The 1,140,952-nt window shown below is 45.7% G+C and overlaps 28 protein-coding genes and 7 long non-coding RNA genes across 104 annotated transcripts; 20 read left to right on the forward strand and 15 right to left on the reverse strand.

The window, feature by feature from the left end:
• Positions 1 to 1,332: 1,332 nt before the first annotated feature.
• SLC38A3 (solute carrier family 38 member 3) lies at positions 1,333 to 10,682 on the reverse strand. The gene is made up of 16 exons (XM_084530635.1): positions 10,507 to 10,682; positions 5,933 to 6,116; positions 5,422 to 5,503; positions 5,195 to 5,310; positions 4,994 to 5,067; positions 4,817 to 4,909; positions 4,641 to 4,722; positions 3,868 to 3,950; positions 3,725 to 3,783; positions 3,432 to 3,605; positions 3,265 to 3,344; positions 3,075 to 3,175; positions 2,862 to 2,986; positions 2,100 to 2,244; positions 1,842 to 1,945; positions 1,333 to 1,584 (listed from the first exon to the last, which is right to left on the reverse strand). The coding sequence occupies exons 2-16, from the start codon at positions 6,040 to 6,042 to the stop codon at positions 1,480 to 1,482; spliced, it is 1,533 nt and encodes a 510-aa protein (XP_084386761.1). The 5' UTR covers positions 6,043 to 6,116; positions 10,507 to 10,682; the 3' UTR covers positions 1,333 to 1,479.
• On the forward strand, positions 9,565 to 12,936 carry LOC311441955. The gene is made up of 3 exons (XR_014696350.1): positions 9,565 to 10,329; positions 11,439 to 11,713; positions 12,186 to 12,936. It is a non-coding gene; the product is annotated as an uncharacterized lncRNA (long non-coding RNA).
• A 1,663-nt stretch (positions 12,937 to 14,599) lies between these two features.
• Positions 14,600 to 22,990, forward strand: SEMA3B (semaphorin 3B). Of its 3 annotated transcripts, none has more exons than XM_084530829.1 (18): positions 14,600 to 14,623; positions 18,281 to 18,426; positions 19,104 to 19,261; positions 19,378 to 19,440; positions 19,523 to 19,642; positions 19,722 to 19,815; positions 19,903 to 20,022; positions 20,229 to 20,374; positions 20,451 to 20,565; positions 20,661 to 20,730; positions 20,804 to 20,948; positions 21,051 to 21,270; positions 21,354 to 21,445; positions 21,558 to 21,599; positions 21,697 to 21,854; positions 21,933 to 21,988; positions 22,059 to 22,198; positions 22,283 to 22,990. In XM_084530829.1, the coding sequence occupies exons 2-18, from the start codon at positions 18,309 to 18,311 to the stop codon at positions 22,670 to 22,672; spliced, it is 2,247 nt and encodes a 748-aa protein (XP_084386955.1). In that variant the 5' UTR covers positions 14,600 to 14,623; positions 18,281 to 18,308; the 3' UTR covers positions 22,673 to 22,990. The 3 variants fall into 3 exon arrangements, with proteins under 3 accessions (XP_084386955.1, XP_084386954.1, XP_084386953.1); XM_084530828.1 differs by lacking the exon at positions 14,600 to 14,623 and adding an exon at positions 17,468 to 17,578; XM_084530827.1 differs by lacking the exon at positions 14,600 to 14,623 and adding an exon at positions 17,814 to 17,842.
• Positions 22,991 to 23,286: 296 nt separating this feature from the next.
• LOC311442281 (2'-5'-oligoadenylate synthase 1-like) lies at positions 23,287 to 25,375 on the reverse strand. Its single transcript, XM_084531276.1, has 6 exons — positions 25,163 to 25,375; positions 24,793 to 25,066; positions 24,536 to 24,711; positions 24,200 to 24,441; positions 23,977 to 24,112; positions 23,287 to 23,897 (listed from the first exon to the last, which is right to left on the reverse strand). Exons 1-6 carry the CDS (start codon positions 25,328 to 25,330, stop codon positions 23,382 to 23,384), a joined length of 1,512 nt encoding a protein of 503 aa, XP_084387402.1. The 5' UTR covers positions 25,331 to 25,375; the 3' UTR covers positions 23,287 to 23,381.
• A 1,398-nt stretch (positions 25,376 to 26,773) lies between these two features.
• On the reverse strand, positions 26,774 to 29,244 carry LSMEM2 (leucine rich single-pass membrane protein 2). Of its 3 annotated transcripts, XM_084531285.1 has the most exons (4): positions 28,957 to 29,244; positions 27,855 to 27,995; positions 27,572 to 27,760; positions 26,774 to 27,461 (listed from the first exon to the last, which is right to left on the reverse strand). In XM_084531285.1, the coding sequence occupies exons 1-4, from the start codon at positions 28,976 to 28,978 to the stop codon at positions 27,334 to 27,336; spliced, it is 480 nt and encodes a 159-aa protein (XP_084387411.1). In that variant the 5' UTR covers positions 28,979 to 29,244; the 3' UTR covers positions 26,774 to 27,333. The 3 variants fall into 3 exon arrangements, with proteins under 3 accessions (XP_084387411.1, XP_084387410.1, XP_084387412.1); XM_084531284.1 differs by lacking the exon at positions 28,957 to 29,244 and having other exon boundaries at positions 27,855 to 28,938; XM_084531286.1 differs by lacking the exons at positions 27,572 to 27,760; positions 28,957 to 29,244 and having other exon boundaries at positions 27,855 to 28,950.
• Positions 29,245 to 29,350: 106 nt separating this feature from the next.
• HYAL3 (hyaluronidase 3) lies at positions 29,351 to 32,536 on the reverse strand. Of its 3 annotated transcripts, XM_084531281.1 has the most exons (4): positions 32,484 to 32,536; positions 30,066 to 30,960; positions 29,887 to 29,976; positions 29,351 to 29,771 (listed from the first exon to the last, which is right to left on the reverse strand). In XM_084531281.1, exons 2-4 carry the CDS (start codon positions 30,942 to 30,944, stop codon positions 29,424 to 29,426), a joined length of 1,317 nt encoding a protein of 438 aa, XP_084387407.1. In that variant the 5' UTR covers positions 30,945 to 30,960; positions 32,484 to 32,536; the 3' UTR covers positions 29,351 to 29,423. The 3 variants fall into 3 exon arrangements, with proteins under 3 accessions (XP_084387407.1, XP_084387406.1, XP_084387408.1); XM_084531280.1 differs by lacking the exon at positions 32,484 to 32,536 and having other exon boundaries at positions 30,066 to 31,080; XM_084531282.1 differs by lacking the exons at positions 29,887 to 29,976; positions 32,484 to 32,536 and having other exon boundaries at positions 30,066 to 31,080.
• On the reverse strand, positions 31,119 to 32,462 carry NAA80 (N-alpha-acetyltransferase 80, NatH catalytic subunit). Its single transcript, XM_084531283.1, has one exon. It carries the CDS (start codon positions 32,053 to 32,055, stop codon positions 31,252 to 31,254), a length of 804 nt encoding a protein of 267 aa, XP_084387409.1. The 5' UTR covers positions 32,056 to 32,462; the 3' UTR covers positions 31,119 to 31,251.
• Positions 32,537 to 40,944: 8,408 nt separating the features above from the next.
• On the forward strand, positions 40,945 to 91,615 carry DCAF1 (DDB1 and CUL4 associated factor 1). 3 transcript variants are annotated; one of them, XM_084531278.1, is made up of 25 exons: positions 40,945 to 41,074; positions 45,179 to 45,296; positions 49,605 to 49,681; positions 50,416 to 50,489; positions 51,471 to 51,584; positions 53,476 to 53,613; positions 54,473 to 54,976; positions 56,186 to 56,287; positions 58,415 to 58,573; positions 61,005 to 61,184; positions 62,018 to 62,227; positions 63,092 to 63,261; positions 65,043 to 65,167; positions 66,095 to 67,355; positions 68,167 to 68,365; positions 69,048 to 69,130; positions 69,893 to 69,977; positions 71,682 to 71,915; positions 72,437 to 72,530; positions 73,020 to 73,124; positions 73,895 to 73,968; positions 74,937 to 75,041; positions 87,013 to 87,268; positions 90,448 to 90,503; positions 91,344 to 91,615. In XM_084531278.1, exons 2-24 carry the CDS (start codon positions 45,187 to 45,189, stop codon positions 90,465 to 90,467), a joined length of 4,479 nt encoding a protein of 1,492 aa, XP_084387404.1. In that variant the 5' UTR covers positions 40,945 to 41,074; positions 45,179 to 45,186; the 3' UTR covers positions 90,468 to 90,503; positions 91,344 to 91,615. The 3 variants fall into 3 exon arrangements, with proteins under 3 accessions (XP_084387404.1, XP_084387403.1, XP_084387405.1); XM_084531277.1 differs by lacking the exon at positions 90,448 to 90,503; XM_084531279.1 differs by lacking the exons at positions 90,448 to 90,503; positions 91,344 to 91,615 and adding an exon at positions 79,097 to 79,149 and having other exon boundaries at positions 87,013 to 87,128.
• A 5,194-nt stretch (positions 91,616 to 96,809) lies between these two features.
• On the reverse strand, positions 96,810 to 99,900 carry RBM15B (RNA binding motif protein 15B). Its single transcript, XM_084531287.1, has one exon. It carries the CDS (start codon positions 99,843 to 99,845, stop codon positions 97,074 to 97,076), a length of 2,772 nt encoding a protein of 923 aa, XP_084387413.1. The 5' UTR covers positions 99,846 to 99,900; the 3' UTR covers positions 96,810 to 97,073.
• A 268-nt stretch (positions 99,901 to 100,168) lies between these two features.
• On the reverse strand, positions 100,169 to 103,199 carry MANF (mesencephalic astrocyte derived neurotrophic factor). The gene is made up of 4 exons (XM_084531288.1): positions 103,046 to 103,199; positions 101,721 to 101,848; positions 100,762 to 100,903; positions 100,169 to 100,463 (listed from the first exon to the last, which is right to left on the reverse strand). The coding sequence occupies exons 1-4, from the start codon at positions 103,131 to 103,133 to the stop codon at positions 100,279 to 100,281; spliced, it is 543 nt and encodes a 180-aa protein (XP_084387414.1). The 5' UTR covers positions 103,134 to 103,199; the 3' UTR covers positions 100,169 to 100,278.
• Positions 103,200 to 107,304: 4,105 nt separating this feature from the next.
• Positions 107,305 to 364,441, reverse strand: DOCK3 (dedicator of cytokinesis 3). 16 transcript variants are annotated; one of them, XM_084531300.1, is made up of 56 exons: positions 364,422 to 364,441; positions 355,478 to 355,521; positions 300,629 to 300,712; positions 290,190 to 290,230; positions 287,923 to 287,978; positions 284,081 to 284,177; positions 254,992 to 255,140; positions 246,673 to 246,757; positions 240,391 to 240,432; positions 238,744 to 238,898; positions 215,705 to 215,786; positions 207,961 to 208,021; positions 205,626 to 205,773; positions 197,300 to 197,388; positions 194,022 to 194,147; positions 184,406 to 184,530; positions 178,911 to 179,073; positions 178,257 to 178,363; positions 177,328 to 177,499; positions 176,578 to 176,675; positions 174,956 to 175,039; positions 174,506 to 174,606; positions 173,093 to 173,174; positions 166,579 to 166,749; positions 162,549 to 162,741; positions 161,107 to 161,234; positions 160,027 to 160,131; positions 157,793 to 157,891; positions 155,700 to 155,794; positions 154,105 to 154,180; positions 153,078 to 153,178; positions 152,569 to 152,627; positions 150,761 to 150,909; positions 147,993 to 148,078; positions 145,667 to 145,693; positions 145,453 to 145,548; positions 143,439 to 143,499; positions 142,852 to 142,945; positions 141,986 to 142,134; positions 136,948 to 137,034; positions 135,451 to 135,555; positions 131,900 to 132,041; positions 130,447 to 130,613; positions 129,790 to 129,876; positions 129,156 to 129,335; positions 128,036 to 128,119; positions 126,637 to 126,753; positions 125,441 to 125,562; positions 123,757 to 123,892; positions 123,121 to 123,202; positions 121,003 to 121,155; positions 117,428 to 117,546; positions 116,482 to 116,569; positions 112,736 to 112,858; positions 112,078 to 112,160; positions 108,730 to 111,860 (listed from the first exon to the last, which is right to left on the reverse strand). In XM_084531300.1, exons 1-56 carry the CDS (start codon positions 364,424 to 364,426, stop codon positions 111,354 to 111,356), a joined length of 6,267 nt encoding a protein of 2,088 aa, XP_084387426.1. In that variant the 5' UTR covers positions 364,427 to 364,441; the 3' UTR covers positions 108,730 to 111,353. The 16 variants fall into 16 exon arrangements, with proteins under 16 accessions (XP_084387418.1, XP_084387426.1, XP_084387428.1 ...); XM_084531302.1 differs by having other exon boundaries at positions 117,428 to 117,528; positions 121,003 to 121,095; positions 159,985 to 160,131; XM_084531301.1 differs by having other exon boundaries at positions 121,003 to 121,095; positions 159,985 to 160,131.
• On the forward strand, positions 325,252 to 338,741 carry LOC311442298. The gene is made up of 4 exons (XR_014696549.1): positions 325,252 to 325,836; positions 328,317 to 328,385; positions 336,731 to 336,776; positions 337,786 to 338,741. It is a non-coding gene; the product is annotated as an uncharacterized lncRNA (long non-coding RNA).
• Positions 364,442 to 368,904: 4,463 nt separating the features above from the next.
• Positions 368,905 to 457,927, reverse strand: MAPKAPK3 (MAPK activated protein kinase 3). 3 transcript variants are annotated; one of them, XM_084531306.1, is made up of 11 exons: positions 457,841 to 457,927; positions 418,286 to 418,621; positions 384,482 to 384,621; positions 383,586 to 383,650; positions 381,414 to 381,493; positions 379,139 to 379,265; positions 377,557 to 377,632; positions 377,254 to 377,378; positions 375,093 to 375,178; positions 372,262 to 372,342; positions 368,905 to 370,750 (listed from the first exon to the last, which is right to left on the reverse strand). In XM_084531306.1, exons 2-11 carry the CDS (start codon positions 418,508 to 418,510, stop codon positions 370,592 to 370,594), a joined length of 1,164 nt encoding a protein of 387 aa, XP_084387432.1. In that variant the 5' UTR covers positions 418,511 to 418,621; positions 457,841 to 457,927; the 3' UTR covers positions 368,905 to 370,591. The 3 variants fall into 3 exon arrangements, with proteins under 3 accessions (XP_084387432.1, XP_084387433.1, XP_084387434.1); XM_084531307.1 differs by lacking the exon at positions 457,841 to 457,927 and adding an exon at positions 419,038 to 419,286; XM_084531308.1 differs by lacking the exon at positions 457,841 to 457,927 and adding an exon at positions 414,270 to 414,431 and having other exon boundaries at positions 418,286 to 418,398.
• CISH (cytokine inducible SH2 containing protein) lies at positions 426,983 to 433,895 on the forward strand. Its single transcript, XM_084531315.1, has 3 exons — positions 426,983 to 427,831; positions 432,295 to 432,521; positions 433,004 to 433,895. Exons 1-3 carry the CDS (start codon positions 427,785 to 427,787, stop codon positions 433,504 to 433,506), a joined length of 777 nt encoding a protein of 258 aa, XP_084387441.1. The 5' UTR covers positions 426,983 to 427,784; the 3' UTR covers positions 433,507 to 433,895.
• LOC311442295 (uncharacterized protein) lies at positions 435,289 to 497,874 on the reverse strand. 3 transcript variants are annotated; one of them, XM_084531316.1, is made up of 5 exons: positions 497,738 to 497,844; positions 487,752 to 487,970; positions 477,301 to 477,377; positions 438,884 to 439,050; positions 435,289 to 438,192 (listed from the first exon to the last, which is right to left on the reverse strand). In XM_084531316.1, the coding sequence occupies exons 1-5, from the start codon at positions 497,762 to 497,764 to the stop codon at positions 438,182 to 438,184; spliced, it is 501 nt and encodes a 166-aa protein (XP_084387442.1). In that variant the 5' UTR covers positions 497,765 to 497,844; the 3' UTR covers positions 435,289 to 438,181. The 3 variants fall into 3 exon arrangements, 2 of the variants coding, with proteins under 2 accessions (XP_084387442.1, XP_084387443.1); XR_014696548.1 differs by lacking the exons at positions 435,289 to 438,192; positions 438,884 to 439,050; positions 487,752 to 487,970 and adding exons at positions 442,634 to 447,859; positions 448,017 to 461,262; positions 495,575 to 495,691 and having other exon boundaries at positions 497,738 to 497,852; XM_084531317.1 differs by lacking the exon at positions 487,752 to 487,970 and having other exon boundaries at positions 435,289 to 438,588; positions 497,738 to 497,874.
• On the reverse strand, positions 497,738 to 530,303 carry HEMK1 (HemK methyltransferase 1, mitochondrial release factors N(5)-glutamine). 7 transcript variants are annotated; one of them, XR_014696547.1, is made up of 12 exons: positions 529,656 to 529,967; positions 528,807 to 529,246; positions 528,241 to 528,332; positions 527,338 to 527,431; positions 510,376 to 510,531; positions 508,256 to 508,320; positions 504,763 to 504,812; positions 503,266 to 503,371; positions 502,176 to 502,271; positions 500,283 to 500,396; positions 498,680 to 498,865; positions 497,738 to 497,844 (listed from the first exon to the last, which is right to left on the reverse strand). XR_014696547.1 is itself a non-coding variant. In XM_084531311.1 (11 exons), exons 2-11 carry the CDS (start codon positions 529,059 to 529,061, stop codon positions 498,823 to 498,825), a joined length of 1,071 nt encoding a protein of 356 aa, XP_084387437.1. In that variant the 5' UTR covers positions 529,062 to 529,246; positions 530,253 to 530,303; the 3' UTR covers positions 498,175 to 498,822. The 7 variants fall into 7 exon arrangements, 6 of the variants coding, with proteins under 6 accessions (XP_084387437.1, XP_084387440.1, XP_084387438.1 ...); XM_084531311.1 differs by lacking the exons at positions 497,738 to 497,844; positions 529,656 to 529,967 and adding an exon at positions 530,253 to 530,303 and having other exon boundaries at positions 498,175 to 498,865; XM_084531314.1 differs by lacking the exons at positions 497,738 to 497,844; positions 529,656 to 529,967 and adding an exon at positions 530,253 to 530,303 and having other exon boundaries at positions 498,175 to 499,008.
• LOC311442299 lies at positions 514,124 to 524,754 on the forward strand. Its single transcript, XR_014696550.1, has 4 exons — positions 514,124 to 515,760; positions 518,733 to 518,875; positions 519,194 to 519,300; positions 524,270 to 524,754. It is a non-coding gene; the product is annotated as an uncharacterized lncRNA (long non-coding RNA).
• A 116-nt stretch (positions 530,304 to 530,419) lies between the features above and the next one.
• Positions 530,420 to 542,012, forward strand: LOC311442297 (uncharacterized protein C3orf18 homolog). 10 transcript variants are annotated; one of them, XM_084531330.1, is made up of 6 exons: positions 530,420 to 530,475; positions 532,918 to 533,324; positions 534,735 to 534,760; positions 536,419 to 536,548; positions 540,012 to 540,149; positions 540,947 to 542,012. In XM_084531330.1, exons 2-5 carry the CDS (start codon positions 533,091 to 533,093, stop codon positions 540,102 to 540,104), a joined length of 483 nt encoding a protein of 160 aa, XP_084387456.1. In that variant the 5' UTR covers positions 530,420 to 530,475; positions 532,918 to 533,090; the 3' UTR covers positions 540,105 to 540,149; positions 540,947 to 542,012. The 10 variants fall into 10 exon arrangements, with proteins under 10 accessions (XP_084387456.1, XP_084387457.1, XP_084387450.1 ...); XM_084531331.1 differs by having other exon boundaries at positions 540,012 to 540,135; XM_084531332.1 differs by having other exon boundaries at positions 530,435 to 530,475; positions 532,922 to 533,324.
• Positions 542,013 to 542,598: 586 nt separating this feature from the next.
• Positions 542,599 to 611,830, reverse strand: LOC311442383 (high mobility group protein HMG-I/HMG-Y-like). 9 transcript variants are annotated; one of them, XM_084531536.1, is made up of 8 exons: positions 589,961 to 590,059; positions 571,797 to 571,875; positions 571,485 to 571,627; positions 552,040 to 552,249; positions 551,765 to 551,851; positions 551,250 to 551,297; positions 548,062 to 548,152; positions 542,599 to 545,631 (listed from the first exon to the last, which is right to left on the reverse strand). In XM_084531536.1, exons 4-8 carry the CDS (start codon positions 552,127 to 552,129, stop codon positions 545,546 to 545,548), a joined length of 402 nt encoding a protein of 133 aa, XP_084387662.1. In that variant the 5' UTR covers positions 552,130 to 552,249; positions 571,485 to 571,627; positions 571,797 to 571,875; positions 589,961 to 590,059; the 3' UTR covers positions 542,599 to 545,545. The 9 variants fall into 9 exon arrangements, with proteins under 9 accessions (XP_084387662.1, XP_084387659.1, XP_084387663.1 ...); XM_084531533.1 differs by having other exon boundaries at positions 571,778 to 571,875; XM_084531537.1 differs by lacking the exon at positions 589,961 to 590,059 and adding an exon at positions 572,737 to 572,911.
• Positions 611,831 to 619,819: 7,989 nt separating this feature from the next.
• LOC311442002 lies at positions 619,820 to 684,726 on the reverse strand. The gene is made up of 3 exons (XR_014696395.1): positions 684,420 to 684,726; positions 673,719 to 674,731; positions 619,820 to 620,319 (listed from the first exon to the last, which is right to left on the reverse strand). It is a non-coding gene; the product is annotated as an uncharacterized lncRNA (long non-coding RNA).
• Positions 671,953 to 676,567, forward strand: LOC311442001. Its single transcript, XR_014696394.1, has 3 exons — positions 671,953 to 672,061; positions 674,047 to 674,085; positions 675,206 to 676,567. It is a non-coding gene; the product is annotated as an uncharacterized lncRNA (long non-coding RNA).
• A 25,269-nt stretch (positions 684,727 to 709,995) lies between the features above and the next one.
• CACNA2D2 (calcium voltage-gated channel auxiliary subunit alpha2delta 2) lies at positions 709,996 to 879,204 on the forward strand. Of its 5 annotated transcripts, none has more exons than XM_084531333.1 (39): positions 709,996 to 710,246; positions 734,118 to 734,199; positions 782,426 to 782,542; positions 843,985 to 844,044; positions 853,225 to 853,278; positions 858,749 to 858,887; positions 860,788 to 860,919; positions 861,027 to 861,084; positions 862,842 to 862,892; positions 862,987 to 863,086; positions 863,993 to 864,151; positions 864,255 to 864,362; positions 864,772 to 864,850; positions 864,997 to 865,046; positions 865,553 to 865,642; positions 865,733 to 865,801; positions 865,911 to 865,985; positions 866,367 to 866,441; positions 866,837 to 866,908; positions 867,058 to 867,129; positions 867,211 to 867,272; positions 868,215 to 868,291; positions 869,455 to 869,475; positions 871,261 to 871,321; positions 875,497 to 875,594; positions 875,706 to 875,796; positions 875,957 to 876,019; positions 876,124 to 876,227; positions 876,305 to 876,403; positions 876,519 to 876,613; positions 876,796 to 876,843; positions 876,948 to 877,019; positions 877,198 to 877,350; positions 877,435 to 877,487; positions 877,592 to 877,647; positions 877,766 to 877,889; positions 877,972 to 878,081; positions 878,195 to 878,283; positions 878,612 to 879,204. In XM_084531333.1, the coding sequence occupies exons 1-39, from the start codon at positions 710,131 to 710,133 to the stop codon at positions 878,738 to 878,740; spliced, it is 3,363 nt and encodes a 1,120-aa protein (XP_084387459.1). In that variant the 5' UTR covers positions 709,996 to 710,130; the 3' UTR covers positions 878,741 to 879,204. The 5 variants fall into 5 exon arrangements, with proteins under 5 accessions (XP_084387459.1, XP_084387460.1, XP_084387461.1 ...); XM_084531334.1 differs by having other exon boundaries at positions 853,225 to 853,269; XM_084531335.1 differs by lacking the exon at positions 869,455 to 869,475.
• Positions 879,205 to 881,540: 2,336 nt separating this feature from the next.
• Positions 881,541 to 884,198, forward strand: TMEM115 (transmembrane protein 115). The gene is made up of 2 exons (XM_084530643.1): positions 881,541 to 882,516; positions 883,089 to 884,198. Exons 1-2 carry the CDS (start codon positions 881,663 to 881,665, stop codon positions 883,285 to 883,287), a joined length of 1,053 nt encoding a protein of 350 aa, XP_084386769.1. The 5' UTR covers positions 881,541 to 881,662; the 3' UTR covers positions 883,288 to 884,198.
• A 205-nt stretch (positions 884,199 to 884,403) lies between these two features.
• On the reverse strand, positions 884,404 to 885,848 carry CYB561D2 (cytochrome b561 family member D2). 2 transcript variants are annotated; one of them, XM_084530642.1, is made up of 3 exons: positions 885,692 to 885,846; positions 885,567 to 885,604; positions 884,404 to 885,476 (listed from the first exon to the last, which is right to left on the reverse strand). In XM_084530642.1, exons 1-3 carry the CDS (start codon positions 885,816 to 885,818, stop codon positions 884,973 to 884,975), a joined length of 669 nt encoding a protein of 222 aa, XP_084386768.1. In that variant the 5' UTR covers positions 885,819 to 885,846; the 3' UTR covers positions 884,404 to 884,972. The 2 variants fall into 2 exon arrangements, with proteins under 2 accessions (XP_084386768.1, XP_084386767.1); XM_084530641.1 differs by having other exon boundaries at positions 884,404 to 885,604; positions 885,692 to 885,848.
• Positions 885,849 to 885,964: 116 nt separating this feature from the next.
• On the forward strand, positions 885,965 to 889,829 carry NPRL2 (NPR2 like, GATOR1 complex subunit). Its single transcript, XM_084530636.1, has 11 exons — positions 885,965 to 886,083; positions 886,517 to 886,608; positions 886,694 to 886,862; positions 887,863 to 887,971; positions 888,218 to 888,354; positions 888,561 to 888,658; positions 888,752 to 888,788; positions 888,882 to 888,975; positions 889,050 to 889,167; positions 889,278 to 889,420; positions 889,625 to 889,829. The coding sequence occupies exons 1-11, from the start codon at positions 886,012 to 886,014 to the stop codon at positions 889,690 to 889,692; spliced, it is 1,137 nt and encodes a 378-aa protein (XP_084386762.1). The 5' UTR covers positions 885,965 to 886,011; the 3' UTR covers positions 889,693 to 889,829.
• On the forward strand, positions 889,818 to 898,762 carry ZMYND10 (zinc finger MYND-type containing 10). The gene is made up of 12 exons (XM_084530637.1): positions 889,818 to 889,970; positions 890,366 to 890,474; positions 891,448 to 891,564; positions 892,368 to 892,421; positions 892,507 to 892,659; positions 894,648 to 894,736; positions 895,016 to 895,116; positions 895,947 to 896,119; positions 896,355 to 896,480; positions 897,894 to 898,015; positions 898,121 to 898,246; positions 898,444 to 898,762. The coding sequence occupies exons 1-12, from the start codon at positions 889,879 to 889,881 to the stop codon at positions 898,526 to 898,528; spliced, it is 1,347 nt and encodes a 448-aa protein (XP_084386763.1). The 5' UTR covers positions 889,818 to 889,878; the 3' UTR covers positions 898,529 to 898,762.
• Positions 898,763 to 899,465: 703 nt separating this feature from the next.
• On the forward strand, positions 899,466 to 903,896 carry RASSF1 (Ras association domain family member 1; the record flags this gene model as incomplete). 2 transcript variants are annotated; one of them, XM_084530705.1, is made up of 6 exons in its annotated part: positions 899,466 to 899,801; positions 900,456 to 900,577; positions 902,273 to 902,377; positions 902,466 to 902,751; positions 903,406 to 903,521; positions 903,611 to 903,896. In XM_084530705.1, 6 exons carry the CDS (start codon positions 899,552 to 899,554, stop codon positions 903,755 to 903,757), a joined length of 1,026 nt encoding a protein of 341 aa, XP_084386831.1. In that variant the 3' UTR covers positions 903,758 to 903,896. The 2 variants fall into 2 exon arrangements, with proteins under 2 accessions (XP_084386831.1, XP_084386830.1); XM_084530704.1 differs by lacking the exons at positions 899,466 to 899,801; positions 900,456 to 900,577 and adding an exon at positions 900,917 to 901,627.
• A 146-nt stretch (positions 903,897 to 904,042) lies between these two features.
• TUSC2 (tumor suppressor 2, mitochondrial calcium regulator) lies at positions 904,043 to 908,564 on the forward strand. Its single transcript, XM_084530745.1, has 3 exons — positions 904,043 to 904,338; positions 904,672 to 904,792; positions 906,356 to 908,564. The coding sequence occupies exons 1-3, from the start codon at positions 904,181 to 904,183 to the stop codon at positions 906,419 to 906,421; spliced, it is 345 nt and encodes a 114-aa protein (XP_084386871.1). The 5' UTR covers positions 904,043 to 904,180; the 3' UTR covers positions 906,422 to 908,564.
• Positions 908,565 to 911,435: 2,871 nt separating this feature from the next.
• HYAL2 (hyaluronidase 2) lies at positions 911,436 to 913,608 on the forward strand. The gene is made up of 3 exons (XM_084530832.1): positions 911,436 to 912,508; positions 912,855 to 912,944; positions 913,075 to 913,608. The coding sequence occupies exons 1-3, from the start codon at positions 911,582 to 911,584 to the stop codon at positions 913,483 to 913,485; spliced, it is 1,428 nt and encodes a 475-aa protein (XP_084386958.1). The 5' UTR covers positions 911,436 to 911,581; the 3' UTR covers positions 913,486 to 913,608.
• Positions 913,609 to 913,994: 386 nt separating this feature from the next.
• On the forward strand, positions 913,995 to 915,842 carry HYAL1 (hyaluronidase 1). Its single transcript, XM_084530710.1, has 3 exons — positions 913,995 to 915,069; positions 915,222 to 915,311; positions 915,397 to 915,842. The coding sequence occupies exons 1-3, from the start codon at positions 914,158 to 914,160 to the stop codon at positions 915,712 to 915,714; spliced, it is 1,320 nt and encodes a 439-aa protein (XP_084386836.1). The 5' UTR covers positions 913,995 to 914,157; the 3' UTR covers positions 915,715 to 915,842.
• Positions 915,843 to 923,592: 7,750 nt separating this feature from the next.
• On the forward strand, positions 923,593 to 972,498 carry LOC311442105 (6-phosphofructo-2-kinase/fructose-2,6-bisphosphatase 4). 10 transcript variants are annotated; one of them, XM_084530908.1, is made up of 16 exons: positions 923,609 to 923,888; positions 943,064 to 943,150; positions 944,550 to 944,666; positions 947,685 to 947,781; positions 950,110 to 950,176; positions 951,496 to 951,570; positions 952,469 to 952,525; positions 952,849 to 952,970; positions 954,642 to 954,849; positions 955,423 to 955,569; positions 956,186 to 956,290; positions 957,967 to 958,096; positions 958,489 to 958,551; positions 961,626 to 961,690; positions 964,934 to 965,025; positions 969,666 to 972,498. In XM_084530908.1, the coding sequence occupies exons 1-15, from the start codon at positions 923,849 to 923,851 to the stop codon at positions 964,991 to 964,993; spliced, it is 1,440 nt and encodes a 479-aa protein (XP_084387034.1). In that variant the 5' UTR covers positions 923,609 to 923,848; the 3' UTR covers positions 964,994 to 965,025; positions 969,666 to 972,498. The 10 variants fall into 10 exon arrangements, with proteins under 10 accessions (XP_084387033.1, XP_084387034.1, XP_084387041.1 ...); XM_084530912.1 differs by lacking the exons at positions 923,609 to 923,888; positions 964,934 to 965,025 and adding exons at positions 924,375 to 924,398; positions 943,683 to 943,716; XM_084530913.1 differs by lacking the exons at positions 923,609 to 923,888; positions 964,934 to 965,025 and adding exons at positions 942,419 to 942,440; positions 943,683 to 943,716.
• A 1,651-nt stretch (positions 972,499 to 974,149) lies between these two features.
• Positions 974,150 to 1,039,689, reverse strand: PRKCD (protein kinase C delta). 5 transcript variants are annotated; one of them, XM_084530919.1, is made up of 18 exons: positions 1,039,666 to 1,039,689; positions 1,002,544 to 1,002,680; positions 998,746 to 998,945; positions 997,495 to 997,555; positions 988,628 to 988,784; positions 987,941 to 987,972; positions 987,053 to 987,138; positions 986,198 to 986,327; positions 985,447 to 985,547; positions 984,141 to 984,231; positions 982,627 to 982,760; positions 981,709 to 981,882; positions 981,073 to 981,164; positions 979,500 to 979,562; positions 977,214 to 977,352; positions 976,222 to 976,410; positions 975,835 to 975,963; positions 974,150 to 974,694 (listed from the first exon to the last, which is right to left on the reverse strand). In XM_084530919.1, exons 2-18 carry the CDS (start codon positions 1,002,653 to 1,002,655, stop codon positions 974,536 to 974,538), a joined length of 2,049 nt encoding a protein of 682 aa, XP_084387045.1. In that variant the 5' UTR covers positions 1,002,656 to 1,002,680; positions 1,039,666 to 1,039,689; the 3' UTR covers positions 974,150 to 974,535. The 5 variants fall into 5 exon arrangements, with proteins under 5 accessions (XP_084387045.1, XP_084387042.1, XP_084387043.1 ...); XM_084530916.1 differs by lacking the exon at positions 1,039,666 to 1,039,689 and adding an exon at positions 1,039,514 to 1,039,637; XM_084530917.1 differs by lacking the exon at positions 1,039,666 to 1,039,689 and adding an exon at positions 1,039,378 to 1,039,438.
• A 13-nt stretch (positions 1,039,690 to 1,039,702) lies between these two features.
• Positions 1,039,703 to 1,106,114, forward strand: LOC311442109. The gene is made up of 7 exons (XR_014696448.1): positions 1,039,703 to 1,039,886; positions 1,040,498 to 1,040,636; positions 1,047,823 to 1,047,928; positions 1,077,745 to 1,077,808; positions 1,085,396 to 1,085,500; positions 1,090,164 to 1,090,223; positions 1,105,154 to 1,106,114. It is a non-coding gene; the product is annotated as an uncharacterized lncRNA (long non-coding RNA).
• On the forward strand, positions 1,060,669 to 1,067,294 carry LOC311442110. The gene is made up of 4 exons (XR_014696449.1): positions 1,060,669 to 1,060,727; positions 1,063,178 to 1,063,349; positions 1,063,480 to 1,063,575; positions 1,067,179 to 1,067,294. It is a non-coding gene; the product is annotated as an uncharacterized lncRNA (long non-coding RNA).
• A 328-nt stretch (positions 1,106,115 to 1,106,442) lies between the features above and the next one.
• Positions 1,106,443 to 1,123,121, forward strand: RFT1 (RFT1 glycolipid translocator homolog). Its single transcript, XM_084530921.1, has 13 exons — positions 1,106,443 to 1,106,583; positions 1,106,699 to 1,106,784; positions 1,107,076 to 1,107,192; positions 1,108,940 to 1,109,129; positions 1,109,703 to 1,109,804; positions 1,110,776 to 1,110,910; positions 1,111,814 to 1,111,892; positions 1,112,166 to 1,112,216; positions 1,114,400 to 1,114,530; positions 1,115,713 to 1,115,857; positions 1,117,619 to 1,117,724; positions 1,119,010 to 1,119,259; positions 1,120,192 to 1,123,121. Exons 1-13 carry the CDS (start codon positions 1,106,521 to 1,106,523, stop codon positions 1,120,354 to 1,120,356), a joined length of 1,620 nt encoding a protein of 539 aa, XP_084387047.1. The 5' UTR covers positions 1,106,443 to 1,106,520; the 3' UTR covers positions 1,120,357 to 1,123,121.
• Positions 1,123,122 to 1,140,952: the final 17,831 nt, after the last annotated feature.

A 1,140,952-nucleotide genomic window follows, 5' to 3' on the forward strand; every position in this document is an offset into this window, starting at 1 on the left:
CCGCGGCGTCCCGAGGGCAGCCGGGGGTCTCCCACGCCGTGCCCCGGCCCCACGCCCCGCGTGGGCAGGGCGGCAGCGCCCCACGGCGCCCGCGGGGCTGCGCGCAGGAGCCCGGCCGCGGCCGTCGGCGGGGGCGCAGCGCCGCCGTGCGCCCGGGGAGCCCGGCGCTGTCCCCGCGTCCCCGCTGTCCCCGTGTCCCCACGGCCCCCCCCTGTCCCCGTGTGTCCCCCCGCAGCCAGCAGCCCCCCCATCCTGCTCAGACGCCCCGGCACGCCTCACGCCTTCTTTTACTCTTTATTGTTACTCGCACGGGTTTCCTCGGTCGCCCTCCTCCAGCACAGAGCCAACCCCCGCTTATAATTTAAAAGCGCCGCCCCCGGGCAGCCCGGAGAGGTGGGCAGGGGTAGGGGTGCTGGGGCTGGTGCCCTGCCAGCCAACCCCGACCCCCTCCACGGCCCCGGAGCTACCGAGAGCCACGCAACGCGTTAAAAAAGATCTACTCTTATATACAGTATTTATAAAAAGCGTCCCAGCCTCCACCACCCCCGTAAAAAAATACGTCTCTTATTTACTTGGCGAGCATCCCCACCCCCCCCCCACCAGCCTCCCTCTCTGCCCGCCCCCGCTGCCCACCGTCGTGGAGGGAGCCGTGTCCCGCACCTCGGCACGGCTGGGCGATCCCAATGGCACGGACAGACGGACAGACAGACGGACAGGCCGGTGGCAGGAGAAGGGCGCAGGCTGGGCGGTGCCCATCACCCTGGCATCAGGGGATGCGTGCAGGACAGCAGCTCCAAAGCTTCCCCCCCCACCCACCCACCCACCCAGCCGTCCCCAAACCACGCTGCCCCGCGCACCCCAGCCAGCACCCCGGGGTGCTCGGGGTGCCTGCGCTGCCCCGGGGAGCAGCAGAATGGCCCCAGCGTGGCCGCTACCGGTGGCCAAGCCACAGCACCGACGGAAACCAGCAGCAGCCACCCCCGCTGTGTGTGTGTCACCTTCCCACAGGGACAGGGACAGCCCCTGGGTACCTGGGCTGACAGCAGCCAGCCGGCCCCCGGCGAGCTCAGGAGCGTGCCGGGGACCACGGGGGGCAAAGGGGAGCTGGCTCGGAGGGGACGGGGACAGCAAGGGACAGGGCGGGTGGCTGGGGCACTGCCCAGGGCTGGCCACCAGCCCCGCAGACGCTGCCCTCGGGGCTCTGGTGCCAGCGGAGGACAAGAGGATGTCCCCGAGCCGGGCTGGCCCCCGAGCCCCCCGTCCCCTGGTGAGGTAGGGAAGCGCTGATCTCCCCGATTCACAGATGGGGAAACTGAGGCGCAGAGCAGGGAGGTGCGGGCACGGGCTGGGGTCCCCTAAGCTGGCCGTGTCTCGTGCCCCCCTCCCACCAGCCAAGGGCAAGGGCGGGAGGCGAAGGTGGGGGCCCCGGGGGGGTCCTGGCAGGGTTGGGGTTGGGGTCAGGGTGGGCAGCCAGGGTGGCTAGTGGCTGCCGCCACTCCTGCCCCCCCCCGTGGCCCAGTCGATGATGATGAAGCTCAGGCTCATGATCATGAAGAGCACCCCGAGGAGAGCGAAGCAGGCGGCCTGCGAGGGGACAGAGCAGAGGATGGGGGCTGCCCACCGCCACCCGCCGCCCCAGGCAGAGCCAGGAGGGGGGCCAGGGGGCCCCCACCCCAGTGAAGACTCAGGAGACCTCACCCACGTCTCCTCCGTCCTCACACCCCCCAGTGTCACCCTGCAGGGGACGGCAGCGTGGCGCATCCCTGAGGCGCAAGGGCTGGCCCCCGTCCCCGTGCTCGTCCTCCCCCACCAGCACCCAGGGGTGGGGGCCCAGGGCTTACCAGGATTTTGGGGGTGGAGCGCAGGGGCTCCTTGTCCTTGGGCATGATGCGGATGTAAAAGATGGCCGGGAAGATGAAGATGAGGCAGGGGGCAGAGGTGGCACCTGCGGCAGACGGTGACGGAGCGGGCAGGGTGAGCCCTGCAGCCCCCGCCGGGTCCTGCCCTGCCCTGGGGAGCAGCCCGGGGGGACAGGGACGGGGCTGGGGGCTGCTGGCGGGGGACACGAGGCGGGGCCGGGTGCCAGCGCTGCTGCTCACCGATCATGCCAAAGATGCCAAGGATGGAGGGGGCAAAAATGACCAGGAGGTTGATGAAGGTCAGCAGGACCACGGCGATGGCGACGTGGCGGATCCAGCTGAAGTTCTTGCCATGGAACAGCATCTGCTGGATGGCCCGGCGCACCTGGGGATGGGCACAGGGAGGGGAGGTCACGCTCCATCCGTGGAGCCAGGGGTCACCCCGTCCCATCCCATATGCTCCCTTCCCATATGCACCCACCCCATACACTCCCAAACCATACGCTGCCATCCCATTCCACCTACCCCATCCCATTCTTTCTACTCCCACCCCATCCCATTCCATCCCATTCTGTCCCCTCCCGTCCTGTCCCATCCCATCAATCCGTCCCATCCCCATCCATCCCATCAATCATCCCATCCCCTCCCATCTATCCATCCCATCCCATCCCCATCCCGTCCCCATCCCATCCCATCAATCCATCCCATCCCATCCCCATCCCCTCCCATCAATCCATCCCATCCAATCCCATCCCATCCCATCCGCTCCCCACCCATCCCATTCCCATCCCATCCCCTCCCCTCCCATCTTGTCCCATCCCATCCCATCCCCTCCCATCCCATCCCCACTGCCCCACTGCTGCCCAGCCCTGTCCCCACACGCCCCTTGTTCCCTGTTCCCCCTCCCCATCCTCAGTTTCTCCTCTCAGCGCTTGGATCTGCGGCCGAAGGTTGGCCGTGGGGGCAGCCTGGTGTCCCCAAGGTCCCCGAGGGGCCCCTCACCGGGAAGAGGACGATGGGGACGGTGAGCGTGACGGCCGTCAGCACGGCCACCCGCACGCAGAGGATCAGCACGTCGAAGGGATCCACCCTGCTGTAGGTGTGCAGCAGCTCCGACTCCACGCGCCCTGGGGGCACCGCGGACGCAGGGTCAGCACCGGCACCCCCGGGACGTCCCCCATGGTGCCACCATCCCCGAGCTGCCCTGGGGCTCACCGTAAAACGTGAGGTAGCCAAAGAGGGCGGCCAAGAAGTACATGAGGTACATGACGGCGATGGAGATGTTGGAGATGCACTGCATCTTCTTCTTGGAGGGGCTGCGGGAGATGGGTGTCAGCGCCAACCCCACCCCTGGGGGGGCAGCGGGCACCCCCTGGGCACCCCCCCCCACCCCGCCTGCACTCACTCCTTCAGCTCCGTGTAGATGGGCAGCACCTCGGGGTGGCACACGAAGGCGAAGGCCATGATGGGGATGGTGTAGGCCGTCTGCGAGGGGGCGGGTGGCTGAGCGCAGGGCACGGGCAGCTCGCCCCGGGGCCGGGACCCCCCCCGCCGCAGCCCCCAAAACCCTACCTGGGAGTTGAGGGTGAAGAAGCTGGGGGTGCAGGCGCCCAGCTCGGGGGGCTGCGGGCCCAGGGAGTCGTCCCAGTGCCCCCAGCTGCTGGCTGCCGTGGAGTTGAGGCCGCCCGTGCCGTTCCCCACTTGGTCGGGGAGAGGGCAGGGGATCTGAAACTTCTTGTAGATGACCTGGGAGGGTTGGGGGAGAAGCAAAGGGGGTGTGGGGGGGGGCACCATGTCAGCCGCCCGGGTTTGGGTGAACGAAACCAGGCGAAAAAGGGGGCGGTGGGGATCGGTGCCGTGCTCACCGAGATGAGGAAGAAAACCATGCAGCTGAGGGAGAAGCCGCTGGCGTAGCCGAGGTAGCCTGGGGGGGACAGGGGAGCAGCGGTGGGCACAGGGCTGCCCCCAGCCCCCTGTGCCCCCCCCCAAACCCCCATACCCCACTTACCCAGCTGCTTCATGAGGGCCAGGGGCAGGATGACGGTGACGGAGACCAGGATCACCAGGTAGTTCCCGTTCAGGTACCAGTCCCTGGAAGCAGAGGCTGCTCACAGCCCCGCTCAGCTGGGGAACAAGCCTCACCTGATGCGGGGTGGGGGGGGCGGACATGAGCTTGGGGGGGCTGTCTGCCTTCTGGGGGGGGGCCCTGAGCTGGCAGCACCCGGGCTGACATCCCTGGACCTTTGAACTGGTGTCCCCAGGGATGTTGGCATCCCTCGAGGCCATGGGGACTTCGGTGCTGGCGTCTCTGGGGACACTTGAGATGGCATCTCCGGGATCACTGAGACCTCTGCGTCAGCACGGGGACCCCAAAGTCGGGTTCTCTGGACCCCATGGCTGGCGTCCCCATGGATGCTGGTGTCCACAAGGATGCTGGTGTCCTCGGGGATGCTGGTGTCCCTGGGGAGACCTCTGTGCTCACGTGGAGACCGCCGGGGTTCCCCGGGTCTCCTTGGGGACCCTCGAGCCGGCATCCCCCGGGAGGAGGAACAGGTGGGCTGATCCCCCTTGGGGGGCGAGGAGCGGGGATTGGAAGTTCACCCCGGTCTAATCCCACCCAGGGGCTTATTCAGCGCTGACAGCGATCAAAAATAGCAGTGGCTTAACGCCACTAAATCCCGCCAGGGGCTGCACAGCTGGAGAGGAATCCAGGGCGCCTGCCGGGCGGGGACGCAGGGGGGGGGGGGACGGGACGTGGCTGGAGGGGTCGGGGACACTCACGCGGTCTTCTCCTCCAGGTTGAGGAAGGTCTGGATGACGAGGGGCACCTCGGACTTGACGATGTACAGGTAGCTGGACATGGCTGCGGGGCAGAGCAAGGACAGCGTGGCGGGGGCCGCCCGGTGTCCCCCGTCCCCGTGTCCCCACCCCAAAAAGACCCCCCCCCAGCTCCTCACCCCCGATGTTCTGCAGCGTTATGGCGATGGCTGCGGCCAGCTTGCCCGGCGTGCCGAAAGCTCGGTAGCCCAACTGCTCGTAGGCACGGATGCCTGTGAGGGGAGAGGGGACGCAGTGAGGGTTGAGGGGGGGGATCCAGGCACAGCCCCGCCGGCTGCTGGGGTCCCGGCGCTCACCCACGATGCCCGAGGACTTCAGCAGGAGGTGGATGGAGTAGCTGGAGAGCAGGGCCACGGCCGTCAGGAGGAAGCTGCGGGGGGGACAGCACGGTCACAAGCCAGCCCCTCGGTCCCCCGCTGGCCACCGTGTCTCTGGTGACACCAATCCTCGCATCCCTCAAATCCGGGACCCCCCCCCGGGTGCCCGGCACCACTCACAGGAACAGGACGATGCCGGTGTTGGCCATGGCGTACGCCAGCCCCAGGATGCCGCTGCCCATGATGGCGTTGCTCAGGTTGAAGACGGACATCCCAAAAGACGTCTTGCCTTCGAACTGCACGCACAGGGCACAAGGGGGGGGGGGACGGTCACACAGGAGGGATGCTGCCAAAGGGGGGGGGCTTTGGGGAGGTGTGTGGGGGGGTGGCCCCGTGCCGCCACTCACGTCGGTGAAGTGCGTCTGCTTCTTCTCAGCGCCGTGGGGCAGGAACTCCTCCATCTCCGCGCTGCGCTGGTTCTCGTCAAACCTGGGCGCCGGAGGGAGGAGCGGGGGAAGCGGGAGGCCAAGCGGAGACGGGGACGCCACGGCCCCCCCCAGCAGCGCCAGGGCACGGGGGCCGGGGCTGGGGCAGCTCCCCCCTGCCCCTGAGCCCTCTGCGCACCCCAAGCGCTCTGAGCCCCACGAGAGACCCAAGCCCCCAACGTGCCCTGAGCCCCTCCAGCCCCCTACCAGCACCGAGCGTCCTGAGCCCCCCCCAAAACCCACAAGCAACCCCAAGAACCCCAAAAGCCCCAAGTCCCCAGAGCCCCGAGTCCCCTCGAGCTCTCTGCACGCTCAGTGCGCCAAGCCCCCCAAATCTCCCGGAGCCCCCAGCCCCACACAGGGCCAGGCCGTGGGCACCCAGACAGAGGTGCCCAGAGCCACCCAAGGAAGCCGCCTGTCCCCAGAGCCCTACCTGTCACCCGCCAGCGAGGGGAGGGCGGTGGTGCTGAGCGCGGCCGCGTGCTTCCCGTTGGGCACCAGCTCCACCATCTCTGCCTGCACCGGCAGCTCCGGGGCCTCCATGGTGGGCGGCACGGATGCAGCTCCTCGAGGCTGGGCGAGATGCGGGGTCTGGCTCCGGGTGGGAGCTGCAGGGCCTGGTGACGGGGTCCCCACGGGGGCCAGGTCAGCAGGGACGGGCGCCCCAGCGCATCCCCGCGGTGACTGGGACCTCCCGGCTCAGGTGGCCCAGCCTCCCCAGCAGGGCTTGGCGCCCAGCCTCAGTTTCCCCTCCCAGCACTGGTGGGTCAGGGGAGGCGGCGTGGGACGGGGCAGGGAGCTCGGGGACCCCCCGCTGCCACCGCAGGGGGGCTCAGGGGCACGTCAGGGCTGGCAAGCGGAGCAGGAAAGCGCGGGGCTGTGAGACGAGTCCTTGGCAGGGGATGGCGGCCGGGCTGCCGAGCGGGGACGCCTTGGCAAGCGGCACAAAGCCGCCTCTGTGCGAGCCCAGCCCTCCCCGCCCCGCTGGGAAACGGCACAGGGCCGCTTTCTGGGGCAGGCTGGCAGTCGGGGCACGGCCCCGCTGCCCCACACCGTCCCCTGCTGCCACCACCGCCACCCCCCGCTGTCCCCATCACCCAAGGGTCTCCATGAGCCCCACCGAGACAGGGGGTGTCACCGGCCCCAGAGGATGCAGCACGGTCCCAGCCCTGGGAGGATGCTGCTGCTCCATCAGCCCAGGGCTGTGGGTCCCCAAGGGGCTGCGGGGGCTGCAGCCGTCCCTGTGGTCCTGAGCCAACACTTGGGGTCCCACGGTGGCCCTGGGGACCGGGTGGCTCTCTCTGTGGCTCTGCCCACTGCAGAGACCCCGGGATGGGGGGACACAGGGATAGCAGCCCTGCTGGCTGCACTGGGGAAGGTCTCCAGCACCCCTGAGCCCCCACGGCTCTCGCCCTGTTCCCACTGCCAGGGGGACGAGGAGCCCCAGCAGGGTCACCCCGGGCCACGTGCTGGCTCACAGGCAGCCCTCGGGGGGTCAGCGAGGCTAAGCCGTGGGGTGGGGGCACGCGTCCACCCTCCTCCCCCCCAACCCTTTTACAGCACCTGCCCACGTGGAGAAACTGAGGCACAGCGGGGGCCACATCCTCCCGCCCCAACCCGGCAAGGCCGAGCCATGCGGGGGAAGCGAGCGAACCGCAGGCGGCCGCTGGGCGATGATTTATCCCCTCCACTGGGCCTCAGCTTGGGCTGCATCCAGGCACGGACGGGGCTGCCAGCACGTCCCAGCGCTGCCGTTAGCTCCGCGCCTTCCCACCGCCACGGACACGTCCCTCGCCCGGCCCTCCACCGGGCATCGCCGGTGTCCCGGTGCCAGGCCGCAAGGTCCCCGAGCCCCCCTGCGCTCTCCCCTCCGCAGCCCCTTCCTCCTGCGGGGCCACGGCAGCAGCCCGGGGAACGTCGGCCTCCCCCAGCACCTCCCGGCACGGCCAGGCGACGGCCGGGCTCGTTTCTTATGCGGTGAGCGTCGCGCCCGGCTTCCTCCCGCCGGCGGAGCTGGCACGGCCCCGGCAGCGCTCGCTGCCACCTCGGCGGCCAGACCGGCCTTTGGTCCCTGCCCGGTGGCACCGGGGGAAGGGGCGAGGGACCGGTGACGCTTCGGTCGTGCCCCTCACGGGTGCTGTTTGCTTTGCGATAAGGTTCTGCAGAACAGCAAATAAACAGCGCAACGGATGTCCCCGGGGTGGCCCCCAGGTCGGGGACTCGCGCAGCGGTGGGCGCCCCGGCGGCACGGCGCCCTGTCTGGGGACCAGTGGCAGGGGTAGGAGCGAGCAGACCCCACAGGGCTGCCACCCACAGTGCCACCAAACCCCCCATGCTCAGCTGTCGCTTGCCCAGGGGCCGTTCCCGGTGTCACCGAGCTCGAGGACACCGCGCTGACGCTGCCAGCCAGCCCGCTCACGTCCCAGCGCCACGTGCCAGGCTCCAGGCGCAGGGGTGCCCCGAGCCACCAAAGCCCTGTGCGGATGCAGGCACTGCCCCAAGCAGGGATGCGGTGCCCGGACCCCATCCCAGCTAATCCTCCCCAGCTGGGGCGGGGGCCGCGGCACCGTGGCGGCTGTAATCCGGCTTTAGCACCGAGCCCGACGCAGCTGCCGGCCTGCACGCGGGCAGCCAGGCGTTGCGCCTCGCGGGCTGGGGGCTACACAGCCCTCCTTGCGCCCACCGGCCCTAAAAGCATCGCAGCACAGCTCCTGGCTCGGGGAGGTGGCAGCAGGAGGGTGATGGCACGGCCACCAGCCCCGCTGGGGTCCCCAGGCGTTGCCGCCGGGCCTCCCTCCCACAGCCCGGCACAAGGCAGACCTGTGTTTTTCCCCTGACCTGCCTTCCTAAATTTAGCACCCAGCCCTGCTTTTAGCTGCGTGCTGCGCTCCCACCTCCCGACTACGCACGTACGGCCTCGCCCAGGGCCGCGGGCTGGCGCCGGGACAGCAGGGTGAGCTGAGACCCTCCCCAGACAGCCCTGCTGGGGACCCTCACCAGAGAGGCAGGATGTCACCGCAGGCAGCTGGGGACATGGTGCGCAAATGCCACATCCCCTGGCAGCCCCAGGTCCCTTCTCCAAGCTAGCAAAGCCCCCGTGTCTGTGCCAGGTGACAGGCTCGCTGCTGTCACCAGCCCCAGCGCCGTCCCGCAGCGGTGGACGTGCCAGGGTTGGGGACACCGTGAACAGGGGGTGGCAAAGCCAAACGTTGCCACACATCACCCAGCCTCTGGCAGACAACAGGGAAACTGAGGCACGGTGTGGGGACGCAGCACAAGGATGCCAAGCCCGTGATGGGGCTGGTGTCACCTGGACAGGACGGTGCTGTCGCAGGGATTAAATGGGTGGAAAGCACCTGAAAACACTATTTTAGCTTTTCTCGCACGCCTTGCTCCTGGGAAGCGAGACGTCTCTCGGGAGCTCACTCCCTAAAGCACACCTGCCTTCGCGGGACGTCGCCAGGAGCTCAGCACCCCAACTGTGGGCTGTGATTTTGGGGGGGACCCAGCTGGCCCCAGCCTTGCGTCAGCAGCCCCGTGGCGGTGGGGGATGCGGGGGTGGCCAGGACCCACGCGGCGAGAAGGCCGGGGGCAGGGGCCTCTGTTTTCTCAGCCAGAGGAACCCGTGGGATCCCAGTCCTCCCCCCAGCACCCCCATGCCAAGGAAAACAGCCTCTGCCGGGGCCCGTTTGTTTGCCGTGGCCGCGGCCCCAGCGTGCGAGTGCAGCTGCAGCCCGGCCAGGCGCTGCGGGGACCTTTGCACCTCGGCCAGGCTCCCCGCGGGGGCAGCACCCCGATGCCCCCCCACACCCCCCGGAGCTGCCCACGAATCCCTGGCGGACCCCAGCCGCTCGTGTCCGGGTAGGGGGCTACAGGCAGCGCCGCAAGGAGCGCCGCGCTGTGCCCACGGTGACAGCCCGGGGTTACGGCACGCCGCCGGACCCGCCGATGCAACCGCTCTGCTTGGGCCTGATCCAGATGCCAGTGGAAAATTCCCGTCTCCTCCCCCTGCCCAGGCGCAGCACCCAGGGACCCCCCCCCGGCCCCCTGAGCCAGGGCTGTCCTGCGGCCCTGCGGCGGACACGGTGCTAGCGGCATCCAGCACCGCGCGGTGCCTCGGTTTCCCCCGGCTGGTTTCTCCCCGGCTGGCGCAAGACGCTCGGGGAACGCCGTGAGCCTCCCGTCTGGCTGCGCTTGCCCTAAAAATACCCGGCCCTGGCGGCACGGCACGCACGGCCCCGCCGCCCGGGAGCCCCTGTGACGCCCTGACACCCGATCCCGCTACGGCCCTTTCCAGCTGTAACCAACATACGCGGCTGCCACCGCCGATTAAAAATTAAAGTGGAAAAAACGGGGAGCTCGGGGGTGGCTGTTATCGGCAGAGCCAGGGGCAAGACTCGCGGGGTGGCCACGCGGACCCCCCCCCCCGGCAGCGTGGTGCCACCGAGGGCGGTGAGCGTGAGGCTCCAGCTCCGGCAAGGCAGCCTCTGCCTTTTTATGAGCATTCGTAGGATTTTTTTTTTTTTTTTTTTTTAATACGTTGTGGGAGGGTTTCAGCAGCTGGAGAGGGAAGAGGAAAAGGCAACGGCAAAGCAAACAGCCCCTGCGCTCCGGCTCTGCCACCTGCAAGCTGCCGCGGCGTGGGGCGGCGTGGGGCGGCGTGGGGTGGCGTGGGGCGGCGTGGGGTGGCGTGGGGCGGCGTGGGGCGGCGTGGGGAGCTGCTCCTGCCAGCAGCTCGGGGCAGGACTGAGCGGTTCCCCCCTCCTCCAGCAGAACAGCTGGCGGTGGGAGCGGGGCTCCGAGGAAGTTTGGAAGTTTGGGGAGGAGAAGGTGAGCGGGCGCCGGGGCTGCGTGCGCTGGAGCTGGGGCGCAGGGAGGCGGCAGGGGGGGGCACGGGGAGGGAAGGGGGCGAATTGGGGGAGAGCCTCCGCAGCCTCCCACCCCGGCAAAGGCTGGGAGAAAGCAGCAAAGGGGAGAGCGTGGGGCCGCGGGTCCCGCGGGTCCTACCTGCCCGTCCCCTCAGTGCCGCCTCGCTGCCAGCCCAGCCAACGGCGCCGGGTGCGCGCCGAGCCGCCGGCAGATTACCGAGCCTCCTCCGGCCCTAATCCCGACGGAGCGGGGATTAAACGGGAGCCCAGGCCCGCCCCCCGTGCCACGGCTCCCAATCTCTCTGCGCAGCCGGGGCAGCGTCAGTGCGAACCGCTGGGGAGGCCGGTGGCGAGGGGGAGGCGCACGCACAGCCGGCCCCGCTGGCCCCACCGCCACCGGGCACGGCCACCCGCGGCCCCCCCAGCGCCCAGCGCCGACGGCCGGGGCTGGCTCAGCCTCCCCGACCCCACCCCAAGGTCCGAGGGCAGCGAGTGGCTGGGCAGTGGGTGCTGTCCCGAGGGGCAGGAGGGCACGATTTTAGCCCTCTGCCCCTCCGCAGGGCAGCCGCTGCCTCCGCCGTGGGGGTAAAAGGGGCAGGGCGGGACCCTTCAAGCTTTCCAACACGCGCTGAAGCTGCTTTTTACGCTCAAAGTGTTGGGGTTTGCCCCCCAAAAGAGCCCCAAAGGGGATTTTATTTTATTTTTTTTTCTCTGAGGAGCATTCTGTGTGCTGCAGGGATGCCCAGGGAGCCTGGTTGCCAGCCTGCCGCTGTCCCTAGCACGCTGGGGGGCCTGAGTGCCGCGTGAGGCATGCTGAGCCCCGCTGGTTCCCATGGGGTTTTTCTTAGGGGAAAAATCTGCTGGATCCATGCTGTGGTGACAGGGGACTCCTTGAATGCTCCTCCCCTCGCAAAACAGCCCTGTGTTGTTGTACCCAGTGGGCTGGCTACTCTGGGGGGCTTCTCCTTAAACTCCTTGTGGTTTGCAGCCGTAGCAAGGCACCTTGCTACCCCCCAAAAACAACACCCCCCCAGCCCCACACGCCCCTAGGACCCTGCATTTATGTTACAGATACACACGATGTGCATAAACCCTGACGGAGCAGATCAGGCGGGCTCCTCCAGCTGGCGGTGAGCATCGGGGTCTGGCCGTGGGGAGGAGAACGTGCCCGGCCCCAGCGCAGCGGGCAGCAGCAGCAGCACCCACTTGCCTGGGAGCACTGGGGCAGCTGCTAAATACCACACCAACAGCCACGGCTGGTTCTGCCCCCTGCTCCCGCGCCTGTTACCACCGCTCCCGTTCGGCCGGAGACATCCATTAACTAATTTCTAATAACAGCATCATGCGTAAGTGCTGAACCAGCGCTGGCCGGCGTGCCGGGGCGAGGCGGCCAGGTTCGGCGTCGGGGGGGTCAGGGCACCCAGAGCTGTGCTCCATCCGCTTAACCCTCCCCACCCCAGCGAGGGCGGGCACCCGCCGGCCACGTGGCACCGCGCTCCCCGGGGACGGGTGGCAGCGCACAGCCTCGTACGGGGCTCGTAAACGGCAGCCGCCAGCAGCCGCCCAGAGCGCAAACACAGCCCCAGCAGCCAGCACCCGCAGGCTGCGCTCAGCGGCAGGACAGGGACAAGGACAGGGATGGGGATGGGGACAGGTCTTGCTCCTCTGCAGCCCAGTGCCTTAGAAACGCCGCTGGTGGTTCTTGGTCCCCAAATCCTCCGTCTCCTTTTGCTGCGAAATGAAGGAGTGCCCCCCTGTGCCATCCCCTCCCTTGTCTCCCGACACACAGCGTGCTTCTCCCCCTCCCCTCCTTTTCAGCCGGGCAGATGAACACAAACCGTGCGCGCAAACACAGCCAGAGCTTTGCAGAATATCGCAGCAGGGAGGAGGAAGAAGAGGGAGAAAAGCCACCAAGCCCCAGGACTGGAGCACACCCCAAGGCTCCCCGCACCCAGCTCCCCTCTGTCTGCCCCGTGCCACCCGCAGCCACCGCCTCGTGCAGCCCCAGCCATGCGCGTCCCCTGGCTCAGCCAGCCCACGAAAGCCACGGCCCTGGGAGCCAGCCCCGCCTGGCGCTGGATGAAGGCGGCCGGAACGGGGACCTGGGTGGATCCGAGCATCCTCAGCCATGAAGGACGGGCGCAGGGTGCCGGGGGCTGGCCGGGTGCGCGCCGAGGGTCACGCTCGGCTTCCTTGCCCAACAACCTTCCTGGGGCCAAGATCGGTGATCCCAGGAGCACATGGCTGAGGTGACGGCTTTAACCACGGCCCCAGCGGCTCTCCCAAGCGCTGTCACACGGCCTCTCGAGCTAGAAGCCTCCAGGCACTCGTCCTTGCTGGGGACAAAGCCAGCGGGTGCCTCCGGTCCCTGGCGCCAGGCATCACCGTCCGCCCCGCCGGTAGGACAGGCACAGCTCCCCGGCCTCCCCCTCGCCTCGGAGGCCGCCACCACCATGCACACGCTGTCCTGTGGCTGGGCACAACAACAACAAGGAATAATTGGTTAATGTGATTTCAAAACATGATTTGCAATTATAACTCGCCAGAGAGCGTTCAATGGCCCCACACACCGGGAGAGTGTTTTTCTCCTTCGTTTGTTCCTGGAAACTCTAAACCAATTAACTTTACAGAAGCCAGGAGCAGAACGCGGCTCCCCGGACCTGGCAGGGTGGGTTTATCACTGCTCGATCACCTGCCTCCCCAGTGCGTCCCGCGGCGCTGCGACGAGGGACACTGGGACAAGGGGACAGGGCAGTGGCCACCCGGTCCAGGCCGCCGTGTGCCAGCTCCGCTGGGATGCCCTGCCCGGGGGATGTCCGAATCCCAGGAGGGGGGGATGAGCAGCGTGCCGGGGCTTGGGCAGCACCCCTCCTGCACCCCTGTGTGCCACCCTGCCCCAGGCAGCCCTGCCACTGCTCCCGGTGCCCCGAGGATGCTCAGGGAATTCCTGGTGAAGCTGCCCCAGGTTCTGTGCCCAGCCCCGCTCCGCCCGGCCGGGGGTTCCCTGCCCATCCCCGTGGGACACCCGCACGCGTCCCCAAGCGCAGCTGGGGCGTGCACGGGACACGAGGCCCTGGGGACACCCGGTTAATATTTAGCGGGGTGGGGGGGGGCGATGTGTGGGGCAGCGGGGGATGCGTGGGGCAGCCGTGGGGTGCGCATCGCCCCCTCTCCCCGTTGGGCTGCCGGGGGGGGGCCTCCCGCTCCCTCCCCCTCCTGCCGTTGGCTGCGGGCACCGGCCTTGACCCGCGCCCCCGGGCGGCCCCGCGGCCCCCCCGGGGGCCGAGCAAACAGGGGGCAAAGGGGCGGTGGGGTAAGGCCGGGGGTAAGGGGGCTGTGGGAAGCGGGGACGCACCGGGGACGCGGCGGGGGCGCGGCGGGGGCCGAGGCTCCGGGCAGGGGCCGCGCCCCCAGCCCCCCGCCCCCGCCGCCTCCCGGTGGGGCCCGGGTGCCCCCTGGTGGCCGCCGGGGGGTCGGGGGCTCCCCCGGGCCCGCCCGTGGCTCCCTCGCCCCGGCTCCCCCCCGGCGCTGCGCTGCGCCCCCGTGTGCCGGCAGGGCGCGGGGCTGGCCGGGGACCAGCAGGGCTGCGGGGCCCGGCTCCGTTCCTCCCGGTGAAGCCTCTCCGGGCTCCTACCCCCAGCCTGCCCGGGTCCCCCTGGATCGCAGCAGCAGCCCCCGGTGCCTCCGCCGCTCTTCCCAGCCCGCTGCCCTCTGCGAGCAGCGCTCTGCTCCGCGGTCTGCGTGTTGGGTGACGGGGTGAGGAGGCACTGGACGTGGCACCTGCTGCTGCTGCTGCCCGTCTCCATCCCCGGTGGGTCCCAGGTTGCTGCCTGAGACCTCTCATGTGTCCACCCGGCACCCATAGGGTGGCCCCGGCCTGTGCCCTACAGATGCTCCGTGGCCACCCAAGCGGTCCCGCACCCTCACCCGGGGGTGCCAGGGGCCCGAGGCCACCGAGATGCTCATGGGCTGTCGGGACACAGGCGGTGACATTTCCCAGCCGCTGCGGTCAAGGGACCGGGGCCAGCCTGGCCGCCGGGACCGGGTGCTCCCGTGCCCCCTGGGTCCCGATGGACGTCTCCGGGTGGGGAGGACACAGCGCCCTTTGTTGCTGCCGGTCCCGACAGCAGGGACCGGGCTCCGCGTCCCTCCCTCCACCCCCGCCCTTGGGACTGGCACCCGTCAGCGATTTGGGGTTTAAAGAGCGGGCAGCAGCCACTGCCCCAGCCCAAAGCACCCCGGGCGAGGAGGCGGAGGTGAGACAAGGGCTGTGGGGCTGCGCCGGGGGCTGGGGGGGCTGGGTCCTTTGGCAGTCTCTACGAGCACCGCTGTTCTGGGGGGCTTCAGAGCACCCCTGGGTGCTGGCTTGGGGACAGAGGCTCAGCCCTAAACCGGGGCAAGCCCGAGCAGCGGTGGGGCACCGGGCCGGGACAAGGCCCCGTTGTGCCGCCGCGGCCACGGCCGTGCCCATCAATGGCCGCTTTATGCACGGTGGCCGCCCGGCCCAGCCGTCCCCGCCGCAGCGGCGCTGTGCGAGTCCCCTGGGGAGCCGCCCGGTCCCACAGGGACAAGGTGGCCACGGCCGGGCCTGGGGTGGGGGACAAGCAAGCAGGTAGTGAGGGGCTGACGTTAGCCTGGGGCTGCGGGGGTGGGTAAAGGGCCCTTGTGTGTCCCCGGCTGAGCGTGGGGGCTCGGTGGGTCGGGACCCAAATTTCTTTCCTCTGTGCTGCATGGGGGGGACACATTGGCACCACCCGTCCCAGGGCTCGCCCAGCAGCCCCCACAGAGGGGCAGCTCGGTGGTGATGCCCCAAAGCCCCCCATGGCCCTGCTCGGCCCAGCACAGAGGGGGCTGTTACAGTGGGATTAGCTGGCGCAGCCGGGGCTGCCACCTAATCCCAGCAGGAATGTGCGGGGGCCCCGCTTGCTGCATTGGCTCTGGGGTGAGGGACAGTGCCGGGGGCTCCATCCCGACCCTGGCACAGCCCCCGACAGCTGCAGGGCCACGGCTGCATCCCGGTGCCAGTTAAGGCTCGTACCAAGGTGCCCGGAGCCAGCTTTGGGATGGTGGGGGAAGGAGGTGGAGAGATGGCAGCAGGGGGTGCCACCTGCCCTCGCTGTATGCCAGATGAGCTCCAAACCCACCTCTGCTGTGCCATCACGAGGCATTAGGGGTTTGGGGTGCCTGGCATTGGGGTGCAGGTGGGTGACAGGAGGCCCCTCTCCTGCCTCCATGCGCTCCCCCTGGCCAAGAAGCGGTGCCGCAGGGACAGCAGCACCTGGCTGCCCCACTGCACAAAGCCCATCTTTTGCTCCTGTCCCCCCCTGGGTGGGGGGCTCTGGATGGGTGCCCCCACAAGCATGGGGGGACTCCAGCTGGGGCTGGCACGTCCCCACGCTGACGGCAAGGCCGACGGTGGCTGTCCTTCGGGGAGGCCCCCTGGCGCTGCACAGACAAAGCCCATTGCTGGGGTCTGGCTGGGAACAGGAGACAAAACGCGGGCTGAAAAGCAGCGTGGTGGAAAATTGATGAGTTCCCTGCTTCGCTAGGGATGGGGAGGAGCGGGGGGGTGAGGCCGCACAGCTCCCTGGGACACGCCGGGCCGTGGGGACAGTCTCCCTGGCTCACACAGCCCCGCAGACAAAATCTGTGCGACCCCGGCCGTCTCTCAGGGCACGCATGGGGCTGGCTCCCAGCTTTGCCCCCCGGCAGGGCCAGCACCCTGTCCCCAGGGGTCCTCCCAGCATCACCGGGCACCCTTCAAGGGTCACTTGGGACACGGGACCGTGCCCATCCTGGAGCTGGAGGAGGCCTCTCCCGTGTCCTCCTGGGCTGTCTGGGAGTCCCTCTCCTTATCACCCCGCCGCAGGGAGCTGCTGTGGAGCAGGGGGGGGCTGGTGGCAACGTGGCGCACCCCCCCCCCCTCCACAACTGCCCGGCCCTGGCAGCTCCGGCGCTGTTTTTCCGGGACGGAGCCACGGCCCTTGTGACGCCTGATGGCTTCTGCAGGCGGAGCCGCTGCTGGCAGGGCCCTGCAGCGCTGCGGGGCTCAGGCCGTGCTGGCACTGGCCACCCTCAGGCCACCTCGCCACGTCCCCGCTGGCCCTCGTGGTGCTGGGAGCCCTCCCGGCCCCCGGGGAGGGGTGACATCCCCCTGCCATTGCCCCCTGTGTCCCATCCTGCTCCCGGTTGGGAGCAGGGGTGGTGGGGGGCTCTGGACCCACGTTCCTGCTGCCACGGCCAGCCCTAGGATGCCGTGCAGCAAGGCAGGAGGCGATGGCAGGGCCAGCAGGCACGGGCCCCCCCACGGCGCTTTCCCTTGGCTGGAGCCACCCTCTGCCCAGCCCAAAGTCCCGCAGCGCCTCACGGCCCGGGCAAAGTCTTGCGGAGAAGCAAAGCTCTCCGCAGCCATCCGAGCCGGGGAGGGGGGGACGAGGCTGGGGGTGTGGGGGTGGCCCCTAAGGGCAGCCCAGTCCCCGTGTCCCTCCCCGGCCCTCCTTGCGGGCCGAGGCGCGCGTGGCCCCGCTGCCGGCACCTCTCAGCACTTGCTATTCTTGGCAGCGCCGGCTGGAAAATGGAAGGCAGCGGAGGAATTTTGTTTGCTGCAGCCTGGGCGCGGGCCAGACATCTGGGCTGCAGCTGAGCGGGGCCCCCCCGTGGGTCCTGGGTCCCCCCTCCTTGCCCGTAGCCACCCCCGTGGGTGCGCTGAGCGCGGCGGTGCTCAGCTCAGCGGTGTCGGCGGCGGTGGCACCGCGGGGTGGTGGCACCGCGGGGCCACCCACGGGCGGGTGCCACCGGCCGTGGCACGGCGTGTGGCTACGTGCGTGGCGTGTGCGTGTGCGACGGGCGTGCCGGGGAGCAGCGTGGAGCTGCGGGCGGAGGCGTGCGCCCCGGGGAGGGGGGGGGTGTCCCCAAAGGGTGTGCGTGTGTTTGGGGGGGGGGGGGCGCACGGCGTGCGCATCGTGCGCGGGCAGGTGCTGTGCAGGTGCTTGCGGGTGCGCACGTGTTTGCGCGTGTTTGCACGTGTGTGCCACCCCCCTACACACACACACACACACACACAGACACACACACGCACACCCCCGGGCCGGGCCGTTCCGGGCCATTCCGGGCCGCCCCCCGCCCCCGCCCCGCCCCGTCGGGGCCGCCCCACCGCCCTCCGGGTCGGGGCGGGGCCGTGCGGGACCGGGCCGAGCCGCGCCGAGCCCCAGGTGGGTGCCGCCGCCCGGGACGGGACCGGGGAGGGGACCGGGGAAGGGACCGGGGCGAGGGGGGGGGGCAAGGGCCGAGCCGCCGAGACTCGCCTGGACGGCGGCGGCGGGGCCGGGCTCGGCTCCGCCCGGGGGGAGCAGCCCCGGTGGGGGCCCCTCGGGTCGGTGCCGTGCCGTGCCGGGCCGTGCCACCTGCTCGGCCCCGCAGCCAAGCGGAGCCCCCCCCCCCGCCCCGAGGAAGGGCGCAGAGATGGGGAAACTGAGGTACGGGAGGGGGACGCGGTTGTTGCCCCCCCCCTCGGGGCTCGCCCTGTCCCCGCAGGGCAGCTCGGAGCCCTCCCGGGGCGCCTGCCTCAGTTTCCCCAAGGTCGGGGCAGGGGGAGCGCTCACGGAGCCCGTTACTTTTGGGGTCTGAGTGCGAGGAGGGAGGGGGGCAGCAGCCAGCACCCCCCCACCTGCATACCCCAACCCACACCCGGCAAGGGGGTCCCCTCAGCCAGCCCCCCTGTGCTGTGCTGGGCTCGCTGTAGGGCGATGCCCAGGGCACCCTCACCCTCTCCATGTCCCCGCGGTGGCCAAACCAGAGGGGTCCCACCGCGGGCACCGCTGCCAACCATGCATGGAGTGGTGGGGAGACCCCCCCCCGAGGGCCAGCGGGGAGGGGGCTGTAACCCGAGCTGACGTCCCCCCCTCTGCCTCCAGCCGAGGGGCTGCGAGCCAGGCACCAGCCATGAGCAGCCCGCTGCTGCTGCTGCTGCTCCTGCTGCTGCTGCTCCTGCTGCGTGGCCCCGCCGCCGGGCGCCCCCCGCCCGCCACCGCTACCCCCCGCCTCCGGCTGGCCTTCCCGGGTGAGTGCGGGCAACCTGTGGGGTGGGACGGGCGAGGGGACACCCCGCAGCCACCGAGCAGGGATGGTGCAGGTGCAACGGGGGAGCGTGGGGACGCTGGGCCCACCGGGGGACCCCATGTCGTGCTCCCCCCCCCCCCCTCCCGGTTCCCATGCACCGGGGTGCCGGGTCGGGGAGTCACCTCGGTGCCCCCCAGCCGTGGGTACGGGGTCCCAGTGAGCGGCCGTGACAAAGAGCCGTTTGTTCCTGCCGCGAGGGATTAGCTCCGCGGGGCAGAGAAAAGGCCCTTTCTCCCCGCCGCCCGCCGTGCCGAGATGGATGGTGGGCCGCTGCGGGGGCGGCGGAGCCGGGAAAGCCGGTGGGACGGGTCTGGGGGATGGGACCGGGCGGTGAGGGGCCACAGCCCCCTGTCCGGGCACCTCGGAGACGTGGCCGCACCGTGGGGCTGGGATCTCAGCCCTGCTCTGGGCTCGCTTGCACCCGGGATGGGTGTTGGGGTGCCCGGGGAGTTGGAGCACCCCACCACTTCCAGGCGCATCGGTGGGGGCAGCTGCGGGTCCCCCAGGACCCCAAAGTCCTCTGTGGGATGGGATGGGAGCATGCTGAGGGACCCCTGGGTCCCCTCCAGCACAGGGGATGCAGCGGGCAGGGCTGAGCGGGGTGTCCTGGCCCCGCAGAGCTGCGGGCCCGCCACGGGCTGCGCCTCTTCCAGCTGGAGCGCTCGTGCTGCTACGAGGCCCTGCTGCTGGACGAGGAGCGCGGCCGCCTCTTCATGGGCGCCAAGAACCACCTGGTGTCGCTGAGCCTGGACAACATCGGCCAGCGGGACAGGAAGGTAACGGGGCCGGGAGGGTGGCGCAGGGTGGTGCAGGTGCCTCCCGTGACGTGCCACGGGTTTGGTGGCTCTCATCTGGGCCCTGGGAGCTTCTACCGTTCCCCTCCTGCCTGCAGATCTACTGGCCTGCACCGGTGGAGTGGAGGGAAGAGTGCAACTGGGCTGGCAAGGACATCACTGTGAGTGCAGGATGGGGCGGGTGGGGTGCTGGGTGAGGCACCGGTGGAGCGGGGGCCTCAGAGCCGCCCCCTGTCCCCCCAGGCCGAGTGCATGAACTTTGTGAAGATCCTGCACGCCTACAACCGGACCCACCTGTATGCCTGCGGCACCGGCGCCTTCCACCCCACCTGTGCCTTCGTGGAAGTCGGCCAGCACACGGAGGTGAGCTGCAGCACAGCACGGCGCAGCACGGCACGGCGCAGCATGGCCCCGGCTGCCGGTGCTGACCCCATTCCCCCAGGACCACGTCTTCAAGCTGGACCCACGGCGCGCTGAGGATGGCAAGGGAAAGAGCCCCTATGACCCCCGGCACACGGCCGCCTCTGTTCTCGTGGGTAGGAGGGGAGCGAGGGAGGAGCTGGGGCTGTCACGGCAGTCAGTGGGAGAGGGCTCCCGGTGACGCTTCCCTTGGTGCCTGCCAGGTGAGGAGCTCTACTCCGGGGTGGCCACCGATCTGATGGGGCGCGACTTCACCATCTTCCGCAGCCTGGGTCCACGCCCGTCCGTCCGTACCGAGCAGCACGACTCCCGCTGGCTCAACGGTCAGTGCAGGGCACCCGGGGTGGGAGGGCTCGGGCACCCTGCTGGATGCAGCCATCCGGGTGACGAGCTCACCGGGCTCTGCTGTGCCTGTCCTCTATCTTCCCATGGGGCCTGACGGGGTGGGAGCGCTGCCCACGGCTCTCCGGGGGTCCCTGTGCCTGCCGGCTGCCTGCGGGCTCTGGATGTGGCACCTCTCTGCCCCCAGAGCCCAAGTTCGTGGACGTTTTTTGGGTGCCTGAGAGCGAGAACCCCGACGACGACAAAATCTACTTCTTCTTCCGTGAGACGGCGGTGGAGCGGCAGCAGGGGCTGGGCAAGACCAGCTTCACCCGCATCGGCCAGATCTGCAGGGTGGGTGCAGGCAGGCGCAGGGGTGCCCGGGGTATGGGCACCACCGCTCACCCACCGGCTGCCCCTCGCCCCGCAGAACGACGTGGGCGGGCAGAGGAGCCTGGTGAACAAGTGGACGACGTTCCTGAAGGCCCGGCTGGTCTGTGCCGTGCCGGGTGCCGACGGTGCTGACACGTACTTCGACGAGCTCCGTGAGTGCTCGCCGGGGTGGCCGGCATATAGGCGCCGTTGCGCCCTGCAGGGCCAGGGTGGCCACGCTGACGCTGTCCCTTCTGCCTGCCCACAGGGGACGTCTTCCTGCTGCAGACAAGGGACAAGCGCAACCCCTTGGTCTACGCGGTCTTCTCCACCTCCAGGTAAAGCTGATCTCCCTCCACGCGTGCCCCAGGCGCGCTCGCCCCTCACGTCGCCCTGTCTCTCTCCTGCCAGCTCCGTCTTCCAGGGCTCGGCCGTCTGTGTCTACACCATGGCTGACATCCGCCGGGCTTTCCTGGGGCCCTTTGCGCACAAGGAGGGCCCCAACTACCAGTGGGTGCCATACCAGGCTCGTGTGCCCTACCCCCGGCCAGGCATGGTACGTGGCAGGGCGGGTGGCACCCAGTCAGCCCCGGGGGCGTGGGGAGGGGGCTGGATGTGGGGAGTGGGGACCCCGCTCACCCAGCGCTGCCTCCTGCAGTGCCCCAGCAAAACCTTCGGCACCTTCAGCTCCACCAAGGACTTCCCGGATGAGGTGATCCAGTTTGCCCGGCACCACCCGCTCATGTACAACCCGGTGCTGCCCCACGGCCAGCGGCCCCTCTTCCTGCAAGCCGGCGTGCCCTACACCTTCACCCGCATCGCCGTTGACCGCGTCTCTGCCGCTGATGGCCACTACGACGTCCTCTTCATTGGCACAGGCACGTGCTGCCCTGGGCCAAAGGGTGAGAGCTGCGGCTGCGGGGCCATGCCCGGGACCTCCGCCTCACCACCCTCCCCACAGATGTCGGCACCGTGCTGAAGGTGGTCTCAGTGCCCCAGGAGAGGTGGCACGGCATGGAGGAGCTGCTGCTGGAGGAGCTGCAGGTCTTCCAGGTGAGGGGCAGCCGCCTGCCTTCACCCCAGCGCTGGGGGTGGCTGCTGGGGGCTCCACACCCCCCAGTGAGCCCCCAGCTCTCCACAAAGCCCACCCTCACTCTCCTGGCAGGATGCGTCCCCCATCATCAGCCTGCAGCTCTCGTCCAAGCGGGTAAGGGGAGCAGACAAAGGGGCTGAAACACTGCTGGCCCTATGGGGAGGGTCCCTGCGTCCCCCAGTGGGGGTGCTGAGCCCCCTTCTCCCTGCAGCAACAGCTCTATGCCGGCTCGACCACGGCAGTGGCCCAGCTGCCCCTGCACCGCTGCAGTGCCTACGGCAAAGCCTGCGCCGAGTGCTGCCTGGCCAGGGACCCGTACTGCGCCTGGGACGGCACCGCCTGCACCCGCTACGTGCCCAGCACCAAAAGGTAGGCACCGCCTGCCCAAAACCTGGGCAAAGCATGCGCCGTGCCCCTGCAGCTCCCCATCTCCCTCCCTTCCTGCAGGCGCTCCCGCCGGCAGGACGTCCGCAATGGGGACCCCAACCTGCTCTGCTCCGAAGGTGAGGGGGACACCGGTGGGGCCTGGTGGCCCTGCCGGGCTGGGGGCTGACAGGAGGCCTCGTCCCGCAGAGCCACGGCGGGGCCGCGTGCCCCAGAGGCAGCTCTACGCCGTGGAGGGTAGCAGCACCTTCCTGGAGTGCGTGCCCCGATCCCTACAAGCCCGCGTGCTCTGGACCTACCAGCACAGCCCCGATGCTCCCCAGCGAGAGGTAGGTGCCGGGGCTTGGAGGTTGGGGGGGGGGGGGGTCTCCCTACATCCCCCTCCGTGCCCTGACCTCCCGCTGGTGCCGCAGGTGCAGCCGGACGAGCGGGTGGTTTGGACGGAGCGGGGGCTGCTCCTGCGCAGCGTCCAGCGCTCTGACGCCGGCCTCTACCTGTGCCGCGCCACCGAGCACGGCTTCACCCAGCCCCTGCTGCGCCTGGCGCTGGAGGTGATCACCGCCAGCCGGGCGGCAGCGCCGCCAGCCCCGGGCGCCCCCGCGCCCTCCCGCACCCTCTGGTACCGGGACTTCCTCCAGCTGCTGGAGCGGCCCGAGGCGGCCTGCGAGGGGCCGAGGGGCGGCTCACGGGCCCCCCGCACCCAAGCCGGGCCCCCCGCGAGGCCCGGAGAGGAGCTGCAGGCCGCCCGCCGCCGCCGCACCCGGGGAGGGCCGCGGGGTCCCCGCAGCGCTTCCCCCTGGTGACACCGGGCCCGGGCACCGGGCGCTGCCTAGGAGCGGGGACCGGGCCTGGCTCTGCCGCGTGGCGAGAGGGGCTCGCAGTGGCCGTGGGGGGCTCCCGGCCGGGCGCGGGCCCCGCTCTGTTTATGAACAGCTGGTAGCAGCGGGCGCGCACCCGGCCGAGGCGGCCCCGGTATGGCAAAGGGGGCCCCCGGGGGCGAGGGAGCAGCCGCGCTGCGGGGGTCGGAGGGGGCGGCCCGGGCGATGCAGGCGGGGGGCAGGTGGGAGCCACCCCGGTCTTGTACTAATTGAGCTCAATAAAGCAGAGGAGTCAGCACAGGGGCCCCACGAGCGTGCCCCCCGTGTGTGTGTCGTGTCCTCATCCCACCAGGTGCTCCTGGGATCCAGCAGCCCCCCAGCACCTGTGGCACCAGGGCTCTTCCCCCCCCACCTATTTTCACTTCCACAACACTAAAAACAAAGCGCAGCGTTTTCCACCAGCCCCAGGGAGATGAACTCGTGCCCACCACCTGTCCCCTCCCTTGCAGGGACGTTGACACCAGCCCTGACTCCGGGCACCACTGTCACCCCACACACTCCTTGTTCTGTCCCCCCCTTCCCAAAGCACCAGCAGCTCATGGTCTTTAAAATATTTTATTTCCAGGGAGAAATAAAATGGGATATGATGGGGGAGGGAGGGGGAACAGCAAAGTGGGCTGGTGCTTGGGGGTGCTCAGGAGGGCTGGCAGCCAGGGTGCTGGGGCCCCGCTCCCCCCCGTAGCCGCAGAAGCAGGTAGATGGTGCTCTTGGGCTGGACGTTATAGTGCTCCAGTTTATGGTGGTCCTCCAGATTCTTGGAGTCGTAGGTCAGGCGCTGCTGCTCGACGGGGATACCCTGGCGGCTGTTGATCTTCTTCTTCAGTACCAAGACGGTGTCAGTGGGCCGCACAGAGTACGTCATGGTCTGGCCCTTGATGTCCTTCACCAAGATGTCCATCTCCTGGGGCTGGGTGTGCAGCAGCACCAGCGTGGTGTCGTAGTAAATGCCATAGGAGGCCAGGCTGTTGTTGTCGTGCAGGATCAGGGGGGTCCCGGCCGGCTGCTGGGACAGGCGCTGCTGGTACGGGGAGATGCCCCAGTTCCTCCTGATCTCTTCCTTCAGCTGCAAGATGGTGGTGCTGGGGCTGACGGTGATGCGCAGCCTGTTGCCCTGCAGCCCCTTCACCTCCAGCGTCACGGACTTGGCCGGCTGCAGGAGAAACCATGTGTGAGCAGCAGCAGTGGGGTTGGGGGGCCGTGGGGTCGGGGGGGGGTGCGGGCAGCCCTACCTGCACGTTCCAGGGCTGGATGCCGGTGAGGCAGGGCATGGAAGTGCAGCACCGGGCAGCTTCCGCAGCCACCAGGTCCCACTGCTTGCCCTGGCCCAGGATGCCGGTGGGGTCGGCAGGATCCAGGATGATGGGGCTGCGAATGCAGACGGGGCAGCGCTGTCAGCCCGGCACAGAACCGGGGCTGGGAGCAGCGTGACGGGGCAAGGGTGCGGGTCCTTACCAGGGCATCCGCAGCAGCTGCTTCAGGTGGGTGCCAATCTGCTGATGCTGCAGTGAGTAGTACCTCTCCCAGTAGATGCAGACGTCCCGGTACTGGCAGAGCAGCTTCAGCACGGTGCGGAAGCCCTGAGCCAGGTTGAAGGCTTCGTTGCTGTTTGCGCCCTGCTCCCAGGCATAGATGGTCAACAGCTCCAGGGCGTATTTGGGGGGCAGGTCTGCACCGGGGTACCGTGGCTTCAGCATCTGGGGAGAGACGGGTTGGGGAGCCAGCAGGTAAGGGGGTCCCGGGCAGGGGGTGGGGGCTGTGTGGGCACGGTGGGGCCGGGCAGCCCCTCACCTGCTTGTACCAGTGCTTGACCAGGCGCAGCAGGTTCTTCAGCTTGGCGGGGCAGCGCTTCACGAACTTCTTCTGTAGCTCAGTGAAGCAGGTGGAGAATTCCCCAGGGCTGCTGTTCACGTTCAGCAGGTCCACATAGACCTGTGGGTCCGGCGGGCCATCCTGCATCACCTGGCCTGTGGGGAGAAAGGGACCTTGACCCCCGTCCCGCACCGTGCCCCCTGCCTGCCCCATCCCATCTCATCCCAGTCCCCTACCCAGGGCATCGTAGGTGGGCAGGATGTCGACTTCGATGGACTCGTTGTCGGAGAAGAGCGTGAGGCTGAGGGAGCGGCCCTTGTAGCGGGGCGGGCTGATGCTGACGGTGAACGACAGCCTCTGCCTGCACTCTTGGAGCCGATTCTCGATGAATTGAAGGATCTTGGGGTGCTCCTGCCGCTGCTGCAGGTAGTTGGAGAAGCAGCTGAGGAAGATCACCACGTCGGCATCCGAGTTGTTGCGCAGAGCCGTGCCCTTGCCGGCCGAGCCACCCTGCGGGGGGAAAAGGACAGCGGGCGCTCAGCCCCCAACCCCAACCCCAAGGGCAGGACGGGGTCCCGGAGGAGGTTTGGGGGTGGCAGCTCGCACCTTGACCGTCTTGAAGACGCGGATTTCGTCCTCGAAGCACTGCTCCTTGAAGAAGTCGCAGATCTGCCGCACCGTGTTCTTCACCGCCGCGGTGAAATCCGTGCTGGGCTGTAGGGTGGCGGCCACCCAGCCGTCCAGCTCCGCGGTGGACACGTCCCACAGCTCCATCGCGGCTCCCGCAGCTCAGCGCCGGTTTCCTCCCGCTCCGGCTTTATATCCCTCTCCCCCGGTCCCCCCCCACTTCTCCACGGCACCGCCCCCGGTTAAGGTAGCTCCGATTTCCCCCCCTCGGTCTCCCCCTGCTGAGCATCCCCCGGGGGGCGCAGAGGGGCCGGGGTCGCTGCGCGGGGCGGTGGCACCGGGGCCGGGTGACCCCAATGGAGCGGGTGGGACCGGGGGTCCCCGAGCCCCCCCCCCGGCCCCTCGGTGCCTTAACAGCAGCCACTCCCGATTTCGCTTTCGGCTCCTCTCCGCTTTCGGTTTCCGTCTCTGACGGCGTCAGCAGCGAGGCTGGAAACGAAACTGCGGGGAGGGGTGCGGGGAAAAACGGGGAGGGGGAAACCGAAACTGAGGACGGGGTCAGGGACAGGGCCGGGATGGGGTGGGGTGGGGATGAGACAGCGGGGGGAGCGAGGAGGGGATGGGAAAAAGAACGGGGACAGGGATGGGAAATAGAGGGAGGTGAGGAGGGGATGAGAATAGGGCCAGAGCTGGGATGGGGATGGGGACAGGAATAGGATGGAGATGGGGTGGGATGGGGCGCTGAGGGAGACAAAGATAGGAAGAGGATAGGGTCAGAGCTGGGGCAGAGGATCACAGAGTCACAGAATCATTATATTCAGAAAAGACCTCTGAGATCATCTGGTGCAACTGTCTGGGATCTGGGGACAGCTGGGGACAAGTGTGGGCACAGACGGGGCAGGGATGGGGACAGGAATAGGATGGAGATGGGGCAGGGACGGAGACTGAAATGGGGCAGGGATGGGGCACTGAGGGACACGAGGATGGGATGGGGATAGGGTCAGAGCTGGGACAGAGTTGGGAGCAGGGATGAGGTGCCTCCTCTGGCAGCCCCTTTCCCACATCTCTCACCGGTGTGCCACAGCCCTGGGCGTCTGCTGCTGTGTCCCTGCTCGCCATCTGCCCCCCGCCCCACGCCAGGAACCTCCTTTGGGGTAGCCAAGCCTTGGCTACCGAGAGCAGCGAGCACCGAGCCCAGGCAGAGCGAGCAGTGGAAGCAGCACCGTGTCTGCCCAGATGTCCCGTGCTTCATCGAGGTGCTGCCCCCAGCACCGCCGGCTTCCCTGCGCCCCGCTCGGAGCCAGGATGGTGGTGGCTGATGCCCAGGTCGTGGCTGATGCCCAAGTCGTGGCTGATGCCCCTCTGCTCGCCCAGAGCGGGGAGCCCCCAGAGGAGACCGTCCCCTTTGGCCTGCAGTGCCTGTACCGGCACAACTGGGCACGCCAGCGGGCGTACCGAGCCTTCAGACAGGTTCTGGGCTCCAGCATCTGCCACCACCTCCAGCTAGGGGCTGGCAGCCTCACCAGGGGCACGGGGACAGCCCTGGAAAGGTTGATGGGCTCTCCTCCCGCTGAATAACGAGCTGCTATGGGAGATCTGCAGCCCACAGGGGGCTGCCCCTTCCTTTATTTTTTTTAACCAAAGAAAGGATAAAAGGAGAGCCGAGGCGGGGAGCTGGTGGTGTGCTGCTGCGTGCCTCCTCCGTGCCGGGGCCGGCGGACTGCTCCGGCCCCTTGTCATGCCGGGTGCTCTACGTGGCAGAGTCCTTTTGTGGGACACAAGTGCCGGGTGGGTGGCACGGGGACCCCAGTGCTGCCTGTGCCTCCCGGGGTGAGATTGGTGCCGCTCCCCAGGCACTGCTGTGGCTGGGCTGGGCTGGGGCCGTGCCTGCCGTCAGCACCGGCCACCCCGGGAATGTGGTTACGGTGGCAATTTTCTAAGACTTGATTAGAGGAGGTCATCGATGGCAGGGCGCCTTCTGTGCCTGGCGGAGGAAGGGCCGGGGCAGGTGCCCGTCCTTGCAGGCCCTTCCCTTTCCCCGACGGCGCACGGCAGGGGCAGGCTGGCCCCCGTGTGCCCTGGGGGTGACGCTGCCAGGGAGGAGCGGGACGGGGCAGTAAATGTTGGGGCTCCTCCTCTGCTGGGGCGGCTCAGCGGCGCTCGGCGCTGGCGTTGAGGCGAGCCCAGAGCTGCCTGCTGGTGGCCCGCAGCTGGCGCATGGTGTCCTCCTGGCTCTCCAGCCACTGGGCCAGCGCCTGCACCGACTGGCTCTGCAGCACTGCAAGGGGGGACGGGGGGACGCTGGGGACGGGCCACCGGCCGTCCCCAAGCCCCCGGCACCGCGTGGCACCGTGTCCGCCTCCCCCTGCCCTGCCTGGTCCCACGTACCGCTCAGGTAGATGGCCATCGTGGCCAGGACCAGGCTGGCCAGTGCCAGGAGGCCCAGGAGGGCGAGGAAGAGGGGGCGGCCGGGGCAAGGGCAGGTGGTGGTGGGCGGCACGGGGCGCAGCGTGGGCAGGCGTGGGGGGCTGTGGGGCAGGCGGTGCGGCCGGGCGCTGGATGGAGCCGGGCCGTTCCCTGCAGCGGAGCGGAGAAGAGCAGGGTCAGCGCCTGGCCCCGCTCCCCCCAGGGTTTAGCAGCCGTGCCCTGGTGTCCGCTGCCCTGCTCTCACCTTCGCTGCCCTTGTGCCCGGCCGAGGCCCAGTGCAGGTCGCTGATGGACTCCACGGGGCGCAGGCTGATGGCTCCGGGATCAGCCCCCTCGGGGTCGGCAGGCTCTGGCGGCGCAGCGCCCTCCGCCCTGCCCGCGCCGTCTGCCAGGAGCAGAGGAAGGGGTGAACGCAGCTTGGGCACCCCCGTGGGGACCAGAAGCCCCCCACCTGCCCGCGTCCCCTCCTGGGGGTGATGCTGACGGGTGCCAACCCAGCAATCTCTTGGCATGGAGCTGCCGCAGACAGGACAGGGCCAGGCGAGCTGGCCGTCCCCTCATCCGCCACACGCTGTCATCGGAGCAGTTAGTGGGAGCCTGGTGGCCACAGTCCCAGAGCCTGTTAGTGGGGCTGGCGCCTGCCCAGGGCCAGGAATGTGCTCCTGCCCCCTCCGGCTCCCTGTGGGCACAGGCAGCCCCGTGCCAGGCTGCCGCCAGGGCTGGCTGTCCCCGCAGGCACTGTGCCCGAGCGCTCGGGTGCTGCTTGGGGATGCACAGCTGGAGGCGTGGGGACGGGGAGCTGCTGCCCCGCGCTGTGCTGCTGCGTCCCCGAGGATGGCGAGGGGGCTTGGGGAGCACGCAGGGTTCCAGCTGGGTCAGCGCTGTCCCAGGAAGCAGTTGGGGACGAGGGAAGGGGGATTTTAGAGGTGTTGGCGTGGTTTGGAGCAGGGGGCAGGGCTGGGGGGCTGTGCCTGTAGCCAAGCACGGTAGGGCAGCCCCGTGCCCACTCCTGGGGTGCGTGGTGGCTGTGGGGGCCTCCAGCAGCACTGGTGCGTGGCAGGGCCGTGCCCCCTGGGGCTGGGTGCTCCTAGCCACCCCTGAAGCACCCTGCAGGCACCATGGGTCCCTGCCCTTTGCTGCGGGCTGCTCCTGGGAACCCGGTGCCCCCACGCCTGCAGCCGGCTGGGTGCTGGACCAGCTCCTGCCCCCGCAGCCCCCTGCACCCCTCCTGCCCTTCCCTGGGCTGGCATCTCTGCCCACGGGGAGAGCTTGGCTGCTGTCTCCAACCCGCAGGGTTCCCCCGGGTGCCAGTGTCCCCACCGGCCCCTCGCCTGTCCCCAGCCTACCTTCGGCAGCCTCCCTGGGCATGGCTCCCCTGCCCCGCTCCCCTGGGCCAGTGAGGCGGTCTGGGGCCCCCGGGAGCCGGGCACCGGGCTCCTGGTGCGCCAACTGCTCCGCTTAAAATAGGACGGCACGAAATGTGTTTGGGGGGCTAAAAATAGCCCTGGGGAGGGGGGCCTGGCGGCTGCATCAGGGCTGCAGGCAGCGTGGAGCCAGCACGGCAGAGGGAGAATCAGCTCCCCCCGTGCTCCCTTATCCCCCGGGGCGCAGCTGGGACAGGGAAACTGAGGCAGAGCTGGGTCCCTGCTCAGCCCCTCTGGGGGCTCTGCCCCGTGGCGCACCCAGCCTGGGGGCACCGCGGACCCCCTCCAGCTTTGCCCACCAGGACCATGCCAGCTACGCTGCGCCAATTTATTGAACTTCACAAGGCCACGGGGACGCACCAGGCTGCTCGAGCGGCGGCGGTCCCCGCTCACCACCCCCAGACGCCCCGCGGCAGGCAGGTGTCGGGGGGCTGGAGACCCTCACGGTGCCCGTAGAGGCTGTGGGTGCGGGTGGGCGCCGGGCAGGCAGCAGGATCGGGCCGTTCCCGCTGGGCACAGCCCCGGCCGGCCCAGCCGCGGTAGCAGTGGCAGCGGAAGGGCAGCCAGGGGCTCGCGGCGAGGTGCAGGAGGCTGCCCAGGTCCTGGGGCTGCCGGCGCACGCAGCGCCCGTGGCCGTGGCACCGCTGGAGGCTGCACGCCCGCGCTGCCGCCGTCACATCAGCCACGTAGGGACCCAGGGTGGACACGAGGTAGCGGCGTAAACTGGCACAGCTCTCCTGGAGGAGAAGGGGAGGCTGCCGTGAGGACCAGCCCTGGGGGGCAGCCTGGGGTCCCCGCAGCCTCCCCTCCTCTCCTGAGATGCTTCCTGAGCTGGTCCCAGCCCGTACTCACCGCCGAGCGGGAGTAAGACATGTCCCCCCACAGCACGACTCCAGCTGCCCCCAGGGCCGCGCTCTCCCCGATCGTGTGCTCCAGATCGGCCTGCGAGGGCGGGCAGAGATATGGCCGGGGGTCACAACACGCACGTGCCCCGACACCGATCGGTGCCCCCGGCCCTCCCCAGCCCTTACCGGCTCCAGGAAACGGGGCGACCGGCGGTAGGAGAGCCGCGAGTAGGCCACCACGGGCAGGCGGCCGGCGGCCCCGCGGGCGGCCAGGCGCAGGGCCTCGCGCAGCCGGTGGTGCACGTAGCGGCGGCGCAGGGCGGGCGGCAGCGCCAGCGGCAGGTAGATGCTGGGGTAGAGGGCGGCCGAGGCGGCCCAGAGCCAGCCCAGCCGGTTGTTGCGCCGCGCCTCGGCCGGCCTGCAGCGCCCGGTGTAGTTGGCCACCTTGGCCCAGTTGCCGTTGAAGCAGTCGGGGAAGCGGTAGAAGCCCCAAAGCCCCCCCGGGCACAGGCTCCTGCCCAGCAGCAGCGTCTGCTCCATCAGGGTCTGCGCCGCCCGCTCGAACGCCCGCCGGGCCAGCCGGGGTCCCCGGTGCCGTTCACGCGCCCACTGCTCCGAGGCCGCCCGGTAGATGCGTTTGGCCCCCCAGTTCTGGGCCCAGAGGGGCCTCCACTCCTCCCAGTCCACCACGGCCAGGCCCCTGAAGGCAGGCTGGAGGAGCAGGCGGATTTCCTCCGCCGCCCGGGCGAGATGGGCACGGAGGGGCACCCGCTGGGGAATGCCCCCGTTGTGGACGACACCCCCGGGGGAGATGTAGGGGTAGAGCCCGAACTTGTTCTTGTAGAAGATGGTGATGTTCTGGCCGGCGAAGTGGCCGCCCCGGTTCTCCACGATGCCGTAGTCGGCCAGGGGCAGCCCCACGCCGAAGCGGTGCTGGCAGCGCCCTGTGGGGATGTTCCAGACCACGGCGAAGGGCTGCCCGCCCGCCAGGGGTGCGGGTGCCGGGCCCTTCCCATCTGCTGCCCCCAGTGCCAGGCAGACCCACAGCGCCAGCACTGGCCCCATGCCCGTGGGGCGCTGCCTGCGGGGAGAGAGCAGCGGGGTAGGCGGCATGCAGGGCTGCCCGCCCCAAAATCCCACTTTTCATCACCCATCTCCCATCCCATCCCTCTGCCAGCCGTGGAGCCCACCCCCAGCGCCCCCACGGCAAACCCCATGGGCTCAGACTGGGTGCGAAGACCCCCCCATCCCCACCCCAGGGGCAGACAGGGGGGTCCGGAGGCAGCCCGTAAGAACAGCAGCCAGGCAGCGGGGGGGGCACCTGCCTCCGCCCGCCCTTGGTTTTTAATCAGCGGCGTGCAGCCCCCCGCCCTCAGATGTCCTTCTTCATCCAGAAGACGGGCAGCCCCCTGGCGTCGCGGTGCGGGGTCTCCAGGAGGCTCTGCCCGCAGCTCTCGGCCTGGGCACCCCCCCCCGGGGCTGGGGGCGGCAGAGGGGGCGGCGGGGGCGCAGCAGGAGGAGGAGGCAGAGGGGGTCGGGGGGCTGCGGGTCCACCTGGGGCGGCTGCGGCGGGGCCGGCGAACGCCCGCAGCGCCTCGGCGGGCATGGAGGGGCTGAGGAAGGGCACGCTCTGCACCGGCTCGGCCAGGGCGAAACCCAGGCGGGCGTAGAAGTGCTGCTTGTCGTGGGTGCTGAGGTGCAGGCGGCGGAAGCCGCGGGCGCGGGCGTAGCTCTCGGCGGCCTCCATCAGCCGCCGCCCGTAGCCGCAGCCCCGCAGCGCCCGGGCCACCACCACGCTCTCCACGAAGAGGCCATGGGGCTGGCCGGCCACCCGGGAGAGCCGGACGTGTCCCACCAGTGGGCACGGATCCCCCGCTGGGGTTTTGGGCTCGGCGGAGCCCGGGGTCCGCAGCAGCACCAGGCAGGTGGGGAAGGCGTCGGAGGAGCGGCGCAGCGCGTGGAGCCGCAGCGCCCGGCTCTTGCCCCACTCGTCGGCCAGCAGCTCGGCGCACGCCTCCAGCAGCTCCGGCCGCCGGTGCAGGGGGACGAGGCTGAGCTCCTCCGGCACCGAGCCCATCCTTCCAGCTGCCGGGACAGCGAGCGGGGGCTGCTCAGCCACCGATAGCGGGGGCTGCGAGGGGGGGCTCGGCGGTGCCCCGCGTCGTGCCAGCCCCATTGACCGAGCCGTGCCCAGCCGTGCCGTACCGAGCCGTGCCGTGCCCGGGGCAGGGGCTGGGGTCCCGGTAGCCGCCCCCCCGTTGCGCAGCCGAAGCCACCGGCAAGAGGAACCTGGCTGCCAACCGCCCGGCCGCGTTGCACAAGCCTCCCTTGGCGGAGCGGGGGGTGGCGGGGGAGGGAACGGGGGCTGCACCTCCGCTCCCCGCCGCCCCCCGCTGCACCGCCCGGCCCGGCACGGCTCGGTACGGCCCGGCACGGGGCACACACCGGTTCCCCGGGAGCCGCCGGCCCGCCCCAGCTCCCGGTGAGCCCCGGCCGAGCCCCCCCGGTGGCACCTTCCCGCTGCCCCCTCCCTCTCCCGCTGCGTGGTCCCGGGGCGGGGAGGAGCCGCCCCCTCCCAGCCCCCCCCCCCCCCCCGCCGCTCACCCGCCGCCGCCGCCGCCACCGGCCCCGCGCCCTCGGTTCCCGCGCGGCTCCGGCTCCGGGGCCACGCCCCCAGCACAGGCCACGCCCCCCCCGGTCCACGCCACGCCCCCTCCCCCCCGTCCCGCCATGACAGCGCGCCCTGGCGGCCGGAGCGCGCGGTGACGTCATGGCGGGGCCGCCCGAAATGGCCGCCGGGTCAGAAGACTGGGGCTCCTGTTTAGGGTACGGAGCCCAAGCTGTAGGGCCTAAAGCGTCCCTCCAGGGGCCAAACACCCGTTTGTAAAGCTTAAAGATTCATTCTAGGATCCAGGCCCCTTATTTGAGAACTCAAAGCCCCGTTTATGGGGGTTAAAACCATCATTTTAAGGTCCAAACGATCAATTTCAGGGCATAAGCCCCATTTCAGGCTCCAAGGCATCATTTGAATACCCCAAAGCCTTATTTTGAGGCACAGAACCTAATTTTTAGGGCCCAGGGCTTCCATTTGGGATACAATGCCTTTTCCATTTGTAATACAATGCCTTAGGGTTAGTGTTTGATGTTATGTTCAGCTTTAATGTTAGGGCAGTGGTTAAGGTTAGGGTTAGTGCTATGGTTAGGGGTTATGGATGGGTTTATGGTTAGGGTTAGGGCTTGCTGTTAGGGTTTAGCATTAGAGTTACAATAAGGATTAGGGTTAGGGGACTGAATTAGGTTCAGGTTTAGACTTGGGATGTAACATTAGGGGAAAGAATTAGGGTTAATGCTTCGGTTAGGGTCTAGGGGTTAGGATTAGTTACATTCAGTGTTAGGGTTAAGGGAGCGGGTTAGGGTTATGGTTAGGGTTAGCTTTAAGGTTAGGTTAAGGATTGAAATTTAGTTTTCCAGCTAAGGCTAGGGGTTAGGTTTAGGGTTATAGTTTAGTTTATTTTTAAATTTAGGATTAAGGGTTAAGTTTGTTGGTTAGCTGTTATGGTTTGGGGTATCCACATTCATTTGGGTTAGGGTTATGTTTATGGCTTTGTTTAGCTTTAGGGTTAGGCATTAGGTTTTGTGCTTAGGTTTAGGTTTAGGGTCATGTTTGGGGTTTAGGGTTAGGGTTGGCATTTAGTGTTAGGTTTATCTTTAGGGTCAGGGGTTAGGTTTAATGGATAGGTGTTAGGGTTAGGGTTATCCTTGAGGGCTAGTGCTTTGGGTTAGGGTTTGAGGTTAGGGTTAGTCTTGGGGCTACGCACCAACATCTTGCGTTGGTGCGTAGGGGTATTGCCAGCACATCAAGGTGATCCTGCCCCTCTGCTCAGCAGTGGTGAGGGCACACCTGGAGAGCCGGGCCCAGTTCTGGGCTCCCCAGGGCTCCTCAGGGCACCGCTGAGTGCTGTGTTTTGAAGGACGGGGGTGGTGATGGTGATCAGTGAGGATATACTGGATGGGGGAGATCTGAGCACGATGTAAATTGTATGGAATAAGGGGTCAGAGTCTGGAACAGAGTTAATTTTCTTCGTAACAGCCTGAGTAGTGTGAGATTTGGGATTTGTGATGAAAACAGTGTTGATGGTTTAGTTGTTGCTGAGCAGTGCTTACACAGACACGGCCTCTTCCCTGTCCCAAAGCACCCTGCTGGTGCTCGGAGGCCTCCGAGCCCTCACGAAATAGACCCAAGTCGTCCGAATCGAGCTTTGGACTGAAAAACAGAGCTCCAGACCCTGAAGCAAGGCTTTGAGCTCTGTCAATGGGGCTTTGAGCCTTTATCATCGAGTCTTGGACTTAAAAGGACTATTCTGAGCCTGAAATGAGGTTTTGGGTCCTTCAGCTGAGGCTTTGTGCCCTCAAAGAAGCTTTGAATTCTCAAAATGAAGGTTTGGACTGAGATAAGAAGCTTTATGCCCTGAAGGGATGCTTAATGCTTCTACTTTAAGGAATGAAAGCTTTATTTTGAGGGCTCAAACCCGCATTTAGAGGGCCCAGAGCCTCCTTCCTCACTTCAAAGTACTTTTTTTAAGAGCCCGAAGCTTCACTTTGTGGTCCTCAAGTGCCTGTAGGGGCCAAACTCTGAGCTTTGGGTCTATAAAATCGTTCTTATGGTCGATGCGTTCAGGGCACAAGCGCCTTTTTTAGGCCCCCATCTCATTTTGGGGCCCAAAGTCTCCTTTTAGGGTCTGAGGCGGAGGGAACGGCGCCCGAGAGGAGGCGGGGAGTCCCTTCTGGGACTACATCGCCCAGCATGCCTCGGGGCATTGCGCGTGCGCACTGTTGCCGGGTTGGGGCATTCTGGGCACCGTGCTGAAGGACTACATTTCCCAGCGTGCCTCGGGGCCCCGCGCACACCCGCTGCCTCTGGAAGGCAGCCAAGGCCTGGTGTTGAGGGCCCACAGCCTTGGTTGGCAGCCCGCGTCCTCATCACGGCCCGTAGCCGCGATTTAAAGCCCGAAGTGTAATTATAGGGTCTAAAACTTAGTATGAAGAGTTCAAAACCTCATTTTTAGTAACCAAACAGTCCTTGCTAGCGTCCAAAGTCCAGTTGTTTGTGCCTAAACCCTCCCATTCACAGTCCCATTCCTTCTCTAAGTGTTCAAACACCCATTCTGAGGGTAAAAAGCCTCGTTCATAGAACCCAAAGTCTGGTTTTAGGGTGAAAATACTCATTTTGTAAGCTTTAAACCTCATGTTGAGGGTTGAAATGGGAGGTCAGCTCAACCACCATTTTGAGGGCTCAGCCCGCCATTCAAAGGAGCCAGGGCCTCATATGAATCACCCAAAGCCTCATTTCAGAGTCTAAAGGCTTCTTTCTCCATTTAACCCCCACATTTTGAGGATCCAAAGCCTCATTTCAGGGTCCAAAGCCTCATTTCCCTGTCAAAAACCCAGTTTTGAGAACTTTAAGTCTCATTTTCAGGACATGGAATTTTGTTTCATGGTTCAAAATCTCCTTTTCCAGTTCATCCCCCTTATTTTGTGGGCCCAAAGCCTCATTTCTCTGTTGAAAACCCCATTTTGAGAACTTAAAGCCTCATTTTTTTTGGGACACAGAGATCTGTTTCATGATTCAAAACCTCCTTTCTCAGTCCAATTCTTCATTTCATCTTCATTTCATTATCCAAATCTTCTTGGCGTGGGTCCAAATCTTCATTTCATGATCTTTGGGGGTGTAGAAAGCCCAAAGGAGGACATAGAGATTATTGAGGGGCTCTAGACAGACAGCACTGGTGGGCACTGGGAAGCTCTAGATAGCACTGATGGGCACTTGAAGCGTACTAGGAGGCTCTAGACATCACTGGTATGCCACTGGGAGTATATTTAAAAGGAGTTACTGGGGACTCCCAGTAACCTTTCATTGCCCCCCAACTACAGCCTGAGCCCTCAGGATGCTCCCAGTGCTGAGAGTTCTGAAGGATCTTTTCCTCTGAAGAAGAAGACTTTAAGCAGAAAGAATACAGAGGGGGAAGAACATTTTAAAAATATATAATAAATTGTCAATTCTTCTCAGTGGGGAATTACAAAAATATTCCTCCAAAATACCCCTACTTCATAATTCCTTGCATTTTACCACAGTTTAGCAGTCCCATTTCAGCAGGTACACCTCACAGATGGCAATGTGGCCTGCAGCAAGGTGCCACTTCTCAGGTGATGACAGTGTTCCTGAGAGCCACGTTTGAGTGGTGCCCTGCAAATGTGACTCGCTATGTTGTCACAGGTTTATTAGCAGGCTGTGAATGTTGCACACCAACAGCCCATATTACTGCTGAGCATTTTGCGTGTTTACATGCTGGAGTGTGTCATTCACTGCCTGCTCAGAGACTCAGCTCCAGAAGCAGAGAATATGTTTGGGTATTTTTCTGTTTAGCATCTGCCAATTCTGGCTTTAGAATAAGGATAAGGATCTGCATCCCAGAGGACTAGATGGCTATATAAAATCCCTTCGCTCATAGAAATGGAACTAAATGTTCAAAACGAAGCTCCCCAAAGAGCAAAGCCCATGAGTATGTCTCTGCAATTGCTAACACAATACAGAGTGCCCTGTGAGGCAGTGGCATTTTTCTCCTTTGTGGGTTGGCACCTGGTTGAATTCCTACAAATTGATCTCTTTTCCCTTCCCCTTCCACCCCACGTGCACCTTCAAGCACTTCTGGTTTGTTCATGCAAATAAATGTATGAAGTTTTGTTCTTGCTATATACCCTCCCTGTGGGCTAGGATTTTGAAGCAGCTGGAGGAGAGACATGACAGCATCAACAGCATCGTCTGCGCAAGGAGGGAGAGAGGAAGAGGGAGGGGAAGAGCCCTGGGGCCAGGGTCACCACCCAGGCCTGGAATTTTGAGTTCAGCAGCAGAACTGGCACCTTATGAAGTCACCCAAGATCATTTGGGTCAGTGGCTGTTAACATCCTGCACCAGGCCCGCCTGTGTCTCCAAGGTAGGTGGGCTTGGTGGTGTTCAGTGCCTCAGTAAGCTGCCCTGAGACATCCCTGTCCTGCTGGCAGCATTTCTGGGGTCACGGAGTCAGGGCAGCATGAAGAGAGATACTGACAGAGGAATTTATTCCTTTTGGCTGAAAAACACAAACTGCTTCATGGGAGAGGGAAACTTAGGGCAAGTATCTTGGGTAAGTCACAGAAAAAGGTCCTGCAGCCTGTCCCTCTTTGTAGCTTTACATTACCTCACTTTAGCTGATGATTTTTTGGACTTTGAAGTCTTTAAAATACTCTGTATTTTAAAGGGCAGCTTCAGGGCTTCTTTACATGTGTGGTTGAATTTAAATGCGAGTTGAGTGATCAGTGGTCCAGGTCCAGACGTATCAGTAGCAGTTGCAGTGGTGCCAAGGGCGTGTGGCTGCTGGGAGCTGATAGCTGGGAGAGCTCTGGGAGCTGCAAACACAACCAGTGTGAAACTACAGAGTAGGATTACCACATATTGCGGGACATCACAAGCATTCCATCACTAAGACCCTCAGCGATAAAACAACTGATGAATATTAACAACATTAACATGCTTACACACATCTGCAGTGCCTCTAAGTGCTATAGCCCGTCTTCACCGATTTGCTTATTGTTTCTGCACGCATCAAAACTATCACGTACAGACACCTGACCCAGTTAACTCTCATAGAGAGAAGTCGTGGAGAAAAGAGGGCAGATACAGAACCTGAACTTAAGGCTTGATTATCTCTCTTTAGAGGAGAGGACAAACAAACAAAAAGCTCTCCCTCCTCTTAAAAGGATAGTTGTCTTAAAACCACCCTTTCCCCCAGTTTTCCTTAGTCTTTGCTAGTCAGATGCTGTTGTTATGATTAATCCCAAAGATCCCTATTGCTGAAAAGCATCAGGAGGAATTTGTTTATATTCCCAGTGCGTGTCTTGCAGACATCTCATGGTATGCTGTGTATAATCTTTTCTTCTTTCTGTAGGAAGAGTGTTCTTTGCTGATTGAGTGACTGCTTCCTATAGTAACAAAACAGATAAAAAAGAAAAAGTCTTGTAAAACCACAAAAACAAGCAAGGGATTTCATACAGTGTCTGAAATGAACATTTAATTCATTCTCAGTTAGAGTTTACTCAGACAACTACATATGCTATTGCCTTAATGCCACTTTCTTCACATTTACTATCCCCTTCCATATCTTGTGCACATGGTTTATCTTTGCACTTCCACTCTCTGAACATTTTTTTTCCCCACTGCAGGACCATGGGTGCATATAGTCATCTCTTTCGGCAATACACAACCTGCACAACACAGGACGCAGCAACAACCCCACTTTACAGTGATTTGGGGGAGAGGAGAGGTCTGAGTATCTGCCTGAAGCTGCTAGATGGCCATGAGAATCTGTGGATAAAGCTCTCAGCAAGACCCTGCCCGGTGCCGGGTCCCATGCAGCGTTACCACAACACGGTCGGGATTGTGGCAGCACATGGCCCCTTACTTCCCCCAGCAGTGGTCAGTCTGTATGATTTAACTTTCCTGTAGGCTCCTAGCTTGGGAACACAGGTGTGCTGTCATTCAGATGCTTAACTAGGCCATTATGTGCTCTTGGCATCAGACTGTCAGGACGGAGGGATTTGGCACCCGCCTGTTCAGAAGAAAGCTGTTTGCCTGCTCATTGCTCATTAGTATCAGCGCTGATGAACAACATTCTTTTGCATTTCTGTGTTTCTAGGCACAGATCTGTTTTCTCTGGGCTAAATTCTCAGCCAAACCATTGCTCAGGTGGAAGCTGACTGGTGAGCTTGTGTCTGCATTGCTGAGACCATATAAACACTCTGAGAGCCTGAGGTGCCTGACGGCAAGTCCTGAGGACTCTGCGAGCATCCAAGAGAGCCAGCACAGCTGGCCATGTCCCCGGTGATTTTGGCAGTGAACTGCTTCTACTGACCTACAGTAGCACAGCAATGCACAATGGTAGCTGGGCTTCTGCCAAACGTAGATCTCTCCCCAGCCTCTCCTCATAAATACCTTGGGTTTAGCTTGTGTTGCTGTTAGCTCCAGCTCAAAGAAAATTCTCTATCTGGGAAGCAAAGAAGTTTGGTCTGCTGCAAGAAACTTCTCTTTGCTTAGCCTCCTTTGCTAGAGAGAAAACCCAAATGCTTGCTCTCAGCACACGGGTGCAGGCTCAGCTCTCAAAAGAGGCAGTATTTGCATCCCCTAGAACAGCTTCCAGCTCTCCTGCCCCCTGTATTTCTTTGCACTCCGTGTATGAGCTGGGCTCCCCTGCGTTGCCTCCTGTCACTTAGCAAAGGACACCAGGCAGAATTTGAATGAATGGACAAATTTTGTATGCACTTTTACATTTTATTTCTCCACCCTGTTGTTGGGTGTTTTTGCTCTATGTGTGTGCGCGCACGAGTGTCTTTTTCTAAGCACGTCAGGCCAAGCTGATTGCTCGTTAATTTGTGTTTTGGGCTGTTTTGCTCTCTTTCCTGTCTTCCCAAGATGCTGGCCTGGTGTGCTGATGCCGGTGTGCCACCTAGTGACTAGATCCTTGTTGTATTCCCAACAAGTCTGCAGCTCCTGTTGCACATCTAGCACAGACATTTGGGTCCCATTCGCCCATGTCACCTGCACTGCAGGCAACCTGGGGCAATGTCTGCAACCCCTGCACTGTGCTCAGCCTGTCCTGGCAGAGAAGTCCCTCTGCACTGCTTTCCTCTACTCGACCTCACTTTTCTGTCTCTTTTCTCTCATCCTTGTTCATATAGGCAAGGAACAGGGGCAGCCCGTTTGCTGATGATGTTTCGCCTGCCAGCTTGCAGATATCCGTGGCCATAATCTGATCCTTCAACCAATATATTTTGCATGGCATGCAAAAATGTAGCATTATTACAAGCAAGTGCTCCTGGGGAGTTTGGACAGTGTGTAAAGCCCCCGGGGCACGAGGGATGTTTTCGCAGATGCAGACTGCTGCAGCTCTGGATCACCCCTGATAAAACAACCTCTGAACTATCCAGGCAGATAAAGGCTGGCAGAGTGATAGATGGTGCCAAGGCTGGAGCTGAAGCTTCCTGGGAGAGCTTTGTGTTGCTGCTCACCCACCATGGGCCCACGGGCACTGCAGGTGGGCGCCAGGGTGTGAGGGAGGAGAGCACGCCACAGCAGAGCACATCGTGGTTGAACTGCCAGAGCACATGACGGTTGAACTGAGCTCCACTGCACTGCTGGAAAACATCCTCCATTCCCCAGTGCAGGTCCCCAGACGTCTGACCTCCTGCCTGATTCATGCAGTCCCCTGCCTGGGGCATGGGAGTTGCAGAGAAACGCCCTGGTTTACGAGCATTTTGGCAGGGCAGGTCCAGACCCTCTCAGCAGCTTGGCTCCTGGCACTGTGCTCATCTCCAGATGCTGCCAGGGAACGGACCGGGTGCTGTGCGCGGTCGCAGCAGCAGCGTGACACACACGAGTGGGAAAGGGCTGAGCTGCTCCTGGTCTTACTCCTCCCTGCCGTGAGCCACGAAGCAGGATCACCCTGTAGGCGTTGGCGATGGCTGTTGGCTGCTAGGTCAGGAGCTGTTCTCTCAGCTACGCTATAGCAGAGGCCGAACTGCAAGTGGCAACGTGTTAAGGAGCCAAGTGGCGGCCACCAGCAGGCAGCTGCATGCAGTGAATGGGGCTGGAGTGCAGTGAGTGGGGTGGGAGTGCAAGAAGTCAGTGCATTGTGTCCATATAGAGCGGTGCAGGAGGTTGGGGCAGGCAGTTAACTCTCCCCAAAGCCTCGCCCTTTGCCCGTCGGGCAGCCGCAGGCCGGGAGCCCCTCTGCTTGCTGTGCCCCCCCTGAGCCCCACGCCTGGGCTCAGCCCTCACTCGCTATACCCAGCAGCTGCGCCCGCAACACCACCCCGGGAACTACAACTCCCAGCCTCCTCCGCGCCGCTCACTGCGACAGAGCGCATGCGCGGAGTCCCCCCTTTGCGCCGCACGGACTCAGTTTCCCATCATCCCCCCGCGCCAGGCCTCCCCCTCCCCCCCCCTCCCCGCGCCGCCGCCGTGACGCGCCCCGCGCGGTGACGCGCAAAGCGTGTGCCCGCCACAGCAGTCGCGGCCGCCGCGGGGAGCGCGGGGCCGAGCGCAGGGGCCGGGGGCAGCGGCGGCGGCGGCGGCGACCGCGACCCCGGAGGGGGGCGTCGGGCAGGTAAAGGGAGGCGGGAGGGAACAAACGGGGCCGGGCTGGACCCAGCGGAGCCGGGTTGGGACAAACGGGGCCGGGCCGGGCCTGGGGCTGAGGCCTCCGGGCCGGGCCGGGCCGGGTGAGGGGCGCCTGAGGGGGTGAGGGGGAGGTGGGGGAGGGGCGCGCGGCACGGCCCGGCCCGGTGCGGGGCCTCGCGTCCTGCTCTTCACCACCCCCCCACCCCCCTCCCGGCCGTTGTGCCGGGTGGCGGCAGCAGGGGGCGGCTCCCGAGCCTCGTGCCCGCCCCGGCAGCTCGGGCACGGCGCCGGGCCTGCGGGCAGGGCACGGGGCCTGGGGGCTTAACCAGGCCTCGGGGGTGTTGTGGATGTGAAGGCGCTCGCAGCGCTGCGGGAGGTTTTGAGGGGGGTGCTGGAACAGCGGGCAGCCGGGGGTTAAAGGGGGAGGGTCAATAAATAGGGACTCCCCCCCCGGAGCTCCTCTCAGGTGCAGTAAGGGAATGGGATTTCTGTTCCCCATCGCTTGGGGAGATTGGGGTGATTGGGGCAGGCCCCCTTCCCGCAGCGAACCTCAGCGCTGACAGCTCGTGACGCTCCACGTTAACTTTGGCATGGTTATTCCAGGCTCAACAAGTTGAGGCAAATAGCTGACTTGCACCTCGTCTGTTTAAAGGATAACTGTAATTAGTAGAAGAGGTTTTTTTCTCTTTGAAGAATTCTTCACGTTAAAGGACAAACAGGTTTGCTGATTCGCTTGCTGTGCGTTTTGTTAGGTTCTGATTGCTGAGTTGTTAATTCTCCCATATGGGGTTATAGTGATTACATTGGATTTCCCACCTATATCTTCTCCTTCACTGTACTTAAACTCATATTTAGGTAGAACATGGAAGTTGATTATTTAAGCCAGGCCAAGCTATAGTTACTAGAATTTGAGTTGGCTTTATACATGTGGGTGTACAAATCCTCTTGTAGTTTTTGTCCACGCACAAACGTAAACATGCGCTCTTTCTACACAGATTATTAAAATTGATATTTTTTTGCTAAGTTAGTGTTTCTGGTCTTGCTATGTGACTTATTTCACTCTTATTTTCCATTTAAACCAAGGCATGGATTTTCAGCTTGTTTCCCAAGTAACCAAGTTGTCTGTAGACTTTCAGATTTAACAAATCTATTTTCACCTAAGCGTTTTTAAGTGTCAAACTTCTTATCTGTACTGCAGCCTGTTCAGAACCTTACAGTCCTTCTCGTGAGCATGACATGATCAATAAGTGAGTGGCCTGCAGTGTTCCTGTGGTCAGTGAGGAACAAAAGGGTGAAGCTGAACTGCTTGAACTGTACTGAGCCCTTATCGAGGTCTGTGGTCAGAGGCCACTGGGAGTCTTATTCCTGGGTTGTGCAGAGGTGTCTGAGGCTTCATGTCAGTGCTTCCAACTTTCATCAACACTTTATCCTCAATAACCTTTTTCTCTTTTCTGTCAAGCTTTTACATCTTCGTTCAGAAGAGTAAAATGTTCCCAAAAACGCCGCTGTGATGCTGGAATGCTAACTGGTATTTGGCATTAAAGCAGTGCTGTGCGCTGCCCTGTGCGCTGACAGAGGTGTGTGGATTTTTAGTGCGAGTGTTCGCAGTGAGTCACTGCCAGGGTTGTAAATGTTTGTCCTTTGTCCAAGTCAAATCCCTTGAGTAACTCCTTGGTTTTGTTTACACCAGTTCTATCGGATCTAAATATGAAGTTTTGTCAGTAGTAGTTTTAGGAAAAATAAAACATTACAACCACTGGCCTATTAGATAAGGTAATTGAAATTTGTAGCGGAGTGTGGTTTTTCAGAACTTTTTTTTGTTGTTGTTGTTTTGAATGATGGATTTGAGTCCATCCATGTTCTCCTAGTTCCTGGAAAGCAGTTCAAGGTTGTGTGAGTTCAGCAGCTTGTCCAGGGGAAGCAGAGCTCCCCTACAGGCCTTCCTGGCCAGCAGGTTGGGGACATCGGTGACACTTAGCAGTCAGTTCGTGCTGTTTGTGGTCTTGTCCTTTCTGCAGGGTTCTTCACTTTGGTTTAAGGTGGGATTCTTGCCAGAAGTGAGCGCGGCAGGAGTCGCTTTGATTCTTGTACTTCCAAAGGCACTCACCTGCCATAATATTCCATCCATGTAGATCTTACAGCTCCGGAGGTAGGTTTCTGTCATTGCTGCTCCTGGCAGCGCCACCTGGAGCAGTCAGATCTCTTCAGGCACACCCGTGTGGAGGGTGGCAGGTCTGTGTTTTAGGTTTATTGCAGGGAACGGCTGTGTACCCACACCGGCCGTTTGGACACAGGGTGTGCTGTAGGTGAGGCGATGCTGTGGGCTGCAGGGTACCCAGGGCTGCCCCGCGTGTCCCAGGGGACAAAGTGAGTGTTTCCCCGATCTTCCTGGCTGGAAACTGTTCACCTGTTGCTGGTATTGCTAAAGCAGAGCTGCTCACTTCCTAGCTGGAGCAATTAGGAGTTGTTAGGGGGAGCAAGCTGCAGTAAGCTGTTCTGCAGGTTGCTGAAGAGCCTGTACTGGCCTTATGCAAGCTCTGGGGTCACAGGGTGTCTTTCTCTGCATGCCTCGGGTATAGAAGGAAGGTGGAGGCATGCTGAAACTCAAAATGTTTTTTTCTGTGATACTTCAAAGCTGAGAAATGCTGCTGGCAAGTGTTGCAGTGCTGAAAAATGGTACGGACCTTCCTGAGCTGGGGATAGCTTTCCTTGTTGGAGGCGTTGCATTGTCCGTGTGTGCACGGTCTCGGCGTGCTTTGTTGCCTGCACTCAGGGAGTGCTTTTGCCAAAGCAATTTCTGCACATGCATCAAATTTCCCAGTCTAATTCTATGGTGAACAAATAGTGAATTCTCTAGATAAGATTGTACTGACTTATCACTCAGAAAACATCACCTTTCTGTATGCTTAGGTGTTTTTTTGTTAGCATATGCTCATTTTAAGCACTACTTATTAAAGTAGTGAACTTCCGACTCTACCTTATCGTTGTGGGGTTATTCTCAGAATCTTTGGGTTGATGATTTTTGCTCAGTTTGTGCCTATTTTGACTCCAGCTGGGTGGCCTTCCCTTGGAGGCTCCCCCGAGCTGAGCAGCCGCGGTACGTTCCTGCAGAAGCGCCTATGGGATGGAGGCAGAGCTGCAGGGAGCTCGCCTGTTCCCTGGGTGAGGAGAGGCTGCCAGCTCCCAGTTGATCCCGGGGAGCCCTTTCAGAATGAACCTGCTGCAATTGTACGTGTAACTACGTTGAGCTGTGGTTGTCTCTTCTTTGGCTGATTCCTGAATACGTATTTCAGGGGTTTATGCATATAAAACTGCCCCAAAAATGGCCTGGCTGTATTTAACAAGGTTTTAGAAAGTTCCCTCTCTGCATCGGTTGTGACGAATGGATATTTAATCTTACAGCAGACAGATGTTGGCCATATGACAGCTAATGAAATGCTTGAATGCTTAAGGGCATGGCATTGTTTTGAGACTGATGGTGTTCTAGTTTGATCTGTTGATGTGTCAGTGATTAAAAAAAAGTCTACTAGAAGAAAAGTTGACACCTGGAAATTTAGCAGCTTAAACAGAATCCCGAGTGAGAGTTCCCTTTGTGAGATGGTACCCCCACAAGGCACTCAGTGCTTTCGCTGCTGTCCTGCAGGTCACAGGCCACATAACCTGCAGTCTGACTGTAACTTGCTGCCCTCGCTCTGCTGTTTCATGAATAAATCTTGAGCAAGAGCAGGGGCCTAGCTCAGGCCTCCCTGTGGAGGTGGGGTTGAGCAGCTTCGGTGCCAGGCGCATGGCGAGGCATGTGTGCTGCCCTCGTGGTCAGGGTTGGCATGCGCCAGTTACGACTTGTGCTCAGTGTGCACGCATTCTTTATTCTTCAGGCAAAGCACCAGGAGAAGACTTCCAGCTTTTCGGGTGAAGTTCAGCGCTTTTTTGGCGCTTCTCTTCCTCACTCCTTGTTGCTGTGTATTTACTTGCCTCTTCCAAGTGGCTTTTGATCTTTGATTTAGGCTATTTCAACGAATATAGTAAAATTGTGTGGGATTTCTTGCTCATCTTCCTGCTTATTTTGTTGTTGTTTCTTCTGCTGCCTTAGGCTAAGCCATGACTTCAGGATCTGGTCATGTGGACTCCAAGGCTGAGCTCACTACTTTGCTGGAGCAATGGGAGAAAGAACACGGCAGCGGGCAAGACATGGTGCCTATTCTCACCAGGTGAGTTCCATTACATAAACTCCTAAATCTGAATATCAAAAGTTACCACAGAGCAGCTTTTACCATGTTTGTGCTTGAAGTTTTTACGTACCCAATAAACTGTTGGTAATTAACTTTCTTTGGCCAGAAAGTTGAACTATGACTTTAGTGTTTAATTTTACATATGACTTAAGAATTTGATATCGCAAAGATCTTGCACAGTCTGCTTCTAAAACATAAATTTAATTCTCTGGGTTAATGAAAGTCTGGGGAATCATTACATGGATGAAATAACTTCAGGATGCGCACCTGAAACTTGTGAAATGTTGATGGAAACAAATCTACAAGAATGTTGTTCCTTCAGAGTGGTGGTACGAGGTTTGTGATGGACCTGACATTGGTCAGTTTATGCACCATTCGTTAGAAGGCATCTTTTGCTCCAAGAGGAACACTCAAAATATCAATTGTACTTGTAGTTTCCTAAGCCAGGCCTCTCTGGGATAGACTGGTAACATCCTTGCTATAACTGGAGATCCACAGAGGTTCCACCCACCTCCTCCTCACCCCTCTGCCCTCAGACCTGTAGCCTGCCTGCTCCCCGCAGCAGGACTTACTGTGCTCACTGGCTGTGGGGAAGGATCCAGGTTTTGGTACCGCACTGCTCTGCGGTGTTGGGATGGACACTTCAGTGCACAGATTCTGAGCTGGCACTGGATAGAAATAGAAATCTGCTGGAGCTTCTTTGCACAGATCTGTCGTTCCTCACCTCGTGGTTGTATCTTGTTCTTTTGACTGTGTTTTAAAAATAACAGTACGGAAGAGGAAGATGAGCAGCAAAAAGATGATCCTGAACACTTACTGTGTAGGTCTCCTAAAAATGAAGACACGTTTTTTGTGTTTCTTTGTGTATTGCTATCAGATTTATGTCTTGAAGGACACATGTGACACTTCCAGGCTTTTTGTTGCAGGCACGAGCACCAGAAATTTAATATATTCTAAGAAATATGAATTCAGCGTGTATTTTCTTCCGTTGATAGCAGTCCGGCACTCCTTACTCCCTCAGCTCCTTGAGTTCCCCACATTATTTATGCCCAAACAAATCTGGTAGTTCTCCTTTGGTTCTGCTGAAGGGTTTACGTGCAGCAGGCAGGGTGACTATGGGTGGTAAGAGCTGGGGCATTTTGACTTCAGTGGAGGTAACACAGATTGGTTTAAGGTAGAGATCACAAGGGGATTGCAGTGCTTCAGGTGTCAGTGGAAGCTGTCTGTCTGTTTGGAGTCCTGGGTTTTAGATATGGCATATATTTAAAAAGAATTTGCTGGAAGAGGTGCGAGGGATCCTCCCCAGCTGGAGCTGGTGTTTGGAGGCCCAGCGGTGTTCCTGCATGTTGTTTGAGACTTACGGCAGAGGAAGCTGTGGTCGTGCTTGTTGGTGAGTGACGTTTTTCTACTTCCTTCTGAACTAGTTAGAGGAAAAACTTCCCTGTGCAGACGGGGGCCTGTTAAAATGTGATTCAGAGGCAGCATATGTGAGAGTGTAGCAGTGTTTGGACAGTAACAGGAACACTGAGGGGTCGTAGGCCATAGGTGAATTATTGCTTCTAAATAAGCCAGTTTTCTGGGTTAACAAACTCGTGTGTCAGTCAAAGAAATTGCTCGGGAAGTAGTGTCAGCAAACAGCAGATTTTTCAACAAAATAAAGATACTTTTCAAAAAATTGTGAATTGAAACCATCCTGCAAGAGCCATGGTTTGTAGGGTGGGCACAGGTCATGTTGAACTGTATTGGAGAGTCCTGGGGGTTGGATCCTTCCCAGCATCCCAGGAGCCCCTTACGTAAAGGGACTAACGCAGGAGCTCAACATCTTATGTTCTGGAGTCACTTGCACAAATGATGGCGCAGAGCAGCATTAGGGCTCTTTATGCTGTGCCATTTACATCAGCAGGAGTGTTGCAAGGTTTATGTACTTCTGTCTACTTCCTTCTCCATCCCCAGGTTGAGCCTTATGTTTGTGGCAAGTGAAGATGAGGATCTGACAGTTCTCAAAGACTCTCTGCAAAGGCAGTTGTAAAGGGTTTGGGAAAAAATTGAAAAAGCCAAAAGCAGGAGCAAAGACCACTTACTGCCTGCATAGAGACTAGATCTTGTCTGCAGATTCAAACGGGCAGAGAGCTGATATTTTATCGGGTGAATAAGGGAAATCCTGAAACCTGAGTGAAAGCCCAGTGTTCCTGTGAATTGTTTTTTGGTAAAGCCCTGTGTGTCAAGTGCCTGTTTTAAGAGGTGGGAATGAGCTTTGTTGGTTTGTCCATCCTGGAGTGATAGGAGAGTTGAATAAGCTGTTGATCTAGACAGATTCATCCAAGTCACTTTACAGTTACTCTTTGTGTGCTAGGAAGGTATTATATGTGAGCTTAATCTTACTTGTTTTCTATTTGAAATTCAGTTTTAAAGAGGCAATGCTTTATTTTGATCAAATGATTGTGCCTAATTGTCTCAACAAACAAACACTCTGTAATCAGTGATTTGTGTGCCCGTTCTGTCTAGGCTGTGATAATGTTGTCATCCCTGGAACCACTCAGCAGCTTCAGCTGGCACGCTGCTTGGCTGCCTACCTAAGCAGGACGGACTGATGGGAATGTTAAGCTCACTGTCTGTGCTGCTTGCCAGTCCTTTCTGGCACACGTTCAGCATGCTGATTATCACCTGAAAAGAGCGAACAAATCTAGGATTCAGGTTCCTGACTCCCAGTTGTCTGGCAGCAGGTACCCCTCAAGCTATTAGATCCCATGAAAAAAAAATATAAAAAGAGGAGCTGGCAGCAGAGTGTTTAAGTAACCAGCTTTTGCCAGAAATCCGTGAGAGCTCGAGCTGTGCCACCTGTTAGCAAGGGATGCAATTTGCATCTCTTCACATTCGGGCTTACTGAAAGTAAATATTAGAACCACACAGGGTAAACAGTTTGAAAGTTAATTGTTGTATCAGAAACAAGCAAGGAAGTTCTTTGCTCATCCCCAATAAGCTAATTTGGTGTTTCTGCAATCTGCGCAGGCTTCATAACACCTTCTGCCCTACTGGCAAGTCAGCGTAGTTCACGGAGGTGTGGATCTGAGTGTGTGTTTGTCTCTGATTGATCCTGGCATCACAGGATATTTTTCTGGAAAGTAACAGGAATGAAACAGAAGTCAGTGGCCTTCTGTAAGTGAGATCCCCTGCGAAAGATGAATATTTTTCCAGGGATTGCTGCAGTGTTCCAGTAATTTTCTTTCCTCTATTAAAAAAAACAACAACACTTGTCTTTAGGTCACTAGCCTGTAAGGTCTGTTGATATAAGGTCTCACCTCTGCACAGCCTGTGAGTTCTGCACCCCTCTTTAGACCTCAGTGGAGGGGAGGAAATCAGGTTTTATACTGAGGAAATGAGACTGATTTGCTCGTGTTTTTTGAATGCTGCTCTTTATTTCACCTCAAACTGCTTGTATTTCTGCTTTAACACTTCTTGGAGAAAGATGGTAGAGGACTGTGGGATTATTTATCACTTTACTATTGCTCTCCTTCTTTTTGATTTTGTTTAAATAAGGAAATTAATTACTTTTTATTGCTCATTCTAAGTGAAGTGAAGCATGGGATTCTGTTAGACAGGACTGTTTAATGCATTTTGAAGGTCTATGAATAGGAAACTGGATGAGTTTCTACTTGCACTATCCTTAGTAGTAACTGACATGCCAAAAGGTTGAGCTTGTAGCTGAAGGGGTAAGCTTAACAGAGATTGCATAACACTACGTTAAATATTATTACACATTTCTATTAAAAATTAATAGATGACAACATAAATGTTCAACATGACAACATAAATGACAACGTAAGTAGTTCAAATGGGAGCCTCTGTGCAGTCCAAATAGGAAAGAGAACCGAATCACCTGTTCGGGACTTACCCTACTGCAAGAGAGGGGCTGTGATGGTGAGAAGTGCTACTTGAGCCCCTTAGTTCTTGTAGTTCTTCACCATAAGTGTTGCAGAACATCACTGTGACTCTGACATGGGTAAATAAAAGATATTGGTTCCCCCAGAGCATCATGCTTGTGCATCACTGGGATGTTGACATGGGTTCAGCATGTTTTGAAGGGTTGGTGAAGAATAAGATACTAGAGGCAAGTCTCTTTTCCTCACTCTTCTGAGCAGACAGTGAAATCCCCTGGTAACACCATTTGCCATTCAAATGGAAGCTGATGAGCTGTTTGAAAACACTGACAAAGAGGCTAAAATGAGCGTCTGTGTGCTGGAACAAGACAGAGCGGATTGGGTTCATTGCATGTTGTTCCTTCTGTAGGATGTCCGAGCTGATTGAGAAGGAGACTGAAGAGTACCGCAAAGGGGATCCAGACCCATTTGATGACCGACACCCGGGTAAGATATTCGGAACAGTTCTGGCAGCACTAGCACAGTATCAGCTGGTACCTAATGATTTGTATATAAAAGTAAGCAAAATCTAGCTTGAATGTGTCTACTGCTGCTCAAGGTCTGATAACTGCTTTTGCACTGAGTCTGTTCTGTAGTGCTGATAACTGGCATCTTTTGATGTTTGCTGCAATATTTTGAGGTCCTGGGTAGAGTTTTGGAAGAGTATTTCAGGGGTTAACTTATGAAATAAGGGTACAGTTGTGTTAGCAAGTTATTGCTAACACAAGGTTTGATGTACTGGGTGTGAGACAGAGAGGACTGTCTTAGATTATCTTGAATTTGTTTTTCAATAAGTGCTTTGCAGCAGTTTCATGTAGCTTCTGTTGCTTTTTATCTTGTTATCCTTAATTTGTGGGTTGTCTTTTGGGACTGTGTGTGTGTGACTTACTTCCATGTTACTGAGACAGTTTGTTTATATCTTCACCGTCTATAAAACTAACAATGCAACACTGTTGGACCACTTTGATGTGTTGTGCTTTGACCAGTAAGTAGACGTTTTGAGGAGGTAATGCCTACAATAAAAAATGTTAGCTTGGTTAATAATTTATGACTACTTCTATCATTTTCTTTCTGAGAAAGGTCCTGCTAACTAGATTATTCCACAATCAGTTTGAAGACAGTAGTTTAGTAACGATCTTGAAGTCTCAAATTAGATGAGTCTTTTCCTGCTTCTTCTACAGGTCGAGCAGACCCCGAGTGCATGTTGGGTCACTTACTACGGATACTTTTCAAGAATGATGATTTCATGAATGCGGTAGGTTTGCTCTGAGAACTACCTCTGTCAGGTGTTCCTTACACCTTATGTTTTTTGTTTACTTTGTGCTAGTTGATGTCAGTATTTGTGCCTGTTTAATATTAATTTTGCTGGTGGTGGGACTATTTCTTCCGTAGCAGTGGCTTTTTAAGTGTATTTAAATGCAACTTGCTTGCTACTGTTGAAGTGACCCAAGGAAAGGGGAGTTCATGAGCTGTTCAGGAGTACTGAAATGTGCATGATAACAATTGAGTTAGTTCTTCTCAAGGTTTATCAATCTCTTTAAAGAAAAAGCATAATTAATTTGTGTAATGGAAAGTAATACCACTAATTCCAGTGCCTTGTCTCCAAACAAATGGAAATGCTGGACTGCCTGTAAGAGCATCTTATACCAGCTCTAGGGGGCTCAGGCAGAGGATTTAGAGGCAACTCTGTCTTTCCTCTTGTGCTGCTATATTCTAATGTGAGTTAATAGCTAGAACTTCTGTTGCCCTCACCTCAGTGCAAACACCTGTATCAGTATGCCTTTCTGTAAGGGTTCTGCCAGTTTGTTTGCATGTGGCCTTCTGCCTTAAACTGTGAGTGATAAGCAAACATAGATGTCATTAAAGATGTGTATTTTTTCGATATATTTAGCTTTTAATATTTTTTTCAGCTATTAGCTTTGCATATTTACACTATTATTGTTTGTTATTATAATTGTTATTATATAACTTTTTTTAGGCATTAGTCTTTACAAATCACTTCAGGATAGGTTAGTGAACAGCAGATTAGAGAGGAATTCTGTTTGTCAGAGGAATTATTTCAACTTTGGAAGCGCTGAAGAGACCAGGTTAACGGGTTAGTCATTTGTAGGTTCAGGACTTACATACTGGCACTTCTTGCTCTCTCATTTTGCTGATGTGTGAATTTGTAAGGACTTCAGTGCACCGGTTTTGGTCAGTTGAATTTCAAACCAATGCTCTTCCTGATCTTCTCTAGCTAGTGAATGCTTATGTGATGACAAGCAGAGAACCTCCGTTAAACACTGCTGCCTGTCGGCTTCTTCTGGATATCATGCCAGGACTGGAAACTGCTGTCGTCTTTCAGGAAAAGGTATTGTTTACACTGATGCTTGGTTTATTAGCTTGGTGTATTATGTACTCCAACAGTTCCTCCCACAGGAGAAACCAGTAAAAAAGAACACTGAAATCCTATCTCTGCGAGACAATCTGTTTAGTCTTATTCATGGGTTGGGGCTTTTTGATGATGGCTTGTTCAGCTGATCAAATCTTGGGTATTCCGCAGCTTGTTAGTTAAAATAGGACTGGTTAAAACAGCAGATTAATGTTATGGGAAATCTTGTACTTTGAATTGTTGTTTTATAGGCCTACGAATGGAGCAGGCTGTATAGAATGTTAATACCTGCTGGTAGGACTCTCACCAGGTAATTCAGAACTACAGCAGAGCAATAGCATTATTCGAGCTAAATGATAAGCGAGTCATACTTTAAGCAGTCTAAAATCCACGTGCTTCATGGGGATTATCTGGAATTGCAATGGACAGCTGAATCAGACTTCTGTATGTGGGCAAGTGTGGTTTTTGAAGGAACGCACAAAGAGAATAGGAAGTAGGTTTCACTCCTGAGCCCATTTTCTTCATCTGTATAACTAACGTAGTACTTCTCTGAATTTTGAAAATCAGATAATGTGAACTCTAAGGCACAGTAAAAAGGAAGGAATAATGTGCTCTCTTTCTGAAGGAGTGAATTTAATTTGATGTGGTCTTTGTGGTCTGCCCAAAGGCTAAGGCTTTGAGACTTTGAGGCAAAAAAAGCTAAAATGACAGGTTCCCTATTTGTGGAGAATATAGTTTTTGTTGAGGCACAAACTTGGTAAACCAAAATTAAATTTTAAAGGTAAATTTCGCACTTAGGGGCTTTTCTTTTCACCAGAGAATATATAGTTCTATTCTGTTTTTTTTTTGGGTTCCTGTGTGTAGGAGGCTTTAGGTCAGATAACAAATTTCTATTTGAAGAGTGTATTATTCTGGTCATAAAGAGGCCCTCTAGCGGCCAATGGCTTTCACATCTCATCGATTTTTTTTTTAATGACTTAAGAGCAGTTTAATAATAATGCAATTTTAATTAAGTATAGAACAGGCAACTCTTTCAAAATTTGTATGCTGATGGGTCTCATTGAAATTTGTCTATTAATTATTTTAAACATTTATTGTATTGTACCCGCGGCACAAATTTATGCTAAAGATTCATGTCACGCTAATGAAGAGTTATGATACGATGTTTCAAAATTGGATCGTGATTTGGAGGAAAATGTGTTTAACTTTAACATGTAGTCTTTTAATTGCCTGTTTAACACTTGCTCAGCCTTGTTAAGAAAAATTGTGGTAGACTGTTCAAACACTGAATTTCGCTGTTAAAAATATAAACAATATTTAACATTATGATTTCCATATGTATGGATTGCTATAATTGCATGCATTCCTTTATTCTCCAACCATTATGGGCTTATGACTGAAGATTATTTTTTTTTTGGTGAGCAGTAGTGTAAAGACATCCTTTGGCACCAGGTATCTTGCTTGTTTAAGTGACTTTTCAATTTGGCTCTAGTAAGCTGTTAGAGAAATGGAAGAAATTTACCAAAATTCTGTTTTACTGGGTGAAAATTCAGCACCACTTCTTTGAGATCTACTAAATTGCTAGAGTTCTATATTAGCAAACGTTACAGGAGCTGTGAATTTGTTTTTTCACTAATCTTCATTCTAAATATCTAATGCCTGGAAATATGTTTATGCATCTTAAAATACTTTTTTTTTTTTTTTTGCTTCCAAGTATTACAAGATTTGGATTCATGATGTAATTGGTAGGAAATCTAGCTTGGTCATTACATGGGGTAGGGAGAATTACTAACAGGTGCTTACACTGGGACCAAAGGAGGAAAAATGAAGTGTAATTGTTGGAATTGCTTTCTTATTTTCTTCATTATAGGAAGGCATAGTTGAAAATCTCTTCAAGTGGGCGCGAGAGGCTGATCAGCCCCTAAGGACCTACGCAACAGGGCTGCTAGGAGGAGCTATGGAAAACCAGGATATTGCTGCGAATTACAGGGATGAAAATTCACAATTGGTAATGATACCTCGATGCATGTTTTCCTTTAGAGAACAGATATCTCTTTTTCTTTGAGTGTGTGTGTGTGGTGGAGTTCACATTTAGAAATCAATGGATGATTTTGCGGTGGTTATAATAATATCTGTAAGAGTCAGTAGCTCATGCTTTCCATCCTTTCCTGACCGTGAATTTGCTGAGGAAACTTTGCATCCATTAACAATTGCATGTGGTGGTTTCTATATGGAGCAGAGACATTAAAATGAATGGTAAATCAACACAGGGACAACTTTAATATGAAATTTTATTATAATTAGACACTTTTATTTTAAATCCTTCCCCAGTATGATGTTTATCAGCAATTGAGATGACTTTCAGAAGAAAGTAGGCTAAGCAAATTTGGCTCTCAGGACGGTGCACAGCATGTCATTTACAGTGTGTCAAACCATAGGCTAATTCTTCTAATTCTTGCACAGTTAAGGCCTTTAGAGCAGATGTGAGCCTTTAGCTTTTGTAGACCTGCAATTTTTCAAAGCTGCAGCTTCACAAGGAAGCATTGCCCTTATCCCAGGCTACGTGGAGATGATGGAAGAATGTTGCAAGATGGTGTGTGGTTCTCTTAGCACCACGATAGCTCATCTGCTCTTAATGGCTTTCAGGTCCTTTCTCTCTCCTTTGGGAAAGTGGGTGATGATTTATTAGAGTAAAAAGAATTGGGATTGTCTTAGGCACTTTGAAATCATTATTTCTCTTTGCAAACATGCACTTCGTGCCTACTGTTCTATGAAGTAGAGTTGTTTATATGGTAACAGCAAAAATACGGCCAGTGTGGGTTGTATGATGGAATTGGGTTGTCATGCATGCTTCTTTTGTGAAACAGGTAGCTTTGGTGCTTCGACGGCTACGAGAGCTACAGGTTACTGAAATGACTACAAAACAAGAAAACAAGCGTCCCAGTCCTCGGAAAGTGCCATCAGATCCTCTGCTGCCTCTAGATGAAGAGGCTGTGGATATGGATTATGGGGAGATGGCAGTAGATGGAGAGCAAGAAGAAGTGGCTGGGGATATGGAGATCTCCTTTCATCTCGATTCAAGTCACAAGACCAGTAGCAGAGTCAACTCTGCTACAAAGCTAGACGATGGGGGACTGAGGAAAAGCAAATCAGGGAAACAGCATGAACGAGACGGCTTCCGGAAGGCCAAGCAAAAGCTGGGCTTCTCTGCTTCAGAACCAGAGCGGATGTTTGTTGAACTGTCCAACAGCAGCTGGTCAGAAATGTCCCCGTGGGTGATTGGCACTAACTATACACTTTACCCTTTGACCCCCGCCATAGAGCAGAGGCTAATTCTTCAATACCTGACTCCCTTAGGGGAGTACCAAGAGGTGAGCATATGAGGGTGGGAGGACTCTGGGCGTGAATTCTCCTGACAGAACTATTGGTGGTATTCCGGGAAAAAGTTTTGAGGACTACTTTATCACTTGTTGATACTTCCTGGTGTGGTTAAGATCCTTTCCTGAGCTATTGTTGATTTTTCAAATTGAGGAGGTCATTAATTTAAATACTACCTAGCAGGTAATGCTCAAAGCTGAACTCAGCAGGTGTGTGGTCTGGTATTAGAGCATGGCACTGGGAGTTTTATTCCTGGCTTCTGTTAACTTGTAGTGATTGTTTACATGATAGAGGATAAGTCACTTTGTTTGAAATGCGTACCTTTTTTCTGATTACTCTGGGGAAGTTAATAGACCCCGGCATTAAAAATCTGAGGAAGCAGTGGGATTTTGAAATTCTTTCTGAAATGGCTTGTATAACCTCTGCAGCATTTCTCATTAGAAATGGCAATGCCTGTGCTACGTAGGTGCTTTTGAGAGCTGTTGTTACTTGGACAAAATAGTTGAGCCATGTCAGATTTACCAGTGTGTCTCCTTTTCCCATTGTTTTAAATCATAAGCCTCAATTCAGCATAAGTCTGCAGACCACCTTTATCTCTGTTTAATCATTTGTAGGTGGTTTAACTTAATTTGAGATGCAACAAAGCAATGCGGTTTGGGTTTGCCGTATATGTTGTGTGTGTGCACATGTGTGCCTTGCTTCTTTGAGACCCAAAGAACCCGTTATCCCCCTGATAGCCTGCATGCTGACCGGATCACATCATGGTAATAGGATGTAAAAATAGGAATTAATACCATAAAGCTGTTACTCAAAGAATTATGCAAAGGGTTGTGGTTTGTTGCCCTGCTCTCCTGTTTTTTTCTGTTCAGTTGTTGGGTAGTTGTCTTTGCACAGATGGAAAGTGGAACCTATCGCCAGGGTGGTATCTGTGTGGACTTGCCACAGCCGCACTTGAAGGAGTGTCTTAAGATTTCCGTGTGGCAGCTGTCATGCACCTTGCTGCAGTCAGCAGATGTATTACAAGAGGTCTGTTAACCTTTATTGCTTCCTATGGATGGAGCTGGTTACCACTGACCTCTCATAACAGGTATCTGCCAGTAGGGGAAAACTGGGGGTTTGAGAGAGTTGAAAAAACAAAAACAAAACAGACCTTGAATGTCCCATGAAACATTCAGCCAGCATCTCCATCTGATTTTTCTCAGCTACTGCCCATCTTTATGCAACTGGGATCAAGGGAGCTGATGATGTACTACATCGACTTGAAGCGAACCAATGACGTGCTGCTCACTTTTGAAGCCCTTAAGGTAAATTACATTCATAAAACAAACAAACAAACAAAAAAAAAACACAAAAAACAAACATGCTGTCAACACTGGAAAAGCATTGAGTATGTCTGTTGCATGCATGGAAGACAAATGCTCACCTCCTTTAGGCCTGTTTATATCGCGGAGTTCCCTGGGGTTGGAATTGGCTTTGACTCAGCTGCATTGGGTATTTGTTGTTATAACTCCTGAGAATTAGTTTTTTTTTTTTTTTAAAGGGGGAGGGATGTTAGTAAAAAGATCTTGTTTGTGGGGGAAGCACCATTAATTTCCTCTGCCATTTGTGTAACTGAAAATGATAAAAATTCCTTTTTTCGATTGAATGCTTGTGTTACTGCTGCCCTTAGATGGCATTCCTGAGTTGTTACACTGCCTGTCCTCACAAGGGACGTTTGTCAGGGGTAAGAAGCATAAAGCGTCCTATTCCTGGAAGCTCCAGCATGACATCTCTGAGCTTAATGTTTGAAATACAGATTGCTTGCACAAGATTATTGTAGGTTATTGCCCCAACATAAGAAAAAGTACAAAATAACCCTCTTCAATCCAAACCTGCAAGGCAGCAGCACGAGTTAATGTTTTCTGTTTACTCAGATTTTACTGTTTTACTCTTTCACAGTAACTCCTCTGCCTCTGGTATCACCTCCAGTGTCATCTTTCTCTACCTTCCATTGTCACTTGTCTGCGAATTTATTTCCAAGCAGGAGTGTTCCTACAAAAGGTGTAGGTTTCCTCAACTTGGGGTGCAGTTTACAGTGGTTCTTATTTCCTCTTAAGGCGTTGATAATACAGAAAAGTGTAGTAACCTTCAGTCAGCTGCAGACTTCAGTTTTAACAGTAGCCTTCAACTTCGATTTTGCAAAGTTCTCTTTGCCAGCAATATGGCATATACAAAGTGTGAATGCAGACTTGAATATTTCATAGTAAGATAAAAAGTGAGATCATACAGAAAGAATAGGAAGACTTAGTGGCCTATTGCAGAGCAGCTCAGAAATCATACTTCTCTTGTATTTCTTTTGCAAGATGTGTAAAACTAAGTGATAACTGCCATCTTTGCTTTATCTTTCTTTGGTTATTCCTTGATTATGTTACGAGTAAGTAATTCGTATATGGAGCAGCATCTAGTAATATTCCTTATTTGTAACTGATAATGTGCCAAACATGACACGTGGACTTTAAGGTCAAATTTGTTTTTGTCCAAGAAGCTTGTTTAATTCTGTGTACTGACGAGGGAACTCTTCAGACCAAAAAAGAGGAGTCGTTGCTTTTGTAACTGCCAAGTCCAGTTCACTGACTGAGTAGCAGTTCAGAAAGTAAATAAAAGCTCTGTATTCTAAAAGGATTGGATTTTTTTGATCTTTTAATCCCTATGTCTGCAGTATCGTTCTCTTCTCTGTGCCTGCCATAACATTCATATAGCCACATAGTGAACTGAATAAGGAACAATGCCGATTAGAGCTCAGTAGCTCACTTCCCCTGCCACCACCCTGCTAATTAATTTTTAGACCAGTTCAGCGTTAATTTAGTTACTCCTTTAATGAATGATAACGCTGATGCAAGGGAAGGGGCAGAAGTAGATTGGGGAAGAAAGAAAAGACTTGGACAGCATAGGTTTGTGATAGATTAGACTCCACTAGAAAGCAAGAATTATATTTAGTGACCAGAGTTCATACAAACCCATACCCCAAATTTGCAACAGATGATTAGCTGTGGAGAAAGGGTTACTTACTAGTTCCTGTTAGGTCTGCTGATGATCTCAGCACTGTGCAGCTTCTTCAATTCCTGTCTATAGAGTAGAAATTCATATCTTTGCTTCCTTTAAATTGCACCCTGACAAAAAAAAATCAGTTTCTTCAGTGATTAGTCAAGCAAAATAACTGATTAAACTCATGACATTTGTAATAGGGGTACATAATTACTTTATAAACCATATGAAGAGAGTTATACATGGGAAAAATATTACATTCTGCGGTTATATATAATGGGAAAAGGAAATAAGCACGCCATGCTTTGTCCACTTTTTCTTTCTGCAGTCTGCTTTTCTACAGAGGGAATGTAGAATTAATGATGGCTTGAAAAATTCCATTCTAATCTGCTTTCATGTTTCTTTAGCATTTGGCATCATTGCTGCTGCACAACAAGTTTGCGACGGAGTTTGTTGCTCATGGGGGAGTGCAAAAGTTGCTGGAGATTCCTCGTCCTTCCATGGCAGCCACAGGAGTCTCCATGTGCTTATATTATTTGTCTTACAACCAAGATGCCATGGAAAGGGTAAGACATTCTTTTAACGTAGCTGCAGTGACTTCAGTTGTTTTGATGGACTTAGTCTTCCTACCTGTGTTCAGACAGTGAATAACTATCTCCTAGGCTAAAAAGCAAAGATTCTGGTAAGTGCAGAGGCAATGGAAAGTGCATAGATAACTCTGTATTTTAGAGTGTTTTGTTGTGAGAATGTAAGCATCCATTCCCAGGGAATGTAACTGAAGACCTCTGTCTTGTTAGCGTTGTCTCAATACTTTCATTCACCCTTTTCACCTTGTTCTCTCTCCCTCCAAAAGAAGGAAGAACTCCCCTTTCTCATTTCTTTCCCTTTCTACCTGTTCCAATGGGCTCCTATACCTGGATTGTTTTTCCATGCACGGTCCAAGTGTGGATAGCTTCAATGTTACACGGTGTCTCAGTCAGATTCCAGACAGCAGAGCAATTTCTTTGGTAGTGTTGGCATGCAGCAGAAGACTAATGCAGGTCTGGTCTGCATTATGCAGGGAATCAAGCTAAATGATATCTGTGGCCTGGGCTTATAAATATTAAAACAGCTGATAATGAAGGCAACTTCCTCACCTTATATTTTTACATGGGGGAGAGGAAAAAAAAACAAAAACAAAACAAAACAAAAAAAACAAAAAAAAAAAAAAAAAAAAAAAAAACAAACAAACATAAAAAGCTCTTCCTGTAAGTTCATTAGTGCTCCTCCAGCAAGGATCTTTTCAGACAGGTTGGTACAGCAGTCCTCCCTTAAGTTTCAGTTTTCCATGTGCTTTAAATGGTGATTCTGTTTCCTTTTTTTCATACTGGCAGCAACACTTGCATGCTGAGCTAGGTCTAGGAATTGATCCAGTTTATTCTGTAGTTGTGGCCATGCAGAGGGAAAGGGGGGGGAAATGAACTTAGAGCTTGTAAGCATTAGTGCTGGCACATGGGAGGATCATTCAAAAAGATTCATTCAAAGCAATTGCAAAGTTGTACCCTTAAGCCTTCTAAATCTACTTTAGGAGGGATGGCTTTTGATTCACAGCCTTTCCTTAAGATTGTCTTTTTTTTTTCTAATTCAGTTGAAAGTGGAAGCAGTTAAAGCAGTAATTTCACGTTTCTGCATACTCTGAGTTACTGATGCTGTCTGAATGTTTTCATTTCACTGGCAGTGGTTGTTTAAGGGCCTAACTGTAGGGATTCTGCTGACGTTTGTGTTCTGCAGACATGTATGAGTGAGCTCAAAAACCTCTCAGTAATCACAGCTGACAGGGCAGTCTATGGGCCTTGTACTGCATCTCCTGTTTGAAGGCAGGAAAGGTGAAATGGGCGTAATGTCCCCCCATTTCTTTCTGCATGGGTCAGAAAGATGGACCCTGGCTGTATGACCTGCTTTGGTGTTTCTCATGAGAAAACTCTGTTCTTTTTTTCTGCTTGCACTTGCCGTTTGCATGGTGTTTCAGAAGCAAAACCAAAAGCCCTGGCAGGGTGCTGCATGGGGGTTCCTTCTGCTTGACATCCTCAGGCCGGGTCATAAGACCATGTAGCTGTTTGTAGTGATGTTTGTAGTGATGCTCAGACACATTATCCCCAATGTCTGCAGATACCTGGTACAGCAGATGGGTGTCCATTCTGGGCAAATGCCCAGAATGGTTTTCAGGGGCATCCAGCTTCAGGTGGCAGTCCCTTGCCACTTGGTCTGTGCCAAGCTGCAGTATGAGCATGTCTGACACCAGCAGAGACAAGACCAAACAATGTGCTAACTGGGCATAAAAGCAGCTGGTGCCAGTACTTCAACTCCCTCCACAATTGCTGTCAGCACTGACCGTGCCGGGGGTTCCACGTTCCTCATTGTTAGAAGCTAACAAATCTATGTGAAAGTGCAGCTCTGAGCACGTAGTCTGCACGTCTCAGAGACAGAGATGCTCTCTTCCTCTCCTCAGACAACTTGTCTGTTTCCAGAGAAAGTAAAGCTTTAGATATGCATTTGATGATCCCTGCTGTTCTTCTAGACTCTGATGCTACCAGAGTTTGCTAGAACTTGAGCATAGCATATGATGCTGTTAGATTTGAAGTATTTTTGTTTCTTCTCCAAAAACTTCTCTTCCTTCTCTGGCTGTAGTGAAGCATTCTGTTTGGATGCTTTGAAATGATATGCAGAGGGACTCTGAAATTACACTGCACGAAGACTGCTGTATTTACTGTTTAGGTCTAGGAACAGACCTACATCGCATCATCGTGATCTCTACTAGTCTCCCTGAGGCCTTCTTGCACTGGTCTGGAAATGGGGCTTTTATTTCATGTCTCAGCTATCAGTTACTTACAGCTGGACTAGGGACGTTTGTCCCCTGTCGTTTTGCCTCTCAAACTGCCATTCTTCTCAGACTAATTCTCTCCAACAAGCTGTTTGAAGTCCTTCTCAATAATGTTTTTGTTTGTTTTTTCTTTATAGGTGTGCATGCACCCCCATAACGTGCTCTCAGATGTGGTGAACTACACCTTATGGCTAATGGAGTGCTCCCACGCCTCAGGCTGCTGCCACGCTACCATGTTCTTCTCCATTTGCTTCTCATTCCGTGCTGTCCTGGAGCTCTTTGACAGGCATGATGGACTTCGTCGTCTTGTTAACCTGGTAAGGCTAGTGGTCTTATGTGCTGAACAGGGCTTTAGTGTCAGGTTTTGCACCCTATACAGCTAATTAACTGTAGAGGGTTCTGGTTTTTTTTCTGCTTGTTTGAGTTTTTCCTTGTCAGTTCCCAAGAGATGGGAGAGGTGGGGTGAGTTTTCCGACTAACAGACGTGAGGATTCTTCTTATTGTTAATAACAAGATCGCTGTCCAGAGGCCAACTGCCCCCTGAGAGCTTTTTGGTACAATTCCTGGGTTAAGCAGCACTCACTCAAACAGCAGTGGCTTAGTGGTGATTCAGATCTTTCTCTGCCTTCCACATGTAGGTGTGGTATTGTCGTGCACCCTTTTGGATGCAGATATATCCAGCCTTGCTCCAGGAGAGGTACAGCTGTATTTGTGCTGTGCTGTGGTACTCACAGTGCCTTATGAGCACAAATTATACTATTTCTGTACAAAAAGCAGTACCTCTGTGTGCTGTGCAGTCACGGTAGCCTGGGTTGGTATTAGCTCAGGGACCTTGCCACAAGCACATTTTGTGTTGTGTAACACAATGCCTGATGGTGCCTCTAGATTTTTACCCATGTAGCAGCTGGATTTCTTCATAGATAGCGGAGGAGGAGGAATGGTTCTTTTTAGACTTAATTATTATCCAAGCAAATAGCTGACTGAACAGAAAGGCTTTCATCAGCTCTCTGAGAGCATGTTTGTGTATCTTTTGTGGCAAAGAGAAGCTTGTGTTTGGTACAAGTACAGCTGAGAATTGTAGGTGCTATTTTTCTGAAGTGTGGGCTGAACCTTTCTCTTCTTTCTCTTTCCACCCGACTGCTTTTTGAAGATAAGTACTCTTGAAATCTTAAACCTGGAAGACCAAGGAGCTCTCCTGAGCGATGACGAGATCTTTGCCAGTCGCCAGACTGGGAAACATACCTGCATGGCCTTGCGTCGATACTTTGAGGCTCACCTTGCTATCAAACTTGAGCAGGTGAAGCAGTCGCTCCAGCGCACGGAAGGTGGCATTCTGGTACATCCACAGCCCCCCTACAAGGTGAGCAGCGTGTTGCAACCTTTCAACGTGGACAAAATCTCTATTTATAGAGAAGTGGATAATACCAAAAAACTTAGGAATTAATTTGGTAGTGACAAATAAAATGTCTTCTGGACACCATAGTTTTTTAGGAACGACCTGGGAGGTACTGGTGTTGTCTGTGACTTTATTTTTCAATCTTTTCCCTGAAAATATATTTATTTATTTTAAACTAAACTTTGTGGCTGCTTGTTCTGATGGAGTACATTCATTTGTAGTTTCTGGTTTCAGTCACAATGGTTTTCCAGAAGGGCTAAAACAAGAAAACATGACTTTTGGCTTCTGCAAAAATCACTTACATTTTCAGTAATTAAAAAAAATGTGTTTAAGCTGTTGATGTTTTGATTAGAAGAGTATTTTCAAGTTGAAAGGCAAACTTGTTTGGAATTTACTTTTTTCTTCGTTATCTCTTGTAGTCCAAACTTAGAAACTGTAAATGAGTGTTTTTTCAGCCTTTTTAATACTTTAGCATAAATTTCTTTTGAATTATGGTCTAGTAGCTTAAAAACAGATTAATAACAGAATTAAAAACAGAATTTTAGTGTAACTTCTTAAATTAGTTTAAGCTTTCTAGACTGCAGAAAAACTTAAAGGGTATTAAAGGTTATTGTTCTGTAGCTTATTGCATATTATCATGGCAACTGCTGGTTTTTTTTTGTATTTGAAGAATAAAACAAAGTAAATAATAAATCTGCAAGAAACAGTGATAGCTTCAGCTTAGATATGGATGCAGTTTTCAGTTAAATCCCAGCAGTGAAGGGTTTGATGTGCAAGTTTGTAACCCTTGTGATACCTTTCTAATGCTTCCAACTCCTTTCTTGGCAGGCCTGTTCCTATACTCATGAGCAGATTGTAGAGATGATGGAGTTCCTGATTGAGTATGGTCCAGCACAGCTCTACTGGGAGCCAGCAGAGGTTTTTCTCAAGTTGTCTTGCGTCCAGCTCATGCTTCAGCTCATTTCAATAGCATGCAACTGGAAGACATACTATGCAAGGTAAGCTGCTTGCTGTAATATTTTATTTCTTTAGTGCAGTAAGCTGTGATTTTTGGGCAGGAGAACCATTAACTTTCTAAATTTCCTTTTTTTCTTAAAGCATCTAAAGCAGGCACCTAGTGGGTTGTAGGGGCCTGTGCTTTGGTTACGCAGTGCTCATGAAAATTAACACTGGAGACAGCAGGACTAAAATCTTGAGGTAGAGGGTGGATGAGAATTCTGAAGAACCAAAATGCCTCAGGCCTTTGATTTCTGACAATTCAGCATCACAGTAGAGCATAGTCACAATTCTGTGCTACTTTTCTTTGTTATTTGTTTACCTTTTTATTAGAGACTAGAAAACCTTTTAAGAGGGTGAAATCAAGCCATGTTTTCCATCTGGAGAATCAGGGGAATGTCTGTGTGGATGTAGTAAATTTAGCTGACTCGAGAGAATGTTGTGTATCACCTTTGTTCATTCACTGATACTTGAATATTATTGATTAGGTACAACTGTACAAAGGAGTTGTGAATACCCAACAAGACAGCATTTGAGAGAGGGGAAAAAAGTCTGAAGGTGAACTCCAGCAAAGCACAGTAGTAACAGTGTCCCTAGATGATAAACCACCGGCTCTTAAACACAGGGTGTTTGTAGAGAGGCTTATCTTGAGATGCTACTTCTCAGTTGCTCCTGTCCTAGCCATGGACATGCTCTGGGGGCACCGTGATACTGTGCTGTTTCTGTGGCACATCCTTCCCCCCCACCCAGTCCAAACCCAACAATTTGCAGCATCCTTACTCTTACAAAAGAAAGGGAACTGCACCAAACTCTGATAGGTAAGGATACCATTAGGTTAGGATCCTGTCCCCAGTATAGAGAGAGAATGGGTGCAAAATTCCAGCCTCTGCTTATCCTGATCAGCATCTGCTCCCAGGAGTGAGAGTGTAGTCCTCTCTAGAGACACTTGCTGGTGAGTCACGGTCTGCCAGGACTAGCTGTCATCAGCTGTACTGTCACCAAGGCTCCCTCCTCCTTATTTCTGCTGCATGCAGGAGCTCCTTGCCTAGCTTAACTTGAAAGCCTTCAAAATCTGTTTTGCTTGTGCGCTCCCCGCCTCCCTCTCTCAGGTTGCATTCTCCTGGGTAGTTTCTCTTCTCCTGTTTCTTATTCTCTGCATCTGTTTCCTAATTGCTGTCTGGGTTAACTCCTGCCTCGCCATACAGGCTTACAAACCTTGCCTCTTTTTTCTTGCATTGTTCTGCTCTTCCACCTCTTGTTCAACAGTTCTCTTCATTTTCCACACACCTGTCTCTCTTTCAGTCTGGTGCCTAAGTTGATGCCTTTTTCCCTGTCACAGTTGTCTGTTTTACTGCTAAAGTTTAGCTTTGTTTCAGAAAAAACTTCCTTTCTACTTGATCGGCAACAAACTGTTTTAGAGAGGAATGTTTTCTGACTGAGATATAGAATTAGGTTAGATTGAGAAACTTAATTTAGAATACTTCTGTAGATAAGTGTTAGGAATCTTTGAATTTATAGGACTGTGCTTTTAGGAGCCTGTGGGCAGGGTGGGCTGCATGGTGACAAACTGCAGGAGGCAGTGTGCTCAGTTACAGTATGTGAACACTGCCTTCTGTGAGGACCAGCCCTTTAAGAGAGGAACATCCTAACATCAGAAGGCATTATCAAAAACATGAGATGTGACCGGTTTTGTTTGTTGGATTAGGGTAGAATGAATACTGTTTTATGCTGCTTAACATCTCTTGTTATACCTCTAAGAAGTTCTTCTGTAACTGACTTCCAGGAATGACACGGTACGCTACGCTCTGGATGTACTAGCCATCCTGACTGTGGTTCCTAAAATCCAGCTGCAGCTGGCAGAACCTGTGGATGTGTTAGATGAGGCTGGATCTACTGTTTCCACTGTGGGTAAGTTGAATATGGTCCTGGTGACTTAATCTTATCAGTTGGCCTCTGGTATGTGTTTTCTTCAAATGTTTCTCATCTGCGGTGAGACAAGGGTTAAAATAATTCATGTACTCAGAGCTATTGTTAGGGATGCAAATAAATGGGAGAGCAGACTGTCACGATTAGCACTGGTTGGATTACAAATTTGAAGGCATGGTCTTTGACTCATGCTTCTATTCAAGAGCTCATTAAATACAGATACAAGAAAATTTGCTTTTGTAATGGGACTATAAGGTTCCCTCAGCTTCCTAGAAATTTAGGACTCCTGAGAATATTGCATTTGGGAATAATGTGAGAAGAACAATTAGTGCTATGTATTTGTTTGAGTTATGCTCTAATTGGACACCTTCAGATTCAGTACATGAATGAAATGAGATTTTTTTTGGACAAAATAGCTATTTTTGAGAGTGGATTTGAACTTCTAAAGTGGACACGAAACCTTAATTTCATTTGGAACTCTAGAGGGAAAAAAAAAGATACCAAGTTTCATTTTTGCTTGATTCATTTAGGAAGCAGCTTCATCCCCTCCATTTCCAATTTTATATTTATACAAGAGAGTTGCTTTCTGTGATCAGAAGTTAGAGGCATTCCTCTGGATCATATCTGTGCCAGATATCTTAAAGATTGTAATCCTGGGTCATGCTTGACCTCTGAAAGATTGGCTGCCTACTCACTGATGAGGTGGAGGAGCATCAGTGTAGAAAAACATTTTGTCAGGGAGGCAGAGGAATGTGTCTTATGCTAGTTAGAAAAAATGAACTTCAAAAATTCCTGTAATTAAGAGGAATTACGTATTTCTCCCAGTTATCTGGAAGACTCCCTTACTTGTCTGATTAAACTGTGTGAGATGCGCTTGGAATTATTAAAGAAATTTCTTTCCCTCACTAGGTATTAGCATCATCCTTGGAGTTGCTGAGGGTGAATTTTTCATCCATGATGCAGAGATTCAGAAATCAGCCCTTCAGATCATCATCAATTGCGTATGTGGCCCCGATAACCGGATCTCCAGCATTGGCAAATTCATCTCCGGAACTCCTCGGCGAAAGCTTCCTCAGGCCCCCAAGAGCAGTGAGCACACATTAGCTAAGATGTGGAATGTGGTACAGTCCAACAATGGCATCAAAGTGCTGCTGTCATTGCTGTCTATAAAGATGCCGATCACAGACGCAGATCAGATCCGAGCGTTAGCCTGCAAAGCCTTGGTGGGGCTCTCACGCAGCAGTACTGTCCGGCAGATTATCAGCAAGCTCCCCCTCTTCAGCAGCTGTCAAATTCAGCAGCTGATGAAAGAGCCGGTGCTTCAGGACAAGCGCAGCGAGCATGTGAAGTTCTGCAAATATGCTGCTGAGCTGATAGAGCGTGTCTCGGGGAAGCCCTTGCTGATTGGCACAGATGTCTCCCTGGCTCGGTTGCAGAAAGCGGATGTGGTGGCCCAGTCAAGGATCACGTTTCCTGAGAAGGAGCTGCTGCTCCTGATTCGGAACCATCTCATCTCTAAGGGCCTAGGAGAAACTGCATCTGTCCTTACTAAAGAGGCTGACCTACCCATGACTGCAGCATCTCATTCATCTGCCTTCACCCCTGTTGCGGCTGCTGCCTCTCCCGTGGCCCTGCCTCGCACTCCTCGCATAGCTAATGGCATCTCAGCCCGGTTGAGTAGCCACACTTCCGTAGGTTCCCCTGCCACCTCTGTCCATGCTCAGGCAAGGCCGTCTGCATCCCAAGGTCCACTTGCCCTTCCAGGCCCTTCTTATGCCAGCAACTCTCCTCTGATTGGCAGGATTAGCTTTGTCAGGGAGAGACCATCTCCCTGCAACGGCAGAAAAATCAGAGTGTTGCGACAAAAATCGGACCATGGCGCCTACAGCCAGAGCCCAGCTATCAAAAAGCAGCTGGACAGACACCTTCCTTCCCCACCCACGCTGGACAGTATAATCACAGAGTACCTTAGGGAGCAGCATGCCCGCTGCAAGAACCCTGTTGCCACCTGTCCCCCTTTCTCTCTCTTTACTCCCCACCAGTGTCCTGAGCCAAAACAGAGGCGCCAAGCGCCAACTAACTTTACCTCACGGCTGACCCGCAGGGCAGCCTTTCCGAAGTACGGAGGGGTGGATGGTGGCTGCTTTGATAGACACCTTATATTTAGCAGGTAAGGAAGAAAAACGTTTCTTGCTCCCTCTCAGGGTGTGCCCTGTGCCAGAAAGCCTTGCCTGGATTCAGGCTACGGTGTCCCACAGCGGAGTCTCCTTGGACAGACAAGTGTTTTAATTCAACAGTGGCAATTGGGGAGCTTTGAAAAGCAATTCTGGAAGTTGTTCTGTTTCTCTTGTCCGTAATACTGACCCTTAGCACATAAAGCACACTCTATTTTCAGTGTCATGTTAATTCATTGGCAGCATTGGCTAATGAAGCTCATGCTTCTGTTCTCCTCTGGAAGGTAAGTATGTAATGACAGCTTTAAAAGAGAGCGTAGCACAGCCTTGAGGTTGGTTTGCTGATGGACCCAGGCCTACCGACAGATGGAGGACAGCGGAATACGTATTTTTCATCGTGTGGCTTAATTTTCAGCACAGCAAGTTGCTAGCCTTATGTGGCCTTTGTTTGCTGAGGTTAAATTGGAAGATGATACTAAGTTTACAAAAAATAATTTTCCAGATGACAGCATTTTCAGGTTTGCCATTAATCCAGCTTTGAAGATGGACTCCAACTGCTTCAACTTAATGATGTGCTATAATAGAAGTACCTAATCATGCAAGACAAACCCTGAAATGTTGTAGACACGGCTGTCACATATTCACTCAAGCAGTAGCCTTATAATTGATACTTGGCTTGTCTGAGATGAAAGCTACAACTTTTTACCTATGTGATCTTAAAGGACTGGTTTTAATGTTATCACACGGTAGTTCCGTTTTGCTTTTCTGCTCTCTTTTGGGTGACCCTTTTTTTTCTACCTTCTCTAGGTTCCGTCCTATTTCTGTGTTCCGGGAAGCAAATGAGGATGAGAGTGGCTTTACCTGTTGCGCGTTTTCTGCACGGGAACGATTCTTAATGTTGGGTACTTGCACAGGGCAGTTGAAACTCTACAATGTATTTAGTGGACAGGAAGAGGCTAGTTACAACTGCCATAACTCTGCTATAACGCACCTTGAGCCATCCAGGGTAAGTAAACAAAGACCTGTGCTGAGTTTTAGAAGTTCTCATAGACTAAAGCCTGGTATATATTGGGCCTGTCTGGCCATGTAAATGTAAAGTGCACCTACTGGCTGGCCTCTAATGCCTGTCTTGAAAGTACTCGTAGCAGTTCTGTGCTACCTTTCTGAGTTCTCCGTTATCTTGGGAAGAAAAAACTACACAGAAGATGCAGGGGCTGTGTGCTTTCATAAATAATGAATGTGTGTCTGTAAGTGGTAAAATGCTTAAAGTGACTACATTTAAGAGAGATGTGAGATATAATACCAGAGATAATACAACAATTCTTTGTTGGAGAAAAGTCTTGTGGGAAATGATTCTAGGAAGAACCCAGGAGGTAACCCATTTACAAGCAGAATAAACTCCATTCACAGTGCATCAGAGTTCAGGCTGGGGTTATCCTGCTTTTATCTGCTATTAACATCATAGATCGTTCTATTGTTATGTTTTTATTCATCTGTATAGCATAAAGAGCCCTTGGCATAACATCAAATACTGAGACATCCCTACAGAAGTAGTTTCTCAAGCACAAGACCTGCGGTAGTTCCTAAATTAATTTTGTAAGCCTAAACTTAAGAGTACAGGTAAAATAACCTCTGTTTTCCCTGGCATCTTTTCCTTTCTCCTCCTCCACTACCATCTGGAAATACAGGATGGATCTTTATTGCTGACATCTGCTACGTGGAGCCAACCTCTGTCTGCGTTGTGGGGAATGAAGTCTGTCTTTGATATGAAGTAGGTGTACTCTGATCTGTGGGGGTATATTGTAGTTGGAAGAAACATTCAACATATGCAGAATTCCTAAGAACAGACTCTGAAAGGACAGCACAGCTCCCACAATGTCTGTGATTAAAAAATAAAATATGCTTCTTTTCTTGTTTAGTATCTTCCCTGTTTTATTGAGTACAGACACCATAGCAAAATTCTACCTACCAGAAGTGGTATTTGATACAAGATAGATGAGTAAAATCACTGTTGTTCCTGAAGACAAAGAAATATGTTTGTAGTTTTATTCTCATGTTAGTAAACTACCTTGACAATCTTTTTGTAGATAGTTACAGAATTTTATAATATGATAATTTGCATGCTGAAATTTTTAGACCTGGATATCCCAAAGACAGCTATGTCAAATTGAATTCAGTATTTACAAATGTCTTTTCTCACCAAAAGACATGTAGCCGTTTACAGATCACTCCTACAAGTGGTGTAATGTTTATGGCAGACCCTGTTGCAGCAGTAATTTGGTTACAAGCCTAATAACTTGTTTCTTGTGGTTTTTAACTGGTCTGTTGTAAAGGCTGTGTGTCTGTGATAGATACTTCCCTACAAACGCCAGTGGAACACGGTAGCATGCTATGGTCAATGGCGAAGGGAAGTCTTCTAGTTTCTAGACTTCAGTTTTCGGCATTGTTGGAACCTCTGCTCGAGGTGCTGTTTAGTTCACACAGGCGGTTTGAATCTGCAGTTCCTTGACTTCCTTACTGACTCTATCTACAGGCATTCCTTCCCTGATGACCACTACGTGGAGTTCAGCAAGCACTCTCAGGATAGGGTCATTGGCACAAAAGGAGACATCGCCCATGTAAGTTTCATTAAAAGTCATGGCTGTGAAACTGTGACAAGAATGTAATTACTCACAGAGTGTTTACCAGCAGATCAGGGTGCTATGATGCACAGAGTGTAATGGGTGAGCAAAGAAACTTTAGAGAAAAAGCTTTGGAAGTATCAAATAACGCTTCTCTCTGTGTTTGAGGGTATAAACTTGACCATTCCAAATCATCTGTAGCACGAAAAATGTGCGGTGTGTTGTTTCTCTGGTTATACTGGGCAACAGAAATCTGCTTTTTGTTCATTTAAGAGAAGTTATGTCAGACTCTTTTTTCCGCCCCCCCGAAGTTGACTCCTTTGCCTGATTTAGCCAGGGGAGTTTTAGGTTAGATGTTAGGAAGAACTTCTTTACAGAAAGGGTTGTGAGGCATTGGAACAGGCTGCCCAGGGAAGTGGTGGAGTCACCATCCCTGGAAGTCTTCAAAAGACGCTTAGATGTACAGCTTAGGGATATGGTTTAGTGGAGGGCTGTTAGCGTTAGGTTGGAGGTTGGACTCGATGACCTTGAGGTCTCTTCCAACCTAGAAAATTCTGTGATTCTGTGATTTTTCATTAATAGTAATAAAAAATAAAAAAATAAAAAATCTAGCAGTAGCTCAATCAACAGCCATGGAAAATGGTTTACTAAGTGTCCTTATTCTTCTCTTTCCCCCGGTAATCTAGAGCTTATTTATGGGTGTCGCAAGTTTAATTTTACTGATCTAATTTCATAGAATACTGCAGTATTTTGTATGAATACCTGCAAATTTGACAGATGCAGGCTTCGGTGATTCTGCTCCTCGGTGCTAATCTGCATTCATTAGAGACACTGTCTTTTGAAAAAGCATTTGCATAAAAATACTGCCGTGAAACGTAAAATCATATATAATTTGAATAAGTTATTTATTGCTCTTGATTTTTGGAAGTATTTTGCATTTAAGCAAACCATGCATTCCTGCCCAGTTTTTTTTTAACTTTATCTGGAAGTCAGATCTCTTTGTGCTTTGTGTTTGTCTGATAACCAGATTGCTTTCCAATATTGAAGATTTTTTTTTTTTCCTTCTCTGAGTTTGAAAGAGGGCTAGGTTCTTCAGGGTGTTACGGATCAAATTTATCTGAGATGGTCATAAACCCTTTGTACTTGGTAAAGCCCTTTTTATTTTCCAAGTCTTCTTTAAAGCTTTTTACAGTTTACTAGGGCAAAGCATAGAAAGTTGCCCTTAAGTGTAAATACCAGAAATTTTAACTCCTTTTCTGTAGATATGGCTATGACCCCTTCCTCTACCCCTCCCTCCCCCTTGTGCTTTGGGGTTTTGATGTTTTTATAAGACCATCTGCTCTGAAAGCAGTTGAATTTCTGAAACAGGCTCTGGCTAAGTGGTACCTTTTGTCTGCAGCTTTCTGCCCCAGTTTTCGTAATGGGGTTAATTTCTTTGGAACTAATGCTGATTGTGTTAAATATATTGGCAAACCTGCAGTAAGTTAAGTACTGGCCAAATCATGTTGTGAGACTTGGTTCCAGCTGTGAAAAACTATTAGAGTAGCAGAGCAAGTGTTATCTTTATAATGTTCTTGCTTGAAATTATAAAGTGAAATGGGGCTGGCGGGATTCTGGAAACAATCTATAATATGGGATGTTCTTAGGCACAGGTACGTTACAAATTGTGACTAATTTTTCTTTTTCTTTTTAATCTAAAAGATCTATGATATTCAGACTGGCAACAAGCTATTGACTCTGTTTAACCCAGATCTTGCCAACAACTACAAGAAGAACTGTGCCACGTTTAACCCCACAGATGACCTTGTCCTAAATGATGGTGTCCTCTGGGATGTCAGATCAGCACAAGCCATCCACAAGTTTGATAAATTCAACATGACCATCAGTGGTGTTTTCCATCCCAATGGGCTAGAGGTCATAGTCAACACAGAAATTGTATCCTTTGGCCACAGTGGTAAGGTGCTGAGAGGCCAAGAATTTGCATTGAAAACCAAGTAGCTGTTTGAAGTTGTATAAACAGTCTGCGGTGTTACAAATTATGAACAGTAACAACTTGTCTCTGAAGGGAGTAAGTGGGGACTGTCAGACAAGTGGCTAATTTAAATCTAGACTGCCTCTGCCTCTGATTTTGGCCTAGTGGAAATACTCGAGAGTTTTTTTTTTTTTTTTCCTAATGCACTTGGCGGTATCTCTGCTCTCTTCCACTCCCTTACCAAGATCTACCATGAAGCTACTGCAGTAACAAAGGGAAGCTAAGTGGGAATTACATTTTGAGCAACAGCTTTTTGGGTTTGAGTATGTTGAAGAGATCATGGTGCTAGAATCTGACACTGTCATATTTGCAAGAGGGTGGGAATGATGTTTCTTGAAAGCAATTAATCAGTTGTTCAGCACTGTGTTGAAACTGAAACAGAAATTTTCAATAGTCTGTTGCTCCTTAGCCTGGATTTCTTCAGTGGGACCTCCGAACTTTCCACTTGTTACACACAGTACCTGCACTGGATCAGTGTCGTGTGGTCTTCAACTACACTGGTACAGTTATGTATGGAGGTAAGATTTCTCAGTCTTAATTGCTCTCCTTGGACATGTCTGGGTGGTGATAAGTAGGGATTTGTTCAGCGAAATCGGAAGCTTCAAAATCTGTCTAGCTGCAGGCCTTTCTGGCATATGTGAACTGGATTTCCACTCCCTCCCCTTCAGGAGTTTACACTATGTGTAGTGCTGACAAAGACAGTTTTCTCTAACATCAATGATATCAAAACTCATTTGTGAGATAAAAAAAATCAACCTTTTGAGAAAGAAAATGTGTATATCAGTAGACCTGATGACGCTTGAGGAAGTAATTTTATCCTCAATGTTTAAGCTACAGTGATCATTGCTAGTAATAAAGGCAACTCTAGAAGAGAAGATCTTAAATGGGTCTTGCCAAGCTATTAAATATGAAGAAAATTCATGTCAAGAGTTTGATTTGATCTTAAGTTCATTAAAGGTAATGACAAGTTGAAGGTGGGTTTGTAGAATGATCTTTCCTTGTATCAGCTATGTTGCAGGCAGATGATGAAGATGACCTTTTGGAAGAGAGAATGAGAAGTCCATTTGGCTCTTCTTTCAGGACATTCAATGCAACTGATTATAAACCTATAGGTAAGACAAAAAGAGGAACAAATATTCTGGTCTGGAGGTTTGAAGTTTTATTGAAAGTTCTTAGTAACGTTTACTTCTTCCTCCTCCCTGCATATGTGACAAAACAATTTTTGCTATGATCTGTTCTGATCAAAACATGAATGTCGGTTTAATGCTGAAATAGGTTCAAGTATCATCTGTGCACTGTATGAACTTCATTACTTGCTACCACTCAGCAATTCTGGCTTTATTTTCTTTTTTTTTTTTTTCCAAGCAGGGCAAAATCTGAGGTAGTAGGTCATTTGGCCAAGATGTTACTGCTTGTAATTTTAGGAAGGACCTTTTTTATTTTCATCTTATTTTCCTTTTCCTTCCAGCGTTTCCCCATGCTGGTAGTCTAAAATGTCAGTTTGGCGTTGAGCTGGCAGAGCTTCTGCAGCTATACTAATGACTGCTATAGACATAAATGCGGCTTTTGCTGTTAAAGGAGGTACAGCTCATAACTCCGTCCTCTGGTTGCCACCTATCTTGAAAGATTATCTCTTATTTACTGTGCTTAGGAAAGTCAGTACATCTATTATCAAGGGAAGAGGCACTGCGGAGACCAGATTAAGAAATTACCTTTTTTTTTTTTTTGTCTCCAACGCTTCTGTTCTTTATTACAGGTTGTTACAAATGTCCATTTCACTCAGAGTTATCTGCTTTTAGATATATATGATTAGATTTTGTCTTCTAGCAAGCATTAAGTAATATGCAATTAACCACTGAGTTCATTTTATGATGTTTTCCAGCTACCATAGATGTAAAGCGGAATATCTTTGATTTGTGCACAGACAGCAAAGACTGCTATCTGGCTGTCATTGAGGTAAAGGAGCTAACTGTGATCTGTGTGCTATGCTTTTTCCCTTCTTTTTAAAACCTTTGGAACTGATGATTCTGGAATTGCTACTGTTAAATTTGCATCCTAAGTGGTGGTGGTGTTTTGATGGTGTTAAAGGTGCTGTTCAATTCATTTGTCCATCTACAGTTTATGCTTAAAAGCTATCTTTTTCTGCCTCGGACTCTTCAAATGCTTCCCACTTTAAAATAACTGTAGTGGCTTTGCTACTCAGAAACACAGAAATACTTTTTTTGCTATTTATATGAATGATGTAGTGCAAATTTTAATAGGAAATTAAATACCTGGAAAATGCTGTCTGCCTTGGACTTCCCATGGAGCTTTGCTGTGGATCTCTTTCTATTCCTTTCTCATGTATTTTCCTAGCAAAATCCCAGAAGCTAAGAACTTGAAGCAGAAATTACTAAGTGAAACTTCTCATTTGTTGGGGGGGGGGGGCGGAGAGGAAGTAATATTAAACTAATGGATCCAGTTCTTTGCTCTTTAATATGTTGTCAGTACTCAGTTTCTTGAACTGGCTATATACACGTGGCCCATGGGGCCATCAGACTGCTGTCTTCTGTGACTTTTTGGTAGTTTTTAGCCTTCTCTCAAGGCATGCAGTTCAGTGATATGGTAGGGAGGCACATATGAAAAGAGGGGTTGTGCAGTTAGGTGAGGACTAACCCACAGTGTGTTCAGGATCCAATAAGGGTTTTATGAAGTCTATGTGTAAGAGCACAACTCATAGGTGGCAGAAGCAGAAAGTAGATATTTACGTCACTCCTTAGCTAGTCCTTGAAAATAAAAGACTGTCTTTTAGTGCTAATTGTATAGCTGCTAGTAAATGGGAGGGAAGGATTTTAGTCGTGTTTCTGTAGTTGAAATCAGGTAGTGCTGAATATGCATGCAAAACTGAATGCCTGGGACTAACTGTGTGGGCGTTTCCCCTTCAGAATCAAGGGAGCATGGATACCATGAACATGGATACAGTTTGCAGACTGTATGAAGTGGGCAGGCAGCGTTTGGCTGAAGATGAAGAGGATGAAGAAGAAGATCAGGTGAGAAGCATGGCATTAACCCACTTGCTTAAGAGTAGCTGTTATGCAAGTATGTAAAGCCACAGGTGTTCAGTTACTACCCGTAAGCTACAAATGCGTCATTTGGTCCCATCTATTGTAAAGCAGATCTGGATGAGGGCATTGAGTGCTCCCTCATTAAGTTCACAGATGACACCAAGTTAGGTGCATGTTGTCGATCTGCTCGAGGGTAGGAAAGCTCTGCAGGAGGATCTGGATAGGCTGCACCGATGGGCTGAGGCCGACTGCATGAAGTTCAACAAGGCCAAGTGCCGGGTCCTGCACCTGGGGCACAACAACCCCAAGTAACACTACAGGCTGGGGGCAGAGTGGCTGAAAAGCTGCCCGGAGGAAAGGGACCTGGGGGTATTGGTCGGTAGCCTGCTGAACATGAGCCAGCAGTGTGCTCAGGTGGCCAAGAAGGCCAATGGCATCCTGGCTTGTATCAGAAATAGCATGGCCAGCAGGACCAGCGAGGTGATTGTCCCTATGTACTCGGCTCTGGCGAGGCCGCACCTCGAGTACTGTGTTCGGTTTTGGGCCCCTCGCTACAAGAAGGACATTGAGGTGCTGGAGCGTGTCCAGAGAAGGGCAACGAAGCTGGTGAGGGGTCTGGAGAACAAGTCCTGTGAGGAGTGGCTGGGGGAACTGGGGTTGTTTTGCTTGGAGGAAAGAAGGCTCAGGGGAGACTTTATTGTGCCCTTAAAACACAAAAAATTTCCTCACTGAAAGGGTTGTGAAGTATTGGAACAGGCTGCTCAGGGAAGTGGTCCCTGGAGGTCTTCAAGAAATGTGTAGATGCGGAATTTGGTGACATGGTTTAATGATGGGCTTGGCAGTGCTAGGTGAAAAGTTGGACCAGATGAGCTTAGAGGTCTTTTCCAACCTGAATGATTCTGTGATTCTATATATTTGTATTTCCCATGAGAAAGCTGGCTTTGCCTTTTCTCCAACGAATGCCAGAAGGTAATATTTTGATATTTTTCACAGTGTGTGGAAAAATGGATTTCTGATGACCCTTTTTTTCTTGTTGCTATGTTAAAGCTTTCACTTCATAGTTCAGAACACTGGACAGCAGATCCATGGAAAGTAATTGTCTTTGCAGGTAGCTGTTCCTGTTACAATTTCACTATAATTCTTAAGATAAAACAGTAGTTTGGTTTTAAATACATGGTTTTCCATCCTGTCCTCTGTGCAAGGATGCAATTGAAATCTTGGAATCATCAATCACTGTTTCTGTCCCTAAAATGGTTGGATTCAGTTCAGGAACTTTTAGGTTGGGTGAAGAGTAGGATTCCTTGTGATACAGTGGAGGGTGTTGTGGGGGGAATTACTGTTCTTTCCAAAGTGTTTCTACTTTCCAGCCATCCAGTGCTTGCCTCAGCTAGGAGTTAGTTTCCATTTTTGTCTCTGCTTCCACTGTTTTTCTCCTGTGTTCAGTTTCACTGAGCATATGCACATTTTCTTCATAAAAAAACCTTGTAGTAGAAATTGATGTTGAATTGTACAATGATTAACTGGCAGCTATTGAGGCACCGTGTTGTGATACCACTGGTAGGTGTTGACTGAAGTGGAGATGTGTATTTGTGACAGAGGACACAAACTGAATGCTGCTGGTTCCAGGCTATAACACAAGGTACCGAGCAAAGATCTATCGATCAGATAGATCAAAGATCTATCTATCATCTATCACATGTGACTGGGGAGGTGTCCTATAAAAAGAGATGGCCCCAGACGTATTTTAAGCATGCCAAAAGCTTTTCAGTAAAGCTTATGGAGTATTCAAGCAAAGCTGCCTCTGGGATCAGTTGGCAAGCCAAGAGTAACTAGTGGACCGTACATAATTGCTGCGTTTTATGGTCTTCGTTTCTGAAGTGTATGGATGTTTCCTAGACAGGAACTGTCTTTTAGGAATGGTTGCAATCTAGTTTCTTTAATAAGAGTTCTGACTTTTAATATTGCATTTATGAGTCCAAATTCCATTCAGTCTATATTTAGCAACATAAACTGAAAACCTTGCACTCTGTCCTGTAGCTGTACATTGCTGTTCCTCCAGATTTGTTCTAGTCCATCTGATACAGGCTTACAAAATAAATCTTTTGTCTCCATAGAGATGTCCTGCATTGAGCTAGAATGAGTAGAAAACTTCCAGAATTAAGACAGTATCTCTCTGGCTCCCTTGCTTGTTAAGGTCAACCAGGGTAATTTGTTTCCTGATGAAAAAGACCTCTCTCTGTATACATACACTCACACAGATGTAGGTGTAATGTTCTTTCCTGATCAATTTCTGTGACTTAAACTTTGAAAGATTGGAATAAACTTCCAAGCTTGTTGGGACTTGTCACAGATATTATAAAACACCTGGCTAAAAGATGCTTTCTGAGTTTTTTCATGAATGTGGTGGAGGGGAAATTCATTTGAATCAACATTAATTATGGTACCTCTCTGGTCAAGATTTTCAGAGTACATACTGATCTATTTGGCCCCTGTATCCTAACACTTCATGCAGGTATGTTGTGTAAGATCTACGTGTGTTCATAGGTACATTTTTTTGCCTGTACAGAAGCAGTAAGTGTGCCAGTAGAAGCAGGCTTGCATGGGCAAGCCCTGTTTAGAAGTCACATGATACAGAAGAAAGTCCCTGTAAAAATTGGGTTTGAGGGAAGTTAGCTGTAAGAACCGTGGAGAAAAATATCTGCCTGACATCTGGACGAGGGTCAGATAATAGGTCTGTAATATAGGTCTGTGGCAATTTTTTGAAAAGCAAAAGCTGAGTCCTTAAAAATAGGCCAGATATTTATAGGCCACACATCCCTGCTGCCTTTCAATTCATTCTCTTACTTAAGTTAAGAAACAAAACAACTATATTACTCCCCCTTCTCAAGTTAACCTTATAAAATCAACTGATCTGTTACATAAATTACCCACTAATTAAATGATCAGGCTGATTTGGTTGGCTTGTGTATGGTACTGTTGTGCTAAATTCTTTTGCTTTTGTTTGAAATACTTGAGAAAAAACAACACTGTGGCTGGGTTCTTCCTTTGCTGTTACACCAGCCTTTCATACTAGATGTCTAGAAGGCTGCATCTCGAGTTGTGGCCAGTAATCCAGTATTGTCAGGACTTGTTAATCAAAACAAATGCTGAATGGATATTGATGCTCCATGGTCTATACCTACTGCAGTAACTGAGGGAAAGTGAAGAGGTGATGTGCTTAGCAAGAGGTGATAGGTAAGCTTATTTGGCTGGATATTATCCATGGCAGAAAGACTAGTATTTTATAGCAGAGAACTTTAATTTCAGCTTTTTATGCGTTATTTCACTGTTGGCTGAGTATCTAAAGGGGTCCAACAGTGATCGATGGTCTCACTTGCAAGTATTTGCACATTCAGCTATGGGGAAATAGGCTGAGCTCCCCATTATTCAGGCTGCAGTGAGACCCTCCTCATGCATTTGTCCCTATTCTGATTGACTCTGAGAGACTTCACAAAAACAATATGGGGATTCGAGCTACTTATACCAAGACTGGGCCATCTTCTGGTTGTTAGTTTGCTTAATTCTTGAGTTCCCTTTCTTGGCTGGTTGGTCTCTCTGGTGTAGTTAGGCAGACCAAGAATTGGTGCAAAGAAAAGTGAACGTTATGATCTGACCTAGAAGTGGTGTGTGGCAGTTGCTGTGGGCAAGAAAAGGAGACCTCAGAAATATTAATCAGAAAAGTGAACAAAAGTGAACTGGAATGGCTGACCACAGAGTGGAGTCAAAACTGGGAAAATGAAGTCTGGATAACGATCGTCTTCTGAGTTAAAGGATTTTTAGTGTCTGTATTTTTACCTCTTTTAGTTTTTCTTTTCCATATTAGTTCTTTAAGACCTCTCTTTTTTCTCTGCAGTACATGCTATGGATGATGTTACACCTGTGAGGCTCAAATATTCTCAGTTATTCTTGTGTTTAGATAGATTTATGGCTTCAGCAGCAGATTGCAATTGCCACACTTAGCTGTCCCTGTCCTATAAAGTGTGTTCTGCTTCTTTTGCCAGAACTGAAGAACTTAATAATCCTGCACTGCTTCTGGGCTATCTAAATGGTGATGGTAGGTGTGTAATTTGTCTTTTTACCTTGGTTTGGAAAATTCTGGGTGATACGAAATGAAAGCTTTGGAGTTAAGGCAGTAAGTACTCACAAGGGAATTGTCATTCTAACATATGCTTTAGCCAGGATGGACAATGGTTTTCTTTGTGTGTTCTTTGTGATCCCAATTTTGACTTATTTTTGGAATCTACCTGCCTATCTGCCTGCAACAGCAATTCCACTGGATTTTTATTGCCGTTGTTTTGATACGGGCCTGTTTTCATGCAGATATTTGCTGGGAAGGGGATGGGTCACTTTAATCCATTTGGCAGCTTGTGCTAAATCACCATGATTTGATGGTTCTCAGCAACTGCTGAATGGTGACTTGCATGTTCCTCAAAGCAGACGGTGACTCTGGAGTGAGATTTATTATCATCAGATGCATATGGTCATGTTACAATGAAAACATTTCATTGGCAAAACAAAGTATTGGTCAGTCCCAGCTGAACAGGCCAATCCATCGGAGGCCCAGTTACTTCAAAGGTTTGTGCATCTGTGTCATGGATACTTTTTCATTCATAACAGGTGAGTAATTATTGTTAGACAGGCTAAACTGACGTACACAGACTAAGAGAATAACTGGGTTTTATTTCTTTACTCCTTTTTTTGCCTCTGTGACATGCTGTGTGCCACATCCTGTATTAAATCTGCACGTACTTAACTTCTGCATAGAAGCCTGTGGTGAGATTCCGTGCTTGTTACATACAGTAACTTCTGTACGTTCCCAGGCTTCTGTTTTCAGTACTTTGACCTCCATAAATGGCTGTGAAGAAATTCTGATGCTGGAGTAGCCAAGAAGCTAAAAGTAGGTGCAGCCTTTTAATGTGAAGGAGAGGTGTACTTAGAATGAGTTTAATGGAATGGTAATAGCAAGTGAGTTAGGGCTTGCTAGCCAAGGGGAGGGAGGGGCCTAGGTAATTCAGAAGGTAAAATTCCTTGAATACTTGACTCCCTAGAAGGACTGCTGGCTATATTTTAAGCTTTTTCTACTGCACATTGTTCTGGGAGTGTTAAGAAGTGGGTAGGGGAGGAAACTGGATAGGGGGCTCTGAAGTGACTGAAAAACAGACATTGCCACTCCTGAGAATTGCATAGCAAAGGATCAGAAAGTACTAATGTGCTGCATGGTGGTTTGGAAACAGAGAACAGTTGTCAGAAGATGTGACAAGGGGATCATCTGTGGAGAAAGATAAATTATAAGAAGAGGAAGAGATTTATTCCTCTGGAGTGAAAAATACTCTTCAGTGAATTTGTATTGGAACAACAATTAAGCTCTTTTTATGAAGGCAAAGCCCCTTCCTGTGCTGGAAAAGAGGTGGTAATTCAAGTAATACCGTTATTTTGGAAGAAGTCAGATTACTAAAAATGAGTTTGCTTTTCTCAAGGAGAAACTTGGGGGAAGAGGATGAAAGACAGGGTAAAGTATTTGCTTTTGCAGGAGACCACCTACTAGTTTAAAATCAACAAATTAGTGCGACTCTGGGAAATGTTTCTGTTTTTTGTTTTTTTTAAAAAGAGGAAGTTTATAGAAGCAGATGTTTACTGCCACATGATTATGCTTACAGAGCTAAGAAGTGAGCTTAAGTGAGAAGATGCTAAGAGCTTGCAGAGCTTAGCCAGAAGTGAATTAAATATGAGCTGAAGGATTTGAAAACATGGCGGAAGCTTCAGTGATACTTGACTAACCATTTTACAGGTAGAGGAAAAGGTAACCTCTCAAATGAAACTAAGAATAGAGTAATATAATATATTAGGAGGCAAACTGACAGTTGCAATGGGAAGTGTGTTCTCAGAGGAAGGGATTGTTGCTGGAAAGTGTCTGCAGGGGAGAGGTGTTGACTTGGAAGTGATGACAGGAGGTGAGGATGGGGCTGGGGAAGGAGCAGCCAGGAGCTGATGACAGCTGAGGAGTTCATATAGCAGTGGCAAAGGAAACTCAGCAGAGAACAGTTAACACAAGGACTTGTTTTGGACTGAAATCAACCCGTAGTGAGGAAGAAATAAGTGAGCTGAGGTCTCAAACTCTGTTCATAGAAAATTTTGAATTCTGGAAATGTAAGAAAACACTATAAAAGGACTGCTTGTAAAGTAAGCTGCTATAATTTATATTTCTGTTGTATCTCTTTCCATTCTGAATATGAAACGAGCAAAATTTGAAAATTGTACGAAAAACATGATGGGAACTTAAGACTACGTGTGTACCATGTCCTCTATGTTTTGTTTAAAATATGTTTTGGTAAGGTATGTACTGAATAGAAAAGAATTCTGTTATTTGTTGGAAGCTTTCTTCTAATGCTGTTGAGTTTGCAGAAGGTCACTTCCATTCAGGGACATGTGGAGAAGTATGCTGTGGGTTCAGTGGTGAACAAGCTTAATAAATTAGATCTGACTGAAAGGTGTCTGGTGGACCAATGTTCTTGAGATGTTGGAGGCCTACAGGATCTTACAGAATCTGCATATTATCTCAGGGAGGAGGAAACTGGGCTCAACCATAGTTGACATCTGAGATCAGTTTTCAGTGTGTTGCAGTTGGTGTATGGTATTGTCCTGTCTAATGAGTAGAAATTGCTTCTTCCAATTCATCAGTAATACAGAAAACACACAAGTAGATTGCTACATAGAGGGAATTGTCTGTTTTAGAAAAGAAACTCTTGGGAAATTCAGAAAATCTAATTTTCTTAGTATTCTATGCTTCTGTAGATGCTGATTTATTCTTTTTAATCATCCTCTGGCAAAGCTTCTTCCCTGGAAGCTGCAGTAAGGAAAGTATTGAACAGCTTCGGGAGAACTTGGAAGCTTTTCTGTTGGGTGTTTTTTACTTGGGAAAGTTTGCTGATCCCGTTCTAGTTGTGCCGCAATCTGTTGTCCACATATACAAAATATAACCTGGAATAAGGTTATTTCTGCTCCTTTGGCTAGGAGACTTGCAGCCTTAGCTTGAGATGTAACTGCAGTGCCGAAATGTTGTAAATTCTGCCTAGTGAAAAAGTATTTTGATTCAGAGTTTAAGTGAAGGATGGAGGTTTTCCTGGGGCTTTGCATGTTGTGTTGACAGAGATGAACACCAGTTAACATGTTAAGTATCTATACCAGTTAACATGTTAAGTATCAATAACCTTGTACCATCCAACGAGACAACTTCAGTGAATTTTGGATGTGCAAAATAAATGGGTGAAGGAGAACAGTAAGAAAGTTGATAATGATGATGAAAGCCTATGTGAAGGGCAGGTGAAATTGCATGCAAATCTGGATGATATCCAAGAACAATGTGGAAGTAAATATATAAAGCTTGAACCAGAGCAAAAAGTATTCACTAAGCTGTGAACAGGAGGTAAATACTGACAACATGAATTAGGTGAAGCATTTCTTTCTGTAGCAAGTTGCTGTAGCGCTGCCACCCCCACATATACCATTCCTTAATGGGATGGTGTTTAGTTTCTTCCTGTGTAGCTGTAAACCATAACTCATTTGAGCTGAATCTGTTGTGCTTTCTGAATATTTATTTAAGATTGCAAACGGGTAGTAGAGTTAAGTTACCAGTAATTTGCTTGGAGATGATCTGGAGATAATCCTTTGTTAAGTAACTAACTGTGCTGGTTCTGTAACCTAGATGTCCAGCTCTTCTTGGACTCCATCCCTGTAAATCTGCAGGTGCATTCAAAAGCTGACGTGAATCACTTGCCATCTTAATCATCCTTGAACTAGTTCCAGGGGCATGGACTGTGGTGAGAAGTGATTTATTTGTTACTGTGTAAGTGGGTTTTGGTAAGTTAGTGAGAGTTGAGAGATGTCTCTAAGACACAAGACAATCAAAATGAGTTGTCCCATGCTGCAGTCATGCCCTAGAAGAACTGACAGTTCTTGCATCATTTATACTTGCATAAAGTGTGTAACTGATGGTACTACACATAACTTATATTTACTTAAGACGTTGAGTTGAACAGAGTTTGGTATAGATGACCTTTTTTCAACTTAAGCTTGCCTTTATTTTTTTCAAACTGAATTGTTAGTTCAGTCAATTTTGAGGTTAAACTGGGGCCTGTCCCTTTGTAGACATTCTACTCGTATCTGTGGATAGCTGTTCTGTACTAAAGTTGAACCATTATTTTATATATAGTTTTACATACAATCTATATTCCTATAGAGATTAGTACATATCTATAGAATGTATAAAAATGGATTTGAGCCTTGTTAGCGATCAGTGAGTGCTGTAGTTTAAGTTCTTCCACTCCTTGCATCTAACTATCAAAGTAGGGTGAGAAAAATCTCAGTAATTTTCTTCAGACAGGATCTTCTGTGAAGCTATTTTATTCGCAATTGCAATGGGGGGCATCCTGCAAGCAGGAGCGCCCAGTAAAAGTTTACCCTGACCTTATATCCCCTATGACCCGACACCTGATTTCTCCCATTTCCTCACTGGCTGAGTACTACAGGTTCACAACCTACTTGATGAACTTCTATACCATACATGTACAATTTTACTTAATCAACCACTAATTCCTCCTTTACCTTTTTTTTCCTTCTTCTCTCGTGACTACAGGGCGTGTGATTTTTGTTCTTACTAATTCTGCACTGCTCATCCTGTTTTTCTTAGCTATCCTTATTCTGGGACAGTGGGACCTTCCCCTTACCTGTTTAACATGCTCTCCACTGCGGGGCTCTGGAGGATAGAAGGATATCTGCAGGCATCAAGAGGAGTTAACGATGGCTAAAACAATCCCTTGAGGGGTTGTGGTTGGTTTTTTAGTGATACAGAGTTTGCTGGTTCTTGGGTACCATGTACCAGGTTGCTTATCTTCACTGTGGATACAGGTGTGTGTGTGTTTGGCAGATGTGCGTGCTGATTCTGCCTTCTGGCAGCACCGGTGCCATTGCCCAAAGCTCTTGGGAAGTCCTGACGAGTTAGGAGCTTGCTTTGCAGGTTTTTCCTTCACAAATATAGATGTGGTTTGGAATAACTGTTCTGCCTGTCCTCCTCGTGACACTGCACAAAGATTTTTTTCACAGATCTTGATCAGTACGCCTGTGGGTTGCTGGTGAAGATGACGTGCCTTTTTTAATCTGTATGTCTATCCCTTGCGTGAGACAGTTGTGTTATCTGATGAGGGTATAGCCTAAATATTGCTTAATAAGCTGAGTGTCATTTACAGACGTGGTGTGAGGCAGTAGCAAGCGGAGACTTTCTCAGTTGTGTCCCACAGCTTGAGTTTGGGTGCACAAGCTCAGCATGCTTACCCGAGAGACCTCGTGGCACGTGCATGTAAGCCTTGTGCTCCGGGCTGGAGCATCGCAGTGTGTCTGCGGAGTTTTGTGCCTGTAGGACGGTCAGAAACTACTGCAGAATTAACTTACCTGGTACTTAGCAGAAGCCCCACAGTTTCCTGGTTCCTGTTTCTCCGTGACAGCACTCCTCTTGCACTGTGATCTGTGTCATTCAGCTCAGCACTGATCTGCAGGCTGCGCGTTAGGGACACGGCTCTGCCTGTCACATGCACACGACTTCTTGTCGCAGGGCTTTCATGTTATTTTCTGGTTCTGATTTCCCAAGGACAGGTATAATTGTGATCTCATTTTACTGTTCTTAGGTGGTTTTTCAAGGAGTGGTGGTTTGATTTCAATCATGTGCTTCAAATGAAATAATTTAAACTGGAAAGGAGGAAGCATGCATTTCAGTTCTCTAGCTTTCTGTTTGTATTTTCACAAAGGATTTTTCCTCACTGGTTAGCGGGATCCTTCAAAGTTAATTTGCAGCTAAATACAACCTTTCTGTGTAATTCCCCAGCTAAAAGAAATCTTCAGCTTCATACAAATGCCATCTCATCCTGCGTTTGAAGGATGGTATTGCTGTGCCTGTCTTGCCTGAAGCTTGAATGGCAATGTTAATACAACAGGTTTTCCATTTGTTATCGATAGATTAAGTGTGAAACAAATTGTTATTTTGATATTTTCACTTAAGTTGTGGGATAGATTTAGGAAAAAATGCTTTCAGAAATCCAGCGGTTGTGGAAACAAAGCGGGCACCTAGCTCATTTCAGGATCCTTTGGGTTTCTACTACATGGACTTTAAGTGAATCTTGTAGACTGTACATTTTTTTTCCTAGTGTCTATGGTAGTGTCTCTATCTCCAGACACTGTTAAACTTGGCTTTCTTTTTTCCAAGCTTTTAAAACTGAATTGGTCTCCTCTTTTCCAGCTTCAGGGTTGTTTAGAGAGTGAAAAAGGAAAATAAACTCCCCTGCCTTTTCAGTTTTCAATCAGTATTTCAATTCTGAATAGAGTAATAAAGTTTAAGACAGCAGTCTCTCTGCAGACACTGCATAGAGCAAAAGCAGAAATTATTAAGGTGTCAGCTTTTATGCTCGATTCAATGTATTTCATTGGGAAGGAGGAAAACTGTACTTAACATGGCACTGCTGTTTAAAACGGCAAGTAAGATGGTTCCTACTTGTGGTGTGTGTGCAGTTCAAGAAGCAACGTCCTTTTATTTGAGAACTCATTGACTCAAAGTGAAATTTGCAGTTGCTAAAAATAAGCATGACACGTGTTATTAGAACTTTACATTTAACATAAAGTCTTTTCAGAAAGAAAACTGCATGGAGCAGACTGATGTTGTTCTTTAATCTCTAGTTTAAATAATGCACACTTCAGGTCCGAAGTGAAGGAACAATAGAACTTGCCCAGACTTTTTGCACGCCTTGTTTCTTTTGTGACAGATGTTGCATGTGTGGGGGTGTTTTTTTTTTTTTTATAGCACTAACTGAAGAAAAAGTAGGCTGGGTGGTGTTTGTGAAAGTACGTTTTTTGCCTTATGGATCTGGAAATCCAGTAGTTAAAACACAGTGTGAATGGAGTGAGCTGGAAGACCAAACTAACCCTTGCAGTGGATTGTTAAATATCTATCTTAACTGCCTCAGAACAACACAAAAATGTGTTCCCTTCCCCAAGCAAAGGGGCAAGTTAGACTGAATGACTCAAGAGCTGCCTTCTTGCCCCATGAGTGCGTTCCCTTAAAGAAAAGGGCTGTGACTCTGGAGAGATGCACAGGTCTCAGGAACCCTTTCCCTGAGTCTTGGAGACTTTCTGCAGCTTGGCTTGGCCTGTGCTGCCACTTCTTGTTTGCCTCTTGTTTGTCTGGAAAGATAATAGGATTGTAACAGCTTCTTCTTACTCGGCTTTATCTGCTAGACATGGATTTCTGGGTTTGCTCTGTACAATGAGAAATTAAGTTGCTTTACTGAATGCAAATTCTTACAATATGATAGTAGGAAAAAGATCATGATCCACATATAAATGCCAAAGATGAGCCTACCAAGCTGCTTTAAGCAGGTGGATCATCCTCAGCTGAGTGATTACAAAGTTGGTATAGGCTGATGTTACCTTTAGCTACATTTTACATCTCATGTAAATCAGGATGAGAGACTGAACATCTGTGAGACTGAACATCCATGCTGCATTTGATGCAAAGGTGAGGTTTCTATCCAGCTGAAACTAAAGCAGTTCAAGGCTAGCAATAAGCCGTGGATTACTGGGTCTTACAACACGTCCTTCTCAACATGTCCTGTGTATGGTGAGGTGTTGATGGCTGGTGTTGGAGAGGAGCTTGAGCCGGTGGTGTCTGTGTTGCACCAGCCTTCTGCAGATGAAAGTGCAGGCCCACAAATGATCCAGCACACGCTGCGTTGTGTAATTGTGGAGGGAAAGCGAATATATGTAGTAACGGGTCATGGGGAGAAGTCAAAACTATAGGTGTGTTTCCTTCAATTATTCTTACTCCGTTTTGCATTTGTTTTGATGTCCGCTGTGGACTGTTTTTCTGTCTTTGTAGGAGGAAGAAGAGCAAGAGGAAGAAGATGACGACGAAGATGATGATGATACAGATGACCTTGATGAGCTGGACACAGACCAGCTGCTGGAGGCTGAGCTGGAGGAGGATGAGAACAACGAGAATGCTGGTGAGGATGGAGAAAATGACTTTTCTCCCTCTGATGACGAGGAGCTCGCCAACCTCTTGGAAGAAGGTGACGAGGGTGAAGATGAAGACTCTGACGCTGATGAGGAAGTTGAGCTGATTCTTGGAGACAGTAAGTGTGTACTGAGCTTGGTGACCAAAGGTGACCTTGTCCCCTGTTTGATGTCATGACAAATGTGTAGCACCTGACTGAATTGACCTAGTTGACTTTCTCCCTCGATAGTATGAAAGGCACAGTTCATCAAGCTTGTTCAGCTCTGGCCTCTCTTAGTAATCTGACAGTAAAATCAGTTCTTATCTGAGAGAACAACTGTGAGTTCTGGAAAGGAAGGAGTCTCCTTTCTTCAAGTGCTCCCAGGTACATGTGTGAGATCTGAAAGCCAGGCCAAGAAACTCCATGTGAAGAAGCCTTCCTTGTCTGATTGTTGCCCATCCTGCCCTTTAAGGGACACTGGTTGTACTGTTGCTTCACCTGTCTTCTCTGCCTTACTTGTACCTGTAAGGACAGAGAAACCTTTTTGCTCCTTGGCTCTGTTCTTTCTCTTTTGCAGTTGCTTAAAGTGCAAAGTCAGCGTGGCATTTCCGGCTTTGCTCCCTTTTTTCTTTTTTTTTTCTTAGACTATTCTATTGCTAACATAATTTTGAGATAAAATTGAAATTGTTCTTTTTCTTTTTTTTTTTTTTCTGACATTCCAAAGATATAGAGGCTTGAAAAGTTAATAAAGTGTGTGTGTGTAGGAAAGAAAGGTCTGAACTCTTTATCAAGCAATTCAGTTTGCAAAAAGGGTTCACAAGACAGAGAAGGTGAGCAAGGTAGCGTCAGGCTTGGGATTTGTGCCTTCAGATTCTGTTCAATTTTTTATTATTATTTTTAGCAAGACTTTTAAGTATGTGTGGCCAAGCTGCTTAGATCTTTTTAACTTCCAAGCTGTGAAATGGGGGTGAAATAATTGCCTAACAGGCTGATAAGTAATTGCAGTGAGTTGATTGAAGCCCTGCAGCGATAGGGGATTCACATAAGAACTAAAGGTGGGAATTGGTCTTCTCTGCCAAAGTGCTGGAGGACTAAGTGTGCCAGGCCCCTGTTTTGGCAATAATGTGGCTGGCACTCGTTCACGTCCCTTTTTTCCTGTTACAATAAAGCTTTCTCCTCTGACTTCTCTAAGGGCATGACTACATCAGGTTGCTACATTTTATTTATTTTTTGGTGGGGTCAGTTCTTTTGAAGGTGGTAGCTATACGCTGCAGGACCTCATCGGCCCCTTATGTAGCTCAAATTCACGAATAGGGTATTGCACTTGTGCATTTTGGGGTTGCAATAACTTTTGCCTGTCCCGTTAGCTGTCACAACATTCCCGACAGCTCCACTTGTGTTTTGTCAGTGGGTGCAGGGCTCAATGCTATTGAAGGAGAGCTCCCTGGGTGCTAGAACTCGGGTTGCCCAGAACGCCAGTTCAGGCCAGTAATTCCAGTAGCTATTCCTGTGACAAAACTGGATGCTGCCTGACAGTTACACCGTGTGCTCTGCGGAGCGCTACCCGTTATGACATGGCCACACCTGTGTGCTGGTTATAGGTAGAGCCACTTGATCAGAACTTGGGATCTCTTCCTGCAGCAGAGCTGCAGCCAGCACACGCTGTGGCTGTGGGTTGCTTGGAAGCATCTTTGGGAACTTCAGGCAGGGAGAGCAGCTGTGCCAGGCTGATGGACGGGTGGTCCTTGCACAGCATGCGATGAGTGGGCTTCTGGGGCTGCTGCTCTGTGGCTTCAACTCGGGCTTGCTTTTGTTTCCCATGGAGTGAGAGCAGTTAAAATCTCCCTTTCCTTTACTTATGCTGTGGTCCTGAGCTAAAAGTGGCAAGGGCAACGATGACCAAGACACAGTTGGCAAGTACTGATAGGCTTGGTGAGGAATTTAGAATGCTTTCTACTGCCAACCTTTGCTCTACTTGGGTTGAACCTACATAATGTGCAGTGGGTGTGCTTTAAAACAAATTAATTCAAAAAAGAGCTGAAGCAGAGAAGCAAGTGGTTTAATTTCCTCATGCTTTAGAAGAGATTTTTTCCTGTTCAGGAATAACCCATGGAGACGTTTTTAAGTGTGAATTTGTCTCGCTCCTCCTTTGTCACCACTTTGGGGCATGCAAACCTGTTTATCTTGTCCAAAGCATTTTGTGTGCTGTGTACATCTCCCAGGAGCTTGTTCTGGGCCAGTGGGGTGTCTTTTCTGAGTGCAGGTGGGGGCGTACCATGGAAGAAAACTGAAATTCTCACCTGTGTCTGGGAGAGGAATAACCTGGGAACGTGCTGAATTCCAGTATCTGTGCCGATGCCTTTCAGCACCTCCTGGTGCCTTGCAGCAGCATGGCTGACTTGTTTCCTCAGTTCTCCTTCTGTAATCTGAAATGGCAGTTTCCAGGTGTGTCTATAAGCTTCTCCCAAGCATTTTGTTGCAGTCAGGTTTACTCACAGACACAGAACTCAAAACTGTCAAGTTATGTGGTGGACTGGAGCATAAGGAGCTAGGAAATCCCCTTTCAAAGCTTTCCCCTGGTGTTAGGAAAGAACTTCTTCAGCTGCTCTTTTCTGGAGCTCGTGGATTACCTCCCTTGTACTTCTTTCCTTCTTACTGCGTGAGTGTAGCTGCTGCAACTCTGACTGGTGCTTACCAACTCCCCTCGCGTTGCTGTAGCTGCTCAGGGAGCACTGACGACCCCTCAGTGTAGGCTCAGTGCGACGGCAGCTGAGACTGGAGCTGGTCCCAGTGGAAATGCAGACAGAGGTATGAGGAGGAGTGTTCCCAAGCTGCTGCTGCTGTTGCAGTTTCTTTCCCTGCCACTTACCAGTACAGGCTCCTGGATGAGCGTGTGCCTTCCCTGAAGCTTCTTCAAGCATTTCATCAGTAATTGCTCCTCCGCTGCTTGTTCCTCATGGGGAGAATACCACGCTGCTGGATGGGTCTGGCTCCAGCAGTTGGGTCTGTCAGAGACCTTGTGCACGTAGGTGGATTGAGGCCAGAGGTCACCTGGTGTCCAAGGAATTTTAAAGCAGAAGGACAGCCTACACATCTTAGAGGCCTCTTCAGGGAGGAGGGTTGGGGAAAAGGGTTTGTGCCCTTTGCTGCTTGTCTGTGATTTTTTTTTCCTAAGGAAAGCATCTGAGAAGGGGTGAACCTTCCAGAAGGCCTGGCTTACCTTAACAGGCATTTTAGAGTTCCACTATAACTGAGATGGCTAAGAGGAAGTCTCTGTGTTTTTGTTTTTTTTTTTTTTAAACTATTTTAACACCTAGTTAACTGCAGCATCCAATGAATTCACATAAGAAAAAGAACCATCGTCATCTGCAAGGTAAGGCAGGAGGCCTTTCTGCCAGAGCTGCTACCACTTCCCTCTTGTACAGCTGAGGGAGGAGGGATTTTCTAAGTTAAAAAGCGTGTGTGTGTGTGTGTGACTGCTTCTGGCAAATCCTTTCATGTCCTCATTCCATACCACAGAGGAAAACCAGCGAAGGCACAGCTCCCAGCAATAGGCTGCAGGTCACCATTAATAAGTGCTGTGCAGTTAAGTTAATTTACAGTAACCCTTGGGGTTGCTAGAGGAAGGTGCTAGTCCTGAGTGTACGGATTACTTCCCCTCAGCGGGGAGGTCTCTGCTGTGCTGTGCCGAGGGGAGTGTCCTTCTCACACTGACAAAGTCTGGGCCCAACCTGCTGCACAACGAGGTAGCCCTGTGTATGTTACACAGAGCCCGTGTTCCACTGCATCAGCTTGGTGGAACTGTCCAGCTTGCTTTGAAATAATAAGTGTGAGAAATGTCCAGCTCCCAGCACGATGAGCTGTTGCACTCAGATGTGCACAGAAAGTTGTGCGGGCAGCCCATGTTGAGGTCCCTTCCTGCTGGCATCCTTCCCTCTACCTTGTCATGGGGAAATACTGCCAGCTAATGCTGCACCTGGGAGAGCTGCTCTTGACCCTCTGCTCTAACAGGGAGAACGCAGCTCTGGTGCAGGTTTGCTAACTGCTTTTGATGCATTTGAAATGCACTAATGGTGCTAGCTGCCCTCCTTAGTGCAGAGGAGTTTCAGGTCCCAAGCAGGTGATGGCCATCTCCTTATAACTATGCCTTGCTTAGCCACCCTTAGCTGTGTTTGTGCACCCACCGAGCCTAACCTACGTGTCTTCTTTTCAGCTGACAGCTCAGATAACTCTGACTTGGAGGACGACATAATCTTGACTCTGAACGAGTGAGGAGCGGCTGCCAGGCGGGGGTGTTGGCAGGAGGAGGCGCTCCCTTCCCAGCAGAAGACTGGAGACCAAATTGGAAACCGATTCTGAGCACCCCGACCCTTTTCCTCCTGGGAAAACCTGAGGAACTCCAGCCCATCCGCTGTGTTGGTTTGAGTCAGTTTGAGGCTCGGCGCTAAGTCCGAGGCTCTACAATAAAGAGACCTGGGGTTAGGCCTCTTTTCTCTCTGCCTTTTTTTTTATTTTTTATTTTAGGCTGAGATGACTCTCCTCTTCAAGGAAACTTCTGAAGATATTTCACAATATATTTTCTTTGTATAAAGTTCTTTCCTAAAGAACAGAAATAGTTTTATATAAAACCAAAAAAAAAAAAAAAGGCAGGTGTTCTAGTAAAGAGGGGATGAACTTTGTATTCCTGTAGTACCTTGTTACCATGGGGTAGGTTTGGGGGAGAAAAATTGTTTAAAATTAAAAAAAAAAAGAGGCATTTTTATGCAACTACGAAATGAAATAAGAGGATCATGGTTTCTAAAATGGTTGAGGAGTGAGAATATCTTTATTTTAAATATGATTTATTTTTTAAAGAAAACACAACAGGTGTTAGCCACCTGCTAGTGTGCCATGTGTTTCAGACGCATATGTCCCCTAGGGAAGAGCCCTGGGGGTGTTTGGTAGCTGAATGTGCAGGCTGCTCGGAGTGGAGATTCTCGCTGTGACACCAGCTGTAGTGGGAGGCTGAAAGCCTGGCGTGGCCTCGTCGGAGCCTGGTATTCCTGAGGACATAGGAATCTGGGGTTAAAGTTGGAGCCCTCTTTCTCCCCTCTGCCCTTTGTGGTTCAAGTTTTTTAATCTTTTTTTTTTTTTTTTTCTTTCCCTTTTTGCCCTCTGTGTGGAAACTGCAAATTGAAGGCCTTTTTCTTTAATGTAAAGTGTATTTATTAAAAAATTAAATAAAAGGACATTGCTTTTTGAATTGTATCCACCCCGGGAGTGGGAAGTCCTGTCTCTGTCCATGGCTGTGAGCTGTGGCCGTGCATTCCTCTGCCCCTCCTGCAGAAGCAGCGCTCCAGGAGAGCAGCTAGGTGTAGCTCCTGGCTCAGCCGCAGTAAGGAAAGGCAAAGTAAACAAGGGCTGAGATTTCAGAGGGTGCAGGCTCCACCTGCTGCTCCAGCCCACAGCAACTCCTGGCCCTGTGAGACATTTCACAGCCTGTGGCTTCAAATCTGCCTTCTCGGTTTGCCTGCCAGCCTTGAATTTTCCACGGGGGTGCCGGCAGCACGGTACCGCCTCGTCCCTGCTTTGTGGGATCAGGAAGAGGCAGCTGCTGCCAGGCTGAGACTTTGCTTAAAGGATCATCAGGACATCCACTCTGCGGTTCAGCTCCAGGAAGGGCAGCGAGCTGCAGGGAAGTCCTGCCACCCTGCTGGTGTGTTCCAGAGGGCAGGAGCGGCTCCGGGCCTCCTCGTTCACCTGTGGTTTGGCGTTGTGTAGGCTGCCTTGTGGCTATGCTGGCAGAAGGCAAATGAGGTGCTCCTGCCTGTACATGACAACGGGCCCTGCCCTTCAAAGGGGGGAAATGGTGAATGTGAGTTCAGTGTGTGGCACACGACTGCACAGCTTGGTTCTGTGAGTCAGCCCAGAGGTAAGTGCGCTCATCACTTGCTCGGACAGGGCTGCTAAAAGCATTCTTTCTTCCCAAGTGTTAACATCCACTCAACTTCTTACCCTTTCTCTATTTTGGCCACTTTCAGCATGGAGCTGGAGGCTTCTCACTCCTTGCCACTCCATCAAGTTTTCCACCAGGAACTGTACTCGTTTCAACTAAGGCTCAGCATTTCGTTGCTCGAAGAGGAAGAGCTTTCTTTTTAACCAAGAGAAGGGATAGCGTTTCTTCGTTCCAGCACTGCTTATCCAGGGCTGCTTGTTAATAATTAAAAAGAAAGGCTGCTTCTGCAACTTGTAATGGATAATTGTACCCTACAGAGTCGATAAAGGTGAACAAGTTGTGATTACTACAGCATTTAAGACCAGCAACTGGAGCAGCATTCTGATTAAATAGTGAATTGAAAACTGGATCTGCCATCCAACAGCTGTGGAAGCCAGCCTCTGCCTTACCAAAACACATCCTGTGCAACTTTACCTTAGAAAATGTGCTGCTCTGGAGGAGAGGAAAAAATAATAGTGTGTACTCCACTACTAATAACAGAGGAGAGATATGGTGCCAGATGTCCCTATCATGTTCTGGTGTTGTACCACAGCCATAATCAGCTGCATCTGTTGTTGCTTTGGGCCGGGCTATCTCAGAGAAATTTGCAGACTAGTTTTATGAGACAAACAAAACATCTAGCAGGGAGAGAGCTTGTATTTACAAATTTGACTTGAAACTGGGCCATTGTAAGTACGTGTGCAACCCTTCCCTCCCACACCTATCTTTATTGACTAAAGCCAAAGGGAGCAGGTTTGGGGGCCAGTGCAACTGCAGCAGGGGAGGCAGGACCTCAGTCCTGCAGCCTGCACCTCAGCCACGCAGCCCCTGTGCCTGCTAGGGGCAGATGCTCAGCCTTTCTGTGCTCGTGCTGTGTAGAGGCACGAGCCCAACATGCAGCTGCTGGGGAGGTTCGGGGTGAGGGGAGTGATTTTAGAGGCTGGGAGCAACATGGGCATTGGGAATGGAGGCATAGCGGGGATGGGCTTCGTGTTATGCTGTAATGCTGCACGTAGCTGGAGTGCAGGGGGAGTCTTGGTGCTTGTAAAACAGCCTCTTTCCCCAGCACTGTAACTGCCTCTAGTTAAAAGCACAGTGTTCAGAGAAGGTCCTGTACCAGTCCTGGAGACACACAGCATGTTCTTAGTCCTTGGTGGTGCCGTGTGGTATTTCTGCTGTGCACCCCTCACAGACGTTGGCTTAGTGGGGCTGCAAGGGGCGCCTCCATGTGCTGCCAGCTGAAACACACCTCCTGCTGCAGCAGAGTGAACCCTTTGCCCAGAGGGTGCTGCAGCCCTCCCACGAGGTGGGCAGAGGGGAGGCTGAGCCCCATCCTGGCCCTATTCCTCCCACCCTGGCCCAGAGGCTGCTGGCCCTGCTTGCTGGGCTCCAGCACAGGGCTGCAGAGGACACATTGCACCCGTGGCCATTGTGCCAGAGGCAAGCGTGGTGGGGCAACGAGCTAAGGCTTGGCCGTTCTGGTAAACAAAGACAGCCAGCAACCAACCTTAGGAGAGGTGCTAAAACCCAGGATACTTACAGTTTTGGTTTTTTCTTAAAAGAAATATGCACTTAATTCTGAACACTGATGCTAGAGAGCGGGTGCTGCTGCGCTCCTTTTGTAAAGTTGGAGCACGTAAGGAAAACACCTTTACACCTGTCAGATTGTGTGTAGGAGGCAGAGGTGTTGCTCACACACGCGCACACAGGCTCACAGCAGTTGGCTGCCTCACTGGGAACAGAAAGCCCATCGTTAAAAACAACTCACCCAGCCCAAAGTACAATTTTAGTACTTTTTAAAAAAAGAAAAGCTGTATTATTGTTCAATTGCCTCAAAAAGGAAGTAGGAGAGGGGGTATTTCTAGTGTTTCCCTGGCTCTGCTGTTAGGTAGGTGCAGCTTTTGTCCTTTAGGGACTCCTTTCCCATCCCACCCCTCACCCTGGCACACCGGGCAGCACCACCCACGCTGCAAACTGCATGGGCACCCCCGGCACGGAGCAGCCTCACGGACAAAAAGCTCTGCTCACGCTGCCTGTGGCCATCAGGGGTATTTAATAGCCCTCGGGTTCACAGTCGGTGGTTACAGTCGGCGACATGTGGCACTGGCTGCATTACAACAGCAGCGGGGCCTCGGGCACAGGGTTAAAAGGCCCTGGGACAGGGTGGTGGCAGTGCTGGGGACACGGCTGGGCTGCAGGGACAGATTTACTTCTAGCATGATCATAGAAAATGTTATCAAACAAACAAACACAAACCCAACCACACTTGATATCGATACATTAAATTAAGCACCAGCTCATACATCATCACTTGATGTCCCTACTGTGAAACTCCAGGGTTAAAACTATATTTATATTTAAAAAAAAGACATAGACGCATCGTTAGGCTGAGTTATGCTCCCTGCTGTATAGGTTTTTGCCACCAGTCACACCTGAGAGCAGTTTTAAAAGGGCCTTTGGCAGCTGTCAGCACGTGAGGCTGCTCAGTCTCACACACGAGCACAAAAGCCTCTGGGTCTCCCAGGCTTCTGCTCACTTGCTTACCACCAAAAACAACAACAAAGAAACCTGGCAAGTTTAAAGAAACCTTTTTATAATAAAAAAGAAAAAGAAAGAAAAAACATGTTTTTTAATCCCCCACACTTCTGTAAGTCTTCTAAAAAAAAAAGCTATAGACATAGTTTCAATATACTAAAAAAAAAATAATCCCCAAACAGTGTGGATTTTAACTCATGGTTAAAATAGTTCCCACAGCCTTAAGTTACTGTGAAATCAGAGCTGCAGCTGGCCTGGCTTGGCTCCTGACTGCTGGGAGCCTTCACCTTGCCCAGCTCCTTGCCCAGCCAGGCAGGGTGAAGCAGCCAGCCCAGCCTCAGCGCCCAGCTGTGCTCTGCAGGGGTCCTGCAGCCGCAGCCAGGTGCTGCTGGTGGTAACGCTCCACGCTTTCTGACAGCCAGATGGTTTTTTTCTCTCTTTTTGTGAACTTGCAACCAAGTTTTAACTTTAGCAAAAAAAAAAAAAAAAAAAGTTTATCTTTCAATAAAGGATTTGAGATAGTGCAACGTGATTGACTACGCAAAAGGGCACACATACAAAAGTCACAAAACCCCTTCACGCCCTTTATTTGCTTGTCTACATCTAACACAGGCCCACCAGGGTTCCCACTTCAATGACTTTTTTTCGCCTTTTTCTCCTACTTGATTTTTTTTTTCATTTTAAGAAAACCAGGAATGTCAACCCTCATTTCTTTTTTTTTTTGTTTTGCCCAAGAACTTCTGACCGAGCCACGTATCGGCTGCTTTCAGACCTCACAGACCCGAGTACAGAGTTGCCTCCTTAGCAGCACACCTTTTGCCCGAATATCAATCATAATTTTTTGTTGCGTACTAAAAACCATTTCTGTTCTTAGTCAGGATTTGCTTCCTTGGTGGCTGGCTTCCCGGGAACCGGCAATCCACAAATAGAGAATCAACAGGAGTGCTTCAAGACTTAAATTTGTGAAATAAAAAGCAAACAGATCAACAAAAAGAGCATGATCAGTCTTTCTCTTCCATCACAGAGGACTCCCCTTCCCCTCCCACCTCGCAGGACACAAACTGAGGAGGGGCAGGAGGCTTGGGGGGGGGCTGCGGCCGCCACCTTCCAGCTCCTGATGGCACAGGGGCGGCCCCTTACAGGGCCATAAAAACTAGGATACTGCACGAGTTTAGAAATCCATCAGTGAACAAGGCTTTACTGACAACTTTTCATACAGTTAAAAAATAAAAATACAGAACAACAGCGGACAGTGTCACATATTAAAAACGAATAAAATGGGCTCTATTTAAATGGTATTAAAATTAATTAGAAACTAAAAATCTTACCACTTTGGTCGAGGTGTTTTGAGCCTCCACCAAAATGATCGGCCTTAAAAACAACGGGGCTGTGTGACACACAAAGAAAACATGGAATTGGAAAAGACAGTGTGGGCTAGGCAGTGTCTTTGACTATAACTATCACCATATGTTCTTCTTCTAACTTCCCCAATGTCCTTAGTGCTGACTGGAGGTACTGCTGAGAGAATTCACAAGGAGGGAACGCGTAAAGCATGCCTGTGCTGTCTCTGCCCTTCGCCCCTCCCACGGGCAGGCTGATAACCCCAGCAGCCTGCTTCTGTTTCAAGTAGGAGACCAGATTCCTGAGAAGCCGTCGCTGCAAGCCGGGCTCTACAACAGGGAAGGTCCCCTCAGCCCCTGCGCCTCCCGGGGCGGACTGGGTGGCCAGGAGCACGGCGTAGCCGTTGGGGCTGCCTTGTTTGATGCGGCGAGTGACTTCATCCAGCTTGGGCTGGTCGAGCCGAAGTCTCTGAGCGATTTTGAGCTGCGTTAACTTCCCGCCGGACGAGTGGTCTTTGAGGAGTCCGTTGATGACGCCGAGGTCTCCCTCCAGGATGTGCATAGAGGTGGGGAAGCAGCTGTTTTTTAGCACGAGAAGCCCGTTCCAAGCAAGCTGCAGTGTCTGCGCGTATTCCGATAAATTCTTTAACTTTTTGGTCTCTGATTTTGGCTCCTCGTGAGTTTTTGATTCCGATTCGCCAGTTCGATGATTGCGTTCGCTGTCCCTTTTTTTAGGCTGCGGAGCATCGGGTGCCTCACGATGGGGCTTCTCCTCAGTCGCGTGGCGATTGTTCTGGAGGGAGTTGCTCGGCTCTTTCTCGGCTCCGGATTCTGTAGTGTGATTCTCTTTGCGAGCCCTCTCTGGGCTGCGGTCTAAAGCTGGCCCACTGGCCTTTGTCCTGCTTCTGTCCTCGTAAGGCGAGTGAGTAGTCCTCCCGCGGTCACTGGAAAGGCTCCGGCGTTTCCGCCTCTCTTCCCACGGTTTGGGCACGGTGCGATCGCCATCGCCGCCCCAGCGCTCCCCGCTCCGGCTGCGCACCGACCGGCTGTAGCTTTCCAAGTTGTTTCTGCGCTCGGCGTTTTTGGCAGGGCTGGCCCACTCTGCCTCTGCAAAGCTCCTGTCTCTGTCCGAGTACAGGAGGTGTGGAGGAGTCCTATCTCGCACCCGCAAGTCTTGCTCGAGGCTTCGGTGCCTGCTGTACCCGTCGGCGAGCAGTTCGTAGTGCACGGGGAGCGGCGCGGGCTGGTACTGCTGCGGGTATCTCGTCTCTTCTGCTTTGGCAAAATCCACTCGAAGTCTCCTCTCCGGTCCACCCAGAGGAAAGCCCCTCATCTGCGCGCAGGCGGCCTGGGCAGCATCCAAGCTTTCGTACTGGATGTAGGCAAAGCTGTCTCCCTTCACATAGTCAATAGTCCTGATGCTGCCGAAGCGGTCGAACTCCCTCGCCAGGGCAGCCAAGGAGGTACTCGGGCCGAGGCCGCCCACCCACAGCCTGGTCGTCGGGTTGGCTTTCCCGTAGCCAATTTTGATAGGGTTCCTGCCGACAACGCGGCCCGACATCGCCACCTTGGCCCGATGCGCCATGTCTAAGTTCTGGAACTTGAGGAAAGCGTACGCCCCGCCCTGGCCCCTGGCCGGGCGCTTGATCACCACTTCTTCGATGATGCCGTACTTCTCGAAGGCGCGCCGCAGCTCCACCTCCGACACGTTGTGGTCCAGGTTGCCGATGAAGAGGTTGCGGGTGGCTCTCTGGTCGTCCTCCGGCATCAGGTCTTCCTCCGCCACGATGGGGTAACTGTAGGGCCGGCCGCGCTCGTCGTACAGCCCGTAGTAATCCAGGGCCCTCTCCCGCTCCCGGGAGAGCCCGATGGCGGCGGCTTCCAGCGCGAAGGCGGCGGCCGCGGCGTGCGCGTGCCTCGGCCGCGGCTCCCGCAGCAGGGGGCTGGTGACGGGCGACAGCGAGCGCTGCTTGTACTGGTAGGCGCCGTGGATGGGCGGCAGGTACCCCAGCGGCTCCGGAGAGGGCGCGGGGGGCGGCGTGCGGCTCCTGCGGCCCCCGCGCAGGTACACGGGCTCCACCTTCAGCGGCCGGTCGTAGAGCAGCAGCTGCCGGGCCCGGGCGTGCCGCCGGGCGTCGCGGGCGTCCCCGGGGTGGCGGAAGTTGACGTAGGCCACGCGGCCGAGCTCGGGCGTGTGGGACAGCTTGACGCTGATGTCCCCGGCGCCCCCCCCCGCGAAGCGCTGGAAGAGGCGGAACAGCCCGTCCTCCAGCAGCTGGTCGGGCAGGGCCGCGCTCAGCCCGCTCACCAGCAGCGTCTTGTACTCGCAGGAGCCCGGCGGCTCCCCGGCCAGGCCGGCCGAGCCCCCCAGCGGCGCCAGCAGCAGCGAGGGCGCAGCGCCCGGCGGCGGCCCGGCCAGCAGCAGCGACGGGGCCACCACGGCGCCCGGCAGCGCCTTGGCCTTGGGCACGCCGAGCGCCCGCGACGACGACGACGACGACGACGACGCCGAGGCCGAGGGGGCGGCCTGGCTGCCGCCGCCGCCGCCGCGGGCGCCCGAGGCCGAGCCGCTCCCCGCCGGGCGGTGGTTGGAGTCGCCGCCGCCGCCGCCCCCGGCGCGTTCATCGCCGCGGTGGCTGCGGGAGCCGGAGCCGCTTCCCCCGCTGCTCCCCCCCCCCGCGCCGCCGCCGCCGCCGCCGCCGCCGGGCGTGGGCTTGTCCCGGCTGCTGCGGGAGGCGCCCGAGCTGCGGTGCGGGCCCCGCCGGCTGCTGCTCTCGCGCTCGCGCTCGCGGGGCCGCTTGGCGGCGGCGGCGCGGCCTCCCCCGGCCCCCGGCGGGCTGCAGTCCCGCTCGCCGCCCCGCTTCATGGCGCCGGGCCCCGCGGCTCAGGAGACGCCTCCGGCGGCCGCCGCCATCTTGGACAAAAGGGAACGAAGGCGGCTCCGGCCGCCGCGCCGCGCGGGCCCCGCGTCATCACCCCGCGCCCCGCCGCATGGCGGCCGCAGCAGCGCGACGGCGCCGCGCGCGCGGGAACGCCCCCGCCGGCGGGCGGCCAATCGGGAGCCGCGGCGGCGGCGGCGCGCGCGCGGGAACGCCCCCGCCCCTTCGCCCGGCCGCGCGCGCGGGAGGGAGGGAGGGATGAAAGGAGAAAGGGGCGGGGCCCCGCAATGACGTCACACGGCAGGCGGGAAACCGTCGGCACTTTAATGAGCGTCCCGTACAGCGCGCGCCGCCCCGCGCCGCCAGGCCCCGCCCCTCCCGTCCCCAAAACCCCTCCCCCCTCCCCCAGGCCCCGCCCCCTCAGAGGTCGGCGCGGGCGCCGTGTGCGCGGGGCGCGTACTTGGGCATCAGTTCGTGGATGCGGCGGATGAAGTCGCCCTTCTCGGCGCAGCCCTTGCACGCCTCGCCCCACTCGTCCAGGATCCGCCGCAGCTCCTTGACGCGCAGCTTGCGCAGGTCGGCGGTGCTCAGGTCGATCTGCTGGTCTGCGGGCACAGCACGGCGGCGTCACCGCGGCCCCGCTCCCCGCTCCCAGTTCCCCCCCGGTTGTGCTGCCCCAAGCGCCCCATCCCAAAGCGCTGCCGCTGCCCCAGCAGCCAGGAGGGGTTGAGCGGCCTGCAGGCCCCGCTGAGCACCTCCACAAAGCTCCCTGGGGCACTGCGGGGAGCCACCTTGCAAGTCACCCGGCTGCAAAGCCTCACATAATGTCAGCATGATGAGCCACCCCAAACGACCCCGTGCCCCAGAAAGGCACAGGGAGCTTCCCCTACACCGGCGACTCACCGTATTTCAGTTCACAGATCTGACTGTCTTTCTTCTTCAGTTTCTCACAGATCTTTTCCACGGGGATGTGGTGACTCATGGGCTTTGACACCTCGTTAATGATTTTGGTGGCTGCATCACTCGTGGCCCCAACGTAATAGCACTAGAGGGAAGAGAAGAATGAGGTGGAGACGCATGGGAAAATGCTTCTAAGAGGAGGGTTTCTATCCATCTTCTCTCCTTGCACAGTTATGCAGCTAGATGCTTACAGTTACAGCACTTTCCAAGTGACTGCTACACAACTGCAAAACAAAGCCTATCTCTGAGCCAAGGGAACTGAGTGGGCACCTCCCGTCACGCTGCTTCGCAGCTGTCGAGGCTGGTTGTCTCATGTCTCAAGTTTTTAAAAACTTGGATTGAGTTAACGAAGTCGTCTTCATTCGAGGAGAGAGACGCTCTGAAGCATTTCCCCTCTGCACTTCCCATGGTGTCCCTCTGCCGTTCTCTTCGTAGGAGAGTTCAGGGCCTTTTTCTTGGGGCTCTTCGTTCAGGGATTGTCATCCGCTTTTACTTAAGGCAGTTTGGTTTTCCTTTATTTAGTTTTCAGCTAAACAGCTGAAGAGTGCAAGTATTTTAACAGTTTATATTACACCCCAAACACAGTTTGACAGGAAAGTTCTACAGCAAATGAAAGCTTTGTAATCCCCAGCACTTCAGTAACAAGGAGAAATAAGGTCAGCCAGTAAGATGTCTGTTGACAGATACACACATATACATTTCAAGTGAAGTGGTCATGCTCCTCGTCTCCCCTTACAACAAGAAGAAAGAACAGAGGAGACCAATTGCAGCCACAGAGCTAAGCAGAACACCCCCCTGGGAGGGGCACACCACACTAACAAAGAAGCACTGGTTTCCTCTCATTTGCCAAGTGTTCTACAGTTTATTTCCTCCAGAGGCAACTATTGTTGACTACTACTTACCAGCCGGTTCTCTTTGCCTTTTGCCTCTTTGCAGGATTTCAAGAGCTCCTTTTCAATACTGGCAGGTGTGAACTCAACACCGTTGTCCTTTAGGCTCTGGTAGAACCTTCCCAGGAAGGTAACGCACACTGGAAGGGAAGATGGATGGAGTTACCTGCCTCTGCAGTGCAGCTTTCAGAAGGCGCTTGTAGGGAAAGAGAGTACGGGATGTGGAGAACAGAACTTTTAGAAGCTGTGTTAGCAACCAGTGACTTCATAGGTGTTCCGGCACAGCACAGGTCAGCCAGCACTACGCCCTGATATTTCTGGTGAAAACCATGGCAGTGCCCATGGCTTTTGTACACTGGATTGAATGAGCAGCAGCATTCAGCTGTGGGGGGCACAACACAAGACAGTGCCCGGGGAAAAAACATGAACTTAATTTTGTGTCTTATTTTTGCTGCTTTGGAAAGCAACTTGTCAGACGACAAGTTTCAGAATATCTGACTGAAAAACAACCGTCTACATGATCCCCCTGCAGCGTGTACAACCCTAGTAACGTGATACCACTGATCATTCAGTTACCTGGGACGAGGAACAAAACATTTCCAAGAGAAAACGCCACCCATTGTACCCACTTGGCGTGGGAAACGAGAGGAGAAACACACGCTTCTGCATCAGTTTCCAACAAATTCAAAGAGGGCAGAGTTAAACACAACGAAACTCCCACAAGAGCATCGGCAGCTGCCAGGACAGACCCAAGCCCCTGCCTGGGGAGGAGCAGAGGCAGCGCAGGACACGGCGGGGTCGGTGCGGGGGGCTGAGAGCTTCGTGGTGCCTCGGGCTGCACCCGCTCAGCGGCTCGCAGGGCTCGGGGCTTCCCGGGGCTGGCAGCGGGCTCAGCCCGTCCCCTGGTGCTGCGTCCCGTGTGATTTGGGGACGGGTGCGTGTCACCAACTTGTGCCCGGCTCCCAGCACGGGCTCGGAGCGCTGTGAGCGCAGGGACTCGCCCGCCCTCAGACCCGGCCCGACCCCGCTCCCGTCACGGTAACGCCGGGGGCGGTTCCGAGCGGGGCCGTTCGGGGAGCGACTCCCTGCAGCCCCCCCCCCCGGCAGCATTTACCTCACGGCAGCCACGGACACGCACCCGGCGGCCCGCGTGGAGCCGAAACCCTCCGGAGAGCGCGGCGGGGCTGCAGGCGGGGCTTTGGGCGCCTCACGGGAGCCTCCTCGCTCTGCGCCCCCCCCCCCGGCTCGCTCCGCTCCCGGCTCTCCCGGCCCGGCCGGGCCGGGCGGGGCCCCGGGGCCGCCCCCCCGCTGTCCCGGCCCCTCCCCTCCCCACTCACCCTCGCACTCGCCGTCGCGCAGGGCCCGGCCGCCGGCCGGCAGCAGGAGCAGGGCCAGCGCCGCGCAGAGCCCGTGGGCCGCCCGCATCCCGCCGCGCTCCGCGCCCGCCGCCCCGGCACCACCGGCACCGGCACCGCCGCCCCCGCGCCGCGGCCCCGCTCCACCCGCCGCCCGCCCCCATTGGTCCGCTCCCCGCCCGGCTTCCACGCCGCCTCCTCCCATTGGGCGGCCCGCGGCCTCCACGGGAGAGTTGGCGGGCGCCGATTGGGGGAGGCGGCGGGACGGGGAGTGTCTCCGCCTCCCTCGGCCGCCATTTTTGTTAAGGGAAAGGCGCCCGCGTGGGCCCTGGCCGCGCCTGGCTGCGGGCGCCATCTTGTAGCGGGGCAGAGCCTCGCACCCGCGGCGGGGCGGGGCGGGAGCGGGCGGGGGCCGGCTGAGGGCTGGGTCATCGCTTCTTGTTCTCAAAGTAATCACACAACGTGCTAGAACTGCCCTCAACAGATTGAATCTGTCGTTTGCACCCTTCTGAAGCTGTAGGGAGCACTGTGCGCCCCTCGATTGCTGTATTGCAGGGCTGGACGTTTAACTGCACCCCCGTTTTGTCATGGGAGGCAGCGTCGTGTAGCCCCGAGCTAATGCACCCCGGGATGGAGGGCTGGGGGCTGGCTGAATGGCATTAAAAATAGATGTTGCTGAGTGTCTTTGCTTATTTCTGTGCAAATTAACTGAAATGAGGAGTCTTGGGGCCCCTCACAAAGGATGGTTCCTGACAAATATGGGAACCTGTCTCAAAAACCAGCTGAGACTGACCCTGTGGTTGGGACAAGAGCCAAGGAGCCGCTGAGTCTGTACAAAGGCAGGGGTCAGCTGGTGGTGATGAAGAGGAGTTAGCGGCCTTCATCCCCGTGACCCCCCGATGACCACCACCAGAAGGCACTGCGCAGGCGCAGATGGGAGGAGTTTATGGAAATGGCTTCTTGGAGCCAATTTTAATACAAATCAGGGATAGGTTATGCATATGTATGGGTGTTTTGGGAAACTCCATGCACACGTAACTCTTTACTGCATATAACCAAGGCAAGTTGCTGCGTTGGGGTGTGCATGCCTTTGGGAGCTATCCCGCATGTGCCCGGTGCCAGAAGAAAGGAAATGCCTACTTTATAACTCATTTGCTTTGAGCTGTAGAGTTCTTCTACGAATCACTAACAGGTGCCTTGGGGGGTGTGACAGCTCACCTCAGCAGGTGGGGATGAGGAGCAACCTGTTCCTGGTTTGCCAGGAATTCAGTGCTGCGTGTGACCAAGTTCTGCAGGCCCTGGGTGTTTCACGGTGAAAGCTAGGCAGAGGTATCTGGTCACGTATGAGTGAGGGGAAGGAAGGGTAGTTTGAAGAATACCTAAACAAAACGTTCCCTTTCAATTTTGCATGTGGAAAAGGATGGTGCTTACAGAGCGAACTGTTACGGAGATACAGATGTCGATCCCAGCATTTACATGGTTTACTTGTTTTTCACATTGATAACCACCAAAGCTGGGATTGAGGTTGTTTCTAGCCAAACAATTGCTATTTAATTAATAAATATTTGCCTTGGGGAAGGGAAGAAAAGAATCAGAACCACGTATCTCCAAACCTTAGGGTTTTGTGCTGAGCATGCCTGCAATGTATGGTTTTGGTGGGCTAATAGTATGGAGAGTGTGAGCAGGGTAGGGCTAACAGGGAATCTGGTTTATGATCAGCTCTCAGATAGAAGTTTGATAGGAGGTTACAGTTACATGAAGGGCACAGCACTGTGTGCTCATGGTGAGGCTGAGGGGACAATGAAATGTGGTGTTTGCTAAGGGTGGAGGTGAAACCAGGTTACATTTTGATGAAAATGTAGCATGGACCTGCCCTGACTGACTTGAGTAGGAGACGTAGTGGAAACATTAATGTGAATTTGATTTTACTTTGTGTCAGGTGGATAGAGAAGCCTGTGAAAAGGCACATGAATTCTCTCATGATAGTAAAGAGAAAAGCTGTAGACCTTTTGAAATTGGGCTATAATTTGTGTATATGCGTATATATGTGTGTACATGTATATATATAATTGTACACATGTATATCATTCCAAACACTGTCCAGTGAAGCATTTGCTAGTACAGTACATGCTAATGCAGCTACAGAAATAAACAGAAAAATAAAACAAAGAGCTTGCTGTATGCCGGTGGCTCATTAGCCACACTGGAATGGGTTAATAAGATTGCCCAGACTTCAAGGCTAGTATGACTACCAATATGTACACTAAATAAAGCTGTGCATGTACGTCCATACCAATGGTAAATACGTGAATGAAGTCTATGAATTCATAAATGGTTCTTTACTTTTAATCTATATGGTAGCATGGAAGCTAGTTTCTAATCAGAGTAAAAAGGAGTGGCAGAAGAAGCCACGCAATTGTTGGTATAGACTATGATGCTTTCCTGCCAGATCAAGGAAGACAGAATTCAGCATACGCTCACCTAACGATACCGTGTTTCCTGAGGTAAGCACAGGGGGTGAGAGGAGGACAGTGGTGAGCAAGCAGGTCGCGTGGATAAAGGTGGTGGTGGGACAGCACAGGGCTTACATTAATGGCTGCAGGATAATGGTAATTTGAAGGAGTTGGTGAGAGCCTCAGGGCTGCTGATGCTCCCGCATCAGCGTAAGGGAGTCCATTGCCTGGTGCACGTGGGACTCTGCACCAGCTAAGCTGCCAGCTAGTGGGAGACAGGTTGTGCAGTGCCTGCTCGTTTCAGCTCCACGAAAACCAGGAATAGGAAAAAAGAGTTGAGAATACTCTGAAACCTGCTATTTACACAAAACTATGCTGTGTTGGAGGCTTCAGTTGTGAGAGGTGGAAGACAGCAGTCGAACTCTCCGCAGGTGACGGAGCTGTTGCACAGATCTGTACAACGGTGCAGGCGGGGATGGTCGCACCGCAGACTGAGCACCCCCTAATGGTTGGCACGGTGTCAGTGAAGAAGCTGGGATTTATGACAACTTTCTGCTGAGCAGTAAAATTCAGCTGCCTGAAGTTCAGTGAGCGGTACCTTTTATTTATTTGTTTATTTAAAGCCTCTAGGAATAGAGGTATATTTCCAGAGAGGTGGCTGAATCTTTATGGGCTAGGTTATCGTATTTTCTAGAGGTTTACTTATCAATTTCACAAGACAATTCATACTGTGCTACACAGGTCGCATATGGAAACTGCTGAAGCTCTGACTTAGCTAGGGTGAAGTATCTGGCGAGGGTATTTAGATTTCAATCTAACTGTTGTGGCTTAGTTTAAATTAAGTATTTGGCTTGCATTGAAACAATTGTTCTTTTGGCTTTAATGGAAATGAGATTTCTTTTAACTTGTTTAAAGCCAAGGGCTTCAGCTGTCTTTTTGTACCAAATACTCATTTCCTACGCTCCAGCAGCAGATTTTTTAGCTGAATTAAAAAAAAACAAAAACAAAAACAGACTTGGTAAGTTGGGCTAAGAAGATATTCTCAGAGAGTGCTTTATGCAGACACTTTTCAGGTGTTGGCTGAACGCTTTTGCCATGTTACGTGTACTTTCAAGTACAACTGTCCTCATATTTTTATGTGATTCATGGGGTATATAGTTAATGAAGAAGTGGGGGGAAGGTGGGAAGGCAGTCTATGTACACCCCAGGGCCGGTTTAAATTACACTTTTATTATATTTTACTAAGCTAAATGGCTTTTGGGATGAGTGTTTTTTTTTTTTTTTTTTTTTTTTTTTTTTTATTGTCAAGACAGGATGGGAGAACTGGGTTATTGTTTCTGTCTCCTGGGCCCTGACCTGATTTATTAGTTCTAATGGAAGAAGATGGGCATCTCCGAGATTAACTCTCGTGTAGTAATGACTATAAATTTTAGTTTCTACATCTTATTCTTTCAAATCCATTCTGTTAAAATGATTGGTATTTAAACATTTAAAATTGAGAAACAAAATCACTGCCAAAACATCTTGCTATTGCATAAAAATGTGAACTAGGCTGCCGCTCAGTGCACAACTCAAGCAGAGAGGTACCTATCAAGGAACCGACTCAGCTGGATGTGGAAGTACTCCCACAAAACTCTGTTAAAGCCTCTACCAGACAAGGAGGTGCCTTGGGCTGCTGCAGGGGGTTGCGGTGCTGCCCCTCTCTGACAGCTGCCTGGCTTGTGACCAGCTACAGAAGCCTGAGGGTAACCCTGTCGGGAGGACAGCAATGAATGTACAGCTGTACCATTTTAATATCAGGTATTAATCTTTAATTCCACATCACAGCAGTCGAGTGAATGGGTAAGGGAAAGAAACCCAAAACAAACAGCAGATATTTACATCTAAAATTCACACCACTTATTTGTTGGTTCTGGAAACATGCTATCACAATATATACAATGAAGTACCTTTAGGACACTTGTACAAATTATTTTTTCCTTTTAAATTTGATTTCCGTTATAGATAAGATAGCTGTTTTGTTTTTATTTTAAACATGGATACACAAAAGAGAAGTGGTTAGAGGTTTTTGCCTTTTTTAAATAAGCACAGAATGCCAGAGGTTAAAAACACATTTACAGGGCAGAATACCAGTCAGACATCACAATCTATACATTTTTTGCTCAATTTCCTGTACAAATACACAGCATTCAAATGGGGTTATTTACAAAGAAGCATGATTAGAGGAAATTTCAAATATCACATAATTTGTTTCCCAAAGGCTCTTGCTCTCTCCAGCCTCCCCAGTTTTGGCTGACTCTCCCACAGAAGGGATATGCAAGTATCTCTTACCTAAGAAATGGTAAGTACGCTAAAAAGGAAATGAAGGAAAGGACGGAAAAGGATCTTAGTTTTGGACGTTGCAAGAAAACCAACCCAGTCACTGGAAAAAAAAAAAAAAAAAAAGGGTGGGATTCAGAGAATTTTTTTTTCTAATTGCTTTTCTTCTGTTACTGTAGTTTCTTCTCATTTTTGTTTCAGATGGGGCCAGCAGGTACACTCATGATGGAGAGATTTGCAGCAGAATTCCGCCAATTTTTTGAGGAATGCACATGCTATTTTGTTATGCAAAGAAAACCCAAGGAAGGCAAGTACATATTCAATTTAAATCAGAGTTAAGTATAGCATGAACGAGTCCTGTTCAAAACATCCCGTCACTGTGGTTTATACAAAGCATCTTCAAATCCTGTTAGACAAGTGCAACAACTGCTGTTGCTTCCACCTGCTCCAGGCCTGAGTTTGCTGTTGGAGTTGTACTATGCTATCAGCCACCCCACCCTCCAGAGAAGTATTAGTTCCATGAATTATTAGTTCCAGCATTCACAAAAATCTCAATAGCAGTCTATCTTCTGCACCCTTTAAGTTAAGCACTGAAAAGGGAGACAGAGTATGTGGTAGATATCAGAACAGTAACAGAAACTTAACTTCAGAGAGGCTCATATTTAGTAAATTCAGTAATTCCGTCCTTTTTTGTGTGGACCTGACATAATTTAGGTATTTGTATACAACATCTGATTGACCTTCAAACCCTTACAAATATGTAATTATGTCAGATACCCAAAAGGGACTCAACTACTGTTGTAGTCTCTCTAATCAGAGCAAGGTGACACATTGTAAGAGATTTATTAGAGCTCCAGGTGGCAGGCTTTCCAGCTGACTGGGACTTAGTCCCACGTTAATTGCATTCTTGCTTTGGCAAATTTTTATTTTCAAGACCTGCTGTTTTTTTTTTTTTATTTTTCCCAATGAGGAAATTCAGTAAATCAGTACCTTTACTGCTTTCAACCCTCCCGCCAGAAACAACAAAACAAAACAAGAAACAGGGGTAGGGGAGACGGAATTGAATACTTGGTCCTCTTAAAAATTTCTCTTGAAGAATCTCAGTCAAATTGGAGGATAACACACTGAAAATATTACACTAATTCCTAAGGAATTACCTTGACTTACCTTCACTGAAAACATAATTGAGTTGATTTTTCACACCTGTGTTCTATACCAGAGACCCAGCTTGGTTCATTACCAGTTAGGGTGGTCCTACCATTGGAAAACTTGTTTCTGCTAGAGATGAAATGTCCACTGTAGGTCAGGTTTTAATATCATTCTCTTCTTAACTGTGAAGGTCATAAGGATTACAAGCAGCCTGTGTTAGTAATAAAATAGAGGAAGCACGAGAGACTTTGTTCCAGGCCAAACAGGCCATTTAAGAAACAAATCCATAATTTATTACTTTTGCATGGGCTAGAGCTTGAGAAAGAAAACGAATACATCCTCTTAAAATCCCCTTCATATGACAGCTGACAGAGCCCAGATTTCATACTGACCATCTTTAGGAGTTCAGAAGCAACGTACTCTGCCCAGTCACTGTATTTAGAGGTAGTGCTAAAGGTGACCTGTAAAAGACTTAGATCCTTTTTTGCTTCTTTATGCTGTTTGTAGCATGAGAAACTGAGTGGCTAGGGCAGGAATTGGATATAACAGTTGATGCTATTCGCTATTCCTGTTTCTGACACTAATTTATGTGGTGGAGGTAAGTCTTCTATTTGAATGTGCTTCAGATTTTTCAGTGGTAACTTACCATCGTCTGAAATGTGCTTTGCAATCTGCAGGTGGAAATGGTTATAAGGAAGGCTAAAATGTGCATAGTAGCAGAAAGAAGCATTGCTTATCTAAAAATGTTAAATATTTGATGCTTTCTTTAGATTGAAAGTTTCTTGAAAAATAGGAAAATAGGAATAAAAGATTTCTTATAGTTCTTTTTGAAGAACAGATCTTGGCTCTGTTACCACAGAACTTTTTCTTGGTTTGTCTTGTACTGAACTAAGAAAATACTGATTAAAAGGCTTGTTTTGTATACACAGACTTGTACTGTCTCCACCTCTGCATAGTTCCATTTCTTGTTTTTTCTTTTTTTCCACCAAAATTGCAAAAAACTACACTTGCACCAAATTCTTCATCCCTTTCTGGAGCCTGACAATAAATAAATAAATAAAAAAGGGGTGGTTGGGGAAGGCAGGGCATAGGGGGAAAGCTATTTTACTGCATGGGGAGAAAAGAAACCTTCCAGAAGAGAGAAGCTCTTAAGCTTCTTATACTTTCTAAAGAAGCAAAAGAGGAAACAACTGTTTCTTCTTTACAGGTTGCCTTTAAGATTCCTGACTCTAGGGTGCACACTAAACACTGGGCTTTTCTTGCATCTTAGTGTTTTCTGTCTGCTGTGAGAGATGGAGCTGCTGCACACCAGCTGCGGTGAGATTTCGAGGGACTGAGGACAGCATGGTATTGGGTAATGAATCTCATGAATCTCAGCTCCTGGGTGATGGAAGGTGGTGAGAACGGTGATGTTCAGCCCTGAGGCAAGGATTGTTGGACGTGATGCATTTAAGCCACCTTTTCTTTACTGGTGAGTCGCCAACCAGCTGTGGCATGAGAAACTTTTTTTTGTTTTTAAACCAGAATAGAAATGCTGGTGTCAACAGCCTGCCCGAAGTCGGGCATGGGAAAGGCCTACAATCAGTCGCAGCTCCAATGGCTACTAACCTCCCCTCATCCTGTAGCACTGATGAATAGCATATGGTTCCAATGAGAAAGCAGGTTGGTTTAGCCAGTGAAAGCAAAATTTAAGAAATCAAACAGTACATAAAAAACAAAGGAGGCAGAGTTTGTTGGAAATGATATCTTGGAAATCAGCGCATCAGCACTGGTTAGATTGCCTCAGCACCCATGAACCAATGCAGGGAGATCACTGCACAGATATGTACAATCCTGCTCTCAAAAGAGCCAATTTCTTCTTAGAATTGCCATCTTTTCCACTGCCTGCAGCTCATGCACCTTCCAGACTGACAGTTCATAAAATCCCTGATTTCAGCAATGAGCTTTCACTTCTGTACAGCAACAAAATATGTCCCTAGTGCAACTGCTTCTACTCACGTGGGTCTCAGAACTAGGAGGAAAGCAGTTTCAAAATCAACTTGCCCAATTTCCCCCTTCTTCTTCCCCTGCCGCTTAAAATTGTATTCTTCAGCTTCTGCAGGTCTCTATGGCTTGTGTGCCATGTGGTGCGGTTAAGAAACTGCAGAAGGAATAACCATCCACTGCACCAAAAGTTAAAAAACATAACGGAAAGGTGTAAAAAGAAATTAAAAAGGTAAGCAGCAACCTCCCATGCTGGCCCAATTGCTTGTGTGGGCTCCAGCCATAAACCTGCGGCAGTAGAAAGGCGTCTTGCTGTTCTGAGTCCTCACCTCTGCTTTCTGCTCAGACCTGGACTGATGATGCAAGCTGCTCACCAGGAGTTGTCCCTACTGCTCACTGATGCCATGCTCCCATGCTACCCTGGCCTGCTCTTCCTTCCCGCCGCTCACTGGCTGGGACACTTTACGATGCAATGGGCGGTGTTTGTCATCATCTTCAATTATCATTCCCTCCTCGTTCTCCATGTTTGGCAGGCGGGAGTGGTACGGTTTGGGGGGTAGAGCGGGAGGGTCCATGGTGTCCTGAGGAATGACTCCTGATGGAGCGGAGTGGCTTCGGCATGGCTGGGATTTCAGCGTCTCAAGGACATCAGGCTCAGAGAGACTGTACCTGACAGGGAGGTAGGGTGTCTCTAGGTCTTCGTCAGTGTTCCAGGCCTGGCTGGGGACAGAATCCATGGTGTCTGTGCGAGGAGGTGGTTCAGAAGAATGTCCAAAATTACTCTCGCTCAAGGAAGAGACACCACTGCTGGCACTGCCGGATAAAGTGGAGTTGCTTCCATCTAGACCAGACTGCGGACTGGTGGGTGATGCAGGGATAGGATGAAGGGGGGACTGTTTAGAGAAAAACAAAAGTCACGTTAAAATTGATGAGGGAGGCAACACTGCAGCTTGTTGCACATTTCAGCTTTGGACAGCAATGTGAACAACAATGCGGTTCCATTTGTATTCAAAACATCAATTATTAATGGTTTGTATGTGTACTGCCTTTGTAATGCACTTCTGCATTACTCTCTTCTCTCCTGCAACTTTTTTATTTATTTTTTTTTACCTTGCGCAGTGTTCGTGCAGGCAGTGCCGGAGGAGCATCACTGAGCTGGTGATGGAAGGCATCAAAGTGCAGTGCGTAGTGTCCTGGAACGAGACAAGGATCAGAAATACAGGCTTGTGCAACCTCAACTGCCATGAAAGAGTTGGAGTTTTAGATGCTCTGGTGCCAGGTAACAGCTCCAAACGCTGATAACTCCACTCCAGCCTAGGCTTTCTTTCTGATAGATACCGTGGAGTGCATCTGTCACATCACAAAATGCTAATGAGAAGTTTAGTGCAGTGATAGATTTCCACCCAACCCTGTTATCAAGGATCTCATGGCAAGGCAACAGGCTCATAAACAATGGATGTTTGAAGGTTTATTTAATAGCTTTGTAACTGTGAGTTATTGCTGAAGATAGCCACTGGCAAGAAGCCAGGCCAAACCTCCAGCACGCACACACCTAATTCTAGTCCATACAAGTCCATGTATTACTGTAACGATTGTAAAAATTTGAAGTGTTGTCCAGCACTAACCTAGCAGACCAGGAAAGACTTTGGCTTGTTTCTGGTTGTTTCCATAGGGAAACACAAAAGGCTGTGGTCAGCTTTCAGGTGGCCTAGATTTATCTGGCGTGACTGCATCGATTATGCAGCAGACCTTCTGGGCTTTTCCTTACCATGGGGCAGGCTTCGGGGAGGTACTGGTGGGGCCAAGATGCTCCCAACGTGGGCAGACAGGAATGGCAGGGCCTCTCTTGTTCCGCTGTCTAGGCTCCAGCTACTGGGCGCTGCTGGCACAGCTGAAGGATTGAAACAGATTTAACTTGGGTAATGGAACAGGGGGGTCTTGGGGCCAGAAGGATTGGCTTTCTGGTGTGCTCTTCAGTAGTAAAAAAGGGACAGATTCTAGAAACTTTGTGTATGGTAGGATTGAAGGCAAACAAAGGCATCATCTAATCTACAGCGTGTTAAGTTTACAGGGTGCTTTGTTAAAGAAGTTAAGAGTTAGGTGATCACAGTGTTTGTTAGTCTGCCCATCTCCCCTTTACTGATGCCCCCCCAGCCCATTTCTAGCAGATGTGAAGAGCAGTAGAACTCCTTTTTTTTTCCCAAGCCATTGAGTAAGTAAAAATGACACCTCACTGACAGAACAGCAGCTAGCTCTCAGTTGTGAGCTCTTCTGCCTGGTGGCAAATGATTACAGACCAGGAGGGAATGTGTGTCCTGAAACTGGATGGCCTGTTGCTGTATTACAGTGGCTACGCAGAGAGTGAATCTGTGGATACCTCAATCGGTTACAGAAGAAATCAGGACTTCACAGATCCAATTTACTAAGCAACAGAGTTGATCAACAATGTGATCACCAAATACTTAAAAACAGCTGTTTGGACTCCTTGTATTACAGGGTTAGCTGATGAGATCGAGCCTTTGTTAATCAGAAAAAGTAGAGGCAAGTGTAGTCCCAAGCTACTTCGGGGATTCCCCCTCTGTGTGCTTCTTGGTGGGGCGCACTGGGCACAAACCTCCAGACAACAGCAAGAAGGCTTTCCTCACAACAGATGTCCAGTATGGTATGTGTGACTTTTTCTCATCAAAATAATAGTTGTATCTAACAATGAGAATTTTTCAGCATCTCAAGAATTTTGTCGACAAAGATAATTAAAACGCATCTCCCTCTCTTCCAAACACACTGAAAGAACCTATTTATTCTGAGGAGATGGAAATGCAATAATTTTATGTTTATTTATAAATGATTGATTTTCTTCAGATTTGCTAAAGAAAAATAGGAAAAAAAGTAATTCAATGAGTCTACCAAAGAAAACTGATATTAAAGATAGCTTTTGCCTTTGTTAAGTTTTGAAACATGAAACATGGAAGCCTGGAGAAACAGACGTGGAGTTTGACATAGGAAGAAAATTTCTCTGTAATTAAAATGCCTGCAACCATTTTTTGCTGTGTTTCTTTTCTGAAGTGACTTTGAAGGGTTTCTTCAGTATTTTTGTTTCCTTCACTCATGAACACAGGCTGCCCAAGACCTAAAATTCCCTAAGGTAAAAAGATCAGAAAGTAACAGCCTCATAAGACAGAACAAAAGCAATAAAATACAAAAGAAAATGTTTTTGAAGAGAGACTCTCAAACTGAGGAAGGTGTATAAGTGAGATACCAAGAATCTTGACAGAGAATAGGTTCAAACCAAGGGATATATCTCAACACAGGTGAGCTGGCTTCAGATGAGCTTCTTGAGCACCCTTGCTCATGCTGTGCGCATGCCAGAGTGCTCTAATTTGCAGTCGGTGTCAAAAGGCTAAAATGGAGAGGAGAGGGACAAGAAACGTAATGATACCAGCATCAAGTGAAAAGGACAGAACAATACCTGGCTTTCTTGGCCTGTAGAATGACTGCTTTTTGTTTAACACTGAGATGCAGCAGAAGACTGAAGAACAGAACATGGTACCCCAATGCGTAGCCATTTATGCTTTCTCATTCCCTCACTCACTGACTGTTGAGTATAAGTGCTGGAAATCATCCTCGGGTCAGACAATTTTGGAGCATGGCTGCTGCCTGTTAAAACTAGTGCTTAATCCAAAACGCTTCAGGAAGGAACCTACCCAGGGAGCTCCAGTGCTCTGTCCTAGCCCAGCTCTCTCTTCTCAACAGTCTTCAGTGGCTCAGTAGCCAAGTTCAATTAGCAGGGAAGCTGAACATGAACCGTTCTGCTCTGGGTGACTGATGTCACCCTGTTGTCAGTGAGAATTACTGAGCAGTGCTTCTGTCAGGGCAAGGAAGGGGGTGGAAAAATTCATTGGGCATGGCTGTTAGTAAAAAAAAAACAAGGCATCCTCACTAACAAAGAACGATGAAGGCTCAAGGACTGCAAAACTGCTTGTCACCGTGCTTGTGCTACCAACCTGGCTGAAGAGCTGGGGTTCCCGTAAGACCATCCCCTAAAAACAGTTACTGAATGTCATCTGTGTTTCGTGGCTCCTCTGGAGGGAATTGGGTCCTGGATCCCCTTCTCTTTGTGCTACATACTACGCTGTTGTGTAAAGACTGGCTACAAATACAAATTTAAGAATTATTTCTTAACAGGCAATACATCATATATGTGCCTTTTCCAGTTCCTTCTCTTGTCCAACAAGAAAAACTTACCATGTCTGTCATGTTCATTTCGAACGCAACATGGCTAAGCCAGAGCTCTTAATTCCTCATTCCCTAGTCTTAACTGTTGTCACCATTTATTATCGTCGAAGTCGTCTATTTAGAACTGTACGTTGGGTTTTGGTTTCCATCTCAACTGTTCTGTAAGGCTGCCACATTGTTAAAGTAGTGGATTCTGACTTATTACAAATTCTATTAAAAAAATTGGATTTTTTTTTCCCCAAATACAGTTTAGTTAGGCACAGTTGACAAAACAAGAATACTGACAGATGTCTAATGTTATGCACGTCAGCCTAGAGGACTGCAGTGGTCTTTCCTGGCCTTAAAAATGTTTGACTTTAAGATACTGTTTTCCTAGCCTATGACCATTACCTGCTCATGGCAGCACCCTCAACTCATGGATTTTTGTCCACTTTTCTGTTTTTTCAGAATGCTGCCCCTCAGATCATTTTTTGAGCCCATCGCTTTGTCCATGGCACCCTTTCACAAACTTCTCCCTTTCCATTACATCAAACAAGCTCCTTCTTTCATTTTTTTTCCTCCTCCTCCCTGCTTGGCTATTTATCATCCTTTGCTAGCTACTGACAGGCTCATTTCCCACCTATTTGCAGATCTGTCATGCCAGCCACCAGGATCATCAGGAAATTTTCACATAAGTCTCCATTTTTTCTCATGCTGCATCTTACCTTATAGTCACTTCGCTGTTTCTCTTTAAACCCTTCCTTAAAAATTTCTTACTAATGTTTTCTGACTCGTACTTTTTCAAAGCCATGAGTTAAGCTTACATCCCTAATGATAAACTCAAGTAAGTATAAAACTACCTCAGAGAGAAATTACAAGAAATTTTACTATTTTGAAGAATAAGCACACATTAAAAAAAGAAAAAGATTTATACTATCCGAAGATAAGCAACAGTATACCTCATAATATTTTTGAAAATGGTCTCAATCTTCTTTCATATATCTTCTCATTTGCTTGCTTGGGGGTTTTGCATGATAAAGGCTGCAGGATTTGTTTCAATAATAAAATGCTAAACTCAGAAAGCTTTCTGAAATAGAGAGCTTTGTGTAACTCCTTTTGTGAATGATCTAAAGTGACTGTAGGCTGGCAGAAGGCCCAGTTAATTAAACTGTTAATTAAATAAATTGTGAGAGAATGCACTCTGCCAAGAAATGTAGAAGCCCATTCAGTCAGTACTTGCTGTAGCATGACCAGAGTAATAATATTTTAGCAAGCATGCATGTTACCTAGGAAAAAGAGTACCTTTCTCAGCCAGAGACAGGTTGGGATCACTGCAAGGTTTGCATGGCCCAATCATTTGCTGGATCAAGGCGCGCTGGAAATTTGGAGGCTAAGGGAGAAGAAAGCACAGAAAAACGTATAAAAAACAAAACCAGCATAAGATGGTGCACCTGTGAATTTCTTCACACTTTTTAGGCAAGGAAGGTTATTTAATTAAGACGAATAATAGAAATATTAGACTGTGTCTACATTAGCAAGTACTGCATTATTAGCAAATACCAGTGGATCTCTAGAGCATAACAGCGGTGAGGACAAAATATTCAACCTGCCTGTGTTTTCTGGAGGAAATTTTCTGAAGCTTACCTGTTGCTTTGATTTTATTTGAAAGAATTGAGTTCCCATGCTGAGACAGTTATCTGCTGTGAACTGAAGTACAATAAGTGGGCATGATTAGCAGATTCCCTTCAAAAGGGAATGTGCATGCCAGCGCTGAATTAAAACGCTCATATGTCAGCATACTATGAATTTAGCAATTTGTCCAGAGAAAGCAGTAGAAACAGGCCTAGACTGGAGACCCTGTGTCAGTATATTATTTCAGCCTCTTGTGTATTTTGTTCCATCTGGAAGTCACCATAAAACTATTTAAAATGTACTTGGAGGCTAGACTGCAAGATGAAAACATGAGTAAATTAATGGTATGACTGCTTGCAACGGACCAGGGCACAGAGCTGGGAAGTAAACACAGCTTTAACTGTCATTACAGTTTGTATCACTTGACTACCAAAGTGGGTGGCTCTCGTGGGTGATTAATACGAAAAGTTCCTTGTTACTTCTTGGACCACTTTGTAAAGAATCCTAAATTGCGCTTTCTAAAGGTGAGAAGGGAAGCTTTAAAGTGGAGAAAACAGTAAAAATGAAAGTCACAGTTTCAGGCAGTTGAACTAACATATGAAATTAGATCTGCTACCTGTCCATTTTCCATGATAGCCGTGGGATACATGGCACTGCTAGGTCGGTCCCGGTGGGTTGGCAGCAACATCATCAGCTCCCGAGAGTGGCGGTACTTATCTGGTAGAGAGGGAGAGCCTGTAAACAAGTGAGAATAATCACGTACACATGACAAACAACAGCCATGTCTCCGCATGCCCAGTGATCTCCTTCGCAATTTGTTCACATGATGATCTTACAGGACTCAAGAAAACATGGTGCTGAGCCCACTAAGCAGCTGTTGGTGGGGTGCATGGCACAAGATGAAATAAGAACTGGCATGTTACATACAATTAAGGACATACCATGTAAGGTGTGTAAGATGTACTTGTCCCTAGTTGTGTGCTGCAGAGCTTTCTCTTAAAAAACAAAAAGTGGCGATCAGCTGTGTCTGTGCTTTGCGGTGTCTAATGCCCCTTTACCCCATAAGTTTTGTAGAGGTATACAAATGCCACAGAATTTTATATTTTAGGATTGAATGTGGCAGAAAGGGATAAAAGCTTGAGCTACTTTATTCCTCAGTTCTGGCAGACAGAGACTGAGGTGTTGCTATGTAGTTGGTGATACCATTGTTAGCTTCCTCTTTATCAAAAAACAAAGAATAATAAGCAGAACTTTCTATAAACGTGGGTGGCATTTTGCTTACAATTCCTCTGGTTAAGGTGTTATTAGTGTTGGTATACTGAGCCATTATATGATAACAGGATGTTTACCAATGCTTAGCGTTATATCAGAGGAAGATGTCTGACTTTGTAGACTTATCAGTTATCTGAATATTTATCATTTGAGATATAAGGATATTTCATGTAGGTATCTTCCTGGAGCATGTGATTCATGTCCTTCAAGATGAGTGCCACACAACAATATATCTTCTGATATGCAACAACTGACAATGGATTTGCTAGAAGAATGATTTCAATTAGTGACTTCCTGACGTCCAATACTACTGATAGACACATCCCTTGAGATGCACAATATTGGCAGGAACTGATGATCTGAAGCTTCTAGAGTGAGCTTTAATTTGCACTGATTATTTCATTGCGTCACGGACACGCACTTAACAGATGGCAGCACACAGCGCATTACAGAGCCATGCCGGCTTTTGGGGAATACATGCCCCCTTTTGCAAACTTTCCACAACCACACACATTACCTGAACAGCACTCCAACATATGAGCAAAGGCATTGGTGCTGGTTAATGCAGCTCTTACCCCAGCAAAAGCAAACATGCAATTTTTGGGACTGATTCAGCACACAGTGGAAGGAACAATGTGTCCAGCAGAATGCAGGATAACCTCCCACAATTGCAACGATTCCATCAAGGGTGGAAGATCTCAGATTAATTTACGTCCCCACCCTGACATGAACAGCTGCAGAGTATCTGCATTCTAGTTCCGAACTCATTTTGTCCCCAGACATAAAACAGAAACAGAATTACACGACATTATTTGCTCTTATGTACAACATCAGCTTGGAAAACACAGTGTTATGCTTTATGCTGAGTCTCTTTTACTCACACATCACAAATAGTCCTATTTCTATATAACAGATGTAAATGTGCCAAACTTCTAGGTGTGCCCAGAACTGCATCACAGCACAACCTATATGGTAAACTTTTCCATTTTATTTATCTTATCATCCTTGTTCTTTTTTTTTTTTTTTTTTTTTTTTTGTCCAAGATGCAAACCACTAGCTTCCACCAGACTGTGTATTGCGTGACCTGAAAAATCCCACATGTGCTAAATCTGGTGGCAGAGCCTAGTTTACACAACAGCTCTGCTGTTTGGTGCCTTAAATTGGTAAATAACTACAGCTACAACGATTGTTGCAGATTATGCCAAATATCCAGTCTGCTAACAAAATTAAGCATGGATACATCCAAATTGGGTGCCGTAACAGGAGTGTCTATAACTGAAGCATTTATTAATTAATTTAGACAAAGAGAACACAATCACCAAGGCTCTCATCAGGGACTGGAAACATGTAAAAAACCAAATTAAAACCTTTAAAAAGTTTTCAGAACAGCCACAGCAGCCATATAAAATGCTGCACCTTGTACCAGGGTTTGTTGTTCTCAGCATGTAGCTGGGTACGCTGCATGTGTGCAGCACTGTATAGACTGTTAGTGAGAAAGGAAATCCTACGCTGAAGGCAGAGTTTTTTTTTTTTTTTAATTTTGAAAACATTAATCCACTTGTAACAAGTATTAATTTTAATGGAACGAATCTGAAAATTAACATAGTTAAACTCCAGACTCAATGCATATTTTTCTTCCCAATCCATCATTTTCTTTACTGTTATGAAAACAGTTTGCTCCTGCACCAAACTGTAACTTTCTGGGTTTCAGAAGGAAGTTTTTATGCAAGTATATGGATTCATGCATGGTGCTAAGGCAGGCTCTGGGACTCATTTTTTGCCCCTGAAGAAGAGGGCTGTGTTGAGGAAGCAGTAGGGATGCCTTAAGAGGTCAGCCATGAAGTGCCAACTGGGAGTTTCTCTGAGAGTGGAAGAGTCCTAGAAACACTGTCAATGAAATTATGGGAAAAAAAACAAACCTAACCCACTCATAGCTCTTTCCAGGTCTTTTTGCATTACGGTATCTGTTTAAGGAGCACCAGTTTACATAATCTTTTAACTCGAGTAGGGTTAGAGCAGCGCCTTACGTGAGTTACCTCAAATGAAGTCAGAACAAACACGTTGCTTTCTTAATAGGAAAGAAGCTATGCAACGGTCAAGCCAAGTGAAAACTGAAAGATGGATACTCATTAATCTGAAAAACATCCTAATATCCTTCTCTACTGCTAGCATAGAATTAGAGAGTTCTTACTGTGTTCTGATTACACTCCTATTTAAGACTTCTGCTCTAAATTGTATAGATTGTAACTGCAGTATAAGGCTTGCTGCTTTAATCTGCTGTTCAGTGGTATGATCGCATCAGCATCAATACAGTCTTCATGAATATCTTAAACAAAATGTTGGATTAATGACTTTATTATTTTCCTTAGACAAACCAAATAATTTGCTTTTGTTGTTGTTTTAAACATCAATGAAAGGCCCATGTTTGGAGAATTAGGAATAAGATTTAAATTCCTGCTGGACTGTTAATGCAAATGGCCATGACTTATTTTGGTTGCTAATGGAACTAATCTGTGTCAACAAGATCCCTGTCTCCTCAGAGCAGCAGTAATAGCTGAGGTCCAGAAAGGACTCTGCAGTCAAACAGAGAACAGGTGTCAAAGAATCCTGATAACGGGACTGTTTTTTTTTTTTTTTTTTTTAAACCTCTACATTAACATCTGAACCAATGAGAAACATTTAAACATCTGAGAAAAAAACTAGAAATCCTAGGAAACTGGGCTCAGCTTCAAGTCACAGGTGACAACGATGCTAAGTTGGTAAATTTAGGTGGCCTGTATTAAATGAATTGTTGGCCTTTGTGTACTTCCTGTCTGGAAAGTGGATAGCTGTAGCATCACGACTATTGCAGCTTTGTTGGCAGTCTCAGCAGAAAGGTCACGGACTGGATGGGTCATGGAGACTGAACTATCCTCTCACCTCTAGAGGTGGTCCCTCCAGGACAGAGATGAGGCACATTGGTGGGGGCAGCGTGGGGAAGCTTGCACAGCTGCCGCCCATGCTGTATCTGTTCTGTGGATAAATAGAGGGCTTCAGCCTCCAGTGGTGGCAATCCAGCACCTTTCATCAGCACTAAATTAAAAAGAATATAAATAAATAAAAAAAATAAAAAAAAAAATAAAAAAAAAGGAATAGAGGTGCAATGGCAGAGCTGCACACGTAAGGTTTGTGAAGTACCTTGCTCCGGCCACTGACACTGGCCTCTCATTTTCACAAGCAGCAAATTCACCCAATTCAAAAAGAAAACGAAAGGAAAAATCACCAAGGAGCAAATCAAAGTTGTATTATCACAGAGGAGCTTAGCATAGGGTTTTTCATCATTACAAACAACTCCATTCCAAACAGCAGTGTTGTAATAACCTGGGTAGTGACTTGCACACTGTGAAACAGAGAGGATCTGGGACTTTACTAGAAATAAAATCCTTTAGTAAGTGGGCAGTGTCTGGATGCTATGCTCACCTAACTTGAAAGTGAACAAAGCAGAGAAGCAATGTATTATCAAAGGCTATCAACACATTAGTAAGGGTAAAGAGTAAAATCAATATACATTTAAGTATTTTTTGGTATCATTATTTCTCTTATTGTTTCCTCATTAGCAGCCATTTACAACACTCATCTCTGGGAGGTGCTGTTGACTCATCCATCAGCACCATGCCCTTCGTAGCATTCATTGCTTTAGTTTCTAAGCAACAGCAAAGAATACAGTTAAGAGGGAAGCTGGTGCTGCTGTGAAGTCATCAAGCTCAGAAAGACTGGCACAGCCTGCCACTGCAAGCGCTGGCTTTTTAAAGTGACAAAATTCTGAAATGCCACGAACACCAAAACCCCTCAAATCCCCCCTAAGATTCAGGCCTCTGATGCCAGCTGAGGCACACCCATTTAAAGGTGTCTTCCTGGCATGATGGCCCTGTACTCAGTTCCATCTTCCCCTTTCTGTCATGCCACTTTCATCTTGTTACTTTACTATTTCAGATATCATTACTTTCCTTCCAGCTCATGGTAATTAGTGAAGCTCTATGCCTTTGTTTGAAGACATCCACTTCTCACCTTCCTATTCCATCTGATCCTTCAAATAAATCACTTTGATAACATCTATGTCATAACAACAACCCATCAATTAAGATTTTACTGCAAGATTGAACAAAACAGCCCAAACCTGGCCTGAGAGAAAAATTTTCCTTGTTAATGAGCAACAGAAACCTCCCCTGCTCCGTACTCTCTGTCCATAATGAAGCATATAGTTCCCCTGTATGGGAAAAAGGGGTAAGATTTAACTAATAGCCTCCATCTCTGTGTGTGTCCTGGATACCTTCTTCATACGCCTGTGAAAAGAGGTATAGAAATTTTTGAACCTGCAACTGAGAATCCAAAATGAGATTAAAAAAAAAAAAACAAAAACAAAAACTTGAATAGAAGTTATCAAAGTCAGGAGATTACACAGAATACTTTTGCTTCAGCTGTGAGGCTTGAGAAAAAAATGATTAGCCATATCAAAACCAGCTACCACAACAGCAAAGTTGAAGCATTTCCCAGCAGGAAAATCCTTCTTTGTCCCCATTTATATCTTTCAGTGTTCATTGCATACATACATGTATGCTTCTGTATACACAAATTTCTGCTTAACTGCAGTACTTTTTAATGCTGTAATTTCATTAAGTGCTTAAAATGAAAATGTTGCATTTGTCTTCATGATCTCTCTCTTTGAAGTACTGTACCGAAGAATATTCTTGTTTTCCTCTAGATTGTCTGTCACAACTTCATAGTAGAACAGCAGAAACTATTATGAAATTCAGCTGCCTGAAACCAGCATGTATCAGAAATACACTCCAAATACTGCTGAAAAAAAAGATTAGATAAATTTTTGGAAAACAAACAAAATTTGTAAAGAAATCATTTTTGATGAGGCAAGCTCCAAAAAAGAAACAGTGGTCTATTTCATACAGGTTGTATTTCAACCAATATGTTAAGGAAGCTGAAAGACTTAGGGGTATACCTGCAGTTCCAGTTAACCCTTCATTTGGGTCCATCCATTCTTACCTCGTGCACTGGAAGGGGCAGAGTTAATCATCTGGGATGGTGCCGAGTGGGTAGAGCTCAGGCTTGAGGTGGAAGGGCTGGCCTGGGACGAGGATAAAACAGACACGTTGGTGACTGAGCCTTGGTACCTGGAGTTAGGGTAAACAAGCTGCAGGAGGCAGAGAAGAGAACTGAGTGGATCAGTGCATTAGATTTTTACCTGTCTCAGGTTCCCCAATGTGACCTCTGTCTAGGAAATAGCTTCAGTGCAGGCCACTATTAATCTGCACTCTTGGGGACTCATGTCAACCTCTCACAAACAAGAACAATAATGCATGCGTGTTGAACAGGTCAGATAAATAACATGCTGACTAAAATCTCACTTTTTGAAAGCAATACTGTGATCTTGGACAGCAGCTTTTTTGTATGAATACAGAAGATTTCTTCCCGAAGTAAACCCGGATGAATTACTCTATCATCTTTCCTGAACAACCTCAGATTCTCCCTGTTTGGTTCTTCACAAAAATCTCACTGGACAGAACCGAGCGTGTGGATAGGTACGTTGCATAATAATGATAGGTACACTCATAAGTGTAATGCTCCAAGCATGCTCAGTGCCATCTCTGACAATTGCTCCTGGGTGCACTGGAGCCATACCTGCATGTGGTACATATCCTCAGCAGTCTCCCCCACGGAACTGTCTGTCAGGATAACCAGGTTTCCTGTTTCACTGGAGGTGTGTGATGACAGAGAGGATGACGAGTGTCGGACTGAACCAAGCATGTTCAGTGGGCTGAAACAAAAACAGAGAAAGAATAGGGGCATTATTATTTTTTAATTTGCATTTTAATTTCTGAAGTCTGATTTTTTTTTTCCAGGTTGGTTAAGTATCTGCTTTAGGTCATCTCTACATGTCAAACACTTTTGAACGTATCAGGCCAAATAAAAGCTTAAACAAATCTATAAATGTGAGTAAATATTAAAAAAAATGGAAATAAGATTATACTTAAGATAACAGTGTGTAGGGTGATGAATTTCAGAATCCAAGGCCAGGTTAACATGTCATGACACACATCAGCTGTTCTTTTAACAGAACATTCTGAAACCACTCTCATTCTTAATACCCAAGTAAGATGAGTGGGAGCAGCTTAATAAAGCATTCCAAAGGAAGCCAAGCACAAGAGACAGGCCAAAATGCAGTTTTTCTTACTGCATTGTTAGGCTTCTGCATTGCAGTTGAAGTCAACTTTCTAGCTGACAGTAAATTAATACTGTCCAACTGGTGTGCAATCTGCACTCTAATCTTTCCCAGATTCATTTTTTGTCACTGTAAATCACATCCACAAATGCTTACTTTGTATACTATAGAATCTCCCCATTTTACCCTAAGAATTAGGGTAAAATTCTTAGGGAAAAAGGCTTTACAAAGCGATGAATCTTGAGGAAAAGAATTGTATCACCCAGATACCTAATGTCAGTTGCCAAGACACTAAAGGAGCACAAGAGCTAATCAATTGTAATTTTAAAAAGGGAACCATGGATCCTGTAACTCAGGACCAAGTTTACACAGCTCCTTATGCCAGGCTAAGCTATGTAGACCCACCAAGAGAAATAAACACTGAAGAGCCATTGAAATTTCATAATCTGAGTGACATTCTTTTCACTGTTTCTCAGGCTGGCATGGATATGTACATTTTCACATAAGCAGCTTTGGCTGGATATAAAAACTCTCTTTTGACCTGAAAAATCCCATTTTTTTGTCCACAGTTAGTTTTTATAGGTGGTTCTTCTGCTGTTTGAATAAACATCCACATTTTTAGATATTTCTCTGAATGCTGAGCTATTTTCTGTTATCCTAATCAAAACACCCTTGGCCTCTTATATTTGGGTTCTGATTTGATTAAAACTAAAAACAATTACGCAAACATTTTTGGAGTCTTCAAAATGGGCACATATTGAGTTCAGTTTCTAAACCAAACAATACATTTTTCCTTTCATGGTAGATAATATTTATTTGCCGTTTGCATAACAGAAGTATGAGAAGTTGGAATCTCCAAAGTCAGATTGATTCTGGAGAGCTGAGAAGAATCTGAGTGGCAGATGTGTAAGAAAAGAGATGAAGAAACATCTGGAGGTATTTAGGATATGCTGCAAACTGGATTTCTCAACATTTTTATTCCATCCTCAAACTTTAATAATTAGCCCTGAACAAAAATAAAGGATGCTTATACCAAAACTGACCCTCCTCCTCCAGTACTATTAACTGCATTTTTGATCCTCGAATCTTAATTCAACAGAGTGCAGAGATCTTCAATATTTCAGCAGAAGAAAAGGGGGGTACCTGTGTCGATGCAACAGCTTTATGCTCTCTGGGCTCATTGGTCCATGTGAAACGAGAACATTGCCGCGTGGTGTACTAGTGCCAGAACAGGCTGGACTCAGCTTATCCAAACCAGGTAACTCCTGCACATGAGACACAGAGTCTTTTAGTTACTACAGATATTTTAGCTAAATTAGTCATGAGAAAATTACGATGTTTTCCTCTCAGAAAAAATCCGATCTGTTTCCACGTTCTCTGTAATCATCTACAGTTACCTGTGTTTCCACAGAATAAAGAGCTTCAGTGTTTTATGTCCCTATTCTCTATTTCTAACAATACTTTCCAGCCACCATTTCAGGAATTTTGGAGAAAAAGAGAGGTACAGTGTTGTTCAAATGGCAACCATCTCCATTTTTTTCTGAAGAGAAATCTGAACTCAAAAATACAGATCTTGTCTAAATTCTAAAGAAAAGCAATGAACACAGGCTGTACACAGGCTATAACCTGCATGGATCTCATCTGCTGGAAGAGAAAGGCTGTATTAAAATAATTGTGGTGCTATTTCTGGCCATCCTTGCATAGTATTCAATCCTAAAAGTGGAGGTAAAACCTTTCAAGTTCAAAGCTTTTAGAAAATACTTACTTCAGTTGGAAAGTAAACTGCTAACACATTTCAGATAATTCTTTTACATTATACGGAAAGGTGTCCTTTGGTTTCATTGTGATATTGTTCAAGAAAGTGATGAGAATTACACTTGAACAGGAAGAGGAGAATGCACTGCAATTTCTGAGACCCATCTGGCAAAGATGTCTCAAGTATAGCTGTCACAGAATACTAATGTACAGCAGTGCACAAACGGATGGAAAGGTACCTTTCCTAGAGGACGATACTTGTATTTCTGGTATAAAACAGGTGGTGTGAGCCATGCTCTGGAGGCAGTTCTTTTGACTATATAGGAAATGCAAACCTATAATATTGGGTGCCTAAATCAAAGTTGGAAGCCTGAAGTAACCAACCGGAATTTATGTTGCTGTCTACATAAAAACACTTCTGGAGGGCCTAGTCCATGTTATGCTACTCAAACTATGACAGCTGTAAGAGCTGAACATCTAACGTGTTTTGTTAATCTTTCTTCTTCTGTTTTATATTATTTTATGACAAGCCTGAAAATTGAACTTTACAATTATTCTGTGATATTAAATGAGAACCAGCTTACATGGTACAAACTGGATCGCATCATCTGGAACTGGTCTATCAGTTTCTTATGCAGAGGGCGCATTTCTGGGTGTACAAATTTCTCGTGGACTGCCAGACCCACTCCTAAAACATGTACCTGTTAAGAAGAAAACAAGATGACAAAACTAAATAAATCAAGTTTAAGAGACAGAACTGAAGCCTGTCTCTCAGGTCTGTCACTGTGTAAGGGAGTATTGTAAAATATACCACCGTTCTGTACAAGACTGCCAATAACCAAGTAAGCCTAAGAGACCTGGCAAGTTTATATTACTTCAACAAGTACTTCAACTGTGAGACAAGTATGTTATGTCACATTGGATTACATTCGTTAGAGACAACTGTAAAAAAATTACCAGATTGATTGTCTCTCCAGCAGTTAACATCACTGAGTCCTCATACAGATAATTCATTGTGACCAAGGAAATTCCTTCCCAACAGTGTCAGAAAAGGGGTCAAAGTTGCCAACAGAGATTTCAAAACAAAGGAGGTTCTGATAACTGAGCTGAACAGTAACAGTGTTCAGCAGTGTTCACTCCTTCTGTTGCTCATTATTTATTTATAAAGGTCACATTTTCAAAGGTCAAACATACAATATTAGTAATTGAAAGAGATTATATAAGTTCTCAGATGAAAGAAAATAGTAATGATAGCAGGCTTAAGATACATATAATTCCCTAAATGATCCAAACTCAGTACAAACAATAGCTAATTAATTTTCAAACATCCTCTTGAGGATTGAGGGGAGATAAGTATTATCTTCATTTTACAAATGGGAAATCTGAAATGCAGTTAAGCGATTTGTTGACAAAGCAGGCCCAGTAGCTCTGTAAAAACTTGGCCACATTGTTTAACGTGGTGTATTTTGCCAAACCTTCCATTAACAGGGATGTGATTTTCTGATTTCACTCCCATCAAAGCGTCCAGCAAGCTTTATCTACCAAGATGTTTCACAGAGACACTAAAGAAAAACAGAACTGTAGATAGTAGAAATAGACATTAAGTTTTCCCATGTAGCTCTGCCTGTTTAATCTCAAGCCTGACCTGTCCTGACTCTGATTATCTTTGAAATATACTAGGAAGACATAATTCAAAATGTCATAAATGAATGGCAGGCCTGAAATGTGGCAAGATGTCTAGTAGATAATAAACGGAGACAACAAAATTCATGTTATGCTAGCAGAGCTTCACCTAACATTACATAAGGTGAATGGCTAGTTCATAAACTCCTCAGCCATCTCACCTCCTTTTTGTTTAAATGTACTTTAAATCTCCTGTACTGAAATTCTTTACTTCTGAATGAATCAGTTGGATCTGGTGTGTTTAAACTGACTGCTGATGAATCCAGACACCAATGTTCTTTTGTGTCTGAAAAGCAGTACCTGTTCTTGCATGAGTTCCTTGAGCTGTGTGATCTTCTCTGCATCTGCAGGGTGCTTTGTGATATAATCTTTATCAAAAAAGGCCTGTAGGAAAAAGAAAAGAAAAGCTTTCTGCTTATTGGGAAATAGTTGTCATAACTTGTCTTCAAAAGATGATAGGAAAAGGTCCAGAAATCTTAGGAGAACTAAATACATTAAGCTAACAGCAGCAGCTCAATTTTATCACTTTTAGCACTCTGGGATCCAGGTAAAGCTACAGTATGAGTGTATCAACCTACATGATTCTGTTGCTCATTTAAAGGAAACAGTGTAAAGTAGCATAAGACAGTCCTCAGCCCTGAAGGATCATGAATCTGATCATATTTACCTATGTGACAATGATGAACAATACCACTAAAACTTTTATCATCCTATGGTTTTAATTTTGTATCATTTCCTTAAAAGAAAAAAAATCCTTAAATTAAGTGATTAAAGTGGTAACTGAGGTAAAGGAAGAAGAGCATTCTCTGCGTGGTCTGCAGGGAAGACGTCCCACACCCCTGGACTCCTGCTGCCACTTCTCAGTATCTCAACCTAGACTTACCTTTTGCAACGTGGAGTTTAAGTAACAGCTTGCTAAAGAGCATAGCAGATAACATACCAGCTAACATCGTGTAACTTTAAGGTCTCAGTGAGTCCAAAATTAGGCTAAGTAAAGACAATGGTTGAGTAGCATGAATTAGCAGCTTTTCCTGATTACAGGTCCAAACAGTCTCAATTACCATGAATTTCACTGCCTCTGCTGCAAAAAGGACTTATAATGTAAGCAGTGTAATAAAATAAATAAATTCTGATACATTCCTGTACCTGCCAGGTCAGGGCTTCCAGGTAAGCCAAGATTTAATCGTAAGAAACCCCACTGTCAACCATATCTACGTTGTATCCCAATTCTACATTTGGATCCTCTTGTTGACAAATGGCTATGCAAGTGCTGATGCAGAATAACCAAGCATGGGGTTTTAACCTTATATTTAGAAAATGTGCATGAAAATATCTTATTAAATGATACTTTCTTTGAAACAACAACGGAAATAAAATTGAAAAATGTTGATGCTATATTCAGAAGCAGAGCCCTGCTTACCTCCTGGTATCGTGCAATTCCTCCATTCACAGCTGCATCAATCACTCCATTCAGACACATGCTGAGAAGATTAATGTTACCATGCATTTGTTTATGCTGGTACTGGCTTATCAGTGTTCTCAGCTCCTGGTTTTTATTCTCAACCACTTGAATGGCATTTTCCAAAGGACTTACTTCAACCTCAAAAGGCAATAAAACACACTTTAATTCCATGGACACTTCATTGTGATTTATTACCTTCCTTATAAAGAAATGATACACTAAGATGGTTCAGTGATCTCTGTTAGTTTTTACTGCTAGAAAATTAGCTACATTAACAAACTTTATTGTCAGTAACACTGTATTTCAGGTCACTGAGTTGTGATAACTTCTTTCTGTAAACTAACATCATGGTAACAATGCAATTATTCTATCTTTCTGGCACTTTCTGCATTATGCTGTCATGTTCCCTCACCTAATTCCCCTGGTTACATTCAGCAGTTATTTAAAATAAGTGGTGAAAAACCGACATACTTAATTGTTGTAAACCTCATCATTTTAAATTGCAAGATTTCAGACAGAAGTTAAATTGCCTATCCCATGTCCTTAGTAAGTCATCATTTCAAACCTCAACTATCAGAACTATAAATGTTACCAGTTCTCTTCTCTCCACTTCAAACCAACGAGAAATTCCAGGCAAACTGTGAGTCAAGGTCAGAGTGGTACGTTCAATCCACAAGCTCTGCAAAGAATAATTGAGGGTGTGAGGTACACAGTGAACCACAATCACATCATCTACACTCTTACTACAGGTGCTAAGGGGATAAAGGTCAGAGAAGAATACATTAACTTCCTCCTAAGCAGTAACATACATTTCCAGAATGTCATACTGAGTGTCATTTAAATGCTCCCCCTTCCCCCCTCAAAAAAAAAATAAAAATCAGTATGCTCTATAGCAATACATTCAACATTTCTGTTAATTTCCAGAGGTTGAGGTTGGCTACCAGTTCTGTCATGGGAACAGAGAAGATCTTGTGAACATCTATGGCAATAAGAAAAAAATTCCAGCCAAACAAAAAAACCATCCTTGCTACAAAACACATTTCTCCTGGCACTAAAATGACTTGTCTTTAAATTGGACAACATTTTAATCAGATCAGATGTGTAGCCACCAACAGCTACTTGTTTGTGTTACAGTATCTTTGGCCATCATATCAGGATTACTTGAAAGGCTCTATTAGCATAGAATAACACGAGAGTAGTCGCCTTGAAGAGACTGACATTTAAAACACAGATTGATGACTATTTGTACCTTAAATTCATTCTCCTTGTCCTTTGGGCCTTTGTGGAAAGGCCTATCATAGCGGAATTTCCGGATATTGTTGACTCTGTAGAAGCTCTTTATGCGATCAGGGACACGGTCCATTTGTAGCACATCTATATTGTCTGGGATGGGAGTGACTGCATAGATCTGTAAATCTGCAAATTGTGTAGTCAAAGAAAGCCATGGGACATAAATCAGGAAAAGCTCTTTCTACTGTGGAAAAAAACAGGATTGTGAATTCAGAAAGTAACACTCCCTTTTGTTTTCCATCATCCTTTTTTTGCAAGTGAAACGAGCACACTAAACTAGATCTATTAGGACAGTCTACGTAGTGGTACTTTACAGCCAGATTAAACAGAAAAAGATACCTGAGGATGCAGAGAGCACATATTAAGACATACAAAAATATCTACGTTGGACAAAATAGTCAGTTCCTATTAGTTTTAATTAGAGCTATGTGCTTCATTGCTGCAGGCACTTCAGTAAATCTTTGTGTCTCTATGTATTTAGGAAACTAACTATCTAGTATTTACCTTTGATAAATTTTGCCTTAGATACTTCAACTTTGTCTGCAAACAGTTGTTAACTGATGTTTATCAGTTTAGTTAAACAGGTGTAACCTTGGTATTACAGGCAAGGTCCCTCATAGGTTTGATTACATTCACAACATACACATACAAACAAACCCTCTGTCTATAAAAGTATCAATGTTACATACCAAAGAAGGGTGGAAAGCACATTAAGGAAAATCTGGTGGTAAATACTAATCAGTTTCAGAAGATTTCACTTACTGACAGTGTTCTTATGGCTAAAATCCTGTAGTATTTTTGCTGGTGCCACACAAGCCAAATAGCAGTGTTCTTACAAGTAAAATCTCCTAAGTCTCTGCAGACCCATTCATTGTTATGTGGTTCAGTCCTTAAATATACACAGATAGCATTGCATTGGTTGAAACAAACTGCAGTATTGACTGCCAATGAGAAGTAGTAAATTCAGAGCCTTAGTTAGAAAAGAGTTCAAGTAGTTTAAAAGAGAAGTAGACTATGAGAAAAAAGCTGAAGTGAAAAACACAATGGAAAAAATAACACGTTTAGATTAATACCTGTTCCCAACAAATGTTCTCCAAGAGCAGGCATCAGACCATATGATTAATGAAGTAAAGTGTCCATTATGGCAATGCCATTGGTAAAGGTTAATGCCTGGATGTAATCAAGCACTCTCTTACACATTGAATGCAACCTGCAGTACTCCCTGAATAAAAGGCAACAAATCTCCAACACTATGTTCTGCAGTGTCTGCTATAGACAGGTGTATGGTTTTGTCTGTATCCAGCTCTTCCCAAGACAGTTACAAACTGAGATATCCACAACAATGACTTTTCAATAACTTTCCTCACTGTGCTCTACCTAACCATAGTTTGCCCTTTTCTCTGAAAGGATACACTGGGCATCGCACTGTAGTATAGAGTCGTCTGGGTGGTTGGGATGCTGCATTGCAATGGCTTGTGGAAACTCACTCAGCATCCTCTGCTGGAAGGCTTCCAGCCTTTCATAGTCGTGGCCCCGACACACGTATTCTTTATTCTGCAAGAAGGACAATCATAAATTAGTCTCTCTAAAAGTTAGGTTAAATTCTATTGTTTTTTTTTTTTTTTTTTTTTTTTTTATCTCACTTTGAGTTTTACTGCTTCAAAAAGCAAGGTATGTGACAAAGTCAATACACTAACATGACAGTAATAAGTACTGGTAACACAGATGGTGTATTTTACTCCTCTCTTTTTCATTACAAAGTATTTCATCAACTGATAAGTAGACCATTCCACTGATCTCTAACAGAAAGGTACCTCTGCTCCCTGCACATGTAGCATTCAGTCCTATGATTTTGTATGATTTGCTTTTCAGGTAACTGAGCAGGGACTGTTATTTAATTGGACTACACTGAAACATAGCAAGCAATACTTCAGACTAAGTCACCAGCTTGGCTGTTCTGTACCGGGAAAGCTGCCATCAAATCTCCATGAGCTGGATAAAAATTCGGAGGATTTCACAGGGCAGAGGGAGCTAAATGTTTATCGATTTACCAGTTAGAAAGGAGTCATAACAAACTTCATAAAAATCATTGTTTAATTGTTGCTGTATTGTCAAACCCATACAATCCACTTCTGATTGTGTCAATCATCCTCAGGATCGCTCCTTGTCTATAGTGGAATAATATGGAAAAGCCTTACCAAGAATTCTGAGTGGCCACTTAGCCCTAAAAGCAATCTCCTCTTGATAAACAGAATTTCCCTTCTGCCAGTGATGGAAAGCTTGCATTTAAATGTGCCTCTTGAGGTATTAAACCATTCGCTAAAAGTTCTTGGATGCTTTTGAAACATCTTGAACTTTGAACAGCAAGATACAGGATCTCTATAGTCCCCACTGTCATAAAGATTGTATTCCAGTGTCTGAACTATATTGCCACAAAATACAATTTTGATTGGTGTTAATGTTGCCTGATGCAAGATCTATCAGTTCTGGTAGTTTTAACTCTTATACACATTACAATAGCTGTAAGTACAGGGTGATTTTTCACCATTATAAAGGAAAAGAAAACAAAAATGGCCAACAAGAATAGTTCCCCCCATTCTATTTCTTGCATTTAAGCACCTGCAGTATATGCAATTATTTTTTTGCTACCTGTTTTGCAAAAGGGTTCCAGCAGAGCAGGAGCAAAATGAAAGAGAAAGCAGCAAAACCCCATCATAAAATATAGTTATGGTGTGCAGTGTTTTTGGCTTTGCATTTCATCTTTCTGGAACAGACCGCGTATTCCATCTGTGACATGTGTCACTTTGTATGAATCAGTCATAGCAGCCAATGAACTGGGAGAAAACCTGCGTGATGAATCTTGACAATTCAGTCTATAATGCCCAAACTTTGCAGCTATTATTAAATTTGGAGTGAGTCCATATTTGAAGGTGAATCTCTTCATGACACTGCATATTCTGCTTTTGATTGCAGCAATTGAGAAAACTGTAAGCCTATAAATAAAGTTATTTTGATTCTAAAAATAATGCCCTGAAAACACCCCAGGGCTGAATTTAATAGATTCTTCAGACAGATGCACAAGATCTCAGAATGTAGCTTGTCAGGCCTTACTTGAACTTCTGGTAGGTGAAGACACAAACAGTTTTAATTTATGTAGGAAGGCTAGAAAGAGATGCAGAATTCATGGCAACATGTGCAATGACTTTACTAGACAAAAGGTCTACAAAATCAAAGATGTAGAAGCAAGTGGTTATCTTCTGTGTTACTCTGTACATCAATAGAAAAATAAATGAGAAGTGTGTGAAGTTATTTGATCACTTTAAATCACTCCTATATCCATTTAAAAATTTTAAATCCGTGGAAGTCTTTTTCTTCTCTAGAATGGCTGCTATGAATCTCTTTACGATGTGATCCATGCAGATGCGACTGCTAATGGGCTTAGTCTGTGCTTTGCAATGTGTAGGCTGTATGGATCATTAGAGAGAGAAAGGAGGAGGGTGACTTCTAATGAGATTGCTACATTAGTAATCTGCTATAAGAAGTACTGCTACCAAATATAATTGCAGAACTAACAAGGATTATAATTATGTATGTTCACGTCTGCTGTTAATGTCTCCAGCCAAGTACCCATACTGATACACCATTTCAGAAAAGTGCTGTGCACTGACAACTTGTGCAGTGTTAAATGCATAGGCCAATCAGTCCAAGACAAAACTGGGGGATTCATAATAAAAGATAGCTAGAGTCACTGATATTACTTCAGATGTAGGAACACTTATATGCTGTAATGACTTTGTTGTCATTTATGTTTGGAAACATCTGTCGTTAGAGATTAAAAAAGAAATTGTTTTCTCTGGAGATCTTCATAAAAGAGGAGCTTCATATGCAACACTTGCTATTTCCTCAGATTCCTTTGCACACACTTCTTTGAAGCGTTGGTTCAGGATCCTTAATTATGGCACTGTTCAGCTTCACCCTTGAGTTATGCAACACTGCCATTTATCTGCTGATACTTCCACCTTCATTTTCAAATTGCCTTCACTTCCCCTGGGCTTCCATTAAGTTAATATAATTAAACACCAAGGTTTAAATCTTGGTTAAAAAAAATAGAGGGAAATTTAAGAGTGCAATTTTCAAAACATGTACCTTATGAAATAAAAATGGTACACACTTTTGCTCTTTATAACTTCTTACTGTGTGACTCAAGAGCGGTGCCATCTCTTGTCAAGCCATTTCTTCAAAGAGAACACAAAACATGCAGCTCCAGTCCTTGAAAGCATGCTTCAGGTTAGCTTGTCCTGTCAAGCTAGATGGCATCCACCATCAATTTTCAGGCAGTTTTTACAGCTGTCAGATTATATTCCTTCCCTGCTCTGAACCAGCAAGGAGGAGTTGTATGAACAAATACCCATTTTACATTTTATTCCTCATTAGGAAGGGAAAGTAATTGCACTTTTAAAATGGATTTCAGACCCAACTGATCCCGTATACTCCAAAGACAAGAAGATCAAAGAGAGGATGTGTTCCGAGAAGTTGATAGGCTTTTTGCTTAACCTAGGAAAATTTTACTTGGAGATAGCAGAAGAGTGTCATTAGTCTGGTATTAGAATCACTCCATCATGTGAGATTTTTTTAAAGCATGATAATTTGAGATGATGAAAATTCGTTGAGTAATGACCCAGCATTGCTGTGATAGAGCATTTTGCTTAATATAGAGGCAATTTTTGCTGATCTGCAGATTGTCAAAAATACACATAGGCATGAGTCAAATTCCTGATGTCTGTTCCTAAGAATGCTCCCAATGAACCACATCCTTCGGTTCTGACAGAAAGCTATTTCTACTTGCACAGGTGTAAAATATAAACTGAACAGCAGATGTCCCAACTCCACAGCTGAAATTCAAAGCCTTAAATGCTACTCTGAACCCAGTCACTTTGCCATATTTTGTTTAACTCTGGCTTACCCGCAGGAAAAATGGGAATTTCCGACCATAAAAACCAACTCTGAAAAATTCAGGTTCCAAGCGCTGCTGTTCCATGATATTATCATAATAGGTAGCTTCCATTTTCTGTGAATGAAAAAGTTAGTTGCTATCAGACTCTTAAAACTGCACTTAAAACATTAGAATCTAAAGTTACATTCAAATATTACATTATTCTTTTGCACACATTTTTAATGAAGAGTGAAATTATTTTAAAGATTAAAATTATTAGTCTACATTATCAGTCTACATTATGGAGCAGACTATAATACCACCATGCTCATTTTACATTTTGGGAGATATCATGAAAATTTTTCTGTTTTACCTCAAATTAAACAGGTCTTGCATGTAATTCTCTTTGCACTACAGAATTAATGGCAAAGCTGAGATTAAGGTAACTGTTGCCTGGCTCCCAGTGTCCTTTTCTAACTGTATTCTCAACAGCTCTCTACAGCTCGAAATCTATACTGCTGTCTGAAAAACTTTATCAGTTCAATGGGGATTGCTTTAATTGAGTTGAGGAGCATGAAACGGGATGAAACTAAATTAAATCGTCTACAGCTCTGTATACCAGCAAGTTTGACATGGAAGAAAAGGGGGGAAGGGGGGGGTGTTGAAAAAAGGACTTTCTCTATTTACAATTACTTGTTCCATAGCAGTGTGCTGGCATTTGCATCAAGAGTGGGATTTCAAGACCCCTTGTCAAATTGAATCTCTGAAATGCTCATAAGAGTTTCTCTATAGCAAAAAGATAGCTTTTTAATGAGAAGCATCAGTTTAACATCATTGTTTCCACTGCAGGGAAACCTAACAGCAGCTTTGACGTTGAACACTGCACCGAGGTTTTGTTCTTGGTTCCCACATGCATTATCTCCTTTTGTAAAATGGAGAATGTCCCAAAGTTGTTGTGGGAAGAATAAAGGAATGGGCTGAATGATGTGAATGGCACAGAGAAAAACTTAGAATGGGGAGAAATTCAAGGCAATTCAGGTCAACACAGATTTAGGGGTCTCGAACAGAAAACATGTCATGTAAAGGTGAGCAAAACAAAGAGCTGAGATGCTCCTCACCTGCCAGCTGATTAAATACAATCAATAAAGAGGCAGAGAGAACAGCTAATTTACTGATGTTTTAGGAATACCTTGGTGCACTACTAGATTAAGGCTTGTTAATAGGTTTATCTGCTCATCACTCATGATATGTTTAGCAAAGGCTGTTTTATGCAAAAATAAACATAGACAGGCAATGGCAAACCAAGATCCTCTGCATGTGTTTTTCATATACTCATGGGAGTTAGGGTTGGCAGATCTAGAATTACTTCAGTAGGCCTACAATGTTGTTGGAATGAATCAATAGCAAAGGAGTCCTTTTTTTTTTTTTTTTTTTCTTTTTTTCCAATTGAAAATTTCCTGACAGGAGAGACAAAACTTTCCAGAGAATGGAAAAGATTCTGCAAAGAGAGGAACTGCTGCTACTTACCCGAATCCAGCTGAGGCTCTGGTAGTCATAGAGGTTTTCGTACTGTATGGCCAGCTCTCTGCACAGTGGGATACCAAACTCCCAGCTCTGCAAAACCAAAGCAAATCACGCTCACAGTGACTGGCATGTTATCACCAACTCAGCTGAGAGGAATACAGAAACTTGTTTTAGGCAATTCATTAGCTATGAAATGCCAGGGATTAGATATGAAAATGCAATGCGATGAAACAGTTTCCATTAATATTGGATTGATTCCTTCTTCAAGATGGTAACAGAGGCACATATTCCATTGAAATTACATGCAGGCACTGCTCTCACTGACAGTTTACTCATGAGACTGGGAACTTCTCTGGAGAAATATAACTAACAAATTTTCTTCCTGTTAAATCCCCCCCAAGTATCTCCTCTGCTTTCTGCACTAGAACTCCCTGAATCAAAGACTCTTGTCATCTAGGGCATAGCTCTGCAGCAAAGTGCTCCCCTTCCCGTGGGTGCTACTTCCTACTGAAAGCATAAAACCATCAAGTGATAGGAAACACTCAAATGCAGAGACAAAACATTCTCAGAACTGAGCTGCCTTATTGCACTCAGTATCCGTATTCAGAACCAAAACCAAGGCATTGGAACAGGCTGCCCAGGGAAGTGGTGGAGTCACCATCCCTGGAAGTCTTCAAAAGACGCTTAGATGTAGAGCTTAGGGATATGGTTTAGTGGAGGGCTGTTAGCGTTAGGTTGGAGGTTGGACTCGATGACCTTGAGGTCTCTTCCAACCTAGAAAATTCTGTGATTCTGTGATTCTGTGATTTTCAAGCACATCATATTCATGGCCCTCAAGGATAAGGAAGAAGGAGATTGCGTTTGGGCATACCCACACAGAGAGGAAGCTTCCCTTGTTACCTGTTAGCTTTTTAGAATGTTCATTTTATACACCCTTGAACTGAAATCTCTCCCATCGTCTTGTGCCTGCACAGACTGGAAGTGCTTTGGGGGAGTGATGGTTTCTTACCATAGTTATGTAAAGGATCTGGAACACAAAGGTCTCAGCTGAGGTTTGGTTAGATCAATTTTTATGCACTATTGGGTTAACTTGCCTTTTTATTTTTTAAACTTGGACTGTATTACAGTGAAAACAATTAATGTGAGTTGAACTGTCCTCATCAGTATTAAAAAGCATAATATTGTACATCGTTGGTAACAGTAATTAACAGTAGTGATGTAAAATATTAGCAGTTTATATGGAAATAGCTTTTCTGGTTCCATGTACCTTCACTTAAAGAAGAGAATCTCTGCACCATTTGAGTTAATGTAGTAGGCACTTTGCCATGCTTCCCTTTATACGCGCGCATTCAGTATCTGTTCTCTCATCCTTAATATCAAAGTTTTTTTTGTCCTCTGGACAGCAAAAACATTATCAACTTTAAAAATTTCTTTATTAAAAGAGAGTATAATTTGAAAAACTAAGAAGCAAAAAACAATATTCCTACATCTCTTTAGCTTCTCTTTATTATAAAAAATGTACATAAGAACTTGCTGAGTAAAAGATTCCTTCAGCATCTTTTTTGATAATCTTATAGGAGTAGATTGGGGTGATGGGAAGCCTGAGATTTAATTAGATAATTACAATACATGCAACTGAAAGACCAGTTACTCGACAACTCAGGTTATTACTTGGAATTTTGTGATCTCAAATTAACAGGATTTTTGCTGTGGGCTGTCAAAGTCCATGACACACAAATAGATACATTGAATTGTGATCAACTGCATTGCCCAATTAAGTGTTTATATTTGCAAACACAACAAGCATTGCATGCCTTTTTTTTTTTTTTTTTTTTTTTTCCAACAGAGTTTACAGTATCAGTACATAGACTTCTGGTGATCTATATTTACCTGGAAGAACGGAAAAGAAAAATCTCTTCTAGAACACCTGGCTAGGAATAAATGGCTTTTGTTACACTGGACAGAAGCAGAGTCTCACTTCCAAATGGGATGTTGTGGCTAAAGCATTACATAATTCTGCAATCTGTCTTCTGGATGGAACCAGAAAGCTGGCTATCTTCTCTTCCAGTGATCCTAAAGGTGTAACCTTTTTATGCACCTTTTCTGATGTGAATTAAATTAACAATATGTAACCACATCTCATTTCTCTTTATTTAGACAAGCTCTTTCGCATGTACTCTGATACTATTTCTGTCATCCTAACTCAGGCTCTCTCTCTCCCTTTCAATCAGATTTCAACACAGAAAAATTGTACCATGCCAGCTGAATACTCTGATGATAAAGATGTGATATGTAAGCGGAGGAAACACAATATACAGGTAGCTTTTTAGAAAAGCGAGTTCATAGATATTTGAAAGTGAAGCAGAATGAATGGATATGAGTCACAGGGATCCTCCTTTTTTAAAATTGGTAATGTTTAATGAGGACTGTCTTCACAATGTAGAAGCTGAATATACAGTTCTGTGTGCTAAGTGTCACTTTCCTCTAAAGTATCATTCTTCTCCCTCTCAAATAATTTCCTAACGTCTCCACTGTTAATTTAATTCATTACTGCTTTCTCTTTTGCTGATGTCTGATCTGTTTGTACGCTGAATATTATATCCTTTGCTTGTAAAGCTCATTCATCCAAGTTTTATTGCAGCCTTCTCCTATGACACCAGCAACTCTCAGCTGAGTGCTGTTGATGGCACACAGGAAGCAGATAGACAATCAACATCTATGAATGGGAGCCTTTATTTACTCACATCCCAATGTGCAGATTTCTTTTGGAAGTGTGATTCACAAGAGAAATTAGTTCAAACGTTGTGTAGAAAGAATACAATCTAAAAATGAACTGCTTTGGAAATGTAGCACTGGGTCTCCCACAGCACTTGGCTGAATACACGCTGTGATGCTGTAAAAGGGAGCTGGTCAGAATTCTTAGTTAATACAAATCAGCAGTGAACTGGGCAGAAAAGAGTTGTGCAGTTCTCAAGCCGTTGCTGTCTAGAAAAAGGATCAGTCAGGTTCAAATTGTTCCATTTAGTCTCCTTTAGCTAGGAGAGCTTGAGTCTTAAGGGACAAAATCAATCATAAAAAAAAAAAAAGTTACGCACTTGCACATGCTACCTGCTGAGCCATAAACCGATTCAAAGCATTGCAAGACAGCAGTAGAAAGGAGTATGCAGAGTGAAGGGTAAAAGGGTTTTGGAAAGCTTTGTTCCTTCCCAGCACAGGGCTGCTTCTGAGAATGGGAGTTAGACAATTCTGCACTCCCTTGCAGTGCTGCAGGTGCTGTCTGCACTCCACCTGCATGCCCTTTATGTCAGACTCACAGGATAGTCACATGGCCTTATCTTTCCCCCCTTACTGTGGTGAGGTTTTCCCATGAACAAATGGGGAACTTTTACACCTCCTTCATGCTGCTCTGACCCCCCCTTACTTAATGGGAAATGCCAGGAGCAGCATGAGGAACTTAAGTCTAGATATGCAAGAGAAAACAGGAACAACAAATCCCATTCTTCAGGACCCAGGGAGGTCCTGCTTCACATTAGGGGAGCACAGAAAAACAACCCGTCAGAAACAAGTTGAGGGAAACAAGCTTCTTCTATTCCCTGAGCTGTTCTCAGTTACACAGCCACAGAAAAAGTGGCAGAAAGCAGCAGGAAGATTTGGCTTCTCAGCATCTTTCACCTCCAGAGCTCGAGTGACATACAGCTTAAGTGGATTATTCAGTCATTCAGATACCATTTAAAATAAAGGAGGATTAAAACACACAGCCAAGTAACTCCAGAAACACCCCGTGAGAAAAAAAAAAAACACAAAAACCTTAAGAGGTTAACACTCCATAATCTACGAGGAGATTAATAGCAAAATTACATCCATTAACTTTTTACTCACCCTCAGTGTTTATGTGGATGGCCTGTTTGTCAAAAACACAGGCTCAATTTATGTACATAGTCTCTATGTTAAGTTCATCTAGTCAGACAGTACAGTACTGCAATATTTGCACAAGTCAGTAATTTAAATTTAAGTGCAGTCTAAAAAGCCCTGAAATTTTCTGAAACTAAACAGAAAACCACATGCAGTATTATTTCAAAAGACCTGGGAAAGATTCCTAGATAATGAATCGCTTCCTAATAAACCGGCCACTCCTAATTACAAACAGGAATCTGACTTCTTTTTGCAGACTCGGCAGAGATTGTCTCTGCCATAAGCATCTTTCTTTTATCAGGGCCAGGAAAAAATATCTGGAATGTCAACCCCACATGAATGGAATCACATTTGTATTTAATTTCATTGTCAGTGCTATCAGAGGGAAAACCAGCCCTGAGGTGCACATACAGATGTTATCTTTAATAATATAAGTTATATGAATTTTTCTAAAGAAAAATTTGAAAATATTCTGACTGATGATCTCGCTTCTAATATTCACCTCTGAAACGATCCCAAAACACCATGATACAAGGGACTAACACCTACCTCTGCAGTGATTAAAAAAAATATTCACTGTAGGAAAAACATACCAAATACCTGGAATTAAAATGTATTGAAAATGAATTGATTTTTTTTCTTGTGCAATGGATGGAACTCCACTTTAAAACACCAGTGATACTAAAAAGGCTTAAAACTTTTTTAAATAAGGGACTCCTAGAATGCATTGCCTCCCATTTACTTCTGGAGGATAAAAACAGAAGTCCTTAAGTGAGAAGCGAGTCATAACACAACAATTTGCATAGACAATGTTTTTTTAATTAAGCAACTGGAATTTATCAAGCTGTCTGTCATGTCAGGTGATCCACAATTTTTACAGGTATAAAAACATTCCAGCCTTTTTCCCGTTGGCCTACCTAAACTAGTTCCAAATGATATGTATCATGAAATATCCATATCCATTTTCTCATCTGTTTTTTGGTCTAGAGAGCCAAGACGCAATTTGTCAAGTTATTAAACCTTTTTATATAAATTTACTTCCAGACTACTGAACCAAGATGATAGCCTTGCAAGCTCTAAGTCAGGAAAAGGGAAGGAAGCTGCTGGAAGAGAGAAGAAGTTGGCATACCTTCCCTTTGTTGAAGTAATGGATAATCTTACGGCACAGACCTTCCTTACGTTGCCACTCTGACTGAGATGGATAATGCAGGAACTCTCTCAGAGGTCTGTCCTCCCACTGAAGCAACTCACAGTACAAAAGCAAAGTAAATGCAGCCTCTGTTGGAAATGCAATCATTGAACACTGAAATCAATGACAACAAATAACTCAGCAAATAGTCTAAAAGGTCACAGGCTGCTTCTAAAACAGTCTGGAAGTTCTGATGTACAATTTGAGAAAAAATTCTGAAGCGTTAAATTAACATTAAATTATTCAATTACTTAAAATAGCAGCACATAGCTGTTTCTGATAAACCTGATTCTTAGGTACAAATCTGTCAAGTTCCTTTCTACTAGATACTTGATTTAAATGCACAGTCAGATACTCAGGTATGTAACGAGATTTGGAGTCTGCAGTTGTAAACAGAGCTTGGATAACAGAACTAGAGTCAATAGATTTCTTAAATGCACTTTAAGTATTATAATCCAAGGAAATTTGGCAAACGGTAGCATGATGGTGGGTTTGTGATTTCAATGTTCCCCTAATTTTGATTCCACTGTTGTGATTTTTCAGTCAACTGTCCTTGCAGAACACTGTAACGTAAAATTCAAGGTGCAACAGAACAGTTGCTTGTGCAGAGACATGCATTACTTCGTGTGATGGAGTGATGGACCCTTGTCTCTAGGGTCAGAGATTCCTGAGGGCTGGTCTTAACAGTGAACTGATCCATAACAGAAGTTTTTGAAAGAAACTCAAGAGATGTTAGAGAATAACATCAGAAGAGTCAAAAGCTTTCACTAGGATTTCAAACAGACCCTGTATGATGTCTTACTAACCTGTATAGTTCTCAGCCTGTAAGTGCATGTCACACAGCTTGTGGATATAGCGGATGTACATCTCTTCCTTGTTAATTTCCGACTTATAGAAATTCTGTAAAAGAGAGAGTTTTTATTTTCATTGAGAATTTTCCTTCATTCAAGACAATCAGTAGCATCTGTATACGTATATAGGTACTGAGAAGAGAATACATTATTAGTGTAAAGTGAAAGGACTAATTCTTTTCACATTCACACTGATTTAACCCACTTTTTCGCGTAGTGATTTTTTTTCAAAACGAGGATATAGTCAAACACTGGAAGAAAAGGTGAGAGAGGTTGTGGAATCTCTGTCACTGAGATATTCAGAACTCAGCTGGACAAAGCCCTGAGAAGCCCAGCTTAAAGTTGGAGAGCCCAGCCTAAAGGCAGAGAGTTAGACCACAGACTTCCAGGGGATCCTCCCAACCCGTTGTTTTCTGTCATGCCAGTGCTCAGATTCTGAACCTACAATTGCTGACACAGATTCCTACCCAACCTTCCCCATTCCAGCTTCAATTACATTGCACAGTATCACAAAGAGATAAACATAAGGAAAAAATCTTTACCATAAGGTTAACAGTGCAGCCTATTTTCTTGTTCTCCGTTTCATCGCCTTTCATACAATCCCTAAGAAAGTAGAGTAATGTTGAAACACCTGCAAAATTTCCTTTTAAAATACATTTGAAGCTATCTTAACCTCCAGAGATTCCTTGGATCACAAAAACCAGTGAACCGTATACTTTATTTAATAAAGTTGCCTTAAGAAAGAAATCCATAATATGGCCTAAATGATATAAAAACTGCCTTGATGGCATCTGAGAACAAGCACCTGAAGTGACCACTGCATTTCTTACAACTCTGAACAAATACCAGATGGCAGTAATCAAACATCTTCATAACTAAAGAGCTACCATAAAAGTGAAAAGTTATTTACCCAGATGTTTAGTGGTTCCCTAGTCAAAGGACTAGGTTTCAGAAATTCAGGTATCTAATGTAGCGTTGGCATCCTGGAAGATACAACCTGACTGATTTAGACTAGATTACTGAATTTTTCACAGGTAAGATAAATCACAAAAAAAATATCTGTGGATTCTGCAATTTTTAAAAATAATTTTGATGTAAGCAGCACAAAAGAAAAAGGCTTCAGAAATTACCAATCTCGACTTGAGAAAGTCACATTCATTTGTGAAGGCGAGACAAAATTTTTAAAGCAGTGACACCACAAACTTTCCTGAGAACTACACTGTCAGCTAGTTGGCATCTGGGCTCCACAAGATGTCAAAACTGATTAGCAGAGCTCTTCACTTCATAGCTCTCTATGTGATTTGCAGAACTATCACAGCAGCTGACACACTTCATCTGGGTATTTCCAAATTCTCATACAGTTCCCTATCCTGCTCTGCTCAGGGAATGAAATATTCTGCTGCATATTGTGTATCAGTTAAAAGCTGGTATCTGTTCCCGAAATTAAGCATGAAAATGAGTATCTGTTCATCCAAGTTGCGTTGATAGCAGATTCCATTAAAAACAGTCAGCTCCCTTGCATTCTCTTTAAATGTCTGTCAGATATCTGGTCTTTCTTAGTAGTTGTATGGCAGTTGTCAAGAAAAAAAAACAACACAGGAGATTGGATCAAACTGTTCAGGACAACAAAAAGAACAAACTAAAAAGCACAGAGAAGGATTTGGGATTGCAGAACACCCAGCCTAGTCACAGGCCTTCACTTATAATGAGCAGAAAAAAAAAAAAAAAAAAGGAAAAAAAAAATTGAACTCTTGTCAGTAGTCTAAAGATAGAAATATATGGGGCAGTTTTATATAGTTTCTAATTGCCTCCTGTTCCATAAAAACAACTCTGAGTGTGCGCGCACACAAACTAGGAAGTAAAATATGTTTTTATAACTAAATCAAAGCTCACAATAGCCCTGCAAGCTTTAGTCTAAATCCAAACAGAGGATGTCTAGTTTGTAGTGGAGTCTTGCACACAAGTCACCAGCTGACATGTCAGGCTTTCCTCAGATGAAGTTTTCTAACCCTGCTTGCTTAGATGAGGCATTCAGCATGTGTCAAAGACCTTGGTTCAGCAAGCCATTTAGAATCATTCTTACATTTAGCATGTATATTGCTTAATTAGGCAAGATCACTTCAAAGCTGAAAGGAATAAATCATTTAGCAACTTGAATGAACCTTAGTTCAAAACTAAGAATGGACGTCATCTTTTTTTTTTTTTTTTTTTTTTTTTTTGGGAATGAGCATACAAGAATAAGAATTAGGGCTCTGGAGCTGTGAACTTTGGATTTCTGCTCAGAACCCTGCAGCAGTGAGGTAGGCTTGCAGGCGTAATACATAGGTGGGAAAAAGCCTTCAAGATCATCAAGTCCAACCATCAACCTGGCCTGCAAAGCCCCGTCAATAAACCATGTCCCTGGTGCCACATTCACATCTCCTAAATACCTTCTGGCCTGCCATCAGAGAAGCATGCAGCTTGATAAACAATGAAAAAAATCCCTGTACAAAAGAAATTTGATACTAAAACTTCTAATACACATACTCAGAACATCTTACTGTTGTTGTCAGATACCTATAGTCAAGCAGACGCTCCATGAGGCGAGTAACCGATGTAACAAAAGAGATTCCAGTCTCCCGCCATGTTTCCTGCTCAATCTTCTCCAGCAAACTGTTCAGAGAGAAAAAGAGCAGATAAGGCATCCGGGGAAACAGCGTAGTGCATGCAGACAGCCGCAGACAACTTTGTTTCTCCCTCATGAGACAAGTACACAGAATTACTATCTTACCTGGGATAAGGCCCAAAGAGCTGGGTTCTACTCCAGGCAGCATGAAGCAAAGACAAGGAAATTACAGAATTGACAGGAAAAGGAAAATTATCCTCACATTGCCATATAAAATATATAAAAGATAGCAACAGTTGATTCCCACATTATTACCTGTAGCTTAAATACTGCTAACAGCAATCATAAGTTGGAAGGGAGTCTAAACCTAATGCAAATTCCTCTTTGTACATCCTCACATTAATTTTGGTCTCTAATCAGCAACCAACTAACCTTGCATCACAATTTATTAAACTGTAAATAAATGAAAGCGATATTTTTCCGATCAGCAGGCTAAACAATACAGGCAGCACGTCACTGCGATGTCTGAGAAGAAAGAGGAAAGGCTAGAGTAAGAACACTGAAAATCCTATTAAAAATGAGAAAAGAAAGCAAATTTACATGCTAGTTTCCTGAAACTGATCTCTGGTCAAAGAACTTGCCACTTACATACTGACACAGAAGTACTGTTAGGTGTCATACATGTCCTCACAACAGGCAAATTCTTTTATACTGAAACGATTTCCAACCAAACTCTTTTATACTGAAATGATTTCCAACCAAGGGACCCAATTCACACTTCACCAGTACAGCTGAGACAACAGAAGTCAGGGCCAACTGTTTATTTCACGCTGCATTTATTAAGTTTGTAAGAAAAGAGATGAGATTTTCCAATTCTGTGGAATTGTTTCCTCAAAGCTGATAGTATTCTCAGAAAAGACAGTACAAGTATAAACTAAAAGGTTGCTGGACTTCAAGGTTATTTTTCTTGGCTACATCTACAAATAAGTGAAATTATGGTCCCTGAATTCTTAACATTTCAGCTATCAAGTACCTTCCTCTGGAGCTAATGAAAAGTTGAACATTCTTCTTGCCAGGTGAATAAAAATAAAAATAATAAAAAACAAAGATATTTTCTTTCTTTAAAAACAAACAAACAAACAAAAGAAATATATTTATCTGTAGACATGAAGTGCCAGACTTCCTGAGGCTGAATATGCAGAAATCAAAATGGAATAGATTTACATGCTTTCTAAGGATGAGCATACAGGATAGGCTGGCTTATTTATCTTGACAATGAATGAATGTGTAAATGTAAACTGAGAAATACAAACAAAGGTTTATGCCTTAAACTACCTCCATACAATTGGGGGCCACATAAAATTGTCTGGAACACAGAAACAGAATTATCTAGGTGGGAAAAGGTCTTCAAGATTATCAAGTCCAACCATCAACCTGGCCTGCAAAGCCCTGTCACTAAACCATGTCCCTGGTGCCACATTCACATCTCCTAAATACCTTCTGGGACGGGGACTCCACCACTGCCCCGGGCAGCCTGTTCCAGTGATTGATCACTCTCTCTGTGAAGATAGTCTCCCTAATATCCGATCTAAATCTCCCCTGGTGCAATTTGAGACCACCTCCTCACATTCTACCACTTGTTTACTTGAGAAAAGAGACCAGCACCTTCCTTGCAGCTCCTTTCAGGTAGCTGTTGAGAGCAATGAGGTCTTCCCTCAGCCTCCTTTTCTCAAGACTAAACAATGTGGGCTCTCCAGTGCTGACCACGCAGAGAACAATCATTTCCCTGGTCCTGCTGGCCACACAATACAGGTTCCTTTCTTCAATGGCAAGGACTTAAGTACTTTTCTGGTCCCCACTGCAGTGGTAGTAGTGTGCCTCATGTATTTATTTCTTATGTATTTATTCTCATAACACTCCAGGAATCTCCTAGACTGTTTCCACTCTAAGTTTATCCTTATGAGTACTGTGTATTTAGTGTGAAAGGGAGTGGAAACACTGTCATGATGGACTCTGGAGGAATAAACTTACAACTGTTGAGTCAACTCAAAGAATGACCTTCAAAAATTGTAAGCAACAAAGGAAAATGCTGGGGAAAACCGTTTGCTCTAACAAGGCCTGACTTGCTAGACTTTCTCTAAGCCATCCCAAGGCCCTGATTTCACATATTGCTAAGTTAAAAAAAGAAAGGCACCAGTTCCTTTAGCAGATCAATTTTTTTTATAGGAGGACGTTAATGACTTACCTATGCAGCATTATATCAGATTTCACAGAACAAAAACAAGGAAAAAAATAATTTTTATATTCTTTTCAGAATTAGAGCGACACATTTCTGTTTTGCTGACAGCCATGTCATGAAAACCTGCCAGAAAACCTTCTACTGCTTTCTTTGAAGATCAGCCCTGGAGCTGCCACTGCAGCACAGGTCACTATCTAGACTCCTTTAGTGACCCCACAGAATGCAGACCAAGCAGAAATGAGCATAGCTTACAGTAGGCTGAAGAGTTCTCTGTAGTTCTCATCACCTTTTCCTTCAGATACCAGGCTGTCCAGCTTATCAATCAGCTCAGCTTCCACCTGGATGAAGAAATGACTGGTTATAAATTAGCTGTTCATGCAGAAGACGAGTACCAAACACAAGGAGGACTGAAAGAATATTGTCCTGCAGGCTGCCCCACCTTCTCTGTGTGTGATTTATTTCTCTGTATCTCAGTTAAATGGAAACACTTTTCTTATTTTTTTCAATGAAATAGCAGGACTAAAATTAAATTATCCATTTGCTTATCAGAGTCTAAATGAACATCCCAGGGGAGATAATGTTGATTCTTCACAGGCATTTTTGATATTTATTCTCTCAACAAATAAATCATTCTGAACACACTTTCTGTGAAAAATATATCCTGTACCATAAATTGAATATCCATGCAGAGAAACCAATTTATGGCATGATCACCTCTAGCCTGCTGTGATGGTTCTGCTGGTAGCTAACTGACTTCCAACCCTCCAGACATAATTGCATTGGAATATTATTTGTTCATTAAACTCATTTTTATCAAGCTTCTCTATGCTTATATGATGCATTTTCTTTTCACACTGTACTGGGTCTGGCTGGAATGTTAACCTTCCCTGCAGCAGCTACCACACACACTTATATAAAGGAACAGAACGGTATCGTTATGTTGCCCTTCCCTTAGAAAGGTCATGAATATGCATTCATTTCTCCCCTTGTCTAGTATGTCCTATTGTCAAGTTTGAGATCAGATATTCCAATAAAATTGGTTCAAGTGCAGAAATCATTGTATCCAATATTAAAGAAAAAAATGGTGTGCTCTTCAAAGTCTTGTAAAAAACATACTTTCAACACTAATGAAGACAGGTTTCTAAAGGTTGAAATGGCTTGTAGAATTATCACTTGTTTTTATTCAAAGATGAGCATAGTTTGAGTTTCTCAGTTTTTCAGGTGCCAAACTGCAAAGTAAGTAAAGATGAGAAGGAAGAGTAAATCACCCAGTGACACACAAATGGAATTGGCACTCTTGCTAGTGAGATCGTTAAAGGGAGACTTGATTTAGTCCATGAATCAGACTGCATTGTTCTCTAGTATTGCTGAAAAATTACCATGTTAAAACAAGCTACTGGAAAAAAAAAGCATGAAAGTGAATTTCCAGGATTTTTGTATTTTCTAACAACCAATTTAGAACAGAATTCAAAATTAAAAAAAACAACAAAACCCTCTCTTCGCCTGTAAGTTACAACAATTTGCCAGAATTCTGCAAAGCATCTGTCCAGCTGTCTAACACTACTCTGGACAAAAAATTAATTTGGTTCCAGCTGCTAATGCTAGCAAGGTTTAAATCTTGTACTATTTAACTATACATTTCATTCTCACTAATCTAGATGAACCTTCCATCTTTAGTCTTACAAAATTATGACACATGCTTCAGTGTGAGAATTAGTTCCATGGGTAAATTAAGAAAGATTTTTATGGCTGAAACTTAGAACATATGAACAAGTATAAAAATTATATGATGATTATGAAAAGTTCATCTGTCATGTAGAAAGTGTAAATAGATCCAGAAACTAGAAGATGACTGTAGGTACTTCTAACTGTAAATGCCACAGCAGAAACTGTTCTATTGTTATGCTAACATAGCACCTAAAGCAAAAAGAGTACCATGATCAAATGCCACCATAATAATAGTAGAAGTAGTAGTAGTAGTGGTAGTAATAATAATAGCAGTCAAGGGAGTTGAAGCAAGGAGGAAAAAAAACATAAGCCCTTGGTAATACTCTTCCACACAGCCTTTGATATATCAGGTATGGGAAAGGTCTGTTATTCTCCTGGAATGATTAGAACTGGCATGTTAATAAATTTAATTTATTGTTAATAATCACGTGAATTATGGTAATTTAAACAAAAGGTCCAATTATTAAATGTTTCTGGAAACAGTTTGTGTTGTTTAGCTGTATGCTAGCATTGTCTCCTTCAGCATACCTATCTGAAGATACTTGCCCTCACTATTGTCCCAAACACAATGACAATGAAGCAATGTCCTCTAAGGATCCATTCCAAACCTACACTTAGTTATTACTACTTTGAACTTTTAGGATCTGAAAATTCAAGCAATTCTCTGAGCATGACAGAGCAACAAAATGAGGACTCCTCTGCCTGTTCTGCAATCATAGCTCACAGCAGGTGGGAACTACGGAACTGTTGCTGGACATAAGCATTCAGGAGAGATGCTGAGATTTCTCCAAGAATATACAAGTCACAAAGCCTGTTTCAAAGCATGGCATAATTATTAGTTATACAATACTGCCTTCTGGCTAGAAATTTGCCAGAGAAGCAAAGACCATTATTTTCACAAATACTGGCTAAATCTTGAAGTCTCCATTTTTGGTTCCCAGTCTTACCCACTTAGTGACTGACTAACGATCTATGTGGAAACCAATGAGAGCAGTGAGAGCCCAGGACCAAAGAAATTCTTTTCTCTTTATCATCTCTGATGTGACGAGCACATCGTTCTTCTCTGTTTTCAGAGGACATGTAGTCAGCTCTACAGTGCACTGCCTAAATAATCCCGGGAGTCCTGTAATCTTTTGTGAATGATGCTTCAAATGTTCTGGTTTTATATATCTGCATGACATCTTCCTCACTATCAGAAATGGTTCAACAGATACAAACTCCTTGCTTCCAGCTGGGTATTACAAGATAGAGCAAGAAAAAGAACACTGCAGATGCCTGGGAAGCTACTTCACCTGTTTGAAGTTGCCATTCTTTCTCTGCTCCCAATCCATCATGTCGTGGAAGATAGGGATCATGATATTTCGGACTTCTGGTTGTGGAACAAGTGTAACACCGAGAAAGGGGCCAATCATTCCCGGAATAAAGTGAATCTTATGTTCACCTGTACAACACAAAGCAATTGTGATTAAATAAAAGCATTTGTTATCTGTCACTGAGAAGAAAGGGAGCCTCTGCCATAATGACAATAATAGGCCCAATGCAAAGTAATAGGCATGAACATGAAGAAAGCAAGTACATTCTTTTCCTAAAAGGACTGAAACAACACCTTGCTTTACACCATTTCCTGCAAAGTCTACATTTTTAATTTCAATTCCAAAGCCATCAGCAAAAACTGTCACTGCATTTCATTTATAATAGAATTCAAACCATTAAAGACAAACAAACTAAAACATACTAACCAGGGGTAAAAGAGGACAGATAACTTTTAATTTATGAAAGAAAGTATTGGAAAGGGTTGGTGAGAACAACTAGGTTTAGTAGAACATACTTAGATTTTAAATAACTAGAGAGCTCTTTGTCCTCAGTGCTATAGAAGTCACAATTTCATTGCTGACCTTGACTTAGGACAAAATAGCATTGATTCTCAGCAACAGCAACTCAAGGCATTTACTAATAACCTCTTCTGTGTCCTGCTTACTTTGCAGCTGCAGAGAATAAATCGGAATAGCCATATTTGGAACAAGGCTCAATGATAATTAACTTTATATGTATATAATAGACTTCTTTCTTCATATTTAAAGTTTTCTAACATATTTTTCCAGTTACTTGATTTCTGTTATATTAGAGAGCTTACTATTCCCCACACAGATACTTCAGGACTGTGATTGAGTCTGCCTGTACCATCTTAGCTGTGCAAGACAGCTCAGGCTTATTCAGTCTTTTTCATTATATTTTTTTCTTTTTCATTTTTACTTCTGTAGTCATCTTCCTAATCGTCTTCTGAACTACATTGAACTTGTCTTTGGTTTTTATAAGCTGCAGGGCCAGACCAACTGTTCTAAAATCAAGTGCACCTATGAAAAAACTGCAGCGGTAATATAGTCCTCCTTCTCTTACTTAAGATTCTTATATATTTTCTCAAAGATCATGTTACTTTTTTTTCTCATGGCATTTTACAGGTAGTTCCCATTCAGCTGATTATCAGCACGATACATTTGTAGTTTCTTTTCTTGAATAGCAGTCCTATATATGTTTCTACATATAAAATGCTTGTATTTGGCTTTTTGAATATATTACTTGCTTGCAGCCACATTATGAAGTTACTCAATTTCATTTGCATCATTCCTTTCCTCTTTTAATGATTTAACTGTTCTCAGAACCTTGCATAATCTGTGATTGCTATCAGCAACTTTTTTTTTTTTTTTTTTTTTTAATTTTCCTCTAGAGTACTATATGCTTCCTTTGTCCTCAAATGTTTCCATAGGTATTCATTTTTGATCCCTGACTGAGACAGGATACTGGCCTAGTGGGACTTGCTCTCATCTAGTACAGAAGTTATTTGGCTGTTATTGTGAAGTTAAATGTGAAGTTATCCACATTTGAGAAGAAAGCATTCAAATTGGTAGGAACATATTATTTCAAATGAAGTAGAGACTATGATGCCACAGAATATTTTTGGTAGGAGAAGTGCTTCCTTGTTTTACAACTCTTAACAGAAATGTAAAGTAATACATGATAGTAAAATAAATTAAAAAAAACAAAACTGAAAGCTGGGGTTACTTTGGCTTTGGTTGTTAAGACAGAGAAGGAAGAGTCATACCCAGGTTCTGCCACATGCTGAAGAGCTCATATGCCATCATCACTCTCATATCACCATATCTGTAAGAGAGGAGATAGACAACTGCCTAATGGAAAAAAACACCAGAAAAGGCGGTGACGTTTAAAAAAATAAGGAATAAAATAGAATAAGAATAGAATTGGAATAGAAGGAAGGGAGCTACATGGATCATCAAGTTGAACTGCCTGACCACTTCAGGGCTAACCAAAAGTTATAGCATATTATTAAGGGCATTATTCAAATGCCTCCAACACTTACAGGCAGACAGAATCAACTACCTCTCCAGCAAGCCTGCTCAATTGAATTTACATTTAAATCAACATAAAAATATGAAAAAACTTATCACTGAGCACTATATTAGGAGATTTATTTATTTCCCAAGCACTTCTACATCCGAAGTTCCATCATAAATCACAGGGACTTGTGACAGAAAAAGAAGCCTCAATTTTTCAGATGGCAGAAAAGACTGGGAAGCAAACAAAAAATCTTACTTATCTAGAATCTTCTTTCTCTTAGCTGGTGTGGCATTTTCTAGTTGCAGACTTGGCTGGTTTATGAACAACACTGCCAGGCTGAAATAGGAGTTCCATACCTGTAAGACAGAAAGGAAGTTTTATAACATTACACTCCAATAAGTAAGTTTTAAACAAGTGTAGGAAGACATATGTTCCTTTGTGTGTAGAATCAGACTTTTCCTTTTTGTAATAAAGATGTAACAATCAATATTCCTCTTGACTCGAGATACTAAACTCTTAAGGACACCAAGGGTTAAAAACTGATAGTAAAAGATATTAAAGAAGGCAATGCCACTAAGCTTTACTCTTAGCACCAAAGTTTTAAAATGACTAAACTTGGCTACTTCAGAGAAGTTTAAATTGTTTTCTCTAGACTAAACAGATTTTATCCCTCAAAACAGCAACAAAAAAAACAACAACAAAAAAAACAACCACAAAACAGAGATTACATTATATTATGAATGAGAGCTTTGTAATTCAGCCTGTTTTTCAAAAGAAATGAGGCTTATACATTAATGCTGTGTGTGCGCATGTGCAAAGAAAGGTACACGTCTGGCTGCTTTTCCTTAGCAACACTGAGCTTGTGACCGCTTTCAAGCACATCAGAAATTGGGAAAACACTCTAAGATACTGTGTTCCTCCAAGTTTTAAGTCAACAACCAAAGAGAGAGGCCTCCAGGAGAGGAAGATTATGAACACCCTGACTTCAGGAAAAGCACTGTTTGAGTTCATGTTTTATTAGGCTTGACAACAGGCTTCATTACCTCCACTGCTTATGTAGGTATTTGTTTCCTTTACAAAGGCCTCCATTTACTAAGTTTGAGCATTCTGTTCTACTTCCCTCAATCCACAGCAGATTCAAATTCCTCTGTTCATTGGTTACATCATCTTTCCTCACAGATAATCAAATGAATGATGCAAGTATAATCGCTAAGATAGCTCTTGTGCCTGTGGTACTACTAGTTTAAACATGTCGTAATATTTTCTCAGTATCAATTCTTACTTTGAAATCGAAGTCTGTTTCTGTGAAATTCTTGTGCAGTGCGGAAGACAGGTACTGAACTGTTGTAACTATGATACTGCAGTCAAAAAAGAAAAAAAGAAAAGAGAAAACATTTGAATCTGGAGTATAAATCATATCACAGTGGTTTGTGGTGCTGATTTTACTATACATACAGAGACAGACATTCTTCATTTTTACTGCTAGATTTGCACAGAAGTCACTTATTCTCTGTTTCAATCAACAGCTTGTATTACATGACATAAAATTAAGAATCTTTATCATTACTGTAATTTGGGAAATTTATATGGAAGCTTTTATAATTCTATTTTGTATGTATCCTGTATACAAATGACATCTATTTTGTATGGCTGAGCTGTATTACCTACAGTGAAATAAAAGAATACACCCATCTTTCTCCTACCTTAACAGAAATATTTTTTCCAAAGAGCAGCAACTCAAAAAGCTTGAACTGTTTTAATTCTTAGCTATATTATGGTCCTTTATCTGGCACATGCTTCAACTCAATATATTTGTGAGTGTTTTTCCAATCCCTCCCCCCTAGCTCCCTTCACCCCCTTTTTTGAAGGTGGCTAAATACACTTCAAGGAAAAGCAATCAAGCCATGTGATAAATTCAGGAATTAAAAAATACCATGTAGGCTAAGGATACAATAGCATTAAAAAATCCAGCATCTCTCTCATTCACATGCAAGCAAGACTTTCAGTAACACTGCTAAATATACCTATCTTAGCCTAAGAGTTTATAACAAAATAGTACCAAAGGGAACTTGGTAACTTAGAGCATCTGAGGTAACTACTTTTTTATGTAGATTCTTATTTTCTTACAGAACTTCGTTTAATTTGAGAGCTTGAAATACTGAAATCCACTTCCTTGACTTCTCATTAGCTCTGTGAACACGCAGAGCATACAGCTCAGCAGCTGACCAGCCTTCTACATTCTACAGCTAGTTTATCTAATGAAACAAGAAACTGATAAATAATTCAAGCCACCATTTGTTCATCACGTTGCTACCACTCCAAACAGTGTAGTACTTAACTCAACAGAAACAAAATTAGATAAAATTAAGCATTAAAATGGCCAATGACAACATTATTGAGAAATAACTATCTGTAATGTATTTGGTAACCTTGCTGGGGTTTGACCCTCCTTTTCTAACTTTGATTCTTTCTTCTCTGTTGTTTATGGGAAAAGACAAACATTTAAAGTAGTCATTTACACATAAAGGCAGATGAGAAGCCTGACTTAATAGCAACTTATTGTGGGTACCTGCTCCCTGCCATGCGTTATGAGATCTGCTGTGCCACTCCTACCCTCAGTGCAGCTACTTCAGTTAGACCTATAATTCCTGACACCTGTGCATACTGGTAGAGTATAAGAAACAGAATGATAACAAGTCCAAATTTGATATGGATTGTTAAAACAAATGAAGAATTCGGATGAGTACTGCAGAGTTCCTGCCTTGATCACCAAATTTCAGTCAGATCAAACACTGCAGCAGAGGTTTTAAGCGTCCAGCTGAGAAGAAAAAAAATGGATATAGAATGTTAAAAGTTTATACCTGCTTCTCTACTTACTTGCTGGTGAGCAACCTCATCACCATCCAGTCTCGAGGAAAGACACTCATTTTCATTAGGTTCCGAAATACACAAAAAATCTTCAGGAGGAACTCCTATTGCAAGGAAAAAAAGAAAAAGAAAAGAAAAGAAAAAATGCATTAGCAGCTGAAGATTAATTTGTGTTCCTGATTACAAGCACTTCTTAAGCTAAGAGCGTGTTCCCCTTGAGCTTTGTGTCACCAGGACATTAATCTGAAAATATGATAACAACAAATACTTGGATATTGTTCTTTTTTGTTTGTATATAATATGTACTGACTGGGTTGTAGCTGTCTTAAATCTTTCATAGTGAGATGAAAAACTTCCTTATGTGCATAATGTATATGACTTCCCATACCATCATCCTGAGATCCGGTGTCAATTTGCAGCTATTTTCAAACAGGTTGGAATTACAGCTATTTATCTGGCTTATGCGTTCAAATAATGACAGCATCTGTCCAAATTTCTTTGCACTTATGTCACAAATTTGACAAAAAAGCACACACACAAACTCGGTAGAACTCCTACGTGTCCTTTTAAAAATAGCAACATGAAACCTCATTTCTGACAGACAGCAGAAAAGATCTCTTCTATTCCACTGAACATTTGCTTTCCAAAAATTCCCCAAACCTGAAAACATTTCTGATTTTTGACTACCTGCACCTCTACATCTATGAAGAACAGTGAGGATGAAAGGTGACTAGTCAGCATTGCAAATTATGATTTGCTGTTTCACTTTTATTCTACACAAAATTAAGACAGCATAGAAAGTGGTAGTACAAGATTTATTCAAAACTGTTCTACCATCGTGCCTTAATTCTGAAGGGCCGGGGGGAAAATAATATCTTCGTGTAACTTAGCCAAGAGTAAAGGATCAGAAGCTCCTTGACTTTTGGCCTCATTTTGGCCTAAATGTAATATAGGTAAGCGAACAAAGTGCTTTCCTATTCAAGAAAAAGTACTGGAAATATTATTACAGTAATATTAAAAGGAATAGGTAATGTATTTTATTAGATCAACTGATAGACCGATAGTTGGAAAAAAATGGCAGGTATTATCTTCAGCTTCTGTCATACTGTTAAACACATCCTTAGATTGTCAAGATATAAAACTGTATTCATTCTTATGGGCATAAAGATAAATTTTACTTTAACAACACATTTTTCACTGTTATGAATTTATTCAGGCTCCCTACATGTGCATGAAATACCTAGAAGCCAAAAGCCTATTCAGACTTCTCACTGTTTCTCCATCTCATTTGTTAAGGCAACTTAAGTTCCTGCCACATTACACTCTTCTCATTGTCCCTATTTTATCAAGTGTCATACTAATCAAAAGCATGTTATATAAAATCTCGTCTTTATTTACAAAATTATTTTGCCTCTTTAATTGACTGTTGTCTTAGATACTCCTCTTTCCTATGAAAACTGAGATAAAAAGTCAGTTTCTGCTGTTTTGAGATGTGCCATTTCAAAATGACAGTGACAAAAAAAAAAATAAGCCAACAGAGAGGTCTTTTGGTCCCTCACCAGCCATCGTCTATTCAAGGATAGCCATAATTCAAGTTAACGTTCTCAAATTTAGGAGGGATCGGCAGGAGAATTAGGAAGATTACTGCTTACCCAAGAAAGATTTCATCTGCTAGAGATATTTGTATCCCAAAAAAGGCTTGAAACACTCCTCTGGCATAAAATGAATTTCAGCACTCTTTGTAAGTAAACATTAATGCGTATTTCACATCTGGTAACATACTATAGTACAACTGACTACATTCATGGGATTAAAAAACTTGCTCCTCTAGGTTCTATATTGTACAACAATAAGCTTCTATGGCTGATAATACCCATCTTTGGTTTTTATTTGCTCTTGTTTATCAAGATAGTTCAGTGTCAAGTATTAAATGCTTTTATAACATAGCATCTACATGTATTATCATAAGAGAGAAAGGAAGGTCTATAAAAGTAGAGTGCCAATGAATGGGAACAATTAGCAGAGCAAACAATGCTGGAGGGATTCCCCTCTTCTCTCTCATTCAGACTGAAGGACCCTACACACAAGATGTTCTGTTGTACCTTTAGTTCATCCTTGCTTTGGAAGTTGTCCAGTAAGTGCTGGAAATGAGTGTCTGACATCTGACGGAGCAAAGATAAAAGACAGGACACATATTCTCCCTGTTGACAAGATAAGAAATTATTTAGTTGAGACAATCTGAAATTTCATAAATATAAAACTCAACCTGGGGTAAGGTATAAAGGGAGGGGTCTGAAATGGCCCCAATGCCTATGAGAGGAAAGCTGACATGCACAGAAATTAAAAATACTGCATTAACAGTTAACAGTTCTTGAATTACTGTTAATATACAGGAATAAACCTTTTACAGGATCTCCCACAGATGCCATTTTAAAAAGTCTTAGCAAATGTTGTAGTCTAAACAAAAATAATTTATAATTACTATTACAGACATTAACACATCTCCCTCCAAGCATGCAGTTTTTGACAGTCACCTTCTCAGTTACTTTATACTCAATATACTATGCTAACAAAGGTGGGACTGCTGCTCATGCAGACATACCAGGAATATTTTAAACTTATTGTCTGATATACTGAAAACAGTATAGCAATAACAGCATGGGATCAGTATGGGCTACGAAAGGTGTCTGGAACCTTGTAAATATTTGGCTGATTAGCGTTCACCAAATTACATGCTGTCATAGCTACAATATTAACAGTATTCCATTAAGATACTCTGAATATAGCTTGGGTTAGCCTACATGAGCTACAATTACATTTCTGGCCTGCAAAGCATATGCACCCTAACCAGTTACCACAGTATCCCAAAATGTTTTCCAAAGATGGGCTCCCCCATTCTACATATCTGAAAGTAAAGCACAGAGAAGTTAAGCAATTTGTCCAAGATAATGAACATGGCAGTGGCAAGAAGGTAAGGAGTATGTCTTTTATCTGCCAATCCTTTGCAAAACATGCAAACTACTTTCTAATCAGTATCTAAAAAGATTACACATATCACTGTGCTGTAAAATACACACTCAGGAACAAATATGAGGGGTTTTTATAACTGTGACTTTCCCTTCCATTTTTATTTTTTAAAATTGGCTCGAGCACCCACACAGAAGCTTTGACATAGGTTGTTCCAGTAAACTTCATAGGGATGAACTTCATTGGGAAAAATAGTGTGCTCTTGTATGTGAGGTGCTATGTGATAAATAATGGCAAATCAAATGACAGAAGTAAAAGGAAGCTAAGATGTTACTGGACATTTTAAGAACTATGAAATGCCTTGTTCTTTATTAGGATTCTACCATTTATTAGTTCCTTTGAGCTAACATAGAAAGATACCATCTTTTCACTTGTGTGAAAAGTGTACCCTAGTGTACTTGTCCCCCCAGCATCTCTGAGGTTTCAGCCTTTTGATTAAAAAAAAAAAAAAAAAAAAAAAAAAAAAAAAAAAAAAAAAAAAAAAAAAAAAAAAAAAAAAAAAAGCAAGTCTAAAAAGAAAAAAAGGATGTTCTGGACAACACCGTAACATAATATGTAGTGCAAAACCTGCATTAGAGACTCTCCTAAGCAAAAATAGACCAGAATAGGATAGTATAGAAAGGGTAATGAATACAGAAGATGAAAGCAGATCAGTAATTCTGTTCCTTTTCTCTTGTTGCACTAACGCCAAGGAAAAAATTTCTTCCCATAGGCTGAACCTGCCAGCCTAGACAAAGTGGTGGCTTTTCCCTCTTCTCCCACCAAGCTCAACAGCTCACTTGACTTAGGTTCTGCTAATTTCTTTTTCAAAAGCACATTGTGTTTCATTTGCATGAAATAATCAGTGAACCTGAACAGAAGATCTCCAGGGTGTTAAGGGACTTGTCAATTGGAAATTATGGTATTCTCAGACTTAGGAATCAGAGCTTGATGCTCATATTGCCCTCGGCAATTCCTATTTAGGGGTGAAGCCCTAGGCAGCTACCCAGTTAGCACGTCTCAAGTTCTAAACACTAATTCTTAATCATGGCTGCAAAGGCAAACAAGAAAATAACCTGGAAATCCACAAAAGCTTCCTTTAGCCTTACTGTTTCCTGCAGACCTCACTACCACACAGAGGAAAGAATGGATCTGTGGCTTATTAAGGAAAAGAGACAAAGCCCTGGGCATTCATGCAGGAGAGATGATAATGAGGTGCAGGTGGTGGTGAGGGACTGAACCAAAGGTTAAAGAAGCAGGAAATAGAAACTGATTGTTAGTTACTAACAGTGATTTCTGCTGTGCACTGCGGGCAACGCTGCCCTCTTACCGCCTCCTGAGACTGCGATTTACTCATGATTGTAAGCAGAGTTTGTAAAAGCACATCCAGGAGGCTTTCCACCATCATCTCAACCTCCTCCACGACATCTCCCTCCTACAGTAAGTGGTGAGCAAACAGACAGTTAGTAACTGGAGAAGACGGCATTGGCAGAGAATTCTGTTCAGTCAACCGCAATCACTCATTTTGGTAGAAACCTCTATAATGGATGTTCAACGAAGTACAATCAAAGTCATCATGGATACCAGATACTGTTATGATGCCAGTGTGTATTACCTCCTCCCTCTCTGATAGAAACTTTCAGGGTCACAGCCATAAGGTAAAACTATAATCAAAGGCCTGCATACGCTCTAGAATAAAATGGGATCAAGATATGTTCAACGGCCTTTATTCTATGTCAGCATTAATTTAGCTTATCACCATGGTACCTTTCATTTCATTCCCTTCACAAAAAGCCTTAATTTGTTATTGAGAAAGCTCATTAATTTATAGTTAGCATTAGTATGATTTATAGTTAGCATTATGAGCTTCCTCCTTTAGAGTCAGGTGAGGAAACTTTACCACCCTGTTTGTGAGTATTGCTTTAAATGATCAAGTTACCATTTGGATCAGAGTTTTACGATCATCAAAGCTGGGTATTTAAATTTAGCAGCAATTTCTAAATGTATGTGTGATTTCATTGATTGGATAATTTCAGAGTATTCATTTAACATGAATCATAAAGTGCTAGTTACTGTCTCTTGCAGAACTACAAGTCCTAGAGCTGTGTAGGGTTCTGAACTCCATTGACATCTAAGTTCTGGGCTTGGATGAAGAAAATTAAACAGTGTCAAACCTGGTAAATGCATATCCTTTTTCCCATCCTAACAGCAAGAACACTGTGTAACCAGAATGCTTTGAGTCACACATACAAAAGCAGACCCTCATTTCAGATGTTTTCCTGCTGACAGAAAATTAGCAGAATTTCATTTTTGAAAGGATCTTTGAAAAACCTGTATTAACCTATAGAAATCCCTCAGCCTTCATTTTACTGAGTCAGTGATGCAATTAAAAAGTCAAGCAGCAGATTACCAAAGAGCTGGTCTTGATTATGGAGAAAATACTACTGAGAATCCCAGAGCAGATGAGTAGCTCCTTCTGCTGTCGTAGGTGAAGGTGAATGTGGTGAAGAACCACAGGTAGCAAGATACGCCGGGACTCTGAAAGAAGGAAAATGATATCACAATTCTTCTGAAAGAAACTTAAATTTCAACCATCCCCATCAGCAGCCTTTTGGTATCCAAATTAGCCTATTGATAAACAGCATATTTGATTAATTGGTGCAAATTCTACTATACAGATCATAGTACAACACACTTCCAAGAACTATACATAATGAATTAACAGTACATCTAGTTTCAGAAGTTCATAAATGAAGTATACATGATGTTTTCAGTATTGATTCAGCTTGGAAATAACAGTTGTGAACTGATACTTGCTGATGTTGATTTCATTTTCAGCTCTGTTGTCACAGCTAATAGGGCTCCTTCAATATATGCCTCTTGGAAACTGGCTAATTCTTCTTATTTAGCTGGCTTACAAACCTTAACCTTATTAAAGGAGGAAGAGCAGGGAGCAGCTCCAGAAGACAGTAGCCAAAACAGGAAAAAAGGAGGAAAAAGAGTGGGACAACGTCAGGAAGCTGACTGATAGGAGAGATGGAAGGAAAACAAGTCATCACCATACAGGAGACAAGAAAAAGAGAATATATCTGCTTTTAATTACACAGCCAGAAGAGTAGGCAGGGTTGGCAGGCAAAAGATGACCTTGGCAACTAGATTAATTTTTGTAGGAGCAAATAACACGTGACAGATTGTTGACCTGGGAATTGATTATTGAGTGCACTAACTTCTGTTCCTCACTGCAGGGAAGATAAACCCTATGGTACTTTTTACCTTCCTCTGTTATCTTCATAACTTCTTTTGTTTGGACCTTTACATATGATACATATGAAATAGACTCTGTCTTTAACCCTTATTCATTCAATGCATCTTAAACAATTACTAATAGGTGGAGCTATACAAGTATTGTCATGTAAAGATTAAATAGTTTTTTTTTAACGAACATGTTGGGTTTCTGATGCAAGTGTCTCCCTGTTTCTTTCTCAGACAATAAGCTTACTGGAAAGTAGGTTAATCCTCCTATCCATGCCTTTGAAACTACAGTAATAAGCAATACAAAAGTAATATAAAGTATCAAGTGAGATTTGGCACTTTTAATAATTGCCTTGATTTGTTAACATAATTTTATCAGCCCTTAGGAGCTACAATTTATCCATGATGAATTTATTAACATTTTCTAACATAGGGAAACTTACATATATTTACTGTGTGTGCATTGTAACAACAATGCCACCTAGATAGATAATTACCAAGATTATTTATTTAAGCTTGCAATAAAGCAACTGCAAAATAAATGTAATGTGTTCCTATTCTTAGTTAACAGCAAAATTTAGACTTATACCACTGTCTTACCTGAGAAAGAGAACAGGCGGCTGTCAACAGTGCGTGCAATGGATTGTAGCTTAACAACATCCATTGATTGCCCAATGTGCACTGTACTGGGCATGCTGCCCAGAGTACCCCTCACAAACTCTGCTACTTCCTGCACAGTGAACATCTGCAACAGCTCATCAAAGATAGCGGGGAAGGAGTTCAGCAAAGCTGCCTGTAAAAACCAAATGAAGAATGTGAAGACTTTGAATCCTGTAACTGCAACTAAAGGCAGTGAAATAGAAACAACAGTAAAACTGAATTAAGGGTCTGGAAAAAGCTCCTACATAGTGCACTATGGCTAGCGTTAATGTTTTGCAATACCTAAAGTTTGTAGCGATCAAATCACAAGATGCATACAAAAATCAAGCACTGTTGCAATACTAAGTCATATATATGGTGAGTTGAGTACAGTTTTTGTAGACCTTCAAAAGTCTGTATTTTAGCACATGGTTTATAAAACAGAGAAAATAAGGTACAGAAGGTGAGAAAATAGTCCGTTTGTGTCAATTTACTTTTTTCAATAACTGTAAAAATGGCTTCTGATTATAGAATTCAGTACTGATTTTTTTGTACTGAGGAACTGCATAAAAGAGTTAGAACTCTAAAAAATATTCTGAATAACATGTTGACAGACCCTTAACCATAGCATAATTGTCATGTGATATTACATTCTCTCTGCAACAGGGATAGGGTGCAATTTCATGTGAAAGAAGCATCACATCATGCAAGTAAGTGTGCACGTGACTCTTGCAATAGTGGATATTTCCAGTAACCTGGAGCTATCCAGTAAGCCGGAGTGCAGAAACAATATCACCACAACACAAATCAAACGCTTCATCTTTTGTTTCACACTTCAATTAATTTCTTCGTAACTGTAAAATTCCATGCATCTCCTATTCTCAAGTTCCACGGACTTGGTGTCATACCTAACAACTGCCACTCACCTCCAAAGATTTAAAATTCTTCTCTTCCTTTATATTCTACCAAAGGTCTATCCCTATCTCCTTTCTTACAACTACTTAAATTCCCTGATGGTTGCTTTCTTGAATTGTTATACTGCTTTTTACAAAATCATAGAGTTATCTAGGTATCTAGGTTGGAGAAGACCTTCAAGATCACCAAGTCCATCCATCAACCTGACCTACTGAGTCCCATCACTAAACCATGTTCCTTAGTGCCATGCCTGCATGTCTCCTAAATGCCTCCAGGGATGGGGACTCCACCACTGCCCTGTGCAGCCCATTCCAGTTCTTGATCACCCTTCTCTGTAAAAAAATTCCTCCTAAACAGAGCATTTTGATTCAGCTTTTTTACTTCCACCTATCTCAGCCACAGTGTCACCACTGGGCACACTTTTCACCGTTTTCCCTTCACTTGTCTGAAGCTGTCCATACAAACCACACTGCTTTCCTGCAGAAGTTCATTTTTAGTCAACTTGGTTGCAGATTTCTGTTTAGCTTAGCCCTACCCAAGACCTACCATTTTTCTTCTGTGAGGAAAAGGTGATCTTATGGAACAGATCTGTTTTCTCACTCCATAAACATTACTGTACATTTCCCATGCTGGTTGTAACACTCGGAATGCCTCTCCTAATCCCGTAAAATATATGGCTTCCTTCTTTGCCAAGTCTTTCTTCTAAGTAACTTTTCCTTCAAACAGCTGTGATATCTATTTAATAGTCTTTCAGCAAAATATAAGTTATTTTTATAACTAACTTAGCAAACACTGAAGAGCTCATTAAATTATTCTGAATATAAATTTACCTCGTTCTTCTTCGTGCTTGTTATCTCTCTCAACATCTTGTCTTGTTACAATCAATTCAGATTACACAAAAACCCACATAGCCTCCTGGGTGTTGTCACCTATTTGTTGCTACATACATAAAATGTACTAACAAAATAAACAAATATGAATCATTTAAATAGTTCATGGTACTGTTGGAAGGCTATAACAGCTGCAAATCCATTCATCATCTTTATCTTTGAGATAATGCAAGTGAAATTACAATACTGGCCCAATGAATCCTCACAGTTTTCCTAAACTTATTTCTATTACTATGAGGCAGGAGGATTTCTACGATGATTTAGGACATCCAGTAGCAATCTAAGGATATTCATGGGAACTTTTCAGGAAGCTCTGGAGCCATCTTGGGGTACAGTTATATCATTTTATAAGTTCCTTGAAAGGTCCTTTTCTGTACAACACCCAAAAATATTCTGGAGCATTACTCTTGTCAAACTAATTGCCTGGAAGTAAGGACATAAACAGTTTTCATCTCATTGCTGAAAAGAACTGTAGTGAGATCTTTTTAATAGCCTGGATAAGAGGACAACTGTGAAGAAAATTACGTTTACTAAGGCCTCAAGCATTTCTGTAGATATTTAAGAGTTGTCCAGCTTTCTGGAACTAGTACATAATTTCCTTGGTCTGCCTGAACAATTTGATTTATGTAATCAGTACTGTATTTTCAAGGTGTTGATGCCCTAAGTTGTTCCATTAATGACTGAAACATTCCACATTTCCTAGTTTTAAAGTACCAGCCACTTAAACATTAATTTCCAGTTTATATGGAGGAAAAGATGGATTGGGGTAGGGGAAAAGGATTCACTGGGAACATCCATGATGAAATACGTGTGCAGTTTTGGGGATCGTTACTTACAGAATTAAATGACGGCCTTGAAGTACCACCACATTTTTGTGGGGCACATGTCCCAGCTCCGCTCACCTGACCTCCAGGCTGAGAGGCCTATGGGGCAATTGGGATCAAGGGGCAAGATAGTGGCACGGGGGAAACAAAACAGTAAACTTTTCAAAGGTTAAACAAGGACAGGCTTCCCAAATTACAAGTCTAGAGCAAAGATAGCAAGAAAGACCACAGTGAAAGAAAAAAAAAAAAAAGACAAAAAAAGACAGAAAAAGGGAAAATAATCCCTTCCTGAAATCTAGTCTCTCTCTACCTGTGATCACCAGAATTAAAAACCAAACAAACCCTAAACATCCTGCATTCACAAGATGCTGTTCCCACTCACTGTCACTTTGCCTGAAAGAATCTGTGCTCTGACTTCTCATGCTTCTGTCATTTCATTATACCAACTAATGGGTGACTAAATAAAAGATTAGAGAAGCTCTTCTCAAATCTTTCAGAGCACCTTCTTAAGAAAGAGATAACACTGCTGGCAGCTTCCCTAACCCCTGGAGTTGTTCTGTTTTGTTGTGACATTCACACTAACTGCTGCTTTGACAAATTACAGTAGGTGTTCAAAACGTCTGTAAATAGTAAATTAGTAATTACAAATCACCTTCATATTACCAGGATGTTCTAGGTGGTCCATCTTTGAGATTCTCTGAGCTGAGGCATATACATAATATTTGATATTACTATTAAAAATTTTGAACACAGGAGTATGTAATTTAGTACAGTGATCTTTCAAATATGAATCAAAACATTGCAACATTCTTACTCACTTTGAGTAGTACCTGAAGGCCACATGATGTCTCAGTGAAGGCATCTGGGCCATATTCAAAATAACGTATTAGATGTGAGCATAAGTATCACAATATACTTGCAGTCAGATTGCATATCATTCCAACTAATTTTAGACTGCTGGAATTAAGTTTTTCTGATTGTGAACACATCAGTTGAACTTCTCTACAGCGATGTCTCTACAACCTTGATTACTGACTTGACCTACTACAATTAAAGATTTAAAATTTCTTTAAGATAACTGTAAGACATACAAGAGACTTGGCAATACAGTTTGCTTTTGTGAGGAGCAGAAACTATTCTTGCATGACTACTCATTTTTCTCTTGAGACTCCATAGTTCGGTTCACCTGGATCTGAAGTGGTGCTCTCTTTTAAGATTGACTATGTTGTTTTTCAGTATCATCAGTTTGTTAAAGAAAGAAAACACTACTAACCTGCACTTAACTGGCACATGACCATATACTACCTGTGCAGAAAACAGCTGTCTTTTGGTTTGCCAGTTAAAGTACAGAAAATAGCAAACCTGTGTGAAGATGAGAGTCTCAGAGCTCCTGCTGTCCAAGCTGAGCACAAATCTGATGGACTGGAAAAGCTCCTGGATGCTGGTGCGGAACTGTTCCTCCTCCATTCCGCACGTAGCTCTGGAGTAAAGGATCCGAGATTGGACAATGAACTTGAAAAGATATTCCAAGGCCTTAAGGAGCAGGAAAGGAAGGAAATTAAGATAGAGAGAAAGAAAAATAAAGGAACTTTAAAGAGAACCAGGAAAGATTTTAGGTGCATAATTAATAACAAAATTCTTCAGCTTTAGAAAAGAGAAAGAAAAACAGGTTTTGTAAGTTACATAATTCAGTTAAGGAACAGCTACTCATAGGCAAGCATTCCTTCCCAACCTATAACCTTTGCTACTGGTATGTTCCACTAACAAAAAACAAGTATGTATTTAATTCAAGTAGATAAATTCAATTTACACAATCTGAGGAAAATCTTGGTGAAGATAAGAGATTTATAGCTTTCTCATGGCTTGGCATGACAGCTGTGTCTGAAGAACCTATTTGCCTGTTTTCATTCAAATTTTACCTTTAATTACTTGAGTTTGCTAATCTGTATTAAGGTAAGTGGACTGTAAGTGAAATGGAAGAAGTGTTACCTGGAAAAAGAAGTATCTACTTTTCAGCATGAACCCAATAGCAAGGTCTGCCTTTATTTCTGGCAGCTACAGGTACAAACAGAAGTAAATATAGATGCAGAAATAGAAGACAAGGGTGACATGTGAAGTCCTCTGGCAGCCCACAAAACTAGCAAGCAGCAGTTGTGCTACAATGAGTAGGTATCCTTTTAATTGCAGCTAGAATAAGTTAAGGAGTCAAACATGAAACTTGCAGAGCACACAGTAGAGGGAGAATCATCTGCACAGAAGATGGCATTTAACACCATTATACATGTGACAGACACTGCAGTCTAAAGGGCTGGCAAAGTGCATCTGTAGTAGAAAGGAATTTGCTCTATGGCATGTCTAGATTAAGTCTTAAGAATTCACAACCTAAACATCTTCAACTAAAATTTTTTAAGTGGCATTATTTAGTACTCCATTTATTTGGCAGCCACGTCAAGTAAGAAAGAGATGTTGTTCCATGCAGCCTTTAGCAAGCTTGCCAATCTATCAAAAGTCCTCAGAGATGGCAGATTTAATATTCCACACAGGAAGAATGCCTTTTTCATCATTTGGTGCACACAAGTGTCAACACTGAAATGTATTAAACATCAGCGACAGACTTCACTCCTTTCCTTAGTGCTCAATGTAATATACCATTAAGAGAGCACTAAGACATGATGTACAGGCTGATATTATGATATCACGTACTTAGGATGATAGCAAAGGAAACAAACAGGCTGGAGTTTCAGTAATCAGAGTTTATGCAGAAACATTAGTACTATTACACTGTATTGACTAGAAAGTATTCTTGTCTGCATTTTTGTTCAGAAGCTGAAAGTAATTCTAACAAAGTTTGCCCTCATTTAACTTTTGCATCCATATGATAGTTGTCTTTGAACCACCATACTATAATGCACAAATATGTGCTGTTATGTTCTAAGCTTTACAATGCTACAGCTTTAAGGACAGAGAACGTTAATGTTGAAATTCCTTGTGAAGCCATCACAGATTTCAACATCCCACCGATAATTACAGCCTTTTTTTTTTTTTTTTTTTGAATAACAGCAGCCTTGGTAACTTGGCAGTACACTGTTATCCTTCTCTAGTAAAACATCTTCCTGTTTATCTTCCTTGCACCAAAGGGCTTTACTGGGTAATAGCACCTTGTATTTCTGGACAGTTGCCAGACAAAGGTCAGTTGGTGCACAATGGCCCACTCTTTAAGGTAAGCACCTCTGCTGCTAACATCAAATACAGCAAGACAAGCGCTGTCAAGTTTTACCAGCTTGGTATGGGCAACCCAAATTCTAACATGAAAGCTCATGGCTTTAACATGAAGATTATGTTTTACAGTGAATCAGAGGATTTATGTCTGAAAATCCATAATTCTCTGTTGGAAGCAGAATGGCAGGCTTTCAGCAACACTGTCTTTAGCACAGACACCAAACTGCTGCCTAGAACGAACCTACAAGGACAACAAACTGAAGAGTTCACTGTGTTCACAGACGTGGCTGAGATGATAAAAACACAAACCAAGCCCTGTTAGCACAAACCAGCACACGGAACAACTTTGCATCTTACTACTAACAAAACCACCGACATGACACATATAGGCCCTTAAAGATGTAGAAGTGCACTGAAAAGAAACAAGCCCTCTATTATATCAGGATGATATAAAAACAGAGCTGCTAAAGGAAAATCAGTAACAAATTAAAAGAACTTTCTTAAAAAAAAATGCAGTCACACAATAAGTAAACACACATCAATCACTTATGACCAGTAGCCTGAGAACTCAAGAAAAACTGAAATAGACAAATAGCATCATAACCTCACTTCATCTCAACCAAAATAATCTCTAGCTTTTACCAGTGATACTCCAGGAGAGAAAATAAATGGAGAAAGAAATGTGCTTATAGCTAACACATCTCGAAGACCTTCCACTTACTAACGAGTAACCTTCCTTTCTTCTGAGTCACTGTCCATGTGCATGTTCACTCTGTGAATACAGGAGCAGCACAGCTCAACTTGCACAGATTACCTGGTGCTCAGCTGCAATGTCCCAGGAGAACTAAAACCGAAGACCGCTCTGACAAATGCAGCATCAGTTAGAAGCTTCTAGGATGACACAGGCGAAACAGTGGAGAAATTTCTGCTGGTCTAGTGGATAAATATATTCTTTAGAGACACCACAAGTATCACTTGAGCCTTCAGGAACTACAATCAGACAATATTGGATGGTTTTATTGTAGCATATTCATACATCCAGTGAACAGTCTTGGAGACAGTACAGTTGCACATCTGGACTCATCTATAGATACGAAGTATCTGTTCAATTTGAACAGAAGGCAATCTGTACTTGATGTTCAGAGTATGAACAGATGAATCAATCTTGTATAGATCTGCTTTAGGAAAACGCATAGTTTAATTTCCTAATTCAAGAAACCTAAACATTACTTCAGAAAATAAACTGGAGCTATGTAGAACAGGTAACCTTATCATATGGACAGTATACATAAAGAGGATTATTAGTTCTGGAAGCTGAAGCTCTTTCACCATCCTAACCAAAGTGAACAAAAGTAATCTTCAAAAAACACCTTCATAAAAATACAAGGAAATAAATATGTAGATAAAAGTCTCAAAGGACAACCTCAAACAAGACACCAACATCCAGTCAAAATCCCAGTGAGAAACTAGAATATCAGCTGGAGAAAGATGGTCTGGTTTTGTTGGCCTTTAAGCAATCTCAGTGGAGCTTGTGAGAAAAACATGAACGCAAGAACATCCTTCTTATGAGTAAACAAGAGGATGTTTGCAAGCTGCTTCTGCACCATATTAAAATACAGGCAGTTGTCTATTCGAGCATCTACTTCACCATTCAAGAGCAGCTAGCAAACTCCTTCCTGCTATTGGCAATGTTTTCTTCCAGAGAACATCATACTTGTTTCAAGTGCAAGAAGCAGGTACTCTGCATTAGTAAGATAAAAGCAAAAGTGCAGAGATTCAAGTGAAGGTACCAATTTGAGTCTTGTGAGAGCAGATAAGAGACCTAAGGCAAAGTTTAAGGTACCAACAACAAAAGAAGGAACAAGTCCTACAAACAGACTGATCAGGGTTTATATATGTTTATAACAATTACAATTACCTCAGCAATTTCTAGTATTCTTAGAAAAACAGAGACTGTAGAAAATGTAAATCAGCAATTATTTCTGAATGAGGCAATTAAGAATAAGTCCGGAGCCAGACTGGTCTTAAAAGCAACAGACTGGCATTTCTTTTTGAAATTTAGGGTGAAGAAAACAAATTGGAGGAGTCCCCAGTCTCAAAAGGCAGGCTGAGAATATCATTTCAGATCTCTCAACTCCCTGGCTACTATGGCTCAGAAAACCTCAATTTAGGCAAAGACCTCCTGTGATTACACTACCAGAAGATGTCTGATGTTGAAAGAGCACCTCATGGAGATACTTCACTAGTTTTGCCACGACTAGTAGGGAAAGTACAACTATCTGTGGAGCTAATCCATTGAGACACTGTTACAGAACTCCCTATGTAGGCACAGGCAGTGGTATCTGGATGCAGCTTTCATGAAGTTTGTTATAGGCCATAAACAAGGAACAAGATGCTCTGTGTTCCAGCAAAGCTCGAAAAGTCCTTGCATTACTGTTCCTCAAGGTTTCATAGAAGTTTTCTGAGAGAAAGTCTTGAGGAAGCGAAGCCAGTTTAGAAATTGTCTAGAAATGCCAAAGTCTGAATCAGAATGCTATGAGGTATCTGCATATGTCCCACGAACGTATATGGGGAGTCAAAAGCCAAAAAAGAGACTGCAGAGATACTGCAAAACCTGCTTTAGGGTACTACATTTAACAGCTAACTGAGGGGAAAACAAAGAGAAAGCTATCCTGTTCCCTGAGTTGAAGAGCTGCTGATGCAAGGAGCATAGTGAAGACACCAAAGACCACAGAAATTCCCAGTAACAAAATATATTACAAATAATGACAAACTGGCAGTGATAATGGTTTTGGTAAAAACTTGTTCCAAATGTCTGAAATAAAATTTAGAAAGAATGAGCATTGATCGCTTGGCTATAGTGGGAGAAGATGAATATCTTCATTTGGGCCTCAAAGATAGACTTGGAAAGGCAACTGTATACTTTAAGATACAACAGCAGCTTCAATGGTAGAGGTTAGGTCTGCAGAATCTCTGGTTGAGACTGTAATTCCTGTGCTTGGAAAGACTTGGGCTCTCAGATCTTCAAACTGACCCTGCTCACTTTTATGGGACTGCTACTGTCTAGGCAAACACCTGAGATTCCCAGTAAACAAAGAGTTGCCTTGGAATCCTTGAAATAATTTACTTTGTTTTCTAACCATATGTTGAATAACTGAGCTTCTGAAAGACATCCTAACATTCACAGTCACAATTGCTGAAGAGAATTACTATGAGGTTCAAGACATGCTCATCACATAGGAACAATATCATACATCTGTATCTGCTGCATTGCATAACTCACTGATATGTAGTTTGGGGGGTCAGGGGAGGAGAAGGGAGAACATCCTAGCAGCCAGTCAGTTTAGGGATCTGCTTCTTATCTCACAATTTTAATAGGTTTCTTTGTAATCCAAAAAAAGGAAAGATGAGGATGGAAAATAACAGAATGAGAAATTTGAGAGTTCCAACAGAAGTTCTTGAGAAGACATCTTTGGCCCATGAATCTGTAAAGTATTGCAATACAGTAGTTTCTAAATACATGAATATCTACAAAAGACAATGTAAACACTGGTATGACACCCTTGTAATAGCAGTGATGCCAGATCATTCCAATGAAACAATCAATCATTCCCAAAAAACAAAAATTACTTCCTCAAAAATATTGACTGAATTAGGCCAAAGGAGGCAATATAAAGTAGAAAAGTATCACAAGAAGGAAGAAAAAGAAATGAAAATCTGAAATATATGCCAAGACACAAGCATAAAGACATTCACAAGAAACAACCTCTAACTTGTGGTCACCAGAAGAACTTAAAGGAATAGCTTATGTGTGTGGTGCACTTCAGCTGTGATATGCTTCACCTATTTGTACTGACATGAAAAAGAAAAAGAACGTGCAAATCTCTGCCACTGCTTGCTAGTTTTAAAAATGCCCCGACTCACATGCTTGGACATAAACCTGCTCACAGTAAGAAGGTACAGATGGACAATCACCCAAAGAAAAACCTCTTCCTGAAATTTTTGAATCATGAATTAATTCATATAGTTAACAAAGTATCTTTTTTGCAATTACATATAGTAAAACTAATACACTATTTATCCTCTTAATTCTCTGTAACTAGCACCAAAACTATTCCCTTTATTTCACATTATAATAGAATGCTGTGCATTCCTGCAAGATCATACTCTCATCACAGAACCATGACTCAGGTCTTGTGCAGTAACTGGTAGATTTTCCATCCAGTTAAAGGCTCATTTATCTGCTTCTTAAAACACTCCAGAACTTCAACCAGTGAAAAAAAAAGTTGTGGCACAGCCAAAAATAAAAAACTTATCTTTGATCCACAGCACCACTGTCAAATACATTTGATATAAATGTTTCTTGAAGTGCAAGGCAGAGACCACATATGTATGACTGGTGCATACATATTCCACGTTAAGTTCCACTTAAGTCATCCATAAGGCTTTAAAAGGAGTTAAGACAACACAGTTCTTCCATTTTATTTCTGCTTAAGAGTGAATCTCCCTCTAACATTAAAATTTTGGCAAAAAAAATAAATTGGTTTAGCACTTAAGAAATCAGTGCCAGACTACCCTTGATTTTATATGCAGCTTCCCCACCTCTTCTGGAGTCACAGATAGAACAGGCACACAAATTTTTCTATTAAATACATACTCTCATTGCTTCCTGGATGTGATCTTGGCGTACAAGCTCAGCTGAACGGTCCATGTACCACTTCAAACATCGGATCAGTTCTCTGAAAATAACGAACAGTGGAAAGTCAGCACCAATTGCAAATTAGTCAGGCAGCAAATATTTTGGTTTCAGGGGGAAATCTATAAACGAAATTCTCATTTTAGTCTACTCCAAAGATCTGCTATAGCTGTCCTCCTGATTGAATTTACACAACATATACATTTATTTAAATTTCAAAACCAGCAAATAATTTCTTCTCTGTAATTGACTTAGACCATGATATGCACTAAGGGAACATTAAAAAGATGTTATTAAAAAGAGCTATATTGCTTGCCTTTGTCAAAGCTAAAATCAAAACGTTTTTATTTTCTGTTAAGAAATTTCAGATTTCCTCTGAGCAAGCAGTCTTTAGAAACTAAATCACGAAGAAAATGTGTTCATATATTTTCCCAAGCGCACAGTACCATTTGGTCTAGTTTAAAGAATTTTGTTGAAAACATTTATTTCAGGCATCGAACTACAAAAATAGTTCGATTTACCTGACAGAAGTGATCATTAACACAAGGCAGAACATGTTTTCAGCCTCTGAACATGACTATGCCTTCTAGTGTTGTACAGTATCTGCAGTTCTTTGCCTGGCATTGACAGTATTTTTGATACTTCTTAAAAAATTATACTAAAACATCAATGCAGTAAAACAATCCAAGCCAATTATAAGCTGTTTTTAAGAGTTTATTGTGACCAAAGATAGAATATTCTCAAACATACAAAATAAATGGTCCAAAAGAGTGAAAATAAACACCGACTGGTAACTGTTACTGCTTTCCAAATCTGTCTTGTTGTCTGACAGAAAACACAGAAAAGTATACTAGAAAATAAGGCAGAATCTCCGAAGTTACACTGAAAATTAAGTTTCTGATCTACTGAAATTATACATTTACTCTAATAAAATGGAATACCATCATCTTATGTGAACACTTGTCTACTATGGAAGAGGAAATTACAATTAGTTCTCCAAGCTTTCCTATTTTTCACGCCTTTTTGCTTGCATCCTGTATCTTAGTATCCTTCTTGGACAAGAAACGTATGTGCTCTTGTAGCTCATTAGTACAGATTGATAATGAGGTGTTGCTGTGTGACAGTGTCTCTTCATTTAAAAAAGGATGAAAATAGAATTTGCCAGTTCAGAAAGGCAAGATGAAAATTCAAAGTCTGCTCATTCATAGCAACAGGTGACATTGAGCAGCTTTTTTCTGAAACAGTGTTGGAAAAATATTTGTCTGGGTAGTTCTATTTTTAAAAACCACTAACATAAGCATTGTGATTCAGATGGTGACATCATTCAGAGGCTTCTAATACCATCTCCTGAAGAGATGGATAAACAAAACTTACTTGTAAGCCAGTGCTCCTGCAAAGTGCTTCTGAATGTAAGTGTCCATCACAGGTCGAAAATGAAAATACTTGCTGTCACGCAGTAGATTTATGATGAACACCTGTAAGAAATGAAAAAGTGAACTCACACTGAAAGTAATTGCACAGTCACTAGTATTCTATAAACAAGTGGTACAAGCTAAGGAACAATGATATATTAGTTTCTTTAAACAGTCAATACTTGTGTTACTAGATGTTATTGCTTGCTTCTCCCAAGTGATATTAAATACTTCTCCTATCTCCAGCTGGCTGATGCTATCCTTACCCTCCTCACCCAGGATTACTAGAGATAAACTAACGCTGGATTCAGCTGAATATTTTATATTTAATTGAAGGAAAACAATCATGATAATAAGAAAATTAAAAATCACTGACCATGAGATAAAGGAAAGTAACAATTCAGCAGCTTACCAATGACTGAAAGACCAATAAGCCATACTTTTCTGTGTTGTCATCCAGAACTACAAACAACGTGTCGAGAATATCTTGTAGGAACTAAAATGACATTAATAAAAAAAAATAATCAAATTCAGTTATATTCAGAAGAAGGACTTTTTCCCCTTCTTGAATTATGTCATACATGTTGATATTTTTGTAAATCACTTTCCAAGAACAAACCATTTCAGGTTCACCCATGAGAAATGACAGATTTTTTTTTTTTGTTCTCTTTAATTAAGAATGTTTTCCTTTACAAGGAATATTTCTAAATGAAAATGATAGAAAAAGAAAGAAGAAATATATAGTGCACTTAAATATAACTGTGGGTTCCTTTCACCGTGTCTGAGCTGACCAGAAGTGCTGCCTGGGTGGCAAAACAACTTACTTTCATTCTTATATCATTAGTGCATCAGATACTGTTCTTTATCAAATTTAAGACCTGGAAGCACTTTAAATAGTGCTCCAATTTATGTTTAATATTGAAAATTTGTGTTATGAATGGAAGTAGGGCCTTTATAACAAGCATTAACTGATCCGAGCTATGTATTGCCAATTGTTTCTCTCATCCATAACACCGAAAGCTGTTAATTCAGTGATTTCTTTCCAGAAGGCAGAGTCCTCAAGAAGGATGCCTGTGAAGAGGGTTGTTGAAGATGAAGTCAACTGCTGCTTTTGTCAATATGATTTTGTAATCTATTGTAATTAGATTCTGAGGTGGAAAACAAGAAATAAAATCTAACAATTTATAAAGTCTCTGAAAGGATAAAATTTCTTTTTGATGAATTACTACATGCTGTCCTTCATATCCCAATGCCACACGGCAGTCAATTTACGGAGGGAATCAATTGGTTTTCCCCTTGGAATAATTTAATACATATCTTTTAATGATTTTCTCTATAAAAACAAACACTTGTACTTTCCTGCAAACAAAATGTACAGAACATGATATTCTTGAAGGATTTCTAGATACACAGCGTATCTTCCTTGTGTTATTGTTACAAGTGTTATCCTGAAAGTTAAAACTTACATATGGCAACATTCAAATTAGTTACAACAAAGTGGCTTTAACCATAAACTTCTAATCAAGTGATGGGATTTCTATTTGGTTTCTTTTGCTGTTTGCCATTACAAATTATCTCCTTTTATTTCTAGAACTATAAAAATATATTATAAGGAAAGTTCTTAGAACACCTAAAATTATCTGACCAATTGCTGTAACTGCTTTTGCATCTGGAATTCTTCCCCCCACTCACTGAGATGATGAAGTTTGGGTCACACACAGGATTACCACGGACAGCAACAATGACTATGAAACAGGGTGAATTTAGCAGATAGGATGTAGTTTACTGATAGGTTAGACACTTCAGAGAGAAATCAGTGCTCCAGGCAAGAGTTCCATTTCACAATGCTGGGACAGGAAAGTACATTTGCAAGATGATTCAGTTTTATATTAAAAAAAAAATACCGATTCATACAGTCTGAGATTTCCCAGTATGAATCCAAGTACATGAAGAGGTACCACTCAGAATTGCACTGTAGTTCTGAATTAGCTTGTTAACACAGACACATCCAAAGACTGTTACTTTGCGTAGTACCTTAACAATTTCCTCGCCACTGACATGTCTCAGTCTTCCTAGGATATCCATCACACGATCTGGGTAAGCTTTCCATTTCAGTAGGGCAAGCAAATCCACTGCAGAACAGAGAGAGACAAAGAGCTAGAATCCATACACAGAGCAAAGAAGGGCAACCTCAGACCCAACTGAGATTCATTACATAACAGTTCTGCTCTTGTAGCTCATGTATCTTGGAAGAACTAAAAATAAGAACAAAGAAAGCAAGGAGGAAAACAAGCAGTAAGTCCTATGCTACTAACAAAGAAACAAATGGAGGAAAGGTAAAGTTTAAAAAAAATATATTGCAGCCTTCCCAATGGTGACTTGACACAAAGTTGCAAACAATTCATTTTTGTCTTCCTATGCCTCAAGAACATTACTGTACTTGGTAACCCTGCAAAAGCCTAACAAAACAAACTTTGGATTGTGTAAAAGCACTAGCATTGGATTTTTTGTTCTTTAATCATTTAATTAAAATTGCCTTTATTTTAACGCATTATGTCTTGCACTTAAAGAAATGCCTGCCATATCTCTGCCCTTTGTCAATAACCCTATTTCCTCATTAAAATGTTTCTGCTTATTTCAATAGTGCTAGTTAAAGAAATAAATCACAAAATTGTAGCAAAGCAGTATTTTAGTAAAATAAACAGAGAGACCACAAGAATACATATCTGCCCTGTTGCCATAATGCCTGCTGCCTTAGGCAATTTGGAAGGATCAGTTACTTACCATTTTGGGTCAATTTGGTAGAAGAAAGCTGTGTGGAGACTGAAAAGGTCTCTTTGGTGCTGCGCTGGAAAATGAGACTGGAAGGGATGTTGGGGCAGCCATTGTAGTCCTCTTTGCAGCAAGGCAACCCCAGGTAGAGTGCATGATTATTAAATGTGCTATTCTCATCACACTGCAGATACAGGAAAGGAAATGGAATTTAACCTGGTTTATTTATTTCATTCCACACACACATACTGATAGCAATTGCCTAGCAGTACTTTTATTGATCTTCTGGGTGCATAAAAACACTTCTAAGAAAAAGCTGTGCTTACCACCTTCAGTGCCTGTATATATACAAAAGAGACCCAGCTTTAGAAAGTGTGGTCTCCTAACAACTGACTCTTTAGAGCTTTTTAGGATCTTCCAACTGTACAATTTAGTGTTGCTGTCTCAAAATTAAGAAAATAAATCAAGGTAAATCAGCAGGAAGAAAGAAACAAAAAGAAACAAAAAGACCCCCCCCTCAAAACAAAAACAAAAACAACAACAACAACAACAAAATCTCTTGATATAGCATCATTGAAGTTTCTGAGCATTATAGCATAATTTCCTAATAAAAACATACAGAGTAATGCCATAAGCTGGTGAAGCTACTGAATGCTCATTAAAAATAGTATGCTTGAATTCAAAATAGACAGGATTATCAGATGATAAATCATCATTACCTCAGGAGAAAAGGTGAGTTGCCCCTATAATAGAAGGATGTATCAAAACCCAATCATGTGAGTTGGAATTTGTAAAATGTTGAACCTACTTTTAATCTGTTCCTTACATTCTTCTAATTTGGGAAAAGAAAAAAAAACACAAAAAACACGATAATGCAGTGATAGTTACTTGTTCAAAAGTAGAGATCAGTAGGTAAAAAGGCTGCAGAGAAGATACAGTACCTTATAAACATAAAGTTCATGGATATCATCTGACAAGGTAGTGCCATCATCTCTCATCAATGGAGTGAATGCAAAACCAAAGAGCTTCTTTTCTCCCTTGTCTTTTGCTGTAGCAGGAGATAGAAATAAGGAGTTATACTTGTACATTCTCTGTTCACAAGATTATTCACTAAATTCTCTGCATTCCTAACAAAAAACATACAGGTTACTTAAGAATCAACATATAATATACTACCATGTCTAATTCTATGCAAGTCATCAACAAGCCTCAAAACAAGCAATAGAATAACAGGATGGTTTGGGTAGGAAGGGACCTCTGAAGATCATCTAGTGCCAACCCCCCTGCCAAATACAAACATGCCAATCATAGTAAAATATAAAGTAAATATGCTGTAAACAAAACATTCTATAGGAAAACACAGCAAAAGAACAGCAGGGACAGATAATGCCTTGGCCTGCACTGATTGCTCACAATGTTTTGAATATGCTGTTTAACAAATGTAGCAACAGGCTAACTAGTAGTGCACCTTTACAGTATTTTAAATTAGCACCCTTCTCCTGCTCTCCACAGAGTAACAGCCTCATCTAAGTATAAACTGACAATGGAAAGACCTCAGCCTTTTTACATTTCTTCTGATTATGTTCTGCACTCACTGGAGCAATGTCTGAACTCAAACCGGAGGTGAGACCCACGAAACCTGTCTATGGGGATGGGCAACTTGATGATTTCCCCCCATCGAGGGCTGTTATTGTGGTAAAGAACAAAAGAGTGGTATGCACTTCTGCTTGGCTCTCCTGAGCCCAGGCTGATGCAGTCCTGGAACAAAAGAACACAATTTAAGATTAAAAAGACATCACATCACTACTGATGAGTCATTTTACTACATGGTGACAACTTCACATAATTCATATATTCCTATAGGCATAAAGGAAGAGTTAGAAGCAGAAACTCAAACACAATGAAAACTGAAATTTTTGAACAGATTTTAAAACCATGCTTTGGGTCAAAAGAAAAGGTAGAACACCTCTGATAATGAATGAATTACAGTACCTTAGTATTTAAGCTCAATTATTATTTAAGCTGTTTTCTATCAAGAATTGGACAGACACAATAAACACACATACAAATAAACACATGTCCAAAAAAGAACCTAACAGGATCATCAAATGTAATATTAGACATCTCTGGAAGTATCATTTGATGATTTCTCCTTCAGTATCTCAGTTCAAAATTGTACCTGACCTTTACAAGGTCTTAAAAACTTTGGTCTTTCAAAATGATAATCACCCAGCATTTCACCAAGTAACCCAGAAAATTCTGATTGATTTTTTTCCTTAGTGGCAAGTAAAGACTTTGTTAAATAGTTACTACCTGAAAATATAATGGTATCTAAATTTCTGCTTTTATATCTAAAAAGGTCAGGGATCTTGTCAAAAAACAGATGAAGAGAAAAACGAATTCATTTTATTTCAGAAGTGTGGAAATCCTCCGTCACAACACAAGAGAAGGAAGTTAAGAGAAATATGAAGTCCTGAAATAAAGACATTAAAAGGTCCCTTGTAGGAGGACATGGAACTTAAGGCACATTTTCTTTTATGAGCCGTAAACTACACTCCAGTCTTAGCACTTAAAAAGTAATCCAAAAGATCTGACATCCTATAAAACCGTGCAGAAAAATGACAGGTTAGAGATTCTTTGCTTCTCGTATCTCTCGGAATAATGAATCCAGGAAGAAACAGAAGCCAAGCAGGACCAAAGCAATACATGCAATATAAATCCTGACATGAAAACGCTCCACATGGAACAGAGTCACGACAAGACAAACTACAGGTCATTTCCTCAAGGCATTTCTAAATTCTATTCCAAGAAACACTGTCAATGCTGATTTGATTTGGTCTTTTTCATGTGTAAGCAAGGGACTATCATATCAAGTCATATATATCCCATTAACCAGATCCAGTTAGTTCAGTCAGTGCTAATATTCTTCTGACTTTCAGAAAGCTAAGAATTTGTCAAGGAGCCCAAAAAGAAAGAAAAATTCACTGTCATTCTGGGATTCAACGCAAGAACAGTCTCTCTGGACAGAGATTCATTGTATGCTACAGCATGTACCCACAAAACTCAGTCCTCTTGAGTTTTTGTAACCATATGGTATTTGCCACAATCCAGGCATAAAGGCGTTTTTTGTTTTGTTTTTTAATACAGCAACAACCACTGAACTATTGCACATATTAACAGGCTGGTGTGAGAGTAGTGGTGGCAGCAGTGCCAATGCCTGCAACCTCCTAGTAAGATTTTTGGATAAATGTAACTTGCTGGGCTTAATGGAACCTTTCCAAAAGCTCATTCTGCATTAGGTTCCCAAGAGAAAGTAAAACGGTATTTCTTTTATAATGTACAGGAAAAACTGAAATTTTAATCAGCTTTTTTTTTTGTGCTGTCTCAAAAATTGACCTGTCTTGGCAGGCAAATGCTCAGTCTTTGAATGCTGTTTCATGCTATGAACTTTAAATAAATGAACTGGTGAAATTTTTTTCGTTGTTGTTAACTGTTCTGTGTCTACACATTTATACTATTATCTATAGTCTGAGGAGAGAGGATTAAATAATCTTCAACTCTGAATTGTGAAGTGATGTGCAAAATACAGACATGATACTAGTCTCTGTACACCTAGTCACCAAGTGACCCAAATATGTAGGTGAATTAGAGGGCACGGGCAAGTAAGGGAGGCTAAACTAGAAAAAGGATCAGGTAATAATTTTTATAATTTAAGGTATGTTCTGCAGCGAATACGATATTCTTGCTACCAAAACAGAAAGAAGAGTAAGTGAGAAATGTGTCATTTAAAAAAATAAATAAATTATTTTTCAGACTGTATTGAAAGATACCAGTAATTGGCTAAAAGCGTTTTGAAAAGAAAATACTCATTTTCCTTTTGAACAGCAATGCATTCTGCATACAATTTCCACTGCTTTCAACAGGAGTATTTCTGGACCAAGATATACTCAATAGCAATACGGATTTGAGATAGACAGAATATTCTTATTAACACTTAGTATGGTCCTGCTAAAGTCTTCGCAAAGCCGTAAATTAGGATTGTGCTGCTGGTTAGGAAAGGTTTAGTTTTTATCTTACTATAGTGTGTAATGACACCATAGTGTGTAACTCAGCACACACTTTATTTGGCAGTGTCTGCTTTAGAAATGCCATAGGTCAGGAACAGTAAAGGGTGTTTCAACCAAGAACAGTAGTGTTTTGGGGTCAATGCTTAAACTTTCAGTGTGCTGCCCATGCTATTGTTAAGCCTGAATTGGAGATTTTTAATCAGCTTCTCTACTATGCTAGCAATTGAAGGTTATTACATGAACCTTATAATTAGAAAAACAAAATGGAAAGATCCTTCATTTCCAATAGCTACACTTGACTGCAAATGCAACCCCAGGTCATGCAAGGGATCATTCAGAGGACAGGCAACCCAAACAAAGCAATTCACCTCATCAGTACTGCACAAGCCCTACCCAACACACACCTTATTCTTTGCATTTATAATGAAAAGGGTATATTAGACTCCTCTTGTTGCAGCGTTAGTATTTTCTTTCAGATTATGCTGAATGACTGAAATAAAAGTTCCCCACCTAGCAGTCTCTGTAAAGCTGCTTCTTCTCCTTCCAGTTAGGAGTACAGTTATATTCTGTCTTTGAGTGAAATTGGTTTCCCTCCTAGTGGAAAATGGCAGATTCCAACACACTGCTCTAGCTGTCCATACTGGAGATTACATAAACCAGATGTCTGCAGTGAAAAATAAGCCGTCTAGGGTTTAAAACTGAATTCTTAATATAATAGGTGAAAAAATACCCATATATTGGGATTCTAAAATAACCCAGACTAATAAAGCTGTGTTAAGTTTTAGATATCCGTCAATACACAGACCTCAAATTTCATTGCGCAGGTACAACTGTTAGAAATGATGGAGGTCTCTGCTCCCGAGGCTTTTAGCCTGAAGCACGGGGAAGATCTAGAGGATGACCTTTGCATGTGTTCAACAGCTAAAATCTGCATTCTGAAAGTTGAGATAAACTGGAAATCTACTTCTTACAGAGCTGAATTCTCATAAGTTTCAAGGCATTTCTATAGACTTGGAACAGCCATATACATTTAATGGGGTCAATCGTCTTCTACAAAGACATTATCACTGAACGGTAAGATAACCCACCAAGTTAAAATTAATTCCAGATGGCTGTCTCATTTGCTTTACCTTTGGTAGATGAATTTGCAGAATTTCTGCATCAAGTAGAAAGTATATCAGTGATAAGAAAGATAAGACATGATTGGTTTCCAAACTCATTTCTAAGTAGCTATTTCCTTCTCATATGAGCATATGATTTTTCCTTCAAATTGCCATTTTGAGCTTTAAACTAATGTCTCTATATTCAGTTAAACTGATGTTTGGTTTCATAAGTAAATTTTTCTTTCTATTCTGCAATAAAAGAGAACAGAGATGTAACCTAAGCAGTAAGAAGCAGTTCACATTATAGGGAGAGTTCAGCTTTTATTGTCCTTTATTGCTCTTTAACTTGTTTTTCAGTAGATATGCCAACTTGTATCTTTAAGAATTTCCTACACAGAAAAATTACAATGGTTCCATGTTTGAAATGCAATTTGAGGCATCATTAGACTTCATGAACCAAAGATCTCCCTATTGTAAACCTAGTATGTTTGTTGCTTTGACTGCAACTACATCGAGGAGTGATAACAAAAACTGGTACAAAGGTTTTATTTTAAATATGTAATTTGAATTTAAAAACCACAGAAGATTCTTCATGTGTGAAGTCTCTTTTTCACAACGAATATATTCACATGATTTTTTTTTTTTTAATTCGGCCTGACTATCTTTTACTATTTTTTGTGAGCTTGCACCAAACCTGATCCCCAGTCTCAAGTACAACCCTGAAGTACTGCTGTAGTAATGACAGGCAAGGCAACTTGAGTGACCACGCCAGGTGAAAACTGAAGTAGTTATGACTGATAACGTCGAGAAATTATATGGCTTTCATACTTAACCATTAGCCACAGTTAGATAATGGCAGTTAATTATGCTCTGTGTTAGAATTTGAAGATGCTGATACTGCATTTTGAAGGGTAAAGACCTACACTGGTCTTTGGCAGATGATACAGCAATGATTAAAAATACACGTCACTCAATTTGAAATGCATGCCTAAAGCAATTAAAGAGAAAAGGAGTGTGATCTTCCAGCAACAGCTTTGAGCAGAAAACAGTTCCTTACAAGACATGCACTGAATTTTAATCAAATCATAAGCAACAGTAGTAACAAAGCAAACTTCCTCTTTCAACTCAAAAAAAGATTGTGGCAATGAGTTTGACACACAAGCACTTCGGTTTTTAGACTTCTATTAGAATAGCTACAAAGACCATTCTACTATTGCACTGAAGGTTTAAAAAAGGCATAGGACAAGTTATGTTTAATGCATTAATACGGCCATTTCTCCATTCCTGACAGATGTTTATGTCAAAATACTATATTTATTTTTCTATTTTTACTCTCTCCAATCCAAACAAATTCAAACAAAAATCCAAACTTATCTACCTTGTTCTATTTTTCTATATTCATTAATGCTAGAAGTAAGAACAGAGGAAGAAAGAAAAACATTGAATATCACCATCCACAGCTGGAATGGAGTCATTCCAGGGTGAAAGCCATGATCTTGGAAATAAGGCTACTTATTTTTTTAAAACTACTCTCAAAACCATAACTCCAAGAAGTCAGACTTAGAACAGTCTCTCTTGTAATCATATTTCCTCATGTTGTATGATACACTATTTAATACTCCAATTTTCTTTGTACTGCAGTCACTGACATCACATTTTGACATTACACAAGTTTTTCAGTTTATAATTTTTTCTCCAAATCCCCTATTCCCATACAGTGCAATGCTCCGAATTCTTTCAAATTTATAAACGACCACTTCCTTCATTGTAATAGTTTAAAACCTTAATCAAAAACAAAAAAAAAAGTAAGAACTAATCTTAATTTAGAGTTTCCCTGGCATCAGAGACAACAAACCATGGCAACACGTGTACAGAGCAAGCAGATGGCACTTGAAGCTCAAATAGGAAACAAGCACTTACCTTCAAGATTTCTCCATCCGCATACAGAACATACATGGTCACTTCAATGTTCTTCTGCACACTTTTTCCACCTCTTTCAAAGTCTCCCTTTTCTAATGTCAGGTATAAGTCATTGCGTATATCACCTACAGCAAAAGACAGAAGCACGTGCTTAAATTCACTATGGATGACTCAATGCCTATGTGAAACTTATTTTGATTCTGCAAACCGTTTTCTGTGTTCTGCAAGACTATGACTGATGCCCAAATCATTCCAAGCAGCAAGTTAATTGTTAATAAAGATGAACATTTTAACATCAATGCATAAAATCAGACCGTTGTTAGTAATGCCTTTATTAAGTGTGAACTCAGAATAAATACTTGCTTTATTGCTTGTGAGCGAAGAGGGGAAAAAACCACTATGAGTTTGCCTAGTTATCTGACTTGCAAGTATCAGGCTTCCTATTTTCAAGATGCTTTAAAATGGATGAATATTTTTGTGGTGATCAGCAGAAAACTAAATTCATTTAGCTCTTCTTATTTTCTATACATATTGAAAGTTTCTTTTTATCTTAATGACAAGTAAAAGCAGCCTTCTTGGAAACTCTGTTGTAATTAAGTTGAGATGGATCGAGCAATTATTAAATTATTTCTCTGCCAGATTTCTGGCTAGCGCCTCGTATTCATGTGCATGAATGTATGAAAGTGGACAGTATGGATAATTGCCAGTTTCTCACTACCTCATTTTCAAGTGCTTTCAGAACAAATGACTGTATTTGGAAACACAAATGCTGGCATCTCTCACAGGGCCATATTATCCTGCATTTAAGGAATTCTAGTTCAATTATTATTTTTAGAATCTGGTTTAGGAAGCGCTGCTTTCACAACTACCGGAGTCAATTTTAAAACGTGCATGAAAAGGATAGCAGGTAGCATATATTTCTCCGTAAGATTTAGTTATTGTTACCATTTCATGATGGTTCACTTATCACTTTTTATTTGCCACAAAGAGAAATGTACTAAAGGGCAATGCAAAAAAACATATATATTAAAAAAATTAAATCCTTTCAAGGCAAGTATTTTGTTAAGCAGCCTCAAGAGACTACATAATGAAGTAATGGAATGGTTATCTAGCAAAGCAGAGACTCCTCCAATGTCTGATTTCTTCAACCTCAGTACTTGGAGAAGCTGATGCAGTTAAATCTGTTTATTAATCAGAAGCACAATGAAATAAGCAGCATATGCTTTCAGGCAGCAAGGGATATCCTTTTGTGTCTGTCAAAGATGTGCTTCAAATTTTTCTTGAAGTCTATAACCCCACAGAATTTGTTCCTTATTCTACTGTGGGGACAAACAATGGAAGCTTTCAGTCTTGGCTTTACTGTCATTTTTATTTCTGGAGATAAGTACAACTTTTAAAGCATGGAAAATACAACCCTGTAGCTGACATGCAGTGCTTTCTGCTAGGAATCTTTATGAATGGGAATCTGTATGCAAAATGTCCTCCTTTTTCCGTCAATGTTGGATCTCACTGTGGATTCACACAGAGCTGACTGCTTGAAATGCCTCACAGCTAGAGGTATGAAAACGCTGTGGTTCATTAACAGGAAAAAGATGACAGCAAGAGGCTCATGACAGCCCTCAAATATTTGATCTGTTTTTTTTTTTCTCTTCAAAGAATAGCCATCAAATGCAACACTCCGCAGAGAAAATTACCTGTGCATTTTTCTTGCTGTTCTAAATACAGATAAGCTACCTATATGTCGACTACAGGAATATCAAGGAAATATAAAGGTCCTAGTAAAAGACAGTCTAAGTCAGGGCTTTTGTTTCGAATCTCCTCTTGATTAACAGACTCCAGGCCTTTTTTCGTAGCAGTGTGCACAATGAGGAAAAAAATCAATTTATATGCTATAATTCTTAATAGAAATTAATTGTACTCACTACAATTAGCATTTTGGAGATTCCTATTTATAACCTCTTCTCTGGAAGACAGTCTGGCTATACAAAGTCCAATGTCAGATTGCAAATCATTTTCCAGCCTAAATTAAATGCAGCATTTGAAGCATCTTATCTTCCATTAAGCTTAACAGGAGGGATATTACCTCACTAATTGAAAAAAATGCCTGTGGGGTGGGGGCAGAAGAACTAAGATAACAGCGGATTTGCATCAAAATGAAGGAAAAAGGGGGAAAAGTACTTGAGTGAAATGTAATGGTGCATCTTCTTTTATAAAAATAGTTTATAGAATTTAAAAAAAAATAAAAAATAAGAGAAGGCCAGTATGCATAACAAAAAATAGGAAAGTAAATGTATCTATATACTGGGTCTATGTATAGACAAAAAGCAGTTGACTCTCAGGTACTTAGCCCATCAATTCCTTGCAGACCTAGAGTTAAAACAACAAACACTCCAGTTTGATGGTGTGTAACAATGAAAATAACCTTCCTATAAAGAACAATCTCCTTTTCCTAGCATGTTAAAACTACACCTCTTGCTGAGACCTTGCAAGCCATTTTTTTCCTCTGACGGCTACTGTCAAGAAGAGTGTTTGTTTTTTTAATTATTTTTAGCTCAGATGCACTAAGGGGCTGCTCAGAAAACAGAGCAAATGCTTGAACACAGAGCAGTTTACTAAAATTTTTGAGTATGCAAATTGCAAGGCTAGAGGCAACATTCTGCACAACACCGTCCAAGCACACAAACAGCTAGCACCGTGCAGCTTGTCTGTGACCAACCAGAACGTGTGAGCAGCAAAATCAAATGATCCTTGTCAGCTTTGCCACCAAATGACAGCTACGTATTCATGTCAAAAATCTTGGCTGATAGAGCTTTTCCCTTACTTAATTCCATCTTAAAAAGGAAAAGAGATAGATAAAGAACGAGTTTAACAAAGCAGACACTTCGTACCCTTTTTGTAGCAAACTACTGTACAAGCAGTCCTGGCTCCGAAGGGACAATAACGCTTCTCTTGTGTTTTGAGAGAAAAACCAGTGCAGTGTAGCAGGCTGGATCACGCAGGCCCCTCGCATCTTCACAAGGAGCGCAGTGCAGATTATAAAACTGGGTAAGCTTTGGCCTCCTTTCATTAGTACAGGAGAAAAAAGTGCTAGAAGGCTAGTGGGCCAATAGTACTTAGATAAAAATAGTACTTTTACATAAGCAGTTCCTGAGATTCATTCTTTATTAAACATCCTGAGATATAGTATTTCTTACAATAGAAAAATAATTATTTTGTGATGTACGCAGCTCTTCACTTAACCTCACTCTTTTTTTTTGGTCAAATATACAAATTTACTTTAAATTACAAGTCATAATTTATATTGTTGGGTGTTTTGTTTATAATGAAGTGAAATCCTATCACCTAAAACTATTTTAATGGTAATGGAGAAAAAAAGTGGAACAGAATATGCAAGTCACATATTGATTTTGTGTTTACAATATAAAGGAATGCCCTCAAACACTTCTAAATACTTATTTTAAGGACTTAGTAACATTAAATAGTCCAGTGGACAATAATTGACTAGTATCTATTAGAATAAGTAGTTTATATGCTGGTAAGACTTTCAGGCTTTCCACCACAAGACTAGCCAATTATTTGAATTGCAAAGTATTAACAATTTGCAGAAACAGTCTGGATTTAATCTAACATTTTTTATTTATTTTATTTTAAAAGGAATCCTAAGTTTTTGTACACTGACAGGAATGGTCCCTGTACTGAAAAAAGGTTACACCAGAAGTTCATACTGGCAAACAGATCTCAAACACCTTAATTCTAGCAAATTCGTTTTTTTAGAGGTCCAATGCTAAGTCTTCTCATCTCTCTAACATCACTGGGGTTAGAGTCTTATTGAAAGCACTGGCATTTTACTGAAGAATGCCAGCTCTTACAGAGCAAATGGGCAAGAAATGATTTCTGAAGAAAAAAATAATCACACATTTATATCCTATAAATGATCATCTTCACAAGATCTTGTTGACTTGCTCAGCATCACCTTGCTGACTTCAGTGCAGTTATAGCGACGTAAGCCCAAGAGTTTGCCTCTGTAAGATAGGGGCCTGAGAGTAAGTAAAATCTTTGAAACAAACTAAAGCACAGAATACCGATATAGCTCTTTACAAGGGTAACTGCTCTTCTTTCTGGGCAAGAGTATCAACTGTTCCCTGGCTGGACAGCTCTGTTCTGCAGTAGCTGTGAGGCCACTGCACCAGAGCAGGGTGCCAGGAACTGGCATCTGACCTCGGCAGCCCATTACACCCTCATGCTAAGTAATAACTTCCTCCAAATTACTGAACTGCTGTAATTTCAACACAAACAAGGTTAACAGAACGGGCCCGCAATCAGCTTTGTGATCATGTTGCTTTTTGAAAAACAAACTGAAAAATATAAAGAAAGAAAAATCAACAAAGTGTGCTGCCTGGAAAGTGTCTCAAATGCCTCCTGGCTGACTGTTGTGATCTTGCTCTCAGTCATTTCTGAAGACTTTTAAGAGTGCCAGGCCTCACGCTGCACGATGTTCCCTTCCTTGAACAATGAAGTCATCTTGACACTGGTGTAAAAAAATCTACTGAACTGCGTGCTGAATTACTGCTCGCCTGCTAAAATGAAGAGGCCTGATAGTCAGATAGTCTCTTGGAATCCCTTTAGATCTATTTCAACAGTTTATTTCTCTGCCCTTTCGCAAGTCATCAAGTTTTTTTCAAAGCCTGTATTCTTGAAATAGTTATGGCATGCAACTATTCACCATCACTGTGAGTAATTTTGCATCAGGAACAGGACACAGTTTTTATCTACTGCTTACATACCAAATTATTTTTTTTCCCTTTTATAAAAAGAACATCACACAAGTTTAACTCTGTGCGATCCTCTAGTTTTTGGTGAACAAAATGCTCAAAGTGCTTCAATTCTTGTAATAAAGAAGAATGAGGAAAAGGAACAAGCAATACTTACTAGATTATTTGCTATCCATTGTTGGACTTCTATGCATGGAAAAGAATTAATACAATGCTCTTTTTAAATTCAATGATTTCCCCAAAACAGTTTCCTGTCTGTAGGTTTAGGTTGAATTTTTACTATATTTTGTCTTATCTCCTCCAGCTTAGTATTTTTATTTTTCTGAAAGTTTATTAACGACAAACATTTTTTTATTCTCCTTGTAAATATTTTTGTCAATAATTATCATATAATTGTATGTTCTAGTCTCATCAATTTTGTCGCCCTGAATATTCTGAAAATATCTGATGAATCCTGCCATGTCCAATTCTTAATGTATTTTTATTTTTGCCATGATGGTGATCTCTGAAAGAACAGATGCTGAGATATTTCTCACCTTTGCTGCTGGTTCATAAGCCATATCTACTAAATTGGTCTGAAACGCTGTGATGTGAAAAGAGACTGGTAAGACGAATCTATGTCCCTCTGTTACCAAAGTTTCTCTATAATGTTATGAATTATTACCTTTACCAATCCCCAACATTCCATGAAAGATATGAAAATGGAAAAAGCAAGCAATAAGCAGACATTACACAGAAAAGCAGAAACTTACACCCAACTATCTTCATCTCTGCATCAGAAAGAAAGGGGAGAGAATAAAAGGAAAGGAAAGAGAGAGAAGCCAGGAAATTAAGACAAGGAAAGAGAAAAAAAAAAGAGAAAGAAACATCACTTACAAGTAGATGAAGCATGCACTTTTCATCAGAGGATCAAAGTAAAAGACAGAATACTTATCAGCACATGGGGAAGGGAAGGGATGTCCTTTGGGGAACTGACAAACGCCATGCCTATGCAATAGATTTCTGATCAGCAAGTTCTGTATACAAATAAAGTTGCAATCCAAAAGGCAAGCAGCACATGCCTCATTGCTTTTATCTCTGGGGAAAGGTAAAATTGTCAGGATCAGATGGACGCTCTTAAACCCAATAGCAATTTAGAAAGAAAAACAAACAAAAAACCAACAAAAACCCACCACCTCTTCGCGAGGCTGGTTTGACTGAATCCCTTCCAATTCAGACAAAAAAAAACATAGAATTCTTCATGATGCTCTTCTCAGGTCACAATACAATAGGAAACAAAGAACATTTTATGCTTTGAAATGAAGACAGGCACGGTTATTTGAAAGGATATTTACATTTTTCTGCATAACCATGCAAGACATAAGCACATAAAGACCAGTTTAGCTTTATTACTTAATGATGACCACTTGTGTTGGTCTTAATTGAGTGAGGGAAAAGTGCACTTGACATAGGAACTAGGGCTACTAGGTAGGGTAGAAACCATAGTAGGGTAGAATTGTGTGGTAATACACAGCTACAGAATTGTAATGGTTAATCTGCCTATGCTTGAAATGAATTCCTGTTAAAAAAGAAAATGAAGATGTTAAAACCTATGACCAAGAAGATTAATTTGAAATGTTAGAGCTATTTGCTTTTTTAAATATAGATTTCTTGGTTCAGCAGGATGATCACTGCATATTTTAACAATACTAGATGACATAGCCTTTATCAATTAATTCATCAAAATATTTTTTAAAATCACACTGTCTCAAAAAAAGCAGCATCCACTTGCAAAATACAAGCCACGAACTTTTTGTGTTCTTCTCAGAGGGGAAACACTATCTTTCATGAGGAAGAAACAGTTCTGAAGCAAAGCGAGGAAAAGGTAGATTGACAAAGACAATTAAAGAAGCAAGCATGGTTGAGAACTGCTAAAAGTACATGACAGAGTTTTTTGTTTGTTTTGTAAATGACATCTTTTCTAATTCCAGACAACACTAGTACAGCCAGTCTGATTCTGGTTGTAATAACATGAGTGCAAAGTACATTGATGGCCATTCCTTATTGATGTAGCTTTGCTAATCCACCTGAAAAAGTTACTCTGTCCAAATGCTCTGTCCTAGCCATAATGTAAACTCAAACCACAGCTTGATCTAATGCTTCTTAAAAAAAAAAAAGGAAAAAAAAAAAGCAACAGACAAATATCTGCTGTCGCCTGAATACTGTCAAGCATTTTCATTTCCAAAAAACCCTCACAATTAGAATGAACAATGTTCACTGCATCAGTGCAGTTGCATTACATTTTGATCCTCCTAAGTTTTCAGGTGAAGAATATACAGAATGACAAAAATTTTGTTCAGAGCACCATTCATGACTATTTCGTTCTTTGCATCTCATCTCTCCTCTGGCAACTTCCTAATATATCACTATAGTGAAAGGCCGTTCACACTTCCAAGGCTGCATTTGCTTACTCACCTGGTACTCAAGGACATTTACAAACTGCTTTTCTCCACAAATTTGAGCCTTTTTTATTTTTGAATAGAAATGCCTACAGCTTGGCAGCTAAACTTTATATAGGCAGACCTCTTGTGCCTCCCTTGGAACGGAGGAGAATTTCTTGGTGTTCACCAACTTCAGAGGGGCTGTAAGCATTTAACAGTAGAATGGTGGTCCTTTCACATATCCATTGTATCAATCAGTAACTTCAGCAGATCAATATCTCTCTGTATTAACCCAGTTCCAAATATATTATCATCTTAAAATCCCTGTGTTCTCCAGTAATTGTGGTTCCCATAAAAAAAAGACATTAGTTAGCAACAACGACTTAGAATATCTTTTGATGATGACAAGTTGAAAACTTGTATTCCCTGAAAACTTGGCTGACCAGAGCAGGGAAGATCACTACTGTACATGTACAGTGAGCCTTATGATGGGAGCACTGCAGACGTATGCTGTGGAATCTGGTTTTAATTTAGTTAAATGTCCAAGATCTCAAGGCTGAATATCACGAAGCTTGTAACAATATATCTCTGATTTGGTAGACATCCTTTGCATTGAGGCAGTTTTCTATAGAGTTCTTAACTAGAGAAAGTAAGTTTGGAAATTTGAATTAGCTGCAGTGAATAGGGAATCTTTAAAGCTTAGGGTAGGAACACCTTTTGGCTGAAAACTGCTAACCTGCTTATCCAACCCCTGGACAAAAGCATCGCTTAAAACAGTGAAAACACAGGGAAGACAGTCTCACTACGCCAGGTTGCATAAACAGGCCAGGGCCCAGAAAATGACAAAATATGAGGGGGAACACTGAGGTCACAAAGCTATTCTTTAAGCTTGCTAAAATTCAGTGGTCTGAAGGTCTTGAGGGACAGTTTTACACACACAGAAGTGTAGAATAAAGCAATTCTTTCAGAAGAATCTGTTTAGTTATACAGGTATTTAAGTGTTGTTTTTGATGTTGACTTTTCTAGCTGTGATCTAGCTTTTCTAGCTGACGTATCTAGCTGTGATCCCAATTACAGCAGAACAACATGCAGTAGCTATGTCTGCATTCAACATGTGATATTTAATCTTTTCTGTATTTGATTGCTTTTGGTTAAGACTGAAACTGCTATAAGGTCACCAAAAACTAAAATTTGTAATTGGCCACAGTATCGAACTTACACTGATTTAAGGTTATTTCAATACACTAAGCCATAAACTATACTAGGTCTTAAAGTTACAAACTTTACAAACTAGGTGTTAAAGCCTACAAACAGCTAATGCATCCCTTCAGCAGGGACAGGAAAGACAAGAAAGGTGTAGGACCAACAGATATGTTTATCCCATTCAAACTCCCTGTATAAGCCATGCTGTCTGATGTTAAAATCCTGTGCTCCTGTGGTTTTCAAGTGCATTAGTATAAAACACATACTGTTCTAAACACTTTTATTTTAGTTTCTAGAAATTCTTCCAACTTACTCCCTACTTTTATTGTGCATCCTGAAGAGCCTCCATAATGAGGCTCCAACAACTGCTTTTGATACTGATGTGTCACTGCAGTCTTTCCAGTAATAAAATCTGATACATTTCCCATTATGCTTTCATAAAATTTCCTGTGTCTGGAAAGTCATCTTTGGTCTTGGTTATAATGCACGGCAAAGATGTAGTATTTCAAATGCTATACATGCAACATAATTAGTAAGCCCATTTGCTACTACGCTGTAAAAATCAAGGCTGTTTAATGCCTGTTTTTATATCTATTGATTGTATGACTGGCTAGATTCCAGTTTCCTCCCTAAATGAACTCTTGGCTACACTGGGGCTACCTCTGCTTGTGCCAAAAAGACAACCATCTCAAGCTGCTGCTCCAGAATTAAGGAGCAAACTGAGTACAGCAATGCTTCAGCCAAGGCAGTTCTTGCAGGGACTATGTGCTCTGTAGGACCAACTGGAAAATCAGACCGGATTTGCAGCCTCACGTACTGTCAGCGAATGCAAAAGGATCATACTAACTCCAAAAATCTGTGTGGCAAAGTGGAAACTCTTCTGCCAGGCTTTCCATTTTCATGAAGAAGAAAATTCATGCATTTCAAAATAAACATCTCTGTGCTTAGCCTATGTGAGGGATATCAAACTTGGGGAAAAAATAGAGCGAACTTTCAAGATCAACTCCTGTACATGTGAATTTATCATCTATTTATAGTGTGTCCATCAATTAAAATGCATTAGCATGCCTCCCTGAATCTGGAATTGGCGTTTATTGATAAGCAAGGCAACTCTTCTATTTTTAACCTTGTTTGAGTGAAGCACCCATACCAGTGACACTTGTTTAGGGGAATCTGAGAAAAATATGATCAATATTTTAAGATTAGAGCTTTTATGTTTACCTGGCATTATGACATCAGGGAAGCCCAGCTTCCTGGTAACAGAAACCCCTCTGTTAAAGATCATGGGGTTTTCCCTTCGAACCTGCTCCATGTCACCACGAAGAAGCTGAAGAGATATTATAAGTCCTGAAAAAAACAATACATGTTCATTTTTTCAGATCTAAGAATTAGATGTCTGAACATATAAGGTGTGCACGTAAAATATTGTTTTGCCCTATGGTTAATTTAATATAAAAACACAAGTAACAGATTTTTTTTCCTTTGGAGTCATTCAGAAGGGAAATGGAAGAAAAATCTGATTTAAGGTTAAGTCAGGAGCATAACATATATAACTACAATGTTTTAAAAATAAGAATACTCAATTTCAAAAAGTACTTAGCATTATGTCCATTCACTGTATACAGTGCATTACTACACATGCATGAACATCACCTCTATCTGAAACACTGCATCATATAATCCTGCAGAACATCCCAAAAGTGCCTTTAATTGCGCTTAATACCATTCAAGAAAATTCAAATGTTATCTGTTCTACTTGATTCTTTGCCTACTTCATACAAGAACGCTGATTTTAATGAAATTCAGTACCTCAACATGTCTCACAGAACCAACAGGTCAAACTAACAGAAAAATGGAGTAGGAAATGCTCAGCAGCTAGCTCTTTCAATGTGACCCTCTGTTTGGTATATCAACTGAATAGCTCGACTAGGAGTAATTACATAAGAAAGCAACTGGACTGTGATTAACTAAGTTGCTTTTAATTTATAGTATACTACATCCCTAAAAGAAGGATAAGGTACCGGTGAAGTTAGAAAATAAAACATTAAGATACCAGAAAATACCAGCAGTAAGACCAACCATGCAGGCTTAGTCTCATCTACTGAGCAAGCATTACCCGCCTCACAAAGCAACATGAATTACATTCACATTGTCTTTTTTCTACAACCTTTATTTCATTCAACGAATGATAGTCAGTCGATAGTTCTTTCTGTCCTCTCTGCTCACTGAATGGAACACCACATACCAAACACTGCCTTCTGTCCATAATCTTGTACAAAGTTGTGAAGCTCTGCTATTTCCTAAGCTCAATATCGTTTCGCTTTGCAAACAACATTTAGTCATTTTGTTAGACAAGTTTTTAGGGAAATGAAACCAGTAATATTCAGTCCACACCCAACACCTCCAGTAATTAATAAACAGTACCAGAATCAATCTATTACCTGTATTACCTAGTCTATTACCAGACTTGTAATAGAATTTGTAATGCAATTTTCCAGCATGGTATCGACAGACAGTACTTCTGTGATGCCCCCCATACTTTACACTCCAACAAACTTCTGCATAGCTGCTTCTTCTCCCCGAGAGGTTTGTTATCTACTGTCCAGTCATCTTTTCCTATCCAGCCTAGCCTCTCATTTTTTTTCTATTCTCTGTAGCAGATCTGAAAGACTAATCGTATGCAAGAGCTGGAGAGGTAGGGGGAGGAACAACCAGGGAGCTTTTCTCATCACAAATGTGATCTGAGCATTTTCTCATTGTAAAAGCTAGTTTGAGAGGTCCAAATTGCATTACTTATGCTAAAATCATGTCAGCCTGTAAAATTATCCTGCCCATTAGGGCAATATTGCTGCTGTTTCAAGCTCCTGCTCTAGAGATGTACTAGATCTTAGTGACCTTAGTTATTATTTTAAAAAGTTGAACACAAGAGTAAAAATCTATTTCCCTTTCTTTCTGCACTTCAGAAAAGCTCATGCCTGAAAAAAAAAAAAAAAAGTTTTAGGCAGACATTTGGCAGTGGAAATATATGCAAACAGTTCAAATTTTCCAAGTTGTTAACAATTCAGAATAATGCTTTAATAATAAACGGAAGATGACCTTAACTGTTGTAATGAGGAAGAGCAGGGAAGGAGACCAGCTTTGAAAACAATAATTTCCAAACTTCAAAACCGTTTTATTTGCTTACTGTTGTGCTTAATATCTTTGGTGGGACTGTGAACTGCATATTATGCTACAATAACTGAATATGCAAACAGGTGAAATTAAGACAATACTAGTATTTGGACATCCGTATGCCTTTCTGAATCATACACTCACTTAATAATCAATGCAAAGCTACCTGCAACTAAGCAGAAGGGTTTCTTTGCTGGTTTTATTTGGAATGGAATAGCAATGACATACCTAAATTACCAAACTACAAGAATCATTAAATGAGGTAGCAAGGTAAGAAAAAAGAAAGAAGATTTACTTTCCATATTTATTTGTCATTCACCACGAAAATAAAAATTAATTTGGCAGGTGGCAAAAACTCTGCCAGGAAAGTTACTCTCCTCACCTATTTAATGGAACATTTAGTATTAAAACTATCATGGAAAGACTTCTTGGTAATTAACCTGTAGGTATGAAAGCACCATTTATTTTGTGTCAGTCAGAATTTTCTGGACAGTCAGATAAGACTAAGATCTTAGACTAATTTAACATCTGGTTTTACTTCTTTTGACAGGGACGCACAGTATCCTCAGGAGAGCCACCTAGTCTACTGCGGGGTGTCTCTGCCCATGGCAGGGGGGTTGGAATTTGATTATCTTTAAGGTCTCTTCCAACTCAAAGCATTCTATGAATCTATGAGAGCAAGTGTTACATATGTCTGGTAGCTGGAAGTTTCGAGGGAATCACAGGAAGAAAGGATGATCCCTGATTTACTCAGGGAAATCCCAATGAGTACATTTAAACCCTTTACCTCCTGTGTAGCCAAGTCTGGTCACAGTAATGTGTGTCAGTGTCACAAAGAAACACTTAAAGGAGTTCTGTCAATGCTGATAGCCGCTGATGTATCCTCCAATAGGCTAACAGTTTTCACAAGCACAGATACACACAGATACACAGTAAATGTAATAGCCCATAAGCTAATACAAACCCCTTAGCTCTCTCCACCACTGAGATCTTCTGAGATAAAATTACACTACAGATATAAAGGTGAAGGAAATTTAACACAATGAATTCACATTATTATTATTATTGTCAACTGTATCTGAAAAGGGAAGATATCAAGCAGGTTTTTAATTCCTGGTTAAATTGGCAAAGGCAATACAGTTTACACCTGTAAACTGAAGACAATTGAATTTTATCTAAATTACTCTTAAGTCATCACAAGTAAGTACAGAAATTCAGCTATGCATAATTTCACATCTCACTGAATTACTCTACTGTAATTAATTAGCAGCCTCCTAAAGGAAACCTGTAGCTGTACTTAAGACAAAAGCATACAAGTAAATATTTACCATAGTTTGAGCTGGGTGCTGTGTATTTGGTGCTGGACTTGCGAATAATATTTTCATGGATCTGACACCACTCATTTTCATTGTTACACCTAAAATAAAAGAACACTATTTCAAGTTAAAAGCTTTCTGGTAAACCATCTTATGATGAGAAATTCAGCTTTGTTGTAGAAATAACATGAAAGCTTTTGTGGGGTTTTGATGAATGAGAAAAACTCTTTTATTTAAAAGTGGAAGGAAACAAAACATTCCCATATAATTATCTCCTATTTATGGACACTTTGGGGTCTGTGGTGACTTTTCTATCATTAAAGCAATTATTTCACTCTTCATAGTATGAAAAAAATGAGGAAAGATTGACATCTTTAGCTGAATTCTCTGTACATAGAAAATTAATTTGAAGCTGAAAGTAACCTGCCATATATGCATATATATATTTTTTTGTTAAGCACAAAAAGAAGTTGGATTCAAGAAATAAAAAGTGGATTTTCAAAGATTAAATAAAAAAAATTAAATATCTCATATTATATTTATAATATAATATTATAAATATTATATGAGATTATATTTATATATAATCTCATTATATTTATAACATAAAATTATATTATACATATCTCATTGGCACCTTGTTTTTTGCTTACCTACATACTTTATAGAATGCCTTAAAAATGATGTAGCCCCCAAACTGTAGGAAAAGGATATGTACACTTCTGTTTGTATTTTACCTTGTGAAATATGTTTTCACAATTGTGTTTCACAATTGTTTACTTATCTATTCGCAACTTTAATAAGCATTCGTAAACACTATTTCCATTTTCAGTTACACCTCTAAGTCCTTGATACAAATTACAATATAACTGTCTGTCAACAGATCTATCATGTTTCCATTCAATATTTTTTCACCAGGAAAAATTCAATTGCTAATATTAGTTTCAATAATACACTGCAATTTGGTGTAGATTATAACATTGTTCTAACAATATTCATGCAAAATAGCTGGCTGCACTGTACTTGATTAAGCAATCAAATCCCAAACAGCTGGATGTACATCTACCAAATCCACCACTTAATGGCAGAGTCTATAAACAAAATTGTTCTAAATGTTTCCTAATTCTGTCTTTCCTGATAGGCCACGCAATTAAAGGCTTATCTTTTTGAACAGAAAGGAACAACAGCAGGTGGAGAAACTGACAATCTCAGCAGAGGAAATGCGGCACCGTGACCCTGCTCCTCCCACAGCTGCCATAGGAGGATGTTCAGCACATTGTCCACCCGGTAAGTCAATTGGAAAGATGCTCTGGGTTGCTTTACAGACTGAAATGGATTACTGCCTTTGGGGATATGGGACTCATCATGGGATGCTGGGGAAGAGGATATTGGGATTGGTCAAGACATGAATTGCAGGGAAACAGTGGGTCAAGGGGATAAAAAGGCTCAGTCATATATAATCAGGCTGCTGTCAGGATGTTTACAATACATTCACAACTATATTTTTTTTTGAATATTTACTGTATTTGGTAAATACCAGTATGTTGTGTAAACATCCATTTAACTAGTATTTTGCTTATGTGTTTCCACTGTCATTTGGGAGAAGACATTACTTGGCAGTCAGTATGGATCTAGAAACTTGTGCTCAGTTTGGTGTTCCCTAATAGAAAAAAGGTCTGTGAGCACCTGTTGTATGAGCAGAGGCTGGGGAAACTGGGATTTTTGAGCCTGAAGAAGACAAGGCCAGAGGGAGAACAATAACAGCAGCTTTCTAATACCTACTAAAAGTTATTAAGACAACGGAGCCAGCCAGGTTCTTCTTGGTGAGATGCTGTAAAGCAACAGGCATAAACACAAGTAACTAAAGTTCAGACTGGATATCGGGAAAGGCTTTTCCAAGAGGACAGTCAAGCATTATTGGAACAGGTTGCCCAGAGAGGCTACGTACTCTTCATCCTTAGAGGTTATGCAGAAGTGACTGGATAAAGCAATGTGGTCTGCTCTCAGACTAGAGAGGTCCCTCTCAACCGGAATTACAACTCTTATTTATCTGAACATTAAAGTCGAATGGCTGTATTTGCACTAGCAATGAGCAAAGCTGTATAACCCATCTGCTAGGCTTGAACAGAATCATAGCAGGAAAAAAGTGCCATCAGTGCTATAGCTTGTTACCACATAATGAAGAGAGAAACTATAAATTTTATAAAGTACTTGATACTAGTGTAAGCACAGCTGTAATGACGATTTTACAAGTCTAACAATCTGATTGAAAAACAAAAATGGAATCTCTACCACAAACAGTTCTATTGCTAAAAAAAAAACACAAGGTGATCATGTCTAATTGCCTTTTAGATTCAATCATTGCTCAGATTATCTAAAGCACAAACGAAAGATTTAAAGTTCCCTACAAAGTCAGCAATTTTTAACTCAGCAACGATAGTGATTCTTATTTCTCCTGAAATGCTAATGAATTAAATGATTAAATTAAATTTATTTCCTGTTGATTTTTACCTTAAAACAAATAATCAAAAAACCAAACAAAAAACCAACCAAACAAAAACAAACACCAGAAAACCCAAACCAGGTTATAAACTTTCAGCTCCTAAAAAGAAAGGAGTCTTGAGAGAGAACTCATTTTGTAAAACTTGTTCCAAGCATATTAATATTTTTTTCCTCCTATTGTTTTCCCCCAAGAGTATATAATTTTGGCAAAATTAGGCTATGATACGTCCCAGCTACTACAAAGCCAATAGGGATATTTTGGCTCCTGCATTATGGAATTGAAAATCAGTCTGGCAAAAGGAATTAAGACTATCTAAAAGAACTGGTAGCCAGCTAGCAATTTTCTTCAGTATTGCAAAACCAGTTACTGTCAAGAATAATGAGAGAATCCCTGCAGCCTGTTATGGTACATTTACCAATACCCCCAGCAAATGCTGATTATTATAAATACAAAAGGAATAAACAGCTTGGAATAAATTAAGCATGATGTACAAATCGTAATAAAGGAAAAAAGGAGGAAAAAAACTTCAAAATAGAGTTACTTCCTCCCAGTATGCTATCCAAAACTATTTGCTTGACTTAAAATGCTGATCAGATCGTACTCCTCTGTTAAGAGGTGAGGTCAGACTGGGGCTATCCCATGTGAAATCTTAGCTCTACCTATCCCAGCACCCCTCCTTTCACTGTGCTGGCTTTAGGTATCAGACACCTCAGCTGACCGTCAGAACATACGAAGATGAAGAAAAGCTTCCCACAGTAGCACAGGAGATACTGCTTAGGCAAGGTGCCCGTGCCTGGCTGCTTTCTGCAGTCCATTCCCCTCAGGTTTTTGGGTTAGGGATGTTAGAGTGTACATCCCTGACTATTCCTATTCCTCCATTTATAGACCTGCTATTGATAAAGTTGTTTAACCCACTCCGAACCTGCTAATTCTGCCTGCCTCCACAGCATCCTATGGTAGTAAAATCCAGATCGCTACCTGCTTCCTAAAGAAGTACTTTCTTCCACCTCTTTTTATGTGATCTCCTCCTGATTTCATTGATTACTCCTAGCTCATGTACTCTTGTATTCAGTGAGCAATAGTTTACCATCCTCCACGAATTTGTAAGACTCAGTTGCATCCCTTCCTGCTACTCGTTTCCTCCTCTTCAGACCTTTTCAGTCTCGTAAAGAAAATACCCTAGGCCATCAAAAATTTTAGTTGTTCTTCTCCATATCTTCTGTAAGTCCTACACCCTTCTGGGAGGGGAGGTCAGATGTTCGCACAGAGCCTGTGATACAGGAGCACTTTGGTAGCCTTTCAGAACGTAACAGTACGGCAAATCGAGTACATTTGAACTCTCCAAAACAATCTCTCAAAATCAAATCAAAACAGGGCTAAGACATTAATGGACCATACAAAAAAGGCTTTCAATTATTGTACTGTTCTATGTGAACTCAGAACTTTAACCAATATTCAGCTCACTCATCGGGAAAAAATTATCTTCACATTCTTTATTCCTCTTCTCTTGCCAAGACATTTGAAATAATTTTTCCTCTTGCAAATAATATTTTCCTTAAAGTAAAAATGAAAACAACAGGACAAATTTTATTCCATCCGTCACCATCACAGATGAGACTACAGAAAATTTCTAAACTTTGATAACTTTTCAGTTGCTCTGTCAGCCACCAGAGTGCAAGTTAAAATAGATTTCAGCCTCCAATGACTTATGCCTGTAAATTAAGCTGGAACAAAGTTGTCCCAAAATCAATGGAGTGTAAATATAGCTTAAAGCCAGTTTTGTACCAACTACTGACGTAAGCTGCACTTTACATCTTGAACACAAAGAATACTCTCACAAGGTTGAAATGCTGGCCTGAAAACACTTACCAGTAATGCATTTTATTGTGTTTTGTTATCATTTTACTTGTCTAAATACCAAATACATTACCAAATGTATTTCTGGTTTCATTAAGAATTTCCTCCTAAGCCATCCATTACCTCTTCAGGTTGGCTGGTTCTACAGTAAATTCACCATTTGGAATGTTTGCCATACTACATCAGACCCTGATGTCAAACAGATGGGGACAGAAATACAACGTCCAGCTGGGCGAACAGCAACAACTGAATTTCAAAAGGGAAAGGCATTCAGGCAATATACTACATTAAGAAGAAAGAATTTTAAGACCTCGTGCTGGAGAAGAAAGGTAAAACACAAAGAATTGAGAAAAAATAGGACAAAAACAAAATTGAAAAAGATAATGTGACAGAGAAATACATGAAGGTTTCCATTTCTAGGGAAATGGAAAAATCAACACAAAGAGTAAGGAGCAGTAAGCAAAAAACTGCACTAAAGATAAAAATTCATATAAAAGTATGAAATCAAATTTTCCAAGAAAAAAAATACATGGATTGAGATTTTAGTTTCCATCTCACTTTTAAATGCATATTATTAAAAAGAACTATAAAAGTAAACCTTCATGCTTCTACATAATGAGCTTATATCTAGAGCTGTGGTACTATATCCTCTTAGTAAGATTATAACATGACTGCAGGATTAACCAACAGGAGAATCTGGATTGTGAGCAGAAAGACTTTTTCAGACATAAATCTTTAACAATAGCAAAGCAGACTGGTGAAATAAATTGATTTTTTTGTAAGTGTTCTCTCTTGTGGATCCAGCAATAGTCTCAATTGAAATGCCACGTATTTGTTTCATTGTCTGTTAGGTTTTCAGTGTCTCAACTTTTTTCCAGCTTCTCCCAATAAAAAGGCTTTTGTGGATATAAGCTTTAGCCAGATAGTGCAAAAAGAATGCTTCTTATTGCTCCTTCAAAAATACAAACACACTTCCCTCCTTATTTCATCTTTATGATGTTTTTGGCTTGGCTTGAGGCATTTTAACAATAGTAAGAGTAAGAGCAGCAGGTAAGAAAATTAGTTCAGTGTTGCTTAAGCATTCATGTACAATTTCAAATTTACAAAACAAAAATGCTATTTCAGTATTTGTCTACAAAGCAAGAAAAGTTAGCTTAAACAGATGAACGTGCAAAGAGAAGATGTAAGCAGATAGACCTGTGAAAATATTCTGTCATGGAAGATCAACAGCTATTAAAGCTGCAAAAGGGATAAACTGGCACCCCTTAGATGCATCAGTGTATTTTCCCTTCTGAGCATTTATGTTGCAAGTTTACAGAGAACACTCCAATCAGCAGTGCCATAAAAGAATGAGGTACAACACTCAAGCAAAAGATAATGGTGATAGAAATTAAAAGTGTCTGATTATAGAGTTGAATACTGTTACTTGCTCTACATCCTCTCTGAGAAGACAATAATGGCTGTGTGTGGATGTTAAAAACAAAGGGTTTCGGGAAGCAGAAGCAAACAACAGATGGTATAAACCTACTTAAGCATTTAGGCAGATACAGCTGGTATTTCGGATGGTCTGCAGGGAATCCATATTAGCAGCACACTTCAGATTAGGAGAAAGAAGAGGGAAGCTCTGTATCCTGTGGTTTTTTTTTCTTGATAATAGTACTGGAACTTTGGATTGCTCTAAGAGGCTGCATGAATTGATGATTTGTCACTGACAAATGGACAACTCCAGTATTTTAGAGGTTTTTCTCTTATTTTTCAGCAAATAAGAAACTAAGGATGCATTAAAAAGGCATCAAAGCAGAAATTATATTGAGAATGTTCCATTAGGGTAAACATTCAAAATGTAGCAGTTGCAATACATTAGCGTATCTCTACAAAGCCAACATTATCAAATATCATAACTAAAGACCATTGGTTTGAGATAAGCTGAAAATGAATGGTTACAAAATGCCAAGATTATTGGCTCCACATGACATCCTGGTCTCCAAATTGGAGAGAGATGGATTTTCTGGGTGGACCATTCAGTGGATAAGGAGTTGGCTTGAAGGTGGCACCCAGAGAGTGGTGTCAATGGCTCTGTGTCCAGGTGGAGGCTGGTGACGAGTGGTGTCCCTCAGGGGCCTGTCCTGGGACCAGTGCTGTTTAATAGCTTTATCAACGACATGGACAGAGGGACTGAGTGCACCCTCAGCATGTTTGCAGCTGGCACCAAGCTGAGTGGTGTGGTTGATAAACCAGAAGGAAGGGATGACATCCAAAGGGACTGGGACAAGCTTGAGAAGTGGGCCCGCATGAACCTAATGAGGTTCAACAAGGCCAAGTGCAAGGTGCTGCATCTGGGCTGGGTCAATCCCAGACAGGACAGACTGGGAGAAGAGCTCATTGAGAGCAGCCCTGCGGAGAAGGACTTGGGGGTTCTGGTGGATGAGAAGCTGGACATGAGCCAGCAGTGAGCACCTGCAGCCCAGAAGGGCAACTGCATCCCGGGCTGTGTCACAAGGAGCGGCCAGCAGGGGAGGGAGGTGATTGTCCCCCTCTGCTCTGCCCTCCTGAGGCCCCACCTGCATTGCTGCGTCCAGGCCTGGGGCCCCCAGCACGAGAAGGATGTGGGGCTGTTAGAGCGGGTCCAGAGGAGGGCCACAAAGCTGATCAGAGGCTGCATCAGCTCTCCTGTGAAGAAAGGCTGAGAGAGCCAGGGATGTTCAGTCTGAAGAAGAAGAGTCTCCAGGGTGACCTCATTGCAGCCTTTCAGTACTTGAAGGGGACTGAAAAAAAAGATGGGGAGCAACTCTTTGCTCAGTCAGATAATGACAGGACAAAGGGGAATGGTTTTAAACTGAAAGAAGGGAGATTTAGATTAGAGGATAGGAGGAAATTCTTCCCTCAGAGGGTGGTGAGGCACTGGCCCAGGCTGCCCAGAGAAGCTGTGGATGCCCCATCCCAGGAGGTGTTCAAGGCCAGGTTGGATGGGGCTTTGGGCAACCTGGGCTGGTGGGAGGTGTCGCTGCCCATGGCAGGGGGTTGAAACTATATGGTCTTTGAGGTCCCTTGCAATCCAAACCATTCTATGATTCTTGCTACAGTTTTCATAACTGTTGGCAAAACAAGAACGGAAGAGCTGACTGAGAGACTTTTCTTTGCACATACAAATATCTAACATATTACGAAATATCCTAGAATCTTTCACTGAACAGTGAAAGCCATTTTATTCATGTATAGTTTCACTTGACTGGCAGATTTTCTGCTGCTGAATGCACTTCTCACAGAATAACAAAGTTCAATAACCCCCCAAAATTATTTTATTACTCAGATGGTGGCCACAGACCACAGAGTAATGTCAGCTGTATCTCAGCCCATCTGCAAAGCAGATCTTGCCAGTATTTATCTTCACTGACAAGAGATTCAAATGTTCCCTGCAGTTCATCTGTGCTCTCTTTATTACTATTGTGAGACCACATTTCATAATAATAATTGGCAGTTTAAAGTTCAAAATCACAAATAAACTGAGGATAAATTCTTGCTCAGAACATTCTGACTTTTGAGTTTTTTGGTCACAAACTGTTTACTTCAGTTGTTTTCTAGTTCTTTTGTTGGTCATCATGACTGATAAAAAATTGAAGATGGTGCACGAGTAACTAATCCCTTCCTCAAGCTCAATACAGCATCTTTTATGTTTTTGAGCTTAACAGATTTTAAATAAGGCACATTAATATAAGTACAGCTTTGCATGCCACACACATTTCGGCAATATTCAATTTTTTTTAAAAGCATTTCAACATACCCGAAACATCTGAAATAATATTCCTTACTTTGTATGAGCTTCTGAAATAATAAATGCAGAGAAACCAGTGCCAACAGCACTAATTCAACATGTCAGGAGGATAAAACACCAAATGAAGCTTATGGCACATTCAGTATCTTATCACTAACATATACAGAAGGAAAATAATTAGGAAAAACACTCTAAGAGTTACTCACGTGTAAACTTTGAGAACAAAATCCTTCTCTTCTTTTATTTCAGAGATTGACTGAAGTACATCCATGATGCTTAACACTGCACAGCCATAGGGGCGGCGATAGTGTAAATGTGGGGGCCCCTTTTTTGAATCATTTAGCAACATGCGACCTAAAATTAACAGAAATTTAATAGTTAAACACTCAAATGCAGCCATTCCATCAATTGTGTTCTATTATCCCTCTGAGTACATATACATACAGTAAATTACAACTAAACTGAAGCCTTCCCTATACTCGTAACTCCTTTTTCTTCTTACACTGTTTCAAATTCAGAGGTCCACTTGAATCTAGCTAACCCACTGGGCTACTTCAAATTAAGGTGTATGAGCTTGTTTAGCTAACAGAACACTAAAGGGCAAAGTGAACAGTGCCATGTCTGACCATCTTTGATTTGCCCCACGATGCATATCTGCATCCAGCTTGGTTGACTATAAATCATCTCCTGAACGAGCCAAGAATGTGTCTTGTGCTCACCAATCTGCATCCACACAGTGATCCACTGTAGTCCTTCCATTTTAATCCACTATTTACACATATTTTCACTTTATATAATTGTTTAAAGGGAATGTATTGAATATATACCCATTTATCACATTGTCTTGGAGCATATAAAGGAGAATGCTGAGATAAGAAGCTGTGCAATGACTAACTTCCTATTGGTAAAGCAGTTTTCTAACAGAGTCAAAAATGTCAAGATCAGAAAAATCACTATGATCATCTAAACCAACCTGTAACATCACACATAATTTGTCGAGCACATCTTGCATCAATGTTAAGAATCTAAACTTGAACTACAGCACATCTTTAATTAGTTCTACAAGCTTCATTTGATATATGGCTCAGGTAATACAGAGTAATTACAACTTTCAGACATTTCACTACACAGTGAAGACAGATAATGAAAATTGGATCTTCCTAACACATCTGTGACTTTGAAGGCTATTATTGTCATTCACAGGAAAATACAACAACGCTATTGTTTCATTAAGCCATTTAGACCTTCTGCACTTCAGAGAAGATATCCGTGGCTGGCAATGGGTACTAGTAATGAATAGGGTTGAATGCCATTTCATTACAAACACTACCTCACCATTTTTCAGTTAAGTGAAAACCTGGGAAACACGAAAGACATGCATTACTCAGCTGTTTAGAATATGCAACAGAGGTAAACATTTACTTCTTTTTTTCTCTGTGGAAGTATACACATTCATAATTCAGAACCATTTAACTCCCTATTACTGACTAATTATATTCCTATTAACTGGAGAGATTTTTTCTATCCAGTACCTCCCATCTAAAAGAGATTCTAGCAATTTAATTCACATACCAGAAACCATACTGGCACTTCATTTAAGCACCCTGCTGAGCTAATAAATTCACGTAGCTGTCCGTGAACTACTTCAAACACTGTGTTACACCATATAAGATACATTGCAAATGAAACTTCAATCTTAAAGGCTTTCCATTCTTGTTACTATAATTTTCAAAAAGAAAAGATGAAGCCCTGCATCACCTTGAGTACTCACAGAAACTCACTCTAGAAATGGGAACTACACGAAATGATTTAGCAAGGAAGAACTTTGAGTTGACCCTACACAAATAAGAAAGTATTACACATCCATAGTTCTCCTTTGGGTAGGGCTCTGTTAGCACCCAAGGGAAACCAGACAGAAGCAAGAATATGTTGCTAGATGTTGGGCTGCAAGATTGATAGGCTTCCAGCAGGCAGATATTACTCCAGATGCTCCTTTTTGGTGTCAGCTGGTAGAAAGAACAACTGACAGGTATGACAGATTCCCTTATGTTTTACAGGCACCTGCCTAAACTTGGATGTGGTTCTTGGAAGCACTGCAGACTCCAACAGCAGAAATCAGATCTTTTACATATATATATATATATTTAACTAACAGCCTCTGACTTACTAGTCATAAATGGCCAGGTACGCTGATGTCCTGCATCATAAACTAGCTATGTATCATCAACAGAAAGACCTCATATGACATTTTGAAACATAAAACAAAAAGCCTTTTTTAGTTCCCTACTCTTCCCCCCAGTTGTGGTGTTTTGCCAAGTATTTTGTTTCAGACTGAGAAAAAACCATCATTGTTAAAGAATCATCAGTAACTTTTTAACACTTGGCTACAGATGGTCTGAATATTAATCTGAGCAGATAGGCATGGCCTATAACTGAGATTTCTAACTTGTTAAATCATAATGGCAAGTCAGTAAAATAAATGCTTGGAATACTTTAAAAACACAATTATATAAATATTTCAAGTAACATATCATACTGTACCTATTCGAATTACATGGGCAACTATGTACAAATCTCTCTTCATATCCTTGCTGCTGAGATCCTAGAAGATTGGAAAAAAATGAAACATTAAAATAAAGAACACATTGCACCTCCAAAATAAGTCTGCAAGACTCCCACGAGCAATAGTAAGGATTACAAAGTATACTCTGCATTCATTTAGCTCTTCCAACTTTAAGTAACAGGAATTTATTTCTAATTTAGTAATAAAAAAAATAAAACAAAAAACAAAAAACAACAACAAAGCATAAAAGGACTCTATTTGGTTGGCATTTTCTCTAAAAGACAAAAAAAAAAAAAAGAAAAAAGTCAGACTCCACTGACAAGTAACGCCATATCAAAATTCTAACAAGCATTTAAAATGTTAATTTAATCCCTGATTTGAAGATGTTACTACACTGCTATATCAACATAACTTTAAATGTCTGATTTACCTCAGTTGCAACCATTCTGGCCTCCCTCACCCATGCCCTATCTACAAGTCCCAGACCTGTCTCAAATCTTGTTCCTTTGCTTCTGCTTTCCTTTTTTGGCTTTTAATTCCTCACCAGAGTCTCCATCTCACATGATGGCTACAGAAAAAAAACGTTACATCATGACTGTCAGAACTTAAATAAACCTTCAAGTGCTTTTTGAACCTATCTCCCTTTTATGAGTGCATAGATGCAATTCCTCCAAACAATCATAAGTCTGAAGATGATAAAAAATGGGAGACTCAGGGACATGGTTTATTTGAAGACTTTTCAATGTGCAGCCTTAATCCTGTTTCGTATGGCACACGTTTGTTACGTTATGAAAGCAGCAAGGCAGCACCTCAACTATGCACAGAACCTACAGGCTGTGCACCCATACAAGCTGAGGGGTGCCAAGGCAAGCTAGTTCATAGCTCCCCATCTTAGACATCCAAAAGCAGGGAAGCCTGCATGCAAACTTATGTCCCCTCTAACTGACAAACCGTGCCCTAGGATTATTTGGGGGTGTGGTAGTCAGAAAGGGCCACATTTGTGCTGAAAACATTTTAAGAGTTTAAGTAGCACAGCTCTTAAATTTAGTAGGTTAAGAACAGTGACAGGGGATTGGAATAACTAAGAAATAACCTCAGTTTTAAGATGTAGTTGTTGGCTTAGAAAAACACAAGACCTTAAGATCTCCCTGAATTTATTTTAGGGCAAGGAACTATACGCATATATGAAAACCCTGAAAATACCATGCTACAGAATAGCATGTCCAAACTTTTAAAAAAACAAGCTTGAAGAAAACCCAGTAAGTGGGAAAAGGAGAAACTACAGAAGAGCAAAAGGGTAGCTGAAGATGAAGACAAAAAAAAAAACCAACAAAAAAACATTATTGGCACAGGCAAATCTTTCCAAATAAAGAAAATAAATTAAGAAGATAGTCAGAGTTCTTGTCAGTAATTCATTAATGCAGCACTTTGCATTCCCGTGTTAGAAGCTATCTCAACTGCAATTCCCTTGTTTCTGAAAACATTAGAGGGAACAAATTCTATGACATTCTCCCCCATGCGTTTTTTTTTTTTTGCATTAAAATCCAACAAAAATTTCTTGCTAAAAACATTAGCACTGTTCAACACATTTTTCTTGTTATTAACTCCAAGACAAGATTTCAAAAAGATATTGTGCGCTGTGAGAATCTTCATTGATATTTTAGATTCTGATGCAAAAAGGCTCCTTGTGCTCTACAGCAACAGCTGCTGCCTCTCTGCTCTACTAAACGCTATCATCTTATTGTTATGTACTGACTTATGCCATACAGCCTCCAGATCCTCCCTGAACATATCGGGCATTGCTCCAGACACTTCTGAGGAAAAATCAACTGTCAACAGGAATCTCAAATTGATTAAAATACTCTGCCTAAGCTGGTGGGAGAGTGAGTGAAGAATGTGCAGACGTGAAAGAGAAAGATCTGAAAAAAGGTTCAAAGCTGAGTTTTTGTTGTTCATTTCGCTCCTTCCCTTATGTTGAAGCAATGGTCATCATCTCACATCATTTTAAAACAAAATGTACTTTATTTATATGACTTTAAAAGCAACTTGATCCAATAACTATTTCTGGGCTCACATTTTTTTTCTTTTCAGTTGAATACTAATATCCATTCTAGTCCTAACCGTTAATTCTAAAATGTTCAGGTGTGTGGGCAGAACACTACTGGTGGATTCAGCTATGCACAAACACTGTCCTTCTAATGCTGCATTTTTTGGAAAGCAGAATGCAAAAATAAACTGGAAAAATCTCAGTAGCATTCAAATAAAATCTTGTATTTTTCTTTCCAAAAACCAGAGTGGTATTAGAACCACTGTAAAATGAAATCATACTATTTTTGAAAAAAAAAAAAATAAAAATGTGGACATCAAATTTCCATCATTCTTATTTTGAACCATTTTAGTGAATTAAAAATGTTATTTTGCTGGACACTAAAGCATCAACTTTAGTTCACACACCAAATTTCTTTCCCATGTGACTTGAGAAACCAGATCTCAGCGATGGAGATTATGATGGCAATGCATATAAACACTGAACTTCAGGTTATAGTGCTGTTCCTATAGATAGCACAATAAAATCTGAGCACAGGGACTGTGCATAGAAGAGAACTTATTCTAAGGAGAAGTTTCAGCCCCCTTCAAATAGCATTATATTGTTAAATTACAGTGGGCAAGTAATAAGTTCACAGTTGTGTCTTCTTACTCCATTTAAAAGGAGCAGTATATGTCTCTGGGCAGTATATGCAATGACTTGCAAATACACTGTTTGGTACATTTACTAGCTAACCGACCACGTCTCTCTGAAGCCAAAGAATTAAGCTTTACAAATCTTCCTCAGTGTTTTCTCTTCAAGTCTTATTTTGCTGCTGCAAGAAGAGAACGTACTTTCTAGGCTTTCTTTGCCACCTAACATACCAGCGTAGCATATAGCAGGCTTTATCTTGTATGTCTTGGAGAAATTGAAGCTCTGTGATAAGAAGGGATTTGACATAGCTTTAATCTCAGCAGTGCCTGGCAACATAGCTCAAAAACAAAAAACCATGGGGTGGTAGTTAATGCTCTAGATAGTAAAAACTTTTTCTGCATTTTTTTCTGTGAAAATATCTGTGATTTGGTAGGGGGATTTTTATTATGAGATTACCAGTTTTAATTAACAGCAATTAAGAGAACTATTTTTTCAAAGGGCAGCTGTCAAAATATCAGAAAATGGTAGGGCATGCACATATTGATGGCTTCGCACATTAGATGCTTTTCAATTTCACAAAGAAAATACTGTATCACAGTCAAAATACAAAAAAAAAAAGTGGGCACAGATGGCCTTATATTTGTATTCCATTTTTTTTTCTTTACAGTAATGGCTTTTTACAAATGGAAGAATTCTTACCATGACATGGACCAAACAATCCAAAAACCCCACCCCTGTGAGAAAATCTTTAAATAATTATTTTGCACAAGAATCACACACACAACTTAGGACCCAGAAAAGGAAAAGCTATGCTTATTTTTTTGCTTTTATGCAATATAAATAAATTTAATTCCACAACCACGGTCTTGGCATCCCATCCATAAGGGCTTTATTTTCCATATCCTGCTGTCATTTTAAAATGACACTGCTTGATAAGCAAGATAATTTCATAATAATTCTAACTGCATGGCTTTTTAAAAAATCACCAATATGAAAAGCTTCACATGAGGTATGGGAAAGAACTACTTTACGAAGATTAGTTCTTTCCAATGCTGGGGTCTATAAAGACCTAATCGTACATTAAAAACAAACAAGGAAAAAACCCACCACCAACAACAAAAAAACAGCCCAAACCAGTGGCATCAAGGATACTTGACTGCAATTAATAAAAGAGAGATTTAAATAGTTATACCAAACTCAGTTATCATAGAGAGTAAGGTTTTTAACAAAAAAAAAAAAAAAAAACAAAAAAGAAGAAAACTCATACAGCATAGTTATGTTTTAATGCTTCCAAAGTGTGAATAGCCTGAACTTCAGTTGAGTAAGCTTGAATTTTCAGAGGAAACAGTTTCTCACCTCTGGTCTGATATGACAACAGATCCAAAACCTAAGTACTTTTGAAAATTTACACAAAGATATGGCTGAACACCTAGAAACAGAGGTGGCAGGAAAAGACCAGGATACGTTGTATTACCTAAGATACATAGGGCTTCTTCCTTCTGGGAAGGATGAGAGCTTTGGAACAACTCTGAGGGCTGGGGGAAGATGCGTGGGAAATCATTATGTTGATTTAAATACAAGATTAACACAATCTTGGAACAAAGCTGCATTGAAATCACAGCATTACCTTATTTTGGAAGCATCCAGAAGACCTTGAGCTCCCTCTTCTTTTTAAGTAATATAAATTGACTACAAAATTAGCTTGGGTGTCAAATGGTAAAACAAGCATACAGAGAAATGCTCAAGGGAATTTCAATAAGGTTTATAAAAAACAGTACTAACATTCCAGAAGGAAGATCTTCCCTCAGATGAGCCAATATTCACCGTGACACAATCTGTCTTGTCTTTCCTAAAATTGTATGCTTTCAAAAGGCAGTAGTGAGAACAATTCAGCAACCAGGACAGGTAGTGAGAATGCATCTAGCACAGAAACTGTAGCATAAGAGACTGGGAAATGCTAAAAGCAGCAGGAAGAAGACACACTGGGCCTCTTGGGTTCTGAAAAGAGAAGTTGCCTGGAGGAGACGTGCAATCTGATACAGTCCAAGAGACCTCGGGAAAGACTGAAATGGAGCCTGGAAGCAAAGACACACCACACAAAAACATGATGGACGGGTGAACACTAAAATCCTTTGTATTAATGCTCAGTCATTTTGAAACTTTCTGTATTGGCTTTTTAGGTCTGATCACAAAAAAAGTTGGCTTTTGAGCTCAAAGGCATTTTGGGATGCTCAAAACAGGTGAGAAGTCTGTCTCCTTCAAAGCTCTGACTCAATGCTCCAGTGAGTCAGAAATGTACTTAGCAAGAAATCCTAGCCAACGTGGAACCATCGTTACGAGCAATGAATGCATCCTGCCTGATCTTGTATTTCACAACATGAATCAACATTCTCAGTGAAAGTAAATAAGCTGCTCATAAGGGAAAGGTGTCTCGCAGTGATCCTCAAAAGATACTGTGCTAGTCATGCAGTATTGTTTTTGATAATAGTCAGAATTGGGATTTCCCCTGAAGTACAAATATGTTGCAGGACAGATACGTCTTCTTATTTTTGACTGCATCTCTGTGTCTACTTAGTGTAGGTACTAAGTTCTGGAATACACAAAGCTACAGAAGTCATCCCAAATCATTGATACAACGTCCACAATTTTATTAGGGCTCATATATAGGGGAAGCGATCTGTACGGAACTTCCTTGTTGTTATTAACCAAGGACATGCAGGCAGGATCTGCACAGAGTAGACTAGAAAGCTGCACCTGAATTTCTGCATAGCTATAACTGTTGCATGAGATTAAAAGAAAACTTCAGCACTAACAGATTAAGATGGAACCATGACAGATAGAAAGGTTGTTCTAAAAACTATTATCTGTTGCTCTGGCACACGCTTTGGACTGTTCTTTTAAGGGAAAAAGTTTTTCTTTTGATGAAAAACTGCATCAGAAATGAGCATTTTTTTTCCACAGATAATTTTCTAAATTGTCATAATTCACATTATGTAGAAGATATGATCTCCCAGACAAGAGAGCAATAGCCCACAAGCCTAAGTACGTCTGAGAAGTGACACTGAAGCATCTTTGGTGTTTTTGTACAGTTATATATAAAGGTAGCTTGGGAGTGATCTCTGTAGTATCTGTCCTTGGGATCAGAGAGGTGTATCTGCAGTAGAGGCTGGCCCCATTTGTACTACACAAGTCTCTTCCGGAACTGTTATGCCCCTAGGCCATATCACATTATCGTTATTCTTTGTGTTTTTTGAAACCATGCAGGTCACCAGAGCAACATTTCCACAGTATGAAACAGGACAGTTGTTGCACAGCCTTAAGTAGAGTGCCATCAGCACAGATGGTGAAGTTTGATGATGAAAATCATTTTACGAATGTTGAACCTCAGAAGCCAGAAAGTACCAAACTTGATAGAAACCAGTCCATGCTGTCTCTTGGGAGTAATCCTTAGAGCAGTTCTTAACCCTACACTCAAACTTTTTCCATGATCCAGATATCAGTGCTAAAGCTTGCTCCCTGGACATATTTCTCTTAGAAAAGATAGACATTTTTCAAGTTACTGACAGCAGGGTCATCAGTGTCCAGTGCAAAACAAAGACACTGTTACCTCTGCTGACGTATAATCGGCCAGTAGCACTTCACTAATTGTGCCAGAAGTACTAATATTGATGTCAGCATCACTGTTTCTGCTATATTTGGAAATGCCTGCATCTTTGCTGTCCAGATAGAGGTAGAACTGAGCATCCTTACTCCTGGCTAGATATACACTGTTCCTTAAGAGGAGAAAATTGGATATTTTCTTAAAGGAGAAAAGGGAACGGTGCTGAGAACCATGTCTATTTCAGTGTCCAGCCCTGCATGACCATGGAGGGTTTCACTGCCAGGACTACAGTTTATACCAAAGTTGTCTTCCATCTTCTTTCTTCATCAGAGGCAACCATGCTTTTCCCAAATAGATTCTAGCAAGTGCACCAGCTAAACGTGAATCATGAAGGAAGGTGTTTATCACAATTGGAATGTGAAATATAGTTACAGTTATTCTGTGATGAGCTGTACTTTCAGTATCTCTAGATTTCCATATTCTTTCTGAGAAGTGACTAACAAAAGTGGTCTGACACATGCTTCTGAGGCAACTTTTAACAGAACTTAACACCACCGTAGAATGAATATTAAAGCCTGAGTGTTTTGAAACTACTATCCTAGTAGCAGTCTGTCTTGGAAATACTTTCAAAAACTACTAACACAAAACAAGAAGGCAGTTAGGTGACAGGTAAGTCTGAAGAATAGAAAGGAAGTAAATCTTAGCTGGCTATTTCACTCCCAACTGAGGTATCATCTGATAGAAGCCACAGCTGAATACTGCATATCCCATTTTGCTGGCACAGATGGTTAAAGAGTGCTGGTACAGTTGGTCGTATCTGCTTTGAATCAGCTTGGAATAGCTATCTCTGCAAGACCTACTGCAGAAACTAAGGAAGTCATTGCATTTCCTTAAGAAAACCAACTCTCTGTACCTCACCTTGGCTGCTGCTTTCACAGCATGTACTGGATTCCCCATTCCATCCTATGCACTATGCTGTTGACTTGGGAGGCTCCTGCTGTACCACATATATGGGGCTGCTACATGGACTCTCAAATGGGCCAACATAGTTTGAAGAATTTTCTGTGTGCATGTGTGTGTGTTGCAGTTGTTTTTCTAACTTAATCTTTGGCAAAAGTGCCTTGCTTTACATTCACGCCAAACTGGTTTGTGCCCTGTTAATTAATGCATAATACATGAAATGAAAATATACAAAATTTCAAACTATAAGCAAGAACAAATGCAGTTCAAACAAAGCACTTCAGAACACTTGTTTAGTCATATAAATAATTTAGGAGTATTTCTATTTTCTTCTGTTAACATCTAGTTATAACTATAACAAAACTTAGGAACAGCATCTGCTTCTACTCAATATATTGGAAAGAAAAAATTGCTTTTTTCCTCTCAGGGTGACCACGATCACACTACTATAAAGGGAAGAAGAAAGGCAACTGACACGTACCGTGAAAAGTGCACACATTCGATCTATCTTCTCTGGATTCCTGGGGCCTCCATTCTTGTTTAACCTCACCATAAACCTCTCACTACAAAGCAAGCAATATTAAAAAAAATGAGTTTCATATGTACATTTTAACAAAAATACAGCTGGATACATTTGTAAAAAATGATGCATTAGTAATTTTTTTTAATTCCCAAAGCACATGAAATGGCAGTCATTGGTCTACACAAAATTACTTGGAATACCCCAGAAGACTTCAAATCAAGTACTCTGATGTGAAAAGATCAGGTTGATGTATATTCATGATGCAATAACATTACAATAATGTGAATATACGAAGCACAGGATTTGAACTCATTACAAGTACTTCAGGCAAGGCCAAAACACACTTGTTGAGGCACGTAATGCCGTTGGGAAAACTAATTTCATTAAAATTCACTTAGAACTAAAAGTTACAAGAGTACCAATTGATCAATCTCCAACCACATATACTGTTACTAGAAGTAATATACTAGTTCAAACACATTGTGATAAAACTGGTTGGAACTGCTCATCAAACCAATTAAACTACTTTTACTAGCAAGAACAGTGTGTAAATGAAATCTGCAAAATAAATAACCCTTACTGTGGATGGCAGGCCATGGACATTAATATTATTCTTAGGTAAAACAGAGAATTTACATTTCCATAGAGATTAAATGAGTAAGAGTAATTATTCATGCATGTATGACAATACACTAAATATTGACCAGAATTTTCTTCATCCAGATTCATACAAGCAAAGCAAGAACACACCACTAAAAGTCCTAGTAATTTTTCCCTTATATTATAGATCCTTTCAATCTTTTCCAGTACAACTGTATCAACCCCAGTAACCTTTATTTGACTAAACGCATTTTCCAGCACGGTACCCACTGTTGGTCTGATAAATATGAAAACAAAGCATGCACTACTTCTTTTGGTAGCTTGCTCCAAAAGACAATCTCTCCTGTCAAGATACATGGGTTATCATCAGTCTGGCAATGTCTGGTTTCAGTGTTCAGCCACTTTTTCTGCACTTTCTTTTGTACATTAAAGAGACATTTAGAGAAGGTATTTTCTTCCAGTGTACTGATATCAATCATTAATTACATAATGTAATCAACCAACTCTCTAAACACATAAGCAATTCAACACTATTAAGGAACTCTTTTTCAAGTGCTAGAATCATTTTATAGACCTTACCCAAAGTGCAATTTTTCAACATTTCATGAACAGTTCTAACAATGGGCAACAGCCTAGTCCTAGTATCGCCCATGTCAGACAAATGCACCTGTGTTTCACATGAATAATTTCCTATTACTCCTTGCTCTGTAATTTATCGAGCTTCACTTATTAGCCTTTTTAACACAGCATTACACCATGAATTTATTTGGAGCAATCTGTCCATCACAATTACTGGTATACTTTTTCATTGCTACTTTTGTAGGAATGGTGCTTAATGCTTTAAGCGTGGCTCGCACATCTTGGTTTACATCTTTGCATGTTTATTTGCTTAGGTTTATCTTGCTAAGCAGATCATACTCTCCAGCTGTTTCATTCTGTTACTTACTGTTACTCTGAACTTTGCGTAACCTACAACTTCTTTCAGCAATAATTTAAATTCATTTGCAGCAGATGCTCAAACTCTGAGATAACGTACCCTGATGAGACCCACAAGACACAAACATTTGATGATTCCTTACCCACAACTTTCTGAGATGTCATTTAGTAAGTTAATGTTTTAGCAAATGCTTTAGTGTATAATATAAACTTTTAATAAGAATTTTACGATGTATTAAGTGCAGTGCAGAACTACATATTTAGTACATTACAGTAAGTTACATTACAGTAACAATATTACATCTTCATATTTACCTCTATCTACCAAACAGATAATCACAAAAAATGAAGTCAGAATTTTTTTAAAGATGTGATTGTTTTCAAGAAAAATGCATTAATTATACTCTTAACCTTTATCTGTTAACTCAGTTTTGCACCCATTATTTTGCTGGTATCTGATTCAGGCTGGGGAAGGCACAGCAGCAGGCGATTTGCGCGGCATGGCCCAAGCAGCTTCTTCTCCCAGCTGCCTGCCTCAGGCCACTGCTGTCCCTGGGAAGGGCCCCAGGAAAAGGACCTGCAGCACCACCCCAACAATTACACCGCAGAACTCCAACCCCTAATATGAACTGAGGTTCCCAGCACCTACAGCTGCTGGTGCTCAGTGCCCCTGCTGCAAGGGATTTGCAAAGAGCAGTGGGCAGAACAGTTACGGTGACACCCGCAGGTAGACTTCAGTTCACACAGGGGAAATAACAGAATACAGCACTTCACGCCATCAATTCCTAGCCAGGAATCATGCTTTACATCACTAAAAACCGGTAGCAATTTCAAGAGATATTAACTCATAGCCATGTTCCTTCCAATAAGGAATAAGCATTAATAATGCCAATGGTCTGAAAACCACTGCTTTGGGAGACTTCAATTTCAACAAATTCACTTAATCCTTAAATCAGTTTAATTGTACAATCTTTCATCTAGTAAGATTAAGAGATAACATTCATTTCATTTCTGTTAAAACTGCAGCTTATAAGAGACATCTTTTCATGAAGAAAAGTGAAATTCCTTAAAAAAATACAGACAACAGTCATGACCTTCAGAGCTACAAAAGTTACTTTCATAAAATAAACATCACTCCTCTTTAAAACTGAACTTGAAACAATGGTAATTGACAGTAGTTTATTTGTTAAATCTAATCCTGCCACTTTCTACTTATATACTGAAAAACAATTACTATGCCTTATGCATGTTAACCACGTCCCATTTTATGGGTAAGAGAATAAAACGGATCAGTATTACACTAACAAGATCTCTAGCAAACTCTTCTTCCACTTAGGCTGCTAGGAACATAACCCAGCCCTCAGCAAGGGATGCATGAGATGAACACAAAGCTTAGGTTGGAAATGAAGAGACATTTCTTCTCAGAAAGAGCGGTCAGGCATTGGGATGGGTTGCCCAGGGAGGTGGTGGAGTCACCATCCCAGGGGGTGTTCAAGGAAAGGTTGGACCTGGTGCTTGGGAACATGGTTTAGTGGGTGACATTGGTGGTAGGGGCATGGTTGGACCAGATATCTTCGAGGTCTTTTCCAACCTTAATGATTCTGTGATTCTAACACACGCAACCTAGCACGTGGAAGAAACAAGCCAATGACTAGACTACCAGCTGAAGATTATGAGCAACATAAATTATATCTGCAGGGGAAAACATGCTCACTGGTGAAGATGTCCATCCAAAATCAAAGTGTAAATCAGGGCTTGATCACTCATAGCTGACTGCAAATCCCTGAAAGTTCTTACATCCTATACCTGCCATGCATGAGGGCACACTCAGAATACCTTCACATCACTGCAGCAGTCACAGCAAGGCTGGTTGTCTTGATGAAAAGAATGATGGAATTTTGAAGGGAAACCAAACCACTAGCAGAGCACCAAGCTCTCCTGTGACATGAAGAATTATTTAGGGAAAGGGAAAATGGCAATTTAAAACAGTACTGTCGACTGAGAGTACTTTCAAAATCTGGGATAAAAATACTAAAAATGCATACTGCTGTCTAGTATTACAGAAGTAGAAGAGGTTGATTCACAAATAAAGGTTAAATGAATTTACGTCTGAAATAAGACAAAGTGCAACAACGGCCCTCCATACCAAAGGTCCACCTTAGCATACTAGCCTGTAATGTCCAGTAGTGGATAATTAGGGAAAGAATAAAAGAATAAAGTAAGCATACAGTAGTACACAGTTTACACCAAAAAATAATGATCTTCAAGAAATAATGCTATAACAGCTCTTTCACTGTCATTCATCTCAGTAATAAAGCTGTTTAGCACATTTTAAACCTCCAGTGTGTTTTATATTTTTTTAACTTCCAACACAGGTTTTCTCTGAAAAATTATTTCAGCACTAATAAGCATTTCATTTTTGTAACTGAGGTTGAATACAATACTGTATGCCACAGCATCCTTTGCAGGCTGTCCCTCTGACAATGGCAGAGTAAGGGACTGACAAGTCTTTGAGCTGGGATAGTCTATTTATATCCGATTCATTACCAAAAGTTGTATTGTTTAGTCTACTTTCAAAACACTGAAAGAGACATATTCTGGAGGCTTATTTAATAGCCTACTGCAAGGTTTTCTGTATTAACAAATGAAAATCTTTTAAAATTTGCCTTTTTTGTTGTTACAGCTACATAGAACAGTCTGGTTCCTGTACCCATATTCCAGTGCCTTTAATACATGAAGCTGCCATCTTTTCCACCTTCCTTTTCATCAGCCTTCCCCTGATTCCAGCACTATGCCAGTAACAACCTTCAAATTCCTTCCTTTAATTTCCAGCCCTCCCCGAAGTCCACTCAAGCTCACGTCACTAATTATGGGGACCTTGAGGCAAGCACATACTTGAGAACTGTGGAACATGAAGAGGTGTTAGGTCAGATCCCACTGCAGGACAAGGCAAATGAAAAGACAGCAAGTGGTGCTAATAGGCAATCTTAAAAGTGTAAGCTTCCTCAAGTTATTCCACCTTTCCTTGCAGGTCATTCCTCCCAAACGTGCATTTTTGTTTCTCAACTGCAGAATTTCTCTGATCTTTGGTATGACTCTTCAAGAGTAGTTTACAGAAACGAGTTAAAATATTCCACTAAGGTCTTACTAATGCTGATAAAGGTGTTAGGAAATGCTGGAATGGACTTGAACCTTTGACAATATGACACTGTTGACCCACATCTGTAGCTAGTCATATGCCCCCCATTTTACAGCTCTAAGTATACTTCTATGTCAACAGAAACCAGAAAGAATAACCCTGTTTTTAAAGATTTAAATATTCACAGAATCATAGAACGGCCTGGGTTGAAAAGAACCTTAAAGATCCTCTAGTTTCAAGCCCCCTGCTCCGGGCAGGGTTGCCAACCACCAGAGCGGGCTGCCCAGAGCCTCATCCAGCCTGGCCTTGAATGCCTCCAGGGATGGGGTATCCACAACCTCTCTGGGCAACCCATTCCAGTGCCTCACCACCTCCTGAGTGGAAAACTTCCTCCTAATATCTAACCCTAATCTCCCCTGTCTTAGTTTAAAACCATTCCCCCTTATCCTATCCTTATCAACACATATAAACAGGCGTTCCCCCTCCTGTCTATATGCTCCCTTCAAGTACTGGAAGGCTACAATGAGGTCTCCATGGACCCTTCTCTATTCCAAGCTAAACAAGCCCAGTTCCCTCAACCTTTCTGCACAGGAGAGGTGCTCCAGCCCCCTGATCATCTTAGTGGCCCTCCTCTGGACCCGTTCCAAGAGCTCCACATCCTTCCTGTGCTGGGGGCCCCAGGCCTGCATGCAATATTCCAGCTGGGGTCTCACAAGAGCAGAATAGAGGGGGACAATCACCTCCCTCTCCCTGCTGGCCACCCCTTTTGTAATGCAGCCCAGGATGCAGTTGGCCTTCTGGGCTGCATACATGCACTGCTCATGTCCAGCTTCTCGTCCAGCAGGATCCCCAAGTCCTGAGCAGGGCTTCTCTCGAGTTCTTCTTCACCCAGTCTATATAAATACCTGGGATTGCCCCAGCCTAACTGCAACACCTTGCTCTTGGCCTTGTTGAACCTCGTTAGGTTCTCACGGGCCCACTTCTCCAGCCTGTCCAGGTCCCTTTGGATGGCATCCCTTCCCTCTTGTATCAACTGCACCACTCAGCTTGGTGTCATCTGAAAACTTGCTGAGGGTGCACTTGACTCCGTCATCTATGTCATTGATAAAGATGTTGAAGAGCACCGGTCCTAAGACCAACCCCTGAGGGACACCACTTGTGACTGGCCTCCACCCAGCCATAGAACCATTGACCACAATATTCACTGCTTTCAGCTGTAATTGTAGCTCCTTCTTTAGACAAAGGTAAGGTATAAACATTTAGACTCAGGAAACCTAGCAGAAATTCAATCAATTCAGTTCTTATTTTAGGATCTACTTCCTTTCAAAGAGTTCCATCCTCAGCTTGTCTATTCCTCAAGGTTATCTTCTGCAAAAAGACCAGAGTATGCACAGGCAACACTAAAGTCCAGGTTAGTAAGACAAAAATGTCAAATCTAACTAAAATGGATATTGAAATAACTGCCCTATAATTGTAGGCATTAAGCATTTTTATTATAATTGGATATGCTCTACTTGCTTAAAGAAAAAGGATACATACAGCTCTCTTCAAATATTCAAATACATCATAAGGAAAATGTAAAAAAAAAACCACAGCAGTTACAATTGCTGAAGTATGGTGAGATTCTGAGTATTTGATGCAGTCTACTATCAAATAAACCTCACTTTCATCTGTTCTGAAAATATACCAAAACCAGTTCCTTCCTGCATCAAATCAGGAATAAGAAATTCACCAAAACATAGGAAAGCATTAAAGTTCTTGCCTTGCTTGGTTCAGACATAAGAAGACCCACACCAGTAGCAGTATCTTAAACAAAAGCTTATTTATTGATCTTGTTCATGTGTGCTACTAGCAATCTTCAATTACTTTAACTTCAAGATCTCCTTCTGTGCTAACTCACATTGTGGTGAAACTACCTCTTGTATAGCAGTAAGTCAGGCTTTACAATCACTGGCTTGATTAGTAATTGCTAAAGCTATTCAAGAACAAGAAACATTGCTCTGATAAGCAAAGTCAAATAGCTTCTTGTTCTTTAAATAAAAAGGAAGAAAAGTGAAAGAAGTATAGTGTCTCACTTCTTGGCTTCCTTTGACTGTGTGAAAAGCTGGACCATACTGAACTGACATCTGTTTCTGCAAAAAGGAAGGAAGCAGCCAGTGGTTTGGGACATTACATGTTCAGCATGAAGGACGGGGCAAATAGGGACAACAGTTACTGTTGGGTGAGCAGGAACAGCATTATGCCCACAGGGAGTTTTTGCTGTTGAGACTCCCCCCCCCCCCCTTTTTTTTTTTTTTTTTTTTTTTTTTTTTACAACATGCTAAGATGACAACAAAAGGTCTGGCAAAGAGCTTGAGATGGATTAATGAACTCCTTCGTATCAACTCATTGACAAGTTTAATTAATGTGCGATTGTGAAGGCATAAATCCTGACCATGAATTTACAAATCCAGGTACAGCATTAAGAGATGCATAGCATCTGAGTAGAGAGACTGCAGATCAACTGTCTGTTTGAATTGGAAACCAATGATAAAGAACAAGGACTAAAATAAGTCTTAAGAACATACAAGAGATTGGTTTTCTGAGGAACAAACAGTGACACATTAGGGCATCAATCCCCTTAAGCAGAAACCTCACATCTGGTACCTTTCCCTTGTCTTAAATAATGGCTCTGTAGCTGTTTCTCCCAGAAACAAATGCCTCCTTCACTCTTTCCAATCCAGTATGTCAATAAAAAGGGAAATGTACAGATCTGTTCACTCAATTTTCTGTTTTTCCCTTCCCTCAGTGGTTTTGATTTCCAGAAAACAATAGGAAGACCACTGAAAACTCCCAACATTTTTACAAGCTTTTCAGATCTTCTCAAAAGCTATATTTAACTAGGTTTTCAGAACCTAGTGTTTGACCTCTCACTTCTATGGCTAAATGTAATTGTTTGAAATACATATTGGTCCCATGACTTATGTTCCAGCTCATAAAGAAAAGTTCATGTAATCACTGACATTTTAGCCTTTGAATCTTCTTTCAGCACCTCCCTAGGTTTCCTTCTCATTCTACTACCATGTAAAATGTGTATAAAATAAAAATTCAGGAACAAAAATCTGAAAATGCTGTTGCAACAGCTAGCAGAACTAAGCTACATACAAAGAGCTGCCTAACCAGAAAAGTTCACCTCCTTTCTTCACACTTTGTCCTACCAATGAAGGAATGGTTAAGATCATGATACTATTCTCATCCAAAAAGTCTTCTAGTCTCATTTTTAACAAATACTAATATATATTAGTGTAGCCTGACAATAACTCTAGAAAAAAAGAGTTGTCAAATGAATATCATAAGCATTTTGAGATGTTATATAGAAACACCATTTTTTGTGCCAGATAAAAACCCAAGAATCACCTCTGTGTACTGCAATCCGAGGTTAATGGCTAGATACCATCATTTATTCTTTTGATAAACTGCTAACAGTAACTGAACTCACAGCATGAGGTTGCAGCTCAGGTACAAAGACCTCTGGATGAGCTAGTTGTTTGCTAAGATAACAGAAAGCTTGCCAACACTTGCCTTCAAAATACTGCAGCCTTGCTGTTCCCACCATACTTTGGGAAGTTTAATTCATCAGCGCAATGAAATGCTGCATTCTTCCTCTGGCTGTGTGTACAAACAAGGACAATATCTTGACCAAGCAAATAGAATTGTATTAGGAACTGCTGATACAAAACCAATATATGTTCTTAAAGCTGCAAAAAAGGTGCTTATTTCCAAGCATTTGTAAATTAGCAGAGATACCATGAGAAAGATTCCTGGTTTTAAAAACAAAAACACTGAACTACGGTCCCTAAACCATGAGCCAATATTTGCATGAATTAACTTGGGAACCTGTTCTCTGTACCAAAGAGGAAGCACACTCAGCACAGGAGAAGTTACTTAAAGCCCTGACACAGCTGCATTAGCTAGTAGTTTAGGGAATTAATTTTAATTGTCCAGGTGCTTATCTGGTGGCAGAGAAAAAACCATGGCTGTATTGCCCTGGCTTCCCATCCTGCAATCCAGTCAGCAATAGCACCCGGGGGCTTATCAGATCTGGTAGCACAACTTTGCATACGATTAGGGAAAACACAGAACTTTATTTTCATTCCCTTTGCTACATTCCTCAAAATCTTTCTCATGTTTGTCAGTGCTGTACTACAGTACTACACTGTGATCAAAGCAGATCATTATGGGACAGCATCGTACACTGACACTCTTGAGAACACCCTTTAGAAACCTTCTGAAAAGGAAACAAGTCTCCCATCAGGACTTCTGAACTTTTATTTCAACCAGATTGCCTCATATTCATGAAGAAATCACGTGTGTATTGACATTTTAGTCACTTCCCATACATACAGGGCTAATTTTTCTTTTGAAAGATGATTTAAGCATCAAAAGAAGATTTCTTATGAAGTACAACTGCTCATGACACCTATTTAAGTATGTGAAGAGATGGAAAATAAAGCAATATGTAATCAAGAAATATATCATTTTTTTTTCCTTGTAAGAAGCTGAAATCCATTTTGAACACTGCTTTGTAAGAAGATCACATACCTTTAATGTAAAGTTTCTTGTTTGTGGAAGTATTTCAGAATGCTGTTGTACTTTAAAAGGCACGACTCTTGAGATGATTAAGCAATTTGTTTGCAGACCATTTAGGAGCATGCTCTATAAAAAGCTTTTCAAGTTTATTTTCTGTTAATGGTGTTAGCCTTTCAGCGTAGCTAATTTTTGCTCATCTCTTGGAAAAAAAAATACGTCCTTACAGCTGCTGTGAGGTTGACCTAATAATAAACTCTCCCAGTGCGCCATAGAACAAGTCCCCAGTTCTCAGTTTAAGTGTGAAAGCAAGTCAAAGCATATGTACAGAAAGGTTCTGTGTCTCTGTGAGGGACTCAATTCTCACTTACACCAGAAACTTTTCCTTTGAGCGTGTGCTCAGACCCCATGGCACAGAAGCATCTGAGCAGTCCAACATTGATAGGGGTCACTCTTGAATGCCTGAGACAGAACCATCACCTCTGCTGAACTTTGTTTGCAAATTGCCTGCACAGTGATTCATGAACTATTTAAAATCTTACTTTTTTCAGGCAAGTACTTAATATTTTTTTTTTTTGTCATCAGCTGTCTTATCCAGATGACCTGCAATAACCTCACTTCCAAAAACAAGGGAAGCAAAGTACACTGCATTGGTTTACGGAGTGTATTTTATAAAGACATCTTAGAGAAAAGAACACCAAATTTGTGAGGGAAATGAATCTGGCTCTGACAAAACAGCTCCAAGCAACGCAGTTTGCTTCCCAGCAAATTCAGACTTAATGCTCATGAATTATTAAGTTACCTTGTTGGCTGGAAGCCATAAGGGAGGATTACAGAGCTTACAGTAAGACTGTTACTGCAAACACTGGGTTTCCATAGAAACAGAAATTAGTTAAAATAACTACCTGTCATTTCTCTCAACCATATTCAAGGGAAAACAACCAAAATGTTAAAAACGTTACTAAAGCTTGCAGGAGAAACGTGGCTAAGCACCAATTATGATCTCCTTGGGCTCTCATGCAACTGCCACAAAAGCATTTGACAGTCATTAGTTGTTTGTTTTGTTTTGTTATTTACATCATGAAAGGTAGGTATTTGTGCTCCTGAAAGGAACCCTCTCTATTAGCTAGAAGTTTCTATTTCTAAAAAAAGAGAAATTAGTCATACAGTGTGATTTCTTAGTCCCTGATGGTGGTGATCCTGATGTTTAACTTCTGAAAAGCAAGGCAGATCAACCCTGACAGGCGGTAGGTGTGCAACACATAACTGTAGGGGTTACAAGTATTTTATGGAACATTTCATCACTGCCTCTAACCTGGGAACGCTTATTTGTCAGAAATGGGTCTGAGGTCTAATACAGTGATTGGCTCTCTTAATTCTTGCCCTGTAAACTGCACAACCTTGTTACCTGGCTTTGCATGTGGCAACTTCAGGCAGAGGAAAAGAACTGGTCTTTGCCAGTAAAGGTTTCAACAAAGAGAGCTGAGGCATCCAAGAGCAGTGATCATGACACCGTGGCTTCCTACAGACCAAGCTGCTTACAGTATTTGCTTTCTCTGAGCTGCAGAATTTCACTCAACATTTCAGCAATGTGCACCCTTACCATCTGAGACAGCACAATCTTTCTAGTGGTATGTGTTCATGGTCTGTCTTTGTTCTTTCTGAACAGCAACAGGGAAGAAAAACGTAGCAGGAAAAATCAGATGCAGGTATTTAAAAAAACTATTAAAAATAAAATGAATCACACTTGAAGAAAAAACTGTATCCCTGCCCCCTGATATGTGCCATCTGATCCCCAACATGAAAGGCTTTCTTTTGGGAAGCATGGCAGTGGTGGGGAGATTTGAGATATAATGGTAAAAGATCCTCATTTACAATGAATTCATATTAGAAATTATATAGGATAGAGTGAACATCTCTAATAAAGCCACTTATCTCTCTAACTTTCATATACCAATTCAGACAATAATAGTTTATTTAAAATATACAATATTAACAGGAAAAGGGATAAATAGTAAAACTAAGCAAATTAGCGAGAGATGTTCTAGGGAATAAAAGTCAGCTGGGGCAAGTGGTAATGAAAATTGAAAGAAATTATTCCTCTCTTGTCTTTTTTTTTTTTCTAGGAGTTGCGTATTATGCCAGAGAGACTCTTCCCATGCCACCAACGTGTCTGCAGCAGACTTCAGAGACCCACATATTTCTCACATTAACTAGAATGACCAGAACAATGGCCACTGCTATAGGTAACAATATTCTTTACTGTTTATTTGATGATCTTTAAATTCACTTTGAGCAGAAACAAAAACTGGTATCCTTGTTACTACTATTGCTATGGATTATCTATTTCATGGAAGTCAGGAAAGCATTTTCCTCGAAACACTGAAAACACAATAAACTATAAAGTATAGGAAATACTAGTGGAGGATTAGCTATTCCAGCAAATGAAATAAGCAGAAGAGGTAACAATAAGAAATAGGACTTTTTTTCATGACTGAGCTGAAGAAAAAGCTCATTAGCTGGTAAGCCTAATCCCTAGGTAAATTCTCAGAATATTAAGGAAATAATTCAAAATGATACAAAAATATTTTTCCCAGTAGACAAATAACTACAGTGTCAGTGAATTAGATAACATTTCCATTTTAAAATAACTATGAGAAGGCTGCTATTCAAACTTAACAAATGGGAAGTTTAGTATGCAATTGCACAATAAAATAAAAATATAATTTTCTGCTTCCTAACATAGGAACTGACAACAGTTGAATATGGTAACATTTTAAATGCAGTTAACAGGGGACATACACGCACGTTACCTCAGCACTCCCAGATTTGTTGCCTTAGCAATGTAGAAGAAGGCATCTTAGGATCAGTTCCAGACTCAGGGGAAGAACGCACTGAGACTTCCCTGCCACAGCTCACGCTAGCTCCGGTGCCATTTATTATCAATCCTCTTTTTCTTGATCTTTCCACACTAACCAAATTAATTTCTTCAGCTATTTGACTTCAACCATCTTCATCTACCTAGTGCTCCTATCTTCCCTTCTTGTAGCCTTATTAATGCCTATCTTCTGTCCTGTTCTTGCCCTGTCTATGTCTCCAGGCCTCTGCTCTCTGAGCTGCTGAGCTTCCCTCCATGCAAGCAGCATCCGATTTCCAGGACCCGTACTGTTCCTACACCTCTGTTTAGGAGCATGTAGAGTCATGTCCTATAGGTGTTCTCCCATTAACATGCTGATCCCACCTCACAGAGCTCTGAGAGGACTCAAGCCCCTACTCAGGTCAAACTTCTGGAAAATTTGTCATCACTGTTCACAAGTCTGCTTAAAGTTTAAAATGAAAGTTGCCGACAATGACAATTGTCTATGATAGGAAGCATTAAAAGAATATTGTTAAAGAAGAAACATGTAAATGCAAGGTACTTTTAGCTCTGATGTTCTTGCTAGGATTTTGGTGCAGTTGATACGTATCCCTATTGGCAGTTTACAAGTTTACACTGCCCCAGTGCCTGTAAGGAAGGCAGGCAGGGGGTGCTCTGGGCGTCGGGGCAGCAGGCCCATGGTGGAGCAGGCAGAGCCCTGCAGCCCCCGGGCACCACGCAGAGCAGATCCCCACGCTGCAGCCCATGGAGGAGCCCACGCAGGAGCAGGAGGCCCAAGGGGACCCATGCTGGGGCCATTGGCTCCTGACAGACAGACCCTGCAGTGCGGGCCCACATGGAGCAGTGCTCGAAGAGCTGCGGGCTGTGGACAGCCCACGCAGGAGCAGCTCGGGAAGGGACCCCACGTGGAGCAGAGCAGAAGCGGTGGGGACCCATGCTGGGGACTGACTGCAGCCCCACTCCCTGCTGCAGGGGGGAGGCAGCAGAGGGAGGACGAGGGAGGTGGTTTTGGTTGGCTTTCAGTTCTCACTGCTCTCATCTGGTAATGTAATTTACTGCCTATTACTAATCTCCCTCTGCTGAGTCTGTTTTGCCCGTGACAGTAATTGGTGAGCCATCTCCCTGTCCTTATCTCAACCCATGAGCTTTTTCATCCCATTTCTCCCCCTGTTCTGTTGAGGAGGGAGAGCGGGAGCGCGGCGCGGTGGAGCTCAGCTAGCTGCTGGTGTGAACCACAGATGAAGAGGGAGAGAGACTCTCATCAAATTTGTAAAGGTTACTTTCAGCAACTTTGTATAAATTTGCACTCTGACATCTGAATTAGGGATACTGTGTCTGAGGAAACTCCTTCTATGGAAAAAATCAGAGAATCCCCTCTCGGTGATGAACCTCTTCCCAATGTCCAGCCTGAACCTCCCCTGCTATAGCTTGACTCCATATTGACTCAGAACTGATTCCATACAAAGTTCATTATTTCTACATCCATAGTTTTTCAAAGTGGTGAATTTTGTTCTTCTCTACCTAACCACCATCAGAATTTCTTTTTAGAGCCTAAAAAAACAGTATGGTGACTTCTATCAATTCAGTTACACCTATGAGAAGATAATGGCAGCTTAGAGACACTAGAACAGGAGAAGACTGCAGATGTCAGTAGCTTGAGAACACTCTTTCTTTTCTAGCCCCCACATTGGCCAAATCATTTTTACACCTTTAGTATCTTAATATCTTTACACCTTTAGTATCTTTAGTATCTCTTACGTATTTTTCTGCTAACTTTTATCACATAAAGTAACTTGGTTGAAAGCTGTCTCAACTTCATGAGGGAAATCATTGGTTACATTCCTGCTGCAGTTCCAGCCCATACACGACAACATTAGTAAGAATGCTGACACTTAACGTTGTTTGATACAGCCTTGACAAAAGGGTCAGATGATTTCATTTCAGTTAAGTGACATTGGAAATACCAAAATCCAACTGTCATGATATAAATTAATGGAAAATTTTTGAACATCTTTATCTTTACATATCACACTTCTTAGAACATTGTCAGTGGCATTAAATTCTTAAGACAGAAGATGTGAGACAGACTTTACTATTCACGTTCTCCCCAACATCCACCCACAAATTGACAACATTTACATGAAACCCATCTCTTCATATCACCTACAGCATCAGGAACAAAGCTGTGTTCTCTCTCATTTTGCTATTGCAAACACAGAAACAGATGCTTTAACACAGAAATAGAGGTTTTGAAATTATGGAATTCCTACCACTTTACTGAAAATTAGCTGCTCAGTAAAAGATATACTTCTGCATTTTAAGGGTTTTAAAATCCCGTGAGACTCGGTTTCTTCACATTTCTGTATGTGTTTCACTTAGCCATCTGCTATGAAATAATGGATTACAATTTTATCCTTCAGTGGGAAGCAAAAGAATATGAAAGGGCATCTCAAAAAAGCACAATGAGAAGCTTTATGAAGGCCTAGATGTTACCCTCGTTAATACCTCCACATACACAGAGGTAAGAATCAAAGGAACAAGAAAAGAACAAGAGTGTGAAGCTTTTTCATGGACTTCAACAGACTTTCTCTCTAATGCATCTAGCTAATAAATGTTGGCTTGCCTCAGAAAACCTACAAGCATTTATAATGAACAATAATGTCTTCTTTTGGAGCTGTCGCATGCTTTTCCATCTGACAGGCCCTGTGCCTTGCCATCTGAGGCGGAGAGGAATAGTGTGACATTCAGAATTCTAACTCTACATCTTTCCCTAACTGCAATCTCCGGTCAAGACCAGTTTTTACCATGATGCTGCTACAAAACTAACAGCTGATTACTACTAACATAGTAGAAAAGATTTCTAACATTAATTTTAAGAGGAGATAGGATCACCATAATGCTTAAAACTTGTCTACTATATACCATTTACATTAAAATATATCTTTGGATTAATTTTAAGGAGGATGAAGGAGGGTCAGAGGAAGATGTCTGCCCTGTACGAATGTATACTTTGCCATTCTTTTTTTGTATAACCTATCTTGTGATGTTTTTTCATACAAGCATTTACTGTCTCTTTTTTTACATTGGACTGCAAATGTTCTATGCTTATGATTCACATCGGGACATCAACTTATTGTGAAAAGGTATGACGTGTACTCTGGTATTACTCAGTACTTGAGCACAAAATTTTAGGTATCTTATGTTATAGCAAGCATCTCTTAGAATGTAATCATACCCTGTCCCCACACCTGGAAGTCTGAACACACTGTATCCAGTCAGGTCTACATTTATCACCTAAGTAACGAGAAAAGATACGATAATAACACAGTATGTGCTCGTTGTAGAAAGTTATATGGTTTAATGTCATTCAGGTAAAGCCTAAAGGCACAACTTATAAAGTAAAAGAAAAAAAAAGTGAAAAATGCTAATCAGTCCAAGTTAATAACGACCCAAATTATTGTTACATGATAGCTTTGCCTTTCCTACATTCATCTCTCCTTGCAATGCTTCGCACTCCCACAAATTAGTCTCATGAATGATTATGATTCCATCGCTCCTTTTCTTTCCGCTTTTGAACAACGAGTACTTTCCCTTCCAAATCAAATTCTTTTAAACAATAATGGGAGAAAGAAATTCTACTAATTCTATCTGGATGTTTCTCCTGTACAGAGAACAATGAGGAAGAGTCAACATTTGAAGAAAAAATTAACTAAATTATTGACAGATAGACACCTGCAAAAGGGAAATGAAAGGAATACTTCAAGAGAAGCAAGATATAGGGCACAAATTTGCATGCATGGGAACCAGCCATACCTTTCAAGGTCATTAATTCTGCAGCATTTTTCCTCTCATTTCATTCTGCTGTAAGGTAAATGGGTCATTAATATATACATTTATATAAACCTTTTAAACCTGATTATCACCAATGATCTCTTGAAATTTCCAGTAGAGGGAATTGAGTGTGCCCTCAGTACATTTGCAGACAACACCAAGTTGGGGGAAGTGTCGATCTGCTGGAGGGACCTCACTACCAGAAGGACATCGAGGCCCTGGAGCATGGCCAGAGAAGGGCTGCGAAGCTGCTGCAGGGCCTGGGACACAAGTCCTGTGAGGAGCAGCTGAGGGCACTGGGGGTGTTTGGTCTGGAGAAGAGAAGACTCACGGGAGTCCTCATTGCTCTCTACAGCTCCCTGAAAGGAAGGTGTGGGGAGCTGGGGGTCGGCCTCTTCTCACAGGTAACCTGTGATAGGACCAGAGGGAATGGCCTCAAGTTGTGCCAGGGGAGGTTCAGGTTGGAGATGAGGAGGCATTTCTGCTCAGAAAGAGCAGTCAGGCATTGGGACGGGTTGCCCAGGGAGGTGGTGGAGTCACCATCCCAGGAGGTGTTTAAGGAAAGGTTGGATGTGGTGCTTGGGGAAACGGTTTAGTGGGTGAAATTGGTAGTAGGGTGATGGTTGGACCAGATGATCTTGAAGGTCTTTTCCAACCTTAATGATTGCTGGCTCACAGTAAGCTTCTCATCAGCAGGCATGTTTGTTTCTCTGCTTCACCATAAGAAGTTAACACTCTCCCCTCACCTCTGATAGCTTCCATAAATTCCCTCAAAGCCACCTCAACACTACAAAACTGTCAAACAAAATCCTGTTGAAACATACATAATACAAGATCTATGTGATACAAGTATCTTCACAGGAGATACGGAGAGTAGCCCTTACCGTCACAGAACAACTAACTATTTCCCCAGTTTTATACCCTTTCACCCTGAGTTGTTCTTATCTTTACTTGGACAGGTCCCACAAAAAATATATCAATTACATATTTTTTGTAACTTTTATTTTATAAGCATCATTCCAGTTGTATTTCATCTTAATATGCACCCATCCTGTTTTGCCTTCTCTATAGCACTGAACACAATCCAAGGCAGTTAGTTAGCTAGAAAATAATTAAATGGATCAGTAAAAATGGTGTTTTCTTTTAAATGTTATCCTTCTTATTTGTTAGAGAACCACAATTACTAGCACAAACTCAATTTTCTTGGACAGACACACATATAGGCTTCCAGTTCAGCCAAAGATATCTGAACCTAAACTGTTAAACTTCAGAAGTGTTCTTGTATATCAGCTCTAGTAACAACAGAAGCTTTGCGGACATCTTGCTTCAGGATTCAGAGCATCCTATGGATTCTTCATAAGAAAGAACTGTGCAGGATGAACAATCAACCTTGTCTTATGTGATGAAATAGGGAGTTGGATATGCTGAAAATTCCTTGGTGACCATTAGAGTATAGACATACCACTACCATATTGCATATGACGTAAAACTTTCCTGTCGGTGGAAGATGCATCTTTGCCTCTCAATTCCCCCCACTTGCACATTCTCTGGATGAAAACTTCTGTTCCACTCTGTACATCCTACCAATAAAGTGCTGAGGAACCAGTCAGTGACTAAAATGCCACAGTACTGTTTTTAAATATTGGTCAAACTTTTGGGCGATACAAGTTTAGATTCTGGTCACAAGCAGTCAGCTTTACTTTGATAGAACTTATGGATGAAATAAAATACTTAAACATCTAGATTTTAGAGAAAAGTTGTAATAATACAAACTCACACTGCAAAGATCATATTAAGTATCCACTGTGGCTTTGCCAACATCTGAGCTAGCTTCTAGTTTTCTTTGGGTAAACTAGAATCTTCTCCCTTTGCTGCCTCTTTTTACCTCTTCTCTGTTCTCCCCCCCTGGGGAAACACCAAATGAAAAGTATTTTTTTTTCCTGTTGTAGCCTTTCTTTTTGCTAGCTTTTAGCTTAGGTAAGCTTTCCTTCCATGTTTCCCAGGGCACTACAAGAGAGTGTTCAAAAAACTGTATTACTGTTCTTCCCATCACTGCTGGTTTCTCATGTAGCATTTCCAGACTCCATTTTCTCTAGCTTGAAACTATTCTTGCTTACAGTTAATATTTCTCAGAGTATAACTATCAATCTGATAATAAGATGTGCTGGGAGCATCATAACGAAAAACACTACAATAGCACATGCAAAAAGAAAGCAGTTCTTAAACTGAGCAACATCTACCTATCCATACATACTTTGTTCTATGTTGTCACTTCTGGGAAACCTGGTTATACATGAATTGAAGAAAGATGCTGTATTCTTGAGAATTGCTACTGAGTTCTTCTGTTTCTTTGCTTCCAAAACCAAAAATAATACCACAAAAACATCACAAAAAGAGCTACATAGATTTTTGACACAGACAGAATAGAATAATAAGCATTAATAATGAGTCATATAAGCAGGAAGGAGAAAATAAAATGTGCACTATGGTGCTCAGTGAAGAGGACATATCTTGTAAATGAAAAGTAGGCTATAAGGCAGGTGTCACAAGAACAATCAATTACTGTTGAGTTCTGCACAGTGCACACCAAAGAAGGTGCTTTCAATGTCTTTCTTCATGAACATATTAAAAAAACACCAATGACGAAAAAACCTTAATTTCATTACTATGCCATCGATAATGTTCTTAGCTGCCAATCTCCTCTGCAAATTTTACTCTAAAAATACAGTCAACTTTTGCTACTACTTTAATTGTTTAAGCTGGAAGTATTCATTATCTAAAAGAGGCACCATTCATAGTCGCCCTTTCATCATGCAACACCATATACTTAAACCTTTACTTCTGAAAGAAGTGTGCTAGGCAGAAATAATCCCACCTTAGTTTAAAGGAGCTCCAGACTAGCTCTAGTCCACTGACCCATCTGCAGGGATGAGAAATGAGATAGGCTACCTACTCCTCCAAAAAACTAAGAATCAGTAACTTCCCTCAGTTTGCTGGCTACATGCTGCAAGGGCCTGCTACTGACCACATTCAATTTGTCCACAGCATCAGGGCCACGTCTGCCTTCATTTTTCATTTACTGCCAGTGTACCCACAGAAGCCATGTGCACATGCCTATCTTTCTCTCCTTCTTTACCTTTGTTGGGATTTAACCCCAGTAGGCAGTTAAGCACCATGTAGTTGCTTGCTCCCTTCCCACTGGGATGGGGGAAGAGAATCAGAAGGGCAAATGTTATAAAACTCACGGGTTGAGATAAAGACAGTTTAATATTAAAAAAAAAAACAACAAGAAAAAGTGTGCTAGAAACTTCGACTGTTTTAAGATGTGTTTAAGATGTAGCCAGAATGAAAAACGTTTAAAGATAAACCTTAAAAAGAAAAAAGTCATTCTGAAACATAAGTACTCTTTCTTACACTTAATGGATTCTTCAAGTTTATTTTCAGCATAATTTCTATCGTGTTTTTAAATGCATGATTTTTGAAGTTATGCATGATTTTGTGCATTTTTAATAAAAAGACCTGTAGTAAAGATAGCTAAGCCTCACTACTTTAAAATAAGCTATTAGTTTATTGTTAATAAACTAATTTATTTTTCCATCCATCAATATACCGCTGCACCAAAACCTGCTGTTTAAAAAAAAACACAACAGAACTTATTAAATCCATTCTTCCAACACAGATAAGATTGGATAAGTTTTTCCACCAGTTTTCCATTTTTACAGTAGTTTCATCAATCCTATATCTCCCTGTTTTACCATATTAAGTCTAATGCTTCTTTTTTGTTGAGGTGAGCTCCCATATAATTGAATAAAATTAGTGTGACTTCTGCTTGACACATCTATGTTGAATTTTACTTTTCTTCTTATGAGCTTCTAAGTGCTAATAAATAGCTTATTTGTTCCAGAACTTTTTGCATTTGTCATCTGATTGCACTTGACCTTTTGGGGGAAATGGAGGCAAAACAGTTATTAAATACTCCAGCTATCTTGGTAACATCTGCTGATAGCTTCATGTCCCCTTTAATCTGTTATTTCTTGATCTAAAAAAAAAAACACAAACTTTTTGCAACAAAAGCATTATGGACTTATTCGTCATTGCTACTGAGGTCCCTTGCTAATTGCATTTTTCTACAACTTTGTCTTTTTCCGTCCCCACTTGTGCGGTTTCATCAGTTTCTTTTTTAATACTTTCTACCAGACTATGTCAAAGAACACAGAATACAGGCTTTCTATTTTTGCCATATATTTCATCTTTCCTTTACAATGGAACAATTTTCTTGTGCTCTTTATATTGTCCTAAGGAAGTGACAACTCTCAAATTTCTTTCCTCTGTACCATTTTTTTTTTTTTAAATGTTTATCAACACCTGCCTTATTGAAGTTCACCACCTTCATGTTAACGTTTTCTTTCTTTTCCAGTTATTACAAACTATCATTTCACGGTCATTCATTCCAAGGTAATTCAAACAATGGGTTGTACTTCCCATTGGTTGTAATCAAAACTAGCTCAAGTTTCTCATTTCCCTTGAACTTCAACATGACAAACAAGCTGAGGTATTAAAGTTTTGTACTAAAGTTTTGTTGCTTTTCTAATGTATTTGAATGTAAAAATACAGGATAACTTGCAATAAAATTTCCCAAAGACTTTAAAACATACAAATAGACTTTTGCCCCTTTTGGTGTAAGCCATTATCTAATGCTCAAATTGACAAGTTGTTTCTAGTATGGCCTGAAACAAGTTATTGAGGCAGCTGTTTATTAATCCAGTTCTTTATACTCACAAGTATTTGTTTTTATAATTTGTCACAGTAAAGTCTTTTTCAAAAATCTCTAAGTCTTACACCCCTGATAACAGCATTGTTCTCGATATCCATATTTCTCCACCATTGTCTTTTGTCTGCTTCTTTTTAGAAAGCACAAATCACTAGCTGTACAATACCATACTTGTATTCAGAAGCAGAAAATACATCTTAAATTGTATTTCAACTCTAGCTAGCTCCAGCCTTCTGATTGCTAATCCATAACTGGTGCATACTATTACTTCAGCTGCTGAAAAACAGTGGAAGGCTTAATTTTTCTTTAGTTAAAAAGACTTGAAAATAACTATTGCAACCAGCAGGATCAATGAGGTTGTAAACTACTGTGTCCGAGGCAATAACACTGAAAGCCAGTCAATCTCCAGCGTAACAGTAGGAAAAGCTTGGATAAGAAATTCATCAAGATCAAAACCATTTAATAAAAGTAAATTTGTCCATTTCACTTAGAATGTAGAATGTAGCTTTGCCTTTTTTTTTTTTTTTTTTTTTTAAGGAAAGCCTTAAAAAAAGGCTTTCTTTTTAAGAAAGCCTTAATGTACTATTTCCTGAGGCACACAAAAGAGGAAAGAGACTTCATCTTCCAAAGCAGATATAAGCACATCATTCTAAATTTGTAGCAATGCCTTTGTTTTCTACTTTTAAGTTTCTTCTCTAAAATAGAGCCTAGCCTCATTACACACTCCTTCACCACCCCTCTTTGGGACATAAGACAATATAAAAATAATGTTTTTACTACAGCAGCTCATTGATGCACAATATGAAGAGCTAAGTAATAACAACTGTTTGCACATCAAAATGTTATTATATATATTTAAATCTGCCTGAATCCCTTTGCACTTTTTCTCATTGTAACTATTACTTTCGTTTTATCACTGGCAAAAACCCTCAAGGTTTTCCCACTCTATGTTAACATACCAAGCAAAGTGCAGTCCAAGACTATTAATCTTTTGAGGCTGTTTCTGAGGCCTTCCACCGTCACAGCAGCAGTTTGTCCCTTCCTCTTTACTGCAGCTTTCCTCATCTAAATAATTTGATATTTTACTGCTTTTTGACATAGGGTTTGTTTTGTTTTCATTTGCCATTTTCATCTTTCCCTCTTAACTATTTTCTTTTAATTCTCTCATAGAAGAACCATATGCATATATTCCTACCTATATAAAAACAACCATTTCTCAGGTATTGGGGGGTGAATAAGCATGATGTAGCATCATAGTAGACATTCTTGCCACATTCTGCAAAACCATCTTTAAGTTGCCAAACTAAATGGTGACGGATGTAATCAAGTCACTAGAGCTTTCTAATATATAACACTTTTTAGTGGGTTGTATTCTGAAAAGCTACAAACCCATTACCTTTCTACTCTGAGCTTCCTTGGACAGAATGATGTTCTTCCAAAGAAAGGAAGGAATGTTCTAGGGGCTCTTTCCTCAGCTTGGGACAAATCTAATCTCATTTGATGAAATATATAGGACAGTTTTGACTACAGTACCAGAAGTCATCAGCGTCAACTGTCAGGACATACTTTCATCAAAACTCAAAAAAACCCTGCCAACAAGCTATGATCACTTCATTTTTGAGACAATATAGATGCTGCAGTACTATTCTACATGTTCTGATGTTTTCAAAACACACATTTACAAAGGAAAAATGCAGCACATTTTATATTTGCTGACATTAGTATCAGTACCCTCAAGGTACTTAGCAGCGCAGTTGTCCAGCCTAGACATAAGGTGAATACAAATTTCCCAATCTATCTTGCTAGTAAGAGTGATGGAAATAAGCAATATTGTAACATGCCTGTAAAGCTAGGACTGGATGAAAGCTCAAGAGCTTCAATTCAGCACACAAACACACAGCAGTCTTCCTTCCAAAAGTCATACAGTATGACCTAGCAAATATTGGTATTTCTTAAACAACATCCCTAAAAATGTAGCTACTAAACACTAAGACCTTCAGTAATATGCAGAGACCAAGTCAGAAACATAAATAAAACTCAACTGTTCTGTACCTTCAATACTTTGGTTATATGTAAACAAAAATTTTTATACACAATGATCAGCATTATTGATATTCTCATGTATGGCAGTCCATTGCAGGACTGTCAGATTCTGATTAGGTGTTCTCCTTTCAGTTGTGTCACGAGAATAGCTCACATGCTTTTCTCCAATTATCACGTGCTTTGCTCAGTTTTTTTTTCCTATAAAGCATTTTAATTACATGATAAAGTCCTACCTGATCTGCTTCCCTTCTCGAACATCATACAAAGAAAAAAAGACATCTGTGTCTTCTCCAATTGTATTATAGGTGAAGCTCTTTAGACTGAGGAAGAAGTGATGAGGCACTGGCATACGACAGGCTTCTCCATGACGCTGACGAATTGTATCCACCTGATTAAAAACAATGAAAGTGATTTTACTTTGTCACAAATAAAGGAAATATGACTGACTTAATTTCAACTGAAACTTTGCTTTTCTTTCTCCATCAAGTAAAAGCTTAACTTCAAATACATCCCATCTTGGACCAGGAGTGGTTTAGGTTGGGTATCAGGAGAAATTTCTTTACTGACAGGGTTGTAGGGCATTGGAATCTGCTGCCCAGGAAAAAGGTTGAGTCATCATCCCTGGAGGTCTTCAAGAAGCATATAGATGTAGAACTTAGTAGTATGGTTTAATGGTGGAATTTAGTACTAGGTTAAAGGTTGGAGTAGGTGATCTTAGAGTTCTTTTCCAACCTGAATGAGTCAATGATTGTATGATAAATGACAAGGTTTTTCTTCCTCTTTTTTCCCCCTACTTTTAATTTTAACAGCTGAGAAGTCATGAAATCAAGTAAGTAAAAAATATTGTTTATAAAATTGAAGTGATTTTTTTTTCAAGTAAGCCAAATCAACCCTGCTTCTCAAATATTGTCTTGATTTTGGTACGAAAAATAAGCTCTAGTAAGACAGTGTTATAGTAATTCTTGATGATTTCCTTTTGCAGTAGATGAACTTCTACTCAATTATTTAAGAATAACTTTTATGTTATTTCTTTTTAACAGCTGTAATTCATTTATGGTTATCATTTAGAACAAGGTCTTAGAGGCTAATAGCCCTGCAGGTATAACAAAAAAAATCTCATTGTTAGTTGATATTGGTTGATAACATGAGCAACCAATAAAGTTGAATAGCAGAAAGCTTTTTATTTTTGGCTCAGTATATCAAGACGTATTTACAACAGTGAGAACTGGGGTGGAGAAAAAGGAGTATTAACTAGAAATAATTATTTTTTAATTCTGGTACCACTTTATCCATTGTATGCTGATTTTAATAAAGGGGTTGCATGAATAACCTAAGTTCACTAGCCTAGTCTCCTCTGAATGTGCTAGATATGTAGATGCTAACAAAGAGAATCTTAATATTTTCATACTTTCCACCCAAATCTGTACTAGCTTTCACAATACCGCTTAAAATGAATTTTGTTCTGGATTTTGAATTAAATCCAAGTAAATCCTCATCCTTTAAAGACTGGTACCTGTGGAAGCACAGTTCTCTAGTAAAGATTAGACCCAGATTCCAAGACCAAGAAAGGATTAAATTACTACAGAAAGGATACATGAAATAAAAGCCTCCTAAGCTATGTGTTAGCAGGTAGAAAGAAGACTCACGTGGACAGACAGAGGCTTGCGATCTCAATTGAGAACTTTTTCTATTCAGAACACTCAGAACTGAGGAAAAGAGGCTTACATGGAAGTTGAAGAAGGAGCTTAAGTTAATTATTCTGAGGATCTTTTGATGAACTTGGGTAGTGACTTAACCAATAATCACCATCCTACCTTTATACACAGATACATTATCAAAGACTTAAAGAGAACAAAAATTCTTATGTAGGTGGTGTTTACCTGTGACGTGCTCTGCTGGACACTGTGTCTACTTGACAAATGCTGTGGAGATACAGAAGAGTAAAATTTAAGCCTTTTTGAGAGTTAAGAAATATTTATATCTGTGTAGCATTAAACTGTATTTTAAAAATATGATTGTTCAAGCTTATTAACAACTCTTCACTGTCTTTTTTCCCTCCAAAATGTATCATTACTCACAAGACCACTAGGTTTCTTAGTGGCTTTCAATTAAGCCATTTGTTAGACTAATAGATTTTACAGGTGATATTTACCTTAGTTTTGAATAGAAATGGCTGCACAAACTAGACAGAATTTCCAACATTCTAAAAAAATATATATATTTTTTGAGAAGTCCATCACCATATACTCCATAGTTTATGTATTCTCCTTTAAATAAGGGGATACCTAAGTCCTCAACCATCAGTATGCTGGTGCATGAAAAGCTGCATTTGTTTAAAAACAAAAACAACTGACATCTAGACACTCAGAGGATGATCCTGTATTTAAAGCCCTTCATACTTGTCCTGGTTTCAGCTAGGATAGAGTTAGTTTTCCACCTAGTAGCTGGTAGGGTGCTATGTTTTGAATTAGGATGAGAAGAGTGTTGATAACACACTGATATTTTAATTGTTGCAGAGCAGCGATTACACTAAGCCAAGGACTTTTCAGCTTCTTGCTCTGTCCTGCAAGCGGGCAGGCTGGGGGTGTAGCAAGAGCTGGGAGGGGACAGACCCAAGACAGCTGACCCAAACTGGCCAAAGGGGTATTCCATCCCATCTGGGGTCATGCTAAACAATATATAGGGGTAGACGTTTAGATGTAGAGCTTAGGGATATGGTTTAGTGGGGACTGCTAGTGTTAGGTCAGAGGTTGGACTTGATGATCCTGAGGTCTCTTCCAACCTAGAAATTCTGTGATTCTGTGGCTAGCTGGGGTGGGGGGGGCCGGCTGCTTGGGGGTAGGCTGGGCATCGGTCAGCGGGTGGTGAGCAATTACACTGTGCATCACTTGTTTCATACACATTATTATTAGTAGTACTATTATCATTATTATTATTATCTGTCTTAATAAACTGTCTCTATCTCAACCCACAGGCTTCATTTTCCTGTTTTTCTCCCCCATCCCAGATAGGGAGGGGGGAGGGTGAGTGAATGTCTGTGTGGTGCTTAGTTGCCAGCTGAGCTAAACCACAATACTAAAAGGAAATGTTATAATCAGAAAATGGACTGCAAGTCTTACTGAACCCATTTAATCTCCAAATGGAGATTTAAACACTAATCCAAATTGAAAAGGTTTCTGAGCTCTTTAAAAAGCGCATCATTAGTGATTCTGCCATGCCTGTCCATGCATATTCATCTTAACATTAGCATTTTTAACTGAAATATTAACACTACCACACATTAATACATATTCTTTTAATTCTCTACTATCTCTATTACATGCCCAACATCTACTTCTGAAAAAAGATACACGCTTTCTAGTAGGAGCTGCATGATATGTTGATAACCTTATAGCTTTAAGAGATGAAAATAAAAGATATTCCACAACATGTATTCATCAACACTTTTTCCAAACTGTTCCCCACAGAAGAAAAATACAATTTGCTATCGCAAAAGTTAATCTCCATAAAGAGATTAAATCAAGACGATGGAAAGTTAAATGGCCTCTTTTGACTTCTGTTTACATGCACAGTTGTAAAAATGCCCTCTTTCACACTGCTAACAGAAGAAATGATCTCCAGCTCCATGGCCTGTTTCTCTACTGCAGCATCTTCAGAATGTTAAAGCCCTCTTAGATTAGCTGGCTGGGTTGCCTATTTAATCTTTGTCACCTGTAACCATTCAGAATCAGTTGGCATAGAAAAGATCAGTTACTTAAACTGCTCAAGTTATCCTGGTTTCTGTACGATTACTATACAGCTGCTTAGTTTCACATACCATTTCTCAAAGTGTCTGCGTTGGAAGCCAGTTCTGGGCACTTGAAATAGAAGGTGACTGAAAACAGCCAACAGGGATTTGCCAAAGTTAAATCATGCTTGATCAACCTGTAAAATGACTAGATCTCTGAATGATAAAAGACTAGTAGATGATGTCTACCTTGACCTTAGCAAGGCCTTCAATACAGTCTTCTGCAGCCATCTTTCTACCCAAGTTGTGAATTCACATCTGGTTGGGCTAAGTGTAGTAGTAAAAACAAAAACCAACACATCTAGATTGTCAGGAGTCTATCTTAAGACCTACCTGATCTAATACATTCACAGATGATACTAGGCTGAGGGCAGTAATCAATGCATTCAAGAAGATCACCTTTGTTCAGAGGGACCTAGGCAATCCAGAGGAATTAGCTAATAGGAAGCTTATGAAATTCAGCAAGGATAAATGCAAAGTCTTGCACCTGAACAAGCTAATAGTTCTGTGGTATAGGCTGGGAATTGACCAGCAGGGTTCTGTTGAACAGGAAGCTTAATGTAAGTTGGAAGAGCACTCTGGCAGCAAGCAAGATTCATTCTCCCTCCCCCTGCCTCCCCATTGAACCAAATTATTGACAACCATTCTTTTTATTTTTTTCCAGTGGGGTTTTACTAATTAGCTTTGTGCTTACTTTACAGAAATTTCATCTAGAACTAATGATCTTAGGAGAATTTCAATTAGAACCAAATATTTTTCTATATGAAAATCTAATGGCAGCATCAGCTGCTCTTTCTCTACCCACTAGATTTCTGTTCTGGAAATACATTGGAACATCTTAACATTGCTTATTCTGAACAAGTTCACATTCACTATTACTTACGTCCTTGTTGGAAATAGTTGGGATTTTTCGTTTTTGTTCCACTTACCTACCAATACCGGTTTTCTATTGTTGGGCTTCCTCCTTCCTTCCCTAATGATTCTTGAAAAGTAAATCCCATCACAACCATGTCAGCCTCAAACTGCTTTCTAACTTCACATTCTCAACCAACTTCTGAAGAGCTGGCTTAGAATCAGATATATACAAACCTGTCCTTTAACCACCAGCTTCACTGAATAAACAAAGAAATCACTGAGAGATTTTAGGAACTTCCTCCACAGTCCGTGTTCAGGTAGCTTCCTTTTCTAGTAAAGACCTGGGCAATTGAAGCCTCTATTTTCAAATTTTGTAACTACTCACTCTTACCAAACTCATTTTCAGAGTAAAGCATAACCAAATATGAGGTGATGGCAGCATATTAATTTTGCACTTGTCTTTTTAATTAGAAACTCTGGTCATTTTTTTTTTTTTTTTAAGATAGTTGACAGAAATGGTTAAACCTATCATTAACACAGCCAGTAGTTGTGCTTTTCATACAACTGCTAAATTCTCCCTGAACACGCATACACAAATCAATACATCTATAGAAAAACAAAACATACTGAATGGCCAGGTTTGAACATTTCTGATTCTTCAAAATACCTCCTGCCATTTGTCTTGCAACTCCTTTTACCAAAGAGTACTGTCCAAGGGTTACTGACATTCTGCTAGACTTGTGTTGCTTAATGAATGACAGCTTCAATCTAGTGACAAATCCAGCACTGAGCTCTGGGGGCAGAATTCTGACAATATATCTCACCGTTTCAAAAGTAATGTAAATTAAAAAATGAAAGTAAAAAAAAAGGTATTTGATTGTATTAGGTAAAATCACAAATATCATCATAAGGAATGAGTGATTTGGTTTCTTTCAAGAATAATGACAATTTCTGACTGCTCATCCTGAAGTCACTAAGATTTGCCTTCATAATGATTCATTTGGAGAAGCTGGATATACAAGGCCTCAGAGCACAACAGTTCTGACAAAGAGATGAAGAGAACGACCCTCACACAGTAGTCACAAATACATATAGCAAAGTAAAATGGGAGTTAAAAAAGAAGCACAAAATTTTTAAATTGAAAATTTTACCAGTGGAAGTAATGCTGAGCCTAATAACTCTGTATAAAATGCTTCAATTTCTTCTCACAGATGGGAAAGCCTAGGGTTACTTCATCCATTTTTCTGCTAATATGAGACCTATTTTCTATGGTACATTTAACATTCTACAATTCTGCAAATATGGAAAAGTAATTGGGCTCTCATGACTATTCCCACAAGATTATTTTGCAATGTAAAACCTCATTGCTGATTTGATAACCCATTAAGTATTTTGCTGGAAGTACAGAGAAATTCTCTCTATGGGTTAAAAAAAAAATCTTCAATCGCTACAAAATTTAAGTTAGGCAAATACTAAGTTCTCAGATGTTTTGGTTCCTGAAATTGCCTTCTATGTACTAGATGTGATTAGACAGCACTGTCTTCCTGAATCTACAAACTAAAGCGATTGTGAAGTGTGAACCAACTAATGGTCATGCTCTAAATACTAGCACAGATCTGAGCAGAAAACTGCCGTGGACATTTTCTTCAGGACTAAGATGGGGATGTAATCAGACAACTCTGACAATTAAATGTTTGCTGTACTACAAGTATTCAGAATAAAATCAAAAACAACATAACACCTTCAGAAAGAAGCACAGAGTAAGAAAGTAATCCCATTAGCAACTTAACTTGCATTCTTTGAGTCATTACCAATGTAATTTTGTACTGATAGTTGTTTCTGTACTCTATGTGAAGGAAAATTCTCCTGTAATAGCACCAAACCCTCCTCAGTCTATGGCAAATCAGGAACAAACTTATAAATCAGTACTGCAGAGTGCTGTACTTTGTTGTTGTTTTTTTCTTTTCCCTTACGTAGCACAATTTTTATTTCTTTTCATGAAAATCACTGTAATATGATATAAATAATCCAAAACATTTCTACTAAAATGAAAGAGATATGGTTTCTAAAGGACATTGCCACACAACAGAGATGGCCTTAATGTTCAAGAATTAGTTTTGCTTTACGTAACTTATTCAGTCTCCTTCCATCTTCTGTGAGCTCAAAAAATCTTTGAAACGGGGCCAAGATGTTTATTATTTGTGCACATCCTGTAAGCAGATTTTTCTTTTTATCTGCAGACTCTCCTGGAAGAATCAGACAGTGGCTCTCATGGACTTTCTAGACTCACGCAACTTCTGATGAACTGCAGGCTCAGGAAGCTTTAATCAATGAAAGTAGGTTGACTAACACTAGATCTTACAGTAAGGAACACTTTTATCTCTACCAGCAAGTTAATAACTGCTGTTTGAATTAACAATCATGTAACCCAACAGCAGCCTGTTAAAACTTCTTCGTTGTATGTCAATAAAACTTGCATGGTCATCTGCCTGGTTCATGGCACTTTCAAATGAACAGACATCCGCAAGCTATTATGACAGTGATACTATGAAGCGTCCTATTTCCTACCGGACAGAATTCAACAGTATAAATGGAAAAGGCAGGTATTAAATGGCAAATGGCAGATTATCTTGTATAATGTTTACAAAATACATGTGGGAAGCAGAGGTCTAGAAAATCTGACCTTTGAAGGAAAATATAAATGGAGTTGTCTTGCCTAAGGAAGAGAAGACCAAATGGGACAACAGTATTCAAGCACATAAACTGTGGTGCAAACAGGCAGGGAATAATCTCTCACCGTGGACACAACAGGAAGATGTGAAGCTTATACTTCGACAACAACAACAGAAGTATACATTTTATTTTCACCATTAATAAAATTACCAAATTGCAAAGACTGCCTGAGTAGGCTGTGGATTCTCAGTCACAAGAGATTTTTAGAAACAGACAAAATTGTCACAACTGACAGAGACTGTTGATCCTGACATTACGTGGAAGAATGGACTGGATGACCTTTTAAGATTTTCCAGACTTATTTTTCTTAAATTATATGAATAGTGAAAAAATATTATTGCTGCTTCATTTAATGCTAATACATCGATTTTAGCAACAAAGTTTAAAATTATTTCCATTATCTGTGCCTGACAGATTTGTCTTTTTATGACTTCTTTTGCTACTTCTGAAAAAGCATATTTAAGGAAAAAAAAAAGTAGAAAGAAACAACATTCAAAGTTAGTTTCTCTATTTTTCATACTAGGTTATTTTGTAAATTGCATTTAAATTGTATATAGTGTGCCACTTCCAAAACAAAGTTGGTTCATTCATACTAAAATGAACTCAGGGTACTTGAGACACTGACTATTCTCATGGTAAGGGTGTAGATGAAAAACATGTTAAAAAAGCCTATGGAAAGCTTACCACGCTATTGCAATCAAGACATAATATGTAAGATGAAATATTTTTTTCCTCTTCTTTCCCTCCCAAAGTGAAAACTCACAGGAATGTCTCATGGATTTCTTACCATTTTATAAAGGTCTGAAACACTGATCTGATCTGAATCCACAACCTCAAAGTCCTTCCGAGGAACTAAATCTAGGCCCAAATGTCTGCAAAAGAGAAGGAAGGAGAAATGGTAAGTATAATGCATTAACATCCACAATCACCCGCTACATATACTTACTCAAGTACAAGGAGACAAATATTGAATTGTATTTAAATCTTTTTGCAATTGTTAATGAATAAACAGAAGCTTTCTAAATAAAAGTAAATGTAAATAAACAGAAAGACACTGGATTTGTTCCTTGTTCACTGACTTCAGAGAAGCTGTAGCAAGTAGTGTTTTGGCCAGTATGTTCAGGCAGTATCCAGAACATGTTAATTGGAGATGTAGTAGGCAAGTGAAGTTAGTACTCTGATTTCTGCTGCAGTAATTAGGTAGGTTTCTTCGCTACGTAATGAAAAAAAGTTCAATCAGTGACCCTATTCAAAGGTGCAAATACATCCTTTGCTTTCGGAAGCTGCTTTGAATGAAATTCCTGGTGCTCATGCAACTAAACCCCCAACTTTATCCACGTAGAAACATGATACATAAACATTCTTATAAATTCTTGAGCAATAGCTAGAAAAATACCAAAAGGAATTTTAATTGGTATTTATAGTGCACACAATATTTGCACACTTCTGATTAGTCCAAACTAAAATAGGATTTCGGCTTAGATCAAATACATAAACTAACAAAAAGGTCTTCTAGTGCAAAAAGGAGGGCTGGTTAGGAAACTCTTTTTTGCTCTATAGTTGCTCAGGCTCTGAGGCATAAAGCACTCAGACAGTTACAATAAAAAGCTATTCTAATTACACACATTAGGAGTAAAATTAAAGACACACAAATGAACCACTTCCCCCCTTTCATTCTTACATAACTTTGATATTTCATTTACACATATTTTATGTGAAATTTCTTAACCTAGAAAAAAAAAAATCAGAAGAGGTACCCTTATGGACACTACCCTTTCACATTTGTTATGAAACAGACAACTAAAACAAAATCCAATTTAATTTTGTATTTAAAGAAACATTCTGCACTGCATTGTTCCTGATGGCAAATGAAAACTTTTATTTGAAAAACCCTCAGGTACCACAGAATAGTTGTACGGTACAATAAACAGAAGCCTCCAGGCAATGCAGCGTCTCTTTCTGATCAATTAACTTAAAACAGCAGCAAGTAAGAGCCAGTAGTTTGTACGAAGCCTAGATGCCTTTGTTGACCACTGCATTTTTAATCATTTCCCTTAAGTTCCCAAGTCCCTATTTTTATTTTTTAAGAACTCTACTTAATCAGGCTTTCCATCTTTAATTATGTCCCCAAACCATCATCTCTCAAAAAACACAGTTCAGCCCATGTCCACTTACTGGCAAACAGGCAGTGCTATAATTGCCATTAAAATATTGTGCAGACAAATGGGAATTTCTGTATTTTTAGTTCTTTGACAAAAACAATTGTATTTTCAGTGGAAAAAAGAACATTTTTCCTCCTTCAATTAAATTTTCATGCCAAATAAAAATTTCTAAACTCTAGTGCTAAGTTGTGAAAATGATAATTTTATACCTTTCACACACTTTGTCTTGATTAAGCCCAGACCAGTAGCAGAAAACTGTATCTGTAAAGGTGAAAATTACTTTCTGTTTACCAAGTGAAAAAGATTAAATTGAGAACACATTAAGTAATCCCCAACTGCAGCTGCCATGGGAGTCTACGTATAGGAAGACCAAAAATGTAACAAATGGTTGCAGGTCAAAATAGTAGTAAGGAGAAGATCCACTTCAAAATGTTTCAAATTAAAGCTAATGCTCGTCGTATTTATTTGCAGGAATTTTCATGAGTCTGAATATGTAAACCACTTTTAAAAGAGTATACCACTCATGTGTGTACACACATGCACACATTTAAAGTATATTCATGAAGTAATTTCTCAACATATGGATGACGACAAACTCCTAATAAAGTGATCAAACACACAGAACACTGCATTACAGTTCTTATGCAGTTACAAAGCACTGTCAGAAATGTACAGGATAAAATTGCCACATCTAATCATAGCCTAATATTGTTCTGGTCTCATAATTTCAACCCTCTAGAGAACTAAGGTCAAACTGCTTGGACTCATTACCCAATACATGACAAAGGTATTATCTTCTACTTAATAATGTTCAACACAACTGCACCAGTATCCTTGTGAAACTTATCTGATGCCCTATTTTTAGTTAAATCCTTTAACACCATGGATTTCCAGACAGAAGATTCTCGTTCTTTAATACTATGTTAATCCTGTGCAGTACCTCCTCCCAGCAGATAAAGGTATTTTTTCCTTTACTACTAATATTGCCCAAGTTGGAGTTCAGGTTTATGCATTTTATTTGTATCAATTTTTATTTTTTTATTTTTAATTTTTTGTCCACAGAGAACTGACAATGTTTGCAATGACAACGACAGTTAGTGGCCCACTTTCACCCTCTATTATCAAGTACTTGGGAATACAAGAGCACCAGCTGCCAAGAATTTTTTTCTGCAAAACACAGCATGCATAAAAATTAGATAATGTGCTATTTTGTCTATTTGACAGTTCCTCTCTCCACAACATTTCTTTTACAAGCAAATTCTTCTTCTTCTTTTTTTTTTTTTTTTTTTTTTTATTCTGTCTTAACACTCTACTGACTTTCACAAATATTTCCCAAGTACACCTACAAAAAATTCCCAAGCCTGTCAACTATCTCTTGGTACCATATGTCTAGGACAATTCCTGCTGACATGCAGATATTCCTTCTCTTCCATGTAGCAATCTTTAAAACTTAAGATTTAATTTTACTTTCTCTGGGAGAAAATAAATAAATAAATATACCACCTGAATAAATCTCCTGGTACTTCTTCTCAAGTAATGTCAAGACAAACTAATAGAGAAAAGTGCTACCTGATGTAAGACTGAATGAACTAAACGTAAGACTGAAAGGGATGAACACACAACTCCACTTCAGGTTGACTGGGTTTCTACAAAAAATCAACTTAGTTTTAATGGCAGCTTCAAAGAACCATCTTAATTTATAATGCTTTCATATATTATCAATATGAATACTAGACCATTTTGAATTCATAAAACCACAAGTCCTAGCAAATTTTCCTTCAAGACCCTTGCAGAAATTACTGTCATTTCACTGAAATACATTTTTAGGAGGCACATCCAGTCTTGAAGAAAAGATTGGGAGAATTTATCACATTCTGGGAGCATTCAGGATTTACTCCCCCTTGCTCCAAAAGACTTACATTTTACCCTGACTCTGGCTTTAATTTTGCAGCCACAAATTTTCATTGTATTCCTTCTCTGACTATGGCAAAGCGTCATTTAATATCATTCACATTTCTCTTATGCAAAAAAAAAAAAATAAAGGGGGTGAATGGTAACTAACGATTCCAGCAGCTATTCATATAAACTACATGCAGACTTTGATGGAAATACAATACAAGAATATATACAACACATATATACATATGTAATATGTAAATGTACATATAAATGTACATATACATATGTATATGTATATGTAAATAAATACAAGAATATATACAATAAATACAATAGAAGAATATAACTGATGGAAATACAATAGAAACATTAACAGAAAATGAAATATACGAAAAACATGTTTGTAAAAATTAAACTGTACTAATACAACTTGACGCTTTGATAGAATTATTTTGTACATAAACTGTAAGACTCTAAGTTTTGAGGAAAATAGTAAAGCATTGATGTAATGTTATGCAGGAGATTATTTTTAAAATGAAGTTGATGAGGAGTAGTAGAAAGTAAGCAATCTCAGTAAGGAACTGATTAACAGAAATGGCAGCAAATACTTCTGATCATGGAAGCATCAGGCTACAGAGTGAGGATATTAAGGTTTTCTTCCAAGGCTGACATCCAAGAGAGTTCCGGGACGGGACGGGGGGGCGTGGAGCATATTCAGAAGAAATGAGAGCTATTATTTCTGCAACTTTCTTAAAGGCATTTCTTTATGGCTGTTTACATTGTTCACTCCTACTCTGATCATCTTCAGTGTAACAACAACAATTTCTGTAAGATGTGACAACTACAATAGTAAGGATTTCTTTAAATCTTACAGGGATTTCAAGATATTGTGACCTCATGTATACATTCAATACATATTTTCAGATACATTTTACAAATTTTAAGTTAATTGTTGCAACACTATTGGGAAGTAATTACTTCTTTTTATCAAGAAAACTATAACAAGGTGGCAAGTCAAACTCCAAAAACAAGTTTCTAAGGATGGAAACACTGAAACTCAGGACTTTTTGAGAGCTTTCAGACTATGGATTACTTCAATGGATCACACTATTCCCTCTAAAGTGCTTCAAATTTTAGTATTAAGTAGGTACTGACACTGTCGATGTCTATGACATTTTTGAGGTAAAAGACAAACCACAGAATTAAAAGTGTTTCATTATATTAATGATGTAAAAAAATATATATTCTATTTCTATTTTTTTTTTTCTGGTTTTCTTCTTAATCGTTCATTTGTAACTTTCCTCTGCCTATGGATCTTTCAGTGCCAGATTTATGGCAGCTTATTATATTTGGAAGATTTCTTTCAGTGCAATGACTTCAACAACATTTCATGTAAGAATAACCTTTGGCTAACAAGTAACACAAGCCTACCAACTCATCTTGCTTATGCCTTATCTATCCAAAAGTTTTGGTGGCTCCTCCTTCCCTACTCTGTTTCTGAGCCTTAACATGGAGTATCCCAGATTTGTAGGGAAGCAGGTATTTTTGCTCAGTATAAATGTGAAAGTGACTACGGTCAGGCGCTTGGATGCCTTCTGTTAATCTCCTGACAGGTATTATATTAATCTGAAAGCATAAATCCTGAAGACAATTTTAAATGACCTCTGATTTTTAAGTTGAATTACTTTGAAGAATCTTCATCTGCCTTTTTGGTAAATAAAGCATTCACACACTGCTGCAATTAATTTTGTGCACTGGAGCAGAAGCAGAGCATTCCCATTTCAAACAGAAACTCTGTGAGGCAAATTCCTCCCTTTTTGATGTATGTCTCTAGAATGACAAAAATTTTTGTTAGGAAATAAGATTAATTCTGATTTGGAACAAGTGCATTCAAACAGTGCTGGGGCACATAGCAGATATGCAAATCAGAGTATTGTCGGTCCTCTCTTGTGAATGCTGGAGCACATCTGCAGGTAGCCTTTCCTATCAGAGATGTCATTTCACAAGTTCTAAAGAACTAAGCATTAGTAAAAGTTGAAAAAGTCAACTATTTGTTTAAAAAAAAACAATAATGGAATATTTCAAAGTCAAGTTTTGATTTTACTTGTAACTTGACTTAAATTGAGAGGAACTGCAGATTTCAGCTTTATAACATGATCGTTGCAGACTTCCAGCTATATATTTTATATAAATAGTTTCCTGATATACACATTTTTCCTTGTTATTTATAGACTACTGGACATTTCTAATAGCATTTCAGACTTCAATAGAGCAATGTCCTCACAAATTATATCAGAGTGATGATTTTTTTAAAAACCTATTTGTATTGTTCTGTATAAAATCTAGCACGACGTGGAGGCAAAAAATATTATGAGACTTTAACTGCACAAAAATATAAATTCAGAGGCTCAAAACTGAAAGTCTAAAAATACTAAGATGCTATTACGCTTAGAAAAAGTATTCTTTTGAATGTGAAATGCAGTAATGCACTGAAATGCAGTAATACCAGCCACTGCATGAATACACAAGTAACCTAACCGTGGATAACTAGCAGAGATAAAGCATAAAAAAGATTCATCCAGTATCATAGTTTTGTAATGAAGAGAAAAAAAAAAAGTCTAAGTAACAAAAAGATAAAATTGATACAGTAAGTAGAAATTAGCACTACATTATAAGAATGATTAGCAACAATACAAAAGGTTAGCAGCAATAATTTTAAATTATATCCCTACATTCTTAATACACCAAACTACAGAGCAAATGTTCTTAATATTTTAGGCTAAATATACAAAATAAAACAAAAAAGAAATTCCCTGGCGAGTTATGGAAACAGCCCAAAGGAGTTCTCCCACAAAAAACTACACACACAACAACAACAACAAACACCCACCCTGTAACTACTAATCCAGGGCATATATTTTTTCTTTGATTTCTGCCAACTCCTACAAGAACACACAGGATGACTACCAGAACCACTGCCAGGTTATTTAAAGGAAAAAAACACCAGTTCAAAAAAACAGAAAAGAAAACCTCCTAACTGGTGGAGACAAATGTGAATTTCATGTTTTTATTACTCTATCCCAAATAATGCAATGCATTAATGATCATGGTTGAGATAAAAATAGCTTTACCCTAAATGATACGTGCTACATAGTAGATATGCACATCTAAGTAACTTGGCTGGGGAATGTCTTCCATTAAATTATGCTACCCTAAGCAATTATATACCTACTCAAACTGCATGTATTTAAGTTTCTCAGTTAATATTAATGCATGTTAGTAATGGCATTTTTCATTCATTTGCGAATCTCAAATATGAAAGAAGAATTTTGTCACTGTTTGAGAAATTCGGCATTACTATGTGAACATGCATATGAAAACCATTGTTTTCAACAGATTAGGAAATGTGGTTGTGAATTTCACAATAAAATTCAGGGGAGATACAAGAAAGTGATGTTGCAGAAAGACTGCCGAAATGCCCATTTAAATATTGCATAGTGTACAGATATAGTTAAAAAGGCGTATGACTGAAAAGATATTTATACAATTCCTTTACTGATACCCTCTTCTGTTTCAGAATCTCTCTCTGATACTGTGTACCTTTTTCTTTAGGGAGAATAATACCTGTTCTTACACAGTAAGAAGCACTTTTTTCCCCTAAATAAGCATTCTGAGCAAATGAATTGAATCATGAACATATTTATATTTACTGATTTAACTGATGTTTTTCCACAGCTGTCATGCATTAGATTTTTTATAGTTTTAATGTAATTTGTATTTCACGATTTTACATTTACTGTATTGAAAAAAAAACCCTTTCTATAGTCACTAAGTTGAGCAGCCTATTCTCTTCATTGCTGTCCACTCTCCTCATCTTTTATTCTTAAAACTTTTTTGTTACTCACTGTTACTAATTTAAATACACTCCTTGAGAAAAAATGTTTTATATAACTTTGAGAAAAAAATGTTTTACGTAATGTTCAAGCACAGTTTCTTAGATCCCACTTACTCTGGTGGGAATGACAATGGAAGGTAACTATAAGACGAAGCTGCAGAACAATGACTTGATGACATCTGTTAGATGATGTCCTTCAGAGCTTTCTTTCCACAGGGGAGATGTGAAATGTAGGATGGGTGCTAGCTAAAGTTTCGTGACCATGTTTAAGTATATCTCTTGGAGGAAGACCTGAAGTAGATGACTATGGAATGAAGTCATAAAAGAGCTATGTTAGTGACAAATATTTGCCTTTCTTCCTCAGCTATGGAGTTACAGAACTGCCTCCTGTCACACCCTGTATTTTAATTAGCACTAATCCTACTCCTGGATGAAAAATAGTGGCTATATGCCTGAGGGGGATACTTTCTTTGAAAAGGTCATATGCATGTCAAGCAAAACTTACCTGTCTGATACACTTTATGTAAGAACAAAAACAATTCTGCTGAAGGGCTAGTTTTTGTTTAATGGTAGCTTATTACCATTTCACCTTCTATCTGAATTGCAGTTTTCATTGACTCTTTAAAAACATTCTCTACAAAATCACAGTGAAATTGACCAAGGAGTCCAAGCATTTGAGAAATGTCATCAATAGCCAAATACATAGATTATATCAAAAATCTGCATTTTCACAGCCTCAGTTACAGTGTCATTATTGCCAGTGAGATTCTATAGTAATTGCACCAACCATTAAAATACTTCTTCAATGAAAATAGTGTTGTTTATTTTATTTTATTTATATATTTATTTTTACTATCTACAATCACATCTTCCCAGGCATAACAATCACTTCACTGAAACAAATAAAGTAAATTGACCCGAACCTTTTAAAAGTGCAGCCTTAGAGAGAATCTACTAATAAGCATATTGGTCATTTGATAGTAGTAGTATAAGACCTATGCAGTAAACTCACTGTAAAAAGTTGTATATGGCTTCCAAATTAACAAATGTTCTACCTGCTTACAAATACTATTGAAAAGATTTTTTTTTCTAAATAAAAGCTATTTAAAGTAATTAGAACAAACAGTACCCAGCTGGTACCTGTACTTACTCATTGCCCCAGTCCAGCCTCACTGTGAGGTGTCTCTTGACCTCTCGCACCTGATCCTGTGTCAAGTGACCTGACAGCAGCTGTCTACGTAGGTCAATGAGTTCATTCATCACATGGCGCAGTTTGTAGAAAAGATCTACCTTATGTTTCTGTAAAGGCATATTTTTGGGAGGGGAAGAGAAAGAATGAGAAAGGAAAAAAAGAAAAGAAAGAAAATGAAAGAAAGATTAAATTTGGAAAGAGAAAAATGGGAAGGGGGGGGTGAAACAAGGGGGAAAGAAGAATGGGGGAGAAGAAACCAGGAAGACAGGGAGGAGACAAGACAGGGAGAGAAAGATTTATCAGTTTGGAAAGAGAAAGAGCAAGAAGGGGAGTGAGGGCAGAGAGCAAGGAAGAGAGGAAAGAGAAAGAGAGAGATTAATAAGTTACCAATTTTTCATTTAATTACCCTAGAGGAACATTAATCCAGTTTGTACAAGCTTTAAAATATTTATATCAAAAAGCAGAATTAACTGATGCTATTTAAAATGAATAGCTTTTTATTGCTAAATTTTGGGCTCAATCTACTAAGAAGTCCATTTTCTGATAGACCCTAATGTCACAGCTAAATCAATTCATTATGTGCAGCAGGGATAACTTATTCCAACTATACAATAAATTCAAAGTTTTAGCCTTAAAGTAACAGAGAGGGAAAATAGACTGCATTAAGTCAGAAGCTAATGAGTGTTCTGAACAGTTAACAATGTTTTATCACTTTGGAAAAGTACTTTTAATATTTTAAATATTCCACTTAACTGTATATTACACGGGTATCTATGATAGGTGGTGGTGGTGAAATGAATATTAATTACCTGCACTCTGAAAGGGACTAGAACAATAATAAAATCTACCTGCAAAACTACTTTCAAGGAGAAAAGTTAATATAAAAAATGAAAATAAAAACCATACCCACTACCAGCAAAAATATCCTAAGCAACTAACCCTGCAATCATTTCCAACAGAAGCAGAATTCTTCCAACATGGGGAAATAAAACAGAATTGGCAATGTTTGTTCTCCCCTGCGGGAAATAACTACATGGGAAGAACCCCCCAGAAGGCAACTCTGAAGCTAACGAAGACCACTTATAAGCACCCATAAGATAAGGAAGGGTATCCAAGCTACTCCCTTGTCTTCTAGAATTCTTTTTGTGTGTGCATGTCAAGGCTTTTGTCTACATGGCCATACTGCATAAAATGGCCCCTGTGTAACAAACGAAGATCCCAAAGAAACAAAGAAAAGGAATAAAAAGATGATCACTACTGTGGTTGAATGCCATTTTTTGTATGTGTGTTTTTGAAACAACAAAGCTCCATTCCTACCCGTATGCAAAGCTTGAAGCCTAAGAAAGCTTAAAACATGAGGAAAATATGGACCATAAGGATTGAAACTGACACTTTGCAGGCTAGCACTGTCTCAATTGCATTTCTGATTGTAAATGAGTGTTTCATAAAAGCTCTCTAAATGAAGATAAATTCAATTTATCACTACTAGATCTGACAGAAGAACATCCACAAAGAAAAATGTGTTTTTCTATTACAATATATTATTAGAAAAAATGTTTTTTCATATATTTTACCAAAGACAAGTAACCAGAAAAATAATTTCCATCTACCTGAGTTTGTTTTCCTGCAAGAATACTAGACTTGCATGAGTTACAAAAACAAATTTCAATGCATTCAATTTTGATCAGCAGTTTATTAGTTTGTTTGAATCTGATTAAACATCTGCTTTGCTGAAGCAGGTTGAGCACAGACAGGATCATCTGGTGTTCTTAATCAATTCTGAGATTAAAAGATGCACAATCTTTCAACTATACATCAACATTGGTTCTGGTCCATCTGAAAAAAAAAAGTGAAATAGAGACACCAGACCCAACAGAAAGGCAACTACTTCCAGAGTTGAAAATATGAAAATATTCTAACAAGATAGTCACACAAAGCTGGTAAATATAAATTTACTAGGATTGTGTTTAAGTTTTCTCACTAAATGCAGTGCAAAGTAAATCAAACCCAAGCTGAAGACAGTAGGTATAGGACATAAAACCAGACATTTCCTATTTACGTGAACAAAAAGGTTGCAACTTTTTCTGACACAAGACGAAAACAATGTAGTTCAGGCCTATCAAACCAGCAAATTAGCTATATACCATCAATAAAACACTTGGCAATGAAGTAATCATGAGAATCAGTTCCAAATTCATCACATTCAGACTTCCTAAATAAACATACTGAGATGAAAAAGCTGCACCCTCACTCTTCTAATGATGGTTAAAAAAGCCAGAGAAGCTGTAGCTGTGATCTCAGGCAAACGCATATAAGGTGAATCACAGATGCAAGACCCACCGAAGTGAAAGGAAGTACTTTCCTGAGACAAAGGAGAGCTACAACAGTGTTGAATGTGGCTTACTTTATTCCAGACTTGCAGACAGTGAAGAGCTTGATGTAGTCAAAAAACAAACAAAAAAAAGCAGTTTATCATGCCCTCCTTCATATCACAAGCGCCTAGTGATTAATAAGCTCCATTTGGAGCTAGTCGCAGCTGGGTCTGGCTGGTTCTGGAGCAGCCCACCTCTATTCAGAGACCCACAGCCCTGCTGCCAGTGCCTGGGCACGCAGCACAGCTCCTTTATTTATTTATTTTAAAAACAGGTGGCAACATAAAATAAGCCCCTACTGACACACACACTACAGGTATCTTCTCTCTGCCTCATAAGGATTCCAAAATCAGAAGCTAGCAGATAAAACTGCTTCATTCTTCAGTACAACCACCTCATTGTTTCATGCCTGCAGTGGCTTTGAAATGCTAACTCTGCCTTTGTCACTTCTCTCTAAATAAATACCACATACCATGGAAATATATAAAATACTGGTGGTATATTCATGGAATCACAGAATGGGTTGGAAGGGACCCCAAAGCCCAACCATTCCCCTCCCCATCCAGCCTGGCCTTGGGCACTACCAGGGATGGGGCAGCCACAGCTCCTTTAGGCAGCCTGGGCCAGGGCCTCACCGCCCTCAGAGTGAAGAATTTCTTCCTGATGTCTAATCTAAATCCACCTTCTTTTGGTTTGAAGTGAAGCCATTACCCTTGTCCTATCACCACACCCCTGCCAAGGAGTCCCTCCCCAGCCTCCCTGCGGCACCCTTCAGGCACTGGAATGCCACTGTGAGGTCTCCCTGGGGCCTTCTCTTGTCCAGGCTGAACAGCCCCAACTCTCCCACAGCCTCTCTTTGTGGCCAGATGACCTATTTATAGTAATTTTGTTATCATGACTTCATTTAACACTACCATAAAGAAGTCAGAATTTTAAGAGCCATCCCTTAAGACATCTCCTCTAAAATTGCCTTGGGCTCTTACAGAGGAGAAGGTCACAAAAATTGTTTTTGTTCTAAGAGCAAGAATAGACGTTTCCCAGGCTCCTTCTTATGGATTTCAGTATCTTCGACATTAAAGCCCGGAAGCATCATAAGCACATGAAAGCAAACAGTAAGCCTCAAAATAACACAAAATGCATGCCTTTCCAGTTTTGTCTGGATTTTTTAATTAAGCAAATTACTTCATATTAAGGCTCTTGTGCTACAGATTTGTGCTGCATTTTACAGCTTAATCTTACACAAAGTCTTTAATGTTATTACCATGCAAACCTTAAAATACTGCAAACTTTTCAAGAAACAGTTTAATAGAACTATCACAATATTTGCAAATATCATACAGCATCTCTATGACTTTTTGTCCAAAACAAGTAATTTGTTTCAAATCATTCACATTAGTATCGAACAATTACAAGGATGTGTTTTACTTCAGATACTGTTCTTCTAGAGAACTACAGAAGGATAAGAACTGTCAGAATTTGACAGAGGCTTTTGACTTGGTGTCTAAAACCTCTCTTTTTTTTAAAGCTTGTATTTCTAGTATAAAGCAGACAAAGTTGTTGCTGATTAGAGGATATTTGGCCTTGATACACATTTATTCAAGCTGCACCATGAAACTTGGCCAGTCGTATGTTTCTGTGAGGAGCATGAAACTATTTAATGACTATATATTTGAGATTTGGGGAGTGGGGCTTTTTTTTTTTTTTTTTGGCATTTTATGTGAACAGAGGAAGACTGTCTCCTATTTCAAGACACTGCAGCATAAGAAAACAAATATACAAAAGACAAGGAGGAATAAAATAGATCATCAAAATACAGCGTACTTTATTTATACAAACACCAATTATCTCAGCTACCTCTCTGCTTAGTAATTATTAGTTGTCTCATTCAGAGAGATGACAGATGAGGTGCCTCTTGCTGAATAAAGTTCAGACTTCACAAGTGAACACAAGCAGGATATCTCAGGTATGGAGTAAAACTTATATGCATAATCCTGTATTATCGATATATCAAGCCTGGCACCCACAGAAAAGCAAAGGAATTTGAGAACATAGTTTACGTGAATGTATTAAAAAGGAGAGCTGTGAAGATGGTGCAGGCCAATACCAACATGCAGTAGAAAAAAAAAAAAAAAGACAAGTACAAACTTAGCTAGACCAGCTGTGTCCCTAAAATATTCTAGTTTTATTTCTGAGGAGTAGATTGAAAGATTCCCCAAATTCTAAACATAAAAATATTTAGACAAGAATAGCCCTAGCCAAAATCATTTTAAATTTTTTAAACACCACATCCTAAAACTTTGGCAAACATGATGAGGAAGCTGTTTAAAACATGTTGAGAACACAGATATTTTAGACAAGTCAATTATTTTAAAAATGTGCAGTTCTGTGAGGACTACAACATCTATCTTCCACAGATCAGTTGCTTGTGGCTGGCAGGTTTTGGTGTCTTAACAAAAATTGTAGGAACTTTATTTCTGCTATAAATTTAGCTGAAGTCAGGCAACAAAGCCTAGTGTTATGAAGGAAAAATCCTGACAGACAACATGAACAAAAACTTCCCTGTGGGAATCTAGGTTAGATTTCCATTATAATACAGGACATGAATGATACTGTCTGGATTTCTGTTACTGAAAGGAAAAAACCCTGGATGGGAATGTCTCCACATGATTCTACAATACAACTAAACTTGACGTAGTTTTATAGAAAAAAATATTCATACTTCTGGAGAGGAAGGTGAACAAAAGTGACAGAAGGCATAGTTCCAAACTGAATGCACAAAATCTAATAAGGAATGGCAAGAAACAAGTATTACAGAACAGTAATCAACATGGAACGATAAACAGATGAGGTGAGGATCTAAAGACAGAGCAGAAACATTTTTGTGTTTCTTCCTCTATCCCCACCACAGACACACAGAACTCTCCAAGACCAGAATCTAACTACTAGACTAGACAGACTTTTGTCACGTTTCCATACAACCCCTCTTAACAGTTTTATGTAAAAGGAAATCTAGGGTAGAAGATAAAGACAGAGCTATTAATGAATACAGGAGAGAGATACAAAGTCTTCTCTAATTTTAGGCTCTTTACAAGCATAACAAAACCACCTGGAAATTTTTGAAAATTATTGACTCAAGCCCATATTTAAGTATGACTCGTGATGAATTAAATGGCCATACATATACATATGTGCCTATACATCGAGTCCTGTTTTATTGTAGAACTAAAACATAATTTAAAAAACATTATAAAATACAGAAAATTAACAGAGAAGTTAATATTGAGCAAAAATTAGCTAACCTATAACTTCTCCCCATTAAAACTACCAAGTACTTTTCTAAAGGGTTGCGTGGAGCCATCCTGGAGTTTTCACAAGAGTCTGTGGTTGAGCTGATGCTTCATAAATGGCATATGACTAAACATACAACAAACAGCATTAATTTCTCAAACAAGAAACAGATTGAGAAAGGAGGGCACCTCAGGATAGAAGAATGAAAATAAACCAGAACAGAAGTTCTCTATTAGTTAATAAGGATGCATTAACATGAATCACATTTATTCTCTCCTATGAATATTCATAGCCCCTAGCTTCAAACAGAAATTTTCCCTAAGATAAATCTGGTTTAAATTGATTCTCAATTCTATTCACTATTAGAGGGAATTTCAATTTACAATGTGTATTAAAGCTGAGTAAATTAGAGTGACAGAAAAGGACCGTTTCACATTGTTATTAGTAAATTCTTCACAGACTCTTTTGCCAATGAAAGTATCTAGAGTTGCTTAAAATACTGACACGCTACCAATAGAAAATTTATACAGTAAGTAAGAATGACAGAGCACCAATAAAGAAAAACAAAATTAGGGGAAAATAACAGAATAAAGCCTTTACAGGGTAAGCAGACAAGCTTTTTCTCATGTTAAATGACAGTATGTGAATCATCATATACCATGCTTAACTAGTACAGTAATTTTTTTTTTTCTTCTGGATATATTCTGCTTCTTTCTTGCAAAAATCCTTGAGCTAAGAGCTGTTAGATCCATTGCACTTGCATCACTAACTCTGTGAAAATGTTCCTTGCCACTCTTGGCAACAATGCAAGCAAAAATGACAGGATCACTGACTTTCTCTGAGTTACTAATATATTCTCGAATGAAGCCCATGATACGAAGCCTTAAGTTATACAGAAACTGATTTTATATGGGCATCAGCAAACTTACAGTCCGTATGCAAACTATTCACAAATCATTATTCGAACCATTTCTCTGAAAATCTGAAATGTACTAGAAATTTAGTTTTTGAAGAACTTGTGCGTTTCCTCCTCTACTCCATCTCTAGATGGAGTCTAGAGCTCTCCAGAGAATACTATGAAGAAAGTTGTATTCATGAGTGGTTGTAGCTCTTCTTCAAGAACTTAAGTTTTAGTATTGTGGTTTTTGTTTTTTTTATTATTATTTTTTCATATCATGTCACAGATCTTAAATGTCTAAGCTAAAGTTTCAATTCAGAACATGTTTTTATGAATAGCAATGCAGTAGGGTACAAGGAAAATTATATATTTCAATTTCCTTTATACGTAACTTTTCCATTTTCATATTCAGTTATGTTGCATGTGTAAGTTAACACCAAACAGAAATTGTTACATTTGCACTTAAGACATGTATCTTAAAATTGGTCTGTCTTTCCCTTACTTACACCTTTATACACCTGAGTTATCTAATACAGCAACTTGAGACAAGTAACAGATGACAACGTCTAACAGCCACAAAGTTTTAAACAAGTCTGGCAAGGCTTTATTGTCTGACTTCATGCTAGTAGTATTTATATTCTCGTGTTACTTTCAGGCTCTACCACCACCACTGAGACACAAAGTTGGCCTGAATACGACAGGTAATCTAGGTGGAAATTATTGTTGTTAAATTCTTTGATTAATGGAAAAAAACAGGATGCGAACAAGGGAGATTTTGCTGAAATTTGATTGACGTTCCTAATTCTTTAGGATTAGCAGCAACATTAACCTCTCTTTAGAGTGTCATAATAGACTTTTTGCAAAGCTTGAGGAAATGGAATTGAAGGGGATAATTATTCAGACCAACTTAGAGATTTAATTCTTCATACAGCATTTCTAATGCTGTAAAACCAGTGACATTAATACCATTTCCTTCCTTTTCAATCCCTATCATGTTTATAGAACACAGTTCCAAGTTCTCTGCATATTAAATTATTTAATTTTTCATTTTCAAATGTAAGAACATAAAATTTATTTTTCTTTCTGAGGAGAAAAATATGCATGCAAGGTTTTTGCTATTTAATCAGGGATGGTATCTTGGCTTTCAGTTTCCTGGTGTCTCCACATTTCCCTCCCCCCATTCTCCGAACACCTTCACCACATCACATAGCTGGTGAAAAGACATAACACAAAGACAATGCAGTACACTTAGCTTTACCATATTTGTTTAGAAGCATTACTAAATAAAAGAAATACAACCCTCTAAATGCCATCACAATGAGGAAAGAGCTCAAGAAAGAGCTCACTGCTATGCAAAAGAAGCTTCCTTTTTCCCAAAATGCATTCCCAAATCTCTGTCTGAGTAAGATCAATGCAAAATGGAAATATGAGCAGAGCTCAAGAGAAAGGTCTGTAAACTGACTACAGAAAAATAAGTCTCTGGCGTACATACAGCTGACTTTTACAGCAGACAGTTCTGCCATTCCTCTGGGAGACATATAAAGACCTTCCATGGTGAGTATTCACAGGTTACATTTTCAAGACTTCCTCTGAATTTAAGAGCATGACAGTTTTCCTTTATTACATGAAAAATAAATTATCCTGATTTCAAGACGATAGAGGCTGGGGGTGTGAGAACAACTAGAAGCATCATGAGACTCATGACAGCATCTCCAAATTGGACAATACTGAAAATGCTTGTGGCAAGCAGGTTGCCAGTCGTGCTCAAAACCCTTCCTTCCCAAGAGGAAGAACCAAAGTGATGCTTTTGACAATTACTGAAGGTTGAAACCTTCCCATCCCCAACTAGCCCTTCCTTGCCCGTTAGTATGAGGCCCCTGCAATGAAGGACACCTCATACTTACATTGAGAACTGGTATCAAGTGTTCCCTGTTCACATCATCACCTTCCATTTTCTGTGTAGGCTTGAAGATTTGTGTCCACTGTTCACACAAAAAATCACAGTCATAATGGTATTTTATATCTCAAAACATAATTGCTGAATAATGTGGTTTTCCACAGGGAGAACTGATTATTCTGATCCACAGCAAGTGCATTTTCCTCCCGTCCTCTACTGACCAGGAAGTTCTGCACAGCAGAGCTTGGAGCATTGGCATATCTGGCTGAAAAAGGACAGCCTGCTGCTGCTGCCATCTCTGTTACAGTCAATCAAAATGCCTCCTGCTGGAACTACTGTCTTTCACTGCCAAAAGAAGCCATTTATCCTCTGATATATTAGAAACTGGAAAGCTGTATGACCTCCATTTGAAAAAGATTTAAATCTGAAGGATTTGAGGGAGGCCCTGCACTCAGTGCTAGCAGGTAGTATTTACCTGCCAGAGAAGTAGTAAGTGAAAACATTTTACTCTTAAAGAAGCTAAACCATATTGAATAGATGTGGAAGCCTCTGCATTTTGTATTTTACATAGGCTTTTTACTCTCTCTATATATATATTTTTAATAAAGAATAGGCAATTTAAAGAAGAAATTGTGTCAAATGCTTTGCACAAGTCCAGGTAGGTGATGTCAGTTGCTCTTCTCCTATCCACCAGTGCTGTAACCCCATCGTAGAAGGCCACCAGATTTGTCAGGCATGATCTGCAATTAGTGAAGCCATGTTAGCTGTCACCAGTCACCTCCTTATTTCCAATGGGTCTTAGCAGAGTTTCTAGGAGGATCTGCTCCATGGTCTTGCCAGGCACACAGGTGAGACTGGCTGGCCTGTAGTTCCCCAGGTCTTCCTTTTTTCCCTTTTTAAAACAGGGATTATGTTTCCCCTCTTCCAGTCACAGGGAACTTCACCAGACTGCCACAGCTTCTTAAATGTGATGAAGACAGGCTTAGCAACTACATCTGCTGGCTCCCTCAGGGCTTGCAGATATATCTCATCAGGTCTCATAGACTTGTGCACCTTCAGGTTCCTTAGCCAGTTGATTATTAACAAATAATTAACACATTCACACTAATCAACAACAGCCATATTGTCTAAGTTACAACTTATATGATAAATAACTATCAAGAAATCCAAATCAGTTACCTTATATAACAAATGCTGTCAGATAAATATTTTCCACTTAACAGTACTTTACACTGGTGTGCCAAATTCCAAAGTTGAAAAATCCCCAAAACACTTCTATTGCATTTAACTTAAGCATCCGCTCTTTCAACGCTATTTACGTATTTAAGAGGAAACTTCACATCCAGTGGTGTTCAAGCATATAAGCTGACACATTAATACTTTTTCCAGCTTCCCTCACACAGCGAGGCATAGCACCCAAAAATAATATTCTTATTCACACGTGGAGTAGTCTGGAAGCAGTACAACTACTTTGGACCTAACAAACACAGCAGTAAGAGAAAAAAATTCCAAATAAACTACTGGGCCTGTAGAACTGATGCTATATATGTAAACTGAAATGTTGCTAATGAATCTTTGTCTCTTGTTAAGGTGCTTATGCAACTCATGACATGCAAGTTCATTATGTTAGAGAAGATTGGGCCATTTATTTATTTATTTATTTATTAGGTAAATACGTTTTGTTAGGGATACCTCAAGTGTTAAGAAAAAGCAGCAAAACACATGCTATTATTCCAATAAAATACAGAAGTATTTGCAGAACAATTTGATCAGTGGTCTTTGTAATTAATGATCCCGGGCATGATACCACCATTTGTCCTACAACATTCCTATGAATCCCTAAAGAAAATGACTGAATGTATCCCAACAGATTTCCAACTACATACTTCTCACACAAGTTTAAAAAAAAAACAACTGCAGACATTTCAATATTGTTCAACTACAAAAACATTTCAGCTATGTTTTCCATAGACAGGTTCCAATTAGCTTCATTCTACCAAAACAGACAATTTCAACTCAGAAGAGCAATCCCAGGTAAAAAAAAGACACATTAGTTTCTTGTGCCTTCTTCTCTCATAGCATGTCACACCTGTTTTTGATTTTAGTCACAAAAATCTGTTTCAGAGTCAGCAAACAACATGGAAATTCCCTTTTTATCGTACGTATATTTATTCTGCAATCAACTACTTAGAAATAAACTTAACATTAATTCCCATATTTCCACATAAGCATTAAGTGCAGCTACATTCACATTTCACATGTAGCACTTATTCTTGTGCAGTTAAAAGCAGTGACGACAATACAAAGCATCTTTTATAGGCTGAATAGACTAAACCTGCCAGATTTGCCTCATAAATTAAAAAAATCAAGATGAACTAAATATTATAAATTTACTTTTCTGTCATTGTAGGACAACTGAATCAATGCTACTGATAAAATCACAACTGATGTAAAGTTGTGATTTCACAAGTACCATGTAAATTATAAACAAAACCTGTTTCCATATACCTGCTTTTACTTGTTCTTTACAATATTCAAGCTTTGGGTAAATAAAAGATTAAAATAGTAAAAAGACAAGAGGCACAGAGAAAGGTGAGATAAAACAGGTAAAGTTCCCAAAGGTAAAGAATTAATTCAAACCTCTTCAATTTACACATGTTTATACCAGGTATGTGACAGTAACTTCACAAATATTTGTAATGGACTCATGGTTGGCAGCTGTTGAAACTCCGGATTTTAATACAAAGATTCTAATATTGTCAGAACAAAATCATGTTTTTTCACTTGGGAATCTCATTATTATAAAAAGCAAATACCAAAGCATTCCTGCTGGCATTGAATATTTATACTTTTTTCCACCTATTTCAAATAGGGTCACCTTCTGATGTGTTTTCACAAGTACTGAAAATGAAACAGGATACTCCATAGACCAAAAGGAGTAAGAAAGAAACGGGAAAAGGAAAGAAAAAAAATTACGTAGGTTTATGTATGTTAAAAATTTCAGTGAATAAGCAAGCATTATATCAGCATTATTTCTTGACTGAAACACAGCATACCTGGTAAAGCAGTATCCTCAAGTATGCTACTGACCCTTGATTGCAGATTTGGTATGGACTCAGAAGTCAAAGAACTAGCTGTTGATTCACCCTCGTATCTCTGTTCACCATCCAAGTGGCTTTCTGGCAATCACCCACTCAAAGACATTCAAACTACCTGCTGTTTTCTACAGCGTTTGAAACATGAGTAAGCCAAGAAACATATTGAATGTCAGTCTTTTCCACAAGTTACATATAAATAAGCAGTCATCCTTCACAAGTAGGTAAGAGTCAAAAACTACAAAGAAGGTTTTGAAAAGCATACAAGAATAAACATGTACCACCTCTCTTCTCTTCACTAGAGAAAGACTCCTAAAAACCTACCAGACTTTTGCATACAATTCTGTTGCCTAAAAAAAAAAAAATCAAACATCAGCGCAGTATACCCACTTCTTAACATTTTTTTCATATTTTAGTAATGCTGTTTTTCAACACAGCTGGTCCTGACTAAACAGATTTAAAGATTCATCTATTTCAAGACTATAAAGGATTATTGTGATTATCTAGTCTGACTTCCTGCAGGGCACATGCCACAGAAACTCACTCACAGATTGCTGCAACATACTTCCTGTGTGATAATGCAGCTACAGATCATTTAAAATGCAATTCAGTCTTGTTTTAAAGATACCAGTAATAAAGAAGTAACTGCTTTCCATAACTAACTTAGCCTCATTGTTAATTATCCTAATTATTAAAAGGTGGCTTTTTTTCTACTCTCAATTTGCATGGCTTCAGTTTGTAAATACTGAACTTTGTGCAGTATTGAACTTTTTTTTTTTTTGACAGAACTAACAGATTGTGGCATATATTTGACAGATTGCCTCCATTAACAATGATCTGGGTCATTGATCACTTATCAAAGGGAAGTGGTTGAGTCACCATCCCTGGAGGTCTTTAAAAGACATTTAGATGTAGAGCTTAGTGATATGGTTTAGTTGAGGACTGGTTAGTGTTAGATCAGAAGTTGGACTAGGGGATCTTCGAGGTTTCTTCCAACCTAGATGATTCTGTGATCTACCTGAAACTCTTCTTCCACATACCTATTTGTAAGTCATAAATAGGCTAACTCCTCACTGAACTTCTGCAGTTCGAGGAAATAAATGTAGAAAGTAATTTCTTCACACTACTCGATATAGGTCAGGCTTCCGCTGGAATATTATTCTCAGCTCTATTTTCTCCCTCACTCCACCCCTTCTCTCTTTCTCTCTTAAACACTGAAAAAGTGTGGATAAATCGGTGATTCTTTAAAGCAATGAGAACATCCAGAATATAGTAGATACACTGGGTTTGATGTTTGGCTGCCTAGTCTAGAAAAGACAAGAGTTAGGAAAACAATTTAAATCAAAAACTTGAATGGAATAGGAATGGAATTATTTCTTCTTGTCCAAAACACACAGAGCGAGAAATAACAAGCATCACGTCAGGAAAACTAAGGACAAGCTTCTGAATAAGTCTTTAACAGTATGGACCAAAAGATACTGGGCTTTGAGAGGCTGCACAATATCCTTTAAACACAAAAAAACAAACAGGCAAGACAAACAGATGTTGGAAAAGCCACAGTTAGAAATTAAAATCACAAAGGGGTTAGATGGATCAGGCAACCTTAAGGCCCTCTCTATGTACCCTCCCTCTATTTTTGAGGCTCCCCTTCCTGTCAGCCCTCTCCTTGCAGCAAGTAATGCATCTGTTCTGAAAAGGACAAAGCAGAATGAGTGGCTGTTACTCAATCACGTCATTTATTTCATACAAAGAGATTTTCAATTATTCTCCTCTTTTGCCCCCCAAGATGGCTCCCTGCCTATAAGGGCAAGACTTATTACCCTCTTAGCTATCAAAATCAAGAAAGAGGCTGATGCTCAATGGGTTAGTCATAATAATGTTTCATCATTTTAAGTGTCATCGCACCTCAGGACACAAACACCATCTGTAGATCCTTTCTATATTTGGATGCATTAGAATAAATGCTGTTTAAATGAGCCAAGTATCTGACAGAAGCTATACAATTTCTGAACTAATCATTATTTAAATTTCCACTTTTGCATCATCAGCAAATATATGAAACCGCACCTTTTTTTCCTGATTTCTATTATGAGCCTATTGAATAACAATGACACAAGAACTGCAAGTCCTATTACAAGCAGCACCTCTGAATAACCCTATTTTCATCTACTTTGGTATCAAATCAACCATTTAAAAACCATTTAGTAAGTGCTATGTTTAATTCCGTACTGTTAATTTCTTTAATCGTAGTGCCAAGGGAGGATTAGCTAATGCCTGCAGAAGCCTACATTTATTGTTAACTCTGTCAGTGCAACCTGTAATCGCACGTAAGGATGTGCATGGTTTAGAGTTCTGATAAATGAGTGACAATTTCTGAAGAGAAGGCCAAAACTGGAAAACAGGGAACCTTGGCTATAACATTTTAAGATTTGCAGTCAAGGAAAGATAATTGTCCTGGGACAGCCAGGACATATCTGGAGAACACCTGCTATAAAGGATAGTGGTGAGATATGGACTGAACAAATGGACTGTAAGTGGGATGTTGACTGGACTGCCAGGCTCAGAGGGTGAATGGACATCAGCAGCACATCAGCCAACTTGTGACAGGTTCCTAACAGCATTCCTTGGTGTATTAACATCTTTATTAATGATCTGCATATTGGAATAGAGCACACCCTCAGTCACATCGCAGATGACACTACACTCAGGGGCAGAGGGATGACAGGACTGCTATTCAGAGGAGCGTCCTGGCCAGGCTTCCTTGCCAGGCTGGAAAAACAGAACAGCAAAGAACCTCACAGAGTTCTCCCAAGGCAAATGCAAAGTTCTCATCATCTGGATGCAACAAGGACAGGGAACAACTGTGCAGAAGACAACCTGTTGATCCTGGTGAAGAAGCTGAACAGAAGCCAGTAGTGTTTCCCTTGCTGCAAAGACCAACCACGTTATTATGCATACTGGGCTGTATTAGCAAGAGGGTAACTAGCAGGTCAGCGGAGGCAATTTTTCCCAATTATTCAGCATTTGAGACACTTGGAGTACTTATTGGTAACTGCCTAATTGGAAGATTGAGGAAAAAAGGGAACCAAATTCTTCTCAGAGATGCACAACAATAGGAATAAAGGCATCACACACTGGAACTTCCAACTAGATAAAAGGAAAACATTTTAACTTGTAGGTGTGATTCATGGAAGAACTCTACAACTCAAAGCAAATTAGTTATGAAGTAGGTATGTGGTTTATTTCAGCGCACCAGGTGCACACAGGATAGCTCCCAAAGGCATGTACACCCAACATATTCATAACCTACCCATGATTTGTATTAAAATTAGCTCCAAGCCATTTCCATAAACTCCTCCCATCTGAGCTTGCGCAGTGCCTTCTGGTGGCGGTCATCGGGGAGTCACGGGGATGAAGGCCGATAACTCCTCTTCATCACCACTAGTTGACCATGTGCCTTCGTACAGACTCAGCTGCTCTTTGGCTCTTATCCCAACAACAGGGTCGGTCTCAGCTGGTTTTTGAGACAGGTTCCCCATTTTTGTCAGGAAACATCTTCTGTGATGGGTCCCGAGACTCCTTGTTCCAATTAATTTGCACAGTAGTAAGCAAAGACGCTCAGCAACATCTATTTTAATGCGATTAAACACGCCCCCATTCTTTCATTCCTGGTTTTAATAATTATGATTGTTTTATTTGTTTTAAAGAAATCATTAATACAATTAAGCAAACCCCATTCTTCTATCCCTGGCTTCAAGTGGTCAACATGTAGAACAGGCTGCTGTCCAGAGAGGTTGAGGCATCTCCACAAACACTCAGAAGTCCAAGGGACAAGTCCCTCAGCAGCCTGCTCCAATAGGACCTGCTTTGAGGAGGAGGTTGTAATTGTAATCCCCAGAAGCTTCCTCCAATCTGCATGATTCTGTGATTCTGTGTTTGTACAGCTTAAGAAACACAGGAGTAAAACTGTGAGCCGTGAGGCAATCCTTTGCCTCATTCTGTCCAATTTTACAGGCCAAACTATCACACGTAATAAGCACAACAATAACCAAGTTCCACAACAGAAGCAATAACCTATAACATCTCTTATTGGACTGCTACCAATACTGTAAAAACTCCTTTTACTAGTAACCACTGCTCTGTTACACTGAAGCGTACCATTGAGTACAGTAGTCTCAACTGACAGTAGACCTGATTGCCTGATCCTGTTGTCTTCTTTCCATGCCCTGTGACTGGCGCTTGTACAGCCATGCAGGCAGCCACATCAAGAATCTAATCTGCCAGAAAAACGGCAACAGGATTCAAGATGGTCAGCAGTCAGCCAGATAATTCCCCAATTCCCACTGCACAGCCACACAGACACTAGTGCGTGCACAAGGACAATAAGCACAGTACATTACGAAGCCTGGTTTCTCATAGTTTACTTGTCTCAATCACCTTCTGCTTCACAATATGGCTGAAATAACACTGCAGTCCCCCCTATGTCCTGCATTTCTTCCCTGTACACAGCCACTCCTTTTCAAGGAAATAATATTTCTGTTCGACTGAGTTAAAACTGGTAAAGAAATTCAACATACTGGGGCAAAGAGGTAGTAGAAAGATGGCAAATGGACTGTGGAGCATCCAAAGGGTCAGGCACACCCATCAGAAGGCCCTGGCCAGCCCAGCTCAGGGACCTCTAAAGGAAGATGATTTATAAGTACAGCTTTCTCTTTTCCTCTAATAAAATGGGAGAACTGTCAGAAATAGTTCTTCAATACACAATCACGCTCTCAAAGAAAAAAAACAACAGTGTATTCTTACAAGATGATGCTATGTTTGATACTGAGATAGTACCATAAATTTCATCAAAAAGTCCCACACAGTATGTGTTTCAGTTTCTATGTACAACAGTTCTAGGTTGTGTTGTCATTGTGTGTGCGTGCATGCCTGTGCAATGCTTGTGAGCTATCCAGTTATGTATTTTCCAGGTCCACCTTATACAGAACCTGGAGAACAGAGCAGCAGCAAGGAACCAAGGTATTAAAAATTATATCTTAAAGAGGGTATAGCTTTTCTAGAATAAATAAAGCCAACAAGTAGAAAATACTCACTTTAGACTGCTTCATGCAGCAGATTTTAATTTTTGAAGAACATGTGCCCCACTTCTGTCCTTCCTCTTTCTGAAATCATCTTAATACTAGCATTCTGTACTTTAACACTGTGATGTTATTGGTTTCAACAGAAATATCAAATCACAATTATGTTATTTCTAGACTACTGTGTTGGTAATAGAATAACTTTTAAATGCTGTCGAGAATACTTGCATTTCTAACACTTCTTCTAACGTAGATCTATGTGATGACAGCCAACAGTACTGCAGTGAGAGCTGACATGCCTGCAATTATTGTCAGATCTGAGACAGCAAACTCATTGCAGCTACTTTAGAGTATGACACCAGAATTCAACAAAAAGCCTAACTGGTTTATTAAAATCTTCCTTCTGATTCCAAACTTGTCAGCAACGCTGCTAGCTCCCCTAAAACAAACTGCCATTCTGTTTATGTTCTGTAATACTAGCTCAGACTGAAGTTGACAGAAAACTTCTCTGGCTTGTATCTTAGCACTGGATTGGTTGCAATGTTCTCTTTTGAGAGGCAAAGCAATATTCCCATTTCACTATCTTTAAGGTCCTCTTAAAGTAATAAAAATAATAAATACTAAAATGCTCTGTATGTCACTTTCTGCCAGATAAATGAATCTTCCCAAGATTTTCTTGTTTAATTGCAAGAAAAATGAATTTATTCTGTTTGTTATTCAACTTGTTCCCTTCTGTAACAGCTAGACATAGAATTAAAACAAAAGTAGTTAGGAAAGTAAAAAGTACACCAAAAAATCAGATGATAGGAGAAAACATATTACAGTTTCATCAAAATAAAGACTACTAAATGCATTAGTGAAACTGGCTGGGAAAGTAATTGATAGAGAACCAGGGAAAGGGAGATAAAGAGTTCATGAGAAGCTCAGATGGAGAGTCTGAGAAAGAATGTGGCAAATGACAAATGATGGAAGAAACGGGGTTGCTTAGCTCCCTGTATGTAAGTTCAAATAAAAGTTTCCCAATGCTCAGTGATTTCTTAGAGATTTTATTATTATTATCTGAAATCAATTCAATGTTTATCATGAGTTCTGAGGGTTGGTATTCAGAGTCCACTGCTGTGCCAATTCAGAACTGATCTGCCACATAGTACAAGTCTTTTTGAGCAGGGTGGAGTTTCATGTCTTCGAAAGTATTGTATGCCTAAGTAATAAATACCTCCCTAATTAGAAGGTTAGTCTTTTTTAATATTTCCGAAGTATGTGGAAGAAGGATATCCTATGACTACATAAGATCCAGTACACAGACCAACAAAGTCCAAGATCAAAAGTTTGTCATCACCTACATATAAACAAAAACAAAAGATACTAATATTTATACAGAAAACCTTGACAGTTATTTGAGGTTAGAAAAATCCAGGAGTTAAGATTTTTCTTCCATCATCCATTCTTTCCACACATACTTGTTTTTATTCCCAGTAAATTTAATAACTCCATTAACTCTACCAACACGTTCACAAAAAAAGCTGTCAATACACTTGTTTTTTTTCCAGCTTCCTTTTCCTTACTAAATACACAAAACCAACAGTATTAAAAAGAAACCTCTGCTAGTGTTATTTCCTAGTTTCCCAGAAAATAAATTAACTTTTGTTTAGTATATGAGCAAGTACTATACCACATTTTAGAAATTCATTAAGCCATGTTTAAGTAGAAGGTTTTTAAGCACATCCTCCTAATAAGAAATCCACAAGTCCATTTGACAGTATTAGTAAAACTGCTTAAAATCACTAACTAGGCAGCATTTTCATCTGCAGAGAAGCTGCAGAGTTTATCTCACTGTGGAAGTTACCTAGCCCCATGCACTTCAAATTCAACTTGAGCTATTCAGGTCAAGGCAAAAATTCTGAGAAGTGTTACTACTTTATTCCTTAAAAATGATAACTCAGTATTTCTTCAGTATGCACTCTGGCTAAGATTGCAAGGTCATATATAAAACAGAAAGACATTATTAAGTATTATCCCAAGTTCTGATGATATATTATGAAAAATGAAGGAGCAGAAACAAATGGATTTCTAAAATAAAGTCATGGCCTTCGACTCATTACTGGCCTACCTTCACTCAAAAGCAAATATCAAATGCTAACAGTAAGAGACGGTGTGTAATAAGGAAGGAAAGTAATAGCACAAGGAGCACTACTAGGATTTTATTTGTTCAGTTAGAAAACAGACGCAATATGTGCACCTGCATACAATAAACTGAGCTTAAGCTATCCCGTAGAAGAAACCTGTAAGCATTACTCTTAAATCAAAGACTTGCAGTAATATAGTAATTATAAACCTGTATCTCCGATTACCAAAAATGTAGCCATTCTATTAAAAGGTATTAACTATCAGATTAAATGAAAAAGAAGCTTGAACTCCCCCTTATCATTGCCAACTGCAGTGCTGGACAGCACAGTAAAGCACAGTGAGGGAGCAGGTGACTGGGGACCTGCCTGCTTCAGCAGCGATGCCAGCTCACATCAGCTTGAAAAGTCTAAGAAGATATTAAAAAGCAGTCCCCACTTCCTCCTGAAAGGATGCAGTCTCAGCTTCGTTTCTGAATGTTTGCTCTTGCACAAACTACAGAGCAAACATTCACAAATTCCCCCTCCCCTCTAAGGACTTACCTAAAGAATAACCCTGTGAACTGAAATCTGCCTCATCAACTGTGATTTAATCTAGATTAAACAGCTGTGGAATATAAAAGACACCATTACCTCCCCAGCTACCTAGATGTCTTTGAATTCAGACCATCTGAAGTTTTTTCAGTAAAATGAGAGTAACGAACTTGGGACTCAGCACCTCCCTAACATATGAAGTGCTTCCAGCTCAGGGACACTGCAGAATTCACACATAGCTCAGCAAAGCAGAGCAGAGAGAATTAATATAGTTATATTAAGCCTAGAAAACCTCATGGGAAGGCACACATGCATGCAGTTTTCAATGCTGAGGGTAGGACTTGGTGCAAAAGACTGGACTTCAGATACTACTTTGGAAAAAATAGATTTCTTTGGAGCCAGAGCTATTACTTCTCCCTCCCTCCCAGAACAGGAGTCCCTAAATTTACTGTGTCACTGCACTCCTTGCACTACAGCACAGAAGCCGCCCTCAGCTGCATGGGTGCTGGAGGCAGCGCTTGGCCAAGCCTCTCAGCGCTTGCTGTGCCCTTCAGACCTGTCAGCAGCAGCAACACACGTTGGTGAAGGAAGACTTGAGACCACATCGACTGGAAGCCACTGATAGAAAGAGGCACGCTTATATCACTGGGTATTATAAGAAAATTATATAATCCTACACTTGATTTATGTTTCTATTATTTCAGCAACAGTTTTCTTGATTTATGTTTTTATTGTTTCAGCAATAGTTTTTCTGTAGCATGTATTGTATCTCATCTAAACACATTGGCTCTGAAGGTATTAGTAATAGTGAATAATGACACTAAAAAGAAATGGATGTTTGTTTCCTAAATTATAGAGGTGTCCTAAATTCATTTTTAGAATTAACTTCTCATATCATCTGATGGATTTTTGTTCCAGGGATAAATGTACAGTCAAAGAATCTTTGCTCTCACTGTAAAGAATAGTGATAGCAACTAAAAACTGAAATCAAACTTGGCAGTGTTTTCCTAATATTTAATTAATAATTATGACAAAAATCAAAGCTGTTATCTATAACCAAATCAGCTAGGGCAAGGCTCTCCTCCTAAATTCAAAAAGAAAGAAAATGTATATGAAGATAAACACCAAAAATTTGAGAAGTTATGTTACAGTTCGCATATAAACCTCTCCCAATTTCTTTATATCCTTTTTATTTAAGCAACCTTTGTGTGTAAAACCTAGTATCGTAATGTCTATTAAACAATGAAACTTGAGGAAAGAGGCAGAAGAGTTTCTGAAAGAACTAATTTCTCCAATGGCCATGAATCACTGTTAGCTCAAAACAAAGATATAACCAATTTAAAGAAGCATGTAAGCGTAAATTTGGTTTCTGAAGGTAAAATTTGTATTTCTTCCATTTTTTTCCATTCCATCATTCACAGGAACAGATGTTATGAGAAAATCACTCAGGAGAAAATCAAGCACTTACGAATATGAAGAGAAACGTTAACTGAAATTAGTCCACACTCCTGCACATATGCTTTACAACATTTTTTTTTTTTAATTGCATGACCACATGCAGAACCCCTCTTTATTTTCACCAATTAAAGATCAGCCATTCAGATTTTCTTTATCCCCTGTGACTCAGTGTATGGTTCCTAGTGTTTAGCTTACCACAAACTATTCAAACCTTACCATAAAGACAGACATTCCCCATTCTGAAGGGTTCTACATAACATTCAGCGTCCAAGGGCTTCAAACCTACAACAGTTTTGTCAAAATACACGTGAGACTGGAGATATCATCTTGGTTTTGCAGAGAGATTTCAGTACAAAAAGTATCCACTAATTTTGTGTGACTAGCTTGGGATATCCTCTATAATATCTTAATGAAAGAAAGGAGGGAGCACTGCATTTTCATTATTTTAAGAGCATCGCTCCTCCTTTCTGGAAGTCTTTGTCACACTCCTGATTCACTGGAGAACAGCTGGAACAAACGAGGGAAGAAGAGGGGTTGCAGCCTCGTTACCACACACCATATGGCAACTGACCACAAAGCTAAAGGTCTCACCATACACCTTAAAGAAAAAACACATTAAACTGAGAACCATGGCATTCTCCCAGTTCTTGAATGCTTGCCTTTGAAAGCCTACTTACACTTTGAAAACAGTTTTTTTCCCCAGTTATCTCTATAGCATATCCACAATCATGTGGCTAGAAGTTAAAGGGAAAAGGAAAACATCTTTAATAATTATATTAAATATTTTAATGTCACCATAATACCTTACATAAAAACTAGCATCTAGCCATTTGGCAAGCTTTCCATGGAGTTTTTAAATAAAGATGCCTTTTTCCCCTTTTGTTTAGGAGGACACAATAATCAGCAATCACTTCTTTCCCAGCCAAATGCAACAGGGCAGAGAGTAATCAAACCTGGCAAGCCAAGCACTAGCTGTTCACTGCCACGGCGACACTGTTCTGTCTGCAGCCACAAGGCTTTCAGTATGGCTGCACATGTACTAATTCTCATAATCCTGGTTTAATGGGTGGAAGGTGTGGAAAACTTTGTTACCCACTTGCCTTAGAAAACATATCTTTATTATAAAAATATGAAAATAACTTATTAATTACAGCTATTACATATTAGTTATCTTCTCCTAAATCTTAAGGATAGAAACAACAAAAATTAACAAATCAGGCTCAGAGTGAAATATGCTTCTTGATACCACATGGACAGTGCCATACAGGCTGCCAAATGGACAGATGTTCTTTGCTTTTCTATTAAAAAATATCTGTCTTCTGTAAGATGAAATCCAACAAACTGTCTTTTTAGTTCCAATAAATACCCACTAGGGATGATCAGTCTTTTTTCCTTCTAAGCTGTAGGCACAGGCAAGCTCGCTCACTCAAAATAGCCAGATTGCTAGTTTCCCCTACCCATGTTTCCCCCCCTTCTCTCATTTTCCATGCTTTAAAAAGAAAACAAAAACAAAACTGCCACAATTCTTCAAAACATGTCTTTGGAAGCCCCACTGTTTCAAATGCACTTTGTCATAACATCATATCAGGAACAGTCCAAATGAGCCTCTCCACTTGCTGATGAGGAAACCCTCAAATTCCTGTTTGGAATTTTGGACTGAATACTTCTTTCCCTGGTCTTAGGAAAATCAAGCATTCAATTTGATTTCTGTACAAAAGAAATGGCTTGAAAGCATCTGCCAGTCAGCCACTGATTTCCCATCAGTAATTTTTCTTCTGTTCAGAGCTGATGTTAAACCAGCATTCAATAAACTCAAAGTCCCTCTTTTAATATGTCCATTGCACTTTATGTGGATACTGTAACACTGCTTGCAGCATGTGGCAGACTAGATATTGTTCTAAAAGGAAAGGCTCTTAACTACAAGCTAACTAGTTCTTCAAAAATTGAAAATGAATCTCAAAGTAAACTTGCTGTAAACTTCAGTATTAGGAAGGTATCTATTTATTCTCTTCTATTTACCAAAATAAAAGAGCAAATTACAATCTCCCATATCAATGACCAAATAAGATTTCCTTTACAAAGCAAGAGATTTTAACACCCTGCATACAGTGTGTCAAAGTAAGACCTGTGAAGGACACCAGAAGGTGACTTATATTTGTCTTTATTTTTAAAATCTATTAAAATCTATTTGTCTCCATGATAATTCAAAACATGTATTTCTCCCATACAGAACATACTAAGTATTCATCTGACTGTAAAATAGTCAACTTTTTGTCATTATCATCACTTTAAGTAATTTAATAATTAATTTAATTCAAATAATTTAAATACATAAGAACTGGCTTGTTGATCCCCATCACCTTACATGATATCACGAATCTCTATGTGGAAGAATAAGAAAGGTGACATGTACTGCATATACTGATGTTATATTGTTCTTTAAATTAAAAACTATCCATATGCTCCTTGGTCTTCAATGACAAATCATTTTCAATCCAATTATTGTATTTCTTCAAATTTTTATGATGTAAGACTTGCTTACAAACTCATTTTATTCTCCTCAAAACTTATGCCTGCTTTAATTCCCCAGAGCTCCTAGACTTCCACACATCACTACAAAGGGCTGACTGCACTAAATTTCTTAAAAATATGGAATCCAAAGAGAGCAATTATGGGAATCCTTTAGAATCTTAAAATATAAAGCCCTTAAATTGAACTTCAAGTTCATGCTAAAAAGGGGAGATGTACTGAAGCTCACTGCATTTTATGGCAGTGACCTAATAAATATCAAGTGTAGATTCCTCATGAGGACTGTTCTACTGAAGAAGCGTAGAATTCATGACATTCACTGAAGACCTCCAAAAACCCACGCATAATACATGTAAGTAAATGCAGTTGTCAATTGAACAATACACGAGAAGGACTTCACCCAACTTTCCAAAGACAGCATATCTAAGCTGCATAACAGCCTATAGTTCAGGGTACAAAAACTTCTAACTGCTTAATATAGTGAGTAGAAACAGTGACAGAAAACACACTGACACTTCTTTATCTCTGGCTTCCACTTCCATGACCAAACATAACAAATGATAAAAATATCCACCTTACATATACAGCACTGAAGTGTTCATCATGCTCCAAATCATTCTGCGCATACCCTTCACAATCCAATCAAGAGAAATGTTCAAGTATTTTCCAGTAATCAAATGACAAATCAGCTAAAAGCCTTTGATTAGGTTGCTAAGCAATCAGATGTTTTCTCAGTGCACTGTTCCCTTTGAGAAATTGAAGAAGTAGATGCTACCAAAAGTGAAAATAATTATTCTTTGTTTCCTTTGTGTTTGGTGCAGCACTAAAGACTATCAGCTGTGACTGACTCAAACTCATATCTGAGATCCTGGCCACTCCATAAAGACCCACCCTTCATTCACTTTAACCAGGGTTAAAAAAAAAAAAAAAAAAAAAACCTTCAAAAAATACTGCTGAATATCAGAACCTAGGACTAGGGATAAGGAAGAGATGACTGAGTCTATTAGCATCAACTGCGCCAGGCAAGCTCTTAAGACTTTCTAGATGTCTCTTTCACAGTGCTTGAACAGTCACACTACAGGATTTTCATATCTGCAGGTAACCTTGAAAATGACACAAAAAGAAAAGGCAACCACATATATACGTGCAAGACTGTCTCTGCACATACATCTCAAAGTACAAATACTTGACCTTTCCTAGAGTTTGCTTGCACAGAACTACATGTAGGAAATAAACTTAACATTATCTTTTCATCCTAGACATTCAGAGGAGACCTCCTAAAGTAGAATTCAGACACCATGCGTCTCTTTTAGATAATACCATGGATTTTTTGGTCTACAATGTTTAGGAAATGGCATCAGCAGTGATTTATCAGTTTATGATTTTATCAGTTTTGAAGTAAAAGCCACATCACTATGCGAAAATGCGTAACAAAACACAAACATCCCTCTATTCCCAAGAGCAGTACATCTTATTCCTAAAACTAAACCAGAAGTCATTTCACACTCTTCCCCCTGCTCCTCTTCTGCTTAAAAGTAGGGAATTACATTTATTGATCCAACCAAATTCTAAATTGGGCGGTTACATTTGGTCTCTCTACAGTCATCTGCAATTTCAACAGAAATAGTTCCCAAATCACATCTTAAACTCCAAGGATTTTTTTTTTTTTTACTGTTAAAATAGCTACTATGCTCCACCTGTGAGTTTCAGTGATCTCTTTAGCTGACTTAACAACTCACAGGAGTCTTGTTTGACCTAATTAACTAAAGCTGACAGAGAACTTGCAGATCCTTTATTTAGAAGTGGTACAAAAATAACAAATCTTATCAACACCTACAGGAAAAGAGAAAGTTATTCACCTTACTGCTGTTATTCTTCCGTCTCTATGGAAGTCATACACCAAGCTAGGCAATGACACAACAGCTACACACACGCATTTCACCATAACAAATGCAATTTTGCATTTTTATACACCTCTGTGCTTGCAGAAGTCTCTCCTGAAGGTTAGCTCTTGCTTTTCTGCCCTGTGTTTCTTGACTCTTTGGAGTAGTCACAAGAACAAGCTCATCTGCCCATAGCGGTACCAACAATAATTATATTTTCTTTCCTCTCCCACCCCATATTAAGTGCGCTATCAGGGAAGGGAATCCCTGGCATCTTTTCTTTGTAAGCCTTTGTAATACTAAGAAAGGACAAGCAGAACCTTCTTTTAAATTTCTTAGGCTTCCCACAAAATGAAATAGGTAACTTGTCCAAATTAATTTTAAGGAACACTTGAATGTTCATTTGATTGCCAGGTAAAAGAATAACACAAGATAAAAATACAAGATCATACACTTAGTGACAACACACACGTACACACAGGCACATGCTCACATGTATGTACACACCTCATCAGCTATGGCTATCAGAAACTCTACCCATATTGTGAGCAATTTAGTATACAGTGCTTACAAAGTACAAGTTTTAAACCTCGGTTCCTGTGAACTACCTCCCAAAAAAAAAATATCACACAACGGCAGTAAAAGTAGGAAAATTCAAAGTAAGTAGGTTAAATAGAATAGCGACCTTTTTGACAGAAAGTAGCTACTAAAGCTGTTTGTGCTCATTGTAGAAGCCTGCACACAGGCAGATCAGAACAAAGAGAATTGCTTTACTTTGCCATACCATGACACTATATTTATCTGCACACAGACTACATATTCAAACAAAAAAGTACTTTTTTTTTTATCCCCAAAATATAAAAGTCTTTACTCCTTTAGAAATATTAAGTGTTCAAGATTTTTTGGATGGGTACACAATTTTTAACTAGGTTATCATTACTGCTACAAAAACTCAATATAAGTATCAACAACCTTGAATAAATTTTCATGTTTTTCATACCAGGATTGTTTGTATCCCTATCCATTTCCAATTTGAGAAAAACCTATGTTTTCAGAAATCCTTATTGCTTTCTTAGTATTTGAAGCAGTATGCTCTGAGTAGCTGGATGCTGATACTATAACATGACATACAATAAAGCAGAGAACATCATGTAACATCTTATTTCAAATTAATTTTAAGCACAGCCTTTCCTTTTAGAACTCATTGCCCAGAAGTGTCTTTTTCTCCACAGTCGCAGCTTCTAGTTCTACTATTACTTTACTTTCATGATGATTGAAAAAACTGTAAGAATCTCACAACACTGCGAAGTACAGTAAACTTAGGCTCATCTTCCCAGTATATAGATGTATAAACTAAAAATACTGCATGGCTCTCATAAAGCTATTCAAGCTTCCCCACTCAGTTTCTTCGTGGTGATAGCATGAACTTTGGTCACAGAGAGCTGAGGGAGACTTCCAACACTTTACGTAACCCGATTTTCTACAACAGCGTCTCAAACCTGAGTCTGCTTTGTCCTTGCATTCCCTAGTATTCTCCTCCTCTCTCCCATTTCTTCCAGTTGAGTTATTTTGTCTTGAAACAACACAGCACTTCTGTTCAGGAAGTATTTTAATTGCTACAGGCTTCCTAGATAGCACATTCTAGTGCCCACTGTTTAATTGAGAGGCACATATAAACCTTACGATGCATCCCAACTATATCACTAAAAGCAGATTCTTGGAATTTTTAATTGAAACAAACTTGGTCTTTGAAACCAAAATCCAGGGAAGAAGTTAATCAAAAAGCATGAGATGAACACGTCAGTCTATTCAGAGATATTAAGAGATGCTGTACGTTTTGTTTGGCAGTTGTCTATTACGTATTGCACTGTAAAAGTGCCTACTGTTACCATTTATAAGCACTGACCTCCTGAAAGTATCTGCAGTAACAACTAACATTAACTATAGTATGGGACTTTTCTACAAAGCTGACTAGGCTCAGTAGCATGATGAATAACTTTAATTAGATTTCTTAGATGATTCATTTTACAGATTGGGATTAATAAAATTTCTGCTGGTGCTGACCCAACAGCAAGCATTTCTGTTTAGTCTCTTAACACATTTTAAGACGTGACCTTCCAGCATAGCTTCTAGCCTGAAGACCAGTTATGAAATCCTGATCCCAGCTCTGCCACATCCATTTGTGCACCCATCTACGCTTCCCCCATCTGAAGACTGATGGCTTGTGACTGGGACTAACTTCTGTTACCCACCTAACAATAGCATAGATTGTTCTTTTATGTCAAAATAGCTATAGTTCCGCATCAGCGGTGTTGAATGTAAGAAATTATTCTTTCAACTGTGAAGGTGGTCAAACACTGACAGCATTGCCCAGAGAAGTTGTCAAGTCTCCGTTCCAGGTGCCCAAAATATGACTAGACCCAATCCTGAGCAACTGGCTCTACCTGACTCTACTTCAACGGTAATTTGGGACTGGATGATCTCAAGATGCCTTCCAACCTAAATGATTCTGTAATTGTATTAGAATCAACTGTAACTGTATTAGAATTTTATATTTATTTTTGTATGATTTCAGAAAAAAAAAAGCTTTTTTCCACTCTGAAGCTTTGCCAATTGGTTTTTAAACAGATGCCTAGTTCCAGAGTCACACAAAACCAGTAAATTCTTTCCCCTGTTTTTTAACAATACAATAATGTTGTGTGCAATGTTGTAAGTACAATGAGCTAGAATAGAACGCAGTCCCAGAAATAAAATCATTAACTGAAAGTTTATAGCTAGAGCCTTCTTTCTCCCTCCCCTCAAAGAATTAGTTTTAACAATCAAAAATAAATAGATTAGTAGAAAGGAAGTTCAACCCATTTGTAAGTAAAACAATTCCCTTTTCTGAAATTCAATACTACTGTCAGTATACTACTGTTGCCTTCTTCATAAGACACTAGGGAAAGAAAATAATCTATCTTACACAAAGCAAACAGAAAAGATCACTTTATTCACATACACCAGAGGTAACTGTTTGGAATGGAAAAAACTAGTAGTACTAGGTTAAGAGAAGTATTAAAAGATTGTATATACCATGTGCCATCATAGAAGAGGTTAGAAGTGGGAGTAACAAAAAGCAAGCTAATTTCATAATAGACTCAATTGCTTTTTGAAGGGAGTAAGGAACATGGCTTGCCGTGTTACAGATATACTAGACTTATTTAATTGACTTTTTCTGGTTCTATTTCCTAGATAGCTAGATACTGGCATTTCAGGTTTAGATAAGGAAGCTAAACTCCACATAGAGGTATTTCTGTAAGGTAAGGGAAGAACGGAAATTCATGCAATGCATCGCCTACAGTTCTTGACCCTAATGCTATAGTTATGGCTTAAAATTACTGAGAAAAAATATAAATAAATAGAACAGGGAAAAAAAATACTTTCAAACGTGCAATTTTCTCATTTGCTGTTCCATAGGACTGGGTCATAAAAAAAAAAAAAAAAAAAGTATAATACTGTGGAAAGTCTTCTGTCTGACCTCTTCTTCTTTCAAACCCCAGATGCTAAAACAAATGCAGACTGCACTGAGTAATTCTTTGAAGGGACTTAAACCTTTAATTTTGTGTTACTAAACACACGTCCTATTTCTTACTTAAGAACACGTTAAAACCTTTATTTTAAACTATGAAGTTTTCAGTTCTGAAGGCAAAATTTCAAAAACTGCTGATATTTCCAGCACAGCCCATTTGAAGTTCATATGATCAGTGATTCCACAATTAGGCACTCCCACCTCACTAGACAAAATGAATTTAACAATTCTTATTTTATTATTTTTTCCTATTGGACTGAAATGCATACAATGTGTCTCTTCTGCTTGAAAAAGAGTGTACAATGAGAAGGGTAATGTTCTTACCACATACAGCTGTTTCCAGAGTACGGCCCATTCCTGTAGTGTTGCTGTGACTTCAGTCACAACAGAATCTTCAAGTGGAACAACTGTTTCATATTGCCTAGACAAGAGGGAAAATATTAGTAAAGGTACTGTTATTTGCAAAACGCTAAAACTTCATCTTTTTTTGATCTCTCAACATAAAGGAAATTATTTTAAGAGTAACATTTTGTCTGCTGTAACACTGAAGCAACTCCAGTATTATATTAACTCCTCCTCAATTATATTCAACAAGAATGTCCTTATGTGAAGAATTTTCTAGTTACGTGTTCAATATTTAAATTATTCCAATTAAGGTCAATGAAAACACTTTTCATGATTACAGCGTGTTATGTAATTTTGCCTGTAAACGGGGTGCTTCAGTTTGTGTTCCCTCCATCTAAGCCAGTCCAATCCATTTTTCACCTCCAATTCATATGTTGTCCAATATAATCAATTACCCAAAAGATCTACCATCTTTGAACCTTTCCTATCCAGAAGACTTTTCAATATTGGATAGGAAACCTGAGTAGGCTACCCTCTAATCAAAAGAATAGAAATCGTCCTTTTGTGGTCAAGGTCTTTCTTTCCAATTAAAGAAGTATAGTGTGCTGTCTTCCATCATTACACTAAGATGCAAGAACGTGATAACTAATGTATGCATTGTAACACATTATACCATCTGAGTCATAAGTGCCCTGACTTGCCATTTATTTTGAATGGCATTACAGAAAAATGTCAAACACTGTAAAAATAAGGTCTATTTCAAGCTTCTGATCTTTCAGCAATTTTTAAAAGAGGGAGCATTAAAAATAAAAAAACATTTCTGAAGCACATTGCATTGGAAGAATTTTCCATAGCTCCTAGCATAGTGCCAATGAAAAACACTGGCTCACAACGTGTTTTGGGACAGGTTGTGTCAAGTCAGAGTCTCTGCAGCACATCCAACAACAAGGTAAAAGACACACAGCCCTTCCTCTTTAGCAGTAAAGCCATGCACACAGCTATTTTGAAACTCGTCAGAAGGGAAGCTACAAACTCCCCACTCCATAAACAATTTAGATTATTTGTTCTATCTCCTGAGCAGAGCTAAATGAATGCTAACAAGTAAACCTGAGAACAATGAGATGTACTTAATTCTGAAAGCTTGTGGGTTGTTTGGTGTTTTCCTGTTGTTTTTTTTTTGTTTTGTTTTTGTTTTGTTCTTTTTTTTTTTTTTTTTTTTTTTAGAACAATTCATCATTAAAAATAGTATGATAGTATTATAGTACTTCTCTTTTTAAAGTTTTACTACCAATAATTGTGCATCATTAGCTAAGGCCAAATGCAATGTGGAAGGAGGAGGATGAAGTGGACAGCTGGATCAAGTTGCGCCTGAGGAGGTTTAGATGGATATGAGGAAGAATTTATTCACAGAGCAGGCAGTCAAGCAACGGAACAGGCTGCTTAGGGCAGTGGCAGAGTCTCCATCCCCGGAGGTATTTAAGAAATGTAGGACATGGCCTAAGGTACATAGTTTAGCAATGGGACTCAGTAGATCAGGCTGGCAGTTGGACTTAGTTGGAAAAGACCTTCAAGATCACCAAGTCAAAGTAATTTAGATTAAAGTACTCTTGGAGTAGAAAAGTTATCAAGCAAAAGCTTCAATTTTTTGTTTCCAAGCTACCAAAAAGACAAATTCACATCAATGATAAGTAAATCTCATGTTAAGATCTAAAATATACATACATTAGAAACATCACTATCTTAAAAACCTGGCATGGCCATATTAGGTATACAATCAACTCATTAAAGCTAGGACTGGAAAGCACCAATTCATACGTACCAGGACAGTAAGACAAATCACAACTTTTTCTATTATTATGCCAATGACCTCACCATTCCCACTGAAACACTGATAGACGCTAGGCATCTGAGATTGTGCCCTCTTATACTACTTCACTTTTTTTTCCTTCTTCCAATTTGGCCACAATGAAAGACTAGTAAATCTGAATTCATGTTTTAATACATCTCCACAGAATATGCTTGTGATCTCAAGTATGATACTAAGAACACGAAGAGCTCAATACTTCTTTAGCTCATATTCAAAGATCATTTCAACTGTCAAACAAAGATTGTGTATTTAGTATACACCACCAAAATTTGATTGATACTAGCATTAAAAAAGATGTCACAACCACTTCTGGCTGGAAATTCAGTTCTTTTCAGATCTTTGAAAATGCTATTACAGGGAAGGGATTCAAAAAGATTCAGCATTCCTTTAGGAAACCATAGAAAACTAAAGTATGAAAGGAATCACAATATACTTTAGCTAATACGGGAAAAATATTAAAGCCAAAGTTCTTCTAAAGATTATTTTTGCAAATGGATTTACAAACTCTTGGCATCATTGAAAAATAAACCATTCTGGAAGATTAGACTTCAATAGTATGGCTGGATTTAAAACGAATGCCTATCAGGACTATACTTAACCGTTTAAATAAAATGCTTTGCATTCCCATAACTTTAACTTCTTCCATATTATACCTACATATTAATGACACCGTATTGTATTTTTGACCCAAATATAAGAACAGTATATACCATGCTTTATTATTTGGCAAGTGTTTATACTAGCACTTTAAATATATTCTTAAATACAGATGCAGAATTTCTTTTACCAAAACATGACAGTGACCATGAAGTCCGATTTGGAACTGTATTATGTTCTGTTGTGTCAACTGGTATACTAATCTTAGATATTTACTTAAAAAAAATTACATTAATTATCCTACTAAGCATCCAAATATCCTGAAGAGGTTGCCCCTTATAAATTCTGAACTAACATTAAGTACTAATAACCACAAATTGCAGGAAAGCATTCTTCCCCATAAGGAGAGTACATGTTAGGAATAGTCATTCTACACAAAAGCTAGATTTGATTACACCCCAAAGTGAAGAAGCATCAGTACTACAGCTGCCCTTACAAACTTCACTCAGTCATTGAGATGATCGTATAATTCAAGATTATCAGAAGTCACATATTTTTCAACAGGCACTTCATTAAGTGACATTTAATGCTTTTTATATCCCACATTTCATCAGCCACGTTGGATCACTGTATGAAATACTGCATTTCTAAATCTCCCCACAGTTGTCCTAATCTAGAAAATGCAGGTAGAAGAAGCCATAACCACGCAGGATATTGATTTGAGGAGTCCCAGTTAATCTCAGGAAACTTTGCAGGTTATAGAGCCTACATACAGTAAAGTCTGATGTTATGTTGCCATCAGCATTGCTATTAATATTAACTAAATTAAACCTATGTCTAATAAGCCTTCCTGTTACAGCAAAGGTAAAAGATTTTCAGTCATTCGTTGGGATGAGGTGTGGGGGTTAGATGCTTTTGAAGTTTCCAATTAACATCGTTACCTCGTCAGCTATATTTTGCTGAAAATCTGTTGAGAAGTGAGATCTGCTGCCTACATGCCAGTGTCTCCACAGCAAACAGAATATAGAATTCTGCCAGTGAGCAGCAGTAAGAAATAAAAAATATAAATGGAATTCTTTAAAATGTGTGCATTTCAGATGATACCTCTGAAGTCAGGATTTTATAAGCAAAAGTGAACAGGAGTAAATAAAACTGGTTCTTAACACTAAAGAACATCAATAAAACCAACAACTTTCTAACAGAGCTCTATAGAGTAACATTTAAATTTAAAAACTTAAGCACAAAAACTAAAATAAAACTTACTGAATGGTTTTAGTTTAATATTAACTTTTAAAAATACTTCTTAGATTCCCTTCTAAACAAGAAAAAAAACCATAGTTTAAGGAAAAACACTCACCCTCTGTTACTGACAATTGCCTTTTTCAAGTGAATATAGTTTGCAGGAAAAATCCCCTGCAAGAGAGAAAAGTCTGTAAGTTAGAAAAGTACACTTGCAGTTTTTAGCATTTATATTCTATTCCACAACATATAATTGCCAATACACCGTATTAAAACCCATCTATTACTGTGTCAAAGTCACTACCACAGTCAAAAGTCAACATTCAAATTGGACAGGACAACACCCTGAGTCAAACCTCCATCTTCAAGAGACCAGTTTCTTCAGAAGGAAGTTTTGCAAGTCTATTCAATAAAAACGTCATAAAGACTTATACCAAGCACTTTTCATTCCCAAAAGCTCCTAAAGTGTTCAGAAACACTGTTCTCTAGGAAACATGCTCTGGTATAAAAATAATAGGTATGCCAACTATGACCAAATGAAAAGATGCTATTCTAATCCTACCCAGCTGCCTTGGAATGGACAAAATGGACAAGATTGAGAGAAAAAGACCTCTGCTTAACAAAATTTCTTCCTGCTGCGAAGACTGTGTGAGAACAATAATCTGCTAATAGGTGATAAGCAAGCAGTCAAAAGATGTGACAAGTGGGATGAGTTCTGAGAAACACGCAGCTTGCAGCTAGCAGAAAGGCATCAGTACCAGTACTACCTACCAGGGATGTTTACTGGAGACATGTAAGCTAGCCAGCACAGCTAGCAAAATACCTATTGGGCATTTCACAGCATGACATCAGCATGATTCCAAAGCATGCCTACCTGCCAGCATGATGCATTACATTAAATGACAACAATGTAAGCTTAAAAACAAAAAACAAAAGAGCCCACCATCCAATTTGTGTCTAGCCCCCACACCAGTCTTTCACTGAAGAACATACTGCATTATTTGCGTACCCTGGGGCTATCTTTTTCCCTTCTTTTCTCCGTCTTTCCTCACAAAGAACTGTCTGAACCCATCCAGGACAGCCCTGGGTATTTGCCTTTTGCTGTTCCCATGACAGCTGGAATCTAACCTTGCCTGTGCCAGCCAGTTCTTGTGAGATGAGACATGGAGAAAAGTAATTTAACTGAAGTTTTCACTGCATTCCATTGTCTCTAAAAAAGACGGCCCCAAATGCTCAGAGCAACCTCAGCCTGTAAGAATGGCAAATCTACATCTTCAGCAGGGAATACAAGATCAGCGTTGTTAATCTTCAGGTGAAAAACAGCAGACTCACTCTCAGAAAAGATTCAGTAATCAAATTTGAGCTTCAAATTTTTAGAGCTTTAAAATCTGTATAAAAGGAGTAAAATTTTTCAGGATGGTGAGGGTTTTGAAATGAATACTAAGTAAGGCTTATCCAAAACGCTAAGAAAAACTCCTTCCTTTGCACAGGCAAGACTGACATTGCAGAAGGAGAAGGGATTAACAACAGGAATGACTTCATCAGGAAAAAAAGCAACTGTTCATGCTTTCAGCCATATGAGTATCTAGAAAAGGAAGAAATGCCAATTCAGTTTCTTGTTTGGTTCACTTCCAATACTTAATGTCTCTATCAGTGATCCTGTGCTAGTTACCTAAGAAACAAAGGAAGGTTTGAAGGGCTCTCTTATCAAAACTGAACATAAACTCAAGCATAAGCGTACCAACGCACACAAAATACGTATAGGCTGTTCCATTAAGAGAGGATTATGCTTCTGCAAACATAATGCTGGTAGCGTCAGGAAAAAAGTGATGTTACACATGAGAATCTGATACTCTTTTCTTTTTAAATGCAAGCTATATTTATAACAAAAGACAATGAAATTATGTTTACATAGGAGAAACTGTTTACATGTTTGGATACATACATTTACATAAATACACATGTATTCATATCGGAACAGTTGAAAAAGCTCTCCAAGAGCAGAACTGGGGTATCACTGGAAAACCAAATGCAGTGGTTAAACTGTAGAAGTCTAAAACAAACTTTTTCAGACTTTTTCCAAAATTGTTTTAGAATAATAAAATTTCAAATGTGTTCTTAAAAAATCCTGAATTAAGGAGTGTAAGTGCATCACCCTTCTACTGTTTTCTTCAGAGGAGTAGGAAGAGGCTTAAACTGGATAATATTATGATTTTTGGGGGGTGACGAGTATTTTGCTCTGAATTTAGAAAATAAATCTAATCCTGCCACATGAAGAAAGTGCCAGGATTAGATTTAACTAAACTCCTAAGTGCAGGAAAAGCTAAGAGTTTACAAGGGTTGCAACAGCAAAGTAGACAACCTAACTTAAAAATTGACACTTACCTTTACATTGGGCTTCTTAATGGAAACACCTCTGTACCAGCCTAAAATCAGACAAAACACAGTACATTAAATTCTGGTATTGTTGGCTTTACATAGAAGCAAACTGACTGAAAACTATGCAATCATTGAGATCTCAAACTCACTGTGCCTCACGTCAAATTTTTTTTATATATATATATATATATATATTTTTTTTTTATTATTATTATTTTAATTTTTTTTTTTTTTTTTTGCTCTGCAACAATTATAAGCAATCAAGAACTTGGAATATTCCTATTTATTCCCACCAGGAGTAAAAGCAGCTTAATGTACACTTTGTCGCTTCACTCACAGTCATAAGCCAGTTAGAAAAATGTGTTCAGCGCTCATGCAGTGAACATTTTTCTTGCATGCTGATACAGGAGTCTCTTCCCAGTGTTTATCTCAACCAAAAAAATCCAGGCTGCCCAAACCTGTCCCTTTAAAGGCAGGAAGAGCTATTATCATACATTTCTAACATTGTTTAAACAATGATAAATCCTTTGCATATGTCTGGTCTTATGTATACCTGTGAGGCTAGAGAAAAGACTTCAGGATTTAATTTCAAAAATCCAATTATTAATTCTTGCATCCCCCATCAGATAACAGCACCAGACAGGACAATATATCAGAAGTAAAAGCCAAAGCTACAAAGGCTGCTAGTCAAACAGAAGAACTCAATTACTTCTATTTTGCACAGGTGAAATTAATGTCACTCCATGCAAGACAATGATTTACCTGATAAAAAAGTGCTGAAATCACCACCTAGTTTAACCACAGAAAAGGAGCACACTCAAGTTGTCATGATGGGTGAGCTGCTCTTCCATGTCACAAGACACAAAATTGTCACATATCATTGTTAAAAATCCACTGCTCTCCTCAGATTTGGGTCTGATGCTTCAGCCCCAGCACACGAGGCCAGACCTGAAGACCCGAGGCTCCTGTGGGCTGTTCCAAAAGAGCATGCTAGGATGCTGGCTGGGAGGAGGGCTGCTCACCGGGGGGTGGCAAGCAGCAAGCACAACCGCCTATAAGCCGCTCTCCTACTGTGGCCCAGCACTCAGACAGGCAATACCAACACGTGATACAACTCAGTGACTACACATAATCCAAATCCATGGGCCATAAAGACTCCTCCAAGTAATTTTCCCAGCAACTTGCTAGTTTTAATTTTTTCTTCATAAGACAGATATAATTTAATATCTGTAGCATGTAGAAGAGCACTAGGAGAACTGGTCAGCGATTTGCTATGGAGAATAGAGAAGAACCAGGTAACTGTGTATTTTGTCTGCCTCAGAAAAGGCACTATTTTTGGCTGAGTTATGATATGACTCATTTAGAGACTCGGTGTGCCTTGATTTTGTTTTCAAGACAGCCTCCTAGTCTTGACTTCTTTTTGTAAAGAAACTCGAATCAATATAAAAGAAAACAGATTCAAGGCGTTCATAAACCCTAGTATGAAAAAAAGCATCTCTTTATTATACAAATTCCTTACGTAAATAGGATAGAACGCCAAAATTTCCCCATGGCATTGTTTACAATGCAAAATAAAACTGTTTTCAATTTATTTCTTAGTTGGTCAAACTTCATGGTAATCACATTAATATTAGCATATAACCACAAACAGTACATGAACATATATTAACATCCTGCTACTCCTCCCAGACTGGTTTGAAAGTGATGGTGCTGTACATGAATCCTTTCAGAATAAATTTCTCACAACGATCAGCATCAGCCAAGAAGACTGCATGTAAAAGCAACATTTTGGGATAGTATTTCAAAGGCAGAGCATTTATTTCTGCCAAGGGGAGATGGCACATCCTTACCACGCAATCTGATTTAGCGGCTCAAACAATACATTCGTACTTTATAATCCGAATTTTCCTTGCCACCATTTGAATCCAGGATCATTATTATTGAGAACATGAAAGTATTTTGTTGACTTTCCTTTTGTAGGTACTTTTATACATTTGAAAACCTGCACATTTCCCTTCAATCTTGGAGATCAGGTTCTCCAGATCTTAGCTGTCCTTTCTTTTTTCTTTCTCAGTGCAGAGCAGTATTTTTAGAATCACCCTTCTCTGTTTTAAGTTTCCTCCAACTCCTCACAAGCAAGATGCAGTAGATGGAAGAGCTCTGCAGTACTTGAAAGCACTAACTTGTAAGATATAATTCCTTATTTGCTTACAATGAACACCACTGAAACCTCATTCTGTATCTCAAAGTCAAAGCAGTAAGAAAAGGTACATTGCTTTTTTTTTTTTTTTAATAGATGTAAAAAATTGCATCTGCATTACTTTATCAACTACAATGAACTAAACCTTTTTTCTTAAAAATAGTCTTAAACACATTAATAGTTATCTAACCAGATCTTTTAAAGAATATTTATTTTAGAGGATTAATCATGACAGCCATCAAATCCAGAGAGCTGCTTCAGTTGTGATAACTAAGTGGACTACACAGTTAGACCTCAGTGCTAACATTTTTTGATATTAACATACTACATCCAAGTGCTAGTACTTTAGAATTACGTCATTCATTCTCTAGTGATACATTTCCTTTAAAGGCTATTGACTTAAATGAAATGGTGAGAAAGATTTTAAAATTCAGAAAAACTTGTCCATGAAGTGACACGAATATTGTGAATAAGTTAATATTAATCAACAATTGTGAGCATCTACAATTTGAACAGATTAACTTTCTAGTAATTACTATTAATTAGTAAGAATTGATTTTGGACTTAATCTTAACACTGTGCCGATGTGTATTTATAGGGAAGTGTCACAACAAGGCTGTCTGATGGATAGATTTTGATGAGTGGTGATGTAAAACAATTTTTATTTTACTTATTTTACAAAATTGATAGCGTGATGGACATACCACCTCAGTAAAACAAACTGTTGGTGTAGGAATTGTGTACACTTTCTGAATCTAACTGATCTGGATACCCTATGCTTTTCATTTTCAGTATGCGTAATACAAAGTTTAATCCAAGTACTGAAAAAAATTGAATGAATCACATCCATACCAGTGTGTTCTGGACAAGTTGCTGTATCCTAAATCACTATTCAAACTATGCTTTCCTATGAACTCTATTACACCAGACAGCACGATGTAGTGTAGATAAACTAAGCAGAGTGCCTGAACTAACCAACCATAAAGCCTAATCATTGTGCTTCTAAGGAGAAAGATCCAACCCAGGGAAAAGAAGATTATATACAAGTTGTTTTCCTCAATTCTACCTGACAATATTTGATACAAGCCAAGAAAATTGAAAAGTAGGCTGATCTATAGCTCTGTCCCCTGTATAACCTACGCAGGAAAATAATTCCTCAGAGACCAGGAAGAATTAATTCCAGGACAACAGCACTGGAGGAAAACAAAAACCAAAAGTAAACAATTATGCCTGATCCCACTGCACATTAAGATGACCACTTGCTCAAACCTTTTTCTGCAAAATGCATCGCCTATCCATATATTCACATAGTAAGATACTTGCAGACCAGTAATAAAAGCTAAAGAAAAAAACAGTAACAGTATTCTTATCAGTATATTGCAAGAATGTGTCCCTACTCTTTTCTTTGTCTATGGGGCTTTTTCAGCTCCAAAAATTACTAAACTTTCTGACTAGCTCCTCTGAATCCTGGAATTCAGAAAGTTCTCTGAAAGAGGCAGGACAGATAAATGCATTGTAAACATATATACGAGCATCACATGTTATTTATTTAAGTTACTTAAAGGTGGATGTTGTGTGTGTGTGTGTTTTGTTTTTTTTTTTTCTCGTTTTGAAATTTCCTCCCACAACAACTTGCACATATGGAAATTCAGTGTGGGAAACTTGAAGCCTTATTCCAGAAACCTGCATACTCATTGATAAGGACTGAAAAAACACTCTTTCCAGAGATGTATCACTCAGGACTGCATTATTGCTGAAACTTCTAACTAAATTGCAAAAGAAACTCCGAGGCAGACCTGCACATCTCAGTCTCATAATCTGAGAGATTAGAAGAGCTACCAATGTTTATTGATCTTTCCCTTTGAAAGAACCTTGAACAAAACACAATATTCTTTCCAAAAGCCACCTCATAACCCTTTCCAAATTTCCAGTTAAACAACAATTAGTCTGTCACATGGAAGAAGCCAATCCCCTTTTGAGTACTCAATAGCAGAAAAACAAAAAGTAATTGGAAAATATTTATCTATTTTCCAGAAAAAAAATAAAGTTCTAATATTAAAGTTGAGTAACAAAACACCAAGACTGTAGGGAAAAAAATCCATAGATAACATCATGACAAAGAGAATTCTGGAAATAAATTATGTAAGTATTCATGGGAAATTGTGAACTCAAACTTGTACAGAAAAGATCTGCTAGTAGAATCTGCCACAAGAACACAAATCTTCATTGTCCTGCAAAAATAACTCCACAAAAAGTCAGGTTTTAATAATTAACAAAGACCACCATTCGCCAGAGCTTCAAGTTGTCTCCATTGTGAGCACAATTCTGAGGTTCAAATTCCTTTGAGAAAATGACATTTTCCCAAGGGAAAGCATTTCATGAAGCGGCCAGGGATAGGACTGACATCAAAATGCCTCCAGGCTGGGTGCAGGGCAGGAGTAGTCACTGAGTTTAACAGAACTAAGAAAGAACATGTCTTTCTAATGGACAGCCTAAAGACTCAGGCAAAAGAGGCTGAAATAAGAGAAGATTTTAATTCACATCAAAACCAAAATCCTTGACAATAATCCACATAACATACGGCCTCCTTACTGCTCTCAGGAAATCTGTCCTAGTCTCAGGGCTATCCAACAAGAGAAGTCATCAGAGTGGAAGAATTCAAGTTTGTAGTAGCGTCTGAGAGCAGGGACAGGGTCCTGCATCTCCAGACCAGCAGAGACAGCAATCAAAACTCCCTTTGAGGCTAACTGTGAATGTAAAAAGCTGAGGTTTCTCACAAGACAGCTCTGAGCAGAAAAGCACTTGAGAAATGCTATCTTTTATTTTCATACATCAAGCCCTCCCTGATTTTACAATTAAGGACATATCCAGAACAGAAAGACCGGCACTTCCGCGCTTTGCTTTGGAGAAATCAAGACTTAACATCCCTCACCCTGAAAAGAACCAAGTTTTTCTAAAATGAATAGAACACCTTGGAAACTAATAAGCTAGCTCAAAACCCAGCGTAACAACCCTGAACATTAAACAAACACGCATCCAGGACATCTTGGTCTGTTGATGGAAAGCAGTGGCATACCATCCTGCTGAGATCCACAGATTTACTACATTGGAAGCACAAGGACATGTAACACAAGCTCCTACTCTGAAAGCCTGCTCTCCAGGCAAAGCCTACATTCCAATACTTGCTGCAGCCTCACGTTCTCCAACCAGCAGAAAAAAGAACAGTTTCATGGATGCGTCACAAATTATTGACAATTTTTCCAGTAGTGAATTCCCAGCTACGGTTAAAACATTACCATGTGAAGTCTATCTAGAAATTTGATAATTGCATTTTGCATTATTAAGTTCCTCTCTTAAAGCTTTGCATTTTTTGGCCAAAATTTAAATTTCATAACTCCAGATCTTCTGCATACAATGGGAACAAACCTAAATTTAAATTGCAGGGCTGACTGGTTGTTAAGTCAGGAAGCAGACCTTTATTCCATTAATTATACAGCTTCAAAAAGACTGATAAACACTGGACAGAACCTTTTATCTATCGTATTTGTCTCTGTTGAGGTGACATGTCAAGGAAAAAAAAAAAAAGCTTTCTGAAACTCTTCAAAACACCAATTTTAGGATAAAAAACTAGAAGCTTTAATCAAAGTCTTCCAAAACAGAGATGTCATGATGCCAAGCAGAATTCACCCTCAAGCTTAAACAAGGCAAAATGAGGGTCTCATGTTGCAACTGCTACAATATAAAGGTACGAAAGAGTAACCGGGATAGAGCACCCAGCCCAGCTGTTAACCAGAGGGTGCCAAGGGACACAACAAAGTCAAGTCAGACCCAATAACAGCCTTCTACTCCCTTACCTCTACTTAAAGCTCTATCGGAAGGGTGCCCTGCTCATCAGTGGTTCAGAGCATTATTTAAAGGGAGATTTGATTTTTAAATATGAGGAAATCAGACTTTAAAGGCAGCAGCAATCACATTATAAACAACTTGGGCTCCAAACAGAGCTTGGGCCAAGAAGCAGTTTCTCTGAGGCACTACATTTGCCTAGGCCAAGTTTCCTTCACTACCTTAATTTTGTCAAGAAAAGCAAACTTTTGCAACATTTGTTCTGAGAAACTACTAAAAACCATAGAAGGAAAGAAGTAATTCTCAGGACAAAAATCTGCAAAAACAAAGAGTGCTGCACAAAACTAGTTATACCTGTCTCCCTTAGGACCAGATTTATTTACCATCCTAGTGACCAGGTCAAAATTAATTGTGAAAACAAAATTTTAAATTCTGAAAAATATTTTAAAATTAAAATAGAACTCCAGGGGTTTCTGTAACTAAAACATGCAGCTCTGCTACTCTGACAACCTTCAGTATTTTAGAACTTTTTTCAAATATTTCAATCCCAACGTGTCTGTTAAATTAAGTACAACTTCCAGCTACGAGGCCACTATCACTGACAACATTATGGCTTTCTGCAGCTAACTATAAACTAAACAAAACTTTCAAGCATGATCTTGCACCCTCCATCTTTAACCCCAAATTAGGAATTTATTTGGAAAAAAAAAAAAAAAAAAAAAAGCTGGTTTCTTCTACGAAAATTGTACCAAAGTATTTTATTATGAGCAGACAACTATCTTATAGAATACTGTTTAATTTTAACTTTTATTTAATTATTACATTTAACAAACAATTTTTTGAAACTGCTCAATAGCTAATACCAAAACCAAGTAGGAAAGTTGAACCTTCGAACTGTATTTAGTTTTTATTCCAATACGCATACCTAATTAAACTAGGTATAATATATATAATCTTATACATCTAGTAGGTTATATATTTTATAGATATATACACAGACACACTCATTCTGAATTTTACACTAGTAAGACTTTGCAGTGCTGTGCATAACCCTCACATCTGAAGGAAAACTATCTTTTGCACATGTTGGTCAATGAATTATTGTTTTTATCATTTAATCTGCACATAAGCTGCTTGCAGGGTATCTTCGCGTGCAGCTAACAGCATTCAAAGTGACCCAGAAGAGGGATGGCAACAATGCTTAGCAAAAGCTGTCTGACACTGCAACCACCACTCAATGCCAAGACCACTCTGTTCTGAGCCTGGTGCTCCCAGCAGTGCCAGGACAGGATGAGCAGCAGATGAATGCCAGCCCAGGCTGCCAACACCACGTCAGGGAGCAGCCCGATGCCAGCAGAACCACAGGAAGATGCTAATAATGCAGTCAGAGATGCCACCACAAAAGCAGAAGATGTAGAACTGTATCTTAGCATTTTATCTTGGCCTTAGACAAATAGAGAGCCACCCAGAAGCCATTCCTGCTCTCCAAAAGGCTCGTTCGAATAGCCAGGCAGAATTTTCCACAGCAGCTGCAGGGGTCCAAGAGACTTCAGTTCCCCAGGAACACTCCACAAAAGGCAAAGAGCAAAAAGGGGTATCTTACTGGAGACACGATGGCACACCAGGGGCACCACTTCTCAAGCAGAGCTCTTCAAAATTAAGAAAAGCTAATTACAAGCTCTCTCTGCTCTTAATTGCCCCAAACACTGGAAAGCCTTCATTTGACCATGCTGTCCAAGGAAACTATGTGAATTACACTTATTAAGAATACAACTACTAACATACACAAAAATTAAGCCATGCAACTAAATATTTGTGTGGACACCAGAATTCACGTGGGTAAGATAACATTCTTTTAATTGGTACTTCAGGCATCACTTCCTTTTCAGTGAATATATAGGAAACTCAAAGTAATAATTAAAGCCACTGAAATTGAAGCGTTTATAATCTAAAGAAAACTGTTTCCTACCAACAAAAAATAAATGGACAAAACTGTCTTTGTAAGTTTACTTAGAATGCCACACACAGCTACTGTCAGTGGCAGGGCATTAGCCACTGTGATACAAAGAGAGGGCGTTCTTAATTGTGCACTCCTCATGCACCTCAAACAAGGAATGTACTCATGCCTTGTCATTTGAGACTAGAAAGCTCTGCCTTTCAGCGTCTGTAGGTGGCACACTGCTGCCATACCCTTTCACCTTCCAGTGCATGGCAAGTACAGCACACAGTTCTCTCTCAGTGGCATGATCGTAAACGGAAAGATTCAAAGAGGATTAGAGAGAAGAAAGTTGTGGAGACAAGCCTGTAGCCCTGCATGGGGTTGTTGTGGCCGAAGTGCAGGACCCGGCATACTTGGCTATGTTGAACCTCATCCCATTGCCCTCTGCCCATCGACCCATCCTGTCCAGGTCCCTCTGCAGGGCATTCCTTTCCTCCAGCAGATCAACACTTCCCCCAACTTGGTGTCACCTGCAAACTTGCTGAGGGTGCACTCGATTCCCTCATCCAAATTATCAATAAAGATATTAAAAAGGACAGGCCCCGACCCCTGGGGAACACCACCGATGTCTGGTCACCAGCTGGATTTCACTCCGTTCACCACTAGACATCTAGACGAGTTTAGTTTTTATAATAACATTTGGAGCTGCATAATATCAATCTTATTTATTTTATATGTGAAGTCCATGCTAAAGCCATCTCAAACAAAACTACAGGATAGAGGGCTTAAAAAAACCACAGGCAAGTGAAAAAATCACCTGCACAAATATCTTCCACCCAGGACTCTGTCCAAGGGCCTCCTTTTTCAACAATCTTGAAGACTGACACAAACTTCCTTTGAGGAATTGCCCTCAAAACTACCAGGAAAGGGAATACACAGAGACCAGTTATTGTAACACTGTAAAGAGACAGACTGGATTAACCTTCTGCTGCTTTCTTGTGAACAAGCTGCTCCTTTGTTATTGTGCCTTTATTTCTTGCAGTTAAGAAAGTTTCCCAGATTACTGGAAATGGTTTGAAAAACATCATGACCACTTTCAACAATATATACTGTTTTCCCTTAGTTGCATTATCCTCATCAAGTAGTTTTTCCTGAGCTTGCACCATGTACTAACTCACAAGACCTTGTAAAAGATGACAACCAACACAATCAACATCCAGCATTTGAATAAAGCCTAGCCCATTACACCACACTTAAAAAAAAAAGACACAAAAAAACAAAAAACAAACAAACAAACAAAAAAACAACACAACAAACACATTATCAATTCCTGGGTATAACAACACATCAATTGTTTATAGCATGCTTCTCCTTGGATTAAACATCACCACTGAGCTGCAAGACTAATTGAAATTTTTATATGTGCAAGTGAGGAAGCCATTGCTATTCTGGAAAAATTGCATACATCAGGTTACTGTTTCATTAAAGAGTTAAGTCAGCAGGTAAACAAATAGAACGCCTGAATATAAGACAAGAGCAAAAGAGTTCCAGGCATGACAGAAGAAAAGCAGACTTCTGACATGCACACAAAAGGTTTATGTAGCAACTTTAACACTGGAGATGAAAAAGGAAAGTAAACTGAACAAACACAAAAACAAACCTACTGTGGAATGTAAATTTGGAATTCAAATTTGTGGATCTGTGTTTTGAGTTTGTTTTTAACACTTCAGGAGTAAGGTTACATTATTCAATCTCAGAATTTAGTGAAACATTCTGATACTGTATCTTGTCAACCTACTTCTTAATAAATATTTTCCACCATTTGCTTACTCTGAACATTAAGATAAAAATTCTCCTTTTAAATGCAACAACTTCAAACTATTCACATGAATAAAAGAGAGGATTGTGCAATTTATTCAAACAGACATCTCCAGCCGTGTAAGAAGGAACTGTATTTATTACACATACAATAGCATTTTCCTTTAGATATAAAAGAACATGGGAAGATAACTGCAAAGCAATTCTCCCTAAACATTTTTTTCCCTCCACCATTGTTCCCAAATTCTTTGTCACTCTGTTTCATAACCAGTATTTTTCATGTGTTCAGATATTTCTAAGTAATAAACACAGATATAGTTAATTGAAATATACAACTGAGAAAATACAGTTAAAGAAATAAGGATTCTACACTTTACATGCTGAAAATTTATTACAAGACCCAATTACAATAAAACAATCATGTCAGGGTTCAAGATTTTCTGGACAGATGGTTAACTTAAAACACACTGACCCCCTATCAGACTGGATTAGTGCCAGAAGCACTCAGCCTTTCCTACAGAAAGTGGGTCAGATTAGATCTTTTTATCCAAGTGCTTTGATGCATCATGATTTCTAAGCAATTTATTAAAATATTTTTGTATTCTTATATAGAAAATAGGATTCCCACTTGAACATCACACTTACCTTCACATTTCTCTAGGATCTGGACAGTTTCACCTAGTTCCAGGACTAAGCCTTGCGGTACAGCTCCACGGAAGCTGCATATCACTAGAGGGTGGAGAAAAGAGAAAGAGAGAGACATGTGAGGGTTGAATCTCTGTGTGAATTTTTCTTCTAAGCATAGCACTTTAGCTCATTCCCTACATAAAAATAGCTATTACACAGCTGCCCAGAAAACCTGTCAGCCAACGCTCCTCATCAGGTATCTTTATTGTGGCCCTTATCACACGTTAAGCTCAGCAGTAGTGTAAAAGCTGTGCTTTTTAGAAGACTTTTGAATTAAGCAAGGCTCGTAATGACTTTAATCACCAACCCCAGATTCATACAGGATACAAAGATTTCCTTGTCTCAGAATTCTTTCTCTACTATATCAATAGAACTGGCAGTCCTGACTACTGCCGTTGACTTCCTTTTGTTTTCTTTGAAATCACTTTCCTTCAAGTTGAAGCCATCTCAGGTACCATCTGTGCAGCTAATACACTACAGAAATCCTATATTAACGTACATTATGTTTAACTAGATACATGTAAGACTACATAGGAACCTGTAGTTTTCAGAAGCACTGAACAACTATTGTGTTATACATCTGAAATATTTTTCAAGGTACTAGCAATTTTCATTAACTAGGGAGAATATGAACCTAACATTTCAGAAAATATGAAGATCAACTAAGAATTACTAAACAAACTACACAAGACAAATATGGTATTGTATGAAGATACATTTTTGACCACATTTATGAAAATGCAATAAGGTCATAGGCATTGCCAGAACTATGACATATCAAAAGAAACGATGAATTGCAAATAAGGTTTCTTCCCCAAACTCCCCAAGCCCCATATGCCTGTTCAGAAGCATCTAAAATCTCACACAGGCACAGATTTAATTCAATCATCTGAGCACCTTGTTGTGAGTAAACGCGTGCTCAGACACATGGCACCCGCTGCGTGTCACCCACAGGCACAGCAGAGTACCACAAGCGGAATTCCAAGAGCTGGAATAGTGACCTCCAGTGGGCAATGTCCCTTTCCCAATTTAAGAGAACACTCCCCTTAAAATAGCTCAAGCTATGGCTGGGATGTTTCCAGGGGATGGAGCTACGTTTCATCTCCTCCCTGAATACCTTTTTATGTCAAAGCCACTGAATCTCTTATGACTGAAGTTGCTTTGTGCAGAACTTACAAGGGAAGTTTTGCACAAAGAAGTTCAAGCTCGAGGAAGAAGAACTGCAGGAAAAGAACCAAGATCACCTTCTGCACCATTACCACAACGTATGTTTCTTGACCCTTCAATCGCAAAAAAAGATATAAAAACCATCTCTACCAAAGATCAAATGCATACAAGATGTTATAAAGGGAAAGATCAGGAAAAAAAATTTAAAAATCAAACTATGTGAAGCAGGCATCACCCACACAAATTAAAGTAATGAGAAAAAATTTGATTCAAAATCTGAAAACATCATCCAATGTCCAATGTTTGCTCTGAGAGTCAGTGCACTGTTTAATTAAAAAGGAAAAAAGTAGGGATTCCATCAAGCCTCTCAGCTCCTACAGCCCAGCAGAAGACTCCACTGGTTAAACAAGGTTTGAAATTCTTGTTTACTTAAGAGACAGGAGAAACACAGCAACTGGCTCCAGACTGGAGTAAGACAGACAGCATAATCCAAGGAAAACACCGAGTTTGTCAGCATACTGGATTCATTCTTCACCCATGAAGAATTCATAAATATGGTTTTCAATCAAAGAAAAACCACTTAACACTTCTCTCAAAGCACAGAAACATTGGCAGTTACCAGATGTTTTACTGGCAGGCCACAATCAAACCTCCAGCAGCTGCTCCCCACCCCTCCAGTAATTTAGATAAGTGTCCTTTAAATCCAGATTTCTTTTTCCCCTAATAAGGCATTTTACCCAAACAGCAAGGTACAAACTTCTTATGAACTGCTGTCCAAAATAGAGCCCTGTATTCAAATAACATTACTCTCCCATTCAGACTACACAAAATAATAAAAAAAAAAAATCAAGCATATGTTAAGAATGCTGTAAAATCCTGGGTGAAAAGCTACTATGGAAAATACCCCCAAAATGGAGAAATATTAATACAGTAACAACATGTATTCATGTAAAAGAGTAATTCTAGGTACAGGAGAATTACAAATTTAATATGTATGTAAAAATATTAAATCCAATGTCCCAGCCACTTTCAACTTTTCTGCATGTGCCAAGATCATCAAGACACAGGGACACATTAGTGCCTGAAGACAAAGAGCCATTTGAGCTGCAGGCAGGTTAACGACTGACTGGTCTTACTCAGCTGAGTCCAACAAATACTCAAAGCTGAGAAGTGTTGCTGCAGGTTAACACCACACTAGAAGTTCCGAACTGGGGAACAACCACTGACTTCCTGTAACAATTATTTCCTATACGAAAACCTTGGAATTAAGGATGTAACCGGGCAAGAATTGGATGCGATGCAAACCCTAGCTCCTTGGTCATCAGATAGCCCCCCATTTCGTAGCAATAAAGAGCAAGCTTGCAAGGACCACTAACAGAACAATAGTAGGAAAACAGAGTACTGAGTCTTTCAACTGCTCAGACAGTCAATTTCAAAAACAAGGACAGGAATAATGACTTAAATATATTTAAGCCTATAAGAAGTAATTCCAATAGATCTGTTAGTTTATAGAAGCAGACTGTCCATTTATAAAAGGCTCCTGCTGATCACACAAAGAAAATCTCAGAAGGGCTCTGTTGCATCAGTGTGTCACCAGCTCTTTAGAATTCAGAGTACTCAGTCATGAGATGGCCAAAGCTCTTTTCTTAGGTCTACTTGAGTAAAAATAAATAAATAAAAGTCACAGGACAGAAAAGAATCGATTCCATCAGCTGTAGATACAATCTAGACGACCATTTCAATTAGAAATTTCTCAAACAAAAATAACCTCTACCTCCTGTTCCTAATTCATAATAGAGCAGTATGAAATTAACTGCTTCACCAATAGATTTGTGCATTATGCAAGTTTGCTGTGTTTGATGATTTTAATAATCATTAATTTTAAGAAGGACATGAATAGCAAAACATTTTCAGAATAACAGAAGCCAAATCTCAAGGGTAGGAGACTTTTCAGCCATGCTAAACTATACAAAAGTCAGGAAAAGCTGAAGAACCCAAATAAACTGACCGGAGATCACCACAGTACATCAAGCCATATCTTGTTAAAACTGTCACATATCCCAAGATTTTACATTTTTTTGATTTCAGAGATGTTAAGACACCTACTGATTGTGACAGAATCCCAGAGCTCTGCAGATGTTTTATAGCCTGATGTATGACTCCAGAGGTTATTGCCAAAGTTATAGATGGTGTTCCTTTATTAAGCTAAAAGTGCAATATGAAATCTTATTTATAAGGTCACTTCTAAGTACAGTTCTCTGCAGAATTACTTCAGAAGTATGAACACAAATGTGTATGGGAAATACAGAATAATTTAACCTTTCTACAGAAAATCATTTACAGACAGGACTCCAGCATCTGACTTCTGCCCTTCCCACAAAGACATTCTTCGTAACACCACAAACATCTATCTGCACAACCCATCCCTCAGTAAGTTTTCATCTTTTCTTTCAAGAGTTGTCTCCTCAGTCCCCAGAATAGAGTAGTGCATCATCACATCAGCCACACAGCAAAGGTTCTGCCCACCAGTTAACAGATCTGAACAATCCCTCTCAGATTCCAAGACAGACATGCAGATTTTCAGATACTAAACCCCCTCGCCAGCCAGCCTTATAAAGGATGTCAGAATGTCATCCCTCCCCATGCTTAATTTCAGCCAGCAGTTAAACCCAACATCCTGCCGAAGAGGACAGCTTTGGAGAAGCACCATGCACAGGAACTATCTACAGGGCAGAGGTTCTTTAGCGGTGTTACTTGAACCGTACTTACGTGGGCCACGGCAAAAGAAACTCCTTCCTCTGCAATTTTTCCACTAAGGAAGGTACAACTCATTCATGCAGGCACTCACTCCAGCTGAGAGAGAGCATGAAGGGACCGGGGATATAACAGATGGGACTGGAGTAATGGTTTGGAAATCCAAAGATCAAGCAGGAGAGGACAGCCTCAGAAGCGCTTGCCCTGCCTAAGGACATGTCCTGCCATGGTGTAAGCAGCTGCATTACAGCTCTCCAGCAGTAAGAGAAACCGTCTTGAAAGGACAGAATCGAAGGGCGCACAGCTACAGACAGCATTCTAAGAAAGAGCCAGTGGTTCTGTATAGCTTGCAGTTTAGTTACCTATTAGGTAACTAAAGGAGCTGCTTGCCATATGGACAAAGGTCCAATCAATACAAGCTACTGGGATTTTAGAAAAGCTAAAGAACAGCCCCTGTCAAGAGCTCTTGCAGAAGCTGAGCTTGGCAGTGATAAAGGGGGAAGACATTTGCACAGATCGATAACCAGCCCAGAGGCAGGAAACGGAAGACAAGTCAGTTCTCTTCATGAAGACAGACTAACCAGCAAGCTCTAAAGGGATCCAATGTTGGAGCCCATTCTTTATAAGGTATTTCTAAGTGATCCAGGAAAGCCAGGATATAGCCAAGTGAGAAAGCCTGTGATGCTGCTAAGGGCACCAATGGATGAGCTGCAGAAGGACCTGACAGCCACACGCAGAACTGGCAGACGTACGCCACTCAGTCTGCCTACAGGGCGGTGGTTTCACACAGGCCAACAGCCCTAACAACCTTGCATGCACACCGATGGCCTCTCACCTTGCTGCAACAGGAAAGAAGTGACAGAAGATGCACCAAACGCTGCACAGGGACCTTTGTATGATGAATTATTAGCCAGGATACGATGCTTCCACCAGTAAGACAGAGCTGAAAGGCATGCAGCAAATGTAAGTGGTAGGCTGCGTGGAGAAGGTGAACAGGGAGCGACTGCCACTCACCCCTGCCATAACCAAAAGCCCACTCTGACTGCAGAGCTGCCTTCATTTTGCTGTGCCACAGTTCAAAATAGGTCTTCCATTTTGTAATTGCTTCTAAACCAATTTCTGTGTCTCAGCTTCCCCACCCCGTCTCACCTGAATCTCAGTGCTTCCAGAGACGTGTTTCTTCTCAATGGATTATGTCAGTTACACCGTAACAGTAGTACGAGAAATGCCCCATGTTTTCACATGAATAGTGGGAAAAGCTAAAAGGAAAGCAGGGAAGTGCCAGAGAACCGTGCAGCATGACACCACCACATGAAATGTCAGGGAGGAGCTAGTCTACTTGCCCCCCTACAACACTTCCCTTACTATACAAATCAACCTACTTTGCAGCACTGTGAACTTGCACAGGTATGCACCTTCTGCATATATTATTTTTCTCCAACCTATTTCCACACATTTCAGTAAAGCCTACAAAAATATTTTGACATTGCATAATAAACTATTTACAATAAAATCAGTATGAGTTCAGCCCACAGTAAGTCATTTGTTTTACTTCATAAGGGAACAGAGCCCTTTCCCTCTCCAAATTCCCTCACACCCCATAGAAAATTAGAAGTCCTTATTTAAATAAGGGCTGAGAAACAAAATTGGTTCAAGAGGTTTCAATGTTTTCATTCCTTCTCCAGGTCTAAACTATGATTTTCTGATCATAAAGTTGGGATTTCAATTACTTTTTTTTTTTTTGGCTTTGCTTTATTTCTCATGTTTTCTCTTCCACAACAGAAATCATACATGCTAGAGCATATCCAATATACTAAAACATTATTGCTTCTCTTCAAAACTTGGCCTCACCAACATCTTGGGGTAACGAACTCTATGGGTTAACTTTGGGGAAAAAATAACATCACGGTATCAGTCGTGACCGTGCTTTTTGTTTGCTTCATTGGGTCATTTATAGTTGCATAACATGACAAAAAGAAACAGAAGGTTCCTGCACTCCTTCCATTCTAACAATCACCATTTTGCAAACTTCCAACATATTCTTGGTTATTCGTTGCTCCAAAAGACGAGTCTTCCTGGGCTGTGCAATGGTTCATCCCAGTTCTCTATCCATTATTATCAGTCTGACCAAAGTTCTGGTGACTTCTAATACTTTTAGAAGGCACCAACAGAATGTAGAGGTGTTTGAGGTTGATGCATGCCATTTAATTGTTATATCTGGTTTGTACTACAGTCAATGTGCAGTTATTCAGGCTATGCATTAATTATGCCCCCAAGCATATCTTCAGTCAAATAATTTCAAAAGCAATGAGGAAGATAATGCATAGGAGAAGCACAGCTGTAGTTGTGCAGCTCTACACCCAAATCAATTAGCTCCATACCCTACCAATTTATAATCAAACCATGCAGACAGTGTACTGGATTCCATGCTACAAATGCCAAAGTTCTGATTTTTTTCTGATAGAGTAATTTATGTTTTATAATACATAACCATATTTAAATTCACATCTCTGTCACATCATTTAAGAATTTGGTGTTTACATTTACTTTGAGTAAATGCATATCATAAACACGAATTTCACAGCCCCTGTAAAGGAGTATAAAACATTTAATTCTACAACAAATTTGCTGTGGACTATAAAGGCTTTTTCTTTGCTTGCTTATTTTGCCGATGTCATAGTAAACTTTGTTTGCCTGAAGCATTTTTCATTTCTTTTTTAATTTAAAACTGTTAAGAGTGGGTCACTCTGAAAACCGCTAATTATATGAGCAGAAGTATACTGGTAAAAACTGCTATCTGAACTCCAGACTCATCTTTTTAACTTTACAGTGCATTTCCAAATCTGGGAAAGATTCCTAAACAAAGTGATACTCAAAGCGATATTCACCCACCAGTGAAGATCTCTCCCTACCCCTATTCTAACAACGCAGTGAATTCCAACTATTTCTTACGTAGTCTTATATGCAAGACTGTAGTTTAAATTTTAACTTCCCATTTGACCACTGCCAGTTATTACTATTACTGGCTGACATGGAGTACAAGTCAATCTCTGAGACTGCCCGTAAGATTGATTGGCCTTGAAGAAAATGATGTAATTACTCCAGACTGGTAACTTAAAAGTTTACAGAGAGGATATATCTTTCCCTAAAGAGCTTTTCCGTATTAGATGTTTTTAATACATGGATTGATATCAAACAGTTATAAGCTAGTTTTAACAGCTGAATAAGATGAACTCGATTTTGCTCCCTGTAGTACCTAGATGATGATAATGACCCCATGTAACTTAAGAGTTGCTGTATTAAGCGAGAGCAAAGATGGCTCTAAATACAATCCCTTTTCCTTAGTAGAGGCTAAAATAAGGAGCTGAAGGAAAGGTATTAGAGTATGTCAGGGATGTAGCTTTCCACAACTTGAACCATGTCTGCATTGGGACTTCCTGAATCAGAGGTTACCAGTGTGATAATATGTTCATCTGATTCGTGTCACGAACGTTTTTACACCCCACCAACCCAAAACAGCTGTATTGTCCCAGAACTTGTACTTCACTTAGGCATCATACAGAAAGCATTGTTATTTGTTCAGCTCCTGCATCACCGATGCCCTCTGGCTTGTATTAAAGTAGAGTGAATTATCAATTTCTGTTCTTCCTCTCCATGCCATTTATGGTTTTAGGATCCTCGAGGGTACCTTTCCTGAGTATTTCGTTTGCTAAGAACAGTGACAGATTCTTTGCACTTGTGTATGCCAAACGAAAAAATCACTATAAACCACAGCAATATGACTGCACAAAAAAAAAAAAAAAAAATCACCTAAGAGTCAAGATGTAGCTTTACCTGGTTGTGAGGCAATTGCATTTAACCACCACCCCTACAGGCAGAAAGAATTAATACTTCCCTAACCACCTTCCAGTCTGAGCCTCTCTGAGCCCTCAACCCTTTTTGCTGCAAAAAGCAGTACTTCTTGCAAGCAGATAATCACAGGCCTGGTCATTTAAAAAAATAAAAAACAGTTAATGAAGAAAAAAGCCTTCACATTTTTATCACAAAATTAAATGTCGATATGATTCTTTTGTGTGTGGAACCACCTGATTAAGCCTGGCAGCTTCAGAGACTGCACCATCAGACCCTGATGATATTTGACAAGCGAACAGAAGCACAAGGAAATTAAAATTACAACATTTTCATTTTGCTCTACAAATACCTAGAACAGTATTTTCACTTTCACTCTATACCCTCCTAGTATTTACACGATTAATTGTCAGCGAAGGTTTCAATTATTTGCCAGGAATGAATTTAAGACAGGCAAATTTATTTGCAAGTTCAGGCCCCAGCCAGCACACATGCTTACAAAGAAAACAGGAAACAAAATACTTCCAAACCACCATGTTTAAACAAACAGGTAATATAAAAAATTCGGGTACAAAGGAAAGGACCCATCCAATTACAACCTAAAGGACATCTACCCAAGTAAAACACCACGATGTTTTTGCAGGAAGCAGTATACTCATCAAAAATCCCCATATACACAGTGCAGAACAGGGCTCTAATCCGATTGGAATTGCCAGGCACTAATGTAATACACACACAAAAAAGATTATCAAAAGCTGATTAAAAGCCATCCAAACATTACAACCGAAGAGGAGGGATTAAACAAAAGACATGAAGACGAGGTCTAAAGAATTTTTTGACCTTATTAATGGTCTACACAAACTTTTAGGGAAAACCTCGAGGAAGAAAAATATGCTGCAGAGTTTGAAGCAATCTGTTCCACGTAAGGCTTTGAGTATTTCCAAAATTACAGTACAATTAAGTGCCGGTATTTCAGAGAGGCCGGGGAGCACTGGCAGTTGCTAGGCAGCATCTGCTCCTGTCAGAGCTGCCGCCTGCTTTGGGCGGCGCGGAACCTGGGCCAGGGACACCGCCACCAACCATCGGGCTGCTGCAAGGCAGCTCGCTGCCATCGCACGGCATCTGCATGGCGCTCAGGGTGCTGCCTAGCAACACCGCCTCTTCCTACTGACTCATCCCAGCACTATGAAAATATTCGTGTAAAAAAGGAAACAGATGCCTGAGAAGAAAGGTGATCATTCACTAGCAAAGTGAATTATTGCTAGCATCTTTCCCCCGCCCTTCAGGATAAAAATAGAGGTTAGGCTCGAAAATCATGAGCTGTTTAAAATAGTTTTGCACATCCTGGTGACAAGAGGTAGGATGGGCAAAAAAATATATAGACCAGAAGCCCACAGCACTGTCCGCTTTCTTACCTACATTAAGGAACTGACTTTGAGCTTCTAACTTGGCAGGCATCAACACCGGTTGCCCATCCCCTTCCTGTACTTCTATTCCCAATGCTCTGGCAGCACAGAAGTCCCTCATCCCTGTATCACTCCCTCTGCGGGGGAAGAAAATGCAGCAGCTTCTTTTTCTGTCCTTTAATTAGGGAGAAAGGCTGCTTCGCACCTCACCTGCATGGAGGAGAAACACCCCCCCCTGCAGCACGCTGCTCACCGTGTTCCTCACAGCATGCACAGGCCACCCAAGGCCACACCACAAAGGTGAACATCGGGAAGCAAAGTAAGGCACCGGTCGGGTTCTGACCATCCTGGAGGATGCAGATTGCACCACCTCCCCAGGCAGCCCGCCCCAGTGCTTCAGCACGCTGGCTGTGAAAATAAGCATCCTGTACAGTAACCAGCAACCAGGCTCCTTCTGCCTCCACTGGTCAACTCTGAGGAGTGTCGGGCTCTGCCCTGCCGGTGGCTTCCTACGAAGCAGCTGCCCACGAGCCAGCCCCTGCTGGCCCCGCTTCCACACGCCGCAGCACCGCAGACCTTGCAGCTCATCAGCCTGCCTGCTCCAAGGGGGAGCCTCGCCACCTCGGCTGCCCAAGGACACAGTCGGCTGCACAGCGAGCTACGAGAGCACCGCCAAGTCACCGGCACCAAAGCTGCAGGTGTGCTGCTATGCTTTATATCCTACTGCATTTTACGCTGACCACAACTTCTGGTCCTGATGTCGAACTGCTGAGTTCGTAAGGCAAATATACCTTGGCATTTAGGATTGATCTGCACGTTTCCCATCTGGAGGAGGATGGAAGAAGATGGCAGACTTATAAAAGCATATTTAGCTTCTGCATCCTAGCTGAAAACTGTATTGTAGCCTACACTGTCTGCCACACAAGAACTTTTTGTGGAGATCTGATGACAGCTTTTGCGAGACCATCAAGAAACCTTTCAAACCCCACACAAGAACTTTGACCAAAAGTTATCCATTTGCTACTAACTTTCTAGGAAATGAAGTATTTACCTGACATAAGTGGAGATGCTTTTCTTACGAGATCTACAGAATTGTTCCCTCTTCTAATCTTGACTGAAGCAAACGCATTAATTAATGTTATGAACATCATTTGAAACATTATCAAAATCCTCTTTTTTTGTCTTATTGCATCCTTCACCCAGGCTGAAATAATTCACATTTTTAACAACAAGAAAGAGAATATTGTTTCAGGCAAGCAACCTGAAGCACAGTCACTCCAGCACCAAAAAACACAAGAATCCAAGACCAGGAGTCACAGTTTCAGGCGTTGCTATGATGAAGAAAGTTAGAGAAAGAGCCCTATGCTCTACTTCCACATCCCCAGAGACAAAAAAATAAAATAAAAATAGCCATTTCTGCAAGACCCCTTCCTTCAAGCAATCTTCCTTGGGGGAAAACCCTCAGACCACAAAGAACCAAATACATTGCAGAAGGGAGGGAAAAGAAAACAAACAAAAACACAGCAGAGCAGGTTTTTTGTTTTGTTTTTAACTAGTTCCGATTAGATCAGCATATTCAGAAAGGCTGAAATGGAACAGCAGACAGGCCGAGCAGTGAGCTGCAGATGCCAGGGGCATGCCGGGGCAGTGAGGAGCTACTGACAGTACTGACAGCAGGAGCACAAGCGTGGTCAGCGGGCAGCAGAGCCAGGCCTTCCTGCAGCCCACACCAAGGAGCCCTCGCAGCAGCACGGCCGATCAGTGCAACCTCCCCTCCACGGGAAAGGGGCATGCAGGGGACTCACTTAGGCACAGGGGGCAGGTAACAGGGAGCGTGCAGCTCCATTTTATGTAGCATGTAACAGCAGACGTCAGGGGAAATTTATCACTTTCAAGAAGGTTGATCCTGCATTCAGTGAAGCTAAATTGCTGCCTCTTTGGTTTGCCAAAAATTGAGTTGCCAGTCACTCAGCTCAAGACCATTTACAGACCATGAAAAACCACCACATCTAAATTCAAACCACAAACTATTTTTTAGCATAATCCACATATTTTTTGCTTATTAATCCCACTCTGGCTGACACTTTCTTACTCGTGCCTACACTCTCTCCATGCATGTAATGTAGCCATACACACAAAAACAAGAAAACTTCGGTGAAGTGGGCAACTTTACACAGACATTTCACAGGCATCATCCTCTGCAAAGGCAGAGCACAGGTGAAGCAAACATCTCCTCCTGCCCTCCCGGGCTCAGACCCAGCTACTAGAACCACCCGTATCCATATCCCACAGGAACTATCCAACGTTGCCTAAGATACTTCACTGGGAAAGATTACCAGCTGCCTTTCTGATTTGATAGGGTGGACCACAGACCCCAGCAAGACAAAGGACTGCATGCAAGCCAATACCCAACAGGCCCATAAGACAATGGGCATTGTTCTCAGCCAGCCTCGGGTCAATCAGCAGTTCCACTGGGTCTCCCTGACATGTATGCAAGGCTTCGTTTTTTGGGGTGAGAAGACAGAAAGGGTAGGTGCACTAGATCTACAGCTGGCATAAACATCTCATTCTTAAGCATATTTAGAGGGAAGAGAGAGTCCCCTGCTGCTCAAACGCTCAGAAACGAGATTTCTAGAAGAGGGAGCCATCTGCCAAAGCACACCGCACTACACTCCAGCACGCTGGGTAACTCACAGACTTGTATTAAAAATAAAGAAAATTAACAAAATCATTCACCACTCCCTAGTGCCACACTGCTTGCACAGAAGCCTCCTTACCTTGTAACACCTAGACAAACCCTTAGGTTTCAGAGAGCAACTAGTACCAGCTTACCACTGAAAGCAGCATGACCTGCTCCCAACCACCAGCAGCCAGCCAGCACCACCTGCCATACACCTTCCTTAAGGCTTAATACCCAGAAAGAGTCAGGAGGAGAAAATGAAGGGAGGTGCTGAAGCAGAGGCCCATCCCCAGCAGTAAGTAACCACCTCACAACTCCACTGCAAACTTTTTGTTCAAAAAGAACACTATGACAGGCCTGGAAGGAAGGAACCAGCTACAAAGAGCTTAAGGGAGGCTTCCAGGATCTCAGAAGAGATCAACAAGTTGATTTTGACTCCCAAACACCTGAACAGAGGTTTGATTTTTAATATCAGTCACTTGAATGAGATATTTCATCTCTCTGCCTTGAGGTTCAGTGAGCTTACATTTTGTAACAGAACACGGAGTAAAATGTAGTGATATTAAGGCTGATTCATAACAAAACCAATCAGTGGAAGGACGGTTGTCAGTTACAACTGTCTTTCAACCAAGAACCTGCTGTATGCTTCCTTTAGCCTCTTCCACAGTGAGTATCACAGCTGAGGAAGGAACACAGACTTAACCGACTCCACAAATTATCCAGGATTTCTACCTGAAGCATGAGAAGAAGCTGCATCAGAAACTTTAACTGCTGAATACTCTTCCAGACTTTCAATTCTTTGGTCAGTGTCTTCACATCCACATCTGAAAAGATCTCCCATTTGATCCATGACACGCATATGACTACTGATTACAGTAATTGTTGGAGGTCATCAGGCATTTACAGCTTTCACACAAGAACTGTGTTCCAAATCACCACTTAACACATTAATCTGACAAGCTGCTGTACGTACATCTCACTGTGCTCATGATGACAAGGAAAGAAAATCTCCCCCATGCTCAATGATCCCCTTTTATGGGCTTTTAAATGGCACCCCATACGTAGTACAGTCTTTTCTAGATCATGAGTTCTGGTAGTAGTTCTCACATGTTTCCCTGATGCTTGTCCTGGACTCTGGGTTTTTACAGAAGTACAGAATTATCCTAAAGCAAGGCTCTGCAAGAAAGTGAGACTCAAGTTCAGCTGAGCTATGCCATTAGCTGCAAAAAGGAAAGAAGGGAAGAACTAACAAACCATACCACTGCAAGCCATGGCCTGCACCAGCACCCAAGACCCCACTAACTTCCCATGCTGCCTCCAGTTGTTCACAAAGAGAAACTACCTTCTTCTCTTCCCCACTAACTTCACTCTGACCAATCTCCCCTCCTGTCCTACAGACTTGACAGTGAATTTAAACCCAAAGCATACAAATAAGAAAATTTAGGTGTGTGCTTGATGTTTTTAAGTAGAGCATTCAAGGCACACTGGCATATACCTTTCTTTTTAACCGTAACTGGTACCTGCCGCAGCAAAAAGCACACAGAAGACCTTGTTCCTTGAATAAGAACAAAAAGCCTAGTTTTCTAAAAATGGGTATTTATGTTCCCATCCCTTCCTTTTCACAAATAATCCCATGACAAACCCAGAGCAGTGCCACCAGACCTTCAGTCTTTCCACCCCCAGCCCTGCTCCAAGCACTCCTGCCCACACAGCACCCTGCCAGTCGCTGCTGTGCTCACGCCAACAGCTCCCCCTCCACCTTCTCCAGCGAGCAAACAATGAAGTTGGATCAGGAGGAGTCCTCCCAGAACTCAGATATCCATTCTTTTCAGCAAGTCAGCAGCTGTTTATCTGCATGTCTATCCACACAACACCAGCTAACTCCTCCCTCAGCCAGACAACAATTTTCATAACATTTGTAGGAAATGTATGCCTCAAAATGCCAGTTCTCATCATAAGATGGTGCTCATCACTGGTGGAAAGGTGTTGTTACGTGAGGACAGAAAGCCTGTACAAAGATTTTCTTCCTCAGGAAGTCAACCTAAATACAAAACCCATTTCATGTTGTGGTTGGAGCCGGAGAGGAAACACTGCCATTCCCATCCCATTGGCAACCAGAAGTCCTAAAGTCCTAGCTGAATGCATCACATGGCTTAACAGGGACTAGGTGGAGAAGCGCTCTCAAAACCATCAAAGCACCACAAGTTAAAACCCCCACTGCAATACTACCACTTCTGACTCACGCCTACATTCCACACAAACCACACCGTAAAAGGCCAGCATAAGCAGCTGATTCCTTGCCTTTGCATGTAATTTGAGAACTGTTTTTCAATTTCATTCCTCCTGTATTTAGAAGTTTTTGGCCAATTTGTACTGTAATTGTGAACAACTAATACTCAGATGATCTCAAACTAGCAATAGATTAATTCTTATCCAGACCCATAGGCCAGCTTTTCATGAGACTAATCACATTGTCATCATCATTTCGTCACTCTTGTCTAGAATAAAGGAGTCAAGACACGTCAGCCTCCTCGCAGAGCAGTATATTCAATCCCCAGGTCACTTCAGTAACAGGAACGCAGCCATACACTAGACCACAGCTGAATCATTCACTGCTGTGCTAAACTTTGCCTTGAAGTCTCTACTGCATGTAGAGACCATACTGGAAGTCTCTACTCGGATGCATCTTTGGAGTTGCACTTTTCCACAGGCATTTCAAGGTGTAATTCATTCCTCGTTCAGCCAAATAACACCTATAGATTTCCTTTATGACCCCTGGCTAACAAATTCTTTTGTTCATTCTCAAGTTCAAAGAGTAAAAACATGTTCTTCTGGGCAAAACACTTAGTGGAACTAAAAATTACTCCCATTTACTGATCACCTCGTTTTCCTGACAAATCAGCAAGTCCCCAGGAATTAGCAGCACCTCCACAAACCCTGTTACAAAGAAGGTTTGAGTACATCCCCCTGTAGAGCTTCGGTCCCAAGACAGATCACTGAAGCACATCCTTAGTCACCTCCCACCTGCTGCCAAGCTATTACAGTTCCTGGCAATGAGGTAAGAGAGAGGATGAAGTGTAACATACATCCCACAACACAGAACACCCAGATGCAGTGGCTGACATGGCTTTCCAGGTTATCAAAGATGGAGTTTTTCCTACTTTGGTGGAGGTTTTTTTTTTTCCCCATCTCTCTGAAACTTTTCATTTTAAACTTGTAATAAACTGCTCCAGTGATGCAGAGAAGCTGCAGTGTTCATCAACTCATAGCACTCCTTCATTTAGCAACTGCCTTCTATATGATGAGGTGAAAACCAGCAGTATGTTACGAGCTGTGCTGAGGGAAGGCAGACCTTTTCTAAGTCTTGCAGTCCTGCTTTCCCATACCGTGAAGCGCAGAGCGTGCAAACCAACGTTCAGCAGCAGGAAACAGAAAGGAAGATAGTGATCGAAAAGCAGAAGCTGCAGTACAGAGCTGTAACTGGGACACTGAGATGCTCCATCCATTTGTAGAAGCAGCAAGGGAAGCATTAGTTTTGTGCAAGTGTGCTTACAGATTTACTTTTCATTCTTATCAATTAAGTGGTGAAAATAAACATACAAAATTTGTTTTAAATAACCAATGAACAGCTTCAAACCCAATAACTCTGAATAGAATAATAGGCTGTTTATGAAGGCAGGTTTTCCTCTACCCTTGTGATTTAACACATACATACTTAACATAGTCAGCCATATAAAGTACAGGATTAACTACATACATTTATTTTTTTTCTTGAGAATCACCTAAACGTGTTCCTTGCACAAAAATAAAGCGGCAGAAATTGACAGCCTAATTAATTACACAATCAGCTCATAAGCATTTGACAAATTTTAATTAGCAGTTATTTACTAAAAAGATCTTTCACCTTCTCAGCTTTTTATTTTAATTCATTCTCGTTATTTAATGCTTGCTTTAGAAACCTAATGTAACTAATCACATCACTTCAATAAATATTTTCATTCCGACAGAGACTGCTTTAAAAGTATTAAAACACTAGAGGGCTAGAGTTTGTTATCTTCAATAATCCATTTGGAAGTCTCACTGGCAGCTTTTGCAGCAGGCCATCCTCAGGCAGAACTGCCTGCCTTCCAACAGTAAGTCCAGAGTTTTGAAAGCACAATTAGGAGAAGAGGCACTGAATGGAAGTACTTCCAAATGGAACTGAAGGGAATTATTCACAGCCAATTGCACATCATAGCTGAGAAGGACAAGCAAGAAAGAACTTGAGTGCTGTTAGGGTTTTTCATATATTTATTTTAAACATCCCAAGCAACCTTTCAATATCTTTCTCACAAAAGTACACAGGGGCCTGCAATAGAGTTGGGCAATACAGTACAGAACTCTAAGCACCAAAAACTTCTTTTAGCTGCAGCTGGACAGGCAAGGAGAACTTCAGGACTGTTAAAAAGCCACCGATGTTCACATCAGTAAATTTAACACGTTCTCATGCAGCCCAGGTAGCTGTAACAGGCATATGTACAAGGGTGCCAGCAAGCATGTAAGAAATGTCTTTTTACAGTCTTTGAAAGCTGAGTACAAAACCCTTCGATAGCAACTTGTTGAGAGGGGAAATGTGAAATCTTTCTAAGAAAGAAAAAAGGATATAAATGATCATCTCTGACCCAAGCTATGTGATCTGTGTCCTTCTAACCTCCAACTTGCCTTCAACAAAGCAAACTGCATCTGAATTAACTACTTTGTATCACCACTTTGCCCTGGCAAATAGAGGTGAGCAGGCAGCAAGGCCTGGCTCTCCAGAGATACCCGAGTATCCCCCCAGTATTCTGCAAGCATCACAATACGGTGAACAGATAACTGATTTTTTTTTTCCTCACCAAATTTCTGTCAATAGAGAAATAACATCCATTGTCCTAATCCAAAGGCACAGCAAAAAATTCTCATAGTTTAAGGAGAGCAAGCAGAAAATACACAGGGTTTCTTTGGATAGACAGCAATAAAAACAAAAATGATTCATAAAAACCCAAACAAAAATTCTTAGCAGTAACTCATACCAAGAAAATTATTTTTGCATGCATTATTTTGTTTGTGAAACCAAGGTAAATTGCATCAGAAAAAAAAAACAACCTCTCTCTATATATAGATTTTTTTTTTTTGGTAGTGCATCTCCTAACAATAAAACTTCATCAGCACCATTATACCTTCCATAGCCTAGTTTCTGCAAAATGCACGAAAACAACCAGTCTCAAGTTCTGGTGCTTCTCTCACCACCTGTAGTAACTAAGCTCGAGATACAAGCAGCATTTTTTGCCTACTCTCCCTCTCTGCAGGACTAAACACTAATTTCAATTATAGGAAGAGTAATTAACACAACCCAACAATAAGAATAATAACAACAACAAACACACACCCTTGTGCAGACAGCATCAAAGTTCATAAAGAGTCAGCTAGTATGTCAGACCTACCTATACATGCGTTGCCTGAAACAACAAAAAAATCTCAGCGATATTCCTAAAGCTACAGAACGAACAAAAACAAGTGCTTACTTCAGTGAACATTCTCTTCAGGATGCCTCTTCTAGACTGGTTTACAACCTTAATTGAGACTTCCTCCTTATCCCCTCATGCATCTCCCTAAACAAAATTAGTCCACCTGCTCTTCAGTTAAGGCAGCATACGTATTTCCTTGTTTGAAAACAGTGGCCAAGCAGCACACAAAACTCTAAATATCAAACCCTGCAGCACTGGTATTTCACAGCAAAGAAAAGTGACCACATCAATAGAACACAGGAAAACCAACAAGACTTGAAAAAGCAATTATTTTCTGCAGCATATGTTACAATAATACCAGTAAGTTTAGCACCAGGACAACAGAGGTGGTTTTGTTTTTTGTTTTGTTATTTATTTATTTATTTAACAAACCAAGAGTAAATGTATGAGCAAGGGTGGGATACTTTGTATTCTCTAAACATCCACACAACACATAACCGAACTTGTTACTTTTACATATTCCCAGTGATTGTCCTATACCTATGGTTTCAAATTTAAAACATTAACTTGATTACTTTTAATAATTATTATTATTTAAACAACAGTTCATTACTTAGTCCTATTATTTATTATGAAGATGTATGGGACGTCCTTAGCAAAGCATTTGTTGCATGAGGTGAAAAACTAGCAAAAAGCATTCTGATACATTTTGTTGCTCGCTGACACGTTCAGAATTTGTTGGCGTTCCAACTCTTATTTGCTTACAAGTAAACCTGAAAAATCCCACTTTACCATACATGTTAACAGGTAACAAGTCGGATTATATATTTTTAAAATATTTGCAGAAAGGGATTATCACTGCCCACTGTGGAACTTATGTAACTACACGTACACCTGATAACTGTAACTTTAACGAAGCATTTAGCTAAGTAGCCAGGGCACGCGCTACCTACTTTTATTATTACACCGCGAACATCACGTCAACGGTTTATTTGAAGCATTAAACCAAAATGAAAAGGACGCTAAGGAAAGACCGTGCCTTCCTTGGATGATGCACGACATTCCTGCACTTACCAAAAATCGCTCGGTAGGCTCTCTAGCCCTGGCGTTTATCAAACAAAAAAAAAGGCAGAAGCCATCGGGGGCGAGCTCTGGGAGGGGCGAGGCGAGGCGCGGCTCCCACCCCCGGCCGGCAGCGGCCCCGCGCTGCGCCGCAGGACCCCGCCGGCCGCTCCCGCCCCCCGCAGCAGGTGCATCGCCGACGCCCCCTAATGACACCCCCTGCTCCGAACTCCACATAAACAAGCTCGCCACAAAGCGCGGATTAAGACGGAGGAGGGAAGGGAGAAAAATAAAAATAAATAATAATAATAAGAAAAAAAAACACCGCGTTCTTAAATCGATGAAGGGCTGAGCGCCGCGGGCGCGGCCGGGCCGCGCAACCCGCTCCTGTCAGCGGCCGGCGGGGGCAGCCCCGAGGCTGGGGGGAGCCGAGCACGGCCGGGGGCGACCCCCGCGGGGGCGAGGGGCCGGTCGGAGGGGCGGCAGCACCTACCCACGCCGTATTTCTCCTCCTCGGTCGGGCTCCACATGCTGCTGCTGCTGCTGTGGCGGCGGCTGCCGGCCGCGGATCCCCTGGGCAGAGCCAAGCGGGCGAGCGCCGCTCATGGAGCGGGGGCGGTTTCGGCTTCTTCTCCTCCTCCTCCTCCTCCTCCCTCAGCGGGGGCGCTGCTCCGCGGCCGCCGCACCGGCAGCCCCCAGCCTGGGCTCCCCGCGCCCCGGGGGTCCCGGCGGGGCGAGAGCTGAGGGGATGTTGGTGGGGGGGGGGGGGGGGCGAGGAGGTCGCCCCCTCCCACCCTCCGCCCGTCCAGTCCCGCTCGCAGGGGCGACGGCCGCCGCTCCCCTCAGCGCCCGGGCTGTGGCGGGGCGCCCGGTGGCCCTCCCGGTGCGGCCCTGCGGACGCGGCGGTCCCGCGGAGCCCCCAGCCCCGGCCGCCGCCGCCGCCGCTCCCGTCACGGCCGCCGAAGGACTCGCGCTGCCGCGCCCCCCCCACCGCCTCAGCGGAGCCCGGCGCGCATGCGCGGCTCGCACCACCTCCTCCCCCCCCCCCTCCGCCCCCCTCCCTTCCCCCTGCCGCGCGGCCGCACGAGGCGCGCGCGGGCGCGAGGCGCGGGGGCGGCGGCCGCTTCACCCCCCCCCCTCCACAGCACCGGGCGGGAAACGGCTGCTGGGGAGCGGCCGGGGTCCTGTCAGCGCCCCGGGGCTGCGGCACCGGAGGGGGCACTGAGGTAAAAAGGGAACCATCTCGCGAGGAGGCGAAAATCTACGAGGCCCTCGGGAGACCAGCGTGCGTACGGCACCGAATTATTTAACGTTACGCCTTGTTATTAATTTCCAAAGCTTCTAAAGACCCGGCAAAACGCGGACGGGTGGCCAACAGCCACTTGTCTTTCCGCTGAACCCGAATTTGGATTCCTCACTGCAAGCCGAGGTGTGTAATCCCAAAATTTAACTGGAATTGTGGTCTCTGCAAACCCTCCAGCACGTTAGCAATTTTTCTCCAGTCAGAGCCTTCCCGAAGCTACAGGAAGAAACAACGCGCTTTGTACACCATTTTCAGAAACCTTGGTAAATTGCTTGATATAAAGTTTCAGGATTACATCAAACTTTTTAATAATGTAACTTCAGATGTACCCAACACTTTTTATAGAATATCTGTTCTGTCATTATGTAATAAAACAGAATGAAAGTCATCTATTTGCACTACAGAACTTAGGTTGCTGTGGAAACCTTCATTATTTATTTTTTTAACGTGTGCAACTTACTTTTCAACACTGAAGATGGCCAGCTTTCTGTTTAGGTTTTTGTTTGGTTTGGAGCTGTGGGATTTTCCTTTCCTGTGCAGGGTACAAACAGAAAGCGGCCAATAACTACGCATGTTTTACATTATCGACGTAGAAACCCCAACTTATTCAATCACATTTTAATTCAGATTCATAGTTAAGCATATATATTTACAATAGCTTAATTACTTCCCTTCCTGAGGCACTCCCACACCATGCAGAAATAGCTTTCCAAAGGGACAAAACCTGACATTGAGTTGCATCTGTTGGAGATAGGCTGCTGCTTCAGATGTATGAACTTCAGATGTATGTTTTTTCAGTAATAAATACCTGTTCATCTCTTGTTAGTACTTTGGGAGCAGAAAACCTCTGTAATGACATTTGGTTAATTCTTCCAGCTCTCTGTTACCACATTCCCCAGTACTTCATGGATATTTCTTGCTGCCAATTGACCAGCAGCGAAGCAGATCACTTTCCTGCTTAAGAAAAATCAAAGAACAAAGCAGAATTTTCTTCAAAATACAATCATGTCCAAGTTCATGATTCTTGTTAAAGTAAATACGGAATGAAGGTGGACTTGGAAAGAGAAGGAGCGAACCTCCAAAGGTTTAATGAACTTGAGGACACAGAGATCTACAAAACAGCTGAAAGAATAGGTCCTGCAATGATCTAAACACAAACGTTTTGCTTCAGAACAACTGTGATTTTTATTTTCTTATCATGGACATACAAACAATAGCATTAGCAGGTAGAGTTACACTGATTATAGATTACTTAATGTGAAATATAGTGTTATTACCTATGTCTTTGCAACACTTTTCTGCACTGCTGCTGGTGATACCTATTTTAGAATAGTCACTAGAGGGGTGCATGACCTGCTTAAGAAAACAAAACAAAAACAAAAAACAGTATATCCAACTGTAATGTTAGTGGGATGCAAGTTTGCATAACTTAAAGCTACCAAATATATTTACACCTGTTCCTCTGATTCGCATTCACCAGCTTAATGTGTCTCCTATTACCTCTACGTACATACTGATTGCTTCGGTAAATATTCTTAGCCAAAGTGTAGCACAGAACAAACACCTCATCCTGTAAGCAGGTAGTGGCATTAATATCCCAGGCAGACAATAGGTATTCCGAATCATCCATATGCAGAAGAAACAGACCAATACAAACAGCAACTATTGTGTGGGGCTGCAAAACAACCATTTCTTCCCTCTTTTACCTCTCAACAAAGCTGACTACTGTTCACACTGTTATGTAAAGCACAGACAAGTGTAATAGTATTGTGCAAAGGCAAGCAAGAAATTTAGAGGGTTACATATCCAAATTTTGTCTTTCTGGAGCTGTTTTTAAATTCTCCTAAGTGGAGTGCACATTTCAAAACCATCACTGCAGAACTGAAATCCAATGCCTGCTTCATTAGATTATTTAGATGTTTTGAAGGTTTTGTTAACAAGTTTTAAAAATTAACTTCATCAAAGTAAATTTGCTGCATATGCCAGAGCTCCTCCAAGAACTTCTGCCAGTGGACATCATGGATCCCAAATGATTTTCAGATAAAAGAAGCCTTCCCTTACAGAAAGTCAGAGGGAAAAAAAACATTAATTATTTTGCATAACTCCAATAAAAGTTACTTAACGACTACTGTGCATGTACAGGAGCCATTGTGTCAGGAGTGTGAATTGCTCATGGTTAAGTTACCACAAATGCAATTGCCCTTAACCAAGCAGAACACACATTAACGTTCAATACAGTGTTAATTAAAGTACATCTTATATCATACTATCTTGCTATAATATAGATGTGATCTGAAAGACAGCTGGCTAGGGAATGGAGAGATTTGACACAGTTTCTTTCTCTTAAATAGATCAAGGGAACCGTACAATCCTTTCAAACACTCTACAAGGGACAATGGAAGGTCAGAGTGCAGAAAGCAGAGATTCTCATACCTCCCTGCAAGCAAATTCTTCCCAGTTATCTCAGCCTTACAGCATTGTGGAACATAACACCTCCTGCCCTCCCTTTCAGGTAAGAGCATCCCTGTACTTTACCCTTTCTCCCCATTCTCAGGGCTATTGATGATGGTACTCCTACTTCCATTATTACTGCAAACCTCTGTTTTACAAACACAGCCCAGATCCCCTGCTATCAGAGAAAATCAGCGATGACTTTTAACCCCCCTCTGACAGTCAGCTTATTTGCTTACATTACTTCCTTTTCCACACTTACAGTTCCAACTTTGCATGCTTGTTTCTTTTATATTCATATTCTCCCCCTGTTCATAAGATGGTTTAAGCCATTAAGCAACTTGGCTTTCCTATAAAATTATAAATTGCAAGGAGAAGCAAAAGGATCTGAAGCAAAAACACTCTATCACCATCTCCCACAACCTCACAGGTCCTTTTGAAGCACAAAGTGTTTCTCCTTTATCCCTCAAAATAAGGGATATCCCTCAATAACTGAGCTGCTCTTGTTTTGATGAAATAATCATCTGAAACTTTAAGTGGAAGGTCTCAGCTCTTGATGTATGGATCCAAACTATATTATTTTTCCTATAGCCCAAGGCCATCTCACAAACTTTTTCCATAAGAAGAAAGGACTAAACTGCCACAGTGGGAATCTAAAGGTAGCAAATGGACAGCAGTATTTCCCTGTAGAGCACTATCCATTGCAGTGTTTGTGCCCCACAACCTCGTTCACCCAAATACGCTTTCATCAGTATGATTTCCAATTACTGCTTAAGATTAGGGAAGATTTTAAAGACCATTATCTTTATTTATTTATTTATTTATTTATTTATTTTTTAATTCAGAACAAGCTCTTTATTAGCAGCCTTCTCTCCTCCCACACCTCAACATTTCTCATAGGGGCAGGAAAGGAAAGCTGACCCCTACATGCCAGGCAGCATTTCCAGCTAGCACTTATGACTCTATCATGTATTCATTATCGAATGCCTGAAATGAGAGCCTATGATTGAATGCAACCAAAACACATCCAACCTTATCATGTGCGACACAGAAAATTTATTTTTCAGGTAATCCTAGGAACTTCTCAGTGACCATAGTTCAATCTTTCCATTCCTTTAGCACCAAATTTTTTCTTTCATGAAAAGTGTAAGTCAGCATAAAATATTCCAGTACTTCCTGCATTTTTTGGTCTAATCTAAAAAGCAAGGGAAAGCTAAAGTCATCCTGGGACAAGGAGAGGGGAAAAGAGGTATTTTCAAGTATCTCCAGAACATCAGATATTTGGAGTTAAGTCTCACCTTCAAAAACAAAACAAAACAAAACAACAACCAACCAAAAAACGAACAACAAAAAACAACAACCCACAAAAAAAAAAAAAAAAACAAATCCACAATGACCAACTAAGAGCAAAGAACACAACTTGCTGTTACAAATATGCTAACTTACTTTTACTCTCTTTGTAACATTGCTTGAAAACCAATTATAAAATCAGGCAGGACTTGCATTAGAACAAATACGGATCAATGTTGTTATGCCAACATAAAACAATTTGTAAGTTTATATGTTGTTTACCTAGAAGGTGTCCAAATTAAGTCAGACAATTATTTTAATTTATTTTCAGCAGAAAAGTAGACAATGCACTGACTAATGTGTTAATACAAATAGCATTCATCAAGTATAATTACTAAAAATTCAGTGCAGGTGGTAATTTTGTAGTCAGCTGGACCTTTATTTGTCATCACCTTAGTGTCATCACAGCTCATGCTGAACAAACATTTTGCTGATACTAAAGCAGAATACTTTGTTCTTCAATTTGTAAAAAGGGTAAATATTCATTTGAATCTTCATGTTTCATAAATACTCAAGAAATTTAAGAAAAACACTATTGCAGCCTCATTCTCACTTATCCCTAATATCCTCACTGCAGCAAATTATGTAGTAAAAGAGAGAGAAATTATAAAATGTTAATTAGCACTGTTGTGACAAATTGGTACCTTTTCCTATTAATTTCTTCTAATGTTCAGGGTATGAGAAGCCCTTCCAAAGTAACAATTAGCTCCTGTCATTTTTTGAAGAGACCTCTGAAACATTTGCGAACTCTTCTTGTGAGCATTTTTTTTTTTGTCTTTTTGTTGTTGTTGGTAGTCTTTCATTTCTAATCTTAGCTATATTTATTGCCTTGAAAGATTTGATTCTAAGAAATCTATGCTATTGAGAGAAAACATCTGAGAACTGGTTGCATCACTCCTGGAAATGCAACAGGGCTGCCATTTCAGAGGCTGGCTTAAGTGTTTTTAGCTGTCACTTAACCAATTCCCTTGCCAAATCTCTGCAAGGGAATGCTGAGTAATTTATTACTGTTTTTCTTTTTTTCTTTTTTCTTCTTCTTTTTTTTTTTTTTTTTTTTCTTTTTTCCTCCAGTGCTCTGTCTCTATTGCTTCGTTTCAAGGACAACTGAGCCTTGGTTTGTGGGGAAGAAAACAACCTAACGTGCCTCCGGGGTGAGGGGCTGAAGGCTCACAGCCTGCTCTCCCTCCCTACCCCACGCTGTCGCTCCGTAAAGCAGGCAGGGAGCGGGCTGATTTGCCTTTGAACCTCCTGACAGGCCGGGGCAGGAGGACCCGCGGCCGGGCCGCCCTCCGCCAGGCCCCGCGGCCCTCCTGGCGCTTCGGACGCCCCCGCTCGCGGCGCTGCGCGGGGCCCGCCGGGCAGCGGCCATTTTGTGGGCCCGGCGCCCCTGGCGCTCTCCGTGGTGCTGCCGCGGGCGGGAAGCGATCGTGGCCGGGAAGCGATGGCGGCCGGGCGGGGCTCGGCCTCCTGCCCCTGCGCCGTGGTCCGGCGTCGGTCCGGGCAGCGGCCCCAAATCCCGTTTCTCAGCGTCTTCGTGAGGAAAGCAGGAGCTGGCCATGCTGGTCAACACGCGAGTTGACCTGTACAGAGAGTATGTTCTTGCCTGGAACCAAAACTATCATCAACAATAGAAAATCAGCATCAACAACAAGAAAAACGTGAGTCTGGAAGAACTGAGATGAATAATTTGAAGTCCTGATGAACGTATGTTCCTGATGAACCGATGTTCATCTCCTTTTTACTTCACACACAGTTGGTGCACACAGCTTAGCCAGGGGCATGCTATTCCAGTTCAGCTACTGAGAAGCATGATGACTGGCATAAACAGTCATGGCAAGGTGCTCAATACCCAAGAAACAGCGTTCACCATTTTCCTCCTGTTGTACTGTCCATATTAATTACATATTTATTTATAAGACGTGATAACCATCCTCTATGTTTGTCTGATTTTTTTTTAAACCAAAATACAGTGTTGAATATACACATATTCAAAACAAATACAGAATGCCTTTTGATATTTAATATTTATATAATTAATATTTAAAATATTAACTTTTTGCTGTTGCTAAATTGAAACAAAATATGAATAGTTCAATAGATAGCTAAATCAAGTTTCTAATTGCTAGTGTCATGTGCCCAGAGGGCGATTTTCTACCTAAAGAGTAGATAATGGTTAAGTCTATATGAACTTCAGATTCCAAAAATAATTGGAAATGTAATCCCTACGAAAGACATGACAATATTATAATCTTTAAAAGAAAAATAGAGATCTTCTACTTGTGTTCCCAGCATTCCACTTCAGTCTTCTATATATCAAACCTCTGGAGCCTGGTCTCACCCATGCTGAAACCATAACTACATCCAAAGACACACACTGTGTCACTTTGGTTAAGTGGGAACAAAACAAAATAAAAACAAAAAGTTGATAGAAACGTGTTTTAGGAGCTTTGACCTGTGTAATGGAACCAAGATCATCTTGAGCAGAATAAGATTATGTAGGAACATTTTGTTACCTGACACAGCAGAACAATTAGTCAAGAACAACAATTACAAAAACTGTCACGTCTCTGAGTGAAAAGGATTAAGTTACCATAAATCTATCCAGTCTACTTACATCCAGCTCTGAAAGTGAATCAACACAAAGTGACCAGCAGCTGATGCATCTAAACAACAAAAGCATGGACACCTCATCGGCTATCACCACAAAGAAGTAATCAATAATCACATAAACACAATCTAATCCCTCAAGGATATTGAATATTCACTTTTCTTTAGTGCCATTCTTTACACTCTAGCAATCAGAAAATTTCTGACAGTTGTTCATCAAGCAAAAGGACACAGATTCATGTCGTGTCTCCCCCCAAATGTTCAATGAATAACCCCTGGTGTAAACTCACACAGTAAAGACAGCCTAGAGCTCCTCAAGATGCTATCTATCTGTAGCAGACATGCAAACAGCAGCTCAGTCTATATGAGAGGTATTTTCCCGATAAACAGACAGAAATGTCCTATCATGGAGTGACTGATTGAGCCATTAGGAGAAAAAGCCAGATTAAGCAGACCATCTCCACATGGAGAAAAACAAACAAACAAAAAACGTTTAAGATTGTACAGGTGCTAATTAAAGACAGAGAATATGTTTCTCACCTCCTGTAAGGCTATGCAATAAAATTTTAATTCTTTATGTTGCCATCAACATACTAAATAACTAGCATTATACCATCCATTAACATAATTGTCTGTCAGAAGTAGAAGTGCACAGTTCTTCAAGAAAGCTCTCATCGATATATTCCATCTGAAGGCAAGCCATCAAAAGAGGAAGGTATACCCATTTGTAAAGTTTTCAATGATAGGCACAAAAATCTCAAAAACTGAAAGAATAATAAGGTAGGAAGAAACCTGCTATGACCCAGGCAGTGTTTCAGCCACAAAAGTTTTAAGTGTAAAGGCAGCATCCTTATTAAACCCATTAATTCGCTCAAAGCCAACTTAAGATGTAGAAGAGACTTTGTAAAAGCTATTTTTACAGTCACTTTTTTTTTTCTTTTTCCTGCAAAGCATGGTACACAGCAAGGGACATACTCAGGTAGAAGATTTATTTTTCATTTATGATTTATAAATTATCCACCATATTGTCACATTTCCATCAGGTTTTGGATTGGCTATGGACATTGCTACCTTCCTACACAGGATAAACAAACTCATATATTTGTTTAGTAGCACTAAATCCAGCAACCAATATAAAAATTCAACATGCCTGTCAACCAAAGTGCAAACATACACTGCAAACAGATTGCTTGACTAACTGAACCTGTTAGGATTATGAAGTTAAGATTCAGGCAATTTTTATTAACTCCTTTATTTTTTCCCTATTGGGAATGGAGAAGCATCTACACGAATTTAGATTCAGCATGCACTGCTACAAATGTTTTACTGTTCAGAATATGTTTTACAGGTCAGAAGACTGCAAATTTTGGTATAATTCTTACATTTTCCTCTTAATATTTTTTTTTTTTTGGTGTCTGATACATCTCTCCTTCACTGCTGAAATTTCAAAATATTGTTTGTTTTGTTCTCAGAATGCTCAACTGTATTATCTCGAATTGACCTGTGATGGCTGTTTCTTGTCACACTCTAGACAGGACTCATTCAGCAGAGATTGAACATTTCAAGCCACTGAGCTAACGGCAGGATTCCTAGCAGACAGGTAATCTTCTGCTAATGCTAATTCTATTGCAACCTGGTAAAATATGTTTATCATCCACTAAAAAAAAAAAAAAAAAAAAAGGTACTATACTTTCTATACCTTTACTATACCATACTACTTAGTTGGGAATTTGTACTAACTGTTGCAGTTTGCAAAGTACTCATTCTATCATAAGTAATGAAGGGAGAATAAGTGTATAAGTGGCTTTTATTAGACCAACTCACATAACTTTGAGGGAAGGAATGGAAACATTTTTGGGTGCACAAGTCACTGAAGAAATAATGTTATTACAATTTCTATTGGTGCCTATAAACGGGCAAGAAAAATTTATTACCTACATAAAACATATCATGGTTGGAATTATGAAATATTGTGCATCCCTAAAGAATAAAATATAAAAATTACAACTAATAAAAGAGAATAAATGAAAAGGAATATATATCAATATGATGCAAGTGAAGTATTTTACTGTTGTGGGTGAGATTGCTGTCTGAATGACTAATAATTAACCTGTATATCCACTGTGTAGTTTAAAAGAATCTGAGGAAAACATCTAAGGATAACAATAATGAAAAGTGATAAAAATAAATTGCAGAAAAACTGCAGGAAATACTGATATACTAGCATTATGAAACAAGGGCATGATAGATTAAAGAAATGTGGGTAGCACAGACAAAACAATTTCTGAGTCAAAATATTTTTGGGGGTTGATAAGCAAACAATGAGTTTGCTCAAGATTTTCAAGAGCATTCTAGAATTGGATTTGATTTAAAAATAATAATTGTATGGCTTCTAGAAACTGTATCAGCATAGGACCTAACTTTACAGACAGAGATGAGAAAATAAATGTTCCTGTCAGCGGTAGCATTCATATCCTCATTAGTTTGAGCATTTCCAGACTTCTTTACCAAATGTTTCTTAAATTCACATAAAATGATACTGTCGTGAATGTGATTTTGATTAGCAAGAAGGACATTATGAAAGAGTTGATCAAATAACCTTGGAGTGAAGGAACTAAGATGATGCAATTCAAATGAAATGGTAAACAAACATTGGACTCAGTTTTGATTTTAAAAGAAGAATCTGAGTAACTATGGTAACTGTATATTGAAAATAATTGGTCTGAAAAACTTACAAACTTAAATAAATTCTAGACCTTCATGTTCAATGTGAAAGCAATAGATTAGTGTTACTAAAATTCGAACACCAAGCAAAGACACTTCAGTAAAAACAGGCTCCAAATGAATAAGCACCCCAAACAAAGCCAACAGGGCAAATGAAAAACCAAACAGGGCTTTAGGAAGGGATGAAGTCAGAAGAAAGAGGTACAAATTATGAGTATAAAATGTGAAAGGAGAAAGTGAGAGCTTCCAGAAATTAATTTGAACTGAGTCATGGAAAGGACAACAAAATAGCAATAATAATAATGATAAAGTCAGTTATTTGTTTTAAAAAAGCAAGAAGTGGAGGTACATTGCAGTGAGGGTAATCTAGAACATCACTTTTAATTTTCAGTAAGGGTGAGGGGTAGGTTCATGTGCTGAATGGCAAATCAATACCAGCCATTTGCTGAAATGTGAAAAGAAACCCATGTCAGAGGCAAAGGTCAGAGGGTCCAACACAATCTAGTTGGGAACCCTGCAGTATAAATCTCCACATTCCAGAATATCTTGATGCCTTACTGTTCTGTTCTGAAATCAGAAATTTGTAAAATATTTAATTATTTGATCCCAGTCCTAAAATGAGACAGATTCATTTAAGATGGCAGAAGAGGTGACTGAAGCAACTATTTACCTACTAGTCAAAAATATGCAGCGTAAGAAGCTCTCAAATGTTTTTGAATGCAATGCTAAAGAAAAAGAGGCAGTGTAACATAAGCTCTATTTAAATATAAAATTACTTTTCTAGATAAAACTACATTTAGGATAATCTACAGGTAACCTACCCAGGATTCAGTGAGACTAAACAGTACACAAGGAAACAAAGAAAGATCTTAGTAAGGGAGCTGAGTACTTTATGGATGCCAATGGGGCCAGAGTCTTCAGGTGTTCCAAGATAATATTTCTACATAGTATTTACTTAACAGCATTTCCAAAGCCAAAAACAAATTAACAGAAAAAATAATAAACTAAAATAAAACAGAAACTGTGTTAGTATTAACTGACTGAGATACAATGTCACAGTGGAAGATCAGAGTATCCTGGGAAGAAATGGATAATTTTAATAACAGAGTAATCAGTATGGCATAAATGCTAATAGTACAAAATTACAACTCTGCTGTAAGCTTAAGATTCATTGGTTGAAAATGACTGAGGAGGGAAAAAGTCTGTGTGTGGTTGATCACAGGATGGCTAACTGCCTGATTTGTAGTGCAACCATGCTGAAAAAAGCAAGCACGATACAAGGTTGAAACAAAATAAAATATTTTCATTGAAAACAGACCACTTAGCTAAGCATCAGTAAAACCTTTGTGCAAAAACTTTGGAGTACTTTATGTAATTATATCATCCATGTTCTAGCAAGATTCATACAAGTACAAAGAAAGTCTATTAGAACAGGTAGGGAAATGGAACATTACTACATGAGAAGACATGAAAAGAAGAAACTTTACTTGCCTTGCTTAGAAAAAGAGAGGACAGAGTCACTGTTAGATCATTGCAAGTCCAATGGTAATTAGAAAGACCTTGCTATACAGTAAAAAGGTTTATCTTGTATTAGATTGTTATTGTAGTAAAATAAGTGTTTTATTTAGAGCCTTCTTTCCCCCTTCTCTCCCTCCACCCTTTTTCTTTATTTCTATTTTTTAGTAAATTCATTGTCACTGTTTTCTTTTAGAGGGAGGGAAATTACTCCATGATGGAACTATAAAAGAGGTATCAACCTACTTGACTTTTTCCTGCTGTAGCAAGATATATGTTAGATCCAGGACCTAAAACAAGCACCCAGAACGTACATTAAGCAGTTTGTATGGGAGTCTACTCATTCTTCCCAAGCACAGAACATGTCTAATGCAAAAAATATCCTTGTACAGAGTTCAGCAGTTCAACAGAATTCAACAGAGAGTTCAGCAGAATTCAACAATATTAGAAAAAAATAATAATGAAACCAATATAACATTTACGGATATCATAGCCAAGAGCAGTTGGGAACTCTACAAAACATTCCAAATATTACACTAGAAATGATCCTATAAAACTACAACAAACTACAAGACATATGTACATATGTACAAGTTAGCTTGCTGACAACAAAGAAAATAAGACAGGATTTGGTTGAGCTACCTGGATTTAAGAAGTCATGTTTTAATAGTTTATTCTAAATACATATTTATGTGAATTGCAGCTTAGGAAAGACTTGATTTGCAGACCAACCAAAGCCACATAATTTCCTCAAGCAAGCTATAAAATATTGATGAATCCTATGCAAGGAACTTTGCATTCTGAAGCTACAAGGCATCTGATATACTTCTAGAAGTGGCTTTCACTAATTCAGATCCTTACAATCCACAGATGCCTAATTTCTCTAGGACTATTTGCAGAAATATTAAAAAAAAAAAATCTATTTACAATGAATATGAATCATGGGAAGCTTCCCACTTAATGTCATATAAATGTGTCAGCTAAAATGCTTTGGGGACAGAAGTATTATAATATTGAAAAACGTAATGGTAATTGGCATTCCTAAAATACCATTATTGTGCATCCTGAGCATTACAGATCTATTAAAGATTAATACAACACTATGAAGATTTTATTACTGCTACTAGCAGTAGCTCAGTCCAGACAGCTTGAACAAAGCAATCAGACCATAATCAGTGATATAACTAATGATAACAAACATCATCCTCTTACAAGTCTCAGTGAGAGCAACATGGAGACATGGAGCTTGGATGGATTCAGATGAAAGAGGAAACAATTATTTCTAATTTGCATGAATCTAATCAAACCACATAATTTTGCATTCTGGTCATATTGTAACATACTGTGCCAACTACTGATATCTACCTTACTCCAAAAAGAAATCAGAAATGTTCAAAAAAAAAAAAAAAGCTAAAAGAATAACTTGACTTCTGAAAAATAAATCTTCGGAGTACAGAGAGTTAAAGAGATCAATCTTGTTAGTTTTATCAAAGAGAAGGGTAAGATATGACTTGATCAGAGTCTATAAGCATATATACAAGGACTTTTCTGATAGCTCTTTAAATCTAGCAGACAAAGGGATTACAAGATCAAAAGACTCAGTGATGATAACCTATTAAGACTGGAATGGGTGCAGATACTTAATCATGGGAGTAAATTGGTACAATTTACCAGAGGATGCAAAAAAAATCTTCATTGCTTCAGTTTTTAACTCTAGGTTGTCTACCACCTGAAGAAACATTCATTAACTCAACCAGGAAGGACAATCTTGATGCAATTCTCAGGTAAAATTCTTAAACTCCAGTCTTTCAGGAGTAGGTTATTGATACCATTCTCTATATAACAAAATATTAATTAGGTGACCCTAACACATTTATATTTGTTACTCAAAATGAAAATTCATTTATATGAGTATAACATAACATCATGGAATCATCACAGAATAACAGAGTATCCCTGGTTGGAAGGGACTCACAAGGATCATCGAGTCCAGCTCCTGGCTCCATACAGGACCACCAAAAATCAGACCCAGTGTCTGAAAACATTGTCCAAACACTCCTCGAACACTGTCAGGCTCAGTGCCATGCCCACTGCCCTGGGCAGCCTGTCCCAGTACCCGACCACCTCTTGGTGCAGAACCTTTCCCTAACCCCCAGCCTGACCTGCCCCTCTCCCAGCTCCATGCCATTCCCTCGGGTCCTGTCGCTGTCCCCAGAGGGCAGAGCTCAGGAGGAAGCTGTAGGCCTTTCTACAGTAAACTACACGGGTTAAGGTCTTACTTTGAAGTTACATTGCTGGATGTGGTATTTTGTTTTTAATTATGCATGTTTTATGGAAACAAAAATTAAAAATATTTTTATATCTTGTCCCATGCAAATTTTAATCTGTGCATGAGTCAAGGAAGAGAAGCCTCGTTATAAATTGCCTGAACAGTCGCAAGATAAAAAAAGATCACCACAAAACGTGGCTTATTTGGAATTTTCACAGCCAGGAAAAAAATGTTTTAGCTGTTAAAGATCCCATGATTTTTCTTATTTTTGTAGTTCAAAAACTTCCTTCCAGGCTTAATAAACCAATAAACAATGCTACAGATAAGAGAACTCTCACTGGCATGTTGGCAGATCATGCTTGGTCTCAGTGGGCAATACCACGCACATTTGGTATTAAAGAGAAAACTACAGGTTTACCTGCTCATTTTCAAAATGCAGCTGTCTGAATCTGCTCAGAGATTTGAAATGGTTGAATAAATCCTGGAATAAATCCTGGAAATGATGGCTTAGCGAGCAGGGTGTCAGCGAGATGGTAAATACCAGTGAAATTCATGGATATTACCAGTTTTCAAAATTCACAGCTCTAATGATATCTACTTAAGCATTACATACATTTATATTTTATCTGGCTGTTCATGTGCTTGCTCTTTCCTCTCTGCCTATCATCAGTCCTCAGTCTGAGTTTCTCCACGTGGAAAGGCTGTGCTTTTTCTGCTCCAGGTTTAGCATAGGTCTGGAAAGGAGGACCTAGTTCTACCTCCAGAAAAAGAGATGGGGTCTTTGTCCCTCCTTGTCTTACCTCCATCACACAACAAAATGGAGATCAGCATGATCCTACGTATCTCTTCTTCCTTATTCTGGGTTCTAATGAAATGCTGGCAGGGCTGGAAGGTGAGGCTGGTGGGGCCTCAAAGGCCGTGGCACGTGGCATGCTGTCACGCTGCCGTCTCCCTAGCACAACAGAGCACTGGGCAGGGGAGGCACCCAACAACACCCAGTCCAAGATTCACTCCCAAGCAAATGGATTAGACTGCAAAGCAATCCAACTTGCTTCTGCTGCGGCCTTCACACTCATGTACTCTTTGCTAAGTAGTTTCCCCTGTCTCCTCAAGCTTCTCTGTGCTTAGGGAAAAGGAGAAAGGCTTCTTAATACCATGTAATCTCCATCGGCTTTTCTAACCTTTTACTGCTTTTGAATCATAGAATTCTTGAATCAGTTCTCAAGTGGTTAAGACTCAGATGGGTAGACAGACTACATGCTCTAGAAGGCAGACGATGAATTTCCAATAAAATAATGACTTTGTGCACACTTTCCAATAAAAAAAATGACTCTGTGATGCTAAAAGCAGTCACAGCATTTTCCCACGGCATACTGGTTCCTGTTGCTGAAGGGATATTCAGAAGCTGAGGGGAGCTGTGTGACCACTCCCCAGGAAAATGCATGGAAAACGAGCAGTCTTTTCTAATTCATCTCATTGTTGCCCTTCTGCAATATTCCAGGCATGTTTCAGCTTGCTGTGCACAACATTCAGATTATGCTTTTCTTTTTCAAAGATTCTTTGGTTAGCTGAGGCACTAACTGTTTTATGGCTTTTCTTCCAGATTAGGTTGAACCTATCACAGTATTATCAGGTCAGCAGCCTTTACCAATTACTTACAGTGCTAAACATTTGCTGCAGCAAAAGCCTCAATTAAAGTGCTAATGGAAAAGGCATCAACTCAGTAATTCAGAATACAAAGTTCACTTTTGTGTGAGACTTTTCAGTACATGATTCCATGAACTTAGCTGCCTGTGGAAGAGAACTGCTTGCTTGAATTACCACAGTGGAGTTAGATGAAAAGCTCAGATGCAGATGATTAGATCTAGATAGATGAATCTTGCATTTTCTTTCAGTACTTACACGGAGTAAGGTAGCTAAGATTTGTAGGGAAGAAGCAGGCTTGGAAAGTAAGTATGGCTGCAATGTACTCCATCCTTCCTCAGGCATCTTTCCAGATGATTGTGAGTCTCCTGTTAGCTGTAGCTAGACAGACACTGTTACTTAGGCACGCACTAAGAAGTCAGACTGTAAACTGCTTTTTGGCTTCTTCTGTCGTTGGTCTGCACACCACACTCTTGGGATCAAGGTAATTAATCTAACACAGTTAAGAGAACTGTGCCTGCTCAACGGCTTTAATGGAAACAGCCAGCAAGATTTTCAGTTGTCTGAACCCAAAACAGGAACAAAAATTTTCCTGAGAAGAGAGTAATAAGTAGAGAGTTATTTACTTCTCTGATCCTACTTCTCTACTTCCAGTGAACTTCCTCATACTGGGCCAAGCAAGTGTCTCCTCAGACCAGAGCATCACTTTTACATGTATCATGTGGATACCTTCGCCTTCTTGTTCCTGCACCATGAAATGAGATGGGAGAACATCTGCACAGCCGAACAGTTAATGCTGACGAACCAGTGTCCACTATATATATATATATCTCACTTGGGATAAATGCTGGTACGGGCCCAGGAATTAATGTTTTCTAGCTTCTTAATGGACATTCATGGGTGTTCATGGAGTGCATATTCTAGCTTAGTTTTAACCAGAAGCAATCCATGTTCGCTGCTCTGATACCATTCAGTGATGTGAGGCAAACTGCAGTCAATGGTAATGATTGAAAGATTTACTTCAGACTTGTAAAGGAAGATGTACTCTATGGTAAAAACCACATCTCAAGCTTTAAAATAAATTGTTTCTAACGGTAGACACTGAGATGATAATAAAAAATAAATAAAAAGCAGAGAACATGGAACTAGAATAAAACATGAACTGTCTCCAGCTTTCTAGATTTAGTGTACAGAATTACGCTTTGCTTTGAGGGCAACTCAGTGGATACTAAACAACTGACAAGAGCCTTAATATAGAACAATATTTTCACTGCAGTGAAGGGTATGGTAGGAAAGCCTGCACTGTTGGGAGGAGAGAACACATCCCCTGTGCTCCGGGCCACAATCATGAGGTTGCTTCTCCATAATCCTTGGGTGCAAGAGCCACAGAGTGTGGCACAGGCAGAAGGTGATTCAGCTGCCCTAGGAGCGGATCTAACAATGAGTAGGGCATTTATCACAGAAAACAGAATGGTAAAATAGCAATTTACAATTAGGTCCAAATCAAGTTAGAGATAAAAATATCAAGCTAATTGGCTTGCCAGGCAATACTGAGTGGGAGGACCCTACAGGATCTGTGGAGCCTTGGTTTCCTGTGACTCTGCTGCTTGGCAGAGTAAAGCTGGTTTATATGAAAAATAGCCTTCAAGAACCTCATAGGGAGGAACAGATACAAAGGGATTCCTCAAAATAAATAAATAAATAAATAAAATCACAGCTTTACAACTACAAGGACAATCACTCATATGGCTAAAAGGTGCATTGCATTTAAGAATGCTTGTTTTTGTTTCCAGACAGCTAGCAATGGGAGGAATTTCAGAATGAAGCTCCTCTGAGAAGGTAATTTTCAAAGGTTGTGTTTCTCTTCTCTCAAATCTAGTTCTGTGAAAGCTGATGTTAAAAAGTATTCATATATCTCAAATACTGAACTTGTGTAACTACACTTCAAAATAGGTGCACATCTATGTGCTTGACTAGCAAAATGACCTGATACCTAATCTCAAGAGCTTTAAAGATGCCACATTTTCATAATTCAATGTTAGAATTTCTTTCAAAGGCATTTTCTATTTTTCTCTTGTTATTCCAATTCTAGCTTTACCATTGCTTAAGATCCATGTTGGCAAGATATCCCAACTGAGATCTTCAGAAATACCACTTCATTTCTGAGATATCTAGAGCCTAGAGACATATTTCAAAGGGATTCCTTGTCCCTAACTTTGAGAGAACTTGAGAAAATAAAATCTGAGATTTTTTTGAGACAGACTGTATGGCTCAGCACCAGCAACTACAGCCAAGTTTTCCAAAATACTCTGCTGAATATCCACTATGCTGAATGCTTAGATAAATGAGCATTTGTAGTGCTTGCAGAGCAAACAAGCTTTTCAGAAAAAAACTAGTCTGTGACTAAATAAAACTGATCGAATCAGTGAAGTCTATTTGGAATTGAGAACTATCTGCTCTGTTACCTGAGGCTGTTGTAAGAATTAATTTAATTAAATGGCAATGGTAGTGTATAAATGGATGTGAATCACATTTTGGGGAGTATCAAAATGAGAACCTGAATAATTACAGTTTGCATGGAGATGGGTAGAAAATTTAAATTATACAAATTTAGATACAACACTGAGTTCAGGATGGTTAAAAAATTTTAGAGGTTAAAAAGAATTTTTAAGGTGCAACTTTAATTAATGCCTAAATCTCATTTACAGTCACAGGAATTGCATGAACACACAGCTCTTTAAATATTTTGTCTTTAATTTGGCTATTGAATAAGCATAAATGTAGTTGAAATATTTTAAAATACGCTAAGTATATGGTGTATACCTCAGCTCCCTTTGGTTCTCAACAGACAGAAGATGATTTGCTGTTGTAGGCACCATGGACACACAGGCACGGAAACAGTTCTTACACCAAAGAAATTACCATCTAAACATATTCAGACATAAGCTAGAGACAGTGCTATGTAAACAAAATATAGTGGTGGAAAGTACCCCATCAATTCCGTAGCATTTAAGGATTCACTTAGGGCATTATATGGAATACGTATATATGATCCACAGTAGTTGATACTGGCACCAAGGGCAAAATGATACTCCAGAGCTATAAGGAGAAGCAGTGTGATGACAGAGGGACACCAGGAAAGGACAGGATGCAAGAGACGGAGAGTTTCTATACGTGAAAAAGCCTCGCTACAGCTCAGGAACAGAGAGGGTGAGAAGGGGGCAAAAAGAGCAGTTATCAGGTAAACTTGAGCCAAAAAGAATAAGGAATAAAACATGAGATTCCACTGAAAGCTTATGACAGCAGTCCCCACGCTGCCCCAATGAGCCAGAGCAACTCATCTCCGGTGTGCATGTGCATTTGCATATGGGGAAAAATATCTACATGTATGTCTTCATCAACTGGTGTCACCACTTCAACTTGTGCAAGCCTGGAGTCCAGTGACAGGCACACACACACACACACACAGTTTTCACCATTTCAGAAATAAATTGAACAATGTTTCTGGAAAAGATATTTCAGCACTAGAAGTAGAGAACATTAAAATTTCACATAACTATTTAGGAAAAAAAAAAAAAGAAGATTGAAACAAAGCACTCATTCCATCTCTATAAATACGAGCATGAGGCAGGATTGTACAACTTCCCTTCTTTCTTTTCTCCTTAATAGCTGTGGTCAGAAGCTTCACTGTATTGTGCGTGTTTAGACCATGACCAATTGCTCTTTTGAACAGCCAGCTACCATGTGATTCAAACTCCAAATGTAAGATTAACATGCTGCTGCAATAAAAGGAAAAGCAAAACATGTCATTAGTGGCCTTTCACTGATTTAATTTAATCAATTTGCAGCTTCAGAAGAAATGAATATAATCCCAGGGACATTGCCAGAAAGGCTGAGCTATGTACAGCATTTGGAAACAGAAGTCCATCATCTTCCCCTGGCGATGTACTAATGCTTTGATTCCCAGGATTAAAACTGCCTACATTTTCCTAGGTAACCACACTCTGCATGCATCAGGTTTATTTGTTAACACTTAGTAAAAATCACTGATGGCTTTCTCTCTACATTTAGAAACTCCTCGAAAGCTATAATCACTTCAGCCACTTTGCATTAGGATTGCACTGTTCCCTATGTTCAGTTTAAGTCCTAAGAGATGGGTCCTTCTCACAGGGATGTGCAAATCTCACAAACTCCAGCACAGAAACAGCAACACAGCTCGCAGGTCTGTTTCTGAAAGGGTTCATCTGCAGGCCCCGGAGTGGCAGCTGTACCACGAGCAAGTGAGAACAAGCAGCTCAGTGTCTCCTGGTGCATAAAGTCAGAGAGATTTAAGAGACAGAGCCCAAAGCCACTTGCTGAAGACCGGCAGCAGCAGCATTAACTGTCAGATACTCTTGTTTACAAACAGGGGCTACACGAACTTCAGAACAGTGCTGTTTCCAAGAGGCACTCTGCAGCACAGGAGAGCCTTTGATGTACATGCAGCAAAGGTTTTGATCCAAAAAAAATTCCCAACAATCTTGGTTTGAAAACAGCCATGGTATGTAAGCAAGGACCCAAGGTCTTCAACCCTGGAAAATGTCAAAGATACAACCATGTAGGTTCTTTCTACTCTTTCCTCATACCATTGTTTTCTTGAGAAAGAAAAGAAATCTCAAAACCAGCATCCCTTTGCATGCATTTGACTGGTGTACAGATTTTCTGATGAATATATTTTTTAAAGTTTCACTACATGCACATTTTCAATGAAAAAAAAAACACAAACATTCAGAGGCATAAAGAAAATGGAAAAAGCATCCATAATTTCCCTCCTTTTGAAAGAAAGAAAGAAAGAAAGAAAGAAAGAAAGAAAGAAAGAAAGAAAGAAAGAAAGAAAGAAAGAAAGAAAGAAAGAAAGAAAAAGAAAGAAAGAAAGAAAAAAGCTGCTTTGCTATTATTTGCAGATATTCCCAGTGAGCTTTTTTGAACCACCATGGCAGAAGCCCTTCTATGGGATACTTTCCTTTAACCATGTAACTTGTTATTCACAGATATTGATTCTCTTGCTGTGAGAGATTCCTTTAATATGGAAGAGATCATTTCCACGTGGAAATATATAAAAAATAATATAACTGCATTTCTGAACCAGATTTCTCCAGCATACCCAATTCCCATTTTCCGAGTCATCTGCCCATTTCGTACTCATCAGTTTCCTTCAGACAGCAGCAATACATATATTTTTGGTGTTAATTAGTTTAGGTCCACCCATATAATTATGAGCCTAATACATTCAGTAGATAAATTGTCTTTTATCAGACTACAGTATCTTCAAAGCTGTACTTTATCTGCATATTCTACAATACAAGATAACAGTCTCATTACATTGAGTCTGAAATGAAATTAACTTTCTTTGGTCTAAGGTAGTTTTTTTTCGGTTGCTGTCTTAATCTAAGAATTCCAGGACAAAATTTGCCAAATTTCTCTTGCTTTACAGAAGATTTAAAGACTCACTGGATACTTTGAGGAAAGAAGGGAAGGGGGAAAAAGATAACTTTTTACTTGGGCAGATAATTTTGGGACAAAGGGGAATGCTTTTAAACTAAAAGATGGGAGATTTAGATTAGTTGTAAGGAAGAAATTCGGAGGGCAGTGAGGCCCAGGCCCAGGCTGCCCAGAGGAGCTGTGGCTGCCCCATCCCTGGCAGTGCCCAAGGCCAGGATGGATGGGGTTGGAGCAGCCTGGGCAGGGGGCCCTGCCCATGGCAGGGGGTTGGGGCTGGATGGGCTTTGGGGTCTCTTCCAACCCAAACCATTCTCTGATTCTCAGACTTCATGTGACAATGCTCTGTTTCATTGCAGAACTGAAATGATTGAAAGAAATAATAAAAGTGGAAGATCAAAATTCTAGAATTCTTAGAAGAGTACGTATTTGATTTACTCAAAATTAATTTACTCAAAAAACTTTTCCAACAGAAAAGTTTATCCATGTGGAAGCCACATATGGAAAATAACTGATCCATATTGAACAACAGCTGTAACTTACTTCTTTCACCAGATATTACTGTTTTTTGTTTTTTATTCCCCTCAAAATAATATTCCTTCTTGCCATTTTTGTGTAATGAAAAAAACAGTTTTGTATAGAAACCTGCCTGTTCATTAAGGCAATTTAAATATAGATAAAATCTTGTAGCTGGTACTATTATCTCCTAAGAACAGCCACCTGCCTACACTGAAATCCTCCTGTAGACCATACTTGCTAACATTCTCAATCATTTGTCCAGCTACAATATCTTATACAAAAATTCAAATAAAACAAAAATATGACCAGCATCACCCCCTAGCACTGCTGGCCCCAAATCCAAGTGCTGTGCTTTCTCATATTCTTACAAGCGGCCCAGTTTGGCTCAGGCAGCCAGCAGGTTTACGTGGCTGCATACATTCTCAAGAGATGATGAAACACAGATCATGCTGCAACCATATTCCCACTGAAGTCTTGTTATGTTACCTTATAATGATGGATTGGAAAGTTAAAAACAGGATTATTCAACTAACATGAGAATTTGCAATGACAGAAACATAACATTAACTTTCCTGTTAAGGAAAAATCTGGGACTTCGATCAGCACAAGAACAGAAGGAGAAGAGGCAGTCTTCTAGCACAGATAAAACAAAATGGTGCCAGCAGCGTGTCTTCAGACACAAACATGACTGAAGTAGATGACGACAGCTTGGTAGCCAGAACTGTGAAAGATATTACACACAATCTTACCCTGGTAATACGGGAAAAAAATCAGGGTTTCTAATCCTCTCTAACAGAAAACCTTTGTATGTAAAATTCAAATGGAAACGTGAAATGATAATCAGGGAAATGCTATGCGCTTTAGAGTATCACAAATACAGCAGGAATAAGAAGATAGGTAAAGCCACTGCTAAAAGAGCTACAAGAGCTTAAAGATACGCCAGAACACAACAAAAGGACTGCAGAGAAAATACCAGCACTTGCTCCTTGCTTTCAGCACTGAGCTGCGTTTTTAGATTCACTGCTGCCCTAGCACCCAACTTTATAGTAAATGGTAAACCAAGCAAGTTCAAAACTGCAAAGGCACATCATCCAATCAACCATAAAGCTATCATGATCTGAACTCATAATCAGAGAGGCAGAAAAAGCTATTCTGACTGCTGAAATAAGTAAATGAGAATCTACTGCAAACAATTCCAAGAAATGCGGATATTTCTGCGCAACAAAACCAAGACACCTGGGCCTCTGCCCTAGAAAAGATCTTAGAGTATGGTGTACAGATACAGCTCCAATTCTGCAGCTGTTTTCAGATTTTTCTAAAACAGAAAAGAACAGAAGATCTTTATGACACTAGTCAAAGGCTTACGCTGAAACTGCTTAAAGCACTGGCACAGACATTTTTGAATCATGTACTACTGGAGAGAGAGATGCTTGCATATCACCATATGGATTTGTAGGATATATATATATATTTTGCTGTTGGCTTGTAAATGACAATAAATTAGAGTATGCTTAATCACTTTCAGTTACAGTTTCTGTACTGAAAAATAAGTTTTAAGTGTGTCTTTAGCTGAAGAGATGGATAGCTTTGATTGTAAAATTCTGCCCAAAACTTTTAAATGAAATCTTGAGAAGAATGTTTAGGGATATGTTTGTTTGCTTTAGATACATGCAGTTTTCTGCAATTATTTGTTTGTAGATTATATATACTTTTTCCTAGCAGATAAGAATCTTCATATATAGCTACCCTTAAGGTTTCATAACTTATTGATACAGTCAACATGGTTACACTGAGTCTGTACTTCCAGGCATCTGAGAGCAGAGAATTAAAATGTCCTTGTTCTTGCAGAAAAAAAAGAGAATTTCAGAGAAAAAAAAAGCAGGAAATTCAGGGGAGAGAGAGGATCCTATATACCATTCAAAAGCACTACATTTTTAGACAAGAATTACCCACTATAAGGTAGCAAGCTTTTTCACTCAAACCTCCTATGCTCTAGCCTCAAGGAATAGCTTTTTATTCAAAAACAAATCCAGAATTTCTCTTAGCAAAGCAAACAGCTAGAAACCAAGGAGGCTCTCCTTTTACACCTTTTTCTAACTAGAAAAAGGGAGGAGAAACACAAAGCAATATCCCTTTCCCTAGATGGCTGTTGAATCATGTGATAGGCAGCCAGATCCTCATTTTTATGTTTTGTCCTCTCACATTTGAATTCAGCAAGAACATTATATGGCACCAGGATCAATATTGCTGATGTATTTGCATCTCCTAAAAAGCAACATATTTTCCACAGATTTTATTTCAAATGTGACTGACTTATAGTTACTCCTGTAAATTATCATCATTCTAATAGCAGCAGCCCTGGCAATGGACTGTTGCTGCAGGAGCTCAGGGATATTATATACTATTTCACTCTGATAGCTGAAGAAATCCATTTAGACTTTTATGCTGAGCGGTGCAATACTAACACAAGGAGATATTTAAACAGTACAACAAAAAACTTCAGTTGTCACTTTCACAGGCGTTAACAGATTCTAAAATATTTCCTTCTAGAACTCGATGAGGACTGTGCTATAAAGGTGCAAAAGCAGAACTCATACTGTTCCCTAAAGCTGTCCTGACATGTGATATCACGAGACTCGTTTTCCAGTTAGTTATAATTTTGCAAAGGTTTATTCATTTCACCTGAGCATTTTCATGTCGAATGTCACCTTCAGAGTAAGTTGTGTTCCTAATAGACAAATGGCTTGTCTGGTTGTAACAACAAAGCTCAAGTAGGGAAAATACATTATAATGTAAAAATAAGTTTTGGCAACTTTTGAAAAATTAACTGAAACAATTTTCATTGAACTTTCACTGTAAGGCAACGTCTACCCTGCTTTTGAAATTTACATTCCGTGTCCATCCACTTACTAACTTAAACTGATCTGGGAAGCTTTCAGAAGAAAGACCCCACAGGTTTCCCTCGGCTTAAAAGATAACAATGAGCACCTTGGTGTACATTTAGAAAGTAATCTCAAGAGAACTGGAGACAAAAAGGGAGAACCAGCCTCTGCTGGGCTACAAAGGAATAGCTAAAATCCCTGTTAGTTTCAGAAGAAAGTGGAGGCTACAGAGCAAAAGTAAAGGAATGGCATTATAGTCAAAATGTCTCTAAACTTGAGTGGTAATTTCTGATGCACAAAAAGTTTGCATAAAACAGAAGTCAACAGACTGGTCACTCGAGTCATTCCAGTAAATTGTATGCAAAGAAATTACCTCTTTATTACACTTTTCTGCAAATATATTTTTGTTTCATTTGGGTAGAATAAATGGATTTCATACTGGAAGAAGCTTTTCCTGTTTTTTCCCGGAAAATGGGGAAGAAGCTTTTTCTCTGAAGAAAAAATCAAACAAAATCAGTCCTGTTGGTATTCTTTATGCTTTCTTTATATTATTATTGTACCTTCTTCACGTTAAAATTTAAGTCTAAGTTCAAGCTGGGGAAGAGAGCAGAAAGCAGGACCTCGTCTGGTCTTGTCTGAGGATGGGGAGTCCCAGCCCTCTGCAAGACAGGGCTGGAAGGAATGGGCCGGAGCCAGGTGGAAGCTGGGACATCACAAGGTGGGACAAGAAAGTTGGATCTGCCCAGTTACTGCCAGTACAGAGCTGAGGTCAGCGGGATGGAGGAAGCCTCAGCCAAGGACAAGCCCACAGCAGAGCCAGGGTAAGCTGGGGTGAGCTGGGAGGGGTTGAAGAAAAATCTCTGTGGGAAGACAAAATTTTCAGGTAAAGCAGTCTGCTTCTTAATCAGTGAAAACAGACCACTTTCCCAGGCCAGCAATGATCTCAGATGTATTTGCAAGAAAGGAAGAACTGCTACTGAAAAGGCCTCTAGCTATTTGTATTTTAAACTCTTAGAGACAGAATTTAAGGACAGTTGGATCGTGCAGCTAGAAGCCAACTTTTCATTAATACATAAGAGGATCTTTGATGTCACATCACACCCACATAATGGCCTTCACACATGCCAGACGGGTTACATATAACCATGTGAAACAAAGGGAGAAATTTCACTATTGTGGCCTCTTCCCTGGTGCTGTATACACTTTATTCTGAAAATAGCACGTAGCTGACTGGCAGCACTTGCCAGCACAGCTGAATTAGTCAGAAAAGCTGCCAGGGAGGTGGGAAATCTCCAAGTCCCTTTGCTCGCTCCAGGGCTTGTTCCATTGTGGCACAATTACAAATACACAACTGCAGGATCTGCTGTGCTGCTGCTTCTGCTGCTGCTGCCTGAAAACAACAGTTCAGGGTCTATTTCCTTTATGAATTTTACCCAGCACTCCAATTAACACTGATAGAAACAGTACACATACTGAAAGAAGCACAGACTTGTTTTTCTCCCAGGTAAAAGATTTTCATTCAGGTGGCCCATGCCTGAAGATAGAATATGTTCTTCAAGTGTGCAAGTCACAGACTCGCTGTAGTAGTCTGATTCTTTGAAGTCACTGCTCCTCTTCACTGTAATTCTTCAGTGATAGCAATCATCTTATTATTGCATAATAGAGAATTAAGCTATTTGATAATAGACAGACTAAATCTTAAATCTCTACCAAAATACTCACAGAAAGGCTGGGTAGTTATAGCCCTATTATCTTGCCTGCATTCCTCTCAGTTCCCACAAAGAAAGCAATGTCAGGCCCATCAGTGATCCCCAGCAAGAAGTCCAAAGTTCAGGAATCAAGCAATGGAAAAAGATTCAGCAGATGAGAACCACAAGGTTTGATTTAAGGTAGCCCTCTGAAACTTCAAATCACACAGTCAGTCTCTTTTTACATTTTTTTTTTTTTGCATAAAATTTTCTACATAAATTTTGCATAAAATGTAAAACAGTTTGTGCATTAGGATAAGTTCCCAGATTTTTTATTTAGCAAAGAGTCTTGGGGAACTGCTTACAAGGGAGGAAGGGAGAACACACTGAAATCTACCATGACAAGAACATCTGCACGGAAATAATATTCTGATTATATTATTAGATAATTCTAAGACATTATGGTTACTGCCTGTGGTATTCTAGTCACTACTCCAGGTAAAATGCTGGCAGTGTAACATGAGCAGCAGAAACCAGTCACATATCTGGAATAAGATCTATTCCGATTCACCTCTAGGATTTTGCTCACTGAGAACTGGACTGGACAGACAGTCCATTACACCTGGGCTCCAGCAGATCTTGAAGTTACAAGCACTCCTCCTGAAGCAAAAGGCATCTACACAAAAATAAATAAATAAATAAATACGTTGCATGGGGGCAAAATGCACCCAGAGTGACCCAACCATTTTGGAGGCTGCATGCATTCCTTTCTTCTCTTCACATGCCACACGGAAGGAAAAGGGGAAACACCTGAGTCACTGCCTAATCAGACATGAGAGCACACGTGCTTTAATCTGCCTAAACTAACTAAGCCTCCGCTGCCTGCTTTCAGCTAACAAAAGCAGTATAAGGAAAGTTAAAAACCCCGGTTGCCATAACAATTCAAATCAGCTCTTAACCATCAGGGTTAAGAGCTTCCCTCTGAGGAGGTTTAATAACCGAACAAGCACACAAGCTGAGGCACTTGTACCTAGCGCCCAGCTGTAGCTAAATTGTTCAACTTCACTAGCCAGAGCAGCTGATGGGGTACCCGCCTTGAAAGAACCTGGCCCCTCACATCCTCTCCACACTAGGTAGTGTAAGTCTCATTTAATAAAGACTAGAAAATTGTAATGTCAGCTTTGCACTTTTCCTTCATTACCAGTGTACTAATTTGTAGATACACTCATCTGAATTACTTCATTGGTTCAGACTTAGCTCAATTAGTTTAGTTACCTTATCTCCATCTTTGAGTAACCTAATTTCTTTTTATTCTGTTTTCAACAAAATCTATCAAAAGATCTCAAACATTATGTTTGCTAGATTTTATGATGGGCTATGAACACCTTGGTATTGGTAACTTCAAACAAGAAATGCCTAAGGCACTTGGCTTTGCCACCTATTTAAAAATTATTTACATCCAAGGAAACTTACGACTTATACAAGAGAAATGGTACAGCAATCTGCATCTTTGTAAAACAGTCACATTTTACACATTTACATGATATTGTTTCACAAGAAACCATGAAGGAAATGTAAAAGAGACCAGTATAAGAACAGTAAGATGGTTTAAGAAAATGTCTGAAAACCTGACAGAAGGCTTTACTGACTGGGAAAATGCTGTAAAAGAAGATGCTCACTACTGGTGTTCCTCAACTTTGCATTTGGGAGCATTCTTATTTAGTATTTTAATTAATAATGTTGGTACAAAAAGTAGGAGAGCACTCATGGGAGTTTTTGATGATACAAGGGAGGTGCAATCAGCACATGTAAAGGCTAAGTTTTACAAAGGAGTTTTACTCCAGGATGAACTTTTTTAAGAGAATAATCAACACGAGATGAAAATTCAACAATACACAGCTACTAAAAATAAAAATAAAAATACTGTAAATCTTGGCTTACCTGTGGCAAGATATAGAGGGTAAAAAACTTGATTCTCTTTATTAGTAGATCTGGGGCTGATCCCAGGTCACCTGTGTAACATGGTCATGAAGACAGAAGTCCAATGCTAGGACTTGCAGAGAAAGGTCAAAAGGAGGTAGAGAAGTATCAATACTCCTGGGTAAGTTGCCTCCTTTGGAATTCTGGTTGTGTGTTTCTGTGATTAATGATTTCCTGCTCCAGTAACAGTTTGAGGAACTACTATAAAGATACGAAGAATAGAAAGCCTATCTTATGCAAGACAAATAGAAAGATTTGCTTGTTTAGCTTACCTAAAAAAAAAAAAGCTAGGAAAAGAACGATTATTTTAAGTACTTTAGGGCATCAAAAACTCAGACAAGTGAGCAGGAAAGGAGAAAACAATGATCCAGGCTAAACAACATCCGCATCAAGAATGAGTAGACAAAAACTGGTTGTAGTAAGATGAAAGCTGGAATAAGATTCTGTCACAATCTTCCAAGAGGAACCTTAGGAACAACTTACATTTCTGAGACTAAGCCTAATCCATGTGCCCAAGGGGTTTATATTGATATGATTGCTTATGATGGAAATGGCTTCAACTCTGACCCAGGAGGTCTCTCTTCTCTATTTCCTTGGAGGTTTAACAGGGAGTGGATTTCCTCAGGGCTAGCACAGTATCAGCATGTTATCAGGCAGGAGACAATGTGCTCCTTCAAATCTGATGACATGTGGCTGGAATTTTAATTGTACACCGGGATTTTAGAAGGCTACCAAACTCCTTTGAAAACTAAGGCTGCAGTTTAAAAACAGATTTGAGAGAAGTTTGTCAGAAGTGAAGTATTCCAAAATAACTGGCTACTCAGAACCTTACAAATTTTATCAGAAGATATTTTTAATACCAGGTAGTTGGTAAATCCAGTGAGGATTTTCTGGCACTTAGTTTTTTTCCTCAAAAAATGGTTAGCAAGGTTATAATCAAACTTATTGAATCCATTTACAGCTTTATCAAACACAGTGTTGGTCATGATGTCTTCCTAATGTAAGACACTGAGCTGATAGACATCGGTTCACCTTGCAGGCATTTGCATTTGAACTAGGAATTAATATTTCATTTGGCAAAACCTCTGTGGTTCTTCAGATAAGAGCTATATAAAGTGTGATCTGTCATCTCATTAATATATCTTGAAATGGGGTGTAAAAAGAAGGTTATATGCCACTTGTATTTTCCCTGTGTATTGAGTCATCTTTCTGCATTTCAGTGTCAAGGGACTTACAAGGTTACAACTCCTCAGTAGTTTGATTTAAAGTTGACTTTTCACAGTAACTGGAAGAAAAATAAACGTTGTACATCTTCTGAAATAAAGAAATTTATGAAAGGAAATTATACTTGTTAAATTCTAGTTGTCACAGAAGTCTACTCAGAGAAACTGCAGAGAGTAAACAAACCATTTTGCTGTACAACGCTCAGCAGGCTACATTAAAAACAAAAACCCAAAGCTACTCTTGGTATCGGTAGCTTGGGAACTTCTCTGGTGTTGTATACTCACATGCATTCAGATGAGGAAACAATCTCCAGGGGAGATAAAGGAGTCAGTTGATTACCAATGTCATTACAAAGATAAAACCACACTTTTGAGCTTGAAAAATATCATTTCAAGTGGGGATTTCAGAAAAAAAAAATATAAATGCAGTTTCCTACTAGGCACAGTTTACTTGATCTAACTTCAGAGCTTCCTAAGCATTAAAACAATATAATTGCCTTTCTCTGTTTTTATTGAAACGGAGAAACAAATACACACACACAAAACCAATCTCCATTCAAATATTAAGTTATGGAAACATAATCAATAGGCATTTTTGGCCTGTTTTCCCATCAGAAAAATGCACCATGAAAACCGATTTTGCTTGAAACAATATTCTTATCTGACTTTTCCTTTTGTTCCACCTGCAACCTGCTGGTTGATTTGAAGAGTCATCTAAATCCTATAGCTTCAGAAAATAGGCGGTTAGAGGGGAAAACACTGGTGTACATGTTCTTCTTACCAACAGCAGAGCAAGTCTTGACAGATAAGCACCACGATGAAAAGAAAAAACATATTTTGAACTTGCAGCATATTAGATACTGTGGTCATGCAAGCAAGACATGAATGCATAGGAATACAACATTTTTATTAGTATCAGTGTGTACAGAACTACTTCTCTTATGCATTAATAAAAATGTTCAGTAAAATATATTTTATAAAAATATTGTTATAAAAAGTTTTCAGTAAAATATTACATGTATATATAATTGAAAAACCACAGTGACATACTTCAGGCATTTGTGTGGTATATAATGCAGCCACAATTTAATTCCTGCAGAAATAATTTACTGATTTTATTCTACCAATGGGGGGGATGCTAATAAAAGTCCCTAGCAGACTGGAGCCAGTGAAGGCTGAAGAAGTTTTTCATAAATTACATCCATCTCAGGTCTGACACACCCACTTACAAATACGCTTTTCAAACCTGAGACATCAAGATTCAGGCTGTATCTGCACCACACAATGTCACACAGGCTGATAACTCAGCTAGTGCTAGAACTGGAAACAATTAGCTCTGTCAGTCAAGGGTCACATGAGTGCTAATTAGCTTTACTAGTGGAAAACTGGTTAGGTATATTACCCGATATAGAATGCAGAAGATATTGACAGCCCTGGGAACAGAAATAGAAAACTTGGCTGGATGGCCACACTGGTACTCTACAAAACTTTTTCTCCTTTGTATTCGTTCTTTGCAGCCCCCTAGCTCATAACCTTTTTCCTTGCTACTGGCAAATCTCTAATCATATGGGCGCTTTCCTGGCAAATGAACAGCAAAGGCTTGAAGTTCAGGCAGCCCAGAAGAGACGAAGAGCCCAGATCTACCTCTTCCACAGAAAGAAACAAAAGGTTTCTTTCCTTCTACCTGCCCCCAAGAATCCCCTGAAGCCAGTTTTGCCTGTATATATATGCTTCTCTGTTAACTCAGGGCAGCAAAACAGGGTCCCAGGCTCTAGTTAAACCAGCTGCAACAGAGGAATGGGAAAGCTGCTGTTTGTAGTGATCAGGAATCCAGCTCGCTTTGAGTGCACCTCAGCTACTTACTGGATATTGCCTTATTTCTCCCTGGGCATGCACGTGCCTTCAACGTACTGCTTAGTGTGCAGTTTGCTAAAATATATTACAATGGAAATACAACTCTTAGCTGAATTAAGCCCTGCAGTAGTCAAGTAACTTTTCTTTTAGTGAGGCCCTTAAAAGTAATTTTTATACTCTGGAAATCACCAGATAACAACTCAATAACTGCACTCGAGACAGAAACCATGGTCTTTCTCTTCTCTCGAACCTTTAGACTGGGTAACTGGGAACTGAAAATTTCCTTCCTCCTAAAAGTGTATCCTCCATTTATCATTACCATTAATTTTAATAGTGAATAGGGAATATTTAACAGGGAATTAATAAGAATAGGGAGTATTTAATAGGGAAGAGTGTTTTTTTTTTAAATCTTTTTCTGCTAGACTGACTTCCACAGAAAGCTTGAAGTAGCTTTCTGTGAAAGGATATATACTTCACAGCGTGCCCTGAAAAGAAGGTTGAGTGTAAATCACATCTGTACATTTACTGTCAAATACAAGATTTTTTTTTCTTAAAAGTCATTCTGTGAAAAGCAGTATAAACACAAACAAGATAGGTGCTTGTTCCACTCAGCCATTTTTTCTGGTGGTTATTTGTATGCAACCCTCCCCGCATTTCCACCAAGGCCACCTCATGGCAGGCTGCACTCTAAAAGAACCAGACTTGGTTCTGGTGCTCTGTCCTGTTAGCAGATCCCAGACTTTCCATTCTCCACACTTCTTGTCTTAATTGCAATTCATTTTTGAAATCATCCGCTTGGCCTCGGTTGACTAAGAGTGGAGACCTATTTGTTCTAGCTGAGTTAACTCCACATTCACACACCATTTTTCATATTTGTGGTCTTACAGTAAGAGAGACAGAATACAGGACACTTAATAGCTTTTTCTTGCCTTATGTATCACAGAGTTTGGACCTTGAAATGTATTTAAAAGTTTTCTCTCCCTTCTCTGGAATGGAACTCTCTGTTTATATGGAGAAGAAACACAGATAAAACAGGTGACCAAAGTTCAACTAGACTTGAGATTTTTACTCCTACTATGCTATTCAACTGTTAGGTAGCTTATACTGTTTTCCAGGAACTACTTGGGAGAGGCTGCATTTCATCAGGAACCTGTTTTAGATTTGTGAACCTGCGACACATGAATAAAAGAATTCTGAATACCTCAAAACCTTACTTCTCCTGACATGATTTATAAAGCTCTTTGGGATTCAAGAGAAAATTCCACCAGAGGGGACCTCTACAGACATAATCCTAATTTCTTACATGAAAGAATAGATGAGAAGATACCAGCATCAACAGCTGATTTCAGAAGGAAATAGAATCATTAACTCAGTGCACAGTGAGCAGAAAAAGGGGTGAAGATTTGTCGCTGGACATGACTGAATTCTAGGTGACAGTGCCATCTAATCAGGTTTTTAGTCCTTAGGATCCTGCCTCTGAGTCAATCACAGCAGGCACAGGAAAAATGGCAGTTTTGCAGGATCTGAGTTGATTACAACCATGTAAGAACATCTGCAGGAAATGTCCCCATCTAAGGGTAATGTTCTCATTAAGAAAAGCTTCTGGGAAGGTTCATCAGCTAGTTAAGACTTGTGGCTGTGTCTAACTCAAGCATATTTTCCAACACTTTTCACAGAATACGGTCAATGCCACAAAGCTACCTCTTTCTGTGCTGAATCAGCATTTCCAGAACAAGCTTGGGTTTGGCACATAAAGCCATGTAGCTGAGGCCCTGGTCCGAGGAGCTGCTTTTTGAGTGAATGCAGAGGGAATTTATGCAGGCAGGAAAGAGACAACAATACAGGTCAGAATAAAGATGAGAAGGCAGGAAAGAGAAATGCAAGCCACACCTGAATCACAAAATGGAAGGTTAGAAATAGATTTCTAGTCCTGGTCTGCACAACAAACCTCCCCCGAGGCAATCATTTAATTCTTCCAATTTCATTTTTCTCACTGGTGTACAACTTGCCTAATAGGAACTCGATGAACAACTTACTGTTCCTCAAAGTATGCTGAAGCTACAAAGTACTTATTAATAAAGATGAGACTGCAATATACCGAAGGAGGACAGAAAAGAGCAAGAGAAGAGAAATTTAAAAGAATAATTAGAATAACGTGGAAAAGCTTTTCAGATGACTGGAGCTATGGTGCAGCAATAAAAGAAAAGCCAGCTAAAATAGATTCGAGAAAATGTGACAGCAAAATCCTCCCAGCCAAAACTGTCCACCAGAAATGACCACTAACAGGTTTGTAGATAACCCATTTGCAACCTTTTGGTCTTTATTACTCATAATAAATGGTAACTTTCCTAACCCTAATTTATTTTCAAGAACAGCAGATTAGTATGAGGGGAAGACTATCAGAATTTACTATCTGAATTTTCCAGATAATAATCTCTGCTTGTGTTAAATTGTCACTGAAAGAGGAGCAGAAAAGGAACCACAATCATTTGCTTTTAACCCTGTTGGGAATATATAGAAACTAACAGATAGGTGCTAGAATACTGTATCTTCATAACATCTGTTTTTTTCTTTGCAAATAAATCCAGTCAAATAAAAAAGTAACCTTATTTATTTCACCCTACAGCATTATCTGCATATAGAATTATTCAAGATAAGGGGAAAATTATTGGTTGTCTATCTAGCAAGTTAAATCCGATTAAAATACTGTATTTTAAGCAGAACTGTTCCTACACACATTTATTTCAGGGGAATTTAATTCACTTTGAGAGTGAATTAAGCTAAAAGAACAAGACTTGCTGAACTCTTGGTGACAGTCTCCAGATGAGGCTATGCTCTGTCTTATGATTACTTTTCAAATTTGCCTAGGCCTTAAAAGTCACCTTCCTTTGCCTAATGCTGCACACACAACACTCGCTTGCTGAGGCCATTTACAGGGCTGTTTATTCAGTTCCTGCCAACCCCTATATAGGTGTGGCATGTATTAAAGTCCTCAAGTTTAAATATGTATACATACACGTGCATACATACATATACACACACAGCTTCCTGTATTTTACCATGAAAAATACAACACAATCTAAAATCCATACTCCTACACTCAAATTAAATTTAAAAGGAAAACAGCAAATATTTCACATTGTAACTTCCTCTGATGTTGCAAGGTAAGAGATGTTGAAAGGAACAGTACTGCCTGTGTTAAAGAAAAAAAAAAAACAAACTGAAATCTGTGGAAAACAACAAAAAAGATATACCGGCCATTATCCAAGTCAATGTCTGTTGCCAACAGGGGCATAGCGCTCCTCAGCCCTACACAAAGGTCTGCTGCGTTATGTGTGTGACATCTTGCAGGTGCTGTGATGTTCTATACTCAGCTGGTCAGCACTGCATTGCCTGGAAAATAGAACTCCAGTCTGTTCTCAGGCCAGGGAAGAAAAGCTGTTCTGATCAGACCCAACGGCAGAGGCGTGACAGACTTGGACATTTTCAATGGTGGCATAAGAACTAACTTTCAAATATGACTTTCAGCAGCAGTTTTACCCCCAAATGAAGTGAAACAGAACAGAAAAATAAAAAAGAAAAAAAGAAAAAACACAATAAACAAAATCATAAAAAAGTAATTTTGAGCTTGAATACAACTGTACTCTAGAAAATATCAATGCATTATGAATGAATCAAAAGCAAGTGAAGGATGTACAACACAGCCGTTAGTCCTTCCAAAGAGCCGGGAATTGCTGCCAGTCACCACCACTGACCGTGGGCCTGGCAGCATCGTGCTCGCATGCCACCACCAGTGCCCCCAGTCTCCCTCCGTCTCTTACAAGTGCATGGCTTGTCCATTAGCTGGGGAATGTGTGTGTGTCTGTCCATATCTATATATCTGCATCCATCTACACCTTTTTATGTATGCACACACTCACTCTCTTGTAATGACAGCCTGCCGCTCAGAAGGGCTTTGCCTGACGGCTGGATTAGCCATGCTCTGTACAACTTTCCACGGATGATCCCTGAAATGTTTGCTGCTGTCATGGTCCCAAAGTCTACGTTCATCAGAACTTTAATTTATTTGGTTTATGGTGTACACCTCTGCAATGTATTACATAGAGATACTACCCCCTGAATGAAAGACACCTTTTGCAAACAACAGTTTTAAATTTATTCAACCCCCCCACACACAACTTTTTTTCCCCTAACACCTGCAGAAGTAGGACAAGGTAGCACCTTCAATCTCTTTCTTTTAAGATTTATTTCTGAGAGCATTTTTCTTCCTTCACATAGCCATGAAACTCTGGGACCCTGCAGCACAGCATAATTTATTCTAAAAATAAGTAAGCTTCACAAAATAAACCAAACCACGTAAGAACACCCATGGTGAGCTATGAGCACATTACAAAAAACACAAAGGGACCACGTGGAACACAGCAGCTCTAGAGTATTCTGGGCACATTTTTATCCTTACTAAGCAGATAAAAGATGACTCTCAGTTTTTAAATCTCTAAAGGATGAAAAGAAATTCATCTTGGATTAGGGTGAACACCATGTATGAAGAGACAGACAACAGATTTCTCTGTGAAAGTCATTTTTCTCATGAAATTATTCTGGCTGTTCTGTGGGTTCTTGTTAACTTTTATGATTCACAACTGCTTTAAACACTTGCATTATTAACCTGTGGGATCAGTAAGAAGGAATTTACAACTTCCCCTTCGGCAAGGAGAAAAAAAGGACCTACCAACATACACATAAAGGCTTTATGGGTTTTATATTTATTTATTTGCTTAGGTTAGGGGAGCATCCTCCTATGGGTAAAGCATGAAAAATTACCAGGTCAATCTTTAAGTAACATACAAGATAATGCAGACACTGTACCAGATGATAAAGTGAACATTGAACTGCTAAACTAAAAGCTAATCACATACCTTTTAAAATGCAACTGGACTGCAAACTCCATGTGTATCTTTGCCTGTGGATAAGAGGAAAATGTTATTTAGAATATAAATGCATTCCCTGAAGTGCAAGATGAAAGTGCCCAAACCTACTATTCCTGCAGCTGTGACCTCACTACAAGGTCACACGGTTTAAATGCTAATGTAAAGGGCTCATGAAGCAGGTCCTGCCTCATTGATGCCATGTCCACAGGTTGAATGTGGAGTTCAGACTGTCATCTGACATCGAGAATGATTGTTTAAGGGTATTGAAAAATCTCATTTAGGGCTGATGCAGACAGAAGGAAGCTATACAATGGCTCTGTTTTATAGCTAAGCAAAGGATTTCCCTCAGAAGCTGTCAAGTCTGCTTCTTTTACAAGTACTAAATTCATATGGATTAAATTATTTTTATTTTCAATACAGGAAAGATGTTCCTGGACTTCCACGTTACAAGGAACTGATTAAACCCTTTGGATGGCAGCGTATGTGATAGTACAGCACACAGAGGCCAATTTAGAAACAGCCAAAGAACTCCAGGAAAAAATACCATTAAAAAGATCCCTAATCCCGGAATGTTTATCAGTATCATTTTAAATTCACAACTAGACATGGCAGAGAATAAGTAAGCATCTATGTATCATCATTTTCATCTATCATGGAAAGATTTCAGAGCCTGGAAGGAGGATTGTTTTTATTTTTTTCCTTTTCAGGAGTAGTATGTATGGCTAGTAGGTACTGAAGAGTACAAAATTCAACTACTTACAGAGGAGCTGCTGTACAAAGGGTTTGAGAACACTGATGACCTTGGGAAAACCACGTTGGCTAGTTTTTACAGCTAAGGGATGACTGCCTTTTGCTCACCGCCATGCAGAAATCTCACTGAACTTCCAGAGAAAGCAAACTTGCAAATATCCCATGTGTGATCCCACTGCACTTCTCCCCTTTTTTGCATCTTGGTTTAAATCCGTAAGGAAAGAGGACAGATTGAAGACAAGTCTGCCTTGCTAGGATTGCATACAGAATAATTTCTTCAGCTACCAGTCCAGACCAGTGTCTGCTAGTGTCTTCTCTAACTTAAAACAAAAAGGACTAAAAAGGTTAAAAAAAAAAAAAAATCCTGGAAAGAAAAAAAATAAAAAGCGAGTATTGCTACAGTTCTGGTAGATTGCTTCCTCTGTAGCTAGAAAAGTTCTGTTAGAGAGAGTCCAAAGGAGGTCATGAGGAGGACCAGAGGGCTGAAGCCCTATGAAGACAGGCTGAGGGAGCTGGGGTTGTTCAGCCTGGAGAAGAGAAGGCCCCAGGGAGACCTCACAGCAGCCTGCCAGTGCCTGAAAGCAGCTGAAGGAAAGCTGGGGAGGGACTCTTTGGCAGGGGTGTGGTGATAGGACAAGAGTAATGGCTTCCATCCAGAAGAAGGTGGATTTAGATTAGACATCAGGAAGAAATTCTTCACTCAGAGGGCAGTGAGGCCCAGGCCCAGGCCACCCAGAGGAGCTGTGGCTGCCCCATCCCTGGCAGTGCCCAAGGCCAGGCTGGATGGGGCTGGGGCAGCCTGGGCTGGTGGGAGGTGTCCCTGCCCATGGCAGGGGGTTGGGGCTGGGGGGGCTTTGTGGTCCCTTCCAACCCAAACCATTCTGTGATTCTGTATTACCATTCTTTCCTACACATCAGATACCTGGAACGCACGCACCTCTTTTTGCTCTAACACTCTGAGTAGGCTCAGATAATATTTCAGACTGTTATTATTATAGAACATTATTCCTGCAGCTGTTTTTACACCATTACAGTTAGCATTCCCAGTCAGCTTGGCCAGGAGGAGGACAAGAAAAGAAGCAGGCTTTCACGTTAGTCTTGGTATCCTAACCACAGCTAATCAGCTCAGGTATGTTATCACCTGAGATGATCCCATTTGCAAAGCTCTAGTATCACGGTCTTTGGATCCCTCAAGTTTCCTTCCTTTTGTTTTTTTTCTATGCATTAAAAAATACTCATCCAAAAAATTCTACTTTCTTTCATTTAAGAAAGCCAGACCTTCTCATCTTCTCTGCAAAACTTTCCTATTTGCTCATCCCTTCAGTCTTTTAGCCTAAAGGGAACAAAAAAACGGTGTGGTGAGGAAAATACTTCAGTCCTGCCCTGACAAGAGAGCAAGTGCAGACAGACTTGAAAAGCCTTAGTGCAGCAACAGGCTCCTTCACAGCTCTGTGTAGGAACTGCAAAGTAAACAGGGAATCAAAGAGCATTTTCCTCTTATCTCAAAACAGTAAGCGATACCAGCTGCTCCTCTTTGCAAAAGCAGTGAATGAATTTCCATTTCTGATGGTCTTCGGGGTTGTCAGCCACACTCTTGCTCCTTGGAGAAGTAGGTGACACTATTTTGTTGCAGAGATGGGAGGATTGACCTTAGTCTATCTGTTTAGATATGAACCTTAACTGCTCAGTTTGACATTGGTTTATATAAATCATATTTTTTGCCTCCCATACTGACCTAAATCCTGCAATGTTTGGTTTACAAACATGCCAGGGGGAAACTGATTTTGCCCTTGCCCTATATTTCCCTTTCTTTTCCTAGTTTAACATCTCTAATATATTTCCTTTTTTACCCTTATTATAAAAACTACTTTTTCAAGTAAAATATTTTAATCGTTTGCTGGAATTTATAAGCTTGGTGTATGTGCGTGCCATATAACACTGTTTAAAAGGTCAGCATTGAATTAATTTAATTCTACTAAATAATTTGTTTTTCAAAAACATCTAAAATGTTACTGCTTTGATTAATGTTTATAAGACTATTTTTTAAATAAAAATTCAGGCTGACAAAGAAAACTTTCATTGCTGCAGTTCACTATTTATAAAATAAAGAAAAAGTCACTTACCTCTTCTGACATTCATTTTCATTCCACTGGCTTTTGTTCCCATCAGACTATTCCCTCTGCACACCTGCTCTCTATCTCCATTTGTCTGATTAATTATCCTCAATTCTTCTCCACAGGCTTTGACAACCTCCTCTTCCTTCTCCAGCTTCATACTATTTTTTTATGTGTGTGGTTTGTATGCCTTAAATCTCCACCCTAGATATACTGTCTCCTCTCAAAATGGAACATAACACAGAAGCCACCAATAAACAGCCTTACATAAAGTAACAATAAATAGCAGAACATCTTGGCTATATACCAATTTTTGGAGAATTTATAAATTAAGCAGTTGTGAGACTAGAGGCTGGCTGATGGGTTTAGGTTTCTATGTGATATGTAGTCCCATGGACAAACAGCCATCATAATCAAAGAGGTCTTTAAGACTGCATTATACATACTATCTCCTTTTAGGTAATGCAGTTAGAAATATTCATTGTTTCAGAATCTAATACAAAGGCTAAGCAGTATTTTCTGTACCTGGAAGTATCACAGAGGTGCTTCTCACTTTATTTTTTTTACATATCAGAGCTGCCTGGTGGTGTATGCTATAATTAATTCTTACCAGAATTTCCATAATTATTCTTCTCTTGCCCTGCTTTCAGTTTGTTCAATCTTGCTGAAAAATCCTGCTGTTAAACAAAAATATACCTGTGCTTCATCATTCATGTAGCATTTATTATGTAAAGTTTTATTAGTCAATTTTTATTAGTAAACAGTTTCAAAGCAGATGCATAATCTTCACTGAGTGTCTGAGTGTTTCTTGGGAAGTGTAAGAGATGGTCCACCATTGAAAGTGCATCTGTGGTACCTAGTTTTGTTTTCAGTGTCCTTCTCTGCCCAGAAATCAAGTAACCTTTCCAAGTCTTTCAGTTCTGTACTCTAAAAGGTCAACAAACTCTTGAGTATTTTTGAAATCAGAGCAGTCTCACTATTCTGTCTTCACTTTCACATCGGACTGACATGGGTTTGAGTGTGAGTCTGGCATCAGTATTTTAGAAACTGCTCAGAGAGTATGTTTGGCAGCACGCAGAGCCAGAACTGTAACAGGCGTTACTCACCTGCGTGAGACACCGTTTGTCCTCGTTGTCAAAGAGGGGGAGAAGAGAAGGTAGGAAAATACTTACCAGTAATATTACACAGTCATTCATAAGCAATAGCATAGTCTTACGTTCTCACCAGCAATCATTTTCTTTCGCACACATCTAAACCAACCTGCACTTACAAGATGTCAATTTGATTCTTTTGCCCTGGGGGTTTTGGCTATCTTTATAACTGATCCATCCTTTACATGTAACAGAGAGAATCAAGTCATATACAGAGGTATGGGGAGGTGTGGGTGTCCTGACAAAGATCTGGCCTCACATGTCCCACCTCCAGGTTGTTTCCCCCTCCCCCCCAGGCATGTTATTACTGTCTATGAGTCATTTCATTAATCTGGAGAGAAGGCTAGAAAACAAGTGAATAAACACCCTGCTTCACAACCTTCTGTCTGCACTGTTTACTTCTTTGCTAATGAATGAACAGCTAAAAAACAGAATTATCCTAATTGGGGACATTCAAAGGGACATTATCTCCTCTTTGTCAGTAGCTGCTGCCTGGGTTGGCCAGTAATTACACTACATAGTCAGAAGATAATCTCAAAATGTTCACTTCCAATAACAGTGTAAAGATGACAAAATCCAGGAAAGCAGTGGGAAGGAAAATTCAGGCTCTTAGTCAAAAAAGAGAGCACAGGAGTCTTTTACGTGGCTACACCTTTCCTATAAAAAATGATTTAAAAAAGCAACATGAGAAGCACCAGACACCTCTGATGCCAGACACAGGACCCTGTCTCCAACAGTGCAAGGTCAGAACTCTTCCATGCACCGCGCTGGAACTGAGCACAGGCTCCGAGTTTCGCAGTTCCCTTTGTGCATGGATAGGGCTCTTCATTTATCACAAATAAGGCAGGCAAGTGTCCGAAACGTCCTACTCCCCCCTTTATAAATTTTACAGCTGTCAGAGTGATCCTATCTCTGGTGACACAAATAAAGATAGAAGATGAAGGACTAAATGAGAAACAAATTACTGTAGCCTCGGTTTTGCCCTCCAGTGCAGGAAACACAGGAACTCAAGGTCTAACTTCTGCCATCACGGAAGCCTGGGCTTACCTCCCCTTGCAGCACTAGAGTTGCTGAGTCTGACACTGCTGCAGGAACAGACATAGATGAACTGATGCTCAGTGCAGCCCATACTTTGTCCCACCTCCTTTTGGATTCACATTTCTTGCCTCCCATGAAAGCATATAAGGAGTTACACCTTAGGACTGTTATTTGAAACACTGTAAGATATTTAATAAATCCCTGTCAACTTTCAAGGATAGAAATATTACACAGTTTCTTCATAAACAGTATTTAGTGCCTACAGAAAGCATTCTAAATAACATTCAGGTTACTATGAACGATTTTTAAAATAAAGCATGACAGCAAGTCTGCTTTGTGCATTTTACATACATTTTCCCCTCTGTCATTACATACACTCAGATTTTGGAATTTAGTCTAGCATTTATACTTCTGCATTTCAGTGCATAGTGGAACACACTCCTCTCTGATCTCTTTTCAAAGAGAATCTATTAATTTCTATATCAAGGAGGGCTGATGTTCATCTCCTGAGCTGAACATACAGTCCAGCAGAAAAATAAATTAATCACTTGGCCATTATTTGATGACTTCGTTTCCTGCTTCCATCATACAACAGGACAGCAGCTTGTATGTATCTCTGTCACGTGAGGTATTTTCGCAATGACGGTTCACACATGAGATTTTCTCTGCCAACTGTCACACAAATGGAGGTGCCTGCCTAAAATATGTCTGAACACTTGTTAGAGGGGCTGACATGTACATCCCTGTGTCTCTCTAGGTGAGACCATGTTATCCATGCTGCCTGGGATGGACAGAAAGACTGGACATCATTGGTCTATGGCATTGCCACAACACATTGGCTTGTGTTGCCTTGGCTCCTTGATCCTTACGAAGATGGGCAGGCAGCCCCCAGGGCTGGTCCAAGCCCTGAAAGCAAACATGCTGGCATCTCTGTGGCTGGCAGTGGTGCAGATCAAGAGTTAATATTTCACAGGGCTCTTCAGTAACTTCTGACACACAAATCATCGCAACGCTAGGGTTCAGCAAATAAAATAGGTTTACAGAGAGTTAGGGAAAGGCTATCTCAATAGAACTCAGTCTTATAAACCTAATTGAATCAAGAACCACAGGAACAAACACAAGTTTGCTCCAGAATCCCAGTTAAAACTGGCCAGCCAAATGCTAACCACTCCACCACAGTTTGTTTTCCCCCTCATTTGCCACACAGTGCAGAGGACACGTGGGGAGGGCTGTCAGTAACCCTGGCTGGAGGAGCATGTCCACACATCACTGCGAGTGCAAGAGGTCCAGCCCTCAGGGCAGGCATACTGCTTGCTCCTACTCACCATTAATGCTACAGGACAGGCTCTCATTGTGTGCTAATCCTTCTTTCCTACAACACGTGTACTGGGACGTGCTATGCCAGGCAGCTTCTCACAAAACTGAAGTTTCCTACAGCACTGAAGTACAGGTACTGAGCCACACATACAGACAACTAATTCTGTGTCCTTTCAGATGACCTTCCACACCTCATTTACATGTGTAGAACATCACAGGCAGTTCCAGCCAGAGCTCTCCCCACTGCTCCTCTCCTCATCTTTGGATGAAGCAATGTCCAGTGGCAGATGGGAAAGAGATGTCAGGGACAAGAAACTGTGCTGCATTTACTGGCAGCGAGAACCTTATTTTAACAATGCTGTGTGATGGAAAAAAAGTGAACCTGACAATGAAAGTTCAGACTGAATTTTTAGGAGCTTTGTACATCTACCCATGTACAAATATGTATTTGATTTGTACTTCTAAATTGAAATCATTTGGGCCACAATACTTGAAATACTTTCATGTGCATTTAACTTTAGGACATATAACTTCAAAGATGTAAGCATAAAAAATCAACCTTGACATGGAAATCTGTGGCAAACAAACAGAAGACCAGCATGTCTTAAAAAAAAAATCACTTTGGCAGAACAGTATTTGTGATTAATAGAAATTTGAATTAAATTTCTTCTTTCATGTATGCAGTAGTTAATTCTAATAAAGCAAGCTAAAGGCCTTCAGTTGCCTGGACAGGACTAATTAGATTTGTCCACATTATTACTTCAACATATTCCATCATACATAACCACAAATATCAACTTTCTTTTTAAGCTTTCAGTGGAAATAATTTTCTCAAGTTGTAAACAAAATCTACCCCGAAGGGAGACACACAGTTTCAGGAATCCTACAAAGCAAAGTTTCAGGCTCAAAAAAATGCTTTAAAATTAATTTGTGTAGTACAAAAACAAATGAACAAAACTAAAACCAACCAACCGAACAAAAAACCCACCTCCACCATCTAAGTTTCATATAGAAATGAAACAACTCTATTAGACTGAAGTTATGTGAAGAAGGTTTGAGCAGGTGTGTGTGTGGCTAGACATGCTCTGAAAGCAAGCAATATTAACAAACTAATCTCTTATTATTACTGAGACCCTGTTAGCCAGGCATATAATTGACATAACTTGAGATGAAATGGCCTCAAGTGACGCCTTATGACATGGAGTCATGTACTTCTGGAGTTAATGACTGCTAACCAGAAAGCTGTTCCAGGATCCTTGAGGAACAGCTTAGAAACTGACTCTGTGCAAGAATGACAAATTAATTGAGAAAACATTTGATAGCTCTACCTAGTGCCAGCTAAGGTTAGAGCTAGATGCAGAGAATCTATTACGAAACAAGGAGGCAGCCGTAGCTGAGTCACTTTATATCAGGAAATTCAATTCCTTCCTACTCCTCAGATTTTAAATATCCTATAGCAAAAAGCTCTATAGGATTTTTTTTTTTAAGGTATAGAGAAGAAACCAAAATACCGCAGTCAAGTCTCTCTAAAGGAAGTACCCATGACTTCCAAAATGCATAAAATATATCCAACAAAATTAAGAAGAATAAAAACAAGGGATTTAAAATTAAGATAGCTAGACTGCCCCATTTTGCTCTTTGTGGTTAAATGAAGTATTACACACAAAGACTTAAATGTCAGGAGGAGGAAATAAGTATTTCTGCTTTAAGTGGCTACTTCTCAGTGAGATAATGTATGACCAACACCAAGAGATTTAAGAACAATGGTTCTGTGACCCAGGACACTAGAATGGTGCTTTACAGAGCTGACTGAAAAAGTTTAAATCCCATGGGAAATGGGATTTGAAATGAACAGAATTTCCTACGAAATTAAAATGTTTATTCCAAATAAAGCTGAGGTTAAAACATCCTGTACAGGAACTGAAAAGGCTGCTGGCACTACTTGCACCCTGACATCCACTACAGCACTGTGGGTGTGAGAAACAGTGATGGAAGGAGCACATCGACCTCTGCAGGAATTCTCAGCGAGGGGAGTGTGGCACAGCTGCATGCCACACCATGATGGAAGGGAATTCTATGACCCTGAAGGAAGACCAGCATCCTTTTGGGTTACCTCTAAAGTAGGAGCCCATAGATATTGTAGAGTGTACCCACAGCCCACTTGCAAACTGGAAGAAAACGTACTCAGTTTGAGTTGGGGTCATTTCTTTGGTGAAGTCTTCTATTATCTTCCAACAGAGGGATACTTTTCCCACTACTGTCCAGTGCTTGGGACTTTGCTCCTTGCCATTTTACATATAGTGTAGATTCTTATTTCCTGCTAGGTAATGGGATTCCTTCAAAATCTTCCAATACTTTACAGTACCACAAAAAGTTCCCAAGCAAGAGAAGAGGTGGTAGAACTGTATTTGAGCCAAAAAGGAAAAAAAACACTGCATCATGGAACCTGTTAGCCTTCAGACAACTACTTAGAATTTTTACTCAAGACAAAAGCCAAACACACAGTGATAGTGTGAAAGACAGAAAGACACAAATCTCTGAAAGCAAAAAAAGAAAGCTTACCTCATGTTGACATGCTTTCTGCAAGCAGATAAGGCACTCACTCAGGCAACTTTGGGAGAGCAGAACTTAATCTGCAAAGCATGTTCCTTCAGTTATCAGTTGCTCTAAAAGGAGAGCCATTTATTTGGTATACTAACAGCATTTGCCCAAATGTCTCACTCATCAAACCAAGTCTTGCTTTGAACTACCTCAATAAATAAATAAATAAATAATCTGTATTGTATATTTATATTTTTCTGAAATTTCTGTTTCTGAATTCAGGAATTGCTCTGGGCTGGAGCAACAGCTAGTATCCTAACTAGAATTTCCTTGATCATTACTTAAGCAGTAGCATTTTTATTTTAAAAACCTCAGTCCTCCTCCCCCACCAGTATTTCTCTTCTAACACATTCCATTCTAATTTTAGTCTTTTGAGAAGTTTCTTTTCCAGATCAACCCACTCTTTTTCACATTTAAATAATTTTCAGTTTTTCAAAAGAGCTCAGCTTTAGCAGGTGTTTCAGTAGCTAAGCAATAAGAAATGTCTCTTGAGAATATCTTCCATGTTTCCCAAATAGATTAGCCTGGAAATTTCAGGAGAACAACATTGAGCAAAATATCCATTCCATTTAACTCCAAAACCAGATTAAAATTCTTAAGATGAAAAAAGCAAAAAGACATCCCCCAAAAGAAGCACTCATGCTCTCTGTTAACAAATAAAGAAGGTGTGATATGAACATCTAACACTAGCAATACCAGTAATTAACGTGAATGCAATATAATTCAAAAGAAACAAGTTTTGAAGTTTAAAATGGAAGAAAATTATTAAACTTCTTTCTGATTTATTCAGCTTCAGTGCAGTCCCAGGATCAATAATGCTACAGGGTTTGCAACCATAGACCAAGGAAGTACATTCCAGTGGCTAAAGGCAAAAAAACACAGCACTTTACTAGTAATTTGGGCCTGTAGACTCACACAGCTAAAACATGTTTATTATCATATCTTGAAGTTGAACTGAAGCAAGATCAAGATACCTGTATACTACCTTCAAGAACCTCCTTAGACTAAAGACAGTCTGGCCCTTTGTATCACCTCCAGCTATTTGAAGGATGCATTTTTACACTTTTGATTCTTGGAAGCTAAAAATGCTGCAGCACACTTCAGCAATTGCTTCTCTGCAGTCTCAAGCAGTACAGAGAAACCCACTGACAATGATGCCTCTGTGCCTTTACGCAGTAAGAGCAGGCCTATGAGATCTTAGCACCTGAATATTGAAAGAAAGTTAATGCTAGGCATCACTTACAGATTTATCAATATAGGTGTTCATCTGCAGTCACAGGGTTATTTTTGCTGAGCTTCCACATTTCCCTAGAGTACAGAAACATCCTCCTCCTTCAGTGGTAAACCAGGTTCTAATAAAAAGTTGAATCTATCCTGTTATGTCAGTATAGAAGTAGCACCTGCAGTAAAAAAATCAGTTGGAGTATTATACATCAGTAGACATTTCCTATCTTATTCTTCAACATAACTTATAATTCCCATTTCTACTCCCTTTACCTCATTAAATTCATCTAACCACCCAGACCAAAATAATTCCTATTTTAAAGCTGTACTTAACACTCAAAAAGACTTTCTTTAACCAGTGAAAAGAATTGAGGAAAATATTTCTTCAGCAAATGTTATTATCTAGGATTGTTTTAGCACCACTTTTCATGATGTGAGACGTGTTTAAGTATGTACCTAAAGTAAACTTGACAGCTTGCAAGGTTTTTTATAAAATATTGTTTTCTTTGAGGTTTAGAGGATGTATTATCTATCTTCCAAGTCTGCTTCCAATTAGGCTTTCTAGCAGAGAATAAACTATGTTCATTCCCAACTATGCCAACTCCACTACTAGGGGCAGCCAGGTGAAGAGGGGAAATACTAGAACCTAGGGAAGAAAAAAAAAAAAAGAGAATCCTGATATTTCCTGGTATTTTCACACACACACAGAAGCTCACCTCAAAACATGTACTTCTGGAAGAAAGGACTACCCCCCCATATACAATAATTCCCTGTCTGCCTGCACTTTTTCCTTGTGGTTTGTTAGTGAGCATGAAAGGGTGCTGGTGAATGAACCCGGGTGTGGGGGTCTGTCCTCAAGGACAAGTTTTCCTCCATTAAGTACAGAGAACTTCCCATGGCTGGCTTCAACCTCTGGCTGAGATGCAAATACATCAGAGCAGCCGGACATCGCTTAACAGCCCTTAAACACAGGTTTAAAGTTTTATGTGTCCTTATGATTACATTTAAATATTTAAAAGCCTCAGTTCTCTCCTCGTCACTAAACCTTCCTTTTTTTCTCAAAAGCTCTTTTGTCTAAACATGGACCAAACAAAGTCTGAATTGAAAAGAGGACAGGAAATTAGATCAAACTGGGTATGTAGCATTCTCATTATCCCTCCCGTCAGACAAGTCAGAAGCGGTTACATAATTGGGCCTCTAGACTCTAGGCAATGAAGTGTTAAGAGAGAAAAGCAATCCCAGGACAACATGCTGGGCTTGGGCAAATAGAAAACATACAAGTAGGCCAAGAGCTTCCCATTAATGTTAGCTTTTAATTGTACCGTGTCAAGAAAGGTTCATCATATGGCACGTGTGGCCAGAAAGGTTAGAAAGCATGTAGTAAAAGAAATGGAAGAGGGAATAATTTTATCCACGCTCTCAGATGCGCTTGTGCACACATCAGAGGGAGCGAGAGGACGTGTGTGAGAGCAGCACAGTGTGCGGAAGTACAGGAGGCAGCGGCCCGTAAGCAATGACTATGAAAAGGATTGGGGGTGGGGAATCCGTGCACGTCCCTTTTTCAGCTTCTGCTGTAAAAAAAAATAAATAGACCTTTTAATCCGCGTTTTCCTTGAAGCCCACTCTATTGACCATTCATTTCTCTCCCTTCCCAGCTCTTTACCTCCTCTATATGGCTGATGAATATGCAAATGAATAATCAGTTTTATAATAGCCTATCCTTTCTGAAAACAGGCCATAAATTCGGACCCCAAGCAGGCCGCTCTAAAGAGACTATTATACTACATGGCTGGGGGAAGAGGCAAGCCCCAGATACCACCACGAGCACACCAGAGCTCTTTATGTCTGTGAATGCAGCTAGAAGACGGGCTCCTCAGAGCAGAGCCGCAGCCAGAAAGGGGAATCTCCTCATGGGCTCACGGCCCGCCTGCCGGGAGCTCTCTGGTACCCCAGAGCCCGGCATCCTGCCCCTGTTCTTGGGGGGCTCTGAGGGAGGCCGGGGGCAGCAGGTGGCGCCTCGGAGCCGGGCCCGCTCCTCAGCGTGCCCAGGCCTCGCTTGGGTGTTCTCGGCCAGAGCAGGTCCCTGGCACGTTTTCGCCCAGTTCTGTCGATTAGGACATGGTTAAAGCACGCTGGGAGCTTTACAGAAGGCAGCCGTGCCACCAGCGGGTTCTGCTGTGGGACAGCAGTGAGGGCTCTACACGTCGCACGTCGGCTGCCTCCTGGCTCCCAGTTTCTTCTGCAAAGAGAGCCCAAATGCAGTACAGTGCCTGCATATGCTTTCGTGGTCAGCATTTTGAGGCCCTCCTCAGGTTCCCCTGGGCTTTACAGTACTCCTGGATGTTGTCATTGCAGGGCAGAATGCAAGAGCTATTAGTCCCAATTTAATGAGGCGGTGGAGTCCTACTGTACAGGGAGTGACAGCTGAAGGTGCTGTGCCCAAGTCCCTCAGTCCCTCACTCCAGCTTCTGAACTGCAGTGTGGTAAAGTTTGGAATCCCACAGGAACTAATCAGGCCCTAATGTGCGTTACAGTTCCCCATGGGAAACTGTTCAGGAACAGACATGTCTTCAAGCTGTAAATAAGCAAGAAGGCACCGGCAGGAAGCAGAGAGCTCAAGCTTTGGGCAAGATGGGGAAAAAAAAACTTGGGTTACAGTAATTTCAATACCACTCTGCCCAAGGCAGCCAGAACCCAACTGCATTTTACATAGATTGCCCTACTAACCTGGATAGAAGGCACCAGTATCACCCTGATGTGGCACAGAGATGGCAAGGCAGACATGCAGACAAGGCAGATGTAGCATCCTCTAAAATTTGGATAAAGGGTCAGAGATTTGGATCTGCTGCTGAACTCTGCTGCTGAACTCTGGGCACATCACAGCTCCCTGTTGCATTATAATTTACAGGAGGTGAATAATATTTGCCTAACTCTTAGGAGTAATATGATAAAAAAAAAATCAATATGTACAGGACATGCTATAATCATGAAGATACCTAGATAAACATAAAATATTTTTAAAATACATCTTTGCAGAGATTAAAATTTAGAAAAACCCTTGGAATAATAAAAAAAAAAATGCTTAAAATTAGGTAGCCTTTGAAAGTAGGCATCATCGAACATTTCCTTCTCCCCTTTCCCATCACCTCAAACACAGACAAACTTCGCAAAGCAATATGAACTCTGCAGTATCAAGTAAAACAGGGTTGACAAGAGGAAGGAATGTTGGAACATGATTTATTAAAATCAGTTTATAAAACCCTAGGACCAGTTAACAAAGAATAGAGTACTCATCCAATGCTTTGAAGATGGGAACAGGACTCTCCAGAAAAGGTCTGAATCCTCAGACATATATTTGTTGGAGGTAACACGATTTATGTGGCAGTCAGATCTGAAGTTTCAGATCCTCTCTGGATGGAGCCTTGTTTTCCCTCATCTTTTAAGCTGCTTCTTAGTTTATTAACACAACAGCACTGTGTATGCCTACCACAAAGTAGTTTTTGCTTGTGTCACTGGAAGCACATAATTTTCGTTCTAAACTTTGTTAATACTTTCACAAACATTTGCTTTACCTCAACTTAAAATATATATATATATATATTTATATATATAATACAGTGGGAGAAAATACTTTGATTACAAAGTAAAACAAATTAGCAAACCAAGGCTAAAATACCATAAAACAAGAATTAGAATAGGAAAAAAAAAAAAAAAAGTGGATATCCTTATAGGTAGTTTCCCTTAGGTGGTGGAAATCTTTGGATCCAGAAACACTGTCAAAACACCACAGATAAAGTTGCAATCTTTCCCTCCTTGCTCCCCAGAAACAAACCAACCCCAACACCCCAAAATCTGATACGTTCAGCATGTCTCAGGCACAGGATCTTGAGGTAATTACCAGAAGGGATGCTGGCAGACAGCGGAGTCCACACAGAAAACATGCACTTGCCATTTCTTCCTGAATTTCAGAAGTCTCTCTTCTAGAGCAGTCTCTCATACATAATTGCACGTCCAGTTGTACAACCTAGACATTGTAGATCCAAGAGGAGCAGCAATATTCTCTGCAGGATACTTTTGACTAATTAAATCCTAATTAAAACTCCTTGCATGAAGTACTGTTTAAATTAAGAACATTACTAGAGTGGAATCTGACAGTGGCGTAGACATAACATAATGGTTATGTTTATAAAATGAACATGTTTTTAAATGAGAAACCACGACAAAGCCAAATCTTCACATAGGACTACATGAAGGACTTTGTGAAAATGGAAATGTACGGGTGTTTTTTCCTAAAACAGGAATAACTGCTTACTACTTAGGTGATATTCTGTAACCACAGGAGGTAAGTTTGGAAACACTGACTATTCTTACCTATTCTAGGATGGAAACACTGGCCACATGCATCCAAAGTAGACCTGCACCTGCGCTACTCGTATAAAGAGCAGTGACATTCGTCTCCTTTTTCAGTACTCACGTTTGAACTCCTAAAACACTCCAGGCAGAACACTTGACATTTTTATATTCCCTAGCTTAAAATGATAGCAGAAGTCACTCTTCTACATGGCTATCAAAGCCTCAGTGCGGTAGTATGTATGCTGTGACTGTTTCCTGTTCTCTCCACTCCTCCAACACACTTAAAGCCAAAACAAAACCTGATAACATTTCTGGTATTGCTACACCTTCCCTAGCGATATGCAACCGAATCATGTCATAAATTAGCCTTTAAAAGCAAAGCCCTGATTCAAGTTACAAAAATGTAATCTTTCCCTCTGCTCCCTCTTTGCAGGATAACTTCTTTGCAGTCTATGTGCATTCATGGTACTCAGTCAACTGAGTTGATTGTACTCATTTTAAATTGTTCCTTTTAACGCTTTTACCCTCCACCCACAGGTCCTCCGCTTCTCTTCTCATTGATTATTGCACCCTGGGGCTGCAGAAGAGGTGCTTGCCTGCTTCTGCTTCTTACGGCGTTTGTTCAGAAGGCGGTTGTTGGATGTTTTCAAGTCTTTAATTTTCACCTGATCATAGTCCACTCTCATGGTAGCCAAAGCGCTGGTCATCTCCTCCTGGAAACCAAGCAATTAATTTATTGAACACCCCAAGGCAGAGAGAGCACAGCCATCCCACACTAGTGCCAGGTGATTAATGTACAGAAAAGAACCCTCTGTTATGCTACAGCCAGGAATAGTCAAGCCCTTTCTGCTGCAGTGGACTATGACTAAAGGCTTCGTTCTACTCAGGGATTCATTCAGGAGGAACTATTCACAGCGTTTCACATGTGGGCAACACAGGACCACACTCCTCTGGCCCGATTTCCACCATGTCCCTGTGCCCAGCATTTCTTACTGTCTGGCTCTAGGCCTTCACCGGCTGCTAAATCTGGGCTTCTTGTAACAGAGTGAGAGTGCTGTTTTTCTTGCTCTGTCACCAAATTAGGTTAGCAGGAAGTAGAATAAAGAGTCCACACAAAGTTATTTAAAAGTGTGCACTTCAAATTCACATGCTTCCTTAGTTTGAATTAGCGTTTAAGTTCAGACAAATCTTAAACTTTTTAATAAGGCTGTGAGCGAACATCTGCTTAGGTCAATGGATGCCAATGCATTTAGTTCAGGAAAGGAAAAAAGATTAAATATTATGGGAATGCTAGTGGCCCAAGGGAATACCTCTGGGACAGGCGTAAGAAGCTCTCAGAAACATGGAAATGAAGAAGGCTAAGTGAAAATAGATATTTGATTCCTTTGACTTGGAAGGTGCATGTTGCCTAGGTCCTGTCAAATTTTATCTTAACATAGTTTAACAGCTGCGACTGCACATTGGTAATTTAAATAAAATGAGTGATCAGTAGAATACCTTAAAGGAATGTTGCAATTATCAAAATGCCAAGGATTATAAGTGCACAAAGTTCAGAACTAATTGTGAAAAAATACGCCAACCTGATAAAGGCCAGCAGGAAAGAGTTAAGGCTTGCAAATAACTTTTAGTCTGCCCTATAGTTTCACTTTGCAGGAAGCATTCAACTGTCATCAATACAACGAGTAGGTGAGGCACTTGGTTAGATTAAGGGAAAGACAGGTACATTTTTCTTTTTTCCTCCTCCTTACTAAAACTGTCACAACAAGACAAGGCTAAGGTTATTTAATGTTGTTTTATAATACAAGAACAGAGTAGAAAAACAGAATGCAGCACACCTCCCTCTCCATCCTGTCCCCCTTAATTTTCAACATATCCTTTACTTCACCATAACAAACTCCAAACTCCCTCAAGACTGTCCGTTCTCCTCTGTGCTACATACAGAGGCTCAGCAGGTAGCATCATCAATACCTTTGATCATAAACATTTAGTTTGTTGATACTTTGCACAGCTGTAAGGCTGTCAGATGAAGCTCAGATAGCGTTCTTTTTTAAACGGTTATCGTAAACAGTCCTGGTTAAAACAGTAGTGTATAAGCTTCCCTTGCTTAACACGGTTGTTTTCAAAACAGCCATAATCTCCATGGACATAAGCATCCACAAAGAAAAGCGCTCATCTAATCTCTTATGTGATTGACTTCAAGAAATCTGAACTACAGTTGACTCACTTTAACTTCATCCCAGTGGTCTTTATCCTCTTGCAGGACCCGTGCAGTATGGAGAGGAGTTGGTGGCACTGCCATTGATCTCTGAGAAAAGGGAAAAATACCAAAAGTAGTGTTCTGAAAAATCAGCTTTGGAAAGTGACTGTTTGCTCTTCTGTGTGTATGGAGGGCATAAAGCTTTATCTATCTTCCTTCAGTGGCCCCCATTATTCATGCTTCCTATCACTCCATAAACCAGTGCATAAAAGCTGTCCTGTGTAGAGAAGGACTACAGTCCCTGTACAACAGTATCTTTAAAGAAGAAAAGGAGAGAGAAATCAATGCTGAATTTACTTCACTCTGTTCCCTTCCAGTCCAACCAATGTCCCTGTGTTAGATAATTTTTTACGAACACTTTAGATTTTTAACAATTGTCATTTCACTGTTCGTTAATCATTGTTTCAAAGTAGTTATTTTGACCTTTTTCTTCTAGGAATTTGCAGTAGGAGAAATTTTCTTGGAAATACGTTAACTGAAATTACCAGTTCATCAGATCATAAATGTGCTCAGAAGAAGGAAGTGTACTATTTTTCAGAGTAAAGACTGATTCAGTATTCTGGCACAGTTCAGAAGACGGGAGTGCATTGCTCAAGACGCTCTTCGACATAAAATTGAGATCTACGTTCACCTGACATGAAAGATTGGTAGATATTTTAAATTAGAGTAAGGTACAATTTCTAAAGCACAGTTCCCTAGCTAAATTCAGCAAGAAATGTATTTCTTGCCAGTCCATAAGCCAAACCATAATTTCATTCCGATAGTCTATATTCCTTATGTTTTCTATCCAAACTTGTTGTCTACTGCTGTGCCATCCTAGACTGGAGGTAGCTGCCTGCCAGCAGAGTCTAAGGAGATCCCTGTATATGTCACTGTAACAAACATTACTTTGGAAGCAGTGCTTATACTCCACTAAGCTAACAGCACCACTGTACCAAGTTCTGCAGCAGTTACAGAAGGGGAAGCAGAACTCACGACTCCCACCTCCTCTGGAAAAGTACCCCAGCTTTATCAGGTACAGATGGGAAAAGGGAAATGGAAAGGTAGCAGACTAGCTCTTGTGGTGTCCCTGAGCAGGTGCTGAAGGTACACTACTAGCTGCTGTCAGCTACTTCTTATTGAATAAATGGTAGCTACAAGCTAACTAGAGGATTATGTTCTTCACCTGAACTGACACTTTTTGCATAAGCTACAGTATTATAAACAATGAAGGACACATATTTTGCACAGGCCTCAACTAAAAGGAAATAAAATAAAGAGAGAAACACAAAGACTCTGCTTCTTGTGAGAGGCATCTCCCTACTCATGTTCCTACTTAGGGTTACAGGAAAAGAAAAGGAAGAACACCGACATTAGCTGTGCTGGTCTTTCCCTCTCTGGCCCTCTGCCTCATGGGAACAATAGGTTCAGCAGAAAAAATGCTCATCTGCTGCTCCTAGTGCATTCTTCCACGATTCTAGCACAGCTCTTGGGTGCAGCAGTCTATAGACCTTGTCTTTAATCTCCACCTCATTAATTGGTTATATGAATATTTCAAGTAACATGTGTTGCTGTAGGTGGTAGCTTCCTTAGATATTAGGCACTCATTCTGTGAAATTCATTGCCTGCTGACTTCTGGAACACCTCCTTTTCTTTGGTCTTCAAACACTTAAGCTAGAGGTATTTACTCTGAACAGCAATTACATTTTTATTCAGTTAAAAAAAACACTTAGGAACATTGCCTAGGTTCTGTTCCAGTTTTACAGACTCTTAGTAACCTTAATTTCTCAGCTTCCACAACTCTAAATGAAGATACCTAACTCCTTCAGCAGGATGTTATAAAGCTATGTTACTGGATGATTCTAGGGGCTTTCAGATCTTCAAGCAGGCATTATAGAAATGCTGACTATTAGTCATGCCTCTGTTTCTGCCCCTTCTTCTGAGAAACAGCATAGAAAAAAGCACAGAGAAAGCATTATGGGAGAACAGAGCATTCTACAGTACAAGTGATTTTGTTCCTGGCCAATGATGTTTTGGGCAGTAAGAAACAACACAGGTCCTCTTTTCAGGCACAAATGTGAGAAGTATAAGCTATTATTTTGAGTGAAACCTAGAGCAGAGATGATATTCTGAAACAGCCTGATAACCCATAGGATTCTTGTCTCTTCTTTGAAATATTGCATTATGAACTGGTCCTCACCCTCCAACCCCCACTTTATTTACTTATTTATTTATTTAGAAGGAAAAGGAAACTCAGCCAAGTTGCAGAATGAAACCTGAACTGGGACCATTAATAGCTCTGTGTACCACCTTATCTGGTGATCTCGTACAGGGCACTAAGCCGAAACCCTTGCTCCTCTCCCAGGCGCTTCCAAACTCTGCCAAGGATGAGAATTCCCACTAAGCATAGGACTGTGTTCACACTAACACAGCTATGTACAATGGTGCCTGAGACCACTAATAATAGCTCTCTTTAAATCCTGCACTGATGAGGTAAGTACAGTTTATTTTTATATATTTTAAATGGAGTAACACATGCATGTGCTTCAGACAACAGCAACTGCCTGCTTTCAGAAGATATAGCTATATTCTGCTTAAAAGGATGCTACTGTGGGTGTCTCTCTTTGCGTGTCCTCTGGTAACACCAAGAAAAATTGTGGTTCTACAGGCAAATGCCTCTCTGTGAAGGGCACAGTAGGTTAATTAAGTTATTAGCTGTAATCATCATCTTTCTCTTGATGTACTACGTGGAGCTACACATTAAGTTCTGCATGCAGGAATTCATCTTGCTTCCTTGTAAAAAGCTATATGAAACTCACGTTAATCCAAGGGTGATTCATAAACTGAGAAACTGTCATCCTCTCTGTTGGGTCGGTCTTCAGTAAGTGGCGAATCAGTTGTTTGGCTGAAAAACAGGACCAACATGGTGTGTTGTAGTCTACTACTGTGCTCCCCCAAATCCTTGAGAACACAAAGACCTGCTGAATGAAGAAAGATAATTTTGCAGAACTCAGAACACCTAACTATTGCTGCTCCCAAGTTAAGAAGCCATATATAGTGTGGGAGGTTATTTTGCTTAAAGAGGCAGAACATGAAAACATCCAAAACAAAAAAAGGCAAGAGGGAAAGATAAAGGACTGGAGATCCTACTTCAATCTACTGTGCTCTCTACTTCACAAACCCAACTGTTCTGAGAGCAAGAAATTGAGAAAAAGGGCAACACAGGAGCAGAAAGCTACCTGTCTAAAAGATGGCAACAAGCCTAGCTGAATGAATGCATGAATTGATGTTTTGAGGAGTAATAGAAGACAAAACCTAGCACAAGCCATGAAAACAAAGGCAATAAATTCTGACAACTGAGAGGCCACTAAAAGGACAAAAAAGTTAAAGAAATGGTTTACATAAACAGGCTTTGCAGCAGCTTTCTGTGAACATGGCATTGACCAAAGTGAGAAGTACTACGTAACTGAGATGAGAGATGATCAGAGTTTGAACGTGAGTTTCAGTAATGTGAATGGACAGGAAACACCACACCCAAGGGACATTATTCAGAAATACTTAAACCTAACTTCCTGAGGAAAACACAGACAAAATTTTGAATAAGTTCTTTTAGCAACACTGTATGACAGACGACTAAATGTTTCTAAGGAGATGCAACAGATAAAAGTTGTGACTTTAGTTTGATGGAGGCCACAAAGGAGGTGTACAGTAAAGATTACCTGGAGTCTAAAATCTACGAGGTAAACAAACAAAATAATAAAAATAAGAAATAAAAAAAAAAAAAAGAGGAAACCATGAACAGAGTCCATTAAGATGATTAGATGATTATAGGAAACTAGTGGGAAATTCAGAGGTAGTCTCCATAGATGATGCAATGAAGAAACGATCAGAAAAGGGAAACCATGACAGAACAGTAGGGAGGAGTAGGAGGGCAAAAAGAGGCAGATTGCTGACACTGTCTGGTCAGCCTGAAAGAATGCCCATTAGCTACCTAACCTTAGCAGGTTCAAAGGTAGAGGGCATCTATCTTCACCCAGGCAAGCATATGGAAACCCTACACATTTTCAAAGTGAATGTTCTCTGATCAAGCTCCCCTAGGATTCTAATAACTGCTGTAAAATACGAAAAAGTCTAAAGAGTGACTCATCATTAAGCCAGACACCCATAACTAAAACATCTTTCTTACTAATGTGAAGTAGTTCGCGCTGTATACACAGCCATGGGATCCAATGAGGGGTTACAATACCACAGATTACAGTGCTATCCAAGGATAATTTGTTACTGCTTTAGCAGCAGACCATAACGGGATATTAAAAGTAGCAACATAAAGGGCTTGTTAGACGAAGATGTGCTCAGAGATTGCTGACCCTTCGCTCTAAGACGATGTGCAGATGAGACTTACGGGTTATGAGACTGTCAAAATAACAGAGAATCAAAACCATCCACTTTCAGGACACTGGTTTGAGCCCATCCAGGTCACAGCTGAGCAGCAGCAGCTTTTGGTCAATGACTGATACAAAGCAAATTGTTGACCTTCATTTAAGTGGTGGCTGGCAAGTTTCCTTATCACAAAAAGCGAGCATGAAAAGTTGCCATCCTTGCTGGCTGTATCACCAGGCAGGGCAAAGACTGAATGAGTTCTTAAAAGAGTTTGCCTTTCTTCCAACTCAGCTTGCATTGCAGCTGCCCTGACAGTCTCCTTTCTCATGATTAAATACTTTTGTTTCTTGAGGGTTTAATCCGGGCTTTCACTAGCACTTGTTGGAATTTGAAAGAAAGTTTTCAGTAGTTATTTACTTTCTATAGCACTTAGCTTGCTGGCTAGTATCTGAGTTCCCATTCCTTCTCTGTATCACCTTACAATAAAAGTAAAAAATAGAAATAAACATCAAATCAGGATTTTAAAAATAGTCTTACGTAAACACTCCTTCACTGTACAACACCATGCACATATTCATCAGAAACACTGAGCATTGGTACCTTCTTCTGATACTTCAGCCCATTCTGGATTAGGAAACCCATACTGCCCCATCCGAATTCTTCTCTTCATCCCTGGAGAAATAGCTTGTCCGGTGTTTGAGTAGAATGGAGGGAAGCCACACAGGCTGTAAGAATGGACAAAGTAAGTCTTACAACTAGAAAAAAACTTTAATCTCTTAAGAAGTCCCATGAAAGCTTATACACTTCTGGAGGTTGCATGATCCTAATGATCAATTACTTTTAAGTGCAGATTTAATAAATTTGTCCTTTTCCTGTTGATCTGGACTCTTTTCAAATACTTACAGAATATACGTGATGACACCCAGAGACCACATGTCACATGATTTGTCATACTTCTCAGGACCAAGGACTTCTGGAGCTGAAGAAGAAAGAAAAACCAGAAATTAACAGAGAAACAGATATTTTCTCTAATTTTCATCACCTTTTAAGTAGCAGCACACTTCAATAACAAATACGGGAAGCATTAACAAAGCAAAACAAAACAAAAAATACACCATGACTCACTGCAGGAACTGTGTGGTATTTTCTATTGACAAGTTCCTAAATGCATCTCTGTAGCTTTAAAGAGGAGGAATGGAGCTGGCAAAATGCCCTATACTCTTCACCTTAGTGTCTGCTCAAGAGAGTACTAAGATTGCAGAAAAGCAGAAGGAGCTATAGCTAAATGTGTACAGGGAGACACAGTACTAAAAGAGGCCTCAACATATGTTCTAGAAAGCAGAACAGAAAGGACCTACTTGAGCTGTGATAAAATTTTGAACAGTACCTAGGTGGAGTGTCTTTGGCTTTCCTAACTACAGAGCACTGTATTTTTCTTTGGCCTCCAGAGCACTCTATTTTTCATTAAGTAACAAAATTTTACAGAGATACTTTTAAAGGGGATATTCATTGGGACATGTGATCTGACATGGAGCTTGATTCTGTAAGGAAATGGCTCTATAAACAAATGAGCAATCCTGCTGGTTTAAAGAAAAAGGTGTTGAGAAGGGAAATGTCACCCTGTTTATGTACAAATATAAAGGCAGAAAAACATATATGCGAAAATTCTTTAATATTTTATCACTAATCCCAGTTTAAGAAAACAGAGAAGAAAGCATCAGGAAAAAATATTGCTATCATAGGTTTCTGCTAACAAATGAGTAACAGTATCTTTCATCAAAAAAATAATGTAACACCTACATAGATGAAGGGGAAAGAAAATTAAGCCCTTTTTCCTCCAAAGAAATTCCAAGCACAGACTGCCTTGGTCATACCATATGGTGAATGACTATTAACTCAGTGACTGAAAAGGACACACTTTAAAATGAGTGCACAGGGGACAGTCTAACGTGGCATTCATTACACAGTGCTCTGTCACTGGACAAAATGCAGGCAAAAATTCAGCTGTGATTAAGTCACTTTGGTCCTTTATTATTAATTCATCCATTTGCCATCTTTAAGAAGCCTTACAGCTGAGAAAACACTCTCCTTGTTTTTTTATTGCATTAGTTAAGGTATGGAAAGTTTTGCAAGGAAAACACCCAAATAATTATGAAGCTGAGTTCAAATTCTGGCTTTTATTGCATCATCCAGAGGAAACATAAGGTTTACTTTGGTGTAATCAGAAGCAACATGTTCTCTCTCCTCGATCCTCACTTGCATCCTCTGTTAAGGCTGTTTCCTCTGCAACCCAGGAAGAAAGCAGGAGGAATGGTCTGGAACCAGACTAGGTTTTGAGTTGGGGTAGATCTCATTTTAAATTCTGCAGGCTCCCTCTTTGCATTGCATCCACAAGAGAGGATTTGCCATCCATTCCTACAGCCCATGGACTCTCTATAACGGGAGGGATAAGACACACAGATGAAACACATCTTGGATAACTCACCCACATAGTAAGGAGTGTAACAAGGGGTCTGCAGTGCATTTTGTACAGTGGTTTCTTTGGCAAAGCCGAAGTCAGTGAGTTTGAGTACAGCATCCTTCTCTTTAGATGTGTAAAGCAAGTTTTCAGGCTGAAAGACCACAGGGAGAAAGGATAAGCAGAGCAATGAAGAGAAGTCTTTAACAAGATGTACAGTCAAACCATTCCTGCTTGCCTGGATCACCACCAGCATCTCAGTCCTCTCTCATGGTCCATCACACCACACAGAAAGTTCCCTCGAACAGGCAAGCAGCTTTACTCAGACTAGGGATCAACATCCTTCTCTGCATGGCATTTGTGAGAGTACATGGTGAGGCTCCCATCAGATCCAATGGGCATCAAGTCTGGGTTCCTGAACCTCTCTCTAGTTCACTGCACTGACTAGGATTGTTCCATCTGACCAGCACCATTTGACGTGATGGTACTCTGTAAAACTTCAGGTAGCTGAAGGCTTTCTCGATCCCCTCACCCAGATCATCGATAAAGATATTAAAGAGGACCGGCCCCAGTACCGAGCCCTGGGGGACGCCACTAGTGACTGGCCTCCAACTGGATTTGACTCCATTCACCACGACTCTCTGGGCCTGGCTATCCAGCCAGTTTTTAACTCAATGAAGCGTACGCCAGTCCAAGCCAAGAGCAGCCAGTTTCTTGAGGAGAATGCTGTGGGAAATGGTGTCAAAAGCCTTACTGAAATCAAGGTAGACCACATCCACAGCCTTTCCCTCATCCACTGAGCACGTCACTTTGTCACAGAAGGAGATCAGGTTCATCAAGCAGGACCTGCCTTTCATAAACCCATGCTGACTGGGCCTGATCGCCTGGTTGCCTGTCCTGCAAGTGCTGCGTGATGACTCTCAAGACAATCTGCTCCATGAGCTTCCCTGGCACTGAGGTCAAACTAACAGGCCTATAGCTTCCCGGGTCTACCTTCCAGCCCTTCTTGTAGATGGGCGTCACATTGTCCCACATACCTTCACAAGGCTCTTCAGAAACAGAATTTGCACAGAGAAGGTACAAGTTCTCGTGCACAGCATGGGCAACAGCACATTCCCAGAATCTGCAAGCAATTGGACTTGTTTTCCGGTTTCTCATTCATAAGGAATCTATGTACTATTTAATGCTAATACTTAGGGACATCTAGAAGAAGGAAGGGATTGACAGAAAATAGAATCGAGTACCTATTGAATAATTTGTACCATTTTTAAGTTAGTTCGCTGAGCATAGCTTGTAGGGAGCACTTGGGGCTAAGCAATTCATTTTCTGTGCTGTTTATAGGCAATGGCAAGTAGCTCCACAAAAGCGAACAGATTTGTTTTGTCTCTCAGCTGTTCAGCCATTCTCCAGTTCCTACCTCAGGACCATCTCCAGCCCCCAAACGTACTCCTCAGTGACACCACTCAATGTCAGTTCTCCCTCCAGATAAATACACAGAAGCATCCACAGAAACTTCATACACTCAAAGTTGTGGAATCAAGCAGGTGCCTCGGTGCATCACTGCATGGCCTGCTCTTTAGCACACTGCATCTCACACTGCCCTATTGCTGTGCTAGGAATTCCTTGGTGCAGCTATCTTGTCTTTGCTTATGCTGTGTGCTTTACTGAATACAAACAAAACACAATACTATATATATAAAACACAATACCTCATCAAAACTCTACAAGATTTGGGTACAGGATTTAGTGAGTAAAACACTGTTCCACATGGCAATAACTGAGAACTTCCAATTTTTCCAAATACTTACAAACACTATTAACATGGGTTGGATACAAGGAATTGCATTATTCCTCCCATATATGCAGTTTCTCCTGTTTCTGAAGCACCCCCCAACCACCTTTTTTTTTTTTTTTAAGACAAGTATGGTTCTGAAAACAAACAATAACTGATAAAGACTGTAGGTAGACGTATAGTACCTAGTGTAAGTTTACTTCAGGCAGTGTTATTTTCTTGTTAAGTAACTGGATTCCAAGTTGGTAGTACCCATTCAGTTAGCCATCTGATTATCACCTCAATTCTTCTGCATTCTCTACACAACTGGGAGGCATTAGCACACGTGAATATTTTGACCTTGGACTAGATGTGAGCTAGTTGTGCACAAATCCATGCTCACACATTGGCAAAGGAATAGGAACACTTTGATCATCTGATTGCACTCCTAGTTCTATTTAAACCAACACTACCCGTTTATTTTTCTGCTTTACACTCTTTTCTCCTTGACCACACACCTTCAGGCCTCACCTTGACGTCTCTATGGGCAATGTTCATTGAATGAAGATACTGGATGGCTGTTCCGATGTCTCTCATTATTTCAGAGGCCTCTATAAATACAATTTTAGAGAAAGGTCACATTAACATTCCCACTGTAACTCAGGGACATGCTTGGGAATGCTTATGACTTACAAACAGCTTGCTGGAATACAGGGCTAGCGTCAAGACTAGAAAATCTAAAATTAGCCCTAACAGCTGTGTTTTGGTTTTGCGGGCAACCATACCCCCCAGTTCCCTGGCTGCTCAGCCCTCCTCCTGAGCATGCACAGCAATTGAACAGTTGAGACTTCTGCTTTTTATGAGCTTATAAATTTGTGCTTAAATTTGCTTACCAGAAAAGCAACAAGAGCAGAGCAGGTATGCAAGCAATGTGCAAGACTGTGGAGAAAGGACTCCCAGCCAGGACATATCTCCAGCAGTCCAGTACATGACCTTGGTTATCTTAGACAGAAGCTTAACTTGCAGCTTCTAGTTCCGGAGTAATGGGACAGCTTTTGTAATATTAGGACAGGTCACACCTTGTTCCTCATTGTCTTTAGAAGTTTTTCCTCAGAAGAAACAAAGTCAACAGTTCTATTCTAAAAAGCCTAGACTACCTGCTATAAAACAAGAGGTTTCCAAAATTTAACATGTACCCCAGTGGTAAATTCTTGGTGGTGGTGAGCTGCCTTGCAAGAGCAGTACTCAAGATCTGGACGAATGCAGGTACACGGGGAGAGGTTTCAGAGCAGGGAGGAGGTTACATTCCCATTGTAGCAAGTGAGCATTGTATTACATCTTCACTAACGGGGAAACAAAGAGCAGCTTTAACCTGCTGCTCTTTTCTGCATAGGTGAAAACCTCAGCTGCAGTAGAAGAGAGAAATTGTTGTACTGTAACCTAGAATTGAGATTGAAATTATGCAATCTTAGGCAAAAACAATCAGAAAAGCAGAAACAATCATCTCCACAGAAAGCCTTGTACAACCTCCTCCTTCCTGGCCCAGGCCAAGAACCATGGCTCCTAATGGAGAGTTGTGGCAGATATATGACGGGCCAGCAGAGATGAAGAATCACGTGGAACAGGGCTCATTTATCTCAAGAATGAATAAAAGTATATTTCTATTTTAACACTCCCAAATGGTTTCTGAGTAAGTATGGAGAATGTTATACAATGGTATTTAATGCATGTTTTTAGCATAGCAGAATCACTAAGGACAATTGAAACAGTTTCCTCTCTGGAATCTTTTGTTTTAGGGAGAAACAAATAAAGCACCTGAAAATGTTCATTCTCCTACACAATTCTCCTACCACTTTAAAGGATTCATCTGAGGCCAGGAAACACAGGATCAAGGAAAGCCTAGCCTCTATATCAGACTTAGAAAACACAGTAATTTACAAGCTCAGGTATACATTTTTCCTCTTGAAATCATTTTGTCAGGATGCTAGTTACATACACTAATGTTTTCCCTCTTGAGCAGAAATAACCTCCTCTGTTGTGAATGGGCAAGGAGAACGACAGTCAAGCACACCTGTGGTACTCTGCAAATAATAAATAGCAATGACAATAAAAATGGTGAGACTATTCTATTACAAGCTCTGTCACTGACTCATAGCAGGTCTTTAAGCATGCACACGGTCCCTATTACAGATGAGCAGGCTTGTTTACCGTGTGGCTAATAACACTTCCTTTCAAGTAGTACTTTAAAACCCTTGAGTAAGAAATGTTTCATCAAACGTGATTTGCTCATTATATTCATCCCCTCACAGTATAGCTGTGCACAGGGACATTACTTGAGGGACAGCCAGAAGAAAAATCACAGTAGGAACTGAGCTGATGTTGTGGTCTGGCAGGAGACCAGGGACAAGAGTAATAGAGGCTGTGGTGGTTCATAAATGAAGAAGCTGAGTGGCTTTGTACAAGGAATTTTCCTCTAAGCTTCCATATCATGCCTAAACTTGGCACAGTCAGCTAACTCCTCATTTACAGGAACCTTTAAAAGTAATTGTTTACTACAGTGTTGGATACAGAGTTAAAAAGCATAAACAAACATACAAAAAAATAAAGCCAAAGAAAAAATCCTGTAAGAGAGAGCTAAGCAAGGGGACAAAGAAAAGGAGAAGCGATCTGTCAAACTTTAATTTTAAACTTGTGATTTTTCACCTCTCTCGGTGAAAGCTTGATCTCCTCTCTCCTGGATCCTGCTAAACAGCTCTCCTCCCTCCAAGCTGAAACAAAGAACACACACACAAAAACAAGAAAACAACTTACATGAGCAAGAAAGACCAAATTAACACCTGACTGTGCATCTGTGAACCATGGCAGGAATGGATTAGAAAAGATTACAGACCGCCTCCTATGCCAATGCTTCCTAAACATCACACTTGTTTGAATCAATGCACAAAACCATTGTGATACAGAATAAGTAGAAAACAAAACAAAACCAAGGAGTTTTGATGCTTGCAATTTAATGCACACTGACATAAGGAACATGACATGCACAGTTGGGAAGTCAGATACCCTGGCACAGGGAGGCTGACAGTAACCTTGTTTCGTGTAAGGGTTAAAGATGAGAAAAAAGAAAGAAGGAAGCAAAGATACCAAAAACGATTATTCATTCATCTCCAGTGAAGACTCTAGTTGTGGTTACAGATCACGGAGAGAGTAGGAGAAGTTGTAGTCAAAACAGTAGCAAAAACAATCCTGTTAGATCATTGGAGTTGCATGTGAAGTCCAATCAGACAAAGTGCATCATATTTGTAGAGATGTATCTTTCAAGATTGTATTAATTGCTCAGCTTTCCTCAGGATATTTGCAAAGGAGTACAAGGAAAATTTATGTTATGCTTAAGGTTCCCCATTCTTCCATTATACAAGTTGAGTGGAGCAGCTATACATTTACCTACCAGTTCTAAAAAGACAACAAAAGGTTTGCTGTGCAAACTAAACTTGTGCTGCTAAGGAAGCTCTCTTCATTCTTACGTAAGCCAACATATTCTCCCTACTCCCTCCACCCCCTCAAAGAGCAATGCTTGGTGGGAGGCTGCTGCTGGTCCATACCATTCCATGACAATGAGGAGGCATCTCTTTCCATGATGTATGTTCTCATAAACATCCAGGATGTGGACAATATGTGGACACCCTGAGGCCCGCCAGTGATATTCTACTTCCTGACGAGCTTTTGGGTTGTCATACAGGAGCTGTAAAGAAATAGGAGAAAGCAACGTCATCACTTTGCATCATTTGACTTTAATTTGGTACCTACATGCAACTAGCCTTCAAGTTTAAAGATGATGACAAGTGCTACTCGGAGCGCATTCTCCAGCCAAAGGATGCCAACCGATCACAGGACTGTTACCAGCTCTTAACTGCCCCACTTCCTAGGCTGAAGAATACAGAAGATCTCTTGAAGCTGGATGGACCCTGAGTGGCAGCGAGGAGAGATTTTGAGGCTGAGATGGATACAGACCCATCTCATCTCTCTCTGGACGCAGAACTGCAGGTTTTTGCTACTTGTTTGCAGCACTTGCACTGCAGTCAGATGGAGAAAAAGGTGTGTAAAGGGAACTCCTGCAAGGAAAGCAGAAACCTTGTGCAGCCAGGTGGAGATGGAGCAGAGCGGAGCTGGAGCCTCCCACTTTCTGGATGAAACGGAAACTTGTTCAGCAAGTAGGAAAAAATGAGTGTACCATAACTGTAAAAAAGAAAGGGAAGTTCAGGAGGGAGGCAGAGCCTCCTTCCCATAGCTTTGGTTTATAGACTACAAGGTCCACGAGAACATGAAACTAAGTATCCTATGAAAATCCCATCTCCCTTTTGGAGGGAAAAAAAATGTGCTGGGAGAAGATGCAGCCTCAGGACACACCCACTCAGATCAAGAAAAAATTGCCCTAAGCTAGGGAAAGTAATCCTGTCTTCAATTCAGGATTAATTCCTGTCTGGAGCAAAAGTGATTACCTCTTTATGACCAGTTTTCCTATGCTCAGTTGCCTCCCAGCTTTTGCCTTAAGGATGCCTTTCAGGACATCTCCTTTCAGTGGACCAAGGACAATTAAGCACACCCGTGCATGCCTAAGGGTTAAAGCCTTAGTAGGTAATAGCACTGAGAGGCTGCATGAGATCTTCTTCCACAGAAAAGCATCTCTGGTCCTCTCACTCAGTTCTCTCTGCCAAGGGCAATTACGCTCCCACCTGCCAGGTGCTAGGAGAAAGGGCTTCTAGGTGTGATGCAAATCCTTAAAGTGCAGTGAGATTCAAAACAATACGAACTTCCATGCTGACTCTGAATGTACTTCTTAAGCACTACGCAGATTAATCACCACATCAGGGTCAGAACGAGACCTTTGACTACGTAGGTGAGTCACATATAAGGTCAGGTTATTTTAAAGGTGTTAATCTCTAGAAGAGAGAGCAGAGCTCATCTTTCCTGAGCCTGGAACCTCATACACAAGGAACGTGTCCCTTCCCATTTGAAGGACTGTGCTGCATCTGACTCTGCAGCCGAGCTTTTGTGCAGTGGCAGCACATCACTGAATCATGCCTTTTCTTCTCTGCCCATTCTCAGTCTTGTCTCTCTAGACACCCGTAACGCTTGGTGAGAAGCTCTTTACTGCACATTTATATGGATCCCACACAATACAGCTGTGATCTGAGTTTGGTACTTCATACAGAATCGTAATGATGGAGCAGCAACAAAACCGATGCCATATAAAGCACCATCAAAAGCATTGAAAAAGAAATAAAAAACAAGGGAAGAGCAATCACCTCTGATCTGTTCACCTCAGAAAAGGACTACAACTGTGCAGGAACTGTTTTCAAACAGGCAAACAAAACCAGCCACTTCTGCACTATTAGGCTTTAGCCTGGAGCTCTTCTCACTCATGCTTGCTATCAGGTCCCAGTCAAAACACAACCTCACGATAATTGCTGAAAACAAGTATTAACACCTAACCTGTCATTAGGGACCTGTGAATCAGCCCAGGAAAATGAGATTGCTTCTCCATCCGATTGCCACGTTTCCCAAGGCTCAAACGATGTCACAGGCATCTCTTTGGCTATAGGAAAAAGCATGATTTAAAGGTCGGAGGAAGGAGGTCACAAACTGTACTTTCTGTATTGACTCCAACTGAGGCAATCTGCATCATTCGGCAAAAAAGCTTATTCTTCTTCGCTGCTTCCACAAAGCAGACATGACAGCACCGCAGGGAAGGCCTGCGACCCCTCACAAAATGCTGGGGAAGCACTGGGAGACCACTGGACAGAACGAGAGGCTTCTCCTCTCTTCTAGGCTGGGAACAGGATAAGAGTTGCTCTGCTGAGCATCCCTTTTTGTGCTTTTGGGAAGTGCAGAGTGACTGTGGGAGGCACGAAGCTGCCTGAGCAGGGTGGGCAGGAGCCTCAGCACCACGACTGCCCTGGGGTCCCCTCAGCTCTGCTCCGCAGGCGCGGTGGCCCCAGCACGATGCCTGATTTTGAGCACTGCAAGGAGCTCTCGCCAAGTTCAGTGTCCTCACAGCCAGCCTACTTCTTCCACAGCTGTGTTGTGCACCCGGAGCACACCCCTTGGAGATCACTCACCATCTGCCTCTTCCTTCCTCCCCCAGCCTGGCGATGGCCTCATTTCCAACACAAGTAACTTCCTAAAAAAAAAAGAGGTGGCTCCAGTTTGGACAAAGAGCCCATTAGCAAGTCCAAGAGCACTTGCTTCACTTCTTTCAGCCAGCAGCCCATTCAGCAGCTTTTCCTTCACAGCCACTGTGTTCTAGTTCAGTAGGACTGTCTATCAGCATTTTCCTCTCTGCCCTTCTGAGTTTGGGCTGTTGCCTAGAGGTCTCTTCAAAAGTTCATTAAATTACATGTGCAACAATAAAGCCCAAACACCCTCAGGATTAACCAGGCTATTCAGAAAAGCTTTACGGGGCTTACTGCTTGGATATTACTGGATTAGTGTCACTTCTGAGCAGAACACTGCAAAAATCCTCTCACTTTTCCCGTGCCATTAATTAGACATAACCATTACCTTTACTAATATTAACTGCACTGTAAGCTTTGTACCTGTGCTTGCACAGTGTGCAGAGATGGTTTCATGTCTGTACTGAGTGCCTATGAAAATTATTTCACTCAATTCTCACTCTTTGAAGAGCTTTTACAAAGCATTTTGATACATAGCACACTGCAGCTTCTCTTCTCCAACTCTACCAGCAAGTTTCCTATGCTCCATAGTGCCAAGCTCAAATGTACTCATGTCAAGATGACACCTGGAGAAGCAGAGAAAGGAAAATGCAAAAATGAAGAGCAGATACTCAAAAAAGTGATACAAACCAAGCAACATCTGATATATCAATCAACCACTAACCTTTGAATTTCTCCTTCTGAGCCTTAAAAATAAATGAAATCTTACATCTAAAATTGGAAACCATAAGCTATACCTCTTCTGAAGTCTCAGAGTTGAAGGCGATCTCTAAAATGAAAGCCAAGCAGGGTTAAAGGCACCAATTTCTACTAAATTTAGATGATGATGATTTAGAAAGTCTGGAATTCTAGCTCTATGCTATAATACTACAGAGGTAATCATCAACAAACCCAGAGTTTCAGAAAGTTTTCCAGCCCTGCTGGTCCATGCCATGGTTGGAGCAAAGAGCAGCTTTACAGAGCAGTACCAGCTCAAGGAGCCTCCAGTCGTCCCCCTAAGTTCCCAGGCAGTTCAGCTGAGTCACAGCTTGTCACGACGGGCTGTGGGCAGGATGATGAACCACCCTAATTCCAAATCAAGGCAAACCCCCCAGACATGCCCCATCTCCCAGATTGTTCATCCAGTGCACAGCAGCTTCTGCATAACAGCACAGGGATGCCCACGTCCAAGGACGGGCAGCACAGCTTGGAGCTGGAGCTGCACAGCACAAAACCGTTCCTGCTGGAGCTCGGCATTACTGACCCGCTGTCTGCAAGAAGCAGATGAAGCCAATATTAAAATTTCTTCACTGGGAGATCACCAAAACCACAGGCTGATGGAAGGCAAGGGAGAACGAGAGCTCTAGAGGGAACTTGTCCAGGAAAAGCCAGCAAGTGAAGGGAAGCGCCCCATGGTGTGCTCCAGCTGTCTGTGGGGACCAGCGGGGACTGGTGGGCACTCTGGGATGCCCTGCCCAGCCAGGACCTTACAGTGGGGATTCCTCAAACCGTGAAGTTGTACCTACAAAACAGAATCACTTTTGAACCACAGCTTGGAAGGCCAGCCCTGGGTAATTTTTTCCCTGTGTGGAATTTCTTGACAGGGGGAGGAAAGAAAAAAACAAAGAGAGACTGAAAAGTGGCACAATATCTTCTCATTGCTTTTCCATTGATTCGGTGTTGTGGGAGCAAGGAAGGATAGCAGGAACCCTCGTACCTTAATAGCCTGATCTATACAGGGAACAGCCTTCTAAGGACTCCCAAGAGCAGCAAGTGATTTTCTGGATGCTGCAACTGTACCAGCAGAGAGAGAAGATATCCACGGGCACCTGCATGAAACAGGCTGAGGACAGGAAGCAATGACATATTGGTGACTTTCTCTTAAATATGCACTAGCAGATTAGGCAGATATTTTACTATTACACCTGCTCTCTGTTCCCTACACAGTGGACTAAGACCCTTACATATATCTTTTTATGTATTTTACATTTCAGCCACTTCTCCTGGTTCCAAACAGTTGTGGTGCTTGAATTAAACCACACATGCGCCACACCTTCCGTGTTTAAGCAGCACCTTTTACTCACTTGCAACAACTCCAGAATCTGAACTCCTTCAAAAGATGATCTGTTTTATAATCTCCACTCTCTGCTTTTCTCACAGAAAGGATGACCATTATTAACAGGAACGGGACGAGAAGAAACTTTCAGCCTTTGGGGTCCTCAAGAGGGAATAGGGATCTGTATGTATTTAACTACAGCTGTATTTTTCTAGCTGGGTGAAGAAAGTTTCTGCTCAGGCATAAGGGGGCAAACGTCTAACTTCTTTTACTTTCTTTCCTCTTTGCATGTAGCTGTTATAAAAAATGCTGAACCCTACAAATAAGCCCTGGAATTTAAATTCACGCCGATGCACAGAAGCTACACCATTTGCTGCAGAGCAACTCTTCCAGTCATTCTTTATTCGAGAGGGGTCGATGGCAAAAGGAAGCTTGGATAATGTTTCTTTCATCTCTTCCCACCCCTATGCTATGAATTAAAAAAAATAAGAGTTATCACTATGGCTTTGGATGTTTTGTCTTTTATTATGTCCTGATTTTTTGCATTACATCTATTAATTCAATGTTAATCTTTACCTGTTTTCAGATCTCTCTGTAAGGGATAAAGCCATCCTTTGTGTTAGGACGCAGAAGGAATTGAAATTATCTAGTTTTTCTTCTCTATGCATCAGCACTGCCAGTCAGTCAAGCTGCAGCGAGGAGCTCGTGTCTGTTTGCAATGGCAGCCCAGCAAGCAGGGAAATGCACAAATGTAAATCTCAAACAAAGCAACGATTCCTTTTCTTAAAATAATAAAAAACGCCTCACACATTTCTGCTAGAATTATTTGGTGCTGAAGCATCGGTCTGCAGACAAGGAATAAAACCAGGGAAGGCAAAGGTCGCGGGTCATCACCAAACCTTCCTGCTTTTATTCCAAATCCAGTTTAGGCTACGGGAAATTAAATCTGCTTGGAGGCTTCGCTGAAACTGTCACCCCGCTTCCAGCAGAGCTGTCCAAGGGCCGCTCAGCTGCCATGAAGTGGCGCCCACTTGGTGCCTGGGGAGATGATCAGGCACAGGGGTGGTTTTCCCTTGCTCAGAGCAGAGCAGGGCCAGGCAGGGCCGTTTTGCACCACGTGTGACCGTGGCATCTCATCTTTCCACTCAGCCTAGTGAGTACCAGGGGTTTGGTGCCGGAGCTGAGGGTCCCTTCTCTGCCCACCTCCTCTCCAAACCTCCAGGCTCTACTCCGTTCTTCGGATCCTTTGCCACAGCTCTTTGGTGTCCTGCCAGCACGAGCGAGAAGGGAGGGGACAGAGGGCTGCTTGCGTGCACTGCCAGAGGCACGCTCCGAAGCCGGCCTCCTGCTGACATGCAATGCTGCAAGTTTCTTCAACACGCATTTTAAGAGGAAATTAGGAGGGAAGGCTGGGATGTACAAAAATAAAAAGCACAAGGTAACGGAGGGGTTTGCTCTTTGTAAGAGCTCGCACACTGGACACGCAGCAAACAGGCAGATGAACTCAGCTCTCGCAGCACTCCTGCTCCTCCGTCCCCAGAGAGCACAGGCTGTATAAATATCAGTTTGCTCCAAGCCTCTCTCCTGCAGTGAATCAACTAGGTCTCTCAGAAAACAACTTCGGTGTGGTTTTGAATTTTATTTATTGCAGCGGTATTCAAATCACAACCAGGCCCTCAGTAATAGGGCTCCACAACCTGAGGTAAATACACCAGACATACCACTCTTAATTCTCTAATTACATATGCACCCAGCCATTCACTCTGCAAAGGTCAACTGCCTTTGTTCATAAACATTCGTGGGGATGTGGCAAACACAACTGAAATGGCAAAGCAGTGGGCTGGGATACATTTCAAAGGTATCTCCATGCATGTCTGAGGTTAGCATAAAAGGGGGGCACATAAAATTGCCTAAGTATCGCTTGACAACATTCCTTCATTAAGGAAACAAGCCAAAAATGCCCATGAAGAAAAGCCACTGCTCTGCCAAATAATCTGATAATATCAAATTCATCTATCTGAGCTGCAGTGCCCAAAGTACGCAGCTGTACATTCATACTACCGGGTACATAGATTTAAGCAGAAAGCATGCTGTGTTTTCCTACAACCATAGGACTACTTTGCATTTTAATATTGCACTTGCTCTGCAGTGTGGACAGAAACATAATTCTTACTGGCACCTTAAGATTCTGGTTACTCTCAGCTGTGACAGGCTACAAACCAGCTACATGGGGCTTCTGCATTATTCAAAATACCACAACCGTATTTTTAAAGAAAAATAAATCGCCAATTGCTACTAACATGCTGTTACCAGACAAGAACACCCTAAAATGCCTGCTCGTACAAGAAGGCCTGGAGATCAGCTCCTCTCTGTACCTTCTTATGACAATTTCTACGAAAGAACACCTGCAGACTGCAATCTTCAATACCTGAAGTCAATAGGCAGCATCTGCCTAAAGCCCCTTCTGAGAGACACACTACAAAATGCCCTTTCTTTCTATTGATTCTTTAACACGCACATTGGGACCATCGGAGAAAAAACAGCATTGGGAAGCTCTCTAGTGGTCTTTCCACCCTTCCCTTCGCACCTCTTCCTCAAGCAACAGGCAGGATCAGAGGACAGAGAGACAAACCACGGCGTTAACGTTCATGCTGTTCTTCAGTGTCTGGTCTCTGGACTGCAGGGACCTTGCCATGGCTTTGCTCTGTGCTGAGCAGCTCTTCACCACCAGCCAGCCGCTGTCTGTCCTTGGAGCAGGGCTCCAGCCCCACACACGCTGTGCAGGGTGCGCTGGCTGCGCCCCCAAACGCAGGATGCTCAGCTTGACGTGACGGCGTCGTTCTGCCTGGAGCACACCCCGGGCACCAGCACAGCGCCAAATTGCCCAGAGCCTCTTATTGCATGAACACCTACCACATCTGGGGACTGTGGTTAAAATGAGATGTGTAGCTCTACCATCACTTTGACTCTAAATTTCTGAGTTAAAGAAAAGGAAATTAAAATCCGTCCTGAAAATGACGACACTTTTCACTTTATAGTTCCACTCTAGGGCCTGGTATAAGGTTTGCCTCTGGAGGGAAAAAGAACTAAAAAATAAATAAATAAAAAAGTCCTCAACAAGAGCTTCATTTCATTCCCGCCAGCTATGAGTGTGTCAATTCTGATAAGGATTCAGGTGGCTTGGCCTTGATAATTCATATATCTCAGTCCTTGGCTGGTCATGAGTAATAGAGCCTGTGCGTGCGTGAAACTTCACTGTTTCAGCAAACTCCAGCTACACAAAATGCCGTGGCATCTCCTCAGAAGTGCAGGTGATCATAAGCCCTTGGAAATTTCCCTCTGCTTTGACTTAAACTGCTCACAGAACATTAAAACAAATTCAAGGCTATAATCTTGATCTTCTAGATGTCTAAGACCTCCACTCTCTGACCATGCACTGTGAATGAGACGTGCCCTACCACAGAGAAGGCCTACCTGAGCCCGAGACGGGTTGCCACAATGGTGGCCATCACAAAACTCGCCCACTTCCTTTTCAAGCACCAGTTTTATTTCCTTAGCTTTGCCTTTCTCCTGAGCAGTGACTGTAATACAGCAATAATCCCAAAAACATACCGGCACTTTGCACAACCATGGCAGAAGGCGCAGTCCAAACAACAGCAACAAAAATGCAGAGAAGATCGGGGTTTGATGTTTCCTTTCTTAGTCTTCCCGCTAATAAATGGTATCAAAATTAACACAGAAGTGATAATACTGAACAAGACAGAAGCAGGAATTAGCAATGTGTTTAATCTGATTAAGCATGGTTAACAGTAGCTCCAAGAGGAGCTCGTGCTGCCCCTCAGCCTTTCCCCATTTCTTGCACGTGTGTCTACGGTCACGGAGATAACACCCCGGCAGGACCTGACATCCCCTCCCCACACACCGAAGCTCTTTGAGGTATGTGCTGGCTTCATGCTGTGGACACTTGCCATGTGTCTGACTTTTCACCCTGCAGTGCACCCAGCCCCTTCCAACTTCACACCTTTATGACTCCCCCACTCTCAGCTGCGGGGATCTCTTCTCCAGCCCCACCGTTTGGCAGAGAAATCACAACGATCCTCCCGCCCTCCCATACTGCTGCCTGCACACCTGAATGCCCTTTGGGCCAACTTTCCCTCCCTATCACGTGAATTTAGAGCTGTCACCCATATAAAGCTTGGCAATGCGCCATCCCAGGCCAGTTCTTTCATACACTGCTGCTCTTCCCCCCTCTTCTTTCACATTTCCTTTCTCTACACCCACACCTGTGCTTTGTCACATCACCTGCCAGGCCAAGCAGTGTCTCTCTCTTCTGTCACGCCTCCTAAGTATTTCTAAACCACCCTCCATCAACACAAGAACCCAGAAATAAATGAGGAGCTCTTAAATTTTCCTATTCCATAGGGTTCATCTACTTCTTTCAAGCGTTACCCCAGGGGGACACTTGCTATGCCCCTGACATCGGTAGCAATGGCAGTAACCACCTCACCCCCCTCACGGATGAGATACTGAGATTTCATCCAGTCCTAGGGAACCCAACTGGAATGGCTCCAGCCTGAGTAATGCCAAATGCTTACTCCTGAAAGCCATCCCCTGTGGGGACTTGACTTGTCTTCAAAAATAAAGCTCTAAAACCTTCAGCAAGGACATCAGTAAGACTTCTCTACTGCTTCAAATTGCTGCTGTATATGTTTTCACGCTCACATTTGTGCAAGCTATGCTGTTGGCATTTTCAAGCAAAGATCTATATCTGTTTCTAAGTCATAACTCAGTGGGTAGCTCAGAGGCTGATGGTTAAATGTGCATCAGGCAAGAAGAGCCCTGGAACTGCTTATTGTGTAGAGCAAAGATATGACAGAGTGGTGTGACTGACTGGAAACAACACTGGCAGTATTCAGAAGGGGCTAGAAATGCAAAGGAAGCCATTAGGAGAAAGAGTAAAGTAAATTCCTCTCCAAAGACTTCTTATGCTTATTTTGTCTGAACATATATTCTAAAGCCAAGCGAACTATTAAATAGGAAGGAAATAAACTGGGGGAAGGGGGAATTCAACAGATGGAGTCAACATAAGCAAGTACCGGTGCAGTAAAATGCTATTTATGTTGCAGTTCCTTGATTCATTTTGCTCACTGCACTACGGTGCCCATCCAGGGTCACTGCTCTGCTCACCAGCGCAGCGCCCGAGCCCGGCCCCCCGGCTCCCCCTGAGCCCCCCAGCGCCTGGAGCAGCTGGTGCTGAGGCACGTGGGCCGCTGGGGAACGCAGGCTTCTTGGGGCACAATGGGGAGGAACCACCTGATACACCTAACAGTCCTGCCCCAGAAGGCGTCTTCTCCAGAAACCTTCAAGAACTCCACGTGAGCTGCCCCTCACCCCCTTCACAGAATCATTCAGGTTGGAGAAGACCTCCAGGATCATCTGGTCCAACCATCCCCCTACTACCAATGTCACCCACGTCCCCAAGCACCATGTCCAACCTTGCCTTGAACACCCCCAGGGACGGTGACACCACCACCTCCCTGGGCAACCCAGTGCCTGACTGCTCTTTCTGAGCAGAAATGTCTCCTCATCTCCAACCTGAACCTCCCCTGGCACAACCTGAGGCCATTCCCTCAGGTCCTCTCACTGGTTACCCGTGAGAAGAGGCCGACCCCCAGCTCCCCACACCTTCCTTTCAGGGAGCTGCAGAGAGCAATGAGGTCTCCTCTGAGCCTCCTCTTTTCCATAGGACTTGTGTCCCAGGCCCTGCAGCAGCTTTGTGGCCCTTCTCTGGCCACGCTCCAGGGCCTCGATGTCCTTCTGGGAGTGAGGGGCCCAAAGCTGAACCCAGCACTCGAGGGACGGCCTCACCAGAGCAGAGCCCAGGGGGACGATCACCTCCCTGGTGTGCTGGCTGCACTACTCCTGACACAGCCAGGATGCCCTTGGCCTTCTTGGCCACCTGGGCACACTGCTGGCTCGTGTCCAGGTGAGCATCACCCAGCACCCCCAGATCCTGTTCCTCTGCACAGCTTTCCAGCCACTCTGCCCCCAGCCTGTAGCCCTGCATGGGGTTGTTGTGGCCAAAGTGCAGGACCCGGCACTTTGCAAGCAGCAACCCCCGGGGTGCGCCCTCAGCACCTGGTGAGTCCCTGCTCCCAGCCCCCCGAGCACAGTCTTTATTCCCCCTGAGCTCCAGGCAGCAGGGTTTTTGGTTTGGTGGTTTTGCTGCCCGTTTTATTTCTATTTTTAGCCCACTTTTAGCCTTACACCAGGATGTGTGAGAGGCAGGAGAAGAGGTCTCCAGCCCTAAATATCCCCTATCCACTTCTTTTTTGGATGCTAGAGGAAAACTGCTCTGTATCCCCTGTACCCAGATGACAGGAAAGCAGTCAGACACTGCACAGGGAGAAAAGAACAGCTTAAATGAAGGTTTTTTGTTTGTTTGTTTGTTTGTTTTTTTCCCAAACCGAGAGCATTTCCTTTACATTTCTGAATAGATTTCCTCTCCTCTCCTGGGTAGTGCTGGCTGCCTCATGACTATACATGCAAGAGGCAGAGGAGGAGGACCCCACCAATATTTGGAAATTTAAGGTTTTGATCCCTCCGATAAAGCGCCATTGCACTGCATGAGGCTCAGAACGTTTGAGATTTAGCAAAAGCACTGCTGAACAAAGATCACTGCAGGAACTTCAATCCTTTCCATCTTTCCAAGCTGGAAGGCATATCCCTTTCCTTCTTGTACGATGCTGTCCTTTCCCCCCCTCTCCCTGCAACCGTAGCTGCTCAGGGTGCACTGCAATGCTGGCTCATTTCCACAAGCCAATATACCTGGAAGAGACAGATTTGGCTTCAGGGACGGGTGGGAGAAAGCTGGGGCAATGGAGAAAAGGGACTTGGAAGATCTTCCTGGCTTAAAGTCACCTGCCTGATTCCAGCCAGCATTAGTAGCGTGGAAGCAGCTGCCTGCTGAAAGCGTTAATGACTTTCAAGGCGATGATTCCACAGAAGCGATGTGCCACCCGGTATCATTCTCCTAGACATGACGCAGCAGGGAACCAGGGAAACACACCCGCACTAAAGCCGTGCTAACAGCAAAACAGATTGTCTGAGCAGTGCGGCTGCTGGTCTCTGACCGAACACTTCACAGCAGGCAGCGGCACGGGGAGAAGGCGCTCGGCCGTGATGCTCTTCCCATCAGCCGGGAAGGCAGTTCCCCAAATGGAGACAGCAAGGGTATGAGAAATCTGCAGATTTTGGACATCAGACAACACTCCAGAAAACCTGGAGCATACCTGCCTACTGTGCAGCATTTTGTCTAAGACCTGTCAGGTGCTGGCAATTTCAACTTTCATGTGTTAATCCTCCTCCAAAACACTCAGGTATTTATTCACTTTCAGCCACTCACCACTCTTCCAAGCAGTGGCACCACTGAATGCCTTTTGAAACCAACTCTTGGTTTTTCTTCACCATTTGACGTGTCATGAGATGAAGAGGTGGGATTATTTCTCCAAGGTCACTGGCACGTTTGTGACTAATGGGAATTACAAGGGCTTCTTACAACCATCAAAATACCATCTCTCAAGAGCAACCCAGCATCCCTCCTGCTGCAAGCTGCTTGGGCTCTGCTCTGTTTTGGGTGACAGAAGATCTGGCGAAAGAATGTCAAGACAGTGATACACGGTTCTGATCACACAATTACACAGCACAAGCTCAACCAGGTCCAATGCAATCACGTTCAAAACAATACTAAATAGTATCAACCACTGCAGGATCAGGAGGCATTTCTCAAACCATAATGCACTAAACTTCAAACTCCTGAAGTCTCGGTTTCTTCTTAGCGGCTGACTATTCTAAACCAAGAAGCTGCGACTCTGAACATGGAGAGGGGTGCATTGCCAGAATTCATAATTACCCATCGCTAGCTGCATCTCTGGCTGCAAAATTAGAACTATTTTAGTCAAAACTAAAAGTCTCCATGGAAGATATACGACAGATTGGTACAAAAGCTTCCTTAGGTCCTGGACAGAACTGCTGTTCAGGAAGAGACCCTGCTTTTACAAATCAGATACCAACATCTATTAAGCCTAGGTGCAGATATCCACTTTCTGATTCTTGCCCTGCCTGAATTAAATTGGGGTCTCTCACTTCACTGCCTGAGTCCTTACAGCTGCCACAGACAATACTATTGGCTTGTCCACAGTGTGCTGAGGTCCTCTCGGTTTCTACTACTAAAACACGAGTTAGCAAAGCAGGAACAGAGCCCTGAGTTTCTCAGACCCCAGCTGAGTGTGGGAAGCAAGCACTGTCTGGTCTGGGATGGGCATGGCTACTCTCCTTCTCAGGAGGAGCTTTGAAAGTCCCCAGGCATTTCTAAATGCTGGGAATATAAATGCTCGTATTTGACAAAGTTTTCATGCAAAATTCTACTTGCTGTTCAGCTCTAAGGGAGATATTTCTAAAAACAGTTACCACAAAAGAAAGGAAAAGGTGAACTTTAGCCAGAAAACCTCCTCAGGGGTGCACACAGTCATTACACAACAGGGTGAGGGGGGGTCAGAAGAGAGCTTGAGAAAACAAGACACCCCAAAGACCAGTTTCATGAGCACTGGGATTACTGGCAAGCCGCACACCAGGACCCTCATAGCGTCCCTGGGGAATGCCATGCGACAGCTGCACTTCCCTTCTAAAACATGAGAGCGCTACCAGAAAATGTTATTGCCCATTTCCCAAAGGACTGCTACATAAATACTGTGCCTGTTTGGTTCATTTACCCCCGTGAGCTTCAGGTCAGGAGACCGCAAGAACCTGGGGCTTCAGGTATGAAGGTGGAGCCCTTTCATAACTCTGCAACAAGCTTGCTGAGGCAAGTTCTAATAAAGGGGGTTTCAGCCTCTGCAGCAGACAGAAAAATTCTCTCGCCTTTTGAGAAAGATGGAATTAGGCTTGGCTGCAGCAGCATGACTGAAGTCTGTATGTTTTCTCAAATAAGTAAGTGCATGTTTGTCATGACCCCAATTCTGCCTACACCACAATGGTACCAAAAAATAAAAAAGCGAGCAGCCTTATCGATGGGTTCGGTACAGTGAAAGAGATCCATGCTCACCCACGTTAGAAGTCTGACTAAACATTAGGGAGCATACAGGTTCATATTTGAATTAAGCAATTATTTATGGAAGATAAACTAAACCAAATCCAATCCAAGAGTGTGCATCAAATGAAACGAACAACAGAGCCACGAATCCCCCGTTGTTTTGCAATACATGCAAGAGCTTTGTTCTCCAGTACATACACCCACCCGGTTGGCTTAGATATTTTGCAGAAGGTATCAAAAGCAACAAATACCTGTCAGAAGCCAAAGGGAGAAACACATTTAAATCCCAGGATCCAGCAGTGCGCTCTGGCACTTTGAAGAAGAACTTTAAAGGTTTGTTCTGCATAGACACCGCATCATTTAAAGACCACAGATTTCTAGATGACAAATAGTCTGTAGCTGTGTAGATTCCTGCAGTAGTCCTCAGCCCAGATTTCATCTAGGCCACATAGGATAACATCATCTCCTTCGACTAGGTAAGCCTTCAAAAAAAAAAAACACCACCCAAAACCAAACCGACAAAAAGCTCCCCAGACACTATCACCCAGTCAGTAGCTCCATTCCTTCTCCTATCTTTGCCAATCTCTCTGCTGTTAGCCTGTGAATGCTGCTACCAGATTTCCTTATTATCAAGCACCTATTGTCCTCAGTGTACGTTTCATATTTATTGCACCTTTAGCTCAGACATCCTGTCTCTCAGTAATTATTAGTTGGGTAAATTTAGCACAGAAGCTCACCGTGGCAGCACTACCGACATGACAGAAAGCAGACCCCACACACAGTCCTGCCGCTGCCCTCCCTCCATCCCAGCCCGTGGCAGGCCTGACGCTGCACAGCCCACCCCACCTCTCCTGCAAGGCCCTAATATGGGCTCCTTTCACTGTTCGGACCACGCGAGTTCAAGATTTTTCCGACACTATTAATATCCTTTTACATAGCTAAGCTGTCAAAACCATGCCACAGAAAATCAAAAGGGAATACCCAGCCCATACAGCTAATGTTTTCTCCGGGATGACCTGCAGCATTACGTGCACCCAGGGGCTCCTGTAACAAACCGCAGGCAGTGCCACGACCTGCAGTTCTGATGCAGTACAGAAAATGAGGAAACTTCTGCAAAACAAAGCGAAGAAAAAGGAATGAAAGCAGAATCCACCACTTTGCACATTCCCGACCAAAAATTAGCAGTAAGGCAGCAGAGGCGCAGCTTGCAGCTTTCACTGAAAAGGCCTCAGTGAAAGAGCAGAAGAATGGTGAAGCTTTATTGGAAGTGATTGATAGCAGAAGTAAAAATAACCCTACCACCAATTAAATCTCTGAGAGTAGTTACTGAGAGCTGTTGTACGATCCAGGCTTTACATGTTGTGTGGACTGCAAGTGACCCGCGACTTAAGGCCCTGGGAAATGCCTGACAGATCACACCACGGATTTTTTGGCTGAATAATTTACATATATTGCCTATACGAAGTGTTGCAGCACAGTTAAGAGGTTAGGCTCTTACCATTAAGAGAATGGACTCAGGTTCTCAGATTGTTTCCTAGGTCTGGCACAGACTTCTTTTGGGACAAAACCCTCTTTGGATGTCATTTTCCTCATGTTTTACTGTGGCACTGTGCTTTCAGCACAAATTGTTTGAAAAGCCCTAACACAGAGATGACAAGAGTCTATAATAAATGCTGATAAATTCCGTGCATACAGCGTAACTTAGTAATTTCATCATTCTATTGTTTCTCTAAATTGTTTTCTCTTTGAACCATTTAATACCTCATCAATAAAACTGTAATAAACAAAACGTTGCAGATAGACTACTGGTTCTTTTTCATCTTGTTCATCTTGTTCTTGCTATCAACAGACCTCTGTAATACTTAATAACAAAACGTGATTTAAATTGTCATTTTAGACATTTTAACATTAGTGAATTCTAAGATTAAGGCTGCTTGAGTAACTTCAATATTGCTTCCTTTGCACGTATGCATTAAATGCCTTATTATACGCTACTCCTCCCTCCTCAACTTCATCCTTACAACACGCAGAGCACAGCCTGGACTCAATTGGGATGCAAGTAAGGATCGAAGAGTGATGGGGACTGCTGTCTGTAGCCTCTCCCACCTCCTCTGCATTTTACATAGAAACTGGAAGGTGCAATATAAGAGAGGCAGGAGCTCGGAAAGAGAAAGGTCTTGTGGTTACCACGGCGGAATGCTACTCTTAAAATATGTATTCTGCTCCTGTCCCTTTCTGATGTCTCACACAATGCTCAGAAAGTCATCCAAGCCAAACAGGTAGTCACTAACTGCCAGCACCTCGTTTCTAACCAGCCTGAGTTGCAGTCTCATTTGCAAAAGCATCGGGAAGTCCCAGTTGCAGCAGAGTTCGGCTCGAAGCTGAGGTACAACCTGCTACTAAGTACTCCGAGGAGGAGCAGAAAAGAAACCCCAACCTCAAACTGCTGCTTTAGGAAGGAGTTCAAGTGTATGTGGAAGAGACTGTCTAGTGGTTTGGATTTGTTTCTTTTCCACCAGCAAACCAATCCTGAAAATACCAAACCCTTTTATGTATCCTCGCTTTGCTATCCCCCATGACCTACCCGCAGGGCTAAAGCCCACATGTCTGCTGCAAGACCTCTGCCAGTTAGCCAGAACAGTAGTGACAATGACATAGCCCATAAAGGCAGGGATAAACAAGGCATAAAGCATTTTACACCAGTGGCTTTCCCAGCTACTCATTGATGGGACAGAAGCCACGGGACATGAAGGTTCTGGGTCGCAGTCCAGCCTGCAGGGGTGAGCACTGTGCCAGGTGGCCTCCTAGTGATCTCCTGCAAAACCCAGCCCCCTGCTGGTCCCATCTCTGCCTCAATCCTACTGTCCTCTCCTACCAAGCTTCACTGCCCAGAGACCTCTTCTGGTACCCAGCCTCGACCCCCTCCGCTCCCCATCCCACACTTACTTCTCCCACCTCTGCACCCAGCCTGCCCTGGAGTCAGCTGTCACAACCAAACACATCCTGGCTCACCATTCGAGATGTGGGATTTGGCTGAACTTGGAATGATTAAAGGTGACAGGGCAAGACAGTCCTAGACGAAAATTCATCCCTCGATAAACCTCAAATCCAAGTAACATGCAGATTGCTACAAATGTAATTTGTATTTTATGTAGGCATTTTTTTTTCTTCTAGTCTTATTATTGGAAATGGTTGAACGATTTGTGCCAAAACATCTCCTGCAAAACTATTTTTGCACAGGAAATTTGAACCTTCAAGCCTGGCAGAGTATTATGATGAGAGAGAGAGAGAGAGAGAGAGAGAGAGCACGTAGATCAAGGCCATCTCACCAGGAAGCTGAGCTCGGAGCCCTGCCTACAGAGGCGTGCTTCATCCAGCCCAATTCTGCATCTTTCCAGAGGCACAGCATAATCCCCCGGTCAGCACTGACCTGACCAGATCATCATTCTTCCTGAGTTCTATGTTTTTTTTCCCCTTTTTACACAAGATTTATGACATTAGTCACAGTCCTGATGTCTTCGCTGAGATAAACCCTTCTCTTCACTTAACAGATATTTTGCCTGAGCAAAGACACTGACTTGGTTGGTTATTTTTGCCTCATTCTACAATTAACTCTGATACTGCCTGAGAAGCTAATGACATCAGGAAAGTAATTGGTATTTTATCTGAGATCCCTCTTCCTGATGCTGTCCTCAAATCATGTATATTTAGCTTTCATCATCGCTCACCCTTGCAAACACTAATTATCCAGAACGCTCTACTCTTGGAACAATTCAGATAGCTGATGTTTTCCTGTCCTCCTCGATCCATGGTATCTCCGTCACTCGATGCTGCAATTCGCAGGGTGCAGATGGTGCTCACATCCACACGCTCAGTAGTTGCAACACCAGCACTATTCAGCAGCAATGAGATGAACCCTAATGCACCAAATATAACTGAGGGTGGCCAAGTGCAGCTGCACAGAAAGTTCTTTAACTTTTGATATGCTGCCGTGCTGCCATTAATTAATCCCCCAAAGGAGTAACCCTGTACCCAAGTATCAGTTGCATCAATCTTAGTATTTTATTTCTGCCTGTTTCTCCCACCTTCTCCAGAGCTACATCTTCTTCCTTTTGATTGCATAGCAACATATTTACTACTTTGCTCTGTTACTATTCTGTATCTTTTCCTTCTACTTGACATTAACAAAAAACAAAGGAATCAAAGAGGTGACACAACCTCCAGCATATTTTACTTTACCATTTGCTTTAACTTCATTATCTGCTTTGTTCGAGTTCATTTTCTAGGAACTTTGTTGAAGTTCCCCATTTTTCCTGGAACACTGGGTGTAGTAAAGACCAAAATGCTTGACGAAAAAACTTTCCCACTCAATAATCACAACTAGGCATTATCTGTATTTCACCACTATATCACACAACTTTGTGCCACTATACTGCTTTTTAAAAACTATATATAATTTTCTACCATTCCAGTTTTGGTTTGTATTAATTAAATAGACAAATCAATAATTCTTAGACTCATTTATCTGATTGCTCTCCTCTTTCAGCAATGGTTATTATCTCCGTGCCTTTCAATTCTGGTACATTTAGTTGTTTTTATTTTCCTCAGTTCCACCGGGCAATGCTAGATCATTTGCATACCTTATTTCTTTGTCGTACAAAGTCTATGGATAAGTAATCTGCTGCCTCCTAGTCTTCTGTTTCAAACTAACAATAAAATGGGTGAAGTTAGAAGACATTTATTTCACGCTTCTTTACTTTTGGGGCAATTAACAACAAATTACAATTTAAATAAACCTAGTCAAGCTAAAGATGTCTGAGAAGATTCCACGTGAGGCTTGTTATAATACCTGTGTCTTGCTGCAGGAGCCCCCGGATTAACGGTAGCACGGAAGGGAAGCAGGCTGATGCACGACGCATCGAAGCAGCTCCTGGAGCAGCCAAGCTTCCTGGAAGGCAGTGCTAACAGTTGGCTCATGTTTTCAATCAGCTAGCTACAGGCATCATATAAATTGGTACTGCTAGCGCAGAACGAAGTGCTGTAACATCAGGTTATAGGATACTGCAGCTTTTGATAGCTGTATTTAATTTCAGGGTAGAGCCCTCACGCTAAGAGCTGGAGCCGGTCACATCCTTACCACCCGTGGGGACAGAGCTCGAGCTTACCTGCTCCCCCCTCCTACCTGGCTCATGTCGCCAGAGAGGCCACCTGGAGGTGGTAAGGGAGATGCTGTCCCAGAGATCTGACTATGCCTTAAGGAAAAAATCAGATTAATGAAGAGCACGCACACTGAAATAACAGATACAGAAGTCCCGGAGGATTCTCTTGTTCTCGTGCACTCAGTCTGCCCCTCAGAGGGAGTCGTGCTGGTGCGGTGACTGCGTGCTGTATCCCCCAGCAGCTCTGCAGGCAGGCAGCAATGCACACACGTACCTGCAGTGCAGCCCGGGAGGCAGTGGGCACAGGACTCTCTTTCCCAATGCCCTTCAAGCCTGCAAATTGCCTGTAAAAGTATTTCAGCCAAAGAGCAGAAGTACTGGGCAAAGCTGCCCCACAGCTCCTCCAAGTTTCTCATCGGAGCATTTAAATCAAACAAAACAGCTATGGAAACTTCAGTATATTCTGCTGAGTAAAAGCCTCACGCATCCGATTTTTCCTCCTCAGACACTTGGCAAATTTAAGTTGTAAACTATAAATCTTTGTGGATATAAATGTTAGAATTGGAACGTACGCTTCATGGGTCTGATGTTAAATTGCAGAAACCTGGGTTACTGTGGGGTGCCCAGCAGCCCAAATGCAGAACAGTTCTGCTGAATCTCAGAAGCAGCATGCCATCTATTTCGGGACTTTCTCCCATATCCCTGATTTATATTATGCACATGAGCCTGATGACTTCCTGGAAATGGCAATGCTTACTGACTTCTATTTTCATAGCCAGTGAGAAAATAGATGTAAGGCCAAAACTGAATTCCTAATTCAAGCCAGACTCCAACAGATTTTTCAGAAAAAAGGCAGAAAGGAATCTTAATATTTTTTAGTTACTTATCCTACCAGTTTGACTTTGTTATGTATTTGTGGTTAGTAACCATCCTCTAGTGGCTACACTTCCCATTAATTAATGTTTATTTGTCCCAATTTTTACAAATTTGGACTCTTGCGATCACACAAATATATAGTCAAACATGCAAAAAAGGCCAGAATAACATATTTTATTTTGATCCTGCAAGCTCTATGATTTCAAAAAAAAAGAGACATGCAAATCAAATACCAGAGCCTACATTTCTATATAACTAATGTAAAACAAACAAACACAAGAATCTTTAAAAAACATCTAATTGAAGAGCTTATCAGCTGTAAGGAGAAAGCAGGGTACAGAGATGATATGGATACCAGATACCTGGACTCAGAAGAAGTTCAATTGCAAACGTTTGTTCTATTTTGAAAGCATTTTACTTCTTCCTTCAATGTATGTCTTATTAAAGGAAAAAGTAGATACTGAAAACCTCAAATTTAGTGGTTTGGAAAAAGATCAACAAGAAATGTAATCATACTTCACAAACTGAGTTTCTATTTATTGAATAATACATGGATCTTAGAGGAAAAAAAGGGAAAGATAGCAAAGAGGGATGTCTCACAGATTAATAAAAATTATATGAAGGGAAAGTAATGAAATAGAAGTTTAGGGGTAGTAGGGAAAATTGACATTTACTGACATTTAGCAGTTAAAATGTAATCCTTCCAGAAAATGAATATGGGGGTGGCAGGGAAGAGAATCAACTTCTGCCCTGATTACACAGGAAAAGAAAAAAAAAAAATTAAATTAAAAAGCATGGAATGAACTGAATGGAAGAACAAAGCTGTGGTTATCTGTGGATGAAGTTCTCCCAGGCATGGAGAGTGATGACAGAGGTCCCTAGAATATGGAGTTTGGCCCTCCCAGGCACATCCCCTACAAAACAAGCAGTCAGCTACCAACCATCCATGGTGACCGGTCCTACTGAACTAGAAGAGAGATCGTTGTACCTAATGTCTCAGAAGCAATATTTAGCAACCAATACACAATAATACATAGCTCAGGATCTGTATAGGATTTATTATTATTATACTATTATATTATTATTATTTTTACTAAGAAGTTTTATGAATTAAACCATTTCTAAAAGCAAAGAGAAAAAGAAAATCCCCACAGGTTTGGTTGCAGGGACACCAGCCACCCTGGGCAGATGCAGGCTGAAATGTGAAACATCAGCAGAGATTTCTGCAGCAAAACATATGCAGTAATCTAAAGATTGACTACAGTGCAAAAGTATAAGGTAGCAAGATGAAAAACTTGCTGATTTAAATCGTGGTTTGAAAGCATGAATTAACTTTATTCAAAAATAAGAGTTAACTTTAATCAAGATAAGTGTTATCTGAAGGCTTGAACAGTACAGCCTGATTTCTCAGCAGGGTCACCCCATCAGAAAAGTCGTGCCTCCTTTGCATTGCTTCGAGTTAAGTAGTTGAAATAGAAGGAACTCTACTCTGCTAAACTCTTTTGTAGAACTGATGTACTAGGGAGCTTTGAAAGATATCATCCTTCAGAGAAAATGAGGAACCTTTGGGTAATAAGAAGTAACCATAAAACAGAACCTTAATTCACATTAATAATATATTAGCAGTGCTCATCTCAACCAAAGAAAATAAGCAAACAACGCTCTTGTGCACATAATGAAGGGAGTAATGACATGCAGTTGTCTACTGGTAATCCTCTGCACAGTAGGGAACCAAGTTAAAGCAGAACACATTACTGTTATTCATTTTTTAATATAAAACAGTGCAATATTCCTCTGTGATGTAGTTGGGGTGCCATGCGCACGTAAGAAGTTAGAGACTAGCAGTGACATTAACAACTCCCCTGGCCCCAGCTGAGGCCATCCCTATTCTAACTTGCTCAAATGCAGGCCACTAGATTGGTTTCAGAAGAGAGCAATGACCCTTTTGGACCAGGCAAGTCAGAGCATCCTTAAGAAACAGAGCTGAAGAAAAAAATCACACTTTGGAACACGCATGACTTGCGTTAGAAAATGGTTGTTCAGCACACACTACAAAGTCACAGTGCGCTGAATGGGCTTAAATGTTCAAGTTTGAAATGTCTGCATGAACAGAAAAATAGAACACAAACCTCTTCACAACCTTCAATGCTTGTGATAGATGCGAAAGATGATGTGAAAAACTCCAGCATTGTGGGTGTTTTCCCATCCTCCGGTCTGAGGACTGCCACGCTGCCTGTTCTCACGCTGGCTCTACCTGCGCTCCAAGCTCGAACCCATCTCTTACTCCCAAACTGCCCTCCTGTGAAACACACTCCTTTGCTTGTGGGATGCAGGCAAAATCCTGCTTTCGTTTGTAAATGGAGCAGTCCTACAGTCCTACATGGTTATTAGCTCATATTGCCAAAGTCAAGACTGCCATAGATGCCAACTACCAGTTTGGAATATTTTGATTTAACAAAAAATTATTATTGCTGTGTTGGACCAACACTTTGAGAACTTTCTCCAGATTTCCCCTGTGAGACTTGGCTTTTGTGCACAAACATACAACACTGCAATCATTCACCCTCCCTCACACCTCCACAACAGTGATTCAGACAGCAGAGAGGTGGGAAAGACTCAGAATTAATTGCTCTTGTATGAAGCCTTTTATCAATAATGCATATTGCTGTTTTCTCCTCCTCCCTACTGCAGTAAGAGGTTAGTTTTTGCAGATCTTGAGTGCAATGCCCCATTTTTCATCGGTAACAGGCACACGGCCCCAGCTCAAGTCAAGGCAGTCACACTCACCTGCCAAAATAGAGGCGTGCCTGGCAATCAGGGTTTCTGAAGTGTGACTGGAACTAAAAGCCACTCTCACACTCCCTCCACCTTCAAGAGGCCTTTAATCACAGCATCTCAGCATCAGGAAAAAGCTATTACAGAGCTGAGGGACTGGAGGAAAATTCCACTTGATGCCAATCAACCAGAACTGAAACTGCTTCTAAATTAATTAACCTTTCCTCATCCACCACTCTCACTTTATCGGTCTGTTTCCCTGTACTCTGGTGCTGGAAATCCTGTGAGAAGTCACTTTGTTGGGTTCCAGACAAAGACAGTCACCTGGAAACCCACCCAACTAATCCTGATAGGCCTGGTAAAATATCTAATTCCAGTAGACAAGGCACTAGAAGCTGAACAAAGTCTAAAGTTTTTGCCCTTTGTAGGAATGACTTGTGCACAACAAGCTCCACCACAGAGCCAGTTACTTGGTAAGGAAAGTAACAGAAATAAAGAACAAGAATACAACCAGCTACCAAAAGCAGGTTGCACTTCTATTCTAAATTGCAGCTTAGTCTTTAAAAGCCATTAATAGGAACCCCAAATTTGAACTGAAACTGTATCAGCATTTGGATACATGCTTTCATCATGTATTTGAGCCTGTTTAAAGCATTAACTTCCAATTTCTTTGAAGTTTCAGCTTCTGGTTAAATGGAACGAACAGTCTTCAGCAATTGCTTTTTACTGTAATTTCTATTAAAGGTGAAAATAAGCAGCAGAAAATGCCTGAAAAAAAGTTCCAGCAGCATTATATTGTTTGCATTTCCATGGGCCAACACACCGATATAAGTGTTCTCCTGCCCTGACCTTCACAAGAGGAAAAAAAAAAAAAAGATTTGAATATGAATAGGCATTGTGAAAATGTATTGCACTGTACATTTACACCCTAGTTTAGACAAGAACAACTTGTCCAGGAAGACACACCCTACATGAAACTATTATGCAAGTGAATGGCATTATTCAGAGCTGAGGCCAAATCTCCACCTCCCTCTCCTTGGACAGGAGGACACCGTACACCTACAGCAGCAACGCACTTAGCACGAGATGAGCAGTAAGATGCCTTCTCAAGCTCAGAGCTTCTTTACTTATCTGATGGCTTTGTAATTACAAGTTGTAGCAGAAGGATCTAGAAGACCATGGCTGGATTTGTGCAGTGTATTGACACTATGGGTTTCTTCTTCCTGTTTGCAATGCTCAGAGAAGCACTGTTTTCTCTCAAATTCGTCACAGTGCCACTGTCTCTCAGTTCCTGGGGCAATGAATTTCTATGTATGAGAAAACACCTTCAAACAATGCAATTTCTCAAGGCAACAGAAATGCTTAGTTACTGTCCTAAGGGGATGGCTGCCTCAGGAGACCGAGTCCTTCCACTGGAGCAGCTTTTCCTTTGGTTTCACATCACCGGGCGAGGTAAAAGGACAGAGCATTCTTCACGTTCATCATTCATCAGCAGACATTAAATGTAAGCCAAAAAGACCGATGTGCTACTCTCCCCACAAACATCCCGCTGCAGGTTTTGCGTGTACGTGAGCGCTCTTCTGGTCACAGGAAAGGAGAAAGGGCCTGAAAGAACAGGAAGCCTCCAAGCAACCAAGCCCCGTCCCCTGCCTAGGCGTCAAACTTTGACTGTAAATCGGTTGGAAGGGGAAGAGCAGAAGAAAATGAAGGGCTTTTCCTCCTCACAAAGACGATGGAGAAGGGGCCTGCGCCGCAGCAGCGAGGCCGGGAACACGCGGGGCCTCCCCGCCTGCCTCACAGCGCGGCGGGGACATCCCTGGCAGTGACGGCCCCGTTGCTGAGGAAACCAGGCTGATTTCCACAAAGCCACGCTGGCTGAAAGCAACAGTGGGAATGGGAGGAGAGCCCCGAGGGGAATTCATCCACAGCAGCCAAAAAATACAATTTTGGTTAAAAATCAAGCGAGGGAAGAGTGCTTATTGCTCACCCTTGGAACAAGAAGGACGCTGTGGTGGCTACAGCTGTACCGGCAGCGGGGTCCTGTGGCAGTGCAAGGGGGATTTTAAGGCCCCTGCATCCCCGAAACACGGTCGGTTTGATCCGAAGCAGGCCACAGGCCTTCGCTGGTCCTATGCAGAAGGCAGGTGCGCAAGGCAGCTGCTCCCCATCCAGATTTTAACCACTCTCCCTTGAGAACAAAAACCAAAACGCAAATCCGACCCCCAGCAAAATAGAAACCGACTGCGGTTACAAATCACTACCCCGGTGCTTTCATAAGGGCTGACAGCTGATTCACACCTAGGCAAACTACTCGCCCCAGCCAAAATTTCCCCACACAAGAAAGTTCAGTGGATGTAGCGCATGAGTCACTCCATACCCTGCCGCTTCCAAAGAGTTTATGTATTTTAGAAATGCTGTTCACACAAACAAACAAACAAAAGAGTTTTTCTGAGCCCTCCCCTTACACCTGGCTTAATAAATCCATCCTCAACCCCAGCTGCCTCAGGCCCAGGGGGCTGCCTCAGGGCTTTGCTTGGAGGGCCAGTGTACTGGAGAGGACCCGAGACAAAATCACCCTGGGAAAAAGCCCATGGAGAAGAGCCAGAGCTTGAACTGGCAAGATTTAAGATCTGTGAGCTGTGCAGCTTTAATAAGATTGGCTCCTTGGCCCGAACTTCTGAAATTGCTCGTAGAGATAGTACATTTAGAGTGGTTTGGTTTGTTTCTTTTTTATGTTCAGCAAACCAACATTTCTAGTGGGAAACTTAATTTTAATACTTACTTTTCCTGTTAAAATAGGTCACGGAAGCTTCTGTGCAAAATGCCGTGTACTGTAAGGATTCAGGAACGAGGAGGCCCCACGTAATTTACATGCTGAGCAAGAATTCTCTCCCCCTTCACTCCTGGGGTATTAAAGTGCTGGAGCATTATACCTTAATCTCATTTAGGGAGCTTTGAATCATCTTAAATACTTAGGAAGTCTGTGTAAAATACCCCAATCCACACAATTTCTACGCTCTCATCCAGACAGACCCCACCAGCAGCGCACTCTGGCGAGGACCGACTGTTCTCACGGCCTTGCACATACTGAACAGAGCCCCCTGCCCATCTCCACCACCGGCCGCATCTGAGTATTACTGGCAATCCTTAAATCTGGCATTCAAAGGAAATATTTGACATGGAAAATTCCACAACAAGGAAACATATGCACATCATCTGAGAATCGGGAACTTTTTCAGGGTCGAGCAAATAGTAGCTACAGAAGCATTTGGGGATGCAACATGGTATATATGATTATGTAAATAAATAAATGTTTTACTTTTTAAGCTGCCGTATACAGTGAATTGATTAGCGCAAAAGAGTCTTCGTGTGCACAAGACTCATTTAATAAGTTTCTTAGTTTCACATTGGCTCTTCTCCCAATGACAGTGGCAGCCTCCTTCATGCTTCCCATGAATTTAACACAGCATGAAGATAATCTCTTTTTTTTCCTGTTGAGATTTAACTGGCAGCAGGCTACCATGACAAGTCACTTATTTGCAGACAAGACTGCTCTTATACAGGGTGCTACTGCATATGGACAAAAATGCACTAAGGAAAAAAAAACAAAGATGCGCATAAACCATGGTACCCAGGTGCAGCCTTGATTCCTCTGCAATTATAGAAGATGTTATCAGTTTTTTCCAGTCTGAGCATCTTTCTCCATGGTATTACTACAAGTAAATGAGGCTGAAGTCACTTGACTAGTAGATGAACTTTAAAATTCCTCCTTATCATTCTCTTGCACTTAAACTAATTTGCAAAATCCAGTTATCTGGAATAAAAGTCCCAACTAGCATGAATCAGCAAGGTTTTCCTTTAGTCAAATGGAACAGGAGGATTTAGACTCTACAGGGAGGAGGGAAAGAAAAAGAGAAGGGTCCTCTAGTCTAAAGAGGGTGTCTGCCAATAAGCTGCATCTGACCCCGCACAAACTGCCTGTAAGCACGTTCCTCATGGTTGAAATAAGACACAAACCTATAACACTTTGAGATCTTTGACTCTGGGCAAAGACAGGGGAACACACCTTGATCTGTCAGAGCTTTGCTGCTACACAAGTCAGGGTACAACTTGTGCCAGCTTGCTTAGTCAACTGGAAGAGAACATAGCTGCAAAGTTGCAGCTACATGGTATGTTTTGTGAGATTATTTAAGGGTTTTACAGCATTTACCTTTCTGTTTGCACTTTATGAACTGCTATTGAACCTAATATATATTCACTACACATAGTTTTATTATTTCAGACCAAGAATATCTTATTTTTTTATTTTTTTTAATTACTTGCTATATTTCAAATAAGGAGAAAGACCAGTCAAAAATATCAGATCATCAAAGTAAATTGATGAAGTCCACCTTTTTTTAATTAACTAGTCCAACTGACACTCTGGAAAGTGCCATTCTGGCCCAAATACGTACAAAGTGCTGAAAGACTCAGGTCTTGAATGACTCACTGGTTTAAAAACAATTCTTGTAGCAGCAGAAATGACCCACTTTTTAATTGACTGGATGTTATTTTAGGTATTTTGTGCATGTTTACGTAATCCCTACCAAGATTGGCACTGAAGGATAAAATTCAAGGACCAGTCTCATGCTATCCATATTTTAGGTACTCCTCCATACACTGGGGGCTGCCATTTGACTGGAACTTTTCTGAACTCATATTCATTTTACAATGTTTCTGGCTTTGATCTACCAACACATAGCTCCTGGAGTTTATTACTCATACTCAGCTGTGTTACTGACACTGAATTTACTGTAGCATGAGATAAACCAGTATAAATAGGCTGCAGGAAACGTGGTAGGTAAGAGGGAACTACAGAATATTTCACTTAAAGTACTAATTTCCTCCTGAAACACACAGTCACTTCAGTAAAGCAAGAGCTCCTTCATCCTGCACAAAACCTAACCAACAATTACACTTGGTTCCCCTGAATTCCCAGCACAGCTGTAGCTTAGCACAACATTATTCTTCCTTGCTCTGAAATGTTGAAATGTTTGGTTCCTGATCTGGCATAATTTTCTTCTCTTCTAAAAATGCAATCTATAGCATCCAAGATGCTTGTTAACATTTCCTGTTCTACAATCAATCATCAGCCTAAAATAACCTTCACTTTCTCTATATGCATTGCCTGCAGTGTATTTTAAAAGTACCAGCCATCTAGATAACTTGCAAAACAGACCATTTGACTGTACAGTCTCCTGTTTGTGAGCAACCCTCATCTGGCTTCAGGGTATACTAACTGAAAACAGACTATCCAGTGATTAGCTTAGGTGATGTAGTATTATTTAACTTAATCAGAAACATGAAAATTGAGTGAGAGGCAAAAACACAGCTCACAAAACTAAATGAAATCAAGGACAATCTTTCTCCTCAGTGATTCCACTCTGGAAAGCAGAACCACATTCTCTACATAGTCCTATGTGTGGTTTCCAAGATCCATTACAGGTAATGATTTCTTGCAAAATTTCTCTATTACCTGCTTCCTCTTGAGTACAAAGTTATGCTAATACTCCTGTGGATTATAGTAGAGACTCCTACTCTATTATTATCATTTATATCATTCACCAAAAGTACCTTAAAGCTAAAAGAAAAGGATCCTGTTCATTTTAGTGTTTGCTTTTTCTTTTGTTTAATGACTGGGCTTCACCTGTTTGTCTTCAAATCAGCAAATCACGTACCCATTGATAGCATTCAGCCGCACAGGACATTTTCCATGAGGCAGGTCACTGCTTAACTCACTATTTGTTCTAGAGGATAAGACCTGTGAACGAGCAGGCCCATTCATATATACTCTACCTTAATCTGAAAGTCTCAGAATGACTGGAAGACAGACACAGTAAATGGCATGCACGCACTGTGCTTAGGGAAGAAGCAACTTGTGTAACTACCACACTGTTATTCATGTGAGTTTTCATATCAAAAGTATCAAACTACTCATAAAACAATGCACTTTGTTTTCCTGAAGTTCCATCTTTGTTTTGCTGCTATGCCTGAACTGACCTTCATTTTCTTCTGGAAAGAAGCAACATCTGTTTACTGAAGCTGAAGAGAATGCCAACATGTAACGCTTCTTACATCCTGAAACATCCTGAAAACCGCAGAAGCAGAAAAACGCCAACAACCCAGCAAAAGAATGGTCTCTAGCTCCCATTTCTTGATCCCACCGTTCTGAGCTCTTTCTACCATCTTTCGCAAAAATAAGGTAGGCCAAATGCATTGAAACATTATTTTGACAGCACTTAGCAGGAATTTGTACAAATAAAGAAAAAACGAGGGAAGAGAAAATGAAAGAACAAAGAGCTGGATTTTTTTTCCATGGGAAGACAAGGCCAGGAGCCCACATTTACCCTCACAGGTAGTCAGCTGTTCCGGTTTCCTCTCCCTGAAGAGGGAGGAGTGGGGAAAAACAGCACAGAACACTCAGGCTGATGACACTGGTAAAGAAGCAGGAGTTAAATTTTAGCCCCCAAAGGTAAAGTGAACAGAAGAGGGCAGGCTGGTAAAGAAAAGATAAAAATAGAAGTGACTTGACTTCACTTGACTGCTATTTCTGGATCAAATACAGAAAGAGATACGAGTTTTTCTATTTGCAAGGAAGAGATGGACCAAAACACAGTCGCCTTCTGGAAGGCCAGTCCCACAGACCAGTTTTGTTTATGCTTCTACCCTTCTAAATCCCAGTGTTCTCCCTATTTGCAAACACTGCTGTTCAGCCAAAATGTCATTATGTGTCTGAGTAAACAGATTAGGTTTTCTGTAGCAGGACAGCAATGTGTGTGGCATTTCAATCTAACAGAAACAAAGCTGACAACACATTTTTAAAGCGTGTAGCAAATCATAATGCCAAGCAGAGTAAGCTAAGCCACGTAATACTTTAGGAAAATAACCAAAGCCCCGCAGCATCTCTGGGAGGATGTCTTGTGTTTTACCACTCTAAAATGATTAGTGAAATTCTAACTAGTTCCAATTACAGACACGGACTAAAGAAGACAGCAGGACCTCCCAGTTACAGCATGTAGATCTCAACTGACACATGGCTCTGGAGATGAACATCTCTGCCTATTTGAGCCCTTTCCTCTTGAGTACCTCAGTTAAAATTCCTTCCATTGAATAATTTCTATCCAGATCCTGGCTGTGATGGCTTTGTTCCCATACAAAAAAACCAAAACAAAACAAAAAAACCTGCAGGCAGAAAGCAGCGCCATCTGCCAAGTCAGAAGCTTCTTTAATGGACAAGCTTGGTGTGCAGGGGAACAGACTATCACACTTCATCTTCAGCAGCAGGAGTGATGTTCTTCTTTTCCTGGGAGCAGGTTACAGGGAGCACATTCACACTTGAAGTATCTGTCCACAAATATACACAGATATCAATGGATACTGCACAAGCAAACCTCCAAGAAAAAAAATATGCATCTAGCAGCCCTTAGTTTTTTTCTGCTCAGCTTGCAAATCAATCTTTACATTTCTCTTTACCTGTCAGACCAGGGTTTTCTTTTGTGACAGCTTCAACAGCCTCCACTTTCTATTCCTGCAAGTGAATGATAACCCAGACATCGCACCTAAGAAGTGTGAGCGATTGCAAGGCTGAAACACCAAGGCCCTACTGTCCCTACACAGAGCTGTGCACTGCAGTTGTCTCTCAACAGATTTTTTTTCCAAAGTTTCCTGTGTGTTGTATTTTTTTTTTTTTTCATGGTGATTTGTTCTGAAGTTCAACCTGGAGCAGGTTCGGGACTTGCATGGCTCAGTTCAGGTTTCACGAGAAACAACGGGAAACTTCTCTGAACATTTTCATCCTTGCAAATATCTTCAGGGCTAGGAAAAAGACCTTTCTATTCTTGCCAATTAACCAAGCACTGTTTTTATCCTTCCTTGTTGGGTAATCTTCTCATTAGACCATTTTTGGAGAGAATAGCAGATTCTCTCTGGGCTGCTGGCAATTTTGCTTAATTGCATATTTAACTTTTTATTCAGCACTTAAACTCATAACAATGAGGAATACATACACACAAGCAGCGAAGTATTATCTGCCATTTAAGCTCTCTAGAGCTCTCATAAACATCTTCATATTTCTGTCCATTTTGGAAGACAGGAGCACACGTTCCACAGCTGGGGGAATGACACCCATACGTAACACAATTTCAGTGATATATTAACCATCACTGACAAAACTCCAGTTTGGCAATGGCAAACTTCAGTCTTCAACATATTTTAAGAGTTCTGAAAAAAATTGGCCAAGTCACTCAATGCTAAACAGAAGCTGATGTCAGAAGATCTACTACAGGTTCCTCCTCCCCATCTGGCAGAGGACATTCTGTCATGGCACAGCAATTTTAGTTCTCCTCTCCCCCTGCACAGCTCTCAGCACTGAATTAAAACGTTTTACAGATGCTACTATCCAAAGGAATGTATTTCCCCTTGGAGAGCTACAAAATTTGTTCTGGAGCACACCTGATGCCACTGGATTGTGCTCTCAAACGGCAACTTCTATTTTAAAATGCTTCCATAAAACCTCTGAAGTATGAATGATACATAATACGTCCCCAGCACTTGAGGGAATGAGCCATGCTGGAGATGGTTTATAGTGATTTGGACAATGACCAGAGATCCCAAGAAGTCCAGCACACGTGGTCCATGTGGCAGAAGTCTGTAGGGCCTGCCCCATCATCACACACCAGCACACTGGCAGCAATGAATTGGAGAGCTGGGATGGGACCAACAGTGGATGTTGTGTCCAGCCAGCCTCAGCAATATGAAGAAAATCTCTCTGCCCCACTACGGGTCTGCATCTCAGTCGTAGAGAAATTGTCCCAACAGGTCCAGCACCGTGAAGAACATATGCCTTCCTCCTCACCCGGATGGAGCAGTATCTCGTCCATTAAGAGTCAGCATTTTCCTGCTCGAGGGAGAGAGTACCAGGGGTCCACAACGCATGGTTGTATCTGCATGACCATGGCGAAGACATGAGGAAGCAGGATGGTGAAACCTATTTTAACCCTAGCAGCTCGGGTACGTGAACTGCAAGGAAATACAGCAGCCAAAAGGCGTTCTCCTAGGAAAACTGCTGCTATAATTTCTGCTAGAACTTCAATACAAACTGGAGTCAAAGGCAGCCAAGCTACTGACATCACTAATGCATTTTTCTCCATCCCTTTGGCAGCAGACTGCAGGCCAGTTTGCTCTCGCTTGGAGGGGCGTCCAGTCCACCTCGAATTGACTGCTCCAGGGATGGAAACACCGCCCTGCCATTCGCCACGGACTGATCCAGACAGGGAAGCGTTCCCAAACACCTGCAATATGTCAGTGACATCATCGTGTGGAGCAACAGAGCAGAAAGTTTTTGAGAAAGGGCTATTCCGCACCCTGTGATGTCACACTCAGCAATAAAAGGTGGGAAAGGAGAAGGAGACGGGGGGGGCTCTCATTAGGAAGACGTCTGTCCTCCCACACAACTGCTATGAGTATTGAAACCCTGCTTCCTAGGATGTGGCCAAAAATTGCTTGTTGATGAGAAGTAGAGGACTCTTTTCTCTCTGTGCATCCATGCAGCCTTTGCTTGTTTTTTTCCCTTCTTCTTTTTCCCTTTAATTAATGTATCCTTATCTCAACTCGTGAGCCTTTTTTTTCTTTCCAGCATACTTTCTTCTCTTCCTCTTCTTCTGAGGAAGGGTAGTGAGAAAGCGGTGGTGGTAGAATTCAGCTGCCCAGCAAGGTAAAATCACCACAATAGCAAACCTGCTAAACCCTTCAGAAATAGCAGAACAGTTTCCATATTAACTTGAAGGAATACTATCCTTCATCACAGTATGCTAAGTATGGAAATTAATGTTGATAGCCCTTCAAGTTAACTCACTTGTCCATGAATATTTTAGCAGAAGGATCTGATTAATGGATCACACTTCAGAGTAGCAAAACCCAACGCTCCCCTGGGCAGGTGTGAAACCCCAGTACTTCCCAGGCTGTTTGCTAAAACTTCCAGTTTCCCTGATGATAAACCTTTGTGAGTCAGCTACGTGTAGATGATACACAAACAGTGATAAAAAAAAAAATGAGAGTGCTGGAAACACGCACATTAATCAGCATGCTACTGTATTATAACCTTTTCTATTTCACCTATTAAAATTATTTTTAATATACAAAGCTACCAGGTACTTCCAGCCTCCTGCATCAGAGTGCAAGAAATCTGCTGGGCATGGCAATTCTAGCTCGATAAAGGGAAGAGCACATCCAGACCCCAGCAGGCCTTCTGGCAGCCCAGTAACAGATTTGTCCTGCTGGCAGCAAATGTGAACATGAGGTTTATGAAGCAGAAGGGTACCCAAAAGTCTTCTAAATATCCTAACTAATCACATCAACTTCAGCAAGAACTCAGTAACATTTCTTAAAACATTCTCATGACAATTACTTTGACTGGTTTTCATTTCTGCCATATATCCAAGCTGGTCCTCATTTGGGTTAGGTTTAAAAAAATATTATTTTTAATTTTTATCATGCAGTCTAAAATCATCAAGGAAGTCTTCAGGTTAAAAGCTGCAGAGCGAAAGGCAGGCGAGCTTAATGTTCTCTAATTAATGGCTACTGGTCCATTTATTTAAGTTATGCATATCATTATAAATTCCTTCTCATCTTCAGTTAACAGCTAAACGTACTTGCCAATACTGTTGTTATGTGTGTTTTCCCAGGTAATGCCCTTCTGGAATCAGATCACAAAGATAAAGAGGAGAGTAACGGAGTAAACTGGAAATGCCCCTTAAAAAGCCAAAAGAGATCCTCCTTCCAAAGTTGAATATTTGTGAGACTGCCTCTACCAGCTTTGCATCTACAATTAATAGTGCCCTTCAAAAAATCTTCAAAGGGAGAAAAGCCTAAAGACCAACGAATATTTAAATACTTCCCAGTTGAGGCCTATTTCATTGCACAAGATCCAAAACAGTTGCATTCCCAAGTATTGCATAATATATTCCTTCAAAATCTAGCAAGCTTTCTCACAGAACAGAAACTCATGCAGAATTTTCTGGAAAAGACTCAGGTTTGGGCCACTGTGCTGTAAGCAATACAAACGTCCCTGCGTATTGGAGTTCTTCATGGAGCCCTCTGTGAAATGTGAGGAGCAGAACAAGTACCTTTTTCTGGGGCTTTAGAAGTGAACCCTAGCCTCCAAAATATAAACAAGGGGGAAAAAAAAAGAGCCTACATACCTTCAGAGCACATTTCTGCCCCGTCTCCTTGTTGAAACACTCCAGTACTTTGCCATTGATTCCTAACCCTAACACCCGTTTGGAGAGTTTGTAGTCGTCTGTAACTGCATGCTTTTTTATCTCTAGTTTGACATGGGCTGCTCCCCCAGGCAAGGATTTCACGATGGTCTTGCTCTCCACGTGGCTCTCTGGCTGGCCTTCCTGCTCGCCTTCATTTTGTTCCATATCAGGGACGAGTCTGAGGCTACCGAGACGCCCTGTGGGTTATCCTCTGCCGGGTCCCTCCTGGTGATCAAACCAAATGCTTCAAATAGTCCATTTGTTCGCCATTTAGCCCTGAATAAAAATGGAAATGAGCTTCAGTAATAGCAGCGGAGGTGAACTGGGTGCCACCTAACCACTTTCTTCCCTAGCAAAGTGAGCGGGCACCCAGGAACCCAAAGGCGCGGGGAGGTTCCCCTCAGGGCACACACCCTTGCAGCCCAGCTGCCCCCACACAGGGCCACCATTCCCCACCACAACTCGCTGCTTTCACTGCGCTGCCTGCCCCGAGGAGCTCGCTGCCACCCCGCCGCCTCCCCGTGCCCCGCAGGAGCCACGAGCAGGGCCTCGGGGCCGCCTCACCCCGCGGGGGGCCGGAGCCTTCAGCCCAGTGCTGAGGGGAGAAGGAGGAGGAGGAGGAGGAGGAGAGCGGGATGGCGCTGAGGGGTAGCGAGGCGCAGGGGGCTGAGGGGGGGCTCGGAGGTCGTTACCTGCCCGTGGCGGCGCGGCCCCAGCCGAGGCTTCCCGGTGCGGAGTCCCGGAGGGCGGCGTCTGCCTGCGCCCGCCCCGGGCAGGTGCGCGCCGCCTCCCCGCACTCTGGGGCCACTGAGGGGAGCCCGGCCCCGGGGGTGGAAGGGGGCAGCCCCCGGGGGGAGCCCCGGGAGGCAGCGGGGTGCGGGGTGCTCGGCAGCCTCCGCCGCCGCCTCGTCCCCGGGGAGGGCGAGGGGCAGGGGGGTGCTGAGCGGCGGGGGGGGGGGGGGAACCCTGAGGCAGCGGGGGGGAAGCGCCTGAGGCTGCCCGCGGGCGAGGCGCGGTGTGAAGGCCTCCTCCCCGGGAGGAGCGGGTTTAAAAAAAATAAAAATAAGAAAATGAAATAATAAATGGAACAAGAAAAGGGCTGGGAGAGGCGCGGCTGCCTTCCCGCCTGCGGCCTTGTGCCGCAGCGCGCCCGTGCGGCCGCCCCGGGCTTGGAGCGGCCCCGGGGGGCCACACAGCCCGGTGCCCTCGGTGTTAAAAATACGTTAAAAATACGTTTTTGTCGCTTTACGTCACGGCCTCTGGAGGTCTTGCAGTCAGGAAAAAAATCATTACAAGCTCTAATGAGCGCTTTCTCCGAGCGCCACTCGGCCTCGGCCTCCCCTCCAGGCCTGCGGCCGAGCCGAGCTGCTGCAGGGCCCGGTGCCCCGTCCAGCTCAGCCCTTTGGGGCCGGTCACCCCCTGGGGACCGCGGCCGTTTCCATCCTCACCCTCCAAGGTTTGGCTTCCAGCCTTCTCGGGCTTCGCACCACCTCCAGCAGTGCAGTCTCAGACACGTGCATAACCGCAGGCTGGCAGGCTGGAAGCTGTCAGTAACACCGTGCTGTAGTCTGCAGCTTGTTCCTACTTTACCTCCCACAGCTTCTGCCTCTGCTGCTTATTTGTCCTGGATGGTGCTTTCCTCCTCTTTGCAGTAGATAGCTGTGTGCACAGGCACTGAGGGCCAGACCCTTCAGAAAACACATCAGTCTCTCAGCTTGTAATTTCAGGACTATTCTCGCTCACGCTGATTTGTTGCTCCCGTTCACAGCCCACTTCTTACCGTCCCATGCAACTCCTACAGGGTCTATGGCTGACCAAAGCAAGCAGTCATTGCAGTGACTGGCGTGTTAAAGCCAGGGAAAACATTAGACGTGGGAAACTGCCAAAAATCCAAGCAGATGTCTACTGAGGGAGTTGCTGCTTTCTCACAGTGTCTGCAGCTAAGAATTTCATTAAGAAATTATGACTCCTCCTAACTATTTCAAGAATGAGCTGCTCCAAAATAAGATTTGCATGGAAAGAGAGGAGGAAAGATGAGGGGATAAGGCAGGGTTCTCCTGGTTGGGGGTAGCTGGTTCTACACATCTGTTAGGAAGCCTCTGGAGAAGGTTCCTTGGCAGAGTTCAACTGGCAGGATGAGACAGTTTTCATATCATTGCCTGAAGTGATGCATTCTTGAAAGCTATGCTTATCTGGGTTCACTACTCAATACTGTCTATATATGCTCTTAGCAAAGTTCACCATTCTGCCAGCAGACAGTAATAAGCTTAAACATAGCAAAGACCTTAAAAATCCCATGTGAATCATGGTTAATAAGGCCTTACACAAACCCTCTGCTAATTTCACCCTCCATAAACTTTGAAAAAGCCTTTGCAGCACAGCCCAAGTATCAAATAGCCTTGCAGTAGACAAGGATGACCACAGCTGAGGGAGAAAAAGCAAATACATCCCCTTGTTCTTTGTGTTCATTCTTCTATCTTGGATAGGTTGTCCAAGCACAAAGTGTATCTCTATTCCAAAGCAAAGGCAAAACACAAACACCAAACACAAAAACCTGGCCACGTGGGGCAGTCCAAAGGCAGTCTCTTTTAGGTGCTCCACCAGCGAGAGGTCTCTGCTGTAGTGACCTGGCGTGGTGTCTTGGCATGACTGCCTCTGCAAATCCCTGTGGGAGCACCCACCTGCAAGCTCCTGCTTTTGTAAATCCCGGCTTTTGCAACCCACACGCCGTTTGCAGAGAGCAGGGAACATTCATTTGTGCAATATCCTCCTCTTAAGCTGCTTAAGGTTTTATAATTTCTCCGACAAGCACGCTGAGGCCAGGCACATCCTGGAGCTAACAAGTGGGTTAACCATTTAACCCCAACACCTCTGACAACGTAAAGGCAGGAGGTGCGGCACGGTCATCTTGGTGGCACTTGTCCCCCCGTCTGGCTCTGGGAGCATTTCACACAGCGCCTGCTTTCAAATGTCAGGCTTAGATCTCGCTGGGAATTACATTTCACAAGATCAAAAACTTACACTGCGGATCCTGCAGCTCCTCTTTGTGCTCATGGCAGGCTGAGCTGCGTTACAGTCCTTTGGAGATGCTGACAGAGGAAATGCTGACAGGCCCACTGCAGCTTATTGTGCCGGGGGACATTTTTCATTCAGAAAGAAGTTTTTATTTATTTATTGATGTTTGCTTTTTGAAGTTTTTTAAAAAAAACAGTACTATTACATGATAAGAGCCCAATACGGGAAAAGTTCTTTCATCCTCTCAAAAATCCCTAAAACTGTAAATTAAATATTAATCCTGTTTTAACCAAAAATCCCCAACAGCAACAACACAAAACAACTTATTTCCAGAGATAATTTAGTAGCTCAGCTTCTCCTGCTTACCCGACACCAGAAGAGTAGTTTGTAAGAGGAAATTACTGCTCAGTAAAGCCTCAATCTTGCAATAAGCTGTGGGGCAGCAGCCCCATGTCTCTAAGCTAATATGTTAACCCTGTGAAGCTTGGTATTTCAGCCAGCATGCGGTTTGGATATGCCATTCCTGTATCAATTTTATCACGTCTTGAATATCACAGATACCTCGTCTAGACAAATAGAGTACTGTTGTTTAAATATGGAAGGTTAACTTTGGCTATCTCACTGGGTATTTTTCACTGCCCTTTTCCTGTGCTGTAGCAATTCAATAATAGCAGTATCTGGGATCGGAGCCATTTCAGACTGTCAAATATCCCATTTCTTAAAAAAAATTAAAAAATAAAAGAATCTCAGTTTGTTGTCACATGGAGAGCTAGGAAATCTGAGGTCATCAAATCTTCTTTAGAAGATGGCATGTTTTGGAAGAATGATACTTATCTGAATGCTAGAGTTATCGGAGTTTATTCAGAGACAAAAGTGATTTGTATGGGGGCTAGTCCTTTGATAGCAATGTCTCGTGGAGATCAATATCAATGGCAATAAAGAAAATGCCACCATCAACTGAAAATATAGTGACTTTTTTTTTTTTTTTTCTGAAACACTGCTTCCCCGGAGTAACAGCTGTATTTTTTTTCCCTGTGTTATGAAAAATCCACTCTCTGGGATGCATTATATAGATGTCACCGAAGAGAAAACGCTCTGTATTGTCAGGTTGAAGTGAGGACACAGCTTTGCCTGATTGGGAGGTTGCAGCAGCCTTATTAAATTTCTCAGGATGTTCTTCAAAAACTGCTGTGTCTGTGATATTAAAAGAAGGAAAGGAAAGCTCTATAGAACAATATTGTGATACGTGGGAGAAGAAAAGACACTTCTATATGATCTTTAGTTTAGTCTGTCACGTACACAGTGCTCTGGAACAGAGACTATATACATGTTTTTTCCCCCCATCCTTCAGTTTTGTTCTGGCAGTGTCTGCTGCAGACTTATTGAAAAGAAGAAGAAAAATAAGACCAATAACAATAACAAACCAGAAACTGAAATAATTGCTATTACCCATATAATTAGAAAAAAAAAACATCAGTTTGGCTCCTTTCTCTCTGCTGCTGAGAAAAGACCAGGTTTACAGAGCTATTTCACAGGCAGTGACGTTAACCTGATGCTTTGTGACCAGTAAACTAGAACAACTCCTTGTTCTCAACATGCTTTGTTGTCACCTGAGCTTATAATATGCTTTCTAAGCAAAATTACAAACTCTAGCTATGAGCCAGCTGCTAGTGAAGGAAAAGGATGTCTCAATATGTCAAGGCATATGCAGGACAAAGAGGTGACCCGAGGCAGCCAGCATGGCTTCACCAAGGGCAAATCGTGGCTGACCACTCTGGTGGCCTTCTGTGATGGAGTGACTGCATCAGTCGGCAAGCTAAGACCAACCAATGTCATCTGCCTGGACTTCTGCTAGGCCTCTGGTGTGGCCCCACATGACATCCTGGTCTCCAAATTGGAGAGAGATGGATTTTCTGGGTGGACCATTCAGTGGATAAGGAGTTGGCTTGAAGGTGGCACCCAGAGAGTGGTGTCAATGGCTCTGTGTCCAGGTGGAGGCTGGTGATGAGTGGTGTCCCTCAGGGGTCTGCCCTGGGACCAGTGCTGTTTAATACCTTTACCAACGACATGGACAGTGGGACTGAGTGCACCCTAAGCATGTTTGCAGCTGGCACCAAGCCGAGTGGTGTGGTTGATAAACCAGAAGGAAGGGATGACATCCAAAGGGACTGGGACAAACTTGAGAAGTGGGCCCGCATGAACCTAATGAGGTTCAACAAGGCCAAGTGCAAGGTGCTGCATCTGGGCTGGGTCAATCCCAGACAGGACAGACTGGGAGAAGAACCCATTGAGAGCAGCCCTGCAGAGAAGGACTTGGGGGTTCTGGTGGATGAGAAGCTGGACATGAGCCAGCAGTGAGCACCTGCAGCCCAGAAGGGCAACTGCATCCCGGGCTGTGTCACAAGGAGCGGCCAGCAGGGGAGGGAGGTGATTGTCCCCCTCTGCTCTGCCCTCCTGAGGCCCCACCTGCAGTGCTGCGTCCAGGCCTGGGGCCCCCAGCACGAGAAGGATGTGGGGCTGTTAGAGCGGGTCCAGAGGAGGGCCACAAAGCTGATCAGAGGCTGCATCAGCTCTCCTGTGAAGAAAGGCTGAGAGAGCCAGGGATGTTCAGTCTGAAGAAGAGGTGCCTCTGGGTTGACCTGATTGCAACCTTTCAGTACTTGAAGGGGACTGAAAAAAAAGATGGGGAGCATCTCTTTGCTCAGTCGGATAATGACAGGACAAGGGGGAATGGTTTTAAACTGAAAGAGGGGAGATTTAGATTAGAGGTTAGGAGGAAATTCTTCCCTCAGAGGGTGGTGAGCCACTGGCACAGGCTGCCCAGAGAAGCTGTGGATGCTCCATCCCCAGAGGCATCAAGGCCAGGGTGGACGAGACCCTGAGCAACCTGATCTGGTGGGTGGCGTCCCTGCCTATGGCAGGAGGTTGGAAAAATCTTTGAGGTCCCTCCCAACCCAAGCCATTCTATGATTCTGTGAAGACCACCAGCCTCATACAATCTGCAGGACGTGTCCTAATACCTGCCTTAGTTCCTCAGGGAGCTTCCTGTCAGCACACGTATCCCTCAGCAGAGGGATATTTCTAGAGAAATACAGACGAGGGTAGGACAATTTATTTTATAATCCTGGAACCAGACACCTTCTTACAGATAACTTGTCTTGGTTGGTGAGAAGGTTTGGGAGGCTCCATCCCTGCTCCTCCACTAAGGGTTGCTGTCTAGAGATCTCTAGAGCAACAGCAGCACTCAGACATGGCTTATCTATGGAGAGAGATAGAGATGCCAGTTGGACAACTCTATTTCAGCAGAGAGATTAAAAAAAAGAAGAAAATACTTTTTTTTTCTTGTTTTTTTTTTTTTTTTTCTTTCTAGACGTACCATAAATCTAAAACATCATAAATCTTCAAATCTGTCTACAGAAGACAGTGTTTCATTTTCTGCTGCAGTGGAGCACAGGCAATGAATATCTCTTTCACTGAGGGGGATCCTCAACCAAGGGGTATAATGGCATTGTCTGACAGCCCTGGGGTGCCCACCTAGATCACTAGATGCTTTTTTTTTTTTTTTTTTTTTTTCAGAGCCACAGCATTTGATACAAGCACAGAAGCTCCTAACAAATGCCACACTGTGATTGTTTTCTAGGTCACTGCATGCCAGCAAGCCTAGGGACAACAAATGTGGTGAGATGCTTACAGTAGTACCAAGGTATTTCCTTGTAGCTCTGAATAAGGTCCGCTGTTGTCCTGCACGTTCTGCTTCTGCATGTCCCATACTCACGGCACGGCTCGCCCACCACCTGGAGTGCCCTTGCTCCACACTGGCTTCGGAAATCCAAAGCACAATAGCAAGCTCATCACCCTCTTGTGTGCTGCTGATTCAAGAAAAATTGGTGGGCCCTACCCAGATTGTGAGATGGTACATTTAAATGGGGAATAGATGTTTATTATTGCTATTTGCTCGCTTACATGCTGTTTACTTTATAATACAGGTAAGCACGGGATAGAGATGGCTTTACGGACAGAGGGGCAAATTTCTTTTCGTCTCCCACGTACAAGTTTATAATAAGAGGTAAATCTAGTCCCCAGACACACAGATCTTGCTCTAGAATTACGATTTTTGGATGTAATTTTCATTTACACCAATTCTGCAGGATGATGGCAACCTGAGGGAGCCGCACTGACCGCAGCGAAGAGGGGACCGTGGCCGGCTGGCTCCTGCAGCAGGGCTCAGCAGTAGATGGTGCTGTTGTGCTGGGAACGTTCCGAGGGGACTACCTGTGGTTCACCAGCTCTGGACTTTCTTGCCTCGGTGACTTCGTTGTGAGCTTTCCTTGAAATCTTTGATAACCAAGTCCTATCACCCAACAATACCGCTTGTAGCTGCTTTTGCCTTGTCCTCACTCCTCAAATCTGAAACCTTGGGAGCCACTTGGATCGGTATAAACTGGGTGCAAGGAACTCATTTGTTGGGATGGCAACGATTTCTATTCCCTGTGCCCAGCTGCAGAAGCCCAGGGCACTGGCAAGGCCCGCACACTGTCCTGCCTCCCACCTCGGGCATTCCCGTGACATGCAGAACAGCGGCGAGAGGCAAAGCTCTCACACAGAGCACCGAAAAGAGGCAGAGTGCTGAAGTGCTGCTGAGTCCTGACTTCTAGGCGGTCAGTGATACTGACTTTGTAGGTAAAACCAGCCAGGCATTAGCTAGACCCATTTTTTGAGGTAGGCCCCTAAAACGTTTCTGGTTAAGATGAAAGCTCCTTTCACTAATTCTCATACACATTAGCTGCTTTTTTTTTTTTTAATGGTCATCTTCCAGGCCCGCTGTCCCCTCACTCCACCATGGCTTTACGTACGCCCAGGTGCAGGGTGAGCCGCAGCCCGCGGTGGGAGCAGAAGCGAACTGGCTGAGGGGACCTGTGTGCCAACACCCCTGGGGTGCCCTCACCCCTCTGAGAGCATCTCCCTGCTGCCACAGCGCCCAACACCGATGAAGGGCAGGAGCAAAAGGCTGTCAGGGGCTGATGCCCACCCAGGAGGAGACCCCTCTCCCTACAGCCCCACACAACTGGTGCCCAGCAGCACCCCTGGCACACTTCTTCCCCCCTCCAGCAGGCGAGGAACCTGCCCATTTGTGGCAGGGAAGCAAGACCCGGTGCTGCGTGTAAACCCAACCCCTCCAACAACCCCAAACGCGCTATTTCCACCCCATTTTGCCCAGCCAGCCTCTGCCAGCTCTGGACAGCCCGGGGGGAGGGTGGTGGTGGGGGGTATGAAGCCGTCTCTCGGCTGCGTGCCGCGGTTGCCGATTTTCTCGCGGCTTTCCCCGGTCCCACGGAGGGTCCCGGAGCTCCCCGAGGCCGAGGAGGAGGCGGCGGGGCCGGAGCGGGGCCGGAGCGGGGCCGGAGCGGGGCCTTACGGTGCCCGAAGCCGCCCGGGCTCTGCCTCAGCCCCGCGCATGCGGCGGGCGGGGGCGGCGGCGGCGCCCATTGGCAGCGCCCGGCGCGGCGGCCCCGCGTTCCTGGAAAGTTCTTGGAAATGGATCAAAGGCGTTTCCGCGAACACGCGCCCGGCCCGGCCCGGCCCAACACGGCCCGGCCCAACACAGCCCGGCTCGGCCCAGATCAGCTCAGCTCAGCCCGGCCCCTCTCCTCTCCTCTCTTCTCTCCCCGCTCCGCTCCTCGCCCCCCAGCCGCAGCCCCGGCACTGCCAGCAGCGCGCCCGCTCCGCTCGCGGCTATTTATACCTGCCGGGGGGGGGGAAGGGGGCTGGTTTCTTTCTTTCTTTTTTTTTTTTTCCTTTTCTCTTTTTTTTTTTTTTTTTTTTCGCGTGGTTGATATCGGAAGAGTGATGCGAATACAATGCGATTCCAGGAATCCCTCACTTCCTGGAACAGATTAAAAGGGGCAAACAAAAGATTACTTAGTAGGTTTTTTTTTTCCTTCTCTTTTTTTTTTTTTTTTCTTTCTCGGAGCTTCATTACTTCTGGAGTCCGTGAACAAGCAGGTTGCTGCTCTCCCGGCTCCCCTCTCCCATGCATTCGGGGAGAGGCTATTTATTCCTACCTATTTATTATTATTTCAGCGTGCTCTGAATATTATCATTTTCTCCTAAGAGGCTGCTTCGGAGGAAGATCAGGTCCTCTCCAGACGGACGCAGTCTCCCTTTTCTCTGGTTATTTTTAAAACTTTGCCGTTGCTGCTTTCTGGAAAGCGGCACGAGAACTCGCTCTTCTCCACCGCCCCGCCGAGTCCCCCGCCAAGCCGACGCGGGGCTGAAGCAGGGCCGGGACGTGCCCGCTGCCTCCTCCTGGGAAGCCCGGACCCGAGGCTGGAAAGAGCTTGGTCCGTCTGGGAAGCAAAGGAAAAGGAGCCAAGGAGGACGAGAAGAAAGAGGAGAAAGCATTTGCCACCTTCCTGAAGACTTAATGCTTTTCCCTTGGTCCAGGAGTGACATGATCCTCTGTGTTCAGGGGTAAGACACCATGCAGCCTTCTTTTAAAAGCCATAGAGGGATCCTTGTAGGATTCGTAGGCTCCCCGGGGTGGTTTTCTCTGTGTGACATTACAATGGGATGGGGACGACTTAGGCTGGCCAAGCACTGAGTTCTGTGTGGGTCCTGTATGTCTGCCTTGGAGGTTCCGTGGCCAAAACCATGCAGCCATGAAGTATTCCTGATTTCTCTGCTTTCTGTTGCTGAAAAGTTACTCGGTATTCCCAGTCTTTTGGGGAGTCAAAATCAGTAAAACCCCGGGCGCTGTCTGGTGCGCTGTGCGTAGCACCCGCGGGGATGCAGACCCAGACCGTCCGGGCTCTCTGACGCTGCCCGCGGGGAGAACTGTCCCCGGAGTTCAGACCTCCATGTCTGCTCCTAAGTAAATATTTCTGCTGAACACATGGTTTCCTTTCTCTGTTGCTTTTTCTGTGTGGTGTTAAATGTAAGTGCATATACACAGACTTCCCCACACACAGCACGCTGCCAACAGGAAAGCCAGAGGAGGCACATACACAGTAACATCACAGATATATGGGTTCAGTAAAATAGGAAGCGGCAAAGCCCCTTCTTTGGTACCGGGCTCCGGCAGCGCCGTGTCGGCCCTTTGGTGTCCGTAGGATCCGCTTGGCTCATGGTCACCAGCCTGTGTGAGTACCTGGGCTGCAGGAGTCACCCCGCGCCCTCACACACGCTGTGTGCTTGGGAAGTGCCGGCGTTTGCTCCGGTCTGAGCCGAAATGCCCGTGCTGCCCACCCCTGCTGCCCGCAGCGGATTTTCCTCAGTCACCGCATTTCCCTTGTCCGCTCTAAATGACTAAAGCACGGGGACTTTTCTGCCACTTTCCCCCCAAATCCGTTCCGTAGACCAACGGAGCTCGTGCTTACCAATACTTTCCTACTACTCGAGTGGGTTTTCCTTTGCTCATTTTTGCTCTCATTTTCAGTGTACTGCTGCAGTTCCTGCAGCCACGGCAATGGAAATTCATTTTTCAGCTTATGCTTTGTGAAACCCTTATCTGAAGCTTCCCCCCAGGGTTAATGTGCTGGAGCTACTGCTTCCCATCTCCCACCAAGAGCATGTTACATAGCCAGATGTGTAGATGGCTGTCTCTTCATATCCTCTTTGTGAGCATTTATTGTTCCATTTTCACTGCCCTACAGGATTTCACATCTCCCAGCCTCCATACTCTCCCCCCTGGTCAGACCAGGCTCCCATGGGAGTTTTGGGACGTGGCTCACAGAAAGCAGAGCAGCTCTACTCACTTTTTCTTGTACTACTTGTACTGTGCTACAAAGGACTTATCAGCAAAGTAACTGCAAAGCTAACACTAAATGGTATCAGACTTATCTATTCTCTTGAACTTTCTTGGCTTTCCAAAGCTTTTTGAAGCACTAATTGCCAAAGCACTGGAAGTTCATTTGCTGTTTCTCTCGAGACTCCACACAGCGTACCAGCCAGAGCTGCCAAACCTTTTACGTTTGTTTTCCTCCTCATCGCAGCTGTTGTACTAACAATTCATGCTGATCTTGCGTGCATCTCTCCTCTCTTTCTTACGAGTGCTATTTATGTTCAAATACTCACTCTGTCCCTAGTAAAGGGCTGACTTTATCATGTCAGCAGACTTCATTCAACACGTCCTTATGCCAGCAAACTCTTCTTGTCCCTCTTGCAAATGTGCTTTCCTTCTGGCTGTACCCCTCTCCATAAACGCCGTAGTCAGCCATTACTCCCTGATCCCTCTGCCCTCCCTTTCCTGTGCTTGGAGCTGCTCTGCTAGCTCACAGCAGCAGCTCTTTTTTCTTCAGACTACTTTGAGTCGCTTAAGACCTCCTGGTCTGGGTGAATTTTTTATCCCCCCTGTGTTCCACCAAGCTCCTTTGTGATTCCTTTTGTAGGGGTGGACAGGGGTAGAAGGTGGGCATGTGGAAGGAAAATAGGAGCATTAGCTTGGTCCTTCCCTGGCTGCAGTGGAAGAATCTCCTCTGGGACTGCCCAAGGCTGCGGCTCCTTCAGCTTCAGGTAGCAAAGAGCATAGGGAAGCCTTGTCTCCTTGCACACATGGGTCCTCCTTCAGAGGGGTGACCAGTGGCTCTGGAAAAGAAGCCTACTGGAAAATACATGCAGCTGATGTGTCTTTTGGACACAGACTGGAATTAATGGCTTTCTGCAATGAAACTGGAGTGTATCTCCCCACGTAGCCTTGCTATCTCTCCTGCCCCGTCCCAGTCACCTAGCCGATTCCTAATCGCCTCTCCAAAGCAGGTTTATAGAAAGACAAAAAAAAAGAGCAGTTCCGTGCCTGGAACAAGAAAACCTTTCTTTGTGTGGGAAATGGTTTCCCAATGGGTAGGCCAGAAAAAACTTTCCAGGCGAAACGAAGTGAGGAGAGCGTTGGAACTTGGCCTGCAGTACGCAGCTTTGGGGGAGAGAGCGGGCAGCGAGGGCTGCGGGACGGGCTCTGAGTAACTCAGTCTCTGGCAGCTCTGTGAACGGGCAGAGAGCAGCACGCCTGTGAGATGCTGCCCTGCCAGCAGCCCCGTGTGCCCACCACACGGCACAGTGCCAGCTCCCACCGTGGGCTCGGTGCAGGGAGGGACCCGGCCTGCAGCCCTCCCTGCTCCAAACAGGGGAACGGAGAACTGGGAATCTCCTTTCCCCAGGAGCGCAGGTGACATTCGTGAAGACCATCACGTTAAGAGGGAGACATCTAAGTATCTGTAAAATGCAGCCCTCGTCACCCGCAAAGGCAGCTCAGGTGAGACTTAAAAGAGAGCTGAGGTTTCCCAGCAGCTGGTGCCAGGTACCAGGGTGTGTTCAGATCCACCGTGCTGCCAACACAACTGCAAACGCGCTCCTGGTGGCCAAGGGTGCCCGGTGGAGATAAGGGACAGCAATCACATTTGGCTTCCTAGCCATAAATAGAAATTACTACGTGAGGATTAAATGCCATGCAGAAGCAGTAGATGCCCTGCTTCTGGAACACGGTTTGACACATGGCAAAAAGGAAGAAGGTTCTTTTATAAGGCCCAGCAGAACAGTGGGGTTTTGCCATGTATTACGTGGGCAAGAGTCACTCTTTGTAGATTAATTTTTACCATTGGCTTACAAAAGCCTTACTCCAAACCTACATGGTTTTATTAGAAACACAGGCTCACGGAGCGGACTGGCTCTCACTCTCAAATCATCATGAAATCATTTTCAGGCTCTATCCAGCCTACTTTTCTCCCAAATCCCTTCTTCTGGTTCCCAGTCCCATCTCTGGGACTTGGTGGTGATCAGGTGAAGATCAGTTTACAGCACTTCTGCATGGGTACCTAAAGTGTATCTGTTTCTATAAAGCACAGAGGAGGAGAAGAGGGGAAGGGAAAAGCTTACAACTTTGGAATCTCCTCCCCTCCTCTGCAGCGATGTGGGTGGAGGTGGCGGCCGCCTCTGTAGTCCCCATTGGTTCCTGTGGTGCTGGGACAGCCTCGCGTGGAGGACTGTGTTGCATTTCTCTGGAAACTCATCCTTCTTTTGTTCGGAGTGTCTGAAAGAATGCCTTAAGCAAGTGAGAGCGTGGGGGCTGTAACACAGGACGTGCAGCAGAACAGGGAGAAGAACATAAGAAGGCAAAGAGCTTCAAGGAGAAGACAGAGTCCCATGCTTTTGCTCAGGAGCTTGGCTGGGCACGGAGAACTCCGGGGCACCCACCCCTGTCCCTGGAGCTCTGCCTTGCTGCAGAGCAGCGCCTGGCACCCACCAGGGCTCCAGGGGCACGAAGCCACTGCCTGCTGTTAGCCACGCTAACGCTTGGAGAGTGCTGCTCGTAGCAGCCCGGCCGTGGCGGAACCTCCTGCTGCTGTAATCCTGCAGGGATCACGGTCGCGCTGAGATCTCCTTTGTGCCCTTGAATGCCAGGTCTGTGAGTGTAGGGGCTTGGTGAGAGCGAGTATTCCCGTTACTCTGCTAGCAGATCAGCTCACCCTTAGTTCTAACAGGCACATTTAAGATGGGGTCAACCTTCAGTAGAGAGCGGGTAGGACAAAACCCAGGCTGTTGCCACTTCTGCTTCTAATTATAGAACAGTAAATGACTAATAAACCCACTGACAGAAAAAGAAATGTTCCAACTCCATAATGATGTAAGTGGAGCTGGAATGCTGCTGTGAACCTCATTGCCTCTGAAACTAGATATTAAAAGGCAGCATCTAAACCATCAGATTTCCTATCAACCCAAATTGCAAGATAGGCCACCTCTTCCAAGGAGAAAGAAGCCAGCGTCTGTCCTTTCTTAGGGCTCTTCAGCTGTGTCATTCTCCCCCTTGCCAGTCTGACACCTACTGGTCCTGAAGGTCTGTTTGTAGAGCAGAACACGCTGTGGCACAACGTAGCACGCTCTGAACACTCATCGCAACCTCTTTCAAGGCGAGGAAAAACAGCACAGTATGCCCTTTGTTTCAGACCTCATCCTTTGCTGGCGGAGGAGAAGATCAGGCGACTGTCACTCAGGGGCATTGCGGTGGATCTGCCGGAGCAGATCATGCAGCCTCTCCCAGTCACAGCCTTCCAGGAGGAGTCTGCGCCTGCCTTTGCAGCACCGGTTCCAGACAACAACCCACCTCAGACGCGAGACCCCGAAGAAGACCTTCTCTGCATCGCGAAAACCTTCTCCTACCTGCGGGAATCTGGTAAGGGGCAGCTCACAAAGCCGTGGGGATAGGGGGGAGCAGGGAGTCAGCTCCATGGTCGGAGCTCCAAGAGGGATCTCCTGGTCCCACTCAGATAGGAGCTGGGTCTTGTCACAGGCACAGCTGCCAGATGTGGGTGCAGCAATAGTATTTTCATTCTCTGCAAACTCAGCATGAAGTAATTTATTACTAACTTAAGCAAAATCTTTCTCTTTTAACTGTATCCAGAGAAAGAACAGAGAAGCCCCTCTTTCTCTGTAAACTCCTGTAGGTGCAAAAGCACTCACCCCCCACCCAAGCCCCAGCATGGGTGGGAAACCCTTGGCACTCCACACTGCTGTCTTTCCTGATGGTCTTACAAAGTCTGCACCTGGTTACTTTCCAGGCCCTGAACTTAGCAGGCTTCAAGGCTTTCCTAAATGCACCGCCCGTCCTTTGAGACTTTCTTTTCCTAACAAGTTCTTTTTGGGATGCTTTTCCAGGTTGGTACTGGGGATCCATCACAGCCAGCGAGGCCAAGCAGCATCTCCAGAAGATGCCGGAGGGCACCTTCCTGGTGCGGGACAGCACCCACCCCAGCTACCTGTTCACACTCTCTGTCAAGACGAATCGAGGTCCCACCAACGTGCGCATCGAGTACACTGACAGCAAATTCCGGCTGGACTCCAACTACCTGTCCAAACCTCGTATCCTGGCCTTCCCAGACGTGGTCAGCCTCATCCAGCATTACGTCATGTCCTGCACAACGGAAAGCAAGAGCGAGGCTCCCTACCCGCCTCCGTCTCCTCTACCTCCCATGCAGAAAGAGATGGCAGCAGCAGCAGTACACTTGAAACTCATCCGGCCGCTGGGCCGCAAAGACACCATCCCCAGCCTGCAGCACCTGTGCCGGCTACGGATTAACAAGTCCACGGCCGCAGTGGACCAGCTCCCTCTGCCCAGGCGGATGGGGGACTACCTGAAGCAATACCCTTTCCAGCTCTGAAGCGCGGCCGCTGCGTCTCAGGCACGACAGACGGGAGCAGGAATGAGAGAACTCTGACGTGCCCTTGGCCCGCTACCGCGCGGCATCGGGTGGGCACGGCGAAGAGCTGATGATCAGCAGAGACTGCGTCCGCCTTTCCTCTCCCCTTCTCTCTACATCCATTCCAGCACCAGGGAGGAGTTGGTTGTTTCAGTGAACAATGGGACACAATCCAAGCTCTGAACCTCAGGCTGCGCCCACAGCGGCTGTGAGAAAGTGCTGTAGGCATGTGCACACTACTTGAATTTCAGAGTTGCTGTGACCCCGGAGATGTTAACCTTGTTATTTTCGCTATTTATTTCCATGGCAGTTTCTCTCCTCATGGTATTTTAAAAGCACCTTTTACTTTATTGTTTTTTTTTTTGTTTTGTTTTGTTTCGTTTCTTTTTCTTTTGTGGAATTAGAGATAGATTAAAGGCTCCCAGACAACTGGCAGCCAAAAATCTGTGGGAATTTGGATTTGGATTTACACCCAAACAGTATGTGTTTGAGCCTGCCTTGTAACAGGTCACCGGAGTCCACATCCAAGCTCCCGCAGACTTGTCGGCTATGTGGGATTCAGATGATTGCATCTAGACCCACCTCTACATTGTACAAAATATTTTCTTTCTTTCTTAGCTACAGGGGGCTGGGTATCGTAACCTCGAAGCACATCAGTAGCAGCTTGTGTACCTCCAAAAGATGCACGCTGGGTCATAATTTGGGGAGGGGAGGCTTCTCGGAGGAAGCCTTTCTTCCTTGAGGACTCGAAGCGGAGATTCTGGGTGCTGAGCTTGGGCCAGGGAGCACTCATCCCATTTTTCCATCCTCTCCATCTCAAAAGGAAGTTTGTGACACAACATTTAGAAACAAGCAATCAGAAAGCCAACTTTCTTATTTGCAGGCAGAAGGATTTGGTTTCAGAGCACTCTGCATTTGGCTCGTGTCCCTGATCCTGCCCTTGCCTCGCGAGACATGGGGCAGGAACAGTGTCTCCTTGACCAGGGGCTCAGAGACGGCTCTGCTGAGCTGCACCGGTGACACACAGCTTCAGGATATTTATTTATTTATTTGAGGGGGGAGAAGAAGTTGCACGCACCTCAGCAGAAAGAGCTGTCCTTCCCCCCTGCGAACACAATGCCAGACTGCCAGTTGCTCTGCTTCTGCCAGCATTATTCACAAGCCATGTGGCTTCAATCAGAGCGATGTTCTAGCACACACTGGAAACCACAATTTAACTTCTCTCTCTGCCAAGGTCCAGACCTCTCTTCTCCCTTTCTCAGACTTGCATGTTTGTTATCTTTAAACAGATTTTTTTGCTCTGGGTTTAATTCTCATACCCCATCCTTTTCACACCCCTGCAAATGAAGCACAATGGCTCTCCCTTGCTCTTTTACAGATGGGAGGGACAAAGAGCAGATGGGACCTACCCCAAAACAAGTACAGACAGAGAGGTTGCTCCTTCTCCTTCATTTGCATGATCCTGTTACCTCCCCAGCCTGGAGAAGCCAGTCCATGCCACTGAGTGAGAGTAGAGAGGGGAACAGACCAGACTAGAGAAATTATTCTTTGGCTTATTTTGCTCCCAAGACCCCATGCCCTCGCGAGGCATGAACTGATTGAAGGATGCCTTGTTCAGCCCTCCGAGGGACTCTCTCTAAGGCTCTGTAACTCAGAGGAGACAAATCCCAGCTGTACCTGAGGGCTGAGAGAGGAGGTGAGGAAGGATGGGATGGTGACCCAGGGGACAAGCTCAAACGGTGCGTGGAGTTCCTTCCACCCTAAGTCAAAGCCGCCCAAAGGAACAAGATGGCCTGATGTGCTTAGTCAGTGTCCTTTTCCCACCCCCTTCTCCCCCATTTATACAAGTTTGTGCTCTTGAAAGCTTTGTTTTTGATACTTCGATGATTGACAGCGTGTGATGTCAGGTTTGCTTTTTATTGTATCCTTCCCCCCTTGCCCCATACGGCAGCAACCATGAGAAGGCACTGAATGAGGACTGAAAAGGCAAAACAAAACATTTTTAAAAATAATATATAACATAAACCACTGAAAAGGCTTCCTTTTATCCAAACACCTCTGTCTGCCTGAGGACACTGGGAACAAGGAAACCACCGCTCTTCAAGGAGCAGCAGTGATCTCAGGAAGCCCGCATGGCTTGGCCACAGCCTTGGTATCTGCAGCATGTTAAAGCTCAGTTTGAGAGTTGTACAGCAGGAAAGGGCAAGTAGTTCAGCTCTAAACTTCCCTCCTACTTGATCTTTCCTCTGCTGGGGGTAATGAGGAAATCAAGCTTGCAGGTTTGGCCTTGTTGCCCCAGGAGGGTCCGGCCAGGCCGGCAGAAGCACGTAAGGAGAATGAATGCCTGGTAAATCCACCAGCAGGGCAGTGCAGGGGCTAAGCTGAAGGCTGTAAGCTCATCTGGGCAGGGACCACCTCTCTTGTATGTTCGTACCGCATCTAGCACAATAGGGTTCTCTAGGTGCTACTGCAATACAAAGAATAAACAATACAGTTACTCCAAAAAGTCAGTTTCTTCTATCTTGAGACAGTTTGTTAAAAATCATTTGACTTGGATTTTAAATAAACATTTTAAATATATTTTAAAGCCAATTGATGTAACAGTCTTTGGTAAAATCCTGGTGGATGAATTCACTTGCTAGTCACAAAAATCCTCGCCAAGAAGACTGGGCAAAGTCTTGACCATTTTTTTCCTAACAAGACACAAAAACCCTCATCAAAAAGAAAAGCCCTTCAGATACTGGGAGAGTTAACACCAAAATCAACAGCGGTGTGGGCCTCGTTTCTACTGCACACAGATGAGCAGTGGCAGACCCCAAGTCCCATGCTACCAAGGGACGAAGGAACATTTTTAAAACAATGTACAAAGACACAGGAACGCTTTTTGTGTCGCTTCTGTGTGCCATAGAAAACCATTACAATCTAGGGGAAAGGAGATGGAACGTAACTGGAAGTTTGGCAATTTGTTTACAGCAGGCTTGACGTTGGCCCCAAAGAAAAACTCTGCTCATGGTCGTGTTGAAAGAGGAGTTCAGCAGGCGCAGACCATGCTTTGGATGGGAGACTCATGGCATCAGCGTTTTGCCCACGTCCTGCGGCCGCTGGGCCTCGGTCTCTCCCTGTGGGCAGGGACTGGGGAGCTGGATCTGCCCTGCAGTGGCACAGAGGCCACCCCACCTGCCTGGCGCTGCCAGACGGAGGATGTGTGCTGGGGGAACCCCGCTGCCATCCCATGCCCCACACTCGCCCCTCTGCACTCCTTGCCCAGGAGAGATGCCCATGCCACAACCCCTCTGCCTGCCAGGGGCAAGGCACAGTGAGCTCTCAGCCAGTGCAAACAATAAAACATGCTCAGGAAAAAAAAGGAAATCTCACTTAGCCCCTCTCCATCATTCTCCCTTTCTGAATCCAGTTCAAAGTTCAAGCTGTTGCTTTCACGTATTCCCGATGCACGTGCTGTCCTTCCCGGGCTGGTTATGGGGCTGGCCTCATCAGCAACCATTGTTTCCAGACCCTCATCATCGCTCACCGACCAGGAAATGCTGGCAAACGGAACATCCTGCTCGGGTTTAGGTCATTAAACAAAAACAATCATGTCCCTCTTGCTTTTATGGGAAATGTGGAAAGTGAGGTAGAGGGGGGAGAAAAAAAAAAAAAACAAAACAAAACCAAAAGGAATGAAAAGCTGCACCTTCGTTTTAAAGGGTACTTGAAAAAACCCAGAAAATACTGAAAAGAAAGATGCAGCATTGCTGATGCATTATTCAGTGATTTATTCATTTCTTAGCTGGGCTAAACTACATATATGAAACCCTTCCTACATCTATGAACCCCTGTTGCTCCCTTTCCACAGGTTCAAGGAAGAAATGATGGGCATGAGTCAAGCCCATACAGAACAGCAATCACACGTGGTTTTACTGCTGTTATCTTAACAACTCCCACTCCTGCATCTTCAGCACATTTTGTTAGAGCAAACAGGTTCATTTTCTGAGAACTCCTGTGCCAAACCTCCGTGCAGACTGAACTGATTTTTACCGTTGAGTTGCACACCTCTGGAAATAGGGACATTCGTGGAAATGCAGACTGACCTTTCTAGTCACTGAAGTACGGCTGCGACACCTCTCCCGGCAGCGCCTGCATGGTGTGCTCACTGCAGGGCGGTTGGGTTGGATTCTCTCTTCTTTTGCAGTTTCTGTCTACAGATAGGCATGGGGATGTGGAGCCCTTGCCGAGAGCCTGAAAAGCAGACTGATAGCACAGGGAATAGAAATCCCAGCCCATGACTGAAACCATGCTAGCGTGGCTCGCTGCCAGAGCAGCAACACCCTGCAGTTCGTCAGGCACATATGGTAACATTTGCTCTCTGAAATAATCAGCTTTCTGAATCAGCAACACATGCAAGGGAAAAATAAGCCGCTCACATACACATGTTCCTAGCCTCTCAAATGTACTGAATCCCATTCCTCTCCTGAGATCCTCCCAAGAGCACAACTTCCCTTCATACAGGCCAGATGAAGCAGCAGAAAACCAAAGTGAATCAGCAGTGTAAGTCATTCTCTTACGACAGACATGGTCAGGTGCTTTAAACCAGTCAAACTGATACAAGGCACTTCCAGTCCAAATTCCATTGTCAGGCTCATCTGCTATCTATGAAATTACAAGAATTATAATCAAAATTAACTGGACAATGTCTGTATGGCTCTTCTGCCCTGCCCAATCATTTTTTCATGTTCAAATCTGTCAAAAGCCACTTAGTCACAGCCCTCGTCTGCCTCTCCCAAACGGCTGCTGAAACACTTGCAATCCTTGTGGAAATGCAGTGTCCTCATCCTCACCCCTATGGCCATCGGAGGGTCTGCAGCATGGGGTGCAGCACTCGCTGGTAAAGCTGCAACTCTGGATGCCAGGCAACATCTTCCAGCTCACTCAGTCCCAGCAGTATCGTCACAACACCGACGTCTCCTTTTCAGTGAACCCCTCCCATCATCCATATGAAAATGAAAGAAAAAAATCACACGACTAGGCAGCTCCATATGAAATAATCTAGCCAAAGGTAAAAAGGAGACATTACTTCAAGAGATCTGCCCTGTCCTTGGGCAGAAATATTCATCCTTTTGGCTTTTTGGGTTTTCAGCAGCCTAGTATTGAATTTCTAAGAGGGAGGACTGGAGAACCCGGTCCTACCAGCCTTGCCTAACGGCATGACAGCAAGGAGAGGGCTGCGCAGTCGTTAAGTGCATTGATAACGCATTGAGACTCAGACTCATTTCCTTTGAGACATGTCAATTTTCTGCCCACACCCAGCCCTGCCTACATATATATATATTTTAATAAGCACCTGTGCCAGAGTGTGGGGGAGCAGGAATGCAGGGAGGCTGATGCTGTTTCATGTGAGCCCCGTTTCGATCTTCCACTCGGCTTGCTGTGGAGCACGGCGATCGCGTGGCTTGTGCTATGCGCTGTGCCAGCAAATAAGGAGAGTGGCCTTTGGGAGCAGGCGTAGTGCTGCAACATCAATCAGACATCCGTCGTCACCTCCGCTATACATCAAAAAACAAGCCTGAAGAAAAATGACAAACTGGGCCAAGGAATAAAATTAGCTTAGAGGCTTTCACCGGTGGCATCACGTAGATTGATGAGCGTATACAAACATACTGCTCTGAATTTTAGCAAGAATTAGGTTTTTGTTTATTTCTTTGAAAAAATATTATATTGTTCCAAGGAGGTTATTGGCAGGCAAAATATACACCCGACAGAAGAAAAATCATTCTAACAGTTTCACCGTTAGCCTGGGCAATAAACTTCCAAAGGAAACTATGAAACAGGTCCCTATAAGGAAACCATGGTTTGGATTTTACATAATAACGTAACAGCTCATGTAATAATTTGGAGGGCTTTTTGATTAGGAAAGAGAAAGGAATACAACAAAACCTCAGAACTTCAGCTAACATTCATCAAAGATGAAGACGAGACTTGATGAAAAAGGAGATTTTACTGCAAACCACTGGTGGCCTAATCCTCACGATTTCCTTTTAATCACCCAGTATTGGTCACAGCTGGGGAAGGGCTGCTGGGCTCCAGGTCAGCACCACATGGAGCTGGTCTTGCATCCCTACACAATCACCATCTCAGAAGCTTAAGCACAGAAAAAAACAGCTACCAAAGAAAGCAGCCTGCCCCAGCAGAGTAAAGGATGCAGTCAGAACTGCTTCCAGTCCCACAGACCTTTCTAGCTTTGCAGAAAAGGGTTTTCCTTTTGGGATCAGGAACTACTCTCACCCTTTTTGCTCCTCTTTCTCAGCCCTTACTGGCAAGGTTTTTTCCTGAAGTGACATTACTTCCTAACTGTGGTATAACTGCACATTGCAGCAGCTTCAATTTGAGTTGCAAACATGAACATGATGGCAGTTGTAAAAATGGTTATTTGAGAGCACTTTATCTATAGAGGAAAGGCATTTGCTTTCTTGTACCCCATGCAACTACAGTAACAATGAGAACTCAAGTAATACTGACTACTGCAGCATTCAAATGTCCAAACATATAATCAGAGACTTGGTATTTCACAAAAATTTCTGATATAAATATGCCAGATGGAAGGACAAAGGATGAGCTGGTCAACCAAAAATCGGTGGCTGAGCTCAGCCAGGACTTGAGTTTCTTGGACTCCAGCCTGGCAGCCTGCGTAACTCCATCATGTGATTGCCTTGCTCTGGAAGGTACTGCAGCTTTCCTGATTGCAGCTGTTGGAGCAGCGCTGCTCGCGCTGACACAGCCCTGCCTGAGAAACCTGCAAAACAAAACGGGCTCAACCCAGGTTCACTTCCCATTGAGTGTGATGGGAGTTCAGTTACTTCAGGGCTGAATTTGGTCCATTTGATATTCCAGGCTTTACAAGCAAGGATTTTATCCTTGGTGGAATTTTGACATGAATTTGGCATTAGAAGAAAGTATTGTACAGAAAACTAAAAGGCTGAAGTGCAGCTTGTCATACAAGAAAAGCCTTCCTTACACACCGCCCCACCAGCAAAAATCCCAGCCTGGGCATTTCTTCACTGAAAGCAGAAAGCAAGCTCATTGTACAAATACATGGTGGCTTCTCTTGAATTCACCTACAACTACAACTACACCAGTCTGTACGTTGGCAATGCCAGTTTGGGATGCAACCATCGGCCCATGGAAAACCAGGCAAATCCTGACTGATCTCAGCAAATTCATTTCACAGCGGCTAACACCGGGCTTTCAGTGATGACAGCTCCTAAAAACAACAGCTCTGGGTTATGTTTGTGACAAAGAGACAGCAAGACACAGTGCTAAGCTCCAGATGTGCCCATGCCCATGCCATGCCATGCCACCCCACCCCACCCCACCATTTCTGGCTGTTTGCTCTTTACAGGCACACTCATTGTGAGCCAGCAAAGAAAAGATTTAATAGCTGATCAGAAAGACTGCATATGCTTTAATGTCAGGACTTTCTCTTCCTCGGAACAGCAATATGGTTTGAAATCTAGTTTACAGAAGGCAGAGCTGTGTTTATACTTGTCAGAGTTACCCAACTTGGCAACAACTCTTCCCATCATGCAAATGTCATAGCAGTCATTGCCAAACACTCCAGAGGCAGAGTTCAAAACACTACCTCCAAGCCTGTAAATATGAAGAAACATGTTGTACAGTGCACATGCTATGTGTTTGCACTTGTCTGAAATGGTTAAGTAGTCAAAAAAGGCACTTTAAGATTAAAATGTAATTCTCAAAAAGCCTAAAACACTACTTAACAGTATTTCCAGGGAACTTTGTTGAAAATCTCTGCAACGTTCTGAAAATGCCTCCTCCACTTCTAAGCCTTTGGTTTTGGAATACTATTTAAATTCTTCTAAGATTCTTTGCAATTCACCCTTCTTTAATTCCTTTCGCCCCAACCCTGTGCTACGAAAGAATCTTGGCTGAGAGGTGCTGGGCAACATTTTGGGAGTAACTTGTGCCACGTAGCCCTGCAGAACTGCTGGGTCAGCTGGGGGCTGAGTGGACCGCATATGGGGCCAATATGGGGCCTCTGCCTGGCTCATTCCATTCCTAGAATACAGACTGAAGGCTTCCCTGTGCATGCAGAACCTTTTCCTGCTGATCAAATCCTCGGGAGCGAGGAACGGGGTTGCTGTGACCTGCCAGGCTGCTGACTCAGGGGGATGCACAAACAGCTGTTCCAAGCAAGAGCATGCAAATGTCGTAACACCTCAGCGCTCCGGATACTGCAAGCTAGCAGGGAGGAAGAGTTTGGTCATTATTTAGTGGGGAAACACTTTGCTGCAGGAGTCAATGATTGGTACAAAGCGAATAGCTGCGTTTTTCACTTTCCGGCTAGACCACGTAGATGACACAAACCGGACTGCCTTGCTGCTTCTCCCACTGCCTGCTAGTTCTGCTCACCTCTCTTCATCCTCACCATCTGCTGGCTGAGCTCCTGGGGCACGCGCAGGCTGCCCACAACCCGCAGCTCGGCTCTGGGCTCGGGCAGGCGTGTCCCCGTGGGCCTGGCAGGGACACAGCTCTGCCCTCCTGCTCGGGGCAGCAGGTGAAGGCTGTTTGTTGCCACGTCCCTCAGCTCGCTCCTGCCTGCCTGTATAGCACGGCCTGTCTTACGTGGTGAGGCGAGCATGTAGTGCACAGAACGGTGCAAATCTGGCACACAGCTGAAAACAAAACAGCTCGCATTAGTGTCACAAGTCCCTTGCATGGCGCGGAGCTGCGTAGCCAGTGGAAATGTCACATGCTGGCTCCTGTTTGTTTCTGAACGTTGGATATGTTAGCAGCTTTTGACAGAAAATATGCCTTGAACATCATGCTGGCATGACTTCTTCATACAAACAACAATCGTGGTTTCAAAGGGAGGGTCCGTCACAACTAGGGGAAATGTGCCTTTCCATTTCGGAAGGGAAGAGAGGTGACTTCAGAGGGAGATGGCCCACTATAGCAGACAACCCCTGCCCCACGTTATCAATCCAGACCTACTTGAGTAATAAACAATAAAAATAAATACATTATCTTGCTTATGCTTCTTACCCCATTGGCAGGAGGCAATGAGCAGGCATTCTGAATGTTAAATGTGTAGTTTATTTGTATTTTCCTTTTGTCCTGTTATCACTCTACCGATCTGCCACAGTTCTTCTTCAGGCATTAGCTGATGGAAGAGCAACACTGCTGTCAACGAGCTCCTCAAACCAAAGACAACTGGTTTCCTGTGAGCCAAAACATCATCTTGTTCTTGGGGCAAGGAAAAGAGGTACCTGTCAAAGAGGCTGTTTCTTAATTCTCTCTTCCCACTCCCACAGCAGCAGCAACTAGCATCCCTTTTCTGCCTATTACTTACGTGAAACTAAAACCCCGAAGGCTTACAGTAAATAATAAACATCCTACAGTGAGCCCTATACCCAGCATCATTAATTCTTCCAGGAGCAGAAGCTGAAAGCTCTCAAAACTCTATCTGAAGTTATTGACAAAACAAATTATTTCATGAAAAATGTTACGTGACACTGGTTGATTCTAGGTAGCCAGCTATCTCATGTGATGACCCAACAAATACGAGATGACGTAGCCAGCTGAGGTCAACACTCCTCACAGGGTTTACCTTGACCAACCACAGATCTAAATAAGTCCAGTGCCTTGCTGTTCCAGTATGTTTGCTTTCTAAGGTGGGCACCTCAAAAGACAATATCTCAGGAAAACAAAGTATAAAGGAATTGATTTATTTTACACTTGCCCTCAAGCACTACTATGGCTGATACAATCACTGCAGCAGAGTTGTTTTGGATGGAGTTGCTTATTAAAGCCTGCAGAAGAAGCACTTCAAATTATGCCAGGAAACATTGATTTTTTCATGTACCTTTTGCCTTGTAGAGATGGTATTTTGACACAAAGAGAGCTGGAGTTAAATGAGATTTTTATGTTGTGGCATAAACCAGAGGAAAAGGGGAATGAAGCAGGCCCTTTACCATCTCTGGCACTAAGGCATGCAAGCCAGTTGGAACCATTGCCAAAGAAAGAGCCCAGCTCTTTATAGAAGGCACCCCAAAATTGCATCTGTCCATAGGGGTGGGGGTGACAGAACCCCAGCAATCACATACTGTTCATGTAGGTTCATCTTCCATGCCCAGTTTCGAAACCTTAGGGTCATTAATGTATGCTGAGGTGTTGGCAGGGATCTCTTCTGTCCTGGTTCAGTTAACAACCAACAAGAAACGTGTTTTGAAGCCTTTCTCCGCAGACACATACTTCCTAGCTTGCTCTGTACTCTAAAAAGAATGGTGGCTGTGTTACTCTAACAGCAACAAAGAAAGCATAGGGGTACGGGCACACTAGCAAACCTGCACAGTCAAAGCAATAAAGTCAGAAGAGCAAAATGAAAAGACATCAGCAATCTGCACAGAAAAGTCTCTGGATTTAAAATAAAATGAAATTTGATTATTGACATGATGAATTCTAGCAACTCGTGTTGTTTTTTTTTTTACAGCTGTAGAGCAGCTGCAGTTTCTCTCAGCTGAACAATGTGCACCTCCAGGGAACAGAACGAAAATGGGCAAATAAGAAACATTTTCTCCTTTGTTCTTCTGGGGCAGAGAGATGTCAGGGCTCTGCGTGTCCTCTCTGCGGCTGCCTCAAGCATCCTGCGGGGAGACAGAAACCAAAAGGCTGAGGACACGAGGACTGAATGTGCATCTCCTCCGCGGTACTTGATAGAAGTGTCTGGATGAGCTGCATTTTCGTGTCATTCCTTCTTTCTGCTCCCAGCACTGGTGATCTGTTTCCACATCATCAGAAACTATCTGAGTGATACAGAACTATCAGCGGCGACCAGCCTGACCTCGAGACACACAAAGGGAGCTACAAAACTCAGCAGCTGAGGACGGAGTGGGACGATTAAAGGCACTTCAAAACCTACACAGTTACCAAGTAACAATTTAACATTTGCTTTAAAATGACAGCTCTCCCTGCAGAAAGTAGGTCATTTCTTCAGCATCAAATTCAAAACAGACAGACCATAGCTGTGTTCATTTAAACCAGTTATTCTGGTTATCAGGCAGCTCCCAGTGCTATCTTAAGCTAAAAGTAATCCCCTGCACTTTATCCCAAACCCCGTGAGACAGAGATGTGCTCCGATCTATCCTTTGCCCCCAGAGACGATGCAGGGCTATGATGGCGCTCCAGGTCGGGTCAGTGGATTTCACGCCACGGCACAGGGTAAAGGGTGCCCAGGGGTGGCCTGGAGAGGATGGTGTGGGTCAGGCGTCTCCCCATCCTTCCTGCAGCAGGAGCTCGGACCAAAAGCCTCAGCTGGAAGCCTCCTGCAGAGCCCCAGCCTCACTTTTGGCCGGGAGCGTCCTTTACGAGCAGTGGGCAAAACGCCCATCGTCCAAATGAATGCGGCTCTACCCAAGCCTGAAGGGTCTCCTACGGCGCAGTTGATAAACAACCTCCAAAACAGTTCTGGAGAAACCAGCACACAAAGGGGCCGGTGTCCGGCGCCGCCGCCGTGAGGACAAAGCGACGCAAGTGACCTCAGCGTGGGGAAAGGCAGGCCCAAAGCCATTCTGTACAAAGGCGACGTGCTGGCTCCCGCTGCAGCGCGGCCGCAGAGCCAGGCACGACGGGCTTGGCGGTGGCCCGAGCTCCTCTCTGCCCGGCAGGCCAGGAAGGGACAAATCCACCAGCGCGGCTCAGAGAGTGCACGAGGGGCTCAGCTCAATCCTTTCTCTCGTCCCTGGGGAAATCATCTGTGAATCCCCACGCAGAGGAAAAAAACACGTCGCTAAGCCTGGCTTTACAAGCTCAGGAAGCGAAGCCGTCTCTTGGGCTCATAACCACAGAGGTCTTCCCTTGCTCCTTTCCCTCCCAGCTGAAAAATGCTCAGGGGAGACCTCTCGTCCGCTGGCCGCACCCCTGTGGGTTCGCAGTGGATCACAACTGCTCTTTGGGAGCTCAGCCGGGTGCAGCAGGTGCAGTGAAACTTTACAATACCCAAGCAGGCCTGACGCCTCTCGTCTGCTAATGAGCTTTTCATGGAAAGTTGGATTCTGTTACGATTAACATCCTAGCTACACCCTTCTTAGGGCAAACACGTATTCCACCCTGTGTTTGCTCGACAGAAGATGACTAAGATGATTTGTTTGGAAAGAAACCAGCTACAAAAGAGCATTTCCCTCCTGCTGTCTTCATACAACATATCTGATTAGTTTCACTTCCCTGAGCTGTTAAATGTTAAGTACCTTTGTTATGTGTATACTTTCTTTGAGTCTCCAGAGCTTGTTGCGGCAGACCAAAGGAGCTTGGGAGGAGAATGTTTTAATTGTGCTCAACCTGCTCCACTTCAAAAAGTATTTTTTTTCCTCCTTTGAAAGGTGCAGGAATATTTTGTAACAGAGGTTCCGTATTTTGGACTTGATCTTCCTCTTGTTTTTGTTCCAGGGCAATAGCTCGGCATGCTCAGAGTCTGGCAGCACCTGCGGGAGCGCAGCAGAACCCAGGTCCCTCACGGTTCTGGTCTCGGTTTCAGGCATGGGGCAATTAAATTATTCCAGCGAGTCATTATGTTACATCAAACTGACTGTGAGCTGCAGAGGACTGGTGCCGCACAGCAGCCACAGCCTCTGCGGAAGATACGGACAGCAGCGAGCACACCGTGAATCCACGTGCTGCCTTAGGGCGCAGACTTCTTGATACAGACCCGCTCCGGAGCTCCAGGGGGCTGAAGCTGTAGGCTCCAGGAGTTTGTTGCCTTCCTGCTACCCTGCACGTGGTGACCATGCCCTGCTCTCATGCAAAGCAGGTGCAGACATTTCCCTGTACGGTGGTTTCAGCTTGAGAGCGCTGAGGCAGGAGCACCTTCCCCTGCATGCCCAGATCGCGGGCTGCACACCCAGAGGAAAGTCTTCTTTGCACTCAGAGGCAAGCAAGCTAGGGTGGAAAGAAACTTCTAGATATTTCATTTTCACTGCTGTTTTATTTCCAGATTGCATCATAGGCAGATTTTTCATTGGATGTTAATTCCTTTAGGCCCCTACTGTAAGGACAGCAGACGCCTGCTCTCTTCTTCCCTGAATGCCCTCAAACTCTAGGCTGAAGACATTCGGTTCAGACAAAAGAAGATACAGGCTTGAAGCAGCTCTGCAAATACCAGAGTGTTTGCAGGATAACAATGATCCGGAAAGATAATAATGGGCCCTGTCACCAGATCAGCACTGAGGTGCAAGTTGAAGAACAGACCGAATTGCAGCTACGAAATCTGCAAGTCAAGGTTTGTTTCCTTAAAAGCAGGGAGGCACTACAAGTAAAATAGTGAAAGAAAACATCGTACAACTGGGAGCGTGATGTAGAGATAAAAATCTATTATGTAAGGCGTGGATGCATCCTCTGTTGAGCATTTGGGTCTCCAGAAATAACACAGACATTGACAGCACCTGCAGGGTGCCCTGCGGCACACAGAAACGCGCAGGATGGCATGGTGCCCTCGCCAAGCACGATGCCGCAGAAGCACGAAGACCCTACTGCTGAATGATGTGGTCAAAGCTGTGTGCAGCGCCCTCCCTCCCTCCCTCCCTCCTTCCCTCCCTCCATGTTTCAGTGAGGCTGCAGAAAGGAAAGGAACTCTTAAAACCATCCAGTCTCAGTCAGCCCTCCCCCAGCCTGTCGGTTTCTGCGGAAAGCCCATTGCTCCCTGGGGTCATTTTTATTGCACTTCAGCTCTTCCAGGAACTCAGACATGCTGACAGCAGTCCCTCCTCTGCCAGGCACCCAATCAGAGGGCCGAGGGAGGTTTTTCTAAGGAAGCTAATTGAGCATGTTTTATTAAAAGGAAAAGAAAAATGGAAACAAAAACAAAAAAACACCTTTGCTCTATGGGCAAATTCTGTGAAACACTGAAAACCCAGGGGGAAGGTGCTAGGCACAGGATCAGCTGGAAATGTCGTTCAGGGAACCAGACGACGCTGCTGATGAAATTTCCCTGGTGTCTGGACAGGACATCAAGAGCCACGCCTGCACCTCACGCCTTGTCAGCCCTTGCCTTGGGTTGCGGATCAAGGCCTGCAGACGCAGCAGGACGGCAGTTTTACTCACCTTTCAGTGTGAGCTGCAGGGCAAAAAATGACTCAGAATTCACCACGTGACAGGAATCGCTCTCCACGACGCAGACCCATTAGCAGTGATTAGCACTCTACGGGGGTAGATGTAAGGCCACGGACGCACGGAGAGCATGTGCAACTCACACAGCAACCCCTCTTCCTGCTGCACCACGGAGCCCCAGGGTTTACAAGGTCACAGAGCGCTGCAAGGATGGGAGAGTTACACTTGGTCACCTACAAAGCCTGAGGGGATGCACAAGATGATCCCTCCACTATTTCCACTCCCACCTAATCAGGGGAGGAGGTGGAAGCACAGCGATATCTACAAAGGCAGCAGAGCAGGCTGGGGAAGGCACTCACCCAGGCTCCAGCGCTGGCCAGGATCTTGCAAGCTCAGGAGGATGGGGTCCAGCAGAGAGCTGCGCTGCTCCCAGGCAGAGCTACGGCCATGTACAGAACACACACAGACCGGTTCTGGCTTCAGCATCTCTGCAGTGACCTGTCACTGTCTGTGAACGTTTCTCTGGACTTTGGGAAGAGCAGAGATCGCTCACTGCTGTACATCCTGCTTACATAAGGATGGAGCATCGGGAAGCAAGCTTTGAAACCTCATACACGCTGTAACTCTGAAAGCAATGGCAAGATATAGAAGAATGGTGACATACCACAGTTATTTACAGAGATTGGCTTTCTACAGGGTTTTCATCTGAGGTTTCCTAAAGGCTTTATGAAAATGTGCCAAATTCAGCATGGCTGTTAATTTTATCACGGTTAACTTATCCTTAATCTACATCTTGATGCCCAAGTCACTAAGGGATATATAGGAGTTACTTCATACATCTCCATCCCACAAAACAAAGGCAGCAATTCATTATTAAGCAGCACCCCCAAACTGCAGTTTGGCACTGGGAGTAAGGAAGTGTTCCCAGGTAATTCAGGGAAATGAAAGGGATTATCCATGAACCTGGGCCAGACAGGATGCAAACACAGTTGCTCACATTTTTACAGTCTATTGCCTTGGGCTCTTTGCCTCTAAGTGCATCTCTCTCTCCCATCTGAACAGATGATCTCTGATCCTGTGCAAAGTGAAGCAGGCACAACGCGAAAGGCCAACAATCACTAAGTCAAGAGATGAACGGGGTTGAGATCTCCAAGGTCTCCCTGATACCTTCCATTTATGGGAGTAAATTCACATTCAAGTGGGTTTAACTGCTGGTTCACCAATTCTATCGAATTCTTCCAGCAGTCACAGCTAGAAAAAAAAAGCCAAATATTTCTGAGCAGGAATCACTACAGACAGCCCACTGCAGATGTGTCTGCTCTCTCTGGGAAGCCCCAGGAGCAGGGAAGGAGAGCATGGTACAGACAGAATCACAGAATCACTGGGATTGGAAAAGACCTCCAGGATCATCTGGTCCAACCACCACCCTACCACCAGTGTCACCCACTAAACCACGTCCCCAAGCACCATGCCCAACCTCTCCTTAAACACCCCCAGGGACGGTGACTCCACCACCTCCCTGGGCAACCCGTCCCAATGCCTGACTGCTCTTTCTGAGCAGAAATGTCTCCTCATTGCCAACCTGAACCTCCCCTGGCACAACCTGAGGCAATTCCCTCAGGTCCTCTCACTGGTTACCCGTGAGAAGAGGCCGACCCCCAGCTCCCCACACCTTCCTTTCAGGGAGCTGCAGAGAGCAATGAGGTCTCCTCTGAGCCTCCTCTTTTCCATAGGACTTGTGTCCCAGGCCCTGCAGCAGCTTCGCAGCCCTGCTCTGGCCACGCAACAGGGCCTCGATGTCCTTCTGGGAGTGAGGGGCCCAAAGCTGAACCCAGCACTCGAGGGGCGGCCTCACCAGAGCAGAGCCCAGGGGGACGATCACCTCCCTGGTGTGCTGGCTGCACTACTCCTGACACAGCCAGGATGCCGTTGGCCTTGGCCACCTGGGCACACTGCTGGCTCGTGTCCAGGTGAGCATCAATCAGCATCCCCAGATCCTCTTCCTCTGCACAGCTTTCCAGCCACTCTGCCCCCAGCCTGTAGCCCTGCATGGGGTTGTTGTGGCCAAAGTGCAGGACAACGACAGCTGCCAGCCATTGGAGCAGCACGAGGCCCTCCTGCCGCCTGCACCACCAGCTGTGGGGTAAGGGGGGCCTGTGCCAGCCCAGATTGGACGTTCCCACCGTGATTCACTGTTTTCATGGATGGTTTTCACAGCCTTCGAGCTGCTCAAACTTGCCCTTCAGACTGAGAAGCACCAATAAGGACAACTGCTAACGCGTTACTCTAGGATGTTGCGCTGCTCCTAAAACTCCCACCTCTCTGCATTCCCTCCAGTCTCCTCCCAGACAGTCTCATGCAGCAGGAGAAAAAACTAACAAATGAGAAGGCAAACAAAGAGGGAGAGAGATGCAGGAGGGAATAAATACATTGGCACAAGACCATGTTGCAACCAGATGGTGCTGAGAATGCCTTTGGAAGCTTCCCATCCGCTGCTGAGCAAGAAATCTACACAAGCCCCACCTGAGAGGCAGTTTGCAAGGAAAAGCCTCTTCTAATGATCCTGCTAATTTCAAATCGGAGAGACGTTTCCTATGGCTAAAGAAATGGGGATCCTCATGTCTTCTGCACTGTTCTTAGGTCACTGCAAAGAGACAGACACGGGTTTAGACATTATGCTGCAACTATCCCCGTTTCTGTCCAGCTGCTCCAAGCTCCCCGCTGCACCAGCGCCTGCTGTCCGCCTGCAGGTTGCAGGGAGTCCAGCAGGCAGGATTTTCCACTGCAACTCTTGGCATGACAACATGGCACAGAGAACGCCCAGAAGGAGGAAGGGCAAAAGCTGCTGTACACTAGGAGCCAAAAGAGCATGTGGCATAATTCAGTCAGCCCAAGTGCCACGGATAGACAGTGCAAGCTGCAGAGGATGCAGCCATGCTCAGTTTCTCAATCCCCAGAATTGCTTATCACTTGCAAAGGACCTCGCAAGCTCTCAAGCAGGAAATAACTATGCATTTAACATCTGGAAGAGGGTTTTTGTTTTTGTTTTTGTTTTTTCATTAACAGGATAAAGAAAGTATTACAGCAAAATATGTGTGTGTCTAGGGAGGGGTAGGATCCATTTGATTTAGGATACCAATTTCCCATAAGAAAAGCAAGCTCATCATCTCCCTGCACCTTCAGATTAGGTACCAAATTCATGGCAAGTTAACTCATTGATAGTTTCTCTGAGGGACCATAGCACAAGTTGTTTGAAAGCTGCCAGCCAGAAAAGTTAAATCTTGTTTCACCTCTGGGAGACGCACACAGTAAATAAGTTGTGTGCAAACTTTCCTAAAAGGAAAGTAAATAGTAAACCATCCAGGTTGGATGAGGCCCTGGACAACCTGACGTAGTGTGTGGCTAGATCACACGGTGGCAGTGGCTGGGAACTAGATGATCTTTAAGGTCCCTTTCAACCCAAGCCATTCAGTGGTTCTACGAAATGTAACAATGGGCTGACCCAGAATCCCTCAAACAACAAGTGATCTGTTCTACCTCTCTACCGCTCATCTGCAACAGCAACAAGAAGCATTCAGTTTTTTAAAACACCACCACCTGTACCTTGGAGGTAACATCTAAAATGTGGGTTCAAGCCACCTAAGCAGCAGCAGCTGACATTGCATTTCGCTAATAATGTAATAATGTCATGTGGCACCTGCACCTATTTGCGCCAGTGAGAGTAGTGGAAAGAGAGAAACAATAAAGATAAATACATATTTACTTGGTATGGAATTTCTTGGCTTCCCTCAGCTCCATCCTGTCTCTTTGCTGTAGCAAAGCAACAAGTCACAAAATCAAGGAGTCCAGTGTTATCTTACACACGTGCCTTCATCGAAAAGGAGACTATTTGGTGAAGGAAGGAGAAACGGAGTCATGAAAGAAAAGGTGACTTACTGTGTTCTAGCTATGTTCAGGCACAGTGAGGGCACCCTAAAAGGCCAGGGAATAACTCCATTAAAGCCGGGTATCTACCGATGACCCAAATACGCTGCTCCCCCCATCCCTTTAGGCTTACCACTGGAAGAAAACAAAACAAAACAACAACAAAAAAAAGAGCCTGCTAGAAGAGAAAGGAAGGTTCCAGGTGAAGAGTCTACAGGCAGTCTTTGAAAGATGGCTGCTAAGCGTGTGCACTCTCATTTGCAGCAGAGCCTGCATCAACCACGCACCAGGAGAGACTCAGGAGACCGTAAAGAAGCTGTGACAAGAAATCGCTCTCTGCTGAGCTCATCCTTCTGGTATACAAGCACAAGAGGGAGGAATCAGGGCACACGGGATGAGTCGATGGAGGATGGGCTGTGGAGGGCTTGAATTCAGGACTTTAGATGCTTCAGGTGAGAAAGAAACGTGCAGGACCCCCTCCATGCCACGGGCAGGGAGGATGCTCTAAGGATGCTCTCGGTGCAGTCGGCTGCACCAGGAGGCTCCTGGGTCCCAATTTGGCTGCCCCCACACAGCCGCATCGCACCCTCCTCTCGTGTGCCCCCGACAGCGAGGAGCTCTGTCGTGTCTGCCCAGAGCACATGAAGTTATTAGAGGGAGATTAGCCTGGCACGGCACTGCAGCCCTTTTGTTAGCTTTCTAGGAAAGAGCTAAGCCTTTTGATCTCCTACCAAAAACTAAATAGCAAATTAAATGGTAATAAAACCTTAATAAAGAGCTACTCTTATGCATTTTAATTAGTTGTTCATAGAAACCAAATACATCTCACAGACAAAGAAAATGAAAGCCAGCAAGGAAGTTGCTATGGCTTTGATGGAAGAGCTACTTCAGCAGCATAATCCTGTGAATCTATTAAGGTTTTTAAGTGAGGAGCAAGAACAGCTGCCTCCCCTGCTGCTCCTGAAAACCAGCAAGTGCTCCTTCCCAAACCAAGGGCATACACAAGCTGAAAAGATTTTGTTACCTGCCGTTTTATGGAATTTTCTCCACAGTGGAAAAAATGCACAGGAAAAAACAAACAATGGAAAAGAGGGAGGTACAAAAGCAGTATCACAAAATCTCATCAAACCAAGAAGCAGAATCACAGTAAGTACAAGGGAATAAAAGAGGTTTGGGTGCTGATACTTTAGAAACGCATGAAATGTGGAAGCAAAGAAACAACCTGCTATTACGTACAGGGAAAAGCTGATGGCCTTCAAGGAACAGCCCCAGAAGACGACGCACTTGCTGGCTGGAGCACAACATGCCAGAGCTGTATCAGCTCAAGTCAAAAAAAAAAAGGCCAGGAAACTCGGGGTCAGAGTTTGAACAGAGTTTACAGGACTTTTCAGAATAGGACTAGCCTCGAAATAATGTGCAGAATGCTAACACCCCAATAAAATTCACGGCACTGATGATGTCAAGGCCTAAGGGACCCATCTGGTCTGGCCCAGGAGGAGGGCAGGAAATGGGACCGCCTGCCTCCTGCTTCGAACGCGCCGAGCCTTACACCTCCTCTTCCAGGAAAGCCAGCCCTCCGCGCGTGCCATCGGCAAAAATAGAAAAAGCAGGCACTATCTGCAGCCTGCAACATCGCTGCAGTGACTTCTAAAAGTATCTTGGAAGCCAATATCCAGTTTCAAAATTTCCTCCCCTCAAACCTCTGCTAATTGGATGCCAAGCCAGAGCGACTCGGTAACCGCATGGCAAAGACGTGCTAAAATAGGCCGGCGCTGGGAGAAATTCACTCCTCCCAGGCTGCCAGCAGTGGTTGGAATAATTTTATCTTGTAAATGGGTAGCAAAAATAACATTAATCTGTCAGTGTCACGCTGAGCATTTTCCTTGTAGGGCTTGGGAGAAAAGTTCCCATTGGCTCCTGCTTTGGGAGGGAACAAGGAGCATGTTTGAGCCCGGGACAGGCAATGACCGCCGGGAGCAACGGCACCAGGCAGCAGAAAGTGTGGGACAGCAGCACGAGCCAAGCTCAACCTTGATTTATGGCTCCTCGTTTCATTTATTGAAGGTCATGTGGTTGTGGGAGGTTACGGGGTCTTGAAATCGCCGTCTGAGCTGCTGGCACCCTCTCCCACTCCACCAAGGAGACGATGACTGATGGCGGGACATTTTGACCTTTTAACTCCATATTCCTTTTTTAAATTCCTGTGGTCACCCCTGGTATCTCCTGTGTAGCAAATTCTTTTTCTCGCTCCCCCAAGAAGCCAAACAACATACTGTAGTACAGTTTGGGAGCGGGGCATAAATCTTCAGGGCCCTTCTGCCTCTGGTAATCTTCCCAGCCCCGTGGCGCGACTCCAAACTTTTGCCCCCTGCCGCTGGGGAGCCCCAGGACACTGGACGAGCTCTTTTGCCATCCTTGGAATGGCAGCCAGAATTCCCTGAAGCGTCCCGTGGGGCCCGGGGCCGCGCTTCCCAGAACTGGCGGCTGCTGACTCGGCTCGAGCTCTTCCTAGAACCGCCGGGGCCTCCGCTCGCTCGGCGGGGCCGGGAGGCAGAGGAGGGGGAGGAAGGAGGACGGCGGGGAAGAGGCCGCGCCGCGCAGAGCCATCAGCACTCCTGACGCTCTGCTTTCGTTTCCCACGTGGATCCCAGCAGGATTTGTTTTTACCTTGTTTTTAAGCGCTGGAGAGCACGGGAATGTGGGGTGAGCCCCGCTGTGGCCCGCTTGCACGGGCAGCTGACGGCAGCAGCTCCCCTGACCCACGCTGCCTCCCGGCTCCTCGGCTTTCTGTCCAGAAATCCTGGCTCCCGGACTGGAGAGTGATTCTGCGAGGGGTGGCAGCAATGCCTGGGCATCACACCGAAACCCCCTTCCAAGCTTCAGCACACATCGTACCAGGAACACCAGCGGAAATCCCGCTCGGAGGGAGGTTTGCCATAAGACTGAGGTCTAAACCAGGCTGAGCCAAATGCCGGCTGCTGGCCAGGAGCGAGCTCCGTTACCAGCTCCCCGCGTGGTGGCTGTATGAAGGCTGCGTGCTCGTGCCACCGTGTCACCACGCTTGTGGCAGTGTCCTCCTTTCCATGTCACGGCTTTCTTGAGCATCCACAGGCAGCCAGCCTGGCTCCTAACGCCACTCAAAGCTGCTGCACCTCCGTCCCACCACACACCTCGCTACCAAATTTACTTCTAGGGAACAGACATCCGTAGTGTGAGCCTTGCCTGCCTGGGACCAAATCCTTTTCTCAGCGAATCCCATGCAATTCCTCCTGCTTCAGGAAAACCGTGCCAAGGTGATGGAGAAAGAACACGGCCCGCGGTCCAGCTTCTCACCAGCACAGCATTTGGCTGCAGACAGGATTTTCAGAAGGAAGCTCCCGGAGTACCTGACTGAAAAATGACAGCTAGAAAACATGGCCCACGGTGGATGAAAATTGGGAGTTGAAAGAAAGCAAACAAACTAAATGGGTTTCCCTGCTCCGACAGCACACGTTTTTCCTTCACTCTTGTGCACTGTGAGGGAAGGTGATGATCTTGCTCCATTTACAGAGTTTTTCCTGGCCTGTCCCCAAAGTCACTATAGAGTGTGTTTATTTGGTTTTCATAAGGTCAAAGAAGCATATTTGGGTAGCAGAGAAAGTTTACTATGGACTTTCACCTTCGTGATCTTAAACCAAGTATGACAGTAGTAATGAAAAATGTTTACTGACATTTAAATACGTTCAAAGGGGCTCTTGGAGAAGAGAAGGCTTTCAGCGTCACTCCACATCCTTCTCAACAGCTTCTTAAAATCTATGTATTTATTAAATGCAGGAGGAAAAGGCAGCAGCTATTAAGATCTGGAGGTTACGATGTTCCCAGCACACACTGCTGCTCCTCCTGAGCCCCTGACGAGTCAGGCACGTCCAGGGAGTTACTCCCGCTGATCTCTGCAGAAGAATCCCAGCAACGCTTACAATTTTACAGACAACTTACCTGGGGCTACTCATGGGCTGCTTTAAATAGCCAGGCAGAAGCTGCCAGTCATGTGCAATGCTGCCTTTTCCATGGGAGCCAAAAAAAACTGCTGGCATGGCTTATCAGCTTAGTTTATCTGGAAACCTCAACATGCTGGAACTTCGTGTACTACACACCCTGTGCCACGGTCTGTAAAAACAGGCCATCAAGCATGCGCACTATCCAACAGGCGGTCTGTCCTACGCTCCACATCCCTGAACTCCGTGGTCTGTTTGGTGGCAGCCCCTTCTCTGTTTGTAGTGGCCAGGGAGGTGGAAATGAAGAGGACTGGGAGCCTCACGCTGGCCCACAGCTAGGTCGCATTTATCCAGTAGGAATAACCACAAAGCCCATTCTCCCACCCCACCCCCGTGGAGAGTGACTGGCAAAAATCCATGCTCCTGAGACACCTGAGGAGGTCAGAACACGCCAGGGAGGGGACATGAGCTGGTGCTGACATCCCCCCAGCACTGTCTCTGGACAAACCTGTGCTGCCTTTGACCCAGAAGGGTGACGACTACAGTGACGACGCTGCAACACACCACCAACTGCCCTCAGGTTCAAGCCCCTTCCTGACAAACAAAGGGAAGAAGAGAGATGACAAAACACAGACTGATGTCACCAGAGGCACCATCAAGCTGTCTTACATCAGCGGTTCTCTAGTTGCAGTCCTCAGAAGTTTGGGCTTTCCATGGATTACTGCCGAGCCCCATGGAAGATGACTAATTAGAGGAAACATACTGTCAAGGAGGACGTTTCTGATGGCAAGTTCTGAGTTATGTGAAAGTGGTGACAACCACTTCCCTAGGTGATGAGTTGCAAACAGATTCTCTGGGCCTTTGCATGCCTTGGGTGGGGGCTGACAGGTGATGCTCTTCCTCCTCCCACCTGCGTACCGAATTACATTCACTCCTTCCTAATTTAGCTCCTCTTGTTAAGTTCCAGGCAACCTCCTTGAATAATCATTTCTAAAACTGAGAGTACGATATGACAGATCCTAAACTCTCCCCCGAAGCTGATACATGGAAAGTTGAATCATGTGCTTAACCCCCTCAGACTGCACCAAAATTACGCAAGCAGAAATCCCCTTCTGAGTGGCAGGAGAGCATCACCCCAGCTGTGCAAAGCTTTAAGGACATCTCAGCTCTACTGTGATGAACCTGGGAGAAACCTACCTGTTACATAGTAATGTACAACATATGAGATACAAATCTATTTATAATAGCCATAGAGCTCCATAGAAAATATCTTCAATCTGCAATTTAAGTTACTGTGGCTGTATCTTCAACAATTCAGTTACAGACACTACAGATAAATTAAGTCTCTTTTAGGCAAAATGGGTTAGGTGGTTTTACTGACATGAGAGAGGACAGATGCGGGAAGTATTCCAGGAAAACCATTTTTTCCCTTCACTTAGAAAATGTGATGGTTTTCATCCTCACCCTTCGCTCCTGCTTGCCTAGCAGAAACAGTGAAGTTTTGAGTCGCAGAAGCAAAATTTAAGAAAAACAAAACCGATGTGATTCTACCCTCCAGGATGCAAAACTGCACAAACCAGCACAAAACTCTTCTTTCACGTACTGACCTATTAACACGTAACGGGCCATCACTGCTGCTAACTTGCACGTGCAGCCAGACTCAGGTCTGGGAAATGGTTGTCCTTCATTCCTTCTCCACTGTCCTTTGCTCTTGCCTATGACACGACCGCAGAGCTTCCACCACGAGCCCTTGTGTTTTCTCAGGGAACAGCTGATGAGCTGAACAAGGATGTTTCTTCCTTACTTCTTTGTCCTAGGTACACTGCTCCTGCCACCAACAAGGCCTAACAGCCCAAACTTTGAAGAACACCAAATTCTCAAGATGATGATTAAACTCGCTTGTTTTTGTTGCAGCATCGGACACCGGCCTCTCAACACCATGCCCCACGTGATGGAAGGGTTAGGATGCATTTAGGGAGAGAAGCACAGATCTGCAATAGGCTTTAGGAACCACTCCCTGAATTCCTGAAAAGCTGGTGAAAAGTTTATCCCCAGCACTGAGGACGGAGCTGCTCACATCCTCACCAGCCCTGCCAAGGACAGTGAGGTGTTGCAAATATTCGTCGAGGTCAAAGTAACCCCTGTTGTGCTGCAGGCCGGGCAGTTGTCAAAAAAAGCCCTGCACATTTGCATCCAACATAGGGCGCAGAGAGGAGTAAGCAGTCAGACCTTACCTGGTGCCATGGAAATACAGTAAAATAGAGAACAAAATGTAAAAAACATACCGATTCACATGCTTTTGTTGCCTTCCATCCTCCTGTTTTATTCAGGCCATATTCTACTCTCATCTTCTTTCACAATTGCTGTTTTTGCCCTTTTCTTTCCCTGCATTGTTTGCAGCAGCACTTTCTTTCTTTTTTAAAGTAGCTCCTCAGTTGGTATCTAGACTTCACAAACGCCCTCAGCTTCCCACTTCTTTTATCACACATCCCCTCCCTATTTTACCCATTTTCCACAGAGGACTTCCAATGCCCTTTATTTCCCCCAATTCTTTGTCCTCGCCTTCTGGCCACAATATAAATGCACAAACACTTCTAAATTTAGAACAGCCACTGCAAATGTGATCAGTCACTTGCCTTCCTTTATAACTCTTTGTGATTTAAAAATAAATAAATAAATATATAAAATCGTAACAACAACAACAACAACAACAACTTTTTTTTTTCCTTCCATTCCTTCTTTATTTCTTTGGGGTTCTCTGCACTTGACCACGGAGCCAACTGCAAATCTCTCCGGACAGACAGAGCCCATTTCTCAGTTAACTCCTTCAGGCACTGCTAAGGCCACTGCTGCATATTTCCAGCAAAGCGCTCATGTCACTGCCTCACCTCTCAGGGCTTAATTCTGCACACAGCACCATCAACTGCTTCTGCCCCATTAGCAGAAAATGCAAAGCCTTTTCCCACAGAGCTCATTTCCCTACGGGGTTTTGATTGCCAGGATTTGCCTTTATCAATACTCAGAAATTCTCCACTTGTCTGTCTTCGTCCTCCAGCTACATCTATCATGGCAGGGCAGCCACACGATTTATCACACCAATTCTCCTCCACCATAGCAATCTACAGCTCACCAGTGGGGTTTCTACAACCGAGACTAGGGCAGAAAACCCTGAAAGCCTGAGCCAAGTGAATTGCATCAATACTCAGCAATGACAGTGTGCCAGTGCTAATTACTTCGCTGCCAATCAGTTTATCAGAAACACCCGGTTGTGTGCTCATCTTTCAAGTCCCCTCCTCTGTCTCCAAGTGCCCCACCTTGCCTTTCTCTGCTGCTGAAACATCTGGGTGGCCGCTTCTCTTCTCGCAGCGTTGCCTAAGGAGGTGATTACAGCTCTAGGCAACATGAGCCACAATTAAAACACAGTGGAAAGAAGAGCAAGAAACCACGGTATAAGCTAAAGCATACAGATGTGTTGGGGCCAGCCTAGAGCATCTTTGTTGCTCAACATGGAAACGTTGAGCTGGTGCCTATCTGGAACAGCAGAAGGCAGCTGGAACAGCGCAGCGTTGGAGTGCCGCATTTGTTCTCCTCCCTTTCCCAGGAAGGCTGGAGGAATTAAACTAGGTCCAAGAACTCTTTCTTCTCAGTTAACGCTCATCTGCCACCAGCTTTTTTTGCGGGACAGTCCCTCCCATCCTCTTCCCCACGGCCACTTCAGCCAGCCTCTTCCAGGAAATCAGACAAGACAAGAGCAGAATCTCTCATTTGCCAGCCACCCGATCACGCAGCAGGGGCAGGAGATTGTAAGAGGAAACGCATTTTTAAAGGAGAAGTTTTTACTGCTTCTCGGGATCTGGCTTCTGTGTAGACTGACACACAAAGAAACTCTTACAACATGCACACAGTGAGGAATTCAGATTAGGGAAGTACAGAGAGAAGCGGAAACAGCTCTGAACCGAGCCTGAAAACCTGCAGATCCTCAAGCGCATGTCATAAGATGAGAGCAACAGGCTCATACTAGGAGCTAGGGGAAAAAAATAAGCCTACAACACCACCCTTGAGGAGCTGCTGAACTCTGTTTAAACTTTTTATTTGACGTAGATAATCTCCACAATTTTAATGCTTGACTTTTGAGGTGAGAGTGGGGAGCGAATGCCTGCCAACACAGCGAAGTGACTCGTGTCGCAAAAGGGAGCGTCTGGAGTAACTGACCCTGAACAGAAAAAATGAAGTCTAGTATTTTAAAAGGGTGAATTTATCTAAAGAATATCAAACCTGAGAAGAGTGATAAGCTCTACTCTCATGCCATTAATACTACTATGCCTCTTGGATCTCTTTTCAATACTTCTCATTCATTTCATAGGACTACATAAAAAGGGTGGCAATGCTCTTTCATGATCTGAAATCTCAGAAGTGGTGAGAGCTGGTGCAAAAGCCACAACTCTACCTGTCAGAGTAGTGCTTGGTACAGTGTTGGGAGCACTTATTTGCACGTCGATTCCTGCTGCCAATTTAAAGAACAAATGATCTGGGATTACAACTCATTGGACTGAGACAAACTTGCATTTGATTTACTGAGTGAAGCTTTCCAACCCTGGTCAGGACATTACCTTCGTCTCCTCCTGATTCACACACAGCCAAATACATCTGCACCCGAGGGGGCCTTTGCCATCCTCTGCAGATTCCCAAGCTCCCCAAGGCTGCAGAGGATACATCGGTGCTGTGCAGAGTCACTGTACAGGGGGACAAATATCCACTGACCTGAGCTGCGGAGTTAGGAAAGATGAATAAAACGTAAAAAGACAGGACAGTTTACTAAAGGTTTAGTTCATGACTCAACAATCTGTAAAGTTTGCCCAAGAAAGGCTGGCAACCTGAAACTAATATAAAAATAGTCTTTTTTTTTTTTTTTTTTTTTTTTTAAACAAAGCCAGAGCCAATCAAAACCATGTAACAAATCCACTGAACTTCAGGTTGTTACTGTGCTGCATTGCAACATCCTGAAACTTCCCAGAACAAAGCTTTTGTCCGCAGGACAGAGCCATTTACACAAAGCAGAGAGATCTGCTGCTAGCAGCAAGCTCTGTGCGTATACACACGGCCGCAGAGATCATTCCTCAGCAGGCAGGAGAGATGTGTCCTCAAACAGCTACACGTGTGCAGGCACATACAAACATAGCAAACTGCATTTGTTTGTTGAATTGTACCAGCAAAAGCTTTCCTACAAGAAAGTCGTGGTCACAAAATCGTCAAAGCAAAGAAAACAACTGCGCAGCACAGCCCTTTGGGGATGGGGGTTTGGAGGACGGGGAGCCTGCAGGTTAGATTTTTCCTGGGCTCTGATGACTTCATGGTGGAGACAGGTGAAGTGAAAGCTGACTCGGGTAACTTTAGCCAGAGAGAGATAGAAATAAACAATATTATTCCTGGAAAGAAGGGGTAGTAGCTGTCCCTCTGCCAAAGTGCACTCCAGTCCAGAGCCTATTAGCAGCGGATTCCTTCCTGCGCTCCACCTCCCAGTGTCAGGGCAACGGTCCCAGGTCTTGACGTCAGCGCTGCCTTTTGTTTGCTGCAGACTTTCCCCTTCTGCAGGGTGAGCAGGCTGAGGCGCTGAAGTGGCTCGGCAGAGAGCTCTGCTCTGCCCAGGTCTGCCAGCTCTCCGCAAGCCTCCAAGGACAGTCCGCTCCCTGCATTACCGATTCCAACCCTTTCCAGTGGAAAGAAAATTGAGTTCGTTACGTCGAAATTGTTTTACGTCGAAATTGTCCTCTTGCTAACCTTTCCTTTGACTTGCACCATGCTTTATCTTTTGTGGTTTTATCTTGCATTATTTAGATTACAAGATCTGCCAAGCAAGGACTCTTTCCATATGCATGTGACAAGACTATAAATCTACTTCTTTAACTATCAGATGTATTTGGAGAAAATCCTCACAGAGACGGGGGGACAGGCTTCTGGAGCTGCAGAATAGTGCTCAGGGATATCTGAGGGGGAAGGAAGAACGAGGCCAGGTGTTACCACGAAATCTTTCCACCTCTCTGAACCTGCAACAACTACAGCCAAACAGGCGGTCTCTTCTCAAGCTGGCAGAGGAACCTCTGTCAACCAGTCACGGTGACTTGGGCACCCACAAGATGTTCCTCACCCCATTCAGCCTCCTGTCCCAAAACACGAGCTACCCCATGGCAGAAGAGGGAGAGAGGGGCTTGCAGCTGAGCCGGTGCTGCTAGGCCAGGCTTCTCCTGCTGACGAGGCCCTTTAAGATGCAGCCGGAGCAGCCACTGTAAGATTGTGCCACCCCTAATATAAATTCAACACTCCGTTACACCCCATAGCTTCTGTGTTTAAAGGCTGAATATTGTAGGTAAATAAATACGAGTCAAGAAGAAATGGAAAAAACGCAGTCACATAACGCGCACAAAACCAGGCCCGGTAATCAGCTGCCGCGTGTTTCCGAGAGGAGATGCCAGCCTTCTCACATGCTCAGAGTTAAGATCTGACCACATTCATAATCCCTCCTTTTGACAGCACCCAGCCTGACCCTTGCTGGGATGTTCCCCAAGGGGCCCCCTCCTATTCCCTTGCTGCCGAGACTCCTGAACCCATCCCAAGTGGAGCCCAAGGCGCTGACCCCTCCAGAGGCAGGTGGTCTTCAGGCCCTCCCTTTTCTCCTTCTGAAAGCTCAAAGCTGGGGGCCTTTCATATCTTCCCTGCTTGTAAGGTTCTCAGACTAGTACTTAACTTCGTAATTTTTGCATGAGTGCTGCTGCTGGCTTTCTGTATCTGTAACCAAGTGAAGAATGGGGCTGTTATGTGCTGGGTAAGGCACAGGGCCGGCACCAGCATTCCTAGGCTCTCAGCAGCTAACAAGATGAGCAGCAAATGCTTCTGCTAGTGAGCAAAAGAACAAAGTCTTGTCCATCATCTCTCCTGTCAGAAGGACAGAAAACTATGTGCTCAGCCTAGGCCAAGGCACTTCATTCCTAATAACGGGTTAATTGTGAGGAAGGGACCACAAGCTGCCTGCATCCCAGCAGAGCCTGGTCATCCCGTGCCATCCCACTGGGCTGTACAGAAAGCCAAACTTCCCAGGGGACCAGCCCACGTCCGGGGCTCTGCACGAGGCAGCGCGGCACCAAACCAGGCCGACTCCCTATCAGCGTGCCCTGGGAACACACGCTGCCCGCCGGGTCACCGGGGGGATAAACGGTGCTCTGTGAGGCCTCACGCAGAGCCCTTCTCTAACAGAAAGGCTTGACAAAATTAAGCCTTGGGGATGACTAGCAAGCTGAACTCAATTTATGTCGCACGGCGCTCTCTAAAACCAGGCTGTGATGCACAGAGCCTATTTCCAGGTACTGGCGAGGCAGCTATTCCTGTAACTCAGCACTGCCCTCCCACTCCACCGAGGGAGGCAAGCGAGCGGCACGAGGCTTATCCGGAGCGCGCTGAACCCGTGAGTCAGGTCTCCAGAAATCAATAACCGAAAGGCTGATAGTAAGGGTGTCAGGGTGGAACGGATGCGTGTGGCTAGTTACTGGCCTTCAGACTGCTGAGCCTGCAGAAAATCACACTTTGCAGGCTCCCCCCTGTCACTACAAGGACCGAGAATCTTCTTTTCTGAAAAAGAAAAGAGAATTTGAGATTCTTATCTCATCAAGAGGGAAAATTATGAAGCCAGGGGGTTAAAGAAAAACGGGAAGAGCCTGCAGCGAGGCAGAAATGGTTCTCTAGACCACAGCCACCACATGAAAGACCTGCTTGTAGGGGCCCCCAAGGCAGGACGCGTGTCGTCCCAGTGTGCCCTCTCCCACCTCCCCCCCTGCATCCCATACTCGAGTCCAGCTGCACTTGCAGAGGTATGGTGGGGTATTTCCAAGCTCGAAAACACAAAGTAGCCAGAGAGCTGAAAACGTTCAGCTGCATCCTGGAGGTCTCAGCGAGCCACAAACACAACACTGAACGGGTGACAACGGCAGAACGGGCGGCACGGGGCAGGCGCTACCAGCGCGCGGTGCTTGGAGGCCGTGGCTGCCTCAACTTCTCCGTCTGTCGTGCTCTTTTGTTTGCGATGTTGGGGCAGAGAAGTAAGGAAACAGAAGTCCAGGGAGGAAGTGAGTCAGGAAACCTGTACCTCAGCGCAGGGGGAAGTGTGACTCAGAGCGCACGGTGCTCGCCGCTCCCCGCTGCCCTGGAGGAGGTGATAAGATTGTGTAATCCCCAAGACAGCTTGCTGCACATCCTAATTCTGCTGATCCTCCCAGGGGAGGGGTGCCTCTGCTGAGTACTGTACATTAGCTGATTTCTTAGAATAAACTGTGACAGCTCCCTGTGAGCTCATCGCGTGGGAGGGGGATGCTGGGCTCCCTGCCCGAGCTGACAGAACGAGGAGCTACACGAAGCACCGAATTTATCAGGGGCGCAGCAAAGACCTGGCAGAAACCTCTCCTTTAATCTATTTGTTCTTTCAGAGAGAGAGAGCATAGGGACCTAAGTGCTTGAAAACCATAGGGGAACTAGCCAAAAAGCAGAGGGAAGGATTTCAGACAAAGAAAATTTGGGAAGGAAGAGGAGGACAAAGGTGGTGGCAACAGGAGGGGAAGAGATGGTCTGCGTGGTCAGGCGGGCTGGCGAGGGGCAGCCAGGGGGAGAGGCAAGTGAGATACCAGGGGGAACGGAGCCAAAAGTGGGGGTCGAGCAAGGGAAGCCTGAAAGAGGAACCAGGAGGGCAGAGGGAGGATGGAGGAAAGATCACAGGGAGAGTCACTCAGGGGTGATGAGGAAGGTGTATTGAAAAAACCTTGCTGGGCCTGAGAGAGATGTGCACGGAGGGGAAGAGGCATCCTCGGTACCCACCAGCACCACGTTTTGCCTTTTGGGGTCTCTGGTCATCGGGGTAAGGGCCCTTCCTGAGAAACAACCAGAGCCGTAAGGCAGACAGGTGGAACATCACCAAACTGCCCTCCCTGACCCATACGGGCTGGTTTCCTCATCGCGAGCACAGGCAGGAGCAGTGTCAGCGCTCACACCGCCTCCCAGCCGGCAGCGCTCCGCACTTTGCCTGCGTTTGTACAGCGCCCGGTGCCACAGCACCTCGGGACGCTTCTGGAAGTTTCTACTGCACAAACAAAGCGTGCACGCCAGCTGAACTTCCGAACTGCCACCCTCTGTGCCCCACAGATGGAAGCATGCCTACAGGGTTGCTTTTGCAAGCAAACCTCAGCTGCTGCAGGGGAGCTGAGGGAAGGCGCTCGCTGCCCCAGCACGGGCAGGGTTGGAGCGCGCATGCACCAGGAGCACTCCTCGGCTTTCACAGAAACTGTCACAGGGTCAGGAAAGGTCCTGTCCCACCTCACTGATGTCAAAACCCACAAAACAATAACGAGCAAGGCACAAGTTAGGGAAGTGAAGGATGGTTCATATAGGAAACTGTCTCTGGAACGTTGTTTCCAGGAGGGACTGCTCTGCTCTGCCCAGGAAAGCTTCATGCTTGGACACAGAGGGTCCGTTTGTCTGAAGAAGATCTGAACTGTATTTCAAGCACTGTTTTGGAGTCCTAAGCACACACAATATGGCACTAAAAATACCGTAACACCTTTTGACTGCAAATCTGTCACACTATTTGAGTCAGGAGCCAGAAGGGACACAGCACCAGCTTCAGGGGCAGTGAAGATGCTGGCTGAGACTCAGAAGACCTAAAGCCTACTTCCATTTCTGTCCCGACCTGCTGGCTATCCTGGGGACAAACCACTGCATGCCCTAGGGCTCTGGGTCCCTTTTCTCCCTTTTTTCTGCCCCACTGGTATCAAATCCAAGCTTTCTAGGCGGGGGCTGCTGGACAGCACATGTCTGCAACGTTAAATGCATCCCAGACCGCAAAATGTTAAATGGTTCTGTAATGGAAATAATAATGAGCACTTTAAGGTTCATGGCTGGTATTTCTAGGACAAATGTCACAGCTCATATGACCTAATGTCCCAGGGCTACCAGGCCTGGGGAGAAGAGCTGCGCGTTGGAACTGCGTGCCGGTGAGAAGGCAGCTTGATGCTTCTGGTAACAAGAGAGTAACGTTTTCATCATAAAACCCAAATCAAGGGAAATAACAATTCCTGTGAAATCGCAAGGCTGCTGGGAAACCAATTTGCTGGAAAGCTTTGCCAGATTTTGTGACTGTTATCATGGGCTCCGTGAGACCATGGACTGCACCTCCGGTGATCAGTCTGTTACTTAGAAAGAGGCCGATGATATTTTGTTCCTGTAGCTGTTTTATCTGCGAGGCCACGGTGCAAGGGCAGAAACTATCGGTATCACACTTTCTAATCACGAGTTAGTTATTCTGCCCCCTGCAAACGCTCTCCCATCTTAGGGCACGGAACAGGGATGAGGCTCTGTCCAGCAGGGCTTTTGTGATGCTCTGCAAGCCTGACTCAGCTGCTGAGAGCTCCCCACCCACAGGATGCCTGCACTCTTTTGCAGCAGCTCTGCTTTTCCCTTTGAACCTGTGCTCATAGGAAAGCCCCAGGTGGAAGGCTCTATTTTTCTGCTTACTGTTTTTCAAGACGCTGCCTGGCCTAGATCGATTCCAAGAACTGAGGCAGTCAAACAAAGAAACTTTTACAGGCTCATCAGCAGCACGAATATCACTGCTCCGGCAACTTCCCACGCTGTAGCAAGAATTTGCACAAACCAGAATGAGACCACACGCAACAGGAGGGCTGCTCAGTGCCGGCAGAGAACCGCCAGCAGCAGCAGCACCTTCAGCACCTCTGCACACAGCAGAGGTGGCAGGCAGCCCCCGGCACCCCCGGCACGCTCAAAAAACCCTCCCCGCCACCGTTCATCCAGGCACCCGAGCAAACCGCAGCACTTCCACGGTGGCTTGTAAGATGCCAGTGCTTCAGCCCTTCTTTCTCCATCCTCTGTGCCCAGAGAACCAGCCACTTCCACGAACAAAACATCTCATCAGGTCAGCTCATTACATGCAGCTACCAGCAGCAGCTTACAAATAGGGAATCTGACATCCCAAGTTACCCGAAGCCCCTCTCGTTCCTTCCTCCTTTGTGTGCACTTTGACAGATGCCTCTGCTGTCATTCCCAGTGGCTTTGTCTTCTTTCCTGGATGAAGGCACTGAGGAGCTGAAATCAGCAGCCAGACATCCTCCAAGCTGGACTGAGAAATGAACCTGACCAGTATCAACCTGATGATGTGCATCAAGTGGAAATTTAGGTCAGTTTTAGGCACAGAGGGAAAGGCAGGCATTTTCTTCCTCTCCTGAACAGGGAAAGCAAAAAGCATTGCAGCAGAAGAGCCTCTGGACTGCTCTTTGGCTAACTGCAGCCATGGGAATAACAACAGAAATACCTACACCTCTTTATTCTGGTCACCTTAAGTTTTCTGGGTCCCATCAGTCACCACAGCCATCAAACTTGGATAAATTTGGCACGGGGGCCATGGCTGTGACAGTCACAGCTGTGAAGTAACAGCTTTGAGTCAGCCTGAAGAAAGAAGCAAATGAACCAGTGTGACCCAGTAATAGGATCGTGTTCCCAAAGAGCTCTCTGCCTGGGGGCCCCACAGGCACTGAAACCCCCCCAGTACCCCTGCATCCCACACTACACAGAGGGGAAACTGAGGCAGGGAGAACAGTGCTCGTCCTCAATCATACAGCAAGAAACAGAAGCCAAACAGCACGATTATAAACAAAAAGCTCCTCCTCCCTACCCATAACACAAACGCAGACCCCATGTAAGTGATTTCATTTAACTTAATGGAATTTGCCCTGTGGCACACAGAGCCTTTATGTGCTGCTGGAAGAATATTATCAAACACGTTGTGCACCAGTACACGGCGCTGTGCTGTAGTTACCCTCTTGTGGTGCACCTTGACCAGGATGATTTGGGGGGAGTGTGGCTGGGAAGCTCTTTGCCCTCCAAAAAGCATTTCCTGAACTGAAGCAGGGCCTGGGGAGGAGGTGGCCACTGGAGCAGCCTGGCCAGCTAACAGCTGCTGTGGCTTCAGCTCTGCGAGGTGAGATTAAAGAGACTGAAGGTGGTCCTAGCATAAATCTGTTGGACCTGGGTTACAGCGGGGGTACATCTCGTGGGTGATGTGACAGGATTTCAGACTGGCTTCCAAGCACCTGCCTGCCATGAACGAAGACAGCCTCTGTTCCTTTCCAAAGGATCGCAGCACAGCCTCCTCTGGTGCGGCGAGGGTTAATTCAGGCGAGCAAACAAGAGGGATGAAGATCAGCTCATCTTTTCCATTCAGGCAGATCCTGCCACAGAAAATGCTGGTTTCTCGATGCTCGGTGTCTCAGTGACTTCCAGGAACAGTGAGCTAAACTCAGCTGCTCTTCCCAGCACCAGCTGAGGGGGCGGCAGGGGATGGAACACAGCCCTGTTCTTGGAAGGCAGGAAAAAATAAGGCTCTGGCAGAGCTCTGCAAGCTCGCCTCTCTCCCCCTCCCCTCCCCAGAAGCCTCTTTCAGCATCTCTAATTCCTCAGGGTACAGCTGGGTTGGTTTTTCCTTTTATCAAATAAGCGTAAGAGCAACGCACGAAAACTGCAGGCGGCATTCAAGCCGAGAGAGGTTAAATAAATGAAATAAATAAATGATAAGCTCATCTCCACGAGCTCCGATGTGCCCCACCATTTTAGTGCATGACCTACTGTACTTCCTAACATTTTTGTTAGATAAACACAGAAAGCTACGGGACCATCCAATCCACGGAAACTATTTTTGGCTACTGTATCTTCATGCAATGTGAATTCCAAGGGATGATTGGATATTTGGACCTCTCCCAGCCTGGCTGACTGCGAAGGGAGCAGACAGTAATCTCATTGCTATTCTTCTGTGGAAACAAACATCTTTTAGAGATGACAAGTATCTGGCTTGTAGGTGCAGTACTCTGAATGAGATTCAGGGAACTAGAGCAGTCACCAGCTGCGAGGAATGTGAGGATAGCCTCAAGGCCCACAAAAAAGGAAAACAGGAATCAGACCCAGTCGGCTTCACGGCTGCCCACAAGCTGCCCTTGAAACACAAGGCCCTGAGCAGGGAGAAGGGGGAGCAAGCCTCAGCACCTCAGCTGGATGAGAACTTGCACCATCTTTTACCCAGATTTAAGTCAGGCCACACTGAAAGCTCAGCACGCCAGCACCCAGCACCTTGCCCCTTGCAGCCACCTCCCCGGCCAGGCATGGTGGCCAGTGGGCCACCACTGGCCCAGCCTAACGAGTGGTCACCCCAGGACAGGGCCATGGCACGCTGCCACCAAGGTGTTGCAGGAGAAGCTGTTCCCTGAGATGTGCGGTAGCTGTGCAGCAGATAAGATCTCTGCCTCCAGTGCAAGCAGTCTCTCACCTCTCACCTATTACACGCATTTCGTGCACTTCAAATGCTGTGGTTTGCTGTTGTGTTTTGTTTGTTTGTTTGTTTAACCTGCTGAACAGAAGGAAAATGCAAACCTGCATGGCTCCACAGGACTCTGAAGTTCCCCGCACGTGTTCTAGAAGACAAGCAGACTGACTTGTCATTATCTTCCATGGGTTTCAGGACTATAAAAGGAACAGGGAACAGCACGGCAAGCAACGCAGAGTCTGCAGCAAACTACAAGGCTGGTTTACAGGTTGTTGAACACCTTCCACTTGCTGGTTTCTAGGTTCTCGGACATCAGCTAAGAGCCTTAAGCACCCTGCTGTCCCTTCAGGGTTTCCAAACTCCTCCAACATGCCATGCCATTTATCTTTGCTACCCTCGGTTGGGAACAAGAAGTGAAAAGTCAGGCACCAGGCTCAATTTTAGCTGTACAAAAGCTGCTACTTGCCCATAAATCAACGTAGATGTGCTGATTTAGACTGTGTGAAAAATTGGTTCATTAGCTCTAATTAAACAGAGGCCCAAGCCACACAATTTAAATTTGAGCAGTGTTCTTGAACACCCTGTTCAGCCCAGGAACTGGGATTTGCTTGGTGCTGTCCTATATTTAGCATACAGTAACGTAACTGAAGCAACAAAATTAGCCTCGCAAATAGACTGGTTTCTCAGTACTTAATCAAGGACCTTTTCCCAGAACTGCCGAGGGCTGAAATTAAAAGAAAGGAATGTGTGGTAATCAGCCCCATGGAGACAGAAGGAAACCACCATGAGTTTGAAGTCCAAACATACATTCTGGCCAGCTGAATGTACCGTTGTTTAAATTAAATGTGGCTTCACAGTGACCCAGCCCAGGGATTGCACGGAACTCTTCAGAGGGCACAGCCTGTGCACGGGAATTACCGAGCAGACACAACTCTGATGGTCAATAATTCACCACACTCAGCCCCCATCCATAACAGATGCAGAAAATGATAGGTCTGAGGTACCCCTGCCATAACGCCGACCTGTTTCTGTCCATGGCCCTGGTGAGCAGCACCAGGTACAGAAAGGAGAGTCTGAAAGAGAAACCCAGGGCACAAACTGCAAAATGCACAAAATGGGCAACGAGCAGAGCACAGCAGCACCAAGCAACAAAGCAAGGAAAGGAGGCAGGAGCCTGCAGCTCTGCTCTCGTTCTAATGCACTTTAATAGGTCTGACAAGATAAACTAGAAGGCTCCATTTTCCATCCTTTCCTTAATCTACTTTTTTGCTGGGAGGCTGAATAGAAGAATTAAAAAGAGAAAAAAGTTCTGTCACTGATTTTCAAACTACTATTAGGATAAACCCCTCTCCCCATTCTAGCCTAAGAATTGCCAGAGGAGTAAGACAAAGAAAATATTCTGTAGGCAGTAATACAGGCAGACATTTAAGAAGTGTCGAAATACTTCAGAAACTGTCAGAGCTTGCAGCTGATGCTGAATGAAAGCAAGCTTCGTTTTTATGCATTTCTACAACTGCAGCACCAAAAGCTGGTTAGGCGTCGGTTAGGACTTGCACAGACACTGATGAAGTGCTAAGTCAGAGGCAGGTACACACACTTTGGAGCTGCATTTTCTAGCTTTGGCAATCCCCTTGAAGAGCCCAGTTGTGCCTCCCCATCGAGTGGATGGAGCAGCCTGCCACACGCAGAGCATGCCCCTACAAATGCCCTCCAAACAGCTTCTGCCAAAACATCTTCAGGTTGGGTTTACTTCCTCCAGGCAGAAGCTACTGACTCCTCTGGCAATTTTCTCCTAGCTGGGCAGATGAGGTGAAAAGGCTGAGAATCCCCCTGTGCTGGTTTCATTTACTGCATTCTCCTGCTAGTGTGGGAGGCAGGATGTGAACACAGGGCAGGGAAGCAGAGAAAATAAGGGGAGAAATCGGATAAGGGAACCACACAACACTAACATAAATCAGCCACTGTGACTTTGGTTTACCCAGAGGCAAGACAGCTGGGAAGGAAGGGCACAGTTTGCTCCCCTCCCTGCAGCAGAAAAGCTGCCTGGGCTCTGAAGCTGAATCTGGAAATGCCTCCCTCTGAGCTCCAGCTATTGAGAATTGATTATGCAAAGCCCCATCAGGGAAAGCATGCCCTGTATGGGGCAGATCTTTCCCAATGCAGTTCTACAAAACATTATAGCATAATTAAGCTGCCGTTAATATTGATAACTCCATTTTGAATTCTATTTCTAGTCCCATTTCCTCCATTAATCTAAGAATTAATACTGCTTTCACATCCTTATTAAAGATATCAGCATGACAGCAGGAAAAAAAAAATAGGCTGAGAATCTTATTCATGGTGACTCACATCAGGTGCAAACTGCAAAGAGCTCCAGAGTGCAAAAACCTCCAAGCTAACCTAACAACCCCAAAGCCTCTCTGAGATTCACAGATATGAGCATTTCCTAGAAGAATAATGAGAAGAAATCATTTACTCTTAGATTACAAAACACTCACTGGAAACATAAGTGCATTTGAAAAACACACATCAAATGCAATTCAAGGAAACACACTCCTGGCTCCCATGTTTTTAAGAAAAGCCAGGCTGCCTTCCTCCAAGGTCATATTCATGAACAAGAAGTGGAATTAGTGCTTCTGCCTCTGTGGTGAACCCATTCACGCCAAGGACAGCAGAGATGCAGTGGAGGGCGCAGGAGAAGCTGTGAGGCACAGCTGGTGGGGAGCTGGGGGACTGCACAGGCCTGTGGGTGATAAACATCTTCTATCATACAACTAAACCCAGAATCAGTGTGCGAACTAATTTACTGCCTCGCCCTTGGCCCTGCCTTTCCTTCCTCCCCAAAGACGTGCTGCTCCAGAGCGGGTGCAGAGCTGGGAGACTTCCCTCAGCTCCCAGGCACGCCGTCTGTGGAGCATCCAAGCCCTGCAGCTGGACAGTGTCAGGGCAGGCACAAAAGCTCAACATTGAACGCACCTTTCCTTCAGCAGGGAGGCTTGATGCTACGCAGCCTCCACACTCCCTTCCCAGCCTGTCAAGAGGGGGATTACCCCGTCAGCATTGGCATCGCCACTCAGAATGTTTTCAGAGGAAACAATTCCTAAGCATACAGGAGTTCAAGTCACTGGTGGACAGAATATCCGAGTAAGCCAGTGAGCTCCCACCTTCCCTTGACATTTAATCCAAACCTGATATTGCTCTGGGGGATGACGGCTCCAAGCCTCACCGAGCTCCCTTCCCTCTCAACCAGCACCACTTTGTGGCCTTTTTGGACCCAGAGCCTTTTTCCAGACTCGGTGGCTTCAAGCCAGCTGTTCCTAAAGAAGCAGAAGCGTTGCTCTGTCCTGGAAGAGTCACGAGATGCCTTAAACCCAGCAGGAACACCAAGGGATCCTCTCCCCCCAGGGCTGGTCCGTTACCCTGCAGAGCAATAAGGAGCCAGGGAGGAAGCCCCTCACTCCAAACTCTACACCGTGGCTTTGCTCCAGCCATCCACTTTCCCTTCTGACATATTGAACTCCCAGTGTCCTCGATCTCTCCACTATTAAAAATTACCACCTGCAAGCCACCTATGCTCGTAGCACGTCTGCCAGGCTTCTGCCTGCAAGTTATCTGAACATGCACTTTCTAAAATGCTTGTTCCTAATCAGTGTTTTATAATATTTTTTTTCCTTGTGGCCTAATAATTTAGAAATTAATCCTTCTGTGATTCGAGTATATTATTCTGCTGTCATCCAAACACAGATCAGAAATACTTACTAAATGCTTCTACTTAATTTTCATCCTCATTAACAATTGCACCATTTCAATTTCAAAGAGGCATTATACAATTTTCTGTTTCAAGCAGATTGTTTAAATTCTTTATTGTCCTTGAAGATAGCAGCCAAGGATAATTTTACATTTCCCTTTTTATTTCCAGTTTTCTACACTTCATTTCTAATTTATATTAACTGCTGCCCATTCTCCCTCCCTTTCCATGCCGCTTTTACTTTTTTGCTCCTAATGCTGTCTTCACCACTGAACAACGACCAGCTTTTATGCAGACACCTCTTTCCCAAGGGCACAATCACAGTTTTTCCATACAATTCACTGTTCTTAAAGAATGTCTAAATCTAGCATTCCTATAAAGCTCTCTCTGAATTCCAATCAAAAAGTCCTTTAACTTCAGATAAATTGTTTGTTACATTACTGGTTGAGTCTTTTTGTTTAGATTTTCCATAACAAAGGTCACGGTTATGCAGATACAACAACTACCAACCCAGCTCTGAAATCCTTCGCTCCCAGATGTGCTGGCTCTGTACAAACGCCACTCTGGTTTCTTGAAAGCCACGCAAGTCCTTCCACTCTGAAAGGCTGCACCTGCTGAGCCCAGGTTCCCCAGTTTGTTTTGGTTGTTGCTGTTTTTAACTAAAGGACTAAGTGGAAATAAGCCCACATTTAGTGACACTGCAGTCTGACTCTGAGCTATCAAAACCACGGATGCAGAGAGGTAGGACTCTCCTTCGATGTTTTAATTCACCACACTAACTAGAGTATCACATATAGCCGAAGATAAAGCACCCAGTCCCCTCTGCGCAGGGTTCACCTAGATCTGTGGGGTGGAAGCTGAGCGCGTTCACTCACCGCACAGAGTGCATCCTGCTGTACGTGTGCCCTGCAGTCATTTTCTGTTAACTTCAGGTTCTTTTGGGATGTCGTTTGTAGCCTCAAGTTATCAGAACATTACTTTTCTCTAGCTTGGTTGCCTTCATTATCAAAGGTAAGCTTAAAAAGGAGAAAAAAGAAAATTGGGAAGAATATTCCACTGCTCTACCTTTGGAGGCAAGAATGCCAGGCATATTACCCCATGAGGAGCTTCCTGAAGAGCAAACGAGGATTACTTTAGCACAATGACACCTGAGATCCTGTGGTATTTTGAAGCTGCAGGTGTTTTTTCTTCTGAGGAGCCTGCTTTGCAATGGTTTTTCACTCATATATTGTCCTCAGACCTTGCCACCTGTGCACCAGAGGCTGTTAAGAGATCAGACATCTAATATTTGTGATTCTGTATCTGGAAAGACCTGGTCTTGCTCTGGAACAATAGAGATGGACTTTTCTGCTTTATTTCCTGTAATTCTTTCATGTTTTACTAAATGTAGTTGCTTTTCTACATTTTCTAAAGTTACTTAAATGCCCTCACTGAAATCATCTTTAACTGGATTGAACATAAACAAACAGAAAAGGCTCTTATGACCTTTGCATCAGAGTGTGTCTGCTATTTTTGTTTAATTTCTAGGCTGGAGTCAGCTCAACTGTATAGTCCTAACCAAGCTGTTGAAGAACAAAATGGCCCTAGAAAATCACAAAAAGGCCATCAGCATGACTTATCTTGAAGATTTTTCACTCACCACTGTCTTTTCCATACACAAATGACATTTCACCCAACCAGGACTGTTTCAATACTTCAACAATTAATTTCATTCCTTACTGACTCAATGCAATTTACAAGGGGTACATTTCTGGCACTCAGTGGTTAGTGTCTCTCAACAATGGCCTAGCCTCCTAAATTAATCCTGTCTGAAAGGATCTGTGTAAAACCCTCAGTGCTTTTTATTACTATTATTATTAGAGAACATCTCTCAGCTGGATCCAGCTGTTGCAAGGGAGGAAGTACTCTCCCAAAGCAGAGATCTCAGTAAGTTTATGAGCGTATGTGCCAGAGGTTCCTAAACAGTGCTACTGCAGTACTGCACTGAAAGATGAACTACCTGGGCCCCAATGCAAATGTCTCTACAAGTGCTGCTAAAGCTGATGGAGATGGGCTGTACTAAATGCGAGCTGAAGTGCCCGTCTTGACTCAGGACAGGGAGCACGGGTCCTGCTGGGGAGGGCTACGGTAGCTTGAGGGTTATGGCAGTGTATGACCAGAAGGTGCACGAGGAAAGTAGAGGCCTTCTTCCTACAGGTGTGAGACAGCACGTTGCTAGCGACCGCTGCCTCGTGGTCTGCCCTTGACTCCTGCTGCTTATCCCCGTGGCTGCTATTGCTGCTGCCTGTGCGTTACAGCAACACGAGTCTGGGAACCCCTGGCACAGGTTATAGCCACAGGCTGAATTCCTCTTTGATACCACTTAAGCCAACATGAGTTCTGAGAAAATGTTGCCACATGTTCTCTCCATGACGCAGTGCTGAACAAGCAGCTCTTATTTTGTGTTGCCTCCAGTTTAAAAGTGATTTCAGTGTATGGTCCTGTACTCAGTGCTTTGCTGCAGGGTGACTTGGAGCTGGACGAATGTGGCAGTACCAGTGCCCACGAAGAAAGCTCTACACTCTTCTAGCTGTATATGAAATAATAGTACTCAGGACTGTTCCTACCTATTGGAAACTTTCAGTTATAAGCACCACGAGGAACGCTTATGTCATTTGTGTCTCTCTTAACCTCTCTTACCTGAGATAAAACAAATAACGCTGTGCCAAAGCCTTAAAAAACGCAACACCCCCCAAATCTGAGGCTGTGATGACAGCCTGGGTTTAGCAATCAACCACCGCTTGAAGTCAGGTTAGCCAGTTACTTATGATAGAGCCTTATTCGCTGTGCTGTTCCTCTGAAAGACTCCAGGGGCTGTTTTCACCACTGGTCCAACTCACCACAAAATCACAAAGCACGTTGCCTTTTCCACCACCCACCAAGAGTTAGTTATAGATCACAGCCATCTCCAGGAATAAAACACTGCTGACATTCTGGAATCCTGTGCAATTGCCCGGATTAAAATACCAGCCTGTGCAGATCTTTTTTCTAGATCCCTGACACCTCATCCAGGAGAAAGGCAGCTGGCTTCAGTGCCATGTTAGGCTCCCTTCATTGTGTTGGGCTTCGCAATTTGTGAGCGGTCATGGAGGAGGTGGTGTGAACACGCTTGCCATAAGGGAACGCCTCTTTGAGAAAATCCAAGAGCTTTTACCCTTCTTTCTGCAGCATGTCTTGTTCTCTTCTGAGAAACTGGGCCTGAAAAACTTCGAGATGTGCCGCAGTCTCCTACTTACCCAAGCTTTCAGGAAGGAGAAGTCAGGGAAAAAAGAGCCATTAATGAGAAAAGGTGGGTTTTGTGGGAACTTATTGAGCCACAGCACACAGCCCTTAGGAGACGTGACTGTTTCTGCTCTAGCTGTACTTCTAGCTTTCCGCACAGACAGTAACAGTCCTTTCCTCCTTTAAAATTACTTAACGTTAACTGAATTAAGTCTCAACGTGAAACGTCTAACTTCCAAGAAGAGGAAGCCTCTTTAAGGAGTATTCACTAACTAATCCTGAGAAGTTAGGCTAAGGCCAGAAGGCCCATTTCTTCAGCTTGTCACACAGCAACCCATCCGGCTCACGCGGAGCTCTGCAGCCTTGTGAGCTGCAGCTTCTTAATTTTTGTTCATGACCTATTTATGCCACTGTTCACAAGCTACCCAAGACTGCCGGGCTATTACAGCTTCAAGGTATGAACTGCATCCTCAAGTGAGCATTACACTTTCATTTTGGAAATTCACACATGCACACAGAATTTGTTAAATTTTGAGAAACAAGGTGAGGAAACAGATTCACTAAATGTAAATTGATTCTTTTCTCAGAAAAACAACAACAAACAGAAAAACAGTCATAATCCTAGCCAATCACATATGTATGCTTTTAAAACTCTTTTCAGCTTTCAGTTGGATTTTTTTTTAACTACTTGTTGGTTGTGTTTGCGTGGTTGAAGAGCCAGCAGTTAGCAACAACTGCTGTTCAACTGAAATTATACTATAGTACCAGTATTTTGTGGGTTTTGTGACACTGTGCTGCTGCCTCAAGTTGTCCTGTGCACAGAAATAGTGCTTTGAATGGAACAGCTGCATTTTATCCACAACTCTTTACTTCATTGTCATAACAACAGGAAAAAACTCTGAGGGATGCGTGCTCACTAAACCAGTTATAAAAAACACAGACACAGAACAAAGCAAGAGACATCAGCCAAAGGCATCTCCTCTGGCACGCAGGGTAAGGGAATGGAAGAGCCTTGGGCATCTCTACCCTCCTGCCCTGTGTGACATCCCCTTATTTGTATGGCAGTCCCAGGAGTCCCCTTCCAGCACGCCCCAACTCAGAGGGCAGCACGTGGGGCAGGAGCTGTGAACCCACCGCACCACATTCAGAACAGTCTCAGCAATCTCCACCAGCCAGAGCTTGCCCCAAGCCTCGTTTCACTGGGTTAGTACCCCAAGGTAACCCTAGGCCTGCTGGGCCCATCAGAATAGAAAAGACATTAAAGAGTCATTCTCACCCCAGCAGGGCAGGTTTCCTGCTGTTATCGTGCTGTTATCTGGGCCTATTCCAAGGCCCAGGTTGCACAGAGATCTCCAAGCACAGAAGTGACTTACCTTGACTGAAGTTCACAGCCCATGGATAATTCTGCCCAGGCCTGCACACCACTTTGGCTCCATTCACACCACTGAAACTGTTTTAAAGAAAGCAAAATAAAAATAAAAATAGGTAATTTCACTCTTCAGGAATGTCTTCTTTCAGATTTTTTATTTTTATTTTTTTACTTTTTCTAATTCTTCACAAGACTAATGAGCAGAAGAGCAATCCAACAGCAGCCTTTGCTTCCTATAAAAGCAGACACCTAACTGAAATCCTCAGAACAGGGACTTTAGAGGTAAACGGTGAGAGAAGGACGCATCCAACATGGATCTGACTATAGCACTCGTGTTAATGCCCAGCCTGCTCTGCTGGAAGACCCAGCGTTTGTCAGGTGCCTAGGCTTGCATTCTGTCTCCACCAAATTCCTTCTGCTGTCCCTTCAAGGATCAAATGCAAAGGGCTTGATCTACTTGTCCTGTTAGTCAAAAAAAAAATAATACATTTTACATATATATTTAATCCCATTTTGACTCTGTTCTCCACAGCAGGTGCACACATTTGCAGCAGCTCTTTGCTCACTGCCTGCTTCTGTGTTTCTGTAGAGCTCATAAAGCCTCCTGAGCAGGGGTACGAATTTGCTGTGTGATCTGGATAATGGCCACTGCCCCACTCCGAAAGCCAGGCCACTTTCCTTGCTTCTTCCTCGAGGAAGGAGCAGTGAAGCCTTGCTCCTGGGTGAGGCAGCAGCTCCTGGCCTTGCAGGACCTCAGGGGGAACCACGAACTGTTGCCACCAACGGTGAGAACCTTGCTGATGAGACATGAAGAAGGAAGCACGCCGCTTTTGGAAGCAGCACTCCCAGCTTTCGCTTCCCCCTCATTCTGGCCCTGACCAAATCCTAAGAGGACAAACTGTACTTGGCACCTCCCCAGGCATGGCGAGGAGCAGCCTCCCCCTGCTCAGAGCCGTGGCTGCCGCTGGCTGGCACACAGACAGGCTGTGCAGGTACAGTCAGTGCCTTCTGCACCATGGCACTGCTACAAGCCAGGCACTGCTGGGGCGCTTTGCTTTTCCTCACTTCCCTCTTTCACGCACACCCTGCAGACATGCCTGGTGGTGGAACAGAGCCTCGGGTAACCACCGTGATGCCAGGCCCAGCTACGGACACCTCTGGGGAAACGTGAGCACGGGGCAGGCGCTGGCACAAGGAGAGGAGCAGCTCGGCCATGGCTGGCTCACTCACCGGGAGCAGCTTCACTGCTGGGCACCCGAGCATGAATGCCGTTGAACATGACGCAGCCTGCAGCACGAAGAGGCCTTTTCCTTGAAAACAGATGTGACGCCAAGTCCTCTTGGTTTTACATCACAGCCCATCTTTCAGGCAACGCAATTAAACCACTGCCAAGCCAAGCAAGGACTGCGTTCGGGAGCGATGCTGAGTCACAGCACTGCTCACTTAGCACAAGAATGACTCTGCCCAGTTTTACGGGGCTGCGATATTTAATTGGAACTAAGCAGCTCCGAGGCCCTCATTTCAGCACAGCTGTCTGAGGTAGATGGGTAGTCCCAGGTTTCAAGCACTAAGCAAACCATACTCGTCTCTTAAAACCCAGCAGTGTTGTTCAAAGAAACAGAACGGCAGTTTATGTCACCACTCCACTGCCACAGCAGTAAAATCAGTCACGTTCCCATACAATCCTTGCTTGCTTTCTTCTGCAGCCACTTTTCCTTTCCCAAAGCTGTCACAATGCCCATTTTCATGCCCGCTGTAGAGCAGACCACTGTCATCCTTGTACAATTTTTTGTTATTTATAAAGCCGTACTCGAGCATATTGTTACTTCCATACACTCTCCCTCCTTTTCTATACCTCTTATTGCATCAAGAAGAATAAAAAGCTCATCTCAGCTATCTAACAAACATAAATGCCCACTGCAAGCCTGAACCAGGCTGAGGAGCAGGTATTACATGCAGATAAGCAGGGTGCTGATGGGTCTAAGCCGCAAGAGCCGCGTTCTAGTTAGCACAATGCATAACGCAGCAGTCAAGCTACAAATCAGAAAAAATATCCAATCCCAGTTTTAAAATAATAATAATAATAATAAAAAAAGCAGAATGTTACTGTGAAGAATGGCCTTTTTAGTCAAATCAAATATTTGCAATTTGTGAAAAATAATTTTCTCCCCCAGCATTTTTAGGGACTATGGTTATTTTTCCCATTTCTTATGCTTTTGTATGCAGTTGGGAAACCAATGATTTCACACATTTTCGCTTAACAGAGGTGGAAACACTAGGAAAGGGAATATATTCACATTTCAGAGAACTCTGCAATTAACTGCAACACCGAAATGAATATTAAGCACAACTCTCCACTTCTCCCTTCCTCACCTGCCTGGGAACAAACAGTGCTACCATTTGGAATCGGTGCGCAGCTAACACAGCCCTACCACAGTTTTTCAGCACGTGTCACAGCCTCATCATTGCTGTCATGCTGATCAGAACCAATCAATTTGCTTCGTTCTTGTGGCACAGGGCCTCTCTGCTACTCTGTCAGTGAGGAAAGGAGGCCAAACAGACACAACAGTAATTCATTCCCACACTGAGACACCTTCACTCCGCCAGGCGCGTGAAGAACACTGCTGCAGGGAGACCAGTGCCCGAGCTGCTCTGCCTGCTCTCAGGAGGGGACAAGCCTCTGAGTCGCTGCTGTCTGGTTCTGAGGGACACCCACACGAAGCAGCACAGCACTCAGCAGCCCTCGCTGGCCAGGCAGGAAGGTCACTTGTCACAGGTGTCCCCCAGTCACTGACGCAGCCACTTAAATGCTCCACAGAGCTCACGGAGCTCATCCATCCCCAGCACGGAGCAGTGGCAGAACCCAACAGCCACTTCAGAAATACAACACTTCCAAATAACCCGGTCATTGGTTTTGTTGTCGCTTCAGAGAATGAAAATAAACAAACCCCAAACTACATGACACTCCTAAACCTATGCCCGAATGTAAATACAGCTCTTGGAGATCCTTGTGCCAGTGTCACACTGAAAAGCCCACGGACAGGATGCGAGCAGCTGACTTCAAATAAGGTGCTTGCCAGCAGAGAGAAGAGGTTGGAAACAAGCACCCACGTGAGCCAGTATGATCAGAGCAGGTGATCCTCCAAAGCCCTCTTTGCAGAGATTTTATTACAGTTGGGCAAGCAACAGGCAGGTCGTGACTCACTTGCCATGAGACACGCTGCCGCTAACTCCTCCCAGCAGCATCAGGATTTCAGGTGGAAAGTTACAGCCGTGTTGTCGACCAAGGTTGCGTAGAGGTCGTTCTGCGTGCTGCCTTTCAAATGCTTCCAGCAGGTGTCAATTCGAATGGCACAAGCATGGTGAAGCTCTAAGGTGGTCAAAATGTGCCTTACGTGGGCTGCACAACAAACCTGTCTCATGTTCCAGCAACAGCAAACCGAACAGAAAATGAAGGGCGAACATCTCACCGCCTGCAGGGGTTCAGCATTGCTCCTCCTGGCCAACAGCAGCACACGAGAGCATGACCGGACAGGACAGCCAGCACTGAGGGCAGTGCAGCTCCCGACACGTACAGGTTTCTCTCAGGGCATTGCAGGATGTCAGCTAGCTTCCTTCCTCCCCTAGAGATTTCCTGGCATTGCTGCCTTGAGCACAGACTTCAGCTTCACGCCAGCATCCTGTCCTCCTGTTCCCTGCCTCATCAGCTGCATTTCAATCTAACCTTTGGGCAGCAGACAGTATACAATGCAGGCTGCCTTGCATTTCGATGTTAATCACAGAATGCTTTGAGGTGGAAGAGACCTTAAAGACCATCTAATCCCAGCCCCTGCCATAGGCAGGGACCCCTCCCAGCAGCCCAGGCTGCCCCCAGCCCCATCCAGCCTGGCCTTGGGCACTGACAGGGATGGCATCCCTGGCTTCCCCTGGGCAAAATGTTAAATGGAAGTGGCACTGTCCGTAATCCTAGCTAGAGAAGTGGACGTTCAAAATTAAATCCACTTCAGTAACTGGATTCTTGGCTAATCACTGAGTGAGCTCCATATGGTCTCCTACAAAGACTGTAGAAGACAGTATGAAGAGGGAAAGATGGGGCTAGACCCCCCTTCCTGCAGACCACCTTCTTTGTTTTTTTAATCTATTCGCTAATGCCATCTGCCTAACTGATCTGTTGCATCCTTACAACGAGACTGCAACCGCCGATGGAGTATTTCTGAGCATGGGAGGCCCTTCTATATCCAAGCAGCAAAGATTTGCCCGTTCAAACACTTCTAGACAAAGCAGTGCTGCAGCATCGTATTTTGCACCCACTACAATTGACTTGGTTCAAGAAGAGGCCTGCATCCCTTGAATCTGAACCAAGCCACAGGGATGCACCAAGTTCTGTCCTGCCACGCTCCCTGTCCACCATACAGAAGGGTATTTATAAGTTTCCCGTAGCTCGCTTGTCCTTCAAGGAAGGCCGCAAGGTCCAGTCCATCAGGTGCTGGAATCCTGCGAGGCAGGAGCGACCCCGGGCTCCTCATGCCTCACGGATGAAGGCAGAGCTCCTTTTAGTCCTTAACCTTTTAGGCTAACGGCAGCAGGAAACGGGCTCAGTGTAAGTGAACATGCCGCACCAGCACGAAGAAGAACCCCAGCTGCCAAGCTAATTGTAGAGACGGGAACGGGTGCTAGGAGGTTAGGACAGGAGACGGCACGGCTGTTATATTAGTGCTGTTCCAATGCCCTCAGCGAGCCACAAGCAGAGAATCTTACGTCTCAGGTAAAGACCTTCCATTATTTGGCGCAGGGATTTTATCCTTTTAATGGAAAAATCTTGACAACCATGAATAGGAGCATTCACGTTACAGGGAAATTCTAGCTAGGTTTTTCGATACCTCTTGTGCAACATGTTCCAAACTCAACCAGTTTCTTCAGTCTGAATTTACGCACATGCTGTGGGAGTCACATCCTCCACCCTATGCTACCTATTGCCAGCCTGAAGCTAATGCAATGAGAGCTGAACAGGTTCAGAAGCCACCTCTCTATAACGACCCTCAGTGCTGGCACAGATAAGTGGAAAGAATGAAATCACTTTGAGGGACATGCTGAGTGTGACAAGTATGACCGCACTTGTGTGTGGAAAAAGCACTCCTGATCAGAAGAAGCACCTGACGTTTCTCACAATCCAGCTCTCTTTGCTAACTAGTGAGTATTGTTCAACTTCATTTTCTTATCGGAGAAGTTTGCCTGCATTGCTCCATGGATGTCTGCTTCTCCATCTGATTGAGGGTGGGGTTTGACACCTACTGTTTGGTTGTACAACTCCCACGTCCGTGGGGCAGCCCTTGGTTGGGCAACTCGAAATAAAGATGATTTTGCAGCTCACTTGCACACGCAGCAGATAGGAAAAATGGCTGTGACACAGGCTAAAATGACACAGCCAATGACACAAATGACACTTTCCAAACAGTTCCATTATTTTAAGGCATCGCTGTTCTGGAACGATCACAACAGACAGATTAGCAATGTGATTTACAGGAATACACACACACTTGGACCCACAGTTTAAGCTCAAACATTTTGCAAAAGAGTTTAAAAACTGAGTGTGCAGTCAGGGCAAAACCTCACAAGCTTACAACTACAAAATTTTCAGAATTCTTTGTCCTCTTTTATGTACAATGTAATGACATGCATTGTGCTGGTTTGGAGTAATAGTGACAAAAAAGGAAGGCAAATGAGACTTGAGCCCTTTCCATTATTGCTGTTTTGCTGGAACTAATATCATACAGACTAGCTCCTCAATGTGCAAACATTTCTTACGTTAACTAATAGATTTAGAAAGAAAAGGAATTAAAGCAGTACAACGGTTATCAAACACCTTATTTGGTTTCAATTAAGTTGTGAGGGAAAGAAGAGGAAGAATGGAGTGGCAGGGGAAGGAAAAAAAACAAAAGGGTACAGAATTGTTTTCACTCTCCCCTATACTCCCTATGTCAAATTGACAGAGTATAAGAGAATTGACAGAGTATAAGAGAATTGGTGGAAGTTCTTAGAAGAAGAGGGATTCATCTTAGTTATGTTTTCTTGAAGCTTTCATGCTCTCAATGAGCAGCATTTGTTGTATTAATCTCTTCTATTCACCTAAAGAAAAGATTGTGAGCTACTCAGCATGTAGGTAGACTTCTTCCAGATGCCTCCCTAATGCTCAGGCAAACATTCTCAGACAGCTTAGAAGAGAGATACTCTTGCTGTAGCTGAGCATTGTTTGGACAACAAACAGCACAAAATTTTTATCTTTACAGAATAAGGAGTGTCTAACTCCATTAGCAGATATTACAGAAAAAAGAAGAGAAAGAAAATCCCTGTTTCCTGCAGACTACAGATTTAGGTCTCACAGGATCCAACTACAGCTTTTAATTTCTGGAAACCAAGCAAACTACAATTGACAACCTTCAGCTGATAATTCTTTGCTTATTGTGCCAATCCTTCAATAACATTTTTTTTTGATCATTGAATGTGGCTTGCTGTTTTAGTAATACTGGAAGATAGTGCTGTGAGCAGTAAGGGTAAGATTGCTCCCATTTCTACATTCATTTCTACCGTTCAAATACGGTCTTGAGCAACTTTTCGTCCTTTATTTCTAGTAGAAAACACCAGAATTCCGTCCTGTCTCTCTTGACTTGTCAGGTCAAATGGGGAGGAACATCCCCCAGAGCAACTGCGGGTCGTGTGTCCCTGAGGCCTGCCTTCAATCACACCATTTCTGTGCACCAAAAGAAGAATACAAAAACAAGATAAATCAGCACGTGCCCCGGACAATAAACTTCACCATAAGCAAGGCAAAGTGGTCCAAAAACACTGAAAAGAAGTAAGCTAAGAGCTCAAGGCTCTGCAGAAGGACTACAGGTGTCAAGTTGGGTGGCAGAGAACTAGAACCTTTACCAACTGTTAGGTCACACTGGTGTCAGTCCCTCACAATTTCCCTTCTCCCTACCAAAATTCCCTGCTGGTCCTGTGACCACTTGAAAATGCAAGGACCATGTGCTTTAATGAGCTGGAAGCAAGAGAGACCGGCCACATCATCAGATACGAGCCTGTTCTGGGAAATGGAATTATATTCATCATAGCCCTGCAATGCATTGACTCCATCCATTAATGGCAACTTTCCAACGTTAGTTTTACTGCCAAGCCAGGATCATGCTGGGGAACAAGAAAATAAAGTCTATTAGTAAGAGAAAAATGCTACACAAAAGCAAACTCAGCAGAGCTACACCATGGATACTGTGGCAAATTTCAAAGGAGAAACAGATTATTATTTTTTTTCAGATAGGCAATAGTGCTCCTACAGCTTTCTCCCATCACTCTGACGCTGTCCAGATCTGCAGCCAGAAGGAATGGGAAGTAAGTTGTCTCTTTGTCCTGAATGCTCCTGTCTCAGTAAGAGCTGAAAAAGACATTTGCTCTGTGTGCTCTACCACCCCTTCTTTCACTCATCTTTCTGTACAGAGACATCTAATTATTGCTTTCTTCTTGCATTCTTTATCCCAATTCCAAAGAGTTGTTGTTTCTAGAAATATCTTTCTGTATACCACCACTAAGAGTGGAAGTTTCTGGTTTCGTTGGTTGGTTTTTGGCTTCCTACTACTTGCATTTTCTTCTCATTCTCTAACCTGAAAACTTCAGCTTGTCCTATAGGTGAGCATTCCTCAGCTCCAACCCAGGGGAGTGAAATAGCTTTGAAAATACTTTCAGGAAATGACCTCATTTTCTCTTAGCCCAAACATTTCCCCACACTTCCAAGCAAAACCCAACAAGAAGGTTTGCAAAAGGATCCTAGCATCTCCTCTGACAAAGGCAGCTCTACAGAGCTTCCTTCTAAAATTTCATGCCAAAAGGCTATCTTGGGAAACTTCCAACAAAATTGGACGCAGTCTCGAAATATGTCCTAAAACATATCCTAATATGTTATGAAAGGAAATACACACAGATACGGGATGTAAGGAATAATGGACACAGAGACAAAACTACCTTCCTACAGCCAATGCAGATCTGTGCCAGGATGGAGCAGAAAATGGCAGCAGCTGGGAACTGGGGAGGGAAAGTTTACAACAGAGTCCTACTGAGCAGGCTTGGGCTCTAAAAGGCGCTGTCAAAAGGCTCTACCCATAGCCAATTTGGTGAAGTCTTTACTTGAACACTATGATACTGCCAAAGCTGGCTCTCTGCATAGCTCGGCTATCCTGAAGCTCCCCTTGCCCTGCAGCTGACTTCGAACTTAGCTGTCAGCTCGTAATTAGGGCTGTGACTGCTGGTTCCACCCTCTGCTGCAGCCTGCGCTCCCGCCTAGGCTGCCTATAGCACCAACACGTATAGAACAGGAGACCATGTCAGGGATTTAATTTACCCTCCCTTTGCTCCTGCAGGCCCCTTTACAAAGCTCCTTTGGTCTCCATTTTTTCCTTTTGAGAGACTGCTCCAGAATCTCACTCCTCTAGTGGCTGAAAATCTAATTTCCAGACTAAGTTTATTAATAGCAAATTTGTACCAATTTGTCCTTGTGCCAGCATTGATCTTTATTACAAAGACCTTTTCTTCCCCTCTAGTATTTACTTTGCAATGAAGTGTTTACAGAGAGACATCACATTCCTCTCTTGGTCTTTGTTTTGCTAGGCAAAACAAACTGATCTCTTTCAGTTTTCCCTCATCTGCTGAGCTTTCTGTCCCTTACTCATCCTCCGAGCCCTGTTCTGCACCTGCTCCTGTGCGAGTGGTTTTTTTTCCTGACAGAATTGTACACAGTGTTCCTGGCACTCCTGCATCTTGGTTTGAAACCTCCCTGTTTGTACCAGGACCATCTCCTTGAAGCTATCCTACGATCGGCCCTGACACTTCTCCACCGCACGGTTCCTGTCGCTGCTGTCAGCGTTCCCTGCTGCCTCGGCAGCTCCCTAGCCCTCGGCTCATTCCCTCTTCCTACCTGCCAGCACTTGGTCCACATTTCCCTGCCCCTCCAAAGGGCTCTGCCACACACTGCAGGTACCCGTCAGCTGCTCTGCTCCCTGGCTTTGAAAGCATCACGCTCCCACAGAAGATTCCCCTGGTCCTGTTCCTCCTTGGCCTCCTCCCCTCATTGGTAGGCTTCTCTGGTCACCACTGTCTGGCTTTCAGCCCTGCATCTTCTGCAGGTCAGCCAGCAGTGACAGAAGGACACAGCCCCTCTCAAATCCTCCTCTGTCCTACTCAGAAGTACACAGCCCGTAACAGCCCCTACGAGCTCCAAAATGCAGCTGAATCACCCTTTCAAAATGGCCAGATACATCCACTGAGCCTCCCCCTGCTGCCACAAACAGGATCACCCTTTTTTATTTTGTACTTTTAAACATGGGCCAATTCTCCTCAGGCTTCCCTGCTAATGAATCACCAGTTCCCTGCTCATAGGCAAAATTCTTGCTGCCTTCATCATGCTGGGGGTTCCCTGTACCTTCTAGTGCCATGCACTGAGTTGTGATGTCTCCTGGACTGCAGCCTTTCTGCCTGGCCTTTCCAAAACCGCTTTCAGTATAAATCCGGACACATCAAAAATGGCACAGAGAATACAGATGGAGAACAGGCAAAGGCATTTTCATTCTTGCATAAAGAATCAATTTGGACATAGCTAAACCCAGAGCTTTGCTTAGGGAACAAAGAATTCCTCCGTTCTCCAACCCTCAATCTAGCTCTGAACTGGTGCAAGCGGGGACATCTGTTGCCTTGTGGAAATGCAATTCAGATGAGCACAACCATGGGAACTCGGCCAGTGCTATTTCAGTGGCGTGGTTCCAGATGGTGCCCCCATACCCTGCCTTCACTCACACGCTGCTCCCAGATCTTTGCAGCAGTAACAGCCGTTAGGCTGCACAGCAGAAACCAGCTCACAAAACCCGCCTGTTCTACACTAACTCAAGAACTTAGACTCCTCTTTCCATCTCTATGTTCACAACAAAGCTGTCAGCATTTTTATTTCTGACTTCTGGACAGCTTAGCCTTCCCTGATACGTATGGGTTTCTTATCACTGGTACCACTAAGAAAAATACAAAGTCTTTAAACCGGTACAGCGGGGTGAACGTGGCAGCTACATCTTGCCAAAAGCAGACTAGTTTTGGCAACATAGTGCTAACTGTCTCACGCTTCTCTGCTGGCATACTTTACATCTACTAAAACTACTGCTGCCTGGCTTGTGTATGGGCTGCCATGAGAAATGATTGCGTTGCCACTGCAGTCCTTTGCCACACCACAGCCCAGACCTGCTCTTCCACCCTGGATGCTATTCTCAAACCAAACATTTGCTTAAAACAAACAAGCAAGCTGCTGCTACAGTGTCAGGTTGTTTTAACTGTATGGCACAACAGCTGCATGGATTTGAAAGTTTTCACCTACGCGGCGAGCCAGGCTCCAGTTTGGTTCCCTGGCCTGTCGCTTCCCACCATTACCTGCAGCGCTGACTGCTGAGCCAGCCCCAGAAACATTTTCCTCCACCGGGGCAGCAAAGAGCCACCCACTGGGCACCAAATCATGATGCAAAGCACGGCAGGAAAGGACACATTGGATCCCTCAGTTTTGCAGCCTCCCGGTCCTGTGCACGATGCTCCCCTGCTCAGGCCATCTTGTAGTTCTTTGGAAGACATTTGTGTTGCTTGTTTGGGCAGCACCTCGAAAAAGAGAGAGGTATGACTCTGTTTGCCACTGCGGGAGGGAGCTGGGGCTGGCCCAGCAGGCAGAGCGTGCTGTCCTCTCCCTGTGTGAGGGGCAGCGCAGAAGCAGCTGTTTGAACAGCACATGCCTGTGTGGGAGCCAGGCAAGGGCAGCTCCTGCAAAGGAGGTTTTTAGGACTTCCACTGCAGCGACTTGGATTTAAGTCCTAGTAAGAAAGCTCCGCGTCTTCTGTACTCACAGTGCAAAGAGGCATAACCAACAGTCAGTGCCCTCGCTGGCACAGGGAGACAGATAGCAAAAAAAACACCAAACATATTGTCAAGAAGAGAATCTCTTAGCAATAGATCTGTTTGGTTTTGGAAAGAGCATTGATTTTGATAAAGAGTTCCTGCCAAGGCTACTTAGAACAGCTTTGTTTCTGGCAGTCCAGAAGCTTTATTTCAGAACTTCCAAATTGTATGTATTTTATCTTAAAGCTTTTTATCCCTCATACATCATTTACTGCCTTGCCCTAACATGACAGTAGTGGTGAAATATTACATCATTTTTTAGATGATTAAGATGAATCACATTGTGCTGCAGAACAAAACGTTACTTGCTTTCTTAGATGGAAGTCATTCCTGGGTGTTGTAATGGCACTGCCAAACTTTCATTATATTGCAAACAAAGGACTTCCTGTTCTACAGAATAAGATAAGATGTTTCAGTCCATATTAAGTAGCAGCTGATCTTATCGATTAAAAAAACCCACAACTGCCTACTGTGTTTTCTTATATAATATACGTACTGTGATCTACTACTAGTGTTTACTTAGCAAATCAGCAGTAAGCATAAGAACTTTAAAAGCACGTAATTCAAAATGAAAATTCAGAAATCCCAGAGCAAAACATTTCTAAAATCAAAATCTGGGACACAGTGTCCTCATAGGAAATTTTAAAAATAAACTATTTAATTCTGATTAAAGAGGGGAAAAAAAAAAAAAAGAACAAACAAGCTTTACAGTGTCAGAACTTCCCAGGAAATGGCAGTTCTGAGTTAGGGTAATGCGTGCTAATTCTGAGAAGCCCGAGCAGGATTTTTTTTGCTAGGGACGAAGTCCAAGAGGATCAGGACGGAGGGAATTCTGCAGGGACCCACGGTACAAACAGCGAGGTTACGGGAGGTCAGGCACAGCTGGGTGTGAGCGCTCCAGGGCTAAGCAGAGCTTTGGTGGAGGAGCACTGCGCTGCCCAATTAGAGGAGCACGGAAAAAGGGCGCTGCCCTCTCTCTTCTGCCCACTGTCTCCAGAAAAGCAGCAGGTCAGCCCTTGAGGGAGAAGTGTCACGCTCCCGCGGGGAGCACGCTGGCACCCATAAATGGATGCTCAAGGCTTTACGCTGAGCGCCCACACGGATTTCTTCACCACGCAGATACCTCCTAGAGGGGTGCTCAGGAACAGGCGTGTCAGCAGCAGCAGGATGGTGCCTCCCAGGTGCTTCTTGCTTTTCCAAATTTGGCCTGAGCAGAAGAGGGTGCTAGCAAGCACCAGCCATGGCAAAGACGGCGGATTTCAAGCAGTTACTTTGCAGTCAGGATAACTGCGTCAGCCAGACACGTTCATCTTTTAATTTTTGTGCCCGTGACTCATGACTTTCCATGCTTATGACCTATCCTGGCCTCAATCCTGGCCCTACTTAGTAACAAAGTTACTTAATTACTAAATTAAGTAATTTATTTAATACTTAACTAATTTCATTATCCATTTTTTTAGCAGATACAAAGGCAACCTGGCCAAAGACAAGATTTTCACTCTCAAAGTATTTATGTCCCTTTTATTTCCCACATAGGCAATGATGCGTGGAAAATCTGAAATAAATGAATAAACACCTCCACAATCTTGGCTTTGTTGCTGGTCAATAAGGAATACAGGCAATCCTTGAAGTAAGACAAATGATATATTTGCTGGGCTTATGGAGCTTAACCGTGGAGTTTATTGCCCAATTCAGGATCCGCATCACGTACGCGTGTGCACGCGCGTTGCTGAGGCGGAAAAAGTTCGGACACTGAACAAAGGGCTACTGTCTGCTGACACACGAGACAAAAAACTCACCGACCTGGAAGCTAAAGTACAAAAAACACTTGCAGCTTGAGTGCCCCCTGCCCATACACATTAAATGAAGAAGCCTTGTTTGAGCCAAGGATACCCTTAATCTGCTGTTCTTAGGCAAGCAAAGCACATGGCAGCAGCATGACTCCCACCCCGGCAAACCCCCTCAGCAGCAAAATCACACGAAGGGCAACGCAGGACTAAACTGCCTTGTAGAAGACGATTTTTCTGTCACAAGCCTATTCCAAATTATCTAGCAGAAAGAAACTTGTCCATGGAAGCCAACAGCGTTGGCCGGGGGAGAGTTACACAACACCAGAAGATACTGGCAGGGGAAAAGAGCACTGAAAACTCGGAGAGATGGAGCAACCTGTGAGAAAAGCTTTTAAGCACTACAGCAATGCAAATGCACCATGACCTCAGAGGAACCATGGCTCAGAGGACTTCAGGGAAGCAGCAAGCTCAAAGTCAGGAGGGATAGTGAGAAGGTCACCCCCAGATGAGTGGCAGAGCAACGTGGAAAGGGAGAAAAGACGTATCAGCTTAGCAGCCCGCAGTCCCTGGAAAGGCTTAAATCAACAAGGCGACGCTTGTTTCACGGAATACCAAGGCTGCGTGTCACCAGGTGACCAAATTCAACCCAAGTGGAGCACATGGGATGACTTCACTGAGGTCAGCTCTCACCGCCTACTCTGGATTTAGAGCTGGAACACCAAAGCACTACACAGACCTAAGCCATTAATCATAAGCCAAACACCAGGCCAGAAGTTTTGTAATATTTCAAACCTTTCTCAACAACCCAAGCAATTGTGCTCATGAGCTAGACAGTCTTGGATGAGTGTTTCAGACAAAGTGAGGGCTTTGCCATCAGAAGGCACCCTTCTGCCAGCTCTGCTGAGCACTACTTTGGTAGCGGCTCAGACTGCCAGGTTCAGGACCCAAATTGACAGCAGGCACAGTGTGCCCCACAGTGCCCGTGCTATTGCTTGTATTCAAAACACAGGAGACAAGCTAGCCATCGAGGAAAAAAGAGACAGAGCAGATAAGCAGCTACAATGACGTACACCAACTAACCAAGCGGAAATCAAAATCTCCCACATAAGAACTGCTCAAGACATCCCACTAAAACGTTCTGTCTCCCATGCACTCATACCTAACGTTGCAACTGGTGTTTACTGAAACTCAGGCTGGTGGCAGTTTCCTGAATCACACAGAGCAGAGCTCTGTTTCAATGGCATGAGGCTCCCCAGCGCTGTGCTCCGTTCACTGTTGTTTGCCCACCCCCTGTGGTCCACCACAAAGCCACCCACCCTGCAGGGGGGCTCTGTTCACTCTGCAGCACATGCATTACGTAGAGATGCTCAGAGTCTGCCTCCTGGACACAACTTGTATGTTACAGACACTCGGCCCCACGCTTCCGCTCATCATTTCATAGTGGTAGAGCAGGAATGTGGCAGCACAGGCCATCCCTCCTAAAAGTCCTGGCTTTGTTCTACCACACCCTTTCTCAAGAATCTTGTCTTCTCTAGACAAGCCTCCTACAGTGGCTTGGTCACCACTCCCTCCTCCTCCTCGCCCATCACATCTAGCATTCACGCATGTCCAGCTCATGCAGTATTTAGCAATGTTTAGCAATGGCTCTGCCAGTGATACAAACCATGAAAATTGCCCTCATGCCAGATTTCAAGACTGAGGCTCTCCAAATCAAACATTTTTTTCCAGCCAGACTCTCCTATCTTCATGCAGAGAGAGGGAATAGCAGTAACTGCTTCCTACTCTCGAGGCACTACCACCCTCCCAGCTGACAGCTTGGATGCCCATACTGTTTACAAGAGGACCAGGACCAGTAGAGTGAGAAATGAGTACAGTTAGGTTCCCAGAACTACTATTAGAGCATTTGAGCTCTTTCTCTTCCATGGCTCCTCTTCCTTTGCTGCGTCTCAGTTTATTGCCACTGTGTTGGCTCTGGATACTTCGATGGCAAACTCGTCTTTATCATGCTGTAAATTGCAGCCTGGAGCTGAGAATCCCCTCAATGTCTCCTGATGCTCCCCGCCACGGGCAGGAATCTCAGAACATCCCAGCTGTCACAAGGAAGTACGAAGCCCAAGACTACTCACGGAAGCTGAAACCAAAGAAGATGCCTTAATGGGATGAGGTACTTTGTTCCCCAAGCAGCAGCTTGTTCACTGGGTGTAGTTTGAAGGCTTTCTGTCCTGCGGTAACCTTGCTCACGTACCAACTTTTATCATCGTAACACTGACTGGGCAGCTGCAACTGAAATGACTTCTTTTTGATGCCCCCTCTCTCCAAGATAGCGTGAGCACTCAAGACACAGAAAAGAGACCATTTAGGTTTGCTGGTGAAGGGAGAAGGAAAAGAAAATCTTTAAATTGCAACTTCTAGCTCTAAAGTTACAGTTCTGACATCAGCCACGTAAGGAAGATGAACCATGGAGACCACAGCATGTGGCAGCACTTCTCTCCACCCGTTGGCAGTAACAACATATTCAGTGCTCATGCAAAAAGCTCCGCTGGCTCTTGCGAACAGGATGCAGACCCAACTTTCTCAGCACCCTGCAGCGGGCCTGTTTGCCTGTGCATCACGCTCTCATTACACTCACAGATGAACTTGTTGCAGAAAAATCTAGCATTGGTACTTTGGCTTACTTCCTTGCCCTTTGGTTTTGCACTGGCATCACTAAAAATGAGCGAAACAAACTGAATTTATTGTGCTGTGCCATGGTGGTGTGCCCTGCCACCAAGCAGCAGATGAAACAGATGCAACTTTCATCAAAGTTGGCTCTTTCTTTGCCTGGGTATGATTGAGGAGGGTACCACAGGACAGGCTCAGTCCTTTCTACAGCAACTGACTACCCCACAGCCTCTATACAAGGCACCCTTACAATACACTGAGACAGTAAAATGATATTATGCCAACTACAACGGCAGGGAGCAGCGTTTGCAATAATACGCCCAAGGTCACACAGCAGGGATCTGAATCCTGTTTTGGCAAATCCCAGTGCAGGCCTGAAACACTGCCATGTTTCTGGCAAACAGAGGTAAACTTCCCAGGGTGAGCAACGTGGAACAACAACTTGTTTGTGTCTGACCGGGTAAGAGTGGATGCAGAAGAGAATGCAAACGAGACCTGCTTTGGGGCAGAGCTGGAATTACTTGGGCATTGCTCATGGGCAGGAACTGATGCCACCAAGTTCCTCCTTCCTTGTCATCCCAACCCACTCTGTCCCCACACTGAAATCCACAGGCAGGAGCATTTTCTTCTTCAGGTCTGAGGGAAAGAAATCTATGACAGTTTACTCAAAGAGACACCCGTCCAAGAACATCTGATTTTGCAAGTGCTCCAGTGCATTTGCACACACCATATCACCCAAAGGCCTGTTCCCAGGTCCCAGCCCAGGAGGAAAACCATCACAGCATTTATTTCAGCATTGCCCTGCATGGTTCACATAGGTTAGCACAATCACACCTTTTATAGCATGATCCTTGGTCTGCTCCATTCCTCTACCTAGGGATTAACACAAACCTCACATACTGTCTCTGGAGGGGACCAAAAACTTGCACTGAGGTGAGTAGGCAATAGAACAAACTGCTCATACTTCTGTTTCGCCAGACGCATCATGGTAGTGACAGGTGAGACCAGACTGAGCAGGGGCAGAGACCACAGAATCACAGAATGACTCAGGTTGGAAGGGACCTTAAAGACCATCCAACCTCACGCCCCCTGCCATAGGCAGGGACGCCACCCACCAGATCAGGTTGGCCAAGGCCCCACCCAGCCTGGCCTTGAGCACCTCCAGGGATGGGGCAGCCACAGCTCCTCTGGGCAGCCTGTGCCAGCGCCTCACTGCTCCTGCTGAATTTCCTCCTAACGTCTAGGCTAAATCTATCCTATTTTAGTTTAAAACCATTCCCCCATGTGCTATCATTATCTACCCTAGTAGAGTTCCATCTCCATCCTTTTTATAAGACCCCTTTAAGTATTGAAAGGCCGCAATGAGGTCTCCCTCAGTGAGGGAGCCTTCTCTTCTCCAGGCACAACCCCCAAGCCCTTTCTGCAGGGCTGCTCGCAGTGAGATCTTCTCCCAGCCTGTCCTCATGTGTGGGATTGCCCCAACCCAGGTGCAGCACCTTGCACCACGCAGGTCAGCATCCTGCAAGACACCGCCACCTGCTTACAGGCACACTTCCAGAAGTCCCCCAGCCTGCAGGGCGAGTACTGCCAGCAGTTACATTCTGAAGCCCGGGCTCGTCAGCCTAAGCCCAACTGGCACAGGCAAAGAAACAACTGCAAGGTAGGAGCGAGCCAGTTACAGGGCTGATTCTGCAACTACTGCCCGCTGTTAGCACATCCTTGAGGTTACAGTAGCTAATGCTACCTGTCCCAAATCTCAGCAGCTGAATGCTGAGTGTGATTTGGCCGTGATCCCAGTGCTGCGGGGCGGTAGTGTGTAAATAGCCTACTGTGCTCACCAGGGACTGGATGGACCATGCTGAGACTTGCAAGCAGCTGCCAGGCAATAAAAAACAGAGAAGGGCTGCGACATGACCCTCCACAGGCAGCAGGAACAGCTGAAGCTTCAGACACTTCACTAAAAGCATATCAAAACATCTGTGGAAGAGGCAATAGGCTGGAGAAACTTGATAAAGGCTTTCTGAGTATCTCATCATCATCTCAACTGTGAGAGAGAAGCCTTCTCTCACTGGGTGTTTGTCCCTCTGGATGTAACCCTGAGCAAGAAAAAGAACAACAACAAAAAAAGTGTTTTTTTAATAAACTTAAATACAGCTTTTGAAAACTTGCCCAGGCAAACAAAACGTTAATGCAAGTTTTGGCCTGGTCTTCACTGCTTGGGAAATAATTCCTCCCCCTCAATAACATAAGCTGTAGCAGCTCTATTGTTCCAGTCACCACAGGCACAAGCATCTCCTTCAGCATGTCCAAAGGAAGCTACCCTTCAGCACACCCTGTGCCCCTTTGTCTCTCAAGCAGAGAGGGAAGGGTGTGCAAGAGGTCCACAAAACCAACAATATATTGGTGCTTCCTCAGAAACACAAATTGTGAGGAAGCATGAGAACAGACTAACCCATGGAAGCTGCTCTAAGGAAAGAGCCAGCTGTTCTATGCCTCAGGACAAGAGAAGTAGTACCCAGCTTCAAGGGCAGTAAGGAAGAACAAGTGCAAAGGACACCTGGCCAGCTGTAAGAACAATGAAGCAAGAGAACAACTTGTGTGCAAAATTCCTGATCGTCATTAGAAGCCTTTTATATCAGGTTGGGCAAACCTGTTTGATGTAAGCCAAGCCTATCCTTTTGGACAAGGAGTTATGGTAGGTGAATGTCAAGCTCTCTCCCAACCCATTCTGGAATATGGCTCGGTGTCACAGATCTGGGTGCTTGCCAGTAATCCACACACACTCAGTCATCAGGGTCCCCAGAGACCGATTTGTTGTGCTGCCTTGGCTGAGTCACTCTGTGTCCACCAGTTCCTCACCTGGGAAGGTGGGAGCCCCATCCCTGCTACATCTTCTCTCGACTGGGAGCACTGCAGGAATAAATGTTTCTTAGGCTCTATGGTCTTCAGAAAGCCCCTTTCCTTCTGAGTGGAAGCCTGAAAACCTGTGCACTTCAGGGTACTTGGAAATTACACTGGAACAAAAACACGGATTGTCCCAAAACATGGATTAATATAGCCCTGAGGGGACCATGTCACAGCCACGAGGTCCCCCCCAACTTCCCCACAGCAGCCCCACGCTGAAGCATGGGGAGGTTAAAGCCCCACTTTGCAGCTGCACCTATGGGGAAGCCCTCTGCTGACCCAGGTTCTCACTCGGGGACCACACATTGCCATGCTGCCAACAGACACACGCTGTGCTGGGGACGCCGGTGGCAAGACTGCTCTCCATCCACCACGGACACAGCCTGGCTGGGACCACAGCACCATCTGCAGGGCTCTGCCAAACACCAAGCTGCTACCAACTCCTGAGGGAAGGCCAGTGGGATCCTTCCTAGGAGATACTTGGCAATGGTTATGCTCCAGAAATATGCACCTGAGCACACACAACCATGCTCTTCAAGGTCCTGCAGGAAAACAAAGCCTCTCTGAAAGCACCACCTCAGAAACAAATCACTTGTTTGATCCAGTTCCACAGACCCACTAAGGTCCCAGAAAATTGAATGCATTTGGATACTGGATTACGTAAAATGTCGACAGCAGCGTCAGCCTTGGGTGCCTTCAGGGAGCGACTGCAGTGCTGCAGAGCGCCCACGTGCACAGGGCACTGCTGGCAGCAGCAGGGCCCCGCGCTCACAGCCAGAGCTGACACAGACACGGTCAGTGCGAGGGCACTGGGAGCCCTGTGGTTTCTTAAAACTACCACATCAATGGCACTTTGCAGAGCTTCTGTACCAAAACGAGCCTGGGCCAACATGTGTAAAGCGCTGAAGAACACGCTGTACTACACCAGCACATTCCCTCGGATGTGAGTCTGACAAATAAATCCCGCCTCTTGGGAGGAAGAACAATTTTTCTCCGTTCTTGCCTTTATGAGAAGGTCTGCAGCACCATGTGATGTCCCGAGACATGTAACCACTATGCAGCGCAAACCCACAGAAATGCAAGCATTTTTCTTATTGTTTTAGCTATAAATACAGGAATTTAACACTTGTCCTACTGGACTAGACCAAGAGTCCATCTCAGGGAAAGTGTCCTGCTCTGTGCTCTGGTGAGTGACTGCTGCTGAGGAAAGGCAAGGCTGCTTTCTGCAGCTCAGCCACCAGCCCTCAGAGGGGCACCTAACCCTGGCCCGCTGCAGGGAAGCAGCCTACGCCTTGACGGACGCACCATGATGCCATTTGATGCTCTCATAAACCAGTACATCATCCAGCTTTTAAAGAGCCCTGTGCTTCTTTTCTCTGCTTTTCATAAAGAAACACTATCAATGTTAAGATTAAATCAGGGCACGCTGTTTTAAAAATCAAATTTAAAGACCTACATCCAACAAACTGAGCTAAAAAAGATGACTAATCCATTGTTGTTATTATTTGTGAGAAAACACAATACCTGTTTGACTACAATTTGTACTCACTGCTGCCAGAAGTCAACCGTGCTGAAATTTTATTTCCAAACCCAAGATCAAGTGCACTTTAACTGAACCTTTTATTTTCTGCCCTTTCCTCCATCTCCTCTACTACAATTCACCAGGGCAGTGAGGGCTTATAACTTCAAGTAAGGAGTGTGTAGTGCTACAGGCAGACTCCTGGGGTGAGCGGAGTGGTGGGATGGGGTGAAGGGTCAGTCTGTGAGCTGAACGGTAAAAACCCAGAGGGCAAGGAGAGGATCTAAGTAGAAACCCTGACACTGGTACATCAGAAGGATGTACCTGTGAAAAAGCAGGGCGAAGGCTCCAGCATTCTGAAGTGAATGAAAGAGTGGAGAGAGTGAGTGCAGCAGAGGTAGGAGGGAAAGGGACTTGCAAAGCCCTCTGGATCTGCTGCCACCTTCAAAGCAGATGCCGAGTTCGTTGATGCAGTACCTACCCTTTCTGGCTATGCACTCCCAGTTCAGCATGCACAGATGGCCTGATGGCACATCCATGGCACACCCAGACTGCAAAAGTCACTGTCTGGGCACTTCTATTCCCTACCACATGCTCACCTCCACTGGCCCGGCAAGTGCTTCCATTCAGACTGATCCAGGTCTTTCGATTTGTTTTCTTTCCTTCTTTCTCTGGCTAGCTATGGTCAAGAATGGAACTTGCAACACTAGAAACAATAGCAACAGGCAGCAGCTTGGATTTAATCTTTTCAGCATTTATAATGTCATGATCTTGACTGTTCATTTCAGAGACTTCTCTCAGTGTTGTTGCAGGCAGCCCTACTCTGAGTCATTCTTCCCAAACAAAGAAACAGACCTCAGTTATTCCCATGGCTGTCAAGAGACTGGGTCCTACTCCAAACTTAGCCTGTTGTCTTCTCACCTCACTTCTTTTTTTTGACTTCATCTCTGAAACTGGAGTAGTGATTCTGGCCTTCTCTGTAGTCTCACATTTAAAAACGTTATATGGAATTTAAGCTTTACTATCAGAAGCAATATGCAGATCCCAGATGTTTATTCATACCCACTAGCACATTTGAAAGCATCATTTCACAGCATTTCTTGTAAGACTAAGCTTAACGTGTACACAGCACTATCTTTAGTACAGTGGTTTGATTTTTTCTGGCAGCATCCACGGAGTGTCAGGTGCTGTTGATTCAGATGGCTTTAGCCAACACCAGCAGAGCTCCTTCCTCTAGAGCCAGTGACCTATGTAGCCAGGAATACAGAGTGAAAACATGTATGATAGGAAGAGATGCTTTGTCAGCTGTGGCCCACAACTGTCCAAATAAAGGGCTTCTCCCTTCTACTCCAAACAAGCAGATTCCGAAGGAAGGGGCAGACTGATCCATAGATCAACCAATCCAGTCATATTCTTTCAAAGTTTACCTCAAGGTTAAATAAGGTAAAAAAAAAATAAAATCCTTCCAGGTTAAGTGGGTGATCTGACGTGTTGAGAAAGTGTATTTTTGATGTATTTCTTTGAAATTTGCAATGAAATACCTGGAGCTGTGAACTCTTCCATATTGGTCCTGAGATTAGTAAGTCACTTCAGCAGAATAAACTAGAGTCACACGTAGATCTCTGAAGAAGATGAAACACTTAAATACTCTGTTGAACCTCTAAAATTCAAGATGAAGTCTGTATTAGGAAATGAGGGGTCTGTCACTGCATGGAGAGATCAGTGCACTGGAAAACAAAGTGAAGATTCTTGTAGTTTTCAACAAGCCATTCAATTCAGCAGGGCTCAACAGCAAAAAGCACACTGCAAGGAATGTTATGTCCAGCACTATTGTCATCTGCTTTGTTTTTGGATGTGCAGGAACCTAGGCCTGTGGGGGAAAGAATGAGCAGAACTAAGTCTTGCTAGGGAGAATATGGTTACAATTCCATCATACTAAAGCAGCATTTTTCCAGTGGTGGTAATTTCACCAGAGCCAGTCACCTTATCAGAAATATTTACCTGTGTCAGGATTTCTGACTCAAACACTTCCCAGGTTATCTCAGGACATAAAGTTGAGATACTTGGAGCCCACCCTCTTTAAGATCTTTATGGACGACTTGGATGACGGAATTGGGTGCACCCTCAGTAAGCCTGCAGACAACACCAAGTTGGGGGAAGTGTCGATCTGCCAGAGGGTAGGAGGGCCCTGCAGAGGGACCTGGGCAGGATGGGTCGATGGGCAGAGGGCAATGGGATGAGGTTCAACACAGCCAAGTGCCGGGTCCTGCACTTTGGCCACAACAACCCCATGCAGGGCTACAGGCTGGGGGCAAAGTGGCTGGAAAGCTGTGCAGAGGAACAGGCTCTGGGGGTGCTGGTTGATGCTCACCTGGACACGAGCCAGCAGTGTGCCCAGGTGGCCAAGAAGGCCAAGGGCATCCTGGCTGTGTCAGGAGTAGTGCAGCCAGCACACCAGGGAGGTGATCGTCCCCCTGGGCTCTGCTCTGGTGAGGCCGCCCCTCGAGTGCTGGGTTCAGCTTTGGGCCCCTCACTCCCAGAAGGACATCGAGGCCCTGGAGCGTGGCCGGAGCAGGGCTGCGAAGCTGCTGCAGGGCCTGGGACACAAGTCCTGTGGGGGGCAGCTGAGGGCACTGGGGGTGTTTGGTCTGGAGAAGAGGAGGCTCAGGGCAGACCTCATTGTTCTCTGCAGCTCCCTGAAAGGAAGGTGTGGGGAGCTGGGGGTTGGCCTCTTCTCACAGGTACCCAGTGATAGGACCAGAGGGAATGGCCTCAAGTTGTGCCAGGGGAGGTTCAGGTTGGAGATGAGGAGACATTTCTGCTCAGAAAGAGCAGTCAGGCACTGGGACGGGTTGCCCAGGGAGGTGGTAGAGTCACTGTCCCTGGGGGTGTTGAAGGAGAGGTTGGACGTGGTGCTTGGGGACATGGTTTAGTGGGTGACACTGGTCGTAGGGCGATGGAAAAGACCTTCAGGATCATCTGGTCCAACCAACCTTAATGATTCTGTGATTTTATTAAAGGCTGGCTTCAGCTGCTGACTTTCTCTTGCTGTGTTCCACTCAATATATCAGGGTACAGGAATCCAATCTACTCAGGACACAGACCAACACTTGAATCAAAACTTTGAAGGTAAAACAAACTCACTTGCCACAGAAGTCCTTGTGAACAGCACGAAGGGTGAGTAGTAAGTCCGGGTGTGCCTGTAGCCAGTTCTCCACCATATCTGGGTGTCTGGGATCAACTTCCAGAAACACGCTTCTGAAAGGACATACATAGGAGTAGGAAGTGGGGAGATGCACGTATTTAGGTTGCTAAGATGATAAAAATTAAGGTCTTTCCTGGAAGGTTCCTATGAGTGCAGGAAATGAGAAGGTCAAAACACTGCAAGACAACAATCTTAAAACAGATTGAAGCGGTCCATATAAGGTGCAGCTTCCAACTGCCTCCTTCAGGGGAACAAAAGGTTGATCTTAAGGGAAACTTTCATGGTACTCCTCTATGTGAGCAGCTAAACCCTGGTACTAACACCTAAGGATCCCTTTTGAACCCCATGTGGGAATGCCACCAGCTCTGTCTTTCTGAGGCCCACAAGGATTTAAAGTGGAGCAGGCTGCTGAGGAAGAGCCAGAATGAAGTTTTATGATGCAAATGCATGAATACTCAATACTGGACTGGCACCTCGTTGTATAAATTGGGTGACATTAGGTCCCTGTAGTGAGAGTCAAACACAAGTCAGTATACACATTTTCCCCATAGTAAATATCTCTGTAGATCAGTTAAGAAAACACCACGAGGATTCAGGCCATACAGCCCTGCACACAGGGACAGTAGAAAGGAGAGTGCAACGGGAACGAGGGAACTTGTCAGACAGCCTCAGGTAACGCACCAGGACGTGGCTTCACATTGGAGGGCTATTTCCATGTTTGCTGCAGCTGGGCTTTGTGACACTGCCATTTATGAGTCTCTGCTCCTACAACAAGGCAGAATCCCCCTTGCTTACAGGCCCGTGGAAATGGGTTCCAGCCTCTGACAGTGCAGCAGGACACAAGTTTAACAGGCAAAGGACAGAGGCCAAGCCCCAGCCATACACTCTCACAGGAATTCCTGAAACGTCCCACACTGAACACTCCCTATTAATTCACCAAACTAATTACTAGCTGGGTGTGGTTCTCATTCCTGACCTTAAAAAAACTTGGACCCCTCAAATAGGAGCTCCACCTTATAAAACGAGCAAAAAGGAAGTAGGAAAAAAATTCGGGGTTCCCATCTGTTGCTGGGAAGCCCTGGGGAGCATCTCCTGCTTTTGTGGTCATAAAAACCATAAGCAATGAATTATTCTCAGTACGCCTCTCGATACTCCTGTTCTTCTTCTCAAAACAGCAAATTTTTGATGTCCTCTCCTATGCTAACCAAAAGGTGAGGAATTTTCAACAGGATATGGGAATGTGCCGACACAAGACATTTGGGCATCAGCCAGTCCATGCTGAGGCACAAAATGGATCCTACGTAGTAAATAGAAATAACCAGCCACAAGAATTCACAGTGAAGAAATCTAACGTTTAAGAAGTTATCCCTGGCTGATTACCATCATTCTTCCAGGATATTCAGCATTGCATCCCGGCACAACATACAAGTTTCCCCTAAAGAAAGGGTGGGAGGGAAATAGAGATCTACACCCATCCTCACAGAGCTCTGTATCGCTTCTCCCTCCATCAATTATTCTGCGTAAGTAAGCTTCCTTTTTTTGTGCTCCTTCTTACTCTGTTGCTCTCTTTCATGTTCCTTCTGTTAGTGCTTTAACCTTTAAAGATACTCACTTCACGAATGACTACGAAACATCATCACTAGTCAAGGAAGGCCTGTATCCCAGTATTAACCAGGCTGATTTTAAGCTGATTTTGCTTATATACTTTAACTGCTATTACTAGATGGCATTTTTGCAATTATTTTCCCTTCTGTATCTCCCTGTATGAAACACAAATGGCAGTTATAGAAATGGACAGAAGACATGAAACTCAGAAAGAGAACAGTACTTACCCAGAATCCTTCAGAAGAGAAGGAGCCAGAGCCAGAATTGTTTTGATAACTCTCATCCCATCAGCTCCTCCATCCAGTGCACCAAGGTCCTCATAGCTAGGGATTGGGAACAAGACAACATTACCACGTGGCACAAGCCATGCCACTGAGCCACTGCCTGACACCACAGAGAAAGGTGCAACTAACACCTGAACTCCAGCCTGGCTACAGCAAGTGAGAGCACTTTCATAGCTTTTAGGAGAAATACTGGGAATAAGAAGGCTGCCACCTCTAGGCTAAGAAACTCCAAATTGAACACAAGCAGAATACATTCCTTGAGCTTTTCCTGAACATTTTGAGTCAACAGCAGCCAGGGTTACACAGTTCCAACATGTGGTATGTTCTCTCTGTGCTAGCTGGACAGGGAAAGAGTAAGTTGCACAGTAATGCAGCACTTGCTTTACTTCAGCTGTGCCAATAGCCAGGTTGGACTGCTTTCTAACCTAGCAGAGCAAATTAGGATGCAGAGAACTTTGCTACTTTCAAGGACAGAATCTGCTCCTGTGGACTTTTTGCACAGGGGTGTGTATAGGACTCTGTCCTGACATGCATGACAATCAATCCGGAGGAAGACCAGCACACACAAAGCAGTTCCACATTCCAGAAGAGCCTTTTCATGTGTGTGTGGGTTTGTTTGCTTAAAAGATGACTTGTGACAATGGGTCATGGTATTTCCACCTATTTTTTTTAATAACAAAAAGCTACCCAGAATAATTCTACTTTCTTTCATACACTCACACCACTTATGAAAAAATCTAGCATGAAAAGTGTTCTAAAAGAGTTTTGGATTGGAAACTTAGGAATTTCAACATGTGTGCTTCTTCCATTTTTATAAATATTTTAAATACTTTGATATTGGTTCAGACCTGTAAGCATTATCAAAGTAATGCTGTACTGTTGCATACTATATATAAACACACCTACAAGTAAGAATGTATGTGTATACTACATTTCCCTACTTTCTGTGCAAGTGTGTGTGTGTAACATAAGGAGGCAGCCAGAAAACCTTGCAGCAAGGAATGGGAGAAGAAAAATCTATTTATCTGATTACCGGAGGATCTCTGCATCCAGGGAAGCCATGTCTTCATGGAAAACATATGGGGGGTTACTGACTATGAAGTCCATAGGGCCCCAGAGTAGAAGCTGTTTGGCAGAACCTAGGAAAGAAAAAGAATCACAACCATTTCTCAACCACAGCAACCCTTCCTCTAAGCTCAATACCAAAATCCTATCCAGAAAACCATCTTTCCAGACAGCTGCACATGTGTTTGGTTCTGCTTTGCTTCTCTGGTAGAATTTTATCCCGTATCTTTTGGGATAGCCTAGCCTGGTCACTCTCCCACCCTGAGCACAAGAATGACACAAAGCTAAGAACAGGCAAAGTATCTTTTTTTTTTTTTTTTTTTTTCCTATCCACAGCCCTGCTTAGTGGAATATCTTACAGTACACAGGACCTGGATGCTCCGGAGAGACCTGTGCCCAATGAAATCTAAAGCAACAACTGGAACTTGATAGACCACGCAGACCTAAGTGAGAGCTTGGGCTAGCTGTCAGGATGTACCATCCCTCCTCTTATCAAAGCTGCAGAAGGACCTTGAATAAGCAAAAGAGCTAAGCCCTCATCTGTATCAACCTTTTAAAGGGTGGCCTTTCTGCCAACAAGGTTCAGCTTATGCTCATGCTGCTGTCTGGACTGATATGTACCAGCTCTGGACCAGACACCACAACCCTGGGAGTGTTGCTCTGTCCTTAGACCGGGCTCCCAGCACGGAGCTTACCCCTGTAGGTGCCAGGCCAGCACAGCCACACAGCTTTAGGACTGCAGCTAGCTGGCTTACTGCTGGAGTACAGCCAGCACGAGCTCAGATTTGCAGGTAGAAGACTGCAGACATATTCCCAAGAGGTAATAGTATCAAAGCCAATGGCATCAGAAAGGTGCATTAATGAATTTGCAACGCTGGAGCTCCTGGCTCTGGAGCTCCTAGCCAAGCACAGCTGAGCATGTAACTACCTACCTAAACCTCATCAAATGGCAGTTTTAAGAAGTTTCAGCCAAGGCCAGGGTAACAACAGCAGGTATCCTATGCTTCAGTTCACCTCATTTCAAATGGATAAAGACTGGGGGCTTAATGTAAGCTAAATGTCTGGGCTCCCTCTAACATCAGTGGAAGGACAAGCACATACCTGTTCATCTAGAGCACCCATGTCAGCATGGAATGAATTACTCTGTGTATATGCCTCTCCCCACTAACAGCAGACAGCACCTGGACTACCAGCTCAGAATCAGCCTTTAGACACGTAAAATCAGGAAAAATTCGTCTTCTGATTAAGTAATAGATTTCCCTCAGCTGATAATCTGGCCTGGAAATCTCTAATGGGAAAAGCTTCACGGGCTCACTTCCTACTGACCTTTTCCTCTATTACTTCAACACCCTCCACACAACATCATGTCCCAGTGGTGTGGCCCTCCGATGTCTCTCATGCCCAATGCCCAACAGCAAAGTAAAAAGGGAGAAGGACAAAAAAATATATCAGTGAAAAGAATTACCGTATGAAACATTATGGTGGAGGATGTGGATCCTGTCCTGGAGTTGCAGCCTGTAGAGAAAATTTCAGATGCAAAATAGAAAGAAGATTAGGAAGCTCATCTGTGTGGATTCAGGAACAGCATATTTAATAAACAGACCATTGAATAATCACACCTTTCATTATATGCATGTATATACTACCCCACTGAAAAAAAACAAAACAAAACACAATTAAAAGCATCAAATATATAAACTTGATATTGTAAGTGAAGTCAACAGGCTCATGTTTGTCACATTCTTTCTCCAGACACTTTATTTTATTATTATTATTATAATTATTATTATTATTATTTTACAGTTGGGACCTTAACAGTGTTCTGTCATCTGAGTGTATTTTCTTAGGCATCTTTAAAGAGTCACGTTTCATCTCACATGAGTGTTAAGGTGACAAGATTTTACTGCATGCTGCACCAAGAAGCCAGCACATGCAGTGCAGCAGAACCCCTGTATCGTAGACCAGGAGAAGGGAGTCCTTTACAGACTCATAGAATCATTTAGGTTGGAAAAGTCCTCTAAGATCATCAAGTCCACCATTAACCTATCACTGCCATGCCTACCACTAAACCATGTCCTTAAGCACCACATCTACACGTCTTTGAAATACCTCCAGGGATGTTGACTCAACCGCTTCCCTAGACAGCTTGTTCCAATGCCTCACAACCCTTTCAGTGAAGAAGAAATTTCTCCTAATATCCAACCTAAACCTCCCCTGGCACAACTTGAGGCCATTCCCTATAGCCCTATCACTTGCTGCTTGGGAAAAGAGACGAACCCTCACCCCACTACAGCTGCCTTTGAGGTAGTTGTAGAGAGGGGAGCTGTCCCCTTTAGGGACACCCACAGACTGCTCAGTAAAATGTATTTAAAGCACACTAGGGTTTCTCAGATGACACTCTCTAACTCATGATCCTTCTCATCCCTGACACATCTGTGCACATTAATCGGGAGATGTTTTGCTCAGTGCCTTTCATCTGTAACCAGACCTCCTCAGGGCACTCACACCAGCAGAGTCCCCAAAGGTCCAAGAATACACAAACACGTCTCCCTTTACCTGTGACAAGTAAGCAGAGTGGTTTGTTATTTTTAAGAAACGTGTCTTTAAACACCTTGGTATTTCTTAGGGAGAAATCTTGGCCAAGACTCTGATCTCTCCTATTTACTGACTCAATCCCAAGTAAAACAGCCTGAGACAGCCAAGCTGCCATTGCATGATACTCCAGGCTGGTTCAACCTGGCAAAATCTATCTCTACCTCCCAGCTCACTCCAGATTACACTCCCTGCCAGGGGGAAGTAGGCAGAGACCCCCCTAAACCTTTGGGATCCTAGGAAAAGCTCCCTTGATGCTACTGGGGTAGTAAAGAGATGCCAGTTTAAAAGTAGATGCTGTGGTAGTTGGTTACAGCCTCATATTACAGGAGAGGGCACAGAAGCAGAGAGCATGAGACAGCAAGGGAGGAACATAAGCCCTAATTCCTCAGCTGTATGACCCACCCATCACAATACCTCTTCTCACAAGCTTTGCCTCTGGCTTTTGAGAAGACATTTGAGCAACAACAGAGAAGGCATTTTGCAGAGCCAGAGAGACAAGGTTGGTCAAGAACTGCTGATGGAGAAAGACTCCAAACCTCCTACAGGAGGTGCCGTTCCCTGATCACCAGCAGCACACTGTGGCAGACAGGATCTGCCCTGTTCCCCCACTGCAGCAGGTGTCCAGAGAAACCTCTGACAAAACTGGAGCTCTTCCCAGTATGCTCTTTCCTCCCAGGACAGACTCACCACAATGGCAGATTTTTCTTTCCAGCTCTTTAGTGTAATGCTCTAGGGGCTACTTGATGGGGTTCAGAGAGCGTGCTGCAGGAAAGCCCTTGGACTCAAATACTGTTTGCCTTTGCTGAGGGCCTATGGTACTGCCTCGTCACCATACACAGGCATCAAGAAAAGGAGGGATTCCTGCCTCTATCTGCAGTGTGCACAGATGGGTAATCTGGCACTGCTATTGATTTGGTGCAGCCAAGACTCACCTAGGCATCCTCCCCCCAGGGAACACAGCTGTGATAAGGGAGCTCTGAAAAGAAGGCAAGAACCAAGCTGGCTTCAGTCAAGCAGTAATTCAGCTTATCCTACTGGCTTCTCTCCCAAGAGCTACAGGGCACCACGGACAAGATCCCTTAATGAAAATATCCATGGAGAAATATGAGGCTCTTTGGCAATGCATTTACACTCCCCATAGCCATTCTTGAGCCAACCAGCAAGGATAATATGACAATTTTTCCCACATGCCAGAGTGCTACTCTACCAAGGAGGCAAAGATCTTGTTTGCTTTTATCATGTTTCTGTAAAACTGCAAGACAACTTGGTTTGATACTCACACATCAGGAGGAAATCTCTGCTGCCTGTTCCCTATAGCTGGAATAGGAGGCATAGGCTACTGATGAGGTAAAAGTGCAGGAAGGGTTTGTGTTTCTACCCATCACTTCAGACTCGCATAAGATCTGGGACCGGCTTGCAAGAAGTGGAGAGATGCCACTCAGTGCTGCCAGAAACAGGAGCAGCCTGTCTCTGTAACCCCTGTGCTGGCAGCAGCTTTGGAAGAAAAGGGTATGTGGGCCCTGAGAACAGTAATGTCAGCTAACGAGCATCATTTTTACAACTCGCAGCTGTAAAAGACTCCAGAAGAGGTATCAACAGGAATCCCTCCCAAGACTGCTCTAACTCAGGGCCCAGAGGTTTCAAAGGACGTGAATACATACTAGAGCTCTGTACCCTTCACAGCGTCTACAAAGACTGGGCTCCTAGACTCAAAATCATACTGAGATTTACCTCTGGTGCTCACTATGCTCATGACAATCCAGAACAGCCTGGGTCAAGCAGAACCAGCTGAGGAAGCAGAGCTGCTAGGAAGGACAAGGTTTTCCTGAGAGCTGCTCTGCCTTCAGGCACAAGGACTCAGCAGCGCTGTCCTCAGAAAACCCCAGGCTGCGAGGAGGACACTGAGGGATACCAAACCAACACGAAATGAAGTGTGAAAGCTTATATCCAGAGGAGCAAGCACAGCAGTAATGATGTAGGTAGCCAGACAGAGTTAGATTCAGGCTATACCTGTCCTTAATCTGTTAAGTGACATATGCATTCTTACCACCTTCTGCCTAAGTTTACGAAGTCTATAGAAAAGAACAAGAGAAGTGACCATGAAACACTTCGAAAACCCTTGGAAGACAGCATTCAGGCTGCTGTCTATGCAAAGTGCATTCAGAAGTGAAAGGAAAAAAAATCCTGGTAAATATAAACCTTTTTTTTTTTTTTTTTTTTTTCCAACTTCTTACACACTTTGGGAGCTCAAACAATTAAAAAAATTCCCGTTTCTAGTGGTGATAAATACATCCAAATATTGACGACTCCTGGTCTTCCTCAAGCAATGATTTACAAGAAATGGGTGATATGTGGGCTTGTACCTATGCACATTCTCCTTGGTGAGATCCACAGCAGCCTCCTCTTTATCCACAGCTATTACCCGGCTCTAGGACAGAAAAACAACAACAAACAAAAGCATTACAACATCAGGGTTCCTGAACAGACAAGCTCTGCCAGAAAAGACATGCAAGATAAAACCTGCCAATTGACTCTTCCATCTCAGCTCCCAAAAGGAACAGCTCATGATGAATGCCTCTCAGGGCACTGATGGAATCACAATTCACTTCTAGTAAGCCAACTAACATGACAGAAGGCAATCTGCAACACTGCCAGCATTCCACCAAAACAGGCTTCTGACCAAACCAACTCAGCTCACAAGCATGGAGCCACACTGACTCACATCTCTTGATAGGTTCATAGCTCCTAAGCAGTGTGAGACTCAATGCTTCAGCACGCCAAAGGCTGAGGTGGGCACAGGTTAAAAGAAGATCACATCCGATGCTTCTCCACTCTAATGCCAGCATTAACACAACCGCTTGGATAGAAGTTCTGGCATTTTCCATATGCACTTTTTGCCTACTTACACCACTGCAGTCCTTACAGTGCTTACACTGCATTCACCATATGCATTGACTGCTGGTACTTGACAGCGTGTCAAGTATTTAGGAATCCTCCGGTATAACAGCCTGTGATAGGATGGTTAGAGATATGTTTGACCTTCCATCCCGCCTTAGGAAAAGTGCAGGCAAAGGCCTGACTTGTTTTTGCTTTGCTTTGTTTTTTAAATATAGATGTGGCTAAGTATTTACACAGAGAAAACATGCTCAAAGAGATTACTTTGCATCTGGAGATGATGGCAGTATGTGGTGCAATCAACCATCATTCCTAGGGGGCTCATTTCACAGCCTGAGACCAGCACCCCCACACACAAAGCAGAGCCTTAAGGTAAAGGACACGCCTGAAACCATAAATGAAAAGCTGCTGGTGCTTTTCCTTGATACCCTACTGCCAAATTCTGCCTCAAGCACTGAAAGAGATCACACAGAATGTAAACTCAAGTCAGGTGTCAGTGTGGCTCCTGTTCACTCTCTTCAGTCAAGGCTCTTTATGTCTCTGGGCACAGCAGTTTGTGTTAGCCAGCAGGGAAAGGCCTATTATCAGTTACAGGGACAGACTGGCACAGTTGTTTAACCTGACAGGAAAGGAAAAGGACATGAAGCACAGCCCGGGAAATCAGAGTAACTATATTGGAAGTCATGAAGCCCAAGCATTAACCTTAGCAGGTCGATGGGAGGAGGAACGCAGGCACTGACCTCCATAACCATAACACACCACACCTCACACTCCTCTCTCTGAGAGGAAGAGCTGGCCACAGCACTTCTTGCTCACGAGAAGGGACTTGCTGAAATCTGTGTGTGATGAGAGCTTGCCTTCATTTCTCTTCTTTTTTTTCCCCCCGTTTACCAACAGTATCTTGCTAACCTTGTCTCATGCCATAATGATCAGGGGCAAGAAGGGCTTTGGTCAGCCCCATCTCAGTTCCCTTCCCGCTCTTTCCATTCTGTCCAAAAGGTCGGGGGTTGTTATCAGGGAACACAAGGCTTTCAAAAAGTGGTTTGGCAGTCGTGGCAGTGTGACATCTGCTTGCCATATGGATCCTAACTACTGAGACTTCCGTGGGAATCCCTCTCCTATATTCTTTTGGTCTCTTTGGACTCTTAGAGATGAGGTCTATTGATTCACAGCAAGGTGATTTAAGATGACTGTCCCACATGTTTGACTAGTGGAGTGTATGCTCATGCCTCAGTCAATCTAGTCCACAACCCAGGATATTAGTTTAAACCAACACCCACCACAGCTTCAAGATAAGGTGATTAATAGTGAGCTGTGACAGCTGAAGAACGAGCACATTTGCTTCTTTCATTCTGACTACACCTTTGCTAGTCCTTCAGACAGTTAAGGAGAGAAGTTCCTAAATACCCTCCCTCTACCCAGAATGAACTTACAGAGTCTGATTGTCAAAGACCTTAGCTGCTAAAGCAGCAGCTAAGACCCATCAAGTCAAATAAGTTTGCCTGGGAAGTCTCAATGAAGTCTGATGGAGTGGGACTGTCCTGTAATACGGACATTTCTTCTACCATGGGCACTGAAAAAAGCTCACCTGAGGCAGTTTGCACAGGAGACTCAGAGCAATTGCTCCAGAGCCACAGCCAATCTCCAGGATAACAGGATGTGGGACAGCAACTGAGAAGCAGAGGCCTGAATTCTTCTCCTTATGTTTCCGAGATTCTTCCTCCAGAACTAAGGAGATGAGATCCTACCAAAACAAAAGAAATCATATCAACATTTTTCTAAGCTGTTTTGATTCTCACCTTTGTGTTCTGAGGACTGAAGGAATTTAAATTTATTGGGTTTGTAGCCCAGTAAAATGCATTTCTGTTGCTTATTTTTAAAACATAAATGACAGCAATGGAGCTGACACACAAGAAATCATTTCAGCTCCATCTCCCCCACAGGACGCTATGACAAGTAACCAAATCCTCAGGATGCAGTTTCCCAGGGATCCTCTGAGGTCTTCTAGCACTGACAAAAACAATAACCAAACAGCTGGAGCACATTATCTTCTGTAACAGCATATTATTTACCCCCAAATTCTAGCCTTTAGCATTTGTATGCTACAAAACTTAAGAATTCCAAACTTTTAAATAATCTGGAGACAGCCATATGGCTCTGAACAACAACTAAACCCATAATCCAACCTGCAGATGAAAAGCAAAAGCAGTGAATTACTAAATGACCCAAATGTCACTGCGTGGCTTTCAGATTGTGGACTCCTACTGCGTTTTGCTGGTATAAAGTCACATGGGAAAGGCTTTCATCCATGCTTCTTGAGCCGTATGCATCTCTGCTACCACTGCTTCCTCCCTCCCATCAGTCTAGTTTTGAAATCCCTTGGCAATTTCATTTAAAAACCAACACAGCAGGAGAAGTCTTAAAGATACACAGTTCCAAGGTCTGTGAAAATGAGAGATTAGTTGCTACAGAACACACACACACCTCCCTCAGACTGCAGCATGAACTTCCCTTGCTGTTCACCAGAGAAAGCCCTTATTAGTCACCTTGCTTCAGCAGCTGCTCACAACTCCCTGAGACCCCTGTTCTTTTCATGGCACAACTGTACAGAAACAAGCCCTTACTGCCCAAGGTGCTCCCACAATGGCTAGGCTATTTTACTTGAGAGATCTGCTCTTGAATCTCTCCTGTAAATGTATGAAGCTTAACAAAATTCACAAAGAAGAATTGGCTTGATTTTACCAACAGGCACAAATGAAAGACATTACCAGGAAAATTACTCGTCTTACAATTTTCACAAGACATTTTGCATGTTCTTGGCATAAGCAGGAATATCTAAAAGCAACGCAACCTAGCAGGCAGGTCCAGTTCTCTGTAGTAAAGTAATGGCTTTTTCCAGGAGCCTAAACCAGGCATGCTTACACATAAGGGCACAACCCTTCCCTGGATATATCAACCAAACTGGGGTCCAAAGTAACAGATGGTTTGTGCAAAGCGGTGGAGTTCCTATGAAGATATTGGTCGCTGTGGGTCTTCCTTCATGCTAGGCTGATTTGCATCTGCAGGAAGCAGGAAGAGAGGCTGCCAACAGGTGTGAAAATGAGCTGGGTTAGAGGAGCTTCTGTGGAAACATCCCCAGAGTCCCTGAGCATGGGCTGATTTGTCAGATAGCATTTTTGTTGCACACAAGACGTGGATTGCTCTTCAATACAATAAAACACTGTGACTCTTCACAGGAACAAAGCTTGTGCTATTTCTGTCCTGAATGAGGAAACAGCCATATGTCAGCGCTGGCCTGCCCTAGGAAAGCCAGGCAGCTTTCAGCTGCTTCCTTTTAGTAGAACCTTTTGCCTGTTGATTTCTCCAGCTGAAAGAGCCTGAAAGCACATGCAAAAAGGAAAGATTTGGTTTATTTGAATGTGTAGACGCTCCATATTTCTCCTGGTAACATTAACTCATGTTTAGATCAACTTTTCTGAGCCTTTGCTATTTTCAACTCGGCTGCCTTTGGCTCTGTTGCTGTTCCAGTAGCATGGCTCTGCCATCATGCCAACTTTGGGGAGACACCGGCTCCTCAACTTTCTTTGGGCTCTTTTTCACAGCCGCAGCCTTCCGGGGTCTGCAGGGGCTTTTTAGCAACACGCTCCTTCAGCTGTTTGCACTGCTTTTTCTCTCAAATCTCCTGCAGTTGTTGAGCTGGAACAAGCCAGAACCACCCAGGTCTTTGCCCACCAGCCACTCAAAACCAGCCTTTGTTCTTCTCCAGCCCACGCCTTCCGCCTCCCATAGCTCTCCATGCTCCTCAGCAACGAGTGCAGCACTCATTGGGCTCCTGCCCAAAGGCAAAGGAGAAGCAGCCCACAGGCTGGAGGACACTATTCTCCACTGCGAGGTTCATTCTGGGGCCTCATGCTGTTCTCAGCCAGGTACGAGGGGCTGTGCTGCAGTGCCCTGCCCTGGGTACCGCCCCGTTAGTGGCACGGCACTCGCAAGGGAGTTTTGTTAACAAAAATCACCTCCTCCCTGCTGCTGCTCTGGGACTCCTTTCCTAGAGAACCATGGAGGAAAACATTCTCATCGGCTCCCAAACAAGACCGTGGGAAACCATTAGAGGACCACCAGCATTCAGATAACAACGTGGAAAAATAAACACCGCATCTACCCACTCGCGTGAAAGTGGCTTGTGCATTTCAAGTGGATGACTCAGTTTGAAAACACTTCTGCAACAAAGACAGAGAGACTGCAACCACAACAGGTGCTGCTGATTCCAAGACCACAGGAGAAGAACCACCCAAAAATTCTGCTTGGACATTAAACTGCTCTCTTAAATGCTGGCCATTTCTGGTCACGTATAAATATTTCCAGGAAATCTCTGTGCTAGCTCAGAACCATCCATCTCCAGGGCTGGTCACAGAGGGACACAAGTTACTGATTACAAACGTCCACATGCAATTTCCTTAAAGCAGAACTACTGTCAGCATTTATTAACTTCATTAACGTTTATCACCAGCAATTTCAAGCTTGGAGTTATTAGAGAAATTCTGCTTTATGCGCTCCACAGTGGAAGTATTTTGAGAGTGCTTGCCAAAGCTCTTGTTTAAGTACAACTGATTTCTGCTTTTGCCACAGGTATATTAAAAAAAGAGACGTTGGTATTACTTCAGCCTTATATCCTGCTTCCTGACTCCCTTGCCACATTGCCTTGGTTACTTCATACACCTCTTCTGGAGGCAAATAATCAGCACGTTTATTGTAGTAGTTCAAAATTAAAAGATAGCATTAAAACTTATGTGATGACCTAGAGAAACTAATTCCTCCTCCAGATGTTAGTATCTCTCTACAATCAGAGAGATCTATAATTATGAAGCTAAGTTCTTTTTGGAAGTAAATTTCGTTGACAAGCAAAATAGAATGTATACCCTAACGGGCACATTAGGAAAAAAGAAAATAAATTGGTATAAATTGGATGTTTAATTGAATTTGTAACTATGTGTGTATTAAAAACAAGAACACAAAACAATGCACAGGAATAAAACATTTCATAAATCTGCATCAACTGGCTGTGATATTAGCTGTCCTTGCCTTCATTTACAGCTTTCCCATGAAAACCAAACTTCGCCGACACCTATAAAAGAACCACAACGCAGTGGGTCCTGTAAGCCCACTGCCATGGCCAGGACTTTTCCTTTCCAGAAGTCAGGAGTGACTGAGATATCCAAAGTCGTTTTGAAAGTGTTCCTCAGATAGTCTTGGTATTTTTCCATCTTTTCTGAAGCAATCCGGTGAAAAACTGTGCTTCCCCGGTTCTCTGAAGATGTCACCACTGGAAACTGGCAAATCACAGCACAAATTACAGCAGAGCACAGCAGAACCACTTTCAAACCTCATCTTGGGAGATGAAGTACTTCTGGCCACGCATTGCAGCGCTCATACACAGAGCACAATACACCCTGTAAGACAGCCATTCTCTACCCCTGTAGAAGAATCTGACCAGCGCCATGGCTAGCAAATAGCAACAGGGGCAGAAGGTGCTAGAAAGAGATGCCAGTCCCAGGCACAAAGAAACTGGGACAACAGCAGATGTCCAAAGGCTGTGATCTTTGTTGTGTAGGACACCCTGCCTCATCTCAGACTGATGAGTTTCAGACAGCAAGCATCTGCTAACTCCATCATTGCTTAAAGCAATCTTAACCCTCAGTTTAGCTACCAGCCCTAAAGATTAACATGAAATTAAAGAAACTCTAATGGAAAATAAGAGAAAACATTTTGACAGCCTAGATAATTAACCTTTGGAATATGTTGGGTAAATTCTCCACAACATGTCACTCTAAACTGAAATGGCAGGACTTTCAAAAGGGCTTACTTGCAGACACCATTTAAAGGATTCGATACACCAGAGAAATGGCCTTCGCTACAGAAAAATGCTGTTTTTGATAAAACAAAGACTTGACGATCATTGAGGCCTTATAGCGTCTAAAGACAGACAAATGAGTTGGTTGCTGAGGTGCCTCATCTCTGAAACATGCTGAGCACCTCAGTGCCTCTAACATTCATCCTCACAACTCCCGTTTTGCAGAGAACAGCGACCATCCCAAATTCCCAACGGAGGACTACGGCAGAGTAGAACTATGAAGTCTCATCTGCACCTCTGCCACTGCTTTAGATGATGGAAGTGGGTCCCCCAGGCTCCAGACAGGGGCAGACCTACAGTTGGTGTGTCCAGTGTGAGGGCAGCTCACCCCCTGCTTAAAAGCAGAAGTCAGAAAAATCAGAATCAGATTCCTACATCACCTAAACAATCAGTGCTTGGCTGCTCTCAAATTGCCTTTTTGTTCTGAATGTGGTATATACAGACTGTAAAAATAATTAAAACACCAACAAAGTGCCATTTTGAGGAACAAGTGAAATTATAAGTTAAGAAATGATTTCAGAAACATGACCTGATTTCATGTTTACCCACAGCACGCTAACCACTGGATAGGATGAACGTTCAGCTGTGGGCTTATTAAAATTCAGAGTGCTGCTTACAGTGTGTGTCATTATTGTCAGTAACAACACAGCCCACACTGAAAGTTTTGCTAACCAGTGCTACAGGTACTGGCACAGCTACTTCTGCCCTGGAGCCTGGTGCATATGAACAAGGGTGTAAGCGTGATAAGTGTTAGAGAGGGGACATAGAAGATTTTGAAGATCTTCCCCAGTCTGTGCTCCTTCCTCAACTAGCTAGCTTTAAAGGGATTGAAGGGAGTGAATGGCAGCCAGACAGAACTAGAGAAATTAAAAACCTCTCTTTTTACTAGCAATAGCACAAAGGTAGAAGGGAAGGAGTAGACTGGATGCAGTTGGGACAGCCCCCACAAGCCTCGGAGTGTTGGCACCTGCTTGCAGGGGCAGACTGCATGTCTCACTCAATGGATGGCTGCATACAGATGCTCCAGTAGCCGAGAGGAAAAGCCAAAAATCACGAGGAAAGGTGAGCTCAGGAGCCACTGCTTTCCCTTGCAGCGAAGCTTAGCCAGAGCTAGAACTGCCCCACAGCTGTCCTCTCCCCCGCAGCTTGCAGGGCTGCCTCACACCTTTCCAGGGTACACCAGCAAGTCTCGGTGTGCTCCGGGGCCCTTTTGTCATCTGCTACAGGTAGACATCAATTCAGGCTGAGCAACAGGCTAGGCTCAGGAATGGGGCCAGCTCACAGCTCTGTAGTGACTGGTGTGAATAAATCCCAACCTGCGTGCTGCAAATTTCCTCATACAGCAAAAGGAACTCCCCCATTTTATAGGATTTTACACAAATATTCAGGAGGACATCAAAAGCACCAGCTACTTTCAAACTTGTGCATTCACAAGGACAGTAAGCTAAGTGCAAAGCCAAATATCTGGAAGGGTTTTTACATTGCACTGAGCTGGAGGTGATGCAGACATCAAACGATTTGTTTTTCAGGGACATAAATACTGTTGCTTAGCACTAACAGAGTGGGGACAAGGTGGCAGCTATTTAGGCCTTCTGTACCTTTCCCAGAAGAGTATTTAAAAATCTATGAGGGGGAGGGGGAAAGGCAGGGCATCTTTGTGAGTGAGAGGGCATTTCTGTTCCTGAAGAGCAGAAGTGCAGCTTGCAAAGACCAGAAGGGACCGATTACCTGCAGTTCCACTCAGGGGACGCAAATATTTGCTTCCCATCCTACTTAATTTCCAGCCCTCAGAGATTCTCAAGCTTTTGTCTCTCAGCCAAGCCACTCACAGCCTGCTCTCACCTTGCTATTCCAGGAAGCCTTGCTTCACTGCCAGGTTTGCCCTAAGTTCACACCGTCATTTATTTGTTGTCTCCCTTCCCCCCGTGCCCCCCATTTTTCTCTGAGGAGCGAAATAAATGCAAAACTTTGCAAACACCTCCAGCTTCCCGTGAGCCTCTGCCTCACCCCTCCACCCACAGCTCCCATTCCTGCCCACCCCCCCAGCACACACTCCTGTTCTGACAGGTTCTTGGTATTGCCTCCCCCTCCCTGCGGCCAGGTCTCTAGCTCGCTGTATTTCTTGGAACCGCAGCTGCACAGAGACAGCGTGAGGACAGCGCCTGCCAGCACCCAAACCACAAGCTCCACAGCTGCACAGCTCCAACCAGCAGACAGCACAGGGTCAGGCAGCTTTCAGCACCGAGACAGTCGGGAGGAAACAGCAGAGATTCTCGCTGCACAGCAGCGGCTACAGAGCTGCGTGGAGGTCCCGAGGCGAGGCAATCACGTGCCGCGGGCCAGCTTCAGCAAATGAGACGTCTGATGTTTCTGTGATTAGAAGTACAGGGCTAACAAAAGCAAGAGGATGGGAGGGAGGGGAAAAGGCAAGGATGGAGCTCACAAATTCACACTGTGTTCCCTACAAGCACCTTTTTTTTCCCCTGCACACTCCGGGGAAAGCAGGGAAGACGAGGTCCCAGGGGTGGGAGCCTGGCCGGGGTGAGAGGCGCTGACTTGCAAGGTTAGCAGAGGGGACAAGGAAAGCAAGAGACCCATGAAAACCTGGGTAACCTTCTCTCTGCTCTCGCACACTTCCTGGGAATGTTTTCCTTATTTGTGTGCTTTCCAGAAACTTCTGTTCTCAGAATTCAGGACTTTCCATAGAGCCTGATCTGATATTAACCAAACCACCCCTCCCCTCCTGTTTGTCCACTTGGCTGCCAACCAGCACATGACAAAACACCAGGAAGCCAAGCTGCAAACGTACCTCCATGGCAATGGCCACAGAAGATCACTGCCACACACCCTCTGTCCAAACCCAGGCCACCAAGCCAGCCCAGGGATTCAGAGGCAGGCTTGAGGCTACAGCGTGCCTGTCCTGGGCTCTGCTGCCTGGCACCACAGCAGTAAAAAGAAAATATGGCACAGAGCCTGTCCAACTCCCCTCGGGGTGTTGCAGAACTCCGCTGAGACAGGCATGTGTATAGGAAGTGAAACACTGGAATGACTCTTGAAGAAGTCATCAGTCCTGAAAGAAAACGTGGCTTTAGGTTGAAGCGATGGCAAACAGCTAAACACACATCTAATGCTGAGGAAGGGGTTGGCTTCTGCCACGCAACAGAAAAAAAAAAAAAAAAAAACAGAAAAAGCTCCTGATGGGCCCAGGCACATGCCAAGCGCTCTTCTGCCTGTTGGAGGAGAGGCTGTGACAGCACCCAGGAATGAATTCACCAAAAGGCACCAGCCTTTGCCATCCATTTGTGCTAGCACCCAACAGGAATTGCTGCAGCTGCCACGTCCAAACTCAGCAATGCCCCACAGGGGCAAGGCGAGGGCCAGGGGCACTGCCAAGCGCCGCTCCTCACGCCTCCACCACAAGCCTCTCTAACCAGGCACAGCCCTGCAGAACTGAGATGTTTTCTTTCCCTGCAGCTACTGGCAGTGACTGCTGACAGACACAGCATCTGGACAGATGCTCGGGTCCAGCTTGCTGTCCCTAGCTTTGAAATCCCATTTATGTGGGTGTCAGAAAGGCACGGCAGGGTCTAGGGGGGAGCCAAATGGATTTTTTTCTTTGTCCATGTGGGAAACCTCTCGAGTCCCAGCCATCCTGTTCCAGCCATTCCTGAGTTTGTTTTTCCAGTTCTAGTCCTAGATCTTGCTCTAACCACTGATGAGCTTCTCAGCTGAAACCCTTGGGAACCGAGGCCCTTTCTCAATCAGAACAGATAGACCAGAAAGCTGAAGACTTTGGGGAGCTCTGTCAGGGCGATCAAGGCCTTAACAGCACACATCTGTGAGAATGTGGTAGCAAAGCCTGTGTGAGTTCACCTGAGGAACAGGTTTGTGCATAAGTTAGAGGGGGAAAGATAAAAAAGCTGTTGCTTTTCCTCAAGGATTTTAGCTTTGTATTTACATTTCTGAGTCTGCTGTGGAACTCACTAGCTTAGAGGCAACACTCTGCACTGTCACAGCCTTTTTGTCTTGCACAGGAACCCAGGAGAAACTACTGCCATAGTCCCTCTTGGCCAGTTAAGCCAGGAACAACTGTTTCTTTCTACACTTCCGTTTGAACGAGAAGAAATCTGCCATGACAAAACATCTTGTCCTGATTTTAAAGAAGCCAGCAAGAGAGGTACCAGCTATGCTGTCTTAGGAGATAATTATACCCTCTGTTAACAACATACACCTTTTCTTCTCTTAGCATTTATAGTGCTTCTTATACGCTTGTCTGTGAAACTGATGAGACTTCTGCTAACAAATTTCTGCTCTCTTTGCCATGTAATTAACCCTTGAGCTTATTGTTGATGAGCTGCAGTCTTTCACAAGGCAGATTTTTTTCAGTTGCCAATCCACCTTCTGTTTCTTCTCCTGACCTAGTTTTCCACTTCTTTCTCAACCAGTCAGTAAGATAACTGGACGTATTATTTCATCAGCTATTCCTTTATTGCAGTTTGCAGAGATTATTTAACCCTGTTGCTTGTACTTGGCAGTCCCCCAGTAACACATGCGAGGATCACATCAGCCTGCTGGGCAGCCCGCTGAAAACGGATGCTGATGGTGAGCCGTTCCCCAGCACCTCCCCACATCTTTCTCCAGGCTCTTCTGCCAGATGAAGCCCCTCTGCCACAAGGCACAGGCTGCATTATTTCTCTCTTTGGATATGAGCTGCTATGATGATAGCTCAAAGGGCAGTTCTGATTACTTTACAACAATAACAGGCTGCCTTTGTAATTCCCATTCCTCGGCCTCTGGGCCACAGTCCACTTTTTCAGAAGATATTGTTTTCCCTCAAACATACTGATAAAATATTACCTGTGGGCAAAATCTGCTCTCCAGGAGGCCACAAGAGAAATGCTACAACTTCAGCATGTTTGTTTACAGCTATGTTTTGATAGATGGCATTTAATTTTTGATCCATTAAATAATGCTCTATTGCATTTCTGTTTAATACACCTTCTAGGAGTCTAATGATATTTCAGGAAAGGACCCTAAATCATGTATGAGGACACTATCATCCTTTTCATTTCCCAAACTGTGAAGCCAGAGATACAGCGAGAAGTGGCTTTCCTTTGAAGAGAACACTGGTCAGAGGCAAAACCATGAAAACATCCCCCCCCCCCCACAAAACTCCCACCAGTCTCCTGACCCATGGCTGTACTCACAAGACCCTGTGACCTTTTGAACTTTCTGAAACAGAACCATCTGTGGCACTGAAATTAGGGAAATGAAAGGTGCTTCTGCATCAGAAGCTTCCTGTAGCACTGATTAAACCAGCTGACGTGCGCACTGCTTTGACGCGTAGACCTGGTGGAAGCCCCCCGCTGGGGGATCGGTGTATTTGCAGATAGATGTCAGGAAGCAAAAATCCTCCCCTCTCTGTATGCTTGACCTTCTTGAAAGGTTAATGATTATGCTTAGCTAGAAGTCAGGTTCAACTTCATGAAAGGTTTCTCTGAGCAAACCTTTGCTTCAAGTGCTTTCACAGAACACCCCAGCACAACGCCTGCTGCTCAGCTGACCGGGGCAGGTAAACAGCAGAGGTTTCAGTGTGCTGAGCATGCTGGCACAAAGGAAACTATCTTGAGAAGCAAGTTAAAAATTTAAAAATCACGGGTGGAACAAGGATTAAGGCATGACAAGACTAAAAATTGCACGTGTTATGTAGTTCAAAGCTCTTTACTGTTAAAAGAGCAGGCAGCGTCTAAAACAAAGAAAATACTTTTCCCATTTACAGTACCAAATTGCAAAGATTCACTGTCTAACGATGTCGTGGAGGCTACAGAGACAGACAGACTCAAAAGAGGATTAAACAAACTAATGGAGGACAGATCCATTAGTGATTATGAAGCAGAATGGCCCCAAATCCAGCTTTGGCTGAGAACAGCCCTTCACTGCTGCCTCTCAAAAGGAGGGGGGATCCTTTTCCGCCTGGTTATTTTTTTCCTTATAATTTTGTTCCTACCATCTGCTACAACCCCCAGTGAGACACGGTATATTCGTTTAAACAGACCAGTATAATCTGACCCAGTAAGCCTTTTTTCATGTTTTTAATATGACCTTCCGTGATCTGACAGGAGGCTGAAGCCACAGTTTTGCATGATTACCAAGAAAAGCATTCAGCATGGAACAGACTCGGCATTTCTGTCCCCAGGATGTCAACCAGGCTGATCACACCTCTGCACCCTACAGCATGCTTTCCCCCTTCCCTTTGCAGGGCAACACACTGTTCTCACGGCAGTCACCACAACAAAACCAGAATGGAAAAATCTGCGTGGTCTGAGCTCATGCTGAGATCACAGCGGGTCAAGGAGGTGTCACCAGGGGACTCCCGGGTGGCCTGAGGGGCAGAAGGGGTGACAGGGCAGTGACAAGCCTCACAAGCACAACGGGAGCTCTCCTCCCAGCAAATAAACCACCACAATGTTCAAGAGCCTGACTCTACCCACACAGTAGCGGCAGGGGATAAAAGGAGACCATTTCTGTTTCACGCAATGAATAAGCTTTCATTTGCTTTAAAAAAAAAAAACATCTGAGAGAGGAGGGGATCAGGAGGCACCAGAAATCGCCCTACAATAACGTACAGGACATAGAACCGACAGGAATGCTGTGAGCCTAAGCCTGGAGTGCCCTCTAGGGGTAATAAAGCAGATAAGCCGCATACCCCAAACAACTTCCTTGGGAGAAATCCTGGACCAAAATAAACCTTTCCTTAATGAAGTCATGGTGAGGACTGATTTAGCTGTTATTTACTTGGATTAAAAAAAAAAAGGACTTATCTATCCACAGCTCACTGAGTTCTCTTCTTTGTCCTATTTTTCTCTGATCTACAAGGCTGCTGTGACGGTAATTTGGCCTGAATTTTAGAAGGCGTCGCTTTGGAAAAAGGGCTTTCTTCTGCATTAACAATGACTGAACAGCACTGAGACGTGGATCCCTTGACACTACAACAATAAGTGCATAACCAAGGTAACTTGCGAGACGGAGCACAACCAGAAACTTTGTCCTGAACACACACACACAGAAAAAACCTGGCTCTGGTAACTCTGGGTGCACCACAGAAGTTACTCCAAGAGTCCCCTGCAGTCATCACTGGTGGCCTTGGGAGACGGCACACGCTGGGCTCCACACACCCCTGCAAACCCCCAGCGCTGGCAGCAGCGAGCCCAAAGCTCTGCTCACAGAGGGCTGGGTAGCTGGAGGAAGGTGAGCCTGGGGAATGTGCAACAACTCTCCCCCAAGCCTCGCAGCTTTGTCATCACGCTCTTCAACAGACCTGCTAGTTTTGCACTCTGGGCTCCCTGTCCCATCCCCAACCCAATTCCCACGGAACAGAGCCACATGTGCTGAAAAAGATATCCCCAGGGGAGCAAGTGGCAGAGGGCTCAACTACCAGAGAGAGAGCTAAACAGACTGCAAAGGGGCAAATTCCACACAGGGCAAAATTAAAGCAGACAACCGAGCCTCTCTCTCTGCTTGTGTCTCTTTGTCCAGAGAAACAATGGTGGTGGTTTGTGCCGTACTGCATTTACCTTCATAGCATTATCCATACGCCTAGGAGCTCATAGCAAGAGCCAGAACCCTTCTGTTTTAACCACAGAATAAAAAATGCACGAGAAAGATGCCTCCTCATCCTTTTAGTCTTTGAATTAGCAGACAGGAGCATTTGTAGAAGCTACAAAAATGTAACTAGAAGGCAAATGTTGCAGCTGCTTGTGTACCTGCACTGGAAAAGTCAACGTAGGGAGCTACAGTTACTCAGCCAAGGACAAGATGTGCCATGCAGCTTGTGTGTGCAGTCACAGATAAGCAACTTGAACCTGAGATATCAATGTTGGTAATGAGCTGTTTCCTAAAGAACACGCATTACTTACTGTTATTGTTTGATTAAGAGTTTCAGCACTAGAGGCCCTAAGAATGCTGCAAACAAATCTCAAATAGAAAGAAAGCAGCAGATGAAACTTACTTTGTTATTTTGCAGAGGAGGTATTTCTATTACAGTTTTAAAGTCCAGGGAAATCTGGAAAAGTTACTCTTACTAAACAAAGCACAAGCAAACCCCAACCCAAAGAACCACACAAAGCTCTGAGTCAGAGATGACCAACGCAGCAGAGGGCAAGGATCTGGACACCAGCTCCATTTTGTGCAACCAGTTATGCACAGTACACGGTTCCTGGAAGCACCACATGTCTAAAGCAGTGTCCCGCCAGGTGCTGCTGGATAGCTGGATCTTGGCCCCATGCTCCTCCTGTCCAAGAAAACTCCCCAACACCAGATCACAAGAACGCTCCCTGTGTGGTGACGACGACTCATCCCAAGCCCCAGGGTTTGCTGTGCTGTGAATATTTTTTCCTAAATAGGATGAAGATCAGTGTAACAGCTTTGCGATCGCCAGATGCAGACATTACTTAACGCCATTGAAGACATCACAGGTATGTCCCTAAAGCAAAACACACCCATGAAATATGGAGCAGAGCACAGAATTCTTCACCATACCTCCATGATGATTAAGTCCAGAAAAAAACAGAAGTCTGATCCTTTTTCTACTCCTTTCCCTTGTACAATCATAAGCAGGCTTCATCAGCTGCATCCACATCTACTTTCAGATTAAACAACACAGTGGAAAAAACAAACAAGCAAACAACTCTGCAGCCCTCTCTCAAACCAACAGAGCTTTGTACATCCCTCACACCTCCAGCTCTGACAAATGCCAGTGATTATGCCTTCCACGTAAGTCTGGGAAATTGAGATCATCTTTTTTTTGGCACCAGTGCACAACATCTCTCCACAAAGGAATTCACTGATGTTCACAGGAAATGCGACAAAAACTTCAGAAACTTGATGAACTGTGTCAGTAGAAAAGTGGCCCTAGGAAAAGGTTAGGTGGGATGTATTTTTCATCAGTGTAAGAAGGAATGCAGCCAAGGTTGGGCTGCTGAGAAGGCATGTGCCAAAGCATCTGGGGCACTAGCAGCATATAAAATGTTTCTAATGCTACCTAGAAGTCTGAATTTAACAGTTCTGTTGGAATAAGACTGTTCACCTGCATGGTGCTACATCAGGGAATCACCCTGCCTGTGAACTTGCACAGTGAGTTTCCCTAACCCTGTTAAAAGCACTAGGAACTGCAGGCAGCCGGTGTGAGAGTGGTCATCTCTTGAATTCACACCTCCATTACTTCACACCATCCTTTCAGAAAAGTTTGTGGCTTAGTTTAAGAGTGGCTGATTTTGGTTACCTCTGTACCACCTGGAAAGTTTAAAACATCCCAGTGGAACTTAAGACCCTGCCCCACTTTTTACACTCCAGCTGACCCATTGCTTTACACATACAATAGACTGGAGGATCTCCAGAGACTGCTGCCAGCCTCAACCACCTGTGCTTCCATGAAAAGGTCCTCAGACGCCAGAAGAAGGGCACAAGTAGCCAAAGCAAAAGCACTACAGCAATGCAGGAACCCAAACACATTTAGCCATTTGCTCAAAAGCCTGCTGGAATCCTAATGCAGGGTACCTTATCTACTTCACAGGTCTCAAGACCAGGTGACTCTTTCCTGATGCGCTACATCATCTGAAAGGAAAACAGGAGCAGGAATTCGCTGGGAGTGCAGCAGAAGAGAAGCCACCAGATGCAGGACCTGCAGCCATTCTGGCCTGGGCTCACAGGCCTAGACTGCAGGGCTGCTTGTTCCAGCCCTTCCTAGCTCTCACCCCTTTCACCTCTGTTTTACTCTAGACGAGCTCTTCTTTCACCTTTTTTTCCCTGGCTTTTTTTTCCCCATTCCTTCTCTCTTGCTACATGGCTAATTTCTTCCCAACCAAGCAGCCCTCCTCTGCTCCCCGTGAAAAAGGCCAAGGTGTACTACATCTGCTAACCTCCCGCTTCCAGTGTCTTGCCTGCTGAGATGGTTTGCTGAGGCAGAACTACTCTGTTTGTCAAGTCAATGCACAGTGAAGCTTCACTCCTGAGCTATCATCATATGCTTCCGGCCTTTCATAATAAATGAGCTAAAAATGCGCCTTCATGGTAAGTATCATGACACATCAGATAAAGTTTGCCCACAAACACAAGGTTTGGGTTAAGCTGTTTACGCTGGATGTTCGCCCCGGGGTACATTAAGTGGTTTCAGACGCAGCGTGTTGCAGAGCTGCATTTCAGTTTGTGCCAGCAGAGATGCTTCTACCAAAATCCCACATGTGGGCAATGTTAGCCATGTTCACAGGCGTTAGTAACCCTGGCTTCCATGGTACACAATAAGCCTTTGTTTGAAGCCTGGCCCTGTGTAGTGAGAATTAGAGCACAGCACCAGAGGAAGCCTTGTCAGCAGATGGTTTGACTTGCACAACATGCAAGTTCGCTTTGCTTTCAGTGCTCACATTGCAATCAGGAATGAATGGGGAGCTAGAGGCTGGAAACGCACTCTTGAATCAACCGGAGTAGAAATACTGTCAGTAAGAACAACACCAACCACCTTGGGCTCTGACCAGCAAGTGCTCCTCAGAGCCCTAGCTCCAAACATCATCAGCACAGTGACCAAACCCCACCACAGAGAGCTCACACCTCCTCCGGGCACAAGGTGTCACTACCACGATTCGGGGCCCAGCAGCTTCTCAGTGAGATGCTGCTGGCACCCCACACCAAACCAAAACTCATGTTCCGAATAGCCTTCCACAGGCTGACGACAGGATTTCAGTGGTATAGATGACCGGATTTCAGTGGTTTTGGCTGGAACCCACTCACAGATTTCAGTAGCAACCTCTTCCTCAATGAGCATAACAGAGCACTGGTTTTCTTTGCCTTTTACTTTTATATCACTAGAGGTGTCAGTTGAAGGACCCTGCAGACTGCATCATCTCTTTAGTGAGCAGCTCCTTTCTTCAAACTTCCTCAATACTTCTTTCTGCTTCCCCAGAAAAAGCAGACTGGGGGCCTCACGTCTCCAAAGTCCACTCAGCCCTTGGCATCTCCTCTGACATTGTCGGTAGAGGACATTCTGTCTGAATGATCCCTTAATGTTTTTAATTTAAGAATACAATAGTTCAGTTGGAAGGGACCTACACGGATCATCAAGGCCACGTGTGTGAGCACTTCAGGGCTAACCCAAAGTGAAAGCACATTACTGAGGGCGTTAACCAAATGCCTCTTGAGCACTGACAGCCACGGGGCATCCAGCATCTCTCCAGGAAGCCTGTCCCAGTGTTTGGTCGCACTCATGATAAAGAATTTTTCCTAATGACCAGCCTGAGCCTCCCCTGCTGCAGCTTTGTGCTGGTTCCCACGCGTCCTGACATGGGGAAGAGACCGGTGCCTGCCTCTGCATTTCCCCTCCTCAGGGAGCTGCAGAGAGCCATGAGGTCACCCCCGGCCTCCTTTTCCCCAAACCAGACAACCAGAGTGTCCCCAGCCTCTCCTCACAGCACATGCCCTCCAGCCCTTCTACCAGCTTTGCTGCCTCCTCTGGATGCTTTCATGCACCTTAACATCCCTTTTACATCACAAAGCCCAGCACCGTTTGCAAGGTGAGGCCACACCAACCCTAAATACAGGGGAAGAATCACCTCCTTTGACCACCTGGTTGTTCTGTGTTTAACACACCCAACACAGCTTTCTTTTTACTGCACTGTCCCCTAGGCACAAGGCTACCAGTACATTGCACCAGTCACCAAACAGCAGTCAAACAATCAGGGAAATGACAATTAGACTGACACAGCCTTAAGCTTCTGGGACTCCTAATTGAACAGACTATGGAAATTACTCCATCTCCAAAAGTTAGCATGCACTGCAAAATTAAAACCAATTCTCAGAACAAAACCAAAAAAAAGGAGCAAACAACAAAAAAGAACCAAGAACTCTTGAGGAGTAGTAAACAAAGACTTTGTCACTAGGATGTTCATGGGCTGAAAGCTAGGCTAATATTCGGGAATATGTCACCATGTACTTCCTATGCTTTTCCCTAGCAGCAAGGACACCAGGTAAAACGAAGCTTTACCTTGATCATATACGGCTGTCCTTTGTGTTTTTACAATCGATGTTCACGTTTAACTCCAGCCCAGGTCAGAACTTACCGTGTGCCAGCCTAGGAAAGGAAACTACAGCTCAACACCCAGTGCTTGTCCAGAAACCACTGGGGAATCATCAGACAAGCAGCAGGTCCATTTCCTACCAGCCTGCACCATCTTAATCTGCATGTGGACAAGTTGGCCCTCTGGAGCCCAATATCTTTTTCCAGTAGTACCCCTCTACTTCTGCAGGATCTCGCTAACAAACTTTGGACAACTTTGAGATTCTTGACCTCATATCGAAGTACTAAGCCACTGAGATATAGTAGGCAAGTTCTTGAACTTCTAGGAGTCATTCCCATAGCAGAAATAAGGAAAGCAAGCCAAGTCCTTCCATCAATGGATGTAATCAAGGGATATGCTAGCTTGCAACATCTCTTGCTCTGAGCCAGATGGCAAAAGTTCTAGGTCACAAGCTTAGGATGCCCCTGTTTTAGAAGTGATCTGACCTCTTTATCACAATGTAACCCCACCAAGCACATCTGTAGCAACAAGGCGCCCAGATTCAAGTCCCCCCCTATGTTCCCTACTTTCATACCTCTGTCTCAGGCCGAGGAATAAATACTGGGGGTCTCATCTTCAGAGTCAGGTCCTGGAAGTCCCACTCACCAAGCACATACTGCACTGGCATTCTGTGGCAGGCAAAAGCAAACAAAACTTTACAACTATGGTCTGTAACACAGAAAAGTTCTCAGGACTGTGCTTACCTCATCAGTAACCCCTCTGAGAGTGGCTATCTAGACAGCCCTGAGGCTCTCAGCCGCATGTACAACATGTACACGCCCTCTAAGGGAGTTGTAGGAGCTCCATTTCCACAGATCAGTTTGCAGCAGACCTGGGGAACTACAGGCTAGTTGGCCTCACCTCGATGATGGGGAAGCTCATGGAGCAAATAATCCTGGAGATCGTTTCCAAACATGTTAAGGACAGCATGGGTTTACAAAGGGAAAGTCACTCCCGGCCAACTGGAGTCCTGTCTGTGTCCAGTGCTGGGCTCCCAGCAGAGGACAGACATGGATGCACTGGAGCAAGTCCAGCAAAGAGCCATTAAGATGATTAAGGGATTGGAGCACCTGACATACAAGGAGAGACTGAGAAAGCCACGGTTAAATTCTGTAAGCACAGAAGGGCTTAATGAAAACATACTGGCATCAGAGTCAGTATTGCCAGTTTCCTGCTCCTCTGTAACATCTCTTAAACCCTCTGTGCTCCCACACAGGACAGATGACCCTAACCCTAACCCAGCACAGGTGACTTGCTACCTGACAGCAACAGCAAATGCCTATCACTTGAGTTACCATGAGAAACTGATGCAGCACTAGCTGTAACATGACCTGTCAGCTACTGGTGGTCTTCAGCCCTCCCTCTGCTACCATTCTTCTGGCTGCATTAAGCCTGAGGGAAACTCTCCACAGGAACAGAGGCAAGAGGATTCCCCTACCTTTCTAGTCGCTTGTGACACAGCTGCTGGATCTGCTCCTGCTGCACTGCTGTAAGTGGAGTACGGAGTTTTTCGGAGTTCAAGCTCTGAAACTGAAGACAGCACTTTAAAACCAGCCCATTTGTACAGCTTAGGCATTGTCTGCATTGATGCAATGGCATCTTCCAGGCAGACCCAGCACACTGCCAAGCACACATGGCTGGGACTCTTGGAAACCCTGAACAACCAAGGAGAGCCTACCAGTATGTTTAAAAACAAACCTGTACAACTGTTTTGCTACTTTTTGGGGTTAGAAGTACAGGCAAAATTAAGATTCATTCCACCAAAGAAGTCAGAGCACAATGCTAGTGTATGTGCAATGGGTTACATTTCATTCCCTACAAAGAAAGCATTTAGGAGATCCCAACTACTTGATTGGCATTAATAAACTATACCCCGCACTGCCATCTGAAGGAGGAAAAAGTTGTTCCACCTCCTATTTGTGAGATAAAAAGAAGGGCAAGGGATTTGATCAAAACAATAAGGCAAGAGCCCGCACAGACCTTAACCCTTTTCCATTACTTAACTGTTTTTGCTCCCAGGACAAATGACACGATGTATTCGCTGGATTCTCGTGCCTCAGGGATCCCGTTTGTCTCAAACACCTTCTGCCAGTAGCCGACCACATCAATGGCAGTCACCAGCCCAGGTCTTGCACTGCAGCTCTGCCTCAAAGATGACTGCTTGGGGCCAAGGACAGGACTTTGACTCAATCCCGCTGGCACACACTGAGGCAAAAGACCCAAGAACCTCCTGAGCAGTGGCTGGCTGAGGCACCTCATTCTTGCAAAGTCAGCTCCTGACTTCCACCTGGGTTCCTCCTTTCTGTTTGCTGATCTGATCACTGATGAGACTCACAGGACACCTGGTGTTGCACAAGCCCCCACAGCTACGCATCAGCTGGTCACAGTCAATGGATTCTCCTCAGGGCACAGTGAAAAGGGCCCTGGCTTGCAGATTTGCTTGCCTAGAAAGAGGACAGAGAAGTCTGGCCTGAGTCCTCAGGGTAGCAAAAAGTCACGGGTTCCCTTCTGACAGAACACAGACTGCTTGCCTGACTCCCACCAGCAGGTACAAAAGCAGCTACTCACACCCTAAGAGAAGCAAAGGATTACCCCCAAACAACCTCAGGTGGCAGCTGAACAGCTGTGCCACGGGAACCCCTTTCCTAGAGCATCTGCCCATCCCCACAGGCCAGAGCTACAAGAAGCCAGTCTGTGCCCATGGCAAGGCAGCAGCAAGCGTGCCTACAGCAAGCCACAGGCATGCCCCTCAGCTGCATCCCCAGGACAGGTCACCCAGCGCCCTGCACAGAGGCCTCCAGTCTCTCCCAGCTCTTTTCTTCCTCTCCTGTTCAAAGCCCCCAAGCTTCTCACAGAAGACTCTGAGCTCACGGGTCGTGTTTTTTCCACGTTGTTTCCATCCGAGGGGGGTACAGAGCAAGGGAAGGAGAAAACCTCACAAGGTGCAATCAGAGGGATGAGAAACACTTGAAAGCCACGACGGCAAACCCAGCCAAAGGGCAGTCAGCCTCTTCAAGAAGCATGGCCAGAGAGGAAAAAAACACATAAACACGCAAAAAGATGACAACCACTGAGACACCAGGAGACCAAACTTTATAAAAAACGAGCTAAACACCGCACTTGAAGCTGCCTTTTAACAGCAGCCGGCCCATCTCCCCGCTGTGACCCTGCAGGAGCGAGGCCCCTCGCCCCCTGCCTCACAGCCCCGCGGGTCCCCTCAGCTCCTGCTCCCGCCTCAGCGCGCCCACAGCGGCCCCCGGCCGAGCATGGCGCGGGCTGGCTCAGCCCCCAACCGGGCCACAGCCGGCACCGAGCTCCCCGGGGAGCAGCCCGGGGCCTGCCCTGCCCGTGCTGCGGGGCAGAGCCGCGCTCCTGACGGGAACCGGGCGGCAGCGGGGGGTCCCCGGCCCCGTTCTTCGCAGGGCTCCGCCGCGCCCCCCCCGCCGTTACCTCAGCGGCCCCTCAGCGGCAGACCGGCCGCCTCAGCCGCCGCGCGCGTGATTGACACCGCGCCATCCAACCGCGAGCCGAGCCTTGAGGCCGCCGGCCAATCGCGTTGCGACTTGGAGCGGAGGGGCGGGGCTTAGCGGGCGCGGCCCCCCCCCCACACTCCTGCGGGCAGCGCGGCCCCGGCCCGGCCCCAGCGGCGGCGGCGCCCCGCGGGCAGCGCTCAGTAAGTGAGGGGGGGGCGGGAGCGGCCGGGCCGTGAGGGGCGCTGAGGGCCGCGGCTCCGCGCCCGGTGCTCTCCTTCTCCGCAGCCCCCGGAGCCGAGGAGCGGCCGCTGGAGCTCCCGGGAGCCGTGGAGGAGGCGTGGGAGCCGTGGCCGGGCCCCGGAGAGCAGCCGTGGGAGCAGTGCCCAGCCCGCGGGACGAGGCTCCCGGCGCCAGGATGAGAACGGGGAGAGGAAGGTGGGGGGGGGGGGGGGGAGGCGCAGTGTGGGCCAGGAGGGGCTGGGGTCTGCAACAGCCTCGAGCGGGTGTCCGAGCCCTGCTGGGAAGCCTTCAGCCGGCACCGTGCACGGGCAGGGTGCTGAGGGCACAAATCCTGCCCGCCAGCCCCCTCCGAGCAGATTTGCAGCTAGTTTTAACCCAACTTGTTTTCGGAGCACGACAGCACCAGGTCTGGCCCCTCTGTAAGGGGGCCTTACCCCAAGGCTTGAAATCAGCTTCACCAGCCAAGTGGTTTTCCAAAAGTGATGCTGAGTTGAGGCGGAGGCTGATCTGTTAAGCTTCCAGAAGTCAGCAGCTCTTTGGGATCTGTGCTCTGAGCAGCCCTGAGGCCTGCTCCACTGCTTTCACTTCGGTTCCTTTTCCAATTTCTGTTTCCTTGCTTGTGGCTTTATAAAACATCAGGTATCATTGTGGAGGGCGTCTCTGAATAGCAGAAATCGACGGTTCTCTCTGAGCAGCCGCTCTGTCCACCCCATACCTGCGCAACAGTTCCCTCCCTTCCCCTGCTGGGCCATGGCTGCTGTGGCACTCGGCTTTCAGATTTGTCATCTCTGGGCCCGGGTGTCCCCCACCCCTGAGCTCCACTGCAGTCAATGCTGGAATCCAGGTGCTGTCCGGTTTGGTGGTCAGTGGAGGACGCTTTGCCATTCAGCCACAGGGAACCCGTGTCTCAGCGTGATGGTAGGTGGCACCAGGCCAGAAATGCTGTCTACTTTCACGTTTCTCTAGACACTCACGGGAGTTTGCCACGTTCCACAACTCTCCCAGGCACTTCGAAATCTTCCGACAGCTCCTGCTTCACCAAGTTGGTCACTGGGAACTGTGAGACCGGGTCTGCATGTGTGGTGAGAGGTCTGCATGCTCGGGGAGATGCAGGACAAGTGCTGTGATGGCTAGGCGGGCTGCTGGCAGACCACAGGGAGGCCTGGAGCTGTTTGCCTGGTGTGATTTCTCTGCTTCAGTTGTTAGTGACAGATGTTAATCACGCTGCTTAACGCAGTTACAGACAGCAGCAAGGCATCACAGTAATGGGAACTGCGCAATAACCTTGCCCAGAATAGAACAGTAGAGCTGAACAATGGCTCATTTCTCTTTGCAAGCACATCTTTTTCTATTCAGAGCTCATTAACCCCTGTGTCCTGGTTGCATTCCAGTTCAGAGATGTAACGTCTGCTGAAGTACAGAGAAATTATCAAAGGACTGCTACTGTAGTTCTTGGGATCAGTATTACTCTGCTCCAGAGGTAGCTGTGTTTTCACTGAAGCAATTGCTGAACTAGTGCTCTATGCAGTGATTTTTATAAACAAAGTTATGCAGATACTTCCCATAGGATCATCCCGTGGTGTTTTGCAACTCCTGATCATTTCCACAATAGAAGCATGAAAACAATTAAAGCCTTTCATGTTTTCAGCATGAATAGATCTGTCAGATTTCACAACTGCAATCCCAAATGGGACCTATTTTAGAATTAATACCAATAATTAGCAGTGCATGACTAAGCCTGAGTGGGTGCTTTCACAGGGGACTTGAGAAATACCATCTCTAGCAGCAGATGGGGGCACCAGTGCAACCCACTGCTTTAAGGAAGCTGCCTTCCAGGGTCCGTGGGCTGAGGGACAGTGGGTGGATGGACAGGGCAGGGATTTGCCAGTCAGCAGTGACTATTGCAACAGGGCAGCCCTGCTTCGGATTCAATAGAAAAACACCCCAAATTATGGATGCCTCAGAACTGATTGCTGTTTTACTGGATCCGTTCTCACTGGTAAACTTGAGGGGATCTCTGTAACTTTCTGTAAACTGAAAGCAAGAGACAGAAGAGAAGCAGGAAGATGCTGTTTTTCTGGTATGGATGGAGGCCACCTGGCTCAGCCAGGAGCAGACAAAGCCAGACAAAGGCTCTGAGGCTGGTCCCACACAGATCTGCCAAGTGCCTGCAAGGAGCTGAGCTGAAGTAGTGAGGGGAGAGCATATCACTGACTTCAGCTGAATCAGGCAGGACTTTGAAGACTCTTTCAGGGGGAAAATGGTTTGTTTGTTGATTTTTTTTCCTTATTTTGAGTGGGCATCTCTGAGCTGCTCTCAAAACTTGTGCTAGTTAGTTGGGAGGCTTTGGGAAAGGTGTCTGTCTCTGTTTGCACTATGTGTCTGCTCTCTTCCTTTCCAAGGCAGAAACCAGTGTGGTTCCATGAAGAAGAGCCATCAGCGATGATGCTCCAGGATAGGTCTCGCTTGAGGGTACTTGAAATGAGGAGCAGCTCTCCACTACTGTAGCTGGAACCTGTCTCTTGAGTGGTTGGAGACAACAGCTTGGTAAAAGAAGCTACCAGGAGCTGGCAGGATGAGTTACAGCTCACCCTCTGTACCTGACTTGTATCACAGCGCCACCACAACGGCCAAGCCAGACCCAGGAACAACTCTGGATGTGACTGTACCAGAAACAGCTACCGTAAGCCCTGAGACTGCTAGTTTCAACAGCACCAAAATCCCAGATGTGGCCAGCAGTGGACCTGGCATGAGCACAATGCTTCTGTCCTTTGGGATCATTACTGTGATTGGGTTGGCTGTAGCTATGGTAAGAGAGACCCTGCTAAATATTTCTCTGTCTGTCGAGGGTGGGGGGTATCAAAGGGGCTCTAGGACTGATTTGGGTTGAATAACGTCTGTGTGTTATATTAAAGGCTCATCCAGAACTGGTGGGAACTGATAGTTCCCAAGATCCTTTTCTTTTTAAGGCCTTAATCCAGTGCTCCAATACTTCTGCAGCCTCCCTGGGGTCTAGTCTGAGCCGGCTGCTCAGCAGGCCTAGAGGAATCCATATATAGCATCGGTATTTATTTTTAATAGCAAGAGGAAGTTCAATTAAAAGAACACAAAGCAGCAGCAGACTGACAAACAAGTCAGTCCGTTCTGACTTGTTAACTGCAACAGCTGCATTGATTTAAACCTTGTCAACACAAGGAAGTCCACCCAACTTAACTTGTAAAGCAGACTGTTGAACCACATTAATCTCCTCTGTGGACATGGCTTTATGAATTAAGGCAGCCTAAATTCGTTTAAACTTGTCTCATTCTAGACCGCATTTCTGAGGTTCTATTTGCTGGGTATGAGCAGAGTCCTCCAGGATTTGCTGCATGTAACTAATGTTGCCATCAGTGCTTTAGGTAGAAGCTTTCAGAAACTAGTTCTGGGCCTGACAGAGACAATGCACGTGCTGCAGTTTTCTTTCAATATATAACCAGATCGTTTACCTGCCAACAGAGAACGAAGGTAGCAGCAAGCTCCCATTCCTCGTATGAGGAAGAGCTTCACTAATACAACCAGCAGAGGAGCCTATGGAAAGGGACTACTGCAAAATTTCATTGCGGGCCCAAGGAGGAGTTTCTCCAAAAGCCCCTAAAGAGAACCTGGAAACATTATCCTGGAAACGGTGATAAGTTCCCGAGAGCAACAGCCAGCGTTCGTAGTTCTCAGAACAAGGCTCTGGAGGCCAAAAGCCTCGCTTTCCTCCCAGCCCAGCCACTCTTACTGGCTGACATGAGGCAAGTCACTGAGCATGCCCTCTTTGCTTCTTCCCTTTGTACTGGGGAGGGGGTAACGATGCTTCTGTGCTGTAGGACTCTGCAGATGAAAACCACAAATGGAAGGTTCTTCATTCACTCTTAAATTGCAACATATAGCCTGCAGCCACCAGAAATGTGCTAAGCTACACTTAATATACACCTAATACTCTTGACTACTACTAACACACCTAACAAAAGGCCACTCGAGCACTCAGTGTCAGGCTGGATGTGCTGCCAAGCTTACACTGATGTATATGAAATGTCAGTTTCAGCTGTCACTTATCCCTTCCCTCTGTTTTGGTGCACAGTGACATCGGACTTGCTACACCTCCTTTCTATGTGCCCTGTACCAAAATTATCTCGCCATAGCTGATTTCCATCCCACTAGGACTGTTGTAATGATGGTTTTCTTTCTCCTTCAGGTTCTGTATATCAGGAAGAGGAAGAGGTGAGTAACTTCTCTTGGTACCTGAAGGGAATTCAGTGTTTCAAAATCCAGGTAGGGCTAGGAAGTAGAGAGCAGAAGATGGGGAGAGTATAAGGAACGGCTGTCTGAGAGCAAGCATATGGGCAGCCAGCTGCATGTGAATGAGGCAGAAGCAGGGACTCTGCACTCTGCCTTCTAACAGCAGAGCTTCCAAGGCTCCTTTGCAGCTTTGGGAAGGACAACATTGTTGAGCAGGAGGAGGTTGGGGATCCTGTAAGCTCTTCATGCTTCATCTGTGAAATGCACTAAAAAAGAGGAAAGGATCAGGAGTGTATAAAGAAGCTGGAAACTGATGTGAGAGACATGGGTCTCACATTTCAACTGTTCCCAGATCTCTGTGCTTTCCAATAGCCCAAGCCAATGACAGTGGCCTTACAAGTGCCTCTTTAGCTGCAGTCACAACAATGCCAGCAGCATAGTGCAGAGATGCAGCTTTCTAGCCTGAGACTTAGTGTCTTAATTTCCTTGTTAAGCTCCCATCTGAAAGTGGAGAAGACAGCAGCATGCAGGGAGATGCACTTCTCGATTTTTCCATCTCTGACAGCAGAGGCACTGAAGATCTGTTAGCTGTGGTGATCCCTGTCTGATTCCTTGTGGCAGGGCCACAGATGTTCAAGAAGTGCTGCTGCCCACTATGAAATTTCCAAACCTACCCATGCAGCCCAGATCTGGGTACTGCCACAAGAGAAGCTAAAGCTTGGCCTGTAAACAGCGCTGCTGGAGATAATGGCTGTGTTGGCAAACCTGTACAGAGGCAGGGAGGGAATGTGTCATCCTAACATTTGCCAAAATAGATATTTGTGGTGACACTGCCAGTAAGAGCTTGGGTTTTTCCTTTCCCCAACCCCCAAAACTCAGCTACAGCCTAAGTGTTTTCACAGGAGCATGGCCACCCATCCATCCTCCATCGCTAACCTACCTGCTATTTAGGGAGACCCTTTGTGGTAATGCTTTATAGCTCTGTCACTTGAAGCAACAATACAAGAGTAAGAACAGCCTGTCCACATGCATCAGCCTCCCACGAGTCTCTCTTTCCTATTTTCTATTATATTTCTGTTTACTATTTTCTATTTATTATTATATACTTCCAGTCAAGTATATGGTTTGACAAATATAGTTGAAGTACTGCTCTTAGGCCGCTGGAGCTAAAAGCAGACTTGTGCTGGCAGGCATACTGTGACGTGGCAGGACTGGCTGTCATGGCAGAGGGGCAGGGGGAGGAGTTGCAAAATGCCCAGTCAGTATATTCCACCCTCTTGTTTTTCCCATGAAATAAAGCTTGTTCTGAGCTTTATTAGGTCTGCAGGTACTTAAAATCCCCGTTTGATTCCTGCCTGCATAATGCCTGCCAACATAGATTAGTGAAGGCAATTAATCCCTGGATCTGCACTCGGGGCATCTTCCAGTTGTAGTGCAGTAGGTTCTTATCCTCCTCCCCACAGGACAGGGACGTGACCATTATCCAGAAAGCAGCAACAAGAGCTGAATCCACATACAGAATGAGAAACAGTATGCAGAAGGCTTTATCTGTGGAGCAGGGAAGGCAGCCTGAGCGTCTGTCCTTCTGTCTTTTGATTATTATTTTTTTTTCCAACCCTTTGCCTTCCCTCCTGCGACAGGTTGGAGAAGCTACGGCACCAGCTCATGCCAATGTACAACTTTGATCCCACCGAAGAGCAGGATGAACTGGAGCAGGAGCTGCTTGAACATGGGCGCGATGCAGCATCTTCCCAGGCATCACAGAGCAAGGTAGGCAGCAGTGGCCAGCCAGTCTGTTATCACAGCCAGTGGCACCTGCACTGCTTTTGTTACAGGGCTAAGAAGTTTTTGTAGGGTTGTACTGTAAGGAAACCATACGAGACTCTGTGAGGGCTTTCCCCATCTCAGCCAGCCCTGGAAACAGTCACCTTGAGCATTTTGGAGTGCTTAGGGTGTTTAGGAACATCCTTAGTGCTTAGGAAGAGTAAGGCAACTAGGACAAAGAGCCTGGGGAGGGTAAGTGCTGTCACTACTCAGCTATGAGAGAGAACAGGGCAATTTCAGCAATTAAGGGTGAGTTTATTACAGTTTACCACCTAGGGCACCACAGGGGAATGGTAGGATCAATGCTGTTTTCTGGGAGAAGGGGCTTCAATGCTCACAAGGTGCTAAGGCTCCCTCATCCTGTCCCTAAACATAAAAACATTTCCACCCAATTTTAAGGCATCTGTTTTGCCTAGAGCTATGAGTGTGAAACAAGGTCTTGTGAAGGGAAAGCCTGTAGTTGTTAACACTGAACTGTGTTGCAAGCCCTGAGAAAGGCAGGCAGAAAGCCTGTGCGTTGCTGTGGCTTGGCACATCTGATCTTGTCAGCACCTCCAGGCCAACCTGGCTGAGCACAGAGCAGGCATGGCTCAAAAAGAGAAAAGGGAGGAGAGTTCTCTATTTGAATTTGGGGAAAAGAGAGGAAGGCTTTGACCACTTCTGAGTGTTCAAAGGCATGGAGTGTAATGAGAAATGATAAAGTCGGCAGAGACCAGTGGCTTCCTACATTTGTGAGTTAGGAGAGAGCTCGATGCCAGTTGTTCTTGGTTAATGGTCCAGATGGGCCTTTGTCAAGAGGCTGTCACCTTCCCCATTGTACCAAGAGGAAGGAGAAATAGGGAAGAAGGGCTTCTCACCATTGCAGCCAGTTTCATAGTGTTCTTTGTTTCCTTTGTCACCACTATCGCACACAAAAAGCTTTTCTGTAATACAGAGCCTGCAAGGATGGTTGGAACAGGTACGTCTCTTAGCCCGTGATGCAACCTCCCCTTAGAGTAGACATCTCCCCTTTCTTGAATTCCTCTCTAGCTGTTCTATATTGCCATTGCTTTTCCAGCTCTAGGAACATGAATTCTCCCAAACATGTCTTGGTTTCCATACACTTTATACCTTCAGATAACCTGTAGCAAGCTTGGTGTGGGCAGAAAGGAAGAAAATAAATACAACTGCAATTATAAAATATTTACTTGAAGGATGCTTCCCAGCCTGACAAAGAGCACACAGCAGATGTGTTGGAATATGGATGACAATCAGCATATTCTATACACTGGTTTGGGAAAGTAGAGAAATAATGCTGTATAAAAGCAAAGGATCTTGTTCTCTGAGCAGCACATACATCAGAGCCCTCTACCAGTGCACACTGAGTACTTCCCTTCAGGTAATAAAGAGGGGAAATGACAAGGCCAGAGTTAAACTTAGCACAGTAAAAGTGCATCCTTTCTACATAGTGACTGGCCAGCAAGATACCTTAGATCTCTCCAGAGCTTGCTAATGCACAGACACCTCTGCTTGGAAAGTACGTGAGTTTAAAGATTTTATGGAACATGAGAGGGAGTCTAAGCCAGCAGCCAAAGATCAGATTGTGGCATGTTTCCAGGCCTTCTTGAGGTTTCAAGTCTTTTTATGCTGCCTTGAGTATATAAAACAGTGAGTTACACATGGCAAATCTGTGGAGTCCTGGATAAGCTACACTCTGTAATCCAATGATGTGGGGATTTTAAATTGGCATGGCTGTGCTGACTTGCTCTGTGGCTTGTTGTATTTTTCTGTTGCAGCCTTGGTAGTATCATGTTAGTCTATCAGCCTCACCTTGAGTAGAATAGAATAGAACAGAATACAATAGTTCACTTGGAAGAGACCTACAAAGATTGAGTCCAATTTCCTGAGCGCTTCAGATCTAACCAAAAATTAAAGCGTATTAGTGAGGGCATTATCCAATGCCTCTTGAGCACTGACAGCCACGGGGCATCCAGCATCTCTTCAGGAAGCCTGTCCCAGTGTTTGGCCACCCTCACGATAAAGAAATGTTCCCTAATAACCAGTCTGAGCCTCCCCTGCTGCAGCTTTGTGCCATTCCCACGTGTCCTGACATCCGTTACTCGGGGGGAAGAGACCAGCGCCTGCCCCTGCATTTCCCCTCCCCAGGGAGCTGCAGAGAGCCGTGAGGTCGCCCCTGGCCTCTTTTTCCCCAAACCAGACAAGCCAGGTGTCCTCACAGGACATGCCTTCCAGCCCTTCTACCAGCTTTGCTTCCCTTAGTAAGAGGCTGAATGTAGTTATGATACTGTGCAGTCTGTGCCCAGGGTCCAGAAAAAGCAGACTTGCTGGGTCTCATCTTTCACTGCTTCAATGCAGATTCTGCTGACGAATCAAGGAGCCCTCCAAAGACCCAGCCGTCTTGTGTTCACAGACGTTGCCAATGCCATCAATGCATGAACAATACCTGCCCCTGCTCTGGGATTGTGCCGAGACTGGGGAGGATGGAGCCAACAAACCACTGACTTCTCACGAGCGTGGCTGAGTCCCGGAGCCCAGCTGGTCACTCTGCTGGTGTGCGGCACAGATGGGCACAAGCACTGGGAACAGTCGTCACTTTGGGAAGAAAACCCTTTGTGATGGCAGTAGCATTTTTTGATGTGTCCATTACTACCGAAGGGTTCTGAGCTGCCATGCTCTGGGTTCTGGGCTGGTGCTGACACCATCTACCAGGCCGCATGCTTAGGATCAGTGCCCACTTCGTTGTAGTGTAACTTACCGGAGCACACGTGTGAGCGCTCTGGGTCAGGGAGAGAGGAGAGGTGCATGTTTCACACGGCTTCCCTGTTGGCTTTGTGCCACCAGATCGCCGGGAAAGTGGTGAATGAGCCTCCCTGTGCAGCTTTGGCAGATCCTGGAGGGCTGACCAGTGGCAAAGCCTCTTTGAGCTGGGAAAGCTGACTCTCCTAGCTGAGCGGTGATCTGGGGCACACAAGGGAAAACACATACCAGGGGCTTATCCCATTGTGGCACGGGTGATGCTGATAAATGTGAGCCTGGGCTGATGTTGCAGCATGGGGAATTCACTAGCTCTAACAAGTGAAATGGTGAACATTTGGCTGGTAACTTCTTAACTGAGGAGATGATCTGTGAATATCCCAAATCAGGGCTGCCATATGTAGAGAGGGGATTTCACACAGCTAGAGGTAGGGCTGTCACATCTAGCTACACGACTCCCTGCCACTGACCTGGGAACACCAGTACCTGAGCCAGAGAGAGGAGTTGAGCACTGAAGAGAACTGGGGCTCTGCTACCACGTATCCCCTGGGCTTCAGCTCAGGGAAGTTTTTACAGTGCAGAGAGAAGATTAAGCCTTGATTTTTTTTTTCCTTTTGAATGAGGATTAACAGGTATTGGCTCCACATTACAACAGGTGTGCCTGGAGGTGGCTGAACATCTGGTTGCTTCCTTACCTGCTAGGACCTGCAGTCTTCTCCCTGCTGAAGAAAACAGAGTTTTGTGTTAGCCTTTGCTCGTGTTACCTGCTAGTGCAGAAGGTGGGTCTGGGCAGGTAAGCCAGCAGTTCCCCTGTAACCCTGAAGCCCCCTGCTGCCTGCACATCCTTCAGGGCTGCAGGAGAGAAGAGTGTGAAGGGGTCTCTGGCCACCTTGGCATGCTGCAGTGCAGCATGAGGGCTGTCCTCCTCAGAGCCTCTGGTGGCCACCAGCCTAGAGTGCTGCTGGCCAGCACAGTGGCCAGGGGCTGGTGGCAGGGTCCAGGCTGGGCTCTCACACTGCAAACCAAGAGCATGGCAGAAAGGACAAGAGGAGGGTCCAGTACAACCGCAGCACCAGGCAGGTGCCCCATCCTCCCTGCCCCATTCCTCAGCCATGAAACTGCAGGGAAAATCAAAAGAAGGGATGTGCGTCTGTCCACCCCGTTCAGACATCATGATCTGGGGGAAAGGGTGCTCCTTTTTGCTAACCTGCTGCCAGGGATCGACCCTCACTCCTGGTTGGGTGGTGGCTTTAGATCCCTGGAGGTGAACGCACAAATCAAACTGTCTCACTGCTGTGGTAGTGGTGCGCAAGCATCAGGCCCCGGCTGTATACTACTTGCCTACTGATTTTTCTGCAGCACGTGAATTTGTCAAATCCTATTCCATCCACAGCACCAGTTAAAAGGGAATGAGGGCCAGCCAAAATTTGAATGCAGATCTAAAGGTGAGCTTTATGCAAGGAAGTATTTCACTGAGTGGCAATTCAGGTATCATGTGCTTTGTTGCAAGTTTGGGCCTGCTAGCTAGCTTTTGTTCTCCCGGATCTTGTTTTTTTGCTTCCCACTGTGATTTTCTTTTGCTATTTACAGATGCAAACACTTTCCCGTGTACATGCCACTGACCCCTGCCGCAGTGAACAGTTTCTCACCAGCTCTGCCTTCACTACACAGCTTCCCTCATGGCATTTTTGCAGGACTGAGTTGTTTTATTCTTTCAGTATCCCCCTTCCTTTTTAAAACCAGAGAGTTCTGAAAGTGTAGTAAGGCTAGGAGTGTCAGCACGTGTAGAAAATGGCCCATCCTTTGTAACTGGTAGATACGGCAGGAGGCATTCCCAGCTTGCTGAGGTTTGCTCTCCAGGGAGACGGTTGGAAGGGGGTGTGGATACAAATACTTGGCGTTACCTGGTGTAGGTCCTTAGAATTTGGAGGCCACCATCTGTGGGTCTTCCCAGAGGTTATGCTTACATGACCAGCTAAAAAAAGCAACCCCCAGCCCACCCCTGCCTCAACTTACCTTCTCTTTATCTCCTCCGCGTGCTCCCTGAGGACAGCCAGCCACAGAGATGTCAGATTTTTCCCTTCAGCAGCTGGCACATCATTGCCCGTCATGCTCCTGTGCTTTGCAGCAGGATGAGGACACAAGCAGTGGCAATGGTGCATGCCCTAAGCTGCTAGCATTCAGCCCCTAGAACTCTTAGCACTTGAACTTTGTTGTTATCGTCATTTTACACTCTATAAAAGGCAACCATAAGCTGGCTGTTGCCTCAGACCACTCCATGTATTGCACAGGCAGCTGCCAAGCAGTGCATCTGCCAGCTCGGGTATAAAAACAGGCACCTTGTTCCACGTTAATGCTGAGATCTCTCATATAACAAACACACCTGCAGAGGAATTCTCTTCAACCATTCTTCCTGCAATGGTAGGCTTTGTCATGTGATGACTGCCCTTAGATTAAAAAAGTACAGACAATAAGACTAAAAGAATGTTACGGGTGTTTGCTGGGCTTGTACTGGAGTATTCTTTTAGTTCAATAGCACCTTCACTCACAGTTCTTGGACGTATATGTACAACTTAGCAGAAGCATTATGATGTAATTTAATTCAAGTGTTTCTGTGTCTTAAGCATTTAAATATAATTAAAGTATTTACATGAAATGTTGTGTGATTTTCTTTTTTCCCTACTATTTACATTTTCCAGGGAAAACTGGAGTATACCCTTGGTACCTGTTGGTAACTTTGTACACAGTGAATTCCCCTAATCTTTCAAAGTCTGAAGCAAGCATCAAAAACTTCAAACGACAAGCTCTGCAGAGTTAAAGGTTTAGTATTCCTCTGTGTGGAAACTCAGAGCCGTATGGGAAGGCTTAGCAGAGAAGGCAGGCGCTTCCAGCCTAGCACATCCCAGGCAGCCAGAGTGCAGAAGGACAAATTTCAACTTGTCTGTTGGCCATATTTTCCTTAAACCAGCTGAATTCTGAGACAAACTCTGGATTTCTTGGCTTACCTGCAGTTCTGTCCACGACAGCTTCACCCACATTGGGGGAACACTGTGGGCAGCACCATGGTGATATTTTGTTTCAGAAAACAAATTTGCTTTCTAACTCACCTTTTGGCCCACAAACCCATAACTTGGGACTGGTTAGGAAAGCTGTCAGATGAACTGAAGAGGCTATACAGAGGAACAGAATTAATTGTACAAAAAGCTGTGGCATATACAGGCTTCACTGTGGAGACTTCTAGGTATAGACATGAAGCAGAATTAGCCTGTATTGTAGTCAAGCCAATTCCAAGGCTACTATTAGGTACCAACACTTGTTGTTTTTTTTTTTCCTGGCTTGTTACTCCTTGTTTTCACATAGGTCTGCAGGTGCTCCTGAGTGACCAAATTGTGTTTTAGAATGTCCAAAACTCTTTTTTTTTTTTTTTTTTTTTTTTTAACTCCAGTAAAGAAAGAGAAAAAATGTTTGCCTAGAGAGCCTAGAGATGTGTGTGATCTCAGGTTGTTGCACATAGAGGAGGCAAAGCCAAAGCCTGAGGTGCTACATTTTATACCTTTATTAAAAACAAACACTGAGGCTAAGTTCAAATTGTCAAAACTGTTTATGCCTACACCAAAATGAGAACCATTTATGAGAATCTTCCAAACTTTGCTAGGAAACACACCGTGTCATCTCCACTGTTCTGATCCCACTGCAGTGACCTGTTTTTTGACTCAGACCCACTGCCTAAGCTTAGAAACATTTGAAACGCATTTGTTTAGAGGTAGGATTTGGCTACACAGAAAAGGTATGAGGAATAAGAAGTGTTTCTCTCTCAAATAAGAAAAACTAGCATGAGAGCCAGCCTAGCTCTCTGAAGACAACTGGAATTTTGTCTGCTTTTAATAGACATTGACTTTCATTCCAAGTCTCTGCATAAAAGTGGAAGCTGAAGTTATGGACTGGTGGACTGGGATTTCAACTACATGCAGAGTGGCTCATAATAGCGTGGAATTCTGGTTGTTCCCAAGCAGTTACATTTTTTACAGAAATCTGTTTTCTGCTGTGGTTTCCCAATAGAATATTAAGAGGTAGCAAAGACTAGATTTTTTTTTTCCCCCCCCTAAGAGGAGTACTTTGAGTGCATATCCCAGAAGAAATCCATTTGATTTAGGTCAGCAGTGTTACTATTTAACTGAGGCAGTTTCCACCCCTACTGCATGTTACCAGCTGAGAAAGGACTCACTAGTGTCATAAGAAAAGCTCAGGACTCTTACAGATGCCATGCCTAATCCATTTAGAAGAAGCTGAAATTCCAGTTTCACATGGTAACAGGTATTACTCTCAGGTAATAGGACTCAATTAAATCTACAGTACAGTCTTGAAGGAAAATGTTGAATTTGCCAATCCACTCACAAATCAGGTATTGAAGTTGGTGAAATATCCTAGTGTGTCACTGGGGTGCCCTTTGAATGCAGATGTGAACTGCAGATGAAATTTTGTGTCTAAAAAAATGATAAAGAGGAAATTTTGCGTCTTGCCCTAACCTGAACTTGGAGGAACACCAGTTGGATCTTCTCATGTAACTATTGATAGTTATAGACTTGAATGCATGGTGTCCCACCTGGATTTATCCAGCATGCCTCATTCTACAGCATAAAGTCAGACCCTGTGATCCAATCCATTAAATCCTTGATTTCTCTGGTACATGGTAGAGGAGGCAAGAAGGGTTACCATGATGCAGTTTTTCTGCTGAGACCACCAAAGTCCATGTACAAGAAACTACTGTTAGGGCAAACCTGACAACATAGAATTAACATAATAAGAACCCTGGTCGCTACTAAATGGCAGACTGGACAAAATGATCTAGAGGAGGTAAAAACAGTTCTTCAATTTTCTTTCTCCAGTCACTCCTTCCTCTTAATCCTGCAGACGTTTTCTTGTGTTAAATACATGCCTACTAAGGAAACAGACCTCTGATGAAAGGATAATAAATGAGCTCAATATATACTGACATTTCACGGGTTTCTGCTATGCACTGCCATAAATTTAAAGCCAATTATGTTCTGGTTAAATATTTAACACTGTAAAGCTAGCCAATTTTACATCTTGTCAAAGATAATTGAAATACCCACTTTGTCCCTTTAATAGGCAGGCAGAGCATCCACCAGATGGAAAATAACCACAGGATTTCATTGTTTGCAAGTGGGTAATGGAAATACCCTCATTCCTCAGAATTCAGGAAGATCAGCTCCGATGCTGAAAGTAGAGTTGACATACAATGTGCTGCTCTCAGTCCCTGTCCCAGAGCTACAGGACACTGCTGTCTCCCAAAACTAAACTGTATCAGCAAGCTTTTATTTGCATAGCTGCAACACTAGAGGACCCCACAAACGCACATTATGGATGAAGGTACGACAGTGATTTAAGTTGAATCCTGCAGCTCTGAAGGAAGCAACCTGTGGTTACTTTGGTTCTTTAGAGGCACTCCTTGGAAGTGATGAAATCCAGTGGTTGTGACTAAGCTTGTAAAGATTGTTCACTCAGAGTTGCTATCAAATTCATGGGGAGTGCCAGCAGGCCAAAAGCTAGTTAATGGAAGATGGCCTGAGCTGATAGCACTAGGATAAAAATTTCAGAGTCAGTCCTCAAGATGCCATGGTGTGAGCTTTCCTCTAAAGCACCCAAATTCCTGACCACATTATGTAAGCTGGAAATGCCATGAAGGCTTTTTCTTTCCGATACAGGGAGGGAAGGACTCAAAGTATCTTTCAGATAGAGTCCCTGTGAGCAAATGAGCAAAATTTAACTCTTGGGACCACTCCATCATCTACCAGAGGTGGTATGGCATAAATTCAGAATTTAGCTATATAAATAGATTTCCTTTCCCATATCTGTATTACTGAGTCAACACTGTCTTTCTGTTGAACTATTGCTATCTGTGGCAGCATGAGGCACCGTGTTACTGAAGATACAAAAGATAATATCCTTACCAAAAAATCTACTACAAACTGTGAAAGGCAACTCCCTGAGAAAGCATTTTTCTTTTTGTCCCTTAAGTCCCTGCTTGGATGGCTGGGGTAAGCCAGCAGACAGCAGGAGAGAAAGATTGGGCAAGATTATCACAAAAGAAGAATTCAAAATATGACAATAAGAATGCTATTTGCTTTCCAGTCCTCTGGCTTCAGCAAGACATGAGCAGGTGGTATACTACTGAGCTGTGGCAGGGATGTTACTCAGAGACTTCCTAAGACCAGTAGTTTTGCTGGGCCTGGAACCGTCTTTTCCAGTGATGCCTAAAGGGAGAGATCATGGGAGACGGAGTTAGAGCTCTGCGTCGAGGAGCCTTGCTGCCCAAATGCCCAGTTACAGAGTCAGTGCAAGGTTAAAAGAAGGCATAGGTCCATTCCCAGACACCCGAAGATCTTCACAGCAAGATTCTTGTTCTTGTACTGGCTGTCAGACTAAAGCCAACATGAACAGCTTCCCCTGACAGCATGCCTCAGAATGGGGCCATTGAGGGCCCAGAAGCTATGGTTTGTGTGAACTTTTCTGGCTTCTGCTAATGCAAACATACAGGGGAAAAGAAGAGCTGGATCCCCAGCTACAAAGGCAATGGGAAAAATATACAGGTAGCTTTCAAGAAGCTCTCCTCTCTTCTCTGCACCATGGCGGGCTTGCAAGTCTGGCACATTTCTCCTTCAGTTCTTGCGGGTTCTTTATTCTCCCCAGACAGGGCTGACAGAAAAGCAAGGAATCAGTCACTGTCTGTTTCAGCAGTTCTCTTAATGTTGCAGACATGAAGTCCAGTGCAGACGCCTTTCCCATTCAGAACTGTAGAGGATACAACCTGCAGCATGACCAAGCACATGCATCCCCCCTATGCCCTCCCACTAGCACAGAATCTCAAAAATCCTCACGTGAAAGGAAAAAACAAACTAACCAACCCCACAATAATCAAAAGCTCTGGCTGTGCCCATAGCAGAAGATCATTATGTGACTGCAGACTCCTGCTAACAAATCTCAGAGCTGTAGCCTCCTACATGAGTAGCACAAAAGCCGTAATATATAAGTTAAACCCAGACCCATAGAACGGGTTCATCCACAAACTTCCCATCTGAAAGCTGCCACAGCTGCATCTCACTTCCAAACAAGCCACAGGACCTCTAGTTTCCAGAATAATTTGTTTCTCCTTTTCACCCAGCAGTTTCTAAGACAAGCTCACCACCCAGTCTCAAGCACCTGAGTGAGTAACAACGGCTATGAAGTTTTCCAGAGGACTGCCAGGTTTCATACCGTGCTTGCAATCCCTACTGATTTTTAGCTGCTTTTCTCCTTTACAGCAGCACACCAGGTAAAACTGCCCTCTCTGTCCTGGCACTGCTGGGTGCAGGAGCAGGGCGGTTGATGCCACACTATCGTGTGCCTCACAGCTGTCTCCCGCCGGCCGCAGCATCCGCTGCTCCCGTCACGTCTGGCTCTACCTCATTGCGACACGAGGGAAACATTCCTCATGTCACCGCCCCGGGTCCCACTCAGAGCAAAAGGAAGAAGAAAGTGCCCACGTGGGCTGTGGTTTGGGCGACGCTCGTGAGCACTGCCGGAGGCAGCGGGGGGCTGGAGGTGAGCTCGTCACTCGCAGGCCTGCGGCTCTGCTGAGCTGAGCGCGCAGCGTGGTGGCAGGAAGTGATACGGGAGCAGGGGCCCGAGAGGAAACTGAATCGAGCAGCTGAGGTTAACTGCTCCGGCGTTTTATCATGTGGCATTTCCAGGGACTTTCTAAGAACCCGAGGTTGGGTTCGGCTGCCCAGTGTCAGTTAGGTCGCTTCGCACAGCACGCTCCGCAGCGCTAACGGCAGCGGGACGAGGGAGCAGCTGTGCTGACCACACGGCAAAACAAGGCAACATCTGCCTCTCCGGGGCTGCTGGCCCCCTTCCACCTCCCGCTCAAGGGAATCTTTGTAATGAATTGCTTCCTACAACACTCACTGAAGGTCGGGCTCGACTGCACACGAGTTTGGCTGGCATCTACCTCAGGAACAGCCCTACGTGGCACAGAACTTGCACTTTCCTGCATCTGCAGTGCTACCGGAGCTGTGGGTGGTGCATCTGCATGCTCTCGTGAGTGATAACTGCTATTTGTTATCTCATCTCAGAGAAGCTTAGATAGCTTTGCAGCCCTATATAGAAACCTGCCAGTGTCGTCATTCACTGCTAGGGCGCGAGCCACTAACAAGGAGCGCTGCCATCGGGTGCGACCACGGAGGAGAGGGCAAGGCTATCCCGGAGGCAGGCTGGAATCAGCACTAGCATATCCCAAATGTTAGGGGCTCTTCACAGTTTTAAGTAAGACCTACATGCAGAAAGTGAATATACACTATCGTAACACAGCCAGGCGGTTTCACTCATACTGTATGAGTTTCACTCAGACTGTAACAGCAACTATCACCTCCGATAAAAGACATCTTATAAAGATAAATATATAGACTCTTCTCCCACCCCTCTTTTCTGCCTCTGCTTCTGCTCGAGTAGCCACCACCAAATTAGATGGAAGCAATGTGCTACTGCTCCTTGTGTTTCTGGAAGCCTTCCAAACGCTCCTCTATTTGTAGGGTTTACCAGAAAGATTGCAGCCAGTGCTACAGCCTTGGGGGTACATGCATGGTTTGCTAGGAGCATGGTTCCACAGTTTAGCCCAGTGTAATTACAATTATCTAATTTCAAACCTTGTGTGGCAGGCGCTGAGTTCAAATTCAAGTCACTGCTTCCCTGAGGACTTCCTTCCTCAGACGTTCCTTCTCGGATCGCTAGCTGGGGCTATGAAGAGAAACACCAGAAACAAACAAAATCCCCCACATGGAATCAGTATCAGGAGACAAAATTGCAAATGCACAAAGTTGATTAAAAGCTTTTGGCTTGGCATCTATGTTATTTACATAAGACCGTGCAGTGCTGAAACTATGCTGACTTGCCACCACTTCTTGTGTCCAACTGCATTCAAGAGCATGTGCCAGTGCATGTAGTGCCTATGTGTATTCACAAGAGTCTCTGAATGGCTGTCAGAGTACATAATAAGCCCCCACATTTTCAGTCTTTTATGAGACATGAGTCCCACATCTTGAAAAACCTCCCCTTTATGCAGCTACAGAGATTTTTTTCATCCTTGAGCACACAGTTTCCTGTCCTGAAAAGCAAAACATTTTGTCCATTGAAAATTCAAATCCCAGGATCTGCTCCGTTTCTTCTGTTTCGTCTTTGCCCCCCAGAAACTCTTCAGATGTTGAACAAATTTTGAACTGAAGCATCACAATGCTTCATTAACCAAAGTGAGGATGAAATATTTTGAATCACTAAAACAAAAAAAGTCAGTGTGCAAAAAGTTTTAGCCTCGGTAAACTGGCAGTAACAAAGCAGAAAGATTTTTCTTACAAATGGCTACATATCTCTTTTGTTTATAACAAGAAACACCTAAGTTACAGCTCTGGCACACAACTTAATTAATTTAACCACAAACCCTCTATCCTATCCCTAGAATGGCAGCTACTGCAATCCGTAACGGCAGAGAATGGCCGGAAGAGTCTTTCCTGACCTCATTTGTACCCTGTCAGAGATGACAGATAGCTGTAAATGATTTCTAGAATGCTATAGATGTTTACAGGCTGGACAAATCCCTGAGCACGCTGATCTAATTAGACCTGCTTTGAGCAGTGGTTTGCACTAAAGGACCTCTGGTGGTCCCTTCCAACCTGAATTACTCTGTGGTTCTAAAAAAGGAAAGGAGCATAGGCACACACAGAACCAAGGAATCCTGGACACCTGACACAACTATTTGTATATCCTGAGAACCATCAGGATGCTCCAATCTGTTGGCTTGCTTCTGTGCATCAAAAAGGTCTCAAGGAAGAATAAACTGCCAACTGAACTTATAAGGAAATGTTTCACTTAGGCTATTATTATTGAAAAATAAGAATTTCCATGGAAAAAAAAAGATTTATTTTTTTTAATGAATCTTCTTTCAACAAAAGAAGGGAAGCTTGGTGAGGAAACCTACTCCAGCTAGCTTTATTTCAGGTATTAGCTTCTGACAACACACACGTGGGTCTTTGTGCCCTGAAAGATGCTGGGCAGCACGTGCATCACGCTGCCTGGCTGCTCCTGCTGCCTCCTCCACTGTAAACCCTACAATAACAGCGCTTCGCAGCCAAGGCTTCCCTACCACAGTTCAGACTGCATCACGGTAACAGCAGAAGCTGTGACTGAATTTATTCCTCCCCCAGAACTTCCTTGCCTGCTTTCCCTTACCAGGCTGACAGCTGAAAGGCACTGAGCACTCCTGAAGGTTAAACTTGCCTGTTTCAGATTGTACGAGGAATGCATAAATCAATACCAGAAACTCCATGAGAGTTGGAGTCCTTTGGCCTCTGCATTTGCATTCACCCACTGGAGTTCACAGCTACACATACAGGACACATCAGTTTGTACCTTTGTCCAAGACAAGGTGATAGCTGTAGGCTCCACCAGTTTAAGAAATAATTTATTTAAATTACTCTATCTTGCATCCCCTTGGAAATTTAGAGCCCTGTGTATTCACATGCCTTCTCCTGGTGACCAGGCACTTTCCACCAAGGCTCAATTCTGTATCACCTGAGGTCTTCCTCCTCTCCGAATTTCTGCCTCCCCTCAAGCACCTGACCAGGTCAAACCACATCTGCAGATGAATATCCCTCATACTAGTCTCAAAGTCAGCAATATCCAGACTGTTTCCAAGCTACTTACCAAACCCTGACTTCCACTGGTCCCCAGGGACAACTAACACCAGTCTTTGTCTGCTAGTCTGCATGCAACCACCTGGATGCCAGTCCCTGACCTTGCTTTTACATGGTGAGTACACTGCCTGAAGTTGCTCTGCTCTCCCCAGTCCCTCTTCTGAGATTCAGTTCTGCAGAGGGTTTACAAGTTTCCCTCCATTTCCATCCAAGAAACATTTGTCTGTCAAGGTCATTATCATGTCAGAAAAGTCTTTTCATCTCTCTCACATGCTGGTACTCCCTCCCTAGTGAAGATTTCCTTCCAAGCCTCCTCTGTAGCCCTCACAGACTGCACTATCCCTCTGTTTCTGCTGATCCAGCTCTTTCCATCCCAAGTGTTCCTGCAGCACTGCAGCTGTATGGCAAACCTTTGTATTCCTGCAGCAAGTGCACAGCTTAGGATTGGTCTAGAATTCTTTGTGTCAACAAATACACACTAAATAACAGTTTGTGGTTTGTCTGTTTTGTTTTTTTGTTAGTTTGTTTTGGTTGTTTGCTTGTTTTTAATCACCCCTAATAATATATAACATGCCATTAATTACTTGCAGGAGTGAATATCCTTATTGATTTAAAACTTTTTCTGTCAAGTCCTGAAATATTCTATCTTCATCTTCTGACTACTGATTCTTACTAATCCTTTGTTTGCTGCATGTAAGAGCCTCCTGCTGGCAGGATTCAAAGTTTTGTCATTCATCAATTTTTTATTTATTTATTTATTTTTGGCTAAACTCTAAGTTTCTTCTTTTGAGGCAAACTGACATGCTAAGCAATCACTCCAGTTCGTCAGGATTCTTGGGAAGACAATCTCTCTGCTTGAGAATGGATGGGAACTCTGGTCTGACCTCCCAGCCTGGGAAGGACTGTAGAAGACTAATATGTCTTAAGTATAGCAGCTCTCCTGGGCTCCCAGGATGTTTCAAGAACTGAATCTTGGGAATGAGGTACTGGGAGGGCAGTCAGAGCTTCCCTAATGTGTTGGATTCCTGGGCCAGCTAGGCTGAACGTCATTGCCAACAGAGAGCCTGAGAACAAATGCAAGAGAAGCCTTCCTCCCAGCCTGGGCTCTGTGGATGGAGAATAAGAAAAGGACTGAATGCTGTACTCACCCACTTACGGGGCCTCCCTCTTGGCCTTTTTCCAGCGGGAGGTTCTACCTATATTGAAAGCAATACAAAAAAAGTATTTTCAATTCTCCTATCTGCTGCGTACTGTGACTAAATACACTGAACCTGCCCAAAGTGACCTCTGCATAAAGGTTTTGTGAGCCAAACAGCAGAAGGTGACTAAAGCTGGGGATGGAAGACAGTTGAGGAGGAAACACCTGCCAGACTGTGCTGGTTGTGATTATGTTGCAATGGCAAAGGAGAAACTCCAGAAGGAAGCTGCTGAACAGGCAACGACAGCACAGGAAGGCCAGAAAGTGAATTAGGACTAAGACCATGATAACTGTGACAACTAAACAACAGTGGCAACTAAAACTGAACTGAATGAGGGGCAAATTTCATTGCCTATCCTTAATCTAAGAGAGCCCTCCCTGCTTGTCCCTCTAGTAATGCTTGTAGAAGGGACAGCCAGCTTCTCTCTTCCCCCTCATAAAAGCATATAAGCCATTTACTCTCACCATTTGTCCAATTACAGTGCTCACTTTCTTGCTTCCTTTTGGCCTTCCTCGTGGTTTCTTCACCAGCAATTGTCCCCCAGCTTCCTCCTGAAAAAGAGAAAATTTAGCAGGATGATCCCCAGAATAATTTACTAGGTTGTCTCTGCTTTTCCAGATGCTGAAACAAACTAGAAGATAGGCAGCACTACCACAGCATGCCTTCCCTTCCCTTGCTCTTTACTGCCTGCTAGTATCACAGCAACCTCAGGCAGACCCTTTGGATGATGCACACTTACCCGTGGCTGCTTCTTTGGTCTTCCTCTCTTTCTCTTCAGGCCCTCAGTCAGTGGAGATGAACTAGGGTTCACTGGCCTCTCGTTGCTCATGTTGGTTCTTCCCAGTTTCCAGATGATAATTCAACACGTTATTTTACCATGGGATGGAAAAGAAAATTTGTCTCCTCTTTCTTTCCCAATCTTGTTACAGATTCTCTTCCACCTGCAAGTCTAGAATGATGAGAAAGAATCAGGTATGACAGCTTGCTATTGTTTTTATCAGCTGGGAGAGCCTGGGACCCAGCAGACATCCAGAAGCATAATTATGTTTTATAAACCTTAATGGACCATTCTTTTTCACAGCCCATTCCTCAGCTTTCTGAGGTTCTTAGCTGAAGGAGCTGATTGCTCCAGGTGCGTAAGCATGTTGATATCTGCATCCACCTTTCTCTTGTTAGCCAGCTTTATCCAAGCTGACAAGATGATGTCTTCAGCTCCCTGAACTCCCCTCTTTAGAGGCTTCCCTTGTCTGAGGAGGGAGGAGGTGGGAGACAAAATGGTGGTAGCGAGTTATAAACACCACAGTCAAGGGTAAAGCTTCAGTTAGAGCTCCTATATTATCGGATACCAAAGCTAATCCTGAGAACCAAATCCACAGCAAAGAGAGCCTTATACCAGGAGAGTATGTACAAGTGAATTTGGCCCTGGAGCTGTTCCTCTAGAGTTTGTTCCCCATCACCAATTGAACAGGCACCGTCTGGACCACAGGAGTGACGGCCTGACCCTATTTGAGCATACAGCCTCTGGTCCTGCACAAGACTCACTATTTCCTATAGGGTGGAAGAAGTCACCCAGACATGGATTTTGCTTGGTCCTGAGCACTGGTTTGTCTAACACAAGTTCCGTGTGAGCAGGATCACCAGTCCCCATGCCCTATTTAGTGCCTGCTGTGGTTGGAACAAGCCCTGATCTGACTTGTTTGCTCTAAGAAATAACCAAGATCATGAGCTGTTGAGGGTACATAGGAAACCAATGGCTTTCCTTGCTTCTGCTTGAGGTTGCAAGTTCCTCTGGTGTTGCTGCCAGAGAAGGTGGCAGTCTGACTGTAAGGCTTTACAGCTTCACATCCCAGAGCAGGAACAGGAGGGAAGAGATCTTGACCAAAAGCTCAGCTGGCACTTTACAGGATGTGGAGTCATTTGTCTTCCTTGCATTTGAAGTAAACCCCAGCCAGTGATTTGTGTACAGCTCCCATTTTGCTGATCTGCTTGGAAAATGCATGTACAACCTCCACCAGACCTTAGGCTTCCCTTTCTTCTTGCACAGAAGGAGGAAGGGCTCAAGAAGGTGTGAGGCACTGAGGGAACTGAGCCTGGCTAGACAGGGCTTGGCAGAGCTGCCTGAATTCTCTTTTGTCTGTAATTTTTACCACAAAACAAATATCTGAGAACAGTGTGGTTGGGAAAGCAACATCATTGTCTGCTTAGGAAAGCAGGGATATGAACATGAACAACGCATTTCTACCTTCTGTGTGAAGCACGTGTCTTCTCCTCTCATCTAGAGGTTGCAAGTCTAATCTGACTTGCCTGTAGAAGCTCTTCTACTCCCACCTGAGGACCATTTTTGCAGCTGTTTCTTCCACCTGGTTCATTTCTCCTTCCTCACTTTAGCAACATCCTGAGGTGGTAAGGGCATCAAGGTAAGTATGGGCACAGCAACCCCATTTAGAAGAGTGGCTATTTCCAAATTAATGGTGGAGGGCAGGAGCTGCCTTCAGTTCCAGTTGACACACAAGCTAGTGAACCCCTGGAAGTCCTTTTGGGTATGCTGCTGGGACCCAGCTCGTAAAGGCTGCTGCACTCAGCTTTTCTATCAAAACCTCTTATCAGAGAGTGATGGAAAGACCTTAGCTCAGTTCTGAGTTCAGGCTGCATCTGGAGGGTAGACAGTTAGGAAAAAAAACATTTCTTTGTACTTGCAAGCCATGCACAGTTGCCATCAAGTCTCTCAGACGAACATGAAACACTTCTGCAGTCTCTTTCAGAGAGGAGCTGTGCTTTTAGAAACCGCTGCTGGAGCTTTGTAGTTTGATCAGATGTTCATGTTACAAAGGTACAACAAACATTCTGCCCTCTGGTCCTACTGTTTTCTGCTTTGCCAGCTTGTGCCAGTCACACCTAGGCCTCAAATGGCCTCATGCTGGTGCTGGCACCTGGGACGGAGTCCCAGCAGTACAGTGACCCCAGACTGCCCGAGGAGCTGAGGACTCTCGGTACCTCCTCCCAAGGGCAGCTCAGAGGTGGCCCTGGCTGAGGTAGAGCCCAGGGTGCTGTGTGGGTGGTTTGATGCCTCCTGAGCCCATCTTCCCCTGCTGTCTGCAGAAAGGGAGCAGACACTGCCATAAGAACAGACAAGCGTGGAAGTGCCGTCCTCACCAGTGCACTGAGAGGGGATTAGGCTGCTCTGACACGGCTTCTACCTCTGGATCACAGTCATTTGAAAGCAGGCTCAGTGCCTCTTTGAATTCAGGTTGTAATGCTAGTGCATGGAAAAGTTATGCAGGAAACAAACACGTCCTTGAGAAATATCAGATGTGCATTTTGGCCCCCCTTTATCCAGGTATTGCCAAAGCACGAGGGGCAGGATGAATGATGGGGTATGGCAGGTATCGTCAAAGATAACACACGGAGTTGCATCTGGATGATTTAACGGCGCTGTGCTGATAGGACACTTAAGTGTTTTGGTTATTTATTTTTCTGTACTGTCTGCTTGGTCGCTTCACACTGCAGAATCTGGAAACATCACTGGCAGAGGCAGCAAAAAACCTGCCAGCCTTTGTGCTATGTTTTAACAAAACATATGCGGTCATGACAGACACCAAAGCCATTGCTCTTAGTGACACAGCCTCTCTCAAGAGTTTGCTCTAACTGAAGCCTGCATTAAATCAAAGTTTTACGTGACAATAATCAAGTGGGAGCAACCACTGTGTGCAGAATTATTTGTTCCCCAGGTGCAAAGAAAGTCAGTTCTTGCATGATGATCATTTTCTAAACCATGCTAGACTGATGAACTCTGCAATGCCTTTCCTATACTGGCAAGCCTTCCACAGACTGGACACAAACATATAGAGGCTGCTGGGAAATACCAGTGTCTTTGCATAGGTCTCCCTTCTGTCACCCACCAGGTACACACTTCTTGGAGCCTGGTGCAGAAGGAGAAAAACGCAAGCAAAACGATCCTAGTATCAGTCCTTTTAGCTTTGGTATGCTTTACATGTAGACATGCTTTCTCAATGTAGAGGAACGTACAAAGGAAAAGCACACACTGCGGTTCTACTTCAAACTTTTCAGTGATAGCTTTACATATATAGATAGATAGATAGATAGATGTGTAAACACATCAATATTGACTCCCACTGACCAAACACCAAGCATGTTTCTAGGGTCACTGTGCTCACTACTAGAGTGCAGCCAGCAAGGCTGAAATCCATCCTATATACCATCCATAAGGGATGATGTATAAATCCAAAAAAAGAAACTCTAAAAAAAAATAATCTAAAAAAAAGCCATCCAAGTGTCCGTGTGCCTTAGGTTTTCTTCATGTCAGCTGTGTATGCAGCTTTGAAAATGATGCAGATATGTGAAAACATGATGTTGGCAGTATTCAGACCCGTAAGCTGTGGAGCCCTCTCCTGAAACGAAGCACCTCATGGCCCAGAAGCATTCCCCGGCACCTGGCAGAGGACCAGTGATACTGATTGCCTAATGCTTTGCACCCAACTTACGTGTTAAGTTGTAGGAATCCAGTTTTTCTACCATACACACGTTCTCAGGAGAGAAAAACTCCTCCTGATGGCAATGCAGTTGTAGACTAACAGAGTACTGAGTAATGTACCTGAGGGTCTTTTCCCTTTCTAATTACTACAGAGGGAGCCATTTCACTGCCATTTGCCGAGGCGATCGGCTCCGGGGCAGACGCGTTCTGCAGCGGAGCGGGGGATCGGGCCAGGCAGGGCTAATTGTCCGGCATCGAGCCTACTAGAGGGAGCCGCCAGGACCCGGCAGCCCTCGTGAGGGAGGCTGACGAGGCGAAGGCGGAGCCAGCAGCGTCAGCGGCGGGCTATTTAAATCGGGACCCACCGCCATTTCACTGCCATTTGCCGAGGCGATCGGCTCCGGGGCAGACGCGTTCTGCAGCGGAGCGGGGGATCGGGCCAGGCAGGGCTAATTTTGTCCGGCATCGAGCCTACTAGAGGGAGCCGCCAGGACCCGGCAGCCCTCGTGAGGGAGGCTGACGAGGCGAAGGCGGAGCCAGCAGCGCCCCCTCCCCAGCCCTTCAAAAGCAGCCCCTAGGGAGCGCGAGCGACCAGGAGCGCGGCGAACAGGGCGGGCAAACAGGGCGGGCAAACAGGGCGGGCAAACAGGGCGGGCAAACAGGGCGGGCAAACAGGGCGGGCAAACAGGGCGGGCAAACAGGGCGGGCAAACAGGGCGGGCAAACAGGGCGGGCAAACAGGGCGGGCAAACAGGGCGGGCAAACAGGGCGGGCAAACAGGGCGGGCAAACAGGGCGGGCAAACAGGGCGGGCAAACAGGGCGGGCAAACAGGGCGTGGCGCGTCAGAGGGAGTGGCGCGGCAGTTAGCGCGGCAGTTCGCGCAGGAAGGGCGCGCAGGAAGGGCAGAGCGCTCCCCCTACACACAAACAACACCTCGTTAACAACAGCCGTAACTAGGCGATAATGGTGGCCACCAGGCACGGCGCGCTCTCCAGAAAGTCGGTGCACACGCAGACCGACTACCCGTTAAAAAATGCCGCAGTTCAGGTCACCGGATGCAAGGAGTGTCTGAGCCTCTTGCTGCCATCGGCGGGAGGCAGAGAAACTGCGTGCGTGAGGTGCGAGCAGGTGGATGACCTGGTCCGCATGGTGGCGGAGCTCAAGGAGGAGGTGGAGAGGTTGAGGGCCATCAGGGAGTGTGAGCGGGAGATAGACTTCTGGAGTAACTCCCTGCAGGGCCTCAAGGGGAGGTGCCGAGGTGAGACTCCCCAAATGGGGGCGGACCCCCTGCCCTGTCCCCGTCGGGCAGAGGGAGGGGATCTGGGAGCTGAGGAGGAATGGAAACAGGTCCCTGCTCGACATCGCAGGCGATGCTCTCCCCTTCTGGCCCCACCTTCCCAGGTGCCCTTACACAACAGGTTTGAGGCCCTAGAGATTGAGAGGCCGGTGTGTGAGGAAGAGGTAGCAAATGTTCCCAGGAGGATGCCTGGAGCGAGGAGGTCGACTCCGCGCCTCAGGACTGCCTCCACCAAAAAAGACAGGAGGGTTATTGTTGTTGGTGACTCGATTCTTAGGGGAACAGAGGGCCCTATTTGTCGGCCGGACCCTACCCGTAGGGAAGTCTGCTGTCTCCCTGGGGCCAGGGTCAGGGACGTTGCCAGGAAGCTTCCTAACCTGGTACGCCCCTCTGACTATTACCCCCTTTTGATAGTCCAGGCGGGCAGTGATAACATCGAAGAGAGAAGCCTCAAGGCTATCAAAAGGGACTTTAGGGGGCTGGGTCGGTTAGTGGATGGAGCGGGAGTGCAGGTGGTGTTTTCGTCCATCCCTATGGTGGCAGGGAGGAGTTCAGAGAGGACACGGAAAGCCCACCTGTTAAACACGTGGCTCCGGGGCTGGTGCCAACGCAGAAATCTTGGGTTTTTTGATCATGGGGCACTTTACTCAGCACCTGGCCTGATGGCCGCAGACGGGTCCCTATCTTTTAGGGGAAAAAGGATCCTGGGCCAGGAACTGGCAGGGCTCATTGAGAGGGCTTTAAACTAGGTAGGAAGGGGGATGGGGCTGAGGCTAGGATTGTTGGGGCTGTGCCAGGGGGAACAATGGCAAGGCCGGAGGATAAGGCAATGGCCCAGCTGAAGTGCATCTACACCAATGCACGCAGCATGGGTAACAAACAGGAGGAGCTGGAAGCCATCGTGCGGCAGGCAGGCTACGACTTGGTTGCCATCACGGAGACGTGGTGGGACCAGTCTCATGACTGGAGTGCTGCAATGCCTGGCTATAAGCTCTATAGAAGGGACAGGCAGCATAGAAGGGGTGGTGGTGTGGCTCTCTATATTAGAGAGTCTTTCGAGGCTGTAGAACTCGAGGTTGGGAATGACAAGGTCGAGTCCCTTTGGGTTAGGATCGGCAGGGACAACAAGGCTAGTGTCCTGGTCGGGGTCTGCTATAGACCGCCGAACCAGGATGAGGAGACGGATGAGGAATTCTACAGGCAGCTGACAGAGGTTGCAAAATCATCAGCTCTTGTACTCGTGGGGGACTTCAACTTCCCTGACATATCCTGGAAGCACAACACAGCCCTGAGAAAGCAGTCTAGGAGGTTTCTGGAGAGCGTGGAAGATAGCTTCCTGGCACAGCTGGTTAGTGAGCCTACCAGGGGAGGTGCCCCGCTAGACCTTCTCTTCACAAACAGAGAAGGACTGGTGGAGGACGTGATCGTCGGGAGCTGTCTAGGGCAGAGTGACCACGCAATGGTGGAGTTCACTATTCTTGGCGAGGTCAGGAAGGGGACCAGTAAAACCGCTGTATTGGACTTTCGGAGGGCTGACTTTGAGCTGCTCAGGACATTGGTTGGTGGAGTCCCTTGGGAGGCGGTTCTGAAGGGCAGAGGGGTCCAGGAAGGCTGGGCGCTCTTCAAGAGGGAAGTCTTAATGGCGCAGGAACGGTCTGTTCCCACGTGCCCAAAGACGAGCTGGCGGGGAAGAAGACCGGCCTGGCTCAACAGAGAATTGTGGCTTGATCTTAGGAGGAAAAAGAGGGTTTATAAGCTTTGGAAAAGTGGGCAGGCCACTAAGGAGGACTTTAAAGAAGTAGCGAGGCTGTGCAGGGACAAAATTAGGAAGGCCAAAGCTCATCTGGAGCTCAATCTGGCTACTGCCGTTAAAGATAACAAAAAACGTTTCTATAAATACATCAACACAAGAAGGAGGACTAAGGAGAATCTCCATCCTTTACTGGATGCGGGGGGAAACTTAGTTACAAGAGATGAGGAAAAGGCGGAGGTGCTCAATGCCTTCTTTGCCTCAGTCTTTAGCGGCAATACCGGATGTTCTCTGGATACCCAGTACCCTGAGCTGGTGGAAGGGGATGGGGAGCAGGATGTGGCCCTCATTATCCATGAAGAACTGGTTGGTGACCTACTACGGCACTTAGATGTGCACAAGTCGATGGGGCCAGATGGGATCCACCCAAGGGTACTGAGGGAACTGGCAGAGGAGCTGGCCAAGCCACTGTCCATCATTTATCAACAGTCCTGGCTATCGGGGGAGGTCCCAATCGACTGGCGGCTAGCAAACGTGACGCCCATCTATAAGAAGGGCCGGAGGGCAGACCCGGGAAACTACAGGCCTGTCAGTTTGACCTCAGTGCCAGGAAAGCTCATGGAGCAGATCCTCCTGAGAGTCATCATGCAGCACTTGCAGGGGAAGCAGGCGATCAGGCCCAGTCAGCATGGCTTTATGAAAGGCAGGTCATGCCTGACGAACCTGATCTCCTTCTATGACAGAGTGACGCGCTGGGTGGATGAGGGAAAGGCTGTGGATGTGGTCTACCTTGACTTCAGCAAGGCTTTTGACACCGTCTCCCACAGCATTCTCCTCAAGAAACTGGCTGCTCTTGGCTTGGACTGGCGCACGCTTCGTTGGGTTAGAAACTGGCTGGATAGCCGGGCCCAAAGAGTCGTGGTGAATGGAGCCAAGTCCAGTTGGAGGCCAGTCACTAGTGGCGTCCCCCAGGGCTCGGTGCTGGGGCCGGTCCTCTTTAATATCTTCATCGATGATCTGGACGAGGGCATCGAGTGCACCCTCAGTAAGTTCGCAGATGACACCAAGTTAGGTGCGTGTGTCGATCTGCTTGAGGGTAGGAAAGCTCTGCAGGAGGATCTGGATAGGCTGGACCGATGGGCTGAGGTCAACTGCATGAAGTTTAACAAGGCCAAGTGCCGGGTCCTGCACCTGGGGCGCAATAACCCCAAGCAGAGCTACAGGCTGGGAGATGAGTGGTTGGAAAGCTGCCAGGCAGAGAAGGACCTGGGAGTGATGGTGGACAGTCGGCTGAATATGAGCCAGCAGTGTGCTCAGGTGGCCAAGAAGGCCAACGGCATCCTGGCTTGTATTAGGAACAGCGTGACCAGCAGGGCTAGGGAGGTGATCGTCCCCCTGTACTCAGCTCTGGTGAGGCCGCACCTCGAGTACTGTGTTCAGTTTTGGGCCCCTCGCTACAAGAAGGACATCGAGGTGCTTGAGCGGGTGCAGAGAAGGGCGACGAAGCTGGTGAGGGGCCTGGAGAACAAGTCCTACGAGGAGCGGCTGAGGGAGCTGGGCTTGTTCAGCCTGGAGAAGAGGAGGCTCAGGGGTGACCTTATTGCTCCTTACAGATACCTTAAAGGAGGCTGTAGAGAGGTGGGGGTTGGCCTGTTCTCCCACGTGCCTGGTGACAGGACGAGGGGGAATGGGCTTAAGTTGAGCCAGGGGAGTTTTAGGTTAGATGTTAGAAAGAACTTCTTTACAGAAAGGGTTGTGAGGCATTGGAACAGGCTGCCCAGGGAAGTGGTGGAGTCACCATCCCTGGAAGTCTTCAAAAGACGCTTAGATGTACAGCTTAGGGATATGGTTTAGTGGAGGGCTGTTAGCGTTAGGTTGGAGGTTGGACTCGATGACCTTGAGGTCTCTTCCAACCTAGAAAATTCTGTGATTCTGTGATTCTGTGATTCTGTGAGCTGGCCTGCTGACTTCGACAGGAAAATTAAATGGCAGATCCCCTTCCCCTTGATTCCTTGGGGATGATAAACTGTTGGCTATGTCCTTGGGAGAAATGCCATATGACACGGGGATGCTTGGGGGTTTTAGTGCGATGCCTCAAGCTGTGAGCATGATTCACAGCAAATGCTGCCAGCGAATGAGCGTCTAGCTGCAGTGCCCACATACAAAATACAAAGCTTAAAGCCTTTTTCAAAGCATAATGAGAGTGTGATTATGAGACCCTTCATTGTAGACTTAACACTGCTGCAGTCTCTAAAATAATAGGAAAAACCATCCACAAAGCACGGCTCCCACTTAGTGGCACAGCGCTATTGTTCTGCTGTCACATGTGACAAAGCGAAGCCAGTGTTACTTCACTGACAGCAGTGTGGCCACTCTTTGGTCCCTCTGGTGCAGGAGGGAGGGAAGAATTTGGCCTGAGCCCCGCATCAGGCAGAGGAGGATAACAGGCTGTTAGCAAAGACATCTAAAGAAGGGGACTAAGAAGGCAGGGCGGAGAGAAACCTTTCATTCCAATAACCGTAGCAGTAACGATCTGTGCTCGCATTATGAGAAATTACTTTCACCTTCCGAGAAATCAAATGCTCACGTCTTTTCAGATCTCGCAGCAGATCAAGAAATACCACAGCTTGTCATGTTTCTCCATGGACTTTTCTACCAGGCAGGCAGGACAGCCAAGTGCTGCAGCATCTCCCTGGGGAAAGGGCAGTGGCAATAACGCACTGGCAAGCAAGTCTTATCTGGCAGATTTTTCTGTGGAAATGAGGAACTTCTGGACTACTAAATCAAGCTTGTGGCAACAGCAGGTAACTGTCATAGTCGCACAAATCACATCTAAAAGACAAATAACCTCTGTAGGTTATTTCCCTAACTGTTTTGGGTGGCTGGTCTAAGCCTTCTTTGGTCTTATGCTTTAAAGCCCCCTATTTTCCATTTTAATGGCCAATTTGTGTCATTTATTCTTGCATCAACAGTCCTTCAGCAGCAGTATTTCTCTCTCCTCCATTTTTAAGCCCACTCAACCAGATGTATTTTCACAGATGAACCAGATCTCCTCCATCTTGAGAGGCTGAACAAGTAAAATCTTCCAGTTTCTCTGCATGTGATTGTTTCTCCTGATAATTTTGGTTGTCATTTTCATCTTTTCCAACCTGAGCTCAACACTTCTGAATATGAAAAGATTCTTACTCAAAAACATTTCCACTGAGGACAGCCTGACTAACTTAACCACTCACCTATCTGAGAAGCATGGGCAGGACAGTTCAGTGGAAGGGAAAAAAAAATCAGCTCCTGTGTAATGTTATTAGCATGAATTTCCAGACTGATTCGACCAGCAAGCCATTCCACCACCTCCTCCAGCATATCTTGACTGCTAAAATATCCAGCTCAGAAGACAGAAAGTATTTAAGCTTACAGAGGACAACAAATACAGGAACCATACAGGCTTCCATCCTTCACATCAGTGCTAGAGACCAGCTCAAGGCATGAACGGGAACTTCTGCATTTCTGTCTAAAGTTACATTTCCGACTTCATTACAGATTTCTCTTTGCAGCCCTAATGAAAGTGCCTTCATGTGTTTCAGTTCCGCACCCACAAAATGGTGCGCAGTTCCCTGCCTGCTAGATATGCTGGCAGTGAGGATGAAGGGAAAAACCTGAGTAACGCAGGAAGAGGCCACCCGGTGCCTGTTCTTCTGGGACAGCCACCAAGCAAGGCAGGTGCTTCCAGCTGGAATAAGAGCTTATGGGCTTAAGACCTATGTACTATGAGACAATATCAGAAGCTTTTTTTCATATTAGAGGCACACATAGCCACATGAGAAGAGGGTTGTTGATAACCAAGTTTCAGGCAATGATGCAGACATGGACAGTCTCTGTTCCCCATTTCTCAGATCCGAAGTATCCATCCTCAGCACAGTGTCAGCACATTGCAAGAGGGTATTCATAAAGAACCTATGCTTGCTGCAGTGCCTGCCTTCTGTGTCCAGATACTTGAGCCAGATACTACCCTGAGAGGCACCTTGACTGCCCTAATCCATACCACAACAAATCACAGAAATACCACCAAGCTCTGTCGTAGGTAGCCTAAAAAGTCTCATTTCTTCCTCTGAAAAGTGGGGCCTGTGGAGTGAGTCAGGCCACATGTGACACCCTAGCTGCACTGTGGGCCCGTCCGCTCAGTAAGCGCAGGGCAAGCCTTGCCCTGAGGGCTGCCGCACGGCTTCGTAGTGGAGGGCCTGGCATCAGCCCTGCCTCAGGGCCATCAGCCTCAAAGCCGTGGCAAGAAGCCACGGGCATGCCAGGCAGAGCAAGGAGGCAGTTAAACCAGCCCAGAGAGGGCACAGAAAGCACAGCTGGATACCAAGAGCAGACAAGAACAAGTGGCCTGGAGCCTGGTCCTGCCTCTGATCCTGAGCGAGTCTTCCCGTACTTCCAGCATGATTCCATAATCTTACAGACAGAAAATGTGAAGTACTAGCGCTTGCCCTCAGCCTGAGGTGGAAGGACTGAGGACCTTCCCATTTGTAGAACAACACCAAGAACCTCCAGCAGGAGAGAGCAGGGCACGGCACTATCAACTCGCTGATGTGCCGTTCAGGAGCACAAGGGAGAGGCTGTCACAACTGAAGAAATACAGCCCAGGATTAGCCACATCCTGCTGAGCACCAAAACAGACCTCCACCCTCTTTCCCCAGGAAGCTGAAGGCTCGTGGGACTGATTCGACCCCAAGCTGCAGTTCCCTGCCCTGGGACCCTGGCACAGAGCAGCACCTGAGCATGAGCTGGGGCTCTGCAGAGGTGCTGCACGCTGCTCTCACACAGTCCCAAATCAGGCAGGTAGGGGATACAGGACCCAGCTTGCTGTCTCCATCGAAGGAAACATGTACCAAAATCAAGACCCCAAGTCTTGAGGCCAGGCCTAAAGCCTTAAATGCACCTCCAGCACTTCTCCCAAAGCTATCAAGCTACAGTGACACTTAATGCCTCCGTGCTGATTGTAGATCCCCTAACACTACACACGAGGAACACGTAAAGATGCTGCCTTAGAGAATTTGTCCAAAGCCCCAAATGTTCACTAAAGCATTCTCCTGTCTCTTAAAGTTTCTGTCCAGACCCTAGCACCAAAAAATAATAATAATAATAAAAGCTCCCAAGACATGCAGGGTCAAAACAGTGGAGAAAAACAGCAGTATTTACAGGGAAGTAGGAAGGTAAGGAGAAAAGCGTGGTTCCTGAAATAAAAATCAAATCACAGTCATGTCTTATTTGAGATAGCATCAAGCCTCACTACTCTGCAGAATTACTATCATGTTCAGTTTGGCTACTGACAGCCAAAAAACACTGTCCACATGCACAAAACCAGGAAATAGCCCTCTGCGTTTCCTGGCAAGGAGAGGCGTTTCGGCAACCCAAAACAGGGATACACGAGGCAAGCAAGTGTCGTGCCTTAACCTACTTTCAAACAAGGTCTCAATTAGCAAGATTATTAATCCCCGTGGCTGAACAAACCCCAGTGTCTTGCAGAGGAGCTCTGCATACACGTTTGAAACACAGGCTTGCTGATGCGGTAGGAAAGGAACGCGATTACCTGGTGAGAAGTTGGGCAGCGCCACTTGACCCGGCCCCAGCAGACCTAGCAATGAAGACAGGAGAGAAAGACAGAGGTATCCAGCAGTGACACCCCTTCTGCACGGGAGAGAAGCAGCTAACCGAAGCCTCTGCACACATTCATTTCAGGAGCCGTACACCGAGCCGAACGCTATTTATTGCACTCCCAGTTAGTGATATGGAAAGCAGTGTGAGCACTGCCAGCGCTCTCCTTCTGATGGCAGTCCTGAGCACTGACAGCAAGTGAAACCCAGCGCACTTCAGCCTGCCTGGAATCTCACACTGAACTGGCAAGAACAAAAAAAAAAAAGTCCCAAACCAGACCACTTACAACAGGCAGGCTGTACCACTGCCCCGCTTACTAAAAATAAAACCGGTTTCCGAATGATCTGAATAAAGGGGACAGATCATTTCACAGTTTTCCCTACTTACAGAGGCTAGCAAGAATCATGCTTGGCTCTGTTTTGTGAAAACAATTGCACGAACAAAACCCACAGAAACAGGTAGCCTCAGGAAGGCTTGTGATGACAAAGTGGTTATTAATGTGAGTGCAAAGTATGCTTGGGGCATTTACTATAAGCCACAAATAAAAATGGAAGCTGACTTCAGCTGAGATTAAGCACATTTAGAAAGGAGATGCTGCATGGCTCTGTATTCGGTATTCTAGACTAATTACACGAACAACCATTAGAGCTGGCAGAAGTCCCCAAAACTATTTAGCAGAGGAGAACACAGACTTTTCATATGACTGACTCAATATTTTTCAGATGCACATATCGGGGTTTTCAGCATATTGTTATTAGCAAAAACAAAGAATTAAAATATCTCAGTCTCTACCTGTATAAAACCCATTAGAGCATCTTAGAGACAGAAGTCTGAGATTCTTTGTGTCAAAGAGTAAATTGCTTATACTGATATACTGACAGTAAAATTAAATAAACTGAAGTGTTTTGTTTTTGTTTGTTTGTTTGTTTTTTTCTTCTCAGAGCCACCCATATATTAAAAATAAAATAAAATGACTTGAGTTCCTAAGTAACTTCTGAAAACATAAGGCACCTATATCACTTAACTGTAGTCTGGAAAATATCAGTCTCAACCTTACGGACATGGGAATGCTCATGTCCTGGTTAACAACAGACACAGAGGCCATGGAAATGTGTCCAGTTCTTGGGGCTGCCCCATGCTTCCTACATGACCTCAGCAAAGTCACCTTCTTTTTGCACTCAATTTTCCACGCAATGCAGGGATAATACACAAACCAGGTAGCATTTTGCTTAATTAGACAACATTTTTGGGGGGGGAAGAGATGCAGTTACACAGGTCTTAGGAAAAGTAGCTCAAGACTTCAGTCATAGCTCCTAGCCACTCATAAAACCAAGTCAACACAGATGTTAAGAAAAGCCTTTGACCACCCCCTTACAACAATGCTAAATCCAAAAATCAAACTAGTATACATATTCATGTACCTGAAAATTATTATTTATTTTATACACTTAAATCTACCCAAAATCTTACTGCATACACATTGTATTGTTATTGAAACATACATTTTATTTTTAAATTTTGGTATTATTTATTTAATATATATATATCACTAGAGACAAAGTTGAATGCCTACTGCATGAACGTAGTGCAACCACAAGGACGAGGCCAGAACCTGAATTGTTATCTGCTGTATGAAACGAAGAAATCTTTATGTGGCAAGGAAATATAGAACTTGATCCTACGGCACTAAACCAGAGACAGTTGACCATCCACTTTTAACAGTGCTAAAGAATGTTATTAATATTGTAGCGATTAAATTTCTAGTTAGAAAGTGTCAGATGACTAAATTGGCACATGCAGTTCTACTTCGTCCTTATTGAGCATATATTGGATGATAGCATCTTTAATTTCATATCCACACTTCATAATTTCATTAGCACTTAAGGCCAAGAGAAACAATTAGATCATTCTGTATATAAATGACTGTCATTTCATCATTACCTTGGCCTGAGTCCAAAACTTTTGTATTTGACTGAAGCATCTCTCCCAGAAAATTATGTCTTCTTGATTTAAAGACAGCATGGGATGGAGAATGTGCCACTACTCTTGGACATGTGTTCCAGTGGTTAATCCCCTTTAAAAAGGATGCCTAATTTACAATTCGATTCCTGTGCTTTCAGATTGCAGGTGCTGGTTCTTATCATACTTTTCTCAGATAAGCACCCAGCCTACCTATTCCCTACCTCCCCTACTCAGCGATACTCCTACACTGTTATCAAGTCCACTCACTATTCTTCCTCCCCCCAAAAAAATTAAATTGAGTGAGCTTCTCAAGTGTCACGTTGTAAAGCTTTCTTTTTCTCTCTTTTTTTTTTTTTCTTTTCCCTAAAATCATTTTTGTGTCCCTTACCTCAACTTCGAATATTAATACCTTTTGAGAAGGAGGACACCAAAGCAGAATGCCCTCCTTTGGTAGCTGTCTTGACCCCCATTAAACCAGAGGTAAAATTAATTCCCCTTTACCACTTTTGTGGTTTAACGGCCAACGATCATACAAGCCCTTTAAGCAACATAAAGCATGATTTTTTCTGCAGCACTCCCACCCACTTCACAGGCTGTCCCTTCCACCCAGTTAACATTGTTGTTTCTTTCTACCCTTGTTGGCCAGTTCTTTATTACACTGTGCAACCCTTTTTCAGAAGGCAGAATTATCTGTTTTGACCTGGACTTTTTAGTGGCAATCCTTATCCCACCATTTAACGGCTTTACAAGCAATTAACTGCTGTGTTCACCACTGCCATATGATATGATAGTAGTCGTATATTTTAGGGGCAGGGGAATTAAGATCAGTATTTTAGATATCAGTAGCTAAGTTAGAAGTTGCCAGCAAAACAGTTTTACCACGTGCTGATTCCATCCAGCTAGGTACGTGAGGATCCCATCAAAGCTTCCCCTGGGCAGACTGGCAGATCAGGTCCCTGTTCCCTCTACCCCTGCGTTCAGATCCCAGGGTATCTTCCCCTGGGCAGCCTCAGTGCCAGGAGGTAAGCTCTGAAACACAAAACTGGCGCTCCCTATTTTCAGCATACATCAAACAAGCAGAGAGCTGTGCTAAAACAGAGACCTGGATCCTGGTCGCCAGACGCAGCACAGAACTGCGGGGACGTTGTCCACCCTGCTTCACCTGGAACTCCTTGTAGGAGCTGCTACAGAGCAGTGCAGCTTCTGGCCGAGGGCTGAGGCATGGTCACAACAGCACCTTCTGAGGAAATTACTCTTGCAGAGGCCCCATAAAGGAGGAACAAATGTGAACTGAACCAATCAGCAGAAAAACAGCAGCCACCAAACCTAGAGGACAAGAATCCTTCAAATTCCCTCTCCACAGAGGTAAAATGAAACGAAACAAAATTAGCAAGGTTTCTACTCTTGAGTGACTTGCTGAGATATGCACGTCCTGAGATGGATTTGTGCATTTGCAGTGACATTTGCCCTACACAAGGGCTAGCTTGTGTCTGTGAGATAGCTCCCAGTTTCCTCTAGGAACCATCCAGATTTCACCACAATGCAGTGCAAGTCTCTGCCTGCCTTCCTATTCCTTATCTTCACTCTTCCAGAAACCGGGCTGGTCACCATGGTATAGTACGATATACATAGACTAACACCAGCTGTAGATTCATTTGTGTATAATCCTTTTCTGTTAGACAGGTGTATATAAAGAGTTTCATTCACTGCTATCCTGATCTTGTCAGAACCTCTCATGTGCACAAACCTGTATCTTATAAACATAATGAAAACTAGTTTCATAGTAATTGTTCTATATATGCTTATTATTCAGGTTGTATTAATGAATATTTTAAATGGAGATTAGGCTGAGCTGTGATTTCCACAAGATAATAAATAGATTTGCTATGCCCTATTTTATCATTGTAATGGAAGTGTGCCTCATAATGCTATATTTCATAATTCTTTTATATTATGTTCAACAGCAATTCCAACTCTCTGGATGATGCAGGGTTGCAAAACCTGACTTTGAGAAAATTGTGGACTTGCTGGAAAGCCTCCAAAAACCAGAGGCCTAGAAATGAGAGGTGAGAATGAGAAGTGAAGAGAGAACAGCTTTGCCGCAGGCAAGAAAGGTACAGGTGGAATTAGAAAGAGCTCCCACCTTGCTCTGTACAGCCACGTGAAGACATTGTGAAGGATGGCCTGGAGATGGCCTCAAAGGGCCTCTGTAAAAATCAACCTTCTACCAGTAGATCACAGAATCATAGAATTGCTGACTATGAATGAAGACCGGACCACAATGAGAAAGTAAAGGCTCTATAATTCTAATTTTTGACTAAAGGGAACCAAGAGCATCACCAGAGGGCTCCACAGCAAGCTGTCTGTATCAGAGGACCACCCCCTGGCTAAGAGGTAGAGTAGAGGAGCAGACTGGCAGGCATAGCAAGCAGAGTCCCAAATACTGGGGGGCAGGCGTACATATGGAGAGAGATGCATGTTTGTGTGGGAGACAGCTCAGGCCCAAGATTCCCTTGGTGCCCAACCCAAAGAGCAACAGAGAATGTTTGAAAGAAACAAGGAAAGTATCTTCATGAATGGATACCTATGGCTACCCAAAGGTGCTTTGCTGGCAATGGGATTTTACTGGTTTTCCAGTTTAAAAGGTTGGATTCCTCTAAGAGAGATGGGGTGTAATTTGGACAAATGCATCTGCTCCATGACTGAATAAGGGCCAGCCAGAAGATTGCAACATTCATCTCAGGAGGACTTCTGGAGTGATTGTGTCCTTCTGCCAAGGTTTCCATAGAAAATTATCAGAAAGTTCTCTTGCATGTCCCAGCAAGAGAAGCAGATTTACGTCCCAGACTATGTCAAGCACATTCACACCAAAGGAGAACAGCAGTGTGCACCATGCTCCCTTCCCTGATTTTGCAGCGTGTATACTGCTTCAAGACATTTACTGGAGTCCTTCTAGGTCTTAAGTGACTGAAAGAAGCTAAAGCTCACATACACTACTGAACGTCACCCACTTTCTTATGATCAGGCTGAAGTGTTCATGAAGTCAGGATCCTTAGGAAAGCTGTCTGCAAAGAACCAAGGAGCATACTGATGGATTGGCTGCTGAGCCAGTGCCAGGCGCACAGCACAGGGACAGCCTGCAGGCTATGCCCCTGGCAAGGTCCTTGCTGTTGTTTTTTCCTATTCAATGTTACAACAAACAACTGAGCTTCAGAAGGAAGCATTCCCTTCCTCAGAACAGAACCAAAGCAAATTTGCTAGCCACGGGTGTAATATGTAAAGACCTAGAGCTAAAAGGCATCGAGAAGCAATCACTAAAGTGTGAGACCCACTGAGTAAAGCCAAATGACCAGATTAGGAGGATGCCAGGGCAGGGGACTAAGGCTTTAGTCTCAGCATTACAACTGCTGGGTGCAGAATGCATTCTGTACTTGAAGGATGATTGCGGTGAGGCCCCATTGTCATAATGGGTGCAAGACAGCACAGCCCTAAGTCCCTGAACAGATGGAGAAAGCAACTTGTGTTGTCCATGGCTGAGACACAGCTTGCAGCAGATTGTTTAGAAAGAATTGCAGGGCACTGTGTATTTTCCATGTTTGTCCTGTTTTTACCCTTCATTTCACTCTCCCTCAAGGAAAGGCATGCTAACACGTATGACAGAAGGACACATTTTGTCTTACCGATGTCAAAAAGCTACCGAGAGAGAGAAGGGGAGGAAAAAGACAGCAAAATGGAAGTGCCTGAAGGGTTGCTCCTGTTCCTTTACTAGGAACAACCCGTGTCCTGGGGAGAAATCGGGGATGCTGTTAACCTCAGAGATGCTCTTTACACCTTCCGAGAAGGGCAGGTGAAATTCTCCGTGTTACCACACAGTGGCACTCTCCCCATACATTTCCCAGAGGTAAACTGCATTTCCCCCCACCCCATTATCAACGTATCCGTGAGTGTAAATGCCACTGAGCAGACGGGTTTCAGAAAGCAGTGGTAACAGAAACACATGCGGCTCGGAATCAGCGGAGATGGTCAAACACCTGCATCGACAAAACAAATATTAGCTGATTACAAGCTGTTAGAAACCAAATACTAGGAAAATTGGATTTTAAAATTGCTGGTAAATCTGCTCGTAAGATTTGATTTTATTTTAAATATATTTTTTCTCTCCTCCCACCCTCTTCTCTACACACCCTTCCCTTGCATTTCAATTGTCTGGCTTCACCATTTCGAGATCTCAGGCACTTCATGCCACTTCTGTCTTCCGCAACTGTGGCAGCACCACAATAAATGCTGGCAAATCATTTATTCGCCCTGCCTTCCCCTGAGGAAGAGCCCCAGAGACTCCCAAGGAAAACACACACCCATCAAATCAATCACCACTACTAGTCACACGCGGATTTATTCAAGGTGAGAATGGTGAGTTGGATAGGACTGTGGCAGAAAACTGCACTGGGCAAGGCAGAGTGAGGGAGAAGCAGGGATGAGCTGGAAAAGTGCCCTTCACCCCAGCTTTCCTGATTGGCATTGTTTTTTTCTTCTTAATTGGTCCAGGGACAAACACAGGCTTTGATCTTTATGACCTAACCACTGCACGCTCTGCACAGAGACAAGGTGTCAAGGCTGATATTTGTATTGATGCACACAAATGAGATGAATCCAACATGATGTGAAAAATCTTGTTCTGCCCTCCTGCTTGATCTCAGGATGGGGCCACGTGCTACGGCAGGTGGGAGCCTGCCTGCTCATTATGAAAGCTGTCTACCTAACACTCTCCCCCAACTCTAAGTCATACATTGTATTTTTGGGTGGCTGGAGATAGCAACTCAGGTGTATTTGTCCTCCAGTAAGGTTGACAACAGCTGAATACCTGTAGCCCAAGCAATGCCCTGATGTTAGTCTTGAGCCCTGTCCTTTCCTGCTTCCACCCTCACTCCCCCATTTACCCAGTCCTTATGAAAGGCCTTGTGCTCTGCTGACAGCAATGCCAAAGGTGAGTCTGTAAGTGACAGTGAATTGCAGCAGTAAGGCATGCAGTACCTTCAAGGTGCAGAGGGAAGAGGGGTCTCCAGAAAGGGTCCTATCAATTTCCAGCTATTTCTGATCAGTCTCCACCTTTGCAGCTGCCAGTTCAGATGAGCTAGGCTAGCTGCCAGCTACCCAAGCAGAAGAATTCCAGATGCCTACGGAGATCAAAAAGATTAACATGTGTGTACGCTATAAACACCAGTGACAGCAATTCAGCTGGGTGAGGGAGCTCCCTCCAGAGCCAAACCTCTGTTTGGAGGCTGGGCTGGAATAGTGACTCCAACAATTATCACATAGGATTTTACCTCGGGTGACTTTGCCTACCCTTTTCAGGAAAGAAGCTTGGGTAGGAGCGCAACATTCCTTAGGAGAGGCAATTCCATTCCATACAAGAAGAATCACTCTAGAACATATGAGGGAAGCACATTCATGTTAGCTCAGGCTGTAGTTTTCTTTGGAAAATTTTCATTTTGATTGAGATGCAGTGGACAGTCAACCCCAACCCAAACTCTTCCATCCTTAGTATAGTCTCTCAGTCATGTCTCTTCCAAGCTGAAAACAACTTCTCATTCAGTCCTATACAGAAGCCATTCCAGGAACTCAAAGCCCATCACTTTATATGCACAAGGACTGTTTTTCTCTGCATGCCTCACTTCAGTTATTCACATGAAATTTCATCTGTCATTTTATTATCTGGTCATTCAGTCTCAAAGTCTTTCAACAGTTTTTCCACTGTTGACCATTATCTTTGCAGTCTTGAATAACAAATTTTATCAGCAAAATTTGAAGCCCACTGTTCATTTCTGACCATGTTCTATGGTACAGATCCAAGCACAGATGCCTGAAACTCCCCTGGAAACATCCTTCTACTCAGGTAACTTTTCTCTCATTTTCTCCTACCCTCTGCTTCCAGCCTCTTTGCCAATTACTTATACATCTTGAAACTGTCTCTCCTAGGCAATGCCTGCTTAAGTTCTTGATTTGTTAAGGCTTCTGGCAAATTGTTCTTATAGAAATCCAGTATCATCTGGATTGACCTTATCTACATACTTTTCAAAGAACTCCAAGAGGTTTGCAGGTCAAACCTCTTGCCTCTACAGAAGGGATGTTGACTTTCCCCAAACGGATTTTATTTATCCTTTTGTTGACTATTTCTATTATACCTTTTACTAGTTTATATACTATATATGCCAAGCTTACAAGCCTTCAGTTTCCTGGATCCTCCCCAAACCATTTTTTGAAGATTGATGTTATATTTACCTACCCTCCATGCTTCAGGTGCCAAGAAATTTTAAGAGAAATGTTACACACTGCCTTTGGCAATTCAGCTATTTCATCCTTGAGTTCCTCAGACCTCAGGTGAAACCTTCCAGTCCTGGCAATTCATTAGCGCTCAAGACCGCTTAAATGTTCAATTCTGGATCCAAATCACAAGTCTGTTTTGCCAATATTTTATGTTCTATGACAGCGTAGAGGAACAAGAAGGAGCTCTCAACATCCTCACCAAACAGCCAGGGGAAAGAGCTCAAGGACAGGAGGCTTATGAGAGCTGGATACACAGCCACATGCACATCCTCCCACACCAACCCCTCTCACAAACCTACATGGGAGGGTGGCCTCGTTACAAACATACCAATAATCACTGTGCTCAAGAAGTAACAGTGAAGCGAAATTACACTTCTCCAGTACCAATCCGTACCAAGAGCTCCTGTTCTGACCATCTTGCACTAGTAACTGCTATGTACTCATGATTCAGGAAATGGATATGTTTTCAAGTAGTTTAATTGTCCATCCATTTGCCAAACAGAGCATTTTACTAATTGGGTGGTTATCTTGGAACAGATGCATATCACTCAGGTTAACCCATTTAGCCTGATCAAGGACACCTGACCATCAGACAGCAGAGCCCTGGTGGGGTCTTTGCTAACCACCAAACTGGGTTGCTTGGATGAATGAAAACAGGAGCATGTTCCAAAAAAAGAAAAAAAAATAACAGAGGCTGTGTTTGTGAAGCATTCACATTATTAAGGGATGAAAGAGGAGGAGGTACTTCACTGCAGAAACATGGATGGGAAGACCTTTTCCACTTAGATACCAAGAAGGCCGGGACAGGAGATGCAATGACTGAGCTCTGCTGGCCTTCCTTATGCCTCCATCACCCCCCGATATAGGTGCTACCAGCACAGCTAGCACCACAGTCAAATGGTACAAAATAGTCACCTTTATGCAGGTATTTTATTAACAGGAAATGAAAGAAGGTAAAACATAGTCTCACCGTGCTGCACCCTGCTCCTGACACTGGAATTCCCTGCTGGTATGCCAGTGGCAAAATGGCTTGCACCCCCACTTCTCCTGATCACAGTGCTGTAGGTCCAAGCCTTGTCACACCCCAAGGGCTCCAGGAGGAGTTTCCTGAGTTGCAGAAAGCAGGGGAAGGGCACACACCCACTGCAGGACACCTGCAGAGGGATGCATAAACTCACGCATACCTCAGAACAGATGTTGCAATTCGCTTGTATCCAGTGTTACAGATTTGGGTGCCAAAAGAACAGAAAACACTGAGCTTAATATTAAAATATTTACAGCTTGAGCAAAACCCCAATAATACCTCTGGATTGCTTGAGATTTTTTCACCTCTGATTTGTAGGCTATAAAACTTCAGCAATACACCTGTAGCCTTGAAAACAAACAGATTTGAGGAGCAGCAATGTCAGCTAAGTCCATAGACCTGGACCTGGTTTACTCTGCCATCTGTCCGTGGTGTTCACACAGGCTGCTGGTGTTGCCCACCTGCAGGCCTCCTCTCCTGTGTCTGGTGTTGTGCCACCCCTGAGAGAAGGCAACCTCTCATTCTGCAGGTGGTCTCTGCATCCAGCTACTCTATTCCCACACCCCCATAGGCCTTCTTCACCTCCCATCCCTAGCCTCCTTGTATTTTAGGGATTCTCTGCAAACTTTCCTGTCCCTTTTTCACACCAGGAGCTCTGGAAATTCTTCACTCCCCCAGAGGACTCTGTTTGCCCCATTTCTCTCCTCTCTCAACACATACACTTCACACATATTCCCTTTACTACACTTAGTCTAAGTGCACTTCGTTCTCTGCAGTTTCTCACCTGGGCTTTGAAGTTACCCCCTTGACAAGGAATTAATATGTCCAGCTTTTTTCTTTCTTTTTTTTTTTTTTTTTTAAATCTTAAAGTGCCTGGATCACATCTGCATCCTATGCTGAGAAGGCTGAACCTCTTTTCCCTCTCCAACAAAATCTGTAGTTTTCTGTCCAGAAACCAGTCCTGAGCATTACAGATAATCAGATGCATCCACTGCTGGCTTGTCACAGACAGATAATGCAGAGCCAGGTGCTTCCTTACTCTTTCACCTTGCTTCTTTAATGGCCAGATCAAAAATGCTAACAGTGTTACAGGAACTAAAGTCTCTGGGCTCCCCAAGATGTTCGAATTAACTAAGTGCCAGGCTTCTGAGTAATTTCAGTGCTTGGGGTGATACCGAGGCTCACCTCAACTTTGAATTTTGATACTGGGGTATGGTTTCAATCAAGGTAGAATTCAGGTTCCACATATATCAAAAGCGTTCGTTAAGAACAAAAAGGAAGGGGACTAAAAGAACAATCCTGCAGAAAAATCTGTCTATTTTGAAACATCATCTCAGCTAAAGCAGGGAATGGAGTCTTCAGGATGTTAACCAGGTCTGGACCCTGCTATCTCGTGAAGAAAGCAGAGGTCAAGGCATGAAGCACAAGGATGTCTGTAAGCTCCAAGTGCCTATGAATGAGTGAAATTAAGCAATTCTGGCTTTGGAAAGTCCCGTGCTGGTATCAAGACAATAAAAGAAACCTGCTTAGGAGACTGCTTGAAAGCTGAAGAAAGCAGGCAAACATATCCCTCAAAGCAATCTGTTTTTCTGATAATTATCTCCTGTTCATGGAGTTTCCTCTGGGTTTATTAGGAAGCCGGTAGCATCTGGCTCTTTGGAACCAAGTTCATGTCTTACTCCTGCAGTACTGACTTGGCTAGTCCCCACACCTTCCAGAGCCTGATGCCTCACATTGTGCAGGCTGCCAGGAGATGGGATGGCTTGCTTAACGAAGTAATCTAGCAGGAGAGGCAATCAAAACAGGGAGGGGCAGAGCCAACCTGCCAGGCTGCAGGTGTGCATGTGGGAGCCCATCTAAAACTTCAAACTCTCCTAAAGGAAATCATGTGGAGATCAGGCATGGGATCCATTTGCAGGGGAAGGACTGGCATTCCTTCTCTGGCTCTTCCACACCTCCAGCACCCTGGTGATGTGATCTCCTCCTCCTCTGTCTCCCGCTGCCGATTGAGGCCCCCTCCATCCCACCTTCTCCCTCTGTTCCCACCTGTGCCCACCACAGACCCAAGGCGCAGGCGCTCGCTGCGGCTCCTCATTACTGCTCAGAATTTTCCATTGCCCTCTGCAGCCCTCATGGTTATTATACTCTCATCGCCTGGGCAAGTGAACTCAATCTTCGCTTTTCTGATTTTCTATTGTCTGTTTATTAGATGGACCCTTTGTGAACTCAGCAGTTCACACTCTCCTGTGGTGCCAAGTGTAAAATTAATATTGACTAAAAAATCTGGGCATTTCTTTCTGGCCAGAAAGGAGACATTTCAAATTAATGGGAACGTTACAGCGTTTCACACCCACTGTCATCTTTCTGAAACCTCCAACTCGCGCGGCTCATTTCTAATTGCAGGCATTAACTCTTAATGGGCCTTGTCTGTTCTGGGCAGGAGGGTGCTGCCCTCAGCCAGCCTGGAGCCCACATCGGGGACTTGCTGTGCCCACTCGTGGGCAGCCAGGGAGGCAGGAGTGTGTCCAGCAGCTACCTCGCCATCCTCCAGCTCCTGCAGGTGGCTCCTTTCTGCTAGGCAATAGCCGGGGCAGGGGAGAGGTGCTGGCTGAGAGCTCTGCCAGTGCCAGAAGCTGTGGCAGCAGCTCTGCGATGGGGTAAATGGCCTATTTGGCTTGATCTGAGAACACAAACCTTTTTGCTAAATATCACCAAATATTCCCAAAAGAGACAGAATTAACTGCTGCTAGCTCAGGCATTACAGAGAGGAATCCACTACCAGCCAAGAGTACGCAGTGACTCTTGGTGAGGGGCCCATGCCAAGAAGTCCATTGCTTGGGTGTCACTCCCCAGACCTCGCTCCACTTTCACAGAGAAGTGCCAGTGTTTTCCAAGGGGCATCACTGCCCCAGCACCACTGCAGAGCTGTCCCAGCACAGCAGGGAGCTGCTTCCCTGCCCGATGGTGAGCCTGATGCCTCCTCTGCGCTGTGAGCACCACATCCCCATCCCACTGAGCCCCAGCACATCCTAACCCACCTTCTCTCAAATCCTGACTGCCCGAAGGTTTTCGAGGTGCTGGCAATCGAGTTTGGGTTTGGTGTATTTCCACAGGCAGTTATGGCTCAGTAATAGATTGGGGGTTTCTACTGATGGATCAAAATCCTCCAAGGAGCTCAAGAAACACAGTCCAGGGAGGAAAAGAGGATTAGTGGGATGCTGAACATGGAGCTGTGATCTCAGGCTAAAGAAATCTTGCTCTTGTATTCCTTGCACACCCTAACCCTTTACAGCCAAGAGCTCTTTGCCAGCCTCTTAAAACACAACATAAAGTAATTACGCTGGCATAACACCGTCAGCACTGGTACCTTTGTGCACTTGCACAGCAAGTGTAAGGGGGGAAAGCTTAGACTTTATTATCACTTCAGATAGCATCGGCAACATGAAACATTTGAGAAACACTGAGCTAACAAACACAACCATTTTTTTCCTGTTTTTTTCCCCACTTTCATACATTGTCATAGCTCAGACCATTCCTACTACAGAAGACTCCAGTATCACTGCTTTTACTTTCAAGAGGAAGATAATACCAAATAAATGTTTGTTCTCCAATGAAACTGGACTGAACAAGTGACAGGGTCCAGGAGAGCGAGTCTCTCCTGCTCACGTTAAACACATTGTAGACTTCAAACCGTATTTTAAATGGAGGAGTGGTGCAGGATTACTGCAGCTACAGGAGAACTGAGGCACAGTGAAGTGCTTGTCACATCACAGGCCAGTGGGTGACCAGGTAAAGAGCTCCCACCTTCAGCCATAGCAGAGAAAACAAAGTTCCTTTTTTTTTTAAAAAAAAAAAAAAAAAAATCATTATTATTTAAAAAGGGACATGTGGTCTCTAATGTTTCACCTGTGAATACTTAAAATAATTGGATCTGGACAGATTAAAGGCAAATGACAGTTGTTCAGATGAATGTAGTGTACTATATGGAGCTACAAAAACTGCCAGAAGTACTTGATTTTCAGATTATACCAGCCGTAAAAAAATATGGATCACAGACTGCTGTCAGGAGAGGACAGCGATAGCTTTCCAAATGTAGTGCCAGATTATGGCAACTCTAAACTGCACCTGATAAGCAGGGCAGTGTATAATGAACCCCTGTGCCCAGCACAGCTGAGCTGCAGATGTACAAGTCCATCTCAAACACAGCCAGAAAGGTTTGCTACTATGCATGTCTACAGAGGATCCTGCCCATCCCTTCCCAGGAAAGTGGAAAATGTCCAAATACCCGATTGGTTCAACCTTACTGTAGTTTCTGGTGTGAGGAAAAGACAGAAGTTACAGCTTTTGAAATCCTCGTCCTATGGCTCACGTGAGGATATATAATGGCAAAGATGCACACAGAGATAAAAACCTTCATACAGTATGAAGAATTGTACTTTGCTCAACCAAATATTGCAAGTGTCCTTTGAGAAAGGCAGCAGATTTTTCATCTTGAAAGATTTTAAAAACGGAAAAAACAAGTACTCCAAGCTCTCCATCACCTTAAGATAAATCAACCTAAGGAGCAGATTACTTCTCTTTTGTGGTCCCCTATGACCTAACACATCATAGGGGCAAACTGGTGGAAGCCCAGGTGAGGACAGGCTGGTAGCAGTTACTCAGAGCACAGTCCTGCTGGTCAGAACAAGTTGTTTGTGCTGCACGCCTGACAAAGATCATTCTTTTGCCCCTCATCTTTGTACTTCAAGATGCAAGGAAATTGAAGCTTTGAGAAAACAGGACCTCATGCTAGAAAACCAAATGTCAATCTTGACATGAAATGTGTGAGTAGTCCCCAGGAATATCAATTTAAGCACCGGAGTGGGTGATTGCAGGACCACACTGAAACATGCCTTTTGTATGGAAATAAGGCTTTGATAAATAGCTTTTGCTTCTTCACATGAAGCCAAAAAAAGGTAGGGAGGCCCACAGCTGTGCTTGGTATGACCCTTGCTATTCAATAGTCAGCTGAGACCTGACATGGCTTCATTTGCTGATATTTGGCTCAGTCTTTTATTAAATGGCCACAGTGACAATTGTTTGTGCTGTTTGCCTAGTGAAGATGTAAAGGGTACATTTTACTTAGCAGTTGTTTATGGCTGAGGAAGGTAAACTTCTCCAATAACCATTTAGTAATGATCAAGGCATGTAAGGTTTTAAAGCTCTAGATTACAATAACCTTTAAAAACAAATTGTTTTCCTTTGCATTGCTGCAGGGCAGAGTAAAAGCCGTTAAGGCACCTTAATTGCATTTCCACTCCTAGCATGTTTTTAAATTATGCTTTGACTACAATTCTGAGGTTTCTAATACTTCAGTTGTAAGCATGTACTCTGGGAAGAAAAAAAATAAAATATCAAAATACCTAAAAACCCTGAAACAAAACAAACAAGAAAACAAAAGTGTTTCCTGAAATGAAATGTCAAACAACTGGGGTAAAGACAAAGGGGTTAACATCCACACAGCACAGCAAAGGACACCTCCATATATTGGCTTGGTCCAGTCCAGAAAGTTTTGTGCTTGAGCCCCTCAGCTGTAGGATGCTCTGACGTAATTATCTCCCCTTGGCAATCCTGCTTCCAGGCCTGAAGTAAATGGCTCTGCCAGCTCAGACACCTCCTCACTGCACAGCGCTGCTGCTGCCACTGTGCACCCTCTCACACCTTTTCCCTAGGAGTAACCTACCTGCCAAATCCAACACCCAGATCTCACAGGTGCAGGTGATGCATGCAGGGACCCAAACGAGGCAGGTGATGGCAGAGGGCTCCTCTGATTTACCACAGAGCTCTTCACACAGCAGGCTTGGGGCAGATCCGTTGAGCACAGCCCTGAGGGGCTCATTACAAGGCTTTGGTGTGTTAATTCAGGGGGTAGAAATTAATCTGGATTGTATTGGCTGGAGGTAGGTGACAGTATTTTTTGTTCCTTAGATGGCAGTGGTTGCTTCAAGCACAGGGTCACTGTATTAGCAGCCTGTTTCTCACCACAGCTTTAATAAGATGTATGAGAGTGCAGTGCTCACTCCCAATTTGTGGGAAGTGGTTTGAAAGCTGTTCTCTACCTCCCGGGCTCACGTGTGATGTGGCTGGATTTACAACCTTGGTTAACTTACGTAGGCTTTCCAATTTGCATCTATTTCCTGAAAGATTCAAGCCTAAGGAAAGTGGATGCTAATGTAGAAGCCTGTATTTGGATTGGTGAAGCAGATAATCCAAGATTAATTTCATCTGACAAAAGAAATTTATTATTACAGTGTCAAACTCCAGTGTGCAGCTAGTAGCCCTCAGCAAGACTGGAGATGTGGCTCAGCACCTCTGTTCATGCACACAGGTGCTGTTTGAAAGTGCCTTGGGAGATTGAAGTGATTCTGACAGGGGCAGAAGTCTCTTTGAAAGAGAGGCCAAGAGCATCCTATCTTATCACCTGGCTTTTGGCTGACTAGAACACTGACACTGTGTGTGATACTGCAGCAACTATCAAATATAAGACTATGCTGGCCACTGATGGATTTATGATAGCCACAGAGGAGGAATAATCCATCTCTAGCCTGAACTTGAGATCCTTCACAGAGGAGCACACAAGGATCTGACAGGGAGATCCAGTGCCCTGCATCTCGTGCCCTCCCTTACCACACTGGGAAGCAAGGGGCAGAGAAAAGCCTCGGCCACTCATGTAAGCTACATGCCATGCAGGGCAACACCAGATGGGTGCAGCAGTCCTTTAGAAGTCTGCAGAGCAGATCTAGTTCCTCAGACACACACAGAGGACGTTCAAAGTCAGCCACCTCAAATGATGCGGGTCCCTCGCCTGTAACAATGAGTGTCGGTGCCTGACACTCATCTCCATTACACCCGCAGCTTGAGAAGAGCCGCTACCCGACTCGAGCCATTATGGCAACATTAGCTGCTCTCCTGCATTCAGAAGTGATGGCCTGTAGGATCTCTATCTTATTGAACATGTTTTCTTTTACCCAAACACGGCATATCCATGTGCTTGTGCAAAGTCTAGAGCAATACTGCCTTGAGCCCTGCCCGTGTGAGGGTGCAGTCCTGTCCCCAGAGCTCCTGTGTGTGAGAAACATCTGTTTATGCTATCACTGCTAGAGATGGAGAGAAGTAGATAAACTACTTTCTGCACTTCCTATACTCTGTAATAAAAACTGTACCAGAATGATGTGTTACAAAGTACGACTGCAGAGTAAATGGTACAAAATGAAAAATAATAGACCGACTCCAGCCAAATGGAGTACACACACATTGCTTTGCACAAGAGGCTGGCTCTTCCACCAGCAGCAAGACTTACCATTGAGGGCTATTTGACACTCCTCCCTGTTTTAGCTCTTCAGTTGAGACTGTGATGCCTTCTGAGGTTCTCAAGGGGAATAATGGGTAGCATTCAGGCTACACACTCACTGCAGCATATTATATCTCATTTACAGTAAATCGCTGGCACTTCACTGATCTACAGAGCTGGCCCCGCTTGCAGAAGCAGAGCCCTGGCTGTATTTCCTTGTACCATTTAAGCCACATCCCAGTGCAACTGCCACAGCCCTTCAGTTCTCTGCAGCCACCCTACTCCTGGCTCCCCAAGGCTTCAGCTTCTCCTCAGATCCTACTTACGGCGGTGACAGTGAGCAAAAGGGGTTTGCACAAACACCTTGTGGGCTGCGTGCACTGTGCTGTTCACTTCTGTCCCTTGCTCAACCCTAGCACATAGACAAGCAGAGGCAAAAGCAAACAGCTGGTTGTTATAACAACATATTAGAAAACTTATTAATCATTTCTCCTACATATTAAGGGACTCCTTCATCCTTCATCTACCTGCCAGGACCAGGTTCAGTGCTGGTGACAGCTGGTGACATTGCCATGGGCAAGGCAGCAAGACAAGTGCTGTGTTTCTTGACTCTGTCCTGCACAGATGAGGTCACTGCGAGCTCTGCCGCTGACTTCAGTGAAATCAGAGGCTTGGCATTAGGAAGGTCAAAGAGTTTTCTAAATTCTTCTGATGACCCTAATGCTGCTCCCAACTTCCAGTCCTAGAGTATTTTACCAGTGCTCATCGCTTTACTTAGTATTTTGTTGGACCAGCACTTTGAGAAGAGATGCAGCACATGGAGGAACTTTGCCAGCTCACTGCAATACGGCCAGGATGGCCTCCACAAGGCCTCCATGGCTCATGCAGCCCTGGAGAAGGGCTCCAGTTCCTGATGTAACACCCACTTGTTACCGGGCCCCTGGAAATTGGACTGCCATCTGACCCTGCAGTTATCAGGTAATGTTGGTTTTTAGTTACTGCATGTTGGTGGCTGGTCACAGAACAACAAGTACAGGAGGAAGACTTCTGGCAGCACACTTCTATGAGGGAGCAGTTTTTCAAGTCACCTTCACCTACCAGAAAACATCTGAGCAGTTCCTTATTGTTAAGGCAAGCTCCATGTACCATTGTGGTTTCTCTGCTATATTCACAGCAGCAGCAAGCCCATTATCCAGAGGACAACCCAGCAGGAAATACTAACTGAAACAAGAAATCCAGTTATTGGATGAATGAACCCACTAGATCCAAACCATGGGATAGGTAAACTCTGTAATCCTGCTTACAGGGTGCAGACCATGGCTGCCTCCTGGCATCATGCTTGCAAGAGACCTTGAGCACACGCACCCCTCCTTTAGTATGGGAAATAGGGCAGGCCCAGGGGGAAACCCAACACAGACCAGTAGGTTCCCCCAGTCTAGGTGATTAATGGAGGAGCATTAATGATATTTGTCAGACCCTTAGGGTCCATTAACCTTCAGCACTCTGATTTTTGCAACCTCAAATATTTCATCCTTCAGAAGAATGCAAAGCCCTCATAATGCAACATTGTACAGAGGGAAAAGAGGAATGGGACCTTTCCGACCCCTGCTATGCAAACAGCTTACATACTGGAGCACAGGATTTATTCATATCCATCTCGGCATGAATAAACGCCAGACCTAAAGCAATCTATCTTTCAGACTGTGGCAGAGTGAGCTGGCTCGATGACCTGTTGGGGTAGCAATTGCCCCTTGATGGTTACAGGAAAAAAAATATCCATCTGATCCATGCCCTGAAGATGATTTGAATTCCCGGTGCTTGCCTCAGAGACGACAGAGTGATTACAGGCTTACGCCATCTGTGTTGGGGTCCTAACTCCTCAGAAGTGCCCCCTGGTGCAGAAGAACCATGTCATGAGACACGACACTGTCTTCCTGCTGTCGAACTGCATCAGTTTCCTTGGAAGCAACAACTCACGGTGACATATCACCACCATATAAAGATGCAACACTACCAATATTGTAATGATCCATAAATCTTAAAATAAATCTCGAGCCTTTGAATTGTGCTGCAAGCTATAAAGACCAACGGGGGGAAAAAAAGTGTCTTTCACATTGTGGAGAAGGTGACAGCTCAGAAAATAAGTGCTGGGAGGCTAGGAAAGCACTGGGGAAAGGCTTTTTAAAATGACCCACAAAAGAAAAAAATCACCAGGGTCTGATAGAGATCCTCATCTTTCCTGCATTTAGCTTATGTGTCACATGAGCTCAACTCCCTGTCAAAACAAGTTCTGTTTTGCTGCTGTCAGCACAGTGGGCTTAACGTAGCTTAAGAAAAACATCTCACAGTATTCTTTATACTTCATATATCATCTCCAACAAGCCAGATAGCAGAAAACAAGCTGCTACTGTGCAGCTGATTATTGGTGATCATGTATGCGGGCAGACCAACACTGGAAGAATACTACTAAGTTCTGCTAAGATCTGTTTTTAGCTATGCAGAGAGGCAACGAACATCAACTCAGGAGGAGCAATTGTCTCAGGGAAATATCCAGACTGCCTGTTACCTCCAGAAACACAATTCCACATTTTCAGCACTAACAACTGCAGCAGAACAGACTAACAAGTCCCTTTTACATGGTACCTGTTTTTAAAGAGCAATGGAGTTGTTGACTACACAAGGCATTTTTACACAAAGAGAATTAGAAAGAAGAGACAAAAGAGTTGAGATGTAAGATGCTAAGAAAGAATACTATGATTATAAATGTTAAAGCAAAAAAAAATGCCATTTGGTCCTTTTCTTCCTCAAATATTTTGGCTGCTAATCTAGCAGAGGTAGTAAGCCACTCCATTCCTCCTTGTTATCTTATTTTGGCCAACTGCATTCCTACGGATGCTATCTGTCTCTGCACACACACTAATTTAATACAGCTACTGGCTGCAGTCACAGAATGTTAAACAGTTACCTATCTTTGTTTAATTGCAGAAAATCAGGACATTCTCCTAACAGCATGGTAATAAGAACTTGGGGGATACATCCCTGAAATAACTCATGTCAATTTTCTAAAACATCAGCCATTTAATTTAGGAGAATCCCAGAAGATATGAAGATGATTTCCTCATTCCAAGGTAGTCCTGCCAGTGTTTCACCGTGAACCATGTATCTATTTTGTCTTGCATATCCACCCTGTGAAAATATCTCATCATTTTCCACTGATATTCAAGAGGGATCTTGTACTGCTCTCAGCAGCAAGCATTACAGTCCTCAACCTCTCTGCAGAGATTTGATGGTTCATTTCCTCTGCCCAGACTAACTTTGTATTGTCAATATTGCCCTGCAGTTCTGTATAAAAAAAAAGCACATGCAAAATATTCTTATTTTACTCTGAGCAGGTAGTTCCTCATCTTGTAATTTCCTTACACAGCAAGCTAGTAGTGATAAAACAGGTTTAAACTACAGCTCAGTATTAAACAGCTTCCTCCTGAAAGCTTCCATGATAAATTCTTGGCCATTCCTGGAGATGTGCTCAAAGTGGTCTGTGCCAGCTCCTTGCTGAAGAGCCACCTCAGGTGCACTTTCCAGATGTTACAGAGAACGCAGAATAACTCTGCTCTTAGTCCCCCAAGAAAAGCATTGCTTTAAGCCAGACCATGCCAGCATCCCAGCTTTCAGTGTGGCAATGTGAGACATGGCCAGGAATAAGGCAGGAATACGTAAGCTGACTTCACCACTGCTCACCATGAGCTTCCTTCTCCTCCTCAGAGCCTGGCCCCGTCATACTCACAGCAGCCACCCTGATAGCACCAGCCTACCTGCACAGGCAGCACAGCCACACTCGGTGGTCAGGGCATCCTCATTAAACTCCTTGTCACCTCAGCAGGCAGCAGTGATACGAGCTACGTGTCCTTCACACACACTTGCTTCACCTCTTCTTTCATCCAGGCGCTCATCAGGCCGGAGTGGAGAAGCTGCTTCTTGTAGGCCTCAGCACCTGCACCCCCCTGCCTGCCGTGGGTTTTTCACCCCGGGACATCTCTCTGAGCAGAGTTGGCTCCGAGGCTGTTCCGTGCAGCATGCTAAACACTGTCAGCCCGTACAATCCCACTGGGCAGCTGCTGTACACACTTATCTCTGTGCAGCCAGGCTCTGCCATCTCGTTGGCTTAAAAGAAATGTTAATTTTTTCCCCTGTAGAAGAAGGAGCTGGATTCAATCCCTATTCCTACCCTTTTTCCTCCTGTTCACTCTATCACAGCTTTTCTCCCCCTTCCTTTGTAGCTGTACGCCTCAGGCTACAGCACCGTCCTGGCAGTCCTTGGGGCCAGGCCAGCTCTCCTGAAGCCACTGCACATTTCACCAGCTTCTGCTGGGGCAGGGCAGGGAGTCAGGGCCCCTGCTGCTGCTTCAGGCTCCCTTAACGAGCTGCTTCAACCCTAAAATCTGTTTTATGTGGAGATTAGCCCCGTCTCACTGTGGGATGCTCTAGATTAGGAACACCAAGGGACCCTGAGCAGCCAGCAGGGACACAGCCACCGGTGGGGTATCTAGCGTCAGCAGCCCTGTGCTCAAAAGCAGCATTAGCAAGGAGCACCCCATTTTTTACTGACCAGAAAAGTTGTCCCACTGAGCAACATGGAGCATACGAGGAATGGAGAAGACAAAGGCTGCAGGATCAAAAAGAATTCAGCATTTATTAGGCATAGAGACTGCTGCTGTTTGGATCACTCCTGTTTTCTCAGGGAGTATAAGGCAGCAAATGCATCCAAAGCAACTGCTTGCATTAGGCCATGGTGGGACCCGCACAGACCCTGTAGCTGTAAGAACAGCTTGTTTCCTTCTCCGTTACTTCTCTTTTCCCCAAATCATCAATGAAGTGTTCTTGCATTCTGCTCTTCCTTATTATACCTTTCTGTCAGAGAGGACCTGACTCAGCCAGACAGACTGTACTGCAAACCTGGACCTGCATTTCAAACCTCCTTTCACTTGTGGAGAGGGAAGGAAAGGGGATGTGACCTCCTGTCTCCTTGAAAGCACAGGGCAGTAGCCACACACGCCTAAAGCCACCCATTTTGGATGCAGCAAGTGTCCTGGCATGACACACCTCTGGCTATGCCACGTCCCCAGTCACTTGCAGTCAAACCCTGACACGTTGTCAGGCTCAGCAGTTCACACTGTGATGGACCCATCCTGAAAAACAAATCTGGTACCAGACAGCAGCAGAGCAATGTTTATATGGTCTTGCTGTCACCATGCCATTGAGATTCAGAATACAGCATCAAACTAGAAACAACAACAACAAAAACTGCAATTAAGAGCTGGATGATGGGAAGCAGAAAGTTCTCACCTGCCACCTAAGCCTTTCAGACCAAACTGAAATTACCCACTTGGATTAAATCTCTTCTTCCTAAAGACAAATGCACAGCTCACACATTTCCAGTTCATTGATGAAAGATGGGTGACCTTGTCAGAAAGCTAGACTTAAGTACAAATCTCCTGATTTCTGTTCCTAACTCAGCCTCACATTGTCTCAGGCAAGTCACCTCATCTTCATTGCTCAGCTTTCCCCCCTGCCGAGGGGAAGGTTATGCTGCGGCAGGCTCTACTGAGCTTCATTCATGCAATCCAGAATCCATCACTGCTACCTGAGTAACATTTTTTAATTTTATTTTATTTCTTGAACACTGGAAGTGTTCATGCACTGATAATGCATTTACACACATGCACATGCAGACACACAGAGTAATCCTCTATCTAGGAAATTATCTGAGCATTTCATCCTACTGAAGGAGGCAGGAAAGAACACACATACAGCATGAAAACAGTAGTGTCCTGAATATTTTCATCTGGATAAGAAGCAGGGTGTCACCTTTCCCAGGCTTTAGCTCCCCTCTACTTCTGTCAGGAGCTGCAACTCTGCACCCACCACTGACTGGGTCACACTACAGATCTTTTATCACTATCCCAGTCCTTTTCTCTTCACCTGGATGTCCCTGCACAGCTGTTCTGAGCACACATACAGGCTGTATCTAAATACATTTTGGTTAGTATCCATACCCAATGACATGTCCAGTTCTTCTAAACACAGCCCCAGAATGAGTCTTAGCAAAGCCTGTGCGGCCAAAGAAGTCTCTCAAGAAGAGACTCGAGTTTTCTTGCTAACTGGTGGTAAGTGTGTACTGGTTCCTTTAACAACAGCTTTCATATAAAGGAAAAAAGTGACGTGAATAATGATAATAAGCCATCAGATGGAATAAACTGTCTTATACTGAGCATCACCACCTTTTCTGGGAAGCCAGGCTGAAATTTTGAATTTCAATTTAGTAAGGGGAAGGAAAGATTGCACACTTTGCAAGAAAAATTGTGTGCATGTATTCTAGAAGGAATAAAGGAATATTGTTTCTGCTAGGAGTGGGAAGAGAAGAAAAGTGGTATTTTAAGAAGCATTACTGCACAGAAAAGCAAGATTTATAACAGGGAATTCCTTGTGTCAAAGCCATAAGAGTGCTTGTTCTCTTCCTCCTCTCAGTCACTATGAAATATTCACACAGGGAAGAGTGATTCTATCACCACTTTTATTTATTTTAATTGTTAAGGTCTGTTATATGCAAATAAATACAAGCATCCGCATTTTAAAAGCCTTTTTAGACTTCAGTTTTATGCGGCTGTGCTCAAACCACTTTAATGCAAGCAGGGCATGGCCGTGTGGTTGCAAACAGTGCAGTTTCCTTGGCTAGCAAGCTAGCATATGTCCACTGGGCTGAGGTAGCACGTTATACACACTCCTTTAGTTAAACTCTAATGCAGAACAGAACATTTTACCTTCACTCAGTATGAAGGTAGTTGCTTTTCATTCTGGTGGTTCGAACAACAGCACTTCACTGCTCAGTGAGGATAACTGCCCATGGCCATCCACTGCCTGCAGCTGAGCTCTGGTATCTTGACCACTCGTTGTTATACAGCCTCGGAGTATAAAATAACCTACCCAGACTATGGACAACCACTGCCTATGATTTTTTTTTTTTTCCTCCCTGAATACAGTACTGCTTCAAACACCTACTCCTGAATTCATTTCATCCCATAAAACTGCCAGTCTTTACCAAACCATGGCCACAAGGGCTCTGTGTCCAGCTGCCAGGTGCAAAGAAGAGGCACAGTAACATGCTCAGCAGCAGGCAGCGTTTCGGGCGCATCCAGCTGATGCTGTTGGGTGTCCGAGTGCTGCATTGGAGCCAAACTATGGCATCCTACAGTGCATTAGGACTTTGGCTTGCTTTAGGCTGTTGCAAACAAAGACCACTAACCGGAACAGTTTTGCTCACTTGAAAGCAAAGAAACCCTACATTTATCTCAGTGGTCAATGTGAGTGCTTGGGAGCAATGCCAAAGCAGTATTTCTCAGCCTGGCTGAAGGGCTCATAACTCAGCTGAGTACGTTCACGTCAGGGTGAACACCCTGATACACCAAGCAGCCAGTCTGGGAATACTTAACGTGCTAGTTCTTACACCATTTTGTTTCTATTAGTTATTGGATATAGTCAAAATAGCTTCAAAAATGAGCTGCTTTGTGACCTAAGCATTTAAGGGTGTGCCCATGGCAGGCCACCCTAGCAAAGAGAGGAGTCACATCAAGCAGATGCCACTAAATGGAGCCAACTAACCAGTGCCTGGCCATTGCTGCACCAGGGTATTGGTAGCAATGGGTGACAGTATTGGAACTAGAACAGATCTAAAGAAGGCAAAGCTGAAAAGAGGAGTTACGCCTCCACCTGAGCTTCCTCCCTGAGCATAGCCACATCAGCACACTCTGTTGCTTGGCTGTGCTAGCGTTAAAGACAGCATTGCAGAACAAGGGGTGGAGGGATGGCTTTATGCTTCAGCAGAGCTACAGCCGTACAGGAGAGCCGACAAGCAGCAGACCCAGTTTTCTCTTGGAGCCCTATAAACCCTGAGTGGCTTCTGAGAAGGAGCATGTGGAGGGAAGGCCCTTCTCCAAGGCAGCTATAATTACTACCTCATGTTTTTATTTTCATGCTCCTTGCAGCTCATCTCTGGGGCTTGGCTGAGGCTTATCAGCTGCCCCACCCCAGCTAGCCCAGCTTGTTTCTGTTACCACACATTGCAAGGACTGCCCTGCAGCATCCTTGTTCTTGGGGCAGCAAAATGCTCTTGCAGCTGTACTGCCAAAAGATCTTTAACCAAACTGCCAAAAAGCTGCATGTGCTCTCCAGACTGCTCAGTTCTAGGGAAGAAAGGCAATCTGTTTTAACTCTAATCCCTCTCACCCTGAACTAGTGCTCTATTAAAGGAAATATAATTACACCCAACAGCTGAACCATAAGATCAACACAGCTGTGGTGGATTCTGCTTCCTCATCTCCCACCTTGGGTATTACAAGGTGCTTACCTGGGTACAGCCTTACCAGTGGCTCCAGACAACCAAATTACTACAGTTAGGACGTGATTTAGCCAGAAGGGATGGGATCACTCTCATTCCCACATCCTGCTAGTTTTACATGGCTGGGGTGAGCTGCCTGAATCCAGCTGTGCAGATAAGGATCTGTAGCCTCTTCACCACCCTGCTAACCTCATCCTTGAGTTACAGGAAAAATACAATTAGAGTTAAAAATGGACAGAATTATACTTAAGTACAGCAGCTGTCATTTTTTCCACAAAAACTGTTTTCAGAACAGGCTCTCACCTGGGAAGTTTAAGAGCTAACGCAAAACCACCAACCCATTACCTTGGCTCTAGCTCATGCTGTTGACCCTGTATGTTCCCTAGCATCACTTCACAACTTAAACGGGAAAAAAAAGATCGAGATTAAAAATATACCTTTGAACCTCTAAATCCCAGAGGCCCAGTTCTTCCTTCTACTCTTCCCAGAAAAAGCCGCTTGCTCAGGAACATCTCTGCAACAATGGTCACAGTCAGAAAGCAAAGGGCCCTGACCATGATATCAGTCTCACTTTATAACCCAGCGCTGTCCCCGCAGGAACCAATTGCTGCAGCAGGGAGGCTGGAGGCAGCAGATAAGCCTTAGCCAGGTGATAGAGATCAGCTGCCCGGTTATCAAGGGAGTACAAAAATCAAATAGATTTTGATTTGGTAGTTACAGCTTTTCATATATCCTGGGAAAAGAAAAGAGAAGGAGCAGAGTAGGGGGAGGGAGGAGAGAGGAGTCTTTTCCAGGGTGTTATGGTGTCAGATCTTTTTAGCAATGGATTTCTAGGTTAAGCAGTTACTGAGACGTGCGGCTGCAGAGAACTGCAGTCAGAGCTGGCATTTGTAGGAGGGAACTGAAAGTGGTGGAAGAAAGGCAAAGCAGACCACATCTAAGGGCTGCAAATCCTGCCTGAAGTAAGCAAGATGCAGTACAGCAATTCCCAACAGGCACAGAAGCAGAGACCAGCAGCGCTGCACCCTCAGAGAACCGCTTTGCTAACTTGCAGTGTTACAGCTCGTCGCTCTGGTCCAGGGTGACGAATTCACCTCGTCCTTCTCTCAGATGCGACCCACGCTTTGGCCGGCAATGCCGTCTGTAACATCCACTGGCCACAACGCCATGTGTCCAGCTTCATAACTCTTTGGCAAGAGCAGATCATCGCCAGTGGATTAGATCAACAAACATCAGCTGTGTTGCCTTTTCAAGTCCAAAGGCAGGCAGATGAAGATAACAGACTGCACTTCAGTGCCAGCAATAGAACAGGCAATGGGTTGCGATAGAGAGCCAGGCAGAGATCAGTAGAAACTATAGCAAAAAGAAGACAATCCTTTGATTACATGAAGTTTGACCCAGTAAGCCTGGAATTCAGATACAATTCTGCTATCAGCAGTGACAAGAGCTACATTTGTAAATCTCAGTATATTCATCTGAATATTAGCACCTCTGGCATAATTTTCTAGCTTTGGAAGCTTCAGCCATTTCAGTCACAAGGAATCATTCACACAGCATATAAAAATATTATTCTTTAGTACAAAATGGCTTGCAAGTAAGCTTACAGCAAAAAACTTACAGGGATCTGGCTCAGAGTTCACCCTGGCATCAGGAGATCAAGCGTGCCAACAAGGCCAGGCCACCGGACCCCTTCTCGTGGTCCCTTGGCAGGTGCCAGCAGACCACTCTCACCTCTGCTGCTCAGCCCATGGTGCTCTGTGCCCACACAGCACCCAGGGACAGTGCCCAGACCCAGGCAGCCTGCACCAAGCACTGTTGGGACCTGGACCCGACACCACACAGTTAGGCACAGAGAGGGAGACAGCGTGTCCACAGCTCTGCAAGAGGGACTCATGGAGTGACCCAAACCATTCTTCATCTTCAATGGGCTACACGCTGTATTAGTACTCCTGTCATCTACTTCCCAGCTCCATCTCCATCCCTGTTAATTACTGTCACAGCAGGAGAGTTCCTGGCATTTCAAAGAATGGCCCTTCTTACTAAGCAGGAAAATAGGAGGAGATGGCAGACAGCACTACATGAAGAGAAACTGCCAGAGATGTTCTCTTTTCCTGCATGGCACTGTTGGTGATTCTCCCTTGGTTGAAGCAGAAGGGAAGCTGGAAAACTGCAGTAGCTGCCTGGGACTTCCCAGTAACCCAGACCCTCAGGAGCGGCTGATGGCAGCAGGGCAGAGGTGCTGGCTGTCCTAGGAGCTTTGTCTAGCACTTTCTGGCAGGGCCCAGGGCAGGGAAGCTAACTGCAAGAAGTTAGTACTGAGCCCTGGGCACCTTCCCCCAGGAGGGCAAACCATAAGGCAGAAGGGCTGGCTCTGGTAGGAGCTCCGAATTATTCCAGGCTCTTCAGCATCTAGTTGCTTCCGAGTGCACCTCTAGTCCAATTTTAGATATATCTGCTATTGAAGCAAACCTTGACTCTGGTATTGGCTGGTATCTTATATAAATCTGGCTTTTGAAATAACCAGCCCTCCCCGACTCAGCTGAGCAAGGCCATGACATCCTTATGCAGATAAATCTGCTCTTTTCAGTTCGGACCTGCTTCCTGGCAGCCTTTCCAGACTCAGATTTTAAGCACTTCCTATTGAGAAAACCAGGTTATTTAAATGGCAAAAGAAGTAAAAGCAGAGCTCTCTCTCCAGCTGATTGTCTTTGGAAACACAGGACTGGAGGCTGCTGTCCCAGAAGACTAAGCTGCCCTTATCTGAGGCACTCTGTTAAAAGACTTGGAATCGCTTATTAATTTAGTGAAAGCTCCTTAATTTTGATCCTTTGTATGCATTAATTGATTTGCTATCAATAACCTGCATTGATTAGGCCTCCAGACCTGGCAGCTGCTGAAGATGAAGAGACAGAGACTCTCTTTCAGAGCAGGAGTTCAAAGCCTGAAATGATTAAAAAAGACAGCACCGAAATGGCTGATAAAGAAAAGGGTGTCGTTCTTTTTCCACAGAAGTATGAAACCATGTGCAGTTAACACTTTCATACCTAAAAAAGTGCTCAGATCTAAAGTATATGTATAGCCTAGAGGTATCTATTAGATTTACTCCACTTGGCCACCTTAATTAAAATACTACTGATGCGCTGAAATACCTGTCAGAATGAGAGCTGAGGGAAGATCTTATCAGCTTCAGCCACAAAGAGCTCAGGGAAAGCTGCCCGATCCTGAGGTCGGCTAAGGTAGAGCTCCTGGCTCCCCGGATCCCTGCCGGCAGATGGCATTGCAAAGAGCCGCCGAGGGCAGATTTAATTTGAGGCAGATCCAAACCAAATGCAACAGTAAAATTTAACAGTCATCGGTTAAAATTTTGACGGTAGAGTTCTGAGGGCTGAGAATGGCTTGTTAGTCCAAGATGCCAGGAAAGCAATACAAAAGCAGCTACCTGTCACAGAGGGTGCTGTCACGGCTCTGAGCTGCTCCCCACGCAGTGCCCACCTTGCACAGGCTATGAGAGGGGCTGAAGGTGTGGATGCCCACATACGCTGTTCTCCAGCGAGGGAAACAAAGGTATAGGCTGGGGAGAGCTCTCAGGCCATCTAGAAAAGGATATTTGGGGACATATGCTATGCACAACAGGTATATGGGGAGCACCTCAGCCACCCTGCATACACCTAGAAAAATAATTAGCTGTGCACATTCAACCAGGGTCTTCGGTGGCTTTGTCTCCTTCAGATTCCAAATCTCCAGTAAGGGCTTGCTAAACAAGACTGGCTATTTTCTCTAGTCCGAAATCTGAATAAATCCAGCTGCCCTTTGTCTACCAGAGACGCTTCTTTGAGACACCAAACTATCATAACAAGAGCAAGGCCGTGCTGTGTTTTTTTAACCATCCAAGCTGTGCCAGTAACACTCACCACCCCTCAGCTGTGATTGTGAGGGTGCAGTCGTTAGCAGGACACCCTCCTAGGCCTGCAGGTTTTCTCTCTGAACTGATTTCACTAAAGAAAAACATGTCATTGCTCTTAGGGTTTGGTCAGTGGCAGCGCAGGGCGCTGATCGGGTGTGGCACAAAGTAAGAGACAGCTCCTGCCCTGCAGAGCAAACGAGCAGCTGCTGGTCCAGAAGATCCGTGTTGGACCACTTCTGGAGAATCCCACACAAATGTAACATGAATTACAGCTCATGGTTGAAACGCCCTGCATGACAGCTTACCACATCAGCACTTCCAGTCCACGTAGCAGCGCTTCTGCAGAGGGGAACTGACACAGACACAAATTGTACGTGAGTGCCTGCATTCTCACTTTGACAACAGCATACAGCTACCAGTACTCCAAGTCTCTTTCTATGTGTCTTTGCCTCTCTCCTTTATGTGAATGTTTTTAATATCCCTCAGACCTTCTCACATCTTATTCTATTCCCTCCTGTCTGTTCTTCCTTCCCTCCCTGCAGACATCACAGGTGGGTGCTAAATATCCCCACAGTTGCTCTTCACATGCTGCTGTCCCACCCTTCTGTAGGTCTCATGTTTGTTTACCTTATGCACATGTCCAGAAATCCCAGAAAAAAATACGAGTTTGTTAAGTACTAATCATACAAAATTTTCTGCAGAGCAAGGAATGCGCTGGCAGCCATGCTCCAGCCTCACATCCCGAGGAGAGGGGAGTTCCTGGGTCCTCAGGCTGGAAAGCAGCTCTGGAAATGGTGATTTTGCGTCTGCCCAACTTTGGTCACAGAGCACTGTGTGCTGGGAAGGAACCATCTTTCACATCACAGAACCAACCCACTGAAAGTAAAGATCCCATTTTTTCTAAAATTCCCTTTCTTTTGGTACAGAAGCTGTGTCAGCCTTTGCGTCCTACACAAATTAAACGTGAATAATGGTTAGGACAGTTGAGCACTGGAACAGATTGCCTTGGGAAGTTGTGAAGTCTCCATCACTTGAATTTTTCTGAACGGGCTAAACAGTCATCTGTCAAAAATGGTTTGGGTATTAAAGATCCTGCCTTGGGGAGCAGAGGAAAAGGAATAAACCTGACCTCTTAAATGACCTCTTAAACTCTATTTTCTACTTCTGCGATTTAAGGACCTCCTACGTGGGCTCTAGCAATAATGCTTGCCCTCTCGGCTGACCACAGCACACCTTCTCCTAAGCCCTTGAGTTTCATGTCCATGCCTTCCACAAGCTCCATTCCACACTAAGGGTGGCTTTCTTCATGCAGCGGTGCAAGTTTTCTTGTCACACGTTTCCTACGTTCACAACATGCTGGGGGGTGGAAAGCCCAGGGCTGTAAATACCTCAGCATCTCCATTTTTAAAGAGAAAACTTTATTCCTACTTCTAACACTTGCCTAGTAGATCAAAGTACCTGAAGGCTTTATCTGCTATCTCCCAGATACTAACACTTGGTGTACATATATCACGGTGATGTGCACAGTATGAGAACCGAGGGAGGTAAGTTTTTTCCACCCACAAAGAACAAAAATAGGCTTTATTCTGAATGACTTATTTTAGACTAAAACCAAGAAGGAACAAAAGCAAAGTCTCCAGGAAGTGGAGACTGCACCCGCTTCTTATTTTAACATGCTGCTTCAACTTTTTAGAAATTTAAAGCTGCAGTGTGCAGAAAGCAAAATCAGATCAGTGATGTTACATAGCTGCTATTTCCAAATATCAATCCAGGAACTTAGAAGCAATAAAGATTCAATAACCCTCCACAGGCTGCAGTTCTAGAATCCAAGGGGAAAAAATGTAACAATTAAGGACAGATACAGATATGTAATATACATTGCACAGATGTTTTATTTCCCTGCAATTATATATATGCCTTCCACAAAAAAAAAAAATAAAAAAAAATCTTCATTAACTCAGCATTACAGTTGCTTTTCTGTATTCTGTATGAAGAAGAACCAGTACAAGTGAAGGGAAGTACTCATCAAGATAGCATCAGCACTCAGACTAATCACATACACATTCCTCCAAATTAATTTCTGACTCGTTCAGATACTGGCCTTCCACAAGTAATTATTACACAAATATTTCCTGCATTGTGTCTTCAGTCTCACAAAACGTATCCGAACTGAATGATTTTGTAGGAAATTGGAAGCATAGTTTTTGCGGCAGCACATGTACATCCTTTGTGGATCCACACATAATGGATCTATAGAGAAAGCACGTTAGCAAAACTGCTAGGAAAGATAAGTTCATCAGCAGTTAATAAGCTAACATCTCTGCTAGGGACATAGCCCCAGATGCAGGCTGTTAGCTCCAGCCTCAGCACCTCAGGATCACTCGCTAACACCCACATGCAGAACACAGTGATAAAGCAGCAGGCTGTGCTCAGGAGGGATGCATCTGAGTGCGACTGTGGGGAGAGGGACTGGGCTGTGATGCTGTCGACACTGGCACCATATTATACATACATATATATAATCCAATGCTACTGACCTGCTGGTAGGCAGCAATAACTGTGTCAGTGGCAAGCAAACTGAGCCATAGCCCACTCCCATTTTCTGATGAGCCACAGAGAAAAGCATTCAATTTCATTTTTAATCCTTTTAGTTATTGATTGGTTCCCTCGGCCTCTATCCCAGAAGTTCTCTCAACTTCAGAAGCTCCTGGATTTTTTTTCCCGTCTTACAGGAAAAATAGGAGGGAAATAATTTATGTTGGTAACAATTGGTTTCAATTCCTCATCATCTCACGTGGTGTTTGGAAAAATCACTCACTCCAAAACCAGCCCGACCCTTAGCAGTCTTCACCTTTAACAGCAATTTAGCTGCAACACTTCTGACTGCTCACAGACTCACAAGCAGAGCAGCAATGCACATTATCTTTGTTTTTCCCCTCTAGTGGGTGTTTAAGACAGCTCCACAGGTATTTAGGTACTTTAGCATACCTCGAGCCCCGAAATCAGGTAGTCAGTTTAATACCACACATCTCTGAGCCTGAACTTTAGAAAAAAAGATATTATTTTTCCAGTTTTGCTAAAAAACCAACTCTTCCAGTTGTGATGAGCAACTGTCTTTGAGTTAAAAATACCAATGAACTGTAGCTGCCCTCAGCTTCAGCACTAAAGAACAGACTAACAAAGATTAAAACCTCAACACACAAATTAGCAGGGACCAGCAGTAGGTATGCAGCTGATGGATTCGTGCTGCATCACCTTTTGTTTGATTACTGATTAGAAAGTAATAGCCTCCCTGCCCAAGAAACGAAATCCAGTGGAGTCCTACTAGAATTAAATGCACCACTTACATATATTCTTGTCTCCAGGCAGTGTAGTCCTAATAGTGTTTGTATATAGTTTGATACTATCGCCATGTACAGCTCATTAGGCACTAAATTCTTTGAAATGAGAAACCCCTTTATATCATCAGTACAAAATCTAATACAGATGCCCATCACTTAGCTGATGCAAAATGGTACTGTAATAAGAAGTAATAAATGAACTTGAGGGGGTTAATGGATTCACATATGGTGGTGGTGTGGTCCTTGCGACCATTCCCCCTCGGCTTCAGTTTCCTCTCATATCCTTCCAGTGACTGGAGGAATGCTTGCATGGGAGGGAAAATTCAGGTTTGTGAGCAGATCTGACATTTGGGGATGAAAGTACTATTAATCACTGCCTCTGAGACAAGATCAATAAAAACTTACAGAGATCACATTTTATAATGTGTACAAATTCCAGAAAACACTGACAGCCGCACCAGCATCATGATACTGAAACGAATGCAAGACTTTTTGCTCCCTTGAGTTTTTATTTTTTGTCTCTTCATCTCGCATAACGGAGCATACAATGGAGATGTTGCTGAGTGTCTCTTGTGGCTGTGTGCACTGATGCTTTTCACTGATTCCAGCAGGGTGCTGCTTTACACACCCGGCATTTGGGATACAGAAGGTTTGACAGGATAAGCAAAGGAGGAAAAAAAAAACAAGAAATGAAAATAAAAGTGTTTTGCTGTGATCAGTGCTCAGACTTGAGGAAAGTGGGTAGACGAAGTGAGACGACTACAGATTGCACAGTACTATGCATTTCAATATTTGCCTTATTTCTTGACCGCTGTGCAATTAACTCGTGTTCCTGAGTGCTGCAGGTCTCACATGTGTGGAATGAAAAAGTGTCTCCTTTGCTTGCTGAAAAAGGCATGGTTTCCTGCGTAACCCCCCCCCCCCTTTACAATGGAGTGGAGAGGGTACTGCATATGACAGTGGCCTCCAGACTCTTACAGATCCTTAGCGAAAACAAAGCCCCATTAAAATAACACAGCTCATCTGCTGTCCCCCAAATCTGCTCCCTCCCTCAGAGCAAACAGCCTGCCAGTTGGAATAATACACTTCTGCATGGGCTTATTTTTAGGGTACAGCTAAACTAGTGGCATCAGTCTAACAGGCTGTGCACCCATTGCATTGCATTAATTACAAGTTCAGTGGGGAGGAAGGGTGCATACAAAAATAATCCAAGCAAATTTCCTAAAATGGCACTGTCAAATCTCACCTATTTTATCAGGGACCTAACCATATCTACAGCTTTCACTCAATGAAAGTGGAGCTAAAGCTCCACTGTCTGAATTACATAATTAAATGGGAATTTCATTTTAAAATAAATTTTCTATAATACTTAAACAGGAAAGCATGAAAAACAAAAATTAGACGTGCATGACCATTATGCTCAAACCCCTAATATACATCCATCTGCAGTTTCTATAAATGTGTATATTTATAAATATCAGAGATTTTTAAAGTCAGAGACCTAGCTTGAAGTGTTTTGATGCAAACACCTACTCCAGATTAATATTGCTATGAAACCCTCACTAAATTGTTTTCTGGTTTGAGGGCACATTGCTACCTGAAGTACAGCTTAACCTCTCTTGAGAAAATAGTCCTGAGTCAGGTGAAGGAAACCTGTTCACAGGTATATTAAATAATGAGTGTTTCCAGAGCATTTGGAGAGACAACAGTACTCCTAGGAAGCAAAGGCTCAAGATGGCCTTTGAATGAATGGCTTTGCTGTGCCTCTAAAATGCTAACTATGCACATGCTTATTATTTACACCCCAGCTGTCTGGCGTATCTAATATTTCAGGAGATACATTTTGCAGCTCTAACACAACTTGAGGAACACCCTATATTTCATTGTTACGAGGTACCATAATAGCTGAACAATATAGCTCTTTCTATACATCACATTCAAAGCTGGGAAACACTTTTTTGTTGTTTGCCACAAACATGCTTTTTCTTATCTATAAAAATAGCAATAATAATGATGCTTTACACACCTCTGGAACCTCACAGCCCTTTCAAGACACTTAACACCTCTGTTTCATAGCTGAAGTAGTGCTGGCATCTCCGCTGTAGAGAGAGGGAGCAGAAGATGAAACGCCTCATTTGTGGCAGAGCTAAGACTCCAGTTTAGACTTTCTGTCTGCTGGGGTGCCCAACTCTGTGAAACATTTTTGTTTTCTTTTCATTATAGAGGTGCGGTTACCACTGATTAAGAAACTGGGTGATACAAGACGAATATGATGCAATTGTGAAGAACATAATTAATAAAGGGCTTTGTAAATGCTGCAAGTACTAGGGTTTTTGGGAGCTTTTTCACTTTAAACTGGGTAAGGGGAAGATACATTGCCATAATAACACTTGTAACCTTAATTAAACCCCTCTAAACCCAGGAGACACACTGGGTTAAAGCACACACACCCTTTTCCCCCCTTGTCACTTTTGTCCTGCACATCACCACAAGGCAGGAACCTCTAGGCTGGGGAAATTCAGAGCTCCACTCTGCAACCTATTTTCGTTCTGTTCTATTTCTGATGCAAGCCCAAACCCTCATACAAAACAAAAAGCACCAGAGCATGTTGAGGAGAGTGTCAGTGCAGCTGAAATCACTTACTGGCAGTGCAGAGGCCACACGGCATGCAGGAGCCAGTGGCTAGATGGCTACCCCAGGCCTCCAGCTCCCTTGCTCAGCCAAATGCCAAGGGGCAGCATCAAAGGGGTGTACAGGGAAACACAGCATGCCCGTCCTTGGGAGGGCTCTGCAGAGGGAAGGCAGTCTTTCTAGGGAAGGCACTGCTCACCTGGGTGTGGTGTCCAAGCAGTGCATCACCAAGCTGCTGCACACCCTAAGTCTTACAGCTTGTTTGCAGCACAGGAGCTTCCCTGAGTGCTGCTCACCCAGTACACGAACAGCCTGAACCCACAGTCATTATAGGTGATGGGCTGCAGCAGCAGAATGACTCCATGATGAGACTGCTCTTTTTTAAGCATTAAATAGCACTGCAAGGAAATGTACTAGAGATGGATGCTATTAAGAGGTAAATCGCACACGCTTCCTCTACATATTAAAAGACAGACCCTGGCCCTCTAAGCCAAAGGGGAATCACCTGTAGCTGGCGTTAGCAGGAGGTCCTTTCCTGGCACGTGATGGCACTACCTCTCAGTTATCCGTGCATCCAGTGCATTTCTGTACAGTCATTAGATCTAAGGTCAACAAGTTGCTTAAAGCAGTTAGCACTGAAACCAGTCAGGAAGACAAAAGTGAAAAACTACAGCTCATTCAGCAAGTTGGCCCAGACTCAGCCAGCATCTGGCGAGCCAAAAGGTTAATGCTCATCCCACAGGAGCGTTCTGGTCTGTGGGTTATGCTGCCTTAACCAATACCGTATGCTCCCTAAAAGGCAAATCACTACATTGAAGAGTTCCTATTTTGCCATCGTGTGCAGTGCATCTGAGAGGACTGGTGCTCACAGTAACAGCAACAGGACGCTGAGCTCTAAGCTGTAAATAGAGCGGCTGGCAGCAGCAGTGTTTTATCCCTTCCAGAAAAATGACCTCGGTGCATGAAGGGCTTTTGTTATTTCATGTTCCTAGGAAAGAAAACTGATAAGCAACCTGAAACCAGACATGCGGCTGGAATGGTTAGCAGGTAGTGCAGAAAGTGGGGAAGCAAGCAAGATAAATCCCCGTGCCTCTGGTAGGGACAGGGAAATGCAGCTGTAGATTCTCCTGCTGCCACACAGGGAGCATCGCCCTCGCATGTTCCACAGCAAGCACGTGCCATGATTTTCTAGTCATTGACGAGTTTCGTGACAACTGACATTAGAAACTGGAATGCCACCTGCAACCTTGGGAGAGCTGCCAGTGCTTTACCATTGGAGGATGTGGAGTCAGCACCTGGACTGACATGGCAGCCTGGTGCCTCCGCTCAGCCCCAGCAATCCCACGTCAGCCAGCGTGAGCACAGGAGCTGATGTAGGTCGTACAGAAGTTTGCCAGGACCACGGAGGAGTCAAGCCCTCTGTTTAGCTAGGGAGCATGTTGGGGCAAAAGAGCTGACCCCATTCAGGGGGTTGTCATTCATTGGATTCAGCATGGCTGGTACATTTCAGGCTCAAAGACATAGAAACAGAGAGAGCGCTGTCTGCAGCATCCTTGGGTCTGCTCTTTACTGTTCCCCTCCAAACCTTTCTCCTCCAGCTCTACCATGGTTACACTGCCACGTGTGCAGGGCTGCTCTGTGTGTGTGGGAAGGTCAGTTGCCCATTTTGCTGGTTTGTATTCAGTTGGGTGCCTCTGGCAAACGTGAGCCTCCGACAGCCCTTTTCTGTCTTTGTTAGATGGTTCAGGCCCTTACATGTCCTTCCTTTGCCTTAGCAGGTGAACCCTTCGCAGTCTAACGTGTTTCTCCTTGTCATCACACAGCCCCCATGAGGGAAGCAGTGCTGTCATCCTCCCCTTACAACTGGAAGTTGGGGCACAAAGACCAAAGGCAAGTTTTTAAAGGTCCTTAAGTAGCCTATGGATGCAGAGTTGACTGGTACACTTTTCAAAAACATAAAATGCATCACTGCAATTGAAATCATTGAATTGAAAAGCCCTAGAAGTCCATTTGTTTTTGACTGATTTCAATGGGAATTAGACACTGTTTCTGAAAATTGTCATCTTTAAGTACCTAAAAGCCTCACTCTCAGCACCTTGTCTACAACAGAGCAGGGAATGGAGCCTGAGTTTCCTGAGCATTAGGCTACCACCTGAGCCACAGACACCTTCTTAATCCTTGCCTTTTTCTAATAGGAAGCACCTTGCTCTCTAGCCAGTCTTCAAGGGAGGTAGATGGTGCCACCAGGTTCAAAAGGCACTGGACAAACTCACGAACAGATCTACAAATGGATAGAAACCCAGGCAGTGGTGTATCCTCCGACACCCCTGATCCAACATTTGTGCATGAGGGGTGACAACAGCAGGACGTGCTCACAGGTTCCCAGTGTCCTCTGGTTGCTGTGGGAGACAGGACACTGGGCCAAATGGACCACTGCTCTGCTCCAGAAAGGCATCCCTCATGCCCTGATGTTTTTTTTTTGTCTTAAGCAGTCTGTGCAACGTGGCAGTGTAAATGCACCGAGAGCCTCTGTTCAGCTCCAGCTTCTATCACTTTTTGCAGTCACTGCTTTTCCTGTTCCTCTCCCAGCTGGATGAGAACTTGTGGACCTTAAATGGTACAGTTGCTATTTTGTTGTGTAGGCTGCTTTCTGTCCTGATCCCATGCATTTTTTTAATTGGCATCTGAGCTGGTTATCTTCTTTTGAGCTATTTCATTGCCACAGACCCAAACCCAAGAATACGCTCTGCTTTCTCTTTCTTTTTCAACCTCTTTTGCATTCCTTTTTTTTTTTTTTTTTTTTTTTTTTTTTTTTCCTTCACAGCACTGCTATTGTGGCAGTGGCTGGCATGATTATTGCTACTTACTCTCAATCCCCCAATGGCAGTGTAATACCTCTTTAATTGGGTATTTCTCTCGCCCGACACTAATCTCCTAACAAATGCCGATGCTGTGCTAGATGCTGTGTGGGGATCTCTCACCGCTATCTCTTTAAGCAGGCAGTTGTGTGTGGAAGGGATGCACAGTCACTCGGCATGGATGGATTTGTCTGAGTCCCTGTCAGCTCCCTGTTTTTGTCACTGAAATCTTGCATTGCGGATCCGGATTTCTATTGCTTTAACTTTTGGAGGCACATTTATCTCAGTCCCTGTCAGACCAATGGGTTTTGTCACAGAAATCTATGTGACTTTGTTCCCTGTGGAGATCTAGCTAGTCAAGTTTGTGGAGGCTGATTTGGAAGTACTGAACCCGGGGCCTTGTTTGGCTATGTCAGGGTCGCAACAATAAAAACAGAAAAGAGCAGAGGCCTAACAATCATGAAGACTAATAGAAAATACAACAGAAATAGAAAGTTCACGTGAGAGGCAGACAGCAGATATTCCCAGAGAGCACATCCCTTCTAAAATATGTACACACATGGATTTTTGTGGGTTCAGGGCTCTCCATCTGCTAGCATGCAAACAGCTGTCTGTTCTGGTCCTGGGCTGCAGCCACGTAATGCCGACTGTGATTTTATGAGCATAGGGCCAAGGCACATCGGCCTTTGCAAGACGGCTTCTGAGTATGGTTGCTCAAAAACCCCTGCAGCTGTGGAGGTGGCAAGTCCGTAGGAGGCACTCTTCCTTTAACACCTCAACAATATATTAGGAAGCACTGTGCTACCCGAGGTGATCCTTCTTAACGGATAAAAACACAAATTACTTTTTGCCTGTAGCCATTAGACTGCATGCTTACACTGTGGCGATGTCAACAACAGTCTTCCAGATAATGCTCAGCTTCAGGGAATTGCTATGTGCCCATCTCTGCTTCTTGGCTGATTTTAAAATTTCCAGGAACAGCTTCAGTAAATGGAAGTTTCCCGATGAAAATTATGTTTTTCAAACCTTTTTTTTTGGGGGGGGTGGAACGAGGAATAACATTCCTTCATTTGCTTATTATTACTTCACGGTTTTTCTGACAATGATTGACTGTCACAGTTGAATTTGACCATGATCAAGGTCTAAATGAACTTACAGAACAAAGTGGTGGTAGTAATAACAATAACAGGAAAGCAGGTAGCACACGTTAAAGGCAAAGCCTGGTGTTGACTGATAAAGACTCAGACTTGACTGGAACAGCCAACTCAACATGAAAGATCAGCACAGCAGGGATGTAGTCCCTCTTGGTAAAACTGGCCGACTTTTGTATTTGATGTTGAACATTTCAAAAAGAAAGGGTACCCCAGGAAAGAGGGGATTTGGGGAAGGTAGCCATTAGCATCTCAGCATTAACGAGAAACAGTGCAAATTGCTAGCCATGGGTCACGTCATTGTTCTCTTTGCAGTATTCCAGTCATGGGCTTTCTTTACAGCAGACAATCATTTCTATACCTGCCTTGCAATAATTTCTTCCTCTCTTTTTAATAAAAATCTCCTTTTGTTGTATGCTTTTCTATTTCAGTTTTACATCTGGAAATTTTTCATTCTCATTTTTCACCTTCTAATCTTTCTTCATCCATCCTTCTCTCCCTGCCTCATTTAAACATTCATGCTTCTGTTTTGGTTCTTCCTCTATGTGATTATCTATTCTCTTTTAACTGGTACCTCTCTTTAGTTTTTTTCTCTTTTCCATCCTTTCATCTCTCTCTCTCTCTCTTTTACTGCTTGTTCTCTCAATCTCTCAGCTTGCTGTTTAGGAAGCGGTAGTCCTTAGATATTGAAATGACATGTTGAGCTTCTGCTTGCGATTCTGCACTAGATGCTTCTGTTTGTGCACGTTCAGACAGACTATAAGCCTTGGTAAATACAGGAAACTAAGCTGGAAGCAAAGCTGAGTGAAAGGTTGCTTACTTGTGCTGTGATTTGTAGTTTAATAATGGCCTCCTGATTAACACAGACTGTAATTCCAGAAATGCCACTGTGATAGATACTCAATATACACCTAAATAGAGATACACAATTCCCTTAACATTTAAAGACAGAAAGAATGGTACAAACATTATCTTGTAAGTTGTTCACACCACTGACTGTGTACGTATCCCCTAAAACACAACTTTAGTCCTGCCTTGGTCTCTGAGGACTAACAAGGTGTTAAATGATCATTATTACATGCAGCTGTCACCATGCCTGCAGTTTCAGCAAACCAAAGGATTTATGTTGTAGTGTCCATGTTTTCAATCAGAACAATGCAAAAAAGTATGTCTTTAATAATACAGCTGAAACTGGCCCTCCATAAGTCATCTTGTCTGCTACAGTAACTGTTTTTCACAGAGGTCCTTGTATTTTATCTGGTTATAGCTAGTTAACAAAGAAGATTGACAAGGCTTGGCTAGACAAAGACAGATGAGATACCTGTAACTGTGGTATCGCTTTAGTCCATCTCCATTTTACATTCACATCTTAACATGCAGCAAGGTCACTCTAATAAGGAGCTCTGAAATGCTTGTTGCTGTCGCTGCTTTCTGACTCACTTCCAGAAGCACACTAGGTGCCTTTAGTGAGATTACCTCTCTGTGGTCTCTCTGCAGGTAATGTGTCCGCAGGATGACTTCCCAAGCAGGCAGGAGAAAGCACCAAAGGACAGTAGCAGGTTAGTCATTAGTAGGATAGTCGGAGAACAAAGGCTGCCCTTTCTATGCTAAGCCTTCAGTGCAGCTATAAGCTAGGCTGGTTTCTTCAATCTGCCATTCTGTTCATTCTGGTTCAATGAATCAAGCTGTTACACGCTGTTGCTGTTACACACCTTGTTAGGGTTATAACTGTCTTTTAGGAAAGATCTAGGTCTAGGGACGACAAGGTATGGAGGTGCACTCACCAGGATGGATACTAACCTGGATTGCTGCAGTGAGAGGGCTGCCACAGCGGGAGCCTGCGAGAGCACATCTCAGGTGCTGTTACAGGTCAGCACCTAGAAGGAGCTGTTTGAAAACTGGTTTGATAAAGGGGCTGTAGCACAGTGTGGGAGCCCACTTTTGGAAAGAAAAGTAAAAAAATAAAAAAAAATAAAAACGACGCACACACACACACACACACACAAAAAGACTGAGTAACACCAGCAGAGTTGTGGGAGGAAAACTTGCACAATGCCTTCACTGCAGCCATGGCTGTTTTTCCTCACATTTGTGGGCTCTAATTCTACATAAAACAAGAAAAGGGAGAGTGAAAGACAACACTGCATCATCTTGACAGTCCTTTCTAAGTGTATAAAAGATGAGCTGTAAGTTCCTCAGCACTTTGCTACCACTTAAGCAGGCAACAGCAAATTGCCATCTCTAGAGCCATGCACGACAGAGACAAATTGGTGAAAGCCAGCCTAATTCTGCCAAAAGCAGTGTCCAGCCATGTTTTCCAATAATTGGCTAATTAGTAGGAATACAGATTTCCAAGACAGCAAAAGACGATTAGGGAGCTCTGTAAAAGCCCCAAGGCTGGCTGTGACTGAAGTCTCAGAGGACTGCAATATAAAGTCTTGCATGTCAGCTCCTGATTTTAAGCTGACAGACTGGTGGACTACAGCTCTGATGGATGTTTATTGCTGGAAACTGGCTGATGGTCTCAGTCCACCTCCTACTGGATAGCCACCTACACCACTAAAGAAACAGCTCATTTTTCCAAATCTGTGGGCATTCAGGCTACTACTTTAAATTGACATGGAGGGCTGAAGTGTTTTGCCCAGGCCTCTCTTGTTCAAGACTGAGGCAAACTGGCAATGTATAAAGAGGAAAAGGGGCTTTTGGTAGGTTGCTTATGTTGTGCCTGTCCAAATGAAAAAAAAAAAAAAAGGACTCACAGTTCTCTCTCTGTCAGTCTGGCATATTTCCCAGGTACTAAAATTTTGTAAAAAAATAAAATAAAATTTGTAAAAGTTAGAACTCTGGAACAGTTTCTTTAAATAGCCAGGTTAGCAAAAGGTCACTGGGGGAACAGACACAGCAGGTCATATCCTAGATAACAACTTCAGCAACAGAGGGGAGCCAGGTGGATTTACTGGCTGTACTAGCACAAGGTTAGCATTGAAGGGGTAGTTAACTTGGGACAGCATTGTTAACTTGGGACAACAATGTATGGCTGTGACTGCAAATTAAGCAGTTGTGTAGGACTGCAGCTTCCCCTTGAAATGGGTGATAGAAATGAAAGAGATCACCAAATGGTTGTGCTCAAAGTAAATGCAAATAAAAGTAAGTTCATGTGTGAGGAGAGCTGCAAGACAGGAAGTTTCCCTTCCAGTTTGGAATAAAACAAGAAATTGTAATAAGTCTCATGTGAACTACTTGCATGAATACCCAGAGTAGGCCTGGATACTTGTCCAGAACCTCTTAGATCTGGAAACTGGGACAGAAATCAGACTCTCTTGTCAGATCATCAATTCCCTGGATACAGTAAAAATGGAAGATTACTTCTGAGGTTATAAACCATCACTCTTTGACTAGAGGCAGCTTCTTTCTAGCCCAAACTTCCAATAGCCAGTCCCACTGTACCGTATCTTGTTCAGACTCCCCTCTAAGATAAAGCCTACAGCTGGGTAATTGTTAAAACTCAAAATTTCATGGTAAAAGTGAGGAGCAGAATCATAAGGGCACCAGTAAGGTGCTTTGCTAACAGCCTGAAGAAAAGCTGCACAGTCAGCTCTAAGCATCAGGGAAATACAGGGCATGAAAGACAGTCTCTGACAGAACCTGGTCTCAGGTCAGGTGCTGCTGTTTACACCAAATCTGCTGCTTTGAACTGCACTCAAAAGGAAACCAGCAGCTAATACTATCTATGGAGAATTGTAGTACCTGACACTGTTGAGTGGTCTTTTAAGGCAGTCCCATACAGAGCCTCCATTACAACAGATAATAGGAGTAAGAGCTTCTTCAGAGAGAAAACGATTGAGTTCCTTGGCAAGTACTCAGAAAAGAGCATTTCAAGCTATGTGTGCAGGAAAAGATCAAAAAGAAATAATAGATTTTTATCCTTGTTAATAAAGATGGAAACAATGCTACATGTTCCAGTTACTTCTCAAAGAAACTAGCATTAGCTGTCTTGTCTCTGAGCTACAGCCCACTTACACCCCCAGAGCTCCTGCCGGGAGAACAGAGGTGGCTGCTCAGCAAACAACACGGTGCAGCAGCAGAGCTGATGTGGCTACATCACTTTAAGCCCATTTGAAAAAATTTCCCTAGGACTTTGGCCTCAGACACAGAATTAGGTGCAGCACAACCCATCTTCCCAGACAACATGACATCCTCATAAAACGAGGAGGCCTGTTCGGCACTGTGGTAAAATGTGAGAGATCACATCATAGCAAACGCTCTTCCAAAACTGATGCTTTATGGAAAAAACAGCTAACTAAGGGCACTACGGCACAGCTCCATTCTGAAGCTAAGGTAACTCCCCTTCTGCCCCCAGTGTAAAGTCCTGCAAATCATCTAGGCTAATCCTCAGAGAAAGTGTCAATTATCCAGCAGAATCATTACAGGACATGCAAAATCATGCAGTCCATTTAAGAGTGACTACCGTTGCTCTTTAGACTGGAAAACTCTTTTTAATTCAATTAATCAAACCGCCTTCATGTCCAAGCAGAACTGTATCCCCCAGTGATATTTCTGCTTTGATAACCGCATGACCTTCAGGAAAACAGCTTAGCAAATTGCTGCTTCTAAAATGTATATATTGAGGATTTGGTGGGTCACCTGCAGACATGACTTTTGGGTGTTTTGAAACAATGACACAACTAGGCCAAAGGAAATTTCCTCCCCCTTCTCTCTGTGGTGTTAAGCACAGATTTTGAGTTGTTCGGGAGGTGACAGCACGGGAACAGCTCTTGTCTTTGGTAAAACATCCCTCCCACACTGTACAAGCACATTTATCACGGACGGATTCCTTTAAGGTTAAAACATAGTCGGTCACGGCCAGCTGCTCTTTGAACCTCTTTTTAGTCTCCCTTAACATTTGTGAGATCACCTGTAAGTTATCAGAAAAGAAAAAAAAAAAAAAAAAAAAAGGAAAGCAGCAATGCTGGAAGCAGTTCAAGCTGAAAGTCAGACTAAGTGCATGCCACTGCAGGCACAGTCTCAGGTGGGAACTCTGATAAAATGACAGTGTAGAATGACAGCTTAAGAGGAACCTGTAGGCGGGCAGGCATTAAACCTGTCCCAGACACACAGACTCGTCACCTAAGTCACACAAGAAGAGGTTGGTGAAACAGCACAAAATTATCTAATTGTATTAGGAAGAAGAACAAGTTATCTAATTCGTGTGTTGTGCTGCCAGAAATCCAAATGAGAGCTCACAACATCGGAATTGTGGATATCTTAAGACACAGAGCAAAGTGGCAGATTAAATTCTTCTCATCTTTATTCAGGATCAGAAGTCACTGGATTTTTGTGTGTGCATATGTGGCTATGAGAATTTCAATCCAGATGAAGAAAAATATGAGGTTTGATGGTGCCTGTCTCCTAAAACCTTCCATACCATATTCACCAGGACAGGAACACCTGGTGCTGAAACAGTCTACCAGTCAGCCACAGAGCTAGGTGAAGCAAAATCAACACCATGACTAAAGCAAAGTGAAGATGAGCTTGCCATGGGGCAGTTTTATATCTCTATTTTGTGTCTTACTTCACAGTCAAGAAATTGCTGATGTTGTTTGAATTCTTCATTCCCTCCTGTACCTTACCAATGCTCATCAACAGAGAAAGAATACTGAGAATATATAGTGTCACTGCTTAACGAAATAGCTGGCAGTCTTTTCACAGGGCAGCTCTTGCCCTAAACTTAATTCCTTTTAGCATCTAAACAGCGTTAAGAAAGCCACTAATTGATTCTTGAGCCTTTTCAAACATCCACCTTCCTGTTGTTAACCTCTTTCTGCAAGAAAATAAATACAAAACTGTCAGGGCTCTGACTGAATGAGGAGTCAGGCATGGTAAGAGCATGATAAAACACTTGAAATAGCTCTAGGCCCTCATCTCACACAGTGCCCAGAGCAGCTGTTCCCATAACTGTTCCTGAGCATCCAGAGGGCTGGTTTTGCCTAAGCCACAATGGTGAAAGGCAGTCCTTGCCATCTGTGACTGGATGGAAAGGTTATCTCCTTTTAGCTTTCAGCCAAACCTGTTTCCCCTTGGCTGACTAGAATCAGGGAGACACCTGCCTCGGAAGAGGCTCACTTGGCATGCAGTGCAGCAGGGGATTTACAGGTGGGTTAATAGTTGTATGGCTGCTTTTAAATACCTTGCAAGAGATGTTCCGGAAAGGGCAGGCATTGCCATGGGACTGTCAATGCTCCCCAGCTCTCAGGCACCAAGGTCTGAATGCACTAGAACAGTGGGAAGGGCCTGGGAATGTTGTACTTTCGCACTGATTTGCTAAATGACACTCTGAGTAAAAGCTGTACTCTGCTGGTGAATTTGTTTATGCTGTTTGGTGTTCCTTGTGACCTCCCAGCTAACCTCCTCTGAAAACTTTCCAGTGTCCCGCTACTCTTTGTCCAGCACCAGAGCTTCTCTGAACCACCTGTACAGACATCTTTCTCTGTCAGACATCTTTTTCTGACTCTTTGCTTTTGCAGGCCTCAGTCTAATATATGCACTTTCCATAGTGCACTTGACATGTACGCCAGTGTACAATTGGTGTCCTGAGCACACGGAAGTCCAACCTTTGTGAGGACAGGACTGCTCTGGACAACAGGAGTTGGGCTATGTGCAGATGCACAGAAGGATCACTGCTCTCCAGGGAGCCAGTATGAAAAGCAGCTGCCAAAGGAAAACCTCCCAACTTCCTGCCAGGGGGTGAAAAGGAATGACAACATGACAGACAGAGTGACAAACAAGGAGTGACAAGCGTGGAGTGACAAATGTGGAGTGCCTTGCCACAGGAACTGATCTGTTGGTAATGTTCAGAAAACCCCTATCCTCCACAATGGGGAGGAAGGACAAACAGCCTCCACCTAAGCCGTCACCCACAAAGGATTCAATATCATTTCCACCAGTCCAATGCACAGCCACAGCCCGGGCTGGCAGGCTGGTAACTCTGGGGTAATGGTGTGCACACAGACATCACCTGAGTTGCTTGGAGTAAACCTCATCTACAGCTGGGGCTCCTATTCAATGGTTCTCAGTGATAAACTAATTACCTTAATCACGAGGTGGTGCTCATTCTCCTCTAGAAAGACATAAAGGACGGTCCACTTACCAGCTGAAGGCTGACAGATTTCTGTGGTCCCATCCTTGAAACTCCAGTAGAGGTGATCCATGTCTTCCATATCCATGTGACTGAAGATTTCTTATTCTCTGTCTCTGTGTTTTGTGTTGTAGGGTGGCCATCACTGCTGTACTTTAATGCCAACACTGAGGTCGTGCCACCTTCTGCAGTCAATGTGTGCCTGAGGAGACAGAATAAATAGATTTGCTTTAGATTTGCTGTCATGTTGTAACTAGGCACTGGAAATCAAATAAATAGATCATATAAGATGAGCAGTTAAAATGTCTACTGAAAACACAGATTCAGGCAAAATGGCTTAATCTGCAGCGTTAATGGGTAGTAGATTGCTCCATCAATAGTATATGAGGAGCAGCATTCAAGAAGGCAAAACTCATGCAAGTTCCAAGGGACTGGTATCCTTTTAAAAGACTCAGTTCAGAAGAATACTGTTATAAATGAAGTCTCAACTCAATCTGAAATTAGTAATATTTATAAAAGGCAAGTAAACAGCTCTGTGTGCGTGGGGAGTCTACGCTCCACCAACATGTACACAAACATCAAACTTTCTAAATATACAGAACATTGCTTTTACATACTAAACCCGAGTATGCCTATACATACGTATGATCAGAAAAGGTAACAAACAATCCTCTAAGTTCCATGACTTAACAGTCTCCATTTTCCATTCCTTTTGAACAATATGTCTCACTTTAAGTTGTCAAGCAACGCGGCCTTCGGGCCTTATGTATCCCGTTCTTCCCGGGTCAAAGAAAAGCATATCCATCTCCTTTTCAAGGTCAATAGGGCCTGGGTCAAAAGGCACATCCAGGTCACCAGGGGGTGTAACAGCAAAGGCCTGTGATGGCTGTAGCAGCAGAGGGGCCCATGGCATAGCAGCCCGATCAGTAAAGGAGTCCGCAGCTCCCTCACTGTCTGGCAAACCACACGTGTCTGACTGTGGTCCCACATGGCTCTTTAAGGCCTCAGAGACAATCCCACCACAACCTTGTCGTTTTTAGTTGCATAGTCCCACACCTTGACCTCAATTTGGTCCCATGTTTCAGGATCACAAACTGTCTGATTGTTAATAAAGAGAATAAGCTGTAAGGTTACCAGGACAGTCTTTGTTTCTAAGGACAGATTCCCCATAATGCGCAGCTGCTTACCAGAGAGGGGCAGTTGTGTGCACAGGTCCGCTTCTCTCAGCTTGAGCTTCTTTCCAGCTCCGGTGTGCCATTTCCAGTGACTTTCAGTACAAGCTTCTTTGAGCAGTTTGCTGAGTTTGGCCGAACTTATCCTCATGAGGCGATCAGTGTGCCTGTTCCCGTCCTGGTCTCTGTTCTGCTAGCCTGTTCCTTTTCATTCCTTCTTTCTGCTTCTTTATTGATGACATAACTTCATCACGTTGCCTTTTTTTTTTTATCTCTCTCTTTTTTTTTTTTTTTTTTTTTTTTTTTAATCTTGAGGGCAGGCTCCCCTCTTATACCCTTCTCCCCACAGCAGTTCTTTTCAAAACAACTTTTCATTGGTCAAACAACTTTGCCTAGCAACAGCAAACACCCAGAAACTTCCATGCCTTAACGGCTGGAGAACAAGCAACCCAAGACTGCATGGTGTCTCCTGAATCACCCTTCTTTGTTCCCTCTAAAGTCTTTTACTTTCCTGATGGCCTCACAGTTAAGAGTCTGATGTTATCATCAACCATGGGGCTTGCCGACCCCCATGGCCACACTCCCACATCTCCCCCTTCTTTATTAATATCAACCATCTTCTCAACACGAATTACCACTCCATATATAACAATACTCAAGAACTAAGGTTAAGAGTATGTTTAAATCCCATTGATTTCAGTGAGACTGAGGTACAAGCTTCCATGTGCTTTTGAATAAAGGTGCTTTACTGAACTAAAGATTGTTCTGTGCATAAAGCTCCAAGTCAGAAGCAAGAAGGGCTGGGAGGACAGGGCTGGCCAGCACTGCACGTGCTGTCACCATACTGTCCCAGCCACTAGGGAGAGGGAGTCATGGCTCTGTTTCATCTGTGGCCTGAGAATCCTAAGATGTATCTGCTAAGCTAGCCTTTGTCTACTTGTCTGTGCCACACACTGTCCTTTTTTCTCTTCAGTACACGGAGGAAAGTGGAAATGCATCCTCAGAGCTTCCAAGGACCACGAACACTCCCTGACTTGTTTCATGCATGGGCACAGCTCACAGACACATCAGCACATGGCCCCCCCGTGCTCCCGGCACAGCACATGCACAGTTTTAGCAGCAGTTCTGGGATCCAAATAGAACCGGGGCCACATTTCACATGCAGCGTGAAAAACCAGCTTCTTTCTCAAAGAGCTTGCTGACTTAATGAATGCTGAGAGAAAGAGAACAGAGGAATAAAGCAGAGAGCTCAAGGCCTTTAAGGACAGAAACGGAGTCTGAGAAAGGGAGATAGTAAAAAACGGACAGATAGTATTTCTTCTGTTGAATACACACACCTAAAACCCAGCAGAAACAATACAGATACGATTTTGTGTGTGCAGCCCTGCTCACCAGAAGGGCCCAAACCCATATTAATTGAGTATGTCTGCAATGCCATTAGCTAGATGCTGCACAGAAAATAATGAAATTGCTTCACAAAAGCAATGAAGACAACTGGCCAGCTCTTGCTATGGCTAATTCAGATTACCTCTGTGTTGTTTTTAATGCATTATTATTCAGTTTTAAATTATTTCTTTTATTTCTTATGTCTGATCAGATGAAGCTGACATAATACTCTCTTTTATACACACACTATAATCTGTTTCTATTCCCTGAACAACAATTTGTGTCGGTCTGCTAGCAGCAAGGGTCAGCATGGACAGTAGTTAGGAAAGCAGCAAAAATCAGCCTGACTGATGCTAGTGAATGGCTGCTCTTTCCATAAATGCTTTGCTGCCTAAAGCTTAAGTCACATGGGGTGTTTAAAGAGTGAAGAAAATGCCTATTAATTGGCAAAGCTTTGGAGCCTAGAGCTTGCATCCAGCTGTTACACTGAGGTGAACCAAAGCCCACGATTTTCCTTCTGTGACAAACAAGTTAGGTAAGCGTACACAAATATGGGGAAAGAGAAGGACATCTTTTCAGTGCTCAGTGCAAAAATCCTTAGTTATGCCTCCTTGGCAAGACCAGCTGTCTTTGTGTTTGATCTTTCCATATTGTTTTGTCAACTCACTGCTGTCAAATCCAAATCAGCACAATTTATAGGAGCAGTTCTGCAAAGACATCCACCCCTTAAGTGGTCTTAAGTGGGTCTATTCCTGTCACAGTCCCTCTTTTAATCCCTTTGTGAAAAGAAGACCAAGTTTGCAGTCTAGAAGCAGAAGATAATGGACTTCATCTTGAATGCACCTAGAAGTTGTAGTAGTAGCCTTGGATGAGTCAGTGACCTCTCCGTGCTTGTTAGATGGGGAAGAGAAAACCTTACATGCCTGCATGGGAGACCATACAGGTTGGAGCCAGGTCTGCTTCTGATCAAGTGCTTTGAAATTTGGGAGTGAAAGGTTTCAGAACAAGACAAAGTCATGATCCTCCTTCATCCACACCTTTGTGCAACCAACCCATCCCATGGGGTGGTGCAATGACATGACCCATGGGAGCAGAAACTACTGGGCCAAAGGAGGACTCGCAGCACATCCCCGTCCTTAATTACAGAGGTGTGTGCCTCCTGGCTTCCATTTCTCCACTGAGTGTGGTGTACTGGGTATAAGTGCTAGTTAGAGGCTTTCACAAGTGCCAGAAAGCTGCCTTGGTTTGATGCCATGGAATAGACACGTTCATTCTCTGAGTGCTGGGGCCCGCCAAGGACGGCAGCAAACATTTACGAGCACAGGTGTTACTGGCAGGTGTTTTGTTCCTGAGGAAGCTGCCTTCTGGCTGAGCTGCTGCCAGCCCATCTACCCGCCTCCCCCATTGCCACACAACCTCACCTCCCCCAGGGATTTGCAGGCAGGCCTATTTGCAAACAGCAAGCACAGGCAATGAACACATCAGGTAATTAAATGGCAGATCAATTCGACTTAACTTCTCCTGGGAAAGCAGCCCTTGGGAGACAGAAGAATAAGGCACAAGGAGACAAAGGCAGAGAAAAAAAAAAAAAGGGAGGTACAGGAGAGAAGATGAGCAGAGGAGCAAAGATGGATACACAGCAGGCAGAAAGCAGTGCGCACAATGTGGTTAGAGCCACAGCTGAGGGGGAGGACACACTCAGGGGAGGAAGGGCATGGCAAGCATAGGCAGCATGAGAAAGACAGCTCTGCAGGGAAAAGAGAGCGTATCTAAGGGATGGTAAGAGCAAGACGGAGGGGGAAAAAAAAAAAAGGACTAGAAAGAGTGGGATAATAAATACAGCAACTGTAGAGAATAGCTCCAAATGGCTACCTGGATCTCAATTATGACGGGTCCTGTATACATGTAAATGTTTTTATACCTGCATAAATATAAGCTTTATAAAGTTGGAACCATCGGCAAAAAATACATTTGTAATATCCTCTTCATTTTATTTAAACTAAGGTGGAGAACCACTGGTTGTTGGCAGAGGATCTCCCTCTCTGAAGTATGTCATGAAACCAGGAGCTTTCTGCTACCAATATGAAAAACAGACAGTGGAACTGACAAGCAGGAGGAAAGGAAATTAAACAGGCTGGTATCGCTCTGACCAGCTGAGTGGAACATTAGGAAAAAAAATCAACATGAACTCCTAATTAGTTTTCAGTTTCTATCTTTATTAATCTGAGATACTGGTAGTACTAGCCCACTTAGTAATGCTAGGCTCAGAACTTCAATTGTCATTGGTATGGTACCAAAAACCTGAGAGATTTTTCTTTCAAAAAGTCAGATTATTCTTATTTTTCCATTTTTTTAGAAGAGAATCTGGGATTTAGGGATTTAATTTTTTTTTTTTTTTTTTTTTTTTTTTTTTTTTTTCCCACAACGGAGATACTAGAAATGTAATTCCATATTTAAAGGAAAGATGAACTTCACATTTGTCACCTGACTTTGGGAGAGGAAGCCTTATTAAGAACACTATAACCCAGAGAAAGTTTGAAAGGCAGCAGCACAAGGGGACCGTTCACTGTGTGACCTTCATCCCATCCAAGTCCCTTTCAAAGAAGTGATCATGCAGTATGCTTCCCTCAGTTGGGTATGGTGAAAACATCTCCCTCCCTGTTTCCAGCCCTGCAGCTGCCTGCTCTGCAGGACTCAGCCCCTACCCTAGGGGTGTGCTTCTCACATTCCTCTTACACCACTGCAGGAGCCAGCCATGGGAGGGACATCTAAATGTCAGGACTTGAAGCTGCTGTGCCAAAGGACAAATGAATATATCTCCTAGTGACTCCGGGGAAGCCATGTCTCCCCAGTTCTTTGGCTAAGGCTCTGTAGTATCATGCTATGCTCGTATAAATTCCTTTCTTGCATGGCTTCCATCCAAGCAAATCAAGGCTATTTACATACACCCACCGTATTTACAAGAGTGCTGTGAAGAAGCAAAAGACAAAACCATACCAAACCGTGCAATGAGTCAGTGGCAGAAATGCGAAGAAACCCAGACTCCTTGCTGCTTTCTTCTTATTAGGTAGACCACACCGCCTTTCTTCTGATCCCTTCAGCTGGTACTTGACAGACTTTGAAAAGTAAAGCTACAAAGAGCTAATCTTCCAGTTTCTGCTTAGGCAGAGGAGCCAAGAACATTAAAACCAGCACTAGGGATGACTAGGCAATAGGCAACCAGACTAGGAAGTCCTACACCTGACTGCTGCACACCTTAAGACCAGCATATTACAAGTAAATTTTTCTACCATCTTTGATTTCTCTCTTGCCATGAAAAGCATGGAGCTGCTGAGTCTCAGAATGTCTAGCACAAGTTTGTCCTACAAGGTGGAATCTGATCATGATATTCATTTGTTTTCTTTTTCTCTTTCCTCAGTCTTGTTCCCTCTTCCTTTTACAACCCACATTCAAAACTTGCATTGTCTCTTCAGTTGATGACAAATTCTTTTAGTCCAACACATTTCTGATAAATGTCATTCCTCAGCTGTACCAGGCCACAAGGCCCATTCTCTGCACTCTGAAGAGGAGGTAATGGGAGATCTGGGAGCTGAGGGGCACCGGTGACTGGCACTATCAGGGTCCACAGGTAGCTGCCATGGAGGGACAGAGGATGAGAATAGCAGCCAGCAGCCACTTCACCCTCTCTGCCCTCAGGCCATTGCTAAAACACTGAATGGAGTTAGATATCCTGCAGTGCAGTGGGGAGGGTCATAATCACACAACTGGGAGTCTGAAGAAGGAAGCAGAAAAATTTCAACTAAGTTAACAAGAACCAGGAGAGTGGTAGAAGATGGAACATCTGGTCAGTTGGCTTGTTCTCCGTGCTGCAAACACACACATAGAGGCAGATGTGCAGACGTACGCACACTCCTCCTGCCTGCTGAATCTGGGCATCTGCACTTCTGTCGGTTTGTATGGCTAACTCTACATCCCTCCTCACTATGGGCTTTTTGGCAACCAGATCCTGCAACAAATTAAGACCTTATGTGGCCGACACAGACCTGAATAACTATCTGAAATCTTCCCAAGGCTTGGCTCTGTAAATAACTCAGCCTTTTGGCCTCTGCTTGTCTGTCCTTCTAAATTTTCCACAGTACTTATACTCTCAATGTGAAAGGGCATGTTGGCAGAAGAAGCTGCAACCTCTCTTCCTTGTTTCTTTGTGAACAGAAGCCACAGATGGATTAAATGCTGCATGCTCTGTGGAGACCAGGCTGAGCAGTGGTTGTGCTGTTGCAGCTCTGTGTCCCAGCCCCGTCCCTGGCACAGCCCTGAAGGGAGCAGCACCACCACATCAGCGGCTGTGGTGGCAGAGCAAATCCTCTCCTAGCATGGAGTGGGGAATCTGCACCATCACCCAAAGAAGCCTCAGCACACCAAATGCTCCCATGTCTTCTGCCCTGCTGCAGCACTCGTTTGATTTGTATTCCTAGTGCATAGCTGGAGACAAACAGTAGCACAGCACTGGAGAAACAAACAGCAACCTTCCGAAGCAAGGCAGAAATACAGGAACAGGAGATAACCAGAGAAGGGAGGTGAACTCCTCCTAACTCTCAGTGAATCCACTTCCATCCACGAACCCACAGGGCTACCTTGCACCTGCAGGGAGGATGGCTAACAGAGCCATGCCCAGCTATGCTTTAGTTGCCTTGTTCAAAGGCATCAACTCCTCCTGATATAAGTTCTCCTCTTGTTTCAAATCGTGCATTTCACTACGTCTACACTGCCATCAAGGGTGGCTACAGCACCTGAAAACATATCACAAAGGTTTTGCTTTCACTACTAACAATATCTTGCTACTATTTTTCCCACAATGTATGATCCAGCTGACTGCATTCCCTCCTTCTAACTTACTAAATTGCTGCTCCTTCTTTCACTTGCGTTATGAAATGAATTATCAAATGGAACCCCAGCCTGGCTTTTTTAATCCAGAATCCTTGACATCATGGTCCTTCTTAGCACTGTGGAGCTGTATCCAGTTTTGAAGGGATTTAATGGATGCTCTCTCCCAGCAATCTACCACATTAAAAAACAGGAGCAGATAAATGTGATAAATATTAAACATGAAGAATATATTTACATGTAATAAAAGCTGGCTAAGCTTTGTAGAATTCAATTGTATTAGCTCACTTCTGTGAGCACTTACTACAAATTAAAGGTTGGTCAAGACCACACAACTCACATCAAGATGTACATATTCTCTAAAGTGCAGTTCACTGAGATACCAGATTTCTAATGGGGCTAGTATGGTTCTGAACATGAGCTGTCAGTGTGCCCAGGTGGCCCAGAGGGCCAGTGGTATCCTGGACAGAAAGAGCGTGGCTAGGACAAGGGAAGTGATTGTCCCCCTGTACTTGGCACCGGTGAGAATGCACCTCGAATACTGTGTTCAGTTTTGGGCCCCAAAAGTTTTTTCTCCACAGCTAGACAGGCTTGAAACTGACATTTTAAAAAATGAAAGCAGAGACTTTCATAATTGCCTGACCCAAGAGCTTGGGCTTTAACATCAAACTTTACAAGGCTTACAATAAAAATGTGGTGGCTGGTAGCATGGGGGATTCACATTGCTTTCTTTGTAGATGGGTGAGAGAAGAACATGCACATTCCAAATACATTCTGTCACCTGCGTTCTTCTTGATCTTTCTGAATTTATTGAACCTGTCAACTGCAATGGAGGCCAATTCAACATGTGATCCCCCAGTGGTAGCATTCACAAAATAGGTTTGCAGTGTGTCACACCACCCCTATAATAAATGCCGTGGTTTATGAAGTATTCCTAAGGCAGCTGAAAAGGGGCAGTAAAAAACTGATGTAAAGGACACTGACCATGTTGCCTAGCTTTATGTCCTGGCTTTTTATTTCCCCCACTTTTTTTTTTTCTTCAGTATTTGTTTCTTTCTAAAATCTTTAACTTCCAAAAGTTCTACTATACTTTCACTACCCCTTCAATCTCTTTTCTGTACAGTGATTCTGATTTATTTTTGTTTCTCTGTCCCCTCTTCTGATTCCTTCCCTTTAGCTGTCTTTTAGCATTTTGTAATGTATAATTTCTCTTCTATGTCAGGTTGGCACCAACTGAGATGCGATCAAATCCTTTTATCCTGAGGGATGCAATGTTTCTGTAAAAAGACTTTGCGCCCTGCCAAAGCAGAGAGATTCTCTCTGCACTATAATTTCCAGATGTGCCACCTTCTTGAGCCCAACTCAGTTTCTGTATTATCACCTTTCATGTTTGTTGCCCTTGGTCTCAATACCTATATGTCCCTGACCTTAGTTAAGGTGCCTTGCTGATCTACAGGTGCATGCTGTTACCTGCTGCTGCATGTGGGCCATCATGCTGGATCAGGGTTCTTGTGGTTGGCCACCTAGCCGAGACCTAGCATTTAAAACTCTGTCAATGTCTTGTGGATGGACCTGATTGCACGGGACCCAGGAAGAGTTCAAATTGCCATATACTTATTCCTGCCTACAAAGTAGTCCGTTTCTCATTTTTCAAGAAAAATTATTCTTTTTCACTATTACTCTTGCTGAAGAGTCCTGTTGCCCATGGCCTTCCTTCATTCTCAACTTTCTGAACAGTTACAGAGTAGCACGCCCTTGCACCAGCCTACATTGGCCTGGTATGTTGCTGAATCTCGATAAGTGATAGTTTGCAGAGGAGACTTGGGCAGAAAAGACAACCCCGTGCTCTGAAATAACGCAGCCGGCAGCTATACAGGCATTCAGCTTCCCGACGGCTGACACGATGGGAGACTAGGGTAGTGGAGTGGCACTTTCATAGTACAGAAAACCACGACCACGGTGATTTGGAGGCACAAATTTCCTTATTGATAATGACAACTGCCCACCATGAGTCTTCCCAGCACTGTATAAGTGTCTCCAGCCCTCTCTTCCCCTGCTGCGTGGTGCTGCTGACTCTGACCACCTCTGGACAGGCTCCGTGTGCTTGCACCTCGCGGATGCAGCAAATGGAGCCTCAGAGCCTTGGTGCACCTCCCTGCCTGCCGCAGTCTGTGCCACGAGGCTCTGCTTCAGCAGGGGCGGGTGCTCTGGAACAGGCTTTATAGCTGATGCATTGTGTTTGCATAGGCCATTGTCATTCTCTGCGCGGCTCCTTGCAGCTGGCATCCTGAACTGGAGAAATATCTTCTTTAAGGAGAAGCATGAACGACGCAGCTAAAGATAAAAATAACAATAATTTTACTAGATGAAACTTCATGTTAAGCACTTAAAAAGCAATAAAAAGTCAATTTTCTCTCTTTCAATTATTTTGCTTATTCCATTTTCGAAAAAAAAAAAAAGTGGGAAAAAAAAAAAAAAGAAAAAAAGGAGAAAAGTTTCCTAGTTGTAAAGACGTCTGTTTTTCTCATCAGCACCCAATGTCCTCATCATTTCTCATCTCTGCTCATTGCCCCAACCCTACTCAGGTCCTACTCCCTGTGAACATGAAAATTGCCATTATTAGGCAGGGCTGGGGTTCCTGGCACATACAGGGGGAGGGAAGAGAGTACTGATAACTCGTGAGTGCTTGCTGCTTCTTTCAGCACACAAGCACCTTTTCAGAGAAAGCGAAAAAGATAAAGGCAGAAATTACTGCTCTTGCACAATATATGCCAAGTTCATAAGAGCAGCGTTTAACACTTAATCAAAATGGTTTGACAATGTAAAAATTAGGTTTTCGAATGTCATTACTGCCTTATAATAGGTTCAATTTATATCATTCCCATCCCTGTTTTTTTCATCTCTGCTAATTGTTTTCATTCATTTCTTTCATTTTTTACACTGTTGTCCTGTTGGTTTTAATTTTTAATTATCATAAGATTTTTTTTTACCTTACTAATTGGTCTAGGATTGAAAAGACTGGTTCTGTCATTCTTTTTCTCCTAGGGTAGCTACAAGGGATTTTTGAGCAGGTGCTTTTCCATTGGCAGGCAAGATCTCTTCTAGGCTAATTTGGGCAAAAAAAAGAGCTTGCTTTTAGGTCAGTACGAGCACCTTTTTTTTTTTTGTAGTGTGATTCATAGAAAAGCTCTCTTGTATTGACCTGTAAATTTCCTCATGCATTGGCATGAAGGATTCCTTTGGTATTGGCATGGAAATTGAACCTCTGTTCTACAGTTGATATGCAAACTCTTTTCAATTTGGAAGATGATGAAAGCTCTCTTCTGCTCTGGCTTGCAAGGTCTTTTCTGTATAGGCTCTCCTTTCTGTCACCCACCATATACAAAAACACACACCATTTCTTTTCCTTTTCCATGTACAAGAAGCTTCCAAGCCTTGGTTATCACAGAGCTGCAAGATGTCATTTGCATGGGGATGTATATTGGAATCTTGGGGTTTGTGTGTGTTTTATTTCTGCCAGCATGAATGGAACTGGTTGAAATATCCCCACTGACACTCTTGGGGGCAGAAAGCCTTTTTGGGAATGGCCATTTTTAAGGAAAATTGATGTTTTGTAAAATTTGTTTGTACTTTTAATGTAAAATGCTGACACTTGCTTAGTTGTTCTTGGCAAAGTAATGTATTTTGGGTATTAGGGAGAAAAATCTGAATGAAAATAAAAAATTTGTGGAAAACCACAAATTGTGGGGATACAATAATTCCCCAACCAGCTTCACTTCTAGACAGATGAAACACTTTCAGGAACATACTCCAGGGTGACTTCTTGATCCTGGAGGAACCCAAAGCTTGTAAACAGGGAATCTTCATAATCTCTCTCATTGCCAGCAAGAGTGGGCTGGGGCTTCACACCAGTAAAGCTGCATTACTTTGGCACTGCAGGGATGCTTGGAAATGTATTTGTACTCCCACTCCTACTCAGTTCAGTCGTACTAACTGCAAGCTCCTGCCTTTACCTTCATGCTGGTGTTGGTGCACAGCTGGCTGCTCAGGAAGGCATCTCAGTTTGCTGATGATGCAGAAAACTCTTCACATAGATCATCTCAGTAAAGGAGAGAGTACTGGTTTTCTTCACTCACTGCTGACATCCTAAAGGATCTTTGCACCAGCATCTCTTATATGGCGACCAAAGGCCTCATAGGTGAGCTGTCAGGCATAAGCTACATGGTCATCTTATTTGCATGGCCTTGAATGGCTTTTTTAATTCTTCCTTCCCGGGAGGCTTGTACTCCTGCTTTCTGCCTAGAGGTCTGCACTGTCTTGACTTCTTCTCACCCTCTCCACCCACTGCAGCTTGTTTTTTAACCCTCAGCGTATGGATACAATACACAAGTATTTTTTCCTCCCTGCTTAGCCTCAAGACCCCCTGTAAATAACTTGGAGCTAGTCTGAAATTAAATCTTCAATGGTGGTACTCATCAGAGTCCTACCTGACAAACTGCCAGTGTCCTGCCTGGCCCTGGGAAACATCTCATTCTGTTAACCTGTTGCTGGCTCTGGGCAGCTTTCTGCTCCCTGGTGGACAGACATGTCTTCATCAAAGGTTCTCCAGTGCCTGAAATGAGGAATGATGCAACCTGTATCTGTGAGATGCCGGGAACCTATCCTGATGCCTGATAAGAAGAAGGCCTTTTACTCACCCCTCTATATTTAGCACCATTCCGAGGCAGTGTTTCTAAAATTACCAGCTGCAGTAACATGATTCATACCCCCATCATCGCCAGCAATGGATACAAAGAGTGTAAATGACATGTAGGAGAAAATCAGGAGCGGTATAGCCCAAATCTGGGCTGTAATGGTATATTCTTTAGTGTTTGTGTTGACATCTATGCCAAGCTTACACGGGAAAGCAGTCATCTGATCCCAGCCTCTGTTCTCCCTCACAGCAGGAGGTGTGGATGTCCCAGGCTGCAGGATGCTCACCTGCAGGGAAAAGGCTTGAGAACACTTTTGAGACGTGCTTTTGGGAGAGTCTGGGTACAATCGATAATGACAAAAGATGTCACAGCTTGTTTTCACAACGGCACTGTGCTGCTCAGGGTATGAATGCTGTTAGTAGAGCAGGCTCTCTGCTGTCTAGGAAGGGTCCCCACCTGCAGCAAGTCAATAGCACAGGAGAAGCATCTGCATTGACTTTAGGAACCCACTCCTGAGAAAGAAAGAGCGGGTCTTGTGGTGGCTGTCACAGTCCGCCCCGAACCAGCCTGGAAAGAGGCATTGCTGTGGAATGCATCCAAGAGCTGGAGCTGCTACAGGTAACTACCATAAACATCTAAATCTTTTGGGAGGTTCAGTCTGCATATCTGGACCATTATGGCATATTAGCTAAGATGCCCATTTGAAAAATTATCCTGTGAACAGCTACAATGTAGCAGAGGAGCTGTTTTGCTCAGATAAATAATAATTGAAACCTGCAGCCATATCCCTCTGTGTTGAGATCTTGTCAAATCTCATCTCCTAATTAGAAGCAGGCCTTGCTGGTCTGTGGAAGAGGGAACAGCAGAAGCGGCAAAGCCTCAGAAAATAGTTTTTATTATTCCTGGGGAGATCTCTTCCCCCAGCATTGGTACTGAACCAGTGCCTCAACAAAATTAAAGGGAGCTGTGCTTCTAGCAATGCTTCAAAATAAATTAAAATGCCGATATCCTTAATTACTGCTGCCACTGAAGACCCTTGTGCCATGATGGGGTATTTATCCTGTTTGCCTGATCAAATTTGTATTTGAGAATTACTTCCCACCACTACAAAATATCCCTCCTTCACCTCATTGGTACAACACATTGCTGTTCTGTCTTCATACCTGCACCTTTCCCCCACCCGTCCTTCCAAATAGGTGTCCCACAGCCGAGGAGTACTGGTTGTTGGCACACACATTGTCAAAGCATCCTTGGACTCTTTGGGGTGAAAGCACAAATGTTTACTAAAAGAAATGATGGTATTGTTATCATCCACCATCATGAAAAGATACTAAAGACCGGATGAGAGGGCAGCAATGAATTCAGTTAGAGCAAACAGATCTCAAAGATATCTAAAACCTTACACATGTGCTAAAGACTATTTATGCCAGCTGGACGCTCTTTGACAGTTTGTTTTGGTGATGAGAATAAGTCCATATTCATCCACTGTTGCAATGGCCACTGGCAGTACAGATAAGGAAGGAAATGCTCACTGTGGACATTAAAAGGCCTTGAAAAAAGTTCAGACCAAGATATATATCCACACAAATGCCACCTAAACCATTCACACAGAAAAGCGTAATTCCAATGGGTGGCAGCAGAGCCAGGAAACATTTTACATTTCTCGAACATTTTGACAAAAATGAGATAATAGAGAAGTCATATGAAGATGATGGTCTTCATTTGCTTTAAGACATGAAGAATATGTATCTGATGGAAAAATGGATGAGTTTTTAATATGAGTAGTTGAATACAGCAACCCAGTAATGCATGCTCTCACTCTCAGTAACATTTACAATGTATGCATAATTCCCTTCATGATATTTCTTCTATTCAGTTGATTTTCACTATCTTCACAAAAATACCACATAATTTCTTTGGGGATTTGATTAATTTCTACTCCTCTCTCCCCATCTCCAGACTGGGTAGCAACTAGACAAGGCAATAGTAGCCACATCAGGACTGGAACAATGCAAGAGTTAACAACTCCTCCCCGGAGATGGGGACAGGGGGCATAATTTAAAAATCAAAGTGAAACACAGTTACGAGGCAATTTTATTCTCTATTAACCCAATCAATGGAAGGTTCCCATAAGCCATTAGCAGGGAGTTCAGATGCAGAAGATGTCGTGAGAGGTTAGATAAAGATGTTTCTGTGTTCATCAGTACTGACAGCTCAGGGAAAAAGAAGAAAGGAGGGAAGAAGGGAGAGAGGGAGTAAAAGGAAATTTGGGATTGGGACATGAGGAGAAAAGAGATTACCTATCAATATGTAAATTGTATAGAATTCCTGTACAGATGAGATGAGCTATACTAATGTAGTGTATTAAGTTACACATTACAGACAGGGAATAATGTTTGTTTGGGGTAATGACATATTTGTTGTCTGCTTCAGGAGGGAGAGGCCAAAATATTATGCTCCAAAGATTGACGGGAAATCCACTAAACCTCCTGAGCTATCACTGACTATCATTATTTAATTATTCATTGTATTACAGTGGATCTTAGAAGCTCAAATGACATAATGTCTCTGTGTCTTAGGTGTTCCCTAGCTAGGAATGGGCAGCTTTCTTTCTAGAAGACTTACAGTACAAACAAGGAGTGCAAAGGAACAGTCCTGGGGAAATAAATGCCTGGCCAAAGCCATGCAGCTGGTCTGTGACAGTGGGTTAATTTAAGGGAAGCAGAGGTAAGTTTGCAGGGAGCATCTTTAATATCTTCATCGATGATCTGGATGAGGGCATCGAGTGCACCCTCAGTAAGTTCGCAGATGACACCAAGTTAGGTGCGTGTGTCGATCTGCTCGAGGGTAGGAAAGCTCTGCAGGAGGATCTGGATAGGCTGCACTGATGGGCTGAGGTCAACTGCATGAAGTTCAACAAGGCCAAGTGCCGGGTCCTGCACCTGGGGCGCAATAACCCCAAGCAGAGCTACAGGCTGGGAGAGGAATGGTTGGAAAGCTGCCAGGCAGAGAAGGACCTGGGAGTGATGGTGGATAGTCGGCTGAATATGAACCAGCAGTGTGCTCAGGTGGCCAAGAAGGCCAACGGCATCCTGGCTTGTATCAGGAACAGTGTGACCAGCAGGGCTAGGGAGGTGATCGTCCCCCTGTACTCAGCTCTGGTGAGGCCGCACCTCGAGTACTGTGTTCAGTTTTGGGCCCCTCGCTACAAGAAGGACATCGAGGTGCTTGAGCGGGTGCAGAGAAGGGCGACGAAGCTGGTGAGGGGCCTGGAGAACAAGTCCTACGAGGAGCGGCTGAGGGAGCTGGGCTTGTTCAGCCTGGAGAAGAGGAGGCTCAGGGGCGACCTTATCGCTCTTTATAGGTACCTCAAGGGAGGCTGTAGCGAGGTGGGGGTTGGCCTGTTCTCCCACGTGCCTGGTGACAGGACGAGGGGGAATGGGCTTAAGTTGAGCCAGGGGAGTTTTAGGTTAGATGTTAGGAAGAACTTCTTCACTGAAAGGGTTGTGAGGCACTGGAACAGGCTGCCCAGGGAAGTGGTGGAGTCACCATCCCTGGAAGTCTTCAAAAGACGTTTAGATGTAGAGCTTAGGGATAAGGTTTAGTGGGGACTGTTAGCGTTAGGTCAGAGGTTGGACTCGATGATCGTGAGGTCTCTTCCAACCTAGAAATTCTGTTATTCTGTGATCTTATTTCCTTAGGATCCGCTGGGCACGTCCCACAGAACATCTCCTTTGACCACCCTGTGCTTGCACTTCTCCATCTCCCTTCAACTGTCCTGCTTCAGGACCTCCTGAGGGAACCTTGGCTGCTGCTGCTCCATCAGCTTTTGGGGAACCTCGCTCACCTCCTAAAGCATCTGACAGTTGTTTGTGCAGAGTTGGTTCACCCCAAGCTTTTGAGCTCTTGAATGGGCCAGCCATCCTCTTGCTGGTATGTACAACACTCCTGACAAGTGTGAGGGCTTACCCCCCTGGATCCACCAGAGGGAACCACACAGGTGGGTGTCCATGGGGAGCACAATCTGCTTCTACATTCCCTGTGGCTGAAAATTGTTGGCCTCAGCCAATGCCCTGGACCTCGCTCTGCTCAGTGGTGACTTTGGAGGTGACCTTGGTATAGCAGATCCAGTTTTACGCAGTGCAGACAATGGTGGTGAAAGGCTGGCTGTGCTTGTGCTTGTGACACAGAAAACAGTTGAGAGGCCTCCAGCAAACATCAGTCCACACAGCGCACAGCACAATGATCCGTACTGATGCTTGGCTTCCCTCTCAGACTCTAGGAGAAGGACAGAGCTGAAGCAGGAAAAAGACCTCTCCCAGGGACACTGGACAACCTTTGTCACCACCAGATGTGGGTCTAAGCAATATTATTTTGCAGTTTGTGTGTCTTAAGATTCATACACAATGGCAGCAGCAGTCAACAAAAAATAACTCATTTATAAAAGGAAATTCAATTGCATCATCCATCTTCAGTAAAAATTCAATATTTCTCAATAGAAGTTGTTCTGATTTAATGAATGGGGAAATCATCCCTTCCCTACTTCCTAGCAAACTTATTTGTTCAAATGGATCCTGAGCCACTAAAAAGCAGAGAAGCATTATCAGAAATGCTGGGAATTGCTGCTAATGCAGCTGGGAAGGCAGAGTCAGGGCAGCAGAGAGGAACTGGGAGGAGCCCTTTGTCCTTGCACAGGGTGTGGGGCCCTCTACTTGCAGTCTGAGCCTGCCTTTCAGTTCTGAACTGATGTTTGGTGATGTTTCATGTTATCACCCAAGGGGAGACTCCATGCAGTTTGAACTGGGTCAGAGCTGGAGCTCAAGGTGTGTGAGGGCTCTGTGACTGGGCGAGGAGCGGGGGAAGCGTGGGGTGATGCTGGTGATGAACAGGATGGGGCCAGCCCTTGGAGAAGCCTCTACATCCTCATCTTCCAGAGTTTCTGATGGCACCAGAGTAGCTTTTCCTAAGGAGACAAGACCTCTCTCCTGGTCACCTGTGTTTAGCTTTCCTGGAAACCTCCCTTTTCCCTCCTGCATCCTTTAACCTCATGCTGATGTAGTCTCCCTGTGCCGTTTACTAACCACATGCAGGCAGCCGTTCCCCATTGCCTGCTCAGGACATTAATAAAATGCCTGCCCACCCATGCAACCAAGCACAAAGAGGGCTGCTAATGGCATCTTGCTTTTGAAGTGAAATCCCAAAGCTTTCATTTGGTTCATGTTCCTCCCTGATAAAACCCTCCTGTCTATGTCTCAATATGGGGCACCCTTATCTAGTCTCACTCGGGGGCAGCAGAAGATCTGAGGCCGATCTGGGGAGGGCTCTGCTCCCCTCTGCTGAGGAGGAAAAGCCAGCGACCACAGCACATAAAAAGGAGATTTCTCAAAGGGGACATACGACCATCATTATTCTTGAGGCAATAAGGAATGCACATAATATATCAGAAAGCCAGGGAACCAGCCAACATACAGCTGTAGAGAACTGTTTGAATATCCCTAGGATCAGCCTGCAAGATGAATTCTGGGGACAGAGATCCACAGACAAATCCTGGGCAATGCAGTGCAGCTTGGGGACACGCCAGCATTATAGGAAATACTATGTTACTGTGTTCATTTAGAAGATAATGTGTTGACAGAGACAGGCAGACGGAGAGATAGATATACTTCAGGAGACAGGCACAACTCGGAAAATCATATCCAAACATTTTCACCTCAGATTCTGATGTGCTAAAGTCAGCTCTGCAACTATAAGGTATTTGTGCTTCTCAATGTTAGGCTTCTAAACCTATAGCATGCTGCTGTCTATAGAGAAAGGCAGCTTTTTTGTGAGGCAGAGGTGGGGCAGTCAGATACAGAGGACGTACGCACCGCTGCCTCTGGCCTGCAGAACTTGATTTTATGCTTTCTTTTGTAGCGTCCTTCTCCAGAGGCCATGAAATCTTTCTGGTTCTTCTTTGGCAAATGGAGAGGTGGAACAATGGCTTCAAGGCACGCAGCCAGGGCCCACTCTTTTATAAGATGGGGCTCCTCAACACGAGGCGCTGTGGGCAATCGGTCTCGAGTTTCCGAGGCAGGGTACTGAGCTGTGGGGAGCACAGCAGGCACTGAGCGTCCTGGCCTGTGGCCACCAGCACTCACTGCCCATCCTGGCAGCTCCCAGGAGAGCCTCCCAGGCTTCCAAGGGACGGTGATGGGCTCGTCTCTTCTCCTGCTCGGCTCCGGTGTCAGTCTTCCCCCGCTGAGGCCAGGGCACGTGTTTCCATTGAGTTCCCTGATTCAGCAAGATCAGGCCCTTGGTCTTAAATAACTAAAGACTGCAAACTGAATATTGTAGCCATGGCAACAGGCAGCTCAACTTTAAACTCTCTGATATATAAAAAGGCAATTTTCTTTATTTTTTTTTTCTCTCTGCATTTTTATATTTCCAGAACTTACAATGGTAATAATGGCCTCAGGCCCTAGGCTCCACCAGCCAGCCATTAACTTCATGGAAATGCCTTCTCCATCAGCCCCTATTGTCAACAGTCAGCACCATTCCACAGGAACCATAGGGTCTCACCACACTAACACTACTGGATGTCTCAGCTGTGCCCCAGCCCTTTGCAGTCCTGCTACAGGCTTATTTCCTGATCACGACGAGTGAACGGGGACCCCATTTAGAGAGGCTGCATGACTCTCTGGTGCTCATACCTTTCCCTTGGAGAATGGGGAAAAAAAATCTCTCTCATCAGACTGATTGCCATTGTGTCCTGCACTCACCAGCTCAAGGGCAGCAGCACATGCCTCTGCCTGCCCCCTGCCTTCCAGGCTCATCCCAGCTGAGTTTTGTCCCATCCATCTTTCCCTGAGTGAAGCAGAAATATTAGCATGTCTCAGCTTTATTTCGTTTCACGTTCCTGCACCAGAAGCATTGTCAATGCCATTGAGAAAACACGGGAAACAGGGGAAACAGTTCTTTGCTAACTGTTGCTAAAGCATAGCCAACAAAGGGAGCTTTTGCATTTTAGAAAATTCTTTTTTATTCTTTCTTCAGAGTTCCTTCTGAAACATTGCTTCAAGAGCTAAGTCTGGATTAATGAAATTAATGAACTGTTTAGCAGGTGTAAAACATTGCTTGCATATTCATTACAGGAACAGAAGACCTCGATCCTACACATAATTGGCCCTTACTCTGTATGTGGTGTGTGGCTTAACCCCTTTGTGCCTCAGTTTCTCCTTTTGAAAACAGGGAAAGTCATGCTTCATCCCTCTTAATGGTCATGAAATTCATTTCTCTAGTAATGTGTGTGTAGTATGTGGAGGCGGCAGGATGAATGGTAATGGGCACAGGTATTATTATATATCACTCTCAGCAGATAGCGATTTCTAGAGTAGGTTAAATCCTGGCCCAAAAAGTACTTGACTGTGTCCCTTTAAGGTCACAAGCTATTATGATGTTGAAGACTAAAATCCTTTGTATATGATCATGAATAAATGAATTGAGTATCACTGCCCGGCCATGTGGGATATGGAAACGATACTGAATATCATCAGCCTGAACTATCAACATCCATCAGCTTTCCCCTTGCTCATCTCTCAGCTGTCGCAATATGAAACCCACTCTCCCCCGAGATTTCAAACGACTGGGGCTAAACAGCAAAAACATTCGGTGACTAAATTTGCCAGAGAAGGTCTCAGTCACGAATGACTAAAAACAAAATTATAGAGCAATCTCGGCTGACTGAGAGCAGAATGAAATGTGATTCATTTTCATCCACCCGGCAGGGACTGCAGGAAGAAAAAGGACCGGATTAACCCCTTCCCTGCTAACAATGCCTCTGTCCCTGGGTGATGAGCATGCGGTTTGCATTACTCAAACATTAGGTATTCTGCTTGTTTTGTAAGGCAGCTCATAGCTTTTATTACTCAGGTGGAGCAGACCAATAGGTGCCAAAAACATTTAGCATTTTTTACTGTAATATCATATACATTATATAGGAACTTTAACCATAGACCCCGCTATCTCCTACCAAGCAAGACACCATTCCCTGCCCCAAAGAACTTTTAGTCTAAAGGTGAAGGACAAAAGCTGGCCAATGACATCCAGTGATGGGATAAAACACTGGTCAGCAAGGCAGGCAAAAGTGTCAGCCCTGCATCACCCATGGTATCACCAGCAATTCTTGCAGGAGATGAAAGAGAATTGCAAGGTGGGGAATAGAGGATGATAATAATGGGGCTTTCTGGGAGCTTACAGGAAAGCTTGATGGATGTGATGAGCAGCAGAGGAGAAAACAGGGAGATGGCAGTCTGAAAGTGTAACTAGAGAGAAAGGAGGCTGGTCTCCTGGGGATACTGGCGGGTGCTCTGGCAGAAGCTGTTGTTGCCATCTGCCTCTCTCAACCATGCTGTGCTCGTGAGCTTGGGGATCTCTGGGGAAATGGCACTTCCAACAGCACCAGGATCCCTCCACTGGCCGAGTCTAGTGGGAATCTCCCCACACAAGTTCTGTCTGTTACAGGGAGGGCACGGGCGAGACACTTCTGGGTTTTAGTTCCTGCCATGACAAACACCACCACTTCCTGGCCATGGGGCTAGCCATATGCATCAAGTGGCTCTGCATTCTGGCTGACCACCAGAGGGATAAAATAGATTGAAAGCATGTCTGTCATCCCTAGCATAGAACAGCATCTTAATGAAATTAAAGTAAGAAATACCTCCTTTTTAACAGTAAACTTTTCTTCAGCATTTTCTCTGTCACTTTTACTAAAGGTAGAGCAGTTAAAGACTGATAAAAAATTAAAAAAAAAAAAAAGGCAAACAAATAGTATTTTATTAATAAATCAAAAGCAAAGGTTATGAAGGGCATATAGTGATGTCTCCAGACACGGAAGATAGGGGCCTGTCAATAAGTTGACCACCGGGAAGCAGCATCTTTGCTGAGGTCAGAAACTGAACTAGGGTGCCACAACTTGTGCTGCTGGGGTGTCTGGAACCTCTGTGTCAGCACCGAGCTGTAAATCTCCAGTGCCGCCACAGCAGCAGTCAGTCACGATGCAGCAAGTCAAGCTAATAGATGATGCACACAATACTCAGAGCAAATTGGTAACCCAGGAGAAGTGCTGGAGCAGGAGCAGTTTGCTCAGAGCTGCACAAATGCTAGATAGAAGGTGGACTTCCCTTGCCATGTTTTGAGGATGCTAGGTAGAAAGCTCCCTAAACAACTCCCACATGAAATCAAGAGGTCAACCACAGCATGGCAAAGACCAAAGCAGAAACTTCACAAATCAACATTTTGTACAGGATAAAGGAATGGCCCAAGACAGCCTTGGCTGATGCCAGGAAGCTTCAGATTTTTGAACCTTGTGGTACAACTTGCGTTTTCATGAACCTTAAAGTTTTCATGAACCTTAAAAAAAATGCTTTAAAACCATTGAATTTTACTACTTCCTTCATAAATTCACAGTTTGCCTATTTGACCATTCTTTTCAAACTGCATCAACAAAACCTGCAACTTTTTACAAATAGTGAGCAGTAGGAGGAAAAAGATGAAAACACCAGAATTGTATTTGTTTTTGTTGAGGTGTTACAAAGAACAGAAATCTCTGTTAATACTGGAAGCTTATGGGCTGCTTGTGCCAAACACAGCATCTCAGCAGGGCTGTGAGTCTCTGTAGAGTTATCATAGGTGCCCTGTTTGTGCTCTGTAAGATGGCTTGCTCCAAGCCAGCTCAGGGCTTGTGCCTTGGCATGCTGTAGCTCCAGGAATAAATACCCAAAGGTTCCCACGCTGCATTTTCAGCTTGAAACTGGTTCTCTTCTTGTAGGTCTTTTAAAGTAGTTTGTTGCATTGATTAGGTCTAAGTTGAATGAAAAAGATTTACTTTATGGTTTGCAAAACACCAACATTCCTGTAAATAAATAATAGTAATTGGCCAAATTCTTAGGCTGATAAAATGCCACCTGAACACAAAAATGCTTATCTTGTTCTCTCTTACACCCAAACAAAGCCATTAGCTTCAATGGAGCAGCACTTGTATAGTGGAAGGAAAAAAAGGGAATTTGGCCTAACGAGAGTATTTCAAGAGAAGTGACTGAGTAAAAGGGCTGTGAATTTTGCTGATTACTGGTTATTTTAGGAACCATATGCACAGGCGTTTTCTGACTCATGGTGCTGTCAATGAAGGGCAGCTGTGCTACAGCGGACTGAGTCCAGGAGCCTCATTTTGCCTTTGACTCACAGCGTGACCTTCCACAAACCACTCACCTCTGGAGTCAAGGCACTCTGTGTGCAATAGGGCTGATGGTATTGCCCCTCATTATCCAGTGCTTACAGATCCTCAGAAAAGACTGCTGCACTTGTGCCAAACCTGGAGCCCAAACTGCCCACTTACTCTCAACCAGTCTGAAGAGGAAAGCTGGGTTGGGCTGGGTCTGAAGGTGAGAGGTCAAATACGGTATCTTTATGTCTTATGAGACACAGTAATAAAAGATTAATAAACACTTCCCAGTGTTTGGCTTAAAATGGAAAGGTATTTGCAATTTCTAAATATATACAGCATTTGCTTTGCTTGCAATTTGCTTCGCTTGCTTAAAGCCAAAGGATGCAATTAGGATTTCATGCAGATGAAGTTCCCATTACATTTTGTAAAGTGAAATCCATTTCCTCGACCCAGAACCGCACGCCACAACCTGTACACTGCATGAACAGAAGTTGTAATAGGAATTGTTTTCAAAATAACACCCAGAGTCACAAACTGCACCAGTTCCCCTCCCTAATCCGATGGGATAGATGCATGCTGAGCAGCATTACTTGACTAAGAGCTTGCCATCCAGAGGAAAGAAGCCGAGTAGTGCAGTGATCTTGTAGGGCCACACATCATGGCAGACAGGGGAAGGGGCCAAGAGGTTCAAAGTCCACCTTAGTACACCCCATTTCTGCTTTCCCCAAAGAAATATCTTGCTGTTCTTCCAGTCAGGCAGCAAATTGGCACATAATAGCATTTTAGCAGCAGATTAAGAGAATAAAGCTATTGATGAGACTGTACTGAATTTGTTGAGCAGTTATTTGCAGAAAATCAGGGGAGAGTTGAAAATGTCAAAACAGTTCATTTTTATATCTTTTTGTACAAAATGTTTCCCCATTGCTTTAAAATATTTTTTGCTTAAGAGATTGAGAGATTGACTTAAAGTAGAAAAGAAAGAGAAAAGAAAAACAGGAGGGATTGACAAGTAACCTGAAAACTAAAGAAAAATATTATTTGGCTCCCACAAATCCAAAATCTCAATTTCAGGGTTTTTCATTTGAGCCACAGAGTTGATAAATTCATCTTTTTCCTGGCTCTCCTGACATTTTAAGCCACGTGCTCTCCATCAGAGACTGGTGTTATCAGCTCCGCATCCTGTTGAGTGCTGTATCCCAAGTGACACCGCTGTGCCTGGACCATTCTCCATGTGCACAGCTCTGGCACCAGCCTTTTCTTGGGCCTGCTCTGCTCTAAGGACAGGAAAATTAATATTTTCCGATGTTACGTAAGCAACCAATTTTCATTTGCAGCTCACACGTTGAATGAACCTGTTGGGGCAGGTGCAAAGATAGAGGGCAGCTCCTGGTGTCCCACAATAATTGTGCAGTCAGGTAAATTAATCCTTTCTCACCTAATTCATCCTGGTTTCCTAGTGAACACGCTGAACTCGGTGCTAAATAGCACCATGAGCACACTTGTGCACAAAAGCCACTTGCAGATGAACATAAACTTGAAATGCAAATGCCAGAAAGATAATCAAGGACATAATCTCTCTTTGCAGTCAATCTGCAATCCCAGGGGATCCCAGGCAGTCAAATACAACACAACGTGTGAGTAAAGGCATGCAGCTCCTCTTGAAGCTGCAGGTACATGCTCCTGTGGGAGCAGAGCCCAGAAAGTTCAGGGAAATTGCCAGGACCCATGGCAATCCCTTCCATTTTGTGCTCTTTCAGGGGTCAGTGCGCTCATCCTTTAGCCTATCCCCTGCCCTCCCGCCGCAGCCCATTGCAGGCAGCATGCGTGGTCCCAGCAGGAACTGGGAAGGGCTGATCCCCAGCAAGCCCAAACCAGGGGAAACCTGCAAGACCTGGGGGTGCTGTGGGACTCTGCCAATGTCACACATGCGGTTCCACGCTTGGGACACAGGAGATTAAGAGGAAGGGATGCTTCTGAGTAATGGCCTGCCAGTGGGGAGAGAACGTGGGCACTCCATGTCAAGATGAGGCACTTGCTGGTCTGCACTGGTCACGGCCTCCTCCTCCCACTCCACATGGACACAGATGTGGATTTAATTAAGAGTGGTGTGCAGCATACAGCTCCCCTGAGAGCTGGGCCAGGGCTCCTGGATGGCCACCGGGCAATTAAGGAGCAGAAGACCTTGGGATAAGATAGGGCTTGTCTTCTTTTCTTTTACCTGCAGCATTTCCATCTCAGATTGCTTAATTTAAAATGCTTCCAAGCCTGTGCTCTCTGAAGGCCTGGCCCCATTCAGCTCACGGACAGTGGAAAACAATTTAGGTCACGAAGCTTCAGCAGGGTGATGCGGCTGATAAGAGGACTTCAAGGTTAAACAAACCGCTCTGTGGGCAGAGGCTTGGGAAAGGATCTGTGGAGAGCCAAGGGGTGAGGTGGAGAAGTGCAGGCAGTGGGGAAGGGGCTGGATGCAAACACCTCCCTGAACCCACCAGGATTTGTTCGAGGCCAATGTGAACAAATAGCACACTATTTTTGTGGTTGTTCTCTGTATATGGGAAAACAGAAAAAGACTGCTGGCTGGGCAGCATTAAAATAAGTGAAAGGTAAATTAAATAATGTCGACAATAAAAAATATTTTTACACTTTTATAACATCTTCCAGTCAAGAAACTTTTTTGTGCTTTAGTTCTGTCATCTCAGTGATCTCCCTGTAAATTATGGGAGATGCCAAGAAAAGAAAAAGAGTGAAATTTCAGTATGAGGGGATGTCTTCTCTGTAACATATTGCACAAGCCCTGTCACACAAAATGACATTCACCCTGCAGGCAGGCAAACAAACCCTTTCAATCACACAGTCCAAATAAAATGGAATTACATATTTTACCTATTTGCATGCCACATCTACTAGAACTTTTTATCACCCAGCACTGTGTCACCTCCGCAGTGTCCGCAGCAAGGAGCGCTTATCGTCCTCACATAAGGAAATTCCCGAGGGAGTAAGCGTGCTGCTGTGGCCTGCTATAAAGAATCTGGGAACGGACCTTAGGGTTTGCTGCCCAGTTCCCACCTCTAAGCGTCAGAGATGTTCTTCCATTGTAAACACTACACTTATCTCTGCTTAACAGGCCCAGATCCTATAGGAAGGCAAAACCCAGTTTTAACCATGTTATCAACCAGGTACCTTCAGCCGGGCAGTAAAGATGAACAGGGCACTGCGTAGCTGGCTCTTTGACACTCCTGTTGTACAGGATTGGGCAAGGCTGTATTTTCATACAGCCCGTAATCATGCAACTGCTATTTCTCATTTGATAATTACTTGCTGCTTGCTCCTAGGAAAGAGTAGAACTTATAGGGCACATACATCCTACGGGGAGCTGAGATGGAGCCTTGCAATTTAGGGCTCCCTCTCCAGCAGAGTTATCTTCAGGGATGAGGAGCCTGAGGTTAGATCACCATTCAGGTTTCCCTGGGCTCCTTGAGCCAGCTTCCCATTTCCTTTGGTTCTCTCATACTGTTATTTTTTTCTCACAGAGACTGTGATGTAAGAATTTAGCCCTTGAGACCTGTCAATTTGCTGGGTTACTTTGGCACTGTATTTCCTAGTAAAATGGTCAGTACATTACATGAAGAGACTATACAATAACTCTCGTAGGAAATGAGTCAGGATGGTCACTGGCACTGCCCTCACAAGAAGATGGGAGAACTGGGAGATCTCAGCCTATGCAGAGGAGGTCTTGCAAATTGCCATGATTGTGTATAAATAGAAAGAAATGCAGAGGCAACAGTCAGCCAAGGTCCTGCTGACTCAGTGCCACCTTGTGTTTTTACCAGGAAGCACACAAGCACGAGGAAGATTGCTAGTGATGGGCATAGAGGGCTTTAGAGTAAGAGCTCAGCCTAGTTTCATCCATGATATTCTGGACTGACTCAGAGCAGCCACTCAGCAAACCCAAGATGCCCTTGTCCCACAGGAACATTATGGCTCTCAGCCCTCCAAACTCTCTTGGAGAGGAGCTGGCATCACCTGGGCAGAATGAGACTCAGAGGGGTAGAAAGTTTTCTGCCCACCATCACAAACAGTCAGTGGAAAGCTCTGGAGCAGGACTTTCCTTTTTTTTTTTTTTTTTTTTTATTGGTGACCTACATAGTCCAACCTCTACTCCAGACTCCTTTGAGACACAAATATGTGGGAAGCATTAGTAAACATCATTATACAGACTTGCAGGATGCTACACAGAGGAGAGTGAACTTGCCCATGTTCCTTCCTTTGTTCCCTTTGTTTTGGTGGCTGGCTTTGCAGAGAAGCAGCCCAGGAGAGCCATAATGCTGTCACTCCTTGTGAACCCTAGTGTGAGTGATTAAAGCCCTTGTTGGTCTACTGTTGTTCCACTGGGGTAGGGACACACTAATTCAAATGAGAGAGATACGAGCAAAGATATCCATCTTTGCTCTTGTCTTCCCTGGGGAGGGGATAGCTTGGGCAGTCTCTGCAGGCTCCAAGAGCTGAACATATGCAGGATGGTGCTGGGGGCCACCCACATAATTCATGTCCCATGGGGCAAACTGCGCTGGGTGAGGCTGGCAGCCCTCCTTCTGCTCCTGAGGTCTTCCTGAGGAGAGAAGTCACAGAGAAAGAAAACGAAGCTGGGTGTCAGCCTCCATTTCAATTCCTCCAGCTCTTTTTAAAATCATGAATAGTTTCCCCTTTGGCATTGAAATTGCTCCCTTCGGTTAGCTTTGCTGCTTCTGAAAAGAAGGACCTGACGACTTTGCCCAGAACGGCTCTGCACAGGCAGGCACCTGCGACTCCCACCCATGCTCCTCAGACCTGGGCTGCAGCATCGTGCCCCAGACCCCCAGCAGCCCACGGCCGCTCCTCTGCTCCCAGGCTGCAGACCCCTGCCCCGCTTCTGCAAGCCTCCTGCCTTCACACCGAATGTAAACATCAGAAGTAAAAACCCAGCGTACTAACTGCCTGAGGACCTAGCACCACTATCAAAATGTAATAATTTGATTTTACAAATAAATAGAGATAGGGACAGCTGTAGAGATATAGATGCATAAGCATGTATTCTTGTTGCATTGGATAAGCAGTGCTCCGGCATCTTTTCAAGCCTAACCACAGCAGAGCATGACCACATTAACAGCAAACCTCACTTTGCCATTTAGTACACATCAAGTACACAGGACCAAATCTCTCCCCAGAGTAAGCTTGCTGAAGTCAAACAGGGCTTATTTCAGAGATGAATTTGGCACTCTCATTTTACTGAGCTTTACAGCAGGAACTCAGACACACTCTCAGGTATGTTTTCATGCTGAGAACATGAGGCCATGAGCAGAGTGAAGCCAAACACCTGCCACCCTTTCATGACCATGTATTTTGGGTCAGCCTGTCTGTCTGATATGCCCTTACTATGCCCAATTCAAGAGAAAACAGAACATGAAGAATCGTCTGCAGGAAAGGATGAAGACACCTTCCTCACTGTAAGACAAAGCATCTAAGCTTGCAGCAGAAATTTGGGAAACACAAGATTAACAGCCTACATGCCAAAGACACCCCAGCTCACCATTTCCCATGAGCAGAGGCCCGGTTTCCACAAGTCAGAGCCCAGCTTGCTGAAACTCAGCACATGCTCCACACCCACCTAGGGCAGTCACCAGTGGGATGAACTCCTTTATCGTAGTGGTTCTTGCCACTGGTTTATGCTAAACTCCCAGAGAGAAACTTTCTCTCTACTGAAATTGGTGGAAGCTTTGTTACTGGTTTCAGCTATGCCAGGATTTCATGCATCCCGCATGATTTCTGCTCCTCATTGTTACTTGCTGTCAAGGTGCATGGGGTGGGAAGCTTTTTATGGAATGGGAAGTTGCTGCAGATAAGCTGAGCCCATAGGAGCAGTCCTTTCTTTCTGCAAAAGGAGCGTGGGAACATCAATAAAGCTATTCTGTTCTGATCTTGTTCTTCTAATATTAACCTGAAGACAACAAGCTTGAAACAAGTGAAATGGAAGTGAACACTTAGGAGTTTCTTATTTACTTTTATATATATTTGTTGTGTTCTCTTATTGCAGATGATAAAATTGAGCCTTTCTACCATGAAACACTGATTTCACACAGAACTTTCAGTCCATGTGAAGAGAGAAGCTCATTATAATCACCTGAAAAAATTCTCTTCTGAGTTTTGATTGCTCTTGATAATTTCATTTAGTCAGTGTTAGTTCATTAATTTACCAAATACATATATTTCAAAATTGCATTTCATCAAGCTTTCTGTTTTGTCATGCTGCAAAACAAATTCCTAAGCGAAGTCGTTTGCCAAAGAGCTGGCGATGGGGTACAAGCCCTTTTCATCCTGGGTCTGTGCATCCCTGTGACCTCAGTTCAACTTTATCACACATCAAGGAGGCAGAATGGTTCACGGGCAATGAAGCAGCAATCCCCACCTAGCTCTTCCTAGACAAGGACCAATTCCACAGAAAGCCCCGTCAGAACTCATACCAACTGGCAGTCAGGGAGGCTGGCCAGACCTTTAACACCTTCATACCTCTCAGTTCACCCCCACAGCAGATACCCCTAGCTCAGGAGCAAGTCACAGTGGGAGGAGGGATGGTGATAGGAGCTGTCTGCTGTTTCTGTCTGTGATGCACCAGCTCTGTCACTAAATAAAGAACCTCATTCCCCAGAACCCTTCAAGCCAGGACCTTTCACCCAAAGTCAATCCATTTTTAAAGTTGAAAGCCCAACTTTGAGATGGAAACGAGAGTTTAAAAGGCTATTTCATTCTTCCAAGCTGTGCTACAAATGGCCAACACCTAGGGGGGAACATTAAATCCCAGTCCCAGTGAAAAGACATATAAATCACATAGGGAAACATCTTGGCCTGGCGGCTACTAACCCATTGGAGATAAATCTAGGAAAAACTTTCCTGGAGTTTTGCAGATTTTATTTTAAGAGAGAAGAAAGAGGGGAAAGCCGCTTATGTGCAGGGTGTTTTTTTTCGAATTCTGCAGCAAACATCATAATCAGTATTTTGCTATCTATACAATACACCTTTCCCTACATCAATAAAACACAAATAAATTATCATATCCCTTACATTAAACTGTGAAGCTGTTTCAGAATTTTGACATTTCAATAGCAACCTCATATTGTCTGGGTTTGCATTCACACATCCTTAGGGTTTGAGCTTAGCGAAGTCAGAGAAGCTAGAGCACGCAGATAAGCTGTAGAGATGAGGGCACCCAGGACCACTCTGAGGAGAAAAAGCAGACAAGTCTGTGCCCAGGAGCTTAAATTCCCTTTCCAACCCAGGGCATAATCCAGGATTCAAGACTCTTGCCATCTCTTGTTGGTAATGAGCATTTGTAAAATCCAGATGCAAAATGTGTGCTCCTTTCCCACCTGTATGCTGACTTACAAGGAAGATAACTGCACTTCTGCTCTCTGGTACTCCTGCAGCCCAGGCAGTAGAGCTCTATACAGCACACATAAATGTTCCCTCGTTACTGATGAATCACCTGGGGATGAATCTGAACTCACATGATGGAATTACTGAAGTTTCAGTTTGCCTTTTTTTTTTTTTTAAGCTATGAATTTATACACATGCACATGCAGAAACATGTATAAGAGAAGAAAGGCACTGAAAAAACTGCTGATACTGAAATGTCATGTATTTAGGAGATGGAAAATTGCAGGTGCAAATTTAACATGAAGACCTAGAAAATCCAGCTCCTTTGAACATATTTCTAGTGCTCTGGACCTTTCTTATCCTATCACATACTATTTGTCCATAGAGGCCTGATTCACATATTGCACAAGGCAGCCCTGTTCTTCAGAAGAACCAGAGGTTAGATTAAAAGAGGGTGTATATAGAATCTCCACACATTTATTGCAGAGATGGAAGGTGTACAGTAAATGAGGCAAGAACTGGCAGGAAAGAAGAGGAGGGTCTCAAGATTAATGTAGTCAGATGTCTAGAGGGATGGACTTTCTCCTGCCTGCTAATACAAATGTCCCAGTGCTAAGGAAAACACTTAAGCCAAGTACCATGAGAGGTCACTCACCAAGTTGCCCTGTTGTCTTGATTCCTGACTGGAGGCATGGACTGCTTACTCACAGACATCCTGAGGATACCTGCCCATCACTGAAGATAATGGGAGATGTCATTTAAATGTGGGCAATGCTTCATAATGCTAAGGCAGCATTAAATTATAGCTAAAAATTAGACATGAGTACCACAAACCCAGTAAAAGCTTCCCAAACAGAAACCCCAAGCAATTGTATGTCTTCACCAACCAGAGATGTCGTGGGACTGAGTTAGTTACTGTTTGAACAGCAGCTAGCTGCTATAATGATGTGTGCCACAAAAAAACTCCGTGAGAAAATTAGTAATTTTCTCTCCAGAGTAGGGTTTGAATTGTGTCCAGCAAATAAAGCCTGCAGCCATATGCCGAACAATGAGAAGGAAATAAAATATTGACTAGCTGTTTATTCATAAAGCTCTGTCTATTCTGTGCACTGTCCCGAGACAGAGCTGCTGGGTAAAAAGCAGTACAAGGAGACGAATTTAAAGATTTCACTGTTCACCCAAAAGAAGACTCAAGCTTGGGTTTCCTAACTTTGCATTTGACATTTCCTAAGTTTTGAAGCTTCCTTTGCAGTTTTTAAAAGATCCATAGAAGAACATGTGGCTATGTGCAGGAGAGTTTCTGTGTTGCCCTGAACAGGATTATAGTCAGAGCTGGGTCCAGAATTCCTTTAGATTTCTGCTATATTGGAACCTGCTAACAGAAACAACCAATTAAACAATCACACTTTGCTTCTGCAGCCAGGGAAAAATACCTGTTCCTTCTGGATTCCTAGTCGGATCTGCTGATGAGGCAGATAAAAGCCTCCAAAGGGCTGTTTGTGCCCCTTTGCCTCCCTCTTTTCCCCAGCGGAGATTTGTGTGTATTCCTTAGGAATGCTGCCTGTGCCAGCGAGGTTTTAGCTAACCAGCTGTGTAATCTGAAGGACAAGAGGTCGGTGTCTCAGAAAGGAACACGGAGCAATCCTCAGCATCTCCGGGGAAAGCGATGGCAAGACTTGCACTCCATTTCTGATCTCTGGACTTTAACGAGCTTTGCCAGCCTTTGTGCTTCCACTCCGCTGCCCCTTGGACATAGACAAAGGAGCACGGTTAAAGGAATTTACCTGCTGCCTCTATCGGGGAAGCAGGCAAACAAAAACTACAACCTCAAAACAGAAAGAGGAAGAGGCAATTGGTTGTCAGCTTCTAATTAATAAATTCTCAGTGGACTGTTTCTAGTTCACCTGAGCCTGATCAATATCCATTGGGGAATCTTCCAATGGGACCAAATTTTAATTTATCTCCCAATTTCCTCTCCAGAGCCCAGGCATCAGATCTAATTACCGTGCCTGTTTACTGGTTTTGCTTTTCTTCCTCGACTGAATGCAAGAAGGATAATATGCCTCTTGATAGGGAAACAAAGATATAACAATGCAAAGGACGAACCCAGTGCATGCACCCTGGATGCCATGTGCAGATAAACATTTCTGGCCTTCCTACATAAAGGTGAGGGTGCAGGGAGAGCCTGGGAGAGGAAATCAGTCCCTGGAGAGACTACATCAAGCACAGGGAGACAAATGTGACCAGACACAAGGCTGCTGCAGGCAGCTGTATGGAAGGAGATACAGACAGAGAATCCAGTTCTTGGGACTGGTAGACTCAGAGACAAGAACATAACGAGAATGAGTCATGTTAAATATGATTATCTCATGAATCCACCAGTTGTTCCTCAATAGCTTTGTCTGGAGTTTTTAAAAGTGCCTAAGCCACTGAAATTCAAGGGTATTTGAGTACCTAATCCCCTTAGTTCCCTTTGAAAATTCTGGCTACAAATCTTCACTCCCCCACATCTGCATGTAACGTATAATAGGGACATTTTCACTCTGAATGCCAGCAGAAGGACTAACCCATTGAAACGTAATAAAGGAAATGAATAGCTGACCAGGTTCCATTACCCAGCAGTGATTATTAACGATGCGGCATGACACACTTTGTACTTTAGAAATGCAGATAGCTACTGGTTACCTGACTTGGATAAATCTGGGATGCACCATCTTAAAACCAAGGCAACCAATTATTTTGATACAGCTAAACCTTACCAGAAGACTGAAGCTGCCCGGACATCAGATTTACAGGAATGCTGCACCTCGCTCTTCTTATCTGGTGATTCCCAACCAAGAAATCAAAATAGATGGATTATAGACTAGGTGGCAAGAAAACAAAGGGAAACAAAGCATAGCACCCATGGTGCTACAGAGGGTCTGAGATGCATTAGTTCTTTAGCCTTAGTAATGCTAAAGGCCTGCTATCTACAGCTCCATAGCCCTTCACTTAAGCCATCGAGGCTGTGCTTTCCCAGAGTATCAGTGGCAGTATTTTTCCATACCATTCCCATGCTGTTATTGTTGTTCTCTTTCCCCTTGTTGTTCTCATGCTGTTATACTCATACTGTTTCTCTTGTGGCCTTGCACCTGCTTTGAGTATCTGGGACCCACTGCAGCTTTTCCTGGCTGACCTCTGGAGGGTTTTCCCCTTCCCTTTTCTCTCTCTGATTTTAATTTTACTCCTAACATAAATGTGTTAGAGGTGATGTAGACCATCAGCTATGGACCCTGCTGAAAACTGGAGCATGTAAGCCTGTCTTCTCATCCTTTGTGCAATGAGAACCATGGCTGAAGTGTCTCCATCATCAAGGCTAGTTACTGTGTTAACCAAATCACCAGGAAAGCGAAGAGCAGCTACCAGCAACAGTAAAGCCACCAGTCAGCAGGGGAAAAACAGAGTGCAAATAAGAACAGGCATGAGCTCAACTCATATCCTACTTGAGATGCAATAGCCAGATGACCACTTAAACCAAGGACTGCTGCTTTCTATGTTAGAAACTAGTTGTATGAATAACATTAGTAAGTAGTTTGATTTTTTTAGTACTAGTTTAAGCCCATGTATGGAGGCCATTGTACTAGTGAGAAATGAAACAATGCAAACAAAGAATTGAACAAAAGTCTTGTGCCTTCTTTCATATAATTAATTTCACTTGGGAAAGAGTTGAAAGGTCTCTTGGGAAAAGCACTCTTTGGCCCATGTCTACATAATCACGGGTATGCTGGCACAACGTCCTGGCATGTTTTCCTACAGCAGCTAAAGCCCATGGTACAAGAAGAAACACACTGCTGAACTTCTGGACCTGGCAGTAAAGGAATTCAAAGTCTCAGGAGAGTATGGAAAATAAGGATGCAGCTGGTGAGGATCAGACAGAGCTATAAACAGATTAAACAGCAGGCAGACAGCTCACCTGAAAAACAGCAGCCTAAAAGAGCCAGGGATATGAAAGACAAGAGGTTCATTTTCAGCTGGGAGAGGCAGAGATGTGTTGAGAGGAGTGATATTTGCTGGTACGGCTAAATGGCAGGTGCTGCAGAACAGAACATGTTTGACCACTGAATGACAAAATCCAGATGCAAATGTGGAAAGGGGGAGAGATGCTGAGGGAGACGGAGGTGGAGAGACAGAGAGGAGAAGAGGAAAAAAGAGGATTACTGAAAACAAAAGACTTCATTCAAACCCTGCTGAATTTGATACAACTGATGTTCATGCTTTTATTTTTTGATGTCCATGCAAGCATGGAGCAGAGCAGCACTCCTGACACGGGCAAGTAGAGGACTGGCTTGGTGCCAGCACAAGCTGCTGGCCTGAAGAACCATGAAAAGGAGAGAGCAAGAAACTGCCACGCGATGCGATCGAGAACCCTGGCCCATCTTCTTCCTCTTGCACTGTTGATACGATCTGCACTTCAACTCTCTGTGGAAATACACCTTAAGTGTCTGAATGCCAGGCACTGTAAGACAGAGTCTTGGCTAAAGCTTAGGTAAAGCCTCCCTCCTTATCCACTTTGGTTTGCAGCATTTCCTATCCTGATCACACAACTTTTACTGCCCCATGTCTATGTGGCTGAGCTAGAGACGATGTCAACCATGCAGATAGAGAAAACAAGGGGAGAGAGGCACGATTGTCTGGCTGTGACTGAAACACTGGGGAAGCTTTTTGTGGAACTCTGTGCATCATAAACAGCAGAAGCTATGTTTTTAATTACTACTACTGTTCAGCCTAGTGAAAAGTACTGTTTTACATTTATGCATAAAAATGGGGGTGAGAAAAAGAACCCAAGGAAGGGAGATCAGAACGTGGCAGAGAGGATTAGAGGCGATGTTAAACCCAACTAATTTGCACTTGTTGACAGTAGCAGCTGGGTTTGCTCAGCGTTTGTATCTACGTCACCTGAATCACTCATTTCAGTAAATACGATTTTAGATTTCTGCAGCACCTTTCAAGAATCTGAGAGAATTTTATAAACACCAATTAATTAAGACTCACAGCCCTCTCATGTGAGACAGGCAAGGACTGTTATTCCTAATTTACAAGCAGGATTTAAGGATTTTCCAAAGCACTGCTGAGGGATATAGTCAAGAGTTCTGCATCTATTTTAAGGAAAAAAACCACCACCCAACCTACTAGGGGTCCCTCAGGAGAAACAGTTTGGCAAATGCATGCAGCTCAGCCATGATACACAAAGCAGAATGTACAACAGAGGCTGCCCAACTCTTCTACCTGCTCCTTCAGTTTTGTGATGATCTCTCCGTTAATGTGAGGGCAGAGGAGAAAATAGAATTTTCCTTCCATGGCGAATTTCAAAATGATTCTTCATTTCAAACTGGAACAGAAAGTCAAAAATCTGGGATAGAGTATAAATGTTAAGATCCAGACATTTTGTATCAAAACAGAATGATCCATCATGTCATTCAGTTATGGCACTTTTAATTTTGAATCAACATTTTGAAACAACAACAAAAAAGTAATTTTGCATTGAAATGTCAACCCCAAACAAAATATTTTGTTATATTTCTCCCAGATGGAAAACCTTTTTATTTATTTATTTATTTTTGTCATAAGTGACATTTTCTCATTGCAAATTTCAGTTTAGGTGAAACTACATTTTCTGATGGGAAAACATTTCTGTGAAAAATGTTAATCAGCTCTGAAATGACTATGTTTTCTGTCAAGAGAAGGAAGACATAAAATGCTGACTTTAAAATTCAATGGAACTGAATTGTTCTCAACAAAAAAGGGAAGGGAGGCCTCTGAACCAGGCTGAAGTATCAACTGGGAAGAGCAGGTAAATTGTCCTGAACAGGAAGCTCTGAATGAAGCAGAATTATCTTCTGAATGAAGCCATGGATCCGAAGAATTTTTTTGTTTTTGTTTTTGTTTTTAATAATATAGAAATAACTTTTCTTGTGCCTAGAAACCATGGTGAGTTATATTGCTAGATAACCTAAGCACTCTTCACCTTCTATAAGTAGGTCTGCCCCATGTTTTGAAACACACAGATTTATACCTCATATGTACCAATTATCCACAACATAGATCTTACTCAATGGAATTTGAATTTATAATAATCCAGGTTTAGAGGTTATTTGTGTTACATACACTATTGTAGACAGTAATATGTGGTAGTAACTTTAATCATTCACTACCGTGAAACATCTTTTTAAGTAAATTTCAGCCACTGCTGGGCTGCTTATGTATTTGTTTGGTTCCACATCTTTAACATTCCTTTTTATCACCTGTGGTCTTCTCAACCCTGAATCTCGTTTTGCAGATTTGGACTCTGCTGATCACTCGGCCAGCAGCTCACCAGGAAACACAGATTAACATCGTTTCCATTATGCAATCTAGCAGCTCCCTGCTTCTGGAAACCTCTTCTTATGTTTATGCATTTTATGCTGACCCTTCCATTTCATACACCTCAGTTTTTTGAATACACCAGAAAATTTTGTTACTTGTTTACCCCTCGCCTCATTTTTGCAGACAGGAAAATCAAAATGGGGTTGGTTAGTGAAGCACAGTTTTTCTTTGCATGGTGGAGTTGCTTCGTCTCTGTCAAGCTGCTCTCCCCGATGAAATTTATAATGCTGCTTTTATTTATTGCTTCAGACAATTTACTTCATTCTCAACTAAGGCAGAATGCAATAATACAGAGTTACATAAAAATAATTCTGGATGCTATTATGCAAGTCGCTGACTCTGTGTCCTTTCCCTCTGTACGCTGAACACAAGAGCAGAGGACAGGAGCTCACTGGCCATCGAGTGCAGTTCCCACTGCTGCCCACAGCCAGAGAAAAACGCCTTTTCATAAACTTCCTTTTAAAAAGGACCACCTTAAATACAGTTAGGTTGTTTGCCTCTGCTACATATGCAGTCATTCCCTAACCCTTCTCTCATACTCTTTTAGTTTCCATCTTAAAAGTATCCATAGCAAGATTATGCCATTACTTCTGGTGTTTCCATAGCTTTTCCCTCCCAGATATTTACCACCATGTATTTAAAACGGTTTTTCTGTGTTCTTTACCATGATGATTATCACAGAAACATCTAGAGATTCAAATAATATCAAAGATCCTCCAGGCTAGGAATAATCCTTTTTTTTCTGAAAGGTTTACAGTCTAAGTAGGCAGGAGAATGAGTGGCATTGAAGCGAAGCAGAAGGTCAAATAAATCATATAACAGATCAATAGCAGTGCCAGAAACCCCTGGTTTTCTGTCAGGTCCCCAGCATCCATTGCATTTACAGTACTTCTAAATCTAAACACATTCATGCTTGCATTTTCTCAACTGACCCACCACAAACCACGCAAACATGTATGGATATACGTGTTGATCATATCCATCGTCTTGTCCACACACAAAACCCATGTTTTGGCTTGCACACACAGAAATTGCCCTACCATTTCCAAGGACTACCTGGATTTGGTACAGAATTAAGGCTGACTCTGCGTCTCAGTGCTAAACACGTGCTGTTATCAGTATTACCAGGAGATGAGTGAGGCACCAGTGGTATCATTGATATGTAGCCATCTCAGTTACTGAAACATTTTCGCATCTCTCTTATTCATGGACAGACTTTCATTTGGTGAAAGAGTGTACTTTTGCTGTCATCAAATGAATTGCAAATTTATATATATATATATTAAAAAAGTGTGGTTATTTTGATGTCCTGAAAATTTCTGCACTTCCACACTTGCGTGTTCCGCCACTGAAGCCACGTAAATATAAAACCCACCAAGTGGAAAGGCATGCAGCCAGGTAGAGACAAGCAATTTCCGTCTGTCACACAACATCCAGACCAGGCGCAGGCTGTGAGATCCTGGCCAGCACCTTGGCCCCTTTCTGCCCTCAAGGACTGGGCCAGGGGTGCTTTCTGCACTATGCTTGGCTGCCACCCCTTCCATCTGTGCTGGAGGAGATTCCCTCTCCACCTCCTTAGAAAGCACCTCTTAGACCTAAATCATTTCAGCAAAACTGGCAAAACACATGCAAGTAAGAGCTTGCTCTTTTAATACAGCAAAATATTTAAGTGCATGGGCATGTATCCACGGTGCATTACAACTTCAACGCACCCTCTTTTTGGAGTCTGCCTTGCTTAAGGACTAAGGAGTTAAGGAAATGCATGGCTCTTGAGCTTGTCCTTGATATCTTCTCTGGTGGTTCCTAATCTCTGTTTCCTCTCCTGTCCCTTTTAATTGGCAAAATAAGAAAAGCATTTTAGGCACAGGCCTATCCCCTGGCAAAATGGTTGGCTCAACATTCCTCTGCAGAGGCACAGATCCCACCTCCTAGCATAGATCTGCAGCTAACCCTGCAGAAGGACTTTCATTCTAAGCCTCTGTTTTGTCCGCAGAAAAAATTTAATGTAATTTTTGCTGAGTGCTCGTCTCTGAGATAAATAATTCTCAAAAGCTTAATAAATACATAGTTAATTATTTTATAACTTTATCTATGCCTTCTGAGTGATAACAAGATTCAATTGTTTTTGGTATGAAAAATAAAACATATCATTTAAAATTGTTATTTCTTAAGTTTCTGAGCTTTGATTTAACAGCTGTGCGAAAATAGGAATACAGAGCTGAGCCACCACTGAGGCATCCTGAATTCATCTTTGACAGTGTTATAAATGACTGTTTCAGGTTTAAAAAAAATAAATAAATAAAATAAAATAAAATAAAATAAAATAAAATAAAATAAAATAAAATAAAATAAAATCTTTTAAATTAAGTCACCCTCTTGTGCTCACCAAGTTTAATCACTTTAATTTTTTGTCATAGTCTGGAATATGGCTAGGCCACACTTAGCAAGTCCTGATTAAGCAAATCCCTTCTGCACACATAGAGGCTGCACAAGGACTGCATTAGTCAATGTGGTTTCATAGTGACAAAATTTTTAGAGGAGTCTACCCTGGTGTAATGCCATTTCATATTCATTATCTACCAGTAAAAGGAAATCAAAAAGTCACTTCAGAAGTACAAGAAAATAAGCAACTGAAATAAGTGATTGTCTCTCATGGGAAAGAGTGTTCCAATGGTGTCTGTCCAAATAGTGCTGTGACAGCTTTTTTGCTCCTTTCTTACATCACCCCTGTCCCAACCCCCAAACCACACAGTACACAGGAAATGTCACTAAAATATACACATAAGAAAATTATTAAGAACGCAGAGCTGAACATCTGGGGCTCTCAGATGAAGTTTGAATTCTTTGTGTTAGTTGTGACTCAAGGGTATAAATCAAGGTGGCCTTGCTATTTTTTTACAGAACACACAATTGTACCAGGTCATTTTTCTCTACAAATTTGGGTGTACACATAGAATCTGGTGCTATATCACCAAGTCCAGTCCACTGGAGTAATTGATTTGAAAAGTATGAAAAGTATTCGCCATCCTTACTCAGATCACATATTATCCCATTCTGCAAGAAACCCCGAGAGGAATTTGTAGGATTATTCAATGAGTAAGGTACTATTCATGGTGAGTAAAGGTGGCAGAATCAACTTGCTACTGATTATGAGCTGCTTTTCCTCACTTACGCTGCTGTAAATTTAAATTAACTCCACTCAATCAATGGCGAATAATTGATATAAAATCAAGTAAGAGGGGAATTAGTCTATAAGTATGTCTAGAATGAATAAACAGTGAAAATTTGCTGGCATGTATAACTCCCCCTTGAAGCTTTGCTGCAAGGTTACTTTTATAAATGATTGTTTCATTCTCAGAAGTGCTGTGCTGCTGCTTGAAAAGAAAATATATACTGAGCTTCTGCATGCTAACCCCCCATGGTTTGCCAAGTCTCGTAGTTTCTTGTGTGGTGTGAAAATCCCACAAGTCCCTCTGAGCCTGGGCCAGACCCTGGGCACATCCTAGCAAGCAAGGGCAAGTAATAGGTTTCTGGCAGCCCGTGGTGGGTCTGATCCTGGTGTGCCCCCTAGGCTTGTGCCCCTGTCCTGGATTTCCAGTGGAGAGAACTGGATTGCCACAGGAGAGGAGTGATTTGCTCATCACTTCCCTTTTCCTCACACCCTCTTCAGAGGATGCTCTCTTAGGGCAAACAGAAGTGCACCGGCTGTGCCAGGCATGTTCCCAAACAATGCTGAAGCCCTGTGAGGGTCCCATTGCTCCTTCCTTCAGCTGGGAGGCTTCTGCTCCTTCCTCTCTCCCCTTTGCTTTCTAAACTATTTGGAGCCCTAATTATCCTTAGCTATATTTGTATAGCAATTCCCACAGTGGGGTTTGGATCTGGTCAATGCCTCTAATTACTACCACAATGCTATTATTATTTAATCGGCAGAGACCTCATGATCCCTTCTGGGTGTCATATTTTTAACACCCATGACTATATTGCCGGGATATTGTTTAAATTTAGCTCCACACATCATATTTAGAGAACAATAAAATCACCTTCCTCCTTCTATGATGCTGACCCCATCCCCTGTTCCTAAACTCCAGCCATGGCTCTTGCTGCCCCACTTTCCCTCCCCTCCCATCCCCAAGCAGTGGGTCGGGGAGGCTGCCATCACCTCTGGAACTTGCAGATTAAAAGGCAAAAAAATTGACAGTAAACTGCCAATGGCTCATTTACTGTTGACGGTGAGTCAATCAAAATCCTGCTTTCCCACTGCTTCCTGGCTTTCCCATCTGTGTGAATTCATGACCCGATTTCTGATGTGTTCCACACTGTTACTTTTTTCCCCTCAGAGTTTAATTGCTTCTGTTTCACATTTGGGTGCTGAAAAATTGACAGAAGCTGCACAATTCCCTCCAGCAACGGATCCTATTTATACTGCTGTAAACTACGTTTTGCAGTGATATGATTAGTAATAAAAGGGAGAAAATTAAACAGGAATTAGCATCTCTTTGTATAAAATCTGGTTATCAACCAGGTTTTACTCTAGGGGTCACAAGAAATGTTAACGTCGTTAAAGGCCCACCACACCGTAAGGAAGACATCGCGTCCTCACGCACAGGGCACCCAGAGCACAGAACACCGTGTGCCAGAGGCAGCCTTTACCCAAATAAATGTCTGATGGGACTGAGCATCCTCAGCCACGGCACACAGGGAAGGAGGGAGAGCAGGAGGAGGAAGGCCTCTCCCCAGAAAAACCATCCTGCCCGTTTCACATGCACTGCCCATTTTTCCCTTTTTTCCCTTTTTCCCCACAGCACAAGACCTAAGGTCACAGCATATGCGAGGAAGCTGGGGAAGGACCAAGGAAGCTGAGAATCCTTAGGGCATGAAGAGAGCTGCCCCTGGACCACTGGAGCACTACAGAGCAAGCAGGGCTGGGCTCCGAATCTCAGACGTGGCACTGGCTCAGAGCCTCCGGCCAGGTGCACTCCGATCACACTGGCTGAAATTTAGAGAGAAGATTGTGGCAGCAATGTTGTGCTGTGATTATCTAAGGATGTCAATAAGGCTAATATCTTCTAAAAGACCAATCAGTGTAGCTGGGGAAAAAAATGAGAAAAGCTTTCGGGCACATAAACCCATCTTGAATGATATTTCAACTCTCTTTCCTTTTCACATGGTTTGAAATAGACCCATTTCTTCTTTGTCAGGAGCCCATGACATTTTTGTCAATATTTTTCTACTATTTTTTTTGTCTTGAAACACATCTGAACTTTTCCTTGCTGAATACCACATGTTTAGCAAGGAAACAATGATACGGAGAGTTATCAAGTATTTTGTTTACTAAAACATATTCTCAGTGCAGAGAATACTTGATAATTACTTTTGATATTATTTTTGTAAATATTTTATTTTTTATAAAGTTAATTGAAATGACATGGAAATGTTCATAAGAAATAGAAAGCTCAGAAAATCTGGATGGCCCAGTGTTTGTAGAAGGCTCTTCTTTTCCTATATGCCATTTCGATTGGGAGACCTTTGCACAAGGTACTCTTGACCCACTCTGCTGAGATAAAATCCCTGTGAAAGTGATTGTCAGAGCTTGACTCAGCCTTATCCATGGGCCAGCACTGGCTGATTGATACTTGTAATCCCTGTGAGGTTCCTGCAGTATGCTGGACTCTGCTGAGCTGCTTTGTGGGACTGAGGCAGAGCGAGCCCTCTGATAGATGCTCAGTCCTCCAGCCCTTCAAATGTCATTAGACTTTCCCCATATAAGTGGGGATTTCTATGAGCAAAGTAAATTCCTGTTTGCTTGTTTGTAGCCAGAAGTTCATATTGTTAGGTGACAGACCATGATGTGTAGCTGGATATTAGGCAACATATCCAGAGCTGCAAGCAAGACGTGCTGCTCAGTCAGAGTGGTAACAGATTTAGGCATGAGTGAGGATGGCCTTGTTACAGCCAAAGCAGACACAGGTTTTGTAAGGTGGAAATGGCAGGGCTCCAGGCCATGGAGAAACAAGGTTTGGCTGGGCAGACAGTCCATGCAACTGACAGCTCCGATCTGAGTATACCAAAGGGATGCAATCAACTTCTCTGTATTAACAAGCACAGGCTTAGACATCTTGGCAAACGAGCAGCAGAGTGGTCCTTCCCCTTTCCCTGGAGCTGCAACACATAAAATAATGAAGAACTGTTTTCCAGAAAACATTCCTTTTCTTGTTAGCAATGAATGTTCCTCATGAACAAACCGGGATGCATCTCCCCGTCCTTCTTCCTCCTACAGCTAAAGCGTATCCCTTAGCTGCTTCCTCTTCTGCCAAGTCTCCACGAGCAAGGAACTGTTCTGCAACTCCTCTCTCTTCAGCCCTGGAATGGCTGCTGTATCACGCTAGGTCTAGTAAGAAACATCACTGTCCAGAAACCCTTTGCTAATAAAATGTAATGCAAAGCTAAGACACTGCCTGGCTCTTTCCAGCAGGCAGCTGTTCCCAGAGAGAAGTAGATTTATTCTGCCACCCACGGCACACCCTGGCAGGAAGTTTGGATGGTGTTATCATTCTATCAGCCTTTTTTAGCTCTCTCTTCTTGCAGACAGTTTTTGCTGTGTCACAATGTTTGTGTATGACTGTGTGACTGTGCACACGCCTGCATATGCCTGTAACAGGCAGAGACAAGGCTATGCATAGGAGCTGCTGCATGCCACGATGGTGACATAAGAAAGCATTTTTGCTCAGCCTAGAGCAGTTTTACTCCTCCCTGTTTCAGCCACAAGGATCTTAATATACAGAGGTATAATAACAGTCTCTTCACTTCATTGCCCAGTAACATTACATATCTCTCCAACATCCTGAATACAATTTCACTCACAAATGTAAAGCTGGACATTCTCATTTGCCTTTGACAGATGGCATCCGAGCTATCTGTGAAGACATGGTTTTCCCTCCAGAAAAGAAGCAAAGTTACCCACGTTTGATCTAATTAGAGACAGATGACATGGAATTGGGAATGGGATGAAGAGTCTTCACTGTTTGGTAGAAAATCAACACTGACCAGCATGACTCTGTAATTCCTGTACCTGGTTTATGATTCAAAGAACTGACAGACAGATCTTTCCATTAAACTTACATTAAATATTCTGTGAAAGACAATGAAGTTGGGTTCTGTACAGGAACATGAGTCTGTTAGTACTTTAACTGGTCTTTGATTCCAACCAACTCTTTCGTTTTTAAATCAGGGGTTCTGGTTTCATTCTCCTCTGGTGATGCCCTGACCAGGGAATGTTACTGCAGATAGACCACAAAGAGTGAATCCTAGGGGTGACTCCTCTAGGACAGTGAGACAAGGTGGTGCAGCGAAGTTTGGAGAGCTCGCAGTGACATTACCTGAGGAATGCCACCTCAAAGCACACAGGCAGGACTTCAGTCTTCACTGCTTTCAACCTGGTGCCAACTCTACTGAAAAAAGGGTATTTTGTCTATCAGATTTTGTGACAGGACTAGTGGAAATTGGATTGAAAACCAGCAATTCAGGCAGCTTATAGTTATAGCCCAGGAAATAAAAAAAACAGGGGTTTAGAGGATTTAGAAATGAAAGGTAAGAATGAAGATCTAGTGCTGTCTTTCAAGAGCTACAGAATTCCCCCAGCCCCTTTCTAAAGGCAAACCCCTGCAGCTAAGCCAAAGGCAATTAAATGGTCGCACATCCTATTGCACAGAACTTCCTGCCCTTCTACAAGGGCAACTATTACAGTCTTCTCTAGAACAGTCACTCTAATCTTACAAGCTTCTCTAGAAACTTAGGTGTGTTGGTGCAACATTTTCTGTCACCACATTACCTTTCCTTCCTCATATATTCTGACGCACACGGACAGCACAATTTTGCAGTGGCACTGCACCTCCACCGACTTGTGAAGAAGCAATGTCTTTTCAAAAGACCAGTGTCAGATTGGCAGCCTTTGCCATTTGTTAGGTTTATACAATATTTTTAGAAACTTGAATCTTCTGAATTCAAGGCTGAGGTCCTGGAAACTACTCGGTCCACTGTCCAGAACCCCCCTTTGGGTTTTACTGCCCAGCCAGGGATGCTCATTCTTAATTCTAGAAGCAATGCAGTCTGAGACGAGGCTTTTCCGAGGAAAAACAAAATTTATCAGTATAATTCACAGGTGTGTCAAAGATTCTCTCTGTGAATTTGGGTAAGTAACTTCATCCAACTTCATCCATTCTGTGCTTATATTTCCCTATATTTAGAATGGAGGTGATACTTCACAAATCTGTTTTAAAGGTGTCATTTATGAATGTCTGGGATGTGCTCAATAAATCATGATTGAGTCACAGAAAACTAACTGAGCAGCACAAGTCTGCTAATTAATCTGATCAAGCTTGTACCAGTGCAAGATTTCCCCATACGATGTTTTCTTTTGTTTTTGTTTTCTGTTTCCTGTATTAAAAAAAAAAAAAAAAAAAAAAGACAGCCTTTAAGCATCCAATAACCAAGCAGGCAGAGGAAGTTGACTGCTTGTTCGAGGGAAGGAGTAGAAACTAGGACTCCTGGGCTCTATTTTCACTTCTGCTACTTACTCACTATTTGACTATGGACAAAGCACGTACCCTCCCCACACTTCATTTCATTAAAAACAGATCAAGAGGGTATTGCAAGGTTATTATTTTTCTAATTACTCCAGAGTCCTTGCATGAAAGACCTTTCAGGAAAGAGATTTTTACAGAAAATAGTAATCCATCACTTAGTTGCCAAGAAATTACAAAACTCTACAGACTGAACCATGAACAATCTGTGTCACTGAAGCTTATTTCTGCTTTTATGTGACAAACACCTGAGCAAATCAGCTGTGGGAGTAAATATAATCAATGGTTATTAGTTAATAAGTACTAATCTCCCACAAACACTTGTATACTAAAGCAGGAACCTTCAAAACACAGGCTCAACTGCAAAAGGAATTTTGCTAAACCAGTGTGTTTGTTCTTGCCTATTGCCCAATAACTTTCTGTGGGGATCTGAGTATGTGCTAGAGAAGGTACCCCAGAACTTTCTGCCAAACAAAAACTCCTTTTGTTTATGTCAATTTATCCATCACTGTTCAGAAGCAATAGTGGGTTTTGATCTGCTTAGATACCATCACTCGCAGTTAGTACTGCCCAGTTTGCTGGGTGCAGTTTTCCTCTTACACACACTTTGGCAGAGAACACAGCTGAAGCTGTTCCTGTACCAGAATGTGACGTGCTGCAAGTCACTCTCCTGTACCTGTCCTGCAGAAGACATTTCAGCATGTTGTCATTCTGGGAACCATGATGTAAACTGGACCATGTTAAAAATAAACCTCTTTAAAAAAAGTAAGTAATAATAAGCTGTATCTTTTCAGTGATATGTTTTACACTAAGGACCTTTCAAAAACTGTACTGGAAAAGCACAGGGGACTGTGGACTGCAGCACAGAGGAGCTCATGAGAGCTCACAATGCATAGTCACAGGCATGCAGGAGAGAGAATAACCAGTTTTGTTCTCTTGGAGAAGTTATGTCCCCTGTCTTGCTCTCTGTAATGGCATAATAGGGACAAAGACTGCTCCCCATACCATGTAAGATGCTCTAATGTTTACAGAGGAAAATATCTGCATGTTATTTATGACTGACTCTAACCCTTCCTCATCTGTGAGCCCCACAACAACACTGAGCATCACTGGGAAGGGCTGTTTCCTCCTCACTGAAGTCTTCAACATGCCCGTTTGGAAATCAGGCTCTTTTTCAGAGGCTGTTCTCCAAATGGGCATTTCAAGCTTCTGCATGCTCACCACTCTGCTGAGCCAGCCCCTCTGTGGGGAAGGCCAAGCTCGTGCAAACACTTCAGCTCAAGCAGATGGATTAGCTGCTTTCTGCTCCAGGAGGCTAGTTACTGACAGTGTATGTGTTTCCTTTCTTCTCCATGGTTTTTATGTGAGCAATTGTAGCTGCTCACACACAAAAAACGTGTGTTTATTTAAATGTTACCCGATTGTTTAGTAGTTAATATTCTGCATTCTTCAGCTTGTCTACTTGGAGGCATGTTAGCAAGTGGTGCTGTATTTTAAATGCAGGTCAGAACATCTCCCTGTTGGAAGAGAGAGAGAAGCATCCACATTGCCCTGTTACTGGGGAACCAGAACCCCGAGCGTGCGACAAGACAGGAGCTGTGCAAGTGGAGCCAGCTGGGAACATGGAGATTTCAGCTGTGAATGGCATTTACCTTGTCCAACATGGAACGGTAGCAGGAATTGGCACAGAAAATCCTCAGCACTATGGACACTATGCTTAGTGACAATTTCCCGGATGCATACGTCCCTTCCTTCCCCAGGCCCCGTCAAAAATGAGCCAGTCGTGCATAATGCCCCCCACCCTGTGCACAACACTGTCCACATGCCAACTGGGCTGTGTGAGTGGGCAGGATGCAATGGTAAAATTGTTAAGTGGTGAAAAATTTAGGTCGGTTGCTTGGTCCTGTAAAACAGCTATTGCTCTCTACCTGATACTAGGATGCATTCGACTATGAAAGCTGTGCTGAGTCCTTTAGGGTGTAAGAAACTGCACAGAAAAATGCTACAACCATTAGCCAGCACACTTTCATTTATTTCTAAGAAGGTACAGTATCAAAGACATCTACTATCAAACCCATTAAGAGCAAAGGGGCAGTTAAGTGCCAGAGGGCTACGAAGGCCCTGGGTAGATGTGAAATCTGGGTTGAAATTTTCTGAGTGATTTGAGGAACAGCAATGCACAATAAAATCTCATTCTTGAGTGCCTTCTTCCCATCTTCTACCAATGCTGTGTGCTTCTGAGACATTCAATGTCTAGAGAGAGTATTTGCTCACCTTTGTTTGCTACTTGGAGAACTATTTGTACAAATAGGATTTTCCAAATTACTACTGGAGTGGCAGGTTCAAGAAGCACTGAAGCACCTGCCTTTCTTACAGAGCCTGCAGCCTCACTGAAGCTGACAGGAGTATTCACATGCTTCAAGTCAAACACATGCTTAAGTAGCTATTATGTGAAGTCCCACCACAACTGAAGATTGTGTAAGTGATGAAATCACCCCTGACCTCTGTGTCTCAGGCTGAAACACTCAGTTGCCGACAAATGTGGGTATTTTGGGAATTAACTCATCTAGCATCAAATGGATTTCATTATCTTTCCACAAAATGAGATGATGCTAGTGGGCAGCGATTCTAATGCCATTTACCAGCATTAGTTTATGCTCATGTGAAAATCTCCTTTATTGTGGATTACAGTAAAGCAGAATTTGTCAGAATTGCGGAGAAGCTGGAGACCTGTGCTTTTGATTTCTGATCACAGCTCTACCTTCCTCCACTAAGAAAACAGAAAATGATTAGTCATGTAGTGCCTATTGATTTAGTAGTCTTCATTTTAAAAATTATGTTTCGCAGTATTGTTCTTTTTTTATTATTATTACTAAAGCAAATTGTAACACACTGAATTGGAAATTGTTTAACTCCTTCCTGCCTCTGCTTTTATAGCTCATTTTCTCTCTGATTGAACAAAAGCCATAAACTGAGAACTGTTTTCTCTAAACATAGGAAATAAAAGACAGGCTTCATGAGAATGTGTCATGTTCAGGTTACTTGTGCTTCCTTCTTTCTCACCACCCACTGTAACTCCTTCCCTTCCTTCCCAGCTCTTTCATCATAACCTTTCCATGAGAATACCTATTAACAGAAACATACAGTAGATAACTGCTGATAGTGAGGTGATTTGGCTAAACTGTCACATAAAAAAATGGTTTTTATGCCTGTGACAAGAAGTGAGATAACAGGCTGGCTTTTATCCCCTGGATCAGAGAGGCACCAGATAATCTCACAGCTTTGCTCCCCCGATCTACAGAGACCCTCTCTCTTTTCAAGGAGTATTGGGATAAAGTGCAAAAGGAAGCCCCAGTCTGGTCTGCCTTACATCGATACATAATGATTTCCAGTGAGTTAGGCTCTGGAAAAGCAGTGAACATCACTGAAACAGAGGAAAGAAAGTCTGCAAAGATCCTATTTCTCAAAAAAAAAAAGAGAGAGAGAGAGAAAAAGGGTGATATGAACAACATAAGGACTTCCTAGGTCATCAAACCCATTTCTTCAAAATGTAAATAATATGTCATAAAAATCTACTTAAAATCCTTTGGCTACCACCTCAGAAGCCACTGCATTTTCCTCCTGTTATGATCTCTGTAGTGTCCCTTTCCTGAAATATCAACACAATAATCAGGCAGCTAAGAAGACACGGATGGAAAAAAAATCAGGATAATAGGATAGCTAATCCAGGCTTTGTACTGGTACAGTAAGACTCAGAAAGGTAAAAAGAAAATAATCTTCATGCAATAAATATGTGCTTGGGGCACAAAGGACGGTGGCAGATATACAGATTTACTCATGGATTTGCAAGGCAAGAGGATGCAAGTGCCAATCTGCCTTGGACTGAAGTGGTGGCAGATGCTGCATAGAAGAAAGAAATGCTCTCCTGCTAGAACTCCGCATAAGAATTCTGAGTAATCACTGCAGAGCTGAAGTGAGTTGGTCTGGGTGGAAAAAGGACTTCCAGACTATTTTGTAAGAGTGCAAAAAATGGCTGTTTTGGTCAAAGATCTAGGACTGTGGGAATCCTAGGGGTGAACTCTTAAGAACAGAGAAATCTGGGAGAGGAAGAGTAGCTTTCAGGTTGTGTTTGTGTGCTGAGCTTCCAAGAAAACCAGACTCTGCCAGGGATGAGGGAGTAGAAGCCTACTGAATGTACATTGCGATCATTCAGTGCACCACGCAGTAGATGAAACAGTTCACCAATAGGTATTAAATTGCAGTCATTGTCCTGGATATTTGTTCAAATCTTTGCTAAGCTCTTTTCCTTTTCAGTCTTTGCCCAGTGACCTTCATTTAGCCTCTTTAACAGGCAAGGCTGGGACAGCCAGGCACATACCCCATAACTGGTAAAGATAAATAGATTCATAGAATTGTTAGGTCTGAATTGCATCCACAGCATGTGTGCTCTAAAGATACACACTTTAGCTCAGCCAGAAGTTATGGGCTTGAAACAGGAATTTCTGGGTGAAATTCTCTGTCCTGTGCCATGCAACAAGCCAGACTTGGTGATCTAATAGACACTTCTGGCTTTAAAATCTATGAATCCATGAAAAAAAGCCATCTGTTCCATGCTTTGCTTTTTCTGCAAGCCCATTATCTCTCCAGGCTATCTATACTCAGCTTTCAGCAGCCTCAAGCTTAAAGAGTTTTAGTGATTATAATTCTACCACCATTTTGCACCTCCAAAGCTTCCGCAGGGAGGCCTCCAGAGACTGGAGTGAGACAAAGTCCCGTTGCAATTCCAGTTTACCAGTTAAATTGTAGGGTGGCTGATTGCAATGGTATCTGTCATCAGTGTAGAGCAGACAGAGCTGACTCCTGAGAACCAGCTGACATGGAAGCTTGTGTCACTAGCAGGTTGAAATGGCATAAGAAATCTGAGAGGTCTTAACAGCAGTCTCAGGCTTTAGCTGTTATTTTCCCATTTTTACTCATATATTATGCTTTTAATTAAATAGGAATCCAGTTTACCAGCACCTTAATAATAACCCTGTTACCCATGCCCTGTACTGGTAACTTGAGCCAGATTCTTACTTAAACTGGTGACATTTCATTGCCTGCAATGGTGCTACTTAAAATTTGCATGAGCCTATGGGGAGAATCACAGCCCTCTTCTCCTAGTCCCTATTTCACCCTCACGAAGGCTCATTTGTTATTATTTTTTAAGGTTCTAATTTAACCAAGCCATAGTTTCCGCTACCTCCGGAATCAATATTTTCTCTGTCTTTTGACATTTTTTTTTATTTTATTTTTACATGCGGTCTCCAAAAGGGTATAATTTACAGTTAATACCATGCAATCAAAGACAATGGCAGGATTCCTGTGAACAGAGCAATCCTGGCTTCCTAATCATGGCTCTCATGTTCTACAGAAGAATTACAATCCTGCTCAAGGAACAGTGAATACCTGTTCCCACAAACACATGCAGCTTAGTATTTTAAAGGTGAATAGAATGAGGAAATCTATGCTTCTCTTTGCTCAGAAGGACATGGCTACTTAAAGTCTAACCTTCCCTTGGGAAAGGCACCATGAGAAATGAAGATTCCCCAGCTGGGTGCAGCCTCGCCCGTACTGTGTTTTTGTGTGTCATCTGTGCTCAGTCAGGATACTAAATTCATGTCTCACAGTCTGCTGAGTAATCATTATGCCCAGCAGAGTGGTCATATCAAGTGTACTTCCTGCTGTATTTCCACACTCAGGAGATCGGTGCCACAAAACACCTCTGACTTAAAGAAAACAAAAGCAGAGAAATCAGGTTAGATGTACTTTGGTTTGAGGTGATTCTGCAGGAATCAAATAAAAGATAAGCACTGTGACCTTTTGTGGAAGTGAGAGGAACCCAGAGGAATCTGTCCTAAGACATAGATGAACAGCACACAGAGCTTCAAACTCATGTGCTGAGACATCCCTAAAACACTCTTAAACTCTTTCCATACTTCCAACAACTTTGTTGGAGGACAGTTACCTACCCTACATGAAAATGACCAGAATGTAGCACGTGTCAAGTAAAAAACAATATGCAAAGCAGCCAGAAATAAAGGAGTATATGGGAAAAGTAGAGGAAGCAATCTGATTCCTTACTTTCCACTAGGACAGAGACATTTAATCTGCTGCTGCAGCAACAGTTATTCAACCAGTTGTGGAATGAAGAGTACCAATGGTGGGACTCTTAAAAGATGAGACCAAATGGAACATCAGGGCACAATGTGAGGGTGGTTTACACGTACTGTCCTCATTTCAGCTGGGATAGAGTAAATTTTCTTCATAGTGTCTGGTATGTGCCATGTCTTGGATTTAGGAGGAAATTAATACTGATAACACGCTGATGTTGCAGAGCAGCGCTTACCCAAGTCAAGGACTCTTCTAGTCTGTAGCAGAACTGGTGGGATGAGTTGTGAGAGCTGCTTAGTGTATTTTAGAGCAAAGCCAACAGCTCTGTACACTTCAGGCTGCTCTTAGGCAAAACTGCTGGACTTCACACTGAAGCAATGCTCACACGTTCCTTTCAGCCAGCTGTGCTGTGGTAGCAGCAGTCCTCAGAAAGGGAATTATAAATGACAAGCTGAAACAACTCAAATATCTTATTTTTCTGTGCTAATTTACTAAGTCAACTTGTCTCAAAATGGGGTTGTACCAAATTTGGGTGTAGTTTCTGTTTACACACTCTGGACTCTCTTGATGCAAATATTTTTTTCTCCATGAAACCAAAGTCTTTGGATCTTCATTTGCAATTCTCCAAAGCTAGTAGGGAAATGCCATGCCTTTTAATCAGTGTCCCACTAAGAAGATAAAGTCTATTCACTTTGTCTCCCTTTTTTAATCAAATAGAATACAATCTAAAATCAAGCATCTTCTTGGATTTTCCTTTTTATATTCTCACAGGAATTTACAGAGAAAACAGTTTTACAGATCAGAACACACTGTCCTCCTACAGCATCTTGTCAAATGATTATCAGGAAAAAAACGTTTCTGTCCCGCCTTGGAAGTGGCTGTCAAGCAACGAAGATGAGCAAGACGCTTTTACCAGTCTTACCGTTCCCAATCCAAACTCTATCTCAAGAAGTCTTCTCACCACAAATGTTTGAGAGCTGGGCAAATATGCCAAGAGAAAGGTCACTCTGCACACATCCTGTTTACTGTGTTCTTCCCTGACCATTTGCTACGGACTGTCAGAGAAGAACCACTATCAAGCACATGCAGAAGTCACGTGAGGTAATACAAGGGAGTTGTAAATAAACTGCAGAAAATCCAGAAAAGGTGCAGAACAATCGATGGAAAAATTCAGAGCTGCTGGCTTTGATGTGGCTCTCAGGGAATGGAAGAATGTATCTCTGAGAAGGGCAACCCAGGGAGAGAGGATAATGGTTAGTATATAGTGCATTCAAGAGGAACCAAGGGGAACAAAGGCATGGCCAACAGTGTATCCATGTGCTGCAGACAGGCAATTACTCCATAAATCACAGTTAAAGGAGGCCTCTACCAGCCGGCACTAACCACAGTCCCTTACTTTCTCTGAGGGTCGGCCGCTGTGACGGCAGGCACAGCCAGAGCACCGGCAGGGCAAAAACTAAAGAGCTAAGTGTTGGGACAGACAGACCAGCCTCAGCCTGCCCCGCCAGGACCACAGCCCCAAAAGAGTGGGGCCATCTCTCTGCCTGAAGGTGCCTTGAGGGGACAAGTTCTAAAACTGGGTGCAGGGACGCCTGACCTGAAGGGGGTGGCCACAAGGGCAGGATGAGAAGCACTGGCTAAGCCACTTATCCTGATGGCTTCACTGCTGGGAACAGTCATGCACTATTAGTGCTGAAAGATTTCCCAGCCCTAACGGCTAGGATTTTAAGAATCTATTTAACTTTGATAGTCTATAGCCCATCACTGGGAGTCTGCTTAAAGATGTGATTGCTCTTCTTTGTATTGGAATTGCTGACAGATCCTTAACTATTATGGTGCTTACCAGCAGTAACCATTTAAATAGAGAGAAAGAGGAGAGCATAAATGACTTGTGCTGTTTGAATTTGATTTACCCAGCAGCAGAAAAAAGTTCCATGTACAGATCCTTGCTACACTATCCAGACCACGAGCCTGCCTGCTCTTTGTATACCAATAGACTATAAAGTTAGAAAACGCATTATCTTGGAGGAAGGACGCTACACTGATGGGAATTACGGGGCTGGTTGTTTTTGAACTGCAATATGTGGCATTGTAATTCTGTGTCAGTGATTTAAATGCACTGATAGAGTTGGTGACAGCTTAAATGGCTCCAGCCCCCAGCCTTCCCTCACCCCTCCTCCCTGCCTGCAGTTCGTCTCTTACGGATGGAAGGCTGACAAGTTCTGTGCAGGAACAAAGGAGAGTGGGAGAATAGGTGGAGAGACCGGTAATTGTCTAGGGTGGGGTTTTTCTAGCCTGTTGTAAAATATGAGCAAATATGGAGGCATTCCACGTTCTTTTCTCATGCTGAAGTGCAACTAGCTGTGAATCCCATGAGAAGCTGATTGCACGGCCATGCACCCTATTGCCCCTGCCCTCCAAGGGGTGAGGGGGAACGAAGAGAAGGTGACTGAGCGGTCCCTAAAGGCTGCTTTCATCACCCTGTACCTGCTCTGTGGTGACGGGCTCCTGACAGCAGACAGTCATCTCTCTAAATCAATCATTTGCTTTCTTGTTCTTTATTCCCCTCCCACCTCCTGTTATTACGCAGCAGTGCCCAGCACACGGGCTGACAGAAGAGATCCTCGGATGCTGGCTTTCCTCTCCTGTATTTCTGAAGGTTAGCCAGGTGTGCTGCTCTTGTTCAGAGCCATCTGAGGGGACGTGACGGGCAACGAGGACCCTTAGGAAGGCTGACAGACAAAGTGGGCAGCTCCAAGTGCCGGTGACGAAAATGATCATTATTTCTCCAAGGTGTTTACAATGAAAACTGTCACAAACACCAAAGGGGTAAAAAGACAAGTCAAGGCTGGAAAAATACAGGCACTGTGCAGGACAGAACCCCACTGGGAAATAAGGCATCAAAGCAACTTGTTATCACTGCCACCCCTATTAATAACATCAGTGAGTTCAGGTACAACCTCAGCAACTCTGGAATGGTCTGAAAATACTGAGTGATGGATGGCACCGTACCACACTGCTGATTTACATTTGTTAGAAGCAAACATCCACAACTCACTGAGAGTAAATATGTGATGCTGTCATCCCTAACTGGTGGGAATAAAAAATGTATTACCCTGCTCTTTATCATGTGCCCTGACTCTATTTACACTTTCTCGCTCTCATGCATGCTGATATAGATATAATGGAAATGGAAAGGTAGGGAAAGGATATCCATCAGAGAGAGGAAAAGTCAAGTGACTCAGGTTGATTTTGTACCTTGAGTCAGTGGTAGGTGTGCTTCCTTGGGGTATTTAGATGTCAGTGCTTCAGGAGGTCACTGTGGTCCACTCCTAGACCAGTCACACACTCAACTTGTTTGTATTAGGCACAGGAAAATAAGGTCAACACACTCAACTTGTTTGTATTAGGCACATAGGAAAATAAGGTATCTTCTATAAGACAGGTACAGGACACCCATGATTTCCAAAGCCCAGATTCATCACATCCAACTTCAGCTACTTAAATTTGGCATCTGAAATAGAAACCTCACCATACAGAGTTCCCCCCATGTAACTGGAGAAAGAAACACCTCCAGAGTATAAAGCAGATCCTCAACAGCCTCTTGCTTTCCATGGACCCTAGAAAGAACCTGGGGCAATTACATTTCCAGTTGGAGCACCTTAGATAAGTACGTAATGTTAGGTAGGATGAATCTAGATCAGTATTCTCTAACTGTTCCCTGCAGGCTACCATCTTTCCATCACTTCTGACACCCAGATTCTCCCCCCTGGTTAGCCCACAGTACCAAAGTCCGCTGCTCATTTGCTATAAATACAAGTGAGCTCCTTCATGATCCTTAAGCTTGGGAGTAATTCTCCATACGCATCCAAAAAAGCACATTATCATTTTCTGTCATATTTTGTCTATTCAAAACCCAGGTTGTGAGGCAGGTTAGGTTGCTGGAATGGGGTGCCTGCTGGTGACTAACCCTGTACAGGGAAGAGTGGGCGGGCTGAGGACCTGTGCCCTTAGTGGAGGGGCAGCAACGACTGCCAGCGGAGGGAGGAAGGGCTCAGAGGCTGGGCTGAATGGCCACAGTGGCTGGGGACAGTTCTCGGCAGAGAATCACGTGGGGCTGAAGGAAGGAGCTGACACAGCTGACGCCGGATGCTTCTTCAGCATGGATGGGCCAGAGGCACGAGCTGCTGCAGACTGAGGGCTTGGCACCTGGTGTGTGGAGCAGGGTTGGACTCCGGCCAGCCCCTTCCCAGCCGTAGCTCTGGGGCAAGAAGAGCTGCACGAGAGAAGCTCTGCCAAACCACCTTAATGAAAAGACTGAAATTAGTGACACTCCCAGCTGCTTGTTTAAAATGACAATGTTTTTATTAGTGCTAAAATAGAATGGGAAAGAGAAGGAGTGTTGTGTAAAGTGTGTGCTGGCCTTTGTGCCTGCTGCTGGGGGTGTGATCAACAACACCAGCTGGCAGCTCTTTGGTTAAGAAAAAAAATAATACAGTCCTGGAGAATGCAATGTGAACAAGAGCAAGCAGAGCACTCAGCGCAGGAAAAACAGCTGGCGAGGGACCCAGGCTGTCAAGGCACAAATTACAGTCAAAGCCAATAAGAATTTCCTCCTAATTCACAGGAAGTTCTCCACATCATTCCAGCTTCCCCACGCACTCCTTCCTGGCCTCCCACCATCCTGCTTTTGGTATTGCAAAAGTGACATATACCTTTGGCACTGAAAATCTTGGGAGACATGCTGCCCGTGCTACCCAGACACCCCCTTCCCGGGAGTACAATCCTGGGGTGAGGAGTGATGAGTGGGCTCAGGCACGCATTGCAGGTTTGCAAGTGTGGTAGTTTGTGCAAGGCTTGGGACTATACTAGAGCTAATATCCTCATAAAACAGCTTGTAGAGCAGAAAACTGTAGATGGTCCTGTCCTGCAGACCTCCAGGCTCTCACTGAGCTCTGCCAATGTATTTCACACTCACAGCTCCATCCGCCGTGTCACAGAAATGTCCTGTGATCTGATGGAGCTCAGCTGATTTCATTCAGTCCTGCCCTGCAGCTTCCTGTTTTTCAGTCCTGCACCGCACAGATGATGCAAACCCAGTTCTTCCCTGCAACACCCTCAGGTGTTCTAGAAGTCAGTTTTATTTTGATCAAAGTCAGTCAGCTATGGCCAGGCTCTGCGGTGTGCTGTTTGCGGTACACCTGTACTAATGCATTCACTGCGTATTTATCACCAGATAGATGAGGATTTTTTTCCCTTTTATTTGAGACGCTAATTAAACTTACTTTACACAGGTATTGAGTGCATTCAAAGCCTTCTGTCATTCTCTCCTAAAGACCATCTTTGTTTCTTGAAGCCAACGAGGTGAGACAGAAGCAGGCCATAGGAAAAGATCATTAGCTTTAGAATGAACCCCTCCTCTGACACTGACCTACTCTATGACTTTGAGCGTCTTACGTTACCATGCGTGACAAATACCAATTAATTTGCTGCATACGCCACTAAGAAGTTGTTAGCATATCCTGTGATGAGAAATGGAATGCAAGAACTTTGAAAAAATGAGCTGGGAGGTCAGATGTGGGCTAGAGTGCCTACGTGCAGCCATAGGAGTACATTTACTGAGTGATAACTCAGACTTTGAAAGAAAAAAAGGTGAGCTTAAAAAATTAAATCAAGAAATAATTGTGCAGCCTTTAGCTCTAGATAATGGCAGCGTGAGAAGTGGGATAATTAAATGATTGATATGATTTCAGAAAGAAAACACGCTTTCTCTGGGCATGCACAAGGTTATCTGTGTCATTTAATTAACCTGCATGCAGGAGAGGAATTCTCTGCTGTTATCTCTTGATCCCAGTCCTGTGATGTCTGCTGGGGGTTATTTTTTTGTTTTTGTTTTTAGAACTATTTTTTTTCTTCCATAGGGATCAGCAAGAGCTGAAGAGATTGCTATAAAACAGAAGAAAAATATCTTTTGCAGATTCTTTAGAATGGTACTAACTGGGGAATGTTTTATACCAATTGTCTTGTGTGGTACACTGATGAGGCTGCTGCCTCAGTTCCTTTCCTGTTGTGGAGAAGCAACGTTTTTTTGCTACTTCAGCATTGCTGGTAAGGGGGAAGAGCAAGCTGTGCACGATTCTTCTAATCTCCATGATGTAAACAAGCGCAGGCTCTCCTACTGCCTCCTGCCTATTGACAGTGCTTCAGCCACCACTACACATGTACTTTTCCATGAATCTCCATGTTTTGCATTATCCATCCAGCTCCACAGTTCTTCCTCACCTGTCATCTTCCTATATCCCTTCCTTTTCTCCAGCACCAACCGTGAAGAGGGATCTGTGCTTCTTTCTGGAAGCAAGCTGTGCTTTTTCCTGCAGGTTGCACCTCTGTTCTCCAGCTACCCTTCTGTCAGGTTTTCATTTTATTTTTTCTTGACTCCCAGTATGCAGACAGAACTGTGCCTATTTACAGAGACAAATACAGGAGTCTCCAGGGAAAGAAGTGGGGAGCTGAGGAAAGGACTCTAACATGCAGGTCTGGGACACTGGCCAAAGCAGCAGTCTTCTAGTGAAGTACATCAAAATTCAGAATAGTCCCAGCCAAACCAGCTTGATGTCAGCCTCAGCAGAGATGCCAAGGAACACCTCAGCCATGAAGACTCAGCTCCCTTCAACCTCCCTTGTGCATCCCCTCAGCTGTAGGGTGGCACTGGACAATAGAAACCTGTCCCCACAGTATTTGCTCTGTACAAAATTCTCACCAGCCCAGTACTTAAATACAAGAAACACAGGAAGCTCAGGGAGAGCTGCAAGAGTGGAAGCTGCTTCTCCAGCCTTGCTTTCAAATTCCGTCTTTCTAAAATGCATCTCAAGCCGTGCATGCTACAAGCCTGCACTTCTTTTGAAGATGTCAAGTAGCAATATAAATCATGAGAGCGATGAGTCTATATATAGTAGACAGGCATGTATAGGGAGAAAGGGAGTAGAAGAAAGGGAGAAGATAGACAGATAGATGTGTGCTGTAGAAATGTTTCTTAGAAGCTTTTGACGGTGCTCTTCTATCCTTGTCAAGAAAAACAGGAATATGTCTGAAAGCTCATATATAAAAGACTCCATCTTCAGCTTTAAACTCATCTCTGTATCTTTCCATTAGGCTTCTACATAAAGACTCAAAGGCACAGTTTATTTTTATACCACCTAACATTGATGCACCAGCCATCTAAGCAAGCCACAGAAACCAAAGGTTGCTTCGGCAAAGCCTCATTCACACTGAAGGGAGCAGGAAATCTGTCTAAACGAAGTGATCTCTCCAATCTGGTCTTAATAACAAGGCAGTTCTGGACTGAGAAGGGGCAGGGAAGAGGGCTGTTAAGTTCACATTATGAATTTGTGTTCTTATTTTCAGATTTTGTGATGTCTAAGCTTGCTGATATTTATTTTGTACCAGCAAAGCAACAATGATGCAATTCTACTGGACCTGGTCACTAATGCTGTGAAGAATGGCAGTACTAAAAGCAGTATTCAATGTTAAAAAAATTACATTTGATACTATATGGTGCACATTCATTCTGGAAACTCTTCCTTCATTCATCAAATGACAAATTTAAATCAGGTTAGTGGAACGGTTATCATCCTTACCTGACTGCAGTCATTTGACCCTTAACACATTAGGCAGAAAACTGCAGTGCTTCAGTAGCTGATTCACAAGCACATCAAGCATCTATGCCTTGGAGGCAGCAGTTTCAGAGAAGAAGGAAAGAAAGCCAGGGGAAGTAACCATTTAAAGTTGTCTGATCTTCATCTAGCATCACAATTCTGTCAGAGCCTTCAGGAAACTTCCTTGCTGAGAGCCCTCAGGCCTGGGACAACCTCCAAGAGGCCAGAAAGCAGATGCAGTATCTGGAAAGAACAGGCACTTGCAGAGTTGCTGAGCAGTTTTTAATGGAGAGTGGGGCAGCTCCAAGGCACCGTATATTGTATCTATTGAAAAGACCAGGCTTTTCTCTAGAAAAGCATAACCTTAAGTTATGGACAGGAAACTACACAACATTTTTTTGCAAGGGCACGTAGCAAGCCAGTAGCAGCGTCTGGGTTAAAATTCAAGCCTCCTAAGTCCAAGTTCCTTCTAATAGAGAACACACTGCTTGTAATCTAAGGGTAGTGCAAACATCCAGTTGATAAGGTTTTTACAACAGCGATGACAAAGTGGAAAATATAATCTCTTCGATATGCTGCTTTGTGGCCAGGAGAGGATTCTGTTGTATTTTTTTATTATTTTTTATTTTTTAACCAGAAAGATTAGGCTGTCTCCTCTGGAATAATAAAATAAAATAAAATAAAATAAAATAAAATAAAATAAAATAAAATAAAATAAAATAAAATAAAATAAAATAAAATAAAATAAAATAAAATAAAATAAAATAAAATAAAATAAAATAAAAATAAAAAAAGAGGACAAATCATGTGAGCTCTGTCCACACACCAGACACAACATCTGACCTCCCTGTCCCCTTCCTGGGCCTATGAGAACAACAGGATTTGTATGGGACGCACGATTTGAGGCAAGCACAGGGGTGCTGCCAGCAGTCAACACTGTACATCATGACAGGGACTCATCACAACTGTCAACCCTGAGTTAGTCCTGCTGGGTCAGGCTCCTGATGGAGAACAGAGCAAGCCTGAGGGGTGGTGATTTTGCTGTAGCAGTCCTAATGTAAATACGACAAAAAGTCCTAAATGACTATGGAAGAATGGTCCTTGTGGAGCCTTCCCCCATCCTGGCAATCCTGCCTAGAGACCAGTGGCTGCCCTTTCCCTTTCTCCTTTGAGAAGGACTGTCCAAAGCATGAAATGACAGACTAAGGTCAAGAACTTTGCAGAGCCAAACAAGACCATAGGATTATTTTCAAAACTCATTCAAGAATACAACTTCTGGACTTTCTAGGGGTGACATCTACAGATAAAATCATTATCTGCCCTGGAGAACAGCAGTCAAGAAAAGGATTTTCAAGGAAGTGTATACAAGCTACACAGGCACATTTCACTGCAATGAGATCCTGGATTCCAGTCCACATGTTCCCAAGGGCTATTTATTCCTTTAAAAAGAACAGTTAGTCAAAACTAGGAGCCTGCAGAAAGGAAGAAAAATCAGAGATACAATCATCTCTCCTGCAGTTGCTTATATTTACAAGAATAAAGTCCTGAATGTTAAAGGATGGGAGGATTCAGAAAAACAATGCTGAGGAAAAATCTTCACCCAACTCTCAGCTGAGACGTGGGATTTTCAGCAGGGCTTCCTCGGACTGCACACCCCAAAATCAGCACGCCACCTCGTTTTCTCTGAGACCTCACTGAAGAACTTCAAATGTGTTTGTCAGCACACAGACCTGCCACAGTGCAGGAGGGACAAAAAGAAGGTGTGCTGCAAGGGAAGGAGATGCAGGTTCAATGGCAGCAGCATTATGAGGAGGCCAAATGAGTGACACACACTGCAACCTGACATTTGTTCAGTGCAGTGTTTTAGGGAAACAACAGACATCGGTTTAGCCAAGGGGACGAGTCTGTCACAGACGAGGCTCCTCGAAGAGCCTGGATCAGGTGGAGGCACTCACTGCAGAGTGCCTCTGAGGAAAAAGGCCGGAGTCTGGCTGCTTCACGGCGTATTTCTGAGTCACTACAATGCTGAAGAAATAAAGAAAAAAAAAAGAAGAAGAAAAAAAAAAGGAAACAGCAAAATATTTTGCACTAATTTGGAGAGGGAGGGGTAGTAAACATTTCTCGGTTCTGTCCCTGCTTCTGCTCCCTGCTTGGCATGCCCACCACACATGTTCGAGTGCCATCGGCAAGCTGAGGGAGGCTGAAACCGCCCCCTCCAACCACCAGCACTTACTCACTCAAGCTTGCAGAGTCAGCAGTGCTAAGAAAGCAGCTAGAGAGGAGCATGTGACAATGAAATGAAAGTTAATTTGCTGCAATGTGATATTTTACCAGAAGAAAATAACAGAGCAAGGCCCCAGCTTTGGGACTATTACCCAGAAGCCCTTGTGCTGACAGCCATGACAGAGCGCCGGCCTCCACGGCCTGCCTTACGGTGACACTTGCCATGCTAAGTGCTGATTAGAATTAAAATGGAAACGACATCCTGCGTGCATTGCTCTGCCATTAATCTTGACGCCCAACGTTTTATGTTGACAGTGGGCTTTTGCGGGGGGAGCCCGAAGAGACACGTTTTGTTTTTGTTTGTTTGTTTGTTCTTCAGCTATTATAGAAGCATATGTGGTTCTGAACAGGAGAATAACAGTGAATTACAAGCCTCTCTGTATCTCAGACAGGAGACAAGATCTTTGTACTGCCACTCATGGGACACTGAGAGCCCAGCTTCACAAAATACTTCCACGACTGTGCTTGCAGGAAATTTTTGCGGCAACTTGATGTAACATTACTGTGAGTTTAGTCAAATATTTGATGCAGGTGCCTGCAAATCAAGTGCCTGCCTTACGCTGTTACTGACTGAACCATAATTGTGTGCACACGTGATGCTCACAAAAACAGCATGGTTAATTAGAATATGAAACCTAAGAGACAAGATTCTTCCTGATTTCAGTGGGGTGGCTGAAAGGAGAAGCTCATCTTCAGGAAAAGGTATGTGTTCAACAGCACATTGTTCCAAGCCTGTGGAAGGGCAGATTCACTGAATATCCTTGGGTCCCTGGAAAATGCTACAGCAATGACACAAGCCCTGTTAACTCCTTTTCACAGTGCCCACCCACTGATTTACAACTAAGCCCCAAAGTCCATCCAAGAGCAGATCCTCTCTTCGCTGGTCTACTTCCTTCCTGAAGGGAGGTTGTGTTCAAAGTCACCTTCCAGGGATAACACCATAAAAAAACATTTGGGGAGGAACAGATATTTTACAAGCTCAGAAATCCCTTAGTGAAGAGGTTATCTATCATCCACTACTAAACTGGAGTAGCTAAAACTCATCCAGGTTTAGATTAAGGCCTGTGTCTGATCTGCTTACACAGCAAAAGGCAACAAACCTAATGCACTGCTATTGCATGAAGAAGAAATCTAAGTGCTAGGTGCTATGCCCTTCTAGCCAAGCTGAGCTTTCAATCCCATGAGCAGAAGCCTGGTGGGATGGCTCCATCAGTCTCCACCAGTGCAGAGGTGCCAGCTCACACCCCAGCAGCTCTCCTGTGCTCCACTGGGATGTGGTGAGATGGTTATGGTAGCCCTGCTTGCTCTTGCCAGCAGATCAGATTCAGAAATATATTTAGACCCACGCTTTACTTTACCTATTCTCATTCATGCAGTATGATGATTTAGGTATCCAGGTAGAAGATCACACAGACGTTGTTTGCTACATCATGGCTGAATTTAAGAATGAAGTGTATCTATCCGGGAAAGTTCTATTAAAATTTCCAGGACCCACCTTAACTCTGCCCCATGGCCCTGGTTTCTCTTTCTACAGAAGTATTCCCACCCTGGCTCCAGGCATGATGGATAGCTTCCCACTCCCTTATCTCATCCCTACAACACTAAGACATAACGTGGGGTTTGGAGGGGAGGGAAGAAGATGCCTGTAGTGTCTGTAAAGTTGAAGATAACGTTTAAGCTTTGTTACACCGACGAGACTGCATTAAGCTCCCACGACCTTGAGCAAGAGCTGCAGCTTGGGTTCCTCTCCTAAAGACTTTAATAAAGTGAAAAATTGTTTCAATACAAAATGTGATATTGGGACATTGTTCGTGCATATATTGAGCTTAAGTCAAATATTCTGTGTCCTCAAATCCGACTGATTAATAATTAGAAACAGAAATTCTGTCTTTACTCTAATGTGTTTAGGAAAACTGATGGATTTAATTTTTTTTATCAGCCAAAAGTAAGAAAATGTAATCTTTCTTAAAGTATCTAATACAACAATGCAGAATAATTAGTTTCTATGAAACAGGCATAATAGGACAGAATAATAAATCACTTTCTGTTTTGTATCTGTCTGTCTGATGGAGGAGAGATTTACTATACAGTATAGCGCATGATGCTGTAGGAAGTATCAGGCAATAGAAGAAATCTATAAGGGGATAAGGTATTTCCAGCTGTGCATTATAAAGCAGTGTTTCATCTTGTGACAAAGCTTCAGGGATATGTCCAAGGAATTATCACACAAAAACTAGCCCCCCCTTAGGATTACAATTTGCCAAAATATGTTGGCCCCTAAAGCTCTGAATCTGTATCTGCCATGGCAGCCCTCCTATTTATTTCAATAGACCCGTGCACTTATGGAGTTATACTTTACCCTTTTCTTCCATCTGTGTTGGTGTCTTAGAAACACTAATGAACCAAGTGGGCCTGTTCCATGCCTTTCTCACTTGGGCAGCGTAATCCACACTTTGTATCTGGATAAGCCAAGGTACAGGGAGATATATTGTCATGGCCAAGGCCATGTGACAGGTAGCTGCCTGAGCTTAGATCAGAATCGGGTTCACTGCCAACAGATTTAACCCAAATCCCTCTTAATTAAATTGCAAGGAATAACTCACAGATCTCAGGAGGAAGTGGGATACTCCAGCAGCTACAGCTCTGTTTTACTTGTCCTACGTCCTAGTTTTACTTGCTTTTCTCAGGCTTCCTTTTGGGAAAGGAACCAGAATGAAAGCATGGAGGTTGGTATCTTGACTCTTCTCCTGGTGTATTCGTAAGGTGTCCAAAACAGACTTGGTGCTGGGCATTATCGCCCTGTGCTCATCACCTGCTGCTAGGAGAAAATCTCTGCTGATTCCACTTTGACTTGGCTCCAGGGACGTAATTTAGTCTGACTCGTTTTACAGCAAGGGATTTTATTCTGATTTACTTTGCCAAACCACACCAGAAGCTGTCTCTGTGGGTTTAGTCAATACTTGCACAAAGACCATTTTTTTAAAATCTTGTCTTCCACTCCCCTTCTTTGTAATTCTCTTGAGACCAAAAAGATGGTGGAAAAGACAAGAAATTGGAAAAGTACCTTTGATTAGGTCCTGTTTGGAGGCAGTCCCACAGAGAAAGTGATCTGCAATACAGTCAGATGTAAGGAGCTGAGCTGTTGCATTCAAATGCCAATTTGACTCAGTTCATATGGAAAGTCCGCGAGTCTTGCTGACTCCAATTCTTGCTGACTGCTCTGGGGCACAGGTCATGGTACATTTATTTTTTGCTTTGTGATGGTAGATGGTCTCCATTTCTTACAGTTCTTACAGGCTGGCATCTGAGAACCCTTCCATTTCATGAGGTTTTAGTGCGCTCTATGTGATCAGTGGTGATGCTCAGGAAGCTCTAAAAGAAAAATGACAACATCAGTTATACCTTTGCTTTTACACCACAATACATTTGCAGATTCTTTAAGAAACAATATGCAGGCAAGAATGACTTTACCTAGAACTGGTATGAAACTCACTCTGTGGTGAAACATGACATCTGTATAGCAGTACATACTAGCAAGACACAACAGTTCAGGACTAGAAAGAAATGAGCCACCTTACCCAAACTATAGTGTGATTTGAAGTAGACATACTTCACAGCATACCCATGTATACACTGCTATAAAAATAATTACAGAAGCGTTATCTCTTCGCTATAAGACATCTCTCCAGTAATAGATGGCCCTCTATTTTCTATTCAATACAGAATCACTCCAGCATGTGGAGTATAGGATTAGTATTCCTACATTATTACCCCCAATTACCCCATATTGCACTATTTCCCCCTCCGTTTTGGTATGCTCCAGACCAAACCTTTCCCATTTTCTAGGTCATCTGGGATTTACAGCCGCAAGGGATACACTCACTACAAACAGCACTAGTGATCATCATCAACAGGTTGCCTCTACAAATAGCCAGCACAGTAATGTAATCATAAGACCTCTGTCAACAAACTATCACTTACTTCAGAATGCCACAAAGGGAAAGGAGAATGGGAACTGTGCAACGATCATACCACCTAGGAACAAATACCTTTGCTAGGTTAGGGTACAACACCCCCCTCTGTTGGATAAAAACGATGGATGAACTGTGTGTCAAAGGTGCTGTACACGCTGGACACTGTGCAACAGCAAGTTGGAGCTTTATTTGTGCTGCCCCCCTGCAACTCGTGGTATACAGCATCTTCACAGCTTTCCAGTGCCCAAGAGAGTAGGGATTTACTTGTAACCTGTTTTATGGTATTAAAATCACAAAATGCAGTGGTTGGGATAGGTTTTTCAGAATGTCTCCTTCACTTTGAAAGACTCCCAGCTTAGTTTTCTTCCTCTGTCCCAATGGGGGACACTTCTGGCCCAGTCTTGGACCTGATTACTCTTTTAGCTGTTCCCAGCTCTTGGTAACGATGCTCAAGTTGTCACAATCAGTGTCACAGGAAAATTACCACATAACATGTATGACAAGTCACACCTACATTGCACAAAAGGCAAAATTATGCAGTAATGTGTCAAATGGATCGTATTCGTGTATCACCCAACACATACAGTTCATAAAAACTGACATCTCTTCAGCAGTCAAAGGAAATGATAAATTACAGAGCATGCAGGCTGAAGAATTGCCAGGCATGTAAGAGGAGCTAGCCTATTCTCACGACACAAAACCAGTGCCTGCCTTCCTCCACAAAATCTATACACCCGTGTAAAAGCCTTGATACTGGTGAAGATAACATTGAAACCAGATGCCAGAAATATTGACTTTCTGTGTTGTGCCAGGCTATAAACATCCCAGAGAATATATCCAAGCGGCCACATTTGCAGGTTGTCCCTCCCTCCCCCTTTGGATACCAACCTGCTCTGGTGTCTCTGAGCAATTCCCCAGTGAAGTGGAACCGCTCAGAGAGGCAGACAGGCGGGCTGGGGAGGACGATGACTGCTGAGGGTACAAGCCTGGGACTTTAGAGTGCCAGATCCAACCCTCTCCTCTACCACTGACATTTTGCATTCTTTGGGAGAAGTCATCTAGTCTCTCTCTGCCTCAGTTCTCCCTCTGTTAAGTGAAACAGCAAGACTGTCCTGACAAATGAAGTATTATAAGTACGTTAAACACTGCAAGTGCTCATATGTTCTATCCTACATGGATGTGATCTAGGTTAAGCACCTTAGACAGCCCAATAAAAGCTTTGCTAAGCATCTGATTAAAACAATAAGTAGTCCTCCATGGATTTCAGCAGGCAGTGGTTAAAACCCTGCCAAAGAATGGGTGGTGTCACCATTGTCAGCACAGTGAATAACTGGTTGCTGCTAGGCTTCTCATTTGCATTTTGCCCTTCCCGTAACATAGCTTAAAATGTAAGGACGGTCTCAGTCACTGACAGCTTTAAACACAGAACGAGGTAGTTACATCAAGAAAGCAAAATAACAAGCTGTAAGTGGCAAACTGAGGAAAGACGGTACTAGGCTGGGACAGTGGCGGCCTGAGTTCAGTTCTCATCTCATTCACAGATTTGCTGCATGATCTTAGGTGAGACATTTAGTTTCTGTATACACCAGCTACTCATCTGCAAATTGAGGATGAATAATCATTCCTTTGCCCTTGCTTTCTATTTAAAGTGTAAGCTCCCAGGGGCTGAGGATTCCACTTATTGTTGACAGCTCTACATCAGCCATGAAATGCTTCTCTGAATTGCAGAAAACTGCATTATAAATGCAGAACATCACAGATTTGTAAACAATCTAGCCTGGGTCCAGAACTGCCACGTGCACTGAGCACAGACCACAAGCTCTGCTGGGCCCAGTCTCAGGCTCAGTAGTTGAGGCACAGCATTGCGTTAAGAAAGCAAGCTCACTTCAGCAGCAGATTGCCCCGGTATGTTTGTGTAGAGCTGTGCAGAGTGAAATGAGATCCCCCTGATACAGATGTACTTGAGAGCACGGTGGAGCAATGCTGACGCCAGCTCTGTGACAGTCAGCTTATATCTGGAAGCAAAGGTATTATTTCAAATGTATGGAGTGTTGTAGCCCTCTCCTGCTCCTCACAGTGGGGATGTGATTGCACACGTGTAGAGCCAGCCTTGATCCCAGTCAGGACATCCTGGAAGTCTCAAAGAAAATATAATGACAACAGAGAATGCTCCCCCCTGGGGTTAATCCTAGTTTGATGACAGCGCGGAGACAGACGCCATCCAAGTACCATGTTCTCACTCTTCTCTCTCCAGGAAACTCCCTTCCAGATCCCTCTCCTCTCTAAGGAGGAGGTAGCAGCGCCCAAGTAAGGTGTGTTTGTTCGAGACCATGTGTAAGCACGGAGCTCTGCCTGCACAGTGGGTTCAGGAAGATTAGGCCCACCTACTTCCTTGTGATGGGCTGCATGAAAAGCAAGTAACTGAAGCTTGAAACACATCCTGTGTGATCAGAGGGTTGATCATCAGCATCAAGCCATTCCTATTCCTCTACTGTGGGATATGCAAGAACAAAGAAATGGCTCCTGTGGGTGGGCTTAATTTTTTAACATGTTACCATGTGGTTCTTGCTCCAAATTTTGGGTGTTTATCTTTGTAATGTCTATTGCAAACACTGTAATTTTCCAGCAGCCAGCTACATTGAAGGCAAAAGCACTAATAATGTGACATCATTATTTTTGTTCCATAGCAACATCCCCCCACACCCCTTACACAACAGGTTATAAGTCTGTAAAACTCTGCATTTTACAGTGCTATAAAACTCCTCCAGCTGTTATAAATATATCGTTTTAAGCACTTGCATTTAAAAAAAAAAAAAAAAATGAAACAAAAATACCACTGAAAAGTTCAATGCTTTTTCTTCTCTGCATTCAATTGCGTTAACTTTTTCCCTGCTGGTCTCCCAGACCCACCGCTGGGCTGGCAGATTTCCACAGAAACCAGTGGAACATTCAGATGCATGCGGGCTGCTTGTTGGTACAAAAACATCTATTTTACCATGAGAGATGTCCAGTGGCAGTGAACTTTTACTAAAAGGATGCATCTGCTTTGTTTGCCAACATGGCAGGTGCACGCTATCTAGTTGGATCCGGGGCGATGAGCAGGGGATTTGTAGAGACTGAACCCATCTGGTGCTGCAAGCTGGGACGAGGCAGTCACTGGTATAGCTGCTCCCTGCCTGCAGGTGTAAGGGCTGCTGCTGCCACTGTTGGCTATAATTGCACCTCAATGCCCTATTCAGCCTCTCATTGATGCACTTTATTCCGCTGGGAATCTTTCATTTAGTCAGTTGTTAGGGCACCTATAGGTGGGGCAGGGCAGGGGAAGAGGCAGCAGTGCTGCAGTTCCAGGGACTGGGAAGAGCTTGCCCTGAGACCGTGTCCTCACTTGGCAATCTCCGTGTTTTCAGTGATGTTTGTATTAAGAGAGATCTGTGCTCTTCTATTTTGGGTGTGTCAGTTCAAGCAGTGCCTATAAAACAGTGAATTAGATCTGCACTATTTGAAACCAGTGAAAGTTTTGCCACCAATTTAAATATGGTACAGACACTTCTTCCATGGATTCTCTTTTTTGAGCCAAAAAAAAAGAGAAATATCTCAGCCTCAGCTTATGCATTCAGTAGAAACAGATGCTAACTGTAGTCCTCAATCATCAGTGCCTCCCATAGTGAGGAAAATCTAGTCCCTGGAAGAATGCTGACTGTTGTTGCTTCTACTTGAGCTGAAACTCTCCAGAGCAAGGTTTGTCTCAGTCTGCACAGTGATGCACCTGGAGCCCTGATCTCACCTTAGACCTAAGGTGCTGCTGGAACATAAATATAAACTATATTAAATAATCACATGCGTCTTCTGCCACCTGTCACCTCAGACATTGCTCTAAGCTTGGACCCCCATTTTACTGGGCTGTGGATTTTACAGGCACTGATGAGGCTCTTGATTTTTTCCTTTTTATGCACATTATTATTATTTATATTTTCTTTGCCTGTGCTTGAAGCCATCATGACAGTGTATTGGGTAATGACAGGATAATTATTTGTTTTATCGATTATAAATCATTCTGCATCTCGGTGTGATTTGTAACATTTAAAATACTTTCTCCTTTTCTCTCATTCCCCTGCTGTGGGGGCAGTTAAGCAGATTAAAAGCCCACTGGCTATGAGCAATCCGATTAACAATAACAACAACAAAAACAAAAAGTTTGTAAATGAATAAGTCCTTACACCATTTCTTTGATGATTCCCTATTCAGAGGTTCAAGCTACAAAGAAAGTAAAAAGTATGAAGCAGTGAGCCTCGTGAAAAAATGATAGTGTAGGAATAGTGAGGAAGAGGAAAGAAGAGATGCTGCTGAAGGGCTTTTTCTTTCAAGTTCAGATTTTGCCATTAAGATGTTGTGCTAACATACCAGGATGCCAACGTTACATCACTGAGTCAGAACAGGCAGCTGCAGCTCGCTGGTGCTCGAGTTGCCGCCTAAGGGCAGGTAATGCCCTACCGTGGGCAATGTTCTTCAGCAGATTCACCAGAGCAGCTGATGGAGGCAGAGCTCATCCTCAGAGCAGCCCACTGTGACATGGCTTCCTCGTCCCACAACAGAGAGAAGGCTAAGGCTATCCATCACAACTGCTCTTTCAGCTAGCCATTCACTTTCTGCATGCTGTACCGAGATACTTGTATTTGTGCATGCAGCTAATGTTCTAGATGTTTTATCTGCAGTTTACCCAATGGGTACTTACTCAACCACCAAATAACCCCTCCAACTTCCTACGTACACATTTTTACCCCACTCCTCCAGAAAAAGCATCAGGCACCATTATAAAGACAGTACGGTATTGACACCAAGAATTTTCATGCCTTTATACCTGAAATTACAGCAATTTTCTCTGTAGAACCAGGATTTTCAGCAGCAAGATATAAGTAGATGTCAGCATGTCATAAGCACCCTGCTATTCACATGCTGCTAAACTGTATGAGGTATCCCCGTGGAAAGGAGAAGGGGATCACAGTACAATAGGCATATAATCATTGGAATAGGGGGTGCTTGCCTGATTCCTACCTGGAAATACCTGAAGAGACAGGAATTGGCTCGTTTACATTCTTGAAAAATCACAAGGATGTTCTGGGGCTGTTGAGGAAACCACTAAGAAATGAGGAAGGAACTGAACAGGATCCTTATCCAGTGTAATCTTTATCTGTGTGTTATCAAGAGTTACTCTCTGGAATATCTATTTGTCCTTTCAGCAAAAGTTTAAGAGAGGATTGGAGAGGGAAGAGAGTTAAGTTGCCCTCTGGCCATTTTTTGCAGGCGAACCACAAGACGGAGAAAATAATGCAGAAAAGTGAGGCAGTGGAAAGCTCCTAGGAAGAGCCCTTCCTCCACCTGGTATTGCCGTGTGAACGATGGGGTTGGGGCTGGGAGGCTCTTGAGCTGGTTCCTCTCTGCAGGTTTGTCTATAGCACAATCAGGAATGTGATTGCAGCACACAGTGGCACCCTTCAGCTAGTTCAAATTTCGACAGCATAGATAGCAAGAGCAGTGCTGACACGGAAGCACAGCATTTCCTACTTGTTAAAATAGGAGCCTTCAGTGAAAAGCCTGTGTTGTGCCCCCATTTTGACTGCTGTCTGGTTGAAGACTTCTTGGTTACACCTATGCATCACTGTCAAATGGCAAGGAAAAGGCTCTGCATGGGTCCTATATATTCACAGCACAGATAGGAAAAGAAAAAAAAATAAAGAAAACAAACAAACAAACAAACAAAAGAAAACAAACAACAAGAAAACAAACAAAACAAAAACAAACAAACTAACAAAAAACTATTACTATGCTCATTTGACCTACCAGGCTGTGCCATCATGGCATGCCAAAAAGTACATCTTGGTTCATTGTGAACATAGCTCATATAACTCCCAATCCTCCATGCTCATGATGGACATCTCCTCACATGGGTTTACTTGACAGCTTTTTGTGAAGCCTTTCTTCCTCTCTAGAGCACATGATCAAGATCAGCCCTGATTTTTCATGGTTTTACATTCAAAATTAAGTTCTCTTTTTCAAGGTTCACCTTTTCTGCCGTGAGACACAGGCATGATGATCAAGAAATCCAAACTAAGAGTGCCTGTCAGAAGATTTTCTCTAAAATACAGAATTACTCTACAGCAATCAATAACGCACTACAGTAAACCGAAGCCTGGAGTGGAAATTCCCCTAGCTAAAATTCAGCTTACCATCAGCTCAGATGCCATCACTGGAGGACTGCACAATATACATCAGAGAAGAAACTATTTAGTTGTCATTACACCACTTGCATCAGTCTCTTGTTGCCTTTGAAAATTCCAACCTGTTAAACATTTCCTGCCCACCATCTGTTTCCCTCTCCTTGCCCAGGAATTAAGAAGAGAAAGGACAAAAAATGTTTTGCAAATTCTACAGAACAGACATTTGCAAAATCTGCCTGTTGCGTAGATGTAATGCTTCCCAGCACAGTGATCTGATGCCATCATATGGGAAGAATCACTGGAGGTAAGGGTCTCAAGCGTACAAGGTGCTCCGATTTATTCACTTGGTTACTTAGACCAATATCAAAGTCATCTTCAGAATCAGCACAAATCAAGCCCTGTTGGTTTGAACTCAGTGGAAGGGAAATTTCAGTCCCTTGAATGGTTTCATAATGCATCAGGGCACATCAGAAGCGAAGGAAACAGTCTGGCAGAATTGCATTAATTTTCATGAACCCAGCAGCCCTAGAAAATCATGAAAACTGCAACATAATGAAAGCCTGGAAGGGAAAAACCTGCCCTCTTCTTCACTGCTGGAGAATCTGAATACGGATTCCATCAAAGGAGAGAGTCTGAGAAACCACAGCAGGAATAAAAATTAACCCTTTGGCTCATGAGACTGCAGGGTTGCAGAGTCACCATTCTCCTGGTTACTGGTCTGCCAAAAGAGATAAACTCCTGTGTGAGGGCTGGCCATCTCTATGCAATTAGACCTTAGCACTCTGCATGACACAGTGAACTGCTGCCAGATGGAATTAAGGAAGACATTTTCTTCTATCTTCACAGTATTCATCATCTGCCCTTATTTCTCAGGGTCTGTCTCACTGATTTTAGTGGGAACAGGATGCATGTGTTAGATGGATAATGTCCTAGACGGACAAGTGATGCTCCCACCAAAACAAAAAAAAATACATAGCTCCTTGCTCTTATGTGAAGTGACAAAAATCAACCCCACATGCAGACCCTTGCCAGCTTGTGTAAATGGGCTAAGTGTTTCAGATACTTCAATCTCAAGCATTTTATTCAGAAGTTGCATCCCTAAATGCAAGTAGTAGAAACCGACTACACAGCGCTCTTACTGAATAGAAGAATAACTGAAATTCTGAAGACTATCTTAATACGTAGCAGTTATATATCAACCACTTCATACTACTGTATTGTGATGAAAAACATGCCAGGGAATATAAACTTAGACACGTTCTGTGGGGCCTACAAAGGTACCTTGGTTTCTATCCTGTTTTTGCTGGTTGTGAAGCAGACAGCTATTAACTAACAGCAGTTGCTCTTCCGGGAGCTTTGCTGACATCATCTCCAATGCCAGGGAACAAACAAAGCTCTTTTTGCTGGGTAAAAGCACAACATGCATCGAGGTTGTTGTTGTTAAACAAAAATAACTAAGCTAATTTCAGCTTCATTTAAAAGCATGGGAAATAATCATTGCTCACTGAATGGGAAAAGACAAAATCGGTACAGAGAGAAATCATTTGCAGGGTCATGAGAGACTTCTACAAGCAATGAGTATTGAAACTATTTTTAATATTACCCAACAGTGCCCTTTAAATATCTCCTGCCCCACAGTACAAGGTTTTGGGAATCCTTCAATTTAAAGAATCTCTCTATATTAATATTACTTCCATTTTCTCCCCTTTGTCTCTTAGATGATAAACATTCACAGTTAAACAAGATCATTACTTATAAAGACTTGCTTGATCAAGTGACTTATTCTCCTCAAAATGTTTTAGCCTTGGAAACCCATTCAGAATGGCAAATCATCTCTGTGCTAGATGCTGTACTTTTACGCAGTAAGGGACATCCCTGATTTAATTGGTACTGTAAAAGTTTTGCAGATGCGTGAGGCAGAAAAATGAATAGATTTACTCCAGCTTATCTAGTGTGCCAAACAGGGAGAAAGGGATTTTAGCCACAGTCTTCTGAGCTACTGTCCAATGCTTTAACCACAAAACCATTGTTTTGAAGAGACTTTGATCATAACCACACTGGAACAAACCCAGAATTACTTTACTGTTCCCAGTACAGCATCCCTGGAGATGCCAGTGTAACCCTAAATACCATTCTGCTCAGAATGATCTATCTCCTAATGACCACAGCCAACCTCATCCATTTCCGTCCTGGTCGTGGCATTCCCCATACACTGACCTCCAAATCAGCTCAGGAGCAGAGTGCTGGGCCCGCTCGCTGCCCGCCTTGCACACAGAAGCACCTCTCAGGGACAGACGCTGGACCTGAGCTCCTGGTGTGGACGTGGCCTCCTTTGGGCTCCCACCAGTGCTGCAAGGCAAGGGTCAGACCCAGATGCTCAGATAGGACAGAACAGAGCGTGGCTGACCCAAACCCTCCAGCAGGACAGAACAGAGCGTGGCCTTGGCTGCCTGAGCAACAGGGACAGCCTAGGGCAGGGCAGGGCTGAGAGACTTTTCTACAAGGTCTAACAGGGAACCCTCCCCATACCATCTAGGGGGATTATTCTCCCATTTCCAACAGCAGAGCAGATGACACTAACCCTCACGAGGGGCAGCCTGCTCTCATTTGTCCCCTCAGGGAGAACGCGGCCCCTTCTCCCTCCAGAAGCCTCGACCAGGACTCCCCGGCCTGTGTGAGGAGGACGCAGGGCTGCCCCTGCAGAGCCCACCTCCAGCCATGTTCACTCCCTCAGCCCTGACCCTTCTTACTCCTGCTCTGCCATAGCAGTAACCAAGCCTGGCGATTCCCCTACTACCTCTGCAGTCTCCCTCCCCTCTGCCCTTTTCCCAGGTGGTTGAAACTCGGTCACTGTCCCATGCAGTGCCTTACCTCATGCTCCTCACGGCCTCAGCGTTTCCCCTCTTCCTTCTCTGGGATCCCGGTCTCTTGCTGCAAGGCCTGGACACCCACCCAGGTCCCCAGGCCCTTGCTGCATGGCCCGGAGCTGCTAGCCAAGCACTGAGGCAAGGAAAGAGCTGGGAGATGGCCAGAGTTGGGCCGAGGGCATGAAGTGGGGATCAGCAGCAGCTCTATGAGGGGTCAGGGTGCTGGTGGCCCCCTCCCGGCTTGCCCCTGGAGCACTAATGCAGGCAGCGCTGGTGCTGTTGTGGGTGGTGGCAGTGGGGTGCAACTTTTGGGAAGCCACCCATTGCCCCTTCATGAGCTGGGGTACAGGAGCAGCTCCTCTCCCAGCCCACACAGCTCCCCTGGCAAAGCTGTTGGTTCCTGAGGTTGGGGGGGGGGGGGAGAAACCCTGCACCAGCCAGGCCCACACAGCCTGCAGTGTGAGGGGATGGATAAATGTGAAATAAAGAGGTACAGGTGAGGCATGAGAGGTGCTGGGGAGAGAGCATGAGGGTGGGAAGCCAGAGAGCGAGGAGGAATCTGTCAGAGAGTGATGGGGCGCGCAGCGAGAGCGAGCACTAAATGCACAGAGTGGGTGTCAGGGAGGAATTGACCATGTGTTTATATAATCTTATGCAAATTGATGTATATTTATGCAAATGTGTGTTAAGTAGATTCTACTGATGCTCTGGTTTCAAATATTGGTAGGTATGCACTAATACATATAATACACACTTCAAACTCGCATGCATGCCACTGTGACACAGCTGGTGTATTATTACGCATATAGACAACGTGCTGTCTTTTAGGTAGGATAGAAAACTAACCTATCCTCAAATGCTGCAGGTTTTAACATGCCTGTTAGATGAATTTGATCCAATGTTCTGGCCAAACACCAATGCTTATAATTATACCTCTTCTACCTACCCCAGCTTTCCCACCAACTTTATCCAATAAAATGTTTTTGTTTTCTTCTGGTGTGTAGCATTAAACAATTGCCCCAGAGACTAATACTCAGTTTAGCTATTTCCCATGTCTGGAGTGTGTCAGAACTTGAGATGGAAAGGTGTCAGGGAGCATGTGTTTCGTATCAGTCTCTCCCTGACTCAAAGGAAATTAGGATGGTCAATTAGATGCTGGCAATTTTAACTTGCATGATGAATATCTCCTACTTCAGTGTTGTCTTGTCAAGATGCCCAAATTTGCCTCTAATTTGCAAGGAATTTTATGTTTTGAGCCTAGAAATGTTTGTGAAATTGATTTTGTAGTTGATCTATATAATAATGCCTGCATATCTGAATATATGGAGAGTGACTCGGTAACTAAATAATCAATGTATGTTGTTGAGTTCTTGAATTAAGGCTGAGATAGAATTAGGACTATAAGGGAAAGCTCAGAAATTATCGTTCAGCGTAAGTGCTAAAGAATTTTCAGAACATGCACTGGAACTGATTCAAACCTCCCATCAGAGCTGAGACTGATAGTTGTCAATATTCAAACAATATCAGGAGCAGAATTTGGCAGAGGACTACAAAAGACCCAATCGAGTATTTTTAAAGGTGACATCAGCAGAGTACAGCCACTTATGAACCAAAGAGAACCTCTGTGTTGTCTCATCAATTGAAGTTGAAATAAATTGTAAACAATACTGAGTTGAGGGATTTGATTTGATTCAGAGGTTCAGAGCAAACATCAAATAGCCTAGGAAGTTAAGTATATGCCATGTTTTATATTCATAAGAGTGTTTTTCTATGTGCATTAATTTAGTCACATAATGAGTGACTAAAATCTTCCTTTTCCCCAAAAGCACTTTTAAAAATTCCTACTAAATTTCCAGATATTCCTATGTGTACTCTAAAAGGAAATAAAAATGCAATTAAAAGGAATGCTAATTTCCTCAGGACTAGAACACACAGGAGGTTGGATTGTAGCTCCTTGTCTGCTCCCGATCTGCTTGCTGGTCCAGGTAAATCAATCCCCAATGATTGTTTCTCTTTCTGTAAAATGGGGAAAATGTCTCTAATCTTCATAAAGCTTTTTGAGACTTAGTGGTGAAAAGTGTTGTGGAAGTATTAGACATTATGAAAGGTGTTCAGGATTTTCATTTAAAATTAAAAACCAGAAGAATTTAGGTATTAGAAATTAAAACTGTACTGATAACTTCAGATCCAGTATCAAGCACTTTTTCATTTTTCAGAATGACTTACAAAGTATTCTGATTGTATGTCTGTAGTGCATGAATTGGAGTGACGTTTTCAAACAAAAAAAAAAAAAGAAAAAAAAAGCTAGTTAGTCTTTGTTTCTGTGAATTTCTCCACTGCTTTGGGGAGATATGCTTTGGGTTATTTTCCTTGGGGAACAGTCCTAAATTACTTTTTTTGTTCATTATAGATTTCTTCTGCATCTTTTTGTTGTGTAAGACGTCCTTCTAATTCAGAGACTTTCACAATCAGCATCTTATTTAGTATTTTAAAAAATCACTTTTTGCAGCTTCTGAATTTTTATTCTTTGAAACGTAGTTAAAGGAGCCAGAATCAACCCAATCCATCTGAACAGTTCCCTCCTGTGTAATGGCAAGAGAGAAACTCTGAGAATAGTATGGATTACCACAGGTGAAAAAGGGCTGATTTTCCTGGCTTCACTGCAGAAGTGGAAATTTCTGATTAGATCTGTAATACTTTCTTGGCAACTGAGGCAGGAATTGAGTTACATTTTTAGCAGTGATTGTTGTTGGTACATAATTTTATTATAAACCTGGAAATATTTATTATTTTTTTTTTTTCTTAAATCGCTATAGTCTGGAGTATTTTGAAATTCAGCTTGTATCTTTTTGAGAAAGTGCATTTCTAAACCTGATGACAGCAAAATGGGAAGCTTGCAAATGTGTTCAGCATGCACCATTAGACCTTGGAAGTTGGAAAGCACTACAAAGAAGCTACGATGTGCGCACACACACAAGAAGCAATTTTACAATGGATAGAGTTGCTGCCCCAGAAGATAAAATTAAACTCTGTACTAGTGCTATATGATGTACTTGTGTTCTCTGCCTTTGTGCAAAGGGGTCGGCAGGAACTGCAGCATTTCCTGGTGTCCTCCCGGTGCTGGGACACCCGGCCTCTCTGACTTCTCTCCGGGGATTCTTGTTCAAAGGCTGACAGGCAACTTGAATGATGCTGAGACCATTTTGCCTTTTCTTCACTAGAATAATTTTCACCGTAACTAAAATACTCTTGCAAAAGTCATAGTCTTTTCTGAGATTTGTCTCGGATTACTGCAATGACATGCAATATAATAAACGGATTTGTGTCTTATTGTGATTGGCCTCCACCTTGGCCAACACGTCAGGTTTTGAGCTTGGCTTTCCAGAAATAACACCACTGAACTGCTATTGTGTGAGCTTCAGGCTCTAGCAAGCCCATATTCTCTGGTTCAGCACAGAGAGGCCTTGTAACAAATGCTCGGTTGTAGGTTGCACCATGACATTTTGTTTCCCTTTTCCCCCACAGGTTTGTTCCTTGCATTTTCCTGGGTGTTTACTCATGGAAAGGTGTTGCTCTGGGGTGTCATCTGTGACATTTGGGTTTGTTGAAACAGGAAAACCGCTCATTTCACAGGTTTGTCCTTTCAAGTGTTTAAGGACGTACATATATTAAATGTGAATCTGTCAATCAATGCAGGAGAAGAGAAAACCACTGAGATAATAATGCTGTGCAGGTCTGCACTTGGAGCCGAGAGCCAGGTTCTCTGTGATTCCAATTCTTTTGCCCATGCTGTTGCATTACCTTGGGCAAATCGCTGCGGCCACACATCTAGCCTTTCATACCGGAACACTCAGGGTGGTCCCCAAAGAAAAGCAATCATCTCCTTAAATCTTTGGAGCTGTCTGCTTTCTGGAGACACATCCCTTGTGGGGTAGAATTAGAAAGCGATCAGCATGTCTGTGTAAATTTGCTGGCCTTGGCTATGCATCTAACTTGCATCCAAAGTCCATTGCTGAAAGAAATCCTTCACAGTACACAGGGGCGTGGGTTCTCTGCATGTTCCAGCTGCAATCAGCTCATGCTGATTTCTCTGGGTCGCGTTCCTCCTTGTCCTAGCACTGTGCACTCCTTTCTCTCCCCATCTCATTTTGTCTGTTTGTAGAATCTGACATGTCCCTACTCTGCTGCTGAATGCGTTGGAAAACATAGAAAAGCTAATAAAGCTCTTTATTTTACTTACCTCCCATGTGGTTAGGAGAATTAATATCTGCACAGTGTCTTGGCAAGTGTAAAAGTGCTTAGTCTCAGTATATTTTATGTGCAAAAAAACCTAAGCAAAACAATAAAACATACAATCTCCTTAAAAGGAGCTGCGGGCAGGAGGAAAGAAACATCTTAAATCAAACCTTAAAACATGGAGCAAGTCATGTGAACGAACTAGAGCTAGTTGGTCTTCCCACCAAATCTGGCACTACTGGGAAAAGGTCCTATATTTGGAAGTAGCACGCGGCCCAAAAGGGGCTGTGTCTAGATGAGAATTCCCATGTGGAGACTGAGACACGAATTAAATTAGAACAGATATTAGAGCTCAGGGCCGGATTCATATCCTCACTGCAGCAAAGTAAACCAGAGAAACACCAGCAAATCACTGATGTAACACCAGCATGACGGGGAGGAGAAGCAATCCACAGGTAGCAAGAGCAGCCTGAATGCCTGCCTAGGGTTTCATCCTGTGCTTTGCCCTAATTATGAGTAGATTAATGGCATGCTAAAATACAAAACAAATTTATGAGACATTCTCATCTCCCCCTGCACTGCTGTACAGCTGACTCAGTACTCTTACTCCTTGGCTAGGAAGTAAACTTAGGCTTCACTAACCTAGAGTCCAGGCTCAGGGACTTGCTGACTTATTGAATTTCTAGTGCTGCTACTAGGGTAAATGCTAAAGTACCGTCTGCTCTCTCTGTGTCCTGTCCAGATGGATATTTACGATCCCACAGCACATCTTGAAAGGAGGATAACCCTATATATCTAGCCAGCAGTTCTTCCTTCATTACAAAAGACTCAGAGAAGCTTGTGTTTGAAGTCAGAATGATTTCTATGTTTTCTTGCAAAAACAGTATATTAAATAGCTCCAGACTGTGGAAGTAATGAAACTAGAATGGTAAAGGAGCACTGTGCAAAATGCAAGAGGGTATATTATATCATGCTAATGCTTGAACAGCATTTACTGAGTGTAGTATACCTCAAAGAGTGCATTGCCTATTGAGAAAAAAAAATGGGATGATGCACAAAGCAGATGATCAGCCGCAAGATTTCCTGGATTCTTTTCTCAGTATTGCCAAGTTCTTTCATCTCTCTGTGTCTCCGTTTCATGACCTGTAAACAGCAATAGTAATAATTTGCTCATTTTCTATCTGGCTGTGAAACTTGACCTGCCACTGTTAACAAAATGTTTTGACATTCTGAAGTGGAAGAGAGATGGGTTCAGCTGCATCTTCACTCCAAGTTGCTGATGGCCAGAAAGTGGAAGGAGGTCTCAAGAAAAAGATCACCTGATACTTGGCTTGTTTCCTATATATTTCTCCTCTGGCATCCCCACGGAAGCAATTCTGTTCTAGACCTTTCATTCTACACTTGGCACAAAACCACCACTTTCTAGTGAAATCCTGTTGTCCAACTTCCTTCATCAACTTGTGCAGCTCTTTCCTCAGCAGACATTCACCTTGTCTTTTGAAGGAATGTTACACATTTGCTTTGTTCTTTGCCTTCATCACAGTAGCCTCTCTTGGAGCAAAATTCTCACTTGCCTTAAGCAGGAATCTGCTTGATGAGCTAAGTCAAGACTCCAGCACTAACTCATCCGAGAGGAACTTGCACACACTCCTCTCACAAGAGAGAGCTTGCCAGTGTTCACATAAGGATTTAGCACCTTGGGGCTTGGATCCCTTCATTTCTTAGTAAATTTCACAGCAGTTTCAAGCTTGCCTCCACAGGAGAAGATGCTGGTTGGTTAGAACTGTCAGAACAACTTTTGTCCCATACATAATCCACTGAGAGCCTTTGGGGTGAGGACAGTAAAAACAACATTGTGATAAGATTTTCTTGGTTCCTCTGCTCTGCCGGGATGCAGATTGTAAAGTCTGTGGGTAGGTAGAAAGGTAAAAGAGCTGTAACAACCTTTCTTTTCATGGGACATCAGACATGCACCATAGCGTTTGATGCCCCAAATGGTTATCATCTATCCCAGTAAATTTGTTTCTGGGCTCAAGGCGAATGTAGCTGTGCTGTTTTTTTACGGACAACATGGAGAAGGTGGATGTGGGCACGGCATCTGCAGTTCCCTGGGCCTAACAGCTGAGATCTCACGTGTCTGCTGGCCCCTGACCCAGCAGATAGGCTGCAGCAGGACTGCTCCTGTTGGCACCAGCATCTCCCTGCTCATTGCCAAAGCTGGAGTTCTGCAAACAGATTTCATCCTGGCATATGTTATATTACCATACAGGCAACACTGTGCTAACTGATTAATAACAAGCAGCTTGATAGGATTTGGGGAGGCACTGGAGTAATTAGTAAGATAAGGCCAGGTTTCTTTGTGCTGCACTTTCACGGATGACAAAAGCTTTCCCCCTGAAGAGTTTCGCTGATAAATCTGTATATAATAACAATAATATTAATAATAAAAGCTTTTTTGCTAAAATGCAAGTTAAGTATTCCTTAAGGGAATAAGAGAAAAGGAAGTGTTCAAGCCCTGATACTGAGTGAAGGCCAGGACAATGGAGGAGGAGGAAGATGCGTCAAAGCTGTGCTGCTAGGAAAGAACCTGCTTCTCCATCTCTGCTGATAGCAAGCTTTGGGATTTAATCTCCTAACAGCTAGCGTGATTGCCTAGGGAGGCACATCAGCAGGGCTGCCCGTTCAGCGCTTGCAGCCTGGACTGCCAATGTATCACCAGGGCATGACATGCTGATTTCCTTCAGCAGGACAATGAGGTGGACTGCTTTTCTTAACAGGGCCCATTTTTGTCCTTCCACAGAGTCAATCCCATTTACACTGATCCATGGATTGAGAACATACAGATTTATGGGACAAGTTTCATCTTCCCCATAGCTGTATGTTTAGCTGCTTACAGCAGTGGGATCATAAATACTGGATATTCCATATTCATTTTCTTAACAGGTATGGTTTCTGTTAGTTCTAGTGGGAAATTATGTGTTTGGGTTTGACTCAGATAGAATAAGTGACCACGTATCAAAATTAAAAATGAAAAAAAAAAGAAAAGAAAAAGAGTAAAAGGCTACAAATGTTGCCAAAGTGACAGCTGTTCATTTACTAAAAATATCTTATAATATTGCTGGAACTTTTAAAATAATCTAATTTATATGGAATACTCCTCACTAATTGAAGCTGTCTCTTTTTTTATTAAATAGAAAGGTTACAAAAAGTATGTTGACGTTTTGAGAGTGATTTCTCTCAGGAGCACATTGACTGTTATGAATAGGATTTTACATGATGCCAAGCTCCTAAATGCCAACAGTAATATGAGGAAACCTGCAGATTCTTCTAATTGTAAATGCAACAGGCAAGGCTTTGGGCTGTTGCATCCACTTTCTGGAGATCATTGTTGTAAAGCTCAAAGTATTGTTTAGCCTTTGGTGTTCCCATTTATTTCCACAGCTTTTTCTAAAAGCAGAAGTTTGAAAAATGAAAGTCTTTCAAGAATAATCACTCTCTAAACACTTAATGCTGCTGTGACAGCACTGTCTATCACTCAAGATTTAACTTTGGAAATCCACATAACAAAGAAAAAAACCTTTTCCAATTAGCCGAGACTGGAGGCAGATTAGTTCTTGAACGCAGCATTGAGAGATGCCAGGGTGTATATTAATGGACCATGGGAGCTGACTTCTGACCATAATTCTGACTGCATTGGGTGGTGCATAAAATGGAAACAGCAACTCTCCCACATAGAGATGCAGGACTAGCTGGTTAATATGAGCTACCCTTGGGTGTATCTCATAGGTCTTAGTGATCTACAAAGCTGTCAAGTACAAAATATGTCATCTTCATTCTTTTATATAGATGGGGAAGTTGAGGTGTGGAGAGGTTAATAGATTGCCTGAGGTCATACAGTTCTTTTGGCAGACTTAAGAATAGGACCCATGCCTTCTCTCTCTAGTTTTATTGACAAACAGATGTTCAAGCCCTGCTTGCAAAATCTGTTAACAAACTTTCCTTTTTTTGATCTTTGTGACCTGACTGATGCATGCCTTCTTGGTCACTGTTGTTGCAACATTAAAAGTCTTTAAAATATTTCATAGTGTAATTGTTTTCACTAGAGCAAAGAGACGGATTTCCCAAATCATTAAGGTTTTGATGTTTATATCCATGGTGGAGGAAGGCTTGTAGCAATTGCTGCATCAAAAGTTGCTTTTTTCAAATCTATAGCACAGATTTCTATCACTTGAGCTACCAGGGTACTGTTATACTGCAGTATGTCACATGGTCCTGACATTAAAGGATGCAGAATAAAGAAATAATCAGATGCACACCGTCAGGAAATTTCACAACCCTGGCTGACAACAGATGAAGCAGGAAGAATGGGTCCAGCTTCAGACCTTTGTAGTACTTCCCTTGCTCTCAGTCAGTTCTCTCTCCTCTGCTGCTCTCCACTTTAACCTAGCTTTCTCATTCCATCAACAAGTAGAATTCCATCAGTTCCAACTCATTGTCTGAATTTCTGTCTCCCTTCCTAAACTAAAATTTATAGTCACCCTGTGATTTCTTTCCTTCTGAGCTTTATTTTGATCCTGCACGCTGCATTTTCTGCCATCCACTTGACCCATAAACTGTCTTCCCTCTGTGTCCCAGCCAGTCCTGGGGCTCTTTCTCCCCCACCTCTTTGTATCTTTTTTGCTCCCACTTGAATTATGCTTCTTGCTATTACCTTCCCCCATACTGCTCCTTCTGATACTTCCAATGCCTCTCTTTTACTACTCCCTACCTTCTTGCTCCAGGTCCCCTTTCTTCATCCCACTGTATTTTCCCTTCTTCCACAGAACTAAGAAAGACAGATTCCCATTCCCAAACAGTGTACGTGAGAAAGCTGAGCAACCTTAACTGTAGGCCTTACAGTAATATATATTTTCATTTTATTTAGACATATATTCCTTCAGAAAAATGAGATCTAAGGATTATGGGAAGTTAAACGACCAAAATAATTTAATTTGATAATAAGAAAATAGAAGGTGGATTGAATAAGAGACAAATGCTGTAGAAAAGGAGACAAATGCTATAGCAATAAAAGTTATCAAAAGCAGTAACCAAAGCACAGCACAAGATGGGCATACTGAATGCCATCTTTGGATAGTCCTATCCAAGAGCCATACTCTGGGCCCCTTATTTGACAAGCAGACAGTACTTGGTTTCTTCCAGATACTGCTTCTAATCGTTCTTTCTATTTGTGACTTCTGTTCTGGGATTCTGGAAGTTATTTGTTTTTCCCTCAGTATTTTGTGTCAGGAAGTCAGGAAGAATGAGATGTGGTCTGACCAAAGGACCAGGTTCTGGGAGCTCTCTTCTAACCTAGCTCTGAAATGGACTCCCTGCATCCTGGGCTAGCCACCTAGCTTCAGTGTCTTCAGCTTCTTCAGTTTTCTTAAGACAGAGATGGCAGTACTGATCAAACGACTGTGAAAGGTATTGCACCAGGCCTCAGCTCACGTTAAATAGGATGATACTATAGCTTTGGCTGCTCCTGCTGATTTTGATAGGAAAGGTAGTTAGTTATATTTTGCACCTCTGCTTGCTTCCAAGAAGCTATTGCACTGCTGAGCAAAGATGAGCCTGCAGTCCCTGTACCTACTGAGTTGCTTTTATTAGGATTACTACATTAGAGCCTTGGTGACCAGACAAAAAATAGGGCACAGCTGAAACGATTCCAGGGAAAGGAAGTGTCATGGAGAAGATGATAGCAAAGCAAAGTGCAGATTGTATCTTTCTTATGTCTCAAAGTAGTGTTGTAAATAGTGGACCAGATTCCTGAGCTCTCTGAAGCCTCTTGTTCTTAGGAATGCAGGAGCAAGGGCTGAATTAAAAGCTTGCTGTCAGTGGAAGAATACAAGCCACCAGGCCAGTGATACTTTTTTTTGTTTGTTTGTTTTGTTTTGTTTTGTTTGTTGTTGTTGTTTTTTTGACTAAAGTCATGCCCGGTTTTATATTGATGAAAGACATGGGATTGACTCTCTTGGTATTTCACTGAATGGGTATAAATAATACAAACTTTGCAAGTGCTGCTTCTATAAAGTTGGAGAGACCTTGAAGAGCACAAGAACCAGTTTGGTCTGTGTGCTTTCCTTAATTTCCTGTGAAAAAATCCAGTAGGGATACCAGATCAAAGAGAATTTTTGGATGAGAATTTCATATTACTGCAGACTGAACTACAATATACAGGGCACATAAAAGTGTCATACAAAGCCATCCAAACACAGTACAATTTTCATTAAATTGTTTGCAGCTGGGTCTGTCCAACATTTATCTATTTCTTTTTGCTTCAAGTTACTATTTGAGATTTAACTGCAGTGGACAGAGCACAGGGCAGGCATTGGGATATATTCACGTTGGTTCTCACTTGAGAAAGGACAGACTTGTCTCCAGAGCCAGGAATGAACACAGAAGTGACAAACTAAGGTTCCTATAACTCCAAGGGGAATAAAAAAGGAGCACATTTGCTAACAAAAGAAACTCTAATAAATACTAAAAGGATAAAGCATGGTCTAAGGCTAGGTCTAAGGCTGGGCAATGGGGATCCTATTAACCACTGAACATTTTGTAGCAGATATTATGCATGTCAAAACTGCTGATTATAAATACAGGCTTCTTTTACATGAGGAAAATGCTGAGAAAACTGCTGTTCAAAGTTAATATGTTCAAGTTATGGCTGAGTAAGTCCCAGTTAGAGGTAGTGACTGTAGAGGTTTAGGCTTAGACTTAACTGCTCCTGTGCTGGGGCCAGGGTGCATGCTGGATGCTCTCTCGAGGTCTCTTCCAGTCTTACTTTCCAAGACCCTGTGATGTCAGTGACTTTACAGCGGGATACTTCTTGAGTTCCTGTAGCAGCGAAGCTGGCATAATAATATTTTCATTTCCCAGGTGTAGCTCAATGAAGCTCAATGTAATATCATCAAGCCTCGCTATTCAGAAAAATGTTAATTCTCTGAATGTCACTAGGTTGGCTTAGAAATGGTAAGTTCCCAGTTCTCTGTGTTTGCCTTCTGAGTTCCAAACCTGTCTAGTTGACACAGTTGCATGGGAACCATGAGGACTAGAAAATTCCTCCTTTCCCTAACAGAATCTCCAGATAGTACTCAGGAATTGCCACCACTGTTTGTGCATAAGGCAAAGCTGTTGAGATCGCTCTGAGGTAGTAAAGAGACATAGGTTGTAGTACCCAACAACTCCTGAAGGACCTTGAGGATTTGGGGCACATTAGACTTTGTAGGGAGCAGGAGACAATGAATTGGGCTGAACTATCTGCAGAAGTGGGCCAGCTCTTCTCTATGGGCTACACAACATTCGTAGGGCTCTGAAGAGGGACATCTTCCTGCCCCGGAGGCAACACCATCAGGAGCTTTGTACCTTATTCTCAGCCCGACGAGTCACGTCCAGACAGAAGTTGCATACTGGGGGTAGTGCTCTTGTCAGGATGTGTTTTCTTGCCCACCTTTAAGCAAATCTCTTTGTTCTTCTCCAGCCATGCTCCTTAGACAACTGCAGTGGAGTGGTCTGGTAGCCTGCTCTCGTCAGCCATTCAGAAGTGTAGAATTGTGAAAGCAGAGTTAATCAATGAACACACAGTAACTGTGCATGTACAGAAAGATGCCACCTCCATTTTGGAGGGAATCTTTGAGTGAAGTTCAGTGGTGCAAGAAAAATCCATCTGTGAGAGACAGGAACTGAGAAAAGTCTTCTTAAGTAGGATGGCAATTGTGACTAAATAAACAAGCCACAAGCATGAACAGTGGATGAAGGTGGCGCTGGCTTTTCATTATCACTCCTCGGAAGCACCAGTTGGGATCAGGCTCCCTGAACTCAGCTCTGCAGGCTGTCCTTGTCCTGATGAGTGTACAAGCTGAGAAATCAGATTCATGCTGGCTGTTTAAAAAATGTGGACCTAATGAAGTACCAGGTTCAAAGAATTTGCATTTCATGGAGTGAGGGGGTTTCCAACTCCCTTGCTGGACAACTTGCTGAATGCTGGCACCAAATTCTTCCTTTCTGCAGCGCCAGTAATGGGAGTAAGCCCAGTCTGCTTCTGCCATCTACAATATAATATTTGCATTTCTTGAGTGGCACCAGAATTTTTTTTCCTCATTATCAGCCCTTTTAACAACACTTCTGCTAGTTCTCCCTAATGGCTCCTAACTGTGCTAATAAGCATATTGTGTGCAATGTGGCATATCTGCTTTGGGATATTTTAGGGACATAGTAGACGAGGGGTAACAGACCAGCCAGTGTGAGTGTAATGTTTCGTGTTGCTAGCAATTTGTTCGTGTTAGAAGATATCTCATGTTAACCCAGCTTAAAAAAGTTGTCAGCCATGTAAATTCACTCATTTAGTTTAGCTTCAATCTTTGACGAAATTATGAGGACTGACTGTAATCATGAGGGCCCTCATTTCAAACCAGGGTGGTGGCATTCACTACATACAAACATTCCTGACTTACCTTCCTAGAGAAGAGAGCTAAGCCCTCCAGAGCCTATTATAAAACCCAGTTTGATGGAATGGGCTGAAATAGTAAGACTGATGAATAAAAGATCAAGAGAACTGTACATTAAAAACAATAATAATAATAATTATAACACAATTACTCTCTATGGTGAGTGAGACCAGTAAAAGGGCTGATAAAATGAATGTGTATGTTACTTAGACTGTTAGACGTTAGGAAAAATGTTGATAAAAAGCTCCCCTCACAGGTTTGGACAACTCGTAGGTGGCTCAGGCTGCACGAGGAGGTCCTGTGTGCTGACTCCAGAACAGAGGAGGAGATCATCCTTGGGGCCACCAGGTTCTTGTAGGGGTAGGTTGCTTCCAAGACCCTCAACATAGTTTCCCAGCTCCTCAGTGACTAAGAGCAAGGCTGCATTTTTTTAAAAAAAAAAAAAAAAAAAAAAAAAAAAGTGACTAAGAGCAAGGCTGCATGCAGGGTAACAGTGCTTTTTGTGACACATGAGAAATGCTGTTGATTTCAAAGAATCTGCTAGACAGTTCCTTCAAAAAGTACACAATATGCCCGGGGAATGGGCTAGGAAATGGTTGATGGGAGGCAACATGGGAAAATGTGCAATGAAACACTTGAAAATCCCCAGATCACACAGCTGGAGGTGTTTAGAGAAGACGCAGAGTGTACTAGCGCTCTCCGGAGCTTTGGGATCCTAGTTGGCAGTAAGTAGAGCGGAGCAAGGGAAGAGGAAAGCATGCTTCTACAAATGTTCAGCCAGTCGTGAAGCCTAATCTTAACCCTGTGTGCAACCTCTCGTGCTCGCTGTGGTTAAATAGTAGAGCAAATTTGGACACATATGCTGAAGGAGGCGGTTCCCCCTTGGCAGGAGGGCATGTGTGCCATCACCTGCGTGCCACCTGAGCCCCTGGCACCGGCCTCTCCTTTGCTGGTGGTTTGCACTGGCATACTCTACCCTGCAGCTGGGGGCAGGGGACAGGAATGTGCACACAGCTCAGCTGACAGGCAGGGATTTGTTCAGTCTCCATAGCCTTTAATTTGGAGTAAGAGTGTGCATGCACAGCATTGCACAGGAATGCCTGCCTCCTAAGCAGCTCCATGCTTACACAAGCCAGAAATCTCAGCAGGATTTAGGAACAGATCAGTCTCCCTGATCTATCAGCATCTCTGTAGAGTTGCCAGCTGAGAATGGGGCATAGTAGACCTCCAGTTCATTTCCAGCTGGCAAAAAAATCCTCTCAGATGGAAATGACTTTCATACCAAAATTAACCTGGGCTGGTTTCAGACCAATATCTTAAAGGCGTACAGATTTTCTACTACCCTTTGAATCATCCAGTCCCCCAACAGGGAACGTTAATGCCAGTGCAGCATCTGCTGTAGAATATTTATATTCAGGACTTCCTGTGTGAAGCTCTGGATGGATGTGATTACTGAATGTGCTGGAAAAAAAGGACAGTTTACTGCCTGGCTTTTATTTCCAGCTATTTTGTATTTCTATGCAAGGAGCTTATATGCCATGTTGTAAACGGCTGGTTTTCTTGTATGATGTCTCTTTTTTTTTTTCCCTCATTCTCCTAATGGGCTTCTCACTAAAACTGACGTTTCAGCAGCATTCCCATTATTAGTTATGATGCCTGTAAATGGAGGTCTCAGTAGTGGGTGAAATTTAAATTGGGTTTGAAGAACATTCAAATAATTCAGTGCTTTACTTTCATTTGGTGGTTCAGTTTGCACAGTGTATGATTTAGTTATTCACATTTTAGTTACTATGTTGATGTTGTTTAGCAAAGACCTTGTTTTGCCTGGGACCCGACTACAGCTCTCTGCCAGTCTGATGTTGTTTACTGTAGCTAGCATGAAACTAATGTTTTGTTCTCCGGGTTCCTGTTTGATGTTATAAGCCGAGTCACACTAGCTAGCGCAGGAATCATTTCCATTTTGCTTTCTACTGCTCACATGAAAAATAGCTAGCAGTGGAAAAGGACCTATTTCTGAGCATAAATGTTAGGCATGCTCTGCTCTGTTGGGAGTTTGTAGTAGTATAGTACCTTGGATAGGGCTCTACTTTTCATTCCAAAGAGCTATCCTAAACTGCAGCGATTGATTTAAAACAGGATCTAAGACACTAAGCAATCCGAATCTGTGCTGTGGAAGGAATCTGCGAAGTTTATACCTTTCCCTTGGACGTCTTCAATCATCCCATGAAAAATCCTGACTGGAAAGTTTTCATAACTGAGGCTTATTTGAGTCTTGGCAAATACCTCCCAGAAAAGAATAAGCTTAGCAGTAAATATTTGTCGGCATTGTCTGGAGGCACCAGAATTCTTAGGCTGTATTTCCAGATGTTGACAATAATTCTGCGCATTTATTTCATCGGCTGTAGAATGAAGACATATATTAGCGTTATCCCAGGCCAACCTGGGAACCGTTCCACTCCGATGCCGGTTTTGTCAAAGCGAGTCGGCTCCCAGCAGCCCCACAGCTGCGCCACAGGTGGTGCCAGGGCTTTGATCCGAGACCGTGCAAAGCCAAGCAAGGTGCCACAGCCGTGGTGGCGACTGGAAGCTACAGTAGGCTCCCTTCCTCTGATGGGTCATGCGAGCAGGGTAGTTTCTCCTGGAGGGAGGGCGCCGTCACAACACGAGGTAGTGCCATCACGTCACTCGATGCCATCGCAGCACGAGGACGTGAAATCATCTTGGCGTGGAGCAATGCCAGTTCAGCATCTCAGGAGAGTGTCCAGTGACTTCCATGAACATGATGATTTCCTCCTGCCATGTTTGCCTGTCACCTGGAAATGGATGTTAGGTTGTATATTCCCTGTGAGGTACATAAAGGAAGCAGAGAAATAAAATAATCCAGTCCAAATGATGTGGTCAGGCAGCTAGGCATTCAGTTCTGTGTTCTTACCTGAATGAAAGCTTGAAATAGAAAATTTAAATACTGTGGGCATGATTACTCTTTCATGTATGTGTGCATAAGTCAGAATGAATTCCAATTAATTCAGCAATATGTAAAGCATCTGTCTGAGACCAGAATCACACTCCCGAAACACGGGTAAAAGGTACATGTTTTAACCTCTACATTAACACAAAGGATATCCCAAACTATTAATAGGATGCATTTTATTTTTGCCCAATAGCCTAATTAAGAGCTAACTCATACCTGAGGAAAAAAAGAAGAAATCTGATTTACAGTATCTTATGTGATTAAATCACCAGGGAAGAGAAGGAAGGATTTGAGATAGGGGGAGGTGGGGAGGGAACGACTTTAAAACCGTACCATTTGTGAAGAATGGAATCTCTTTCTTCTTACAACCCTTTTGCCCCTGTGTTCAACAGCTTAAAGAGGATTCACTGACTTTTATTTATTTGCCTAAACTACTGATTTTTCATCTTGCAGGGTGGCTTCAAAATCCAATGTGAACTTTTTAAGGCACCTAATGATCCATTCTATTATCCCCCAGGACAACGCTAGTTCCAGCGATTTCATGGGGAACTGATTCGGAAAATACCCTTTTTCTCCCTCGCGGTCTCCTAGGCCCTTGAATCATGTTGCTATCTGGATACCTCTTTTCTTTGCAACAGTATGGTGGTAGCCGGAGTCAGCAAACAACCCTGGAGTGAGGGTTGATTGGGGAAAAGAGACGCACGCTGTATGTAGCCCAAACAATGCATCCATGGATCTATTTCTATGCCAAAGACAAGACCTTATTGTCAGGTAGTTCTAAAAGCAGCGCAGATGCACAGGATTCCTTGCCCTTCTATTTCAACGTATAATGCTTTTTTGCTTTTTTTTTTTTTTTTTTTTTTTTTTTTTTTTTAAAGCCCTTGTTATTGATTTTCATTTTGCAATGAACATAGTTACAAACTTAGATAGACTTGAGAAACTGTGAGCCAATAGCAACAGAAAGTATCATGGGGCTTGTAAAGAATGTGCTCTGAAATATCGTTGTTGAACTAATACAGAGGCAATTAGAACATAATAAAACATTGCAAACTTTGTTTGGCCATCAGCTTTGGTCAGAACCTTAGCATGCATGAATCTTTGTGAGTGAATCATGCCACGTAAAGGCAGTAATGGTTTTCATCTGGGCACCTCAGTACTGTAGAGGTGTCTAAACATTTTACTGACTGGAAAACTGTGGCACTCCATAATCAAGGGATTTGCCTAAGGAAAGAGATAATTTCTGATATAATTAGGGCTAGAAATAAGGTCTCCTGATACTCTTAGCTTAACCATTAGACCTATTATTTCTCATAGCCTAATGCAGAGAAAATAGCATGGTGGAATTGCTGCACCTTTTCTTCCTAAAAGAACACTGCCAGAGCCCAGTCCCCTTCTGCACCTATCTGGAGACTCCCTTCCAGTTCCTCCTCTGCAGGATCAAGGACAGAACAGAAATTGTGATCCCTCCTCTTTTTCAAATCCTTCTTTTCTCCCATTTATTGCATAAGAAGCAAAGGGAGTTCAGGCCAGTAGTACAGTGTGAAATACAAAAATGGTTCCGAAATCTCCACTCTGCTTTCCTCAACCCTAGGTTGGACAGGATATTGCTGCCCTGTTGCAGAAATGATTGGGTACATGGCACAGGAAGAGGGGCTGGATTCTACAAAAAAAAAAAAAAAAAGATTGTCATCTGAACAGAAAACCTTGCAGCCTTCACTAAAATCCAAATCGTCAAGGATTATACAAAGCAGTTGGCTATCTCTGCAGGGAAGTGATGGGAGCCATTTTAGCAAGGTGGGAGACATCAAGCAAGAAAATAATTAGTTATCTAGAGGAAAGTCATAAATATATTCTCATCCGAATGTTTATTTGTTGTTCAAAATATTTCACAGCCGTGACCTTTGCTTTCATCAGTAACTATTACCTAATTTTGCGGGTGTCCAGCAGGCGGGCAGGCTGTGCACACACTGTGCACGCACTGTGCTGCAGCACAGCTGAGCACGAGAGGGGAAAGCGTGGCTGGGCTGCGCCCGCTTCTCTGTACCCATTGCTTTTTGAGTGCTCTGCTTGCAGCAAGAGGGTGATGCTGCAAGGTGGAACATGTCCAGTGTCCAGAGCAGTGACTGGGATGGTTACATATGGAGCACACTCACTGCTGCGTGTGGATAACCTGGATTCAGCTTTATCTTCTTGTGTTGCTTTTAAGCCCCCCCGGTACCCTCAGACACGGTGGGGCCTGACCCGCTGCCATCCTCGCTGGTCTTTTAGCTGTGCTTGACACTTCAGCCCTGCCAAGCACTTGCTGCATTCAGCCCCTGGGCATGTATGAATCATGAACTACCTTGGCCATAATTCAGGGAACTGTGGCAGATGTCTGTCTTCTGGACAACTGCCACAGCCTCCCACAGCTCATAGAGGAATTAACCTTGGGAGATGCATGCCGTTGCACTAGAGATGCCTGCAGTGCATCTCCTCCAGCTGTAGCAATGTCGAGTGACTCCCTGGGAGGGCACACCTTCTGGGCAGTACCTCGGGGTCCTCCTTGCTTAGTCCACGTTACAAGGGCTGCTTTGGGGATGATCCGACCAATTTTCAGTGCTCACCACGGAATATTAACATGTGGCATCATGACAATATGTTGTCGCTGCCTGGTGAGCTGCATGCGCTGTGATTCACCGTCCTTTAGCTTGGAAGCGGGGTGCACTTCGCACACATCCTTCTCTCTTTGATTTTCCAACACTTGCTGAAGCTGCCTGCCTTTGCTGTAACGCTAACCGAGATGAACAGGCCAGAGATATTTTTCTGTCATTTTGGAATAGCCTGATCGGTAGTACTGAGAAGATCAAAATGACACAAGAAGACAGAGACTCTTGCTTTAAAGGAGCATTTCAGATGTGGGAACAGAGAGAAGTGAAGATATAACACTGGGGAGGAGAGAGAAAAAAGGAGAGAATTTGGCTTGGTAAAGCCAGGGAGACTGAGGGAAAAGAGCCGGGGGATTTGAGGGAAGACAGCGCTGTCAACCCATCCTTGGATGAGGAGCTCAGTAGGGCAAGTAAGAAGGTGGAAGGAAAGGTGATTAATGTAAGGGAGGATACAAAAGGATAGGATACAGTTTTAGGGAAAAGAGAGGAAGAAAAAAAATCTTTGAATAGCAAAGAATTCACAAAATGTATCTTATATCACAAAATCGGGAGGATTATACAGTTCTCACTTCTCCAGAATAAGTGGCTTGGTAGATTCAGATCCTTCAAATACCAGGGCTATAGGGGCCACCTGTACGTGGCCAGGAAAGAAGGCAGTAGTAAAATCAGATGCCACCGGTACTAAAATATGTAGGGTGAGGATGAAAGGAAGTCTGGTAGGTAGGGAACAGCTGTGCAGAAACCATCATCTGCAGAGAACCACAAAGACAACTATTTGGGAATGCAAAGACTCTGGTTTGTAAACCCAGAAAGAGAGGCATGTCCTGATTTAGGGCTACTGCAGTTCTGCCTTGATGCTTACCACTTCCACCTCGAGGGGAAAAAACAAGTGCCAGAATGATTTAAAGACAGAATATCAACCCACACTGCTGCAGGCCTGCTTTCCACATTTTCTTGCTTTTATAGTTTTAGCTCTTGTTCCAAGAGAAGGACTTCTGTGTGTGTGTGTGTGTGTGTGTTCCGTTCCACAACTGGCACGTGAAACCAATGACAGAAATTTTGCTGCAATTTTCAGAAGCTCCTGAAGCTTAATAGCCCTCTCACCCCACCCCACACTCCCCAACAAAAATGCAGCACTTTGTAGGGAAAATTTGCTCGTGTAACTCGATTTTTTAATGCCACTTTTCTTTCTGACATTTGTATTATAGCCAAAGGCAGAAGGTGGAAGACAATCTAAAATAAGAGGCACACCCCTATGGAATTGGAATACCTTCCTTCAGCCCCCCGCTGTGCTACAGACGTCTTGTTTGATGTTAGGAAAACCACTCTGTGAGCCCCATATCTCAGTTTCCTAACGGTAACGTGGGAATTACACTTCTTGTTTCGGAAGTGGTGGGAAGATAAATCTGTTAAAGACTGTGAGATGCTCAAATGCTGTGATGTGGAGATGAATGTTAGACAAATATGCAAACAGAAGGCCTCCGAGATCCCTTTCCATGGATTTTGCTCAGTCCCTTGACAAACAAGGATCCCATTTGTAACCCCAGGAGCTGACACACAAGGCCTGATTTTTGGGTGGGCTTTAAACCGTTGTGGAAGTTTAAGATCAAGGCTGCAGCATGACAGCAACAGAATTTCACTTCAAAGGCAAAGAAGCACAAAACGGTGCCAATGTCTTTATTTGAAAAACTCCCAGAGACGTTTCTAAGACAGATTTTCTGTAAAATCTGTTGCATTCACAACTACAGAATGTTATGATCTAGCACAAAAGTTTTTATAGCTACTCAAGTACAATAAAGGAATCCCAGGCTCAGGCCTATAAACCCTCTTACAGAACGGCACCAATTATGATATTTCCTACATATAACTCCTTCAAATCAGCAGCTATTTCTGTATCAATTGGGCATTGAAAAATTATGCAGGAATGTTGATAATGCTGTTCCGGGTGTGGAAATGCCTATTGGATTCATGGACTGTTATTTTTTGCCCTATAATCAAAACCCAATTAAAATACAGTTTTGGGGAAGAATTGTGAGCCACATGGATGGATTTCAAATAATTCCCAGCCACGTGTTAAAGGGCTTATTTATTAATATTTTTAACACGCTTTATTCTGTCTCCCAGCTATGTAGCAGTGCGCTCTTTGCTGTTTTACAAACTGTAACTTACAATGATGGTCGTTATTATTCATAGATTCATAGAATTTACGATTGTAGAGGATGATTAGATGATCTAATCCCACCCCCCGCTTAGCACAGGCCAGGCATCTCATCCAGTTACTCCTCTGTTGAACACAGTAAGTTGTGTTTGATGAAACCGGATCTTCTGGAGAGACATCTTTTCTCGACATGAGGAATTCAAAAGGCAAATAATTCCTGGATAGTTCTTCCAATATTTAAACATCCTTATTGTTAGAAAACCTCAGTTCTGCACCTTGTTTCTAATTGGAATTTTCTGGCTTTAAACTCCAGCCATTGGTTCTTGTAATATGCCTTTTTCCACTAGATTAAGAAGCCCTTTAAAAACTGCTATGTTCTCATGATAAAGGTACTTATATGATCTAATCAAACCACCGTTAGGTCATCTTATGAATTTAATAATTAGAAAAATCTATTTATTTTGTAGAAGCACTTAGAGGCCCCAGTCACAGAGCAAGGCCCTGAGGAACTGACAGCATTTAGGGCTTGGTTTTTAGGAAACTCACTTAGGAAACTTCACTTATCTTCTCTGTTATGGATTTCTAGAGTGTCCTTGGGCACGTCACACTGCTCCTCTGGTTCTCAGCTGCTCACCTATAAGATGCGAACACCAAGATTTCCTCTACAGCATATATATGTTAACAACTGCCAAGTGCTGGGGGAACAATGTTAGTCGCTGTGCTGCGCACAGTGGAAGCACTTAACAAGACGGCAATCCTTAATCATTGTCTAACTAACCGAAAAAAATACCATCTGCACGTTAGATATGGGTCGAGGTTGAGTGTCTCCTGTACTGAGCTCTAAAACAAGTGCTGATTACTGTTGTGAAGTAACCGTGTTTTAAATTAAAGCAACAGTGAGGCATGACTACATTAGGTAACGGAGTGCAATGCTGTGTGACTCGATCTAGTGCTGACCTCAGCTGTTTCTCCCTCACATCGTGCAGAAATGTTGTTTGGATCCCAGAGATAAATGATTCAGTGGCAGATGACTTGGGTTTGAACTGAAATGACCGACCGAATGCCCCCCTATTTTTTTCCATGCCACATCTGCACCTTGAGCACAGGTACGGATAAAAGCTGGAGGAAAACACTGTCTTCAGCTGTCCCAGCTGGAATAGCTTTCCTCTTATCCCTATACTGTTTCTTTTCCATCTGTGGTGGTATCCTCAGGACTCCTCTTTGCTTTTACTTATAGATTCTTACTCGTTTCTGCTCAGAAACTCTACAACTCCTAGGATGCCGTTTCCTTTCATCAATGTGTATTTCCATGACTTGTGGTAAGGACAACAGGTACTTATGTTTTTATCAACACTAAGTGCCTTCTTTTCTTCTCTTGCATGGCACTATGCAAACCCATGCATTAGCTGAGTAGCTCAGGGTTAAGAACCCTGAATGGGAAGAATAAACCTCTAAAGTCAGGATGTGTATTAGCTATTATCTGTTGCTCACTCTTAATTACCCGTTCCTTTATTTGTCTCCCTTTAATGGGATGTCAACCACCATTTTCCAGCCTCTCACTCAGCAGCTGATTTGCCAGGAAGGTAGGTACAGGCACACGTTTAGCCATGGTGGGCAGAATTGTGCTGGCAGTTACACAAATGTGGACCTGGGCTAACCCCATGAAAATGCTTCAGGTTTCAACTGATATAGTTGCCTGCTCGACCGCCTTCAATGTACCAAGCTGGGTGCTTGTGCCAAACTGCCTGAAGTTGAAGCCTGTGTGTCGGGACACTGAATCACCTTCACGGGAGGGTCCTGAGCAGAGCTGTGCTACCCCAAGGCGTGCTGTCATCTGCCCTGCAGGTGCCCAACAGAAGTACACAAGTGGCATCATTTCACTGTAAATTACTGAGGGGGGGTGAAATGAATAGCTACCTGCTTGCTGCCTCATTCCTCTCACTCCCTCTGCACAAAGGGGATGTGCTTTGTGAGGACGGTGTGGATGACTCTCCCTTCTCACACAGGTCCTGCATGAAAGCGCAGCCAGGGGAGGTCCGGGGCCTCTCCACACTTGGTTTACTTGAAAGAGTAAGGAAAGAAACGTGCCCATGCAGCGGTTACTGACTGCAAAGGCTCACATTTTTCCTGTGAAAGAATCAGTCAGGGTAGAGTTAAACTCACATCTCTCTAGCATTCACCTGCATTTGCAAATAAATCAGCCATAAGAACAACTTAGACAGCCTCCACCTACCTGGCTTCTCCACTGAAAGACGTGGGAGAATGCCAGTGGTGCTGCCTGTTTTTCTGCAACTTCTGTCAGCATTTCAGGTATCACACTGAATTTCGCAGGATCCTGTAGAGATTACAGTGCTTTCATTGCAACTTTAGGCTGATTCACATTTGCTCTGAGAGCCTACACTGGCTTAAAAGCAGCTCTGGAGGTGACGGCTTAGGGCAAATGAAGCCCACATGGCAGCTGCAGGCCCAGTTGGCAAGGCTTGGTGGTGCTTGGGGCTGCAGCTTGGACAGGGCTTCACAGAAGCTGCAGCATAGCAGCACAAACTGCAGAAAATGTGAAGGATAACGTAGCAAGGCTGTTTTTCCTGTCATTCACTGTAGGGCGGAAGATAACTCCACTGATCTGCCCCCTCCATTCTAGGGCAGCGTGGATTTTGAAGGTTTTTGGCATAAGGTATTTATAATATGTAGAGTTTTATGCAGGTCCTGGATGTTCCTCTCTTGAGTGCACAGCTTGGAAAATAAAATTACAGAATTTTTCCAGGTGGTAGTAAAAGGAGCCCCCTGATAAATTCATACAAATTTGTGCCCTGAGAAATGGGCAGTGGTTGTGAGGTGGCAGGGTTAATGCAGCTGCATGCAGGTGTAAACCAACACCTCTTCCTGCTGTGTCCTGGCTAACTCCATCGTTGCCCCTTTACATTTAGGACTGTTTCCAAACAGCTTGCTGCTACCCAGCCTGCCTGGTTATGGGCTGCAGAGATCACAGCAACAAGTACAACATAGTCAAAACCAGTTGAAATAACAGCAAAAAACAACAGCAACAAACCTAAAACAAAATGTCCATCTCAGCAGTGCAGGACTGTTTTGTTGTTGTTGTTCTTGTTGTTGTTTTGTTTTTAAGGGACATTTCAGGCAAGGCTTTCCTGTTAATAAACCCACACAGCAACATTTGAAAGTAAATACTTGTCATCTAGAGGTCTGTTCCTACTGTAAGACTGCAAGGTCAGATTGTGCTCTGAAGGATACTGATATCTGGATTAAAACAAAACAATTGTGGGGATTTTGGAGAGCCACATCCCAGAGAAATAAATCACCCACGCAGTTCGGCATGTGCCAGATTACTGTGTCTGTGATCGAGAGTTGCTCTGTACACACGCCGTTTGAGCACAGCAGGCTGGAGCACCCAGCACCGGGGCTGCTGCGTGCATGCGATGCATTTGCAGTCATCGAGCAGCCAACTGCTGAACGCCAGGCACTTGGAAAAGCAGCTGATAGCCATGGCAATACAAGCTGTGTCCCTGGGCTTTTCCTGCAGGACAAAGGATCAGATTGCATTGTGCAGAAAATCCCATTTTATAAAGGATGGTCTGGCAATTGCTGTGCTCCCTCGGAGACCTTGGGTATCCTGTTAGAACAGGGACCTGAAATCTGGACGCTGTGGGCCCATATCTTGAGTTAAATTTTATTTTTTGGACAGATAGTAGCTCACGTCATCTGGGAAAGAAAATACCGTTGTGACAGACAACAGAATTTATTTTTCAAAAGTTTGGAAATCCAAATTCTGCATGACAAAGAGCATTTACCCACTGCTGATAACTGACAGCAATGGACAAACCGTTTACCATATTGTTGCTGTTTCCCATGTATACACTAGAGATTACCCACTTACCACTGCTGAAACATACTTGGAGGTTGGAAATTGGACATTTCGGTAACTGTGATTTCAACTGTAATGACCCATACAGGTCATTACAGGTACCTTAAAGGAGGCTGTAGTGAGGTGGGGGTTGGTCTGTTCTCCCACGTGCCTGGTGACAGGACGAGGGGGAACGGGCTAAAGTTGTGCCAGGGGAGTTTTAGGTTAGATGTTAGGAAGAACTTCTTTACCGAAAGGGTTGTGAGGCATTGGAACAGGCTGCCCAGGGAAGTGGTGGAGTCACCATCCCTGGAGGTCTTTAAAAGACGTTTAGATATAGAGCTTAGGGATATGGTTTAGTGGGGACTGCTAGCGTTAGGTCAGAGGTTGGACTCGATGATCTTGAGGTCTCTTCCAACCTAGAAAATTCTGTGATTCTGTGTGATACAAACCATGTTTCAGCTACATGTGGCTGTTGCAGCAGAAATATAGGATGCAAAAATGCCATGTCCTGAAGGGCATGCAAAGAATAGCCACAGCCTGCACACGGTGCAGGAGCTGGAAAGGGAACACCGAAGTATTTGCTAACATTTTATTGAGGCATTAAGCTCCTGTGCGCATCCACCTCTGTGTTGAACGCATCAGGTCAGTGTCTGATTCTTTTGGAAATTCACTTTTTTGGATTCAAGCGTGGGTTTTACGCCGGCTTCCAACACAACTTGGGCAAACGACAGCAAATGTTTCTTGCCAAACATTTCTTTCGCTCCTCTGCCAGAAGCCAGACACCACCTACGGGGCCGGGGGTGGGGGGGGCCTCAAAGGACCGAACAACCCCAGGCCGGGCCGGGACTCCCAGTACCGAAGCGGGCCCGGGGCTTGAAGAAGAGCCCCGGGGGGGGATGTTGGGGATGATGGGGGGGATTTTGGGGATGGTGGGGGGGGGATAAGGCAGCGCAGGCGCTGTGGCAGCAGGGCCGGAGCGGGGCGGAGCGGCGGCGGGGCCGTGCGGTGCCGGGCCGGGCCGCCCGCCTATTTGAGGCAAAGTAGCGGGGCGCGGGCGCTCAGTGCCGGCCGTGAGGCAGCGGGCGAGCGGCCGCCGCTCGGTGCCCGCCTCCGTCCCTCCCTCCCCTCCTCCCCCCGGCCCTCCTCCTTCTCCTCATCCTCCTCCTCCTCCTCCTCCTCCTTCTTCCCCTCCCTCCCCTCCTTCCCCCCCCCCCCTCCCCAGCACCGCCGCGCTCTCCGCACGGGTGCTGGCGGTGTCGGTGCTGCTGCTGCTGGTGGTGGTGGCGGCGGCGGGGGGAGCCGCCCCGCGGGGCCGCCTCTGCCCCTTCCCCTTTCCCCGCCGCGCTTTTTTCATGGCAACATGGCGATGGCGGCTCCGACCGGCAGCGCGGCGCTCTGCGGCCACCTGGCCCTGCTGCTGCTGCTGCTCCTCGCCGCCCCCGCCGCGCTCGGCTACAGCTTCCCGCAGCAGCACACGTAAGTGCCGCCCCCGGGACACCCCCACACACCCCCCCCCACAGCCCCATATACACCCCCGTTCACCCCCACACACCCCCGGGGGAGCCCTTTTGGGGGGCACCGCCGCGGGGGTCGCCCGGCTGCGGGACCGGCTCGGCGCTGCCCGGCTCCCTTCGCCCCCCCCGGGGGGTGCGGAGCGGCCCCGAAGTTAGCGGGGAGCTCAAACTTCGCCGCTGGGCTGCCGGGGTGTGTGTATGGGGTCTGTATGGGGTCTGTATGGGGTGTGTGTGGGGTGTGTGTGGGGCGGGGGGCAGCCCGCTGGGGTCCCGGGAGGGAGAGCCTTGGAGCGGCCGCACGGTGCCTGAGGTGCCCCGGTCGCCACCGCAGCCCCTGCCCCCGGCCGGCGGGGCTGGGCTATAAATAGCTTTTGGGGAGAAAAAGAGCTTTTTTGGAAGTCGGCGCCCGGGAGCCGGCTCGCATCCGGCGATGTCGGTGCCCGGTGTCGCCCAGGGGTGCTGCGGGAGGCGGCCGGCCCCGCTAGGAAATGCCACTTGGTGACACCAAATTAAAAGGGGGGAAGGCAAAGCAGGCAGCCGAGCCTGGGCTGGCACCGTGTCCTCACAGCCTGCGTGTCTGGAGGGGGAGAGAGATCTCAATGACACGGAGTTAATCGCCGCGGTGTCGCCCGTAACTTTGCGCTGCCCCGGTGCACGGCCGCTGCTTTTTGCCCCAATCTTCTCCTCAGTTGTGATTTCCTTGGGGATAGGGATGTGATACGTGCGTATGTCACAAAAAAGTATTTTCCGGAGCCTTTTAGCTGAACGTCTCTCGTCGCAAAGTGCGTTTCTACAGGCGTGTGTTGAGGCCTTCTGCTGCTAAGCCTTCTTCTCAGGAGAAGCGGCGTTGTTTATTCGGGAGGGCTGTAGCTCCCCGAGGTAGTGGCTGGCTCCACGGCAGGCATGGTGGTTGGGGCTCCGTCCTTCAGAAATAGCTCCCCTTCCCTCGGCTTCCTCCTGAATTCTTTTGGGTCTCACATCCACATTTCTAAACAGCTTTGACCTTTGGGAGCTGGTGGGGTCCCTTTTCTTGCCGCCAGGTAAATGCAGAAATTCTTCAGAATAAGACCCTGAGAAATGTCTACCTACAGGGGGAGAGGAGGGAAGGGGACGTGTCAGTGCTCTGCCAAGTGCCACAGCCTCACAGCCTGATCCAGCGTTTCTCTCGTACCAATAATCCTGCCTTCTAAGAGAATTCCTATAGAAGTAGCAGGGATTATGGATGTGATGAAGCGCAGATGAAGTTGGTGGGATGCTTTTAATATTGCAGCAGCTTTCTCAGGGGTTGTAAGCTGTTGCTTTTTCCTCTTGAATTCTGAGTGCAGAATCATATTGCGGAATAAATCTCTTCTGGGTACCAGTTTACAAAGCAGAAACGTGTTGTTTGTTTTTTTTGTTGTTTTTTTTCTAACTGCAGAAAGTTTTTCAAGGAAGGCTCTTGTGCCAGGAGAGACATCCTTAGGAGACGTGTAATTTGTAAATAATTCATTGGCCTTCCCCTCACCCAGACTGATGATTATCTGTATTGTTCTAATAAACTGTGCCAGCTTTTTAGCCAAAGCAGTTTTATTTCAGATAATTTGGTGTGGCTTACTAGGAAAAGATGTTGTGCTCTCTGGTATCAGTGGTGCTGTCCACACGGGCCTGGTCCTGTACTAAGAGAGGTGAGATGCGTAAAAACCAAACTTGGTGGCGAAGCTGTACTGTTGGTAGCTTCTCCCAAACGGGAAGGAATGGTCCTAAAAAGGCCACGAATTTTGCATGTATCTTTGGTGGGAAGTGATGCTGACGGACTGCGTACGGGGAAGAGGCACAGAAGGGACGTGAGACCTCAGCTTGACCTGGTATCTTCTTGCTTGCTTTATTCCCCTTGTGACCTGCTTTGTGAACCCAGAAAAAAAGAAGAGTCACGAATGGATATTTGATGATGATGCACAATCGCTGGGCAGTAGGTTAATGCCTGTAACATGTGGGCTGAAACGCCTTGCGCGCTGTGCCCTAGGGCTTCAGTGATTGTTTCTCGGGAAAGAAATATTTAATGGGAGAAAGAAGTGCAATGGTAGCTGGCACCAGCGCTCAGATAACACTCTTTAATTGACTGTTCCCCTCTGAGTAGTTCCCTTTCTGTGCACTTATTTTTAAAAGTGTTGGATAGAGCTTAAATCATTTTTGAAAGGTTTTTCGGTCAGAAGCTGAGTTGTGCTGGTGAAACGGGCTGCTAAAATCTTCCAGTTACGAGCCCGTTTTCTTCTCCTTTAGACAATGCACCCTTGCAACAACAGCAAATGACAGAGCGTTGATTAGAAACCTTGTTTGTCGTCGGAGTTTTTCTACGTGAATCACTTAAGTCATGTTTCACTGTAGGGCTCTCAGAAATGAGGCTGCTTTTTTTTAAGCAGTGCCGGAGCCGGTTTGCTCTGACCTGCATCAGACTGAATGATTAGGGTATTTAGCTAGGGGGGGATGTGGGGGGTTAACAGACTTTTTTTTTTTTTTTTTTTTTTGCCACATTTGTATTAATTGTTGTCAGTGATTTCTGTGCATTGATTCTTGGTTATGTCCTCGATAAATCTCTGCTGTTCCACATTATCTCTCCTCCTGGGTAGCATGGTTTTAATCATCTTATGCCGAGCTAAGGAAGGCTCGGCTCAGCCAGTTGTCCGAAGGGGAATTTCTCATTGAGATTTAAAAAGCAAAATCCCAGATTGGAACAAAACCACTTGGGCGGGCATGTTAGGTGATGTCCAGTGACTGGCGAGGCTCTTTTTAGGAATGGTCACGTAGGAGAATACACGTTTGTGTGGTCAATGGGATTAGTGGCTGTGGAAAGAAGAGCTGTTGGTTGCTGTTAATTTTTCTTGTAAATACTACACGGAGGGCTTCCTGTGGCAGCACAGCGACAACCTCTGCTCGAGTTTCAGAGGTTTGGTGTTAGGAGACTGAAAGCCTGGTCAACTGGGGGAGTCCTGCACCTGTATTGCCATCTCCTCGTGTTAGCAAGTGGCAGAGAATGCGGTTGCTGCCTGGGGAGGGAATGACCCCTCCTCACTTTGCAGAAAGGCTTTTTGTCACTTGGACTTGAAAGAAAATCACCATCTGCTGGAGGGTGGTGAGCCGTTTGCCTCTCATCGTGAGGAAGCAGGTGTGTGTGCAGAATGGCTGCGTGCTCGCTGGCGAGGCCAGGCTTTGGTGCCACGTCTCTGGCTGCTCAGCACGAGGACAGCGGGGTGTCTGCGGGGCAAAGCCTTGGCCTGGGGACCAGCATCCAGTCCTGCCCCTCCAGCACGAGGTCTGGGCTCGTCAGATGAGGACAGCAGCTCTGGGCAGCGAGCTCGCAGTGGTACCAGTGCTCTGCCAGATGCGGAGCCACAGAGGCTGCTGCCGAGATGGGTAAGGCCTGATGGGTGCCCGTCACCACTGGAGGGTGAGCTTGAGGTTGCCTCTACCAAATTAATTGCTTCCTTTCAGCAGGCTTTGATTTGTGCTCGCCACTTCACCCCAAATGAGGTTAACGATGCTGGTAGTGATGGCACATCTGGGCTAGCAGGGCTTGAAATAAATAACTCTATCAGGACTGGATGTTTCAGGGTTTGCAGGATGCTGTGTAGGGGGAGCCCTGTCTCTTGTTCTGCTGCCCGCCTGCTGTGCAGCCAGAAAATCTCTTCCAATTATGGTTTTGATGCTGGGGAAGGGAACTTGTCTGGAAAGGAGCGGAGAGGAAGTGGGGAGATGGCCCTGCTTGTCTTCAGCTCCACTTGGCTGAGCAGAGAGACAGCTCGCAGGGAGGGCGGCCTGCCCGCGGGACTGACAGACAGACAGACAGCCTCGCTCCTTCTCTCAGGGCTGGGCGGCCTCCGTGGAGGCACAGCCACCCGCTGTGGGCCGTGCCTTGGTGGTGGAGGCTGCTTTGGGGTGCACAGAGGCACCCAGAGCTGCCCGGAGAGAACAGGGTGGCAGCTGGGAGAGGGCCGTGTGCTGCTTTTGAAGTAATTTGCAATACTTTTTTTGGCATTATGAACACTTTCTCTCCCCTCCTGTTACCAATTCTGAATGCTCCCTACTCAGGGCTTGCACTGGGAACAGCTGTATATGAATTCCCTTTTGGACATAAGGAAGGAAACAGGGACAGCTTCCCTGAGAAGCAGGCAGCTATAGCACAACATGTCAGTGTGCACGCTGTCACCAGCCTGGCTCAATTATTAAGCGTATTCCTTGAGATAACTGGCTAACGAGGCCTAACAACTTACTTCAGACCTTCTCAAGGTTGTCCCATGCCTTTTTCCTTCCTGCCCTTTCCTCAGCACGATAACTTCTCCGGGGCAGCAGGGCAGGAAGCCTGCTCCATCAGCACAGGTGAGCATCGCACAGAGCTGGGCACGACAACGCTCTTCCTGGCCCTGTGACACCTCAGCTCTGCACCCTGCCTGCAGGGATCCTCTTCAAGATTGTGGCTTCAGGAGTCTGAGTTTCTCAACCCAGGGTACACACTGAAAAAGAGTTGATACAAGCTCTTAGGAGAGCACAGGGGTTCCTACTGAAATCAATAAGGTTCCTGCACGTAGACCTGAGGGTAGAAACGGGCTGATGCGTAGTGCTTGGCAGGCACAGTTCAGAAGGTTTGTTGTAAAGAAGCTGTGCCTGTGTTGTGTGTGTGTGTGTGTGCAACAGCCCCTTGAAAGCTGAAGGTGGTTATGTAGAGGCTAAATGGAAACCTGAGTTTATCCTTGAACAACCCCCCTGGTGTTTTGCTTCAAAAGCCATCAGAAAGGCTCTTGAGGGCTTAAGTGCTGGGGCATCTGCGCACGGTAACATTGTACGTGTGCACAAACCGTAGAATTTAGACTTTTTTTTTTTCCACCGATGAAATATTCAAGTGGATGAAATAAAAGAAAAAGTCATAACCAAGCGAAATACTTGAGTGAAATATTCAGCAAGAATGGACAGTATCTGAATGTTTCGATATTTACTTTTCCAGGAGCCTCTCGAAAGCAAAATGTGTTTTGTTAGCAGAATTATTTTTTCCTGTCTGGGGTGCTGGTAGTACTTTGTTTCAGAACTGTTCCTGTAATCTAGCCTTCATCCTCAAGTTTATTATTGCTGCATTGCATGGTGAGTGGGGTTGTTCACAGTGTTGTTACTGGAGAGTTGCTTTGTATCAACAAGCTGTTGGCATGGCTTTATTTGGGCTGAATCGTTTGATGTTTTGGAGAATGCATGTGGATTTCCTCATAACTTTCAGTAGTCCCACAAATCTAAATTCAGGAAGTAAGCGCAGTTAGCGATCAGATTGAGATGAGCAGGGATATAAACCATTTAGAGGAATAGCTCTGACGATGATAAAGCCCTGGGCACAGTTGCCAAAGCAGAAGTTGAGTTTGCATCTCTCTAATGAGTCAAGTGCTTTTGTGCATCAACAGCGCACATGGAGCTAAACCCAAGAAGGATGGGATGTGATGCACTTCGGCTCTGGTTTGTGTCCAAATCCCTGAACTTCTTGCAGAGAAGAGGAGATCTTTACAATGGAGGAGCCTCCTGCCCCCTGCCATGGTCCATCTCTGCTCATTAGGGGTGGGAGTGGAGCTGCTTTCCATGGACTAGGCTGGAGCTACTTGTGTGATGGGGGTGTCTGTTATGTGTTATGAATCTGCTGAAGCCACTGGACAGACTTTGGATTTATGTGGGTACTGCTGGTGCCAGAAGCTGGTGTGCTGCCCTCTCCTGTGCTGACACTTTGGGAATTCCCAAGGCATCATCGACTGTCCCTACAGTCGGTACGCGTATCGCTGAGATAGGCTGAGGGATGGATTACAAAAGGCACGTTCATTTACCTGACGAAGGTTGTCTATCTTGAATTATTTATGAGGCTTCACAGCATGCTAGTAAATTTTGTAAAAGCGATGAAGTCCCTGTAATATGAGCCTCTTTGCAGCTTCCTGTGCTTTGCTGAGAAAGTGGAGGAAGGGAGAGGGAAAGGGCAGAGGGATAGAGCGAGGCTGCTGCTTTCACGCTGGGGTGTGCAGAGCAATGAAATGACGATTAGTTGGTCATACTTTGCATCAAAGCAAAAAGCTGTGTCGTGTCAGTGCTTTAGGGAAGGGCTGGGAGGAGGATGGGGAGTACAGGCACAAGGGCAGAGAAGGTGGAAAGCTCACAAGCAAGGTAGTCAGCTTCCCATCCGTGGGAATGTTAGTCACAGGGGTGGCTTCCTTTTAGCACATGCTCATTTCTATGAGGTTTTCTTATCTGAATCCTTCCAAATGAAGGACCAAACCAGAATTTCCTAGTTCTTCTGTGTGGCTGAAAGGCTTGCAAGCATGCTGCCCCTGCAAGGTGAGAGCTGGGGGCTGTTGCAGCCACATCTGCTGCTCAAGCCGCGCTGACAAAAGTTGCTGCTTCTGTGACCCAAACTCAGTTTGGGATGCTAGTGTGATGGGTTGCTTCTTGAGATCCCGTGTTTGCTGGCCATCTGCAAGCAGAGGCTGTGCAGCAGAGGATGACTGGGAAGACCTGTGGCCCCGGGAGCATGAAGGCTGTGTTCTCCAAGCAGGGAAGGTGAGAGCAGTGAGGGTCCGGGTGCTGGCTGGCCTCGGTCCTGCTGTAACAATCAGCTCTTGGCCTTCCAAGCACAAAGTTAACCTTAAACTGTTCAGTTGGTGGAAAGAATTGGGAGAGTATTGAATCTCCATAGGATGGACAAATGAGGACCATGATTTTCCTTCTAAATACCAGTCTCTTTCAGCTTGTAACAGGGCTGGGTCCTGCTACTTTCCTCTTGAAGCAAGCTGCCAGACTCTTGTTTCTTCTGCCGTGGGTGCTTAGTACTCTGCAGTGCAGAAGAATCCAGCATCTAGAATTGAGTTTGACTCATAGAATATCCCGAGTTGGAAGGGACCCATAAGGGTCATCGAGTCCAAATCTTAGCACCACACAGATCTACCCAAAATTTTAGACCATGTGATTAAGTGCACTGTCCAATTGCTTTTTAAGTTCAGGCAGGTTTGGTGCAGTGACTGCATCCCTGGGGAGCCTGTTCCAGTGTGCGACCACCCTCTCAGTGAAGAACCTCTTCCTGATGTCTCACCTAAACCTCCCCTGCCTCAGCTTGACACCATTCCCACAGGTCCTATCACTGGTGATTAAGGAGAACAGATCCTGGACCTTCCGCTTCACTCCCCGTCATGAGGAAGCTGTAGGCTGTGATGAGGTCCCCCCTCAGCCTCCTCTTCTCCAGGCCCAGTGCCCTCAGCCGCTCCTCATACGTCTTCCCCTCTAGGCCCTTCTCCATCTATGTAGCCCTCCTCTGGACACTCTCCAACAGTTTCACGTCCTTTTTGTGCTGTGGTGCCCAGAACTGCACACAGTGCTCGAGGTGAGGCTGCCCAGCGCAGAGCAGAGCGGGACAATCACCTCCCTCGACCGAGTGGCGATGCCGTGCTTGGTGCACCCCAGGGTACGGTTGGCCCTCCTGGCTGCCAGGGCACACTGCTGGCTCACATTCAGCTTGCTGTCAGCCACAACCCCCAGATGCCCCTCCTCTCTGCGGGGCTGCTCTCCAGCGTCTCATCGCCCAGTCCGTATGAATGGCCAGGGTTGCCCTGTCCCAAATGCAGGACCCAGCACTTGCTCTTGTAAAACTTCATGAGGTTGGTGATCACCCAGGTCTCTCTGCAAGGCCATTCCACCCTCAACAGAGTCCACAACTCCAAGTTTAGTGTCCTCAGCAAATTTGCTCAAAACACCTAGTCCTACATTCAAATAATCTGTAAAGACATTGAAGAGGGCTGGCCCTAAAATGGAGCCTTGAGGGTCACATCTGCCAGCCAGATGTGGCCCCATTTACCACAATCCTTTGAGCCCTGCCTGTCAGCCAATTGCTCACCCATCGTATAATATTTTTGTTAACTTATATGCTGGACATTTTGTCCAGTAGGATCCTATGGGAAACTGTGTCAAAAGCTTTACTGAAGTCCAAAAATATCGCATCAGCTGGTTTCCCTTGATGGACTAGACAGGTGATCTTGTCATAAAAGGAAATCAAATTTGTTAGGCAGGACCTCTACCCCTCATGAACCCATGTTGGCTGGGACCAATGACTGCGTTGTCCCCCAGGTGTGCTTCAAGAACTTCAAGAATCATCTTCTCCGTAATTTTACCAGGCACTGATGTGAGACTGACAGGCCTGTAATTGCCAGGGTCGTCTTTCTTGTCCTTCTTGAAAATTGGTACAACTTTTGCCAGCTTCCAGTCTACTGACACCTCTCCAGATTCCCAAGATTGTTGAAAAATAATTGAGAGAGGTCCTGCAATAACATCCCAGGGTGCTCAGAGAGCTGGCTGGATCCCATCTGGGCCCATGGACTTCTGTGGATCCAGGTGGAGCAGCAAATCCCGCACACGTTCAGGGTCGGTGGGGAGTTTGTCATTCCCACCATCATGGTCCTCCTGCTCAGGGCACCCAGGGTCCTGAAGTCCATCATCAGCGTTGAAGATGAAGGCATAGAAGGTGTGAAATGTCTGTGCTTTCCTATGTCCTTGTCTGTGAGGTGACCTTTCCCATCAAGTAGAGGACCTATGTTTTCTTTGGTCCTCCTTTTTCTGTCCACATATCTCAATAAAAAGTTTGTTTTTTGTTTGTTTGTTTTTTTCCTCATCTCCCACAGACCTGGCCAGCTTCAAGTCTAATTGGGCTTTGGCCACACGAGTTCTCTCCCTACAGACGTGAACAGTGTCCCTGTATTCCTTCCACGTTGCCTGACCCTGCTTCCAGCATTTTCTTTTTCTGCCCAAGCTCCGGTAGAAGATCCCTGGTCAGCCAGGCCAGCCTTCTTTGTACATCTTCCAAATAAGAAACAAAAGCAAGGTGCCTATTTGTAAATATTTTTTCAGAGCCTACCTTGTATATGCCATTTACAGTCTAAAAGATCTGTAAATCTCTCGCTGATTTTGTTTCTGTTGAATCAGAAGTATTCTTGTATTTGAATTCTGGTATCTATTAACTTTTATGTAATGGTATCTCCATTGAGACAAGCATTGCCACTTGTCAGCAGCATGATACAGCGAGGGTCGTGAATGCAGAGCCCTGTTTGCATTGCTAGCACATAGTGGGTTTCAGTCAAATTTTTGGCAGCTGTAACACGGACACTAAAAGAGACGGACTTAAGCCAAGCGAAGCAGCTAATATTCAACTTTATCAGTGTTGAACATTGAGTCAGATTCTGGGCTGTGAGTGGTTGAACATCTTTTTATTGCTCCATAACAAACTCAGTAGACCCAGGAGAAGCCGAAGTACCATTTGGTCATGTCTGAGGTAGTCTTATAAATTAGAGGTCTGTTCTGAGCATTCACTGTAGTGTCTCGTTCTTGGGATTGGCAGGGGAAAAAAAAAATAAAGAAAAAGCAATGTGTGGGCTCGTGTGCTTCTAGGACCACTGCAGGGGCCAGGGGAAACCTGCTGCCCATGTAAAAGTAAACCTGCAGCACTGTGTCACATGTAGCAAGGGGAAAAGAGTGGAAGAAGCAGCATTTAATTATTCAAGACCTGCAAGCTGAAAAGAGTTTCAGGATGCTGGGCTGCTAGCTGGCCAGGCGTGTGTCACAGCTTTGTGGGCACTCTGCTTTCCCCTCCTGCTTGCTCTGGGGAGAAAGGTAGATTACATGAGTGTGTGTGGGGGGGAGAAATAAATCAATATTTTCTGTTCATCCAGTTCTTGGTTCTTATTTATTCTGTTTTTGTTTGCTGGGAGATCTTAAGTGTTGATCAGTGACCAACCTGATGACATTATTTTGCCTCCTACAGAACGACAGCGCTTTCAGGAGCACAAACCAAAACAGCATCAGCCCCAAATGGGCTCTCTGTGCACGGCCATGAATGTTTTCCTGCACCTCCTTGGCTGCGTGCTGTGGGACAGCTCATGATTGAGCCATTCTTCCTGACGCAGGATTTATTACTGAGATACTTGATGCTGAAGAATTTGCCATTGTCAGTCTTGCATGCAGTGCCCTGTTACAGCTACGGTAGGCTTAAAAGCTGAGAAACATCACATTCATTTCTGAGATACCAGGACAGATTCATCCCCTGATGTAACCGTGCCAAGTGCTGTGGGATTATGCTGGGGATAGCTTTCAGGTCTTTGTCTCTTAGTTAGTACATATGGTGGTGGTAGTGGTTGCTTCTGCCTTGATTGTTATTGCGAGGTAGAGAAAAGAAATTTATCTAACGCCTCTGCTATCTGCTCGTGCTTTGGTCCCAGTTCCTAAATATCCCCATTTAGCACGTGCCCGCCTGCTTGACCTGGCAACAAAAATGATGCGTTGGCATTTCTGACACCAATACTGCCTTTTTACCCGTCATCCTCAGGCTAAATTGAAGCCTTCTGTGTCACTTGTTCCTTGCTATGTTTATTTGTTTTGGTCTAGTCTTCAGAGAAAAATCGAACCGGCTCTGTGTCTCTGTCTTATTACCGCCTGCGTGGGCTGGGCCCCTCTGCATCATGTGTGGCTCCTGCCACGTCCTGAGGTGCTGCAGCTGAGCCCTGCACCCTCTGCATCCCACCGCTTCCCCGTGCACAGGCACAGAGAGGACGAGGTGGGTGGTGTGGCTGGGCTGGTGGGCTGGAAGCTGCGTCTTGCTGCAGGGCCTTGTTCTGCCCCTGTGGCTGCTGAGCCAGGTTAAGCCCTCTTGTATGGAGCCTCTTTGACAGCCGTGCTTGTGCCTGGCTTCCCGGGAGGCCCCGAGGCACAGGCGAGGCTGCTTCTCCTGCCTGTTGTCTCTTTGCGCCGCTCCGAGTGGAGCCTTGCACTGAAAGCAGGGCCGGTTCGTGGATGTGATTATGTGTACTGGAAGCGGCCCTTTTTGTTCTATAAGAGCCACTTAATAAATGTCACTTATTTGGTGACTGTTGAGTGCGTGGCCTTCTCATCAGGAAGTGGCTGCCAGCCCCCGTCGTGTTCTGGAGTCACAGCTGTGTGATGGAGGAGGAGGCTTGCCACTCGCCGAAACAAGACGCTGCAGTGTTTTAGTGGTAGCTGGTGTAATACTTGACTTTCCTTCTTCGTTAAATCTACTTATTGCTGTGTTTGTGCCGTTTCAAAGTTATTATTGGATCCCACGACGTAGGACGAGGGTTCTTGTACGAGAAGTTTCTTCTGGAGAAAACCAGGCAGCTGCGGAAGGGGAAGGTTTGGCAGATGGTGTCTGTCCCTTTGCAGAGGCGTGCTGTGTGTTCCCGCGTGGCCGTGGGGAGCTGAACGAGCTGCAGGTGAGATGCTCCAGCTGAGGCGTTACCCGAGGCCGTGCTGTGTCAGGGCAGTGTGGCATCCCTGCCATCCCGCTGCCTCGTGTGCTCCGTGGCGGGTGGAAGGCTCCTGTGCACAGCCCGCTGCTCTGGGGGCTGCCTGGGAAAGCTGCTCAAAGAGCAGTTCTGTCCTGCACCCGAGCAGCCAATTGGCAGTACTGAGTGAATTTGTTGAAATTTGTCAATTTGTTGAAATGTTCTGAAGTTTGCGAGGTGCACTGAGCTCAACTCCAGATCCCATGAGCAAAGCAACCAACATTCCAAGTATATGATGTGTTTTTGTCTAATTTTCCACATGAAGCTAATCTTGCTTTCTCATTTGGCTTGACTCTATTTATTACAATGTCATTCCTTTCTCACTTTTTTTTTCCTGCTGTGGTATTCAGATTTCACAGAATTGCTGAATGGTTTGGGTTGTGAGGGACCTTAAAACCCATCTAATTCCACCTGCTTGCTATGGGCAGAGATGCCTCCCACCTGACAGGCTGCTGAAAGCCCCATCCAGCCTGGCCTTAAACACTTCCAGGGATGGGGAGATTTGAGTATTAGCTTAATATTTATCTTCTAATAGTTTCTGAACAGCTGAGTACTTGCCTCACTGACAATGACGCTGACCTGGCTTTGGCTGGATTGGAGGCTTTCTTCATAGAGGCTCATATGGTGCAACGTTTGGGGTTTTTGATGACCATCCCTGGTATTAACACCAGGGGTTAGCTGTTGCAGAGCAGCGCCTGCACAGCCAAGGACAGCACTCAGTGCTGGCGTTTCCCTTCCCAAGGAGCTGATGTGTGATGAGCCGTGCTGTCCTGCAAGGGGCTGCCCCCCTGCCTGCTGATGGGAAGCAGCAGTGAATTCCTTGTTTTGCTCTGCTCATGGACAACTTTTGCTCTGCCTATTAGGCTGTCCTTACCCCCAGCTTCTCACCCTTCTACCTTTGTGCTTCTCCCCCGAGCCTGCAGCAGGACAGGGAGCCGAGCTGCCTGCCAGGTGAAGCCCCAGCGGGCCATGCCATCGGTAACCTGCAGCACCGGTCGCTTCAGGGAGTCCAGACAGGCTTCATTCAGCCTTTGGTGCAGTGCTTGTGAGTGACAAAATTAGCTCAAACTGTTATTTGTTAAAGCTGCTGCCGTGTTAATCTTAGTGATGCCATGGCTTCTGCTGGCATGTGGGTTAGCAAGACGCTTTGGCTGCGAATGAGGGCAGGTTCTGCCTTTGGAGGAGTCTCAAAGACCTTCTCTTACACCTTTGCTTTGAAGATTTACACCAGGCAAATCTGTCCCATTTTTTCCATTGCCAGGCCTATCTTCCAGGTGTTCTCTTATCCCCGGTTGCTCTTCTGGCCTACTTTCCATCCATGACACATTAAAAGGTGACCAGCTGTCAGTCTTGGCTAGCATCAGGAGCAAAGCTTGTGTGCCTCAGGCTTGTTCCCTGGGGAGACCAATAACTGTCCTGATGCCCTTGGGGTTGTCCCCCATCCACTCCCCACCACAGCATGAGAATCTCGTCCTGTCTGTCTTCCACTCCTGATAAAGGTCTTTACTTGCACTTTGCAATAGTGCTTCCATTTCCCTTTGCTCATTTTCCATTGCTCATTTTGCTGATGAAACCAAGGCTTCGAAGGCTCAAAGATGTCAGCGGTGGAGCAGTAAATGGAACCCAGATCACATAATTCCTTCTCTTCTGCTCCTCCAAATGAATCCACGCTCTTTTTTTTTTTTGGATATGTGTTTCTTCTGCAGTGTACTAACAAGACATCAAGCTCAAGTACAAGAAGAGAAACATGGCCAGGGGGATTTGCACTCTAGGGAGCGAGCATCTGTATGTTTCTTTGGGATAGGGGGAGAAGGGTTTCCTTCTGAAGGGCATTATTCTCTGGCAGATGCCTGGGAATCAAAGCTTGGATGGTGCTGTTCTCTGTGGTTCCTTGGAGGGTGAGAGGGCGTGCTGCAGAGTGCTCCCCGTGCCGCAGTGCTGGGCTTCTGGGAACGAACTGGGTGCCCTGTGCTGCATAAGCCCTGTGTTGGCTGCCCGTCCCATCTGAGTTACGGTCAGGCACCTTTCCCAAGAAATGCTCTCTTTAAAATTGCATTTTTGTGCTGATGAGGCACTCATTTAGGATTGGATCTCTTGTGCTTGTTGCCTCCTTGAGGCAATGCTCACTGGTGGAACTGGGTATTGGAGGAACTGTAGGGCAGCGGCTCCTGGCCACCCCTCGGACGGACATCCATCGCCTTGCTTGGTACCTGGGAGACCATCTGAACGTTTTCCCCCTCCGTGTGTGTGTCTCAGAAATTCTCGAGGCCATTAAGCTGGGTAATTTACATGCTTCTTGAGCCTGTGCCTAGGGAAATATATTTCACAGGTAATTTCAAATCTCTTGGCGTGTGGCAGAAGTCATTATTCTAAATAGAAAGGGGTTGGTGATGTCGTAAGCCCCATCGAGACGACCGCAGTAACAGCTGGGCTTTGTCTCCTGCAGAAAAGAGCGCAGGGCAGTGGGGCGGTGGGATGTCAGCTGGTTCGGGTGTTAATGTCGATACTCGCTTATGAAGCAGAAGAGAATTATCTCGTAGTCTTAGCTTTTGGTGTTTATGCGGGCCAGGAGGAGCTGGGCTCTGGACCGCTGATGGGCAGACGAGCTGCCAGCTCTGGTGCTCGAGGGCCGTCGTCAGAGCACAAACATCACTTCTGGCTCTGCTGCTGGAAGCGTCTGGCTTTGGGACTACTGCTTCACCCCGGAGCTCAGTTCTCCCCTTCCAAAAAAAGGAAGATATCTTTGTCAGACACACCAGGAGGATTAGACAGTTTGGTGTTGGTCGGTCCCCTCACGGTGACGTTTGGGCTCTTGCACCATCCACGCTCTAAGTGTGATACATGAGGGGAGGGCATGTGGGCAGTAACCGTGATCACTGGAGCTTGGTCGTGGGTGCACTGCTTGTTCATTAGCTTGAGGCATCTGGTGAGGGAAGGGACACAGCAGTGCCTAGGCTCCAGCAGAATTTCCTGCACACCCTTCCCTTTTGAAGGGGAAGACAGCTTGTCGCAGATCTGTTTTTTCTTGCTGGGGTGGGAACCCCTAAGGTGCTTGGCACAGCATCCTTGTGCCCAAAAGTGCTCCAGCACTGCATCCCCAATCCACAGAGCTCTCCAGGACAGGAGTGCATCCCTTTTGGCACAAAAAGCCAGCTGCTGCTGGCGATGGGGAAAATGGCCATGGTGGGCCAATGTGCTGAGCGTGTACAGCAAGGCCTGGGGGTACTTTCTGAGTCTTCCAGTCTGCTTCCACAACTGCAATTCCAATAAGCTTGTGGCCTTTACAAAGGAGAGGCTGTATTTGCTTTTCCCCGTGGAGGGAGGAGCATTCCTCCCAGCTAGGAGGTGACCTGTGAAAGCTGCCAGGTTCCCCCCTGCTGCTGCGGTGCTCACTGGGACCAAACCGGGCTCCGTGCCTCCAGCATCCCCGCTGCACTGCACGTCTGGGTGCCACCTTACAAGCGGGGAGGTCCCGCAGACAGCTTTTAGATGTGTATCACCAAGTAGTGAGGTAATGGCATAAAACGCAGTAAATTATTATTTTTTTAAAACGCTTTCCACCCCCACCCCTTTTTTTCCTTTCACCGCTGAAAGGAAGCAGCACAATGAGCAGCTTCTGGAAGTGAAGGCGACTGCATGCGAAATAACAGGGTTCTGGGTGTTTGGCTGGCGAGGGATGCAATGAGTGAGCATCGCTAAGTGCTTTATAATAACAATGATTACGGCGCTCTCTGAGGAGCCAGGAATCTCTCAGGTAGGGGAATGGTGTGGAGAGGGTTGTTTAAGGTGGGGGATTTAACTAGCTAGTCATCTACTGACAGCGACACCCAGGCAGACCCAGAGGACGTTTGGCTTTCCTCTTGTAGCAGATCTTGGGGCAGAGGCTAACAGCATCTTCGCTTGATAAAGAGAGGTTGGAGACAAATTTGGCATAGGTCTGACAAGTCAGCGGTAGTTCAGACTCCCTAACGTGGCTTGTGTTTTACTGATCTGATTAATCGTCGCCTGCGTAATCCGCTTCTGAGCGGCTGAAATCTGATGGGAAGGGTGGGTGCTGACAGCAGTCCTCCAGTGTCCTGCGGCTAGTGAGAGTTACCCAGCTTGCTGTTTTCAGCCTGCTTATGTTTTGCTGCAGCTCTTCCTAGAAGCGTGACCCTCGCTGGCGGCATCTTTGGGTGGAGCACCTCGAGTGAGCAGGAGCTCTCTGGGAAGCTCTTAGCAGTGGCTGTGGACCGTCCTTTATTCCCTGATTGTCGCTGTGACATACCATTTCTCCCTCACCCTTTAAGCAGCACACTAGAGAATGGGATGACTACAATGTGTGCACTCAGAGCTCCTTTCCAGCAATCAGGGCTTGGCACTTCTGTATCATGCTCAGCTTCGTAGCTTGACTGGACTCTTTAAACAAATGGCCAAAGCGAGAGCAATGATTTTATTTTTTCCACTCTTTTCTTATTTGCATTGCCAGGAGGTGGTTGTTGTAAAGCACACTCAAGTCCTGAGGGGCCTGGGTCAGCTCGGATACTCATCCTGTGGCTGAGCAACGCTAGGGGAGCACAGGGCGACTGGTAGCATCTCCTCGCAAAGCTGTGTGCGTGTCTTTTAGGTGACAGTGCTCCGGTGGCACGGTACAGAAACATCGCCTGGACTTTTTCGTCCCTGATGTGCTCAGCTGACAGCTGTGCTATATCTCCAGGCTGTGCAAAAAGCTCTGCTATCCCCAGCTGAAAAGTGCGAATCCCGCTAGGTGCGGCTGTGCTGTCTTGTGGGGTGGCTCAGCCTCCCATCTGGTGAGGAGGATTTACTGGAATGAGCAAGAAGATGCAACGATCTACCCTACTTCTGTCTAGCTCCCAAGAGAGTCATGAATTATACACGGAATAAACAAATAACCTGATATGTCTGTCATTATATCATAAAGGACTTTAATAATTCATGCCGCTTGCAAAATCCTTACTAAGACCTACCCTCTGTAACCTTATCTTTGTGGTGGGGGATGGGAGCTCTTCAGCCTCTACTCAGATTGTGTCTGGAAAACAGGGAGGGAGTCGGTGAGGGGAAAGTTTTTGTGAAAAAAACTTCATCTGTGTAATGGGTTGCAAAGAAATGTGGGAGAGTTACCGGCCGTGGGGGTCTCAGGGGGTTCTGAAAATGACAAGTGGCTGCACTGGGTGAAATTTATGCAGATAGCTTGCTTAATAAAGCTGACGCCTATTCACTTCTTTATTAATTCATTGTGTTTCAAGTCCAGATTTGTGACAGGCTTTGAGATCAGGAGCCCAGTCCTAATCCTGTGCGGTGAGAGTGCAGCCGTGGGGGAACCCATGGGCTTCTGCTGCTCCTGATGTGCATCAGCAAGCGTGACAGAAATCTGGCTTCAGAATAGGAGCAAGAACACAGCTTTCATAAAAGCAGGGATACTAAGACTTTAGGTTTGTTTTGGCTCCAAACATACCAAATGTCAAAGCACTGGGACTGCCCGCTGGAGTGTGTGTGGGACTGTCCTCGTGGCAGCAAGAGCAGCTGGTCTGGATCTCCAGATATGAGTAGGTAGCTTACTCCTGCTGTAAGGCCACCAACTGAGTATTTCTTATGCTGCTGGGAAGCAGCTGGAGTATCCTCCGGGCATGGCAGAGGACTTCTTGCTGAGGCTGTTCTCTGCCCTGACTGCAAACAGCAAACCAGCCCTGTCAGGGTGCTCTGTTCGGCCTCTTCCTAGAGAAGGAGGACTCGGTGGCCATGTGCTGAGACCAGATTCATCCCCTGAGACTGTGAAGACTGATTCCTGCACATCCTGTGCTCGGGGATCCTGATACGGAGGTGCTGCCGTGTGATGCTCTGACTGACCCGGGATGGCCATGTCGTGGGGCAGGTGGGAGGAATGGGGTGGTCCGTGGCTGAAAGAGCTTCTTGGGAGGCAGTCTGCCTTCTGGCTGCAGGAGGTGTTTGCTGTCAGCGTGTTGCTGTTCATTTTATTGCAGTGTCGGTGAGAGGCACGTGCTCAAAGGTTGGATCAAAGGGGTCCCGTGGCTGCGTGGTGGCCCCGCACAGCGCATCCAGGGACTTCTTCCTCTTTTTCTTGGCAAACCATCTACAAACAGATTGATTTTCCTCAATCCTGCTCTTATGCTTTGAATTATTCACCGAATTATCCTTTGGCCTACGGCTTCTTTGCATATCAAGTACTCAAAATCAGCTTTTTGTAAAGTTTAAAATTCAAAATACTTTGATTGGACACGTAGCTCTCCAAGAATGGTTACTGTGGTTCTCTCTCCTGCTGGGAGGACATTTCAAGTGGGCTCCTGCAGGGATCTGCCTTGGACCTGGTTTTAGTCAATATTTTCCCTAATAACTTAGGCAATGGAATGGGCGATACGCTTATAAAATTTGCAGGCGACACTGAGCTGGGAGGGGTTGGATGTATTTCGGAAGGCATTATCAGAACTCAAAATGATTTAGAAAAATTGAACGGAGAGCCTGATATCAGCAAAAATGAAATTCAGTGAAAACAAATGCAAAGTGCTGCACTTAAGGAGAAATCCAATGTGCAAATACAGGCTAAAAAATATCTGTCTGGATAGCGGTGTGGCAGAAAAGATCTGGAGAGTTATAGCAGAGCACAAACTGAGTCGACAAAGCGCTGCTGCAGCAGAAGGGCACGTTTATTCTGCAGCATAAAGCACTTCCCAGGACAGGACCGGGGAGGCGATGGGTCCCCATGCGGCACCGTGCTGGACTTCTCTGAGTGCCTGATCTCACTTTTTGGCCTGAGCCTTTGGAGATAGGCACAAACTGTAGGGATCCAGAGCTGGGCAACAAAAAGGATGAGGTGTATAAAGCAGTGCAAAGGAGGGAAAGTTGGGGGAAGAAAAAAGAGTTTGGAGGAGGAGAGAATTAAAGGGCAAAGGATGGTTCAGAACAATGACTTGGCAGTTCTTAGGAGCTTGTCAGAAGAAAATTGTTTTCTGTCTGCTGTAGGTGGGATAAGTGGAAGAGGGAATTGAGATTTAGGGTGGAAAAAGTGAAGAATGGAACTGGAATAAGATACTCTGGGAATCCTGGGCTCACCTTCAGCGGAGGATTTAAAGAACAGGCTAGCCAGTGCTTCGTGTCCCGGTGCAGCTAATTGTGGCAGAAGAATTCCCAAGGGCCCTGCCATCCCATGCGTGTCTGATTGAACGCTGACCATGTGCTCCATTTCCAGAGGGAGTTTGGCCTTAGATATCTAATACTTCTGCTTCCCAATACAGAAATCCTACTTAAGGAATGGTTTTCCTATTGCCTGAAGTCTCATAGGTGGCAAGCTGGTGGTTGCTGTTGTTTTTTTTGTCACAGGTACCTGCATGAATATTCGTGCTCGAGAACTGTTGATGAAAAATCTTCTGTACGGTTGTTGGATTGCTTTCCCTTCCCTTTTTGCCCAGTTCTGTCTTTCCTTCAGGCTGAGAGGACTCCCCAGTTACCCTTCTTATTATATTGGAATACTTTGGGGGGCATCAAACAGGGATCAGGATGGATCTGGTAGGAGGTTTGCCACTTTTTTAGAGACATACCTTGCTATAAGAACTGGAAAGACAACAGATACACTAACTTCTGTGCCTGCTTCTTTGTGCTTAGAGTTGAGGAAAACAAAGTAATTTGGTGGTAGAGCTGAAAGCAGAAAACATATTATTGTCTTTTCCCTTCGTGTTTCTTAAAGATCTGCCTTTGGATGTAGTTTTGATATCAAATTGTCCTTTTCTTCCCTCCTATAATAATATCCAAGATCCTTTCTTATTACAGGGTAGACCAGATGGCAGGGGTGAATAACATCTTGACAAATTTTAAGAAAATTTGCCTGCTGGACTTGTCTTTCCAACCTCTCCTTTATAGAAACACCTGTGCACATACTTTAAATTAAAAAGGAGTCAGAAAATAACAGTGTGCGTGGCTTGGTAACGTCTGGAAGCATGGCCAGTAATTTGTTTGGTTGTTTTGTAGGCAGTGGGTACTCTCTGGAAGTTGTATCTTAAAAAAAAATACAAATAAAACAGAGCTTGGTTTTGCTCATCATGTAAATATTAGTTGCTGGGGGGCTTTACAGCCTCGGTGTGTAAGAAATGAAGGAAACTCACAGGACACGAAGTGCGCACGTCCACGCGTGCACCTGTGTGCTGCCACGTGTGCTGTTATAGGTAAGGATTAAGCATCGTGAAGGGCTAAGCCCATTATAAGAAGTTCCCGCACAGCAAAAATTAGACAACACAGTAATTAATAACTGTATTAGATAGCAATATTTGGGCACTGAACCAAAGCGCATGAATCAGAGTGAAACATTCTTGGCTGAACATGCTGCGTGAAGTGTGGATGCTTGTACAGAACACTGAGTATAACTGGAGAAGCTCTGGGGCAGTATATCTACCGAGCAGGTAGTTATTGCCTCTGGTCCTTTTATGTTTGGATGAATCTTTCTCTTCTTTGGGCCAGGAAGGCAGCAAGAGAAAAGGATGGTGTCTCCTATTATTTGACTTTTTTTTTTTTAAATTTATTTTTTTAGCATTCTCTCTTGCCCACAGCCAAGCAAGCGCTCTCCTTAGGCTGCTCCAATAAAATAGAGAAAAAAAGAAAGAAAAAAAAAAAAAAAGAAAACAAAGAAAACTATCTTCAAGCACATACCTCGTTTTCTTCCTCCCATTACCCTTTCCCTGCACCTTTGCAGGAGGCACCTGTGAGGGGCCAGGTGCTGCTCCAGGGGCCCTACCAGGGGCCACCCCAGCGGCAGCGGGATGCTGGGGGGATCGCAGAACCCCGTACTGGGGTCCCCACAGCCACTTGTCTCACCCGGGGCACCCCCAGCACAAGTAAGGGGCTGTGTGAGCAGCGGCGAGGTGCAGGTGCTGTGGGTGCAATGCTCTGCTTCCTGCCTGCTGGACGTGTCTCCTGTGCGATGCTTGTCGCAGTGAGTATTTTTGAAGCTCTGCTGCCTTTTTTTTTTTTTTTTTAAAGCCCATTTTATCTCATCTTTAGGAAAAATCAAATATGCAAATGATGAAATCAATTAGCATTTTTGTAGTTTTCTTTGGAGAGACAGAGATAAATGGTGTTGTGTTTCCAGAAATCATTTCTGTCCCTTGTTACATGTTGCAGAAGAGGTTGTAAAATATACAGGGGAAGGAAACAATTATTTTTTTTTAACACAAGAGATAATAGTGTATGTCCTGAATGTGCATGGTCATGCTTGTCCATATGGAGAGGCATTAGGTTGGAGGAGACCTCTGGAGAACCCGGTCAGAGGCAGAGCCACACAAGGTGGTGGGTTCATGGATCAGCTGTGCGGGTCCCCGCTGTGGAGGGGATGGGTTGGGGGGGCTGCCCGGCCTCCTTGCCCTCCATTCCTGCTTGGATTCCAGCTCCGAGAGCTTCTCCTCACTACTGAGGACCTGGAAGTCGCCCTCAGTTTAAAGGGAAGATGGAGCAAGAGGCTGGTGCAGGGGGCCTCGTGGCTGTCCGTGAGCAGCACTGCATCCAGGCCAGCGGCTTCCCAGCGCGTGCATCGGCTGTGTGCTCGGTGCTTTATTGTAAATGCCACTTCACAGGAGCAGTAGGGGACTCCAGGCTGCGTGTTTTGAGGAGTTATCGCTCCTCGAGCCCTGTAACGCCACCTGAGGCGTGCAGTAATGGCCCAGGAATGCAATGACTGTCATGTCTTATTGCTTACAGCTTCCATATGAGACACGCTTCGAAGCGAAATCTCCATGTTCATAATAGGCTATCAATTTCCTTACCCTCTTCATCCTTGCTACAGTCTTCTTCCATAAAATCTGAAGTGCGGCGGCTGTGGGGCAGAAACAGGAGGCAGAAGGTCAGCGACGACAGAAGAATAATGGGGTTTATGTGTTGATTTTCTTTGCAAAGGCGGTTTTCAACCCAATATATGGCAAGTGAGATGCAAACACCAACTCAGGATGTGGCCTGAAGAATTCCAGCCATGGACATTGCTTGGGCCATGGGGATGTGGCAACGGGTCAGACACGTGCAAAACCTTTGGCAAGCGGTGTGGGGAAAGGGGTGTGCTAGCTGGAAAAAAAAGCTCACTACCTGAAAAGCTGTCATATAGCCGTGCTTCTAGAAATCTGGCATCAACTCTGCAGAAATCCCATGTTTTTTCACAGTGTAGTGCACATTTATTTCTGGTTAGTGGTTTCTAAAGGCTTACCAGGACTCCGAGAAACCACGGGTCAGTAAGGCTGAGAGCCAGGTAACGTGAGGCTGCGCAGTTAAAGCAAGTTCCAGGCTTTCTCATGAATGAAAAATCTGGTGGCTTTTCCCTAAAATAGTGCTCCTTTTTTGGGGGCAGGGGGCGGAATAAGTTGTAACGTTATTTTTGAGCAAATCTGCTGACTAAGTTTAATTTTAAATCTCAGTCTGGTTGAGCACTCAGTGTCTCTCTTGCAGATGCCAGCAGAATAACGCCGATGCCTCTGTCTTCCCGCATCCCTAGCCCTCTCTGACGGCTTGGCTGGACACAAAACTTGTGGGGATGTGAGCAGTTGTTAGCGTTGATGGATACAGGTCAAGATGGGCTGCAGTTTTTGCGTGGCGTGGTGGTGTAGGTGTTCCTGGAGGGAGCTGGTACGGGCAAGTGTCAGCGAGTGGCAGGATCGTACCCAGAGCTGGAAGCAAAGGGAAGGTGTTAGGTCCGTAAGTCCTCAGCAGGGCTTCTTCAACCCGTGGCTGAGTGTGAGTGTGAGCATATAATTGATTTTTTTTTAATTTATTTTGGTTCACTGGATAAACGGGGGAAAAAAAGAGCTCATAAAATCACTTGTGGTGCTTCAAGGCATATTTGAAAATGAACGACTTATGTAGAAATAAATATTTTTTGGGGAAAATACTTCAGTAGATTTATGAGTAACTTTGGCCAACCTGAATAAACCTTTGATAGCAAATAAAATGTTTGACTGGAGAGGGGGAAAAAAATCCACCTCACCCAGCTCTGTTTGTGACCCTTCGTGTTTACACTGGCAGTCCCTGGGCTTTGCTTTGTCTCCTTTGGGTGAAAGGTGTGCCTGCTGGCTCCTATACCCATCACCTGGCGTGCGTTTCCTCTCCTCCCCAGTAAAGCTCCAAAGCAAAAAGACAGCGTCACCTCTGCAGAAATGTTAGAAATGAAGTAGGTTATACTGGTAAATGCTGAAGATTTGGAGCGTGCAGTTAAATTTTGGTTTCATCCATAGCCTCTGTTGTTACTAACTGGCCTGTGCAGCCGTCTGCTGGTCCCTCCTGCCTGCCTTTCCTCTCCTCGCTCCCCAGCAGTGCTGCTTCAGCCCTGCTTCGAGTGTGGAGTTGGTGGTTGTCTCGAGGTTGTTTCTGCTCTGGTATTTTTGCCCAGCTTGCTCCACTTCGGGGCAACGCTGTGTAATTAGGAGTCCTCTGTGTCCTCGCTTCTTAGTTGTTTCTTTGCCTCCTGACCTCCAGGAAAGCCTCTCCAGCGGCTTCGCAGGGCTGAGGAGTGCATGTACGCTGTCTGGGGAACTTCTCGTGGTGTGAAGAGTGAAAACATTGTGTGAGCTGATGGAAAGAGCAAAAGCCCCAAGCTGCTCTGCTCCCTCCCAGCTTCTCCGTGCCCATGTAATCCCTTTGCCATGATGCTGGCCTTGCCTTCTGTCCCTTTTATTCCTTCACTGCTTTCTTTGTCCGTTGCTGTCTTTAGGGACGAATGTTGCTGTGGAGAAAGCGCCGGCTGTGGTAACAAGTGGGGTAGAGGCAATCCAGCATCGCTCTTCGGGGCCAGATGGGGAGATCTGACATTTGCGTGGCCAGGGGCTGGAGTCTGGAAATCTCATTAAAAGGAGGAGGGTTATCGAGTTCTGGGGCTTTAGGAGAGTGGTTTTGCTGTTGCTTTAACTTGATGGCATTGCTGTAAGCGAAAATCTGTGTGGCTGCCTACACGGGGGTGTCGTGCGTGCCGGAAGGATTGCTGTGCAGGGCTCGGGATGGAGGGACCGAGGAGGTCCCCAAAGGGGGTCTGGCAGGCACTGCCAGGCTCAGCAGCCCCCAGATGCCACAGCAGCAATCTGTTGCTGCTCTGGGACGGGCGCCTCTCGTCCTGCATCCCTGCTGCAGCAGCGAGCTGCCCTCTGCAGCGGGCACCGCAGCACTTAGACCTCATTCAGCACTCCGGGCTTAAGTAATTAGCTACTGCAACTGTTAATATACGAAGGGAAAAAAATACACTTTTTTTTTGTTGTACTGCTTCTTCCCTCTTCTCTCTGCGGTGCCTTCTGCATACGTTGTTCTGGAGTCCTGAAGCTTACAGCCTGCCCCGTAGCTCTCAGAAGCCGCCTGTTCTTGGTATTCTGCCTGCGCCCGGGGCTGCAGGAGCAGAGCTGTTAACGTAGCTGAGGGCACTGATTTCCTCCCTCTCCCTTTAATTACCTTGCTTATCTACTGAGTGTCAGGGCTCTGACTTTCTCTCTTTCTTTCTCTCCCTTTCCTCCTCTCGTTCTCTCTGTCTCTTGCAGTATGCAGTACTGGGCCAGAAGGCTGGAGCAGGAGATTGATGGAGTGATGAGGATATTTGGTGGAGTCCAGCAGCTCAGAGGGGTAAGCTGTCCGTCTTTTACCTGTGCTGCCTTCCTTGTAGCAATGAATGTCCTCATCTGCAGAAATCACCTGTGTGAACACTTGCAGCAAGTCACCTCTCCGCTCACTCCATGTGCAGGGGCATGGCTGGCTGCGCTTCTGGTTGCAAGTCGATTCGATGCCTTCATCAAGCGTGTGGCTGTGCGTGTGTTTTGCATCTGTCTGTTCCTCCAAGGCTGCATGTCACTGCTACCCGAGCATGTACCTGTGTTTCTATATGGCACGCTAACTGCACCTTCCACCCAGCCGTTCTTCCAGGGACTGAAGGTAGTTTAATTTGTGTTTTAGTTCCAAACTTTGCTGACAAAGAAGCGTTCAAAGGATAATTTGGACTAGCTTTTGAAAGTTCTGCGTTTGAGTATAGATTGCAGGTAAAGCTGTAGCTCCTGGCTTCTGTCCTCAGGCGCCACAGACCAGAATGGATGCTGTCCCCTGCCTCCTGCTCCCACCTCTGGCTTAGCACAGGGCCTGGCTGCAGCGTTGGCAGGAGCCAGATCTGTTGCACATCCTGGCAGTGATGGCTCAGAGCTAAGCTGGGGCAGTGACAGAAGGATTTTGTCGTGCTCTGTAATCTTTAGGATCCCTCTGGGTTCCCCTTCCCAGCCCTGTTGTCAAGTTTAGCTATTTTGAAATGGAGTAAATTGAAATCAGGGTGACAACACTAACCAAATTAGTTGAAATTAGGGTGACAAAACATAGAGGGCACTTGTATTTCTCATGGCAGTGGCATGTTCTTCTTAAAAGCCAGTGGTTTGTGGGCCTCTCCCTTTCTTACACCAGTAGCTGTACAGGTTTCAACAGAGCTGTTCATATTCTATACTGCTGGTTGTAATCCATTGTCTAAACACAGAAGTTGCACTGGTTTCTTTTAAATGCATTTGAAAATGAGTTTAATCGAAGGCTTGCAAAACTCTTCATAATTCATCCATTCATTTACATTCATATTTGAGCTTCAGAATGGTTTATCTGGGTTTCGCTTGCATTCGTTTCCCTGGAACTGATACAAACTTCATGTGCAGCGTGGAAAGCATGTACACCATTTTGGTTTTACCAAACCTTTTTGATTGCATTTGTGCATTTGCGCAGCACAGTTTGCATGTTGGCAAGGTGTTACAATCAGAGCCGAGGATGCAAATTTTCCAGGCAGCACGTAGGCACAAGAGGCACCATACTCTTTCGCAGAGCACATTTAAAAAAAAAAAAAAAAAGCTACTACACTTTGTACATGTCCTCTCTTACAATTTATTCTTATTAGCTTTGATTTTGCTCCTTTGCATGTTAAATAGGTATATCATGTAATTTTTTTAATGCTGTAATTAAAGAGAAATTACACTTCCAATTTGCCAGCACTTGACTCCTATTGGCCAGTCAGTCAATTACAGGTAAGAGAGCTTCCCACTTTTTCTGCTTAATTCTTCTGGTAGAACATAGTGCATCACGGCAGTGGATTAACACAAGATAACCTGACATCAGAAGGACTGAAGTTTTGGGGGTTTTGTGTTTTAATTTTTTTTGGAACCTTCCTCTGAATTGAGGAGCCGTGCACAGTTGCTGTACCTGTTGAATATATAAACCACCAGAAGCCAAGAAATGAGCTACTGCAAATTCTAACATGCAGCTGTTAAAGCACCAGTAAAGCCTAGTGCAGGCTTTCTCTGGGTCTCTATGGGGGAACTTGGGATGTGGAGTTCAGGTTTGATCCGTAAATGGAATATTGAGTGAATTACACTTCTCATAAAGACCACGTTGCTTGCTAGTGCTAATGTGGAATTACACAGAGTGCTTCATCCTGAAGAACGCAGAGCTGTGCTCACAGCAAGTCCTTCCTGCACACGTGTGCCTGGGTTGCGGTATGGGAAGTGCTTAATGCCATAGTGGCACTGTAACCCACTTGGGGGCATGAATTTTTTAAAAAAAATCCCTATTCAGCGTGGTGGAAATCTAGTGGGTGGCGATGAATTTGTAGGGTTGGAACTCAGTCTGGGTTTGGAAAAGGCACTGCCTGGGCATGACCTGGATGAACTTCACTGACATGGAGCCTTGCAAGCAGGATGAAGGGTACCAAGCTGCAAAGCTGCTTTCTGAGAAATTGCAGGAGCTGGAAGAACCATCTAGCTGGAAGCACCCACTGGGACACCTCAGGAAGGTTTATCATGAAGGAGGAATAGCCCTGTTTGGGGCAAGGAGGAGTGAGGCAAATGGGGCAGGTAGATCCTGGGAGCAGAGCCCGATTTTAGCCAAAGCTTGCTCATCTTGTTCAGTTTGCTGCATTAGTCTGGGACATTCCAAGTGTCTGCAGAATCCCTTGGGGTATGCAGAGCATAGGGAGGGGTATTAGAGGTGGGGCAGAGCTGTGGTGTCGCAGAAGGCCAAACTGATCCTTCTGAAGCCAGGAGCCTGTAGCAGGACACGCTCGTGCAGCGTGGGAGAGCTGGGGATGGTGCTGTGCCAGGCACGGAGCTTCCCTGCTCAGCTGGGGCCCGGCTGGCACTGTGACAGGCTGGTGAATGGTAATGAAATACCCTCCTTAGGGTTTTGTCAGGTGCACTTACACTTTTCCTTGAGTTGCTGTGAGTGGAAGTGGACCTGCTCTTCGGTTATTGACTGAAATCGTATAACTGTTGTGGCATATGAGGCATGAAATTTATTGTCAGAAATATGGTGTCCGGGAACATAACGGTGCTGAATATTTTATCTTGCTGGAGTGCTGCCCACCCGAGAAGGGTTTTTTTATTTTAACTCTGAAGTAATTTCTTAGAGTTGGGGTACTACGTGTCGGATGTCACTGCTTCGCTCCCCTCGTGCAGGTTGAAGAGGCAGTCATCTCGTGCTTCTGGGGACATTATCCAAGCTTATTCCTTTCAGATGTTTCTCTGCTGGAGGAGAGTGCTTTTCTGTGGCAATTAGAGGAGGGTGAGAAGCTCTGAGATGCAACAGGGTCATGCCAGGGGGCTTGCCTTTCAGGTGTGAGACACCTCCTTGCTTCTCTCCTTGAAGTCCAGACCTTGAAAACATGTACGTGTGGTGACATTTACACTTACATCTGAGTGCTGTCGGGAGGACTCTGACCTTGCTGAACTGATTCCCTGCACGGTGGAGCTGGTGCTTGTGGTACAGCATTGTGTTTGTTGGCTGGCCGGTTCCTCCAGGCGTGCCTCAAAGCAAATCCCAGCATGTGGAGAGATGAGGGCGTGCTGCCTTTCCTCCCCATCCTCGCCGCCCTCGTGGATCACCAGAAATAGAGAGCAGAAATCTGTACAGATAATATCTGGCTGGCACAACGATACGTGGAACCATGAACTGCTATCTAAAGAGGATGGAATTCTTCAAATAATTTTATTCTACAGTAAAGAATATTACATTAAAAACCCAGTTCCCCAACCTCTATTCTTTTTCTTAGTGACCTTCTCCATGGCTGCGGTGGACTCTTCATTACTTTGTAGGACAAAAAATGTTTGGTTTTGGCATTTCCTGCTACAGTGCACCAAATTTCTGTTTCTTCAGTATTTTGGCACAAGTAAATGTTGTTCACTTTTGACCAAAGTCAACGAATTTGCTATTTTTCCAGTGCTTATGCTGCAAAACACAGCATCCATAAGTAGGGTTATAAGGAGGACCTGGGGAACTACAGGCCTGTCAGCCTGACCTTGGTGCCAGGAAAGGTGATGGAGCAGGTGATGGAACAGGCATCCTGGCTGTGTCAGGAGTAGTGCAGCCAGCACAGCAGGGAGGTGATCGTCCCCCTGGGCCCTGCTCTGGAGAGGCCGCCCCTCGAGTGCTGGGTTCAGCTTTGGGCCCCTCACTCCCAGAAGGACATCGAGGCCCTGGAGCGTGGCCAGAGCAGGGCTGCAAAGCTGCTGCAGGGCCTGGGACACAAGTCCTGTGGGGAGCGGCTGAGGGCACTGGGGGTGTTTGGGCTGGAGAAGAGGAGGCTCAGGGCAGACCTCATTGCTCTCTGCAGCTCCCTGAAAGGAAGGTGTGGGGAGCTGGGGGTCGGCCTCTTCTCACAGGTACCCAGTGATAGGACCAGAGGGAATGGCCTCAGGTTGTGCCAGGGGAGGTTCAGGTTGGAGATGAGGAGACATTTCTGCTCAGAACGAGCAGTCAGGCATTGGGACGGGTTGCCCAGGGAGGTGGTGGTGTCACCATCCCTGGGGGTATTCAAGGAAAGGTTGGGCATGGTGCTTGGGGACATGGTTTAGTGGATGACGCTGGTGGTAGGGGGATGGTTGGACCAGATGAAGAGTGCTGAGGCAGGATGAACAATGTGCAGTGCAGATTCGGGGCTGGTGCTGGGCTTGGGTCTCTGCACTGCTGTTGCCATACCTCTTTGTTGTGTCCCTTTGCAAATCCACCCAGAGGCCTGATGCTGGAGCTCTGCCGCTTCCATCCTGTGCTGGTACAGCATGCCCTGACTTACTGGTGTGTCCTACTGTGCTGGTGCCTGTGGTGGGACCAGCCAGAGCCACCACCTGGGGTTGTTGTGAGCCTCCTTTGCCGCAGAGTGGGCTGAGGCTGCCAGTCTCCTCTCGCTTGTTACCTAAATTGTTAGATCCTGTGTCTCCTGAAGTGAGCAGCTAGCTCGTCAGACCTCCTCCTCCTCCTCCTCAGCATCTTTTATCCGTGGCTGCCTGTTAATGGGCTAGTTTCTTAGAAAATTACTGAGGAAACCAAAGCCTTCACAATAGCTGGGGAAAAAACTGAGCTGTGTAAGTGCTGAGCTCCCTTTCTGCACTTCTCTGTGCCTTTCCCGGTTCTGCAGGAAGGCGTTAGCAGGCGCAGGTGGGTAGCAGAGCTGGGCCTGTCTGTGGCTTGGATGAGCAGAGCTAATGGGCCACTTTGAAGTCCGAGCAGCTGTTCCTGTAACCACCTTCCCTTTTCCCTCGGGAGGGCAGAGGCAGTGCTCGGATCCGCCTCACCCGCATACGAGTGGTTGCTGGGCTTAGCTTCGGATGGCACTGAGGAAACACCCGGTCCATAACAGTCCAGATGGCCCTCCCGGGCTCTGCTGCGAGTGCTGTGGCAGAAGTGGATGGACTTTGTCCTTGTAATCAACATCTCATTTTACTTGAGTGCATTTTCGTTTCTCTGTCTTCTGTTCTCGCTTGTTACCTTATGCTGTTTTCTCAGCTTTGTTTTTGCCAGTTTGGCATCTCTGCCTGGCAGCAGTGCTGCAGTTCATTGATCTGGTCTCTTGTGAAAGGGGAGGACAAATCCTGCTGCCTGGGGCTGGGGGCACAGAGACCAGGATCTGTGCAGGTGTCCCCGCACCATTGTCTGCCTCACAGCAGCTGCCTGTCCCTTCTGCTCAGCACTCCTCTGATGTCTCACCTCTGGTTTTCGAAATGTGGCCGTCTTTGAGTTGAGGCAGCCCCAGGTGAGGAACTGTGATTGAGCCCTGCAAAAACAAGAACTTAGTTTAAAAAAAAAAAGGCACAACCCCACCACATACGAGCAGAGTTCTGGCTTGGATCTGAAGAGCTGAAGCAGCATCCACCTCGCACGCTGCTGCAGTCGCTTGCAGTAGCTCCCCTCCTGTGATGGGGTCTCTGCAGTGCCGAGTGCTTCACGTGGCTGCGGGAGCTGGTACAGAGCTAGCATCGCCTTAATGCCAGCACTGGGAGGTAAGACGCTTCTGTCAAAGGGGCTGCCGAGGTTTTCTCTTCACCTTTTTGATCTTGGCTAACTATTGGCACAATAGTAACGTAGCCTAGGTCTTCCTAGGAGATGTGTAATGCCTGTTCTGCTCACTCCTGTTATCCCTGAATATAGAAACAGTTACCCAGGTGTTCACTAGGCATGGAGAATTTGGGCAGCCTTTATGGTACCTTTAAATGAACCCTGTTAGAGAGTCACTGCACTGCATGCACTGAGGAATGCGTCTGTTCTGTGCAGCTTCTGGGTAGGGCAGGCCCCAAGAGGAGGGCAGAGCTCTGCTCCTGGGACACGTGAGCCTCGTGGCAGAGGTGGGAGTGGGATGCCAGCCTCCCGAGACTCAGTCCAGCACCACAATGTGCAGACTGGCCTGCAGGGCTCTGCAGCAGAGCACACCCGGCTGTTTTCTTTCGAGACGTCCACCTCCTGCTGCAGGCTGGGGAGAAGCAGAGCCTGGTGCCTGCATTGTGTGCTCGGGGCAGAGAGGAGGGGGCCGAGGGCAGAGCCTGCATGTGTCTGCCTGGTGCTCGCTGTTCCTCTCCCCGTCTCCCCCCAGCCCACTTCTGCACGCTGTCGCTGTGCTCTCCCCGTGTTTGATAAGAGGAAACGCGCGATGCCAGATAAACGCGTTCCCGTTCCAAACAGCTTGGGTTTATTTTAATCTGCCTGGGCCGTTCAGCAGCCTCAGCACTGCTCAGCACTGGCCGTGCAAGGAGGGGCATTTCAACGTGCTCATCCTTACAGCAGCTTGGATAGGGGAGGGAGATCCTCCCTCACCCTTCGTGCAGGCCGGTGCCTTGCACTGCCAGCCCCTCGCACCCATCGTCTTACTTGTCCCTCTTCCTCCCTGCGACAACCGCGTCGCATCCATACTGGAAGGGAAGATGTCAGGGAAACATATGCTGCAGCTTTTTGTACATTTGCATAATTTGAGTAACGTGCATGAATAATTTATAGCTGCACGTGGCCCTGCCCCGAGCCGCTGTGCCCGTGCCGTGCGTGGCCGGGCTGCTGCCGACGTGGGAGCCCTGCTTTGAGAGAGCAGGCGTACTTGGCAGAGGAAGATGAGGCTTATGGTTGTCGGGGAAGGGCAGGCTGGAAGTCTGAGGCTAAAAGGCCTTCGGGCTAGTCTCACCTGTGCTATTTCATGAATCCTGACCCCAGCAGTCAGTAGCAGCAGCAAACCATTGCCCAGGCACTGTCCTGCTGTTCGCTGGCTCTTAGGTGCACGAGTTCTCAGGCTGGAAAGCTGAGAGTGCCAGGGGGGTTTCCTAAAGGAGTGACCTGGGTGACCAAAAAGGCGTATTCATGTTGTAGCAAATTTTAGTTTAAACTATATTTGGTCCTTCCCAATTGTTTGAAACCCTTGGCTAGAAAGCAGAGTGCGAAGGGGAAGGAGGTGCAGGCACGCATGCGTACGAGCTCGTTGGTGTTACCCACTGGGAAACTGAGGCAGGTGGTCGAGCTGCCCACAGCCGTGTAACAAACGTGTGGTGTGACCTGGGCTGCTCTCCATCAGGTGTACAGCATGTGTCCTGAGGGGAATGTGTGTGGAGGGGTGACAGGCACAGAAACAGTGCTTAAAGCCCTCGCTTTGAACCCTTTCGCTCTACAGAATTACTCTGGAAAGATAATATACCTGCAGTTAGTTGGTGAGTTAGCAAAAGCAGGGGATTGCTGCTGAGTTTTATGGAGTCATTTCTGATTTATACTGCTGTCAGCGACAAGTGAAATGAGCCCAGTATTCGACAGACTGATGTTCAGGTGTGCATGCTCCTGAGCGCGCTTCTCTGCACGTTGTGTCCAAAAACGTCCCCGACGTACTTCTCCAGTCCACGGCCACGTGGCTGCGATGCTCATGAATATTCAGCAAACTGCTGCAGTTGGTGGTGCTGCCATTATGCAGCTGTGTGAAGCCTTGGGGATGAGGAGACCTTGGTTAACGTCTCCAGAGATGTCTTGGCCTGGTTGTCCTGCCCCTGGCCGGAGGAGGCTGTGTGGTCCTCACACCTTTACCTGTTCAAAACCAAAGGGCAAAATCTAGACCAGCCCTACTGGAACGCAAAGTGAACAATTAGGTGGAGATCATCAAAGTTTGCCGCTTTACAAACAGACATAGATTATTCTTTAATGGAAAGGTAATTGTTTTATTGTTCTCTCCAGATGGTTCTTTTCCCTTTCATTCCCAGGGGAATTGATGTAGCCTGGGATTCAGTCTCCTGTGAGAGGAGCTGGTAACCAAAAATGCAACTCCATCACAGGTCAAGATAGAAAATAAAGAAAAAATATGTATGTGTTCCATCACAGTTTTGGGTTTTAGACATTTATAGGCTGCAAGTGGTCCTGTGCTTCTCTCCCTGGTAGGTTGGTGGGGCCAACACTTGGGATCAGCCCCTGCCGAATCCCATGCTCCCTGCAGCTGATCCGGCACTTCCAAATGCTGGGCTGCAGAGCAGCCTGTGTGGAAACGTGCAGCTGCACTAAAAGCTTTAGGGAAGGAAACTGTTGTTAGATATTCAGGGTTATTGTATGGGGGAAGCAATACAATGTCATTTCTTTGTCATTCTGTACGAAGCAACGGAGGAGGGCTGGAAAGGTGGGGGAGAACACAGCAGAGGTGAGCTTTCAAAGGCACATTTGTGGTTTTTATGTTTTAGTGTGGCTTAAACCTGGTAAACGGCAGCTGCAGGCTTGCATGTTAAGTGAGCGCGTTTACTGCTTCTCATTACAACAGATTACCTTTGACACCTGATGTGAATAACTCAAACGGCACCCTTATTGCAAACACCCCGCTGTGCTGGCCTATTGGCCCGTAATGATTCTGCTGGTTTGGTTACTTATTTCCTTCTAATTATTTAGAGTCAAAACACTACTAGGAGCAGGGAGAGATAGAGGAGTCTGATATTAGACCAGCCTGTTCGCATTGAAAATCCTGGTGATCTGCTTACATGGGAGAGCTTGACTCAAAGGCTGAGGACGTCAGGAAGGTAAGCAGGTGAAGGAAGGAGATGAAGCAGGGAGGTGATGCTGAGGTTATAGGTTCTTGTTTTCCTTCTGTTGCTCCTTTGGGCTGAGCAGCTCCAACTGACACAAGTGCAGCATCTCCTTGTTCTGATACATCTGGGGGGGTGTTTCTGTGTGGGGATTTTTATTTGTCTGCTGCTTTTGATTCAGTTACTCATGGGGCTTCTGGTTTTACTTTTTTTGTTTTTTAATTGACCTTTCATACCTGTAAGCATCCGAGACAGATGTCTTTGTTCAGCGCCTACCATAACCAACAGCATCATGTTCTGGGGGCACTGACCATAGGATACACATCAAATAAGAGTGCTGGGAAAAACCTGGTCTGAATGAAACGTGGGATTTCTCTGTGCAAAGAGGTGCTGTGAGTTAGAGACATGGCTGTTTCTACCAGGGCAGTTCCCTAAATGCCCGAGTGAGTCCTTGGATGATGGGTGGCAGGACGTAGGTGCTTGTACATGTCAGAGGAGCCACTCTAGGGACTGTGTAAGCTGTAGCATTAATTCTCATCCGTTGGATGCCCAAGCAAAGCCTCTGCTTGTCACTGGGAGCAAGGGAGCAGGTTTTCCATTCCTTGCTGGGACTGTAAGGCTAGGTAAATAGAGAAGGAGGAGACAGCAGGGGGTTACATGGCTTGAGGAGCATACAGTATTGTAATGATAAACGTTGGATTGCTCTTTAAAACAAATAGGCCATTGAACACACTGTGGCTGGTGAACAGAAGGGAAGAAAGGTGGATTTAGTCCTGGTTCTTCTAAAGATCTGTTACACTAAAACTCGCTTAGCTGTTCTGCATGCTGTCATCTTAAATTCTGGAAGTTCTTTCATTCTGTTTTTGTCATCAGGAATGACACTAGACCCGAGGTTAGGGCCCTGGGATCTTCTAAGGAGCCTCAGTTCCTGGTTCCCCTGGCACTGATTAGGCTGGGCCTTATGGTACTGCTTGTGGGGAGCACCAACAGCTGCTTGTTTCCTGCCCTAGCAGGGTGAACCTAGGGTGCTCCAGACAATATGTTTAAAATTCAACCTGTCTTTTGTCCTGTGCCCCTTCTGCGGAGCATTAGCGTTTTGGAAAATCACGTTCTTCTCCGTTCCTCCCTTTTGTAGTGGGGGAAGAGATGGGTGCTGTACATCTGGTGCTAACGGACAGGAGGTATATGCACGGAGAGCATTCGCAGCATCAAAACAGCGTATGCCTGGTTCTGAGTATAAATGATAGCTCCAATATATTCTTATACTCTGCGTCTTGTTGTTCATTGAAAAAGAAATCATAGCATGATAATACCATGCTTACATCTAGTGCATTTCATGGCTGATTATTAAAATTACTTGCAAACAAGTTTGCTCTCGCTTCCCAATATAGGAAAGGAAAACATCACAGTCTGTATGCTGTGAGAAGGTAAATTGAGGCTTAGACGAGGGAAATCCCTACTCTGCGCACTGAGTCTGATGAAGGGCTGGGAAAGGAACTTGGGAATCCCAACTCAAAGACTTGTCTGCCTTAATAACCGTTCAATTTGTCACCTCTGGCTCATTACTACATCTATCAGCACTGAGCAACGGATCCTAGGAAATACGAGTGAGAAAGACAAACCCTCAGCTTTGAATTCTCCCGTCGGAGACTTATTTCTGGCATGTTTCACAAGCGGCAGCTTCTTTTTTGTATTCCTGGGGTTTATAACGTGGTGTTTTCTCTGCCACCCTGCGCTCGGCTCCCTCCCGTCAGCAGGTGATGTGCCTTGGTTCTTGCCTCGCCTCTGCTGTTGGTGAGAGTTTGCAGGGCTGTGCTCCTGATGCAGCGCCTGAGCAGTGCTCGATTGCTAGTTTTCCCTCCTCCTTAGATGTGTGCTAGCTCTTGAACGACATTTTGAGGTGCCCGAAGCATTCTGTGGAAGAAAATTAATTGGTTTTGACAAACCACAGCAGTCCCTTGGGTGCCTGGGAGTGCAACATTTATTGAAACCAGGCAGGAAATCAAAACGCTCTGGTGTTCATTCACCTCTAGTGCAGCTGTACGGAGGGGGAAAAAGGAATCCTTAACCTTGTTCTGGATTTCCATTCTGACATTTGGATCGTCTGCTAACTTTTTTAATAAAACCTTCTTCTTTTAAAAGAGTTCAGTGGTCATGAAAGATGCCAGAATGACGGCCCAGGGACTAGATGATCTCTGCATACCCCACAGAGCAAATGCAGCATCAGGGCAAACTTCCTTGCTGTCGTGCTTCTGCCTTGACCTGCAGCACCCCAAAGGAGGGAAGGGAATTGCAGTTTTTCAGCACTTCTCAACTTGGCCTCTCTGCTTATACAACTCAGTGAGGACTCAGACTCCCGCTATTGCAGAACAGCATTAAGGAAGGATTTCTCATCGCAGCTGTAGCTGTAACAACTTCAATGCAAACCTCCAACTGCCAGCCCTCTGCTAGCAGAAACCATCTCCTGGCCCCACTCTTTCAGGAGTCTGGCCTGTCTCCCTAACATATGGGTTACAATCTGATTCATCCCTAAAACATATGCTGGTACCCGGAGCGAGCTGCGACCGTTCTTGTTGCAGGAGATGGCAGCCGTGCGAGGTGTGCTGCGGTGCCTGCACCCACGGCCACCTGGGTGCCCTTAAGCCAGACACAGGCGTGAGCTCCCTTGTCTGCTCTGCACAGGCTGGTGTTGGTGGATCACCCTGAAAAATAACCAGCAGGTCTTCAGGGCTCTGGAGGCAAGCCTGGAAGATAAGAAGTGCTCATTCAAACAGGTAGCTCCTGCCCGGTTGTGCTCCCCAAACACAGTTGGTTTCATTATTATGTGGGCTGCCCCTATCAGACTTTAAGGTGTCCCTGAGTACAGGGGGAAGCTGTGTTAGGGGTGGTTTGTGCATGTTCTTGGCAGCAGTGTGCTGGGATGCCAGGATGAGGAGCCAGCCTTGCCCTCAGACACCCTGCAGGCTGGCTGAGGCCCCTGCTGGCGTTGGGGTGCTGGAGATGGGGAGGTGATGAGGACGGAGGAAGGAAGCGCTGGCTTCTCAAGTCTTGCTCCAAATTGGCTCCATCTTGGTGGCCTTGCACAGTAAGGCTGGCTCCTCTCTAGTTCATGCTGTTTTTCTCCATCCTTCTTGTCTCCTGTTTCAAAGAGACAAGGAGACATTGCTCTCCTACCCCCCCCCCCCAAAAAAAAGACATGAAAGACGGTCTTTTTTCAGGTGAAAACTTTTGGCCTTGGTGTTTTTTTCCCAGCTTGGGACCTAGCTGGCGGCTTGTCCTGGTGGTTTATGAGCAGGCTGTGAAGCACTGCGTTATCTGTTGCCTTAAAAGCCCACTATTGAGGGAGGCCACAGAAGGGGGAGTCAGTGATCCTAAATGCAGCTGTGGCAGGTCTGGATGGGTGCTGTAGGAGAACCAGCCCTTGTACAGGTGGGTCAGCGTGTGGAAGGCTCGCAGGAGGAGTGGCTGTGGCATGCATGGCATGGCCGTGCTGCTCTTTGGACCTGCTGCAAGGGCTGCTTCTTTCCTTTTTTCCTTGTCCAATAATTCTGCGTTCTGGAATAACAATTATCTGCTTTGGGTATCAGTGTCAGTAGGAAACTGGTTCCAGCTAAAACACTAGATTAACTGCTTCGAAGGTTGTATCCCAGATGCCAGTAGTGACTGATACTGTTGAGTGGTTTCTAGCTAGAAAAGCCTTTGAGCGCTGTCGTTTTTCATGGGAAAACTTCCCATATGCTTCTCCAAGAGGCTTTTCTGGGAAATTAAGTGATGTGCTGTATACAGTGATGGCATGAATCCAGGGAAGTTTGTCAGTACATCTGCTATGACATACTTAAAATGGAGGTGCTGGCAGTGGGCTTGACCTTGGCCTCAGTTCCTGCTGCAGGAGCAGGATTTGCCACCCAGCTATTGCTCAGAACCAGCGGGACTCCTGTGGTGCTCTGCATGAGCAGCAAAATGCTGAAGCTGGGATCTAGGAGGATGCCGTCCCCAGGAGAGTGGCTGGCAGTATGCTCAGCCTTGTGGAACACGAGGGCTTTCAGCTCCTGGTGGGATGTGGTAGCAGAGGCAATGCTCTGGGCAAGCTTTGAGGGTCATGGGAATGGAGAGCTTTTGATGCAACTGAATGGCACTTTCTTTTCCATCTCTTGTTTGATCTGATGAATTCAGATTAAATGAAGTTCTCACGAAGACCATCTGACTGTGTAGGGAAAAACCCAAGTGTGCTGCCACTCCTACCTGGGGCAGCAGGGCAAACAAATCGGGAGGGATCTCAGAAATCTGTTGTGCTAGATGTAGCTGTGTTGGGTCTCCCAGCTCTTGGGAAAGGAAGGGTACAGCACAGATGGTGAGGTGGGGAGCTTTCACATCCCCTGCAGAGAACAAAGAACACCTCTGGTGGCTCTCCCCTGAGCACCTCCCTGGAGCTGAGCCTCTGTTGGAGGCTCCTCGCTGCCCTGTGCCCGCAGTCCCGAGGCTCCTGCTGCTTCGCATTAGAGCCGTGTGTCAAGAAACCCCAGCTCCCGGGGTCAAGTGCTAAGTGTTTGCTTCTTTATCAGATATTTACTTAGGAGGATTTCATTATACTGAATCTACTGGCTTTGAATAAATTCACATGCAGTAAATTTATTCTTTTTCTTTTTGAAGGGACTGCTATGCTGGAGAAAATTTTAAAGACCATTTATACCAAAAGCAATTACTTTCCCGGTGATTTTGTATGTATTTTACTGCAGATACTGTATTTCTATTTGACTATGAGCTTTCTCCCAAGTGCCACTGCTGTGCAGGAAGTGGTGAAAGTTAGCTGCTTCAATCTCTGCGTGCTGGTGTTGGAACAAGCTCCACCTGCCTGCATTAAAGCTGCAAGTCAGCTGTACTGGAGTCCAGGTGCAGTTGCTTCCTGCAGTGTGGGTGGGTTGGTTCGTTGCTGGTGTGTCCATTTGCTGCTGAGTCCAGCGTGTCAGCTGCTGGGTGCTGGTCTTCTCCAGCAAGGGGGTGGAGGTGAGCTGATGTGACCCCTTGGGGCACCTCCAAACCTTCACCACTTGGTCTGCAACCACCTGGGAACTGTGTTCTGCGACAGGGACAAGCTGAAGCAGATTACTGTATGATTAGGAGTAACATAAACACGTTAAAAAAATCCATCTGCAAAAAATCCATCCACAAATCTTGAATATGTGGTGGGACAAAGCTAAATTCTTCACTTCAGCAGCTGGCTTGCTCTGGCTATGTGCTGTAATGCCATATATTGGTGTCTCAGTTTGCTCACTCTATGTTCACAGGATCTCCCGCAGTCCCTTGACTGTGTCCAAAATAAAGCAGGAAGAAAAGCTGAGCAAAGAAGGCAGTCTGGTCTGATAATCCATGCAGTCCTCTCTCAACTGGTGTATGTTTTATGTCCTGTGCCTCAAAGGAAAGAGAGCAGCCAGAGAAGTCGTTTGTCACCTCTGTGTTGGACAGTATAAAAATACTTGGTAGTTCCTGTGATTAAAAAGCAATGCTGTGGGGCTGGAGGTCTGATTTACCAAAATTACTGGTTGTGTAGATATTGATGGTGATAATAACTGTCCATCCCTCCACTTAAATGCCGTCCTACCATTTCCAGAGAGCAAAGTGTGCATGAATCCTTTTGAAAATGGACAAGGGAAAATTGGGGCACATGCACAAAAGAGAAACAGGCTCATATTAAAATCCAGAAGGGTAGAATTTTTCTTCCCTGACATGAGTTCCTCATTAACAAGATTTGTTTCGTTAAGAAATGGCTTGTTGACTGATATATAGAAAAAAAAAAGAGGAAAAACAAAACAAAAACCTTAAAGAAGCCCTGTAAAATTGCAAATTCTATATTCCATGCTGGATTTATTTTTTTTATGAAACCAGTAATAGCTATAGTGCATGTCTGCATATTTCATCAGAAAGCAAACACTGTTTTTAAAGGGAAACGATTATACAGGAAAAAAAATGTAATTATAAATGTCTTCTGTTATAGCGTATAATAAGCGTGCTCAGGTCGAACTCTAAAATGAACAAAACATTTGTTAGCTGAGCAGCCCTGGCTAAACCTTGTGGCTAGCTTTAACCCCTACAATAAACTGAAGAAAGAATCATGTAGCAACTCTCCTATTATTGTTGCATTGAGCTAGATCAGAAGTAATATTTATCTGAATGTTTCTATGCTTTGAGGATGCATAGACAATGCATTTAATAATTAAGATCACTTAAATTCACACTACCTAGAGGAGTAGAGAAATGCATGAGGATGGTGGTTGGTGGGGGGAGGCATGTTATATGGTTTTTGGTGTTTTGTGTTTTTTAAACTTTCCCCTGTTTTTCCCCTCACTCTTTGATCAAGAGAGGCCATGTTTCTTGGTGTGGAACTAAAGTTTGCCAGGCCCCAGCTCTTGCTGAAATCACCAGGAGTTGTTCTGCAGACCTCACTGGCAATTGCAGAGGCCATCTGTGTACCAACCCCAACTTCTTCAGCACAGAAAAGGAACACGTTAAGCCACTTCTGGTGTGATCTGGAGTTGGGGTGAGCACGTTGAAAGGCTTTCTGGGCTGGTTGTTAGCCAAGTAAGCCGCTTCTGGCTGGGAGAATCACATACCATGTGGGTTTTGACCTTTTTTTTTTTTTTCCTAGCTTGGCATTTTGTTCCAGGTTTCAAGATAAAGTGAAAACTAATTTCTGGATCGGGCAGGAGGTCTGCTAAATTTCAATTAGTCACGTAATTCAGCTAGAGCACAAACCTGAGCTGGGGTGCTGGCAAAGGAAGGATGGTCTTGGAAGAAGAGCTTTTGTGGCACAGGTAGCAGGCAGGCAGTCGGGACATCTGTGCTTGGAGCCTGTCCCTGCCACCAGCCTGGCAAGGCCCCTCGCCTCTGCGTGGCTTCCCCACCGTAGAAATAGGTCGGTGGGCTTCCCTCCGGCCGTGAGCACTTCCAAATTCACAGCTGATGAAAGCCGGTAACACCTGCCTCAGAGAAATCTAGGGGCAAATTGCCCGCCGTTTGTCATTTTTAAGTAAAAACCAAAGGAAAAATAGGCACGCTGATTGTTTTGTAATCGTGTTTGGAAGCTGACACTCAATAGGTAGAAATGAGCCTGTACTGAAGGTAACGAAAAACTTTGGGCACATCATTTCAAGCGGGCACTACGGGGCTTTGCTCTGCTTTGCTAGGATTCATAGAAAAGTGAAATTTGGCAGATGTCTGGTTTCAGCTTTTGTCTGCTATTACAGCCCTCTTTATGGAGAACCAGCAAGCCTTGGAGAAATCACACAGGTGAACTCACTTAAATCTTATTTTCTTCCCCAAGCTTCTGAATGGGAGGGGTTAGGGCTCAGGCTGCTTCTAGTTGCTGGGGTCTGCCTCAGTTCTTGTTACTTCTCCCTTGGAAGAGGGAGCAGAAGCGAAATTGGTGCTGCAATATGAGGTGGCCCTGTTTCATAAGGACTTTAAGAGCAGCTGTTGAGGACAAACATTAGCCTAAGAAGGTCTCCAGGGGTTGGCTTTGACGGAGGTAATCTTTCTTGTAATGCTATTGCTAATGTGGATCTCTGTTAGCTATATGTAATAATTTCTTCCCCTGTATTTGTTCTGGGACATCTCTAGGGCTGCTTTTATGTGCTGTAGAATATTTACCATGTTTTTTTCCTCTCTGTTTTGTGATGGTCTTACAGGACATATCTATTGCAGACCTGTTCTCTTTTAAATACGTGGTGTTCCTCCCTTATCCCTCAGAGCAGCTTTTCGTACGCCTTCTCCCTCAGATGTCCTTCTCTGAACATTGCATCTCTGAGCTGAGGGTACTTCAAGTTGCAGTTACAGATCCTGCTCCAGGTATTTGCAGCATCAGGAGCAGGGGGGAGAGGAGTGGCACAGCCTCAGTAACCTCTGAATCTCCCTGGTAGCTGCTGTTTAGATATTCCTGTTGTCCAACAGATGCTTCCATGCTTCGGATTTATTTGAAGATGTTGGACTTGATGATCTTGAAGTTCTTTTCCATCCTAAGTGACTGGAAAAAGGAAAAAGCACGTTTGGGTCAAACAAGGCGCCCTATGCCATGGTAGCTGTTTGTTCCCTGCTCCCTTAGAAGCAGCTCACAGCCTCAAATCCTGCAGCCAGAGGGACGTGGTGGGTCAGTGGGGTTGCCCAGGCTGTCCTGGGGGACTTTGGAGGTGCTGGGTGCCAGCTAGAGCAGGGCCCTGCTGCCTTCCCGCAGACCTGGGGCCACGTCACCCATCTGTGGTCTCCAGGAGGAAGGGAAGAGATCCCACTGACCAAACTCGATTACTTTGTCAATGAGGATAAATGAGGATCATAATCCAATTGTTACGGCAATTGAAATGCAGCAAACCCGAGGCACCTTTCCAAGGCTTCTATATTTATACCTCAGTTTTTAAAGCAAAAGGAGCAGAGCAGCTTTTCCTAGGCTTTCCCTGCATCCCCAGAAAGCACGCTGCAGGCTCAGACAAACCCAAGGTAGCTGCTGGGCACCAACAGGACCATCCTGCCGACTGTGTCACCCCTGTGACCGCCTTGCTTTGTAAGCTTATTTTCAAGGGATCTTGTCCTGACACTGATAATTTCTGTAGGGGTAGATGGAATCTTTCATTTGAAATCTAAGCTCATAGTTTGTAGCGTGCCTCGTAACCTCTGCATGTTTGTAGCATTTAGGATTATGGGTGGAGGAATTTTCTGAAGGTCTGCAAGCAAATCCGAACAAGCTTGTCTATTAATTATCGGGTCCTTTCAGGTATTTATCTCGGACAGTTCTTCCTACATTCCAGCTGATAATAACAAGAAGATAATGAAGACCAAATTTTCCATTGATGTAATTGCAATCTTGATACAGGCGGTATTGGAGGCAACCAGGTCATACTTTGCGTAAATTATTAATGATTGTTGTAGCCCGGTAATTAGATACGAAGTGAAGTCAGCTGCACAGCACCAACAAAGTGGGGTCTAATGTCGCACTAGACCTCTTTGCAGGCGATTTGCGTGCAGGGTGCTTGTTCTGCTGCCTCGGTGGCTGATGCAGACGAGGTGTGGGCCACGACCACTTGTACAGGGTAGACCAGATGGCTGCCATCCTCCGAGGTTGCTCCCCTGCCTTGCTGCTGCTGTGACCCCGGCGGAGAGGTTTTGCAGGGAGCTCTGCAAACACAGGGGTGATGCTCCTGGAGGACTGATCTCTCCCTCCTCTCCTACACAGCGACCTGTGTTCCTGAGCTCACTGCAAGTCACAAAATCAATTACAAATTAAAGGCCAGATTCATGAGTTCGCTTCAGCTGCTCTAGCGGTACGAAACAGCTGCAAATTCGGCTTTTATGTGTTAGTAGCTTTGCCTTTTAAAAGCATTTTTAAATGGTTTGAGATTGATGCTTAACTTCAAAGTGCTAACAAATCTTGCATTGCAAATTCCTCCTTGGGCTACTTGATTACTTTTTAACAATTTTGAAAACAAAGGAAATTCCTTGGGGGAGAAAAACTGTGCTAAGGTGAATAATGTTTTGGAGCGTGCATCAGTGGAATTTGAGCAGAAGCATTACAGTTCCAACTTGGAGCTCTAAACCCCGAGTTTGCCTGATTTTTGAATGCGTGCTATGATGTATAGTTCTGTTAGGCTAAGGAGTTCTCAGAATAAAAACAAAAGTCTCAGTTCCGCTCTCCAACAAACCAGTACAATTTATCTACTTGTTAAATTCATTGAATCATGTGAGTTTGGTTTTTAAACTGTGGTTATTTCAGTCTTATTCTTCATAAATTTCATTATTACTCTTCATAACAGTCATTCTTCATATTCTTCATAAAAGTTCCTCTTCTGCCTTGTTCTTTTAATCGTATTAAGCAAAACCATAACGGTCATGATTAAGATACTTTGGGCTCTTAAAATATATTACTTAAATTCACGTTAATACACAATGCATTTTAAGAAGTCTCCAATCATATATCCACCACGGAATTGAATTTCTGGAGGGTTTCATTGTTCGTCTCAACTTGCAGGTACTGCTGGCGTTTGTTTCCAGTTCAGTCTTAAAACATGAAACTTCCTGACTTCATCATGCATGTTTTTGCATGGTGCCTTTTACATATTTCAGAGTTACTAACATCCCTGTTCTACTTTATAATGCTTTTATTTGGGACCAATGGCAACTCATTAGGACTTTTTTTTTTTTTTAGGACTATTTTTTTTTTCATGTTGAAATTGGTTAGTGCTCTTCCCATTTAGCTCTGCCTTAGGATAAACTTAATGTAACTGAAAGGGTCAGGAGAGTAACATGTCCCTGCCACCTCCAAGCTTTAGGTGCCTAAAGGCCTCTCCGTGTACCCCTGCACAGTTTGGGCTCTTACTGTACAGTACAGATATGCAATATATATATATATATATATTTAAAGTCACTTAATGCAGAGCTGGCTGTCGCCTGGCGCAGCTCCTTGGTTGGCCTGGGGAAGAGCCATCGTAGTCCTCCTTACTGGAACAAGTGAAAATCTTACTACTTCCCCTAAATGAGCAATATGCTGTCAGAACAATAAAAAGTGCACACGTACATTCGCCACAACCTGTATAATCATCACAGCATTTGTGTAATTAATCAGGATTAGAGGGAAATGTTCGCATCTATGCATGTGAAGCAAAGAGGAGCAGTCCTAGGTAATCCCAACCCCTCTGTCCCCTTGTCCCAGGTGCTGGGAATGTTCAGGGGCTGGGAAGAGGCCAGGGCTTGGCTCCTTGGCCCCGTCAATCCAGCAGCTTGTGCTGGGGGGCAGGAGGTGGGTGCCTCCTGCTGCTGGTTGCTCCTGCACCCCAAGAGGATTTTCCTACTTTTAGACCAGACCGTCAGGGTGAGGCCAGAAGAAGCCTTGCATCTTTGAGATGTATGAAGGCTGCCAGGCAGATCTTGAACACTTTCTATAACCTGCGTTTATCTGTATTTTGGCTTCTTTTTGAAGGCCAAGCTTCCTCTACCTCCTTGGATAGGACTCCTGCTATTCGCAGAATCCCTGCGTGGGTCTGGAGTTTGTCAAGTAATCTAATTCATTCAACATTTGGAATTACCATGCTAAAAAAAAAAAAAGTAATTTATTTTCTAATTATTCCCTGTCTTGCACAACCGTGCATCGCTGAAGTGTTGCTGTTTAAAATATTTATCTCTCTCCGCTGCGTGATCTGCTTGAAGGCCATGGAGGGGCGATGAAATAAAAGCGCTCGTTCCCGGCACAGGCACATTACTTTGACTTGTCTTGGGCTGTTTTGACGTCTCCCTGTAAATACATTTATTTTTCATTAGGATGTTTCTGGGTTTGTGGCATCCAGGAAAGCCAGAGCCATTATGCTGCTCATCTGTTAGAGGCAAAATGAAGATAAACAAGTGTAATGAACTCCTGCCGAAGCCGTTTCGCTGTTGTCTTTTCCTTGCTGCAATTGTGTGTGGATACAGCCTCCTTCGTGCAGGCTGGGTGGGTGCAAAGTGCTGCTGGCACCTCGTTTGCAGGATCCGGGCTCCTGGGGCTCGGCTGTAGCACTGGGAGGGCGCAGGGCTCGTGCCCAGCTCCCTGCAGGGAGCCCTGCTTCTGGCCTTGTAACCTCGCTTCCACCCCTGGCTCCTCCGTGTCCATTTAGCTGCCTCTGCAAATTTTTCCAGCTGGCCTGGATTTCTCAGGCACTCTCCAATTCAGGCGGTGTCTCCGCCTCTTATCTTTAAGAGCAGTTTCCTCCATCCCTCTGGCTGTGCTGCAAGGACAAATGCGCTGGAGAGGGACACGGGGACCGTGGCTGTGAGGTCTCAGCAGGCACCAGTGGGGCTGGGGGCACTAGGGGGGCTGCACAAGACTCTGCTCACTGCTGACCTTCCTTGTGCAGGCCCCATCCCGGCGGTGGGCTCAGGACATCCCCCTGGGGGCTGTGGCACCGCAGCAGGTCCTCGGTGCGGTTTGGGGTCGGTGGGGAGGGAGGTGAAAGCAGCCAGGGACTGGAGCACAGTTTGGAGCTCGGAGAAATCTTGGGAAGGATGAAAAGTAAGCAGCAGAGAGGCATGAAGGGGAGAATAAAAATGAAAGCGAATATTGAGGGTTGTGGGGTGGCAGATAGGCTCTTTCTTCTTCCCAGCCTTTCAATTATTTCTCGTTTATTTGCGCCCTTCCTCCTGCACCCAGCCCCACCCTCCCAAGCTGCCTCGCTCATTGAGTCTGAGCGAGTTTATGCTAAATTTTAAAATAACTTTTTTTTTTTCCTTCCTTCTCTGAACTGCTAATCTCCCAGGCTGAGGAATCCTGGGACAAAGAGGAGTCCGCAGAGTGGAACTCTGTAAAATTAGCTTTTGCAGTATTAGCACAGCCACAGCTTCGGGAGCTGCATCCCACCGCCCAGCTGGCAGCCTGCCTCCCTCCCTGGGGAGCCTGTAGGCAGGAGAGCCTTCCTCCTCCTCCTCCTCCTCCTCCTCCTCATCCCCCCTCGCAGCCACCCTGCTGGTGCGAGGGGAGCGCAGGGGAGAGGTTTGCACCCGCTTCGGGGAGGGTTTAATTTGTGGTGTCGCTGGCCCTCCTGCCCCTATTAAAACACTTTCTCCTGCGTGCAGTTGGGGCTCTGGTGCCTCTGTCCCCTGGTGGGGTGATCAGCTGGGATCGGGGTGTGGGGGTGTTTTGGGGTGAAGGCACTGAGCAGGGACCTGGCAGGTGCTGCGTGTCGCCTTCGTGTGTGTGCTCAGCCCCGTGCCTGGCCCTGGGCAGCTGCTGTAGCCTGTTGGGACCTCCACCTGCAGGTTTTGGAGCAGGGGTGAGTGTTGCAGGCTTGTGAACCACTGCGGCGGGGAGAGACCAGAAGCAGGGGGGCTGTGGGGCTGCTCGGGGCCCTCTGGGTACCTGTGAATGCACTTTTCTGTTAGGAGCCTGACCACGAACCATGCCTTGTGCCCTAGAAACCCTTGCAGTCCCTATAAAAACACAGCTCTGAAAGGGCTTTTAGGGCTCGACAAGGCAGCACTATGGTTGTTTTTTTTTTTTTTTTTTCTTTCCATGCAAGCAATGAATGGATGATACCCTAAAATCCAGCTTAGGGCTCCTTTTCATCACTTTGTGTGCCCCCCGGGCCTGATCTTGGTGCAAGAACTTCCCTTGAGCAACTTCCACCAGTGTTTGCTCCCTGCAAATCACCTGCTCAAATCCTCTCCGTTGCCTGCATTTCTTCATCCCTCAGTGCTTCTGCTGCTGTTTATTAGCTCTCGGTGTGGCACCTGGGGAATTTGTTCATTGGAAAAGCAAAATGAAGTTGTGTTACAGCCTAACACACGGAGCCAGGTACTCGCAGCCTGCTGGGCCTGGAGCAGAATCCAGCGCTGCCGCTGCAAGCCTCCCGTTTCCCCTCCCAGCCCGGCTCAGCTGATTGCCTTCTATTTTTCCTTGTGGTGTTGTTATTAATAATCATATAGCAATCTCCTCTGACAATCACAATCATTTCCTGGGAGAGAGCGAATCCAGGCCGAGCACATCCAGCTACCCGGCGGCCTGAGGCTGTGCTGCCAGCCTGATGAACGCCGCTGCTGCACTCGGTGATGCTGGAAGCTGTGCTGGGGGGGTTCAGCTCTGCCTTTCCCCAGGAAACTGGCTGCAGGGAGGGAGCCATTCCTGTCGAGGATAAAAGGGGACGGAGATTTTGGTGGGCAGCTGTGAGAAATCTCATGTGGCTGGGTGCCCCTGCCTGCAGAGGTCAGGTCAGTGAGGGGCTGTGCAGGAGGCTGGTGTCCCCAGCACGGTGCTGCAAAGTCTGTGCCACCAGCGAGGGGCTTTGCAGGAGATTTATCAGGAGAGGAGCAGACTGAGCCCTGCATGGCTGTGCTTCCCCTTCTCCAAGCTGCGTCCCGAGGAGCTCTGCTGTTGGCATGGTGAGGAAATGGGGGTGAAAGCTTGTCCCCAGAGCTCCCCAGTTTCTCAGTTTTTGCTCCCAGCTTGGCTCTGGGGGCTCGCAGGCACTGTGTGCTGCCAGGCTGCTCCGCTGGAGCAATTTCCCCTGTTGCCGTTCCTGACAGCAGCGCTTTCTCTCCGAGAAGCATCGGGCTGCTGAGTGTCTAGCAAGCGCAATTGGCCTGGATGGATGGGACAAGCCCGCTCCTCCGTTCTCCAAATAGTCACTGCCAAAGGAGAGGTGGGCTGCTGGTCAGGACGGTGTAGGAGGTCATAAAATGGATGCTTTGGAGAGTCGTGCTCTTGAGCGGAGGAATGCCAGAGGTGTAGTGTGGGGATTTGGGCTGAGGTAGGCAGCCTGGGTGGGCTTTGGCTCCTCTTCTCGCTGCAGGTACAGGGCTGGAGGGCTCAGATGCGCATCCCTGCACAGCTGTGGCTTCCCTCCGGTGCTCCGAGCTCCTCCACAGCCTCCTCCACCACCGAATCCAGTGAAAACACCAGTTTTTTTTGTCTGGTGGGGCTGGCATGGTGAGCTGTGCAGCGGGGTAGCGGGCACATGCACCACACCTGCGGGTCGCGGGGCTGCTCGAAGCGCAGTGCCCAGCACCCGTGGAGCTGCGTGCCGTGGCTCGGCTGCTGAAACGAGGTCAGGACACCCTGAGGAATTCAATTAACCACGCTTGACCAGGACAAACTAGGGCACTGGCTGCGTGAGCTTTTTGGCTAAGGTGAGTCCGCGGCCTGCTTGGTTGGGTCTAGGCTCAGCGCCTTCATTTATTTCACCTTGGATTTTTGTAGTTTTGTTCTGGACTGGGAGCAGAAAGCCCAGATCGGAGCTCTCCTCGTGCCTGAGAAGTCTCTGCTAGGCAAGGCAGCGAGCAGTGCACCAGGGCTGGGCTGGGCTGGTGTTCCCGGGGCCACCTGGTTCCCCTCCTCTCCTTCACGTTCCCGTTCCTCGCTAAAGCCAACTCTGACACGCGTTTGTCTCTTCTGTATTTCCTTGTGGATCTCGCTATGAAATATTGTGAAGTGGATCCTGTTTTATGTTACAAGCTGTTCGTAATGAGATTGGAGAGAGATACAGCGTTTGACTGCAGTGGCTGTTAATTTTAATATGCTGTGACTCTCAAGGTAGCTTTTTTCATCCGACATTGAACTTGCTCGCAGCTGCTGCTACAGCCTGCGTGGGGGGACGGGACGCGGCACCTGAAACAAACGGGCTCAGCGAAGGACAGAGGGAAGGGCTTCGTCACCATTTCGTAAAACATGACTTGTGATTTTCTTAAATCACAGTGCCGGCTTGTTCAGAGGCTTGTGATTTAACAGCTCGGAGAAAAAAAGTTTGGCAGCAGTAACAGGCACAGGAGGGGGCCTTAAAAACGCACCCGGCTCTGCGGGGCAGAACACGGGCACGTGGCAGCAACGCCCGTCCTGCAGCGTGGGGCTGAGCGGCCAGGGTCCCCCATGGGGCGAGGGAAGGAGGGGAGCACGCCGGCAGCGTGAGGCCACGGATGTGCTCTGAAACATTCCCTGGTGGCTGAGTTAGGCAGAGGTCAGTGAAACGGAAAGATGAGGGGGGTTAGGATGGGGCACAGTGGTCAGAACCTGGGAGGAAGGGCTCAGGAGCTATCGTTCAGATGCTTGAGGCAGATTTTTGCTTATGTCCTAAACCAAAATACACTAAAAGCCCACTTGTGTCTGTAAAGCATCCGCTGCAGGGAAACCCTGAAGTGGTACGAAAATGTTCCCACTGGGGATCTGAGCGAGCTGTGTTCTTGTTCTCAGGAACCACTTCTGGATTGAAGCTCCCTGAGCTTTGGGAGCAACAAACAAGGTTTTTTAAGTTTTGCTGTTTTTCCTTTTTTTTTTTTTTTACGGCTCTTGAGCTGAGTGACTGCTCTCAGAGTGCCTTTTAATTCAGAGAGCGAATGTCGCCATTTGTGTTCTGTTTGTCAGTTGTCTGTGAGCAGCAGACTGTAGATGCAACCGTATTTGATCATTTGTCAACTTTCCCTTTTGTGCTGAATATCTGATCGCGCTTGCTGAAACCTCGTGCCGCTTGTGCTGGCTCCAATCGCTGCGACAACGCTTGCAGGTGATGAAAGAAGAGAGGCTGGGACGTGGCTACTGCACGGCTGCGACCGAGCGTTTGTCAACAATAAGGTACCAGCTCGGCTCGCTAATAGCAGACAGCAGGGAGGAGGTGGTTCCCGCTTCCATACGCAATTACTGGTTCCCTGGATCTGTGGGCAGACTCCAAGCACATCGAATCGTCCCTGCACGCGATCCCTTGGCACATAGCTCCTCTCCCCAAAAGCCTGAGGGCCACGGGGCCACGCTTTGACCTGGTTCCTGCTGTCAAGAGCTGCTTCCATTTACTCGGTGAAAAAATCTGCCTGGCTGGCCCCGAGGGGCCCGTGTCTGCGACCACGTCTTGCCCTGCGCAGGCGCTGGCACGCAGCTCCCCAGCCGCATCGGGCTGCGCGAGCAGTGCCAAGGTACTTGTTTGTAGGTTCGGGTTTTTTTCCACTTTTGTGCCTCATCAGAGGCTGCGTTGCACGCTCGCACATGGCATATCAGGTCTCTTGCAGCACACTTCATTTAAAAAGCTAATTTGTAATTGCAAAGCAATACACATGCTCCGACAGCCCCCTCCTCTCCAAAGCAAACAGAAACGCCACAGAGAAATAAAATAAAATGGGATGAGAATTATCCATGCTTGCTCTGCGCCGCTTTTTGTCGACTGGGGGGAAAGAAGGGGTGGCGTGAAGTTGCTAAAATAAATATAATAAAAGAGAAGAGGAGAACAGCTTCTGCCGTGTACTCAGCATTGCAGCCAGGGAGAGGGGGGTCAGGCCTGCCTGCCTCTGTGCTGCTCCCGGCGGGGTGCAGAGGGAAGGGGAGGGCCAGGCTCGGCGCTGCCCCCTCTTTTTTCAGCATCCCTGCAAAAAATAAAATAAGCAGGGTGGAATTAGGCCATGTAGCCTGTGGTAGAGGCTCTGCTTGTTGGTATTGTTAATGGCTCCGCTCAGCATATTGCTGACTTCCTGAACAAAAGCAAAAAAGCCACCCTTACAAATTAATCGTTGTTAATACTTTGCGCTCACTTAGCTGTGCACGCAGCCGTCCAGGGTGGAAAACGCTGATTCCCTCATCTGACCGCTGCGGGAAGAAAAAGGTTGGGGGGGCACACACAGCTCTGCAGCTCCTGTGCTGGGGTTTTGGGGTGCAGCCGTGCCCGGGGGCGAAATACTCACTGGGGGGCTGAGCCCCCAGGCTCCTGGGGTAAGCGTTTCAGCAGCAAGTTCTCGGCCTTTCCATGCTGTGACTTCTTCCACTCCAAGCACTACCCGTGTAATCTCCTGCACATTGCAGAGCTACTTGAAACGGCTTCTTGCTTTAATGCTTGCCAGATTCCCCCCCAGCTGCCAGGAAGAGAGTAAGCAGCCGCTGCCTGTTCTACTTGAGAAATTCAACTGCCAAGTGGTTATTTACAGCGGGCAGAGGAATGAAAATGTTAAATGAAATCAATTGCTGGCAATGTGAAAAAAAAGGAGGGGGGAAAAAAAAAACAAAAAAACACAACCCTTACAAAGTCAGGATTATGCTGGCTCCACGATGCAGCCACCTTAAAGGGATTGTGGACAACAAACAGAAATGTGACAACGGCAGAAAGCCGTGCCTGCATTAACCCAGCCTCGTGCTGACTTCAACTTTTGTTTCTGCTTAATCTCCCTATTCTTGTCCAGTTTGGTCCCTCTCCTAGGCAGCGGGTGAGGAGATGGAAGAGCTTTGTGGAGGAAGCTGGATTGTGTTAAAACAGTTGTATCAATTCATTCCAACATCAGGCTCCCTGCCTGGATTTAACCTGTAGGTAAATTAAGAATTAAAAAGTAAATGAGCCCTATGTCCCTGACGGATGTTGCATTTTGCCTGAAAAATGAGGGTTGCCATTGTTATTTCTGCGAGCTTTTGCAGGGGGGGAGGTGGAAGGAGGGCTGCCTGGCAGGGCTGCTGGCTGCTTCACTCCTGGCTGGATCGCAAGTCAACTTTCTTTGGTGTCAATCCCTTCCTTTATGTGGAAGCCTTGGGCTCCTCTGCGAAATCTCTGCAGAGAGAAGCGAATCACAGCCTTGCATTGGGCAGTGTGGCAATTAATCAGCCGTTTAAAAGGAAGACCTGCTGTCTTATAAAGCAATTAAAAGGGAACTGGTTGCTTGTGTAACTAATTTAGTGGGGTTACTAGTAAGTTAAAGATCCATTGTGGAGAGAGGAGCTGGAGTAAGTCTCTGGTACGGGGATTTAAAGAACGTGTTGGAGCCATGGGAGCACCAGATCTTCTTCTAAAACGGGAATCTTTAGTTTGCAGCCACATGCTGCAGAAAACGCTGTCCCCTCTGCTTGCCTTGCTAGAGCACTTGGCTGGAGAAAGTGGGTTTAACTCTTGATGATGAAATGCTTTTAAAATTCCTTTCTTCCTGAAATCTTTGCCGAATTTCTGGGGAAGAGGAGGAGGATGGTGCTGGCTGGTGCCCGGAGGTGGGGGGTCTGTGCCTGGCCACGCAGGGCGCTGAGGTGGAGCTCACCCTGCTGCAGGATTTAGGGCCTTCGAGCCCGCAGTGTCTTCGAAGAAGAGTCTGTTGGAATGCCAAAATAATGAGATTGATGTTTAATTTTACCTAATCCACCGTGTGCAGCTAGTTAGAGCAAAGGCAACCTAGAGGAATCAGAACTCTTCTTCAGTCTTAGTGATGGTTTTGCCTCTGTGCTATCGCGACGTTGCCGTGTGGCTGAGCAGCACCGACCGCTCGATACCAAGCGGGGTAGCTGTTGCTAATCCCTCTTTGCAATTCCAGTAAGCAGGAGTAATTTTAGAGTAGATCCGCAGTAGGGAGGCTTGGTATTTCCAACATTTCATGTCTGAAAGGCGGGATGGGGTGGTGGGGAGGGCTGCGGCCTAGCCCCAGCCCTTCCAGCAGCATGCCCCGCCGTGCAAACGCCTCCTCCCCACATCATTTCTCCTGACAGCCCTCGCTTCGGTCGGGACTCATCGGCCCCCCACACCTCATCCTTGCCAAACTCTGAGCGTGGGCTCGCAGCCGTGGGGCTGCTGTGCCTGCCGAGCCGGCCCTTCAGCTGCACCCAGCAGCTCGGCGCCCGGCCCCTCCGCTCCGAAGGGAAACGGCAGCCTGCTGAGCCAGCCCGCAAATTGAGTTTGAAGTCTTTAAGTGGGAAAGAAAATTTTTGTGACAAGTGATTTCCCTGAGCAGGTGACAAACGGTAATGAAGCGGGGTGGTTTGGCTAGGAAGGTTTCTGACAGCAGCTGCGTTCCCTTCCTCTCCCGCAAGCAATATGGGTGGGAGAGGAGTCCTGGAAACCTGCCTGTGTGTGCAGGGTCTGCACGCTGGGCCTGGGTTTTAGCTTTCCCATCCTTTTTCCCCAAAATATCTCAGGTGATCCTGTCAATAGGGCGGGTGACTGTTTACCTGCTGTTTAAGTCGCTCTCTCCTCCCAGCAAAGCAGCGGGTTGTGAAAAGCTCGTGGGCAGATAGCACCACGGGAAAACTGAGTGACACGGGGGAAAACTGAGTGACATGGGGGAAAACGGTGTGACACGGGGGCTCCGAGGTGCTGGGATGCACTGTCGGTAGCACATCTGTGTGACTTCTTCCACCGGGGTAGCTCGTGCAGCACGAGGGCAGGTTTGGGCAGAAGAGCAGCCAGAAGCTCCTTGGGAAAAGCTGAAGCTGCCCGGTGTGAGAGCTCCGGTGCTGACAGCAGGAAGCTGGAGCAGGGCAAGCCGCTGTCGGCGTTAATGTGCAGGCAGCCGAGGATGACAGCACTCGGAGGAGCGGTGCAGAGGGCGAGGAGAAGCTGCCGTGCCTGAGCAGCACAAGGTGTCCCGGCAAGGACAGCGCCTGGCCACCTAATGCCTCGTCTGTGCTGTGCACATACCCAGGCAGCAGGATTTTCTTGCCTTGGCAGGCTAGTGATTAAAAATCAAACCAAAATAAAGGACAGAAGATAGCGGCCCTTACGCAGGCATGTTGCTAGCCGAGAGGTTTCCATGGGCACTGCTCCGGGCCGGGGGTGCCCGCTGGAGGTGAGGCAGGGAGCTCTGCAGGCCAGCTGCTGCCAGCTCGTTGGGTTTTTTGTTCCCCGACTGCTGGTTATGCAGCACGTGGGTGTTTTTTTTTTCCTTCAGTACGATGGCAGCTGCTGGTGGAGCAGCACTGTGGGCCTGTTTTGTTTCGGGGTTGTGTGCTCTGATGGGGTGGTGCCATTTCTGCCCGGGAGGCCCCAGGGGAGCAGCCACGGTCTGGTCCCTGGGCTGCTGCTGGGGTCGAACTGCCCCTGACCAGCGCCTGCCCCTCGGGGCTCCCCGTGTTACCTGCTAATGGGATTTCTGCCGTGAAAGGGTAGTGATGAATCACCCAGGCTAGACGCTGCTCTCTAAGGCCACCAGCTGCTGACCTTCAGGACAGCCAGATTTATACCGCCGAGCAGGTCTTGAATTCCTGATGCATGGGGCCGTGCTGAGCTGGGATCGCTCAGCCCCAGTTTGCTCTCAGTCCTGTGCTAGGCTGACTGATCTGGCTGCCTCTGCCTCCACCGCTGCTTACACAGGCTGGGATCTGCAGCAGCACTCGAGGAGAGGAGGTGGTGGATGGTACCCAGGCCCTGGCTGGGGCTCCTGGACCTTGGAGCTACGTTGCAGGTGGTCCCTGCAGCTCTGTCTCTCTCTTCTTGGCTGGGCATCCTGCCCCTGCCTTGTCACAGTGCCTCAGGCCATTTGTGGGACCTGTCCCCACCAGCCCTGCTGTGCTGCAGGCACCCCCGGGTCCTGGCTCTGCATGGAGCAGCCCCGTTCTCACTGCTGCCCGGCGCCAGACATGGTCCTGAGGGTGTAACAGCATGCAAATCCAATAATTCTGTGCTTGGATCCTCAGCCAGGCTGCTTCGCTCTTCTTGTGCCTCTTCACATCCCCTCCTTGTACCTGCCCAGAGTTGCTGGGCTGCTGGCGTTTGGGGTGTGCTGTGAAAAACAGGTCGTGTTCTGCTTGGGAGTCGTCTCCCAGGCAGAGAAGAGGATGAGGATGCAAAGCCTTGGTGCGGGCACAAGGAGCTGAGCAGGAGTCGTTTCTTGGATGCTCTAGGTGCGTGTGGACCGGGGGAGGGATCAACCTGAGCAAGTGATGCCAGCTGGAGACACCAGAAGCTTTTTAAAAAGAGCTGGAAAGCAACACAAAACCCAACACACTCGCATATTCCAAGCAATGCACGTAAGCAAGGCTCACTTTTACATTTTTCAGAGCAGATTAGCGATTTTCTAATTAGGGAAAGAGCCGAATATTGAGCACTGAAATGGATAAGCGACTTAAAAAGAACACAGAAAATTGCAAAGTGAAATCACTTAAATCAGCCTTGTCTCCTCCCCCCTTCATGCTTGGTATGCTGTTTATCTTGGCAAATAGGGGGAAAATAAATTCCCTGGAGGCGGCACGTGCACATTGCTACCGGAATGCATCAGGTATATCTGTGCGGGGAAGTAAAAGCCCCAAACTGCGGGTTTGGTGTCAGCCTTCTGGACCTGCAGGGGCCGTGTGAGCAGGGCTGGAGCCTGGGCAGCGAGATGTGCTAGAGAGGTGCAGAAATAAAGGACCCCTGCGAATCTCTCCTTACGCCCTCGTTATTCCAAAAGCAAAGGTAAAGGTTAAGAAAATGCTAGGGAGGGTGAGCAGGCAGGGCAGGGGTGTTGCTGAGCCCCAGGCAGCGCTCGCACACTGCAGCCACGGCTGGACAGTGAATAAATGTTAGTGGGCACTCTCTCCCAAAGCACTTATCACTGCTCTCATCCAAGTGGAAAGAGGAAAGCAAATAGATTCTTGGATTGTCTTAAAGGCGCAGGGAATAGGATAGGATCAGTCTATTGGATTTGTTGAATAAACTACAAAACCCAGATATAATTCTCTGCAGACTCAGGGTAATGGACTATATTGTATTTTGCATTTCAAGCACCAGAGCACTCGAACTGAGCTGTCAAAACTGGTGGGCTTGTTTGAATTAACTATGCCTCGAACTGGGCACAGTATTTTTATGACTTACTTATGCTCCAGCAGGAGCTGCGCGTGGCTGCAGCATGCGTGGTGCTCGCTGCTGCCCAGGGAGGAGATCTCTGCCCCGCAGTGCTTGCAGCAGGCTTTGCATACCCTGGAGACAAAAATCTGCTCTGAGATTTGTCTGGAAAGCTGCCTGTGCATCCAGGACTGTGTCAGCAGTGTCCCAGAGAAGGGAAAGTAGCTTGCTGGGTGGAAGCTCCTGGTGTAAATCCATCCAGAATTGCTCCCACGTTTGGGATTTGGGGTTTGCCGATGGCTCTGCAGGAGCTGAGGGCAGCCCCTCTGCCCTTTGGCTCTCAACCCTGGTGTGGCTGAGATGCTCAGTGGCAAAAGGTGTTGAAGTGGGAGAAAAACAACAAAACCCAGGAGCCATCTGCCCTGCAGCAGGCTCAGGCTGTAGCTTTAAGCCATCTCAAAGAGGCATCGTCATAGCCCAGGAATTGTATTTGGGTCGGAGAGCCTTCACTGCTCCACGACAGTTGCCTTGTGTGCGTGCAGAGCACAGAGCTCTGATAACGTGAACAATATCTGCTGGCCACTGGTAAATTAAAAGAGCCTCGGAGAGGTGTACATTCACCCTAGGATTTGTTCCCATTTCCTTCCCCAAAGATAGCTTGAGAATTGGAGATTTCAGCTGCGCGGTTTGCTCTCGGGTATTGAGCTGTAATGAACACAGTTGTTACTGGGCAACTACTTTCACAGCAGATTTTGTGGACAAGAGAGGACGGTTTAGGGGCACTTGTTCTCCTTTGGCTTCGGGGAAGCAGACGTACAGTCCCTGGAGCGTGGTGCTGCTCCCTGGCCATCGCTGCTGCTGCTCTGGGGACAGGTGAAGCTGTTTGGCAAGTGCCGCCTCTGCTTTTATCCCTCAAGCAACAGGCTGGAGGGGCTCGGGGAGCATTCTGGAGGGGCAGCCCATGCCTCAGCTGTCCTCCTGGGTGTCCCTGCGCTGGCAGATGTCACTTTTCTCCTGTAGCAGAGATGCTGGCTGGGAAAAAACAGGAGAAAGGTGGCACGGAGGGGGTCCGGCAAGGTCTCGCCGCATTTGTCAAGCAGCAGCCAACTCGCCCCGCTCGATGCCCAGGCGGGAAATAAACTTCCTAAATGAGTATATTTACTGCAAATGAATTTGTACCAAATCTTGTATGTGCAGCGAAATCCTCTTAGATGAGCATCTGATAAAGGATTAAAACTATTAAGTGATTAAAAAATCCCCTCCGCCAAATGGCGAAATATGCAGATTACGCGCTGCTTTGTTGGTTTGTTTTTCCCCTCGGCTTTGCTGTTCCCACCCTCCTCGCCTCATCCAGGCACGGGGAAGCTCCTCTGCCCTGCAGGAGGAGCAGGGGGGTCCCCAGGCCCCAGACTGCCTCCTGGGTTTCTTTTTAGTACAGGGGTTTTTCTTCAAGGGAAAGACTGGGCACCGCTAGGAGGCTCCTGGGAATTTGTAGGTGAAGTCAGTAGCACGGGGAGCAAGAGCTCAGCCCCATGGGATGCTTTTGGCCTAACTCTTTGCTCCATTTCACCAGCCGAAGTTAATTTCAGGAGCTGCAGGAGCGTGGAAGAGAGCTGCAGTGTCAGAGGGCAGGGTGAGACCGGCCCCGGGTGTCGGAGAGCTGCCGTGCCTGCACCACGCGGGATGCTCCCAGCTGGAAAAAACCTGCTGGCACCAGGCTGTCAGCATCCAGCAGCCGGGGCTGCTGTGGCTTTGCATCCTCACAGGGCCTCGTCCTGCCAGGAGGAGGGCTGGGGACAGGGGGCAGCCCCCAGCCTGACAAACCCAAGGCCCTGGTTTGGGCTGCGGAGGAGAACCGGCCGCACCCACCACGCTCTGCTGCAGGTGCCGGGGGGTCAGGCCGGGGGGACACAGCTGCTTCGTTAGCGTAACCCTGATTAGGCAGTTCGGGGCTGCGTCCGAGTGCAAGTCATTAGGAGCTGTCAGCAGCCGAGCGTTCAAGTGGAAGGATGGGAGAGGAGGAAGGGAGAGCCACGGGGGCTGTCGCAGCGGTGGTGTCGGCGCAGTATTTATGAGGGGAATAAGCCTCTGGTGTTTTATGGCCCGTAAGATGCTGTTTTCTCCGGGTCTGTTTGATTAGATAGGATTATCTCAAGGGCTCGAATGGCACATCATTGATTTCTGCTCGCTTTGATGGGGACGTTCAGCAGCCCCCATCTGTACCCGTGCTGGGGAGGCACTCGGAGGGGCCGGCCGCGGCTGGGGGCAGCCTGCTCTGGGACTCGCCTGCAGAGAGGAATTGAGCAGCTTTGGGTGGAGGCTGGTAGGAATTTGTAGTGCCAGGCCTACAAGAAACCAAAACTGGCCTCATTTTCTAGTTGCTGTAACACTGTGGGAACAAATCATGGTCAAAGACATGAGGTAGGGGCCAGATTTAGGGTTATTGGGATGTGGTGGGTTTTCTACCTGTCTGTGCCCTATTCCTGATTTAGGATTCATCGCTCATGTGGAAACCTTGTAAAAATCCCATCCCAGAGTGGGTACCAAAGCCTCGGAAACCTCACCTGGGGGTACAGGAGTGCTTTGGGAGGGCAGCGTGAAATGAAACAATCAGATCCCTTTTTTGCCCACACAGGTTGGAGGCAGAGGGGTGCAGAGCGCATTTCTCCGACAGGCTCGCAGTCTTCTGGCCGTGCGCAGAGAGGTCTCTGTGCTGCGGAGGCAAAGAGCAGGGCAAGAGGAAAAAAAAAAGACAGGCTTTGCTTTATCCCGGCCCATTAGGCTTGGGAGAAAGCAGCAGCGCTGGGGCCGATTGCCCGGAGGACTGCAGGACATCTCGTGGTGCTTAGCGCACGGGGACGAAGCCAAGGATGGCGCAGAGATGTGGGGAATGAAGGGACCGGGGTGGGTTTGGGCACTGGTCCTACTGGGGGGATCCTGGCTGGCATTTTGGCTCCCGTTAGCCTCAAGGCTGGTGGGACTTGTGAGCAGAGGAGCACCCCGACCTTGTGGCCGCCAGCGTCAACAGCGGGGCTGTCTGCAGGAGAGGCTGGCGTGCGCTGCCGGCACTGGCATCGCCCCCGGGCATCTCCGGTAAAGTTCAGTGACTCTGTTCCACTTGGCATCACAGCGCCGATGAGCTCGACAAGCCGAGGGGACACTGAAAGCCCTGTCCTTGTTCACTGCTCTCCTGGAAGCAGGGCCGAGGGAGGGCTGGCGGAGAGGAGCTGAGCAGGGCCCTGCGGCAGGGGCACTGGGGCAGGCAGCGAGTTGCTCTGATGGAGGAGAGGGTGGCAGGGCCGAGTCCTGCAGAGCTGGGCTGCTCAGACCCCGGGGTTCAGTCCTTCTCATGGAAACTGCATTCCCTTCAACCTTCTGCTGCTTCTTTTGGAAACCTTTAAATCCTTTTCCCCCCCGTTCTTCTGAAACACATCTTTTTTTCATTATTTTTTTTTTCAATTCAGGGCAAGTGCTGGTGCTCGGCTCCTGCTGGGGAAAAAAAGTGCTGGAGCCTGGCACCTGCCGCTCCCTGCTCGCCCTGCCCTGATCAGCGACTCGCACCCAGCACGTGGGCACGGGAGGAGCTCGCATCCAGCACACGAGAAGCTGCAGCTCGGTTCTGCTGCTGGGGTTCAGAAGGTGGTGCTTGGATCGGGCAGAGCGAAAAGAGTGGACAGATTGGGAGCGAGGCAGAGCCCTGCCAATCTCATTTCAAGAAGGCCCTTGAGGAGCCATTGGCAGTGTTCAGCCTGTCCTACCCCTTCGGCGTTGGCTGAGGAGCGTCCAGGGCTTGCCACTGCAGTCGTAAAACCTCATCTTAGGCTCAGCGAGCCCTTCCAAGTGCCTCTCCCCTGAGGCCTGGAGGTGGTACAATCAACTGCCAGGCTGTTCAGAGCTTGTGGTGTAAGCCCAGAGCTCAGGTGGGCACCTTGGACCCTGCATCAAGTTCCTGGAAAAAAAAAAACAAACACAAAAAGCACAGTCCCTGGGGAGTGAAATAATAACCTGCAAATTCCCTTTACGCCCATCCGCTGGGACTCTTTGCTAGTGTTAGTACTAAAAACGGTCCTGCAGCAACAGTGGGCTCCCTCCTCCTCCTCACTCTCGCTGCAGTAATGAACACACTCCCCTTCCCAGCCATATCTCTCCATCCTGAAAAGTTTTAATCAAACAAACCTGGCAGACGCACTCCCGAAAGGAGGATGCTCTGTGTCAGCCAAAATCTGTGCCTGTTCCATTTTCTTCCGACTTAATTTTCCTGAGATTAAGATCCTGCTCATCTCCGCTCTCAGAACTTGGCTGCCTGCGTTTTGTTTGTTGGTTTTACTCCGGTGGGTTTTCCTTCCTGTCAGCGGTTTGCTTTCGAAGAGCCTGAAACCCCAACCTGGGGACGCAGCCGGCCGTGGAACCGGCGGGGAGCTGTGCCTCCTGCACCCGGCATCACGGTGCCCACACGCACCCTGCGCTCCTGCAGCATGGCTCGGCGTTGTCTCCCAAGCGGCTTTGGCGTTGTCTTGCCGTGCAGTCGGTCTTCTCTGCTTGCTGCTGCCTTGGCTTCACCCTTTTATGCCAAAGCTCTGGTCGATCGTAGGGATTTGGAAGGTGGGTGAATCGCTGGTCGCAGGCTCGCAGCGTGGCCGAGGCTGGCAGGGACCCCTGGAGGCCACCTGGTGCCTCCCCTGGTGCTCCAGCAGGGCCACCCAGCGCCAAGAGCCTGGCCCCATCCTCCCCATTCCCTCCCCTGGAGTGATTTGAGACACAGACGAGCTCCCCCTGGGCCTCTTCTCCAGGCTCAGTCCCAGCTCTCCCGGCCTCTCCTCCCAGGAGGGACATTCGGTGCCTTCAGCATCTTTGTGGCCCTTCCTTGGCTCTCTCCGGTCTGTCCGTGGCTCTCTTGCCCTTTGCCACATCTCAGGTGTGCTGTGGGGTTAGGGACAGCCTGATGTCCAGCAGGACTTTTGCTGCAAAGAGAGTGCCCCTCCCTGCTCAGTATTTCGGCACTTGCTTGCAGCCCTTCCCATCGGCTTGGCAAACAGCTTGCCTGTAGCTTCAATAAAGCCCGGGGCTGGTGGTCCTCTGCTTAAAGTTCTCCTGGTTTGCCTTAGGTACGTTTGGTGCCAGGAAGAGCATGAGGTTTGGGGAAAATGCATCTTCCGTGAGGAAGACTCCTGTGTTTATGCCAATTGAGGGAATTGTCCCTAAATCTGACCCCCCGCTGGCCTCTGGGGACTGGTGTGCGCGAGGAGTCAGAAATACCCAAATATTGCTGGTGCTCTTTGCTGTGCAGCCTGTGCAGATGTCTGGGGTCAGTGGTGACAAATTATGTAGATCCCTCCCCCTTCCCACTATCCTTTCTCATTTCCATTATCTGCCTTTTGTAGAGGCTGTAATTTATTGCATTTTGCAACCTTGTAATTTATGGCTTTTTTATAATTCTTTCCAGGCTTTCAGAAGTAACAGCTCCACGTACCCCAGTGCATTTCATTGTCACACTTGAGGCTTTCCCACCTCCCCCTGCACTTCCACTCTTTTCTTGTAACTTGCCTGTTTACTTGCTAAATTATTATTGTGCACTCAATAAAAATTGCATTTAAAAAGTGATAACTGAAATGACATTTAACATGGAAAGCACTTAAGCATAATTACACTATATGCATTACATCATTTTGTGACAGTTAATAAAAAAAAATATCTGAGCAGGGTTTTTTGTTGTTGGGGGCTATAGTGAGTGAGTGCTGGCATTTCAGCACTTCTAGAAAAGTGGTTTCTGCTTTCACTGGAGGGCTTTTGTCCCGTTTTTTGGGGGTTTTGTCTTCCTTCTCGCCTCCCCCCTCGCTGATACCGCAGGTCTCCTGTACCTGGAGCGGTGGCGCAAGCTGCGGGAGCTGCCCCCGTCGCGGTGAGGGATCGGGGCTGGCACGGCGTGCCCCGTGTGGTGTGATTTATGGCCAGCTGGCAATTTTTATGGGGTTGTTTATTTGGATCAGTGGCTTGAGCAGCCTTATTGCAGCTTGCCCGGGCACCAGGAGCCGTGGCGATGGGGAGGGGGAAGGATGTGGCCGACCCTTTGGTGGCAGCGGTCCCACCGCGTCTCGGTCCACGGGCACGGGCGAAGCTCCTGCTGCGGGTTGTGCCCTGCGGTCATTTCTTCCTTAGGAAGCTGCTGGGGGCTGGAGCCGTGAGCGAGGCAGTTAATGTCCTTGCTTCGCAGTGTCCAATGACTCCTACAGAAACGGAGGAAGCGTGCCAACCCCTGGTGACCCCGCGGCTCATCTCCTCGCCGCTCTCACGACTTGGTTATTAGATTACCTGCAAATCACAGCTCCTTGACCATCTGCTGTGTGAGACTCCGCAGCTCGGCCCCAGCAGCTGTCCAGCCTGGCCCTGCACGCTGTGCTGAATTCCTGAGCAGCTCCGCCCTGCCTCCCAGCCTGGGTTTCTTCTCCCTGCCTTCTCCTCTCCTTTTCCTACCTATGTGCTGCAGAACTTGGCCTGTGAAATGTTTCAGGAGCAAGCACATCCCCTGCCCTTCTTCCTTGGGAAGCGAGAGGGGCCTGTGGGCCAGCACAGTCACCTCCAGGGCCTTTGGTTTCTCTGCTCCATGAGCTGAAGAGATGAGAAGGGAGCCCTCGAGCAGGAGGGCACGGGAGGGTCCGAGGAAACGTTAGGAACCCAGCGAAGCGATGGTAGGAGCCGCAGAGCCTGACGTTTCCAGGCTGCGCATGAGGGATTTTTGGAGCAAGTCGAGATCCGGAGCACGTGTGAGCTTCAGGAAGCAAGGTCCGTGGCAGGCTCGGACACGAGTCCCTGAACTGGAAGGGCAGTGGGCTTGTAGGGGGGTGAGGACAAAGTGGAGGAGTTCCTCTATTTAGGGAAGGGGAGAAAGAAAAAGGAAACGACGAGCACATTGTGCCTAGGAGAACCCTGCATTGCTCTTCTGTGTTGGTCTGACTTGCCCTTCATGTTAGCAAACTGCTAATCGCTTTAAAGGTTTACGGGTCATTTTATTTAAAACGTTCACAGAAGCATCCTGAGGTTGTAATAAAGGAGTTCTGTGAATTTGGGCATTTTTCCCCCTTTTTCTTCCAGTGCACACATAACTAGAAGCCATGCAGAGGCAGCAATAATGAATATAGCTGGGAAAGGAATCTCCTGGAGAGATTGCTCTATGCGTTTTCAAGGAGGAAAAGGCATTTCTGGTTGCTTGCATTTTTTTATTATTATTTTTCCAAGTTGAGCATAAAAGAAAAATGGAAGAAATATATCGATAAAATCCTCATCTGCTCGACAATCAGCCTCATCTGGGAACTGCTTGGTGTTATCTTGGCTTAATTCATTGGCAAGAATAAAAAATTATATTTAAAAAAAGGGCATTAAAATGGACATCTCTTCTGAGAGCACTTAATTCTTTGCAACAAGAGTCAATTATGTCCTATCAAGCCAGCCTCATGCAAAACCACTTAGTTGTGAAATTCCTCATCCTGATGGTGGTTTTTTTTTGAGATCCGGGGTTGTACCGGCACCCTTTTTTTGGAGATGGCGGCGTATGTGCTGTCCGTCTGTCTGTCTGCCCATCAGCACAGAGCCTGGGCATGTCACTTGGGTGTGCTTCACGGGGCACTGCGATGGTGCCGAGTTCCTCATTTCGGCAGAAATTGAAGTCGGGCAAGGAGACTTACAAGTGGTGGAGAAGGGAGTGGCGTTAAGCGGGGAGGTGAATTGTGAGGCACGTGTCCCATTGCAACGTTTGTGGTGAAAATCTGGCGATCCTTTAAGATGTCTATTGATCACCTGAACACACAGAGATATTTGTGGTCTATATCAATGTCTGGTTTTATGACACGAAAGCAGTCAGCGCTGTTGTTTTGGGGGTAGAGTTCCCAACCTGCTTTTCCTTGGCTAACCTCTGCTACAGGGCAGCCCTCGGGCTGGCTGGCAGCGGCGATGTTTTGGGGTGCACAGGGGTGAGCACGGTGCTGGTGCCGTGCTGCGGGGCCCCGTTTGGGATCCTCTGGCTTGGGAGAAGCTGCTGTGGGGTGAGCAGGAGGCTGGGTCCCACGGCCCGGGGAAACAGCAGTGGCTGTTGTAGAGCTCGCTGCTTCGCTTTGGGAGGAGAGTTACAGGGTGGCATGGGAAGGCACCTGCTGCATCGCTATCAGCCGTCTCCCCGTTGCAGTTCAAATGCCTCGTCTGGAGGAACTCGCCACCAGGTTGCCTTTACAGTGGCTGGAGCTGCTCGTGTTGCTGCTGCCGTTTAAGGAACGCTAATTAACATCCTGGGCAAGGGAGCGGAGAGTGGGAGAGGGAGATGCTTACGGTCTGTAAATGCCACTTTGCTCTTCTGGCACCGTCCCTCCACGGAGGGGATTTCTTTCTCCTGGTTCTTGTTCTCCCCCTTCCCTCCCACCGTCCCAGAGTGAAGCTGGTGGCTGGGCATGCACATTACCCAGGGCACAAACACAGCTCTCCTCCTGCACCCGCCTGCGTGGTGATGGGTGAGTGTGCAGGGTGTGAGGGATCGCACGCACACAGCAGGTACGTGGTGCTCCGAGCACAAGGGAAGCCGTGGCTGGCGGGCGTGAGCCTTTACCAGAGGAGGAGGCACGTGGCGGGCTTGTCTGTGCTACAAGTTTCCCATTCCCCTGATGATAAGCCACAAGCAAATGGGGATGAAATCAGAAATTGGCAGCATGCTGTCAGGAGGGATTAATTTCTGTCCCTGATTAACTTTCTGTTGGAACAGCAGGAGACTAATACTTCCCCGTGCACGCTGCCCGATGCGGTTCCAAAACGTTTTCCTACGCAGGCTGGATCTGAATCCATCCCGTTTTGCTCTCCCCTGGTTGTGTTATCTTAGATCCAAGTGGCAGGGCCATCGCTCTGGGTGCGTGATGAGAGGCCACGTGCACGTTCCCTGATGCTGATGGGAAGAACTGAGGAGATCTGCCAGTATTTTGTGGCTCTGGCTGGAGACGTCCAAGAGCTCTGTTTCTGCTCGTAGCTTTATTGCGCCTTTCGGTCCCTGGAGGCTCCCGATGGAATAATAATACTCTGTGTTCGTGTGCTGCCTTTCCTCTAAGGCTTCCGCAACACTTGGCAAAAATTAATGATAGATATTTCCAAAGAGGGAGGTCAGGATTGTTGTCACGGAGAAGTCCCGACACGAGAAGATGAATTTGCCTGAGATCCTACAGACAAGGTGGGACCGTGCGCGTGGCGCAGGGCAGGCAGACCGGGTCCCCTCTCTCTTCCCTAAGCATCAGACAATCGCTCTTGGCACGGGCCTGGCAGGACTTTCTTGCCCGCAGCCTGAGCCCCCGTGTGCCATAAACCTGGGGTCTGTGAAAGGTGGGTCCATGGGCTGTATTTTCCCATCAATTTGAAGGGCTCCTCAGCAGGCTGGCGGGGCTGGGAAGTCACAGCTGCACCCACACGGCTCTGCGGGGCCGTGTGCTGGCAGAGCCTGCAGCAGGGGGCTGCAGCAGCAGGCTGGGGCTAACGGCTGCCCCTGGCTGACCTCTGCAGGTTTTCGCTGCTATAATCACATATTTTGGGTGTGACGATGAGGAAGGCGCCCAGCTTTGGTGGGTGCCCAGATAACGTTGTGGTGGGCTGCTCTGAACAGCACCCTGGCGAAGAATCGACCAACTGCATGTCCTACTTGTTGCCTTCGCTGGTGTTTTAACCCAAGATACCTGAATGGAAAACGCTGCCTTGTGGGGAAAGAACAAAAGCAACCGAGGTTTTTAGCCTACAAGAGTAGGAAGTGAAGTGGGACATAAATCCTTGTGTACGTAATGGGGCACAGCAGCATGAGGCAGAAGTGCCTGTTCTTCATTAATTCTGGATCTTTCCACCAAGAACATTGTTTTAAATTGCAGCAAGGGACTTTCAAATTAGGCATCATAAGACGTTTTCGAGTAAGATCGTGGGACATTGGAGAGCATTTTATCTTGTGGAGCGGTGAAATCTCCATCCCTGGGCGACCTAAAGAACAGCTCAGAGAAACACGGTAGGAGTAACAGCGATAGTTAGGTTAGAAATGACACATCCATACTGCCTTCAGCTGGGGTGCGTGAGGAGCTTGGGACTACACGGGTTGATGTGATCCCTTCCAGCCCTCTTTTCCGCGATGCTGCGGAGGCTTCTAGGTCTTTTCATCGAGTTTCTCCATTCAGATGTTGGCTCTCTGGAGGTTGACTTCAGAGGAGAGATCCTGTGGGATCTATGTGGGTGCATGTCCATCCTGCCCCACACCTCTCCAGTGACAGTGCTGAAAACTGAAGCAGGTGGTCACCTTGTTAAGTAAATCTCTAGGTATTTGGGGTATTTTTGTTTAAGTCTCCGCTTCTCGTCCCACCCCGCTAGCTCAGGGAGCACCAACAGGAGAAGGGATAAACTTGGCAATGCGTGGAAGAAAACTGTCTACAAATCTACTCTCCATCTCCCGTGGGGATACGGCAAAACTTAACGAGCCTCTGCCCCAGCAGCAGGACTTCATATTAGACATTGCTCACACCTTTCCAACAGGCTGGCGGGGAAAATGCTGGAGGAGATCAGCTGAGTCGCTGGGCTCTGCCTCACAGTGGGTAGGAGCAGGGCTTTGGGCTGGGTCGGCCCCGCATGAGCCGGAGGGGTGGATTAGGCACGGGTCTCTTCCAGCCCTGCTCCCAAGTGTCTGTGGATTTACAGAAATGCTTCTAGTGCTGGAGATTAGGGAGAAAAGCTTGTAAACATGAGTCCCTGAAGATCAGAGAGAGCCCCAAAACCTACATCAAAAGGTAAATAAAGAGAATTGCAAAGTTGCTATTTTTAAAAGTGCTGCTTTTTTTTTTTTTTTTTTTTTTTTTTTTTAATACATCATTACACTGCAGAAAGCTGTAGGGGTGACTGTTGCTGTTTGCTGATGTGTGCTGGCCTAGATTGCAATCGCCGTACCTCTAATACGAGGTTGGGTTTAATGCCACGTCAGTGGAGTTATCCGGAGTTTCCATCACCGAGAGCCACGGCCGGCCTGTGGTAGCCAGCCCTGGGAAGAGCAGGTGATGCGAGGTGAACGTCGCTTTCATTTGTGTTCAGGCAGAAGAACAGCCTGCAAAATACGGCCGAGAGCCTTCATGCTGAGGGCTCAGCCTTTCTCCACAGCCCTCCCTACGAGAGGCGGCAGCTTCTCTGGCGCAGAAGGTGGAGCTGTTTTGGGAAGGAGGCCTGCGTTTTGATTTCAGGTCCCGTCTCCGAGGATCTGAGGCTCTTCGGGGCTGGGGTTGCCCAGTGCCAAGCGAGGAAGCTGCGCGTATTCGGGGTGCTCCCAGGGAAGGAGGAGATGCACGGCTGCTGGGGAAGGTGCCTCTGGCCTCTCCTGTCGCAGCGCCGTCCCTTCCTCATCCCTCTTGCTGCCAGGGAACTCTGTCAGGCCTGGTCCCTTTTCAGGTCGGGGTTGGCTTTTGCAATTTCAGTGTCCTCAACAACCTTGGAAATGAAGAAGGAACAAAAAGGAAAACAGAAGTTTTAAAAGGCCCAGCAACGGGGGAGAAAGGCAGAGGTGCAGCCGCACGCAGAGCCTGGGGGCCAGCTGAGAAGCAGAGGAGGTTCTCGCTCAGCCTTTCCCTAACCTTCCTCATCTCTGGTTCATCTCATCCTCGTGCCCTGCAGAGCCATCGTTCCCAGCACAGCCCCTGCCCCACCACGCCTCCTGCCCCATTCCCCCATCTCCTCCTGGCCCTCCTTTGGTGTCCCCTTCCTCCTGAGCCCCTTGTCCTGCTGGGTGCAGCGTGCTGCTCCAGCAGGGCGCGTGCTGCCTGCCCAAAGGAGCTCTTTGACTTTTTTTGTAGTTAAACTGATGACCCATTCCGAAATTGATTTTAATCCTTGCTTATAGGTAAACCGGCAGGAAATTGAGTTGAGTTGAACCGATATAAATCAAGCGTGCATTTGTGGAAGAGCTTCACGTGGAAGGATTTGCACTGCTTTATCAATGTACCTTTTGATCTGATATATCCCTTGCTTTGGTACAACATAATTTTATTCTGGTGGTGACAATTGGGTAAATGGGGTATGATCCATAGTGCAGTACCAGTCCTGATAGGAACAGCATAAAGATGAAATACAGCAGAGCAGCACATCTTCATCCACGAGAGCATCCCTCCTGGGGTATTCCAGGTACAATTTTAGTGATGCTGATCTAAAGATTTACAGCTGTTCCGTATGGACGTGGTTTAATGAAACGGGTTAAACTCTTCTGCATATATCCTGAAGGAAAGCTGTTCAGATGTATTTTAAAAATACTTTATTTTCCTTTCTAAAGCTTGTTTTTCTGTGCTGGATCACCAAGAGAACAGCTAGAGTCAAAGATCAGGCTATTTTTTGGTTTGGCTTGTTCGTCATGTTTTGGTGTACTGCACGTGCGTATATTTTTAGAGATCGTGTGATCTCTGAACGCATCTGGGTCTGGCTGGGGGATCCTGTAGCTGCTCTCTCCCTCTTACTATTAGCACAGCAGGCTGCGGTGGGCTCGAGCCCTGGCCTGGCAGCCAGACCCACGCCATCCGAGCACCCTGGGGGTGCAAGAAACGCCTGGGCAGAGCGGGCATCCTGGCGGAGCCCTGGTGTTTTCAGCCACGTGATGAGTTATTTTCAAGGCGCTTCATCTGAAAGGAGAAGACCGGATTTGGAGCTGGGTGTTACTGACTAACCCAGCAGCAGATTCAGTCTTTGCAGATGCCCAGGCAGCTCTATCAGGCCGAGTGCTCCCTGTCCAGGGCTGCTGAAGGCTGAAAGCAGCTTCCCAGGCCAGGAGAGGTTTTATATAATCCAGGCTAACCGCACATAGCCCTTTATCCCTGTCTAGCTGCTAAATTGTGCGTAGCAGTCTCAGGCCCATTTCGGGGCTGGCAGGCCTGGAGTCTCATCCCCAGAGGCTCGTGATCCTGGAGGATGGGAGCTGTGGGTGCCGGTGCCATGCGAGGCAGGACAGGAGCGCAGGAGCTGGTGCCACCTTTGTCCCTGGGTGGGTGGCTGCCCTCCCGTCTGTCCCTGTGCTGCTGCTGCCTGTTCGCAGGCTCTGTAGTGAGGGATGGAGACAGTTCTGTGGTTTGTTTGCTCCAGTTGTAGCCGGCCATCCCCGAGGAGCAGCCTGACTGCACGTTTCCCTGCCCCGTTTCTGCAGGAGAGCAGTGGAGAGCTGCTCGGAGGGCGCGCTCTTTGCATCAGGTGTGTGCAAGGAAGGAAGGAGCGCAGCAGGGAAGTGGCGTTGCGCGAGGAGAGGGAGATGGGGTGAGTAAATGTCAAGCTGTTTGCTTCCTGCTCTCCCTCTCGAGCACAGCCGCAGGCTGGGAGCAGCCAAAGGACAAGCAGAGGAGGTGGCAAGGGGCAGCGCGGCCTCTGCAGGATCCGGCTACCCGAGGGGAGCCCCAGGGCTCGGGGAAATGCTGGTGGAGCCGTGTCCTCGGGGAGAGGCTGGGGTGAGCTCCCAGAGCTCTTTGTTGTTGGGGTCAGCTCCGTGCAGCCAAGCACGAGCCAGTTTGCTGCAGGGCTCCCGCTGCTGCTGCTCAGTAATACCTCGAACTGCGAGGAAATGGCAGGACCCCACGAGAAGCGGGGTGAAACTTGGCAAGGGCCGGGCTGCCGCTCGTCTGGTGGGGACCGCCAGATCCCAAAGGCCCAGGAGAGGCACTGGGTGAGTGGCCGAGCAGGCAGGGCCTCCAGGGGAGGGTGTCCTGCTGCAGTCTTTGCTGCAGCAACCAATTCCCTTTGCAGAGACCGTATCTGGGTCACTACATGAAGCTGATCAGCGCGGGTCTGGCTGCAGGAGTTTGAAATATCCCTCTGAGCAGGAGGATATCGCTGTCCCCTGCTGCCCCGTAATGATGTCCAGGGGAAAAAACCTTTTATTTTTCTGGCGTTTGGCCTTCGTAGGGTGTGCCATGGCACAGCCCCACCTCTGGTGCAGGCAGGGTGCAGGGGACGGGGCTGTCGTGCCCTGAGGGGATGCTCTTTGGTCTGTGGCCTCCCTCCCCTGAAGGACCCGTCCTTTTAGGTGTGTTGTGCCAGGGGTTTCACGGCACTGGGTGCCCGCCCAGGGAATTGGGAAGTGGCAAATGCTTGCTGTAAGCCCTGACAGCTCGCTGGATGTATAGGCTCAGAGGGAATTAATAGCAGAGATGAGCATCATTTGTTGTGCCTCGGGAGCAAGGCAAACAAGCGAATTTAGAGAATGAATGCTCTGAGGCGGTATCAGATCTGCTTCTTCGATTATACTGTTGCTGCTGCGAATGTGTATTGATAATTGGTTGTGTTACCAGCTCTGCCTTTTAGTAAGGCTACTTAGCACTTCGCTGCTGTAGATCTTCTCAGCTGCTTACAATTGCACTACACTTGGAAGCGTTTTGGATGAAAATGGGCTGTCTCGAGGCATTTGATTTTCCTGCCCCCCTCACCTGCCACCATTCCTTTCTTTTTTTTTTTTCTTTTTTTTTTTTAATTCCAGCTCGGTAGTTTCTGTTGTTCTGCCCACGTTAATATCTCCCCGGCTCCTGCCAGCTCCCAGCTCAGTCTGCTTCCCCTTCTGGACCCCTTCCCGTGGCCATGCCTGGCCCCTGGCTCCCACATCCAGCCGCAGCGCTCCCCACGCTCCCGTCCGAGGTCTGCAGCCGTGACCCCACTCTCAGTCCCCATCCCCACTCCCCTGGGAACTTCAGGGGCAGGGCTGCCAGCCCTTCTCCCCCCGAGCACCGGTACGGTGACCCCAAGGTCACTGCTGGCACAGATTTCCAACCCGTGTCCCAGAGCAGCGGGTCAGAGGAGAATTTCAATGAGGACGGCTGTCTGGTGTGGACGAAACTGAGTGCAAAAACAACAAAGCAAAGACTCCTTCATAGCTGAGGAATCGTTCTTTGGCCAGTAAATTCTCCCTCACGTTCAGCTTGAGGAAAAACCCGGTATGGGAAATGTCACCTTAGATAGGTAAAGCAACCCAACGCGAGTTGTTCCGCTGGAGCATTTCCATCCTACCCTAATTGCCCGGAGCGCTGCCGCTCATCCCCCTGCTCTCCTGTGCGCGTATGGTCGCCGTTAATTCATGCTGGATTGCTCTAATTAGTGCCGACGAACTGCCTGGCCAGGACGACTGCAGAGCTCCGCAGCTGCAGGGAGCGTGGAGGAACATCTCCTGGTTTCTTTTTCTGTTTCTCCTCCCTTGCGGACAGGCACCGTTTCTGCCCGTAACCAATAGGAGCCAATTTTCTGTTTCATAATAGGAAGGCACTAATGTCAGGACGCCCTCCTTACCCAAAGCGTTCTCCTTGAAGATTGCTCCTCTTTGCTTTCCTAATTGCCGCTGCTCAGCTGGAGGTAGCGCGCGCCTTCCAAACACATTATTTTGTTGTGCTGTTACTTACCAAAGGGAAAAAAAAAAAAAAAAAAAAAACAAGAATATGAGAGAATATTGCTTTGCGCGGAGCTTTCCCCGCTTTAACCCTTTGTGTGCTGACGTGAGATGCTTTTCTCCGGAGCAGGATCTGCCTGCAGCTTTGGCTGGGGTGGGACACCTAAAACCCATCCCTGCTGGAGCCTGTGGGTGCCTCTGCACCGTGGCCTCGTGCTGCAGCATTGCCTGCAGTGCAAGGCAGGAGGTGCCGAATTGATGCAGAGCACGGGTGGGTTGGGGACCAGAGTGGTTTGAGTGGAGCCCTTTCAGCGAGAGCCTTGACTTGCTGCGTGTCTGCTTGCTGCTCTCACAGGTCAGTCACCACGGGGGAATTTCGGGCAGTGCAGTTTTCTCCAGCAGCTTCAGGAGCAGTTCTGAGCCTTCTGCGTGCGGTCCCGCTGGTGGAGGAGCACTGGGTTACCAGTCCCAGCAGCCCGGGGACGTGGCTTGAATCCCACAGGGTTTGGTTGGGTTTGGGGTAAAACCGGGTGCCTGGAGCAGAGCTAGGATGGAGGGACGGCCTGTCTGGGTACAGGGCTGATGAGGGAGGAGTCCTGTTAGGAATTTTGTAGTGGTGTAGAAGAAAGGAGGAGCTCAGGCAGAGCAGGGACTGCAGCGAGACTTGCAGGAGGCAGTTGAAGCCTGCAGATTAACCCTGCGGGTCTGGAGGGACCGAGCAAAGCTAAAAGAGCATCCTTGCACTTTGTTCAGAGCATTCTCCTGTGGCTTCAACCTCTGAAACCACTTTGTTTAACCACAAAAGGCAAGGGGAGGCTGGGGGGGGGCAGACCCCTCCTCAGCTGCTTTTCAGCGGGCAGGGCTGCTTCCTGCTCAGCTCGTTACCTTCTGGAAAAGAAAAAAAGGGTGGGATAAGTAACTCCACAGCGTATCAGAACGGTGTCTTCTGTGGCATTTCCATCCTGCCCTGAGCTGCGTGCTGTGCCCCATCTCACCACCTCGGTTCAAAGAAAATCGCCGTGTCCCCAGGGCAGGTGGGACGCAAGGGTTCAGCTCCCAAGCAGCACGCAGGCTCGGGCCGGGGCTAGGCGTGCGTGGCGTGGAAGTTGCAGTGAAGTCTGGAGTCAGCTGTGTCCTTGGGGAGGCCCAGGTCTCCTCGGAGGGCTTTGTGCTGCTGGATACCTTCATGTCTGCAAGTCCCGATATTTGCAAGTAGCCTGGGGATATTTGGAGAGAAGCAGGAGGTCTGTGGTGCACGCCGCATGATTTTCTTCATGCATCTTGTTTAAGAAAAGATAAATCACGAGGACTTCTTCCTAATCTCAGATGATTGCAAGAAGCTCTTCTCTTCCTCCCTGTATTGGTGGCACCTGATTGTGCAGACGGAGAGTTAACGAATCAGAAAATGCTCCGAGGAGGTGACCGAGAGGTTGGCGACTCAGAAGCCTTGTGCTGGGACTGCTCCCTTCTCGCTGGGGCAGTGCTGATGCCCACCACGCTCCCTTTGGGGCTGCCTCTGTCCTCCAGCTGAGTGATGTGGCTTGGGAGGGCAGGCCCCGGGGTCCCAGCTGCGGGTTTTGAGTGCAAACACTCCAATCTGGGTCACCGCACCTGCCCCAGCCGTGTCTGTGCCTCTCCCCGCCTTCCCCACCAAGGCCTGGCTAAGTTCTGGGCTAGCTGGCAAAATCCTGACTGTCTGAGGGTGCCACATCGTTATGGCTTGCTTGGAGCTGAGGTTTTACCCCACGACCCCTGCTCCCCTTGCTGCAGGTCCTGGCACCCGCTGCTGCCTGTGTCGGGGCTGCCGGGCTCGGTATCGGACTTGGGAGCTGCCGGTGGCTGTAGGGGCGTGTGGAGATGTGGAAGAGCACAGGAGGAAGCGTGGTGGCTCTGTGGGACTGCTGGTTTGGCCCAGCAGAGCTGGGCAGCGAGGTGGGCAGCTTGACTTTTATGTGAGGGGATGCTTGTGGCCAGCACGTGTGAAGGAGAGGAGCTATGAAGCAGGTGCCTTGAGTTTTTTTGGTTACAAAGCCTTCCACCGCCTGATTTCCACAGCTTGCGTTGTTGCCTGATCCACGTGGCTGAAATTCTTCTGTGACAGAGGTCTGGCTTTTGTGTGGCAAGGCTGCTGTGCATCCCCGTAACACTGACTGTCTGCCTTTCGTTTTCCTTCTTAGATCTACAACGAGAACAGAAACCTGTTTGAAGTCAAGGAGAATGTGCCCAGGAAGTTAGTGGAGAAGGTTGCAGGAGACATCGAGAGCCTACTGGCCAAGAAAGTCCGTGCTTTAAAGGTAAGCCGATGGGCCTGTGTGGTAATGCTCCAAGTGATACATTCAGTTTTAAGAAAGGTGTTTGATGCTGTTGTGGCGTTATGATCTCGGCTTCACAGTAATTCCTACAGTTGTGTGGCCTTTTCTGGGAACTGCATCCTGCAATTGCTCTTATTCATATGGATGTTTTCTGGAATATGTCTCAGCTGTCGTGCAAGGAAGTGTGGGTCTACTGTAGGTATCTTCTGGATTTTTATTTTCTGGATTTTTAATCTTTTCCCACTGGCATGTTAACACCTGAAGGTGCTGCCACAAGAATACGAGTGACAGCAAAAGCCTGGCAGCAAATTCTACCCAGTCATTTAACTGGGTATGTGGTAAGTGGGAGCAAAGGTGCTTCCAGTGTGCCTACAATAGCTTATGAAAGCGTTTCAGACAAGTAGGGTGTTTTTTTTCCTGTTTAGGAGAGCATGAACTGAAATGTTTGTGCTGGTGCCTGGCACTTGAATCCTGTGATTGACTGCGTGTGTGAGTTGCCCTTCTGGGTGCCGACGTACAATTCCAATCTACTGTCCTGGTTTGTAATACTCCTTTTAAAATGAGTTCACTTTATCTGTAGTGGAGCCAGGTAATCTGCTCGTGGTGCCAGCGCTGCAAAACCCGGCAGTGGCTGTAACGAGGCAGCAGCAGGGCTCTGCTCCACCGCCGGGCAGGGACGAGCCATTGCCTTCCTGGAGAAACGCAGGCACTCTCACCGCTGCCATGGGGTTGGGATTTTCACATCCAGGAGCTGTAGCAGCCTCTCAAATACCTGCCTGCAGCGAGCAGGATGGAGCCGTGCAGGGCACCTCTGGCAGCACAGCCCACTGGTGTGGGGTGAGGGCCACGGGGAGGGCTCGGAGCAGGTATCCTGGCTGGTGTCTGCACATGGAGTATGGCCACAGAGACTCCTGGTCACCCCTCGGCCTGACGGGCAGGAGTGGGAGCACAGGACAAAGCCCCGTGGTGAGGGGAGGAGTGGTGCGGCCGCCGAGCTGAAAAAGGGCGGTGAGGGGCCACTGTGTAGGGCAGGGGGGGTGCCGAGCCCTGGGGGCGTCAAGGACCGTCAGAGGGTGACAGAAGGTGGCTGCAAACGTGGTGTGCCCCTGGGCTCCAGTGCTAGGGCCAGGGCAGCAAGGCAGAGCTGTGCCCCACGACTGTGCTGAGTGGTTTCCACGGTGGCATCTGAATTCCAGCTGACTATGTTTTTTCCTACCCTTTGCTATGACTCACAGATTTAGAGAGTTTGTGCATCTTCTGGCGCTAGGACCTGTGCCTGTGGTACAAATAATCTTGTTTGTCTCCCAGTCAGCCTTCCTTTTCCTTTGGGTTTTTGGCCAGGAGAGGCTGATGCATTGCTAGGGGCTCACCTGCTGCTGCACCTAACCGCAAGGAGCGGTTCTGGCAGCACTCACTGGGCAATCCACACGTGGTGCTGCTGGAATCCACTGACCTGAATTAGTTCTTTCCAGAGGGCTCCTTCAGAGCACAGCTGCTGGATGGGGGCAGTTTCTTACATCCAGCTCCCCTGTGCATACTGGGTGTCTCGGGTTGGTGGTGCTGACAACATCTGGAAATGGAGACGGGTGAGAATTTGGACCTTCTGAACATCCTCCACGTTGTGCTAAGCTTCTCCAAAGGAGAGGGGCTCCCACAGCTTATTCCCCTCTCCAGCCTCTGTTTTCTTCTGCCTGAACTCTCCCCTTCGTTGATTCATCTCTCACGGAGTCGTTTCCTCCCCTTCTCTCATGACTCACGAAAGTGATGATGACTTCTTGAAACATATTTTTCAGCATCTGAATCAGGTGGGACTCCGTGTATCAGGGAGGGCAGGTGAGGAGGGAGAAACGGAGCCTCTCCTTGAAGTACAAATTGCCACGTCACTCGTGTGCTTGCTCTGCTGAAAAGTTGCCTCCCTGCTTCCTTTCCTGCAGAAGAGGGCAGGGATGTTTCCTGCGCTTTGATGAGGCTCTGCAGGACAGTGCTAGCCTTTGGGCACACAGAAGGGATGCTCAGTGCAGGAGTGGCGCTCTGATTTATGTGGTGATTCAGCCCAGCCATCAAAGAGCTCACTTCCCTGTTCCTTAGTGAAAATATGAACGCGTCGCTATGAAAGTTCAGCTGCGTGCAGAGCATTCATTAATGACACTTGGTTTCTTACCCGGCGTGTTGCGTTTCTAGGGCCAGAAGTCAAGCACAAGGCACTAACAGGTGGCCATGGTGCTGCACCGTGGGTCTGGCCCTGCAGGACCTCTGACTTCCCACCTACATTTCAGAGGAGTTGCTGGGGCCAGGAGTGTGTGGCAGCGAGGGTGATTGCTTCCAGAAAATCCTCTGCGAGGAGCTGGTTATTTGGTTGCTGCCCTTCCCTTTTTGTTCCAGACCATCAGACCTGATGTCGGCCTCATCCTAGGACAGAAAAATTCCTAGGAAGATGTTTTTGCAATCCCCACCCATTCCAGAACAGCATCTACAGCTGGTTCCCAGGGGGCTCCTGCCTTGTGTCCCATGCAGCAGCCTCTGCTTGGCGGGGATTTGCATCAGCTCTAGCTTTCCTTTTCCCCAGTGTCCTCCAGTGTCCTTTCTCCACAACAACCTCGTTGCTCTGAGCCTGCCCTCACAGTCTGCGTTAGGGTCTCTTTTGCATTATGAGGAAGTTCAGGGGTGAGGGATAAGGGAAGAGCAGAGCAGGTGGGTACCTGCCCGGGTACAAGCTCAACGGGCTCCTCCTGCCCGTGCTGGTGAGCTTGCGCTCATTAGGGCCAAGAAAAGCATCTTCTTCTACCCTGTGGAAAGGAGCGGGGTGGCAGATTGCCAGCTGACTGCTGGGGAGTTCATGCCTGTGTGTCATCCCTGTTGTGTTTTCCTTGTGCTGGGAATCACAGCTGGCTGGCTCACGGCTCGACATCATCTGAGACTGGAATTCAACAGGCTGTTGGTTCGCCAAACGCGCTCTTTTGCCACTCTTCTCCAGTTTAATTTTTCTCTCTCTTCTTTGGTGTCTCAGTGTATTGGAGCCATCCTGGCTCTTCTATGTGTCCTGAAAGACGTGTACCTACAGGCTAGGACTTCTCTGAACTCGTTTAGGAGTCCCACCGCCTTCGTTTTTGTCTTCCAGGAGTCCTGCTTTCAGCAATGCTGTGGGCTCGGATGACTCTTGGAGCATGGGAGAAGCAGGAGTGCCTCCTGCCTCCTGCCCCGTTAGAGTGTGCTGCTGGCAGGGCACAACTGAGCCAGGGCAAAGCTGTCACTTGGGGGAATGCACGGGCTGGGTGCCACCTCTGTGTTCCCAAACCTGCTGGGCATTCTTCAAGCCCTTTGGTTGCCTTCTCTCAGCGCAGCCTTTCTCGTTTTCCCCAGTTCCCCAGCTTCCCATGCCCTGTACCCAGCCACTTGTCTCCTCCACGTGCCCAGAACGAGTGCCTCTCTCCTTCCCTGCACTTCCCACATCCCTCCCTCCCTCTGAGGGCGTGCTGCTGCCCTTCTCGCTTCATGCTCTGCTGTGGCCCGGGCTCGGGTGGCTCCTGTGTGCCACACCGTGTCCCCGCAGGCCCCAGCTCCATCGCCTGCTTGTGACCACCGAGGAGATCTCCACAGCCCGGACCCCCTTCCTCGCCTGTCCTGGAAACTCACACAGCTGGGATCAAAGCGAGAGGCTGGCAGCGGGGCTACGGAGGTGATGAAAGACTTCGGGAAGTGTCGGTGCAGGTGGCTGAGGAGTTGCTTGGCGTTACTTCTGCCGCACAAGCTGAACGCCTCAGATAGTTCTGTTGCTACCAAAGCATCTCTGCAGTAAAAGGTCGGTGGTGGGGAGCAACCCCAGGAGGAGGTCGTTGCTCATGGCACGCCGTCTCGGAGTGCTCCCCCTCTCCTCCAGGTCTGGGGACACCCCGGATCTGTCAAAATGGGTGAAATGCATGAGCTGTGCCGCAGAGTCTGTCCCTTCCCAGAGCTCCGCAGACTGGGGGAGAAGGGAGTTGTGATTTGATGGAGGAGGCGGATGAAAGATGGAAATTTTAGATCCTAGGCTATGTTTTAGGCTTGTTTCTACTTTTTATACAGTTCTTGTGAAGGCTGCTTGGGATGATGACTGCTTCATCCTGCACATATTTAAACACAGACAATTTGCTTGCCTCCTGAGAACGGCACATCCCACAGTTTACCGAGTGGGTTATGCCCTGAAGCGAGCTATTTATACGCTGCGACCTGCCTGAAGGCTGCTGTCTGTGCTGGCGTTCCCTCCAGAAGGAGACCTCCCTCTCCATGGAGCACGGCACAAACCCCTGGGTGCTCTGGCACCGGGCACCACTGGGCTCTGGGGCAGATATGGAGCTGCAGCAGGGCCCGGGGTGGCCTTTTGGCTTTTTGGCAGCACGGTCCTGGCGGTGAGGCTGGCGGTGCCGGCGTTCCTCCCAGCAGGTCTTCATCCCACTGCGGTGCACGTGGCAGAGCCGGGGCCGCCCTGCAGGGCCTGAGGATGCAACTGCTCTTGGGAAGGATTCGGGGACTCGCTGTAGGATCCAGGTACCTGTGCTACACGTCGAGCAAACGGGCAGCAAGGTGGCATTTCACACCCCAGAATTGATGGTGTCTGCGCGTGTACATGGCACACGGGTGTGTGTGCAGCAGGGCTGGTGCACCCAGCGTGGCTCCGGGCTGCTGGGAGAGCTGGCAGCACTTAGCAGTGGTGAGGGGAAAAGTTTGCGGCTCTTGTTTGTTCTGTTGTTGTGGAACTGAGCTGCCTATTTTTGTTGCTATGTATTTAGCTCCCGTGTGGGCTGAGCTCGTGGGGAACAGGAGGGCTTTGGTAGGAGGGTTCACCGCTCCTGCTCCTTCAGCCGAGGTGTGAGAGCTCGCAGTGTTTTTCGCTGAAGGCTTTGAGATTTTCCTGCAAGAAGAGTAGGAAAACCCGCACTTGGCATTTTCTTTTGCAGAAAAATGAATCACAGAGTCACTAAGGTTGGAAAAGACCTCCGAAATCACCTGGTCCAACCGTCCACCTATCACCCACCAAACCACATCCCTAAGCGCCACATCCAGCCTTTCCTTAAACACACCCAGGGACAAAGAAATACAAAGGAAAAAATCTGGGGAGTTTCTGGTTTTCTGCAAGCATGTAGGAATGGCTGAACGGGTTTCCTGGGGCTGGGGAGTCTGAGCTTTAGGAGGCGGTGGCGTTCCCCCCTTCCTTTGCCTGGGACCCTGAGGAGGGGTGGCTGGAAGAGCCGGGACTCGGTGCGCAGCGAGGGTGTTGGTGTGGAGATGAGTAAGGCTGGAGTTTGCCGAGTGCGAATCTCTCAGTTTTGTCTCCGATTTCCACCTACCGCCCTCACGTTTTGGGTTTTCCCCCTTCCTGGCGTTTTCTCCTCGCCTATTCCTTCCGACGTGAGGGTGTAGGCAGCTCTTGGCCGTGCTTCAGGATCCTCTGGCGGCAGGCGGGGGGGAGCCGGGCGCGGGGCTGCAAAGCGCTTCCCGAGGCGGCTTCTCGGGGTGAGAGCCGGTCCGTGGGGCCGTGTGGTTGTGTTTCAGTCCCAGCTGAGTGCTCAGCACACCGCTGTTTGGCTGGGACGGGTTCCAGGCTCCATTTACAGCTGGCACGAGCATACATCAAAAGTGCAGAGGGGATTTAATTGGACAGGTTTATCCCTTTAACAATTCCGATCGCCCCGAGATTTCCCTCGCAGGTACATGGTGAGCACAGCCTTTATCAGCTCTTCTGCTTCCTGATAGGGACAATAAAAGGTTTCGCTTGTCTAAAGAGCTGCAAAAATTGGCACGCAATGAAGCATCTCTCAGCCCTCTTCCGAGCAGCTCTGTCAGAGGAGGCTCTGCCCTTGTGGTGCGGGCAGCACCCTGGTTTCTCTTCCTCCATCCTCCTGGAGGCTGCCTGTGTTTCTGGGGGGTTTGGGGGCTCCACCACGCACACGTGGCCCACGTGCACGCTGCTCCGGCTGCACAGCAATGGGCACGAGCCTCTGGCTTCGTCCTGCGTCCCTTTGGCACCCGTGGAGGAGGGCCCACGACCGGCATCCACCTTGGTTCGGCTGAAGCAGCGACCGGTACAGATGTGGTCTCTTCACCTTGGGGATTAACAGCGACAAATCCGTCGCTCTTCCCACTTTGCTGATTGCCACTTGGTGGCTTTTGTTCCGATTCTATTTTTAATTCCCTCCTAATCAAATCCTGGCCGACTGTCCCCGTTTATTTATTTATTTGCTCGTGCACATATGTGTGTGTGTGTGCGTGTGTGTGTGTCTTCTGCCGCACGATTGTTCTTGGGCTGGACCTGCTCCAGTAATCCAATTTGAATCCAATCTCCCAGGTCTGGAATTCTAATTTACAGATTGCAGAGGGGAGCCGAACAATGCCCGCGCACCAGGACGGTGGTTTATTGTCTAATCTAATCAGGGACAATCAGCTGTTTGTAACGAGTCTATCAAAACTGTATTGGGCCGGTTTGCTGAGCGATGTAACCGGCTTTCTTAATAGCGCTAACACGATTTAGGGCTTCCTGCACTTTCATGCAGATTATGTTGAGAGTTTCCCTTTCTTTCCCCCCGAGTGCCTGGCAGCAGCCCAGCCCCATGTGCCGTACAGCTCCGCGAGCGCTCTGCATCTGCGGGGCTCTGCGGGGCACCGGGGCTGCTGCGATCCCACTGGGACAATCCCAAACCCGCCAGGGTCTCAGCAGCACAAACACACCCCGAGCTGCGGGCGGGGGGCTGAAAAGCAGCACTTCTCTTCTGCTGAAGCCTTCAGTGAGTCTCCCCACTGGGTCTGAGCCTTCAGGGTCCTTGGGCTGCCAGCAAGGAGTGAATGGAGCAACTTCTGTCCTCCCCTGCCCGTGGCAGATTGAGGCTGTTGCTCGCCTTCTCCCTGGGCATTCGCTTTCCAAATTTCACACAGCTGCAGCTCGCACCTCCTTGGGCAGGGCTTTGCAGCGCCCTCCACATGCTGGAGCAGTTGGGGAGCCAAAACCAGGGCTGTAAATGGGCTCGAGTCTCTTAGCGCACAGCTCTCCGACCCGGAGCAGAGCCCTCGCTGCGTTCAGAGGGAAGAGAGCTGCACGTGGGGCTGCACATGGCTCCTGCAGCCAGGAGGAGGAGGAGGAGGAAGGCCATCAGCTCCCTGCAATGGGACGGGACCTTCCTGCCTGCCTTTCCTCGCTGTGTGTGCCTTGCCTCACCTCGCCTGGCTCGCACCCCTCTCCAAAGCAGTGCGGCGCCACCTGAGTGAAGATATCGAGGTCCTGGAGCCCTGCGAGGCCGGGTGATGATGAATTGTGCTGAAAGAACATTTTCCTTTCCTTCCTAAAGCACCATGTTGTGTCTTTGACAGCTTTGACAGCTCGCGTGTTTTTTTCCAGTTTCTCCTGGTTTCTGAAGCACTCTCCGCAGAGGTGAAGGTAACCAAAGCCATTGACGTTGGCAGGGAAATTCAGAGTGTTTGCAGTCCTTGGGAAGAAATGTTTGCAATGGTGGCAAACTAAAGGAAGCCATGCCACCGAGAAGGGGATTTATTTGAATTTCCTTGGTTGGTTTCAGCAGGAGAAAATCCATTTCCATGGCTGGAGTGGCTTCTGTGTCCTATCCTGTGGCCTCATGACTAGGTTGTGCGTGGTCGGGGAGGGCAGGGGGGTCTTTGTTCCCCTGGGATTACTGCCAATGTTACGGGGAGCATGCAGCCCCACATCTGTGGGTCTGGTCCCCGTGCTGAGAAGCTCGGCCCCTGCTCCTGTGCTGCTCATGTCCTTGGAGAGCTCGCTGAAGCCAAGGTCTTGGCCAGAAAAGGCTCCCACCCATTTGTGCTCTGGTTTCTTCTCATGCCTTCTCCCCTGAATGCTCGAAATGCGTCATCTGGGATGGAAGGCTCTTGTATTGAGTGGGAATAATTGACCTGGGAAGAAAAACTGAATCATTTTGAATTCAATTCCAGCTGAATGAGGATTTTTTAAGGGTTTCATCCCCAGTTGAACCAAAAAATCAATTATTTGTATGGCTCTGTTTACGGACAAGTAGGGAAGTTAAAGGCTCTGATGACTGAGGGGGCGGAGGCTTGGTCCTGCAGGTTAATGGGCTTGCGTGAGGCTTTCTTCTCTCAAAAGCTCTCTTCAAATCCCACCTTCTTTTCCTAAAGAAAGCGGATTTGGCAAAGCCCCTTTCTGCAGCCCACAAAACACAGACCAGCACTGGCGTGGCTCATCTTGGCGGGTGTCCTACGGCTCACACAGGCTGGGGACACTTGCCCAGCACCTGGCTTTCCCTCTGTGCAGCCATGCGAGCCTGAAACACGTCGGTGTCCAGCCCTGCCCCATAGCAAGGAGCTGCCCTAAGATTCCCGGAGCAGCCGATGTCCATCAGGTGTCTGAGTGCTGCTGTGGCAACGCGTAAATCAGCTGTGACATCTGGCAAATCTTAATGAAAAAAAAAAAAAAAGGCAGCAAGAACCTAAACTGCACGTACAGCTGTGATAAAGAGCCAGAGATAACGCTAAAGAGATGCTATCAGCTTAATGCAGGTTTGGTGCCAGCGTCTGTGGTCTGCTCTTTGCAGAGCAGCCGTCGGTGGCCGCTGGGATTGCAGCAGCAGGCAGAGAGCTCCACGCGTCCCGGCCCCCCGGCACAGCGGGGAGAGAAAGTGGTCGGTGGTAGCAACAACTTCACTGAAGTTGTGCTGCGAGCAGTGCTTCGTGCTGCGCACCAGTAGATGGCACAGCTTTTATATCAGCTAATTATAGAGGGAGAAAACGCGGGTCTGAACGCTTTCTGTGGCCAGTCGTCGCCGTGCCTGCCTCTCCTCTCACTCAAGCGAAGCCGTCTCTGCTGATGGAGGAGGTCGGGTGAGACTGCAGAAGGTACTGAGCTTTGCAACACCTGGGGGGGCAGTGGGAAACCATGATGGGGAAGAGAAAGTAGATGGCTGTGCAGTTAGAGGAGCATGGAAGCAGGTAAGCAAGCCTGCAGGTGGTGGTAGTTTGGCTTCCCAAGCTCACTGCGGCAAGTGGCGAGTTCCCGTAGGACATTTGACTGCTCCAGCTTCATGCACGGGGAAACTGAGGCCTGGAGATACCACGCTTTGTCCTTGATTCCGCTGGGAGCAGGAGCTGTGCTTCCTAATTAACTTCTGGGACGTCAGCTGCAAGGTGTCCTTCATGCTGAGCTGCTACAATAAAATCTCCCTGGAGCTCAAAGCTCTTTCTCCGTGCTCTGTTTGGGTTTGGCACCATTGTTTCCTGGCCCCTGCAGGCTTTGAATGTGAAACTTTTTAACAGAAAACATGAAATACGCTTGGTCCCCTCCTCTCTTGCACGAGATTTTTCCTAGCCACGAGGTTGCAGTGCGACCTTTCCCCTATGATTCAATCCAATTTCAAAGAAAAGTTGGCCAGTTTGGGACCTGCTCTAACTGTCTTTGCAAGCCCTCTGTGTCCCACGGAGACCACGGCTCTAGTGAGAAGATCTGGTTTTGTGTCACCTTGATGCTTCCTCACACATTTTGGTTAACAGTGCCCTGTGTGTTTGCTTTTGCCAGCTCCCCCAGCGTGTCCTGGGAGACACCCAGACCCCAGGTTGGAAGCAGTCTTTGCCCCTAATTTCTGCCTGCTGAGGATCTTCTCACTGCTGAAGCAGTTTCTTGCAAGGGGATGGAGTGGATATGTCTCAAACCTCGAGGGCCTGGAGTGCATGTTGAATATAAAACAGTGTATGTATGCGCCGCTGTAAATAGAGTTGTCACTCTAAAAGAAATGGGGTTTCCAGTGCTTGTCAGATCACTTTAAAACCATTTTTTATTACTAGATTACGTTCTAAGATAAAGTTTATTGTAGCAAAAAAAAGAGGGAAGGTTTAGGATTTGACTGCAGATTTGGAAACACACTTAAAAATTATGAAGTGTCTTCGAGCCTTAGCTGAGGACAGCCTCCCTGCTTCAGCGTTTGCCTCCCTGGTGGCTCCTGCCCAGCTGAGATAGAGGAGGATGTCGGTGCTCAGCCTCCCCCAGCCAGTCACTGCTTAAACCAAGCAGTGTGATGCCGTGTGGACACTGGCAGAGAAGGTCCAGCTCCCAGATTTGCGTCCTCTCAGGGACAGAAACCCTTCCAGGGTGTCCCTGCCCTCCAGGAGCTCTGCCCAACACCCCGCTGCCCACGTGCTGCTCTAACACTACCACCCAAGGGAGGTCTCGTCAGCCCCAAGGATCAATCCTAGCCATGTGTTGCCTTTCTTCTTTCCCTTCCCCTCCTCCACGAGCATTGCTCCTAAAACATTTTTGCTTTCGTTGTATCCTTCATGCCCTTACTTCTGCTGCGTCTGAAAGCAGAGGCACCACCGGGTTGGTGTCAGCTCCCAGCAGCTATCAGTAACATCGCCCTGTCTGAGACGCTTCCATCTTCTCCTCCTCGTTTTCTCTGGTGGTATTTGCCTACCTTTGATAGGCAGCAGTGGAAGGACGAGCAGGATGTTGTTCTCAGCTGTTTGTTTGATGCAGGGCTGTCCTGCAGCGTACCAGGGAAAACAGCAGCCTCCTCCTCCCACCAGACCGACTTCAGAGTGGCGTTGTTTTGCATCCATCTGCTCCATCTACTGTCCTCGTTTAGACACCCACCAAGTGCATCGCAGGCCAGAGGCTGTAAGAAGCAACAATTTGCAAACATGATCCCAACGCTGCAGTCCCCAGCAGTGTGCAGAGTGAGCGTGGCACGGAGGGGCAAAGAGCCCGGCAGCCTGCGCCCGGCAGGGGTGTCCGGATGCAGCAGAGCTGCTGCCTCCTCTCCGCTTTGTGGGTTTGAGCAGGACCTGGCTTTCTTGAACATTGCACAAGGACTTCAAAGAGAAGAAAGTCAGCTGGATTTAACCCCTAGATTGGCAGGGAACCGTGCTTGCCATAACATCTGGCTCCAAAGAGCTGGGTTCATTTGTGTAGGGATTATTGGGGATGGTCCCCACTGCCGCGCTGTTTGAGGGGGTTCTCCCTCACCCTCCGTCTCCCACTCAAACCCAGAACCTCTGCAAGGTCCCAATTTGAGGAGCTGCTTTGCTCCTTCTGTGCCGAGCATCCCTAAAACCTGCGCTGTAATAGCATCCCTGCTAATTATATCACTGCAGATTTATTTCATGGTAATATTATTGCTGGCCTCAGGCATCACCGCTATCATCGGGAAACATCGAACGATCGCAGCTCCTTAGCTGCCTCCATTAAAGCCGGGAGAAGCGTCTGGGCCTGTTTATAAGTTTTGCCTTTTGATGAGAGCCGAGGATTGATGAGCTGGTGGATGTGAGGTTCGCAGACTGTGCCCTGGAGGGAAGCTTGCCGAGTCACAGCAGCCATAAGGTGCAGATGGCAGGAGCGCTGCCTGAATGCTTATGCAGCTTGGGAAGCGGGGAGCGAGTCGGGAGCATCACCTTTATCTCCGCAGGGCAGCCCTCGCCCCCTCCCGGGCTCCGAGCAGCAGCCAGCACAAAGCAGCAGTGCTGCTTCCCAGCAACAAGTGGGGGAAAAGGGCGTTTGCCCTGTTTTTTTTTTTTTAGCTGGAGATCAAATCCTGGGGCTGGCGTGCTGGATCCCAAGGCATCGTGCTAAGAGCGTGGCTGGAGGTGGGTGCCAGATCTCCAGGGTGGTTCTGTCCCTGTGTGCCGGGCTCGGTGCTGCATCCACCTCCAGGACGGGACACAGCTGGTGCCAGAGACCCGACAGGCACCCTCCGGGGGATTTCTGCTGCATTTAGTACAATATTTCAGAACACGTCCAGATACCACACGGGTTTGTTGACCTGCAGGGCCAGCAGGGCACTGAGCATCCCGGTGGCCCTCAGCCAGCCACCCAGGGAAGAAGATTTCAGATCCGAGACGTAGCTGATGTGGAGAAGGTGAGGTGGCAACTTATCAAGGTCTCTTTCAGAATCCATAAAAGCAGATCAGTTGTTATCGATTTTACTGTGTCTGGCTGTAACGTCCTTTTTGGTTACGGTGAGCAGTGCTCCAGCACGGGAGCGAGCGGGCCAAAAGCTTGACTGAAATGGGGTCAATAAATTATGTGCAGACAAAAGGCACTTACACGCAGACTGCATCAAGTCTCCTGGTAATTTCAGCAAAACAGTCAGAGCAGAAATACGCTGATAATTATTTAAATTAGACTCCAAGCACTGAGATTTTTTTCTTCAAGTAACAGCACTTCAGCACTTGTCCAGATGAGTGCTAATTTACCCAAATGGAAAGGTTTATTAAACATGCCAGCCAGCGCTTTAGTAATATTTAGGACAGCAATTTCGCCTTATTATATCTCTTAACAAAGAGGACACGGGCTCCCTGATCCAGCACCAGAGCAGTCGGGGGATGCTGGGCAGGATTCCTGCCAGCCCTGCCTGGAGGCGAGTGGACGTGCATCTTTTCGGCCCCTTTGCTGCCTGCAAGCCCGGGACCTGCCTCAGCTGAGCAGAAAACATCAGCAGGCTGAGGGGTGCTCAGAATCCGCACATCTTCTCGGTGCAGGAGGCACTGCCACGTTTTGGAAACGCAGTTATTGGCACGTGGTGTCGCGGCGTGCAGACAGGCAGGTACGGCCGAGTCCGGGCTGGACGCTGCTCCATGCCCCTGTCCTCATTTCACCACGTTTCACCACGCTCTTGAGATGAAGCACCCTTGGCACGTAGGCTTTGCTGTTTCCCTGAAGACTCAACATTTTTAATTTGTACATTGGGGAGGCTATTTCGCCATGCCCAGTGGTTCTGCTAAAATATCCAGTAGAAGTGCTCTGCTGCTGTTTGGCTGCGGGTGCAGGTGTTTGGCGCTGTGGTTCCTTCTAGGACTTAGATGGAGAATTAGGACTGCTCGCGTGGATTAAGGGAGAGGTGGAGATGGTATTGAAGTGTCTTGTACTGAGATTCTCCTGACAAAGAGGATGGCTGTGTTGTGTGATTTTTTTCTTGGAGATCCATCCAGAGGGAAATATCTTGGAGGCTTTGAAATTCTTCTGGCTCCTCCAGAACAAAACCCACCCCCTCCTTTATGTGTGCCTGCTCACCAAGGCCATGAGAATGGGAATAGTGTCAAAGGTCTGTGCTGTGTTGTCCATACTTTTAAGATCTTGTTGAGGCAGAGAGGCAGGACCAGAATTTTCAGAAGGACTTTGCTGCCACAAGTTTGAATAGGAGTTAAAGCAGCAGGATATGCACAGAAGCTCAGTAGCTTTCTGCTGTTCGCTGTATCATTAATAATGATATTTTTTGTGATCTGATTGCTGGCGGTATACTTTTGCCCAGTGCATTGTAGCTGCATTTTCCTTTACTGAAAGTTTTTCCTCCTTGCTCCTTCCATAAATGTCTTCTCTCTCTCTCCTTCTTTTCTTCCCCCCCTCCCAAGATTGCTGTGTTGAGCTGTTACACCGTAAATCTTGGGAGTGTCTGGAGCTGAGTTTGAGGATGATATGGCAAGGGGGAACCTATTGGAGTCCTGGGTTGTAAATTCTTCCAGAACTGAGCTGCAGGATTTAGCCAGCAGTGATGGGAAGATTTTGGCTCTGTTCCTGGCACTCCTTCCGTCTTCAGTCCTGTCGGGTGAGTAAGAGGTGTCAGAGCAACGAGGGGAAAGGCTGGGGCTGCTCCAATCTGCACGTGCGGACACTGAATCCCCCATAGGGGAGACAGAGAAGGGGATCTTCTCCAGCCCTGATGCAGAGGCTCAGCGATCTCCCTGGAGAACTGGAGCCCCCTCAGGCAGGTCGAATATTCTCAGAGCTGCCATCCCTGCTCCCCAGCACGGGTGGGAAGGAGGCCAGGTTTGCGTTGTGGACAATACCAGCTCTTCAGCACGTGCCATCCCGCAGGGCAGCGTGTTGAGGAACGGCCTCACCCAGCTGTGGGTGCTGCCTGCAGGAGCCGTCCCTGCCGGTGCAGCTTCGTGAAGTGTAAGAGGAGACAGCGAGGGATTCAGTGCTACTGTCCTAGCAGCACCCTGATTGGAAGTGCTTAACCTCCTCTTCATTAATCAGCTTGAATTTTATCTAAAATTCATCCTCGATGAAGGCAAATTAGGACGAGTGCTGCTGCTTCGGTCTCGGGCTGGGAATGACGGTGGTGCACGCGGGTTTGGCAGCTCTGTGCCGCGCAGCTCGGATCAGCATCACCGTGCTCCTGGTGCTCAGGTTTTGGTGCAGAGCCTGGAGGAGCTGGCCCTGTCCCATGTGCGTGGCTGCCCCTGGAGGGAGTCACCTTCCTGCCACGATTCCCTGCGACATGGACTCCTGGTACTTGGAAGCTCACCGTTTTTTTCGCTGAGGTTAAGGCTTTGGTGGTGGTTACACAGACCCCGATGAGTGCTTGGCCTCGTGGCCCATGCTGCCTTGCCCACAGAGAGCTTTTGCAGCTCCTGCCGCAAGGTTACTCAGAAAAAATCAGGCAAATAGCCAGGCACCCTATTAGAAGCTGGCCTAACCACGTTTTCTTCCCCCCAGGTATGGGATGAGTGTCCCACCGGGGTGTCGCAGGATGGGTTGGGTTGGGAGGGACCTCAGAGCCCACCCGGTCCCAACCCCTGCCCCCAGCCCCATGCAGCCTGGCCTTGGGCACTGCCAGGGACGGGGCAGCCACAGCTCCTCGGGGCAGCTCTGTCCTAACCGTCTGGACAGCGTCTGAAGCGCGTGGTTAATCGTTCGTGGCAGGATTTCAGCCGTCCCCTTTCCTCGGGAAGAGGTAACGACCGCGAGGCACTTGCGTCTGAACTCCTGCCTCTGTCTGGGAGCCGCGGGTCCTCTTCCAGATGAGGCTCCCTCCTGATGGCTGCGGCGATGAGGCAGGGAGCGCGGGGCTGATTGGCGGAGGCACTGCAGAAGGCTGCTGCCTAATTTCCCTAATCCGTAGCGCTCAGCCGAAATGCAGAAGTGCCGGCGCTCATCATGCCGCAGCTGCAATTTGCATGGGGAGGGAGAGGAGGGAGCCAGGAGAGGAGCGGGCTCCTTCTTGCTGCCTGGATCAGTGGCCTCCCCTCCTACCAGGGGTGTAAAAGAAATGGTAATGTCACATTCTGCTCTGTTTTCTCCCAGTTTTCTTCCTTCTCTCCCTGGTGGGTAGCATTAACCTCCAGGGACATCGGTGACTTCCTAGCGAGTAAGGCCGTCATTCGCAGGCTCCCAGGAAAATTAATTTCAGTGGCAGTAGCCACTCCTCAAGGACCCTTTCTCTCTTAGGACACAGTTTTTTAAAGCAAGTGTCCCGATTCCCAGTGTTCCTCCTCCTCTGTGCACCTGGAAGGTTTTTGTAGCCTGGGTCTGACTCCCTTGAGCAAAGCCCCTGGCTGTGCTTCTTGTGGAAGTGCCTGAGAAACCTGCTCCCTGGGGGCTGTTCAGCGGCAGATTAACAACTTCTCCTGCGTCTCGTGAAAGAGAGGAGCGTGGTGAAAACCAGAACAAACCAAGTTTTGCTGCGCCTCTGGAAACACAGCTCATGAGCTGGGAGTCAGTCCCTGATGTCCTTTCCCCATCGAGCCTCCAGCTTCGTGCAGTGGCTGGTGGCTGGCACGGGAGCGACTCGGTGCCACGGAGCAGCTCCTTGGCCAAGCTTCCCCACAGCCTGCACCTGGTCTAGCTGCTCAGCCAGGGCTTGTTGCTTGTGGGTTGCCTCCTTCAAAGGAGGAACTGCCAGTACAGCCTCCAGCGCAGCCTTGCAGCTCTCCAAGGATGAAGGTTGTGCCCCTGGGCCCCTCTCCCAGTCTTGACCAATGTTACCATGATTTTTTTTCTTCTGCTATCCATCAGAATTGGCCCAGTTGTGCCCGTTGGCTCTCACCCTGCTGCTTTGCACCTTCAGAAGGAGTTTGGTTTCAGCACGCTGTAGCACCGTGCTGAACTGCCTGCACCCTGCCATAGCTCCCTTCCAGCTGCTGCAGGAGTGGGTGAAGCTGTGAGTACCGGAGCCTGTCTGACCGTCTGGCCAGAGCCCTTCTCTTGGGTCATCTCGTGCTTGGTGCCTCTTCCTTTGTTCTTTGCCAAAATAAGCCAAAATAAGGAGCGCAGGGTAACTAAACAGGAGCACGGGGACTGCCAAACCGGGGGCAGTAACGTGTAGAACAGTGTGTAAGGGAAGTGTCACCCCGACACGTTTCTTGTTGTGGTTCTGGAGGGGGCGAGGGGCAATGAATGATTCGTCCCCGCCTTGCAGCGGAGGGGCAGTGGGTCGCCTGCAGCCCTATCTTCTGATCGGCGGCGGCTCCGTCTGCTGAGGTGTTGCTAACCGCCTGTAACACACACCGCTCATTTCTCTGGCACGCTTGTAACCTCTGCTGATTATTTATAAAGGGTTAATTAATAGGATTCTGCTCTCAACAGTGACCCAGCGAGCTTTGTTTCTGGTCCTGCAGTGAAAGTAACGGCACTCGTACGGAAAACATCGGCAATTTATTCTTGAGAACGTGGTTTTGAGGTGCTGTATCAGAGCTCCACGAAGATCTGAGTGTGGCATCTACCTCTTTCCTCTGATCACTGATTCTGTAATTTTATAAAAGAAAGCAATCAAGTTTGTCTCATTTTATCGGTGCTCATTGTTCAATTCCATTATCCTTTTAGGCTTTTCTCTTAATGTCTGTTCCACTGTTTTAGGAAGGCTTGAAATTAGACTAATTCCCCAGATCACTCTTCTCCCAGTTTTAAAATTGAGATGAAACAGATTAAGATTATTGAGTCCAGAAAATCAAAAAGACAATAAGGCAGAAGTGTTAATGTGCTCAAGGAGACCATCCGCGTGGTCCTGTTAGCCCCGGCTTCCCAAGCAAAAGCACGGGGTATGGGGTGTAATTAAAAGGCAAGCAGGTCTACTACAAGTTAATGTGTGTTTTTTTTTAATATGGCTTGTAACTGGTGCGGGACTTGTTGCTCAGAGATGCTGTCAGAGCAAGAAATGTAGCAAGATGCAAAAAAGAGAGGAAGCTTGCTATGGACGCAAGCGGTAGCTCTGATTGTGTGGCTGTAATAACCCGTGCTCGTGTAATGCTGCCGGGGTAATCGCTGGGTTTACGTGAATGATGGAGGTTTTCAAGATCAATTTGAGCATCTGTAAATTGAGCCGAGGAGAAGATAAATGGCCGGGGCTGCTCTCTTTCTTGCTTTAGGAAGATTTAAGCCAATAATTAGTGAGGGCAGGAAAATGATTTCCCCTCCTGCCGGTGGATGTTGTGAGACGCGTGTTTGCCAACTTCTAGGCTGAGGAGAGGAGAGCTGGGTCTGCCTTTAGGCCATTCGCAGAATGCCACTTCCACTGCAGCAGTCCCTTCATTTTTCCAGAAAAAAAAACTTTCTGGTCGTGCCTTACCAGTGCAGCACAGGCTGAGATGACCTGAGCACCAGGGCTGCCCTCCCGAGCGGGCTCCTCCTGCCCTGCCCTGAGCCGCTTGGTGTCTGCAGAGCATGATTTGTAGGGAGGAGGAGCAGCTACTCCGCTTTTTTTCAACTCTGTCAGCTGTTTGAATATAAAATATAGGGTTTTGAATTAGTAATGGGAGGATGAATCAGCCCCTGCTCCAGTGGGAATTTTGGGCACGAGAGGTGTGTGCGCATCTTCGCTATCGCTTCCCTCCCTGCACTTCATTATCGCTTTCTGAGCCTTCTCCATTTAAAAAGAAACATTTTTTTTAAGTAGACAGTAGGGGTTTTTTTCATGCACTTTACCCCTTCTGTCAATTAAAAGAACCTGACCCCTCTATTTCCATTTTCTGGAATAAAAGTAGTAAGTTATGTCAATTTGGTAGTCAGTGTGTGGAAATCAGAGTGTCTGTGAATGCATATTCTCTTTGATTGCCTGCATTTAAGCCTGATTATGTTCAAATCACCCAAACATCACAAAGTGCTATGGGAAGTATAATGATCTGTCATCAGAGGCAGACAGAGCGATGGAGAAACAACTCTTTAGCTTTTGGTGGAACCCAAAGAGTTTTACACGTGGGCTTTGCAGGCTGCCAGCCATCGGGGGAGCCAAGCGTCGTGGTGCTGCTTCACAAAGCTTGGAGGTCTCCGAAAGGTCTTGAAGGCCTTGGAGTCTCACCTCTGGGACCTGTGGGCCTGACGATCTGCCAACGCTTTGAGCGTTTGTGGGATTAATGCTCTGGGAAGCAGGGCTAGCCCGGCCAGCTGGGAACGTGCCATGGGGCTCCTCCACTTCACCCCTTGTCCTGTCCTGGCTGCCTGTGCCTCTGCCCCCTGCACGAGCAAGGGGGAGACGAGCTCACAGACATGTGGAAGTCATGGGGCAATGTCTCTGGCCTCCTCCTCCTGCTCTTGTCTTGGCTCGGTGGCCTCTTTTTTGCAGTATCTAAAATAAAATCCCCCCCGCAAAACCACAGGTCCCATTGCAACCAGTTTGCAGCGCAGACAGCCCATCAGGGTAACATGTCTTGAGGCCAGGAGCTATCTGGGGCTCTTCCAGCCTCCTTGTCCCACTTTTCTTCACCCTCTTTCCCAAACTGCACCAGTTACATGCTGGTTTTGGATTTCCTTTGCTGCCAGCACCGCTGCAGGGCAATAACAAAGCCTTCACTCTCTCCACAGGGGCTAGGGGCTTCTTGCTCAGCTCCTGGCTTTTCGTGGGCACGTGGTGGCGAGCAAGGGGATGGCTGCAGCCTGTCCCCCTTCTGCACTCAACCAGAGGCTGGGCCACTTTGCATTTGAGCTCTTACATCTCCAGGGTGCTCCGTGTCCTGCAGGTGGGGGGCACGCGGCCACTTCCCACCCCGACACATCTGCTGGGCAGCTCGGGGAAAGCTGGCATCCCTCTGCCTGCCTTGATTTTTTTTTCTTCCTGCAATAGGGCTGGAGGGCTTCTGAGCCAGGAGCTCTCCCACACGCGTGCAAATGTATTTGTGCTGCACGGCCACTGTGGGGACCTCGGGGTGCTGCCCCAGGCCCCCGGCTGCCGCAGCGGAGAGGTTCCCGGGCAGCTGCGCCCGGGGCTCTGCTCGTCCTGGCTGCTGCCGTTTTAGGGCTGTGCTCTCAATCTCTTAAGCAAATTACAAAGGAAAATGGTTGGTGCTGGGTTTGTGGGTTTGTTTGTTGTTTTTTTTCTCCTTGTGCGCTGCTAGTTTTGTGCAGGGCTGTTGTGCCGGATTTTCTTCCTTTTATGCTCTTGTTTTTCAGCATGTCTGCCTTTTTCCTCTCTCTTTATATTGAGATTTGTTCTTTCTTTTCTGGAAATTAAAATGCCACATCCCTGCCAATCCGAGACTGAAGCTAAACTGAGACTAGATTTGTTTCTAATTGAGATATGAAAAATATCCTGCAATAATGCCTTCAGCGATTACGCGGGGGAATATTTTGATTACACTTGTTACGGAAAGCCCACATCCTGCCACTGCAGGATAAGAGGACAAACGAGAGCAGCCTTTCCACCACGAGGTGTCTGTCCCCAGGAGCAGGTGGCTCGGGCTGGGGGCTGTTGGACGTGCAGAGGTGTTGCTGCGTGCTGTGCCCTGCTTTGCTGCGAGCCTTGGGGCAGAGCTGGCAGCGCCGTGTGCCAGCCAAGTCCCTTCCCGTTCGCCTGTCAATGCCTTGTGTTACTGAGCCTAAATGCCCTGCCTGCACCAAATGGATTTGCTGGAAAATTGGTGGGAGTCTGCAAATTAAGGAGAAAAAAATATATCTTATATCTAATCTTGGGGCAGAAATGTTCTGGTGGCATCCCTAAACGGTCCCAAATGAGTGAGCCCAACGCCGCTGGCAGCTCTGCACCTCTGGGGTCCCTGGTGTCAGCCCCACCAGAGCCCCCTGACCCGTGTGGGGTCCAGGAGGACCCGTCCAGGGTCAGGATCCACACCCAGAGCTGCTCCTCGCCCTGCTCTGCACAGCACGGGGGGAGCACTTGTCAAGCATTTGCTCAGCTGGGCAGTCCCGAGTGGGTGAACCCGTGCTTTTGTCTCCTCCTTTTTGTTGCCTTTTTTTTTTTCTTCGGCTAAAAGGTCAAATTTACATTGAATAAATCTGCGTTCCGCGCTGTAAAACCAAACGGAGCTGCTTGAGGGCTTGCGAGGGGCTTTGCCTGCTAACTAGGGCACTCCTGGGAGCACTCGCTCGTGCCTGGGGACAGGCGCTTTGCCCTCGAGTGCTGCTGTGTGCCGAGGGGCAGCACGGGGTGTGCTCAGCAGCCTGCTCTCCGGACACAGCATGCCCTTACGCCACCTCCATCCGTGTGCCTGTGGCCAGCCAAGGGGCTTGAAGAGTCTTTCTCTGTCTTTTAAAGCAAGGAGCCCTTCACTGGTCAGTCAAGGGGATGGTGTCTGCTCCAACAGCCACCTTTCATCCGCAGGGAAGCGAACAGGGCTGCTCATAGTGAAAGGCCAGGCTGTGTCCTGGGTGAGGAAGAAAGGGAAATTGTTTTGGGGAAGGGCAAGGAAACCTCTCCAGGCTCCCTAAAGGGCTTAGAACAGGAGATAAGTGCAAGTGTGGTAGAGGGAGAGGCATATTTTGCTGCAGGAGATGAGTTGTGGTTATCTTCCGTTCCTTCACCACTGTCCTTTATAAACGCGTGTCATTGTGTCTTCTCTTCGCATAATTATCACTTCTTTTTCCCCCTGTTTTATCCTAATTTGTCCAAGTGCGATGCGATTTCCTGGTAAATGGGGAAGAACAAATCATTCTTCACCCAAAGCCGTGGCAAAACCTCCGAGGCAGAGCAGTGGGGCCGCGTTAGCAGCGTGCCCTCGTGGCTGCTGCAGGGAGGAGGCTGGGGGCCGGCAGTGCCCTCGTGCAGTGAGCAGGGCAGCTCGGCTGGCAGCGAGACCTGAAACCCAGAGCCCCCGGGGAGGTGGCCACTGGCGAGTTTCCGAGGCTTTTTAAGAGCTTTGTGACTCCCCCAGCTGCTGCTCGGTGATTTGTGGGATTTGTGATGTGCTGTTCCGCGGGTACCACCCTTGCTGCGGTTCAGCGAGTTCCTCGGTAGCTTGGCTGATTGTACGGCGGCGCCTTCGAGCTCTTCTGAACCCGAGGGTGCTGCAAACAATCCTCTCATGCCGGTTGCTGAGAGAGGGAGCCGTTCAGGAGCCGCCAGCTGCCGTTTCGCAGCGCTGGTAGGGGTTTGGGAAGGGGCAGCCCCATGTGAGCACAGCGCTCAGGGCTGGGAAGGTCCCGTTGTGTTGTGCCCACCCCGCTGCTTGTGTGCCAGCATTGCCGTGGTGCTGCTGGAGGTAAAACCGTGGCCACGGGGACAGCCCCATGGAGTGGGGAGTGGGGACGGCCCCATTAAATGGGGAGTGGGGACGGCCCCATTAAACAGAGACTGCCTGGCCCTCAGCTGCTGTGCGGGGCGGTCACGGGAGCCACAGTGTGGGACTTGGCTCTGCTGCTGCCTCCTGGGCGAGTTTGGATGGGTTTCTAAATATGTAAAGGGGCCCCGGAGGATAAAGCTCTCCCATGTCCTCTGCTGTGAGGATAAATTCATAAGTGACTGTGAAAATTTCCAGCCCTGCTGCGAAGGGCCTTGGAAATACCTGGAAAGGACAATAAATTTCCAAGCTGCGAGCACCGCTTAACCTAAGCTGGTTTCCATGGTCTCTGCACTGCAGTGCTGGGGGTTTGGAGTCGCTCTTCCATTTGTCCTTCAAAGAGCACAGCGAGGAAAACAGCTCCTTTCACCACTCCAGCGTTCACTCTGCTGGCGATGGTTTGTTCTTCTCCTTTCTGACTGCGTTTCTGTGCTCCCTGTGTCCGACCCCTGGTGCCCCGCCATCCACCAGCAATCCCAGCGCTGGGAACTGGTGGGAGACCAAGGAGTAGAAATAAGCCTGGGGTGTGCATTGCACCCCCGAACTGCCCCCAGCCGTCTCTGTGACAGGCTCATACAACTCCCTGCTGGCAAAGCTGCCCCGGCTCGCTTTGGAGAGCGCCGCCCCGCACCTGCAGACAGACCCGGCCCGGAAAGCAGGGCGTGCTGCGGTGGCAGCTTCACCCTTCGGAGGCGCTTCCAGTTTGACTCGATGTGTCAGGCAGCTCCTGGGATCGTAACGTGAAAGGGTATTGTAGGAGAAGCTGTACTCCCAGTGACATTTTTAATCTCTCATCTCTCCCAGCTAACGCGTTTCGCTGATCAGTTTGCCAGGCGGAGCGGCCTCGCTGGCAGCGCATGGTCTGAGTCCCTCTCTCGTCTGCCTTTCATTCTACACGCGCTGCCACGTGGCTTAACAACTGTGTTTTTCATGAATAATTTGTTCTCCCCACACCAGGCAGCCTGTGTCGCTCTGCAGCCGGCGGCTCTGCGCAGGGGACAGCCGCGTGCACCCAGCAGCCGGCACCGTGGCCCCGGCGCGTACCCGCACTCCAAACAGGCTCCTTCCTTTCTCCATTTGTCCTTTGCACACTCCTGCTGCCTCCAGCTCCTGAGGCTGGTGCAAGTTCCCTGTTACAAGGCTCTTCCAGCAGCCACCCTGACAGCTGAGCCTGAGCCGTGGAGGTGAGACCCGCCTCGGGTGGGCTTTTTGCTGTGGGTGTCCAGCGGGGGCTCCTCGGGGAGATGATTTCCCAATAGGAGCAGTGCGAATTGCTGTGGTGCCACCAGCTGCTGTCTGCGTGGCTTTCCCGGGGCTCAGCTGCATCTCGAGGCAGCCAGAGGAGCCGCTTCAGTCCTCATACTTCAGCGGAGCAGAGAACAGCTTCCACGGACTGCGGTATTTACCCTGGCAAGTTCTTGTTAGCGCTCTGCTATTGACAGAATCGCGCAGAATTTGGATGTGCGATTTGCTCCTGGAGGACCTCAAAGCAGCATCCGGGTCGTGGCAGAAATCAGCTCCTATTTCTGGCCTGGCATGACCCAGCTCCTGACCCTCGGGGTGCAGAGACGTGGTGCTTGCCAAGCCCTTCCTCGGGAGACCAGCGCAGGGTTGGTTGTCTCAGTGAATTTCCTGACTTTTTTCCTATTTTGGTCTAAAGTTTTATCACAGCTGACCTTTCCCACCAGTCCTGCTTCCAGAAATACTGGAGTAAGTCTGATAAAGCTACCCCCTTAAAATAAAGACATAAATAAATGAAAGGGGAGGTAGGGAGGGAAGTAGATAATTTGGCACCTGACCCAAAGCCTGTGAAAGTCAAGGCGAAGATTTCCAGCAGATCTTCTGGGCAGTGAATCGGGCCCTAGCTCATTCCCCTGGCTCACAGTGCTGGTCAGACCCAACGTGGTGGGTTATTTACAGGTGGGGAAACTGAGGCATGGGGTGTCTGAGCCAGGATTGGGATCCGGCCACGTGGGAGCCCAGCACCCAGGCTCTGCACGCCCTGGGCAGGAGAGGAGCGGAGCGAGAGGTGCAGCAGCCCCACTGATGGCTGGGGAGGGCCACAGTTCTGCAGGGCCGAGGTTCCCCAGTGCCACACGGGAGCTTTTTGCTGGTTGTGAGCCAGTGACTGGGACCTGGAAGCCCTGCCCTCCTCTTTTCGATGTCCCTGAATGCTTTGGGTGAGCCGCCGGTTCGGAAGCTCCAAGGCAGGCTCTCGCTGTCGGATGCTCCTTGGACGGCAGCCCATGGGCTGTCACTGCTGCTGGCTCGTGGTGCTCAGTGCATGTTTTCAAATACCAAATGGAGTTGTTTGCAAATGCCTAGTAAGTCCCAAAATAGCCCCAATTTGCTGAATTTTGTGAATAGGACTCAGCCCACTCCAGCTACAATAGCAGCCTGCCTCCGTGCCTCACTCTAGCTCTGCGGAGGTACAGCAGCGAGCGGGGTGGCAAGCGAGGCTGGCCGAGCAAACGTTATTATTCCAGCCTGCTGCACAAACAATGGATGCTATTTGTTTTGCTGCCTTCCCCAGCATCCGATTTGTGTCGGCTCCGGTTCTCTCACTCCATTCCTCGTCTCTCTTTTTGTGGCTTTCCACTCTTTAGGAATTCAGTGTCCCGATGAGGAGCCCTGTTCGGGTGCCGGGTGCTGGAGGACGGTCTCCGGGATGTGCCTTGCCTCCGGTCTCGCCTTTCCCCTGCGTTTGGGTGGGTGGCAGGGGTGTGTGGGGTTGTCTGTCTGCAAGCAGCCTTCCTGCTAACCAGCATTGGCGTGTCCTCAGTCGCCTCAGATCAGGAGCCTGCCTTCCCCCCTCACCCCGAGCTCCTTCCCTGGCTGTGATGTCTGCACGCGGGGACGTTCAGCGGCTGCGGTTTCTTCTTGCTGCCCACAAAGGCGGCGGTGATGGGCAGTGACAGGCAGGTCATGGCCTTGGGAAGCCGGTGAGGAGCGCGCCCTGTGCCCTGCTCTGCCTCCCGGCCCCTCGGCCCCTCGCCCTTTGCCATGGAGCCGCAGCCGTGGAGCTGCCCTGCAGGCTGCCGGAGGTGGCGGCCGCTTCCCTCTCCTCAGGGGTCTGGTTCACGTGAGACAGCATTTTACATCTCTTTAAGGTCCTGTATTTATTCGTTATGTTTTATTCCTCTTCCTGCTTCCTGTGAACCCGTGTGAGCAGCTGGGGACAGGCGGGTGCCCACAGCTCCAGCCCCTTCCCTGTCCCACCACCCGACCCCGGCGTCCTGCCCTTTCCCTTGGCCGGCGACCGCTGTGGGGACAGCAGGCCCATGTTCCTCCTTGCTGCAGGAGGAGAAGCATTGCTCAAGGCAGGGGAAGGAGCAGAGCAGCTCACGTGCTGTTGATGACATCCAGTTTAGCGGAGCAGAGGCAGCAGAGCCCCTGTGAGCTCTCGTTCCGGAGCTCAGGTGGAGGCAGGACGCGCCGCAAAGCCACGGGGCTCGTGCCATGCTCCCCTCTACGGCTCGTGGCTCCTCAAACCAGGAGCGGGGTTGGGGAGGGCAGAATTCGTTAGCATCTTTAAAATGTAAAAATAAATGATGGGAAAAAAAAAGAAGTAGAAATGCTGTCTCTTCGGATTTGCTGCAGTCAGATGGACTGCTGGTCCGCGACAAGCAGCCGCTGCCCGGCGGAGACCTCTCGGCAGCTCGCTGCGGTAATTGCAGGGCACGGCTCTCAGCATCCACATCCAGGCTTGGCATCTGTATCTAATCTGAAAATAAGTCACTATGTATCTCATCGAAGGAGCTGCGGCCGCTTTTATTTGCTTATTCTGAACGATGCTGCGCTCTGCCGAGAAGCAATTTGTTTCAGAGAAGCGCCCTGCGTCTGCTCGCTGCCCCGCGTGGCCCCGTGCCCCTTCACTCCTTCTGCACACCGCGGGGCCAGGCCGGCATGCCACAGGGATGGGGCACGAGGAGGTGGCCCTGTGGGTGGCAGGATGGCCCCAGGTACTTGTCTGGCTGTATGGCATCCTCGTGACCTCGAACAAAACGCCCACAGGTGGTCTGGTGCCTCCGTTCCCTGGCCGTGAAGGAGAGCTGGAGCAGCAAGTTGGGAGGTCTCTGGGTTGCAGGGAGTGCCTCCGGGTCGGTGGGCTGTCAAGAGATGCCCGTAATTTGGCCTGGATGAGTCAAGCGGGTTGGTTTTTTGTCCTGCTGGAACTGCCTGAGGCCGCTGCGTGGCCTGCTGTGCTCAGCTCAGTTTGGTCTCTGTGGCCGTGACAGCCCCAAAGTGACCCCAAACAAAACCCGGTGGCTTTCCGCGTACGGCCCTGCCCCACGTCGCTGGCTTGGGAGCTGCAGGAATCGTGCATTAAAGCTTCACACCGTGGCTGTCAGCACCACAGACGTGCTCTCCCGAAGCAGCAGCTGAGCCTCACGCCGTGGGGTGGGCGAGGGGCTGCCCGGGTGGGCAGGGAGACGCCGCCCCACCACCGTGGGACGGGAGGAGAGCGCTGGTTGCGTGTGGGGCTGCTGACATACGGCAATTAGGGAATTGATTTCCAGCCTGCTGGTTCCCCTGACAGGTTGCTGAACCCCAGCCAGCACTTCGCTGGAAGAGCCGTCGTGGAAGAGGAAATAATGGGAATCTCGTGCTTTTTATAGCGCTAGCAGCGCGCCTGGCTGGCTGCAGCGAGCCTGCCGGCCTCGGCACGCGGGGAGCTGCCAGCGGGGAGCGGGGAGCTGGGAGCCAGCTGGGCTGATGGCAAGGAAAGGGAACGAGCTGCCTGCCCCAAACCCACCTGTTTGGGGTGATTTCTGAGAGCTCTTGGTGATTGTGAAGCCTGGCTTGTTTGAAGCTTCAACATAAGATGGATCCAGGTGCCTGAGTCGCTTGGCCAAAGGTCCCTAGAAAAACCCTAGCCTTGCATCTGAGTGAAGAGCAGGGCAACAGAAAATAGGCATTTTTTTTCTTTAAATCTCTCCCAGATGGCTTTGAAGCAATGAACTGGGAGAGTTAAGTCATTTCTTGAATTTTTATAAAATTTCTCCCTTCTCTAAAACTTCTGCTCCCTCCCTGATGGGCTGGACGTGGGCAGCCCCGGGGAGGGCCGGGGGGCAGCTGGGGGAGGCGGGCAGGAAACGGCCGCGTGGCGGTTTCATTTTTTAACGAGAATTTAATTTTTATACGAAAATCTAATTTGCTCCAAGAGCAAAGGGTGGGCAGCGAAATGGGAAGGAAGCAGGGCTCGGGCTGCTGACAGGAAGCGTTTTGGTGATTTTTACGTACGGGGCACGGCACCGGCTGCGGAGCTGCTGTGACGGAGGGCAAAAGGCTCAAAGGGAGGGTGGGGGCTGAGGATCACGGCCTCGGGGGACACAAGCAGAGCGGTGGGGAGGGCTGAGACCACTCGATGAGACCCATCGTCCTTTCCTGATCCTCTGTTTGGGCAATTTTTATGCTGTCTGGAGCCTGGAAATCGGCTATAGCAGGATGCAGCTGGTCCAGGTCCGCTCAGCCTCCTGGGCCAACTTGCTGCCAGGAATCCTCCCTGGGGACGCTGATGCTCCCCAGAGTTTTGGGGAGAACCCAACCTGAGGTCCTGGTGCTTCCTCTGGCACCAAGGTGCCGTTGGTGCGAGGGAAAGGGACGAAGTGTCTCCTGCTTCTTGCCACAGCTTCAACGTGCAGCTCAAGGTCACCAGGCTGTTGCTTTCCACAGATTGCATTTTCCTTTCCCTTTTTTTTTTATTTTTTATTTTTTCCTGTATTTGTTGCTATTGTCAGTACGGGGTAACAGACCAGACGGATTATTAACCTGCAGGTAACCCAACCTGGGAGGGAGAATTTCCATCGGGCATTGACAGGCATGGCCAGAAGCTGTCAAGGCCAAAGCTCTGCAGCTGGGGCTGTGTGAGCAGGCGGTGAGAGGCGGCCCTGCAGCCGTGCTCGCCGGGGTCTCCGGAGAGCTGCACCCGCGCTGCACGTGGTCAGGGGCACGCCAGCCCCTGCAGACCCCATGGGACCTGGCAACGAACCTTGGTGTCCCCCCAAAAGGAAGAAATGTGTGACCCTGGTTTATAAACGTGAGATATAAGCTGGCTCCGTGACTCAAGTATAAGGTGGTGCGACAACGTGTCCGAGCCAGCAGCATGCTTTCACAAGGGGATGGAGCAGCAGCAGTGTTTTGGGAGGGTGCTGCTGCCAGATCAATCTCCCATTGCAGGGGAAGCCCAGCAGCCCCAAATGGCCCTGGTGCAGCACAGCAGCAGGGTACCATCAGCTCCTGGCTGCCCACGGTGAGGCAACCGCTCGAGAAGCTCCTCTGCACTTCTCTCTGCAGCTAGGTGAAACAAATTAATAGTGCCACTAATACTAAATGACAACTGAGCCCTGCTGCAGCATCCGGCATAAGCCCAGTGCCCTTGCTGTGCTGAAGCTGCTGGTGCTGAGGCTGGGAGCAGCCCTGTAAGAGGCGAGCTGTCGTTACTTCTGCAGCAGTGCTGTGGCTGCTGCGTTTCTCCGGAGCCTCTTATTCCTCCTCATCTCCAAGCACATCATCATCGAAGGGCCGCTTGTCCCCTCCCCGCAGCACAAGGCACCGGGTGACAGAGCCGAGCTGGAGCAGCTTCAGGAGGCAGCACGCAGCTTCAGGGAGGAGCAGGAGGTGTGTCCTGTCCTCAGCATCAAGCCTGGAGTGCCTTCGCTCCATGGCACTTCGGTTTTATACAACAGCTTCTCCCTCCCCTCTGCTTGTGTTACTGAACCAGCATCTTCCTGCCTGGCGCTGTGCTTTTGTGGCTGTGGCATGTGCTCCCCTACTCATTTGGGAGTCACGGGTGCTTTGGTGGGGGGCAGTCAGGGCGAGGAATGGCAGGGTTTCATCACTGCCTTATTTTCATTCCGTGATAGCAAGGATGTGCTGGAGGGCCATGCCGGCAGGGCGCTCAGAGCGCGGCCGTGCAGCCCTCACCTCCGTGCCACACGTGGCCGTGCCTCGCGGGCTGCATGCTCGCAGTGGCTGAGCTCCTTTCCAAAGCATTTGGCTGCTCGAGAGCAGCTGATCCTGAGGCTGGAATCGTTCTTGCCGGGAGAACAAGCCCCGGGCCCTTTCTAGAGAAGGTATTTAATGGCAAGCAGCTTGTGCCCAAAGCATGACCTGTGCCTGGTGACGCAGGGAGAGCGCTGCTCTTCTGCCAGTCCCTGTCTGAACACCCCCAGAGCGGCAGAACGCGCTCCGAGGACCTTGCAGAGGAGGTTCCCAAAGGATTTTGCTAAGTGCCATTCCTCCAAATAATTTTCCAAATGCCATTTGTACTCTGCCTATGGTTTTATTGCCAGCATTAAGAGCACAAAGAGGTTCTTTCTGTGGTTCTTTCTGGAGCTAACTACAAGCAGCTGTTCTGGTTTGAAACTCAATTTCCCTCTTTTATGCTGAAGTCAGCCATATTTCGTAACAAGAACTGCTCTCCCAACAGAAACAGAGTCGGGGGGACCGCGCTGCTCTGTGCCAAGCCTCCCCACACCCCGTTTCTTCCTCTGCAACCCCAACCGGCCGTGCTGGCACAAGCGGGGCAAGAAGGATGAGCAGTGCTGATGTGGATGGCATGCTAGGAGCTGTGCAGAGTCTCGCCAGCTTTCCAGCCAGGCACAAACCCAGGCGAGTCCCTGGCACTGTGCTCGCTGACCTGAGCTGCACCCGGCCCCATGCAGAAGGTGGAAGGCGCCGCAGCTGGTGGCTCTGCCCCCGGCCCGGGCTGCGGCGTGCTGCGAGCCTCATCCCTGATTAGTGTTGTAGTCTCTTATTTTTGTTAAAAGTAACAAAAATTGAAGCCCAGTCCCTGTTCCGCGATGTGAGTAGCATTTAAAGTTGATGATGATTGCGGTTCTTTTAGCCTCTTTTGTTGCACAGGGTGGTTTAGTATGTTTACCCACAGTATTTTTGGCATGTGGGTTTCACAATTTGTTTAGCAATGTCAATACCATCTGGAACATCATCTATTTAAAGTACATTAGAGAGATGAGGAACAACCTATCATATTTTTCCATAGGGTGCATCAAGATTGGAAACGAGAGTCGTTCCGAAAGGTTTAATGTGAGAGAGGCGTTGGCGGCACCGCGCGCTCGCCTCTTCCCGCGAGCTGTTGCGGCTCTGGTGCCGTTCCTCCAGCTCTGATCCTGGCTGCGCCGTGCTGCTGTGCTCCTTCTGCCTCGGAAGGCAGGCGGGGATATCGTAAAGGCACGCCAAAGGGATGGTTCCTCCGTCCTTGGAGTTACGGCCCTGAGTCGAGCAGGTTTGCTTGCAGAGGGCACGTGGAGAGGACATCAGAAAGGGGCTGAGCTAAAGGATGTGGTGGGGTCTGTGCCTCCACGGCTCAGGGGCTGAGTGAGCGTGTTTGGCCCCGGTTACTGCCCCAGGAGGGTGCCCTGAGCCAGGCTCTCTAACTTCAAACGATGGAGGTGATGATTTGGCAGCTGTGCTCTGTGAGAGCTGAGTGGGTCCTGGCCGCAGGGTCCCTGTGGCGTGCCCGCTCCCAGCTCGGCGAGGCCGTGTCCCTCCGTGTCCCCAGCACCTTGCTGCCGCTTGCAGTTCACAAACTAAATTGCTAAAGGGCGCTCTCCTGCTCGGTGTCGAATGAGAGTAATTGAATTTCCCCTTCCCTTCGGTATTTAACATTACTTTCAGGTCCTGTTGGCATTAATGAGAGAGACTGGCCGTGGTTTGCATAAGGATATTTATAGGCCCCTATGCAGATGAGAAGCGTCGCCTCCCCACATCATGTGCCTGGCTAAGGCAAATAAATTTCACATCGTTCCTTTGAACTGGGTCACCAGAAACTTCAAAAATATTCCTCAGATCGTTTTGATACAGGTTACTTAACAAGGGAGATAAACTAGTGCTTCAACACAATTGTAGGAAGAAATGGATTTGCAGAGCCCGGGGCTGTTTCAGCGCGGCGGAGTCTGTTCTGATGCACGCTCTTCAAAGCCTTGCACATTTTGCCAGCCTTAGCATTTTTAATCATTTTGCTGGCTGGCATTAGCCTGGTAATAGTATCAAAGCGCTCGAGCAGACGGGTGACTGTTTCGCCACGGCCACTAGCACAGAGCCGAGCTCGTCAGCCCCTGTCCCTTCAGCAGCTGCTAAGGGCAAACCCTCGGCGCTGGCCCGAGGAAATCTCGCGGCTCCTCCAGCCGCAGGAAGGTCGGCTTCATGCTGTGAGGAGGAGCCCGTGCTAACCCCTGCCTGCACCCCTCCGGCATCACTGCACGCAGACGAGCACCCACCCTTCGGTGGCCGACCAGAATTCAGATCCAGGTCGTCGTTAAAATAACTGCATGCATTAAACGGAGCGGTGACACGCAGACCTCGCGGCGTCTGTCCTCCTGGCTGTGTCTGTCTGTCTGTCCTCCAGCCTCACCCACCCCTCCGTCGCCTCCTCCCGAGGGATGAGGAGGTGCTCCCAGCCAAGACCCAGGGTCCTGAGGGGAATGGCTTTGTTTTCAGACTGCAGCCCCCGGACTTATTAAATCTCCCAGCTGTTGTCAGACTGGGGATACGTGTGCAGTGATTTGCCACGCTGACACACTCTCCTGGGGCTGAAAAAGTCATCCAGATCCTGCTGGTACAGCCTCCCCAGACGCTGTTGTTGGTAGGTTGCTGTGCCGTAGCATTTTTGTGTGTTTTTTTTTTTTTTCTTTTTTTTTAATGGCTTACTGAGGTGTTCAGATGAAATGATCCCAATCCCAAATTTCAGCCTTTCTACACAGCTTAAAAAGGGAAAAATGACGAAATTTCAGTGTCTAGCTGTGATGTTGTGATGAGGTACCCAGTGCAGAGCTCCCTCAGACACAGATTCTGCAGACACAAACCCTCCCGTAGGCAGGAACCTGAGGGAGGGAGGGCGGCTTTTCCCCTGCCACACAAGGGGAGCAAGGTCCCGGAGACCTGGCTGGGTCACCCAGCTGAGAACCACGTCCTGGGCTCCCAGGTCCCACCTCTTCAACCCGCAGAGCTGCTGCTGGTGGTGGTGATGCTGGTGGCTGGTGAAGAGCTGGTGAAGGCAGGGTGTCCACGAGGCAGCTCCGCTCCCTGGATTAGCTTTGGGCACAGCGGTGTTATCAGTGTTTGGGGCCTTTTGCCTGGGCTGGGACAATAAATCATAGCTACGTTTAGATTAATCATTTCTCTGCATCTCCGTGTGAAGATAGCACAGATTTCCCCGTCGGGCTTCCTGTAAGTCTCCCCGACTGTGTGCAGAGAACATTTTCCTATCAAGGAAACTAAATAGTTCATCTGTGCTCCCGGCTGTCCTAACGTGTTTGAGAAATCTTTAAAAAGCCCAAGAGAAATAATTCGGGATTATTGAAAGCAATTTGTCTTGGAGAAGACGAACGTGCCTGCATTTAGCTGTGCCTCTGTAGTTGGGGTCCCTGAGCTGCTCCCAGCTCCGGACTGCTCACTCCCTTAGCCCGAGCCCATGGTGCTGAGCTGGGATGGAGCTGCCTGCAGCCCGTCCTTCCTCCATCTCCTGCTTTCTGGGGCCAGCTCCCAGCCAGCCACCTCCTCCCGGGGCTGGGCACGCAGCAGCGAGCCGTGGCCGTCCCGGCTCAGTCGGTGCTGGCCCCGTGGGGAGCACAAGAAGGAGCAGCAGGCGCTCTTAGCCCCCAAAACCTGTGCCAGAGCCTGGTGGGAGCCCGCTGCGATGGGGCTGTGCAGCACGAGAGGACCTCAGGCTGGTGGTGGAGGGAGGTGGGAGCTCTCCTCTGGAGTGCTAAGAGGAGCTTCTGTGTTTGTCAGGGTGAGCTTGAGGGGGCTGAGACCTTCCCGCGGGGAAGGGCCCTCTTTAAGGCACGTCTGGAACACGCTCGGAGAGTTAATAATAAGAAAAAAAAAATACAGAATAAAAAGGCCTGGCTTCTTCTCCCCGGCAGACTTTAATGAAGGCTCCTACGGAGTGTGGCTTAATCGCTGTGAAATTATCACTTCATCTGGGCGATCGATCTCCGCGCCTATCGGACCCCTCCGAGCAGCGCCACTGCCGTGGCAGCTCCGCCGCGCGGCCAGGCTCCCCCGGCACCCCCCCCCCAGTGCTTCAGATAACATTGAGGGAATTTTTGGACAGCCACGAGATGGTAATCCCGACAGATGGATTCGCCTTAGCCTAACAAAGGCCGGGGCGCCGATAAATGAAGGCAGTGCCAGCGCTGGGGCTTGCTGCGCTGGTGGCGGAGCCGCCGAGCCTCTCGTCCTGCTGCAGCGAGGCACCGAGCTGCCTTTCTGCCAGCTCTCCCTTCCCTGCTGTTCAGCAAAGCAACGGGAAGGCAGCCTCCCAACCTCAGGGGAGGCAGGGTGGGCTGGAAGTAGGACAGAGATCCTGAATTACTTTGCTGTAGTCACCATCGCGTTATTTTTTAATTCTTCTGGGCTGCGTGCAGCTATATATCTCCCGTTCGGAGTAATCCTATTTGTGTTGCAATCACAATAGAATTACTGCGGTAAGCATCAAAGCCTGTGTAGGTCATAAGCGTTTTGTTCCATAATCTCCACGTGATGATGATGATGATGATGACCTTTTGCTGTCTGCGTTTCCGTGTACCTGCGTCTCGTTCTTATTAAATATCCTCGCATTGAAATCTCTTGCTAATCTAATCTCCCCATGTGGCTGCTATGTAATTATCTCATTTCGTAAAATATTGCATCTGTCATTCTCCCTCCCCACGTTTGCAGCAGAGGGAGAGAGGGGAGCAGAGAAGCTGCGGGAGGAGGGAGCAGGAAGCGCCCCGGGGTGCCGATCGGTGCGGTGCCGCCGTGTCACCTCCCTGGTCCCCGTCACCACGGGTGGGCAGCCAGGAGGAGGTGGCCTCAAGCAGGAAACGTGCACTGGGGTTTTGTGGTGCGTTTTGTTTTTTTTTTTGAAGGTTTGTGGTTTGGTTGGTTGGGTTTTCCCCACCACAATTGCTGCTCTGATCCCGTTTCCCCTCTGTGCAGATCCCGGCACGGATGGAAAGCGGGGCTGGTCCGCGCCGACCGCGCTCCACGTGTGGGGCTTGGTGCCAGCACCAACGCTGAGCCCCGGGGGAGTTGTGCCTCTGGGAAACAGCTCTCAGGCCTCCCCAGAGCAGGAGCCGAGAGGCTCCCTGGCTGCTTGCAGGACGGATGGAGGTGGTGCTGACCCAGCGCTGGAGGTGGGCGATCTGTGCAGCGTGGGGTAGGGCCCCCCGGTGCCCCCCGAGCAACGGGCGTCTGAAAATGAGAAAATGAGCATGCAGCCATCTGTAGGAACGTGGAGCTTTGGGGAATAAAGAACCACGGGGCTCCCTTTTTGTAAACCGTCCCCAGGGAAGGACCAGAGCGCATCTGCTCTGGCAGGTCCTTTCCAGAAATAGCAGGTTTAATTAATCATCCTGTTTTCTTTCTTTAAACTATTTAAATTCTTTTTCCCCTCCAGGGATAATGCATTGCTGCCTTTTAAATAAGTGCCGCAGTTTCAAACTCCTGCCATACTTCTGTCTGGGAGCACATCTGTCTTCTGTCTTGGAGCACATCTGCCCGTGCCTTCCAACCCATCGCTCCCGCGTGCTGGCACAGTGTGAAAATCTGTATTTAGGAGCGGGATCACATGGACACTTCCAGGCTGCGGAGGGTGTCAGATGCAGAGCCCTTTATCTTCTAAACCCCCTTATCTTTTAATTCGGAGACATTTTTGTCTGACAGTTCATAAATTAGAAATGTTTCTTAGGTGACTTTTTGCTCCCGGTTCATATGTATTCCGTGTAAAGCTTTTCCAGGCATTTGAATTCTGGGGAGAATTATGCAAAACCAGCAGCTCTGGCTTTACGTTCTCATGGGATGCGCTCGGCATGCTGCAAACCGTGACGCTAAAATTAGTGACTGTGCACTTTAAAAACACTGAGCTGTTCAGAGAGGGCTGTGAAATTTCCCTGCATCCCTGCGAACACGTCGGGTGCGTTGACTTAGCACTCTGAACCTGGGTGAAGTTCACATACTGCTGCTGACCTGGCGCTGTGAAGGGCACGGTGGGGTGAGCAGCGGGGCTCCTCCGGCACGGGGCACAAGGTGCTGCACCCCCTGGGGACGTGCCGTGGGGCACCCCGCAGGTCACCGCGTCCTCCCTGCCCGTGTCTTCTGCCTCCTTCCCACGGTGCAGCACGGCCGTGCCCATGGTCAGAAATGTTTTTCTTTGTTTTCACTTTCCACCTTCCCTCCAGTTCACCTCCAGACCCTGCCTGCTTGTTCCTGCCCCGTTTCACCTGCCCAAATTCTGCGACTCCCTCCCCGGGCCCTTCCCACGCTTCTCCCACATCTCCAAGCCATCTCCCTTGGAGTGCTTCTCCCTGGGGCTGCTGCCCGTTTTCTCCTCTCCCTCTGCAAATTGTCATCTCTCCTTCCTTCACTTTAACAACCAACCTCTCCGAGGCTGCTGCCACTTGCCGTCACCTTTTGTCCCGCTCCCTCTGCTCTCCCCGAAGCGCACTTCTCCGTGCAGCGCGCCGGGAGTGGCATCCATCTCCTGCCGGCAGCTCTTTGCACCGCCTCCGTGCGATTTCAGTGACCATCTAGCTGCATATATATTGATAAGGCGCAAGGAGTGCAGAGGACAATTGAATTGCCATGAGTGGAGCATGCATCAGTGTTCCTGACAATCCAGTAATTAGCTGGCATAGAAGAGTGAGCAGCGAAATGAGCCCAGCAGCTTGTTCGCGAGCGTTAGGGGATGACTCCTACGGCGTACCTGCTTTCTGGCCTGACATCTGGGGCTGCAATGAGACCTGATGGCTGCTTTCACTTAAAGTCACCGTAACCTTGGAGATCACTAACGAGGAGCAAACGGACGGACAGCAAGCCCCGGCGCAGGCGCTGCCGGTCCGCAGAGCGGCGATGCGGCAGCATCGGTGCCCCCGTGGTGGTGCCCCCACGTCAATGTCCCCGTTTCCTGGCCCCCTCGCCCTCGAGGCTGGGGTTGTTTCACAGGCAGCACCCCAAAGCCTCGTTGTTGGAGGCTGTGGGTCCCTCTCCCTTCTTTTCTCTCCCAAATTTTCCACGTCACCACTAGCGTGCCAGGAAGGCTGCCTGGAGGTCTCTGCCTTGGACACTGGTGTCCTGCCTGGGTGGCAAGAGCACCGCTACGGTACCTCCCCGCAGGCTTTTAGGGAATTAACCTGCTGCTGGAGAATAAGGGGGGAGATGGGTGACGGGGTAAATGAGGGATTGAAAGGGATGGAGTAAGTTTTCGTGGTGCGGGGAAGCTGCAGTTGAATTCCCTGGAGGATCGGCGCTGGTTGGTGTCTGGGAAAGGAGGCTGAGAACACAGCGGCGGTGCCTGACCAAAAAAGCAAACTGGAAGTAACAAATTTTTAGGAAAGAAAGAGAACAAAACCCAGAACGCCGTTACAGGCCATTGCACAAGTTTACCAAGTGTCTGCATCAGAAATGCTGCGTGCAGCTCCGACTCCCTGCTGCGGAGAGGAGCAGGGACAGAGGAGGTGACCAGGGCGACGAGGTCTGCAGGAGGGGGCGGCCCAGGGGAGCACGGCACGGGGATGGGCACTGGGAGGTCACTGGGAAATGACTCCTCTTGTTTCTGCTGATCAGATGCTGGGGCATCAAATTAAATTAACAGATGGCAGGCGTGGCGCAAGCGAACAGTGGCTCCTCTGTGGCATGAGGGAGGAGAACGGTGGAACTTGCTGCCAGATGAGTTTAGAAAGGCTCCAAAAGTAATTAGGCAAATTTATAAGAGGAAAATACCATCAGGACTGCTGCTGGCACTGCCGTTGATGAACTCGGTCTCTGAGTCGTGGGATGTTGGAGGGCAGGAAGGTGCAGGAGCATCGCCACGTGCCAGCATGGGCATCCCCAGCGTCTGCTGTCAGGGAGGTGGTGCTGGGCTGGGTGAGCCTTTGGTCAAAACTGGTTCATCTCTTCTTTGGGTGGCTTCACCCTGCTCTGCCGGGGACATTTGGGCACACTGCATGGCATGAAGCAGAGCAGAGGGTTGCCTTTCCCCAGGGCAGCACCGGCATCTCTGTTAGGCACTGGCTGAGTTTCAGGGCACGAAGGAAGGTGGGTCGCGTTGCTCTGCTCTCCTGCCTTCACAAAGGTATGTCAGACTGCTGCGTTCATGAGAAGGACCTGTGTAGTTGCTAAAAGAGGTGGGAAAAGAAAAAAATCACGTTAGCATCTTCCTTTTGTGGCCGTGGGTGTGACCTGCCCCTGAAATCCCGTTGGGCAGCCAGGTTCTCACCACGGCCGGCGTGCTGCTGCCGTGTCGGGGAGAGTGTGGGCATCGAATCTGGGCAGGGAGGGGAAAAGGAAAGCAAAGAAACCAGGAGCCCAACTTAAAATCTCCGAGTGTGCAGTGTTTTGTGACTAATACTAGCGTAATTGCTGTCATGCTTTTAACATAATGCTTTTATCTGACAGATAGACTCCTTCTTCTGGTCATTAATCTCCAGGGTTTCTAAGTCAGCCAGAACTGCCGAGGCGCAGCGTTGGTGCCAAAGCGCGCTCGGAGGTGTGCGGAGCAGCCGGGGCAGCAGGGCTCCTGAGCCAGCCCGGGCCTTGGGCTGCGTTACCCACGGGTGTACCTGCAGCATCAGTCTGCACCCTCCAAAATCCCGGTGCCGGACAGGGCTGTGCATATTCTTCCTTTTTTTTCTTTTCCTCTTGATGCCGCCTTGCCCTGCTGGCCAATGAACCCTCCGTAGCAGCGTGCTGTCTGACACGCGACCCTGCCAGCTCCCTCGCCGTGCCAAAGCTGCCTCCGGTAAGCACGTGGGGAGCGGCTTCTCCCTGCTCCTTCCCCGGTTCCCAGAGATTCGTAGGCACAAAGGCCGGCAGGGATGCTTAGAGCTGCCGAGTCTGACTGCCAGCTTCTCCCAGGAATTCCTGCCCCAAGCCCGTGCCTTCTCTTGGAGCTGGGGAGCACCACGGAGGTGGCCCTGGTGGCGATGTCTCCACGCCTCCTGCAGCGTGGGGTACGTGGGTTTGTGCCTGGGTTATTTTCAGCCTGCTGAAGTGAGACAAGGAGGGTGAGACGAGGAGGGTGATGTGCTGAACCTGCTCCCCGTGCTGCTGTCGGTCTGCTCGCAGAAGCGCCCTCTGGGCAGCTCGTGCCAGGTCTGTGCTGCTGGAGGCTCCTGGCCACGAAGCAACAGCTCCAGCACTGGCTGAGCCGCAGCCGGCAGCGTGTGCTGGAGGAGAGGCAAGGCATCGGGCTCCCTTTCCATGAAATCGTCTCGCTGTCTCATTTATTTGCTGCAAAGGTCTTAAAATGTCACCCGGCTCCCCAAGCCATCTCTCTGTGCACAGGATGAGCTTCCCTGCTGTCTCCTGGCCGCTCAGGAGGAGCAGCCCTTGCAGAGCCGCAGGCTTTGCACCAGTGCCTGTTTGACGTGACAGGAGGTGACGCCGCTGCCAGCTGCGCCGGATTCTGCAGCACGAGGATGCTCTCGAGGCTGCTGCAAACCTGAGCAAGGCTTTGGCTGTGAGGTCTTTTATACCTGCTGAGCCTGAAACACTCCGCAAGGTGCCTCGGTAACGAGGCACATCCCACCCGCTGTGACCAGGGGTGGCAGAAGGGGACAGGACGGGCACTGGGGCTGCTGCTGCCAGGAGCTGCCGGGAATCGCGTGAGGAGAACGGGGACGGCCGCTCCGCAGCATGTCCCCGACCCGTTTCCTTCCTATACCCCATTCTGCTGCCCACGCTGCTTTCTGATGCCAGCCTTCCTGGGGCTGGCAGCGAAGCAGAGAGGGCAGTGAGCAGCTCCCCCTGCTCTGCTCATCCTCCTGGGGCACGCTGTGCTGCCGGCACCCGCAGCCCTGCTGCTCCGCTGCTGAAACGCCTCCGACCATGCAGTCAGAACAGTTTTAACGTTTTGGGGCAGTGACATTTTGCCCAGCATTTTGCGTGGCTGGCAAAACTCGCTGACAAAGTGCCTAAAGGTGGCCGGCTCTCCGTCAGCTTCTCTTGGGTCTTTATTTCTGTTTCACGCTCCCTGTAGGCAAACCTTAGATCAGTTTGGAGAATCGGCTGTGCGCGTTAAGCCAGGTCTGAGCTACGGCGGCACTCAGGTCTTGTTGCTGTGCCCTGGGGGTGCTGCAGAGCAGGAAGGTGAGATACCTCCTCAGCCCCTGCAGGGATTATTGCCCGCATCACCGCTCTCTTTTTGGGATTTGGCAACTGCTTATTTCCTGCACCACAAACACAGCACTGGATTTGCCGAGAGCCTCGGGGGCTGCAGTGGCAGCAGGGATTTGGGCACTGTGCACCCCCGCGTGCTGCCAGGCCCAAGCGGGGAGGGAACCCCAGGCATCAGTTTTGAAGAGAAGCTTTTCCAAATCTTCCCAGATTTGGCAGAGAGACCGCCTCTTTGCTTCCTCTCTTTCCATTTGGTGGTGTACTCAGCCGTAATCACTCTTATGTCTCACGCTGCTCCGGGGCATCCGTCCCCAGGAGCAAAGCAGCCACTGCGAGCCCCCCGCTGCCTGATGTCCCGCGGGGCTGCCAGGCTGCCGCTCCGACCCTCCCCTTCACCCCTGCCCCTTGGATCTGCAGGTGGATTTGCCCTGCGTAGGGAGAAGTGGGCTCAGGAGTGCTGCCCTCCAGCACTCCGAATGGGAGCACCGCTGAGCTCCACACGTAGCGCTTTGGTGATTCCCTCCGTCATACACACGAGCAGACCGCCTCCAGGTCGCTGTCAGAAGGAAGACCTGGCGTTAGAGGAGCTAGGACCTCATTGTCCACCACCATTGCTCCTACATCATGGGCAGAAACACCCCACAGGAGGCACGCTCAGGTGGAGTGTCCCCGAGCCCCTCCGTCACGTCCCCACGCGGACCCCACGAGACCAGCGGCGCTCCCCAGCACGCGGTGAGGAGCTTCGTGCCTGCTCCAAGGCGGGGGCTGGACTGAATATTGTACTTCTTTTCCAGTCTATGGTGCCATATGGGAGCACACCATCAGTCAATTACGCGTTCTTTCCATATCTAAATAAAATGATTTGTTAATTTGAGTGAGCGATCGCTGCGTGGCCGGGATGCTGCTCCTGCAATGGCGAACAGCTTGCGCGCTCGCAGAGATGGATAGCGAGCCGCTGCCACTGGATACTTTCCGGGGTTGTTTTCAATTTAGCTGTGAATTGAGTGAGAAGAAAAATGTTTCTCTTGGCGATTTGATAGGCGCAGCTCTTCTGACAGATGTTGGTGTTTATTATCCCACTGGGACAACGTTTTGTAGTCTGGAATTGCTAATTATTTCCGAGGCTCGGTGCTGCGCGAGGAGCGGGACGCGGCTGCGGGCAGCCCGCGGCGTTTGGGGAGGTTTCTCCCCGTGGCAGCACCCATCCCTGCCCCGCTCCCCTGGGTGCCCGCTGGCACGGCTGCGTCAGGTGCAACTAAACCCGTATTTGGGGTTCCAGAACCCAAAATACCGATGGAGCTGGCACGTTTCTCTCTGATTTCTGAAGAGCTGTGCCGGTGTTTTCCGCGGAGCGGCCCCTGGATCTCAGCCTGGAGTGCTTGATTTTAACTTCTGTCAGGGCTGCGGGGAGGGGAGAGCTGGGAATAAAGGCTAAGAGGAGAAGTGATGGAAATCTCAGCTGGCTGCAGGAGAGATGGAGAAGCAGATTGTAGTGTAGAAGTCTTTGATTGACCACAGTACCATTTTGTGGCTTTTTCTCCCTCTCTCTGGATAAAGCTGCACCGTGACATCCATGCCATTAAATAGGCCATGTTCAAAAGAGAAAATTGCTGCTATTTTCCCCCTTTACTTTACTGCCATAAAAAATTGATCCCACATTGCATCCTTATTTCAAAGACTGCTAAAAAAAAAAAAAAAAAAAAAGAAGAAATTCTCATTTTGGTTTCTGACAGCTGCATAAAGCGTTTTTTAAATAAAAGGGACACGAAACATGGAAAAGAATCTCGACCCTCCCCTTCCCCTGAAGTTTTGGCTCTAGAAAGATGCCCTTATTTTGGGAAGTGGGTGGAGAACGCCAGGGTACCTGCAGCCGTGGTGTGAGATGGGATTTGGTGTCTCCCTTTTCCTGAGGTTGGGGATAGAAATTAAAACTTGGCTGGGAGCTGCACAGCAGCTAAAGCGGCGAAAGCCCTTGCTTGCCCAGGCTCAGGCGTGGTGGATGCCTTCAGGAGCAGAGTGCTTTCGGGGAGGCGATGGCAAAGAGCCCGTGCCCAGGTGGGAGACAGCAGGGTGGGGAGCTGGGGTGGCTGGGGAGGGGGGCTGTGTACCACCAGGGCAGCGTGGAGTCAGGCCGGGGAGCGCATGGGAAGGACGGAGCAGTGCGGGACGAGGCAGCCTGGCGCTGGGGGAACGGGCTGCGGAGAGCAGGGAAAGGGAGGTCAGTTCAGCTCTCGCTGGAGGATTTAATTATCTTAATAAGAATCATCCTATTTAAAGAAGATGCTCTTCTGTAAAGAGGATTAAGCAGAGGGAGCGCTGACAAACCGCTGAGTGGGGCTGTCAGGTCTCCAGCGCGCAGCAAGCTGCTGCTCTCCCCCTCCCCACCTGCCTTCCCAAAAAATGACCCCTCTCCCGCGCCCACCGGGCACGGCCAGGCCACAGGCCCCATCTCGGGTGGTTGTCCATAAAAATCCACACTGCGTGGAGGAGATCCCTGGGGAGAAGGTGGGTGCTGAAAGGAGGCCGGCGCCTCACTCGCTGCTCACGCGGAGGGCTGGCTGCGGTGCAAGCATCCCTGGTGATCCCGGGGACGAGGCCCTGCGAGGGATGGGGAAGGGCGGGGAGAGCACAGCGAGCTGTTCGAGCCGGGCAGTTTGTGAACGTGAGCACCAAAGCAGGAGCAGAGATGCTGCGTGCCCATCGGCAGGGCTGTCAGAGGCGCCCCTAGGTCCAGCCCCATCCTCTCCCCGCTCGCGCTGCCATCCGCTTGCCGTGCGTGCCCAGCAGGCCTCCGGGTCACAAGGCTTTTTCCTCCAACAGGACCTTAGGGAGATGACAAACGGCCAGACGAGCTCTCCAAAAATAGCTCGCCCATTAAAAAAAACTCAGCTTCCGCTGCAATGTTAGCAGGATTAGCTGTGTGCAGAAGTGCAGGCTGAAGGCTTCGGTAGGCTTTGCCCTGGTAATATGTCTCTATTTTCTCCGACTTGATTTCTCCAGCCAGCCTGGCTCTGAATGCAATAAATTTTGCTCTTCTTTACACCTCAGCTGATGAGTTATTCTTTGGAACCCTGTGTCCTTGGCTATCCAGAGACCCTTTAAAGCTAAATTTTGTGCGTGCCGCCTCTGAAGCCAATGAAGTCCTTACAGAAAGGACTCGCATGCGCGCCGCTATTAAGATTGAAGGATGTTCTGGGGCTGTCCTCCGTTCTCCAAATTGATCTCTTTTTTCTTTTTTTTTTCATTTTTAATTAACGGCCTGGCCACACAAGGGGGTGTGCTAGTCACATCTATTGGGGTGCCACGTGCAGCGTGCGTGTAGGGCATCTGGCTGTCACCAAGGAGCAGCCCCATGACCTTGAGGACTGGGCAGCCATGAAGAGGCTGGGTGGAAGGACAAGAGCCGGGTGAGCACACGAGCTTCCTCTGCACGCTGCGGACTGGCCAGCAAGAGGTGAGGCAGTCTGAGCTGGAACCGCTGGCCGTAGGATGGCGGCGAGCTGCTGACACGATGCGGCTTGCAGGGGCTGCAGGCTCCCTGGGTGGAAATGCCATCACGTGGGGCTCTGGTGTGCTGCAGCTTGCAGCGGCGATTTATTTATTATTTATTAGCATGGTGCCCTGGAAACTGCAACAGCTTGGGAGCAGCTGCCTGTCCTCCTCAGCCATCCTGGCAATGGGGCAGCAGCTGCCGGGACGGGGAGACATGGCCACCAGGAGGGAGGTGCACGGTGCCGGCTGTGCCTGCTTCACCTGGGATGTCATGCAAGGAGGGGGAGAGGGATGTTGGGTCTCAAGCACAGCATCAGCCCCAGAGTAAGCAAGAAATTCCAAGGCATCGCTGTAGACCTGAAGGCTTGTGACCAGGAGAAGCTGGAAAGCAGCCCTTGCAGCCGCGGCAGAGGCAACCAGGCTGTCTGCAGGACGCTTTGTTAGCAGTTTCTGAAGGGGTGCTGGTGCTCGGTGTTGCTGGAGCACGTCCCAGGGCACTGTGCCTCCGTCCGTGAGTGCAGCAGCAGCCGCTGTGGCTGCGAGGGCAGAGCCCGTGCCGCTCGCAGGTGCCGCTGCAGTTGCAGTGCAGCGCCTGTTTGTTTTTGTTGTTGCTTTATTTTTTTAACCGCAGTATAAACCCAATGTGTCTTTAAGGCCATGCATGTGTAGGGGGATTTGCTGATGGCTCATCTTTCTAGCAGGCTTTTTCAGCTGAATGTCGGTTTATTGCTTTTGCAAATTGTCTTGTGCCTACACAGAACCGGCTGCCTCAGCAGAGGGCCTTGCCAACAACGTGCTCTATAAAAGGGTTATTAGGATAACAAGAAAGAAAACAGAAACCTTTGCAGAATCATAACAGTGTAGTGTATCCCCCCCCTCCCCTCTTCCCGTTTATTACCCTCAAGTGCTTCTGAGTTGGACTTCAAACCGTTGCACGGCTGCGTATGAGCAGCAAGGTTAAAGTACCCTAGACAGGAGCTAACTCTTCTGCAATTATCTGATCACTGGCATAGCACCAATCTGTAGCTCATCGTAAACATCGTAAGGAAAATATGCACAATTTGCAAATTAAAAAGCAATTGCATCTTCTCTGCCCAAGTCAGAAGCCTTCTGGTCTTGGGGTCTCACCAGTGCAGATGACCAGAGCATCATTCAGGTCTCTGGCATCAGTTCTGCAGCACTAAAGCCTGGTGCTGGATGTTTTTGTTTTATCTGATGTATTTTTTTTTTACCAGGCTGGGGGAATGTTTTATCAGACGTTTCTGTTTTCCAAAAGAGCACAGATTTCACCAGTAAAAGGAAAAAGAGCAGAATAAGGCAAGAAAAAGCAACGGGTGTCCTCTGTGATAATTCTGGAATGATGCTCTGTGGTATGGAGAAGGAAACATGAAGGGAAACGTTCAGGTTGACACACTGCAGACTTGGCTTGCTTGTTGTTTTTCTAACTTTCTGGGTCAACTTCTGTAACAAAAACCCCTTATTGGTGCTGTTCTTCTTATCTCTGCTTGTGCCTTGCAGCACTCTCTGCAGTTCTCATTTGAAACCAGCTGGGACACACAGAGACTAAATGATGTGCTGAAGGTCATGGGAAGCCACAGCTTTGAACCCCCAAATTGGCAACCGGCCAGCTGGGCTCAGTGGCTTTTTTCTGTTGCCCATTTTCCTCAGGGTTCAAGCAACTTTATTGCTAATTCTGGGCTACACGTGTGCCAAGGTAAAGCTTTTGGAGGTGAGTCTTGGAAGCTCATGATCGAGAAGGGTTTGCACATGCTTGAATGCAGCTTGCAGGGCTGGCCCTGGAAATACCCAGCTCTGAGCACCCCGCAGTTTGGTAGGCAACCACAAATCTTTCATGTGAAACCAGGTGTTTTGGTGGAAAAATGATGCAAGTTGCATCCTCGGTTATCGCTTTTCTCCTGGCCATAGGGCAACCTGAGCTGCCTGAAGCAGAAGGCTTCCCATCTCAGCAAAGACAGGACACCACATTCTGCTTGCTCCTGCCTCTACCTTCCCCAGCCCCATTACTTGGACTCTGCTCGGCTCCATTTCTCCCTCTCCCCATTCACAGAACTCTTTCTTTTCCCTCTTTGCTTTTTCCACTCTGCCACGGCCAGTAGAAGCGATGCCTGGTTCCGAGCAGGACATGAAGCACGAGACATGGGAGGCAGAACCCAGCTGTCCTGGGTGCATGTGGCAGCGGCTCTGGGTGCAGCTCTTGAGACATCTCCTTCCCCCTCTGGAGCACATTTCCCAGCACAGGTCAAACAGCAGCCTCCTAAACCAGGAGGCAGCACCCGCCGTGTCCCCGTCCTCCTATCACCCCACAAAGGCCACCTCCTGTCAGCTCAGATATCCCGTTCCCATAGCAATGCTTCCCCTCCACTGCTTGCGCCCAGCATGCACGGAGGAAACGCGTGACGAGCTCCGACGATGTCCTTGATGCTGCCTGGCGGTGACAGGCAGGGCAGGGACAGTGACACTCCGACATCTTGTACAGGATCGGCCCCCGGGGCAGCTCTGGCAGTGGAGGCACCCACCAGAGCGATTCTTGGTGAGGTGGTAATCTAACACAGCTGCACGGAGAGGGGTCGGTGGGAAGAAGCTGAGCCCGGTGTCCCCGGGGCTGAGCTTTCCTGTGCTGGCCCAGGAGGTGCACGAACATCGGTGGTTGCAGCAGGCAGCGATAAGCAGCTCAGCTCCACTTAAGCCGGCAATCGATAGGGGATTAATTTGTGTCGAGAGAAATGTGGGCTACAAAGGGAGGGCTCGGTGGGATGGCAATGGACGGGACACGAGGATGACTGGCAAATGCTTCATCCGCGTCACCCTTCAGCGCTCGGCCACCAGAGGCCATCAAAATCACAGAAAATCATCAAAATCAGTGATAGCAGAGCACTTGTGTTGGATGCTGCTGTGGTGGCTCGTGCTCTTCATGCTTGATGAACTTGGCTTCATCGGGCTTGGCCATGGTGTGCCTGGAGAGCAGGGCTCCTGCGGCCAAGCACGTGGTGGGGCTTGGGCTCGTGTCCTGCTCCTCCAGAGCGGAGTTTGGAGAAAGAGCTGTCATCCATCCTTTCCCTGAAACTGTGTTTCAGGCCCTGTAAAACTGAGAAGTGGCACTGAAGGAGGCCATCACCCCAAGAGGCACGGGGCACTTGTTCCCTGCCACCGGCCAGAGGAGAGGTGCCTGCAGCCCGCGCCTAGAGCAGAAGCACGATGGAAGGAGCAGGCCTCAGGCCGCAGGTTGCGTGTCCAGCACACGTCCAAACTCCTTCCGACCTGATACCACAAACGTCTCCACAGTGTTGATTCCCCCATGGAGAGGACTCAAGAGCAGGGCCTGATCTTGTCTGCCCAGGAGCTTGGGAGGGGCAGGTCTGTAAGGTGCCAGGACCACACTGGACCTTCTGGCCTGTACAAAAACCTCCTGGTGGAGGATACCACGGAGGCTCAGAATAACCGAGGTGTGCCCGTGGCCTCCCATCGCTGCCTGTGTCTCCGGTGCCATGGCTCTGAGCTCTGCGGCCTTGGGCCTAGTGGCACGGTGGCAGCCATGGGAGGCTGCCCTGGGTTGATCAGCAGGGAGCAGCCTTGCCTGCCACCCAGGATGTCACCTCCCGAGGGGCTGTGTGCCACCAACACGTCCCAGCCCTGCCGAGAGCTGGGAGGCAGGGTCTGGGGACAGGGCATTGCCTCCGGACCAGCTGCTGGGGTAGGCGAGCCACTGAGAGGCCCAGAAAAGGCTATTTTTTGCAGCTGTTGTATTCCAAACTGTAGTGAAGTCGGAAGGAAACAGTACTGTGATGGTTTTTTCTTTCCTACGTGTTTTGTGCTGATACTGCACATGTAGAGCAGGGGGTGAAACAAGCCAGGTGCTGCTCCCAGCTCCTGTTTCACCTTGTTTTACTTTCTGGGGAGGTGATAGGGAATAAAAATGTTATTCACTTTTCTCTGAAAACTACTGACATTTTTCACCCATCTCTAATGACAGAAGTAACCTTTCAGTGTAAGCTTGTTGGAGGAAAACAGTTATATTGGATGCTTTGGTATTAAAATTCTGCTCCCTCTGTTTCCTCTTCATGCATTTTGTGTCTCTCCTTCCTGCTGTTATTTCCACACGTCCTCTCTTTGGCCAGCCCATCCAGGTGGTGTCAGGAACCTGAGGAACATTTCAAAAAGGCAGAGAGAGAAAGAGAAAGCGAACAAGAGCAGCGGTGAGGTTCGGTTTATCTTAGATAAACGAAAGACACGAGCTCATTCTGCTCGCTTGGGTTTGACGCTACATCAAGCAACAGCTCAAATTCGTGGTAGGAAATTGTAGACCTACCACAGAGATACTGCACACATTTAAGCTCCCGTCCTCCTGTTGCTTTGTATATACATTGTCTGCCTGATTTTAGGATGCAAGTAGAGGCGTCTACAACAAATAATATAAAAATCAATAGCACGGGAGCTTGCAAGAGCTCGTCTGATGGGTCTGCCTTTCTGCAGGTCGGGACTCCAGGAGAAGGCATCCCGGTGCTCTGCTCCTGCAGCTTCCTGCGTGGCGTGGTCCTGGAGGGTGACACGTTACCCCGGGATAAATGATCACACCCTCGTGTTCCAGTTTATAAGGTAGCAATCAGATCAGGTCAGGTTTATGATCCACCTAGCTTATTACTATCTCCATTAGTAGCTGGTAGCAGATGTTTGGAGAGAGAAGGATTATTACTCTCGCAATGCGTACTTAGCTGGCAGATTATTGAAATTTCTTTCTAATCCTAAGCAGTTACCTGGGAGGTATAAATCCTTGAGTGATAGCACTTGCATTCCTCTGTACTTTGATCTCAGCTCGCATAACCAATGATGCTCTCCGATTAATCTGATTTTTGTTCCTTAAAAAAAGTCTCGTGTCCTCGACATCTCGAGGCGTTGAGTTCCACAGGGAGCTATGTTTCTTGTCATCAGATTTGAGCGTTTCAATCACTGAGCTCAGAGGTATCTTCTCTGTTACGTGGGGGTTTACACCTCTCTTTAAAACCACTTTTTCCTTTAAGAGAATCAAATCCCCTGAATCTTTTCTGACTGTTGCTACCCGAGTTCCCCCGTGCTCCGAGCAGCCGCTGTTGTTCTTCTTTGCCCCGTGTCTGCCTCTTCTCCCTGCTCGGCACGAGCAGAGCCACACACTGTCACAGATGAGGGACCCACTGATTTATAGGCCTACAGGCTAATGTGACACTTTTATTTACCGCTTCTTCCTGAGCACAAACTAGTGTCTTTGGACCATCACTTCCAGTGAGATGTTTGTGCTCCAGAGTGCCTCGATCTCTTCCTTGAAAGGTTGCAGTTAATTCTGAGCTCCATCACCTGGGATGGATCCTAATCATTGTTCCCAAAAAGCACTGCCTTGGATGTGCTTGCCCTGCATTTCATCCTGCTGCAGGGAAGAGCATGGTTCGAGGTTCATTTGTGCTTCAGGGCACGAGGAGACCCCAGCAGTTATGGTTATGAGTGGTGCTTTATAACCATAAGAATCTGGGTCCGAGGAGCTGAACAAACGCGGTTTTAGAAGTCCTTGGAAGAAAGGCGTTGCCACAGGTTTCCTCATGGAAAATTTTCACTCTTCCCCACAGTCTTGGTCTTTTTTTTTTCCTTTCCTCCCATTTGGACAACAGCAAATTAGGCTAGGATGGGGAAGGTTGAAACAGATCAAAGTGGTTCTAAAGACTGCAAACTCAGCATGGCCCAACACTGCTGAGGTGTGTTAAGAGGAGAAAAACACCAACTGATGGTGTCTTGTCCAGGCGAGGTGGCGTAACCCTCTCTCTTCCTTGCTGCTGGCTCTGGGCCCAGTTCCTGGCAGCGTGCTTCCAGACGGACACAGAGAAATGACAGACGGACAGAGGGACAGAGAGAGCAACCCGAGGATTAGAAAGCAAGGGCCTGCTTGCAGATATTAGAATTAAAGGTTTGTTTTGTCGGGAGAAGGCTGAGGTAAAACACGGTAACAGCCTCCAAATACATAAAAGGTTCCTGTTGCAGGGAAGGAGAAAGTAATGAACCGTTCTCCATGCACGCTGGAGATGGGATGGGAAGTAATAGGCTTAAATTGCAGTGGGAGAGATTTGCCTTAGATATTAAGAAAAACTTGCCAACTGTAAGAGTAGTTAAGCACCGGGATAGATTGCCTGGGGAGGCCGTGGGAACTCCATCACCGGCAGTTTCTTGAAAATAGATTGGAAAAATACTCACCTGGGAGGGCTTGGTCCCGCTCGGGCACGTTGTGGCCCAGTGGATGGACCCCAGAGGGCCCTTCCTGCCCTGTGTTGGAGGTTCCTGCAGGCAGCCCGTGGCCACAGTCAGTCCTGCCATGTAGCACTGTCTTGTAGCTTCCACGGGCTGTGTCTCCTGCATGGCACTAAGCCTTTTGGTGTTTTCCTTTACGTTCATTCCATCCTCCACTTGCTAGCGGCAAGCCAGCAGGGCAGTTTTCTGTCTGTACCCGTGTCTGAGGGTCTCAGCTTTCACCTGGGTAAATGCGTGCTTCTTTCTGCCAAGATTTTCAGCCACGTGAAGGTGGGACACGCACACATCCTCGTGTGTGCTGGCAGATCGGCACCTCCACGCTTCTCTTGCTGTGAAACCTTTGCGAGCTGGTGATATCTTGACCTGGAGGTTTCTTCTGGCTCCAGCTTTCCAGATGCTTGCACACTGAGCGAGAAACACACGAGTGGCCCTGCAGTCAGTCCAGCAGCAGCAGGCAGTGGGCAGGACGCAATCCCTGCAGCAGGAGGTGGGGTCCCTGCGCTTTCTTTTTGCTTAGCTGCTTGCCCAGCACAGCCTTCAGCAGGGCTCGGGCAGAGCCACATCTGCAGCACTTATTTATATATTTTTCCTCCCCTCGCTTCTCGGAGAAATCAATTCCATTCCCCCAAACAAAGGCAAAGGCCTTGAGGAGATATTGATCTGTGGCAGAGCCGGAGAGGGGAGTATTTGTGACACAGAGATGCTCTTTTGTAAGTAAAAGATAATTACCAGATCATGGGGACACTCGCTGAATGGGATGACATTAAATAGGCATCAGGGTGAAGGGCACTGGGGCTCTGAATGAAGAATTAAAATAGCGCTCTCCTCCCTGCCGGCAGCAGCCCCTCCTCTCCGCTTTCCCCTGCCCTTGCTCTTTGTCCCACTCCTCACCCCTCACTCTCCTGAAGTCCCCCAAATCTCCCCCATCCCAGCTCTCTGCCCTCACTCCCGGCTGCCTGTGCCCTGTCTGCCCGCTGCCATCCCCATCCCAGGCACGGGTATGCCCCAGCACACCCACCTTACCCCTTCGCCCATCTCTGGCTGGAGCTGACGAGTTCCCAAAATCAGGGTGACCCAAGTGGCTCTGTCCCAGGGAGCTGGGGAAGGAGCTGCCACGTCCACCCAGCTCAGGGGGAAGAGGCATTAACATTTAGAGATGAGTATCAAGCAAGGAAAAGGGTTTATCCAGGTACGGCGAGGGCGTGGACACGTTTTACAGTGGGTTGGGAAGGGCTCTGGCTCATCCCAGTGCTCTCAGGGTCCTGAGAGCCTTCGCTCTCCTTGTGCGAGGCTTCAGATGGTGCCAAGGGACTGCACTGGGGGATGAGGCAGAGGGAGGGTGGCAGAGCCACAGCACACCGCGGGCACAGCTGTATTCATGGTGCAACGTGGTGACAACTGGGAGAGCCACAGGCAATCGAGTCTCCTAAATTATCACAATGCAGTGCTGCAAAACAACCCAAAATGTCACAGCACAAACCATCCCTTTGTGTTTACACTGCCAGCAGGCTTTTACTTCCTTGGTAAGACACCACAAACGGATTGCAGTGCATCGGGAACCCCAGGTGGGATGAACCGCCCTGGGACGGGCCGCTCGGGACCGGAGGGGGCAGGGAGGCTCCATGGGGACATCGGGAGGTGACCGTCCCACCGCCGGGTCCCAGCCAAGCCCCTGCCTGCAGCCGCCTTCAGGCTGGCTCTGCGGCTTCAGCTGCTGCAGTGCTTTTGGCTGTGCCCCTCCCGGGCAGCAGTTCCCCATTTGGCACTTCCTCGGCTCCCTGCAAGGCTTGGGAGGCAGTGCCGAAGCGTGAGCGAGGTGTCCGAGCAGCGAGCCGTGATTTCTGTGCATCCATCCGCCAGCAGCTCCCTCGCCCAGCCCTGGCCTCGCCGTGTATTAAGTGCCTGCCATCAGCAGGCAGGAGCTGGCTTCGCAGCCCGACCGGCACCGTGCAAAAACAACGGAGCGGGGAAACCTTGTGCCTTTAAAAGAAAAAAAGGGGAAAAAAAAAAAGCCCATTACCATTATTGAATAAAATACCAACAATTTAAAAAAAAAAAAAAAAAACCTCTTTTAAATATTGTTGCTGCATTTCCAGCTGTTAAAATCTTCTGTATTTAGTTATCATAATAACAAAATGCCGAGGCTGATTTGAGCAGCGGGGAGGCAGCACCATTATTCAGAAGGGTTTTAAATGATCGGGTTTTCTTCGGCGCAGTGGTGCTCTCCTGCCTATTAGAAGTCCCTTTGTTGCCTCGGCACCTCCGGCCGGGGCGGCAGGGGTGGCACGGCGCGTTGGTGGAGGGCCCTGGCGAGCTCTTAGCAACTCGGCAGCCCCCGGCTTGGCGGAGCGGCGAAGGAAGGTGCTGTGCCGCCGCGGGGCTCCTTGCCGCGGGGAGAGGAGGAAGCGGTGCCGCTGGCAGGGGTGCCAGCGTGCAAACGCCTCGAAGGAGACCTGCAAAAGTTCCTGCTCGTGGGTGTTGAGGGAATACAGCTGTCGCTGGGAACGTTGCAGCGAGCGCTTAAAATAGCAGGAGCTGGCCGGCTCCATTTTGCTGGTGCGGCGCAGCAGCGGTTAGGAAAGGCTGGGCTCTGCTGCTGGCACGCGCTGCTTGCGACATCTCCTTCATTTCCTTCCTATAGAAAAACGCTATTTTTGTCCCATCTCCCCAAGGCGCTGAGGCTTGGCAGAGGCGTTAGGAAGTGCGGGAGGATGCTCAGCAGCATCTTCAGCGGGCGGGCGGAGGCGGGCGGCCGCTGAGGGTGGGACCACGCGGGCTTTGCGCAGGAGGGGCTGGCGGGCACGTGGGGAGCGTGCGGGCACCCATCGGGACACACACTGCAGGTGGGGACCGTGGGGAGGAGGCCACGGAGCTCAGGACAACGTGGCTCCATCGGAAAGAAGAAACCTGCCCCGGCTGCTGCTGCTCGGTGACGCCCTTGCTGAGGATGTGCCAGCTTCTTGGCGCTGGGAGATGGCTGCTCTGCGCCCCTGCGTGCTCAAGCCCACGGTGCCACCAGGCAGGGCTGGAGCCCCAGCAAGCCTCAGGAAGGAGCGAGGCCGAGGGAGGACACGGCCTGAGCCTCCTAACAGCCTCCTGGCAGCTGCCCGGGCACCCGCAGGCCATGTAAACACGCGTCCCCATATTGTCCCCAGCCTCCGCGCCGCTGCGGCGTGTTCCCCAAAAGGTTACCTCCAGCGAGCGGCGCCTTGTGGGTAATGAGATGCAAATTGATAGAGAGACAATAAGGCTGTCTTGTGAGCCGTTCCGACGGGGGCCAGTGTTTAAAAGTCAGCCTGATTGCCTCTCTGGCAATTTGCATAGCATTAACCGGAGAGATTTTCTTTTTAAACTTGAACTTTTTTTTTTTCCAGAGGTCACCTCAAACTAATTACATCTCCGAGGCTGCTTTACAAAAGAGGGCTCTGCGGATGTGATTACAGGGTTTGGAGTGTAAGGAGGAGACTTTCCTGGCATGGGGAGGGGGGAAGGCCCCGTCCACGTGAACTCGGGCAGCTTTTCGTGCCTGCTCGGAGGCCAGTTCATAACAGAGCCCCGCTCACTGCCGTCGGGTCCGTGTGGGTGCCGGAGAGCAGCACATGGGAGGTGAGAGCAGCAGGGCTGGAGCACAGGCACCCAGAAGGGCTCCATCCCCTCCCTTGTCCCCTCCAGCAAAGGCACAACCTCCTGCCTGGCTTCTTCTTGGCAAGTTCGGGGACAGGACTCTGCCCTCCTGGGGCATGCGGTGAGCAAGGGCTGGAGGAGCCAAGTCCGGGCGTGTTTGCGCCTTTTCCTTCACCGCAGTGGAGCCCAAGCAGGGTTTTTGAGGTGTTTTCTGTTCAGCCCAGATAAACCTGGGCCGGGAAGTCGCCAGCACCGCGCTGGGCCAGGGGAAGGCCTGGGCCTGGTGTCGCGGCAAAGTGGCTTCCCGGCCTGCCAGCCGGCAGCTTCAGCACAACCGATGCGAACGTGTGGCCAGCCACAGCTTTTACGGAGCCGCTCTCATTATCGGGCCTGTCCTCAAGACATGAAGTGCTCAGTGATCCCGGGCAGGCGTCGGGCGGCCCCTCCAGCTGGCGTCTGTCTGACGGGGCCGCGGCGCTCAGCCCTGCAACGCGCAGCCCCCGTAAGGCAGCTTGGGCGCGGCGGCGGGTTTGAAGAGCCAGCTGGACAATTTTATGACCATTAATATCATTTGTAGTTATGCCGGCCATGACTATGATACAAATAATTAAATCTCATGCTTCACGGCGTCAGCTGATCGCTTGCTGCAGTCGGGAGCGAATCTCCGACGTGGAGCCTGCGCGCCTGGTTAACTCCAGGCGTGGGGCTCACTCTGCACTCCCCTCCCTCGGGGCTCCTTCCTCACTGCCCTTTCTCCTGGCTGCAGTCGGGAGTGAGCCCCAGGGATCCTGCTCTCGTCCTTCACAAAAGCACAGCAAGAGAGGTCGCCACAGAGGCCCCTCGGCAGGGTCTGGTGCAACCGGAGGCAGGCCCATGTGAGTCTGCCTCGTGCTCTCCATCAGCGCCTGCCCGGCGTGTCCCCAACAGCCCAGCCAGCTGATGCCGGGGCCCTGACACCTCTCCAGCTTCCCCCAGTCCTCCCAGCTGCTGTTTTTGGAGGTGCTGGAGAAGCAGCTTGCTCCGTGATGGCAGCCCCGCTCAGGTGGCATCGTGTGCCCCCGCCCCAGGTCCTCCGGCCTCTCGTTCGTTTGCCTCCCACCTCCTGGCCATCCCATACCCTGGGTCCTTGGGGTCTGTCCTGTGGGCTGCCTCAAAGCATTTGTCATTTCCCACCAAGCCAGCGTGTGGCCACCGCCTCCTCCTGCAGCAATCTTCAGCCTCCTCCTCCTCCTCCTCAGCTCCTGAAGAAGCTCCCCCTTCCAGCTCCCCACGGGCAGACCATCTCCTTCTCCCTGCCATCCTTCCCTCCTGAGTTTCAGCATGTTGGCCGAGATGCCAGGCCGTGGAGCTGAGCTCTCTGTATTCCTGTCAGCAGTTCCAGTTCTCTTGGTGTTTTCTCCATCAGCCCCTTCCCGGGGACAATAAGCTGGTTCCCGAGCCTTGGGGACAGAGGGCAGGTGCGTGGTGGCACCTGGGCAGCTCCAGCCCTGCTGCTGCGATGGCTTTGTGCCTTGGCGAGGGAACTGGGGTGGGGAAACAGAGCAGAGAATATTTTTGTATTTTTCCTTCTTTTTTTTTTCTTTCTCTTTCCTCTTTTTTTTTTCTCTCTTTCCTAAAGATTGAGTATAATCAGAGCTAATCAGAAAATTATGAGCTGTCTGATTGCTGATTAGATTCCTAATGTTAATATAGTCAAGAAGCCTCTCTTAGTGTTGTATTTTAAGAGAAGTGTAAAAATAACGTCTTAGGAGAGAGTCGGAGCCGCTGGAGCAGCAGGGAACCCAGCGCTGGCTCCAGCGTTTCACCGCTGGGAAGGAATCTGGGCTGGCAGGGAGGGAAGGGACGGGCAGGATCCATCACCAGGCACGCTGGAAGGGGCACAGGAGTGGGCAGTGCTCGGTGCTGCTCAGCACCATCATTGCTGCTCATTCTGGTTTCACAGGTGTGCCAAGCTGTGCAGTCTGGCCACCCATTTCTGAGCTTTCCACTGCTCAGTGTCCCCGTGCTGCTCCCTGATGTGGCTGGCAGGACTGGGCAGGCTGAGCCTGTGCAGGGAGCTCACCCACGCTCCTTTCTGAGCCACTCAGGATGCTCAGTGCCAGCCGAAGACCCGGCCTGTAGGTTTGCAAGCATCCCCCAGCAGTCCCCATGAATGGCTGAGCCATTGCAAAAATCTTTTGGGCATCGCAGGAGCAGAATTAGGTGGGGATGCTGCGTCGTGGATAGAAGCCTTTAGTCTAGAGAAGACCCGTAGGACCATCAGGTCCAGCTGCCACCTAACACGACCACGTCCACCACATAACCACATCCCTTAGCACCACACCCACACACCCCTGAAATCCTGCAGGGACGGTGCCTCTGTCCTGACCCGGTCCCAGTGCCTCAGCAGCTCTTCCATGCCCAAATTCATCCCGGTACCCCATCTAAACCTCCCTGGTGCAACTCGGGGCCGCTTCCTCACATCCTATTAGTTACCACCTGAAATAACAGACCCGAAAAAACGCAGCATGCTTGTGTCAGGCACAAAGGAGCCGGGTCTCTGCTGCTCCTCACCTCTCCTTTCTGCCTTTCCACCTTCCCTCTGCAGCCCCCAGCAGCACGCACGGCGCTCACTCCCCGGCTGAATGGCAGGCATTGTGCTGCGGCACAGCGATGCCCCCGTTAATCAGCTCCTCTCCATTCAGCGCTTGCTCTGCCTCGATTCATCCCGACGGCGGTGCCGTAGGACGGACCGTGCGCTGTAATTGTCCCCCATTGTCACCGCTTAATAACTTAGTATGATGTTATCGCAGGAATTGTTATGTGGGGTTTTTTTTTTTGCTAACTTTGATGAATTATATTTTGTTCTTAACACATAATAATGTATTTTAAAAAATCAGGGAATGGTGAAAGGAGGAAGAAGTTAGCCAGAAGTCTGCTCTAATTGCTGAGCAGGTTCGGCAATACCAACATCTGCAGCCTGTGGCTGGGCTGCTTTGGCTTCCAGGAACGGGCCTCTGCCTCCATGGGTCGGACAGGCAAAACCCCACCAGGTATGAGCAGCTCCCAAGCGTTTGCCAGCACCTCTGGGCTTACAGTTCCCAAATCTTCATCTGGCAGGGGAAGAAAAAACCCGAATTTACGGCAATAAGTAGAGGGAGCTGGCTGGCTGCGCGCAGAGCTGCCCGGCTGGGAGGCAGGGAAGGGCCCGGGATCGGCGAGGTGGAAGGCACGCACCCAAATGAGTTTTTCCCTGTAACACATGTCCTGACCTTTTTTAAAAAATGAAATCCATTTTTATTAATTTTTTCTTTTTATCACATTCGGCCGTGCAACATTAAAGATACGGCTGCGGAAAAGGTCAGGAAACGTGTAGCTGTTGAAATCTTGTTCCGGCTGATGGCTTTTCCCTTAGGGGAGCTCTCCTGCTCTTTTCTCCTCCCCCAGCCTGGTCTTTAAAGCACAAAGTGTCAGGGTGCCTGCGTTTTTAGGCTTAGCAGTGAGGCAGAAATGCATGCCTGAAGCGGGACCGAGGGGACGGCCCCGCAGGTCCTGAAGTGTTTCTGTGTTGAGGCTCATTGGGGAAATGCCAGAGGAGCATCGGGGCTCGGGGGAAGCCAGAAAATGGAGAGGCCTGGGGTGAAGCCACGAGGTCGCAGCTCCCTGCTTGGTGTTGGCATCAGGCCCGGCCCCATTCTCAGTGGGGTTTGCTCCTGCTTGGCTCCTGCTTACCCTGGCCCCCCGAAGGAGCTGGTTGTGCGCTGCACTCACTGCGCTGGAAAAAGACAGAGTTAACCCAAAGCTGCTCAGTTTTAGGCTGCGGGTGAGAGGATTTGTGAGTGGAGGGCCAGACCAGCGATGTCCCTGTGAAGGCCGTGGGCAGCCCGTGCCGAGCAGGCAGCCGTGCACGTGCGGGGTGCCCCGGCTTTCCGCAGCCCGCACGTTTTCGCCGTCTCGCTTTGTTTGCAAACCGCTTAATTAGCCGCCCGGCACAGGCAGAAAACGCTCGCAATTATTTTGAAAATGCCTCAAAATATTCCTCGGCACGGCTAAAGCAGATGTAGGGTGTCAGCAGGCTGATCGGAGCTCCGGGCGGTTTGTTGACTGGTATCTCACACGCGCCAGCCCAAATACCTCCCGGTGTTCATGGCACAACCTGGTTCTGGCAATCGGGGGCCGCAGAAGGGGAGCCACCAGCATCATTTCAGGGAGAGCTCGGCTAATCCACAGCAGCACAGGCCAGCGTAGCCGTGCTGTGTTCCTAAAAGCGATCCCGAGGCTGGCATCCAGCTCCAGGATGTGGGATTTGGGGTCAGAAGGGCTGGGTTTGGTGCCGGTTCCCTTGCTGGGCCCTGTGCCGTTTTGGTGCGTCCTGTTCCCAAACAGCCGTTCCCCCGAGCTCTAAGTAAAATCGATTTTTAAGTGAAACTATCTTTTATAATTGCCGGTGAAATGCCTTGTGGTTCTGGTAATGGATTTTGAACTGTGACAAGTCCCACTCGATGATCGGAACTGCAGCTCCGCGGATTATTTGAATGTGATTTAGGGAGCGTCGCTGCGCTGAACGGGCTGGAGCTGGAGCAAGGAGGGGCTGGGGCTGGCGCTGGGGTGACACGGCGACTGGCACCAGGGACCTCGGGCCATAAGAGGGGCACCCGCAGCCCCTCTCCCCTCTGTGGAGCCGCGCAGGGCTCACGATGCTCGTGCTCAGCCCTCAGGAGCACGGAGCAAATGGGCGCAGGGCTCCCCGTTACTGGGCACTCTACAAAAAAGTGGGCAAGCTTCCAAGGGAACTTGGTTTCCTTCTCTCCATCAGGTATTCCCCGAGGCTTAGGCAACGAGGATGCCTGATTTGCCTGAGTCCTGTTTATTTTGGGACACTGGTGAGGTGACACGAGGATCCCCCTGGCAGCTTGCTGCAGCAGCTCCATCCCTTTCTAGCCCCAGAGCTGGGGCTTCCTAGCCCCTTTCTAGCGTCTAGAGCAATCCGGGTGATGGGGCAGAGGCAGGGCTGCTCCCTGTCCTTGGTTTTGGAAAGCAAACATCTGCACTGGTGGAGGATGGAAGCAGGGGAGGGCAATAACACAGAGGTGCTTTTGAGGGGAGACAGAGCCAAAGAAGAGAGGCTGGGCCAGGCTCCGGCTGCACGGGATGCCGGTGTGGCAGCACTGCCCTTCTGCCCTTGAAGCTTTTCCATTTGCAGGAAGTTCAGCTCTGTTTGGGAGTCCTGGAAGATGCTTTTGGGGTAGGAAAAGCTGGGCAGTGCTGCTCTCCCTTTCCTCCTTCCCAGCACTGGGGTCCCACTCCACACCCTCAGCACGGCACAAGCACGGAGATGACTGTGCCTTCGCGTCCCTCCCCAGGTGTCCGTGCCCAGCTCCTCGCTCCAGCTGCTGCAGTGCTCCGGTGAGGCCGGTGCTGGTGTTTGGTGCTGCTAGAGGAAGGGGAGCAGGGGAGCAGGAGCCGTGTGAGGTACTGAGGCGATCGGCACAGCGGTGTCTTCAGGGCTCCTGGTGCCACGGATTACCTGTGCCAGGTCTGCAGCGGCTCCAGGGCTGGCAGTGCCCCGGGTTTGGGCTTGTGGCCCTTGCAGCAGCACGAGGAGGCTCGCTGGTGGCCTGGGTGGGCTCTGAGGAGGGCTCACCGCTGCACCAGGCCCCAGCAGTGAGCACCAGCTGGGCTGGGAGTCAGATTTGGAAGTCCTTGAGGTACTGGCCACCTGCTCTTTGCTGAGCACCGTGCCTTTCTTCGCCCTCCGCCAGGCAGGAGAGCGTTGGCAGCCAGCCCCAGCCCCATCCCCAGCCTCCCGCAGGGGTGGGCAGGATCTGGGCACGAGGGGAGGAGAGAAGGGCTCCAGCCACCCCGTTCCCTGCCAGCACGGCGGAAAGAGTTATCGACAAACAAGTTAGGGCCGTGAAAGAGAAATGCTGCCGCGCTTTGTGGAGCCGCCTCCCTGATCAATACCCGGCCGTGGCTAAGCCAGCTGCCAACTGGATTGCAGATGATGGCTGCTGGGGTAATAAGAGCCCTGGGATCAACTGTCTCGGAGATTATTACAGGATGAGATGCTTCGCTGCCTCGCGGTGTTTACTGAAGATTTATATTCCCTGGGTGTGTATCGGGGGGTTGTCTTCCTGTGCTGCTTGGCGATTTCGGATGGGGCACACACCGTGCCGCTGCGGGGCACGCGGGGTTGTGGTGGCAGTCGCAGTTTGGGGTGCCCCAGGCGTGGAGGAGAGGCGTGGTGCTGGAGGAGAGGCTTGTGCCGTGCTCCTTCCTCCATCCTGGGGGAGAACGGGCTGCCAGGACGGCTCCCGGGGCGCGTTCCTGCCTGGGCTGGGTGTTGCTTGGCTTCCTCTTGTTTGCTTTGAGCCTTCCCTTGTTAACCTTTTCCCTGTGTTTTGTTGCTTTTGGAGGAGGGCTGGGATGGCGCGACGCGCTGCGAACCTCCGCGGCCCCGCGGCGAGGGGCTGTTTGCGTCTTCAGCACGGATCTCTCCTGCCAGCTGTTTGCTCAGGTGCTGCAGGTTAATGCACTTCATGCCGCTCCGGAGGCGCTGAGATGAGGGTGATAACTGAGAGCGGAAGGGAAAATGAAGGCTTAGCAGCAGCAGCTCCCCACCGCAGCAAAACCAGCCGCTCGGTGGCTCTGGGGAGAAGTCAGAGCTGGGAAAAGCACCCCAGGCTCCCCTGTGCACGGCGGGGAGGTAAAGAGGGTGCGAAGCTGCGTTTCCCAGCCTCTGCTCACCTTTCAGCTGGTGCTGAGCTGGAACAGCAGGAAATGCAGCTTGGAGCGTGTTTCAATTCCTTCCCATGGGCAGCGGATCGCAGCGTGGGTAGATTAATCTGTCTAAGCCTCCAGTTGATGTGTTTTTGTAGGGCACAGCAAAATGAGCAAAAATCCTCAGCCCCCCTGTCCTACCCCAGGTCCGCAGCTCCCCAGGAGCCTTAGCACGGGTGTGGGTGCTTTATTTCCTTGGGGACGCGTGGGGCACCGGGGTGGCACTCCTGCCGTTCCGCTGCTTGGCCACCCATTGCAGAGGGTTTGCCGTAATCCTGCTCTATAAATCCAGCCTTGGCCTTGGGGCTCTCCGTGTAGCTCTCCAGTCTCTGCTCGGCTGCCTCCCGAGTTAAATCCACTGAGCTGAGCGAGTCGGGAACATCCTGGGCATACTTATGTGCCACGACTGGGCTGGGAAGAGAGATGTAGCGGGGAGCATCGGGCCCTTCTCCTTTGGAAAGCCACGGGGCAAGCAGCAGCCCTGCACTCGGACGCAGGGAGCGGGGCCCTGGCAGGAGGAGCACCCCACTGAGCATGAAGGCGACCGGGGCGCGATGGAGACCCTGCAGCACCTTCCCCCTGCATGCCTCCCAAGAAAAAAAAGTCGCTGTCAGGATCTTGAGAAGGCAATCCCTTGCAAATCTCCCGCTGGCCTTTTCTGCCCTGCAGAGCTGTTTCAGTTCAGTATTTGCAGCCCCTAAATCTCCTCTCCATAGCCCTCGGTGGCTCCTCGGAGATGAACCGCGCTCCTCGGAGTGTGCCGGCCGGGGCAGTGCAGCCTGCTGGCAGTGTGGCCCTGTCCTCTGGCCAAGCTGGCGGGTGGTTCACACTGCTGTGGCGTTTTTGGTATTTTTGGTAATTCCTCTAATCATTCCTGCTGCTTGAACCGCACAAATAACAGCCACGTTTGTCCATGGAGGACATGGGACGAGCACCGACAGGGAGCAGCGATGCCGCTGGGGTGGCGGAGCCCCGCTGCTGTTTCAGGAGCCAGTTTCCATTCACCCGCTGGCCGTGTCTGCAGGCAGGGCTGTGCTCGGGCTGGGAGCCCGCAGGAGAGCCCAGGGCACACGGCACTTGCTGCAGCAGCACTTTGTGCCTGTGAGAGAGCAGCTTTCAGTGGCACGAGCACCCCGGGCATCTGGCAGTCCCGGCACGCAGCGCGGCTGGAGATGGACCGATTGATCCGCAGCACTTGACAAATAATGGTTTAATCGTTAGTAAGGATTAGAAATAATCCTTCAGCTGTATCGATCACGATCACGTTATTCACGATGAACTGCTCCCCGAGCCTGCTGTCGTGGCCGGCCCCACCGGGCACCCCTCGCATCTTGGAGAGCTGGAGGGGGACAGCAGTGGGTAGCAGAGTGGCAGTGCCAGCCTCTCCCTTCCCTCCTCGAGCTCTTGGTCTCCAGCACCATGCTCATCTCCCCCTGGAGCCAAAGGAGCCCGTGCAGGGCTGGCACAGCACCCTGGTATAGCCGTGCCACCCTACTGCCAGCTCCCCTATCCCTATAATGTACTGGTTATCAAAAAAAGAACATCTGGATTATTTTATTTTATTTTTTTGTAAACAAAGTTTTGTCCAGATCGACTTGACAAATTAACATTTTCCAGTGGAAAAATATATTCCGCTGAAGTGCCTGTAGCGGGTGCAGCAGTCACTTAGTGCACCATTTGCAACACTGCAGGCACTTCGCACGAGGCAATGAATAGTTAAAGATGTCCATAAATCTTCCCCGGGCCCGCAATAAACAAACATGCTCTTATCAAGTATAGAAAAATGCATATTTCATCACTGCTGCCTTAAATGCGACTCGGAATAAATGCTCGCCTTTAATCAGCCATCTCAGTGTATAAACAGAGCACAAAAGCTGCTGGGGAGGAGATGCGGGATTTGGGCCACAGCTTTTGCTAGCTGGAGCTGCAGGGCGTCCTGCACACCACACGCCAGCTTCCCGGGGGCAAAACCGCCCCAAAAGGGAGCGATTCCTTGGCTTTTCTGTTTGGCCACCATGTCCCCGATCCTCTCCTCGCAGCGCCCCGAGCTGGAGGCGTTTAACTTCAGCACCCAGCCCATAGCTGCTCTCCCCCCGTGGCCACCAGCTGTTGAAAGCAGGCACTTTGGAAACCAAGATGAAAAAAAAGAAGAGATGAAATGAGGAGGTTCTGACCAGCCCGGGCCGAGATTGCGCTGTGATGGAACAGGCACTCCCGTGCACCCGATAAGAACAAGCCCTCAACGTGCCAAGATTCACATCTCTGCCCGCTCGTCCCCTGAGCTTTGCTGCGCTCCTGGTGCCTGGCGGAGGTGCTGAGCGATGAGTTGGCAACGCCGGGGTCTTCTCCCCTCCATCGTGCTTGGGTCTGGCTTGGCTGCTTCTGCAACTGAGCCCCGGGGCTGTGCCAGGAGCTCTTTGTGCTGGGGCTGCTGCCCCACTCTTGTGGGATCCTGGCGCTCAGGGGGTGTCAGTAATTTGGGGACCCGCCGATGACAGCGGTGCCCAGGGAGCGAGGGATTAGCGCTGCAGCAGCGCCGGCGGCAGGGCGCATCTGGGCTGGCTGCGTGTCACCACGATCCATGAGCTCTCTCGGGAGCCTTCCTGGGATGATGCGACGGCCTCGTTAACCTCATGGCTAATTAATGCCGTACTGATCAGCCGAGCTGAGGTGGTGCAGCCCTGAGCGAGTTCAGGTGGCAGCGGTCCTGTTGGGGATGCCAGCTTGCTCCAAAGAGGGGAGCAGCGCAGCCCCTTGTGCCAGGCAGCCCTTCCCCAGGCACTGCTGGCTGCACCATCTCCTCCTGCCCCAGCCACGTCCCCTGCTGCCACCGGTGTGCCCCAGCTCGGCACAGGCACTGCCCGACTCGTGTCACATTCTCCACGCTCACTTTTCCTCTCTCTCTTGCTTTGCAGAGGCTGGCCAACGCCGCGGAGAAGTTCCAGAAAGCCCACCACTGGCAGGACAACATCCGGGTAAGGCTCCGGCTCGCTCACCCCAACCTTCCTTTCACTTGCCCTCCTGGCCCCTGAGCTCCCCAAGGTGCTGGGGACGCTCACGGTGACACTCACAGTGACACTCACGGTGACACTCTCCATGTCCCCTTCCTGCTCCCTGTCCCTCGGCCCTTCCCTCCTTGCTCCCCCTGATTTTTAAAGCGGGTGCTGCCCATGCCACCTGGACGGCCCTGCCCAGCCCCAGCCCTAATGAAAGCCAACAAAGCAGTTCTGGTGGGAGCAGGCAGAAGGTGAAGGTTGAGCAAAGTCAAGCATTTTGGCGTCGGGTTCCAGGGAGGGGTTTTCAGGGTGGGAGCAGCCGGCCTGGCGCTGGCAGAGGGCAGGGGCTCACGTGCCAGCCCCGCCTGCGGCACCCGACAGCAATGCCAGGCAGGGCTGCTGCTGGGGGAAGGAGCAATCTCGGCTGGGAGAGGGAAGATGTTGTTTTAATGATTGCATTTGACTTTGTAATTATGGCAGTGATAACGCTCAGCGGGAATCTGAAGTATTCTGCCTGGAAATGCTCTCAGATTCTAGCAGTAATACAAAAGGAAGGAAAGATTGTTTTCCTTTCGGCGCAAACGAAGCCTACAATAAAAAAAATCCGAGCCACCCACCCCTTCCTCCGGGTTGGGCCGGATCCTGCCCTGCTGTGGGACCCTTCTGCAGTAGCCAAGCGGCCAGCCCCGCTGCCAGGCCCTTTTGGGGTGTCAGGGTGAGTGCTGCCCCTGGGAAGGACACGGTTGTCACCACCGGGTCCCAGAACACACTCCTCTGTGTGACGAGCCCCACACTTGGTCACCAGTGGTGTTTGTCAGGGGGGAACCTCTTCTTCACTGCGCCGGTCCCTGCATGTGGCTGGGGCTTTGCGCCTGCCCCTGCTGCTCGTCCATCACCAGCAAAGGGGGTTTGGCCAAACGAGAGTGGTTAGATGTCTCCACGGGACTTGCAGAGCCGAAAGTGGAAAGAGAAGTTGTGGGGGAGAAGAGAATAGGACCTGAAGCCAACTCCTGCTCTAGTAGACTCTCCTGCCGTTGGTGAAGGCAGCCACGTCAGTGTCTCTTGCCTCAGTTACAAAAGGTGAGGTGTCCTCGCTGGCTGTCCCGTCCAGCAGACAACTGTCATTGGTACCCACGGTCACCAAGGCCTTTCTGTGTGAAAGCGCTGCCGAATTCCTGTCACTTCTTGCCTGAAGATGAGTGGAGGAGACATTAAGACGTGGAGACACGTTGGTGAGACATGGAGACGTGCTCACCAACTGGGTGAGCGCAGCAGCTGGGGTCGGATGCCCCTCCAAGCTCGGAAGGACCATGAGCCCTGGAAGAACACCTCCCCTGGGTCTGTCCCTCAGCAGTTACACAGGTTTTAGCCCAAATTTCCTCCCATCTTACACAGAAATGGCTGGCTTGGAGTCGAGATGCTTCAGGTCCGGGCGAGGTGGATGCTCAGTTTTTCAGCTCCTGGCTGCTGGAAAATGCACGTTTGGCGCCGCTCCTTCTGTCAGGTTGTTTGTCCCCTGAGCCACCTGTGCTCAGGGCAAGCAGAGCCAAAGCAAGGACACCGGGGTGCTTCTGCTCATCCCCGTGGGAGCCGTGGGTGGCTGCTGTGCCACAGGTCCCCCTCTGCAGCCCCAAATCGCTCCCTCTCCTCCCAGGGCAGTCTTGGTGATGGAAAACCACGCCAGGAGCAGCCGCAGCGCTGGGGAGCTCTTGGCTCATTTTGCCATTCGCGGCACAAACCTTTCAGAAATCCACTTTCGCAGGAAAAAAAAAAAAATATTTTTAACAGCACCGCTTGCCACCACTTAATCAAGGTAATTAGGAGCGAGTCACCCAGAAACAATGTGCGGCGATGCGTCACTGCGGAGCTCGCCGCAGCTTTATCAGGACAGCCCAGAGCAGGCTGGGGCGCTCGATGGACCGGCGGCTGGAGGGCTTTGCGAGCCACCAGGTCGAGCGTGCCACCTCCCGGCCCTCCGCATCCCTCCTGCCCTGCTGCACGCCGGGGCTGTGCCGGGCCCTGCCGCGGGGACACCCACGGGTGACGAGGACCGCGCAGCGCCCGCGGTGTCACCGCTGGCCGCAGCTCTCCCTTCCCCTCGCAGCGTGTCATTTTATAACCCCAAGCTGGAGTTTATGACAGATTGCACCGAGCGCGGTTATTTTTGTGTTTCCATCTGAATGCGTGACGGCAGATGCTGAGTGTTTGCAATGCATTAGTGCTAATGGCAGGACCATTAAACATTAGAGTCGCTTGCTGCAGATGGGTTGCTATGGAAGTTCAGGGGAAAATGAAACAAGAGCAGGAGCGCAAACGGCTGCCAGGCTGCTTCCAGCAGTCGCTCAGAACTGATCTCTGCACGCAAAGTTTCTTTTCCTCGCTGGTGCTGGGCTTTTTGGTTTTCCCCCCTGCGTGCTACTCCCAGACCTCAGCAGCAGGCGCAGGAGCAGCGGTGCCAACCCCCCCCTGCCCTGGCCGTGCTGCCCCTCGGCCCCCTGCTCAGCCACCTCCTCTCCGACCCACTCTGCTTTCCCTCAGGGCTTTCCCTCGGGGCTCGGGTGCTTGCCCAGCCCTTCAGACCCATCCCAGCACCGGCAGCCCGGTCTCGGCTCTGTGCATGCACACAGCAGCAGGCAGGGCTCAGCACCATCCCTGCTGGAGGTGCCCCCCGAAACAAGTCACAGCTTGGGACTGATTTTCCCTGCTCCCTCAGCTGCCTCTTCCTCTTATTTTACCATGCAAGGCCGGTGCTTGCCCACACCTCGGGGTCCCCAGCCTGGGCACAGGGCAGTGACCGCCAGCCAGTGGTGGCAGCCGAGCCCGTGGGCACGGGGACCGTGGCCAGATCTGGAGGATGGAGTCAAAGGCGCAGCCTGCAAAATGCTTCTCAGGGCAGCGTGGTGGCACCGTGTCGGTTTGCCGGGCGGCCAGAGCTATTTGTCCCTTTAAGGGACACTTAGACCCTGCAGAAAGCCAAGCCCACGTTTATGTGCACTTGGCAGCATTATATAAATTGCCTTTAAAAGTTGACTTCTTTATAAGCCATTTTCTGCTTCATAAAATGTTTATTACTGTTGTTTTTCTCCCAGTTCTTCTTCCTCGCTGCATTTTTTCCCTGCTACACCAGAAAGCTCTCCTCTTCCTCCTGCTGCCCCTCTGCCTCCCCTCTCTCCCTGTGTTTCAGGTGCAACGTGCTTCTCTTCGGGCTCCATCCCAGTGGCAGGGAAATCATCTCAGGATTTAACTCCCCTCGCAGGGCTCGGCACATTTCAGCACCACGTTTGCTGTGCTTGTCCCTGCTTCTCCGAGCATGTGATTTATGGGACAGCTTCCCCGTAACAAGCCCACATGCCACCCCTTTATGACGGGCGTATTTCCCAAGCAGATTCCCACCGAGCACACTCGCCGAGCCGCACTGGGCTGACGTGGTGGCGTAATTTACACCCAGTGCTTGCCATGCTGCGGGTGAGGACGTGGGGGATTGTGCCACATGCACCTTGCCTGGAGACACCGGGGCTGCTCCAGCAACCTCGATCGGGGCGCTTGAAGGGGTCGGCGCCCTGCAGACCCTTTCTCATGTAAGAGCACTCGCCACCCGCTGAGCTGCAGGTAGAGCAGGCTGCAAGAAGGGGCTGTCAGAAACGTCACTCCGGGAAATGCCATTTTTATTTCTCCAGCAGGGTTTTTCTTCTCCGGGCTTTTGCTGCCCAAAATGGTCCCGCTTGGTGCTGCCGAGCAGCTCAGCCACAGAGAGGCACAGCAGGCAGTGGGCAACCAAGCAGCAGGTTTTAGGCACGGGGTGAAGCACGGCGCTTTCTGCTCGGGGTAGGTTTGGGGTCGCCGTGCCGTGCCGTGCCACAGAGGCGGCAGAGGGAGCCCAGGCCTCCCTGCAGCCCCGCGGTGCTCCCTCCATCAATAATTCCCACGTGCAAACAAGGAAGCAAATAACAAAGCCCAGATAATTTCAAGCTCCATTAGAAACGAAACTCAGGGGAAAACGGGATCACTGTTTGCCAAATGGGGAAGGACAGGATGAATAGCAGAGATTTCTCTGCCAGGCTCTCGGTGGGGACTGCAGAAGAGCCCGGCACGGTGGTGGGGGAGCGCGGCTGGGTGCCCTGCTCCGTGCCTGTGCCGCGAGCAGCGGCCGTGCTGAGAGGCTGCTGGCTGTTTCTCTCTCTCCCCCAGTTTGCTGTTTTCCAGGGCTGCACCAAGCTTGGCGTTCAAAGCCTCCTTAGAAGGGCAAATGCAAGTTCCTTATCCCCGTTTCATTTTTCTCCTCCTTTAATTACAGATCCTACTTATCGGCTGAGAACAGAAAGATCGTCGCCGTAACCTTGCACTTGCCCTTGTAGAAGGTTTACCTAAAAAGTTAGAAAATAAAATCAAATACTCTAATTTGCAGTCGTCTTGCCATTTCAAACCCAGTTTTCATTACAGCACAGAAAGTGCATTGAAGCTGTGTTTATAACCCCCTTTTAGATAACAAATCACATTTTCTTTTGGCTGGCGAGTGTGTAGAATTGATATTTTTTTTTTCAGTTTAATGGGTTTGTGTGTTCAGGAATGATCTCCATCAACTGAGAGTCTTTATTGTGTTTGATATAATGTCAGCTTTCATTACGCTCTGAGAATTACTGTGTTAAAGCACCAACCTTGCTGTAGAGCCATTCTGGCCGAAAGTAGAACAAGAAAATCATTCACAAAAAAACGCGGGGCCGCGCTGTTCGCTCTCCAAAGAAGTGGACGTGCCTCGAGGGGCTCCTCTCACCCCGTTGGCGTGGGATGGACTGTGCCGTGGGCACACCAGCTGCCAGCTCTCCTCTGCACCACGCCGTGCCATGCCGTGCCGTGCTGTGCCGTGCCATGCTGTGCCCCGTGGGGCAGGGTGTCCCGGTGCCCAGGAGGGGAGAGGCAGGCGCAGGAGGACAGGAGGTGCCGCGTGGTGCCGGATGGTCGGCGAGGCGTGATCAGATCAAGAGTCTTCTTGGGGAGATGAGAGGAGTGTTGACGGGTCACTTAAATATTTCCCAGCTCTGTCAGAGAGGCAGAGGGAGGAAATTGCTTTTTTTAAAAAAAAAAAAAGATGCCAAGGGAGATTATGATGCCTGCTTCCACCTGTCCTTGGGAATGGGCTGTGCTGCTGAATGCACTAAGGGGGCTGGCATGGAGGGGCCTGCGAGGGGAGATGTTCTGGTGCATCCGACGGCCCGTGGTGGCTGTGCCTTGGCAAGATCACAGAATCACAGAATCACAGAATTTCTAGGTTGGAAGAGGCCTCAAGATCATCGAGTCCAACCTCAGACCTAACAGTAACAGTCCCCACTAACCCATATCCCTAAGATGCATCACAGCATGGAAAATGAACGGTGGCTGTGAGTAATGCCCCGTCCCTACCCTGCCCCACACACCGCCGAGAGCTGCGCCGAGCGCCGGGGGCTGGCTTGCATAGGAAAGGTGCATCTATAAGCAAATCCTGTTGTTATTTCAGTGTGCTTAATGGGTCAGGGACACAAAGAACTCTGTAAATATTTACTGCCCGTTATAAATGCTGATGGCAGTGGAAGGAGCTGTGTGTGAGCGGAGTGGCTGGCGCTTTGCGGGCTCACCAGCTCCCTTTGCTCTCCCCAGGCGCTGGTGGCACCGGCCCCGGGCCAGGAGGGCCGGGCTGTGCCCAGGTTTGAGCAGCCACCAAGCACCAACACCTGACCCGTGAGGCTCCAACATGTCCTGGGTCACAGCACGACCCATCCCCGTCCCCCGTCTCCGTCTTCCCCACCACCCTCCGAGTTGCTCCTAGTGGCCTCGGCAGCAAACCACTGCAGGATTTGGTTCTTCCCAAGCTAATGAAGTCTGGAAAGAGATTTCACGGCCACAGGGGTCACCCACCCGTGCTGCCTGGCAGAATGAAACCCGTGGCTGGGGGGCTGAGAGGGACCAAAGTCAACGCAGCGCAGTGGGAGCTACCTGCACAGTCTCGCTTAGGAGCCGCAGTGCCCCCAGGGCTTAGGATTAGCAGAATGACCCTTACGGGACACCAGCAAGAAATCCAGAGGGGGACAGCAGATCCATGGGAGAAGGATTAGATCAGCTCGGGTGAGAAAAGCTGGAGAAAGAGCTCTGGAGCCCAGCATGAGCGCAGGTGTCAAAGGCTTCAACTGTGCCCTCAGCTGCTGCAGAAGTGACGGTGGAGGCTGTAGTTCGCCCTAGTGAGTGTGGGGTGCCCAGCGTACCCACTTTGACCAGGCACCGCTGCCCTGGGGAGCGGGCTGAGCCCATGGCATGGGCTGCAAAGCGCCCAAAGCGCCTCGTCCTTGTCGGGGCGGTGCCAGCCATCCCATAAACACGAGCCCCACAGCTGCAGCCTCCATCCCAGGCTTCTGTGGGATGGAGGCTGGAGCTCCATCCCGCAGAAGAGACGTGCACCACTTGCCACCTCGTCGGGCTGATAACAGCGCGGCTTCAACCCTGCCGGGCTGCAGCGCTGCCATCAGAGCGCTGACCTTTCCAGTGTTATTTTTAGTTGCTGGAACTCTGAAAAAAAAAAAAAAAAAAAAAAAAAAAAGTCCTATTTCAGTGCCTGTGGAGGCTGGGGAGGAGATGGTGCCCTCTCCCCACGGGGTCTCCACTGTGCTGGCACCGGAGCCTTTCCAGCCCTGGTCCTTGTCCTTGTGTTTCGGAGCTCAAACCTCCTCTCCGAGCGCGTGGCGCGGCTCGCAGTGCTGGAACAGCATCCTCTCGAGCAGCTGGAGAGGAATCGGCTTATAGCTCTCAAGCAGCTCACAGGCTGCTTTAATTAATTAGCTTCTCGTGTAGGGGCTGAGCTGGAGGAGCAGGAGCACTGGGGCTGTTCGGGAGGACCCAGGGGAGACACAAAGGGCCTGGGATCCCCAGCAAGGCGCTGGCCCGGGGCAGCCCCGCAGCCCCATCCAGGAGGGGACCCCAAAATGTGAGGGCTTGGTGCCAGCACCCTGCTTCCTGGGTGGCTTCACCAGCTTGTGCAGATTGCTCTGTGATTGCGCTTAGCTCCCAAGGTAATTTCCAGGTACCTGAAGACTAAAATTACCCCGTGCTTCTCCCACAGCGATGCTTGCAGTGCCGTCACGCAGCTGGTGTGGGGGGTGACGGTGGAGCACACGGGCAGTTAACCCAGTGCCTGCCTCCCCTTCACCAGTTCAAACCAGCAAAGTGCTCCTGCACAGGCTCATTGGCAAGAGGCGAGGGCTCTGCCTGGGGGCTCTCACCCCGAAATCCCTCAATATCTTCCCCCACTTGTTTTCTTTATTGGTATTTATTCTGGAGGACTCCGGAAATACCAGTGCTATTTACACAGGCCGTGTGCTTGATTTAATGTGGACCAGAGGAGGAGGAAGAGAGGATTAGGTGAAGAAGAAGAACTTGGCTTTAAAGGCAAATATGAAGGAGAGGAAATTGTGGGGCTCCCTGCTTCCCCTCGGGAGACGCCAGCATCCCTGGGATGGCTGCGAGGGGCACGGGATGGGGTTGTGGTGACGTTGGCTGTCCTGCACAGACCTCATCCGAGGCATGGAGCGGGGACAGGAGGGCACCCGACTGCTCCTGGCGTCATCAATGCCGTGGTTTAGGACTCCCCAGCCATGGGGGAGGTCCCTGATCCCCATGGACCAGTGACACCGGGGCCGGTTCTTCCCCTCACCACCACGGGAGCGGGGCTGCCACATGCCAGCGGGGAAGGGAGCTTTTTGGAGGAGCCAACGGGAGATAAAATGAATAACAAAGCACCTTCTGGATGGCTGTTGTTAGTCACACTCACTTCTGATTAAAGATCATTAGACATGAAATTAGCTCGTTTGTGTTACGGGTCTCCCAGGGGTTCCTTTAATTATGGCGTGCAGATGGCCGCAGACCTGGGGGGACGCGGCGCAGGCAAGGGGCAGGGGCGTGCGCGGGGCCACGGCGGTGCGAGGAGGGTGCCGGGAGGCCATCCGCAGAGAAATTAATTTTTTTCCCTCTTCTTGTTGTTGTAAACCCCTCAGCATTTCACAACAAATCACAGATAATTAATAAGTACATTCCCTTAATGACTAGGCTTTTTAATAGCAGAAATTGGAAGATGCTGCTTCGTGGTGGGTTTTTTTCTTTCACTTTCCCCTCTCGGCTCTTCCTTATTGCGGCAGTCGGAGCCGGAGGGGCTGCAGAGGAGGATGCTGAAGCCACCGTTGGCAGTCCCCATCCTGCTGGGGCGTCACCAGGAGCAGTGAGCCAGGGTGCTGAGCGTGCTGGGGACAGCCACGCTGTCCCCGGTCCCCAGCTCTGGTGGCACGGCCCCCCCAGGCTTTCCTCCAGCAGCCACTAGGGGCTTTGCCCCGGCCTCACTCCCCTCCTGGGTGGCTCAGCGATCTGCCCCCATCTCCTTAAGCTGGGTTTCCATCCTCCTTGGCTGCTCTGAGCGTGGCTGGCTTGCCTCTTTGATAATAGCAGCGCGGAGCATCGCAGGGGAGAGAGGTGGTTGTGCACAGCGGCTGCTGCGGGCTGCCGGAGCAGCAGACAGACATGTCACCCCCCCATCGCCGCCTGCCTTCACGCTCGCATCCCTGCACGCAGAAGAGAGCCCCCAAGTGCCCTTTAATTACCCCTTTTGATGGGAGATGAAATTCTGTTTTGACAGTATTACCGCTCCCTGAATTGCCTGCCTCTTTATGAATGTTATCAGCTGCCTCACGTCCTAGCAGGCAGGCAAGAGTCTGAGCAGACCTTTCTGCCTAAATAGCTTCTAAATACCCCAAATTAACGACGTGCATTTGCGTGGAAGCAGGGATGCTGCTCGCCAGTTTCAGGCACGCGGGAAGGAAGGGACGGCCACCCCGCTGCGCTCCTCTGCCCGGCTCTGCCGCAGCATCCCGGGTGCGGGGACGCTCAGCCGTGTGCCACACCGGTGGCACCGTCCCAGGGCTGTTTGGCCACGCAGGAGGCAGCCAGGTCCTCGGAGGGCAGGCACGGGACATGGAGGGTCCCAGCACCGTCCCCATGACATCCTGGGGCAGGCGGTGCGGTGTGCCCAGCGGTGCGGCGGCTGGTGGAGGCGCAGAGGGATGGGTGAGAGGGAGCGGGGGCGGTGATGGGGACCCCCGGGGGTCCTCCCACGATGGGCACTAACCCAGCTCCCCCCTCTCTCTGCAGGAGGAAGACATCGAGTACTACGACTCCAAGGCAGACACGGAATACGTGAGTACCGTGAGTACCGTGAGTACCCCTGCTGCGCCGCGGGCACGGGCTCCTCCCTGCGACCCTCTCTGGGGCTGTCCGACGCCACTGGCGGGGCTGCCCCGGGGGTCCCAAGCTCTGCGGTGGGCACAGCGTGGCTGTCCTCATCCATCTGTCCCCCAGCGCTGGGCCCGGGAGCAGCCGGCTGGGCAGGTCCCTCTGCTGCTGCCAAAGTTTCTAAAATTAAAGCCAGCATCTGAAATTCAAATGAAGAGCAAATCTTTAATTAGAGACCGAAGCTAATTCTCTGCCCCCCTCCCAGCACAGCCGTCCTGTGATTTCTGGCAATCAGGGTTTGAAATCCGCACCCGACAGCTCCGTGCTGCCCGTGCTCCCGAGGGGGCTGGCGTTCGCCCGCGTCACCCACGCTGGTGGCACGCTGGGGACATGATCAGCAGGGCCAGATCCTGCCTGCTGCTGTACAGGCCCTGCCAGGAGCAATGTCTGACCTGGGCTTGGGCAAGCCCAGGACGGGTCTTGCATCCTCACTCCATCCCACCGCGACTGTCCCCTGCATTAAAGCAGATTTTGGGTCAAAAGTGGAGAAAAGGAGATGGATGCTGAAATAAAAAAGGAGGGAGATGATACCAGAAGGTCTGAATTGAACTAAATAGCGGCCTTTCCATCTTTTCTTTATTTTGCCTCAATTCTTATATTTAAATTGAGTAGGATCTGGCTGAAATGAAGTTAGTTCTGATAGACAAAGCCTATTCAATGTAACTGGGACTTATTCACCAGCCTTATGCCACGTTTTAACAAGGGGGAGGAAGAAATGAGCTTCCTATTCATTTTGCTCGCACTATCTTCCTAAACAGATTTTGGATTTCATAGTGGTTTTTAACAACTGGGATGGCACAAAATTTTCCTGGGGGACCACAGGGCTCTCCACATGTTTACAGAAGCAAAGTTTTCACCGTTTCCTGCTAGCAAGGGATGCAAAATTCATCCACGGAGAAACGTTGAAATCAGCAGGCTGGGTATCACAGGCAGAGCAGCGCAGAAATGAAGCGATTTTCAGTTTTTATTATTCTGCCTGTGGCAGGGGATGATGCCGAAATCAGGCCAGCGTCCTCGGGGATGTGCCATTCTCTGCTGGAAGGGTTTCCCGGGCTGTAAAGCCAGATTTTGCTGCTGCAGTTCAGAGTTGTCCCCGTGGCATGGCAGCACCCATCGGGGCCTGGCGTCTGCCCTTTGGGAGGACATCTGTGCAAGCCCCAGCCCTCGTCCCCGTCCCTGTGCCCTGCAGGACTGATCCCCCTGCAGTGCTTCTGGCAGCAAACCTGGGCTTCGTGCTGGGTGGCTTTGCTGACCCTGTGGCACCCAGAGGTGGCAGGGCTGGAGGGGGCCTTTGCTGCGGCCACGCCGGGGGCTCGGAGTCATTTCTGGGCTGGGAAATGCGGATTTGTGCCAGCTGAACATGCCCGTGGCGGGGAGCAGAACTCGGCGCTTAGAGCAATTAGAGGTCGGAGCTTTTCATTTTGTCGCCCTCTGAACAGAATATTTTCGCTTCTCCAAGACCTCTGGGGATCTGCTCTGCGTGGTGCCCGGGGGCTGCAGGGCTCAGCCATGGGCCTGCTGCCCCGGCACCCGGAGCACCCCCTGCCCACCTTCCCCCCTCACCAGCCCCGGCACTGCTCATCGGCTGCACAGAGGGGAGGGAGGAGGGGGAACGAGCCCTGAAATGTCAGCAGCAGATGAAGGGTGTTGGAAAATTTAATCTTCCAACTTCCTCGACTCATGTGACATTTGGATTTCCTCCCGATAAGCTATCAGCCTGAGAAGTTTCTTTCTTTTGCCTTTTTTCTTCTTTTCTTTCTCCCTCCCCCCCCCCCCCCCCCTTCTTCTCTCCTCTGGCTGGTAATTTAAAAATAAATGGTCTAGAAAGATCTCTAAACAGTACCTTTGGCAAAGATTAAAAAAAAAAAAGAGAGAGAAAGGGGATCGGGGAGCCGGCTAGCAGGAGAGGCTGATTGTTATTTATAACCTGTGCTGCTGTAAAAGCAGGAACGTGGCTGGAGAACGCGCTGCCTGCCTCCCTGGCATTAAATTGCTGGATTTCAGGAAAAGCTGAGGAATTTAAGGTGGAGAAGAGCCCTTCTGCAAGTGCCTGGGGTCCCTCAGCCGGTGCCTTGGGCCTTGCTGTGGGAGCCGAGGGCAGCCCCGCAGCCCCCACCTCGCTCCCTCCCTACCCCGTCTCACCTCCCAGAACCCAGCCTTTCTGGCAAAAGTAAGAAAAAAAACCCACACCCTCTCATTTCCTAGTGCTGAGGATGAAATGCTCCCGGGCCCCAGGAGGAGCAGGGTGTGCTGTCACCACCTCTCCTCCCCACCACCTTCTGTGACCTTGGCGCTGCTCGGGGCCGGCTGCGGGGCCTGCAGCCACCCGCAGCCGCGTGCTCAGCGTCCTCATCAGCCCGAGCAGCCGCAGCGCCTGGAAATTCACATTTCGCCGTTTTTTGATGCGGATCGGTGGGAAATTTCCACAGATGATGAGATATTTTGAGGTGATCTGCCCTTGCGAAGGGCTGCGGGTAGGATGGGGGTGCCGGGGTGTAGCCGGCATGGCGAGGAGGGACGAGGCGGCAGGGCCGAACCCACAGGCCGCATCAGCCGGGCGTTTGTCATCGTTGCTGACATTTAAGCAGCCCTCATTAGCGGCGGTGGCTCGTTCCCATGGAGATGGACGGGGGCGTTCGCATCCGCTGGAGCTGCCTCGCCGAGGCACGGCGGGGCTGTGCCAGGTCATGCGGCCCGAACCCCAAACCACAGCGGGGGCGCCGCTCCTCTGTGCCCCCCTGTCCATCAGGAGCAGACAGAAAGGGAATCGCGAGTGGTAAAATTTGGGGTAAAACCTGCCCAAAGTGCTGGCTCCTGCGTGTTCCTCACTGATCTGAGGAAAACGGGGGAGAAAAACTACAGAACCACAGAATCGTCTAGGGTGGAGGAGACCTCCAATATCCCCTAGTCCAAGCTCTGACCTAACACTAACCAGTCCTCCCCTAAACCATATCCCTAAGCTCTACATCTAAACGTCTTTTCAAGACTTCCAGGGATGGTGACTCCACCACTTCCCTGGGCAGCCCATCCCAATGCCTAACAACCCTTTCGGTAAAGAAGTTTTTCCTAATATCCAACCTAAAACAGCCCTGAAACAGACTAGAAACTAGAAACAGGCCGTGGCTTTCCACCCAGCTCCTAAAGCCCTGGAGGTGGTGAAAGTTCCCAGCACGACGGCTCCTGGCTGAAGCAATAAATGGGTGTGATACCGAGGCATCATCAAATAAAAGGCTTCTAGCGGGGTGTATCAAATCAGGTATTAAGATCTGTAGCATCTGTTTGTGTTCTGTTGGACCTATCTTCACATTTCGAAGATAAAATAGATGTTTTGGAGTCCTTGTGAAAGGAAATGATGAGAAACGCTGCAAAATCCAGCTAGGGACCCGCCAAGGTGCTCTCAGTTAAAGCGATGTAAACCCAGGAGAGCTTGAATCATTTTCTCCTTTGCTCTAATCCACCAATTTAATGTGGGATTTCTTCCCCTGGCCCCATCCATGTGGTTTCCTTCAGCCCAGTCCAGCACCGAGGTGCTGCTGCCCCTGCCTGGGCTGGCGATGGCTTCGGGCAGCTTCATCTGGGCAGCGATGACCCCGTCCCAGGAGCCAAATTCCTCCTGGCCTCGACAGGGCTATCTCAGCTGGGGTCAGGAGATTTATGGATAAAGGGTAAACGTAGCTCAGATAACATCAGCTCGCCGTGGGTCTGCTTGCTGTAGGGGTGTCAGTGATGCATGAAGTGTCCTGTGTACAGATAGCTGCGTATTTGTCTCCGAGATCTATACATACGCCTCTTTACAGCTCCATGAATGAGAGCAGCCAGACAGCACCGAACCTCGGAGAATACAAATTAGCCCCTCGCAAGTGGGTGATATCAGGGAATAATGATAAACACGGGACAGGGAATTATATCCGGGGGTTCCAGCTCCGGTGACACTGTGAATAAACTCAGCAGTGCGGGGGGAAGAGTGGGGAATTGATGTTCCTGCCGGCGGGGGTTGCCAGGGCTCAGGAGGAGATGTTTGGGTGGCAAAGCAGAGGTTTGAGTACTGCAGGTTACCCGGGGCAATGGCTTTGTCCAGCGTTTGCCACGTCCCTCCAAAGCCCTTCCTCAGCCCTAAATGAGGCCCAGCAGGGACACGCCAGGCTCACAGCACGGAGAGCTGAGCCCCACATTTGTGGCCGGACCCGCTCGCTGGGTATCTCGCGGCACGGCCGCGGCCTTTTTTCAGCCAAGGGCACCAGGTGAGCTCTTCTGGGGCTTCGCGGTGGGTCAGGCAGCCAGGTTCGTTCCTTTTCTCAGGATTTACGTGAAATGGAGAGTGTAATCTGGATTTCAATCTCGGCGACGTCGCTCCGGGGAGGCAGAGCCGTCCCCTGCCTGCTGCTGGGCTCCCGCAGCCGTAATTGAGTTCAGCATCTTTCCGGGCGGCCGGCGGCCCCGCGGTCGCATCGGCTCTGCAGCGTGCTGACACTGCCGATGCGTCTGCTGGAATTAAAAACCAAACCTTGCATAGCAATCCTGTTATTCTCCCGAGCTGTGGCGAATGGTTTTGCCACCCTCCCAATGTCAGGGGAATGTCACCGCCTGGCCGTCTGTCCTGAGCCGTCACGGGGGAGGTGGCATCTCCGTGCGTCCTCCTGTGACTCCGGCTCTTTTTGGGAAGGTGCTGGTGGGAGAGCTGATGGCTCCGGGGAGCACGAGGGGCAGCATCCTCATCCTCATCCTCATCCTCCTCCTGCCCTGAGCCTCTGGTTGCCAGCAGCTGTCCCAACCCCTGTGCCCACGGCAGGGGCGCAGCAGCTTGGCGGGCTCAGGGCCGTCACCTTCCCCCGGCTTTCCTCGCCCCCAGCACAACAGCAGATCTCTTCTCCCTCCCTGCACAGCCATCACCATGTCCTGCAGGCACGGGCCAAGGTCCACCCTATGTCCCCAAGGGCACTGTGACTCGGGCAGGGGACGTCCCCGTGCTGCCACCCAGGGCCCCTCCGCTCGGTGCTGGGGGAGAGGAGCGGCCGTGATGGAGGGAGCGCGCTCCAGCGCCGGCAGTGGGGAATTTGCCATCTCTCCACCATAATTAAATATTGTTTGCATTGCTTATTGACAGAGCGTTAAGCTGCACTCCGTTTTAATTTGTTCTTTGATAGTTGCCTTTTGCTGCTAATTGATTTTCAAGGCTTTTTATTATTTTTTTTTTGCCCGGGTGGTTTTTTTTTTTTTTCTGTTTTCAGACCTGCCGTGCTACCAAGCCCGGTGCCAAGCCTCAGCCGAGCTCAGCCTCCCCAGCCAGCGCTGCCAGTCTGCGTGGGGTGGGCTGGCGCTGGCTTCGGGTGGGGACACCCCACACACGTCCCCGGTGTCCCCACGCTCTCTGCTTTTTCCCCAGGACGATCCTGATGGAGAAGAGATCGAGCGGGAGAAGTCCAACTCCCTGAAGCTGGAGTTCACCGACGACGCCAACTTCAAGACCAAGGTTAACTACTCGTACGCCGCCGTGCAGATCCCCACGGACATCTACAAAGGCTGTGAGTGCCCTCGACCCGCTCGGCTCTGTGCTGCGAGGCCGGGCACAGCCTCCACGTGGCCGGCTCTCGGTGCCACAGCCCTGGGGACCGTGTCCCCGGGGTCCCTGCCAGGCCCAGTGGCTCTCAGCCGCCGTCCCCCAGTGTTAGGGACCCGCTGGGTCCGTGCACCACAGCGGCTCCATGCTCAGTGCAGACCAAAGAGGTGCATCAGACCAGGGTGGCAGGGGGATGGATGGAGGGATGGATGGATGAGGGGGTTGTGCAGGATGACACGGACACGCCACACCACCTTGTGGTCCTGGACCAAGCTGGCGTGTCCCCACAGGGTGGTGACAGTCCCCGAGCTTGCAGAGCTCTCCAGCCTCTCCCTGCCGCGGTGGCACACGGTGACAGTCGGTCTGCATTTCCCTCTAGTGGCTGCTCTGCACAGAGCTGGGCACCGCTCCCGGCCGGACACCGGCTCCCCGCAGCCCCTGGCCTCATCCTGCGCCCAGGCACAGCCCCTGCTGGCCCCCGCACCCCCTCGCCTCCCCTGGCCCCTCTCGGTGCCACTTGGTGAGGTGACAGGGGCCGAGCTCCTGCTTCTGCCCCGCACGCTCAGAGCCGCATCGGTGGAACGGTTTCACCCCGAGAATGAGAAATTGCAATTAGTTTAATTAGCGAGCCAGCACAGGCCGGGCAGCTAATGAAGCAAATCCTGAGAGCGGGGGGAGATGAAATAGCCGGTACCCCGAGCCCCCTGCTCACCAACTGGTGCGGTGCTGATGTCCGGCCAGAGCCACGCCAACCCCTGCCTGGCTGGGACACGATTTGGGGAGCAGCACAGGGCCACGGGTCTGCGGGGACGGCGGGTGGGCTGGGGACACCGGGGACACGTCCCCGCGGGGCCCGCTGGAGAGGCGCTATCGCTGCCTGGCACGCTGCTGAAAACCCTGCGGAGACGCCCTCCGCCGTCACCCCTGGCTACACACACAAATTACATCCTATATGTGTTTTATTTACTGTGCCACTTTTAATTAAAGCCGCAATCTCTCTCCGGCGGGGCGGGGCTGGGCTCACCCTGCTGGGGACAGGGACGAGGTGGGGACGGGGACAGGAGGGCGCAGAGCAGCCGCACCGTGGAGCATCTCCAGCCGCCCGAGCCCTGTGTGCGCACAGATGCTTCATAGGGGCCGTGTTTGTGCACAGGGATGATACTGGGGGCTGTGTGTGCACAGGGAGGGTACATATAGATATATATGCATATATTATGAGGGTGTATATATATCTATACGTGTATATAGGAATGTGTGAGCCTTTCTGTGAAGTCCCTGGGCTGTGGTCATGTCCCAGCGTGGCCCCGGGCTCGGAAATGGTTTGGGGGCTCGTGGCAGGAGGCACGTCTGGCTGGAGTGGTCAGCGGGATATGGGGACACTGTGGGGCTCCCCAAGAGCTGGGGGTGCCAGGAGGGTCCTCGTGCCCACGGGGACGTCCTGCTGTCCCCACGTGCTGCCCGGCAGCCTCCCCGCGCTCCACCGGCCCCGTTTAATTAACCACGGGCGGCGGCTGCCGGCAGCTTATCTTCTGCTTTAATAGCTGAATAATTTAAAGCCTCTGTTTGCCGGCATCTTAATTGCTTCTGCGTCAGGTGCAGGGGCCAGCAGGAATGCAGAGCAGGGCCCATGCGTGGCCCGCTGGTGGCTGTCCCTGGCACCGGGGCTGGCACGGCCCCAGGAGGCATTTGCTGGGAGGGGGGTGACACCGCGGCGGTGGCCGTCCCCTCCCGGAGCTGAGCCCCTCAGGGGGCAGCAGGGGGGACGCGGTGAGGGCTGCCAGGCCCCTCTGGGCTCCTCCTGGGGTAGGGGCAGAAGGGACACGGCGCTGTCCCTGTCCCCCAGCCGCCCGCTCTGTGCCTTGCAGCCACCGTCATCCTCAACGAGCTGAACTGGACACAGGCGCTGGAGGACGTCTTCATCGAGAACCGCAAGGAGGACCCCTCCCTGCTCTGGCAGGTCTTCGGCAGCGCCACCGGCGTCACCCGCTACTACCCCGGTGCGTGGCAGGGGCGTCCCTCTGTCCCCAGGGTCCCCCTCCCAAGCGGGGACGGCGTCCCTGGGGAGGTGGCAGCGCCTCGCTCACCGCCCACCTTTCGCCCGCAGCCACCCCGTGGAGAGCCCCCAACAAGATCGACCTCTACGACGTGCGCAGACGGCCCTGGTAAGGGGACAAGGACCTGGGGGGGGAAGTCAGGAAGGACCCCCCACCCCCCGTTCCCCCTCCCTGCCGCCCCCCTGCACGCCAGACTCCGGCTCCGGGAGCAGCCAGCTCTGTCCAATTTTCATTTCACACATCGTTGGCATTGGAAAATGGATACAATAACACAGGCAGGGGCATCCAAGCTGCAGCTTTCATCTCCCGCTCCCCTCCCCTCTCCCGGCGCCGGGAAGGCAGAGGGAGATGGAGAGATAAATCCTCAGATCCAGATTGAAGCAGGTAGAGCTGCCCCCTGCGGCCCCACGCCTGTACCTGGCCCACGAGCAGCGTCCCCGCAGAGACCCCGTTTAAACGGGGCTGCGAACAGCTCGTGAAGAGCCGAGGCAGGAGGACGGGGTGATAAACGCTGAGATGGAGCCAGCCAGAGCCGAGTGAGAGCTGCGAGCTCTGGTTTGGCTGCGCATCGAGCAGGGCATGACGGGGCTGCCCAGGCCGACGTGTCCCCAAGCACCATGGGGTCGCATAGCAGCCGAGGCGCAGGGACCCACGGGGCCATCGAGTCCAATTCCTGGGCTCCCAAAGGGCCACCCAAAAAAATCACTGCTCTGCCCACCTGCGGCTGGGGGCTCAGCGATGCCGGGGGTCCCCAAAAAGCACCCGTGCCCCTCGGTGCCCAGCCGTGCCCTGTTTCCACCACGTGTCCCCAGCAGCTCCTCGACATGGGCAGGGCACGGAGCTGGAGCATCCCACAGCCCCGTTGTGCCGAGCCCAGGTCGCTGCCCGGTGCTGGGTTTTGGGGATGGGGGGGTGCCCACAGCCCTGGCACCCCGCTCCGCACAGGGTGTGGCACTGCCAGGCCCTCTCCTTGTCAGAAAATGAAGGGTCCCATTACTCAGGTTAATTACCTGTGATTTCTCTGCATTAATACTAACTGCTCTCTGCTGTTAGTCAGGGCTCTGCTGCACCACGCAGCCCACACCACCCCCGGAGCCCTCTGTGGGGCACAGCGGGTCCCCAGGCCCTGCTCCCCAGGTCCCCATGTCCCCAGTCCTGCCTCCAGCCCCCGTGGGGTCAGGCAGAGCCGTCGCAGCGCCCAGGACCGCCAACGCCGCTCGCTTCCCTTCCCCTTCCTTGATAAATGGCCCTATTAAATAAAGCCTTTTCCTGCGGAGCCCTGGGTATTAATCTGAGCGGGGCACCCGGAGATAAATGCGCTGCCACAACCCATTACGAGCAGCATCTTAGTTTGCGGGGAGCCCAGCGGGGGGAGCGGGCGGGCACCGAGCCCCTGGCCCGGCTGCAGCCACCTGGCAGCGACCCCACAGCCAGCGGGGAGGGCCTGGGGCTCGGGGGCAGCAGGAGGGGGGACGAGCAGCAGATCCCATCCCCATCCCGTGGGCTGGGGGCATGGCAGGGAGCAGCCCGGCCGCCTCTGAGGGGCGAGGAAGGTTTCCCTCGTTGTTTTCAGGGGGGGATGATTTACGCGTTATCATTATTTTTCCTCCTGGTAGCTAAAAATAACCTCATCAGCCTGGCCTTTGAAGCTCCCGGGAGGGGGGTAAATAGCATCTTAATAGGGCTGCGTGTGTCAGCATAATCAGCGCGCAGCAAAGGGCCCGCGATGATGGAGGAGTTCGGCATTTAGAGCGCGGCAGCGAGTGGCGGCATGGCCGCACCACTCCTCGTCCTCGCCCCGGCGGGGTCGTGGCACGGCTGCGGGACCCCCCCGCCCCAAATACTGACCCCTCTGCGCCCCGCAGGTACATCCAGGGTGCCTCCTCCCCGAAGGACATGGTCATCATCGTGGACGTGTGAGTAGGGCGGGCGGGCGGCGGGGCTGCGGGGACCCCCCTGTCCCCCTCGGCCCCGCGCTGCCGAGCCCCCAGCTCCCCTCTCTGCGGCCAGGAGCGGCAGCGTGAGCGGCCTCACCCTCAAGCTGATGAAGACCTCGGTGTACGAGATGCTGGACACCCTCTCGGATGATGACTACGTCAACGTGGCCTCGGTGAGCGCTGCGCCCCGTGGGGTCCCCGGATGCCCCGTGCGCCCAGCCAGGAGAGGGCAATTCCTTCACCAGCACCCCCAGAGCCCCCTCGCCAGCTCTGGAGCTGCCACGAGATGAACCCAGGGGCTCATCCGTGCGTGGCAGTGGGCAAAAAGCACCACGATTGCAGGGCTCCTGGTGGAGCTGCCCCGGTGGTGTTGGGCAGCCGAGAAGTGGCATTGGCTGCTCGCAGCTTTGGGAGGGCCTGGCCGGTGCTGCTTGGCAGATAAGACAAGCAGAAAAGTCCTTTCTGGCCTGAAAATCCAGGCAGGATGAATTGCAGGGGCTTTTGATGGGAGAGGAGGGCTGCGCTGAGCAGTCCCTGCCACAATTATCCCTCAAAGATCTGGCGAGTGCTGTTTCTTTTGATGGCTTTTACAAGAAATCCTCCCAAACCTGCTGCTGGATGCTTTTCAGCTCAAGGCCAGCTCAAGGAGAGCCACAACCCAGCAGCAGCCGCAGCCCTGGCGTGCTGGAGGTCGGATCCTGAACCCAGCCAGGGCAGCCTCAGGCTCCAGGGCTGGGGGAGACGTGCCTGCCCCTCACCCCGCATGCCCCCGAGGGGTCTCAGGAGGTTTGGGGAGCGCTGGACACGTGGTGGCCATCACCCCGTGGACGCTGCACCCCTGAGTGCAGCCTGGCCACAAGCAAAGCCAGGGGGCATGATGGCATCGGTGGCTGATGGCTTTGGCTTCTGACTGCACCAGGTTGAGGTCACCCTGGTGTCCCCACTCGTCCCGCTGTCCCTGTGCCACCAGGACACCACGTGTAGGGTGCTCCAGCCCCTGGGTGCTTTGTGCCCACCGGGGCTGCCTTTGGGTCCCCATCCCCTCTCTGAAACTCGCCGCCCTCTCTTCTCCCTCCCAGTTCAACGAGAAGGCGAAGCCGGTGTCGTGCTTCAAGCACCTGGTGCAGGCCAACATCCGTAACAAGAAGGTCTTCAAGGAGGACGTGCAGGGGATGGTGGCAAAAGGCACGACCGACTACAAGGCCGGCTTCGAGTACGCCTTCGACCAGCTGCAGAACGTGAGCTGGGGCCCGGCGGGGAGGGCAGCGGGGCTGCGGGCTGGCAGGGGAGGGCAGGCTGCGCCCGTGGGCCTGCCCCACACGCCGCCCCTCTGCCTCGCAGTCCAACATCACGCGGGCCAACTGCAACAAGATGATCATGATGTTCACGGATGGCGGCGAGGACCGGGTGCAGGACGTCTTCGAGAAGTACAACTGGCCCAACAAAACGGTGAGCGCCCACGGCTGCGTGCGGCACGCAGCCGGGCACACGCGCGTGCACACGGAGCCCGGCCCGGCTCTGGCTGGGAGGTGGCATCGTGCAGCAGGACCAGCTGGGATCCTGCAGCTTTATTGCCGGCTTCCGCCTCATTTGCCAGGAGCTATTTCCCCAGCCCACCCGCTCCTGCTCCAAGCCACTGCCCCCGTAATGGGGCGGCTGCCGCGCCGCTGCCAGCACCGACCTTGGTGCGCGGGAAGGGATGGGGCCCGCGGGTCCCCTGAGCACCCGCCCCGGTGGGGACGCACCCCGGGGTGTGGGGACGGGGCTGTGCACTGCTGGGTGAGCCCAGGGACCCCCGCAGGGTCCCCGGTGCTGCCCCCGTGTCCTCAGGGTTGCTCATGGCCGCGCTGTGCCGCAGGTGCGTGTCTTCACCTTCTCCGTCGGGCAGCACAACTACGACGTGACCCCGCTGCAGTGGATGGCGTGTGCCAACAAAGGTGAGCAGGGGGCTGGTGCCAGGTGTCCCCAGGGCGTGTGGGGCCGCCCAGCAGGGTGCAGGCTCCTCGCACAGCAGGATGGATGGCAGGACAGATGGACTGCGGGGTGGCGGGCTCCCTACCTGCATTTCTCTTTCTTTTCCAAGGTTACTACTTTGAAATCCCCTCCATCGGCGCCATCCGCATCAACACGCAGGTGAGGCAGGGTGCTGGCACGTGGCAGCAGGCAGAGCCGCCCTCCCCAGGCACCCCAACGTGCTGCACAGCCCCAAAATGCTGGCGAAGAGCATGATGCCACTGGAATAAGTCATCCTCTGCAGCACCCCCTGCCCCTTTCCCTTACCAGGCACCACTTTGTGGGGTTCCAGGCAGGGTCCCCACTCTCCCCTCGGGGACAGATGTGACCCCAGGGCTGCTCGGCTCTGGAGGCCCCTTCCCTGCCCCTGCTGCTTTCCCAGCACGGAGCAGAGCGAGCAGCACCTTGCTGGCACATCAGCACCCCCGCTTGGGGATTCCTGCTGCAGCAATTCCCCTCGGATATTGCCAGCAGCAGCCGCCGCTCCCGGGGCAGCTCCTGGTGCTGGCAGCACCCACGGGTGGCGGGCAGGGGGCACCCGGTGCTGAGCTGTGATTTGGGAGCGGGGCATCACCAAGCACCGGGTGCAGGGCCCCGGTGTCACGCCGTCCCCTCTGTCCCCGCAGGAGTACCTGGACGTGCTGGGCAGACCCATGGTCCTGGCCGGGAACAGAGCCAAGCAGGTCCAGTGGACCAACGTCTACCAGGACGCCCTGGTGAGGACCCCGGCCCCGCGCAGCCCCCGCAGGGCCACGACGCCCGGGTGCCAGCGAGGGGCTGGCTGACACCCTGCTGTGCTCACACAGGGGCTGGGGCTGGTGGTGACGGGCACGCTGCCGGTGTTCAACCTGACCGAGGACAGCAGCGACAGGAAGGTAGGAGCCACCCTGCACCCTACATGGGGCGCTGGCACCCCTGGGTGCTGCCTGCTGGGTTTTGGGCAGAGCCTGAGCCCTGACGCCACCGCCCTGCGCCTCCTTCCAGAACCAGCTCATCCTGGGCGTGATGGGGATCGACGTGGCGCTGAACGACATCAAGAAGCTGACGCCGCGTTACAACGTGCGTGGGGGGGTGTTCCCCATCCATCCCTGCCCCACGGCTCCCCACGGCCCTGCTGCGGCGTGGGCAGCTCTGGCAGAGCTGCAGCAGCAGTCCTTGGGGCAGTGACCATGGTGGCAGGAGGGTGGCACTCGGGGACACAGAGCAGAACCATTCACAGTCAGTGGGAACTGCCCAGAGGACAAAATCCAGAGGCAGGGAGAGGGGAAGAAGCTGCGGGTTTCTCTGCCCCTGTGTTCCCATCACAGTGCTGTGCAAAAGGGGGGTTGGCGCTGAGTTTGGGAGGTTGGAGAGAAAAACAAAAACAAGTCTGCAGAGCTGATGGGTGGCGTGGGCACGGCTCGGCTCGCAGCTGCGCTCACTCGTCCTGTCCTCCCGCAGCTGGGGGCGAACGGCTACGTCTTCGCCATCGACCTGAACGGCTACGTGCTGCTGCACCCCAACCTGCAGCCCCAGGTGAGCAAGGGAGCGCTCCCCCCCACTGCTGGGTCCTCACCTCTGCCCCCCAGGGGGGGAAACTGAGGCAGGGAGAAGCGGAGCGGCTACTGGAGGGGATTCATCACTGGGCACCGGATGGGGAGCGAGGCGGCAGCAGCGAGCAGGGTGGATCTGTCTCGCTGGCAGCAGCATCCCTCTTAGCTCATCAGCGGTGTTAATGGGCTGCCCAGCAGCAGGAACGGGGGAATTTCTGTCCCCGTTCTGCTTCAGGGGATGCTGTGCCCCCGGGGTCTCTCCCACCATGGCACAGAGAGGAGCGGAGCCGCCCCGCGCAGGCTGTGAGGAGTTTGTCTGGGCTCAGCGGCGGCTGTGGGAGCCCTGAGTCCTTCCCGTGCCTCCCTCTCTGCCTGCAGATCATCAATTTCCGCGAGCCGGTGACGCTGGACTTCCTGGACGCCGAGCTGGAGGACGAGAACAAGGAGGAGGTGGGCAGAGCCTGGGGCAGGTGGCGGGGCACGGCTGGCACCCGCTGCCCCGGCACCGATCCCCACCGGGTCACAGTCCCCTGGGTGGTGCTGGGGGGCCCACACACCCCGGCCGGGCTGCCCTCAGTCACCTCCCCTGTGTCCCCCAGATCCGCAGAAGCATGATTGATGGAAACGACGGGCAGAGGTTCATCAAGACCCTGATCAAGTCCCTGGACGAGGTAATTAGCAGGGGAGGGGGGCACAGCCGGAGCCACGGTCCCGGCACCGCGGAGCCCTGACTCGCTGCCTCTGCTCTGCAGCAATACATCGACGAGGTGTTCAGGACCTACACATGGGCCCCCATCAAAAGCACCAACTACAGGTGAGCAGCTTCGGCGGGACCCATGCTGGCAGGGAGACGTGGCCTCGTGCCCGAAGCTCCGGAGGTCCCCGAGGCCACCACGAGCGTGTCCCAGGGACTGGGGGCTTGCAGACGCGCGCTGCAGGTCATTGCGCAGGAGGTTGCTTTGGAGGTGGGGAGCAGAGCTCCCTCCACATTTACAGAACCCCCAGAACCATCTAGGTTGGGAGAGACCTTCAGGATCACCACGTCATCCCCAGCACCCGGTGCACCAGACGCTCCCGGTGCACGGATTCACCCGGAGCTGGTGCCCACGTAACAGTTTTCTTCTTTCTCCCCAAACCGGGCAGCTTCTGGCTCTTCCTTCGAGGGCTGCGGCTCTTCCTGGCTTCCTCCCTTGTGTGGGGACAGCTGGTCCCTCCTCCACGTGCATCTCCTTTGGTACCTGGCAGGCACTCGGTACCCTTGGTACCCATCTCAGCCTTGGCTGGGCAGGCTCCTCACCTCCCCTGTGCTCAGGGGGTGGCCCCAGGACATCCCTGGGTGCTTCAGGATGGCACCGGGAGCTCCAGGAATGGTCTTGGGGAGCTCCAGGTGCCCCCTGGTGGTCCTGGGTGCTCCAGGATGTCCCTGGGTGCTCCAGGATGTCCCTGGGTGCTCCAGGATGTCCCCAGGTGCTCTGGGATTTTCCTGGGTGCCCCATGGTGGTCCTGGGTGCTCCAGAACATCCCGGGGTGCTCCACAATGTCCCTGAGTGCCCCAGGATGTCCCTGAGTGCCCCAGGATAGCCTTGGGTGCCCCGGGATGTCCGTGGACAGCCCAGGACATCCTCGGGCACTCCAGGACACCCGTGGGTGCCTCAGGGGTGTCCCTGGGTGCCGCGTGGTGTCAGTGGGTGCCCACATGGGACGGCGCCGGGTGGGTGCTGAGCCTCACACTGCCCATCTGCTTTCCCCTCCGCAGCCTGGGGCTGGTCCTGCCGCCCTACAGCACCTACTACATCCAGGCCAACCTCAGCGACCAGATCCTGCAAGTGAAGTGTAAGTAGCCCCTGCCCTCCCCGTGCCCCCCCGCACACCCTCTGCCCCGGCCCCCCCAGAAACGGCTGTCGGGGGGGGACAGAACGAAGCGAAGCCCGATGAGAAAAGGGATGAGAATAGCTGTGAGAGGAAAGCAAAATAATGATGAAAAATAAAGAAAGAAGTTAAAAATAAATAAATAAATAAAAGAGGCGTGAGGAGGTGAGCGCACACACGCTGAGGCAGGGGCCAGCTGCGCCTGGGGGTGCCAGGGCTGCACCCCGGCACGATGCGCCCCCAGCACCCGAGGGGCAGGCGCCTGCTGGGGTCAGGGAGCGCTGCAGCAGCCAGAGAACTTGCAAGCCTGTGAAAGTCTGCATGGGTCTTTTCTTTTTTTTTTTTTTAATTATTATTATTATTATTTATTTCTTTATTTCCTTCGTTTTATTACGATTCTTCTTTTGCTTTCGACCATTCTTCTCGTTTCGATGAGTTCGCTTTGGGTTGCTTTCGATTTTTTGCCTTTCCTTTCGAATTAATCCGTGTACTTGTGTGTTAGCCTGGCCCCCTCTCTCTCTCTCTCTCTCCCCCCCCTAACCCCACCCCAGACCCCAAACCCCTCTCCCCCCGTCGCGGGGCTGGCGTGGAGCCCCCAGCGACGCCCCCCGGCCCCTCCGGCCGCCGTGCGCCCCGCGGGGACCGCGCCGGGCCCGTCCCGGGAGGGGGGTCCCCGAACCCCAAACCCCGCTCCCCCCCCCTGCCTCCCCCAGCCTGGACTTTCTGCATGCCCCGCTGACGCAGCGAGAGCGTTGCTGTATCAAGACTGTTGCAAGTGTTTGCTACTGACTCTCATTTTCCTTTGGAGTACTGAATATATATCTATATATTTCTCTGGTGATATCTTGGCATCTTTTTTTATTATTTCACTGTGGCCTTTTGGTTTCTTTACTGGTTGGTTTTATTATTTTTTTTTTTATTTCTTTCCTTTTCTTTTTCATGTCGTTTTTTTGCAAGAGGTTTCCTTTTGGTATGATTATGATACACAATATTTTTATTCAAACGGCGATTGAATAAAATATTGTTTGTGCCCCCCTTCCCCCTTTCCACCCAACCCCCTTTTTTTTTGTTTGTTGTTTTTTTGTTTGTTGTTTTTCTTGCTTTCTCTCTATGGTGGATTCACACAGTACCAAACATCAAAATGAAGGGCAAGTATTTTCAGTCTCAGACCACTCACCTTCACCACCCCGTCCCTGCCCCGTGTCCGGCCCCCCCAGCCCTGCCTCCACGGCTCCCCCACCTCTCCCCCCCCCTGCTTGCCCATCTCCCTGCCCGTTTGCCGAACCTGCAAACCACCACCGACCCCCTGCCTCCTCCTTCCTCCTCCTCCTCCTCCTCCTCCTCCTCGTCCCCCACTCCTCCAGCCCCCCCTTTATTTGGAAGCAACATGTCTTGTTATGTCCATGAGAGCTTTCCCACGGTTACCCCCACTCCCTTCCCGTGCATCGCTCCGAAATCCGACCTGACACCGCTCAAGAGCCGGTCTCATCCGAAACCCTTTCTGATTGATGAGGTTTTTCGTAGCCAGCCCTGGATCCTGCTCTTCCTCCTCCGCCGATCCCTCTTCTTGCCGCCCTCTCCCTGCTCTCACCCCTCCAGCTCTCTTCTCCCCCCCCCGACCCCGGCTCCTTCGCTTCCCCCCCCTCTAAGACAACTCAACCTGAACGGGATAGGGCTGTGCAGAGCGGGGCTGGGGGGTGCGGGGTGGGGGGATGGGGCCCAGGGACCCCGGCGGTGCCCTCAACGTCGCTCCCGCCACCACCTTCACCCTCTGGGTCGGGCTTCTTGGGGCAGCCCCCGATGTCCCCGTGTCCCCTGCTCCACGGGGAGGGCATCGGCCCTGTCCTGGCACCAGCTCTCACCCCGGGACTTGGAGCTCCTTTGTGTGGAGGGGGGGGCTCAGGGCGCTCACCCCACGGTTGTCACCGATGCCACCCACAGTGGGACGTGGCCCACGTCCCCCTGCCATGTGGGGTGCATCCCCTGGCCTGGGTCAGCCCGGCACCCGTGTGGCTCCGGGGGGAGGATGGGGAGGGGACAGCAGGGACAGGAGATCGGGGGTGGCAGCAGGCGGAGGCGCAAGCGTCCCCCTCAGCCCTGTCCCATCAGCCTTGAGTTGCCTCCTCCCGGCGCCCCTGCGATGGCGATGCGGATGGGCTCAGTACGAGTGTTTTGTACTCCTCTCCTCCTCCTCCTCCTCTTCCTCTCATCGGCTTGTACCCAGCCCCTGCCTACAGCCCTCGGAGAGCAACAGTCCAACCTCCGGCCGGGCTGGGCCGCGCAACGCACTGAGGGGGGCGGCGGTGCCCGCCGGGGTGGGGGGGCGACACCATGGGGACCCCGGGGTGTCCCGTGGCACCTCCCCACGCACGTCCCCGGGGGGTCCCGCCGCCCCGGGGACGGGAGGGGGGTGCCCGCGGCGGGACCCCGCGGTGCGTTGCGCGTCCCCTCGCCCCGGGACGAGCCGCTGGTTGGACTGTCCTCGTCAAGGTGCCCGGTTTGGCCATGCCGATGCCTGAAATCTCCTTTTCTCTCTGACGACCAAGTGTTTCGGTGGTTCTCCTGCGCCCACGAGCACAGCATGCGGTTCCCTCCCGTTGTCGATGACCCTAATAAGAGAGAGACGCCACCAGCCGCGCATATATACGCACGTGGACGCGTGCCTATATATGTGTGCGAGCGCCTGCACGCGTGTCCCCGCGTGCCGCCCCGCCGAGCCGAGCGCGCTCGCGCCGCCAACCAGCCAATTCGGTCCAAATCCTCCCAACGTGGGGGGCGGCCGGCCGGCACGACGGCCTCTCCTTTCTCTCTTGTCACCGACGCAGCCGGTCTCTTTCCCTGCCCTCTCTCTCTTGTCTGTCTCTCTCCCTCCTAACGCCCCCCGGCGCCCCCGTTGGCAGCCCCCGCCGGATAACGTCGCCTTTCTGTTGCAGATTTTGAATACCTGCTGCCAAACAGCTTTGAGTCGGAGGGACATGTGTTCATTGCTCCCAGGTAGCTCTGTGTGTGCGCTTGCCGAGGTGTGCATCCCCTCCCCGGCCCCGCTGACCCCCCCCATTCTCCCATTCTCCCACCTCCCCTCGCCTCGTCGTGCCTGTCCCCCGCTGCTGTCTGTGTCGTGTGCCCGCGTGCCGTGCGGTGACAGGGGCTGCGGTCCCCCACGGGGGCGGCGTTGCTCGCCCCTGCCCAGCCGGTCGCGCGGTGCGCTCTGTATGGACGCGGTATATATGGACGCGGCGTAGCCCCGCCTGCGCGCGTGCATATATAGGTATAGTTTCTGAAAATCCCAGACAGACAGACAGACAGACGCGCCTGGGTTGGGAGGGACCTCGGAGATGACCCAGTTCCAACCCCCGGCCATAGGCAGGGACGCCACCCACTAGATCGGGTTGCTCAGGGTCTCGTCCAACCTGGCCTTGACACCTCCCGGGATGGGGCATCCACAGCTTCTCTGGGCAGCCTGGGCCAGTGGCTCACCACCCTCTGAGGGAAGAATTCCTTCCTAACATCCAATCTAAATCTCCCCTCCTTTAGTTTAAAACTATTTCCCCTTGTCCTGTCATCTTTTTTTTCAGTCCCCTTCAAGTACTGAAAGGTTGCAGTGAGGTCTCAATGAAGTCTTCTCTTCTTCAGACTGAACATCCCTGGCTCTCTCAGCCTTTCTTCACAGGAGAGCTGATCCAGCCTCTGATCAGCTTTGTGGCCCTCCTCTGGACCCGCTCTAACAGCCCCACATCCTTCTCGTGCTGGGGGCCCCAGGCCTGGACGCAGCACTGCAGGTGGGGCCTCAGGAGGGCAGAGCAGAGGGGGACAATCACCTCCCTCCCCTGCTGGCCGCTCCTTGTGACACAGCCCGGGATGCAGTTGCCCTTCTGGGCTGCAGGTGCTCACTGCTGGCTCATGTCGAGCTTCTCATCCACCAGAACCCCCAAGTCCTTCTCTGCAGGGCTGTTCTCAATGAGCTCTTCTCCCAGTCTGTCCTGTCTGGGATTGACCCGTCCCAGATGCAGCTCTCTCTACTTGGCCTTGTTGAACCTCACTAGGTTCATGCAGGCCCACTTCTCAAGCTTATCCACTGAATGATCCACCCAGAAAATCCATCTCTCTCCAATTTGGAGACCAGGATGTCATGTGGGGCCATGCCAGAGGCCTAGCAGAAGTCCAGGCAGATGACATTGGTTGGTGTTAGCTTGCCGACTGATGCAGTCACTCCATCACAGAAGGCCACCAGAGTGGTCAGCCACGATTTGCCCTTGGTGAAGCCGTGCTGGCTGTCTCAGATCACCTCTTTGTCTTGCACGTGCCTCGACATAGTTTCCAGGAGGATCTGTTCCATGATCTTGCCAGGCACGGAGGTGAGGCTCACCGGTCTGTAGTTCTCTGGGTTTTCCTTCCTACCCTTTTTAAAAATGGGAGTGATGTTTCCCCCTCTTTCATTCACCAGGGACTTCACCCAACTGTCAGGACATTCCACATATGATGGAGAGAGGCTTGGCGGCTACATCAGCCAGTTCCCTCAGCACCCTGGGATGGATGTCATCAGGCCCCATAGACTTGTAGGTGTTTAGTTTCATCGGGTGGCCTCAAACCTGCTGAGTCCCTTCCTGTTGTCCCTCACCAAGCTCAGTCCCATCCATGCCTTGGCTTTCCTGATCCCATCCCTGCACATCTGCACCGCATCCCTGTGCCCTTCCCAGCACATGTCCCTGCTCCCACAGTCTGTGCATTTCCTTCTGGTGCCTCATTCTGACCAGCAGGTCCTTGTGCAGCCATCCCAGTTATCTGCCCCCCCTCCCTGCCTTTTTACACAGGGGGCTGGAGAGTTCTTGTGCGCTAAGGAAAACCTCCTTAAAGAGTCTCCAGCTCTGCTCAGCTCCTTTGTCCCTACGGACAGTGTTCAGGGGATCTCAGCTCCTAGGTCTTTAAATAGCTTGAAGTTTGCTCTTTGAAAGTCCAGGGCCTCACTTTGCTCTTTGCCAGGCCCTGTATTCCTCAAAATCACCAACCCAACCAGGGCATGGTCACTGCAGCCCAGACTGCCTCCAGTCTCGACCTCTTTCTTGAGCTCTTCCACACTGGTGAGCACCAGGCCCAGCAACGCTTCTCCTCTGGGCGGTTTGGCTGGTGCCTGGAGCAGTTATCCTCGCCGCAGTCTGTGAACCTCCTGGGGTGCTCCCAGCCCTGCAGCTTTCCCCGCAGACACCCAGGAGGTCAAAGTCCCCCGTGGGGATGAGGGCGTGTGAGCGCGGCGCTTCTTGTAGTTGCAGCTTCTTGTAGTTGCAGCACGAAGGCCTCGTCCATGGGCTCCATGGATCAGGCGGCCTGGAGAAGGCCCCAGCCACCAGCTGGCCTTTATTGGTGCGATCCTCGATGCACCCACAAGCTCTCCACCTGCCCATGGCTGTTTCTCAGAGGCTCCTCTTCACAAACAATCCCTTCCCTAATGTAGAGGGCAACACCCCCTCCCTTCCCTGCCCATCCCTTCTGAGGAGCTTGCAGCCCTCTCTCCCGGTGTTGCAGTTACGTGGTCGGTCCCACCACGTTTCCATGACAGCAATCAGCTCGGATTTGTCTAATTGCACCGTGGTTTGCACTTCTTGCCTGCTTTCTGTGCTGCGTGCGTTGGTGTCAAGGCACTTCAGCGGGGCAGTTGGTCACACCACGTCTCCAAAACTATTCCTGATCACGCCGGGACAGGTCACGCGTATTTCCCAGCTGTTAATTAGAGGGACAGTGTTCTCAGGCGTGCTTCCTTCACTCAGGGGCACATCCCCTTCCCCACCACGGCTAGTTTAAAGCCCTGCAGATAAGCCCAGCCAGCTGGCTGCCCACAGCACTCCTGCCCCACCTGGACAGATGTGCCCCATCTGGCACCGGCGTACCCCAAACCTTGGGCACGGCACCAGCCTCACATTGATGGGGCCTGCTGGTGGGTACTTTATGGCTGCAGTTCGCGGGGACATCAGCGGGGCGATCCTACAGCACACGGCTGCTTGCAGCACCCACGGGTGCCCCATGCCCTCAGCGGTCATTGCTCAGTTTACTGATTCATTACAAAAATCACTCAAAATGCGCAGCTGAAGAGCTGTCACAGTGGCTCTGGGGTTGTCTCAGGTGCAATGCTCCGGGGCAGTGAGGTCTGAGAAATGCAGGAGCCAAAGCAGAACCTTAAGGAGAAACATAAAACTGCTATTTTTATGAACCCAGCCCATCGATGCAGTCAGGATGGTGCCGGAGGTGGGGCAGGAAGGAGTGACTCTGCCCCACGCTGCCCCCCGGGGCTGTTTAGTTAGGGGTCAGGGTGGGCACGGCTTTTGCAGCTCGATCTGCAGAGCTTTGGGTGCAAAAAAAAAAAAAAAAAAAAAAAAAAAAAAAAAAAAAAAGGTGGGGGTCTGGAACTCAGGGTGAGTGCTCTAAATCCTGGGAGCAGCTCCATGAGCCCCCTCCCCGCCAGCACGAACCAGGGGGTGCCCTACAGCGTGGTCATTTTCAGAAACCGTATATCCCGTGTTCTCCCCATGGGTGTGCAAGTCCCTGTGTCCGCGCGCGTCCGCGTGGCCGTGCAGGTGGCTGCTCCCCCCTGAGCGGGGACGCGGCGACCCAGGGAGGGGGTCCCAAGGCAGCCCCCTCCCCAAAATCGCCCCGGACATGCCAGCAGCTGGCCCTGGGGTGCAAAGGGCCGGGTGGGCACGGTGTTGCTGCCCTCCCTGTCCCCAGGGTCCCCAGCGTGAGCCCAAGGTAAGTCCTGCTGCCGGTGGGTACAAGCGGGGACACGGGGCGCGGTGGCAGAAGTGGTGGCACTCTCCCAGTACGGGGAGAGCAGGGGCAGGGGTGCATCAGTTTGTGGCAAACTGGGCAAACTGGGATGCCTTCAGACATCATCCAGCACCTGCGAGGGCAGCCCTGGGGCTCGCGCACCTCCAGGGAGGTGACGGTGCTTTGGTGGCACCGCAGTGCCCACAGAGGTGACAGAGCCAGGGGCACGGCAGGTGGCAGAGCTGCCCACAGCCCGGCGTGGCTCTCCACGGGGCGAGGAGGTGACACGGGGCCCGTGGGCACCTGGCCGGAGCCCGGCAGGAGAGGGGACACGAGCACAACCAGCGCGGGGGGAAAACTGACCTTACCTTTTCCATCCTTGCGAACCACAAACGTTGTCACCCAAACCCCAGAGAGTATTGCAAAGACCTCGACTTGTCGGATAACAACACCGAGTTCCTGGAGAACTTTATTGCCCTCATGGAAAAGGTGACCCCAGACTCCAAGCAGTGTGAGTAGCCAGGGCCGGCTCGCAGCGGGGCGCGGGGCGTGGGGTGGCAGCGCCGGGGCGCGGGTGGCCCTGCGGGCACCGGCCCTCACCTCCTGCTCCTCCTCTCCCAAGGTGACAATTTCCTCCTGCACAACCTGATCCTCGACACGGGCATCACGCAGCAGCTGGTGGAGCGCGTCTGGAAGGACCAGGACCTCAACACGTAGGCAGGGGCCAGGGGACCCTTCCCCGCAGCCGCCCCTGGGGACGCAAGGGCAGAGGGGCTCAGGGACATCGTGGGGTGGGACGGGGGACAGGGACGGAGCCAGGGGGGTGAGCAAAACCCTGCCAACGCCCGGCATCCCCGTCCCCTCTCCCTGCAGGTACAGTCTCCTGGCTGTCTTCGCTGCCACCGATGGGGGCATCACCCGCGTCTTCCCCAACAAGTGAGTGTGCTGGCGGGGTTTGCGTGCCCGGCCCCTCGTGATGACACATCTGATGGCAGAGCTGGGAACAAGTGACATCCACGACCGTGTCTGCTCCTTTCCAGGGCTGCGGATGACTGGGAGGAGGAACCGGAGCCCTTCAATGCCAGCTTCTACCGCAGGAGCCTGGATAACAAGGGCTACATCTTCAAACCACCCTACCGGGACGGTGAGTGCCAGCGGGGCGCCACAAGGTGTCCCAGGCTGGCCCTGCATGTCCCCTCATGTCACCCCTGCCCTCTGCAGCTGGATACCGGGGGCTGGATCTGGAGAACAACACCATTGGGATCCTGGTGAGCACCGCTGTGGAGCTCAGCATCGGGGGCAAGACGCTGAAGCCGGCAGGTGAGCAGGGGCCGGGTCCCGGTGCCACAGGGCTGGGGACAGCCCTGTCCCCACCCCGAGCCGGGGCTGACCCCGTCCCCCCCGCTGCCTGCGGCTCCCCTTTGCTCTTCCCCAGTGGTGGGGGTGAAGCTGGACCTGGAGGCCTGGGCGGAGAAGTTCAAGGTGCTGGCAAGCAACCGGACGGACCGCGACCAGCTGGGCGCCCGGCGGGTATGCTGGGGACAGGGACGGGGACAGGGACAGGGACTGGGCTCTGCTCAGCAGGGTGGTGGCTGGGGAGCACTGCCGGGCTGTGCTGCCCGTGTTCCCTCTGGCTCACTGGGGACATCCCGCTGGGGACGGGTGGCCCTGGCAGGGGAGGACAGTGCCCCTAACCCCATTTCGGTTGACAGTGCGACCCCTCGAGCAGCTGCGAGATGGACTGCGAGGCCAACAACAAGGTGGGTGGTGGGCAGGGCTGGGGGCGCAGTGGGGGTCCGGTGGGGGGCCTGCTGGCCCCTTTCCCCCTTCCTCCCCTCAGGGTGACCCCGTTTTCCTTCCCCAGGACCTCATCTGCGTCCTCATTGACGACGGAGGCTTCCTGGTGCTCTCCAACCAGGAGGATCACTGGTACCAGGTGAGCGCTGCAGCCCCCCAAAACGCTCCTCTCCTGGGGTGCACGAGGGAGCTGAGGACTCCAGCCTCGTGCCACACGTGGTGTTACACACCCCCCGAATCCCCGCCGTGGGAGCCCTGGAGGCACGGTCCCACCGTGCAGACTTGGTGCAGACCCAGTTTGCGGTGTCCCCATCCAGGTGGGCAAGTTCTTCAGCGAGGTGGACGCCAACCTGATGTCCGCCCTCTACAACAACTCCTTCTACGCCCGCAAGGAGTCCTACGACTTCCAGTCTGTCTGCGCCCCCGAGGCCCAGAGCAACACGGGGGCTGCTCCCCGCGGCGTCTTCGTGGTGAGTGCCCCCAGGGACCCGTGGGGCGCCCCGGCACCACGCCGTGACCCGCTGCCTCACTCCTGCCCCTCTCCTTGCTCACAGCCCACCGTGGCCGACCTGCTGAACCTCGCCTGGTGGACCTCAGCCGCCGCCTGGTGAGTGCCATCGGTGCTGCGTCCCCTCCCTGGGATGCCCCTGGGGGACACCGGCGCGTCCCCAGGGCCGGCACAGCTCACGTGGCCGTGCACTGTGTCCCCAGGTCCCTCTTCCAGCAGTTCCTCTACGGCCTCACCTACAGCAGCTGGTTCCAGACGGGTGAGTGCAGGGACGGGGACGTGGGGGCGGGCGGGTGACATCCCCCTGGCCGGGGACATGCAGCCCCGGGCCTCCTGCACCCCCCACGCCCCCGTCCCACGGCACTGTGCGGGCGCAGAGGACGTGACGGCGGACAGCATGGAGGCCCGGGAGACGAGCTGCATCATGAAGCAGACGCAGTACTACTTCAGCACCGTCAACGCCACCTACAACGCCATCATCGACTGCGGGAACTGCTCCAGGTGGGTCTGTCCCCAAGGCTGGGGGGCTGCATGGCCCCGTGGGCTTTGGGGACGGGATGGTGACCAACCTCGTGCCCCCCAGGCTGTTCCACGCGCAGAGGCTGGCCAACACCAACCTGCTCTTCGTGGTGGCCGACAAACCCCTCTGCAGCCAGTGCGAGTCCGTCAAGCTGCTGCAGGCGGAGGTCAGGGGTATCCTTTGGGGGGGCGTAGGGGGGGTGCGGGGTCGGGGGGGGGCTGCCCCGTGGTTGGGGTCGTCCCCGCCACCGCCACCCTGGTCCCCGTCGTTTCCTTGACCCGCGAAGCTCCCCCGAGAGACCCGAACCAGTGTGAGCTGGTGGACAGGCCCCGCTACCGGAAAGGTCCCCACATCTGCTTCGACTACAATGCAACCGTACGTGGGGGGCGCGGGGAGGGAGGGATCGGGGCGGGGGGCTGCCCACGGGGAGGGGAGCAGAGCTCTGGGGGATCCCTGGGGGGGGCTGAGCCATGGGGTGACCTCCTGGGGGGGGAATGGAGCTGTGGGGGGATGCCCGGGGGGGAGATCGGAGCCCTGGGGGGACCCTGGGGGAGCGGAGCCGTGGGGGTCTTGGTGGGCAGCACTGTGGGGGTCTAGGGGGTGGGGGCAGGGGACGAGGCACATTGGGGTCACATCGGGTGCCCCTGGGGCTCGGCGGCAGCTCCGGGGGTGCCCCACGGCCGCTCTCCCTTTGCCCCCCCAGGAAGATACCTCAGACTGCGGCCGAGGGGCTTCCTTCGCCCCCTCCCTCGGGGTCCTGCTCTCCCTGCAGCTGCTGCTCCTCTACTCCAGCGCCAGCCGGCACCCGCTGCCCCCGGCCGCCTGCCTTTAACCCGCGCCCGCCGCCCTCCTGTTCTCTCAGCCTCCATCTCCATCCCCTCCCGAGGCCCCGGCGGGACGGGAGCCACCTCCCTGGGGACCCCCCCAGCCCCGGGGACGCCCCCCCCTGCGCTCCCCACGGCCGCATCCAAAGAAGAGCCGGGGTGCGGGCAGGGGCCCCCCCAAAAAAAACCAGGAGGGCGTCCGGCCGCCCCGGCCGCTCGGACTCGGAAAGCCCCCGCCTTGTGCCCCCCCCCCACACCACATCATCCTTCTCCCCCCCCGGTCCCTCGCCTATTTTTTTAGCCTGAAGATTTTAAACCAGATCTTTCTACGTTGAGTTTCAGCCTGGAGAACGATGACGGCGTTTGTGGCCAGCGACGAGGACACGTGGGGAAAAACAACAACAACAAAAAAAAAAAAAACGAGAAAAAAAAAAAAAAGAGGGGGGAAAAAATATAACCTGAAAATAGGGAAGGTGATGGAGACGGTCGGTATGATTTATCGGGGGGGTACCCGGCCCCCCGGGCGTGCGGGAGGACAGCGGCGGGTGGCAGCGTCCCTGCGGGGAGCCAGGCGTCGCCTTTGCCGGGACGGGGCCGAGCCCACGGTCCCCGCTCTCAGCTCATCTGCTCTCATTCATCCTTGGGCACAGAAATTGGGGTGAAAAAGGAGGAAAAAAAAAAAAAACACAAAAAAAAAAAGTACTTTTTTTTTTTTTCTTTTCCGTTCTGCAGATCACTGTGAAACCCTTCCCGTCCGCCCGCCCCAGCCCTGCTCGGCCCCTCCGTCCCGCCCTGCCAAAGAAACCGCGTGCCGGCCAGCGGGACCGGGCCCCAAAGGGACGCGCTGTGTGTCCCCAAACGGGACGGGACGTGTGTCCCCAAAGGGGATGCGTCGTGTGTCCCCAGATGGGACAAGCTGTGTGTCCCCAAATGGGGTGTGCTATGCATCCCCAAAAGGACACGCTGTGTGTCCCCAGTGGGACAAGCTGTGTGACCCCAAAAGGGACGTGCTGTGTGTCCCCAAAGGGACACGCCACCTGTCCCCGAGCCGCCCGTGTCCCCAGCGGGGCCGTGCCGGGTGCCACCAGGTCCCCGCTGGGTGCCCCCAGCTCCAGCCCCACAGGCGTGGGTTTTTTTTTTTGGGGTGGGAGGGATGGGAGGGATCGGGGGACAGGAGCAAACCCACGGACCACCGGGGACGGCGGGGAGGGGGCCGTGGAGGCGCTAATTAGCGCTGGGGTTAATTACTGGTCATTCCGCTTGTAGCTTTCTCAGTGTGTGTTTGGTTACTGTCTCTGGGACCCGTGTTTGAACAGATGGCTCTGTGTTACCGGGAGTGTGTGTACTGCTGTAGTCTAGTTAGGTGCTGCGCGAGCCCCCCGCCACTATACAGACCCTATAAATATGCACATGTAGCCTCCTTTGCGGTCAAATCCAGGAGCGGGGGGGACGGCACGGCCCCCGCCCCGCCAACCGGGGCCGTGGCCTGCCCCTTCCCCACCCCGAAAGCTTCTCTCTGCTCATCCAAAAGGCTTTGGGTTGGTTTTTGGTTTTTTGTTTTTTGTTTTTTTTTTTTTAATTAGTTTCCTTTAATTTATTTTCTTTTTTTTTTCTTTTTTTTTTTTTTTTGTACAGAAGAGTCGGAAAACTCCCCCCCCCCCAAAAAAAAAAAACCAACAAACAGACGATTTGTAAGATATCGTGCGTGTGACTCCTTGTAAAATATTTTCAAATGGTTTATTACAGAGACTCAGTTATTAAATAATGTTCATATTTTCACTTCACAGGCGGTGGCTGCGTCATTTCCCTTTGGGGAGGGGGGGACAGGGACCCCGTTGTGTCCCCTCGCTGTGCCGGGGCCTGGGGGACACAGCAGGGACCGGGGTGGGGGGCACGGGTGGGTTTGTGAGGCCGTGGGCAGGGCCCCCAGGCTCCCCCCGGCCCCGTGTCCCCTCGTCCCCATGTCCCGTGGGGCCGTGTCCCCTGTGTGTCCCCTCTCCCCGTCCCATGCCCACGTCCCTCGTGACTCCCCCATGTCCCCCGTGTCCGTGTCCCCCCGGGGCAACCCCCCCGTGCCCACCTGTGTCCCCAAACCACGTCCCCCAACCCCCGTACCGTGTCCCCGTGTCCCTGCCTGTGTCCCCATGTCCCCCACATCCACGTCCCCTGTGTCCACATCCCCCATATCTATGTCCCCTGTGCCCCCATGTTCGTATCATACTCGTCCCGTATCCCATGTCCCCTGTACCTGTGTCCCCCATACCACATCCCCCATGTCCATGTCCCCCATGTCCATGTCCCCCATATGTCCATGTCCCCATGCCCCTGTCCCTGTGTCCATGTCCCCATGTCCGTGTCCCCTGTACCTGTGTCCCCCATACCCATACCCCCATACCTACACCCCCTGTGCCCCCATGTCCACCCCATACTCATCCCATGTCCCCAACATCCATGTCCCATGTCCGCGTCCCCCATACCTACATCCCATGTCCCCCATACCCACATCACACTTGTCCCATGTCCCCTGTGCCCCCTGTGTCCCCCATATGCCCATGTCCCCATATCCAAGTCCCCATGTCCCCATATATGTGTCTGTCCCCCTGTCCCCCATGTCCCTATGTCCATGTCCCCATTCCCCCTCCCCCCACCTCCCAGTGGGCGTGGCTCCCCTCCTCGCCCCGCCCCCTCCCTCATCACGCCCCGCCCCTCCCTCCCTAATCCCCGCCCCCTCCCCACACCCCTCCCCTCCCACCCCTCCCTCCCCCCCCCACCCCGCGCATGCGCACTTCCTCTGTTTGTCCGCGCCCGGCCTGGCCCAGCGGCGGGGCCTGACGGGGGCCGAGCGGCGCCGGGGCCGGGCCGGGGCGGGCGGGGCAGGGCCTGGGACCGGGACCGGGCCCGGTGCTTTACCGGGGGGGTCCGGCCCCGCCATGCGGCGCTTCGTGCCGGTCTCCCGGCAGCAGCTGGCCCGGGCGCTGGGCGGCAGCAGCGTGGTGGTGAAGGCGCTGAGCGGCGCCGTGGTGCTGCTGTACGCGCTGTCCTTCGGCCTGGACACGGCCTCGGGGCTGGCGGTGACCCCGGGGCTGCTGCTGCCGCCCGGCTGCCGCCTGTGGACGCTGCTGACCCACGGGCTGGTGGAGCGGCGGGCGGCCGGCGTGGCGCTCAGCCTGGGCACGGTGGCGGCGGCCGGGCGGCTGCTGGAGCCGCTGTGGGGGGCGCTGGAGCTGCTGCTGTTCTACGCCGCCGTCAACGCGGCCGTGGGGCTGCTGGGGGCCTGCGCCTACTGCCTGGCCTACGCCGCCACCTTCCGCCTGGCCTACCTGTTCGAGGTGCGCATCCACGGCGCGCCCGGCTTCCTGGCGGGGGTGCTGGTGGCGCTGAAGCAGACGATGGGCGACAGCACGGTGCTGCGGGTGCCGCAGGTGAGGGTGAAGGCGGCGCCCACGCTGCTGCTGCTGCTGCTGGCCGGGCTGCGGCTGGCCGCCCTGGTGGAGAGCGCCGCGCTGGTGTCCTACGGCTTCGGGCTGCTGTCCAGCTGGGTCTACCTGCGCTTCTACCAGCGGCACAGCCGGGGCCGCGGGGATATGTCCGACCACTTCGCCTTCGCCACCTTCTTCCCCGAGATCCTGCAGCCCGCCGTGGGGCTGGCGGCCAACCTGGTGTACGGGCTGCTGGTCAAGGTGAGGCTCTGCCGGAAGACGGTGAAGCGCTACGACGTGGGCGCCCCCTCCTCCATCACCATCAGCCTGCCGGGAACGGACCCCCAGGACGCCGAGAGGAGAAGGTAACACCGGCCCCGCGCTGCTGTGGGCCCCGGGGGGGATTTGGGGTCAGGGCACTGAGGGGAGCGTCCTCCATGGGGCCGCCTGCTGGCACGCACCCGCTGCAAGCTGCCCGCCCGCTTCCCAAGCGAAAATCACAACACTGGGGCCAAGCAGGGGGTCCTGGGGAAGGGGTGTGTCGGGCAGCGGGGCGCGGTTCCTGCTGCCGTGTCCTCCCCGCCACCGTGGCGCAGCAGGAGGCGAGCTGAGTCAGCGCCGTGACCCGGCCCTCCCGCACGTGCGGCGGCAGCTCGGTCACGGGGTGAGGCACCAGCTCCCTGCTCGCCTCGCTCCCCTCCGCTTCTGGAGCGGTCCCTGAGCACAGCACGTGGTGAGGGAGCTCGGCACATCGCGCCTCGGTGCCTCCGTTTGGCTTCCCCTCCTCTGCCACAGCCCCAGCTCGGGCAGCCCGTGGGTGCTGGTCGCTGCTCCCCCCAGCACGGGGCTGTGCGCGGGGTGAGAGGAGAGGGGAAGAGCGGGTACCACGCTCCCTGTCCGTCCCTCACCCCGCTGTCCACCCGCTTTTACCCCACAGGCAGCTGGCCCTGAAGGCGCTGAACGAGCGGCTGAAGCGCGTGGAGGACCAGACGGCGTGGCCCAGCATGGAGGACGAGGAGGAGGAGGTGGTGGTGAAGAGCGAGGGCCCGCTGCCCACCGAATCCACCGCGGCGGGGAAGGCGGCCGGCCACGAGAGCAGCCTGATCAGCTTTGAGGACGCCCCGTCCCAGCCGTGAGCTGCGGCCCTGCCGGCCCCGTCCTCCCTGCCCAGCTCCGCGGGAGAGCCGCCAACGCCCGCACGGGGACGCTGCCTGCGGGGACGCTCCCGGCCCGGGGACAGGGGCTGCCTCAGCCCAGCGCCGAGGGCCTGAGCGCCGTGGGGCTCTGCCTCTCGCTGCCCCCCCCCGGCGTGGATGTGGATGCCCGCGCCGGGAGCTTTGTTCCAGAGGGAGACCTCGGGCCGGTCCGCGCAGGCTGACCCCTGCTCCGAGGCTGCGAAGGGACCTCCTGGGCACCCGGGGAGCCAAGTCAGCGAGTGGCACCGCGCTTCCTCGCTTCTCTGCACTCGAAACTTCGTTTTCTCCTTTCTCGATTTCGTTTGGTTCCTGATCTTGGGAACGGGAAGGCTCGGGGGGCTTTGCGGAGTCCTCTGCCCGTTCCTACCCTCCCTCCCTCCGCCCCGGCAGGAGGCCGACGGAGCTCCCGCGTGGGGCCAGCACCCGGAGCGGGGATCGGCCCCGGCCCCGTGGCGTTCATTCCGTGGCGTTGGCTCTCCTCTGTTTCCTCTCCTGCTGCAGCATTGCCCCAGCAGGGGCTGGTGCCCTCAGCTGCCGCTCCACTAATCCGTTTGCCAGATTATCCTAGAAGCTGGAATTAATTTTTACAGCGGGGCACACAAGCTGCTTCCTCTGGCACCGGGTTTCTCTCCTTCAAGTAGAAACGGGCTCCCCCTTCTGTCCTGCTCCCTCCGCGTGGCCGGGCTGTCCTTGGCGAGGGAGGGAGAGGCTGCTCCCCAGAGCTCCTCGCCCCGGGCTCTGGGCCGCAGCCCGCGGCGGCGCGAGTTTATTTTTCTAAAGGACCACGCGGGAAGGTTTTGTCACCCAGGGAAAACACAGACGTTTCGGTATCAATAAACAGTTCTTTGAAAGAGCACTCGTTGGCCTCTCCACGCCGCAGCCGGGGCACCGAGCCGTGCCTCGAGGAGGAGTTTTCTCCCCAAACAGGGGCTGCTCGGTGCCAGGGATGTGCAGGGGCCCTGCCGACCACCCACCTGTGGCTGGTGCCATTTTGGGTGCTCGGGGGGCTTCAGTTTGGTCCTTTCTCTGGGGCAGTAAGGAGGCCGTGCCACGCTGTAGCTGCCTGAAATCTTTATTGAATAAAAGCTCTGGATACAGAAGAGTTTCCCAGCTCGGGCGCTGCTCCCAGCTCTCTGGCCCTGCCAGGAGCACGTTGGGGAGCAGCCCCGGGGCCGTCCCAGCGCAGCCCACAGAGCCCTGCGACGCTGGGGCCAGGAAGGCTGCGGGCTGTGGCGGGAGGAGAGGTGCTGCGGTGGCTTCCAGCCTCCCCGAGGGTCGCTCTGCTCCAGGAACCGTCCCCAGGCCCTGCCACCAGCTCCCACCCGGGGCTGTGCTGAGGACAGGAGCCCGTGCAGCTGCCTGCTGAGGTCCCTCCTGTGCTTGCGCTGTTCCATGCACCCCTGGGAGGACGAGCCGGCCCCCGGCAGGCTGCAAAACACCCCGCGGCCCCCGCCAGGCCGAAACCTCGCCGCAGGTAACCCCGCGGCACAGGAATTTGTGCATGGACAGGGAGGGAGGGGGAAGGAGCAGGGATCCCCGACCCTCCCCTGCCCAGGGCCGGGGACCGGCGGCATCCCCAGCTCTGGGGCACGTCCCAGCCGGTGCACGGGACTCACGGGAGAGGCTCAGTGCTGGCTCCGCTTGCGGTACAGGTAGGCGTTGCTCACCTGGTTCATCACCACCAGGCTGCTGAGGAGCGGGCAGAGCACGGCCAGGTACCAGGCGGCGCCGCTGACGGCGGCGGTGAACCAGAGCGAGCACATGCCCAGCACCAGGCTGGCGCAGCCCAGCAGGTAGCCCACCAGCCCCGCCGTGGCGTGGTACAACCTCAGTTTCCCCGGCGGCCAGCCCCTCGCCAGCTTCGGGTAGAGCAGCAGCAGCCCGCCGAGGCTCTGCCCGCTGGCGTACAGCACCGCCAGCAGCCCGGCGCGGCCGTGCCAGGTGTGGAAGTGCCCCTTGCCCTGCAGCTCCTTGTGGTACGCCACCAGCGCCAGCCCCAGCAGCGCGCACAGCAGCGCCAGCACCTGCAGGGCCCAGTGCGCCCGCACCTTGGCCTTGCGGGACAGCGAGCGCAGCGGGGAGGCCTCGGGCGAGAAGACCAAGAGCGCCTGGGTCAGCAGCAGCGAGAACTGAGGAGGGGAGCGGCGGGGGGGGAGGGAGGGAGGCTCAGCGGGGCCCTGAGGCGCCCCCCGGGCCCGGCCCCGCCGCCCCCCACTCACCGCCAGCGCCATCAGCAGCGGGTGCCAGGAGAAGAGGCCTGCGGGGAGCGGAGACGTGGGGCGGGGTGGGGCGGGGGCACGGCTCGGGGCCTCCCCGCTCCTCCCCACACTCCCCCGGCACTCACTGGAGCCCGGCCGGGCCAGCGCGGCCACCCCCGCGGGCAGCCCCAGGGACGCGGCGTGAGCGGCGGCGGCGGCGGCGGCGCGCAGGGAGCGGAGGAGCCGCGGCTCCCCCTCGGCCGGCAGCGACATGGCGGAGCCGGGAGGGCGGCAGCGTCGCGGGAGGGGGTGAGCGGAGAGCGGCTATTGGGCGGAGCGGGTGTCAGTCAGCGCGCCCGCCGCGGTGATTGGGTGGAAAGGGTGGTGCCCGCCCTTGAGGCCCGCCCTTCGTGACGCCGAGGGGAGGGAGCGGGGCGGGGCGGGGCGGGCCGGCAGCGGGGCGGCCATGGGTGGGAGGATTGAGTGCGTGTTCTTCAGCGAGTTCCACCCCACGCTGGGGCCCAAGATCACCTACCAGGTGCGGCGGCACCGGGGGGGGGAGAAAGGAGGGAGGGGAGCGGCACCGGGGTGGGGGGCGGAACTGCAGCGAGGCGGAACGGTTCTAAGGGGGAGCGGCACCCGGGGGGACCCGCGGCGAGGGGACACCGCTACCGCAAGGGGGACCGGCGGCGGGGTGTGAGCGCGGTGCGGCGGGGAAATGGGTCCGGCGGGGAAACAGGCACCGCGCGGGGCTGGTTCCGGGATGTGTCCGTTCCGCTGTCGCCAGGGCGCTGTCACAGAATCCCAGAATCACGGAATTTCTAGGCTGGAAGAGACCTCAAGATCATCGAGTCCAACCTCTGACCTAACGCTAACAGTCCCCACTAAACCATTTCCCTAAGCTCCACATCTAAACGTCTTTTGAAGACCTCCAGGGACGGTGACTCCACCACTTCCCTGTGTCTCCGCAGGTGCCCGAGGATTTCATCTCCCGGGAGCTGTTCGACACGGTGCAGGTGTTCGTCATCACCAAGCCCGAGCTGCAGAACAAGCTGATCACCGTGTGAGTGCCCGCGGCCCCGGGGGGCGAGGCAGCACACCCCGCTCCCCATGGGGCTCCAGGCTCAGGCTCTGCTGCCTCCCCCTAGGACGGCCATGGAGAAGAAGCTGATCGGCTGCCCCGTCTGCATCGAGCACAAGAAGTACAGCCGCAACGCGCTGCTCTTCAACCTCGGCTTCGTCTGCGATGCCCGAGCCAAGGCCTGCGCCCTGGAGCCCATCGTCAAGAAGCTGGCCGGCTACCTCACCACCCTGGAGGTCAGCCCCAGGGCTCCCCCTCCTCAGCCTGCCCCGCGGTGCCCCCGGGGCAGGTTTGTGGCTGAGGAGGGTGCTGTGGGGCTGGCACCCACACACAGAGAGACCTCGGGGTGCTGGTGGTGGCAGACGGCCAAAAGATGGGGTTGTTCCACTATGTTCAGTGCTGGTGCAGCCTCACCTTGCATAGTGCATTGTTCTGGGCTTCCCAATCTAAAAGGTGCTTGAAAGCATCCAGAAGAGGCAATAAGAGTGGTGTAGGGCACATCCTGTGAGGAGAGGCTGGGGACACTCCGGTTATCTGGTTTGGGGAAAAGGAGGCCAGGGCAACCTCATGACTTTCTGCAGCTCCCTGAGGAGGGGAAATGCAGAGGTAGACGCTGGTCTCTTCCTCCAATAACAGATGTCAGGATGCATGGGAACAGCACAAAGCTGCAGCAGGGGAGGCTCAGGCTGGTCATTAGAAAACATTTCTTTATCGTAAGGGTGGCCAAACACTGGGACAGGCTTCCTGGAGAGGTGCTGGATGCCCCATGGCTGTCAGTGCTCAAGGGACATTGGATAACACCCTCAGTAACGTGCTTTCACTTTGGGTTAGCCCTGAAGTGCTCACACACGTGGCCTTGATGTAGCTCCCTTCCAACTGAATTATGGTGTTGTGTTCTGTTCTGAATTTTAAGGGTTACAAATGTCCCCAAACTTCTCTGTGAGCATTCAGCAGGCCTCTCCTCTTGCAGGTCTTGAATCAAGCAGGGGGCTCCCCAGCCTCCTGCTTCCTTCTTGCTCTGCAGCTTTATTTTGTATTTTTTCCTGGGAAGATTCTTGCTTTGGTGGTGGTACGGGGTCTTCACTGCACATCCCAGCAGCAGCCTGGCTCAATTTGTTGCTCTGCTAGAAGGAAGGCTCACTCAGGCTGACAGAAGGTGGCATCTGGGCCGTGCAGCTCCTTAGTCAGTGACCCCTCTGGGAGGAGCTGACTCGACCTCCTTCCTGCCTTCTTTAGCTGGAAAGTGGCTTCATCTCCAACGAGGAGAGCAAACAGAAGCTGGTGCCCATCATGACCATCCTGCTGGAGGAGCTGAACGCCAAAGGAAAGTGCACCCTGCCCATAGGTAGGTGCTGCAGCGCAGCCCAGCCAGGCAGCGAGGGCAGAGCGGGGCTGAGAGGCAGCAGCCGGCCCTGCGCTGCTTCTGGCACTTTGTGCTCACGGCTGGGGCCTGCCTGAGCCAGCCTGGCTCAGAGGAATGAGGTTTCTGGCCACAGCCACCTTCCTCCACGTAGCTTTGAGGCGTTCTGGGACTGCTGGCTGCAAGCTGCAGGGCTTCCTGTGAGAACTCAGGCTCCTTCTTCCCCTCCAGATGAGTCGAACACCATCCACCTGAAGGTGATCGAGCAGCGGCCGGACCCCCCCATCGTGCAGGAGTACGACGTGCCTGTCTTCACCCAGGACAAGGACGACTTCTTCAACTCCCAGTGGGACCTCACCACGCAGCAGGTCCGTGCGGGGAGGGTGCTTAGGGCATGAGCTGCCCCAGAGCTCCGTGGTGCCCAGCACAGCTCAGCGCTCCCCACTTTCTGTGCTCGGAGCTGCTGGTGACCTGGTCGCTGAGCACGCCAGGGGAGCCTCGTGGGTAGTGGGGTGATGCTATGGGTGCCTCCTTCATGATTTTGGTACCTGTTACCTCCTGTTCCCCTTCTCAGATCCTGCCCTACATCGATGGGTTTCGGCACGTCCAGAAGATTTCTGCTGAAGCCGACGTGGAGCTGAACCTGGTGCGCATCGCTGTGCAGAACCTGCTGTGAGTGCACAGGGGGATGAGCCTGGCCCTTACTAGGGGTGGAGGGAGCTGGCCGGGATTTGTGCCCCTCTCACCTCTCCCCTTGCCCTGCAGGTACTACGGGGTCGTCACACTCGTCTCCATACTCCAGGTGAGCTGGCAGCCATGGGTGGGGTGGCCCCATGGGGGACACTCATCGTCCTCCTGAGCCACAGCAAAACCAAGCTGCTCCCTTGCTCCCCAGTACTCCAACGTCTACTGCACCACGCCGAAGGTCCAGGACCTGGTGGACGACAAGTGCCTCCAGGAGGAGTGCCTGTCCTACGTCACCAAGCCAGGTACGCTGCTCCCACGTGGCGTACTGGTGCCCGGGGACCCATCCGTGGCAGCTGACGGCGTCTTGTCCCCGCAGGGCACAAACGAGCCAGCCTCCGGGACGTTTTCCAACTCTACTGCGGCCTCAGCCCCGGCACGACGGTGCGAGACCTCATCTCCCGCTACACCCTGCAGCTGCAGAGGGTGGACGAGAGGTCAGAGCCCCATCGGGGGCGTGATGCGGGAGGGCTGGGGGAACGGGCAGGGGATGGAGGAGACGTCTAGGGACTGAGCATCGCGTCCCTCTCTCCCCTGGTCCCCCCAGGAGGCTCATCCAGTTCGGTTTGATGAAGGGGCTCATCCGGCGGCTGCAGAAATACCCCGTCAAGGTGGCCCGGGACGAGCGCAGCCACCCGGCGCGGCTCTACACGGGCTGCCACAGCTACGACGAGATCTGCTGCAAGACGGGTGAGGAGCTGTGGGGCGGACAGGGGGTGCTGCATGCCCGGGGGTGCTTTTGGGGTGTCCCCCCCTCACCTTTCGGAGCCATTAAACCCCAGAGGAGTGGCACACGGGGTCCAGGTGGGGATGGAGGAGCTCAGGGGGGTGGAATATGAGGTGTGAAGAGGGAACACACGGCACTGATGCCAGGCACCCCATTTTTCTCCCCAGGCATGAGCTACAAGGAGCTGGATGAGCGCCTGGAGAACGACCCCAACATCATCGTGTGCTGGAAGTGATGACGCCCTGGGCTGGCCGGGGCGTGCACCGTGTGTGTCCCCAAGTCGTCCCCCCTTGTCCCAGTGCCCCCTGTGTCCCCCAGTGCCCCCCGTTGTGTCCCCACACGGTGCTGGGCGCCCCCAGGGCGCAGCGAAGGCCCCAGCCGCCATCATGGCCGCTGTTGCCATAGCGACAACGACGCCGCCATGGCCGCCGCGGGGCCGCTGCTGCCCGCTGAGGTCGAGGCGCTGGTGCAGGCCCTCCGGGGCACCGAGCTGCGGGATGCCGGCGGGCAGGGGTGCGGGGGGATCCCTAGGGGTGAGGGGGGGTGTGAATTTGGGGTGTCCCCAGTTTGGGGGGTGTTGGGGGTCTCCTGAGGGGATGGGGCCCAGGGGGGCTGAGGGGTGTAAGCGTGGGGTGTCCCTCTGCGGGTCTGGGGTGTGGGGTCCCCAGGGGCTCTGGGAGGGGCGTGAGCAGGGGTCCCAGGGGCTGTAAATGTGGGGTGTGCCCCCCCTCCTAATATTTTTAGGGTCTGGGAGAGGTGTAGGGAGGGGCACCAGGGCTGGGGCTGCCCCAATCTGGGGTGGGGTGGTGGGAACGTGGGGCTGTAAATTTGGGGTGTCCCCTGAGGACTGGGGACTGTGGAGGTGTGAGGAAGGGCCCCAGCTGCGGGGTGACCCCGCTGCCCTGCAGGTGGCTTCGGCAGCACGAGAGCGTGGAGAAGCTCAACATGCACGCCATCCTCAGCGCCGCCGCCGGCCAGGAGCAGCTCCTCACCGAGCTGCTCGTCAGCCACGCCAAGGTGAGCCCCGGGTGGCCGGGGGGCACCCAACTCTGCCCAGCCCTGTCCCTGCTCCCCCAGCTCTCGGCCCATCCCTGCTCTGTCAGGAAAGGCGGCAGCGAGCACCCCAAAATGTCCTGTGTTTTGCTGCAGGGGCCGGGTGGTCCCTGATGGAGGAGTGCAGGTTCTCGGGGCTTGCCCCACGCAGGTGCTGTGTGCTCCTGGTACTCCTCCCAGAGTTTCTTTGTGTATGAGAAAATCACAAACTGCATGGTCAGGAGGGATGGTGTGAGGCAGGGCGGCGGGTGGGGGCAGCAGTGATCCCTGTGCCAGGCCCTCAGCCTCCAGCTGGGATCGGCTTTTGGACAGCGGCCAGTCTGGGGATAAACCGTCGATGGTGAAGAATCTGCTGGCAAAGATCTTTGGTGTTTTGCCAATGTTGCTTTTTTTTAAAAAAAATAATAATAATAATAATTAAAAGCCAAGCTGTGGTATTCCTGCCTGTTGGTCTCCGGTTCCTCTCTAGGTGCTGGTTTGTGCTGACCCCACTGGCTGCGGTTCCTTGCCCCATATCTGCGTGGCTCAGCCACAAAATAAATAGCCTGGGCTGCACAGGGTCGTGTGGGGCCCTGGCACTGCCCAGACCTCGGGGATATTTTCCCTTTTGTAACCCCAGCAGCACTCTCTGGTCTCTGAGAAAAGCTCAGTGAAAAGCTGTTGATTTGTGATGCCTCCCCAAAGTCTGTACAACTGAATGTGGGTGATAAAACGTGGCAGTTGTGTTGGGAAATAGCAGTTCTGCCTGGTCCCCTGGCTTCCTGGGCTTTCCCACTCATGTAGTATCTGCTGCAAAAGGAAGGCTCAAAAACTGGTGGTGTAAGAAAGCAAATTGGTGCTGCGTCGTGTGCCCCAGGACCGAAATGGCCACAGGGTGCTGGGCACCAGCCTGGCCCCTCTGCCTCACACCCGTCTGAAAGGCTCCGCTCCTGTCCAGATTCCCGTTCTCATCGGGGAGCTGATCTCAGCAGAGGTCTGGAAGCACAAGGTCTTCCCCGTGCTGTGCCGGCTGGAGGACTTCCACCCGAGAAGCACCTTTCCCATCTACGTGGTGGTGAGTGGGAACTGGGCAGACGCTGCTGTATTTAAAAATGAATCCTGTGCTGGGGGTCTCAGAGCTGTGATTTTACCTCTCAGCAGGTTGAGATGTTGCTCTAGACAGCAGGTTCTGTACCTGCTGGTTGACAGACCCCACAGGACTGTGTTTTGTCTGGTAAAGAAAAGCACAGCCCCTGGGATTTTGGCAGTCCCTGTTATATCCTTGCCTTTTCTGTGACCGGGAGCAGATCGGTGCCTGGAAAATCGTCAGAAGTGCCCCCCACACACACCCTGCTTCCTGGAGGGGTACTGAGGAGCCCTCTCAGGGAATGGCTAGACCCTTTTCCCCATCCTGGCTCCTGAACAGCTGTGCCCCAGGGATATTTGCCCCTCTTTGAGCACTGTTTTTTCTCTGGTGGTTCTAACCACAGCTTATGTGCCTCCTCGTTAAAAAATAGAAAAAGTAGCTTTTTCTTGATGAGAGCTGAGATCCCTCGGGCCACTCTTGGCAAGAGAGTGATCTCAGTAAGTTGGCTTCCCTGTGGAGGGATGCAGCCCTTGATCTAAGGCAAATCTGCCCCAAAACTCTGAACTTTTAGCCAATTTTCATTCCAGAGTGACACCTTGCTGGGGAAGGGCAGTGTCTTCCCTGAGCAGCTGTTTGTCTGCAGCATTGCCTCAAGGCAGTTATCTCCTGGTTCCTGGTCTCAGGACAGCACTGTCCACGCTGGCTTTTGGCCACAGCTGTAGAAGCAGCTTCTCACCCCGCACCCCATCCCATTGCCCGTGCCACCCACTTGCTGTTTTTTCCCCCCACAGCTGCATCACGAAGCCTCCATCATCAACCTCTTGGAGACGGTGTTTTTTTACAAGGTGAGCGTTCAGCTTGCTGTAGCATAAGGGTGGGAAGTCACAGCTGTGGGGGCTGGCTCCCTGTGAACCTCTTGTCGTTGTGAAGGAGATCTGCGAGTCGGCAGAGGACAGCGTTCTGGATTTAATCGATTACTGCCACCGAAAGCTGACCCTGCTTGCAGCTCGAAGCACCAACGGACAGGCAGCGACCCAGAAAGAGCTTCATCCCAAGGACCTGGCCAGCCTGTCATCCATGCAGGTGAGGAGAAAGTTCTCTCGCTTGCTGGGGACACAAGTGACGGAGGCAGCAGGCAGCCCGAAGAAGCCCAGAGAGGTTTTCTTACAGAGAAAGCCTCGGCTGCAGCACTGGCACCTCCTGCCCTTTCCGAGGCACTCTGGTGTTACAGATCATCTGTGCCCAGCTCGGACAGGCTGCGTGCTCCTCCCTCCACCCCACAGCTGCGCTTCCTCCCTGCCTCGTGACAGTGCAAGCTTCAGGCTGCCTGCAGGACAGGTTTTTGAGCTGGGGGGCAGCTGGAGAGTTGATAATTAGGCAAAGTAATCAGTGCAGGGTTTGGCCGTTTGCTGCTGCTCTTGAAAGCTGTGTGGTTCCGTCTCCATGGAGCTGGTGAAACCACCTGACCTCAGGCTGCCACTGGAGCCAGCCAGGGTTAACCGTGAGAGAAATCCCATCCGTAACTCCACGTGTGACACAGCTAGGGATTGCCCTGATGCATTTCCCTCTAACTTCCTCTGCTCTCCGAGGAACGCCTCCTCTCCTCGCTGGTCCGGGCCAGCAGCGAGTCCAGGGCTGTTCCCGGTTGGGTGTTTCAGGGTGGCTGCTCACAGATTTCTGCTGTGGGAGCTCTTTTTGCTTCCCAGCACCTATTTTTTTTTCCTTGAGCCGTGCAGATCACGAGGAGCATCTGGAGAGCTGGAGTTGAAGCGATAGCCTGCGAACTTGGCAGCACCTCCCCTCTGCTCCATCCTTTGGCCTGCTGCCCGAGCACGTGCTCCTCTCGCAGAAAGGGGAAGGAAGCGGAGGGCTCCTGAGCACAATGGGGATGTTTTCCAGGAAACGCTCTCCCAGCTTGAGCTGGGGGGGGGCGAGGGCTCTCTGTGCTTTGACACAGCTCGAGGAAGAACAATCCTCTCTGGCTACTTGGGCTCTGAAAAGCGCTCGCCTCCCAAGAAGCCTGGCTTCCTCCGATTTATCCCAGCCTCTCCGCATACAATAACCCTGTGCTAAAAAGCAGTTCCTGCCCCCTCCTGCATCGTGGGGCCCCTTGGCTGTTACAGCTGCGTGCCGTGGTGACCCTGGGGCACTGCTCCGCTGGCACCCAGCAGCACCGATGGTCCCTGCGCCGCGGCAGCAGCGCTGAGGTCCAGCCACCAGCGGGAGCTGTGGGGAAGCGGGGCTCCCGTGGGCAGCCCCACGAGCTCTGCCACTCTGCCGGGGGAGCTTGGAGAGGGAGGCGGTGACCTGTGGGAGGGGGAGAGCCCAAAATGCTTTCCTGGAAGCTTTAGGGGAACGTGAGCGGCGTCCGCTGGGAGCTGCTGAGGTCAGAGCTCTGCACGCAGAGCCGAGAGCTGGCGAGCAGCTGGGACGGGAGCGGAGAAGGAATTGGCACCTCGCAGCCCCGACGTCGTGGTGGTCTCAAAAGGGGCTGACTCAGAGGGTGTGCGGGCTGCTAGCCGGGGCGCGTGGAGGATGGAGGTGGTGCCCACGCTGACTGGAAGCCGGGTTGCGTAGCTGTGGGCTGGGTTAGCCACAGGGACATATTCTGCTGGCCCTAAGTGAGCTGGAGGGGAGAGGCAGCCCCAGAAAAGGGTCAGATCGGGACTGCGGCTGTGCCTGGGCCAAGATTCTCCTCCTCGTCCTCGTGATGATGCAGCTCCCCTCTCCTGCAGCCTCGTGTGTCTCTGCCGGGCCACGAGGTGATGCCAGGGAGGGAGAGAGCAGCAGTCTGGGACTGTCCTCTTGCAGGGGGTGGCACTCCTGGCACCGCCGGTACCCCCTGTGGCCTGTAACGGGCAGGGAGATGAGGGATGAGCTGCAAGCGCTCCTGTCCCTGCTCTGGCAAAGAAGCAGCGCTGCTGCAGTCCAGATGAGAACCAGAGTTTGTTCCATGGGGTTTTGGTTTCCTCCCCAGCCCGTGGTTGCTGATGTGCAGCCAACAAGCTGCCTCCTCGTAGCTCCGGGGAAACGGGGCCTGAAATCCTGAGTCTGTGCTTGCCCCTCCGCAGGAGCTGCAGAAGCAGGCGGAGGCGATGGAGTTTGAGATTTCCCTGAAAGCCCTCTCGGTGCTGCGGTACATCACCGACCAGGTGGACAGGTGGGTGCCCAGGGACGTGCCCTGAGCAGCCCTTTTTGATGTTCCTGCGGGTTGGAGGCCTGGGCGCCCTTCAGCCGCTGGCTGTGTCGGTGGTGGCAGCGGCGCTGTGCCCCGGGAGGCGAATACAGCAGCACTCCGCCCTGCTCTGTGGTACTTGTGGGAACAGGAGCTGCTCTGACCATCATTGTTTTTCTGCTGCCTCTCCCAGTTGCCTCGGGGAGTGTTTGTATCTGTTCTGGCCGTGGTCTGAGTGCATCATTTCACCCCTTCTATCTCCAGCTTGCCCCTGAGCGCGCTGACACGGATGCTGAACACCCACAACCTGCCCTGCCTCCTCGTCCAGCTGGTGGAGCACTGCCCCTGGAGCTGCCACGAAGCAGGTACAGCGTGTCCTGCAGCTCTGCAGCCAGGCAGGGCCCCCACTGCCCCCCAGCTTCCTCGTAGCGCCCCTCTGAGCGGGCACAGCCTGTGGGAAGCGGCGCTCCCCGCTGCAGCCCTGCGAGGGGAAGGAGCCTCAGCAGGGGTTCACAGCGCGGGCAGGAGAGGAAGAGATTGTGGGAAGCACGTGGCTCCGTGCCTGCTGAGAGGAGCCCAGCTGGATGCGGGGCTTTCCTTCTTCCCCCGGACAGGAAACGCATCCCTTCTCTCCGCCTGCAAGCTTGGGGTGTCAGAGGAGCTTTGATCCAGGGCCCCGAGGGAGGGATGGGAAAGAACCAGAGCACAAAGGCATTTCCAGGCTGTGCAGATGCAGGGTTACATCCTCCTCCATCCCCCAGAGCAGCACAGCTGCTTGTTGTGTCACGTCTGTTATGGTCGTGCTGCTTCTGGCTTTCACTGGCAGAAGAACCTCAGGGAGAGCAGGCACTGGCCCTGCTGATACCCCAAAACGTGCCTCTGCAGCCGCTCTGCTGGGCCCCCATCATCTGCTAGTGTTCTTCAGTACCTGGCCGAGTACAGAAAGTGGTATCACAGGGATCTTGTAGTTCCTGCCACAGCCCTGTTGCTTCAAGATGCGTTCTTTGTGCTTTCCGTGCTCTCTGGTGCATTGGTGTTGTACCAGGAAGGCTGCTGTGCTGAGCAAAGGGCTGGGGAAGCTGAGGGAGGCAGAAACTGGGGGGCTCGCCTGAGCCAGAGCAAGGAGGTGAGCGCAGGGCAGCACCCCACCTCCGAGCTGTCTCTCCCTGGAGCCCCACGTTCGTCTCTCCCTCAGGCAAGCTCAAGAAGTTTGAGAACGGTGCGTGGCACGAGGTGCCCCCTGAGGATCAGGTGAAGATGACCAAGCTCGACGGGCAGGTGTGGCTTGCCCTCCTCAACCTTCTGCTCAGCCCCGAATGCCAGCGCAAATACCGCTTCGACAGCTTCAACAAGAGCCAGCTCCTCAAGGTAGGCTCTGTCGGGGACAGCGGTGTGAGAGCAGCGGGGTCTGACACTGCCAGCAGCACAAGGGCTGCGTTTGCCTGGGCACCGCTTGGGACCCCAGTGAGTTGCTCTGACAGTGCCCCTGCAGGTGCCCAGCACACACCCGGAGCCCTCTCACTCCTCAGCCCCACAACCCGGCTCTGGCTCCCTTGTCCTAACCTCTCTCCCTTCGCTCTTCTCACCCCCTGCATGGCCGCAGCTCCGGGCGTTCCTGACAGACGTCCTGCTGGACCAGCTGCCCAACCTGGTGGAGATGCAGAGGTTTCTGAGCCACCTCGCGGTGACAGAGCCGGCTCCGCCGAAAAAGGATCTCGTGCTGGAGCAGGTATGGGGTGGCTCTTCCAGCTCTGCTCTTCTCTCCAGCTGCTCCGCTTTGATCCTTGTCGCTCCCTTCCCCTTTTTTTTCCTCCTGCCAAACTCAGCTCTGGAGAGGTGGCAGAGTGTCAAGCACCCGTGTCACTGTGACACCATTACTGCCGGCTCAGCTGGCTCCCACTTCATCCAGTTCTCCTGCCCTTCCTCTGCTACAGCTGTGGCCAAGCAGTCACTCCTCATGGCATAAATGCTGGGCTGTAAACAGCTGTCGAGACTGCACTGAGTCGTCGGGGTGGTGGCTCCACAGGGCAGAGACAACCCCAGCTCATTTTAACAGTGAACTGTTTGACATTTATCGTTGTTTTCCTGCTGGGTTCTGGACTTCCCTAGGAAGAGCCCCTTCCACAGCCCTGGCCAAGGGCTGCTTGGCACGCTGCCTGCAGAAAAACGCCAAGGCAGTGCTCTGAGGAGAGGGGCTGGAGGCAGACTGATTCCCTGCTGCTGCCTGGGGCTTGGCAGATGGGCCCTGAGCGTCTTCAGGCATCGTGGGGTCCGTGCATCTTCCAGTCTGGGCAGCGGCAACTCCTGGAGAAAAGTGTTTCTGATGCTTCCTTGTGAGCTGAGGGGAGAAACTCTGTGTGTAAAGAGGAGGGCAGGTCTCTAAAGCATCTCCGTGCACCCCAGTTTACCTGCCACCGTGTCAGTGGGGCACAGGCAGGCATCTGTCCTGCTGGGGACCTCATCCAGCCCTTGTCTGGGCTGCTGCTCTTCACCACAGCTCCGCTTTTGGGCTTGCGTTGCTCCTGCCTCCACCAAGGGCAGTCAGGGGGAGCCAGCTGGAAGCACACACACGGGCTCCACGCTCTGCCCAGCAAGCAGTGAACTCACTCCCTGTCACCGAGCCAAGCTGAGAAAAGTCTTTTCCATTCGGTTTCTCCCCGAGCAGCCTCCTCCCCTCCCAGGCCTGGCTATTTTTTACTTGGCTGGAGCTGCCAGCACCGTTTGAAGCATCCTCCTCCTCTCCTCGCAGCGCTGGGCCGACGCTTTCCCTTTTGCAAAAAGCAGCCCTTCCCCTGGTGTTCGCCTTCGGGGAAGTGACGAGTGGAAAAATCTGCTCAGGCAAACGGCTCCGGAGTGCTGGGTTCACTGCCTGGTGCAGTGCTGAGAGCTCGGGGCTCTGTCTGGGAGCTGGGGCCTCGCAGCCGAGCTCCTGCTCCTGAAGGTTGTGCCCCTTTCACCTAACGCTCCTCACCTCTGTCAGGGAAGGGGATCCATCCCCTCAGGGTAACCAAAAAACATGCGCTGTGCCTGAATCTCTGCGTGCTGCCTCTGCTCGCCCTGCTCCTTGTCCCCGGGGCCAGCTGCCCTCCTGTCCCTTCCCGTCCCTTGTGCTGCCACCTTCCAGCTCTGCCTCTCCCGCCAGGTGCCCGTCATCTGGGACCACCTCCTCAGGAAAAACGCGGGCAAGTGGGAAGCCATCGCCAAGCACCAGGTGAAGCACGCCTTCAGCCCCACCGAGGAGGAGCTGAAGCTCCAGGCACGCAGGTGAGGCCCTGCCCCGTGCCCGGTGTGACCAGTTGTCCCAGTCAGCAGGGACTGGCAGCGCCACAGCTCCCTGCTCGCCCCCTGTCCCCTTTGTCCCCGCTGCAGGTGGGCGCAGACCTACAGCCTGGACCTGCTGGAGGCTCTCGCCCCCGACAAGCCCCGATGCCGGGTGTGTGGGGTGGAGGCAGCCAAGCGGTGCTCCCGCTGCCGCAACGAGTGGTACTGCACGCGGTAAGGCAGCCCCCAGCCCCCCGTCACCCCACCCTGCAGAGGGGACGTGTCCCCAAGGTGCTGGTGGAGGGGATGCTGGCGAGCACCGTGCTCCTGCTGCGGGGTCGGGGTGTCCCTGCAGCACTGGGGGGTGGGGGTGGCACCGCTCAGCTCCTGGCAGAGTGGGCACAGCCCTGAGCCGTGGCTCCCCCTCGCAGGGCGTGCCAGGTCCAGCACTGGCCGAAGCACCGCACGGCCTGCAGCCTGCTGGCACAGGCAGCGGGGACAGCGGGTGCCCCATGAGCGGGGCAGAGCCTGGCCTGCAGGAGGAGAAGCCCCTCGGGACCACCGGGGTGGGCTCACAGCAGCCCCTCCCCGCCTGCTGCTCGCCGAGCCCCCTGCAGCCTCAGCCTCCCTCTCCCCACTACTAACCATCCCCTCTTCTTCTGCACCCCGTTGGGGCTCGGCTCCCCCTCTTTTCTCCTCTCTGAATGCAATAAACCACTTCCTCCCCTCCCTTGCACCCGGGGGCAGGTTTTTGTGTGTTGTTTTTTTTTTTACTCCGTGATGCAACATGAGAAATCCTGGAAAACCTGAAAAAGAGCTGATACCCTTGTGGTTACCAAAAAAAGTCGAGCCCACCCCACACCCCAGCCAAGGTGTGAGCCCGTCCCTGCGGTGAGCGGGGCGCAGAGGCCCCCAGGCCACCTCGTGCCGTTAGAGCAGCAGGGGCGGGAGGCAGAGGATGTGGTTAGCACGAGGACCTGAGCGAGCAGGCGAGGTTCTGAGGTGCTCAGCGCCTGCCATCTCCCAGGCTCCCAGGAAGATGCTCTCTCTCTCTCTCTCCTGGGACGTCAGCACCAAGGGCTTGGTCCCAGAGCACTGGGGGGGATCCCAGTGCTGTCACTGGTGTCACTGGGGTTTGCAGCAGCCCGGCTGGGAGCTGGGCTTTGCTCCCCAGCGGCCAGATTGGCGGTGCCACAGTGCCACGGGCTGCGTTTTCTCACCTGGAGCAGTGCCCCCTGGCAGCCCCCGGGCACGGCTCGGGGGTGCCGCTGCCGCCGGGACCCGGGGGTGGCCCCGGGCCGATCGGGGCGGCCCCGTCGGGGAAACTGAGGCACGGAGCGGGGCAGCTCCGGTCCCGGGACCGCACGGAGCGGGGCCGCCCCGGGCCCCCCGCCCCGTCCCCGCCTCCAGCCCGCCCCGCAGCCCGCAGCCAGCGGAGCCGCCGCCGGTTCAGCCGCCGCTCGCCGGGGCCGGGGGGGGCGTGGAGCGGCCCCGGCCGTGCCTCAGTTTCCCCCGCGGTGCCGCGCGGCTCCCGGGGCCATGGAGCTGATCGAGCTGCGGGAGCTGCAGCCGGAGCCGCGGCCGGGCCGGGGCCGCTTGGAGCGAGCCAACGCGCTGCGCATCAGCCCGGCCCGGCGGAACGGCCCCGCCGCGCGGCCCGAGCCCCGGCTGGCGGCGGCACCGGGCACCGGGCACCGCTTCGAGCCGCGGCGCCGCGGGCTCCACACCTGGTGCGACCTCTGCGGGGATTTCATCTGGGGGGGCGGCAGGAAGAGCCTCCAGTGCCGCCGTGAGTAGAGCTCCCCAGCCCGGCTGCCCGCCGCAGGGCACGGCGTCCCGGGACCGAGCATCCCCCGGTACCGGGCATCCCCATACCGAGCATCCCGGGACCGAGCATCCCCCGGGCAGCGGGCACCTTGGGGCCGAGCATCCCGGGACCAAGCGTCCCGGGACCGAGTGTCCCCCCAGGCAGTGGGCGTCCCCATACCGAGCGTCCCGGTACTGAGCATCCCCCCAGGCAGTGGGTGACCCGGGACCGAGCATCCTGGTACCGTGTCCCCATGGGCAGTGGGCATCCCGGTACTGAGCACCCCCCGGGGCAGTGAGTGTCCTGGTACCGAGCATCCCGGTACCGAGCATCCCCATACTGAGCATCCCGGTACTGAGCACCCCCCGGGCAGCGGGTGTCCCGGCACCAAGCACCCCCAAACCGAGGGTCCTGGTCCCAAACATCCCCCCCACAGGCAGCCCGGGGAGGGGACAGGGGCACCCCGGTATCAGCAGGCAGCGCAGCACAGCACTGGGTCCCACGCGGGTGCTGGCTTTGGGTGCCCCAGCACAGTGTGGGCGGGCAGCACCCCCAAATCCCCCCCAAATCCCCGGGGTGGAGCTGGGGGTCTGGCGGTGCCGGTGTCCCCACTGTGCCCCCTGTCCCTGTCCCCAGACTGCAGCTTCACCTGCCACTACCGGTGCCGGGCCCTGGTGCGGCTGGACTGCAGCGGGCCCCTGGGCACCGGGGACGAGGACGACGGCACTGAGCAGGAGCTGGAGAAGGACACAAATGTGGTAGGGGACGTGGGGCACACGGGGGGGGGGGGGGACAAAAGGGGGACAAAACCCAGGATGGGCTGTGCCGTGCCATGCCGTGCTGTGCCATGCCAAGGTGTGCTATGCTGTGCTGTGCCGTGCTGTACCGAGCCGTGCCATGCCAAGGTGTGATATACTGTGCTGTGCCGTGCCATGCTAAGGTGTGCGGTGCCGTGCCATGCCGTGCCAAGGCGTGCTATGTTGTGCTGTGCCATTCTGTGCCGTGCCATGCCAAGGTGTGCTATGCTGCGCTGTGCCGTGCCATGCCAAGGTGTGCGGTGCCGTGCCATGCCGTGCCAAGGCGTGCTGTGCTGTACAATGCCGTGCCATGCCATGCCGTGCCGTGCCGTGCCCCCCCGTAGCCCCGGACCCCCTCGGGCACCCTGCCCGGGTGAAATCACCGCCGGAAACGGGGCCGCGCCGCGCCGCCCCCGGCCCGCGTCAGCTCAACGGCCGCGGCGGGGCGGAGCCGTGCTGAGCCGAGCCGGGACAGCAGCGGGGCCGCGCCGAGCCGAGCCGAGCCGAGCCGGGCAGCGGGGAGCGGGCAGCACCGAGCCCAGGCTGGGGTCGCGACAGGGACCGCGCCGAACCGAGCCGCGCCGGGAGCGGGCCACGGTGCCGCGCCGAGCGGGGACCGAGCCGAGCCGAGCCGCGCCGGGAGCGGGCCGAGCGGCGGCACCGAGCCGCGCCGAGCCGCAGCCGAAGCGCTCGGGGCGCAGCGGGGCCGTGCGGAGCCGAGCCGGAGCGGCCGGGCTGGCGAGGGGCAGGGAGAGCCCCTGTGCCCGGGCAGGGGCCGCAGCCGTGGCCGGGACCGGAGCCGGGACCGGGACCGGGGCAGGGCCGGGGGCGGCGGCCGGGGGCTGCGGGGCGGCGGCGGCGGCGGCGCTGGCGCTGCGCTGGGGAGGCGCGGGGGGCACGGGGGGCAGCGCGGCCAGCAGCGGCTACTGCAGCCAGGAGGACTCCGACTCCGAGCCCGAGCTCTTCTACACCGCCCGCACCTCTCTCGGCCGCCGCCCGCGCCGCCGCCAGGTCGGTCCCGGGCCGCCTCTGACGTCACGGGGGGTGACGTCACGAGGGGTGACGTCATGGGGGGGGACACGGTGTTGGGGGGGGTCGGTCCTGGGGCAGCTGGCTGCGTGGTGGGGCAGCGCGGGGGCGCGCATGGCTTGGGGCGGGGTGCCCGTGGGGTGCCCATCGGGGGGGTTTTGGGGTGTCCATGGGGTGCCTATTGGGGGTCTTTGGGGTGTCCCTGGGGTGCCCACGCTGGCTGCGGGGCGCCCGTGGGGTGCGTGGGGCTTGCAGCACGTCGAGCAGGGTGGCGAGCTGTCCCCATGCCCAAGCAGGGTCCCTCCAGCAGCACTCCCGGCTGCGCTTCAGCCCCGCGGCACCACGGAGATACTCATTAGCCAAATACTCATTAGCGGCTCCAGGCGGGCTGCCCCAAACCCCCGGGGTGTCCCCATCGGGTACCCAGCCCTGTCCCGGTGCCGGGCTGGCGGCTGCCTCGGGGACACCGCCGTGATCTGGGACGCCGGGAGGGGACATGAGGCCGGTGGCTGAGTGCCGGGGCTGATGCAACCCCGCACGCCCCGTCCACTGTTCACGGGGTAGGGCCACGTCTGTGCGTGCGGTGTCCCCCCGGGGTGGCTGCTCAGCCCCGCTGCCCTCCCGCAGGATGAGCCCAGCAGCTGGGACACGGCCGAGCTGGACCCGGCGCAGGTGGAGCAGCGCATCAAGGAGTACAACAGCCAGATCAACAGCAACCTCTTCATGAGCCTGGTACGGGGACATCGGGGGGGGACGTTGGGGACCGCGGCGCCCTGCCCTGGGTCCCCCACTCACCACCCCTATGCCTCCCCCGTGGCAGAACAAGGACGGCTCCTTCACCGGCTTCATCAAGGTGCAGCTGAAGCTGGCGCGCCCCGTCTCCGTGCCAGCTGCCAAGCGGGGGCCTGGGGGGCGGCCGGGGCAGCGCGGGCCGGGGGTGAAGCGCCGCACGTCCTTCTACCTGCCCCGCGGCACCGTCAAGCACCTGCACGTCCTCTCGCACACCCGTGCCAGCGAGGTCATCAGCGCCCTGCTCAGGAAGTTCACCGTGGTGGACGACCCCCGCAAGTTCGCCCTCTTCGAGAGGTCCGAGAAGGATGACCAAGGTAGCACCTGGGGGGTCCCGGTGGTGTCCCCGCAGCGGCACCGGCCTCGTGGTGGTGGCCCTGTGGTGGCAGCACTCCCCGGGCAGCAGTGTCCCTGTAGGGTGGTGGCCCCCCTGACAGTGGTGTCCCCATTTGCATCAGTGTCCCCACAGTGGCAGTGTCCCCCGTGGTGGTGGGTGGTGTGTCCCTCTAGTGGTGGCGGTGTCCCCTTGGTGGTGATTGTGTCCCCATGATTGTGATTGTGTCCCCTTGGTGGTGGTGGTGTCCCCTTGGTGGTGATTGTGTCCCTATGATGATTGTGTCCCCATGATGGTGGTGATTGTGTCCCTTTTGTGCTGACCGTGTCCCCTTGATGATTGTGTCCCCATGATGGCGGTGACTGTGTTCCCATGATGGTGGTGGTGTCCTCATGATGTTGACTGTGTCCCTTTGGTGGTGACTGAGTCCCCTTGGTGACTGTGTCCCCATGATGGCGGTGGTGGTGTCACCATAGTAGTGATTGTGTCCCCATGATGTTGGTGCCATCCCTATGGCAGTAGTGTCCCCATAACGCTGATCACATCCCCGTGGTGTCCCCATCCCCACGCTGGCGGCGGCGTCCCCACGGTGCCAGCAGCACCCTGGCGGTGCTGACCCACAGCCACCCACCCACAGTGTTCCTCCGCAAGCTCTCGGACGAGGAGCAGCCGCTTCGGCTGCGCCTGCTGGCCGGCCCCAGCGAGAAGGCGCTGAGCTTCGTGCTGAAGGAGAACGACAGCGGGGAGGTCAACGTGAGTACGGGGACAACGTGGGGCCGGGCGCTGCGGGGTGGTGACCCGCACCCTGCTGTGCCCGGTGCCAGGCGCGCTGTGCCCCGCAGTGGGACGCCTTCACCCTGCCCGAGCTGCACAACTTCCTGCGCATCCTGCAGCGCGAGGAGGACGAGCAGGTGCGGCGCGTCCGGCACCGCTACGCCCGCTGCCGCCGCGAGATGCAGGACGCCCTGGCCACGCGGGCACCGCGGTGACCACCGCCACCACCACCGCCACCACCACCAGCACCAGGACGGACGCCTGCCGGCGGGGGGACGTCGCTGGGACGGGACGGGACGGGATGGGACGGGATGGGGCGGGGGGGACAGGAATAAAGCGGCTGCACCCCCGCGGCTCGGGCCTCTCTGTGCGACTTGTGGCGGCGCCGGGATTCGAACCCGCGGCCTCGGGCATGGCGGGACAGGGAGGGGTGGGGTGGGGTGGAGGGGGCGCCGCTGTCACGTGGCCTCCCTGCGTCACGTGGCCTCCCCGTGTCACGTGCAGGGGGCGCCGCCGCGCGCCGGAAGTGTCGCAAGGCAGCAGCGGCGGCGGAGGCAGGAGGCGGCCGGGAGCTCGTCGGTGCCGCCGCCCGGCCCCCGCCCCCCGCCCCGCCTCGGGGCCCCGCCGCCGCCGCCGCTATGGGCGCCAGCGGCTCCAAGTCGCGGGGGCTGTGGCCTTTCGCCTCCTCGGCGGCGGGTGGCGGCGGCGGCGGCGCCGAGGGCCCCGGCGGGCAGCAGGCCCTGGCCAGGCCGCGGGGCGCGCGCGCCGCCACCCCCTTCGTGTTCACGCGCCGCGGGTGAGAGAGGGGACGGGGGGGGGGGGGGGGCGTTGCCATGGCAACGGGGTGAGCGCGCGGGGGGGTTGCTATGGGGGTGGTTGCTAGGGGGCCGTTGCTAGGGGGCCGTTGCCATGGCAACGCGGCCGCCACCCGGAGCGGGCCCGCGGCGCATCCCCGGGCCCACCGGCAGCGGCTGGAGCCGGGACCGGGACCGGGACCGGAGGGGCTGGGACCGGGCCTCACGGGACCGCACGGGATGGGAGGGGCCGCCCCTGCCACCGCCTCCCCGCCTGGCCCCACGGATGGCCCGGAGCAGCCACCCCTCTGACGACCTCCTGCGCCTTCCCGCAGCTCCATGTACTACGACGAGGACGGGGACCTTGCCCACGAGTTCTATGAGGAGACAATCGTTACCAAGAATGGGAGGAAGCGTGCCAAGCTGAAGAGGATCCACAAGAACCTGATACCTCAGGTAGCGTGCGCAGAGGGGTGGGGGAAGGCAGGTGGTGAAACGTCCTGCTTGCACCCGCGGTCCTGGCCTTGCAGCAGCTCTTGCACACCTCGGGGTTAGGAGGAAACCTCCGGGCACCGTACTGCAGGGAGGGCGTTGGCTTTCTGCTTTTCCCACAGCTCCTACTCCTAAGCTACGGCTGCTGGGTGTCCCAGCTGCCCCACGTCACCTTGCCAGGCAGTGGCAGAAGAGGGAGAGATGGTGACAGTCTCCCGGCTCCCTTTCCAGGGAGGAGCAGAGCCCCGGTCCTTTAGAGCCACCAGGCCGGGCGGTGGCTCACCGAGGCGTGTGTGGCAGGGTGCAGCACCAGGCCGTGGCAGCCCAGCACCAAACACCTTCCCTGAGGCGCAGGTGTTTGCACAGCTGTCACATCGCAGCAGAGAGTTTGGGAGCAGCAGCCAAAGCCAGTCATGTGCTGACACGAGCGTGCCCATCCCCCTTCCAGCTCAGTGGTGACAACAGTGCTGCCAGCGATGTTTTTCCCTCTTCGGAGGTGCTCAGGATTTAGTGCTCCCTCGAAATAAGTGAACGCGGTGAAGCCAGGCAGGAGGCAGGATGCTAATTGGGGTGCGGGAGAAAGATAACTAAAGTGTAGGGAAGCTTCTCAGGGGTGTAAATGGTGAGAAGGGAGGAGGAAGCCCGGCTGCAGAGCACCCCGCAGGAGTCTCAGAGGTACACAGAAAGGCAGGACGCAGGCGTGAGCCCAGGGGGAGCTGTTGGTGTGCTCCAGGGGTGGGCAGCCCCCAGCAGGACAGGCTCTGCTGCTCTCACAGCGATGGGGCGTGGGCAGGGAGCTGTGTCCCAGCCCTTGGTGCAGGTTAAAACCCACCCAGTGGGAGAGCTTGGCCCAGCTGGAGAGGGCACAGAGCGGCTTTTCACAGGGCCAAGTTTTTCTGTGGGCCTTTATCCTGCTCCTGCCAAGCAGCCACGTGCTTCTTGCCCCGGCGGGCACAGCGCCCCACTCACACTGCCGCCCGGCGAGAGGGTCCTGGCGGTGCTGTGACAGGAGGACACTTGCCCCGGGGCATGGGAAAGGCGCCTGTAGCTGGCGTGGACGGAGCCTGCATTCAGCAGCATCCCCTCTGGACAGAAAGCTGCTTTTCTTGCGTGCCAGCTGCCCTCGCTGCATTCTCTCAGAGAGCTCTTTTCAGTCTTTTAAATCCCGTGGATGCGAGGTGCCGGGGGAGCAGCCCAGGCAGCCGCTCTCTGCCAGTCACGCCTCAGCTGCTGCACGGGCAGTGCCTGGCAGAGCGGCTCCCTCCTCCCGCGCCCGGCTGCGCTCCAGACCCGGCGTGGGCGGCAGCGGCCGCGCCTGGTTGGCTCTCCAGGGATGGGGGCAAAGGGCAGAGCGCTTCTGTGTTGCACGCTGCGGGTACCTGGTGCCACGGCGGCTTCAGGGTCTGGTTCCCGGAGGGCACGGTGCCCTCTGTGGTGCCAACACCACGCGGGGCGACTTGCGGAGCTTCATCTGCCTCCAGAGCGTTCGTTCTGTCCCCCTGCCCACCGCCCTGCCTCTCCTTTCAGGGTATAGTGAAACTGGAGCACCCTCGCATTCATGTGGATTTCCCCGTGATCATCTGCGAGGTGTGACCGCCGGGTGCTGCTGCCCACGGGCGGGACTGCCCCGAGTGTCACCGCGCGAGGCTGCCCCGAGTTCCCGGCGAAGCGGAGGGATGAAGGAGGATGCTCGGACACTCAGACGTGGATTGTGGCTCTCCCCTCGCCCGGGGGCAAGGCGGGACGGAGCGGGCTCGGCCGGGCTGTGCTTGGCTGCTGCTCCTCGCAGGAGATGGGTGACCTCATGCAACGACTGCTTACAAACACCCCTGCTTGAGTCAGAAGACTTGAAATCTCTTTTGTAGCCTCTAGCCGACGTTCGGATGGGTGACTGGAACTGCACGCGAGCTGCTGCGTTTGAGCTGGCAAAGGGAGAGCGAGCCCGCGCTGCTCAGCAGACAAAGCCCCCTGCTTCTCAGGTATGCCCCGGGAGAGCCAGGGCAAGGTGACCGCTGCCCGGCGGTGAGGTGGCCGGCGCCGCGGCGCTGTGCGGAGCTGGCTCTGACGGAGGGGGACCAGGAGCCGGGCCGGCAGCACGCCCGGTGGGTGCTGCGCTCCTCTCGGGGCGGAGATCGGGTGCCGTTCCCTCGGACCTCTGCCCCTTCTCCTCTCGCGTTCCCCGCTCGCGCTGCCCGGCCGTGGGGCCCTCCGGGTTCCTCCCCGCCCGCGCCGCGGGAGCGAGTTGGCTCCTGCAGAGCACGGCCCCTCGCTGCCGTGGGGCCGGGCATCGCCTCAGCTTCGCCCTCCCTCCCGATGGGATCGGCCTCGGCAGAGCCCGGCAGGAAGGAAATCATCGCTTCCCTCCCCGTCCCTCGCAAACAATCGCTCGCTAGGCCTGCCCCGGCTTGGAAATCTCCCTGGCCATGTGAACCACGGTTCCCCCCGCGCCCCAGCTGGCGGCAGGAGGAGAAACGCCATGCACTTTAACAGGAGGCTTTCTGCTCCGCTCCGGAAGGCCCTGCTCTCTTCTCCTCACCCTTTCTGCTCGAGGCCGGGGGCGCCTCAGCCACACCCAAAAATCTCCCCCCCACCCTGCCAGCGGGCCCCGGGGCTCCGGGCCGGCTGCTGCGGGACCGGCGACGGCCCCGAGGAGCCTTGTGTCAGCCTGCCCCGCAGCCCGCTCCCGCAGCAGCCCGCCCGGCTTCCCTGCTCTTTCATCCCAGAACTTATTTACTTTCTAAGCACTTCAGACGTTCGCTACCTCGATTATTATTTTTTTTTGATTTAAGCTGCTGGCGCTTGGCCGCCGGCCCTATCGGCGTCTGCGTTGGATGTATCCAATCCCGTATCCAATCCCGTATCCATCCCTGTGCCCAGCCGGAGCGGCCCCGGGCACGGGGCCACATTCCTGGCTCCGGGGAGATAACCGCGGCGTGGCTGTTGCCGTCTTCCTGTCACCACCTCTTCCCTCCGCGTCCCCCACCCGCTGTTCCAGTGACAGGGCGGGCACGGAGGGCGAGGCGGATGTGCCGGGCAGGGCTCCAGCGGGGAGCTGGTCTACACTGTGATGCTGGGCGCCTCTCTCCCCATCTTTTGTTCTCCCGCTTGCTTGAAAGAGTCTGTCTTCAAACAATCCCCCTCTGAAGAGTTTCTTATTCACGCCACCTGCTCCGAGTCGGGCTCAGACCGCAATCTCCTGGAAAACCGCCTCTCTGGGGCCGCTTTGTTCTCGCTGAGAGGCTGCCCTGCCCCTCCTCCCTTCCCCCAGGGCAGCGAGCCGCGCTTCCCCCAGAAACTCGCCTTCTCCCACCCTCTTCTCCCCGCCGAGGAGAGGCGGCGAAGCCGTGCGGGCAGGCGCCGATCTGCCTCGCCCTGTTTCTCCTCCCCAGCCTGGAGGGTCCTCGGGAGCGGCTGAAGGCACCCGGAAAAATGTGAAGATCGCTGTAAATAGTATCTGTGTCCACTGTGTCGTTGGAGCAAGCGAAAAAAAAAAAAAAAGGAAGGTTTCCTTGCCGTGTGTTATTTTTTTTTTACCACCTCTGTGCAACTTTGTGCTTCCCCGTGTGGATGTGTAGCCGAAGCGTACTCACCGACACTAGGGTTCTTGCTCCTCTAGCGTGTGGATAGGAAGCAGGGGGGTTGAGAAACGTACACTATTTATGGCCCTTCCTCTGCCTCCGAGTGCATCTGTCTACTTTTTGTTAAATTTCAATAAAATTGTTTGTAGATCCCGCAAGGTTGGGAGCGGCTCAATGGGGAGGGCCGCGGCCGGGAGCCCGCGCGAGGAGGGAGGCTGCGGGGACCCGAGGAATCTCAGCTTCTCCTCTCCGAAACCACAGCCGCCTCTCGCTGCCTGCTGCCAAAACGGTGGCGAAACCCGGCAGCTCCCGGCGTCCTCCGGCACCGGGTGGGGGCTCGTGAACGTGGTGCTGGATGAGTCCGAGCCGCTAAGCTCTCTGCTCGCTCACGGATTTTTTCCCAAGTGGGCAGGAGCACGTGGAAAATGCTGCTCGGGTGAGCACCAGCAGGGAGGGCTCCTGCTGCCGGGGCCGTTAGCGGTGACCCCTTCGATGCCCCAGCTTGGGATTTGGGACCTGCCGCTTAACGAGCTGCTGGGGCCGGCTCCTCTTCCCAAACCGAGTGGAAATCCTGCCCTGGCTGCGTGCGGCCGCGCTGCGCTGACTCAAGCCGAGCCCCACGGGGACAGGATCTGCGCGTCCGCTCCTTAATCACCCGCCTGACAAATCGGGGCCTCGTCAGTTGCGCTCAGCTAACGAGTTTCTCATCGCCGGCGTGACCCCACGCCGGGATGCCGCCCGCTGTCCCGGCCCTGCCGGACGGAGCGAGCATGATCTCAGCGCAGCCCTGCATCCTGCTCGACCCCGCAGCCCCGCGAGCCTTTTCCTGCCACCGCATGTGCCTCGCATCATTTCCTCCACGCCGGCCGGCTGGAAATCGAGCCGCTGACGAAAGGTTTCATGACAGCAACCTACACAACTCATGGGGATGCTGCCACAGCTCCCAGAGCACCGGCTCTGCCCGCTGTCCCGTGGGGACCGACCCCGGCGGGGACGGCTCGCGGTGTCCCGGCGGCGGGCGTCACGGCCGGGCGCGGCAGAACAATGCGGCTGCCCTGGCTCGGCCCCGGGCAGCTCCGCGTCCCGCTGCGACACGCGGCCGGGCCCCACTCCTGCGCCCCCACAGCCCGCCCGGCCCTGACCCCGCGGCCACTGCAGGTGCCACCCGGCCCCCGGCGCACGGGGATGGAAAATTTGAGGCGTTTTCTTGCGCCTGTTTATGGCCCCAGCAGGCAGCACGCAGGGGAAGGGCAGTGCCCGCCGGGTGGATTTCTTGGCTCTTGGCACAGGTTTTTTGGCAGGGTGGTGGCAGCTCTGCTGGCGGCACCGTGGGCGCTGCGGGATCCCAGGCTGGACGCGGATGGAGCCCCAAAACCACCCGCGGGGGATCGCCCGGGCTGGACCCCACTGAGGGGACGGGGACGGACTCGGGGCGGTGACACGATGGCGCTCCCGTCCCCGGGGAGCGCTTCCGGAGATTCAGCCCCGCTTCCTTCCCCGCGCCGGCCGGGCTCGCCCTGGGCTTCCCACCCTTGTCCGGGCTGGGTGGCTCCTGGCCCCGCAGTCCCCGTCCTGGCGGCACCGGCAGCGGGTGGGTGGGGGCCACCGCTGCTGCTGGGGGACGTTCCTGTCCTCGTGGCGAGTTCATGGGGACAGGGGGTGAGCAGGGGCAGGGATGGGGACACCGCGGGGAGCTGCCATCCCCGTGTCCCCAGCAGCCGGGGCTCCTGCAGGGCACCGAGGCTGGTCGGGCCCTGTCCCCGCTGCCTGCCGAGGGGACACCAGGGCAGGGAGGGTCCCGGCACAGCCCGTGTGTCCCCGCTGTGTCACTCCGGGAGCAGATGGCAGCGGGGCTGTGGTGGCCCAGCCTTTCTGCAGCTGTCTTGGGGCTGACTTCATCCCTGCTGGCGGGGACGCTCGGGCGCTGCCTTCCCTCCTCTGCCACCCTGCTGCCCAGGCGCGGGCAGGACATGGGGACAGCCACCGCCACCGTGTCCCCGCGTCCACCGCTCCCTGTCCCTGTCCCCAGGGATGGGGCAGGGGGCAAGCAGCAGAGCACCGAGCGTCCTGCTCAGGGCGGCCTGGCTCCTGGTGGGGACACATGCCACAGCCATGGGGACACTGCTGTGGGGACACCACCTCCATGGGGACACCGCTATGGGGGGACACCATGGCCATGGGGACACCACTGCCTTGGGGACACCACCTCCCTGGGGACACCATGGCACTGGGGACACCACCCTGGGGACACCATGGCCCTGGGGACACCACTATGGGGGCACACCACCACCTTGGGGACACCGCTGTGGTGGGACACTGCTATGGGGGGACACCATGGCCATGGGGACACCACCGCCTTGGGGACACCACCCTGGGGCCACCACCCTGGGGCCACCAGCACCCTGGGGACACTGCTATGGGGGGACACCATGGCCCTGGGGACACCACTGTGGGGACACCACTGTCCTGGGGACACCGCTATGGGGGCCACCATGGTCCCAGGGCCACCATCCCCATAGTGCCCCCCCCCCCCCCTCCGGTGCCACCTCCCCGGCCCCCCCCGCCCCCTGGCGCCCCCTGCCGGCGGCCCCGCCCCTGGCCCAGGCCCCGCCCCCCGCCGCGCGAGGCCGGCCGGGCCGTACCAAGCGCGCTACGCGGGGGGGGAACCGCTCCGTTACCGGGGCTCTGCCCCCCCGGTATCCGCATCCCGGCCGCCCCGCTCCGCTCCGCCGGCACCTCGCGGGCAGCGGCGCCCCCGCAGCGGGGGCTGAGCCGCGGGCGGGGCCGGGCCGGGCCGTGCCGGGCGGTGCGGCGGGGGGCGGCACCCCCGCGGCGGCGGGCGTGGTGCGCGCCGGGCGCCTTAAAGCGGGCGGCGGGGGGGGCGGCGCCGGGGGTGCGCGGCGGGAGCGGGGCCGGAGCGGGCACCGGGGCCGGGCAGCGGCTGCGGGGAGCGGCGGCGGCAGCGCGGGCGGGCGGGGAGGGGGCGCGGGGCGGCAGCGGGCTCCGGCGCCGGGCCCGCACCGGGAGCGGGAGGGGGCGGCCCCGCCGCACGTGGCTGCCCCGCGCCGGCCGCGCCCCGGTGGCTTTGTCCCGGACAAAGGCGGCGGCGGCGGAGGGAGGGGAGCGGAGGGGAGCGGAGCGGGGCCGGGCTCGCCCCCCGCCCGGTGCCCGCACGATGCTCGGGGGCTGCGCGGCGGCGCTGGCGCTGCCCTGGCTGGCGCTGCTGGCCCTGGCCCGGCAGCCCCCCGAGAAGCCGTCGGCGGCCCCGCTGCTGACCCGGCGGCCGTTCCTGGTGGCCTGGAACGTGCCCACGCAGGACTGCAAGCCCCGCTTCCAGGTGGCCCTGGACTTCAGCATCTTCGACCTGCAGGCGTCGCCCAACGAGGGCTTCGTGGACCAGAACCTCACCATCTTCTACAAGGAGCGCCTGGGGCTCTACCCCTACTACACCAGCCAGCGCGTGGCCGTCAACGGCGGCGTGCCCCAGCGCAGCAGCCTGGCCGAGCACCTCGCCCGGCTCCAGGAGGGCATCGGCAAGTACATCCGCTCGCCCGCCAAGGAGGGGCTGGCCGTCATCGACTGGGAGGAGTGGCGGCCCATCTGGGTGCGCAACTGGAAGCCCAAGGACGTCTACCAGGAGGTCTCGCGGCAGCTGGTGGTGCAGCGGCAGCCCCACCGCTCCCTGGAGGAGGTGAACAAGCAGGCGGTCTTCGAGTTCGAGTCGGCGGCGCGGCAGTTCATGGTGAGCACGCTGCGCTCGGCCAAGAGCTTCCGCCCCAAGCAGCTCTGGGGCTTCTACCTCTTCCCCGACTGCTACAACCACGACTACAGCAAGAACAAGGAGAGCTACACGGGGCAGTGCCCGGACGTGGAGAAGACGCGCAACGACCAGCTGGCGTGGCTGTGGAGGGAGAGCATGGCGCTCTACCCCTCCATCTACCTCGACCCCCTCCTGGCCTCCACCCCCAACAGCCGCAAGTTCGTGCGGGCGCGGGTGATGGAGGCCATGCGCATCTCGCAGCAGCACCACGATGGCTACAGCCTGCCCGTCTTCGTCTACACCCGGCCCACCTACATCCGCAAGATGGACGTGCTCAGCCAGGTAGGGCTGGCAGCGGGGCCGTGCTGTTGGGCTGTCCTCATCCCAGCCATGGGTGGCCTCAACCCATGATGGAAAGAGGTTCTGGGCTGGCCGGAGTGCTGGCCGCTGTCCCCACGTCCCCTCCCTTGGGAGGTGTCACTGGACGCATGGGTCCTTGTAGCTGGGACCCTGAGCTGTGAGAGCCCTCGGCTCCTGCGCTGGTCGGTCCAGCCCCAGGGAGGAGGGTCTGGGTGCAGGCTCCTCTCTGAGGAGCCGGGACAGTCCCCTCGCCCCATGGCATGGGTATTTTTGGGACACCCTGTGCTTCATGGGCCCGTGGGCACTAACCAGGCTCTTGTCACTGCAGCCGGACCTGATCTCCACCATTGGCGAGAGCGCAGCGCTGGGTGCAGCCGGGGTCATCTTCTGGGGTGACGCAGACTACACCAAAAACCGGGTAGGTTTGGGGTCTGCCTGGGTGAGGGGTGGGAGGGCACTGACAGCTTGATGACAGGGCGTCCTCTCCACCTGGGATGCACCCTGGGGCACCCCAGCACGCCCCTGCTGACTCCTTCTCTTTTCCCCAGGAGTCGTGCCAGACCATCAAGGACTACCTGGAGGGGGACCTGGGCCGCTACATCGTCAACGTCACGACGGCAGCGCAGCTCTGCAGCACGGTGCTGTGCCAGGGCCAGGGCCGCTGCCTGCGCCAGGACAGCTCCGCCGACGTCTTCCTGCACCTCAACCCCAGCAGCTTCCAGCTGCGGCGCCGGGACGCGGAGCACCCCCAGCACCCCCTCCTCTGGGCCGAGGGCCGCCTGTCCCCCGCTGACACCCGCTTCCTACGGACCAATTTCCACTGCCACTGCTACCAGGGCTGGCAGGGCAGCAGCTGCCAGCAGCCGGCAGGACCCCGTGGGGGAGCCCCCGGCCCCCCGACGCCCATGGGACTGGGGGTGCTGCTGCTGCTGCTGCTGCTGCTCCTGGGCTGGCGCTAGCCTCGCTGGACTGCGACGGGGCCCCCCAGCACCCCCTTTCTGCAGCGGTGTAGCGGACCTGAGGGACACTGGCCCTAAATCGCCTGCTTGGCAGCTTATTGGGGTGGGAGGGGTGGGGGTCACCCCTCTCCTGCCCTGGGTGCTGGGGGCTGGTGCCCACCGGGGGGTGGCTGGGGATGGAGGGAGGGCACGGGGGGGGCCTCTCCTGTTGTAAGGGGAGGGACGGGGGCGGCGTGGCCGCACCGCGATTAAAGCCGAAGCGGCGCCGAGCGACAGCGGCTCCTTGGGGCTGGGGCTGGGGGGGTGCTGGGGAGGGGGGTGGCACACACGTGGAGCACCAAGGGCGCGCCCCCGGGCGAGGCCACGCCCACCGTGGCGTTAGCCACGCCTACATCCACCAGAGGCCACGCCCACACCCGGATTTGGCGCCACCCCGCGAGCGTGGCCGGTGCCGGGGGGGTGGCGCGGAGGGCACCGGGCGGTCCCGGCGCGGCGCCGTCCCCAGCCCGACCTTGTCCCGTGTCCCCCCCCCCCCGCTCGTGTCACTGATTAACCAGGGCCCGCCACCGTGCCAGCCTCCGGTTTCCACCACCGGGACCTGCAGGGGCCCCGTGTCCCTCCGGGCTGCCCATAAAAGCTCGGCGTGCCCCCAGCGCGCCGTCCCCGGGCACCATGTGGCTGTGGTGGCACTGCTGGACCCTGCTGCTCCTGCCCACCCCGACCTCTGCTGCTACCACCACTGGTCCCGGTCCCGGTCCTGTCCTCGCCGGCCGTCCCTTCGTCACGGTGTGGAACGTGCCGAGCGAGCCGTGCGCCCGCTGGCACAACGTCACGCTGCCCCTCGGCGTCTTCGACGTGCTGGCCAACGCGCAGCAGGCCTTTGTGGGGCAGGACGTCACCCTCTTCTACAGCCAGCGCCTGGGGCTCTACCCGCACTACTCCCCGCAGGGTGAACCGGTGGATGGGGGGCTGCCGCAGAACGCCAGCCTGGCCGCACACCTCCGCCAGGCTGCCCGCGATGTGCAGAGCGCCCTGCCCGATGCCTCCTATGATGGGCTGGCTGTCATCGACTGGGAGAGCTGGCGCCCGCTCTGGGTCCGCGACTGGGGCTCCATGGACGTCTACCGCCAGAGGTCGGAGGAGCTGGTGAGGCAGCAGCACCCGGAGTGGCCCTCCAGGCTGGTGGAGAAGATGGCCCAGCAGCAGTACGAGGAGGCCGCCCGCAACTTCATGGAGCAGACGCTGCAGCTGGGCGAGCGCCTGCGGCCCGGCGGCTACTGGGGCTTCTACGGCTTCCCCGACTGCTACAACAACGATTTCGGCAGCCCGCAGTACAACGGCAGCTGCCCGGCGGTGGAGCGCCAGCGCAACCAGGAGCTGGGGTGGCTCTGGAACAGCAGCCGGGCGCTCTACCCCAGCATCTACCTGCCCCCGCAGCTCAAGGGCACCGGCAAGGTGCTCAGCTACGTCCGCTACCGCGTGGCCGAGGCCTTCGCCGTCCAGGATGGCATCCTCGCCGCCGCCATCCCCGTCCTGCCCTACGCCCAGATCGCCTTCGACAACACCGTCGACTTCCTCTCTGAGGTGGGGCTGGTGGGGACGGGGTGCGGGGCACTGGGGTGCTCTGGGGCTTTGCGGCGCTGTGCTGGGAGAAGGTGGCTGATGGCTCAGTGCCAGGTGGCTTTTGGTGGGGTGGCGGCGTGTCCAGGTGACCTCTCCTCTCCCCTCGGGCGCAGGAGGACCTGGTGAACACCATCGGGGAGAGCGCAGCTCAGGGCGCTGCGGGCATCGTGCTCTGGGGGAGCTCCAACTACAGCACCTCCAAGGTGAGCTGGGGAGGGGAGGTGGGACGGGGACTTCAGGACCCTCATTCCCACCGCGATGGGGCTGTGATATCACCTCCCCGTGCAGGAGATGTGCCTGAAGCTGAAGGACTACCTGGACGGTGCCCTGGGCCACTACATCGTCAACGTGACCACCAGCGCCCAGCTGTGCAGCCAGAGCCTCTGCTCCAGCCACGGCCGCTGCGTGCGCAGGGGGGACCAGGAGAGCTTCCTGCACCTCGACCCGCTTCGCTTCGCCATCGACCTGTCGGCTGCCAAGCCCCAGCCCATGGTGCGCAGCCTGGCTGCTGGCGTGGACACGTCCCAGCTGGCCGAAGGCTTCAGCTGCCAGTGCTACAGTGGCTGGCAGGGAGAGCGCTGCGACACCCAGCGTGCCTCCCCGTGAGCCCTGCCCGCATCCCGTCCCCGCCCCCGTGCTGGGGACACACAAGGTGGGGAGGGTGGCACCGCCTCGCACCCAGCTGGGAAGGAGAGGAAGCAAAGCCCAGGCTGAAAATAAAACCGCTCTGCAAAGCTCAGTGTCGCTGCGTCCTTCCGCTGTGGATCCGGCTGCTGGTGGTGGCAGGGTTGGTAAGGGGACAGCCAGGGCCACCCGTGACACTGCAGGATGCTGCAAAGGGCCTGGCAGTTGGGGTGTGGGGTCTGGCAGCACCCCCTGATGCCCCACAGCAGGCTCGGCACTCTGCACCCATCCCCTCTGATTTGCTCCAGCTCATACAGAGCCCCGGGTGCCACTTCCCTGCCACTCTCCCCAGGCACCTCCCCGCGTGGGGAATTGTCCCTGCAGGAGAGGACACGACGCACAAGGGCACACCGGGTGTTATGACTGCAGAGTTGAGGAGTCAATAAACCTGTAGCTGAATGTTAGGAAGAGAATTAATCTGAGCCTCCGGTTTTGAAGAGGCATAGAATTACAGAGCAACGCAGGGTGAAGATGGTTTCTTAAATGCAGACATAAAGAAGGAAGGAGAACTGCTAGGCAGGGACTTGATATTTAGGGACTTGATATTTTACTCCTGGGACCAGGTCAGGCATCAGCTCATGACTGCACCTTGGTGATGCGCTACAGAAGTGACATCTACAACTCGGGGAGTCCTTTTCCTATTACCTCCTGCTCTAAAGCAGCTGCAGGTCTCTGATGCCCCTTCTTTGTCCTTACAAGCCACTCTCACAGGGTTGCATTTTTTTATTTTTCAGCTGATGAGTTCAAAACCTACTGAAATACTTTGGAAGATTTTTAAATAGTTTAGAAATTTTTCTTTACAACTCTTTCAAGTGCAGTGATAAAAGCTCGCCTGTGGATAGCAGGCATCATTTTGGCAACAGAACAACACTGACACAGAAACATTTCCAGACATCCCTTTACAAGATGCTCTCTCCAGAGCATGAGTGTCTTTTACAAAGCAGTTGGCAACATCAGCCTCCCACCTGAAATAATTTGGGGCTGGCTGCCCATACTTTCATCCTTGTGTGTACCCCAATAACAACCTGATTGATTCCTGCAGAGACATCATAAGTATCCATCCTGCTCACATCTCCTTATTAGTTTGACTAGGAATCGGACAAGGTAATGATGGAGATGCGATTGGACCCTTTGGTTCCCTAGCCACAGGCTTCAGAAGCATGTACCACCTGATTGCCAAGCTCTTTCCCTCAAAAAACTTAGTCATAATTGGATTTTGGCCCAGAAAGAATTGTCTAATCTAATTCTCACAGCAAGAACTTGACAAACGCTGTGTGTAAATATTGGAAACAATATTATCTTAGTATTTTCTGTATGCAGAATGTGATTCAACTCAAATGCTCTGAATGCGTCCCTCCCGAGCTACTGAGAATCTGGTATTTGTATCAAAGTTCACCTTTCTATTCACAGAAGGAAAACAACTGTGATGTCCAAGTCCTTGTTATGCCTGGAAGGTGTCACGGCTCCGTACTTGGAGCTTCTTGTCATTCCATGTGCTTCAGGTGTTTGGCTTCTGGATACCTGGTGCGGTGTTAGGGGCTGCTTTGGGGAGTCTCGTGGGCATGGAAGTTTAGGCTAATTCAGCCCATTACCTGAACAAAGCACTGAAAAGGGCACCAGGAATGAGACACTGCCTCTCGAGCTGCAGAAATGTCTGAACGCTGCCAGGAGCTGCATGAGCACCACGAGAACCCTGCCTCCAGGTGCTGGCTCGTGGCTCGCCTGGAGCAAAAGCCAGGCTGGCAAGGTGGACGAGCTCTTTTTCTTGGTGTTGAAATAATGTAAGCCTGGGCTCCAGCAAGGCTTGTCACCTTCAAGTAGTAGTTTTCAGTGTGTTTAAAAGGATTTGTGTTAGTCATCCTTACAGTGGCTGTGCCTCCAACCTTGGAGGCCAGCTTATGGGGTAGCCAGAGACACCCAACACTGGGTGTCCCACCACCAGCTCCTGGCTCCAAGGAGGACAAGGACACGGTAGGGACACCGTGCACAGACAGTGGTTTTCAGGGTGGGTGAGCAAATCTGCAGTGCTCAGATCAGCGCTGCTCCAAGAAACATGGACAGTCGCTTAAATCCGTCCTTACAGAGCCTGTTTTTTCATTTCAAAAAGTATTTTGTTGAGTATTTTTGGTCTAGGTAAATTAAGCCATGTTCTGTCTCCAGAAGATAATCTATCTTCAGTGCTTAGCATGGTTTAACTGTCCCAAACAGTGAAAACTGAGTTGCAGATTGCTCTGAAATGAGGAAGAATGTTGTAGGACCTAGAACAAAGATGCTAATGGTCAGAAGCCCTTAAATACTTTGGTATGACTAGGACATGAAGTAGTTTAGCTGAAAGGCAAAGTACAGATTGAATAAAGCATGGAGATCGCGTAAAAGAGAAAGAAGAAAGCCCTCCCCCCCCCAGAGAAAGGCTTTTCTGACACAAGTTGGAAATAAGAGGGCTGTTAACTAGGTAATAAGAATTCTCCTCTACCTCATACCCTGACTAAAAACATCAAAATCAGCGCAGAGGAACTCCCCATGCTACCAAACATCACCGTCCTCAGACACTGCTTGCAGCTCTGGCTGTGTGTTACCAGCCCATGCTTATGGTTAGCAGCAGGTGACCAGGGATCACGGTGGCACCTCATGAGCAGTGCTGGTCCCCCACCAGCCACCTCGGGAGTCATGGGACGTCACTGAGGGGGCTGGAGCCAGGCTCCCTCTGCCCATGCTCCTGGCCGCTGGGTGCATGGAGCTGGCGTGAGCCCAGAGCTCTTCTGGACGGCATAAAATCCATGCTGAAAGCAGCCTCAGGAGCTGTATGGCTCAACATCAAGCACGTGGGTCTTTGAGGTGCCCGCTATTCTCACATACGTGCAGCAGAGTCTTGTGGCACCGTGTGCTGGTGGCTGTCCCTAGCTCTGGTTGCTTCGCAGGCATGCGGGGTGCTGCGGTCCTGGGGGAGATGCTGATGGTGCTGGCTTGGCGGCACTGGAGGTGTCAGAACAGTGGCGTGCTTTCGGTGGCGATGTCAGGAGAGGCTGAAGGTTTTCTGTCCTGCTTCAATTTCAGCTTGCTTTGTTTTGGCCAAAGCTGGCCCCAAACTGTCCAACAGGACAAAGGATTGCAGCCTATTTGGATTTGGCGTTTGAAAACCTCCCACTTCTGTTCTTTTGCTTCGTTCTGGTGTTTCTAGGAAAGATCCAGACCTCTGGTCTTTCTGGGGCGCAGACTCCACAGCCGGCCTGTGCGGGACAGACCTCGCTGCAGGGGCACCAGCGCTCCTTCCTCTGGCTCAGCGGACTGCAAGTTCAGAAGTTACTTGGAAAAAAATAATAATAATACATTGCCAACCCTGAGGCATGGCTTGCTGGCTCTCAGCAACTGTTTAGACATCCAGCCCAAACAGCAGAGCCTGCTTCAGGTTATGTAAACAAAAATGCCTCCGCGCTGGGAAGCTCGCTTACCGGGAAGCACAACACTTGCGCTATTTGCAGCATCTCTGCTGCTCTGACTTGGCAGTAACTCCTCTCCTGGTTATTTTCCACCCTGGGGTTTTAAAAACAGGCTCATCAGTGTCCTGTGCTAGTGCTGGCAAGCCAACAGGAGGGTTATCAACAGCCCAAGGAGCGTCAGACTTGTGAACTGACTGGCTTGTGCTTTATAGAACACCCTGCGGACGAGTTTTCCTCCCATGACACGTTAAATGCACAGGCACACAGCGCTCCAAGACGCTGCTCCAATGCTCCAATGCTACACTGTGAGCAAACTTAAACACTGAACATTATAGCAAATCTGACAGCAAAGCAATTTGCACAAACTGCCAAGCATTTGGCTCTAAGTTTTCTTGGGAGGAGAAGCCTGATTTGACAGATTGCTAGCTGTAATTCCCAATTAAGATGAAACAGCCGCAATCCTCTGTCCTGTTGGGCAGTTTGAGGCTTGCTTTGGCCAAAACAAAGCAAGCTGAAATTGGGGCAGGAGAGAAAACCTTCAGGCTGTATCTGACCCTTGGTGCAAAGCGCATGTGCTTTGCTATCTTACTTGCTTTAATATGCATCACCAGATACCTGCACGACGCAGATCCCAGCCGAGATAGCAGGGAGCTGAATAGCTCCAGGCCCAGCTTTTCTCACCCCAACAACAAACCTGCAAAGCACAGCACAGATAGCAGTACCCAGCACAGCAGGTGCAGCTCTGGTGGCAGACGGACGGCAGCCAGAACCCTTTCTATGTGGCTGCTGCAGGGCTCCAGCGGGTGCGTGACCACAAATGCCCGATACATGCAGGGTGCAAGGCATCTGCACTGCACTCAGTGCTGTGTTTGCTTTCTCATCACCGAGGCAGGTGGGACAAGGAGTGGGCTGCGTTAAAACTTATTTTTCTTTCACCAAACAGCGGAGGTGGTGACCTTTGCAAATGGTCACCTGAAACCAGCCCACTCCCCCGGGGTGTGCGAACGGCTCCTGGGGCACAGCTGCCTCTTGGCAGCACTCGCTGGCCTGGAGCAGAGCAACCTCACTGAAGGAAGGGACTCTGCTCTCCCCGCACCTCTGCCACCCTAACAAAATGAGCTAGGTGGAACAGATTTTCAGCCTGAAAAACATGCTGGGTTTAATCGTATTGAAAAATACTCGTATTGCTTTTTATTTTGTGTGCTAAGACTTACTCAGTTTGCCTTGATTGCTGACAGAAATGGCGCCCAGATTGAATGAACTCATTTGAAAATGACACCCCATGGGTGTACAAAGTCAGGTGAGCCCAGGGAGAACCACCACCACCATCTGCCAGCAGCTACCCTTCAGGATGTTGGGCAGAAGAGATGTTCAACCTTTTCCTCTTTTGCCATGGCCAAAAGGCAGGATCTCCTCCTAAGGGTGCCTCAGTCTGGGTTCTTGCTAGATAAATCCATATAAAGGTTTAAAATAACAAGGAAGTTAATCAGTGGGTAATCCCTAATCGAAACAGAGAATACATCAGACTATTAATTTCTCCCATGGTCTGAATGTGCCGTTTATTCCCTCTTCCTCACAGCCACTATTGGAAAGAAGTGCAACACCGAAGCAAGCAACATGCCAAAAACATGTTTAATACCGTAATATTTATGTAATCTTCCCAAGTGCTACCTGTTGTGCAGAGGGGCCATGATTAAAGACACGGCTATTTCTTAGTCAAAGGTTATAGAAAATCTCAGCTGTCCCTGATAGAGACGCAGCACTCGGCTGCAGCTGCACGTACAGTAAGTGAGCAGCACAAAAATAGCCAGGCAAACACGCCAGCAATGCACGTAACGAGGCGGCCCCTGCCACGGAGCCCGAGAAAGGCCAGGCGAGCGCCTGGGGTCTGGGCGAGGGGAGAATTCCCACTTGATAAGATTCAGCTTCCCAGACTTCTGCAGTCTCCAGCCTTGGGGTACCCTGACGTGTTCCTGCGCCTCAGGACAAGGGCCCACGTCATTTTTGCAAGATCTTACTGTCTGGACAGATGAAGGAGTTAAGAGAAAGGAAAAAGGAGGTACAATGTGGTTACATGAATAATTGCAGTGTGCTAACCTTTCGTTGCTGGCTCGACGATGGATATTTCTGCCTTTTACACTTCTAAAAGTTTGCAGTTTGTCTGGGTGAAGACTACAAAATGTCTTTGTAAGGAAAAAAAATAATAGTTGCATTGCCTGGCTCAGCCAGCTACAATACAGTCCTGCATTTGCCCGATTCCCAAGAGCTTTAACAAAAACAAAGGACCAACAGCTTAAACCTTCCATTGAAACCAAGGAGCTTGACTACAAGCCAGCTAAAATAGTTATAAAACCTCCCTGGGTTTAACCATCATTAAATTACTGTCATCCAGAGAGAAAGGCTACTGGCTCACACTACAGCAGAAGAAAGTTAACTCGCGAAAACGTCAGAGAAGGGCACAGGACCAAGTAAGCCCAAAGGATGACCCTGCTTGCTCGGTTTAATCCAAGAACAAGCTCAGACAAAAATCCCAGGTGTGAGTCGTGTGAGTGCTTATCTTGATTTTTTTGTTCCTTGGATCTCTTCCTCACCACGCCAGCCCAACCAACTCCACCTCCCTCGGGCCCTCCTAGCTCAGGCAGAAAGCCGTCCCCCTGCACGGCGCGCTGACTACGCGGGTGCTGAGCGAAACCCCAGCTTTCCAACAGCTCCCTCAGCTAAACCCCATCCCGGTCGATCCGTATTTTGCTTTTAAGAGCGCATGAGCACAGCTCACATCCAGCCTCGCTGGCTGCACACACCGCCTGGACAAGAGAGGGCAAGCCCGGAGCGGGCGCTGGGAGGAGAGCGGCGGCGCTGAGCGCTCACGTTGCCCTTTCCAGCCCGTGGAGCTGGAGGAGAGAATTGGCCAGACAGAGGACAAAAAAACACCGAAAGAAAACGCAGGAGCCCTTTGATCAGTGCCGGGCTGTGCTGCAGCCCAGGCTGGATTACAGGCTTTCCTTGCTGTTGGGACTCGGGAGCGTTTCTTCTGCCAGAGGAGCAGTTGAAGTTCCTGGTGTGGTTACTGAGCTGCTTCCCGCTGGCTGGGGGGAGAGGGGGGAACTTTGAACCCTTTTATCTACGTTAAGCAATGAGGATTCCTTGCAGACGTGTGGTTTTGCTGTTTTTTCCTTCATTTTTTAAGGCCAAGGACAGAAGGATGAATATGCAGGATGGCTGCTGCAGTGGCCTGGCTCTCTGCTCCTCATGTGGCTTCATACCACCTACCAAAATAACATATATATATATATTTTTACACTTCTTTTTAAACATTTTTTTTTAATGGCAATGCTGGGAAAAGACTTTGCTAAACCCAGAAACCACAACTATAAGATGTTTTGGGGAGAGACCAGACAAGACGGGGCTTTGCCCCTGTCCCTGGGGGGGGGGGGAGGGGGTGCAATTTGAGGATGTTTCTCATGGAGCAACTCCCAGACAGCTTCAGCCAGCAGCCCCAAGCTGGAAGGAGTCGCACACCAAGCCCCAAATCGTGTTTTGCACTATTTCGTCCGTGCCAGTGAAGCAAATGAAGTATCAGTAGTCCAGACGGAATCACAGGGGAGTTAGGGAGGACAACGTGCTGCCCAGGAGGTGGGCACGAAAGGAAGCTCTGCTTGGCCCCCACAGAGCCCACCACTCGCACGGAGGCACCCCTAGAAGCCGTTCGGTGCTCCAGGGCATGCACAAGGAGCTGGATCTTACGTTGAGGGTTCCCCCAAAGAACAGAAGGTTGCCCCTTTGATTCCAGGGCAACTTCTTTCTCCCCACTCCCCCACGGTCCCTAACAATCTGGTTTCCAGAGGGGTTTCTGAGCAGGTCGATGCTTTCTTTAGGTAGAGCCCAGGACCAGGGGAGCAGCAGGAGCTGGGTGAGTCACTCACACACGCGACGGGGAAGTGACACCGCCACCAGCACCGTGCTGACCTCGGGCACTGAGCTTCCTCATTGCAGGGGGCATCATCATCTAGAGATAAGCACATAAACACTCGGTGTTTACGAAAAAAACAACCTTTCTTTCACATGACTTCATCTCTGTGAGTGATTAACGTTCAAGAAGCTGCATTTTGGTAACCGAAGCTTTACACCTCTGGTGATTCCCAGGCAGAGCCAGGACTGTTTGCAGAGCTTTTGGTACCTGCGTTGGCCTGGAACCAGCCCAGGCAGCACTCTTGAAGGGAACCAGGCAGGAGGACGAAGGAGTTACTAAAACCCATCCTACCACGGTAATAAATAACACATCACGTGGAGTTTAAGCAAAAATACCTACAAACTCCCTTCCCTGCGTCAACCCTTTCGATCTTAAGGTGAAACCCTCCTGCCCCCCCCGCCGGGCTGCTGCCCCTCGGGCTCCTCGCCGGGCGCTACGGGGGGCTCGGAGCCCCCCGACCCCGGTTCCCTTGGGGGCTCTGCGCCCTCCCCGCTCCCGCACCTGCCCCTTTCCTCCGCGGCGGGGGCGGGCGGCGGGGAGGGGGGGGGGGGCGCTGCCCGGGGCCGCTCCCGTTCGGCCCCGGCCCGGTCCCGCCCCCGCTCCGCGCCCAGCCGCGGGCAGCTCCGCAGGAGCGGAGGCAGCGGCGCCGATGTGGGGCCCCCACCGCCCGCAGGGCCGGCACCGCAGAGGTAGGACCGGGGGGCGTTGAGGACCCACGAGGGTTTTTTTATTATTATTATTTTGGGGAGGGGGGAGAGGAGATCGCTACGACCCCGGGTCAGCGGGGGGAGGTGGGATCCATCCCCTTCTGGGGTCCCCACTGGTTATTTGCGGGGAGATCCGGGCTGCCCCGTTCCCCCCCGGGCTCTGCCGCAGCCTGGGGCAGGAGGGGGAGCCGGGGCAGCAGCCGGCTGGGGCTTAAAGCCCGGCTCGTTCCCAGTGAAACCTCCCCAGGTGTCCGCCAGCAACGGGGCGGCAGCAGCCGGAGCCAAACGGGAGCGATCCCGAGTGGGGTCACTCGGGGGGAGCCGGGGGGGGGGGGGGAGCGAGCGCGGGGCTCTCCGCGAGGCTGCCAGTAAGTTTGCTTCATGTGGCCTTACTCAGCTGCGAGGCACTCCCATAATTATGGCTGCAATTAAAAGCAACAGCATCCATTTGCATCAGGTCCCGGTCATTTGGAGCCATCATCTAATGAGGGTGTTCGTGGAGGGATCGCTATGCAGGATGAGGGCACCGCGCGGGGAGCGTTTCGGGGAGGGTTTGAGTTTGAGAACTTTGGCGAGGTCACTTGGAGGGAGGGTCTGCTTGGACTGAGTGAAACAAGACATTTTGTTAGGAAAAAGCACCAAGTTTTACAAACATAGCCCAGCGGCAGGGTGTTGTTGGATTAAACGAAGTGCTTTTAGCAGTTTTATGGTGTTTTTTTTAGTCATCCATCTAATTAAAAAAGAAAAAAAAAATCAGCTTGGTTACACCAGTGTGTTTCTCAACTGGATTGCATCAATGTTCCTTCTGCTCTTCTGAATCACAGATTTGGTCAGTGCAGCCTGTGCCTGGTGTCTCACTGCCAGCAGAGCACCGCGGCTGCCTCCCAGAGTGCTTGCTGAGGCTGTGGGGTTTCTGTAGGGCTCGAGCTGTGTGCAGCACCCTGTCCCAGCTGTTTTTCTCTACATTGGACTTTTAAACACTGGAAAGCGTGATCAGAAGGGTTTCTGCTTTTTTTTTTTTTTTTTTTTTTTTTTTTTTTCTGAAGGGAAAGACTTGGTGGGGTACTCTCACCTCGCTCTGTGTGTTATTTTTGATTATGGCTTTGTGTACAGAATATAGGGTAGGCTTGTCATCCACACGCCCTGCGTGGGTCAGGTCCATGGAAAAGCTCACAAGGCAAATGTAGCAGAAATGACAAAAACTCTCAACGTGCAGTGGAGGAAGCAGCAGCCACAGATATGGGAAGTGCTGTGTTCCTTGCGTCTGCTCTGTTTTTTCCCAGAAGCCTTTTTTTTGTCCCATTTTGGGTCAAATAATTGTCCGCTAACCTTCTGTCACAAGCAGTGCTTGATTTGTGTTCTCTGAGAGCGTAAGAGGTCCAGCGATTAAATCCTACAAGGGGGTAAAAGGGAATAAAGAAGTCTGTAGTCGCTCATCCGTCCTGTTGGGCTCTCTAGCAACTGAAATTAAGTAAGCTAAGTGGATTCCTGGTTTTACTCAATTTTTATTAGGCGCTCAAAGTGGGGACATGGAAAGGAGCCACACGCGTTGGTATTTGCAGAGGCCGGGGTGTTATTTCGGTGTGATTTGGTTGCATGGAGAGGAAGTTTCTGGTGTAGTGCTGGCCTGGCTCACCCCAAGAGACCGCATTGGCTCAGGCTGGCTAATAACCAGGCTTGTTCTTGGGTGCCTGCCAAACCCTGGCCCTAAATATTGTAATCACACGCTAATTATGAATACTGATCCCCAGACGTATTTAATGTGCTGCCAGGTGAAGTGCTAGCTTTGGAGTTGCTGAGTGTGGCAGCGCGGTTTGGGTAAATTCACTCCGACCTGGTGGGTCCGTGAGTTCGTGTCGCCGCGACGAGAAGCGATGTTTCTGGTTTTGCATGGAGTATGTCGTGTTACACGCGTGGTTTGAGGTGCCCTTGAGGTTCTGCTATGTCCAAAAACCTCACTCTCATTTGAGAGGCTGGTGAAGGGGGGGGCTCTTTGTGGTGCTGGCATCTGTAATATTTGAGGAGCTGAATCTGTGCGCTGTGATGAGCCTGAAATCTTTCAGTGAGCAACTTCTGTGGTAGGGCCTGAATGCACACGAGTCTCCTAATTGCACTGACTTTTCTCCACGTGATGGATCAGAGGGCTGTTTTGTAATGTTTTATTAATAAAATTGGATGTATTTGTCATGAGTGTCCTTGTGGATAAAATGTGCCTGTTGCAGCTTTAAATCTGTGCGTGTGGGTATAATTTCAGCACGACTGGTCACTTAGATATCTGAAATGACTGCATGGCATTAGTTTTCAGATGATTCAGGACGTTACTATCTTGTTTACAGGCCATGAAGCTCTTAGTTCCCCTTGTCACTAGATAGTGGACCACCAAACTTCTTCCCAGCCTTACTCTTTTTTCTGGTGTGCGTTTTCTCTTCTCTCTGTGTAGCATCAAGCCTCTTTCTTCTCCATGGGCTCGGGGCTGGCTGTGTGTGTGTTGTGCCCCAGCACGGTGATCGCTGGGCTGCCAGGGCTCGGGGGCTCTCAGCTTGCTGCGGGGTTGGCGTGAAGCCGCGTGGTGACAGCGGCACGTCACTTGGACGCACCATTCCTGCCCTGCTCAGATAGGCTGTGGTGGGGCACCTTTTGAAACGGGTTCACACTCAGGTGGTTGCTCCATCTGCAGTAAGTTTTGTGAGCTGGACTTGTCTGTACTGAAACTGCTGAGGCTTGGTTTGATCCTGTACGTGTTTAGGTGCATAAGCAGGAAAGTTTCCGTAAACAGCAAGAAATCCTCACTGCTGGGTGACATACCCAGTTTGCCCATGGGTAGTTCATACCAAGTGATGCAAGGGATAAAATATTTGTAGTGATTTATTTGCAATTAAAAGCTTCCATATGGCTACGCACACCTCTTTTGACATAAATTAAAAATTTGAGTTGTTTTAATGCGTCTGAGATTGTTTTTGACAATTACTGATGCCACAACAATATTTGAATTTAAGGCTGCCTTTTTCTTCCTCTTACGTTTTCTCTTTTGATCGTATATCCATGGAGACCTAATCGATGTTGTCAGTTAATAACAAGCAATATTTGTCATTCATGGGAACCCAATAGATATTCTTCAGCTTGGAGCTCTGCAACATCTACCTTCTGCGCTGAGGAGGGATAAAAACAGAAGAGCTTTGTAGTTTTTCTATTATCAGTGTGAAACTGGTTTCCCCAAAACAATGGGGGGATTTCAGGGGTTCGTGACCTCTTGCAATTAAAAAAAATTTAGGTGGCTTGTAAGAGGCAGGCTGGTAGGGATGAAGGAGGAGTGGAACAAGCAGCAAGGCAGCCTTTGTGGTAGAGGAAAGCAGCTCTCCTGTTAGTCGAAGTCATTCCTCATTTTTTATAGGAGATTGATCTAGCTGTGTTTTTTCTTTTTCTTCTCTCCCTCTTTCATTTCATTTTATTTTTTCTCTGAGAAATGCCCCACTTGGGGGTTAGGGTATGGAAACTTAAAATTCAAACAGTTCTGGAAGAGGTATCTCCCATGGATATAGGTCTTGTGGCTGTAACTGTTAGTTCTTCCCCAGGTTTGGGTCATGTCTGAGGACCTGCGCTCATCCAGTGCCAGTCTTGTGTCTGATGGGGAAGGCTGAAGTGCAGGCAGGGTAGCTCTTCTCTTTTGGTAGCCAGTTTTCACTAAAATATAGGAGATTTTAATGTTTTTGAGACCTCTGTCCTGTGTCCAAAAAGGCTCAAATCGGTTAATGACCCAGCTGTGTGATTCCTGAAGGGACAGGGCTTGAGCAAGCGAGCCTGAACAGCTGATGTTTCATGAGAGGTGGAGGGTACATGCGTTTGCATTTGATCTGTTTTGGTTTTGCTCCACCATCATATCCCATTTACATAGCCGAATACTAACATGAAGTGAATTAGATCAAGCCCATCCCCACTCACATACTGGAGGGAGGCTGTTTATGCTGGGAGATGAAAGTCTTCTAACAACATTAATATTCAGGATTGTGTTTGGGCACCCAAGCCTCCTGGTTTCCTTTTCCTCTAGCAAACCCCTCTGCTTTACCTCGCAGGGAAGTTCCCCCCCTCGCCCAGTTCCTCAAGTGTTATTTTGTCTCTTTCTGGAACTACTTTTCAGGCTGTGGCTAATGCTATTCAACAAAATAATGTGGGTGCTCCTAACCTGAAGCATCTGTCACTTGCTTGTCAGGTTGCTACCACTGCTGCTGCGCGTGCTATTTGCTTTCAACTTATATTAAAATTTAATTATTTTGATGTGTATTTACATACTGTGGTGCCAGTCTCTCCCATATGCTGTACATGCTGGAGTATGGCCTTCTTCACTCTGCAGTCATTCATTATGATTTATTTTCTCTACAGAGGCTGGTGCTGAAACAAAGCTCTTTTTAGAAATATAAAGAGAATTGGGGGATTTTGTTTTTAAACACAAATAAAAATGGTTTCTTTGCTAATATTTTGATGGCAACTGTTGTTTGGTAAACGTTTCCCCTTTGCAGCAGTTTTTATTTGTAATATTTCTGTTGTTTAGCCTGCCTGCACTTCACAAATTAGATTATTTTGGCTGTTGTAATTTTATTATCCCTATTAAGCTTCCTCATCTACGTATTGATCCTGTTAGTCTCAGGAAGCTGATAAGCCATCTAGCTGTACTTGCAAAACACACAGAAAATGAGAAATCTGCCCTGGAGGCTATGAAGACACAGATTTGCTTGCGATTGGGATCATGGTATGTCTGTCTGGTGATTTGTCACCTCCAGTGCTAGGTTTTAGGCTATATGACAGCATTGCAGCTTGCTAAATTGAGGTGAATTTAGCTTTTATTATAAACTGCTGAGAAGCTTTGCTCTAGCTCTCTTGTATTTTCATTTGGATGAATACGCTCCCTTTCCGCAGAGCTCAAGAACATTTCCAGAGGCAGCTGGCGTCATGTATGCTGCGAGGTTTTTTTTTTTGCTCCTTGTGTCAGTGTCAGTTTTCCATGCTGCCTTTCCAGGGGGATTTATTCCTCATTTTCAAAAACCCGCCTTCCAATCTCTGCTGCCTACAGCATGCACATGAAACCGGGAGTAACTGTAGGGGTGGGCGCAGGACTTCAGCTATTGCTTCCACCACCATGGGCTTTTCCATTAGTGACCCGCTTACCCAAACGGCAATATATGCTGAATGCTATACTCTGTTGGAACTGTACTCACCTCTTTGTTTGTTTGTTCTAGCTCTTGGACAAGTCTTGTCCTTCCAACAACGTGAGATTGTACAACCTTCAACTCAATGTCTGCTCTGAGTCCACTTTAGATGCTTTCATACTGGTCTCTGCCAATTCACACCTTATTGATGGAACCAGAATGTTCAAAGAGCCATGTTTTTTTTTTCCTTGTTCTCCCTGACCTCCCTGCATAGTCACTGCTTCTTCTAACATCTCGTTGCTTTTGCTTTTATGATGCTCTTTCCACCCCCCAGCCCATGCTTCCTCCTCCTCCTCCCACAACATGACCTTGCTTTGCTCTTGTCTCCCCGTGCCCTATTTCAGGCGTTCGCATGGCTTCAACTTCTATTATGTGCTGATGACTCACAGATGCACTCTATACCTCTGACGGTTTGCTTCATCCAGACCTGCATCTGTCTTTCTGCTGGTGTTTTTCTCTTTGATTTCTCCATCAGTAGTAACTCGATATTTCAAACCCAAATCCCCTTCCCATGCGTCAAGAGTTCCATTGCTTTCTTGTCTTTTAAAACGCTGCCATCTGATGGGTAGCTTAATCCTGAAGCCTTTTTGGTTGTTTTTATTCCTTTGGTGTACTTCATGTGCTTAAATCCAATACAAATTCTGCATGTTCTTTGTTGTCAATGTATTTCTCCTTTTCCAGCTCACCATATAACTTTTCTTTCCCAATGCATACAGTTAGTCTTTTCAGCTGTTTTTTATTTTAAATGGCTGTCCTGAGAAATTCTACTGCTGAAGTCAGTCAATAGCGTTTGGTTTTAAAGATAGCATTAAGTTTCTCTTTTAGAAGTCATCTGCCCTTGCCTTGCTGTGTTTTACATTTAGCAGCACAGCTTTAGCTGTTGTAAACAAGTGGCATTCATTGTGTCCTAGCTGAATGAAAGATATGTATACAAAAGATATGTATACATAATAAATGCTAAAATACCTAATACCAAACTAGCTGTAAGTGAGCATAATTCATAAGCCTTTCAGCCTAGAGAAGGGTTCTCTCTTTTATTTAAAGTTGCTGATCCTTCCCTCATGCTCCTTTTAACTATACTCTTACTCATAACAGCAAACCCAAATGCTAGGAATTGGGAAGATTTTTCTTAAATGTTTGTGTGTCTGCAAAGGAATAGAGAGGTTCAAGGTAACAGGTACATTTTCAGACCACTTTGTAGACGTTGTTCTCATGTAGCCTCAAGAGGCACAAAGACAAACATGCTAGTGAATGCAAGCATGTGTTTGTGTTTTCTTGTTCAAATATTTCAAGCTTCTCTAGCTTTGGCTGTCCTGGGTTGCATCACAGATTCCAGGTAACTGATACAGCTGGGGGAAGTGGCCTTGCTGCTGTATCACCCTACCAAGGAAGAGGAAAATGTTTCAGGGTACACCCACCAGCCGTCCAGAGATTGTGCAATGCTGTACGTGCTGTTGCTGTAGTAACAACATGGGAAACTACCAGTACAATGTGTAGGAACGACTTTCCATGGCAGGTTTACCTCTTGGAAACTCTATATTTCCAGCTGCCCTCTAGACCTGTGAATGCAAATGGGCAATTTGTGCAAACGCCACCAGTTTTAATGTCCTTTTTCTGCTCTTCTTAGGAGCAGCCACCCCCTCATGTAAATAGTTTGAAGTTGCTGGTGTACAGTAAGCTACAAAGGGTTTCTTAAAACTGGGTTGCACTCAGCATGAATAATGGATGCCTTCTTTCCTTTATCTTGCATCATAACAGGAAGATTTAAAACATTGCTTTAATGTTGTGATGATGGAAATAGTTTTAAGACATCTGGGAGCATCACTTGAAGGTCTAGCCTAATTTTTCAGGGAACTCATTTCAGCATGCTCTGAGTTGAAGGTGGGAAGTGGCTGCTTGGATGGGAGGTGTAATGGATTAGTGATCTAGCCTTCCTTGCAGGAAAACCATGATGGCCAATCAACATGGTTTTCTCCAGGTATGAATGTAATGGAATGTAAAAAATATCTAAATTAACATGTTTATACATTCAGAAATAATAAAACTACTCTGAAAGGCCATGCTTTCAAGAGTGGTTCCCGTGAAGATAACGAGGATCAGAGTGTCGGTGTAGCAAGGTGTATTTTGCTGTTGTTGCTGACGTCAGTAACGTGCATGTGAATATCCCTGGACTCTCATGCGGTTCCTGTGTTGGTGACATGACCTTCTGCTGATAACACATCTACCCCAAGTTATCTTGATTGCCTGATAGGTTTTATATGCATACAGCACAATGCATGCGTTCAGTAGAAAGCTATTCAAGGCTTTATTGATACAATTCGTGTAATAAAAACCCTTATATAGCAAGTGCTTGCTTCTTGATCGCTAGGTTGTTATGCTTTTGAAAGCACATAACCATGCTGGAATCAAGCCACACATAAACAGTGCTGTAAGGGATACATCATTGTTTTGCATGCACAATGAATATCTATTATGATGTTTCAGCAGATGATAAAGGAAATATAATGAATGCAAATTAGTGTGGGAATTAGTCCTCTCTCCAGCCAAGAAGTGTGGCTGAGGCTCCTGAGTGCCTAAGCCCTGTAAGGTCTTCCCCTGTGTCAGATCTGTTAGAATAGGTATGAACTCGTTTTCTCACTGATGTACTTTATACTAATGTCTTCTGTTTAGGTGATTTTTTGTTTTTCTTATGTATGCTAAGGAATATTATTCTATTTCAGCTTATCGAATCTAGTGTGTGTATTTATACAGCTTTGTCAGTATGGGATTTTAGGATGTTGTTTAAATCTAATCCCCAATTAGCACTGAAGAGATGTCTTGCTCCTAGTAGTAGCTCACTCTCATGTAGAGTGTGATGACTTTTTTTTTTTTTTTTTTTTTTTCCCCTGAATCTCATTAATAGCTTGAACTGTAGCCAGGAAGTCCAATAATAAAATAAACACTCATAAAAGTAACATCAATAGGTGTGTGTTGTTGAAGCCAGATTCTTTTAAGTCCTGAATCCTTAAGGCTATGTTTGTCTTTGAGGTAGCAGGTCCACTTCAAAAGAACTAAATTTTTTTTTCCCTTAGGCAGTGATATGAAATAGGACATGGAGTGAATGGTACCAGTAATGCACTTTTTTCTTCTCAAAAGAAATGGAGTAAGTGCTAGGCCTGTGTATCAAAATATCTGGTCCTCTTGATTACAGTTGATTTGGAATCAGGTGCTAAATGGAAAGACAAGTGGAGATGGTATGGGGAACCTGCTGAACCCGTAATGTGGGATGCTTGACATTTTTTCAGGACTTAGTGGGCTATTTCTCATTTTTGTTGGTTTGACTCCTGTGATATTAGGCTGAATAGGAAAACAAAATGGATGGTACTTTTGGTTGTGGAGAAAACCATTGGCAATCTTGAGGAGATGGGAAATCTTCATTTAAGATGGTGACGTATTGGAAAGTTCTGAGAAACTGACCTTAGAAGGTATGAATCAATGTATGTCATTTTGCTATGATGATATTACAGCTCTCTTCCCCATTTGCTCACTGTGCTTGCTAAGCTCTCTATGGAGGGAACTCATCCTGTTCTCTGTGGGAGGCTGTGTGAGAAGTTCCTTAACTCATGAAGAATCATGAGTTAAACGATGCATGGTTCTGAAGGCAGGATGATGGTTCTGAAGGCATCATCTTTGTCATCATCCAGGAACTCACAAACAGCCCAGGAGGAAGAGAGCTGCCTTTTTGGCTCCTTTCACAGCAAGGTCGGGTTAGTTCTTGCCTTACAGAGGTGACAACATACCTACGCAGCTTGTTAAAGGCATCTCTTCCACTGAGAGAAAAACCTGCTGGGCCTGATCCGTACTTCAGGAATATAGGAATTGCCCAGGGGAGGGAACAGTGTGTTCCCAGCTGAGGCACTGATGTAATAAGCTGTCATCGAGAGGGCCAAGCGTCCCATCTGCTCTATGGCAGTTTTGGTCATTATAGCTGAAACTCAGTGCAGGTGCAAGCTTGGATGCCGTCATTACCCTCGAGCAGCAGCTTTTCACCATGTATCAGCACCACAGCTAGTGCTTGGTCAGAACGAAAGCAGCACTGTCGCTTATAAGGTGTGTGGGGAGAAATCTCTCCCGTTCCACCCAAAATCTAGTTCTGAAATGCTGGAGTGTTGTTGCTTGTGAACCAAAAGTGTGAAGCATAGCTGTGTGTTTGGTCACCATCTCTTTTAATTGGCTCGCAGTGTTGCAACTGCCTTGTATATTAGATAGCTGTTGCTGGCAGTCCTCAGGTTGTTTAGCTGAATTAGTTTGTGATCCTCTAATCCTCCTTCCAGCTGCACAGATCTGGCCAATGAAGGACCACTGCAAGCCTGCTAAAGGTAGATGTGACATCATTTTTTCATTAAAATAGAAAATCAGTTATAACTTGGGTAGGAATTATCCTGTGGGCTTCATACAAATACTGTGACTCAAGCACAGCAGGCTGCCAGTTAGCTGGGTATGGCCACCCGGCCTGCGTGGAAGCAGGGAGTGTTGGTGGGACGCTGGACAAGTGAGAGATGTGTGTGCCTGAAGACTGTGCTGGTGCGTGCCTGTGTTTCTGAAATAATGTTCATGCAAATTTTGTAAATTCTGTATTCTTTGCAAATTCTGTATTCTTCTGTGCCTCCTTAGATTGTTTTAAAATAAGCTTGTGTTGTGTGGCTGAAGTCTTTTAGAGTTGTAAGCTGCAGACGTGTACAGCCCTATCTGTACCCCTTTTTAAAGGGGGAATAAGGGCTCTTAGCTCTTCTCTTTCCTCTCACCATTGTGATATGTAGACAATGAAGATGCTTATTTAAAGGTGGGATCATTCATGCTAATTCCTACCTGCTACTTTCAGCTGGCAGAGCAGCCTGCTACTTGCAATAGGGAACGCTTGGATTTAGGCTTCTGCTAGCTCTTTACTGCCAGTTGTGTGCGTAGAGGTTGGATGCTGTTGGTTTCCTCAAAGTGCTGAGTAAATAACTGATACTGCAGGGAAAAAAACATACCTGATGACATTGTGGGAAGAGAATTGCTTTAGAGAGATGGAAGTGTTAGGTTAATCAAGAAATAACATTTGTTAGTGTTTAATATATACCAAAAAAAAAAAAAAAAAGGAATTTTTTTTTCTGTGTTTGGTTAAGGGGAAAAAAAATAAGGATTAGCAGATGAGACTTTTCTTCCTCGTAACCCTTCTGCAGCCTTTAACTCTGCGTCGGGAGCTCAGCCCCCGGAGCTGGCACCCTTTAACACCAGCCCGGCCCCCGGGAAGGGCGCAGCCGGGCGGTGTCGGGGTGCCGCCTGCCGGCCGCCCACGGAGCTCGGCCCCGGGCTGGGGCGAGAGAAGGGCTTCCCCGGGGAGAGGAGAGGCCGGGCCCACAGCTGACCTTTGTGGTGCCAAAAGGTCTGGGAGTTTTAGGGTTGTGTCCTCCTTGCAGGCATGCCGGTGATCCCGGTGGATCCCTACGTGCTGTCGGCTTGTGGTGTCTTGGAGAGCACGGCCAGCATCCCAGGGCTTGTTTAAACAAGGGTGATAAGAGGGGAGCAAAAACGGAAAGCTTGTGTTTTACCATCTCTTTTATCTCGGAGGCGTTCCCGTGTGTATTTCAGGAACTTCCCCGAAGAAGGCAGATCTCCTTCTGCTGTGAGTGGGAACAGGATATTGTCACGGCGCTCCCAGCTCTGCTCAGACTCAGCTGAAACATTGCACATGCCTCATCTCCAGGGCTTGGCTCAGTGTGCTGACTTCTTTGTAAATACCCTCTTTCTGTACAGCGTGCCTTGTGACCTCTGGCTGGCGGCGTGTTCTTTAAGCATTTTACAAATATATTTTCCAGTAGCAGAATCTTCTGCTCTGCAGAAAGGTTTGTGAACTGGTTTTTCATGACCTGTATCTGTTGAGCTTGGCGTAGTGAGGGCGTGGACACCTGGAGGACTGGAAAGTCTTCTTTTCTCACTCCAAGCAGTGAGCTGGTGCTGCCAGAGAAATGGTGGAAAGACAGAAGCCATAGATGTCGGGTGGTTTATGGATGTCTTATAGGTTGTCAGGCTACAAAGTGACATCTTGAGCAGGGAAAAGAGACCCATGAAAGTAAGCTGCAGATATAGTGGAACTCTATTATATTGTTAAAATATGACCTCACTTATTTACAGATAGAAGGTAGGGTTTCTGTACGATCAGGCAGGAGCCTTGTTACAGTCTCCTCTTTTCTCTTCCCTTGTCTCAGAGAAATAATTACCACTTGCTCTATGCATGAAGCCATAAGACATTCCTGTCTTGTCAGCCAGTTGTTTGAAAACAATAAGTAAAGCTTGGTTAGTTGGCTCAAGCGTGCTCTGTTTCTATGCAGCAGTTCCTTTCCAATGCTGCCTTTCTCTGTGGCATTTTCTCTCTTCAGAGAGGTGTTTTTGCAGGTAAGATTTCAGCTCAATGTGGCCCTGAGAGCAGAAGCTTTGCATAAAACCCTTCTAAAGAGTAGAGGCTTATTTGTGGTTTCCCTGTAGCGAAGCAAAGTCTCCAACAGTTCACCTGCGGAAACCAACTTTGTTTCTCCAGCCTTTCTATTAGGACAGGGGTTGATGACAAGGTGATTGTGTAGAAGCTGATCTCCATCACTTATCTGGAGTCTACTTGAGCAATGGTTGTTTTGTCTTTGTCTAGGAATTCAATGTAGTGCTCTTGAAAATCATGTTCTCAAAGAAGACCTCAGGAGTGGCACAATATTTCTGTATTCACTTTGTCTTCTCAGTAAAGCAGCCCATGACCATAACCATGAGGTTGTAACAGCTGGACAAATCCTTATTTAAGTTTTGCACAGGTGCCACAGCCTTAAATCTGCCAGAGCAAGTTTGTGTGTGGTATGCCTAATGTTTGGGGCATGATTTAGAAATTTAGAAATTTGGTAACTCACCCTGCATGCCTTTGAGGAATGCTGTTCTTGTATTAACAGCATCAGGTCAGTGCTTTCAGGTGTGAGGTAGGTCTGAGTGGAGTTCGGTTCTTGTGTGCTGAGTGGATTTGCAGAAAGGAGAAACAAACTTCATTTGTAGAGGCCGGAGGGAGATGGCACCTTGCTTTTTTCTACTTAATGAATGCACGACAGGCCTGAGAAGTGCCTTTCCAAAGCTGGCATGAATCTCCTTTTTCTCTTAATACTTTGTTAAATTAATTGTGGACTTGCTGTGTTTACTGGAGGAACTGGTAAGAAAGCTGGAGCATCCCTGTGGCATTGCCCTGATCAGAAGGTTGAGGCAGACACATCGGGGCTTATGCTGGACTCGATCCTTCAGCTGGCTGCAACGCGACGTCAACACACAGGGAATGGAGCAATGGATTTGACCTGGAACACAGATTAAGCTGCTCCTGCTCACGGGGCTTTTGGTATCTTTTGGAAGTAAATACATGCTTAACAGAAAAAAAGACGGAAGCCTTCAAATGTTCATAAAGTCCTTCCTCTCTCTGCTCCCTGTTTTCTGACCCTTATAACGTAAATCCTGTAACCCCTCTGCCCCCCTGCGTCAGCTATCGAGTCAAAACAAAATCAAGAAAGAATTGCTAACATAAAAACATAGTGCAGGCCCCAAGGGTTGAAAACTGTAATCAGCCTTGAAGAGAAGGAAATGAACTTTGTGAAGAGGGAAGGGCAGGTCAAGCACACATGGGTTTGGAAGAACAGCATCAATTTTCCTGCAAGCATCTTACCCAGCGTCTCTGGGGACAGATTTTTTTGTTGTTTAAAAAGCTACCTTTTGGCTTGCGGTTGAGTAGGAAAACTGAAAATGATCCTCAGACTGACTAGTATTTAAATATGTGTATTCACACAGACATACTGAGTCATGTTTATACATGTATATGTGCTAATGTCAAAGTGTCTGAGTACCCGATAGCTTACAGTGGTCAAAAACAACATGCATTTTTGTTACCTAAGTGCCCTGAGAATCTGTGTGTAAAATACAAAGATGGAGGTGTGTGTAAGAGTGAAACATTCACCTCTGTAATGACTTTGCTTAGTCCGGGTGAGGCTAATCCAGCAAGTCCACCAATGAACATAGGTGTGGGGTTTCTCAGAACTGTAAAGCTGATAATGTTGATGTGAAACAGGGCAGCTTCATGCTGCATTTAATCCACACCACTACTGCAGAACTGTATTCTTCCACTGCATGTTGTGAGTTTATTTTTGTGTCTAAACAAGACGTTAGGAACTTGCTGTTTCCTTATGATTTTCTGCACCAGTATTAATTTAGCCTTCCTTGTGACATAGAGTGTAACTGAACAAATGCATTAGGCAGTGTCTGACTTTTCTAAACCAGGGTTTAGCTGACTGGCCGTGGGTTTCTGTGAAGCCCTAACACTCCTTTTGGAATTGCTGTGATACCATGGAAGTGGTGTTCTGGGGGTTGACTGTGCTGGCTGCCGAGAGCACACTCAGAGGACTGTCCCCTGTGGGAGGAACACCACGGAACCCCACATCCACATCCTTCTGTCCCGGCTGCCCTGTGAGGGCCGCCTGGTCCCAACCGAGCCCGCTGGCAGGCAGGTGGCGCCGCCGCCATGACGGGGCCTCGCTGCCCGCCCTCACGGCGGGGGCTCGAGGCTGTGAGGGGCGGGCCGGGCCGGGCCGTGCCGTGCCGGGGGGGCGGCGCCGCCGGGAGCCGGGAGGCGACCGAGGATGGCGGCGGCGGCGGCGTCGCCGTCGCGGGAGCTCACGCAGAACCCGCTGCAGAAGACGTGGGAGCCCTACGACAACGGGCTGCCGGCGGGGCACAGCGCCCAGCGCGGCGGTGAGCGGGCACCGAGCCCCCGAGCCGGGGTGGTGGTGGTGGTGGTGGGTGGGGGGCTGCTGGAAGGGGCATCGCGTGGGGCGTTTCTTGTGATCGCTGCGGTTCCGCGTTCGGTAGATGCTTCCAGAAGAAGGGCCTAAACATATTACTGTGCTGTTTCTTAAAGCCGGTGCTTTATCGGCCATCTGGCGCGGGAGTTAATGGCTCCTCGTATTGCGGGGCTCGGAGGGGTTGGGCTGTGGCGTTTGTTAGCAAGCTGCCTGGCAGCGTGTGGTGTGTTTTCATGCTTCTTTAACTCTTATTTAGGTCTCGCAGAGGTTTCGTTCCCCCCTTCCAGGTTGCGGCGGCCCTGCAGACAAAAGGGGCTTTGTGGCGAGCTGTGCGCGGTTGTCACGCAGGACGCGCTGTGGGCTCCGCCGCCGTGGCAGGCGGCCACGGGCTTCTCCTTCGTTGCGTTGCTTTTCAGCCTGTGCTTAAAAAATGACAAAAAATAAATAGCCTAAACCGTCTGGATTTCTGCTGGGTAAGCGGGCTGGTGTTTCGGTCTGAAACGTTGCTCCAGCATCTGCAGAATCGCAGGCACTAACAGGGGAATGCCGCAGTAAGGAAAGGTTCGGGAAGTGTGTGTGGTTGCTGTTGTAAGCAGGCGAAGGAGAACGCCTCATTTTGGCTGTAACACGGCAGCTCTTCTCCAAACAAAACAGCATTTATTACGGCTTTGATGCAAACACTGTGCTTTACCGATACGTGAATAGAAATAAAAGAACCAAGTCCGAAATCGCGCATTGGTCACGTGCAGCCTGGTGACATATGGAGTCTTCCTGATGGAATTATGTAGTTTCTCTCGACTAAGAAATCAGATTTTTAAAATTTATTTCCCAAGTCTTTTTATTTTTGTAGACTTTCAGTAATCTTTGGATGCCCATGACCCATTATAAATGAGAAGCCTTTTAGCTAGAAAGCCAGGTTTGGAGATAGTTGGTTGTTTTTTTTTTAATCCTGCTTGTATTTGCTTTCGCAGTGTATCTCCAGTACGTCTCCAGCCATTTGTGCTAGCCACTAAGTTCAGGCAGCCTAGAGAGGGGCAGGACTTGCTCTTCTGTGATAAAAGCCATCTCCCTTTCATCAGCCTGCTAAGACCACGCTGTAGTTTTTCCTTTGTCCATGTCCTTTATCCCCCATGTCTATATATGACGTGTCGCCTCGTGCTCCGATGGGCATCATGACCCACAGGCCCTGTGGCCGAGCTGTGGGACTCAGCACTGCCCTGACGAGGCGATGCCTTGGCAGTGCTGGGTTGACCAGTTCCAGTCCTCTGCTGTTGCCTGTACCCAGGTTAGGGTTATTGCTCAGAAACAGTGAGCTCCAGTCTAGAGTAGTTTGCTGGTCCTCAGCTTCCTGGTGGGTGCAGTGAAGCTGGTTGCTCTGACATCTCTGTTTCTTGGCTAAGCAAGATGAACTCCTCAAGTGTCTTTCTGGTTGAGTTTTTAGTTCATCGTACTGCTGATGACATTGACCTGCACCACCTGTTAGTCTTCATTGTTCTAGAAGGTGGCTGAGCAGAACTGTGCATACTTCCAGGGGAGGACACAGCAGATCTGTGTTCAAAGGGGCTTACCTACTCTTAAGTGTTTTTTCTGCATTTTTCTAAAAGTTTAACAGCTGAAATTATCTGAGGAGGAAGAAACCTGGTTAGGTGTGTCTGGGTTGTAGCTGTTGCAGGTCTTTGAAGCGCTAGTTCTTTGAGTCTGTGCATCAGACAGTCAGATCATCAGTCATTGAGGAGGATCAAGGAGTTCTGACTGCACGTACCCTACCCAGCAGACTGCGCTTTTACAACTGCTAAGATGAGGAAAATAGAGATAATTATTCTAAAGGACCTACCAAAGTAAGACGTGGGCACTAGAGAGATGTTCATTTCTACTGATAGATTCCACTCATCTTCTTGTGGTCTGTTGTTAAAGGTTTTGTCTCTAAATGGGTTGCACTGGAACTACTCTTGGCATTGGCTGTTGGACTTCTACAAGCTCAATGAATGGGCTTCAAGCACAGGAATTAAACATAAATAGCAAAGTATGCTACAGCGAAAGCTGTTCTGAGAGACCAGCAGAGGATGTTTACAGAGTGGCAGATAAACGTTGAGCTTCCTATGGTTAAAGATTATTCCCCCCCAGCTGCGGTTAACAGCTCTGTTTTCCCAGAGCTGGAATTTGGTCGTTCTAAAGAGTTTTATTTGCTGTTCCTACAGCAGTGTGGATGTACATCAGGTCCAAAAAGAAACGAGGAGTATCAAATTAAGGTCATCTTTGCTCTAGAGAACTCTGCCCTGTGAGCTGACACTGCTTTTACGTATCGGTAGTCCCAGCCCTAGGAACTGAAGATGGAGAAAGTGAATGAGGTCAGGATGTACAACAGGGCAATCACTGGTGGCGTCAAAGCTGTAGGAAGCAAATGTTAGCCCAGAGCAAGTGGGTGGCAGAGCTGCTGCGAGCAGATGGTGGCACAAGGCTGGCCGCCAGAGGACAAGTATGAATCCCTCGTACCAAAGTGCTGTTTGAAACCAGTGGCTTGGAAAAAAGAGAGGGGAGAAATAGGAGAGGGAGGAAGAGCACCAAATGGGGAACTTTTCACTGCGACATGCAAAGAAGGATGACAAACTGTTGGTATTGATCAACAGGAAAAGAAAAATAATTAGTTAAATTGGATAAATGATATGGGAAAACATGTGAGCCTGGTGTGGTTTGGAAGAGTGGTTGTGTTGGCATATAGTTAAAGGTATTTGTGTGTGAGCCTCTACATAGTACAGGAGCAGGCCTGGCATTGAAGGCCATTGCAACAGCAGGAATCCTTCAGTAAACTTCACATGGCTAACTAGAGCAGCCTAATACAAAAAAACTACCTCACTGTAAATATTAACAAATATGGGGAAAAAAAAGTCTCATTTTAGGTGAAAAGGGATAGTTGATAATATGGTAGGTAGTGGATGAACTTGAAAATAGTCAACTCTGTTTTCACGTGATGATGCAAACTTGGAGGGCTATTGAAATTCTGCGCAGCTGATCTAGGGCATACAGTGTCCCAGCTCAGATTCAAAACCTTCTTCAGTATCTTGCATTATTTCACAATAAGAGTCTTAAGAGGCAAGAAATTAGAATGTAGTTTATTTTTTCCTTGACTGTTCAGTGTATAACATTAGAAGGATAGGCGGTTGTAATTTTACACTGAGATGCAGCCTGCTGTGTTGTTCAGTGTATATTTTTATTTTTTTTAGCTGAGGTGATGACTTTGCTTAAATTTTGATATTTGGTTTTAATGTGCTTTGTCACTTGGCCATTTCCCTTCACTGACTGCTGTTGTGCGTTCTTCACAAGGTTCTTTACTGAGAGGGTGGTCGCGTGCTGGAACAGGCTCCCCAGAGACGTAGTCACGGCACCGAGCTTGTCACGGTTTAAGGAGCACTTGCACTGTGCCCTTAGTCATATGGTCTAAATTTTTGGGTAGACCTGTGTGGAGCCAGGAGTTGGACTAGATAATGATCCTTGTGGGTCCCTTCCAACTCGAGATATTCCATGATTCTGTGATTCTGTGTGTGTGCTTGTTGTGTCCCCTCAGTCAAAAAATACATTTCCTTTGGATGCTGCTGTTTGTAAGCTTGCAACCTTATGTGTATGTATTGCAAACATATATTTTCAAGAAAAAAAATGAAGAAAGCAGTAGAGCATCTTCCTTACGTGACAGCATACAGCCCTCGAAGTTTTGTTTTGCTGTTCTGACTGTGTATGTTCCTCTAGCAAAATTAATTAATGTTGATGCCGCATCCCAGGTCGGCGCTGGCAGAAACCCTCAGGGTTTGTCTTCCTGAAGCGGTGTTAAAAAATGAGTTGGGTTTCTTGAGAGTAGATTGTGCCTTGTTTCTGCAGTTTGCAATGATACGCTCCTTTTGCTTTTGTGCTGCAAGCTTTTTTTTGGTGAAGTGAATGGTGGAGGGGTGCCATGTAAAGGGAAGTTGAGCATTGTGCCATTGGGAAAGATGTTAAACCATAGAGGCTTTTTTATTTGGGGAGTTAGTTATATGCTACTTGTGTGGTTGTGATTTTTTTTTAATCAATTCACATCCTCATGTCAAATTTGCTTATGTTCCTTTAAAGGAAAGGGTGAGTTTTGAGACACTGACATTTTAAATGTCATTTGAATGAATGTTCTTTCCCACTTGCAGTAATGAGCGTTTGCAACATTATTGAGAAAGTTGCAATCAGATAACATGGAGGATACTTGACATAACTTTGAGTGTTGGGTAGATCTTTAGAACTTACCGTTTTGCTTTAGACTTGACTATTTTACTGAGCTAATGAGCAAAATTCAGCCTTTTGAGCTATACAAGGTGATAAAGAAGGAAAGAAAAACCAGTGTTTGTTGTGCTGAGTGTTACCTGTGTTTATAATGCTACAGTGAGGCAGAGAAGGAATAAAAACACTGCTGGAAGGGGACAGTCGTGCAGCCTGGCACCTTGTCAGAACAGGAATGCCACTTGTTAGATCGGGACCAGCCAGTAAGTCCCTTGGGTTCTGCCCTGGGGTCGCACGCTGAGCAGCTGTGCAGAGAGATCAGAGCAGCAGATGGGACTTGTGTGCTAATCTGTCCCCATAGGCCTCGGATACAGGCAATTTTGTTGGGTTTTGTACATTCTGTGAGGAAATCCGTGTGAAAATGCACATGAGGTGCCAGGCTTGGGCAAAAAGTGGGAGAAAGCATCATGAGATGGGTAGATTTGTGTGGCCTGCTACAGGAAAAGGAAAAGAGTTGAGGTAGGCTGGGTATAATGTCAGCTGGTAAATTCTGCTCGGCCCGGTTGGGAAGCCAGTGTGGCTTACACAGGTTCATTGGAGAGCAAGTGGACCTGAGGCACTGTGTGCAGACTTTCTGTGCAGGTCCTGATTTTTCGTATTTCACTGCAGTATTACTCTGGATGATTGTTTAAAACTCGAGCTGGGTATCTCAGATGAAGGACCTTTCACATTGGCTTCAAAGGTCGATGACTTCCCTTAAAACTTCTAGGGGCTCTGGTTTTCTCTCACCACATTTATTTATTTATTTATTTATTTATTTTGTGCCTGCAAAACCAGAAGCAAAGCTGTTAAGCTCAGTAAGCACTGTCCTCTTTGCACCTCCTAGACTTTGTTTCCCCAGAGCCTGCCTTCCTCCTGGAGTCAGAGTTCCCAGTCACGAATGCGGGACAAAGAGGAAGACGGACAAGAAAATGTAATCCTTCTTCATAGACTTGGGCACAGCAAAGTTAACTTTGAGGGCTTTTATCAGTGTTCTTCTGGATACCTGCATGTGTGTGGATGGATCTGCTTTGGTTTGCATTCAGTCCCTTGTCACACTCATTGCATGGAGAGTAGCCTCTCTTTCACGGGTTTGAGGTTAAGTACACCTTTTGCCTGCTCTCCTGTGAGAAGTGGTGTTGTGTCCTTTTCTTCCCGTGTGTGTTTTAAGAAAATGCATCTGTCTTAGCTAATTTGTTCGTTCTCTTCTGACGGACTTGCTGTGTTAGTGGGATGGGACTTTGGGTGAGTCCAGGCTTTGGGAATCTCAGGCAATCGCAGTGCAGCAGGGCTTTGTTACACTTTATGGTGAGACATTGAGGTTTAGTCTCTTGGAGGGAATGGGCTCCTCAATGGAGAGACTGAGGAAACTGGTGCACATCTGATTGTGGTATGCAAGTTAATGCCCTTTGAAATACAGAATGTGGACGATCTGTGAGCCACTTTAATATCTTCTTTCTTTTTAGGCAGTTCCTTGTAGCGGTGATAGATTCATGCAAGGTATCCATAGTTTTGTACCATTAAAACATGCAAAACCCTTGTCATTTGAAAGGAATGCCTCAAGGTGTTCAGATTATAGACACAAATTCCTCCAACTTTGTACAGTGATTTTTTTTTTTTAAATTAAAAACTCTCTCTTTGATTTAAGAGTGATTATGTATATCTGTACATCCAATGATTGTGCTTCATAGCCTAGCATACTCATGCTTTATGTATTCTACTAACCAACCAAGAGCAGTTAAATTGTGCTGTTTCAAGAGAGGTTTTTTGTTAACAATATTTGAAGGAGAAATCATAAATACTGAGCACCTTGTCACACCATAATGTACTAAGCTGCATATGTCATCCTTGCTTTTCTCCAAACCAAGAAAAGGTTGAACAGTGTTGAGGTGGTGTCCTAGGGATTTAAAAGTTATCTTAGAAATTGTGTACACCTTGCAGTTTCCTTTCAATGCAAGCACTGAACTGAGGTGCATAGGGGCGTATGAAGTCCCTAAGAAGGTCACATCTGTCCTTTTTGCTGTTGTTTTTGTATGTCTTAAACCATAGCTGAAAAAACAGTTGTTTCTTGTCTTCTACCCATATACAACTTGTGTGTCCAGCATTGTACTGCCACTGGTTTTCCTTTCTGAAATTCCACACAGCCTACGAATCCCAGTTAGGTCCACTGTCCTGCTTAAGAAACCCCTGAAACAGGGCGACACTGTGCATGAGCTGCTTGAACAGTCACTTCCTCTGAGAGCACACGGATTGTAATTTGCTGCTGCAGTATAAGCTTTTGCTTTGTGGGAATGTTACTGCTAAATAACTGTCTTCTTGGTTTTCTGTTTCAGTATGTATGACCAACTGCCCTACTCTGATTGTCATGGTGGGTCTGCCAGCAAGAGGAAAAACCTACATCTCGAAGAAGCTGACACGATATTTAAATTGGATTGGAGTACCTACAAAAGGTGATGGACTGACTTTTGTTTGCATCAGAAGTGCAGGGGTGAGGTTAGGCGTTTTATAACCCTAATTCCCAATAATTTTGTTGCCCAGATTGACTACTTAGAATCTGTCTGCTTTTATTTTATTTTTATTTTATTTTTATTTTATTTTTATTTTATTTTTATTTTATTTTTATTTTATTTTTATTTTATTTTTATATTTTAAAGTAATACACTGTAAAACATCTGTTTAGATGTTTATTGATCAAGTTCTAGTGGCTGTTCGTTTACCTCCATATTCTGACAGACGCCTAAATCAACAGTGCCCTTTTCCCCTTAACACTTTGGTTCTTCATTTGCTCCCCCCCCTTCTCTGTATGGGGCTGAAAAGGAAGCTTGTTTACAAGCTGATGAGCAGTCAGCACTTCTGGGTTAAAGTTCTGGCTTCTCCATCTTCTTTTCTCTGTGAACTTTGTGCAATGTGTAATTCTCAGTTAAACAATGTGTTGTTACGCAGTATTTGTGGAATAGGTTACAGCTGTGTCTTTGAACATAAAGAGTGCAAGGAACTGAACCAGTCTCATTCTCTTAAGGACTTTATGTGTGTTTTGAGTGGGAAGCAGTGGCTTAGGCTGGTTACACCGTGGCTATGTGCTCGTGTTGAGCATTCTACTATGTGAACTTTGAAAAGCAGAAATGTAGTACCAGGCAACAAATAAAATATTGTCCACATCTGACTCAGTGGCTGGTTGAACATATCCTGAATAAAGTAAAATAGGTAGCAGTGGACTGTTTCAGTTATAGGAAGCAGCACATCAGAAAATATCTGTGCCTGTGCTGCTTAACAAATTGTTACGACACCGATGCCTTTCTTTACAAAAATACAGAACATGAAGTTAGTACATGGGCTTCCATCCTAGGTTGCTGGTTATGGTTTGCCTTTGTTAGAAAGTGTGACGGGGTTTTCTTAGAAAACCACAGTCTGATAACTGTGGTCATCAGTGATGCAATGTTACTGAAGCCAAGATCAATTTAAAATACCTCACTGATGGACCGGATCGCACACGGCATCATGCTTCCTGTTTGGGACTGAATCGAAGAGTGATATGTGATAGCTATCGAGTTTTACTAACATCTGTTATCCTCTGGCTCTTAATGCATTAAAATTAGTAAAAAAAAAAAAAAACTTAATACAGTTTTTATCCTCAGACAGATGGTTAAAATTATTAGTTCATGTAAACCAGAGAAAAGATAAATGCCGTCTTTTCATGTAACATGCATTAAGCAAGCTGCAGAGTTCAAGAACAAACCCTGCAGGTAAATAGCCCAGGGTTGATGTTATTTAAATTTTTTAAGCCATCAGTTCTGTTTTGTCTTTTGTTCCTTCCAAAATCCTTTGTCATTAAGAATTTTAAATGCTTAAAAACACAAAGGACTTCTGTCTGGGCTTTTTGAAGGAAATGAGGTCAATTAGATGCCTGAATAGAATTGTATTTCAGTGTGGATTTTAGATACTGAACCTTCGGAAGCTTTTTGAATAGTTTTAGCTGTGTGGTACTTGTGATAGCAGTTAGCATTGTAAAACTCCACAGAGGTAGGTGCTAATAATAAGGACGAAAGATTATGTCACCAGATAGCACTTTTTCCTTTGTTGTGCATGACACTGCTCTTGCAGTAGCTATTATTTGATATAAAAATATTAATTTTCGTTTATTTAAAGGGCCATGATTTGGCAACATGGGCCATCTGAACTTCTTGCATTTTCTTCTTTCTTTTTTTTTTTTTTTTTTTTTTATTCTTACAAGGAATCACCTTTTCCTGTAGCCAGTATGGCCAGTGCTCATTAAGCCTGTCACAGAATAACCTGGTTTTGGTTTATACTATAATCCACCTCATACATCAACATTGTAGAATTCAAACAAAACTCAAATTTGAGGGGACAAATAATGATTATTCTTTATCCTCTCCTTGCCTTCATCCAAACAGCAGTCTATATGCTTCTGTCAGGAAAATTTAAGATTGAGCTTTTTAATCCTGTGTCTTTTTTTTTTTTTTTTTTTTTTTTTAATTCTTAATTTCATTTCAGTAATGATGTCTGTTATTTCTTTCCCTAGAAATGAAGTTGGGCAAGTAGTGATACCTTGGCAGCTTCTCAGAGTACTTGTCTGATCTAACATTAAACAAAAATGCTTAGCAGTTCAGCAGAGAAAACCTATAGGTCGGAAAACAAGTTAAACATTAATTACATTTCAGAGACCTACTTTAAGAGCTGTTGAGTGAAGTTAATTAGGGTACAATGTCATTGCCTGCTGTGCTGCAAAACAGAGCTGCCTTGCCCTAATCCCCTCTCTGATACAGGGTGACACGTAGACACACGTAGACCTTTGCCCAGATAAGGAATAGCTTTTCTTTGACCACCGCTAACAGATGATAGTAAGATTGTGTTCAGTACTTATAGTGACATTTCCCCCAATTTAAGCATTTAAAATATTTTTGGTTGTTGTTTTGTTTTAGTGAAAGGAACAGGGGTTGTGAAATGGTATATACTGATCCTTAAGGAGTAGAACTATTTTAAGGAGCAAGGTCCTTAAGAAATTGTTTCCACAACTTGAGTGTCTTTTATCAAAAGCAAGGTGGGCTAGTCCTGTATAGAGCCCTTCCTTGCTTAAATAAGAGCCGAAAGCTTTGGGAAGTGCTGTCGGAATATTGCACATATGTGCAGAAGGGAAAAGCTAGATTATTTGTAGACTACTGAAATAGACTTCCAGCCACCCTCACAAAACAGGAAAGGAGATTTTTATTGTTGTTCAGGCGAACTGGCAGAGAGAGGCATAGCCATATGGTCAAGTGACTCCACTGAAGCTGCCTACAGCTCAAATATGCTTTTGCCATTTCTATGGTCTTCATATTTAAAAGGAGAAAAAAAAAAGCACACTGAATTATTTTATCTTCTCAGGTAGTTTGGTTTCAAAGCTGTCATAACATTTATCCTTTTTATATGAATGCTGTTAGTTCCCACTAACACTGTTTTCTTCTTGGCAGAATTTAATGTCGGTCAGTATCGTCGAGATTTGGTGAAGAAATATAAATCTTTTGAATTCTTCCTGCCTGACAATGAAGAAGGCTTGAAAATCAGGAAGTAAGTTTTGAATGTGTTTGGCTATACAATGCGAATTGTATTATAATGGTACTCTGTAATTTGCTCTTGAATACTGCTTTGAGTTTCATTTTTGTATGCTTCAGAAGACCCTTAAGAGACTGCAATATGAAATGACAAGGAAAAGAAATCTAGAAGGGATGGAAAAGTGATTTGTTTAGACTCCTTAAAACCTAGGGTATTTTTTTCCTAACTGCTTCAGTTGAAGCATCAAAATGTGAAGAAGATAAATACTCAAACTTGATTCCTTTTGACCTTCTGGTAAGCTGTTGTTGATATGGATATTCCAGGAAATTTTCTCACAAAACAAAGGAGAAAATTATTATTTTTTTACCTCTTTGTCAGGTACCAGTTACTAGGCATGACCTTTTCACCATCTAATTCCTATAATGCCGTTTCAGAATGGTTGTGTGGATCCACAACCATTGATAAAGAAAATGAAAAAACACAGAGCTCCTTTTCTTTCAGGATTGCATACTGGGATTTTTCACCTGCAGTACTTTGAATGTGTTTGTCATTATCCACTCAAATGAGCAGGAGTGACGCACTACCACTCTCTCCCTGAGATTGTCTTTTTGCCCTCCACACAGGTACTCCATGCACTTAGCCCATTGCAGTGCCTGAGCAGCTGCAATACTTTGCTAATATTGTACAAAGGAAGGTGAGCTTGGGGTAAGCATTTGTGCCCACAAGCACTTGAGGCTCCCCTCTTTCCTGGAAAGAATCTGCTCTTCAGTATAGAGAAAGTACCTTTGGAAGAAAGGATAGATGAAGAAAAGATCAGAGCTAGGGGTAGCTGCCTTTCTTATGGAAGATTCAATAGGATGATCTTTTGATTTTCTTCATTGTACATTTTTGTATGCTCAGGAGAAGAGTTAGTACACCATGAAGTGATAAGAAAAAGAGTTTCTAGAGGAATGTAAATGTCATTTGTTTAGGCTGGTTAAAATACAGTGTATTTTGTTTTTAGTTGTTTCAGGTCAAGCATCAAAAATACTTGGACTTTCCTGCTGTCTGGACTTTGTTTTGTGGCTCCCCTTCTGCTTTTCTGCTTGTCCTCTTTCTCTTCTCCCTTCCTTTCCACTTCAGCAGCAATTAAGGACTGCTATAACCTGCATAAAAGCTTCTGAACCTTTGTAGATGAGTGGTGCATTAGCCTTGCTAGCATCTGCCTTTTGCTTAGTGGTAGAAAGAAACCTTTATGTGCCTCCATGTCACCTATTAGACTAAATGGTGGGGAATAGCCCATGAAATGGGCTGTGTGAGCTAATCTGCCTAGTTAGCAATGAGTTTATATTTATTTAGTGAAGATTTGACTGATGAATCTCAGTTCCTGACATCTGTTAGCCACACTAATGTGGAAATACTGTCAGGATTGAAACGTTTTCTTTTTAAAATAAAGTTCTGCATTCAGAACATACATAAAGAGAGTGGTGCATTTCAGTCTGGAAGTTAGAACAGAGTAGTAATGCACAGAAAGGCTGTTGAAATGGGCAGATTCTTCTGTTGGCCCTTCAAACAGATTGTCGTTCTTTGAAATAAATGGGGCATTGCTCTATTAATGAGCAAATCATACACAATATTAATTTTGCCCACAGTATTACTTATATGTTACAAATCATAATGGACTTTGGAGATAACACCAATGCTGGGCAAATAGGAAAGTTGATAATGAGTTTATCCCTGTCCAGATTTAACACAAGTATGAAGTGTTGGGGTTGGATTTTTTTGGTGTTTGTTTCTTCAGCAGTCTCCAGTACAAATTACATTGGGTTGGTGATTACAATGGGGTATTATTTTCATGTCTCTCTCTCTCTAATACTTGACACTAACTTTGTTTTGCTCTCTGTTTCAGCAGATTTTTTGCCATAAGCAATTTTTACGCAATAGTTAACAAGAGAAGCAAATTACTGAAAAATGCTTGTAAGGTCTATTGTGGCCTCAAGTTGAAATGAATGTTGAAACAAGATGAAAGGCTGAAGTTAATTTTTTTTTCTTTTCTCTTTGAGAATCAAACTAGGAAGCAACTATCTGTGAATAGCTGTTGGCTATTCTGTGTTGATGTCTAGCTGTATTGGTTGCCCAGAGGAGCATGGGACTGCTCTTTTAGGCAGATAGCCATCACCATATTTCCTTACTAGGGCTTTGTTCACCTTTGTCGGCTTTCTCCTGTTTCACAGAGGGACTGATTGGCAATATGTGTTTTTGAGGGAGTTGATGTAATATTTCCAGGGCACTTTGATCTCAAGGCATGAGTGATAAGATGACTTCTACTAGCATTTGAATTGTCTTTTTTTTTTCATTCTTAAGACAGTGTGCCTTAGCAGCGCTGAATGATGTCCGACAGTACCTCAGTGAAGAAAACGGGCACGTGGCTGTAAGTTTCTTGATGAAGACAAATTCTTGAGATCTTTCTCTACAAAACAGTGTCTCTTGGCTGGGTAATATGCAATCTGAGTTATTCCAGTATTTCTTCAGTATATCAGATTTTCTTCTTCTCTTGTAAATTAGATCAGCCTTGTTGCTGCAGTGAAAGAAGCACTGAAGTTTAGGGTGAGGATTATACTGGGCAATCACCTTTGATTTGAGGTGTTAACTGGGGATAGGATGACACTAATAAAATTGTCTACCTTCTCTACTCTATGTAATGTTCTGTTAAACACATCTGTACATCTGTTTTTTTGTGTTTGTTGTTTGTTTGTTTGTTTTGTTTTGTTTTGTTTTGTTTTGTTTTTTTTTTTTCTTGCACTTGTGTTTTTATTTGATAGTTTAGTGTTTTGAGTGAATGGTAATGACTTATTGAACAAAAAGCATCTTCAGTATTGCTAGGCAGTTTTGTTATTGACACTGAAGAAATCTCTGAAGAGAGCAAAAAAGACTCAGTTTAAATTATGGTATATCTGAGTATTTAACAGGATGCAAAATATAAGAATTTCAACAAACTACACTGTTGTGTATGTTGTACATTCACCTGAAATATATAACATTGCTTTTTTAAAGACTGTACTGACACAACTCTGGTGTTTTTATGAACTAACAGGGAAAACCATTAGCTACAATTACAAGTTCTGTTGTGCCTATGAGGTAAACTTTATACTGTGGTAAAATGCTGGTATGTTCAATGCTAAACATATTTTCTCAGAAAAGCCTCTGCATTTTTCCTTATAATTTACAGACAGGATTTGCTAGTCTTGCAGGTCTTCTGCATAGTTTTACACTTGTATTTTCAGTATCATTGATTTCACCATCTTTTTTATGTATTCTTTGGCTTGTTTTCAAGCCATTAAGCTGTTGAACTGAGGCACCTTTTAAGAGCCACAGCATTAATCTCTGACAAGGGACTGTGAAAATTCAAAGATTTCTTTCTGTGTATCACCAAGAGAAGCTGCTATAGAAATGTAATGTAGCCTCCATTTGTGATCATCTGTGTTCAGACTGAGATATGTAAGAAGAGCATGGCCTTGAGTCAGATAAAATAAATTTATTTTCATAATTACGTCTTTTTTTTTTTTTTCTGGGAATAGCAGTGTCTTGACTTAATAAAAGGTAGCAGAATGAAGGGAAGGGAATTATTTTTGTTGCATTCCTTCACATTGAGGGATTTTGAACTCTTGTTTTTGTTGTCACTGACCATTTTTCACAGGCTATGATGCTTTTCTAATTCTTCCCTTGCTCTTTCTCTGTAATTATTTTTAGGTCTTTGATGCTACAAATACAACTCGAGAACGTAGAGAAACTATTTACAAATTTGGAGAAGAAAATGGGTATAAGGTGAGTCAAAAAGCAGAAATGTTCTTAGTTAATGTCTGGACAAGCATGGCGGTGGTAGTTTTGCCCCATCGCCCTGTCTGTAGTCTGAGTTTAGACGTGCACTAGCATTAGGCACATCACTGCTAGATGTACAGTCAGTGTGGTGTTTTGTGTCCTCAAGCATTGCTTGTGATGAAAAGTTGCCCCATGTTCATTTTTCTTGTCTTTTAATGTGTACTCTTCGGAGCTAATCTCTTTTATGCTAGGGCTTCACTTGCATTGTTCTGGAGGTGTAATTCTTAGCACACTGTTAGCAAGAGCTATTAAAGCTGTGGTTCTTAGTGTTGGCCAGATTTTTCCTGCAGAAACATGTAGGGAAATCTGCGTTAATTCCATGCAAACCAAAGACTTCCTGTGTCTTTCTGCCTTCCGTCCAGGATTGTTTTGCATTTAGCTGTTTACAGCAAATGGAAGATTATTAGTAACCTTGCATCTCCACAAACCTTTGAGACAGCCAAGCAGAAACCTCTTGAGTGAGACTACTCCATTAATTGAAAGGTTCCCACTTTATTATTTCAGAAGTGTCAGTTACCGTTTGTATGGCTGAACTTACATCCTCTCCATTTATTTCTCCGTCTTCAATCCTAAATTATTCTCACTCCAAAATGTTTCCACTTACAAGCATTGATGGGGCAAAGGGTGTAAAGCATGACGCTTCAGGGAACTGTAAGCCATCCATTTCTGCTGAAAGGGCCTGGAGAAGCAGACCTTCTGAGTCAATGGAGGAAAGTCCAAAGCAAGCGCTATTAGAAAAGAGCATAGAAGTGGTCAGCCTGCTGCTTGTCCATGTTGGTCTCCATCCAATTCATCTTCTTTTCTTCCTTCTTTCTGTACATGTGACTTCCTGTTCGGGCTGAAGACTTTTTTTGTGGAGTCAGTTTGTGTAGATCCAGAGGTCATTGCTGCAAACATTGTGGTGAGTACAGGAAAGTTTGCTTTAACTGCTCTAAGTCAAAAGGTTTAAAGTACCTCAGTATGTATACAAGTACATTTGTAAGAACTTCCAGTAGCAAAAACTGCTAGCTCCCCTTCGTGTGATATTTTTCATTTATTTTCCTATCTGTATTTATCCCAGAAGTTAAATTCCGTGAATAACAAATCTTCTTGCTCTACATACATTCTAATTAACAAAATAAATAAGTTTTTGTGTTGTGTTCTGCCCCTGCCCTCATTTACTTAAACTTCCATTAAAAAGGGAAATAAACTTATGTACTACTCTCCTGTTTTTGTTTTAAACAGCAAGTGAAGCTGGGTAGTCCAGACTACGTTGATTGTAGTAACGATGAAGCAACTGAAGATTTCATGAAAAGGATAGAATGCTACAAGAACTCATATGAGACGTTAGATGAAACTCTTGACAAGTAAGAGATTCAGTAATACTGTGATCACAACTGGGTTATAATAAGACATTTCATTAGAGGTTGGAGGACCCCATATTAGGGATGGGGGCTTTCTAGTCATGGTTTTCATGTCCTGACATCTTTTTCCACTGGTAAATGAGAGACAGTTGACTCTGGAGGTGTAGCCTGAAAGCTTGTTTGCTTGAGGGAAAATTGGCTTACGAGTTTATTCTGGGACAATGTTCTTCCTGATTTTCCCACTTGGAGAATGCTGTGATTTTTCTGGGATAAAACCACCATTTCTAAATGATTCCAGATGAGATGTACTGGTCAGTTGTTGCTTTTTTAAAAAAAAAAAAAAAAAAATATTTTTAATGTGTAGCAGGGGCCTGGGTGATTTGTAAGCATAACTTAATTTGTTGACATGGCTTGGATGAATTTGGAACACATTGTTCTTAAATGTGATTCCTAAATGTATTCATTTACCCTTGTAAATAATGCTGTACATGCAGGGTAGTGAGAAAGTTTCACATCTAGATTATCTGCCCTCCTGCCAAAGCATTCAATTGTTTTTCATTAACTTTCAATGTTATAAAGTAAGTTAGGGTCAAATCATGTGAGGATGAACACTGTTTCTGTTGGTACAGTCCAGGATTTCATTTTGAGCTGCAGTCATACAAGGGGCTCCTGGTTTGTTTAAGGACCAGTGCTATAGGAAGGCTGAGCTACATTTTAATGTAATTGACTGTAAGCAATGTGAAGCTGGTTCATTTAGACCAGTTCATGCATGAAATGTCTGTGATGGACCTAACTGTTATGCCTGTGTGAAACAGTAATGATTAACTCCAAAGAATACAGTCAAAGATGAGATGATGATGCTTGTTTCTCACACCTCCATTTGGTTTTATTACAAATATTCTTGTGTTATTATAGTGTAATGTCTCATGCATCTCCAGAAAACAGTGGTGGTTATTTTCAGCTTATTTGACTTTTGTCCTCCTTTAAATTAGATGCTACTCTGAAATTGTAGCTTAGATGAGAAAGGATAAGGAAAGAAAATTGAAATTATAACCTCTCTGATGCTGAGAGAAAGTAGTGGGGTAAATTGCAGTACTGTTAATAAATGGTTGTTAGAGTGGTTGAGAAAATGTCCTGCTTCAGGCTAGCGCCTAGTCCTTCTGATGCTTCAGGTTTTCTGGAAGGGTTCCCAGAGACCATGACTTTGTGAACTTGGGTGCAATCAGGCAAATAGTTGCTGTGGGAAAAAGCGTTTGTAACCTGGAGAAAAATATTGAGTATCATAAAACAGCTGGAAATCTTTTTGAAGCTGCTGCTGTTGAGTGCCTACACTGAATTTGCCTGTCAGTAGAGGGATGATTTCCCAAGAACAGGATCTAGATTTGAGACACAGACTGCAAGTGAGGGGAACAAAAAAGGAATTTTGTGAGGAGCTCACACGTGGAAGAGGAATAGAATTAATCTTGTGCTTCCAGGGTACTGCGATGTTCCTGTCACCATTTGAGGATTATCCCTTAGGACTACTACATATTCCATGGGTAATGGAGGGTTTGTTTATTGCTTTGGCTTGTTTTCTCTGTGTTTTATAGTGAGAGAGGGCGTGGGAAGATTGTGATATTTGCTAATAGGAACTATATGGAATCTTCATTTTTCATTGTTGTTTGCTTATGAAAGGGATCTTTCTTATATTAAAATTATGGATGTTGGAAGGAGTTACCTTGTGAACAGAGTGATGGATCACATCCAGAGCAGGATTGTCTACTACCTCATGAATATCCATGTGACTCCTCGGTCAATCTACCTCTGTCGACATGGAGAAAGTGAACTCAATCTGAAAGGGAGAATAGGAGGAGATCCTGGACTGTCTGTCAGGGGTAAAGAAGTAAGTACCTCCAGAAAAAGCATGCCTCTGGGTTTAGATTGTATCTCTGCATGTGTGTACAGCCTGTGCTGTGTAATTACAACTTTCTGCCTCTACACCCTTTTCCTCTTAACAGGTTAAAGATTTTATTAGCTGTGTACATGGATGGACACGCTTTTTGCTGTGATTTGGTATCAGCTCTTTTGTTTGTCATTGATTTAAATTCCTTTTTATCCTAGATCACAAAGAAGTTGTCAAGGAGGCTATGACTTGAATTATATTTTTGTAAATTCCTAACTTGTTTGATAGTAGGGAAAATTCACAATTTAAAGGTGAAGGGAAAATTCCTGGAGATAAAGATAAGAATGGCAGAACACTTGTGTCTTCCTTGTACTCCTTTCCTTCCCTCCCCTGTTCCTCTTGGCTTAACAGAACATGTATATTTTTTTTTATTTATTTATTTTTAGGAAAAACTTGACAGATCGTGTAGAAAAGTTATAATGAGCTTACAGAGGCTAGAGCCTGCAGATTCCAAACTGAACGTAGTGTCCTGTTTCTGAGCCCTCATCCAGTGTCTCATGGTTTTTATTTCAGTTTGCCAAGAGCTTGGCACAGTTTATTAATGAGCAAAATATCAAGGATCTGAAAGTTTGGACCAGTCAGATGAAAAGGACAATTCAGACTGCTGAAGCTTTGGGAGTGCCTTATGAACAGTGGAAGGTTTTGAATGAGATAGATGCAGTAAGTCCATCTTTTGTAAACGTCTAAAATGTTTCTGTCTTTGCTAGGGATGAAGGAAATGTGTCGCTTTATAATAGCATGCCTTTTATGGGATAGAAATTCATTTAAGCAGTGTTTCTAAGACGCTAGAAAAACGAATTCCTGTTTACCAGGTTAAATATTTTATAAACATGTAATAATTAATTTAATTTTGGTTTGCCTTTCCTGGTAAAACATTCTGTAGTAGAAGAAACAGTGCTAAGAAATTTTTGGTAGGGGGGGGATTGGAAAGAAAGACAAAACGAACAAACAAAACCAAACTGGTGGTTGGCACTTTCCAACTGCATCTGTAAGATACAAAGGAGCTGCAACAGATAAAATGTAACCTTGCTCACATAGTGACCTTGCTTGCCAATATATGTAGCTTTACTCATAGAGTGATTTAGAAATTCATTGTAACGGGGTCTGGGTCCAGCCAGGTGTTGCATTTGTCATGCATAAAGATGTTCTCTCTAAGTGTCAGATTAAATAAAAACAATTGTCAAATGACATTTACATATGATCTTACTATCAGAGTAATATCTGCTTTCTGCATTGTTGGAAATGTGCATATTTTAATTATTTGTATTACCTGTAGGGCGTGTGTGAAGAAATGACATATGAAGAAATACAGGAAAATTACCCACTTGAGTTTGCACTGAGAGACCAAGACAAATACAGATACAGATACCCTAAAGGAGAGGTATGCTATTTTTTCTCCCAAGGTGACTGAATTCCTTGTCTTCTTGAGTGCAGGCATGCTGGTTTTAGGAAAGAGCAATGTTTTAAAGTTAATTAAAAGGTTGTCTCTGTCTCCAGGGGAAGGCACATAGGGATTTGTAAGGACGGAGCTTGAAACCATTTAGTCTGATTCAGGGCTTGAAAAAAAAAAAAAAAAAGATTTAAAAAACCAGTTGAGGTATTTGGTCTTGTGAGCATCGTTTTGATGCTGGTCCTGCAGTGATACTGCAGGAAAACTAATTGCAAAGTTTCAGCATATTGCACATGCAAATTATCAAGGTTACCTTTTTCTATTCATTGTTGTTATAGACAATAGTTATTCTACAAGCAGTTAAGGCTGAAAAGCTACAGAAATCCATAGCCACATTGGACTTTCACTTTAATAAACTCCTTGCCTCTGGGAAAGTAACTTGCTGGCAGCTTTTCTAAAGCAAAGCCATTCCAGTGGAGCAATTACCAGATGCCACATGGCCTGGGTGTGGGTGCTAAAGGCTTAGGATTCAGGGCAGTGGGGCAGGAGAGTAACTGGAGCAGCTGTTCTGTCGTTCGTGTTGCACCCTTGGTAATGTGGAACCAGAGCTGTGAGATCTTTCCCTAGCAGTCAAGAGTAATCAGGGTGATGAGGGCAGCATGTGAGCATGTGCTTGCAGGTGTGACCCCTGTTTTACTAATGAGGCAGTCATTCAGCTGCAAAGTTCTCCTAATCCATTGGAAGAAGAAGTGTTTCTTTTTTTTGAAATGAAGTCGCCTCTGGGATGGTGGCATCTTGAAGCACTGCGTTGCCTCAAGTGGTCTGGTTGATCTTGGTGGTTGTCATGAGCAGCTTCCGTGCAGTGGGTACCGGTGGCTCCCATGACAAGGGCTGGATCAGCAGGCCCCACGCCTGCCTGGGATGAGGGGAAAGCCTTCTGCTGCCATCATTTCCTGCTCTGCTGGGCCCCAGCGACGTGTTGTGCTCCCTGCGTGTAATGCGTGACGCATCCTGGAAATATTGTTTGCTGTGCATGTGAAGATTAACTTGAGTGCACATGTATAGAAACCTTGGTGTTGACCCACAGCTGCAGATTTGCTGTGCGTGTGCTATTCGGGACGTGGTGTGAGAGTGATCCTGCCTCCTGCTTTGTGACTTGAAGAGACGGTGGCTGCCATTGCCATACCAGTTTGTCTAGCCCATGGTTTGTTTTCAAAGGGCAGCCTGAACAATTTAGGCTTTGTGAACTGTTTGTGTGATGGCTGTAGGCTGGGCTTCCCAGATTTGTGCTTGGAAGAGAGATGCTTTTGAAGATGAAGTATGGAAAATATTGTGCAAGACTTAACCTGTACATTTGCAGATGTTCTGAATTAAATTCTAGGGATTTTTTTTGGAAATTCACGAACATACTGACTAATTTAATAAAGCCCTTCCATGAAGGGCATATATTTTTTTTAGTTATATGTGCACTCTTTGATATATGAAAGATCTAAATGGTGTTTTTTAATTTCAGGAAAATTATTACTGCAATAGTTGCCAGCATCCTAATATAACATTTAAAAAATGGCTAATGTAAAATTAAGTTCCAATGTATATACATACACCTGTTAAGTGTTCCCTTTTTAATATGCTATGTTTTTTTTCTTCCCTTGCTTCTCCATCCCCAGTCCTATGAGGATCTTGTTCAGAGACTGGAGCCAGTAATTATGGAACTTGAAAGGCAGGAAAATGTGCTTGTCATATGTCACCAAGCTGTCATGCGCTGTTTGCTTGCATATTTTCTTGACAAGCCTGCAGGTAAGTCTTCCTCGATAACTTACAAATGGTCTATTTTCCTCTATTGAGTTAGTTTGAAAATTAATGAGTAAGGTTCCAAAACGTGAATTCCACCATGCCATGACGATAAAGGGAATTGTTTGTGCTAGGCAAGTATACAACTATAATTTTTGATATTTGATCTGCTCGTGTAGCTTGGTAGGTGGTTTTATTGAGCTGCTTCTCACCTGAAATGCTGTGACGTTTGTTTTTCTACTCTGTCTTAATAGCATTTCTGTTGTATGCCAGGGAATAAAATAGATATGCTGTCAGATAAAAAGAAACTTTTAAGTGATTGGCCTGTAACAGAATGATAGAGGTAATGTTTTTGTAATCTGTGTTTTTTATATATAATTTGGTGTTTCCTTTCTCAGAGCAACTGCCTTACCTGAAGTGCCCGCTACATACTGTCTTAAAGCTAACCCCAGTGGCTTATGGTAAGCAGAATTTCCAAAAAGACTAAATATAATGTTACTAATGTCTGTTCCATTGGTAAAATTTGTGAAGTATTTCAATTAAAACATCTATTTTGCAGTGAAAGAGAATCAAACAGGCCTGATTTTGCACGTCTGCCTGTGCAGCTTTGTTAGAATCAACTAATCTTTTATTTTCTTTGTGTTATGCCAAAAATATATATTTTTATTAGCGAGGGTCTGGAAGTACCAGTGGTTGAAGCTGCTAGTGGAAAATTGTCTTGGATATTCAGCTCACAGGCTGTTTCACTAACGTGTCTGGCAAAGTTGTGTCACTTAGCTCTGGTACAGTAAGATCTCAGTTTCTATTGATGTGTTTGAGGGTATTGTGTTTTAGAAAACAAGCAAATCTAAATTAATGTAGGTTTAACATATTATGAACTGTTCCCCTCACCCTTTAAATAGTTTTGTTCTGTCTTGCTGAAGTATTTGTTTGTAGACCTTCACATTGCCACAGGAGCTTTTCTCGTTTGTTGCTGCTGGCATGTGCTTGTCAGCAGCTATTATTAGAGCTTAGCTTGGGGGCCTTAGCTGAGATTTGTTGCTAGCTTGTAGAGTGCAGGGTATGGGTTGCAACATGTACTTCTTACTGGTTGTAGGCTGCTTGCTAATTAAGTTTTGCTTTAAGTTTAGCATGTGCCTGCTGTTAATTTTCTTTAAGTGATGGCTTAATTGTATTTTCTGGTACTTAATCACACTTAAGACAAAGTACCCATGAAATACATTACCAAAAAAAAAAAACAACCAACCAAAAACTAGTTGAGTTATTCATGGAAAATGCAATCTTGTCTTTGATTATCTGCTCTGAAAGAAGCAGTCTATAACCATACTTAGTTTTGGGTTTAGTTTCGAATAAAGTTGAGACACAGTAACTAGTGGTTACACTGGGAAATGTCAGAAGAGATTTTTGTCATTTAACTGCAGTTAGCTCCTACAGTAAGTAGTAACACTCTGTGCTCTGGTGACATCTGGTGTTCCTAGCCTTGCATGACAAGCTGAAGTTCTGAAAATCAAGATGTAGGACAGTTAATACTTTTCTAAAATACAGTCAATTTTTGGAAGTTGGAATATCTCGACTCAGTAGTCATGGACTGCTTCCACAGAGAGGTAGTCCTTTGGTCTTTTTTGTGTGTATATATTTTGTTTGTTTTTTGTATGTGTATTAGTTTTTTGTTTTAGTGGGAACTTGTGTGACTTTGCTCATAAACTTTTAAGAGGGCTTGGATGTTTTCAGTGCTTACTTGCACTTGAAATGAGGAAGGAAAAGAAGTAGTATGAAATACTCTCCTTGACCTTTTGATTTCAGTGAAAGAAGTGCTGTGTTTCTTTTTTAAAGTGTTTGAAACGTGTCTGATTAGGATGTTTCAGTTGACCCACTTCCTGGAATTTGACCATCTCAAAATACAGGGACTGTGTGAAATATTTCTGCACTAATACTTCTACAAAATCATTTCAAGTTGATGCCTCACTTGGGCCCAGCAGAGCAGGATGCATGATCAAACGTGGTGCGTTTCGCACCTTCCAGCTAATCCTGTTCTGGGGAAGCATCTCCCTTAGGGGTTTGCTCTTCTTGGTGTTTGAAGCTGCAGTGTCTGATCTTTAGAAGGGGAACTCTGTTAGGGCCTGACAGCTGGATGAGGATCAGTTAGACCCTTACAGCTCAGCCCAGGGAGTGCAATGTAGTTATGGGGGAGCTGAGGAGCAGACGGTCTGTTTGGGAACACGCAGGGGAGAGGAACTGCACCTTGCTGTACTTAGGAACTTGCACGTCAGTAGTTAAAAATGAGTTAGGAATATGCACGTCAGGACTTAACTGTGGAGTAACTCATGTGCCTCTGGTTTATGTTTAAACTTTACCATAGGGAATTTTTTTTTTTTGAGGCCTCTGTGTAACCAGGCCTTAGCAATGGCCAGCATGGGAGATCAGAGCTTTCTTTTGCTCAGTTGCAGGAATCCATGAACAGAAGGATGACTAGGGTACTCTCCCAGTGTAACAAGCATGCTCCCCCACAATTTATTTTTTTTGTTGGATATTTCAGATTTTTTGCCTTCCTGTGGTGTTTGCTCAGTGTTTGTGATAAATGGGGTTCCTCAGAATCTGCTTCCCCAGGGAAAGGCAAATATTTGCCATATTACTTTGTATTAGTCTATTGAAGTGCAGTGGCTTTCTAAGGAAAGGCTGAAGTCACCTCTTTCTGGCATGCAACAATCTTTTGCAGTATGTTATGAATTCAGAGTTTTCTGTTCACTTATTTCCTAAAGACTTAATTTGTCATTTGTGGTGGATGATTTATGTATGATATGTCAGGGGAATTTAACTATTAATGCTGTGTTAGGTAGCTTTATAAAAACCATGTTCATGTGAGATCTGACTGTGTTTGGCAATTTGATGTTGCTTAAAATGGTGTGGTCACAGTGTATTGAGTAATTATGCTCTAAGTGGGTCAGCTTGTACTAGCTAATAGCTGTGTCTTCTGAGCACTTAATTTTTCTTACTCTCTGAAGTTTTCAATTTTGGGGTGAAGAGGAGAAGATCCTCTCCAGAAGGCAACTTTAAATTCCAATATAGCTGCAGATTAAGACTCTTGTTTTGCACACATGAGGAACGGGAGTTGCTAGCAACACAAGGTGTACCTTGTAATCATTTTCATGTTCTAAAAAATGGAAGCATTTTGTTTTCTGTACTACAGTGAAATTCTAATAAGTCTAGGATGTTAAAAACCAATGCACAATTACAGAGAAGAATTTTCTGATTGGATGCTTTAGTTTCTGTATGTTTAAAAGTGGGAATTTGTGTTTCAAAGAAAATAACGATAAAGCTAAGGCCAGAATAGGGGATGGATTTTAAGACTGAGAACTGTATTTATCCTGGCAAAATAGATTAATTTCAATAGACTTATCTTTTCACAGTTTGGGAAATTCTGGTATGAATCAATGTTTAACCTTTACAAACTGAAAATTAGATTAATTAGATTGCATCTTAACTGTGACTTCCTTTTTTAAAACAGTCAAATTCTAAAAATGTTTTCTGTCAACAGGATGTAAAGTAGAATCTATATTCCTGAATGTTGAAGCTGTAAACACACACAGAGATAAACCTGAGGTAAGAATATTTTTTAATCAGACAACTTGACATAATGTACTGAGCTCTTTTCTGTTGTCCATGTGGTTAGAAATGATTTGGTAACTCTGCAGAGCAAATTTAATTTTACCTATTTACATTTTACAAGCTTTACTTCTTGCGTGCTGCTGTGGGGGTGGGGATCCTTTTTATTGAGCAAATTTACCTACGAGCTCTAACAGAAGTAGTGGTTTATCTTTAAAAAAATAAAATATGTATAGAGATGAATGAGAATTTGAAGACACGATATCAATCTAAAAACTGTAGTTCTTCCAGGCTTTGTCATTCAGCGTAAGTAGAGTGCAGTCAAAAAAAAAAAAAAAAGCTGTTATGAATTACTTTGAATATGCTGTTGTTACTTATTTTGGAGAGTTGGTAATGAAGTCATTAGGCTTTTTCATCACTGTGATTATTACTGTACACTTAGTAAAGCAGTACTGGTGGTGCTGCCAATGCTGGAGCGGAACGCTAGGTCTCAGGATACAGCAGAACCGGGGAAAAGGAAATTGAGTGTGTTTGTAAACTGGAAGTGGAGGTAGAATGGTAGGCAGTGCTAGCTTCGTATTCTCCCTGTGCCATGTGCTTGAGTTGATTGTGCTGCTCATGCAAAGCTCTTAAAATAGAAAAGTTCAATTGGAAGGGGCCTTCAAAGATCATCTGGTCCAACTCTTCCATTGCTGCATTATGAAAGTTATGTGAAGTGTGTCATGGTTAAAAATTTCCTGTTCCCTTGCATGTCCTCATGCTAATGCCACTAGGTATGGCAGTGGGTCCTTGCTGAGGCTATGAGCCATGCCTACTAGTGAATTAAAAGTCAGTCTGATAAAGTGGGAAAAAAGGGCTTTTCAGAACATTCAGTCATTCAGAACAATGGTGAAAAAGAATATAAAGATAAATGTGTTCTTTATGTGTGTTTACAGTACGGCACAAGACACAAAATACCTTACTTACATGAGGGTACACGTTCGTGGTAGTTGTGCACAAATGCTGGAAGAGTCTGCAGAGAACTTCTGTTTCAATGACTCAGGCATTTTGAGTATCAGAATACTGACTTTTGGTCATTCATAGCAAAGACATTTTCCATCCAGTAGTCATGTTACTTTTTTCCTGTCTTTCTCTTTCCCTCTTTATCTTTGTGCTTTGCCACTTTCACATCTTCATTTGGTTTGTTATGTTCATGAAATCTGCTCTGATTTCACAGTGCCTAAAAGTGTCGTGAAAATAATAATAATAAAAAAAGATGTCTTAGAGCAGGTGTTAACATCATCTATGTTAAATAAGGCAGATCAAGTGAACATCTATAGTTTGTCTGATAAAATACCAGTGCTGAATTTACAACGTGCTAAAGTTTCTTGGGAATTGCTGTTGAAAATACCACTTCTCTAACTGAAGGCATTAATTTTGGGGGAAAGCTTTTAACATGTTTAGCAAACTGTGGTCATGCTGGCATAGGAGTGTAGTTGTATTTCAGGTGCACGTAGGGGATCATACGGACAGTTGCACTGCAGTGCACACAAAGGCACAAAGCTGTTTGTTTAGAACAGAAATAGATTGACATAATGAATTAAAAAAAATAATAACAGCGATGTTTTTAATAAAAATCCCCTGAACACCCTTCTCCCTGTCCCCAGAAAGATACCCGAAGCAGTGGAGTTTCGGTGGTGATATGTTGTTCATTTAGGATAGCTGGATGGAGGGGTGGGTTGATTCTGTCTGCATTTAAACACTGCTCAGAGGGCTCTGAGAGTTTCAAAAGCTTTCATTTACATAAGCTACTCAAATGGTAATTGTTTCTGTTAAATTAAATTTTCAAATACTCTATTGAAGTCAAAGCATTTAATTAAGTTTAGCATCGCAGATAACGACATTGTTAAACAATGAAACTGTTTGATTAAGAATTGCTTACTGTACTGTTCTGTGCCCCCACAAGTAATTTGTAGTCCGTGTTTCAGGACAACGTGCTCCTTATCTGCTTCAGCTGAAAAGACGTATTTTCACACTGCAGGCAAAGTACTGGAGTACTTGTTTACAGTATGTGTAAACCTCGTTCTGTGAGGATGATTTGTCTCAAGTGGATTGAAGCTGTGCGTTTGTCAGCATTGTAGCAGCTTAAGTTCCTGACCTTTTCAAATGAAGGAGTCCAGTCTTTTTACTGAATATAAATCAGGGCAACTACTTGAGCTATTGCTTGGGTCTTCTCTTCGGGTCAGGCAGCAAGTGCTGGGGTAAAACATCTACTTTGTGCTTCTGTCTTAGGTGGTAAGTGACAGAAAGGGATATTGCTCAGAGCAACAAATCCAAATCCTATTTTTCCTTTTTTTTTGGTGGGGTGAAGTGAGGGAGGATTATTGAAAGCTGAGTTTGCTTACCACAGCGTCAAGCGTGTCAGCATGAAGCCTGAAGAATGTGTTAGCGGAACTGGCAGTGGTTTAGTCTAAAGCAGGCCAAATCCTAGATCAAAGTCTCAGAAAGATCTTCAGCCCAGTTTCTCATAATCTGCATTCTTGGTAGAACGGAGAATAGCAACTAAACAGCCTTCTGGATTTACGTGAGGTGGTACCATGGCAGGCCTGATTCCTGAGACTTGTTCTGCGTGGCCAGAGTCAAAGCTGTGCTTCCTAGCGCGATTATTTTTTTTTTTTTTTTTTGGGGGGGAGGGAGATTTTGTTTAAAATAATTTGATACACTGAACATCTTACTTTTTTTTTTCTTTCTCTCTCCCTACAACCTCTGCAAAATGAGGTGAGATCTAGTCAGTGCAATCAGTCTTGAGCCACGAAGGTGTCTGGGAAGAGGCAGGTATAACACATGGCTTATCACACAGTCAAAGTTAAAGCTTGGGAAGGAAGCACGTGGCATAGTTTAGCAAAGCACTGAAAGTTTGCTTATTTGGATGGAAGTGTACAAGCTGGAGTATGTGTTTAAGTGGATTCCTGCCTGGGCCCATAAAAGACTTCCTCCTAAATGGGAATGACTTGAGCTTTTGGTGGCATCAGCATGGGATCAGTGATTACTGTACGTACGTTTTCCTGCTGTCTAGTTCTAGGACACCAGCCAGCTGTCAGTCTGCTGCATTCTGGGGCGGGGGCATTAAAAATTAAAATAAAAATCTCTGCTTTTCTGTAAATGCAGCTGTGTACTTGTGAAGGTGCAAGTGATTGGTGTTTTTGTTGGTCTTACTGCTGCGTGATAAATATTCTCCTCTGTATTTTTATTATTATACAGAATGTAGACATTTCCAGACCTCCTGAGGAAGCTCTTGTAACAGTCCCTGCTCATCAGTGAATCCCGTGTCCTGATCAACTATCGAACTTGGGGTGCCGTTTTCATCCTACTACTTCAAAATAAATTGAAAAGCAAATCATTCCAATCACTTTGAAATAAAACAAACAAAAAGCCCACAAAACCCATAAACCCAACAACTCAAAACCCAAAGTAAATCTTTGTACAGTGCATGGCTTGAAAAAATTATCAAATCACAATAAAACTGCATCGCCCTGGTTAATTTATTGCGGATGGGTTGTCAAACATTAATCAGCTGACACTGGAAAGCTGTTTTTGTAAACTGCTGTAATGCAAAGATCCTGCAGCATGAATTTTTAAAGCTACTGTAACAGCCAGCAATCATTTGATGTTAGCTGAAGTGTGTTTGTGAAAACTGTGAAGCACGACATCATGCATGAGATACGAAAAAGCTGAAGTTTGTTTTCTAGGCACCATTATTATCTACTTCAGTGCCCTCGGGAGTGATTGGACTGCTCCGTAGCGTAAAATAACAATCCATAGTTACTGTACAGCCTTAATCCTGCTGATCTGTAGCACTAGTGTTCTAGATGTGCTAATCAATGATGCGCTGTTTGGAAGAGGGTAGCAAGTTTTCTCTTTAGGCTGCAACAGTTATTGAAGGTACAGGAATGTGTAAAAGTGTTTTTAATATACGAATGACTTCCCGTAACAGCTGTTCTGCATTAACTGGGCTTCAGAGCTTGCCTGCTGGCAGAAGTGATTTTAAATTTCCTTTCAGTGAGAAACTAAGAAAAAATCGGTGGTTTTTGTTCTGCTGAAATGCAAGGAGTGGATGAGTGCCTCGGTGCAACCAGTGCTGGATCTGATAGCGCTGAATTTTACCCAGGGTGCAGTAAGAAGCGTTGACTGTTTCACAAAGCAGAAGCAGCGTTAGGCAGATTATTTGCTCGCTAGGTTGTGACTTGCCTTGAAAGGCATGGAAACAGGAGGTTTTTCCACCCTCCAGCAGGCGCATGATCTCAAAACAGCAGGGTATGCATCCTAAACAGAATTACAACAAAACTTCTCCCATGCTGGAGGGACCGCAGCTTGTTTGCGATGTGGTGTCATGCCTTGGCTCCCTTCTCTGCGATGTTACGGTGGGCAAAACGAGATGGTCTGAAGCATTGTGCAATCGAAGCAGCTTTGTTTATGTAGCATTGAGGCTGGGGAAAGGCGGTAAATCACCGAGTCCTTGAGCTGTTTTCTGAGGGGGGTCTTTGTGTCTTGAGCATAAGCAAGAGTGGCATGTTGTGGAACGCTTTTATCTGCTGGGGAGGTTTCTCATACGGTATGTTTTTCCAGGACTGGGGTTTTGGAAAAAAAGTGTTACGCATTTGCACTTCTGAAGTTACACTGCAATTTTCTGAGGTTTATAGCATTCAGGAATGTCTAATATAACTAAAGAGCCCCTGGACGGAGGGCCTCCTGCTGTACCAGTTGATATTTAGTTAAAGCAGCATGGGCTTGGCCTGGAAGAATGGGAATTCTCTTTGTTGTGATTATGATGTGGGAGTTCTTGTCGCTTTTCTGTGTTTAACTGATGCAGCCCCTTGGATATGCCATGGAGGAGGAGACCTGAGCCTGCTGTACCTGCTAGCACAGTTAATTAGGGAGCCCGGTTGCTTCTCTCTGCCTGACTGTTGAGGTGACGTCCCTGAGAGGTCACAGGGACACGTTCCACAGGTGCTGGCAAACCACTCAGAGCTGGCTTGGATTGCTTTCACCTCTGTGGTCTGTGACTAAGGACATACTGTGCAATTTTAAGCTAAACACGTTCAATTTTGGGTTAAAACAAAATCCACACAAAACAAAACAAACCTCTTGCAGATGTGTATAATGGAGTAACATGGGATTTAAAAGCAGCTTTGCCCTCTGAGGGGTCTCCTATTACGGCAGCATTGCTTAGTAGTCCTCCCTAGATTATTTTCTTAGTAAAAGAAAGGCCTAACACTGAATGGGAAGGGACAGTGAGTTCTCTGTACAGCTCACCAGGAGGAACCTGGCTGATAAGAGCACTTCTTTGCATTGTCTGCTTTATGCTTGTTCTTCAGCTGGGGATGGTCCTTATTAACTTCATCTGTTCTGGCTTTTCTTCTGACTCCCGTGCGGCTCAGAACCCTCTTCCCTGGAGGAGCCCTTTATTGCAAAATCTTCTGGCTTTGTTGTGAGGCTTGCATGTAGCAAATCAGAATGGAACTGAAATGGCAGGCCGTCCTGTCTGGAAATCTGTAGCACTTTGTTTCTGGGGGATGCTTTGTTCTGTAGGGGGGAAAAAAAAGCACAAAACAAGGGAGGGTATAATGACGAGAGGAGAAGCAGTGGTGTCAGAGTGTGTTTGAGTTGATCTGTTTGTGTTGAGTCTTTCCAGAGAGGACCCGGTGAGGTGCACCTTCTGGTGTCTCACCCAGCCAATTTGAGCTTTTTATCTTCTTTATGGATATTTTCGTGGTCTAAGAAACCTTGGCCTTTCTGAATCTTAAAAGAAATGTGCCTGATGGTGCTGTCTGACTTGATGTCATGTTCCAAGGCTGCGGAGACCCCATACGCCTTGGTAGAAGTAGCATTCAAAGCCAGGTGCCTGTCGTTTGGATTCCCCCTGCTGCATTTCCTGCGCTCTCCAGTATGTAGCAGCAGTGGTGCTGTTCCAGGACTGTAATTTTATTCAAGTAGGTTTGGGTAAGGTGCTGCTGGATGGCTGTGGGGACACCTTTTGGTCCTAAAAGTAAGGCTAAAACCTCTGTCTCCTCTGTAAGCAGCAGCATGGTTCTCACTGCACACTTGTCTCTCTCAGTCCATGTGGGAGCACAGTCCCAGCTGCCGTAATTAAACCTAACGTGATTGCTGTGGGTAGGAATCCACCTTCCATTCGAGGGGATGGTGATCCCTTTCGAAGTCTTGCTTCGTCTGGTTTTGAGCTAGGTGCCTTCTTTGTCTAAGAAGCCCCAGGGTTTATTTATTAGGCTTTGTCCTACACAAGTTTTGTTTCTTCCACATGGCAGTTCGCTGTGCTTTGCTTCCACAGCCTTTCCCTTTTCGCCTACACTCTGGAGGACGTCTTGTTCCAGCTTTAACTGCATATCTGCGTTCCCTCTTGTGGCTGTCCCAGCCTCTAGGATGCTGCTTTTGTCTGACACACCTTATTTAACTCAGTGAGAGGAATCTTTTGCCTTGACCATGTTGTTTCCTCTTAGTTTTGCGTTGTAGCTGTCTAGTTCTTGTTGCTTGTGGCCTTAATTTCCAGTACCTCTGGATTCCTGCATGTTGCTCCATTTCATGCTCCATTTAATTTTCTTTGAATCAACAGCAGATGCTCAGCTTAAAAGATGTTAGCCAATGTTCTCAGATTGCCTGTGGAGACATCTCCACGGTCTCAAGGAATTTCTGGGTATGTTGCATCAGTTGCTAAGAAAATATGAACAAATAAAAGAAATGCCAACACAGTGGTGGTTTTTTTTTTCCATTGTGGTCATGCAGAGTGTGACTTGTTCTGCCAGCTCCTCTTGTTCCTAGATGCCAATGCTGTCTCTGTAGCCTTTGCTCTAGAAGGAATGCTGCCTGTGGAAGCATCTTTCTGAAACAGGAGCATTGTTTGCTTTCCTCAGAGAGAGCAGTTGGAGATTGGGACAGGCAGCGTTTGTGTGTGCCCAGGCAGTTTTACGTGGTGTGCTTATGGTGGAAAATGGGCTGATTTACCAAGGGCAGAGAGGAAAGGGCTGACGTTAATACAGGAGAATCAGTGAGGGCAGAAGTGATGTTAGCACACTTTAGCCCCAAATCAAATCAGGTACTACTCGTTTATCTCGTTTCGTTATGGAATGGCTGAAAATCCTAGAACCTGGGGTTGGAGAAGGGAGTGGTTTGCTTTTCGTGGGGTAGTTCTGAGGGATGGAGTTGTGTGGCTGCAGGCTGGGAGCAGTACCGAGTCCCCCTCTCTGCATGAGGCTCTTCTCCTCGAGTTGGGCTAGAGAGACTTGTTTTGAAAGCCAACTCTACTCAACATGGTTATAAAACCACTGGAACATTACCTGATGTCAGGGAAACATGCCAATCTGCCCACATGTCCCAAAGTGCATTTAAACTTTATGTTACCAGCTCTTTAGGGAGTTACTCAGGGTTCCCAGTGAGATAGCTCCTTACAGACACGACCAGAACAGCTTTCTGGCTGTCGATGTTGAGTCGTTTCTTGAAGCATGCTTGACACAAAGGAGAGGTGACTTTCCCTCCCTCCAAATTTTGTCAGTTTTTGTCTGGTTTATGACTTTTGCTGTGTGGTTTAGTTTTTCTCTTACATTGTACACATGTCTGAAAGGCTAGAAGTGATTAGAAAAAAACGATTAAAAACTGTGGTTATAACTTATTTTTTTAAATATAACAGTGTAATCTCCATATAGTGTGGAGAGACCTGGTGTGATATGTGTCTTAGAGATGCTATTTGAGAGAGCCTGTGTTGTGTCTCAACGAAGCACGTGGAGGCTGGGACTAGGTCAGAGCCTGGCTTCTGATTTCTGGTCTGGGCTGGGACCTTTTGTTTCTTTTTACAAGACACGTTGAGGAAATAAGCATCAAAACTTGCTTAATTTTTGTTTTGTGTAATAGTCGTGTGTTGAGCCAAGCTGTGTCTGATCACGAGACTCAGGCTTTAAAGTCCTTTTTGTCTTTAAATTTGCAGAATGTAGGCGTGGACCGATCGAGAGAAGAAGCTCTGAGGACAGTACCTAACCATCTATAGCTGCAGTTCCTGGTGGCAGCAGCCCTTCCTCCACCACGACAGCGTTAAGTAGCAGCTCGGGTCCCTGAGAGCGGAGACGGCGTGCTGAACGCTGAGCAAGTTGGAACAAATGCGCCTCCCCTTCACTTTAAGACATTTCGAATGTGATTCAGCTTCTTTTGAGGAAACCTGTAGTTCTGGTTAACTCCCAGTGCCGAAAGGTATTGGTAAAAAAAGATTTATAGAAGCAGAGTAATGTTGGTTTTAGGTTTTCATATGTAAATTTGCGCAGTTTGAGTAGCTTTTATTGTTCATCTGTGGAATACTGCAAGATGGCTAATTGCCCGTGTCAATTTTACTGTCAGATTTTAACTAGATTTTACTTTCTTTAATGTTTTTGTAAGAGTTCCTCTTATTTTTACTGTGAATGGTTGCCTAGAATTACATGAAGATTTTTTTTTGATGGCGTATTTAACAGGTGAAATTCTGCATTTTGAGCATTGGAGGATTCACGTTGCAAAACTACTTTAAATCGGAAAGCTCATCAGTCACGTCTTACAGTGATCTTTGGTTTGCCAACCTCAAGTTAAATTTGCATGGGATGGGGAGACTTGCCCCTTTCTGCGGTGCTAGCAAGATTTCAATGTATTTCCAGGAGCCAAATGTATTTAGATCACAGTGGAGGACACTATTAAGTAATGGCTGTGGGATGAAAGTGTGAGTACAGGAGAGCAGCCTCAGGTAGTGAAACTAGAAAGAGAAATGCCCCTTCTGCTGTGGCCACAGCCGGGGATGAGCAGTTTTCTGAGACTGGGAGGTAGGGAAGAAGGATTCAGACTGCCAAGGCTGGAGAAACTGCTTTTCTTACTAGTGCTATGACTTTTTGGCAGTTTTTGGAATGAATTTCAACATGTATGATTCTCCTTATAGCCACATCTAACATGTATATCAGGAAACAGTACAGAAAGGTAAGGTAGCATTTAACCTTTCTTACAGCTCATACAAGAAAAACTGCAGGTAAATTCTGAAATTGTTTTTTAACAAAGCGCACCTACCCTTTTTTTAATTGTTTTTAAGCAACCTTCCACTATTTAAATTCTTTGCTGCTCTTTTATATTTCTCTGTGAAACTCCAGTGCTAAAAATGGAATTTTGTATGTCTGTTGAGGCTATGACCCTCTAACTGTACTAAATCAATGTATTTTGTATGTGTTACCAGACAACTGAAGTGAGCTGCCAACACTGTTGCTGGCTCTTAGTTCTTGAAGTGAGAACTATTTTTTTGTAGATAGACCGTGCTTTTTTTTTTTTTTTTTTTTTTTTTTGGATTTAAGGACTTTTCTTCAACTGATTGAACTTTTACCATGTACATTGTTGATTTTTTTTAAGGAACTTTTATGTTTGTTTGCTCAATTCCTGTGTGAAATAATGGGCCCTCGTAGTTTTGCAGGCAAGGGCTACGTTGTCTTCTGTTTGTGCAGGGTTTATAAGATAATGTGCTGCTGTTGTGATTTGTTTTAATAAGCTAATTTCAGCAATATGTTCAGCTCTGGAAGTAAGCCATATCACATCGCTGGGTTCCATTTCAGAAGAGGAATGGGTAGGGCGTGAAATGACCAGAAACACTTGCTTCAAGTGCTGCTGTCTAGAGCTTTGTGTGTGTGATCCGTTAGTTCAGTAACGCGCATTTCAGATCTTTGTTAATTCAGCTGTGTTCATAGCTCTTATCTGAGGAGAGAGACCACACAGCGCTACTCAGAGTAGTTAATTTATTGATGCGTAGTAAACAAGGCCACCTTTGTGGCAAAAGTGTAGGAATAACATCCCCCCCTCTGATACCGTGCGTGCTTCGCGTGGGAAGCGGGGCAGTGCTCCAGGCAGCCCTCGCTCCTCCGAAGCTCTGCCATCCAGCCATGACCAGGAGTTGTCTGACAACTTTAAACTGAAAGAGTCAGGGTTTATTCTGAGTTACAGGCAACAGATCCGGGATGCTACATCAGAAAAGCAGGGTTTTACTATCAGGGTGTGGTACTTGAACCCTGTTGAAGAAATGTGGAAGGAAAGGTTTCCCCTAGTGAGAGGGGAGCCAAAAGGCTGCCCGTCTGCACTGGCAAGCACAGCTGGAGGTGTCTCCCCTTTCTCCTTTTCTTTGTTTTACCTCTAAACTTTCAGAGGTGCTGTAAAATTCCCTGAGGCTAAATGTTTTATGTATAGTAGGTATTTTTATAGCCTGCTTTCGAATATACTGTGATGAATGTTTTACTAAGTGGGTGTTCAGTAAAAAGAGTTGTATACAAGTGTAAATAAACTGTTATGCTGATACTTGAAGAGAAAAAAATATGAAGTTGTCTGTTCTACTTTAGGAAGGTACTTAAACCATTGACTGCATCTGACCCTTTCTAGCTGGTAAGAGCAAATGTAGACAATGAATGTAAATTTGAAGCAGTTCTCCCCAATGCCTAACTACCTTTCTGGGGAGGCACTGTTATGAATGGCAGATCATCGTCCCTGTCTAAAAGCTGCGTCTGTCCTCCCTTCCTGTACCTGACCATGCAATATTGACCGATCTGTCATCGATAGGGGAGGTAAAAATCCTTGTCCTGGCCTTGCATATTTATACCCACGTGTATTTTACTACCTTTTGACTGTTAGTACACTTGCTGGCTCAGATGCAGTCTTTAGAATGGGGTTAAACTATCTTTTCTTACAGCATTGGCCTTCGTTGTAATCTTTCAGACAAGTGTAATCATTTGACGTTTGATCCAAGTAATAAAGATCAAATGCTACACCTTGAACTGCTGTGTTTCTTTCTGTGTCTGTTACAGCAGCTGAAGTGCCAGGTGAGGGTTCCTCCAGGTCAGCTGGTTTCCACAGCGTTCTGATGTGCAGGAATTGTAGCTTGTTTAAAACAGCTTATACGTATACATAAGAATTAAGCAGCTGGTAGAATAACTAACTTTACTTAAATTTCAGTTATTTTATCTGAGTAACAAACTCAGTAACTGAGGGAAAAGTTGGAAGAATGCATTAAATAAAAGCACATCAAGATTTGTCCACACAGTGGAGCAGAAAGGTAAGAAGACTATTAGCTTCTCCTTGTGACTGGTATTTTAAGATCTGACTCATGCTTAAAGTTACACTGTTCTGACATAGTCTTCTAGATGCTGCTGGTATTTTTCAGAAGGTTGAAAATCAACAGCAAAACGCTGCCTCCTGGTATGTATTTGCATGTATAGGTTACATGGCCTGTAATTTGCAGGGGCACTTGTCATTCTGAAAGATAAGGACAAAATTAACAGTTTGTAGTTTAGCATTACATCCTCAAATTGTTGCATGTTGTTGATCACTATGCTTCTGTGTGGTATTCACATTGTATTTTCTCTGCTATGGTGTTTTTTAATATGTTAGTGTTTTCTTTAACTGTACATTGTATGGTTGTGTGGGAGGCTTCGTTGTTTGTTTTAACGAATTCAGGCTGATTTCTGGACCAAAACAAAACAAAAACAACAAACAACTTTAATTTTCAGTATGTTATTAATTTCTCTGTGTAGTGTGAGGACTCTCCCGGACTGAGATGCATGAACTAATCTCTCTGTCTACTGCCCACCAGGTGGCCCTCGGGCACAGCCGTTCAGCAGAGGCAGTCCAGAGGCCGTGCAGCTGTACAGCCTGCGGTGCTTTCATTTCTGGTGGCTCCAACCTGAGCAGGCTCCTGTAGCAGGTCAGTGCCCCCATTCAGATGGTGTAATCAAGGTGCTGCTACTGGCAAAGCATACAGCAGCTACTACTTGGAGGAAAAACACCTCGACCGAGGTCCCGCTGTAGAACTGGACTTTTAACAGTGGAAGTCATATTTCCTGGTGGTATGCTGCTGCTGGATACTTAGACCAAACTGTCTAATGCTTCTCCTTCCTCAGAGTAAGTAAGTATTTACAATGACCACCAAAGCCTGGCACACAGAGGAAAGGAGAGGAGCTCTAGAATACTTCCCAGCTACACTGCAGCTGGAGACCTGCAGAGGTCAAAGTTGACTGGAATTACTCACTCTGTCATCAACTTTTTTAAAAGCCCTTTTGGTGGAAGGGAAAAAAAGTTTGTTTCTAATTTTTCCCAGACTTGTAAAGCTAAAGACTTGAGGTTTTTATTAACTGCAATAGTCAAGGATATTATCCATAGGAGTGGCACTGGCTGCTTTGGGTAAGAGACTCCAGCATAAGAGTGGCACTTCCCCCTTGCCACGAACAATTAAGCATCTCAAGCTTCCAGGCTGTTCTATGAATCTTTGCTTTTCCTTAATTCTTCGTTTCCACTAGTTCTCCTAAAATATTTGTACTGTCTTTATAACTGAAGAGGGCTTGCAAATTATTATTTTTTACTGTAGATTAAATGAACTGGAGTTTAACTGAATACTTCTAGGAGGAAAAAAAAAAAAATCATAGCCAGGAATGAAAGTTTAACATAACTTTCTTTTAATTGAAGACAAATAAAAGAACCAAGGGCTCAAAACACTTTTAAAAAGACATATTACGTTCCCCAATGTCTTCCTCCGAGCAAAATATACAGCATATATATATATATAATATAACTACATTCAAGTAACCAAACAATTTACATTTTCCCAAATAGAGAAAATAATGCACATGATTCACATACCTTAAACCCAACCATGCATAAAAGAACACTGCCAATAAATCAGCAGCTAGACATAATAAATCACACTATTGTGTTATTATTCTGAAGTATTGACAACATCGTTGGAACAGTAACACTTAGCACTTGGAGTTTTCTGTTCTTAATGTTTAACCCTGCTTTAAAGTCCGACTGTTCAGAGATCATTTTTCTAAGATCTGTTCAAATTTAGGGTTGATAAAAGAAAATCCATCAAATGCAGACTGATCCATAGACTCGATCAGGTTTTTGTCGCTGTAAGATAATCTTGGCTTTTCATTTAGAAATTCTCTGTCGAAGTTGTTGTAGTCACTTGCTGACTTCTGTGTTAAACAGAGAGGGAAGATAGTTTGAGACAATAGTTGCAAACTTTTTTTTTTTCCAGAAAAGATTGCTAAATATGAAAGCTTAACAAATTATTTTTCAAACCATGTTGAAGAAAATCCCCTTGCCTATTTTAAATAATACTATAACATTACAACTGGGAAATTACTACTTGTTGGTTGAAAACAAACAGCACTGGGTTGCTTTGGAAAAGAACCACCTGGAGATGTGATAACATTGCAATGAATTAGCCAAATATTCTATCTTGACAAAAATCAATGCATTTACGTTTAAACCCAACATTCCTTGCCATTAACAACATTTTTTAATTTCTGAAGCATTTTAAGGTCTGCTATTGCAGCTATTGTTCAGCTATTGCAGCTGCTCTGTGTCTAGATAAAACTAATATTTATACATATTTCCTAAGAATTCATATTATTTAAGACTATGTTCTACATTCTGAACCTTCAAAGCTTATGGTTTGCAGGATTCTTAAACTTCCAGAGCCCATCTGTATGGGGAAATGCAACATGAAGCCTCCTGTTCTCAATTGGAACACCTCTCCTGCATCAAGTATGTAAGCATTCTTTAAAATGTAGTTTGCTTCCAGATTGTTTTATCCATTCTGGTACTGGAGTGAAAGAAAACTGATTTGAATTTTTAATGGCTTGCGATGAAGCAGTGGAAGCCTGTGGTGACACAGATCAAGCAATGCATAGTTTGTTCTTTACACACTTTTTCAGGTGACACTAGGGATGTGCATTCAAAGTAGCTGTAAGTTCACCAATATGGAGAAAGCATCTTTTTCTGAGCTGGTCTAGTTAAAGTTAACTATCAGTAAGCACTAACAGTGCTATCAACAGTGCTAACATCAGTGCATACAAAACATTGCATTCCTCCATTGAATTGAAAAGGATGGATAGCAGCACTATTCATTATTTTCCTGAAGACAACAGTAGTGAAGAGGTTCCTTAAAGCTGTACAGGAAGATGGTCTTAATAGGAAGATTTTAGGGTAGAAAAGATTTCAGGTTTCAGAATAAACTACCGTAAGGATGTTTGGAGGATTCACCCATCACCCCTAAGTTGGTGACCAACAGACGTGTAGCATGTTATAGGAACACAGAATAATCCACGTACCACTTTTGGTTTGAAAGGAGGGTCTACCTCCCTCTTCTCTAATGCTGCCCAGTTGATGGTTTTGAAAAAAGGATGGTCTCGGATATTCCCAGTGATCCCGAGTCGTCTTGTTGGATCTCTTTCAAATAGCTGCAAGACAAGATAGCCAACAAGGGCTTACATCTGCTCAAAAGGTAGGTGGTGGTGGAGGAAATAACCGGTATACTGCTGAACAAACAGAAGTTGCTAACTAACATTACTAACAGACATTAGTATTAAGCTTCCCTGGCTTTCCATTTGTAAAAGTAATCTGCTAACATGGATAAACAGCTCCTTTTACAAGCCTAGATTTGTCCCTCCCTGGAGGAAATACTGGACCTTGACCCACTCATCAATCTTCAGCCTTACCTTTTCTAGTATATCTTTTGATTCCTTGGTAATCCAGCGTGGGTAGTGAGGTGTGTCCACTCGGATTGACTCGAACAACTCATCTTCATCGTCCCCATGGAAAGGGGATTGTCCAATAAGCATCTCGTACAGCAGGACCCCAAATGACCACCAGTCCACAGAGAACGTGTACCTCAAGCCTTGCAGAATCTTGTTCCGCAGAAGAGGGGCAGGGGAAGAAATACGGGTAATTAGTAAAAGACAGAAGTACATACAAAAAAAACAGATCAGTGAATTTAAGAGGCAATCTTTAATAACTAGCATATCTAGGGGAAAAATGCAGCAGTCTGAGAGGATTGTTGACACTGAAGTACAGTTGTAGTTTTCTGCTCAGCTGCTGTTTGTGGAAATGTGGACAGCTCAGTGGACAGATCTTTGCTCTCATTCTGAAATTTCCTCCATTGACTTTAAATACCATGTAGTTGGAAAACATCTGCTCTAGTTTCATTACAAGATAATAAAGTAGGGGAAGGGAGGAATGTGTGGCAATGAAAGCAGATTATTAACCAACAGACTTTGACATTTATAGCTTTAAAAGCTAACTACCTTATTTGACTACTATGCAAATCAGATAAAAAGCCAACTCTGAACACAATGAATTTAACTCTCTAAGATTCTCCTTTGAATTCTGGCTGCTTTATCATCTGCAGTGCACATGCTCATTTTGCAGGAGTCCTGCATGTATGCTAGCTGTAAAAGCAGAAGAGAAAACTAGTTTTTCAACAACTGAAATTTTTAACATTTCAAAACCTATTAAAACATTGTAGATACTTGTAAATATTCTATCTTAAGAACCCTCTACAGAAGAAGGCATCTAATTTTTTTCTATGCTTGTTGTTATTATTATTACGTTTTGGAACTATTATTCTCTAAAGGGAAGAAAGATCACAATGGCCATTCTAACATCACTCTATTAAGTGGAGCCCTGCAGTATGTTGCAGTGATGTACTGACCTCAGGAGCAATGTAGTCTGGGGTCCCACAGAATGTGCTTGCCTTGTTCTCTCCAACTACATTTTCTTTGCACATTCCAAAATCAGCTATTTTGATGTGGCCTTCTTTATCGAGCATCACGTTGTCCAGTTTTAGGTCTCTGCAAAAGGTATATTAAAAAAAAGAGGCATCTTTTAAGGACAAGTATGTCATTGTTGTATTCAGATACATGCAGTTTCTTCACAGATGGCAAGAAAATAATTATCTATCAACATAATACCTGCAAAATTGTACTTTGGTACTTGGAAGATGGTAAGGATAAAAGAAGAATTATCTCTTGTAAGCATAAGAAAGTGGCTGAGGTGTATATATAGTGTGCCCATATATTCTGTGTCATCTGCTTTTACATCCAAAGTCACACCCACTGCTTCTGTTGCCTCTGGATGGAGGTGTGAGTGAACGCCTCACCAGCTAACATAGCAGCACTACACCGGACTGTGTAGCTCAAAAGAAGGATTATTGGATTCTTGGGGCATTTGGCACAAGCATGAATATTCAAGGCTTTCCCAATTTTAATATTACCTGTGACTTGCTCCTAGTTACGGCATGAGGGGGTTCATGTGCTGTGGCCACAGTCTGTGAAGTACCTATTCGTGCCTTTTTACAGAATAACAATCTTCAATCAAATAAGAGCTTTTTAACAGCAGTTTCCAAAAGCTACATTCCCTCCCTTTGACTGCAAAGTGTTTTTTGTCCATCTGGCTGCAAAAGCGCATACCGAGGAGGGCAGGCTGAAGGGAAACTGAACAGCCCTTCTGCTTACCAAGAAAGCCTTGAATAGGGCAGATTTTACATAAGAACAGGGCACTCTTTTCTCTTTGTTAACTTCAGCTTACAGTATCAGCTACTTACGCTGCCAAAAGGGTGAGCTGCAGCTTGAACCAAGAGCCCCTGCTCTAACGCAATGTGCTACAAACCCTGGGTTTGGACATCAGCTGCTGTTCACCTTGAGTAAAAATTTTTTCTGAGACAGGAAAAGCTCATCGTAATGTAGGGCACTGCACTTACCTACATGCAACTTCTAAAATCTTTTGTATGGGTGTGAAGGTGTTGCATTGCAAGACCTACCCAAAACCACTACCTTCGGGGTCAGTAACTATACCGGTAAACTTCCTGTGCAAGAGGGAAAAAAATACCTTTGGTTTTGCTGATGTCCTGTTGATAAACGGTACCAGTTTGTCTGAAAATATTTCATACTGTGAAATTTCACTCTAGAAGCACTAATTTAACACAGGGGAATTTAACAGCAAGCCTAAAAATATATAGAAAAGTTGGGATGGAAAGGCTTCCTGTGGATAACAGCACGTCCTGTTTGGTCCTTTCCCATGTATAAACCTGCAGGAGGCAGTGGGAATAGAGCTGGATGCATTAAGCACCTTCCCAGGCTATGGTTGTCTTCTCTGTGAGGCAGAAAGGCTTCGAAGAATCAATCACCTTTCTTCATCAACAAGTTTTCTGGTAACATTGATCCTCCTTACAAACACTTTTTTTGGTGAAATACAAGTCTAACTTCAGAAAACTGCTTCACAGGGTGGTGCTCCACCAGACTTTCCCTGTTTCTATAAATAGAGGTGGACAATAGCGGACATCGTGGGGCACCTTTACCTAGGGCCATGCAGCATTTGCTCTCAAGCACGCACCTGTTATCCTTCATACCTGTTTGTTAGAGGTAAAAACTACCTGAGCAAGTAGTTACCAAACAGGGTTTTAGAGCTGGGGTGGGGTGAAAAGGCTGGAGAATAGAAATTAAGACGAAAAAACACATCTTAAAAACAAAACAAAAAATTCTGACCTCCTGTAATGTGGATATTTACATTAAGAAACAGTTGGTCAGGATCTGCTCCTTGCTGTTTAAGAATCTGGTGAGGCAGAAGCATCAATTCTCTGCTTTCACATGGAAAGTAAAAGCAGAAGACTTCCACCTCAGTGGTTTTCCAAGACCAGTAGGAATTGAGACCCTCAAGGACACTCACCATTGCCACCAAACTCGAAAGACTCGTGATGTGAAGGGAGTGCTTAAAAATAACAGACAAAACTGCTTTTGTGTAATGTAAATAACATTCCATCATTCTGGTTGCCAAGGAAAAGACACAAAGATACAGATTCATCTCAGGCATGTTAATGCCCTTGGAATAACATCAGAACTCTGACAGACAGCTTTTACTTGTTACATCAATCAGTAACTCAAGCATGCATGAAGTGCTAAGACAATTCATAGGTCCCACGCTGGTGCTAGCTGCTACTCACCTATAAATAATGCCTTTGCTGTGAAGAAACTGTAGCCCACACACAATTTCAGCTCCATAAAACCTGAAAAGATCAAAACATCTTTTACTGGCTTGCTCAGTTAAAACATCAGACAAAGCAGCTGGCCAAAAGAGCTGCCATAAACTTCATGCAGTGAAAATCACTGTACAGTTCTTTAAACACTAGGAAAGAGAAATCGCATATCTAATATTACACCTGTATTTATACGGATGGATGCTATAATCTGCAAGTTAATTTTCACCATGCATCTGTGGTATCTAACTCCAAACAGTAAAGGGGCCACCAGCTTGCTTTAATGCTTCATTCCCCTTCCATTGAGGAACACTGTCCCTTTTCTTCTCTTTCAGTTTTAGGAGAGAGATGTATATGCCTTTGGAAAGATAGCTGCTGGGAGGTCAGTACTCATGGGGTGGCTTTAGGAGGGATGGCACATTAGTGGCTAAATTTGAAATGGGCCTCAACTACCTACACTCATATAGCCACCCAATTGCAGAAAGAAAGCATTGCTGTTTCTCCTCAAAAAGGGGGGTGTTAATCCACAGGATGTGAGGAAAAACTCTTAAGGAATGCTTTCTCTTGCTCCTAGAATGTAAACTTTGTAATTGTTAAAAAAAAAAGTGATTTCCACTTCTGTATTGCAGAATGAATGTTGACCCAAAACTTGAGAAATATGTACAGAAAATTCCAGGAGAAGCTGCTGGAAGTTTGCTGAAACACAAGTAAGTTGGGGGACTTTGTCCAGGTTTCTGCTGGGGAGAGTCAGAACAGAGCTAACCCTGACCCACAAGGCTGGCTACTGCAGGCTGCTTTTTATGCTGGTCCTCTTGATCCGATCCAATCTGATCTGTATTTCCTAGCTAGCACAGTGATGCAAGCTGTTTTCCAGTCGGTTACACTGGTGCTTTTGGGCAGATCCATTACTCCACCCTGCGTTACATTTAAGGTCCTTCATGAACCCATTCAAATTGTTCTAAAACTAAAAGTTACAGTTAAAAGATGCAAAACCATCATATAATTCTAAGTCTTCAGCTTCAGTTACCTTCAAGCCATAGCTAACGGACAAAATGGCACTTGTTAAATGAAGTGCTTTCCCATTTTAATTAGTATCTTGTGGAAAGTGCAGCTTATCTTCCTGTACTATTATGTCAACTTATCAGTAATAGTGATATATTATTTACTAGGTTCCCCCTCCTCCCCAGTGCTGTTTTCCTAGGAAATTAATTTTTCCATGACAGTACAGCATTAGTGTGCTTTAAGACCATGTGTTTTCATTGCTGGCTCATGTTGAGGTTTACCTAGCATCTCCACATACAGGTGTATCCTTTCAAGCAAAACATCACTCTGCTATGCAAATGAAGGAAACCTAACTCAATACGTCATTAAGTGAGCTACACTGTATCAAACTAATGCCTATAAAACACATTTTTTTCAACCATCAGACACGGAAACACAAGTGAAAGACTAACAGCTAAGTGGTGCAGAACTAGAAGTAGTAATACCACAAAGATTATAACAATTCACGGGGATAGGGACTGAAGTGCTGTAGACTTACGTTGCTCTGTAGAGATCAAAACGCCCTTTGTCTTGTATGTGGAACATCAGGTCTCCCCCATTCAGGAACTCCATAACGAAGAACAGATGATCCTGTTTGCAAATAATCAGAGAATGGAAACATTATTGATGCTATCACAACCGCACCTCGAGTAGCAATCTGGCAGTGGGGACCCAGCAGCCACTTCCCTCCTGTCCTATTTCTGTTTCATGCACCCCTAAGAATGCACGAGGCATGCTGCAGTAGCATGGTCTTGCAAGGCTAAGGAGCTCACCTCGTATTCTGTGGGCTTCTAGATTTAATATAAATATACGTTCAAATATATTTCCTGACTTCTACCTGTGACAGTCACCTTTGTTCCCTTCACTGAGGATAAAGCTAGGATCAAGGTTTTAAATTAAACTGTCTCTTACTCCAGATCATGTAGACGTTACTCTGATCTCTTCAGCATATCTGGGTATCGCACTTCTATTTACTTTCCACCAGGCTTGTGAACTATTACACAGAACACAAGAAGGGGGGGATTTAACTCTTGTATCACTGAAGTTATTGTCACTTGACTGTTGGTAATAGCATCCATTAAAAGGCAACATTTGTTGTGTTGCCCTCGCCTTTTTTTTTCCCCCCTCCCCTTACCTTTGTCTGGAACGTGCAGTAAAGGTGCGTGAGAAATGGATTTTCCCATGCAAGTGCTAAAACCCGCTTTTCCACCATGGTACATTCCACATCATCATCAATTAGTACCACATCTTTTTTCAGAGCTTTGATAGCAAAGAATTCGTTCTTCCCTTTCAGCTCAGCAAGCAGAACCTACAAAAAAAAAAAAAAAAGAAAAAAAAAGAAAGATGAGATTACAGCGTGTGTAGCAAAGCCTGTTACTGATGGTATCAGTAAGGAGAAGTCAAAGGTGCTTATAGCAGTTTGTTTTTTTTAGTAATTGTGGCAGCTATGCAAATGGTGAGATTGGCAAGGTGAAGCTGCTGGGCATAGGTGTGAGGAGACGGGGTACAAGGACCTTGTAACACACGCACAGCAGCTTCCAGGGCAGTTTTTCTGTCAATGACTTGTGAGAGTATGAACAGAGGACGTGTAAAGTCTGTTCCTTCATTACAGCTGGAGTTTCACAGACAACAGAGGACAGAGTCTGTGGAGGTCACATCACCCTTGGACAAGCACAGAGTAAGCACGGAGCACAAAGAGCAGAGGCAGATGGGAATGGAAGGTCACGCTGCTGTCCCACATTTCCCCTGCCATTGCACTGGAGCATTACGAGGCTGTTTCGGTAGACAGCATGTGAACATAACTGCCCTTTTGGATAAAGGGCTATTTCTCTGACTGGGTTGTACCCCTTGTACATTATGAAACACGTCTGAGTTCAGACAAGCTGCAGGTAAAGAACTTCTAATGTCTTTGACAGAGATGGCTGTATTTTACTCTCTTAAAATATTATCTACTCAAGTGGCTGTAAGACGTTTCTGGTTAACAAAAATAGCCCATAATATTGTAGAGATCAAGCAAGGCAGTCACCTTAAGCTCTGTAAATTTGTTACATACCTTTCCAAAACTTCCTTTCCCTAATACTTTATGGAAGACAAAGCTGTCTATGTTGAATTTTCTCCTGCTTGCAATTCGTGATGCTGTCTTGGCTGTGCTTCCCTCCCAGAGTTTATCGTACTGGCTGTTATCTCCTATTGAAACAGGGAGTTTAAAGTTCAGTATATGCAGAAAAACTGCATGACTCAGATTCTCTATTAGGAATTAAGTACTGACATACTATTTCAGTTCATCTGCTGCTGGGATACTGGCAAATCTAAGCATACAGGTCAAATCATGTAGTTTACAATAAAGTTTAAGTTACTGAAGCATATTTCTTAACGTTGCATTTGGATCTGTGATTGTTTCTGAAGCTGGCTTTAAGTAACACATAAGCAGGAATTACAAAAATAAAGGGTCCTAAATTTCCCCTATTGCTAAAATTCAGAGCATAGGTTAGAGAACAGAATACTTCACAAGGATGGCTTGTATTTTCTTCTGTTAATAGAAAAAGAGTCCCTCTAAACAGAGAGGCCATGAAAAGATCTGATTTATGCTTGATCCTGGCTAAGAAGCATGAACATACAGGTTAGGTTTGATTATATCGTAAAATTAACATTTTTTTATTTTTATTTTTTTTTCCACCCGTGCTGCCCAGATCTCCTATGCCACCAAGACACTCTGATGACAATCATGAGATGACACTGGGTCCTGCACTTTGGCCACAACAACCCACTGCAGTGCTGCAGGCTTGGGGCAGAGTGGCTGGAAAGCTGTGCAGAGGAAAAGGATCTGAGGGTGCTGGTCAATGCTTGCCTGAACACGAGCCAGCAGTGTGCCCAGGTGGCCAAGAAAGCCAACGGCATCCTGGTTGTGTCAGGAGTAGTGCAGCCAGCACACCAGGGAGGTGATCGTCCCCCTGTGCTCTGCTCTGGTGAGGATGCACCTCGAGTGCTGGGTTCAGCTTTGTGAGACTTTTACAATGCTAGAACTCTTTTAGCAATGTAAAACCAAAACCAAACCAAACAAAAACAACAACAAAAAAGTAAACCCTTATTCTGAAGCTGAAGCTTATTCTTTATTCCAGGCTCTTGAAGTACCTCAGCTGTTTAACAAACTAGTCTTTTGGCTTAAATCCTAAAACTTGTAGTATTGTACAAAGGCTTCTAACGTTCTGTGAACAAATTGAGTTAGTTAACAATATTCATGACATTTCAGTTACAGAAGGGAGAGAGGTGCATTGTAGTCTGATTAGTGAGCCATCCTCCGCTCCCACCATGGGGGGCCATGCCACGAAGAATAAAGTGAGCATTTTGCATAAAAGTGGGTATGCTCACGGACTAAAAAAAATACTGGGGTTTGTCAAAAACTATATAAGCATTTTGTGTGGCCAGGTAAAAAGAATTATGTGCATATTTTTTAAACAACGCTTGTTCAAAAAATATTATCTAACATAAGGCAAGAATGAATAAATAAATGTGACAGTTTGTACAGTCTAGTAGGCAAATGGCTAAACAAAAACGTTTTTTTCTCACCTGTTGTATCTCCTCCTTTAGGTTTCTTATCAAAATCTTGGTAAATACCAACACTTTCTACAGATCCAGAATCAGACCTTCGTGTGGATTTCTGAGGAGGAAGGGAACATTTTAAATTATATTTGCACTATTACTTTAGAAATATTTACAACAATAGCTGTTAAATGCAACATGATGGCAGATGGCAGTATGATCATTTCTTTTACATAATTAACTCCTAGTACATAATTCTTCTCAAAACGCAGTTCGGACTATTTAGCCACACTTTTTACAGCTTCAGCCAATTGCTTTACTTCCTTCACTGCAAGAAAATATTAAAATTCCTGAACAGTCTATGTAATTGTCTGTTAAAAAACTATGAAAGTTATAACAGTTTGAATCCACAGTGAGAATAATTGCTTGCTTTGAATCCACTGTGGGAAAGCATCCCCTTGGACTAGTGTTAAGGTTTTGAAACACAAGATGGGAACCACTGTCACTCTGAACATGCTGAAGGCAACACGTGACGTACTTCTTGAGCACATGCAAACAAATTTTATGTATGGAAGATCCCCAAGATCAAGTTTTACTAATGAGCAGATCGAGTTTTTTCTGTGTCGTGAAAAAGCTGGTGTAACAGCTCTCGCTGTTTTCAAAGTAAATATCCTGTGAAAGCTCAGGAATGCTCAGCTCAAAGGAAATACTGTTGGCTTTTGCGATATAGTCTCCTGTTTTAATTTCAGAGCTTGTGTCTGAATCTTTATTTACAAGTCAGAAGTTGACAGTAATCCGTACACAAGAGACGGCTATGCTGCAGCAGGAGACCAACAATGTAAACTGTGGGGCCCATGTTAATTCCAGAGGATTCTTCTGTGTGTATATATATTGGATTAATAAAAATTGAAGCTCTCTGCTCTATTTCTCTTTACTTATTTAATTTAGCATTCAAAGGGAATTCTAAAGTTGAAGCATGGGTAAACACGCTTCATGGGCAAACAGACTTCAGCTTTATGCTACTGCTGTTTGAATGCAATCAAACACAAGGGGAGAAAATAACCTTGGCACTGTCAAAGAACCAAGCTGTATTTCAGGAAAACACAAACCTTCTGTTTAAAAATTCTTTGTCAGGTGGGATGTTCTTCCCTCAGCTTCTCCTCTAGGCTATTGCCATCTTTGTTAGTCTCTTTATAGGTCAAATTAAGAAGAGAAAGCTGTTTCCATTGCCTCAGGCCCAAATTTCCATTCCTCATAAAAGTGACATGGGAAAGTGAAGTAAAAATAAAAAGCTCTGGAACCAAATTGCATGACAAACAGCAATAAAGCATACCTGGCTAACTTGATTTAAAGCTTCAGCTAGCAACTTCTGGTTTATTCCACACAAATTTGCCACCTTCTTTTGACATTTATGATGCACATTCATCCCACATTCTAAAAGAAATGTACAGTTACACAAGCATCAGGAAAATACCGGCCAACATTACAACAAAATGGCTGTTTTGCTGTGCAGTTCATAAACATTATAGCAAGCCCAGATTAGACACTGATTTATGGTTCTTAATGAAGCTGTAATTTTAGTCTTTAAGCCAATGAAGGCTACAAAAATCTGTTCAAAAGGAAGAAGTTGCAATTGTTTTTTTTTTCTTCTCAAAATCTTTTCAAAAGATCATCTTAACCAAAACCTTAAGAAAAGATCATCTTGCATTTTTGTGGTAGAATTATAAGAATGGTATTTACAGTGAACACTTTAAAGACACTTCTAGGTGCTACTTTGAGTTAGACTCACCAAATTTCAGTTATTCCCAGAAGTAATTTCAATTATATGCAAGATGATACTTTTACCAGGTTTTCTGACTGCATGAGAAGCTCAACTTGGCTGGGTTGTTACACAAGCCAAGTACCTAGCTTTCTCTTTACTAAAAGAGTGTTTAAATAACTCATGCATGAGATAAATCTCACTCTGTCTAACACACATACAAATGCACCGTGTGCAGCAATAGCTAATCTCTAGTGGGGGTCAGAAAGAGACCACACTGGAAAAGCAGGAAGATGTCCCAGCTGCCTTCCCTCTGCCTCCATACCTTCACATTTGAGTCCTTGTTTGACCAGTCCCCACAGCAGGCTGCCACAGTGGTCGCAGAAAGTTGGGCTCATGTAGTTGTAAACTTTGAAGCGGTGAGGCATGTCGATGTTGAAACGTTCCTTCTGAAACTGTGGGCAGGGAGAGGGGTGAGCCACTTCACCCAAAACAGGACCAGTTTCTTACAGAAAATAGCTTGGATCAAAGCTACAACAATTTAATCCTCCATACCCCAACCTTAACATACTGCATGTAAGAAGGTGGGTCCACATCCCACCCTAACTGGACAGTAATTGAACAAAACCATGCTTTTAGCAGTATCTCTTTACATCTCACCACATTAGCAGTGAACATGAAGCTACATGCATGAACTGCTTGGAGTTTAAAAATATTTGAAACAACTGCATGAGATTTTAGGGTCCTGACAAGAGTGAAACCGATGTTGTACACTGATGAAGGCTGCAAAATGCACACAGAACATCAGGAAAAGACGTCATTTCACCCTCACGATGTGCCTCTAGGTGTAGCAACACACCACACACAAAACATATCCAAGAGAAAACTTCATCATTCTGGGATTTTGCAGCCTGCCACAATCCTTTTTGCTCTATAAATAAATCCTTCACCTAGCAGGGAAAGAGACAATCAAGCAATACTACCCTTCTTCTTGCAGGGCTTTTAAGTACTTTTTTTGCTTAAAAGTTTCCTCCACTACACATTTGATATAATCATATAGAGAAGACAGTAGCTTAGTTGTACAGCCAAGTAGCTCCCAAAATGGACTTGGCTGTTTCTACAGGTTTTGATAGTTCAAGAGTATTTAGTTTCACTCTAAATATACTGTTCCAGCTCTTACCATTGTGTCCCTGCTGTTGGCTGCAGTACCAGTACACCTCCCGATGATTTTATCAATACATTTCTTATGAATAGCAGCATTGCATTCTTCAAGACATGCATAAGAAAAAAAAAAAAAAAAAAAAGGATTTTTTCAGATAAGTACATAGGATGAAGTGTTTGCATTTCTTAGCACAACGTGAGACACACACTCCTTTCCACCATACCATACACATAAGAAGAGATTGGACTGTGCACTTAGGCACATGGTCTGAACTTTTGGGTAGACCTGTGCGGTGTCAAGAGTTGGACTTGATGATCCTTAAGGGTCCCTTCCATCTCAGGATATTCTATGATTCTATGATACACATCAAAATAATTTCTATCAAGACGATGATTTTTTAAAGCTGTTTCTCCCCCCGTTCTCTTTTATCATAACCTCTATTTCTACATTAAATCTGCTTCCACTTGACAATGCTGTCAGCATTTGATAATAAGAGGACAATATTATGCTTTTGATCCTCTTTGATACCTCCCCTGCTGTTTGGAGTACTGCACAGAGATATATGCTAAGTTAAAAAGTGCTTTTGAATTTTACTGTAAAACCCATCAATAATTGTAATTCATTTTAGAAAAGGTTTCACAAAAGCTGCTGTCATATATGACTGCAACTTTTCAAACGCATCACACACATGAGAAGAATAGCTGAGTCTAAATCTTGACACTAAAATTTCAGGTAGGAATCACAACTTACAGCCTTATGTTACCATGCAAAATTTGTTTCACATCTACTAACAGACATGGTGATCATGCACTGTGCCACGCACATTAACAGATTTTTCAATAGTGAATACTAGATCTATAAAATAATGTAGAAGGTCATACAAGAAAAAGGCAAAAATCAACTTACGTCTACATTTGTATCCCTGCTTGTTGAGCCCCCTGAAAAACAAATGATATAGGAAGTCACATCAGCTTGCTAGAATTAAAGTTTTTATTTTATTTTACCATGTCAACAAATATATTCTTTGCCTACGAATATTTGTTCCAGTTAAGAAACTGATCTAATTTCTGGTATTCAGAATCCTCTGTCTTAGGAAGGCAAGGCTTATAAGAAAAGGTAGAGTGTTTTGAAAGACCCTCACATTAGGAGGAAAACCCCAAAAAGACAAAGTTTCAATTACATGGGAAGTCCTGATCTGACTTACTATAAAAACAGCCTTCCTATGAAAGGGACCCAGCTTCTTGCTCTTGATGGGCCTCTTCTCTGCTGTCAGCCACCTCATATCTCAAAGTCAGCATTATTTTGTCAGTTCCACCCATCTCACTCTTTTGTGAAAGAGCTGCTGTTGGTTACAGGCCAAATTTCACTTGTGATGCTGATGGAATTTTTGCCAGTTTTTTCAGATCTATTTTTTAATGTGAAAGAGATGACTATAGCTCTGAAGCATAACAATACTCATAGTAAATAAATTATTTCCATCTCTTTCATACCACAGATGAATTTATACGTCATGTTTTGTTTCAATACACCTGAAGCGAATTTTACAATTACTAATCCTTTGAGGGTGGGGGAAGCTTAACACTTCCTTCTTACCATACAAAGTCTTTGCAGACAGAGCAAAATGTGGGTTGTCCAAAGAAGGTAGCAATAAATTCATGATTTTTGATGTAGTGGATTTTCGCTTGCTTGATAGCTCCTCTCCTGTTCATAGTTACTGTTCCTTCTTCTTCCCTCATCGACTGTTTGCAATCTAAGGGGGAGGAACGAAGACAAGGCATACTTTTAACTCTTGAACTTATGACAAAGACTAACACGTGCTTCCCCAAAACCTTCAGTTTGTTTTTCTGTTTTCAGCTCATGTCTCTATTCCATGCATCCTTGCACTGTCAGTCTCCTGCTCGTTCAGAGGAAGCCTTCAGACAACAAGTTGAGAGGAGGAATCAGGAAAAGTTGTACAGCCTTGCTAGAGAAATGACAACTACAGATGTTTCTTGAAAATTTATAAGCTTTGCTACTTTATTTATCTTGTGCATAAATCATAATGTTTTATTGGAAGCAGGAGGTCTTCTCCATCAGTAAAAATCTCTTCATGCTCTGCATGCCCTCCTGAACCTGACCTTAAGTCATCACTGGGCCACATGACTTCCATTTTGACAGAATGATGAGTTTCTTCTGGCTTCCAAGATCATTACACAGTGAGGATAAGTGAAATTTTCAATTAGATATTCCCATTATGCTAACTCATGACAAGTCTTGATGTTGTTTGTCAACACATCCCAGTCTCATTCCTCTCTCTGCCAGCCACCATAGGATTATAAATATATAGTCCTATAAATACTCCAGTAGCAGCAGTATATGCTAGAGATATACAGTAGCATATAGTGCTATACTACATGCAGTGTAATATTACCCAAGGGAAAAAAATACAACAACACATGAACTTTTAAGGATCTGCGTCCAACTGGCTCATACAGGCCCTTCACTATGGGTTCTAGTTATTTCCACTGATTTCCAAGGAAGCTTCTGAGTTTATCTTCCAAAAATGAGTCTCTCATCACAATCTTTCAGCTGCAACTCAAGACTCTGTAGTTTTACTTACACATTTTGAAAACAACAGGAGGAGTTTGTAATGGAAATAATCACTTAAAGGTGCATCAAACAAGACTGGGATTACTGGTAATTTAACTGTAGGGCACGTTTCTTTCAGATAGAGAAGAGCTGATGAGGGTTAATCCCCATCTGGCGGGGGGAAAAAAAAAGTAAAAGCTTGAGTCTACAATGGGAGCAAACAGACTGGTAACCACATCAGCTCTGGTCAGCAGCTTCAGGTCATAACCTGGAACAACATGGACATGGTTCCAGGCTGGAGGTGCTGCAGAGCTTGCAAGGTGAAAGCTTCCACGGCAATGGAGTAAGAAGAGTGCCTTAGAAGTATTTTTCCCACTGCCAACACAATTGGTTTAGATTTGCTCCATGGCATTGCTGCCTGGCATCAATATCAGTCAGCACGTTGCTTTCTATATTCATAGAAAGAGATTCCTTTGCCAAGTCACATTAGCCACAATGCCTGCATTTACTGCAAAGTTACCCAGGAGCCCTGTTTTTCTTGTTGCTAGCTGAGCTTGTTCTTCATCATTTTATCAGCTGGCTGCCACTGTTGCTATTCCAACAGACCACCGAACCTGGAGCACAATCTATCATTCGATACCATTTTGAGTCTCCTGAGCTAATTCATCAGCCTGCAGCAGCATTTGACATCTTAGAAAAGAGAGGGCAAAGTCAGTTCAGGGATTAAGGAAAGACCGAGCATTTTACTGCAAAGGAAGATCAATAGAGGTTTTTACCACCAGGTATTAATGTTCTTTTCTGAGAAACTGACCATCTGGTTCAAAGAAAACTCCGCCCTGTCTTTCCCTGAAAAGTTCACAAGGTGCATGATGACACCCTGACACTACGTACACCACTTCCCCTCCAGGAACAGGATTCATTTCTGCTGTTCAAACAGGCTACTGAGTTCACCCAGCAAAAACTCCCATCAACTGCTGCACTTCAGTTTGTCGATGTCTGCCAACAGCACTATCTTTTTGTTAAACCCTGCTGAGCAAATACACAGGCCTCACCCAGTCTCCCTCAAATGCTTCAGGAAAACCACACACTGAAATGGGTGCACAAGGAAAATGATGTCGAGAGCTGGCAAAACTTCATATTGTCTACTCCATGGAAAGGATGTCTTCAGAAGGGGGATTCCATCAGCAACAGCAACAAACCAGAGGAAGGTGTGTTGCTTTTTCACGTGTATTCTAAGATAACCCTGTGATGGAGCAGATTAGGGACAAAAATCTTCCCAATGCCTGAAATCAAAGTGTTAAATGAGAAACAAACAGGATTCACCAGGTCAACAGGATAAAGCTTCACCTCACGTTGATAATACAGCAATTTGGCATTGCTGATATTGCGTGCAAAGTTCCTAGACAACACTTTCGATCAGGGTATGAGAAACCATATGGGAAACATGGTGTTTCTATCCCATCTTGAAAACTGATATTGAACTTAGTAGAAATCTATTAGACTGACATCCATTTCTAAAGGATAATTATTAAACTGGGCTGCATCACTTACTTTCTTTGTACAAAGAAAAAAATCAGGGAAAATAAATGTTTTCCTTAAGCATAACTTTGTGAAAAATCCTTGAGCACAGCAAAACTTCAAAATCTGCATGTGAGAACACACAGTCTTCACAAGCAGCTGCGTTAGTAAATACCTTTGCCAAAACCAACCAATATATCAAAGCATAGCTGAAAACATTTTTGTATGCTTCTGAAGAAACTGAGAGGTTTGGACAGCAGCTGCAGGTCATGTGCATCTGAACCCAAGATGGCTCTGAAACGATAGCATAGTTCATTTCTATCTGCTATGAGTATGTTTAGCAAGTTGCCATTTAATGTGCATTGCTCCAGAAATTTTTCAGAAGTTCAGCCAAGAACAGACTCAGCTAGGGAACAGAGGCTTTATTTTAGAGATACAGAGAGAATTGACAATTGCAAGGAAGTGAATTTTCCAGCAGCAGGGTGTAGATGGTGAGAGAGAGGAAGAAACGCAGAGGCACAGCCTTTGCTCCTCTCCAACCAGGACTCACACGGACGAAACGCTTGTGCTGGGCCGGCACACAGTCAGAAACCGTCTCAGACAGAACAGCTGAATCAGCAACTAAAATCCTGGTGACCTCTGCAGAAGCTGCAGCCTGGACCCAAAATTAATCATTTTGAACCCAGCACACACCATTAAACATCATCTATTTCCTCTGTTGAGAGCTATGGTTAATATTTATCACCGACACGCTGTTCACATATTTCAAGGATCCTCCTCAAAACTTGCAGCTGATCTGACAAAACGACCCGACACTCCTTTGGGCCGCATATTCATTAAGAAACCATTAAGCACGCCTGTGAACTAATGCTGCAGTTCTCCAGAAGTGCTGTAACCATAGCCCTGTACACACAACTTCACTGCAGCGCCAGCCCTTCAGGCTATTTTGCGGTCCTTTCAGCCAGTAACATAACATGCGAAGCGTCGTCTGGGAAGCATTTACTGAGCTACCTAAAACAACAGCGCTAGGACTCAGCCGAACTGTAATAAACCTCGAGGCGAGATGTCAAGTCGTCTCAGTTCAACCTCTGAAGTTCAAGGACAAAAGAAAACAACCTCCAGAATAAGCCTACTAGAGCTTTAAAAAGAAGGAATAGAAAAATATTTACCATCTTCAGAGTTCATTTTTCATTTTAACTTGCTCGTTTCGTGGTTTTGTTTATAAGTTGAACAGAGAAAAGATAACAGTGCTACTGTCAGAAACTGAGAACTGGGACTTTGCTTCAAACAGGGCCGGGCAAAACATTTCCTGAGCTAAATGGCTGATCGAGTTGAAAGAGATTTGCCTGAAACTTTACCATAAACTATAAACCGTTCCGACATTTCTGTTCAATGTCTTTTTCTGCAGGTCTACCGCCTTGCACTTGGCTTAGTTTGAAAGTTAAGCGTGCCCTTCAGGTCAAGAAAAATATTAATCTCACAGAGCAATCATTAAAAAGAAAAGCTTATTTCTCACAAGGGAAACCTTCCTGGTACAAACTACCTCAGAAGAGAACTGCTCTTTAACCTGCTCCAGGAAAGGACTGCTTTCTAGATCTGTACAGAAAAACATTTACAGAAGTACAAGTTTCCCAAAAGTCTACGTTTCTGTGACACGAATTTGCTTCACTAAATCATTTTGGGTTGTGCAATATTCACAACCCAACCTTATACACAAGGCATTAGTATTGCTGTGTATTTCTCTCTTTTTAAGCCATCTCCTCCATTCTCAATACCTGGGGATTTTATGCTGCTGACATGAAGCAGCAACACCAACAGTCTGATGCTGCACAAGCCATTGCTCTCAAAGCTGGCACAAAACTTCACGTTACCTCTCCCAGCCCAGGAACTAACACTCTAAGTTTTCACATGGTCTCAAAACCACTGCTACGAGTCCTTTGTTGCCCTCGTTACAAAGGCACATACAAAACAAGTAAGAGTTGGGGCATTTCTGCTGTGCTAAGAAGTGTGCTGGGCTCTCCTTGGCATGCAGACCAGGACACCCACGGACACGCGCCGGGCCTGCACCGCTTTGACCGGCACTTAGCAAAGCGCTGAGGTGCACATCACCACACCGAACTACTGTGTCGTGGGCATGAATGAAGCCAGCGGTCTTTCAGAAAAGAGCTAAAATAAAACAGCATTTGAATAAGGTTCGCCTTTCAATCCAGGAGAAGAAAATCCTGGGTCCAGGGTGCACTCTGTAGTGCTCACACCATCTGCAGAGTTGCTGCACTAGTGCAGTTTGAGCACAGTCTGTGCCCAGCTGTACAGTTTTTTGTTTTGTTTTGTTTATTTTTTGCTTTAAATTGAAGTGTTTTAGTTAACAGTTCTGATACCTGACAATATGTCTGTGATATATATACACAGATACCTGAGACATATCTAATTTCTTGTGGTAAAACAGCGAATAAACTGGAAAACACCTCTTTTCTTTTTTTTCCACTTTTTAAATTGCAAAGTTACAGAAAAAACATCCTTAAAAAAAACACACAAACAAACTGCATCTAAGTCAAATTTCTTATAAACACAGATACTATATTGTTTCCTCAGCTCTACACAACACATCAGCTACCTTCCCAACCAAATACACACCAACTTTGCGTTTATCAAATTACTTTATCTTTGAATGTTTGATTTCCTTGAAAAGAAAAAAATAAGCCAGAAGATGTTTTTATTACATTTGTGCAATCACACTTCTGGATGCAGATTAAGCAGATGCAAGGTGCCACTGAATAACCATCACATCTACCACGTTTTAGAAATAGTGTTTTCTCAGTTAAATGATCAAATCATACCAACTTCTCCACTTCTATCTATGAGAGATCACTTCTGGCTTTTTAGCCCTCATGATGTCTTATTGATAACGTGACAACTCTTCCCTAACATGCCTCACCCACACAGAAACCTGCTTTATATCTGAATCTAGACCCATGCGGTATGCAGACCGTGCTCTCAGAGAATCTGTGCATCCGTTACTTACACCATTATTTTTCAGATATCTCAGAAAAATTCTCAGATCTCACACTTGCCCATCACTCATCACAACAGACACAAAGAAAAACACATTCAAAATATTTGCAGCTCTCCAGTTCATATTCCTCTCCCAGAAGTTGGATCCTTCAGGTATACAATGTTCCCATGCAAATCTGATCCACCTGATAGCATTTGAAGGAAAGAATTCACTAACCCTTTCTCCAGGAAGCTGAAGCCAGGAAAACAGTAATTCTGAATTCAAAAGCAAGACAAAAAAAAACGTATTTCCAAAACCTCTGAGGCTGCTAACACAGAGAGAGACAGTCGGTAGTACAGTAAGCCACCTCGGTGATCCTGGGTTTTCTTACTCGGTAAGGTCATTAACTACATTTAAATAAACAATGATCAAGCAAAGCATTAAACGCACTGCGACTTCCACCTATTAAAGCTAAAGCTGCCTTACAGAATTAGAAGCTATTTTCAATGCTACAGCAAGAGAACGAGGGGCAAAAAGAAAACAGTATTCTGAAATGAAAGTGGGGGGTCAACATCCTGTTCTCATATTTCACACATCAGAAGACAAGCTTTGATTTCCAGCACTTATTTTCAGACCACAGGACAGGAGACAAAATAAATTCTTCAACAGCTCTAAGTCAGGGAGCTCAGCAGTCCCTGTTTTACAGAGTCTAGAAAGAAAAATGCATCAAAAACTGGGAAAACTTTTCATATGTGCCTCTAATGTAGCCGACCAGGCTCCAGTAGGCAAGGGGAACATACAAATGAAATGGCTCAGTGTAGCCCACCATGGAGCAGACCTCAGCAGCAGCTAATTCCAAGAAAATTATTCTCTAACATTAAATCTGGTAATGGAGCAGTAACATGCTTACTTCTCAACACTGCTGCCTACTATCGAAGCAAAGAAAAGCAGTTTTCTCTAAAGGTGGCAGAATGTGTTCTGCTTAGAAGGAAGGGTTGGAAATCAAAAGCTTTCATCTGCAAAGCAAGCCAAAGAAAGAGTTAGTAACTTCTGTGAAGTGCTTGGAGTTTTTCAAACGAAAGCTACCACCTGTAACTCAAAGGCTCTGCTGGTAGCAATACCTTCACCAGGGAACGACTGAAATACCACTTTCAGAACAAGCCTTTTTTAGCATTTTAGACACTCTACCATCCAGTTCTGCATGGAAAGGCATGTCAGAGAGAAAACCAAATGGTATGTACATAGGAAGGAATGTGAACAATCTCTGAGCTTTCAACTATTAACTAAGGGTTTTAGCAATGTGAAGAATGGAAGTTAACACAAACATCCTTGCAATGCACTAACAAACTTCTCCGCTCTAGTACTGGTAACAGCTACTCTAACTACAGAAAACATTTAAAGCAGTGCAAGGATGAACCAAAATCACTGCAATGTTTTCCAATTTAGCAAGGATATAGTGACACAAGGGAAGTCTGTGATTTTGAGGATTGTTAGTGTGTTACAGTGTACTGATGTTTGATGTGAGCATTCCAAGTGTCAGACTGAGTGACTTTCCTTCACAAAATGTAGTTGTATAGCTGTATCTTGACAAGCAGTCTCCACTGCCTCAGTGGTTGGGTTATGAAAAAGTTAGTGGTCAGTAACTGCCTGTAAAATGGAAGGTAAATAGGAAGTTCTTGCAAAGTAGAAGATCGAACAGGAACATTAGCACATGAATTTCAACTTGCCAATTAAAGTATGATTGGATGATTTAAAGATCTGTTCAGTATTTACACTTCATCCACTGCCATCTGCGATCCCTAATAATAAAGGCAATGACAAGCATTTTAAAGAGCATTGTATCTATTTTAAATTTATTCTGACAAATAACTAAGTACAATTATTTTAGTACTTATAGCACAAATTAGCTGTTCTTCCTAGCATCTGATGGCAAATTACAGAAGGTTTTCACTTATTCTGCCTCTACTGTTTTTTATATCTGTATGGAGAAAAAGGAAATAAGCTTCAGACTTATTAAATGAGCAACTGAAAAAAAGAATGAAGTTGTTTTTGTGCACTTTCGGTTGAGAAACATTTTGAGCTTCCTGGACAAGTCGATTTCTGTATGTCTTACTAAACTGAGAAATCCTCATAGTATCAGTGCACGCATAATGCCGTGCATGGGAAATCCATGATGAAGTCCAAGATGAAAGTTTTCTAACATCATGGTTCATAACAGCTTGAATACAAGCCAGAATACTACTGGTGCATACATAAACAGAGAGCTTCTAAGCTTTAGGAGACTTACTTTTACTTATGGGCTCTTCAGATTCACTACACTTAGCTTTAAAGAGTTAGCTTTTCATAAAGGAGACCAAAGTAATGAGAATATAGATAGGCTTTTTTTTTTTTTTTTTTTTTTGCCATTGCAAAGCTAAAATGTCAGCTCTGAAATGTCACTTACTGCATATCACATTCTTTCTTTAGCAGCTTTTCCAGCTTTGCACATATGGTACAAAAAACCTCCACGATTTGCTGTTCTGTGAGAGTAGAACTATGTTCTACTGTATAGATATGGGAAAAAAAATAAAAACAAAAAAAAACCACCACCAACAAAACCCACAAACAATGCTTTTAAACATACTGCTTACTCTTTCTACTTACGATTTACAAATACAGTATAAAACCATGTAAGACTGATCAGCTAAAACGTCAGACCAATTTAATTCCCAAGAAATAATGGTTTTGTCATTTCTAGCATAGGAAAGTTTTAACCACTGGTTAAGCAAGTTGTGAGATTTACATCATTTCCTTTAGGAAAATTACACAAATCTCTGCTAAAATATTTGTTTTTGTTAGTGTACCTAAAGCTTTCCCTCTCATAATTAACCATCTCCTCTTACCTCATAGTTTCTTTTCCAAACAGCATGTGTAACTTTCTATCACGTACAACTTGTTCGCTTTTTAAACTGATATGGCAAAACATTGACTAGCTTTGCATTTTAACATTTAACCATTCACTCATTGCTACAATTGGTTTCCACAATTAATAAATAGTACAACTGAATCTCAGACCTATTTCCCCGATCCACAAAAGTTTACCACATAAATCAGAACAAGAAAATTAACTTATTTATGCCTATTTAGGGTCTTATTATACTTATCTATTACATCAAAACATGAGGACGGACATACTAATGACCCTAAAATGTCTGAATGCAACAGGAATACAGAGTATGAAGGCATTTAGAGATTAAAAAATGCAGCCCCTGACTCCACAAAAACAAAAACACTACAAAACAAATTAACAGAATTAGAAAATTGTACCCAGCACCACAGAAGTTTTTTTTGTAAGTGACATTCCATGTTTTAGAAAAGCAACTGAAAACAAATTTGACATTACCTGCATCTTCTAAAAAATACTGCACAGCCATCAGCACCTTTCCCTGAGGTTGTAAATCAAGCTGTGGAAAGAAAGATACCAACAGTGAAGCATGTGGCTGACTGAAACTCTCAGGAATTTATACAGCTCTTTTTAGGGAATCAAAGTGTAATATTCAGTAACTATTGGATTACAGTCCTCTTCTATATCTCACTGCTGCAGCTGAACCAGGTGCTTTTATTCTATTGTTTTTGCTTGTATGCTGCATTGCTTTGATGTCTACCCAAAAGTTCATTGCAGTCCAAGTTCACATTGTTTTTGCATGTTCCTTTCCCTTTTCTGCAAATAAGTTTGTCAGCATCTATTTTTACTTTTCATAAATTCAATTTGCACAGGAACTTAGTTTTTAAAGTCTATACAATGCCGTGTATGTTTATTGACAGCACAAACCATAGAAATATCAAATACCATTGCCTATCATCAGAAAAATAATGGCAGTATCAAAATTTATTTTGTTTTCCCACCAGACTATTACACATGGTTTCTCTGGAATGTCCTACAGACCAGCATCATTACAAAGCTCCCTACAGCAAAAAGAAATGCCTTTTAAGCCAGTTCCTGGGCTCAGAGAGCAACCACTAATGCTTAACCTGCTGCCTTCCTACAATGTAGGAAGCTATTAAGCATGAAAGAGTAGTCTGATTCAGTCTTCACTTTAGCAAAGAGCAAAGTACCACTGGGTTAATAACAAATTGGTGAATGCAACTTGGAAAAAAAAAATAAAAAAATTAAAATAGATATATCTCCATAAATCTCACTGCCCTAGTGGGCAGATAAGACACAATTAAAACAGACTGGATATTAAAAAATGCCAATTGCAGCAGCATTAACCCAAGTAAAATTTTCAGTAAAAATAAATTTGTAACATAGGAATTCTAAACTGAAATGCCTTGGAAGCAGCTTCACTTTTCTTCACCTTTGGATGAATCACAATGACCAGATCCAATTTAAACATTTGCTAATTGCTGTAATGACTGTTAAGCTTTTTGAAATAGGCTCTCAGTGTGACTTACGTCAGTATTTCAAATACCAAAGCCATTGATTTTATTGTCAGTTTCTTGAACTTTGATTGTACATTGCTAAATTAATTGTCTTACAAACTCCTGCCACACATGCTAAAGAGATTGAACACTCATAGGCATAAGGTCTCTGTTCAGTTTGAAAGAAGCATAACCAGGTCAGCAGGGTTAAGAAATTAAGCTTTTCCCTTACCCAGAACTCTGCTTTGCCGTTGCCTTTCTTGCACCGCTCCGCCAGGACTGACACACCTACAGTCACTTCAGATAATGGCTCTTCTGCTGCTTTCATGAGAACAATCTGAATCACACGTCCTTCATAAATGTGGGCATCAAAAGTTGATTTCCATTCTGGATACATAGTGGGTTTCTTCTGAACCAAAGTTTTTCCTCTCTCTGAAAGCCACACACAAAATAAGAGAAAATGGTAAAAAATCAAAAGGCAAAGTTCACCCTGACAGACAGTGCGTGCAAAGGCAGTGAAGGTGTTAACGTGCAGCCCGAGAGACCAGGAGGAACAAATCCCATTATGGAATTCAGAAGCGGGTTTAGTTATTTGCATCTTGACAGGGAATATTTGCATGTCTGCTTTTTGGCATCAATCTCCATCACATGCCATCTGATCATACTGAATACCTACCACTAGAAGGTAAATTAAGACAGATCTTACGTTGACTTAAGTTTAAATTGATACCAGTGGCTGAGAGATGAAAAGCTTCACATTTCATTAATCCACATCCAAGTTATCCCAACACTTCACTTCTATTCATAAGCAAGTCACTTGATTGACGTTGTACTCTCTCTGCCACGTTTGCCACTATTTAAAAGTTAGTACAAGGCTTTATCAGTCTTCTCTAGCACATGCAGACCCTGCATACTTAAAGGATAAGACTGAAAGAACCTCAAAACAAATCTTTTTTTTCCACTTAAGCTAGTTTCCCGTACGAACATCTCTACAGACTCTTTCCTTCAAGTCTTATAATGCCACACTATTTTTATTAGATAGATTATGATTTTTCTAATATACAATTTCTATCTCTCTTACTACCAGTTAATGTAATTTCTTCCTGTCTTTACCTTAGTGTACCAATCAGCTGTTTTCTGTCCCTATCTATAACAAGCTTCAACCTATTTCTTGACCCGAGTCTCTCAGTAGTCCCATCAACACACCCAAAACGATACAGCCTCCCAAGCACACGCATCCATTTTTCACTCTGACTCTGGTACATGGTGCCACCTCCTCAATGTTGCTCTGATTTGCTCCCGAGCCTATTACTCCCCATTTGTACGCAGGTAACCGAATATCATTTTGTACATTCTGTACAATTTCTGCTGCTTATCAAGATTATTTGCTGCAATGAAAGTGCTTTCTAAATTCCTCTCCAGCTCTGAATGATCCATTTTTTTCTTGATAAGTGTGTAACCTGTTCTTATGATATCAAGGCAGTAACACAGCAGATTAAATAGTTTGACCCTTCTTCAACAAGCTGCAGTGTGATATGCCTCCTAAAATGCAATCAAATTTCCATTCACTTCAATGAGGGAAGAATTAGATGCATCTTATTAAAAAAGGAAAAAAAAAAAAAAAGAAAAAGAAAAAGAAAAAGAAAAACCACCACAACTTCCTGGAAACTCAAGGCAAAGTCTGCATTCATTCAGTAATCACTTGCTCAATACCCTTTGCTCGATTGCGCTGAGCTATCCAAATGAGAGGAACAAGTAGCACCCTTTTACTTCTTTATTAGGGAATGCCTGCCAACAACAGCATTACAAATTACAACTTTCACAAGCACACCCAACTCTGCTTGCCAAAAGGCATTCTAAAATGCTCAGAAACAGCCACCTGAGGACCTCCACCATTTCACAGAAAACTTGACCATTCCTCCTCTACTCAGTCAAAAGTTTTTATCTTGAAATTGGGGAACTTTGCAGACAGAAAAAAAAATTTCTTAGTGATCCAAGTACAAGGCTCTGGAAGTAGGTTTGGTATTCATAGCTATGGAATAATTTGTAAATATTATGGTGAAAATATATAGAGAAAATTCAAAGAGAACATCATTTAGAGATTATTAGAATAGCCAATAAAGGCAAGGAGAAATTAAGGGTGGGCTGACTGCACAACAAGGGTTTTACACGAGCCTATTTTTTGGATTGCTAAAGCTATACCCTCTCATCATAAAAGCACACTTCAGCCATCATCTTTGGGAACATGAAAAATTGCAGCTATTTGCAGAACCTTTGACAGTAATTCACAGTTTGCAGAAGCAGCAGCAGTTTACAGACATGTCACTAATACTTTTTGTTGGATTTTTAGAGGGGAGAACTATTTCAGTCCATTCACAGAAGTCTCCCTATTCTCATATCCCAATTAAGATCTGTTTTGAGCAGTTACTATCCATGTTCTTACCTCACATAGAACTAAAAGAAGTTGCCTGAATTACTGGCAACAATTTCCAGCCTGACCACGCTGCTTTTGTAATTAAAATCATACTAATCAAGACTTGTCATGAATCACAACATCTGACTGAAAATGAACACTTCAGTCTCAGAAAAGAACAGCCTTTAAAAACACTTTTCCTACCCCTCCTGAATCCAGGCATCCTTTATTTCTCTGTTAACACTAGTGGCTTCAAAATACTTTACATGTTTGCAAATTGGCTTCATGCCTAATCATTAGGCAAATTATTTTCTTCTCACACGATAAGCTTTTCCTCAATCATGCTTCAGCATGCAAATCCAACTGAAGTTATTCCAGATCTTGTCAAACTGATAATGGGTGCATCCATTTCTTCTCCTGAGTGTCTCTCTTCCCCAGTCAGTCAACACTCAGGCTCATTGCACCCTTCTCCCCCACTTTTCAGTGCTTCAATGATACACGCAAGCAGAGAAGAGAAATGGTGGGATGATTACACTTGTCAGGAGACATAAGCTGCAAAATTTTAAAGGGGATTTATTTAGACCACTTCCACCTCTCCACATATGCCAACAGGAACAACACTTTGTGCACCATTTCTTTAGAGGGTCTCTCAACACACAAAGAAACAGCTGCTTTGGAGCCCTTATCTAAACAAAAAGGAGATAGCTCAATCATGTTGTGAGGAAGACGAAAATTCACCCCTTTTGTGCATTCTTTGGCATTTTGTGAAGCCCAAAAGACATAAGGCAGGATTTAAAAGGCCCTTTCTGATTCTGTACAGCAATTCGTAGGCTTTTCTCTCATCCTGTTTGGCTACAGTGACATATTTTAGGTAAATGTCCGAAACTATTACAAAGCTTTTGACCAGATCCTGTGAAGAAGTGGTCTTTGAAAACTTAGGGCCTGATGAATACAGAGATGCTAACAAGACCTTGGGTGCAAGTCATTCCAAGCAAATAATTCTGCCAAAACACCTCAGTTACTATTGCAACAAATTATGTTTCTCATTAATAAACCCATCCTCTAATACAAACAGTGTACTGCTCTGTGCTTGAGGAGGGTATTCTTCAATCTGTTGCAGCTCAGATCCCTCTTCATGGCACTCCACTACATCACTATCTCCCTTGCAGAGCACTTGTGAGTGCAGTCTGCTTCTTGCAGAACTGGAGAGAACAACGCTCTATTTAACATTCACAAACCTACATCATACAAAACTCATGACACACCTTAACTTGTGCAAAAGTGACATTTCAACAGTTTCAGCTGCTTCACCATGTGTTTTGTGAATAGTTATGTGTTGGTGGTGAAGCGGGAGACAAGAAAGCTTGGACTTCATCCTACCAAGTGCTGAGCACTCTTGCTGCAGGACAAGAAATTTCTAATTAAGAAGCCTCGTTTTATGGTGGGGGTAGAAACAACAGTCATTGTTATTTCTTGCATTCTGAAAGAATGCCCGCGTTGAAGTGCTTAGTGTGACAGGAACAGTAGCACTTGTTACTACTCACAGCCTAAGAGGGATTGCAATATTTCTCAACAGTTTATTCATACTCAGAAAAGCATCACCGTTCGTAACCTCACCTGTAGTCAATGCCTCCTTCATCTTGATAGCACAGAAAGGCTGTAGTTCCCCTTGATTCTGCACAGGTCCCAGCTCAAATGAGTTGAAAGATATCCTTAAGAAGGGGGCCATTGTTCACAGCAATGCTGATGCACACCTGTGTAGAAAGAATAAAAGACTTGGTGTGAGACACAGGAGAAAGCAATACACAGTTCTCAGCCATCATAACCAACACAAACCATCCACTGATGTCTGCAAGTCTTAAATTTGCTTTTGAGATCATAAGCCTAAAACTGGCATGTATTGAAACAAAAAACATCACGTTTAATCAAAGACTGAACTTAAAGACCCACTTTTAACTGTATCCTGTTAAAAATAAGTAGTATTTATACCTTTGACTTAGACCTTCCTCAGTTTTTAATTGGCTGAGACCCTAATCAGTAACAGACGCAATTACATGGACACTCTTATCAAAGAAGTAGTTCACAAACTAAGAGACATCTTAGAACTCAAGTGGACAAACTGCAAACTGTTTTTTTTCTTTTGGGTGTATAAGGTTTTATTTTTCAGTTCCTACACAACCTTAAAACGCTTCAGAATACCTAGATGCTCCAATTGCCAATCAACTCACAAAAGAAATGTCCTTGTTAATTTTACTTATAAAGATTATCCAAGAAACTATTGAACTGTACACATAACTTCTGGGCACTGCAGCAAAAAGCACTACTAGCTGTACAGTAAGGGAAAAATGTTCTTAAGCACGATCAAGTAATTGCACTGCATGTAATTACTTGGTCAACATTAACAGGCTGAGTAATTGGTTCGTACATCATGAGTTCAAACTACTTTTTTTCCACTTACTTAATGTGGAAAGTGATGTACCTTCCAGAGAATACCACCAAACCAAAACACACATAACAACAACACGCAACTCCATGCCTTGCTTTGCTTTAGGTGCTGTACTACTCCTAGGATGCATCACAGGGCTACTGATGCAAACTGTGAGACACCAAACTTCAAGAACATTCTTTTTTTGAAGGTGGGAACACATGCCAGACAAAAGGAGTAGAAAAAACTACAGCAGTGCCGTGTCACTTGGTTTAACCCAAGACGCAAGAATCCTACAATTTCTAAGCCAGCAACCGGTGTTTCACTTGTCTTTCCTCGTACTCAAGAGCTCCTGAACTCAGAGCAGATTTCAGTTCACAGCTTGCAGCATGTTCAGCTATGCAGCTAGGCCCTGTAGCTCAGATGTCAATACTTGTTCTGTGAAGCAAAAATAAGGTGTTCAGAAGGTAAGAGAAAACAGTCATTTGCTAGCAAGGAGACACAATCAGTGAATGAATTTGCTAGCAAGGAAACACAATCAGAGTACAAACAGGTTGGATTAGGAGAAAAGAGTTAACAAGTTAATAGGAAGAGATTACAGGAAAAAGAAAAAAAAAAAAAAAAAAAAACAACAGGGCTGAGCTAGCCTTTTATCTGTAGATTGTTAACCAGCACTAGGAAGAGCACTTCAAGCAATACTGCATATGCTTGCATTTTTTATTTTTTAAATTTATATATAAAACAACCTGAGAAGCAATTAACATCTTTCTCATATCTTTTAAGGCCCAGAACAGTCATTTAGTTAAGACTGTGAAATCAGTTTTTGGAGCAAAACAGAAAACAGCTCCTACCACCATTATCTGCACATCATGCAGTCTCCCTTTGTGGAAACCATTCTCAAAAAAATCTTACTACTTTCTAACATTTATTGAGTTGTTTCTTATTAACTGACTGGTTCCCCATCTTCTCTTCTGTAGAGTAGGACAAAGTTAGAAAGCAGGTTTATGATTACTTGGCACTGCTGCTTTCCCCACTGAGCAACTAAAAGCCACAACTATAATTCATATTCCCACAGCCTGATATCCATGCTTTGAGTAAAACAACAACACTTCCACACTAATCCACTGGTTAAGATAGCTTGGAACACCAGTTGATGAGATTGGGGATTGGGATGACCCCACAAAGAGAGAAAGTAGCTTTTGTAAAAATTAACAAATATTATCAGATACCTCCCTTTGACAAATGCAACAATGCTCATCAAGAGCTTTAATGAGGAACATATTTTAACTGCTTGAGAGACCTCATGCTCGCTACACTCAGAGATACCCTCAAGTGACTAGCTATGTGGCTCGCCAGTACTGGATAACAAAAAGTTACTACTCAATGTAGATGTAAAAGAAACCAGATTTAATAATCTTTTACCTCTGGGGAAACAGCTTTAAGGCCCAGTTAGGCCATAGGTAGAAACAAGCTGGGTAGGTCAGTGCGCATCTCCCACAGGAAATTTTATTTGATAGAATCACAGACTGCAGGATAATTCAGGTTGGAATGAAAAGCCCAGCTAGAAACCACAATTTCCAGTAAGTCTGGAAATCTAACTAACAAAAAATTGGAAGGCATCGACAAAGCTAAACTAACAATTGCACTGATTTCACTCAAATTGAATCAAACTAACATCAGTTCTGAAACAGAACACAAGGCTTGTCACTTGACATTTACTTCAACAGCCAATACACAGATACAATAGAAAGGGGTAGAAAAAAAAACACATGGACTTTATATAATCACATAATCTTCCTCATTTCTGGTGGCCTAATACAAAATCTACTTAGAAGGCCACATTTTCCACTCTGCTTCTCAAAAGCTGCATTTTTAGTTTTGACTATGGTTATTTGTTTTAGCTTCACAGTACTTGGCTTCAGTGCAATCTCAAATTCTCACTCAGAAATGCAGTACTAAACACAAGCAATTAAAGGAGTTAAGACAAAACACCAAACCCCAGGAATTTCTGATGATGTTCAAGATGAGCTCAATTCAAAGTTGCATTGAAGAAAAGTAGAAATTACCTTCCCATTTAACAGAAAAACCTCAACAACTTAGTTTCATGTAACAAACTACCTGTTCCTGCCAAGTTTCTCTGTCCTTATACATTCTGCTTTTTTCAGAAAAGTGGAGATGTACAGTGGTCTCGTGTAAAATCTCATTATATGTGGTAGACTGTACTGTGATGCAGGGAGGTTAAGTGAGAAAGGAGGGCTTGGATTCACTCCTCAGTTACGTTTTCCAATCCCTGTCTATGCTAAGATACTGCAGTTGACATGTACTGGCTGTACTGCTATGAAAAAAACAAAAACATACCTCACTAAAACTGTTTTTGGCAGCAAAGCTCCAGACACAGAGATTCACTTTAATTCAACAAAGTTTCTCAAAATCCCTGCAGAATGTTCTCATCCAAACTTTTGTCACATTTGAAAAGCAAAAACATCCAGAGCAATACGTGCATTTTGTTCACTGCATCTTAGACACAAGCACCTCTCAGGTCTCCTTGACTATTTCTGAAGCGACAGAAAAAGTGTTGACTCTAGTTTTAAGAGCTGTATCTGTCAAGAACTGAACTGCTATAAAACACCAGTTAGGACATGGAGATTTTACAGTCTATTCATATGACCTGTATTGCTGCTAGAAGTATTAAAGCCAAACTGCTTTCCCTACAGGGTGTGATATTATTTAAACAAAATAGTGGAAAAACTGAGATGCAAACTCCAAAAGTACTGCAACTCCAAATTACAGGTTGCGTATATCCAACAGTTGAAAAGTTATCTAAAAAAAAAAAAAAGGGGGGGGGGGGGGGAAATGCTTTAGTAGCATTGTTTTGCATGCAGTACACTGAGATGACCACCCTGACCTGGCTCAATGTGCTCTCTGATGCTGTCCAGCACAATATTCCTTTCCTCAAGGATCCCCAACACACCCTGCTGCAAGCTAAAGTTGTGTTCAACACCATCTGGAGTAGATTATGTAAAGTCCACAGTAACTTCCATGAAGCCTTTGGAAGCTTTTGACTGTTCTTAATATCAAAAGAAAATCAATCATGTTACCATTGACTATAGTAAGTGTGGAGAGATACTGAAAAAATGGAACACCTTCCTCTCAATGCCAACATCTGCTGGGCAAACAAATGGTTGGTTTTCACATAGAATTGATTGTAATGCTTAGTTTTAAGGAAATCTTCTGGACAAATTCAATCTCAAAAAACTCCAAGGAGAATTTTCACAACATCTGCTAGCACAAACTTCATATTGCAGTAACAATCTTCTCCACAGAGACACAAGGGACAAAGTTAAATTCTGCAGTTTCTCTCCTTCCAACAGTGCACAATGACAACTGGGGACTCAGGCTGCAGCTGAAGGCATTACTTGTCAGAGTTCCTTTGTTGCTACAACTCTTCCTTGTTGTAAATAGTGAGGACAAGTCACCTCTAACACAATCCAGAAACAAAGAGGCAGTTGTGACTTCTGCATGGAGCAGGAAGTAACATCAAAGCAGTGGAGGAGGAAACACTGACAGAGGCCAAGAACAGAACATTGAAGGGACTGAAAACTGAAAGGCCCAAAGAGAGAGCAGGTTGCTCCATCACCAACACAGGTCTATACATCCAAGAGAAAAGCAAAGGATAAAACACCTCTCTGATTCAAGACTGATTTCCTTGTAGTAGTCTGAAAAGCAACCAAGTTCTGACTTTTTGCAAATGGATGTAAAGCAGCAGAGTCATGTCTTTTCCCTGCTGTCTCACAGAAATGCTCTGGATGGCAAAAAAAAAACGACTGCTTTCTGCTCAGTTCCTCGCTGTGACCATTTCTGAGGACACAGAAATGTTTTGGAGAACACCAACACCAGCAGCCAGCATCAGTGACTGATGGGTGGTCATCCCTGAAAATATGCACCAATTCTTTTTTCCTTTTTAAGATGCAAAAATATGAATTATTTTCAATTAGCAAGCTTTTTTTTTTTTTCTTTTTTTTCTTTTTTTTTTCTTTTTTTCACCACAAGAGTTTCTTATCCTCCATTCTGGCAATGGACAAAAGGTTCCAGAAAGACAGCAACGAACTATTGCCCAACTTTCCTTGCCCCCACAGCACTTTCAAAAACATGGCGAAAAACCTGCCTCCTCTTTGTGTACTTCCTACAAAGGTGCTTGTGCTACTGTCAGGATGATAACACAGGAAAGGCTGCAAGTAGAGATGCTGGACATGTGATTAGCATCCTTCATCTGTGCATAGAAATAACGTGCATGTTTATGTTTTTATCATTCCCTCTTATGCTGCTTTTTGCTTATATTAAAGAATAACTCATAGGAAGCAAGTTGGCTCCAGTGCTCAGTTGGCTACAGTACCTATCCCTTCACAGGTATTCATTGAGCTGATCAAAATCCCATCTGCAAGAGAGGAGAAACAGTAATAGTGCTGTAGGATGTATCACTGGACCAAAGTAACAAAGGTGGTAATCACTGCTTAAGTTGCAGACTTGCAACTATTCTACAGAGAATTTTAGGAGGTTCTGTTGAAAGCCCTGGCTTCTACCTGGTGTTCAGTGGGAAGAAGTCAGTCTAAAAAGGAAGCCAGTTTAAAAAAGGTTTATTATATTTGCTGTTAGCAGCCTTGTCAAGAAGATACACTGCAGCACTCTATCAGCGGGACTTCCCTAAGGACTGCAGACTGTTGCACTGCTGCCATTCAGCTAAAGGCGGAGAAAGGTACTCACAGCAAATGCTGCGTCACTGTATGTCATGAAACTGAGCACTCACAGATGCCAGGGGCTGCAAAAAACATTATCTACAGGTACTGCTTTCAAAATTTAAAATCCACAGAGGGTTTGAAGAGCAAGAGCAGTCTCCAACACACAGGGCTGACCTCACATGCTGCATGTGCATCCCTGCAGGAAAAGAAGAAGCAACCAAAGCTACGGCCCCTGCACCAGCATCACCCTCACTGTTATTTGGATTTAGCCACTTGCTATTCAGGTTTAGCCACTCAGGTTACAACTATCTCTTATGGAAAGTTTTATTTACTTCAGTTATTAATTTGACAGCTTCATTTGTCTATGGAATCCAAGAGTAGTAATTACATGCACGAAGCTTCACAGCAACTATTTTGATGAACTATCAGATGGAGAAGATTTTACAAACAAAATAAAAATAGACCTTAAGATTCAAACCGGTGGACTATGCTGATGAAAGCAAAATTAATTTATTAGGAAAAGCAATACACCTAATGGGTTAGGAAATATTTAACAAAATGCAGTTACCTTTGGGAAGTCAAGCATGAAAAGAATATCTTTAAAGTGGCCCAACCACCTACAACTTCTGCAGCAATATTTCCAAAACAATGTATCTTCATAAAACACTTTGAAATAATTACACCAGAGGACTATGAAAAGTGAGAAACAGATTAATGAGAAATTTAACACAATTCAATTTACTTGCTGTTAAATTTACCGATGAATATATATATATATATATATATATATATATATTCTGGTTCATAATTTCAAAATGATAATCCTGTACACTGAATTCTAGTGAAAGTTATATAAATGTTGGAGTCTGGGGTTTGTTTTTTCAAGTAGTGCATGCAGATTGATTCACAATATCCTATACATGTAGCTTGAAAAAAATGTAGCTACAACTTCCTTCTTCCCTCCTCACCCCATTATTTTCTTTCAAGTACTTCTGCTTTTGCTGGTTAGGACAGGACTAGAAGCATGACATAGTAAAATGTTTCATTATTTGTGTAGCAACAGCATGGGGAAAATCCATCTAGATAAGTCACGTAGCAAGAGATGCTTCCTGGGGTCTCTCCTGCTTGGCCAGAAGCACAGATAATTCAGAGTTTCCGTGCCTCTTTGGCACGTCCAACAGTCCCCAAACTGCCTGAATTTATGGCTACTTTATAAGTGGTTGGTACTTCCCCCAAAAAATCTACTTCCACTAATCCCCAAAGGCGCCCCCCAAAATTACTGGTGCTTTCCCTATCTTTATTATGACAAGCTTTTCACAATATGAGCATTAGAAACCTTTTACTGAACATGCCAACTCTAAATCTTGGAAGTGCAAACTCCTGAAAAGCTTGAGGGGAGTGCAGTTAGTAAGCAAGGAAGATCTAGTGCAGACCTGATTTTATTTTATTTTTTTTGGAACACAAGCAGCCCAATTTATTTGAGCATATGAGAACATAAGATTAGCCCAATAACAACAGTTGACTGTTTGAAAGTGTTGTGTTTTTTTTTTTTCCAAGTGTGTTGAGTAAGACAAATCTGGGTTCTACACCAGAAGATCAGCCAGTTGAGGTAATTTTGGAGTCTGAAACAGACAGCAGGACAGGCTGTTACACAGCATATGCTGCAAGATAAAAAAAGCGTTTTTACACTGAATGCCCTTTTTTGGAAAGGGAAAGGGAACATTCAGAGCACCAAAGTTGGCTTTTTTGATATTCCACAACTACTACTTGGGGGTGAGGAAGTACTGTCAGCTGCTTTTTCTTTAATAGTAGAAATAGTAAGTTTAATACTTTTTTTTTTTTTTTTTTTACCCCCAAGTTCTCCTTCCTCATTGAAGGCACAGGACTATGCAGTAAATGTGCTGTAGGCATGCTATTTTTCACCATTACCAAAATCAGTTCTGAAACAAGATTGCCAAAGAATCCTCTTCACTAACTCAAAGCACAAATACCAGACCTTAGAAAGATGCAAGAGCAGAAACACTGCCTGAAGCCCAAAGGCTTTGTTCATTACTTCTGATGGCGCAAGATGACACCAGTTGATAAGCGGTGACTGCAACAACGTGGCTGGCTAGTCAGATGTTTCTGAAGCTCTACAATTCATTAATATCAAATCCCATTCTGAAATAGGAGCATGTCCTAAGTATTAGGTAGGAGGCAAATGCTGCCTCTATACATGCATAACTTAGTAGACTAATCAGGAAGCTTTTTTGGACAAGGGAAGTAAGTTGAAGTTTGGGTGCTTTTTGGCAATTAAGTAACACAATTCCCTTCATTTGATAGCAAAACCTTATTAAGGTGAAAGGGATGAGGCTATCCCTCTCCTTCCCTTCATTAGTAGGCTCTGGAGCCCCAGCTCCCTGCCAGGTCTGGCTCTGTCAGCAAGCAGACTCCTGGATGCCTCCTGCATGTCCCCAACCAGCCCTCGGCTCCCACTTCCTCAACTCTGCTCGAGGACTTTGCCTGCATTTAGTCAGCACAAGTAAATTGCAAAAGTTTATCACGTGAATACGAGTTCTCCAAAGGCAGCGTGCAATTCTGCAAGAAGGCTCAGACTTTTCCTCAGACTTTTCCGAGACAGCCAGCAAGTGCTGGGAAAGCTGAGCTACTCCTGCAGCCTGCAGATGTAGCAAACTGGAGGAAGGTAGCCAAAGAGAATCCAGCATTTTGTACAGGATCTATTTAGCTATCACCATAACCATAAAGCAATCACCTCTAACGCATTCAGCTTTTGATACCGGAGCTTTTTGTCTTCTCGGGCATAACCATCACGCAGACAGCTATCAGCTCACGGTCTGCATGCACAAGGTTAAGTTTCCTCAGGCAGGCTCACTCCGGTGATTTCTGAAGAGCTCATTTTCTTCCTGTCCCACTTCTGAGAAAAGCCTTGGAATTATGTGTTCACAGAGAAAAAATACCACTAACAAGTAATGAAGGCATTATGGCTGAAAATATTACATTTCAGGTCCTTTAAGACCGTTCTTGCCAGCAGGTTATGCAAAGTACTAAATATGCAGCGAGCATCAATTAGTTGGTCTGGTCCATCAGAAACCTCTAAGGGAGGAGCTGCACACCATCCTCACTCCCACTCAGTGTTTTCATCTAGGATTCAGTGTAACATTCTAGGTTTTCTTTCTGGTATATAGCTATGCACACAAAACTTATTTTCTTCACGCTTATAAATTGCCAGGAATTTAAGCTATATTTCCCAGACCAAATAATACAAAGTGCCAACAACATTTTCAAATCAAATGGAAAACATGACAACACTTCAGCTAAGCTTTTACAACCCAAAATATATCTCCCATCCCTTCCCTTGACACAAACTGCAAAATATCATAAAAAGAGTATGCTGATTCCTGCTTAAGAAAAAAAGGAAATTGGAATTTTGTCTTATTTCAAATGTACCAGGTTATTACCTCTATATGAAAAATAAAGAAGTGAAAACTGGAAAAAGAGAAATTGTGTATTCAACAGAAACAAAACAAACAAAAGAAAACCACACACAAAAAAAGTCTTCTGAACATTTTAACTAGAGAACAGTTTTACTTTGGGCTTTTGAAAAACACCAGCAGACTGTGCAAAGTGCCTCTTGCAGAGTACAAGCCTTCAAGCCAGAAATCTGCATTACCGCCAGCACTATGACCTAACCCTCCAAGTATCTGGAAAGCTACAATATTCATTAGCCAAGAGAACTGTATCATCATTCATACACACTGGAAATCTGCTGCTCAGATAACCTTGTCGGATGAAATCCATATTCAGTTCACGGATGCATGGTTTTTAACCAGGGCTTTTAAAGTAAAAGGACACAAGACTTAGGAGACAAGATTTTTGCTCATTAGCTGCGTATTGAGTTGCAGGAACAGTTCCAATCCTCCCTCCTGAGTGCATTTGGCATTGCTGGGGTTGGTTGTTGTTTGTTTTTGTTTTTTTGAGAAGCCATGTTCTCCCTGAGGGCCACAAACATTTAGTCTGCTTCAATCAGACATCAGCCAGCAAGACAGGATGAATCTGCTTTGCTGAGTACCATGTTTCTCCTCCTGACTGCTTCCTGGTTCTTAAAGACTCTTTGCCATAGGCAGGAATCATCCTTTTATCCTTTTTTTTTTTTTTTTTGTATTACTTAAGATATGAAGGCCAAAAAATATGTCAGAAATATAAATAACCAGTAAACATCCACTTATCCAAGACTTTTTGGTTTAATAACTGAAAATAAACAATGAAGCCATAGAAGGATATCTGCATTGCTACTTATAAAAGAATCTCTCATCTTTGTAACAAAGAGATGAAATAAGCACAACCAAGTGACACTGGGGTATGTACAGGTTGATGCTAAATAATGAATGATTGATAAGGAGAAACTGGAAAGGAGTAAGTGTAACTGAAATTTATTTTTAATTAGAAGTCTTTGCTCCTCCTGTAACTTCAAATCTCCAGCTAGGATTTCCAAAAGCAGGAAAATGGAATTACAGATGCTTTTCAACTTCTCTCTGGGTCATTTTCTAGAGGAAATAAACATTTAAAGCTTTACAGTGGAACGGGCATCCCCAGCTAAAATATATGCACAAAAATATGCAGGAGGCTTATTAACAGCACGGTCAATGAAAGCATAAGGGGTTGTTAAGGATACTTGGGTTATTTAAAAGTAGAACAGAGTTTACAGTGCAAGTTATAGTGTAAACTCAGGGTGAGATGATGTACTATTTAATACCAACTTTATTCCTTCCTTTTTAACCCACAAGATAAGAAGTTAAGAGCAAACTTTTATTTTTGACCTTTGCCTGAATTCTGTGGTTTAAACAGGTAAACTCCACACACCACAACAGTTCAGATGCTGTTTTTATTAAAACACTTTGTTATGCGTCTATCAGCCATATTAATTTATCTCTAACTAAACAAATAAAAACACATCATTCTAGTGCCCTTATTGAGGAAGAAAACGCTTAAATACTGACATGTCTGGGACACAACACAGTAAACAAAGAAGAAAAACTGAACAAAAATCCCTGGAGCTTTAGATGAACCACAATCTTTTTTTGAAAAGACAACCACTGCATACTCAGCTATTTTGAGTTTTGAGAGAGCCGAATTTCTCCTATGGGATGAGTGCTCTTAAAAACACCCCCTGGCCACCTTCCAGAAATGCTACTTCTACTCCTGGAAAGATCCAAACTTCTGGAGAAAAGCACAAACCAAATTATTAGATGCATAATGGTCTGTCATGACTTTGTCCAGCTTCCACTCCAGTGCTCATCCTACTAATCTTTTAGAGTTGTCTAAAAATGAGATGTTTGGTTTCCATAAACAAAACACTTTATACATACATACATATAGATAGATAAGCCTACACACAGAAATATAAAACATATACTCAAGAGCTTCCCTCAACACTGCAAGTCAGCATCTGCTCTATTACGTTATTGGGTCACTGCACTATTGAGCACCCTGAAAAAAAAAAAAGAAAACAACACAAAATACAAACTTTGCAATCTGAATAAAACCTACTTGCAGAAAGAAAAGACACAGGCTACTGACAAGTAAGGGTATCTGTAGATTACCCCAAGAAGTACCTAACACAAACTGTGCTATGATTCTGCTCCCATTTCCCAGTTAGTCCACAGAAGCAATGGAGTATGTAATGATTTTCCTACAGACAAGCTTTCCTGGCTCATTCAAGTACTTCTGCACGCATTCTCCTGCCGTAGAAGTGCTCCTTTGTGCTAATTCTGATAGCAATCTTTAACAGTTCTTGCTAAATCACTGCTAGCACCAGATACCACCTTGTGTATAGTGTTGTGGTTGGGGAACATACCATTGAGGATATGCCATTTCTGTTAGATCGTGAAGCTAAAAAGGATGGCGTATGGCTGCTACTGACACAGACATACTCGAGAAGAAAACCAAGCAGCTACAAACCGCAGTGCCGCTAAGGCAATAGCATACACCACGCACACAATGCTTGGCCCAGTCTTCACGGTGAGATTGCATTTTAAAAAGGGACAGACAGCATAGTGGGAAGAAAGGAAGAAGGGGAGCGAAGCACACAGACCAACATGCTCTTAGCGGTTCCAAATGCAACGTTCCCACTTGCAATTAGACAAGATCCCTTTCTTAACTCTCAGCATGGAAAGGCTCTCAGCATGTCCCCAGGCAGCAGAGTGGGAAATTTGCTTTCCACATGGTGTAATTTGTTTGAGTGGATCTACCCTGAACGGTCTGCCCAGTCCTGCCTCCAAATCTTTCCTCTGTGTATTAGGTCTACCCATACCATCTCGATTCTTTCCTCCTCGAATGCCAGGCAGCTCCTTCATGCTATTTACTCCGCAGCTTACTTAATCACAACTTACTTAATCACCCCAGCGCTTTGTATATCTGAAATACCTTTCACTTACATGCGGTGGTGGCCACATCTTCAGTCTCAGCCGCCAACTCGGCTCACAGGAGCGAGCAGGGGGTGCTGGCACGTAGCTCTCCCGCTGCTTACCGCGAGCATCATCGCCAGCACAGCTCAGCCCCAAAGGCTCCTTTCTGCCTGACAGTGCTCAGCACTCTGCTGGCCACAGGGTGCTGGCGCTTCCCCACAGCTCTGTATGTTTGCTCGCACTACAGGACGCTAAGTACATAAATGCTGCTCTAATATTGCTTTTCCGTGTTAGTAATTACTGCTGAAGCCACAGACTTACTATGCAACCAGGACCAAGAGGCAAGCCACACAACTGAGAAGAGGCAAGTGGATGTAACCCACTTCTGACGAAAAGTTGGTCCATGTCATGGATAATTTGAGAGTCCTCTGTTTGGAGTAAACAAAACCAAAATCAACTTTGGCCCAATGAACAAACTCTGTGGGAAAGAGCTGCAGAGAGCTACATTTCCAGCTCTAATACACAACCCCACTCTGCCTCTGTGGGAATATTCAAAAAATAAATATTTACTCTGAACTGCAACACAGCTATGCTGAAAACCGTATTTGCTTGTATTGTGAAAATTTTTTAAAGTAGTTTTAGTTTCATAAATATAATTTTTATGTTCATGTAACAAATTTCCTCATGCAAGACGCAGTTCTCTAATCAGAGCATTAGTGGTTAGGGTCCTCTTAACTGCTCTAAAATTGAAACTAAAAATAAAAATAATAAACCTAAAAATAAAGCCACAAAATTTATCTTTCAGAAAATGCCAAAATTGGGGGGTGGGGTGGGAGGAGCACTTAAAATTAATCTGAGGAAATGTGAAAGGGAAAAGGAACCTCACAATTGTCTTGTAGCTGTCAGTGCCCTGTGCTCATTTGTGGTGTGTAATGATAAACACTGGTTATTGGTTAGGATATACAAATATATACCATCTGAACAGAACTCAGATATCCCAAAGAACAAGGATCATTTACATAATTATATCCCCATGCAAAAACTTTGTTCTGCTGAAGTTTGAGGTCTTTTTTTCCCAGTTTTAAAGAGTTCTGAGAATATTTGCATAAAGCAATCATGGTATTTAATATATATTTAATATATATTCAATACGTACAATAAAGTTTGATATAATCTTGACTACCAAACATATACAGATATGTATAATAGTATATGATATAGTATATCATATACTATTATATGATAATAGTATATTGTATATACATATACAGATATGTATAATGTATACATATAATAATATGTATAATAGACAAAAGGCATTATTGAATTTCCATACCTATGCATAAGTGAAACTGAGAATAGTGTTTCAGCTGCTACTGATGGACATACAGCACAATGCACATTCCTGTACTTGCTGGGCAGTTTTATATAAATATTTCCCTTTTAGTTGTATTACATTATATACGTATAAATTTGCTTGTGTAACATGGATGTATAAAAAATTACATGTAGTAACAACTTATACATCTCAAGAAAATGGTACAGACCATTCAAGCTGCTTTAATTTCCCTTTCCATTTTACAGGAGAGGAAGTGTAAGAACAAATTGCTGACTTCAGACATTACCCATAAGGACTATGCAGATGTCTCTGGAATACCAAAGCCTGCATCTGTGCTGCTCTGCCCTTCTTTATAGGGCAAAAAGTTACTTAGAAAATAAAGCAAGTACTTCTCAAGAAAGAAATAGAAAAAATGATGAAGATATTCTTTTTTTTTTTTTTTTTTTTTTTTTTTTTTGTCATTGCAAATAAGCTGAACACATTTTTTGAGCAATTGCATTAATTTACAATGGAAGATAGAATCACAGAATGGTTTGGGTTGGGAGGGACCCTTACCTATCATCCAGTTGCAACCCCCCTGCCATGGGCAGGAACCAGCCCAGTTGCTCAAGATAAATAGACAGAAGACACCCAGCTAGCATGAGCAAATTAGGTGAAACTCATAGCTCCTTTTAAAAATATGGTGCTAACCATACTCTTATCAGCCTGTGCTAATACACTGTGTTAATCACACTGCAAACTGGATTTGTATATTGACCTTTCTCTAAATACATAACATTAACTAAAAGGCTCAGTGCAGCATCAATTAACATTGGCAGACCTGTACAAATGGGGACATTAGGAGGTACAAGAGTTTAAATCCATAGTTATTCCAGGCTTGATTTAAATTTCTGAAGGTTGCTACCTCTGAAAGACTCAGACACAAACACGTAACAAATGGCACAAGTATTCAGTGCTGATGTGCAATGCTGCATAGCTCTGGCACTGCCCAAGAAGCAGAGAGTTCACCCAACTTAAAAGCTGGCCCGAGAGGTTCTGGAGTTTCTGCTCTCTAAACAGAACACAGTGAGATAATCCAAGTAATTTGCAGTAGAGTAGCAAGGTTACAAGACAGTTAAATGTTCTCTAGTATCAACTACTGAAGTCACAACAGCTACACAAAGAAATGGTTATTTCAGATCCTTGTGCAGGCTTAGAGGAGCACGGTGATATATTTATGATCTTGGCGTGAGAGAGTCAAAATAACTTGGTTCAGACTTGTAATCCACTTAGTGCTGACCTTCATGCCCCCTTTCCAGTTTTCTAACATTTACCTACTAGAAAGTTAAGCTACCAAAAGGGATTGAGAAAGGCTTGTCTAGAAGCAAGATGACATCATATCCAAGGATTATAATCTGAAGTCATAAAAGTCTGAAGTTTTACAACTTCCTTCAAAAATAATCAGTAAGAAAAATCAATGTTGCACTGTAAGGAAGGCGCCAGGATGGCCAGTCACAGGTTCCAAGCAGCAACTCTACTTTTGAGGCAGAGTTACTGAACCTATGTTAAGAATTTAAATCAACAATCTTTCAGTAATTTTGGGAAGATGCATTATGTAAGTAGGTTAATTAATTTGTTCTTATGATCAGACATGAGGAGAGGATTCTTCCTTGATATGAGTCATTCTTGCAGAAACTCCCGGCTTCCTCACTTACTCATAAGCCAAGGGCCAGCAGTGCTGACTAAGTAAACGTATAGCTCAGAATTGCAGGGACAGGTAATCTCCCATTACAAGTACTCATTAAAAGTTCCAGACACGAAAGTCCTTTTTTTTTTTTTTCCTTTCTTTTTTTTTTTTTTAAATCTGAAACAAAATCAGCAAACTTGGAGCTAAGAGTAAGTTGAAAACAACTGCTCTGAATTTCCAAGTAGCATTTCAAGGCACCTGTAGACTGCCTACTCATCTCTGCGACACATATCTATACAATTAAGCAAGAATAATCAACAGGCATGTTTATCAAAAGCTGTTCTTTTCTAGGCCCTGGAACAAGTTTGTTCCACATGGCCTGAAAACCAAAAGTGATTCTATGGTCATGGTAAGAGCAAAAAATATTCCTACCAAGTTAAGAGCTACTTAGTATGTCGATACCTATCATATTTAAAACTTTGTAGCAGCCAGCAAAATATAGTAAGAATTACCATAATACTGTTTTTAAGATGGTATCATGCTAAATGCAAATGCTTGGCCCTCTTCAATTTCTTTCATAGATTTTAAATGCAAATCTATGAAGATCACTTTTTAAAAACATTAGTGGAAACCACTGCCACTCCAAACATTTCCCAAGAAAAATTCTGATGTCCTCTGAAGCCCAGAGCAATTTAATGGGCTTGGTGGGTGGCTGGGCATTGGAACCAAACAAAAGGATGATTTGGGGAAAAACTGAAGGGTGCATGAACATGCTAGCTTTGGATGCTACAAATGTATGTCAAGCTTGATGTAGATGTTAATAGCACCTCAACTGACAAGTCCTCAGTTTATACCATGCAGTGTTAAGCATAACCTGCTTATATAAAACTGCCACCCCTGAAAAACCCAAGTTTCCTCTACCAGTATCTGCACACTAAATAACATTAAGTATACATAGCTAAATATGATGACTGATGGAGTATGGAAATCCCAAGGGAAGTAGGAAAAAAAAAAAAAAAAAAAAAAAAAAAGCACATACATTATATTAGAAAGATTTTACAATATTCTGTTCCTGATATAAAAACCAGCATTAGCAACGTGCATTTTTGCAAGAGTTTCTTATGCTATCCACTTAGCCACCTGGCTAGAAGGTGTCTGTAGAGAGTCTTTATCCAGAACAGATTGATGGCAAGACCAGGCTTAAAAACATACTCATTCTTTTCTCCTTTTTCTTGCACACAAGCAAAGAATTATTTTGATCAAAGTTTCACAACACCTCATCTAAATTCCTTACATCGAAGAACACTACAGCCAAGGGTCTTCATTTTTTATTCTGGTACAAACACCAAGCTTGCCTTTGTTTCTTTCAGGTTTCACCATTCGTAGGACTCCCTGCAAACAACAGTGACTGAAACCTCATATCCAAAAATAAACAAGAACATGGAGAGATTAGATTATATAGCAGTAATCAGTGACTTCTGCTACTACGGAGGGAGGGTTTAGTATCCATAAAAGGAGCCAAGGTCCCAAGAACTGTACTGTTTTCCCTTGAGTTTAACCTTGAATGCACCAGGACCTTGAGCAACCCTTCAACTCCTTTGTTCCTTAGTTAGCCCTAATAAACACATACTTGTCACAGTGCTTAATTACGAAGGCTGGAGATGCAAACTAGAATATTTTGCATGGAAGAAATTTGTTGACACCAACTTTCACATCAACTTGCAACAAAGCAAAATTACTTGGGCTGAACTAACCCCACAAACCCCAGCTACATGGAAGGGCCTGTATTTTAAAATCGAGACTGTCAATCGCAGCCACATCTGCAGAACTGTCGCAGGCCATGTAACTGGTGGAGGAATCGCAGAGAGAGTGGTAGCACTGGAAGCTCTGCATCAACCAGCTGTCAAAACACAGTGCAGCTCTATGGGAACACACCAAACATTCCCAGACACTGCCTGTAAGTTTACAAACACTCCACAGTAACATCTAAGCATCTACCAGGAAAGAGATGCTCAGACACTACACTGAGGGCCAACAGCATAAGTAATGCAAAATACGACTAAGATCAGCTAACAGAGATAAAGAACATACTCAAAAACATAGCTCTGTAAGAACTCAAGGTTGTTTCCTCGGTGCTAGCTGGTAGCTGAAATAAATGTTGTGGACCACACGGTGTGTAGACAGAAGTCAGCAACAGCCAACCCACGAATGAAGTGGAGAGATGTAGATGCTTAGCAAATGACTCAAACATGTTTGGAAGCCAAAAGGGTAAAACAGCTTAGAAAACTGCATGACAACCGTGTCTAGAAGGGGGGCAGGAGAAGAAAAAAAAAAGCAACAGGTGGGAGGAAAAGATGCAGAGGAACTTAACAATTATCACTTTTGTTGCTAGCTTTCTCCCGTATTTCCAAACAACAGGTCTTAATCATCCAGGGGACAGACTTTGAAGGCCTGAATTTGGGGACATGGACAACGCATCTAAGATCCATCACCAACAAACGAGCAGACTGCATGCAGTGAGTTCTGGATTACACTAAGCAGAGATTTTAGCCTGCTTGCATTTTTCAACTGACAAGCCCTTATGCATATCTTAGAAGAATTGTTTTCCTCTCATCACACCTCAGTTAGCAACTATCACTTCAGGATTTAAATACTACATTTTGCAAAGCTTAGAGACATAAATATTCCTGCTCAAGGAAGCCAGGGGAGTAGACAGGAACATGCAGTTTGTTAAGAAACCATACCAAAGAACAAAGCACCATGACTGATATGATGTTTAAAATTTTTACCCGATAACTCCTAGTTCCACAACATAGGCCATTAAGCGGTGTGGAAAAAAAAAACAAAAAACATTGTGCTACAATTTGGCAATCATGCACTCCACGATTTAAGGGAATAAATAACTCATGCGTTAAGTGTTTCGACCTTAAGATATTGCCAACATCATTTCTCATGCTCCTCAGTGGTGGCGACATCCCTGTCAGGATGCATTCCAGGGACCATGATTAGCTGCTTCACTTGAGCTCCTAAAGAAGTGCATGTCTTCTTAGGAGGAGGTGGATGCCAAGACACATGCCAGGAATGGATGTGCTGGATGAAACAGCCCTGAAAAGGATCCCAGCTCTGCAGCAGTTTAAGCAAAGCTGAATTGTATCGCCTTTAAGCTCACAGACAGGAGAGAAGGGATGTTCCTGCTGCACTAAGGGGAAGGATGGAAAGGAGTGGTCCTGAGCTGCAGACAGGGAGAGCCCCGAAGAACTGGAGCTGTTATGCCCCTGGTATGCCCCTTCTGGCACCAGACAGGCTCACTTTATTGTGCTCTGACACATTCATAGAAGGTACCAAACCGTAACACCCTAGCACACTGCTGCCCCAGGCAGCTACCATCGTCACCAAGCCCAATTAGGCAGGCTGCCTGCAGCCTTCAAGCCCTACATAAATCCCAGCATCTACAGGAGCAGGAGATACTTTGCCTTTGTTTTCTTCTTCATCTTTGTTCAAAGGAATGAGTGGAGAAGTTTATCTTTTGCCTTCATCGCTCATCTCCCTGGCTGCAAAAGTCTATTCATGGGAGTCTTCCCTGTGCAGCCTTGCTGTCCAAGCTCTGTTAAGATCCAAAACCTGCAACTGTGGCTTCTAGAAGCATTTCTAAGCAGGGGAAAATAACATAAGTTTTAGAAAAGATTAATAGAAATAATGAAATATCTATACCTATATAAATCTCAAATCACTTTTGCTCACTTTTGCTGAGGCCTGAAGATATAAGGACTTAACACCTCTGGAGCTTGAAGTTAAAGTCACTTTGGTTGATCCTTCTTTTTTTGCTGGACACATTTTACATGCAGCCCATAAGGACTAGATTTTTAAAATAACTGCTTAAGTTCAAAGGTTCACAGCACTCCCATCTAGAAATGTGCCATTTGCTAAGGCAAGTTTAGATTTTTAGAGCCTGTAGTGTTGATGTCTTACAATGCTGGATGAAAACATTTTTGCGTGAAAAAATATTTAAAATAGAACCAAGTAATATTGAGGCTTTTTTGGAGGATATGAGGAACATCACAGTGCTACAATCATTCTTTATGTTTGTAGTCTATTGCTGATGCAAAAAATCTGCAAGGACAAGCTAACTTCAGCAGCAGCTCCTACTGCTGATCTTTTCCCCCCATAAATGCTCCATTTCAAGATATGTTTGGTTTTTGTTTTTGGTAAGGGTGACAGGGGGCTTTTGTTAGGAAAAAATTATATAACAGCAAACCATACGTTACAGGATTTTTTAATCTCCCACTTGGTGCTGATTATTGTTTGAGCTATGGTATTTCATTAGATGGATCACTGGCTCATTTCCAAATGATAGTTCCTCTTTTGCCAGGAAGCTGAAGAAAGATTGTGCCTTCTGAGAAAATACCAGGCAACTTTTCTGGAAGCCGACTGACGCTTCACTGTTTCTATTCCACATGTATTATTTGAATATAACATAAATATTTCAGTGTGGCACCAGATAAAAATCTGAATACAAGCAGTTTAACCTCTACAAGCACATAGTTCTATCAGAACACTCCTCTTCCTTTGAAAATACATTTTTGAATGATGAGACAGTAAAAATATACTGTAATGCAGAAGTAGTTAACAGGTAGTTCCCATGTTCTGTGCTCTTATATATACAACTATGAATTAAGTTATGACCTCTGTCACCAAAATGATTCATTCAAAACAGCAATAATAGCCTCTGACATGCATTACAGGCATGACTGCTAGTAAACTCCATCGAAGTTGCTTAACTTCTCTGATTGCTAGACTTGTTTTCAGTTACTTAGAACCATGCCTAAAACTAATCACCACATGAAAGTTCCACAGACTGGTTTTCTGCCTCAAAGGGACAGGGTGTTTTTAGAGTTTCACCCAAAACAACTCAGCTCTTTCTTAGGACAGGGCTAGACATCAGACGTCACCTGGGATGTCCTTTGAAGACACAGGTATAATTAAAAACAAAAGAGGAGATTAGCATCTGAAATAAATGAGAAATTTAGTTTTCCTGTAGCAGTTTCCCTCCTTTAAAATGAGGATGATTCCATGTCTCAACAACATGCCGACTGACTCAAGTTTTTGCAAAGAATGTAAAAAACAAACAAACAAGAAAATTACTACATTCAGAGCCCAGTTTAAGCATATACAAATAAAAAAAAATAATCCCACAGAATTAAAGGATGAGAACAAAACCCACCCAGGTACCTGCAGCCTTTATGCACTAAGGCAGGAGGTACCGTAAAAACTACAGCCTGCACCATGAACATATCCAGAAGGTGGGCCAGATGCAGTTCACATATTAACCTTCATTTGGGCATTTGCCAACATTTCATAAACTCATTTTTCTAGCAAGTGATGGGGGTCTTAACCAATATACATACACTGGCTGGAGTTGGCCTCATTTTGACCCAGTGGGTCCTGCCAACGAACCATGAAATAAAAGGACCTGTTCTACCAAAGGGCAGGAGGACAGAATTTTTTTCACATTGTATTCCTTGTTCCCAGTGACCTTGTTAGGCAATTATCTTCCTTTATATGCGGAAATCTGGAAGCTTGCCACTTCAAATAGCTGCATAATAGATGAAATAGTTTGTCTGCCAAGAGCACTCACCCATCATACCTGTCTTTCACACTTGGCAAGGATTTCCTTCTTTCTTCTAAAACTCTTGGATATGGGCTGCATTTAACTGTGCTCAAGCAAGACAGAAACAGTCACCTCATCAGCTTTGGATTTTTCCTTGAATACATGAGGTAACAGATGAGTAATGTGCTAACCCAACAAGCCACCAGATTTGTCTCTCTCAGCACAACAATCTTTACTTCCTGCCTGTTCCTAGTACAGCCTAACTGCAAAAATTTAACTTAGGCTATGTAATTCAAATAATAAAGAACAAAATTAAAATTCCGCAGACTCAGTGTTTACCTCTTTTTTTTTTTTTTCTTTAGTAGTATCTTCTCAGACATATGAGTTTTCTTTTAGATAGCCTACAACTTTTGAGACACAGACTTTGGTAAATCTAAGTCACGCTGACAGAGCCCATTCAGGAAGCAGACGCAGTGCGTGCACCTGCCAGGAAATAATAGCTGACAACTGAGCAAAACCGAGAAGAATCCATCTAAATGAGCCTTGTAGCTTGAAAACTTTTCCTGCTTTTCCAGATAAACTGGGCACAGCCAAAGGAGACGAGCTTTCCACACTGTAAATGGAGCAACAATCAATATGAACTGCTTGTTCCTCATTCTCTCGAGCACTCGCACTTTAGTCAGGAGCAATTATTTGAAACAGTGCATGTGGCTCTTGACAAAGCCACAAGCAAGTGCTATAGCTTTATTGCACCAAGTTTCCTGAACTTGGACAACTACAATAGAAACGATGGAAAACAAGTGGGAGGGCAGACAAAAGAGGAACTCTTATGTTTTATAAGGGATGTCACCGGGAATCCTTCTTTTGGTCACAAAGAGGAAGCCCAGAGGAAGAGTTCAAAATGATGAAACCTTCACCTTCATAGAGAAGAGTTAGGATTTCGCCATAGATACAACTTTGCAAAATGAAGTAAAGCGAGCACTCCTTTAACAGAGATCTTTCTGTTCTGTAGGAAGTTATATTAGCCCCTGAGAACAGTCTGGAGCTTGAATGCTTCCACAAGCACTGGGGAAGAAAAAAAAATACTAAAAAAAACTACAGTTCAAAGCCTGTCATTAAGTTTCAGCCAAACTCTGGAGCCATAACAAATGCTTTGTAATCTGAAAAAGATTAGAAGGCTGCCATGTTAGGGTGTTCCTGTGAGTGAGAGATAAACGAGAACATGTTAAAGGTCCAAAGTATACCAGCTGAATAAAACCTAATTTGTTATATAGTCCACGATGACACCCTGCCCGATGAGCTTTATTGGAAAAAGCACTTTGAGTCCAGCCAACATTTCCCCAAACAGGAAAACCCCTGCCCTGCATATCAACAGCAAGAGAAGCCAAAGAGCGTAACAAAGATCCTTTCAAGCACAGGAAAATCTAACTAAGAAGGACAAAACAGCCACTGTGAAAGAACCAAAACTTCCATACCCCAAAATGTTTTGAAAGGTGGGGTTTTATAGAAACACATTACTTTATTTGTATACCCTTACACCTGACACTAATGTCATACCAGTTCTTTTAAAATATTTCACTAAACAAAACTATCAGGAGCTGCCACAAATTCAAGGCAGGGAACTGCACACACTTGCAGACTTGTTTGATCACAATGCAGTTGCTCCATATTTCACACCAAGTATCCAGAGCTCTGTTGATTATCCAAAGCATTTTCCTTTTTTTTTTCTCTGAAAAGGAAAAAGCCTCAATCTATAAGCTACTTCTGCGTATCAGCTCACTGTGCTGTTGCCTGCGTCGATAGCTGATGAAAATATACCCACTGAAAAAGTTATTGCACAACTTCAGCAATTAAAAGAAAAAAAATAATTTTCTTCTTTGAAGAGATTCATACAAGCAAACTAATTACTGTGACAGATCCTGGAAACATCAGATTGCAAACTGCAGGGGACCTTACAGTAACACACAACAGATTCAATTCAGAAGAAAGGAGAAAAAAAGAAGTGGGAAAGCACCCAAACATCCTTATCCCTGCAGGCTGCCTTGAGAGACTTTGTTCTGGGCAAAATGCACCTTTTTGATCACATCGCATTTTTCCTCCAGAGTTTTATCAACCACTGCTGAATAATTTAGATACTAAGGTCATACACATTTTCTGAGACCATTAAATAGTGTTTTCTCCAAAATTTGGACACATGTAAAACCAGCAGTTCCCTATAGCAAATTAAGGGTAAAGATAACAATGACTGATCTCAAATATTCATTAAATTGCAGTATACCGCATCCTGCTAGCATGTCTGCTGGAATTGGTTATTTGTTTTAATAATGAACTCTTGGTGGAAAAGTAAAGTTTCCTAGGAACTCACATGAATTGCCATGAGTCTGTGGAAGGAAAAAAATGTCAGAGAAAATCAAAGTAACCCAGAAAAGCTTTGGACTGTTTGCTAGTTACATACTATTTAATCACAGAAATTACGCTACTATGTGTCACAGAAACCACAGGGCAAAGAAAGAGCAAGGTGAATGACAGAAAAATAAAGCTTTTTGGAGTTTCTTGATTTACAGGTTTCACTGCAAATCTTTGTGAAAAATGTCATTTAGAGATAAAAATACTGAACAGCAGCTGGAGCTTCGGCAAAGCACAGGACTAAAAGGCATGGGATAAAAAAATGGATCCTAGGAATACAAAGTGAAAAATGAAAGGACAGTTTGAAAGAATTCTGTGAAATATGACCTATTAAAATTGATGTCACCAGAAGGTCATGTGAAAATCAGTTTGGAAAAAGTACAAAATTTGATGTCTCTAATTTCTCTCATGCTTAAAGCAGTATCAAAATTATGTTTTGAACTCATCAACTTCAATAACAATGTAATTTTGTTTGTTTCTTCTTCTTTCTCAACACTGTCCCCCAACAGGTGCAACGCTTGCAACAGGAGAAAATGCTTGCCTTCCCTGACGCTCAAATCAAACAGGCTGTTTGGCTAAAGCCTGGAAACCTCCATCGCTGAACCACAAGCTTACAGCATGAAGTAAGGCATAAATAAACCTTTATGTTCAATGCCAGTGAGAGCGCTATTATGCCAGCTAAATTATGACCATACTGGGATCTTAGTTTTCACATCTGGTGCAACATAAAAACTGGTTTAACTGCTTTCAATCTGTTTTTCCTCAAATATTGTTCAAAGACTGGTGAACCCAAGTAATTCAAGTCACTATCTAACTCCTTCCTGATATGCTGGGCTGTACGGCACTTGAGTATGTGTAGGCAAACTGCAGTCCAACAGCATTAGATAAACTTGGTCGTTTTTGCGATAGAAAAAGCCTCCAGGCAGAGCAAAGTGCAGAGGTTTCTGGCTTTTGCATGGGCCATGAAATAAAACAGCATTTTGCTTTCCCTGATGGGCCACTTCTAGCACTGTTGGCACCAGATGTAACTAAAAGGATGCGGTTCATCTCTTACTGGTGCAGCCACAAGCCCCGTACGCTGCTGCAACATCTCCCAAGCACCATGGCAGCCTCATCACTGCTGCCCCTTTGGTCCCCTCTGCTGACCTGTAAAGAACACAGCATTTGGATTTGCATACTTGGAACACACACAACCAAACGTCTTAAAAACTGTTTCAAAGTCAAAGCTCATGCATTTTTTTTAATTTTTATTTATATTTTATTATTTTTATTTTTTATGACGTAGGAGCACCTGAAAACACAGAGCCTGCCCACAGTGCATGTGTTGTGCTCCAGAAGGCCAGGTCAGAACTTTGACATCTTTAATACATCAGTGAAAGATGTGTTGAAAGATTAAATGAACCAAAAAAGCTTCTCCAGCTTTTTTTCCAAGATGGCAAATCCCTCTTTCTCGGTTGCACCTCTCATTCCCTCCCCATCTTATTAACCCACCTGTATTGGCATACAGGATGTGAATTTTTGCTGTAAAGTCTAACTTAAAGGAAAAAAAAATCTTAGAAACTTTATAATACACCATAAAGCCCTAAAGAATGTACAAGAAAACCCACAATGTCTCGAGACTATTTGCTTTTCCCCCAGGATGCTGGCAGAAACATTGACTTCATCTTTGTTCCAGCCTTGATGCAATATTGTATGTCAGCAATTACCCAGAGATTTCTCCAGTTTCCAACAGAGAGGGGCTCAGAACCGGGGATTGCTCTGCAGCACACACAGCCGAGCTCAGCACTGCCAGTCCTGCAACACTGGATGAGAGGAATTAAGCCAGGCAGATGGCTCAGCACTTGCCCTGTGAGAGATGGGGCTGGCCGCAGATGACATCCTACGGTGAGGTCTTCCAAAGATGTTCCTGCATTCAGGCTACTGCAATAGGTAAGACAAGCGACCGATGGAAGAAAAAACAGTGCATCACCCACATTTTTCTGAGCAAGCAACCAGCAAGCAACTTACTCCAACAGCACAGCATGTTAGGGGGTCATGAAGAAGCAGAACAGGCTTTTTCTCTGCTATCCAGCACAGAAGTAGTTTTTCTGTAATACATCTTGAGAATCCCACATCCAGCCCCAGTCACTGCCCTCAGTTGTTTCGTGCACTGAGCACATGCATTAGATGAAGCTGTGCTATAATATTTGTTAACAGGCTTTAAACAACTTCAAACGTATAGAGACCGATGTACTGAAAAGTATATGATTTTGCTTTTTGTAGCTTTGCAAAATTTCCTGACAAATTACTCTGGGAGATTCAATGGTTAAGCAATCCTTAAGTGACATTAAGCAGACTTTCCAAAGTAAGTGTCTGATCAGGAGACCCTAAGTACACGCTTCGTCATTTACTTACTGCAGTCTAGAACTCCAAACAAGGGCTGAAGGACCAGAGAAGTAATACCCAAGCACAGAGACACAAACAGGCATGTTCTGAAGTTTCCTGTAACTTTTACTTATTAGGTAATAGGGTTCCCTTGGTAACTAATGTAAAACTAAATGGAGCAGCATGAGCACACGTTCTTCCATTTCAGTCTGTCTGGGACACCTTGCCTATGGCAAACATTCTCAATTACATGAGCCTGACAGCCTTTTTTATGTTTTTAAGATATAACTCTAGATATGGCTGTCTTTCCTTTGAAGTATTTGAATGCTTGTACTACTGCCTCATGACAGTGTCTGAAAAGCGTTAAGCATGCAGCCCAGCTTGGGGAGCTGTTAATTTAAAACAGAGCTCTACAACCCTCACGGTTTGCTTTAAGCAAACAAACAAAATATCTCTCTGTTGAGACTCCCTCAAAAATTTTTCTAGTATGAGGATCAACTTTCACACTGGAAAGCAGCACCAGAAGTAGGAAGGAAATCAAATTTACAAGGAAAAAAAAGATCTAAACCATAATACAACCAGATCTCTCTCTCTCTCTTAAACTGGACTAGAAATTTCTTTACCGAAAGGGTTGTTAGGCATTGGAACAGGCTGCCCAGGGAAGTGGTGGAGTCACCATCCCTGGAAGTCTTCAAAAGACGTTTAGATGTAGAGCTTAGGGATATGGTTTAGTGGGGACTGTTAGCGTTAGGTCAGAGGTTGGACTCGATGATCTTGAGGTCTCTTCCAACCTAGAAATTCTGTGATTCTGTGAAATAATGGACATATCTTTCCCTAGTCCCTAAAATAAGATTTGTTTGTCAATTGGACATAGGTGTCAAGACAGTAACAACAACAACAAAAAAAAAAAGCAATAAACAAATCACCCTCTAAACTTCAAGTATGCCATCGCTGCATGTGCACACATGCATGCATCAAAACCTTTCAGAAGAATTTAGTGTACACCATCTTTTTTTCAGCAAATGGCAATCCAGTAATTGACAGCTAAATAAATTGAAGGGATTGAAAATAAGTGATTTTTGTTTCTAGTGACTGACGTACATTACAGTCACCACAGACGTTTTCACAGTCTTCTAAAAAAAAAAAAAAAAAAAAAAAGGGGGGGGGGGACAATTTTCTATTTGACTGTGTCCCTTTGACAAAACTGAATACATGCTATGTCATGGCTTTCAGAGTATTTTCAGCATAAAAAAAAGATTTCCATTTTAAGCCATTATAACCAAAGAGTACTGCTGATAAGTAAAATCAGTTTTGCTATCAACCAGATGAAACTCAACTCATTGCTGCTCTGGCAATTAATTTCTCATTTATTTCACGTGACCGGAAGGGGTAAGAATCTGAAATCATTTTACAGGTTTCATCTCTCAGTCAGGCTGAACTTTGCTCTAACAGCAGCAGCAGAAGAATTTGTATCCACTTAAGTGGATAATCACTGTAAGTGTTTATAATGACTCTGTTTGCAGAAGCTTTTGTATTTAACTGCATCAGTGTAAAAACTGACTTTAAGTGGAGTGTCACATAAGCTTAGACAAGGCTTAGCTGTGATAAACTGACTCCATTTGGATTTGGCAAAGCTGTTGAAATGAATTGATAACAATGTTATCTAATTTAACTAGATTTATTTTGGCCTAGGTACATTAAATAACTATATAAGGCCACATTTCTTCAGGGAGAAGATGGGGATTGATTGTTATAATAAAAGGCATCTTCTGCTTTTGATGCAGCATTAAGTATTTACCCAAAATGTAAAGCACTGGGAAGTAGTGGAAAAGCCCTATCACTGCTTTAATGGCTTGGGAAAAAAAAAAAAAAAAAAAGAAATTTAGTTCTTCTTAAAATCCATCAAATTATTCCTCATCACCCAACAACAATTCTCAACCTGATGATTTCAGCACTGATATACATATTCTTACATTTTAAAAAGCAGATTTAACCTAATCTCTACCACTTTTAGAAACGCAGTAATTTTCAGATGAGAGTATTTATTAATATTTCCATAAATATATACGTCATTTATATTTCATTTATAATTTTATACTCACTAAATGCACTACTCTGTACTTCAGTTACGCAGCACTTGGAATCTAGTATGTTATTTCAATAGCTTGAAACTTGGCTGTAAATAAGATATATGCCAACTGTACAAGAAACGTGTGAAAATACTTTTCTGTCACAATTTTGCCCCTCAAGGAAATAGAGTTCAGTGGTTTTATATATAATCAATTTGTAAGAATCGGTACTGTAGACTTCTTGTCAAGATTCGCTTTTGAAGAAAAAAGGCCATTCCTGGCTGCTGGCTGGGAGTATTTTGAAAATCCACACAGGAACCTTTGACAAAAAACCCACAAAGCTCCTTTCTTCACAAACCATTTCAAATGTACCAAGCACTCCAGTGACAAAGGCAATGTAATGCAGGCCATGAAATGCCTCAGAGCATCTGGTCAGAAGAAAAACCATATAAAGTCAGCACTGCTGAGGCTGTTATATTGTCGTCAGCTCTTGAAACACTAAAAACACTTACTGTAATGTGATTTAGATTTCTCTTCTGGCTTGAGTTCAGAGAAAAATGGCAATCAGTGCTACTACATATTGCATTCCACATCAAACTACAGATCTCAGAAGCTGAACACTGCTGCAAAAAGTTAGCAGCTCTCTGTTTCAAAGTTTTGAAATTAGGTTTACATAAGGCAAAGCTCTAATGATGGAAAGATTGGGCTCACTGTTATTAAGCAGTAAGAGAAGAAGGAAACAAGGAACAGAACAACACACACACGGGAGACTGAAACTAAAAGCGGATTTTGGTCACAAGAGCTCCTTTGATTTGCCCTTCTCCCAGCTAGGAGGTGCAATAACAAAGGAAAGAACCGACATAAGGAGAGAGCAGTCAGCCATAAAGGGCTGGCCTGCTTTGGCTTTGCTTCCCATTCCTTAAATACATATCTATATAAACTTCCAAGCAAATAAACATTTCTCTTTGCCTCAACTGCCACCCACTGGAAAAGGAAAGTAACATTAATCCCAAATTGCAATACCCCAAAATAGGTCAGAAAACCAGTCTGACAGATACCGGTATGGACTACATTAAACTCCTGGGGTTGCCTTTAAAGTCCTAGCAGCACTGCTAGAAATTAGAGAACTTGCAAATTAAACTGAAACAGAAAACAACAGCAAGACTTCCTCTCCCTGCCCCAGCAGGCAGGCACTTGGGCTGTATTACAAAGGTTTTGGGAAGGAGATGGAGTTTGCAAGGCTGAAGCGAGGGGGCCGGCAGCACCTCTGGGACACACGAGGCCGAGGAGGGCAGGGTGGTACCAGGCAGGCCTGCAGCACTGGGGGCTCCTGCTGCAGCCAGCTCTGTCTGCCCCAATTTCCCCTTCAATGGATGGCTTCAGCAGGTGCACGGGGTCCTGTGCTGAGGCAAGTTGGTGGTGCAGATCCAGTAACCTGACCTTTCAACTTGTAGAGTAACCTGGAAAAGCTTGTTGAAAAGAACAGGATGGTCTCTAAGCTGCCACATAGCTCTAACATCCAGCCTAAAAGAGACTCGTCCTAACTTTTGGTGTATGTGCTTATTTTAGCTAAAGTACTTAACGAGGCTAGCAATAGCGTAATGAGATATTTGCATGCGAAAGCATGCGTGTCAGATGCGATGACAGCAGTAAAACTGCATGTGAAACAGACCTTAAAGTGAGACAAACCATCCTGCAGCCATGCCTTCTGGTGAACCTGCGCCGAGGCTGTGATGGCACCACCACAGCAGTCAGCAGTCATAGCCGAGACTGCTCAGCCAGCCAACCCGACTGATGCAGACGTGCCCTGACTTCCCGAAGAAGAAAGCAACCTCTGTTCAAATGAGACCCAATAAATAGGGACAATCAGATTCCCAGAGAACCTTCCATACTTTTCTCAAGTGCAATGAAGCAAGTCTTGCTAACCGAACAGCTACTCTGCAATTACAGATGTGCTGAGAGCTACAAATTGATTGCAGATTCCCTTACTGCAAGGGCCTAAGGGAACTGGAGGAATGAAAAACAAAAATGACTAAGGGCCTAATGCAAGCCCCATAGGGATTAACAGGAAGATGTATAAATCCTTTGGTCCAAATCATACCTTTCTTCAAAAAGGCCTGCAGAAAAAAAAAAAAATCTAACAATATTACCCCATTAAATTTCTCTTCTGCTGTTGGGGAGAAGATGGGGTTAGCCTGTAGCTAACTTCCTATAAAATGGCAGACCTCCAGGAACCACTGCAAACACTGGTGTCTCTGCTGGGTTTGGTCTCAGCACGTTCACTGGTCGTGCATGGCGGAAGGTGCTTCTTTTGCAGAGGAAGGCTGTCACGTTGCTTCGAGCTGCATCTCCCTGCTCCCTAGTTCTCCAACAGGCTTTTTCCAGGCAGGACACAAGTGCTGCCTACTGATCCCTTGGTGTTTATCTATCCTCCCCTCACCATTGTGCTAGCTTTGAAGTAACTAGGCAATCGGGGATGCTGGAGTCTCCTTTTTGGCTGAGAGAACAGGAGAAGACACGTCCAAGTGCCAGTGGCTCACTGTATACAGATCAAGGCTCAACTGAATTAATTTTAACTCTAAAAGTACCTGGAAGAGTTTAGGCCCATGTTAAGAAGCTCCTGCCCCTGGGACACTGCTGCCTACATTAGCCACGATACGCTTGTCAAACAGCAATTGTAGGTTATCGAGGAACATAAGCGAGTGTAATATGAGAGAGTTCTCAGAGCTTCCTGACAGACAAATCTGCCGCAGATATTTGGCAATCAGCATCCACGGGCACTGCAGCATTCCCGACTCATTAGTAAGACCACTTGAGTTCACGGAAGGCCAAAGTCATTGGCCAACGATACACGAGAAAACAGCTGTTGAGCAATTCACAGCTCAGCAAAAATGCTGCATTAATGCACCAGCACACTGGATGTGAGAACCTATTATCAGACTGCTCCTTCTGCTCGCTGAGTGGTGCTATTCAAAAAGAGAAAAAAAAAAAAAAAAAGAAAAAAGGATGGGGGGAGGAAAGATGTTTATCAGTATTGAAAGCATCTATAATAATTTACTCCTTCACATGCAGAGCTACTTGCACGATGGAGGGTTTCAGATCCTACTGCAAGATTATTTATTTATTTAATCTATAAATGGAACAGTTAATTATCAACACCAAAAATCCTGGCAGCACCTTCTTAATGCAAGACAACCATCTGTGCTCTCTTACAGGCATGTACGTTAAACAAAATTTTAAAAATAAGCAAGAATAAACCTTACTTTCACAAGAGTTTTCCAGGAATGTACTCTGACAAACAACTGTTCTTTAGCAAGAGAAATACTGAGTTCTGCACTTCAACAGGCACTAACAAAATCAGCAAGGTACAAAATACTCCTCACTCCAGTTACTTAGATGTGCCAGCAAAATGCAAAGTCATCCAGAGGTATTACAAAAGAAACAAAAAAGATTGAGATAAAATCTACAGTGTCACGTGACAAACATGACAATCGTTCAGTTATTGCACTGTGCCTGTTCGTCTTAGTTTTTCTTCATAAAAGAAGTTTAAAAAAGCATGCAACGGGTTCTACTATCAACTGCTTGGACCACGTTTTCTAAATTCTTACCAAATTTTTGTACAGAGGGCTTTTTCAGAAGAATTTTCTTTTAAGAAAGAATCATAGGATTCCTCCCTTATTCAAAAAAAAAAAAAAAAAAAGAATCAAATACAGCTTCCTGTTAGAAAAGCACAGCTCACACAAGCTACTGAAGGATGCATTAGCAATAACTTAACTACACTGCCTTTGTACTCATTGGGGAATTTCCCGGAAAAAGGCAGTCTATCGGAGCCAAGCTGAACACTGAGCTTGTCCATGAGACGTTTCAGATCACTTTTTCAAGCATCTGCCTACATCTTCAAGCACCTCAATCTTCAAAAACAAAACAAACAAAAACAACAACCTAAAACCACCACCTTATTATCTGAAAGACAAGCCTGATATCACAACCAAGAATACTTCTTCTCTTGCCTAACCCTGACTATTAAAACACCAGATGCACTGAAGTAAATTAGTATAAAGAAGTACTGACCAAACACAGATTTCACGAATTCCTTAGGCAGAAAAACTACAGCAAAGCTTAAACTGCACTTCCAAGAGAAACCAGAGAATCTGATAAGGAATTTCTAAAATCCTTGTTTGTGTATTCAGATCTAATAAACAGGCATTGATGGGGAAAAAAAAAAAAAAAAGGAAAAAAAGAAAAGGAGAAGATTTTCAAATGCTCAGAAGATAACTTGACACTTGAGTGCTAAAAAACATGCAATTTTCTCTCTTGGTCACCTCATCATTACAAAGCTGTCATAGAGCAAAAAGCAAGGCTAATCCGACACAGGTCTAGGCTTTCAGCTCCAAATCAGTAGCACATAATACTTGATGGCGCAGGGGTGGGGAACAAAGCTGGGGCTGAGGTTTAGATTTACTGTGTATGTTTCAAGATACCCCATACTTATAGCAGGTGGGTGGGATTAAACCAAGCCCATTAACACTTACATCATTTATGAGGCTGAAGAAGACTGAACACAACAGAAATCAGAGCCACTTATGCACAAATATACAAACCAATCTAGAGGTTTGCAGCCATTTGGGAGATGCGAAACAGGATTCTATTTCAGACAGTTCAGGCAATTCCTCTGAGCCCAGTGAAGCTGGAAGGGCTTCAGCCCACACTGTACTTCTCAGAAAAGAGTGGCACACGTCCTAAGTGGTTTGGGAAGAGTTGTTTTAGTAGGGTCTCTTTTCCACAGATACACACAATGCCTGGTGCAATGCTGACCTGTCACCTATGCTCCCAGAGGCTATCCCAACTCCTCTCTCACTATCAAAGGGTAAAAGTGACGCTGCTTGGTTACTTTTCAACCACCCAAGACCAGATATTGCTCACAGCTCTAAGAAAACACATTAGGAATAGCAGGACAGGAATATATGTTGCATATCTGTTCTGTTCTCACAAGTGGTAGCACCTTGGAATTCAAAATAGTCCTTTTCTGGGGCATACAGAGAGGTGCTGCTTTTTATTTTTTAGGTAAATCTAATATACGGCTCATCAAAAGGCAGGAGATGGTAAGCACACATCCTCCTCCCTTAGAAGTCTGGCAAGCATCATGCAAGGCTTAAACACCTAATGTGCATCAGCTTTATGAAGTTATCTGAAACAGTCCCTCCAAGATTTTATAGATCACGAGTATTATCAGATGAATACCAACTGCACTTGAGTATCATTAAATAAACTTTTCCTGATAGAACATTACGCTCAATGGCAAAGAAATTACCAGCAAAAACGTTAACTGCAGTAAGAGGATACCATAAGGTGTATTCTGCAGTTTTATGCACTTTTTTAGCTGCAAAAATATCTTTAAAGATTTTATGGCCTGCCTCTTTGCTTCAGAGCTGTGGATATACATCTGCCCTGCTTCACTTCTACCTTCGAGACAGAAACAGTCAAATCCATTATCAGTCAGTAAACAGCAGCAGCTAATTTAATAGGTTCAAAACATAACTTACTGCATGGAAGGCAGGGCACCTTTCTGTCACTGAAAGGTAGACACAGCGCTTTAAACGAAGCATTATCATAATACGTTATCATAAAAAAAAGGAAAACAATCAGTAACATGCAGCTACACACATTGTATTTCCATTCTCCTTGTCAGGGATACTTCCAGTAGCACAGTCTGGTCTAGATGGACCAGAAATACATTTTGCACCACTCTTGTGAAGGACAGATTTGTGATGTCCCTGTGCCAGATCTCTCATTTCTTAACCCTTACTGGTGACTGGTAACAGCAGCAGAACACCAGCACAGTTTCTAGTCATGAAGGCAGTGCGTATAATCTAGATGGCCCTGTAGAGCTAGAGACAGCACACTGCTTCCTACAGAGCACTTCTGCAAGATTGCTCAAAGAATACCATAAAAAGTTAATAGAGTAACTCAATTCTGTCTGGAGTGGTAATGCCTCTGTAATAAAGCACAAAAACTCTTACAGTTAAAAATAACTGCTTTTTAAATGAGAACATAACACAAGCCATTTCAGCATTACTTTACTAAGGCTGTAAAGAGCTCTCCCAGGCTCATCTCTGTTAATTGTATCTTTGCAAAGCACAACCAAGCGGATGTAGAGTGATTAATTTTCCTGTGCTGCCCAGAGACCTGTGAATGGGCACAGGACAGATAGTTTTCCCCCTTCCCCTGTTCCTGCTCACCCCTCTGGCTCCGTGTAGAGCTCTACAAAGTAAAATTCTGTACTCAGATCGTTCAGGTAAAGGAAGATTCAGAGAAAGCTGAGAGGTTTTCTCACAGAGTATGGAAAACATTTAAAACAACTGCTGGAACACAAATGAATTTGGTGTTTATTAGATGTCTCTTGGCCAGAACCTGACAACCAGAATGGAGATGCTGCATTTGACACAAGGACAACTCCAGAATAAAAATCCCATTACTTTTCTCAGAAGTGGATGATTAACGGAGGGATTTGGTTCCTGATGAAGTCAGCTAACCCCCAGACTCCACTGGTAAGTCACTTGTCATCTTTCACATTCAGCTCTGACTCATCTGCAATAAACATTTCAAACTCTGCCCTATCCCTTTCTTCCTCCATTCTTTTTATGGTAGGTTAAATATGTACTTCATATATCTAATGAAGGGGATGGCAGACTATAGATACTTCATGCATTTTGATTGCAGCATGCACAGACACATCTGAGTTAGCTTCAAGGAACTTAAATACCTATGTCAATGAACCCCATACAAGCACATACCTCAGCGCTGGCTAACACCTGGAAAGCATTTACACGGCACAGTCCACACTGTGGCTCGTGCCCCTGCAGCTTCACTGCAGATGCTACTGATATTCGGTGGACTGAAGGTCAGCGCTGCACTCCCAGCTCCAGTCGCAGTGCAGCTGCAGATCGAGGGGTGCTGCAGGGGCTCCTCTTTCCAGGAGCAGCAGCCAGAGCTGAGCACCAGCTACAGACGGGCAACATGACCATGGGGCAGAGGAGCAAGCACAGAGAGGGTGGCATGGAAGGCCTTCAGATGGAAACCAGGATGAATGGTTAACTTTAACGATTAGGTCCTAAAGTACTCAGTTTGAGATTACCTTTAATGACTGCAGATTTTAGACAAAATAGACTTGGAGGCCTGAAAGCTTGTATGCTTTCCCGAGGAAAGCTGTTATTTCAATAAAAGATGTCATCTTTCCAGGTTCTCTTGATGTTCCCTTAATCTATAAAGCATCAGGCCAAGTTTTCTTTGAAAGATTCTTCTAAAAGTTTCTCTTTAACAAAAGTAACTACAAAACTTAAGTTTCCTACAGTTCAGTAATAGATTTAAAAGAATTCCTTCTTTACACAATACCTTTTCAACTAGCTGTGCGGTCAATTTTTTTGATTTATTATATAATGCTATTTCGCTATTTCATTCAATAAGAAACTTGTAACCCCTCTCTCATTAGACTTATCTATACAGGAGGGTCACAACTTATGAAATACAAGATGGAAAAGAGTTTGAGAACAGTTCAGAACAATATGAGCATCTTCCTGATCAAATATCTCACACAGATTCAAGGAACAGAATTACCTTATGCCGTACTCAGCAACTGCACATACATCACAGCTACATAAGTGAGAAGAGTTTCCTACGCTTCTGTACCAGCCACTGAGTGGCAGCAATTCCTACATACTTAAATCCATATTCCTAGATGTAAGATGAAAATTTCAAAGTACTGATAACTTGTACTGTTTAGAATCACATATAAGCATACACATAATGCCGAGTGAAATACCTGCTTATGTTTTTTATTTTTTAAATTGTTGGTTTCAAATATTATGCATGTTACTCTGATAATCATACGCCTTTAGAGGTCTGCTATAGTCAATTTTACAAAGAGATAACTGAAAAGATCAGAAAAAAATCATAAAACTATAAAGATCAAAACCAAAAATGACAATATTTAAACATTTCTTAAACTAAAGCACATAGCTGTATTTTTAAAACAGATTTTTATCTCGAAACCCAGGATAAAAAGAAAAAACAACAACAAACCCACAACGTAAATTTACGCGTCGCAGTCTCTTATGTTTGCTTTTTTCTGCAGAACTCCCTCAGCAGCATCCTGGGGTAACTGAAAATCTGTCTGAAGATTAAATACCCACTTCAATTTCTAATTAAATTTCTAATTTTCAGGAACTAAAATAAGTAGGAAATGCTGCATATACCTTTTTTAAGTGATGCTTATGAATTATTGCTTAATGAGTTAAGAAGCACTTTGCAGACTTTTGGTCAGAAACCCATACTGGTTATATTTCTTCCTATTTGATCAATACAATGCTGCACGGCGTTACCTTACGGACGGAAAACTGGGTCGGGTTATTTCCTGGCTTGTTATACAGTTAATGAGACTAATGACCATACGAGGCCAATGCGCAAAGAAGATCTGACAAAAGCTGGGCACAGGCGAGCACGCAGAATTTTGACACGGGCTACTCGGCGAGATGTTTAAGGGCTGTAACTCGGGCTTTAAAGCAATATTTAACTCTGGGAAGAGCACTAGCACAGCTCTTCCCACATCTGCCTTCTCTGCGGGTCCAGCTCTGTCCCCCGAGGCCTCGAGCTGCCGAGGGACGGCTCCTGGGCACAGCACCTCCCGGCCACCCCGCACTACCTGGGCAGATAACGCGGAGGTGAAGCGGTCACAGCAACCCCCGAGCAAACAGGTGTCAGGCGAAACCAGCCGGTGTCACAACCCCGTTGCTTTTAGTGCTGATCCCCTCACGCAAACGGGGAATTCCCTAGTGATGAACCGAAAGGGGGTTTTAAAGAGATGCACGCCTGGCACGCCCGCCCAAGGAGCGTTCCTTCTCCCTCACTGTCTGTCACAAATCAGCTGGAAACTGCCCGCTTCCAGCACCGTGCCTCTCGGCTGCACAGAAACTGAGCATCCACGGGGCCGGACGAGGGAGGGGAAGAAGGAAAAAAAAAAAAAAGAAAAAAAAGAAAAAAAGAAAAAAAAAGAAAAAACAACCCCAAAGTTGCTGTTATCACAGCCGGCGCTCGTGCCAAGAGCAAACTCCGTGCCTGTGCCGGGGACACAGCCGCGGGGAGCTCGGGACCTCCTCCCCGGGTCCGCCCTGCCCCGCTCCGGCCGGTGCCCGGCGAGGCGGCAGCGGGGGCGGCCCCGTCCCGGGCTCCCGGTCCCGGAGCACCGCGGGGGTGCGGGCGGCCGAGGGGAGCGGCGCGGCCCCGAGCCCAACATGGAGGCGCCGCTCCGGAGGCAGCAGCAGCACCCACCCGCGGCCGGACACGGCTCCGTCCCGCCCGCCCCACTACGGCCGCCCCAGCACGGCAGCACCGAGCCGGGCCGAGCCAAGCCGAGCCGGGCCGGGCGTCCTTCTCCCCACCGTGCGCCCCACGGAAGCCGGAGCCCGCGTCGCTTCCTCATTCACCCCGGGCCGGGCGGGGCAGGAGCCGCCGAGCAGCGGGAGCGCCCCCCGTACACACACACACACACCCGAGGGGGCAAGTACCGGCACTCACCCGCCTGCCCGGAGCCGAGTACCGGGAGCCGTCCCGGGGAGCGAGCTGAGCGAGAGACGGAGACGGGCGGGCAGCGACCGCCGGCTCCCCGCCGCCACGGCCCGGGCTCGGCGCTCCCCGCCCCGCGCTCCGCCCACGGGCCGCGCACTCACCTGCGGCCGCCCGCCCCACCCCGGAGGTGCTGAGAAAGGCGACCGTGGTGCTGCCTGGCCCCGTCTCCGTCCCCAGTCCCGTCCTCGGTCCCGGTCCCCTCCGTCCCGTCGCACTGGGGACGCCCCAGCCCTCGCGGTGTCCCTCAGCACAGCGCCCCTTGGCCAAAAGCTCTGGTGTCGTGCTCGTGCTGCGGGCGCAGGGTCGGGGCTGAGGCGAGGAGGTGATTTTATTTTGTTTATTTTGGGCCCAGACGTGGAGCTACGGCTGGGGCTGAGGAGCTGGAGCTCGGCCGCAGAGCGCTTGCTGTGTGCCTCTGCCCTGTGGGGAGCGGCGTTCGAGCTTCCCCACTGCCTCGCCGCACCACTTCCTCTTCCAGGCTCTTATTTAAAATAAATTTTGGTGGTTTCATAAGCCGGGGATGTTGTTTTAATGATAGGGCTAAAGCTGGGTAGGCTCTAGGTCTGTGAGCGCTGGTGTTGCCTCAGTGCCTTTACCACAGGGTGCTGGAGGCCGCAGGCCACTGGTGTCCCAGCCCAGCTGTCCTCAGACTCACACTCTGAGGGATGGAGCTCCTGAGTGTTGAAGTGAGGTGGTTTGGGGTTGGGTTACAGCACAGGAACATGACAAACATAAATAGGAGAGAAAATGCTGCCTTCCTCCTGAAGGAACCAAAGCAGACCTTTGTCATCATTTTCTAGCTCATAGGGGTAAACGTATTACTAATTCGGGTGTAATTACTCTTGCGTTTTCATCTTAAATGAGCTCATTCTGATCTAGCTGAAAACAGTGATGAAACTCCCAACATTTTCTGAGCCACTGTTGTTTCTCCAGGCAGGTGCCAGGCTGTGTATGGCAGCTGAGGGTGCCAGAGCTGGCCATTAGGAGGCTGTGTGTGGAGCTGTCTCCAAAACCCATGGCCCACAGGTTCGGTGTCCAGCTTCTTTCCAGAAGAGCACTTCATGCTCAAGAGGTATTCTAGAAGTTCATCGGTTGTTTTGTGTCGTTTCAAATCTGAAAGGTTACGATGTGTATGTAACTCAGACTTCTGATTTTTTTTAATTTTTTTTTTTTTTGGGGGGGGAAAATATATGGGGAGCTTAAATTAAAGTCTAGTTTTAACACAAAAATACCACCAGCTGAGAGTTTGGGTGGGTACAGTGAAAATCATAGTTTGGTGAAGGCAGCAGAGCAGAGAAGTCTTTGGTTGCTTTTTATTTCTGCTGCAAATTAATCTATGTGGTACTTTGTACGTGTTCTTAGGCCTATTTTAGTGTTTGTTTTTTTTTTTTGTTTTTAGCTAACAAATAATAAATAATATTTTCTTGTTTTGGCACAGAATGTTGTTGAATTAACCATAACGCTGTAATAAATTCCATGAGGACCCTTACTTAAAATTACTTGTGTTGCTGCTGAAATCTGAGGAACTTTATATGCATGAGCAACTCATGAATGCTATGTTCGTAAAACTAAAACTACTTTGAATGAGAGGGGAAAAGCAGACACTAACTTTTGCCAAGTGGTTTTCCCCATTTCAATACTTCCAGTGAAGTTTGGCAAAATAAAAAATGTGTTCTGTTTAACGTCCTGTTCATTGGGAGTGTAAGTGGTCAGAGAGAGTTCATTTTAGTTTGTGACTTTACGGTATAATGATGCAGCAAGCCATTTGTTAACTACAGTTGCATTTCAATTATTTAGAGTATCACTTTGGCTGAAGTGTTTCTGAAACAGATAGTCATTCCTGTTTCAGACTGTGAGTAAAGTGCAAGGCTTAAAGAGATTTGTATCTTATGTCTTTGATTAGTCAGTCAGAAGGTTAAATGTTAATTAGGACTGAGTAAAGATGTAAAATTTGGCCTTTAGAAAACAAAATGGAGGATCTTCTCAACTAGTAGGGGAATGTGACTTTTTAGAACTTTGAGGTATTTCCTGGTACTGAGAAACTCCTGCTGACTGATTATTTTGTGTAATTTTGCTTTTAAAACTCAGCACTGCAAATACATGGTAGCACTCTTAGAGCTGGAAATTCTTTCATCAGAGTAGATCCTGATACAACTCAGAAGGCTTTATTAACATATTTCATACTCAGGATAACTGAAAAGGGGACAAAACCCAGTACTGTTGAACAGTATTTACTGGTGTTCTATGTCAGCTTCTAGGTAAATGGTAAGGTATGCCGGATTTCATTGAAATTTCAGGGCACGTAACAGGTAAATCGTTTAAAAAAAAAAAAAAAAAAGGACAGGGGATATGGGTGTTACTCTGTTCTGTTGTCCTGAAATGTGCATTGAGATACTGTTTTAAATCATCCTGAGTCTTTTTATCTCTTTGCATTTCATCTCTCGTGTAGCTGAATAGATAGCACAAAAACTCACAAACCCATGGTAAGGCACTGTTTCTGTACAGAAAAATGTGTGGAGGAGATGTGCTATCAAATTAACTAGCAGGGGCTCCTGCAGCTGAGTTCTTTTGAATTCTCCCATTTGGAAAACCTGCTTTGCCTGAAGCCACTTAATTTTTGGCATGTAACGTGGTGATATGACTCTGAGCAATTTCATGAACATATATTAAAAAGGAAAATGGGAAATCAAGCTTTCTGCAGCAAAAGGTAAATAAAATTCATAATGGAGAGTAAGAACTAGTCCCTTGAAGATTTCAGAGATATTTGGGTAAAAAAACATTTTTAAAAAGCGTGTAATTACATTTTGTGAGCTGAATCACTAGTATCTACAGCATCTATTACCTCAAGCAAATAAATCAGGTTTTAATTCTATTGGTAGCTATGTGATTTGGGCAAAGATGATTATTTATGCAGAAGTATTGCTTCAGATTCTACGATGTGATGAACAGAAAAGAATCATGGCAGTTACTGTAAGCTTCTTTTTCACACAGCTCCACATTGTGACAGAGGTTCATTCTCTTTTCCAAGCTTAACCACCAAATGCCTGCTTTCATTTCCCCTTTTCTGGTAGTGATGGGGGTGAGAAAAGAGGAGTCTGGTGATGATCTAAAAGTGATGGGGGTTTCCACTCATTACCCACTGCACGGGTCTGTGGTCTACTGAGTAGATTCTTCTTGAAATGTTTTGATCATTATGCATAGTCATTTATTCAGCTTTTTTTTTTTCCCCTTCAAGGTTAAGGTCAACTGATTTATGTATAATGCTCTTCCTCCAGTTTTTTCTACCTCTCTCCTTCAAGAACACAAATTCTTTGTGGATTAGCCGTGACAAAAACAGCTACTGAATTTCATCATGTGGAGGTCTTGCTGCCATATATGTTTGGGCTGATGTTCAGTTGAAATAGGAATTACCCTTCCTTTACTCTCAAGTCTTGAAACTTTAGAGATTCTTTCCATAATGATCTCAATTAACTTCTACAGCTTAATTTTGCAGATTATTTTAGTTCTAATGCTGACAAAAGAAGAATTTCTTTATTAGTCAGTGTGCTGCTCCTTGTGATCTGCAGCTGATTTGGTCTTTCTTGCTTAAGGGTTTGCTCCTGTGCAAGTTGCTGTGCCTGTGCAGAGCTGTAGTTGGTCAGGTGAGACACTGTGGTGGGGTGCTACAAACAGGAGGAGCTAGAATCTTCGTAAGTAAATTTACTATGTTTTAGAACTTGCAGTTGCATAATCTTCTGTGCTTAGTAGAGCTTAAATAACATGACTTTTTGTTTTTCCTGAAGGATGAGATATATGTTAGTTGACTTGTGCCCCAGAATGTGGGGCATTCTGGTGCCAGATACAAGCCTGTGAATTTCTAAATATTTGTATAAGTAACTTATTGCAGGGCGGTTTGGTTATCAGATGTGAATCTTAAGAATTTGAGATTAAAACTGTGATAAACTTTGTCTCAACCACTCTGCAGTTTTCCTTATTTGAAGGCACTTTTAAAATATGGTTCACTTATAAATGAGGCAAGAAAATAGTTTTCTGATGGTTTTGCTGAGATTCATGCCTAGAGAGCGTTACTGATTCTTAAAATGTTTGTTTTTAAAGGCCCACATGTTTGAGAAAGTAATTACATGAAAGTCTTGGGCACTTTTTTCCTCTTTTAAAAATAAAATCTATTCCATATGCTTGTGTAGAAGATTTGCAGATGTGATCTGGATTACCCTAAAAATGGAAAAATTTGGGCTACAAATAAAAGAAACCTCAGAATCTCTTAAGATTGTATCAATATCCAACCCCACTGCCTTTTCCTGATGGTAGGGACCTGATAACTTGAACATGTGAGGCTGTAGTAGTAACTTAATTTAATCATTTTTTTCAGAAGAATTTGTTTAAAATTACTTTAGTGTTTATTGCAGACACTCCCTTACATTGAGTTTCAACACACTCACTGGCAGTGTTGATTTTGAGCAATGCAAGTGGTTCTGCTTCCCCTTCTGATAGCTTTACTTTGCAAAGTGAATAGGATGGTAGAACGAGGAAGTGTATGTACTGATGCAATTTTCTTGCTGACCACAGTCTATTCCTACTTAATTTTATATTTCAGTGAGTATTAAAGCAAGAACTGTTGTGTGTCATAAATAATGCAAACGTGGTTTTCTGACCTCTTGTTTATAAGCTCTCTTGAACAATTCCATTTGATTTTTGATGTTTGTGTAAGCTTCAGGAAATTAAAATCCTGTTTGTGCAGTAGAGACACCATAGATATAAATAATTCTATCAGGGCAGGGGAGGAGTACTGGTCAGGTTTTTTCTTCTTCCACATCCCATTGAACCCCATTCATGATGGGGATAGGGGATTGCAATTATTCCCCATGAATGAGGAATTCCCTTAAAGTGTGGGTCATAGGCTTGCATTGATTAAGTCCCTGCCCTTTGTACATACCGCCTGTCGCTACTACAAATTGGATGGTTTAGTGAGGTCCTAGGATCAGTCATGGTGGGGTTGGCCACAGCTCTGCCAGAGCATTGAGAAGATGGTTGAACTTGGGAAAAAAACAAAACAAAACAAAACAAAAAAACACATGAAGTTTAACAAGAGCAAGTGCTGGGTCCTGCACTTGGAACAGGGCAACCCTGGCCATTCATACAGACTGGGTGATGAGATACTGGAGAGCAGCCCCACAGGGAGGGATCTGGGGGTTGTGGCTGACAGCAAGCTGAATGTGAGCCAGCAGTGTGCCCTGGCAGCCAGGAGGGCCAACCGTACCCTGGGGTGCTCCAAGCACGGCATCGCCACTCGGTCGAGGGAGGTGATTGTCCCGCTCTGCTCTGCGCTGGGCGGCCTCACCTCGAGCACTGTGTGCAGTTCTGGGCACCACAGCACAAAAAGGACGTGAAACTGTTGGAGAGTGTCCAGAGGAGGGCTACAAGATGGTGAAGGGCCTAGAGGGGAAGATGTATGAGGAGCGGCTGAGGGCACTGGGCCTGCTCAGCCTGGAGAAGAGGAGGCTGAGGGGAGACCTCATGGTGGCCTACAGCTTCCTCATGAGGGGCAGTGGAGGGGCAGGTGTCGATCTATTCTCCTTAATCACCAGTGATAGGACCTGTGGGAATGGTGTCAAGCTGAGGCTGAACATCAGGAAGAGGTTCTTCACTGAGAGGGTTGTCGCACACTGGAACAGGCTCCCCAGGGACGTAGTCACTGCACCAAGCCTGGCTGAATTTAAGAAACGTTTGGACTGTGCTCTTAGTCACATGGTCTGAATTTTTGTGTATACCTGTGTGGAGCCAGGAGTTGGACTTGATGATCCTTACGGGTCCCTTCCAAGGGGGGATATTCTATGATTCTTTTTGGTCTGCAGCTGAAGTTAAATCACCAGTCATGAGAACCAACTGGAGACCATCAAGTCAATTAATTTAGAAATCACATGATTTCAGCTGGTACTAACTACCTGATGTCTTTGCTACTCACTTGAGAGGAATTAACATGCAACTAACCAAGAAATACAATTCTGCTGAATATATTTTTTTTCTGTAAGGATGATGTTTCAAGGGTGTCAGGTATCAAGGGCTCCAACATTCAGGAAATTCTGGCCGATGGTAGTAACTGATTACGTGGTGAGATGTTAGGATAATACTTGTAAGTTTTGTTTTGATGGGAACCCTATTTTAATTAGAGATATTTCTATGGATCAGAGTTGCATCGTGTTCATTGTGAATTTGGAAGGATTAGAAAAGGAGGAAAGTTCTGCTGGTCAGACTGTAGATCTGGCACTTTCAGTGGCAGCAAGGTAAGGTTGTAAGGGGAGAGCATGTGAGCCTGTCTGCTCTTTGCTTGCATCATGCTTTCCCCCATCTCAACAGTTGCTGGCAGTGGGCAGCAGGGAGGGAGCGAGCCGCTCTGTGCTGTTCCTTCTTCAGTGAATGAGCAGGGCTGGCAAGGCACAGGAATAAATGCTGCAGCACCTGAACAACCCCACCCCCAGGGCTAGCTATTTTTAGATCGTTAGAAGTTATAAATTAAAGTTTCTTCTATTGCTATGAATGATTATTTATCCACGAATACGAGACACAAGGGAGTTAATGTTTTTTTTGCTCTTTTTGTCCACTTAGAATGCGTTAGCTGGAGTATCAGACTGTGCAAACAATAACATGGATCAGTCCCACATTGTGACTGTAGCAAGGCTTTTGTTTGCAAAAAGAAAAATATGACCTATTGCAACCTGGCATGAGAATATGGGAGTACCTGAATTCTAATTTCATCAGCTGGTTGTGTAATTATAAATCTTAGTTATACCACTGGTTTTTGGCACCTAGTGCTTCTAGCACTTAATTTTCAAATGCTAATTCTTTTCTGCTTGGGTATTTTTCCTTGTTAATGAACAACATCATGCATCATAAATTTGTTTTCATGTTCTTTCAGGCTGTCCTTCCTTATCCTTCTACTTGCCTGTATTCAGACATGTCTGTTTAGACAACTATTGTGTTGTGATAATTGTTTAATTGGGTTTATATTTATTGGTACAAGTGCTGCTATCAAAAGCTGAGCATAGTATCAGTGAAACAAGATAGTATGCAGGTAGATCCTAGTAAATACTTAAAATGAAAGCAAGTATCAGTAATGAAACTACAGGTTGTGTGTTTGCACAGGAGGAGGGTGGAATGGAAGACGGGAGTCACCTGCATGTGACAGGTCACAGTTTTGTTGAACCACTCAGGGAAGACTCAGCAGAGTGGACAGCTTTGTAATGTCATGGCATAGACGTTGAGTCATGCGAATTCAGGGAGAGGTGTCAACAGGTTGCTCTTACCCACACTGCCTGGTGGTGAGGAGTGTTGGTGGAAGCAGCAGTTCTGCACTGAGTTTGCCAAATAACGAGTGGACCAAACTCCTATTACTTGTGCTTTCTTACCGCTACTGGTAGCGGGGTGAAGGGTAGTGTTTGACATTATTATTTTATCAGGTTTTAAATAGCAAAGACACAAAATATTTAATCTTTAGAAAGTGGCTAAAAAAATGATTAATTCCCTGAGGACTTTACTGTGCTTAAAAATAAATTGAGGCTGATAGCAGCAGAGTTAAAGATGAAAAGCCTATCTGCAGCAGAGCTACTTTGCAGATGCGTCTAGAGATAGGTTATATTGTCACAAACACCAGGATCAGTGCTCCAGACATTTCCTGAAAAAATTCTGTTGCATATCTGATCTCCGTGCAACTGGGCCATTGGTGTAATTTGATAGCGTTATGTCTCTTGTCTAAATTCATTTGTGAGGTTACAATTCTTCTCTTAAAAAACGGCTGTAGAGTTGCTACTTCTTGATGCAACTGTGTCTACTAAATTCTAAGGTGTGGCCTTGCTTTTCTGCATTTAGAAAGTGTTTATGGGATCACACACATGCTTCTGGCTGTTGTTGACCTGACCCTCATACAAGTTTAAAAGTAATACCACTGAAAGTATGCATACTTAAATGTTTCACGGTCAGTTGCTCTGGGATCCCTTTTGCTTTTGTAAACTATTTTTTTCTTAATTATCTACAACATCCCTGAATGTGTTTAGATTTTTTTCAGTAGCCTTTGTGTCCTAAGCCACCCCAGATTTTTTTCCAGTCTGATATGAAATATGGTTCAGCATCAGCCATTCTGATGATAAAGATCTGTGTCTTTTCATGAGACAAAGGTAAATGGAAGACCCACTCAGTATTCAAATATTAACTAGTTTTCATCATGCTGTCACTACAGGAAAGTTTGTTATTTGATTTGTTTGTAGATAACTACAGAACTTTTAGAAGAACAGACCTGCCATACTTCCAGCTATTTTTACTCTCCTGTTGGCTGCAGAAGATTCAAGGCAAGAAGATTCAAGAATTTTGAAGGCAAGACTTATTTAAATATTTCTTTACTTTTGAATGTAGAAAAGGCTGTATTTTACCTGCAAATTTAGAACTGTCTGGGAGCTTTTATTAGCCAGTTATATGGAACATGCCAGTGATACAAATCATTTGGAGGAGAAGGTGGTAATGCTTCTCTTATGTTTGTCCAAGCTTTGTTTTCAGGTAAGTCCAGAGTGGGAGGGAGGAAGTCATTCCTGGTCTGGTTAAATGTATATCTTCCTGCTCATGCTTTTCAGGAGGGGGGAAAAAATGTTCTGGTGTTTTGAACCTATACAAGGGCCTGAGAACCATTGTTTATTCCCCGTGTTAATGATTTTGCCTTCTTCCTTAGCAGTAGAATAAATTCAGGTTGACTGAATACCTTATATTATTTAAATGTAGATTAATGCATTGTATAGTAGAAAAGTATCACTGTGAAAAAGAACAAAGCGGTGTTTCTGAAACAAGCCCATATATTTACATCTGTCCTTTGGGGAAGGGCAGATCAAAATCCAGATGTACTGCTTTAGTCTCCATATATCTATTGTGTGTGTGGGGGGAAGACCACCAAATTACAAAAAGATGATGCTGTTTAGTAATTTCCTTTTTGGATTGTGTGGGATCACATTTCGTAAGTGGACATGTTTTGGATAGCCTGTAACATTCCTATGTTAAGGTTTATCAGGTTGTTCATAAAGCAGGATTATTTAAATACTTCTCTTGTTAACTTATCATGCTACAGCAAGTTTATAGCAGGACTAGAAGCAAATGTTCTAAAAATTGCTTGTAGGTAGATGAGGTGAAGTTCCTGCTTCAGATGATATTCTGAGAATAATCAACTAAACATTGACATTTGGGAGTTGTGAACATGACATGCTATCAAAACCATTCAATTTGCCTTTTTACTGAGGGGGGGAATATAACTTCAGTGTAAGTAGAAGGAAATGGCAAATGCTTTCTTGAATTGTCACAGCAGAATTCTTCTTGCTAAAACCTATATTCTTTTTACAAAGTTTTGTTAACTAGAGAAGTAGAAGGTTTAGCATGAATACAGGTATTTTGTCTTTTTTTGTGTGTGTATGTGTGTGTGATGTGAACTTGTCTTGAATTTTTTTAGTTAGCTAAATTACAGGCTTTCATTTTGTTTTCTAGAATACTAGGAGGGAGATGCTCATCTTAGTCATCATGTAACCATACAAAAACAGAAGTTTAATCTGTTTGTGAAACTTAGAGCATGCAAACGTGTAGCTAAAAAGCAATTGCTTTATACTAGAGGTAGAAAGCACTCCTAGACTGCACTGCACTTATACTTGTAAGAACTACAGAGTTGTTAAGGCTGTTCTAGTTGCCTTGAGGAATTATGACAGCATTCCGTAGGAGCTCTGAAAGTCCTTTGTGTTTTTGTTTTTTCTTTTGATAAAATGCCACACACACGTATGTGGAGTTCTGTTTTCTGTCATTTTAGGAATAGATAGGATTGACTGAATTTTTGGTGTTTAAATGACTTTCATGTTGGAAAGTGGGCTGTAGGGATATATTTGATATCAGTTTCATTTTTCTAAAGTAGTTATTCCATGGACTTAGAAAGCAATTTTCCTCTACCAGCAGTTCAGAGCACCTGGCATAGGTTCCTATTCTGAATTACTCTATAGAAGAATGTGTTTTCTCTGCATTAACTAGAGGGAATTAAAGCAAATAAAATAGCTTTTTATCTCTCCCTTGGGGGTGTGGGAGGGGAAATAGACATCTCCCCCAGCTGTTTGGTAGCAAACATGTATAAAATCAGTTTCATTTGACTTTTCTGGGGAGTAGCCAGAAAGTCTGAGCCAAGCTGTTTCTATGTGTGGAAGTACTTTGTACACGGCTTCCACAAGTGGAGGTGAGATGATTTTTATCTTGCGTAGGTGCTGACTGCTGTTGTGGATACTTGACATCTTCCTTAAGTGTGACTTAACTCATGGGATACTTTTGTGAAGTAAAGGGAAAAAATTCTAAAGATCTGCCTACTACCTGCATGCTTCTTAACACAAACTTTACAGCTCACTGCTGCTGTAATGAGGAGTCATACCCCTCATCTTTTTGTTCCTGTCTTCTTGTTCTCACTAGGTACCTTGTGCCAGCCTTGATGCTTGGTAGAGTACTCCATTCTTAGATTTAACTCATTAAAATGTCAGTAAGCTGTCCTGGCAAAACCCCTGCATTTTGGAGTGTGTTAAACACAGCATGGCCAGATGGTCAAAAGATGTGATTGTCCCACTAAGTTTAGCGCTGGTGTGGCCTCACCTTTCATATTGCATTGTTCTTGGTTCCAGGGATGTGAAGGTGCATGAAAGCATCCAGAAGAGACAATAAAAGTGGTGTAGAAGGTCTGGAGGGCATGTCCTGCAAGGAGAGGCTGAGGACACTTGGCTTGTCTGCTTTGGGGAAAAGGAGGCTGGGGGCAACCTCATGGCTCTCTGCAGCTCCCTGAGGAGGGGAAATGCAGAGGCAGGCGCCGGTCTCTTTCCCATGTCAGGGAATGAGAAATGCATGGGAATGGCACAAAGCTGTAGCAGGGGAGGCTCTTGTTAGGAGAGCCTTCTTGGTTGTTAGGAAACAGTTATTTAGGGTGAGGGTGGTTGAACAGTGGGACAGGCTTCCTGGAGAGGTGCTGGATGCCCCGTGGCTGTCAGTGCTCAAGAGGTGTTTGGATAATGCCCTCAGTAATGTGCTTTCACTTTGAGTTAGCCCTGAAGTGTTCACACACGTGGCCTTGATGATCCATGTAGGTCCCTTCCTATTGAACTGTTCTAAACACGGTCAATTTTCTGTCTCTATTGAATTACATAGACTCAATGAAGGATTTCTATGCTTAAGAGATGCAGGATAAATGGAGAACATTATGACAGTAGCAAAATTTCTGCCTTTTGGCAGCTGGAGCTGTTGTGATGATTCTGAAATGCATGAAACAGCCTAATGTAAAACAATTGAATAAATTAGATTGCAGTTACATGTGGAGTTTAAGTGGTTCAATTTGCATTTGCTCCATGTCTTTTTTGACCATGTGCAATTAAGCATGAAATATATAAGTATGATGTATGTAAGTACATTATAAAGGGGAGACATGCATGTCACATACTGCAACTGCTTGTTTTTGAAGTTAAGCCTGTCTGTAAGTGTGCCCCTGGTCTTCAGGTTGATTGGGGCTGGCTGCTACGTTTCACTTGTCTACCTTCTAAAACTGAGCTTACTCCAAATAGTAAGTGTTTTCAAGATCAGACTTGCTTTTTTCATGAACTGAGTTCCGATTCTGGTTATATGATACTCTGGAGATGGGAGGAAGAAAGGTGTTCAAAGTACCGCTCCCATTCAGGTACATTTGTCTTCTTTTTAAAACTACTACTTTAAAAAATGCTTACAGCCACCTTGTTTGTTATGTTTGTGCCATTTCAGTAAATTATGGAAGTATAATAGCATAGCAGAAAGCTTTAACATCACTGTAATCTGAACTCAAACCTATTTTGTTTCCAGGCAATATGGAGCCTGGAAGTGGGTACTTGAGCACTGTGGCCTGCTCCCACGTACTGTCAGCTGGCTGCAAGTCTGAGCTGGAATCTGGGATCTACTTGCTCACAGGTCTAAATGTTCCAGCTTAGACCTGTCTATTCTTTAACTCATTGCTTTCTTCTCGGGGACTTTTCCTGCTGGTTTTGTCATCTGTGGAATATCCTTCTGCTGGATATTCCTTCTGTTATGTGTATGTTTCTTTGTTCCTCTCTTCCTTTTCTTTTTTGATTTGTTCCTCTTAATTCCTCCTTCTACAGGTATTTCTTAACATGCAAGTACCTATAGTTTTAGTCCTGCTTCTGGTGATCAAATGGTTACAAGATGGAACCTTGTAGATGGCTGAAACAGATGTCCCTGTTGGAGATGAAACACTTAACTCTTCAATTCCTGCTGGGCGTAGTGACTCCAGAGCTGATGGCTGTTGCCAGAATGGTGACAGGAAACTTGTGTGGCTCCTTTTCAGATTGCATTACTTTGTATCTCAGCCTGAAACCGCTCAGGCGAAATTAAGTCTGTTGAGAATAGTTAGCTATCTTCTTAATTGCTTTGTTAATCCGTGAGCCACCATTAGTTGAGATCTGTGCTTGTGCCAAAACCAAAGTGCTGTTTTGAACTAGTTGGAGTAATCCATTCCGTGTGCTGTCTAACAAGGTCTGGGTGAATTTATTTTTAATCCGTAATAGCAAAAAAAACAAAAGTCTGTTTTTCTTTTGGTATGGAGGCAAGAAAGATGAAAAGTCAAGATATTCAGAGAAGAAATTATGTGTGCTCCAGGGTGTATTCTTTGAATACGAATGTATTATTTATGCAAGTCGTTCTTCAGATGGTTTAATACCGGGATGCTTAGGTTATGTTTTATCATAAAGTTGTGATTTTAATTCTTAATCTTTATTTAATCAAGGCAGGTATACAAGTAATTAGGAACTTGCAAAAGATCCTAATAGAAGCACGAGTGCAGTCATCACGAACTGAAAATGCAAGAATGACTCATTCTTCTGAAGTGAATTCCTCATAGATGCTTATCTACAGAAAAAGTACACTTCAGATGTATTTAGATGTACAGAAGTACATCTTAGAAAAAGTACAATTTCAGAGTTGAAATGCTTTAGTGAAAAACTAGTTAAATACTTGGAGCGAACTAATGTGTAGGCACAACAGAAACATGATGATATAGTAGGTGGTAGCATTCATTTATGATAAGTTATAATGGAATTTCCCTGGAACTATGTAATCCACCTACTTGAATGCACAATAATTCAAAAGATTAACAGTATGCGGCAAATACCAAGACAAAAAAATTAGCAGGCTGTTGAAAAACATAAGGCAAGTATATGACTAAGCCACTGTCTGTCATAGAATTAGAGGATGGTTTGGGATGGAAGAGACTTCAAAGCCCACCCAGCCCCATCCAGTCTGGCCTTGGGCACTGCCAGGGATGGGGCAGCCGCAGCTCCTCTGGGCAGCCTGGGCCAGGGCCTCACCATCCTTACAGTAAGGAATTTCCTCCAAACATCTAATCCAAATCTCTCTGCTCTTTTTTAGTTTAAAGCTGTTCCCCCTTGTCCTATTACTTTCTGCCTGTGTAAAAAGACTGACTTGTAGCTCTTAGTAGTTTTGATGTATGCTGATATTTTTATATATATATATAACTTCTTTTGTTCACTTCTTGCCTATTAGCTGTTCATTTAAATATTTTTATTTGTCCATAATGCTGAGCTTGTGTATTTTTTCATTTAAAGCAGCGAGTCTGCACATGACAGTGTAAGTGCTGCTTTTGGAGACTTGTCCAGTACAACAAGTGTGATTAATGGTGATATGTTTGAGGGGTATTTTCACAATCCTATTTTTTATTTTTTTTTTGCCTGTTTTAAAATGATAGCTAGCCAGAAATTTGGTATGCTTTGAGTGCTTGGGATGTTGAGAAGGCTGAGAATAGTGGCTGGTTTGGGCAGCTTTGAACTAACTTTCTATTATTACTGGAATTTTAGCACAGTATTCAACTTGGATATTGAGAATATCTGGTATGCTTTTTACCTTTGTTTACCAGATGCAAACTAAATAGCAAAAAATGTAAAATGTGATTTCATGTTTCTAAAGCCTTTTCATTTTGAGGGGCTTGTTACTTATCTCTTCAGGACCCTACATCAAACTGTGTGAAATTGGTTTCAATGACTGTGTCAATGACACACAGTTTAATTGTCTGAGCTATTAACAACAAACTTAATATTTCAGCATATCGTTTGTCAACAGATAGAAGTTTATGCACTCTGAAACTTGTACTTCTGAAATTTATAAGGTTTTCTTCTTGTGAGGGAGGTAATGCATTGGCTGCAATGACATGAAGTGGCATAGAAGAACTAGTTTGTTTCATTATCCTAAGCAATAACAAAACTGAAAGGCAAAGTGATAGCAGTACCTGCTAGTATGACTTAATTCACTTAAGTAAAACAAAGGAATTAAGTGTTTAAATCTGCGGATAAAGTAAGAACTTTTTGACAGCTTGATTTTTTTTCCAAAACAAACAAAAACAAACTTTTTTTGTTTTGTTTTCCTATATGAAAAGTTTGTTTAAGGATTTCTAAAGGAGCTCATATAACTGGCCCAGAAGTCATCCATTTTTAATACTACTGGGAGGGGGTGAAATCTGATTTATTTTTTTTCCTTCCCTTCCTCCTTAACAGAAGTGACATACTAATGACTATGAGAAGGTCAACTGGAATATTGTCCCATTCAGGACAATTTGACTAAATGTTCTCTTTAGCTATTAACTGTCATTGCAGATTGAGGAACGCTTTCTTAGGCATTAGGAATAATTATCTTTTGAACTTAATCCATGTTTTAATACCAATAATGTTCTGGTTTTGGTGAAATGCATCGTGTGTTTTAGTTACAGGAATTGAAAAAACCTCAGTAAATTGAGTAGCTATTTGTTGCTGGGAAATGTACTGTTTTCTTCTTTTTATTTCATTAAAAGAAAGCTACAAAAATACTTCATTGAAGATACTGCAGAAACATCAAAGCAAACCCTAAGGAACTAAAGAAACTCTTGGCTAAAACTATTTGCTTGACAGCATGGAATTATAATTTCATGTCTTAAATTGTACCATGATTGACAAAGAGTCATTGCAGATCACTTTGCTTTTCTCTTTGTGACATAAGTACAAAGCTGTTGTTCAGAGCCTAAAAATATTACATGGCTACAGCTGTTGGCTCAAACTTTCAGTAGCAGGTACATTTTCTGAGAAGCTCAATAAATCAGTGGCACTGGAACGTGTGATGTAGATGCAACAGCTAATTAGATTTGTATTAGTGCCTGCAACATACTTTCTCTGAACAGAAACTCACATAGACTGATATCTACTTGGCAGAGATGCTTCAATTCATTACTGTCAAGAAATTCTTGTGCCAGAGCATAGTGGCACCCCAGTCTTTTTGTGATGATTCCTATTGAAAATCTGTTTCACTTCCAGGTAAATACGGATGTGCACTCGTGATGGGTATTACTTTTGTATGTGGTATATTAAGCTGTACATAATTTCCCAAGTTTCAAGTTTCACTCTGCAATCTGCTGGAAGTTTTGGCATGAGACAGAAAAGCACATAAGCTACTTACCTGAGGTTCAGTGCAGCTCTGGACTGAACACAAACCTGTCTTGTTTTCCAACACTCGTTAACGTGTAGCTGGTTTAATAGGTAATTTAATGTCATGTTTCAGGCATAGGTTGGTGGAAACAAGTCTCTCATCTGTCATGTGGAATCGATTGAAAAGCCTGGGCTCACCTTTTCTTGACTCTCTATCTGAACATGCTGTTACCACAGTAATGAGGAAGCGGTCCAGTTAAGTATAGGTGGGGGCTGATTCTCTCTGAGCATATAGTATTGAGCACGTACATGGGTGTGGGGTGGTGGGAACATGTAGCATCAGTCTGAGAGTGGTGGTGCAGCCGTGCTGCTGGCAGGAATAGCTGGCACAGGTACCCTGTGGCTGGCTGTGGCCAACTCATGTGGAGGGCTAGGGCTAGGCGTGGATGTACAAAAGAATTCTTATAGCAGATCATTTGATGGAATATTGTCTCAGCATAGTAGAGTGCTATATCTAGATCTGTGTATTTCTAACCAATCTGATTTGAGGGACTAGAAAGGTTGACAAGTCGTGAGTTTGGGTTTATTAAGACTCTGCTAATTACCTTGACCCAGGTATCTGTTTAATTAGTGTTCTGGTGCTGGTTTCTTATGTTTTCATATTATGTTTCCACCCTGTATTCTAGAAACTTTTGTTTCTTCAGAATATACTTTAGAGAAACGTGCTGGGTTTGGGGATTCTGATTCCTATTATATTTAACACTGCAAATGAGGGAGGGCTGGTTGCACCAGAACCGTGCCTGATTTGGGAGAGTTTGTCTTCTGTGAGCCCATGAAGTTGGAGTGTGTTTCAGAGGGTAAAGTATCTGCAGACTAGGAGGGTTATCATGTGATCACTTGCTTTCTCTAAGATGAAAATAATACCATTTACCTATTGTTTTAAGTTCATTGCTGTCTCCTTACTGTTATATATTAATAGATTAAGTTCAGCTGCAGTACAAGTAGAATCAAGATAAAGCAACCACACCCGAGTCTGCAAAAGCTGGGTTTTCCTTAAGTTACAAGCTGCTGCTGTTCTGAAGGGTTCATCCACAGAGCACGTGCTTGCAGAACATGGTATCTAGTTTCTTGTCAACTTGTGTTTCAGAATAGCTAACTACGTATCAAGGACCTTTGTTTGTGGAGCATGAAGTAATCTGACACTTCAATTTTTTTTTTTTATTGTAAGGATTGTTATATGTTATTTAGTTATAACTACCGTATTTCTTTTTAGTGAAATGTGTTAAGTGTTGTATGGACTGGAAGAATGGAATGGGAGCTCAGCTCTCTGTGCTCTTGTGGTTTTGTTCTTTCCTTCTTACTCATGTATTATCTGTCATTTATAACCCTGGTAACTTAAAAACTCTGCTCTGGACCATTGATTGTTCCAAAAGAAGATTTGATGAAATTCAGCCAGTGTTTAAGTGGGGTCCTGATATACTGGGGTTTCCAGGCTTTGAATCTAGGGATTACAAGATAAAAGAGAGGGGTCTGAAAAGGACACCTTTGAGGAAACGCCCTTACTGTTATGTTGATGCCTCGCTGCAGTTCTGCACAACCTCATAGAGCACTCAGGTGAAACATCTGAAGTCCTTGATCAGGCTTACCTTTGAGGGTCACTTTTCCTTAAGCAGGGAACAAAAACATTCTTCACTGAGGAAAAAAGATGAAGAACAATTAATATAGAGAACCCTGAGCTCTGTCTGCTGAAAACTTCATTTCAAAGCATTTAAGTCTAGAGTAACTTCTGTAACTTCTGCTGAACTACTGTGTTATGTTATCTCAGACATATATAAAGTACAGGTAAGGAACTTCAAATACAAAATCATTCATGCAAATAGGCCCCAGGGGACATGAAAGAATGCAGGTCCTGGTGAAAGCAAGCAAAGTCTTTAAGTTAGTGACCTTTTTGTACTGTTTATTTGCGCTGTGAGTGAAACATCTAAAATGAACCTTCCTGAAGAAAACTGTCTAAGGCAGTGGTGTGCAGGCATGCATTAAAAATATATTCAGGACTTTTATCCACAAGGAAGTTTGACATCAAATGGAAATATAGTGCAGAGTTCACTTCCATAGATCCTGAAGCTTGTTTTCTCTGTCAAGATCTGATTGCCTAGGGTGTCAAGTTTCATCACTTAGCTTGTAACTCTTACTCATTGCAAACATCGGCTGCAAAATCAGGATGATTTTCCTCATGAATTAGAAGCTGCTCATCTTAGTCTCACAGAATGGAAAAGGCTCACATTTCTGTTTTTCCTGTAAGGAAAACTGTTTTGTATTGTTGTTCCAAATACACTTGCAAAGGGAAATAAACCAAGCTTGTGTTTGACAGCAGGAATGTAATAAGTGGGACATAAGTACAACTCCTAAGGGACATCAAGGTAATTCAACATCTTGAAATAAGTTGGACTTGAGTTAGATTTCTTGATGAATTGGGATAGTGAATATCATTTAGATGTGAACTTTTTCATCTATATTATTGTGCTTCCTTTCCATTTCCCATGTTCTTTCTATGTGACTCATTCTGGTTGTTGAATACGGTTTTGAGGAGTGAGATGGAATATTTTACTTTAATGAGTCCACAGTAATTGTTTAAACACTACTTTTTTCTTTCAGTAGTGTACAGCAGAGGTGAAAGAAGTTCATTTTTCCTTGTGCTTGTAGCCTGATTCTCTTGTTCTTGTGTTCCATGCCTTCCACTTGTGACTGCCTGCTGGTCTGTAAAACGCTTTCCTAAATAGTTAAGTGAAGTCCAAGCTTCATAAATAGGGAGCAAGGTGATTTTTCAACAAGGAATGCTACTGTTTCCCTAATCCTATTATGTTCTTTGCAAAGTAGGCTTGTCATGTGGACCCTTTTATTTTCAGTTTGTGCTTTACAATAAGCAGAAGAAATAAGTTTGAAAGACCAGAACAAAAACAAAACAGGATGTTGCATTCTAACCTGATGAACCTGTGTAGAAGTGTGGAAACAACACTTTTCATCATGCGATTCTTCCCTGTGGTATTTGCCATCACACTTACTGCCAAATGACTGCCAAATTTCAGCTTGAAACTGTCACAGCATCACGACTGATAATTTTGCTGTTGAAGTTATTAGAAATCAAGGAAAAAAAATGTTAAAAAAAAAAAAAAGAAGGAATTTATTTTCTAAATATTTAGAGTGTGTTTGGGTCGTAGTTTTATGCTTTTGTCTTGCTGTGGTGGCTAGAAGCTTCAGTGATAGCTGACATTCTTATGCAACCATTTGAATTTATTATTAATTACTATTGTTTACTGTGGTTGTACCTGAAGGAGTCCTCTCCAGCAACCATGTCTAAATTCAGAAAATTAATGATTTTAAAAGACATGACCTCCATAAGGGGGAAGGAAAGAGTAGAAAGTATGGCTGAGTGATTTAGATAATGACACAGTAGTCAGTTTAGTAGTATAGCTTCTTAAATTCAAGATGTGAATATATTGAAGGAGATGCTCATGTAAATAAAAAGGGAGGGATGCCCCTTGGTGAAGGGACAGGTGAGTGACCATGGGTGAGGTAGGCAAGTGAGGAGTAAGGTTTATTCAAGAGGTTGAAAAGGGTGTAAGAAGAGATTTGGGATAGAGAAATTCGTAGAGTAAGGCAGAGAAAGTGCAGCCCAACCCAGAATGATCTGAGTCTGTCTTCAGGATCCTTCCTGAACTGATTTTGCTGGCTAGAGATTTGAAATGTTTTCTTCCAGGTGAAAAAAGAGTTTCCTTCAGGAGAAAAAAAAAATGCAAACCTGCAATACTTTACAATAACGTCACAGATGTAGACGCCACTAATGCAGACTGTTTGGTCTCTTTCACAGAAAAACTTTTTAAAAGATATAGGCAATGCCTTTTGTTTCTTTACCCGTGATCTGTCTCTTTACTTCAGACTCTTTAGAAGTGAACATGCCAGCTCCAGGGTTCTTCAGGAATGAACTGAGTGGAATGATGATTGTTTCTCACACTGCCATTTTAAGAACAAAGATTCAGAATAATGAAAGCTTCTTCTCCCCTGAGTATTTCCTAGACAAAAATTATTTAATGCTACTTGACCGATGACAGCAAGTCACTAAAAATCTCACTTTTTCTCATTCCAACATTTTTCAAAGAACTCTAAGATACTCTTTTTTTATAGTATTTTTAAGATACTTTTTTATAGTATGCAGTGGCTGCCAGAAACATTTGATTAGGCCATTGATTTTAAAAACAGGGTCCATCTAGTTTCTACCTCCTCTTGAAGAAGTCTACAAGGGAAATATTTTTTCCTCAAACTTTAGGGTTAGTGGGAATAATTTTTATGACCTCTAATCAGATTAAAATTAAGAACTATATTTGCTTTATCCTTTCTGTCCAAATCACCATGAAAGCTTTATATTGTCTTTTGTTGCTGTGTGTTGAAACACTTATTTTTTTCAAAAGGGTTTCACAGAATCACAGAATTGTAGGGGTTGGAAAGGACCTCAAGAGGTCATTGGGTCCAACCCTGTTGCCAAAGCAGGTTCCCTAAAACAGGTTGCCCAGGTAGGCATCCAGACTGATCTTGAATATCTCCAGAGAAGGAGATTCCACAACCTCCCTGGGCAGCCTCTTCCAGTGCTCCATCACCCTCACTGTGAAGAAGTTCTTTTGCATATTGGTGTGGAACTTCCCATGATCCATTTTCACAGAATCACAGAATTTCTAGGTTGGAAGAGACCTCAAGATCATCGAGTCCAACCTCTGACCTAACACTAACAGTCCCCACTAAACCATTTTAGGTTTTAGGGGGCATCAGCTTATTACTGTAAATTTGATACCTAACTTTGAAGAACATTTAATTTTCCATGAGTCTATTCCACAATATCCCTCTGATCAATTTCTGCAACAACAACAAAAAAAAAGGTTAAAATATTTCAAGTTATATGAAAGAGGAAACTTCCAATCAAAATACCTGTTATACAGTTTTAACTTCCTTGTTTGCCTGACAGTGATTCAGTCTGGTTGATGATGCTGACTCAGGTGTAATTCTTGTTTTTTTATGTTCCTGTTTTCATGTGGATACTCTTACCAGGAGAATCTGTGCCTCAGTAAGATTTCCATGCTGTGACTCAGGTGCAATGTAAGCAATGTGACAGTTACAGGAAAAAGCCTGTTAGTTTCAGGTACCTTGGTATTTACGTTTTGTTTGCGTCTTCAGAAGGTTTCACAAATGTTAAGCCATGCAAGTCTTAAAGCCCCTTGACACCTGAGAAATTAGATTAAGTGGAGCATGCATTTAGCTGAGGAGTATTCAGAGCTTGTCTGGGCTGAGGAACAAAACACATCACCTAACGTTCATACCATCTGGCCAGTAGTTTCAACATTTCTCCTCCCTGAGCCTGCTTGTTTTGTCTTGAATGGTCTGGCCATGCAGACTGAGGACATGTCCTGGAACCTGAAAAAAGCTGCCAATGCCCCAAGGTTTTTGTGATCCAGACTTCTTGTGTCACTGCGAGACTTCCCCTTTGTGCCCTCACCTCTCTTCCACTGCACAGTAAATGTTGCTTTTTCATAACTAGTGGTGGCTGATTTAAATTTCTTTTGGCACCTCAGGGTGTGCTGTGGTGACTGACTGGAAGCCAGCAAAATAGCACCAGTGCCATCACCCAGGTAGGTTTTCCCTGATCAGAAGTTTTATTTTAGTACTTCATGGAGGGGTGTCTGACCAGCTCTGCTGCGTACCTTTTATTCTGTTCAAGTTTGCTTGGTTTCCTTAAGATCTTATGAAATTAATTGCACTGCTTAAAATAATGTGGAGAAAAACCTAAGGTAGAACTATAAGAATAAAGAGCACAGGACCATGTTTCTGTTACTTGCATCAACCTCAGTTTGTAAAACTGTCAATGTTTGAGAGTTTCAAGGACATGTTTTAGTGGAAGGCAGCAGATTTCTTTCCTCCAATTGTGTTGATTCCTGTAGTGTAGTTCACAGACAGTCTGAAGATCCAAGATAGAAGCAGTAAAGGAGGACAAGACTGGTTTCTATTCAGATGGGTGAAAAATCCTTTCTATGACTTGCCCTTCTATTACTTAGCCCTTTGAGCTATCAGTTTCTGGATTCATCTTGATGCAGGCCAAATGTTAACACCTATGAGTGATGAACAAGTACCCAAGCAAGGCAGGGTCCCTTTTGGCCTTATCAGAATCTAACTCCTCACCTGTTTCCTCTACTAATGCTGGACCAGTTACTAAAGGGAGTCCCCATTTCTTCACTAAATTATTTCCTTCTGATTTCCTGTGTTCAATGAGTTAACTTATTTTCCCTTGTATGCCAAACAGAGACAAAGCTTCACCCTTCTACTTACACCCTTCTTCTGCTTTTCTTTCTGCACTGAGTCACTCTTGGAGAGAAGTCGCAGACTGTCCTGGCAGATGCTGGTGACTGTGCCATTCTGCAGCAGAGAGGAGCCTGCCTGACACTGTTGTCCTGGAGCTGTGTCAAGCACGCCATGGATACTTTGTAATTTGGATGCTAAAACTGAATGTGGCCCAAGTATTTGTAAGGGAGAGCCAGGAGGTAGAAAAACAAAACAAACCCAGCCTTTTAAGCAGTGTCAAGAGGTTTTGTAAATTTTGCCGCAGGCAAAAGCTGACTTCTTCATTTACTAGACGTTTGGCTTTTCTGTGAAATCAGATATTGCAGTGCTCTGCCTTTCAGTTCTCTTGGTAATGGTGGGAGATGACAATGTATGATGCTTCAGAAGGCAGAGAAACAAATATTTCACTGTCCTAGATAAACCATTGAAAATGTTTGTACAGCTGTCACCTTTGTCCCTTAGGCTATTCTCTTCTGTGGTCAGTGGGTGTTTCTCATGCGTCTGTCGGATGACAACCCGGGAAGGGACACACCTTGTGGGAAAAGATTCTTTAAGTCTGTGCCCTTTTGACACTGTCTTGAGTGGAGCCATGTCCAGAAATCCTTTATTTTTGCTCAGTCAGCATCTAAAATTCAAAAGTGTATGTTAAAATTAAGTACAGAGAGGACTTAATCAACTAAATCACTTAAATAAAATGCATCTAGGTAGGCATATGCTAGAAAAAGGATTCAAAATTAAGTCTCTTCTCTAGACCTCTGGGCACAGTCACAAATTTAGTGCTACCATCTTCCCTTTAGCTTCTTTATGAAGACAAATGCCTGAAGGTGGATTCTCAAACCTTTCTTATAAGTAATGTCAACCTCATCTGTCAGCAGCAAGAGTGCAAACTGGTGGAATTAAGCAGTTTGTCAATTAAGTATTAAAATCAAGACTAACACCCAGAATGGAAGGAGTTTTGCCCGTTTATATTCTTAGCCTCTGTTTCCACTGGAGATGACTTGTCAGAAAACACATTTGGGATGCCAGTTAGTTACCTGTCTATCATTCTATTGCTTATCCTATTGCTTATCTATTGCTTTTTCTTTTTCTACAGTAGAGGTTAAACACAGACCTGCTTTTCTTGGGGATTTCAGCACAGATGCTTTTCATAGCAATAGTGTCTAGCAAATTAATCAGGATGGTTTTGGACAATTATTAGCTGAATTAACTACTTTCATTTCACAGTCGTGGTCTGAAACTTTTCTGTCGTAACGCTGCGTGGAAGTATTAGTTTGGTAAAGCGAGATGCTTAAGTAATTTTTTTCTCTAATATTACAGCTGCACAGAACACTTCCACATTTTTCTAGACCACAACAAGCAAAAGGAAAAAAAAATGCATGTTCCAGGGAAATAGGTGGTGTGTCTGTATGATACGTGGCTGTTTTGGTTGCTTATTTTCATTTTTCTTGCTTCTCCCCCCCACTGCTCTTGAATGCTCTTTATCCATTGGCACACAAATGGAAGAGAGAGGCAATCATAACAGGATGCATAGCACTTAATCCTGAAGATGATTTTTGGCAGTTCAAATTGCAGCTAATTGCAGCTAAGCAGTAGAACTTCCGATACCACCAGGAGTTTTAGGCATGGTGTATAAAGTTTTATGAGCGCTGAGGTCAGTGTTTTGGGTTTGGAGAACAAAGAAGGAAATAGATACTATGCAGGGGATTAAGTGGAATAATTCTCTTTGTGTGTTTTGGCTGTTCAGTTGTGAATGCATCAGCTGTGACTTATTGGAAATCTCATCTTGGTGCACCCTTTGAAAGAGCAGTGGAAGGAAGACCTGGATTAATGAAGTCTGTACTGTCAACAAGCTGAGAAACACCAGATAGGTTTGATGAAAAAAAGGCACAAAAACTGGGATTGGGGGGTTTCACCAGGTGAGCTCATTTTTTTTTTTATTTTTTTTAAACCCCTTAATTCTGCTAAAACCTGTCTTGGCAAATGACTGCATGTAAAGCTCAGGATTTGTTACCATTTTAAGTTTAATATTGGAACTTTTTTTACCAGGTGTGTAACCTGCTTCCATTCACTTGAAGCAAAGTTCAAGTTTCACTTTCGCTTTGAAGACAGCAAAGCCATTTTCTGCTGTTCATGCCTGTGAATGTATGTACTTAAAATTAAGTAATACAAATGGGCTCAATTGTCCTTGCCTCTGCCTTTTAAGAATGTGTTTTGTTTGAAGTAGTGTGTGTTGGAGGGACTAGGAAAGCACTTTTGTCAACTGCTCTTGTCAACAAGAGTTATCAGCCCTTGTTTAGAGTCAAGGGTTGTACAGATTAATCATGTAATCATTAGCTATGCTCCAGGCAAGTAGTTAAGGAGGAGTCAGGTATCACTGGGTAAGTAACTGCAGGGAAACCTGAAGCTAATAACATTTCTCTGCTGACGGTGAGTAGTACTACATTGCTTACCAAGTCTGGCTCAGAAGTCCTTAACAGTCTCCTATTTTTAGACCTTGAAGGAGGGGTGTGTCCATCGTCACACTGATGACTAAGCCTCCTGGAGTACTTTGTGGACCTATAAATACAGCGTGCACTATTTTGGTTGCAGTACCTGTAAAGTGGACCAGAGAGAGTGGAGGGAAGTTCTCCTCTATTAAGAGCGGTGTTTCTGTCTGACACCTGTTTTCAGGTTACTGGCACATCTTGTGCACTGTGCTACTGAACTGCATTTACATGCAGTGTGATGCTGTGGAGGCAACCAAGACTATTTTGATTGTGTAGTCCTTATTTCTAAGGCAAGTACTAGTGAGACTTTCTAAAGGATTTTGGCACAATCTGGAGGCAGAGTGCTTCCAACCACCTATTTCAAAGAGAAAAGGCCTGCAACAAACCTGATGGTTACTGTTCTTTGCACCAGATGTTGTGTATGGTCTTAATTGCTGTAAAATACCAATCCTTTTAAGATGTTGAAATGTCCCTACCAATGTGTTAGGCAAGCATTACAAGTCAGAGTATAGCTAGTTAATGTGCAGGGGTACCTCATAGCTACTGTGAACCTGTAATATATCTTTTTGTTTTTAAACTCAAAGCCCTTACAAGGGGAAGAACTGAAGTGTATCTTCAGTTCATGTCAGAAAGAACTGACATGTATTTTACTTGCTGTTGCCTTGTGCCATCAGCCCTCGTACTTAAATTTAGCCCATCCATATTCATATTGTCAACCTGTAGCTGACCTCTTCCCTCTACTAGATTGACTGCTTATGCAGGTAGAGTCAAGCAAAAGGGCATGTTCAAGATGACTACAGGGCTGTTTTGTCTTTCTAGTCTCATTAAAGTACAATCTGGGTGAAGACTGCAGGGCTGTTCTGTGAGCTATGAAAGGATAAACGTGCTTATGGATCCTGAAAAAGGAGAAGAAATAGGAGAGAAAAAAAAAAAAAGTTGCTGCAGTCACTGAACTGTGTTGGGCTCCTTTTGGCAGTGTTGTATAGCAGGAGCTGTACCAACTGTAAGATGGGAGAATCATCCTTTTGAAATGGGGCTATGTCTGTGTGAGGTGGGTTTACGTGGCAAGGTTTTGATGGCATGGGAGCTGCAGGAATGGCCTTTGGTGGTCACCAGGAGCTGCCCCATGTCAGATAAGGGCCAGTTGCAGCTGGCTCCACAAAGGACACATTGCTGGCCAGAGCTGAGCCTTGAGATATGCTGGCTGAATTTCTGGGAGAGCAGATTTAAGAGGGTTTAAAAAAAAAAGGCAGTGCGACTGCAGCTGGGAGAGGAGTGAGAGAAACCACCTGTGGCCCCCAAGGCTGGTGAGGAAGGCGGGCAGGGGGTGCTCTGGGTGCCAGGGCAGCAGGCCCATGGTGGAGCAGGCTGAGCCCTGCAGCCCCCGGGCACTACACAGAGCAGATCCCCATGCCATGGCCCGTGGAGGAGCCCATGCAGGAGGCCCGGGGGGGAGCCATGCTGGGGCCATTAGCTCCTGACGGACAGACCCCACAGTGTGGGCCCACATCGAGCAGTGCTCAAAGAGCTGTGGCTGAGGGCAGCCCACGATGGAGCGGCTCGGGAAGGGACCCCATGTGGAGCAGGACAGGCGGAGACCCAAGCTGGGGACTGACTGCAGCCCTGCTCCCTGCTGCAGGGGGGAGGCAGCAGATGGAGGACGAGGGAGGTGGTTTTGGTTGGCCTTCAGCCCTCCCTGCTCTCGTCTGTTTGCAACTGGTGATAAATTCCAGCGGTCTCCCTATGCGGAGTCTGTTTTGCCCGTGACAGTAACTGGTGAGCGATCTCCCTGTCCTTACCTCAACCCATGAGATTTTTCATCCCATCTTCTCCCCCTGTCCCACTGAGGAAGGAGAGAGCACGCTGTGATGGAGCTGAGCTACCTATTGATGTTAAACCACCCCAGCATGTTCCTTTGGGTGCTAATAAGTGGATTCAAGAATTATTCTTAAAGGAATCTGAACTGTGGCACATTTGAGGAAAGAGCTTGAGGGACTGGTGGGAACAGCATTCTGGCAAGTGCAGCTGCAAAAACATGAAGCTGTTTCTCCCTAAAGATTTGGAGGAAAATATTGGTGTTTCCTTTTGCAGCAAGTCTTGGGAATGTGTAAATGGAAAAGAGACAAGGGAGCCTTTACCCTGCCCAACACTATTTCTGAAGGCAGTTTGTTAAGGCATGTGAGTCACACAGTATTATCACAGCTCAGCTCCTTTTTTTCCTTTCTGTGACTTCTTGTCTTCATTTCCATTCTGACAGTTTAAGTCTGTGTGGAAGAATTTTTCCCTCTGGCTCCTTACCCTTTCTTGTGTTCTGCAGTAGTTGCAATGAAAACATACAGAAATCTTAATGATCTTCTAGTATGTGAAAGAAAGGCTTTCCTTGTCATCTCTGCGGAAGGCTTGTGCTTCAGGATCCCAAGAAGAGTTATTTCTATGTTGTCATCTTCGAGATCCTTGCTGCCCTCTTCTCCAGGCCCTGCATCTCTTTGTAGAGTTACCTTTTGTGATGTGGAAGCTGAGTGTAGCTGCTTTTAGTCTTGCCTGGTTTGTATTTTAAAATCCAAGAACTGTAACCAGTATGCACAGGAACAAGAGGATGGGATTTAGGCGTAACTGGAGGGGGAGAAGAAGAAAGGTTCAGAGAAATGAATGGCTTTAATGAAGTGCCCTAAGTTCTCCTTCCGTTTTGGTCCTTAACCTTTCTGTGTAGCAAAATGAAAGCAGTTTTTAGTTCTGTTCTCCACTGAATTGATTCTTGTACGAGGGAAGATGATGAAAAACACAACTCCATTTTTAAATTACAGTTTTCTGAGGTAAAGTGTCAGTGCCACTAACCACATTCAACAACATTATTAGCCGGAGCAACAGACAAGGAAGCAAAATAAAAGGGAAACATGCATTTTGCATCTTGGACCACAGTATTTTTTTTAATGGTTCGTTTGAGGGATTTCAAAGCTAGAAGTTGAGACATTAGTGGAGTGCTGTTAACTTTCCATAATACTAAAGTCACAGGAGTTTTGTCAGTAAGATGCAGCCTGTCATTTTCAGGGGTCTAGTCAGAGTGGGGATCAGCTGGTGTGTTTTATCCCATTCTCTGCTGAGAATACTTTGTGCTTCATAAAAGCAAACATTTAATGCTTAAACTAACTCAGCTGCTAATGCATCATGAAACTGTGAGGTCTTTGCTGAGGATTTCTTGTCTTTATTTAAACTTGTGTTTAAAAAAAAAAAAAAAAAGTTCTTCACTTTTTTCATTCAGTCACTGCAAAGCTATCTCAAGTTTCTGGAGGAACATCTAGAGCCATGGTAATTGTTCCCACCACATCATCCTATTGTACCTGACTGAATTTAAGGGGTCCTTTGTTTAGAAAGCACTATTTGGGATGTACTCTTTGAAGATACGGCATAAAGCGTGCTAGACAGAAAACTTGTGACACCTTAGGCTATCAATTAAGAAGCTTAGGGTATAAACAAACAATTGGGAATCTGATAGGACAGAAAGTGTGAGCATGTATGAACACATTCATATTGAGAAGATGGGTGGGGGTCAATGTACTAGCTAAAAGGGTATGTTAACGTACAAGGTGCGTTCAGCACAAGCAGTGCTTTTGGTGTGTTTGGCTTTGTTTGGTTTTCAAATTATTATTCCTTAAATGTTGGATGAATAATTAAGTCACCCAACAGAGTGAATTTTGGTAAGAGCTCTCCTGCTTGTAATGAATACTATTGCAGTTCTTCTATAATTTGACGTGTTGCAGCCGTTATATGACCAGGTAGGGACTGTTCCTGTTGTGGATGGTAAGGTGTTCTGTTGTAACAGTGAGAGCAAATTCACAGAGACCGGATGAACTCTCAAGAAGAGCACCTTGGAAATGCCTAACAAAGGCTAAGTCCTCATCCTCTACAGACTAATCTTTTAAGGTGCTTCTCTAGTAAAGGAAATTGTTTGTGGATTTCATTTTGTATGCCAGAGTTTATTTTTTAATGTTGTTTCATACACTTTTTTTTTTTTTTATTCCTTGTGCTTCCCTACTGGCCTGACAGTGAAAATACATAAAACACAAATTATATTATAGAAGTTAAAGTGTGAAAATGGGCATTAAATTCTGCATTTCCAAAGCTATGAATTAGGAGCAAATGGGCTGAAGCTGTTAGTGTTGCAGTGTTAAGCCAGATACAGAGTGCAGAACTTGGGCTACAGTTTCTGCTTAGTATTTCACTTTGGAATAAGCTATTGTTTCCTTTTAAATTGGAATGATAAATACACTTATTCCACTTATGATCCTGTTACTGTTATTTGAGCATTTTGTGTAGGCAATCTTCCTTGTGTAGAAGATGGGGTAGAATACAAAATAGCCCTAGCAAAATACCTTTTGTTTTCAGAATAACCAAAAACCCTGGCATCTTTTCTTTTTTCTTTTTTTTTGAGCGAGCTTTCTATTTCAGGAGCACTGTGAGGAGGTTTAATGGCTTTCTGCTTGTTCTGTTGTAGTCATGTACAAGAGCTCTACAAGTCAGCTCTTCCCTTCCTATCTTTTCCCCTGGCATTAGAGAATAGCTTCTCGCTGTTTGCGGAGGAACTAATCAGTGGGTTACATTAGCAAAGCATTTCTTTATATATAGTGAGAACATTTCACGATGTGTATTCTGTTTCACCACGCAGAGTGCATCACAGAGCGTCTGTCTGTTTAAAATGCAATTAAGAACTACAAAGCCTTGATAGATCAACTGCCTGGGGAAATAATCTTTACTTTGTCAGGAAGCAAAGAAAACTTGTGTGGTGTGTTCAGAGTGAGTTTTTTGCTTTGTTTTAAGAACTAAAAACTCCAAGTACAGTTGAAAATCTGTCTGGCAAAATAGCTGTTCTCAGTCATCTGGAATAGTATCAGCCTCTGCTGGGATGTGTTGGAGATCTCCAGCACTTCAGTAGTGCTTAGGGTCTGTTTTGGGCCTTAAAAAATGCAAATTGATACTGCTGTTTTACAAACTGTAGTCTAACCTCAAAGGATGACAGTTCCTAGATAGATTGACCAGAACTACCCACAGCTCACTCAAAAGCATCCTACTGTTTTTCAAAGGTAAGTGGTTATTCCTCAGCCATTCTACCATATCAAATGTTGTTGAAAGAAGTTGCTTGAATGCACTTTATGGTACTGACACTGTCTGCCTTCCTTAAACCATTTCTTTCCTTTACAAACTTCATACTTAATCATCATAATAAGAAATAATATCGCAAAAACACTTGGTTTATGACTCTCCCTGAGACTATCAGCTATTTTCCATGTAAACCTTATTGCATATCTCAGCATATTTTAGCCTTCAGTTGAGATTGTAATTCAATACTATAATAGCTGCTTGTAAATACAGTTTTAAGGCAGAGCTCAAATCTTATGGAAGGCTTTGTTTTGAAGTTTTCATGCTTGAGTATGGCCTAGGCCCTGAAGTCTTAAACGGTCTTAAATTTAACAATATGCATGTACAGAATTTCAGGTCTGAGTCTTATTAGGCCTTTGATTGTCTTTGTCCATCTCTTACATATGAGAAGACTGGAATTCACTTGAACAATCTTCATGAAACAAACTTCGATTCATCGTTTGGTTTTAAGTGAAGCAGCACTTGATTTTTTTTCAATTTATATTTTTTTGCAGTAAAATTGTGTTTTAACAGACCTGTAGTGTTGTCAGTCACAAGAGTTGCACAGGAGAGGGTTTAGAACTGGCACTTTCCTTTTACCTGCAATTACTGATTGTTCCTGGGGTGCTGTGGATGCCAAGTAACCTGAGTTAAGCTATGCTATTGTCAGCTTTGAATTTTGGTTATGTTTTAGATGTTTTTCATAGGAGTGATGGCCAGGCCAAAAGAACTTGTAACTCAGTTTTCTGACTAAAGTCTGTTTTGATGACCTGTGTACATACACAGAAAGACATTTTAGAAATGTTTTTCTACCTTTTTATATTTCCAGCAGGCACTTATAGCGGTGTTTTTAACTTCCTTCATAAACTACCCTTCTCCCTGATTGACTTCCTCAGATAAGATAGCGACATTTTTGTGAGCATTGTTATATTTTCCTTGTAGACTCAACTAACTATGCAATTTTTCTGTTTGGCCACACAGCAGAGAAAGATGAACAATATAAAAGAATTCTGGATGGATTTTTAGCTTTGGTATAACTGCATTAACTTTTATTTGCCCTGTGTATTTGATAGCATATTATGGACCTTATATGGGTTTTTATATAGATTTTATACAATCTCTACATACTTGTAGCTGCTGACATGTTCCAGTGGCTTTTCTAAAGTTTGAGTCTATGATATCAAGGGAAGAAGAAAATAAACTATATGATGGATGAATAAAAAGATGTGTGATTGGGAGCTCACCGACTTGTGAGTTGAATCAGGAATCATCCCTAGGTACATTCAAATTGCTCTTCATTACTTATTTCTATTGCTTAATTCCTTGAGTTATTTATTTCATTACTTATTTCTATTACTTTAAACAGCATCTTAAATTAGTTATGAAACCTGTTCCTTAAGAAGAGCCTTTGTGTTCAGCTTTCAGCCGCCTGCATGTATTTCTAGCAATCGTGCTAATGGTTTTGCAGAATAAAATGTCACAGAGTACGCCTGCCTTGTGGTATCTAAGCCTCTGTAATACTGCACAGTCCCAGGTAATGTTACATAGCAGAACATGGACAAGGCCATGTTTAAACGCAGAATAGCTGGGGAGGAAACTTGTGTTCTCGACCCTGCAGAAGAGACATGATTGATGAGCTGGAAGACTAGCTGGAGCAGAGCCCTGCCAGCAACCCTTTTAATTCCTGCTGTAGATTAAAATTTTCATCTGGTCCATTTTATTGGCACACATGAAACACCTAAACATCACACCCCTCCTGCTATACTAAGATTGTTGCTACCACAAATTACAGGGTCATGACTGACCAAGAAGGGCAGGGCTTGGTCTCTTGTACCTTTTTATGGCATTGCAAATAGCTATGCAGTCATCCTGGAGTAACAGTGCAAGAATACAAATTACAGGCTAACCCAGCCTGCTGGTGTCCCAGTGCAAGAGTTTATGTTAACTTCACTTTGCTGTTTCACAAAAGGCACTTGGACATAAAGGGAGTGCTGATGTATCAAGTACGTCTCATGTAGGTGTGAAGTGCACTTAGATATTGTTGAAGTTACTGGTAAAGTAAGCCAGCTGAGAATAAACCACTGGAGTTGTGTTGGTGCAGAGCAGTACGCAATAAGGAGAAAGTTCCTGCTCCAGTCAGAACTGCAGATGAGTATGGGGAAGCAGACAGCAATTAATGGAAGTGAAGTTTAGTCAGGAGAAACATCCTTTTTTCCAGAAAACGCTAACAACGCTGTGTCTGCTTTTGGATCCAGTGCAGGTGCAGTAACATCAGGCTTTGTTAGGGTCCTCAAATTGTCCATACGGAGATGTGAAGGGTCAGGTCACTGGCATGGGAAGTTCACATTAATGTTCAGGTATGATTGGCAAAGGTACGGTTCTTTTAATAACAACAAGAACTATATACAGTACCAATCCGAAGGAAAACTGCTTTCTCAGGAGATAATAATAGTTGTGGTTCTTTCGTGTTATATAGCTTGTACATCTTTAATCATTAACAGTAGACATTGTAATAGAAGGTCAGATTTCATTCTCTTGCCTTAAAGTTGAGATGAGAAGATGCTTTTATTTTTCTGTCTCTCAAAACAAACAAAAAACTCGTTTTTCTTTAAAATCAGAATTCTGTGAACGAAGGTCAGATAGACACTAGCACAGTTTTGATTCCTTCCCCCTCCCCCCCCCCCAAAAAAAAAAAAAAGGTGGAAGGCTCACTCAAAGATACACTGGCAGCAATGACATAATTCATTTTGAAGTTTGAAGCATCACAACTCAAACAATCACTTGAAGAAAAAATGTTGATGTAGAACAAATCTTGGAATCCATGTAAGAAAGCTTTAATGCTTTAAAACTTTGTGTTAATCCTAAAAATAAATAACACGTGTTGTAACAGCTTGCAGCTTTACAAGAGGAGATTGAACTCACCAGAAAATTCAAAGCAGTCTTTATTTACATCTGTTTTGTTCCAGACCAATGCTTTTTCAGGTGCAAGTTTTTTTTTAAAGGTGTGGGGACAGATTCTTTCCAGTTTGTGATGAAAGCTTTGATTTCAAGAACAGACAAGTGAACAGCCATATCTTTGCAGTGGCATTGAAATGCTGGGTTGCTTCTGGTTTCATTTAGCTATATGTTAGAGAGATGCATTATTCCTTCAGTTTCTTATTCAGATTTTATTGTACTGTAATGGACTTGAACATGCAGAATGATGGGATTTTACCCCTTTCCAATGTAAGCCAAAACCCTGGAAGTTTGAAAGCACAGCTCTTATTCTGTAAAGTAACAGCACATGAAACCTTATCCAGAAAAAAAAATTAAGGGAATTGGCATTAACTGGAAGTTGCAGTTAGAAGCTATTAACTCTACTGTCTATTTGAAGAATGTCTAAGAACTGGGGGGGGGGGGGGGAAGATAAACACAATTGGGAAAAACAAAACCATTTACAGCTAGCATTTTGCAAAAATGTGTAAAACTTCTGTCTTTCCTCTTTTAAAAGATATAAAAATAGATGTATTAACTTTTAAAGCTGTTCATATAATAATCGTACTGTTCAGAAGCTTTCCTGAACCTTTGAACCTTATGTTGTCTTTTGGCTAGGTAGAACTTCTAAATTACACAAGGACATTAATTCATAATTCTGAATCCAACCACAAATGTTTTATTTGTTGTTGTGGGGCTTAGGGGGAGGAACAAAAATTCCCCATAGAAATGTGGCCAAGCAGGGAGAGGGGTGAGAGAGATTTATAGCCTTGGTAAAACAGAACTGTGGGAGGAGGTGTGGTCCTCAGAAATATCACGTGTATTGCCTTGACTTGTGGCATTGTTATCATTTAGATCTGTCCTTAATTTCCCTGTAAAATGTGTATATTGCCCGCAGTTTTCTTTATTCAGTACTGGTCATGGTTAATAAAAGGGAGGGTGGAAGGCCAGATTTCACCAATCGTTACCATAGGAAATGGTCTATTTTAGCTCTGAGTTATTTCAGAGAGCGCTCATCCTTCTTTAAAACACAGGTTTTGTCTTGTTCCTATTCTCAGATACTGGCTTTTGTAGAAATCTTTGCAGGGCTATACAAATGCTAGTTTAAACTCTAAATAACTTCTCTATTCCAAACTAAAGATTTGTGGAAGGACTAAGTGGTTGTTTTTTTTTTGTTGTTGTTGTTTTTTTTTTGTTTTTGTTTTTTTTTTGTTATGACTTTTCAGGACTGTAAGTGGTCTGCTTTGACCTTAACTGCATTGTTTAGAGCTGGAAATCTGGGAGAGTGAGCTGATCTTGTGATGTGTCCTGTCATCCTCTGATACAGTTATGATCTTACATCACTTGTCTCATCTGTTTACTTCCAATTTTGCCTAAATGATGGAGGCCTGCTTGTGATACCTTGACATTCTTGAAAAGAAAAATGTAACAAAGCCTATTAAGACTTGTCTTAAATGCTTCATGTATGTCCTGTAAACAAATGTAAGGGAAGAAACCCAATGACTTTTTGTTTCAGTTATTTTGAAATTAGCACCGTATGTTAGATCACTAATGCAGCAGCTCATTGTATCACTAGCAGCCTTGTAGACTTGAATAGCACTGATGATGTGATAAGGGTCCTGAGGGCCTAATTAAGCAAGTATTTGATTTTTTTTTTTTTTTGGTGAGAGATTAGGCTAGCAGATGCATTGCAGCTGAGAAAACTAGGAGGGTCCTAATAACTGGACTAATTAGCAGTGCTGAGGAACTTCTTAGAAGTGACAAGTGTTCCAGTCAAGATGTCCTGAATAGCTCTTAATATGGACTATTATCTCCTAGCTGCTTTTGCTCACTAAATTATAGCAGGCAAAAAGAAGCTGTTAGAGCTAAAATGACTGTGCAGTCACAGAACAATGTTCAACAACTGCTCTGTTTCTTTCGTCATTTGCTGCTCCCGACTAGCTGTGTTGGCATGGTACTTCAGCTTGCTGCTGGCTGAGCTTGCAGTACCTGCACAGAGCTGCCAGTGCATAGTGGCTAATTTGGTGTCTGCTACAGCCTTGTGCTGGTCACTGGTTTGGCTGCTGAGCATAATGTGTGGCAATCACATGCCAGGCAGGGATGGAATTCTTAATGTGAAATTCAGTAGGATAAATGAGCCACTCTCAAAAACATATGTTACTTTTTTTTCAATTGTTGGTTCAGAACCCTTTGATAAAACAAGAACCTATTTCTACTAAATGTAGCATTGATTTTTAGTGAATAATATTCCAGCAAAACTTCATGCCTTTGTTATGCTTACAAATAGAGATGTATCCCTGTCTCACTATAGGAAAATACCTGGGCAAGTGATCAAGTGCACCCTCAGTAAGTACACAGACAGCACCAAGTTAGGCACGAGTGTTGATCTGCTTGAGGGTATGAGGGCTCTGCAGAGGGACCTGGACAGGCTGGACTGATGGGCTGAGGCCAACTTTATGATGTTCAGCAAGGCCAAGTGCCGGGTCCTGCACTTGGGGCACAACAACCTCAAGCAGCGCTACAGGCTGGGAGCAGAGTGGCTGGAAAGCTGCCTGTATTGGTCAAGAGATGTCTGAATATGAGCCAGCAGTGTGCCCAGGTGGCCAAGAAGGACAACAGCATCCTGGCTTGTATCAGGAATAGCATGGCCAGCAGGGCCAGGGAGGTGATCATCCCCCCGTGCTCTGCTCTGGTGAGGCCGCACCTCAAGTGCTGTGTTCAGCTGAGGGCCCCTCACTCCCAGAAGGACATCGAGGCCATGGAGCGTGTCCAGAGAAGAGCTACAAAGCTGGTGAAGGGTCTGGAGCACAAGTCCTATGGGGAGTGGCTGAGGGCACTGGGGGTGTTTGGTCTGGAGAAGAGGAGATTCAGGGGAGACCTTATTATCATCCTCTACAGTTACCTTAATGAAGGTTGTAGTGAGGTGGGGATCAGATTCTGTTCCCAAGCATTAAGTGGTAAGATGAGAGGAAATGGCCTAAAGTTGCATTGGGGAAGCTTAGGTTAGATGTCAAGAAAAATTTCTTCACTGAAAGGGTTGTGAAGTATTGGAACAGGCTGCCCAGGGAAGTAGTTGAGTCATTGTTCCCGGAGGTCTTCAAAAACCTTTTAGATGTAGAGCTTAGTACTGTGGTTCAATGGTGGACTTGGCAATGCTGGTTAAAGGCTGGACCAAGTGATCTTAGAGGTCTTTTCCAACCTGAATGATTCTAAAATGTCTCTGTGTACAGCTTATTTATGGCGAAGCTGGTACCCTACCAAATGTTGCAGGGTGTCTGGAAATTTGTCTGTCATACTGGGACTGCTCAGCATCTCTGAAACCCGGCACAGCAGATGGTCAGGATGTTCTGCCAGTGCCTGGGTGAAGATGAGGCCTTTACAGTGGCCAGTTAGAAAATAGTCTTCTAACTTCGTCTTCAGGATCTCTGAGATGCTCAGGGATGGTGTTCCTCTGGATCTAAATATTTTCTGTATCTTTTGAAAGATTTTCCTTTGTGTTTGTTTTTTTTTTTGTTTGTTTGTTTGTTTTTGTTTTTGTAAAGGCTGCATTCTTTTAATTATGAGTTTTCACTACCATTTACTGGAGGGGAAAAAATGCATCCTGTGGATGTTTTGGCTAATTTCCACAAAGCAGTGCACAAACCAGCTGAAAAGATGAAGGAAACTGGTAGCGTTTTTTAGCTGAGGCTGTTGGTCTCTGCAGTTTCATTTCTAGCAGGGCAGCAAGGCAGAGGACCAACATCTTAGAAGACATCTGCGTTCCAGATACGGTGTCTGTAGACTGCTGTACTTGAGTGTTTTGGGTCCAAATAACTAAACTGGGGAGAAGGTATGGTATTAAGTTTCATGGCTGGTCACTGATGTTCTCATGAAGGGTATATAACTGGAAATACAAATTCAAATTTTGTTACTCAGCCCAGTCTCTGGAGAGAAGCAGGAAATAATTGTGGATCACATAGTCCATCCATCACTGGTGTCATTACTGTCGCTTTTTATTTGTTTTGATAGGGAGAGAAACCCAGAAAAGGAGTTTAAGGCAATGATTAGCAGCATGGGGGGGAAATCTTTGCAAAAGGAAGGCTGCTTGTCTGAGCCCTCACCTCAAAACTAACAAGCTTTATGCTGCTACTTTTAGACAGCAAAATATGTGATGTCTCCTGTGATGAGCTTGCCTTGATACACAGGATGACTTTGTATTCTCATAAGTCATGCTTTAAGAAACCTCAGAAGTAAATGCTTTATCTGTCTTAAACCCAACCTTTTATAATAGCAGTCAAAACTCTAAATCCTTTCATGAAGCACAGTAGGCAAGAGCTGTGGTTTCCATTTAAGAAAAGATTGTCAGTTTGCCCAAAAATACCGAGAGGAAGCAGCAGTGTCAGTAGTAAGCCATACCCACTTAAGAGTGCCTTCTTGCTAAATGCAATAACCTTTCTTTAAAAACAAGTTTCTGCATCTTTGAGTTGGTAGAATATAGAACAATACCATATTTATTTGGCATACTTGTGTTTTTCATGTTCAATTTTTCTTCATTCTGACTTGAAGGCTATGGACAGGTTTTAGACAGCCTGATATTTAGGGATCAGGAGCCTTATAAGAACAAATGAGAGACTAGATCTTGCTTTTGCTTACATTGGGTTCTTGCCAGAATAACTCAGCTGAAGCTACTGGAGTGAGTTACCCTTGTGCAAATCCAAAGCAACAGAATAAATGGAACTCTTGTCTTGTTGCAAGGAGGACAAAAAAAAAAAAAAAAAAAGAAAGAAATGAACTTCTCAGGTAAATTAACTTCTGTTGTTAAGCTGAGTAGCAATGAAACTGCTCTTGGGTGCTGCTTTTGCTTGTGCTTTAACAGTAATTGTCCTTCTAAACTTGTGTTGATATTCCTTGTAAATGGCAAGACCTCAGAGTGTAGGGAAACACCCTAAAAAAGGGTCTGTGATGGCGGAGATGCTTCTATATAGTAGAAGAATGTTCTTAAGGAATGAAATGGATAAGTCCATTCAACCACATAGTCTTCGACCATCAGTTGTTCACTGCTACATCCATTTCCTTTGAAGCGTGATCCCAAACAGAGGAGGCTACTTCTCAGCAAGTGTATTATCATTCTGGTGCTTTATCAGCTGTTAAATATACGAATACCTCATGGATATCTCATGTTGCAGGGAAATCCAGCTGGTGACTGGTTTGCAGGCTGTTCCCAATGACCCTTGAAGCAGGGTCCCAGTTGACTGCTCAGGGCAGTTGCTGTGCATCAATGCCTGAGTGTGACTTCTGCTGTCACCCCATTTCTGCAGTAGAATCTGGGTGTGAACAAACTGACGTTAAATTGTAGAGTCATGAAGTACATAAGCTCCTTACTGTAGGAGAGGTACTTTGGTCACAGGAATCCTTCCTTACACTGCAGTTTCTAGCCATTTTGAAGTGCATTGCTGAGGGGATTAGAGTCAGAACAATCTGAAAGAGAGATCAAGCCCAGCCTCCCACTTGAAGCCAGGCCAACCTCAGATATCTGAGAGGAGGGGAAAAAATCCATTGTTTTTTCCATTCTTGCATCGTATGTGGTAGGAAACATGTAAACTTAGATGTTTTTGTTAGAATGGTTACATTTTTACCCTGTTTTCTCCCTGTTGCATTTCATCTTACTTTTAATTACAAAAGAAAGAACAGGAAGAGCTGTAATAAAATATTTTCTTTGATATATTTTTTCTCATTTCAGTGGTAATAAAAGCTGTCAGTGAGAGGGACTATTGGACTGCATACTTTGGTTTCCTGTGGTCTTGGTGAGTATTATGTGTTCAGGAAAGTATCAGTTTCAAGTATGAGGTAAATAATAAAAACACACACACAAAAAGTTCAAATTTAATTATTCAAATAGTGGAAGTTGTAGAAAACTTCAAAAATGACATTGTGATGTCTTGTATGCTTTGACAAGCCTTGTTACTCTTCCAGTTCACAGCTGACTACAAAATTCAGTCACCTTAATTTAGAAAATATATGCCACATATTGAACAGAAGTGAGGAATCTGAGCTGACAAATGCACCTTTATGTAAGTTTAATAGCTTTTTAGAAACTATTTCACTACAGTGGTCCTGGAACTGACTTTCTAATACTTGTACAACTGTCTGTTGAACTGGATAATTTAAGACTGGTATCACAGAATGGCTGAGTTTGGACGGGACCTCCAGAGACCATCCAGTCCAACCCCCCTACTCAAGCAGGGTCACCTAGAGAATGTTACACGGGATATGGTTAGGCTGACAGGACGTCTAAGAAGCAGAGCCACAGAAACAAATTTCTCATTTCAAAATTTTAGTTGGATCATGGACAGAGTTAAAAGTTCAAATCCATTTAATGTCAGAGTTATCCTAGCACGTTAAATGGGCAGCCTTCCCAAAGACATGAGTGATCAAAGAGCATCATTAAGAGACAGCAAAAACACTTTTTCCTGAAGGTGCTGCATAGGCATAGTCTTGGAAGTGTTGCTGAAGCTCACACGGCAGTCCTCTTCTGCAATAATGAACTTGTCTGCTAGCACAGGCTGTGCCTATTTATTAAAACTCTGTGAACATAGATTCAGAGACCTCCTGCTCTTATACAAAGAGAGGTCCTTAATTTTGGCCATATTAAATCTGAATAATAAAAGTGAACTGACATTAACCTTTCTGGCCCCCCTCCCTAAAATGGTTCTATCTAAAGCTGAAATACTCACACCAGTAGGCAAGAGTACCAAGGCAGGAGCAAGATAGTGGGTGTTGAGAACAGATGCAGCATGCAAAAATATTTTAATAATATTATTTTAATTTTGTATGGGTGCTTGCTATGTATTTGGACTATGTCTTGGGATCTAAGAGAAGAGCCCCAGGCTCCCACCCACATTTGTTGTTTAACGCAAAACTGTTTGACATTCTCTCCATAACACGGGGGGAAAAAAGAAATATGCTCTGCGAGGGGCCAAGGCAGAAGAACACCCAGCAGCATCTTGAAACAGTGATGCAGGTGGGGGGGGGGTCATAATAAAGTCTCACATGCTTTTTTGCATTATTATTTTTTTTGGCCAGATCTACAATGTAGCTATTTCTGTACAGATTATCTAACAGTAGTAAAGAGGGAAAGAATGGGAAGGCTGTTTTCAGAGTCTTCAAGAACTTTGCTAGAAGAGCAAACATCAGAGTTGAATGCATTTTTATGGATATGAAAACAACGCCCAAAGAAGCTGAAGAGAGGAAGATGGATAAGATTCTGAAGGGATTTTTTAACTCCTGAGGCTTCTGATGCAACCTGGATGCTAACAGTGTCAGTGGAGCCAGGCAGGGATCTTTTCTTATCTTGAAAGCTCATGATGCTTTATGGCTATATAAAAGGGACAAGGATATCTAAACCCTGATAATGTCATGGGGAATAGATTGACATCCACAGCCCTTACTGTCTTTGGCTTCTGCAATGATCAAATTTGTGTCCTGGATATTTCACCATTGTTTCTGATGGCATGCCATCAAGTAAGGAATGGCAAAAAGACATGTAAAAATACTCAGGCAAGCTGTTTCACAATACTTAAGAGATTTTTCTCTCCCTGAATTAGAAAGCATAAATTTCATATGTATCTAACATAGTCAAACATTTATCTCTAGGAGTCTTTTATTTTTTATTTTTATTTTTAAATTACATCTAATGAGAAAGCCTAAACAGAAAGAATGGAGCTCTCTTGGAAAAATAAGTAGTGAATGCATTTTTAGTTGGAAGCAAAAACTTTATGGAGCAGGATGAGTAACTTCAGACCAGCGTAATGTAATTGGCTGTGCTGAGCGTTGAGAGTTTCTCCGTGTAGATCAGGTGCAGTCTCATACCTTTTAGTTTGAGGGAAGGATATGAAATGTTTGCTTTTCCTATGACTGGGCAATTTTCAAATCATTCTTAAGCAGGATGAATGTTCAGCTCATAGCCCAGCCTTGTATATTTGTACAATGTATGGACTGTGCAATACTACAAAAAGAACTTAATAAAGGGTGCTTCAGAAATGGTACTGTTACTGGTACCCTTATGAATGAGAACATGGCTTTAGTTATAAAAATGTACCTTTTTTTCCTAAGTGAAATTGTCACCTGTTCATTTAAACTGTATGTTCCGGGGCAGTAATAAGTTCAATCTGCCATTTAAGGAACTTAAAAATAATGTAGCAAGCTGAATGCCTAGAGTTAAGTCGATGCATTCTGTTCTTTGATCGCTAGCTAAGCTCTCAAGTAAGTGTTATTTTGATTGTCCATGCTGGCAAGCCTAATAAGCTACCAGTTCTATGTGCTTTTTACAATTAGGGCATTTACTTATGGTTTATATTATATCATTATGATAAAAGAAGTCACAAAGCCTGACTTAGAGCTATAGTCTTTACAAGTAGAGCAGTCTGTGGAGTGTTAAGGCGCCATAAAGAAGAACAGATGAAAAAAGAAGAGGAACATTCCTATGGTATTCTACCAGCGAGCAGCTTAGTTTGGTGGGTAAAATTACAATAGAAGAAAAAAGTTAGAAAATTTATTCTTCCGAATTGCTGCTATCAAAACTCTTCCCACCTTGACTGGGGAAAGCAGACAGTTGCAAGCAGCTCAGATACTTGAGATTCATTGGTGGCTGGAGCATGTTAGGATGCCAACTGAATGCAATACAAGCTTGGGATGAAAAGGGAGCTTTAGGGATCACAATACAGGTTGAAAGATTAAAGATGTTTAAAGGCTTCCTTTCATGAAAACTATGCACTGAGATGTTTTAAGGTGTTAATGAAGTATAAGAAACTTATCTGTTAAATGTAAGTTCATGATCACTCCTGTATGCAGGTACTCAAGCTAATGCCTTAAAATGAGTGTTTTATATGTGTAGTAAAACTATGGCTATCACTCATATATCACTTCTGATGGTGGCGAGGAAAGGTATATCTAGACTGGGCAAGATGGAAGGGCTGAAATCTCATAATGGAGATGTGAACTGAAAAGTTGGGAAACGATAAACAAGTTCACAGAAATGAATAGCTGCTCTGATGTTGAGCTCAGTTCTCAGATCCCCACTCAGCACTGTTGTGAGTTTAATCACTGGCAACTGATCAAATATTTCTTCCTTCTCTAGTACCAGTAGTTCTAACAGGCCTTTGTGGAGAAACAGCTTCTTTTTCTTTTGAACATATGGAATAATCTTGAACTGACTGTTTTATGAATGTTTCCAAAACACTTAGATTGAAGAAGTCCAAGAATGCAACTTCATTTCCTCTTCCAAAGCTTAATCTAATTTTTTTTTATAGAGATCAAATTTGGAGCACATATGTTTGACATATGTGACATCATCAAATAGCTACCTGACGCTCATCAAAACAGTGGGAACAAAATGAAGTAAAAGAATAGCTTGAAGGTACATATGGGTAACTATTGACTGGTGTGAAGTTGCATCCAAAGTTGGTTGGTTTCAGTTCAGTATCAGCAGTCTGTAAATGGCACTACTCTGGGCACTTCTCTTAAAGTGGAGGCCTAGATTAAACAATCATATCACCTTTGTCTATATTGTATAATATGAGCATTTGAAAACTTAAAATACAGTCAGACCCCTCTGTATTTTAAATACTTCTATAAACTTGCATATTTTCCTGTGTGGCTGGGTAGGCCTTACAGTGACACCCCTGAGGAGCACAGTGTGTCACTCAGACTGCAGAACCTTTTTTCTTTGCTCAAATGGTAACCACTGAGTTCTCGTGGAGTGATCTTTGTGCTGTCGTGGGGATGCCATAGAAATGTCACTTGAGGAAAAAACAATGGAACTTTAAGTGGTTTGGCATTTGTATGCAACAAATTTACATATGGTAAGTAGGTGGACTTGTGAGTTCAGCAGTTAATGTAGAAAGTTACATGTAAACAGCAAGCAGTCTGTGTGCTGTAATGTTAGTAAAGGAATAGAAATCAGGACAGCCCTGCAAGTAAGATTTCTATTCCTGAATATCATTTTCAGGTCATCTGTTAATTTGCCTCTCGCAGCTTATCTGTCCAAGTGCTCGATTGTGCACATCATGTGAATTTTGAAGAGTTTGGGAATGGTTTTGCTTGGACAAGTATTGATTTCTGTGGAGTTTGGGGAAACAAAGCTGTTGTAGTTACTGTGATTTATTTCTTTAAGGTGGTAAAATGCAATTTAAAAACAACAGATTGCATAACTATGATGCTAAGAGCAAAATCAGGCTATTGTGGGCCCAAGTGCTAAGGTTAGATGTATGTCTCAGAAGAGCTCTAGTAGATGTAGCTTAAAATTTCATAACTAAGTTCTGCTCCTCACTTCGTGTTTGCCAACACATTCAAAGCTTTAGGTTCAAACTCATCTCTTTTTGTAGTAAGCTGTGCACAACAGCTGAGGCACAGGCATGTGTCCCGTTCTGCTGCCTTGTTATAACCTCTGACAAAAGACTAGTGCAAATATCTTGGGACAGTTCTTTCTTAAATCTCTTCAGTGAAGTTAACCTAAGGAGAGTGACATAGGAAATGAATTTCCCATACTCTGTTGGTGTTTTCTTCTGTTGAAGACAATCTACCAGCTTTCTAGCTGAACTTTCATAGTAGATGATTCCATGCATCCAGGATTTCTGTGAAATTTCCTGTGTTTATTTGGTATCTTCAATTTTATTTAAAATTACATAGAGTAAAAACAATCCTCTCTTTTTACAGTGGATCACTTTAGGAACAACCATTTTAATGATTTTTTCTGGCAGGGGTCTGAATGTTTTATTTTTAATGTAAAGCTAAATCAAAGCAATCAACAGTATAGCAGGCCCAGATATCTGAAATACAATCATCCATCAAAAGCCCTCAGTGGGACAATTACAGCCCCCACATCCTCCTACAGCAAACCTTGATTATAGGGAAGAATGCTTGAGGGCTGCAGCTGACATCAGGCACTGTAAAGTATTGCTGCTGCTATCTTCACAAAATCACCTGCTGCAAGTCTTTGTAATGAGGTGGGGGAGATTCATTGAACCATGGGTGTTCTAAATTAGTATTGACTTTACATGTTTTGTGATTTATTTCAGTATCTGTATTAATGATATCTATTTAAATTACATAACAGATTCACATCTGTTATGTGGTTTTCACATTCTTTACAGAGCAGACAAATGCAGCTTTAAATACTCCTTTGGAAACAAATACTGTGTGTATCCAATACAGACTCATCGTTGTTGAGTGCTCTCAACATTGCTTTCTACCTGAATATTGTTTTCTTTCCTTCTTGAAAGACAAGAAGACCCCATGACTCCTTTCTTTTGTTTTTCAGCAGTTCTTTCCAACCTCTGTTTCCACAGCTCGCTCTTGGATCAGGTTTTCAAGTGGTATGCACCTCATTGTCACTTATGCAGGTAAAGCAAGTGTAAATCAGGTCTAAGTTATTACTATAGTTTAGACAAAGAGCACTGTGATTTGTTAATGCTCTGCACCAGACTGCAGAGCCCTAAGGTGCTGGAAAAGATCCTCAGCAGTAAGTGATGAGGTCCAGGATCTTGCTGTGCTGTGTACAGACCAGAGCAGTGATGCTTCTGTGAGTTTTTTTGATGGGAAATGCTTCATGGGGAGCTTGAGCTCTGGATCAGGCTTTTCTTTGTTAGTTCAGAAATTAATTCACAAAGCTGTATGTAAGAAGGTATTTGTTAGGGACAGAAGTATCGCTAATAGTGTTAAAATCCTTCAGGCACAGCAATAACAAAATGCATTTATTCCCTTGTTTCTTAAAATACATCAGATAAAGATTTATGCTTTAGATGCATCACATGGAAAACCATATGGCCACTTCCATGCTTGGCAAGACATTGGACTTGGTTAAATTTGTTTCTCAGCAAGTTTGTCCTTGCTGACTGCAGAATTTGGGGATTACATCAGGAATGTAGACAAGGTTCTCATGTCCTCCAGCATTTTTAGCTTGATGTAGGTATGAGCACAGGTGGGCAATTAAACATTGTGCTTCATTTCATCCTTGGTAAGCATTACCATTTCACTCCCACAGTTAGGTACTCCATCAACACTGATATTATTTCCTTTTGTACATTCCACAGTGAAATGGATGCATAGCAGCATCTGAAATCATGGCTCATTTTCTTTGTGTTAGGGATATCAGTTCTTAAATGCTTTGGCCCTTTTCTTCTAGCCCAAAGGTCAAGTATGTCTAATTCTTGCTTATTGACATGGACTTTTCTTCAGAGCTGCACTACCATATCTCTGGTGATGTGAATAATGTTCTTGTTTTTGGAGAAGGTAACTGATAGAGAATAACATTGTAGAAGTGGATGTATGAATGAACAGAATGGCATCTGCAGAGAGTAGTGAAAGGTAGCAAGCGGTGCTGAGTAACATTGTCTTTGGTCACAGAAAAAGTACAGTGAAGAATCTAGAACCAAGGTAATACTAGTACAGCAGGGAATGATCTTGGTAAGAAAAAAGCAACAGGAGCAAATCCCCAATGCAGAAAAGACATGAGATTCTGGGTTGTCCAACAGACCTTTTTTGGTGGGGGAGTATGGATGCTGCTTTAAGGGAATTTGTGTTAAAGAACTAATAATAGAATTGCACAAGCTCAAGGGAGACTTTATAGTGACTTTTAGATACCTAAAGGGGGCTGCAGGAAAGCTGGGGAGGAACTCTTTGTCAGGGAAAGTGGTGATGGGACAAGGGGGATGGCTTTAAACTAAAAAAGTACAGATTTAGATTAGATATTAGGAAGAAATTATTTCCTATGTGGGTGATGAGGCTCTGGCCCAGGCTGCCCAGAGGAGCTGTGGGTGCCGCATCCCTGGCAGTGCCCAAGGCCAGGCTGGATGGGGCTGGGGGCAGCCTGGGCTGGTGGGAGGAGGGCTTGGAACTGGGTAGGCTCTGAGGTCCCTTCCAACCCAAACCATTCTGTGATCTGTTCACACATTTGTTTTCTTAGTTTAAATCTTCATTTTAAAAAGCACAGCTGTATATGACAGGTTTAACGTGTACAGTACAGATGATTTCCATTCTGTAGTATGAAACACAAAGGGTAGTGAAGTCACAGTTTGCTTATGACTGAGGCAGAGTCTCCAGAGTGACCTTTGAATGTCCTTTAATTTTGATGAAAGAAGCAGACTTCTTTTTTTAAAAGGTCACCTCCTTTTCATAAGGGTAGTCTGAAACATTACTACTCAGAAAAGTAAGAGCAAAGATGTTGTCTCCTGAAAAGCTCATTCTCCTACTTGGTATTACCCAATAGTACTTTACTCTTGTCTGGCGAGGTTTGGGTGGATGGATGGAGGAAGGGAGTAGGTCTTATTTTTGAGATTTTAAGAGGCTGAATTTTATATTAGCTTCACAGCTTATTTGTTTTCATTCCTGTCCAGTAAAAAGTTGCTTTTCCATGGGAGCCTGAGGATAACATGCTCAAGATGAAAGGAAGTGGAATACAGTGGAAGGGCAGCCAAATTCTGATGGCTTCCTTGCAGATGGTAAGAGCAGTTAAATAATTTAAAAAGGCAGTGTTGTGTTCCTCTTAGTGCTGTCAGCTGTACAATTCTTTTCCATCTTTTGTGAATCTATCATATTTGATCATTGGCCAAAACCTGTTGTTTAATTATTTTTTTTATGAACAAATTCCTCTTCATAAAGTCTGAAGGATGACATGTAGCTTGGGTTTCCCCTGGTACTTTCAGGTTGGTTTTGACCATCACCTTAACATACTGGATTGCAGTCCCACGTGCTGCTTAGTGACACAAGGGGGATGTGACAGCCTTGTCTGGCTACTGTAATGTTCATGCTTCATTACAGATAGAAACATTTATTGCTGCATACCCTATTCAAGATGGACCCTTTTTTCCCTTAGAATATATGCTTGGCTCCACGTGCTTCAGGTGCATAGTATCACAATCTAGAACAGGAAACATGGGGAAGACCACGCACAAGTCAGTTTGTTAGGCACTAGCAAAATTCAGCTCATGCAGATGGGAATTAGCAAACTGATAGTGTTGGGCTTCCTGAGTGCATTTCCAGTGAATGCTAACGTGTGGCAAGCTATCTGCTAATATTAATAATATTTCTCACCCACTATGTCATTTTGGGCCATGCAGAGATCTGGAATGCAGCAGCTGAACAGTTCTGGTACCTGACCTTGAACACTTGCATGAAGAAGCTCCTCTCAGTAAAACACTGGAGTCTGTGGCCTTTGAATCCCTCCACTAGTATCCAGCTCAGGGTTTGGCAGAGGAGCACCCAGCTGAATGTTAACTTAAAATCATTACCCTTTAGGGAGTATCAGTCTGCTGCCTGAAGATGATGCCACATCATAAATAGAGCGTGTTTGTTGCTATTCAAACCTCATAAGATATGAGCAGAACAATTATTTACGTATCGTGGCAGTTTCATTTGAAGTACTTCATGTGAGGACTATGGGGAAAAAGTATGCAGTTCCTGTGGAGAAAGGATATAATTTATTCAGTAACTATGTTGTTTGATCATTCTAGTTGCATTTAGTGTTCTAGTACTTAAGAACAAAAACCTTACAGCAGCAGAGGAGGTTTTGCATCTTTCACCTGATTTCAGATATACTCATTTTTCTTAACTGACTTTTTGTTCCTGATTTACAGTTGTCCACTGTGACTTGTCTTAGATAAGAAACCAATGTAGTTTCAAAGACTCACTATTTATCTATCACTAAATGGACTGATAACCATACAGAGAGTGGATATTGTTTGTCAGCCAAGGAGGCATTGCTGGAATGAAGCATTGCTCCTGATACCTGTAGCTCTTGTCACCAGAATGTCACTTCTTAAAGCTTTTTGACAAATTGTCTTGCATTAGGAACCAATAGATTGCACCTGAAATTCTGCATTATGTTTATTGGCTGGAGTCCCTCATGATCAAAAAGCTGAAGCTTCTTGGAGTTATTGGCAGGTGTCCATGGATCAATACTGATTTGATAGGTTATCGGGATATTGACAGTAGGCAGTTGCTGTGCCTGCGGCAATCCGTCCAGCTTCCCAGCCAGCTAAGAGCTACTGTGGCTGAATGACCCCCTGCCTTGTCTCTTGATTGCTGCCACAACCATTTCATCTGAACATAGCTGTACTGCTAGTTAAATGACTTTACAAAGCATTCCCTGCTCTGTAGTGCAGATGATCAACAGAATCAATGGCACTGTGTGTTTGGCATCAGTTAGCACAGAGCTCAATGAGAAAGGTGGGAAAAGGAACAAGAAGCTTTTTGCCACTTCTTGCCTTTCCTCCTCATCTTCGTTTTAACTTTTTCTTGTTTTGTTTTCCAGAATTGTATTTTTTTTTTTTTTGTACTTTGCAGATACTGTTTCCTGGTAATAGTTTTTCTTGCTTTAACTTCATTGACAGTTCTTTGAACAGAGTAAAAAGTTTGAATGCCTTTGTTAAAACTTTAAGCTTTGTTTTTTCAGAGGTGATGAATACTGGTAGATAACATGCAACTCTGGGTAGGATTTTGCCTCTGTACCATGGCCAATTATCACTTCTTGTCAGAAACTTACAGTTCCGCTTCATGTCTTTACCACCTAAAATTAAAAAAAATAAATAAATCTCATGACATACATTGTACAGAGCATTCTTCTCAGAGGAGAGCTAAACAGTTTCAAGTGTTGCAAAACAGTTTTCATTTTTTAAATAGAAAATTTATTACGTCTCCTTTAATTCTTTCTCCTAGTTTTTCACACAGCGTCAAAAAACTACTGTATCATTTAAAGTTTTTTTTATTATTATATATATATATTTTTTTTTAACAAAGCTCCTTGTTATTTATTGTTAACATTTCTAATTTTTCAAAGGTTGGAGGCTATAAGGGATAAGACCATTCTCTTCTTTTTTTGTGGTCATTTGTTTGATGTTTTTTCTGGTCCTTCCCCCCTGAAATAATTTTTAGCTTTCATACAATTGAGTTTCTACTCATATCACATCTGTGTGCTACCATTGAGACTGGCTGATATGAGAACTAACCGGAGATTCCACTAGTTTTTTATCAGCAGTTATTTTTGGAATGTGATCACAATGGCCCTACATTAATAGGAGAGTGTAAAAAGCTACTTACGCTTAATCTAGTTAGCTGATTTTCATTCTTTTCACATATATAAATGGACCTACTTTCCTGTTGTAGTACTGTCTTTTAGCCATGTACTTAAATTCTTTCAGACTGTACAGTCATTTCCCATACTTACATCATCTGTTGGCTACAAGCCCTAATTAGTCTCTTTGCTTTCTTTCACTTTTGTATTTCAAGAAAGTTTTGTCTGATTATATCTTGCTTCACGTAATTTAGGAGGAATAATCTCATACCATAACTATATTTGTCATTCTCCAGCTTGCTTTTCACACAAATGGATTTTAATAGTTCCTTCTATTTCCTATTGTCCACTATAATTCTTAGTTACTTAAATGTCTTCTCAAAATCTGACCTTCCGCATAGCTGTACTTGGTTTGTCTCTATCTTTGCAGTGGATTCAGCAAGTGTATGAGTATTGATTCAGGTTTTCATTACTCTGCTTTTACGGTAGTAACAAATTGTCTCTACCAGAAGTCATTGTGAAGGTGAGGTTACAAAAGTAGAAATGAATTTCTGCATGTATATTTACATGTGTGTGACTAGTCACACACAATCTGAAGAGCTGATATCAAGCAAAGTCTGTAATTTACTATTTTTCAGCTTTCTCTTGGATTTATTTTTTGTGATTTCACCATCTTTGCCAAAGACCAAGTATACTTCATTTTTATTGGAGAGAAGGTTATTATCTTGGATGTTGTAACTGTAATCAATAGGGGTTATCTGAACTCTAGATGGCAAGGGAATTTTAATTGGACCCCTTATAATAAGGTCAAGTTGACCCAGTGCTGTGTAAGTGATGGAATTATTCTCTTCAATGTGCCTCTTTCATTACAGTTGTGTAATTCTAAGTAGCAAAGATGAGAAGTCATGCAGAAAATCTGACAATTTTCAGACTGCTTTGAAGTCCTGCACAGTGAAGACCTATAAATGTTGCTAAATTAATGAGTAAAGGGAATTTTCATGGAGTATTAATGACAACAAAATGGCATTACTGTTCTTTTATGTTTTTATGCAAGGCAGTTATGTAGCGAATGAGAATATGTAAAGTAATGGAAGAATTAATTTGATTAAAACCTCTGTGTAGTAAGCAGGAGCATCAGTTTGAGCTGCCTGCCACTAAATACTGAACTCTTGATTACTGTTCAACAAAATGAATGCAAAAGAGAAGTCTGTAGTGAACCCGGTGCCTGCAGCAGGTACAGTTGGACAATAAAAACCAATACTCAGTCCTAAAGTCAGGCATTTAATAGCATCCATGCTTTATGTCTTTTTATTGATTCTTGTGGTCCTTAAGGCCAACTGTCGATTTACTACCCCTGTCTGGATCCAGGGAGGTCAATGACTTAGAGGAATGTGCTATTTTTTGTTTGTTCTGTATAGTGTATGGGTTACTGCAACTAAAGTTCGTAACTATAGCTTGTGAAAATGTTGCTCGAGGCATATACCCAAACATCTCAGAAGAAAACACCATTTCCTGGGTAGTGAACAGGCAAGAGTGAAAATTAAACACTCTTCACTTTTAAAGGTTGCAACAGAACCTTTATTAAAAATACAGTTTTCATATAGCTAACTTTATTTAGCTGATTTTTATATATCTCAGAGAAATATGTCAGGACTGGAGGTGGTGGGTTACAAAGAGATCCTGTATCATCTTAGAATAACCTCTTTAACAGCAGTGGATTAAATATATGAGAATTTCACTAATTCATAAGTTAGTAATTAGTCATTTTATAAATTCCATGAAGAAAAATTATGGCTTATCTTCATCTATCAGTGAAGATTTAGGAGCTGTGTGCCTTGTGCATTCATTTCAGCAACACCTCTTTCCTTTCCCAAAGCAAATACATTAATATTTACTAATGTTTCATGGTATAGAAGCATAACTTAGTTTTTAATACCTCACCTTTTAATGCCTCAAGATTTATGCTATTAACTAATTTATTTTTGTGTGTGTATCTATAGTACATTGTCCTGTGCTATAGTAACTCTGTGACATACTTTGCTTCTAATAAGAAAAAAGGTGTCTGAAATGTAGACGATTGCTTGAATTCACAGGTCTTGAACACTACTGGGAATGGAGCCTGGAGTCTAGACTCACACACCTCTCTTTAACTGGTAGGTAATATTGCCTCTTTGGTGGTGAACTGCTGAGCCCAAAACTGAAATAATTGATCATTTGCAAGTCTGGAACACAGTCCACTTTCAAGTTGCTTCAGAAATCTTGCTTTGCTACACTCGTTTGTTAAGTTGCAGCATACTCCAAAAAAAAGGGGAAAAGTTTCTGTGTCCATACATGGTAAAGAATTTCTGAGAAATGCTTTGGAATTACTGCTGAATCACTCTTAAAATGCTTGGGAGAGATCTCCAAATAATGTGCAGTGATGTGTGGCAAGTTAACTGCAAATATATGTCCTTGCCACCAAAAAGTATTTCTTCTTTAAAGATAAGAATACACACATCTAATCTTTCCCATTGCAAATCTAAAAAGCAGTTTCAGATTTTACTGCAAGATAGAAATGTAGGGTTAGAGAATCAGTCTAGATTTTACCTATGGTTTATTTAATAGTAAAACCTTCAAATGCAACGTCTGGTGGTGTGGTTGTGTGTATGGGTAATCCCATGAAAAATCACATCTTTTGCTTTTTGTTTTGATGTACTCTTTCAGATTGGCAGTCTAGTTAGGGCTGGTAAAAGTATACCCCACACAAATAAACACAGTTTACTTGTGTGTTGCAGTAAAAAAAAAGAAATACTCCTGATGTGGCTTGCTTTGGTTCTTTCTGTGATGACAGAAGCAGGACAAAGTTTTGAAAATAAGATTTGCTTATGTAAGATTTGCTTATGCTTTTATTAGGACAGCTTGTTTGTTTGTTAATCAAAGAAAAGATAATAGCCCTCCCCTGCATTCCTGCCTTACTTATTCACAGGTTAACCTAAATAGCAAAGAGCTGCTCTTGCCTATATCATCTTTAGTTCAGAAGATTCTGCTTCATTTGTTGCAGCAAGCCCTATGACATGCACACAAGCCTATGTTGATGTAGCTATGGCAAATGGAGCCTAATCCTGTTTTCGTCTCTTAATCTAATCAATTGATGCAAAGTAATTCCCTAAACATAACTGGATTATCAGCACAGTCAAACTTCTATCCAGTCACAGTTTAAAATGAACTGTTACAAGGCAGTAGTAAAGGCACTTAGTAGTTATAGAAGAGACACTTAAATCAGGCAGTCTGGTTAATCAGAACATCTTTGAAAACACACCACATTCTGAAGGCTGCAGACTGATACTCTGTCCTAATCATGTGCAAATACCTTCTGCTTCCAGCCTCAAGGCAAGCCTGTTTGTCTCATGGAAGGAGATTTTTGTTTCTCCTAATGTTTGGTTATAAGCAATAGCTGCCTTTCAATGAGGAATGGGTATGAGTCTCCCTGTCTCCTCCTGCCCCTCCCCTTTTCTTTAACTGATAAATTTTATCATTTTCAGCAGCTCCGTGGTAGCAGCACGTTGTGGTTTAACACTGATAGGCAGCTCAGCACCACACAGCTACTTGCTTCCTCCCCCCCTGACAGTGGGATGGGGGAAAGAATTTGAAAGCTGTAAGTAAGAAAACTCTTGGGTTTGAGATAAAGACAGTTTAGTAGGTAGAGCAAAAACTTTGCTTGCAAGCAAAGCAAAACAGGGAATTCATTGCTACTTCCCATCAGCAGATGGGTGTTCAGCTGTTTCCAGGAAAGCAGTGCTTGTCATGCAAAACAGTTTCTTGGGAAGACAAACGCCAGCGCTCTGAGTGCCCTCCCTCCTTCTTTCTCCAGCTTTTCTTGCTGAGCCCTGACATGGCATGGTATGGAACATCTCCTTGGGCAGCCTGGGCTGGCTGTCCTGGCTGTGCCCCCTCCCAGCTCCTGGAGCCTCCTCGCTGGCAGGGGTGCTGTGAGGAGCAGAAACATCCTTGGCTGTGCAGGCGCTGTTCTGCAACAGCTAACCCCTGGTGTTAATACCACTGATGTTCATCGAAAACCCCAAATATTGCACCGTACCAGCTACAGTGAAGAAAATTAACTCCATCCCAGCCAAAACCGTGAGACAGAATTACAGTAAAAATGTAGTTTTTGAAGAAAAAAGGCTTTCAGGTCCTAGCACTAAGCATTTCATCTGTGATTCTTCCAGCCAGGAGTTGAGAGTTCATTCAACAGGAAAGTGAGTTTAACTGACACTTAGGAAAATTTCAAGGGTGTTGACTTGACTACCATCTTACAGGTCAAATTCAGACGTGATTTCTCATCTTTAAGCAACCGCCCCAGAACAGTGCTTCTATATGCTACTGTGCAGCCTTACGCTTCCTTAGAAGTCAGTGCAGTCTCCTGATTGGGTTTGCAGTGATACTCTGATACTCTGTTCACATACAAACAAAATATTATCTAGTAACATTTAATGCTCAGAATATGTAGCCCAGTTTTACCAAAAAATAATAATAAAAAAAATCAGACCCTGGGAGCCTCTGCAAATAATAATAATAAAAAAAAATAAATCAGTTTAGTAACTGTGACTGAGAAATATGAAGCCTACTGATTTAGCACTGTTAATGGAACAGCTTCCTGAAGCTTTTCCAGGAATTGCATCCAAGTACTGAGTGCCTTCAGCTGATATATCCGTAACACTCAGCTCTTAGAGTAACTAATATTTTTGGCTTTGTCAATGTAAATAGTGCTCTCAACAAATTCAACATATTTCACTAAATTAGAATGTTTAATGCTGTTGAAACTGAAGTCCGCAAATATACTAGGGTGAATGGGATTGGGTACAGGACAAAGCAGGAGACAGTATAAGGACTGCAGTTCTAGCTATTTTAAGAATTCTACGTCTTGGTTAATTACATAAAATTAGTTGAACATGCCCTAATCCAATGCACTGCAGCTTCTGGGTACTCCAGTTTAAAAGCCATACAGACATGCTAATTTTAAACTTCCATTTTAGAAGTGTAGCTTTAATTGTGAACTTATCTGTTTCCTAAATAGTGAGTCTTCATTGCCTAGATTCACTAATTTCAGGTCCTGGGCAAGCTCCTCACAGAGAGTCACAGTTGATGAAACATTTGTGGAAGGCTTGTTTTTTTTTTACCAGACCCTGGTAAATTTGTGTGTGTATTAGTAACTGGCATCTGCTCAAAAGCCTTTGTGAAGTCATTGGCTCTTGCAAAGGCTGAAATAACTTCTGTCCCATCATAAGCAGTGGCAGTGGGCTCTTCTGCAGCTCTTAGGGCAGAGAAAACTTCGTGGGAAGTGTCTGCTAATTCTGACAACTAAGTGTAACAACCAAACCCTGGCAGATTCTGCCTGCAATATACCTGGTGGCTAATCGAAATGCTGCATGGAGCTGCGTATATTGATGACTGTTACCGTCTGTCTTCTGGCTGCCAAGCCGGATGTGGATATTTGGTGCAGCACAGCCAGCCTGCGTGGTTAGCTGTAAGAGGGAAGCATCTGTTTCGGAGCAGCAGGGCACACCTGAAACTGTGGGCACCCACCTGAAGGTGACTCAGCTTGTGGCGGTAGGTAGTGCTGGCCCATCACTAATGAAAGATATTATTATCAGAGATGTGATAGGGGTGCAGGGAGGGGAGTTAGAAAACTGTCTGCATGCAGGAAAAAAAAAGTTTCTTAATTCACTCTTGTCACTGCTGAAGGAAAAAAAAAAAGAGAAACAAAGAGAAACAGAGGCAGAAAGTCAGTAAGATGAAAATCAGCACTTCCTGTGTGCTGTTAGTTCAGTGTTACAGTTGTCAGTCTACTACTGCCTGTCATTATCAAGTGCTTGATAATCAGTATTAATCTAGTTCTGGGATAACTTCTAAGAAATTATTTCATAGCATAGCAGCTGGAAGAATATGCTGCACGTTAATTATTTGCGTTATCTGTCTCCCAGAGTAACAGTTGGCAAGCAAAGAGCCTAGATTAAAACCCACTACGCAGATAAGTGCCCTGTTTATGTAGGTGTAGAGCATATTATATAATCTTTTAGAGCCAGTGCCACCAGAAGTGATGAAATACAACGTGATGTAGGGACTGATTTGGAGTACATCCTGTGGGCCTGAAGTGGGAGGCACTGTTCTCTGTGCAGGTGTGCGCAAGATCTCTAATGCTTGTGGTTTTATAATGTGACAGAAAAGAGCTAAGGAGTCACAGGGTGAGAAATTGGTCTAGAAATCAGTCAGTGAAGACTGCTGTCGTCTTTGAAACGTGACTGTCCTGGCTGGTTTCAAGAAGATGAATGTAAAGATATGGTCGTGAAGTTGTGGTTGGTGTTCTGACCTACGCAGGTGTGTTCCCTGTTTCTTTACGCAGATTGCTAAGCAGTGGAACTCTCATTCCAGGTAGTGGAAGTGTGAATTATTAGCAAAACTGCTTAGTCGTGGGCAACTCCTCCTTTCTGTTTGAGAAGGCAGAACAGTAAACTGGAAGTGTGTACTTCATCCTTTGTCTCAGCCTCATCAGCCTGTTTCCCAGGGAGGTGACAGTTGCTGTTGTACTTGTCTTCCCATGCATCTCCTGGGAGCACTGTGCAGGGTTCTACATGTGCTTGCTCTTTGCCTGGGGGGATGCAGCATTAGTGAGTCCTGTGAGACCTTGAGCCCTAATGAGTCATTCGACCCCTCTCAGATTCTTGCCTTAGAAAATGAGAGGATCGCGGAGATGCCCTTTTAAAGAGCCAGCATGCTCCTTCAGTGACAGAAGGAAAGACTGGTGATGAAACCTCCATGCTGTTTTTATAAGAGGAGGACTTTCACTCTTAGGGTCCCTACATTATTTCAGGCTGTAAATGCAACTTAGAATTTCACTCAGTTAAGTATACTTTATTTCCTGTCCTGTGCTTTCAAGTTGTAATGCTTGAACAGTGGAAATACTGTGTTTTCCCCAGAGGCAAAAACAGTCTTGTGAAGGATAAAGTATCTGGGAAACATTGGGATGAAAAGGAAGTTCAGGAATTGCACAGCATAACTTTCAAATAAGAATTCCAAGATGTTATTTTTTTTAACCTTATAAAGAAATGATCTGCTCCCTCTTTCCCCTTACTTTGCTTTATTTTGTGGCTTGTATTTAGTTATATTGATGTATACTGTATGGTGTGCTTATTGAGTATGTGCAATTTAAGTTACATTATCCAGGCTGAAAATACTAGGGGAAAGCAACAATGATAAGATCTGATTTAATACAGTGCAGTTTGTATCATCTGGCTGTCATATTTCTATGTGCTTGTCTCCTACAAGCATTCTGGCAATTAATCAGTATTGATACGATGCCCTGAATGTGCAAAGGATTGAACAGAGTAAGTGCCAGCATGACTGTATGCCATTTGGCAGAAACTAGATGAGGTCAAAAAAAGAATATTTGACTTTTTAGTTGTACAAACTTTCAGTAGGTTTAATGTATTCGTATAAAGGAAGGAACTAATAATGAGGTAATTGTTAGAGAACTATGAGCAAGACTGTTCTTATCTTTTGCTTTCCTTTGGTACATATCCAGAAGAAAGTAGTAACAATGCCTATTCAGTCTACTTATTTTTATGTGTTTTGACAATACAGTCACTAGTTTTCTACTGTTCACATTAAACTTTTGGCAGACTTGTGCTGCTTATTGACCATAAAAATCCTCCCATGCACTTCCAAAGGAAAATTGGGAAGTCTTTCTGTTCCATGTGCTGTCTATTCATCTCACAAATTGTACAGGATAATTAGACTGAAATTTCCTATTTATTCATAAACCAGCACAGGATGGGGAGTAACACTGGAAACTGTCCCAAAATTGCCCAACCAGCTCTGATGTTGTCAGCATAATTCAGTCTCTGTGGCAGTACAGTGCTGTCGGCTTTTGCATATTGCTAGCCAACCTCGCTTCAGAAATAGTTGCAGAGGGGAGGTTTTTGTGATTTTTTTTTCCCCCCTCCTATGGTGTTCTGGGGTGGATTAAAAAAACAAACAAAAAAAAACAAACAACAACAACAAAAAAAAAAAACACAATAACAATTCTTGGTCCCACACTGCCTTAGCAATCCCATCCAGTTTTCTCTTTAATGTTTTCCACATATGGTTGTGAAATTCAGTGTCTGACTTCTTTCCTAAATATAGAATCATCATTCTTTTAAAATGATTGATGCAGTAAGCTTCACTTGTTTTCAAAACCTGTCTTTCTCCTATAAGAATTGAGCATTTTTCTAGTGTCTATTTTGCAATCACTTTTCATGTAATTTTACTGCTCTTTTTATTTCCCCGTATTTTGGTGAGTATCTATTTTGCTCAGTTTTGAAGCAAAAAGCATAAAAAGAACACTATCAGTGGAAGAGTAGCCATGCGTAAGTAGCCTGTGTCCCATAGTTAGCATAAAGCTTGTTTTTCACACAGCTGTGCTTCTTAGTTTGTGTTTTTAGAACAAAAGTGGTGATGATGGTGTGAGCAAAGATGAAGCTTACTGTTTTTTCAGTTCAGTTTTGAGCAAATAGCTTTTGTCTCTTCACAGCACTACCCAGCTGTAACCTCCTTATGTACTTCTGCATGATGATCGTGATGAGATAGAATTTTTCTTCATGGAATTTATAAAAATAGAATTACCTTTAAATGAATGTCTTTGCATTGCCTCTCATTATTGACGATAGATTTTGGTTCAGGTGAAAATTGACCAAATGTAAGTCTGGTTTGCAAAAAAAAAAAAAAAAGTGCATACTGAATTTTTTTTTTTTAACTGGTGAAGCTTTGTGTGTTTATGTTCACTACTCAAAAAGCAGGAAGCAGCCTATGATTTTAATAATATGCTTAGAACAAAATCTGAGATTTGAACAGCTTTTACTGCTTTGGCAATGTTTTCAATTGTCAAATTTACAATGACTTATTGCATAACTATTTTGAAGCAGTTCTGCCAGTGTAGGTCTCAGTTTTAGGGGCCTGCAGCACCTTCAAACCTCTCCACTTTCAGCACAGGAAAGAACGTGTAATGTCACACTGGGGACACAAATCAGTAAATGGCACTTTAAAGCAAACAATTTTATTCATGGGGAAGCAATTGTAACTGCTAATTACAGATGTATACAAGTGACCATGGTCCTTAAAATAGATTGTTCTTAGGGGGGTAAATTTTTTTTTTTTTTTTTTTAAAGTTATTTTAATATTGTCAGTCAAACTTGTCAGGCTTCATCCTGCAAATGTAAATATTCTGTTAAATATTTAAGAACAAGTTAAAAAAAAAAAAATGAGGGCAGTTTTGCATGGACTTTTTTGAAAACCCACTATTCAGTCCTGTGCATATTCAGTGTTGTATAGTGAAAACGATTGCTTATTTTTTGTATTTATACATTAACAAGGCACCTCAGGTATTGGGCCGATGTTGTTGCAAATCATATATTCCATATTTGTGTAACGGATAAGATCTCACTGTTTAGTATCATGGCTCACTTTCCTTGTTCAATAATCACATGGAATTAGTGACGTAAAGGTTTGGAAAACTGCCATGATTGCAGTAAAAAAGGTTGATTTCATAGTTTCCTGACTAGTGCTTTCCTAGGCTGCAGTGAACTCGCATACCACATTTGAAGTCATGAACAACATTATTGGGCTTCATTCTGCACAATTTAATACCTAAGAGAGGGGGAGGTGACTGAAGTCAGAGGCTCAGGGCACGGTGTCAGTGAAATAGTTAGAAGCGCCATATGTGCTTAAGTGCTTATATAGTGCTTATGCTGTGAGGTTCTCTGTATTTGACAGAAGGAATTTGAACAGTTTGCCACAGACAGAACAATTTCTCACTCTTTGCATTGGACTTTCAGCGTGACTGATAACATCAAGTAGGTTTTGCATGCAAGTGGACAGGAACTTGCTTCATAGTAAACATTAAGGTTTAGGAGTATGATGTGGGTAGAAGATATGCACTGCTGGTTTAGTCTCAGACATATGGTCAGATCCTTTTGTTTGAACCTCCCAACATTCTTCAGGATGTGAGTGGGAGTATTCTACCATTTACAAAAACTTTAAATGACTCCTGTAACATGTTGCTATGAGCCTGCCTTATTACTGGTTTCTCAGAAAAGAATTGTGTTTTAGGTATGATGAAAACGGAGAGCTAAAAATGTATGTTGAAATACATAGTCCTTTTGAAATGTACGGATGAAAGAACCGTGGTGTGATCTGTGACCCACAAGCTGCAGAGCAGTTCGTAAAGGCACTAGTGACAGTTTATGGCTCCAGATTAGCAGTGTGTCATGTGCTGAGCCTTTAGGTTTCTAACGTGATGCTCGTGAGGTCAGGAAGATGAAAGTTCTTCCACTGAGAGAGATTTCTCTTCTGATGTAAGTTTACTTTTTGAGTAAACTTGAACCCGGGAAGACTTCTGTTGTTCGATTGGCTTATCTGGGCCCCCTTATGGACTGTAGGGTTGACTGCATTCCTTTTTAACCTCTCTTCCACTGGGCTGTGACTTGTGGTAGGAATGCAGACTTCCTAGTAAAAATAGAGTATCTAGTAGGATTTATATAACTTCTCATAGCACAAGTTCTTAGGAAGGTAAGAATTACGGAGTATGTACACATACCAGCATCAAGGTGCACCTGTGGCCCTGATGATTACCAGGGAAAGGAAACAGTCGATTAAATGTCTATAATGCCTTCCTAGTCACATGAAAGCTGTAACTCCTTTATAAGTAAGGTGCCTAATTATTTATGCCCAAGTGTCTTGATGCTACTACAGCCAATGTACCCACCAGCTTGTAGGTGTGGTCAGGAATGGATTAGAGGATGATGACATCTGTTGTAGTATGCAGATTTTTACCCTCTGCAACAAAACAATGAGTCTGAAGAGGGAGAGGAAAGGCAAAAAATGGATAGCGAAGTTGAGGCAACAACTAACCTAAATTAATTGCTCATTGTCTTTTTCTTTTAGTTGCTTCTTCCAACTGTGAATTTAGCCCCACGTATTGTTATGCTGCCACTTCAAAAAACCACCACCCACACCCACAAACCTTTAGAATTGCATGGACATTCTAGTTTGTCTTTTTCAAGTTGCAAACGTTGTGGTTTAATTGTAAAATAAAAAGTCCCCTCTTGCTTCCTTACTAAATAAGCTGTTGCATTGCATTTCCTCTTGAAGATATACTTTGTTTTTTAGCTTTGCCTGTCACTCTGAGCTTGTGCTATACAGTCAAGTAGAAAAAAAAAAACAACAAACTTCCATTTATTCAGTCAAATTGTAACCATTACAATCCTTCTTAATGGAAGAGGTTTGGTAAAGCCCATGATTTTGTTAGTGTGATGCAAGATCTTGTATTTGAGGACTTTCAGAAAGGCATCTCCTATAATGAGTGATCTCACTTGTCTTTTCTATTTGTCCATCGTCAGCACAGTGCTTGGGGCAGGTGGCATCGTTAGACTCTAAGCCATCCTATGTTTATTCTGTGTAAGCCTACAGACTGAGCCAGCTGGGATAGCAGTGCAGCTAAACTTGGAGAGTAGCCTTGTTCCTGATGAACTGAGAACAAATGAAGGGCTCATCAAAGTACATTGTCTTATGGCCTTGGGCTTCAATCTAGGACAGAATAATAGTATTTTTTTTCTGAAGAGAAAGGTATGTAATGAAGTCATATTTTCAATACGGTTTGAGGCAATGCAGGTCAGTAATGTGACTTTATGCAGATCTGGATTAGAGGCAGAGTTGATTTTGATTCTCAAGATCGTTCCCCTATATTGAAATTTAGGGGAGTCTAACTTTCTTCAACCCCCTATGTTGTTTTTAGGTGTTTATTTACCTTTTAATGGATGGTCCTCTTGGGAGCTCTTCTCAAAAATGGAGATTTTGGGAAAAGAAGTTATCTCCTGATGGAGGAGAAGCTTTGCTTCCCATATTGCTAATGAGCTTTTCTAATTGGATTTTCAGGGTTTTGCACTGGAAGTGAAGTTTAGCCGTTGAAGGATAACGTGAGAGTTCCTGAGCCTGAAGAGAGAAATACATTTTGGGACTGTTTTAAGAGATTGCTTACTTGTCACTAAGGAATAAGAGGAACCCAAAAATGTATTTCGCTTAGCCGTAACTATAATGAATGCTAGAGGAAGTCCCATAAGGGGGATAGAGGTATTTTAATCTTTAAAGTTTGCCAAACTGATCACTGTATGTTCAGAGGGGTTATTTCAGCTAACAATGGAAGTCAGCTCTTGAGGGAGATGGAAATGTATGACATGAAGAAATACTTGACTCATAATTAATTTTGTTCTACAGGTGATCATTCACAGTATTATGTAATATCACACAATGGTAATCTGAAGGTGGTATATGGTGACTCACAAATCCTGTATTCTCAGCTTTTATAAGGTATTCCATTTAAGTGATTCTTTTCCGTTCAAATACTGAAGTACTTGAAGTAGTAAAAAAAAAAAAAAAAAAAAAGCTATCCTGTTTTGTGTCAGCTATAAGGCTTTACTATCTGTAAAGTATAACTCCTGGATGTTTCTAGCTTCTTTAAAAGTAAATCTCCAATGACTTAAAGAAGAAAAGAGAAACTGGAATATTTTACAAGAATATTTTTTATTTAATGCATTTTCAGAACCCAAGCTCTGTTATGTCTTGAAGAAACGCTAGATGAGTCCTTCCAGGATGAATATTTTAACATGTTCGTTGAGTTATTGTCACTGTTGATTTTAAGTCTTAAGGCCATTTCACGCAAAAAGAAGTGATGCTGAGGTCAAAGCAAGTGTAATAGCATTTGTTGCTGAATTTGAAAATATAGGAGGATCACCCTGTATGAATACTCAGAAGCTGTGAAGTGTTTTAATGAACAGAGCCTTATTTCTATATAATTGTTAGAGGAAATAGTGTATATGAGCATGTGTTTGCATAGCAACTAGGAGTCTCCTGTAGGCTTTTTGCACCTCTGTATCTTTCAAATATAGTTTCCTTCAAGGAAAGTAGCTTGGAGCTTATGGAGGAATAAGATACCAAGCACTGGTTAGCAGAGATTTTTAAGTGCTTACTGCTGCAGAATCTTTTTCTATAATTTTAGTATGGCAATTATATCCCCAGAGAATACTTGTGTATTCTCACTGATAATGCGTTCACCAGCACCAAACCTACACAGCAAGCGTAATTGCAAAGTTTAACCTTATACAATGTGTATGAGGGAAGAAGAAGTTTGCAACACCTACTCATCACATTTGTAATTCAGGTTTGTAAGTTACAATTTGAGATGTATTGTTCCCTGGAAATAATGCTTATCTCAATGATAGTTAAAGTAGCATATATCTGGCTTGAACGATAAATGAAAACAGTTAATATTTTACAAGGTGAAGGAAACAACCTTGAGAACTTTTCATTTAAGATTGCTGCTGACATTGTGAACTTTCTCAAAAGATAGAGATGTTTCCATTATATATTGATAGACTTCCAGAGCTACAATAGTTAGATGAATTGTCTAAGCTATGTTTGAAGTGAGTGGCTGATGCAAAGTTTCCTAAGCCAACTATGAGAGAGGTAAGAAGAGAATGTTAGATTGTAGTGAACATGACTGGAATTTCTAGCCTTGAGGAAGGCAAGACAAAAATCAAATTCATTTGAACACGTAAAAGTACATACAAAGGAAATGCTTAGCATTTAGAACATACTGAACAGTAAAGATCGTGCAGATTTGAATATGTACGTGTTTAAGGAATGTACAAATTCTGCAAGAATTTAAGTAAGGAGCTTGCCAGCTCCAGTGACAAAACTACTGTAATTTATTACTTCCCCCAGATTCAATAACTTGGATTTTTTTTGTAGATGTGTCTGTGAACACTATGGATTTTTAAAGTGCAAAGAGAGGAAGAAAAATGTAAAGCTTACTGGAAGCACACAGCATTGCACAGAATGTTCCTTTTTTGCTCTTATAACTAATACATGTATATGCTATTTCTTAAAATCTGCCTAATATATTGTAAAGTATGCAGTGTAATCATTTGACACAGTTGTTGAAAACTTGGCGCTATCCCATCCTTAATATTTGGCTATTTGAATTGTGTATTTGCGGCATTTTTTGTTTTTCCTGGGTTGAACATTAGTTTACATTACATATTAAAGTCCACTATATACTTAAAATATTTCAATAAATAAAAATAATTTAAAAGTGAAACTGATAAAGCAGCAAAACAGTTGACCAAATTACATGGAAGTAGTGTTTTTAAGAACAATGTACTCTGAAAATGTGTGAGGCAAAGGTAGTGTTAATGTTAATTAGTAGTCCAAGGCCACTGCAGAAAGCAGACTGCATTTTTTTTTTAAATGTAGCATACTACAGAAAAAAAATCCTCTGCATTCTTCAAGGAGACCGTTAATCCCAAAGAAAAGACATAAATGAAATCCTTGCTGAACTAGTAACGTAGCCAGAAAAAGATGCAATTCTTTGTTTAAGCACATAACATGCACTGAGAGATTAACTCAGTCCACAAAGCCTGGGAACATTAATCTGAAAAACCCTTTAGGGACACTTTGGAGAGAAGAAAACTGTCACAGCAGTAATTGCTAGTGTCCTTTGCTGGTGAATGGCCTGTGAATTTCTTCTATCTCTTCTTGCAGTTCTGCACTGAAATGGAAATAGTACATCCTCACATCCAGATACATCCCTGATCTGAGAGAGGAGTGATCTCCAGAGAGCTTAATGAGGTTTATTTCCTAGTCTGGTAAATCTAGATGTGACTCCTTGCTTTGCTCCCCAAACTCCTAGTTGTTTCTGTGGAGGGACAAGCTTTATATGATCAGGAACAAAGACATCTCTCACATGCCTTCTTCTAAAAATCTGAGACAAAAAACCAACCAACCAACCAACCAAAAAAAAAACCAAACATAATTTGTGTCTTGTACTGACACAAAGCTTCTGAGCAGTATAAGAAAATCTTTTGAAAAAGAACGCAGGAAAAAAAAAAAAGTATTTTTCCTCATTAATTAAATGGCAAAGAGTGGATTTAGAGCAGAGGTAGAGCAGTTCTGTTGAGCCTCATGCTTCATACAATGCATGGGTCTCTGCAAAGCCAGCGCCGTACGGTTCCAGCTCTGTCTCCCCTCGTCTCCTATAGTGGTATCTGTGGGCTGCAGGTTGGAGGGGTGGGACGGGAAGAGGGGTGCATATCAACCTTCAGTGCAGTAAGTGCTGTTGGGAGGGCCTGCTGCCCTCGGAGCCTCTCTTTCCAACTGCAGCAGAGTCCAGGCAAAGGGAGGCACGCAGCAGGGCTGGGCACATGAACGGCAGCCTTTGGCTGCTTGCTTTGGCTGTCAGGGATCTTGCTTTGTCTCTGTGTGCAAAATAACTGGAGAGGATGCCATCTGGGGACACGGGTGCTCAGCCAGCAGTAGGGTTTTTGAGTATTTTGTTGTTGTTGTTCATTCTAAAAATGGTCCTGACTGCAAAGCTAAAGGTTTTTGCAGCAGCTGTAGAAATCTACAGTCTTTAGCTCACAGCATAGGTAGCCATCTACATCATGCACTATTCCAGGAGGTGTTGGGCAGCAGCAGAGAACTTTGCCTATGATTTTATAGTTGGTTATCTAACTTGATTCCTAAAAGCAACATTTAAGGGAAAAAAATGCACAAATAAGACAAAGTTGTGAAGTTAGGTTACTAAATATAAAGTGTAGTGTTTATTTGGTTTAATAACCTGCATGTTTACTATTGATCCTTTACAGGGGCTTTAATTTTGGTTCTGCAATGAGCTGTTTTAAAATGCGGTCTTGTTTCAAGATCTCACTGCTGATTTAAGATTCCTGCTGCCCATTGTCACTTTGTCATTGATTTGGAAGCTTTTGTCCAAAAGGAAACTTGCTGTAATAGTTTAGCTGAAGATGATTTCCCTTGTGATATAATGGAAGGTCTTATAACATGTTAAGAGCAGTTAGTACTCAAGAAAGTTTTATCAATTAGTGTAAAAATTGTGGACTTTGACTTCGTATCACTTTTTGTCATGAAATACTTTATAAATGGGATAGTAAAATGAAGTTACAAACACTGATATTTTTCTTTCTGAAAGTTTATAGGAACAGTCGCAATTCATTCTGAGGCCCATATACGCAACTGTGTGGTGTTTTTTGGACTAGTTTAACTTCAGAGCAGATCTAATGGTTCTCTTTGTTCCAGAAGTTCCACGTACCTTTCATACAACAGGGGTTTATCCGACTGTTCTGAGCTGAGCAGTATGTTTGTTCTGTGCTGGAGGAACATCCAGTCTAGTTTTAGCTCCAGATGTAGCCTAACTTTGGGAGTAAGGACCTTTGTAATGGTTACTTTATCTTCCTTTGCTGTTAAGGAAACTGAACTATCTTAGAGTATGCTGTTGTAAATAGTTGTCTCATGACAACCAAAAAAGGGATATGTTGTGATGGGAGGCTGGAGGAATGCATTAAGTGGGCATTGCCCGCTGTGGGAATCGCAGGATAATGGTTTTGAACACATTTTCTTGTGAAGTTTCTTCAAACTGCATACAAATTCAGTAACACAGGCTTACCATTCATTAACAGAAGTTTTACCATTCTCAAATTGTTAGTTAAAAAAAAAAAAAAAGGTTTTTTTTTTTTTTTTTTTTCCTGACAAACCACTTCATTTGGGGACTGACCGGACTGTCTAGCTGCTGGCTGCCTCATCTGTGGCTGCTTGCCATCTAGTGGTTTAGATGCATTAATGCCAAAATGGTGTAAGTGGCAAAGCCACTTCCTATTAAAACCAATTAAAGCTGCAGTTTTCTCTCTCTCTCTCTTTTTTTTTTTTTTTAATATATATTTTATTTCCTAGCTCCCTGGGCTTAGCTGTTTCTGTTCCAACTTTGAGGTGAAACTGTCCAACAAGACATTATCGGTTGTCACTCACTGTTGCCCATGACAGATGCCCAAAAAGGTTGGACTCTTGCCTACAGTTAGCACACTGATTTCTTGTTTTATTATTTGATGATCCCTATTTTTGTCAGAACATGTAGGCATATGCAGAGAACAATGTGAATCCTTACTGCAGTGTTGTCAGATGCTGCATACTTTATGCTCAACTGCACTTTTGTTTCCCTCTGCAGCGTATATAGCAACTTGTGAAGGATTTTAATACAACAGTTCAAAGCCTACAGTTCACCACCACTATTGGCATCAGCACAAACTGTAACATACTGTCTTTTGATTTCCACTGTCACCATTGCCTCTACTAAGAAAGGCCCAGAGCCTGAGTTATCGTGACATCAACTTTTCCCTGTGAGAATTGTAAAGCTGACTGAAGGAAGGAGCAGTGGAGGAGCCTGAAGTCTCTTCCGTAACACAAAACGTGAGATCATCTTCCTGTCTCTGCCATTGGTCTGATTACTCAAACCAACACAGGCCAGTGTCTTCTCTTTGTCCTCATTGCCCTGTCTTTACAATAACCTTTGTTAGGTACTTTGATGTATGAAATACAAGTTAGCTCTTGCCAACAGTAGTACCCCACTTAAGCATTCACAGGATACATTGCTCTGCTGCGTACATCCACCTCTACGTCATTTCCAGATTGTTTAAAGAATGCTATCAGCAAAGATGACCAAATAAAAGGGTCTGAAATATGTTGCTCTGAACACCTGGAGCGGTGGGCATAGCATCTCAGAGGAGGAGGAGGGATGGCTGCTGGGGAGACTGCTGCTCTGCATGATCTTGAATTTCATTTGGTTTTCCAGTTTCTCTTAAGATCCCAATTTAAACTGTTGCTGTTTGTATTCTCTCATAAAGTTGAAATCAAGTAGGCCTTTTCCCCTGTGAACACTTTCTAACAGCTGCTGTTAGAATTAAAAAGTTTGGGTTCAACTGGAGAATTGCTAATAAAAACATTACTGCTCTGAACTGAGCCACGCTCTGGTGGGATGTATTCTGCAACCCTGACAGCTGTGCTCTTTTTACGTATTGGTGCTGAAATAGTGATCTGAAATTGTCTGGGACACTTCTGATTTATACTGAGAAAGGTTTTAACTGTTTAAGATTTTAAGTCAGTGTATTATTAAATTCAAGTAGGTTCCACTTAGATTGTATTTTTTTTTCTATTTGAAGCTTTTTTTTTTTTTTTTTTTTTTTTTTTAACAGAATTAAGTGAGGTGGTTTTTTTTCTTCCACTTTTACCTCAGCTTTCATCTTCTCCTTACATCTGCACAACTCGTGGGCTTACTCTTCAGAACGGGCCTGATGGAACCCGCATGGAGATATTTCAGAAACCACTGGAAAACCCCCTTTGTCAGAAAACGCTATTTAACGGGGCATCTCTTCTCAGCTCTCGGTGCCTGTCACCTTATCTATTTTTCAGCGAAATGCCAGCCTGCGAGGCTGCCGGGGAGGGAATGGAAAGGAGACTTCGGCCCCGGCCCGCCCCGCTCCTCCTGACGGGATCGCGGCGCGACGGCGGCGGCGCCATTTCCTGGCGGCGGCGCCCATGGCCTCGCAGGACGTGCTCAGCCAGACCACCCGGCTGGCCTCCTCCAGCGCCCTGCTGCAGGTGCGCGGCGGCACCGGGCTCCTCCTCCTCATCTTCCTCCTCCTCCTCCTCAGGGGTGCCTGGCGGGAGCCGCCCGAGCCCCAGCCAGCCCGCAGGTGTTTCCTTTCCTTGCCAGGTGCTGTTCCGGGCGGTCACGTTTGGGCTGAACGCCTTCACCCTGCGCCATCTCTCCCCGGAGCTTCTCGGCGTCGTCAACGTGAGGTGAGCCCGGGCCGCGCTCCTGCCTCCCTCCCAGGAGCCTTGGGGGCTCCCAGCACGATCGGGTTCTTTTTTCATTTATTATCGGGTTTTTAAAGTGTTTGGGTGTGTTGTGGGGCCTCGGGGTTTGTAGTCTGTGGGGTATGTGTAACTCTGGTTTTTGTTTCCCAGGAAGACTTGAGTTTTTTTTTTTTTTTTTTTTTTTTTTTTTTTTTTTAAAGTCAGTAATTGTACTGCATGCTTTCAGAAACAGTACGTAATGAAATAATTTTCTTTTTTCTTCCTTATCTTTAGGCTAACTCTACTTTATTCAACAGTTCTCTTCCTAGCCAGGGAGGCGTTCCGCAGAGCTTGCTTGAGTGGGAGTACGAAGCGAAACTGGACCAAAACAATTAATTTGTTGTGGCTGACGTAAGATCCCATTAAAATCTTTTTTCTTTAGAACTTATTTCTGATTCTTGTCTAAGAGCATACAAAATGAAGGGCTAGTTGTATTTACTGAGGTACCTATTTCACCCTTGAGTGTTTAGTAATCCCAGACACGTTTCAGGACTGCCGCAGGAAGCGGGTTGATCTGGTGCTTTATTATTAATGAACTTGGTCTTGGGGCACATAGGAAAGTGTGTCACCAAAGGTATTATCAGGAGCTGTTTATTCCGTTATCCAGCCTGGAGTTTCATCTATGTTGTAGCTGGTAAAGGACAGTTCTGTTACCCAGATATTTAGTCTTTTTTCTTTCTTTGCCTACTTATTCTGACTTCTGTTACTTGATATGTGTTTATGAAGCTGCTTAAGATTTTTTTCCCCTCAAACTATTTTTTTTTTTTTAAAGTCTTGAACTCTAATACAATTTAATGATGTTGGAAACGTAAATGTCTGTGTTTGGAGGCATATGAAAGGTTGGAAACAAGCAACAGGAAATAAGTAGGTCCACTTCTTTTAACTGCAGTGCTGTTTCATATCAGAAAGTGGAATGCTTAAAGTCCATGTGAAGCTGCGGCCAGAGTGCATAATCACCCACTGGAGATAAAGGGATTTTATGGCTAGCGTTTCCCTTCTGGCTCTTGGGCACACCGTTCTGCTGTGTCCCTTGTCAGATCCAGCAGCTGTGCAGTGACAGGTGGATTGGGAAGTCAGTTTTGTCTGAGTGATATGTTGGAGAACTGCCTCTGCAAGACAAAACAGCGATCTTCCATCGGGTTAGGTCTGACCCAGGAGCTGGGGGGTTGTGTGTTTTCATCTGCATCCAGGTATATGAGAGAGGGATAGTCTGTTCCAGAGAGCTTTAAACGTGATACTTTAAATTTATTAATTTTCTTCTTTGATACTTCTTTTAATAAATTTTCTTCTGTTTGACTGCTTTTCAAATGGACACTGAATGATACAGTTATAAATGACCACGTGTGTTTTTTTTTTCCTAGAGAAGCATAATTTAAAATGAAGATAGTTTCTTGAATGATCTGAAATGCATCTTAGGAGTTTGTTGTCAATACCTTAGGAATCTAATGATGGGAGGGTCAGATAAGTCCTGCTGCAATGGTATAAAATTTTCTGTGCTCTGCAATAGGCTGTGAGTTCTTGAAGCACTGTCAGCAGAGAGTAATACTCCTGTGCCTAGCTTTGCTTTTTAGCTGCAGTTGCTAATCCGTGTGGCTTTGAGCTACAGTAGATCACTGAGGTGCAGGCGTGCATTTCCTTCATCTGACTGCTGTCGCTCTCTGGAAGATTCAGACCAGCAGCTGGAGCAATAGCAACTTTATCTGTTACAGCAAGATACACTAAAGCTTGTCTGCAAACCTCTGGTAATCACAGAAGACAGTAAAAGTGCACTGTTAAGAGATTTATAGTATTCTGCAGGGCGATGCGGGATCAGACTTGAGTCCTACATAACCAGAAATGCCAATAGGTGGCCTTATGTTAGGATCTTGAGTAGACAAAGAGTAGGTCAGGTATATATGTTTTGTGTCTGGTGGAAGAATGCATTGAATTTTCACTCCAAAAAAGAAAAATATGTTCATGGTGTAGTTAAAATAGAAATGAATTCACAAGGGCATTTTTTTTAATGATGGCAGTGCTTAAAATTTTAATTGATTTTTCACGTGTTCTTTTTTCTGCTTAATTAACATTTGTATTGACTGTTTTTATGTTAACTTTTTAGAGTCCCTCTCGGTGTTTTTTGGTCTGTTTTCTTGGGCTTAGTCTGGCTACACTTACTTGAAGTACCTGATCCTTCTGTGGTTCCTCATTATCAGGCTGGTGTAGTGGCATTTGGCCTTTCTGCAATTATTGAGCTTCTGGGAGAACCATTCTGGGTTTTAGCCCAAGCTCATTTGTTTGTAAGACTTAAGGTTAGTAAAGAAGCTAAATACAAAGATGTGTGTGTGCGTGAGAGAGAGAGAAAATTATTTTCATTGAAAAGATGATGCAAAGCATGTAAAGAAAAAATTCCTGAACTAGATCTTCCTATGTTCAATAACATAAGAAAGCTATGTACTGTTTAATACTGTATGACTGAATTGTAACGTAGTTTGTTCCTGTTAAAGAAATCGGTTTATTTACAAATTATCAGTTAAATGATCTTGAAACGTATAGTCGTGATTTTAACTGGAGGGAGGCACAAATGGCTTCCACAGCTTTGCATTTCAAATGATTGTTGGCATGAACTTGTGATTTACACAAAATTTTTCCCCTTATGTCCTATGCAAAAGACTGGGAAAGTGCAATGGAGGAATCAAACTGTAAGATGAGAGAAATCAGAGAAGTTGCAATCTAAGGTGGCTGACTCAGCAGAAAAAATGTGATAGCCTTACTGACTTTCAAAGTCTTATATTTGTACATGTAATGTATGTGAAACTAAAGCATTTTATGCTTCTGTAGGTGGTTAACTTGGCTAAACATTCTCTGTTTTCTCTTTCTTAAAGGTAATTGCTGAAAGCCTTTCGGTGGTGTCAAAATGTATTTTGACAGTTATTTTAGTAATCCTTTATCCTCAATGGGGCCTTTACATTTTTTCCTTGGCTCAGGTAAGTTTCCTGTGGTCTTTCTCTATAAATTCTTAATTCTTCAGAAGTAATTATTTGGTGTTAGCTTTGATATTTAGCCTGGTACATAACCGGGGAGGTTAGACTGAGTGCTCCTGTGAGGTTTAAGTTGTAAATATGTAGTATTTTGCTGATACTTACTGACTTGACATTTTGATCCCTGTCAGTTTAATGGAGGTATAAGAAAGCGCCCTGTTCTGTCCATAAAAGCATGTTTTGCAAATAAGGTTATTGATTTATATAAGCTTTATATTTTTTCTAAATCAGTTATGCATTGTAATGCTGAAAGACTGCTCACCACTGGGCAGTATTAAGGTTCAACTTCAGATTCTGCTGTTTAGAAGGATATAATCCTATGTAACCTTTATCACCATATACCACCAACCTATAATGCCACCTTATCAGAAAGTGCTAATTGTGCGTAATATGTACTTGGGTTACAAGTTTGTCCTTGCTACAATGATTAAGGAATATATTTGCACCTTAAAAGTGTTGTGGCCTGTGCAGTCAGTTCACTAGAAAAGAAAATGTGAGCTGCTGCAGACATGACTCTTATCTTTCGGTTTTTGCAGTGACCTGGGTGGATAGCTTATAACTGATGGAAGTGAGAGATGTAGCTGGTAGTCGGTTGTCAACTTTTTTTGACTTTAAAATTGGACTTAACATAATCTTTCTAAAAATGCTGAATAGAACATTACTGAAGTTGGCAAAAGACTATTGATGTTCACCTATTTTTTTCTTTAATCAAAATCAACAGCATTGTTGGTGTGGCTTAGATCAATGTCTTCAGCTAGTTTAAAATTTGATAGGAGTAAAAGCTACTTACTGTGTTCTGTTCTTGCTGAACTTATAATTCCAGCATGTTTTTCCACATGCAATTCTAGCATGTAATTCTGCATTTGTAAGTTAATTTTGTTTTACTGTTTTTCTTTTTTTCTTATCTATCTTTTCAGCTTTTATATACCAGTGTTCTGGTAATGTGCTATATAATTTATTTTGGAATGTTTTTGGGATCTCCTGAAGCAACGAAGAAGTCATTTCCAGTCACTAGAATGAAAGCTCTATTACCTAAAGTGGTGGAAGATGAGGTAGGTTGCACAGTTTATTTCTTTTATTTTAAACCTTTGTTGAGAGAGCCTTGAAATTTATTTTGAGATGGTAGAGTTAAATGAATCATTCTGAGGGTAGCTCTGCACTTCAGAATATATGGCTAGGAGAAAACATTTACATTAAATTCTGTTTATGGTTTGCATGAGTAAAACAGAAAAACATTATGAAACTTGACCCCTTTGTATTTTTAGGAGCTTTTTTATCTTTCAATAGCTTTGTATGAACCACTAATTGGAGATTAAATGTTTACAGTGCTAAGGGGAATGACCTAGTATCAGGTAGGAGACAGAAGAGAAAACAAAACTTCAGCTTTTCCAGAAAATAAGCATGGTAGCGTACAGCAACCTACAGATACTCAGATCTCTGATGTCTTCGTATAAGGAAGTGGGACAAAGTAATAAAAATAAAAATTAAAAAAAAAAAAAAAAACACAGCAAGGAAGATGTTCTGAAAAGGATTTACATGTTGAGAAGTTAAAGGTTGTTCTTCCTTGTGGGATTTCTAAATTACTTACTGCTTTTCAAACTGTCCCTACATCTACTATGAGAGTGAAAGCTATAATGGCATGCTTTTTTTTCCCCCCTCTCCTCCGTTTTTTTCTGCTAGAGTTTTCTGTAGAAAGATTATTCAGGTCCTTTTGTCTATCTACATGTATAACATCAGTCATTTTCAGCAAAGGAAAAAGTCTTACTTGGCCAGACCAGAGTGATATTTGTGCTTGAGTTTAGTGATATTTTAGATATTAGTAGCTATGACGTTGTGGGTTTTCCTCATCAATACAGAGTTGTTAGAGCTAGCGTAATGAACAAACTTTCCATTTTGTATTTCTGCTCTGTAGTTTCTATCATGGTTATTACTTTCCAGTATTTGTTTTCTTACAGACTTTCCTTAACTGGAAGGAAGCACGGTTGACTTGGAGCTTCTTCAAACAATCCTTCTTGAAGCAGATTTTGACAGAGGGTAAGGGGTGATGTGTAGGCATGTTGGGGAAGGGTGAGCGAATACCATTTACAAAATTGCGCTGGAGATTGAGATAGCTGGGTGGTGATGTTCAGAGGGTGGCAGCAGCTGATGTTACCTACTCAGATTAAGTTTTGAGGGTTTTCACAACACCTGAACTAGGTTCTGTTCCATTTGACCTTGTCTCTTGAATACTTCATGTTGGAAGTACCTGAATATATATTAGGAAAGACTTAGGGTCCTGTTCTTATGTTCTTTATTTTGAACTTCCAGGTGAACGATATGTGATGACATTTTTGAATGTGTTAAATTTTGGAGATCAGGGTAAGTGTGATGATATTGTGGAATGGTCACAGTGTTCTAGTTGGTACTATTCATCTGATCCTGAAAATAATTTACAGCATTTGAAAATAACTTGAAAGTCTCAGATTTCAAAGCCTTTCTGACTTTGAGACATCTTTCAAAGCATGATTGAAAAAAGGAGATAGAATCAAAGAGTGGTTTGGATTGAGGGGGACCTTAAAGATCATCTAATTCCCCAACCATCTGCTGTGGGCAGGGACACCTCCCACTATACCATTTTGCTCAGAAAACTTAATTTATCCTGGATTATCCTGCGTGTATGGTACCATGTATGTTTTTTTTAATTTGTATGAGTAGATACAGAATCACAGTATCATTAGGGTTGTAAAAGACCTCCAAGATCATCCAAATATACCCGTACCACCACTGTCATCCACTAAACCATGTCCCCAAGCACCATGTCCAGCCTTTCCTTAAACACCCCCAGGGATGGTGACTTCACCACCTCCCCAGACAACCTGTTCCAATGCCTGAATGCTCTTTCTGAGAAGAAATATCTCCTCATTTCAATCCTAAACCTCCCCTGGCACAACTTGAGGCCATTCCCTCTGGTCCTGTCACTGGTTACCTGTGAGAAGAGGCCAACCCCCAGCTCCCCACACCTTCCTTTCAGGGAGCTGCAGAGAGCAATGAGGTCTCCCCGAGCCTCCTTCTCCAGACCAAACACCCCCAGTGCCCTCAGCCGTGCTCCCCACAGGACTTGTGTCCCAGGCCCTGCAGCAGCTTCATGGCCTCACTCTGAACATGCTCCAGGGCCTCGATGTCCTTCTGGTAGTGAGGGGCCCAAAGCTGAACCCAGCACTCGAGGTGCGGCCTCACCAGAGCAGAGCCCAGGGGGACGATCACCTCCCTGGTGTGCTGGCTGCACTACTCCTGACACAGCCAGGATGCCGTTGGCCTTGGCCACCTGGGCACACTGCTGGCTCGTGTCCAGGTGAGCATCAATCAGCACCCCCAGATCCTCTTCCTCTGCACAGCTTTCCAGCCACTCTGCCCCCAGCCTGTAGCCCTGCATGGGGTTGTTGTGGCCAAAGTGAAGGACCTAATACTTGGTTTTAGATTCATCATTATGACATAGTATCTGATACATTACAGTTGTCTGTCTCTTCACTTTTTAATTTTTTTTTGTTTTGTCTTCCTCTCGAATCTGTCAGACATTACAGCAGAAGCGTTGTTTGTAGCAGTACTTCTCAAAACTGAGTTGTGTTCCATAAAAGAACTCGGTGTCATTACAGAGTAATGTGTGGCAGTAGCGGTTCAGATGACTGCATTGGCAGCACCTTGGGTCTTTCAGCTTGGGAAGGAAAATAGGCTATAATTGTTGGCCCAATGTTAGAAGTTTTTTGGCAAGTTTGAATTGCTTTTAATTGCTGGCAGAAGTATGTTTCCCCATAAGTACTGGCTGTATGTGCTTGCCACTAGTAAGTGCAGCCACTCTAATCCTCCTCGGAGGAACAAATGTGCTGCCTCTTACTCAAGAGTCTTAAAAAGAGTAAAAGAGCAATGAGAGCAAAGTCACTTGCATGCTCAAAATGTTAGGAAACATTGATTCTGAGTCCTATGAAATCAGTCAGAACTTTATTTCAATGTGAGCTTGTAAAGCATTTATCCATATGCCCAACTTGGTGTGCTCTCAGCGTCTTACAGTAACACGTCTGAGCGGGTTTGGAGCAGTGCTCAGCCTCTTGATGAGGATAGAAGTGGTAGTAAAATGTTACGTAGGGTTTCTTGTCCACCTCAATGAAAACAGAAAGAAAGAAAGAAAGAAAAAACATTAAAAATGGATTCTTTCTCTTCCTTTATACCAGTAAAATCCGTATCTTTCTGTCCCCGGTCAGTGAAGAGATTTTCTTTCATCAGAATCTTTGAACTTCCTGTACAGTACGAATTTGGAATGTGTTTGGTGCTGTTACCAAATTCTTGTTCTAGCTTTGCCATCTGTCTGTGGGCAAGACGTCTAATTTGGAGCTGGGCTTGCTGTGACTGTCAGAAGATTTTTGGGAACACAGCTGTAATGTTGCACTAAGTTCCACTTGTGTTCTCTTTGTTCAGTGGAAACATTAAATTGGAATGCCTATCGCTGTTAAAGACTTGGAATAGAAATGTCTTAAATTACAGGATGCTGTTATCTTTTGTTTTTAAAGGTGTATATGATATTGTGAATAATCTTGGTTCACTGGTGGCCAGGTTCATCTTTTTGCCTATCGAAGAGAGTTTTTATGTCTTTTTTGCTAAGGTGTTGGAAAGAGGGAAGAATGTAAAGGATCAGAAGCAGGTATGTTTTTGTTTTTTTTTTTGGTTTAATTGCATGTCAAATGCTTGCTTTTTGTTACAGGAGTGTGAATGGCAGAAATGTGCATTTAAACTGAGTATGAAGACTTAAAGTAAAAAAACGTGTAAAATAAAAAACTGTAGTCTTTGAGTATAAAGACTTAAAATTGAAAGTAAGTTGGAGAATATGTCAAGGGAGGTTGTACCAAAAAAAAAAAAAAAAAAAAAAAAAGAAACTAGGTAAAAAGCCAGTGAAATATAAGTTAAGATATGCAGTGGCATAGTACTGCATTGCATTATAACTAGAGTTAACATCATCTGCTTTGAACAACGTGGTGTAAACACTTGTGTATTTCTAGATGCACTTAGGCAATTATTGTAGATTAAATCATGAAAGCATGCTTTTTGCAGCAAGTGCTGTTTTAAAATATTTGACTGACTTGTAGATGTGTTTTGCTCATAAGTATTAAGGAGTAGTGCTTCCAAAGAGTGCAATTCTAGGAAGAGAATTGTATTTTACTTGAGCTTCAGGATCACTTGTGGTGTAATGATGAATGTTGAACAACAGGTTTCTGTATGCTCTAAATAAGAAATTCTCAGTCAGGTGTGAGGGTCACACAGTTGAACAATTCCTGTGCCTCAGATCATGGGTAGGCTAAACAAAGGTGCACCTATTTGTGTGCTTGATATTTTAGAGGTAGTGTGCTGTGTGTATGTATACAGCATAACTGGTAAAAACGTTTGACTTCTCTCTGTTGTCAGCTGTATCTTAGGAGGTGGCAGAACTGACAAGTTGCTTGTTCTGGTGTGACAGATCTGCAGTCCCATGCAGCAATCAAAATCTGACCCTTCTGCTGGTTCATACTGCAGCCTTGGGCAAACACCCTTCTTTTCTTTGCCTGAGCTTAGTTCTTACTGTTTAAGGAAACAGCAGTGGCACCCATTCAGCGGGCATGTTGGTGACTTATGGTTGTTTAGATTTTTGAATGCATAAAACACAGAATAATAAATAGTTGAGCACTGTTGGAAGTTAGGACCGTGTGTACAGATAAATCAATACCAAATGGTAGTTTTGACACCTATTTACAGTGTGCAGTTTTTCTTCCATGGAACAGTTTTGCTTTGTCAAAGTAATTGTTATGCTATTCTGATCCATGTAAATGACTGCCTTTTTTTTTTTTTTCAGGATGACATTGCTATGGCTGCAAATGTGTTAGAACTGCTGTTGAAACTTGTGCTTCTGATTGGCCTTACCATCACTGTTTTTGGATATGCCTTTTCTCAGCTGGCTCTAGATATTTATGGAGGCTCAATGCTCAGTTCCGGAACAGGTAAAGAGGGTAGAGCTGGCAACCAAGCCATTCTTTATAAACAAAAACTGCAGCTCAGCTATTATGAATTCTTGGGTAAATCAGCTGATCTTTTTGAGAAAGATCATCTCAGATTAAAAGAAGCTTATAATTCTGAGTTGTATCGCACATTTTGAACTGAATAGCACTGGTATATTGTCACCTGGCCTTATTTTGGCTAAACTGTTTCATTTCTTTGTCCTGTTGTAGATGCTTAAATTAAGAGTATTCTGACTGTAGCATTCTAGCTTGTGAAGTTGCTTTTGAAGCAACTCTTACGGAAGCTGGAATGTTGCTGAACAGTGGTATTAACCAGATGTGAAGACTTACTGGGAAGGAGGAATAAAGAATTTTTTTTTCATGTCTTGTGCACTAGTGCATTCACTTGTAGTCATCTAGTATCATATAATGATGATTGTGTTGCTGTGAAATGCCTTCCATTTCATTCCGAACTGTCTGTTGTATCTGACTTTCTTAGTAGTCCTGATGTTGTTGGTAAAGTTGAAGCTGATCACTGCTGTGTTGCTCTCATGAATAATTAATGCAGCATCCCTTGTAAGATTGCTTTGTGTGGATTGCATAAAGGATAAAATTAAATCAGGACACACAATTACTTAGATAATGGATATAGCTTGCAGAAAAAAACTGTTAGGTGTGGGCTTTGCCTATGTATATAAGCAGTGCTTCAGAATTACAGCTTTTTAATAATAATTTGCTTTCATGACCTGTTAGTTGCTCTTTACAGATTTTTTTTTCTGTAAAACTCCCACTGAAATGAATTTCTTAGCTTGTCCAAATCCAGAACTTGATCCCACTGCAGCAGCATCTGTACATATGTACTCACCTTATGTTGAGATGTGCTGAGGAGCTCTAAGAAAAGTATGATCAGGCTTGGATGCAAATCTGGTCTCTCAGAAGCTGTGGGACCATCTTATTTGTGGATATATTATTTTGGATTTTTTTCTGAGTGCTTCCTAGTCTAATGCTTTTATGTATGCCTGAAAACATTGTCAGCAGCTCTACCCCGCGTGTCTGCAGTGGGTTTACTGCTCACTGGACAGTGACTGAAGTGGGAGGAGACGTGATAGGAACTACATTGCTGCTGTTAAGCTAGCTCTCAAGAAGGAATATTAAGGGATACACAAGAACCTGTTAAAAACCATGGGAATGATTTTCCCAGTGTTAAAACTAGTCGCAAAATGACAATAACATTATTTCAAAGACTGAATGAGAATTTTGAAGTCAGATATAAAAATTACCTTTGACGTATAAAATCGGAATCTTTTGTCTAGCACAGTTTTGAATATGTTAAACAGCCTTCTAGGTTTTTTTTTTTTAATGCTCTTGTATTCAAAACATACTTATTTTATTGCCTTGAGAACCTCACATTATTGAATTCATTTTCACCAATTTCTGTACAAAGGAAGACTTGGATTATAATGTTAATTTTAATTTGGTAGGGAATCTCATTCAATACAATAACACTTTGGTAATGGAGATCTTTTCTGTTACTATAACTGCTACACCCTTGTGTTCTGGATTTGTTTTTATTTTGCCTTGTTTTTTTCTGTTCATGTTGTTGTGAAGATATCTAAACCAGAAGCTTGTTCAAATGAATTTAAAAGTTTCCATTATCATCAACAATAACATCACAACTTTTTATCTTATCAACAAGTGTAAAAACTACATCTCTTCGTATAAAGAAATAATCTTATCATTTAAATGATTTTTTTTTTTTTTTAGGTCCAAATCTCCTCCGGTGTTACTCTTTATATGTCCTGTTTCTTGCTATCAATGGAGTAACAGAATGTTTTACGTTTGCTTTGATGTGCAAAGAAGAGGTAGACAGGTAAGTAGTAGAGTCCCCAGAATGTTCCTGTAATTAATCTGTGTATGGTATGCTTAGAGGACAGTTGCTCTGCTTGGGTATGTGCTTAGAAGCACATCCCTGCTGCCCCAAGAGCCAATTTATTTTTGCAGCCATTAAGAACTCTGTTCCTGTCTTGTGCCAGGTGCAAAAGAGAGGGGCAAGGACACACATGCTAGTGTTGTTTTTTATGTGTTTGTTAATGAACGTTGTCTTAATATCAGTTTATCATGACTGGATAAAGAGCTTGGTGCATTTGAAACCAGCGTAAAAATGCCTTGCCCCACAGAAACCCAAACTCCTTATTTAGGTGCTGGTATGCAGATTTAGACAGCTTTAGTAAATGTTTAAATGTTGGGGTAAAAAGGTCAGAAATCAATAAATAAAAATGTTCAATCATCTTTTGGTAGATGACTAACTGGGAAACTAATTTAAATGTGAAGTCTTACTTATTATACATATGCACCTAAAGTTTTAGCTTTTAAGGCAGACTATCATTTAAAACTTATTAGGAACTTGCAACTGTTAAAATTTTTCATGTACAGTTACTATATATCAATTATACTTCTGAATGGATCTAATTTGTGCATCTGAATTCAGGTTTATCTACTTTAAACAGAAAGTTGGACTAGATAACTTCCTGAGATCCCTTCCAGCCTGCGTTATTTCTTGATTCTGTGTTCATCCTGGCATATTGGTGTTGCAGCCTGGTGGCCTCCCATCTGCTACCATTAGGCTTTTTTCCCTCTGTAGCAGCTGTCTATTAAAAGACCATACCAAATCAAATAAGTATTTTTTAAGAAGTCATTTAATTAATGAGGTCTGCTTTCCATAAAGAAATATCATTTTAGACTAGCAAGGGCTGCTGTCGTAACCTAGAACTTTGCTTCAAAAGCACTGTTTGGACAGAAACTAAGTAAGTGTCATCTTGCTGAGTATTCTTTTTCGTTGATACCTAATATAAAATAGTAAAAAAAAAATCCTCAGGTTTTCATGTTACTAATTGTTACGGAGTTTGAGTTTCTGGAATGAGTATGCAGCTGAATAGTACAATTGAATTTATTTAACATCATGTAGTTCTTGGTTTAGTTTCCTTGATGTATTTTCTATTCTTTCAGTCATTTTTTCTTTTCTCAAATTTTTCTGCTGTTTCAAGATGAGAGAATTTGTTCCTTATTTTACTAAATTGTGGGACTTTTATTTTTCAAAGATACATTTAGTAAATACTGTAACTGTATACGTAGTTTGAATTGTTTCTTCTACCTAGGTACAATTTTGTTATGCTGGCCTTGTCCTTCACGTTCCTGTGCATCTCCTACTTCTTGACCCACTGGCATGGCAGTGTAGGCTTTATCCTTGCAAACTGCTTTAATATGGGTATTCGAATTGCTCACAGCACCCACTATATCTATGATTACTTCAAGGAAAGCACTTACAGACCTTTGACAGGCTTGCTTCCTTCACCAGTTTTGATACTCGTTTATGTCGTAAGTGGAGTAATTACTGTTTTTTCAGAGGTAAGTGTCTTTCTCAGACCTTTCTTTCACTGTGAAAGCGAATATCAGATGACTTTTGTTTTCCACAAGCAGAGAAATATCACTAGCAAAAAAGGCTTAAAACCATAGGCTAGGAGACTTCCATTACAGGCTTGCAAGGCTGCTTATATCTATTAAAAGATTAAACAAATACATGAGGTTATATTGAACTTCATGTGTGTATCTGATGCACCTCCAGGTGGCAGAGGACTATCTCTCTGACAAGTAAAATAAAATGTAATGCATTTCTGCTATCTGTACGTAAATCCATATCCTCGGTTCTTAGTAACTGAAATAGTGATAGCACAAAAACTGTTGTCAAAAATTCAGTACTAAAAAACAAGAGAAAATTGCTAAAAGCAGTATTCAGTATTGCATGTATTCAGATTATAGCATGGTAACTGCACAGACTAGTTATTACAGAGATGGTAGCACTTCAGTATTCAAAAATTTGACAAATGGAAAATCATTTGCCTTAGAAAGGAGAGCTTTGTTGGCTTGGGAGTTTTTTTGTTTGTTTGTTTGTTTTGAAAAATAGCACAATGCATTATTGTAAAATGTCAGACTTGTGTGGATAGCATCCACCCAAACATCCATGCAGAGTTTTCCTGGTAAATTAACTTGCTTCTGTGTGGTAAATAACTTCAGCATTTACCAGGTATATACAGAATACTCATTTTCTGCAATTTTACAGTTGTTTGTTTTTGTGTTCTTAAGAAAGCAAATGTTGTGACTACTAAAATAATTTGTAGGATGAGTGCACGTAGCAAATCTTTCTTGCATCTACTTGCAGTGCTCACCTTGATGGTGGTGTTAGCGTGGTCAAGAGAGGTGTTGGACCTTATTGTTTATTGCAACAGTTTATCTACCTTGTACTTACTAGTTTTTGCAATTGCTTGTTTCCTTTGTTTTAGGTATTCTTCTGCTGCGATAAGGGTTGGATGGCAAGGCTGATTCACGTCAGCATTGGGGCTGTGTGCTTTGCAGCAACCATCATTACCATGTTCTGCACAGAGACCAAGCTGGTTCACTTTGTCAGAAGCCAGTTCCTCTCCCGGTATATGAAGAAAGGAACATGAAACACTTCTGTGCAAAACAATTCTCTTACGTGCTGGCAGTGAAGGGCTGTGTCTGTTGCATAGATCTGTGTGGAAAAAGGTTTCCACGTGAGTTTGTTGGAAGCATTGATACTGGAATAGCGATGTAGATGGTTGCTATTTGAATATTATTTCTTCTAAACTGGCCAGTACAGTGAAAGGGCTGAGTAATTTCCTTTTCATGCATCGTTTGTTTCAAGCTTTTCTTCAAAGAGCCTCTTTGGTGATGAAGGTCTGTGATATACCCTTCTGACATAACCTAGTCACCAGACGTAATGTAGGGAGCTTCCCTTCTTACCAATAGGGAGTACATATATGAAGGTATTTTATGGCTTACATTTAATTAAGATGTAATTAAGAATGACCTTAGTGAGCACGGTGGGCTGTTTAACTCGTTAGAAAAGGAATGGTCTGACAGAAATAAAAAACAAAACACTGGAGCAAGGACCAATAGCAACTATTACCAAATACCAATAAACAACTGTTACCAAAATAGAATGTAATGCGGTGCAGAGAAATCTGAGTTGCCAGTGTCCTGAAGGATAAAGCATTAAACAGAAAGTTCCAACGCTTGCAGATAAGTTAATAGAATACACAGCATGTGTCCAAGCTAGCTATGTAAGATTACTTCCTTCAGCGTCATTCATTTAATGGTATTAATTAACTTGTCAAAAATACTCTGAAGCTTTAACTAAAAAAAAATATATATATATATATATATATATATATGTTTTTGAGCACTGGTTAAACAGGTCTGAAGTGCAACCATGCTGAAGTTCCAGAAGGTTGAGTTAAACACAATTTCTTTCACTCCGTTGGTTTTTGTTTTTATTTGAGATTTTCAATGCAAGTACGAACAAATATGTCTTAATAAAAAAGACTTCTGCTTTTCTCCAAAACTGAATGTTAAATGTTTAATAAGATGCCTTTCAAGGATTTGTGCATATGCTTCTGTTTTTGGATAGAAAGTGCTGCTTCTTGCAAAGAGATTTTTTTATCTTGATCCTTTACATGTTCAGTCTTACCTTTTATATTCTTTTTTTTTTTTTTTTACTTAAATTATGGAAAACTCGGATGCTTAGAAACTTTAAAATGATGCGTTAGGTTGCTGATATGTTTTTGCCAAATGTTTACTTTGTTGCTGGTCTAAGACTTGACTTGGCAGTTTCTGAATGCGTTTATATTTGCGTTTATAACGATCAGCGTTCCTTTGTGGTGTCTGAACGGACCAGAAATGTCAAGTGCTCTCAGACATGCAGTCTGAAGATTTTAGTTTAATTACATAGCAACTCTGCAGATCCGGAGACAGCTTTTAAAAATACTTCACTGTAATGGCATTGTGGAGTTCATGCTGGTAGTCATAGCTCTAGTGTCAGTGTCTTCAGTTTGGTGCTGTTAGAGACATTTTGTAAACTGTAATTTTCACACCGAGGGTATCACCAGAGATAACTTTATATGAGATTTAGTGATAGAAAATTTATCTCAGAGAAACCAAAATACAACAGTAGAAGAAGAAAAGTGTGCTACTCAGTGCATGGTGGTGTTTCCATGGCCTTGATGGAAGGTAGTAGGTAGAGACTTACTGGTTCTTCTGAGGTTGTTATGAAATTTGTTTAAATAAACTTGACAGCAGTTTGTCCTGTTATGTGAATTTGCTATTTGTTTGCCTTTAAATTTGTTCTCTTTTGAGTTGTCTTGCAGCTTTTTTCATTTTTCTATCACATATGGAGTTTATGACGTGCAGCTCCATACATTGCAAGGGCTTGGGTCTCTTTTCTTTGACGTCTTAATTCATAATTTAAAAAAAAAGTTGCACTTTCAGACTCTTTTTACGGTCTTTTTCTGCACGACTCTGGGACCTTATTGTGGGAATACCTCAAATCTGTATGGTGAATTATAACTGCTTCCTAGAATGAGAGATTTTGTGTAGCCCTGCACATGATGTGCTTTGGAGATGGAAGGAGTTCTAAAGCAAAATGAGCTTGAAGTCTTGCTGTGTTGCCTAGTCTTACGATCCCAGCTGTACAGTGGTAGTACTTCTACTACTAATATTGTCATAAATAGGGTGATGTGGGGTCTCACTGCTCAAACAGTATGCTGCCCAGTCTCGTAAATCTTGTTTCCCATAGATGCTGTGTATGAACTAAAGGGAATTTGTATATTTTTTTAATTATTTTGATTTTATATTGATATGGCTTATTGGTATCTCTTCTCGACAACTGAAAATAGAATTTCATATATCAAGAAGACATCTAAGGTGGCCTAGTCATTGTTCATTTGCAAATTAAGGATACATTCCTATTCAGGCTTGATCTTTAGCAATTAAGTAGGTGTCTTTTATTGTATTTTATGTGGCAGGAAACCTAAGGAGTTACAGGACTTACAGACCTACAGAGCTGTCTCCTGGTTTCTTATTTATCTTTGTGATCCTTAATGTGAAAGCTGTTAATTGCTTTATAAAGAAGTAAACATCATTAAACAACGTTGGGATTGAACTTGACTTGTTGATGCTTCCTTCTGTCAAACGCACAGTAGGATGTTTCTAAGTTTCGTGAAGCTGTTTTGTGGAGTTTGTCTGAAATACTTTAGTTTAAGCAAGAGGAGGATTAAACTGTTTTTATTCAGAGAAAAAATTGATTTCATGCTTCATGTGACGTGGTTCTTTAGTACTTGGATGAATGACACTCAGACAACTGTAATATACAATGGCTATACAGTAGGATAACAAATAAAGTTTATTTCCTGTATGTTTTGTCTTTCTCTTGCTGTTGCAGGCTTACTGGAGTACTGTTGGTATCTTTGGTTCAGTTGAAGCTTAAATTTGGCTGGTTTTCCTAGGATCTCTTATGTATAAATACATTTATCAACCTAGAAACTGGTACACTGTCCCCTAATGAACTCATTGAGGAAACACTGCAGTATTTTTGTGATAACACCATGGTCACCTTCTCCTCCCTCCTCCTGCCTCCTTGCTTGTGCCAGAACGTATGTTTGTATGGATTGGAATGACTGGGCTTTGCTTGCTGGCTTGTTTGCTTTTAAACAGGGTGTTATAGCAGATGCTGTTCAAATGGTCAGGAGTAAACCTGGTATTTAATGAAGTTTGTTAGCCAAATTATGCATTTGGCAATATTAGCAAGTGTTTATTTTTTTCTTTTCTAGCGTGGGGGTGTGTGCATTTTCTGGGAAGAAAAGAAATTAGGAGTTAAAACTTCACCTTGATGGGTGGGTAACCTGCTCCAGTAGGCATAGAAGGCAGGAGACGTAAGCTTGGATGTTGATAATGGTTCAGCACCCATGAGAGGTGTTGGATTGATAGCTCATATGAAGGACTACCTGAGTGTGGGTACCTTGACCCCAGCCTAATTTGCTGGCTTCTGGATAGTGCTTAAATTTGAACTTTCAAGTGCTTTTTGTGAATTTCATTTCTCTTGCTGTTTGGTCATAGTTTTGTGGCTTAATTGCCTTTTTATAACAAGAATACTGCAGAGAAAGGATCAGAGTGATTTTGAACCACAGTACATCTGCTGAGAGATAGGGATTTTGGTCAGCATAAAATGCCCAACTCATTTGCATTCTGGTAGCGTTATGTCAGTGCAGTTTATTTTCATTATAAGCTTAAAATGAAGTTTGAAGCTCTCCATGTCTGATGTACAGCTGGGCCATGGAAGTGAAGTGCAAGACACGCTCAAAAGCATAAGCAGCTGGGGGATCTGAACAAAACACTGATCAGAAGTGCTCATCTCATGCATTTTGGACCCAAAAAGATGCTTGTGCTCTTCTGTTTGTGGATCTGAACTGTGGTTAATGCACTACCTTGCTGTGACCTAGGAGGAGGAACCACCAGTTTCCTGTTGGGATGTTTGTAACTTTGTGCTGCTGTAGTGAGCTTCATCCATGGAGTCAGATGTGTGCTCCTATCTGCAGCTAAGGCAGAACATCGTAATTGTGGGGAATAGTAGAACAACTTCTTGTGACTTCCTGTTTAGTCACTGTAAGCAAACATCTAATACAGTTCTGTTCTGTGTGTTCATTTGCTAGGTAGGTTTCTTGGTTCACAGATGTCTGCCTTCAGCGTGACTTAATTCCAGAGAGCTTTATGCCATCTCCCTAAACTGAGAAAGTAGAAAGGAAAGTGACCAGGAAGACAGATGTGCTACATCTGTGACCCATTTAAGAAGACAGAAATAATTAAAGCTGTGTCATGGAAAAAAATAAAATAGATAGCAGCCCTTAAATAGAGGTAAGGAGCTTAAATTATTTGAATCTGCTAGTGAACAAGAATTGCATTTTGTTCTTCGTGATACGGTTTGGAGAGACACCTTGAAAAATAGAAGAACATATCAGAGGCTGGGAGAAGACTTCACGGTTTTACCTGTAACTTCCTGGGAAAGCAGGAGTATTGCAGACTGTGCCAAGCACATTGTCCCAGGCTGGACAATGAAAACTGAAGCTGACTCGGACTGAGGGTTGAAAGACACTTAAGTAGCTTCAGGGTGGTTATAAGCAGTGCTGTGGTTTGGATCATTCAGCTTGCTAGAGGAGTTGCTTGGTGTTTGAGAACAACATTGCAGGTAGAACAAGGTGTGGTTGAAATCAGTGCAGGATTTAGATGGGAAAACCTCGACTGTTGGGACTGAGGTGTGGAGATAGCTGGTACAATCCGGACTGCTTTGTGGAGATCCTCTGCGTTACCTGGAGAACACCCCTTTCCTATCCCCAGGCCTCTTTGTGTCATGCCTTAAGAACAATTCTCCTGTACTAACCCTGCTGTGGGGCAGTCCTGATGCAAAGCAGTGGGAGAAATCATGAGTTGTGGCCAGCAGATCAAAAGCTCTGAGGCTCCCAAAAGCTGTCACACCATGTGGATGGGAATGTACATCTTTAACGGGGATCACAGAACATAGGGAACATACGGCAATAAAGGGCTAAGTTTGGTGCAGACTACACTATCCCCAACAAGATACACAGGACATACAGCAAGGCCATGCTTGGCGTGGGGGATTCTAGGTTTAATGAATCAGGAAACAGTGGTAGAGAAGTAGGTTTTTGCAAAGCTAATGCATGAATTGCAAATAGAAGTGTGTGCTCACTGTCAAAACAGAAGAAATTTAAGTCTGGACTCGATCTTGAATGAATAAAAGAAGGAGATTAGCAAAAAGCAGTTACAGTTCCATCTACTTTAGACAAAGAGGGAATGGGTAGGATTTACACAGTTTGGGTCAATCAAGAAACAGAAATGAAAGAAAAAGAGCCTCCCTTCTGCTTGAGGAGGTAGAACTTCAGCTGTTAAAGTAATAAAACTCAAATCGCTGTTTTCATAGATCTAGAGTTGGTTTGACAAGCTGTTGCTAAGTCATGACTGATACAGGTAAAGAGAGTTGTGCTCTGAGAGTGGTAGAACAATAGCATTTCACCCTTGGGAATATGCAGCTCAGCCTCCAAGTTTTATAGATGACTAAATGTTTGTGAAAAGTCACAGCCTAGCTTTAATTGTGGAAAGACCTGGTTGTATAGTGGATCTGGAAGCAGAAACAAAACAGAATAGACAAAACAACAACAGCAACAAAAAGTCTTGGACCAAGTGATTTAATCGGTTTCAGTTAAAGCTTGGAAGAGTAAATCAAAAATGTAACTTAATATTTGTTGTAGGTTCTTGCCGTTTATTTTACAGAACAACACTGCCAGCATTAATGGTTTAAAGAGAAACAGCTCAACCTAGTGATGATGTGGTCTTCAGTAATGTCCCTTCAAGAAAGTGTGTAAGTATAGAGGTACTCCAGGAGGGTGAATAGAACAGAAGGGAAAAGGTTTGAAATGGAGGAACACTACGTACAGTTCTTGAATAAGGAGTTGAATACTCAGGAGTTTAACGTGGATACAAAGGAAAAATGACTTAGGAAATAGTGCCATCAAACTGGGATAGAGGTAGTGCTCAAGGAAGATGGGATAGGTAAGTATAAAGGGAGCCTTGTGAGTGTCTGGTAACCAAAGCTTGCTTAATTTGCCTCCCTTTATTTGTGTATCTGTATCATATTTTCAAATGTTAATCACAGTATCAGTTGATGAACGTGGTTAATGTTGATAAAGTTAATGGAAAATACTTTTTCTCAGAATTAAGGCAAAAATTGTAGAGATGCCCATAGGTTAGTAACAATAGCCAACATCTTAGAAAGAATTTTTTTTTTTGGTGCAGGAGCAGAGTTCAGAGCACAGACATCTGCACTGAGACTACTCAAGAGTCATCATGTCAGCTTGGCATAATTACTGCTCTTTGCTTGCTGTATTAGAATACTGCTATAGATTTAATGATTATTTAATTGGACTAGATACAAAGCTTACTTGCTTTTTTGGGGGGGGCATAAAGTGAAACCAGTGAGTATCAAGCAAATAGACAACAAGTATAAAGAGATCACAACAATGTTATACAAGAGGAATATTCTAGTTTACTTGCAAGAATATTAGCAAAAAAAAAAAAACACCCACCCCAAATTATGGTTAGAAGTTTGCTGTCTGAGTACAATTAATGCTTTACAAAGGTAGGAACTCTGCTCTATGATTAACTTCATCAGATTAAAAAATAATACAGATAATAGTACTCTATTTTTCTTCAATGCTTGACAATATTTCTCTGTCATTAGAACTGACAAGCAACAGTGACAGCATATGAATTTACAATTAAAGAATATCAGTCATGGAATATTAGCTGAAGACCTGTCTTAACTACAAACAAGCTTTATGAAGAAAAAGTTAATAAGCTTTACGCTCCTAAAAAGAAAATAAGTATAAATGTAAGTTATAGCTGTTCGTACCAAATTCAAGCAAGTCAGTACATCCAATTATTGTTAACATGTGGTACTGCAACCAATAAGGAATTTTTTGGTGCTGAGTCTGTTATCAATAAATCACTTGGCCATTGACACTTGGAAACAATTATTCTTGTTAAAACTTTAATCAATTTCTGTGCCATTTGCTGCCATGACAAACTTATGGTGTTTGTATAGGTTATGACAATGTGCAATGACTGCCAGATAGATTTCACCCAGATGAACATGAACGTATATGCCAAACAAATATGCATGTGTCAGAACATCACAAACCAAAAGAAACATTTCTGTTGCTAGAGAAAGATTGTTGGTAAAACCCCGTTTTTATTGATGTACACATAAATATTAATAGACTTCAGTATGTTACATTTCTGCCAAGTAGCTTCTGGAAACCATTTATTATGGAAGATCAGGGGCAGCTTGCAAATTTGCTTCTGAAATAATTTGTAAGACTCTGTGATACATTTTTGTTGTTCTGTGTGGTGGGCTGTTCAGGATCTTTTTTCTAGGACTTCTACAAAGTCAGGATTAGGCAAAGGGACTATGATAACCATTAACCAATAGTTAACTGTGGCCCTGCTTCTCATGCTGTGCCACGGCAGATTGGCTATATGTAAAAATGGGCTGTTCTGATATATGCAAGGAGTGACTTGACTTTCTTTTCAGACAATCACTTGAGAAATTACATAAGGTTTTATCTAGAGTGTCTTTGCTAAACAGTGGTGGTTTTAGCAAATTGAAACTGATTTTGAAGTAATGCTACAGGTTTCTTAATTTCTGTGTGAGTTCATTCATTGCATCTTCATTTCTTACCTCCCCAAAATGTCCCTAACGTGGTATAAACTGTTTGATACATGGACTGCTAACCTTTGCCAACAATATCGTTGTAGTGGGGAGAAAAAAAAATCGCTGCATGTTGTCTCACCATGCTCACTTTGCTGTCTCTTGGTGGCATCTGTGTTTTCCTTCAAGTCCTTTTGCTGTATGGGCTATAGGACCCCCCCACAGGTCATCCTTCTTGTACTCTGAACTATGTCAAGTTTACATGCCTGTTTCAGTTTATTCTTGAGCAGAGTCATGGTTCCTGGTTCCTTCCAACCTAAGTCATTCTAATTATTTGATCAAAGTCCATGTATAGCAATTCAGAACAGGATTTAGATCCATTGCACTCCATTACCTAATTCCAGACTTAAATGTGTGTGTTTACCCAGTCACAGCAAAGGAACAGCAAACACTAGTTGTTTTAAAAATATCTCTCTGTTATAGACAAACTTCAGTTCATGAGTATTACAAAATCAGTGCCGACGTGGATCCTGAAAAAGACAGGATCAAAGCCAGTAGGTTTTAAGCAAATGCACTCTTCCACTAGCTAATGGAATCTGTCATCTGAGTTGAAATATGCCATCTAAAACTAGTTTCCTGATAACTTGAACAATTTATGAAGGGTTCTGACTGGTTGTTTGGACTTTTCTTTCCCCCCTGCAGCTGTGAATTAGATGGAAAAATACTGCAGCTGAACATAATGTTGTTTTGTCACTAGCAAATTCACTGCTGGCACTGAATTCAGCCTGCAAAAGTAAAGAGGTCATGACACAACATCTGTTTTGTGGAGAGCATAGTTATTACCACCAGTAATACTGTGAACGCTGGAATGGAAAAAATAACTCTAGACCAGAGCTGCTGTAGTAATGTCTTTGACCATTGTGTGGATTACAGGAGCTGGATTTCCCCTAGATGTGTGCTTGGAAGGTAAGTTTAAACAAAATACTCACACTGCTCAAACATCAGGTAGAGCTGCTTTTTTTGCAATGGTTTCCACCTCAAGATCTCCACAACTCTATTTCCTTAGCATGTTTTCAGTGTTGCTAGTGATTTTGCGCACAGCAGTCTGGAGGCCTGTGACTAAGGTTTCCTAAACTCCTGTAGTTATTTACATTGCTCTTAGATTTTGAGTTAATACAGGCCATATGAGACATTAAGGGGTTTCATCTTGTACTTAACTTTGGTTAGTTCACCCCACTGTATTGCTAATCTGTACTGACTTTGATTCCTCTACCACGCTTCACTGTGCTAGTAAGTAATTGTGCTCTGCTATCCAGTAGTAACAATCATAACAAAAACTTACCTCTTCCTTGGGGTGATTACCTTTGTGTGCCAGAGACAAGGGAGTCTGGGATTTTTTAGATTTTTGACTATACCACAATATAAATTTTGCTCTGTGCTGATATTTTCAGCACTTGCTTTTTACAAAATATTCAAATAATTAGGAAGAGCGCTTTTCCTGTAACTTCTATGTTTAAAGCATTGACGCCATCAGACATCTATTTTATTTGCTTGGATCCTGACAGACTATTCCTGTCTTCTACTAAAGCCTGACAAGGAATAATTCCAGCCTCAAATAAGGCCATGACTCTGCAAAACAAGAATTGCTAGCGGCTGCTTTTTGCACCAATGTGAAGTTGACATGGAGCTTTGCTTGCAGCATTAAGCAGGTGAACAGTAAAGAAAGCAGTAGCCAGTTACTTCCAGGGTGTTTTGATTAGAGAGAGACTTCCAGTCAGTGTCCACAGATAGGGATTTTATTATTTCTATTGGTCTTAATGTGAACTGTGCCAAAGTGACAGTATGGAGCATTTTCTGCACTGATGCCTGTGAGTGGGGTTAACATTAGCCCACTTTCTATAGGAAATTTGGCCAGAGGTGTTTTGCTGCGGGCTATCTGACAGATCACTGAAAGGTCAGGATGGCTGAGTGTTTTTGTGTTCTTGATGACACTACTTTTTATAGGTGTACCAGCCACTCAAAACACATGCTAGATTCTTCTAACAAAACATTATCATTCTACAAAAAGTATTTGTTAAATAATTATGCCCATTCTAGTTTTCAGTGTCATTTCCAGACAGTCCAGAATCCGTAAAAACGCCTGCTATATGCACTCATTTTTACTCTGGTTTCTTTGGAGTAAACAGAGCAAAAGAGCTTTTGCCATTGGAATTTGGAGTATGTCATGCTTGCTGTAGCATCAGAGCCAAATTTACTTCTTATAATGTATTTAAATTACATGTTTTATTAAAATGTGTGTTTATGTATGCATGTAAAATCTTTAGAAGAGTTAATTGACATTTGGATAATATAATAATATATAATAATAGATCTTTTAAAAACCTGTAGTGTACAGTTCTGGATTTCTTTTTGAAGGAATGATGTGTTTACCGCAATAATACACTGGCAACAACAAACCAAACACCAAAACAAACCCCAGCAACCTTTTGTGATAATGATGGTTTCTCTGTCCTTAGGTTTTGTAAGCAAGGTACTGAGTGGTTATATTCTATCAATTCTTTTAAAAGTTGCTCCCTGCTGAGGTCACCTGCTGCCAGTGAAACCAAATCCTTTTTATGAGGTCATTCATTCTTGTTCAGTTCTGCAATTGAAAGTTAAGTCCCCAAACCCAACCCTGTAGTGGTAGAGAATAAATCTACAGCGTGATTTCACTTTTTGAGCCCTGTTGTGCCACGTATTAGTGAGAGTTAATTTATTTCATTAGTTTACTTTGTAAAGCAATTACATAACTGTTACCACAATAGGACTGGAATGGTGTATTACATTTACTAAAATAACTTGGCAATTAATTTCAAATGATCTCTGTGCAGTAATCTGCATGTAATAGAATTATTCAAATGTCTGTGAACATTTTACATGCAGAGTGAGTTAGATCAATCAAAAATTAATTGCATATAAGGCATCAGGGTAGCCTGCTGGGATCAGCTGAATACCGGTGTGTCACGAAGTCATAATAATTGATGTAGCATTGAGTCGTGCCTTTGCTTCTCACTTACAATGGCAATTCTATTAGTCAAGCAGGCTAGATGAAAAAACAGAAAGAAAAGAGAAATGAAAGAAAGTTAAATATCAGCTAGTGGCCATTAACTTTGATTTGATTCTGTGCTTATGTGGTTTATCATCCTGACACTTTCTGTATGCTTAGAATAGCCTGTCCTTGTTCTGCATGATTACACTTTCACTTTATTATTTATATATATATATGTAGAATGGGAAAGAATATATATCTCATATATCTCAGTACTCTGTTTGTTGACTTGAAATATTTCATTTGAACTTTAGTTTGATGGTTTGGCCATTCAACATGAAAAGTATCTCTCCCAGGTAGGTATTTGGTTTCTCTCAGACTTTTTTTCTTTCCAAAGGTTATTTGTGTCATAAAAGTAGGGCATGGGTACCCAATATTTTCTCTTTTCCCTGTCAGCTTTCTCCTAACTTTCTAATTTTTTTTAAAGCTGTAAAGCAGGACTGATGCTGTATTTCAGCTACTGGAGAGTAGTTGGACTGACTTTGTACTTCTGCGTTTTGTATGTATATAGTAATGAACAATGAGGAATCAATTAGAAGAGGAATTGCTTAGCATTGTATAAAACTTACGGCTGAATTTCTTTTTATAGAGTCTATGAACTAGATAAGTTTGTAGTTTTCTTACAATACTTGCTATTGAAAGGGCCAGATTTGTAGTCATCAGTGGTAGAAAGATAGTTTTAAATGAGGGATTTTGAATTTAGTACTTTTAGTGTGTGTTTAATAACGTGTCTTTGCTTCTGTCTTGGCAAAGTTTGCCTTGTACTGTCAAATAACTTGGTCCTTGGGTGAAGGAATGGGTTTCAGTTAGACTGGACCACATCCAGGATCTATAATAATAATAATCACTGCTTTACCGAAATGAAGGATGGAAGTGGTGCTGAAGCTCGTATCAAGCAGCTATCATGATGTTTGCTGTGTTAAGTGTTAAAAAAGCAAGTCACCTTTCCCCAAAATGCACAAGAAGGTGATAAGACAAGGAAGAGAGAGTTTGCTTCTTTAATGGCTCCCAGGCAGTCAGCCAGCATTTCCTCCTTAAGCTCTGTGCTCCTGATTCTGCTCTTTTCCTCCCTCTGAGCCTTCTAGACCTTTGTGCTCTTGCTCGTCCTATGTAAAACACATGTCTGTGCTTGAAACCCTGCTGCCTGTGTGTGCTGTGGACAGCTGTGTGCCTGTAATAACAGGTGATACTGTGCTATATAGAGTAGGTCTTCTCTTAAATACAGAAATTCCGTTTCTCTTTAGCTGCCTTCTGAAAGGGTAGTGAGAAGGAGTTTTATTCTGTTTTATTCTGTTCTTTTTTGTGTTTCTTCTATGTAATCTTCTTTCATTGCTTCATCTTGTTGTAGAATTTTTAAAATCAGGGACAGAGACAGACTCTAATCTGCAAAGCTATTGTGCTTATGGATAGGTATGAAAACAGCTCTCTGAGGGATCCTCAAATGAGTTGGATCACCACCTTAATGGTGGAAGGTTCAAGACAAATGTGAATGTCTTTGGCCTCTCTTCACAGGAACTGCTCAAATTCTGATGATGGATCTACTTAAAACCAGAAGCACCTGAATTTTACCAGTGAAACTATTATCAGCTCCCAAAGATATGTGTTCCTGGAGGGCAAAAAGAAGGCTGTAAGTGGATGGGTGATTTAGCTGTAAGAACTGTCTCCTGCTGCAGCATGTGGGTGCTGCTGCTAGAACTTGGCCTCTGGTCGGGACATTTCATCACTACAGAGCTGACAAAATTACAGTTACCAGAAAAGTAGGTAAAGTGTATAAAAGAGGCCAGGGGGAAAAAAGGCATTGAAAGGTTAAATGAAACTACACTCTTCTCAGGGCTGGAATTTTATAGGCTGTATTAAGCAGGAAGATGTGAGTGTGATTTATGAAAGCAGAGCTAAGCTAAATCCAGCGTAGCAAGCCCAGGTCCTGGTGGCAGTTCAGTTGTCAGTGCTGGATGCACTGATGTTTGCAAGCACCCCACCTGCTTGTGGCTTTTACAAAGTTAAGCTGGGCTGCGACCTCTGCAGCTGCAACTGTCTTGCTACTTAGCGTACTTTCACCTATTAGCTCTGGCACATCCATCTCAGTTCTAAGCACGGGTGTAGATTGCACTGTGGGTTTGCCCTGCAGGTGGTAACACAGCAGCAGATGCTTATAGAGACATTTGCTAAATACATGCAAGAAAGGCAAAGGATTGTGATAGTCTACAAGAATCTGAAAGGAGTGAAATGTAAGGAAGGGGTGAGGTAGGTTAGCACTGTACAGCTGGCGCGTGGTAGAATTGCAGCAGTTGGCAGGAATTTTTCCTAAATTAGAACTTTTTAGTTTGTTCCCCATTTAAATCCTGTTTGGGAAACAATTTCTGTAGAACTGGCAGCAAAGACTTCTTGTTTGAGAGGGACTAAAATTAACCTCCATAAAGACGCACTATAAACTGTAGATTATATAGCCCTACAGGTGTTTACTGTCTTGTATTTCCTCTAGGATAAGAGCTTTGAAGTATAGAGTCAAACTCAGTATAGAACCAGAGGAAGAAACTTGTGCAAGATACATGTGAGAACTGGCGTAAACTTAAATCAGTGGAGCCTTTCCTCCCGTGTTAGATACAAGCTGCATTTGACCCAGTTCTTCAGTAGAATCTGCTCAGGGTCATTTTAGGGAATGTGTCCTCAGCCTCTCTCAAATAGCACCTAGAGGATGAACTCTGTGCTGGAAAGAGCCGCTCCCATTTCTGTTTACTCATGTGGATTTTAATGTGCTACAGATTTTATCCAAGGTTCTTCTGATGGTTAAAAGCCATTTAAGAGGGACAAAGACAATTCATTGGCTCCGTAAGGATGTATTGTGTTGGCAGATGCTGCCAGTCAGCCTTTTTGATGAAACTTGCATTTTGGAGCTCTTGGCTTGAGATGAAGGTTTGACAAGTGTATTTCACAGCCAACATACAAACTTTCTAGGCATAGAGGGGAAACTTTCACTGAGTTTGTTAACCAAAGTAACCTGCGAAAAGGCTTTGCAAATTATATGGCATTAGAACTGGTACCAGATACTGGAGAGTTAGCTCAGCCTTTTTAATAAAAATCAACAGCCTTTTTAATAAATTTCAGCAATCCCTATCCATCCCCCCCCCACCCCCCCACCCCCCCCCCAAAAAAAAAAAAAGCAAAAACCAAACCGAACACGTGCACGCAACTACACACAACTAAAAACTGTGGCCTGCTTTTTGCTTAGACATGTGTTTTGAAATTGTGTTCATTTTTCACTGACTAGCCTTCATGAATTTTAACCTTCCCATTTGTAATGATGCAACCTCTGTGATGTTTATTATAACTGCTGTTTCAGCACGTAGTTGTGATTTTTAATGGCTTTAACCTAATACACTTCTGTTTTCTGTCAACTTTTCTCACCCTGGCATCCCCCCCATCACTTTTGTACTACTCCCCTCATCTCCATTTGCCTTTCAGTAGTTACATTCTCCTAGCACTGACGTTAGCATTACCCTAGCACTAGATTCGCTTATTCTCCAGATGTTTCTTTCCCAGGCTTGGGGTTTTCTTTCTCCTGCTATGTGGGATTTACTGTCTGTATGCATCAGCATAACAATGCGAGATGAATTTTGTTAAATGTTAAACTTCTTATAATAATGAAGTGTCCATTAACATACTTACCTTATTTGCTTCTCAGTATGAAGATATAATTTTTATTTAACTCAAATGGTTTAACTAAGCTATTATTTGTAACCTCTGTTTGTGAAAGTGTACTTTGCTACTTACTGGCAGTACTTGAGAAGAGCTTGTGTGGCTTTTATTTGTTATTTGTGATCTGATCTATAGCTGTGAAGTACAAAGCATTCTCCTCCCCCAAGCTGTTTTTGTGTAAACAGTTTTCAGGCAACTAAGGATTTCTCTGGGGGCTTTTGCTTCTAAAATTACAGGTAAAAGTTGGTGAAATTTGGGGCTCCCCAGGTTCTCCCTCTCTGTTAGGTATGTGAGGGATAGAGAGGGATCTAGCTGATAATGTTATTTGGATGAGGCTTCCACTCCCGTTGGGGGCATTTCTGCCACACGTTTCTGTGGTGTGGAATTAGGGATATTTTGGGGGATATTTTAATTGATGGAATCAGGACTTCTGAGAACACATTTAACAAAAATTTGTCTTCTTACTGAAGCATTCCTTTTTTTATTTTTCTTTAAATGGATTTACAAATAAGACTTTACTTTTCTCTGATGTTAACAAAAGAAAATGAGTGTTGTACAAATGAGAACTATCAGGAAGTAGCTCCGGTAAGGCCATTTATCTGCTTGATGTAATCATGGTTTATATCATGGCACATCATGCTAATGTAGCCTAAAGCAATACGCTATAATGGCAAGGTGAAGTTACGTAAAAGCATTTCCCAAAACAAAGAGGAGTGATGCTTTCCTTAGATGATTTTATTTTCTTTTGTGGTGTTCCACGCTGTAGCTGTTTTTGATGTTCACTGTGCTGGATATTGTCTTTGTGTTATTTAAAGCTGCTCATAAACATGCATTCAGAATTCTGTGGTAACTATTTACTTGGTTCTGTCAGCCTTCTTAAAAACAAAACAAAACCCAGCTATTACATGTTTGCTTTTTAAATAATTTAAATAATTCTCTATCATTGTTTTGGTTTTACACAGCTGCTAATGAAAGAGCTTGGTGGTAATAGGTAAGCACAAAGTAAATACATTACTCCAATGAATTGATCAGTAAATAATGAATGAGGCGGTTTCCTTCATCCGTAGTAAATTTTAATATTTGTCAAAGTATTTTTTTTTTTTTGTGTGTTTTTTTAAGGTGCTTCTGAGGATGTTCTGACTTCCCCTTTTTAGGTATGGATACTGCTTTTTCTGTGACCTAACTCAGCAATAACTTCTGGCTTGAGTGAGGACAGACCTATAGGGCTGGAGTCCAGCAGCTTGCGGTAGCTTCAAGTTCGCTATTGCTTGATAGCAAGGTATCGCTATTGGGCGTCTAATTTTATTTTTTGAATGTGAGATGTTCAATGATAAGCTTTCAGCCTGTGGGATAAGCAATGCTGTAATGACTCGTATCTCTAGCAGTCTGGGTTTCCAACAGTTGGTGGAGTAGGGGAGGAAGAGGGGAACCCAATAGCATTGCAGTCCTTTCATCTGCCAAAAGATGGAGTGAATGATCTACCAAACAGCCTGCACAGCTAATTGTCTTTTCTAGGCAACTAGGAACTTCTCTGCAAGGAGGGAAGGTTTTCTGCTGCCTTACAATGTTAAAGGCTTATACTTCTCATAATTTGTGCTAAATGTAACGAGGCAGTTTGTTGAAACAAATTGACGAAACTGGGTGGTAACAGATGGGTTGGTGACAAATGGGTTAATTAGGGGTCTTATATAATTAGTTTTTCTTTCAATTATTTTGTCTACTTATGTGTGAAAGGGTATTTTAAAATAATCCTTTCACTTTTTTCAGGAAAAAGAATTTCCTGGGCTGCTGATGGTCTGAACTGTCCCTTCTACAAATACAGGGGTCCTCATCAAATCAAACTAAAATTAGTATTGACATGCCATAATTTCAAATGGAGAAACTAACGTTTTCAGTAGTGCAAGGAAATTTTACTTGCTATGGAACACTACATTTCTTTGGCAAATAAGATCATGTGCATGCTGTAATGTAGCTGGGTACATGTCTTTTTCTATAGGCTTTTCATTTCCATTGTCCATGCTAGAATTACCTGTTAGATTCTGGCAAGTGAGCTACTCCCATCAATTACACTAGCATGAAAGCTGTAGATTTTTTTCTCTGTTTGTCACTGTTTGCATCACTTACTGTCTGCCTTTGTGCTGAGGGACTCTAATTATTTCTCTCAGGTATCCTCTCAGGTGACTTGATGTTATCACTAAACTAGTGAGGTAGGTGCTGCCAACGTGAACCACTAAGAAGCACTGGAAAGACTAATCAAGATAAGATGGAGGAGGCTGGAATCACAGGGGAAAGGCTGTGTGATTTAGATTCATCAGGTAAATGAACCACAGACAAGTATTATGGGTAAAACTGGTCCTGGAGTGGCCGTTTTTGCTTGGTAACACTATGGTGACTTTCCAAAGGGTATGGTTTGGTAAACTGCTATTTTTACATAGCCGCTAGGTTACATTCTATAGCTAATGTCTGGCATCTTATATTGCCTAGGTTTTTCTCCCTAGCATTCCCGTTTATCTATAGCAATCTCACCTATAAAGGCAGTCTTGTTTGTTTCTAGAATATCCCTTTTTTAGGCCAGACGTTGTACCTCTTCACAGAATTGAAAGGCAGAGGAGTACTTTTAGCTTTGAACATTTCCAGTAATGCAGATTTTCCCTTTAAATGTCAGTAACTTGGAGCATTAGAGCATAAATGAAGTGTCTGGTAGGTGGCATAAATGGGGCAGAAAGAGGTTAAAGGACTCCTCCAGATGCACATGGGAAGTCCATGTCAGACTGCAGTCCAGAGATGAACAGAGTTTGGATTTTGGTACCTTTTTCCGGGCACAGATGATTATAATGTCAGCCTGTCCACATTAAATTTTAAACATTGCACTGTTTCCCTCATGCCCTACCAAAAAAAATAAAAATAATCCCAAACCAATATAAGCACTTAAGGATGATAAATATGAATTGCAGTGTGGGAAGGTGAAGTAATTGTGACAGCAAATGGGCAGGTTCATTTGATTCAATGCATTTTGTATGTTTTTGGGCACTTCAAACATTGACAGCTCTAATTGTGTGTTACGAGACTATTCAGCTTTCATGTGCATTTGTGTAATTTTTTGTCCATTATTTTAAAAAACAAAACCAAGATACTTAAGCTAGATCAAAAGTTGGCATGAAGAACACTCACGTTGAGAGGAAAAGTAGGAAAAGAAGCTGTGATGTAACATAAGAGGTGAGTTCTTATTTAAATGAGTCCTTTGCCATATTTGCAAAAACTTGCACTGCTCTGAAAATAAGAGGACTCTTTCAGACTTTTAGCAGTCTGCATTTGGAATACTCACTTCATTGCTTATTCTATGTAAGGCATAGCTATATGCAAGAACAAACTTAAATGTTAACGAATTCAACTGCTTTATCTATTTGATGTGTATTCATTTTAGGAGTATTGAGAAGGGTGAGGGAAAGGAAGGTAAAGGAGAAAAATAGGTACTGTGTGTAAGACTGAGCTCCTTCTAGAAGTAGATCTTTAACTTCATCCTTTGTGTGACTACCTTTGAAATAGTACTTAAATTCACAGGTTTACTCACTTTTTCATTTTTTTTTAAAGTCATGTTTTGAAAACACGTCATCAAAAATAAGTCATGTTTTTGCCCAGATACACCAAATGACCTTAGGTTCCTGTGGTGTGTTGCTGTCCATTTTAACAGTAAGAAGCAGACATAATATATGGAGGTAGACCAGAGTTTGAGAAACACCCTGTAAAATGGCATTATTTTATTTCTGCTCTATGCTTTGCTTGTTTTGTCAGCGCCAGGAGCTCTGTATAAGCTCTACAGAATTTAATCTACAAAAGACTTGAGGTTGCAGGCATGTTACTGTTGTGTTTGGTGTGGAAATGGGCTGCACTAAAAGCATTGCCTGTGGCAGCTTGGACACCAGGACTTGACTATAAAAGATAGCTGTGTCCATCTTTGCTGGTTTAGACAAGAATAGGGGTGGTCTTATTTCAATTAGATGTGGCTTATGCAGGGTAAAATGTGCATTTCTTCACACAAGCTTACACAAGGCACTGTGCGATAATATGACTGGGGATTCTGCACGGCATTTAATGCCTTTAAATAAATTGACTGGAGATTACAGGATCAGTTTGCAATTGGAGTGCTCAGAAGTTAATGGAAGCTGAAATCAGAGGCCTTGCCTGATCTTTTTGCAAAGATGCAAACTGAAAAATTCAGCTTGTGGTTTTAGTTTGATTTCTGGATGTTCTGTTCATAGAGTTGCTGAGCACAGTCACGCTGCTACTTTGGTTCTAGAGCTTATCGTGGAGGATGGCTTCATGAGAAGTCATCCACACATCCACACTCAACTTGATCATATGATGGCTTTATCTGATCTTATGCTTATTGAAGAAATTAAATTTTGCTTTTCAATTAAAATCAAGTTAAAATTAAGATATATTTTATCCTAAATACAGTTAGTATGTATAAATGTATTTTAGAGATCAAAAAATTACGCTGTCTTGTTATTTAAAAGGGACATTGCTGTATATTGGCAGTGCAGTTTGAATGGTGGTATTCCTTTGTAGTAAGGTTGAGTGGGCTCCCATGTCTGTCTTTTAAACCTAAAATATTGACAGTAATGTAATCAAAGTCCTTACTTTTTATAGCAGGTTTCCCGAGGCTGTCCCTCGGAAACCTATTATGTCTGAAGAAGAAACTGAAGTGTACTCTCATAGGGCTGACTTCGAGGACACAGCAAAAATCCAGATCTCTGCTGCATCCCTCTCCTTCCTGACACAAATCTAGGATGGACTTTGTGAGCATTTCCTTGTTTCTTTCCACATCCTTATTCTCCTGCATTTATACAAGGGAATGTTCTGGGAGATACTAGAGCTGTTAATGGTCTTACCTTTTTTCTTTTTTTTCTTCTTTTATTTCTGCTTCCCAGTATTGCTGTTTAAAGCATCCATAAGTGCTCTTCCTGCCAAGGTCTCTTGTATTTAAACCTCTAGCTCTCCTAATGTAAAGACCCACTTCTTTAATGAACCGACTTGACAAATGCAATGGATTTATTTGAAAAAAAAAAAAAAAAAAAAGTCGAAAGGAGCGATTTGAAGTTGTTTTAAAAGATATTACCATATTTCATAGCAGCAATGTGTACCTACTGCTGGGACTAGTGGCTTAAGGCCTTGAATACAAAATTTCTTCTACTTAAATGACTGGATGGCCCCTCGTGTGCTACTTTTATTCTTTCTGGAATATGCTTTAATCTCCACAGTGTCTAATGTGCATATCAGAAAAAAAATATGCTTCGTTGTTTAAGTTTCTGTGATTTTTTTTTTTAGGGAGAATACTCAGCTTGCATTGAGTGTCTATTAATAAATCATAAATATTTGCAAATGCTTTTGTTTGCACAGTTGTAACATCTGCTTTCTTGCAGAAAGCCTTTCTAGGGTTTGTTGCTCAAATTAACTGTGGAAAGTGCTCCTTAAACAAAAGGAATGACACAAATCCTACTTATACTTTTTTGCTACTTCTGGACAGACCAGAGGACTGTCCCTTATTTCACAGAAATCATAGGCAAAAGTCCTTAAAGGTACCTTGTGATAAGTCGTGCTCATCTTTGTGAAGGTAGGGTTAGATACCAACCTTTCCTGAATACTTCACGCTCTGTTGTGCTCTTTTTATGTTGAAATCAAAAGCTGACCAATGAATAACCAGTTCTGCCCCCCAGTCTTCCTACCTGTCCTGCAAATGCCCTGCCTGAGCCTAGAAAACTACTCAAGAGGCAGAAAATGGGATGTCAAACTGTGTTTAGCTAGGCAGGTAAAATGCGCTCAAGGCAATGCAGCAGGGCAGTGGTGGAACCAGAAATAAATTGCAAGTTTTCTGATCTGCAGGTTATATTGTCTGTGCTTTGACTTCTGCATAGGTAGCTGAAACTACGTAACAAAAAGGGATCAAATCCGTAAGAAGGAAGCCTGCTCTACATATTACTGTAGGATACGGGAGTGAAGGCTTTTCCCGTGGTTGGGAAACTGTGTGGCTGCTGTGCAGAAAGTGAGGTTTGCTGTTAAATACAGGAGTGAAGCTATATTCTTCCTGCCAGTCTTGTTTTGGGTCAGTCAGCAAATATTAGTTCTGTTGTTTTAGTTTCACTGTCTATTTAGTAGTCATACTAAGTGCCCATCTCTGGATTGT

Source organism: Aythya ferina (assembly GCF_964211825.1).
Source record: "Aythya ferina genome assembly, chromosome: 10".
NCBI classification, from domain to species: domain Eukaryota; kingdom Metazoa; phylum Chordata; class Aves; order Anseriformes; family Anatidae; genus Aythya; species Aythya ferina.

What these genes read in the sequence shown, in the direction of transcription:
- LOC311442295 (XM_084531316.1), bottom strand. Translation starts at nt 497,764, where the DNA reads ATGGAAGCACTTGCCGGGCCAGTGGAG. An exon ending in CTCAGCAGTCAGCGCTGCAG is followed by an intron (nt 477,378 to 487,751) that starts GTAATGGTGGGA and finishes TCTTTAAAACAG; the next exon opens with TTTCAGTGGTGTGAATGGAG. An exon ending in GGCTGTGAACTTCAGTCAAG is followed by an intron (nt 439,051 to 477,300) that starts GTAAGTCACTTC and finishes TTGATGTTGCAG; the next exon opens with CACTACGCCTGCTCCCAAAG.
- RBM15B (XM_084531287.1), bottom strand. Translation starts at nt 99,845, where the DNA reads ATGAAGCGGGGCGGCGAGCGGGACTGCAGCCCGCCGGGGGCCGGGGGA.
- HYAL1 (XM_084530710.1), top strand. Translation starts at nt 914,158, where the DNA reads ATGTGGCTGTGGTGGCACTGCTGGACCCTGCTGCTCCTGCCCACCCCG. An exon ending in CCGTCGACTTCCTCTCTGAG is followed by an intron (nt 915,070 to 915,221) that starts GTGGGGCTGGTG and finishes CCTCGGGCGCAG; the next exon opens with GAGGACCTGGTGAACACCAT. An exon ending in CCAACTACAGCACCTCCAAG is followed by an intron (nt 915,312 to 915,396) that starts GTGAGCTGGGGA and finishes CTCCCCGTGCAG; the next exon opens with GAGATGTGCCTGAAGCTGAA.
- DCAF1 (XM_084531277.1), top strand. Translation starts at nt 45,187, where the DNA reads ATGACTTCAGGATCTGGTCATGTGGACTCCAAGGCTGAGCTCACTACT. An exon ending in TGGTACAGTTATGTATGGAG is followed by an intron (nt 72,531 to 73,019) that starts GTAAGATTTCTC and finishes TCCTTGTATCAG; the next exon opens with CTATGTTGCAGGCAGATGAT. An exon ending in TGAGCTGATTCTTGGAGACA is followed by an intron (nt 87,269 to 91,343) that starts GTAAGTGTGTAC and finishes TCTTCTTTTCAG; the next exon opens with CTGACAGCTCAGATAACTCT.
- CACNA2D2 (XM_084531333.1), top strand. Translation starts at nt 710,131, where the DNA reads ATGGCGATGGCGGCTCCGACCGGCAGCGCGGCGCTCTGCGGCCACCTG. An exon ending in ACTACGTCAACGTGGCCTCG is followed by an intron (nt 863,087 to 863,992) that starts GTGAGCGCTGCG and finishes TCTCCCTCCCAG; the next exon opens with TTCAACGAGAAGGCGAAGCC. An exon ending in GATGGCGTGTGCCAACAAAG is followed by an intron (nt 864,851 to 864,996) that starts GTGAGCAGGGGG and finishes TTCTTTTCCAAG; the next exon opens with GTTACTACTTTGAAATCCCC.
- SEMA3B (XM_084530827.1), top strand. An exon ending in CCTCCGGCTGGCCTTCCCGG is followed by an intron (nt 18,427 to 19,103) that starts GTGAGTGCGGGC and finishes CTGGCCCCGCAG; the next exon opens with AGCTGCGGGCCCGCCACGGG. An exon ending in TGCAGCTCTCGTCCAAGCGG is followed by an intron (nt 21,600 to 21,696) that starts GTAAGGGGAGCA and finishes TTCTCCCTGCAG; the next exon opens with CAACAGCTCTATGCCGGCTC.
- HYAL2 (XM_084530832.1), top strand. Translation starts at nt 911,582, where the DNA reads ATGCTCGGGGGCTGCGCGGCGGCGCTGGCGCTGCCCTGGCTGGCGCTG. An exon ending in AGATGGACGTGCTCAGCCAG is followed by an intron (nt 912,509 to 912,854) that starts GTAGGGCTGGCA and finishes TTGTCACTGCAG; the next exon opens with CCGGACCTGATCTCCACCAT. An exon ending in CAGACTACACCAAAAACCGG is followed by an intron (nt 912,945 to 913,074) that starts GTAGGTTTGGGG and finishes TCTTTTCCCCAG; the next exon opens with GAGTCGTGCCAGACCATCAA.
- SLC38A3 (XM_084530635.1), bottom strand. Translation starts at nt 6,042, where the DNA reads ATGGAGGCCCCGGAGCTGCCGGTGCAGGCAGAGATGGTGGAGCTGGTG. An exon ending in GAAGTCCTCGGGCATCGTGG is followed by an intron (nt 4,910 to 4,993) that starts GTGAGCGCCGGG and finishes CTCCCCTCACAG; the next exon opens with GCATCCGTGCCTACGAGCAG. An exon ending in TCCCCATCGTCCTCTTCCCG is followed by an intron (nt 2,245 to 2,861) that starts GTGAGGGGCCCC and finishes GCCCATCCCCAG; the next exon opens with GTGCGCCGGGCCATCCAGCA.
- TUSC2 (XM_084530745.1), top strand. Translation starts at nt 904,181, where the DNA reads ATGGGCGCCAGCGGCTCCAAGTCGCGGGGGCTGTGGCCTTTCGCCTCC. An exon ending in TTCGTGTTCACGCGCCGCGG is followed by an intron (nt 904,339 to 904,671) that starts GTGAGAGAGGGG and finishes GCCTTCCCGCAG; the next exon opens with CTCCATGTACTACGACGAGG. An exon ending in ACAAGAACCTGATACCTCAG is followed by an intron (nt 904,793 to 906,355) that starts GTAGCGTGCGCA and finishes CTCTCCTTTCAG; the next exon opens with GGTATAGTGAAACTGGAGCA.
- LOC311442281 (XM_084531276.1), bottom strand. Translation starts at nt 25,330, where the DNA reads ATGGAGCTGTGGGACGTGTCCACCGCGGAGCTGGACGGCTGGGTGGCC. An exon ending in CAGCTGCTGCGGATGCCCTG is followed by an intron (nt 24,113 to 24,199) that starts GTAAGGACCCGC and finishes CTGCATTCGCAG; the next exon opens with CCCCATCATCCTGGATCCTG. An exon ending in TCCAGCCCTGGAACGTGCAG is followed by an intron (nt 23,898 to 23,976) that starts GTAGGGCTGCCC and finishes TTTCTCCTGCAG; the next exon opens with CCGGCCAAGTCCGTGACGCT.
- LSMEM2 (XM_084531284.1), bottom strand. Translation starts at nt 28,122, where the DNA reads ATGCCAAGAGATTGCTGGGTTGGCACCCGTCAGCATCACCCCCAGGAG. An exon ending in CGGGCACAAGGGCAGCGAAG is followed by an intron (nt 27,761 to 27,854) that starts GTGAGAGCAGGG and finishes GCTCCGCTGCAG; the next exon opens with GGAACGGCCCGGCTCCATCC. An exon ending in GATGGCCATCTACCTGAGCG is followed by an intron (nt 27,462 to 27,571) that starts GTACGTGGGACC and finishes CCCCCCTTGCAG; the next exon opens with TGCTGCAGAGCCAGTCGGTG.
- NAA80 (XM_084531283.1), bottom strand. Translation starts at nt 32,055, where the DNA reads ATGGGGCTGGCACGACGCGGGGCACCGCCGAGCCCCCCCTCGCAGCCC.
- NPRL2 (XM_084530636.1), top strand. Translation starts at nt 886,012, where the DNA reads ATGGGTGGGAGGATTGAGTGCGTGTTCTTCAGCGAGTTCCACCCCACG. An exon ending in GGGACCTCACCACGCAGCAG is followed by an intron (nt 888,355 to 888,560) that starts GTCCGTGCGGGG and finishes TCCCCTTCTCAG; the next exon opens with ATCCTGCCCTACATCGATGG. An exon ending in GTCCTACGTCACCAAGCCAG is followed by an intron (nt 888,976 to 889,049) that starts GTACGCTGCTCC and finishes TTGTCCCCGCAG; the next exon opens with GGCACAAACGAGCCAGCCTC.
- CYB561D2 (XM_084530641.1), bottom strand. Translation starts at nt 885,818, where the DNA reads ATGTCGCTGCCGGCCGAGGGGGAGCCGCGGCTCCTCCGCTCCCTGCGC. An exon ending in GCTGGCCCGGCCGGGCTCCA is followed by an intron (nt 885,605 to 885,691) that starts GTGAGTGCCGGG and finishes CGCTCCCCGCAG; the next exon opens with GCCTCTTCTCCTGGCACCCG.
- LOC311442383 (XM_084531540.1), bottom strand. Translation starts at nt 552,129, where the DNA reads ATGAGCAACGAGAGGCCAGTGAACCCTAGTTCATCTCCACTGACTGAG. An exon ending in GACCAAAGAAGCAGCCACGG is followed by an intron (nt 551,852 to 552,039) that starts GTAAGTGTGCAT and finishes TCTCTTTTTCAG; the next exon opens with GAGGAAGCTGGGGGACAATT. An exon ending in CTCAGCGCCTGCCACACAAG is followed by an intron (nt 545,632 to 548,061) that starts GTTTGAAATTAG and finishes CTCTCCCTTTAG; the next exon opens with GCATCACTGGAAAAGACGGT.
- DOCK3 (XM_084531289.1), bottom strand. An exon ending in TGCCCATGTAATTCGAATAG is followed by an intron (nt 205,774 to 207,960) that starts GTACAGTATGAT and finishes TGTTAATTTTAG; the next exon opens with GTCGCATGTTGCTAAATGAT. An exon ending in ACAAGGAGAATGAATTTAAG is followed by an intron (nt 129,877 to 130,446) that starts GTACAAATAGTC and finishes TATTCTTTGCAG; the next exon opens with AGCTTGTGGATTGAACGTAC.
- LOC311442105 (XM_084530908.1), top strand. Translation starts at nt 923,849, where the DNA reads ATGTGGGGCCCCCACCGCCCGCAGGGCCGGCACCGCAGAG. An exon ending in ACAGATACCCTAAAGGAGAG is followed by an intron (nt 956,291 to 957,966) that starts GTATGCTATTTT and finishes CTCCATCCCCAG; the next exon opens with TCCTATGAGGATCTTGTTCA. An exon ending in CACACAGAGATAAACCTGAG is followed by an intron (nt 961,691 to 964,933) that starts GTAAGAATATTT and finishes ATTATTATACAG; the next exon opens with AATGTAGACATTTCCAGACC.
- ZMYND10 (XM_084530637.1), top strand. Translation starts at nt 889,879, where the DNA reads ATGGCCGCCGCGGGGCCGCTGCTGCCCGCTGAGGTCGAGGCGCTGGTG. An exon ending in TGCTCGTCAGCCACGCCAAG is followed by an intron (nt 890,475 to 891,447) that starts GTGAGCCCCGGG and finishes GCTCCTGTCCAG; the next exon opens with ATTCCCGTTCTCATCGGGGA. An exon ending in CCTTTCCCATCTACGTGGTG is followed by an intron (nt 891,565 to 892,367) that starts GTGAGTGGGAAC and finishes TTCCCCCCACAG; the next exon opens with CTGCATCACGAAGCCTCCAT.
- MAPKAPK3 (XM_084531306.1), bottom strand. Translation starts at nt 418,510, where the DNA reads ATGGAACAAAATGAAGGCGAGCAGGAAGGCCAGCCAGAGAGCCACGTG. An exon ending in TTGCCCATAGAGACGTCAAG is followed by an intron (nt 379,266 to 381,413) that starts GTGAGGCCTGAA and finishes GTGGTCTTTCAG; the next exon opens with CCTGAAAACTTGCTTTACAC. An exon ending in TGAATCACCCTTGGATTAAC is followed by an intron (nt 372,343 to 375,092) that starts GTGAGTTTCATA and finishes CCCTTTTCTCAG; the next exon opens with AGATCAATGGCAGTGCCACC.
- HYAL3 (XM_084531280.1), bottom strand. Translation starts at nt 30,992, where the DNA reads ATGCCGCCTACCCCGCTGCTCTCTCCCCGCAGGCAGCGCCCCACGGGC. An exon ending in CGCCCCGTTTCCTGGAGCCG is followed by an intron (nt 29,977 to 30,065) that starts GTAAGGGCTGGG and finishes CCGCCCTCGCAG; the next exon opens with GCCGATCTGGAGCACACGAT. An exon ending in TGTCTTACTCCCGCTCGGCG is followed by an intron (nt 29,772 to 29,886) that starts GTGAGTACGGGC and finishes CTTCTCCTCCAG; the next exon opens with GAGAGCTGTGCCAGTTTACG.
- CISH (XM_084531315.1), top strand. Translation starts at nt 427,785, where the DNA reads ATGCTTTTCCCTTGGTCCAGGAGTGACATGATCCTCTGTGTTCAGGG. An exon ending in ATGATCCTCTGTGTTCAGGG is followed by an intron (nt 427,832 to 432,294) that starts GTAAGACACCAT and finishes CCTTTGTTTCAG; the next exon opens with ACCTCATCCTTTGCTGGCGG. An exon ending in CTCCTACCTGCGGGAATCTG is followed by an intron (nt 432,522 to 433,003) that starts GTAAGGGGCAGC and finishes ATGCTTTTCCAG; the next exon opens with GTTGGTACTGGGGATCCATC.
- PRKCD (XM_084530919.1), bottom strand. Translation starts at nt 1,002,655, where the DNA reads ATGGCCCCCTTCTTAAGGATATCTTTCAACTCATTTGAGCTGGGACCT. An exon ending in TAAAGGAGGAGATACAACAG is followed by an intron (nt 982,761 to 984,140) that starts GTGAGAAAAAAA and finishes CTGTTTCAATAG; the next exon opens with GAGATAACAGCCAGTACGAT. An exon ending in CTCCTTTCAAACCAAAAGTG is followed by an intron (nt 974,695 to 975,834) that starts GTACGTGGATTA and finishes TGTTTAACACAG; the next exon opens with AAGTCAGCAAGTGACTACAA.
- TMEM115 (XM_084530643.1), top strand. Translation starts at nt 881,663, where the DNA reads ATGCGGCGCTTCGTGCCGGTCTCCCGGCAGCAGCTGGCCCGGGCGCTG. An exon ending in CAGGACGCCGAGAGGAGAAG is followed by an intron (nt 882,517 to 883,088) that starts GTAACACCGGCC and finishes TTTACCCCACAG; the next exon opens with GCAGCTGGCCCTGAAGGCGC.
- LOC311442297 (XM_084531323.1), top strand. Translation starts at nt 533,091, where the DNA reads ATGAGTTACAGCTCACCCTCTGTACCTGACTTGTATCACAGCGCCACC. An exon ending in TTGGGTTGGCTGTAGCTATG is followed by an intron (nt 533,325 to 534,734) that starts GTAAGAGAGACC and finishes TTTCTCCTTCAG; the next exon opens with GTTCTGTATATCAGGAAGAG. An exon ending in CCCAGGCATCACAGAGCAAG is followed by an intron (nt 536,549 to 540,011) that starts GTAGGCAGCAGT and finishes ACATTACAACAG; the next exon opens with GTGTGCCTGGAGGTGGCTGA.
- RFT1 (XM_084530921.1), top strand. Translation starts at nt 1,106,521, where the DNA reads ATGGCCTCGCAGGACGTGCTCAGCCAGACCACCCGGCTGGCCTCCTCC. An exon ending in CTCGGCGTCGTCAACGTGAG is followed by an intron (nt 1,106,785 to 1,107,075) that starts GTGAGCCCGGGC and finishes CCTTATCTTTAG; the next exon opens with GCTAACTCTACTTTATTCAA. An exon ending in ATGTAAAGGATCAGAAGCAG is followed by an intron (nt 1,114,531 to 1,115,712) that starts GTATGTTTTTGT and finishes TTTTTTTTTCAG; the next exon opens with GATGACATTGCTATGGCTGC.
- HEMK1 (XM_084531311.1), bottom strand. Translation starts at nt 529,061, where the DNA reads ATGAGGTGCCTCAGCCAGCCACTGCTCAGGAGGTTCTTGGGTCTTTTG. An exon ending in TTGTCCTGGGAGCAAAAACA is followed by an intron (nt 528,333 to 528,806) that starts GTTAAGTAATGG and finishes TGCTGTCTTCAG; the next exon opens with TTTCAGAGCTTGAACTCCGA. An exon ending in TCTCTTCTGAAGGATTCTGG is followed by an intron (nt 500,397 to 502,175) that starts GTAAGTACTGTT and finishes ATGTCCTTTCAG; the next exon opens with AAGCGTGTTTCTGGAAGTTG.
- MANF (XM_084531288.1), bottom strand. Translation starts at nt 103,133, where the DNA reads ATGCGGGCGGCCCACGGGCTCTGCGCGGCGCTGGCCCTGCTCCTGCTG. An exon ending in AAGGCAAAGAGAACCGGCTG is followed by an intron (nt 100,904 to 101,720) that starts GTAAGTAGTAGT and finishes TCTTCCCTCTAG; the next exon opens with TGCTATTACGTTGGGGCCAC. An exon ending in GATCTGTGAACTGAAATACG is followed by an intron (nt 100,464 to 100,761) that starts GTGAGTCGCCGG and finishes CTGTGCCCGCAG; the next exon opens with ACCAGCAGATCGACCTGAGC.